We start from the raw sequence: 1017812 nt of genomic DNA on the forward strand, positions 1-1017812 counted from the left end.
GAAGAACAGGAGAAGAACGTACCGTTGAATTACATCAAGGTAGGACTCTCCACGAGGGTATCGGTATCGTAATTTGTCCTTTTGCCGAGATCTGCAGTCATATGCACCACAAGATGAGTTAGAGAAGTCTGATAGCTTATTGCCTGTTTCACGAGGGTATCGATGTCGCAACTAATAATGACGCTCTTTTACATATACAGATTTGACCAAGTCACTTACTCGTACTCTTCTGGCATGTTCTTCTTTACCTCTTCATATGTCATCCCATCGCAAACTCCAGCATTGATCTCGTCCAGGGCCCGCCATTGCACCTAAGATGAAAATATGAGAAATCGATTTCCTCGCAGCAAAATATTATACACCTCAAGAGCCAGAAGACATTCTCGCAGTAGGTAAACACCAACCTTGGGGAATCCGACAATGGAACTTGCTGTTAAGTTTGTTCTCTGAAGTGTACTGGTCCAAATCTGAGATAAATAACTTTTTTTTATTCCAGACCAACCAAGTATGGAACTGATTGATCCCTTGAGATCCCGTGCCAAAAGAGGCTTGAGTTAAATGAGTGGGATGGTGTACTAAATCTAAATTGATATTGTATCAACCAAGAATGATGGTCTCTCTTGATCCTGAGACACTTTCTATCACTGAATTCATCTGATTTAGAGTTTAACCCATTGGGAACAAAATGATTAAACGGAGGAAATGATTATCTAGGCAAAGCGAGGGAGAACTGCCTAACTATTGGTGCAAGAAATGCAGTGGCATGACATTATCCTACATCGATCAAGTAGTTAAGATATCAAATGTGTAACCTATAGATTCACCATTATAAACCAGCTATCACGGATAAGTTATACCAATTGGAAACGAAAGGGTTAGAGTTCGCAAAGGTTCAGTTCTTAACAGAAACTTCCAATTGAATTCTCAAATTGTGAAACGTGTTTCATTGTACCCAGGTCAAGTATCAAGTTTTCTTAAACACAATTTCTAATGCACCAAATTCCCACATATTGTAGCTTGTTTGTGGTACTTACCGAAGCAGCCTTTTCTGATTTAAGTCGCTTTTCAACAAAGCTGGCAAGTTTCTTTGCGTAAAGTTTTCCAGATTCACTGCGTTACAAAGTTGCAAAAGGTTATGAGAGACATATTTCTTCATTTAAACAAGAAAAACAAATTTGGATCAAAATAAGCATATCATGAGGTGATCTCACAAATGTGATGGATTCATAAGGAAATGTGATGGAAAACCAAAAAAAAAACACCGAAACAATCAAACAGAATTTGGAGGAAACAGAGCAGAGAACATACCTTATTACGCTATCTCCTCCAATTCTGCCTCTAACATTATCCATGCTTTCTCCATGCCGAGTGAGTAGTATTGGTCGTGGTGTGAGATGCGTATTCACCTAGAAGAAAAATCAGCGCCTTCAAAAATCTAAGATGTTGTGACCACTCTAAATTATATTCTATATCAGCCGATGAATGTTGAGTCTGTTGGCGATGGACACAGTGACCTATGCAAGTATATTACTTATAAGCTAATTTTGTGCATGTTGCCAATAGGCTAAAGACGTATCAATATAGAAAACAAGTAAGAGATATAGCCTATTGATTCTGAATTACGGATTTGTTACCAAGAAAAACACAATTCTCCCAGGAAGGTAACCACTAATATTGTTCACCTGCAACAAAAATAGAATAAAAGTCACAAAGAGTCAAAACCATCAAGTATCATATTGAGATTAAGATTACATGAAATAGCCATGTGAAACACCAAAACAGAATCAGATAGAGACATACTTGTATCTGTCCACCGTTCCCGCTGACCATATCAATCATTTTGATGTAAGAACCTTCTTCTACAGGCTCATAAACCTGGCAAAAAGAGTAAGCTCAACATTTGTATCAAGTACCAAGATAATAATGCAATAAAGCAAAGTTAGGTAAGCTTTTAAGAGACGTTAAGAAAGTGCAAGTTTGTATACCGACCCTCTCATAATTGGCTAAACGGTCTCTAAAGTCTCGTACTCCAGCTTCAAAATCCGTTCTGCAGAGTAGGATAAAACTTAGTTGACCCGTGAAGGAGAACGTAAAAATACAGTATAAGTTACGGAGTAAACATCGTACTCTTCTGAATAGTCAGGACTTTGCTGGATTTTAAGACGTATGTTCCTTTCAATAATGCGCTCATCATTGCATAGCGTTTCCAGAAAAATGATCTGCATAAGAGATAAAAGGTGAATCAGTTACGAAGGATAATTCCATATTCAATATTAGCCGAAGGTGGTCATGACAGCATTCTGGGCGCTGCATCAAAGCAATTCGTTGAAAATAAACACTACTAACCAATCATGCTCTTTACAGAAGAATAATCGTGCCATTTTATATGAGAAACATCATCACAGTATATCAAAGCTTCAATACCTTACACTTTCCTTCAGCCATTTTCATCAACATATTCCGTCGAACTCGTGTGCTATTAGTTGCATCAAAGATTCCAACCTACAGCCAAAAACTATTTACAATGCAAGATAAAAAAACCAGGAACTTACTTCTAACCAAGATACTTACTTGACCACCTTCCTGCATCCAAGCTATCATGTCCTCCATTGCAAGTGCTGCTACCTAGTGGCATGTGATATATTAAAACTATGTGCAAAGAAGAAGATAAACAGTGTTAACATTTACCAGTGAACAAAACACCTCCCAATATGACGAATTTAAGTTGAAAATATCATAAGAAAGATTTAGACGCACAAATTAGAAGACACAGTCGGAAAATGGCTTAACAAAATTGTTCAATTTTCATTTACCTCAGTCCGTGCCTCTACACCTTCAGGATTGTCAGCTCGGAAGAAGTCAGCACTCTACAAAAGACTCATTTGTTTTAAATCACAAATCATACAAAACGAGGACAGAAAATTGTAAAACCCTCGGTTTAAGAACCAGCCTTACCATGTTAACTCCAAGTTTAAGCCGTCGGTACTGCAAAGAAACGGAGCAGTGCTTGAGTCAATCTTTCCAACAAGGGTTGCGTTATGACAGGGTACGCTAAAACAATCAATGATCGTACCAACAAAATAATAGCTAACCTTTCCAACATTAAAATGTTTAGTATCATGTCCCAACCAGCGTAGATATCTTGTCAACTTTGCTGCAGTAAAAGTTTTTCCTCGAGCTGGCAAGCCAACCTGATACAATTTTGACGGGAACGGTGTGAAATAGAACATCCAGTCTCCTTTTTTTCATTTTTTTTTTCATTTACGTTTATAAGTTAAAGAAAATAACCAGCCACAACAACGTCCAGCTCCAACGGTCAAACTAGGAAACATATGCTAAACGACCTGTAAAAACTATGGACAACATCTTTGTGTCTAAAAATACCAGGACAATAGCTAGATGTCTATCTTCTTTCGGTCCAAGCATTTGATCAGCTACTGCTGCTGCGGCAACAGCTCCTGCAGCGGCTGGCATTGAATTCTAACATACAAAACGAATAAAAGGGTGAGAACAATATTAAAAAAATTCTTAAATTTCAGATGACCCCACTGAATAGAAACTAGCTCAGGCCAAACCTTGATTAGCTTGGTATCGACCAAAAAGGAGCTTGCGCTAATAGACTTGACTAGCCTAGGGGAGCCAACACCGCGGTCAACAAAGAGTCCCTTTTGACCATCTTTCTGCTGAAACGGTGAGAGTGTTCCCACTGACTTGGACTCAGCCTCTCCTGAAGCCGAATAGATATTTGAGGAATCGGGAACAATGATCGTCATTTCCTATGGGTGAGATGTATGGCAATGATTAAATAAGAAAGCCGGAAGTTAATTAATGGAGGATCTGCATCAACCAAGCAACTAATCAAAGTAGCACCTTTGCAGATGGAGATCCATCAACCCTATCATCAGAATCTTCAGAAATGTTTGGTGCTGTGTTTGTAGTCTTATCATTAAGAAAAGTACCAGAAGCTGAAAGAGATCGTGGATTCTCGGCATTGTCAGCCGCATAAACAAGGGACGAGTTTGCAGAAGGTGCAGGAGCTGGAACCTCATAATGCGCAAGATCGAGCTCCAAACTTTCTGAAGGACACTGCTATGATACATCAAACAAAGTTTTCATTTGTCAGGATTGACACAACCAAAAACATTACAGATAGATTGAATTGCGGATACTTACTTACCTCGACAGATTTTGGATCAGGATTAATGCTGACATCAGGACTTCCACGTACTGTAGAAAGCTGGAGGTTCTCCCTGTAAGCTCTCCAACTAGTAGCAAGATCAAATGGAGAAACTCTATCAGCTTTGATGAAGACTCGGAATTCAACAATCACATCACCTTCCAGCCTAAACAGAGCTAATCTAGCATCCCCTTGTAACGAACCACCAATAAGAAGCCTATTTTCACCCTCCTCCACTATGCAAGGCGTATTCCTGTTCTTTGGCTTCAACAAGAACTTGAAATCCAAAGTCTCTATACACGAAACCAAACCAAAAGAGTTGGTGCAGAAGCTTAGATTACAATTCACAGAAACACAGCAGCTTTGATTATAAACATAGGCTTCAAACTAAACGATCGCTAAACAAGTCCACCAAATAGAGTAATACCGTGATCAGGAGGAACAACGAAGCTCAGTTCCGACATTGACGCAGATTCACGTAGCATCGGAAGCTGTTAAATCAAAATTGGAAAAAAAAAAACGGACGACGCAGAAACGCAATCAAAATCCAGATGGATGAATCGGAAGTAAAGACGAAGAAAAAAAAGAGATGCTCACAGCTTTGGAAGGATCCCAGGAACCGATGAGGGAGAGAGAGCCGTAGACATGAGGAGTGAGCTCGCCTTCAACCTTAGAATTCTCCATTTTGAGTGAAACGTAGAGCTGACCTCCTCCGCCATTGGAACCATCGTCATCGTCCTCACTATTCTTCGATGCACTTGACCCCATCGAAACCACCGTCGCTGTTCTTCTTTCTGTTATTTTGATTTGAATTAATTTAATGAAGAGGAAGAAGAAAGAAAAAATCAAACGGATAATAAGAGATTGGAGAGCAAGGGAAGAAGAACCGAAGCCGCACCCTTCTTTTTTTTTTTTCCTTTTTCCGGAAAAAAATCGGTTGTCCTGATGAGTGAGTGGTACATTGGGATAACCGGATAAGATCAAATACGTGGTGGTTGGTTACTTGGTTTGGGTCATTACGGATCCGATAGTTTCGGAGCCGGGTCGGATTATATTATTTTATACTACTAGCTTGTACTTATAGGGCCTATGTTGCCGACTAAGATATTTTATTATAGCTTATACTTATTGGGCCTGTGTTGCCGACTAAGATATTTTATTACAGTGATCAGTGTCTTCTTCCTTGCTCTTTGAAATAGAGAGCCTTGTCGCTTCTACAGATCCTCAAAATAAAAAAAAATCACAAAAATCTGTCTTTTGAGTTTTGAGCGCCATTTAAATTTCTTCTTAAATTGGGTTTTAAGCGCCATGAATCTCGAAAAACTCAAACTGTGAAAAATCGATGGGTGATGATTGAAGAAAACTGCCGAGGTATGTTCATCGCTTCTTTTCTTGTTCTGTTTTTCGTCTTCGCCAGTGGGTTTATTAAACATTGACATGAGTAGTAATCTGGAATTGAGAATGGGCTTTGTGTTTTTGCTAGTTGCATTGGAAAACTATAGGATAAACAAGATATACTTAGGCATATCAAATAATTTAGTCCTCCTACTACTTACATACATATCTAATGCGTAATCTCAAAAGCTATAGATTACAACATGGTTCCCTTCTCTTAGTCATTTGCACACCACCACACAAGTCTTTTATACTCAAATTCATAACAAAGCTAGATTTTTTTTTTTTTATCAGAGATGTGTCAACAGTTTTGTTTACATCCTTTTTTTATCTTCTGTGTTCACTTGTAGTAGTAGTAGTAGTAGTAGTAGTAGTAGTGATCTTCTTTAGCTCATTAAATACGCGTAATGTCTCTCCGTCAAAACCTCCAGCAAACTGAATTGAATTGTTTGTTGTTAGTAAATAACCAAATAGATATGAACAAAGCTTGTTTATAGCAGATTAGTTTAATCTACCTGGTGTATTGTGTAGGCAAATCGAACCCCTTGAAGCATAAGAATTCCTTCTTTAGCGCTTCCGTTTGATTGCAGTTCGTTGGTTATTCGCTTCATGTACTCCTGAGCTAGCCTCAGCGAGCTGTATTTTAGCTGAAACAAGGTAAATCTTCTGTCAAAGTAGTGGTGTATGTATTTCAACGTATAGTGTTATTAGATTTCATCATAATCAGAATTAATTAGTCACGTAGCTACCTGTCCAATCAATCCTGTGTCGAGCATCCACTCCCACGGTATCTGAAAGTCCTTGTATCTCTTCCCTGTACTGTCTCTCATCTTCTCTGTGTTATTAACACTTTCCTCTAACCTGAAATTTTTTGAAGATTTTGAAAAGCCATTATTAACTCGTGTTATTTGATAAGATCAGGAAGTTGCTAGTAATTACTATATTCTTTATACATGCTCGCCTGTCTTGTAACGATTGAATCCTTTGCAAAGCCTGCGTCAGAGAATCCTTTGGATTGTCCTTGAATGACAAAATATCTGATTCAAGGCTCTTTAGTCTTTTGTAATTGCAAGCAGCCTCTCTTAGTGAATCTGCTTTGCGTTCTGGCCATTTAGGGAAATGCTTTAGGACTGCCCTTTCATCAACTAAAGAAGATAGTTCTTCGTCTATCCATTTCACAAATGTCTCCACTTCTGATATGTCTGTAAATGTTGCGGCCTCCACCTTACTTATCAAGATATGGATATGATCTCTGTGTCTGTCAGTGTCAGATTTAATCTGCAAATGCGCAAACACCGTTAGGAGATCTTTTCTTGCCCATGTTAAATCTGTTTTTCTAATGGTTTAGTAAATACTCTGCACCTAGATAATACTTTGTCTAAGTTATTTGTGGACAAAGTTTATACTTTACTGTACTTACATCTGAAAGATATTTGGAGCGATTCTCGATTTCACCAATCATGTTTTTGCTGAATGCAGGAGACATAGCTCCATTCTGATTGATCTTGTTCCCCATATGAGACTCTCTCTTCGTCAGGGCACGATAAAACTCTACAACTTCTGGAGCACGCCGTACAGATCTTTTTCCAAGTGTTGTCTTTGATGGAAGTGGTGGAGGTGGTGGTGGCTTTATTGCTGTAGACTGTGCTTGGACCATTGGCTTGGGATTTGGATTCCTGACCTCTTGACCCTTTGTGTTGGATTTGAGACTCTCTGAGGCTTTCAGGTTAGATCCGTCTGTATTGCCGCCATCATATGAGCTCTGCAACTTCTTCCATAACATTGATTTTCTCTCATTGTCATGTGCTTTAAGATTGCTTACTTGTGTTCTTAGGCGAGCGACTTCTTGACGCAGCTCGTGGTTTTCCTTCTCCAGCTTATCATTCTTCATTAGAGAAGCTTGAAGCTCCTTCACCAGACGCATGAGATCCGAATCATCTTCTCCATTTGGTAACATTTCTATGTATCCTCTTGTTATAGTGGTATGTGAGTTTGCTTTTCTTTGAGGGGAAATTTTATCTCCTTTTTATGACATGCCTCTTTAAATTACTTCCCAATGAAGCATTATAGACTCACCTAAACCTTTGATGTTCACTTTTGCGTGTGGTTAATTGCAAATTACAGTGAAGCCATAAAACAAGACTATCCTCTTGTGTGAACCCTTCTTTTCTAATGATCTCCTAGCTTCGTAGTTGCACAGCACTGAGCTGGAATCGAACCTAGAATAATACTGCGTATATACGGCCTAAGCTCTTTTGTGTTGGAAACTAAAGTCATCATCTTGAATGATTATATTCATGCTTTGATGCGCATCGTTTGTCTAATTACTCTTATTACTTTGCTCTTTTTTCTAAATTGCAGATTAAGTTAGAAGATCCTCTGGGTCCGCAAATAAGTCACAGGTAAGCAAATACTTTACTTAGCCTTCCTAATCACATAAAAACACATAGATAAGATAATTAATTATGTTGAAGCTTCATTAGCTTCTCTTTTTTTTTGGTCAAGGAAGCTTCATTAGCTTTTAGTTCATAAGGAATTGAACCATTAGGTACGCGGTATGGCTTACCTCCCAAGTAATAGTCATATGCGCAAGAAGTTTCGTGTCTCATTCTCTCACCCACTTTAAATCCACCTCGTACGTCCACGTATGAGTTCTTTAGATCGCTTTTTCTAGTATATCTTTCGTAGCGTCATGGTCATGGACTTAGCTTTAACTTTTTTTTCCTCTTGCTCTAACTTAATAAATTGATTTCACTAGTGTATACAAAACTACACTTCTTTTTTTTTTGTTTAGAAATACACAAATTGGAATCAGGACATAGAGTACTCAAGTATATTAATATAAGTGACAGTCCAGGAGTCCAGATCACTAGTGTTTTTTTGGTTCTGTTTAATTTATCAAAGAAGAAACTGAAAAAGGTGTTGATTTCTTTTGTAAATGGTAATCAACTGTCCTTGATGCATTTAACTTGTGGACTTTATTATTCTCTGCATCTGAAGCAAAGGTAAACTCGAAAATGACATCGCACCATACAATAGTTTCTCCTACTCTTACCCAAAAAAAAAAAAGAAAAAAAAAACGAGTTATGCATTGTCTGTTAACTGTGTCTAATTCATTGAAATCTTGGTTAGTGCTGCTCTGCATCATATAGTAAGAACTCAAAATTGTCATCTATCATGCTATGGTTTCTTTACTGCAGTACCTTCTAATTCTCAAGAAGGTTAAGTAAATCACCTATAAAGCATAGATTCTATAATAATCATCTATCTTAACATTTTTGAAGTACATTTTTGTGCCATCCTCTCTTATCTTTGTATCCAAACAAGTTCCAACTAAATTCTCTACAATCCTTACAACCAAACACAATCATTTCCGTATTTGATAATATTAATTTCCTAAAATCTATCTACCTAATTTAAAGCAATATGTTATAATAAAATAGAATTCTCCTTTCACTTTTATTTAATCTTACATTTAATTATTTGAATTACTACTTAATACATAAAGTTAATAAAATTTTAGATTTTTTTCAGCATATGATGTAATTTGAATTTTTATAAACGGATATATATTTAAAAAATTGTTTTAGGATTTTTGTAACCAAACAAGTATTTCCAAATATATATTATTTTACATTTGAGTTATTTTAATATATAATGAATATTTACAATTAAAATTTAAAATAACACGCAATAAAATTATATTGTGCGAATGATTTGGATCAATATGAATATAAATTTAGTTATCATTAATTTGGTGTTACACAAATAGTTTATCATTTCATTATTTTGCTAACATTATCAATATTAGAATATTAGATATGTTAAATTGAGAACAAATTATTTTGCGGTAAACTATGGGTTAAATCCTATAATTAACAGTCACATACAATTATATAATATTACATTAAACAAAACTAATACATAAATGTAATTTAAATTTTGATCTATTTGTTATAAACATTTGACTGTTAATTTCTTTAGAATGTACGGGGTTATTGATTTATAAAACAAACAAAAAAATAAAAGAAATGGACTCGTGGTGTACCACGGGATAAATCCTAGTTTGGTTACGGAAATTAACACCTCCATAATAAAAACAAGTACTCTACCAAAAAAGTAATAAAACAGTTTGTATATGAAAAAAAAGTTTTATAATGATTTTGATTTTTTTAACTGCTTGCACACTGTACTTGAGGCATTCTAAATTTTATAAACAATTAATTCAGTTTCCTTTATCCAATATGCAAATTGTTCATCTTTTTTTTATTTTTTTCTTCAGCCCAGCCATGGATCGATCACTCTTAAACATACACGCTAAACTCGTGGCGCGTGACATCCACTGCCTGACACAGTCGCCTACAGAATCCAACTCTTTCTCTTTAGTTGGCAGCGGGGCGTTTGTCTCACGCGTGGAGACAGTGGGCACAATCGTCTCTCGCGACCTGACCCCTAAGTTCCTAAAGTTCGACGTCGACGATGGCACCGGCTGCGTCACGTGCATCCTCTGGCTCAACCAGCTCTCCTCTTCTTACTTCTCCCGGTGGGATCCAGCCACGATTCTGCTCCTCGCAAGGGCTGCGCGGAAACAAGCCGCAAATATCAGAATTGGAGCCGTGGCTCGTGTTCGCGGTCGCGTTGGCTCGTATAGAGGAGTGATGCAGATCACGGCTACTGTTGTGGTGGTCGAGAGAGACCCGAACGCGGAGATCTTGCACTGGTTGGAGTGTTTAAGGCTCCGTCCAAGTTATCGTATTCAAAGTTAATTAACTCTTTTTTTTTTTTTTTGGTTCAAGTCAATCAATAGTTAATTAAGAGAGATTATTACAAGTGTCAACCCTAACCCTAACTCATGAAGCAACCAGTTTGATCATATATACTTAAATATTGTGGCAAATTTAAATTGAGAATGGAAGGGTAGATAAAACTAAATTATTTTCATTATCAACCATATCAGCACCTTCGACATGACATGAGTTTTTTTTCTTCTCTAAACTGTGTCAACTACATTGATATATGCATATGCAGTCAATTATATGATACAATACTTCTCTAAATCATCAATGAGTCTTATTTCCTCTATATTCTTTAAATAGAAACTGAAACTGATCAGAACCTTCAAACATATTTTTACAAACCTAGCTATTGGGAGCATGTGACCATCTGCCGTGGCGTGTCTTGACTACCTTTCAAGCGTGTTGTGGTGATTACTGTTTTGGGTAGTTATAAGCAAGTATTGGGCATACCTTGAGTGTGTATGTGGTGTATGTCTCATATATACCTGACATAATTAATAATAACTTTTTTTTTCCTTTCGGTCTTGGAACATGTCATGCATGTACTGCTTCTTCATCTCGAGTCTTGTGATCATCATCATCATGGATAATTTAATTGAGCGGCTGCATCTTAACTCTTGGATCTTGAGGATAGATTATGCGGAGCTAATCGATCTTGGTTTTGCAACGTACGTACGTATACATGACATTTTTGGTTTTCGTTCCTTAGTTCAATACTTCAATATAATAATTAACCAAACTGAAAATATTCAAAATGCCCACTCCAACATTTAATTATATATTGGTTCGAATATTTAATTTCTGCTATTATGGATTTCATTAATAATAATATGTTTTGCTAAAACATCAATTGGTGTCTGAATACGAAATCCATTTTAATTCGATAATATGGTTTGAGTCTTTTTTTGAGACTATATATACAAACCCCATAATGGACAACTTAGACAGACCTACTAGTACTTTACCGTTGGCTCCAAATCAATCTCAGACCAAACTAAACCGGACCTCATACATAATCCTTATGCAACCAAGATTAAACCACCTAAAACCCATAAACTCATCCGACCGACCGAACACCCTGCCCCCAGAAGATTCCTGCTGCCGCTTGAATAATGCGGAGCCCCAACCGGAAAGATTCTACGTCTCCCGCCGCGTGATCTGCTTCGACTGCTGCTGCTGCTGCCACCACCACGTCCTCTTCCCCTGCTGCTTCGGATAACGACAGCTGATTCCGGAGACTTTGCTTCAAACCCAACAACAACATCATCCGGCTTGGTGGCATTGAAAGAAGGGAGAGTCTTGTTCTTGTTGTTCGTAGCAACGGAGGAAGGTCGTGAGCTAATGGAAGGATATGTGTGCTGAAAGATGAAGAGAATGTACAACAGAACAACGATGTATTTCTCATTTTCTTTTGCTTATGTGTCTTCTCACTTCTCTCTCACCTTTCCCTTTTGCTCTCTAGCTATTTATATTCATTTCGTTTCTATAATTATTTCTTTTCTTACAGAGATAAAAAAAAAACAACAACTTACATATTTTTTTTTTTTTCCAGGGCAAAAAAAAACTGTATTTACATAATCAATTGAAAAAAGGATATATTTGAAAAGAGAACAAAACGCTTATATATATATAAGAAAAACAAGTACTTTGCTCACTACTTTTCCTAAACATCATTAAAACAAACAAAACGATTATTAAAAAAAAAAGTTAAAAACTAATTAAGATTTCAGATTGAGAAGCTCTTCCAATTTGATAGAGAAAACAGACCGATCACCATGAGGTTTCAGCACATCGATTACCTCTAAACAAATTTGTTTCGAAATAATCAAGTCAATATTAATTATAAATATTAGTCATGTGGTGATAGATATAGAGCAATTAATTTTCGCCCAAACGAGGGCTTCAAACATATATTGCCGCTTGATCTATATATGTTGTTCGTTTATGTGTTTTTTTTGTTTGGTCTAAAACAAATAAGCATAGTTCATAGTTGGTTTACAAGATATGTCAAACGGTGAGGTTTAAAATGTTAGCGTTGGAATTATATACGCGCTTTTAATATATTTAAGTTTAAAACTACACAATATATTTTATTTCTCCCTTTACAAACGCTATACTAAAAAAATAATTACACATCAAGGCTAAGGATTGCTTTCTACAATAAATTTACAATGCCCTATCAAAAAAAAAAAAATTACAATGCAGACCTTACTTACAGTTGGGCCCAAATAAATTTCAGACCAGACCAGATCGCACATTAAATGTAAACGTTATAAAATCAATAAATTAAATGGCAAACAAATACTCTGGCAACTACTGAACCAAGAATAAGCCGGTTAACACTGATGATAAAGCTAACCAACCGACCGCACGCGCTGTTCCTTGAAGATTCCTATTGCCGCTTGATCTATGCGATCCTACCGACCCACTACGACCCGTATAAACCGGAATCCATGGCCGGCTAGGGCTTTTACTCCTGCCACCTCCCCTGCTGCCACCGCCGCCACGTCCTCCACCACCGCCTCCTTTTTTGATGACGACAGCTAATTCCAGAGCCTTTCCTTCCAACCCAACAACGTCTGACTTTAATGAGTCGTCATTCAAAGGAAGAGCCTCGTGGTTCGTACCAACTGAGGAAGGTCGTGATGAACTCACGGAATGAAAATGGTGCAGAAGAAGAAAGACAAAGAGAGTGTACAAAACCAACGATGATGTTCTTTTCACACCCATTTCTTTTGTTTCTGTGTTGTTTCTGTGTGTAATTTGATCTCACTTCCCCCTATTGATCTCCCTCTATTTATATAGATTTTGTTTCCATTGTCAGAAAAAAAAAAAAAAAAAAACGCGGCACAAGTGGTTGCCAGTTTCGACGTAGTCTCTTATGAAGCTGCCACGAAGATAACTAATAATATAATCTATATATACATTTTTGGAGATTTAGCTAATAAATCCTAGAGTTAGAATCTATTTACAAGTATGCTATTAGCATTAACTATTAATTTATTTTTTCATTTAATTTATTAATATTAAATTTCAATTTTTAAAAACAAGATTTCTCATCTTAATAAAATTTCCAAAACAATAGGAATCACTCCTTTTAACATCTATATTAACATTTTTGAAGTACATTTTGGTTTATACCCTTTAAGTTTTACTTATTTAATTTTTTTTTACAACATTAACCCCTAAAACAATTTCATAAATAACATTGCAGAGAAACTCAAATACTAAATTTTCTTGAATTGACCAATATTTGTTACATTTATTGTCATAAAATCTTAACAAACATCTATACATTCCAATTTTTCCAAAAACAATTCTACCCATTAAAGTTTAAACCCATTAAATCTCCACAACTATTTTTATGGATGCTAGAATCTCTCAAATTTAAATGATATACAACAGATTTTCCATAACAAAATTTTACAATCTGTATAATTATATCTATTAATAAATTTCCTAAACCGAAAATCCAATTATAAAATGTCACATTAAATATGTTGAAAACCTCCCATATAATTTGATTTATTTTTTATTTTTTGAGAAATTACCAAAAAAATTGAAATTCTATTAATTATCATTAACTATATATACTGACATGGAAAAATTATAAACTTTAAAAATATGCTAATTTGGTAAAACAATTAACATAATTAAACTTGATAAAAAAACTTATTTTGATTTTTTTTTTTTACGCAACAACTTATTTTGATTTTGGTGAGACGGGTTGGCATTAATCCCATATAGGGAGTTAAGTGATTCTTTTTTAAACACTTTTAGATGTGTACCAAGAAATAAATGTATTATTAGACTATACATATACCACACGGGTTAAAACCTTGAAAACACTACAAAATCCTATACTTTGAATACTTATATCAAATACCTGTAAAATTTTATATTTTTAAAATTAATAAAACAATAATAAAATAACAAATAAATACAATATAAACTTAAAAATTTTAAAGTTAAAAATATTATCCCGCGGTGTACCGCGGGTTAAATCCTAGTACTTATGTACATTTGAACTTTATTTTAAACAATATAGATTTCATGAAGGACCAAAAATATAAAATAAGACTAAAAGTAATGTTAACAAAATAAATAAGGATAGAAGGGTTTTGGAGTTAGTTCTCGTAGGATCAATAGAATTAACCCATCAGAAAATCGTTTCTATTATTTGGTATATTTTTGCTCTAATATGTAGTTTGTCGACTAAAACAACCATTGAGCTACCACTGGCTGGTCCATTAGCCAAATTCCTACATTCGTAGGAAGCGGGACTCGATCTCTGATGTGATGGTGCTTTCTACAAATGGATTTACTTCCTGCCACTGCACTAATGTCACTTCACTATATTTGACACATTTTATGTCAACAAAATCTTAATTTTTTCTCCAAATTTGAATATTATGAAATTATTCATTTCATATTTCATAATATATTAAAAATGATATTTTATCTAAAACAATCTAAGTGTGCTTAAAATTAGCACTGCAACCAAGTTATTGTTATTTTCCTTAAAGTATAAATTTTAGATAAGAGTAGACAAAAGTGAAAACAGAAAAAAATTTCTTCTTTTAGGGTTACATATCACTTATATATAAAAGTATAAGTAACCTGTCATAATTTTAGTGGATTCTTTTTTTTTCTGTTCATCTAAATGACTGTTGTAAAAATAGTTGATATGTTTGTGTATCTATCCAGTTAAAAAGGGTATCATAAAATCCAAGCATCATTAATTTTTATGTACTAAAAAAATATGGTGTTATTGGAAACTTTTTTTTTTTTTGTTTATTTCCGGTTAGAAAATTGTCTATATGTTTGTATTTATCCATTTAAACACATGTTATTCAATTATAAATTTAATAAGTTTAAAAGCTAAGCATACTTCATTGTTATGCGCAGTCTTATTGGATATGATATTTATAAATTACTAGAAACTGGTTATGTGGTTATGCTAAGTTAGAATGTAAGAATTCATATTTTATTTTCATAATTAACTTCTCTTGCTTTGTTGATTTATATTTTTTAATTATAGATGACATTGAAGACAACTTTGATGATGAAGTTGAAGGTAATACATTTTTTTAAGATAGTTACTTAAGAATAGAGATGACATTATGACATTATGACATTATGAGATGTAATTATGACATAAAAATGTTGAGATTTTTTCAAATGTTATTTGCTTAATTTTACAAATTGAAATAATTTAGGGAATTGATTATATATTGTGCAATTAGTTTCTATGCAAGTTTGGTAACTAATTTATTGGGATATTGATGTTGATCGCCGCATACGGTGCGTCACATTAATTTTGTCACATCGTGTTATTGTTTCAATGTTATTTGCCTAATTTTACATTTTGAAATAATTTAGGCAATCGCTTATATACTCTGCAATAAGTTTCTATGCCAGTTTGGTAACTATTTTTCCGGCACACTGATTTTGTTTATTTGTTTTTATTTTGCAGAGATTTTGGTGGATAATTTTAAGGAACAGTTTTGCAAATATAGCCGCTAAAGTGGGACAATTTATTTAAATTGAGTTTGTTTGCCTTTTTATTTTTTGAAACTACTTTTATGGGATATTGACATAGTCAAAAGATGTTTGTTATTTAGGAAGGGTGTATTCAAACTAGGCCTGGGCATAAAAACCGTACCCGAATATCCAATCCGGAACCCGACCCGAAAAACCGGGTTCGGGTTGGGTTCGGGTTTGCCTATAAAACCCTATTGGGTTCTATTTTCTAATACTCGTGGGTTCGGATTAGGGTCGGGTAATACCCGGTACCCGTTTGGATACCCAATAAACCCGAACATATAAACATATTTATAATATTTATCATTAATATAATGTAATTACTCTAAAGTTATGATTATAATTTTGAATATTTCATTTAGTTTTATACCTAAATATCAAAAATAATCAAAATATCTAAAATATATTATCACATAAGTCAAACTTTAACTAAATTTATTTAAATTTAATTAATTTTAATTATATTTTTTCGGGTACCCGGTAGTTCGGGTACTAATTGGGTTCTGAAAATTGTAACCCAAACCGACCCGAACCCGGTACTACCCGAACCGAACCGAACCCAAACATAGTAAAATACCCGAATGGGTTCTATTTTTCATTACCCATTAATCCGAACTCGAACGGGTAATACCCGAACCCAAACGGGTAACCCGAATGCCCAGCCCTAATTCAAACAATAATTTTGGAGGATTTGATGGAATTTAGGAAATTTAGAATTTTGATAGATTTTAGGGAACTTGATATGATTTATAGTAAAAAATTTTCAAATCCCACCTAAAATCATAAGATTTGGATTTATGTATTTTTAACTAAACAAATCCTCTCAAATCCTCCAGAATCCCTGAAACTTATTAAAATCCAAATCCACAAACTGTTTTGAATAACAGTGGATTTTAAAGTAGATTTTAAAATCATCAGTTCAATAACAATGAATTTCAGGATAATTTTTAAAATTCATGATTATATAACATAAGATTTGTAACTTTTACACAAATTACTTAAAATGTCAAGTTGAATATATCCTCCCTAAATGTGGCAAGATTTTTTTTTAAGTTTATATTGTATTGAATGCAGTGGCATAGATCGTTAATAAGTGAAAAAACAGGATTCATTTTATAAAATTGTTTACTAATAAACGAAAAAGCTCATGAGAAAAGCTCATGAGAGATGTAATATAATTTTATAAAAATGAGAAAAGAAATTCGCAAAGTCCGAATAAATAAGTCTTTTGGACATTTTTTTTTTTTTTTTTTTTTGAAAAACCATATGCTTCATTCCATTAGAATAGAACACCACATACAAGGTAAGAGACAAAGTTTAAATAACAACAAAGGTAGGCAATCACCAAAGCCAAAATAACAAAGGTACATAAGTAGATAGGGGTCATCGAGATTGTAGTCTTGAGAGCTATGAACCAATTCCTATGAAAGATTATGGAGCCTGTGAGGTCAAGCAATATCGGTGTAACTTCCAAAGACAAGTCGGTGGAAGAGAAGTTGGCCGCTGACTTCGATTGAAGACTAAGCGACGTTAAAGAAGCCAAGGTTGGGAACCTCATCGGGGTGAGGATGTCTACTCGAAGTAGAGCCTTAGCAGAGGTGTGAGCAGGGTTGCAAATGCTCTGGTTGAGGATAAAAGGAGCGATGGACAGGGTAACTGGGTACTGTGTGCAACTCGGGCAGAAAAGGTGGTAACCCCCACTCCATGGAGTTGGGATCATAATGCCACTGATCTTTAGAGTTTTGGGAGGGAACTTCACAAAGTTAAAAAATTGCAGTTTAGAGTTCTTAGTAGGCAAGCGAGATGGTGAAGGGAGCGTGAAGATACATCCGTAATCACAGCGCCTTATGGTCTGGATCATAATGCCGAGTTCATTCAGGCATTTGCCTTCAAGAGCCGAATCAAAGGGTAGAACTAAAAGCAGGTTCCCTAAAGAAAGCCTTAACCAATCTAGCAACAATGGTGATTTACTTTCCAAATGCAGTCTTCGAACAAATGGTTCCATAAATCTACACACTAATTGCCTAGGGTGGGAAGGATTTGAGTTACGAGCAAACCTGGATAAAAGCATATGAGGAACAATTGCGACATCTAATGGTAACGGGCTCCAAAACCTTAGTGGGCCGAGATTTGTTGGGCCCAACAATGGGAAACCTAGTTTCTCAAGCGGATGTCGGATTCAGGGTCTCAGTCATCTCCGGTGAAGAGAGGGATGGTGGTTGGAGGTTGAGAATGGAGCTTGAGGTAACAGAATGGAGCTTAAGATCTCCGGTACAGGAACTCGATGCCAGAGTGGGAGAGCCGTCGTGTGCCATCGACATCCTCACCAGGTTCAGCGTAATCGATGGTTCAAGAAGGTCTACTTCCGCCATCTCTGAAGTCTGATATGAGGTCTCCTCTTGGTGGATCATAGTTCCAGATCTGATAATAGTTGGGTCATCAGATACCATCTCCGGGAAAGAGTCTTTTTGCATGTAGGAGCAGGGAAACTCCGGCCAGCAGCTGTTCTCTTTGGAATTCAGATCGGTGATTGAGGTTAGGTGAGTGGGAGGGGATATAAAGGGATTAAAGGGGAAATAGAACTTAACTAAAACTAAAACTAGAACAACAACAAGACAAAGAGAGCGAGAACTGAGAGAGAGGAGTTGGGTTAAGTCCCGACGCAGGCAAAGAAAAGCTTCGCCGGCGCCAGAAGAGAGAAACGAAAGGGGTTCCTCGATTATCACGCCTGGGAGAGAATTAACCGAGTTATTTTAGTCTTTTGGACATAAAATCAAGATTTAATTATAAAAAGGGAGAATTTTATTGAGACTACCAACTGTAGATTCCCAAAAACTACTGTAGAATCATGCCATTCAAGGTCTTAGGTTAATTTCAAAGGTCTGGAAAATGTGAAACACCAACGATTAAAAGCCATTATTTTTTCAGTAAAAAAAAAGTAAAGTAGCAAGAAAGGATGAATACCATTAGTTTATAGAGAGGTCGAGTTTCTTATAGCTTTGTGTTGTTTGTTTGATGGTTTCCAATAATCTGAACAATTTGGAAACATAAACTGTTAAAATTCATTGTGAAAGACTGAATATTAGTAGAGTACATGCTTACAGCTTGTCCGTTGATTTGTACAGTAATTTAAAAGTCGTATGAATCCAATCTACAAAAAAAAAAGTAAAAAAAAATATCAGCGAATTACCACAGAAAACAAAAATTAGGTAATGAAAATATATAAACGTTTGATAAAGTCTGCATATGCTAATAACGTTAACAAATGGTCAGCTAATAAATAACTTGTGTTTGAGTGAAACAGAACTCATCTAGGAGAGCGAGGAAAATAGCTTCTCCTAATTTGTTTAGAATCTGGTATATTAATTACCATGCAGTTCACAAAGCAGAGAAATAAGGTGAGATACGAAGAAACAGAACATTAGATATAAAAGATGAATTAAATAGAAGATGAAACAGTTTAACTTTAAAATCGTGGGATGGTTTTATAATGAACGTGGAGATTGTGTGATATTGAGGAAATCAGGATCAGAGCGTAGAAAATACTTCTTCTGTATCATAAAGGATGATGTTTTAGTATTTTTTCTTGTATCACAAACAATGATTTTCTATATATTTTTATCAATTAATGCTAAGAAATTGTAAATTTCAAAAATCATTAAATGAGAATTTAAAATTTTGATGAAATACTATTGATTAATAATTATAAAATATGTTATTATAAATAAATAATACACTTATTGCTAAAAATTAAATGTTTTTCTTAATTCATGTAAAAAATTTAAAACATCATGTATTATGATACAGAAGAAGTACATAATAATAAAAAAATAAAATCTGTCTTTTTTAAAAAGTTATCTTTCGATTGCATAGTTTTTTGTTTAGTTCATTTATTTAAAACTAAAAAAAATGACATGGCAGAAAATGATTGGACAGATGACTTATACTTTATATGATAAGAATGTTCTACATATTGCAGTATATAAAAATATTACTCCATCCGTTTTTTATTACTTATCATTTTAAAGATAAATTTTTATTTTATAATAATTGTTGTTTTAGATTTCTAATGGAAATATTTGGCAAAAATTACAATACTATCCAATTTTATTAATGTTTTGACCAATAAAAAAATTAGAAAATATATTAAAAAGGAATAAAACATAAAATTCAATGGTTTTCTTTATCTGTATGAAACAACATTCAACGACAAGTAATAAAAAAGAATATTTTCAGGATACTTTTTAATTAAACTAAATATTGAGGACTCAATTGTAAAAGTTTAGAATGATAAATATTGAAGAAAATACGTTTGTAACCAATATAACATGTGATGAACAACAAACTGAGGACGTAGTAAATTTGAGATACTGCTAATTTGCGTTGTCGCATCTACTTGCAAGAGAGCCAAGTAGATTTTGGTAATGACCATAAGAAATTTCAAAAAAGAAACACAAAATCACATGCATTCAAATTTGGAAAGAAAATAAAATGGGGACTTCTGATTCTTGTCCATGAACAAAACACTTCTCTATCCTCAAAATAAGACCATCCAAAATGGATTCATAAACTTAAAACAATGAAACCAATGTACTCTTTCAGGTAACCAACTTAAAATATTCTCTCGAATCTCCCATATCACCCCGACGCTTTCGACTCAAAAAACTATAGACCCAAAACGACTCAGCAAAACCCGACCCCAAGCAATCCCCCAACCACTTGATATGACTCGACAACAGATGTATAGATAGATAGTGCCAAGACGATGACTCCTGATGCATCAAAACAATTTTGAGGCTAAATTACCTCGCCAGGAATTTGGCAGCGTAAATACTGATGCAAATCTTAAGTGGAGGGACCAGTTTCTTCGGGTTTCTTTTCTTCACCAGATTTCTCCACCTCACTCTTTTTGGTTTCCTCTACTTCAGACTTCACCTTCTCCACAGGTTTCTCTTCGGTTTTCTCCTCTGTCTTTTTCTCTTCCACAGTCAGTTTCTCAAGAAGACCAGCGGCGTCAGAGGCATCTTTGCTCTCTTCTTTCTCTTCTTCAGATTCAGCAACTTCCTTGAACTTTTGCATAAATGTTTTGCAATCTGACAAGAAAAATAAGACTTGGTTACTCATTGAGTCTAAACACATATTTGACCACCTCAAGATCAATATCTCTTTATATAATGTTAGCACAATCTAGCAGTCAAAGTACTCATTTCGACAATTCCTGAACACAATAAGGCAATGTGGAGTTAATAGCGATTTTCAAAACTTGGTAAACGGGGTGCCATATTCAGCGGAAACTGAAAAGCCACAGCCCCAAAGTACTCAATGATGAAAGATCTAAGGATCTCCAAGTACAAGTAGCCATATAACAAAGATAACTCCATGACCCTTAAGTAATCTAAGCCATAAATTCTATCAAAGCTGTACTGAAACTAAATAAGGCAAGGCAGAATCAACATGGAGACAGGGCCATGAAATAAACTAGATAATCGAAGGAGAAGGCTAGTATAAGATATGGCATATTTCAGTCTAATCTACATCTCCGTAAGAAAATTAACTCCATTACGTGACAAGATCCAATCTAACAATGAAAAAAAGAAAATGCAAAATGTATCACAAAACTCACTCTCGATTGAAGCAAATCGGATGCAGAAAAGCTCATCCTTGAGTTCCCCATCAGCAAAGTCACGAGCGTGCCATACACAAGACTTTTCATTTCCAACGTGTTCCTGAACAGTCATGCCCGATTTAACTGCATAAACAGCAAAGGCCGGAAGATACATCAGTAAAAAATTAGAGTAACCCAAATACGGATCCAGATGAAACTCAATAAAAAGCATCCTAAACAGAATAAATTTTACCCAAGTGGTTAGCACAGATCTTCAGAGTTTTCGATTGCCTCATAACGAGACGAATCTTGCCAGTGTTCTTATGCTTTAAGAGCTTCACAGTACCAGCTCCTCTCTCCTTCCACTGATTCGCATCCTTATCGAACCGATACAGCTTCGATTTCCTTTCGATTCACAAACAAACCAAAAAAAATCAGTCAAACATCTCTAACATCACCAAAAAGCTAAACCCTATAGAATCGATCAGATCCAGTTGACCTAGATCACACAGAAAAAAATTTTAAGAGAGCAATTGAGAAATAGACTTACAGATCGAGGACGGCGTCTTCGTCTTCCTCGCCGGTAGTGACGGCAACCTCCTCAAGCCTAACGATCGGAGCAACCTGAGCTCCGGTGTCCTCATCCTCGTTAGCTCCTGCCTCTTCCTCGTCTCTGTGCTCGTGCTCGGGTTCGTTGGTCGCCATAGTTATCTACCGAGATTTGCTCGTCGATTCAGTTGTTCGTTCGTTACGGTGCGGCGTATGCGACAGAGAGAGAGAGAATTTGGGGGTTTTGTAACACAAGAGAAAACGGAAAAGGCATTTTTATAACCGCGTTGAATTGAAGCTACCAGTGGGCCGATTTCTTATAGATAATATATATGGCCCATATAAAGGCATTTTTATAACTGCGTTGAAGTGAAGCTACTAATGGGCCGATTTCTTATAAATATATGGCCCATATAAGACCCATTTATCCAGTTCTTGATTTAAAAGCAATAACATATATATACAAAATGAGAAAATACAATTCTTAATTTTTGCACTTGACATAACTTTTTTTTTTTTTTTTTTTAACAGCGTACTGAATATTGACTCATGCCTGTACACTTATTAAAAATTAATCTGAATATTACACAAGGATAAAAAAACTTTATTTCTATTTGAAAAGAAAGATAAATTTCTGTAAATTAATTGGAAAAGAGGATATCTTTTCAAAATTTCGAATCAAAATTTGAATGTTTATATAAGAATATTTTATATTGGATGTTTACCACAAATAATACAAACATACTTTGACTAAAATCGCTGCAGAACACTAAAGTAAAGACTAAACAATTCAAATATGAGACCTTAATAGTGGACCCTAAAAAGATATATTGCCTTCTATTATATGTACGTTTTTTTTTCAAATTGTGACAAATATACAGCAAAGTCAAATGTATTTTAGATTTTTTCCTATTTTATGGACCGTCGATGGGAATTTGAAATAACAAATCATAGAGAACAACTTAAAGTTAGGTTATAATATTTTGTAAGGACAAGATCGTCCATCTATCTTCTTTGTCTTTATCCTTTCGTACCTCTTCATTTTAACCTCTCTTCCCCCACACACATACATCACACACCCTCCTCTTCTCTCGCATATCTTACCATTGGGATTCATTCTCGTCTCTTCACGTCTATCTCCTAAAACCACTCCATGGCTGCATCATCATCAAGAGTATCGTCAGATGCAAGAGGCAAAAAGAACCTTCTTAACGCTGATCGGCTCAGCATGCTTCCGGACGAAGTGTTGCTCATAATTCTAAAGAAAATACCCACTGAAGAAGCTGTCCGGACAAGTGAGTTGTCTACACGTTGGAAGGATGTTTGGAAACATTTGCCGTCTCTTATCTTTGATATGCGAAAAACTTTCAACGCCCAAATGGGATCCTTGGCCGATCGTTCGGTTCACATTGCTGACCTTATCACAAAGGTTTTATATCTTCCATTTTTCCAAATATTTTCTCATTTAAAGTTTTTAAAATTATGATTTTTTCGCTCGAAATTATACTATAACTAACAATATTTCGCCAAAAAAAAGTTATTCTTTAAAAAATCATGTTATATGAATATTTGAAGATGAGTATAAATTGTGAATACATTATTATGATAATACGAGAATCTAGGAAAACCTAATCTCTTGCCTTATCTTACATAGTTGTTAGATAGTCATAAAATACATGCAGTATTTTAAGATCTGGCTCCTATTGATGATGTAATGTTATATATATACTGTATTTGTGCATAGTTCTATTTTAATCACAAATCTTAATTGTATTTCTTTTGAAGGTTATAAACAATCACAAAGGTCGTCTAGAGTACTGCAGAATCAACCATTTTTCATACCAATCAAAAGACGGTGCTCTCGAAGCTTGGATTCGAACTCTGATTCATGTGAAAGGCACCAAAAGTCTCTCACTGCTAAACCATCTTGGTCACAATAGGAGAGGCAGCATGCTCCACTTGCTCCCAAACACATTCTCCCATCCAGCCCTCACCTCACTCAGCTTATATCGCTACGACTTTGAAACTGCAAATCCCTTTAACAAGTGCGACAATCTCATGATTCTCGAACTTGGTAGAATTTGTGCTGAGGTTGGTGTGTTCAACACAATCATTGCTGCGTGCCTCTCCCTCAAGGTGTTGGTACTTGAAATCACGACGTACAGCCATCTTGGTTGTTTGAAGATTCATAACAACAATTTAAAGCTCTTGCACGTGTCTTGCTCTCATATAGAGAGCATTGAAGTGTCTGCACCTCTTCTGGATATCTTCTCCATTCGCTTTACTTTTGTTACGAAAGATAACTTCCTCCTTGCAGCCCCTAGAGTACTTCAAATTAATGAAAGCTATTGGGCTGCAAAAGTAAGGACACCTCATATCAGCTACAACATATCGTGTAATGCTCAGGTACGTACAAACCACAAGGAAATGCATTTAACTATCTATTTGGTATAAATATATTGTTTGACATGCTTGATTTGTTTATATGAATCGAAGGAGAAAGAAAGCATCGAGCATAACTTCGTGGTGAGTAGAGATACTGACTATTTGGCGCGGTTTCAAACTTTGGCGGTGATCGTGGATTTAATGAATCCAAGGGAAGTTCAAATGTTGAGAGAGGTGTTAGTTGCATGGAACGGGATAATGAGGAAGCTCGAGATATCGTTTACGGTATGTTCATTTTATGCTTCATTTTCAGTTAGATATAGATTTGATTAAAAATTATTTTCATTACTTTCGTTTGATTGGTTTATCTATATAGAAAACATGATACATGGTTTATGTTCTTGTATATATAGGATACCAACATTCCTAAGAAATTAGAAGGTGAATCTTCTATTAGTGGAGGAGAGAAGAAAAAGTGGGAAGATGGACAAATATTTCCCAACGCTCATTTTCGCGTAGATGTTTTGTGGGTGTTTAATTTCAATGGTTGCGATGAAAAACAGTTTGAATTGGCTTCGCGTTTTGTGACGCAAGGGACCGTGACGAGGAAAATGATGATCAAGCCATCGTTGATTCCTCCAAGCGAAGAGACAGAAGCCGCTGTGGCCAAACTAATGGAACTTCCCAAAGGTAACGAAGAGCTTAGCATTGAATTATGCTTCTAAGTTCTAATAAATCTTTATTTGGATCTAGTCGTTGGTCATTTGAATTAATAAGTAACCTTCTATTTGTGAAGTAGAAGACTTTATGGTTGCAACTTTCTAGTAATGCTTTTGGTGTTTTTGTTGAATGCTTTTTAAAGATTTGGGACTTATTTTGTGTAATTTTAAAACTATATGATTTGTTGCATTGAGAATGGTTGTTGCATGCGGCTATCTTAATCATGCTTTAAGATAAGCTTTCCCTAATCACTCCTATAAATCTATCTGCACATATAATGAAACATGTTCTTATGGCATGTTTCATCTTATCGGATAAATAAAAAAAATATGCTTGAGTGCTTATCGAGACAACCATCTTTAAGTGCTCCGGCCAAAAGCCGAGCACTTAGAATGAGTCTCCGTACTTACTTGAAGCCGAAGCGTGTTGGCTGTATATATACGTGAGCTATCAAATATGAGGCAAAGGTTCCGAAGTAGGACACTCAATCTCATCTCACCGCGTAAAAAGATAGTTTTGTCGGATCCGAAACAAACAAAACTTCAGGCAGATTAAAAGACAACATTTCGAGTTTCTTGTTACTATATATTATCACGATGATATTGATAACAATAGTAATAAATAATGAGTTGAATTTGACTAGAGACACATGTAGAATAAGCCATAATCTCTCCATTAAGTAGATTAAAACAATCACTAATCCATATGGCAGCGCCGTCGCCGAGCCCCGGTTTCCCGGCGGTGTATACGGCGACACAAAAACGTCAATTATCGTAGAGTCATCAGCCACGTCATCGTATCCGTACGATGATGAGTTGTATTCCGATTCTACCCTTGCAGATCCCGAATATTCCATCGTTGTCCCTTCCATTACCGAAGCGTGGCTTCTAACTTCCACCCAACCATCCGATTCCCAAACTGCCCCTCCGGTCGTCGCCAAATTACAAACCCTTGCCATCGCCGCGTCTTTGTATTCTGATCTCCACTCGCTCCTCCCTACTTCCTCCTCTTCTTCTAAGTCAAACCCCGAGTTGCCCCAGTCAAGAACGCAACGCGGAGATGACTCAGTGGGTGACGAGTTGTGACACTGAAACAGGTAAGGATGCTGCAGAAGCTGATCGCAACTCCACCTCTGATTCGGGTCTCGCTTCAGACACTTGTCTAAGAAGTCACGACCCATCTCCGTCAGCGTCGCGGGAAAAACGGGTAACTCGCCGGAGAATCCGATTCGACTCAGCGAGTCAATCCCGTGGTCTTCCCAAGCGGGTTTCCCGGTGAACATCTCGATGATCGTGCAGCCGAGAGACCAGACGTCGCTCTCCGGACCTTGGCACTCTCGTCTGATCACCTCCGGAGCCATCCAAAGCGGACTTCCACGTGGCGTGATCTGAGCCGTCGGTTTTTTTATTCTGATCGCTGACCCGAAATCCGCCAGCTTGATCACGGAGCTCCGGCTGACGAGGACGTTCCTCGCCTTGACGTCGCAGTGAACAAATCCTTGCGAGTGGACGTGGCGGAGAGCAGAGACAAGACACGCCGTGTAACGCTGGAGCAGAGTCTCGTCTTTGATCCCTCCGGCTGCGTAATTAGCCACGTCACCTTCTGGGAGATACTCTAAGTAGAGATTACGAAACGACGCCGTTCCTTCTTTTGAGTGCCCGTCGCCGAGTAGCCTCACGATGTTCGGGTGAGGCTTGAGCGAGCGGAGGACGGAGATTTCGTTCTCGAGAGACTCTGATTGAGTGGGAAGGCACGTGGCGAGATCCACGGACTTCACGGCGAAAATTTCACCGTTAGTTTTGCTGATCGCCGTGCTAACTGAACCGAAACAACCTCGTCCGATACAAGTACCACGAACCCAAGAAGAAGATTGAGAAGTTGAAGATGACATTAAAGAAGAAGAAGTGTTGCTCTGTTTCTCCATATGTGTGCCAACGTTCATATGTCGTACTTATGCAACACAACAAGAAGCTATTTATATGTGTTTTTAGGAAGCTGTAAAACAGGAAATGTGAACGTGAAATAAAGTTGCAATTTTATTTTGTGTCTGACATGGACAAATCTTGTACACTTGTCTTTTCGATTTGTAAAGTCTCATCTTTTAGAAAATTTCCCACGTGGCTATGTCATGTACAACACAAACTTTCGAGTCTATCACTAGATTTTTGAACAAATTCTACCATGTTCGATGGTCGGTTATGGATTTTTACGATTTAACAATATATATATATATATTTATGTATTGAATTACATACTTGTAATTCCATGCAAATTTATTTTACTTTGGTGGAGTGGAATGATTAGTTGTTTTCAAAAAAACAGAACAAAAAAAATCAGAGAAGATCATTTTATTAATTAGAAAAATTGTTGTATGCCACTAATGAGTAATGACACTTGGAGAAGTTCTCGGGATGTTTGTAAGAAACAATGCACTTACCCTTTCTGCTTAATCCTTATCCAACTAAACTTAAGTTGCGGTTTGGTCTTGTCCGTTAATATTTTACTCACAAAGGATAAAAATCACTCCCTCCTCGCTTCACGCAATCGTTTTCGTTTTTATAACCACAACATTTAAAAAATGCTCTCTTTACTAAGTTAGACTAGTGATCGGATCATCCCTACTGATCGTGGGTAAGACAAATGAAGAAAACGTGCCGATAGATTTGGAACCCTTGATCTATGTTGACATTTTTTTTTTTTGGTGTGTGCTAATTTGGTTGACCCTGACATGATCAGACATGGAATATACGGTAGTCGACGTACAAATCATTAGCAAACAAGATTCATGAATCCAAAACCATGTCTTAGCCAATCATACTTAGCTAGGAAACAATAATTAAATTTATATATTCGTAGCATAAAGAAGGCGAGGGTGCACCGTAACAGAATATATCCCTACGTGAAGTAGTGGATATCCGAATAAATATTCGGAGTTGTCCAAAGGGGATCAGCGTTAGAGATGAGGGAAGAGGTTGCCGAAAGGGGTTTGGTTTTTAAATGGGGGTCCATCTGGAGATTTACGTGGCATGAAACCGTTGGTTCACGTTCTTTGACATATTAACGAGTTGTCTGAACACACATATTGGGAATTGACGTGCTTGATCAGCCTCCACGCATAGTGAAACTATTAGTATATTTGTATTTTTTGGTTTGTTGGTATCATGAAGCTCACAACAAGAATTTACTCAAAAACGTTATCCAAAGATATCACGGAGATCGAGTTGGAGATTGAAGGTAGAAAATGAAGATAGGGTTGTTAACTTTATTAATTGAAGAGATGGTTGGTTGGGAATCTTGGGATGGTTAACCGCTGGATCACTGTAATTGCATTTACCTAGGGAAATTATCACTAGAAAACTAATTAATAGGGTTTGTTGGTAGAAATATTCATTTTAAAGAAGACCAAAGTCTCCATAGCATATACTAGTATCAAATACAGTATGAAGTTTTGTGAAATTTTGCTAACGATTTGACAAACCAGTATTAATTAAAGTTTAAATTGCTAATTAATGACCATATACTGTAGTCAACCTGATCTTTGAATTATTCCAAAACACAAAAAAAAACTTTATTATTCCAATAGAAAAAAAAAACGTTTATTATTTGACTCCGCCGCAACTAAATGTATATTTTACTTTGTTTGTTGTTTCTCTGGGAAAGCTTTGACCTTCCGCGAACGTGAAGTGCTATTTGGACGGTCCACCACTTGTTCCATATCTTCTTAGGGCAAACTATTTTAACCGTCTGTGTGTTTATGAATAAATTGCTAGAAATGTCCAAAAAAATAAGATATTATTTGGAGATTTTAGGACCCATACCATATCTTTCCAACTTAGATGTATAGGAGAATCCACTTGGAAAACAACTCAAGATAATGACATTGCAACATGTACTTTTAATACCGTACAAAACTTTCTGACTTTTCAGTTTTTTATATATAGGATTAAGGTATAATAGCTATCCTTAAGATATACTACTAGTTTGCCTAAATATATACACTAAAGTATATGCGTCTGCGTAAAAACGTTACGTGTATATTAGTTTTGTAATCATTTGTGGCTAAACATAAATTTTAAACAATACGTTGATACGAGAAAATTAAATGTAATAGTTGGATAAGTCTAAACTCCATTGCGCCGCCTCATGCTATTGCAAGAGGGTAACTACTACTAGGGATGTGGATTTTCAATCCCTCCATCGTAAGTGATGACAGGCTTGCATCCACAATCAAAGTACTTTGAGCATGCAAAAGTTTACCAAGCCTTATTTCTTTGTGTTTCTCTTTTCTTATTACTCTGTTTTTACTTTTATAGTTTTGAACTAAGACGACAATAAATTGAAGAAAAAATACAGTAAAGTTTATGAATTTTATTTATCATATAAGAAGCTCACTTTTGTCAAAAAGTATCAAGAATATGTGATAAGAGATCATCTAAGATGATATCCACAAGGTATCTTAACAACTTAAATTAACTAATTGAAGTTAATTGAAGAATGTAAGAAGGACTCCAAACTCTAACGTCCGAAACCTGAATTGTTTTCTTATCCCTACATTTCTCCAATTAATGGTCAGAGGAAGCGGGACAACGGAATCAACATCACACTGATATCGTCCAAGGAGCCTCGTGATACGGAGAGGTCAACTAGCTTCTTACAAGCTAACAATGGCTTCTGTTTCTGATCGGTTCCTATGCAAAATGGTCTAGCTATATCTACTGCCTCCTGATTACTAACCTTGTCCCACAGACCGTCTGATGCTAAGATCAAGAACTCGTGTTGGGGATTGATCCGTAGAACCTTTGTCTCTGGTTCAGATATTATCCATTGTTTGAGATGAGCATCTCCTATTCCTCTAGATACTGCTAAAGATCCTTGGATTCTCCAAACACTTTTGAATGTATCCACATAACCCCCCTGCAGCATTATCGTAATCAGAAACATGTAATTCAGATAAATTGAACAGTAAGGGCTTTTATATAAAGGTAAGAATTCTTACCGAGCTCTCAATTCTGTTACGTTCTTCTTCTCTCGAAGGGCGATGATCAGAAGTCATAGCCTCAGCGTGTCCTCCAACGCTCAAAACAGCACGACAGTCCCCGGCATTGGACACCACGAGATTCCCATCGTTGATCAGAGCCGTGACACAGCAAGAGCCGCCCTTAGCATCTTTCTCCCTTAGAAACTCAGAATCAGTCTCTAGATAACCGCGTCTTACAGCTTCTTTAATCTCTGAATCGCTCTTCCCACCAACAACCTCATCTAGAATGTTACTACACAAGTTGTTAGCCGCAAACTCAGCCGCTTTTGATCCTCCGTGGCCATCATAGACTCCGAATATTGCCTGCATTTAGAATTTTATTAGTGATTTTGTAAGTAATATGATATACCTATTCAAGAACTACTCAGTACAATTTTATAACCAAACTTTACAAAGCTCATCACTGGCTCACACACCATAATGAAACCTTAAGTTATACGTACTATTACTCTTCAAATCACATAATGAGTAAAGAAACTCGAAACTAAATAAGAAAATTGAAGTGTTACCTGTTTGGGATCACCTCGATGATTGGTGATGGCAGAGAAACGATCCTCCATAGCTTCTCTTCTTCCTCTCTTGCAGTAAACAGAGTACTCATCACCTTCCCTCTCCACCTCTCTGCTCTCCTCCCTCGGCGTCTCTGTAGTCACCGACGCCTCCGCAGCTGCAGTACCAACCGGTATATCAAGCCTCATCGGGCGTTTCCTCTTCAGAACGCCTCCGGGAACAGAGTCCGTTCCAAACCCTAATTTAGCTGGCGGTTTGAGGAGACGGAGGCAGAACGGAGATGTGGGAGGCGCAGAGGAAAGAGAAGGAGAAGAAGCTGGAGGATTGAGATGGGATAGAGATAGAGTTAGGGTTTCATGCGCCGGTGGTTTGTTGCAGAAAAGTGACGATGACGGAGAGAACACCGGAGAGTTGCAAACGGCAACTGCAAGCGACATCGTTTGTAAATAAAACTTTTTTAGGTAAGTTTGATTGTGTCTGTCTATGAGTCGTCTTTTGTGTTTTCTGTTTAGTGTCAACGAAGGAGAAAGAGTCATAACTATATATACAAATACAATTATACAAAGACAAGTCTCAAGTCTTTGTGGCCGTTGTTGTTTGCTTCTTCCAGCCTTCCAGGTCAAACGTTACCACTCTCTCATCTACTTGTCTTTGACTTTTCAAATCATGGATCCACCGGCACAGTCCATTTTTCCGCTTTTGTTTTTGAGTCAACGCCCAATTTGTTAGTTACTACTCTTCCAGAAATATATCTTTGATTAGTTTTTGGGAAGATCATAAACAAAAGTCAAAGAAGGCAATATCGTTTTGGTCTAGTGTTAATTTTATTTTAATTGTGAGAAAAGGCCGAAATAGAGAAAATAAAAAGAGCCCAACAAGAAAGCCTTTTTAGTGAGATAGCCCATATTAGTCGGACCGACATGGATATGGATATATGATTTTAGAAACCCGACCCGGTTTGTTATATTTCTTTCCAGCAGCCGTCTCTTCTAGTTCTAGTTCATATCGGCGTTCGGAGATCGGGGATCGCTAGTGCCACCTTCTTCTTCTTCTTCTCCTTCGAGATAAGGTTAGATCCTTTTATCTTTTGTTTTCAAGTTCGATTTATGCATGATAGCTATTTTATGAGATTTCATTCTCTGTTCATGTTTCTCTGCGTTTTTAGGGTTTTGCGGTATATATGTTCCATATTGTTTTGCGCAGCTCTGTTTTGTGTGTGTTTTTGAGCTCTAAGACCTTTAATTTTGATCGTCTCTGGTTTCTCAATGTGTACGTTCTGTTGCTTTGTGGTGAGCTGACTAAAACTTAGCTCGGATTTTGTGTTCGATTCAGCCGATTGTTGTCTTCCTTGTTTGCTTCGTTTACTATGCTGTGGATTTCAAAACTTTACTTTCGTTGCATTTAGTTAGCTAGAATTGGCCTTCAAACTTTACTTTCGTTGCATTTCGTTGCAACTAGTAGAAACATGATTGCTGCCTAGTAAGTGTTCGATGAAATTCCTCTGAGAAACAAATTAGTAGGAAACACCTTAAAGTCTCGTAGTGGATCGAGTTGGCGTTGAATTATGACCTTAGGAAATAGATATGAAAGGTTACTACTTACAGTTACAGAGCATGGTTGTATTGTATCTCTGGCTATTACTTGAAATATACATAAAGTGAATTATCATTACCTTTTCTTGCTGTAGGAGATGCATAGGTGCTATTACTAATACAGAAAAAACTTACTTTGGAACCAAACCTTATTGCAGGTCGAAAACTTAATAAGAGGACTAAGATCGTGTTTAAGCAGCCATGGCCAAGCATCATCCTGATTTGATCATGTGCCGGAAACAACCTGGCATTGCCATTGGGAGATTGTGCGAGAAATGTGATGGCAAATGCGTGATATGCGATTCCTATGTCCGTCCGTGTACTCTGGTTCGGATTTGCGATGAATGCAACTATGGTTCATTCCAGGGGAGGTGTGTCATATGCGGAGGAGTTGGAATCTCAGATGCTTACTACTGCAAAGAGTGTACACAACAAGAGAAAGATAGAGATGGTTGTCCTAAGATTGTCAATCTTGGCAGTGCGAAAACTGATCTCTTCTACGAACGTAAGAAATATGGTTTCAAAAAACGATGATCGTTTGTTGTTTGGTCACTCGATCTATTTCATCTTCTTCATTAATGCTAGGAAGAAAGTGTCTGTAACTTGTCTGTGTTAACCCGGTGAAGCAAAATTTAAGACTGTGTGTTCAAAGAAAAGATTATGGTTTGTTTCCTGATCATGTGTCTTATTGAGTCGGATCGACGTGCTATCTTCTTCTTTTTTTGCTTGGTTAATCTTGGCTTTCCTTGATCACGAGATACCTTAACATAATAGAAGAATGCACTTTGTTGCCGATTCTGGGGGGGTTTTGGAGTCGAATCCAACAAAATCTATATTTGAATTTAATGACATAATGTCAACTTAAAACTTTACAGAATACGCAATAACTCCCAAAAAGAGGATATCATCCATTAGATAAAACCCCACATGATCGTCAGAAATATTCCTTTTAAAAAGTGAGGAAACTCTCCCCAAAAATCTTTTTTCGTCCAAAAGTTTAGACGTTGACTTTGTGTAACGGACGGTGACGATAATAGTCAACGGCCCATGCATGTTCATGTTCGCTTCTTCGCTTATGTGTTAAACTGTTAGCTTAACAGTGTGGAATCCACAATTTGTCTCCAATAGTCAACTCATACCTCCAATTAGACTATGCCACGTGGTATGTATCAGCTATTGTTGGAACATCTCAAACAGATTTCTGCATTTCGATCTTGATTTTATAGTTGAATTGATTTATAATTTTTTTTATATGATCAGATTGAGTTGCTTAAAGAGATAAGTCAAACAAAAATTTAGACGAAAAATGATACTGTGGTGGCCATTAAGAAAAGCGTTTATTTCTAAGACAAAAAGTTTACGTTGATGATTTTATTTAGGGACAAGCGTTGAAACAATCAAAAGACAGATATTCAATGTATTTAGTTAGGGACACAAAATGTAAAGACTTAATATCAGAATATTCCAAAACGACATGTCTTTGCAGGTTTCTATACCAACCTTCAGAGCAAAATGTTTTGCAATAATGTCTTGTGCCCTAGAAAATTAAGGCTAGGACATCGATTCCGTAATTTCTTATATAATTTGCTTGAGTTTGTATTAGTCATCTCAACATGATATATTATAGAGTTTCTTTCATGCATGTAAATAAATTAGAATATTCCGGTTATATAGCACTCTCCGAAAAATATGTTATGTTAAAGTAGTTTGGAACTAATGTTAATTTAAATCATTTTGCGTATATAAAAGGAGAGGGTCACAACTCACAAGAGATATAGTTGAATAGAGGAAAGAGAGAGAGAGAGATAGAAAGAGGGAAAGGAAAAAGAGAGGATGGGTTATTGTTATACAATTCGGCTGTGTTTGTGCATCTTCTTTGCACTTTCGATCGTCTCTTCCGCTCGAATCACCTTATCATCATTTTCAGGTAAGAGCAATCGAGCTCATCATGATACCATCGACATATACAATAAAGAGGGTAAAAAATTAGAGTTGTATATAGATTCATCAAATTTTCAGAATCGATCGTTGGATTGCTTAGTCTCTTCGATATTTATGATCAATCGTAATCGTAGGTTTAGCCGCTTAGATATATCTCGTATAGTCGTATTTAGCCAAATGGCTGATTGGCCCGTACATGATACATGTGTGTGGAGGTTTTCTATCTTTCGTTTTTTTTGTTTATGGAATTTTTTAGCTATACATGCATCTCTATTCTTTTTTAAAGCTCGTATATCTATATATACGTACGTAATATATATGTTAAACCTACATGCATATAACAGAAAATGAAAAGATGGTGGAGAGAGGTAGATCGTTGATGGTGAGCACCAATGACTATGACAAACCATCGGCCAACGCACGGCACAACCCACCAGGAAGGCGTGGAGGAGGTCGGAGACGGAGAGGATGAATACAAATGTTTTTTTGTATTGTTAAGAAAAAGAGAAAAATTAAATGTTCTGTGATATATATAATATATGTTATTGTATTATTAAATATTTATATGTGTGTTATCTTTTTACATATAGTGAATAATATAATTTCGGCATCTTAAATAATATGTACTGAAAATTAATAAACAGACCATTATACATTTTTGTATACGTTGATCTCTCAGTTTCAATAAATGGTAAAAGAATGATATTTGTCTTAACTCTTACGTACTGGGTGGGCTTTATTAAAACCCAAATGAATAAATGATCTAAATAAACGGGCTATTGGGCCGGTGTTGTTTGAATCCGTTAACCACTTGGGCAATAATAATAATAACAGACAGCGAAGAATCTGACGTCCTTTTCTTGCGCCCCACATGAGTGTTAGTGAATCACATGTTTTTTATTGTCGTTTCTTGCGCATCAAGTTCTGCTGACGCTTCTTTTATTTATATTTTTAGTGATTCACATGTTTTATATTTTTAGATTTTTCAACAACCATATAACTTTTTCAGATTTTCTTTTATATAAAAAACTCCCAATTGTTTGTACCTTTTACCCAACGAACAGCTACAGCCTACAGCACATGGCATCGGTGTAAGGTCTTCATTAATATCGAAGCAGTCTTCGTGTGCTAAGCACAGATTATTCTTTATTTATTTTGTTAAAACGTTTTAAATATTTCTGTGGCTACCAAAAAAAATATTTATTTTGTTACGAATACGAAAATTTTCCATTTATTTTGGGGGAGAAAGAAGATTCAGAATCAGAGTGCCATCTGTCATTTCCAAAACTGGCACGTAGGTTTTTCTCATACGTATACAGTGAATTAATACTGAATACAGAGAGGAGAACCAAAGGCGGCTCTTGTAGAACAACTTAGGTTGCTTTGTCGATTAGAGAAGTAAAAGAAATCATGTTTTTGATCAAAAACCTAGTAAGAATCTCGCCGACTACTTCATCGGTCGGAAACGTGTTCAGAAACCCTGAATCCTACACTCTCTCTTCCCGTTTCTGTACCGCTCTGCGAAGGCAACCACAAGTGAGCGAGACGGTTCAAGCAAAGGAGGATGTAGCTAATAATAATGGGTTGGAGTTGGAGCCACAACGTTACGACGGTTTGGCTCCGACTAGAGAAGGAGAGAAGCCGAGGGTTCTGGTTCTCGGGTCGGGTTGGGCGGGTTGTCGTCTTATGAAAGGGATCGATACGAGTATTTACGATGTCGTTTGTGTGTCTCCTAGGAACCACATGGTCTTCACCCCTCTCTTGGCTTCTACTTGTGTCGGTACGCTTGAGTTTAGGTCCGTTGCTGAGCCAATCTCTCGTATCCAACCGGCGATTTCAAGAGAACCCGGTTCTTATTACTTCCTCGCTAATTGCTCTAAACTCGATGCTGATAATCATGAGGTAAATCTGAGGTTTTCACTTAATCGTTTTCTTGGTCTTTCATATTTTTAATCTTGATTACTACTTAATTAGGTTTATGGCTAATTCTTGTGTCTTTTTTTTTTTTTCCTAAAATTCGGAAACGGTTTAATAATCGTGAAGTTCTTGAAATTGAAGAAAAGTCTTTACAGATACATGTGTCTATTTTTATTTATGTTTTGGGTTTTTTTCCTACAGTTTGTGATATGTAGAAGAAGATTTATGTAGACATGGTTTCGTTTCATTCTATATGGACAAACATATATTTGTTTTTTTAGGAATATTTTTCAAAGCATAAAAGCAAACGCCAATTTGAGATTTCCTTCCAATTTTTGCTTGACTTTTTCAATTAACAAAATGTTTTTTATTTGGAAAAAATGATACACTAAACGCAAAGGTAGAAGTGGCACATCAATTCATTTGGTTTTGACTTTGTGGGGATCCTCCTCTTGGTTTAAACAGGTGCACTGTGAGACGGTAACTGAGGGATCAAGCACATTGAAGCCATGGAAGTTCAAGATCGCTTATGACAAACTGATTCTAGCTTGTGGTGCAGAAGCATCCACATTTGGAATTAATGGAGTCTTAGAAAACGCCATCTTCCTCCGTGAGGTTCACCATGCTCAGGAGATTCGTAGGAAGCTTCTTCTTAACCTCATGCTCTCTGAAGTTCCAGGTATAATATACAACACAATATTCTTCATCCACTTTCTTTTACCTTTTGATTAAAACTGAACTCATAATCATTTACATATATGCAATAATAGGCATATCACAAGGAGAGAAGAAGAGGCTGTTGCATTGCGTTGTGGTTGGAGGTGGGCCGACTGGTGTCGAGTTTAGTGGTGAATTGAGTGATTTCATCATGAAAGATGTTCGCCAGAGATATGCTCATGTCAAAGACGACATTCGTGTTACTTTGATTGAGGTTTTTTTGCCTTATCAAAGTAATTCATATATATATATGATGATCATTCTCATAAATATGAAAATTTTGACCTTTGTTTCTTTCCAGGCAAGGGATATACTTTCTTCTTTCGATGATCGACTCAGGCACTATGCAATCAAGCAGCTAAACAAGGTTTTATATAACTCTTTATCCAAATGTGAAAACTTTATTTGACTTTAGTTTGAGAGAATTTTGGATAGTTTGATGTTGAAAAAATCTGCTATCATTGACTTCAGTCTGGAGTGAAGCTTGTGCGTGGGATTGTGAAAGAAGTAAAGCCTCAGAAGCTAATTCTTGATGATGGCACCGAAGTTCCTTATGGACTCTTAGTCTGGTCCACTGGTGTTGGTCCATCTTCATTTGTGAGGTCTCTTGGTTTTCCAAAAGATCCAGGTGGCAGGTCAGTTAATTCCAAAACTCACAACTAAAGTTGTTCTGTTTTTTTTTTTCGAACAGTTTCTGATCTTGGATCATTCTGTTTCCGCAGGATTGGAATTGATGAGTGGATGCGTGTACCTTCTGCACAAGACGTGTTTGCGATTGGTGACTGTAGTGGTTACCTTGCGAGCACAGGGAAATCAACACTTCCTGCTCTTGCACAGGTCTCTATAATGGTTTAATAGAATCCATTTACTTTTGTTTCTACGCTGAGTCTTAACGTATAAATATCTGATCTAATGAAGGTGGCTGAGAGAGAAGGCAAATACTTGGCGAATCTGTTGAACGTGATGGGAAAAGCTGGAGGTGGAAGAGCCATGAGTGCAAAAGACATGGAACTTGGAGAACCATTTGTGTACAAGCATTTGGGAAGTATGGCTACTATTGGAAGATACAAAGCTCTCGTTGATCTCCGTGAGAGTAAGGTATGTAACAAAGAAGCTCTCATTCACACTTTTCACTTAAAAATCCCTACATAATAGATGGCTAACTTGGAGGAGGGAGTTTTCTTGAGCAGGAAGGAAAAGGAATATCAATGGCGGGTTTTGTGAGCTGGTTCATATGGAGGTCTGCGTATCTGACTCGAGTCGTCAGCTGGAGAAACCGTTTCTATGTCGCTATCAACTGGCTCACCACTTTTGTCTTTGGTCGTGACATTAGCCGAATCTGATCCAGTGATCCTAATCTCCTCTCATTCGCCACGCACTTGCTCTGTCTCTCTCTGTTGTTCACTTTATATAACACCTCTAATCCCGAAATCATCTCAAACGGTGTCGTTCTATGCAATGTTAGTCAATTCAGCGTTTTACTAAGGCAGTGTTTTGACTTTGACTTTGACTTTGAATCAAATCTTCTGGTTTGACTGATATGATGAATTACTATTTTAACGAAAAAAGCACATCGGTTACAGGAGAAGATGGTTTAATACATCTGAATTTGGAAGTTGGGAATAGGACAAAAAAATTTGGGAGAAATATATCCTAAACTCAAAATGCCAAAAAGAGCTGTGGCAAATTGGTACTCCTACACAAACCTATGTACGTGATAGCTCTTAGTCTTAGCCATTATATACATTGTAATTTACACAAGCCAAAAAAATAAAATTTCCATGACAAAAACAATCTTGGGGATTATAACTATTTATTACCTCATTTATAATATATGCGTGTGTAATCACATCACATCCACCTTGGCCGGCAACTCTACTCCGGAATCTAAACCGCTAGAAGAAGTAGCAACCAGCTTCACGGCCAGCATTGGATTTGAACCGTACTTCTGTCTTGCTTCAGCAAAGCTCGGAGCAAGAACGGTTTGCATCCACTGATCAACTGTCTTTTCTTCTTCACCCGATGATACTGATGACCAAGAAGCCGCCAGAATCTGGATGATCACTTCTTTATCAAGCTCTAGATGTGTTTCGGATCCAAAGCACCGCTCAAAATGAGAACTGATCTTCTCTTGAATGTTCTTGGCTAACCCATCGAAGTCAACCGGTTTGAACGTCACTTTTCCGTCCACTTGTTCAATGAAGCTATCGAACCAAGCGTTCCTGTCCTCTGTCTCATGATCGAGGCCAACTTCTGTCTCATCCACTGGAAGATTCAGATCCAGATATGAACGTTGCACTTTCGCTGCACGTTGCTCTGTTTCTAGCTCATGTTTTCTCTTATTTACCCCAATTTTAGTAGCTTCTGCTAGCTTAATCTGCAGTTTCCAGCTTCTTGCGCTGAGAACTTGTTCCTCAGAAATCTTCACAGGTTTAATAACATGATCAGTAGCATTATCCTTGGCAATCCCAGACGTCACAACAACAATCGCACTTTTCATACTGATCACTCTTCCATGCGAATCACGGAGTTTCCCAGTACTTACAGCTTCAGACAATCTCATCTGATCCGGGAACTCAGCTTTTTCCACGTTTTCTAGTAAAATAACAGAGTGTGGTTTCCTTGATAACTCACTGGTTATGTAATCTACCACTGTTTTGCCTCTGAATTTGTCATCAGGAGAACAATGCTCTGACCCAAATTCTACACAGATGCTATTGACCTGACCACCAAAGAGGACTTCAGAAAGAGCCATCGCTACTTTCTTCTTCCCTACTTTATCGGGTCCAAGAAGAGCCAGCCAAATTCCGTTTGCTTGGTTACTTCTCGTGGAGTCAGTTTTGCATCCACAGATGATTTGGCTTATGGCATTCACAGCTTCGTTCTGCCATGCAACTTTACGAGAGAGTGATTCTCTGAGAGACTTGAAATCTTTCTGATATGTATGCTCTAAAGAAGAGTTTAAGGTCATCAGTAGCGGTTTCTCCCTCGCTGCTTTTGATTCCTGGCTTTTTGATGCATAGATTACTCCCAACCCTAAATCTGTAGTAACACAACTCAAAGGCGAACTCACTGTGCGGTTAGTCACCAATGTCGTTGGATCTTCTATATGTTTTGGCTTTGAGATTGGAGGACTCAGCAGTTTAGGCGTCTCCAAAAAGCTTGAAGGGGTTCTGCTGGGCATAATGGGACCATTTGGCTCCGTTGGGTTTCGCACGCTCTTCTCGGTCTGAACTGGGAACTGTGGACTCACAGACTGAAAACCGAGTTTAGGAAAGGCCGTAGTTTGGTGGATACTTTGGCATATATTGTCCCATTTCTTCTGCAAAGCTGCGGTTTGTGAAGCTGACGTGTTAGCGTCATCTAAAGCCTGCACTGAATCAGAACCGAAATCTCTCAAGATGTATTACATCAACACCATTAGAAGCGACTGCAAATGAGGAAAAAGTTGATAAAAAACGCACCTTAGTGCTGCCCGTTGTTCCCTTGTCTAACTCGGTCTCTGCTGCCCGTAGCCATGAGGGCAACTTCTCGGAACATTGGTCAGCCAGAGAGAGACTTGAACCAGCCTTGATAACAGCAGCTACTTCTTGCAAATACTTCTCGTTGCAGATGTGACATCTAGAGAACGTCTGATTAACTGTGCTACTCAACGGTACTCTGAAGTCTGATGTTGATGAGAAGAACCCTCCAAACGGAACAAATGATCCCATCAAGCTGTAACCAACACATTCATCCAATTAGGAACTTGATCAGTTGCAAAGACAGAACATTAATGTCTACTTTCAGAAAAATGGGAAGCAAAAAGCTGAGAAGGAAGTGCCATGATAGTGGTATGTTAAAATATTTGAGTTTATATGTTTTCGACGTTGACGCAAACAATAAACTATTCCCACAAGTTTAGTGATGATGTCTCAGCCAAATATAAGAGGTATAAATAGCATTCAGTTCAACAGTCTAATAATGTAAATGGAAATAGCAAAAGGCATTACCTTGATTTGGGATAAACCCCTTGACTCGAGGGTTTAGAGGCTGTGATTGGAAGAACATGAAGGTCCCAATCCTTCTCAATATTAGGAAACCGATCAATAAGCTTCGTGTAAGTCTCGTTGCTCGACACACATCCAATGAACCAAAGTTTCTTACTTTGATCTTTCAACAAACCCGAGAGCTTCAACACCAACTTCTCAAGACCATTACCTTCACTAGTAAAGACCTTAAACTCTCCCAGATTAAGCACCATCCCCGTTTTCGAACCATTACTCTGCTCCACGATTCTTCCTAACTCATCAATCTTCCCACGAATCTCCTCGTCAGTTCTTAATCCATCAGCTAAAATTTCACTAATCTCCTTCTCTACACTAATCACACTTAATCCACTAATCTCCATAGGAACAAACCCTAACTTCCCACTATTAATCGAATCAACGAACGTTTTGAGAGCTTCGTTAGCACAATTACCAACAAGGAGAGGGTTCCTCTTATCTTTCCGACCTAATACTTCTCCGATCCTCCGAGAATTCTCATCGACGCTCCCACTAAACGGGAGGTCACGATTCGGATCCGAGTTGGGGAGATTACATAGGAAGAGAGGAGGACAACGACCACGAGAGAAGCGAGAAGAGAACTGCGTAACCGGAGGGTGAAGCACATCAAGCTTAATATCGGAGCTCCGAAACCCGGCTTCACCAAAAACCCGGTTCACAATCGGATCGTCGAGGATCGACAGTATGAAATACTTCAACTCAACTTTCAAAACCGTCGTCTGACATCCTCCGCCGCCGTTGTGGATCTGCTGGAGGTGATAAGACTCTGGATGCCGTCTCTGATTCGCCTGAGAGCGTTTGATCGCCGCCATGAGGGAATTCGAAACCGGAGGATCTTCTTCCGTCGCCGCCGGGGACTTCGACGACGGGAGCCTGTCGAGAGAAACGCCGACGCAGAGCTCTAAAGCTCGGAATTGGAGACTAGAGGAGTAAGGAGTGTTTCTAGCGGCGCGTGAGACGCAGACTTCACGGAGTATAGACGAAGGCATAGCTAAAAGAGCGGAAACAGCGTGAAGCGACGTCGTTTGAGCGTGGCTTCTACGACGAGCTACGGCAACGGCGTCGTCTAAAGCACGAGCAGCTTCCTCTGTTAAGCATTCTCTCGCCGTAATAACCGGCGTCGGCATCGCCGGAATAGAAAAGTCAAAATCAAAAGTGTAAGAAAACAAAAATTCACCAAACCAAGGAGAGTCCTTTCTTCCAATCAAACAAACCCAACTCAACTTAACTGAGTTTTTAACTCTTCCCACCAACAAAAATATCAGAAACTTTAAATTAAAAAGACAAAAACAAAAATTCAGAATTATATTTTTATAAAAAAGAAAAAAAAAAAAAAAAACGAGGCGTGAAAATTCTGGAAATGATTTTTATCAGAAAAGTTTAGTCAAAAACTTTGTCATTACTCTCTTTAGCTAAAAAGTACTCCCTCCGTTTCAAAATATAGGATGTTTTAGTAGAAACACTCCCTCCGTTTCAAAATATAGGATGTTTTAATAGAAACAGACATATTAAGAAAAAGTTACTTTTAAAAAATTTAACCAATCATACCCAAGACTGCACAATAGAAAATATAAAATTAATCTAAAAGTTGCATAGAAAGTTGGAAACATCCTATATTATGAAACAAAAATAATCCTCTAAACATCCTATATTATGAAACGGAGGGAGTATATAATAAAAATATGATTTGGTTTTTTTTTTTTTTTAATTTGGTTTGGTCCAAATGATATCTAAAAATTTGGATATGTACAGACTAAATGCACGAGTCGTTGTTTTGGTGGTATCTTTGCTCGTAGGACCACTCCAATATATTGTCTGGTTTTTTTTTTATTTTGTATTGTTTTTATTCTCTCTCTTTCGTTTCTTAATAATACGATACGATGGTGAAATTTTAACGAATATTATGTGGTGCTCGTAGAATCTCTATCTTTCTTTCTCAGCCCTTTCCTTCCACTTTACTACATTTCTGATTCTCTCTTCAATTATTCTGAAACTTTTTAAATTTTTGTTTTATATAGGAAAAACGATCTGTGTCCCCCCAAGAACTTTCATATAGCACCACATCCACCCAGTTTTTAAACTTCGATCTCTGTCCCCCCAATTACTAAGTTTCAGTCCAGTATCCCCCTAATTGTAAAGTTCGAAACTTCTGTCCACACATTATGCTAAAATCGTGGTTTATCATTGGTTTACTCGGTTGATGATATAAAACCAATGCGAAACCAAAAACCGAATACAATAAACCGAATTGTGACCCGATTAGAGTTATTCACAACCCGAAATAAATACTCAGTATGAAGAATCCCTAAATTAAAAAATTTAGAACCCTAGTTTTAGTTTTGCTCTCTTCATCGATATTTTCGATTTCTATCTTCAACAGCTGAGCTTGGATATGAGCAATTCATCTGGAGCTACGAGTGCAACAGCCAATGTCCAACAGAGAAGAAGAGTTGTGGGTGTACCGAAGACATGTTGGTGTGGAGCTAGTATCGTGGCGTTGATTTCAAAGTCTGCTGCCAATCCATACCGCCGTTACTATCGGTGTGGTTATGCTGCATCACTTAAGGTATTGTGTTTGAATTTTGGATTGTTTTTGAAAATTTTCACTCTAATTCTCTGTGCTTTGTAGCTCATTGATGATAACCACAATTTCAAATGGGTTGACTAAGCATTGTTGGATGAGATTGAGAGATTGGCTGTCAGAACGGCTGTACTTGAACAAACAGTATCCCAGATTACAACAGAGACTATAGATCACCAAAAGATTGTTTTTGAGAGGATGCAAATGAAGCTAGAGAAAGAGATTTTTGAGAGGGTAGAAGAAGAACTGTTGGAAACCAAATCAAGTCTGAAGAAAATAATGATTGTTGTAATTGTAGGTTGTATGATCATGATTGGTTTGAGTAAAGTGATAGTTTGATTGGCTTGTAGTTGTTGGTTTTGTTATGTATTGGCTTGTAGTTGTTTGGTTTGTTATGTATTGTGTTGTTGTTGGTAGTGTTATGTTCTTGTTGTGTCCTCTTTTATGTCTAATGAGAAACCAAAATAACAATAACAATAACAACCAAAAAATCAGAGACATTGGCAGAAATGGTTCAAAACCAATACATAAGCCGAGTTAAACATCCTAAAAATGCATCCATGGTTCAAAACCAATACATAAGCCGAGTTAAACATCCTAAAAATGCATCCATGGTTCCACTTGAGTGCCTTGAGTGCCTTGAGCAATCTGTGGTTCAAATGTCTAAGACACAAGATGAAGCAAAATTAAGGTCAGATTCACATACTATCTAACACATTTTGTTGAAAACTACACCTACTAACCTGTTTAGTAGACTTCTTCTTCGAGTGAAACCTAGAATTGTGACCAGCTTCACCACACATACCACAATGCATTATCCTTTTCAACTTTTTAGATGATTTTTTCGAAGGAGACTCATTTGGTCCTTTCTTCCTCTTTTTGTCCTTCTTACTTTCCTTTCCTTTCTTCCTCCCAGGCTGCGGTGGTGATGGTGGTCTATGCACATTAGGGAGGTTGGTAGATGGCCAATAAGCAGGTCCTCTTTGTGGAACAAGGCCTTCTGTGTAGTTCCTCCTCCACATAGGTGTCCGAAACCAGAAACACACATAGTCTTCAACCTCAAACTTCCTATCAATCATGACTCCATAAGCATGCTCACAAGGAATGCCACAGATTTGCCATTTCTGACAAGTGCAAGTCCTCTCAGTCAAGCTTACCCGATGAGAAACTCCACTAAGTGTAGCTTCGTAACTGTCGTTTGTGCTCCTTCTTATCTGGCATTCAGAAGCTTTTTCAATTTCTTTGGCAAGGAACTTAGACACATATGGCGTGCATCTCCCATTGTGATCATGAGATTCAGCAGATCTCTTGGCAATCCTGACCATCGCAAGTCTCCTTATGGTCTCAAGCATTGGCACAAATGCTTTGTCCCTGGCTTTCAAAATGGAGTTGTTGAATGACTCGACTGAGTTATTCTCAACATCTTCACAGAAGTTCCCTTGCTTGTAGAACGCCCTGCACCAAGTTCTTGGTTTCGACTTTACCACATCACGCCAGACAATCTCACTGTAGTTTTGAAGCTTGATCATGTTTGCTTCAAAATCCTTCTCATTGTAGCTCCATGCAATATCCCAGACATACTTCTTCATCTCTTTATCTTTCCCATGACTTTTCTTCAAGTTGCTATAAATGTGTCGGACACACATTCTATGCTCAGCTTTTGGTAGCTCTAACTCAACAGCTCGGATGAGTCCCTGAAAAAAAAAACAAGAGGTTAATAACTGAATAAATACAACACATTAGCAATGAACCCAAAATCAGAATGTTTATTACCTTTTGGCGATCAGAGATTATGATATAACCATCACCATCCATTAGTCCCAAATCAGCCTTCATCTTCCTCACAAACCACAACCAATTTACTATGTTTTCTACTTGTACACACCCCCATGCTATTGGGTATATAGCATTATCTGAATCTCTACCTAAAGCAACCAGCAACTGACCTTTAACTTTACCTTTTATAAAGGTTCCATCTAAACCTATTAGTGGCCTACAAGAATCTTTCCATGTTCTCTTGAGCACATCAAAGCAGACATAGAAACTGTTAAATACCTCTTCTCCTGCATCGTTAGTCACAGTGACAACTTCAACAGTTGAATCTTGGTTTGATTCTCGTATCTCAGCCGCATAATCTTGGAGCCTTGCAAACTGCTCATCATACTCTTTCTCAATCCATCTCAAAGCTTTATTCCTTGCAGCTTGACATTGAGGCCTAGATACAGTGATCTTCCATTTTGCTTTAATGGTTTGTTCTATCTTCATTGGCATGAAATACTCAGGTTCTTCTCTGATTTGATCTAGAAACAACCTAGAGATAACAGGAACCTTCAACATCTCACAATCTCCATTTGGATTACATGTATGCTTATCAATGTACTTATTCACCCTCCACCTCCTACATTTCTTCGTGATTGCGCAATATATGCGCCAAATACATCCATCGCCAGCACATCTAAATCCAATCTTGGTTTTATCATACTTGTACTGTGCGATGTTGCATCCAGTCTTCAGAGCATGGCCGAGTACAGCTTCCTTAAATGCAATGGCGTTGAAGAATGTCTGGTGATAGTACAAAGTCCCATCGACTTTTCTGATGTTGTTCCGCTTTCTCACCCGACGAGCTTCATCATCTTCATCACTTGAACTGTCCGGATACTCATCATGAACAATCGATGGTTCGTCTACAAACTCCAATACAGCTTTCTCGATGTCAAAGGCGTCTCGCTCTCTTGGATCTTCATCATCGGGTTCATCGTCTTGGATCGGACCTTCTCCTCCTTCCTCTGGCGGAACAGACCCAGTAGCAGTAGCAGTAGCCTCGTCATGAACAATTATCGCATTCGTCTCCAGCTCATTCGAATCCATGGAAATTGAGATTTTTTCGTTTCTAGGGTTCTTCGATTTGGGGATTTTTATGTTTTGGGGATTTTAGGATAAATGGGTATTGTTTAACGGGTTGAATCGGGTCAATTTGGGTCGATTTCTGGGTTAATCCGGTTTAATTTTGTTGGCACGCGGTTAATGTATTTTCCGGAACAATAAACCAATGATAAACCACGATTTTAGCATAATGTGTGGACAGAAGTTTCGAACTTTACAATTAGGGGGATACTGTACTGAAACTTACTAATTGGGGGGACAGAGATCGAAGTTTAAAAACTGGGTGGATGTGGTGCTATATGAAAGTTCCTGGGGGGACACATATCGTTTTTCCTTTTATATATTTTGTTTAGCATGTTGAATCCAAATCAAAATTAATTTCTTCCAGCAAAATTAATTGAATGGATGATAACTTTAAGTTTTACCGACATGAGCAAAATAGTCCTGCTGCCATTTGTTTGCTTCTTCTTCTTTTGTTTCTCTCCCATGATCCCATCAAAATTGATTCACTTTTTTCACCACTTATTAGGAGTTAGAAGATTCGATATTAGATCTCTTTGTCTCTCAATTATTTTAGGTTTACTATACAGCAGTCTATACTGGTGGGTTGAGGTCTTGGAACAACATGAAAGGAGTCCACATCTCTCTACTTTTTGCTTGCATTTATCTTCTCTATTTATTTTTTATTTTTTTGGGATAAAATCTTGTATCTGGTTCATAAATAGTAAAATAATAACATTTGGTTTTATGATCCAAAGAGAAAATTGGGATTAACAAAGAAAAGTCAACTTAAATTATACGATGGAGAAATTATAAAAAAGGTATTGCGTGGTAGGAGACAATGACTTGAACTTTATAAAAGATTAGGTGAATGTCATAAGAAAAAAGAGGAAAAGCATTTGTGATTAGAGTCCCAAACACCACCTTTTTTCTTGCGTCATTGTCATTTATCATCCAATAAAAATATTTACAGTATTTATTTATTTATTGTTTCACATTACTTTGGCACATCTTTTATTCCCGATCGCAGAGGCATCTTTTGAAAATTTACAATTCTTTAAATTTGGTTCCATGGTTGCTGCTAGGGCTGGACACAGGACGATATCCTTAAATTTTCTCATACCCTTTACTTGACCCGACCTTAACGGGTAATAAAAAAAATTTACTCGTACTCGATCTTAAAATAACAGATACCAAATAAAAAATAATTGACCTTTTAAATACCCAACCTTTATTATTATCCGGAAAAACGAGTACCCGATAAAATTTTTGTCAATAATCGCAATAATAATTTCATATTCCGACATACAAAAAAAGAAAAATTCATAAATTTATACAACATATAGTTCCAAAAATTATAAAATTACAAACTTTAAAAATAAATATAATAATATTAATTTAATTGGGCTAAGTTGAACTTAGATTTTAACTTTAATTCTATAAACTAATAATATATAGTAATAATAATACAAAATATTAACGGGTATTTACGAGTCGGGTAACAAAACAGGTAAATGAACAAGTAACGGGACGGATATTGAAAACTAAATTAATATCCTATACTCGTCCCTTACTTACGGATAATATAATTATAATACCTTTCACTCGACCCTAAAGTTGCGGATACCTTTTTTTGGGACGGATACGAACGGAATAACGGGTCGAATACGGGTAACGGCTATTAGTGCCCAGGCCTAGTTGCTGCCCCCAAGTCTTGACTGACGGCGACAAAATAGTTTAATTCAAATAGTTGGAAGATAGATCACAGATGTGGTGGCATCTTAAATGATCATCAAACCCTAAGACCGTTGCAGTTAAGCGAGACTACAGAATGCATATATACAAATATAGTGTAGTCGTATAAAATTAATTAATCTCATACTTTCATCCGTCGCATGCTAATTAACAGATAAATTATTATAACGTGTTCCAGATAAATCCGCTGTATCGAGTACACAGTAAACACTATTTAATGCCAAAAGTGAAGCTAACGACATCTGTGACTGGCGTGGCAATCAACGGTCGCTATTTGATCTGTGGTCCTTCGCGGGTCCCTTTTAACAGTGTGGCACTTTATAAGTGGATGACGTTGTTTATAACATCCATTAAGTTTATGACACGTGTTCAGAAACATTATTGCGAAGCACCGTAGCGAATTAGTCCTCGTCTCCTCGATGGAGAGAGCGTAGTAAAGTGGAGGACATCAAGCACCACGGCACCAATCCTCGACTCACCCGTTCTCAGTTCTCATCAAACAAAAGGTCTTTGAATTGACTCTCCGCCTTTCTTTCTTTTGTTTCTTTGGTTTTTTATAAAGGAAAAAACAAAATTGTCACAACTTGCTTTCATATAAATTCCTTTGATATTATAATTAGTCGAATCAAAACCTATTCTAAACGTAACCCTTTTTCTAATATATGTGATTAATTGTTTATCTAATTCGTGTGGTTCACTGGCACCTGTTGGTCATTAGCTTAATCACATGCAATATTTGATGTGACTTTTGTGTCATATCATAGCTTTTTTAGTGATTGTGTTTTTTTTGTACTTCTTCTGATTCACTTTATTTCTATATCTATAAAAACATAATTTTAAATCATATGCCCAAATCAAAAATCAACCTATGTTCCGGTTCATTAGTTTTGTTTGACTATTTTACTTTTTTTTTTTTTTTTTTTTTTATGTGGAATGAACACTTGCAAATTCTACTACTGTTACATTTGTTTGTTTGTTTGTTGTGAGTAAAAAAATCTGTCATACTAGTACATAACCAAATTAAAGATGAATTGATGAATTATGTATTTTCATTTATTACTAAGTTTTAAGAGTGTAAAATATGTGGTGGAGACACGATTCCGTAATTATGTGTTACGTTAAATAAATAAAAATAATTGAGATAGCGATATCCACTTTAATTTCTTTTGTAACATGATAATAAATGTTTAAGTAGATAGAGAAAGATCTTTGTCATGTTTGTTAATGACAACTACACAAACATGGTGTCTATTTGTTGATTGGTCAAGTGTGCGTGGTAACCTGCCTTTTTTTTTTTTTTTTTGAGTATATAATTTGTATGTCAGAACTAAATAACTAATAAAAAGGTCATAACTTTCAAAGGAGAAAAATAATAATATCAAAGTGAGGTTTTTTTGTTGTTTGTTTGGTGCCCCGAATCCAAAATTTGGTCGACATGTGCCTAACGATGAAGCAAACCAAACTTTATTGCAATTTTGTCGACTTTGCCGAGAGCAACATGGGCAAGTTACAAGTGGCAACTCACCTCTGTTGTGCTTTTTTCGTATCCTGGGCCTTACATAAGCCCATTATTTGTTCTTTCAAGGATCCCTCTACCCAAAAAGCAAAAATGGGCCTTACATCAGCCCATTATTTGTTTTACTGCAACTGTACTCGCTCGTCCGTCATCTTCGTCTCAGTGACTCTCCTCCTCTGTCTCTCAGCCAAAACCTCAGATCGGAAAATTTCCGAAAACCCTAAGTCTGGGAAAATGAGAATCGCCCGTTTCGCTATTCGTTCCGTTAACGATGTAACTCTCCTTCGATCATTTCGTCCCACCGTATCTCGAAGCCTCTCGACCAACGCTAACGAAGGTAAAGCACCATTTTCTACAATTTTTTTTTTAGTTTCGTCACATTTCTCAGATTGTATCAGAAATAACCACGGAATCGAATCGAACTTAGAGCAGATCCAAGACGTAATCAATCTTCTTTTGACTCGTCAGACAATTTCGAATCGATGTTTGGCGATAACACTGGCAACGATGAGAAGAGCAGTGGTTTCTTCCAGCATCTCGGTAAGGCCGAGAGAGATAAGCGCGATTTCAGTGGCTACAATAGATCAGGAGGCGGCGGGTCGAGATACTCCTCTGGTGGTGGTTCTATGAACAGAGACGACGAGAGCTTCGATCCTTCATCTGATGGCGTTGATGGGAAATTGAAAGAAGCTGCGCTGTTATACAATGTGGACGAAGGAGATGGCTTGAAGGAGTACTCGTTTAGGCCTGATTTAAACTTTAGAGGCGCTAATAACTTCCCTAAGGTATGGTTTCTTTGCAACTCTTGCCTAATTGATACTTTATTTCAAATGTGCATTTGTACTGTAAATGGGCAATCGAGTCTCAGAGTGTTATAGTTCATGTGTAATGTATTCTATTCTAGAGTGGGTTTAGTACGAGTTTAGATGCTTCCTTAATCGTTTCTTGTTTGCTTTTTGATCTTGAGACTTACACTAAGTATATGTTCTTTTCTTTTATGGCAGATGCAAAAGCAGTTGCAAAGTCCTAGACAGAATAATAACAAGTCTGAGGTAACTACTGCAGAAGTTCTGAAGAATGCTGATTTCAGGGTGAGTGTAGCATATGTGTTTTGTGAATTTTTAAGGCTTTGTTGGTATGTGTAAATGAAAAGATAGTTACTTCTTATTTCTTTTTGTGCTCATCTATAAAATGTGTTTTGTTGGACAGAATGTTAAGTTTCTGGCAAACTTCATCACCGAAGCTGGGATCATCATTAAGAGGAAGCAGGTCAAATTGGATGTTTTTTTTTTTTGCTTTAGTCTAGCTTGGTTTATACCGTAAGGACGATTTGCTAAGTTCACATGATGAAACCTTCTTTTTTATTTATTATCTTTTGACAGACTGGTATTAGCGCAAAGGCACAAAGGAAGATTGCTAGAGAGATCAAAACAGCCCGTGCGTTTGGGCTGATGCCTTTCACTACAATGGGTACCAAGGCATTTCAGTATGGGAAAACCATGGAGAACAGAGACCAAGATTTCGAGTATGAAGCGCCTTATGATGATGATGAGTTTGATGAGGGAAATGCTTGAATCCCAAGGATTGTGTGTTTTGGGGTTAGTTTTCATTTCCGTGGTTTTTTGGTCAATATATGGAATAAATCCGTTGTTACCATGTTGAGAATACGTGATTGGCTGGCTGCATGCTGATTTCAGGGCGAGTGTAATAGCTACTCTTCAGTTTTCACGTTGTTCTCCTCCCCATACTAAAGGATTAGGATTTGTATCTTATGCTTCTAGTTTGTTACTTTTGAATATCTGAGTGAGACTGATTGTTTATCATTGTGTCTGATTCAAACATCACACCGTGTAACAGTAAGATTACGGTCTCTTTATTCTATAAATCAAGTCGACAGTCGTAATCAATTATCATCTCTTGCTACAACTCATCTGGATACACCCAAAATTTATGTTCCAGAAAAGACAACTCATCTGGAACCCCTCTCTGTTCTAGTCATCTCCATGTATCTAACATTCTCAATTGTTTTCTTCTTCTGTTGGATCAACCTCTCAAGCCTATTCCTATCTGCATCTGGAAGTTTACATGGTTGATCCAGAGAAGGTGCTACGACTCTGGATCGTTCGAGTAGTTCCCTCTCTTTTTGTTCAGCAAAGCAAAGCAATGATCCTGCACAGACTTCATTAGCTGAAGCCGGCTTCTCTGGTTTGAACTTCTGAAGCTTTGAGTACTCGCTGATGAGATGAAACATGTAGTCATAAATCCGATTCATGCTAATGCTTTCCATATATTCTTGTCCTCTTTTTCCTATTTTTTCAGCCTGTAAAAAGGAAACGCCTTAGGAACATGAATGGTATCTGATATATTGATGATTCGACTACAAATGTGGAATATATTACATCAGATGGGTTGGCATTGCCCCAATCAACAGCATATTTGATGGACCGACATAGATCAGTGGGAGAGACAGGCCAATAGTTTTGCTTGGGAAGGAGGCCTCTGCTGAAGAAATCTTCATACTCAGGTGAGATTATGAGTGTCATGGAACCACAGGATAGGATATACTTAAGGGAAACGGACCAAGCGTAACCCTCTGCATATATTTTGTACCTAATAATAATGATACAATGAATTCCAATCATATTAGATCCTTCTCATATCCTCCAGTCATATATATAAATGCATAACTTGAGGGGTTTCTCTTAAGACATACCGGTGATTGCATTGGTTGGAGAGCTTGGATTGTTCAAAGCCACCTTTTGCTTCTTCTGCCCAGTCCTGTATTTTAAAACACAATCAGCATCCATCCCATCCAGGTTAAACTATTCTATTAGGTCTGTAAGCAAAAGCGAACCTGGCGCATAATCTGTGCTCCCCATAACCTTGAATGGTTGCATTTCATGAGCTCTACTCTAATAGGTGATACAACATCGGGATTGCCTTTCCAGTAAGCTCTAGGTTGCTTGCTTTCCCAGCTACGTCTTCTAGACCCTTGCTTTATATCCCCAAACTCTTCTTCCCACGGCCTTAGATTTGTCTCCGACCTTCAACACAACACTCAGATTCAGGCAAGACACAACTAATGGGTCTAATGGAAAAAAGAGATTATAATATGTATACCAGCCCCAGAAGGACCAATCCGGAAAAGGAATGTCCAAATGAGCTTCATTAGTGCAATAACGAAAAAGCGGAACTGGAAAAGACTGGTGCTCTGTCCGGTTGATGATAGGTTTGTCCATGCAATCAAACATCATGTCAACATCAGGAACCATCCCAGGATACTTGTTGAGCAGTTGAAGAATCCCCCAGATGGTGAACATCATTCTGCTCTGCACACACGCGTAGTAAAGATCAACGTATAGCTTTCCCGATAGTATCAACACTCGAAACGCAGCGTTTGCTTTAGCCCTCTTCACGTGCTCTTTAGTCACCCCAGTCTTTGCCCATGGCTCTAAGTCCCGGTGAATATACCTGGCTTTTCATCAAATCAATGATAATCAACCAAAAGCTTGAAACTTTTCTGAGTAGTAATGAAATTGGTTCAGTTTCAGACTCTAACCTGAAGAAGTCTGGGCATTGCGGTTGATGGGTTGAACGACCCGACCCGGAATCTGGTAGGAGACTCTTCGGTTGAACGACGGCGTTGTAAGGACATGAGAAGTAGGAGCATTGAAGGATTCGGTAAGCTTGAGAATGTCTCGTAGCTTCGTTGAAAGATTTGCGTGGGAAGATGTGCCACGGTGTCGGTTCCAAGTTATGTCCGGCTAGAGTTTTCGTCTGAGCTACAAAGTCATCAACCTGTTCGACGAAATTACCCAGTGAGAAGAAGAAGACAATAATAAAATAAAAAAAAAGCAGTCACGTGTGGTTTGTTCTTAAGATCACAGAGAAGCAATAAAAGCTTAGTAATATTTATGATTGGATCAATCAATCACGGAGAAAACAATTTACTAACATAAATTTTACAGTATCAATGTCGCTGAAGGAGTCTGACAAAATTACTGAACAAAATATTCCGAAAGGACAAAATAAGCAAAAAAAAAAAAAAAAAAAATCTATGTTTCTGTCAGATCCGATAATACGTAAATTAGGAAAGTAATTGCTGAAGGGAAAAAAATACCTTGTAGAGAAGAAGAGCGGTGAAGGAGAAGAAGGAGAGAGCAAGAACACATAAAAGGAGATATGAAGGTGAACGAGGAGAGCTTTTGTGAGGAAGACGAAGACGGAGACGAAGACCCATTTTGTTATTTTATTTTTCTCTTCTTTTTCTTTGTTTCTTCTTCCTTCTCTGCACAACTTTTTTTTTTTCTACTTTTCTTTCATTTTCTTTTTTGTTTCTTTTTGGTGATTTTAATGGCCTCTCAAAGAAAAAGAAATATTCTGTGGATTTATTATTGGGGATATATACAGTGCGCCGCTCGACGCGGAGGTTCACTTTTCTCTTTTCAAATTACAATCAAGTTTGTTTCTATTTTAATTCTACCAATTTATTTTTTCTTTTTTAATCTTTGACATTATTAAAAAAAAAGAATCTATTATTTGTAAAAAAAAATTAAACAGAAGAATCTAGTATTTCTTCTATATTAGATGTTTTCAAATTTTCACATAAATGAAGAAAAATATTTAATGTTTAAATATAAGTGCATTGTTTATTTATAAATAACATATTTTTATAATTATTAACTAACAGTAATTTATTAAACTTTTAATTTTCATTTAAATTTCAATAACATTAATTAATAATAAAAATATACAGAAAATCCATTATTGTGGTAAAAAAAAATCTTAAAAAGTCATCATTAGCTTTTATTTATCCGTAACATTTATTAACGAAAAGTTCTCACCCACATGGCCTTGTCGATTTTTGTACTCATTTATTAAGTTCGGCGAGTTTAGGAAAGAGTAAGACTTTTGTAATTGGTGAAAAAGTGAAAGCCAAGGGAGCTCGTGGTATGTAAAAGAAACACAATTACATGATGCTAGTTGCTATGTAATGGGATTAGATTTAGTGTTTGGTATGTATGTGAATTAGCTCTGTAAAGACATTATCTCATGTAATGTTGGAACAGATGGAAGTTAACTTTATTATGGTGTCTTGTCTTCTTACCCATCAAACTATCAAAGTGTCTTTAAGTTTGGCCATCACGTCTTCCTTGTATATAAAGTTAACAAAATGTGTTCGATGTAAACATAACAACAAGCCAAAAGAGATCCATCCTTCTTCGTTTCATGTACTTTTTTTTTTCTCTTTATTTCTTCGTTTTTTATATTGTGCTTAAACTAAAAAATGGCAGCTCTTAGCTTGGAGTTGTTTAAGAAGATCCAGGGATGCACCGACGCAGTGGTGGAATCCGCATGCCTTTACCTGATGTTTACTGATAATTAAATCGTTTGGAACACTACGATTATGAACGAGTTCTAAACGATTTGTGAACGAGATTTGAGTATTTATGGATTAAGAGAGATATCTAATATATTTATAAATTTCTTATTTATATTTCTATTTATCTTAGCTTAGAAGCTTAGTGTTGTCACTGAATATATTTATTACATTTACATTTGTATATATATTTTGGTTTCGAAAACCTAGGTTTAATGGTTCTTTTATCTATTTTTTGCATAAGGATACATATTAGTATCACAAGAAACCTCCATTCATTCCAATTTCCAAACATATGGAGATGGAGGCCATAATTCTTTGATCCCATTACATGCTAAGTATATATGCATCTAAGTAAAGTGGTTTCATGCGAAGGCCACATACATTTACATATAATCCATTACACTAATTACAGATTTCAGTAGCTTCCAATATACTTGTTGGCCCCTTCACTGGGACTGGGACTGGTCCTGGTTGTCAGGGACGGCCTCATAGTGACTATAGTGTTTTCGTCTGCTCCTGCTTCTAGTGCAGCCACCCCTGCTTCCAGAAACTTCTCAACAGCGTCCTCTGCGTACTTGTTGCCTTCACTAACAGTCATGTTCTTCCCAATGTCTGGATATGAGTTTAGAAGATGGTCTCCAACTAGTTGGGAAGCGAGTTGGATCAGCTCCACCTGGAATTCTGAGAGCTTTGAGTCTTCTCTCGCTCCCCGTGGCCTCAGCAATTGTGTCACTTCCGGTAGTTTCTCTGTTGGATTGTCATAATCACCAAGGTCAAAAAATTGATGAAACCGATCTTATGTATAAGTATTTTTCCAATATTCTTGTTTTGGATTCAGAAGCAAGTTCTAAGTTCATCACTAATTTAGTTCTCACTTATATCAACATACAAGGCGTATCTTTCATCCTTATTTTGGTTATTACTTAATGTAAGGATTTTACGCAAGATCATGAATAATGGACTGAGAAATAGAGGTAGAGAATGAAACAGACCTGGACAATCTTGGCGAGGAGATTCTCGGATACGGAAGTACTTCTCAAATGTACCAGCCCATGCATCTCTCTTAGTGAGGAAGTGCGACTTTAGGTTGAAGAGTTTCTTGACGGTTGCGGGTATAGAAGAATGCTCATACTGTGAATGTGGTGTTGGACCTTCAGGTTCATGTATCACTGCAATGAAAACAATACGAAACTAGTCTTATCAAAATCACAAACACGATCCTTCAATACTAATCCAGATACCCTTGAAGAAACACATCAGATAATTTACATGTAGTGAAAGCAAAGCAGATTCAAGTAAAGAAGTGAGAATCAAAACTAATGAGATTAACATGAATAATGTAATGTCACTAAGAAATGAAACTAGTTCAACTGCAATCATATGTAACAATTCAAACATATAATCATCAAAGCAGAACCTCAAAATTGTAGGAGCAATGGTTTCATCAACAATGATACGAGTTTAAAAAATGACATACCAGTGCCCTTCTCTATCCAGGGAGAGATGAGAAAGGTAGGGACCCGAACGCCCAATCTATCAAACCCGAAATAAAACGGGTCAGGTCCAATAATACCATCAGGGTTAGGCACACCTTTAACAGGCGTGGGAACATGGTCATAAAACCCACCATGCTCATCATAAGTAATAAGCAAAGCCATCTCTTCCCACTGTGGACTACTCCGCAACGTCTCATAGACTTCCTTAACAAACCGTTGACCCAACGCCACATCATGCGACGGATGATCATCATTAGCCGGAAAAAGATCGACATCGAAGTACCTCTGCTCCACAACGGAATAGTTAGGAAGCTTCCCTAGCTTGGCATGGAGCTTGAACTTAAGCGCATAGCTATGAAACTTAACCAAATGCTTAATCCTACGAAGGGACTTGAAGAAGAAGGTAGCAGGGATGTTTTGGTAATAGATCCCAAAACTGAGTCCGTTCTCGTCTAACGAATCAAAGATGGTTTTTTGAGGAAACCCTTTAACGAGATCTTTCTTGACGTTGCTTGAGCAGCCATGAGAAGTAGCAGAGTGAACGTAGAACCGATTCGGCTGTGTCGAAGTAGGTACAGAAGCGAACCAACGATCGAAGACACCGAACTCGTTAGCTAACTCGGTGTAAACAGGTAAGACCTCGGGTTTGAATCCGCTCATGACGTTTTTAGCCATCCCAGGCTCCATACTCTCCGATTGCTGTGCGAATCCGTTCATTGTCGGATCGCCCGATGTATCGTTAGACCCGAAAATCTGTTCTCGGATCGCTTGGAAGGAATGACCCGGATCCATGTCGATGAAGACGGCGTCGTTTGAGACGAAGATCTTTTCGGAGTTTGGATCGGAGACGTTGAGTGGGTTTGATTCTTGACCGGTTAATCCGTCGATATCGGGTCGGGTTGATTTGAGCCAGCCGAGGATGTGATCGAAGGAGCGATTCTCCATGACTACAACGACTATGGTCTTGATTGGTCCTTTGATCTTGTGGTGTTTATTGGATTCGAGAGATTGAGATGAAATTAGAAAGTAGCAGAAGAGGAGAATAACAGTGGCGGATACTCGTCGGAAAGCCATATTTCCAGTGAGACAGACCCGGAAAAGGGGCGATGCCTAGTGGAAAATTCGGCGGAGTAATAGTAGTTAGGGTTTATTTATGAGAGAGGAGAAAAAAAAGGCAAATACTTGAAGATTAACAATGGAGATTGAGAGATACCATAGAAAGGATTTTAAGAACGATGAAGCCGAGAAAAAATCTCACCTTTCTATTTTAACTAAAATATAAATTGTCATAAACTAGGTTTGACTTTGGTTCAAGATGATAAGTCAAAGAAGGAAATTGTTATATCAACTGACTTTTTTTAATTTTTTTTCTTTTCCAAGCGATTAAATGAAACAAAGTTATTGCACTAAATATTTGGGAAATATGCCAAAATCATTGACTTATTAAATATTGTTAGGAATTTTTTTCTTTCGCCAAAAAATTACTTCGAATACTATTTTATATAGTAGGTGATAAAAAAAATACATTAACTATGAAGTGACTTTAGTGCAATGACAAGAGATAAGTCCAATTGTAGAAAACATCCTTACATCTGGAATCGAATTCCGGTTTTTACGAATGCAGTAATTTAGCTAATGAGCCGGCCAGTTGTGTCCAATGGTTGACAAATTAAAGAAACTACATTAACTATTTTGATTTTCCAATTTCCTACTTATCATTATTATGATTTTCAACGATATTAACGTAATCGAAAACACAGTTAGTTTTTATTATTTTTTCTAAATTTCTAATCATAATAAAAGTTTAAAATTGAGAAAACAAATATTAAATATAAGGTTAAGATATCTAAAGAGAAGAAATATGTTATGATTATAGATATGGTAAAAATAAAACTCCATAAGATTGTAATTATAAAGATGTTTACGACTGCATTAATGTTATTAAAAACCGTAAAACAATAAGTGGGAAAACAGAAAATTGAAATATTTATATATTTTTTATCGTATCTAAATTAGTTTGAATATTTTCTAGCATGTAAAAGAATTCGTGTTTTTTTGTCAAATATTAAATAAATCATGTTTATGTTTTTTTTTAGTATTTTTCCCTAAATATTTGCAAAACTTGATGAATTTCTCAAAAAAAAAATTTGTTGTTTTGAACGAAAATATTTATATAATGTAGTATATTATTAAACTTAACAATGACATCAACAAGCGACTCTCCCAAAGCACCTCTTTAATAAGAAACCTCCACCTTTTTGGCTTTCTCCGGCCGGCGCTGGTTTTCCGGCGTCTGTTGGCTTCTCTCTATCTATTTCATTTGTTTCAATTCTTTCTCTATATAGTTTTTGTTAATAGTTACGGCAATTTCTAATCGAAATATGCTTTTGTTCTTCACGATGATAAATCTGAAAAGTCAGATTTCGATGTTTCTAATCTTTTGTACGGACTGGATTTTGTCCTCGATGACGTATTGGGTGGTATCGGGTTCGTGCGAGGCAGGATTTGCCTCATTATGTCGATGTTGGGATTGTAGTCTTTTTCAAATTCGCGTCGGTTTGGTGTCGATTCAATGGAATCGTGATATCTTCCATTACATAAGGTTTGTTTCCGGTGGACTCTCTCACTGGCGTCATCTCCGGTTATCAACCGATGAATCTTCTCCTAAGCAAAGAGTTGAAGATCTCATTTGGGTTTTTGATCCCGGAATTATTGTACTATCCTCTCCGCTTAAAGGAGTTGACTCCCGCGATAGCCTCCTCTTCTTAAGGCCACAGTACAATGATGGTCATCTTAATGTCCTTCCGTTACAAATTACAGGTCATATGAAAGGGGAATCCATGGTCGCTAACCGGCATTGTGTTTGGCGTTTCGAAAGGCATGTTTCAAAACCATCACAAACAACATATCAAAATTTTCTTTTAATTATGATAATGCAGAAAGCATTTAGGAGTCTCATCTATAAGATGTTAGCCTTTGACGAGTGTATAAAGAGGGGACTTAACAGATTTTTTCTGTTGCCTGTAAGACTTTCGTTTAGAAAGCAGGGTTAGTTCTACTTTTTCATCTAAATTGTGTTCAATTGTTGTACTTGATTGGTTTTATATATCATGTAAACACTTATGGTATAATATAATTGATTTGCCGTTAAAAAAAAATGTAGTATATTGTTTTGTGATGGAATTTAGAAAAAAATATTTTGGCGAGGACTGTTTAACAAATAACACACAACTAAAACTGAAGTATCTGACTCACAACTGGACACAAACACATGCTTAACCAATAACAGCAATTCCTCGTTTGTTGGCTGCTTCTCTCACTCACTTTTTCTTTTGAACCAAACAAATCTCTCACAACCCGAATAAGAAAGAAAGAAAAGAGATGGTGAAGAAGAAAACAGAGCTTATCTTCATTCCAGTTCCATCCACAGGTCACCTTCTCGTCCACATTGAATTCGCCAAGCGTCTGATCAATCTCGACCATAGGATCGACACCATCACCATCCTCAACTTATCTTCACCATCTACTCCTCACGCCTCCGTCTTCGCCAGATCTCTCATCGCTTCACAACCCAAAATCCGCCTCCACGATCTTCCCCTCCCCCAAGATCCTCCTCCATTTGATCTCTACCAAAGAGCTCCCGAAGCTTACATTGTAAATCTCATCAAGAAAACAACTCCTCTCATAAAAGACGCCGTCTCTAGCATCATCCGTCAAGGCTCAGATTCGGTTCGTGTCGCCGGTTTAATCCTCGATTTATTCTGCAACTCGTTGATTGATGACGTTGGCAACGAGCTTAATCTCCCTTCTTACATATACCTAACTTGTAACGCAAGATACCTGGGGATGATGAAGTATCTTCCAGATCGACATCTGAAAATCGCATCTGAGTTCGATTTGAGGTCCGGCGATGAGAAACTGACGGTTCCCGGATTCGTTAACGCTGTTCCCGCGAAATTCATGCCGTCTGGTTTGTTCAATCGAGAAGCTTACGAGGCTTACGTCGACCTAGCGCCGAGGTTCGCCGATGCGAAGGGTATTTTGGTCAATTCCTTCACTGAGCTTGAGCCTCACCCGTTTGAGTATTTCTCTCATCTGGAGAAGTTCCCTCCGGTTTACCCGGTCGGACCGATTCTAAGCTTGAAGGATCGAGCGAGTCCGAACGAGGAAGCGGCGGATCGGGATCGGATAGTGAGATGGCTCGATGATCAGCCAGAGTCATCGGTGGTGTTCCTATGCTTTGGGAGCAAGGGAAGCGTTGATGAGCCTCAGGTGAAGGAGATAGCTCGAGCGCTCGAACTCGTCGGCTGCAGATTTCTATGGTCTATTCGAACAAGCGGCGCCGTGGAGAGTGGGGATCCTAACGATGTGTTGCCGGAGGGGTTCATGGGCCGAGTAGCGGGCCAGGGTTTGGTATGTGGTTGGGCTCCTCAAGTGGAAGTGTTGGCCCATAAAGCAATAGGTGGATTCGTGTCTCACTGTGGTTGGAACTCCACGCTTGAGAGCTTGTGGTTCGGCGTTCCTGTCGCCACGTGGCCAATGTACGCTGAGCAACAGCTTAACGCGTTCGCGTTGGTGAAGGAGCTTGGGCTAGCGGTGGATTTACGGATGGATTACGTGTCGGGTCGTGGGGATTTGGTTACTTGTGATGAGATTGCGAGAGCCATTCGATCTTTGATGGACGGTGGGGATGAGAAGAGGAAGAAGGTGAAGGAGATGGCTGATGCGGCGAGGAAGGCGTTGATGGACGGAGGATCGTCGTCTTTGGCGACTGCTCGATTCATTGGAGAATTGTTGGACGAGAATTGCTAATGGCCTAATGCAAGGATGGTGAATAACACACGCTCTGTTATTTTTATCTCTAATGCAAGGATGGCCTAATGCAAGGATGGCCTAATTCATTGGAGAATTGTTGGACGAGAACATGAATCAACTGTATTATTTAATACGTTTATTTTCAACTTTTTAAAATGTAAAATAAAATTGGAAAAAAAACTATATGACAACCTTTTATGGTTCTTTAATTATTGGGATAACTTACCAAAGGAGAAGAAAAAACAGTAAGTAAATCCATTTGACAATAAAGATTGGATAGACAATATCCAATTTAATAGAAAGTATAATGTTTTATCATTAACAATTTTATGTTTTTAATTAAGTGTGACTCTTTGAGGTTTCAGTTTCTAATCAATTTGTTTGGTTCAATTTCACATTTCAGATTGGTTTGGATTGGTTAATCGAACTGGGGGATGCTTACCTGATTTAACATAATATTTATTATTTATTAACGATCTCATTGGACCAATGTCGCAACGACGACGTTTACAAAAGAACTAAGCATCACCGCCGATCAACTCGTCAAGGAATCGTTTAACGGCAACAAACGAAGAACCACCGTCCATCAAAGCCTTCCTCGCTGACTCCGACATCTCCTTCACTTTTTTCCTCAGAGTATCCTCACCGTCCATCAGAGACCGTATGGCTCCCGCGATCTCCTTAGCTTTTATTATCTCTCCGTACCCAGAGACGTAATCCAAACGCAGCTCCACGGCTAACCCTAACTCCTTCACCATAGTGAACGCGTTTAGCTGTTGCTCCGCTTTCATTGGCCACGTGGCAATCGGAACCCCGAACCACAAGCTCTCAAGCGTGGAGTTCCAACCGCAGTGTGACACAAACCCTCCGATGGCTTTGTGAGCCAACACTTCCACCTGTGGTGCCCAATCGCACACTAATACTTTACTCGCCGTCCGATCTAAAAACCCATCCGGCAACAGATCGTACGGACTCGCTTTCTTCGTCGGGTTAGTGCGGACTGACCAGAGAAACCTATGGCCGACGAGCTCTATGGCTCGAGCTATCTCTGCAATCTGCGGTTTTCCGTGCATTCCTAAGCTCCCGAAGCAGATGTACACAACTGACGACTCCGGCTGGTCCTCGAGCCATCTCATGACCCGATCCCGGTCCGATGGGTCCAGATTCGGAGATGGGCGATCCTCTAAACTAAGAACCGGTCCGACCGGGTAAACCGGAGGATAGTTATCATGACGATTACCAAAGTAATCAAAAGCGTTTTTCTCAAGACCTGAGAAGGAGTTTACCAAAATGCCCTTGGCTCCAGGGAACTTCTCAGCAATCTCGACCCATGCCTCATAGGACTCTTTCACGAACATACCCGGAGGCATAACCTTCGTCGGCACGGGGCAGACGTAACCGGGAATTGGATGCTCGACCTCGCCGGAGGTTAATTCAAGCTTGGAAGCGATTGTGCGATGTCTCTCAGGGAGGTACTTCATCATACACGAAAAACCAGCGTTAGACGTTTGAAAAATGTAACAAGGAAGGTTAAACTCGTTTGCCACTTGGATCAAGGGAACACAGAAGAAATCAATAACCAAACCGACGACCCGAACCGAACCGGATTCGTTACGTGAAGAGACCAGAGTGGAGAGAGCGTCTTTGACATAAGGAACTGCTTTCTTGGTGAACTCTAGAATGTAAGCCTCGGAAGCTTTATAGAAGAGCTCCAACGGTGGAGGGTTTTGAATTTCAGGCAAGGCAACAAGACGGATTCGAGGCTGTGAAGCAACGAGAGATTTAGCAAAGAGGTGGGCTTGAGGAGCGAGAGGTATTGCCCAGTGGATGATGGAGATGGTGTGAATGCGATCATCTCGTTTGATGAGAGACTTAGCGAATTCAATGGCGACCAGAAGATGACCAGAGGATGGATATGCAACGAAGATGATCTCTGCTTCTGCTTTCATCTTTTTTCTAATCTCTTTAATATCTCTCTACCTCAAGTGCTTAATGATTTTATTCTTTATGGGCTCTACTAGAAGCAAATATATACACAAGGTACCAACGGTTGATAGCTGTAATACGCATGCACCGATTCACGTTTGAGCACCCGTTCCATAATTATACATTTTGGCCTTATTATATATACACTCACGGGTTAACGCTACACCTTTTACAAGGCTATATCAGGACTTTAGCGACATGTGTTAAGAGTTTCTCTGTGCAAAATGACTGGTATTTAATTTCCCAAGAGAGGGTTGTAAACTAAAAATAGATGAATGTACAAATCGGACCCTAGATGAGAGTTACAACAATGACGTTATAGAAAGATGGAGAAGACTACAAGAACAGTTTAGTTTAATGAAGACTACGATAAAACCAAAGAGATAAGTCCACTTTTACCGGGAAAAGGAACTAATCCCACTACAAACCAACTCCGTTTCAGAATCTCCTCAGAGCTCACACACCCTCCCAGACGATAACAATGAGTAGTATTCTATGGAGAGACCGTACATTTGCTCAAGAACTAATGGTATAACCCACTTCACTTCCACAAATCACCCAAAGTTGTGAGAAAAATCCTTCTATAAAACGGTTACAAAATGAAGTTTTTAATTGCTTTTTAATTACTTTTGGCTTTTTCAAGTTACGTATAGAATAAAAAAATTTACAAGACAAACTGTTTTGAACATTTTTTTTTTTCAAACCATAGTGTTGCAAGTTTGTAACTTCATCATCCTATGGTTTTAACCATTGTGTATATAAATTAGTTATATAGTATATTAGTATAGCACTTTACACTAAAATTACAACCATGTTCTATTCCCCCAAATAAAATAAAAGTTATATGTAAACCCCTAATACAAAACTGTTGTCAAAAAAAAAGAAGAAAAAAAAAAACCCTAATAATCCTACCCATGGTTTTACAACTTAATTCTCCATTGCTTGTCCAGGATGTTTACCTTTATACGAAGGAAGTATTTCTCACATCAGACAGTTGCGGAAAAATCGTATTCCCTGTTGATTTTATATACAAAAAAAATCGGTGCTTAGACTCTACTCTCTCTAGTAATTTTATTATTCGTTATAAGGATTAAGAAAATAAGAAGCTGTTTAATTACCTGCAGAGCATACGTGATGTCTGATTCGTCTACTCTCAGGCTAACTCTCTTTATCTCATCTCCACGAGCTTGGCCTAATTTTAAAATCCCCTGAAACAACAATGCAACAAACCCCAATTTTTAATCGAACATCATTCTAGAGGAAGTCTTAGAAAATTTGCTTTCTTTCTTCTTGCTTTGTCTGAGCTAATCAGTTCACAACTGAGCTATAAGATAGGTTTTTCTGTCTCATACACTATTAAAGACGGCGACTGTAGTTAGTTACCTGATCGTTTAGCACTGTACACATGTTAGAGAACTCTGTAATTCCAGCTGGAGAAATCATCCAAGATTTACAGATCTCTAGGTATAACTTATTAAGCTGCATTGATAAGTTGTGGAAATGTAGAATGAGTAATTCAGAACAATGTTTTGGTTGTACTCATGAAGTTCGTTTGCTGGTAGAAGATTTACCTCCCCAACGGTTGAATCCTTTTTGTTCCCTCGGAAAGCCTTTGCAGCAGAACATACTATGATCTGTGAATTGTCAAGAGAAGCATGTGATGAGTCCACTTACACTCTTTAAATCCACTCTTGCTTAACTATAGAAGTTTTATGACATTATTGTATATGCAAAGAACTCTAGGTGGATGTGACTTACTTGTTGATGTTGAGGAAGAGACTGAATAGTTTCAACTACAGGAGATTTAAACGTCTTTGATAATGCAGTAGCCATATGGTCCATCCTTACCTATAAGATTGAGGAAATTAAGACCAAGATTTATAAGATATTAATATCAGATTCCTACGGTTTCATACTACATCATCAGTAAGTAAGCTGGACCATGTAACTCTTGGATAGAAAAATATCCAAATACTAACCACCGGATCATCTGAAGTTGGACCATGTAACTCTTGTCCAGTTGATCCATTTATTTCTGTTTCTAAGATTTCTAGAGCACTCCTGAAAATCAAAATCAAAGAAAAATGTAAGATTTTTGATAATCTTTTAGGAGTCAAGAAACTGAGTAGCCCTTTAGAGTATACATGTTTACGTAATATGAATCCAAAGCACTATCCCACTCATATATCCCAAAATAAGGACATACTGAAACAAAAATTGCAGAGCTAAACTCACCTGCAGACACATAGGGCTTTTCTCATGTCACCTGATGCTGCAGCAACTTTCTGGCACAATGCAAACAAAATGATGGTTAGAGAAAAGCAAGGTTGACGCATGACTGAGAGAATATATAATACTAGGAAGGATATAAATTCTTACTCTAGCACAGAGCTCCAAGGCTTTAGATTGAAATGCAACATATGGAAAAACCTATTAGAACAGAGGTTGAATTAGTGAGACATATAGACACAATATAGAATATCCTTCGTATACAGATGATTCTGTCTGAAACAAGACATCTTAGTACGCAACCAGGTAGAATGAATTACCATAAGCCTTTCCTGTAGTATCCTAAGGATTTGATCTTTAGAATAAGCACGGAAAGTGATAACCAAAGGTTTGCCTGCACAAAAATAATAATGATACAGCAGTTGATGAATATATCCAACACTTATGTTTTCAAAGTTGAGACTTTTTATGCACACGGAAGAACATCACAGAATTACAAAGAATTCTCACAGTTAAGGGATTTCAATTTTGGAAGGAAACGATGTGCAAGGTCTATTGCATTTGCTACACCTGGAGATAAAAGACGAGAGAGTAATTCAGAATTGCATATAACCAGAGGAAGTGAATAACAGATATGAATTGAATCATAGCTAAGACCACTAAAAGACAGTACCTATAAGTATACACCTCGAAAATGGCAAAGTAGTAAGCATAAAAAGATCATGCAAGACTCCTCGGTCTTTTGTGATCAAGTTATCCATCTCATCTGCAATTATTAACCTGGAAAAGAGGATGATAAACTAAGAATAACACTGCTTCTTTCTTTACTTCAGAAATCTTTGATTTGTAATCAAAGCACAAGAAAATGGAGAGAAAAAAAAAAAAACAAGCGTACATCATTCTAGAGCTGGACGATTCTGGCTTTTGAGAAAACAGAAACTGAAGATGTTGTAGAGGTGAAGAGAAGCCATTAGCTTTCTTACCAGGCTCGTTTACACCAAGTATCTATCAACAAAACAAAGCCTATAAGCATCAATACTGAACTGAAATCAAGAAATTCAAATGGTCTATATAAGTTATTATACCTTGCTGAAAATATCTGTTGTTTTCGACAACGACGTGCAATTCACAGACAATGTATCCACTTGTGGCAAACCTTCCTGATAAAAATTCACCAATGTTCAACCTTTCTGACGATGACGACATCGCTAACAAGAAAACGTTATAACTAAGAAAAAAAAATCATACCTGGTGTGACCAATCACTGACTTGTTGTACTACTTTCTCCATAGACAATGATTTTCCAGTTCCAGGACAACCGCATATATACAAACTCCCAGCCTTACGCTGATCGATGCAACCTTTCGCAAACTCCAAAACCTGTGTCTGTTCATCATCACGGCAAACAATTGTTGATGGTGCTTTAGACACGTGTAGCGCCTCCTTCACAGCTCTCATCTGCTCGTCATCTATAAATTGACATAATAGTAAACATTACAAACTAAGTTGACTATAGAAGAAAAAGAAGAATCTAAAACGGATCATGTTTCTTCTACCTCTAGGATTCCAGTTAGATAAGTTCTCTTCTCCCAAATTGACTGGATTTGTCAAAGTTTTATTAATGTCTTCCTGCAAAATTACGTAATTACGAATCAGAAAAAATGATCTGTGACGGAATCTCTGAAATCAAAACACATGTATAAAATAATCAACACTAATTTTACCTTTTCTGAGATTCTGGAATTGGAAACAGAATTTGGACGATGAGATTTCGATTTCGATTTCGATTTCTTCGGCGTGGTGATCAACAAATTCTCAGACGGGAGATTCACTGCCGCTGAATTAGATCTCAGCTTTCTCTTCTTCCGAGGAATCGCGGATTCATCCGTTACGGCGGCGACTCTGGGCTTGTAAGAAGACAGACTCGGCCCGGCGATGGTAGGCATTATTTTAGTTAGGTCACACAAATATAATTCCCAAACGAGATTAGGAGAAGAATATAGATCGAATCTTACTGAGAGAGAGAGAGAGTATAAAGAAAAATTGAGAGTAGCGGGAAACGTGAATGGGCGACATTTTCACCTCCCGCCTATGTTTTGAACCGCCACTTTCGCGGCTTTTTTATTGGGCCGATATGTGTTAAGACGTAGTATATCACATGCCAATTAAATGGGCCCAACTTAACTTTTCATTATTCACATTTTGCTAAAATAAATCCAAAATTTTTATAACTACTATTCAAAAATCTATACAAAACTTAGTTTTTCTTACTTGTTTTTGTGAATTGGAGGAATCGATCATAAACCTAAAGCCACGAACAAAATTAGCACCACTCAAAATCCGCTAGTGGACAGCTTAAATGTCTAATCTTTTGTTTTTGGGACTCATCTATTATAAGTTATATAATTGGTTGTGTCCAGGTTCATCTCACTGATACTTACAAACCTAATTAAGGGATGAACTAGCTAGTTCATATGTCAGTAATTAACCTACGTATACAACACGATGATAAATTCTTCTATTTTTGTATTTAAAGACAATATAAGGCATATCTACTCCCTCGTGCACAGAGAACAAACACCCTCAAATATGCTCCACTAACCTTAAACCCAGCCTTGTTGCTCCTAACCAAAACTTATCCTCCACTACCACTAACTATACTTTATTTGGCAACCGAGTTGTCTTCCTCTTAATCACCCTATTCCAAACCACAATATTTCAATGGTTTTGGTGGGAGTCGGATTTAATTAAGATCCAAATCCTAACAAAATAATGCTTCAAAAAAACGTTCAGACAAAGACTCAAAGTGGTCTAAGATATTTTATTTTTCGGTGTACCTTATTCGAAAACTTTTCTTTGGGAATAAAATTCTTCCATTCAGGTCCGCTGATATTATATCACAATATGCACCAAAAATAGAATATCATAAAATGTAAAATAAATAGAGAATTTAGGTTGAAAGAAGATAAGAGAAATGCATGAGAGTAGCCTTTGCCGTCTCGCTGCTTCAGCCAGTCTCTCTCTCTCTCTCTCTCTCTCTCTCTCTCGCTCTCAGCATTTTAAGATACAATTTGGCTATACCATCCTATCAAGAGCCACTACGTAAACTTATTTCCTTTTTTCATTTATAACGCACGTACGTTATTTAATTTAAGTTCGTATAGTGTAAATCTTTTACATAATTCTTATTGGTTGATTTCTTTCGAAGAGTTTGAAGTTCATACGCATCAATTTCATTGGAAGAATCGATTTAAACTAAATATGAGACCTGAAAAAAACAATATCGCAAAAGAACAAAAATTAGATATGTTGATCAAATTAATGATTAGATTCTATATATCAAATTTAAGTAAATGTTGTGATGCAGATGTGATGAGGCGATTTTTTAAAAGCTCATGAATGAATATTGCGGATTTAATTTATTACGTATTAAATTGTCCGTCAATGCTCTTTAAATATTTACACAAAGTACATATATATAAATGTTGAAGACAAAAACAAAAGGACTAATTATAGTAGACGACGAAAACAAATATGCTACACTTAACTAGCATTTTTGCCGACATCGTATTATGTAAAGTGCAATCGATGAACAACTGTTAAGATCACATGGTTCATTTTATCATTTTCTAATTGTTTTATTTACCTCCTCAATGTTTTTGACATTTAGCCTTCAAATCTTGCAGTTGTCTCTAATAACTCCATTCTTGATTGTCGAATTGCCCATCAGCTATAAATTTCGTTCTCTGAATTGTTATAGGATCTGTACCCATCCTTTCTAAAATTGTTATCTTTTTCAATAAATATGAAAACCTTAGCTTATACCTTTTTCTGACAACAACCTTAGGTCCTTTAGCTTATACTATCAGTTTTACTTTTTATCTATTACAATAAAATTATGGGTCTAATTGAGATTGTGAATATCCTACTAAGATTAAGTAGGGTCCGCGACTTCAGGCCACTGGTCCAGAGACTGGGAGAAGTTTGGTCGGCTGATTGGGAAAGTTTACGTATAGTTTACATGAAAGTAAGTTCTTATTATTTTTTCAGTCGGCACCACAAAAGGCTCCTGTGGCTATTCTCTATTTCATATACAGAAACAATCAACTAATGTTTTACAAACGTCTATATAATTTAATTATAGGGACTATTCATGCTATTTGACGTAAATATAGAAATTGAAAACATGAAAACATCAAAATAAGTTGTGGACAAATCAAGTTATTATTCACTCAAATTTGCATCTACTTTAGAAATTACTAGTGTCATTAAACTACAAGTCAAATATAATTTCGCACGTGCGTAAAAGTCAAAGGTTTAAAATTAAACGCTACTCTCACTAGCATACATGGTTATCAAACCAGCATAAACTTCACACGTGGTGGATCATGCGAATCTAATGCAAAGCAAAATTATATGGGAATTTTGTAAAATAAACATGGGACTACTGACTACATATTACACCGTACATGCATTGATGTTAAAGAATACTAGTAGTATTTAATAAGCTAATGGAAATATACTACAGTAAAAAAAACCATATTACTTGATACGATAGAAGTACATTGATATGACAAGGACATAAAACCTATTAAATACGCAGTGGAAACCGAATCTAACCAAAAAAAAACGATAATAAAATATCAGTCGTTAAACATTAATGAGTAGATATCAGCAGTGGACGACGTATACCGTCATCACAATCACTCTCTTTAGACGTTGCTTTCTCTAACGACGTCAACTTGGTGCCTGCGTATCGGTCATCTATCACCATATATTCTCCGGTCACTTCTCCTTCCTTCTCCACCGTCGCTTCCTTACCCTCTCCAATTCAATTGCTACGTTCCAACATCAAGTATTTTGTTTGAACGAATATATATCAAAGGCTTTAATTAACTTATTTGTCGCTTCTTCTTAATTAATTTGATATATACATTTTACATGCATGCAGAAGATATCCTATCTACGCGAAGTGTTTCCTACCAGAATAAAATATATCGTATATTATATACTTTGCAAGAATAGAAGATCTTTCTTCAATGTGTTTTTTTATACCATGTAAATATACTTCACTGTTATGGAACAGTGCTGACAACGGAAGTTTGGTCAATAGCATGTGCAACATGTGAACTGGAAAATTAAGACATTAGTTTGGACGTGAGTATATTGTTTTACTCATCTTCGATTCAGAAACTTATGAAAACAGTACTATATATTCAGACTAATATGATATAGCACATGTCGGACTATCATTTTAAAATCGATCCACCAAATATGTAAAAAATCTGAACAGTTTTTGGAGTTCTTGTAAGAAAACTAAATCGCGTAACTATAATATCTTTTATTTTGTATTTCTCCATACAACACACACACAGAAAAAAAAAACACACACACACACACTAGTTTTAAGACATAAAACTTCATTCATTTTCCTTTTTCCCTCTCGGCCACTCCAACCCGATAATATATATACATGCATGTGTGCTCTTACGTACTTTGCTTAGCATTATGGTGATGATATATAACTAATTTAGTGTGAATATTAACCACATGACTAATTGAAGCAACCATATTATTGCCATTTTCCAAAGAAACCATATGTGTTTTTTGACTTTTGACGTTTTGAGAATCTCTCGTTCAGTGCATTTCATGTAATGGTTTGAGTTCTCAAAGGTATATATATAGATATATGTATATCTACAATATACAAAATATGTCAATATATAATTTATCGTTGATATACGGAAAGCTCCAATTCGACATGAGTCCGAAGTATTCTTATAAATTGTTCCGGTTGCTAACTAATTAAATGTTCACTCATAATCCTCACGACGTACTTAAATTATGTTATGAGAAAATTATATCCTACGTTACTAATATAATGTTGGGTTTTTTTTGATTTTTTTTTTTTTTTTATGTGAGTTTTGTCAACATTATTTAATGGTTACTAAAACCGGATTGTGAAAATCGAGTTTAATTTTTTTTTTAAATCCTTTTAATAAAAAAAAAAAAGAGGAAAAAGTCAGTTCCCAGATGACATGGACACGAGGACCCCACTTTCTTTTCGCATACCCTTCTAATTGCCAGCCTGTTTAAAATTTAGAATATATGTTCACGTCAATTACACGTGTACCTTTTACATGTCGTCTAATGTAAATTTACTTTCCAATTTGTGAGTATTTAAATTTGTCAGATCAAGTTGGCACATTTACAACCGTTGGATCTATACCGTTTTTTTCTCACTTATTTTCTGTGAATGCTGCCATGTCACACTCATTCCTTTTACTTGCTACCGGTTTCTCCGGTTTTTTTCTGTTGACTATTCTCACCTGTGATACCTTTTTTTTATTTTCCTCACTTATTTATTTATTTTTTTTTTTTCAGTCTCTCTTAATTAAGATAGATAAATCTTGATGATCGCGTTTGTATAAAGGCAGCTCAATGCCTCGTGCTCCATCCACTCTAAAACGTTTTATCCCGAGAAACTTTTTTGTTCGTTTCTTCTTCCATCCGAGAAAAATCTCGGACACAAAAAAAAAAAAAAAAAATCCTCTGCTCATTCATTTTTATAGAGTGAGTCTCTTCAGCTTCTCCTCCCTCTATTCAGTTTTCTTCTTGTAGTTTATATGATATCGAAGTTTCATTGCTTCTTGGTGCCTGATTCAGTTTTTTCTCCGATCCGTTTTTTATAATGATTCACTCCCGTGACTGTGCATGTTATTACGTTTCCTTCCTACCAAGTGATCTTTGAAATCCTCTGTTTTGACTCACTGGATTCATCTTTTTGATTTGCAGGAAATAGCATTCTAAAGACGAAACTAGTCTCCAGGTTTTGATTTTGCTCTGTTTTTTTTGTTTGTTTGGCTGAAGAAAAGAAAATGGGAGTGAAAGTAGCAACAACCTCAACCTTCCATCAATGGGTAGCTCATCCCATTGTTCATCATTCCTCTTCCCTTTCTCAAACCCTAGCTTCCTCCGCCGTTTCAAGACGACGCAGCATCGGAAACGACGGACGCTCTCTCTCCTGTCGTTCCGTGATGCATCCTTCTTCTTCTTCTTCTCCTCTCTTCTTCGGCACTCCTTCAGCGACTAATAAAACTCAGTTGATCCGCAGAGCTTTTAGCGCAAACGTCGATCCGTTTTCTGAGGAGGAGTTTTCGAAGAAGATGCAAGAGCTTGCTCTCAAATTCCAAGTCTCTAACGAGGAGGATGACAACAACGAATCACATAGTACGAGCATTGACATCCTAGGGAGCCATGATCATTTCAGATCATCAGATTCAATGGAACAGCCATGGCCAGAGATGGTGCAAATGTCAAGCATCGAGAGGAAAGCTAACAGCGTTGAGCTTCCTCTTTCTCTTCGGATCATTAAGAGAAAGCTACAGATGGAAGAAGGACTTATCAAACAAGTCAGCGATTCAGCTTGTTGCTCTGTCAAGAAAGCTTTCTCTTCGATGGTGTTTATGATCAGAGAGCTTCAGAGCTTCACGTTACATATGAGAGAGCTTCTTCTCTTTGAAGATTTACAAGGAATCCTCCAACGTGTGAGAAAAGAGATGCAAGCATCGTTCGTTTGGTTGTTTCAACAAGTCTTCTCTGCTACTCCTACTTTGATGGTCTCTGTTATGATCCTCCTCGCCAATTTCACTGTTTACTCTATTGAGAGCAACTCTGCTTTAGCCGCATCGGTTAGTCCTCCGATGACTTCTCTCTCTATTAGCTTCGAGACGACGGAGGTTAATGAGATTCAGGAGACAAACCAGAACAAGTTTGATTCTACCATTGTGAAAACATTCTCTGTTTCTTCTCCCTACGGGAAAACATCTTTTGTCGGTGGCGGCGGTGGGAATAACGTCCCACCGCCGGTGCAAAGCGGAACAGAGGGGGATGGATCTGATCAGTTCAAGAAGTCTCAGTTTTCATCGTCATCTCTTGGTGCAACGAGTGCGGATTCGGATGTATCTGTGTCAGGGCAAGAAGAGATTAAACTGTGGAACTCAATCTTGGAAGAAACAGAGAAAATGGAAACGTTGGATCACGAGACGATGAAAGGGATGGTTTCTCCCGTGGAGGCTCGATTAGAAGCAGAGGAGTCCATGGATTACTTCAAGACGGAGCTTCTTTACCAAACAGGGTTGTCTCAAGAACCTGAAAACGTGCTACTTCTTGCTAATTACGCACAGTTTCTCTACTTAATCATCCATGACTACGACAGGTAATTAAAACATCTGACTATTATATGGTAATTTACTAATCATGTTGTTTAAAGTATATTTATCTTTGATTTTGTTCTTTAATTAGACTAGGATTAGAGAGTTTAGATTTGGTTTGGTGTTAGGTTTGGAGTCTAGCATCCAAATCTTGGGTTTGATTGGCTGCAAGTTGAGACAACAGTCATGGAATGATAGATAAGTAGATATTATATTGGGAGATAGGGAGCCATAGATATTTTAAGCTAAGAAAATGGTCATAATCACTATAAGAACCAATAGGATAGGCTTTTAAATTGAGTGAACCAGTTCTCTTACCACTTAGAGGAAGAATACAACTAGCAAGTGAACATCTACATTTCCCATTTTCAGTATAAAATAGGGAATAATATAAAATGTGTCACTCACTAGGGATTGCTTGTTGTTTTCTTTCCCAAAGAGTTTGTCTTTTAGCTTTGAGTCTTTTTTTTTTTGGGGTAGGGTTCCAACAAATTAAATAAAAATCTTGGTTGATAGTGGAGTATGTGGTGGAATTTTGAAGCTTGAGTCTTTAGATCACTGATACATTTACATAACTCCTTTCACCCACCAACCAAGAGTGTTGCTAGGTAATAATTCGCTCAAATTGGGCCAACGGGTAAAGTACTGTTTTAGCCTTGTTGATATTTATGGTGACCAGTCTCCAGACAATTGTTTTGACATGTTAGCTATATAGACTATGATTAATTCAGTAGCGGTTCCATTTTAGACAATTTTCTCATTTGGTACATCTGTCACATTCTATGACCAAAACCCAATTCACTTACGTTTTCTCACTTACCCTTTTGGTCTTGTTCAAATCCATATCTTATCCTTATACTCTAGTGAACAAAACCACAAATGTGCTGGATCTTTGTCCATATTCTTACGTGGCTTCTTTTTTTTGGTTAACGGTTGGGTCAAAAACAGAGCGGAAAAATATTTCAAGAGAGCAGCAAAAGCAGAGCCAGCAGACGCCGAGGCGCTAAACAAATATGCGACGTTTCTGTGGAGAGCAAGGAACGATATTTGGAGAGCAGAGGAAACGTACTTAGAAGCAATCTCCGCTGATCCAACCAACTCTGTCTACTCCGCCAATTACGCTCATTTCCTTTGGAACACCGGTGGTGATGAAACGTGTTTCCCTCTTGACGCTCCACCGCAACAGAACACCACATGAAAAACTGAGTCACACAACAATTTGTGTAATGTACAGTGTGTTTTTTTTTTCCCTATACAAACACTCGTGTCATGTGGCAACTTTTTTGTTTTGTAAACAAAAAAAAACTTTTGTTTATATAACGCGTACATATTTCGAGTTTTGGCTTTAGTTTTATCTTACTCGTCACAGACTTGGGGATTCTTTTCGTGAACAGAACCATGTGTCAATTAGTTTCTGTAAAAAAAAACCTAGATCTTATCCTTTTTTCAGAGAGGATGTGGGCATGTGGCAATAGTTTGTGTATAGCATTTTGCTGGAAATGAAAATTGTCTACTTCTATTTGTATACAAGTTTGATCCATCTTTCTATTGTGCGTGTCATTCGTCCCCTGTACATGATTGTCGACATGCAGTGTGAAATTATACAAAATGTCTCACAAAGCTAAATTACTATTACCACACGGCAGTTGCGTAAATTGCGTAGTAATGGTTTCTTATTTTAATTTTGTTAACCCTGGATTTAGAAAGTATAAACAGCATTAAAAGCAACAAAAGAGGTGGGGAGTTAGAGAAAAATGCGTAGATTTTTGTGAGAAACCAAAAATCCATCTCGATCCATACGTTTCTTTAGATCTCTCTCTACATAACACATCGGATCGTGAGGAAAAAAACCACAGAAAGAGTAACGTGAACCCCCGGAAAAGAGGGCCACGTACGTTTTCCTTTTTTTCGTCACTCAGTATCAAGTGGGCTTTGTACGTGTCTATAGTCCCCATAATAAGCTTTTGGGATTCACGCGGATCTGCATATTCTCACGTGAACTCATTTTATAATACTCTTCTTGTCAACTTTTTCCTGATAGATGATGTGGAAGGCTGTGAAAGGCTGATGATGTTGAAGGCTGTGAAATTAATGCTGCAGTTTTCTTACACCTTTGGACTTTTCTACACCAGAGTACGATCGACGATAGCTTTTCACGGCATAATTAACCTTTGATTTCAATAGAGTACTTGCATCATTGCAACCAAGAAGTTGTATGCAAAGATCAAGTCTAATCTTTCTATTAGACCGAAACAGGTCAAAATAACTATAAGGCATATAAACCCATTAAACATTCCAAGCAAAGACTATGTAATCAATCATTCAAACGATTCTCCCGCCTATTTTATAGCTTATTTTGCCAAGGCATATTAAATTTTGCAAAAATCCAATTTTGACTTCATTTCTATATTACTACATATATATATATATATATATATTCTACCTTGTATATAAAAAAGAATGTATTACAAGTTGAAATACTATCAGCTGCATATTGAGAAACCTCTCAACTCTCAAGTTTGTTGCCTGATTTTGTGCTTATTACTCTTCAGCCTCTTGAAAAATCCCACTCTCGCTTGGAAATGCGGTTTATGACATCTTAGCTCTGGCAAAGACGACTCCAGCAAATAAACCTGCAAAACCAAAGTGCATACGCACCATTAGATACACAAATTTTATTCACCTTTAACTTGCATAAAACATAATCAATCATGGTTTGTGTGGTAGATGAGGCGACTTTCTGTAAGTGTGTTACTTACCAAACAGTATGCTGAACAAATTTGGGAGACTGAGAGGGACATTGAAGAGTACAAGACCAGCTAGTGATATTGGAACCTTGTTTAACGAACCCACCAGACTGCCACACAATAGGAAGAATGTCTAACATTAGACACGAAATTTTAAAAATCCAATCAGATGTTGTTTATTTGGCCAGAAAGAGAGAAATACCTGTAAGTCGTGGGTCCAGTTTGATGCAAGAACCACATCGAAGTAAAGCTAATGGCCAAACCAAGGAAGCCGCTTGCTGTTGCCACTACCCAAAACATTGCATCTTTTGTCACATCCCTGCCAGAAAGTAAAGACACTATGAACATTTTACCTTCAAAAGATATCACTTTTTTCATCTGGCACCTATTTATAGTTCCTCTGAGACTACTTATGTATCTTCCCATTTGCAGTCTCAAGTGTTGTTATAAACACAAACTAGTATCTAGAAATTCTACTAATTGTAAGAAAAAAACAGTAGAAGCTGGAAACATATGGCATATAGGACTTGTTTAAGTCATTATCAATGTGATTCAGATATTTTTTAAGTGAGCTAGAGAAACTCCAAGTCTATCAATATATATATATAGAACGAATAAGTATACACTGGACAAGTATCACTCTGTTTAAATAGCTCTTACGTGCTTCTTACGTATCTCCATTCGCCAAGTAAGATGATTAAGATGATGCCAAAAGGTAGTGACAAGAGATTATTCAGCAACACCATTGACACCTCATTAAGAGAGCCAGACTTTGTTGACTGCTTAGCTTTGTCCATGACTCGACGAAGAGTAAGCTGTAATAAATAAGTTTAATATCATTATGGAAAGTGAAAGGCAGAGAGAGAGAGATGCATCAAGGTCCAGTTACAGGTTTCATAAGCGTGAACTCACTGAATAACTTGCGGTTAGGAAGCAGTTGGCAAGCTGCCACGAGTACCCTACTGCATTGAATGTGAGATCCGTGATACCTCCGCTGATTGCAGAAATGATCTGTATTGCATACTCTTAGTTGGTTTCACCTTGATAGTAGAAAAGGATTGCATACAGAAACCTAACTGGATGGAAGATGTAGATATATCTTACCATCATGAACATTGCAGCCCAAACCTTGTTGTTCTGTCTTTTTCGGAACATGTAAACCTCCCCTATTGCTGTAATAATATTCGTCGCATTCTTCAGAATAGTCACCATAGCGACGTTTATGTACTTCAAACTGGGAAAAGAAACGTAATGTTGCATTAGTCTCAAACACCACACATTCTTGATTCTTAATATTTTTTTCACCAATTAGTCCTTTAGCCTGATGTTTAAAATCTTACCTGTACATACCGGAGACAAGCATGCCCACAAAGATAACATTAACAGGCATCCAAACTCTGATTAACTTCCAGTTAAATTTTTCCACAGAAACCATTCCAGAGATATCTAGCACAGCTACCACCAAACAGCTGATTAAGTTCTGAAATAAACGTATAAGGAAATCACCAAACTATACAAAATAGTTTTTTTTCAAAACATCACGAAGCCACAAGGAAATCAAGCTCATAGGGTCTTACTTGATATAACATCAAAGAGATTCCTGCATTGAAGTTATAGCTTGAGAGAACAATTTTGTTCAATATAATCATGCTGCAGGACGAGATGCAGTAAGCTGCTCCAGACACAAGAGGTCCTGACTGTTTCACTGATCCATGGTCACGTCTGTTATCTCCATCAACCGGAAGATATCTTCGTCTCCATCTGAGAAACCTTTCAGCAAGAATCAAAGAAACTTCAGTTCACTATTCCTTTAATATTAGACCACAACAAAAAAAAAACATTAGAGCATAAGACTGAACCAGCTGTATATATTAGTAATTACCTTTCACTTAACCATCTACGTTCGGAACTCTTGTGATCTACAAGTTGATAGACAACGTTTTTACCACCATTATCATCATTCAGCTCTGATTCATCAGGTTTATCGCAAACAACTGCTTCAAGTTCCACAGAAGTCATAATATGTTCCTGCAGCCAAATATACCGGAATTGTGAAACTGAAATTAACGCATACAAAGCAATAAACAGAGTGAGAGAAGTAGAAGTTGATACCTGAAGGAAGACGAATCGGAGAAAAGTTGTTTTCTCCTCAATTCGGAGAATCGAATGGTATAGTTAGTAACGAAGAGAGTTTAATCAATCAAACACTTAACAGGTCGAGATCGCTTGAAGCACGGCGCGTAAATACGATCGAGAGAGAGAGTAGGATCGGCGTAGTGGGGAAAGAGATCCACCGCTAATGTGAAGAGGGAAACCGGCGACGATAAAGGGAAGGTGAGGAGACCTTTTTAGGTAACACGCAAAGCGTAAGAGGCGAGGAAGAACGTGGGAGGAGGATCTTAGCGAGATTACCGAGGTTGATTGAGAGTGAGTGAGTAACCGTCCATGTTCAATATTCTCCATCCCTTCAATTTTACTCCTTTTTTTTTTTTAATTTAGGGTTCTTCAAATCTGAGGGAGAGAGAGAGAGAGGTTAATTATAATTTTAAAAATCAGCCGGGTAACGGAGTGATGAATATTTTAGGATTGAGGGAGGCTATGCCGGAATCCATGGCGATTTTGCTGGCGGGAAGATTGCCGGTGGCTGTGGCGAGTCGATATTTTTGTATATGGACTTTGGCGTTTAGATTTTGGGCTTTTAGACATTGGGCTTAAGCCCTGACGACATGTTAAGGACTTATTATATTTTGACTTGAGGTTGCAAATTTGTTTTTTTTTTTTTTTTTTGGGTCTAAATTCCCACTTGCCGACAAAAATTGCGTTTTAGGCTAAATAAATTGATTTGATTATGATTGATACAAAAAGATTTTCATATATAATAGTGGATGGACATTAGCAATTGCATAAGATATACACGATTAGTGGGAATTTCTTCTTTTAGTAGATCACATTTCTTGTAAAACAAATCGAACACGACCAATTCGCAATCATTTCCTATTAAAAGATACTATGTTAGAATTGGGTAAAAAGACTATATAAAGGGATAAGTCGTTTTAGGGGCTATGAAATGTTTTAAGCTAATCAAATCACACACGCGCACACGACACACATCATATTCACTTAGGTCCTGTCCCGTTCATTGAAGGTTCTACTGCTAAACCAATCAGTGGCTATCATATAATATTAGCAGCTTTACTTTATTTCTTAACTTTCTTGGACTTAACTATTGTTAATTTACTTTGTTAATTTACTTTTTCACAATCGATAAAATGAAAAAAAGAGTCGTAGGAAAATTCGTGAAAGTAGTTCCCTTAAACGATATAACAATTTTATAAGATTTATGTATTCTATAGTCTTCTAGATTATATATGTCTACTAATAACATAAAACTATAGACAGTATTATGTATTTGTAAATCGAGTAAGAGCAGAAGGAAAATGAAAACTGATGTAAAACATAAAACATTTACACACACATAGGTTTATGTAGATATTACATAAGCAAATAAACAACGAGCGACCAAGACAAAGGGTTTATGAATGAGAAAACTTAAGAAGTAGATTTTGATCTGGTGAAGGAGGATGATGAGTTGATGAACTGTATACAGTCTTCTATGGCCTCTGATCTATGGCTGTCATTGTTTATTGGGATGATGATTGACGGCTGAGATCTCCCGGAAAAAGAAGAAACCTTTGATGGTGGACATCTTTTCTTCTTCCTCAGCGCCACTAGACGCAAACCTTTTGCAAATTTGCATCCAAGATGCTTGATCAATTTTGCTGCCGTGGCTTCTGTTTTCCCTGGTAATCTTAATCCGCAGCTTGTTGTGCATCCCGGACTCTTACCATAAGGTCCCTTGATAGCGTTTTGCTTGGCCGAAGCATCTTTCTGAACCGGTCTAGTGTTTGGGTTGGACCGTTTTATCCCAGTAGCTGACATATCGAGAGAGAGAGAGAGAGAGAGAGAGAGAGAGAGAGGTATGTGGAAAACAATATGAGGATAATGAGAGATATTTATGGGATTGATGCTGAGAACAGTTGGGCTGGGGCTGATAGTTCAGGCAAAGACGGGAAAAGACATGACTAATGATGTATATATCTAGAACATCATTACGCTTAGGCCATGATTAAGCACTCAAGACATAAACACATAAACTAGTAACAAAAAAGTGTAGCTTCAATATTATTTTAGACCCTATATATATAAAAAGACTTGTAGTTAAAGTGGATCTACAAATTTATAAAGACTGCTAACACCCAAGAGCAAAAAGAAAAGACTAGGTTTGGTTTTTCCTTTTTTTCTTTACGGTCCACAGAGAGAACAAACCCTTTGTTTAAGTGAAGAAAAAGGTTAAGCAACCATTTGGTATCATTCTTCTTTGGTGATCACTCATGTGTGCACATAACAATCTAAAAAAGGGGTTCTATTTGACTTCAGGAGAGGCCGATATAAACTTACCTTTATTGATCGCAGATTCCTTTCATGAGAGTCTGAGGCTACAATAAAAAGGAGGAAAAAAAGAAAGAAGAAAAAAAACAAGTTAATGGTGGGCACAAGAATATGAGAAAGCATATAATAAACCAGGGAGTGTCAGGACATAAATAGAAGATCACAATCTGGAGAATGTAGACTGATTTTACATGTGAAAACATTCTATCGAGATCAGCACAATAATTCCTGCATGACAAGTCAGTGATTAGATGCAAATGGCATGAGATTGACTGACATCTATAGCAGGTTTCAAAAAAGCCAATAGGGAAAAGAATGCAATAGCAAATTGCTCTGTTACAAGAACACAATAGTTATAGGCACCAACCGTATACATATCATTTTACCCAAAACCATCAGAGAGGACATATTTTCTGTACTGTAATGGGCTTAATTTAAGACACGCTAATCCAACTATGTCCCACAATGATTTTCTTTTGAGACATGGAGATCATTGCTTCCAATATAACAACTCAAAAGAGAGAAATCTCAGACATTTGAATTAGTTGATGGATGTACAAAAAGAGTAAGAAAATAAAACTCACACATTGGTATAATCAAACAGGGAATGATCCAAAAGCCTTTAACCAGCCTGCAAAAATATTCTGCAGAACTGCAGGATGATGATATAAGACAGAGCATACTACCATACGTAATCTGAGCATGGTTCAAACAATAAAATCAACAGAGTAAGGGATTCACATTCGAGCATTAACCCTAAGAACCCAACCTGATTCAAGAAGTTGAAAGAAGAGAAAGAAACTAGAGATATATTAGAAACATGTACAAAGGCACAAAAGGTGTTATAAGTCTCTTGTTCTCCAGACACATACAGAAAAACCGAATAAAAGAGAAAGGTGCAACCAATCAATTCGCAAACGAGACATACATAATAATAGACATATATCATATCCTTCACCAAATTCATATTATCAGCCATTTCTTTCTTGGAAACAGCAACATGGATTTGTAAATCTGATGATAGTAGTAAAGCCTTATATAAAAAGTCACACACTTATGGAAATCAACAGCTTAATCCAATCTTCAACATTCACGGCGATAATCACGGCCATAGCTGTAGTGTGGCCTAGCTGCAAAGTCGCCGCTCTCAGACCTTTCTGCAGCAGCAGCACCTCTCTCTTCATCCAAGTTCAATCCACCCAACGCTTTCTGAAACTGCCTGTGATCATAAGGAGAGTAATCCACTGGCGCAGATGGGCCACTAGGCACTCCGTAGCTAGACAATCTTGAGCCCGCAGGAGGAGCCTGTGGTGGTGGCTTGTAATCGTTAACAGGAAAAGCATCAACGGGAGCTGATGGCCCACTCGGCGGTGGTGGAGCGTAGTTAGAATACCGAGGAGGAATAACAAAAGGAGGAGGCTGCTTGTGATCAACCGATGAGAAAGCATCGGCTGGAGCAGATGGTCCACCGCCGTAATTGGATGCACGATCGTACATTGAACGTGGAGGAGGAGGCGGGAAATAGTACCCGGAGTAGTAGTGATCAGTGAATTGGTAAGGAGACGGTGACGGTGACTGCGAGAATTCTCTGTAGTCACGCTGAGGAGACGGAGCTTGGGGAGGAGGAGGAGGGGGAGGGGTAGGGGAGTAATAATGATTGTTTGGAGGGGCAGAATAGTAATCTTGTGGTTGTGATTGAGGACGTGGCGGAGGATGTTGCTGCAGCGGTGGAGGGATAGGTTTGTCTTTGATCGAGAGCTTCAAGCGTATCTTCCCCTGAGGTCGACCCGATGGACGAACAAGCTCAAGCGAGTTGATCAATTCCGGAATCATCGAACCGTCCGAGTCAATCAAGCGAGCTAGAGGAAACCTAACCGATCCAACGAGGGTTTTTGCCAGATCCGAAGAATTGGAATTGGAATGAAAAACCTCGATGTTAAGGACCGATTCGTGGACAGATCGGGTGAGAGGAAGAGTGATCCGCTCGTTCCACACCGGTTTGATGGATGCGGAATCGTCGGAACGAGTTGAGAGACGCTGGTCTTGGCCAAGGTACAGAACAACGTAGGGTTTCAGGTCACCGTTACGCCAGTTGACGTTCTTCAGGTGCTTAGCCGAGACAACGGTAACAATCAGGTCGAGTGGCTCCGACGAAGCCATGAGTAACGCTGCGTTTTGAGACGGTACGGTGATGTTCGCGGTGGTCTTAGCTAACGTGCGCACGTATCTGTCTCCAAAGGTGTAAGCTATCGTTGTATATCACAAAGGTTTTTAAAACCTGCTGCGTAATCAAGAAGCTTTTGACTTTTGTGGTTGATTCATTCTTGTAGAGACAGCTGGAGTTGTTATTCATAACACGAATAGGGATATTAATACCTTTATATCCAAACAGAAGACTAAGTTCTCACCAAGCACAAAGATAGGGAAGTGGATAACACTTTCAGTCTTCTTCTTCGTTGGGATAGGTCAGGGTTAGGGAACAACAACAATGGCTTCCTCTGCAACAGCGCCAAATTCGCTATCTTTCTTCTCATCTTCTCTGTTTCTGTCTTCATCTCACCAAATCCCTAAAACGTACGTTTCCGTTTCGAAACTCGGCTCCGGGAGAGTATCGAAGCCACTCTCTGTCGCTTCCCAGCTAGCGACTCTACCAATCATCTCATTCGAAGGAGAGAAGGTTGGAGAGACGTATCTCGACCTCAAAACGGCGCCGGATTACACCGCGCGTTCCGTTGTTCACAGAGCCATCGTGACGGACCTGCAGAACAAGCGGCGAGGTACTGCTTCGACGCTGACTCGAGGTGAAGTTCGAGGTGGTGGGATTAAACCTTACTCGCAGAAGAAAACTGGTAACGCGAGGCGTGGATCTCAGAGAACTCCGTTACGTCCCGGTGGAGGTGTGGTGTTTGGGCCGAGACCTAAGGATTGGTCGATTAAAATCAACAGGAAGGAGAAGAAGCTGGCGATATCGACGGCGATTTCGAGTGCGGCTTCGGCGGAAGGTGGTGCGATTGTGGTGGAGGAGTTTGGGGAGAAGTTTGAGAAGCCCAAGACGAAAGATTTCTTAGCTGCGATGAAGAGGTGGGGATTGGATCCCAAGGAGAAAGCTATGTTTTTGATGATTGATGTCGATGAGAATGTGGCTAAATCGAGTAGGAACATTGGAACTTTGAGGATGTTGACGCCCAGGACGTTGAATCTGTTTGATATTTTGAATTGTGATAAGCTTGTGTTGACCCCTGCGGCGGTTGAGTTCTTGAATGCGAGGTACGGTGTTGATGCGTTGGAAGAGGAAGATGAAGATGACACTGAAGGTTAGTGTTCTTGAAAGGAACTGTCTTTTGTCGTAATTTGATGTTTCTGCTTGATCGTTGTTGTCTGGTTTCATTGCTTGAAGTAAGTAGAAATTTGATGTGTTAATATGGAAACGTTATTGGTGTTATGAAGGGTCAGAGGAAGCTGAAGAATGAGTAGCTCCGTAGATCCAGATTGCTTCAAGTTGTGGCTTATGGCTTATGAGATTAATCTTCAGTACATGTTCTTGATGAGGTCTTCTCTTTCCTTTTTGTTTAACAACGAGAGATAAAATGTGCATTTTGTTTTAGAGTTTTTAATCTCTTCTTTGTCACACTCCAACCCTCTATGATCATGAGTCGACCAAACTATCTAAAAGACCTCTAGAATGAAAGAGGCATCTCTCTCATTGATTCAAGTGAGTTGGTTTTATTGTTCTCGAGCCAAAACCGAGAAAGATGAATTTAACAATGCTCATATATTTTGTTTATATCGTAAAGATTAAGAAATGTTGATTGTTAGTGTATCAATTTAAGATTGAAAAACAAAGACTACTGTCCTAAAGTTAACAAGAAATAGCGGCTACTATAAGCTGGACACCCATAAGGTTTTGAAATTGTAACGAGTAGTGAAGGTATGCAAAACACTCTTTATCTCAGTAGTCCAATTAGGTCGCAGTGAGCCAGTGACACAGGCACAGCGTTGAGTCTTATATTGTGGGCTTATGAATATGGCTCAATGTTAAAATGGTGGTCAAAAGTATAAGAGAACAAGATCTTTGGACATATCAAAACTGAAAAACCAACAAACCAAACAAAAACAATAACAAAAATAATAATAAAAAAAAAAGACCTCCAAAAATCTAACGGTTATGGTTTCAAATGTAAGCTTGACCTCTCTCTTTATCGATCAATTTTTGCTTCTTTCTATTTTTTCTTTTCCTTTTCAACCAGTTTGATTCTCTTGGGAATTAAAAAACAAAACCGCTTTGGATTGTTTATCTCACAATGGTTCTGAGAATTTAGTGCTGTTTTTTTTAAAAAAAAAAAAATGGGAATTGATGCGAAAGATGTCGGAACTCTGTTCTGGAAAATTCTCATATTTTCCACGAACACCATTTATACATACGTAACGAAATACCCCTTTGTTTCTTTTGTTTCTGCTGTTATCTTCCTCTTATACATTTTCCTTCCTCGTCTTTTCTATTTCATGCTTTACTCTTCTCCATTGATCGCCTGCTCTGCATTTTACCTTCGAAACCATCCAAGTTTCAAGCTTTTGAATTTCAATGCGGATGATGATGACTTATCCTCCTCTAATTCCCAAAAGAGATCATCTGAGGAAGAAACAAGGAAGGCTGACTTAAAGCACCAACGTAGTGTTCGACGCAACGCCAGAAGAAAAGTTGAAGAGGTTGGCAAAGATTGGGACTCTTCTCAGGCTAGCGAGGATGAGAGAGACAAAGTCATTTTAACAACTCTCTACGGAGAAATCCCCAAACTCGAGAAACTCAAGAAAGACAGAGCATTTCTTGTGTCCGAAGATTTCTCCTTTGAGTCTAGCCTTGACGAAGAATGTCCTTCAGCCACGGGTGACGTCTCCGTTGTGGATCCATCCGAGAGGTTAACGAGCGGTGGAGGTGAAACCGAGGTAGAGTGTTCGTCATCATCAGGAGATGATGAAGAGGAAACTAGCCGTGAAGACAAAAAAGTTGTAGCTTGGACAGAGGATGATCAAAAGAATTTGATGGAATTGGGAAACTCTGAGATGGAACGTAACAAGAGGTTAGAGCATTTGATTACAAGAAGAAGAATGAGGAGAGTAGTCAAAGTTGCCGCTGAGGGAAGAAGCCTAATGGATATGGAAGTTCCTTCGATCTGTGTTGGACGAAACTATTTCGGTTTGGATCAAGAAAACTACATGATTGATGGGCTTCAAATGCCTGAATCTGCACCTTCTGTGTTATTATTACCAACAAAAAACCCCTTTGATCTTCCTTATGATCCACAAGAGGAGAAGCCTAACCTCTCAGGGGATAGTTTTCAGCAAGAGTTTGCAGCCAACCCTAATGATATCTTCTTCTGCCGCCATGAAAGCTTTTGCCGCAGAGTCTTCCCATTGGAAAATCAGCTTGACTCGAAATGGGAGCCGTGGAGAAACAAAGCAGTTGATGGTTGGCCTAGAACACAACAAGGTACATTCTTTCCCATCTTTTTGCTGATAGGCAAAGAACTTTGGATCTGTACGGTTGTAGTTATTACCTTTATAGATTAGGAATGATTCGTTACAGTTTTTGATTTATGATCATGTAGGTAGCAATGATGGATTGATTGGGGAGAAGCATTCTCTAGTGAAAGGAAAAGATCTAACAATAGCAGAAGCAAATGAGATGGGATCAGAACACAGCACAGAGATCATTATGAGTGATTCAAGCTCATTGCTTTCTCCTGGAGAGAGGGAAATGGATTCTGACGTCTCAAACCAAGCAGACTCTTCTGTTACATCCGGGAAACGAAATGGTGATCTTCTTCGTGTTGAAAACCCTCTAGTTGGTTTAGTGCCAAGAAACACTGGTTCGCTTTCGAGCTCCTTAGCAGCGGAAAGGCAAAGATACATGGAGCATTTTGGTTACAGGTCAAGAAAAGGTCGCAAGTTATCCGTGGAATCTGATCTCCAAGTTGAGTTTTCTGAAATCGGATCACCTCCCACTACAGTCGATGGGAATAATTCTTCTGATGAGGAGAAGTCACTCTTTGTTAACGAATCAGAAACCGGAAAGGAGATTAGTGGTGAGGAAATTGAGGTGATACAGAAGAAGAGCATTGTAGATAGAACAGCAGAATCTCAACTGTTACCTATGGAGAAAGTTGATCAAGATTTTAATGAAACAAGTTCTCCTAAAAATCATGTAGCCAAAAAATTTGAGGGTCTGTCTGATGGTACAAATGTCAATGGAAGATCTGAGGATTCAGAGAGAGGATTGCATATATCTGAAGAGGCCATAGTTCCTCACATCAGTGAAGTTATATCGAAACTAGAGGAGGTTATATAGTTCTTGTTCTTGTCAAGTTTTATGGAACATGATTGCTTTTTCAATGTGTTTTCTCAAAATGTTAAATTTGAATTTTATTTCTTGCAACGTTTTGACAGGAATCACAGGAACTTCTCCAAAACTCAAATGATGAGATGAAGATAAGTAACGACTCTGGTGAGCCTGAACCCTCTGAGAGAAGAATTAATCAAGAATCCGAAGAGCATATTGAGGGAGGCCAATCAACACAAGAGATGATGCAAGAACTTGTTGAACCTCAAGTTTCAGTTGTAACTAATGTCACATCATCAGACGAATCTGCTACTTCCCCAAGATCAGTGTTACCAGACATGGTGTTACCTTTAGAACAGACTTATACTCTTACTTCTGAGAGCTTGGAACATACATCAGATATTCAACCGGAACCTGTAATTCCATATTCGGAATCTCCTCAGAATCAATCAAGTGGTGATATAGTAACAGTTTTAGAAACAGAGGTTAGTTTCAATGGCTTTTCTGTGAACTTGAACTGAAATGTACTTTTTACAGAAAGATGAAGTGTGTTTTTTCTTTTAAACAGGGACAATCTGAAGCAAGAAGTGAGGAGGAAGCTACTGGAGTAGAATCTTCTTCAGATGCAGTTGTCTCTAACACTCAACAAACTCAGGCGTCTGCAGTATAGAAAGTATAAGTTTCCTAGCTAAATTTCAGATTTACTGTTTTGGAATTTGATATAGTTTGGTCATCAGTTTGTTTGTTGATATTTAATATAATTTGTTTTTTTTTTTTGTCTTTTAAAAAGTTTAATTTATATCTGTTAACGATTGGCTATTTGTCTTTAAATTTTAACTTTTAGTAAATTACTGTCTTTAGTTAAAAATAGATAGATAAGAAGATAACGTTGTCAACAAGAAGGGTTAGTTTTATCCCGATTATGAAGCTCTATATAAATACTTCTTTTATTTAATATTTCAATTATAGCATTACCCAATCAATTTTTACTATGATTGATTGACTGTTTTTCTTGTTTTGTTTTTATCGTCACTTGGTTTTTTTTTTTTTTAAATAATTATTTATAGTTTTTCATGGATTCATTTTTTTCTCCAATAACGATGTGTAAATTTTATCCATGCCGGCCGGAAAACTTGTGGATAAAAGAAATGATACATAATCTATTTCCTGATAACTTGTTTAATAGACTATTGTGTAAATTAGACAGAACTCAAGATGTCACATATCTATATGTTAGTTTATGAATGTCTCAATTTCCATATATATATCATGAGATAATTTATACTTGTAATTACAAGTCACATATTCAAAGTTGGACGTCATAACTATATATCCACAAGTTACCCCATAATCGAGAAACTGAAGAATCCACTATGATACTCTATACCAATTAGATAGAGAAAAGAAGAAAATGTTTTTTAGAAACAGTATTAAGCTTTCTTACGATTATATAGGTGTAAATAAATATTTTATTTTTTTCACACATTAATCTCTGTTTTGTTTAACATCTAGATAATTTTTTGTCATGTTTTGAATTCTATCCAATACTGTTTCATTTGATCTCTTACAGAACACTTATCTTCTTTGGATATATCTTTTCAACAATTTTTTTCTTCTTAATATTGCTGTGAATTTTAGTAATCCTTCCCTCTATTCTGGTTATAAGATTATGCAAGTGTTATACTATGTAATTATAATTGAAACAAAATATGCAATAATACTACGGTGGATGTGTATGATCATAATTAAGAAGTAATTGCTTCTTGTACAGATTGTGTATGATTTGGTTATTATTACGTGGAATATTTTATACGTCATTTATCTTTTACCTAAAATAAAAAGATAATTTTATTTCTTTATTCCGTTATTGATTGATTTCATTTAAAGATGGATCTAAGATTTAATCAGAAAAAGATGGTCAAGAATTCTTATTATTTTACTTAATTAAAATGATAATATCAGTAATTAATTATTATAAGTAATTATCTACATTTTCCTTTTAGATAAAACTGGACCGAGTCAGTCGAAAAATCCGATAAAAAGATTCAGTTGCAAAATCATAGTTTATCCAAAAACCCTACCCACTCGTCTATAAAAGAAACGCATCTCCGGTAGACACATTTGAGTTTTATCTACGTTCCTTAATTCACATTGTTAGATTATTAAAAGAAAGAGAGCTTTACAGAGAGGGAAAGAGTTTATATTAGCAGTAGTAACAATGGCTGTTGGTTCGATGAATATCGAAGAAGGCACTGTTTACCCTGCAAAGATAACTTTTCAAGTCTGTCTTTGCTGTCTGATTGCTGCTGTTGGTGGTCTCATGTTTGGTTACGACATCGGAATCTCAGGTTTCTTTTTCTCTTCTTTTGTTTTTTATATTTTAAGGGTTGTAGTGATGATCAGTTTATTTAACTAATTAATTAATAATAATGGTTTTGCAGGAGGTGTGACGAGTATGGACACATTCTTGATAGATTTTTTCCCACACGTGTACGAGAAGAAACACAGAGTACACGAGAACAACTACTGCAAATTCGATGACCAGCTTTTGCAGTTGTTCACTTCTTCTCTCTACTTGGCTGGGATCTTTGCTAGTCTTGTTGCTTCCTATTTCTCCAGGGCTTTCGGAAGAAAACCAACCATCATCCTCGCCTCCATTTTCTTCCTTACCGGTGCCATCCTCAACTTGTCTGCCCAAAACCTTGGCATGTTGATCGGTGGTCGTATTCTTCTCGGTTGTGGTATTGGTTTCGGTAATCAGGTAATCCATTATCACACTATATATCCATCTTTCCTCTGTTTTATTTTATCTAGGGTTTCCTCTGTTTTTTTAGGGTTTTTGCTCTGTTTTTTATGCCTTTACATCAGCATCAAACATTGATTGAAACCAATGCTTTTTGCAGACGGTTCCATTGTTCATTTCAGAGATTGCTCCACCGAGATTCAGAGGAGGACTAAGCGTCATGTTCCAGTTTCTCATTACCGTCGGAATCTTAGCAGCAAGTTTCGTGAACTACCTCACTTCCACGTTGAAGAACGGGTGGAGATATTCTCTCGGTGGTGCTGCTGTCCCTGCTTTAATCCTCTTGGTAGGATCCTTCTTTATCCACGAGACACCAGCTAGCCTCATCGAGCGTGGTAAAGATGATAAAGGCAAGGAAGTCCTGAGGAAGATCAGAGGCGTTGAAGACATTGAGCTCGAGCTTAATGAGATCAAACGCGCCACAGAGGTTGCAGCAAAAGTGAAAAGCCCTTTTAAGGAGCTCTTCTCCAAGCGCGAGAACAGACCCCCATTGGTGTGTGGAACGCTGCTTCAGTTCTTTCAACAGTTCACCGGAATCAACGTGGTTATGTTCTACGCTCCAGTCTTGTTCCAGACGATGGGTAGTGGTAACAACGCTTCTCTCATCTCTACCGTTGTCACCAACGGTGTGAACGCAGCCGCTACCATTTTATCGATCGCCTTGGTTGATAACGCTGGTAGGAGATGTCTTTTAATGGAAGGAGCCCTCCAGATGACCATTACACAGGTTAATTTCTTTTTTATATACCTTGCTTGTGTCACACGACATGATGCACAACATATTCTTAATTTACTTTATGATATTCTTTCTCCAGATGACAATTGGAGGCATTCTCTTATCCCACTTGAAGCTCGTTAGTTCTATTACGGGTCATGCCGTGCCACTGATTGTATTGATCCTCATCTGCGTATATGTATCTGGTTTTGCGTGGTCATGGGGACCATTAGGATGGCTAGTTCCCTCTGAGATCTATCCTCTTGAGGTGAGAAATGCAGGTTACTTCTGTGCAGTGGCGATGAACATGGTCTGCACTTTCATCATCGGTCAGTTCTTCTTGTCAGCTCTCTGCAGACTCAGATCTTTCTTGTTCTTCTTCTTCGGAGCAATGAACATTATTATGGGACTATTTGTGGTCTTCTTTCTCCCCGAGACCAGGGGTGTTCCTATTGAGGAAATGGCCGAGAGGCGTTGGAAGACGCACCCGCGTTGGAAGAAATATTTCAAAGACTAAATTTGTTCCTTTTTTTTTTTGCCGTAGTTATTAATAATTCGAACATTTTCCAGACTTTTTTACCTAGAGTTTGCCTTCTAGTTTTTAATTTTCTTTCCATACTTTCTCTGCTAATTTTAATAATTTGTAGTTCACACTGTTTAGATAAGTCGAAAATGTTCATTGGATAAGTAACTCTTCAATAATAAAGAAAAGTAACTTATTCAGATTTTTTTTTTATCTTTGTTTCGAGTTTTTTTTATTTTAACTTTTAAAATTTCAATGAATATGCACAATGTAGTTTGGGGATTGAATTGTTCTTGTTCAACAATAATTTTGAACTTCAGCATTTAAGATCCCTAATAAAGTGGCGACAAATCATCACTAAAGAAATTTGAGTGTATCATAAGTCTACTATATCCAGTACAAAAACATAAATCATATATTCATATCAATTTTAGTTTTTTTTTTTTAATGATAAAAATCAATTTTAGTTCTTACGTTTTTACATAAAATATGGAAGAAATTTAGAGAATACTTCAACATACTTGAAATTTCTGAAAACATTTAAATATATTATTTATCAGTTACACAGAAGAAATTTCTTTAACCTTTAGGGATCAATAAGTCAGACTTTTTGGAAATTTATTAAGGTGACTGACTCAATCAGGCTAAGAAACGGTGCCATGTAACTCATGATACATATTCTAACATCAAAACCAAACCAACACAACATACGGACTCTATTCTGACATCATTCCCAAATCTAGGTAAATCCAAATTATTTACTACAACATCAAAAGTGAATTGAGTGATTGATGTCAACAACAAGTAAGCAGAGAGTGTTATGGGCTGACGGATCTGGAGGTGCTTGACCTTGCACTCCTCGAATGGCTCATTGAAGATTGACTGTCGCGCCTGCGAGACTTACTTCTGCTCCCTTTCCTTCTCTTCTTCGGGGATAAGCTCCGTGATTTGCTTCTCCTCAGAGGGCTAACGCTGCTCGACACTGACCTGTACCTGATTTCATTTGTATGTTCCGTTACTTACTACATTACTAAGCAGTTCTAGCTAATCTGTTTCTATTGACCTAACGCCATACCTTCTGTAGTGACGACTTTCAGGTGAGTAGGACCTGTCTCTCCCTCGGTAGTAAGGCGAAAAAGACCGGTCTCTTCCCCTCCAGTAGGGTGAGTATGATCTGTCACGTGCTCTGTATCGTGGCGAGTACGACCTGGACCTGGACCTGGACCTCTCCCTCCGCCTGTAGTAGGGTGAGTATGATCTGTCGCGTCTCCTGTAGTAGCGATCATCAGGTGATGGAGATCTGGAACGAGAGTAAGATCTGCCTCGCCTATAGTAAGGTGAGTACGAAGGTGATCTTTCTCTCAGCCGATAGCTTGGAGAAAAAGATCTGCTCCGATCAGATGAGTAGCTTCGACTTCGACTACGAGAGCAGCTAACAGACCTGCCGTGAGAGTAGCTAGGAGACCTATGGCGTCCTGCAAAACACACCATGTAAGGGAAAATCGGGAAACCCACCAAGGAATTGTAATAAAACCAGTGTACATGACGTCATATATACCTCGAGTGGTTCTCAGCCCCAAGTACTTTCCAGGAGTTGGAGTACGTCCTCTACCACGTCTTGCCTGAACATAAAACCAGAGATATCATAGAACTGTCAGAAATCTAACAATGAACTAGGATGGCGACAAGAGAAAAATAAGATTTTAACGTTGAAGCCACTGAAGGATGGTATATAAAGTTAATCAAGAAAGAGAGGAATGCAGGGAACACAACCCAATCGAGTTTGAACTGTTGCAGCGTTTGCTATTTGGTGAAGCACGGCTGCTACAAACAGCAGACCTGCTGCCACAGAAACTTGAAAGTGGAAACAAGCAAACAATTTAAATGAGAAGAAAAAAATACTCATATTATTTCAAAATTTTCCAGATCGGAGTTATGGTTCTACTACTTATATACCAGAGGCTAGTAATCAGTTTATTTACCTTCTCAACTTTAATGACGCGGCCCAGGAGAACAGAGTGATCTAAATATCTGATGCAGCGGTTGGCATCACCAACAGTTTCCAACGAGATAAAACCAAAACCGCGAGATTCTCTAGTCCATGGGTCCAGGACAAGGTGAACATCAGTTACCTAGAAATAGTAAATTTAGCTCACAAAAGGTTAAAACATTAAAAACGTCTACAGCTTATGCACTAGTGAGCTACAAAAGATATTTAAAAAAATTCCAGAAATCAACATAACATCCAACCTTTCCTTCTTTAGAGAAATGATCCTCGAGATCTCTTTCAGTTACCCGGTGAGACAATCCAGTTACATATAAACTGTTACCAGGATTCTCAGCATCGCTTGAGATACTCCTAATTGAAAAAAAAAAAGTCAGATATAAGCGCTCATTCAAAAGCAGCAAACCAGAAACTCATGAAGATTCAGAACTAAGGAAAGGAAAAGTACCTCGACCGGCTTCTAGACAAGGACCTTGAGACAGACCTTCCACGATGCTTGTCATAAGGCGATACTGAAGGAGAGTATCTTGACCTTCTTGAGTAAGACATCTAAAAGAAACAAGAACATATTAAACGATTAAGATTCTTAGTTTTATATTGTCTTAATTTTATATAAACATGGTTAATCGAACCCCCAAATCTACAAAGGACGATCCAAATTTACATACGACATAATTATCTTATCCCTGAGTAGCTTATTTCAAAATTAACAATACCTTCAACCTCCAAACCAACTTCCACATCATTCTCAATCAGATGATAAATGCTTACATCTATCTATATATATTCCATACAGATCTAGAATCAAGCTAAAACACATCGAAATTCATAGCAACAATTCAGATCTAACAACACCTAACAGACAATTCAAAAACAAGTCTGCAACACGTTCAAACGGCTTTAAATCGGCAAAAATATGATGATAAAAATCGATCAAACAGAGAATACTCACATCGTTATACCCCGACGAACGTTTCTCCTAATGCAAATTGGATGTTCCAGAACTCTCTGCACCTGACCGGAACGAAAATGAATTTCACGATTCCGTATTGAGTTGGGAAAGATGAATATATTATATAGGGAGAGGATTTAGAAGAAGCTTCGGGAGAATCGGACGCGATGGAATTTATTTAACTCGATCACATATTCCTTTTGGTGTCCGGCCCAGCTTTATAAGAGTTTTCCTATCACAGAAGGCCCAATGGACTTGATGAGCCGGACATTGCTTGCTGTCTGATTCATCCAAATTTCTGGTTCATATATCAAAATTATATTTTATGAAATTAAACATAATCAGTTGGTCTCTATATAAATGATAAACCTTTCATGAAGAAGCGATACGGGAATCAATATATTTCAAAAGTTGAAAACTAAAGAAGCAGCAGAAAATGATTCATACAGAGTACAAAATCCTTCCGAGCGATAACGGGAAAACTTGCAGTACAGTACATTTTAAACAAGAATTCTTCTCTATTCAGACGAACCAGTTGCAGTAGAAGCAGCAGCAGGAGGTTGTTGGGAGGATCCTGCAGGTGCTCCTGCAGACCCAGCAGGTGCAGAATCAGGTGATGGAGCAGAGACCGCGGCTGGAGATGGTGCAGGTCTTGATCCAGGACCAGGTTGTTGTGGGTACGGGTAAGCTGCTGGAGGCGGGGCATAGTGCTGCATAGGACCAGGGTGATGATGATGGTTAGGAGAATACTGCTGCTGGTAAGGCGGTGGCATATATCCATATGGTGCTGGTGGGTATGACTGGTGTGGAGGCATCATGTAAGAAGAAGATGAAGCTCCGCTGTTGTCAGTGGTGCTTGAACCACCAGCCTCTTGATTTGAAATGACTGCACCCATTCTCTGTGGGTCCATTGATGGGTAGTAAGGTTTGTCTTGGTTAGCTTGTGGTGGGTGCATATAGTACTGCTGCATTGGTGGGGGCTGATTGTGCTGCTGAGATATAACTGCTCGAGGTAGTAAACCACTATGAGCCACACTGCCCTGTTGGTTGGAACCATCTTGCTCAGGTCTGGGTCTTCCCCATGTGAGTTTTAGCCTCTGACCGTTGACGACTAGCCTGTTGGCGAGCTCTTGTGCAGCCTTCTCTGCACCTTCACGGGATGTGTATGTGACAAATGCACAGGCTTTGTCAGCCAAGATTCTGATAGATTCGATTTCACCATAGGCGTAGAATTGGTCCCGTATGTCTTGCTCCAGGATTCTTGAGTTCAGTCCACCGACGTAAAGCGTTTTGATGCTTTCATCATCTGGTGATTCCAAAGTGCCCATCTCACCGGCTTTTCCAAGTAACTTCATAGCAACTGGATCATTAACACTGCACAATGTATACAAAGAAGATGAGAAACAGTTCAAACCAACCGTTTAACATGCATAAATGTACAAGTACTGATACATGATTAAGGGAAGAATAAAAGGAAAAGACCCTATATAACGAGACAACATGAGAGCCAACATAACATAGTTCAGCACAGAATTGAAGATAACAATTCACATGTCAGTGGCTTTCAAACACCGAGTATATAAACTGATCAAGCAGAAAATAGTACCATGGCAGAAACAAACAAAATTTCACCAACTCCATTAGGGTAGATAATGAAATAAGCATTTGAGAAGGCAACAAAGCATCAATCATACAGAAGAAAATAGCATACCCATAATAACGGTCTTTAATGTTTTGCTGGGATAGCTCTCCTGTTTCTGGCATCTCATGCCGGTATGGACACTCGGCACCTCTTGTACACTCACCCCTGATGAAGAAACTACAAACATGTGCTCTATTCCTTTTATAGTACGGCGTTGTTCTTTGAAGCTTTAAAATAGTATCATTAGGCCGCATCTTCCCGAATGAGGATTCATAATCCAGTCCAGCTCTAGTCTACATAAAAACAAAAATCAAATACACTGAGATAAGCCACCATGAGAAAATTAGACTTAGTCATCAATCATTCATTATAACCTAATCAAATTCCAAAACCAACTAATGCTGAAATATAATCCTTTATTTAAAAAAAGGGCAAAGGATTGGAACATGGTCATACCTTCCTGTCGTGCTCTTCAGCAAAGTACTCTCTGTTGACATCACTTTTAGGGATAGAGTCATGAGTACTAATGTTGAGTGCTGTGTCCCTGACCTGAACTGGAAGACCATACTCAAGATCCAGAAGACAAACTTGGCACACATTTTTCAGCTTGCAACAAGTCTGACAAATTTCAGTCTTCTTGTATCTAGCATCACGGCCAGGTCTCCACCTAAACACCGTGAAAGGTCGCGTACATATCTTGCATTCCTTATCGTAATTCGCTTTAGTCTACATACCAAAACACAACACTTCAGTCAGCAATTGCATCTCAAACCTAACTTGCAGCTGAAAGCTATGAGAATCGGCATTTTGAGCTATAAAAAGACGATTTTGGATCGACGATTTGTGACCTACCTAAACCCTAAAAACCTAAATTACTAAGCTAACCACTCCAAACACACAGAAAACATCAACGAGCAAGAAGATGAGATCCGAAAAAGACGATTAAGGAGCCATTGAAACAAAACAAGTGACAGGCAAATCCATTAGATTGGAATCGAACGAGGTAGGAAATTACCATTCGCACGTAGGGGTTGTCACCGAGACAAGATTCGCAGATGATTGGGAAATCGGAGCGCTCCCATCCATCGGCTTCATGATCTCTCAGTATCCTGTGAGCCATTCTCTCTTCCTCTGATTCGATTTCTCGCGATATCGAATCTCGAACACGAACGAAGGTGACGACGGGGACGGGATGGATTTTATTAACTAGGGCAAAGTCGGTTTTAGATTTGTGTGTTTTATCTTTGAAATATTACAATATAACCCCGAAACTTTCACTAAAATTCGAAATTGACTTTTCGTTTTTAATAGCACAAATCAATCCACTAATTCATTGAGGCACTAACGCGTTGGCGGGAACTAAAAATCATTGAAGGGCTAAATCCCGCCAAAATAAAATAAAATTGGAACTCCTTTAAGACGTGTGTGTCTGTCTGTGTGCCAATCTTGTTTACCAAAAAAAAAATCTGCAAAACCTAACAAACGACGAGCGAGAGATGTTGGAGCTACGACTTGTTCAGGGCTCACTGTTGAAGAAGGTTCTGGAATCGATCAAGGATCTGGTGAACGATGCCAACTTCGACTGCTCCACCACTGGTTTCTCGCTCCAAGCTATGGATTCGAGCCACGTCGCGCTCGTGTCTCTCTTGCTGAGATCTGAAGGCTTCGAGCACTACAGGTGCGACAGGAATCTCTCCATGGGGATGAACCTCGGCAACATGTCGAAGATGCTCAAATGTGCTGGAAATGATGATATCATCACTATCAAGGCTGATGACGGCGGCGACACTGTCACCTTCATGTTCGAGAGCCCTAGTAAGCTTTCTTCTGATTTCATGTGTACGCTATTGTGGAATGATTGATGTCAGTTCTCTTAGGGGTTGTAGTATAGTAGTCTTGCTAGTTAATTGAAGATCTCTTTTTGAAACTTGGTCATGTGTTGGATGATTTACAGCGCAAGACAAGATTGCAGATTTTGAGATGAAGCTGATGGATATTGACAGTGAACATCTCGGAATCCCTGAGGCCGAGTACCACTCAATTGTGAGGATGCCGTCGAGTGAGTTTTCCAGGATTTGCAAAGATCTCAGTAGCATTGGTGATACAGGTACATTGTGTTATATGTACTGGATTGTTTCTATTGTGAATCTGAGTTGGTTTTTTGGAGTCTTAGCAGAGACTTGACTTGATGTTATTGTTGCAGTTGTGATCTCTGTGACTAAAGAAGGGGTTAAGTTTTCCACTGCTGGTGACATTGGAACCGCTAACATTGTGCTCAGGCAGAACACAACTGTTGACAAGGTATTGACTTGGCTAGCTCTAAACTATGAAAACAGTTGACAAATCATCTATGGCTGTTTCATTGGAGCAAGACATTGAATTGAGGTTTTTCTTTTGTGTATTGCAGCCAGAAGATGCCATTGTGATAGAGATGAACGAGCCAGTGTCGCTCTCATTTGCCCTGAGGTACATGAACTCCTTCACAAAGGCAACTCCATTGTCGGACACAGTGACAATCAGCTTATCGTCTGAGTTGCCAGTTGTTGTGGAGTATAAGGTTGCTGAGATGGGTTACATTCGTTACTACTTGGCTCCTAAGATTGAAGAAGAAGAAGACACTAATGCCTAAGATCCCTTACTTACCACAACTTCTCTTCCATCCTTAGATGTGCAAGATTCGTTGATGATGCTGATGTTTTTTTTTCGTGAGATTCCATTGTATGCCCTCTAGAATCAGTTGTTTTCTTGACTTATTATGTTTTATGATAACAGAGTTCAGCAAGATTAGTTATCTTTGAAATTATAACGATTCATCAACAAATCAACTCCACTTTGCAAGATAATTTATACACTAACACAACCATTATTGCGTATACCTGTATACCTCTAATGTCTGTGAACATTTACATGAAAAGGTATATTGGAGTCCATTACTCAACATCAGTTCTTTGACACCATTTCTACACTCTGACTACATTTGTGTGGTACATATTAGTGCACAAGACAGTGCATCAGGTAAACCTAGTATAATACAAGTTGACTGCATCTACTTTGGTTTTACTTGTTTATGTTACAACGAAAGCACTAGAAGAGCCTGTGAAATGGTGGACTGACCCGAAGAGCTTCTTTGCAGCACCAAAATGGGTGATCCTGTAAACCCCTGGTGATGCAGACTCTGGGATTCTCCATTCCACAGTGGCATGACTCCGGGAGCTCAGCTTTTTAGGCCTTGACCACTTGAACCTCAGACATAGATCATCGTCGTCATAAACTGGGGTCCAAGTCTTGTCCTTCTGCTCTAGTCTCTCCACCAGAGCAAACGTCCCTGCCATGAACATAGTATCACTTGTTAGATTTCAAAGTCACTCACTTTGAAATCTCTATGACTAAGAAGCAGACACAAGCATAAGCAATTTTGGCTGATGATACCTTCTGTCAGTAGATCGTTTCTAGGGCAAGCTGACCGGAATACAACAGTCACCTGGTCGTTTCCCCTCTTCAAAGACAGGTTTTTGGGAACATCCGAGATTACATCCCCAAAACTGTCTCCGTCAGGAGTTGTGTCCATCATGACTGGTGTGAGGAAGCTCAATTGCTTGTCAAGGAGATCCGGCGGTTGAGGACCCTGTTCAACAGGCATATCAAGGACGAGAGATTTGGAGAGTTTTTTGAACTCTTGAATGTAGCCACTGAGGGTGTGTGGGCCATACAGTGTAGATGCGCCCTAAAGAGTGCAACCATTGCATCAGATACAGATTAAGAGAAACATGAAGGAGCTGTTTGTTCTACAGTATCAGTGTGATAAGCTATTACCTCATATCTTTGCACTTGGTACTCCTCAAAGGTAGTCACATACTGCGAGTAACCATTAGCCAATCCAGCTATCACGACGTGAATCTCACCACTCAGTTCTTTATTACCACTGCTTTTAAGCTGTGTCTTCACTGCATCACGGAGACGCCTTCCAGCCATAGTTGTAAATTCTGAACAAGAAAGATAGACAGGAATTAAAATATCGCATCATTAGTCATATTATGAAGTGTGACAATCTGAAGATTCTCCACTACCTCCAGGAACGCTGAGAATGAAAAGTTGTCCAATACGTAGAATTTGCAATGAAAGAATTGACGGCTGGAATCAATGACAAATTAGAGTAGAGTATTATAACCGCAAACAAGACTCATGGATGTTCAAATTTTTTTAACTACTTACAGCCCAGTCATATGGCTTTTTCATTTCTCCAGTGTCAAGCAAGACTGGTTTTGGGTAATGACAATCGCTTTGTTTCTTGTCCGGTTTTTTAAGAACGTTTCTCACCAATCTCCAGAAAGGGTTCCCCTGATTTATCCAAACGGTAGACTTGAGAAATGAATAGCATGGAGGCAATATTTATCTATTGGATGATACAATATAACTTTGACTAAATACCTTATCATCTCCTTGTGTAAAATCAAATGCTCCTGGTCCATCTGTGGTTCCGGCAGCAAAAGCGAATCCCATTGCCGCAGGACAAGTTTTTACAACTTCTGAATTCCCATCTTTTTTAAGAAGTGTCACATTGAGCTGTGAAAAGTCAACATAAATATGGCGGTAATCAACCTTCCCTTGTAGCTGTTCAGATGCTTTGCTGAAAAGATCCAAAGCCGTCTTGAATTGTCTCTCACCAATTATACGTGTACTCTCAAATTCATCAGGATAGCTGCAATGATAAAGCAAAACAGGTCAAGAGAGTATCCCTTTAAAAAATTTGTGCTATCTAATCTTGTAAGATGACAAAAAAAAATAAAGACAGGTGAATACCCTGGTCCACGCCCATAGCACATCTCATTTTTCCCACCACATGTACTATGATTGAAATCACAAGGAAGACCAGTGTCTAGGCAAAAGGCTCCAAGCACATTTGGGCTAACATCACCACAGTTCGTTTGACAGAAAGCTGAAACAAAACCAGGCATGTCCGCCTTCCTCAGAGCACTCCTCACCCGCCTTGCAGAACTTGAAATTCTAGTTGCAGGCCTACCAGGTTGTGACTCAAAGAAAGATGCAAGCTCTAGCAACTCGTCATCTGCATCACATCAAACAAATTGAACATTATATTGTGTTCCAGCTTTAGACACACAATGTTGTTGTTAGAAAGGTGTTGTAAACTTACGGCTGTCCTGATTCTCGATTATGCTTGAAACTCTTCTAGGTATCTCATCTGAAATAAATTCTTCCGAGTAGGATCTTTCAGCAGTGTTCTGTTCAAACCAGTCCTCCATAAGTCGTGCTGCAGTGCCCTTGTTGTCCCCACTGATCAAAGAGTTTGTACGACTCATGGAAGTTCCATGGGTAGCAAACCAGTTGAAACTACCTACTGAACCCCATTGATCATCCACAAACTTTAGGAGAGTCATTTCTTTATCAACATCATACTTGTGTTTACTTCTTTCTTCTGAAGGGTTATTAAGATATGCACTTGGACTGCGGTTAACACCAGCATCCAAGAGTTCACCTGTAAGTTAAGTTTAATTAGCTTATGAGAATAGCAGTTCCGAAGGATGTCAGTTCTTACCATTATTGATGAAAACTGATCCAGGACGAAGATTTTCATGAGCTTGTATGATACTGTTCTCAATTCCATCAACAAGGGCATCAAATGACTGACGAACAAATCCAAGAGATGTAACAATATACACCACATACTGAAGATACCCCCCTGGACCAGCATGGGTGTGAATACCACTGATGCCAACATTCTTTTCTGTATATAAGTCCCCATATCTACAGAAGAGAGTTTATAAGCTACTATGATCTTATTAAAAGGCTATTCAATCTAGGAAAAAGATTAGGTGGCAACATTACCTTGCCTTGAGTCTCTCGATGACTTTAAGTTTAACAATTTGTGAAGCCATACAGGCGTCAAGGTTAACAAAGACAACACGGTTCCCTTGAGGCTCAGAGACAATGAAAGTCCTAGCTCGGAGCCTGAAGTGAATACCAGATGCTACTTGCTCCATGTTAGCATAACCCATCATATTAACATCAGCAGCAGGGCCAGTAATGTCATAGCTTCCCAGTCCAATCAGATATTCAGAGTTAGAGTAAACTACTCCGCTGGTGAGCAGAAATAGCAAACACGTGCTCCATAATCTAATTAAAGATAGCTCCATCATCATAGTGAAGTTTCTCATCACCTTCACATTTACCTTCCTATGTCATAAAAATCACCGTTATTGACATATATAATACTAAATCTTTTGGCAAAAGCAAAACTCAAAAATCATTTCATCTTTCTACACAAAACAAATTGCATCAACTGAAATCCGAAGATCCAGTTCGTCTAATACACGTAATTATTATTCTTCATTCGGAAACTGAATAAAGTAAGTAACCAGCATCTTTCCTAAAGTTACTTAACAAAAAGCCACAGAACATAACTTTTTCCCCTAATCTCTTACAAACAAAAGAAAGAAAAAAAAAAACAGAAAGCTGAAGATAACCATGGAGGATCAGGGAGATGATGTAAGTATCTTAACAACAACATGCAATCGGTCAAGAACTAAACAACAGAAGAGAAAACTAACTAATCGCTAACCTGATCTCTCAATACGGGATTCGTCTTAAACAAATCGGAAAGATAAGTCTGATCGATGTGAGAGGAAGAAGAAAGGACTATGAAAGAGAGTGAGAAGCGAAGGAGAGAAGAAGAGTCTGAGAGTAGAAGCAAAGAAACGGAATTGGTGGGAGAGAATGTTGATGATGAATTTTTTCTCTTTCTCTATTTAGTTCGTCAAAGATGATGACGACGTTGACTTTATTAAATAAACGTGCAGCCAAATCCAATCTCAGTTTTTTTTTGGGCCAAAACTTGAATAAGGCTTTTTATTTGGGCTTAAATACACAAGTCCATTATGGCCCAGAAAAGACGAAAAGAGTCGTACTTGAAAAATCGAAAGGCATCTAGAATTTTCAGGATTATTCCGTTTGCCAATTTCCCTCATCGTTTTGGTGTGAAGTTCTAGAAGCTCGATCTGGAGATTTCTAAGTCGCAACCATAAATACATCACTCGACTCATCCCGTCTACTCAGAAATCGAAATCGAATTCGTCAATAATCAAATATTATTCAGCATTCAAAACATCATCTTCTTCAACTTTCGAAATCATCATCAATCGAGAAGAATGTCGCTAATTCCAAGCTTTTTCGGCAACAACAGGCGAAACAACAGCATCTTCGATCCATTCTCACTCGACGTTTGGGATCCATTCAAGGACCTGCAATTGCAATTCCCCTCTTCTTCTCTCTCGGGAGAAACATCTGCGGTTGTGAACGCACGTGTGGACTGGAGAGAGACGCCCGAGGCGCACGTGTTCAAGGCGGACCTGCCTGGGATGAAGAAAGAGGAGGTTAAAGTTGAGATAGAGGACGACAGTGTGCTCAAGATCAGCGGAGAGAGACACGTTGAGAAAGAGGAGAAGCAGGACACGTGGCATCGCGTTGAGAGGTCTAGCGGACAATTCTCGAGGAAGTTTAGGCTGCCGGAGAATGTGAAGATGGATCAAGTCAAGGCCAACATGGAGAACGGTGTTCTGACTGTGACTGTGCCTAAGGTTGAGACTCAGAAGAAGGCACCAGTTAAGTCTATTGACATCTCTGGCTAAAGCCAATTTAGCTTTTATATATACTCTCTGTTTCATACTCATGTGAGTGTTTTCTGGGTCTTTGAGTCTTCTTTGTGTGGTGTGTGTGTCTTTCTGATTGTGGTTCTTCGTTTAAATATTTCTGGCTATCTATGTTGTCTTGTGGTGATGATGTATTATGGTAATTATTAATGCTAATAATTAAAGTCTCTCAGGTTGATTTAACAAAAATTATACTATGAAAAAGGATTCAAATTAATCAAATTCAAAACAAAAATCTCAAAATTGAAAACTAAAATAAAAGAGAAATAAATGGGGTGTTTCCGTTTTCACCTCGTGAGCACAAAACTCGCAACGTATAAGGAGAGAAAACACACAGAAAGGAAAAACAAAACAAAACCAAAAAAAAAAAAAAAGTAATTTTCCAAAAGCATCTCTTCGATTATCGATCCTTCCCGGCTTGCTTAAAGGGTAAAAAAAATTTCGATTTTCTAGGGTTTTTTTTTAATTCAGGTTGATCTTATCGTCTCCGTTTTCCAAAGACGGTTCTATTGTAATCACTTGGATCGATGTTGACGTGAATTTTGTGTATTTTTGCGTAGGTTTGATCGATCGGACACGCTAGGATTTTTGAGAAGCAATGGCGAATCGAATAGATCACGAGTACGATTACTTGTTTAAGATCGTCCTCATCGGCGATTCCGGTGTTGGTAAATCCAACATTCTCTCTAGATTCACCAGGAACGAGTTCTGTCTCGAATCCAAATCTACCATCGGCGTCGAATTCGCCACCCGTACTCTACAGGTGTGATCCATCTCCCCTTCTCGGATCTTGTTGTTTTAGATATGAAGGTCTTCTCTTAGGGTGTTTGTTTGAAAATGTAAACGGTAGCTATTGGAATCTATGAAGCCTGAGATATTTGTCTTTGTTAATGCTTGATCTCCTATGCGTGTTATCGGATTAGGTTGAAGGGAAAACAGTCAAGGCTCAGATATGGGATACGGCAGGTCAAGAGCGATACAGAGCAATCACAAGTGCTTACTACAGGGGAGCCGTTGGAGCACTTCTTGTGTACGACATAACAAAGAGGCAAACCTTTGAGAATGTGCTGAGATGGTTACGTGAGCTAAGGGATCATGCTGATTCCAACATTGTTATCATGATGGCTGGAAACAAATCAGATCTGAATCACCTGAGATCTGTTGCTGACGAAGATGGAAGCTCTCTTGCTGAGAAGGAAGGTTTGTCGTTTCTCGAGACATCTGCTTTAGAAGCAACAAACATCGAGAAAGCGTTTCAGACCATTTTGTCTGAGATTTATCATATCATAAGCAAGAAAGCCTTGGCTGCACAAGAAGCTGCAGGTAACCTTCCTGTTCCGGGACAAGGAACTGCGATCAATATATCAGATTCATCTGCTACTAACAGAAAAGGTTGCTGTTCTACCTAGTTGTTACCTCCCAACTATTAGCACATGACTAATCCAATCAGTCACACTTTTTGAGTTTTTTTCCAAGAATATCTCTTTTGATCTTTTCCACTGTTCCCTCTTTTTTTTTTTTTTTTAACTTCAGCAAGTATAGCATACCTTTTTTGTTTTTCCAGGTTTTTGTTCTTCCGTATTGAATTTATCATTTTATGTTACAAGGAGTCTGTTTAGTTGTATTGAGAAACAACATTTTCCCAGGAAAAACAAAAAAAAAAAGCTTTTTTCATCATGCAGAAACATTTCTTATTTCTATGAAAGGTCATCTGATTCGACGTGCGCTGTTACATGGTGGAATAGCATGTAACAGCGATCTCCATAGGTTAATCTCTTGGTTTGGCCAGTGTATAGCCAAAGTAGTCTTTTAACTTGTCTATCAAAAATAAAAGAATGGGATTAAATCATGTAAAATTCAAAAAAGAATGTGAGTATGAATGAGAAGAAAACAAAATACTAAGAATGTGACAACAATAAAATTAAAATGTGGAGACCATAATAAAACTTAAATAGGGTTTGACAAAAAAATAAAAAAATAAAATAAAACTTAAATAGGGAGGTTGAGGATGGTGTGAAATTGTACTGAACTACTGATGCGCACGAGAGGGGGGACTACACCGAAAAAGTCCTGCCTCTGATAGAGAGAGAGTGGTCAAACAAAAAAAAAAAAAATTATGAAAAAAAAAAAAAAAAGAAAAAAGAAAAAAAGTTGGTGAAAAAAAAATAAAATAAAAAAAGAAAAATCTCAGTGTTACAGATTTCGTTGCTTTTTCGTGACAGTCTGTTGTTGTTTGTATCAACTGCGTGGCCTCTCTCCCACCTCTTTCTTCTTCTTCTTCTTCTTCTTCTTCTTCTTCTTCATCATCCTTCCCACTTGTCTTCCATAGATCCCATCCATGGCTTCCCTCATCGAATCTGGTTGGCAGGTACCCCTCTTTAGTCTATCTCCTCCTCTGTTTCCGATTCCCTTGGTTTTCCCCGTCTTCGCTGGCTTCAGCCCACCGCATTCGGATACATTCATGCGTGTTTTATTTCTATTCGTTTTGTTCTTTATCCACCGCTCTGGATTGTATTGATCGATCGGGTTATACAAATTTGGTGTCGTGTCGATTGCTCTACTGTTTTAGATCTAAATTTGACTATCATTACTACTGCCAAATTACGTAGGAATCATGAGTGTGTGTTTCAGTTTCCGTTTTGTTTTTTGGGAGCTTAAACGGATCTATGTGTTGTTGGCACTGTGAACCTAAGAACGCATGAATGATAGATATATAATCAAGTCGCTGTTTAACTTGCGGAGTTCCCAATGATCAGCATCCGAATACAGCAAAACGCCGTTCAGATGGATATTACTAATTTGGATTTTGGATGATCTTTCCCCACCTGAAGAATTGACCAGCAGCACTATATAATACTTACTGCATTACTGATTATATCAGTATTTAACACGTGTTGATCGGCATTACTGTGTTTCCTGGACCATCATTTTCTTCAATCTTTGCTTCTACTTTTAATGACAGAGACGTTGAATTGTTGTTGAATGTCAGTAGTATTTGTTTCTACTATATAACTTAACCATCAGATGACGTTTTCTCTTTTATTGTCTATCTGCAAGCTGATGATTATTATTTATTAATTATCTTTCTGTGGTTGTTGATGCAGTACCTTGTGACACATTTTAGCGACTTCCAACTGGCGTGCATTGGGAGTTTTCTCCTCCATGAAAGTGTCTTTTTCTTATCTGGTCTCCCTTTCATTTGTCTTGAAAGGGCTGGCTTTCTCAGCCAATACAAAATTCAGGTTTTCTTCTTATTCACATAATCGTCCCATGTCTCTTCTATTTATGCTTTTTTAGTTTTGTGCGATGGTTTGAATATGATCGTGTAGAGGTTGTTGATCCCCCAAGAGTTCTGTCACACATGAAAGTGTTTTCTTGTAAAGGCAACTGTACTAGTGATTATGAATCTGTTCCTTTTCTCTGCTTCTCTTACCCTTTATGATCAACAAATACTTTTGTTTTTGTTTCTACGCAGACAAAAAATAACACACCTGCAGCCCAAGGAAAATGTATTACACGCCTGCTGCTTTATCATTTCTGTGTAAACTTGCCCCTGATGATAGCCTCTTACCCTGTCTTCAGAGCCATGGGAATGCGAAGCAGTTTTCCTCTGCCGTCCTGGTATTGATGTTAAACTCTTTTATTTTGGCAATCGAAGAATAAAAAAACATAATCAAAAGCTGTCAGTGTTGAGCATCGTGAAAGAACCTGAGCTTATGTTTGATCAGGTATATAAGACCCTCTTTGGTGATGGTCCTGCAGGAAAGAAGTGTCTGCCCAGATATTTTTCTACTTCATCATTGAGGATTTTGTCTTTTATTGGGGTCATCGGATCTTGCATTCAAAATGGCTGTACAAGAATGTCCACAGTGTGCATCATGAGTAAGTTTCCAGTGCTCACCATCTGTTTTGCAGTTTTAATACTTGGCAATGTTAGCTAGATTAATTTCTAAAAAGCAACCATTTAATATTATCCCAGATATGCCACACCGTTTGGTTTGACATCAGAATATGCTCACCCTGCTGAGATTCTATTCCTGGGTTTTGCTACCATAATCGGTCCAGCTCTCACCGGTCCCCACCTGATTACTCTCTGGTTATGGATGGTGTTGAGAGTGCTTGAGACTGTTGAGGCACATTGCGGTTATCATTTCCCATGGAGCCTCTCCAATTTTCTTCCTCTGTATGGAGGGTAAGATCACACATCTAGCCAGCTCTCTTGAATCTCGAATCTATAATAACTTGTTACTAATGGAATTTTTTTACTAATTTGGTAACAGCTCTGACTTCCATGACTACCATCACCGACTGCTCTACACTAAGTCTGGCAACTACTCTTCAACATTTGTGTATATGGACTGGTGATCATCTACACTATATATCTCTTTGCTTTCCAGAAAAGATCTTGATTAGTTTTTAGTCCAGTGTGTAATTCGTCTCTGGTGTTCTGCAGGATCTTTGGTACTGACAAGGGATACAGAAGACTGAAGACCCTTAAAGAAAATGGTGACGTGAAACAAAAGTGAAATGATGCAACCTCTCCGGACATTTTTCTCCGGAGAGGTCTTATTCTGCAACCTCTTTTTTTCCTTAACATTTTGTTATGGGGTTGCTGCAACTGTCGTGTGTCTTAGTTTATGATGTGTGGCTAGAATTGCTACAAATGTGGCATATTTGGAAAAAACATTTGGTACTTCAACTGATTATGTTGTTTAGGTTGGGCAATTGAATCATTTGGTATGTGTCATCAAATTGAAGCTTAATATGCTTCTCATATTTTTTTTGCCAAGTTAAGATGCTGCTACCAATTCCACTGTTCACGAGGTATTCGAACGGGTAAACATGGCGTTACTTAGTGATCCAATACGATCTTTAAAACTGGGAATACTATGTTTTGTATTTTTTTTTTTCTGGCTGAAAGATTGTGCTTTTTGGGGTATGTCAAAATGCCATGTTTGTCAAAATGCTTTGGCTCTGTTGCGTTCGGCCCGGACCATTTGATGCGCGTAGATTCACTGACTTTGTGGTTTTCCTTCCGAATATAATGACAGCTAACTTATGTTGACATTCAATCTGATTAGTGAACATGTTTAGATAAAACACTGATTAGGTCATCTTTAGATCTCAATCAAAACAATCACCCGACACCGACAAGTACGAATTCGCATATAAAATGTGCATCGGTCCTTTGGTGGGTCACGTCCTTTATCTGTTGGTGTAGGGTTTCTTTAATTACCTCTTTGACACGTCCTTCCCCTGTTATCCCCTCTCTCACTATCATTGATTCATTTCCGTGAGATTTTGAATTTCTTCAAACACAAAACTGCTCACTCGTTATAAAAAGATTAAAGTCTCTCGTTTAACAAAAGAAAATTCCCCGATGATGTTCTCGAAGATCACCACGTGTATCCGAAGTCCGAACTAATTGGTTTTGTTATAAAAGCAAAAGAAATATGTACATCACTTTTTATTAATTGAATTTTGAACTGATTCCACCTAAGATAGTGACACATCCTGTCTTCCTTTTCTGTTTGTTCATTACACACATCGAAGAGAAGTAACAAAAAAAAATGGTTCAGAACAAAAAAACCACCCAAACATACCTCCGGTTCAGCCGTTTTTAATAAACCGGGGATTTTTTTTTTTTCAACAATGCTGCCTTTTTTTTTTCCTCACTCTTTTTGGGTTCAGAGATGAAGATTTGACTATTTGAGCTACCTTCGTCCCAAGGAAAAAGAATCATTTTAAACAAAAAAAAAACAACGGTGGGAGTAGAGTGATTTAGGAGATTAGTGTCAAGCTACGTGTCTCTTTCTTCTTCTTCTGAGATCAACAACGACGACGCTTACGTTGTCGCTACTGTGTTTTGCCAACGCCAGCTTCGTCAGCAACACTGACGCCTCCGTACATGCTTTGTCCGTGATCTCTCCTCTCTTCCCGTTCTTTCTTGACCCCACCATCTTCTCCTCCTCCTCCTCCTCTTTCCCTTCTTCTTCACTTCTCCTCCCGGGAGTTTGAGTTTCTCCTCGCCGTCTTCCTGATCCTCCACGACCACCACCCTTTCTATTTAAACACATGTGCACCATCGCACACGCTGCCTCGTTCGTCACTACGTCCCATAACCCGTCACTCGCTAGAATAAGAAACTCATCTTCCTCCGTTCGATCCGTTACCGTCACTTCCGGCTCCGAAGTCACGTACGGTTTCAAGTAGTTGTCTCCTATAGCTCGTGACATAGCTAAAACGCCTAGGACTCTTGCACCATCCCAGTATATCACTCGTCCTCCTGCTTCTTGGATTCGATCAAGCTCATCCGGACGATCCGGCTGTTCAAACGTAGAAAAACCAAACTTAAAATCCACAAAATCCAAACAACTTATCAAATATGTCGATATAAGAGAGATGATAAGAGACTGACCTTGTGATCTGTAGAAAGAGGCACTGCTTTACCATTCCGACAAAGAACAGCTCTGGAATCGCCGCAATTGGCGACAACGATCTTCTCGGGCGTAATGACGGAGACAACGGCTGTGGATCCAACGGCGTCACAGTCCGGAGTCTGTAGCTCACATCTACAGTTAGCGCTCATCACAGTTTCACCCCAACGAACAACTTCTTTATCCATGCGAGTGAAGCTACGTTCCATCATCTTTTTCCATTCTTCCTTCTTATCCGAAAGCGCTTCTTCTTGAACTATCTCGTGAAGCCTCTCTTTACACCTCGCCGCAACCTAAAAAACCGACGCCGTTTCTTGATCAGACAAACTCGTAAAATAATAAAAATATCTCAAAATTTTAAATTCTAAAAATCTAAAAAAAAACAAAAACGGCGTCGTACGTGAGAGCAGCCATGGCCGTCGTAAACACCAAAAAAGTGCCATCTCGTTCGAGAAAACTCGGTTTGTTTCCGTACAAAAGACGGATGAATCGACACCGCATCTTCCATATCTCTCCTTCTCCCACACACCGATGCGACGCCGTATCTCGGCCTCGGATCCGACTCTTTCACCGTCTTCTTAGAAGGAAGAATAATAACCGTACTACCATTATCGACCGATGATGAGTTTATGGAGACGTCACTGTCGTCTTCAAGTAAAACAGTACTCTCTCCGGTGATGACGATGCACAGTTCATAAAATCGTACTCTTCTTGCTTGTTACGCTTATTATAAACCCCCTGATCAGATTTCTCTTCCACGGCCGTCGGATCTAGCCCCGAGGGAGACATCCTGAATCGTTGAACACCACCAATCCTCCACTTCCGGCTAGACCAAGACGGCCTAGATTCACAAGTCGACGTTTCGTCCTCGTAACATATATCAGCCATAATATATCAATCTCCGGTTCAGGCAACGAATCTGTTTTTGATATCAAATAGAAAAAATCTTTTTCTCTGCAATTATTTTTTGTTTGATGATAGAGCATGCAATTGAATAAAAATTTTATCATCGTTACACGTTACAAAGGCATGCCATTTATATACCCCACGCGCCTCCTACCGCTTCACAAAAGAAGAAATTATATATTTAAAATTCCTTTTTTTCTTCTTCGTTTTCAAATTTAACTTTTTTTTTTTTTTAACTTTGATTTTTCTCCTTTGGAAAAAAATCTTTACTCTTAATGACGTGACGTATTTGGTCTTGTATCTGATAAATCTTGACCGTTCATCTAGTCGCTATACAATCTAGAAATGGACCACGTAAGAATCACGATCAGGTGGGAGAGGTACGTGGCCCAATTAACATGCAACAGAAGGGGAGAAAGTAAGTTCCTTTCGCGCCACGATTGTGGTCCATTCTTTCTCCAGAAGACCTTTCCTTTTATTTTTCTGCCTCTTCAGATTGTCTCCTTAAAGATTAAACATCTGTCTAATCACTAATCACCAAATTAATTTTCTTATTTAATTCTAAAGAATCCCATTACGTTAGTTAAAATCTTGATATTGTAGTTAACCTTAATTTGATCTATAATTAGGTCAATCTTTTCCAAGACTAACGAATTAACTACGAAAACTTATAACAGCGATTTTGCTATCTACCCTTCTGTTGGTGTTGGGTTTCAACGATCATAAGGCCCACCAAATAAGCCCATTAGGGCGTACGCGCAGGCCAGGAAAAGAGACCAAGTAAGGACCCATGGAGGAAAACCCGAGCAGGAGGACGAAGTCAACCTGGAGAAGAAATCGGGATTGGGGAGCCGAGATTGCAGCGAGACGTTCAGGAAGGGTTTCGAGGAATTTTAGTTTAAATAGCAGATGAATGTGAAGGACACAACACATGTAATCAAGCTCAGAGCGAATCAATAGAAAAAGTGAATACAAAAGTCCAGTTCGTTGTTTTTCATAGTTCTAAGTCGATTTGTACTGAAAGTCTGCCCAGATCTCATTTTACAAACTTATTCTTCTAATTGTTGTTTCTAGCCCCAACAACTTGGCGCCGCCTGTGGGGACTTAGGTCTTTCTATTCTCAAAAATCGACTGCTTTGAACTCCAGCGAAATGGATCCATCCACCGCTAACACAATCATCTCAGAGACTGCTCCACCAGCGGCAGTCCACGGATCCACCTCCATCAGTGCACCTTCCCAGGGTGCATCCGCGTCAGCCCAGTCCGATAACGAGGTTACAGATCTAGTCAGACCCGGGACAGGCTCATCACTTGACGACAGTCAAGCACCGAACCAAAGTATTTTGGGAGGTTCGGGTCTCACTCATCACAGACCCGCCCAAACTCAGAATCTCGGTAGTACAAACCCAGGGGTTACCGTCGGGGTTGTTCCCACGGCCCCCGCGATCTTGACAGGAAACAGGAATCAGTCCCGAGTATGGACTTGTTCAGAGAATAACGGAACGAACCGACCCGGACAGCACCATGCGCCGGTGGTCTCCTCCGGGACCCCCGTCAGCAACGATCTGTCCGAGATTCGCGGAATGCTCGCCGTTCTGATCGATAAGACCCAAAGTCAAGATGCGACAAATCAGGCCCTCATGAACAGAATCGAGCGGCATGAACAAGAGCTCGCTTCTCGCGCAAATCTCGGACCCTATCGGGATTCCGCGTACTCTTCGGGAACAGCTTTAACCAATCCCACGGAAAGAGCGCTTCCCCGGACTCGTCTCGACTTTGAGGCGGTCCATGTTACCCCGCCCGGGATAAGAACGTTACCCGTTTTTGCGCCGTCAGAGAGCAACGGAGCTCCGAGCTCGTCGGTCTTAAATGGTAACGCGAGCTCGCGACGTTACGAGAATCCCCCATCCGGGGACGTCGGGTCAGCAGGGCAGGTCCTCCGCACCTCGGGGGCTCTGGAGGGCTCCTCGGTGAGACTGGATCCAGTCCCGACAGGAGAACTCAGAAATGGGGCGTCACGAGGAATAACGACCGAGGATCTCGGTCTTCCCGGACCTCCGAGTAGCGGCGCATTCAGCGCGCAGTTCCTAACCGAGTACATGAATAAGGCAAGCGCCGAGATGGCCCAAATCCGCTCTAAGGTGCACCTGGCAACAAGCGCAGCCCCAGACATCGATCGCGTGATCGCCGAAACAAGGCGTACCCCGTTCACAGACCGAATCGCGAAGGTTCGCCTTCGTGACGTGGGCAAGCTCCGCCTTCCCGAATACGCGGGCATAACGGACCCGGGAGCGCACCTCCGAGCTTTCAGATTAGCCATAACAAAAGCTTATCTCACCGACGACGAGTGTGAAGCCGGCTACTGCCGTTACTTCGCCGAGAACCTGGTGGGACCGGCGTTGGAATGGTTCGCCTCTTTGGAATCTAACTCCATTGACAGTTCGATCAGCTCGCCTCGGTATTTTTGAAGCAGTATTCAGTCTTTTTCCAAGCTAAGGTGACCGAATCAGACCTTTGGCTTCACGTCCAAGAAAAAGACGAACCGCTCCGCGATTACATCAATCGCTTCAAGTCAACCAAAGCCAGGATAACCAACCTAAACGACGAGGTTGTCCTGGCAGCCCTTCGGCATGGCTTATGGTACACCTCGAAATTCCGCGAAGAGCTCACCGTTCGACAACCCCCGTCGCTCGACGACGCACTCCATAGGTCGATTAATTTCGCCCGAGCAGAGGAGGAGCAGGCCACTCTGGCCGAGATCCATAAGTCATCAAAAGCACCGTACAATCCTCCCAAAAAGACTCTCCGGAAGGAGCCGTTTGAGTCTGGTTTGCATGCTTTCGCGGTTGACTCCGCACCCAAAGTAAAAAAACCCGAACTTCGATCCCGAGAAATTCTGCAAGTATCACAAAATACGCGGACACTCGACTGAAGAGTGCAGAACCGTGGGACGTCTCCTCGCGCGGAAGCACGAAGCGGGAGAGCTCGGCGAAATCGACCTCGAAAAAGAGGGAGAAAGGGCGAGAGAAGCCAACGCCACTACCAAAGAAGCCGCAGCTAAGCGCGAAAGGACCGACGAGGCCGAGGGATCTTCCCCCCCTCCAGCCCCAAAGAAACGCATTGACCTGGTGTTCAAAGGACTCTCTCTTTGCCGTACCTCCCCCGGCTCGGTATTTACCCCGCCTCCGGCTCCCCGGAGGCTCGCGAGCTTCCGCCCGTTCATCTCCCGATGTTTCAAAGAGTCAAATCCGACTCATAGAGTCGACTTCATCACGGGAGGATCCTCCTTATGTCGTAACTCAGTTAATTCGATCAAGGCCTACCAACGTAGGGTCGATAGTTACCATCGTGAACGGAAACCCCGCTCAGACCCGGACTACGAGATTACGTTTTAGGAAAGCGAAACCACGGACCTGGATAAACCCCACGACGACGCTCTAATCGTAAGGTTAGACGTCGGGGGATGCGAGCTCTCCAGAATAATGATCGACACCGGGAGCTCCGTCGATCTCTTGTTCTACGATGCTTTTAGGCGGATGGGTTATCCTGATTCCGAGCTAAAAGGGGCCAAAACCCCGCTCACCGGGTTCGCCGGCGACACGAGCTTAGCTAAGGGCACCATTTCCCTCATAGTGGAAGCCCGTGGGGTACGACGTCTCGTCGACTTCGTGGTCGTCGATCGTCCCGCCCCCTTCAACGCTATCCTCGGCAGACCTTGGTTATATGGGATGAAGGCGGTCCCGTCAACGTACCACCAATGTGTGAAGTTCCCGTCACGGGGCGGAATTGCCACCATCTACGGTAGCCAACGAACCTCAAGACAGTGTTACAGAAGCGGCTACGATCCGATCAAAAAATCTGACCAATAGCAATTAATGATCGCTGACGAGCTGGAATCAAGACAGCTCGTTAAGCGCACAGATCCCGCCTCGCGCGGACTCGTAATGACCAAGGTCGATCAGGTCCCAATCATGGAAGGGCACCCGGAACGATGCGTTGGAATCGGGGTCGATCTCAAACCTAGTACAAGGAACGACCTGATCCAGTTTCTGGGTCGGAATCACAACACCTTCGCCTGGTCCTCATCGGACATGAAAGGAATCGACATTAGCGTGACTTCTCACCAGCTCAACATCGACCCCACCTACAAACCCATAAAACAGAAGCGTCGTAAGCTCGGCCCCGAAAGGGCGAAAGCAGTGAACGACGAGGTGGATCGACTATTGAAAATAGGGTCTATCCGCGAGGTCCAGTACGCCGAGTGGCTAGCCAACCCCGTAGTGGTCAAAAAGAAAAACGGGAAATGGCGGATCTGCATTGACTTCAAAGATCTCAACAAAGCCTGTCCGAAGGACAATTATCCGCTTCCTCATATCGATCGACTGGTCGAGGCAACCGCCGGACACGAGACTCTCTCCTTTATGGACGCCTTCTCGGGGTATAATCAAATCTTGATGGACCCCGCCGACCAGGAAAAGACCGCGTTCATCACGGACCGAGGCACCTATTGCTACAAAGTAATGCCTTTCGGACTTAAAAACGCAGGAGCAACCTACCAGAGGTTAGTCAACAAGATGTTCGCCGAGCATCTTGGAAAAACCATGGAAGTTTACATCGACGATATGCTCGTCAAGTCAATGCGCGAGCAGGATCATATTCCTCAGCTCAAAGAATGCTTCAAAATACTAAACCTGTATGGAATGAAGCTCAACCCGACCAAGTGCACGTTCGGTGTCGCGTCGGGAGAATTCCTTGGGTATCTGGTCACAGAACGTGGGATCGAAGCGTATTCAAAACAAATTGCAACATTCCTCGAAATGCCTTCGCCAAGGACAACTCGGGAGGTCCAGAGGTTAACAGGGCGGATAGCCGCCCTGAACCGATTCATTGCGCGGTCTACAGACCGTTGCCTCCCATTCTACCAGTTGCTTAAGGGCAATCGGAAATTCGAGTGGGACGACAAGTGTGAAGAGGCATTCCAAGAATTAAAAAAGTACCTCACTGAACCCCCTGTCCTGTCGAAGCCTGCGGATGGGGAACACCTCTTCCTCTATATCGCCGTATCCGACTCCGCGGTAAGCGGGGTATTGGTACGAGAGCACGAGGGGAAACAGAAACCCGTCTATTACGCCAGCAAGACCCTTGTTGACGCTGAAATGCGATACCCCGCTATGGAAAAGCTGGCACTAGCAGTCGTGATGTCGGCTCGCAAACTGCGCCCTTATTTCCAGTCGCACACGATCGTAGTGATGACGTCCCAACCCATTCGGACCATCCTTCACAGTCCTAGCCAGTCCGGCAGGTTAGCCAAATGGGCCATAGAACTCAGCGAATACGATATCGAATACCGGCCACGCACCTGCGCCAAGTCGCAAGTCCTCGCCGATTTCGCCATCGAACTCGCCACGACCAACGAAAATACCGGGAACGCCTCCGAGAGATGGTCGCTATACGTGGACGGAGCATCGTCCAGACAGGGGTGCAGAATCGGAATCCGACTCATATCCCCGACCAACGAAATAATGGAACAGTCCTTCCGACTCGGGTTCGTAGCCTCGAACAACGAGGCTGAGTACAAGGCCCTAATAGCCGGACTCCGGCTGGCATTAGGTGTGGGAGTCAAAGAGCTCGCTGCATTCAGCGACTCGCAGCTCGTAACCGGTCAGTTCCATGGGAGCTACGACACGAATTGTGAGCGGATGGGCGCTTATCTCCAAGTCGTTCGATCAATGGCCGAGCAGTTCTCAACGTTCGAACTCACCAAAATTCCCCGGGGAGAGAATTCAGCCGCCGACGCCCTCGCCGCGCTGGCTTCCACCTTCGACCCTTCGGTCAAACGAATCATACCCGTCGAGGGAATAGGTCAACCAAGTATCTCTATCCCAGTTAAGGCTCAGAGCATTAACCAGGTCCTAGCCGGATCCGGTCCCCACTCGGGAGAACCTGAACAAGTACCTGATCGGGACGACGAGCTCTTGGACGATCTTATCTCCGAAGACGAGCAAGAAGCGGAACCCGAAACGGACTGGCGAGTCCCAATTCGTGATTATATCACAAGTGGGACCGCACCAAAGGATCGATGGCAAGCGCGTAAGCTCAAAGCTCAGAGCGCGCGGTTCTGTATCATCGGCGAGGAGTTATACAAGCGGTGTATCTCCGGACCATACCTCAGGTGCGTGCACGGGGACGAAACCCTTAGCATCATGAGGGACGCCCACGAGGGTCCCTGCGGAAACCACTCCGGAGGACGATCACTGGCCCTCAGAATCAAACGGCAAGGATACTTTTGGCCAACCATGCTCGCGGACTGCGACGAGCACGCTAGAAAGTGTGATCCCTGCCAACGACACGCACCTCTGATCAATCAGCCCGCTGAGCTAATGAGCTCGGTCTCCGCTCCTTACCCCTTCATGCGGTGGTCGATGGATGCCATCGGACCCCTCGAACAGTCGGGAAAACGACGCGTTACTAACCTACTGGTTGTGACCTATTACTTTACTAAATGGATCGAGGCCGAATCCTACCAGTCCATCACGGGTGAACACGTAAAGGATTTTCTCTGGAAAAACGTGGTGTGTCGACACGGAATCCCCTACGAGATCGTAACTGATAACGGGACGAACTTGGTGTCCGCTGTGGTTCAAAAGTTTTGCGACACATGGGGTATACGACTAACCCCGTCTACCCCCCGGTACCCCCAAGGAAACGGGCAGGCCGAAGCAGCCAACAAATTGATCCTGCACAGCCTCAAGCGCCGTCTGAGCGCCGCGAAGTCAGGCTGGGACGCTCAGCTCCCCGGAGTATTGTGGGCCACCCGAACTACGCCGCGTGGCAGCACGGGCGAGACCGCGTTCTCCTTAGCCTACGGAATTGAGGCCGTAATACCGGCAGAAGTTACCATAGGCAGTATTCGCCGAGCTGTTTCCCCCGAGAATGAGGAGGAAAATAGCGAAGCGCTGCGCGATCACCTCGACGTCATCGACGAGAAGAGAGAACAAGCCTACGTGCGAGTTCAAAATTACCAGAATGCCATCGCTCGCTTCTATAACTCGAAGATCCGACCTCGGCGTTTCGCCGTCGGGGACCGAGTACTCCGTCGAATGTTCGATCACAGAAAAGAAAAGAACGCCGGCAAAATGGGAACCAAATGGGAAGGACCTTTCCGTATCACCGAGGTCGTTCGCAATGGCGTATATCGCCTCGTAGACGAGAGCAACGGTAAAGCCGAGCTCCGGCCTTGGAACGTCATGAACCTCAAAAAATACTTCTAAGAGGTATCCATAATAATCGAACTACGACCTGGCTTGATCCCCTTACGGGGTACGTAGGCAGCTCAATATCCTGAGCGCAGCCACCTTCCCAACTCGATCCGCTCCGCAAAATCTTTCCAAATAAAACGCGAATTTTACCATGACCTGGTGCACCGTTACCAAATATACCAAATCAACAAACAATAACTCTTTCTAACGGCGCGACGAAATTGCCTACAAATAAACGTACCTACGACACCAAACAGCACATGCGAATTTCGCACTGTCTTGCAACCGTTTCAAGCTTTTTCGAACACTTCATCAAAAACAAAAAAAAACAACAAGGTCAACACAGCTCTAGCTAACAGTCCGCACCCCACGACCTCACGTGAAAGCAAATAAGATTTCACTACCCAATTTGGAAAACCTCAAAGGACTTCATCCCCAAATAGCAAATTTTTAGTGAATTATACGGAGTTCACAAATTAAGTGCCCGGGGAACATTTCCCGCTGTCCATAAGCCGGGCTAGGAGAGAGGGGTAATCATCACGAAGATCTCGGAAGCCGAGATTCATTGAGCCTTCCCCGAGGAAGATCGCGAAACCGAAACGACATGAAAGATTCTCTGGATATTCGCCTTCCAACCCTCCGAAAAATAGGTTAAAAGGCTGGGGGACAATTGTTGGTGTTGGGTTTCGACGATCATAAGGCCCACCAAATAAGCCCATTAGGGCGTACGCGCAGGCCAGGAAAAGAGGCCCAGTAAGGGCCCATGGAGAAAAACCCGAGCAGGAGGACGAAGTCAACCTGGAGAAGAAATCGGGATTGGAGAACCGAGATTGCAGCGAGACGTTGAGGAAGGGTTTTGAGGAATTTTAGTTTAAATAGCAGATGAATGTGAAGGACACAACACATGTAATCAAGCTCAGAGCGAATCAATAGAAAAAGTGAATACAAAAGTCCAATTCGTTGTTTTTCATAGTTCTAAGTCGGTTTGTACCGAAAGTCTGCCCAGATCTCATTTTACAAACTTATTCTTCTAATTGTTGTTTCTAGCCCCAACACCTTCTTAATTATATACTGTGAAGAAGTGTGTGTAACTACAATTAGGTTACTTTTAGACACGTATGTTAACTTTTCATATTAAAATTCTCTTTTTTTTTTTTTTTACTTTACTACAGAACATCTGTTAATTTGTTGAATACTATCTATATCACTATATATATGGTAATATGGACCGAGACTATTCTCCTAAGACAACGGCTATATATTAATATATGCACTGTGTGAATTTGCAATGTATCAAAGGCTCGCTAAAAATTACTGATCTTTTTATACGTTGTATCTTCAAAATACTCCCAATTAATTAAAATCTTGCATTACCAATTTACCACAAATATATATAGATGCCTATTATAATAAGTTGATTGCACAAAAAAAAAATCAAAAAATCAAAGGCGGTTATTTATATGGTTTTTTAAGTCAGTTTCAAAGTACAGTAGTACTTGTTTGTGATCATATATTACCTGTCTGTGTATAACACCAGTCTGATGGAAATATTGAAGAAGTTTTTACAGTTTATTCATGATTACCTAACATACATAATCAATGAAAAGAAAAGAGACTAACGAGTAGAGTTAGTCAGTGCATATGATTTTATCCGTATCTCTAATAAATTAGTATATATTTGATTTGTCGGGGAAGCTTAGATTTGAATTCGGATTACTTAAAAGAGTTAAGATCCACAAAGATTCTCAGCACTCAAAAAATATATATAGTGTTCAGCATATCCATTTTAATAATTCAGATTTTAGAGTACGGAGACCAAGATTTTAAACTACAGCGTATATAATTAAGAGAACAGTTATAGTATTGAATATAACAAATCTGTCTTCACTAAGTGGGATTTGTTATAATAAGCACGAGATTTCACGCAACTAAATCTCATCTGTTCACCTGTAGTAGTTACATTCATGATTACTTAAACAAACAAAATCTATATTACTAAAAAATTAAGGCCTCATCAGTTAGTAAAGTAGTCACTATGATGAAGTAGAAGAAAGTTAGCAAGAGAAAGCCGTACAGAGGACACGTAATTGCCTTGGAATTAGGATTTAGGAGTTTTGTTAACCGTTAAAGCCATTATTCAATTTTTAATTATAAAATAAATAAATAAAAACAAAAACAAAAAAGGCTTTTTTTGGTGAAGAAGTGGCCCAACCATTTATTTATCTCAACGTTTTTTTTTTTCCTTTTTGTTCAATTACGGCGACTGGGGGACCCGCTAAACTTTATTAGAGAATCTGAGGGCTCAGTTTTTCTCCACCGTACACGTGTTACCATCGTAGCTCTCATTACGTTGGATATTTTTTTTTACTGACTACTAGTGTTTGCAGTGAAGTTAGGTCGCTTTGTCTCTCACAGTCTCACTCTCAAAAAGGTCACATGACAACAACATCTTTAATGTGTCTCGACTTAAAAAAATGCTACTAATTGATTTAGCAGCAATCCTTTGCATGTTTCCTTTTTTCTCGCCGGACAATCGTCTTTTATGTTTCGTTTTGAGCATATATATATTAGTGTTGGGGCGCTAGCTAGTTGGGATCGACTTCAGATAGAGTTTTTCGACCCACATTAAGACCTTCTTTCATCCACGTACCACATTTCTATTCGCTGTTTTTTTTAAAAAGTGGAAAAATGGAAAAATCTCGCTCCCAAACAAACGCTGTAGATAAGAATGATATCATTAGCAAGTAGCAACAATATCATGCAATTGCATCTAAACTTTTTTATCGCTAATTTATGAAAGATTTTGTCTGGCACTAATTCAAAAGCCGTTGCTTTCAATAAATTTTGGACAGTTATTGCTTTAATTCAAGTGATTAATTACGGATAAAATATATGCATGCTAGCAGAAATCAACATAACTGATACCCATTTCCATTTCCGAATCATTTGTTCAACAACAAATATTTTGAGATCCATATACCTTTATCATAAAAATAAAAAACATCTACAGTGTATTTTCATGCTCATGTCATATCTAGGCAGTACTCTTCTATTAGTCGTCTTCATGGAGATCGATACTTCCATTAAATTACATCCGATCCACCCCATTCAAAGCAAACATTAATTGATGTACCACTGCCACCTACAATTTTTTCCGTCTATTGGTTTCATCACAACCCTTATAAAACACACGATGTAGTCTAAATCTTACTTTAATCATGAACCAACAGTTTTTACTCATCTAGCAATAAGGTAAAAGACGAGATTTTTGGGAAAAAAAAAGTGAATACACATCATTGTGAATAAGATCATCAGAAACTATAGTAAAATAATTGTGATGAGTGTTACCGTAATCTCAAATTCGTTACAATGAAATTTGTAGAGGGTTAAACGGGGCCCTCGTTCGTGTACCCACCGATTCCATCCAAAATCACACTTTAATTGAATTGAGTCCCTATTCTGATCATGAAGCTGCTAGAATCATTGGTATGTGACAAAATCATTCAGTTTCTGTTTTTGGAATATAGCGTATGAGTTATCATGACCTTAATATTATAATACGATTTGATAAAGATGGTATTATTTTAGTAGAAATATCTAAAGCTTAGTGTGCATGGTGGCATGCACCTCGACTTCGGCCTACGATACATCCATGGTCTTGTACTTATGTGGTCATTTAATTTCTATTTTTTTTGCACCACTTCTCGTTTAATTTCACTTTCAGGTTCGCTGAACGTTTGAACATAGATTAGAATTTGAAATAAAAGTAAAAAAGTTAAAAGAAAAAAAAGAAGAAGAAGCTAATTTACATTTTATTGTATCGTGACAACTATGTAGTTAGGGTAGGGGTGGTGGATACACGTTTTGAATAAAATATGGGGTACTGCTTAACTAATGTTGAATTATATAGTGATAAGTTAGGGTATTATAAAATAGTTCGAACCAAAACTTTGTGCTTTTATCATAATAACTAGCTAGTTTATGTTGCAAGATTGATCTGATTTATGAAACACCTTTCCTTTATTTGAAATTACAAATTATAGGTTTCTGTAGACTATATAGCTGATAGATCTGGAAAGATTCGCCTTAGATATTTTCTGAAGTTTGAAGTCTCCTATTATATATACTTTAGTACTCACAAGACCGGTCTAACATTATAAGAGAAGCAAAAGAGCAAAATATTGTTTTAAAACAACAATTATAAGATTTTTTATTTTATTTTTGGGGATTTATTTCTAAAAGAATTAATATGATTTCAATATAAATTGCCATCAAGATATGTATTTATTCAGTAATAGAAAAGGTTGAACATGCGGCCATGCGGCATCCAGTACTGGTGGCATGAAAAGCTGATAGAAGCCGAAAAAATTGAAAACACGTCAGAAATATGAGATAACGCACATATGTTGTGTAAACAGAGTTGCAGAGAGATGTGGTCTGGATCAGGATAAAATCGTATTATTTTGGATGGGAGGACAAAATACCACTTTTGATTTTACATATTTTAATTTTGATCACTCTTGTTTGTATCACTGTTGTCAGTAGGGGTGGCACACTAGCACATACTTTAAAGCAAAACCCAAATTCAGGTCATGTAAGTTTCCTGAATTATAGTATTAGATTTTGATCAAAACCGAGCTAGAAATTAACCATAACGATAAGATTCTATGGTCACATATAGGTCTAGACGCGTTTCAGAGGAAAATAGTACTTATCTCATAAAAAAAGCAGATATAAGATAGAAGAAAAGCCAATATATTCTGCTTCTCTATGCTTCAGCGGTGACTTAGCCAATATAACGTACGTGACAAGTCTCGACATTGAAACTTATTATATAAAGTTGAGTTTTGTTTGTTTTTGGGACATTGGATTTAACCTTGTGGCTGATACGAGAAGCCATTGACAGTGAGACCTCCATCTACACATATGGTTTGACCAGTTATGTAAGAAGCTGCAGGCATACATAGAAAAGCCACAAGCGAGGCTACTTCTTCGGGCTCTCCCAAACGCCCTAATGGCTTTCTAGACACAAACGCCTTTACGAACTCATCATCATACACCTAAAGATTATCATCAAAGTCAAGGGATCAGCAAAGTCAATAAGGAGAGATGGAAGAAACTGTAGCATAGTAGTTTGTATCTCACAGCTCCAACTATATGAGTCGCAATGCCTGCAGGAGCCACAGCATTAGCCCTTATACCGTCACTAGCCCATTCACATGCCAGATTCCTTGCTAGCTGATTCATCGCTCCTATGTCACACACACACACACAAACAGAGTTGCAGAGTAGATGGAGCCAACAGACCTATAAGTTTAAGCACATAGGTCTTTGTTCTCTTCAATAATTTTTAGTAGATACATTACCTTTTGTTGCAGAGTAGATGGAGCTAAAAGTAAGCGATACAACTCCAGCAACAGAAGACATGAACACAATGTTCCCACACCCTGAAGTCTTAAGCAGAGGATGTGCAAGCTGACTCAGATGATAAGCAGATTCTAAGTTTGTCGAAATATGAAACGAGAAATCCTCTGCTGTACAATCCACCGTCGGCTTTGGCCGAATCGCTCCAACATTATTTATCTAATAATCAAAACATGACATTAGTTAAAATCAAGATTTTGGGTAATTAATATATAGGAATGTAAAGAATTAACGTACGAAAATGTCGAGCTTCCCACCAAACATTGAAGACACAGTCTGCATTAAGTTCTCTCTCTCTGTTCTCAAAGATACGTCACAGACTGAGCCAGTGACTTGAATACCCTTATTTTTCCATTTGCTCAAACACTCATTAAGCTGAGATTCATCTCTGGCACAAGTATGTATCACTGCTCCGAATCCTGCAAGCTCCTCTACTATAGCATGCCTGTTTGGTTCAAGAAACAGAGATTAAATTAAGAAAATATGGAAAGATTGTGGAGCGTAGTCAGGATAGTATACGAACCCGATCCCTTTGGTTCCCCCGGTTACAAGAGCGGTCTTGGCCTTAAGGCTCCATCTGTGGCTTTGCTCTGCTCCAGACATTGCTCTTCTACGTATAAAGGAGCTTAGATGAAAAGTAAAGAGAATTAAGTGGAGCACAAACTCACAAAGTTGATTGATCATCAATCAATCATATCACTGGAGATAAAAAGTCAAACTCAAGATGTTGGGCCGGATCCATCAGGAATATCTCAGACTCAAGAGGATCCAAATCGTCCATGTACATAACAACCAATCTTAAGGCCCCCGTGCCTCTACAATATAACAAGAGAAAAATAATCCTAATACAGTATACTTATTATGGTGGAGTATATATAGAGATAGTTTAGCTAGTGGTCGAGATTTTTTTTAATTTGTAGTTTCCATGAAGCGTCTATATACGATAGAATAATTCAGAGTTTCAGACAAACAACTTCACACATAACAATACAGCCTTTCGTCTCTTTCTTATTATTGCCGGCGCGTCAAAATCGACTTCAGAAATAAGAGATAAGGCGTGTATTTGTATATGATAGATGATAGATATGGTCATGGGTCAGCCGGTCAGGATAAAACCGTATTATTTTGGATGGGAAAACAAAATACCACTCTTTATTTTACATATTTATTTAAATAGTGATCATTCTCGTTATTTAAATATGCGTTTAAAGAGGAAAAAAAAAAATACTAAATATTTGTTTGGGTTTCAATTAAATGCCCTTTCCCATTAACAAACCAAAAAAAAAAAAAAGCATTGACAGAGAGTAGTAGGTCTTTGTTCGAAAGAAGCAAGAATGAGATGGAAGAAATTAAAGCCATTAGACCATCTTTATTGGACATTGGATTTAACCTTGTGGCTGGTACGAGAAGCCATTGACAGAGAGACCTCCATCTACACAGATGGTCTGACCAGTTATATATGAAGCTGCAGGCATACATAGAAAAGCCACGACGGAAGCTACTTCTTCGGGCTCTCCGAAACGCCCCAATGGCTTTCTAGATACTACCACCTTCTTGAACTCATCATCATACACCTAAAGATCATCATCAAAGTCAAGAGATCAGCCAAGGCAAGACATAGAGATGATTCTTGGAGGAAGTGTAGTATAGTTTGTATCTCACAGCTGCAGCTAGAGGAGTTGTAATAACTGCAGGAGCCAAAGCATTAACCCTAATGCCGTCACTAGCCCACTCGCATGCCAGATTCCTTGCTAGCTGATTCATCGCCCCTAATGTCATACACACACACACACATAAACTGTTTCAAGACCCAGTTTATGGCTTTGTATTTACATGTGAAACTATCGAAAGATAAAAAGAAACAGAGAGGTGTTTTTGTGTTCTTCAAGAATTTAGTATAGTACCTTTTGTTGCAGAGTAGATGGAGCCAACAGAAAGCGATACAACTCCAGCAATAGAAGACATGAACACAATGTTCCCACATCCTGAAGTCTTAAGCAGAGGATGTGCAAGCTGGCTCAAATGATAAGCAGATTCTAAGTTGGTCGAAATATGAAATGAGAAATCATCTGCTGTATAATCCAACGTAGGCTTTGACCGAATTGCTCCCACATTGTTTATCTAATAATCAAATTATTACATTAAATAAAGATTTTAGGTCACTGATAAAGAGTACACAAAAGATTAACGTACGAGAATATCGAGCTTGCCACCAAACATTGAAGACACAGTCTGCATTAGGCTCTCTCTCTCTGTTCTCACAGATGCGTCACAGACTGAACCAGTGACTTGGAAACCCTTCTTTTGCCATTTTGTTAAACACTCATTAAGTTGAGATTCATCTCTGGCACAGGTATGTATCACTGCTCCAAATCCTGCAAGTTCCTCTATTACAGCATGCCTGTTTTGTTCAAGAAACAGAGGTTAAAATAATAGTAGAATGCTTTCAGGAAGATCTGAAAAGATTTTGGAGCTTATATACAAACCCAATTCCTTTGGTTCCACCGGTTACAAGTGCGGTCTTGCCCTTAAGGCTCCATCTGTGGCTTTGCTCTGCTCCAGACATTGCTCTCCTACGGCGCCTGAAGAGCTCAGAATGAAGAAGAGAACAAGTGGAGCAAACATAAAGTTGAATGATCATCAGTCATTGGAGATAAAAATAAACTCAAGAAGTTGGGCCGGGTCATTGTCTCAACACTCAAGCGGATCCAAAATCGTCGTCTACGTAACAACGAATCTTAGGCCCGTGTCTTCACAACATATAAAATACTAAAGAAGTATCTCTGATGATCCTATCATTTTGCATTTTAGTGAGTTTTTGATAAGATCACAATAATACTCACATTTAGCCGGTTGTTGATAATACACATTTGTTATCTTACTTAAAGTGATGACTTGTCTGAGATCAATTATTTTCTTCTGTTTCTTTTTCTTTTCTTTTCTTTTCTTTTATTGTATGCTAGTTTGGGATGTTTATATCCATCTCAAAACAAAGTTAGGTCCTTGCGACTTAACATCACGATCAGCTAAACTAACTTGAGCAGTTCAACATTATAGTTTTTTTTATGGAATTGTATGCCTTTTGAGCGAATATGTTAGAACTTTTACTTAGAATTCATCTACAAGCCTTATACAGAAATATGAGAGAACTCAGAGAAGGCGTGAATTTTATGATAAGATCAGGACACAATAACACTTTTTTTTATTTTACTTATATAAATTGTGATCATTCTTGTCTGTATCACTATTGACCATACGTTTAGATGCGTCTAAGATGATACTTATTAATAAAGTTCGAGTTTTTTTTGCTTTTTTGGACATTGGATTTAACCTTGTGGCTGATACGAGAAGCCATTGACAGAGAGACCTCCATCTACACAAATGGTCTGACCAGTTATGTAAGAAGCTGCAGGCATACATAGAAAAGCCACGACCGAGGCTACTTCTTCTGGCTCCCCAAAACGCCCCAATGGCTTTCTAGATATCATCACCTTCTTGAACGCATCATCATACACCTAAAGAGCATCATCAAAGTTTTCAATATATCATCAAAGGCAAGAAAGAGTGATGATTCTTGGAGGATATGTAGCATAGTTAGTATCTCACAGCTCCAGCTAGAGGAGTTGCAATGACTCCAGGAGCCACAGCATTAGTCCTTATGCCATCACTAGCCCACTCGCATGCCAGATTCCTTGCTAGCTGATTCATCGCCCCTAATGTCACACACACGCACATCAAGGCCTTAGATTGTTTCAAGTGCCTTTGCTTTGCATTGACATGTGAAAACTATTAATGTAAACAGAGAGGTGTTTTTGTTACCTTTTGTTGCAGAGTAGAGGGAGCTAACAGTAAACGATACAACTCCAGCAACAGAAGACATGAACACAATGTTCCCACTTCCTGAAGTCTTAAGAAGAGGATGTGCAAGCTGACTCAGATGGTAAGCAGATTCTAAGTTGGTCGAAATATGAAACGAGAAATCCTCTGCTGTAAAATCTACCGTCGGCTTTGCCCGAATCGATCCCACGTTGTTTATCTATTAATCAAAACATTACATTAAATCAAGATTTTTTGAGTCATTTGATAAAGAGTATATAAAGATTAACTTACGAGTATGTCGAGTTTGCCACCAAACATTGAAGACACGGTCTGCATCAAGTTCTCTCTCTCTGTTCTCAAAGTTACGTCACAGACTGAACCACTGACTTGAAAACCTTTCTTTTTCCATTTGCTCAAACACTCATTAAGCTGAGATTCATCTCTAGCACAAGTATGTATCACTGCCCCGAATCCTGCAAGTTCCTCTACTACACCATGCCTATTTGATTCAAGAAACAGATATTAAAATAAAGTAGAATTGATTTCAAGAAAATATGGAAAGATTTTGGAGCTTATATATATACGAACCCGATCCCTTTGGTTCCACCGGTTACAAGTGCGGTCTTGCCCTTAAGGCTCCATCTCTGGCTTTGCTCTGCTCCAGCCATTGATATCCTCGTACGTATGAAGGAGCTTAGATTGAAGTGAAGAGAATTATGTGGAGCAGACACAAAGTTAGTAGATAGTTTATCAATCAATCATTGGAGACAAAACTCAAGATGATGGGCCGGGTCCATCGATATTATATCTAAATCATCGTCCAATGATAAACGTTGACGTAACAACGACATCTTACGGGCCGTATCAAAAGGGAAAACGAAAGTAATTATTTTCGTCCAGCCAAAATTTGTATATTCGAAAACTTTTAGCCTAAGGGGAAAAAACAACACGAAAGCTTTGTTATGAACACACATATAAATATATAATATCTCAACTTGCCCATTTCGTTTTTCATTTGACCAAATTAAGAGGTCTTTTATCTTTAAGAGTTATATTTACGCTTTTTTATTAGTACGGTGATGTTAACACTATAGCTAGACGCAAGGGCGGATGTATGTTACGGTAAACCGGGACACTTGCCACGGGTAAGTTTTGTCAGATTAATGTTATTTTACATGTGTTATTAAGTATGCTCCTGCTAAAATATTTTTTTGCCCCCATTATCTTATTTTCTTCTGAGATACACTTTTTGTATTGTGTATAATATTAAAATATCATACAAATACAATACAAAAACTTAATTTTGTTTATATTTCCTATGTTCTATTAATAAAACAAAATTTTATTACTTATCTTAACTTGAAAAAACTAATCAAATGTTTTTAACTGATATAATTTTATTTAAAAAATAATAAAATAATAATTTAATATTATTACCCCGGATAAAATAATTTTCTGGATCCGCCACTGGCTAGACGGCATGGTTTCCCTTTTTTTTCTTAGCCAATAGTAGTATATATCTATCAGCTTGTGTGATTTGGGTTGGATTGTTGGGTGCACGTACTTAATTATATTAGACCTCTGATTATCCTAGTCATTTGCATTTTAATGAGTTTTAAGTTCTCAATAATACTCATACTTTAGCCGCTTGTTGATTATACAGATTTGTTAATTACTTAAAGTGATGACTTGTCTGAGATCAATTATTTTCTTTTGTTTTTATAATGTATGAACCAAATAGGTATTGGATTCTTACTTGCACGTATATTTCCCCAAAAACCTTGTCTGAATCTACTTTATTGTTTGCTAGTTTGGGATGATTCTATTCATCTCCACAAGTTAGGTCCTACGACTTATCATCACGATCAGCTATAACTAAGACTTGAACATTTCAACATCATAATTTTTTTTTGGAATTGTATGTCTTATGTGCTAATCCTCTTAATAGGTCTTTTACTTAGAATTAATTTACAAGCCTTTATACATAGCTTTTTAAACAATATACGGATTCTCCATAATTAATTAAGAAATTTTAGATGATTTCCTTTTGTGCCGACAAACAAATTTCGAGCTGATAAAAAGTCAAGTTTCGAACTTGCAGCTGATTGGTTTATTGCGAATAGTATAACAATGTTTAGTGCTAAGTTTTAATAAGAGATTAATGGTCGATCCAGACTTTTTTTTTTTTTTTTTTTAATTTTCCATGAAGCCTCTATATACGATAGAACTATTCAGACAAGCAACTTCACACATAACAAAACATACTTTCATTTCATCTCTTTCTTACTATTGCCCATCAATGGCATTTGCTTACAAATCAATAGCTCTTTCCATAATCACCCAATTATGCCTCGTTTCTTGTGTGCTAAGTCAACAAAACGAAACCAAATTTCTTTACCACGGATTTTTTGAAGCTAATCTTCTCAAGTATGGATCCTCCAAGATCCTCCCAAGTGGCATATTGGAGCTAACAAACACCTCAAGGAGACAAATGGGTCAAGCTTTCTATGGCTTCCCCATACCCTTCAACAAGACGAAATCATTAAACTCGCTTTCTTTCTCCACAAGTTTCGTTTTCTCAATCGACGCACCAGGTCATGGCCTAACCTTTCTGATCTCACCGTCCATGGATTTCACCCAAGCCATGCCGAGCCAGTTTCTCGGTCTCTTCAACACTTCAAACAACGGGAACTCCACAAACCGAATTCTCGCGGTGGAATTCGACACGGTGAAGTCAAACGAGTTTCTTGACGTAGACGATAACCACGTAGGCATCGACGTGAACGGTTTGGTCTCCGTTGAATCTGCACCAGCTGCATTCTTTTCCAACAAGCAAAGCAAGAATATAAGCTTGAAGCTTTCGAGTAAAGACCCGATCCGGGCTTGGATCGAATACAATGGAGGGGAAATGCTTCTCAACGTCACATTGGCTCCTCTTGACATATCTAAACCTAAATTTCCTCTTTTGTCGAGAAAGATGAACCTTTCAGAGATTTTCTTGTCCGAGAAAATGTATGTTGGGTTCTCGGCATCCACAGGAAAAATCACGGGTAATCATTATGTAACAGGATGGAGCTTTAGCAGAGAAGGGAAAGCACAAGAGTTTGATCTCACTCTACTTCCTTCGCTTTCGACCCCGTCGCCATCTGATTTTGATGACATTGATCCCATCTTAGATCCTTCTACAGATTCAGCAAGCTTAAATCCTTATCGCACCAAGCTGATCTGCACACTTGCAATCATCATCTTTATGATTTGTAACTGAAACCAAAGAGGCAAACGCATCGATCGGTCTTATTACAAATGTATCATTTTTTTTCTTGATTTTATTAGAGATGAATAAATGGAAATCCTTACATAAGTCAACCAGGTGTGAGTAGATATAACAATTTTTTTTTTTTGACTAATGTTTTTTTTTGTAACAATTTTATTTTTGATTTTATATTGTCAATTTAATTTTTTGTGACAAATCCAAAGAGGAATAATTGCTTCCCGGATTTGGTATTTATAAATTTCAGGATATATAGATATAGTTGTTACTATTTCAGATAAAATTATGAAAAGAGAGAAAAAGGAAAGAAAATATGAATAGCGGGGATGATGACACGTGTAATTGTAGAGACACGATCTGATCCAAACCTATTTATATTATTCTTCGCTGCTTTTTCTGTCTTGACCGCTACTTATCGATCTCTCTCTTCTGTGTTCTTCTTCTTCTTCTTTTGTTTACGTTTCGTCGCCGATCTCGACCAGATTCCCATCTGACCCACCTCCTGCCAAACCCTAGGTGAGCTTAACGAGCTTGTGGATTCTTTTGTTTTCTTCTGGGCAATTTTTGTGGGCAATTTACCCTAAAAATGCTGCTTCTGATAATATCAGATTCCAGGAGAACGAATTTGGGGTTTTCGCCGGAATTAAATTTAGGAAATTGAAGAAGCGGAGAAAAGGATGGGTACAACTACTACAACGAGCGCTGTGTATATCCAAGTTATTGAGGATGTCGTCAACAAAGTCCGAGAGGAGTTCATTAACAACGGAGGCCCTGGGGAGAGTGTTCTCAGTGAGCTTCAAGGAGTAAGTTTTCAATCAGACTTGTCTTTCATCGCTGCAAAATGATTCAAATTTAATATCTTTAGTTGATTCGCCAATGTGGGTGGCTTGGATTTGATCCAATGCAACTAGGGTTTTTGGGGAATTCATCTCTCTATTTTTACTTGTCTTTTTGATTCCATTATTTTATTTCTGGAGCTTAATTTGGGACCTGTGTGTTGTTCTCCGAGTAGATTTGGGAGACGAAAATGATGCAAGCTGGAGTCTTGAATGGACCAATCGAGAGGTCATCGGCTCAGAAGCCAACTCCTGGAGGTCCACTGACTCATGATCTCAATGTTCCTTATGAAGGTACTGAGGAGTATGAGACTCCCACTGCTGAAATGCTCTTCCCTCCGGTAATTAAAACTCACTCTGCTAGTCTTGAATCCTGTGATTGAGCTTTAGCTTTATCAATTGGTTTCTTTTCCACTTGAGATGTTGTTTCTATAAGTCCTTATTGTCTTTGGCAATGTTTTGTTTTTCTGTGTTTGAGCAGACACCATTGCAGACTCCGCTTCCGACGCCGCTTCCTGGTACTGCTGATAACTCCTCCATTTATAACATCCCTACCGGTTCAAGCGATTATCCAACTCCTGGAACTGACAATGGAAGCAACGCTGATATTAAAGGAAGACCCAGTCCTTATATGGTGAGCTCTGCTTCTTATTAAAATTCCTGTATGGGTGCCACACTGCTTATCTAAGTGTTTTCATAGAATTTACAGAGGCAAAAATAGATGGTTGACTTCATATTTTTTGGTTTCTTTCTGGTTGACATAAATTGAGAATATGTTCTCTATTGCAGCCACCTCCTTCCCCGTGGACAAATCCCAGACTTGATGTCAATGTTGGTAAGTACTAGTTTTGCCAGTACGTTAGGTATCAGTTTGTTGTTTGGGATATAAACGTCTGACCTGTTGCTAGCTTACGTGGATGGTCGTGATGAGCCTGAGAGAGGAAACTCTAATCAGCAGTTTACGCAGGTACTCCTACTTAACATCTAAATCAAGAATTGTGAGTTTGGATTTTTTTGTTTGGGTTCTTATCTTCGTTGTAGCAATTACGTGATTGATTTGATTAGTGCCCATTTCAATTACTTCCTCAGTGGACATATTTTTCAAGTCGACTATTATAGCTAACATTATAACCTAATATCTATAATTGGAATATGTCCAGGACTTATTTGTGCCATCCTCCGGTAAACGAAAACGTGATGATTCTTCTGCACCTTATCAAAATGGTGGATCTATACCTCAACAGGATGGTGCATGCGATGCTATCCCTAAGGTGTGTGTGTGTGTGTGTAGAACTGCACATTTGCATTTGGAATAGCGCTCATGAGTAAAACAAAATGTCCTTAGCTCCCTTCAGTTCTTAGAAAAATAAGTAATGGAGAAGACTCCTCTTCATTTTCCACTTCACAAGTTTATTAGTGCCATCCAAAAGAAGATAACATGAATTCAAAACTGGTTAAGTTGCATAAAGAAAAGCGCATCTATAAGTTCTCAGTGTGTAAGCAGATAATATTACTTTCAAGAATGAGGTATTTAGGAAAATTTCAGTGATACATCTAGTAGGAGCAATTTTTTCAGGCAAATTTTGAATGTGAAGCACTCCGGATAACATATGTTGGCAATAAAAAGATCCCACGAGATTTCATCTGCTCATCATCGAAGATTCCTCAAGCTGATGGGCCAATGCCTGACCCTTATGATGAAATGTTGTCCACACCAAATGTAAGAATACTTCAGCTTTTCATTGAGTAATCAGAATTTCTGTGAATATATACAATAATTACTTTTGCTAGTAAAACAATGAATTTTTATTTACTGGGGTGCAGATATACAGTTATCAAGGACCCAGTGAAGAGTTTAACGAGGCCAGGACTCCTGCTCCAAACGGTAAGATAAGCCAAAGAAAGATGTTTTAATTCAAGTAATGAAAATATCATCTGCTAAATTCCCTCTTTGTTAGAGATCCAAACGAGCACTCCTGTTGCTGTACAAAACGACATTATTGAAGATGATGAAGAGCTGTTGAACGAAGATGATGATGACGACGAGTTGGACGACCTAGAAAGTGGTGAGGATATGAACACACAACATCTGGTTTTAGCTCAATTTGACAAGGTAATGACTCTTCTCTACACAGATTTACGGGTGTGTTTCTCTGCACGTAACTCTTTCTCACAGTAAGACTTGTTTGGTGTTGTAACTAGGTGACTCGCACAAAGAGCAGGTGGAAGTGCAGTCTGAAAGACGGGATCATGCATATAAATGATAAGGATATTCTCTTCAACAAAGTAATCTGTGCCTCCCAAATAAGCTTGGTGCTATTCTGGTAGCGATAGTACTAACTATTCTATCTACTTTTTCAGGCAACAGGCGAGTTCGACTTCTGATCTTCACAATAGCAATGCTTCTAGAAAAGTCACAGTTCCATTGTCCAATGTCTTTCTTTTTACCTTATGATTTAGACCGACCTCCGAGAGAGCGACATGATTATTTATGGGAAAGTGTACTCTGGTTGGCTTGTTGTATGTACAAAAAGAACAGATTTTTCCGGCCAAAGAAGGCTTATTTCATGAGTTTCTATCCTCTTTCACACGATGGAATTACTTTTCTTAATACAGCATTTGGATTCACATTCAACCAAGGTCAACCATAGCAATCGGATGGGTCTCTTGAATATATTTCAGACCAAGTACATTCTCTACTCGGTTTGATCCTTTGGGTATCTTCCAGTTTGGTGAAAGGCCTAAAGAAAGGTCAAAGTTTAGTTTTTGTCGTTTTCATACCACAACAGCACAAACTAAAATGGTAAATTTCGTATGTATGATACAATGTTAGTGACAGAAGCGAAAGTCAAAATTATGTGAATCGAAACAAAATCTTAAACCGGATTGGCCATGTATGATTGGAGGAGTTAAACGTTCTCAACGGATGAAGAGGTGAAGCAGTTGTAAATGTTGAAGTTATAAAAAACGACCCAAACCAACAATAAAGACGTTGACCTTTTTTAGGCCTTTGACCATACTGTAAGAACACCAAAGGCAAAACAAGTAACCGAAGCCAACAGAGTGGAGAGAGTAGAACCAAAAAGAAGAAAGCAACTTTTTTGTTTTGTTTAGTTTTTAGGTAATGACCGTTTCAAACGTAACTGTCATTTTCTATTTTCCTTCTCATGTTCCATCATAACCGAAGCCTTCTTTTGCGCCCTCATCCACAACACACACCAAACCTCTCTCCCTTTTATTCTCCTCATTACATCATTCTGTCTACCTTCCTCTCTCTCTCTCTCTCTTTCTTGCGTTTTTTGTTTTTTTGTTTAATACTCATTGGCTGAATTCGTGATGGAGAACACTGTGAACATGTTTGGAAAGAGCGTGTTCCCGAGATCACCCACTAGGCTGCAAAGGCAAGCACCCGCGGCTCTGCATCTTGACCGTGTTCCCGAGAACCCGTTTCTTCAGCAGTCTTGTGATGCTGTTGCAGGCGCAGCTATTCCTCTGCTTTCACCTCTCTTTGTCTCTCCAAATTCGGACTCTTGTCTCTCAACAGAAGGCCACGTAAATCCGTATCAGCACGCTTCTCCATCTGGAGAAGGGCACGATTTTACGTTCCCGGTGAGTATTACTGACAAGAACGGATCTCAGCAGTCAATGGACCACAAGGAAGGGTTGCAATATTCAGCTAAGGCCGACCATAGTGACCAGATGGGTCTCTTGAATATTTTTCAGACCAAGTGCGTGCTTGTAGATCATTCGCAGTGAGGGTTTTAGCATACAAATGTTTCAGAATACAAATGTTTTTTTCAATAGTTTTCTTATTGACCAATTTGTCAAGACATATAGCTACTAGCTAGATATAATTGTGAGAAACTAAGAAAGATCCAGCTTTTGGGAACTTGCCCATTGCGTGAAAGACAATAAAAATTCATGAAACAAGTTGATTTGCCATCGACAGGAAAAATCTGTTCTTTTTGTACAGCAAGCCAACCAGAGTACACTTTCCCATAAATAATCATGTCTTTCTCTGTCGGTCTTAAATCATAAGGTAAAAAGAAAGACACTGGACATTTCAAGGACTGTGACTTTCTAGAAGCATTGCTAATGTCAAGATCAGAAGTCGAACTCGCCTGTTGCCTGAAAAAAGGTTAGACATGGCGTGTGTTAGTTAGTACTATTTTTACCAGAATAGCTCCAACCTTAATTGGGAGGCACAGATTACTTTGTTGAAGAGAATGTCCTTATCGTTTATATGCATGATCCCGTCTTTCAGATTGCACTTCCACCTGCTTTTTGTGCGAGTCACCTAGTTACAACACCAAACAAGTCTTACTGTGATTTAGAGTTACATCAGAGAACACATCCAGAAACCTGTTTAAACAGGAGGGTTTATTACCTTGTCAAATTGAGCTAAGACCAGATGTTGCGTGTTCATATCCTCACCACTTTCTAGGTCGTCCAATTCGTCGTCATCATCATCTTCGTTCAACAGCTCTTCATCATCTTCAATGATATCGTTTTGTACAACAACAGGAGTGCTCGTTTGGATCTCTAAAGGGAAGTTAACAGATGAATTTCATTTACTTTGCTTATAACACTCTCAAAAATCTTTGTTTGGCTTCTCTTACCGTTTGGAGCAGGAGTTCTGGCCTCGTTAAATTCTTCACTGGGTCCTTGATAACTGTATATCTGCAACCCAGTAAATGAAATTCATGGAATTACTAACAGAAGTAATTGGGTCACCGTATCTCTAGACAAATGTTGTATGTTTGTTGCCAGATCCAAATGCAATATCTATGATAGGTAGTGAGGATGGATTAAATTGTACGAAGGCATTAGAGTGTCCTGTTACTGAACTGTAGACATGTTGAAGAAGTATATATCTATTGAAATTTTAACTACTCAATGAAAAGCAGCATTCTTACATTTGGTGTGGACAGCATTTCATCATAAGGGTCAGGCGTTGGCCCATCAACTTGAGGAATCTTCGATGATGAGCAGAAGAAGTCTCGTGGGGCCTTTCCTTTACCAACATAGGTTATGTGGAATGCATCACACTCAAAGTTTGCCTGCAAAATGGTGCTCCAATCAGGTGTGCCACCGAGACAACAAATACATCATTCTTGAAATAAATAATATAAGCAGGTGCTACAAATATTCTCATGATTTCGTATTTTCTCACACATACCTTAGGGATAGCATCGCTTGCACCATCCTGTTGAGGTATAGATCCACCATTTTGATAATGTGCAGAAGAATCATCACGTTTTCGTTTTCCAGAGGATGGCACAAATAAGTCCTGGACGTATTCCAATTAAAGATATTAAGGTCTACATATATTTCAAGTATAGTCGACTTGAAAAATATGTACAATGAGAAGTACTTGAGATGAGCACTGATCAAATCAATCACGTAACTGTTGCAATGAAGATTTGAACCCAAACCAAAAAGCCAAACTCACGATTCTTGATTAGATGTTAAGTAGAAGTACCTGCGTAAACTGCTGATTAGAGTTTCCTCTCTCAGGCTCATCACGACCATCCACATAAGCTAACAACAAGTCAGATGTTTATATCACGAACAACAAACTAATACCTAACGTACTGATAACACTAGTACTTACCAACATTGACATCAAGTCTGGGATTTGTCCACGGGGAAGGAGGTGGCTGCAATAGACAACATACTCTCAGTTTATGTCAACCAGAAAGAAACCAAAAAATATGAAGTCAACAAAAAATATAAACATATAGACATTCAGTGGCACTACACAGCAAATTTAATAAGAAGCAGAGCTCACCATATAAGGACTGGGTCTTCCTTTAATATCAGCGTTGCTTCCATTGTCAGTTCCAGGAGTTGGATAATCACTTGAGCCGGTAGGGATGTTATACATGGAGGAGTTATCAGCAGTACCAGGAAGGGGCGTTGGCAGGGGAGTCTGCAATGGTGTCTGCTCAAACACAGAATCCAAAACAAAACAATGCAAAAGACAATAAGGACTTACAGCAACAACATCTCAAGTGGAAAAGAATCCAATTGATAAAGCTAATGCTCAATCGGAGATTCAAGACTAGTAGAGTGAGTTTAGTTACCGGAGGGAAGAGCATTTCAGCAGTGGGAGTCTCGTACTCCTCAGTACCTTCATAAGGAACATTGAGATCATGAGTCAGTGGACCTCCAGGAGTTGGCTTCTGAGCCGATGACCTCTCTATTGGTCCATTCAAGACTCCAGCTTGCATCATTTTCGTCTCCCAAATCTACTCGGAGAACAACACACAGGTCCCAAATTAAGCTCCAGAAATAAAATAATGGAATCAAAAAGACAAGTAAAAATAGAGAGATGAATTCACCAAAAACCCTAGTTGCATTGGATCAAATCCAAGCCACCCACATCGGCGAATCAACTAAAGATATTAAATTTAAATCATTTTGCAGCAAAGGAAGACTAACTCTGATTGAAAACTTACTCCTTGAAGCTCACTGAGAACACTCTCCCCAGGGCCTCCATTGTTAATGAACTCCTCTCGGACTTTATTGACGACATCCTCGATAACTTGGATATACACAGCGCTCGTTGTCGTAGTTGTACCCATCTTCTTCTCAGCCCCTTCAATCTCCTTAATTTTAATTCCGGCGAAAACCCCAAATTCGATCTCCGGGACTCTGGTTATATAAAGGCAACATTTTAGGGTGAATTGCCCAAAGAAATTGCAATACAAAGAAAAAAAAGGAATCAGAGCTCGTTACGGCTCACCTAGGGTTCGGCGGAGGAGGTAAGACGGAGTCTGGTATAGATCGGCGACGAAGCGTAAGAGAGAGAAGACAGAGAGATCAGAGATCGAGAGAGGAGCGGTCAAGACAGAACAGCAGCGAAGAATATAAATAGGTTTGGATCAGATCACATCGCAACATTGACACGTGTCATCATCTCCACGATCCATATTTTGTTTTCTTTTTTGGTTTTCTTTGCGACAATATAAATTGTTTTTTTTTATTTAATTAAATTAAAACCATAAATCCTATTACAGAATTAACGAATATATCTAACTTAATATATTGCATTTTGTTTTCATTTGACCGAACAAAAAAATTAGTAAACTACAGTGATCTTATAAGTTTGAAAAATTTAGGACATATCATAGTTTAGATTGAATATATACAAAGTTTGTCTCTATTGTGTTTTTTAATAAATAAATAAAATGTGTAAATTTATCATAAGTTTACCCTTTATATATCCTATAAAAGAAAATTATTTAGTGGAGGCAAGTTTTAGTGTTTAAGAAAGGCTGATAAATATCAGTTTTTGATATATTACTTTCCTAAATTTAAATGTAATAAAATTATAAAAGGTTGTGAAGTGAACTTAGTGCTGTGGTTAAAGGTAAGTTCTTAATGCATAAGGTACCATCACACCCGGGATTATGTTCCGCTCCCTACAAATGTAGGGATTAGGCTAATGGACCGGTTTGTTGTGGCCCAATGGTTGACCAAAAAAAAAAAATCTAAAAGGTTTTGACAGTGTTATCCATTCGATTTCAACCGTCAATTGTCTTTAGAAAAAAACATTTTTTTCTCTCTTTTCTTATTATCACTATTAGAATATTCAGCACAATATTTATATATTATATTAATTAAAATTATTTTTTTCCAAATTACCGTAGTTTTTTTAATGTTTATGTTAAATATAAGGTCTGATTGGTAACGTAGCCAAAGCTGTACAAAAAAGCTGTAAGTTGTTACGGAATAGTGCAAAGCTGTAAGAAAGAGCTGTACAACTTTTAATAAAACTTTTAATAAAGTTTTTGGTAAAGTTTTTGTGATTTGTAAAAATTCAAAGCTATACCATTTATAATACTTTGTATGTGTTTACCAATCAGTACCATAGAAAACCGAAGTATTATCTGCCTTGATCGAGTAAGATGAGAGAGAGGTGTAAACGTTAATTGAGATTTGTGTTTAAAAATTTGCTTCCAATGTACAAAAAGACTAGTTGATGCCAATATTCATGTTTTCCTAATTTAGGTTTAGGACTAGTTTTATGATCTCCCTCCTGTGTATCCATCCGCTAAAGACTAAAGTGATTTTTATATCCACTTGTTTCAACGTCTAAAAAAAAAAGTCATGGCTCAAGCCTGCTACTAGCTAGTTTCCCTCGATCAAAACGAACAGTCGCCACAAAATAATTCTGATTCAGACTTAGCCACTTGGTTCAGCACTTTCAACCGTCAGATTTTCACTCTGACAAAATCCAACGTCTCTCTCAACACCACGTCATTCTTTTTTTCTCCCGACTGAATAAAAAAAAAAATCTGTGTAAAATATGTTTCTGACACTGTTCACTTTTTTCTCTTGTACTTTTGTGTTTGGTTTCTCACCTGAGAAGTCTGAGTTTTCATTTTTTTTTTTTCATTTTTTCTTTTCTTTTTTCTTTGCCTTTTGTATAATTGTTTTTCCCTGTTAAGAGTTTCTCCGTACGGTAAATTTTTATTTTCTTTTGCAATAATTGAAATAAATCTGTAACGTGATCACTTATTTTCTGATTAAAATCCAAAATTCTTATGATCATGACATTATCGTCAGAGTCAAAAAGAGACAAAGATCGAGTGGTTCATAACTTTCCATTGGATTCTTCAATATCTCGATTTTTTTTTTCTTTTATTTTTCCCGCTCTCTAATACAAGAAGATTAATTTCATTCATGTCAGTAACACGGAACAGTGTCCAAGTACGTACATTCTAACACACACTATAGACTACTATATAGTAATTCTATCTTATACTTTTTAGTATTTTTTTTGGCTTTAAATATATAGAAAAATTTAGGTAAGGCAGAAGAGGGAATCTTCCTTCTATATCAAAGAGACAAGAAAAAAAAAAGTAAGAAGAATTAATACTGCCATAAGATAGATACAAATAATGAATAAATGAAAATAGGTAGTACTAAATATATATAACGTCATATCTCTCTCTCAAAATGAAAAGATTTCTGTAACCTTTTCAAGAAATTATTCTGTTTTTATGGGATATTTCTATTCTAAATGGGTTTTAGCTGTACAAAATTCAGTTAGCCTATAAGAAATGGAAAAAAAAGTTTACAATTCCAAGATTTGTGGTGTAGGCAGGTTATATAATCAAAATAGCATTATGCAACTTTATTGACCACATTATTTTCATCATCATCATCATCATAATTGTAAGTAAATCCATGACATTAACTAGACCCCCCATTAAAATACTATTGTTAGGAAGTCTAATCACGGCTATAAAAAATAGCATAAAACGTTGCAAAAAGCCATGCGACGACAACAAATAAATTAGTATAAACAACAACAACAACAAAAAATAACTATGTGAAAAACACTCAGATCTGTTGACCAAAAACAAAAGAAACCTCAGATCTTTGACCAAATAAATTATCATTGGTTGTTATTTATTAAATTTTTATTTTCATCATTTTTGTTTTGCCAGACATTGAAAGTGACTATTCGATTTAATCCTAACAAAATAATTGTACGTCTCGACACATCGACCCTCCAGATTGTGGCATATAATTTCACTTTTTTTTTTTTTTTTTTTTTTTTGTTAAAAACGTTCGATGTTTTCAATTTTCTTCATCAGACGACACACTTTTAATTATTTATACCTCTCTCTGTAGACATGATGACTCTGTCTTATCAAAAATTAAATTAATAGTAATAATATATTATCAAAAAAAAAAGAATCTCTTCTTACAATGTACTAGTATGGAAACTTGCAGCAACTTAAGAGTAGAGAATCAAACTGATCTAATCATTTAAAGAAAAAAAAATGCATGAGATCTATCTATCTACCTAGGAATCATGTTTATGCCAACAGACAAGCATAGCCACACACCTTCTCATGATGTAAAACCTTCCCTTCTGTTCTTTGGCCAAGCTACTGTACTTTTGAGTTATGGAAGATGACCCTTTCTCTTTTTTCGAAGAGCTTCTGGACATTGAAGACGAAGATGAAGAAGAAGGGACTGAGCATTTGGTGGACGAGCTCCGTACGAATGCAGGAGCTTTTGAGGAAGAGGCACTCGTTGAGTAGCTTCTAGAGAACTTGGATTTAGATGAAGTTGAAGAAGATGAACACGACGCTGCTAATGCATCCTTTTTCGACAGCTTCCACTTCTCGTCCATGTCTCTGTGTGTTTGCAGAAGAGTTATAGAAATAGAAAAAGAGAGCTTCTGACGACTCGGATGAAGGGTCTCTGTTTTTTTTTTTTTTTAATCTTACTTTTAGTTTGATTGTGAGTTTGTGGTGATTGAGCTTAGAAGGAGAGATAGTGATCTAGAGAGAGGGAGAGAGAGAAATGGAAGCAAAGAGAGGGATAGTGTCTCTCTGCTTATGTCTATTTTATAGTCAGTGCTTCCAAAATATAACTAAGAATGAGCTGCTTCAATATTGAATTAGTTAAATTAAATCGTATAATTCGGGTAATGTGCAACTACTAGTATTTTTTTTATTAAAAAAAATTGGATTAAGTTAACTACATAGTGGAACTCCTACACCTAATTAAACTTTTTCAAAGCAGTAATGATTGTACAAAATCATAGTACTAGGAAAAACAAAAAAAAAAAGGTGAACTTAGTTGTATAAAACAAAATTTTTTATGACAGAACAGCTAAGCATTTTCATGTTTATTTTGGTATATTCTTAACAACGTTCTATGTATCTTTTTGTTATCTGAAAACTTTTAAATAGATAAAAGAAAGAGATCAACAAAGTTTTGAGTTTTAATCTTGAGTTCTGTGTTAGAGTTATGTTTATTTTAAGTTTTCAACAAAGCTTTTAATTAGGTTTCCTTCTTAATCATTCTTTGTATACTATATTGCAGTCCATAGTATTACAATTTAAGGCGTTGTTAATATAAATCATCTGTCACATGAGAAAGAGAACACAATAAATTGTACTTATAAATAAAACTGACATAGTGGGACAGGAACCACAATAAAATTTGTAGGAGAACACTATTTCTAAAATTGGTTGGTTTAAGAGTAAAGCTTCCACAAAAATGCAAGATATATATTTTTTTGTTAAATCATGCCGACGGCTATATATATGTATTAGTCCAAAATGAAAAAATATGATTATCGATCGACTAGAGGAGGAAACTCAAGTATTCGACAGTGTACCTTGAATACAAAAACTACTTCCAAATGACATCTTTAAATTAGACGAAGTTGAACTTTCTTCTAGATGGAAATTTCTACAACACACATTATCTATCGTTGGTACAGTACGTTGATGTTAAAATAAGAGACATGGTTTCTAATTTGTCTAGAAACGTCTAAAATCTAGGCGCGGACTTGTCTCTCGAATAATATATAATGAATCAGTGGTCTACAATTATACAAGTTTTCAAAAACTGAAAACATTAATATCTTTTCTTTGTGTGTGTCTATCATTTGGGAGTGTTTGGAGAGAAAGGAGCAGAGAGGGACGGGGGTAAAGTGTTCCTTACGATAAATAATTTTGAAATCGGGACCAAGAGTAGACAGCTTTGGTCTAATAATATTCCACATGTTTTTTTTCTCACTTCTGTTTTCAAAAAAAAAAAGTCTGGCTTCCTCGAAATTAACTCACTCTCCACTAATCACAGTATATTAGTACTATATATTAGCATTGCGTCGTACGTCCTTCTTACCATTTCTCAATTGGTGAACGTTCATGTTTGTTCGTCCGTCAAAGTCACAGACGTACAGTATACGATGATGTGTTACAGAAAAAAATGTTTAGTAAGAAAACAAAAAAAAAAATAAGATGTATATACCCATATTAAGTGATCTTAACCATGTTAATCAGAAAAAAAAAACCATGTTAATCAGAAATCAGATAATCATGATTTAAGCACTACACATTGTTTCATCTTCGGATTATAATGTGAAACTAAATCTTCGTGTTTGTAAGCTTATTTCTAGAAACGAGACCCCTTGAACTTTATTTCTAGAAAGGACAACAAAAAAGTTTAAAGGTAAGATTTTCTTTCAGATTTGATAATGGAAGAAGATACACCCAAAGTTCAACAATTTATTTTACCCCAATTCTATCATTGAATAATATTATTGAATTATGCACCGTCGCACTCCTCGCCCGCCATGATGGAAACCGGATTTTAAAAGATTTTCAATAAATAAGTTTTAAGTTTCAATATTCATAACTCAACCTATGTGAAATTGCAGATTCTAACAGCCAAATTAAAACAACCTAAATTTAAACTGGTTAGAGACTCCAAAAACCCACACGGTTCAGATAAAATTTTGAAGTTAGAAGGGTTTTCAATTTTTTTGTCACCCTGATTTCTACACACGTACGGATCAAAATAAGAAAGAATTGAGAGGAAGAGGTTACGAAGGATCCGTGATCCTCTGATCTTGGTGGTCCAAGCATATTCTCATCATCATTAACATCTTGAATTAGTCATGGCCCTTGGACTAGATTAGTACTGTATACGACATTAAGCAAGAAAACTGCAAGACTCGACATATTCATTCCCTCTTACGTTGTGCAACTGATGCCATACAACCACATAGGACATAGCTTCCAATTTACCCGAAAAAGGTTTATAGAAAAGTTTTAGATGCGTCCGTAACTACACATGCAAGTAATACAATCACCGTTTATACTTCATACTTTTAACAAAGGAAAAAAATACCAAAAAAGGCAAAACACTTATGTATAGCAGCCTCCAAACCGACAGAAAACAAACAAAAACTATAAAAAAGTTCAACCACACTGGTTCAACAAAAAGTTCATACAAACATTGTTTTGCGTATCATCATACTCATACATCACTAATTCACTATACATCACACACAACAACAAAAAAAAAAAGAAGAAGAAGCTGAACCACTTAATGTGAATCGTCAAGCTTATGCTTCCATGACGTGGAGACATAATACAACATACATAACATAGCTGTATTTAATCAAACCCGCACCCATTTACAAAATCAAACCAGGAACGGGACGACGATATAGCTAGCATACATATAACATAATAAAAAAAGTCAAAAGATGATTCGCAATCTAAGCGCAGCTAGGTTGTCGTTTAGAGGCTGCCACCACCGAGAAGAACAAGTCTAGATCCGGCGGCTGAAAATATCCATTCTTCGGCGGTTCCTTCCTTTTCCCAAAGTGTACCGATCTCTTCCTTCTCACTGGAGGCGGACACGGCGGATATGCTGGTATCCTGCAGTCATCACGCGTCGGCGTTGTACATCCCATGTTGTAGTCGTCCTTAACGGTCACCGTGTCTCCGTCGTAGTTATCCATTTTTCTCTCACTATCTTTCCTAATTAGTGCTTCTTTATTACACAAGCTAGCTTAGTTTTGCAAGTGCGCGTAGCTTGTTCTGGAAGTTGCTAAGTGCTTGCGGTGTAGAAACTGACACGTGGAGGAACGTACTGCCACGTGCTAAAGCGTAGGTATGTTCAGGTAGTAACAAGTTGCCACACATACATACACACACACACTCGTTTATAATGTGGGTTTAGTTGGAATCCAGGCCCATTTAGCTCAACAAGGGCCCTAATTTTACCACTCAAATACCGAACCACGCTCCAAGAACCGGTTGGTTTAGAGACCAAACCGGTTGAAATAAACATATGTTGGAGTCTGGAACGCGTTGATGTCTTGGTACCCAAGCAGCTCAAAGTTGTCACATAAATTTGCTCTGTCAACAAATAATAATAATAAAAAATCACAAATTTTTCGTTCTGGGTTCTTTGATTTCTTTCAATTGCCGCAGCGCATCTTCATCACTTCTGTAAATTTCACTCCTTTTTTGCTTTATCTGAAATCGAAAGCTGCCATCTTTCTCCGTTGGGGTTTTGATTTTAAAATCTCCGATTTCGGTTTCTCTGTGTATTATGCGATCTCAGTTTTGTTCGTATTGATTCTTTGACAATGATATTCTCCAAGCTCGGTTCCTCCATCGCTCGTTCCTCTCGTTCCAAGGTTCGTTTGAATGTGTGATACTTTTCCCCACCAGATGGTTGTTGTTAATTTTGTGTGTGTTTTAAAATTCCTATTTTTTTTTTTTCTTTTAAATCCTGGTGAAATTAGGGATTTGTGTACGGAGGTGGTGTGAGATCGGCGATTTTAAGCGAAGGGAGGCTTCGAGCGCCGTCGAATCTCGAGGCGGCGGCTAATCAGGTAAATGGTGGATTAGGGTTTCTGAGGCGGCACTTTGCTTCTTTAGCTGCTCGCAAGGGGGTGGATAGAAGTGGTGATTTAAGCCGCGTTTTCGCTAACCCTAGCTTGCGTCGGTTCTTTTCTAGCCAAACCCCTAAGAAGAAGAGTATGCATTCAAAACCCTTTATTGTCATACGGAATCAAATTAGTTTTGTTCATATCAATATGAGTGATAAATTGGTGCCCATTTTGTTTTTGGATTCTCTCATAAATGGCTATATTTTGTGTGCAGATTACGAGAACTACTATCCAAAAGATACTAAGCAAGCACCCAAGAATGAGCAGAAATCCGAATCCAGAGGTGAAGGTTCGTGTGACATTCCTTTACTAACTTTGGATTTCGACTCCATTTTGTGATATGCAAAATTAATTAGACTATTTGTGAGTTTTGTTTGATGAGTAGGCAGAAAATTATAGGATTTACTAAGTGAAGATGTTTGACCAGCAAGGGTATTGATAGCTTATAACTTTGCTGACCAAATTACCAACTACGGTACTCGCAGTTGTGCTATTGAGAATTGATCAGTGTACTAATGATTTGAATTACATGTATAGTATGGAGGAAATATGTAGGTTGTCATGAAACTATTTTGAAATTTGCTGTATCAATCTTTTTGTGAATTTACTCCCTTCGACTTTTTTTTTTTTTTTTTTTTTGGCTTTTGAAAGGATTGTGAAAGTTTGTTTGAAGCTTTTACTAATTGGATATGTATTTGTTGCAATGCAGAGGGTTCGAAAAAAGCCAAAAATGAAAATGTTGGGGACATGTTCACGAAAGAATTCCAAAATATGTTAATTCCTCTGATGGCCATTGCTTTTATCCTTTCTACTTTCTCGCTTGGTTCCCGGGACCAGCAACAGGCAAGCATGTTTAACTAAACTTTGTTTACTCTGGATCTATTTATCTATATTATGCTATCTATCTAATTTCATGGACATGAGATATATTAATTAATTTTCCGTGTATATCTGTTGGTTCAGATTAGTTTCCAGGAGTTCAAAAACAAGCTTCTTGAACCTGGTCTAGTGGATCACATAGATGTTTCTAATAAGTCAGTTGCGAAAGTCTATGTGAGGAGTTCACCAAAAACACAAACTGAAGAAGTTGTTCAAGGCCCTGGTAATGGAGTTCCTGCTAAAGGACGTAGTGGTCAGTATAAGTACTACTTTAATATTGGTAGTGTTGAATCATTTGAGGAGAAACTCGAAGAGGCCCAAGAAGCGATAGGCGTCAATTCTCATGATTTTGTTCCTGTCACCTACGTCTCTGAAATGATCTGGTACCAGGAACTGTTGAGGTTTGCACCGACTTTACTTCTCTTAGGTACGCTAGTTTATGGGGCAAGACGGATGCAAGGTGGACTGGGAGGTGTAGGCGGACCTGGTGGGAAGGGTGGCCGTGGAATTTTCAATATAGGGAAAGCTCAAATAACGAGAGCCGATAAAAATTCCAAGAATAAGGTTAGCATTTCAATCAGAATGGAATTACCACCCTCATTTCCCATTCATGATGCTATTGGGATTTACAACTGATCTTTTTTTTTTGGTTTTTGCCAGATATATTTTAAAGATGTTGCGGGATGCGAGGAGGCTAAACAAGAAATTATGGAATTTGTGCATTTCCTTCAGAACCCAAAGAAATATGAAGAGTTGGGAGCTAAAATTCCAAAAGGTGCACTTTTAGTTGGCCCACCAGGGACTGGAAAGACCCTTCTAGCAAAAGCTACTGCAGGGGAATCAGCTGTGCCGTTTTTGTCTATATCTGGTTCAGATTTCATGGAAATGTTTGTTGGTGTTGGACCTTCCAGAGTGAGAAACTTGTTTCAAGAGGCTAGACAATGTGCACCTAGCATTATATTTATTGATGAGATCGATGCAATTGGCCGTGCGAGAGGACGTGGGGGTTTCTCAGGTGGAAATGATGAGCGTGAAAGCACACTTAATCAGCTGCTAGTTGAAATGGATGGATTTGGTACTACCGCTGGAGTTGTCGTCCTTGCTGGGACTAACAGGCCAGATATCCTTGATAAAGCTTTATTACGGCCTGGCCGGTTTGATCGTCAGATAACCATAGATAAACCTGATATTAAAGGCCGAGACCAGATATTCCAGATATACCTGAAGAAGATTAAACTTGATCACGAGCCCTCATATTACTCGCAAAGGCTTGCAGCTCTCACTCCCGGATTTGCTGGAGCTGACATTGCGAATGTCTGTAATGAGGCGGCTCTTATTGCTGCCAGACATGAAGGAGCAACAGTTACTATGGCGCACTTTGACTCTGCAATCGATCGTGTTATTGGAGGTCTGGAGAAGAAAAACCGGGTATGTGCTTTCGCCTAATCAACAAAATTATACTGTTTATATCTTTATAGCCGTTTTTTATATATATGATATGTTCATTTTTGGTTATATTTAGAGTCTTTTCGATAGGAATCTAGGATAGATCTCAAGTTTGAAACCCAACAAATTGGTGAAGTATCACTATCAGCTAAAGATTGCATCTTGTTATTCCCAATGGAAACCTGAATGTTCCTATAAGATTTTTGGGTGGTTGCATGGCCACAGGTAATAAGCAAGCTGGAAAGGCGTACAGTAGCATATCATGAATCTGGCCACGCGGTTGCTGGGTGGTTCCTGGAACATGCTGAACCATTACTAAAAGTGACTATCGTTCCTCGTGGCACAGCAGCACTCGGGTTTGCCCAGTACGTTCCAAATGAAAACTTGCTCATGACCAAAGAGCAACTCTTCGACATGACTTGCATGACTCTCGGTGGCAGGGCAGCTGAACAGGTAAATCTATCAACGTCCAACTCTTTTTGGTTGTGAAACTGAAAGTGTTATGAGTGAAGGATCAAATGTAGGGATATATATCCCAAAATGCTCTCTTTATTGCAAAAAAACATACGCAAAGCTTAAAACTCTCTTTTTGATATCCTGGTGTAGAAGTCAAGACCTCTCATTACCGTTTCAGGTCATAAAATTTCTGTCATTTGTTTTTCAAGCTGTGTGAATCCTGTTTTTTTGGTGGGTCTTGATTTCAGGTATTGATAGGAAGAATATCGACGGGGGCTCAGAACGATCTTGAGAAGGTGACCAAGATGACATACGCGCAAGTGGCGGTGTACGGATTCAGCGACAAGATTGGATTGCTTTCGTTCCCGCAAAAGGAAGACGAGTTCTCAAAACCGTACAGCAACAGAACCGGTGCAATGATAGACGAAGAGGTCCGAGAATGGGTTGGCAAAGCTTACAAGCGAACTGTTGAGCTGATCGAGGAACACAAAGAGCAAGTGGCTCAGATCGCTGAGCTCTTGCTAGAGAAGGAAGTTTTGCATCAGGATGATCTCGCTAAAGTTTTGGGTGAGCGTCCGTTTAAGTCGGGTGAGACAACGAATTACGACAGGTTTAAATCTGGATTTGAAGAGACGGAGAAGGATAGCCAGAAGGAGTCTGTGACATTGAAGCCTGTGGAGGATGATGGAGTTCCGCCGCTTGAGCCACAGGTGGTTCCAACGTAGACGTTTTGGAGACACCCAAAGTTAATACTAGTACTCATTGTAAATTTAATCCAAGCCGGCAATAACGAAACACACGCTTCTGTACCCTCCGTGAGGGAGGGATTGTTCTTTCTGGAGAAGTATCAATTTTATTTAGCTCTATCAATTTGCTCTGTTCAGAGAATCATCAACAATTGGAATACTCCAATAATGAAAACTATTACTCTGTAAAAGTGTTTAGCTTTAATCACAGTAGAGAGTGTCATTGTATACAGCAAAAGTAAAGAGCATCAAGTACACCAAACAAGTCCACCACAAGCTCTGCCTCCAGAAGAAAAATAAAACAGAACTTGGGACTACATGACACTCTTTAAGAGAAGAAACACAAAAGCTAAGAAGGGACCCAACAAGAAGAAGAGAATAGGATGCGACCTTTCCAACCTTGTAAGAACCAGTTACTATCTTCGTCAAGGACAAAGTCTTTGTGATAACCCCATTTCTTCATTTTCACCCTAAATGACTCGACAAGCTCTGCCTTGACAGGCTTTTGCTTAAAACCAGCCCTAATCATCCTCACTTGCCATTGCTTGTAAGTCTCCGGTCTCTCGACTCTATCTACACCTTCACAAGCTATCACGTTCATCACTTCTCTCCCGTAAAACTCCCCTTCGAAATGTATCCTCTCCGGGTTTTCTCGCGACAGAGTCGCACCAAACAAGTCAAAGAGCGCCGAGTAGTGAAACAGAGCTTCTTTGAACCGTGTGGTGAAGAATGGAGCGTTAAAAGATCCGTTAATCGTCGAGCTGAGGAAAACGTTAGGGTTCATGTCTCTGATTAGTTTCAAGAACCCGTCCCTCGGACAATCCTCCTCCCCTGGAGTCGCGTCTCGGAGGTTCTTGAACCGGAGAACTGTATTAACCGCAAGAACCTCGTTTGGTCGGATCTTGAACTCCTCTATCCGGATTGTTTCCCAGTTCTTAGACGCAATAGCATTGTACTCAAACGGTATACCAAACCGTTTGCAATACTCCGTAAGTCTTCTACCCGTATCCTGTATTCTCTCGGTTGGACGAAACCCGTGTTGAGGAAGCTCAATGCCCGTGATCCGTAGTTTCCTTAGCCCGGTTTTGTTCTTTGACAAGTGCTGTATAAACATCGGCCACTGGAAACCGTAAAGGATCCCGAAATCGATTATATGAAGAACCGAAGCATCCTTGGCAGCATCAAGAATCATCTTGTTTGAGTAGAAATATATCAAAGTCATAAACGGAGATGCAGACAAGAACACATGGTAGAATTTAAGAATCTGTGCAGCTGTTCGTTTCTTCGAGATAATAGAATCGTAATAACTCTGGATCGTGTTCCCTGAGCTTCCTTGAAGACGAGCCTCAAGCGCATTAGCAAAGAAATGAGCTAGTCTCTGTGATGCATCACCAAGAGGTGAACTCTGTTTCCTTATCTGCCTCAGCAAATCATCAGCTGTAATCTTATCCCCTGCTGAAACGGACTGTGCACATAGCGTTAGTAGTGTGCGGAAATCAACAGCTTGACTCTTCTTTTTACCCCGGCCGGTTCCTTTCTTAGCCTGATGAAGTACCTTGTTTGAACCATTCTCGCCATCTGCTTGAATCTGCGGATCACATTCGCCATCAAGAAGCAAAACCTTATCAAACATTTCTGTTAATTTCCCGTCTTCCACATTCACTGCATACTGCTTACTACTCCTAGTTTCCTCTAGATCATCTTCTTCTTCCTCACGCGCGTGATGACTCTTCCTAGCTCTCGAGATACCGGACCAATCTTTCTCTTCTTTCACCGGAACAACTCTTTCTTTCTCCGGATCAAGATTAAAGATCCATTGATCAGTATTAGGAAGAAACTTGCTAGCTTCCTCTAGCCCTCTCTTAAACTGCATAACAGAATCTGCATCACTAAACATACTCCTGACAAGAACCTCGTTGTCCGGCTGTCCGAATTGCAACATGTTTGACCTTGGATCCGACACAACACCGGAATCAACAAGATGATTATCATACAACACTTCAGTCTCTGTAGTAGAGTTAGCGGCTGTTTCAGTGCTGTTACTACTGCTCCAGTAATCACCACTACTATTACTACTACTAGAAGTAGTAACAGAGTTAGGAAGATGAGACTGAGTTTGGGAGTCGTTGATCACTTGCTGCAGCATTTCTTCAGTCTGTCGCAGAGCCAATGAATCGTAGAACATAGATTGATTCTCAGCGATACTCTCCTCCATAAGAAGCTGGTTTACATATTTCAAAAGGGTGTTTTCAGAATCAATCTCATCAGCAGGAGGAGAGTATTGATCATCTTGTGATGGAGGAGGAACCCAAATCGAAGAAGGTTGGTGGTGGTGGTGATATTGATCAATACGGAGATCGAAATCGGTCGAAGAAGGAACACCGAAACCAAGATCAGGAATCTGATTTGGTAAGAAACTCACATCGTAACACTCGTAACCGTTGACCACCCTTGAGTAATTTTTGGATTCCATCAATTCCAAAATAAAAAAGGAAACTTTTTTGAATTCAAAAACCCTAATTCACGGAATTTGATTCCCTCTTTCACAAATACAAGAAGAAAAGAAAGAAAACACAGAACTTTACAAAAGATTCAGCAAAGGATGAGGTGAAATCGGAAACAACATTGCTTACATCTGAAGAAGAAGAATAAGTGGGGAAAAGTAGAAGAAGGCAAGAAAAAGGCGTCAACTTTATTTTTTTTAGATCATGAAGTTACAAAAAGCATAAAACTTTATGGGACATATGCAAATAGGATTGGGTATAATTGCTATATGCGTGAGAGCAGAAGCAAGAAATCGAGAGAACTGTAGAGAGATTTAGAGAGGAGGAAGTTTCCCGGGAAACTCAAAAGGGGGACAAGACCAGTCTTGCGATTCGTCCGAGGAGGTGCTTTTGACTTGTCATTTATGAGTGTTTCTCATTCGTGGGCTTGTTGGGCCCATTTGTTTTATTTATTTACTAAGTACTGTATGTAGTAGTGATCGTCATGTTAATCGCAAAAAAGTTGCCATTTTTATGTGACTAGTGGTCGAGGAGGAATCTATTCTTTTTATAGTAGTGATTGTCTCCTAATCCCCACATTAAGTTTGTATAATCCATATGTTAGACCGACTAACGATACATACTCTTATATGATCCATATGTTGTTTGTGAAACTGCAAAACGTAAAATAACTTATTTGTAGTGCATTAAGAAAGTATTTCGAAAGACTAAGTTGACAATATTTCGAAAGTTGAATATATGTCGACGAATTAGGATCTTTATATTTCTTTTATGTAATCCAATTGTGTATTTCTGATTTTTAATTTTTTTTTGAGTGTTTTAAAAAACTAGTTTAAGTAATATTCTTAATTATTTGGACTATGATAGATAGTGAGTGTTTCTGTTTATTAGCTGCAGTCAAACCGTACAAATGGTATACGCAAACCATTAATTTATATTATTACGTAAATCATAGAACTGATGTTTTTTTTTATTTCTTGTTTGCAATTATACATGATAGCAACTTCTAAAAAAAAAAATCTAATTAGTTGCAAATTTCGACTGCATTAGATTGGTTATATTTTTATATATTTATTGTCCATATGTACTTGATCAACTCTTGTTTCATGATATTATTATTTTTGATGTAAAGTCAAAAGTGTTTCGCACAAAAGATATATATATTTATTAATTTTGATTCCAAAGGTTTCAAGTTGACAAAAGAAAAGAGTTTCATATGCGAAAACTTGGAGAGCAAGATTAATAAAGGTTCCTGATAGGTAGAGTTGATTATCTGACCAATAGGAATTATTTTTAAAAGTTGCTGATGGAATACTTAAGCGATTTGATTGTAATTATTATATAGAACCACGATAATAAAAATACACAAAGAACATAGAAAGGACTCCTCCAGATCTGATCTCTCTCATTCACAATGTCATTCTGACATATATTTGTGAGATTCTCACCATACAATATTGTATACTCGTATGTACATGAAAAAATACATTATACTAGTACTATATAATGTCAGAAAAAACTCGAAATTGAAGTGGGTGTCACGTTTGATCTCATTTATTTATCCCCTTTTTTCTGTCTCCAAATTAAATATTGAAACTTTTTTTTAGAGTTACAAAAAATTATTGGAAATATTAGTTAGGAAAAGTTCATTGGATTGATTATTTCTTTGAATTTGAAATTATTTTTGTTGTTCAATCAATAACTCCTAAGAAACATGTCATACTATTGATTCATAGGAGTTTCCACTTTCCATGTTTCAAAGTTTGCATTATTTCTGATTATATTGTCCTAATACATGATTATCTACTTTTCTAAAGAGTTTTTGTTCTTTGGTATATAGGAGTCCTACTGTAGGACATGTCACACTCTGCGAGCCTGATCAATGCAATAGAGAACTTTTTATAAACAAGACATTGGAAAAAAAATGTAACATTTCATTATTTATGCAACAAAAGATTACATGAACATATATAGCAAAAGATCATGCAGTGAGTACTACTATATCTCATATTATATGTTATTACTCTTACAAACAAACACGCTATGCCACAAGCATATAACAACAATACCCCTAGTGTCCAAGAAGAACCTAACTCTGAACTTAATCTTACTCCTGTTGGCGAGTGACTATCAACAGAAAAAGCCCTACTAACAGTCGCTTAGGAGGCAAGAAAGAACATCTATGAAGACGAAGGAACCCAAATAGATGAAGCATACACGATCCTACCTTTCCAACCTTGAAGCAACCAATTACTGTTTTGATCAACATCGAAGTTTTTATCGTACCCGTTATCGATTTTTATCTTCAGATTTTGCATCAGTTCCTTCTCAAGCGGAAGCTGTCTAAATCCTGCTCTGATCAATCTCGCCTGCCACTGCTTATACGTCTCTGGTCTCTCCACTCTCTCCGTTCCTTCACAAGCCACAACATTAATAATCTCTCTCCCATAAAACTCTTTCTCAAACATCAGCCTCATCTCGTCTTCCCTCGTTAGCTTCGAGTCACACATATCAAGCACAGCCGAGTAATGAAACAACGCTTCTCTGAACCTTGTGACAAAGAATGGCGCGTTGTAGTTTCCACTTAGGATCGCCGGGATGAAGACATTTGGGTTTACTTTTCTTATCAGCTTCAAAACAGCATCTCTCGGGCTGTTCACCAGAACGGTCTCATCTAGAAGGTTCTTGAAACGGAACAAAGAGTTTACAGCCACAAACTCTCCTTGTCGAAGCTTTAAGTCTTCAACTTTGATCGTTTCCCATTTCTGAGCAATTGCGTTGTACTCAAACGGAACATTGTGTCGCTGACAGTATCGAGCCAAACGATTACCAGTCTCCTGAACTCCTTCCGCTGGTCTAAAACCGCGTTGAGGAAGCTCTATACCAGTAATCCGAAGCTTAGGCGAACCACCAGGCCTGAGCGAGAGGCGATGAATAAGCGCAGGCCATTGAAAACCGTAAGATATCCCAAAATCTATTATATGGATCGTGTTGGCGTTTGCAGTGAAACGCATCAGGCTGTGATTAGCAAATATGATAGCAGCTTTTTTAAACGGACAGACCGACATGTATGTCTGGTAAGCCTTCAACATGTCTGCAGCAGATGTTTTCTTTGAAGATAAAGCGGTGTATATCTGTGTACCAGTCCCAGCTAAGCGTGCTTCAAGACTATTTGCAAAATAATGAGCCAATCTCTCTGACCCGTTGCCTAGAGGTGAAGAATGCTCCCTTATCTGTCTTAGCATTTCATTGGCGGTTCTACGATCATCCACTGATACAGCTTGTGCACATAACACCAAAAGAGTCCTCAAATCAGCAGTTTCTTTCTTCCCTGAATCGTTACTTAGACTAGTAGCAGCAGTTGATTTCTTCCCACGAATCTTTGCTCCATTTGACTGCACCGCAATTTGCTGTGTCGTCTCAACATTGGCAGGCTCTGCTGGAAACTTCTGGTCAAGAATGCATACAGGTTTCCCAGGGCCACATACCAAGATCTTATCAAACATTTCAGAAAGCTCACTTTCCTCAACATAAACAGCTGATTGCTTGTTACTTCTTTCTTCAACAGAATCCTCATCATCGTCACGCCAATGGCTTTTCTTTCCAGTCAATCTGTGATGTTCTGTCTCATCCTTCTTCTCTGCCTTAACAAAAACCTCAGAACCATTTTCCTTGGAACCTGAATTACTCGGGATGTAACTATCCACATCGATAAAGAGCTGAGAAGATTTAGGAAGGAACTTACTCGCTTCCTCCACCCCTCTCTTGAACTGCATAGCCAATTCACTATCTTTAAACATATTAGAAACCAAATCATCGCCAAAACCTGACCTATTACCACCAGCACCACCAACCGTGACACTGTTGGACCTAGAAGTGGACTGGAAAACAAAATTACTCGGCATAGGTGACTGTAACCAAGAAGATCTATTCTCAAAACCATCAACACTCCAGTGTGAATCAGAGGAAGTAGTAGTAGTGGTGCTAGCGTAATCACTAAAGGCACCACCTGAACAAGAACCATCAGGGCTATCATGAGTCAGTTTCTCATGATGGTCAATAGAAGCAGAGGAAGAAGAAGAAGGGTACTTTTCGCCAAGGGCCTCATAGAGAGATTTCTCAGCAGCTTGAAGAGCCAAGGCGTCATGAAACATACAAGGCTTCTCTTCCATGTCCTCTTCCATAAGAACTTGGCTTATATACTTCAAAACGGAATCAGAGAAATCAGCGTCATCAGATGGGGATGATAACAGATCTCCTTCTGCTACTGCAGCCTTGTTGTTGTTGTTATGGGGATAAGACTGTGGAAGAGGAGGATCCATGGATGCGAAGTCTAAGAAAGGCTCATCTAGATAGAATCCATTAGTAGCAGCTAAACCTAAGGTGGTATTGTTGGAGGAGGCAGGCAAATCAAACTCGCTAGTGAAATCGAACTGGTCCATGGATCCAGGGAATCCATCCGGGTATGAACCCATGGATCGAAATACAAAAACCCAAAATCTAGAGTCGTTTAAAATCAAGTAAAGGTCGAAACTTTATTAAAACCTGATCAAAAATACCACCAAAAAACAGAGCAGTAAAGATCAGAGAAGAGAAGAGAGAGTATAACAAAAGAAGGAGGGAGATAAGAGAGAGAAGTGAGCATACCTCTTCGAGGGTAAGCAGATTAAGCGGATTCGGCAACAAGATGACAAGGAAGGAAGAGCCTTGAGGTAAGAAAGAGGAATCAGGTCTGTGTACGTGTTGTGGTGTAGAGAGAGAGAGAGAGGCCAGAGAGAAGAAGATGAACCAAATAAGAGAGAGAGATAAGAACTAATTATAATTGTTTTATTACTTAAAAGATAATAAAAATAAAGTATATGCCTTTGTGTTTTTAATTTCCCTCGTAGTATAATTTAACAGTCTGAAAGGAATCTATCCGGTTCCGGACAATCATATTTCAGTATTTTGTTTTTACTACTAATTACTACGAACAGATTTTTATTTTTATTTTATAAAAATAAAAATTAAATTATATTATCTTGCTGAAAACTATATTTATTAATTTTAAAAATTAGTAAATAAATAGCTTCTTTTTTTTTCTTTTCTTTTTGGTGTGGTGACCAATATACAAGAATGAAATATTATATATTGCTTTATTTTAAGTTTTTTAACAAAGAAAATAGCTAAAACTATACAAGTCATTAATTATATGTACATGGATACCATATACCACCCAAAGAATAAGCTAATTTCAATCAATCAATATCGTAATACAAGTCATCCTTCGATTTAGGCCAAGCCCTACATGCAAAACTAATCATTTTACTTTTCTTCCCAATTCTTACTCACTGTTCTTTTTGGTTGACCTGTTTTATGTCGAAGACTAAATAATTAATTCCTATCATAAAACTCATTGTCTTACTTTTTCTTTAAAACATCTTTTAATTTTATGGGTATATTATGCCGGAGAAAAAGTTTGGCGTTACAAACTTACAAAACAAAGGACAAAAGAAAAACAAAAATTTGGAAGCAAAGAAACGGATAGCCCACAAAAACAAAGAAAAGAAGACGAAACAGAGCTAGTCGAGTCGATGACTACGAAGGCCAGAAAGGTCTGTCTCTTGGGATGTATGATTGATGTCGGCCTTCGTTGGTGACACACTTCTATAGAGAGCACTACTGTGTGTTGTTGCTTTCGATTTATTGATGGTTTCCCAAATCTTGAAACTTACTTAAAGACATAAATCTTTCTATTTATTATAATAATGGCTAATCATAATTGAACTACTAGCTACTGTATGAAGTTGGAAAGTTTTTAAAATACTACTATCATTTAAAGATAAGACAAAAAAAAAGATAAAATAGTTGATATTCCAAACTTTGTATTCCACTTGAATAAAATTAGATTTTCCTAATTCCTCACGTCTTTTAAATTTGATCAAAGTTCAAAGAATACTTTATTTGTAGCAATTGTATATACTTTTCTAAAAAATATAGAGATTTCAACTTTTTTAACTCCAAATCATCGCTCCTTAAATTATGATTTTTAGTTTTTCATTAATTGCTCGTAACTTTCGCATGCCAATTATAAACATTGGCCTAATCCTAGCCACATGCAGTGGCCGATGCAGAAGTCATTCTTGTATGGGGCACCACTTTAATGAACTAATAATTTTGTTAAATTTAATTGATATACTACTTAGCTTAGCATTTTACATGTGGCACAACCTTAAGAAACTGAATTTTTTGTTGATTTTAATAGATATACCAACACAAATTACCTAATAATTTACAAGAATTAAGAAAATGAGTATGGGGCACTTGCCCCACCCCTCATAAGCCTAGATCCGCCCCTGGCCACATGCATGAACACGACCAAACAAAAAAAGAAAGCACTTTTTCTACCCGCATAACAACGATGCTATGCTAGCAAAAAACATAAGACTCACATATAGGTGTCGACTTTTGATAAGGATATGAAGTAAGGAAAGTGACATCTCCAATAATTTCTCTCCATTCATCGATAAGATCCTAAAGAATCTTCCACCATATATACTCTCTTTTCTCTGTAACTTTTCAAAAAAGTGTGTTTAGCCATTGAGAAAAGTCCCATATAGCTATTACCACAAAAGGCCAAAGTGAATAATTATTGGTACGTATGTTTAATTTGTTCCATTTCCTCTTATCAACTCGACCTATTTTTGTCACGGAATCTTGTCTCAAGGCCCCATGTGCGTATCACAGAGCTAAGCTTCTTGGTGATTTCTACTTCATACATATATTATAACAACTTATTTATTTATTTATTAATCAACAAGTTTAAAGTTTAGATCATTTTTGATGATATAGATACGAGCAATTTGCTGACAAACTCATAAATACGATTATACGATTAGCTTGCGTGACACTCTTTGTGTGGATTTTTCAAACACAATAATACACCACAAATTATAAATATCTCAATTTTGCAAAGGCAACAAAAGGAAGAAACATCTTATTATAACAACGCTCTGTGAAAAAATTACATCAGACTTCACATATCTTCATCTCTATATTCTTCTTCTTCATCACAATCCATTCCTCTTTTTTTGTTTTTGTTTTTTTACATTGAATCTCTTCAAATACATGACATAACAAAACAAATTAACAAACAAAAAAGTATATATATATATATATATATATATGAAAGGAAAAAAAATTCCAGGTTCATCCTGCTATAACGTTCATTTTCACGTTGCAAAGATAAAATTTGTTCCCGGGTCTATAGACCAAGACTGGTCTCGAGTTTCTGGGGTCCCTCTAGCAATAGGTGTTTCCCCTGTTGCTGGGACCAGTAGGCATGAGCCGTTAGTACCCTGTCTAAGAGCTCCTGTGGAACTGGCTCACCTCTCCTTTGTTGCGGCGATATTCTCGCTGTGTGCACCAGCGTCTTCCATTTGTCCTATTATTCACATAAAACCCCAAATTACTTCTTGCACAAGCAACATAGACCTCATTACTGAGTTGTAAAAGGAGAGTTTTTTCTTTACCTTTAAGTCAACGTAAGTCCGGTGCTTAGCATTATCAAAAGCTCGCAACTTTACATCACGCCACCTGCATATAGATGTGCCCAGCAAATTTATAATTATTGTGGACCAATTACTGATGGAAATTGAGTCTTCTACTTTGGTGAACATAAAAAGTTTTAGTTACCTTCCAGTCCCAAGTCTCTCCACAGCTTGAACAAGTGCCTCTACTTCTGCAACAGAGAAAGGTCGACGGATTCTGCGCTGTGCCACCTCAGATCGCTTGGTTTTCCGAGGTGGGACTACGGTCAAAGCCTGAACATGCAGAGGACGGACTGGAATCAAGGCTCTAGAGTATATGGTTTTAGCCCTATTTGGTGCTGAGGGTTTGGAGTCAAGGTCACTTTCTACAGAATTACTCGGTTTAGCATGCTTCCCCGGTGATGGGAGACATCTAGTGACAAACAAACATGTTCCGGAAAACATTAGCAACCTAATTATTTTTCTACACCAAAGAAAAAAAAAGAAGTAAAACATTGATCTCTGGAGGGATTGATACTGACCTTGTTAAAGTGTGAGATACATTACATGGACGCACATAGTCAGAATCTTCAGGAGGTAGCGGTTTAGTGGATTGTGGAGGATTGGGCTCAAGACAAAACCCTAGCGTATCCGAAAGAGTGTCTAGAGAGATTCCACTCTGAAGCAGCATTTTGCTGTCGTCTCTAACTTTTTTCCCATGAACAAGAACACCTATGCGTAATTCACCTCCAAGTATCGAGGTCAAAGCTTCCAACACTGTCCTCTAGAGAAGAGGAAGTAAATTTTTCATCATTATCCATAAATATGAATGACCCTTTTCAGAAAATTCTAAGTCAAATATCCAAACCTTTAGTGAACCAACAGTTGCAGTCTCTGGGATCTCAATGAAAAGTTCAGGAACTCTAAACGACTTGATTCCAAGTTTCACTAAGCACAGCAAAAGAAAATATGAACAGAGTCAATACAAAAACTCATGAGTGATAGAAACAGGAAAAGCTTCATAGAAACATTTACCGTGAGAATCTCTTGACTGCGCTGCTGGCTGCTTCTGACAAGCTATGGATGATAGAAAACCTGAAGCTGCAGAACACAAAGCTCAGAGTTGATCATGATATCATCATAACGTGGTTTTGACGTTTAAATGACAAGATTTTTGGTAATACCCTTTCGAGGTGAACCAGAAAGGCCTTCAGTTTTAGCAGTTTCATCAGATTGTGATGCTGTATAACCATCAAAGTATCTTCTTTTTTTGATAGGATAGTTTCTCTCTAATCTTTGGCTTTTGAGACAATGTTTCTTGCTGTAGTAACCATTCTTCATGTCCAAGTCTAAACATTTTCATGGATAAACCATAAGTACTAAAACCAGAACATCTTTAAAAGAACATATAACTACTAAATAGCCCACAATTAATGGTTCACCTGAATTAGTTACCGTAGTATCTCTCGGCTTTGGAGAGACTTTACAATACTTTGAAGCAAAAACTTTCCTTATTCTTCTATCTCCAATACGGAGAGTTGACCTAAATGATTTTGTTCTGTAACGAGCTGACAAGTTTTCGCCATCATCATCATTTTCCTTACCAAGTAAATCTATATCATCAGAGCATACTGAAGGATTTTGGGGAATTGGTTTCCTGAATCCACTACCTATATGATTCTCATCCTTGGCTACAACGTTCCTTGATAACTTTGCTTCAAAGTTTAGCCCACCAAGCATTGATTTCTTATCATTACACTCTGACCTATAGCAATGATCACTATTGTTGTCGATCTTGGTGTCCTCATAGGCCAATTCTTGAGTTTCAAACTTCTCTGAAGAATCAGAAGTTACACCAGAAGAAGATCCAAAATGGAACTCTGTAAGGGGACTTGGAGATCTATTGAAGCTTTGAATTTCATGAGATTTTGGAAGGATCTCAGAGACAAAGAAACTTCTTTCAGCAATATTATTGGTAGTCTCTTCTTCCACTGTTGGATCACGGCCGTTAAGCGGTTCTGTCTTAACTGCACACTGATCTTCATTATTACCGGATGATGCGTTGTTACTTGAGGAAGAAGAATTCCCACCTTCAAGAAGCAGTTTGCCAGCTACTGCAGCCAACAAATCGAACGACGATATTTGATGGTTTTCGTTTTTCTTCTTGAAAGCACTCTTCTAGCAAAAACATACATATCACTATCAGAGGGGAAGATTGGAACATGAAACTGTTATTAGAATAGACACAAAAGTTAAAAGAAATATATTTAGTTACTCTGGGTGATCTGGCAGCTCGAGGTGTGTGAGGCACCTCATAGCCATTGAATCCATAATCAAGCCTCTTTTGCAACACCATGATTCGAAGAACATTTCAGACATTCAGCAAAACGAAGGCATCCTCACGGATGTTACAAGATCCCTGCAGGAAAACAGATCTATGTTAACGAGTTCCAACAATGTATTAGAATTTTTCCAACATATATATTCATCTTGTGTATGTTTCCAAATTCAGAGATATATCATATCTTTTTCTTTTGTTAAACCTCACTAGAACCCAAGAATTTTCTACTTGCCAAGATCTGTCTAAAGGCCTCACTTGATTAATGATAACGTAAAGAAAGAAAACAAAAAAAAAACAGAGCAAAATCTCACACATGAATGAAAACCTAATAACCAAGTGAAACTCTTCTAACCCTGAAACTAGGTTTTCATGGAAACCAAACGAAAGTCTCTCGTTCTTAGGAAACCACATTACAACATTGTTAAATAAAAACCCTTTGTTTTATTCGAATCACCGCAATTCGAATAGCAGATCCAAGAAAACATTCAAAAATATTTCTCACCTTTTTCCGGCAGGCAAATGCACGACGATAAGAGAAACAAGAGAAGAATCAGCAGACTGAAACCAAAATGTTTTTTTATTTTCTCATCAAACACATTTTTTTTTCTTTTTTACTGGAAAACGAAAGAGAAAAACAAAAGTTTCTGTTTTTATTTTATGTTTTTTTGTGGGTGGAAAATGGAAAAACCCGACAAAAGAAACTACGGGAAGGAGAAGGAGAAGGGCTTAAACCCCGTTGGTCTTATACGAGTAACACCGGACGTGTGAGAGAAAGAAAGAAGAAGAGCGAATAACCAGTAAAACCCCCCACCCCCCCTGAAGACCTGTTCTTCTTCTCCCCTTCTTGGGTCACCCACCACTGTCTCACGCTACCTCCTCTTCATTCGGACACGTGCTCACTCTGTCGGATCATGCGCTTTTTTTTTACCACACACAAACTTCTACAAAAACGTTGAGTCACAAATGCCATGTAACCCTTTTTTTTTTTTCATGTCATTCTCCTTCTTTCCCTTTTTATTGTCTTTTTCAGTTTATTTTGTCTATTATTTTAGGGATCCCTTTATTTTTATAAGAAAACATCATTTTGATAACTTTGTATTCATAGAGTAAAAAAAAAAAAAACCTGATGAAAATATTCAAGTGTCAGGTTAAACAAATGTTCATAATGCTCAATAAAATATTATATTTCAGAAAAGAAAATATTTTTTTCTCTTTACTCATATTCATCCGCACCAATATCGGAATTGAGGACTGAAATTTACATTAAAAAAAAAAAGCTTAAACCAATAAAAATATCAATGAGAATTCTGGCACACCAAGGCTACATTTTTAGTAAAAAGAACTATGGTCCAACTTATCCATAACTATTTCGACCAAAAAAAACTTATCCATAACTATTGTCGGAACGGTGCAAAATATTGTTGCCTGGTCGTCTTATTTAGTCTTCTCCTAACCATATACGATATGCGCAAAATATACTCAAGCGATATACAAAAGATACTCTTCGGTCCAATAGATATTTCCGTCTTAACATTTTACATAGACAGACATAGCATCCACAAAACAATTATTATAAATTTATGAAACTAATTCAAATAGGAATAAATTCCGTAGCGTGAGACGAAGTTTTTCAACATTCCAGACTTTAATACACAACCTGTGGATCGGAGAGTATATTTTCAAATAGAAATATATAGTAGATGAAAAGATTAACGGGCTGAAGGAGTATCACTGATGAAACTTATGCTATGTCCCGTTGACTTGGTTGAATTTTCATCTTGGCTCCTTCTCTTACTTAGGTTATATATTTCCAAACACTCATTTAACTCATGAGCAACCCGAGTCATGTTCGGTCTCTCTGTAGAAGAAGGGTTAATGCATGACATTGCTAATTCAAGAGCTTTCCAAGATGAACCTGTGTCATAATCTCCATGGAGATTCGGATCCATAATACTTTGAATATCACCAGTTGCAAGCATAGACTTGGCCCATTCTACTATGTAAGACTTATCACGGGATTGTTCAATCACCGGTTGGCCAGTGATAATTTCCAGTAACACAATCCCAAAGCTATAAACATCACTCTTCTCTGTTAACCAATTCTTTTGATAATATCTGCAAGAAATGTACTTAACTAAGATGTTTGTATTTTGTTTTCACTAAAAAAGCAGACATTTATAAGACTAAAATGTGATGTGAAATATATGTAACTTACTCAGGATCAAGATATCCAAGAGTTCCAGCTACATTTGTTGATACGTGAGTGTTACTCCCCACTAGAAAAGATCTTGAAAGTCCGAAGTCGGCCAGTTTCGCTTCAAACTGTTGACCTAACAATATATTGGTACTTTTCACATCTCTATGAACCATTGGTGGCTTACATCCAATATGCAAATACTCAATTCCTAGTACATAGAAAACCTTCATATGTTAATTAACTATCATAGAAATGAATTTTAAAAGAAATATGAATATACATATAGTATGTATTGTCTTAATATAAAAGAAGAAGGAAATATAAACGATTACAAACCTAGCGCAGACTCGATAGCTATTTTAAGTCTATTCGACCAGTTCAAAATAGAGCCACCACGTTTTCCTGCCAAAAATCATCATAAGGTTTAATCTAAGGTTTAAAAGCCTTTGGCTTTGGAAAAGGTAGCTAAAGAAAAACTGTGTATTATACTCTAATGGTCTACCTGAGAGATGTTCCCTTAAATTCCCGTTTTCCATGAACTCGTAGATGAGAGCCAAGTCATTTCCTTCATCACAATATCCGATGAGGCTTACTAAATTCACGTGGTGAACTCTTAGAAGTAGTTCGACCTAACAATATTTAACGATACATAAAAGGGTATATATATCATTACCTCATGATTGTCCTAAAATTTCTTGGAAATTTGTAATGTAATTAAGTACCTCTGTTTTGAACTCCTTGTAGCCTTGAGTTGATGACTGAGAGAGAACTTTAACGGCTACTTGTTCATTGTTTAGAAAACCATGACAAACAACACCAAAGCCTCCTTTACCGAGGACAACTTGAAAGTTATTAGTCATTTCCTTGACCTCTGAATATGTATATCTTCTATTTTTCATTTCTAGTGATGGGCGCCTAACTGCAGAAAATAATTTGACATGGATTCATGAGAGTTAATACTTTTTGATATGGACTAATATATATATAAATGTTTTATTTTCTACCTTTGCAAGTTGATGGCTTTCTTTTTCTGTAAATAAATATGAGAACAACCACAAACATGATAACAGCCACAAACAAAAGAGACACAACAATCGGCACGACAGGGGATCTAGATCTTGGTTCGCGTGACCCACGTTGCTTTACATTTTCATCAACTCTAAAGAATGAAAACGTTATTGATCAATAGATATATCATAAAAAGAGAGTAAATAATAAATCCAATATTATCATCGCAAAACAGAGTCTTACGATAGCTTTAAACCATCCTTTTCCCTATCGAGAAGGGCTTGAGGAACAGAGCCACTAAGATTGTTTCCTCTTAAGTTTCTGTCGACGTGGAGAGATCATTAGAAAGTAATATAGACAACACAATGAGATTTAGATAACTTACATGACCAACAACGATTTCATCTTGGCTAGAAATTCCGGCACTTCTCCAGTCAAGTTGTTGTTAGATAAATCCCTAAAATTATTTTTTTCAAGAGATAAATGTTAAACCAATCCAACAATTTTATTTTATTTTATTCAATCATGTAAAGACGTACAACTCTCGCAGCTGACTTAGATTCTGTATGCTAGGCGGTATAACTCCAGTTAATCCACTTGAAGACAGATCTCTAGTATGCATGTGACCAGAGACATAATCACATAAAAAGATACATTAATTAACTTGATAGTAATGTTTTGTTTTAAATCAATGTTCTTACAATGCTATGATTCTTGGTGGTGTGGAGATATCAATAACGTTGCAGCTTAAACCAATCCACGAGAATTTCTTAGGAACACATGGATCTCCCTGCCAGCTGATTCTACTTAATTGATAACTAGTTTGGATGTTCTTTATGGCAATGACTAACCAAAGTACAAAAAGACCATGAATTAAAAATGTGAAAAGACATATAAAATACGTCTAATTATATTCACAAAAACTACATGGTTCGTTGGCTACATACCATCATCTGTACTCGTCTCTGATTGTGGGAAATGTATGATGCTAAAAATCTCTAAAGCATTTATTAGGGGTGGTAGAGTAGACTTGGGCGTTTTTGATAGCTGCACACGACATAAACCTCCCTCACATTTCAGCGGTACAGTGTTGAATAAAGTCTGTGCTTCAAACTTCATAGGACTATAAGTATCGAAATCAACTTTTCCATTTGCTACAATTTTGAATTCCCTAGTTTCATTGGCCTGCACTTGTTGGATATCGCCGAAGTAAAGATAACCGTACATTTCGTCATCAGAGGTTTCCAAATCCCAGATAATGGTCAATGGCTCACTGGCATTAGTCGGTATGGCGGCGGTCGAAATAACATCACGTGGGGGTGCATAGCCACGGGAAGAATCCGTAACGTTGAGGGTTGTGTTTATTTGAGTCCATTCCGGTTGTAAATATGGAAGCCAAATACGATCATACACATCTTTCGGATAACTGCCAGTATCAATAATTAACTTTTATATTAAGAAACCTAAAAAAAAAAAATTACAAGTATATGGAAGAAAGGTAGCCTTAATTATAAAATATCACATACCTTATAAACTTTTCTGAAGCGGTGAAATAGAGGTGCGCTATAGTCTTCAAGGAACCTGTTTGAGCATTATAAATATCATACCGCAAGGGTCTTAACTCTATGGATGATATCAGTGGTGTGCTTGTCCCTGTCTTAACGACACATATATCTAAACTGTTAGACCTTGTGATATGAATGATCTCCTCAGTCGCACTTAAACCAGATTTTCCAAGATCTAAAGATGTCCAAATATTGGGACCAAGATATAGGTCGAATCTTGGAGGATTATTAAGACCGTCGTAGTTGCCATATACAAACACGGTCCTGATTAGATAGTTCGTGTCTTGCTTGGTACTCAGACTATAGCAATTTCTAATTCCATCCGGAAAGTATCTCAAAACCCTGTTTGGCTTCCAGATAGCTATGTCTGAGTTATTTTGAATATGACCGGTTTTTCCTCCGCGGATGAAATTAGCATCAGATATGTATGTTAAATTGGTGACTTTTTCGTTATAAGGAGATTCGTTAGAAGGTAATCCACAATCCAAACTGATGAATCCTGGTAAGGGTAAATATCGGAAAACTTTTCATATCTATATCAGAAAAATATCAATAAAGAGTGAAAAGACTAAAAAAAAAAATACCTTGTTGATTTTGAGACTTAACAAGATGTATAATAATGGAGAAAGTGGCATAAGCAAGTAACAGACGTTTGTTGCAAATCTCCATTCTCGACTACTTTCTCAAGTTTCAACCAAACGAAAACTTAACAACAACGAAAAAGTGTACTCTCGAAACATTGTAAAGTCATACGTATCTTTTTATTTTGTGTACATATATATCTATAGATGAATATTTCTACTAGTGATCATTCTTTAAGCACTGCCAAGTAAAAAGTTGGCAATGTCAACTTATGGAAACGTCACCTGCAAATAGGAAACGATCTAATGTATTTTTCTAATACATAAATGACGTAAAAGACTATTAGTCTAAGATGGAACGAGTAATTTCTAGGAAGCTTGACTGACATGAATGTTTGAGATCAATGTGGCATTCTCAATTTCAAAAAGCCAAACGTCTGTTATAAAAAATATGCAACCATGCTATGTCGGAATATATTATATAATTATCACACTTATGCCGGTTAAATCAAGTGTTGATATTTTAATAAATATGAATTTCATATAATTTGTTGTGGAGAAACTAAAATACTAGTAATTTTTTGCAATATTTATGAATCAGGAATATCTGTAAATAATTTAATTTGATTTATGGGAAATCGTCAAGGTGCAGTAGTTTTCCGAAATATCCATTTTCTAAAACTCACACCCTTAAACTTTTTACCCATTTAATTTCCACTCTAGATGTAAATTATTTGTAACGGTAAAATTTATCACGCGCTCTAATTTTGCAATTTTGGAAAATAAGCTGATTTGGCGGACTATAGACCACGGAAACTGAGAGAATTTTAGCGAGTTATTACCACGCGTTATTTCTGCGAGTGGGGTATTATTTTACCATCTGGATCCGGCTACGTACTTGGGCCTTGGGCCATCGGCCTATATCCTTAATTTTTTTTGGTACTAATCCATAAAAGGGTTCACATGTAAAATATTCACATTACAGACTTTGAATACACACAACCTGTGGAGTACTGTATCTCTCAAAAACAAAAACAAAAATTATATTAACTAGCTGAAGGACTATCACTGATAAAAACTTATGTTATAGCAGAAAAAGGAAATTTTTTGTCAAAAAAAAAATATTAACGAAAACTGAAAAAAAAATTAAGACATAGAACCGTTGTCAAAAAAAAAAAAAAAAAAAAGAAATTGCAAAAAGGAAATTATGTTATGTCAAAATAAAAATAGGAGCGTAAGTGAAAAATCAGAAGTTTTCCTTTTTGCGGAGTCAACATTATCTTTATAAATAGTCTGACTCATCTCTTTTCTTCTTCTTCTTCACTTGAGAAATCGTGTCAAATTCTCTACAGCGTGAAACCCTAATCCCTAAGATAAGATTGATCGGAGGGAAGGATCTCGTTTCCTGACTCAGTTACGTTTTCTCAAAACCCTAACTTCTTTCTACGGTACATGATCGAGTGTACACTACAGTTACTTGCTTGTTTTTTTTCTAGGGTTTGGTTGCTAACTTGTTGTTCTGTTTTTTTTTTCTTCCAGGTTTTGGATGATGTTTTTATATCAATCAATGATGGCTTTGATGGAAACGCTTCTTCTCTGCGCAATGTTTTCACTCTTCAGGGGTTTTGTTCAGTTTCCTTTTAACACATCTTTTACTTTTTTTTTTAATATGTTTTGTACCTTACGTTTCTTTCTTCCTTGTTTTGGAAGCAAATTACTGATCTGATCATTACCTTCTTCTCCATGCTGCTACGTCTTCAGGCGTTCTCTCAGGTTCGTTGCTCTAACTGCATCTCTATTTGCTTCCGAATTTACTAATTACTTGTCTTTTTTGTTTTGTTGTTTAGATTTGTGGAGGAGGATCTTATGATTGATCGGTGATAGCTTTGACAGATCATGGTCTCTCTCATTCATATTGCTCTTCTAAGGTTTGGTTTCTATGTTTCTAATCTGAATCGTTTAAGGGATTTTAGTATGTTCATGTGATTTTTACTTCTTCGTTATGTTATTTCAGGTTTTGGATGATGCTTTTATCGTTCAGTGATTGCTTTGATGGACGCACTTCTTCTCTGTACTCTATAGGTGATCTTCATGAGTTTTGTTCTTCCTCTTTACTCGTCTTTTACTTCTTTTTGTTTTGTTTTGTACCTTATGTTTTCTTTCTTCGTTTTGTAGGTGTTTTGCAAGCGAGTTATGATCTGTGATCTAAGGATTAGTTGCACGGGATGGTTGTAGCTATGTTTTGCTTGTTTATGGCATCAATGGTGTTCATAGTTTAGTTGTTGTTGGAGTGTCCGGGAATAAGGTATCTGTCTTGCTTCTTTCTCTTCTTTTTTGTTATCCTAAATGTGGAGGTGACTGTCATGTTTGTAGATTTTTAAGTGATATGTTTCTGTATTTGTTAAGGAATTAATTGTATACTAATATCCTATTTCTGATCCTTGTTTATGAAGAGAACCGTACTCTGATTCTCAGATAGATAATGTAATGTCGACAAGGTCAATCAGTGAGAATGAAGCAAGCAGATCAGAAGAATTCAGTATCCAGTTTGATGGTTCGTGACTTCTAATCCTGATAATTTGGTGATTAGCATTGGTATGACTCCTCCTAATCTAGTCTTTATCAAATCCAGTCTCCACTCTCCTGGCATATATATTCTGTTTTTGCTTGCCCTAATCATTTACTTGGATGTAATGTTTTGCAGGAGCTACTAACAAGTAACAAGCCACAAGAGTTGGATGATGCAGTGCTTAGGAGATTGGTAAGAACACTTTTTCACCAGGATTTTCATTTTTATCATATCATTTTTAGTCACTCTGTTTATTATGTTCATGCGACTTTTACCTCTTCGCTCTGTTATCTCAGGTTTTGGATGATGCTTTTATCGACAAGTGATGGCTTTGACTGATCGTCCTCAGGCGTTTGTATGGGTTCCTTGCTCTAAACGCATCTCTATTATTTGTTTCTGAATATTCACTTTCGTTATGTTGTTTTTCTTCTAGTTATTGACTTGTCGTTTATGTTGTTTCAGGTTTTGGATGATGTTTTCTCTATCAATACCGATGGCTTTGACTGATCTTTCTCAAGCGTTCTCATGGGTTCCTTGCTCTAAACACATCTCTAATATTTGTTTCTGAATATTCACTTTGTTTCTGTGTTTTTTTTTTGTTCTAGCTACATGTTATTAACTTGTTGTTTTTCTGTTGTTATTGTTGTTTCAGGTTTTGGATGATGATTTTATCAATCAGTGATGGTTTTGACTGCTCTTCTTCAGGCGTTCTCATGGGTTCCAATTGGAATCGGGTATATAGTAACTCACAGCTACAAGCTTGCGGACCAGGTAACAAGTTAGAAAATGATGTGTGGTATCTTCAAATTATATGGATTTTCACTTACTTGTTTATTTTCTAAGGGTTTGGTTTCTAACTTATTGTTCTGTTTTTTTTTTCCAGGTTTTGGATGATGTTTATATCAATCAATGATGACTTTGATGGAAACGATTCTTCTCTGTGCAACGTCTTCACTCTTCAGGGGTTTTGTTCTGTACCTCTTAACACATCTTTTACTTCTTTTATATGTTTTTTACATTACGTTTCTTTCTTCCTCTTGCAGGTGTTTTGGAAGCACATTATTGATCTGATCATCATTACCTTCTACATGCTGCTACGTCTTCAGGCATTCTCACGGGTTCCTCCTTGCTCTAAACGCATCTCTATTAGCTTCTGAATTTTCAGTTTGGTTTGATGGTTTTCTTTCTAATTACATGTTACTTGTCGTTTTTGTTGTGTTGGTTTATGTTCATGCGATTTTTACCTCTCTTCGCTCGGTTATTTTAGATTGTGGAGGAGGATGCTTTGATGGATCTTCTTTTCTTCTCTGCGCTACATCTTCAGGTACCTTTCTTCCTCTTAGCCGATTTTTTTCTCTCCATATAAGTGAATTAACATCTCAGTCTCTCTTTCATGCAGATCGCTGAGGCAACTGGATTGCTGTGTGGGAGGCTCAAAGAGAAAACATTGTGGGAGTTTAACTTTCAGGTATAACAGTATGATTTCTGTGTTTAATTTTGAGGTTACCTCGGATCTATAAACCTTTTTGCCTATCGGTTGTTTTATTTTATATTGGCTATTGTTGATCCTCCGTTTCTCGTGTTTCCCAGATGTTCTTGCTGTGTTCACACACATTCAGATGAGAGATATTCCACAAATTCTTTCCTAGACGAGTTTGTTCTTAAACTTTTTCCTTTATAACTTGTTTTTGTTGGTACGCTTAAAACTGAAAATATCTCTCTCTCTTTGATGCAGATTGTGGAGGCACCGGGACAGATATAATGATATGCCAAATCTTTCTTCTGGTCTGTCATCTTTACAAGTTTCTTCTGTGCTACATCTTTCTATTATCTTCTTTCCCTTTGTTTTATTTTTTGTGTTCTTTATGATCAGCTAATGTTTTTCTTTGGATAAATTTTTATATTAGATTTTTTTCTGTATATAAGCTAAAGATATCTTCTCTATTTGATGCAGATCGTCGTCGGGTCGAGGCACTGGAATTGCTATGTTGAATCTTATCTTCTCATCTATCATTTGTTTAGGTAAGGTTACAACTTCTTTTTCCCCCTAATGACTTTCAGAGATTTGCTATTGTTGGTGATGTATTATTTGTTCTCATGTCTCTTATTTTGTTTTTTTTTGTTGCAGTAACTTATGCTGAATTATTGTAGCTGGACTTGATGGAGATGTGATCAGGTTTCCTTCTCCTTATCTCTGTTTTTGCCTTTCTCTGATTTTGCCTTATTTCTATGGTTTAAATGCTATCACGGCTTCTTTGTTTTCCTTGTTTCTGGCACCAATGGTGATCGTATAGGTAGGTGTTGGAATGAGTTTGATTGTTTTGGTTATTTATAGGAAAAAAGATGGCTAGCTACATGAAGTATTGGAGAATGCATGGTCACACATGCCAAATATAATATTGTATCATCAACTACACGAAGTATATGTATTGCATGACCACATGCATGAACTATATGATGTTATATGGTCAACACCATAGACATACAATCCGGTACACCGGTCGAATGATTCCGGCAAAGACCGACATTGACTCCGGCGTTGACCAACATTGACCAAAAAAAATTGTATTTTAATATTTTCTATTAAAAAACAAAATAATAAATTATTATATTAAATTATATATGGTTTTTCATGATTAGAAAACACATTCTATTCAATATCTAATTATTTCTATATCTCTAATGTATTCATTCTTATAATTAGTTACTTTTATTTTTGAAGCTAAACTAATAGTTAAATAAAATTATTAATAATTATTTTCAAGAAATATATATATATATATATATATAACATATGTAATTATTAATGATTTTATATATATAAATCTCTGATCATCATATTATTTAAAATTTTAAATACTACAAGAATCAATAAAATCAAATTCAACTATTTTCATTAGAAAATAATATGCAAAAGATTTGAGTATATGACTCTTTACTTTAAAATTTGCATGGTAAAGGGTATACAAAATTTTAGATACTCTTTGGTATAAAAAAAAATTTACATACTCCTAATAACATGTAAACCATAACAAAAAAATTAACACTATTTACTTTTAATAGATAAAATATAATGATACATAATTATTTTCAATATATAATATAAGGGCATTTGCAAAAATCCTCTTATTCTATATCCTTTTGCAAATATATCCTAAAATCAAGATAAAATCTATTAATATCTTGAAAATAATTATTAATTATTTTTATTTAACTATTATTTTAGCTTAAAAAATAAAAATTAATTAATTATAAGAATAAATACATTAGAGATACCTAAGATATTTAGATATTGAATAGAATGTTTTCTAATCATGAAAATTCATAAATAATTTAATATAGTAATTTATTATTTTGTTTTTTCATATAAAAAAATTAAAATACAATTTTTTTTGGTCAATGTTGGTCAACGCCGGAGTCAACGTTGGTCTTAGCCGGAATTATTCGACCGGTGTACCGGATTGTATGTCTATGGTGTTGACCACATAACGTCATATAGTTCATGCATGTGGTCATGCAATACATATACTTCGTGTAGTTAAGGATACAATATTATACTTGGCATGTGTGACCATGCATTCTCCAATACTACGTGTAGTTAGCCATCTTTTTTCCTTATTTATATGGTAGTGAAAAGGAGAAGTTGAGATGAAGATTTTGAAATGGCAAAATCAAGTATCTGAAAGACTGCAAGCTTTGGGTAAGCGTACAGGTAATAAATTTTGATTTTTGACCTTTTAACATATAACTATGAAGAAGCACAAGTGATATCACATTGACGGTTGTTTCTGGCATCAATGGTGTTCAGATTTTAGGTGTTGGAATGTCTGAGAATAAGGTATCTTCTTTCTCTTCTTTTTTGATCCCAAATGTGGAAGGAGATTCTGATGTTGGTTGATTTTTAAGTGATCTGTTTCTGTATTAGGATTGATTGCTTTACTGAATTTGTTAAGGCATTAATTGTATACTAAAATCCTTTTATTGATCCCTGTTTATGTAGAGAACCGTAGCATCTCCATATTCAGCTTCAGTTTCCTGCAATAGTGGATGGAAGCCCATCTGTGAAACGGGATGATGTTGGTGAGTATTGTTTGTAATGCTTGTCTTCTTGTTTCCCTTTTTTGATGCAATATGTGGAAACACACTTAATGCTTAATTATCGCAGCTGGACTTGATGGAGCTAAACCACCTTTACTGGAGATGGTTATATTGCCGGCAAAGCGAAGAGATTTGTTCATTGGACTCCGGAGACCAGCTAGAGGTAAAATTTGCAATCCTTGGTAAAATTTCTTTGACGTCAAAATGGGTGTGTGGTTTTTATGTCACTGTACTCTAAGGCTTCTTGAAATATCTTTAAAAACTCAAACAGACTAACGGATTTTGCTGTACTGATTCAGGTGGGCGGAAACGCTGTTTCAAGTTGCAATATCCAGGTAACCTTCTGTGATATTTATGAAAACTTGTTGCTCGATCTGTCGATCATGAGGTAAGATGTGTGTACGGTTATATATATATATGGTTTTTTTGCATTGAGTTCAGTATTAGTATTGTGTCATACATACGCAGGGGAGACTGAAAATTGCTGATTTTGGGTGGTCAGTTCAGTCAAGTAACAAAAGGAAAACAATGTGTGGAACCTTAGACTACTTGGCACCTGAGATGGTCGAGAATAGAGATCACGATTATGATGTTGATAACTGGACGTTAGGCATATTGTGTTACGAATTTCTCTATGGCCATCCTCCATTTGAAGCCGAGAGTCAAAAAGATACATTCAAGAGGTAAGGAGCCGACTAGACTTTTATCTTTGTTGGAAATGACAGAAGAAACTTAAACCTCAGCTCCTGATGAGGTTGTCTGTTTAATGGTATGCAGAATTCTCAAGATCGATCTGACTTTTCCTACTGCGGCAAATGTTTCAGCAGAAGCCAAAAATCTTATCAGTCAGGTACAATCCAAGCTAAATCATACCCATGTTATATGTTACAAACCTCGCCGCACAAGATATAGACGCAACAATCGCCACCAGCCAGGATCTTGGTTCGCTCGACCCGCGCCGGTTTATATTTGCATCAACACTAAAGAATGAAAACGTTATTGAAGAAATAAATTATATAAAACGAGAGTGGACAATAATCAAAGTAATATCATAGCAAAACAGAATCTTACAATAGCTTTAAACCATCAAGTTTTTCTCTTTTCAGAAGGGATTGAGGAACAGAACCTCTAAGATTATTTCCTCTTTTAAGTTTCTGTGGATGTGGAGAAATCATTAGAAACTAACACTATAACTTTGAGATAACTTCGTGACCAACAACGATTTCAGCTTGGCTAGAAAAAAAAAAAGTCTTACCAACCCTTGACGTGCTCAGACGATTAGTCCAACCCTTGACGTGCCTTATTGCATCTCCATCAGCAGTAGAACTTTATAAGTTAAATTTTAAATTCTATTAGTACTCATCTGTTTTCTTATATATCCATAGCCGGTTTGATTTGGTAAGCTGTATATTTTTTTTTTCGTACTCATCTGTTTTCTATTGTGTATTTTTTACTAGTTACTTCTCACGCGCTCTAGTTTTGCAAGTTTGTTAAATTAGCTGATTTGGCGGACTATAGACCACGGAATCTGAGAGTATTTAAGCGAGTTATTAGCACGCGATATATTTGCGAGTGGAGAAGTTTATTCACGCGCTGCAGTCTTAAATAGTTTGCTTTGGACTTCCGCTGACATTAAAGTATGCTTTGGACCTTGGGCCCATTTTGTTTTATATTCAACGGCCCATTTATAATTTAATATTTCAGTTCGTTACTTCCATTCGATCATATTCACTTCTTTTTTCTCTTAAAATTTTAATTATTTTATTTTCTTATTTTGTGTAGACAGTTTTTTTTTTTCCTTTTCTTTTTAACGATAAGATGCCATTATTATAGGAAAACGCACATGAAAACTTAAATTCCTTTTCTCCCTTAAAAAGCAAAAAAAAAATATAAAGTGAGAAGGAATTGACTAGTTAAAAGTTAAAACAGGTCTTACGTACAGATGATATTAGGAAATGTTTTCACTGTCGCGATAAAGCTTTTAACATATTCACATTACAAACTTTGAATACAAATTGTAGAATAGACTGTATTTCTTAGTTTCAAACAAAAGAATATATATATATATATATATATATAGATGGAAATATTAACGAGCTGAAGGACTATCACTGATGAAACTTACGTTATGTACCATGGACTTTGATGAATTTGCATCTTGGCTCCTTCTCTTACCTAAGTTCTCGTATATTTCCAAACATTCATTTAGTTCATGAGCAACCCTAGTCATGTTTGGTCTCTCTCTCGAGGAAGGGTTAATGCATGACATTGCTAATTCAAGTGCTTTCCAAGATGAAGCTGTGTCATATTCTCCCTGGAGTTTCGGGTCCATAATACTTTCAATATCACCATTCGCGAGCATAGACGTCGCCCATTCTGATAAGTAAGAATTTTCACGTGAGTGTTCAATCGCAGGTTGGCCACTGATTATCTCCAGTAACACAATCCCAAAGCTATAAACATCACTCTTCTCTGTTAACCAGTTCTTTTGGTAGTATCTGCAAAAAAACAAAAAGATATTACATTTTTCAATATTTAAAACGCAAGATAACAAACATTGTTGATACTACATTGTGATGTAGAACTTACTCAGGATCAAGATAACCAAGAGTTCCGGCAACATTTGTTGATACGTGAGTTTGACTTCCCACTAGAAAAGATCTGGAAAGTCCGAAGTCGGCGAGTTTAGCTTCAAGCTGTTGACCTAACAGTATATTGGTACTTTTCACATCTCTATGAACCATTGGCGGCTTACATCCAATATGCAAATATTCAATCCCTGGTACAATACGTAGAAAAACCTTCATATATGTTAACTAATTGTCATTAGAAGAACTAGCAAAATTTTCTACATACCTAGCGCAGACTCAATAGCTATCTTAAGTCTACTCGACCAGTTCAAAAAAGAGCCACCACGTTTTCCTGCCAAATTCAAAAATATGATTAGAAATCATTAGAAATTTCTAAAGCCTTTCGCTTGTAACTCAAAAACTTTTATTTTATTTTATTTTATCATATTCTAACTATATATGGTTTACCTGAGAGATGTTCCCTTAAATTCCCATTTTCCATGAACTCGTAGATGAGAGCCAAGTCATTTCCTTCATCACAATATCCGACAAGGCTTACTAAATTCACGTGGTGAACTCTTAGAAGTAACTCGACCTAACAATCAATAATATAAAAAAGGTATAATTCAGGAACACATGCATGATTGTCCGAAAATTAAGTTGAAGTTAGTTTTGTAATACCTCTGTTTTGAATTCCTTGTAGCCTTGAGTTGATGAATGTGAGATAACTTTAACGGCTACTTGTTCATTGTTTAGAAAACCACGACAAACAACACCGAAGCCTCCTTTACCCAAAACAACTTGAAAGTTATTCGTCATTTCTCTGACCTCTGAATATGTAAATCTTCTGTTTTTCATTTCAAGTGATGGGCGCATAACTGCAGATAAAAAGTTTTCAACACGTTCAAACATATTTCATACTTTTGATGGTTTTATTTTATATGATATCATATTTTGTTTATATGCGATTCCCTAGTGAGTACCTTTCCCAGTTGATGTCTTTCTCCTTCTTAAAATGAACATGGGAACTAACACCATTATGATAATGGCCACAAGAGAACAAACAGATGCGACGACAACCACCACCGGAAATTTTGAATGGCATGATACACATAGGTCTTTATTTCCTTCAAGACTAAAGCAAATAATGTTATTGGTTTATACAAAAAGAAACAGATAAATAGTGATCAAAAGAAGATCCCCATGGAAACGAATCTTACTGTAGTTGTAGTCCTCCCTTTTTTCTATTCAAAAGGGCTTGAGGAAGAGGACCTTTAAGATTGTTTCCATTTAAGTTTCTGATGAAGTAGAAAAATTATTAAGACGATATGATCTGATTTAATATAAATCTTTGTTGTGCTTTTCATAAAAAAAAAACTTACATTTTCAACAAAGAGTTCATCTTGGCTAGAAACTCAGGCACTTCTCCAGTTAAGTTGTTATTCGACAAGTCCCTATAAGTTTGATAAGACAAAAATGCAAACATAATCTTATAAATTCTGCAAAGAGAGCGTTCACTTTATCCAAATATGGAGATACTTACAATTCTTGAAGTTGGGTTAGATTTTGTATGCCATGCGGTATAACTCCACTTAATCCACTTCCAGACAAGTCTCTGTCATAGAGTGATGAGAAATGATCAGATGTATTCAGAGTTCTTTTAATAAAATTAGTTTGAGTGTTCTTACAATGTTATGATTCTTGGTGGTGTGGAAATATCAATAACACTGCAGCCTACACCAATCCACGAAAATTGTTTAGGAACACATGGATCGCCTTGCCAACTGAGTTTATTCAATCCGTACGTAGATGCGATAGTCTTAATAGCAATGACTGAAACAAAATAACAAGTTAACGAAAATACTAACATGCATGTGTGTAAGACCTATAAAACTCACAATAAATAAGAAAATAACTTAACTAAGAATCTTATCATATGTCTTACATGCATTAAAGTACACAGCCACATACCGTCACTTTGATTTGTTTCTGATTGTGGAAACTCAATGGTCGTGAAAATCTCCAAGGCATTCATCAAGGGTGGAAGAGTCGACCTTGGCGTTTCTGACAACTGCACTCGACATACCCCTCCCTCACATTTTAGTGGTACAGTGTTGGTTAGCATCCCTACTTCAAACTTCTTGGGACGATAAGGTGGGAAAATAACTTTACCATTCCCCACAATTTCGATTTCTCTTGTTTCATTGGCTCGCACTTGTTGGATATCGGCGACATATATGTAAGCATAAGTTTCATCATCAGAGCTTTCCAAATTCCAGGTAAAGATCAATGGCTCACTAGCATTAGTGGGTGTGGCTGCGGTCGCAATTACATCTTGTGGCAAGTCATAGCCACCAGACGAATCGGTTACGTTGACGGTTGTGTCTATATGCGTCCATTCTGGTTGGAAGTATGGATTCCAAACACGATCATGAACATCTTTGGGATGACTGCCAAATTAAAATTCAAGCATTTACGTTAGATCAATAGAATAAAAATGGATTGACAACACTTGTAGTCTAGTGGTTTTGTATTAGGGTACTATATTGTCGTCCAGTGTCATAGATTCAAATTTGGAAGTGTGTACATGTGTGACAGTTGTAGACGGAAAAAAAAAAAAAAAGTTCAAGTTAACATATACTTACAGTATTGTTTTGTTAGAAGTGGTGAAGTAGTAGCGCACTAAATTCTTCAAGGAACCGGTTTGTGCAGGATAAGTATTATACGGCAAAGGTCTTAGTTCAATTGCTGATATAAGTGGTGTACTTGTTCCTGTCTTGACAACGCATATGTCCAACATGTTAGATCTTGTGACGTGAATAATCTCCTCAACGACAGCACCAAAGCCTGTTCTTCTCAGATCTAGGGACTTCCAAATATTAGGACCAAGATAGAGGTCGAATCTCGGGAAGATATTAAGACCATCATAGTTTCCATATACAAAAACTGTCCTGATGAGGTAATTTGTATCTTGAGTGACATTCAAACTGTAGCAGTTTCGCGTTCCGTCAGGGAAGTATCTCAAAACCGTATATGGTTTTGCGATAAAGTCTGTCTCAGAGACTTTTTTGATGGTACCAGTCTTTCCTCCGTGGACAAAACCAGCATCAGAGGTGTAAGTGATATTGGTGACTGGTTCGACATAAGGAGACTCATTGGAAGGTAATCCACAATCTATACTGATGAATCCTGGTAAAACCAAAAGAGATACATATCGGAAAGATATTGATTTTTAAAAAAAGATCAAGTTCTATATCAAAGAGAGAAGTAAAAGTACCTTGTTGATCCTGAGACTGAACTTGGTGTATGATGGAGAAAGTGGCAAAAGAGAGAAACAGAAACTTCATGCAAGTCTCCATGAATTGGCGACTGGTTATCAGTTCTCAACCAAATCAACAAACTACCAAAGCCTTGAAGGCATCATGAAGTCATTTATTTATGTATGTATGTGTGTATCTGTTTCATACTGTAGTAACCCCTTTGATTAGCTGGTAAAGTCAACTTAATGCATACGCCTATCAGCAAAAAAAAAAATCTAGCTAGCTATATAAACGCAACAGTGCTGGCAGTCATTAAAGCAAAGAAAGAAAAAAATATGGAATACAATATCAATATGGATGGCGACATGATTTTGCTGTCGCGTTCTGATTTTAATTAATACAATGTGAACCAAATCATTCTTCATAACAATAAAAGCCGGGTCAATCGCAATAAAATAACATAAGTTACGTAAACGAATTAATACTAATGATTTTTTAATGAATATGAAACATACTATAATTTAATTTCCTTTTCCACAACTGATTGTCATAGAGGCTCACTTTAGTCAACAGTGAACAGATGACAGAGGAGCCAGTCCCCTGCGGACAACCATTGGCCTAGAGGCTTCCTATGAATTAACTTAGCCATTGACTATTAATTAAAGACCATCAGTTCCGGATTCTATCCTAATTACATCAGCCAACAATTATATAATGTATAAAATTTAGTGAGTTAAACCTGTTTCAGTTTTCCCTACTATTTAATTTAGGTTTTAATACTCGCGTGTAAAACACGTGTCTTACTGTAGTCTCACACAATTCGACGTCAAAAATTTACTCAATTTTGATGTAAATTTGAGCTGATCTTGGTAAAATGAAAACAAAGCACTTTCCCCAACATTGTTCGTACTTCGCAAGAACGTTCTCGTGCTCCAGCCCTGCATGTATGTTAATTTGCTGCTTTTTAAAAATATTTTCGTCTTAGAAACTTCGATATCTATTTTAAGATATGTTTTTCGTGTTGAATATGTCATGTGTACCAAATCATTCGTAGAGGGTATAATGGAATATCCAAACTTATAAAAATCCCTAAAGAATTTTTTTATACTTCCACTTGGAAAAAAGTCTTACCATCATATACATTCATATATCATTGTACTTCATAAATTATTTCGACTTTTTCCCACCAGCAATATAAGTGAAACTTAATTATTTATATAATTATTCAACCGTTTTCTATAAACAGTCCAGAAGGTTTGATGTGTCATCATGTTTAGATTATAAGTATTTTGGTAGTTTGTGATCCTTGCTTTTCTTGGACAGAGTAAGAAAATGAAAAATCTCCGTGGACTTTTATCGGTCTTCCTAATTATTATGTCTTTTGGCATTCCTGATTTTGCTCAAGCACAAGATCAACAACAAGGTACAGCTTTTTCTTCTTCTATATAATTTCTAAACAATTTTTCCCTTTAAATCAAGACATTAATTTAGTTTTCCAAACATAAACACTTCTCCATTATTTCCTTCATTTTTTTTCTTGTCTTACCAAAGGATTCATCAATTTGGATTGTGGATTACAAGCCAATGAGTCTCCTTACACAGAACCAATGACAAAGTTAACATTCAGATCAGATGCTGATTTCATCAAAAGCGGAAAAAGTGGTAAGATTCAAAATGTACCAGGGATGGAATATATAAAGCCATACACAGTTTTAAGATATTTTCCGGATGGAGTAAGGAACTGCTATACTCTTAGCGTCCTACAAGGCACAAACTACCTGATCGTAGCCATGTTTACCTACGGAAACTACGATAATCTTAATACACAACCAAAGTTCGACCTTTATCTTGGTCCAAATATATGGACCACGGTCGATTTGCAAAGAAATATAAACGGTACAAGGGAGGAAATCATTCACGTACCAAGGTCAACTTCTTTACAAGTTTGTCTTGTTAAGACTGGAATAACTACGCCGCTAATATCAGCTTTAGAGCTACGACCATTGCGAAATGATACTTATATTCCTCAGTTTGGTTCCTTGAAGAACTTGTTCCGCGTTTATTTGACCGATTCCAAAGACGTTATTAGGTACCCAGTAGATGTCCATGATCGTCTTTGGACTCCATTCTTCATGCCGGGATGGAAACTGTTGAGAACAAGTCTCTCAATCAACACTTCTGACAACGACTATAACTTACCAGAAGATGTAGTTGCAACGGCAGCCACACCTGCAAATGTGAGTTCACCATTGACTATTTCATGGAATTTGGAAACACCTAACGACTTAGTTTATGCATACCTTCACGTTGCTGAGATCCAGTCCTTAAGGGACAATGATACCAGGGAGTTCAACATCAGCGTCGGTCAGGAGGTTAGTTACGGACCTGTTAGCTCTGATGAGTTGCTAGTATATACACTGTTCAACACATCACCTGTGAAATGCAAAGGAGGGACTTGCCATTTGCAACTGATAAGAACTTCAAAGTCAACTCTCCCTCCCCTCCTTAATGCTATTGAGGCTTTTACAACAGTTGAGTTGCCGCAGTCCGAAACTAATGCAAATGACGGTATGTGATCAGCTAAGTGTGAGTATAGACTTTTCTATATACATATATACTTATTTTAAGTGTTCTGTTTCTATTTTAGTCATTGCTATCAAGAGCATAGAAACAAGCTATCAATTAAGTAAGATTAGTTGGCAAGGAGATCCATGTGTTCCTCAACAATTCTTGTGGGATGGTCTTACCTGCGAGTACACCAATATGTCTACACCACCAAGAATCCATTCCTTGTACGTGTCATGATCATTCATTAGATTTTATATAAAAAAAGAATGTTAAGCTCTCTGTTTCTGAATATCTTACACTTTAAATGTCTGTTATGATCTTATCACCAGAGACTTGTCCTCAAGTGAACTAACTGGAATTATAGTTCCTGCGATCCAAAATCTTACGGAGCTTCAAAGATTGTAAGTAGGTCGTTTCTATATGAATACTCTGTTTATCAAGGCAGAGCATATAATAAATTGTATCATTTTTTGCAAATGGTAGGGACGTTTCAAATAATAATCTAACAGGTGGAGTACCTGAATTTCTAGCCGAAATGAAATCATTGTTAGTCATGTAAGTTACTCGTTCAGCTATATGAACACATTACCAATTTTTTGTCCTAGTATGTTGATGTTTTGTCTTTTGAACCTTGACAGAAACTTAAGCGGAAACGACCTTAGTGGTTCAGTCCCTCAAGCTCTACTCGATAAAGTGAAAAAGGGGTTGAAATTGAAGTAAGATCTTCTCAACTATCTTTTTCATTAAATAGTTGATGGTGTTTAGGTCTTCACTAACACTTAGTTAGCTTGTTTACTACACTAGCATTGAAGGAAATCCAAACCTCTGTTCTTCCGGTTCATGCAACAAAAAGAAAGATAGCATCATGTTACCAGTTGTTGCATCACTTGCTTCTTTGGCTGCTATAATAGCAATGATCGCTCTTCTTTTTGTTTGTCTTAAAAGACACCCATCACGTGGAAAAGGTAACTGTAACAAAGTCATCAAACCAGATACATTAGTGTATGCATACATAGTTAAATTTCTCAGAGACATGATTATTTTATGTGTACGGTTTTAGGTCTATCATCAAGCCAACAACAATCAATAGTAACAAAAAAGAGAAGATATACATACGCCGAAGTTCTTGCGATGACAAATAACTTTGTAAGAGTTTTGGGTAAAGGAGGATTTGGGATGGTCTACCATGGTTATATAAATGGTACAGAAGAAGTAGCGGTCAAGCTACTCTCTCCATCATCAGCTCAAGGCTATAAAGAGTTCAAAACAGAGGTTTTCTTTGGCACCACCATTATCAATTCATATCCATTTTGTAAAGTTAAGTTCATGTATATCTTGTAAATATTTGGATAGGTAGAACTTCTTCTAAGGGTGTACCACACAAATCTGGTAAGTCTTGTTGGATACTGTGATGAAAAAGATCACTTGGCCCTCATCTACCAGTACATGGCCAATGGCGATTTGAAACAACATCTGTCAGGTAACATATTCATATATCATGCATTGTGTTGATAACAACCTAAGATTATTTGTTATTCATTACTATGTTAATACATGCAGGCAGCTCCATAATTAGCTGGGTTGATAGACTAAACATAGCAGTTGATGCGGCACTAGGTTCGTTTGTTATTATATATCACCCGCTTAACCAATTTTCTAATGATTAGTTATCAACAATGAATATTGGAGACAGGATTGGAATACTTACATATTGGCTGCAAACCGCTGATAGTTCATAGAGATGTAAAAAGTTCTAACATACTACTGGACGATCAATTACAAGCCAAGCTTGCAGACTTTGGGCTATCAAGATCTTTTCCGGTTGGAGATGAAAGTCATGTGTCTACACGTGTTGCCGGAACATTTGGATACCTTGATCATGAGTAAGTGTCTTTTGACTTTTTTTTTATGGAAACCATATTCACAAAAGAATCATAATCATCTCGTCCTGCAGATATTACCAAACAAATAGGTTGTCTGAGAAGAGTGATGTCTACGCTTTTGGCGTTGTATTATTAGAAATCATCACAAACAAACCAGTGATCGATCAAACCCGCGACATGCCTCACATTGCAGAATGGGCGAAATTTATGCTCACTAGAGGAGACATTAGCAATATTGTGGATCCTAAACTTCAAGGGGTTTATGACTCTGGTTCTGCATGGAAAGCTCTCGAATTAGCAATGACATGCGTGAAATCTTCTTCCCTAGAAAGACCCAACATGTCTCATGTAGTTCATGAATTAAAGGAGTGTGTGATATCTGAAAACAAGAGGACAAGAGACATAGACACAGTGAGATCCATCGACACTAACTTAAGCTTCAGTACTGATATGAACCCTAAGGCACGTTAATCTCCACTCTACACTTTGCAGCATTCGTTTTCTCTGCTGATTGTGGCGCCACTGCATTTTTTCTTTTCGAGAACTATGTTTATGCAGATATTGTGTACAGCCTGATGTCTTGAGCATATTTGATAACAAGTAGATATGAAAGCTAACTTATCCTTATGTTAATGCTCCCGTTACAAAGATCAAAATTACATGTTTGTCGTCCTGTAATGAGAGATGAACTGAATTCTTACATTAACAGAGACAAAACTGTACATCCAGATTCCAAAGGACATGATATAGGAACTTCATTGTCCTGCAAATGTTTTGATCAAAAAACACAGACCCAAGACTTGTTTATACTTCTTCAGACATACAGTGGCGAGGCTGATGGACGAGGATAAGCAACAACTGTACTGCCAACAGCGGTCTGCCTAGCAAAACCCGCATTCGCTTTTTTGCTGGCAACACTGTCACTTCTCCTACGCATTCTTCTCTCTGTTCTATCCATATTTCCCCCTATAGCAGCATTTACAGACTGAATGTGTTCGAGGCAAGAAACAACCTCGGTCATGTTTGGTCTCAGCTTAGTCTCTGTGGTGAGACATCTCAGACACAGAGTAGCCACTTTACATGCTTCTTCCATAGAATACTGGTCCTGAAGACGATTATCAATGACTCGGAATACCTTTCTTTTGTTTACAAGGTATGGTTTAGCCCACTCCACAAGGTTCCTCTCTCCAGAAGGACGATTCTTGTCCACAGCTCGACGACCAGACAAAAGCTCCAGAAGTACAACCCCAAAGCTATAGACATCACTCTTTGTTGTTAGATGACCTAAGTAGTAAAATTTGCAAAGTCATCAGTCATAAGAAGAAGCTAATTCCAGAAAACAAAGATTTGACCAAAAAGAAAGTTGACACTTACCGGTTGCAAGGTATTCAGGAGCTGCATATCCGTGTGTACCTATAACCCGTGTAGAGACATGACTTTTATCACCTATTGGCCCATCCTTGGCCAAACCAAAATCAGAAAGCTTTGCGTTGTACTCCTGCGTAAATCATGTACCATCATAAAGCTCAAAACTAAGCAGTTCTGTCATGGCAATCATATCAAAAATGAGTAAAGTGTAAAATACCGAGTCAAGAAGGATATTAGAAGTCTTGAAATCACGGTATATCACTCTTGTTTCAGAAGAGTGAAGAAAAGCAAGGCCCTTTGCAGCACCAAGAGCAACTTTCAACCGGAGTTTCCAAGATAATGGTTGGAAGTACAAACCCCCTGCAAACCCAAGAAAAAAACAAACACTAAATAACTCATAAACATCATAAAATTTTGACAGCAGCCTGGGAGGAAGGAGGACATACTCCTGAAAAGATGATTCTCCAAGCTACCCCGAGGCATGAACTCATAAACAAGAAGACGGTGTTCATCCTCTAAGCAATAACCAATCAGCTTCACAAGATGACGGTGAGAAAACTGGCCAAGGTAATTCACTTCAGCCTACAAAATCATCAAAAAAAGATCACAATCATCAAGCATTACAACAACACACAAGAACCAAAATTGGCATATTCAAGCTTTTTTTTAATTTACCAGCCACTCCTGATGACCTTGCCAACCATCTTGATTAAGCTTTTTGACAGCAATAACCAAACCAGTGCCTGGTTTTGTGGCAGTAAGAGACTTCTCATCAATCCATCCTTTGAAAACACAACCGAATCCACCTTCACCAAGCACACTGTCTGGTCTGAAATTCCTGGTAGCGGATCTAAGCTCAGCAAAGCTGAAACTCTTGAGGTTTGGAGACTGTAAGATCTCACCCTCAGTTCGAGGGGTTGGTCTTACAGACACAGACGAAGCCTTACTCCCAAGACTTCCAGTATCTTTGCCATCAGAACTCGCATACTTCGAACTCGTCCCTAAAACCCACCAAACCAAACAAAAAAAAAAGCATTAGTTTCGTACTTTCATTAGATTAAAACCAATCGAATTTGCCAAAACACACCAAAAACCCTAACCTCCATGAAAAAAAAATCAAAACTTTAAGGTGATGAAATAACAAAATCTACGAACTTTGCCTTAACAAAGGAAGAGAAAAGAGAAGTGTATGTGTAGTACCTGGGCTCTCAGCTTTGACCTGAGCACTCAAGCACATCCCCATGATTGAGAAAGAGAACCAAATTGGACACGCTTGTGCAATCTCTCACTATATAAAGATAAGAAAAAGGTAGAAACTTTTAATCAAATTGGAAGTTGGAAAGTAGAGGCAGACATAAATCAAATTGTGAAAAGAAAAAAATTTGCCAACTTTTATACCTATCCATATATGTAAATGCATTACTTTTAAAGCCTATGAGCAAAGTTCATCAAATCTCTTTTTGCCAATTTCAGTAAACCTAACAACTAAAACAATTGAAGAAGAAGAAAGACAAAATCTTTACTCACCCTTTTCTTTTCTTTTTTGTTTTGAGTTCTCTCAGCCAAGAGATAGAGAAAGTGAAAAAGAAAACAGAGTAAGAGAAGCGTTGCAGTTGGGGTGGTAGCAAGCATTAATGGCGGATCGGTCCCGCCTTTATCAGTTTTCGAGCCTTTTTGTATCTCTTACTCTCGGAAATCCAAATTTCTCCCGCTTTTTTTAATTACTATCGATTTGTTTTACTAAATACTAGGAGGTGTTGTTGTTGTTATTGCTCTCAATCGTTTTCGTTTTGGCCTTTTGGTACTAGAAACAAATAAGAGAAGATATATCATCAAGTCAGAAAATATTAGCCCTTCTTCACACAGCGTGTTCTATCGCTCTCAGCGTGTTCTTAAAATTAATATAAGTAAAATATTATGAAAAGGATATAAAAATATCTCAATTAAATAAAATGTTAATAAAAATAAAAAATATATAACTTATTAACAAAATCATATAAAAACAAAATATTATTTTTATGTTAATATTATTACCATAATAATTTACATCACAATCTTTCAATAGTTATTATAATTGATTATAAAACGAAGTATAGTATCATTGAATTATTTCCAACTCATTAAAAGAATTTTATTCCCAATAAATATAGATTTTTATATATCTATAAACAAATATAAAACAAATTAGAAATATCATGATGTGTGATTACTTATATATATATATATATATATATATCTAAGTATATAAACTAATTAATCTCAACATTTAGTGTGATTTTCATTAAAAATAGAAATATTGATGACCAAATAGAAATATATATTCTAATTATATATTAATCTATGTACTATTAAAAAGGAATGAGATAATAACCCTTAACATTAGAAATAAACTTACTACCCAAAAAGAATCATCATATATTTAAAATGAGTGATTATTAGATTATGCAAAATTGTTATAGTTAAACAATTAACCATAAATATAAATTTGATTTTTAAAGCACACAAAAAAAATTATATTGTCATAAATTGTAACATTTTATAAATATTGTTTTTACCATGTTCACATATTTCACGAGTGAAATGTATTTTTACATAAATACATGATTTTAGAATTTCATTAATTTTTCATAATGGTTTTTTGGTAATAATCTGTCATATTAACAAACTGACTAACTCAAAAGGTTTAAATAGCCTAATCAAAAATATTAAACCAATAAATTAGATTATCTTCAGAAAATTTAGTTTGAATCCGATTGTTACTAACAAGTAATAAAAAATATTTGAATTAAACTACCGAGTAATTTAGTATATGTTGTTATGGTTACATAAAAAACATGCAAAATTGTTATAATTACAAAATAAAACATAAGAGATATGAATTTGATTTTAAACCACACAAAAAACATGTTGCAATAAATAGTAATATTTTATCAATAATTTCTCTATCATAAAACCTTTTATACATTTAAAGATTTCACGGTGAAACATATTTTTTACACGAAAAAACGTATATTTGAATAAATAATTAAAAAAATAGTTACATATTATATTGGACACAAATAAATATTGGTTCTAGAATAATAATTTTATTTATTACTTCCTCTGTTTCATAAAGATTAAAGAGTGTCATTTTGACATAATGCACACAAATTAAGAAAATTATCTAAATTTCTATTTTACCCTTTATAAATATATTAAAAAAAATTTCTTTCTAATAAATTAGCTCAAATTATAGGGATAAAAAGAAAATTTAATCTTTAAAACTGTATTGAAAACATAAAATGACACTCTTTTTGTAACAAAAAAGATGTGTCAAAATGACATTCTTTGAGAAATAGAGGAAGTATAATTTTATTTAAATTAATTTATTTCACACCTAGCCGTAATAGTATTTGTAGTACTTCTCGATGTATACAAAATACCAAATTCTTATTTAGACGATCTATTAGGTTCTGAATTTGATTTTATGTAAGTATATGTTACAAAAAGGGTCATTTAAATAATATTTTTTCTTGATAATTTGGAATGAGACAATGCCCGTGACCGTGAGGCTTTCCAATACCAGCATATTTCCAGCTAACCCTACGTACGTCCTTCACACCTTTTTTTTGTCAGATTTTTTTTTTTTTTTTGTGTAATGGTATTGGACCATTGGTAATATTTATAGATGGTTGTTTGTTCCCCTTGCTTAATAAGCAGTATAAACCTTAACGTGGTGTTAAATATGAATAAAATACAAACTAAATCCAAGAATGATCCTGTAATTATATAGTCCACAATAAATTAAGTCTCCTTTGATAGGAATTAGAATATTAAATCCAGAGAGAAGACCGACAAAGATTGTCAGCAATGGCTTCTTTTATTTTTTTGTGTGCTTCTTTTATTCTCTTAACCCAATCTTGATTACAGTACTAAAGTTTCAATTCGTTTTAAATGCAATTCATTTAAAACTTTAATACAGTACTAAAGTTTTAATGCATTAAAGCTATTTATTTTTCAGATGCTAGTCCAATGAAATTTTACAAGGTCCACACACTAACATGCCCCCATTGCTGATTTATCGCTTTTTATTTATTTTTGTTTTGACTTTTGACCATATTTCTCTTTTTTTTTGATTAAGAGCTGATTTGGTAGAGACCAACAATATTATACAAGTATTAATTTTATAAGAAGCCATTATTCTTCTTTGTAACTATCTATCTAGTATCTACTACTTTTTATGTCTTTAGAAACATTAAGAAGTATGGAATACATCCTTTGCCTTTTTTTTTTTTCTTAATTAAGCTGTTGAATATTTGACGATTAAGATTTTGGTTGGTTACATCATATTCTACTAAAAAAACTACGATTGTGGTTGATGATAGATAAGGTAATAACCTCACTAGCCTTGACTCTTGAATTACGTAAACATAATAAATATGATGGCTCTAATACATAAAACAAATTGGGGATGTAGCTCAGATGGTAGAGCGCTCGCTTAGCATGCGAGAGGTACGGGGATCGATACCCCGCATCTCCATCTTTAATGTCATTTTTGTTTTTTTAAGTATAAAACCTTCACCGCAAAAAAAAAAAGAGAGTTACTAAGAAAAGATAAAAGATATATAGCTTTTTAGTGGCATTGGCATACAAAATATTCTGTAATATATATTGGCATTGGCATTAGCTTTTTATAAAGGTTACAAAAACTCCCAATAATTTCGAAGAAACGAACAAGTAGTTCTGTATAATGGATGGGAGAACATGGCATACTGATTCCTTTTCCATTTTCTTCCAATATAATATATACCAACAAGTCGACTTATATAGTTATATATATTTTCTGATTAGGATGATTTGGTTAGTCCATGAAGGAAAAAAAAAGTAAAACAAGAGAAAAGAGTTTGGGTGTATTTTAGCATTTGTCTCTTTCGGATGTGACAGTGTGAACGAATATTCCGACGGTTTGACCTTTGCTTGTTTGACCCATCGGTAGGGACCCGGACAGACAAAGGGTCCAATGTCCATGCAAAAGCATGTCTGCCACGTGGTTATCTCGTCGGTGAACTGCTTCTTTCCCCCCACGGCTCAATCTACCAACTTACGCGGCTAGCAGCTCTCTTTGAGCCCCTAACCAAGTAACCTTGTTGTAGACTTGTAGTTAATTTACCAAAAAATTTCCTCTGTTTTCAGGCCAGGCCCAACTTAGTTCAATGAAGACATGTCCAAATTCAACTCACTACTTTATTGTCTTACGAGGATGGTGTGGTAGTCCCACTGCTTATCTCCACAGCTCAACCAACTTAGCGGGTAGCTCACATTAAGCCCGTGAGCAAGTAGCTAGCTTAGCAGATTATGAAGGATAAGGCTATCCTTTAATCTTGATACGCATTAATTAGTTTTTTTCTTGGGCTCACGGACCGGTTAAGAGCTCTCTATTGATAATCCATTTAATTAGGTAAGACTTATAAGAGATAACCTAGAGAGTACTTGGGGATAAAGTAGGAAGCATGTTAACATTGGGTAGATAAGATTGACAAAAAAAAATTTTTGGAGCAGGCTTGATTTGAGTCAGGGCTTATACTGTTCAACTAGTTTCAACAAACTGTATGACTCAGCATCAGGCCTGGCTCCACCTAGAACCATCCTCTTAAACAGATTAGGGTCATACACCTTGGCCTTCACATAAGCTTTAAACAAAGCGTTGTACACAAACGCATACCTATTATACTTTGCATTCTTCAACTCTTCAAACAGTTTCTCTGAGTTCTCAACATCACCTTTCTCTGCAAAACACTCGATGATCGATAGAGTCGTCTCCAGCCACGGCGTTGAGCTTCTTACGCTTTTGCTCGTCTTTAGAGTCGAACCCATTTCAATGTTTTTGATAGCTTCCTTCATCAGTTTGGCTTTAGCACATCCTAGAGCAAGATGTTTATACGTTATAGAATTAGGCTTAAACCCGTTTCCCATCATCTCGCGGAACACACTGATTGCCTTCTCTATCAAACCTTCCTTGCAATACACCGAGAGCAGAGAGTTGAACTGCTCTGTTTCTTTAAGTCCTCTTACATCCTTCATCTCTAACCAAAGCTCTTCAGCTCTATCAAGGTTCCCCACTCGCGCAAACGCTTCCGTTGCCAACAAGTAACTCTTGGACCTAACATGATGAAACCCTCTGATAACATTCCAAGTTCTCACTAGCTCCTTTTCTTTCCCTAAACGACCGTACAATATCATCAATATATCCAAGGTTGACCAATTATCCCCAGTGATAGATCTCTCTGTCTCCTCTGTATAAGCTTCAGCAACTGTATACAATCTCGCAACAGCATGTGCCATAGCCAATATACAGTAAGAAACCTCATTCGGCTCAACTCCAGCTTTCTTCATACTATCAAAAGCCTTAAGCAACCCGTCAATGTTATGTTCATTAGCTTCAAGCTTCATCAAGATATGATATGTAGAGACATGAGGAGTCGCCTTGTCAGCTTTCATGAGCGCAAGGTCTTTAGCTATGAGCTTTCTTCTCCCTGGAGCTGAGTTGCGAATGATGAGACGGTTGTAGACTAAATGGGATGTACGAAAACCAAGTTCTCTCATCTTCTTCATATACCCTAGAGCAAGCCTAATAACACCTTGGTCTAAACAAGCAATCACAAGGTTGTTGTAAAGAAGCTCGTTCTGAAACTCTTGAGGTACACGGGTGAAAAGCTTTTCCCCTTGAGAGACGCCATGGAGCTTAACTGTGAATTCAAGCAAGTAGGAGTATTCAAGCTCACCAAGACGGTAAGGTCTTTCTCTAATTACCCATTCCATCAACTGAATCAGAACATTACCAAAACGTCTCTCAGCTTAACACATTCAAAGAGTATCATCTTCTTCATATAAACAAAAAGAAGAAGCAAAGTAAGAGAATTTAAAGAACCTCAAGGGCACGTTTGTTTCGTCCAAGCTTCCTCAATCGATTAATGGCGTGATAAACATCTCCACCATGAACAGGAAACCCATCGCCCATCCAGCTCTGTACCGCAGACCCAACAGTAACGCCCTTGGGGAGTTTCTCGATTCTGAGAGACAAACACTTGTCGGGCTCTTCTTCTTTGTTTGACCCGGTACATGCCTCGTCTGGAGGTTTCGTCGAAGGTATTAATGTAGTGAGAAAGCTCAAAGCTTGGAAATTGGTATGATCTGAAGCAGGGGAAGATGTCACGCAAGGTGTTCGACGTATTGCCTGAACGAAATATTCTCGTTGCCTCATCGCCGCTATAATAGATCTCATTTCTTCTTATTTTTGCTGGCGGACCTTACTGGCCCGTTTAAAGCCCGATAAGTAACTTACGTACTGTTTAGGTATTTGGGGTTAGGTGCTTAATTTTGTATAATTTTCGGATTGGATGCTAAATAATACAAAGAACATATTTCTCCTTTGATTATTTACCTTAGCCTTAGATAAATATATTTTTGATGATTATTTTAGCTAATGAAATTTGTAGTCTAAATATAAACAGAGCAGAAATATAACAATCACAAAAGTCAATATATCTTTTTTTTTTTTTTTAGGTTACATATGAAATTAATACAAATCACACCATCACCACATAGAAAATACAAAGCAGGAAACGACAAAGCTTAAGAGAGTTATTACGCAACACACGATATGTCACGTCTTTATTCTAACACACACATCTCTTAGCATCAAACACATTTGTTTTTCCTCCCAGTGTTCCTGGCATATATGATTTTAGACCACAGAATTTCTTCAACAGCTACAGTTTGACCCGCAGCTGCAGTTTGATCCACAGCTACAGTTGTCGCACTCCTGGTTGTAGTTCTTCTCGCAACTTTACCACACAAGGAAAACAAAAACAAAAAAAAACGATATATCAAAATTTAATAATTGATAGATATGATGAGATTTAAGACTAATTCACGACATGCATATATGTAAGACCGGCCTGAAATGTTTTCGAGTTTAAAGCATATGAAGAAAGGAAAAAAAACCATTTGGTGCTATTAACAGACAAAATTGTAAAAAAACGAGTCAGAAGGATTTTACATTTTGTAATTTGTACCGTGAAGCTATTAAATCTTAACTACCGCACCAAACCTAATTTTTCAAGATTTGAAATCTTGGAAGTTTGAACTCTTAACATATTTTGATGCATGAAGTAAAAAAAAGGTAAAGAAGAGAGGATCTAGGGCTAACCTGCAAGAGTCACCGCATTTGCAGGAGGCACCACATCCACAGTTAGAACCTGCCATTTCTTTTTGATAAATTGTTGTAGTTTCTTTTTTCTTTTCTTCTTCTTGTTCTGATGCTTTTTGTGATTTCAACAAAAGGGAATGGCCACTATTTATAGAATAAGAGAGAGATTCGGTTTCATATCTACCATACACGTGGCATTTCCTATATCCTCGAGTTTTAATATCTTTCGTATATGACATTGACAAGGTAAGAAAAATATTGTATATATGGGATAATTGGTTTACTTTCTTGGTGAGACTTATATAATATCTTAAACAAATCTACGAATAAGATCAACTTGCCCATTATTGTCTTTTATCTTAGGTTTGTTCCAACAGTTTTATTCAGGAAAGTAATTTGATATTTAAACAAGAAAAACAAGAGTATCAACAAATAAAATAGGAAAACGTCAAATTAAAAATTGGCGAAAAAAAAAGTAAAAAGTCGTACACGCAACAAGAGTAACGATCTCAATTGTAAACGGCAGCCGACCCAAAAAAAACAGGCATGAAGCGTGCCCTCTTTCATTTGCTTACCATACGCATATTATTTATCTAACAAACAGTCAAAACGTTACAATTCATATTTTACTTATGATGTATTATGTTAATCCGGAGGAACATTATCCGTTCTTTTAAAACTTTGTAATGTTATCTTATGCGTCAGGAAAACTTAATTAAATGAGAAATATTGTCCCTTGTCTTGAAATCTTCCTGTATTTGGACGATCCAAGATACGGTCTACGTTCTACTAATTGTTTATTATCGTAAAATCGAATATATACCTTTTCTTTTTGGTAGCAACTTGCTGTACATGTTTATTAAAAGAAAACCAAAAACCCTATTACATATTCTAGAAAAAGAACTCAAATACAGAAATATTATAGAGAAATATATATATATATATATATATATATATATATATATAATTTATCAACGACAACACGCATATCTGCGACATGTTGACGTTAAAGCAGATGAAATTGTTGTATTCGAATCAACTGATGCATGTTTTGAATTTGAAGTGAACGTTAGTAACTATGGAATGAAGTTGAAGTTTGTATGGTTTTTAACTTTATACTGAAAATTAAAAACTTAGGTAGATGGAGGATAATTTCCATTTTGTCCCAAAAAAATAATTATATGATGAGTTTGTGGTGTTGAATCTGTCGGTGAGCGACTGATTTCTGAACAAGCCTATTTTGTCTCTGGTGCCGAAATTCGAGTAGGTAGGTATAATTAAACTTTTCCCTAATTTCTATTAATGCTATATTGGAGCGCCAAAAATATAAGAGCCACATAAATTCGTTTGGGTTAAGTCTTTGTCTACATTCGTAGGAATTTACGAACGTCGTCGCTACTATAGCTTTACGTAAAAGACAATAGAAGGAATAATCGTGTAGATAGGGTCATTATAGAATAGTATAGCATGCAGTAGAGCTGGGGCTGGTGTTTTCGTTGGCTTCTTGCCCCTTCAAGGTCCTGAATTGGTGGTACGTTCCATCACAAATCCTATCCGATTTTTTTCTTTTGACTTCCCTAGTTCCTCCTACGTGCCGGCCTCGTTTACACTGAATTAGTACGTTTCATCTTTTTATATTTTTTTCTAATAATATGTTCTCTTAAACTAAAAGATGATTTTGTAATCTTGTTTAAGGACATGTTTACTAAAAAGGATAGAGAGATAATTTTGGACAAAAAACCTCATTCTCATCATATCTGCCGAAATTAGAAAATCTTAATCTAGAGTAATTATATTGTCCAACAAGAAAGCTAACCGAGTATCTCATGTATATCCTATTTTGTTTCTTACCCTATCATATACGAAATTAAAAAATATAGATACGAAAGTTGACAAAATATAAATTATATATATATATGCATTTTATATAAATAAAACAGAATCTTTCTCTTTTTCTATAAATACTGGCCATTCCCTTTGTTTAAATAGCATAAAGCATCAGAAGAAGAAAAAGAAAAGAAAGTACAAAAATCAATCAAAGAGAAGTAAAAGAGAAATGGCAGGTTCTAACTGTGGATGTGGCTCCTCCTGCAAATGTGGTGACTCTTGCAGGTAAGCCTTCGACCCTCTCTTCTTTACCTGTATATATATGTATGTATGTAGTTGCTTAATATATCTCATCATATTAATACTAAATTTTGAATTTTTGCTTTTGTGTGGTGAAGTTGCGAGAAGAACTACAACCAGGAGTGCGACAACTGCAGCTGCGGATCAAACTGCAGTTGCGGGTCAAACTGTAGCTGTTGAAGAAACTATTGTGGTCTAAAATCATATATGCCAAGGAAAGTGGGAAAATATGTGTTTGATGATTACTAATATTTGTGTATGTTGGAATAAAGGCTTGGCATATTGTGTTGCGTAATAACTATTAAGCTTGACTTGTTCCTGCTGTGTAATGTTTTTATTTTATTTGTAACGTAAGATAAAAATATATAAAGTTTATGTATTGTCTTCTAGCATTTTTCATAATCAACCTGTTTTATTAGACAATGTGAAATATTCAATCAAAAAATTGTGAAAATATTTCATTGTACAACAGGTGAGAGACTTCTCCAGGACAGGAAAAATTGGTTGATCAACTGAAACAAGTTGTCAAAAGAGATACAAAACTAAACTAGTCAACCTTGATATTCTCCAATTTTAACCTCTCTAATCCCTCACCATCACCGTCTACAAGCATTTTCAGACCATCTTTAAGCTCAGCCACGCCTTCTTCAAGAACTGCGCAAACCGGAAATATTCTCACTCCTTTCACTCTCCTCTCAAGTTCTTTCAATCTCTCTTCTGCACCATCCTCATCGATCTTATTTGCTACAATCAAAGACGACCTATCAGATAACCCTTCTTCATGGAACTCAAGCTCCATCACCAGATCTCTCAGTTGTTGCCACGGTGTCACTCCTCTGCAACCATCTAGCCCTGATGCTAAATCCACAACATATGCCAAGACTTTGGTCCGTTCGATGTGACGGAGAAAGTTGTGACCTAAACCCCGGTTCTGATGAGCTCCTTTTATCAGTCCCGGGATATCTGCTACCGTCATGGAGAAGTCATCATAGTTTACATTTCCTAAGTTGGGACGGAGTGTCGTGAACGCATAGTGGCCAACGCGGGGTTTAGCACGGGAAAGTGCACCAAGAAGAGTGCTTTTCCCTGCGTTTGGCAACCCAACAAGGCCAACGTCGGCGATGCTCTTGAGCTCTAATATCAGAACAGACTCAGAACCGAGCGAACCGGCTTTGATACTTGACGATACATCTTCATCTTCAGCATCGTCCTCCATGCTCCTCAATTTAGGTTGACGGATAACGGATTTAGCAAACTTGCTGCCTCTTACATAACGTGTACCACAAACGTTACCCAAACCACCTTCACCACCACGAGCAATAATAATTCTCTGACCTTGTTGTGTTAATTCCGCAACGTTATATCTGATTTGATCAACCTCTTCTTCGCTGTCTTCAAAATCATCTTCATTTGGAATGCCTAAATGTCTCGTTAAAATCTCTTCCTCAACCTCAACTTCAACAGACTCAGGCATAGTTTCCTCATGAGCAGCAAGGTTCTCTTCGAGTGCAGGATTCTCAACCAGTGCGCCAGGAAGGTCCCATGGATCCAAATCTTTTGGAGACTCATTTTCCACCTGAGATGGAATCTCACCCTCCTGAAGATGAATCACTGTTCCAATAGGCACTTGCAGGACCTACAGTAACACAAATATGTATAATTTCCCGAAGAAAAACAAAGAAAGAAGCAGAGCAACACACACAGTAATAGAAATAGAATAAAACCTTGTCTTCTCCTCTGTTTCCTATCCTGTTCTTGGAAGTTCCATGTCCAGCTTTCCCACCTTTCTACAAAACTCATAAAACCATTTTAAGATAAATGCTCATGGAAACATCTTTCCAGAAAACGAAAAGAGTGACATAAACTTACAACATGAGGCTGTAACCCGCTGAAATCCCAAACAGCGTGAGTGCATTCTAATATCACATCACCTCCTCTCCCACCATTTCCACCTAAACTTAGTTCCAATTACATTACAACAACATAAACATTCACTCAAAAAAGTGTTCCAATTCTAAAGTATACCAACAAACCTAAAACATAGCTAAGGATTGGTAACACTTCAACAATTCTGTAATATCAAATTCGGAGATAGTACCATCAGGTTTCCCATAGCGATCAGCACGGCTCCGTCGGACGCTGGAACAACCACTGCCACCTTCACCGCCACGTGCGTAAAGAGTAAACCTATCTCTCATTCTAGTCTCCTGCACAACAAATCAGATTCAGTAAGGAAAAAAAGCAAAAGAGAGAATTTTTATTTGTGGGGAAAGTGAATAGATGATGAAATCACCTGCAAAGGCGTCTCTTTCCCTTTCTTCTCCGACGAATCTGAGTAGAATACTACTGGATAACTCATCCATGGCGGTTTTTGAGTTCTTCCGTAAGATCCCAAGTATCGAACCCTGCTTAGCCACATCACCTTTTTCCGACGAATCTCCTAAGGTTACAGTAAACTAAGACACAGGGAAGTGTCCCGCTGAGGTAATTGATCAATCGAAGTCGCCGCGGTGGTGGTCGGAGGAGACGGAGCAGAACTACAGAAGCGATGGCTTCAGGGTTTAACGTAACAGGCTCGGCCCAATAAATTAACAACGGCCCATTTAGTGATAATAAATGGACTGAATTATCCAATTAACTAATTTAACTCTTACAAAAAAAAAAATACTTTATTCATCAAAAAATTTGTATCAAACACATATTTATATACATGTATATCCAAAAATAAAAGCAAAAATCTATCTGAAATATTCAAATTTGAGGTTTCTATTTGCAAACTGTATATGTATACTAATAGTGACAAAGCAGTTCATCTAGAAGATCATCAAAAATCAAATCTTCAAGCTCAAGAGTAAGCCATTCAGAATCACCTCGTAGATTCATCCAACCATCAGCTTTTGTTAGATCTCTTCCTACAATATCGTCCAACGAACGATCTCTATTCTCAGCTCCCAAACCAGAGAGGTTCCACTCGACTCTTCCCCATACCTCATCAAGATAACGTTTGCCATACGGAAATGTTTTAGGAAAGTATATGTATGATTGGTTGTGAGTCTCGACGATTGCCTCGTTAACCAAATCAAAGAGAAGCTCTCTGTTGTTCTCTACTGCTTCTTCTTGTATCTCGAGTTCGTATACTAGTGATGGATTCAGTGGTTGTTCCTCTGAGTGCCATTTTTCTCCGTTGTCTTTGTTGTCAAGGAAGCCTGAAACTTCTAAAACCTTCTTTACATAACAGAAGTAGGCATCTTCATCTTCTTCTTCTGCTTCATGGTTGCAAATCTCTACAGAAGTTGGACCTAAACCTGTAGAACAAGCATCTAAAGGATTGAGATTTGCATATAATTCTCTTATCAAAGAATGAAGATATCTATATAGTTCGTTCAAGAGGTTACCTGGTGAGTGTAAAGTTTCAGTCTTTTGTGCAGTGTCTTCCAAAGAACTAGTGCTAGGAACAGAATCTGGATCTTGTTGGAGGATTCTTTGGTTTGGGCTGTCTAAGTGATTTTCTTGGCTTCTCTCTTCTTGCACCACGTATTTTTCTTCCTTCTCTGCTCTTACCGGAGATTCTGATAACAACAAAGATTTCTTGGATCCAAAGTTAGTATCTTGGTCTACATATTTCCTAGGTTCCAGTTGGGAAGTAGAACTGTCTCGGGGAAGGTCGGTCAGAAATGAACCAAGAACTTCAAGACTCGATAAGGACGAAATCCGTCTGAAGAATTGTGGTTTACTCGAATCGCTCTTTCTATCTTCATATGAAAGTTTTAAGCTCTTTGAACGCAATTCACCACCTTCTCTTCTAAAACTATGCTCCAAGAGTTGAGAGTATCTCCCCACATAATCATCTTTAGCGACATCCGAAACCTTCTTGTTCTTCTTCCTTGTGTGACTTCGGTCTTTAAGTGCGTTTTTGAGCAACTTCTTGATTTCTCTAAACCCGTTTATAACAGTGTGGTTAATAAACACATGATCATCATCAGCTGAGCCACGAGAAGGAGAGATTGGTTTGTGTTCTTGAGAAGTAGTGTCTCTTGGAACATTCAAATTCAAAACCGCACCGTTTTGGTTTGGAGAATACCAGTTCTCCTTCTGCTTGTGATCAATTTTAGCAGGACTTGGTGAGCGTGAGATAGGAAACGAGCCTGACTTGGGTAAAACTCTTGGATTAGACTTGATCTGGACTTGATCTTTCATTATCTTGACGAAAACATCTTCTTTTCTTAGGATTTCAAGAAAATCAACGTACTCAGTTACTTGCTTCGTAGTCATCATCTTCTTCAGTTTTGCTTCTGGTCTCGTTGGCTTATTATTATCTGCAACAACATTAACTAGCTTTGAATCTTCATCCTTAGAATCAAGAAACGGTTCATGTTCCTCTGTTTCACCACGCATCAAGGAATGAGTTCTTGGGGTCTTCCAACCTATGAAAACAGAGTAAAAGAATCATTCAACACAATCATTTTCTTTAACAAACCATAAAAATACTTTGAAAAAAAAAATACAAAACAGGCTTACAGATTGGTCGGTTCTTAGTTCTCCAATGGTGAAAGTCAAGCACATGAAGCATTCCAGCTAACCATCCTGATTTGTGATTGTCTTTGCCATGTTTTGGACTCGAATGCTTCCCCATTTCAAACCTAATGATCTGCCAATTAAAGTACGTTTTTTTTAGCCAAGAACGGTCTGAAAGACAGAGTATTATACTCATTACTCAACAGCGACGGATTATAAAAAAAACACAGACAAGTTAAGTCAGAAACACAGAGACTTGGTAGCTTTTCTGAAATCGTCAAAATCCAACCAATATATAATCAAATCATCCATCTATCGATAAAAAAAAACTAAGCAAAAGAGGAATCAAATCCGTTAAATAAAAAGTTATACGGTAGAAGCTGACCTGATCAAGAAGAGAAAGAAACAACAAGCAACTAAATAATACTAGTTTGATTCTTTACAAACGAAGAAGAACATATGTAAGCTGAAAGAAGGGGATGATGATGCAACGGAAGGTGGTCTGGAAGAAAGAAGAAAGAAAGACCTTGAACAAGAAGACCAGGGAATAAAGTGGAGACTTTTCGTTCTCGTATGTGGTTCTACTTTCTTTACCCGCCAACTATGGCCAGGTCTACTTGTAGAAAACTGTCAAAATGTCTGTTTCATATGTGCATAGTATAACGCTCATACGCCACGAGAAATACATGAATATTTTTTTGTTCTCATTCAAACACATGTATTTTCCTATATTAAATTCGTATCTAATATATTTTAATTTATTATTGAATTTCATAATTTATTTTCTCTTATTTTACTGATATTAGTTTTTTTATTTAGTGCACATTTATATTTAATTAAAAGCTATTTTAAATTTTAATAATTTTGTAGAGACATTAGGTCAGTTTCGATCAGTTTTAGTAGTATTGTTTAGTTTCTACCAAATTAAGAGCTTGGTCTAACACAGTGTATAAACCTTCTTTACAAACGATTATTTAAATAAAAAGAGCAAAAGTTCTGATCCAGAAATTTTCATAACAAAAATCTTGCGGTTAATTAACCAATTTATATGTGTTAAAAAGGTTTCTAGAACTGCGCTGGTAAGAAAGTATGTGAGCAACCAAAGTAGGAAGGAGTAGTTGTTAGGCTACTTGTGTTTGTGGCAAATCTGTTGATACCTGTTTTATGGGAGGAAGGTAGGCCATCTTTTTGGCTACTTAGCTAGGTTTCATTTGTTTAATGTTACAATTCTGTCAAATGATCATAGGATATCTAGTTCGATATAAACAGTAAAATGTAAGCCAGAATTGACCTTGAAACTCAAGGTTGACTTGGAAAGATTAAGAAACCCCAATCACGTTTCGTGTTTTACCAAATACTGTTAGCAAGAAAAGAAGAAGAAAAAAACAAAACAAAAGGGATTTAGATAATCTTGTTTAGCAAGTGGTCGCTATGAACATGTATATAAAAATAGTTGCTTATCTATTTATTAATTTAAGTCTGTTCCTATCGAACTAAAAAAAATCTTTAAACAAAACGTAAGTAAGAAAACGAAGTCAAAGACTTTAGTTGGCTTGGCGTGATTAAGAATAGTAATGATTCACAACTGCCCCAACCAAAGTAAATGAATATTGCCACCAAACTTCATAAAAATGAACTAATAAACACATTCATATAATTTTGTTGACGAACAACAAGAAATTAGAAGTAACAAAAAAAATGAAAGAAAAGTCCAAAATTTATAAAAATATGAATGACGTAAGAGATAGTGGTGGTGGGGGGGAGAAAGGAATTATGAAAGTTGACGAAGAGATTGAAGAAAACGAGGCCGTCAGTGACAACATGACACGTGGTTGTCTCATAGCCCATCTGATCCTCTCTAATGAACACGGGATCCAACGGCGATTGCCGAAACGAAAACAAATGAGAGAATTTTGTGGCACTCCTTTTGACTTCTTATACAAATACAGTTTTTTTTTGTTTTGTACTATACATGTTATTCAAATTAGCCCATAAGCCATAAGATCGATCATCTACGCAAGTTCCTTAATTGGCCCTTTCCTAGTTTTCCGCAGCTAAGTTTGTAAGCAAGTCGTTTTACTTGCAATGGGGAGTTTTCACGCGTAAGTAAAAGTCCACGCTCCATTGTGCCGTATAGATTACACCTCTTTAAAAAGGACAAAAGAACGTATTGGATATACGTTTCTCACACACGCATAAAGAAGAAGAAGAAGAAGAAGAAGAAGAAGACTCCGTCTTCCAACTCCTCTCGTACGGCGGTCATGACTCACACACCAGAGAAGAGCGCGTGCATGCATGCACACACTAATACGAGAGTGGTCCTTAATTATAACCATCTTTCCCCATTTAAACAGAAACCCCTGACTTAAAAACTCTTTTAAGTCAATGCCTCCTCACTCGTTTCCTTATTAGTAGTTGTTGTTACAACTCTCTGCGAAATTTTCATTTACTTCTTTTCAACGTCACACTTTTTTTCATCTACTGTTTATAATTTCTGTTTGTTTTTTTTTTCCTTATCAGCGATTTTTTAAATCAGACAAAAAAACGAATAATATCTCTTCTATTTTTCTCTTTTTCTTATATTCGATATTTAATACAAATTGGGTTACTAGAAAAATCATTTTCTCTTTGCACATAAAGTCAACTCTTCTCTCTCTCTCTCTCTCTCTCTCTCTTTAATTACTTCTTTCACCTTCTCTGATTTTTTCTTCCATTGATGAATCAATCTCATATTGAATTTTCTCAAATCGTCTATTGACTTTGAAACTCCTTGGAAAAAAAAAAGTTTCTTTGATGGGTAACGGAGTAACAAAACTGAGTATGTGTTTCACAGGCGGAGGCGGAGGAGGAGAACGTTACCGGAATCAAAAAAACATCTCTGTTCTTCTACCGGATCCTTTAGACGAAGGTTTAGGTCACTCCTTCTGCTACGTACGTCCCGAACCAACTCTAATCTCATCATCCTCAAAGGTTCATTCAGAGGAAGATACAACGACGACCATGTTCCGTACAATCTCCGGCGCTTCCGTTAGCGCCAACACAGCTACTCCTCTCTCAACTTCTCTATACGATCCGTACGGTCACATAGACCGAGCCGCCGCATTCGAGAGCACGACTTCGTTTTCTTCAATCCCTCTTCAGCCGATCCCTAAAAGCTCCGGTCCGATCGTTTTAGGTTCGGGTCCGATCGAAAGAGGGTTCCTTTCAGGTCCGATCGAGAGAGGGTTCATGTCGGGTCCTCTTGATCGGGTCGGGTTATTCTCAGGTCCGCTTGATAAGCAAAACTCCTCCGATCATAATCATCATCAGTTCCAACGTAGCTTCTCTCACGGTTTAGCTTTACGGGTCGGGTCAAGAAAACGATCTTTAGTTCGGATCCTCCGTAGAGCAATCTCGAAGACTGTTTCTAGAGGGCAAAACTCCATCGTTGCTCCGATCAAATCCGTTAAAGATTCCGATCATTGGGGACTCAAGTCGGAGAAAAGCCGAAACTTGCAGCACAACGAGAACCTCACAGTGAACAGTTTGAACTTTAGCAGCGAAGTAAGCTTAGACGACGACGTTTCGCTCGAAAGCCAGAATCTTCAGTGGGCTCAGGGTAAAGCCGGTGAGGATCGAGTACACGTGGTTGTATCTGAGGAGCACGGTTGGCTTTTCGTTGGAATCTACGACGGATTCAACGGTCCAGATGCGCCGGATTATCTTCTCTCTCATCTTTACTCCGTACTCCATAAGGAGCTTAAAGGTTTGTTATGGGATGATGAATCCAAATCTCAGAATCTAGAAAGAACCAACGGAGACGAATCGTGTTCAAATAATGAGCGATGGTGGAGATGTGAGTGGGATCGTGAGAGTCAAGATCTTGACCGTCGGTTAAAGGAACAGATAAACCGGAGACAAAGTGGTGGTGGGTCTGATCGGTTGACGAATCATTCCGAGGTTTTGGAAGCTCTGTCTCAAGCTCTGAGGAAAACAGAGGAAGCTTACTTAGATACTGCAGATAAGATGCTGGAAGAGAATCCTGAGTTAGCTTTGATGGGTTCTTGTGTGCTTGTCATGTTGATGAAAGGTGAAGATATTTATGTGATGAACGTTGGGGATAGTAGAGCTGTGCTTGGTCAGAAGTCAGAGCCTGATTTCTGGTTAGCTAAGATTAGACAGGATTTGGAACGGATCAATGAAGAGACCATGATGAATGATTTGGATGGTTGTGAGGGTGATCAAGTCCCGAATTTATCGGCTTTTCAGCTCACTGTTGATCACAGCACAAATATAGAAGAAGTAAGTTAAACTAAACACATTGTATACTTTGGTTGTTGCTCAATCACTCATTTGTTATATTCTTGTGGTTTCGTAGGAAGTTGAGAGAATCAGAAACGAGCATCCGGATGATGCTACAGCTGTGACGAATGAACGGGTTAAAGGCTCGTTGAAGGTTACAAGAGCGTTTGGTGCCGGTTTCCTAAAGCAGGTATGTATATTTCATATGACTTTTTGTCATGCAATATGGTGGTTATATGTGATTTTGATCTAATGACACTTTGGTTGATGTTATTTTTGCAGCCTAAGTGGAACAATGCGCTTCTTGAGATGTTCCAAATTGATTACGTAGGGAAGTCTCCGTACATTAACTGCTTACCGTCTCTCTACCACCATAGATTAGGGTCCAAGGACCGGTTTCTAATACTATCATCAGACGGACTCTACCAATACTTTACAAACGAAGAAGCGGTTTCAGAGGTTGAGCTCTTCATCACATTACAACCTGAAGGAGATCCAGCTCAGCATCTTGTGCAAGAGCTTTTGTTTAGAGCTGCTAAGAAAGCTGGTATGGTGAATGTTCTTACATTCTTCTGTTTCTTCTGTTCCATGATCGATTTTAGTTTGTCTTAATTGATGTCTTTTTAAAATTGTAGGTATGGATTTCCATGAATTGCTAGAGATACCACAAGGTGAACGAAGACGATACCATGATGATGTTTCAATAGTAGTGATCTCTTTAGAAGGAAGAATGTGGAAATCTTGTGTATAAAAAAAAATAATCCTTATCATGGAGAAAGAGATCGATCTCTCATCGGCTCTGAATCATGTATAATGTTGATAAACAGAGAATAAAAAAAAAAAGTTTTGGCAAACTAATTAGGAACCCTCCTTAGTGTGTCATAAATTAGTGGTCAAAGGTTGGTTCTTTGAATGTAAGTTTCTTCCAACTAGTAACTGTATGTGAATAGAGAAGTTAATGAAGGAATTGAAAGAGGTTTGGTAATTGGTAGTATGAGATAATGAGTTACGTAGCAGTAGTGGTAGTGGTTCAGGAAGTTATGCACTTTCCCTAACATTTAATTCACTTCCTCTCTCTGTTTTTTTTTTGTTTCACCAAATCTTTTGGCCTCTATTTGTTTTTATGTACTAGTTTCTTCCAGTTCAGGGAACTTGGTTTTTATTAAATTTGGAATTTTATGTTTTATGTAACTTCTTGTCTTTATATTCAACCTTTATGTAACTTCTTGTCTTTATGTAACACTTGCTTTTCACAATGTTGACTTCACTTTCTTTCTTTCTTTTTTACCTTTGTTAGCTGTCCATTTTTAGTTTCTACCCTTTTGGGTTGCCTTTTTTGACTGTCAAGAGTTTGATTACTTCCACACTATATTTTATGCCTATTGTTTTGTTGTGAAGAAACAGTCCAGTTTAGTGGCCTTGGGTCAACATCAACCAGCAATCCAACGGCCGTTTGTCTATTGTACATCTTGTATACAAGTAGATCCACAGAGTTAAATGTATGTATAGCAAGATTTTGATAGTAAGCCAATTACTTCAAAAAAACAGACTGCCAACACTAGTTTGGCCGTTGTTAGACCAGGTCTGTCTTTATTGTTTGGTTCACAGCACAGTAACCGACGTTTGCACTTGTCCACCCAACCCAACAGGCGGCTTTCTTGTGAGCATGTGCAAGATGATAATGCCCAACAAATACAATGTCAGATTTGGGAGTTAAAATTTCAGTATATGGAAAAGTTCTTCCAGTGGGCAGTGGCCTCTTCGTTAAATACCAGCCCATGTTGTAGACATTTGGTTAAGTACGCATACACAAGTGAATGAGTGATCATGTTTCAGACAACAGCCAAACAGTGTGACGAGATGCCGAATGCCGATGTTCTAGTTTATTACTTGATGAATTTGCAAAGTGTGCACAATGTTGGGATCAGGGGACAAAGTTTGTGGATGTGAATTATTGGGCCAACATCAACCATCAATCCAACATCAATTATTGGGCTCTATCAAAATTATAAGCCCAGTTAGTTTCATAGGCTGGTTATGTCCTTAATAATTTCTATAATGATGACAAATTGAAAAATTGACATATCACTATTCCGCATCATTTCTTTTCTTCTTCTTCTCTATTTTAGCATTTTATTTACTCATGTAAAAAGAAAAAAACATGAAGGACTCGTAAGCAAGAAAATAAGTTTTTTAAAGAAAAAGTAACAGTCAAAAAAGTATTTTCAAATGATTTTAACCCTACCGTTAAAAAGTGGAAAGTTAGGGGTAAGGACAAAAGTAATTCAAATCTCTGTCTGCATTGCTTTCCGTGTCAATCTTTTTCTTTAACGTTTTCTTCATTATATTCTCTCCCACCTTTTTCTAACGTATTATATGATGTGGTATCATTGGAAAATTATCGTTTTCATTGCAAATTACCAAACACAACTAAAGTTACATTTTCTTCCAAATAAGTTTTGTTAAACAGCAAACATAATCAATCAAACGACAAAGTTTTCACATTAGACTCTACGTACTATCTAAGTCACAACCAACTGATTCTCGTCCCCAACTTAGTTACAGTACATCGAGGATCTGCAGTATAACCAGTTACCAAACTAGTGCAATAAAAAAAAGGTTGGCTTTAGCTTGATTGTGTAGTATATATGTATGTATATATAAACGTTCATATCCGGAGATCTGACTAGTATACTTTTTGCTTAAACAGTTCTAAGAAAAGAATGTACGTAAGTTTATATGCTTTAATCCATGCAGAAAGTATATTCTTGAATTAATAATATCTACGTGTAGACATAAACATGTTTGTATATACCTAAGGAATATATATATTAAGGATCATGCATTCACACAAACATACTGACACACAGATTCGTAAGATGACTGTAAAGGAAAAAGAAGCTCCTAAAAATATGTGAAAATTGTATTTTGGGAGTTTTAAAAGGTAGCATCCAGAGAGACACGGGATCATATATGTTCAAGTTCCCCTTAGTCAGTGACAACCTTTTTACTTTATGAATTATCCATAGCTTTTACATATCATATGAACAATTAATATACGATGAATCATTAGTAATGTTCACCACTCGGTTTGGTAACGCAAATTAACATATGAGCCATAGTCAAACACTCAATCTTGAAACGGAAACTAAAGTATAACTAGAAGTTTAGAACAAGCTGGAATATATGATATATGTTCGATAAAATTCAGATTAAAGAGTATACAAATTGAACTGTTACACGCACGTATTGAGAAATTGCAACTTCGAAATCAGATCAACCATGAAATCACGCAATACAAACAAATTATACGACACACACCTGATTATATAACTGAAGTATCGATTTTATGTTGTAAAAACCACAAACTATAGTTAAGATACCTTTAAGTTTTGTCTCACTAGTACTTCTCCATGATCATCGTCCCGAACCCATACTCTCTGCATGCATTTAATCCTGACCGTTCGTAGTCATCTAAGTCAATCTCCACGTCGAAACATACATTAATGACCCGACAAAACACAAAATCTCACAAGAGTTCATTAGAAGGACCCGAGAAATCCGAACCGGTCCAAAAGTACTGATTTGTTTGATTCCCCGGAGACGTCAAACCGGAGGCCGGTCTAGATAAGTTGGCCAAATTTGGCTGTTCTTCCATCTTCACCGGAGGCGTCTGGTAAACCCTAGAATCAACCATAGAAGTAGTGGAACAAGATATCCCGACGTTGTTTCCCATATTACCCTCGTTCGGGAAAGGGTATAACCCTGTTGCTGGATCGAAGAGGGTGAAGGGACTCAGCGATCCAACAGACGTCATTAGGTTGTTTTCATTGTTGTTGTTGTTGTTGTTGTTGTCATGAATGTTTCCAGTAATCTGAGCTGGCGTATTTCGTCCATTTCCGACATGAAGAAACCCTAGATCGTTCATCAAACTCGAACCGATCTGGTGAGCTTGGTTGTTGCCATTAGTAGCTGCTAAGTTCAAACCAATACCTCCGAGTTGAGTGAGATTGTAAAGTGTTGGTGAAAACGGGAACTGATGATTAGTCCTTAACTGTCCTGTGCTTGGACTTGGAGCGTTGACCGTGGAAGACTGTTTGGACGACGAAGAAGAAGATTTTGAATTTCCATTTTTGCCCTTCTTGTTATTCTTCCGGCAGCCTCCACCGACAGGGACGTTCCTCAGGGCGCCGCCTTGTGTCCAGTAGCGACGGCAACCTTTGCAGAAGTGACGAGGCTGAGTGAGGTTATAGTTGTTGTAGTAACAGAACTTAGTGTTGCTGGAGTCACATCGAGGACACTTTAGGGGTCCGTCAGGCGGAGGTATTTTGGCCTGTCTCGCTCTCTCCGCCATCGATCCACCCATCCTCGCCGGAAGACCAGCAGAGGCAGCGACGACATGGTGGTGGTTAGGGTTAGGGTTTGCTTGGAGAGGTGGAAGTTGGTGAGAGAATATTCCGTGGCCACTAACTATACTTCCATTTTCGTGAAGCTGGTGCTGATGATGCTGATGATTCGAATTCGTAGGCTGAAACCAAAAGAAAAAAAAAAGTAATCAAGATAAAAGAAAGAACCAAGAAACCTCAATTCAATACGGGTGATATAATACGTATTTAAAAAGCAAGAAATACCATATATATATAGATGTTGGAATTTTAAAGAAAGCGTAATAGAAAAGAAGACGAGAATAGGAATATCTTTTGGAAATGAATCAAAATTATTACAAAAACGAATCAAAACAACAACGAAGAATTTAAGAGAGAAATTACAAAAAGAGGAGAGAACATTTAGTAATGGAAGATCAAAGAAGAAGTGAACCTGTGACCAATTAGATGAGAAAGCCATTGTTCTTCTACCCTTTATTATCTCTTTCTTCTACCTTCTTTAATAAAGTTTGATGGATCTTTAAGGGGAAAGAACTCCAAGGAAAAAAATTGGTGGGGGAATCAAAAAAAAGAAACAAACAAAGGCAAAACGAAAGAGAGGAAGCAAGACGACCAAAGAGAAACGCTAAGAGAGCACAAAATCAGAAAGGAAAGTGAGAAGAGAGAAGGAGAACAAAGACAAATTAAAGGCAAGAAAAATGCTTTTTTAATTAACGAGAGAAAAAAAGAAAAGGAGTTTGATTTCGGTTCTTTTTATGTTTTCTATATATTTCTATAATTCCACTCTCATACTCTCATGTGTATACGCGTCTCTATACTTCATTTATGTGTTATTTTAATTTCTGATTCCCATTTTTAGGGTTTGAGTGGGGACGTTTTCCTTCGCCTATAAGGTTCCTCTCCTAGGCGTCTATCGAATAATATATATAGAAGAAACGTTCGACGAAACTATACAAAGTTGTATAACTTTTTTTAATCTGAAGAAACGTTAAATATATATTTTGTAAAATAAATATGTAATATAACAATTTTTTAACTAAATTTTCTAATATAATTTTTTAAAAAATATTTCGAGGTACTTTTACAACTTTTAGAAACATTTACGTGTTTATCCTACAATAGTATTGTTGGTTTTCTCATTTTTTTCATAGTCGAATTTTTTTCGTAATTATATATATATATAAACCATGCAAATCAGAAAAATTTATACTAACATCAACAGTAATCGCTGGCCTGTCATAGATTTCATCAAAACTCGGAAATCTTTAAAAACTAAACTCATATAACTCTGATCATCTTAATCCCAATTCTGCGCCGTTTTATTCATTATAATGGAAGCTCACCAACGCCGAACACTCAACTATTCTCTTCCCTATCTTTCTCTTTTTCTCACTTACGTACGTGCCTCTCTATAGAGACATTTTTGTTATTAGCCAAATATAAACGAATTAGTGCCTAATGAAAAAGATGGATGTATTATACTGGGGGAATTAAGTTACGAAAATAAATTATTTTCTACAATTATTCTTTATAATGTAGATGGCGAGCCCCATATGCCATAAATAAAGTATATCATCATCATACCCTATTACACTTTTGGTGGGATCTTGTCTATTATGCAAATTAAATAAATTTGCATTCAGTAGCATAAATAAGCGTAAAAGCTAGATAAATAACATGTGTTTTCCGTAATTATTTCAATATTTTTTCCCCATTTATATAATTTTATGAAAACTCAAGAGTACTAGAAGACAATCCAACATGACCGCCGGTCTTACTTCTTCTAGTAGATAATGAAGTTTGGTTTTTAAAGAGAAGAAAGAGTCGCTCGTTTCCGATTAATTACAACTTTTATTTATTGGTCAAAAATATTATGTCACAAAACGTACTACTTGTTAAAAGAGCTCTCCATTTTGCAGTTTGTCTCTACATTTTCTCTACTTTAATTTTTCTTTTTTTCTCTTATCTCTTCATTGATCACTCGTTTCGTTTATAAATTGCTAAACTTCCTTTTCAGAAAGGGACCGGCAAAGATAGCCTACTTGCTACATTATTATAACACACTGCTTCCAGTGGGGCAAATCTCTCCACCGCAAATAGTCTAAAAATAATCTCAATAAACGAAAAAAAATAAAAGGACGTTCATGCATGAACCCATCACGAATACCTTTTTATATACCAAAACCATCATGTACACTCTTATCGTTCTTCTTCCTCCTTTCGCCCTTTAGATTGGATAAATTGTCATTTTTGAGATATTTCCGGCTTTTTCCTTGGAATTTGTGTTTCACGTAAACCTAAATGTTGATATCATCACTCACACTTTTACGTATATTAAAGACTATATACGCCATCAATATAAATACAACAAGAGAACTTTTTTTGAAAAAAGCTGCGAACGATCTTAAACATACGCAAGACCAAAATTGTGATATACTTATTATTGATCCGTCAAATTTCTGCATGTATTGTATGATGGTGTGTATTTTTGCGGCCAAAACGTAACTCTGGTTCCAAATTTAGTTCTCAGCTAGCTTTCTTAAATATTTTTGTGATTCTTGCTGTCGCCCATATAACTAGCTAGTACTGACTTGGAAATATATATAACTAGACATATGCTTTCAGTTTGCACGTAACAAAAATATGATTTTTATCTAAAAAGGGTAACTTACAAGTAACGTTTAATAGCGAAAGGATTCTTGAATGATCCATCACCTTTTTTAGAGCCTTTTGATATTGATGCTGCACAATAGTAAGTCACGTATGCAGCTCACGCCAGTATCCTATTGCAAAGTGCTTCGATTACTTCAAAATTTATACTCTACAAAAGATTCTTCACTTTTTGTTAAACATACAAAAAAAAAAGAAAAGAAAGAATAATCTTCACATGATATCTAGCTATATCTATGCTCTATACAAAAGGTTTTCGTATAGAATGACTCTCTTTTTTTTTTTCTTCGATAAAAAATGACCCTTACTTAGGGTTGTAGAGTATGTTGTTAACTAAATACAATTTTAATAATTTTATACAATTAATAAAAAAAATGGTAATAATAGAGGAAAAAAACGTGGAAGAAATGATAAGGACAGGAAAGAAAAGTAAAGAACAATGGTGGTGTGGGAATCTGATTCCTTGTCAATTAATTGCACCGTCCCCCCCTCCCTCCCTCCAGCTTTTCCCCTATTTATAAGCCTTTTATATCTGTGCAAAAGCTTACTCTTCTTAATCTCTTTACCTGTCAATTACACATACACAAATACGTCACACGTACATGTAATACATTACACATTTCAGTTGACGATAATCGAACTAGAGCTTTAGAGTTCCAATAACATAATGATGTTCGTTAGTCTTGAAAAGAAAATTTACGAGAATCAAACATTCTAATTTTATTTCTGTCTACTTATCTTCCATATGATATACTATCTATTAAGGGACATATCTATATTGTCGCATTATAGTACGATTCAAACTTTTATCAGACAAAGTTAGATAAAAAAGCATTTGAAGTACCAGCCAAAATCTATAAATTCTAATTAATAAAGCATTTATGCATCAATCTTATAATCTTTATGAACGTACCAACAAAATTACATAAAACATCAAAAGAAACGCATAAAGTAAAAGTGATGCTTTCTTGATACTAATTAGTAGGTAAACTAAATTATATCTGAATGTTGAATGGACTCTTAGTGATCTATAAAATCTCGTAGTTGTGTCGCCATTTTCGGACTTGCCATAATTTTAGTTGATGATGCTATTCAAGTTTTTAATCCGGTTTTGTCTATATGAGTTGCAGATCAAGTGCCAATTAAGGATTATTTTTGTCTATATATTTTGGGATCAATCTAATTCACATGTCACAATTTTTGAGCTATAGAAGACTTCAAAAAAAAATATATATATATATATATATACACTTAGAAAAATAACTATTTATTGGTGAAAAACTTAAACCACTCCCAGGAATCTCACTTAAATTTTGGAATTTAAGAACTTAATGCAAAAGCCCAGTTTTCTCCTCAGCATCAACGAGTGAGTTAACAGAGGCAGCTGTACAATTCCCGCTTGTGGAGAAGCTAATATCGCTCAGCTCGTTTTGCCAAAAATGGTTCCTCAAGGCTTTAAGCTTTGGGTTAACCGTTGAGAAGCTCGGATCAGACAGCAGCTCTTGCAACGCTGTCTTTCCTTCTAAGAGACTCACCACCTGCGACATCGTAGGCCTTAGCGTCGGTGACGCGTTAGTGCACATCAATGCCACGTTTAACATTAACATGGTTTCCTCTTCTAAGTGGTCACTTAACGTTGGATCAACTAGCTCTAGCAATGATCCTCGCTCTTGCAAAACATAAGCCTACATGTATTTGATGCAAAACATAAGCCTTACATGTACTTTGGTTTATTTATCATATAACTTGATGAAAGGGATGAACTGTTTACCCAATCAAGAAGGTAGACGAAGTCCTCGCTTGGCCTAAAGTTTGTGTTACTCTTTCCACTTACAATTTCGAGTGCAACGACACCAAAGCTATAAACATCTGCTTTCTCAGTCAAGTAACCACGCATCGCGTATTCAGGAGCCATATAACCTCTGCAATGCAGATGGACAAATATCAAAGTTCTGTTATAAGATATCTCTGCTTGAGCTTATGGGTAAAAAGAGCCTTACATAGTTCCAGCAATACGGGTACTGATGTGTGTGTTTCCATCATCATCAACTTTGCCAAGCCAAAGTCAGAGATCTTAGCATTAAGATCCTTATCGAGTAACACGTTGCTTGCCTTTATATCTCTGTGTACAATCTTTATCCTAGATTCTTCATGGAGAAATGTTAGTCCTTTAGCTATCCCCAAACAAATCTTCTTCCTTGTTGACCAGTCTAGCTTCAGTCTACAACTCTCATCCTTTCCTACAAAGAAGATCACCCCACACAGATTTTGAGGATATGTTGTTCATATACTTGCACAGTTACAAATTCAAGAGAAGAAAACATACCAAATAGCGCACGAGATAGACAATTGTTCTCCAGATACTCATAGACCAATATCAATTGGTTTCCTTCAACACAACATCCATATAGCTTAACAAGATTTGGATGCTGTAGTGCTGAGATCATTCCTATTTCATTTACAAACTCTCGATTTCCCTGCCTCGATTTTGCAGACAGTTGTTTGACTGCAATCATTTTTCCCTCAGATAATTCACCCTGCAACAAGATAAGGCACCACCTTCTTAACATCTCTTCCAAAAATCTACACATCTTCTAGTTTATACTGTAAACGGTTTCATTAAGAAGCTAAGAATGTTGAAGAATACAAGTGTATTACCTTGTAAACAGAGCCAAATCCACCTTCACCAATCTTTTTTGTTATGTCAAAGTTATCAGTGGCTGCTTTTATCTGTCGTAGAGTGAAAGTTCCAGTTTGAAGATCTAAACCCCTTAGCTCTGTTCATCAATAGAAAAAATTGACATTTAAGCGCCAGGTTACATAAAAAGCACATAATAATATGCATAGATAAGCTTATACCTTTGTCAATAGCATTTTTATCACGCCGTTTTTTACAGAATACGCCAACTATGATAAACAAAAGAAGTGTTGCTGCAGCAACTGGTACCCCTGCTTTTAGTATGATAGCCTTAACGTCATGATATACCGGAGGTTTGAAATCTGCCACAAGCAAAAAAACAGTCATCAATCTGCCAAAGAGATCCCATTGATTTATATAAATGTGCAATCAGAACAAAACTTACTGGGTGTCACTGATATAGCTGAAATCATAGGACCATATACACCTCTAATTGGAATGCCGGTTGTCCCTTTGCCAGCCCATCTCAAACCAATCTTCAGAGTATGGTCCTTTACATTTACCATAAACGATTTTATGACTGGCTTGCCTGATCCTCGAGCTGCTTCTTGAATGTTGAAGTTTTTTATCACTAACTGATCCTGTGAGCAGATAAACAAGAAATAATACAATATATTATGATTTACATGTTTTTGTAACGAGTAAGTAAAAGAATATTGGACTCCAAAGACGTACCTGAAGATAAATATCGAACAAACGTTTGCCAAGACTGTAAAATGTATTGTCATCGGTAAAGATGATCTCAGCAAAGTGGAGATTCACAGTGTAGTTCCCATTTCCAAGACAGAGTCCGTAGTAAGTCAACGATAAAGGAGAGACACGAGCTGTCCTATAAAGTCCAACGCTGGGAGAGGAAGAATTAACTGATAACCTGGACGTGTTCTGCACAGTATAATCATCAGCATCGTCATCATTGTCCATGAAGTTCCCTGTGCTGCTCAACGCCCAGTGCTTGTCAGCGCCAGCGAAGTACATAGAAGCACCTTTTGGCTCGTCATCAGCCTGATATATTTTTCCTTTATCCACTTTTACTTCACCTCCTCCGCAATTTATGTACAATTTATATACGTCTACAAGAAAATTTCACTTTTTTTAATCAAGAACAAGGATAGTACCAGAATATGATGAACACAATAAAAGCGTTATTGTTGCTTACGATTTCTTTTAGGATGAACACAAGGGATGTTGTGAAGAAAACAGGTTGAACCCTTGTGTCTGCAACACCAGAGTCAGAGACAGTTTTTGGTCAGTTAAACTAATCATAACTGAAAGGACAAAGATTTAAGAGACCACTACAAAGATTTAAGAGATCATCAATAAGTTTTATATACAGAGAGATGGTTTCTTACGATTTGTTCCCCGTGGCGAAGCTTTCCACCAAATTCCTGGAAAATAGCATCACAAGATTGTTTTTTCAGCGAAGGTTTGAACAAAGATGTTTTGAATGTAATTGAAATTCAATAAACTTACGAAGTAACTCGGTTACATTCATGATCATTTGGAATTGAACTTTCATCAGTAAAGTTGTTGTAAGAAACATCTCTGCACATCAAGAAGAACAAATACAGTTTATTAAATCTGTATAGTAGGTACTTGGAATGTTAAAAGAGGCATGAATTCATACACGTTTTTGTTTATTTCGACAAAGTAGCTTGGAACACCTCCTGTCAACTTGTTTCCTGTCAAATAACTGATAGAGAAGATTTACAAAAACTTTCACAATTACGAAATATATTCTGTAACAAAATTTTCTACTCTCCTAGTGACGTACGTACTTACATGAAATCGGCTTTCTTCATCTTTTCAAACGATGATGGAATCTCACCACTTAAGAGATTAAAACTGAGGTCACTACACAGTAAACATAACCAACATACAGAGTTCAGTACATGGAAATATAAATCATTTGAAAAAAACTCTTCTTTGCTCAATGTTTATACATGACTTACAGTGTTTTGAGATTCTTCATATCCCCAATATATTTTGGAATTGGGCCATTTAAATTGCATCTTCTCAGTATCCTGCGTTTCAAATAGATTAAACACGTTTTCTAGCAAAACTGCATCGAACATAACATACAGATTGTATCTCAACTCACAGCGACTTGATAGACTTCAAATTGCTCAATGGAGGGAAGGGAGACGGTTTGCCTCCTAAGTCACTAATCCTTCTATAAATCACAACACAACAAAGAAAAACTATGTTGATAAATGACCTTGTGAGGTAATAAAACTTGAAATGTAGTAGTGTTTCAAGGGCGTACAAATCAGACAAGCTAGTCAATGTAGAGATGCTGGAAGGTATTGGACCATCCAAACCGCAACCATGCATCTGCCTGCAAAAAAAAAGACACTTCTTTGGTTGGTATACCTTTCTTGAGGACAAGCAAGAACTTATGGAGAAAGATTCAATCTTACAGTTTCACTATTCTTGTCCAGTTGGCGATGAAATTTGGTACTGGTCCAGTGAAATTATTATCACTTATCCTCCTACCAACCCAACCCACACAAATACAATCATTATAAGTATTAAAGAAGTAATCCAAGAAAGACTTAAACTTTTCTGTATGTCATATCAACCATGTAAGACTAAATTCTCTCTTACATATCAGTAATGTTCTTGAGCAATCCAAGTTTTTCAGGCAATGGACCAGTGAAAGCATTCGAAGGTAGATGACTGAGGCAAAAGCAGAGAGGATGATAAGTTAAATTAAATAAGAAGCCAAACACACGCAAGAAGAAAGATTTGAAATAAAGAAAGAAACTTAACAGTTTCTCCAAATGAGTCAACTTTGCAATCTCAGGAGGGATTGGTCCTGAAAACTGATTTCCTTCTAGGCTCCTGCGTAGTTTTCAGATGATGAATTGAACACATTCAAATACATATGTAGATGTGAAACTGTTAATGAACACATTCTAGGGTCTAATAAATACAATTCATGAACCAAAAACAACAACATACAAGTTTCTGAGAGTGGTAAGGCGGGTTATGACTTTTGGGAATGGACCAGACAGTCGGTTCCCCATGAAAGATCTGTGTAATGTACATCAAAAATAACCAGACAGTTAATTAAAACAAAAACTGAATGCATTACAGAAGCAGTTTTAATACACTTACAAATCTTCCAAGCGCATAGAAGCCCATTCCTTTGGAATGGAACCAGTCAGAGAGTTACGGCTAAGGTCCCTGCACCCCCCCCAAATTAGAAGAACTTAAGAACCAATATCTAGGGTTTAGAAAAGATCAAGTCTTTTTAGTTCGTTTACTTACAAAACTTTGAGGTGACGAAGCTTAGAAAACTCTGGAGGGACTATGCCTGATAAATTCTGCGACTTTAGAGCTCTGCACGACAATAATAAACCGGATATCAATAGTCTTTTCGGATTTAAACTCAAAACCAGATAGATAACCGATTTAAACCGGTCAAAGTTTTTTTATACCAGTATTAGTAAGCGATTTGACTTTCCTTGTTACTTTGACAATTTTGGTTTGTCAAAGTCAAACGGTCTTCTTTTTGAAAAATAATTTGCTAACATTAAATACAAATTTTTCTAATTGGTTTTATAGTTAAGTCTAGTTAATTAGAATAAGGCGAAAAAAAAAAACAAAAACGCGTTATTATCTTTTGAATCGTATATTCGGTCAACGGGTCAAACGACCAGCTGCCATTTCCAGCCTGGCAAAGTAATCTTTGTCTTCACAAATAGACAAATCAAACTTTTTTTTGTTTTAATCTATAGTTCACAAGTGTTTTTACATCCCACCAAAACTATAATTTGTAAGATAGCATCTGTCGAAAAAAAAGAGGTAAACAGTAAGACACTAGTAGTCAAATTCAGAACAAGTGTATGAAATAATACAAAAGAAGATTCTTATGTCACGTTTTAAGTCGGAATTTAAAAAAAAAAAAAATACAAATAGAGGTCGATCAACTTTAAAAATATAATTCGGAAATTTCTAAAAATATAGTTTTATTTTATCATTTCAATATTACTAAAACAGGGTATATAGTATATCGTACTTATGGTTTAGTTGTTGTCATTAAAGTGCGAGTTGTGCAGTTAATGAAAAGATAAGTTAACCTTACTACCTAACCTCACCATGGAATTTAGTGGTTTTCCCCTCAAATTGTCACCATAAACTAGCGCCACTACTCTGTTTTACCTTTAAGTAAAAATGCTAATTATTCCATTGGAAAAAAGAAATTCTAAAGTCTAAACTGTGGAATTCTCGAAACTGACGGTTAAATCCCCCATATACATTGACTTGTCACCGACACGAGTATTGAACTAAAACTCTTTTGTATATTCCAAAAAATGGGAAAAATCGATAAAGAAGATAAGAAAGGCAAAGAGAGTAGAGTAAGATGAAGAAGAAGAAGAGGAGACTTACATTCTAATGACGTGGCAAGATGAGTTTGGAGGAGGATAAGAGCAATCACAAGTGAGATTACTCTCAAACTCTTTGGTTGTAAAACTTGTATCAACCCAATTGCCTTCACCACTACATGGATCTTTGTTGAAGTTCCAATCTTTCTTCCCTAGCTTCTTCCCTATCTCCTTCAGTGCCCTCACTTCCCAATTCAAAAACAATTACCATCATCATCAAAGATCAAGAAAGTGCTTTGAATCCAAATTTCTCAAGAAAACAAAAAAAAAAAGAAAGCCGCAAACATAGAAAAGAGAAAAAAGAAGAAGCACAGTTTAGCTTCCTATTTGGAAAACAAACAAGAAAGTGGTTTTTTAGGGGAGTACCTTCGGCCTCGTGGAGTTTAGTATTGTCGGAAAATCCAAGACGGCCATGGAAAATCAAAGTGAAGAGGACGATGATGAAATATATCCGATGTAAAGAAATCATCTTTTTTTTTTTGCTATACAAAAATAATAAAATATCGTATCACTTGTCCGATTAAAAAGAGATATAAGATAGAGGTCTCGAGAGAGAGAGACAGTGTAGGAAGTAATGGTAACGAGCTTAGACCATCCACAATGGCGTGGATTTGGCCCGTCCCCAATATTTATTGGATTTAAATTTAAATGAAAAAAGCCCAATATCTGAAAAACGGTTCTTATTTGGGGACGTTTTTTTACCGTCCTCTTCGCCACGTGTAGCCGTGTGATTTGTTCTCGAATAAGCTAGGTCTAAAAAAAATGTATTCGGGAGACAAAATCATCCCGAGTTCTTTCTTCTCCCTCTTGACGGCGACCACGAAGGCGATTCGATCCTCCACGACGTTCTGTTCTTTTCACCGGAAAATCTTGCCAGATTAACGAAGCCGATCTTCTGTCGCATCCGAAGCCGGTCCGATCTTCAATACCTAAGACGTCCAGCGGTTCGATCTTCTCTCCCGAAGCGATCTGTCCCTGTCACCCGAAGCTTGTCCGGCGGTTCGAGCTTCTCTCCCGATGATATCCGTCTAAATAAGGTTAGTCTTCTTCCCACTACATGAGATTTAACCTTGATTGGCGCCGATTATCGAATTAGGGTTAGGGATTTGGGATTATCGAATTAGGGTTAGATAATTAGGGTTTGCGAATTAGGGTAATTGAATTAGGGTTATTCAATTAGGGTTAATTAATTGGGGTTATTGAATTAGGGTTATTGATTTAGGGATATTGAATTAGGGTAAATGATTTAGGTTATGTTTCTTTGGTGTTTTTTTTGTTTTTTTCATTTGTTCGATGGATCGTTATGTCTCTGTGTGAAGATCGAGTTGTGTCTGTGTCGTTTGTCCTTTGCTGTAGTTGTTGATCTTATAAACATGTTTGTGTCTTGGTCAAAATTTTTTTAAAACATTGAGTATCGTTAAACTTTGGTTTTTTTTTCTTAAATGTTAAAGGATCATCATCTTTGTGTCTCGGTCTATTTTTTTAACATTGAGATAGGTTAAATTTTTTTTTATCAAGGTTTTCAATTTGGTGATTGTTGTGTCATTGGTATGGTTGGTAAAATGTTTTTGACATTGATTTTGATACAACTTTTGGTTGATTAAGATAGTCATTGTCATTCGTATGATTTTTGGATAAATTTTTTTAACAATGTCATTCGTATGATGTCTCGCATTGATTCGTATGGTTGTGTTTTTTTTTAGGTTTCTCATTTGGTAGTTGTAATGTTTACTTGTAATAAATTGGTAGCATTGTTGTGTAGTTGGTTGTATTTAATTTTAGTGTTGTTTGTTCATAGTTTCTTGTTTAATTTGGTAGTTGTAATGTGTACTTGTCATAAATTGTGATTAGACATTTGTTGTTTGGTCTTTAAGTTTTGATAGTTATTGCAAGTAAGGTTTTAAACCATAAATCTCTTTCATTTATCTTCCCTTTCTCACTTGTAAATGATATTCACTTCTCTTCTATACTCGCATCTCTTATCTTCGCATTCCTTCTCTTCTATACCCGCTTCTAATCTCTGCTTTTCTCTTCTCTTCTCTTCGCATTGATCATCTTCTATACCCGCTTCTCTTCTCTGCTCTTATCTTCTCTTCTCCTCGCATTCCTTCTCTTCCTTATCCGTTTCTTCCTATGGATTCTAATAATCCCTTCTTTCAGTCTTCTTCTTACTTCAACTTGCTTAACAGTCAAGAAGAAGGTGGTTTAAATGATAACTTTCATTGGGAAAGTTATCCACCTTCTGGACAGAGCTCACAACCTTCTCCTCACAGCTCCCAACCTTCTCCTCACAGCTCCCAACCTTCTCCTCACAGCTCGCAAGAAACACCAAAAGAGCGCAAGGAGAGAAAGACATGGACACCTGCTGATGATGAAGTCTTGATCTCCGCATGGCTCAACACTTCAAAAGATCCCATCGTTGCAAATCAACAAAAGGGAGGAAGCTTCTGGAGCAGGATTCAAAAATACTATTGTGACACTCCTCACGCTAGAAACGGTGGGGAACAGATGCTGGTGACACATTGCAAGCAGCGTTGGCACAAGATAAATGACCATACTAACAAGTTCTGTGCCGCATTCGCAGCTGCGGAGAGACAGAACAGCTCTGGTCATTCTGAAAATGATATCATGAAGAATGCACATGATATCTACTTCGCTGCCCATAACAAGAGATTCAACCTTGAACATTGTTGGTTTCGTTTAAGGTTTGAGCAGAAATTTCTATCCCTTAACACTATTAACACGACCCCAGCTCAGCCTGCAACAAAGAGGAAACAAGCTGGTGAAGGTTCGCAGTCATCAAGCTGCAGTGTTGAGGAGTCTGAGAAGAGGCCAGAAGGGATCAAGGCTGCCAAGGCGAAGAGGAACAATGCTCAGTCCACAAACGTGAAGACTCTTGCTGAGTATAAGAGCATGTGGGATGTCAAGAAAGAGGAATTAGCTGAAAAGGAGAAACTACAGAAGCTGGCCATCCTAGACACTCTCCTAGCCAAAAAAGAACCCTTGAGTGCGAGTGAAGAAATCATCATGAACAAGATAGTGTCCCAGTATTTCTGATATTATAGAATGTGTTTGTTGTTTGTTTTTCTTGCTTAGTACTCGGCTTATGTATTTGATTTGTATTCCCTGGTTGTTTGATTTGTATTTCCTGTTTAAGTATTTCTTGCTCAGTTGTGTATTTCTTGTTTCAATCTAAATTAATATAAGTCTATTTTAGTACTCGGCTATTGTAATTTCTAGTAACTCGGCTATTGTATAAACTAACTTAATCAGATTGTGTATTGTTGTACTAAGTCTAATCTGCTTCTTCTTGTTTATCTTCAGGTTACGTAAGACATGGGCCACGACTATAGCTATTCCCAGCCTTCTTCATCTGATCTGGCTGATAAGTACTCAGAGGACACTGCGGATAGAGAGCTAGATGCATTGATTCGTATGGATGAAGCAGAGTCTGGTAAGGTTGGAGAATGTAGTTAATGAGATATGTAAGGAAAATAAGTTAAGAAAATTTACTGATTTGCTGGTTGTAGGTGTAATCATCATTTTCACATGTATTTTGTTCATGTTGGTGTAATGATTTACACGGGTACTTGTTGTTTTCTTATCATGTATGTTGTTTTGTTTTGGTCTCTCACGGGTATTACATGTATTTTGACTACGGACGTGTTGGTCTCTGTCACGGGTACTTGTTGTTGGTGTAATCATGTATGTTCTTTTGTTTTGGTCTCTCACGGGTTACAAACTGGAACTCCACTATATATATGATAACTCACACCAAACACGACCAAACCAACAACACAAGTCATTTCTTTATCTTCCTTTCTTCATAACCAAAGTAGCAACTCATTTCATCAAATAAGATCCCCGAAAATATTTAGAAAATATTTATGATGTCTCCCAAAATATCCCCGAACCAAACCAGCCACAAGAAAGGATTTTTATCGAGCGAAACCGGGAAGAAGGCCACAATAATCTTTGGAATGATTATTTTAGTGACACTCCCACATATCCAGAATATTTATTCCGGCAACGGTTTCGCATGCACAAGCCACTGTTCATGCGAATTGTGCAACGTCTCTCTACCGAAATCCAATATTTCCGCCAAAGCCAGGATGCAACCGGACGTGCTGGTCTTTCACCTATACAAAAATGTACTGCAGCAATTCGTCAATTGGCATATGGTACTTCGTCTGACAGTGTTGACGAGTATGTCCGAATTGGTGCTTCGACAGCTCGAGAATGTTTGCACGAATTTACTGCCGGCATCATCCAAGTGTTTGGAGATGAATACTTAAGACGTCCTACACAGGAGGATCTACAAAGACTACTCTTTCAGAATGAACAGCGTGGATTTCCCGGGATGATTGGTAGCATTGACTGTATGCATTGGGGGTGGAAGAATTGTCCCACGGCTTGGAAAGGCATGTATTCACGGTCAACCGGAAAACCTACAATTGTGTTGGAAGCAGTAGCTTCGTATGACCTCTGGATATGGCATGCCTTTTTTGGAGCTCCAGGTACTATGAACGATCTTAATATTCTTGATCGATCTAATGTTTTTGATGACATAATAACCGGTCAAGCTCCGGAAGTCAACTTTGTTGTCAACGGAAGGGAGTACAACTTGGCGTACTATCTCACTGATGGTATTTATCCAAATTGGGCAACTTTTATTCAATCAATCCGACTTCCACAAGGTAGGAAAAAATCTCTCTTTTCTAAAAAACAAGAAGCTGTTAGGAAAGATGTTGAGCGTGCCTTTGGAGTCTTGCAAGCTAGATTCGCCGTTATTAAAAATCCGTCTCGTTTATGGGATAAAAACAAAATGGCAAATGTAATAAGATCATGCATAATACTCCATAATATGATTGTCGAAGACGAACGACATACATACAGTTACCGAAACATTATTTCTGAATTTCAACACGGAGAACATGTGGATCAAACATTTACCGTTGGTGCCGCCGGTGTGGGTTCAAATATCAGCAGTACGATTACTCGTCAAACAAGACTTCGGGATAAACAAGCTCATGATCAACTAAAACATGATTTGATTGAGCATATTTGGACAAACTTTGGACATCTTCCGGATAATGAAGTTTGATTTTAAAATTTCTATGAGTTGAATAAAATGTTTGTTTTGGTTTTGATGTTTTTATGTTATATTTTTAATGTTATTAATTTCTAAATTGTATGTTTTTGTATTTTCTTTCTTTAAATAATTAATCTTTAAACTTTCAAAATAATATTATTTTATTTGGGGGACCAAACCCAAATACACACCAATGCTCCTACTAAAAATAAGAAACCCTCAAAATATTAGTATTAAATGTGGGGGACCAAAAAAAGTCCCACACCATTGTGGATGGTCTTATGGACCACACTTTTTTTAGTCGTCTGGATTTAATAAGGTTTGCTGTACTTTTTGTATATGTTATTTTATTACATCAACCAATATTTTCATTGGTCTTCACCCCATACTAGTGTGTCTGTGTATACTACATACATGTCTATATATGTTACATATATAATAATTAATTGGACCCAGTAGTAATACTTTAACATATGCTTTGATAAAATTTGACAGACCCTGCATAAATTATAATTCCAAGCGATTTCGTGATTCATTAGTCTATGCTTAAAGATTAGTTTGTGTTATGGTTTAAGCCTGGCTAGTCTACGTTTTGCTTTAATTTTTATGTGGTTGTTAAAAAAACGAAATAAACATTACCCCTATTAAGACATGACGTTCAAACGTTTAAAATATGTTTAAAGTTACTACTTATGTTGTATTTTTATTATTTTTAAAACTAGTTTTTAAAATAAGTGTAGCAGTTTCTAAATTGTGTAGCCAGCAAACATTGAAAAGTCTTATATACAGTTGAGTATCTTTCATTCTTTCTCCTAAATCTCTATACTAATAAAAAATTTAAGCAGATTAATAAGTCTCATCAATTATTGCTAAAAAACAAAAACAATTAATTTTGATTTCAAAGACCAAATACGAAGATATCTCTTTATTTTAACACTGGTTCAGCTTTTACGAAAGAGAAAATTGTTCACTCTGTCATGAACAGTGACAATCTTTATCATTAATGCCACTTTCATTATTACCTTCTCTCAAATGTCATATGACCCACTTTAATTTATTGAAAATGACAAAAATATCTTTTATTTTCTTTTCTTTTTTTCTCTCTAGATCTCTCATCTTTCTCTCTCGATCTCTTATCTTTTTTTTGCTCTCTCTTTTCTTCTCCTTTCTTTCTTTCTTTCTTCAACAACAAATAAATCACCATATCAGAGAAATCTAGAAACTTGATTGTAATAATGGAGACCAAATCAGTGAAGAAGCGTTTAAGAATCGAGGCTTGATTTCTCATCTCTCTCATCTTCAATACTCATCTTCTTCATCTCTCTCTCTCTCTGGAAACTTCCATATCTTTTTTGAGTTTCTTCTGTTTGTTTTCTTCTCTCTATAACTTTAATGGACAAGATCTGATATCTAATCCATTTTTTCGGTGGACCAGATCTGGTATACCAGATTTGATGGACTAGATCTGGGAAGTAAATATGTCCATTTCTTGTTTTTAAACTTGTTGTTCACTCAATTTTCACAAGTTTTATTGTCCATCATGCAGTTCTTCAAACCAATCGGTAGACAACACTGATTTATCCTCTCAGATGGACAAGACTGATGAATTTCCCGATAGACAACACTGATGAACCTTCTGATGGACAAGATTGATTAACTTCCTGGTGGACAACACTGATGAGCTCCCCGAAGACAACAATTGATTTTGATGAACTCCCGATGAACAAGAGTAATGATTTCCCGAGACAATAATCGGTAGACAACACTAATGAACCTCCTGATGGACAACACTAATGAACTTCCCGAGGACAACACTGATGAACTCTCCGGTGGACAACATTGATGAATTCTCAGATGAATTCTCATATAACAACAATCGATAGACAATACTGATGAACTCATCGATAGACAAAATTGATTCATATCAATTTGTATATTTCTTTTTTTTATTATGTTTTTGATTCAGATTTAATTCAAGGATAAAATCGTCTTTTTATCAATGCCATAAAACAAAAAAATGGCAGTTTCAAAAAGAAAATTAGAAAGTAGCATTTGTCATAAGTTTTGTTTTGAAAGTGGCATTTTCAATAAAATTCCCTTTACGAAAGCCAAAGTAAACTCACAAAACATACGAGATTACGACTAGTCGACTATACAACCAAAGCAAAACAAAAACAAAAGAAGTAAAAAGAACTTTTATTATTTTCTGTTCGTTACTTTATAAAATCGTGGTTTCATTGAATAATTAGGATAAGCAGTAATAGTCTAATAGAAACCCCTACGGTAATTTTTTAACAGTGAAAAACTGGTGGTTAATTTAGAACAAATAGTGTATGTAACCGATCGATCTATTTAGTCCACCATATCAGCCTTTGACGCAGAGAGTTACTAATACTCTTCTTTCTTTACTCCTTCGAGAGTGTCCGTCCATCTCTAAATTGTTCAACATCCCTTAAACTAATTCGCTGATTAAATGGGTTCAACTAAAATAACTACTACTTTGTGTAACGATGATAACAAATAATAAAAACAAATTTAGAGTGGGTCTAGGCTGGGCACTTTGTAAAACTTTTGTATTTTATCCCTTTTGTTTAATGTAGGATACCCATTAAACCAACCAAAAAAAAAAAAAAAAGTACCAAAGTATCTTTGTATTATTCGTATGCATATATAGACTATAGACTATAGTTTATGACCAAGATTCACGTGATCGAGTCTTTTGGTTTTGTATTCACTTGACGTGGCTTCCAATGCGTACAACGATGCCGTCAATGTCTCGCACGTATCCAACCTTTTGGCCCCATTCTTTGTCTTCCGGCTCGCTCACTGCCACTGCACCGTTCTCCACTGCTCTCTGCACAAACGCACCCTCGTACTCGTGTATCAAATATAAGTTGTTGACAGATACATCGAGAAAGACATAAATTATATTATGATGAGTTTACCTTGAAAGCGGCATCAACATCGGCGTAACAGAAGCAAAGTTCGATGGGCGCTCTTTCGCGGGCTGAATGCGTAGCCTGAACCTTTCCAGTAAGGTCGTCGGTCTCATGCTGGTGAAGCGGTGTGAAGGCTATCGTCGTTTGCCCACTCTCTAGCTCTCCCCACCTGTATGTATAAATTTATTTCCATCCATCACATATAAATTGGAAGCAATTAATAAATTAACGAATATATATATATGGAAGCTACAGCAACATAAACTAACATAAACTGGTGATGATTTCAATATGTTTCGCTATATCTGGATTCCTTAAGCAATATCTTGGCATGTTAGCCATCGGATCAGACCTGATCATATAGGGCACCGCACAAATGGCTGATAACATATGTCTAGATATACTTTGATTATGCCAATCTAAAAAAGAAATCTAACAAATAGTAACAAAGAATCTTCATATGTAAAAGAACCTGTGAGACTCATCAAGACGACGGACGTTGTGACCAAAAGCTCTGGAGTAGAATTCAACGGATTTAGCGACGTCCTTAACGTACACAACAGAGTAAGCAAACGCCGGTCTCATCATATTCGCAGCCATAATTTTTTTGTCAGTCTTATGATTCTGATCTCGAGTCGATTCTATCTGATCCATCCAATACTTGACAACACTCTCAATTGCAATACATAGGATCTCTCTTTACGGTGAGCTGAACACGTGGTCGACTACATGCAAGTGCAACTTCGTGTGTAGGTTACTTGTTGCCACGTGAGCTTTTAGCTTCTTTTCTACTAATTGGGCCTTGTATTACAAATGAGCCTTTAAATTTTTTGGTAATCTGTTATGTTCAGGCCTTTTTAGTTGTTCGATGAAATTTCACACAATTCTTCTGACGGAAAAACGCCCAAAGCTAGAATAGCATCTACCACCGTCGAATTTAAGAATCAACGATCCATATTACTCCTGGAGTTTTCACGCGGATCGCAATCTTGGTCCGTTGAAAAGAAGATGATCGAACGGCCACCATTAATTCTCTGTGGGTGTATGCGCCTCTCATTCATATAAATCCCCACTATTTCTTGTTGATCGATAGATTCACACAACACTTTAGTTTTATCATTCTTTTTCCAAGAGCTCTTCGTCAAGTTGCTTTCGATCAATCTCACCAGGTAGAGGTATTACAATTTTCGATTATTTCATCTTTTCTCCAATTTCAATTGTTCGATTGATCTGGAAATATATCTAGGGTTTCTCTCTCTGTTCTTACTCTTTCTTTTGGTCGTCTTGTTGTTGTTCACAGATCTCTTTTGGAAATCGGAGATGTCAGGAAGAGGAAAGGGAGGGAAAGGATTGGGAAAGGGAGGAGCCAAGAGGCACAGGAAGGTTCTCAGAGACAACATTCAAGGTATCACCAAGCCCGCCATTCGTCGTCTTGCTCGCAGAGGTGGTGTCAAGCGTATCAGCGGTCTCATCTACGAGGAGACCAGAGGTGTCCTCAAGATCTTTCTCGAGAATGTCATCCGTGACGCCGTCACCTACACTGAGCACGCTAGGAGGAAGACGGTTACCGCCATGGATGTTGTCTACGCCTTGAAGAGGCAAGGCCGCACTCTCTACGGTTTCGGCGGTTAAATCGATTTGGGAAATTAGGGTTCGCAATGTCTTGTTTCTGAGATCCGTGTTAGCTATGTTTTGATTAGTCTTTAAAAAAAGAAAAAGTAAATCTAGGAGTTTGTTTAGCTACTATTGTTTTTGTTTGTTTGTTTGTTTACGTCGTTGTGATGTTTGTAGCTAAAAAAATCTAAGCAAACTTATGCTCTGAGAAAAATCTTATGAGAATGAATCATTTGCTCAATTTCTTTTGTCTCTTCTTCGTTTTAACTCTAATTTACCAATGCAACAACTTAGTAGTTGATATTGCAGAACTTGCATCCAGATTCCAGGAGTGGGAAATAATTGAGAATAGAACGGAAGAGATATCTTCAATTCTGCATCTCTCTGATCTGAGTTTTGTAACCAAACTAAAAGACCGACCAATGCTCATTTTGAAAACTATAATAAAGTTAAGCAACAAAGTCAATTTCATCTAATACGATTAACAGTATAATGTGATGTACTAATATGCTTTTCAATCGTTTTCTTACTCCCCCTTTTGCTTGGCGGAGGGAGTGCGAGTCGAGTAGCCTAGCCGCAGCCACTTGTTGTACACCTTTTTACTACAATTCTGAGCACAGGAAGCCCACTCATACAGCACCAGCAGCCACTCGTTCAAGCTAAGCGGTACCATCCGAAACAACTGAGCCAAAGAATGGGCACGTATAGTAGTATCACAGAGTGGAGCACATATGACATATGACTCACTTACCCAATGAAACCCACCAATTCTCAAACAAAGAGTGAACATGCCTATTGGCCATTACTTAAAAAACCAAACGATTCAACCTTGATACATTCCCAAAAGTGACTCAATCATGCCACACAAAGTTACCATCTTTCGACATCATAGCAGCAGGGCAAAGTTGATGTACAGAATAACATAACCATTCAAGAATCACCAACAAAAATCTTAATAAGAACTCACAATTTACCAATCGTTCCACAAGCTAATCCTATTGCAATTGCATCATTAAGAACGCATAAGCTAATGAGAAAGCTAACAGGCTGAATCTTTTACTTTTGTTTTCCATCAAAGAACAGAGTCGATTTACAAGGAATTGAGAATTAAAAAAGATTGGTTAAGTAACAAATCATCCCCTAAGAGGAAGAAACAAACTCAAACTCAAACTCAAACTCACTCACTAAGGCTCAATAAGTTTTGCATCTCTGAGCCGAACCAACCATCTTCCCTGAACCACTCCTCACAGGAACACCAACAGCAACATCATCGCAATACACAGTAACGTATCTCCTCCTCCGGAAAGCACCGTACCGGAAAGTAACATAAGAGATAATCCTCAAATCAAACTCAACACTTCCCTTGGCACCTCTCTCTTTCCCAATATCATCAGCCAAGCGTCCTTCCACATAAGTACCCGAAACAGAGAGCGTAGCGTTAACCACCGTTTGATCCTTCTTCCCTTGCTCAAACGGCTGAAGCCTCGTATCAGAGAGAGATGCACGGTGATAAGACAGAGCGCAGAGGATACTATCGTAGTAGAGTGACATCTTCGAATTAGGGTTTCGAATCTGGACCTGAAGATCCCATTTCCCAGAGACTTGATTGTTCGAGACGTTGAAATTGGAGACGGAGAGGGAGTTGAGGTAAACGTCTGGTAACTGGGGACGAACGACGAGGAAGAAGATGAAGAGGATGAGACCTAAGATTAGGAGAAACGCCATGAAGACGATGAAGAGACGACGGATGAGTACGGCGCGTGGATTGGGTTGTTGGGGAGCGTAGTATGGGTTATGGTTTTGGTAAGGGTAAGCGGTTCCGGGGTTAGGGTAGCCGTTGGTGGAAGCGGCGGGTGGTGGTTGTTGTTGTGGATTTGGGTATGGATACGGGTATGGGTAACCTGTAGCGGGTCTTGCGGAAGGGTCTTGCATAGCTTGATTGAATTTTTTTCTTTTGGTGAATCTTAGGGATTTGAAAGAGCGAAGAACGTTTCTGAATCTTTGTGATGAAGAAGAAGAAGAAGAAGAAGAAGAAGAAGAAGAAGAGAATAGAAGTAAGTAAAGGGAAGCAGGAAAAGGTTAATTTAGCCAAAATAGGAAACGCGATTTCTTTCTTAATTTCTTACGCGTTTTCATTCTTTTTATAAATGTTTTTGTTTTGTTTTGTTTTTTTTTTTTTTTTTCAACACCTCGTTTCATTCATTGATTCAAAAACTTGTACAAGAGTTGATACATCCGAGATACATCAACACTGAGTAAATCAAAATACACATCCACAAATACATAACCAATCAATAAAAAGAATGATAGAGAAGTGAATTTTCACGATGCTTTGGAAACCAAAGCCTTACTCGCCAACAGATTAATAAATCTGTTTCTTTCCCTCTCTAGAATCAATCCCAAATCGAGATTGCATAAACTATTTGCTCAAGAGAACTCGAAGAGATACCTTCTGCTTGACGGTTTGGCAACGTTTTAGCGTGGAACTGATAATCAATTGTGAACATGAACACAAACGCTGCCATCATGCAAAAGAAGGAGATAGATCGGAAATAAATCTGATATAGGCAAGTGTCTCCCATGACAATTATTAAAAACAAAAGAAGAAAACAAACTGAAAAACAAAGAAAAACCACCGGCAAGTGCCGACGGCCTGTAAAAGCAATGAAGAAAACGGTTTTGGTAGATCCCCTTTTGTGTCGCTGGAGAGAGTTTCAGTTTTTTTTTTTCTTTTAAATCAAATACTATGCACCAGTAAACCGTGGCATTCCATCATAATCATAAGCAGCCCATACCCTTAACAAAAACATGTGAACAAAAAACCCATCAAGACAAGCATGTTCACAATCTCTAATAAACATGACAAAGAAGATTCACTCTTAATTTGGTCATATTGCATGACTCATGATATATATTTTTTTCCAATTGACTCATGATTATTATTGAAGAAGATTCACTCTTAATTTGTTAGAGAGGGTCTCAGATACTCAGTTAACTTATCAATTTTTTTTATAAGAAAAACCCATAAGGTTTTTATTCCTTTAATAATTTTCAATCGGTTTCAAGTGTGAAAATAATTGTTTATATTGTTTTAATAGTTATGCATCCCTCAACAATCTTATGAAGGAACAATTTGCTAGCTATTTTTTCCACAGCTGGAAATACCTTTTCACAAATTAAAATTTTAATTTTTTCTATACATATTTTTTTATATTTATTGTTGAAAGTACATTTATTGTTTTAATTTCTATTCTTTAAAAATTAAAATTTTGAAATACGCAATATATGTTGTTCTCTAAATTCAAAAAAAAAAAACATAATAGATATGGCATCACGTCATGGCATGATATGTTCTCTTTGTATGATAAGTAAGCGTTCTAGAAAGAACATTTGTAATTTCTTTAAAACAATACAAACTTAATCATTATCATATGTGAAAATCGTCATAACCACACTTGAATGATGTAATAATTATCAATATATATATATATATATATATATATATATTGCTTATTAAATAAAACGGAGTAAAGGTGACCACCAGCATTCTAGCAATTTAACATAGTTTCTCCGGATCCAGAATTAGTGTCTACGAACCTGCGAATACTGCGGTATAAAAAAAACGGAGTAAACAAAATAGAAAATCTGATTTGAAATGTGCATCTATATATTTCAAAATATGACAAAATTATTTCAAAACTGACTCATCTCATGTTAGTAAAAAATCACGCATACAAAAAAAAAAGGAAGACTATACGCATGCTCCAAAGTCCAAATACATTGATACTTTCCTCTATACTTTCTAAAATGTCTTGTTTAAAAAATACAATTTCTCGTCAGTTATTTATTCATGATTACGCTTTTTGGGGAGGAGGAACCATACCACAAGACCCGTCACGCCTATTATAAAAATCACAGCGCAGATGCATATCACGATTAACAGTCCCAAATCTATTTTCCCTTTTCTCACTAACAATTCTTTATGTGTTTTTTGTGTAGTTTTGTATATGTTATGACTCTTATAATTTATATATCTAAAAGTTGGAAGTACTTATAGCAATATAAAAAGTGGTATTTTATAATCAAAGAGAGCTTAACATTGCGTTCACATACCCAACTTTATAAATCATGACACGTGTCTAATATATTTAATATTAAAATATATGTCATATCTAATTTAATGACAACATATGTTTTAAGTTTATCTAATAATAAAGAGATTGTGACAATATTATATAGATTGTAACATTTGTCAAAAGAATTTCAGTAAAACTTATAAAAAATAATACATGTGCATCTGAGGGAAGATTTTTTTAAAACTTTTTTTTATATATATCTAATTGAAGTAAATAATAAAAATACACCAAAATCAGTTATTTATTGATGATAATATTTATAAGGCATTGTATAATGATATTCAAATCACTTTAGCTTTAATTTATACCTAGATATCTTTTTTTTTTTTCTATACATATTTTTTTCATCTTATACAAACTACTATTTAAAAAGAAATATATATATATATATATATAAACTAAATGTACTTTATTCTCATGAGAACTATTTCTTTTTGTTTTAAACTAAATTATTAAGAAGAAAATAATCTGATTATTTTTAATTCTTCATGGATTCCAACTTTTTTTTTTATTGAATCCTCTTTTTTGTTTTGTTATGTCTCGTTTGTTACTTAGGAATATTCAATCTCATATTCCAAAAATGATTTGATTTGTTTTCTCTCATCCTTCTTTTTTGTTGAAACATTCATATTCTTAACCGTGGGCTTTGTGTTGGGAAAACACATGTCCTTTAACCAAAATTGGGAACATTATATCAAACCAATAAATTAAAGTTGTGAAAATTAAATAACCAAGGCTGAGAGAGAGTTAAGCAACAAAGTTAATTTCAGCTAAAACTATCAAGAGTCTAATGATGTAATGTGTGGTTTTCAATTGTTTTCTTACTCCTCCTTTTGCTTAGCGGAGGATGTGCGAGTTGAGTAGCGGTAGCCACTTGTACACCTTCCTACAAACTTGAGCACTTCATCTATCAGGATTACCGGAAGCGATACAGCCAGCACCAGTAGCCACTCGTTCAAGCTCAGCGGTACAATACCAAACACCTGAGCCAAGAATGGCACATACAGTATCACAAAGTGGAGACCAAATGAGACCGCCATTGCCAGTAGCAGCCATGGGTTTACCCACGGTGGCATCGTCACCAGGCTGCCGTCTTCTGAGAGTGCGTTCAGGGAGTTGAACATTTCTATCGCCACCAACACTGAGAGGGAGAGCGTGGATGCCTTGATCTTCCCCTGCTGGAAATAGTCGCAAGGGTTTGAGTCGAATGAGAAAGTCTGAGAGCCTGCTGTGAAAGGAGACACTTTGAAGCCTTCCCATGAGGAGCATTGTCCCCAGTGTGCGAGCTGCGAATAGCTCACAAGGCTGTGACCGTCTTGGCTCAAGTCTATGCCCATGAAGCTGTTGTGTGTGTACCATATGATGAATACTCCCACTGTTGCTACTCCCACATACATTCCAATCACCTGTAGGTAGGTAGAAGGTACCCATAATAGTCAGTTAGGAAAGCCAATCCCCAGAAGATGAACAAGTGAGCCAAATCGGTTTTTTGCTTACCATATAGCGGAAGAGGATCCAGGCAGTGATAAGCGAGTCATCGCTCCTACGAGGAGGCTTCTTCATGATGTCCTTGTCAGGGGGATTGAATCCCAAAGCTGTAGCTGGAGGACCATCTGTTACAAGATTCACCCACAGAAGCTGTACTGGAATCATGCCTTCTGGGATTCCAAGAGCAGCTGTCAAGAATATTGATGCAACCTCACCGATATTGGAAGAGATCATGTACCTTTTATTCATCATAGTCCAATATATAGGCTTAGTATGCATAATTCAAGCCACCAATACGAAGAGACACACATATATATGTGTGTGTGTGTGTAACATTAGAAGACTCACCTGATGAAGGCCTTCATGTTATTATAGATGGACCTGCCTTCACCAACAGCTGCAACAATTGTGCTGAAATTATCATCTGCCAACACCATGTCAGATGCTTCCTTTGCTACCTGCAAAAACCCCGGAGCTTTAGAAAACGGGCAGGGCTATAATCATACCGTTGTTGCAGAAGGGAGAAGAGGGACAAATACCTCTGTTCCAGAAATGCCCATAGCCACACCAATATCAGCCAACTTAAGGGCAGGAGCATCATTGACTCCATCTCCAGTCATGGCAACCACTTCTCCATCTTCTTTAAGTAACCTGACAATCTCTTGTTTGTGTTTGGGTTCAGCCCGAGAGAACAAGAGCCCTCCAGTCTGTCTTAGATGATTCTTCTGATCTTGAACATCCATAAATTCTTTTCCTGTCAAGCTTTTTGAGGAGATATCTTCACCTTCTTCAAATACACCAATTTCACGGCAGATCGCTTCCGCTGTGCTCTTGTTGTCTCCGGTAATGACCATGACCCGGATACCTGCTGTTCTGCAGTCTGCAATGGCTTGACGCACCTCTTTCCTTGGAGGATCCTTCAATCAATAAATAGGTAGAGCATTAATAACATATTAATGAGGAACCAGAAAGAACATAAAATATCATGGTGACCTTGACTCACCCTTAAACCAACAAATCCAACGAATATTAGATTGGACTCGATAGACGAATAATTGGATGGGTTGAGAAGTTGCTGATGAGCAGGATGGTCTTCACTGCCATCATAAGTGGCAAAATCTGATGGAACATCTGTGTACGCAAATCCGAGACATCTTAATGCACCCAAAGACATATCATGAAGGCTTTGTAAAATAAGCTCCCTTGAGTACTGGTCAAGCTCCTGAACGGAACCATCAAGTAGCTGAATACGTGTACTCCTTTCCAATAAATTTTCTACCGCACCCTGCATAATTTCAAAATTGGTCTCTTAGGTGCTGAAAAGAGAGGACAAAGGTTTTCTCGACTAATTAAATGCAAGAACCAAAGCACAAGCCACATTGATTTCACGGCTCGACCTCAGGAGCCAGAATATGAAAAATGATGAAAACAGACCTTGACCAGTAGTAGCTTCTTTCCTGAGCTGGAATCCACCATAACTCCCATTGATTTCCGGTCACGGTCGAACTCAAGGGTGGCAATCCGTTGCTCTAGTTCACCCCATAGCCGAGAACAACCTTCAATAATGTTAAAAAAAAGAAAAGTTCAGGAGTTTAGCATATGTACAACTGTATAAAAAAATAATAACAAAATATAATTAGGGATACATACGTAAGACATCGCCATCAGACGAAGCTTTATTTAACCCTTCAGGAAATCCCATTTTCTCAACCAAAACCTGTTCAAATAAACACACACCAATGGAAAGAAAAATCATTTAAGGGCAACGACCAGAAGAAGTCTTTTTAGTCAATTTAGTTAAGAAGAGAAAGGTGCAAGCTAGTGTAGAAGACCACATTACCTTCAAAGCTGCCTCAGTAGGCATGCCCCTAGACACAAACTGCAATTCGGATTGCTCGACACTAGCATCGTTGCATATGGCAGCAATTTTGGCGATCATCTGAAGATTTGCATCCATCCGACCCGCTGGCCAATCTTCAATCTTTCCATCTCGAGGATCAAAAGAGGTCCCCTCAACATTGAAAGATCTAAGGGTTCCAATCCTAGAACCCATAGCAACAAGCTTTGAAACAGCCATCTGATTGGTTGTCAGAGTTCCGGTTTTATCAGAGCATATAACAGTAGTGCATCCAAGAGTCTCCACACTGGGTAACTTCCTAACCAGAGCATTCTTCTGCGCCATCTTCCGTGTACCAAGAGCCAAACATGTGGTGATAACTGCTGGGAGACCTTCAGGAATCGCAGCAACCGCCAATGCTACAGCAATCTCAAAGTAATATGTGCACTTCTCGAAGGAGAACTTAAAATTTCTGGGCCAGCCATCAACATACTCCCAGGAAAGAAAGTACTTGACATTGATGAGCCACACTAACGCACAAATTAACCCAATGATCATAGTAAGAACTTCCCCGAACTCGTTAAGTTTTTTCTTCAGAGGGGTATCTTCCTCATGTTGTGCAGCTTCCTGAATCTGTGAGTGAACCCTTCCAATCTCAGTATTCATTCCAGTGTCTGTAACTAAGCATATGCAGTTCCCATTCACAACGGTGGTTCCAGCAAACACCATACATTTCTTTCCTTGAATATCGGCATTCTCATCCACAGGCTTGGTGGTTTTGCTCACTGCCTCACTCTCTCCTGTTAAGGACCCCTGCTCGACTCTCAGGGTTGAGCTGATCAAAGCAACCACACGCATATCAGCAGGCACCTTATCACCAACCCTTAGTTCCACAATGTCGCCAGGAACAAGCTCCTTTGCAGGCAAGCTAGAAATCTTAGTGCCATCACGCATAACAGTAGCTTGCTGAGACTGAATCTCTTTCAAAGCTTCCAAGGCCTTCTCGGCATTAGTTTCTTGCCAGATACCAACAATGGCATTAACAATCAAGATGAGAAAAATGACAAGCGGCTCAACAAAAGCGGTGATACCCATCTCACCACCTTCGTCGCCATCAAAGAAGGCCAAGACAAAGGAAATAACAGCGGCCGCCAAAAGAATACGAACCAAAGTATCATTGAACTGCTCCAAAATCAGCTTAAAAATAGAAGTGCCCTCAGGCTTCTCTAACTCATTCAAACCATAGATCTGATGTCGCTTCAACACCTCATCTGTACTCAACCCTTTCTCACGACTAACACCATAATGCTCTTCGCATTCGCCAACATCTTTACCCCAAGCAGGATAAGTATCAGACTCTAACAATTCAGAATTGTCTTCACCTCCTTTCCCCATTATCTTCCACTGGAAAAATAGATCAAATCATAAGCTTCAAGTATACAAAAAACAGATAGATTCAAAAACTGAAACTGAAAACTAACGACGAACCTTCTGGGATAATAAAACAACAGATATGAAAAATTCAAGTGGCCCGCAAAAAAAAACAAAATCAGAGATCAACGTCAAAAAACAAAATCTAGATAATATACGAAGATTCCAAAACTCAAATTCCGAGAAAAGCGAAGAACACAAGACAGACTACTACGAGATCGTTAACAAACAAAAAACACACACTTACCAGAATCGGAGCGGATAAAACTCCGTAACTGTTTCTTCGATGCGGAGATCGTACGCCTCTCTATCTCCAGATACTTCTCTTCTTCTACTTCTGAGGGAAGCCTTTACATATATAATTTGGTTAAATATATATATATATATTTTTTAATTCAACTGTATTTGTTGAATATAATATAAATTCTGTTTTTTTATTATTATATTTAAATGTGTTTTATTCTGTAGAGTTTAATGGCTTGTATCTTTCCAGGAAAGTGACGGGAACACGATCTCGTAAGATATTGCAATTAGGTCCTTATTTGTTTCCTTTTTTATGTAAACGCCTTCGCTTGGTCTATTACTTAAGGGACTGATAGTGTAAATCTATTAGCTTTCCGGGGCGATCTACTAATTTAAATAAGCTTCTTCTTTTTTTCTAAGTGTAAAACAATAAATGTGCGAATATTTGCTTTAGGGATTCTCCAACGTCGATGGGCTCAGCCACGTCACGTGGACACGGCGATCACATGGGGTTGGCTCTGCCACGCCAATAGTGACAGATGGCGTGATGTCATTGGGCCAAGTTGCTTTTCACATTGAATCTCAACCTTTAAATGGAAAAGTCAGAAACCTATTTTGCAAAATTTTGGATTCCTCCTCATTTGCCAAGTTGAATTGACAAATATTATATAATACTTGTTATTTTATGTTTTTAAAAAAAAAATAGTTGAATTTACTTAATGAAAAGTGTATATATATATAGTTTGTCCAATTAGAGAGATAGGATGTAGATATGATAAAGCAATTGTCTATATTTTGCTAAAACTTAGTTATTAATGTTGGATTCTACCTCATTCATAAATATTTCATTACTTTTTAGTTTCATTTGCTTAACCTTTTAAAACCAAAAAGAGGAATATCTGACTAATTTTTAAAAATATTTTACTTACTTAAACTAAATAACATATACTGGCAAGTGGTAAGCCAATTGCTCTTAAAATGAAATGAACCCACTATGGCTAACCAAATTGCTCTGTTAATCAACATAAGGCCCAAAATATTTATATGAACTTTGGACCCGAATACCCAATACTTTTCCTACTTGGGCTTTAGAGGAGCTCACCATGAATATGACCTTACTTGGTTTCTTTTCAAAAAAATGTTTCATATCAAAATAAAAAAATACACAAATAAAAGAACTTTGGTATTAAATATATCAAATTTTGGACTGAATCTGCATTGGAATCTATATAAAACTATCATACAACATTTTAATTTATATACACGCTTGTGTGGTTGGATTAAATTTTAGAAGGAATAAAATAGGCAAAGTTGATAACTTGCATTCCATTATTCCTCAGCACACCATATTGCAGTACTTGCACAATACGTTACATTCAAACGTATGTGTAATACGAAACATCAAAACACTTTATACATATAGCTGCCATATATATCGGACTATTTCTCAAATCAAAACATCATTTTTTGCGTTTCTAAGAGTGCATGTCATATAGTGGACTACTTCTGCAAAGTGTTAAACTATTATACAAACGTTTATAAATATAGAAATCCATAGTTGGATCAAACTTTAGAACAGATAAAATACGGGAAGTTGATGACTTGCATCCCATTACAGCAAATTTCACGACTTCTTTTTTCTTATATATATATACACAAATTGACATACAAACAAATTAAACTCTCCGTTAATAGAAAAACACTGATTATTCATGCATGATCTTTGTATTCTACACCCCAACCATGTTCTCGTTCCGTATCTTCCTTCTTATGTTTCTCTTCGCTCTTATAGCTATCGTTGGATGGATCTACCAGTGGTATATTCTCTTAATTATCGCTTTAAAACATCTACAAAAATTGTTTGCACTTGTACCTTATATATATGATACTTTATATGTGTATAGAATTGATATGAGTTTAATTACTTATTCTCTCCGATTAGGGGAACAAGGGTGTGATTCATCTCCGACTCCGAGCCGGGAAGATTTGTACGACGAACAGGCGCGACAAAGTTTGGACAATGCCGACAAGTTTGGTAGGATCACTCTCGACTGTGGGACTACTGGTGGAGGCAGTGGTGGAAACAGCGGTTCCGCGATGATTATAGACATATCTGTTGGTCTCTTCTTTATCATTTTGGTCGCCATTGGAATCTGGATTGTTTTCGTCCGAAGACAAAAGGCCATGAACGCAGCCGTTGTCAAACCCTATTCAGGTAGTTATGATATATTTAACGCAACCATTGTCAAACCCTATCCAGGTAAATATGATATTGCATTATGATATATTTAAGTTATAACTAGTAATTATTTTATTCGACAAAACTCTCTACAAACGAAAAGTCTTCCCAACCGAGTTAGAACATACAATGGGTGTGGTCATTAAAATTTAAGCACTGATTTTTTCATTTTTTTATTTGTAAACTAAAGTCATATTTGCTGATTAACTATTGGGGTTGGTTAATTAAAGACTATTAAAAATGAAGGTCTTATGTAATTAAATAGGAGAAGAGATGGGCTATGGAATGGGTGAGAAGACGAAAACGGTTGCCATGAGTGCTCCTGCCGGAAAGCTTTCAAATGGTGACGCCAATGTTTGAAAACACTTGTCTTCTTAAACTCGTTGGATCTGATCATCTTTATTCTCTTGCTTTTTTTTTCTTTCTTGTTATACATGTTATGATTTATGATCATTACATGTTTAAGGATCTGTGTACGTGGCAACATTTATATATTTTCAGTTTTATGTCTGTCTTTTTTAGTTTCTCCAACTTATGACTTGTAGATCTTTTTTAAAAGTTGAATGATAAAATCTTTTTAAAAAACTTTGGATATAATTTATTTAATCATTTCTATCAAAATTTCAAATAGATATACATGATAATATAATCCTTATGTCTAATTAATTAAAATTGGTAAGAAGATAGAAAGATCATTTTAAATCCTTTAACTATTTATCTTTACAAAAAAAAATCCATAAGTCATAAGATATAATTGCTTTTGTCTATTAACATTTTGTTTGTCCAAAAAAAAGCCTGTTAACATTTGTTTTTTCCCAGTACAAATAAGATAAGACTAATTTCCTACCAAAAAAATAAGATAAGACTAATTGTTTGGTCTTGTCTTTAAGATAAGAAAAGAAAAGACAAATCTATCAAAAAGCCTTAATTTTCTTTTCATAACCCAAAACTTATTGATAGTTTTTACACCTCAGTGCTTTCTTTAAATTGTTAGAAATGAATATGAACTTAAAATGTATTATTGTATTCAAAAGAAATGAAAGTGGTAGTTTTCATGAAGATATGTTACTAGGTGATGTGTATATATATATATATATATATATCCCTATTATTAAACCTAAGAAGCAAATTTCTTCTAGTCAAACGCAGACAGCTTACCAATCGGTCCACAAAGCTCTTCAGTTGATAAATAAAATAAGTGAGCATACGCAAATAGGCGAATCGAGAAAATTTACTACATGTAACAAAGTCTTGTTTCATGTTTATTCATATATTTTCCCACATTGACAAAACACAAGGCAACGCTTACAATGGCTTCCAATATCATCCTCGTCGTCTTCATTGTATTCGTGGCTCTTTCTCTAACTTCTGGATATTCGCTTTCCACAAGAAATGTTGTTTCAAAGTAAGAAAAAAAAACCTGACATTTATATTTCAATTTTTTTTTCACGTCACGTAGCTGAAACCTAAATACATACATACTGCTCTGCTTTCTCTCTGTTTAGACAAGACGGTGAATCATATGTTATGAATCAAGAATCGTCGGTCGTTGTCGAAGATGTAGTAAAGGGTCGTCGTCTTCTAGCCAGAGTCGCTCGCTCGGAAGTGGATGTGAATAAAGCAGCTTCTTTTTCAAAAAAAAGATGGCCATTTCCATGGCCATGGCGCAAAAGTAAAAAAACAAAAAAAAGTTTATATATGTTTCGATCATATATTGTTAAGCCTTTTAGTACATTAATTTTGACGTTGGATACAAACTTTATTAAATTGCAGGTCCAAAGAAAAAAACGCCACCAAGTAAGAAAATATATATCTATGGATCACTGGATTTTGAAAATTGCTTCAATTTATCATATTTTAATCACATATTCTTAAGCCTTTTAGTACATTAATTTTGACGTCGTATACAAACTTAATTAAATTGCAGGTCCAAAGAAGAAAGAGCCAAGTAAGAAATATATATATGGATCACTGGAATTTGATAATTGCTTCATTTAATTATGTTTTAGACACATATTCTTAAGCCTTTTAGTACATAATTTTGACGTAGTATACAAACTTAATTAAATTGCAGGTCCAAAGAAGAAAATAGGTATATGGATCACTGGATGTTGACAATTGCTTCATTTTATCATGTTTCAATCACATATTTTTAATTTTTTTAGTACATTAATTTTGACGTAGTATACAAACTTAATTAAATTGCAGGTCAAAAGATAAAAGACAAGAGTAAGAAAATATCTATATGGATCACTGGATTTTTGAAAATTGCTTCATTTTTATTATGTTTTGATCATATATTGTTTAAGCTTTTTAGTACATTAATTTTGACGTAGTATACAAACTTAATTAAATTGCAGTTGCAGGTCCAAAGATAAAAGACACAAGTAAGAAAATATATAGTGATCACTGAATTTTGAAAATCTCTTCCTTTTATCATGTTTTAATCATATATATATTTTTAAGACTTTTCGTACATTAATATTGATATATAGTATATACAAACTTAATAAAATTGCAGTTGCGAAAAAGATAGGGAAAAAGATAGGGAAAAAGATAGGGAATGTCGGGAAAATAGGAGCACTGAGTATTGGAGCCTTTGTTGGAGTCATCATAGCAGCAGTTGTGGGTTTCATTGGGATCATCATTGGTATATGCTTTTTATTAGGTTGCTGTTTCTTCCGTAAAGCAAAAAAGGCTCAAATTGCTGCTGAAGCTGATCAAGGTAAACTTATTTACGTTCATTCGATCGATATATATTACTTCTTTGATAATGAGATGCTTATATTTATTTTACTTCTTTTTGTTATGTGAATAAAGAAACTGCTACAGACAAAACCAACGACTCATCCAAACCTCAAACTTCAAAAACAGAGGATGTCTAAACAGAGGATTTGTTTTTTTTTATTAGTTAAAATTCTATGTTATGTTCCATGATGTGTGGTGAATTATTGTTACCGTCATTTTTTTTATTAATCAATTCTATTGAATTACAGTTTGTACATTATGAATCTTGATGTTATATGAACTTTAATTGAATAGAAAAGTATCAAATTTCAAATTTTAATTTGATGATGAATGGTTAATTACAATGACACTGATTTAACAAGTATCAATTTCAATAAACATAATAAAGTATCCAACTAACCAAACATATACCAAAACTGAATTGTTATCTCCAAAATTAGAAGTCTCTCATTAGATACAAGAAAATAATAGTAGTAATTTGTTCTACACACCTTATACGTAATTTTAATTGAAGAAAGATAAATCAAAAAGTCAATATTGTAATTGTACACATGTTTTATCATATGGTCTATCCCACTGGAAATGTCTAACAAGATCGATACCCAAAGTTCGCCTGGCTTCCGAGTTTCCGAATCAGGACGGTCCCAAAGCATATAGTATAGAGAAGCTTTACTAGTCAAACGAGACAGTCTACATATAATCACCAAAGACAAAAAAAAAAAAAAAAAAAAAAAAAAGACAGCCTAACGATCGGTCCACAACACATTCCCAAGTGGACTGAAAGAAACAAGTGAGCGCAGACGCAAATATCCAAATAGAGGAATTACTATATAGTATATATACATAGCAAACTATTCTTTCATGTTTGTTCCTATATTTTCCACATTTGGCAGAACACAAGGCGACGACTTCAATGGCTCATAATCTTATCCTCATAGTCGTCTCTCTTTCTCTAACTGCTGGGTATTCTCTTTCCTCAAGAGATGCTTACTCAAAGTAAGAACACCCTCAGATTAATCCTACTTTATTTTTTTCACTCGTTTCATATGGCTGCAACTAATCGCAAACATTTTGTTCTGCTTTCTCTCTGTTTAGACGAGACGACGAATCATATGTTATGACTACGAGTGACCAAGAATCATCAGTGGTCGTTGTAGAAGATCTAGTAAAAGGTCGTCTCCTAGCCAGAGTACTCGCCAGCTCAGAAGTGATTGTGAATAATGTAGCTCATAAGAGCACTTCAAAAAAAGGTAAAAAAAAAAAAAAGTCTTTATAAACTAAAGAAACTTGCTTCATTTAAATATGTTCCAGTCAGATATACAATCTTTTAATAAAAATTGCAGGTGGGAAGAAGAAACATAAGGGCAAGAAAATAGGACCATGGGGGGGGGTTTGCAGCCCTTTTTGGAATTATACTTGTGATTTTACTTGTGATCTTTAGTGTTATATACGTTTTTCATCTGAAGCGCAAAACAAAAAATGCTCAAAGCACTGAAAAATAAGGTCACTTCTATTTTAACCTTAACAAAAGATTAGCGAAATTATTTATAAATTGCTACTGGAAAGGGTCGACTGCTACTGGAAAAGTCAATGGGTGAGTCATCGGAAACTCAGACTTCCAAAACCGAAGATCATGTCTAATAAAACAACATCATCGTATCATCATCACCTCATGGGGAGCTCAAGATTTATTATATTTTCTGTTTTGTGGATTCGTTATTAGTTAATCCTGTGTTTATGGTTCATATTATTTCTGTTAATCTATATATATAAAGTAGACTTTGCTCATTCCTTGTGCTGCCACCTCAGCATACCAATGTGTGTAATAAGGCCTTAACAAATCGAGTTAGCCCATTTTCGTTCTCGATTATTTCCTTCTTCTGTGTTTCCAAGCCCAGTTCATATTTTCTCTCAGGGCCCAAATATCATTATCCGTTTGCTTTGTTCTCCAAATAAACCCTTTCTGCACGAATGTCTTCTCCACCGTCTTCTGCTGTGCGACCTCAACCTCCCCGTCTTCATGTTTCCTCCCTTCTATCGTTATCGTTTGGTTTACCTCTGAAACCGCCTAATCTGTCCTTCAATGCTTTCTCTTTCAATAGTAGTCCCACTACTTCTCATTCAATTTTGTGTTCCGCTTAATCATTCCTTTAATGTTTTCTCTATCAATAGTAGTCCCACTACTTGTCATTCAATTTCTGGTATTTCAATTCCTATATAACGCCATCTTCTCCAATTTCATTCTTTTTACAATTCCTCCAATATCTGAAATTTCTATTATCTATTATGGATTCTAATGTTCTTTCATTCGCTAATCTGAAGGCCGGACGCCTACACCAACAGATTATAGGGAGGATGCAAAGCATATAAAGTGTTCTGTATGCGCTCCAAAGATAGAATCATATATAGGCTCTAATTTCGAGGGCATATTTGTTTAACTTGCGGGCAGGTTTTGTCGGACAAAGGCTATGACGGAGCAGCAGCAGATATCTGGTCTTGTGGTGTAATTCTATATGTGCTCATGGCTGGTTACTTGCCTTTTGATGAGCCTAATCTCATGACATTATACAAACGTGTAAGTTTTCTCTTCCTCTGCTTCTTCTTACTTACTTTTCCTCAGTACTTTCTTAATCTCATCTTTGGTGTACTTCAGATATGCAAGGCTGAGTTTAGCTGCCCACCATGGTTCTCTCCAGGTGCCAAGAGAGTCATTAAGCGTATTCTCGAACCCAGCCCTGTAACCATAAGCACCTCTTACATGAATGCATAACTTGAGATGTGTCAACCATAAGATCAAATGGTCTAAAATGTGCAAGAGCTTAACAATACTTCTTTTTTTCTGTCTATATTGCAGAGAATAAGTATTGCAGAGTTACTAGAAGATGAATGGTTCAAGCAAGGATACAAGCCGCCATCATTTGATCAAGATGATGAGGACATCACCATAGATGATGTTGATGCTGCTTTCAGTAACTCCAAGGTAAAAAAAAACCATCCGCGCCATTTTCCCAATATTCTTTGTAGTTCATTTACAGTAAAGCAACTAATACTACTCTGCTGTGCATGTGTTGTTACTATAGGAATGTCTTGTGACAGAGAAGAAGGAGAAACCGGTATCCATGAACGCTTTCGAACTTATCTCTAGCTCAAGAGAGTTCAGTCTTGAAAACTTGTTTGAGAAGCAAGCCGTACGAACTCTTTTTCTACTTACTATTTGTTTCGATTGTCTAATATTATCATATGCATATATGGGGTAGTCTAACTAAAGCTGTTCTTTTATTGGTGTTGCAGCAACTTGTGAAGAGAGAGACGCGGTTTACATCTCAACGATCTGCGAGTGAGATAATGTCGAAAATGGAAGAAACAGCAAAGCCATTAGGCTTCAATGTCGTAAAGACAACTACAAGGTTTGTTTGTTCGTCTTCTTTATTTTGTCTGTGTCAAATTATGTCTTTGTAACTCCAACATTATAAAACATTTGTTTGATAAAATCGCAGATAAAAATGAAAGGAGACAAAAGTGGTCGTAAAGGTCAGCTCTCCGTAGCTACAGAGGTAAGAAGAAAGATAGGTTTTGGTGATAACAACACTCCGGTTTGGTGAATACTGTTGTTTATCTAACTGTTTTGGTTTGGTCATCGATTTAATAAGTGTTTGAAGTTGCGCCATCGTTGCATGTGGTAGAGCTTAGGAAAACCGGCGGTGATACCCTTGAGTTTCACAAGGTAAATGTTTCAGTTCAATCTTTATCCGGTTCAGATCCGGTTAACACCTCGAGTAATTGGTTTATGTTTGAAATTATTTTTTGCAGTTCTACAAAAACTTCTCATCTAGATTAAAGGATGTAGTCTGGAATACTGATGCAGCCTCTGAAGAACATAAGCAATAAGATATAATAACAAATTGTTTATCAATTCAGATTTTTTTAAAAATTAAAGTCGAACTTGTATAATGAATAATTAGTAAAATTTGGAGTTGGCAAAACTAAAATATATTGCTAACAAAAAGAAGCCGAACTTATTAGAAGTGGGCTTATATGGAGGAGGTACAGATCCATAAGTTAGCCTTAGCCATATGCGATCTTCCTCAAAACTCGGTTTTGGCTTACTTTTATGTTTGACTCAAACGTCCAAGTCAAACAGTTAAATTAGTCAAACGTCCAATAAATGAAAGGGATCGTTGCGTCATAGTCGGGAAGTTCACTAATCGAGTATAGTTGAAACAATATTGTCACTTTATGGCTACGGTTTTGGCAAGTGGCAACGATTCACACTTCACAATAACACAATACCGATATGGAATACAATGATAACAAAATAAATTAACTGGAAAACAACGTACAAAGTGTGGATCTAGATTTTTTTTTTAAATAATGGATTGGTTAAGAAACTGCAATTCCAAAAGTTATTTTTATGCTTTATAGATATATATTACACACACACACAAATGTTGTATATATAACCAATGATAAGACTATAAATTGTCCATGTCAATGATAAAAACTTAGAAAGAAATTGTGGCGGATAAAAAAGACCTGAAAAAATTGTCGCTACTTTGTTGCTAAATCCATAAACTTTTCAAAACAGATGACTATGATTTGGCAACAGAAACATGTGTAACAGATAAATTGGTTGCGTATTAGCAATTTAACATAATCAATCTATAATAGTCGATATAAAAAGAAAATCAGTAAACATTTTGTCGTGGCGTTGTAATAGATTAGTACTGTGATTTAATATTATCCATTTAAATGGTTTTCAAACAAACACTGTATCATCTACTTTAATCGTTACAAACAAAAATTTAATTTAAGGAGTAATTCATACTTTTTATAGGAGTTAAGCTAAGCCTACACATCTGTTATCATTCAGCGTACTAAGTACTACAGTACTATGCATATGATATTACACGGCCAAAATAAACCCTTTTATCAATATCGTTTTCAATAGACGAAAAGGTTTCTTCCATCTCTATTTCATTTATCACTCCCTCGATTAAGGAATAGTTATCTAATTTGTGTGTTTTTCCTCTAGAGTTGTGTCATCCAAGGTTCGATCAATGTTACCCACCTTGCAAAATTTGAAGACTCGCTGCGTGATGGGGGCCTATATATTATGTTAGACTTTGAAGTCATCATAAGCAACTCATGTTTCAAGCTTACTTCAATATGTTTCATATCAACTACTGTTTTTGAAAAATTTGATGAGTCTTTTGGGATTTTCCCAAAAGAGTTTTTCAGGTTCCGTACTCATGAGTAGTTGATTTCTCTTGCCAACACCAATACTGATCTTCCAAGTCTGTCTTATTTTTAAACCTTTCAATGTTTCCTGCTTCCAATATTAATTAGATCTCTTGAAGCTCAGTTCCATAATCGATAGTCTGTGAGCTCGCTGCTTTTAGATGGGTCAACCTAAAAAAATGTAGACAATATTAAGAGTGGGCGTCTTCAATTTCCTTTGTAGACCAAAAATCACTTCTATTGTTTTGTCAAGTTAACCAGTTGTCCCCCCTCATGGTTGCGTCTTAACCTTCCCTCTCTGCTCCCTCATTAGATGTCATGGGCCAAGTATGTTCAAGCATGGCATATAGAAATAGAATCACAGAGACCTTGGAGAGGATGTTAGTAGTCCTGTCCCTTGAAAGGTTTGACCCTCTCTGACTTACACCTACTTCCGTGTACGCTGAATACAGTTCTTACATTAACCCTTTTTATTGCTTTTACACTTGTATTTTTTGTTTGGAAGCGGGGAGAAAGTTCGTCTCATTGCTTTTGACGATCACGCAACTTCACTTGAGAAGGTTTTGAGGGAAAAAGAAGGCGGGGCTAACATATTGTTGGCTACTAATTTCAACCCAAAGTTATTTGGAGGTATGTCATATTTAAAATCCCCACAACAATTCAGACTGTTTCCTTTACTGCATCTTAAACTAGGATGTCCACTAATGATAAGCTATTCACCAGGTGAACTTTACCTCAATGCTACTTCTGGGACCAAATTTTATTCAGATTTAGACTTCACAACAACTGCTCAGTTTGCCGATAGGTAGTGATATGTTTTATCCTGTAACGTTTTAAAATACTAATTCACACTAACTTCGACATGTCCCTTAACCATATTTTCGTCCATTAACAAGCAGGCTAAAGGGGAAACAGGAAAAAGACACCAACTATATTGCACCAATCCATGGTATTTCGAAGATTGAACATATATCTACCAACATCTAGATCACGGAAACAAAAGCTCAATCTTATGCAGACAAAAAGGTCTCCTCGATATCAAGAACCCAAATATCTTTACAGTTGCTGGAGAATTTCACGGTCTTGGCAAAGATCAAAGCTTCGTCAGAGACTCTCTACACAGCCGTGGCGTAGCTTTGACCCATGACGTTGTTCTTAACGTAATCGGCACACTGAACCGAAATCGATTCCCACAGGACAAGATTGTTCATCCCCGCCATGATTTTGTAGATCGTACAAGGCAAAGCGATATCTTCTTCACCTGCTTTCTTGTGCATTCTTCACCTGTTTTAAACGTAACGTCTTGCCATCAAAGTAAAATAAGTAATTTTATTTCAAACATGTATAATTTTATTCTATACATATAGCAATTTAGATTTAATAAAACATAACACATACGGTACTATAACACAGCTCAATAACAGTTTATTCTACTGAAATGCAATTTTTTCAAAAGGATAAAAGTAAAGCGTGTACACTATGAAGGTCTGTTGCTGAAAAGATCCTGGGAGAAAAAGAAAGCAACATGCATATATACGGTAGAAAAAAATAAAATTCTTACACATTTTTGAATAAAAACAGTTTCGACACAATACTAACTGTAATTAGTCAAATTATACATATACCCACATTAAAATTTAATTTAGTTTTAACCAAAAAAAAAACAATTTACATATTTTGACAAAATACCAACTCATTCGAATTTTTCTAGACTTTAGTATAACTAATTTTCATATTGAGCAATTTGTTATAAAAATAATCCTATTTTAATATTTTATTTTTAAAAAGGAAAATAAATTATACTTAACGCAAAACATATCTGTATTACAAATATCAAACAAAACAACATAAGCAACCAAAATCAAATACAAAAACCAAAAAAATAATAAGCACACCAAAATCCAAAACAAATGCCTCAAAATAATAACTAATCGAATGAAGCAAAGAAATCCGTTGATACGGGATCAAGAGAGAAATCAGTTGGATTTAAAATAGCAAACAGTTTATGAACAATGGTACAATTAATATTCAAAAAAATAGCTTAAATAATCCGGTTCTTTGGTTTTCAGATTCAATGCTTCATCTTCCAAATTCATATATTATATATTACTTCTTACATCATACTATAATATTATTTAAAACAACCACAAGCCAGCGAAGCTCAAAACAACCAAAATATTAACAACATATATAAAACAATCTTCTCAAAAAAAAAAAACAACATTGCCATTCTGTAATTATCATTGGCTAATTCATTAAGCTATGAGTCACCAAATTTTACATATCTACCGTTGATTAGATGCAATCTAATGGTCGAAAATCAACACTTACCTAACCCTTCTTCTCTTATTTTATAACATGTCGAAAAATTTAAATTCTATTATTTTCCATCAGGTTTTTAATCTTCGACGCTTGTGTGCCAGATCCAAAAGGTTTAGTTCATTTTTTCACAATCACTGCCAAAGGAAAAAAAGGTAATACGTTTCTTGACTGTTCCAACTCTTACGATTTCCTCATTTCCCTTTTGCTTCTCTTCTCCTTTTCAGGTTTTGACTCTACAAATCTTATAGTTTCATTCTTTGTTCAATAGAAATCTCATGTACCAGGTTTATATTTTTTTAACTCTTTTGGTCAATTTATTGTAATAGATCTTCTCTTATCATTTTTAGGTTCTCGATCTTCTCTTTTGGTGAACCGATTTTAAACATATGTAATTTTTTATTGTATTGAGTTTCTTAATTTTGTTAGTATTAAATTTCTTTATTTGATTGTTTTTTAAAAGAAAAACAAAAAAAAAGGAATCATTGCTATCAATACAGAGAGGATTTCAATGGAACCAAAATCTAACAAAAAAACGAAAGTATAAAATAAATATACAATACCAACATAATAGTATATATAACAAAACTGATAATACACTTTAATCCAACTACCGCGTGTAGCGCGGATCCATTACTAATAGTTATATAAAATTATTGTCACTTTTATCGAGAGCTCAATAATGAAACTGACTAAAAAAGAGTATCAAATTCAAAACTTGGTTTGATGATGAGATCAATTACAATGAAACTCTTTTAGAGAGTATCAATTGATAAATATAAATACAAATTTTGAGTATCCAACTCAAACAAAAAGTATTCATCTCCGAAATTAGAAGTCTCACTATATACATTTTCCAAGAAAAATAATTAGTATGATCTAATAATCTACACCAAATTATATACCACTAATATAATAATAATGATTCAAAATAATTAATGTAACGTTGTGATAGCGCCATTGGGTTGCATGGGCCTCACTAGTAGTAAGATACGAAATTAAGATTTGTGGTTGAAAATAGTTGAAGAAGATATATCAATAAAAAAAAAAAAAGTCAAAGTTTGTACATGGCTGACAAAATCGAGACCAATTAAGTTCGCCTCGTCTCGTTTCCGAGTTCTCAAGTCGGACGGTCAAGCTAATATAAGAGAGATCATTCATTCATCGGGTTAGTACTACAAAAAGCACAGATTTTTATTTTGCGATTCATTCAAAACTTTCGACCATCGATGCTTCAAGATTGAGTTTTTTTTTTGGTCATCGTTTGGGTTCATATAGTATTGATGACACAGGTCCTTACTCCGTTTGACTGCAGATTAACAAATCTAATTGCTTTAGGGTTTTTGTTAATTTTGTGACATCCCTTTTTACCCAATTTCGAATTGAATCCTTAATCTAAGTCGCTGCTGGCATTAGAATGTAAAATCCAGTTTTTGTCTTAATTCTCTGCGAGTTCCTGAATGGGTTGTTTGAATTGTATGCTTTAGATGCGTTCAAGTTATATTGTAATTGATTCAAAGTTTTTTCCCTTTTCATGTATTATCCTGTTTGTGGTTCCTGCCTCACCAACTAATCCGTTCGTTTCAGGCCCAAATCAATAACCAATTACAGAGTGCAATCTGCTTTGCTTGGTTTGCTAATGAACTTTTGCTTGTTGGGGAGTTGATTCATCTCTGCAAATGTCAAGTTTACTCAATGTACTACCACACACATGTCTTTATTTATCAATGTGTTGTTAGAGTATTGGAATAATGCAAAAAAGAAGTGACTCCTTGCTGTGATTCTGCTTTAAAGTTTGCTTTTTTTTTTTTTTGGTTTTTAATTCTCCTTTGCAGATATCTCATGGTAGCTCTCATGGATACTCAGGACTCATTAATAGTAGGGGAGGTATAAATATTGTTGGAAACTCTAGATGGACCTGCTGCAACACTGGAGTCAGGTTGCCGTTTCCAAGAGCTGTGGTTTCATCCATGAGAATAAACATCGCATTGGGATGCACGCTGCTTCAGCGTGGGAGAGCGAAAAGCTTAAGTCAGGAGAACCAAGTGGACTTATGTGATGAAAATGATGATTTATGTCCTGTGGAGTGTGTCACTGAGTTCAAGACAGATGATGAATTGCTTAAAGTCCTTGAAAAGTCGAAAGAAACTAACTCTTTGGTTGTGGTTGATTTCTATCGTACTGCCTGTGGGAGTTGTAAATACATAGAGCAGGGCTTCTCAAAGCTGTGCAAGCAATCTGGTGACCAAGAAGCTCCTGTTATCTTCCTTAAGCATAATGTAAGTATATTGATCTCTCCTTTTTGATGAGTGTAAGTAGAGAAAACAATCTATTGATAGCTTGCTTATATACCATTTGCAGGTGGTAGATGAATATGATGAACAATCTGAAGTCGCTGAAAGGCTCCGTATCAAGGTAATCCCTTTTTTGATTTTTTGTTGGTATACTAACAACATACATTCAAAAACAGAATTGTGTTAGTAATAGAGAGTTTGATTTTGTACTACAATCTTCAGGCGGTTCCTCTCTTTCACTTCTACAAAAACGGAGTTCTCTTAGAATCATTTGCAACTAGAGACAAGGAGAGGATTGACGCTGCTATTCTCAAATATACTTCCTCACAATCTTGAAGCACATTCTATTATAAAACCGCACTTTTTGGTTTATTTTTTTCCCCAAATCATTGAATATGATGTAGCTAGCTATATTCAAGAACAACAGCACATGATCATCCATCATCAAACCTGTTTGTAAAGAATCATAAAATCCCTTATTCTTCTTGTAAGGTATCATACTGAATAACACAGATGCAACATTTTGATCTCTCTTTATGTCTTCATTCATTAGCCACATATGTAAAAGTATATATGAGCAAAATCTGCAGTGCTAGCAGTCCTTTATCATTGTAGTTAATAAATTTTCTTAAGATACATACTACTATCACATTCAGATATAGCCAAATTATGAAGTTGTTCAAAAACTGAATTTGAGAAAATTGACAACTTTTAACATATAAATTATTCAATATATTGAAACCTAACTAAAAAAGGTAAAAACTGGACAATTATTTATTATTATAGTCAAAAATATTTAATTTGATGTGCATATATAGTAAACCTAATTCCTGGTCTCTATAATATTTGGATATGTTACCTAAAAAAACAATGTTTATTTCCTTCATAAACCCTGAAATTAAATACAAATAGACTTGTAGAGAAAAAAAAAAAAAAAAAAAAGGCTCCCTTTTTAATTTGTTCGCCTCTGAGTTCTCCGAAGCAGGACGGTCCGAGTAGAGTAAAACGGTTAGTCTTACTCTTACATAAAGATCCCATTTTTATTTTTCCGATTTCGTCTCCTTTCTTCGAGAATTCTGATCCTTGGAGCTTCAAGATTGTGTTTTTATTTGTTCTTCATCCTTTTGGGTTCTCTTATTATCGTCTTCGTCGTCAGGTTCTATTTCGTTTGGCTGCTGATTATATAAATCTGAGTGTTTTAGGGTTTTTGTTGGCACTTGTTGATCTTTCTATTGAACCCTTAATCTCGTTGCTGCCATTAGTCAGTTCGTTCAATCCTAAAGTGGTTTAGATTGTTTGTAATGCATGATTGATTCGGATGCGTTGAAGTTTGTACTGTTTATTATATATAGTTCTGTGATCGATTCAATTTCAAAGTTGTTCCCTTTCCATGTTTCTTAAGCCTCACCAAATTTAATCATTCGTTTCAGGGGCTAATCAAATCACTTACGACTGCTCATCTTGTCAGTCTTGATTTCACTGAAAGGGTTTCCTGCTTGGTTTGCGGATGAACTTTTGCTTGTGGAGTTGATTAATATCTGCCAATGTCAAGTTTACTTAATGTACTTACTTATATCTTTACAATCATTGTGTTGCAGTATTGGTCAATGTAGCTTCTTCTATGGTATTTAGTGTGTTTATCAATCTTCTGACTAGTGGCTTATTTACAATGATGTTTTCAGTCATCAATTAACGGGTCTACCTCGAACTTGTCAGACGGTTCAGGGAGAACGTTTACTTCTTCTTTCTCTGGTCAGTCTGGGGCAGCGTCTCCCGTGTTTCATCATGCTGGTGAGTAGATGTTTTTCCTGCGTTATTTCCGTCTGAATTCTTCTCTACTTATATTGGTTCCTTTGTCTTCTCACTCTCTCTCTGTCTCTCTATAGGATCTATTCAGGGCCTTCACAACATTCATGGAAACTTTAATGTTCCCAATATGGCGGGTTCCCTTGGATCGAGAAATTCAGGTTTAAATGGTGTTCCTTCTGCTGGTGTCCAACAACAAAATGGAAGTATTTCGAATGGAAGATTTGCATCCAGCAATATTCCGGTTGCACTCTCTCAGGTGCAGTCATGCATATGTGACAATAATGACTTCTTGCTTTGGCTTTGCTACAAAGTTTGCTTATGGATGGATTTTTCATTTGCAGATATCTCATGGTAGCTCTCATGGACACTCAGGACTCACTAATAGGGGGGGTATAAATACATACTGTTGGAAAACCGTTATTTCATTAGTAACAAGAATAGGTTTTTGTTACTGGATTTTTTCCTACATTTGCCACTATTGGTAATTGTTTTACCATACCAGGATTGGGAGTTTCTCCAATTTTGGGAAATGCAGGTTCTCGAATGACGAGTTCAATGGGAAATATGGTCGGTGGAGGCACAATGGGTAGGACTTTGAGCTCTGGTGGAGGATTATCGATGCCTAGTCTTGGTTCTCGGCTAAACTTGGCGGTTAATAGCGGTTCTGGAAATATTGGACAGAATCGCATGATGGGTGGTGGAGTCATTCCACAAGGTATTTTATGATTTGTATCCTTTTCTGCTGTTTGTTGAAATTAGTCACAAATCCATTAGTAAATGTGAAATCAATTCCTTATTAATTGAATAACACCGGATGTCAACTAGTATTTAGAAACCAATAATCATATCAATTTTTGACAAAGATTTTTAAAATAATATGATCCAGCAACACTTGCTTTTCTTTGGATATTAAAATCAATTAAACCGATAGCCTCAGGTTCTCTTTATGATTTGTGTAGACTCTTATATTCTTATCTTTTCTCTTCAGGATCTCCGCAGGTTCTTTCGATGCTGGGAAATTCTTACCCTACAGCTGGAGGGCTTTCCCAAAATCATGTGCAAGCAATGAACAGTCTAAGCTCTATGGGATTGCTGAATGAAATGAACTCCAACGACACTTCTCCATTTGATATAAATAATGATTTTCCTCAGCTCACAAGCCGCCCCAGCTCTGCCAGCGGTCAAGGACAATTGGGTAAGTTTCCCTAAACCCTGATATTCTATCTTCTTTCTGTTATCAGTTTCAACCAAAATTATACTCTGCCCTTTTTCTGAAAATTCGTAGGGTCTCGATTGAAACAAGGCCTTGGAATCAGCCCCATAGTTCAGCAAAACCAAGAGTTCAGCATCCAAAATGAAGATTTTCCAGCATTGCCAGGATATAAAGGTTCCCCCTTTTGATCTGCAACTTTTTTCGATTGGATAGAAAATTCTCAGTTTCTGTCTTACTTGTGTGCATTATAGAATTTGAGGTTTTCACTCCCAAATAGAACGATCTACCTTCCACATTGGCATAATATTTGGTATTGAGCAGATTGAGAGAGTGATTTTGTGATCATACCCAGCAGAATTACTAATCATCTTCATATTCTAATATGATGCTAACCTCTTGAATTATCATTATAATACTAGTACAGAATTTTCTTCTATGACACTTGCATGTGTCTGCATTCAGTTTAGTTTTTAGTCATGACAAGATTGATTGGTGCTATACAGGTAGTAATGCTGATTATCCAATGGATATGCATCATAAAGAACAACTCCATGAGAATTCAATGTTAATGATGCAATCTCAACAATTATCTGTGAGTTTTTAGCTTGTCAAAAATGTCATTGGGCTTAATTTTCTTCCATTGAAAGTTATCCTCAAAACGTTTACCTTATCCCCTAGAGTGGCTACTTGCAGATGGGAAGGTCCGGTGGGTTTAACTTAGGTGGAGCTTACGCGTCACATCGTCCTCAACAACAACATGCTCAAACTGTGAGTAGTAGTGGTGTCTCCTTACATGGGTCTGACATCTTCTCATCGTCGCATCCATCTTATCACTCGCAGGTGTGGTATAGTCTTTAATATCTGTAAACAGGCTGAGATTTGAAATTTTAACTTCATGAAACAAACGTTCTTGCTCTTTCTAAAGTACTTTTGATTGATTTCAGTCTGGTGGACCACCGGGTATCGGATTAAGATCTATGAATTCTGCAAATTCTGTCACTGGGATGGGTTATGACCAGCAGCTTATCCAATATCAGCACCAACAGAACACGTCGCAGTATCGCTTGCAGCAAATGTCAGCTGTTAGCCAACCTTTCAGAGATGTGGGGTTAAAATCAACGCAGGCTACACAGTCAAGTCCTGATCGGTTTGGCTTGCTTGGTTTGCTCAGTGTGATAAAGATGACTGACCCTGACTTGACTTCTTTGGCACTTGGGATTGATCTGACAACACTGGGGTTAGATTTGAACTCAAGAGAAAATCTTCATAAGACTTTTGGCTCGCCTTGGTCCAATGAACCCTCTAAAGTTGATCCAGAATTCAGTGTACCGCAGTGCTACTACGCAAAAAATCCTCCACCACTACATGTAAGTCACTCTACTCTCTCATAAGTACCATCATTCATTTGTCCATCTAGGTTTGTGTATTCTTACGTGAGTTGTTTTGGTGGATGCAGCCAGGGCTCTTTGCAAAATTATTGGTAGAAACATTGTTTTACGTATTCTATAGGTATATATCTTTGGGATTGAACAACTTGTTGTTTATGTGCTCTCTTGTCAACATAACCTTAACAATTTTTTGTTTTATGTGCAGCATGCCGAAAGATGAGGCACAATTATATGCGGCAAATGAACTGTATGTACTTTCTATCATGATATTTTTTATTTTTGTTTCTCTAGTATTGTTAGTTTAAAAATGTTTCCTTGGAATTTTTCATCATAATGGACATATATCAAACTTGAATTATATATTTAAGATGAATTTGTCTTCACATGAAAGCAAAACATCAATTTTAATTCCATCTTTCTTCTCCATGACTTGAAAATGGGTTCTCTCTTATTTATTTTGCTGGTATGGTATCAGATTGCAATGCACCTAACTCTTGTTGTTTTGCAGTTACAATAGGGGTTGGTTCTACCACAAAGAGCACAGGTTGTGGTTCATTAGAATCGGGGAACCTCTCGTGAAAACAAATGCGTATGAAAGAGGATCATATCACTGTTTTGATCCAAACTCATTTGATATAGTTCAAAAGGTGAGTACATCTAAGTTCTGCTCATCGATTGTATCTTTCTTTTCATTTTCCATATGAAGAAGAACCAACAACCATGTCGTTGCAGGAAAATATTGTTCTCTATTACGAGATGCTGGAAAAAAGACCATCCCTATCTCAAGACTCTCAACATTGAGTGTAAACTATCCCTTACTTCAGTATTTATAATGTAAATTTCCAGCCAAAGTATCCATTGGTTAGGAAATCCATAGAACAGGAACCAGTATCCAACATGTATTTTTCTCGGGATTTAGCTTTTTAATTTTACTGAAGTCCTAGTAACTTTTATTGTTGATCATATATAGCTGAAACTCTTCAAGCTATAGTTTAAATCAATGCACATTTCTTCCCCCATTCAGAATCGGTGTTGCATTAACGTTACTCTCTTCCTTTCTGATCTAATCTTTATTCAATTTCTGGGGGTACAAAGCATCTCAGGTAACTCCTCAATACCAGTGCTTCACCGGCATCAACTCATTGAATCAACCATATCAGAAAAAGGTACATCAACTTCTTGCCGTGTACATAAAATGTGAAAACGGACTGAGTATCGTCAAAATTCAGATTGCGTACATTTTCTTACACTCGTTTTGGAGAATATCAGAATCTGTAAGCTGTGGAATTCCCCAGGATCCAGATTTACTGTTGATGGAGGATCTTCTAATGTTTCTTGCATTGGCAGCTTCAATCCTGTGCTGTATTATCCAGTAGCACATCGTTCCTAATGTTGTGATCATTATAGTTGCCCCAATAGCAGTCACCCAAATGGCTAGCCACTTCTCTTCTTCACCAACAACAACAAACGACAAAGCTAAAAAGGCAACAGAGATGAGAACACAGGCAAGCCACATAAGTTTGTTTATCACAGCCATCATCTGTTTCTTGGCCTTGCTCTCTATTACCACCACTGATGTCTGAACCACCACAACTGCTAAGGAGATGAAGAGAGCGATCGAATCAAAGATGAAGAAAATTATGAATGGAGTTGTAGATGCAATATTCGCCTCCCCGAGGGAATGCCCATCTGGAATTTTACTCGTCTCTTCTACATACTGCCCTGGGACAGTGAAAATGGCTGCAAAAGCTACCGTAGCAATCAGAACAGCTACAACAGTTGTCGAGTTAATTGCATTGTTTAGACCTTCTGTGTGCATTTTGTTGAGCTGTTTGGCTATTCCTTGAACACGTTTTCTGGTCAGGCGTGTATGCTCAAGCTGGTTGTGAACCTCATGTTTGATGTCACTTACAGTTTGTTTCAGCTCTCTAGCAGGGTTAGGCCCGGATGCCTTAATGGTCTTGGCGCTGGGAACACCATGTTTCTGTAAGATAAGAGCCACCTCTGGATTCCCAATCTTCTCTGCTGTGTCAAGTGCTGTTTCGCCTGATCGGTTAACAGCTTTTGTGTCCGTCATGTTGTTGGCTAGTAGCAACTTAACAATCTGCGATCTTCCTTTTCGGGCAGCAATATGCAGCGCGGTGTTTCCCTTTGTGTCGGCTATATTGATAGAAGACCTATCCGCTTTGATAAGCTCCTCCACCACCTCAACATTAGTTCCTTTCACCGCCATGTGCAGGGCTGTTTGGCCCTTCTTGTCCATTCTGACTGCAATCGCAGGTTCTGAAGCCAAGAGAGCCTTAATGACTTTGACATGCCCGTTCCTTGATGCAGAGTGCAGGGCCGTCTTGCCATTGCTCTTGGCAATTCCAGCGAGGCTGCTTCCCAGTTCCAATAGAAAGTTTACCACTTCTGTGTGTCCTTGTGTTGCCGCTGTGTGCAGTGCTGTTGTATTCGATAGATCCACCGTCATCGCTAGCTCCGAATGAGCCTCTGCTAAAACCTTCAACACATCTGTAAAAGTCCGGGAAAAAAAGTTAATCCTAAAGAAGCACTCAACTGGTTTAAATGGCTGATTTTTCAAAAGGGTTTTTAGACGTACCGAGATGTCCTTGCTTTGCAGCAATGTGGAAAGCATCAAACCCGTTCCTTGCTTTGATCTCAACAAGAGCAAGATCATAGCATTTGATCATCTCCTTCACAATCTCGACATCACCATACTCTGCTGCAACATAAAGTGCGGTTTCGCCTGATTGGTTCTGTTTCCCCAACAGCTCATTCAACTCAGACTCTCTGGTTTGCGTAAGAATCTCGACAACTTTGTCTTTGTTACCCTGTCTCACAGCTGAATGAAGCAGAGTGTCTTCGCGTTTTCCGGTCAGCTGTTTCGCCATTTTCTTCTTTGGAATAATGCTAGAACCCGCCACAGTGTCTTCTTCCCCTTCCATTTTTTTGATACAATCACAAAAACCCTAAGAAAACCCTCTCTATCGAATAATACAAATCTCTTTCTACAGACAGATTATAAACTGCACATTCTGATTCTGGTCGATCGATTTGCCACCTTTCATATCTCCACCGAGATTATTTACTATTATTGGCCTGCCATGACATTCATAGACAACCATATATATATTAAAAAAAAAAAAAAACTTTGAGCTTTTTGAATAACATCAAAGTTAGATCGATGTCACATCTCTCTACTAGTACTACACACGCAGCAAAAGAAAAAGAGAGAAAAAGAAGAAAAAGAAAAAAGATTGATCATACCAGGCCTCGAGTGGTCTTGGAAGATATATGCATGAGAACATGTGATGACAACAATAAATTTGGTAGTCTTGTTAAAGATTAAAGAAGTAGAAAGAAACAAAGATTAATAAGAAATATGGAATTTGGACATGAGAGGCACATGTAAAGCAACGTCGATCACTTTTGTTATGTGAATCCATGAGCCAATAAACGAAAACGAATCTATAACATAAACATTTCTGTGCTACTTTCTTGAAAGGTAGTGATCATGACCACCCTTCAATCTTATAATAATGTTTTTCTCTTTTTCAAAAATCTCTTACTTATTATTTTTGAATTGTTTGATGTAAAGTAGATTCTTTTCTTAGCATTGATGTATGATCGTTTCTATAAGTGGTTTTGTCGAATTTAATTTGATTTTATGCTAATAAGTTTTAAATCGTTTTTGCAAGTGCGCTTAACTTTTTAGTTGTTAATTGTCTCTTTATTTTTTATTTTTTTATTTTCTTGAAATTTGATAAAAGATGCAACTTCATGCGAATAAGATACCAACATAAGTGTTACGTTGTATGAATTTTCGGGATGATTGATCGGATTTGGAGCTGTGGTAATAAAATTGCTAATTCAAGTATCTCTTAATATATTCGAATCAAAATTAGTTGAAATAGAAGGGAACAAAAAAAACAAAAAAACAGAGTTGATATTCAGATATATTTCCCATCCTTTTAAAAGTATATAAAGTATATATCAACAACAAGGTGTTTAGTTTACGCTTACATTTTCACAAACGGGCAAGACATATAACACGATGATGTATGCTTTGCTTGGATTTACTACTTCGACGTCGTTAATAACGAATAAATTGGTGATGATATGAAAAACGAAAAATATACACACATAAATTTCCTTTTTTGTTTTTTTTTTGATAAAAGATCCACTTTAGTATTAAATTTCATATAAAATAAGAGTCTTAGTCAAGTGTGTTTTCCTTATTATATACAAGCTTAACCACATCTAATTCATTAACTATAGTTACAAAGTACAAATATACATCAAAAGCAATTTCTGTGAGCTTTTAGAAAAGCGAACTACATGGAGGCCAAGATAGTATTTTAGCAGTTCAAGATCTTTGAAGTTAATTAAGGTGAGTATTTTAGCAGTTCAAGATCTAAATACAGTGATTTTTATTTTTTGACATTAAACAGTGACTGCGTTATCAAAATTGCTTTGCGCTATCATTTTATGTTATTGTACAAAATTAAAAAATGAAATCTCCCTCAGAGGCTCAGAAGGATACAAACCCCTAATTTATTTGGACCTAAACTTTTTCATTAATATAACTCTCAAAACTTCAGTCATCTAAATTAAACTGTGTGGTCAGTTAATAATTTATTGAAAAAATCCAGTTGTTGCAGAGTGATTGATCCTTTGCTCTAAAAAAGATGAACGAACATTAAATTTCCAAAACGTTAAGAAAACACAAATTATATAAATGGATTTGATTCGGCGCAATAAATATAAATCCATATTTAAAATAAAAAGACAATTACGTTTTTTAGATATACAAAAGTAAGTCATAACAAAAAAAAAAAGAAAGTGAGTCGTGACAACATCACAGCTTCTTGCAAATAAAGAAGCCTACTTGTAGGCACAATTAATTCATTCTAACCACTTAAGCATGCTGCTTTTATGTTATAATACATCATCATCAGACATCAGGTCTGGCACATCTCTACTATATTCATTCTGTCACTATTCTCTTGTTTCTGTAACCTTATTTTCTAATTCTCAAAATTTCAGTCACATATAAGGACTTTGTATAGTGACCATCATCTTATAATACAATACTTGATCCCCCAATTAACCGGACATGGTGCTGTATACAATATCAAGATTTTTAAATACTGTGTACGAAAAGGTTAATTTCAGTGATAACATGATCAGAAACATAATATGTATTTTGTGAGGTGATAATTCCTTATCTACCCTAAAATAGTTTCCAATACAAACAACTGAAGAACTTGTGAAAAAAACAAAAAAAAAAAAGTCAATATAATGATCCCTAAGTAGTAGTAAACATCAGCTGAAAAACTATTTGTAGTTTTGCTAGTTTTAGGTTTAGAGTATGTATGAAAATAAGGGATTTTTTTGTTTCATCATTTGCAGATAAATTATCAATATTCTTGTCTCTGGTTCTAATATTTTATAGTCAAAGATAATTTTTTGGCGGCTGGATATATTTAATTAAGCAGACATGTTAAGAAAACATTAATTATTTTGGTGAATTTGATGGTAAATATATGGGACCTGAATCGGGTGGTGTGAAATCAATGCGAATTGAATGTACTCCCTTACCAAACCAGCTTTATTTTCTCTTTTTTCCACCACCAATGCAATGCCGACACATCCGTTTATTTTTCATAATACCATATGTATATATCTCAGTGTTCATTCTTCTTCTTTTCGATAGGAATAGTGTTTATAATCATGAAACACTAAATTATGTAATTAAGTCTTACTACATTATAAATTTCCACTTTAATAACTTAACGTTCATAGACATAATTGATTTGCTTGATAGACACCGTACGTTACGTGTGTCATAAAAGATAAATAATGCCCTCTTTTAACAGCTTAAGTTATTTAACTAAAGTGGCATGAATATGTAGTGTGACCTGCTTTAGTTAGTAACTAAATATGTCACAGAAAGCATTATAACATTAAATTTTTATAGGGGAGACACTACAATATATGCATGATGGCTTTTCGGAATATTACTATTATTTTTTACCACAGGTATACAATAAAATAAACTTTTACACCCGATTTTTTTGTTTAATAAACTTTTATATTGCAGTTTCTGTGTCATTCATATTTTCTTTCCCATCCAATTAGAGAAAAAAAAAGAGAGAGAGAGAGAGAGAGAGTAAAATGAAACAAATACAAATAAATAAATAGAAAAAGAAAGAGGAAAATAAACTATATAGTCACCTTTTGTAGATTTAATTTGCAGTAGCACTGTATATGCAATGTTTATAATGATTCCAAGAAAACACTTCACATAAGTCCATCGGGTATCTTGAAAGTATCTTGCTCTTCTTCATTAATCCAACCATACTTCTCAAAGAAAGGGTTTAAAAGCGATTTTGGTGGGTACTGATCAATGCAATGATTCCACACATTCCCTATAGCTTCTCCAACATTAAGGTCTCTCACTACTTCCCAAACGCAACTATTGCACTTGAAACCTGCCCCAAAGCTGATCATGAACACTCTATCCCCTCTCTTCAGCCTCTTCTTCGCTTCCATGTACCCCAAAACATACCACAAGCTACTGGCCGACGTGTTCCCAAACCGGTGTAGCGTCATCCTCGCCGGTTCTAGATCGTACTCGCTTAGGTCGAGGCTGTAACCGATTGCGTCTATAACCGCTTTACCTCCCGTGTGAATGCAGAAATGGTCAATACCGGTCTTGAAGTTAATCCCTGCTTTAATCCCTGCCTTTGGAGCTGCCTGAGCCACGTTCGAGCCTTTGCTAGGGTTTTTACGAAGCTTCTTTAGAAGAAGACACAGCATAAACCTCAAGAGCTCGGTTACTGGAAGAATCTTGGGAGTGATGACTTTGAGGTTGTCTACGAAAGCACGAGTCGCCGCTTTTGGAAGAGTCTTGTCTAAGTGGACACCGATATGTCCTAACTCATCTTCTTTTTGGACACAGGCGCTGTATGAATCGTCTCTTGCTCCATGGTGCGTCCTTACCAAACACTTTAGCTTGAACATGGCTCTCCGGCTCAGACTACGCTTGTTCGTCAAGAGAACGGCGCAGCCACCGGAGCGGAACAAGCAGTTGGCAAGGATCATGGACCGGTTGCATCCGCTGTACCAGTTAGGACTAAGTGACTCGGAGGTCACGACGAGAGCAAGCTTGTTCTTGTATGTTTTGAAGATGTTTTTGACAATATCTATGGAGATAACACTCGCGCTACATCCCATCGCCGTTAAGTTGAAACCTTTGATGTCATCTCTCATTTTGTAATGGTTAATGATTCTTGCAGAGAGTGAAGGCGTTGAGTTGAGCATCGAGACGTTGACAACGAGGATGTCAATATCCGAAGGTGAGATCTTGTTTCTCTCAAGTACTTTCTCAATCGTGTCTATGTAAAACTCTTCTATCTCCGAGATCGCATCTTGTAGCGTAGGACTCTGTTCACGGCCCTCGAAGAAGACCCTTGGTGCGTAAGTTTGCTCTCCGATTCCGGAACTAACGATGGCTTTGAGGAGGAACTTGTACTCGTTGAGTTGAAGGTGTTTGTTTCGAAGGATGATGTCACCGCTGAGTTGAGTGTTCACCATACGATCGTCGGAAGGTTTGTGACACTGGTAGTCTAAGATGTAACAGTTTTGATCTCTCTTGGAGTCTATTCGTTTCCAGATCTTGAAGATGAGATAAGAGATGAAAAGAGACAAGAGCATAAAGAGAAGATCCATTGTTCTTTTTTTTTGTTTTTGTTTTGTTGGAGTTAAAAAGAGAGAAGTGATGATGAGGCTTATGACAAAAATATATGAAGATGTAGCCGAGAGTGTTGTGGGATATATAAGAGGAGAGTGGAGCAGGAAAAGACAGCTCTCATTTTTTGACAACTCATGATCCGTCCGATAAATGATGTCAACATCATTTGGTAAAATTCTCGGAGGGTTAATAAAAGACTTGAATTTAATTGGGAAAGTTACATGCAAGGACACAAATTAATGATAAGAAAACTAAAACAATAAGATTGGCACATTGATGTTGGTGTTGAAAGTGGACGAGAACTTCGCCTGTCTATATAAATTTATTACTGTCAGAAAGACTCACACACACACACATGCACCAACTATTGTATGGTTATACTTTGACTCCGAGGACATTAATTCAAGTACTGTATATATCAAATATACGTTAAAAAACAAAAAAAACGTTGTGAGAATTTAATCAATTTATCGTCAAGTTCTATATATAGTTTTCAACTCAACAATGAATAGATGAATTCATGTCTCTTTTAGTTATATAGTATTATTTAATATATGTCACGTAGAAGACTAGTGAGTCTCAGGCCCTCTTTGATCATAAGAATAAGAAGTTAACAAAGTAAACTAATTAAACCATTAATAGAATAACCTGATAGGGTTTGGGTAGCAAAGTTAGGTTTGGCGAAGTAAAATTATATATGCATAAAAAATGGAATTTATTTTGTGGATATTCTGGCCACTATCAGACAGCCAATTGTATTCGATTCTCTATTGTTTTCTCAAACATTCCATTAAAACAGCGATTGTCATGCTAACTTGTGTCATACAACAAGATGACACATTGATGTGGATGTATATTAGTATATGCTAAGTCGAGAAAGACTTCGCCTGTGTGTCTATTTATTAAGTTTAAATACATGCGGAAAATTTTGGTACGTTCTGACTTTTCAAAGACTATATATTTTGATTTTTCTGTGACATTTATATCAAAGACATTTCTAATTAAAATTCGTTTCATCTTTAGTTATTAACATCATCCGTAGAAAAAGAATCATATATTAATTTTATTTAATATCAAAATTAACTGTTGCTACAAACTCATGATATACGTCAAACATGATTCATAAGGTAGAGCTAGCACACGATTGTATCGATTGACGTACGTTTTGTTGGACCAAAGTTATGAAGTGTAGATTGGGTATCAAAATCAATTCGTATGTTTTATGTTATGGTTTATAAATAAAATTTGAGGTTGTACTGGATGAAAGAGCAATAAAGAGATTTGGTGAAGGTGTGAGCATGAGAAGAAGCAGGTTTGTGAAATTATGAACTTTTTGGATGTAAGTAAGAGTATTGTGATAGCTCATCTCAACTTCCACCAACTTAAATTACGTATCTCTCTTTTGCTACAAAGCATCAACACGCTTACTCACACTATCTGCGTGTTGCCTACGTACGTACTTTTACTTTTTTTCTCTTATTTAATTAGTCGGCTCAAACTCATAACCATCTCGTTTGATTCTATAAGACTTACTTTTATATATATATATATATATATATATATAGTAGTATTATTTTGGACGCATTATATATGTTGTCAATGACGATCACGCGTTTACTGCGAGTCAACTTGCTTTATATATGTATATAAGTGAAAGAGTTAAGAGTTGAGATTAGGTCTGATAATGAAGGAGTTAATGTTTGCCGGTGTTTTTAGTTTGTTGGTCATTTCATTCACACAAGTCGTTTGACAATTCTTGAGATTATCCAAAGAACCAAAACTGTCGATTCGATCGATTGCTAGCAAATGGAGAGATGACACTGGTTCACAATCATTAACGTGATTGAAATTATTAATCATATGTCTCTGTCACTTAGCCTTAGTGATTAACTGACCTTGAATATTCTTAAGAACCTTTATTTCAAACCTAGATTGAAGGCCAAATATAACACTTATAACTACTGTATGTTGAAAGAAATACATCACTGATCACGCATGAAAAAAAAGAAGAAGAGAGCAACTAGTATAAAGCCAAAAGAAATGGCTTTGACTTCTACGCTACTAAATCAAAGGGATAGCAATATTAAACCAAAAAGAAAAATAAACCCATAAAACATTCTAATTGAAAGCAGGCTATGATCACGAGGGTTCATGAGATTGACAGTGAGATAGTATGTGACAGTAATATTTTTTATGCAGGAAAAATATGGACAAAAAAAGAAGCAGTACTATGTTGAGATGTTAACTCTGAATTCAGTCACTCTTTTTTTTTGTAATGAGATGTTAACATGCATGGTTTTAATTTGTTTTCATCAGAATATAAGTTTAATATGAAAGACGATGGCAGATACATCGTCGCCAAAGTGGTATACGTCTCTCGTATGTTTGTTTTTCATATACGGAATACTAAAATAAATCATCATTAAAGACATATTCATCTAACTACTTAACTTCCAACCACAATTTTTTTTTTTTTTTCAAAATTATCTTTTGCTGCGGCGAATCATGACCTTTTTTTAGCAACGAGCCATATTGTTTTGTCGGTCATCATCTATCATAATTGTAAAAGTCAATGGAATACTCCCTCCGTTTCAAAATATAGGATGTTTTAACTAAAGCACGCAGATTAAGAAATTTTTACTTTTAATAAGTTCAACCAATCAGAAACAATACTGCATAATATAAAATACTAAACTAATCTAAAGTTGCACAGAAACTTGAAAACATCCTATATTGTGAAACAAAAAACTTCTCCAAAACATCTTATATTTTGAAATGGAGGGAGTATCTTTTTTCACAAAAATGAAAAAATAAATAATAGTAATAAATAAACCAAGCAAACTAGTGTAATTTAAGTTAGTTAATCACAAATTTTATAAGAATACATTTTTAAACAAATACAGTTGAAATCCATCGCATGGGCTACCCAACAACAAATAATAAAGCATCGTAACACTCACGAACTAAACTAAAACAATTAAAACCAACAAGCCTTTTGTTTAACAATTGCGTTGGTTTCTATTCCACTATGATATAAATCACTAACTTAACCCAATACAAACACGAACTAGGAGCCTAAAAGGTTACAACAAGATTTATAAAGAAAGAATGTGATTTAGGCGTGAGTGTGATTGTGTGAACAAACACGTACGTACAAACGAGAACAAGTACACTTTGGCAGTGGCCGCGGCCTATTCTATATGTAACTAATAATTTGAAGCCTATGGGCTTTTAGACTAGGACAGGGCTATGATTCCGTTGTTGACCAATCAATATATAAAAACTGGAATTTAAATTTTCGACTAAACCACGTTGTCGTTGTTGTTGATTCAACACAGTTAAGCTTAAGAAGTTTACATGGAGCAATGCTTGACATCCGTGGTGGCAATGGCATGGCTAGCCACCACATACTTGTGAGTCTTTGATACGGGCACGCTTCTTCCTAAACCAATATATAGGTCGGTTATGTAATTATTAAGATCTTCAGGGGTAAATCTGACAATCTTCCATGACCCGACCGGGTATTTTTTGTAGAAACCCGTATACCCGGGCATGAGCTTTCTCGCCACGGAGGCTTGGATCTCTCCTCTCAGTTTCGGGTCGGGTACGACCCAAGTCTTGTGTTTCTTGTAAGCCTCTTCGAACGCTTCGTTGAACCGTCTCAGTGCCTCCTCCGCCTTCGCTTCCGCCGTCTTATCTCCGGGGAGCGACGCTATCACATCTCCCCACGCCTTCTTCTCGTATTTCTCCAGGTACTGACTCACCTTCACCTCGTGGTTCGTCACCCAATCGTCTCCGAGTACGATTCTGAGATTCGATGTACGGACCTTGGTCACAACGTAGTGTAGGTTGTTGCCTAGGAAGAGATACGAGAGAGCCGAGTCGTTGTAGAGACGAGATTTGGCATCGATTTTGCAGAGCAAGACGAGAACCAACCACGCGAGTCTCGCCGCCATCGGAGATCGACCACCACCGGATCCTGGATTCTCCTCGCCGCTGCTGCTGAAATAATCCTCCGGCAAAGGTAACGATGACTCCTTGAGAATCGTGGCGAGCGAGTCGCTGTAATCCGCGAGGAACACGATGAAGTTCATCACATACCTCGTGAGCTGATGAACTCCGCCGCCAGGAATCGCCGATTTCGACGATTCTTTCGTAATCGACGTTTGAAACTCCGTCATCATCGCGTTCACCGATTCAGAGAGCTTCTGTAGAGATTCAGCCGCTTGTGATCTGACGGAAGCGGTCGAATCGTAGCTGAAGATCTGATCGATTTTGGGGATTAGGTTTAAGATTGTCTGGTAAACGTCAAGCGTTGGGAAGATCTTCTCCGCAGTTTTTTTCGATTTCGCTATGGTTAGTGAGAAGACGAAGAGGCTCAACGCGCTCTGTAGCGTAATCTCAACGAAGCAAGACTCAGCGACGGAGACGGAGGAGAATATGTGATCGGAAAGGATTCGTTCTCCGTTGAACAGAGTGGTGATTGCTACTGTCGTAACCCTAACCCAGGTTTTGATCTTCTTCTCAAGAGTCTCCCATTCCAGTTTCTGCAACTGCGTTGAGGTTAACTTCTCAAACCCTAGGCGAGTTAGTGCGTCGTCGATGATCTTTTTACGAAATTTCTTATAGATTTTAACACAATCTTTCTCGTAACCAGAAGAGATCATGCAGTTTGCTATCATCTTTAAATCCACAATAGCATCAGACTCTCCAAATTCAGATGAGGATTCGGAATCAAGCTCGTTGTTATCATCAGATGAAGAAGAATCAGAAGCGTTTACATAACTTGATCTCGTCGAAGATGTGTTGGACGACTCAGAAGACCAACCGGAGACTGATTCAGGATCCAAAAACCGGTTATTGGATTTCATAACCCGGTAAAACTCTTTTTCCAAATGCTTCATAGCTTTGCGCATCAAATCCTGCCCTTGAGCGAGCTTAGCGGAGTCTGGATTCACCACAACCGTACTCTGAATGGCGTATTGTAACCTGCCGAGAACCTCGAGGAAGCGTCTGCCTTGTAGACGGTTTTGGGCGGAGAAGAGGGAAGAGAGGATGCATGAAGAGGAAGATGAGGAAGAATCGTTTTGGTGTGGAGAAACCCATTGGGTTATGAAAGCGTCAACTGCTTCCACACTATCGCCGATTAGAGACTCGGAGAAGCCCTGTTGCTGTTGCTGCCGTGGCTTAGAGGATTTTAACAAGGCAGAGGGTTTCAAGAGCACCATCGCTTTCTTGGGTTTGAAGAAATGAGTCTTACGGTGTTGGGGGTATTTATTCAGGCATGTTTTGGTTTGTTGTTTTGGTGGTATGGCTTTTCAAAGGAGAATCTGTTTCGACGACTGTTTGTTTTTTCGAACCACTGTTTGTTTTTTCTGTTGGAGCCGTTGGGTCCAAAAGTCCATCAAAAATGTACACGCTTGTTGTTTTTAAAAAACTCGGGAAATATAATATAATCGGCCTTACCAACAATAAGTCTTTGATTTTGCAGATTATGCCAATGGTCTATATGACTCTAATCCGACATGGCATTGCATTGAAGTGACATTGTCTGGCTGGATAAAACATATGTGAATTTCCTTCCTTGGTTATGCCACAAAATTTCTTAACAAACAACTGAACAAGATTTCTGACATTCTTACAGATAATTTAATATTTTAGAGGCATACAATAGTTTGTTAAATGGTCAAGGTCAACAAATTAAGGGCCAAATAACTGTTTTCTCTTTTTGTTCTTATATAAAATTTGAAACTAACAGGGGATTTGTTATCAAATTAATAGATTTTCACATTTTCTTACATTTTAAAATTACAACGAACAAATAGAGAAGAGGGAGAAAAAAACAAAGCTAGTAAGAAAGATAAACGGTGCACTCCAGAACAGTTTCGAGTCCATCTGTGAACCGTTGCGGCTGCTGCTGTTGGGTCCCGGAGGCACCTGTAAAAGTCTTGACAATGGCGTATCCTCTCGCATTTATATACTTACCGGTACCACCCATGACTCCAAGATGAGATTCTGATGTCGCTGTTCTATGTATACCAAAGAAACTGATGCTATCTTCATAACCACCACTTTCAAACATAGCCGTGAAAGCCATAGTCTGGCTGGTTCCATCAATGGCGCTCGCCACATAGAAGCCCTGGGCTTTACCAAGCAGACCGGACCCCAGTTCATGCCCTTCGGTAAGTTCGTTGTCTATCACCGTCAGTGTCCCAAACATGAGCATCTGAAGAGACGAACCCGATGGGAGCTGGCCACCGTTAGCCACAGGGAGACCGTTCAACATGTTGTTTCCGTTGCTCTGTAGGATGTTGGAAGTGGTTCCGCCAAGCCCGACAAGAAGCGGAACGTTGTTGTTATTCAGGATTCCATTGTTGTTATTGTCTGTTGGAACACCGTTACTAATAGGGAGGTTTGCGCCATTGGTCTTGGCGAATGGAATTTGGCCACTGAGGGCTGCATTTGCAACGACTCCAGTCACAGCTCTGGCTGTTGGATTTGAGCCCCCAAGTATATCATGCATGAAGAAAACCAAAGTGTGGTCAGGAGCTGAACCACCAATCGCTGACCCGGTAGCTGCGGCACCTGAACCGGCAGTAGGCAATGGCCCTGAACCTGCACTAGGGAAAATACCAGAACTAGCACCCGCTAAGGGACCAGAACCAGTGGTGGGTAGAGGACCAGGGACAGTAACAGGCAAGGGACCCGCACTAGCAACCGGTAAAAGGCTAGAACCAGTGGTTGGTAGAGGTCCGGAGCTAGTAGAAGTAGAAGTCAAGGGACCTGAACCGCCTGAGGCTGGAACTGTACCAGAAGCGATACCAGTTGCAGGAACTGAACTAGGAATGGGAAAGAAGCCTGAATTTGTGGTAGGCAAAGGGACCAACCCAATATCTTCTTCTTCATTAAGAAGCCGACCAGCTGAGACAAAAGTAATGGCGATGGCCAAAACCAGGAAGAAGAGTACCTTGCAGTCTGCCATTGAGAAGGACAAAAAATTAGAGGCTAAGATTGTTAGTTTGAGTTTTGAATTGAATTGTTTTTACTTGTGAATTTATATACAAATGAAGCTATATATAAATGAAGCTATATTGGTGACATAAGAAGATGTAGTTGATGAAACGGAGTAGGTAACAGCTTGTCCATTATATGTGTGGTTTGGTTTAAGGAAAAAACATTTTAAAAAAATTCCCAGAAACTTAAGCTATAACTTCATCACAAGATCTTTAATATATACATCAACTTAGAAGCCCCACCGAGAGTTTGAATCAATCTTAATAAACCAATTCTGCAAAATTTTCCCCTCAAAACGAATTTCTTAGAATCAAGAAGGAATTAAATTCATCCACACTGTTCCAACTTAACTCAGGAATAAAACAAGCATAAGAATCTCACCTTTAAGAGGTCACGCTTAGATAGATATCACTTCTGACAAAGCCTCAGAACAAGCTCCTCCATCTTTGATACAGAGATCACAAAGTAGGTTCTGCCAAGCACCAGATCCAAAGCTTAAATTTTTCTTTCCCATCAACTCTAACACAAAGCAAGCATGGTCCAAGTTACCACCTTTTATCAGCCCAGCAACCAAACATACAAATGTTGCAGGTGTAGGAGAGTGTCTGCTTGCAAGCATTGCATTCAAAACATTCAACCCTGAATCAAAATCGCCAATACGACAAAACCCATCAACCATCATACGGTATGTAGCTGCATTCGGCTTACAACCTTTCATCTGCATCTCAGTCAGCAATCTATAAGCCTCGGGGACTCTACCCTCAGCACAAAGATGGTTTACTAGAATATTATAGATCACAACATCTGGTTTCATCCGCCTTTTCTTCATCTCTCCTAGTAGAAGCTTTGCCTCATCTATTTTTCCTCTCGTTCCAAGATCACTCATCAAAACCCCATAATTCACAAGACCTGGTTTACAGCCACGATACTCCATATCAAACATCAACTTCTTCGCTTCATTGTACTCTCCTTTACAACACAAACCTTTCATCAACAACCCAAATGTCACAGCATTAGGGCGTATTCTTTTCTGAATCATATCTTCAAGCAAGCTCTTGGCCTTGCCCAAATCGTTATTTCGGCATAAGAATCCAATCAGGCTATTGTACGTCACCACAGTCGGTTGAACTTCCATCTCAAGCATTTCATCGAACACCTTACATGCAGCTTCCCAATCGCATTTATCAAGAAACCCTTTGATCAATATGTTGAAAGATACCGAATTGGGACGTAAACGCATATCCTTTGCTCCGTCGAATAAGCTTTTAGCCTTTTCCAACTCACTATTATCGACGAGAACGTTGATGAGTGTGTTCAGAGACTGAATCGTACGAACACAGTCAAAGGAGGTCATGTTGTGGAAAACATTGACGGCTTTAGCAACCGAACCGGCTTTCCCGTAATGCTGAATCAACGCCGTGAAAAGGGATTCTCTGCATCGAACGTTTCGGTGTCGGATTAAGCGGAGGATTTGGTCGACAGCTTCGAAGTTACGGGACTTGGCGAGCTTGTAGATGAGAGAAGAGTAAGATGGGTAGTCGTGTCGGAAACCCATTTCCTGATAATGGTTGAAGAGAGAAAGAGCTTCCTCTGGGTCTTCTGTCTCTTTGAGATCGGTGAGAAATGGTACCTCCTCCCATGGCTTCCTGGTGAACTTGTGTGTTGTTGGTTCATCATGGCTGTTGTTGTTGGCTTTCTTTGTGGGTTTGTCAGGTCTAGATGTGTGGTAATGTTGTCGAGTAGCGATGCAGCCATTAGTAGTTAGAAGAGAAGATAGTCTTCTACGCATTGGATTCTCTTCGTCTTCTTCCTTTGCTCTGTTTCAGATAAGCGCAACTCTGGAAAAAAAAATTAACGTATGTTTTGTCCAAACTCTGATCGCTTATATATATATACACATAATTTGTTAAACAATTGTGTAGCATTACATATTTATCTTGAAAAAGGTTATTGAATTATTCTATGAATTCGTTGTTGCAATACAATTTTACATTTTAAAAACCAAAACAGGAATATCCATCTGAGCATTGTTTCTTTCCTCGTTTACGGACGGTGGTTCTCATCTTGCAGATCCAAACGATGGGCGTAGATGACCAAGGAGACTTATAAACATTATCGATTGTCCTTGCGAGTCGTGATCCTCATAGTTTGGCCTGAGGGCTATAATAAAGAAAAACAAATAGGAACAGAAACTGTAAAACCTCACTAGACGAATTTGGAGTAAGAGATGGGGAGGGGAACATTTGTTTGGTGAGCAAAGTACCATGGATGTGTGTTTTAAGATGGAAATGGTGCTGTTGCTGTTTTTATGGTCATGCGATAACATAAGTCTCACGTGTGGGATGCTTTTCCATGTTTCCCCAAGAGCTGGTTTGGTTTTACCGCCTTCTCCTCCAGCACTCACCGTGTGGTTTGTCACCTTCAGTAATAGTACAAAAAGGTTTAAACTTTGAAAGCACAAGAACACACACCCAATGCCCTGAAACTTCATTAATACCAGTATAGCGATGCTATGTTCATGTGCCAGCTTCTTAAGCATATATCCAACGGCCACCATCAAAGCGCGTCCTGCACACACCGAGTTTTGACTCATTCTTCATAATCACTAGCTCTTCTGTTAGCCATTTAGGTGAAGAAAATGTGATGGACGTACAAGGACATGTACCCTGTGAGCCACTGCCTCCAAGGATTGGGGTTATCAGAGAAGAGATTGAATCAACAACTAACAACCGTAACCGGTGTTCATTCACATTCGTCTGCACCTGAAATAGATATATCAAACAAATGGTTAACACTTAAAAATAGATATTAAAGAGACATTGAGGACATCACATCTTCTAGCTAGCGTAATACCTGCGACCTCAAAGTAACGTCTAGACCTTGCAGCGTCTCAAGCATTGTGTAGATGTCATAGACCGTGTGACATGATATTCTGCTCATGACTTTCTGCACATATATGTTTCTCGTACGTAAGAGAATTGATGATTGGTGACTAACAAGCTAGGGGACACTAACTGCGTGTAAATAAACCTGTTCTAAAGAAGTATCGGAACTTGAGCCAAACTGAGCAATGCGTCGAGCAGAAAAAGAGTTCCCTGTGTCTAGATATAAGACTCTGCCAGCATGCTTCTCTGCCACGCTTGCAGCAGCTTGCATGCAAAACTATCCATCCATAAAGAAATAACACATATGTAAAGAGAGTGCGAAAAGGGCTAAGCAAAGGCAACAAAATCCTTCTAGGAACGGTTTCTATGTCCTACATTCTTGGTTGCAGCATAAAACGCTTGAATGAAACAATCCACAATTCATAAGCATACAAATATTTTGTTTTTAAATACATACTTGTGTTTTACCAGAAGATGAAGGTCCGACAAGTTCTGTAACCTGACCCTCACGGAACCCACCTTTAAGCAATGAGTCCGTCCCTCTGTCTCCAGTCGACAAGTTCTGTTTATTACGTTGTAGATCCTCCAACAGTTCCATACCATTCAACCACGGCCGACATTGACGTTCTACCAAAGAAAGCATGACAGTGATACCCTGAAGAATCCAAAAAGGAAGACATGTAGATATATATATACCTCTGAGCACACAGCCAAAACTCAAAAATTAACTGAGAGCAAATCGACAGAAACGTTCAGTATATAAAAAGCTAACCTCTTTCAATCTATCTGAATTTGTCTGTCGATCAGCAAATGCAGCAAGTACTTCGACATCATGAAGAAGAAAATCCTCAACTGCAATTTATATAACAGATAAGAAAAAAACCAAAGGCAATTCGTCGAACACCTTAAGATCAAATATCCAAATTCCAGAATACAAGCTCTTCGAATACTGAAATTTGTTTGAAACTGTTTCAAGTAAAATTACACTAATTGGCATAAGAAGTTTCGTTTCCCATGTTAATGATATGCCAATCACAGTCGGTTTCTAGGGGAATCAAACAGAATCAATACACGAAAACGAGGTACAAGAAGAGGAAGATGTAGTAGAACAGAACCTGTTACGATTCCATGGGAGGCGCAGAAATATCGGAAAGAGGCGTCGATGATTGGGTTCTCCTTCTCCAGATGTTTGAGAGGCGCCATTGTTACTACAGTACACCTTCACTTCCCCCCCCCCCCCCCCCCCAAAATTGTGTCAGACTTGGAAGAAGAACAATCCAATTCGCCTCCGGTTCGGTTTCACAAAACCCAGACTCTAAATCCGGAAACCGGTTAACTTAACCCAACTGCTTTTATGTTATTTAATTAGTTTAAAAACTTGAATACATATGTTTAATTCTCTCACATGTAACACATTCTAAAAACTTGAATACATATAGTATGTTTTAGTCAATGCATTAAAATCTAGTCAAAAACTTGAATACATATCTTATAAGTTATAACATAGAAAATATAAAATGCATTAAAATCTAGTCAAATTAACCTACCTTTATTTATTTGGCTGATTGTAGAGCATCTCTATCTCTATATATATTGCTTATCACCTTACTTCAACATTGCATCATCAATATCTAATACATTTTCTAAGTAAAGAAATACAGAAACAACTAGAGAATTAGATCAAAGGAGTTGTTAAGGTTGTGAGACATTAAATTCATAACATTAATATTCATCGCCTTCCTTCTATCATTTGTGGCTCCAAGTGGAATGGCTAAAACGGCATGCAACGCGACAAAACTTACACCATGCTTACCAGCCACACAGTCGGCGGCCCACCACCGAAAGAATGTTGTGTAAGATTTAGAGAGAACAACAATCATGTATTTTATTTGTGAATTCTATCGATCCGAACAGTTTTTTCCATATCTTAAATTTGCTTATATAATCATAACGTATTGTAACATACCTTTTCCTAAATGTAATTGATTATTAGAATCTATGAATGTCATGATTTAACCTGATTCAATATACATTGTTTTCGTTTTCTTATATAGTTTAGAAAAGCAAAACATAATGAGCAACAAAAAAACAAATAATCACATTTAGGAATATATATATATATATATATATATATATATATCTTAATCCGAAAACCGGTTAACCTAACTGTATATATATATATATATATATTAACTGCTTTTATGTCATTTAATCAGTTTGTAAACATTTTTTTTTGTTTTTTTCTTTCTTTCTTTCTACTTTCTAATTTTATTTATAATTAGATCTTTTAAGAATTAGAATAATCCTTTTTCATAAACAAAATGAAGTGTGGATTAATATGGTTTGATTTCCTTATGATTAATTGTTTCCAATTTATATAAAATGATTTGCTTACAAATTTTGATAGTTCGTTTATAATTATGTAACTTAACTAAAAATAATTAAGTATTAACATGTTTAGATCTTATAAAAATAAAAACTTGAATACACATGTTTAGATGTTATAAATCATGTTAATAATATATATATATATATATAAATATAAAATGCATTAAAATCTAATCAAAAAGCCAAAATACACTACCTTATTTGGCTGATTGCAAAGCATCTCCATCTCTATATATATTGCTTCACCTTACTTCAACATCTCATCATCAATATCTCAAACATTTTCTAAGTAAAGAATAAAGAAACAACTAGAATTAGATCAAAGGAGTTGTTAAGGTTACGAGACATGAAATTCATAACATTAATATTCATCGTCTTCGTTCTATCATGTGTGGCTCCAATATACGGAGGAGTGGCTAAAGCGACGACATGCACCGTGACAGAACTTCAACCGTGCTTACCAGCCGCACAAACCGGCAGCCCACCAACGACGGAATGTTGTGGAAAATTGAGAGAACAACAATCATGTATTTGTGATTACTTTAATAACCCACAGCTTGAGCCATATTTTAAATTTGCTAAAAATATCATAGAGGCTTGTAACATACCTTATCCTAAATGTTGAAGTTTTATCTATTAATTTATAAAATAGTCATTAATAATTTGATCATTGAAATCTATGAATGTCATGATTTAACCTGACTCAATATACATTGTCTTCGTTTTCTTATATAGTTTAGAAAAGCAAAACATAATTAGTAACAAAAAACAAATAATCACATTTTGGAACAAATAATCACGTTTTCTTATTTTTATTTTTTTCTTTCTAATCATAAAAACTTATGAGAGGCGCAGAATTCTCAAAAGCAAGCATCGATGATTGGATTCTCTTTCTCCGTATGTTCTAAATGCACCAGTTTTCACCTCACTACTCAAATGTGATTTGAAAGATCGAGGATTATTGGATAAGAAAATTTCAATTAGTGTCAAATTCGTTTTCACCACCCAAATTCTGAATACCGGTTATTCAAATCTAAATCCATAACCAAGTAAACCCAAACCAACAACCATGTAAACCTATTATTTCTTCTTTTTGTTTATTTACCTTATGTGATTACAACTTAATTTATTATTTACAATTAATATTTAAAGATTCACCAAGTTTTTGCCACCTTTTAATATCACATTTCTATATAAATAAGTATTGTATGAATCTGAAATAAATACTTTTTGATAGTTAATTATAATTATGCAATTTATTTTATTTAATTGCAGTTCCAAAGAATTGCCTACATGTGACACAATCTAAATGTGTTTATACATTTTTATTATAAAAAAGTTGTCACTAAAAAAAAAAAAAAAAAAAAAGGAATACAAAAGACACTAGCTAAAAGCACACTTGCCTATTGTCGAATATTCCTCCATCTCTCAGACCCTCTATATATTAGCTTCACCATCCTTTAAACATCTCATAATCATAATCTCAAACATTTTCAAGCAATCAAAATAAAGTTATACATAAAGGAGTCATTATAAGGTTACAACTTACAAGACATGAAGTTCATTACATTAGTATTCACTGCCTCTGTTCTGCTGTCTATCGTTCTAACGAAACCAATAATTTCAAGGGAAGAAGTGAAAGCGGCATGCCATTTGGAAGATCTTCAAATATGCAAGCAAGCAATAATAACTGAAAGTCCACCATCGCCAGAATGTTGCAAAAAATTGAAAGAACAAAAGTCATGTTTGTGTAAATACTTAATTAGTCCACCGATTAGTCAGTATATTGGAGCTGCAAAAAGAGTCATAGCGGCTTGTGGCATACATATTCCTAATTGTTAAAGTCTCAAATATTAATAACATAATTTATAATGTAATAATTATCACAATCATATTTGATAATGTTAATCATTCGGAGTTTGTCATGTCAAGGTTCACTTGTTTTTTTTTCCTGAACGTGGATTCTAAACCACAAGTATATTTTCTTTAATGCATAGCAAAAGCCATCACAGTTGAAGTCTTTGAATACATTGTGTACATCAATTTCTTCTGAAAAATTAGAAAGAGGATCTTTTAAGCTAAAATTACCTGCTGCCTTTATAGATAAAGCATCCTTGTTGTTGTTAATTACATAAAAGTAATGCTCACTAAATAAACCTTGAATCAATCAACATGATAACTGAACCAGACTGCTGGCATGGCATCATCTTCTCGTATCAAAATTTGAAAGCAATTCCATTTATATGTACACGTAAATTTCTTTGAAATAGTAAAAAAATAATGTGTCACACATATATGAATTTAAAATACTTTATTTAGTTTTCATAGTGTACTTTAAATTTGGTACATAAATTACATGTTATTTTTTTTGTAATGGTTTACATGTCATTTTTTGTAACGGTTTACATATCATTATATATATATTTTGTGATCATTAATTTTGTTTTTTTAGATGGATTAATTTTTTCAATAATTATTGTTTTTTATTTTTAACTAAACAAATTTATGTTATTTTTTTACTATTTTAATATTTAATTAATTTTACTTAATTAATTTTTGTTTATTTTTAATATTATTAATATAACTAATAAATATGCCATGAATGAATATTTAAAAATAACATTTTTGATACAAAAATAAATATATAGCATTGATTAGGTGGATCCTTATGTGGAAGAATAAAAAAAAAGATAAACGTTACATTGATATTTATATGTCAAGAGTCATATTATTGATGATGTTATTGAGTACAATCGAATGAGTATTCTAGAGATACAATACACATTATATGATAAGATCCTGATGTGAATCGAATGATGATATTATATGATATACAGATACAAGAGATTCTAGGGTATTCTAGAGTGAGTAATTACAGAATCATATTTACATAAATAGAAGATACTGAATATCAATTAGAATAAATCATATGTCATGATTTATCTTTGATATTATATAGATAGATATTGCCTAAAAGCAAACTTACCAATTGAAGGACATTACTCCATCTATATAACTTTACCATCCGTAAACATCTCACAATAGAAAATCTCAAACACTTTCAAAGCAAAAAATAAAAAGAATTAGAATTGGGTTGTTGCAGTTGCTTAAGTTATAAGACATGAAGTTCATCATTACATTACTGGTCATTGCTTTTGTCATGTCGTCTCTGGCCTCGACCAAAGCAATGGATGTTGGAGTTTCGAGGGAAGATGAGAAAGTGGCTTGTGTCGTGACAGATCTTCAAGTATGCCTACCAGCGTTAGAAACCGGAAGGCCACCATCTACAGAATGTTGTAGAAACTTGAAAAAACAACAGTCGTGTCTATGTGATTACATGAAAAACCCATCTATTGATAAGTATCTTAAACCTGCTAGAAAAGTTTTCCATGCTTGTGGTATGCTTTATCCTAGTTGTTGAATTTTCAAATGTTTATAGAATAATTACCAATGTTAAAAGTTGAAGTTATCAAAATCTTGTGTAATAATGTTGATCATTGGGAATCTATAAATGTGATGGTTTAACTTGATTCAGTATGGTGTTCCTTTTGTGTTATATATATATATATATATCGATACAAAACGTAAAGAAGCTATTCACGTATGGTGGCCAATCTTATGGATTTGGTAAGGCCTTCTGCGTACTGTCTCGTAAAAAGCCGATATAAATGTGGATCCTAACGAGAATTGTAGTATATCCATGTGCGGTATGGATCATAAAATTTGTAACGAAAATTGGACTGCAAAAAAACACGAGAAAATAGTTTCAGACTTTTTTTGTTTTATTCAATCTAGAAACGCCTATGAATGTTTGACTGATTTTTTAATTTAGACCAATCAAACATTATAGAGCCACCAGTTTTACACCACTAACTAGTATCTCCATATGCATTGTCACGTCCCAGACAGCCAGATTAAAGTCCCCCGTTAACCATAATTTAAAACCAAACCCCGGTTAACCTAAACAAAACAACCTGTAACTACTGTATGTGTAAAAATCATTTTCTTAATTTTTATTTTATAGATTCACAGATCATTGACTTCTTTTTATGTCATATTCCTTTCCAAATTTATATATTTGTAAGTAACCTTCAAAGATTTACATAGATTTGATTTCATATATTCATATCAAACCTCTATATATAAATTAGTATTATATATCCATTGATGATTTTGATTTCCTTACAATTAAATATATAATAGACACTGCTTTCAAATCTTGAAAGTTTGATTCCAATAATATGTGTTACATGTAGATTTGAAATGCACTGCAATTTAATCTAAACTAAAGACATGATACTCTACCTTAAACACACACTTTCATATTGCAAAACATTTCTCCATCTATATAGTGCTTCACCAATCCTTAAACAAATCTCATAATCAATATTTCAGACATTTTCTAAACAAAACAAAAAATAAAATTAGGTAGAAATTAAAGGAGCTAGGTTTTAAGATACAAGACATGATGATGAAGTTCATAACACTAGTTTTCATCGCGTTTGTTATCTCAACTATGGCTTCAACAAAAGCAGATGAGGAGAAAGCGGCATGCGCTGTGACTGATCTTATACCATGTCTATCAGCAGTACAAGGCTGGAGCTCACCATCAACCGAATGTTGCATGATATTAAAAGATAAGCAATCGTGTTTTTGTGATTATTTAAAAGATCCACGGATTGGTGGTCCATATTTGTCAGCTGCTAAAAATATTTTAGTGGCTTGTAATGTACCTATTCCTACTTGTTGAAATATTAAAATATTTATAAAATAATTCTGAGTGTTATAGTTATAAAATTCATATGCAACAATTTTTCATCATATGGAGTTTCTCACGTCAGTATAGTGTATTATGCTTTGTTTTTTAAGACTCATCATATATAAAATGCTTTTTATTTTATTTTATCAATGAGAACAAGAACCGGTCCAGGAAAACAAAAAACCCCAAATCATATTAAAAAAAAAAAGCTGGTTCTTGTTCTCCTTTACTTTCTTCTTCTTCTTCAGTTGGAAGGAGGGAAGAAAATGGCGTCAGCAGTTCTCTTTGAACGGAAAGAGTTCTCCACCTCCGGAGTCACCTTAAACGCCGCCTGCAAAACCTCTGGTGACAAAGCCTTCCACACCGATGTCCTTCCAGCCAAATGTGTGAAAATTGGACTACATAAACACAAAGAGAATAGTTACAAACTTTTAGTTTCATTCAATGAAAAAACTCAAATGGGAACAGTAGAGAAAAAAATAAAGGCTCTTACTCAGGTGTAGTGACAATGGAGAACCAAGACATGCCATCAGAATCAGCAATCTTTGAAACCACAAAGAACCTTGGCACAATGAAGAGAGAACCAGCTTTGATATGAGTCTCAAGAACTCTTTTCCCATCAGCACCAACCACCTGGACTCTTCCACTTCCACCAACAATGTAAGTCACCTGAAGAGCCGAGTCACAAGAGAAACCAGGCGAGCACATGGAGTGTGCATCGATCCGAACAAGATCAGCTCCAAACCCAACCTCTCCAACCAAAGGAAGGTTCTTGGTGTTCAAGACAACAACCCTGCCTCCATCCTTGATGTCAACATCAAGAGGAGCCTCCAAACAGTTCAAGACAAACCCTTCACGGTGCTCCTTCTTAGGCTGTGGCATCTTGAAACTCGCATCAAGCTTCACAATGCCATTACCGGTTTGAGAACCAACGAGTTTCTTCACAGTGTTCTCATCAAGGTCCCAGGCTCTGCCTACAAACTCAGTAGAGAAACCGGTGAAGATACCGTTTGAGCCAGTGAGATAAAACTCAGTGAACTGTCCTGCTTTGTGACCCTTGTGGGTTTCACCGAGGAAGAGGATAACAAGCTCGGTATCCTGGTTGTTGAACCACCATGTCACCACACCAAAGGGAAGAGCAATCGAATCACCTTGCTTGATTTCGATCACCTTCTCCTCCTGCTCAGGGAGGACAATTCCGGCAGTTCCAGATCCTGAAATCAAAATCACAAAAAGGTAAAAAGTAATAAGCTTTTAATTCCTTACACGCGAGGTTATTAGATCAAACGATGAAAACGTGATTAAGCATAACAAAATCAGCAAAAGACTTCTCCTTTTCTGGCACACAGTAGTCGTGATCTATTTTGACTCATGCAAGAATCAAATCAGCTTAACAGATCGTTGAATCAGGAACACAATAAAGCCAAACAAGAGTAATGAATATACATGAATCACGATAAAGTTGACAACTTTTTGAGGAAACAAGGATCAAAACCCTCAAAAATCAAAGCAGAGTTACGAAATCGATCAAACCCATAATACAAAAAAACATGGATCGGAATAAAGTCGACACCTTTAGTAAAAGATCAGTAAGAAAAGAAAAAAAAAGCGAACCTTGAAGAACATAAGCGACCTTAGAAGAATCAGAGTAACGAGGGATAGCGAAGCCATGCTTCTCAAGAGCAAGCTTAGCGGCACCAATGTTACCCTGTTTAAGCATAGGCAACTCTTCTGGGCACCAAGCAAAGTACGATCCACCATCTCCTCCGTACACCTTCTTCGGCAGCTTAGGTGAAAGATCCAACTCCATTTTTTTTTCAAGAGTAAAAAGAAGAAGATTTTGTTTGGTAAAGGAGGAGTAGTCAATTTTATGATAATGTGATGATGTGAATAAGAGATGCGACACGTTTATTTATAGGAGAGGCCTAAGAAGAGTGCATCCGTTACTAAAACAGAGACTGATTCGGCGAAAACAAAGTGATTTTTTTTTACTTGTGGATAAATTATCTTAATTAACGTTTTAATCCAAGTTTTATCCATTACTTTATTCCCACGATCTTATTAATTAATTACGTTTCTATAATTATTGATTTTTGACTCTACCAAATAAAGATGCTTTTAGGAGAAGATTATTCTTGTTAATCCATCACGTTCTTCGTTTTTTAATTATTTTATTTAATACAATAAATATATTCTACCAAAAGTGTTAGTACTGTACTCTCCTGTCATACTATATAGTTGATGAAAATCAAATCCTTTTAATATTTTTGTTGTAGAAATATTTTTTTCAGTATTTCAAAAGTATTTGTTTCTAGTTTAGTAATCTTTAGATTATGTTTTCCTTTTTTTTCGTTACCTTAGGATAGGATTAAAAAGGCTGTACTGAGAAATCTTATCTAATCTATTTTTTTTTTGACGTCATATCTCGTTGTATGCTAATCACTGATTTTTCTTAATTTTTTGTTAATTTTTTTAATGGATGGGATCTGCTGACAAGGATTGTATATTATCTAAGTTTTAAACGTAATTTTCTTATTGTCAAAAAATAAAATAAAGGATTTATCCAGTCTGTTTTAAAATTTTATTTAATTCTCAAACAAGCAACGTGATGAATAATAAGTTGAAATTTCTTTGTTTTTCAAGGATTAGTTTAACACTTTAACATAATTAATAAATGTATATTTTTTCAACGGCAAACGAATTTATTTTGTGTACTTAAATTATTATATCAAACTCTTCCATATTCGGTATTCCTAACGCTTACGTTAATTTCGTCCCCACAAGAGGATATTTAGGCCCATCATTGTCATTTCTTACTTAAAGGGCTTTAGCAGAAACCAATTCACATGCCCATGTGAAAAATAAGAATTAAAAAAAAAAAAAAAAAACAAAAAACAAGTGTGGCTGCTGGGATTCGAGCCCAGGTCTCCACGGCCACAACGTGGAATTCTTACCACTAAACTACAGCCACTTGATTGTCTTTTACCGTAACTAATAAGAATTTAGTTACAAAACTACTCTGAACATCTCACAGTTATGTACATATATTCCGGCCAAGTCCCATCTCCTCAGACAACTATGACCTAAATCTTGTATTTAATAGCACTTGTATAAACTGATTGTTGGCGGAATGTTAATTTATTTCTTGTAAACACAAACACGAAATTGAAAAATTGTACAAATAATATCAAGTCTAACGTCAGTAACGTATCCTTTCCACCAGCTCGAGACAATGACTTGGTTAGAGAATAATATATATGCACGCACGTTTCATAAACGGCGAATAAATTTGAAACCGATAAAAAGATTGTACAAGATCACAACCAAAGTGATGCCAGATTAGCCGACCGGCACATACTTTGAAATGTTCATATAAAATACGTGGAGAGCCTACCAAGTAAATAAATAAAACTGAGCCAGTTTTGGTAACCTCGTCAAATAGACAGATCGAACAGTTGGAAGTAGTCCAATGAGAAACAACTAGGCCAAGAAAAGAGAACCTCACTTTCTTTCTACTTTCGTGTGGCGAGCAACCCATGTTACTCGTCTCAATAATTAATACCATTTTAAATATATTAACAAAAAAAGTGAAAAAGAAGAAAATCAAAAGTAGTAATAATGGGTTTCAGGTCAGCTAAGTTAATGGTTCAAAGCATATGCTTTCGAAGATCCTCTCTCAAATGACCACTTTTTTTTTGTCTATAAACCCAAAATGAAACGTCTCCTCTCCATTTGGCTTCTCTTTTGATGAGGTCGTAAAGGCCAATATATCAACAATGGATGCTCCTCATCAAACTTTCCTCTCTCTCTCTCTTTTTTATCTCTTACATAACTAATTACAACATGAAGGTATTTCCGAGCTCACGGTGCCGGAGATGAGATGAGACGGCGGCTGAGACTTGGCCGGAGAGGGAAGAGTGATCCGTAAACCATTTTCTAATAAAGTGTGATCGATTTTATGGGAGAAAACTAGAATTAGAAATTGGGCAACTATGTTCCTTTGGCAGTTTGTTCTTTGTTTCTTGAAGAGTTTTTTTTTTTTTTTAGTTTCCACGATTCTTGATGATAATTGATAACAACAATGATTTGTCAGTTTTTGTGTCTTATTCTATACTTTAACCTCAAAAATGTATTAAGCCATTGCTGTAATTTCAAGAATTTAGCAATTCCTGTATGACTTCTCATTGACCTCAAGTATTGACTTACAACTGGTCCAAATAGTATCATATGCTTTAAACAAGACAGTATGATGCGCTGTAGTTCTGAATTGAAGGTGAAGAATGATTCGTTTATCGCATTAATAGAGAACACGCAATATTACGATCAAGATTATTTTGTGTATATTTAGTACTAAGGTTACAGAGCTGAGCTCGTAAATCTAAATGAACCGTAAGAGATAGGATAAATAGTAGAGTTTTGCAGTAATTCAAGAAGACGAATGCACCCGAAGTTCCAAATGAATCTTAAAGAGCTTCAAACCAAAAAGAGTAATTTTAAGAACTATCCATCAAAAGTTAACACAAAATTCGAAAGAAGAACAAAGATAGTTTCAGAGAAAATGGAGGACAAAAGTTAAAAATATAACTCAATGAAAATCTCTTTCCCCATAAATAAAACTTCAATAGAAGAAGCCGAGAACCTTGCCTCCGACATTCTTCCTTCTGGCTTCTTCATGGTCCATAATACCAGCAGAGGTAGTCAGGACGATGTACCCAAACTGCAAAATTCAGTGTGCTTAAATCCATTAATACCATTGAGACAACAAGTTACACAAACTACTAACACTGATGTATTGGTACAGTATGCAAAGTGATTCTACAACATTCTCAAAGTGAGCGAGAAAAGCGAACCTGTCTAGAAGGGAGCAAACGGGCAGTCCAACCTTCAATTTCCTTAACACCAACATCAAAACGTGGGCTGATAACACCACACTTGTTCAACCTTCCGTTCAATTCAACAACGATCTTGCCAGATCTGTGGTCATCGACATACTCGAACTCACCGATGTAACCTGCATTTGGTTGGTAACAACACAATGTAAGGAACCAACACCGAATGATCTTGAGGAATCTCTATGTAAAAAACTAATGGGAGACATCATCATACCGTGCTTCTGCATGACAATCAGAAACTTGATAATGACTTTTGAGGATGGCCTGATCATGACCTGCCTCTTGCCTCGTTTCTCAGCATTGTACATGCTCTTGAGAGCATCGTTAAGAACACTGATTCTCACCATCTTGCCCTTAGCTCAATCCTCTACTAAACAAGTCAAACAGGATACATTAGTTTGATTTATTATAACAAACAAAAAAGTCAAATAACTAAAACAAACGAAATATGCAGAGCATTTAGCTTCTGATCTTGAATCAAAACAGAAACGATCTTACTGTAAGTAGTTCATGATACAATGCACAGACATAAGAATCTAAGAACTTGTAAATGTAAAACGAAATCACAAAGGAAATTGACACAGAGGTCTCATGGTTACACTCCACAGAGAGAAGACGAATCTAAGACTGACGAATACGCAAGCGTTCCTAAGTTGACTATGAAAATGCTATGTTACATCAACAGAACAAAACCAAAAAAACTCTAAGATCCTAAATTCTCTGAAGCGAAACAAGAGAATAAAACAAACTCAAGAACAATCAGCAATCGCTCACTTCTGAAAATTCTATAAGGAGATCAGAGAATCTGAGCGAGTAGTATAGTGAAGACGATTGTACCTTAAGATTTGGAGCTCGAGAGGCTGAGGCACTCAGTGACGGAGAAAAGCAAATAGAGGAAGAAGAGAAGGTGAGCTAGGGTTTTCTTATTAGACTTTATACTCGAGAAAAATCATAGAAACCAAATGAAATGTGTCTGATACGACGCGTTTTAAGCCCAATGGGCTGGGCTTCTTTATCACGACCATTGAAGCCTGTCAAAGCTATTAACTGGGCAATTGCGTTTTGGGCCGAATGAGTGATTGATATGTGACTAATGCGCTCTCAGCCGTCAGATCTCATTTAACAATTAATCAATCTAACGAATGATAAGTCTACACGCCAACGATCCGCGTCAAGTGCTGTTAGCCAATAAAATAGAAGTACTCATTCTCTCTCTCTCAGCCGTCAGATCTTATTTTTAAAAGTCGATTAATCTAAACGAATGATAATCATCCACGTCAACGATCCTCGTGAAATGCAATTAGCCAATAGAATACGATGGTTCCTTCTCTATATATACTAAAAACCCTCAATAGATCTAAACAAGCACCACCACCACTACTAACTACTACAACAACTTATCCGATTAGTAACTTTACTCCATTTCCCCAATCGAGATAATGGCACCAAGAGCCGAGAAGAAGCCAGCAGAGAAGAAGCCCGCCGCAGCGGAAGAGAACAAGGCCGCCGAGAAAGCTCCAGCAGAGAAGAAACCAAAGGCCGGAAAGAAACTCCCACCGACGAAGGAAGCCGGCGACAAGAAGAAGAAGAGATCGAAGAAGAACATCGAAACCTACAAGATCTACATCTTCAAGGTGCTGAAGCAGGTTCACCCAGATATCGGGATCTCGAGCAAAGCCATGGGGATCATGAACAGTTTCATCAACGATATCTTCGAGAAGCTTGCTCAGGAGTCTTCCAAGCTCGCAAGGTACAACAAGAAGCCGACGATTACTTCTCGCGAGATCCAGACTGCTGTCAGACTTGTTCTTCCCGGTGAACTCGCTAAACACGCTGTCTCTGAAGGTACAAAGGCCGTGACCAAGTTTACCAGCTCTTGAAGGAAATTGAAATTTGGTCTAGGGTTTCTTTTTAGGGATTTCGATTTGCTATTGTAGTAGGGAATGAATTAGATGCTTTGGTCGCTTTAAAGTTCGTATCTTGTTTATGTAACTAGGATGATGATATGGTTGTTCCTCTTTTTAATTCACTGCTTTTATGATATATTGTAATGTTTTTTCATTTCGATTTACTAATTGAGAGGATGAATTTGCAATTTCTTATTATGAAATATATATCGTTTGTTATCCATATTTTAACCAAGTATTGCTCTTACATTCCTAAACAGAACAGAGTCCAATTCGAACTTGCAACTTAGTATTGTTATTGGGAGACATTGAAATTAGTAGCTTAGTTCTCACGAATCGTAATCGTCATGTCTCACGGAAGACATAAGTAAGCATTAGATTTAGGTGAACGGCACTTAACATTAATGAAAGAGTTTTTGGTGAACCTACAAAAAGCATAATTCACTATCATAAGTGTCATAATCAATTAAGTATTAAATTTCTTCTATCCTACTTGAGTTAGATACAGAACCAAATATATCTGAATTCTAGAGGAAAGAGAGCTTTTGTATCCAGATGATATTGTTTATATAAAAAAAAAATTTAGAACAACACGTCTCTGAAGCCAACAAAGCCAAATAATACAAACTTACTAAAACCCATTTGTTAATTAAACAAAGTTGTAATTGGAGAATACGTGGGAGTCTCGAAGGGGAAGGAGAAGACCCGGAAAGGAAGGGGCAAAAAACGAAGAGAAGAGTTCAAAGGAAAGGGGGCAGTTCCGTAATTAGTAGTTGGTTTGTCTATGGGGGAAAGAAGAAGAAGAGCAGTTAGTTAAACGTGCAAAGAAGAGCAGCTCTTCCTCCCCATTTTTTCCAAACACATAAACCGCGCACCCATCAAACAAGGTTTGGTTTTGGTCATCCATTCCCATTCCCATTACCACAATCTTTTCGTTTTCTCGCTCGCAAACAAACATACCTTTTTTTTTTTTAATCTGTTTCTTTGATCAAGATGTATCACCGTATTCCGTCGTTAATGGAGCCGTTTCTACGGAGAGTCTCGAACCGTTGGCCGGTCATCGCTCAGGCTGCCACGTGGACTGTTCTCCTCATGTTCACTGTCGCCGTCGCTTCGTTTGCTCCTGAGATGGCGTTTGTGTCGACGGTGTCGTCCTCGTGCGGAGGAGGAGATGGGTTTGTGAAGATACCGGTGGATTTTGCTGGGGAGAGTGTGTGCGTGCCGTCTAGCATGGTGAAGAGATCGCGTTTCGATTTGTTTGTGCCTTCGATCTTTGCTGCGGTTATGGTCACGGCTTCGGCTTGTTTGATCCGATCGTGTATTGGTGGCACGGAGAATGCGGATCATTTATAAACCAAAACAAAATTAACAAACTTGTAAAGTATATAGTATTTAATAATTTTGTGTTCAGTTACATAAACAAAAACATTCACCGTTTCCTTTTTTCCAAATTCAGACATGATAAGATCCGTCGTAGAAATATACTGTATGATATTCTTCAAAAAAATTAATATAGAGAGTTACGTATCTATAGATCCGACTTAAACACAATCAAATGGTATTCTTTGACATTCCGTTTTGGCCATCATCGGATATGTCACCATTGGACTATATATATATATATACCTTGTAAACATTTTAACCAAAAAAGGTCCAAAACGTTTTGGACCTAGACTAATGTCTCTATTGTTGGTTATAATTTGGTCTCTTTCTCGGGTTGGCTTTTACAAACCCACTAACTTGGTTATCATTTTCGAACTATCTATTGGCTTCAGTATCTCTCTGTATGCGGTAGATATTGTCACACTGTAACAGAATTAATGTTGCATTATAATCACTTGAAATTGTAATTACTAATTATACATAATACACATATAACACATTTATATAATTTTTAGGCCCAAAATATTAGAATGAGTAGAAGAAGCAACATCATACTGAAACAGTGACAATTGGGCTTCAACACTCAACAGCATATATCTGCTTAAAGAGAGAGAATATATCAGGGAGACGTCACCCTCGTCAGAACGGCCCTGCGATTGCTTGCAGCGGGAAGTTTCTTTCTCTCTCTCTAGCTCCCGAATTGCTTTGGCTTCACCTTCTTCTTCAACTCGATTGTTCCCTTCCGTGCTTGCGCTTCTCTTGTACCATGTAATCCTTCTCTTGATTCAGATCTCATCCTTTGAATTTTATAGTCTATGACTGATTCTCTCTTTAGATTCGTCGATCCAGTCTGATGATGATAAATTTCAGTTTTCTAATTGAGTTTCTTAGAGCGAAGTTTTTTTTTTCTAATTTCTCAGCAATTCAGAGGATCTCTTCTCATGTCTGTATAATATTCGTTCTCAATATGATTTTATTTTTTTGTGGATAATTGCAGTAAGAACCAGTAAGCTTTGGCGATTTCCTTGGCATAATTTAACGAATCTGTCTCTGCTGCGAGTGGGAATCCATGGGGAAAGGATCAGAAGATCTCGGGAACAAGGATAGCTTAAATTCTACACCCGTTAATTCGGATACTTATCCTGCTTGGGGTAAAGATGTTGGCGAATGCGAAGAGCATTTTGGTGTTAGTCGTGAGAAAGGGTTGAGTACAGATGAGGTGTTGAAGCGACATCAGATCTATGGTTTGAATGAGTTAGAGAAGCCTGAGGGCACTTCTATTTTTAAGCTGATTTTGGAGCAGTTCAATGATACTTTGGTTCGTATTCTTTTGGCGGCCGCTGTTATTTCCTTTGTCTTGGCCTTCTTTGATGGCGACGAAGGTGGTGAGATGGGTATCACCGCTTTTGTTGAGCCGCTTGTCATTTTTCTCATCTTGATTGTTAATGCCATTGTTGGTATCTGGCAAGAAACTAATGCCGAGAAGGCGTTAGAAGCTTTGAAGGAGATTCAGTCTCAGCAAGCTACTGTTATGCGTGATGGCACCAAGGTATCTAGTTTGCCTGCAAAGGAGCTTGTTCCTGGCGATATTGTGGAACTAAGGGTTGGTGATAAGGTGCCTGCCGATATGCGTGTGGTTGCTTTGATCAGCTCAACCCTGAGACTCGAGCAGGGGTCCTTAACGGGAGAGAGTGAGGCAGTGAGCAAAACCACCAAGCCTGTGGATGAGAATGCTGATATTCAAGGAAAGAAATGTATGGTGTTTGCAGGAACCACTGTTGTGAATGGGAACTGCATATGCTTAGTTACAGACACTGGAATGAATACTGAGATTGGAAGGGTTCACTCACAGATTCAGGAAGCTGCACAACACGAGGAAGATACCCCTCTGAAGAAAAAACTTAACGAGTTCGGGGAAGCTCTTACTATGATCATTGGTTTAATTTGTGCGTTAGTGTGGCTCATCAATGTCAAGTACTTCCTCTCCTGGGAGTATGTTGATGGCTGGCCCAGAAACTTTAAGTTCTCCTTCGAGAAGTGCACATATTACTTTGAGATTGCTGTAGCATTGGCGGTTGCTGCGATTCCTGAAGGTCTCCCAGCAGTTATTACCACATGTTTGGCTCTTGGCACACGGAAGATGGCGCAGAAGAATGCTCTGGTTAGGAAGTTACCCAGTGTGGAGACTCTTGGATGCACTACTGTTATATGCTCTGATAAAACCGGAACCCTGACAACCAATCAGATGGCTGTTTCAAAGCTTGTTGCTATGGGTTCTAGGATTGGAACCCTTCGATCTTTCAATGTTGAGGGGACCTCTTTTGATCCTCGAGATGGAAAGATTGAAGATTGGCCTCGGATGGATGCAAATCTTCAGATGATCGCCAAAATTGCTGCCATATGCAACGATGCTAGTGTCGAGCAATCTGATCAGCAGTTTGTGTCTAGGGGCATGCCTACTGAGGCAGCTTTGAAGGTGAAACGGTCAACTCAACTTGCTTGCACCTTTCTCTTCTTAATTAAACAGACTTAAAAGATTTATTTTGTTCATTTTTGTCCAATTTCAACATGTGTTAAGTGCTTTAATCTGCATTGTTATTTCTATTGGTGTTGTTTGTTTCATTGAGCAGGTTTTGGTGGAGAAAATGGGATTTCCCGAAGGATTAATGAAAGCGTCGTCTAGTGGCGATGTCTTACGTATGTATTCTGAGTTAAACTTGTTACTCATGTTGATAAAATTTTACAGATGCTAAAATTTTACTCATGTATATTCCTTTTTTTAACATTATGAAAGGTTGTTGTCGGCGATGGAGTGAATTAGAGCAACGGATTGCCACTCTTGAGTTCGACCGCGACCGGAAATCAATGGGAGTTATGGTGGATTCCATCTCAGGAAAGAAACTGCTACTGGTTAAGGTCTGTTTTTCATCTACGATTATATGGCTTGTGCTTTGGTTCTCATGAATGGATGGATGTTATTAGTCAAGAAAACCATGTCCCCCTCTTTTTTTGAGCATCTAATTGACCAATTTCAAAATTTTCAGGGTGCGGTAGAAAATTTATTGGAAAGAAGTACAAGTATTCAGTTACTTGATGGTTCCGTTCACGAACTTGACCAATACTCAAGGGAGCTTATTTTACAAAGCCTCCATGATATGTCCTTGGGTGCCTTAAGATGTCTCGGATTTGCGTACTCAGATGTTCCATCAGGTTTTGCTACTTATGATGGCAGTGAAGACCATCCTGCTCACCAGCAACTTCTCAACCCGTCCAATTATTCTTCTATCGAATCCAATCTAACATTCGTTGGATTTGTTGGTCTAAGGGTGAGACACGGTCACCATGATATTTTTGGTTCTGTCTTGTTCCTCTTTGGCGATTATTCATGCTCTACCTTTTCAATGTTTGAAGGATCCCCCAAGGAAAGAGGTGCGCCAAGCCATTGCAGACTGCCGAACAGCAGGTATTCGGGTCATGGTTATTACCGGAGACAACAAGAGCACAGCGGAAGCTATCTGTCGTGAAATTGGCGTATTTGAAGCAGGTGAAGATATCTCCTCAAGAAGCTTGACAGGAAAAGAATTTATGGATGTTCAAGATCAGAAGAATCATCTAAGACAGACTGGAGGGCTCTTGTTCTCTCGGGCTGAACCCAAACATAAACAAGAGATTGTTAGGTTACTTAAAGATGATGGAGAAGTGGTTGCCATGACTGGAGATGGAGTCAATGATGCTCCTGCCCTGAAGTTGGCTGATATTGGTGTGGCTATGGGCATTTCTGGCACAGAGGTATTTGTCCCTCTTCTCCCTTCTGCAACCACAGTATGATTATAGCTCTGTCCGTTTTCTAAAGCTCCGGGGTTTTTGCAGGTTGCAAAAGAGGCATCTGACATGGTGTTGGCAGATGATAATTTCAGCACAATTGTTGCAGCTGTTGGGGAAGGCAGGTCCATCTATAATAACATGAAGGCCTTCATCAGGTGAGTCTTCTAATGTTACACTTACACACACACATATATCTATATATATATGCCTCTTCATATTGGTGGCTTGATTTATGCATATTAAGCCTATATATATGACTATGATGAATAAAAGGTACATGATCTCTTCCAACATCGGTGAGGTTGCATCAATATTCTTGACAGCTGCTCTTGGAATCCCAGAAGGCATGATCCCGGTTCAGCTTCTGTGGGTGAATCTTGTAACAGATGGTCCTCCAGCTACGGCTTTGGGATTCAACCCCCCTGACAAAGATATTATGAAGAAGCCTCCTCGTAGGAGCGATGACTCGCTTATCACTGCCTGGATTCTCTTCCGCTATATGGTAAGCAAAAACCGATTTTGTCTCACTTGTTCATCTTCTTGGGCTTTTCTAACTGACTATTATGGGTAATATAACTACAGGTGATTGGAATGTATGTGGGAGTAGCAACAGTGGGAGTATTCATCATATGGTACACACACAACAGCTTCATGGGCATAGACTTGAGCCAAGACGGTCACAGCCTTGTGAGCTATTCGCAGCTCGCTCATTGGGGCCAATGCTCTTCATGGGAAGGCTTCAAAGTGTCTCCTTTCACAGCAGGCTCTCAGACTTTCTCATTCGATTCAAACCCTTGCGACTATTTCCAGCAAGGGAAAATCAAGGCATCCACACTCTCACTCTCGGTGTTGGTGGCCATTGAGATGTTCAACTCCCTAAACGCACTCTCAGAAGACGGCAGCCTGGTGACGATGCCACCGTGGGTAAACCCATGGCTGCTCCTGGCAATGGCGGTCTCATTTGGTCTCCACTTTGTGATACTGTATGTGCCATTCTTGGCTCAGGTCTTTGGGATAGTGCCACTGAGCTTGAACGAGTGGCTGCTGGTGCTGGCTGTATCGCTTCCGGTGATTCTGATAGACGAAGTGCTCAAGTTTGTAGGAAGATGTACCAGTGGCTACCGCTACTCACCTCGCACTCCCTCTGTTAAGCAAAAGGAGGAGTAAGAATCCAATCGAAAGCATTACATTATTAGACTCGTAGTTTTAGCTGAAATTTAACTTTTGTCGCTTTGGGTATTTTAACTCCCCTAAACAATAATTTTTGGTTTGCGAAAAATGTTCCTAACTTGATTCTCATTTGGTTCATGAACAAAGAGCCCGAAATAGAGATGAATGTTTCAACCAAACCTTCATTGTTATGCTTATTTACATGTGTAATCTTATATACACCAGTTTGGTTATTGGTTGGGTGATTTTGATTTGAGGTACAAATCTATCTCTCTTCATGCGACAAGAATCCCGCTATTCACTGTTTCTAACCTTGGATAGTTCCACTATCGGTAATATTGACTGCTTCCAACAAACAAATTCATCAAATAAGTTGCAATCTTCATGCTAAATTGATTATAAAAAAAAAAAAAAAAGTTTTGAGTTTAAAAACAGATTCTACTGTAGTTAATCAATACTAAGTGGTAGGTTAATTGATTTAGATTTGATCTTACGAACCTCAATACCAAGAGCAAGAAGAAAAATTGAGCAAATTGGGGTTCATTCTCATTAGATTTTCTTCTAAGCATAAGATTGCAAAGATTTTAAACTACATCATCATCATCACATCACATTGGCAAAGAACAAACATAACAACAGAAAAAACAAAAGCAGTAGCTAAACTCCTAGATTTACTTTTTTTTTTTTTTATATGACTAATCGAACCATTAACACGGATCTCAGAAACCAGAATTTCCCAAATTCCATAACCCTAATAATTCTGAGATTAACCGCCGAAACCGTAGAGAGTGCGGCCTTGCCTCTTCAAGGCGTAGACAACATCCATGGCGGTAACCGTCTTCCTCCTAGCGTGCTCAGTGTAGGTGACGGCGTCACGAATGACATTCTCGAGAAAGATCTTGAGGACACCTCTGGTCTCCTCGTAGATGAGACCGCTGATACGCTTGACACCACCTCTGCGAGCAAGACGACGAATGGCAGGCTTGGTGATACCTTGAATGTTGTCTCTGAGAACCTTCCTGTGCCTCTTGGCTCCTCCCTTTCCCAATCCCTTCCCTCCCTTTCCTCTTCCTGACATCTCCGATTTCCAAAAGAGAACTGTGAACAACAACAAGAAAACCAAAAGAAAAGAGTAAGAACAGAGATACAAAACCCTAAATTTCCAGATCAATCGAACAATTGAAATTGGAGAAAAGATGAAATAATCGAAAATTGTAATAACCTACCTGGTGAGATTGATCGAAGCAACTTGACGAAGAGCTTTGGAAAAGAATGATAAAACTAGAGTGTTGTGAATCTATCGATCAACAAGAATATGGATTGAGAATATTTATATTAATGAGACACCCACAGATAATAAATGGTGGCCGTTCGATATGTTCCCTCTTTCAACGGACCAAGATTGCGATCCGCGTGAAAGCTCCAGGACTAATATGGATCGTTGATTCTTAAATTCGACGGTGGTAGATGTTATACTAGTTTTGGACGTTTCATCATTCTAAGAAGAAAATTTGTGTAAAATTCATCCAACAACTAAACTAAAAGGCCTGAATAACCAAGATTTCTTCTATCTAGAAGGCTTATTTGTAATACAAGGCCCACTTAGCAGAAACGAAGCTATAGCCAACGTGGCTACAAAGTACACGTCGGAAACTGGACATTTTCCTATTTAACAAAACGCTTTAGATTTAACAAAATTCCCTTTTATTTATATGATATTTAAAAATGTTAATTTTTCTTTACATATCAAAATTTGATAGATAAACTTTGCATGTGTCTGTCATAATAACTTTAAAAAAATACACCATTTAAATTGTGAACCAGAGCAAAGCATTAGTGAGTTCCAAAACACTCTAGTCTCCTATTTATGAGGAATCATTCTACAAATATATTTGTTTTAATCAGAAACAACAGTTTTATTTTTTATCGATGTACAACCAAGTTTTTTTTTTTTTTTAAGTCAAATGTATCATCTAATTACATAACTTGACAATTTGGATACATAATCTAGATGAACAAATGAACAACACTATGAGTAAAAGATGTTTGCGGTCTAAAGCTCTCTTTTAACATGTAAATTACACTTTAAAAAATAGTGTGAATCTGTTATAATTTATTTCACTATGTATTGTTTTGTCCTATTATATTAGATATTTCAGTTTCACCTATAAATTTAAAGATTTATCAATCATCAATAATCAATGCATAGACATACGAATGATGAACCAACATATACATTCCACCACAAACAACTACGCTTCCATATTATTTATAATGAATTCTCAAACCTATTTTATTTCATTCATTGTTGAATGTTCATGTGTCTTTGGCTTTTTGTACCACAAAAAAAAAACAGTTCACAAAAATCCAAATACATTTGAGACCTAATTACAAAATAACATAACATTAATAAACAACAAAATAAAGCTGATGGCAAATAAACAAAATTATTAAAATACAAACTCCATGGCCATGTCTTTTTATGTATGAATAAATTGTGGGAGACTCTTGTCTCACTTCACTAAACAAAAAGAAGCCATATTTGCCATTAATTTTGGATTAGACAGATAATAAATATGATCAAAAACAATTATAAATTGAATTTGTACAAACATTGTTTAGATGATTGACATTGGACTAAAAACATCAATTTTGCATTTTTACAAGTGTGTTGGTTAAGGCAACCTTATTGGGCTCTAAAAAGAAAAATGGCCCAATAATCAAAAGTTTATTAGGCCCTAAATGATCGTCTCTCGGAAATACGTTGAGAGAGGGTTTTCCATATTTCTTTGTGGCCGTCACCGTCGCCGTGAAATAGGTCTCTCTGTGTTCTTTCTCTCAATCTCTGGTGAGTTCTTCTGCGAGATTTGTGATTACTGTAGAAACTTTTTGCACTAACATTTTGTTATCTAGTCTTGATTACTGTGTTTCTCATTGCTGCTGTTGATGATCTTTGGTAGGTCAAGAGATTAGATAAACTGTAACCACTCAGGAATTGTGTTGTTACCATGTTTATAACGAGATTCGTCGGGAGGAGATTCTTGGCTGCTGCTGCATCGGCGAGATCAGAGTCAACTACAGCAGCAGCAGCAGCTGCTTCAACGATCCGTACTCCCCAAAACCCTCTGGAAGAGTTCTTTGAGTTCGACAGAAACCAGGACGAAGATAAGCCTGTTGTCTACGGTATGCTTTTCTCTCTTCAGAAAGTTTATTCATTTATGCATTTTGATGAATGTGTATCTATGATAACTCTGTACATTTATCATATCTGCCCTCTGTTCAATAGAATGTACTAAGTGAATTTATGGAATACGTTTGTGGCTTATGATTGTAGTGAATTCTAGTAATCGTTTTGCTAATGTGGGGGGGTTTTTTTTTTGGGAATCATTTGGTGGTTAAGGTCGAGGTTGGAAAGCTTCAGAACTGCGTCTCAAGTCATGGGATGATCTTCAGAAGCTGTGGTATGTTCTTCTTAAAGAGAAAAACATGTTGATGACTCAGCGTCAGATGCTTCAAGCTCAAAACATGCAGTTCCCTAACCCTGAACGCATTCCAAAGGTAATCTTTTAACTCCCACCCAATTTGGTTGACACATTGATAAATGTGTTTTGCATCACTATGGGAGATTATTATTCATGAATCTCAGCTTTGTTTTCTTCTCTCGATATAGGTGAGGAGATCAATGTGTCGCATAAAGCACGTGCTGACAGAGAGAGCGATTGAAGAACCAGACCCTAGAAGATCAGCTCAGATGAAGAGAATGGTAAATGGTATGTAAACCCATTGCTCTCTTCTTTTTGCAACCAGAGTAGTAAGCTAAAGTCTATTCGCAGAGGTTTGGGAGTAAGAAATAACGCATAGTGCTCAAGAGGCTGAAGACAACTTTGGTATTTTGTCCTTTGGAACTTGTCCAATGATTGTGACTCTTGTATTTTGGCAGTAGCAAATGTTTCTTATCTATATGCACATTTTCTGTAAACCCATGGTTGGTTGATGTTTATTTCGAGACAACATGTTGGTCAGTTGATTCAGAGCTGTTGTCTTCCTAATATAATCCAACTTAAGACCAATATAATTAAAACGGGTAGAGAGCGGCCAGACGCCTATTACATCTTATGAAGTTAGTAGTTTTAGGCAGAGATGGAAGATTTGGTGGTTTAAGTCAAGAGTCTTATACTAGCTGCCGCAGTTGAGATCAGAAGAATAATTAAAGCACCAGCTTATTAGAGACGGATGGAATCAGAGATCTCAGTGTTTGTTCTCTACGAAAACTCTGATTATTTTTGCGAAATCATAGATGAGTAAGATCAGCCGCTCTTATTGGGCCCTAAAGCTAATTGGGCCCTAAAAGTTGTAGGGAATGAAAATAAACCAATCCACTTAAAACCCTTTTCATTGTCGGAAAGTCTGTACTGTAGGGGAGGGTTTCTATTGATTTTCCAATCTCTGTGCCGTCGGTGACCTTTTAATCGATTCTCTTTCTCTCTCGGTCGCCGTCAAGTTCACTATCTCCGGTGAGTTCTTACTTCGTCGCCTCTCTTTCGCAGCTATATGTGGTGTCTTGTTTCCTCGGAGCTCGATTAATCTAGGTCACGGAGAGATAGTTGCTCTGTTCCTCATCAATTTTGGTATTCAAATTCAAGGGTTTGTTTTCCTTTTTTCACAGACTTATCTTTCTGTCAAGTTCTGAAGAAGAATCATGGAGGATGTCCCAAACCCGAGCCTTGTTGGAAAAATAAAGAAGTAAGTTATTGCTTATCCCATCTTAAAGAAGATGAAAACGAATCGCTTCGATTCTCAATAACTACTTGTGTGTGTTTTAGAGATATGCCTCATGTTTTTTACTGGTCTTGTTTTGTTATTGTAACTCTCCCAGAGAAGCTCCACAGCTAGCAACTGTGTTGAGAGAAATGAAGAATGGTCTAGATGTGGTTAGGAGCAAAGTGGAGGATCTCACTGCTAAGGTATTTAGTCTGGTTTTACAGCATCTTTAAAACATATTATTGGATTCTAATTTGGTTTAAGAAGAATTGATGGCTTAATATATCTGAGGTTAGTTTCACATTTTGTGACCTCTGCATCCTGACTTTCTTAATTTTGCAAATCATAGGTAAAAGCAAACAGTTATCCGACCACGGATGGGATAAGTTACCTAGAGGCCAAGCATCTGTTACTTCTAAGTTATTGCCAATGTCTTGTATATTATCTGCTAAGGAAAACAAAAGGATTATCTATTGATAGCCATCCTGTTGTAAGGAGCCTTGTAGAGATACGAATGTTTCTTGAAAAGGTTTGCATCTTTTGTCTTTTTCCACTTTATACCACCACCAAGTCATGGAGTAGTACTTAAAGCTTGTTTTTTATTTATTGTGTAGATTCGTCCCATAGACAAAAAACTTCAGTACCAGATTCAGAAGCTCACTACTACCGGTGGGTCTGTGACAGAGCTAGCCGAGGGAAAGGGATCTGGTGCTGCCCAAGCATCTGAAGATCTTTCTAATTATAAGCCTAAACCAGACTTACTTGCTGACAAAACTGAGGATGATCAAGAGGTGAACTTTACAATCCCCAAATACTTGTGAAGAAGTATGTTGTTATGTTCTTTTCATTGACCTGTTTGCCTCTGTAAATAATGTAGGATGGTGTTTATCGACCACCGAAATTCGCTCCGATGTCTATGGATGATAAGACATCAAAACAGGAAAGAAACGCTGCCAGAAAAGAGAAACACTTTTTAAGAGCTACTGAAGATACATACTGGAAAGATGTGTTGGATGATCTCGAGGACAAGCCTGAAGAGGTCGGCTGGAAGAAAACTAACTTTGCAGTTGATATATTGGTAGCGATTAAATTTGATGTTAGAACTAAATGGGTGAATGTATATTATAAACAGATCAGAGACTTTTATGGGGCTGAGAGCAGGGAGCAGAAGAAGTTCATAACACAATATGAAAGGCAACAACAAGCAGAAGAAGAGCTCTTCACTCGGGCACCTCGCACTAAAGAGGATAAGAAGAGAGAAAAGCGCTTGAAATCAAGCAGCGGGTACGTGTCTGCTTTGGTTGGAAACTGAAATGTCTGATATTTGATTGGTCTTTATGTGATGATAGCACTCATGTTCAACTGAATCAGGTTGCTTGGACTAACCGAGAATTTCATGGATGAATTCAAGTTCTTGGACAAAGATGGTGAACAGCCCCGTAAAAGGGGAGGAAGTTTCAAGAAAAGAAAGGTAAATCGTTTTACTGTTTACTCTTTGTATTATCAATTATTTTCATTTCTTATGTGTTTTGACAGTGTACTGTTTATTTTTCGCAGACAAGGCACTGACTGGTTACTTTTGCTGCATCACTGCACCAATTTTGTTTCCAAGTTATGATGATTGAAAGTAATGAATGTAAGAACACATAATTTTGCAGTTTTACTGTTTTAGTATTTGGTTCATGGTCATGCTCTTGCAGTAAAATTCGGAAGAGACCTTTTCTCTTTAGCTAAATTTAGCTTGTTACCACCGAAACTTCCTTTTCAATTTTTAAGTGATGTAACAAAATCTTATTGAAAAACAAAAACAAAACAAAAGTAGTATCAATCTCTTCCTCCTCTCTTCCCATTTAGCCATGGGAAACAGTTCAAGCTCCAACACCAATCTGAGTAACCCTAAGAACAGACTTCTTGAAGATCATCACCACCCAAGAAACCAGACACAAAACCACAACATCAGCAACGCTTCTCGGACATCTCATCTGAGCTTCCTCAGATCTCCTCTGCCATGGCTTTTCATTTTCCTCTTCTTCCTCCCTTTGCTTCTCATCTCCACCACCGGAGGGGGCGGACGCAAAACCTGCCGTCCCTCTTCATCTACCTATAGCCATCTGTCCCTTGTCGACCAAACAAACACTTCCTCTGTTGTTCCGGAGGAAGTAGAAGACGATGATGTGCCTCCACGTGTCCCCGCTCTTTACCCGCAACGACCGAGGATGTTCAACACCACGCTTGATCACATCGTTTTTGGGATCGCAGCGTCTTCAGTTCTGTGGGAGACGAGAAAAGAGTACATCAAATCATGGTGGCGACCTGGTAAGACTCGTGGCGTTGTCTGGATTGACAAGAGAGTCCGAACTTATCGTAACGAACCACTTCCCGAAATCAGAATCTCCGAAGACACCTCACGCTTCAGGTACTAATTCACTCATCTCTACAATATCTGACGTGTTTTCTAAGAAACCTTACTCAAATCAAAAAGTCATGTTTTAGGTATACGCATCCAGTTGGGGACAGAGCGGCGGTGAGGTTAACTCGAGTAGTGACGGAGACGCTACGGCTAGGGAAAGAAGGGGTACGGTGGTTCGTCATGGGAGATGACGACACAGTGTTTTTGGTGGACAATGTGGTCAACGTCCTCTCAAAGTACGACCACACTCAGTTCTACTATGTTGGTAGCTCCTCGGAGGCTCATGTTCAGAACATCTTCTTCTCTTACTCAATGGCGTTTGGAGGTGGTGGTTTCGCCATTAGCTACGCTCTAGCACTCGAGCTCTCGAGGATGCAGGACCGTTGCATCCAACGGTACCCTGGTCTCTACGGAAGCGATGATCGCATCCAAGCTTGTATGACTGAGCTTGGAGTACCCCTCACCAAAGAACCTGGCTTTCACCAGGTGCCTTGTACTAACCTTTTTGTTCAGTAATTTCGGTTTGGTTTCGGTATAGATGAGATGAGAACATAGTTCTATGTATGCAGTACGATGTATATGGGGACTTATTGGGGCTATTAGGTGCACACCCGGTGGCTCCTCTGGTGTCACTGCACCACATTGATGTTGTGCAGCCAATATTCCCGAAGATGAAGCGAGCACATGCGCTTCGACACTTGATGTCGTCAGCAGTTCTTGATCCAGCCAGCATATTCCAGCAGTCCATCTGCTATGACCAGAACCGGTTCTGGTCCATCTCTGTCTCATGGGGATTCGTAGTCCAGATAATCAGAGGCATCATATCCCCTCGCGAGCTCGAGATGCCTTCGAGAACATTCCTAAACTGGTTCCGCAAAGCCGACTACATTGGTTACGCATTTAACACGAGACCCGTGTCGAGGCATCCGTGCCAGAGACCATTCGTGTTTTACTTAAACTCGGCTAAGTATGATGAAGGACGTCGCCAAGTGATTGGATACTACAACTTGGACAAGACTAGACGTATTCCTGGCTGCCGATGGAGGCTTGATTCCCCTGGAAAGATTGATTCTGTCGTCGTTCTCAAGCGACCTGATAACCTCAGGTGGCACAAGGTTGGTCCACATCCTTCTCTTTGCTTCATTATTTAGCAACTTGCGTTCTAATTTAGTGATACTGGTTTGGTTTTTGGTTACTCAACAGTCACCGAGGAGGGATTGTTGCAGAGTATTGCCAAGTCGGAGAAACAAAACGATGTATATTTGGGTGGGAAACTGCGCAGATGGAGAGATCAGTGAGCTCGAACATCCACAGCAGTAACATTCAGATATTGTACTCACTAAAGATCTCTTCATGCATACTTTTGGAAACATTCTGTATTGTTGACAACAATTTTGAATCCTAAATGCAAAACTATTGTTTGAATCTTTACAATCTCGACTCCAAAACCAAAACACTCTTTTGCTTTCATAGCAAATACAGAGGAAAAAAAAATATCAATCCCCCTAAAAAAGAAAAGTTCACTATTTGGATTATTCTATACTCTCTGTTCATATACTGAAAGAAGAAGAAGACATGCACCGTAAAGAAACATATCTCCGGTCAGAGTTTAGCCGGCGTGTGGTGTGGCTTGCTTTGCTTTCTTCACCGTGGCTTGCTTTGCTTTCTTCACCGTGGCTTGCTTTGCTTTGTTCACAGTGGCTTGCTTTACTTCGTTGTGCGATTGAGTTGCGTTGTGAGATTGAGTAGCGTTGTGATGAGGAGTTGTCAGGTTCTGATTGGTAGAGACGACGAGACCTGAGGCTGCAGGTGAAACAGCAGAGGAAGCAAGAACCGCTAAACTGACATGAGACTCGTTTCTCACGGCTGCCATGGATTTCTCAAGAAGATGTATCGACATTATCTCTCCATCGTTCATGTCTACGCTCACTGTGATTCATAAAACCCCCATCAAAAAAACCAAAACCAGAAAGATTCTTGATACCACTTTCTCGGGAAAATATTTTCTTAGATCCAAAAAGAAAAGAAACAAAGCGAGAAGAGATTAAAGAATCGGACCTGAGTGTGAAAAGATCCAGAGGGTGAAGAAGCAGAGGAAAACGATCACCGGAATTGCGTGGATCCAATAATCCGACACCGGAAACATCCCTCTCCGGAAGTTTTGCGTCCTCCTGCCTATGTGAGAAGAAGAAGACGAGATCGGGAGCTGAGAGAAGGATCTTTCCGCCATTGTTGTCTTATCTTGTAACTAACTTCTCTTCCAAGAATCACTAAAACCAGCTAAGAGAGCAGTGAGAGAAGAGAGAAAGAGATTTGTGAAGCCCTCCTTCGATCAGTTTTGGCTATTTAACGGCATTAACCTTAACGGCCTCACGCGGGAAAAGTTGCATCACGTGATCTGAATCGATATCATAGTCCCATATCTTTTACATATTTACGACTTTGGCCATTCTATGATTCATCAAAAATACAATACTACTTAGGGTTTTTGATGGGAAAATATTATAAGGATAAAAAGAAGTTTGTTTTCTGTTCAATATATGTATATAAATATATGTCCCAAAACAAATGGTTCTTTTTTTTTTTTTCTACACAAGAAAAACATTCTACATACAAAGACGCCGAGTCAAGATTTTACATCCACAAGAGATGTTAAAAATGTACCTGAGCTGATTATATATATTTATTTCCCCAATTTCTTGGTGAAAGCCAAAACTAGATTTTAATATTTTTACCACTCGCTTACTGGATCTCTCCTATGACGACCCTTCAGATTCGGTTTCCTTGACAAGGTCTGGTCTTTTCTCTTCGTCATCTCTATCTCTGTGAAAAGAATGGTGTTTTCTGCTGCTGCTGCCAGGGCTATTCGGATCATATTTCGAAGAGGCTAAGAAGTTGAGTGCCAGTACAACATCAGATACCACTGGTCTCATGCTCGGCTGCTCTTGAACGCACATTGCTGATATTGCTAGTGCTTGGTACAGTCCTCTTATCGGGTATTGTCCTTGAAGCAACGGATCAACCATTTTCGAGAAGTTCCTCCTGTCTTTGAATAATGGTCGTGCCTGTAAAGAAAACAGTGACAAAAAAAAAAAAGTATGAGTGTTGTTGTTTCAGTAAAGGTTATATATAGTGAGACACAGGTCAAGATACAGAACATACCCATCCGACTAAATTCTGATCTTTACGCGTTTTTGTATTGTCAATTGCTTTCCTTCCAGTGATAAGCTCGAGAAGGACTACTCCAAAACTGTAGATATCGGATTTAAATGTGAGCTGACCGGTCATAGCGTAGTCAGGAGCACAGTATCCGTATGTTCCCATAACCCTTGTGGAGACATGGGTTTTATCCCCGCTTGGTCCTACTTTAGCCAACCCGAAGTCAGATAGTTTCGGTTGATAGTCTTCACCAAGCAAAATATTCGAACATTTAAGGTCTCGGTAAATCACAGGGGGTGTCATCCTATCATGCAGATACTCCAGACCTCTTGCTGCACCAGCTGCTATTTTCATCCGAGTGTTCCAATCAAGAGGCTTTTTACCACTAGGGAGATCTTGAAACAGTTAAAAACAACACTGAAAGTTAGATAATCAACAAAACAAATTGAGAAAGAGAAAAAAGAGAGTAACAGAAGTTGAGTTTAGAACATACCATGTAGATGATCTTCGAGAGATCCAAGCGGCATGTACTCGTAAACCAAAAGTCTCTGATCACCCTCAGCACAAAACCCGATAAGCTTCACAAGATTTGGATGATCAGCAAGACTTAGTGTCAATACCTCAACCACAAATTCCCTGATTCCTTGAACACCATTACGATCAAGTTGCTTGATAGCAACAACCTAGCAGAAGGAAGTTTCAAAAAACTCTGACAAATCACACACCCAATTCATCATAATAAAAAGATAGGAATTTGTATGTCCCACTTAGTGCAAGGTACCTGATCCAGTTTCTCAATAGTACCCTTGAAAACTTTACCAAAACCTCCTTCACCAAGAAAACAATCCGATCTAAAGTTTCCAGTAGCTAAAGAAAGTTCTTGAAAGGTAAAAGTCTGAGCTTTCTTCCCTGTGACTTGGTCATTCAAATTCAAACCTTTCACGTCAAGTGATAGCTGATCCTCCTTACCAACTCCTCCTCCTTCATTGTTTACATCTCGATATGGACTCACTTTTGTCGAATCTACAAACAAACACATAGGAATGATGAAATCAATTACATATCCATGTGTGACTTAACCAAATCAATACCAAAAAAAATAAAAACTCAATTTTTGAACTTTGTCTCTCCTCCATGAGAAGACAAAACCTAACTCAATTCAAAAACCCAACATCACACTCATACGGTGTGTGAATAGTACACATGCAACAGATGAACGAAAAAACTCAATACAAATTCTCAAAGAAACAACAACTCTCCCAAATGTAACAGAGATACAGACAACCTAAAACATAGGAGCCCCGATCCAAACAATTCAACATATACACAAGAGGCTGTGGAAGAGCAAGAGAGAGAAGAGTTGATACCAGAAGTGGGTTGAGTCTGATCATCGCGCTTATCACTCTTAGCGAGGCTAGTACCACCACCGACAATTTTCCTATTAGTCTCCGACTCCGATCGTTTGCTCGTCGGTTTCTTACTGCGTCCGAAACAACCCATCGATATAAAAATTGAAGAAGACAAAAGAGCAATTCCCTTCTCTCCTCTTTTAAAATCTTCTCTAATCCTCCTTCCTTCCTTCCTCGTTGAGAACCAAAAATTCAGAAAACCCAGATAAAACCCAACACGACTTTAAGAAGAAAAGAAAAAACAATCAAAGAGAAAAAGAAAAGAAAAAATAAATAAAAAGTCGAAGACGAAAGAAGAATTTGCGAAAAAGAAGGAGAGAGAGAGAGAGAGCTTAGTGACAAAACAGAGGAAAGCTTAATTCTTCTTCGCCTTTTTAATAGTATAACAAAAAAAAACCATAGAGTATATATATATATATTTCTTCACAAGAGAAAACGTACAGTTATCTTCTACGATAAGGTTCACGGTACATTACATAAACGCGTCTAATCAAATCCAGCCACGTCTAGACAAAATGTTTTACTTCCTGAAACGTACGGCTACTATTGACGACAACGTATCAGGAGACGCCACGTAAGGGCGAAGAGCACTTGTGGAGCTTTTTTGGGTCAACTTTTTAATTTGTCATCTACCTCTCCGCCGGTTCGATTAACTAAGCAGTAAGCACCGTCGATTCTGACGTGGCGTTTGTTTAATGGAGCTTATGTCACTTGTTGATAAATTTTATTAGTATTTGATACTGCGATTAACTCGTGTCATCTGCTATCATCATTTAGTTTATCAGACTAACAAAATTTTATCAGATTTTATACTTATTAGATTGACAAATCTTTATTCTATATTGATTGTACTTACATTTTATACCAAACTTGAGCAAAATAAATTATCACTTGACTGAATTTTATTACAAGATTATAATTTATATTGTTAGTCTTTATAAGATTATAGTACCATTTTTATACTACCAAATTTATCATTAATATTTTTTCTAATCTTCAAAATTTAATCAATTATCAATATATATATATGGAAATCCGTGTATAGAATTTATGTGATTCGAGTAGACAGATCTTCATACTACAATATACTATTACCGATTATTTGAATTTATGTGGTCTAATACATTAGATATTAGACCATGTTTTTGAGCCAATTTTTGTACTCTAGAAATTGTGTTTCTGATATGATTGTAGTTTTTGTACAATTGAACACTAAACCTAAAATTATCATTTTATTAGTCTTATAAACTTCTTTTTATCTATGTAACACTTTTTTTTTTTTTTTAAACTCGGTGTTTGACAGGTACGACAGATTACTAGAATAGTATAGATTTTGAAATGTCGAGATTACTATTTAGTTATATGGTTATAGAGAGCACCTGACAGTAACATTATTTTGTTTTTGTGTAGCTGTCACCAATCACCTTACGGAGGAGGGTGACGTTGGTATAGTAGACAGCCAATTTACAAATTTGTTTGGTTTAAAAAAAAAAAAGAAGAGGTGTGAAAAACATTAAGGACGTCACTGTGGGTCCCACATTTTTAACTCCACGCGCTTTGTTGTCTTTTTGAATGTTTTTCTTAACTTTTTTAGTACTAATAAACAGCCTTTTCTTTGGTTTTTATGGTTCCCAAACAGAGTGTGATTAACTGCGACCGCGTGTACACGAAACCAATGTTCAATTAACAAGAGGCTGCATTAACAACAACTCCTGTCTTGTTTTTGTTAATTAATGTAGGAGTATTAAAAACACGTTTGACTTTTTAGGCCGTAAAAAAGACTTTTACAAAATTTGACAGACCATCCTTTGCTGGCAATATAGTAAAAAAGCTATGTTGAAAAAATAGTTGTTGTTGTTACTTCGAAAGAAATAAAATTTTTATTTTTTGTCTTTAATTCCTCACAAAACGTTAGGCATTGTGTTTATTCTAAAAAGAAGTTTAAGACTACAAATGAACAAAATTTTGTTTATACATTGATAGTTCCATTTTCAGTTTACTTGCCCACAGTATCCCGTCGTCTGATTAGGCATTAAACTACATTTGCCTATTAGTTTTTGTATTTTGTTTCACATTGCTTATTGTATTTGACTTTGATTCTATATTTAGCATTCTTAATTGGAAAAATGTCATATTTTTTGGTGCGGAGTTTTTAATGTAAAATTTTCAGTGTTATATAGATTTATAATCAGTTTATTATATTCAACTGTACTTCATGCATGTATCATGTATGTTTGTTTTTCTACTTCCCTAACATTTTAATAATTCTTCGTTCGTAAGAAAAAGAAAGAAATGTTGACAACATTCTCAGTAACATATGCATGTGGATGTCGATACAATTTGATGCATTTAAGCCTTTATTTATAGTCAAAATAAAATGATACTATTGGTTAGTCTCGTATTGTGGTTCTTTAAAAAAAAATGTCAATGAGATATATAGTTGAAATATTATTTCGTTATTTCATTAATTTATGATTCACTCAAATAGAATTTCCTTGGTGTTGGTCGGGCATAAACAAATCTAGTCAACTTCCTTTTTGTTAAAAAAAATTGATTCATATAACTATCTAAGACTTTTAATTAACATTGGATTGAAGATAAGTATAAATTAGAATTTAGTTTTGACAGCTCAAATTATTTAACTTAAGAAAGGAACATAATCTATAGAAAAATTGTATGGTTCAACAAAGATATTGCTTATTAATTAATTTGGAACCAGCATCCATAAACTAAGACGTGTTTGGCTTTTGTAAGCAAATACGGTTTCTTTTATAGTTGTTACACGTTTATTCATATTAAAAAAATGATGTTGACTTGCTTGGTTCAATTTCAATTTGGCTATCGTATTATATACATTGGTTATGATTTAGCTAATTGATTATAGATTTGGTGAAATTAGATCGATTTAGGCAGAGGATGGTCGAATTAGCTTGGTCTTTGTATAGATTGGTCGGGATGAAATTATTTGGAATCGCTTAATGGTCTGATAGAGTGAGCACTTTCTTCGCATTGCACAACCAACCATCATCAAAACAAATAATACATGCATGTTCCCCACAACTTAGAAAAATAAGCTTTCAATTGTGTCTTAACTTGTTGGGATAGTGAGAATTCGGGAGATTACTTATTCTTGAAGTGTAAAGATTCTCTCCAGACAAGCTCCTTGATGTCTTGTTCATCTAAGGCTGTCTCCTCGAAGTCGAAACTGAAAGGAGAAGGACACGTTGGTTCTTCGTTGATCTCATGGAGACTTGCCAAATACGGCTGCTTCAATGCTTCTTCCACTACAATTCCACATCAAATTAAAACATTCCTGTTAGTATTTCACATTCCACTTATAGCATCCAAAAGTAGTAAGACAACGTGGTAATGATACACACCTGTGATGCGTTTCGAAGGATCGAAAACTAGCATCTTTTCAGCAAGATCTAGTGCCACTGGGGAAATGTCTGGAAATTTTTCTCTGAATGATTGTTTTTGAACATGTGGGAGTTGTTTCACGTACTTTCGCGCATTATCACTTCTCAAGAAGTCGAGATCAGAGTCATCTGGTGACCCTAACAGCTAAAAATAAACCAAAACAGAGAAATGCTTTTAAACACACACACTGACACACATTAAAATGGTTATAGCTGCAGGTTTACCTCAGTGATAAGTTTCAGCTGCTGAACATAATCTTTACCAGGAAAAAGCGTCTCTCTTCTTAGTATCTCCATGAAAATGCAACCAACAGACCAAATATCAATAGCTCCTGTGTACTCCGAGCTGTTGAGAAGCAATTCAGGTGCACGGTACCATCTTGTCACAACATATTCCGTCATTATCTCTGTCTCATTCGACGTTCTTGCTAGCCCAAAATCACATATTTTAAGATCACAATTCGTATTTAAAACCAGGTTGCTCGGTTTCAGGTCGCGGTGAAGTACATTTGCAGAGTGTATGTACTTTAGGCCTCTTAAAATTTGGTAAAGGAAGTACTGGAGACGACAGAACCAAAAATATCAAAATTTATGTAACAAGATATGATTATGAATGTGTGTCACACTGATCATCACCTGACAATGGTCGTCTGTTAGACTTTGAGTGGATCTAATGATCTGATGCAAATCAGTATCCATCAATTCATAAACAATATACACATCTTCGAACCTTTCCTTCTCTGGTGGCTCGATAATATCTTTCATTTTGATAACCTGCGTAGCAAATGTGAATACTGATAAGTCAACTCTGTGAGTGTTCTCATCAAAATCAGTCAAGAAGAGATTACATTGTCATGATCCATGTGGCAAAGGAGTTTAATCTCTCGGAGGGTTCTTTTAGCATCAACTCTGTTGTCAAATGCATTTGCTATCTTCTTTATAGCGACCTCTTCGTTTGTCTCTGAGTTTGTAGCACAGCTGCAATCAGGAGAAAAGGAAGGAAATTGAGATTAAGATTGTAAACAAGAGGTGACTGAAAGTGATAAAGACTTACCAGACAATGCCATAGGCACCTCGGCCGACGGGTTGAATAGGAGGAATGTATTTTGAAGACAGCTCGAAAATGTTACCGAGTACATTGTACATAACATATCTACCATCATATGTCGGTATTCCTCCATCTTCCATATTCTCCATCTCTTCTTTGGAAGAACTCTCAGACCAAGACAAAAGTTTTAAGATCAAAATAGAAAACAAGTTTTAAAATGACTGTTTCATATCTCAAGTAGCTGGCTGTTGTGGCCTTTAAAAAGGCAAAGCAGTGAGCAAGAGGAGAGAAATAAGTGGGTACCTTTAGCTTTTGGTGGACCAAATAAAGACAACCTTTTTTCTATTTGATCCGTTGAACTTTGAAATTTGAATGAGAATTATTATTATTCGAGGTTAATCTTGACTTCTGCATCATTACAGAAAAATTCAAAAGGACTACTTAAAGAGAAGTAGAGTATGTATACTAGTGGAGTATTAAAAAGCTCTCTCCTTGTGGATCAAGGGGTCCCTAGGAAATCCAATATTAAAAAGAAAAATGGTAAACATACAGAAAGTGAGATTAGTCTCAAGTCATCAGTTCAAAATGAATCTCAATATCATCCAAGCCTTCATATGTCACAGCTCGCTTGTGTGCTAATAATAATGTCACATCTGAACTCATTTTCACCATGTGCATTATTCTCGATCCGGTTGTCCCATCTTTTTAACTCCTTGCACATTAAAGATCAGAGAAGCTGAGAATGTGATCAAACCATACAGTTCTCTTTCACAACTAAAGCTAACAAATCAAACTCAGGAACCACAAAAAAAATATCAATGAAATTTTCAAATTACCTTCAGCATTTTAGGAGTAAACACTTGGAAACAATGCAATTTTTCCCCTTAGAAGGAGGGTCTCTCACATTGCTTTTTCATTTTCCTCAGCTATGATCCAAACCTTTACCACAACTACAAAAACAACTTGATTTTAAGACCATGCTCAGCTTGCAAAATCAGAAGAAGAACAAGGATGTCACTATATATTACAAACAAAATACTAGGCCATACGACAGAGTTGAGGAATAAAGAAACAATATATATATATACACTAGGGAAGATAAAACTCACAATTTGTAAAAGACAGACCAAAGAAGCATTTTGTTGGTGCAGAGTGACGTGCTTGCCTTCCTTACTGGCTTGCGTTAATAACATGAGTTCAGGACTTCCATCGAGAGCAGCTTCCATCAAACAACTCTGAAAAATCTCGAATCTTTCCACAAGCAGAACAACAGAAAGTACTGTAAAAAGTGGTCATGAATTTGTTTACCATTGAAACAGAGACATTTTGTTTGACCTAGTCCAAAATAAACCAATGTTTTTCAAAATAAACCCGATTCAAAATTCCGAACCAAACCGCATTGGTTAATAATGACTAGTAGTTTTCAACGGGTGAGAGAGACCGTGAGAGAAACCTAATTAATATCGTCCGTTGTGACGTTACCAAAATTCTCTTAAGTCCAATTGGCATCTTCTTGTGCGTGAGACGCGTTCACACCTGTAAGCGTCAGAATAACAAAAATACCCCTGCCCAACGTGTTCGCTATGACAAGTCCTATGATGCCTAATTTCGTCAATTCCCTCTGAAAAAAAAATTCAACATCGACTCTCCTTTTATTGAATTTTTTTTTATCTTTTCCAAGTTAGTGGGTCCGTCACACGAAGCCATGTTTCCTCCAATAGCACCTTGACAATTATATCCTAATTATTCTTTTCCCATCTAATATACCCACCTACCCTAAGATCCCATCGTCCATTTAAAATCCGTGCGTAGAATCACAACCGTTGATCACAATGGCAGATTTTGACCACACGATATCCGTCATCTAACGGCATCGATAGAGAGATCTACTAGAAGGTTCTCTCCCCTCTACATGAAATGAAACAAACAGGCCCATCATCTCTATATATATTTCCATTTCTCCTTTCTTTCTCTCCTCAACGCTCTCTCATTAAAAAGGTACTCGTGTCTTACTTGTGCCAGCCACTCGCTCTTATCAGATTTTTTTTTATTATCCCTTTCCTCGGCAAAAAAAAAGGTAAACCCGAAAAAACTCTCTCTCTCTGCTTCTGCTTCCATTGTCATCTTCAATCCATCAGATCATTGTTATGCTAGGCTTGATCTGAGTAGAACCATGTGTTTTTCGTTAGTAGATTCTGGATCTGTTGTTGCTTTCGGCGTTTAGTTATGTTAGCTCTGTGGTTGGTTCGATCTTGCTAGGTTTCTTGGCTAATTTTGTGATTTGATGAAAGGTTTATGAGAGATTAGGGTTTATTTTAGCTCACTCGTCTGGTAGTTTACTATTTTATTAGTGACCGATTTAGGGTTTTTTCACTCGTAGAGGTTCTTGTTGTTTATGATTCATATAGGTTGTTGGATTGCGTCTGTTTTGTGGATTTGATGTGTGTGTATATGTACTAGTGAGGCTTATATATATCTGTGTATTTTGTACCAGATTTTAGCTAAGATGGCGAAGAACTACCCAACCGTGAGCGAAGATTACCTCAAGGCTATTGAGAAGTGCAGGAGAAAGCTTAGAGGGATGATCGCTGAGAAGAACTGTGCACCCATCATGGTCCGACTCGCGTAAGTAACTCATCATATCAGCGTCCTGTTTCATTAAGTATTTAATGATGTGCAACACTCTTCTGATGGCTGATCTGTTTTTTTTTTGGCTATATCTTTTAGATGGCACTCTGCTGGAACATTCGATTGCGCCTCAAGGACTGGTGGTCCCTTTGGAACAATGAGGTTTGATGCTGAGCAAGCTCACGGAGCCAACAGTGGTATCCACGTTGCTCTTAGGTTTTTGGAACCCATCAGGGAGCAATTCCCAACCATCTCTTTTGCTGACTTCCATCAGGTACATGATTTATACCAGACCAAACAAAAAACAACTCTTTGGTTCGTGGTCCCAGTGGTTAACTCGAGGGTTTGGTTCCTAACTCACTGTTTCCTATGGTGTGAAATTGGTCATTCAGCTTGCTGGTGTTGTGGGCATTGAAGTTACTGGTGGCCCTGAAATTCCTTTCCACCCTGGAAGAGAGGTCAGTCTTTGGTTTAGATTTGTTTATGATTATATGGTTAATTTGGTAAAGAATTTGGTCTGCTTATTTGTATAGATGGCTAATGGGTGGCTATTCTATCACGATTGTGAGACTTGATTTCGTGTTACTAACATGCATATCTTGCTTTCAGGACAAGCCCCAGCCACCTCCAGAGGGTCGTCTTCCTGATGCTACAAAGGGCTGTGAGCACTTGAGAGATGTCTTTAGCAAGCAGATGGGCTTATCTGACAAGGACATTGTTGCTTTGTCTGGTGCTCACACTCTGGTTTGTGTCTTTCTTAACTGCTTGAACATTTTTGTTCTTTTTTGGTTCCAATCGTACAAGTTGTGATGAATGACTGCAAATTATGATATCACAGGGAAGATGCCACAAGGATAGGTCTGGCTTCGAAGGTGCCTGGACTTCAAACCCTCTAATCTTCGACAACTCTTACTTCAAGTGAGTATTCCAAGTTTTTACAGTCTTGATTTATGTATGAGTATTCAATGGTTGATATGGTTATTAACCAAAGTATATATGACCAGGGAACTCTTGAGCGGTGAGAAGGAAGGCCTTCTTCAGCTTGTCTCTGACAAGGCGCTATTGGACGATCCCGTTTTCCGTCCTTTAGTCGAGAAATACGCTGCTGTATGCATTCTTTCTCTTTTCTATGTTCTTCACTTGGTAGAGATAAAGAGAACTCATGGTTTCTTGTGACAATGTGAACAGGATGAAGAAGCCTTTTTCGCTGATTACGCTGAGGCCCACTTGAAGCTTTCAGAGCTTGGGTACTTATCTTGAATCTATGAATTATATTAGAAAGTAAATATTAATCCAGTGGTGTGATCTGAGTTTGTATTTTTGTTGGTTGCAGGTTTGCTGATGCTTAAGCTGTGACGTATGTGTGTGTGTGTCTGTGAGACTCTTGGCTGTTTTTGGTTGGGGGCCGGAGGGGTCGCATTGCATTTGAACTTTGTCATATGATTGCTTAATGTACTCTCGGATTTGCGTATCTTGTTTTTCGGTGGGTTGTGATTTGACACATCCCTTGCGCTTTTGCTGCTGGTTAGACATTTTAATAAAATTAATTCTCTCATATTTGTGCCTCAATTATTCAAAGCTGCTGTTGTGGTAGACTGCCTCCACCCAACAAAACAATGAGATATAAGTACTCTTACCTCTGTGTTCACGAGGTGTAAGTCTTTCAGCTTGTCTCAAAGAGTTTGAAGATACGCAGAAGCACTAGTATGTATAATTTGCCTATGTAGGTGAACTCACACAAGATAAACCAGGGCTCTAATTTAACGGTAACCCAAATGTAAAACGAGTCTAACGCAACACACTCGACGAATTTTGTTTCAACTTAATGAATTTAGGCATCACCAGCAACAGCATGAAAGAAAATGCCAATTATGTCAGATTCAATTGATGTTGATCACGAGCTCGGATGATGTTCTAGATTGGCGTGGGTTGAGACGGCTGGCTCTGGCTTATGATGTCCGTGCGTTAACCAAAGTGGCTGGAGCTTTTGTTACGGCCGAGGGAATAGAGTAGCTTGAAGTGAATTAGCTTTCTTCTGTGCTTCTCTAAACCCTTTTTTTTTAATAAATATTTTCTAAACCGGTTTTAATCTAATTTTATGTTATTTTGATCCTAAATGTGCCGAATCTGCAATTAGGCTCTCTTGAATCTTGCGTGCATGGTCCATGTCGATGTCGGAATCGGGTTGTGATATTTAACTAGTTGGAGCTCGATTCTTGTAATTTTACGTATCTTGGACCGTTGGAACACTCTGATGAGAACAATGAATCGTATACTTTAGAAAATATGAGAATGAGATTGGAGCAACAAAAAATAAATGTGCAGGAGTGGAGTGACATTTTGTATATCACATTCACACCATTGAGAGTTAGAAGTTTTTGTGTGGAAAATTGGATTCGGCTGTAATTTTTTTACTGAGCTCCTCTTTCATTTCGTGTGGGTCTCTTTTGTTTTTTTGTTTTTTTGTTTTTGTTTTTACTTTTACTTTATCAGAAAAGAAATCAAAGCAATTATAGCTTCAAAAGAACAAAACACTCATCATATTAAAAAGACAAAAATTAGCTGTTTAAGTAGAATGTAGAATTTGACCCAAAAAAAAAAAAAAAAAAAGTAGAATGTAGACTGTATAGGGAGACCAAAACAGAAAGAGGAATAGCGGTAAAACACTAGAATTTTAATGTTTTTATGTTTTATTGGATAAATCTTTTTTTTTTCAATCTGATAATTAATTATTAGCTTGGTTTTGTTACTTTTAAATAACCCTAGCCAATTCTTTTTCTGTTTTCTATGAACTGGGAAATTTTGGAAATATATACGACTCGTTGAAATCATATATTCAATGAGTCAAATAGATCATTGATTCGGTACACAGAGAAACTTTGGTATTAGATTAAATGCACGATTAAATTTGGGCAGGGCAGATGATCGTAATCAATAATATATATATATATATATCCCTTGGCGTACGTACATTTGGCAACCTCTGTGTATTTCCCTGTTTTTGAGGGAATCGCTTACAAATTCTACTAATCGATATGACTCTTAAAGACCAAAGTCAACAAGTATATGACCCCATATATACTCTAAAAATTTATGCGTGCATGTCCCTGTTTAAGTATATAAAGAGTGTGTTGATGATAAACATTTACATATATAGAGTCTAAATAACTATAGTAAAAATGTGCTGCATGATTACGTACCCTTTTCATACAACTGCGAGGCGAATGCGAATGGTAGTTAATTAGTGAATGATATATTGTTGCTTGTTAGTGTTTAGTACTTTGAAGTGAAAGGTAACAAATGATCATTTTTCCAAACAATCCCAACTTTCTTGTCTCTATTCCAACATTAGTGGAATCTTATCAATAAATTTCCACTCTTAACGATTTGATGGAATTTAACTGCACAACGAATTGTAGAAAAAAAAAGATGGCCCAAGAAGATATGATTGGAGGAAAAGGTATTGATGATATATATGGTCTGAGGATAATGATGACGATACTGTTAGACTTACAGTATTGATTGAGAGATTTGGACTAAACATCTCCGTGTACATGGTGCAAAAGACGATCTTTGACCAATTGAAGAATAAACAATACAATAAATCATTTCATAAGAATTGAATTGATTGGTTTTTATTTTTCCACTCAGAAACAAAAGACGTAAAAAAATTCCACTCAGAAACTTATCATAAACTCGATGGGTTTGCGATTTAGTAAGGTGACTGAGGTCTGTTATACTTAACGTAGTAATAGAAAAATAACTTTTGTATAACACATATAATCACAATTCACAACTTTTTCTAAAGAAAACAAAGAGAAAAGCTTTAGTCATTTTCAAAAAAGGAGTTGAAGATTTAGTTGAGAGTACGTGTAGTATTAGAGACAGTCAGACAGATAGCAATTTGTTGAAGGTGGAAGCAAGAGCACACCCAATAACTCTTTTAGCAATCTCACTGGCTACGTGTCTTTCCTCTATTTGATTTTTTTAATTTTTTCTTCTTAATGTTGGTACGTGACGAAGACGACACAATTGAAAATAAATTTGATGCTTTGGGACCGCTCGGAATTATATTTTCTTAATGACTCTTAACGCACTTTTGCAATTCTCCTTATATATATGCATACATACGTATAAAAAGGTTGATATAATTTGAAAAACAAAAATCGTATGTGTTAAGTCTTCAAACAGAAAAGTCTTAGACAATATCTGAATATAACTTATATAAAATGACTCCCAAGAATAATGGTTAAATAAAAACAAAATACGTTTCAGCAAAAATTAGGCAACCTAAAATAAATCACTTGGCCTTTTGTGTCAAATTCTCTATCAGTACTTAAAAACGACTTACATACAAGTCAGCACTGAGTTAAAATGATAATCAAACTAAGTTATATAGTTAAACTTTACTCTATGTGAGAGAATATTATTAATTTATTATTATAATGCATCATGAACTTATACAATTGAACATCTAGTTATAGTTATAAATTTAAAGACCTATTGAATTATTCTCAAAACTAAGGCACATTGCTGTATACTGACCATCTTAAAAACAATTTTACAGGTGCAAATTATCTACTTCAGTATAACTAAAGTAGAAAATATGCATTAAAGATATATAAAAAGAGAAATATAATAATTTTCAGTGATTTTGGAACCTCTTGAATCTTTTGCTGGTTCTTCATAATCAGAAAGACTATTATAGAAGGTAAGACAAAGAGTATAGAATACCAATGGACTACTAATGATTTTTTTAGAGACTAATGGAAATAATACGTACGTAGGGAGAAAAATCTAAGAGGAGAAGAAAAATAATTTTGCCAAAGTCAAGCAAACCGTTGAATCATGAAAGCGTGGAGGAATTTAGTAGCCACCGTAATGTGGAAACATGTTTTAACTTTCAACCAAAAAGACATATTGACGTCAGAAGTCGAGATTGTGATGTCAGGGTGGTCACTTCCTTCCTTACATCATTTTGTGTCTCTCCCCTATATATACACTTCTCTAAGCTATTTTCCCCACCAAAAAGCACTTCACCTCTCAAAGACTACTTACACATTTGTCACTTTCTTCCCTCATAATTCACGATTTGATCGATTAAAAACATTAGACCTTAGTAGATATGGAGAGTAATGGTGACGCTGCTGCCGCTACCACTCCAATCATCATCTCTTCTTCATCTTCTCCTCCACCACCGCTTTCACCGCGGGTGGTGCTCAGCCCATGCGCTGCTTGCAAAATCCTAAGGCGGCGTTGCGCAGAGAAATGCGTTTTAGCACCGTACTTCCCTCCAACGGATCCGGCCAAGTTCACCATCGCCCACCGTGTCTTTGGAGCCAGCAACATCATTAAGTTCTTGCAGGTACCTATCTATTTAATTATTGGTGTACAATGACTAGAAGATAATCTTGAACAGTTTAATGTGAACAAGGGACCAGATTTATATATCATTAATAGACAGATGGGAGTATGGGACTATTGCTGTCTCTGTTCTTATTTACGAAGCTAGTAAAAGGGTTAAGAGTTCATAGGTCATGTGAAAATTGGACCTTACTTGTTCTGTAATGCCAAACAACTTCCTCTATGTTCAACAAAAGAATTGCATATCTAACTGTTGCTAATAAAAAGAAAAAAAAAAAAAAACGTAAATTTATCATGTTTACACAACTACTACATATCTTAATTACGTCTAAAGAAAAACCTTAACCCACATGTCATTCTCAACGTTGTCCATTTCATCCACCTTTTGACAAAGTCTTGTAGAATATTGGTCTTTACTCTACTTGGTCAGATACCAAAAAAAAAAACTCAGTTTATGAGTGTTATGAACATTTATATTGTCTTGATGAAAAGCTTAAATCAAACAGTCAGTCGCTTCCAACTCATATGATTGGTTATTTATATATTTTTTATTTTTCAGGAACTTCCAGAATCACAAAGAACTGATGCGGTCAAAAGTATGGTGTATGAAGCGGAAGCAAGAATAAGAGATCCGGTGTATGGAAGTGCGGGTGCGATATACCATCTACAAAGACAAGTGAGTGAACTCCAAGCAGAGCTAGCAAAAGCTCAAGTGGAGATGGTGAATATGCAACTTCAAAGATCAAATTTACTGGAGTTGATTTATAACATGGAGCAAGTACAGAAGAAACAAGAACAAGATAATATGTCTTTTGAGAGCAATGATTTGGGATTCCTTGATGACAACTCCAACACCAACACCAACACATCAATGTTGTGGTGGGATCCTCTTTGGACCTGATGAATATATTTTTGACTACCTTTTCTACTACTTTTAGCAATTTAGCACACAAAAATGTATAATAGAATTTTCAGACAATTCATGTCAAAACTCCAAATAATAATTACCATATTCTATTAATTTAACGCGTCGGTTATTATTACTATTATTTTTATTTTATTTTATTTTTTTGGAAAAAAAAAGAAAGAAGGAGAGGTGGTTCAGACACAAATCGGTAAGTACACCGGATGTCGACTAAACCGGTTCTAAACCAATGCAATGCCTAAAAAAAACCTAAACGACGTCGTGTGCCTTCCTTATTTAATTACTTTTGTCGTGTGTCGATTTCTTTTTCTTCGGCGACGACTACACACGCTCTAAACCTTCTAAGTTTCTTTTGGAAACCTTAGGGTTCATATTCAATCTATTCTTCTGCTTCGACTGTTTGATATGTTTTTTTTTTTCTCTACGATTCGTCCTCTTCGTTTAGTATAAAATATCTTCAAATTTCTCCTTCAAATCTCTCCGATTCTCACGAGGGGAGATCAGAATTGGTATATTGCTTATTGCTCGATGCTTTATCTTCGCTAACATATGTTTGATGTTTTTACCTACCTTTCGATAACACTCAGAGTGCAGCAATTTTCTCTGTGTTTTTTTGATTTTGGGCCATATTACTTGTTACCGGTTTAAAAGCGGATTTTAGGTCCGATTGGTTAATAAGCCGGTTTTGGTTTGTGTTAGCGTAGACAGTACCGAACCGATCTCATCTTCTACCTTTTTTAACAACCTTTTTTTTTGTGAAGGTTAAAAACGAAGTCGTTTTAGATTGTTCTTCCGCCCAAATCAAATCTCAACACTTAAAAAACATTTCAGTAAATTTCAAGGAAAGCCATACCCATACGAGACGAGGTTTTGGATCTCTGATCTCTCGATCGATCCAGATTCAATCACTTTACTTTAATTCGTTTCAGATTCTGGAGAAGCTTCGAAGAGAAATTTGTATTCCCAGATTTATCCGAGGAGGAAGACGAAGACGAACCGGAACCGGAACCGGAACCGGAACCCGAACCCTAGTTGATTGATATATCAATTGGTAAAGAAAATTGATCTGAAATCTCGGGTTGGATCTGTTGCTTCTCTCGATCGGGAAGTCTTTGGTTTTGTACTTTTTGGTTGCTTAGGTATCGTTTTGTGCGTGGTGACTATAGGCGAGAGACTAAATAAAAGACTCTCTAGTGTAATCAGTTGGGACATTCTATTCCAATCCTTCCTTGAGGTAAACTAACTAACTCCTTTTGTTTGTTAATGTTAAACCATGAAGCTATTTCTATGCTTAATGTCCCCCACACCCACCCTTGTCGAACGTTCTTGTTTAGATGGTAGGTGATGAAACGGCCCATCTCAGGCCCATTTATTAGTTTTTGTTTGTTTGTTTTTGGGTTTACGGTGCTCTTCCCTGCACCATAACATTACCCACTCTTTAACTCCGTCGTCGTCCCGCCGGTTTCACAGCTATCCCGAACTTGGTCGCCGCCATCTCTCCTCTTCGATATTACGTGGTTCGCACCAATATAAGCCACGTGTGTATGTCGTCAGTTCCACACAGAGCACTCTTTGCTTTCTCTCTCAACATCCATCTTTCTCCAACCTCTTCTCTTCTTCTCCGATCATCTTCGTCTCCTTACTTTACCTTTGCTCGCTCTTTCTGTTTTAACTCCTTCATCAGATTATCTCCCTCAGATATGCCTAAGAAGCAGGTTTCATTATGCTTTCCTTAATCTGGGTTAATAATATAAACAATTTGTCAATTTTTATCGATTTTGTTATGACTCCCTCAGAAAAATTTGCACTTTCTGGGTTTTGATTGCTTCGTCTACAATGTATTAGTTTGTGGTTCAGTAATATATGACTTTAGATTTTTGATTATCTGGAAACGAGTTTGAATTTTGCATCTTAAAAAAAATTGAAACTTTATTTGTCTTCAGTCTTGGTTTGTGAGAGTTTCTTGTTTTTTTGGCAGAAAAAGAGAGGTCACGCTGAGCAGAAGTGGCAAGTGAAACCGAAGATGGATGCTCCTCCATCTGAATCCAGTGATCGTTCTGTATCCGTTGTTGCAGAAGCAGTAAACAATCAATTTGGTGGGTTGAGTCTTGCGGAAAGCAACACTAATGTTTCAGTCTTACCGAGTCAAAGTACAACAAGCAACAAAACTGTTCAAAATCTAGTGTGGAAGCCTAAGTCATATGGATCTTCTTCGGCAACACAAGTTGGTAAAACGTCAGCTGTCTCACAGACAGCTTCTTCTGGAGATGGTCTTAATCTAAGCAATTTTTGCGGGTCGGAAAATTTTACAGTCGACAAATCGACTTATTGTCATGCTCAGATCAGAGCCACTTTCTATCCTAAATTTGAGAACGAAAAGACTGACCAAGAGGTAGTGCCTTTTCCTTGACTGCTTGTTGTTTGTAGCACTTATTGTTAGTTTGCTTTATTTATGCTTATCTTAATATTGGCAGATAAGAGCAAGAATGATTGAGATGGTATCTAAAGGATTGGCAACTCTAGAGGTATCAACAACAACACCCTATATTGAATATCTGTATTGACACTCTCAAGTTTTACGAACTTGTTTTAATGCACCTTTTACAGGTATCCCAGAAGCATTCAGGCTCTCTCTTTATGTACGCCGGTCACAAAGGGGGAGCATATGCAAAGAACAGCTTTGGTAATATGTAAGCTCATTTATTCTGAAGCTTCAGTTATTCCTTCCTTGATTATTGATGAGCTCTTCACAAAGAATCTTAGACAAAACTCCAATCACTAAAACTCAAACTCAAGCTTTAGATTTGGTTTACACTTTTCATTTATTTTCACTTACAAGATAGATTACTACTTCATTTTAGTTTCATAGTATGTCCAACAAAATATCTTATGTTTTCTCTTTCTGGAGTTTTGTTGCCTGCTGATGGTATTCCGTATTCATGTTGCGTTTACGGATAAAGATTCCACACCACATTACAGATATAATTTGAAAACATTTTTGATGAAGCAAAAATGCATTTTACTACTCGTTTTCATTTCTGATGTTGTTATGTGATTCTTTATGGTGATTGCAAACTGAGCTGGCGACCAAGCGGTTTCTCATATGCTAACCCAATATTTCATTTGCAGTTATACTGCAGTAGGTGTTTTTGTCCTTTCACGGGTGTTCAGGGAGGCTTGGGGAACTAAAGCTCTAGAGAAAGAGACAGAGTTCAATGATTTTCTTGAGGTATTTCCATGGACAGAGCTTTAAACAACCCAAATTCTCAATTGCTGCCAGAAAAAGTGAGCTCATAATAAGTCATTTTCTTCCAGGAAAATCACATGTGCATATCTATGGAACTTGTTACAGCTGTTCTTGGAGATCATGGTCAACGCCCACTGGATGATTATGGTAAGGTTTTTTTTTTCTTAATTGTGAAAGTCAGATAAGTCTGCTAAAGATGTTCAGATAAAAAGAAATGTTGATTTGCATCTTGCAGTGGTAGTGACGGCCGTTACCGAGTTAGGTAATGGTAAGCCCAAGTTCTATTCAACTTCCGAAATAATTGCATTTTGCCGGAAATGGCGTCTCCCAACAAATCACGTTTGGCTGTTTTCCACAAGGTACCCTAACCACTTTCTGTTCGTTTCTGCTATCATCTTTGGCGATCTTTCCCGTACTTGTCATCCTACCTTGGGTCCTTGTTGTTTTAAATAGAGTGCTAGTGAAGGAAGAGTTTGAAATACTTTTAGCTAATTTTCGTTTTAAGAATATAGTTTTTCTCTAGCTGAGGTTTTGATATCAATTTTTGTTGTACAGCTTGAAAGACACATTTTCCTAAGTATACAGTAAGAATGTGTTATAGAATCTGGTTGATGCATTTACTGGTCTAAAATCCATCAACCTTTAGAGATTTCTCGTCCTACTTGGAGGATTTATATGCTGATATTTTTGGATGAACACTGTCCATAGCGTTTTTAGTAGACAGCTTATTGGTGAGGAAATGAAAAATTTAACAGTGGTGGTTGCATGTATTTTGTTGAAATTTTATGAAGGAGATCAGCGACCTCTTTTTTCGCCGCGTTTGATGCACTCTGTGAAGAAGGGATAGCAACCTCAGTTTGTAGGGCTCTTGATGAAGTAGCTGATATATCAGTTCCAGGTAATGTTTTTTTTTTTTTTGGTATTCCCTTTTGCTATCTGGAGAATTCATATTAGTTTGCAAGGAATTCAACTTGATGAAATTCAATTATTTCTCGGATGAAAATAAGCAGGCTCAAAGGACCATGTTAAGGTGCAGGGTGAGATATTAGAGGGTCTTGTTGCGCGTATCGTGAGCAGTCAAAGCGCCAGAGATATGGAAAATGTCTTGAGAGACCACCCTCCACCACCTTGTGATGGAGGTGCACTATCTTATTATTGTTTAGTATTTACTTTTAGTTTTCGTGATAATCTACTCTATCAAGTCCGTGTAGATTAAAAATTCTTTCTCCTCGCTTTTAATATTTCAGCTAATCTTGATCTGGGACTCAGTCTAAGAGAGATATTTGCTGCCCATAGATCTAACGAGAAACAGGTTCTAAAAGAAATTTAAATCTGACTAGCTTTATCAAGTTGAATATTTATGCTGCCATCTCTTGATAAAGATTTCTCATTCTAGAGGGTCCTTTTTTCTTATTTGTGCTGCTGTAGCAAGTGACAGCACTTTTAAGAAGTGTTGGGCCAAGCTTTTGCCCCAGTGACTTGGATTGGACTGGAGATGTATCTCATCCAAAAAATGCTGACAAATCTGTTATAACAAAATTCCTGCAATCTCAGCCTGTAGATTATTCAACTAGTAAATTACAGGTAACTTGATATTATGTCTTTGTTTGGAAATAGAATCGCTGAAATTATTGGATATATATTTGTCACTTGCAGAGTTCTTTCATATTTAACCCTTTTCCATTATCTATGTGCTTTTGAGTTTTGATGAGCAACTGAATTGTTTCATTTTAACAGGAAATGGTACGCTTGATGAAGGAAAAACGTCTTCCAGCCGCATTCAAGTGTTACCATAATTATCATAGAGCTGACGACGTATCGCCTGACAACCTATTTTATAAATTAGTTGTCCATGTGCATAGCGATTCAGGATTTAGGCGTTACCAAAACGAGATGAGGTTATCCTTAAAGACGTCTCTACTTATGTCTTTCAGTTTGATCAAACTAAGAATATATTGATTTTTGTTTACTAAAATAATTACCGTGTTTCAGGCACATGCCTAGTTTGTGGCCTTTATATCGAGGTAAATGTTTTTGTTTGTTTCTTTTTCTTTAGCTTTGCTCTAAAATTCCATTTCTGATTCATTTTGCTAGAATTTAATGATTTTGACATCTTTTGGGAAGTTGCTAGTCTTTGTGAAAAATAACTTTGTTAGGATAATTTTCTTGGACGTTTCAGATATGGTTGTTGTGGTACCTTTTGGTCTCGCTAAACAAAGAATAATTGGACATATGAAGAAAATTGGAAAACTCTGGTCTATAGGCCAATGCCATCTGTTTTTTTGGTTAACTATATTAGTTAGTGATCTTCTTTTTCCTTTTCAGGTTTCTTTGTTGATATTAATTTGTTCAAGTCGAACAAAGGGAGAGATCTGATGGCTCTGAAAAGTACTGATAATGCGGTCAAAGATGCCAGTGAAAATGATGCTCAACGAGGAAAACATGATTTGGCTGATGATGATGCTAACTTAATGATCAAACTGAAGTTTCTCCCATACAAGGTATATTTTTCTTTTCTCTGGAGGTCTCTTCTGGTTAGAGAGATTTGTGATTTTGTTGCAATTTCCTACTTTTATTGCATGATTATCCTGAATTCCTGATGTTGGACATGTCTTCAATTTTCTTACAGTTGAGAACCTTTTTGATCCGTAATGGCCTATCAGTTCTATATAAAGAGGGGCCAGCAGCTTACAAAACCTACTACCTCAGGTGAGCTGCTTTCTCCGTATGAATATATACATATAGAGTGATGTGTCAAATGTTATAGTGATATTTTTGGTAATCCGGATTCTGATTAACTTGCCATGCTCATTATGTTTTTTGATTATTTAGGAGCTGACGTGGTCAAGCTTTAATTTTTGATTTTTTTTTCTTTTTTTTTTTTTTGTAATATTATTGTTGTTTCTGCATCCAGGCAAATGAAAATCTGGGGTACATCAGATGGAAAGCAGAAAGAACTTTGCAAGATGCTTGATGAATGGTACCAGAATCACACTGCTCTACACATGTAGCCTAAGCTTATATAGTTTTGTTAAAACTGTGTAACCTACTGCCTAGATGCTGCCGTTTGTCTAATAAGTTTTTTCAGCTTTTTGAATCTTGATTAGCAACTCTTCTTCTCTTCAAAATGTACAGGGCTGCTTACATAAGAAAAAAGTGTGGGAATGATCAGCTATCTTCATCAACATACCTAAGTGAAGCTGAGCCATTCCTGGAGCAGTACGCGAAACAGAGCCCAAAGAACCAGATTTTGATAGGGGCTGCCGGGAACCTAGTGAGAACTGAGGACTTCTTAGCCATTGTTGACGGTGATCTAGATGAAGAAGGCGATCTTGTGAAGAAAGGAGTGACACCAGCTACTCCTGAGCCAGCTTTGAAGGAAGCTGTCCACAAGGATGAGGGGTTAATTGTATTCTTTCCAGGTACTCAATTTGCATTGTCTATATCATGTATTCTGGTTGTTGGTTTTACTTCATCTTTGTGGCAATGTTTTATATTGAACCTATTAATAGTAGTCTTAATTAGCTTTCAATAGATTATAGATGATTGTTTTAGTAATTCAGATAATACTAGTTAAAGATCAAATTTTTTAACTTCTGACCAGAAGTGAGAGCAAGATATTGTTAGAAAGAGAATGGTCGTATATCTTTCTGTATATGTCACTTGATATAACGTTTCTGTTAATCTGTTTCCTTGTGATATTAATAATTTTAATTTGTTCTCAGGGATTCCTGGATGTGCTAAATCTGCACTTTGCAAGGAGTTATTGAACTCCCCAGGAGGCTTTGGAGATGATCGGCCAGTGCACACCCTGATGGGTGATCTTGTCAAAGGTATTTGAAAGTGTAGGGTTTTTTTTGGGGTCAAAATTGCTCTGGTCTCTCAATTTTAGTTTGCCATCTCATGCAATATTTTACATACTTGGCAGGAAAATATTGGCCAAAGGTTGCTGATGAACGTCGTAAAAAACCACAATCAATTATGTTAGCTGACAAAAATGCCCCAAATGAAGATGTCTGGAGACAGGTAATTAATTCTACGCTGAGAATCTGTTACAACCTCACATTGATTAGTATCAGGCTTATAAGATTCTCAGGTAGAGCTATAAGCCTGATACTCATTACTAATCTCTACCCATTGATCCTTTAAGAGTGGCTTTGTAGGAGTAGATTTTTATCAGAATCTTTGCAACTATTGTTGCAGTCGTAATCAATTGCTTTGTTGCCTAATGGTTATTAAGATTAAAATTTGGTTCCATGACACCCTCGCTTGGTTTGCTGAAGACAATCTTTTTTCAACTACTTGTAACCTGCCTTTAATACATATACATATGTGTGCATTGCTTGTATTGTTGAAGCCTAGTTAGTGGCTGACCTGATATATTTCCACATCTTGTGTTTCTTAACAAGTCTCATTCCAATATTATTCTTGTAATTTCCCTATAGATTGAAGACATGTGTCGGAGAACTAGGGCTTCTGCAGTTCCAATCGTTGCTGATTCCGAAGGTGTGTAATTATGATCCATTATTTGATGTATTTCATTTACCAATCTTCTTGTGTGCTGTTTAATATGGTCATATTAAGTACATTCCATAATATTTTGACCTTTAATTGATTGGATGACCGTGCAAACGCTTTGAGTATAAAAGGTTGAAAGATCATTTATCTTTTACTGAATTTGTTCCCGTTTTTTTTCGTATCTAATCTAAGCTTGATAGTCAATTTTCTTGTAGAAGAGTACAGTTAGAAGTTTATACTTTGCTTAAAAACACACAAATATATTGTTCTGCTTTGTTTCCGCAATTACTGCCTTGTCTCATCCTCTGTATTCGTTGTGATCTTTTGCTTGATATATACTTTTGGCCCTCTTTGACTACACAGGAACCGATACAAATCCATATTCACTTGATGCGTTAGCTGTTTTCATGTTCCGTGTACTTCAACGAGTTAACCATCCGGTATGCAGTTGTATCTTATACACTGTTTATCTTCAACTGCATCATCCAACTTTTATCACAACCCTGTTCAAATTAATAAACTATCGTTTCATTCATATGCAATGAATATTGTTAGGGAAAGCTCGACAAGGCATCTTCAAATGCAGGCTATGTGCTGTTGATGTTTTATCACCTTTATGAGGGAAAGGTATCATCACATACACCACAACTTTTCTTCAAGTATATTTATGATTTGATCTCACATTTAACTAAACGGTCTTTAACTTCCAGAACCGTAAAGAATTTGAGAGTGAATTGATTGAGCGCTTTGGCTCCCTCGTCAAGATGCCACTGTTGAAATCAGACAGGTATATGGTCACATCAGATGTGACCTAACAAACTCGAACTTGGCACAGCTACAAATTGCAACTTCGTATTTAATTAATTTGTAAAACACTTAATTAATTGACTTTTCTTTGCGCATATACAGGAGTCCTTTACCTGATCCTGTTAAATCAGTTCTTGAGGAGGGCATAGATTTGTTCAATCTCCACAGTCGAAGACATGGGAGGTGGGTAGCCAACAGTACCATTTTACATGAGTTGAAAAATTGAATAATGTCAAACCGTAACAAATGGAAGGCATTAATAGCAATTTAGCAAAAACTAAGGAGGAAGACATCATGTTAGTTTATCTTGTGATTAGATGTACTTGGATCATGTTACTGGAAAAATCGTACACATGAGTGTGCTCACAGACGTTTTTGTTTCTTGTTCTGAAGTTCTCTACTTCATCTGATTTTTCTTGCTGTAGACTCGAGTCGACGAAAGGAACATATGCAGCAGAGTGGACCAAATGGGAGAAACAACTACGAGATACTTTAGTTGCAAATTCGGAATATCTCAATTCTGTTCAGGTAAAAGATACTTTAGTCATTGAGGGTTCATGAAAAGCTACAAATTCATGCTATATAGTTTCTTAGCTGCGTCGATATTTCTTCAGCACATGATAAAAGATTACAAGAAGAAGGGATGCGCATATAATGTCTTTGTTTTCTGGTTTGCAACTTTCAGATTCCATTTGAGTCTGCAGCTCATCAAGTGCGGGAAGAGCTCAAAAGAATCGCAAAGGGTGAATACAAACCACCAAGTTCAGAGAAAACAAAACATGGGTCTATTGTTTTCGCTGCCATCAACTTGCCTGCTACTCAAGTTCACAGTCTTCTTGAAGAGGTAACCAACCAAATTCGCAAACTACCATAAAAAAAGAAAGAAAAAAGGTTATGTATGGGCTTAGTTGTGAATAGATGTTTTTTTTACTTATCAGTTGGCCACAGCACACCCAACAGTGGGATCTTTTCTAGAGGGAAAGAAAAAGAAAATACAGGAAAAGCTTGAACGGTCTCACGTGACGCTTGCCCACAAGAGAAGCCACGGCGTAGCAGCTGTGGCCAGCTATGGCCAGCACTTGAATAGAGAGGTACCCGTAGAACTCACGGAGCTCATCTACAACGACAAGATGGCTGCTCTAACTGCCCATGTAGGATCTGTGGACGGGGAAACCATAGTCTCGAAGAACGAATGGCCACATGTTACGTTGTGGACCGCAGAAGGCGTTACTGCAAGAGAGGCCAACACATTACCTCAGCTATACGTAGAAGGAAAGGCGAGTCGCTTGTTGATAGGTCCTCCGGTCTCAATCTCAGGTCCTCTGGAGTTTTTCTGAAATAAAATATTAACATGGAAGTTGCTATCTCTTGAGGTTGCTCATGGAATGGAACACTTAATGGTTGTTATAATAAACAGTTTCCATTGTCATGAGATTTTGAGGTTAATTAATATAATATATATGTTAATTGTTCATTGTGCAAGTGCCTTAGTTCAGTATTAACATAGAGGACAATATTTATTATATATATGGGGATGATCCAAGTAATACTATTGCCACGATTAGTTGTGTTTGCAGGATCACTAGCTTGAGTAACCTCAATTAAAACTTAAAAGGTGTGCTAATGATAGTGATTAATGTTTTGAACATACACGAAGGATGATAGTGATTAATGTTGAGTTTGCATGATCAGTAGCTTGAGTAACCTCAATTAAAACTTAAAAGGTGTGCGGTTTAAGTGACCATTACTCGAATTCAAATTAACTTGACTATGAAGTTTTGTTACCTTTTTTTTAATGAAACACAACCGAACCGACCCAAGGCCCAAGACAGAGTCGGCGGAACAGGGGTATAATGGTAAATGGAATAACGATATTATTATTTTATGTTAAACCTAGGTTTCGATGGATTCAACACTATAAAAATAAAAGAGTCGTATACCTTCTCATCATTAGCTCGCTGATTCCTTGAATCCTTCTTATTCACCCTAGCCGCTACACACTCCATCCTTGCGATATCTTTGAGGTAAGCGTCTTCGAACGCACGCATCTACGATCTGTTTCTTTCTTTTTTGCTTTACCTTTGCTGAGACTGTTTCGATCCTTTTCGTTTGCGTGTTTGTTACCCTCTTCTATCAGTTTGATTCTTCTTTACCTGTGTATCTCCTTTGACTCGATGCTTTTTGTTTGTTAATAGATCGTTTTTGAGTATCTCGTTTTTGAAATATAGTTTATCGATTTCTCGATCATCCGATTGATCTGGTTCTGGGATTTTTATATTATTCGATGGATTAGTAATTGGATCTGAGTGTACTATAGTTATGTTGTTATTAGGATGTATGTGATTATCGATTTGTCATGTGATTGGGATTTTCAAAAGCAGCTTAACGAATGTATTGTTCCTTCTTGATATCAAGTTGTGGGAGCTCTCGGACTTGTTTCTGTAGAGCTCCTCGATTATTTTGTATGAATTTAAGCTCGCTTAACTCAGCGGTCAGAGCACCACATCTTATTTTTGTGGTAGAGATCGGTTCGACTCCGATAGCAGCTTCTTACTGTGATTGTTGAATTTCATATTGATTTATATATGTCTACTGTGTTGATTTGACTTAATAATATGATTGATCTTTCTGCAGATTGTTTTTGACGAGCAGCCATGGGTAAAGAGAAGTTTCACATCAACATTGTGGTTATTGGCCACGTCGATTCTGGTAAATCCACCACTACTGGTCACTTGATCTACAAGTTGGGTGGTATTGACAAGCGTGTCATTGAGAGGTTCGAGAAGGAGGCTGCTGAGATGAACAAGCGTTCCTTCAAGTACGCATGGGTCTTGGACAAACTCAAGGCCGAGAGGGAGCGTGGTATCACTATCGACATTGCCCTGTGGAAGTTTGAGACCACCAAGTACTACTGCACAGTCATTGATGCTCCTGGCCATCGTGATTTCATCAAGAACATGATTACTGGTACCTCCCAGGCTGATTGTGCTGTCCTTATCATTGACTCCACCACTGGAGGTTTTGAGGCTGGTATCTCCAAGGATGGTCAGACCCGTGAGCACGCTCTCCTTGCTTTCACCCTTGGTGTCAAGCAGATGATCTGCTGTTGTAACAAGGTAATCAAATCTTTTTTTATATCCTCTAGTTTGATAATTGCTTGTTTCTGGTTGTGTTCAGTCTCACTAACTGTTTGTTCTCTTCATGTTGTTTGTAGATGGATGCCACTACACCCAAGTACTCCAAGGCTAGGTACGATGAAATCATCAAGGAGGTGTCTTCCTACCTGAAGAAGGTTGGGTACAACCCTGACAAAATCCCGTTTGTGCCCATCTCTGGTTTCGAGGGTGACAACATGATTGAGAGGTCCACCAACCTTGACTGGTACAAGGGACCAACTCTCCTTGAGGCTCTTGACCAGATCAACGAGCCCAAGAGGCCATCTGACAAGCCCCTTCGTCTCCCACTTCAGGATGTCTACAAGATTGGTGGTATTGGAACGGTGCCAGTGGGACGTGTTGAGACTGGTTTGATCAAGCCCGGTATGGTTGTGACCTTTGCCCCCACAGGGTTGACCACTGAGGTCAAGTCTGTTGAGATGCACCACGAGTCTCTTCTTGAGGCCCTTCCCGGTGACAATGTTGGGTTCAATGTTAAGAATGTTGCTGTCAAGGATCTTAAGAGAGGGTATGTCGCCTCCAACTCCAAGGATGACCCTGCCAAGGGAGCTGCCAACTTCACCTCCCAGGTTATCATCATGAACCACCCTGGTCAGATTGGAAACGGTTACGCCCCAGTCCTCGATTGCCACACCTCTCACATTGCAGTCAAGTTCTCTGAGATCTTGACCAAGATTGACAGGCGTTCTGGTAAGGAGATTGAGAAGGAGCCCAAGTTTTTGAAGAATGGTGATGCCGGTATGGTGAAGATGACCCCTACCAAGCCGATGGTTGTTGAGACTTTCTCTGAGTACCCACCATTGGGACGTTTTGCTGTGAGGGACATGAGGCAGACTGTTGCAGTCGGTGTCATCAAGAGTGTTGACAAGAAGGACCCAACTGGAGCCAAGGTTACCAAGGCTGCAGTCAAGAAGGGTGCGAAGTGAACTCCCATTATCAAAACTCTATCCGCAGATGAATCAAAAAATGTTGTTAGTTTGTTTACTTTAGTTTGGTATTTGGTCGCTTGTTTGTGTTACAGCTTCGTTACTTCTCCGTCAGAGCGTTGTTCCCGGAACTGGGTTCTTGATCGGAGGTGGCGGAGCTATTTAGCACCCAAACTTTTTGTTTTTTTGCCTTGAAATTGTGGTCTGATTTTGAACCTTTTTTTGGAGATTATGTTATATTATGATATTCCTGCTGAATCTTGGTCTAATATTTTCCGTATCGCCTTTATCTGTTGGTTTGACATTTTCATAGCACTTGACAAGAAACATTACTACATAAATGTAACTTATGTAAGAATGGAGAGAAAGTATAGTGCTACAAGGATGAGATTTGAATGCTCATTTGAACTGTGATCCAATCGTAATTGAAGTGCACCGATCGAATGTTTTGTTTTAAAGGGATTAATCTTATTTTATTCTATTTTATTTTTAAAACAGAAAAAACTAAATTTGTATTTGTTTTTACTTTTTAGTCAAACAATTTATGGTTGATCTGAGTAATCATCAAGCCATGATCACAACAATCCTAATATGATCTCAGTGATCAAGCCATGATCACAATTCCAATCTGATCAAGTCCGGTCAAGCCATGATCACAATCCCAATCTGATGATCAAGCCATGATCACAATCCCAATCCCAATCAAGTCCGGTCAATTCATGATCAAACCCAGTGAATCTGTTGACATTTTCACTTTGAATTCAAGTTAGTTTCTTTTCTTTCTTCACTCAAAGAACTCAATTTTATTTGAACTCTCATTCATTCATTTTTCTCATCCATTACAACTCTTCACACACATTACATACTTATAATAGATTTCTTTTACACTCATTTACTTAGACTCTAGACTTAGCAACTATTACATCATTATATCTAGACATTAGACTTCTGGACACAAGCAACCTTAAACAACCTTACCTTAGCTACTAGCCACTAACAACTCCAACAACTATTATCTAATCTAGTCTAACTAAGGTTTTCAACAACTTCCTTAGTTAAACTAAGTAAACAACACAAACTCTTATTTTGGGCCTAACACTAATAATAGTCCAAAGAACACTAAAGACACAAACCTTAAGTGGGCTTAACTCCAGCCAATTAGTCTTCTAAGTCCACAACAACAAAATAGCAATCTTCTCCGTACGACCACTTCTTCTTCTCCATCTAACTTCCAACCTTCTTGTTCTTCATCATATTAGTCTCACTCTTCTTGTCTTTCTCTTTTGCAGGATTAATCGAAAACTCATCCCTCAACAGAATCACTATTAGTAAGGTATGCAAAACCTTGAATCCGGCCTACACAGCCTAAGTAAAGAAGCTTGATTTTTGTTTTTTCTCATGTAGTGCCCACAAGGTATGACTAGTTTCCATCTACGAATCAATCAAGAGGGAACCATTCATGTCAACGATCGAGTTTGTTTCTTTTTACTGAGTTTCAAGTTCAAGACTTCACTTCAAATACAAAGTTCAGTGTAAAATATAGATAAGTCTACTTTTTTCTTTTTCTATTTCGCTATGAAAGTATAAATAAAGTTCTACTGTAGACGTTTATCTATTTGAATTCGTTTTTAATTTCACTAAACTAAAAGAGAAAATAATTTAATTAACCAACTAGACGCGGAAAAGTATCTATACTATTAATTGGGGAGTACACTTAGGAATAAAAAAAAAAAATGACATATATTCATATTGCCAAACATGTTCAATTACTTATATAATTAAAAATAAAAAAATAAACAATATATGGTAAACAAAATCTGTTAATCAAAAATCTAATATTTATGGAAACAATAATTACGAATTTAATTGTAAAATAAAAATTGCCCTATATTTTTGGAAATGGTTTAAAGTTTAAAGTTTGCTTCCATAATAATCAAAGAATTTAAATCAAAAATTTTATATATATATCAATTAATTGGGAGCACACTTAGGGATACCAAAAAAAAAACATGACATATATCCATGTTGCCAAACATGTTCAATTACTTATATAATTAAAAATAAAAAAATAAACAATATATGGTAAACAAAAACTGTTAGTCAAACATCTAATATTTATGGAAACAATAATTACAAAATTAATTATAAAATAAAAATTACCCTATATTTTTGGAAATGTTTAAAGTTTAAAGTTTGCTTCCATAATAATCAAAGAAATTAAATCTAAAATTATATATATATATATATATATATATATAAACATATTTGATTTGGTTTTAAATTGTGAGATATTTACAGAAATAACATATTAATTTAATACAATTAGATATAAACAAATAATCATATATCTATCTATAATATTAATTAGGGAGCACACTTAGGGATACAAAAAAACAAAAAAAAACATGACATATATCCATTTAAACAAACAATCAGAAATTTTATTTAAAATAATTAATTACAAAGTTATATTTTGAATCTGTGATTTTTATGAATGCAACCTTTACAACTTTGAAAAAGTTTTTTATTACTTCTACATGATCAAATTGAATTGCATATACTGTTTTGACTCATTATTTTTTTATTTTTCTTTTATTTTTACCAAACAAATAATAATATTAGTTTTTAAATATTTTTAACTTCATTTTTTTATTTTATCAATACTTATTATAATGGACTTCTATAATTATGGCTCCTAAAGACTTTGGGTTCAATTAAATTAGAAACATTTATGTTTTCTGTCAAAATTTATATATTATAGTAGGTATTCTCACTATTTTTAATAAATTATCTAATATAAACAATTTAAACAAATTTTAAAAAATTAAAAAACCCTGCACAAAAGTGCGGGTTGGTCCATAGGTTTAGTTCACAGAAATTAACCCCAAATAATTTTAGTTTTACTAATACATAATTAATTAACAAATCTAATGTACACGGAAGATCAGATAGGAGACGAAAACATGTAATTTAAAAAAAATAAAAACATTATATAAACTATTTTTCATAGAAAAAAGAACAAGAAATAAATATATCAAGATAAGATTATAAAATTACGATAGTTAAATTAAATTTATTATGAATCAAAAATTTATGGTGAAGCGGTTATTATTTCAAAGGTTTAGAAATTAGATGAAGGTAAACCAATATAAGTTTATGTTATAAATGTTATACCAAATAATTATATTTACAAATAAAATGTTATGTGGGTGGGAATCTTTTACCTACTTCCTTATTTGTTGGACTAAAATATACAATCTTAAATTTATAAAATATTATTAAAACTACGGTTATAAGATAAAAAAGGGACATACATATATTTGATGGGACGGGTTCCAGAAACATATAAACAAATATACTATCTTTTTCTTACTATTTTTTAATGTACTTAAATCTAATCATCTTCTTTTCAAACCGAACTGAAAATAAATATGTACAAAGTTAGATTATGAATGTTAATAACATTTTTAACATTCATAATTACAAATGTAACTCCGCATAATCTAAACTTAATTACAAACTTAGTTCTTTTAAAATTAACCCCGCACGTATGTGCGGGTCCAATCCCTAGTATTATATAAACGACGAAATGGATAAATACAATATTCAGAATATGATAGCAAAGAAAAATAATAAATGGAAATGTAGTATGCCTTGGGCTTAATTGAATAACACAATAATCTATTATGAGATTATGGGCTATGGAATGGGCTCTATACAAATAAATATTTCTGGGTCTAACTTAAGTTATAGAGCCCACGCGATATTAATATTAGAAAACCCACACGCATCAGAATAGACTTTGGAGTGGATATAAAACCCACACGCATCAGTTGCGCGTAGAGCGCGTTTATCAAAATTGTGTGGACGTTTCCACAAAAACCCCGCGCGTGACCAGATTTATTTCGCATTATTTTAAAAAGGATTACATATACCAGTTGACAAAAATTCAAGTAAGCCACTAGAATTTATTTATTGTTCTTTATATTTCGTAAGTACTAAATTAATACACTTTAAACAATAAATAAATCTATTAAATGTGATACATACGTATCTTTAATGAGTTAACTTCTTGTATGTTGTTTGAAAAAAAATTATTTTTATGTTCAAAATAATCCTTATTATATAAAGCAAGAAGTCAATGAGCAATTGTAACTTTGGATCGATGCTCGAGCTTTATACATTTGGTAACTCGATCACTGATTAGGTTTAGATCCGTTCCAAAATTAAAAACATATTTCAAACTTTGTTAAGAATATTGTTTTCTCATTCATTAACAAAATATGATTACAAAACCTTATATAGTCACTTATCTTAGTTATACAAATGATGTAACTGTACTTATAAGAATATATGGCAAGACTATATAATTTGATAGTTATAAATTTTAAAAAATTAAAAAAATTAGAAGATACGCCCAAATTCACGACATGGGCTGATGGTATTTAGAAATACAATTGTACTAGGATATAGCACGGGTCAACATCTTTTAAAAAAAATTATAATAAAATAATAATAATTATTGTTTTTTTTTTTTTTAAAGTTATTTTGTTTGAGATAATATTTATTTTAATTTCTTATGTAAATCTATTAATCTATTTGAATACTAATTATCTTAAAATATCATAGCATTTTATTTTTGACGTATTATTACAGTTTTATATTGTTTGTTTGTTGTATTTGCATCATTATTTTGTGAAATATAAAATAGTAATTTTAATATTATAATTGTGAGCAAATAAAAATTATTAATTTATCATTTATATAAATTTAGTTTTACCAACCTGCCAATGTGGAAATTAAAACACATATTTTCATACAATGAGTAATATATCTTCGTTTTAAAAAATTCAGATCACAACATATGCAGAAAAAAAAATATGCATTTTATTAATTATAAGTATTATATGAAAATTCCAAACAATTTGTAAATAAAATAAAATAAAGATGATAGGAGAATCATATTTTGAAAACTTAACAAAATCTTCAGATTTAGTTATTAAAAATAATTGTATTGTATACTTGGATATAAAATCTTACTTTTTAAAATTCTGATTGGTTTATATATTTTTTTAAAAGATAATTAGTAATTTCGTCCATAATTTATTAGAGAGATAAAATAAATTTTTAGATTTTATTATATTTTTTAATATTTGATCTGTGAGTGTTTTTTATTTTTAATTAATTATATTTATTTAAATTAGTTAATTAAACTTAATTATTTTTTTCTAGTGGCAATTGAATGTAATTTTTTACACATTTTAAGGTTAGTTTCATATTTGTACTTCTCAATTAATATAGTAGGATATAACTACTAGGTTAATAAGTTTAATAATGTGAAAATGATAATTGTTTCTGTAGCAAACTCTCTTTTCTCTCACCAAAGTTTTCTTCTTACATCTAGTTGTTCTTATTATGTTTTCGGTCCAGATTTTCATCGTGGGTCTGAATTTCAAACCGCTACAAGAGTGAGGTAAGCTTTTTTCTCTGTTATCAGAGCGGTGTGGTTTTTTTCGGCATGCGTTGCTGTTGTGGGCCTTTCTCGGCGGACAAAAGGCTTTGGTTCAGGTTTCTCCTAGTTTGAAGACGTTGTTGGATATGCAATGACATCTTTCACGCTCAACCTTGGAGGTTGTGGTAGCAGCGGAGAACGCTTACGGATTGGTGGATTTTCTGATGAGTGTTTTGGTGGTTAACGGTAGATCCTTCTCAAGATCTTAGATTGCTAACAGGGGTTCTGGCGATTGAGAGGTTGTTGAGCCTCTTCCTCTTCAAATCACCGTGTTTTGATTCCGCTGGACCAGATCTAAAGTTTGCTATACCTCGGAAAAGCTTTCCGGTTCATGGCTTCGGAGAGCAAGAGCTTAGATCCTATTATGTCGTTTTGCTAGGAAGAGGATTCGACATTCAATAGGTGGCAGAGTGTTGGAGAGTCCATTTATTCCGAAAGATTTGTGGCGGGTTGGACATGTCATTGGTGACGGTTCAGAGATGGTATCTAAATAGTCTAGTCAAGGAATCCATTTGACGACGTAGTCACAAATTTGTGGGCCTTGTATTCGCTGGAGCTAGTAGTTATGATTCTCTGCCTCCGCTTAACCTTGCTTTTTGTTTCTGTTTACCGAAAATTTAGTTTTTCGTTTTGTAACTGTTAATGATTTGTTTTCCAGGCCTGAAGCCCATTAAGAGACGATTAATGATTGTTATTTTTTAAATAAAATAAATAATTAAAATAAATTAAATTTTAATGAAAAAAATCCACTATATTACTCAATTGGTGTATAATTATTAGGTAGGATTGTTATATACTTATATGTAATCCTTTAAATTTTAATGAAGAATCCATCATATCGTTCACAAAATAAAGCAAAATTGGTTGATATAATGGATTATTATATTATTTTATCATCCGCGTTCAGTTGATGTGATACATTATTAATTTATTTTGTCAATGGCGTTTTACATCTTATAGTTGTAGAATGTATAGTAGAAGAATGTTCGAGTACTTCATGATAATTATTTGATAGGATAGTCTTGTTTGCAGGTCGGATCAGATTTTCAAACATAACCGTAAAGGAAATAAACAAGCCATACAATGAAAGAGCAAAGTACTACAAGTACAAGGGCCACAGTCACATCACGTCGGTGCATCTCAAGAAACCAATCCCAAGATTTTCGGTCATGAAAACTGTGAGAAGTTTATTCAATTCTATGATTCCTTTAATATGAGATCGGAATACACAGGTTAGATAGGATGTTTCCTTATATTTATATGCTGCAATGCTAAATTTCATATGCATAGGTGCAAACTTGCAATTTAAGGACCGGGAGCATGAGTTTAAAAATGATATATGGAGATGGAGAAATCCAACCAAGATAAGAAAATCCGCAGGAATGTCACAATAATCCAAAAAAGGTTCAAAAAACAAAAAGCTCGGGTGCTAAGTAGCTCCGCCACCTCCGATCAAGAACCCAGTTCCGGGAACAACGCTCTGACGGAGAAGTGACGAAGCTGTAACACAAACAAGCGACCAAATACCAAACTAGAGTAAACAAACTAACAACATTTTTTGATTCATCTGCGGATAGAGTTTTGATTATGGGAGTTCACTTCGCACCCTTCTTGACTGCAGCCTTGGTAACCTTGGCTCCAGTTGGGTCCTTCTTGTCAACACTCTTGATGACACCGACTGCAACAGTCTGCCTCATGTCCCTCACAGCAAAACGTCCCAATGGTGGGTACTCAGAGAAAGTCTCAACAACCATGGGCTTGGTAGGGGTCATCTTCACCATACCGGCATCACCATTCTTCAAAAACTTGGGCTCCTTCTCAATCTCCTTACCAGAACGCCTGTCAATCTTGGTCAAGATCTCAGAGAACTTGACTGCAATGTGAGAGGTGTGGCAATCGAGGACTGGGGCGTAACCGTTTCCAATCTGACCAGGGTGGTTCATGATGATAACCTGGGAGGTGAAGTTGGCAGCTCCCTTGGCAGGGTCATCCTTGGAGTTGGAGGCGACATACCCTCTCTTAAGATCCTTGACAGCAACATTCTTAACATTGAACCCAACATTGTCACCGGGAAGCGCCTCAAGAAGAGACTCGTGGTGCATCTCAACGGACTTGACCTCAGTGGTCAACCCTGTGGGGGCAAAGGTCACAACCATACCGGGCTTGATCAAACCAGTCTCAACACGTCCAACTGGCACCGTTCCAATACCACCAATCTTGTAGACATCTTGAAGTGGGAGACGAAGGGGCTTGTCAGATGGCCTCTTGGGCTCGTTGATCTGGTCAAGAGCCTCAAGGAGAGTTGGTCCCTTGTACCAGTCAAGGTTGGTGGACCTCTCAATCATGTTGTCACCCTCGAAACCAGAGATGGGCACAAACGGGATTTTGTCAGGGTTGTACCCAACCTTCTTCAAGTAGGAAGACACCTCCTTGATGATTTCATCGTACCTAGCCTTGGAGTACTTGGGGGTTGTGGCATCCATCTACAAACAACATGAAGAAAACAAACAGTTAGTGAGACTGAACACAACCAGAAACAAGCAATTACCAAATTAGAGATTAAAAAGAAAGATTTGGTTACCTTGTTACAACAGCAGATCATCTGCTTGACACCAAGGGTGAAAGCAAGGAGAGCGTGCTCACGGGTCTGACCATCCTTGGAGATACCAGCCTCAAAACCTCCAGTGGTAGAGTCAATGATAAGGACAGCACAATCAGCCTGGGAGGTACCGGTAATCATGTTCTTGATGAAATCACGATGACCAGGAGCATCAATGACTGTGCAGTAGTACTTGGTGGTCTCAAACTTCCAAAGGGCAATGTCAATGGTGATACCACGCTCCCTCTCGGCCTTAAGTTTGTCCAAGACCCATGCGTACTTGAAGGAACGCTTGTTCATCTCAGCAGCCTCCTTCTCGAACCTCTCAATGACACGCTTGTCAATACCACCCAACTTGTAGATCAAGTGACCAGTAGTGGTGGATTTACCAGAATCGACGTGGCCAATGACCACAATGTTGATGTGGAACTTCTCTTTACCCATGGCTGCTCGTCAAAAACAATCTGCAGAAAGATCAATCATATTATTAAGTCAAATCAACACAGTAGACATATATAAATCAATACGAAATTCAACAATCACAGTAAGAAGCTGCTATCGGAGTCGAACCGATCTCTACCACAAATAAAAAGATGTGGTGCTCTAACCGCTGAGCTAAGCGAGCTTAAATTCATACAAATAAATCAGCAATTCAAGGATCTCTACAGATACAAATCCGAGAGTTCCCAAAACTCCAAACCAAGAAGACTAGAACACTGTAATTGTTATGCTTCTCCCAAAAAAAATACGATACGAATCGACTATTAGAAAAGTACGATCGATCAAGAAATCAATCAAATCAACTACGATGTATCTAACAAAAGAGTCAATCGCGCAATAAAAAAATCACAGAAACAGATCAACCGATTAGATCAAACAATCTTAAGAAACAAATCCAGCTTAGAAATCAATTCAATTGCACTATAAAACGTTGATTTCATCAATATATAAGATCTACGCCACATAATCTAAACGATCCTAACAACAACGAGCACCAAATCCAAGAGATACATGTAAAGAAACACAAACTATGAACGAATCGAAGAAGTAAAAGCAAACGCAAACGAGCACGGATCAAAATCGTTTCAACCAAGGTCAATAGAAGAGTAAGAATTCAGATCGTAGATGCGTATGAAGCGCTTACCTCTCAGCTAAAGCGAAATCGCAAAAAGGAAGACGTATGTATTTTGCGGCTGACGAAGAAGAGTGGGAGAGAACTAGGGAAATAAATCCTAGGTGCATACGAGTTTATATTTATAGTGGTGAAGCGAAGTTAGGGTTTGTTCTGACAATTTTGCCCCTGTGTCTCGCCACGACTTCCTCTTAATTAATTTGGTTAATATCCTTTTAATTAATTTGGTTAATGTATATGTCACATTATATAATATGTGTGTTGGTCTCCATCATACGTAATTAACGACTCTTACAAACATTGAAACCACTTTAGGGCTTTCTAGAACCATGGCATGCTGAGCTGGACTTGCGGTTAGAAAGGTCTAAATTAGCGGGTGGGTTAAAACGGGGAGGGAGCAACGTACGAAAAAGGGACTTTCTGTTTTCTTGAGGTGAACGATGAAGGTAGATGCTTCTCTATTGTCAGAAGATGATCTCTCCTAGTAGGTTGCGACGGGAACTAGTCCGACCGTTGATGATTTGAAGATTCCCCCGGAAGGTAAAGGTGACTGATGTGGGAACGGTGGATACGTACCTGATTCGGTGACTCCTACGAGTAAGACGAAGCTGACTCTAGAGCATTTGAGAGACTACACTAATTTTCGTGCAAGCACCACCACATGGCACTGCAGTTACAAGAATTCCGACGCAAGATTACTCTTGTGGTCCACCTTTTCTACGAAGAACATAATATATGTCACATTCACACTCCTATCATCATAACATATTGGGAAGGTGGTGAAATGTTCCAAGTGACTACACGGAAGCAATAACGCAACTAAGAAAGATGTTTGAGAACCAAGTGGAGTGGGGAATCGGAGTTAGCATCTGAGCACCGGCCCAAGGTTTTGACATATACATCTAGTTTTGAGCGGTTTAAAAAAAAGACTCTTACAATTACGAGAGCAAATTTTATGACGTAAGTTCTTTTTAGATACAACGATTTAATTATCAAGTAGCGAAAACATAACAAATGGTTACACCAAGTATTATTTATAGCAAGCATGTACTTATGTTATTCTAGGTACATATACATCATAATGAAAACGCTGGTAGAAAACATTATCAAAATTTACGTGTAGCCGGTAGGCCAGGTGAATGCTATAACGGTTCGCACTCATACAAAGAAAGAGAACACCATAAGGTTTTTTTCACTCCTGGTTGGCTCTAATGGATTGGAAGAAGGAGGACTCTCAAACGAATCCAACATTGCTGCGGAAACCGGAAAGTTGTGTCTCAGACTGTTGCCTATGGCATTTGGAAGCAAAGTGACAACATGCTACACCATCTACATTAAGTAATACCATCATCGACTAGTCTTCAGGTTGGTCCGTAACTTGATCTCAGCATGACGACATAGGCGCAGATACTCAAGATTGATGCAACTATGGCTCCTTTAAGACTCTGTTATTGAATCTCACATACTGATTGAGTGTTAGGTTTGGAAGGAAATGGAGGATGGGGTTTGGTGACGACACCTTTGGGTGAAGTGTTCCAACCGCATACCAAGAAAAAAGTATTAGTGGTATGGATGGTTGAAGGTGAAGTAATGGAATCTCAAGAAATCATGAAAACGTGCACGTATATCATTGTGAACAAGAGGATGGGCTTAGTCAATTTCCCAAGCTAATCTAGAATGCAACTATCAAGTTAAGTTCATCAAATGAGAGAAAAAGAGAGGATTAATTCAGAACCGATGTACGCGAGAGAAGAAAATAGTAATATAAGGAAGATAGGAAATCAATAACCGCAGGGAACATATTCATTCATATAACAGAAATTTTAAAAAGGTTCAGAACTGGATAACAAACAAAAAGCAAAAAACAGGAAGCATGTGTGCGTAGCTCCGCCACCTCCGATCAAGAACCCAATTACGAGAACAGCGCTCAGACGGAGAAGAGACAAAACAGGAACACAGACACGCGACCATATACCATACTAAACATAAAAAACTAACATTCTTTGTTTCACCTGCGGATGATGATGATAGAGTTTTGACAATGGGAGTTCATTTTGCACCCTTCTTGACTGCAGCCTTGGTAACCTTGGCTCCAGTTGGGTCCTTCTTGTCAACACTCTTGATGACACCGACTGCAACAGTCTGCCTCATGTCCCTCACAGCAAAACGTCCCAATGGTGGGTACTCAGAGAAAGTCTCAACAACCATGGGCTTGGTAGGGGTCATCTTCACCATACCGGCATCACCATTCTTCAAAAACTTGGGCTCCTTCTCAATCTCCTTACCAGAACGCCTGTCAATCTTGGTCAAGATCTCAGAGAACTTGACTGCAATGTGAGAGGTGTGGCAATCGAGGACTGGGGCGTAACCGTTACCAATCTGTCCAGGGTGGTTCATGATGATAACCTGGGACGTGAAGTTGGCAGCTCCCTTGGCAGGGTCATCCTTGGAGTTGGAGGCCACATACCCTCTCTTAAGATCCTTGACAGCAACATTCTTAACATTGAACCCAACATTGTCACCGGGAAGCGCCTCAAGAAGAGACTCGTGGTGCATCTCAACGGACTTGACCTCAGTGGTCAACCCTGTGGGGGCAAAGGTCACAACCATACCGGGCTTGATCAAACCAGTCTCAACACGTCCAACTGGCACCGTTCCAATACCACCAATCTTGTAGACATCCTGAAGTGGGAGACGAAGGGGCTTGTCAGATGGCCTCTTGGGCTCGTTGATCTGGTCAAGAGCCTCAAGGAGAGTTGGTCCCTTGTACCAGTCAAGGTTGGTGGACCTCTCAATCATGTTGTCACCCTCGAATCCAGAGATGGGCACAAACGGGATTTTGTCAGGGTTGTACCCAACCTTCTTCAAGTAGGAAGACACCTCCTTGATGATTTCATCGTACCTAGCCTTGGAGTACTTGGGGGTTGTGGCATCCATCTACAAACAACATGAAGAAAACAAACAGTTAGTGAGACTGAACGCAACCAGAAACAAGCAATTACCATATTAGAGATTAAAAAGAAAGATTTGGTTACCTTGTTACAACAGCAGATCATCTGCTTGACACCAAGGGTGAAAGCAAGGAGAGCGTGCTCACGGGTCTGACCATCCTTAGAGATACCAGCCTCAAAACCTCCAGTGGTGGAGTCAATGATAAGGACAGCACAATCAGCCTGGGAGGTACCGGTAATCATGTTCTTGATGAAATCACGATGGCCAGGAGCATCAATGACTGTGCAGTAGTACTTGGTGGTCTCAAACTTCCAAAGGGCAATGTCAATGGTGATACCACGCTCCCTCTCGGCCTTAAGTTTGTCCAAGACCCATGCGTACTTGAAGGAACGCTTGTTCATCTCAGCAGCCTCCTTCTCGAACCTCTCAATGACACGCTTGTCAATACCACCCAACTTGTAGATCAAGTGACCAGTAGTGGTGGATTTACCAGAATCGACGTGGCCAATGACCACAATGTTGATGTGAAACTTCTCTTTACCCATGGCTGCTCGTCAAAAACAATCTGCAGAAACAACAATCATATTATTGAGTCAATCAACTCAATACACATATTTAATTAAGCAAAAATCATATTCATCAAACAAATTGTTGTAAAAAGCTGCTATCGGAGTCGAACCGATTTCTACCACAAAAAACTGTGGTGCTCTGACCACTGCGCTAAGCGAGCTAAAATCAGCAATTCAAGGAGTTGGTTAGCAAAGAATCTGAGAGTTTCCACGACTTGATGATAACAAGAAGATGGAAACAAAGGATTTCTTATGCTTCTCCAGAATTACCAAATCACAAATATAAGTCTACTAATTAAAGCACCAAAAATAAACTTTCAAAACAAGATAGATCCGATGATCGACAACTTAGATTACAATCGATTTCACTATTAAACCTAGAATTCACCAATCGATTAAGCTCTAAACCCTAGATCAGGTATTCAAACGATAGAACAACATCAAAGCATATATATACATGTAAACAGGAATCAAACAGAGAGAGGAGAGAAACAACGATAAGGGATCGAAACAGTTTCAGCAAAGATCAACACAAGCGGAGAAGAAAAAACACACAGACCGATGATGCGTACGAAAACGCTTACCTCAAAGATGTCGCCAAAAAAGTGTATAGAGGGGCTAGGGTGACGAAGAACAAAGCAATGAATAAACAAAAGATGGGGATACGAGTTTATTTATAGTGCTGAATCGAAAAGAAAAATAAATTAGGGTTTAACATAATATAATTTCCAAATTACAATTATACCCCTATCTCGCCGACTATTTTCTTTCTTCTTGGGCCTTGCTTGTCGGCCTAGTTAAGTTAAACGTTATCAAAAATTTATAAATCAAAATAAAGATTTTATTTGTACGTCGTTAAGAAATTGGAATTTCGCAAAACAAAACAAAAAAAAATCAAAAGGATGATACACAACACAAAAATCACTGACAAATTGGTGAAAACATCAAACGTTTGTTCATCACATTGAAAGCTATGACAACTGAGAACCGTAGATTATACATACAACAGTGAAGGAAATGTAATCAATGGGGAAAGGATTGTCCAAAACGCTCGTTTGTCCTCTGTTTCCTCTGTTTTATGAACCAATTATTTTATCTGTTAACTGGTCTAGATAGACTGCTGCTGGCTCCTCCTGCCATTTTAAATACTCAGATGTCTATATATCCAATCTCTGAGCAGAAGAGTAATAGTGTGACTCCAGCTCTTTAAGACTGGCAGATGCATCATCGGCTATTCTAGCCAACAACCGATTTGTATTCTCGGCCTCTTGATCAAACTCTTCAATTCTTTGTTCTACATGATCGTTTAGTGATGCAAATCCAGAAAATATAGCGGTTTGCTTCAGTTCCGATACTAGTTTCAATATAGAATCAGCTGCTTGAACCTGCCACCATAAGCTAGCAAAAATAAACCACCAAGTTGAAACAACTAATAAAACAAAACTTGTGAGACTCATTAGTGAATGTTCCCCCATGAGATGAAACCCTGATACATATATGCCTAAAAGAGATCACATAAGTTAAACAAAGTAAACTTTTTGAACAAAGGAGAATCATGAGTGAAACAAAAAGAGTACAAATATGTGAACTTTTGAACCCAACATAAGGCGCTACAAACAAAAAAACAAACCATTCGAAAGACGTAACAGAGAGATTCAAAACAGTTGGGCTAACTTGTGAGTTTCAAAAACCTTTAGATTGCTATAAAGAAATCATTTTTCGAATTGGATGGATTAAAAGTAGTAAATTTTTACCATTCTAGAAGCTCGCATCTCCATCATGAATGATTCCTGCGAGTTCTTCATCGGCGGATCACTTACCTACCCCCCAAAAAAAAAAAAACGAAACCAAAGATGTGGTCTCACCTCAGTAAAACAGTAAATCTTAAAGAGCGAGAGATCTATTCACTCCACAAGAGATTACTCGAAAGAAACCACTTTTATACTCACCCTTGCGACATTGACGATTTGCGTGAAGTTATCGACAACAGATGTGATGTCAGATTCTACTCTCTGTAACAAGGCCTTTTGCTTCTGTAATGCCGCCGCCGCAGCAGCTGCCGTCGGTCCACTTCCTCCACCGGATCCGGCCATTCCGCCACCAGAACCACCGCCTTTATTCATTATCGGCGCCGGTCTTTGCAGATTAACGCTGAATGTTTAAGAAGATGGCTATGGCAGACTCTTTTACCCAAAAACAAAAAAAACAGACATGAAATAAGTATATTGGGCCTAAACTATTGGGCTTATATAGTTAGTTACTTCGTTACGAGTAAGAAAAAAACATCCTTTGACCTCTCTCTCTCTCTCTCTTCTGCTCTGTTCGGTATTGGTTTTTGCACAAGGTAAGCGATTCGATTCATACACATCTAAGATTCATCTCCCTACTTAATTTTTTTTATCTGATCCCCTTCAATGAATCTCGCTTCAGTTCATTCGTTTTAGTTTTAGATCTTTACTTCTGAGCTTCTTTGGAATATCATCGGATCCATTACTCGGTTTTTTTTTTTTGTTCTGGGAGAAATTGCTTTTGCTAGTAATTAATTAATAAAGCCTTAAGGTTTTGAAAGGTTCAGTCTTTGGGTTTGCAACAACAAAAATCTGGTTAAAGATAGGTTGTTTCTTATTCTTTTTGTGTGTCTGGCTATATAGGTGTTTCGTATGCTCCCTTTTATTTAGTGCCATTGTGCATTGATCCTTTTGTAATTTTGTTGTTTCAACGCTTCCAAGTCCACTTATTTTTACACTTGATATCTGTTCAGGACTAAATTTTTATCTCATTGAGAATCGGTTTTGAAATTCTTCTGCTGTTATCAATCAGGTGCAAAATCATATATTCTTTTATGTCTATTGGGGGGTGGTTTTGTTTCGTATATCATATGATATTTTCTGATTGCATATTCCCTTATATTCGATCAGATGGGGAAAGATTGCTGATGATTAGTAAGTGCAGTTTTGAGGCTTTTGAATCATACATGTTACCCTAGTTTTCTAGAAATCTATGCCATCTTCAAGTATATATAGTTGACCTTATGTTTCGAAATAGTGTGGTTGATAAATGCAATTATTTTGCAGTATCGAGATTGGAAGAGAAGTTCCATAACTGGTGACCTAGTAAAACTGGTTTGCTACGATGACGCTCGGTGCTCGGCTTGTTGCTCCCTTGATTATACTTCTCCTTTTTATTCCGATTGACTTAATTAAAGCAGAAGTCAAAGTTAGGATCTGAATCCCTTCTTTTGCTATATCCTATGTTTATTTTCATTTTTGTGAACTCACTGGAATCAGGTTAGGTTTAGCGGCATCTGTATTTTGCTCACAAGGGTTATTTCTGATCTATCTCAGTTAGTTGAGACATCCATTTCTGTTTAGTTTTGTTTGAATGACTAGCTTACTTTGACTGGTCTAGTAGCTACCAGGGATTCAAATGTTTTAAGAGATGTTTCTATTTTTACTTTCTCTATATGGAGCATTCTCATAGATGCAAATTCCCTATCTATGGTTTGGTATTGTTTTTGGATTTTTAAAATTAGATCAATTTGTAAAGCTAGCCCTGTCAAATAACATAAATCAACTTCAGATGGTTGCATCTCTTGGTGTAGCATGTGCAGCCATAGTTTAGACACAGAACGGGATGTTAACTCTCTCTATGTTTATTGGTTCAGGTGAAGGAGAAAGATACTGCATGGTTTGTAAAATTCTGTGTTCCTTGGTGTAAGCATTGGTTAGTGGTTCTTGTTTTGTGAGAATGATACGTAATTAATTTGGCTTGTTTATCACTTTGCTGATAAAAATGGATCTGAATGACAGCAAGAAATTGGGGAATTTGTGGGAAGAATTGGGGAAAGCAATGGAAGGAGACGCTGAGATTGAGATTGGTGAAGTAGATTGTGGTACTAGCAGATCTGTTTGCACCAAAGTTGAGATTCACTCTTATCCAACATTTAAGCTATTTTACAATGGAGAGGAAGTTACAAAATACCAAGGTAAAAACTTGCTTTTACATGCGTTCCGTGGTTGTGCACACACAAGCACATGAATATTTTGACCTTTTTTAATCCTATAGTTGAGTGATACTATATGCTGATCTTTCTTTTTCTATACATGCATTTATAAACTCAGGTAAAAGAGATGTTGAATCGCTCCGGGCGTTTGTTATAGAGGAAACGGAAAAGGCAGCAGAAAAAGCACAGCTTGAAGACAAGGAACTGTGAATCTGTGATACAACTAGTCGGTGATTATTAGAACCTGATACATTCCCTTCAGTTTTCAGTTTGCTTATGCTGTTGTGACTTCTACTGTTAGTTAGATAGGCATGGCTTCAAAATTCGGTATCCATTGATCCGGTCCAGCACAATGGAGGAACATACCGTTGGTATTTCGAGCCATACTGTTTTGCTAAAATTTTCAGTTTCCAACTTTCCATTTTAATTACAGTCAGTCAGACAAGCAAGACACGTGTACGTAGTGGAGATTCCTTACAAGTTTGTGTTGTATGTTCGTTTTAATAGCAGCTGGCCAGCTGCAGACAAAGGTTCTTGCTTTTGAAATTTCATATTCAGTGGAATGTAAAAACTAATCTAACATTACTAGTAACCCTGGCTGAGATGATGTATCGATCTGCTCACAAAAAAATTCAGTTCATATGTTTTCTGATGAACAGTGTATGTTGTCCACCGACTGATTTTTAGAGTGGTTAAAAGAAAGCATCCTCAATATTTACTTATCACAAGAATAAGCTGGCTACCCAAAGAGAACTAATCTCACTACTTTCGTCTAACAATGGCAAAATGAGATGGCGTTTCCTAACATTGCACCTCCACTGTCACAAGCAAAAGTTCCTTTAATCGTCAATTTCTGAATCAACAACTTGGAGGATGTTAAGGGCTGAAGAACCGAGACTCATCCCGCGAACAACACCTCCGTATCCCACCTTGATTCTGTGGCAAATCAGTAACATAGAGTCCCATAGCGCTGTTCTTCCCTGTTCCATTTCCAAACAAGTTTATCACAAACCAAAAGACCCATTTCACACCTTTTGAATATGTGGCTGTTCCTTACAAGTTATAAAAAATACACTTATATTCATCATTACCTGAAGAGTAAACTGCACTTTCTTATCCCAGTACAAGGCAAACGTTGGGGGGCTTTGCTTGTCAACAGCAAGAACACATGCACCAGGATGGAGCGTCGAAGGTACACCCGACACCACTGCGATGTATTTCTCTGGGAATCTCTCTTTTGGGGGAAGAACCCCTATGAATAACGGGTTCTTGCTCGCCTGAGTCCCGGTATAAGAGCTGGGGTCCAGATGTAACATCCATTTTGGATGTTCCAAGAAGGCACAGAACAAGTACAGAAGCAGATGAGAATCGGTTGGAGGCTCCAGGCTCCATTTCTTGTTTCTCTCACGTGTATCTGCCCTTCCATTGTATTCATAGTTTTTTACACAAGTTCCTTCCGCGAGCTCTGCCAAAAGCCAAGAGTTATATAAGAGTCACGATAAATTGACTAAAACTTGAAATGGATTTTCTTTTGAAAGTTTGATACCCCGGATTCTTTGCACTGTGTAATCTGCTGGAATGCTGCTGCGCGGAAGTAGGCCCTTGACCCACTCTCCTTTCATTAAGCCCTGAAGCCTCTGATGTTCAGTTATAGCATCAACGCATTCCTGCATGACGGGGATTAGTGCTGCTTGCTGTTGCTGTTGTCGTTGCTGGAACTGCTGGTTCTCTGTACGCAGCTTTTCTGCAGATGCCAGAAGAAAGAATTAGCAACCATATGTAGACCCAAACATTTTGCAGACATGATATCATTATTACTCTCAGATCTCCAATCAATTCCAGCATTTCTGAATTCAGTAATGTTATTGAGAAACATCAAATATTAAGTTGAATATTATGTTCAAAAGAACAGAACAGTACTTCAACTTAGCAAGGACAAACTTGCGGACCACATCACTCTAGAAGCTGTAGGAAAGTTTACTTACGCATGGAAGCATCGATAGCCTGTACAAGGTTAGCGCGTAATTGATGAAGAATAGCATCTTCATCAAGAGAGTAAGATGGCTGCCACGTCTTTGTTCGATCAACTGGTAAAGCTGTCGTAGCTGTTCCATTTGTTGGCAAATCACTTCCAACTTGACTTACTGTAACATTTAGACCTAGCTTTAATGCTGTTTGCATTACCTGCACAAATGACAAAAGTTACAGCAACATAAAGAAACATGAAATTCTCCTTCTGCATCTGATTCGAATGTGGTCATCAACTCACTCATCAGCAGACCAATGTTTATTTAGAAAGGACTTGAATATACAAACCTGTATATGACTGGTTTCAACCTTGTTGAGCAGAGGTTTGAGCAAAACTGAGGAACACCATTGCCTTAGTCGGTCACGCCAGTCTTCTATCTGAGGGTAGACACCTAGGTGCCCAAAACCTTCGATAGCCGCTTCTAAGGACATTGGGTTGGGGAAATCACCCTCTCCTTTCTTTGGGGGAGTCGTAAATTTCTGAGCCCCAGGAGACATCCTGACAGGTCTTAGAGGTGTACTCCTAGTAGTCCCAGAGGCACCAGTTGAACCACCAACTGTACTCGGACTAGCCATGGCAAAACTCCCAACTGTTGGTGGGGGCGTCCGCGTCTTCCCAGCGGACTGATTGATTTTCATATCTATTTCTGCCAAAAGCTGCTCAAGCTGATCCTCTGTAGCTATTTCTTTTGCAGAACTCCGTCTACCAGACCAAGGACTAGGAACAGCTTTATCGTGACCAGACGAAGCACGGTTAGAAGAAACTGGTGAGCTAGAAGGGACGAGATACAAAGACGGTGAACCCATTTGCTTGGAGGGAGTGCTAAATGGACTCATCTGGTTCCCACCGCCAGAAGACTTATGCGCTGAGCCAGTCAGAGTTTGATGATGTATTGGTACAAGCGGCTCCAATGACTCTGAAGGCTTCACTGCGGGACGACTCTTTGGAAATTCTGATACACTCTGGTCAGCTTTTTTCTTTACCCCAAGAAGTTCAAGCTGACGATTAGATAGAGAAAAGTGATCTTTGGTTTCTTTAGAGGAAGATTTAGTTTCTGCTCGAGCAGCAAACTTTGATCTGTGCAGAGATATGCCTTTGGACAAAGCCAACACCGCTCCAATACAAAACAAAGTCACTAGCCCCTGCCAGGCCTTCACAGTGACATCTGCAACATAAGGTAATATACATTAAGAAGAAACTAAACACATAAGAAAAAAAGGAAATCTGTCAAGAGAAAATGCAACTCACAAGCTGCCTCTTGGGATAATTTTCCAAATGTTAAAGCATTGGTCAACCATTTCTCCCTGCAGCAACATGATATATAAACAAGCAAACTCTTAGTCAACAACAATGATGCCTAATAAGAACTTACCACTAGCGAGTTTCATCATCTTGTTCCCAGATATAAGAGCAACACACAAATCTTAAATCATAGAGAAAGCAAACAAGAAGGAACTACACTAAGGACTCAAGTCCTACATTAATCTCTCTAACCAGCAGATAATATTCCAAAACCTATTATTCAAAAAAAAAATATTCCAAAACCTAGAGAAAAACTCAATGCAACTAAGAGGCCATGTTTTACTCAATTCAGTACGAAGCTGAAGCTATAGCTGGTACGTACCCGGCCACGAAGGAGGAGATTAGAGAGAAAGCGGAAGCGGTGGAGAGCAAGAAAAAGAAGAAAAGGACGGATTTCGAGGGACGGAGGCTATTGGCGGTAGAAGCGGCGGCGAGAGCAGGGTTCCGGTACACAGAGAACTTGGATGGCTTCGGAGAAGGGGACGAACCCTGAGTGGTTGTAGTCTTCCTCCTCGCATCAGAATCCATGATGGCAAGAAACGATTTATCGAACAAACCAAAGAGAGGAGGGAATCGGGTTTGAGGGATCGTCCGGCGGGCTTAGAGCTGCTCTCTCAGTCGCTGGCAAATACCCCCAAATTCTTATTTGAATTATTTCTCAGAACAAAATTGCTTTTTAAATTCTCTTTTAACTAACCTTTCTCATATAAAACAATTATTATCGTCACTTAAAAACAGGATAAAATCTTCAAAAAATAAAATGTGAAAAAAAAAAAGTTGAAAATATTTCAATTGGTTATTAAAAAATAAAAAGGGACCTAGGTGGATTAATAATCTTGTTTTGCTAATATTACAATTTTGATTTGTAAGAATAATTGTGACAATACGAAACGAAAAATATTATAATTCTGACAACTCTTACAAAACTTGTACCAATCAAAGAAAAAAAAATGTATTACATTCTAAGATCAAATATGTGCAATCTCATTAGGGGGCTATTAAGAAAAGGTGAATATTGGGGCAGATGGAACCAAACTGTCATGCCTTTTTCCCAGGCCAGGACACAAATTTTTTAAGCCAAACGATTCAGTTCGATGGTTGGATTCATTTCTTCAGCCTGCATCTGTCATGCCTTTTTCCCATTCCTCCAAGGCGACATCTGCTTTTAGTTTCTCAGGAACATAATCTGCGTTCAACATTTTTTACTCGTTAACATTAAGTTACAGTGACTACAAGGAGTACAATAAACGAGAGTACTTGGGAGGATTTTAAAATACCCGCAAGGAACTCGTATCTCTCGTCGTTACTCACTACGGATGCTGCCAAAGAGTAAATACAAATCGGTGAAAAAGATACTCATCTTCTATTATGTTAGTATTGCAACTGATAACAACGGATTAACTCATTATCTCTAAACTCTTCCTAAGACTGAACTGGCCCCCTTGTGCAGAAGCCATTAGTTCAAGATTCTAGATATAATAAACAAACAGGGATGAGAGATTAGAGCTTACAGAGGTGTTTGTAATGGATGAATTTCTTCTTGTCCTGCACAGAACTTTCATATGCTTCTTCAGAAAACCGCTCAATGAACATTTCCTTCAATCACAAAAACCAGACAACAGTATAACACAGCATGAAATCAAAAAGGGACAAAGGCAATGCTGAGAGTTCCAATACATGAAAATGAAAACATGCATCTCTCAAGTTTCGATCACAAGATACCGAGATATCCAAAGCGTAATCTTCAGTTAAGCTACCAAAATTATGAAGATACCTATATCATACAATCCAGATTCCATAATATCTATCACAAGGAAACATTCTCTAGCTAATCCTATGACAATCAAGTAGTAACTTCGTTTCCATCTAAACTCACTTAATAAAAACACATAAAGATGAAGCAATTAACACTAATTAACGATTGATACTTGCCAAATTCACAAAAACATGTATGGAATCAAGTTCCTCAGTCTGTAACATATGACTAAATACGATTGATTGTAACAATACCGTGGCTTTGTTGACAAGAAATACAGCATCCTGCATAATCTGAGGAGCAGAATTGTCGCTTCTCATGATCCGCCGAATCCGATTCATCGGAAACCTAAACATCTTTGCATCTTCCACACCTCCGTCGTCCTCTTCTCGATTTTTACTCGTCTTCGTCGGATTCCCTCCTCCTCCTCTCTTTCCGTTACGGCCTTTGCTAACGGCGCCATTACTTTTCTTCGGCGCATCACTTCTGATTGCTTCTTCTTCCACGGAGTCACTGCTCGAAGAGTCCGAGATCTCGTGAATCTCCGCCTCCTTTTTCACAATGTTAACCTTATTCGATGCCTTCTTTGTTCTGGAACCGGAGCTGCGTTTACTCCGACCACCACCGGTTTTATTGACGGCATCGCTCTTCGCCTTCTTCTCCTTGGGTTTCTTCGACGACACCATTAATTAATCTTTTCAGAACTATACCAGTCTCTGTAACTATGTATGGTTTCCACACTTATTGCCTGAATAAATCAATGGATTCTTATATGGGCTATATATTTGAGTCTTCTAGGCCCATTTTATTATGATCTACTGGCCCATATGACGACAACGTAATTCTCATTCTCACCTACTAGATCATGTCACATGCATCTTGTAATATAAAAGCATTGAGAAGAAAAATATATATTTTCGGGATTAGATAAGGGTTTTAATGCAAAAACCTCCCAACAACATTATCCCGTTTCCGACAGTATAATCTAAAGAGATTTTTGGGATTAGATAAGGAAGAATGGGTAATATTGGACGTATGAGGCAGAGAAGAGGTGTCGACGAGCTGGAACCACCACGTGTTATCTACAACACGTGTGAGACTCCATGAACTCCTCTCTGCAATATTAAATGTGGCGTACATCTTGTTTCTCCATGTTGCTCTCTATTAAACAGAGAAAACGAGTTTCGCTTTCGACACATTACTGTCTTTTTAACTATTCCGACACACACACACAATCAAAGCTGTGAAAGGAAACGTTTTGTCGTTTGTTTGTTAGTATTAATATGGCTATTGTGGAAGAACCAATCCTTTCAAGATTGGATCGTATTGACTTCATGGTGAGGAAGCTAGAGGAGATGAAAGGAAGCTCACCGAGAAGCTCGAGCCCATCAACTCCATCTAGTGGGACTCAGCCATCGTCGTCAGTGGACTTTTCGTCACCAAGGAGCATAGGGAAGGTACAGTGCCGTTCGATGGAGCAAGTCATGGAGGAGACTGAGCGGAAAGGAACTTTGTTAGAGAGACTTAACAATGTAGAGGAGCAAGTTCTTAAGCTGTGTTCACAGTTTGAGGAAGAGATTGAAGAAGAGAGGAAGAGAGACGAGACGACTGAGAAGAAAACACCGAAGAAGAAAAAGGGAATAAGAAAGTTGGTTGATAAAGTTGTTGGATCTTCTTCTCCGACTAATACACGTTCCAAGAGCTGGCGTTGTTGATCCATTAGTGTATTATATTTCATCATCAGTGTGTACTTTAAACCACGTTCGAATTAAAGGCTTCTCTGTTTTTTTCTCTTCGATGAAGCGGTTGTGGAAAAAAATAAAAATATCATTATATGGTTTCCATTTGGATCCTTTGTTTTGTCATGTAATTTGTTTGTTTAATGTGCATTTTTTAAAAAAATGAATCAATGAATTTTAGTATCAACTATTACAAAAAAAAATTAGGGGATACAATTAGACAATTGTTATCAATCTTGATCCCAAAATTTCAAACTACCAAATTTTTGTCTGAATCTAGAGAGAGTTTCATATTTTTTTTTTTTTGAGCTAACAAATCCTCACCATTTGTTCATCTTCCGTCTGTTTGCCATAAATATTTGTAAAGATAATGCGAGAACTAAACATATTTAAAGGCTTTTTACGTTCAATTGCTTTAAGAAAATATAAGAATAAACAATCTATGGAGAAAACTCAAGTATTTGTTGTTTAGTTTGACACTTCAACCAATTTTTGTCCTTTATATGTTTTTGAGTCTAAAACATCATTCATCTACTTACGACAATCATTTGCATTCTTTATCAACAAAATCGACTGCTTATTTATTAGTAATCACCCCATTGTATACTGTAACACAAATTTCGCCAACTCTTTTATTCCACAAAATTGCTGACTCTTTTAGAAAAAAACAATGTGATCTTTATCACAAACTTCACAAGTAACCTGCTGCTGATGACGCAAGTACCCCATCTCTCTGTTACCATATCTCACGATCACTCAATTTTAAGTATCAAATACAGATGACATAATGATACTATCATCACCATCGTCATGATCATTAATCAGATACACAAACGAAGAAATTTATAATCACTAATCTAAAATTAGAGACACAAATCTTTAAAGAAAATGGAGATTTGTTTAAAATATAAATAAGCACAATTTTTTTTTAATCAATCACAGAAAAATCAATAAAAAATAATAATAAAAGGGAAATCATTTTTAACCTTTTCCCCTTCTTCTTTATGCAAATTTTAGGCCTCGAATTTTCAAAAATTTCGACCTTCCGATCTCCAAACCTCTCTCTCTCTCTCCGCTTCCATCATCTTAGGATCTCTCTCTCAATCTCTCTTATCTTGACTGATCGATTAGGGTTTTCGAGCTGAATTCGCTACTCGTCCACCGCGAAGAAGCGTTTGCCTAGATTCTAGGTTAGGTTTTTTTTTGGCGGATCTAGCCAAGTCCTCCGTTGTTTTTCTTTTTCTCCAGCTACGGCGAAGCTTCACATCTCCACTCCTCCCTCGCCACCATGTTCTGGAAGCTCACATCTCTTTCTGCGTCATCTCCTGTGAGTTTGAACCCTTCTTCTTTATCTGACTCGTCCACAAAAATACCTATATAGATATGCTTTTGAAGTAGGTTAGACGTAATTGGATGGTTTAACGGATAATCATATAGAAAAGTGAACTTAGATTTCAATTTCTTTGAGTAATTCGTGCCTCTTAACTTGCTGTGATGCGTTCTGCTCTCTTTTTTTTCATCCTTCCTTGCCGCCAGTTCATTGAAAGTTTGGAATTGTGTTCATGTACTGATTTTTTTTTCTTTCATTATTGTGACGAAACATAGGTGGAGACAATTTTAGACAAAGAGAATTTCACGTTGGAAGAGCTTCTTGATGAGGAAGAGATTATTCAAGAATGCAAGGCTTTGAATAGCCGGCTCATTAACTTGTAAGCTTCTTTTTATTTTTTAATCATTGGCTTCATAGAACTAGATAAACCCTTTGTTGGATGTTGAAACCTTATGGTGTCCCATATTCTCTCATTCGCATTTTCTTGGAATACTTTATTGATTGCGTACTTAATGTTTTGCAGTCTAAGGGATAAAGCTCAAGTGGAACAATTATTGCGGTACATTGTTGTAGAACCTCCACAGGATGCTGATAGTAAACGTGCTTTCAAGTAATCTGGTTCCTTGATTCTAACTGGAATTACCTTCTCTTACCATTTTTTTTTTTTTCCTTTCCTCTCTTATTCGCCTTTATTTTGCATGGTTCTGCAAATGCTTTCTCTTTAGCTAAAGTTAGATTCTTCATTCTTCTTCTTATAGGTTTCCATTCATCTCTTGTGAAATATTTACATGTGAAATTGATGTTATTCTAAAAACTTTGGTGGAGGACGAAGAGGTATTTTATTTTCATTTGTCATATTACCTTTTCTTCATATACCAGTTTATACTTTTCATTTTTTGTGCGTTTGGAATATGTATTATTGTTACCCTATATCTCATTTGTTCGCTTATTTTTATCTTGCAGCTGATGGACTTGCTTTTTTCCTTTCTGGAACCAAATCGTCCTCATAGTGCATTGCTGGCAGGCTATTTCAGCAAGGTACTTCCGGAAGTTTTTTGTTTTTTTTTTTGTACCCAGACTCATTGCTTCATTTCAAGGCTCCAATAAGTGATCCTTACTTCTCTTTCTTTGGTTCAGGTTGTCATTTGCCTTATGATCAGAAAGACTGCAGCGCTTATGAATTATGTAAAAGTAAGTAATAACATATAGTAATCTTAACTGAGTTTGATATGACTTTGTTCTTCAATCAAATTGCTGGCATTTAGATACTACAGACAAATTAGTTGAAGTTTTATGTATTTATTGTGTGAGATACCTACACTGGCTACAGTTCTCAAATTAACTTTTGATAATTACAGGGGCATCAAAATGTTTTCTGCCAGTTGGTTGATTTGATTGGGATAACATCCATTATGGAGGTAATTGGTTTGTCTTAGACTCGGTGCAACTTGGTGTGGCTTCAGAGATCATTTATGCTATGATATTTATGACATTGTCTAGGTTTTGGTTCGCCTGGTCGGGGCTGATGATCATGTCTATCCCAACTTTCTGGATGTGATGCAATGGTTGGCCGATAGCAATTTACTTGAAATGATTGTGGATAAACTGAAACCATCTGTAAGTAGTAAAGCTTTTCTATAATCATCCCAAAGAAAGCGACACTTGGCTTTGTGTTTGATGTCTGTAGATGGTGTAAATTTAGGATATCTTATGTGATAATGCTAGTTTCTTCTATCACTTTCATACTGATCTGTTATAACTTGAATCAGAATCCTCCGGAGGTTCAGGCTAATGCAGCAGAGACATTATGTGCTATATCTCGGAATGCACCGTCAGCTTTAGCTACACAACTCTCTAGCCCTGGGTATGTACACTTTTCTTCCATGATAGATTCCTATTGCTTTGGTAAATTGATACAGAAGTGTGTCAAATGTCAGCAAAACTTTTTCCCTGTTTTCGCAGCTACGTTGCTAGGATATTTGGTCATGCTCTTGAAGACTCACATTCAAAATCGAGTCTAGTTCATTCACTTTCAGTATGCACCTCTCTGTTGGATCCGAGGAGATCTGCTGCGTCGTCTTCTATGTTCAATTCTTATAGAGGCCAACATATGTTCGAGTCTCCTGTCCCAGTTTCCCCGGAAACTATTAGTGCCATGCTGCCCAAACTCAGTAAGTTGGATCCTCCTCCATGCTGACCAACAAATTATTATTTTTCTGCCGGTTTTTTGTTGGATGAACAAATTCTAATTGCCCAAACGGACAATAGTCAACCATGATATTACTTTCTATTTGTGAGGACACCTAGTGTATTTACTATTTACCCGCACGTCTTGTTTGATCTTCCCGCTCTTTATTGTGTCTGATCTATTTTGGTTTTGCATTAATTCTATAAATTTTGGAATGCTTATGTAACATATCTGGGATATGTAGGTCTATGTCATACAGGTATTTCAAATCAGGGTTTATGTATTCAGTGGCCTTAAATGATCAATATATTTTCTGCAGGCGACTTGCTTATGCTTCTTACTGTAGCATCTGACAGCACAGTATTGCCTACAACATATGGTGAACTTAGGCCTCCTCTTGGAAAGCATCGTCTAAAGGTCTGGTCCAAAAACTGAGCATTTGTAGGAAGAGATTATAGGTTTTAGATTACCAACGGTGCTTTTAAGATATGTACAGTTGTACACGATGCTTAAATGGAGTCAATTATCCTGTTGTCTTTGTTTCAGATTGTGGAGTTCATTGCAGTTTTGTTAAAAACTGGAAGTGAAGCTGCACAAAATGAGTTGGTTAGTTCAGGAACTATCAAAAGAACCCTTGATCTGTTTTTCGAGTAAGTTTTGTTAAACTTCAATTTCTTGATCTCTCTGTGTTGTTATTTCGACTCGATCTTAGATAATCGAATACTGTCACCATGTGAAGGTACCCATACAATAACGCTCTGCATCATCAAGTAGAGAGTATAATACTTTCTTGTTTGGAAAACAAGAGTGATGTGATGGTTAACCATATTCTTCGAGAATGCAATCTGATTGGCAAATTCCTCTCTTCAGACAGGGACTCAAACCTCTCAGGTGATAGCCAGGTATTACCATTTGCTATGTTCGCAAAGGTTTTAATTGATCATCGGTATATGACATAGTGTCATCCTAAGGCAGCTCCAACTTAAATCCATTGACTCATTGCTTCAAGTAAATTAGCTAAACAACTGTTCTCTGGCATTTTTTTTTTTCTTTTGTGTGAGGTAGCCTACTGTAGCCGCCACCGGGAAGAAACCCCCTCGCGTCGGGTATGTTGGACATATCACAAGAATATCAAATAAAATTAGTCAGTTGAGTAACAGCAATGGCCAGATAAAGACATACCTTCAGGTTGGTATAAAATGTCTACAGTCTCCTGCTGTGTTGTTTTTCTTCTGCCGCTTTTTGTCACTTTACACGCATAAAGAATGTAAAACCAGTAGTTGAGTCTTATGGTAAGTGGTCCCAGCACTCTCACGAAAATTACGTTGTTTTCTGACTGGGCTTTGTTCACTCCCAAATCTTTAGGAAAACAGTGAATGGAAAGAGTGGCAAGGTAGTGTTCTGCAGGAGCGCAACACCGTTGAAAATGTCAACAGATGGGGATGCGGGTACGTTAAAATCTTCTCACTAATCATCTAATAATCATTTAAATGGTCACCCTACTACATCATGCTGATTGTGGATGTAAATATTCATGTGATCCTTGTTCCTCTTCGAGAAACCCCATAAATATGATTCTGCTCTGATGACTGATGGGTATCGTAGTCGAATATTATTTCTTCTCATGACGAGACCACTCAGTGAGTGCATCGCTGGTTCTGGGTTTTGGAATTTATCTTCACTAGTCTTGGTTTTTAATTTCATAAACTCACTGTTACATGTAGGCGCCCAACTACTGTACAAGATAGGACAAGAGATAGTGATGAGGAAGACCGGGATTATGATGTTGCAGCTCTGGCCAATAACTTAAGCCAAGCATTTAGATACAAAATCTATGGAACCGATGACAATGAAGAGGTATATTCTCATCCTATTGTTTTTTTCTTCTTTTATGATTGATTCAACTGGCACTGAATTAATCATCTTTTTATTTATCTTGGTCAGGACCACAATGCTCTTGATAGAGACGATGATGTAAGTCTTGCAAAAATTCTCTTCCCCTTTTTATTGAAAATATCGAGATCTTTTATCACACTATGATACATACGGGAATGTATGCTAATAACAGTTTTTGCTATTGAAAATTGGAATGTGTTTGTACAGGATGTTTACTTCGACGATGAATCCGCTGAAGTAGTAATTTCATCATTAAGACTCGGGGATGACCAAGGAAGGTGAGTTTCTCTTCTTTTTTCCCCTACTGGTACTGGTGTCCACATACATGTCCTTAATTTAACCCAGTTACTGTATTTTGGTGATAGAATTATGTCATCTCACTTGACCGAAAAAGAATTATGACATCTCTGTAAATAATGACTCCAATCTTCTTTGGTACTTTGCCGCAGCTTGTTTACAAACTCGAATTGGTTCACATTCCAAGACGACAGATTCGGCAGCACACCCTCTGACACAGCGGGGTCGAAGACGATAGAGGACATGGAACTGAACAGAACCTTTAATACCAACACTAGCAGTAGTGACGATGACGAAGTTGTGGTTGGAGAAGAAGAAGATAATCTAAATGGAAACACAAAAGACAATGCATTGAACACAACTGAAACTAATTTCCATATGGAGAGTCCACTGGGTTTCTTCGACTTCAACACCTCAGAGAAAGCTGAGGAAGCTTTTGCCGAACAGCCACCCGAATGGGTTGGGTGGGGAGAATCATCTGATATGCAAGTGAGTGGCACTGGTCTGAACCCATTTATCGATGATGATGATGATGACAGCAAGAACATAATGAACCTTGACATACCAATGCCTGAGGTCAAAACCGAATCCATGATTCCAAACGGGACAGACAGATCGTTGTTTGAGAAGGACGTGGAGTTTGTGGGAGTGGAAGCAGAAGGGGCAGAGCATGCAATGGAGCAAGCGATGAAAGAAGGGATAGTAGGGGAAGCTGGAGCGATGAAGAGGAACAAGGAGATGGCTGAGGACACAAAGCCGGAGGAAAGTTCAGGAGTAGAGAAAGAGTTCAACGATAACAACTACTGGAAAGTGGATCAAGAAGTTAGAGTTTTGGAGTGAAAAAGTCAGCACCTTGTACAGTGTGATTTTGTGTGAGTAATGAAACAAAACTGGTTTTTAGTTGATATTTGGTGTAAGAGTCTTCGTCTTTGTGAAAAAATGCGTGTTTTTCTCCTTTTCTCTGTTATCATACATTTAGGCTTTTGTTGTCAGCTAGAGGAAGTTGTATGTGCTCTTCATTTACTTTGCCTACCACTAAGTTGTCCGTCGTCTTTAAGCTATATCTATACTCTTGCAGTTTAGTTTTGCTTGATGAACATCAATCATATATTTATTCCTTAAGACGTCTCATTTTTCAACATCTCGTGCTTAAATATGGGCAATTTATTTCATTGCAACTTTTATACTTGATGCAAAATACAGTGTAAATAAGAAAGAGTGGAAAATAAAAAGATTATGGCATTGAAGAATAAAAGAATAGGGTTCTTTTAAAGAGCTAAAAGAAAAGAAAAGAAAAAAAAAGCAAACATTGGCTTTCACCTGTCTTCCTCTGATACACAAATGACAGCCAAACACCTCCATCTGCAAACATAGAGCTCGCAAAATGGGAGAGAGCAGATAAAACACATAATGAAACAACACTATTTAATATCCCTAACTTGAACTAAACCCCTAAACTCTCTTCATCAGATTTGAAAACAGTCACTAACCCCTAATTTTTATACCATCTTCTTCCTCCACTGAGTTGCCATTTCTGCGGATCAGAGACCAAACTTAAAACTGCCCTGCCTTGTTGCCTTGTTGTCTTTAAGCTCCAGATATCACCGCGTGCATCATGCTGGTATCGAACTGGTTGTCGTCCTTCCTTCTCATCTCTATGATCTTCCTGTGTGAGTTTGAATGCACAGATGGGATGAAGGTAGGGCTTGAGGCAGGTCGGTATTCTGGAACAAGACGACCAGATCTGAACCTGACCCCGCAAGCGTTGCAGAGGGTCTTTGGTCCATTAGGCCCTTCCCTCCACTGCGGGGTCTTGGTTGTCTCACAATGAGTGCACTTCCTGACAATCCCGTCAGAGTTGATTGCCTCAAAACTGGAAGACACAGTGTGGGTTGCTGTCAGCTGAATCTTGCGTTTCTTCTTGGCATGTTGCTCGGAGGAATAGTAACTCTGGGATCGTGATTCGCCCGGAGTGAACTTCTCGGGCTTTTTGGGTTCATCAAAGGGGAAAAGGTAGTTTAATCTCATTGTAGTGGGGCGTCTGCGCTTGCTTCTGATGCCTTTCACAGGGAAAGCCAACCCCTGAGACCTGGAGTTCTGTGGGGAGAGAGAATCGCAACTGTTGACAAGAACTGACACCGGACTTGAAGACTGAAATAGCTTAGAGACTTTGATATCAGGAGGCGATGAAGATTGATTGAGAGTGCTGCTGTGTATGCCGGACAAGGCTTCAGAAGAACTGGACTGCTTCTGCACCTAGAAAACAAAACGCAGATCGATTTAAAAAAAATTTGAGAAACACATTCAATGAATGAGTCAAGATAACTCATGATTCAGCTTTACTCTTTACATGAAGGATATGATAATACTACTCATTATTATCATATGATTATAAACAGTTAAACACAGCTGGAAAGTGAAGATTTGAACCCAAAGAAAAAATCTAACAAATAAGCATAAGCGAAGGAAGCAAGGAACTCACCAGAAAAGGAGGAACCGCAAGACGAGCAGGCTTGGCAAGGGAGGTGAGGTGAGAAGGCAAAGAGGGGAACATATCCATAGGGGGAGGCTCAAGGTCTTGAAACTTGGCAACCCAATCTTCAGGAGCATTGGTGGTATCGATGTCGTCTTCATCAAGAGGGCAGTCAAGGTTATTGATGAGATCATCAAAGAAATCATCAGAGAGAATACCTTTGAAATCCTCCTCTTGCTCAGGTAACCAATTCATGCTTCCCATACTTCTACTACTGTCTGTACCCCCAACACATACACACACACAAAGGTATTAAAAAACACGGATTGTAAATTCACCAAGTAAAGGCTATTCAAATTCGAGCTTAAAAAGACCTTAAATACAGAGCAGCGAGTCCTCTAAGTAAAAGGCAAAAACCCAAAAAAAAAAAAAAGGCAAGTTTCCAAAACGAAAACAATGGCGAAAATTTAAGGAAACATGTTCGTCATCACTGAGAAAAATTAAATTAAACCATACAGAGAGAGAGAGAGAGAAGAAGAAGAAGTGTCGGTCACAAAGTTTTCCCAATGATAAATTATTAATTAACATAAATAAAATAAAATAAAACACCCAGAAAAAAAAAACAAGAAAATTGCTTCCTACATTTTCCGGAAACAGAAGAAAATAAAGCAAAACGCGTTACACTGGAAAATTCAAAAAAAAATAAAGAGAGAGACAAGAGAAGGACGAACCTTTGTAAATATATACTGACTACAACACCACAGAGAAAAAGCAGAGAAAGAGAAGAGTCGTACGATGACGAAATTGGAGTTTGGTTTCAAATTGGGGATTTAGGGATTTGCTTGCAGGTTCGAATTTGGGAAAGAGAGAGATAAAAATAAAAAATAAAAAGTGAACGGAGAATAAGAGAGAGAGGAGAGAGAGAAAAAGGTAGATGGGAGTTTTCAATGTCGTCTCTTCGTCGTCAGTCTCTTCTTTTCATTTTTTTCATTCTTTATGAATTATAAATTTTTTTGTACTAAAGTACGTTTAGTAGAATATACTATAGGGATAATCAAAACTTATGGAAACTGTTTTTTTTTACTATAGGGATAACCGAAGGGGAAAAATATGTTAAAACTTATACTATAGGGATAACCGAAGGGGAAAAATATGTTAAAACTTAATCCAAAAAATTCAATTCAAAACGTTGCACTAAATAAGGTAAATTGTACAACTGTCTGTAACACACACAAAAAGAGAAAACTTTATCTCTAATTGAACAGTAAGTAAATAAATATATTATTATTATATTGTCATTAAGATATTTTAGGTAAATGTATATATATCAAGTCAAATATTTTTATTTTTTATCCGAATGGGGTTTAAAGAGGAATATATGTCGGTCTAAGAAAAGGGATTAAAAAGATTTTTTTACCAATTTTAAACATGATGGTATGGTTATACAATGTTGACATTCATAATTTTATAAAGATGGTAAGAAATTAAATAGGGGGTGGTCAAAATAGTTGAAAACAAAATAGCAAGAGCACATGCAACAATCAGGTGACAAAAGAAAGAAACCTTGAATAAGGAAGGATGGTTCGTAGATCTCGATCTATCTAACACAATTATTGTTATTATTGTGAATGAATTATGACGATGATGTTAATGTTAGTAGTAGTAGTATAATGTTTTAATTAAGTGTTAGCATCATAATCAAGTCAAAGAATGAAATGTGAGAGATCACCGACGATACGATGAAGAGACGAGAACCGAAATAATAATTACTATATTTTATGATTATGGGAGCTCATGGGATAGTGGGTCCCTTGCCTAACTCTTTGCTTCCATCTTCCACATGATGTGTTCTCTCTTCTTCATTACTTACTTGTATACTACTTCTTTCAATTATTATTATTCATACCAGACTTATAAAAAAATATCATATGATCTATATTGTCATGATTTTTTTTCTAACATATTCATTTCTAAACACTTCTGCGTCGTTGATAATAAGAATACAAATATCATGTGGGATGTGTGTGTATATTTACTGCATTTGTGTACCATTTCTATTCTTTTATTTATAGATTTGTTGTACATAAGACCAATGACATATATATAATAATATAAATGTTTTGAAATAAGATAACATGTATTGTACTTTTATATATTGCACACACACACACACACACACAGTCGATTGCGTAAAAAAATACAAGAACAGTCTTAGTTAGTAGTACTTTGCCAAACAAAAGCGAAATCTATATTTATCTTTTACTTTTAATTTGGTTGCTTCTTGACAATACAAAGCTTCTTACAAAATCCTTATGTAATGAATGAATTTTTGAAAGCTCTATTTTATCAGTAATCTAATACTTATCTTTTTAAAGCATAGCTCATAAGTTAAAAAAAGTTTTGAATTCTTTATAATAATGAGCAATAGATCTATCTAGATCAGATGTGTGACTCTGACTGTATTTTTTTTCTTTTCTTTTAGCCTTTTAAGAGACAGAAAAAAAGTTTGAAGATAGAGAGAGAGGTTTACTTGTGATATATTTCCCTTTTTCACCTGTTAAGGCAAAACACCCTAAACTTTTTCTTTTCCACGAAAAGTCGAAAAGAATATTACAATTTGGCCCCTAAAGCTTTTCCAAATTGCTCATTTGGCCCCAAAAATAAAGTGACAGACAAAGAGGATCGATCATCAATCAAATCTTGACCTTTGAGGTTCTTCTTCTTCTAGCGTTTACAAATAGAAACAAGAGAAATAGCAATAAAAGAATCAAGGCCACTGGTAACAACTTCCACAGCTTCTCATCACCCATTTCTCCAAAAACGCTCCTTATCTCACTCGGCAGATCCCCTATGCTTCTCTTAGACTGCACACACAACACATTGTGAATCAGAAACACAGAGTTTAAAGTCTTTAACAACAGCAAAAGGCCAACTGTGAACAAGGGGGACTTACAGTTGAAATCAATTTCTTCGACACTAACTCATGCTCTTTGGCAAAGATTTCTTTTGCATACTTGAAAAGCTCCACATCGAGGTTGTTAAGCAATTTGATCTGCTGAATGACCTCTCTAGGAACTCTTGTACGCGTCTGTTAGATGCATTATCAAAATATTTGATTATTCAGGCCTTCTCTCATTAACATTGCTAGTTTGAATCATGAACAGTTGAAAAATACTTAATATACCCCTTTGGTAAAATTTGCTGGAGATATTCTCTTCAAAGAGTTTGCCCGTCTGGTTCCTTGGGACTTCCGTAAATGAGTAATGCAGCCTTCATAGACTTCCATTAGGGTTTTTACCGTCATCTGAAGTGTATCAATACTTATATATTATTAAATCACACCAAGTTACGCTTAGATATTAAATTTGAAAAAGGAAATCTACTTACATTTCCGCTCTTAGCTTCTGTTGTTATATTCGATGCAACTTCAGATGTACCATTCTGCAATGTCACAGGCATTTTCAGCAAGGCAATTACAATTGACAGTTGAACAAACTAATTATTACCTTCTGCAGCAGGACTTTACCTGAATATTACTCTTATCTGACCTGGGTTCTGAAATTGTGACACTTGCTTCTGAAGCATCAAGAAAATTTAGTTGAGAATTTGGTGCGTTCAAGTACAATCATTTCAATCTGACTTTAGATGTAGCGAAAGCAAATACAAAGCCTACGCTGTTTACACAGGAACTGCCATATCATCAATTCTTCTTACTCTTAAGAGAATATGATTAACCCACAAGGAATCATAAATCAACCCAGGGACCCAGAGAAACAAGACACATTGTCTAGAACAAAAGAAGGCAACAGAACCTTTAAAGATGATGTGACAACAAGAAACAAAGACTACACGATTGAAGACAATCATACCATAGTATATGATAATCCCCAAATAACAGAAAACAGTAATCTTCAAATAAAAAGATGAGCAGTAAGGAGCTTTTAAACCCAAAAATTTAAGTAACAACCATCCCCAGTCAACATCTTAATCATACATCCAAAGCGATATTCACTATAACTACAGAATTAACACCATCACCCTCACTCTAAGTTGCTAGGTTCTCTTCTCAGACATAACAGCAACGGTATTAAGAAAAGTAATAGGCGATAAACTTACACCAACCTGATCTAAAAGTTTTGGTTTTAGCAGTTGCGTCGGATGGCACACCTTGAGACAGAACTTGAGAACCCACTACATTTGCAAACAGTGATGCAGATTCCCTGTGCTCCTCTGTAAGTCCAACATACAACATGCTGTCGAGCCTCCTCTGCAACATAAAAACAAGCTTATAGAATCTGCTGAATTTAAAAGAACAATACCACGATGCGGTGAATTATGATGAAGAAAAAGTGTTACTACCTTGGCAACCTGGAGAACATGCTCACCAAGGCTTTTGAACTTCTGCACACAATGCCGAACCTCGTGGGCTTCTGATAAATAGGAGTTATTTGTCAATCCTGTAATCTGTGAAGTGAAATGAAAATGCTCTGGAGATCTCTAATCAATAACATTCATAAACAAAACAAACCACATGAAAAAAGTACCTGAAATGTGGCTCCATTGTGGATGATGTCATGAGCAGTAGGCGCATCGAGATATTTGCGCAAAGGCATAAGCATCTCCTCCATGTCATATGGGTTATCGTCCTCAATTATGACTACGCCCTTAACTTTTCGTGCATCTCGCTAAGAAAGGCCAAGCATGAGTAAACAAGCTTCAGTCAATAGTGTTATGTGTTCTTATCATGTTCAAGCTTGAAAGCTGTATATTTAGAGAAACGATAAAAAGACGAATGGGATAGGTTGACATTACCCGAGCAAACAAGTCTTCTCTCATCCATGGAACAAGGTATTTCCATGGCCAAATGTCTAGCGTGCTTATTACATTGCTCTTGCGTATGCGGCTAGACATCCTTGACGCAGAAGTTAAATTGGGATGGACCAAAAATCTAGCTGCTACCTCTACTGAAAATTCATAAGTGCTTAACACACGCGCGATAGGATCCCGAACTATAGTCATCACCGAAGTTCTCTCCCTCGGAAGCTTTGCCATCACACTATAATCATCATGTGTTGCCAACAACTTGCACTTTTCCTTCCTATAAATTTATGAGTCAAAATTATCTTTAACTGTCAGAGGGTAAATACCACATACATAATACTTTTTTCATATTCTTCTTCCTTAGCTTAAGGAGGCTAGGGGTCTAATACGACTTAAGTAAAGTAATAACTCCGGTAATTAAGCATCTATTGATCTCATGTCTGGCTAAGCTATCTAAAATGTACATACAAGGCAAGGTCTTTGGCATCGAATGAAGACATAAGAAGCAAAGAAAGAAAGATTACCTTGGATTGAAGTGGAGTTTGTCGTAAGATCGAGGACATTCCTCAGAGCTATCATACAATTTCCTCAAGAAACTACAAAAAAGCACAGCACACAACATTAACCACGCCATTCAGAAAGAATTTTTATATTCACTCAAAAGTTTTTGGTAAAGGGAAATGCAAATCACCAATGAAAATAAGTCCTGCCTCCAGTTCGAGGAACATGAAGAAAGAAGAGCAAATCCTTTAGCGAGCGTTTGTCATTGTTGACATGTTCTTCACGAGAGGAAGAAGAATCAGCCCAATTTTTCACTACTCTTTCGCAATTACCAAAATCAAGTTCCGCAAAAGAGCCAATAACTAGTTCAAAGAACAAAACAAAACACAATCAGAAACAAAAAGTCAAGTCTTTTATGAAACAAAAACCTCCACAAAACCATTATATAAACATACCTGAGGCAAGAAGTAATAACCCAATAGCCACCAGCTTCCAAATAGGATTCAATTTCATTGTGCCTCGATTCCAAACCCTACTGATGATGATGCTTACCAAAACAACAATAAAAAAGGATCAATCTTTATTCAAAACAAACAAAACCCAGAAGGTGATCAATCAAATCAAACAAACAAATCCCTGAGAAAGAACGTTACGGTTGTGTAAGTTGTATAAAAACAAAAATGGAGAAGGAAGGAGACAGAGGAGGAAACAAGGGAAAAAAGGGGACCCAGAAAATCGAAGGAATTGAATAAAATGAAAGGAACAAAGGAACCCAAGAGAGAGAGGAGGAGGAAGCAGAGGCCTACATGTTATGGGGGAATCGAGATCTCGTGCTCATAAATTCCCCTCGATCTCTCTGTTTTGGAGGCAAACCTCGCTATCTACTAGGCCCTACGGACAAAAACAACAAGCAAAGTTCGTGTTTTTATTTCTTTCTTACATCGATGGAGGAGGAACACGAGAGTGTGCGCTCCCCCGAGAGAACAGGGTCACGAGATTTTCTCTTCGTTTCTCGCCACCCAGATTAAAAAAAAAAAAAAAATCATATGTAAAACGCACTGAGGATGACACTATACACTAGTGCGAGCACTGATTGAGCCAAACCAATTTAGATTTTTTACTGCGTCTTCAAACGAGTCCATCGAGACCAATGCTCTTTTTGCCAAGTTTGAAAAAGGACAGTAATCTCTAATACCCCTATTCATCAAAACAATTTCTCAAAAACCTCTCAATGGTAAAAAGACAATATTACCCTTAATGAAGATTGTTAAAGGTTAAATATAATTAAATCGGTAAATGTTCAACGAAAAATACAATAGCTCAGTGGTTGCAAGTTCCATGCGCACCCGCGCGCCCAGAGTTCGAATCCTACTATGCGAGGTACAACTAGAGTGCGACGGGTACAACTAGGGTGCGATGGGTACAACTGGAGGTACAACTAAGGGATATCCAGTACAACTGGATGTAGTTGTACGTTCAATTTTCTTTTCAAAATTGTTAGAAGGTAGTTTCGTCATTTTATTAAAGAAGGGGTAGTGAGAATAAGTGGAGGTGATGCAGAAAAGAATTTCTGGTATAGGGGCACCAGAGAATTAAATCCGTTTGAAAAATGCACTTTCCTTTTTGATACGATTAGGGTTTGACCAGCAGTGCTGGTTTAGTATCTTTTAATAGGGATTTAATATTTTAAAGTATGGTCAAAGATGTTTTTATTAGAGAACATGGTAACTTTTTTTTGGACATAAGAAGATGGTAATTTTCCTAGGACTAACCTTTTTGTTCTTCGCTTCTATTGGCTTTTTCGTAGCGTCTTTAGCCTTCTATAGTTGCTTGTGGTGACATGTACGTCACATTAGCCAAGTTTTTGCATAAGATTGTGTATTTTTATCAAATTACAAATGCAGAATATATATGAATTTTTATGTCAATACTTCAATTCCGTTGAGAGTTTTGCACATTAATTAAAGTTTTCCGTTGAGATTGGTGACAGATTGTTGTGAACATTAAAGTTTTCCGTTGAGGTTGAGAGTTCAACCCTGACATTAATGTGATATGGCCTAAAGTCTATAAAAAAATGTTGTAGGTTCATGTCTAATGATGTCTCCTTTCAAATCTTGATCGCTTCATTCGGTTTGCGATGACATGTTTTGTTTTAATCTGTCAAGATATAATATCTGTTATATAAAATTTGTTGCCCTGTTATTTGCATCACTAGAAATGTCAGTAAATCTGTATTTAAATCAATAAAAAAAATATAAATTTCCTTTAGAGATAGATATTACCTCCACAAGTTTCCTATAAATAGCGAGCTAATTATTACATTAGTATTATGTTAGATTTATTCATATATTAGTAATTCTTACCATTGGAAGTGAAATATCCTAAAATAATATGTAACTTTATAAGAATTTATACATCGTAAATATCATTATATAGAAAAGTCACATAAAGTTTTCTTTATTTTTAAAACATATTCATATGCCTATTTTTTTGTAAAAGGTGGTGACGTCGCACAAGAAAAAAAAAACATCAAAGATGGTGATTTGATCAAAGCTAGATACGAAAACAATTGTTGTAAACAATATAAAAGCCAAATGACGAAAACTAAATTTAAGATTTCAAAGAAGGTCTGAGATATTAATAAAGTTGGGTCTGATGATTTCATGGCCCAAAACTGATTTACCTAATACAGTATTTCTCAAGATTGTAAATTAAAATCCCTAAAAAAGGCCCAAAGATAAACAAAAGATTTTTGCTGCCAGAGCAAAAAAAAAAAAAAAAAAAAAGATAAACAAGAAATTACAGACCTCACGAGTCAAAAGGTATGGTGGATTTTTCTTCTTCTTTGAATCCTTTTTGAAGTATCCTCACTTTCGAAAGAGAGAAGTACCATAAATTCCAAATGATTTCGTATCATCTAATTTGTCCTACAATCTCTTCTTAGTCATTCTGATTAGATTTTCTTTTGTTTATGGCAATCACGATATGCGTCAATTCAATTCTTGCAATGTGTTTACAAATGCAATGGGCTTTGTCTAATTGTTTATGTATGCTTTTTACTGTTTTGCCCAGTAATTGTAACACTATGGACTCGGGAGACAAAAACTCCATCGAAGAAACACCAGCTTACGCGGAACCCCTAACTCCCATCACTAATGGAGGAGACAGTGGAATCATTGCAGTATCTCCACTATGTGACCACTACAATGATCAAATGAGGATTGATGATTCTCCTACTACTTGTTCCGATGAAGAAATCTTCGACTCTTTGTATCAAAACATCTTTAGTATTGCTCTCTCTCTCCAAATAGAGGAATCTGGTTGTGGTTCTCACACACCTCTCTCTGCGCCTTGCCCTGGAGCTCCCATGAAGCTTACCAAGTTATCAAGAAACATCGATCCAGGATTCCAAAGGAAACTCTTTTGACATGATACTGCTTCTTCTTCTTTTTTTTTCTTTACCTTTTTGGTCTTCTGTTGTGGTACTCTTGTGTTGGGAAAAAATAGTTGGTGTTGTATTTGTGTTCATGTGTATTGTGATCCTATCTGGAAATGTCCTCAAGAGATATATTTGCATCTAACCAAGAAAATATCATTACTAGTTTCATGATCAGTGAACAAGACAATATTATATAAGCTATATATATATCTGAGAAGTTTTAAACTAAGAGAACTCTCTCCTCACACTCACTTGTCATGGAAACGAAAAGCTTCATTTACAGAGACAGAGTAAGTAGAGGCTCCAATTATTCTTTTACTTTGTGTTGTTCCATATACGCTTTATCTGCTTCTGCTACGCGGTCCTGGAACATCGTCCATTCGTTTCTGCATCTCTCTCTCACCTGAAACCGGGGAAAACACACACACACTGAGATTGTCTAGAGGGCAAAGAAGCAGGTTTCTATTAGTAAGTGTAATAATGTGGGCTAACTATTTACCCCCTGCCATGGAGATTTCCCCTTTTCCGACTCACCCTGTCAAGTTTCATTATTGAGTCAAGAGATCATTCAGAGATATAAGAGCAAAATTTATTCACTGCTCAGTGATAAAAAGTAAATTCACCTGACTACCAAGGGAAGGAATCACTTGATGGATAATCCATTGTGAATCTACCACACCTATCTTCTCATGAGCAGGCTGAAAATGGAAGAGAAACACATACAGATGGAGACTTAACAAGGAGAGCCCGTGAGATAAGCAAAGCACCCAAATGATTTACATAGGAAGCAGAGAGGTTAGTAAATAACCTCAACGCATCGTCTCAGAGCAAAATCAAGACCCCATCCATGAACAAGATCATTCTGCATCAGAAACAAACAAGGTGTTTTAAAGCCACCAACTGATGGTCCTGAAGACGAGACAGACTCGTTGTGATAACTTAATCAGAAACAAAAGTAGATTCATAAATGCCACATTTTCTAGTCATATGCATACGATGTCTGATTGTCAAAACAGTGACCAAAGATCTTATAGTTAAAACAAAAACCTGAATCATATGCCATACACATCGCCATGCTTCTCTAGAAAATACCGGTGCCATAATCTCAACAAACCTGCAAGTGGGAAAACACACCTGTGAAAATGATATAAGCACTATATAGTAGGCTAGGCAAAGAAAGAGAGAGAAAGAGTGTACATAGACTTACGCAGCACATGGAGGTAAATGTGGATCACTGCACCATCCTGGTTTTTCTTTTGTTTCTCTGTTCACCACTCAAAAATATTAGAGAGAATTTGAATGCAAAGGAAAGGTAAAAGAGAGAGAGAGAGAAAGAAAGCTCATACTTGTGGACATCTTGGTCACCTCTCCTCTTTGTCATTTCCCATGTAAGTCCGTTGTTTGGCTCTAAGCCTGGTTGAGAAATCTCCAAACCATGCTTCTTAACTAACGCAATGTACCTGATAGTAAACAATACAAAATGTAAATATTGTCATTGATGTATAACCACAATTCAAGACAAGTAATTCACCTGTCTGCATTGAAGTGCTCGACTCCAAGATCTTCATCCCATATAAATATATACTCATAAGCTGAGACAACATCAGGATGCAAAAATCTCTTTGCATACCACCTGCCAAAAGATAAACAGAAACTAGCTGAGGGTTTTATAAAACAAATTTTCACGACTGCCTGAAGAATGGAGTATATCGTGCTGACCTGCATCAGTTTTCTTACCATTTTGTTTGTTTTTTTGCACTGATATGTATCGCTTTTTTAGACCACTCAAACTGGTCCCATTCAGTTGTCCGGCCGTCATAATGGAATAGTAGGATTTGGAAATCTTCAGAAAACTGAAGGAATGATGATGAAACACACAAATCTTAGTGTCCATCGAAACAATGAACCATATAATACTGACAACATGAGGGGGAAACTGGGAAATTGCAATACCTTCTTAACAGCTGCATTAATATTGTTCCTCTGCTCAAACCCAACTGTGAAAGTTACGAGATACTTTGGTTTCTTCTTCAAATCCTGTAGAGGTTAACAGTTAACACTTTTTCTTATACATCTCAATCACACTATATAGTCAGACTAAGCTAATTGTACATCAATAAGACCGTAGAACTTACTTCACTAGGTTCACCCCATAATCTGCGCAAGTAAAAGTCAGTTTCTGCCACAATAATTCCTGGAGGAAGTAGTTCTGCACCATGCGGATTAGTTGGAACATATATCTGGAAACATAGAAACAGAAAATGATGATATGTATTATCTATCTTCAAATCTAGCATGTTAAGTCAGCGCAGAGAGATGGTTACCTTAGGAAACTGTCTAGAACCAAAATCTTCAGGTGATCTGCCACCAGAAAACAGTTTCCCATCTGACATGGCTACATCAAAAGATGACATAAGGCCTGAGGGTAAGCTAATCTGCAGAATACAAAAAGAACAGATCGATCAACTAACTGGTGAAAAGAGGAAGATAGAAGTATTGATCCCAAAGCTCATTATACCTTTCTAAAGGAACCTGAAGGTAATGTGATACCAATAAAAAAACCAAACACCATTCCTAAAATTGTCGTTATGATAAGCTTTGCATTTTCATTTCTTCTAGGAGCACCGCTACAAAACAAAAAAAAACAAAAAAGATAGAACCTTTTTTAAGTAATATTCAAAACCAAAAAAAAAAAAAAACTCATTGATTACATGAAAAACAGCCAGGAAATAAAAATATACCTCCGGTGCATAGTCCCCATCGGAATTTGCAAAATCTCTCCAAATATATATATATACTGCCAAAATAAAATTCAATCCCTTAAAGAAGGAAGGAGGACACAAGAAACCCTTCAAGAACCGACGATGATGATTACTACTACTAAACCATAAGGTTAGAGAGACAGACAGAAATTAAGAGGAAAGAAATCAAAATTTTTTTAAAAAAATCATTGACCTAAATTGATTTTGGAAAGCATAACCGTCGGAATCTCTCAAGTTAATAATAATATATCATATCAAAACATTAAAGTAGCTATTCACACTGCTCAACCAAAAAGTTTTGAATAGTTGAAACCGACAACAAAGGCTATAATAATTACAGAAGAAGATTAAAAAAAAAAAAAAAAAATGTCGGTGTAGTAATGGACATATGTCTATATGATTTATTGTGTTACTAGAGATTCAAGATTTACTTAAGACAAGACCGGATCAAATACACAGACGATTATCGAATATCAAAACACCAAAGAGATACCCCAAAAACAAAAAAAATCAATAAAAAGGAGGAGAATGAGATGATGATACTTACGGAGATTTGAAAGGTATTCAAAAACTCTGAGAGATTAGGGGTTTTTGAGTCCCTTCTCTCTGACTCTGATTACGTTGTGAGAGAGATTCAGTTTAGTGAATAAAAAAACACTGAGGGGAAGAAGAAGAAGAAAGATTTGATTGTTTTTTTGTCTTTATTTTTCTCAGGTGATTTAAGAAAAAGAATGAAAATAAAAAATAAAAAAAAACACATTTAATAATTTATTTATTTTTATCGAAAGACAAAAAAAAGCTTCACCTAAATCTTTGCATACGTGGCTTCCTTTCTTTTTCTTTTATCTCCCATCTTAATTAAATGTGTTTGTTTTAGTTTTTAGGCTAAATCGGATGTTAATCAGATACTACTCTATAGAAACATTATTCTTGGAAGAAATTATAATAACCAAAAAAGATAAATGAATTAAGTTCAACAACAAATCTTAAACAGTTAACCAAATTACCATAATTGCTGGCTGCTTTAAAGAAAAAGCATGTCCAACAAAAACAAAAAAACCAACTCAGCGCAGACCAAACACAATCACAAAACCCTATTTTTTCGTCGTCTCCACACGGGTTCAGAGATTTCTCTGATTCCGAGACTTCCTCAGCATACGAGCCATTGAAGTCGTCTGATAACCCCCGCCACGCCCGCCACCCCCGCCAGTCGCACAACGACCTACAACCTTCCCACGAGCCGTTTCTCTTTGAGCCGATAGAGAACTCATGCTCGAGTACATGTACGCTCTCCCTGATCCTTCGTACACATTCCGGCTCGCCATCCTTTCTTGCAAAGCATTTAGCTCCGCCGACAGTGTTTCACAAAGACCATCACCAGCTCGAGCTGACGCTGTCTTGGCTAATTCTTCCGCTCGTTGTTTTAGAATCTCTATTGCCGCGCTCAGATTACCCCCGTCGGCTAAAACCCTAGCCTCTGACATGGCTTCTGCAACAAGGAACCTGTTTAGTTCCCTGTCAACCTCAATGGACACCACCGCTTCCTCTCCTGTTACCTCCATTGGCCTTTGGATGCTTAGTTCTCCAGCTTCCACGCGGACTATCCCTTCCGTAACAGGATCTTTGTAGACGCATCTGACCTTCAGCAACGACATAGATTCGGATTCAGATGATGCATTGTCGCAGCAGGGGATTCCAAGAATCACCACGAAGTCCCTTTGTTCTTCTGCGTACATGTCTCCAACATCGATCGTGGCGCTTCTCCCATCTGATGCTATGCGGCTCCTGTAGCTTCCTGCTTTTATAGATGATATTTTCAGGCCCTGCTCGTGAACGCATTCGATTTCAACAGCTTGTTCAAGAATCACTACGCTGAGAAGCCCTCCGATACACTGCGCAAAAGCATCCTGAATCACATCCTCTGCTTCGATGAACGAAAACGTGCCTCTAGAGACTGCTGAGATAGTGTGCATTAGCTGAGCATCGTGATCTGAGCCAAATCCAAAGGTATGAATTGGGATCCGGCAAGAACTCGGAAGCAAAGACTCGTAATCAGCTCTCACTCTCAGATGGCGCCTGGAATGAGAAAGAGTATGATTGTCCTGTCCGTCGGACAAAAGAATCATTCCAGAAACAGGGTTCTTCCACCGCCTACCCTCAATGACTCTTGCACCAATCTTGAGCCCCTCTGCAATGTTTGTCCCGCCTGTAGCAGCCAAGGAGTTAACAGCTTGCATCGCCGCTTGCTTCCCCGTATCAGACATCAGTCTAAGAGGGAATAGTCGACGAGCCATGGAGGAGAAGGAAATTACAGAGAGCCTATCAGTCTCACCAAGATTCTGAATCACAAAACCCATTGCCTTTTTCATAAGCTGTAACTTTACTCCGTTCATGCTACCACTCACATCAAGAACCGCAATGAGGTCCAAGGGAGCACGAGTGCGCCTTTCATCTTCACTCACACCCTCAGCCTTAAGATGAACCAGAGCAGCAAAATCGCCACGACTGACCGGTTTGGCCAGTGCAGAGACTTCAGGGAAGAGTTTAATCTCTACGGCTGGATGATCTGAACGTTGAGAAGCACTCTGGATTTGTGTCTCTCCCTGAGGTAAAGCCTCATCATCTTCAAAACCCACTTGAGCCGCCGGAAAGCGAGGGACAGGGTGGTAACCTTGAAACAAAGGGACCTGTGTCCATTGAACTCTGCATAAAGGGCAAATCCTGTTTCCGTGTTTCACGTTTGTGGTTATACAATCAAAATGAAACGTGTGAGAGCACTCTGCAGTAAATAGAGCCTTCCCGTCGTCCTTTTTAATCTCATCCAAGCAAATCGCACATGTGCTCTGCAATATTAAAAGATGTAAAATAAGTCTCTTAATTCGAAATCTGAAAACCTAATTAACACTAACACACAATCTTTTGAAAATCTTAAAACCTAACCCTAATTTGTGACAAAAGATAACCTTTACTCTAATAAGGTAAGAGATGATAAACCCAATTCGACTATAAAATTGTAATAAATTCATATCACCTCATAAAAGTAATTGTATATTAGAGAGAGTTGTCAGAGAGAGAACCTTAATGGAAGAGGAAGGAGAAGACGGTGGGGGAGGAGAAGAAGCATCGGGTCTGTTCGAGCTTTGATTTCCGCGTTGAGTTTCCTTCTCCATGTTTTCGCTTCCTGATGAGTTCATATTTGTGAAGAAACCCTAGTTTTAGGATGAGTTAAAAAAAAAATATTATGTCGAATGTATTGCTTTTTGGTCTATGGACCACACTATATATATACAATATAGACCGACCTAGCTTCCTATAAATTTTGGAAATTTTACAATCAAGTAAAAGGATTTTTACGAATTTAACTTCACATTTTATCCCAAAAAAAAGGAGAATATATTAACTAATTAATTTATACAGTTGTTGATAAAAGTAAACTTTTACCAACCAATTTATACGTGTATAAATTAGATTAAACCCAAAAAAAAATTGTAACAAATTTTGATCGAATCAAATTTACCCTTTTACTAATGATTTTTGGACCTTGTTCAATCCTAAATCCCTACATCTACAAAAATCCTTGTTAGCAGCCGTTTCTTGTGAAATCAACCATGGACGAATCCGCCATCAAAGGTCAGAAACCGCTGGAATTGAAGGGTGAAAAACGGACTAGCACGATTTCCGTAGAGGGATATGACACTAGGGTTCATCAAGATCAGTATCCTCTCATGCTCGCGTTGAGAAAGCAATTCGCTTCATGCGGAAAGATCGCGCGTATCGCTGTTCCCAGAGACTTTAAAAAAGGTATCCTCAAGAGTCCTCTCTTCATTTAGTTTTTGGGGAGAAGGTGCGAGAGACAAGGCATTGAAACTTAGTGGAAGTGACCTGGGAGGATGGACTCTAGTAGTTAAGCCTGTTTATGCATTGGAAATATGCTTGAGACAACTTAAATTTGTAGCAAAGATAATATGTTCTTTTATATGAAAGATAACCAGTATCATATTGTTGGTTAAGAAAAACCATTAGAAACCATGTCCCCGGTTCAGACAGAACTAACCCAACTTCTGTCTTCACACCACCAAACCAAATTAAAATCAAAAGCAACAATCATGCACAAACCCCAATTTATTATTCTTTCTGTCAAATTCAGCTTTGGCCTCCACGAGCAGGGGATGCGTTAGGGCTTTTGAACACCAGTTGCTGAGAACGAGTCACCATACGAGCCATTGAAGACGTCTGATAAGCCTGTACCGGGCTTAAACCCTGGGTCGAGTCTCCACGAGCCGTTGCCCTTTGAGCCGAATGCGAGCTCATGCTCGAGAATGCGTAAGCTCGCCCTGATGTTCTGTACATCCTCCTGCTCGTCATCCTTTCTTGCAACGCATTCAACTCGGAGGTCAGTGATTGACAAAGCCTATCACTCGATCGAGCAGACGGTGTCTCTGATAATTCTCTCTCACGGTTTCTAAGGATTCCAATTGCTGCAGTCAGGTCACCTCCATCCGCTAAAACCCTAGCTTCTGACATAGCTTGTGAAACAAGGAACCTGTTTAATTGCCTGTCAACCTCTATGGACACCACTTCTTCTCCTGTTAGCTTCATTGGCCTTTGGATGCTTAATTCTTCAGATTCCACACGGACTATCTCTTTCGTAACAGGATCTTTGAAGACGCATCTAACCTTCAGCAACGACACAGATTCACAATCAGCAGACCCATTATTGTCGCAGCACGGAATTCCAAGAATCACTAGGAAGTCCCTTTCTTCTTCTGCGTACATGTCTCCAACATCGATTGTGGCAGTTCTTGCATCAGATGCTATGTGGCTTCTATAGCTTCCTGCCTTTATGGAAGATATTTTGATACCATGCTCGTGAACGCATTCGATTTCAACAACTTGTTCAAGAATCACAACGCTGAGAAGCCCTCCAATACATTGCGCAAAAGCATCCTGAATCACAGTCTCTGTTTCGATGAACGAAAACGTGCCACTAGAGACTGCTGAAATCGTGTGCATTAGCTCAGCATCATGATCTGAGCCAAACCCAAAGGTATGAATAGGGATCCGGCAAGAACTCGGAAGCAAAGACTCGTAATCTGCTCTGAGATGGACCCTGGAATGAGAAAGAGTAAAGTTGTCCTGTCCATCGGACAAAAGCATCATTCCGGAAACAGGGTTCTTCCACCGCCTATCCTCAATGACTCTTGCACCAATCTTGAGCCCTTCTGCAATATTTGTCCCGCCGCCAGCAACCAAGGAGTTAACAGCCTCCATCGCCGCTTGCTTCCCTGTCTCAGACATCAGTCTAAGAGGGAATAGTCGACGAGCCGTGGAGGAGAAGGAAATTACAGAGAGCCTATCAGTCTCACCAAGATTCTGAATCACAAAACCAATAGCGTGTTTCATGAGCTCCATTTTGACTCCTTCCATGCTCCCACTTACATCAAGTACAGTAATGAGATCCAAAGGAGCGTGTTTCATGAGCTCCATTTTGACTCCTTCCATGTATTATTTTTGAGAATTTTTTTTTTGTGTTCTTTAACTTTTTTTTCTGGGTTCATGATCTATAACTTTTTTTTTTGGTTTATGATATAATCACACTTTTTTTTTCTGGGTTCAATCTCTGTTTCTTTCTCCTCAAACTCTTTGTATATAATCACACTTATTCATCAGATCTGTGTTTTTTTGTATTCTTTAATTTTTTTTTTCTGGGTTCATGACATCTGGGTTCTTTAATTACACCAAAAATCTGGATTGAAAACAAATACAGTTTAATTCAAGTTTTCTATGACATGTGTAAAAGTCTGGGTGTTATTAATTTAATATAATTTTGGTGTATAGCACAGTTTATGGATATATATATATATTTTTTTCTAACAATAACTTTTTAAAAAATCCATAACAATCACCAAAAATACATTATCAATGACTTTCAAATCCACCTTATATGTATTATAAAGTCTAATGCATTAGACTTTTAAATCCACTAATGTCCTGGGTTAATTAAAATCTATTAAAATCCTCAATCCAATAACACCCCCTTAGTTTTTTTGTTTCTTTATACGACTTTTTATTTAAACATTTTTCTATTGTATGTTGTGATCCATGAGAGATTCACCAAGACTGTACCGAACCGGAGTCGGTTAGTGACTTACTCAATTTGATTAGATTAATTGCATCTACAAAAGTCGCATCAAAAACAATACACTTCGATATTTATCATAAGGTAACCTAATTATTATATATACAGACATTTTTTTTTTTAACTTCTCTCTAAATCAACAACTAGACTCTAAAACATCTCTCCATTTACATCACTCATCATCCGAAAGACAAACCACATTCCCGTTCCCCTGCAATCCACGGCTCAATCCCTGTTGTGGTTGTTGTTCTTGCTGCTGCTGCTGAATTAACATACCTGTATATGTTAAAGCTTGAGGAGGCGGCGCTGAGGTTGGAGTAGCTGTGGAGCCAGGAATTGAAGAGGATGGCCTATATGAGTTGAGGTGTGGTGCAGAAGAGGGGCGTAGACTTGCATTGGCAACTTGATTAGTTGCAGGAGAAGCTGACAGAGTTGGAGTTGTGTTGGATATCAGAGGCTGTCTTGGCTGAGGCATTGTGCAGACCGCGGAATTCAGAGGACGCCCTGATGGACGAGAGACTGAAGAAGGACACAAAGATGCGTGAGTCTGCAAAGGAGTCTGAGCCGGAGCTGGAGAAGGATATGACGATGCCTGAAGCTGCAGAGGTCCAGCAGCAGGAGCCGGAGGCAGAGCAGGAGCAGTGTAATTTCTCTGCGTGCTCACTCTCTGTGCTAGCTGCTGAATTCTACCTGCAGAAAATGTGCTACTATGACTTCATCTCCTTGTATTTAAAACCAATTTGCTCTACTTTTCGAAGAACACTTACCCCTTGGAGCTGCTGAGGGAGATGTCTTCTTCTCGGTACATTTGGACAAGAACGCATTCGCCAACAGTTTGTTCATTATAACAAGATTTTTATTTGTCTCTATCTCCGCCGTTTTGGTGTTATGCTCAGCTTCTACCTCCTGGAATCTTCGTTGAAACTCTGCTCGTAATTCAGCCATCTTCCTCTCGAGTTCAGATTTTAAGACTGATTTCTGCTCACAGGCAACTGAGGGTCAATGAACAGTGAGAAAAAAAAGAAACCAAAACTAGAGGTAAAATTGCGGACATCTAACCTTTTCTTCGTAAATCTTCTTTGAGTTCTCTGATTCTCTCCCCAGCTTCTCCAACTCATGCAGAAATGGGTCGTTGTACACAGGGAATGGTACTTGAGGAACAGGTTGAGCGGCACTCTGTCCCATAACATTGCTAGGAAGTGATGGAACAGGAGCTGTTACACCTGCTGAAGGCTCCACACCACCTTCATGGACAAGATCTGCACACAGGCATCACGCTATTAGCAGTCTGGCAAACACCTAAGTTAATCTAGGCGATACTTAAATGAAAAGGGCAGTAACTGACTTGTAAGGGTTGACCGTTCTACTTGGGGACCAGCTTCTGCTATTTCCATTTCACATGCATTTGACCCAGATGTGTGAGATTCAGCCACTGTTGTGTTATTTAGGCCTTCAATGTTAACTTCTGCGTCAGGGTGAATTCCAGGCAAAGGTAATGGCCGAGGAGATGCATCCCGAGCACCCTATCCAGGAAAATCAAGTTCACAAGCGAAATTAACACCTGATTATTACCCACTGCCTGCTCTGTTTCTTACAGTAAAATGACAACGAACATTACAAAGGCATAGTGCTTTAAACCAATAAAAAAGAGAGAGTCTTCAAGCAGAGGCAGATACCTGATCTGATACAGGAATTCCACCAGTTTCTACTGCATCTAATTCATCTGTGGAAAGTTGAGTCACTGTTGTGATATTTTGGCCCTGAATGTTTGCTCCAACCAATGTAGATGGCAGAGAACACGCATCCTGAGCAACCATTGTTTCCTGCATTACAAAGATGTAAGCCTTTTGAACAGCAAAAGCGATTATCTTTTGTTAAGGCAATACGTACCTGATCTGATATTGCATAATCACCACTCTCTACTGCATCTGGACCAGCTATGTGGGGCTCAGCTGATGATGTGTTGATATTTTGACCCTCAATGTTTGCTTCTGGCACAGGCTGATTTCCAGCTGGTGAAGATGGCAAAGGACATGTAACTCGATCAGCCTGTCCACAGAGTCAATTTTATATTAAAAAATGTGACCTGATCACTAACCACATTTCCCAGCTCTTTTTCAACACGGGAAATTCTGAATGAACATTACACAGATTGATAACTTTAAACCAGCAAAAGAAAAAGTAGTCTCAACAAGGACCTGATTGGATGCAGCATAATCAGTAGCCTCTGCAGTTTCTGGCTCAATAGACTGGGGCTCAATTGCTTCTTCAATATTTTGGCCCTGAGTGTTTGCTGTTGGTTCAGGTTGCTTTCCATCTGGTGAAGATATATCTTGACCATCCTGTCCAGAAAAGTGAATTCAATAAGACAAACAGCATCTGATCGCTAACAAAAATGAGCATTAAAGAGATTAAATGAACAAAGAATCGAGTATCCTACAGGGCCAGTAAGTACCTGATCAGATTCAGTAGCACCCCTAGTCTCTACCACAGGCGCAGGGTGTGGCTTAGGCAACGCAACCTCGTCATGAATCTCCTTGTCAAGAGAGTAAGTTTCCGTATTCTGCTGGTCCAAAATGTTATCAGCATCAGTATCCACATGATCTGTTCTATTATTTTCAGGAGTAACCAAAGCCTCATCTCTATTCAAGGAAGCCTCGGGGGAGGCAGATTTTGAAAGATTTGCTAGTGACTGGGATACCTCTGGCACCCTTGTCGAAACATCTTCATCTGGTGCCGCTGATGTTATTCTGTCACAATTCTGGTATTCTGACAGATGCACGTTCAAAGCCGCAAATTCTTCTTGACAGCCAGCAGGAATCAATATCTCAGGCACAGTGAAAGAAGCCTGCTCACTGGACTGGCTCTTTGTAGCCACATTTTCTGTAGGCTGCTCACGAGACAAGGTTAAGACATCCATCGCCTCATCATTTCTTAAAACCACCATTTCAGGAACTTGTTGATTTGTGCCACCCGACATGGTTCCTAATGTGTTTTCTGCTTCCTGTACTTGATTTCCCTTGGAAGCCATGCAATTCGTATCAGCGTAAGTAGCTTCGACGTTGGCATCATTGCAAGTTTGTACATCACAAGCATTTTGTGAAGTGCTTGATGAGCATATTTCACTAAAATGCTTGTTGCCACTTTTAATGAGAGCACAAATTTTTAATTCAGCTTGTGCCCAGTTCTTTATCCGACTAATCCAACATGCTTCATCCTCAGCCAACTTCTTCTTTGCAGCCTCGTGCATTTGCTCCAGACTTTGAAGGCATTCAGTTTTCTCAGTATTGATTTCATCAAACTTTCTTTCAAAATCATGTTCCAGCCGCTTGAGATCATCCGCTTGGGTGCTTGTCCGTGAACGGGTAATACGAATTACTGCTGCTTCCAAATTTTTCCTAGTTTCAAGTTTTTTCTTCTTGTCTGCATGCATATTTAACAGCTCCACCTTTTTTTCCTCGTGCTCTTGTCCAAGCTTTTGCAGTTGCCTTTTGCATTTCTTTTTTATGTCTTTAATAGTCTCGTTAACATCTTTTGTTAAAGTGCTATAATGACTACATCTCTTCTCAGTCGTGCATTCTTCACCCTCTGAGCTACGCATCGACTTTATATTGTTCTTTCCCTGACGCACTGTAGCCCCTGAGAGACTTTCATTCACTTGTTTTGTATGAACCATTGACTGGCTAGAAGTAGTACCAAAGCAATCACACTGCAAACCTTGTGTGCGCTCCAAGAACAGACTCTTCATGCAGGACAATATCGTAAATATATAATTTACCTCTACTCTTGAGCAATAGAAAGCTAATTCAGATTTTGCACGGACCAAAGATTCTTTGTGACTAAGCTTTTCCTTTACCAACAAAGCTGCAATCCAACTCTGAAAATGCAATTTTAACAATGTATTCAGTATGTGACCTATTCATAAATTATGTCAGCAATTGAAGGCCGTACTTTGAGGTCTATAAGAGCAGATGTTTAATTAGACATTAGTAGCTTGCATAATTCGAGCAATAGTGGATAATTTATCCTATAATTAGAAAGATAAAACTAATGCAATCCCACAAAGAAAGTGACGCCTCAGAATGAGCAAATTTAATACAGAGGCAGATGATGAAGGAAACAATGCATAAACTATCAAAGTAAATGCTAGCATACCAGGGCTATCTGGAATGCCTGCAATATGGTGGCTGGCTCTTCATAGATTCGGTGGTTATCAATAACATATTCAAGAAATCTTTCAACCATGCTTGTGCATGCTTCCTGAAAACAGAAAAATATGTACAGTAAACAAAACGAATCGCATTGGTCAATGTATCATTTCTATACCAACAGCAAACAGATAAAAATTGAAATGCCTTTGATCAGCCAGGTACAGAGGCCTAAGGTTATTATATATATCAATATCTGTTATGAATAGATTATGCAAGGTAGAAAAAAGTTTTTCTTTGCTTCAACAAACAATGACCGACAAGAGGCACATTAACTACCTACTGTTTTGTGCAGCAGTACTCAATTAATAACAAACGAACCCAGATATGATAAATAAATACAATATAGTTGAACATTAAGAATTTCACGTCTGGCTGTAACATGAAATCAGTTAACAATTCCAGTTACAACACACAGTATATGCATATGCAAAAGCTAAAATAAGTTATGGAGGTGAAGAAAGGCACTTACTGAAAGATGCAAAACTTGGCAAAGTTTTGCCATTTCTGACTTTAAATCAGCATGGAGCTTCCTCTGTGATTCACGCGGTATTTTTTTCCAATCATGACCCAATAACATATCCTCTGGGATTCCAGAGATATGAAAGCCCACAGAATACAAGCCAAAAGCATCATTTTCATCCAATGTACCATCAGTACCAGATGTAGATTTACACGATGACGGGAGTGCTATGACTTTTGGCGACCCCAAAGCCCCTGTAGGAAAGAGAATCAGCAAAGTAGTTGCAAAATTCTAGATATATGAGCAGGAATTGAACTATTTTACCCGTGAGATCCTTCCCAGAGGCTTTTTTTTCATCATTATCTACTGGGACATCAGTGACATCGCCCGCCATCGTCAAGTTTCCAAAGACTTCCAAAGACTTCTTTGGCTTCTTTGTATTTCCGCCATTGTCAAGTTTCTCTGCAGAGCCCTCAAAATATTGAACTCTCTTCCGATTTCTTTGGGGAGTATCTGACGGGTACTTCCACATAGGATTCTTTCCCTCGAACAGCTTTGTCCAAAATATATTAGGACTATCTTCATCTGACAAACTGATATGTTTTTCACCAAGTAGAGTAGAATCACTGCTGTAAGCTCCCTGATCATGCTTGGCTTCCCAAAGTAGACACAGCTTGCCTCCATTTTCTTCTCCATCTTTGGAAGAAAGTACGGACGAAAATTCACGAACCACACCGTTCATAATAGATTGTTCAAATGAAACTCTTGAATCTGGGGTTTCACCGCCGTGAAAATGATCCAGCTTATCAAATAAATATGAAGCCCCCCACATGAGCAGTGCATGCGTGAGAGGACGGTTTAGGTTCTCTACAGCCTTATGTTGCCGCTTATTTTGCCCCTTATTTTGCCTAGCCAGAATCAGGGCCTTTTCTTCAACTGTACATACTGAGTACAACCGGAATATCTTAGTTCTTTCAGAACATGACTCGATTTTTATCTTCTCTAAGTGCTTAACATCATGCAATGGATTCAAGCTGCTTCCGAAAAGAATTAATGCATCAGCCCGCAAGAGTTTAATGGCTTGACTGCACGCACGTGTTTCCAACAGCAGAATACAGCATTGACTCTCCTTGTTGAAATTGTTTATGGCGTTCTTCTTTGAGGAATAAATCCCATGCTCATAACATTTTTGACCAAATCTATGAGCCACAAAATCTTCGAGAATATTACCAAGCAGAAGCCCCTCAGGGCTTTGTGTTGCCTGTTGAACCAAATAAAAAACTGTATTTCAATCATATATGAGGAACAGATAACAACAAAGAGAGGAAGAGGAGAAGAAAAATTTCAGTCAAGCATATATCAAAATGCAGGCTGGTTACTGAAGCTACTTTACAATTTATCATCACATAACAGAAAGCATACTTCACCGGTTCACCTCACACAAATTTCAATACAAGACATAATTTCATTGTTAAATGTAAATGCATATATATTGAGAATGCACCAAGTGACGTTATCCATGACAAACAGAGACTATCCACACTCGTTAGTAATAGAAATTCACCTGGTAGAAGACAACTGCTTTTAAACCGTTCGTTTTTATATGAGTAAGCATTGCATCAAGGAGGTGAAGTTTCCCGCTTGCTTGAATCTCTACATCCAGGATTTCATGAACCCCCAGATTCTTGGTGAGCAGTTGTTTCAAAGATGCATCCATAACATACGGGTGGTCACAGGTCTGTCAACAAGTTTGCGAACAAACGAAGAAGGTTTTAATATATCACACATTAACATGCAGAAAGAGACTCTGAGAAAATGTGATGCAGACCGACAGTAGTTGCATATCTAGGCAACCTCAAACTGTCTAGTGCTAGTCGGCATTTCGAGTTCTATAGGTTTTGAAAAACCAGAAAACAAGGACCAAAACCTTTTTCCTACCAAACATCGAACAGAAATGCATAACACATATGCAACAACTTCTTATGAGCATGAAACACAGAATATATTTGTTGGTAGCAATGCAGTAAACACCTAATTTATATGTATATTGCTCTCTTTTTATCTTATAATCAGTGTTAACTGGGTATTTAATGCACAAGCACATTGAAGCATAAGTTTTGTTTTTAACTCAAAGTAACTTACTTTCCTTACAGAACTGAGAGTTTCTTCGAGAGCTCCAAGATCAATCTTCGACAGCGAAGAAAGAGATAAAGATTTGGAGAAGAGAGTCCGACAGTATTGCTCCAGCTGTACATCTGATAGCTGCACCGGAACCCAATACTCTGGGTACATCGATGAATACAATTTGGGATCACTTGATTTACCATGTTGCATTTGCCTGTTCTCCTCATAGTCTCTGCTCACAGCTGGTTCGTTTTCCTCCATATCCTAATCCAATGCAAATACAAGTAAAAAGATAAGTAAATTTAACTATTAAACAGACCACTGTTTAACGGGTATCTAAAAGAAAACAATCAGAAACAAACCTGTGTGGCGTGATCAGATTCGTCAACTGGCTGGGTAATGCAGGAGCAACCACTCAGATTTTCAAAATCACTGTTGACCCTACAAAAAATTTGTACAATTTAAATTAGAATCTAAAACATATATTATTAACAACACTAACAGAAGCAACAAACACATCTGTGCAACATTCATCTATGGTAGAAGCAATTGCCAGATCAGTTTGATAGACAGACAACACTCAAAAATTCTTACTTTTGCCGTTTTCCACATGTGTTGCACATTTCTGGTCGATCATCATTTTTGCACCCAGATGGAGATGGAATTACCACCTCGGGACTCATAACGCGATCATCTCCATTTGCAACAATGGCACATGCATCCAGCTCAATTTCTGCAGTGCTTCTCTTCCTTTTCAAAGAGAGGCCTATGTCCATTTCTAAGCTGGATGCATCTTTAAAAAGAAGCTTTTGTGTTTCTGAATTCTTTGATGATGAACCTATGGCGTTCCCATCCTCAGTTTCGACCATGGTGGATGCATCAAGCGTCAACTTTTCTGCGTCCCTACTTGATATCAAAGGAGAATCAGTGCCGTCTTGAGAAGATTGTGGTAGACAATCTGTGTTACCGTCTTGAGCAGCAGCATCATCGCACGCAGATTGAGGTGGAATTACCCCATCAGAACTCAAAATGCGGTCATCTCCATTTGAAGCAATGGCACATGCATCCAGCTCAATTTCTGTACTGTCTTTCTTGCTTTCTAAAGGCAATACTAAGCTAGTTTTACTGATAAGAAGCTTCTGATTTTCTGAATTCTTTGACGGTGAACCTATAGCGTTTCCATCCTTAGTTTCAACCGTGGCGGATGCATCAAGCACCATATTCTCAGCATCATCATTGCTTGCAGGTACGCGACGCGAACAACCAACAACTACTAGTTCCTCGTCATTGGAAGCATCAACTAGTGCCTCGGATTTATTATTAGGCCTTCTAAACAAAGCCCTGAAACTTCGGGCTGACATTGTAGGTTCTCGTTTCTTGATCTCATTTGTCGACTCTTCTACATTCTTTTCCTTTATTTCCTTGCTCTGCTGAATATTCAGTGAAGTTTCTACCTTCCGGCTAGAATTATCTGATCCTTTGGAACTCTGTGAGGCAGGTACTACATTTTTTCCCCTATCAGACCTTCGCAGAGGACTCGGTGTAGTGTGTTTCTTCTCCATTCCAGCAGACTTTTTCGATACTGAGGGAGCCAGTCTCTCTGACTTTCTAGTAGCAGAAGGTGGAGTTATTGGCTGTTTAGTTGGCATTCCCCGCGTCGACCTCCTCAAACCAGGGGTTTCTTGTTCAACCGAGGCAGGAGTTGAAGCTGCTACGGATCTGGTGTAAATGGTTCTCTTCGCCGTACTATTCTTTTCATCTTTCTTCAGCATTGTCTACAAAATCCGGCGAAAAAAAACTTTCAAATCAGACCTATTTCCTATATATGCCAAACCAGTGTGTTCCTAATACGCTTCCCAAAGTTAAATGAGAGTCTCCTGAACAACCCTAAACCGTAATCTCGAGACCCGAAACCCTCAATTCACCGATTCGACAATCCCACCCCGAAAACAAAAAAAAAAAAAATACCTAAAAGAGGGAAAGAAGCGTACCTCCTTCGGGAAAGAGAGGGGTGATCAGAATCTATCGCTTCGACGAGCTTTGTGGTTTCCTCTACAAATCTCCGATTCCGAGAGTGTAACGCGACGGAAAAAAAGTGGGAAATTACGAATTCCAGCAACAACTTAATGTCTCGATGAAGCGCTTCTTCGGGCCATGCAATCTTCAACGGTGTTTAAGGGTTTCTGGAAATTGAGTTTGGAAGAAGAAGAAGGTGATGAGAATTGGGATTTTTGCAGAATTCGGTACGGAACGAAACTTTTGCTCGCACCGGCGTGGTTTTCTCGACTGAGCGAATATAAGGCTCCTCATATGCTTATTTCCGTGTCTTTAAGTCATTAAGTGATTTCTGAGATTAATTAAATTAAAATTAGTGTTGTTCGACCCCAAAAAAAAAACAAATTAAAATTATTGTTATTACAAAAAGAAAAATATTTAATAATAGAAACATGTAAAATAAAATAAAACTGTGTTTCCAAATATACAAAAATTTTCAATACAAACTATTAGCGTAAATTTTTTTTTTTTTTAAATTGTACATACATATATAATTTCTATGGAAAGTGAAAGTGGTTATGCCAAAGATAAAAAATCTGTTGTACGTTTTTCCATTCGTATTCATAATTGGTTATCACCTTGACGTTGGAACTCGAAATACATATTGCATACGACTCTAACCACTGCAGAACTGAATTAGATAACCATGGTACGTACTAGATATATGGTATATGTGTGTCGAGCAACGATATGAGCTGCTTTATCACACTCTTGGTTCTTCAAAATACACTATCATTGATCATTTGGATTAATCAATAAATCTGCTCAGTTTATTCATTACCATCAATATTTCTAATTTCAATGGATCCAATATATAAAGCAAGTTATCTATTACAAAGAGTATATAGCCAAACTTAAATATTTAGGTAGGAGACTTCAGATGGTTAATATGCCATGTTGGTTTGTAAAGTGTCACCGGACGTTGATTCTTACGCTGTAACGGTCTAGCATTTGTATTAGATTGCTGCAACAACAACAACAACAAAAAAAGATGTATCAGACTTACAACTTCTTATAAATTAGAATACATATTGCTCACACAAGAATCCAAGATATATTACATTGTCACATTTTCTATATATAACCAAGGTTAGAACACTTGCTTAACGGTAGAAGTTTAAAAGATTAGAGACACTCACATCGTGTACAGTCACTCGAAGCAAGATCAATTGTTTTAATGACACAGTCCTCATCTGGAAAGTTTTGGACATATATTAGAAAAACTAATTATGAGGTAAGCATTATAATATCCATTAACCTCTATGGATAATGTAATTACCTCTTTGGAAATCGTCCACGTAACATTTTCAGAACATGGTGGAGTTGTAAGTGATCCGAGATATCTATAATAATGTCTTGATTCAAAATCGAATGTTCTAGGATGAATCATCCCGACAAATTCCTCGGCTTCATGCGTATCAGTTATCCTCATCAAGTATCTTTCCAACTAAAGAATAAATATACTGGATTAATTTATTTTTCCAAAAGTATAAATAATTAGTAGTAATTTTGTTGAATATATATATAAAGACTATGTTATGTAGGAAGGTTGAGATTGCAATATACCGAAAGGAGAAAAAAGTCAGGTCTTCCCAATTTGTAAAAGAAAGCGACAACAGCGATGCGTCCATCTTTGCTCTGATGAACCATGTGCTCCTCAAGAATAAACCTATTATGTGCATTATTCAATCTTTGCATGCATGCTATACTCATATCTCACTAAAAATTCAAATGAAAAACTTAGCCAAAATTTTATTATGCTTTCCCCCCTAATCATCCGTTTTTATCATTAAAATACCAAAGATATGCTAGAATATAATTAACAAATCACGAGTAGAGGTACCTTTTGCCATTGATAGTGTGTTCGGAAGGGGAGTGCCAATGAATCTGTTGAAGTTTATATTCAGTACCATTAATAGTGATACCCGAACCTGCATTTCCTCCTTCAAATTTCAACTGCCACATTTAACCACCACAAAAACTTATTATATACTATGGTCCAAGAATGTATATATGTTGAAAAAGCTAATGTAGTTGATTTACCATAATATCATGGCCTCTGTTCTTAATGGTAGCATTTGAAGGTAAATACTGGCTACGAAGGTATCCAAGATTATGATCAACCAAGAGTCTTTTGTCCGTAAGATCAATCGGAGACTGCATGTTGCCTTTTCCACACATTGCCCACTCTGGCTTTAGTCTTCCCCAATTCTCTGGCCCCTTCTCTCCATTCTTCTCGTAATTAAACTGTTCTTCGTCCTCTGTATATATGTTTTCCAGTAAGTCAGAACCAACTAACATTCACGGAGCGGACTATAATCTTTATAAACGTAAGTGTGTTTCAACTTATTTGCAATGTGAGATGTTTAATAGTATATATTATACTGATAAACATTTATGGAATGAAAAGAACAATAACAAAGCTAGCTTATTACCAACTTCTCCTAGATCTATTGAACTGGAGACAATTGTGATAGAGATGAAGATAAGAAGAAAGACGCATCCAATTGATGATATCTTCATTTTCTTGTGCTATCTAGCTAGCTATGTCTTGCGGAGAAAGATGAATGAAGATTCAAATTTTGATTGAGCTGAATTCTTGTGTTGCTGATAAAACGTTTGGTTTATCCTCTTTTATATCTCTCTTATTCTATATATAACAAATTTTACGTGCCTTTGCTCCTGCTTTCTTTCTAACTAATTTCTCCAACTTTCTTTATGTTTTCCTTTTCAGTAATGATATGAAAGAGAAGGAGATCTTTGCGTGACTCACCAGTTAATTGTATCCAATTAGTTGAAACTTGAAATCTTTTGGAGATATGATTACAAATCATTCCATTTCTAAACAGTAAAAAATCAAAATTTTCCAATATTTTATGTGTTAAGTTTATTTTATAAAAACTTAACACATAATTATTGATATTCAATAGCGAAGATATTCAAGGATCTTATACCAATAGCGAAGATATTCAAGGATCTAATTAATGATCAATTAAGATAAATGAAATCTAGTAATATAATAACGTAATTAAGATCAATTATACTCTTCTCCAATTATATAAGATTTGATTTATGATTTATAATTTTATTTCTCCATCAATTAATGAGACATATATTATTAACAAAACTAAAAATATCCAAATCGAAAACAGATCATCGATTTTACCGTGGACAATATGAAATTTACTGATGTTTAAAGTGAAAACGCTTCACAGTTCATAGTAAAATTAGAAATAACTCGATTGTGTGATACATGTCAAAAAGTTACTATTAGATCTTTGAAACGCGTCAATTGATATACGTTTTGAAGTCTACGCCAGCTTTTGTTATTTTAATTTAAAATCTCTTTCTTTACATGTACAAATATATATATATTTTTTTTTGAACTAATACATGTACATATATAAGCCAGTTAAATTCTTGACCAACATCACTGGTAGCATGATTCTAAAATGATGGCTACCAGTAGTCATTGCAAGAACACACACCATCTCTGAAATGATGGAACCGAGTTCTGTCTCTAGCAATAATCTCCCTCTTGTAAATCTTTGATATAAGTTTTGTAGCCTCATGACAATTTCTGCACACCCTTAGATTCTTCACGATTGTAAGTTTAGTCCCAGGCTTTGTACTAATCAACCCAAATGCAATAGCTAGCTTCTCGCTGTGATGCCTCAACGCTCCTTCTTTCCATCCTTCTTCCATCTCCTGCAAGACTTCAGAAGTATCCGGAACAAACCCAGCTTCCTCCAGTAACACCTCCATTTCATCTAACATTCCGTAGATTTCTCTGTTCCGTGGATGGAATTTATCCCCAATGATGAACTCATGGACCACAGAATCTATTTCGATAGAGCTGCAACCGGGAACTTTCTTCATACCTTTATCACTGAGGAGGCCACGTATCTTTGCTACTTCATTCCATCTGCTTGCTGTGGCGTAAATGTTAGAAAGAAGTACATAAGAACCTGGATTTTTTGGTTCAATCTTAATGAGGTTTTGTGCAAATGATTCACCCAACTCGACATTCCCATGCATCTTGCAAGCTTTGAGTAGGGAACACCAAATCACTCCATCAGGCTCCATTTGCATCGTGTTTATCATTTCTTCCGCTTCTTTGAATAGACCCGAATGACCCAAAAGATCAATCATGCAACCGTAGTGCTCTAATTTCGGGGTTATTTTGTAGTCCTCTGTCATTGATCTGAAGATATGGCGTCCAAGATCTAACATACCTGAATGGCTGCAAGCAGACAACAAACCAACGAACGTGATATCATCAGGTTCAATCCCATACTTTCTCATTCTTGAGAAAAGATCAAATGCTGCATTGGCTCTCCCATGCATCGCAAACCCAAATATCATTGCGTTCCAAGACGACAAGCTTCTATTTAGCATACTGTCGAAAACTTGCTGTGCTGCCTCTATGTCTCCACATTTAGCATACATGTCAATCAGGCTTGTCCGGAGAGAAGAAGCATTTATACCACCTCCCTTTAATCTCTTGTCGATATACACATGAATCCATCTTCCAATATCAATGGCTCCAAGGTGTGCACAAGCAGGAAGAATACTTAGCATTGTCACATCGTTTGGACTTTCACCTGATCTAAGCATTTCTTGAAACAACAACAATGCTTCTTTGTAAAGATTCATATGTGTGTAACCACCAATCAACGTATTCCAAGAAATCACATCCTTGTACAACAATCCTTCGAACAAACCACATGCTGTCTCCACTTCACCACATTTAATGTACAAATCAATGAGAGCATTAACAATCTTGAGATTTGAACCAAACCCATGATCATCATCAATCCATGAATGTACCTGACGACCCAATTCAATACAACCAGACTGAGCACAAGCAGAAAGTACAGTGACCATTGTACTCTCGTCTGGTCTAACATTAGTCTTCATCATCTCTTTAAACAACCCTAATGCTTCCTTATAGTTACCAGTTTCCGCATATCCTGAAATCAATGCATTCCATGACACTACGTCTTTCACTGGAATTTCGTCGAACATCTTCTGCGCACTTTCAATATAGCCTCTAGACGCATACCCCGCGATCAAAGCCGTGTAAGAAACCACATCTCGGTGAGAACTTTTATCGAACACCTTACGTGCATCTTCCAATCTCCCATTTTGAACACACATAGAGATCAGAGAAGTATGTACGTAAAGATCTAAATCACACCCAAGTTTCAGAACGTGCCCATGGATCTGTTGCCCTTCTTTAAAAGACTTGGACTTTGCACAAGATTTCAATAGAGACGGAAACGTATACGAATTAGGAAGAAGCCCAAGTGAAATCATACAAACGTACAAGCTCAGAGCAGAGACAGGGTCCGAACTCAACGCGTGCCCACGGAACATCGTGTTCCAAATCAACAGGTTCGGTTCCTGGATCGTTTCGAAAACAGAGATAGCGTAATGAAGGCCGTCGAAGCGTGGAGAGGTAACGCAGAACTCGATAAGCTTGCTGAGAGCGTAGTTGGTGTTGTGGAGACCGGTTTTGATCATCTGAGCGTGGATGATGCGTAGGGATTGGAGAGTTTTGCAATTGTGGAGAAGAGAAAGAGAAGGGTGGGTTCGTAGAGTATCGTAAGGAGGATCAGAAGAAGAAGGAAGGTAATGGAATGGGTAAGAAGAAGAAGAAGAAGTAACGGTCAGAGCAGAACACGAGAGCATCTTCTTCTTCTTCTTTCCTTATCGCTTGCTAAACATTTTATTTAAGTCTTTTTTTTTTTGCAAAATTAAAATTAAACGGCAAATTAAATAATATAATTATTTGTGTTTACAAAAATATAATCATCAAAACAATTTAACGAAGAGTAACTAGAGAAATCACTGTTTTAACTTATGATGTTTTTTTTTTTTTTTTTTTAGCAAATACTTATGATGTTTATATGAAGAATTAAAGAGTAGTAAAAACTTTTAATGTCTTCATCACATTTTATTTAATGTCTTCATATATCAAACTCTTGGTCTGTACATGTGCACAGTGCGCTTGTTGATTGGTTGAACCGGCCTCGCATTCGAGTTTGAATCCTGATAAAAAATCATTTAAAGCACTAATCAATGTAATGAAAAAGAATGAATAAATTGGATGATTAAACATCATGGACCGTAAGTAATCACTTACATCATGCACAGCCACGCGGAGAAGCTTCACTTGTTTTCTTGTCACGGTTCTAACCTGAAATTTTATTAGAGGATTAAACACTACTAATTGCTATTAATTAGGTCAATTAAGATCAAAATTGAAGTACCTTTTTAACGACGGTCCAAGTAACGTTCTGAGTGCAAGGAGGAGTGGTAAGTGAACCAGTGTATCTGTAATATTTTCTGCTTCCGATCTTGATTTTGGTGGGATCAATCACCCCTACATTTTTCTCTGCGTCCTCCATTTCAGCAATGCCCTCTAATTCATTCTCCAACTATAAAATCAAATTCAAACTTTTTAGTAATCAACAGTTACTATTGGTGACAATATATAATAATACAGATATATGCATGTAGTTAAAAATAGCTTTGAAGTTTTTATTTGTGTACCGATCTGATGAAAGTATCTGCTCTTCCAATCTTGTACAACACTGTCACCACAGCCATTCTCCCCTTTTTGCCTTCGTGAACCATATGCAGCTCAAGTGCAAACCTGCATGGTTTGCATATTCTAATACTTTTAGTTTGTGAACCGAAGCAAACCCTGAGCCGGATTAGTTATATATTTAACTTCTACTATACTGTTATACTGTATATGTTTTGTTCATATAAAAACATAGCAACCGAGTCAAAGCGAAATAGACCTAATCCAAAGCAAAATAATACATCTAAGAAAGAAGATATATGGCAAACAATTTATTATAACATGCACGGTTGAATTCAAAAAAAAAAAAAAAACTGCATGTTCAACGTGTATTTATGACAATGACAACCAGGTGTAAATACGCATGGGATTATGGTTTGACTTTTAAAATGATGCTGGACTGCTAGCTAGTACGACAATTGTTGTGACAGTAAACTTCTCATGTTTTCCCTTGATACAACGTTGTTCTATTATTTTAGTGAAATTGTTAATTACCTTCTTCCATTGACTGTATGCTCTGACGGAGAGTGCCAATGAAGCTGTTGGAGTTCATATTGAAAACCATTGATCTTAATACTTCCTGCTCCATCTTCAAATTTTAACTGCAACAACAAATAATTGGTTTACTTAAGGGTTACGATTATTGATTAGTGGAAATATAGATGTATACCATAATGTCATGGCCTCTGTTCTTAAGAGTGGCATTGGAAGGTTGATAGTCTCTATTAAGCCTTCCAAGATGAGAACCAATGATAACTCTCTCGTTCATAAGATCAATGGGAGATTGCATCTCTCCTTTGCCACACAATTCCCATTCCGGTTTAAGTTCTCCCCACCTCTCTGGCCCCTTCTCATCGTTCTTCTTGTAGTTAAACTCGTGTTCGTCCTCTACATCACCAATAAAAAAAATATATATAAAGACTTTCATAATAAAACCATATATAATTTGGGATATCAACATTTGAGCTGAGAAATTTCAAAATTACGTACCAACTTCTCCATGACTTGAAGCAGCACTTGAAATCGAAACATTAATGGTGAAAATACTGATGAAGAGAGCCACAAAGAAGATGCATCGGATTGATGGGTAGTTCACCATCTTTATTTTGTGCTGTTTTGTTGAAGAGGGGAATAAAAGAGAGTTGCTATTCTTAATTAGTCTTTAAATTGTTAGATATAAGTTATTGAGCTTGGTTGGGAAACGCATGCGACATGCAGCTATAAATACTTAGAGAGAAACAGATGATTTTGTACGGTTATGTTAAAGGGTCGGATTACTAGTCCACAAGACTTCCCATGCTCTCTTAATTCCTTCCAGTCGACATCTTTGACTCTTTTGGTAACATGTTTTTTTTTAATATATATATAAACTTGGAACAGAAGGCAGGTGTAAACCAAAGCCTAATTAATCACCAAATCCGTTATCATTTTCAGTTTGAAAAAATAAACCACAGTGGGATTTATCTTGTTGTTCATTCCCATTTACAAGATATGGCACACAAATTTTTACTTTTGAAATGATAAAGACATATTTTCTCATCGGCTCTTCATTTCTTATCATTATGACATGTCAAATTTCAAAGATGATTATTATAGAAAATACTCTCATCTGAATCATTGTCTCTTCATTTCTTAGAGTATATGTTTTGGTTAGAAGCACATATATTAAGAAAACTCATTTAATAAAAACAAAACATCATTTAATTAAAAACTCAATTTCATTTTTTTAAATAGTATTAATGTTGAGATTTCTAAAGTTATCAATATGAGATTTCTTGGAGTATATGTTTTGATAAGTATTAATGTTGAGATATCTAAACTTACTGATTCTTTACAAATATTTTAGGAAAAAAAACAAGCAAAGGAAATTACAGTTAATGTATGTGCATATTTTTCCTGAAAGTTTAAGGAACAAATAAATAAAAATTAATTTTGAAAAACAATTTAAAATAAAAATTAAATTACTTTAAAAGGTACTTTAAAATAGTAAAGTATTCATTATAGCCTTAATAATATAAAGCTAAATTAATATATAAGATATGTGAAATTAATAAAAAATCAGTTCAAATTTATTTTAAATTTTTAATAGATATAAAAATATATCTAAAATCAACTTATTTGTAAATGCTCTCTAAAACTCAAGATATGCAAGAAATATCTTTAAAAAGATCTTATGTAACTAATATATTTTGTAATCATAAATAAAAATAATATATATTTATGAAAATAAACTATTTCATTGATTACATTTGTTGTTTAAGAAAAATTATAAAAATTCATTTTTAAAAAACAAAAAAATGAAGCAAAGAAATATCAGTTTATATTAATTACCCTAAAATAAGTATTTAAAACTCTAAAATTCAATAACTACAATTGGTTGACTATATTGTATTACTATATATTTATGCAAAATTGAATATTAATAAGTAGCTTCTTATTTATTTACTATGAACAAATCTATATTGCAGAAGGAAATAAATTATATGTAAAAAAAATATGAGAAAAACACAAAATTTAGTTATGTTCTTATCCAAAAATTTTATCGTCTAAAAATTGTCTAATAGTTAATTATTTAAAAGATAACAGATATGGGACAAAAAAGTTTTACGGGTAAGGACAAACATGACGGGACAGGACAAGACGGGATGGGACGAGATGTATTCGCCATTCTAAAATTGTTACGGGTATGTTATATACGTGCAATAGTCCAAACTAAAACCAAATTAAAATCTGATAGTTGGATTTAACAGCTTTAAGTATACCCTTAAAAACTGCAAAATGATCATTGTATATCTGTTACCGTGCAAATGATTAACAATGTCTAAACAACGTACTTATCTGAATATATTTTAATATATATCATGTAAGTAAACTAAATATACTATTCAACACTATTTAAAATTTCAAAATTATAAAAAGCACATAAACCAAAATATTTTATGCATTCAAAATATAAATAAACTAATTACAACATGTATCATCCCGTGCTGTAGCACGGATATCATCTAGTCATTTAATTAAAAGCTCAATTTCATTTTTTAAAATAGTATTAATGTTGAGATTTCTAAAGTTATCAATATGAATTGCAATTGATCTTTGGCTTTTAAACTTCTTTGACTAAATTTTTGTAATATTATGAAAATAAATCAAATGAATATAGACATAAAAAGTGAAATATCTGATAAATTTGTTAATATGCATTACTAATTTGGTTAATTTAACAATTTATTTTCATCTATTTCTACTTTACAAAAGTAAGTCTGTTCCTCAAGAGAGAACACGCCAAGTATGATGCATCAAAATTTTGTTGATCAAAAGAAAAAAAAAAAGTATGATGCATCAAAATTTATGGAAGGTAGAACAACCACGCACCAGGAAAAAGGTGATGAAGAAAATATGTTTCCCAGTAGAAAAAGGTGTACGACCAATTCGCATCAGGACTCAGGAGAAAAACACTTTTAAAAATTTCAGACCATCATTAGTCCGATTGACAAAGTAATTTTATTTAGAGTGGTTAATTAAAATCTCAGTGTGTTCTAAATATTTTATAGTAAAGAATAGAAATTCCACCATCCGGATTCATCAAGGTCAAAGAGCCGTTTCACCTTACCATATATTCTTAGTAAATGTTGAAATGATCCGTTGAATCTAATGGTCGTCGTATCTTCTAGAAACTAACCATATATCATTTGGTTAATGTGTATATACATAAGCGAGTTTGTGCCTTCCTTTTTTGAAATGGTCCTACCATATGTCGTAATTAAACTAATATATGGATTGGAAGAAATGTAGTTTTGGTTTTTAGAAAACAAAAAAAAATATGTAGTTTTATTCAGTACCATATCTGTATGTCTGCTGTGACCATTCCCTTTTGTGAGCTCCACGTCTTTCATTAGGTGGTGACATATATGCGTCTGAAAGCCTATTTTTTTTTTTTTTTTGTACTTCGAGAAGATCAGAGAATTGTCAACTCACTATGCAAGTAACAACCCGTTGTTTATGTGTTTTATTATCTTCATGCAAACGATCGATACTGCAAAATCAATGTTTTCATATATAGATTATTCATCTTTGAAAATTTTATTCTGTTAAAGCATTGTTATTTCGTTACAAAAACTTCTATCTGTAGTTCTTCGTAGTTGCAAATATCTATTTGGTGAAGCATTCCAAGCAATATGGTATGGGAGTGAGAAACCAAACTTTAATTTTATGACTTTGGCATGTCTTCTTCATGTAGTCTTCGAGAAGAGTCTCCTAATTGCATCATGACGACTGACGACTGACGACTGGAAAGAATGTACTGTGTATTCTAGCATCATAAGTCATAAATGTGTGTTTCATAAGTTTTGGTTGTTGACAAAGACGACTGGAACATAGACCAGATATAATTTTCTTCGAAGAAAACAAATTTCTAGGAATAATGATAGTTTGTGTTTATATATGATTATAGAATAATGATTTCATTTGATCCAGTCTCATGTTTCTTATTTTATCACAAAGATAGATAGATATATTTGTCAAAAAGTTTGGGCTTTTCTTTCTGTCCTTAGAAAACAGGCAACTACAAGCCGTCATGTGGAATATATGTTGTCAACATTTTGGTTACTCAAGTCACATACATAAAAAGCCTTTCAATTTAAGAGGTTCGTCGTGGGCCTTATTTAATTAATTAGTAGCCCACACTGTTAATTGACGTGGGTCGAATTAAACAAAGGAGCTTCAGTCATCAGGTTAAACGGTTAAGCAATAATTATGTAACAACTAAACAATCCCATCGGCACTAAATTTTTTTTATCTTATTTCTTTCAATCTTTCTTTTTCGATATTTTCTTATTCTTCTACTATAAGTCTATAATTAGAAAGTAATTTTAATATTTATTGTTGGTGTTGGGTTTCGACGATCATAAGGCCCACCAAATAAGCCCATTAGGGCGTACGCGCAGGCCAGGAAAAGAGGCCCAGTAAGGGCCCATGGAGGAAAACCCGAACAGGAGGATGAAGTCAACCTGGAGAAGAAATCGGGATTGGGGAGCCGAGATTGCAGCGAGACGTTCAGGAAGGGTTTCGAGGAATTTTAATTTAAATAGCAGATGAATGTGAAGGACACAACACATGTAATCAAGCTCAGAGCGAATCAATAGAAAAAGTGAATACAAAAGTCCAGTTCGTTGTTTTTCATAGTTCTAAGTCGATTTGTACCGAAAGTCTGCCCAGATCTCATTTTACAAACTTATTCTTCTAATTGTTGTTTCTAGCCCCAACATTTACCATATATAGAAATTATTAATTCTGCATGTATGAACAATATAATATCCACCATCTGTTAAATGTTTGCATGTAGTACATATTTTAGAACAATATACAGTATTGGTTATATTTGCAACGTCAAAAAAAAAAAAAAAAATGAACATTTGGATGATTGGAGCTAAAAGTAGTCTTACAGTACCAGTTTGAATCTAAGAGTCAACGAGGACGTCTATATCTGAAATGTGAAAATTATATATGCAGAAAGTCTAATGGTCCGTCATCATCAATTACCTAAATTATTGAGTTGCCAGCATTTAATTTGGTAATTCGGCAGACCACGATGCAAAGCTATTATCACCAAAACATTAAAATCAAAAGTCTCTCCAACAGCCCAAGCGCTAATTAGGAAATGTTTGGATTAGTTTATTTGAGTTTTGACTTCCTCTAATTTAATTTATATTTGTACATATGCAAGTTGTGTATACCCAAATAAACAAATAAACGTCGAATATGTAGTTATTATTTAGACGGATAAGCCCCAAGATAGCCTGAATAAGGGATCTACACTTGGCCGACTTGGAATCCTAATCCAATAATGTGTAGTAGTACCCTATCAATTTCATTCTATCCTAATCAATAATGTGTACCCTAAAATTTTCATTAATTATTGAATTTGGAAGCACTGTTGATATATTAAGAGGCTCTAAGATACTGTTCAAGCGTTTCCACATCGTGGTACAGCGATATATATTGTACGCATGCATTATTTATATATGAAACTTAGAACCGAAAAAAAAGCAAAATCAATCGAACCATATAATATAAAGTTTTCATATTACCATCGTTTACTGTGAGAAGAAGAATACGAAATTGGTTTTGTAGAATCAAAACCAATTTGCCATCCAAAATGATAAAATCGTGTATTGGTAATGGAACTAGATTACAACCATGCAAACCTTTTTATCACATCATCACAACACCAATTTTAAATAGATATAATTTTTTTTGTCTATATTTATCGTACTTTCTTTCGAGTTCACTTTTACTTTCTCCAAACGGTGGGAGAATTGTTTCTTCGCTAAGTCATTCCTCGATCCCTCTCTCTTTTGAGTCTATCGGTCTGCTTAGGCACTTTTCAATTTCAGGTAACTGTAGTTTAGAAATTAAAGTGGTTCCTTCAGGTATGATTGTATGAAAAATAGCCCTAAAATCACTTTATGTCTACTTCCTGTGGTGTTGGTGCCGTGGGACATAATTACGCGTCTCGCTGATTTTTTTTTCCTTATTTGGTAATTTCAGGTTTCTGATCAAGATCCTTATTTTTCAGGTTTTTAATGTTTAAAATAACAAAACCACGTACTTAACTTGATGTCACTAGTTTCAATATATATAAACAAAAAAACTTGATGTCATTTAAAAACAAAATTTTTATAACTTTTTCTGTCACTGAAAAAAGTTATACTCAAACACTAATATTTTATAGGGTATATTAGGGTTTACACATTATGAGTTTCTGTATTTCCAATTTATTTTCCTTTTAAGGTATATAAAAAAATTGTAACAGGAAAAATAAAATTTAATTGTAGTTTAAAGAAATAAATCACATAACAGCAAATTCCGTAAATTAATTTAGAGATGGAAATTTTGAAAGCAATACCATAGATAATCAATATTAATTTGTCGACGTTAATAACATTATTATAGGATTCTATTTTTGTCCATTATATTATGTGTCACATTATTAGCGAAAGTACAAATATGATGAAGAAAATATTGCTGAGCTCATCAAAATAGTTGACTTTGTCACATTTAGACATGGAACTTTTGTCTTTTATCATATCCCAACTTGTTGGAACTTTGACACGTCAGCAAGATTGATCGATAAAGCACTTAATTAGTCGTTAGACTTTTTCAAATACACTTCGCGACAACCCACCGTTTGCTCAACTGGCCAAGCCGGACGCTGACGTCAAGCACGAAAAGTACGGAAATTGCGTGCACACACATTTTGCATATACGAAGGTTATACATACGCATATCTACATATCAATGCACCGTCTAGTCTTATCTACTGTATGATCAACTTCAAGACCTTTTTTAAAATTCAGATTCACTAGCTATTTACGAAAACCAAATCGCTACAACTTATGATTCTATAATAGTATCTATATACATAGAATATTGTTTTCTGTCGTATAAGATTAGTTTGCTGTACTTTTCGTTCGAAGAATTTTTCTATTTATAGATTTTTTTCTTGTGAAATATTATGTTAAAAAATAGATATAGATATACGTGGGGTTTCGATGAACCGGTACACACACACACACACACAGATATGTTTAGTTATATTTTAACATTATTACGTCACGAAGTTAAGATCAATAATGTGTTTTCCCTTGTCAAACGATTGCAATTTCCAAATATGAAACCATATATGAAATCAATAAAAAAATGGTTTTGCTAAAGTCCTATGCAATCGTAAGCAATCTGAAGAGACAACTAATGTATATCTAAGGCCACTCTATATCCGACCGTCCAGGAGATCAATTAGTTTATTCACTAAGCGATTATCTTTTCTCTTTTGTGGATACTATTCAGTGTATAAATGACGATGACAGCCCTCCAGAATTAATCAAGAATAGATTAATCGCAAATATCTCTAGACAATAGACAATATCGGCCTTACGTGGCCTATACTGTAACTAATGATGTTACTGAAGATCAAAATAATTTGGGTTTATACGCCTCATCCCTTGTTGAACCCTTTTTTTTTTTTTTGGTGGTTTAACAAATATGGAAAAATCAATGCATGGTTGTTGTTTGTATATGAGTGCGTCAAATTTAAAACCTTTCATATAAAAAGATAGTAATTATATGGAACCAGAGTATGTTTATGTAGTTCCATGTATATAATTGATGGATAATAGTAATAGTTAAATCATTAACACAACTATTTCTTGACTATCCATCCATAAATTGCAAGATGAGGGAAGGGTAGAGCGGTCATTTGGATGGATATAGGCAACCTTTGGAGATAAGCGAGAGACTTGGAAAGATGCTTGCGGCGAAGATGGATTCCTCAGAAAAATAATATTAAATCGTTAGTTAACCGTTGAGAATCTCCAAGGAATGCCTTTTTAAAATTGTCAACGCTAAGAATCCTATATAAGCCCTCCCGTGGTTAATATCCAGACATCAACCAAACAAGCTTGAACCAAATCTCAAACTTGTAAAGGAAACTTGATATATTTTATAACAATGGGTGATCCTACTGGCGAGCCGGGAAGCTCCATGCATGGAGTCACCGGTAGAGAACAGAGTTTTGCATTCTCGGTGGCTTCACCAATTGTACATACCGACAAGACGGCCAAGTTCGACCTGCCAGTGGACACAGAGCATAAGGCTACGGTTTTCAAGCTCTTCTCCTTTTCCAAACCACACATGAGAACGTTCCACCTCTCGTGGATCTCTTTCTCCACATGTTTTGTCTCCACATTCGCGGCTGCACCACTTGTCCCCATCATCCGAGAGAATCTCAACCTCACAAAACAAGACATTGGAAACGCCGGAGTTGCCTCCGTTTCCGGGAGTATCTTCTCTAGGCTGGTGATGGGAGCCGTGTGTGATCTTTTGGGTCCCCGTTACGGTTGTGCCTTTCTTGTCATGTTGTCCGCACCAACGGTGTTCTCAATGAGCTTCGTGAGTGGAGCCGCAGGCTTCATAACTGTCAGGTTCATGATTGGATTTTGCCTGGCGACGTTTGTGTCTTGTCAATACTGGATGAGCACTATGTTTAATAGTCAGATCATCGGTCTGGTGAACGGTACAGCCGCCGGTTGGGGAAACATGGGTGGCGGCATAACGCAGTTGCTCATGCCCGTTGTCTATGAGATTATTAGGCGTGCCGGTGCATCAGCTTTCACGGCCTGGAGGATCGCCTTCTTTGTCCCCGGTTGGTTGCATATCATCATGGGAATCTTGGTGCTCACGCTAGGTCAAGATCTGCCAGATGGTAACCGAGCTGCCTTGGAGAAAGCAGGAGAAGTTGCAAAAGACAAATTCGGAAAGGTATAATCCCTATCTATATGAATATATATATATATATATATATATATATATATATATGACAAAACAATTTATCTAGGCTGCCTATGTCATTGATGGATCAAAGGTTTAACTCGTGATTTCGTATAAATGGTGTAGATTATGTGGTATGCCGTTACAAACTACAGGACTTGGATCTTCGTTCTTCTCTACGGATACTCCATGGGAGTTGAGTTGAGCACTGATAATGTTATCGCCGAGTACTTTTTCGACAGGTTTGTTTCCGATACTTTACATATATAGTCAGGATCGGATCATCGGAATAACATAAAAGAAAACTTTTTATAAAAAGACAAAAAATAAAAACATATAGAGTAAACATATATCTATAATTTTTTCTTCAGGTTTCACTTGAAACTTCACACAGCCGGGCTCATAGCAGCATGTTTCGGAATGGCCAATTTCTTTGCTCGCCCAGCAGGAGGATGGGCATCTGACTTTTCAGCCAAGTACTTTGGGATGAGAGGAAGGTTGTGGACGTTGTGGATCATTCAGACGGCTGGTGGTCTCTTCTGTGTGTGGCTTGGCCGCGCCAACACCCTTGTAACTGCAGTTGTAGCTATGGTCCTCTTCTCTTTAGGAGCACAAGCCGCTTGCGGAGCCACCTTTGCAATCGTTCCCTTTGTCTCCCGGAGAGCTCTAGGTATCATCTCGGGATTAACCGGGGCTGGAGGAAACTTTGGATCAGGGCTCACACAGCTCCTCTTCTTCTCGACCAACCAGTTCACAACTGAAGAAGGGCTAACGTGGATGGGAGTGATGATAGTCGGCTGCACGTTGCCTGTGGCCTTCATCCACTTTCCTCAATGGGGAAGCATGTTCTTGCCTCCGTCCAAAGATCCAGTCAAAAGTACAGAGGAGCACTATTATGCTTCGGAGTGGACTGAGCAAGAAAAACAGAAGAACATGCATCAAGGAAGCCTCCGGTTTGCTGAGAACGCCAAATCCGAGGGCGGCCGCCGCGTTCGCTCTGCTGCTACGCCTCCTGATAGCACACCAAACAATGTTTAATCACACCAGCCGTGGGGATGTTTTGAAAGGTAGTCGCAGATAAGAATATGTCCCACCGTGCAAACAAAAGCAAATGTTATCAATGTTTCAGAACGTTATTTTATATGTATCAATCGTTCATTTCTAAAAGAAACTTTGGTTTTTTGGCTTCAAGAAATATTTGTCATATCAAAATATATATCTCTTGAGACTTGAGATATTTGATTATTTTGCATATATCATTAACGTACGAGTAATAAAATTGGATCTGGCAACCTCCTTTTGTTCAATTCATTCAAGAATTACACCACATAGAAAAGATTTTCTCACCGAAGGTAGACTTTCTCGACCAATGCCAAAACAAAATCCTTAACCAATACACCAGATTTTCGCACAAATGCATTTCTCCTAACTTTTTTTTTTAAAACATCCATCACACAATTAATTATAAAGTCTTTGATACTACAACTGAAAAATTATGATACTATTATGTAGATACGAATAATTATGTCAAATTGGTGCATGGCAACATATTATTGCGATTCCAATATATTTGATCTTTAATTATTATCAATGTATCCGAGATAAATTACATTGCTACGGTTGGGAAATTTTTTTTTTTTTTTTTTTTTTTTAAAAACTAGGATATGATCAGGGACCTTTTCTTTGTTCCCAGCCCTGAGAGATGACAGACTAATAAATTGTCTGATTTCTATTTCATAAATTTTGTACAAATAGGGTACTTTTTTTTTTTTGGTTTTTTTTTCCATCAATAGATTATGCATGACTAATGTTATAGGGTCGTCCCAAGCTAATCGGGGGCTTGTGGCCAATTAAAAACAATAACGAGTTTTTTTTTTTTTGGAGAAGATTGCTTTTTTCGTTTACCACATTCGAAATAAAGTTATAATTAGCTAACTAATTAAAAAAATGTAAAAAATAGTAAGTTGAATTTTATTTTACTCTGATCATATTTCTGCCGCAATAGAAAGATTGGATCCAGTCTGGAAGTTAATATTTTTTTTAAAGATACTTAACTATTGTTCTGATTAAAGCATCTTTAAGAGAGTCTGAGAGAGGAAAATGTTAGTACAGTCATCCGTAAACTCGAACGGTGGCTATATGGTATGATGGTAATTGATGTGTGAAAGAGATATTTATAAGGATTTAATGCCATGAGCGTGTAAAATCGGGATATAACAACTATAGTTATAATTAGTTGTCTAAATAATATAATTAATGTCTAATTGACTTCTAGAATCAAGTATTGCAAGTACAGTTTATTTTTTTTTGTTTTTTTTCATGTTAATAGGTAGATTTTAAAATATTTTTTTAAAAAAAAAACAGAAGAAGAAAAAGCTTGAAAAGAGATGTTTCTTCTATAGTTTTTCCACTTCTTTGTAATTCTCAACAGATACGCACACTTCAATCAAAAAGAGCTTTTAATTAAAAAATGCTCGGTACAAACATACAAAAGAAAAATCAAGAGAGGCAAAAGCAAAACGCAATAATATCATACTGGAGAAACAAATGGGTGTTTATTTCCCCAAGGGTTGTTTCAATTTCACATAAATGAAATCTTCGATGCTTTTAGACATGCATACATGGCATGATCAAGCATTGTTGGGTGTGTTCCCAGGCGGTGTAGCACCAGAGCGGACGCGACGGCCACCCTCGGACTTGGCGTTCTCAGCAAACCGGAGGCTTCCTTGATGCATGTTCTTCTGTTTTTCTTGCTCAGTCCACTCTGAAGCATAATAGTGCTCCTCCGTACCTTTGACTGGATCTTTGGACGGAGGCAAGAACATGCTTCCCCATTGAGGAAAGTGGATGAAGGCCACAGGCAATGTGCAGCCGACTATCATCACTCCCATCCACGTTAGCCCTTCTTCAGTTGTGAACTGGTTGGTCGAGAAAAAGAGGAGCTGTGTGAGCCCTGATCCAAAGTTTCCTCCAGCCCCGGTTAAGCCCGAGATGATGCCTAGAGCTCTCCGGGAGACAAAGGGAACGATTGCAAAGGTGGCTCCGCAAGCGGCTTGTGCTCCTAAAGAGAAGAGGACCATAGCTACAACTGCAGTAACAAGGGTGTTCGCGCGGCCAAGCCACACACAGAAGAGACCACCAGCCGTCTGAATGATCCACAACGTCCACAGCCTTCCTCTCATTCCAAAGTACTTGGCTGAAAAGTCAGATGCCCATCCTCCTGCTGGGCGAGCAAAGAAATTGGCCATCCCGAAACATGCTGCTATGAGCCCGGCTGTGTGAAGTTTCAAGTGAAACCTGAAGAAACATATATAGGGATATGTTTACTCTTTATGTCTTTTTAATTTTTTAATGTTTACTCTTATGTAATGTATCGGAAACAAACCTGTCAAAGAAGTACTCGGCGATAACATTATCAGTGCTCAACTCAACACCCATGGAGTATCCGTAGAGAAGAACGAAGATCCAAGTTCTGTAGTTTGTAACGGCATACCACATAATCTACACCATTTATACGACGTGTTAAACCTTTGATCCATCTATCATCTATGACATAGGAAGCCTAGCTAAATTGTTTTGTCATATATATATATATTCATATAGATAGAGATTATACCTTTCCGAATTTGTCTTTTGCAACTTCTCCTGCTTTCTCCAAGGCAGCTCGGTTACCATCTGGCAGATCTTGACCTAGCGTGAGCACCAAGATTCCCATGATGATGTGTAACCAACCGGGGACAAAGAAGGCGATCCTCCAGGCCGTGAAAGCTGATGCTCCGGCACGCCTAATAATCTCATACACAACGGGCATGAGCAACTGCGTTATGCCGCCACCCATGTTTCCCCAACCGGCGGCTGTACCATTCACCAGACCGATGATCTGACTATTAAACATAGTGCTCATCCAGTATTGACAAGACACAAACGTCGCCAGGCAAAATCCAATCATGAACCTGACAGTTATGAAGCCTGCGGCTCCACTCACGAAGCTCATTGAGAACACCGTAGGCGCGGACAACATGACAAGAAAGGCACAACCGTAACGGGGACCCAAAAGATCACACACGGCTCCCATCACCAGCCTAGAGAAGATACTCCCCGAAACGGAGGCAACTCCGGCGTTTCCAATGTCTTGTTTTGTGAGGTTGAGATTCTCCCGGATGATGGGGACAAGTGGTGCAGCCGCGAATGTGGAGACGAAACATGTGGAGAAAGAGATCCACGAGAGGTGGAACGTTCTCATGTGTGGTTTGGAAAAGGAGAAGAGCTTGAAAACCGTAGCCTTATGCTCTGTGTCCACCGGCAGGTCGAACTTGGCCGTCTTGTCGGTATGTACAATTGGTGAAGCCACCGAGAATGCAAAACTCTGTTCTCTACCGGTGACTCCATGCATGGAGCTCCCCGGCTCTCCAGTAGAATCACCCATTGTTATAAAATAGATCAATTTCCTTTACAAGTTTGAGACTTGGTTCAAGTTAATTTGATTGATGTCTGAATATTAACACACGATGGCTTATATAGGATTCCTAGCGTTGACAATTTGAATTAGCATTCTTTGGAGATTCTCAACAGTTAACTAACGATTTAATATTATTCTTTTTTTTTTTGGAGGAATCCATTTTCGCCGCAAGCATCTTCCTAGTCTCTTGCTTATCCCAAAGGTTGTATATATGCTATTTTCACCTCTCAAATGACAACTGTGCCCTTCTTCTCTTTTGATTCATAAGTCGCAATGTAATGTGGAACTGGAATCCTGTTGACATGTCTACGTTGTTTGTTATCAAATTGAATGATTACACTGAAATTCTCTATAACGTTATACACAGTATCAAAGATAGGAATGTGGAAATAATTATTATTTAGTGAATAATTCTTAATAATTGCTGTCTCTCAGGCGGTCGAATTTATTGTGGCCTTAGCTGCATATTAGTTGTCTCTTAAAAAATTGCTTATCTTCCAAAACTTGTTTTATTGTTTCCATATTTAATACTGAATCAATTGTATAATTTTTATATATAACACATGACATATGGTTATAAGCACAGATGCCTAACCATCTATTCTCTATACCACAGACACAGCACACATACACATATATGTTGATGTGTGTGTGATTCTTTTTCATACTTTGATGTATTGGCTTAAATCGTATTATATATAATTTTGTTCGGTATTGAGTTGGCTGTGATGTAATAAATCTACACATAGCTGGCAAAAATTCTTATTCACATCCTTTAATAGATCTTACATAAAAGGAAAAATTAGGTCTAATATATATAGGGACTTTAATAAATATATAGGATATGAAATCAACTCTGGCTAATTGATAGGTAGATATGCGTATATTGTACAAATATAAACCAAAAATATACAAGTACTTGTAGAGATGACAAGGAGCTGTTAACGTGTAGTTAGATATATACACACTAACACAACATATATACGTGCATGTGTAGGTCCAGCGTAGTTGCCGTACCATATTCGTGGTACTTACTGGTATAAAATCATATTGCTGACACCTCCATTGTTCCCTCCGGTGAGGCCTGTTGAGGTTTGAGAAAAGACAATTATTCGCTGTCCAAATATAAAAAGTCAACTTATTGATGATATCATCATGAAATGTTATAAACATATATAGTAATGTGTGTGTAGCTATCAGATACTTGCAAATCAATATTTATCATAAATTAAAAAGTTGTGAGTCAAGAACAACATTTAAAGTCTAGAAACGCCGTTGGAAAAAAAGTCGGGAAAAGCCGGGGCAGATTTAGAATCTTGAAATGATATATAATCGATCGATCCGATTATTATTAAATTAGATCGACTGGATTGTTAATACTTAATAGAATTATACGCTAAGTTATACATATAGGTCAAAGTTACAATTTCAATCCAATGTGGTCATATTTATTTAAGGTAATGATGGTAAAGAAACACCATAACGAAAACGTATGAGTTTTTTTTTTCTTAATCAAGAAAATTAAAGGTAAAGCCCTAAATGTTAAGAGAGTCTGTGTAACAGAAATGTTTGATTGATTTTCCAGCGGAAAAGTTAAAAAACAAGAACGAGATTTGATTTGTCATCATCATCTCAGTTACCTTCTCAATTATCTATATACGCGTGTCTTCTCAATGCATACTTGTAAAAACTACATTCTACATGATCATGCATATATAAACAAACATGCATGCACACGTTCGCCCGGTTGAATAATTTTCTTACTACATCCATATCGATTATAAAAAGTACAAAGTCTGTTATTGATCAAGTACTTGAAGATCGTTATTGTTGGCATCATGAAGCTGAGTGATTGAATGAAATTTTGACCTTTTTGTTTCGCATATGAACAACTTTTGACCTTAACTTGGAACTTACTCAACCTACTAATAGTATTCTCATCATATAACAAAAGGGATTAATCGCCATATCTATTCTTAAATTCATGTATTCACTAGCAATAGAAATATTTTCACTAGAAGACATTTCAATCGCCAATAATCTAGTTCAGCCACTTGTACTCTTGTAAATAAAACTCTGGTTTGATCTCGGTTGCTACGTTTCTGCGTATCTGAGCAAAACCGGTATTAAATAAAACTGAGCAAACCGGAAATAAAACTTGGTTTGATTTGATCCCACTTGTACGTTTGTAAATAAAATATATTTTAAATATTTCAGCGTCGACCCAGACCGGAGCTGAGCAAAACCGGTATTAAAAAACTAATTCCGGAATCAATTGATCAGCTACGCGATGACGTCGTTTTGTAACAACTCTGACACTCAGCCTCTGGCTGTACACAAAAAAGCCTTGGAGCATCCCAAACACTTCTACCGCACTCCAGCCACAAAACCATAGCCACTGCTCTACGGTCAGATCGTCGTTTGAGCTTTACAGCGGTAAAAATCTCTCCTTTTTTTCCTTTTTTTTTTTTTTTGTTTTTCTCAAATATTTTCTGTCGCACGAATTGATTGATAATCAAAGGAAACGTAATGGGTTCATACTCTATAGCAAGTGCTATATCTCGCATATCTCCTCTGATTCGTTTCGTTAAACCTTATTCTACCGATTTTTCTTTCATCACTTGCGCTTGCAACAGTACCCAGAGACCAAAGGTTCATGCTTTTTTTTGGGAAACCCCTTGTAGTTGGAATCGTTTAATTCTGTTTGGACTATGTGTCTTGTGTGGCGTTGTTTAATCATCTGGGTCTGTTTTGATTTTGTAGAGATTTGCTCAGCTTCGTGTGTTCTCTATGGCGTCTGAAGCGAGAGAATCACCTGCTAACAATCCTGGCTTGTCAGCGGTTCGGGATGAGGCTACAAAAGGATATATCATGCAGCAGACTGTAAGATTCCTCTGCTTCTATTTGCAATTCGAGTTTATTTGTGATTCTGTAATTTCTGTATTGATCTCGAAAGTTGCGTTTTTTTCGGGTGTTTAAGATGTTGAGGAAATCTTAATTATTAGTCGAACTCACAAGCTTAACCATTGAGTTTTGGTATTACTTAGGGACATGTTTACCTGAGATTTCTTAAGGGTTGTTGTTTGAAATTTGTTCCAAGTCTTGACATTGTGTTCTTAAACCAAGCAGACAATCTTTCCTTTGGTAACTAAGGGTGATACTATGATAATCATCAAAGTAGCTCCGTTTGATATAAATCTAAGGAGATTGAACTAATTTATAGAGGTTAACTCATGTCGTGGTAAAGAATGTGTTTAAAGATTAGAACAAACCGATCCGTACCTTTGCTTGAACTTTTGAGTATTATCCCTCTCTCATTAGGTGTTTTAATTTGTCTTCTTTATTCTTGGTTTAGATAGTGATTTTTTTTTCCATCCTTTTGAAACTCTCAGATGTTTCGGATCAAGGACCCTAAGGCTAGTCTTGACTTCTACTCACGTGTGCTGGGAATGTCGTAAGTTTTTTCATCTCTTGAATGCTCTTTTCTCTCAAGTCCTCAGGGAACCAATGGGTTCTTAATTCTTATGCTCTTCTCAAGGCTTATGTGCTCTCTATATATTACGTTTATCCAGATTGCTGAAGAGGCTGGATTTCTCTGAGATGAAATTTAGTTTGTACTTCCTGGGATACGAGGTAAAATTTTCTTCTGTGAGACCTTTGCTTAGTTAGACTCTTCACTAAGCTGGAGGTGATTCTAGAATAACAAAAAGTATGGAACTTTGCAATTTGCACATTATCATATTGAAAGCATTTTAACTTATGTTCTACAGTTCTAGGAACTCATCATGCATCGAGCTTTCAGCACATTAGAATTTTAAACACTGAAAATTAAGCAACCAATCTATTGATGTTTAAAACGCCTCTAGTATAAGTAGAGTTAAAATTGTGAGTTTCTGAAATATACGTTTTTCTTGTTCTGGATCTCTTGGGTGCTTTAACCCCACTGATTTTTAGTGGAGAGTCTCAACAAAGCTGTGTGTTGATTCGTTTATTATGGTACAGGATACTACAACAGCTCCATCCGACCCAACAGAGAGAACAGTTTGGACCTTTGGTCGACCGGCAACAATTGAATTGACTCAGTAAGAAACAAACACTATTGCCTTACTTCCTCTCTTTCTTTTCTTGGATTGATCGTTTCTTATATATGTATGTTTCTTGCAGCAACTGGGGTACAGAGAGTGATCCTGAGTTTAAAGGTTATCACAATGGGAACTCTGAGCCTCGTGGATTTGGTAACCACCTTCTAAAAATATCTCTGATCTTATTGTCTCTCTACACTCAGAAGTAACTGATTAGAGTTTCGGTAGGTTATATTTTAGGGAAGCTTTAAATTTGGTGGCTAGAACGTAGAACATCAGTCAACCAGTTGATAAGCCTAAAAATTGAGACTTGAGTTATGTCAAGTCTTATATTAATACAAATAATTTTGTTGCTGTTACAGGGCACATTGGGGTTACAGTTGATGATGTGCACAAGGCATGCGAGAGATTTGAAGAATTGGGAGTAGAGTTTGTCAAGAAACCAAACGATGGTACTACTATTAGTCTATTACCAGCTGAATCCAGTAGAAATTTGATTTTTTGTTTTGTTTTTGCGACTCTGTTTGAGGAATCTGGTTTTAATCCTTTATTTGATGTAAAACGTGCAGGAAAGATGAAGAACATAGCCTTCATTAAGGATCCTGATAGCTACTGGATCGAGATTTTTGATCTCAAGACTATAGGGACAACTACCGTAAACGCAGCTTGAGGAAGTCACGATTGCGCTATTTGTGTTCATGTGCGCATTCCACCTGAGTGTGAATACAATTGAAGAATTTCCTGTTTCAGCGAATAATTGGATCAACAGAGTCCTTTGTTATCATTCTGGTCTGTTCCTTGACATATATGATAAGCTAAGTTAAAGAAGTCGTTATCACTGTTTCAATAACATAGTTACATACGCATCCAATATCATTGAGATATAAGTTTGATGCTACGAATACTGTTAAGAGTCTGCCCTGTTTTGTTGATATATTTGGTACAAGAATTAACGAACTATTACTTCAAACGAAATATATATCTGCGATTTTATCAAAGAATTAGTTTGAGTATGAAGCACATCACAGAAGCACAAACAGCTAAATCAGTGAAAGAAAGGTCTATAGGACTCGTTCAATGTATACATTGTCCATGATACCAAAAAGTAAAAATCACAATGGTGAAGTCTTGAGATGGCTCTGAAAGTCGCTTGTGCAAAGTCATTTTTTCACCTACAAACAAAATCAAAGAACTTTTACACAAAATGATTTCACCTTTTTTTTTTTTTAAAGAGAGATTTCATAACAACACGCACCTGAACATCTATCTTAACGTCACGGAGAAGCTGTGCAGCAACTGTACCATACCTTCTCATCTCCCATTCACTTAGCTTTCCGTCCCGTAGTCTCATCAGCAGACTATCTTCCTTAAGACGGGGATGATGTATTGCAACGGCTTCCTCTTCCAACTGGTTTGGTAAATCATGGCATTCTCCGGCTGGGACTTTCATCTCGCTCTTTGTTTTGTCTGTGTCAACAGTAGCTTCATCCCGAGTCACGTTTCCAGAACTCCCGGCAGGAGACTTTTGTGCCATGATGTACAGATGAATGCTCGGGTCTTGGTATTCACCATCCATCTGCAGATTCCATTCCAGACTAAGAGATTGCGTAGTTAACGAAGTTTTAACAGTGACTGTGCCATCAGTGTTGTTGTTTACCTTAGATCTAGGTATGGTTTTGACTTCGAAGTTGTCTTTCCACATCTGGAGCATTTTATCATGAACAACAGTGGAACGTATCTCATATCCCAACTAGAAAAAAAAACAATAACCAATCATCTTGTAGTTCCAACGATAATATTAAGCAAATCCCAAGTATCTTAATTCATACCATAACTGTTGTCTTTGGCCCTGATAACGCAAGTATTGTACGCAATAGAGGTTCCAAAAGCTGCTCGGAATATACCTTAAACAAATTGAACGTGAGTTCAGTCACAACTCCCTTGGGCTGAATACAGTCTCACTAAACAAAACAATTATCATGAACTATTTGAATATTCCGATTAACTTACAACATCAGTACCGATGACATAGTCAAAGGGCGGCTCAACGGCCCTTATATGATCTTCGTTTCCCCAGTCGAGTTCTGCAACTCGGAGTGATCCAAACGATCCTACAAGGAATGACAACTTCATTAGACACTAACTAAAAGAAGATAACCATTCAAAAATTTCTTGTAACTCGATAAAGTAAGCCAGTTGGTTCTACGAAGAACTTATCTATGGCACAATTAGATGAAGAAAGATGCAGATGCTACAGATTATGGCAGTAAAAGAAGCAATATGCCTACTTAGAGAAGACTGAAGACAGTGTCAACACAAACCTGAACCAGAATTCATCTGCAAGATTTTGGAGGTATTCCATTCTACATTCCTCTTAAGCAGTGGTAATACCTCCTTTTGATCAGTTGTAACCACATCACACCCCAGCATCGCCAAAGCTTGCACATGAACACAAAACTCCAGTTTAAGATACCAAATTTCTAGTCTTAAGCAAAGGTAAGGTCATACACAAGAAAGGGGAATCCTTTAAGATATAAATACATACATGTTATCTACATACCAAATCCTGCAACGCCGCAACCTGCTCCTAGCTCAATAACACGCTTTCCTTTCAGTTTGGACGGACTAAACCTTCCCTTCCTGCAATTTTTCCCCTGAAATTTTTAAAGCAGGAAGTATGATAAGGTTTCTTGTTAAGTCCAGTGCAGGACTATGGTAGCTAGCCTACGGTTAAGCTAAGCTGGGAGTTCTAGCTTTTGCCAGCTCAGCAACAGAACTTACGGCTAGTTGAGAGCTAAAGAGTTAAAAAAAAAGAGAGAGAGAGGAGAATGCATTGAAACCATTATGGATTGGTTTAGGCATTTGGTGAAGCCTTAGAAACTTCCATCATTAATCAAGTCTCTTCTACGGTATACCAATCTATATTACACAGTCATAGAAGTTAATCTCTGAGGATAAGAAAGATCATATACCAGATATTTGGCAAACACCATGGACGCATCCCACACGGTGGTTCCTAAATGCTTCGAATTTGGATCCTTCCATATAGAATCGAGGCATCATGACACAGCATTAGAAGCATTGAACATGGAAGATGACAAATAGATGACTCAAAAGTAAGAAAGAACTAAGACATGAAAAAGGTGAAAATACAGCTGGGACTTCGTTAGATCTCATTCAAAGACATGTATTTTAAGTTCAAATGTAAGCATTCAAGGAAAAATAAGAGTTATATACATTACCTGAGCAAAGTTTAATTCGTGGCCCAACACCTCAATGGTAACAGTACAGGTGCTTGGAGAATTCAACCTTATAATATAGCAAAAGTTTCAAATTTTTATTCAACGAATCAATTCGGAAACAAAAACTTTGGCTCAAACTTGAGTCAAAGATCTCGACTTGAGTCATAACAACGACGTAGGAAGGTAAAGTTTCTACAAGCAAATAAGCTATTATGATCGTTCCGTAACAAAAGACCATCCTCAGCTCTCATCGGATTTCGCCAAGATTATAACAAACCAATTATGATACTCAATATCACAAACCATGTTAGTGGATAGATAAAAAGTGGACTACCTGTCGGGATCCATTTGTTCTTCTTCGTCCGACGAAACACAAACTACGGCGATTTTCTTCTTTCAGGGAGATTGATTTTTTGTTACGGCGTTTCAGTTTCAGTTTCAGTTCCAGTTCGAGTTCAAAACCTCTGCGTCACCAAGAGGTTTAAGGAGTATTATTGGAACACTAATCCAAAGTTTTATTGATTTAGATGATAATCACTTAAAAGAAATTCTGAAATTAATTAATGAGTTAATTTGTAGACCTATTACATGTTTCGGAATTACTCTTTTGACCTTGTACATCTATTGTCTTTTCTTAACGTTTTTGTTAGATTCCACTTTTTTTGCTTCTTTTGCTTCTTTTGTACTGATTTAATTAACTAAAATTCCACTTTTTTGCTTCTTTTGTTTTCATGATTCCGTCTCTTTGGTGAATGATAATAGACAACAGAGGAAGACATAACTCGAACAACTGAGTACCTCGGCCTAAAGCTTGAACAGGTCTCCCAAGTTTTTCAGGCGTTACTAGAACTAGAAGACACTTTTTGTACTTATGCTACTAAATCATCTATTTGTGAATAAGCTCTAACCTCACCGTAAAAGCAAGCATAATCTTATTATTTACCCTTGCCTGATATATTTGCACATTTGATTTCTTTTCTAGCATGTGGACAATGATTTAGAACTTTTTCCAGAACGGCTCATTAACTTTTCCTAAAATCAGTTTTACACAACCAGTTACTGTTGAGAACATCAAACACGCAATCTGCATCATTAGCTAGTTAGAAGCAAGCAATATCGTATGCTCCGAGAACAGATTACAGTTGCTCAATCATCTTCACCTTTGACATCATTGCTTGGATGATTGTGTTTCTGAGCTTGGTACATATCTGCAACCTGAAAATGTGCAGGGAAAAAGAACTTCAAAACCAGCCTGGTCTCATCTTTCCAGAATTGAAAACATACGAGTGTTACGAGACTTCACCTGCTCAGATGATGTTGCTTCCTCTGGCTTCTTGTCTTCCCGTACACGGAGTAGACGAGGAAAACGAAGAGAAATTCCCTTTAGACGAAACATTGAAACAGTCAATAGGTATAGCAATTTCCCGGCAGCTCGAAAACAAATCAAAATAGCTCAACGGTTTTATAAGTTTTAATATATCAGCAGATTGATTCAAACCAAAAAGGAAAAAGAAGAAAATAAGTCAGACAATATTAAACCTTATCAGGGTCCACAATGCCGGTAGCTGCTCGGTGCACAGGGCTAATTGTCAAGTCAGCTGCTTTCACTTCCCATACCTTTAAGCAAGCATGTATATTAGCTTTCACTTTGACCCATAAAGATAGAATATTAAAGCAGTTAAATATAAGGTAACATTTTGAGTACAAGCGAACATAATCCTACCTCAGTGGGCTCAAACCAAACATCTGGAGTGAGGCCGTCACCAACTCGGTAGTATTGCTGGATATTTGAATAATTACAATTAACAAGAATTCAGGCAAGAGACATATATGACATTGCAGAAAAAGGAGGCCAGAGAGAAGAAAAAGCTATCCTACTTTTGGAGTAGTTATCACTTGAGAGCGAAGACTGGACGACCTCTCGTCAAGCATGGCATCAGAAAATCCAGTACCTAGTAGCCCAAACCGTAAAACCAGGGTATAAGTAACTTGGGAAACTGAACGTAGCACATAAAAAATATTAAATGCCAAGGTGTAAGTAACTTGAGAAACTGAAAGCAGCACACAAAAAATATGAAATGCCAAGGTGTATTAGACTGACCGATTTTACAAATGCTTTGGAACTCCTCCTTATCAACATCGTAACAAGCGAGTAAAAATGCACCAAAGACACCTAGAAGGAACGCATATAGCTCTGTTAGGAGCATAAAGGTTGAAAATGTATCATCCAATATATTCGTAATGGTTTTCACCTGTGCGTTTGCCACGTCCATGGAAAGCAGCAATTGGTACAAGATCCATAGAGTCTCCAATGCTGCGAATATTACCCTAGAGTCAGTAAAGGACTGTTCGATTTACACTTATTTGAGAGAAATGTTTAAAAGACTATTGCCTGTCCATGTAGTCTTTCTTCAATTTTAGCCAATTATTTGATCGCTTTGCAGGCTCATAGGTAGCATCCGAGTTCAATGTTTTAATAATTAAACCTTCACAGCTGCAAAATAAAATTTATAGATGAAGAGCCTGAACATTATTGAGATAACAAGGTAAACGCTGATGTAATATATAGACATAAGACTGTAGAGAATTCACAATAAGTGTGGATCAAATTGCTAAAAATACAATTATTATCCAGAAGACACATGATGAAATCTAAACAGCATAGGGCAATGAAGCAGAAGTCAATGTCATTTCATATATCACTACAGGCATGGTAAAATTTGCAAATTTAATCATATCCTTAAACATATAACAGATAACTATCTAAAATAGAATACCCAAGATGAGTAAATATCTACCAGAACCTCTAATTTCCGTTAACACAGCTGACGGTGAAAGATGCTAGGCAAACAATCTACAAGCATGGTCAATTTTTTAATTTATTATACCCTTGAACATTTAAAAGATGACTCTAGAATAAAATATCCGGAAGCAGTAAATATCTACCAGAATCTCTAATTATCTGTGAGTGCAGCTGAAGGTAAAAAATGCAAATGCTAGGCAACAATTTACACCAAAGTTCACCGTACTTGTTACATATACAGAGAAGTATCAAGATATATACCCAACATCAACAGATGCGTCAAGAAACTTTTGGATTTCATCGATATCGCTAGATGTTAGAGCAGTTGCAAACTGGAAATAGCCCGGCTCTTCCTCAAATGATTCGTATAGCTTCTGTTGAAGCAAAGTGTAGACAAATGATTACATATTTACATAACAATTACTTTATTGAAACCAAGGGAAAACAAATTCTATTTATGTTTTACTGATAGGCTTACCTCTCGGCGAATATTAAGATTCTCTTGGATAAGTTGTTGGCCATTTAGATATAATATGTCAAAAGCAAAGATGCATACGCCAACCTTAATATCATTGACATTCACGTTTTTACGGGCTCGAGTGCTCAAAATCTGAGAAAAAAGCGAGAAAATATAAAACTACAAATCAAGTCAAATAGTCAAAGTAGCTAGCTTCAAGTAAAGTAAACTAACCCAGATGAGAAAGAGTGTTATAACAGTTGATATATTTCAATAATCCTCTTCATACCAACACTAAACTTAAGTATGATCATAAGGAGGAATTAGGTCAATCACCAAAACTATCAGCGGAAAATGCCATAAAATATCCATAAATGTAACAAGGTTTGTTCAGAATGTTGGACAAATTGTTGGTTAGACAGTGTCAAAACCGGAAAATCTGATCTACAAGGGTGTTATCGCTATGCTTACTTTGTTAACTCACTGGCTAGTGGCTAACAAGATGAAAACTACTCGGGCAATTATTTAAAATAGAATACTAAAATGAATAGGCAGAATTAAGGCTGAAACCATACGTGTATATCAGAACCTTGCTATTCACTTATGAGTTACCTGGAACGGAAGAATTTTCTTTTTCTCCCTGTCAAAAGCAACAACCTCACAATCCAAAATAAAAGACTTCACAGAGGGCTTCTTTAATCTGCATAGAGATGATTCACAGCTTCAGTAGAAAGATTGGTTCTTTCTAAAGTTTTTCAACAAGTTACACCAGAAGGTAACCTTGATAACGCAATCGCAACATCCGGATACTTCCCAGTGTTTCTTTCAGCATTTCGACTGTATATCTCAAATGTACCATCCTCCATAAAATGTATCTGCAGAAATTAATTGATGATAAGCCAAACCATGATGACATACTTAAATAAGACAGATCTAAGTATAGCATTTATCCGAATTAAGTAGACACCAATATATTACCTGTGCACGTTCTCCATCATATTTGTATTCACATGTGAAAACGATGTCCTGGAATTTATTCAGTATCTCTGCTACACCTTTGGTTGGTTTTGCAAGCATGGGTCCAATTGGAACGCCCAGTGTAAAGTTACAAGTTTTTGGAAGATTCCACACACCACCAGTTAGAAGGGCAGGAACAATAATGTCATAGACAGGAAGCACCGTGAATACTTGTTTAACAATCTTCGCAGCCTACAAAGATAGGGCAAAAAGATGGATCCAGGAAACTTGACATAAAATTACACGCGTTCAAAACATCAGAAAAAGAAACCAAAAATATACAGAAATGTATAGGAGGTAAACTGTGACCTACATAGAGATCCTAAAGCCTCACGTAACATTCTTAATTCCTTATAGTAGCTCAAAAATTATATTGTTACTCACAGAACTCAAAAAAGAAAGGATTCTGATATAAGTGGAAAATACCGAAAAAAGAAAGAAAAAAAAAACTAAAAGAGAAAGCAAACCTCTTCTAAAGGAGACTTGGTATTAGGCGGTGGCTTTGAGTGCTCTTCATTATATACAGCGGCTTGTCCCAAGGCAGCTAAAACAGTCTGACCTGAGAACCCTAAACGCAATTTTGCCTGCAAGGTAAATTAAGAATTGCAGAATAAGGAACCCAAACGAATGAGCAGAAAAAAGTTGTGGCAATTGATGCATACCTGAAGTAAACGTGTTAAGTAAAGAGGTTCACAGTCTGTTGTTGCCACAAGTAGTGCCTTCATTCGATTCTTCTTCTTTTCCGTACTATCTTTTCCACTTTCCTGCAATAGTTAACATGCAATAGTCCCACACATCTCTTAATGTCAAGCAAAAGAACGTTGATTGAATCTCACTCAAATCAATAACCAAAATTTTAAACATTCAAAAGCCACAAACAATCATAAGTTCAACATACCATAGCAATTCGTCGAAACGTATCAAAAACCTTGACAACAGTCAACGGTTCAGGCTTAAACATCATAGTCTGAGTCGAACGGCTTCCTTTTGCTACAAGCCCCAAGTCTCCCAGTTCCTATAAATGGAGTACAATTTCAGAACTGCTAACTTTCTCATTCTAAAACCTTATTGCAATCACATTCCACTAGACAGGACTATAAAGCAACCAAATTTACAAGTAAACAGAAAAGAAAAAAAGTCAACATACCGTATTCTGCTTCTTAACCTGATCCTCAGTCCTACCAAAAGCTTCAGAGATTGCCTTGATGATTGAACCCTCACCAATTCCCAATTCTATACCTTCATGAGCAGGAGCAATCTCATTCGCAGAAAGATAAACAGTAGCAACCAAATCCTCGGGTGTAGTGGCAATAACGGTTCTCAACATGTTACACAGAATATCAGTAATCACAATTCGACCACTTTCATTTGAAATCAGATCAAAAGCCAAAGCAAGAAACAAAAATGGAACTCTCTCCCCTTTCTCCCAACAAGACACTTTCTCAGGATCGAAATCATTGGGCTTCTTCTTCAACAATCCAATTTTGCTCTTCATCTCGCCAATTTTATCAGCTTTGCTCAAAGTCCTTGACTTTTTCGCTCCGGTCTTAGAATCTTCCGCAATCGACGACGTATCCGATCTGGGTTTCGCGGAATCAGCAACAGGCTCTACGGGAACCTCAGTTTTCGATACTGTACCTTCGGAAACAAGAGGTTTGGCCAAATCAGCGTCTTGGGTTTCCTCAATTTTTCTTTTGTTCGGCGAGCGAGACAAGGCAGAGGAAGTCTGAGGAGTCTTCTTCTTGGCAGCTGCGCGAGCATTGGACATAAGAGCGTCAAATGCAGAAGGACGGGTAGAAGACATGGCTCTGTGGCACGAGCTAAGGCGCAAGTGGGAAACTCTGCGGCTAAAAGAGAGCAAGACGGAAGAGGAGAATTGAGTTTTCGTAGCGAGACAATGTACGTATCGGAGGCAATTTGATGATCGAATTGCTAACATCAGTCGATTTTGAAATTTAGGGTTTTGGAAAAGGGCAAACTGTTGCAACCTTGAAGAAACCCAGGTACAGTATCTGATATGGCGGCAGAATTGTTTTGCCCGCGTCTCTTTCCTTTAATCTGGGCCTAATTTAGGACAACCTTAAACGGGCTAAGATATTTTAGAACTCTAATGGGCCGATCTGCAAATTAGTGGGCCTGGTGTTTATGAGCTCCTCTTCACCAAATACATATTTTTCCATCATTATGGGTGTTTTCTAATTATTACAACACAAAAAAAAAAAACGTCTACGATGGGTTTCCTATGTGTGTAATACAAGATAACAAAAGATTGAAGCTAGGCTAGTCATTCTTGTTGTTGGACGATCAACACGGAAGCTTTAGAAGGAAAATATTCAGATGCTAACAAATCCCCGATGACTCCAAGTTCGTCGAATTCCATCCATTCCCCAAGTCCACTAGTGACTGTAGTACCAATCCCGCTTCTTCTACCGACTACAAATAGATCATAGTCGTAAGCCACGGATTGCAAAAACGTGGAAGTCTCTGTGCCATCAGCCACTGTCAGCTCAATGATGCTGGAGTTATCTCGAGGCCTCTCTTCAAGACTATTCTTGTACTCTGCCATTTCATCATGACTCCTCTTGCTACTCTCCTCGGTATGAGGCGCAGGGATCAGACGCATCACCGTTAGATTCACTTTTTGGTTACCTCTCATGTGGTTAGCTAATGCCAAGGCCTCTTTGTCGTCATTCCCACCCACGTAAATCAAGCATACCTGCACTCAATAATCAAGAAAGATTCAACATCTTTTCTTCATGTAAAAATAAAAGAAAATGTAGAGTTACGTACGCGGCACGGAGATTCTACGGATTTAGGGTTCCAGATTGGTTTGCGATGAACCAAGATTCCGACAGAGCAAGGGGCTCGTTTTAGGACGCTACGATTAAGACCTCTTAGGTTTTGATCGTCAGAGGTAATGCCATATCCGTTAGCCCCCCAAGAGCGGTGAAACGAGAGGAGGATAAGATTTGAACCTTTATCAAGAGCAAACCAACATATGTGTTCATGCATCTCTTTAGCGGAAGTTAAAAACGTAAACATGTTTATGGAAGCGGAGTCCCAATAAGTCTCTTGAAACAGTTGGAAAGAGCTTATGACATTTTCGGAATAAGACCGACTTCCAGGCTTTGGTTTCTGAAGCTGGTGGGAGATAAACGTGGGAGTAGCTTGACCCACTAGCTCGTTTAGGTGAAGAACACTACACCTCATTGGAGAGTCTTTAGTTGGGGAAGTAGCTCTAAGAAGGCTAATCATCGATGTTATGTTGTCTGGCTTGTTGATGCACACCAGCGTTTGCAGTTCTGAGTTATATATTAAGTTTCTTCTTTTGTAACTCACTAATCTCTTCGACCGATCATACAAGAAATGTATAGCCATTGGTGTTAACAAAGAGTTTACCAAAATGTATACGCCCAGGAGCGTAAAGAGCTCCAGTCCAATCCTCTGTTAAAGTATGAGAGACATTAGAAACATTAAACCATAGAATATACAAAATTATGATGACCTATGATTAAATTATATATGACTATATATAGCAAAAATATTCTTACGTACGTTATTTTCGAAGGCTTGGAGGACGAAAGCCAACTCGAAACTACTCTTGGTGCCCATAATAATACCTAGGATAATTGAGTCTCGCAAGGGCATCCTTGCAGCTAGGGCGACTAAGAACGAAGTAGCAAGTTTCGCAATGTATAAGATGGAAAGGAATGAAAAACACTCAAACATATGATCCTGTTTTCCATTACCAAACCCCTTTCCTATATATGACCAATCTAGTTTAATCATGCTAAGTGATCCAAAGAGGGGTAAAAAAATTCCCTCATTGAAACTCTCGAATTTTCGTATAAAAAGTGATCCTAATGGTGGTCCGTTAGGGATAGCCAAACCAAGAACAAATGCACCCAACGGTCCGAAGAATAAGAAGTGACTCCAGAAAAGATAGGATAAGTAAGCCAGCGAGAGACCGATGGAGAGGTAGATGTTCTTCACTGGCGCTCCTTCTGGCGTATGTCTGATAACCCAATGCATAAATTGCCGCACAAGATACAAACAAATAAAGAATAGCATCAAACCAACTCCCATACGTATCTTATTAATTTCGTCGCGGCTTATGTTTTTCCATACACTCAAGAAAAAGGCAAGCATATCCGTTACCATCCCAGATGACTGAGCTATTTGGCCGAACTCAGTGTGAACTATTTTGAGGTCGGTAAGGAGCATGTTGAGGCAAGTGAAGGGCGTCATGCTCATGGTGAATATCATTACAGCATACTCTATATCTGTCATGGTCGGGATACTTGATTTCTCTCTAGATGAATAAATGACTTTTCCGAGTTGCAATGGGATGATCATTGAGGTGAGTCCAATCACAACACTCTTCGTTCCAGACTTTTTGATCATTCCAACATCCGTAGTCACTCCTCTTAGGAACCAATCTAGGGTAAAAGCAAATGCACCAATAGTCTCAGCAACATTTGGCATATACTTGTTATCATGGATAAATATATGCTGAAGCCGTGACATTTCCAGCCACTGAAACACCTCGCTAAAGACTGCCCCAACCTTTTAAAAAAAAAAAACAAGAGAAATTGTGTGATATTATATTTATCCGAACATCGCTGATCAAATCTGGACATTATTAGAAACCTAGCTCCTACTTACTTACAAGCATCATGGAGGTAAACTTAGGGATAGGAACACGTAACTTCTTGAACAAGATATCAAAAAAACGCCAGAATACAAATGTGGAGAGAATTATGATCTCCAGTTGAGGAAGAGGGTACTGCCAAAATTCCATTCCCGTAGATTCGGAAGCAAACTTTTCTGTTACGCCGTGTGAGTTCAACAATATATGTGGACTTACATCGCAAACCATCTTCCCCCCCATCTCTGCTCTTTTCCCATCGTCGTCCAACATGACTTCTTGGCGCCAAGTCGCATATTCTGCATCCATTTGAGACAAATAACCTTTGTCTATGTAAAACCAAAAACAAAACGAAACAAAAAAAAAAAAACTTAGACAATGGAAAGGTTTTGCAGTCAAAGGAAGAACTAAAAAAAACCGGTCAAATGGATATCACACAGATCCCATAAAAAAATCTCTTAAAAAAAATTAAAAAAATAAATCTCTAAAATTAGCATTAGGTATAAATATAGGGATTGTACGGTCCAGGTGTTATCTTTGTTTTTTGGCCTTTTTAAGCTGTATTGCTTTAAAACAAAATGATTTCCTTAGGGCATCTTTAGTGTTACTTTTGTTAAAAAAATAATAAAAATATGAGAGAGAAAAGTTAAGAGAGAGTAATCGTACCTGCTGGAGAATTTTGAGAATTCTTTGAGAAACGGTTCTTTACAGGTGTCGTTCATTTATTGGCACATATTTTTAAAAATAAATAATAAATAAAAATATGTAATAAAAATATTTTTTGTTTTGTTTTCTGAGCAATCTTTACCGGTTCTGACTAAAGATGGTCTTAGGCACTCTAAATAAACACTATAGCCATTTAGATAGGGTGATGATCCATTAATTAGGACCTCAATAACAATCTTTAACGCCTAATGTAATTTATTATAATTAACACTTGGTATTCATTGTTTGTTAAGCAGACCATGTTATTACAAGAGAATCTATATTAGAATTGTGATAACAAGGGCAGCTAAGGTTGAAAGAAGATCATCATACAGTAGGCTAGCTCTGCCATAAGAAAATACTCAAATTTTATTATTAACTAGGATTTACCCCATTTTTCTGTATAAAAATTTATGATTTTGTATTATGAGTATATTTATTGATTTTATATAAATATATATGTTACGTTATACTGCTAGACAATTTTTGTTTTACACTCTTAATTAAACTAATACGATTTGATATAATCTAATATTAGTAATGTTAACAAAATAAATTTAACCCTTATTATAGTATTGAGTTATAATGATAGGTTTTATTTTTATTAATATTTGTATCAAATTTTTCCCCTCATATAACCCCCCATGCCGTGTTTTTTATATAAAAACATATGTAGTGTAAAGGAAAAATGAAAATAAAAAACTTTAGAAATGTTTTAAAAAAAATTATTATAAAAAACCAAAAAAACAAATTAATATTCAAGAACTAAAATCTACACACACAAAAAAAAAATCTATTCACAAAAAAGGAATTAGCAACTGTAAAATATTTGATATCTACATTTTTCTTTCCATCAAAGATATATATTAATATATATAGACATGGAAAGTAATTATATAAAAATTTGACTAAATGATAGCCATTAAAAAGAAGCCGTTCAAACGCAAAGATAGATATTAAAACAGAAATTTAAATCCAACAACCATATCAGCTTGCAAATTAAATCAAGCTTCTTTAGGCATATGTCATCTTCTTGAGAGTCTCTTGCTTTTAATAAAATGGTGCATTCACGATATAAGAAATAGTAGATTTGTGTGTTTGATGATATAAGAAATGTAATTCCATAGAGTATTTATAGTAGACGAAAGTAGGTCAAAAAAATCTTGGTGTCAAGCATAATATATTTGACTAGATTCGGACCCGCACGTACGTGCGGAATTGATTTCAAAAACTTAGTTTGCTATTAGAATTATTATATATTATATATGTGTGGGATAATGTCTGTAAACATATTAATTTTTTTAAGGAATATTAACGTTCATAATCCAGATCCATATCAGTTTAATATTCGATTTGTTTTAAATTCCATTTATACAAAAAGAATGATCATATTTGTATTTATTATATGTAAAGACAACTATAATTAAAAATAATAGTATAAATAAATTATTTTCACCTATGAACATAGTATATAAAATATATAATTTAAATTAATATTTTTGAAAACTGATAATATTTCCATTTTTTTAGATAGTGAATGAATCTAAAATCAGAAAAAATATATAAAGAATATGCTATTTTTCAAAATAGTATATTGTGGTTAGATTATATATTACAAATATAATAACTATTTTCATAATTGAAAAAGTCAATATAATCTAAAAATTCTCTTCTTTTTTTGTTTTTTTTTCTATTTGTCGTAATAAGATTAATTAGTATAGTTTAGTTATATCTTTTTTGTACTTGATTCTTGTGTGATCCAACATTTTCCATGGCTAAAACTATGCATAAACACACCCTTATTATTATCTATCTTAAATAAAAAATAGAAATATACCAAACAATTAAATTCTTAATATTTATGTGTATCACATTCACATGAGTTAGATTCCGAGTCCAAAATATCGAGGCAAAGTTTTCCATCTTCAATAACAAAACACACAAATTAATAATATACAAAATCACTTTTAAACAAAATCAAAGAGACAAAATTACATCATTTAACATTCCGCTCATGAAAATATTAACATTTTGAAATGTTTAGTTGTTTGTACTAATTCATATCACCAGCAATCCAAATAATCGATGGCACCTTTTGGCTCGGATGGTTGACATCCAATCTCTGCAATAATTCTCTTTCCCTTGCACAATCAAACATCAATATGTTGCGACCTGCCCAAATCTTCCCTGCAATAACATCCCCCTACATCAAAGTATAAACTGTATCCTGGTTTTTTCTTTGGTTTAATAGACAATTCAACCAAGAATTTTAAAATTCAGGAAAGTACAAAAATTATCATTTAGCTCGATGAGTCGGTTTGAGGATCCATTTTCTATCAACAACTCTTCCAGATCTTCTATATATCATGATTAATATTTTTGATGATTTAATAAGAGCTCGATTTTTAAGTTTTTCCATTCAAAAGGTGTGTTAGGTAAAATAAAGATCAACTCACCATAATATAAAATCTACCAAAAAAAATAAGAAAACTTAAGAATTAATAGATTAAAGTACCATTGGTTTGAAGAGATAGTGACACACAAGTGGAGAAACAACCGTCTCATGCTCCATTTGAACGCTGAAATCAGCATAAAAACTCAAATTAGATTCTACTACAATTAGCAAAAAGAACAAAAAAAATATGTGCTATCAAAATTGAAACAAAAAAATATGTATATATTCAAGGCTTAAACACAAATACTACGTTATATATATAGGAAAATGGTATGGGAAAAAGTTAGATATCTGTTTGAAATTTTTCATTTATTGTTAAGATATTTTTTGCCATAAATATTGCATAAATTTCCTAATTGTTCGTTGATGGTTTCCACAAATTTCGTCATCATATATTTACCCATATTTTGTTTTAATATTTGTTACATGACTAAAAGAATATCTTTAATTTATAAGTATAACAACAAATCTTATTAAAACTTTCAGGATATCGGAAATATAATATCAATTATTAATTCTTTAAATTATCTACAATTAATTTCAAACCACAGTCGATAAAAATTTATTACAGATTTTAATTTCAACTTTTAATCGTTATTTATTTTTATTAAACTTAATATTTTTAAAATTAGAATTTACACAAAAATAGGATTTTGTAGATCCGTTATTTAACTAAACATTAAAATATTTTCATAAGTTTTAAAATAATAGTTTACGGATATGTATATATTGCCTGTAATTTAAATATATTTTTGTAATACTTTCTTATTAATCGACTTGAAATCAATATTGAAGAGCATATTCCTTTTAAAGATATTTCATTAGTTATTTTCTTGTTTATAATTATTTTTTTATTTCCATAAAATATTATAATTTTTTTGAAAAAATTTGAAAATCTAACGTTATCTATTTCCATTTTTAATAAACCAATATTTGTTTCCTTAAATTAACCACGTAATTTATGATAACAAATTTGATTTGACCAATTCTTACCCAATCAAATAGTTATCATTATATTAAAAATAAATTTTTGTTTCCAGAAGTATCTCAAAATATATTACGAAATTAAATATGTTTACATATATATTTTTTCAAATTGAAGAGTCTGATTCTTATGGTAATAAATTTAAATGATTGTATATGTTTGGATACAGATTTAGAACCCATCCTCTTAGTCACATTATTCACAATCCGAATAGGAATATACTGGGCCAACCCGAGATCCACATATTTTCATATAATGATATCTTAATCTATGTCTAATTATTAAAAGTGTTTTCCTTTTAATAGTATAGATACTATAACAAAATTGGAATAAAATCTTATCGCAATTACTTATTTGTTTTTATATAATCGGTTTTATAAATATTAGGAGAAAGAAATATTAAATATGAAGTGTATGAACATAAATATTTACTATATATGTGCTAAATCATAACCCAAATATCTTTCTAGATAAGGGAATATAGTTATTTTAGATTAAATTCTTAGGTTTCGATTAAATAATTAAGATTTTAGTAAAAATAATAATTAATACAAATAATAAATCTTTAAAATCTTACCTAAAAATCGAATGTAGATAAGGAAACATCATATTTAGGCGAGATTTTAGGACCGAAATCGTTTTCTTTAAGAATTAAATTAATTTATTATTTTTTTAGATTTCCTTAAATTTCTTATCCATGATCAGATTTAAAATTAAGACAATATCCCTTAAAATATATGGATCGATTCTGATAAATATAGGCATAACTACTTACCAAATTGTTTGTGTACTTTAGATATTTTAGGTATGTTGCAAATTGTATATTAGTTAAATTTTAGGGAAGATCCGATTATCACAAGCGGATAAATTGTTTTAAAATAACCCGGCCCGTGTGATAAGGAAAGGAAAAATCCGATTTATTGAATCGGTTTAAATTCTTTAAAAAAACCTGACCCGGATGTGAAAAAAAAAGAGACAAATTTGTACTCCAAAAATGTATAGATAGATTTAAAAAAATTATTATTAGCTATGCTAATGTATCGGCGGACTCTCTAGCTAAGCATGCGCTTGCTATTTTCAAAACCTTGGTTGAGGATTTAATATAATTTGATCAAAATCGTTAAGTTATCATATTAGAAGAAACTCGAATCATTTAACTCCATAACTTTCTAAACTAATCTTTGATGTAGAGAAGAATTACAACATTAAACAAATGATCCTGAGAATATATCATCTCAGATTACTTCTTAGATCGCCTTTTTTGGCTTTTTGTATGATGAATGTACTCTTGTTTTTGTACAACCAACACTGATGCTCTCGAAGGATATTCATGTGATGCTAATAAATCTCCAATGGGTCCCAATTCATCGAACTCTGTCCATTCACTAATTCCGCTAGTAGGCTCAGTACCTATTCCACTGCTTCTTCCAACGATAAACAAGTCATAATCATTTGCCATTGCTCGTAAGGTTTTTGAAGTCTCAGATCCATCAGAAACCGCCTTATCGATGTATTTCACCTTGTCATCATTTTTTTTAACGTTGGACCCAATAATGTTACTCACGTTCTCCTTAAGATTAACCATTTGGTGCTGCTCCCACTCCTGGTTATCCGATTCAGCAAATTTTGGAATGAATCTTATGATCGTTAGGCTTGTTCCCTTTTCTGTCAGTCTCATTCGATTTGCTATCGCCAAAGCTTCTATATCGTCGTTTCCACCGTTAAAAATCAAACATATCTGCAGAGATGAGAACTTTCTTAATTAGGTTAAAAAAAAATGAAAAGTGTTATATATTTTTGGGTACACTATACCTTGCTCTGGTACTTAGCCAGATGAGCTTCGACGATGGGCTTGCGATAGATGAAGATTCCAACAGAGCATGGGGCTCGTTTCAGGACGTTAATGTTGAGAATTCTCAGCTTATCATCGTTGGAAATAATAGTGGATCGATCAGAAGACCAGGTTCGATGGAAAGGAAGCACAATTAGCGATAGGCTTCTGGATAGGGCTAGCCAACAAATGTCCTCATGCATGTGTTGAGACATGGAGACGGAAGTGAAAATATCCAGTGATGTATATTCAAAGAAATTTTTCTGGAAGCGACGGAAGGAGTTTATGACATTGTCCGAACAAGACGTACTCCCGGGCTCTGGTTGTTGCAACTGGTGGGAAATGAACATGGGATTGGCTTGACCCAAAAGTTCAATGAGGTGAAGTATGTTACACGCCATTGGAGAATCTTTTGATGGGTTGAAACCTTCCAAAAGGTTGGTCATCGAAGTTATGTGATCAGGTTTGGAGACGCATATAAGACATGGGAGCTCCGCGCCTTCTTTCAAGATGATCAAATTCCTTTTTCGGTAGCATTTGAATCTTTTGGTTCGGTCATGCACGAGCTCCAAGGCCATTGGTATAAATATAGAGTTGAAGAGGGTGAAGGTAGCTAGGATTGTGAAAACCTCTGGCCTTATTTGCTGTGAAAGATTTTCGATGTTAATATGACAAATAAACTATATATTTAGTCTTCCTATTTATAGATATAGAGTTATTGAACGCACCTTTATTTCAACTGCGAACGTGTAATAGGCGAGCTCGAAGATCCCCTTATTATTAAAAACAAAGGCTAAAGCAAAAGAGTCTCTTAAGGGCATTTTGAAAGAATACGCAGCTATGGTGGAAGCAATGAATTTTGTGGAATTCACCAAAAGAATAAAGGAAATGACCTCATAAACTTGACCCTCCATACGTACGAAACTTCTACACTCTTTTAGCAACGATAAGAGATCTAATTGCATCGTGGTCAGTGATCCAAAGAGTGGCAAGATAGCTCCAAGATTAAAGCTCTCAAACTTTTGAACCAAAGTAGTACCTAGAGGATCGCCATTCGGAACAGTCAAGCCTAAAACAAACGATCCCGCGGGTCCAAAAAGATGAAGAAGCTTGATAAAATAATGGAACGAGGCAAAAGCAAGCGCCAAAATCCAGTATATGTAGACATCCTTGACCGGCCTCCCTTCTGGAGTCTGCTTGATCACCCAATACATAGACGGCCTCACAACATAAATCATAAGCGCCACAAAGGTGCAGAAACCTATGGTTTGCATGACGCCACGGTATCCTTCATAGTAGATTGCATTAAAAAATGTTAGAACAAAAGCCAACATGTCCGTCACCATAGCCCCAGAGAGCGCTATCCTCCCAAACTCTGAGTGTTTGATCTTGAGGTCTTTTAGGAGTGTGTCGACGCTCGTAAATGCGGATATGCTTTGCAAGAATATGATCAACCTGTATTCCGTCCTTAACAAGCTTGCGAACCCTCTTCGTTCTCTCCATCTAAAGACGAAGGTGCCACAAATCACGGGTACAATCATTGTGGTTAACCCGAGCACACCTGATTTTTTCCCCATCCTAAATGGCATCCCGGCATCCATGGTCACACCTTTGAGGAACCAATATAAAAGGAACCCGAAAGCCCCTAGGGTCTCGGCGACTTTAGGTCGTTTATCATCAGGGAAAAATATGTTATGGAGCCAAGACTTGTTGCTTAAGTGACAAGTTTGACCTAAGATTACCCCTGCCTTCAACAACAAGACATTACAATAATTCAGAAATTTGCGTCGTGATGATTAAAATATATTAAAACGAGGGTGTGGAGGATGGATATTAAGAAAACTCACGATCATCATGTAGGCCAATCTTGGAAATCGAAGACCGATTTTGTTGCATGAGAAGTCGAGGAGCCGCCAAATAAGGAAGGTAGAAAATATTAGGATCTCAAGATTCGGGAGGGGATACTCCCAGAAGCTCATCCCTGTTGGGTCGTAACTAATCACTTCCCATATTCCGTGGGAGTTTACTATGAAAGGGTGTGTCTCGCAGAAACGAGACGTCTTATTGTCTTCCTTGTAGCCTCTCCGTGACACATCCCAATAATTCCTGTCCAAAGCTTTACTCATTTTAGAGGAAATTAAAGTCAAAAAAAGTTAACGAAGAGAAGCTTTGTGATCAAGATCTAATTGGGATCAAGATCTGAAGCTTCTCTTCGTTTGTTGAGGAGATAGAAAACTAGGAAAAGTTTAAAACCAAACACAGATAATTAATACTAGGAAGGGTTTGTTATAAATTTTGACTAACGTTGAATGACCAGCAAACAACAGATACGCATCTCCAAGTTCACAGGTATTAGTTAGCTCTTTCAGTTTGTTTTTCTTTTCTTTTTATAGCTAGAGAAAGCCTGTATTATTCACAATCTTCTAGTTCCTTGTCAACATTAACACACGTATGATTGTGAATACAGCTAATCAACATTAATACAATACAATATAAGTATATTTAGGTTATAAAAATAAAAAATAAAAACATTTGTGTTCTTTTCCAAGTTTTGGTTAAATGGGCATTTAATTGATTATGTTAATTGATTAATTCGAACAACTAAGCATGCAAATTAAACCAAATCATAAAGCAAAGAATAATGGATATTAAAGAGACTATAAAGTAGTAATTACTAATCAAGGCGAGGTAAGATTAGTAACCATGCATGTAATCAAGATCAAGATATAAAATTAATCTCTTAGTCAATTTGTCCAAATTTATATATGTGAGTTCGGTGCTACAACGTACCCAATGTAAAGCATACACATATATGATTAAGTTCCAAGCTAAGTGATCATTAGGCATTAGATTCAGTACTCGTAATTGTGGTCTTAGAGCTATCAAGAAATACGAGTATGTGTATATATATCTTAACTCCCATTGGTTGGTATATATATCTTAATATCTATATCATCTCGAATGATCAAGTGGATATTTTAAGCCTATATATATATGCTTTGTGATTATTATTATTTTACTCGTTTCTCTTTATAATTGTATTAGCAAAAATGAGATTAAAACTTGTAAACTCCAAATTTGATTGTAGTGAAATCTCTGGGGATAAAAATTAAAAAGTGAATGAAACTCTCACATTAAAAGTTTTGGGCTACAAATGTGTCTCGTGTGAGAAGTGTATTTCTATTTTGATATAATATACATGAATAAAAAGAATGGGACGCCAATGTAAGTAATATCATCTACAAGCTACATTCTGTTGTTGTTGCACCACCAGCACCGAAGCTCTGCGGGGAAAATCTTCAGATATCAACAAATCTCCGATCACGCCTAACTCATGAAAATCCGTCCACTCAGTCAGGGCACTCGTCACGTCGGTCCCGATTCCGGCGCTTCTCCCCACCACAAATAAATCAAAAGAATTAGCAATCGAGAGAAGGAGTGTTGATGTGTCGGAACCGTCCTTAACTGTCTCCTCCACGAATTCCACAAAACTATGTTGCGCTCCAGCAGTTGTGTTATTGTTCCTTAGTACCTCCTTAACCTCTGCCGTGTCCAGCATCTGATCCCATCCTGTAGTCATCCCAGCCATTGTCTCTGGGACTAGTTTCAACACTGTTAGGCTCACATTTTGATTCCTCATCATCTGCCTCCCCAATGCCAAGGCTTCTCTATCGTCTTTCCCGCCCACAAAAATTGCGCACACCTGGTTTTAGACACATCCCTCACATGTAAAACACAAATTTGAAGCGCACAGAAATTAGCGTTTGAAACAACCAAAACTGATCAGTATATGTACCTTAAAAGAGTGTTTGCTCTTTTGCGAAGATATAAGGTTTTGGCGATGGACAAAGATCCCCACGGAGCAAGGTGCTTGTCTCAAGATGTTGATGTTAGTGTTCCTACGCACCACATCGTCAGAGACAACCGTTGTCTGGTCAAGGGACCATATTCTGTGGAAAGGGAGCATGATGAAAGAAGCTTGCTTGTCGAGAGCGAGTGAGTAAATCTCTTGGTGCATGTACTTTGGGTTTGAAACGGATGTGAAAAGTTCCAGCGTTACTGATTTCCAGTAATGTTTGAAGCTATCAAAGGCGATTAAGACGTTGTTTGAATAAGACCGGCTTCCGGGTTCAGCCGTTTGCATTTGGTGGGAGATGAAGAGTGGATTGTCCAAACCCACAAGCTCCACGAGGTGAAGCACGTAGCAAATGATTGAGGAATCTTCTAAAGGAAAAGATTTTTCTAGGAGGTTGATCATCCCCGCTATGTGGTCTGCTTTGTGAATGCACAGTACAAACCTCAGCTCTGATCCAAGCTTCAAGGTCATTAGATTCCGCTTCTGGAAAGAAATGAATCGTTTTGACGAATCATATAGATAATGTACCATCACTGGTAATATCGTAGAGCTTATTAGAATCATCAGAGCCATTGTCGTGAAGGACTTCGCTTGAAGAGCCTGTAAATTATTAAACACAAAAAGAATGTTATAAAACAAGAAAAAGTAAACACACACACACACACAAATTAGTCTTTAGAGTTGGAGAATAGGATTGTCTTGAAATTAAAGATCAAAAGATTAGAACTCACTCTGGCTTCAACAGAGTACATAAAATAACACAGCTCCACAATTCCTTTATTGCTGAGGATGAGTGCCATAACGAAAGAGTCGGTTAGAGGCATTTTGGCTAGCAATGGAGGAATCGTTGTGAAGATAATCTTGGCAACGAAGACAACGACGATGATGGTCAAGGCTTCGTACATCTGACCATCATAATGCCGTAATTGACCGATCTGGTCAACTAACCAAGGTCCATCGATTTGCAGCATTGGGAAGAACAAGAAAAGTGGCAAAAGTATTCCACTGTTAAAGCTTTCAAACTTTTGTACCAATGCAGACCCTAAAGGAGGACCGTGAGGCACACACAAACCCAAAATGAAGGGTCCAACTGCTGGAAACATGCGAAGCCTCTTCAGATAATAGAAACTACCGAAGGCCAAAATCATGATGATGTAGATGAAGCATTCCTTCACGGGTCTCTCTTCGGGTGTCCGTCTGATCACCCAAAACATGGCAGGTCTCACAACACAAATCATGACTATGACAAATCCGACAAGTCCTACGCCTTGCATGGAAGAAACCCTCCAGTCCGACCACGCCACAAGGGCAACTAGATTAACACCAAAACCCGTTACATCCGCCACCATAGCCGTCGAAAGCACGATCCTTCCGAACTCTGAGTGGTTGATCTGGAGATCTCTTATTAGCCTTGAGATACCCGTGAACGCTGAGATGGACTGCATGAATAAAATTGTCCTGTATTCAACTCCTGTCAAGTATTTCCCCCCTGTCTCTCTTAGCTTACCAAACACCATGTTAGCCGCGAAAATGGGGAAAAGAACTGTGACCATTCCTGTTACTACCACTTTCGAACCTGTTTTCTTAACCATCCCAACATCCATCTTAACACCTTCGAGGAACCAATAAAGGACAAAAGCGAAGCCACCAATCGTATCAGGGACTTTTGGCCTAAGATCATCCGGAAAAAATATCTGTTTGATCGTCCAGTCATCCGGCAAAAGACTTGTCTGGCTCAAAGCTGCCCCGGCCTTTTAACATTTTCAATAAATTTCCCATCAATCAAAGCCAAAACAAAAAATAAAATAGTCAAACAAAAGAACAAAATCTCTTACAAGCATCATGGAGGTGAACTTTGGCACGGGGAGACGTAACTTCTTTAGCAAGAAATAGAAAAGTTGCCATAAACAGAGTACTGAAACGATTACGGCCTCGGTAACAGGAAGACTGTATTCCCAGAACGTCAACCCTTTTGACTGTAATAGTCGCATCTCCCACATACCACCAGAGCTCACAACATGAGGTAATTGTTCGCAGAACAAGGTCCCGTCTTCACTTATGCCATATCCACGATATGAGAACTCGGCCCAGTAGGTTGCGTTATATAATGTATCCATTTCTTCTTCCATCCCGGATGGCTCGGTTAGTCTATTTCTTCTTTGGAGAAGAAGAAATCAACTGGGAAGGGATTTACAGTTTCCAGGGAAAATACAAACACACAGAAATCTTCATGTCACTTTTTGTCTTTATTAAAAGGAATTGACGCGCTGTGTAGGCACTGCTAAAAATAGTTGTTAATCTCTGTATCTCTACATGTATACTTTTTTTTGTTAACTGTCTGTTTATCTGGTGGCTAGTTTATGTTTGTTTTAACTCTCTGCTTAATTAGGAATTAACCTCCATCAAATAGTTTATGTTGGTTATATCAAAGTTTTGTTAGAAATCCCCGACATATCCGGGCAACGTACTAGTTTGCATGTAGTCTCAGGTTTTTACATAACATCTATGTTCTAAAAAAATGTAGACTTTCAATAAAGTTACAAATATTATTGAATCAATATAAAATCCATATTCCAACAAATTGAATATTACGGAGCAATAAAAAAGAATATGTAGAGCATTTTAACCCAAAAGAAAAAAAAAAGAATAATTAATTATGAAAAGACAATTGGAATGACTGGCAAGAACAAAACCAAAAGAAGAAAGTTTGAAAGAAAAACACACACACACACTCAATCAATCAAGGGCACATAGCAAATTTTCACACAAATTGGAACCAATGCAAGATGATAATAGTTCAAACTAAAGACGAGTTCGGCATAACACTCTCTGGAATCCATCCAAGGAGCTCGCCGTAACGTTGATCATAATCGGCGTACACACAGCCTTCAACGTACGTCTCCTCGACCTGAATATCCACGTCTTGTAGCTCACTCTAGCACTTATATACACTTCCATTTCGATCGTCCCTTTCGCTTTTTCAGCCCTCAAGTCCTTGGCATTGAACTTAGACAGTGCCACGTTATGCGACACAAGCTGCGTCTCGATCCTCGTCTCGTTCTTAGAACGTTGCTTGAAAGGAGAGATCTCTTTGTGAGCAATCGACTGGTTATGGTGAGCCGTGGAGATATGCATGGAGTGGTATCTTACGGAGACATGTTTCTCCGGGTTGTATGATTTGATCACATAGCTGAATTTGGCGGTAATGTGATCGTCTTTGTTTCCTATAGCAAAATCTTGGACCGACGCGGCTTCTACCGTGTAGATGAGTCGCTTTGGCCTGAGGGTGAGGTATGTGATCAATATAGCAAGACCCACAAGAAGTCCTAAGAGGACGAGGGCGACGATGATGCATAGGACAGGGTTCATACGCCTGCCCGGAAGCGCTTGTGGTCGAGGTTGCGATTGCGTTAGCGATGGTGGTTGCGTTCGCCGAGGAGGTTGGTGAGCTTGGTGAGCTTGGTTTGGAGGAACCATTGTCAGAGAAGATGTTTACGTACTTTTAGTTAACTGTTGGGGAAAGGAGACAGAGCAAAGGATTTATTTGATTGCTTTGCTGATGGTTCGATATCTTATATATAAAGGGACTAAATACGGACAGTTAGATTCTTTGCCTTTGTATAAGGATTAGTCCCAAAACTATTTGATTGAATACTCTTAATTCTTTAGCATTGCTTGTGAATAAATCAAGAAATCTCGGAAGCTGGAAGATTCCTACTTTATTTTATTTTATTTTTCTTCTTGGTTTAATTCTTTGCTTCTTCTTGCAACGTTATATCACTAGAACTTTAGCTGTAAATTTGGTCGTATATATATGTATATCTAAACATCAACGATTTCATTCACATAAAAATATTACAATTTCATTAACACTCACGAAAATAATAAAGAAAGAGATTCTATGTTATTGGTTTTAACTTAGTTATCAACAAAATCAACATTCTGGTCTTCACATGTTTACCCAAAAAAAAAAAAAAAAAATCAACATTCTGATTCACATGTAAGTATTTTACAGTTTCAGTAATAGAGAAGAATGATTTGAGATTAAAGCCTAAAAGTATTTCTGAAGAGAGATAAATTCCAGTTTACAGTACTTTTATCTAACATTGTTAATCTGGTACGATTAATTATGCTACTTTGCTTTGCCGAAAGCCTTTATAACTTTTCCTTTCCAAAGATGTGTTAACGGAAAAAAGATGGTCAGAAAAAAAAAACTATTGCGGGGAAAATAAGAAAAAAATCTCGAACAACTTTTTCTGTAGAAAAATATTCCCCTGCATTTAATTTGTTTGGCCAATTGTAACGTCTTCTGCAGAAATAAATTGAATTCACATCCATATATATCAAAATAAGACATATGATACGACAGCCCGGTTCACTTAAATGTGCCCAACCATAACACTTAAGCTGAATCAGAGTCTCCCCTCTTTTAACTTCAGCACGACAGCACCTAAGCCTTTCTTGCCGTTAGGCTTCTGTCTCATATGTTAACTACGAATCCACGATAATAATTTTAACGCCTGACAAACACATATGCAGTGAATGCTCAAAATAGGTCTTGGTTCTTCGTATGCTCCGGTTCAACTGTCGGTTCATGTAAAAAAAAAAAAACTGTCGGTTCATGACTTTAGGCTTAAGGAGAGTGATTTAATACACTTGGGCCCAGGCCCAGTGGACATCTGTTTCGTCGTCGACTCGCGGGGGAATTCCAGAACAGAGCAACGTGGAGGCTTCTTTCTTTTTTTTCTCTCCTCTAAATTTTGTTCATGTAACAAGAAACACGATCGATCAGATCAAAACCTATTCATAGTGCATGGTCTTTTGTTGTTATTTTCACCTTCAATCAAGCGTGCGTTCGATCGATCGAGTTAAAAAGTTGTTTTCTTTTCAGCAGAAAGCGAAATATGTGTTGCTCAGCTCTCGTCAAACAAAAACACGTTGGTGCGAAGTATGTGTTCCATTCAACCGATATAACAAGAAGAATTACTACAAATAGATAAATCAACAGTAAAAATTTAAAATTAAAATCAAGAGAAACATTGCCAAAGGTTCCGAAGTTGCCCGGTCAGAGAGAAAGATACATAATGTTCAAGTCTTGTCCATTGTGGTTGCCGTTAACCATACGTTTTCAAGTTGGTCAAAATCTCGATCTCTCTTCTCGTCCCAACATGTTCACCAACTCTTCTTACTATACCGTACAGCTAGTAGCTATGGGTGTTCCCTTAAACTGGCTCAGGACAAGATCAGAAGAATAAGCATAGTTATTAGAAGAATAGAGGCAAAGAGAAAAATGATAATAATCATGATTAAACGACTAACCAGCTGAAGATCTTCGTTTTCAGATATTGGCCCTTCTTTGCTCTTATTGTTAGCCATGCTTCCGGGTAATACTAATAGATGCCGATGATAAGTTGTGGAACATACAGGAAGAGGGTTTTATAGAAAATTCATGTGACTAGAGTAGTGAAACTTGAGAAAACGTTATTGCGAAGTGATGATACATGCTTTTTTGTACTATAAAGTATGCTTTTGTAATTAGTATAATCAACTCAAAGAGAAAAAAAAATACAGTTGAAGTGGGATCTATTTTTCTTTTTGACGTTTTTCTTTTGTGATATATTTCAACAAATCGAATAACTAGCGGAATATTCCTTTTTGGTGTTGCTTATGCACAAATTGATATTGTTTTCTACACACTACATGTTTGCATTCTGTTAGTTGATTTGTTGTGTATATGCGGTATATAAGCTATAGACAAACACACACATACACGTTCTCACGTGTATATGTATAGTTCGTGGTGGAGACTGAAGGAGGAGAAAGGATCTTCCAAGGGATATGCGGCGACCAACTTCAATGCTCAGCATGCAATGACTCCTTTTACTTTTACCTTTTTCCATTCCCATTAACTTTTCCCCTTTTTCTGCATCACTTGTCAATAGCTCTGTTTCAACAAACGCACACATGATCCCATAATGTTAGCCTGTTAGGTATATCTTACTTTAGTGGATTTCATAAATTTTGACACATTAATCTATCATTTTGGGAAAAGCAACCAATTTATGCCCGAACTATTACATTATGTTACGAACGTAGTGACATGTACATATTTTTTATCAAGCTTAAAAATTTTTCCATTACCTAACAAAAAGATGGCTGTACCAAAAAAAAGAGAGCTAAAACATACACTAATCCAACAGATTCAGTCAGCTATCACGTCAATGTCCATTGTTATGTTAGTTATCGTGTCATAACTTTTTAGAAGAAAAATGTTAAATTTCTGTATGTAAATGGTATCATTCCACTGATATAAAATATATACTTCCTAGGAAAAACTACATGAAAGGAAAACAAATCAGGATTCAAATTATCAAGTACGTAGATCTTCTTTTTTGACGACAACAAATATTTTACAGAACGGAGAACATGAAAACTAAAGAAACCATACCCTACAAGTTAAACCTTCCCCTAACAGTCAACGTTGGAAAAAACATTACAAGAAAAAGATACAACGATTAGAGAATCAAAACTAACGTTTCCTACTATCATAAGCAACATAGTTACTAATAGCTTTAGAGCCTTCAGCGACGGCATGGCGGCTAAGCTCACCAGGCAGAACCAGCCTAACAGCTGCTTCGATCTCCCTTGACGACAAGGTCCTCCGCTTAGTATAATCGCCTAACCTCGCCGCCTCCTGCGCTATCCTTTCGAACATATCTCCCATGAACATGTTCACCACCGTCATGGCTTTCGACGTTATCCCTAACTCAGGATGCACCTGCTTCAACACCTTATACACATATCTCCTATACTCATCACCCGCCAAATCATCTCTCTTCTTCTTTTTCTTCTTCTTCTTCTTCTTCTCCTCAGCCTTATTAGTCTTCTTCTTCACGGTGCCTTCACTCGTGGATGCGGGAGTTTCCGGCGGCTGAGGTGACCGTTCTTCTGGAACCTCCACCGGGATCTCAACCGTAGTAACGTTTTCTCCGACGGGGATGGAGAAAGTGAGATCTTGCGTCTCTTGATCGTTCTCTGTGATCTCTGTGGTCACATTCGGATCTTCTCCTTCCGTGACAGTAACTTTGACTGTTTCCTCCACAACTTTCTTCTTCTTCGTCACGGAAACCACCTTTGGTTTTCTCGGTGCCATTTTTCTTCGTTAGTAAAACCGTAAATGTTGTTGAGATATAAAAGAAGGCACTTTGGGATGCGGTAACAGTAATTCTTCGATTGACATGTGGTGAAACGTGTCATTCAGATACCTTATCGTTGGTGATTAACTGCCCTCGTGGTGTTTGTAAAAATTAAAAAAAAAAAAAAAGTAAGAAAACATAATTAGTGGCCCACAATATACTGTGACCCAAACCCGGCGCAGGCATACATTAATAAATGGGCCAAAATGACCAGATTTAAGTGGGCCGAAACTAAACGGGTTTTAAAAACCTGTACGGCTGAGTATGCTGTCGATTTTTTTTTTTTGTTCTATTAATTTTTTTTAGTATGAAATTATATGTGACCAAAGAACACCACGATCACCCGTTCAACAACACCGGTTTAATTTAAAAACCAAGTTTCGTCCCCAAAACCAGCGTAATTTCAAACTATTTTTATATTAAAAGTATTATTTTAACAATCTATCACTAAAATGAGTTTAATTTCAGGATTAATTCGATCTCAAGTTGCAAATTTTAAGCATGTTTGGAGGCCACTAATTATTTGATCGCCAGAAAGCTGATCTTACGATATCTTTTTCGTTTCCTATTTATAAGTTTCTTTCTTTATAATGGTCCATGGACGCAAAAAAAGTTACTAAAAAAATGATTCCAGATAACGTTCGAAGAAAGTAATCAATTATCATTATGATCTAATCTTTAATTTAATTATGTTGTGCTTGATGTCTGAATTATATCATTGACAAGTTTTCACTTACCAAACGAAAGTAAATACTATGTTTCCAACTGTAATTAAGCACCTAAAGGTTAGATAATTCACCTACTAGTCCACATGATCTCTAAGTTCTTTGTTAATTTCTAAATCTTATAGAAACAAAAATCCATACCATCTTTTGAGACATGAGGATCAAATTGTTAAAGACAAGATATATACAAAAATCATGTAACACGAATTCGGACTAAAAAGATTATTATAGGTATATATAATAAAGCGATCGAAAATTCATGTGTAAAAGTAAAGAAACAAGAGTACTATATCTACAGAACAGAATCAAATTTATGATTCAAGCGCTATTACTCCTCCGTTTCTTACGGACATGGTTTGGTTCGTCGTGAACAAATAAAGTCTCTACCTCTTGGCTTCCGACGTCGGTAGCTTCAAAGAACCGAAGATCTTTGGACAATCTTTTCTTATTTTTCAGACAAATCTCACGCGGTCGCTTTCTTGGCGGTGGAGGACATGTTTCCACTTCTGGAATCTTGTGATCACTCGACGTTGGTGTACACAGAGATTCCAACAACTCTTCTTTCTTCGATGTCTCTTCATGATGATCTTCTTCTTCTTCTTCTTCTTGATCTTCTTGGTTTCTGGGTTTCTGCTCTACTGTCTTTTCTTCTTCTAGGGGTTCGAGAACCTTAGACATGGTCACATGGATGTGAAAGTTTCGTGGGGTTTTTTTACCTTCCAAAGGAAAGAATATTAATTCGAAAGTGAGTATTGGAATCTAGAAAGTGATAGGGGCAAAGAGAGAGAAAGAGGAAAGGAGATTAAAGAGTTTGTATTTTGCGATAATGTTCCATGTTGTATTAATCTTGAATGAATATTCGGATGTTCAACACTCTTTTTTGGTTTGGGTAATTTAGTAAGTGAAACTTTTCAACTGCCCCTTCTGTCCCAAAAACCCTAAAGAACTGCAGGAGTCAATTAGTTAGTTAGATTTATAATTATTTATGTGTTCTGCGTCATTTATTTGTATACAGATTTGGTTTAACCATGAAAGAATTAGCAATAATTATCTACTACTAAAAAAATGTAATTGAATGGAGAAGCTTATCCCAAAATATGTCTCGTGTGTCACATCATTCTTCGATTGAATGTCTAAATACGTACAAATGGTTGGCATAGGATACCATTTTACTATATAAATAATATTTCATTTTTCATAATTGATGTCCACTTCCCTACTCGCCGCTTGGAATTATTCGCTATTTCTCAGCCTATCTTATTAACCAATCAGATACGCCCATGTCATCCCCCACTTTGGATTATTTTGAAGATTTTTAGTTGCTCATATATAGGTCTTCCAATGACCAAATAAGGTCTTTCCGATGAACAAATACAAATAGATGATCACTGTGCGTACAACACATTGGTTATGACTTATGACACTAAAAAGGCCATTAATTATTTAACAAATTAATTAGGAATTACGATAGTTTTTTTTTTTTTGACAATCAGCATATAATTCCCAAGAAGCATGATTACCGCGGATCCAATGAGAATCGCATTTATAGGCCAAAAAAAGAATGTACAGTCATGGCCCCTACATCTCCCTGATGACCAATAACAACCTAAAAGGACTATGTTATTTCTCTTGCTTGATCTACGACGATCTCGAAGGAATCTAATGACATATGAAGTTGGAAAAGATATATATATCTGCATCATCAGAAGAGTCTTCATGACTTCATCTGTTAAATGATGAAAAACAAGATTTTGTTTCGACCACATTCTTCGATAGTTTTCAAATACGGATCGACTTCGAAAGTACTGTCTTGCACTAGTGACCAAAATCTTTACATGAGTGCTGAAATGAGGTGTGTAAGAGAAACTCTGAACCATGTTATAATTAGTTTAGTACTACTAATATGGACAGTTGTTTCGAAATTGAATGCCTACATAAACTAGAAGTACTGATTTATATGCAGACACTAAATGCCAACATCAACATATATATACACTTCAGTGGGGGACAAACTCAAAATATATATGTTTGGGTTTGATTGATCAAGTAATTTGTAGAACATAAATTTCAGAGTAAATTAAAATGTAATGTAATTCCGTCACAAAATAAACATCATTTAGCCATGACACTACTAGCATAAAGTGAGAAATTTAAAGAACATGGTCATATTTATGAATACAATTGTCTACGCTAAAGAGGAAAAAAAAAAGGCAACAATAAAATAGTGAAGAAAATGAAATTTTTTTGTAACTATTTTTTTTTTAGAAAGTTAAAGAGGAAAGCTGTCTATAATGAGGATACAATAAAATAGTGAAGAAAATGAAATTTTTTTGTAACTATTTTTTTTTAGAAAATTAAAGAGGAAAGCTGTCTATAATGAGGATACAAGTTACTTTTTTTTTCCCATAAACTATGTTACTTTATCGCATTCATACACAAGACTTTTATCTGTGCCTATTCTTCCATGAACTACAACAAAATTTGAATATCCTACACGAACTATATAAATCCGGTTAAAACCCACAAATCGTGTGACGGTGTTACTGTACCGTTAAATAGATGATGATTAGGATGCCATGTGGAGCTACAAAACGACGTCGTTTTGTATATCTTAGGAGAAAACACATTTAAAAAAAAAAAATTAGCAAAACCGTGGATTGAACCACACCTCTAATTTCATGAGATAGACTTATACCAGTTAAGCTACTAAAATATTCGTTGTATCTGCAAACGAATATATATTTATATAAACTTGTTGTCGGCTCTTGCTGCTTCGTTGTCGGCTCTACCTTGCTGCTTTGTGTGGCTTGGCTTCTCTTCCAAATTTTTGTTTGGATCTATCGGTTTCGTTGTCTTAATTACAAGACTGTTTCTTGATGTCTATGTTTTGGTTTTAAGCTCCTTTCATGTGCACCTTTCAATTCCCTTTGTTGCTTTTGAATATTTCTAGAGATTCGACTATATGAGTAAGGGGGGATTCTCAAATCCAACCCTAATTGCAGTTAATTTCAAATCAGAGAGTCATGAACTGAGATATATATCACCTAATTCAATTTCAATCTCAATTTTTATTTTTGTTTCCCTTTAACAAAAATCAAGTTGAGCTATTAAAGATCGGATTGGAGATATTAATTCAATCAAATTCGATCTAATCTACCAAAGAAATCCCAGTTTTTGAAATCCATGAAAAATGATGAAGAAGCCATGGACCACGGTTTATTGGAAAAGAGAAGGCAAAAAGGGCGAAAAGGAATCCTTTTGATTCTTGCGTCGTCCAATATCTATATATATTTATTCTTCTGAGTTAACAACAAGTGTTAAGTGTGGATCAGTTGGTTTTCTGTTAGCTAGTCGTGTATCGGAGGTCGTAGGTTCAAATCTTAACTTTGTTACGTTTAATCTTATATTTTTAATTTTTTTATCAGGAAAACAAAACGACGTCGTTTTGTAGCTCCACATAGCATCCTAATCATCATCTAGTTAACGGCACAGTAACACCATCACACGATTTGTGGGTTTTAACCGGATTTAAATAGTTTGTGTAGGATATTCAAATTTTGTTGTAGTTTATGGAGGAATAGGCACAGATGAAAGTCTTGTGTATGAATGTGATAAAGTAACATATTTACGGGGGAATAGGCCGTTTTCCCACTGTCTTGCACTAGTGACCAAAATCTATACATGAGTGCTGAAATGAGGTGTAAGTCACTAGTGACCAAAATCTATACATGAGTGCTGAAATGAGGTGTAAGAGAAACTCTGAACCATGTTATAATTAGTTTAGTACTACTAATATGGACAGTTGTTTCGAAATTGAATGCCTACATAAACTAGAAGTACTGATTTTATTTATATGCAGACACTAAATGCCAACATCAACATATATATACACTTCAGTGGGGGACAAACTCAAAATATATATGTTTGGGTTTGATTGATCAAGTAATTTGTAGAACATAAATTTCAACGTAAATTAAAATGTAATATAATTCCGTCACAAAATAAACATCATTTAGCCATGACACTACTAGCAAAAAGTGAGAAATTTAAAGAACATGGTCATATTTATGAATACAATTGTCTACGCTAAAGAGGAAAAAAAAAAGGCAACAATAAAATAGTGAAGAAAATGAAATTTTTTTGTAACTATTTTTTTTTTAGAAAGTTAAAGAGGAAAGCTGTCTGTAATGAGGATACAAGTTTTAACACTACTAGTAATTTAGCAAAAAAAAAAAGTTTTTAACACTAGTAGTCCTCATTACAGTCTTTGAACAAATTTTAACATTCTCGAGTTTCTCTTCATGTTGCTGCTACTTGCTACTTGCTACTTGCTACGACTACACCACGTCCACGTCTCCATCTAAACTCTAAAAGAGATTTTTAAAATAAAGTAACCCGTCTCGCACACACGTGGCACCTTTTTCTTTGTCGCCTTCCAAATCATTAACTAAAAAATTCCCATTTATTTTGATGTTCTTCTGTCATCTCCAATAATTTAATTTAATTTTAATTTTAATTTTTACCGATACCAAAACCTGAATCGATTTTTTTTTTAGGATACAGAGAAGAAGAAGAAGGTAGATCTGTATTTTTTTTTCTTCTTTTTTTCTATTGAAGTCTGATTTTGATCTGATCGGAGGTATTGGGGAGGGAGGGATATATAACTAGCAATTTCCCAGGTGGTATAATGGCTTCGGTTCCGCCTGAAAACGGCGTGGACGGAGATGACGAGAGAGAGGAGGAAGAGGAGGAGGATGAAGAGGAAGAGGAAGAAGAAGCAGAAGAAAACGGAGATGAGGCTGAGGAGGAGCCACGCCTCAAGTATCAGCGGATGGGTGGCAACGTACCTTCTTTGCTTTCTAATGACGCTGCTTCCTGCATCGCTGTTGCCGCCAGGATGATCGCTCTTGGTACTCACGACGGCACCGTTCATATCCTCGATTTCCTCGGCAATCAGGCGAGTTCTCTATTTTATTTTATTCTTACAATTGATTTGATTTTGAAATTTCGAACAATTTAGGAGTTTGCGTGTCAATTTCAACATTGGAGGAGTTTTAGTGATATTCTAATGATGAGCTTAGGTTGATAGATGATGTTACGTGCATTTCGTTAGGTTATCTTTGGTTGGTGGTGGAACAGTTTTGTTAGTTTGGGGTCAGAGTTTAATTTTTTCCTTTTGCTTTTGTTCAGGTTAAAGAATTTCGTTCACACACTGCTCCGGTTAATGACCTCAACTTTGACGATGAGGGAGAGTATATCGGAAGCTGTTCAGACGATGGTTCTGTCGTTATAAACAGTCTTTTCACTGATGATGAGAAGGTGAAATTTGATTACCATCGTCCCATGAAAGCCATTGCCTTGGACCCTGATTACACTAGGAACCAATTAAAGAGGTTTGTAGCTGGTGGCTTGGCTGGTCAATTGCATATGAACTCCAACAAGTGGAAGTGGTTCAGTTCTGGAGACGAGGTTTGTGGGAATGTTGGGTATATTTCGTTCTGGAATACAACTTATTCTTTGTGAATTTGATAAGAAGCTGACTATGTAGGTGCTGCATTCTGGGGAAGGTCCTATCCATTCTGTGAAATGGAGAGGAAGTCTCATCGCCTGGGCTAATGATGTTGGTGTTAAAGTTTATGATACAGCCAAAGGTCAGCGTGTTACTTTTATTGAAAAACCGCGGGGAAGCCCCAGGCCTGAGGCTTTGCTTCCCCACTTGGTTTGGCAGGTTAGTCTGGATAACTCATCTCATCTGTTTACTTCTTTCATTTCACCCGACTAAATCCATATGGAACAGCATTGATTTGAAGGTTTTGTGTTTTTTTTTTTTTTTAATTTGTTTACAGGATGATACTATCCTTGTGATTGGTTGGGGAACATCAGTTAAAATTGCTTCCATTAAATCAGACCAGCAAAAACCTGGAACGTATAGGCAGATTCAGATGTCTAGTCTAAACCAAGTTGATATCGTTGCTTCTTTCCAAACCAGCTATTATATTTCAGGGATTGCTCCCTTTGGTGATTCTCTTGTTATTCTTGCTTATATACCCGTTGAAGGAGATGGTGAGAAGAAAGTTAGCACCACCACTACTGTATCGCGTCAGGTACTCTCTTCGTGGTGATTTTGGTGTTATAAATAGGGACATATTTTGGCATTCCTTTTGGGAAGTTGGTGAGTCTGATTCTTAGTAATGCAGGGAAATGCACAGAGACCTGAAGTACGCATTGTATCATGGAACAATGATGAACTTACAATGGATGCTCTTCCTGTACACGGCTTTGAGCATTACAAGGCGAAAGACTATTCCCTTGCTCATGCTCCTTTCCCAGGTCAGAATTTTGTTTGAAAGTAGTTTGTTTTCTAGGGGAAGGAAAGCCTACGTTTGAATACTTACTCGGAATATTGATGCGAGTGTAGGTAGTAGCTATGCTGGGGGACAGTGGGCAGCTGGTGATGAACCAATATACTATATTGTTTCTCCGAAGGATGTTGTGATTGCCAAACCCAGGTAGATTTTTGTGGTCACTGTTTCTTTTGTCCTTGTTATTCTAAAGCTTTGTAGATGAACCTTGCGCTCACTAATTTATGATTTTTTTCTTGTTAGGGATGCTGAAGATCACATTAACTGGCTGTTGCAACATGGATTCCACGAGAAAGCCCTAGCAGCTGTTGAGGCTGGTGAAGGACGAACCGAACTTGTTGATAAGGTACTAGTGATTAAACCGTATATTTGTCTTGCAATATGCTTCATACTCTTGCTCTCCACTTTTCTCAGCTTGTAAGTTCTCATTTTTTTTCTGGTGTTGGCAACTTTTAATTCTAACACAAGCGATTTATCTAGGTGGGAGCTGGGTATCTTGATCATCTGATTGTCGAAAGAAAATATGCTGAAGCAGCATCTTTATGTCCCAAATTGTTAAGAGGATCTGCTTCAGCCTGGGAGAGGTTTGAACATATTATTATCTTTTACCCGCTAAGTGTTTATACTTATCTAAAGTCGTGTTTCTCTTTTCAGGTGGGTTTTCCATTTTGCTCAACTACGCCAGCTACCTGTTCTTGTTCCATATATGCCTACGGATAACCCAAGGCTTAAGGATACGGTGTATGAGGTTTGTATATATCAACAATTTTGTACAGATAGAACTTTTTTCGTCTTATCCCTTTGCAGTTGTCTATATCCCTCTATCCATGTGATATAGTAAAAAACCAATAGAAGAAAATAGGATAGTTTTACCTAGAAAAACCCAAGGGATACATGATTCCCCATAAGAGTGTTTGTTTGCATATCATAACAGTGTGGTTTCCTTCAAATGAAAACAAACCCTTGAGGCATAAAACCAAATGCAAACAAAAAACAAAAATAAAAACTGTCTGCTTTGGCGTTTGGTTTACCCTATAAAAATATACTAGTCAAATAACTTTCACTTGTAAAAGCAAACTTATGTTTGAAAAAAATTGAGGCATAAGATTTATTTTGAAGTTTATTTTTTGATGATGCAGGTTGCTCTAGTTGCACTGGCAACCAACCCTTCATACCACAAGGAGCTTTTGTCAGCTGTTAAATCGTGGCCACGTTCAGTATATTCTGCTTTGACTGTTATCTCGGCAATAGAGCCTCAGCTGAACACATCTTCAATGACCGATGCCCTCAAAGAGGTCAGCATTGTCTGTCTTGTTAAACTGATGTTTATTAACATTTACGAGTTTAGGGTTGTTTTATTGTTTCATGTATCAGGCGCTGGCAGAGCTGTATGTAATTGATGGACAGTATCAGAAGGCCTTCTTGCTATATGCTGATGTACGTGTGTACTAAGAAAGTATCTGTAAAAGTATTTACCCCTGATCTTGTTCAGGCCTTCTTCCGTCTCTAGTCAGCTAAAATTTCCTTTTCCTTTTTTTTTTTCTCAGCTTCTCAAACCAGAAGTATTTGATTTCATTGAGAAATACAGCTTGCATGAGGCAATTCGCGGAAAGGTATACAAGGAAATTTTCCCTCAGTTTAAGACTTCTGACACTATGTCGTGGAACTTTCATAATTGTGTCACACAGACCTGTGAACTTTGTTTCCCTTATCTACTTGTGTAGGTGGTCCAGTTAATGTTGCTTGATTGCAAGCGTGCCACTGTCTTATTTATCCAAAACAGGGATTTGATTCCTCCATCTGAAGTTGTCCGACAACTTTTGAAAGCTGGCAAAAAATGTGATTCAAGATATTACCTGTACTTATATCTGCATGCATTATTTGAAGTCAGTCATGATACTGGGAAGGATTTTCATGATATGCAGGTATGCGTAGTTAACTTAGTATATAGAATGATTTTCCTTTCTCTTTCTCTTTTGCTTAAATATTTTCTGAAAATCATACATGCTGCAGGTAGAACTATATGCAGAATACGATACTAAGATGCTGCTTCCATTCCTACGTAGCAGTCAACATTACAAGTTAGAAAAGGTAGTCAACATTAATATTACAAGCTAGACAGCTTACCGAACTATCTCTGGGTTATGTCATTGTGAACTTGATCGATTGCAACATCTCAGGCATATGAACTTTGTGTTAAGAAAGATTTTTTAAAAGAGCAAGTGTTTGTCCTGGGGAGGATGGGAAATGCAAAACAAGCTCTTGCAGTCATCATAAATAAACTGGGGGATATAGAAGAGGTAATTATCGAAATACTCTGTTCAGTACGTAGCTGTCTTCTTTCCACAATCCTTGTACTCACTAATTGATGTCTTTCTGACTGGGTATATATAGAAAACAAGCTATGGTATTAAATTTGATCGATCTTCTGCAGGCTGTGGAATTTGTGTCCATGCAGCACGATGATGATCTATGGGAAGAGCTGATTAAACAATGTCTAAACAAGCCCGAGATGGTAAAAATTGTATAAGCGAATCATATCGCTACATATACTGGCCTTGATTCTGGGAATCATTGTTGTATTGTTTCTTTAATCCTCTGTTTTTTGCCACAAATTTTAGGTGGGCTTGTTGTTGGAGCACACGGTTGGCAACCTCGATCCTCTTTACATTGTAAATATGGTCCCAAATGGCTTGGAAATACCTCGGTTAGTTTTAACTGTTACCCCGCATTAGTGTTACTCTAGTTATTGAGTTCGTTTAATCACATGTTCTTGCTTAAGTAAACATGGTCCCTCTTCTTTCTGATGCCAAACCTTTCGTTTACCCAAAGCCATGTGCGCACACAAAGCACTGGCAAAATCATTATGATTTCTGATCACTATTTGCAAAAATAATGTTCTCCTCATTGTTTCTTCTGCTTTCAGATTAAGGGATCGATTGGTCAAAATTGTAACAGATTACAGAACTGAAACATCTCTTAGACACGGTTGCAATGATATTCTCAAGGTACAAATTTAGTGTCACCAATGTTCCTCTAATCATATATATCTGGAATAGACGCCAGGGAATTTGACATCGTTGTTGTTATACAGACGGATATTGTTAATCTTCTGCTCAAGTGCTTCAACGAGGCTAGGCGCGGGGTCTGCCTAAGCAACGAAGAAGACGATTCCCGTGCTAAGAGAGAAGACAATAATCGCTCATTCTCGCAGAGAACGGTAGTAGATAAATCTTTGAGCATAAAGATGACAGAGGTAAAGTCGAGGACAAGGGGGGATACACGATGTTGTATGTGCTTCGACCCGGTCTCGATAAGAGGGGACACCGTGGTGGTCTTCTTCTGCTGCCATGCTTACCACATGACGTGCCTCATGGATGCTGCATTCAGCAGCAGCAATAACAAGACAACCAAAGGTTCGTCTGGGTATGAATACAGCTACGGTGTGGATGAAGAGGAAGAAGATGAGGAAGAAAATGAAGATGAAGATGATGATGGAGACAGACCTGGGCGGTCGCGTTTACGGTGCATATTGTGCACTACTGCCGCCGCTGAGTCCGCTCGGTAGCGACCCCTTTTGTGCATGTGTTTGTGAAGTATTTTTGGTGTGCTTTGAAATTTTTTTTTACTTTTCTAAAGAAGAAAATGTTCATTGTTTGTTCTGTAGTCTAAATTATAGCAAAGAAAAAGAGAAAGGCGAGAGATAAGAAAACATATGATGATGATATGTATGCCAGAATTTGTGCCTCTGTATTATTTCCTGATGAGTGACAAAGTGTTACGATTGAACAGTTTTTACAGAAATGCCAAGTTTGTTTCTTCTCTTTCTCTTTACGTTGAGTCTCTAAATTATGTTATTTCCAAGATAACGCTTTAGCTCGTTTAGTCCATACCGGCAATGGTACTTTTCATTTTTGATTTTTTTGTTTACTCGTTATTCTTGTTGTTCGTCGTTTCGCCGAGTAATATACATATGTATATCTGTTCAGAATCAATCTCTCTCATTCTTTGACCATGTCATCTTGTTATTGTTTTGGTCGGCGATCATTTGTTTCTCTGGTTCTTTTTAATTTGCATGATAGCTACTTCACCATCCTACTATTACGTGAACACTTTTTTTTTGACATAGATTGTGAAACCAATTTATTTAATAGTTTGAGAGGCATTCCCATATAAGGTATAGATTCACAGCAACACAAGCAAAAGCCAAACTCGCTCATTCCAACCAGACAAATACAGAAACAAAGCGTGGACAAACCATTCCCTTTTTAGTTACTGAGAAATACAAGATATAAAAAAGCTTCAACAACGAATTTAAAAACATTAACAGTAATACTATATAACAACGAAAACGTAAACTAGAATCAAACACAGTGACATATCATTTGCTTAGAATGGCCTAAAATAAGGGAAGAAAAGGTTTCTGTTCGGTGAAGAAAAAAAAAAATGAAATAGTAGACACCATATGATTTCGAAGTGTTTATAGGAAAGATGACCTCTAAGATGCGACTGGTTTTGAAGTGGCCTTCTTAATGGCTTCTGCATAGGTTGTGTGCTGGTAAGTTAAGGTTGACTCAAGTAAGTCCCAAAGTGACGTCTTCGGGTTCCATCCTAATTATTTGTCCACACCAAGTATTAGTTAGAAAACAATTGGTTATGTTAAAAGAGACAAAAGCAAACAGGATAAAGAGGAAATTACCAAGTTGACGGTTGATGATAGTCATGTCTGGGATCCTCTTGTCGCTGTCGTCATAACCTTCTCCATAAAATTCTTTGGAGCTCACGTCTATGGTTGGACTCTCGATAGCTGTCTCTCCACTCACTTTTGCGTAGACCTGTCATTTTGCAACATTTGAGTGTGCCGCTATAGTATTATTGAAAATCAATTAAGAGTCATCTCCGTGACCAATTTTTCTCACCTCAGTCATCATTTCAGCAAGTTGTCTTACTGTCACTTCATTGTTTGGGTTGCCTACATTGAAGATATGCCCATTGGCTCTCTCTGGGTTTTCCTGTTAAAATTCCCGCAAGCAAATTCAGATGCAACTTCTTTGGTTAGCACTACAACTAACGAAATCGGCAATGAATGAAACTCACAATCATTAAAAGGACAGCTTCAATAGCATCTTTGATGTAGATGAAGGTTCTCTGTGATTCTCCACCATCCACAAGCTTCAGAGGTTCCCTTCGTAGAAGATTCTGAAAATACCCCAAAGTGTTTTATCAAAAAAAAAAGCTGCAACCACAAAAATAACTCTGGTTCTTGGAATGAGTCTGTATACTTACGTTACTGAAGCACGCTAGGACCCGAGGGACACCCTCGCTAGGACCATCAATGCCGGGGATGAAATCCATCCTAGGTCCAATCCAGTTAAACGGTCTTACAATGGTGAACTCGAGTCCGTTCTCAGCACCCTCAGCTGAAACCACAAACAAGTAAAGTGAGAATGGTTTTTTGTGTCTAGATAAATCTAATTTTCTTATCATGTTAACAAAACTGCATACCGTAGACAAGTCTTTCAATCAGTTGCTTAGCACAAGCATATGACCACCTCTGCTTCTCAATAGAACCAAATATGCAAGGGGATACATCTTCTTTGAGTACATAAAATTCAGGATCCTGTAGAAAACGAGAATCATTTGTGAGAATTGAATAGATAACAGATACAAAGACAAAAGCAGTAAAAAAAACCAAATACTAACTAAGTTTTAACTTAACATAAGAAAGCTAAGCAAACAAATATACAAAGATTCTCAGGAAGTAGTAGTTGGGGATTACAGCCATACTCAGGTAATTGCAATAAAATACTACATTTTCTCGAACATAAGTAAAGTTGATAGTGACAGGCTAAGAACAAGTTTACTTTAAAGTCTCTATCTCAGAAAACGATGTCTTAACAACAATAGAATATAAAATATCTGTATCCATCTTAAGCGAGTGTGCCAATGTACAAAAAAATAAACACAGTTTCCTGATCCAGTAGACAATGACATGATCATCAGAGTGGGTAGGAGAAAAAGCCTGACCTGACGAAGAGGATGGTCCTTGGGAAGAAAGCTTCCTATAGTTTTTCCATAAACTTCACAAGTGGAAAAGTGAATCAGACGCTTCTTGTTCTCTGAGCAGTACTTAACCTACATGCCCAAAACCAATGGATCACTCAAATAATGTCACAAACTAATATTCCTCAAACTTACAAAATTGCTCCACTAAACCCCAAAAAAAAAAAAAAAAAAAAAGAGAGAGACAAACGAACGAAGAACACCAAAGAATTAAAAACATACCACCGGGAGAGCATCGATGAAATTGCTGTAGATAGTGTCAAGAGGACGGGTATTGTAATCAGCTGGAGTACAGATCGCAGCCAGATTAATCGTCTGCAAAGCAAAACAACAGAGATTAACGAAGACACATTCACAATTCAAAACTCAATTTCACATAACAGATCAGATCTGAGCCTGTAATCACCAAAATCAGCAAACGCACTAACAACAACTTGGAAAATTCCCAACAGATTCCTAAATATACTGCATAACTTGCTAAAGAAGAGCTTCACATTCACATTCACATGCACATACATTAAAACTGAGAATAGAGGAAACAATTACCAGATCTGCCATCTTGATGAGTCCTTCGAGTCTAGAATCATGCTTAATGTTGATACGATGAAACTGGATCCGGCCAGCCCATTGAACGGTATCAGGCTCAAGCAAGTGCTTGATCTTATCATTGTAAACATCAAGCGCAAGCACGTTGTGAGGAGTCTCCGTCATAAGCTTCTCGCATAGATGAGAGCCGATGAATCCTCCAGCGCCGATCATGCATATCGTTAACGGCTTAATCGGCTTACCGTCCAGATCCAATCTACCTGCTCCGTTCGCCATAATTTTTTTTTTTTCTTCTGTCGGTGAAGACAAAAAAAAAAAACGCGTGATCTCTCTCTCTCTCTCGTTCACGGTACAGAGATAACAATGGATGGAAGAGAGATTTGTGGGGATGGGAGAAAAAAAGAAGGAAACGAGAGATTGATATTTAAAGGGACATGTGGGGGAGTGAGCGACTCTGAGTGTTATTATTATAAGTAATACCTTCACCGACTGTACATTAGACCTATACTCGCCCCTCCACGTGAAATTAATGTTCTCGTTATGTGTCATATTCTTTCTTCCACTCTCAATTATTATCAATCTGATTGTTCACGTGACTATCATATTTTAAAAACTTTAGCTAAATTATTGACTTGTGAATGTGGAACTTTGGTTACATCATTTTTGGGTGAGTATGTGTTTGTTGCTTTACACCGACACGTAATATTGTACCCCGGACAAGTGTTTTCATATTCGTCGTCTTGTTTGATTGGTGCTTATCCGTCGGTGGCCAAAAGCAAAAAGTCAAGAAAAACAAAGGGAAACAAGAGAGAAGTGGTGGGTGGTGTGGTGGTAGTAAGTAAGAATTAAATTAGTGATACATCTGTGATTAAGTTACAGTAATATAAGAATACAAAAGTCCAACCACAGTGGATTGATGTGAATGCTAGTCGAAGCTACAAGAAGCGAGCAAAAAGATGGACAAGTAATGTTACTACTACTTGTAACAGGTGATACCTTCTTCTTTTTATACTCTCCGAACCGTTCTCTCTCCACTGTCCAGTGTTTATAACGTCTTTGCTTCGTCCTCCTCTTGACGCTGAAACGTTTACCTCCAGAGAACCTGTAATGCAATTTTCATTATCTGCAATCTGCATCATACTCAAATGTACGTTGATTGCTTGCCATAATATTAGAAAACAGTCAAACACACTCACAGTCGTATTCTGACCATCCAATCCTTTGGTGAACTAGATCGTAGACCACCACTTTGTCCTTAAGAACCAAATCTGCAAAGAAATCCACCATTTAGAAAATAGTTGCACTGTTTCAATTTCACTTGATACAAATAATAATTCGAGTCGTTACCGCCAAGAATTGTTATGCGGCGATGCGACATTCTCTGGAAACCAATGCACCATACTGAACTTCCTGACTGATGATGGCAAAACAAAACACATCAAGTTTTTATTGGCACTAATAAATAATGTTTTAGCCAAGGGTTGAGATTAAATACAAGAGAACTATCTATAGATCAAGTTTTTCTTGGCACTAATGTTTAGCAAGTGCTTGATCTTATCACTGTAGACATCCGTATAAACCCAGCCCTCACTAACCTCTCTCTCAAAAACTCCTAACAGCTCCAATTTGCTAGATTTAGTCTTAGGCTCTATACAGTAGACCTATACTAAGAGTTGAACAGCTAAAAAATTTCAAAGCTTATCATTGACACACTAGAAGTCAACAGATGAAGTAGCGTAAGTGCATGAATGCTTACACTAGAAAAAATCTGAAGATACCCACGCGGTCTTAAGACCATTGATGCACCACCAGCAAAGCTCAAACTAACTTCGGGAAAGACATCAACGTCACTGTATAATAGATTCAAATCTTTTTAGCACCACTTAAGCATGAGAGATAACGGCTTTTTATATATACATAAATACACATGAGAGGAACTTTACCCAGCTGTGATATCAAAGCACTGGTAACTCTCATAGGTAATGGGACGCCCGTATTGCGAAACAGCATTTGCAATCTGCAGGTTGGACAGTTTATAAATCTTCTTTCTTTTAAGGTACAAATTACAATAACATATATCGTCGAAATTGGAATGTAATCTCATCTTTTAAAATATAACACTTGAGGACAGATACTTCAACAATGGCAAAAACTAGACAGAATATGGCAAATAACGGTTTGATGATTGGAAAACCTAAAAAAAAGACTCACAGCTTGGATAAATGGACTATAAGCTTCGTCTGGAAGATAAGCAAGAGTCGTCCCTGTATCAATTATCGTCCCATCCCCAGTGGCTATTGTGAATACAGATGGATCAATCGGTAAGACCTGACCGTTCACAGCAATGCTCTGCAGGTTCACATTATAATGTGGCCTGAAATTTGTTTGCAGTATATATTATCTGAATCAAGACGTGGGTTTATATATTTTAGTTTTCCTATCCCAAGATAAACAAGCTACATTTTCTTTCCATAGGGGCAGATGCAAAATGTCTATTTCTCTGATTCATCGTGATGTTAAGTACCCACAAGGTTTATAAGGTGCTTTTATTTACGTAAGATGATACAAGTTGAAGTGTATAATAGAAAGATTAAGAACTCACTGTGATGGAACAAGGGGGGTATAGACAGTATCTGGCCTCTTAATTTGACCTAAAACCATTATACCTCCACCGCTTTTATCTCCCTTGAGACAGTGAGAGAATACTCGTGGTGCAAGTCCTTGCACAGCAAGCTGTGAAATTACAGATAAGCTCCCTTGTCCTAACCCAAAGATGCCATCTACTGCTCTCCTCGGCCTCTGTAAATCTCCAGTTTGTAAGTTGCTACACCTGTTAGCCAATATTGAAGACAAGCATCACATATTTTGAAAGTTGAACAAGTACAGAAAAGATTATTTGGAAGTTAGATCACATTAAAGACCAAGTGTGGTTAATGCACCCATATTCTCTAAGGAAATCAACATTATTGAAAGGAGATTTAAAAAGCACACAGTTCTTTTGCTGGTAGTTTACCCGAAGACAAAGGGAGCCGAGGAATTGATAGCCAATGTACTGGTGATAACAGTATCAAAGGACATGAAATCTGAGATGTAGTAACCAGAAGTGCCACTTCCATCACCATACTTGAACGAATAGGAACAAAGATTGTTGGGAGCACAGCCCGATTCTGTCTGGAAATTTGAGTAACATCTCCTGTCTGAACATGAAACTAACGAAGCCGAGGATGAAATTCCAGGATCGAAGAAACTTAGCTGAATCTGGAAAGAGAGGCAAAACAAATAATCAGAAAGATTAAGACAAAGGGTATGGGTTAGAATGCTAGAAAGGAAAGTTACAAAGAGTTATACTTGTAGTTCACTGGTCTTGGGGCAGCCGTTGCAAGAAGTGCAGCTAACCCATAAAACATCACTTCCAGTGTCAATTTGAACATTAAATTCTCTCGGAGGTGTCCCAAGTTTAACCTTTGTATAGTAAAGCCTGTCATGAAAGGGAAATATGACAACAAGATTCTAAAATAGGAATGTACAAGAGTCAAAAAAGACAGAGTCAAAGTTATTTCTATTCCAAATTGAACACATATCCTAGAAAGTTGCTAAATTAGATTCAGAAACGCTCTGTCTTGTCTTCACAAGCCAATAAGCAAAGTTTATATATTTATAATTCCATTTGATTAAACCAAGTTTGATGAAGAATGTGTATAAATCTTGAAACAGAATCGAATCTCATTACTCCAGCCTACCCGGTTTCGAAAAAAAATGATTTTTATCTTTGGAAACAAAAAAAAATAAAAAAATAAAATCGAAAATTGGAATCAAAAAAGTGTGTAACAACAGTAGTACCCAACGAGAAACGGATCGGAGGCTCCATCAACCGGGAAATTAACAACGCCGCCGACGGGAGACTGCAATAACCTTCCATGGCGAGCTGAATCAAAAGCCCTGAGCTCATTTAGACCAAGTTCGTGGTTCGGTGGTATCAATCTCTCCAGCTTCAGAACCGCGTCGGAGCCGCCGCATACTACCATGGTTGCGGCAGCTTGTAAAAGTACCGTAGCGATGATGATTACTCCAGCAGGAGTATCCACCGCCATTGCTCGAGTTCGAAACTTTGTCTTCCTGAAGAGAGAGAGAGAAAGCCGCCAATTGAAACGTTCTGATATATTCTGATGACAGTTCTAAAGTTTTTCACATTTTGGTGATTAATTTAATTAAACATGGAATGAAGCTTTCCATAAATTATCCTTTTGGCGTGTTTTACAATTTGGCATTTTTGGTAATTATTTTTCAAGTTCAATTTCTAATAATGGTTATTGGATAAAAAAAATGGTGACTATTAATTATTACAGTTACAAGATTGACTGATGTAATTAATGTGTCAATGCTCTCAACCTACATATGACGCATCTAAGTACGGATGTAGTAACTTTTATTTTCCGTTGACTGACCATTGACTTCACCACCTCACTCCGAAGTCTACGACAACGGCTTTGTTTCTAACCAAATTAAGTGAACTTCTCTACGAAGAACTAGATGTTTGGTTTTGTTTGGTTTCCAGTTAACTCCGGTTACATAAGAAACAAAATTTGGGTCATGTAATTCTCATATGGGTACAATATGCAAATGTCTAAAAAGGGAGACAAGTGAAGAGTGAGTATGACCTCTATTGCTTCGAAAGTGCCGATAACACCAATCGAATCAAACTGAAAAGAAAAACGAAAGATAGGAGATACTTTATTGTCTTCCCGTGTGCCCTTCTGAGAATTAATTCTTCGACATCCTTCATACGAGTAAAGGAGGAGCACTAGTCTTTTGAGATGGTCTCCGGTTTAAGCAGCAATCTAGACATGTCATAGAAACAAAGAAGACCCTTGGGTGTTATATTTTCATACGCGAAACTATATCAGGAGGGTGCTTCAAAGAAACTTTTGTAACTCTCCACTATGAAACATACCAGGCAAAGCTGTAATATTTTATACACTAAGCTGTAATATTGGTAGTCTTATGATTCAAATGGTTTAAGAGAGAGAGAGAGCAGTTTGGTTACCTCTCATTTATCTTCCAAGAGAAGTGAGGTGCAAGAGAGAAGCTGGGACACTTCCTCTGGAGTCGCCGTTCCAAAACCTTGCCATCTTATTCTCCCCGATTTGTCGAGTAGGATAATATACCTGAGACAGACAAGTGTGTGCAACAGAGATATCAGAAATGTTACATAAATTCTATGCATTCTTTACTTGATGAGGTGGAGGGAGATTTGCTGTACCCAGTGAGAAGGTTCAAAACTTTGATTTGTTTACGGAAGTGATAATGGTCCCCAAATGCGTAAACAGCCTGCCTCTTGAGGACATTTTTCTCGCTGTTGTTAGGTTTTTGCAAGACCCGGAGAAGTAGTTTTTTTATCGGGGGAAAGCCCAGGAGCCATTTGTCTATAAATGATACCTATAATACAAGGGAACAAGTTTTCCTAAAGAATGAGAGAAAAAAATAGCAGCCAAACAAAAAAAAATGCCAAACAAAAAAAAGCACTTGTGCAGGTTTTAAAATCTGATCTACATGTGACAAAACAATTCAGGATCAGTACCTCAAACAACTGAAGATCTTCCCTGTTGCCGAACGATTCAAGAAATGGTTTGCTCCACGAGCTGATCATTTCCTGTCAGATAAAGCAACGACAACCCAGTAGCAACAATAAGACAAACTGTATATATAAGGTCATACTTATCAACAAGTGCTTCATTACTTAAGAAAACTGTATCATGCAACAATCGTTTACTACTCTTAACAAGCAACACACCAGTCAATGCTACAGCACTCTTCAAAAAGGTTAACCAAACACTTTATTTTGGTTCCTTTGAAGTATTTAACGAAAACAAGGTGGAATTTTCTGTACCTGAGAGCTTGCTCTGAAAGACAGGCACACCAATGAAACTTTTGGAACAGCCAAATCCTCTGTGTTAACCTCATTGCTGTTGGGAGTAACAGGCAACGTCAGGCTTTCTCCATTAGAGAAAGTCACTGCTAATGCCGGAAATTTCATGGCTGAAACAGCAGGAATTAGAGTCTTATCTGCAGCTGCTATCTGCAAAAAAAAAAAACAAACACCAGTTGAGAGTTGAGGAACTTCATAAAGCCAATATAAAGGTCCTTACAAGCTACAGTCTCTAAATCAAGCATTAAAACTAAACACAGAATCTGGGATATTTGATTGTGGCTCCTAAGTCCTACAAAAGTACCAATATAAGAAAACAGATAGAAAGAAGTAGCATCATTAGTTATACCTTACCGCCATGATCCTTGAATTCTTTCATATCAGCAAAGTATCCCCGATTCATCTCATCATTACTGCCCTAAACCACACCATACTCCACTAATTAACTTCTCATTGAGACAATATATATCTCCACAAGTGCTAGACTTCAATCGAATCTAATCGAATTGAATCTAAGTAAAGGGAAAGCTTACAGTCTAGCACGTTCATCCTCAATTGCTTTCTTGTTCCCAAACTGGCCAAATCCAAAAAAAATACACAGCATCGATAGATAATAGTCACCGTTACTTCCGATAAAGCGAAATTGAAAAATTCCTGAGTAATGAATGATACCTTGTAAAAATCGAGGAAAGAGCGGGTGGTTGATTGAAGAGCTGGCATTTGCGAAGGGAGAGAGTCATAGCGAGTGGAGATGAAGAGTCCTTGATGCTGGTTTCGATAAAAGAGAGCAGACACTGATCTATGCTTCAGGAACCGATTCAAAGTCGTCGCCATTTTTTCTACTAGAGCTTAAACCCTATTTGGTTCGTTGTTTAAGCAGCAGCTACAAGAAGAAACTGAGTTGTGAAAAAAAAAAAAGTCTTTGCTTGTTTCAGGCAAACCGAACCAACACGCTTGAAATTGAAAACCAGCTTGTAATCTTAAACCAAATAATTTTGTTGGATAAGCCGGTCGAACCGTGATTTCAATCCGGTTTAGCCGTGTTCCCAACTTTGGGATTTCGTTCGTATTATCTAGGTACATATCCAAGATTCAAATGTTCATATTCCAAATCTGAATTGATTATTGTGTGATTTATCAATTCCAGATATTTATTTTGTCGGACCAAATTTCATTGAAAACATTAAAAATTATACGAATAATGTATAATGAGATTTTATGCTTTAGTAATATCAATAACAATCTCACTTTGCAAGTTTGCATGTTTTATTTATACATCCGCAAACAACTTATACGTATTGGCATCCATAATAATCTGTCTAACCGCCGCGACCATAGCAATCACCCCTAGAATAGAAAAAACCACGGCGATCAAAGTGTTGATCCAAAATATGAAACTCTTTTTAGATGGCTTGAACGTGAAGTTGAAGAACACAACAGGTAGAACAAAGTCCAGAGGTATAAAACCGAAAGCACCTAACAAGGAGTTCATATCTCCAAAAAACGGAAGCATTGCCGCCACTATTGTAGCCACCGCGACGAAGAGGGAACGCGCAACTAGTCGAGGGATGACATTGCGCATAGAGAATTCTTTCTTTGTTGGATCACTGATTACACTTTCCAATATATCGTTTATAGGCTGTAGGTATACCTGCATGCATATATACAACTCAAAATTAATAACATTGTACATGTGACAAATAAATGTATGTAAATGATTATGTAGACTTTATTATATTGTTATGTAGTATATATTTACCACAGCAACAGCAGAAAGTTGAAGAACGGTGAAGAGATTAATGAGAAAAATAAACCAAGTAGGAACCAAGTAATGGTTTGTCCCGGGATTAAAGAAATTAGTGAAGATAAGTCCATTGGCTTTATTACCGAACGCCCAATATCCTGTTATGGCTACAGTGAAGAATGTCATTATCACTATAATGTAACACATACACAATCCTTTCAACATTTTCTGTTTTACTGGCGCCGCTATTGTTGCCTGTATTGCAAAAAAAAGACAAGAAGATTTCATATATCAAAATACTACTCTATATATATGTTTTCGACAAACAAAAGTGGTGGTGTTCTACTTTAGAAAGAAAATGAAAATGAAACCTGAATTTCGGGTATAATACCATTGCCGTATGTAGTGGCAATAATGGCTATGGCATTAAAGATTCCAAACACTTTAGTTTCTTGGTCACCAACTATTGTATAATCCTTCTCTAGTGCATCAGATGTTTTTCCTGATATTTTTTTTTAAATAATTGGATTATTCATCTTATTAAATTTAGCTTTAAATTAAAGATTTAAGAGTAAGATAGGTTTAGTAAAGAAGAGTACCAATGTAAATGGAGGCAGCAGAGGCGGAAGCACTATAGAGAAGGCATAGGAGGAGAGAGAAGAAGTTGATGTGTCGAAGAGAGTGAAAGGATGGGATTTGTGCCAAAACCAAAAGCAAAGCTCCGAAAATAATCACAAACTCAAAGAGTTTCATTTCCCCATTCGGCTGCATTACCAAATACATTGCCTTAAGGCATTGGCCTCCAAGAAGCGCATTGGCAATAACCACACCATAGCACACCGCCATTTGTATTGGTCCTACGTAGTACCTCCCCCATTTTGGACCTTTATTCAAACACACCCCAATAGTTGTTTTAATTAAGACGAAACTAAACTGATCTAAACTAAGCAAAATTTAAGTCAGGAGGTAGATTATAATCTTACATAGTTACATGGTGGTTAAAATTCTATAAATGATTAATCCCTCAAATTATTGGTGTACAAAAATCTAAAACTTTTTAAGGAATGGTGGAGGTCGTTTTGCGGGGAATGGTGGAGGTCGCTACTGAAAACTGACCAAATCGATGCATGACACTAAAGTTCGTGTATATGTGGATCCACTTTAGATTCTGAACTTTTTAAGAAAATCTTACTTTCTAAAGCAGGTCGGATCTATCCAACCTTACTTACATAGGATATTACCTTTTTGAGTTTTTTTTATCGGAACACAATGTTTTTAAGCTGAAAATTTTATTCGAAAGAAATTGCAACTTCAGCATTAGTGAAAATGTGAACTTAACAAGACAAGAAAAAAACAAAAAACAAAGACAGATAGCTGCTAACAAACGTTAAAGACTTTAAAGTCGTAGACAAGTTGAACTAAAAGACTTGATATAAGCACGTGGACGAGAAAGATAAAAATTCATTGCTATGAGTGTACTGTGTACTGGTCAACTTTTTGATCCGACTCCCGATAATTTGGTACGAATCATCTCTTATCATAAAGCAGTATTACGAGAAAATTCATATGCGTAGTTTTCTTTTGGTTTTTCTTAGTCTTTAAATGAAAATTATTTTCTAAAAACATTATATCGTATTTAAAGAAAAAATTATTAGTATCACAATTCACAACACGAACAAACATTCGAGACCAAGCCAACCTTATTCTAATTGCCTTTTAAAACTCAGTTCATATTCTGTATCAATAAATGTACGTATTCCAATTTGCGTTTCCACAATAAATGTAGTGTGCTGATGAAAAATCATGTAGAAGTTCATATAGACACGTAAGTCTGTAACTACCGGTCAAAATTTGAATGAAATTTAGAAAGATAAACATGAATAGAAAGGTAATCAAAAAGAGAATTACCGAGGATGTGGTGGGCCATGTCACGGAACCGGAGGTAACGATGGCCGTGGGAAGCATGGTGTTGGAGGGTTAGTGAAAGAAGTGTGTATGAGTAGAAAGTCACGGCTGCTCCTCCCACCAGACATGATATCCCGGCGATCCATCCTAAGAACTTGAAAGCGTACGGAAGACTCAGTAGCGGCGGCGCCACTATCGACGTCGTCAAGTGGAATCCGCAGTGCCACCATGTCCCTAGTTTCCATTGATCATTCAAATAACATTTATGTCATTTTTCTTGCGTTGCTGTGTTATATATATATGATATGATCTATATAACGTGGATCTATTCTTAATTTGCATAACATATGGGATACGTACCTTTAGATTTAAGGACGAAGAGAGAACCGGCATCAACTTCTTCTTCCGCTCTTTTTTCTCTATCTCCTGATCTCTCTTCTTCTCCACCCATCTCTCTATCTCCCTATTAATTAGTTTCTCCCTCTCTCTACTTCGATTATATGCTTTACTCACTTTATAAGTCCAACAAACAGTTTCTCTCATATAATAATGTCCAAAAAAACAGTCTCTATCATATCATTTTAAAACCACAAGTAAGGGGTACTATTAGTCTATTATTACAATAAAGGTTATGGGGGGATATTCAAAGAAAAAAACAAGCCAGCCAAGATATTATTCTACGTTGAGATCATTTGACATCCTACGTTTTTGGTAAAGTCATAATGAGTTAATAATAACCCAATAAAATTAAGGGGAGTGTATTCAACGTAACATTTTAAGTGATTTTGGTAAATTTTACAAATCTTATGTTATTCAATCATGAATTTTAAATAGTCTATTAAAATTTACTGTTATTGAAATGATGATTTAAAAATCTACTTTAGAATCCACTGTTATTGAACTGATGATTTAAAAATTTACTTTAGAATCTATTGTTATTCAAAGCAGTTTGTAGATTTGAATTTTAATGATTTTTAGAGATTTTAGAAGATTTGTTTAGTTAAAAATACATAAATCCAAATCTCATGTTTTTAGGTGGGATTTGAAAGAATTTTATAATAAATCATATCAACTTCTCTAAAATCATCAATAAAATCATATCAACTTCCCTAAAATCCTTAAAATCTAATAAAAACTTAAATCACTTCAAATATTATATTGAATACATCCCCTATAAATTAAGCGCATCAATGATTTCAATATGCATAATATTCTAAAGAAGCAACTTAATTAAATTTAATATTTAATAAGGACAAAAGCGTCTGTAGTCCAACGGTTAGGATAATTGCCTTCCAAGCAATAGACCCGGGTTCGACTCCCGGCAGACGCATTTCTTTACTTTTTTTCGGAAGCTAATTAGAAATTTTGGAAGACAGAAGGTGGAACTCGGGCAAACCAGCCTCATGAACATTTTCCTCAAAGAATCGAGTATCTGATATACCTAAGAAAATATATTTCGGAAAACTAATTTGGACATACAATATAAACATACATACTTCGTAAATAATCTTGATAGATTCGATGATTTCTGAACGGCTGGTCCATAAGGACAAGACGAAGTCATGACCATGCCGACAAAAATGGTGGATTATCCCCAAACCCTTATTACGTTTACCAACTCCTCACCTTCCCCTAACCCCACATTTCGTCATACATCATCAACGTCATGTCACCAAGACACCCACCATAATCACCTCTTAATCGGCATTGTTTTGTTCCTCAACCAATCTTGTACTACATATATAATTACTAAATATGTGTGTCAGTCTTGTTGGACTATGGGCTTGCCTCCAAAGTACGTAAATCGAGTAACTACACAAGTGTTTCGTGACACTATGGATTATGGCAAGGAGACTAATAAAAATTTCTGATGTCTAGTTTACAATGATCTTTTAACTAGCGATTATTTTTTAATAGAAATGTGACATATTCTCCTATGTTATCAAAACTTTCAAATCAATGTTCTATAAGGAATTTATCAATGTTCTATAAGGAATTTTGTTTTTCCATTCAAGCCTTTTTTTTACGGTTAAATCAGTCAAATGAACTTATACGAGTGCTGCCGTATGAAAATGTAAAAGCTAATTTTCAAAATTTACAACACACGGATCAACAAATATAAACTTCATTTTCTTGTACAAATTTACATTTTCACATGTATGGTATATGGTTATGATGATGATGATGATGACGATGGTGACCAAGGAGTCATATCCATGGGATAACTTCCCAGTACACGCAAGAACGATGTAAACTCCTGAACCTCGGCTAACGCATTCTGAGCACGCGTCTCCGCCATGGAGGCCTCAAAGTCGACGTAAAACATGTACTCGAAATGCTTCGCCGTCCCTACGTTTGCATCATCTACAAGCCTTATCGGACGGTTATGATTCGGCCTCGATTCGATCTTCGTCAAACTGATGTCTCGAAAGGCAAAAGCCGAGAGTACCTTGTAGAGCACGCTCGTGCCTTTATCGTGAGCGAAGACTATACTAGTTTTGAACGGCCGATCAGTTCTAGGTATGATTGGCTCACGCGCCAGCATCACGAAGCGCGTCACGTTACTCGCGTCGTCTTGGATCCCATCTTCTAAAATCTCCAAACCGTAAATCTCAGCGGCGCGTGCGCTCGCGATTGCGGCTGTGTCGCGGAGGTTGTTAGCGGCGATGAACTCGGCGGCTCCTGCGGTGTCGTCGACGGCTTCACGTGCGACATTGAGTCCCAGCTTCGTAAGCGTGCGTTCGCACTGAGCGAGTCCTTGAGGGTGTGAGATCACGCGCGTGAGAAACTCTTTGCGAACACCGGGAAGAGCCAATAGACAGTGGTGAACAGGGAGCTGAACTTCGCCGACGATGTGAAGACGATGCCGGAGGAGAAGATCGTAATTACGGTGAATAGAACCGCCGAGGGAGTTCTCAACCGGTAAAACAGCGCGATCTGAGATCCAAAGCTCCACCGCTTGAAACGCTACCTCAAATTGATCGCAAGGTACAGTTTGGCAATTAGGATAAGCCTTACCAGCGGCTGCTTCAGAGTAAGCGCCGGGAACACCTTGATACGCTACACGTAGATTAGATCCGTGCTTTGGAGCCGGTGAGAGATCCGACATGCTGAGAGGCTTCTGACGATGCTGCTGGAGGACCAATGGATTGCTATCAGATTTCTCAATCGGAACTAGATTCATTCGTGCGGCGCTGTGATTGCCGTTAACGGCAGACACGTGATCAACTCCGCTGGAAACTGGAGGAATCGGTAAAGATTCAGATTGCTCTTGAGAAACAACCTTGCTTGTTAGAATAGCGCAAGTGCTCTGCCATTCAGAACGACCAGATCGCGCCATTCGTGCAGTCGCAGGCGCCGGCTGAGTAGCCCCAAACATCGGCTTCTTCAGATTGTTGGTAGAAGGAGACGATCGATACAGTTTTAATATCTAAGCAATGGCGTCTACGAATTGGAACTTCAAGCTCAAGGAAATAACAAAGTGGAGGGTACAGTAGTTCTTTTGTGTGGCCAACAATTCTCTACCTACTACAACTCACCTGACAAGTCACGGTTGAGTGGACCATACCGGCAGTTGACCGAAATCAATCAAACTGACCCGATCCGGAGCTTACACCCATACCCAGATGACCATAAGCAGATATGGCCCATAATGTTAAGTTTGACACTGGTTACAACCGTACAAATGTTAGACTAGCAGGTCCAAATTCGCCAAAGATGGGCCTTGTACATGGACCCAATTAGATTCCAAAAAGGAGGGGCGTTTTAGTAATTTGGTTGAAATTCCCAAAGCCCGGGAAAATGAAAAAAAAAAGGAAAAAAATCTACTCTCTCCCTAAAGTCTTACACTCACTTTTGTCCAGCATCCACGAAGCCCTATTCCCAGTAAAAAGCCCTTTTTTCGGAAAACTAAATTCACCTTCGAAGCTTCTCCAGGAATCAATCAAAGCTCCTATACAGGAGCCCTTCTCTCTGTCCCGGTTAATTTTACAATCGCCCAACAATGAGCGGAGATAATCGAAGACGGGATCGAAAGGACACGCGGTGGTCGAAGAAGCCGAGAGTAGTGAACACTGCAGAAGATGAACTCGAATCTAAACTCGGATTTGGGCTTTTCTCAGAAGGTGAAACCCGACTTGGGTGGCTACTCACATTCGCATCTGTAAGTTCTCCCATAATCGCACTCTAATTTTTGACCCAACCTTTTGTTAATTGAGAGAGCATTTGAGAAAGTTCCGGACTTGATTATATGTGAATTTCTCTAAATTGATTAGAAGCATTGGCGATTGAGCCATACAGTAAACACACATAATTGTGAGAATTTAGGATTCTAGGAGATACGAAATTACGAGAACTATTATAAGGGTTTCCCCTCATTTGATTCAACTTCGTTGGTAGTTCTCTCAGTGCAAAATTTGGCGTTTGATTTGTAAGTACTAGTATTTACTACTGATTGGTTATTCGCAGTCATCTTGGGAAGATCGAGATACTGGGAAAGTCTATAGTTGCGTGGACCTTTACTTTGTTACTCAGGTGAGCTGCTCTATTTATGGGCATTACGATTTCAGCTTTGTATTAGTTGATGAACTTTTATATTTTTGTTGTTGCATTTTTCTAAATGTTAATCAAGTTGACGATTTTTTTTGTAGGATGGGTTTTCTTTCAAGACAAAGTACAAGTTCCGTCCTTACTTCTATTTAGCCACTAAAGTATGCTAATCTCTCTCTGAATATCATCTGAACGCTCCTTTAGTCATTCATGTAATTTCATCCTATATGTCAATAACACTGCATTGCCGATTTACAGGACAAATTGGAATTGGAAGTTGAAGCCTACTTGAGACGCCGATATGAAAGACAGGTTGCTGGTATTGAGATTGTTGATAAAGAGGATCTTGATCTTGTAAGTCAGTAGAGCATACCTTGTTTATTTGTTTAACTCTGACTTCTACCAGTGTAAATTTCATCTTGATTCTGTGGTTTAGTTGACCAGTGTCTTCTACAAGTTGATTGATGCTGTTGTTCTCTCTATAGAGACTCATATCAGTAACTTTTATGATGACCTTTAGTTATTATTCTCTTCTTGTAACCTCAAAACCGAGCACTTGTAGTAAGAAGTCGAAAAAGGTGATCCTGCATCCATATGGTGAAATCTCTAGGCGTTTGCTAGTATGCAACATGGGCTGTAAAGGATAAAGTTTGTATTTCTTTAGTCTTGCCCTTTGTGCAATAGTATGCAGGATATGAAGGTTTCAGTACTTTTTTTTTGTCGTCACTTGTAGGGTGCCTTTCTAACTTTTGTTTTTTTTAGACATACCGTTTTGAGTTCCTTCATTTCTTATATGAACAGAAAAATCATTTATCTGGCCTGCGAAAAAAATATTTAAAAGTATCATTCGATACTGTGCAACAATTGATGGAAGTCAAGAGGGATCTGTTGCATATTGTCGAACGAAACCAGGCTAAGTTTGATGCACTTGAAGCTTACGAATCCATATTGGCTGGAAAACGGTAGACAATGTATTTTTTATTTTATTTTGCTCTGAAGAGTTTTGTTGGTTTCCTAATTTACCTTTAGTATCAATTGTTCGTAGTTATTTTTCATGTTTATTTCCAGAAGTATCAGATATCCTGATCATTTTTTGTTGTTCTTGAAACGCAGAGAACAACACCCTCAAGATTGCTTAGACTCTATTGTGGACATCCGCGAGTATGATGTCCCTTATCATGTTCGATTTGCAATTGATAATGGTAACCAGTTTAGTCAAATCAGAATGTCTGTTTAGTTCCCAAGATTGTCAACATCATGACGTTTTCTTGGTGTCCAGATGTAAGGAGTGGGCAATGGTACAATGTCAGTATTTCCAGCACCGATGTCATACTAGAGAAGAGGTCAGATCTTCTTCAACGCGCAGAAGTCCGTGTTTGTGCATTCGATATAGAGACAACAAAGCTTCCGTTGAAGTTTCCGGATGCTGAATATGATCAAATTATGATGATATCCTACATGGTTGATGGCCAAGGTTTTCTAATTACTAACAGAGAGGTAACTACGGTAGACATTTGCATGATATCTTACATGATGGGATGTGGGTGGTTTTATATCATTAATGGAGAGAAGCTGCTAGATAGTCCTGCTATGCCATCTTTTAGATTAGGTTGAGCAATCAGTAGAGGAAAAAAAAGTATAGGCTTAGTGTTTTCTTCAATAATAGATTGTACTCTTAATGCACGAGAAATCAGAAATGGTCCATATAAGATTATCACACTTGATTAATTGATTTTGTATGATGTGACTTTTAAGACTATTTATGGACTAGCGTGACATTTTGCATATAATTTTAAAGCATGATTTCTGATTTGTTAACAGGTTTTCATTGCATATGTCATCTCTTGTTGATATCTCTTAGCTGTATCCTTTCCTTTGAATATCTGTATCACGTTAATCTTCTTTGATTATAAACTTTGTATTTTTGCATATAATTCAGTGTGTTGGCGAAGACATAGAAGATCTGGAATATACACCCAAACCAGAATTTGAAGGCTATTTCAAAGTCACTAATGTTAAAGACGAGGTATTGTAAATTAGCTCCGGATTTGAATATTATATCAGAAAAATCGATGTGCTTAGAAGCGAGTTACTTTCTTGGTTTTGTCTTGTAGGTTGAACTCCTCCACAAATGGTTTTCTCATATGCAAGAGTTGAAACCTGGTATTTATGTTACATACAACGGAGACTTTTTTGACTGGCCATTTATAGAACGAAGAGCATCTCATCATGCAATCAAAATGAATGAGGTACACAAAAATTTCCTTCGTTGTTATTTATTTAAATTTTATCTGTCTGCATGACTAAAAGGATATGTATATATGATATACTTAGAGATTCTATATGAAAAAGTTTTTGACATTCTATTGTGGCCTTGAGAGTGTGCCTCTGCATAAAGTAGTATAGCAACGCCGCGAGTGCTGCCTATACTCTCTATATGAATTATCTTGCATGAGGATGCTTACTTGAATAATATCGTTCCTTCTGTGGAAGAGATTCATCTTTCAAATATTCAGTGACATGTGTTTAGCGTCTAAATACTGTAGTTTTTTGAGAGTTGGCAAGTTGCCACTCATCTCCCGAACCTTACTTCTCAGTTCTATTTCAGAAACTTCCCTTTCTTGTTTCTATTTTTTTTTTAGACCACCTATTTCTCTGCATCTTACTCGTCAGTTCCTATATCAATCGTATTATCTTCCATTCGAGCATAATGTTGTCAACTGTAATTCAGCATATGTCTTTTGTTTTCTTCCTGGTGATTTCAGGAACTGGGATTCCGTTGTGATCTTAATCAAGGCGAATGCCGAGCTAAATTCGCTTGCCATTTGGATTGTTTTGCTTGGGTAAAACGTGATAGCTATCTTCCTCAGGGAAGCCATGGTCTGAAGGTTAATTCTACTTCTTTCTCTTAGCGATTATTTCATCTTTTACGGTCATATATATCTTTAGTTAAGGAATTTATATTATGATATTGAGTTATGCTTGTCTCTTAATTAAATGCCAGGCTGTTACAAAGGCCAAACTAGGGTATGATCCACTGGAAGTGAACCCAGAGGACATGGTTCGGTTTGCGCAGGAAAAGCCACAGGTATTGCTGAGAATTTAATCAGGTTATTCAACTATTTGCCTCTTAAAGGGTTGAAGAAATGTCCTCAACATTAAGAAGCGGACATAGATTTACTGTCTTATTAGTACACAACATTACTGTCTTATTGCTCATGTTAAATTTACTGTCTTACTAGTGCACAACATTAAGAAGCGCACATAAGTTTCAAGCAATTAATTGGTCTGAACTGTTAGATTTCTCTAGTCTATGCTGTAGCGCTTGCAAGGTTTTCATGGAATTAGGTGCTTATATCTTATTTCTATCCCTTGCTGGGAATGATTTCACAGACAATGGCCTCCTACTCAGTCTCTGATGCCGTTGCAACTTACTACCTATACATGACATATGTCAATCCGTTCATTTTCTCTCTCGCAACTATCATTCCAATGGTCCCTGATGAGGTTTTACGCAAAGGGAGTGGCACCCTTTGTGAAATGCTTCTGATGGTTGAGGTGACTTCCTATTTACTACAAGGTCTTTAGCAATCTTTACTGTGTGAAACATTCCATTAATTGGAAGTCTTCGTTCTCAGCACAGGCTTACAAGGCAAATGTTGTATGTCCCAACAAAAATCAAGCTGACCCTGTGAAATTCTACCAAAATCAACTTCTTGAAAGTGAGACATATATTGGTGGTCACGTAGAGTGCCTCGAAAGTGGTGTTTTCAGATCTGATATTCCTACCAGTTTTAAGCTTGATTCGTCGGCATACCAGGCAAGCTATCTGCTTTATACTCATTCGACATAATGTTAGTTGATTTCTTGATGAGCATTACTTTTTCTGATAGAGTTTCTATTCAAATGTCACTGATCTTTCTGTAATGTCATCTGAAGTGGTGCAGTTAATAGTAAATACCTATGTAGTCTGTAATGGATTCCTCAAGCAAAATGCTTCCCATTATTATGCACATGATGTTATCATAGCTAATTTTTGCACCTGGTGCACACAAAAATAATAATTTATGAACCTATCTGATATTGGACGCGTTGATTGCCAGCAACTGATTGATAACCTTGGTCGGGATCTGGAATATGCTATCACTGTAGAAGGGAAAATGAGAATGGATTCAATTTCCAATTATGATGAAGTGAAGGACGAAATCAAGAAAAAGGTAGTTTTTAGAAATATCGATTTTAGTGCTTATTCCCTTGATTCGTTTCAGCATGTTATTTCTCTTGTCGCGTCGAATTGCTTACACTGCATACATATTTCATTCTGGGAGAGTTTGCTTATAGACTCATACACATTAAGCTCGGATAAACAAGCCTTCTCTCATGTCGAGTAATTTAGTAGTTCTTGTAGAAACAACATAGTAAAGCCTTAGACTATGGTTTGAGCCTCAAGAAGAAATCTGTCTATTAAGTATCCCCTATCTACAGTAGTTGTCACCAACTAGGCGTCTGCATGCTTGGATATTTCGAAGCAGAACAGAAAACTTGATGGTCTTATGAATTATTCCATTTGTGTTGCCTGATTCGGGATGAAGACTTAGTTCTGTTATGGCGGTTTTATTGGTTCTACAGCTCGAGAAGTTACGAGATGACCCTATACGTGAAGAAGGGCCTCTTATTTATCACCTCGACGTCGCAGCGATGTATCCAAATATCATTTTAACAAATAGGCTTCAGGTACATCTAATCTCTGTCTGTACGTTTTTAACTGAATAGGGATTATTTGTTGTAACATACAATTGTAAATCAGTATCTACCAACATCAGCTAAATGGTGGTGTTTCATGTACAAAATAATGGAAAATTCCCTGGAAATTTTATATGAAGTTAAACTTTTCTTTAATTTTCAGCCACCATCAATAGTTACGGATGAGGTCTGCACAGCATGTGATTTCAACCGCCCAGGAAAGACTTGTCTTAGAAAACTTGAATGGGTTTGGCGTGGGGTGACATTCATGGGAAAGAAAAGGTTCTTAACTTGTTTTTCATTCCAGCTAACTATGGATTTTAACTTTGTTGGTCTAGTCTTAAGTTCTTAACTTTGTTTCAACTGGTTTGGCAGTGATTATTACCATTTGAAAAAACAGATTGAGTCTGAATTTGTTGATACTGGTGCAAATATTCAGTCTTCAAAATCATTCCTTGATTTGCCAAAGGTGGAACAACAAACCAAGCTAAAAGAACGACTTAAAAAATATTGTCAAAAGGTATTCTCGCCCTCCCTTCTGCTTAGTAATAGTTTCCCCACATTGTCAACATATGATTGTAAGTCATTTTGCATTTGGCAGGCATATAAACGAGTACTTGACAAGCCAATCACTGCAGTTCGTGAGGCTGGGATATGCATGAGAGAAAACCCTTTCTATGTGGACACTGTTCGGAGGTGTGTGCCTTTTATTCTCCCATATTGTTCTTGACTGAGACTCTGTTTGGACGTTTAGTCTTTTGTGCAGTAATCTCTTTTGTGTGAACACACCACTGATTATGATAAATTTTTTTTAACTAAGTCCTAATTGCTTTTTATTTGGTGGTGTTTTGAATGTAATTCAAGCTTTCGAGATAGGAGGTATGAATACAAAACACTTAACAAGGTCTGGAAGGGAAAGTTGTCCGAGGCCAAGGCAAGTGGTAATTCAATCAAGATCCAGGAAGCACAGGTACGTTATCTTGTGTACTTGCTCACAGATCTCTGGAACTTTTTTAAGATGGTGACATTCAAATTTGGAACAGGATATGGTAGTGGTTTACGATTCCTTGCAGCTAGCTCATAAGTGTATACTTAATTCCTTCTATGGATATGTCATGCGAAAGTGAGTCTTCTGATCTCTTGCAAAGAGCCTGGACTGTGGTTATATGATCGTTGTCTGTTCCATTTAGGTTGACCCAAAGCTTTACTTGAAACAATTTCCAGGGGTGCAAGATGGTACTCCATGGAAATGGCTGGTGTAGTTACCTATACTGGAGCCAAAATCATCCAGAATGCCCGTTTGCTTATTGATCGAATCGGGAAACCACTTGAGTTGGATACAGATGGTATATGGTGTTGTCTCCCTGGATCTTTTCCTGAGAACTTTACTTTTAAAACGATGTAAGGTTTTGCTATCTCCATGTTTGGAAGTCCCGTGTTCTATTTTGTTTTGAATATATTGCAATAGTTCACTTTAAGATATATTCAAGAGTTTTTATATCCATGTTAGGGGGGATTTTATTCTCTCGTGGTTCTCAAGATGTTAAGTAAACCATCAATTGTATTTTTTTACTGCAGTGACATGAAGAAACTCACAATCTCTTATCCATGTGTAATGCTAAATGTTGATGTGGCAAAGAATAATACAAATGATCAATATCAGGTATGCCAAGCCTTTCCTTACCTATATGTAGCTTTTGTGTTCAGTCTTAAATAAGCAGATGATATAAACCCTTCTGAGGTTCTGAAAGCATTTTGCCTTGTGTTTCGTTTCCTTTTTCCCTTTAATTGTTGGTTGAAACAGACTCTTGAAGATCCTGTACGCAAGACATACAAGTCACATAGTGAATGCTCAATTGAATTTGAAGTGGATGGACCGTACAAGGTATGCTTAAACTTTATGAAACTTTTACGTGTGCTGCTCTTTGATTGCTGCGTAGAAATATTTGTAATTCTTTCCATTCAGGCAATGATTATTCCTGCATCGAAAGAGGAAGGAATCTTAATTAAGAAGCGTTATGCTGTTTTCAATCATGACGGAACCTTAGCAGAACTCAAGGGTTTTGAGATCAAGCGTAGAGGGGAGCTGAAACTCATCAAAGTTTTCCAGGTATCCTTTCCTTTCTTTGTGTTGTAATGATTCATCAAATTGTTGCTTCATCTATTTTTAGGCTCAAAACGGTTGATGATTGTATTTCACTTGATCCAGTTATATTAGACTTTAAGTAACTCTTTCTAGCAGCATTTTTAAGGTTCTAATTCTGACATAAAATAATTCTCTGTTAGGGAATAGGGAGAATTCCACTGGTTCTTAATTGCTTGTTCAGGTGACTACTTAGCAAGTATCTAGAGCTCATCTACCTTCATCGTTCATAAAAGAACAGACTGATAAATAAAATCTCTGTTCTATGACGACACACTGCATGTTACAATTTATTTTTTATCAATATTTCCATCCTATTTATTGAATTCTTGTGTTTACTTAAGCTTATTTCAAATATGAACTGCATAAGATGTTCATGATTTGTTAGACGCAAGCATCCCAAGAAAATAGGCTGAGATTTACTTGATAAATATGTGTAGAGCCTTCATTATTTGTTTTTCTATCCCTTCCCTACAGGCCGAGCTTTTTGACAAATTTCTCCATGGATCAACTCTTAAAGAGTGCTATTCTGCTGTTGCAGCCGTCGCAAATCGGTGGCTTGACCTACTCGATGTATGTGAAATTTTTTGTTTTTTGTTATTTTTTAGTTGATTTTTTCCCCCCTACTGAGGAGAAAGACTTTTCATATAGGTGCTGCTAAATTCTCTTATTTGCAACTGGGTCATTTTGCTCATAGTTTTCTCTTTACATTTTCTCCAGAATCAAGGAAAAGATATTGCCGATAGTGAACTGCTAGATTATATATCCGAGTCAAGCACAATGAGCAAATCGTTAGCAGATTATGGTGAGCAAAAGTCATGTGCAGTGACCACAGCAAAACGCTTGGCTGAATTTCTTGGTGATTCAATGGTCAAAGATAAAGGACTTCGTTGCCAATACATTGTTGCTTGTGAGCCAAAGGTACATTTCTGTCAAACTTAAAATTCTCGTGGAACTTTTGTCCTCCTTTGACATATACTCAAAGAGGCCATCCATTACCAACCCGAACAGGCCAGAAAAAAACTGAATAGTTAGGTCTTATGAAAAAATAACTGGTTCACATATCTTCTTCTATCTTTTCTTATAATTTTTTAGTACGAGTGACAGACTTGTATATGTTATGTTAACAATCTCTACTGTTGGAGCTCTTAGTTAGGTTACACTGCTGAATGTACATTTATCTAAGTCAATAATGTCGTCACTCGTCATACATGTAATCTGTATTAATAATGTTGCTTACATTTTAAAAAGTATTTACTGTCTGTTAAGCATCTTTTTGAGCTATTCTGGTATAGTATATCTGCTTATAGTACTTCTTTTCTTGCAACTTAACAACTTTTCTCATGATTAGGGTACACCTGTTAGCGAACGGGCTGTTCCTGTTGCTATATTTGAAACAACGAAACCGGGTAAACCTTCTGTTATCTGCTGTGATTATGTATTCTTGCGTTCTTATCGATCAAATGTAATGGAAACGTCAAAATTCACAGGAATTATGAAGTATTATCTGCGAAAATGGTGCAAGACATCATCAGACGTCGGGATCCGTTTAATTATTGACTGGTCGTATTATAAGCAGCGCCTTAGTTCAGCTATCCAAAAAGTTATTACCATTCCTGCTGCAATGCAGAAGGTTCATTGTTACTATTCATATTGGTTTTGTTTTTCTTAATATTCTTTCTGTAAATATCTAACGGCTTATATGACCTTTTTAGGTGGAAAATCCTGTGCCTAGGGTCAATCATCCTGACTGGCTCCATAAAAAGGTCCGTGAGAAAGAGGACAAATTTCGCCAGAGAAAACTAGTTGATATGTTTAGTTCAGCAAACAAAGACGGTGTGTCGGACACAGATCATTTGGTGACTGAAGATAATATGGAAGATATTGAGGATTTTTGCAAAGAAAACAGGCTTTCCGTGAAAGGGCCAAAGCCAATTGCACGTTCTTTTGAAGTAAAAAAAAAAATGACTGAACACGAGCAGAAAGAGAGCTGCGGTCCAGAGTTCCATGATATCTCATTTCAGAACATTGACAAGAACGTAAATTACCAAGGATGGCTTGAACTGAAAAAGAGAAAATGGAAAGTGACATTAGAGAAGAAGAAAAAACGAAGGTAGTACTTTATTTGGAACAAAATGTAGTTCAATATGACATCCGCTGCTTCTAAAACTTTCTGAACTTCTTGACTGTGTATTGTTCTTTTTGTAGGTTGGGTGATCTAAGATCTTCACAGCAGATTGATGCTCACGAGATAAATCAAAAAGTTGGTCTGGGAAGAGGAGGTGTAGGTTCATACTTTAGGAGGCCTGAAGAAGCCTTGACTAGTTCATATTGGCAGGTGGGCACAGCAACCTAAATGTATTTATATTTGGCTAATGTTTTGTAACCATATAATGTTGTCTTTCTGGCTTTTTCAGATAATACAACTGGTTCCAAGTCCACAGAGTGGGCAATTTTTCGCCTGGGTGGTTGTGAAAGGATTGATGCTTAAGATCCCATTAACAATCCCAAGGGTGTTTTACATTAATTCCAAAGCTCCTACAGTTGAAAAATTCCCGGGAAAGTGTGTCATCAAGATTCTTCCTCAGGGAAGGCCTTCTTATAATTTGATTGAGGCATGACTTTTATCAACTATATATCTTTCCCCTTGTATTCTTTTTAGTTAGTTACAATTTTTATTTTTCTTTACAGGTTAAAATTCAGGAAGATCAATTTAAAAAAGAAAGCAAAATGCGTGCAGCTCTTCTTGCCAACCCTAAAATTGAGGTGAGGTCTTTTAAAAAGTTAAAAAAAAAAAAGTGCCATCAGAAGCCACACCTTTTATCGACTACCCACCCATCACATGTCTTAAAAGTAATAAAGAAAGTTTCTTAGTATCGTTAACTATTACTTCTGTGATCTTTGGTGGCATTTTATTTGGTGAGTAGACAAATTGTATTTGGTGTCTGGGATTCTGAATTTGTGTGCTATAGAAATTTGCTGCATCAAGTACCCTGTATAAGGAAAACTCTGGAAAAGGAGTTAAAAGCGAAGGGTAGCTATATTTATCTCAGTTATGTGTGTGTGTCTTCTTTGTTATTTGAATAGAATGTGAATGAGACCCATCGACTTGTCAGTTTGGTGGGATTTGTCAACTTGTTGATTAAATGCATGTTTTGACCTTCATTTTTCATCAAGAGAATACCATGTTTATGCTTGCTTGTCTCATAATTAACTTTGGCAGGGCATATATGAAACTAAGGTGCCTCTGGAGTTTAGTGCTATATGTCAAATTGGATGTGTATGCGAAATTGATAAGACAGCTAAGCAACGTAATACCCAAGATGGATGGAAAATTGGTGAACTTCATATGAAAACTACAACTGAGTGTCGCTACTTGGACCGTTCGATTCCACTTGTTTACTTGTATAACAGGTAAAGGTCCATTCTATAAAGTAACATGACTACCCCTTTTCTGATGGAAATCAATTCAACTTCATGCAATTTAAGTTGAAGAAGGTTTTGATTGTAAATTTCTAGTAGGCATTTAGTCACAATGTTGGAGTGTTTATGACTACGTGTCTAGTCATATTATTGAATACTCTGTTGCTTTCTCAAATTAGTCCCTTAACATTTTGAACCTTAGTTTTTGTTTTTTTTTCTTCTTCTTCTTTGGCCATGTTATGTGGTTTTATTTATGCAGACCGGAATACTTATCTCATGGTTTACTTGTTTGCAGCACCTCTACAGGGCGTGCTATCTATGTTTTATATTGTCATGCATCGAAGCGTATGTCTGCCGTGGTAGTTGATCCTTTTAGTAGCAAGGAATTATTACCATCTGCCCTAGAGAGACAGTTTAGAGATAGTTGCCAAGAATTTTCAATTGACTCATTGTCTTGGGGTAGTATCCTTTTCCAGGTATGCTCTAAACTCATCACATAGAACCCCTGCAATAGTAGTCCTGCATTTTTTGAGCTTTTGTGAATGCTAATCATCAGGTGGACTATGTTGACCATCCTGAAGCTGCCAAGAAGATTATACAGAAAGCAATAAGTGAATACAGGTAACTCATTTGTTTTGATTTATAGCAGTGCAGCCTGTTTAATGTTTCCCTGACATATTGAATCCAATAGTGTTTCTATTGAATCAGTTGCGCATGCTTTTTCCTGTGTGAACTAGTTGGTAACTTAGATACATTCTTTAAGTCAATTGTCCCAAAAAAAAACAAAGAGTTTGATTGTTGGGACTTTTCTTGTAAGGTTATGTTAAATCATCCCGTAGGTTTGACTTGTCACATTGTTTCTTTATCTTGCAGAGAAGAAAATAGTGGACCAACTGTTGCTGTCATCGAATGCCCTGACTTTAACTCCATGATGGAAGGTATTAAGGCCCTGGATGATTTCCCATGTGTGAGGATTCCCTTCAACGGCGATGACAATAGTTTTCAGGTTCCTTAACTTATAAACCAATTGGCTACCTTTTCTCCTTTAATGTTATGATAGATGTTTATTTGATCAAGTAATACATATGTGGTGGGGTTGCAATGCATAGCCTGTCTCCTGGCAACGTCCAGCAGCAAAAATAGCAATGTTCCGTTGTGCTGCAGCATTTCAGTGGTTGGATCGGAGGATTGCCCAATCAAGATACGCCCATGTAGGTTATGTTTCTAAAGTGGAAATATAGTTCCTCATATTATTGTTTTGTGCAGTTATTGACATTTCCTGTACAACTGACTAGGTGCCTCTGGGGAATTTTGGACTTGACTGGCTAACATTCACAATAGATATCTTCATGTCCAGGGCACTCCGTGGCCAGCAACAGGTCTTTTCTTCGAATTTCCGAACTTGTAACTTTTTTTTTATTTCCACTGCTACAATATTTGCCTTCCTTTTTCTTTCTGTTTGCCTTTTTGCTCTTGCTCTGTTCCTCCAGCGCCTAGGCAAAAGGCTGTTGTCTCTCTATCACTGATTTCGATTTTTTTTTCTTTTTCCTTTAGAAGTGCCTATTATGTATCACTGAATTTCCTTTGTATAACAGGTCCTTTGGGTGTCAGATAATGGTGTTCCAGATCTTGGAGGTATAAACAATGAAGAGACATTCTTTGCTGATGAGGTACGTAATCAAATGGGTTAAAAAAATATTTCCTTTTGGATTCTGTGAACTTTGTCAGGATCATCGCCAATCTCTATATTATTATTATTTTTTTTTTGTCTTTTTGTTTCTGTGCACTATCAAGGTGATAAACTGGTATGCTTCTCTGACACAGGTGCAACAGACAAGTTTGGTATTCCCTGGAGCGTATAGAAAAGTGTCTGTGGAGCTAAAGGTCATAAAAAAAAATGATTAAATTGTCGTGCTGTTTTGGATGTTGTTCTAATTAACATGCATTGTGCAGATCCATCACTTGGCTGTTAATGCCCTTCTGAAAAGCAGCCTTGTGAATGCAATGGAAGGAGGCGTCTTTTCGGGATTTGAAACAAATTCAGACGAGAACACCAGTTTTGATGAGACCACTGGATGTGCTCAAGCATTTCGTGTCCTGAAACAATTGTTTGATAATTGCTTTACTGATGTGCGTAAATATGAGAATATATATGCTGATTCCATTTTGCAACGCTTGTCTTGGTGGCTCTGCAGGTATGATTATGTCACATCTTGTAACATGTTCACTTTTTTTTTTTTGACTCATAACATGCCGATGTTAATTCCTTATTGTAGCCCGTCCTCTAAGCTCCATGATCCAGCTCTTCATCTCATGCTTCACAAGGTAAATATTATCTAGTATTTCTTGCTTTTTATCAAGTATAAACGAGTTGGTGTGGATAAATCAGCAGACTTTATATAATTTACTCCTGTCTGAATGTTTCTTAGTCAATTCATTTTATCGAAACTGAAGCTAACAAATAATACCTCCTTGCTGGATTATGCTTGTCATAATACATATCATTCCCAAGGCACCTTCAGATCCTGAGATTTGTCAGTTACATTCACTTTTTCTTTGCCTTTAAAATTCTAAACCCATTTGACATTTGCGTTTTTCATGAATATTGTAGGTCATGCAAAAGGTCTTTGCTCTGCTATTGACTGATTTGCGGAGATTGGGTGCTATAATAATTTATGCAGACTTCTCAAAGGTCATTATTCACACAGGGAAATTTGATCTATCTGCTGCTAAGGCCTATTGTGAAAGCTTGCTCACAGCGGTGGGAAATAGGTTGGTTTCTTCCTTTCACGGTATAGATGTTTGACTATGTCTAATGGGCTGCACTCATTTTCATGCCATGATTTTTGTACTTTGCCACTGACAGTTCTATCTTTGAGTGGATATTGCTCGAGCCGGTTCACTACTGGCACTCATTACTTTTCATGGATCAGGTTAGAATTCTTATTTCTTATGCTTCCCTTTTGTTTTTTTAGTTTCTGATACCTAAACATGGCAAACCTTGTTGTAAATTGTAAAATTACAAATCCCTGAACACAAAATTGAGCCTCAAAGAGAGGAAATGAAAAAGTGACAATCCATGGGACCTCAATACATGTTGTTCCAGTAAACCAGAAGGAATTATAACTGATAAGAGTAAAGTCCTTTCACCTTGATAAATTATCTCCAAACTGCACTGAACTCTACTAAAGCCCCATCTTCCATCATTAGTTTTGGTTTAATCAGACTTCTTGATCTTGCTTTTCCTTATTTATACCCTCTCATCAAGATATCTCTTTTTCAACCTTTAGTATAACTACACTGGTATCCAAGCTACCGATGATGAAAGTTCACCTGACGAAGTGGCTATTGAACAAAAATGGAGTGTTGCACGACATTTACCCGAGTATATTAAGGTGTACAGACAGAACCCTCTCTCAAATCAAAGCAGAGTTATTTAAACATGTGGCAACAGTTAGACTATTCTTGGACACTGATGCATTTCATCTATCTTGGCAGAGTGACTTCACTATAATCGTTGCCGAGTTTATATTTCATCCCTGGAAATTTGCATTAGAGAAAAAAAAGGGCAGTTCAGAGAGTTTAGAGGCACAGATGGTAGAATATCTAAGAGAACAGGTAGTCTTAAAGCCATTTCTTTTAGTATACTTTTCGTTCACTCAAAAGATTGTCTCCTCATTTCTTTTTTTGTTTATTTTATGCAGATTGAATCCTACTTCACAGAGAGGCTTCTTAAAAAGGTTATTGATATCATGCCACACATGAGGGACATAAACGTTTCAGATGCATCTCGGTTTTCAGGTCAAACCCCCAAAGGAGATCACACGTTAGAATTTATACAGGTTACCTCTGCTGTTCTGGCTCTTGACCAGAATGTCCAGCACGATGTTCTGGTGAGTACTCTACCTATTCCTTTTCAATTTTACCTGATACTGGTTCAATTTGATAAACATATGGAGTATTCACAAGTCCTCTGAATAGATTAATCTTGGAAATGAAAATTCTAATATAGAGCTTTTTATCTTTATAATTAGAAAACCTCTTTGTAAATGATTTCATTCACAAATCCAGTCTACACTCCGGAAATCTGATTCTTGAAACTATGTTTACCTAAAAAGTTAGATAGTTTCAGATGGGTGTTAACTATTGTCTTCTCAAATTTTGTTCTCTAGACCTACAATCTTACTGACGTAATCTCTTCTCTATAGGTAATGAGAAAGAATCTGTTGAAGTACATTAAGGTAAAAGAGTATGCTGCTGAAGCCGAATTTCTTGATCCTGGGCCCTCCTGCATCTTACCTAATGTAGCTTGCAGGTATTACTTGACCAAAAGAAATGCTCATTTTTTTGTGATTCAAATAAGCACTCTGGTGATTTGCTACTCTTGTTTCTGCTATCTGTTTGCAACACTAAAAGAAAAGAAAAACCCCCAAATCCCAAAAAGAAAAGAGGGCTACCTTGGTCATATTCCGAAGGCTGAATATACCATCTGCTCTCTGTCATATATCTACCCACATTGTGTTTTTTAATACTTGACTTTTTTGAAGTAGTAAGCAGTAAGACGGCTGAAAATGTATACACCAAGTTTTGATTATACTGTTTTTATTGTTGCAGCAACTGTGATGCCTACAGAGACCTAGATATATGCAGAGACCCAGATCTATTAACAGAGAAAGAATGGTCATGTGCGGATACACAATGTGGGAAGATATATGACAGAGAGCAGATGGAGAATAGTCTTCTCCAGATGGTGAGACAGAGAGAGAGAATGTACCACATGCAGGATCTAGTTTGCATTAGGTGCAATCAGGTGAAAGCCGCTCATTTGACAGAGCAGTGTGAGTGTTCTGGTTCCTTTAGATGCAAAGAGAGCGGGTCAGAGTTCCACAAGAGGATGGAGATTTTCTTGGATATAGCAAAGCGCCAGAAGTTCAAAATGCTAGAAGAATGCACCTCTTGGATTTTACAATGCACCAACTGCTAACAAAACAGAGAAAGACATCATTTATAGGTTAATTGATTTGTGTATAATTTCTACACCTAACTGACTCAAAACAAATGTGTTTTCATGATGAAGTTGTGGTGATAGCATTTTTCAGTGACATAACTAGCGCTCTTGGATCAGGCCATTTAATTCATGAGTGAAAGGGGAACTAACATAAGTAACATTACATGACTGTCCCGTGAGCCATAAAATGCATGATTGCAAGTTAGTAGAAATCAGCGCACAAGCCTTGAACCATGGTGGTCCTTTTGTTTTGGATGTGAACGTGTGTAAGCTAGGTGTCATTTTACCAGATTGTGTGCGAGTACATACGATCATTTTATTGTTGATAGAATCATAGAATTTAAATATTAGAGGCAAAAAATTAAGAATATACGCAATGATGTATAGTATAGTGGAGACTCTGACTTTAGCATCAGGAAACAATCATGTCAGAAATAATTTACACAATTAGAAAACTAAAATTCAATGATGTGCATTAAACGAATTGTTCTCCTCCTAGTGCATACATACATAACCGGGAACTCGAGATTTTCCCTGCAACTAATAATGCCGAGCAATTTGATCAATGCCATCTTCAACCATCCTCTCCAAACTCTTTTGTGAAATTCACATGGACCTCAAGGTCAGACTTGCTCACTGTCGGTCGCTGTCTTGCTAGTACCTTATCAAAATCCGTTTTCGCGATAGGCGGTGGAATAATCTGTTGTGTTTCGAATCAAAACAAATGAACGACCATCATCACCAAAACAACTTCAACGATTGAAATTTCCTCAAGACCAAATGCATATAGAAATATGTATTCTCATGCTAAGATATTATGAGTATGACAGCAAATTCAGACTTTTGACGACTACCTTTTCAGCAAGCCCTTTTGCTGCTAAATCCTGCATTGTAGTCTGAATGGCACCAGGTTGTTTAGGCCCGCATGGCCTCCACGTACGATCAGTAGCCTTGAAAAAGAACATGGCGTCTTGGGTTTTTCGAACTGGTTCAAACAGAACATCCTTGACCTGCAGAGGAGTAGAAACCACTCAGGACAAAATTTTGTTTAATTATTTTGATAGAAATAACAACTCTGGCCAAAGCCACCTACACAAACAGCCACATCTGAACCAGAGAATCCCTCTGTCTTGCGAGCTAAATATGCAAAATCAGCTTCTTTCAAATTATGAGGAGTATCTCCCAAATGCACCTGATTCATACACGAATATCATTAGGTTTGGGTCTCCTGAATTTACTTTGAGAAAAGTTTAAAGTCAATTCAGTACTTTGAACATGTGCTGACGAGCCTTCACATCGGGTAGAGGGATATAGATACGCTTATCAAAACGTCGCCTAATAGCCTGCAATGAACATGGTATTTAGTATTATTCTAAAGCAGGAAACTAATTCAAAAACACCAATCCACTCTTATGAGTTTCACCTGATCAAGAGCATACGGTGTATTTGTTGCTGCTAGCACAAGGACTTTCTCATCATTGTGTCCGACACCCTAAAATAAAAGAGAAATAGAGAGAAAGAGAAAAGTCATGTTTCTGCTCATAATTCATTCCCAGAAGGTTTCTTTCTAATAACCTTTTCACCTGCATCTGCACAAGAAGCTCTGTTTTGATACGTCTTGAAGCTTCACTATCATTGCCTTCCCCACGTTGACCACACAAAGAATCTATCTCATCAACAAAAATGATCGACGGAGCACTCTCACGAGCCATCTCAAAAAGGTTCGATACTAGCTTTTCACTTTCACCCATCCACTTCGAGACCAAGTCCGATGAAGACACACTAATGGTTGGGAGACAAAAAAAAGTATACGATAATTCAAAAGCTGCAATATGTTCCCAATTACAAAAACACAGCAAACTTGACAGAGTAAAAGCCTTCAAGGTAAAGGTATATTGGCAAGAAACTGATGCATATTTAAACCCAAAGATCTGCAACTATAGGCTAGCTATTACAGCAGGCTGCATATACTTGTGACTGAACCAAGTGAATCATATACCTTGGCAAGTCTTACAACAAGAAGAGCTATAATCGAAACATAACGTTACCTGAAAAACGTAGAGTCAGATTCAGTAGCAACAGCCTTAGCCAAGTATGATTTACCAGTTCCAGGAGGCCCAAACAGAAGAAAAGCTCGCCATGGCTGCCTCTTGCCTAATCATAACAAGTAATAAGATTGATCAATACAAGTAAATCAGATTACATGGAAGACTCCAATCCAAAATTAAAAAGTAGAAACATTCACCGGTGAAGAACTGTGGGAACTTGACAGGCAAAATCACAGCTTCCTGCAACGATTGTTTAGCACTCTCAAGCCCAGCAACATCAGTCCACTTAACATTAGGCTTTTCCCTAACAATAGCAGAGTTTAACCCAGCTCGAAGCTTTGATTGCTCCGTGTCCTCTCCATATCCATCTCCTCCGTCTTTTCTGGGCTTGCTCTTCGGCTTCTTGGCGACAGCTGCAGCATCACCACCACCACCGTTGGATCCTGGACCCGACCCACCTTCGTCCAAAACAGCACGAAGCTCCTCTGCACGACGGAGATACTCGTTGAATTTATGGGTGATAGCTTCTCGGATCTTAGGGTTCTTCTCATACTTGAGATGGGTCTTGAAGTACTCAAGAGCGTTCATGTATAAAGGGAAAGCTTTATTGTAGTTGCCAACATTGTCCTCTTGAACAGCTTGCTTCACGTACTCGATCGCTTGTTCTTTGAAATTGCTGTACATATCTTTTTTAGGGTTTTACAAAAATCGATTCAAAGTTGAAAACTTTATCTCAAAATAGATCAGATAATTATATGAAATCATAGAAGAATCGTGGATGAATCCATGATCATAAATTATTTCACAGGTCAAATAAGGAAAAGCAGATGATTTATTCAAGTCGGTGTAACAGAGAAAAGAGGAAAATTGGAAATTGGAAATTTTTGACGTTTGAAAAATAAAAAACAACAGAATGTTTTTGTATACAACCTCAAAACGTCAAGGCGTCTGTCTCTCTTTTGACGGATGATGAGTGTTTTTTTTTTCCTAACCGTTTTGGTTAATGGGAAGAAAAGTACTTGCCGTTTTAATACAATTATATGGGCTATACTGGGCTTAGACTCAACCGGTTTGCTCGGCACCACGAGCCCAAATAAAAAAGGTTTAAAAAGAGCTTCATTTAATGGACTTTTAAATAGGTTGGCCGAAGGACGTAGACAAAAAAACCTAATTGACAACACTCTCTCTACCTTACCTAAAGTACCCAACCAACTTTAACAATAGAAGTAGAATGGTTTCCCAAAACAAATCTCCTCCTCTTTGATTTATTATTGTGACATCATTATTCTCCACTTTACACAATGAAGCTACCACTCTCTCTTCTCTCCAACATGACTGCAACTTACTTTACATAAAAAGAAAGAGTAGTAATTGAATGATTTGTTTAATGTTAGTTGAATTGGATCTATCTCTCTCCCCCTTCAGATCTCTCCTCCATTTAAGGCCTTCCCTCATATCTCACACTTCCCCACTCCCCAATTTAAGCAACAATGTCAATGTCGTCTCTTTGACTTCAGTTTCACTCTATCCTCTTTTCACCTTTTCTCTTCTTTCTTTCACCTTCTCAAGTTTTCTTCTGTAGCTTCTTCCCTCAAGTTTCTGATCATAGATTTCATATAAAGTTTCGGCCTTTACTAATACCCGTTCAATGGATCCGACTTCAAGATCCGACCCACGCCGTCAATTTAATTAAGAAACTTCCCGACGTTTTTATCTCTCCGTGGAGCCGATGAAACGATCCGTTAGACCACTCTTTAGTGCTCTCCTCTTCGCTTTCTTCGCCGCCACACTCATTTGCAGAGTGGCGATTCGCCGGAGCAGCTTCACCTTCGCCTCCGCAATCGCCGAGCTCGGCAACTCCGGACTCATGACGACTGAAGAGATCGTATTCAACGAGACATTGCTCGAATTCGCCGCCATTGATCCCGGCGAACTCAAGTTCAAGCAAGAGGTCGATCTGATTTCTGATTACGACAACACTCGGAGAACCCACCGCCGCCATTTCAGCTCCATGTCAAGACCGAGCGAACAACAACAACATCGCCATGGGAGCAGCAGCAGAGACATTGCTTCTAAATTTCCGGTAACGCTTCGTTCCCCTCAGGTTTATCGTTACTGGTCAGAGTTCAAGAGAAATTTACAACTTTGGTCTCGTAGAAGAAGAGCTTATGAACCTAACGTCATGTTAGATTTGATCAGATTAGTCAAGGTTCCGATTGATTCACACAACGGTGTAAGTGGTATAAGATACTCATCTTGTGCAGTGGTTGGTAATAGTGGAACATTGCTGATTAGCCAATACGGTGATCTCATTGATAAACATGAGATTGTGATTCGGTTGAACAATGCGAAAACAGAGAGGTTTGAGAAAAAGGTCGGATCAAAAACGAACATATCATTCATAAATAGTAACATTTTGCATCAGTGTGGGAGAAGGCAGAGTTGTTACTGTCATCCTTATGGCGAAACTGTTCCCATTGTGATGTACATTTGCCAACCGATTCACGTTTTGGATTATACTGTTTGCAAACCATCGCATAGAGCTCCTCTGATTATCACTGATCCGAGATTCGATGTCTTGTGTGGTAGAATCGTTAAGTATTACTCGGTCAAGAAGTTCTTGGAAGAGAAGAAAGCGGAAGGGTTTGTTGATTGGAGTAAAAACCATGAAGGGTCGTTGTTTCATTACTCGTCAGGTATGCAGGCTGTGATGCTTGCGGTGGGAGTTTGTGAGAAAGTTAGTGTTTTCGGGTTTGGGAAGTTGAATTCAACCAAGCATCATTACCATACTAATCAGAAGGCTGAGTTAAAGCTTCATGACTATGAAGCAGAGTATAGATTGTATCGCGACTTGGAAAACAATCCTAGGGCTATCCCGTTCTTGCCTAAAGAGTTCAAGATCCCTTTGGTAAAAGTTTACCATTGAAAAAAATACATATATACCATCAAAGAGTTTTGTCAGAGAGTTGTGTTATTGTTTGTTTCAAGCGAAGAAGCTTGTTGGCAAGAGTTTTGCACTGTCGTTTTGTTCCCAAGTCCCAAAGATTTTGTTTGAGATTGGGGGGTGGAGACTAACACTTTCCCTAAAATGGTAAGGAGTGAGTGCTTTTTACAGATTTTTTAGATTTGTGGTGTCACACACATATTGAAATATATGGTAAATTTTGGCGATATACACATCTATTGACTATTGTATAAGTCAAAATCGTTCAGATGACGTGTCAAGTCTTACGAGCGATCAGATTTTGTTGTTGTAACGTGAAATTTATAAGTTCAACAACAACAAAAACACAATATCATGAATCTTTGTAAACAACAAATTGAGAGCACATGATATGTAATGAAAAGAGATACAATAAAGGAAGAGTCTTTAATCATTGAGGATTACATCGTACAATAATGAAGTGAAGCACACCAATTTTCTCTTCTAATACAAATTACATTGTGAGAAACAGAAAATTCACGTGCTTCACAAAATTTTAAGCGATAAAACACCCTTATTTTAAATAAGGAAACCGTAATTAAGACTCGGATCATACTTAATTGCTACTAATCACTAAGATAACTAGGGGTTTACACGAGCCACAATATGCTCCCCAACAAATACAACCCTCGTAAAAAGGAGAAGTTTTTGTTAGTGAGCATAATTAAACCTCCTTTCTTAAGGTTACTTCGTAGCCAAAGTCCCTCACCAAACCAAGAACCTTAATGATATCACATGCATTGTACGTAACACACCAATACTCAAACCCATGTCTCAAACATTAAAAAGAAAAAAGAAAGAAGAAACTGTTAGACAAACACCGGGCTTTATGTGGACTTATCTTAACCATAAATCCCAACAAAAAGATCTAAATTTTAAAATGTTGCTTCATTTTATGAGGTAAATTTCCATATTCTTTTTTATATATCGAGTCTAACAAAGAATTTCTCCCTTTTCAAGATAGAAATTCTTTGGTAGACTTGAGATGTTTTTGTGGGGGATAGTTTGAAGCAACATTAGAAAATTCAGATCTTACCGGTCACTCGATGATTCCACAGTCTCTCCGGTGTATCTAACATCACTCTCACTCTGTAGTGACACATTCTGTATCCTCCTCAAAACCATCAAAAGAAAGAGACGGGTGAGGAGCATGTCCACTGCCGAAGGACCTGATGTGGTCCTTGAGAGACCTCTTGTGCTTGAAATCTGACCCACATGTACAATACCAAAGCTTTCCACAGTTTTTCTCGTGGGTCCTCCAGTCGCCTTTCACAGCCAGGGCTTTGCCACATTTGCCGCAAGAGAAGGGCTTGGAGCCATGCTTACGTTTGTAATGTGTCTGAAGTGTACGAAAATCTTTCAAGGGCTTAGACCGTGGATGGTTGATGTTGTTCTTGCATCCCTCTGCACAACAATAGCATGGCAGCCGCAAGATAGCCGCAGGTTGGGTTGTGCCCTTCAACGAGTCAGCCCCTTTTCTGAACTCAGATCCATGTCCCCACATATGCATCTGTACATGTTTTGCGTATATAAATTCGTTAGAACATAAGAAATTCTACTTGTGTATAATTCTATAGAAATTTTTTATATTTCTAATGAATATTATCGTATTAATATTTTATCTGACACTAATCGACAATTATAATCTGTAGGACGCAAATTTGCTCGTTCCATTCCTAAATAGGGCTCAAATGCATGCTCATGAGTGCGCATTTTCATATAGGATGAGACTTAACGGACATAAAAGAACTTACGAAACTTTTGACCACTTCCACTTCTAGTGTATGGGACAAATTTAATAATTAAGAAACCATATATGTGTAAGAAAATGGTGTGTTATCTACTTGAAAAAAAGAAGGTATTGGTTAAATGATTTAATTCGAATTAAAGTTGGGACCAAAGTAAATTTATACTAGTATATATGGCAAAGGAGAGAATCCTAAGTAAAATAGAAACAAGTGATACTTAATTAGAATTTAGAAGGCTTTTTACCCCAGATCTTCATTAGGTTAAGTAATCGATTGCATATATTCAGTAAAAGTAGTATGATCATTGTTTTTTTTTGTTTTCTCCCCTTTTTTGGTTTCTTGCTGAATTATACTTTACCAAATCCCACTCCGTGATTATTCTTTTGCTTTTTGGCTTTTCAACCAAAAGGCAAGGCAAACAATGAAAAAAGTCAAAAGATTTTTTGAAGATTTCTCAACTAATCCAGACGTTACATACCCAATATAATCCTTCTCTCAATTGATTATATACGAATCATACACCAACCGCGATTAATTATCGTAATAATTAAGTCATCAATGTAATTAAATTCCTTCCAGTATTCTGTATGTACTGTGTACCTATATATATCTAATATCTTCGAGAATGTATGATTATAGTACAACATAATTCATACAAAAGGAAGTGTATGGTCTATATAAGGAATTATTGTAGGTAATTGGTAATGTATGCATGATCATACAATTATATAAACTTATTAACGGAATACATTGATCATACACCTTTTTTGTGTGTGTTAACTAAGACTTTTAAAAAACTAAATTTTGTATGCTGCGATAATAAGGGTAAATTTCTTTTTGAATTGAAAAAAATGTATAAATTTATCAACTTTTTTTTGTGCTCATTTATGAATATATATTAGAATGGACAAAGGGCAAAGGTAAAGTTGACATAGTGATAATGTTTCTTTTTTTTGTTTTTCTCTCTAGGTAAATATGATATCTATATAGTGATGACGGTTAACACATAATGCAAGATTTGTATATGAACGTAGATATCTAAAACAAATCATATATGGTAATTAAGGATGATAGAGAGAATTAAGACGTACCTGCATGTTATTGTACCTATTGAACGTTTTGCTGCAAATAGAGCAAGCAAATTGCATTGGACCGACATGAATCTGAGCAGGACTTGGTATCCAAAACCTCTGCCCACAGACTTCCATATCAGAATCAATCACCTCCTCATCATACTTCATCTTTCTCCTCTTCTTCATCATCACCACGCCATCGTCTATTATCTCTCTCTTGATGGGTTTCTTCTGATGATCAGAAGTTGTGTCAGAGTCATCCTCCTCCGCCGAGTTACCACGGTGATAATTAGGAAACCCGATTTGGAGAGTAACCACATCATCCTTACTCTCTTCTTTAATATCTTCCAAGGCTTGACGACTCTTATTTTCCATGAGCTTGTTTAGAAGAGGCAAGCATTGAATAGAGGTGTTGAGTGGTTCTTGTGATTGGTATAAGAATAGAGACCGTTCCAACATGTTCATCTGACTCTGATTTGATCTTGATATAGCATCTCTTGTCTTCATACGATATAACATAGAAGGAGAAGATGGAGGTTTAAGCCATTCGATGAAGCTTGGTGATTCCAAACTTAAACCCTTCTCGTAAGGATTCATCAAACTCATCTCTCTCTCTCACTCTTTTTTTTTCTCTCTCTCTCCCTCGCCCTCTCCCTCTCTCTCCCCACGATAAAAGGGTAAGATTAGTAGTAGGAAAAGGTTATAGATCAACCTACCTGGTGTGTGTGTATCGTAGCCGTTCGTCAAAATAGGTTATTTCCTATTGTTTTCTCCAATACAAAATCTTCGTCGTCAGTAAATTTTTTGTTTTTTTCTTCCTACCCCAACACGTATTATTATATGTAGATATGTCGACGTTCGCACGTGTCTACGCGTTTACATGAAGGGGAAAAAATTTGTAATTTTCTTCATACAAAATGTGGTGTGGGTCTTACTTCATATAGTGAAAAAGCAAACGCACAAGCACAAGGCTTTTCAATGAAAGAGAATCCTAAGACTCGTAGTCTTTTAGTTTTTCTTCTTTACCCTCAATTCCTTTTCCCATTTACTAAGATGTTCTAACATGTCTTATACCAACAAATACGATATATCCTTTCATCATTTTATAGTCATAATTGTCTATTAAGTGCATATAGACCGGCGAAGACAAAATTCATCATTACATCAAAACAACAATTTCAACATCATTTTAGCCGTCTTTTTAGGGACAAATGATAAAAAGCAAAACTGATACAAAATCACGCGTTCACTTTTATTGACGTTTTTGATGATCCAAGTAGCAGTTATTAGTTACACGAATTTGATGATATATATACACCACTCCCATACGCACGTAAGACTTTTCTAGCTAGGACTCTAATCCACAATTTACGTTTTGTTTAAGATATAATTCGCTAGTATATGCTAAAAACTAATAAGTGTGAAACTAGGTACTTTCATTGTATTTCATTCCCAATTAAATTTTGTTATGGTTTGCATTACTAGTTAATCCATGCACTCATATATACTACTAGTTTGCAGAACTGTTCTTTTCCTAAAACTAATTTTAATTGATAATATCAATATGTATGAGTTTTAGATTCAAAGTTTTAAATTTTAGTAGTATGAAGATTTGGAAGAGATAGAGATAGTGGAGTTTGACCTATAAGCACAAGAAATTTTTCTTCGAACAGATACAAAGGTTAACCGCGGTTTAGTCAATACCTGAAGGAATAAAATACTCAAAAAGAAAAAGTATATATATGATTAAACAAACTGGAGTACAGTAGTCATTAAGTCGAAACTAAAAGCTTATTCAATGTATGTGACTATGTGTCAATGTTGTGGTGGAGCCTAAATGAATACTAACGGTTGGTATTATAGCTAACGGTTGAATCGTGTGTTTTCATTCACGAATAATATGGTTTACTTTTGCCATGCGTTTCAAATACGGTCAAATATTTTTCTTTTTTTTTTTGACGATACGGTCAAATATTTTTCTCTGGTCATGTTTTGTGAACCAATTTAATTAAGAACCAATTTAATTAAAATTGCACTGTTTAATTTTATTGACCATCACCGGTTAAGTTATCAGATGCTAAATTAAAAACCGGTACGTTTCGGCTTAAACCTTAAACCTAGAGAGAGAGCTTTTAAACCCTTTCTTATGTTCTACTTCTTCGCCGATACCTTTTTTTTGTCGTTATTTCCGAGGCCGACCAATGCAAGGGACTCACGACGGCTCGTGGTATCAACGCGCCTCCGCGAACGGTGAATATGTTCCTCAAGCGACTCCTGCGTTTTTCAATTTCAGTATCCATCAGCCCATTAGATACAATTTCCAGACACAGCAGCAAAATCTCAACTTCCCTCATCCGCAGTTTGGCGGTAATGTTGAAGTCATTCGAATTGATAATGCTGTCAACAAGACGCGTAATTCGCTAATTGCTGCTGGAGAGAACGTTTCTTCGACTAGGGTTTGGCAATTGGTTCAATCACAACTTCAAGCTGATTCTTTAGGGATGCATATGCAAGATGTTCCTTCGCTTCGCCAACTTATGTCCCTTGAAGGCAAGGTAAAGCTTGAAACTTTATTCATTAAGAACAGAACAGAGCCTATCTATTGTAAAGTTGATTCCTTTTAGGATTTATATGCTTCTTGATGTCCTGTAGATCATTGCATTTATTCACTGCTTCGTTGGGGCTAGAGGAATTGTGACCCTGTATGAATTGGAAGTGGCAATATGTCGAAACGAGGGCGTTGGTTGCTTTGATGATCTGGGATTGGGACCTTTGCTGCAGCATCCACTTGTCTCGCTCTATTTTCCATCCTTCTCTGGTTCTACTGGCCTAGTTCGGATCACTAGTGAGGAGATATTCACATTTCTTGATAGCTATCTGAACACTTATGATATTGACGATGTTAAGGTCGATGAATTCTTGAATTTTGTTGCTGTGAGAAAATCAGTTACAAGCAAAGAAAAGCTCGGTGTTCGTATTCAGAACTTGCGGTATGATAATTGTTATTTTAGGTTATCTAAAGTTGCGTATAAGTTACTTAGTTTGATGATATTAAGCTGGTTAGATAGCTTTGTTTTCAAAAGTCCAGCAATTTCGTTTGATCAGTTTTATAGTTTATCTATGCCTTAAATTTGTTTATTTCAATTGTATGTAGAAATTGAAGTTTGGTTACAAGAAGTGGGTTGGTGGTTCGATTATGTTCTTAATTGATTCGTAATATAAACTGCATTAGCTTATTGAATCTGATTAATACATTTTATAGGATGTATGTATCTTTCATTCAAGACGCAAAGAGACAAGAAGGCGAAACATTAAAGATCTTGCTGACTGAACTGCATCAGAAGTATCGCATCCTCTCACCAAAGAAACAAGAGCAAGATAAGGATTATTGTGGCAAGCATACAAGTTTTGATTCATTGAGCTCGGAGGACGATGATAATGCTGAAGAGATTAATGTTAATAGTTATGAACGTTTCAGTACTTGTCCATATCCATCTGTTGCAGAAGAGATTAAGCGTCTTGGGAGCTCCAGTAAGAAAAGAAAGGCTGAGAGTCGTATTCGTGAAAAATCTGACTTTCACAAACTGCTTAGAAGAGACCCCTCTGAATTACGTAGAGGGCATGCGAAACAAGAGATACCGAAATTGGCAGATGATTCTGATGCTAAGCAGCTTTTCAGTCTCAGTGAGGCTGATTTCACACAATCTGAAGGAGCTCTGAGATTGTTCGTCTCAACTTGGAAGGACACATGTAAAGAGTTAAGCATGTCAATGGTAAGTCCATGTTGAGTATATCGTGATTGGATGACTCTTTATATCCTACATTAGATTTTTGCTTGAATCTGACAGTGAATCATCTTAAGTGAGGTATGCTTTACTCTCTAATACTCTCTTAATTTTGTAGTTTGTCGAGAAAGTATTGTCTACTTACAACTTGGGTGGATCCGAAGTACAAGCTCACGTTAAAACGGCTAAAGTGATGTCATCATTTCCATTTAATGGATTACTACATGTCGCTGTGAGTTAGTGGTCATATTAAATACATGTCTGTTAAGTGAGCACATATTTCAAATTGAAGGATGCGGGAAAGTTTCACCTTTTGCTATTCTGATTTACATCCAAATTCATTTTTTTACTTCACTTTTACAGTTTGCTTACCTTTGGTTTACCTTATCTACGCTTTTTTGCCCCTTTGCTATATTTTCCAAGTAGCACAGGCTCACTATTTTTTTGTGACACCTTCTTCTCAAATTTTGAGAAAATTTCCAAATATGGAAGCTAGACCATTTTCACTCATACTTTTACTACTTTGGTTTTAAGCGTTTTCTCTTATCGTTTTCTGATCCTTCTTATGCTCCCTGCTCTCGCGCTGAGACTTAGCACCCAGTTGCAAAGTCTTGGAGTTGAGTTAGCAAATGTAAAAACTTCCCTAGTTCAGCTTTGCTCTTTGATTCTGCATGTGCACATCACTATATCACTGAGGCAGGCTGAAAAAGGATAAAGGTTGCGCCCGTTACCAGATCCAGTCCCCAATTCATCTCCCTGTCCTTATGTAGGGAATGTCTGAAACTGAAACCTGGTTGGTTGCCTTTATGAAAAAAAAGTCTCTTACAATTTCATTTTACACCTGAATTTGACATGGATTTGTAGCAGTGCTACACCTAGTTTGGAGTCTTGTGCAAAAAAGCTTTAAGCTATGTCTTCCGGAAGTGCTGCATTCTCTTTCTTCAAATATCCTTGTTTTAGTGAAAAATCTGTTTCTGCATTTCAGGGAATATATATTCTTGTCTTTGATTCTTTAATCTTCTTTTGCTGAAATTTCTCTCCTCTTGTTATCAGAAGGAGCTTGTAACAGAGGCTCTTGAGGAACAGATACCGACTGAGATCACAGATACAAACATAGTTGCTGGATATGATGACTGCGTAGGGACAACAAGTTCAAGAGCTAATAAGCCGAACCAATCATGTCCTATGTCCATGAAGAGTGGCTCAACTTCAGGAAATCTCGTTCATGAATGGAACAATTCCGTCTCAAGAGATCGTCACACCGGCACACCTTGGGCTGCACAAGCGCAACAGACTGGTAGGAAAGGTGAAGAAATTGCTTACAAATACTTTGTTGCAAAATACGGGAAGAAGGCTCTGGTTAGATGGGTTAACGAGCAGAGCGAAACCGGGTTACCTTACGATCTAGTTATCGAAAACAGAGGCGGTAAGAAAGATTACGTAGAGGTGAAAGCAACTGTATCAACAGGGAAAGACTATTTCAACTTGACGATGAATGAGTGGCAATTTGCAAATGAGAAAGGAGAGAGTTACGTTATTGCTCATGTTTTGTTAGGCAACAGTAATGCCATCCTTACACAACATAGGAATCTTGTCAAGTTATGCCAAGAAGGTCATCTAAGGTTATTGATTCTCATGCCCAACCAGCGAAACGAGGTCAACGTCTCATGTTAAACCCATTTCAGTTTTTTTTTGTTCAAGTATTTTACAGTGATATTATGTATTGATTTTGTTATTAAACTCGTTTTAAATCTTAGTTATCCAAAATTTGGATGGGGATTTGAAAATGACCTTTTCCAAACATAAAAAAACCGGTCAAGGATTGTGATAAGGAATCCTTTATTACCCTATATGATTTGTTGACATGGCATCCAAGAATTTGGGGATAGAACCGTCTAAGACCATCACCATTGTATTTCTCTATTTTTTTTCTCTAAAATAGAGTAACTCAAAAATAGAGCACTGTTTTCCTTCAATATATTACTCTATTTTTACCTCTATAATAGAGTTAGTGTAAAAAAATAGAGGTGAGAATAGAGTTGCTATATATATAGAGCAATCCTATTATTTTCTCTATTTTAGAGTAAAATATAGAGTAGGGTTAGAGCAAATGTTGCTCTATAATAGAGATTTGACTCTAAAATAGAGTGGGGTTAGAGATGTCCTAATGATTGCGATAAGATGTATTCGAAAATCTCAAAAAGAACAGGTTGTAAAAAGGGAAAATTCCCAAAAAAAAACCTCAACTTATTTTAATTTGGACGTTTAATATCCAATACTTTTTGATTGGAATAATGTCAAATAAAATCTCATTTTTAGAAAATTGGTCGAATGAACCCATGATTTAACAGAGGTTAACCTGTGCTTGACGGAATCGCTAGACCGGAGGGAATTTTCAACAACACGTTTTTAAATAGATGTATAGGATCAACGTATCTATATGATTATATCAAGGTAGTCTAATGGTAAAGTGTTGGTTTTGGTCCAACCGAATCCGGGTTCGAGTCCACGTTCCCACGTCTTTCTTAATTTTTATGCCCTTTTGCCTTCTCTGTTACAGATGGCCCAGATCTAACGAAAATCAAATAGAAGCGAAGATGGAAAAAATCTATATCAATCGACAAAGCTGCTGTACCAGCGTCGCAAGAGCAGAGAATCCATCGGATTGAAAACCCTCTCAGATTGGACAGAGAAGCAAAGTTGTTGTACCAGCGTCGCAACTCACAAGAGCAGAGAATCCATCAATCCAACTTGAAATTTAAAACCCTTTCAGATGGGACATCGCAAAACCCTAAGAATCCAGAGAAACGGAGGATGATGGTGAATGATGATGGCTACGACGTCGTTTAATGTGGAAGCGAAAAAAGAAAAAAAAACCTGAAGAAGCGTTAGGGTAGGGAATCGAACCTTTATGTTGATGGTTGCAAAAGGAACCATCTACCACTAGACTACATTAATATCTTAGTCCAGCGTCGTATACATGTTATATATAACTATTTAAAAACGTGTGTTTAAAATTTTAGCCGGTTTAGTAATTCCGTCACGCAGGTCAACGTGTCCGTTAAGTCGTATGTTCGATTCGACCAACTTTTTTAAAATAAGGTTTTATTTGTCATCAATTTAGTACATCAGGTATTATTATTCCAATCAAAAAGTATTGGGTATTAAACATCTAAACTAAAATAAGTTGAGGTTTTTTTTGGGAATTTTCCCGTTGTAAAAATGTTGTTTCCAACTTCCAAACAATATATATATATACATTTTTAAGTACAGTTTAAATTCTAACCTTGAACTTCAACTTATTTATATAATTGATCTTAAAAATTGCACAAAAAAAACAATAAGTAAAATACGGAAATCAAATTTGATTATCTTCATAATATACAAAAATCAAAAATCAATTATTTCCTAAAATATCTCTACTAAACTTATTTCTATTTTTTCTAAACCAATTTCGGTTTATACTTACACAATCTTTATATTTAACAATATATTCCTAAAATATCTCTAAAATACATTTTCTGTCTTCTTTAAAAATTGAAATATAGCAATTTTTTTCTAAATAAATAAACAATCGAATATTATACATTATCAATTTCAAATTTATTAATTCAAAATTATATTTTTATAATTTTTCTATTTAAAGGAAATAGAGTTCCAAATGAAAATTATAATTTTATATACTTAAAGCAAATTCTCAATGAAAATTATAATTTTTATATACTTAAAGCAAATAGAATAATAAATATCTCAATGTTATTATATAAAACTAAAAAATATTATTATTTTATATTGTAACCAACATAATTTTTTTGTTAGTTATAGAAAACCTGAAAAAAAAATAATAGCTGGTTAGAAACTATATAAAAGAATTAAGTAATTTACTCAAAAGTTTATTGTCGTAATGGATCTTGACCTACACATTCTAATATTATATATCTAATTAAGTTTATTAAATTATGATTGTTTTTATTATACATCTAATTATGTAGATTAAATTATGATTACATAAAAAACAAGTTATCGTACTCGAACCCTTACCTCATGGGAGTTTTAAGCAAGTCTAAAGCCACTTCCTCACTTATATAATTTCGTTTTTTTAAATTTTTTTACTTATTTCAATAGTTGTTGGTGGCAATTGCCACCTCCACTCATAATGTGGGTCTCAAGATAAATATTTTACTCAATTTTTTATTGCATTCAAATTCAGTGCACCTAAAAACTTACTAAAACTAGTGGAAAAAATCATGAATTTTGTTTATATTGAACTAAAGCTCTAACTTTTATCGACTTTCCAAATAAATTTTCTTTAATCTTATCAAATAAGGCATGACATAACAACATTTGTTAAGGGTTATTAAACATTAGAATTGACTTTCTAAACAAAATCTTCTTACTATTTAAAAGAATTTGTTAATGGATAATCAAACCAACATTTTCTTCATGTTTTTATGATGTGCTCCAACCGAGATAAGAACTACTTGTTCTATTAGATCCAAGGGACGACAGAACCTTTGCCTTTGACCGTAAGCTTCCCCAAAGGTCGCTTCTCTATTCTAAAGGAGACATCCCTTAACACCAACAAGAATCGAGTGACAGATTTCAATTGACACCTTAAAATAACCTGCATAAGCAAGTCTAGGTTGAGAGTCGGTCATATCTCCGTAAACTAGTGAATGATCTGAGAAGAGATCTGGAACGCTCTGTAAACTAGTGAATGATCTGAGTCATCATAAGCAAGTTTCCTTTGTTCAAGTATTTTACAGTGATAGTATTATTTATTGATTTGGTTATTAAAATCCTTTTTATAGTGATATGAAAATGACCTTTTTCCAAATTTAAAAAACCGGTTATTGACATGGCATCCAAGATTTTGGGGATAGAACCGTCAAGAATATTCGAAAATCTTAAAAAGAACACTTTGTCAAAAATGCTGTTTCTAAGTTATACTAATAATCATGGGAAGTTTCTTTATTGGTTAACTTGTGGGAGAAACAAGATTGAGATTGGTGAAACTGGCAGTGGCGTCTCAGGTTTTACAAACATTGAAATAAAGACGGCTAAAGGATAAAATTCTAAAGAATAGTTTACCCAAAGCATCAGAAGAAGAATATTTTGCTCAATTCTTTATTCCCTTCAAATTTATTACATGAAGGAACTTGCTTTTTTTTTTCAAGTAGCCATCTTTTTTTTATCAATCATCATCATTTAGTGCACATAAAGATTGAAGCTTTTGATACCGTTTCTGTGTTCCTTCTAGATTTTAGGTATCTCCTGAAACTTGGGGTTTTTTTCCAGTTTCATACCCAAATTCATTCCGTGTGGTCCATATGTCATTAATGGCTAAAATCTGTGTCTTTTTGTAGTGGTGCTGTATCAGGGTTGATGGGGGATTCTTCTGCAAGTTCAAACAGGGTTAAGCTTCGGGATGGGAGATTCTTAGCTTATAGAGAAACAGGAGTTCCAAAAGAAGAGGCCAAATACAAAATCATTCTTGTTCATGGCTTTGGAAGCTCCAAAGATATGAGCTTCTCTGCTTCAAATGTAAAAAATGCTCTTTGGATCTTGTCTGGATGTTTCGATACCTCTGTTTTTAATCATTGTGATCCTTAAATCTCACATGGATTTAGTTTTTTTCAGGAGCTAATAGAAGAGCTTGGGGTGTATTTTCTATTCTACGACCGTTCTGGATATGGAGAATCGGATTCAAACACGAAACGCTCATTGCAAAGTGAAGTTGATGACATAACAGAACTTGCAGATCAGTTGGAGTTAGGACCTAAGTTTTACCTAATTGGAATCTCCATGGGATCTTACCCTACTTGGGGTTGCCTAAAACACATTCCTCACAGGCAATTTAACCATTCTTGATACCCAAAACTTAAAGGATGAGGCTAAACAATTTAAGTAACCGTTGAGTATTATGGCTTTCGTTGCAGGCTATCTGGCGTGGCTTTTGTTGCTCCAGTGGTTAATTATCGGTGGCCCTCGCTTCCTAAGAAGCTAATCAAGAAAGATTACAGGAGAGGTATAATCAAATGGGGTTTAAGGATATCGAAATATGCACCAGGACTGTTACATTGGTGGGTTATTCAAAAGCTCTTCCCATCAACTAGTTCAGTTCTTGAAAGCAATCCGGTCTACTTCAACAGCCACGACATGGAGGTGCTTAAGCGAACTACTGGTTTCCCCATGCTTACTAAGGTCACTACCTAACTTAAACTCCATCCAACCCAAATTTGAAGTTGTTTGATCATTTGGTACACAACTTAAAACATTATACAGGATTCACTACGGGAAAGAGATGTTTTCAACACACTAAGAGACGATTTCATGGCTTGTTTCGGGCAATGGGACTTCGAACCTGCAGATCTAAACATTACTAAAGAGAGCTGCATTCACATCTGGCATGGCAAGGAAGACAAAGTTGTTCCATTCCAACTTCAAAGATGCATCTTACAGAAGCAACCTTTGATCAACTACCACGAAATCCCGCAAGGCGGACATTTAGTCGTGCACTACGATGGCGTTTGCGATGCAATTCTACGCTCACTATTGGATTCTTGAACTCACCACAACACCATTAGATGTACAGATTTGTAACGGATCATGTGTTTGATTGATTGATATACATATGTTCAAAAGTGTACAATGAATGTGGAATTAGTAGTAAACACAAACAAGACTGTGTGCAAATCAGATGCTTAAGCTATTTGGATTAACTTCATTGATCAAATAATCAAAACGTGAATCGCCGCCATTAACGAGCTTCAAAAGATCAATCGCCTTCTTCCTTCCTTTCACACTACCGTTCTCAGCAACGTACACGATCCCTTCCATAGCTCCTTCATCAGCACCAGACGCAACCGCCGACGCAACTTCCGACCTCGATTCATCCCCTCCGCATCTCGCCAGATTCAGAAGCGCACCGACGGAGTTCTCCTTGATCCGTAGTGTCGAGCCAGTGCAAGGATCCAACAGATCCGCGAGCACGTTGGCTCCCGAAACTCTCCTCATCCCGTCTTCACTCTCTTCGCATCCAGCGACTTGCGCCATAACCGCCGTCGCATCTTCAACGATCCCGCACCGCGAGTCCTTGACGATCAGCGAGAACAGAGCCGGGATCGCGCCGAGGGAGATCATCGTGGATCTGTTCATCGGGTAGAGAGCGATGGCGAAGAGTGCCTTGAGCGCGTCTTTGATCGACCGGGGATGCGAATTTGGGTACCTGATGATGTGGACGAGGGAGAAGATGATATCTCGTTTAGATCCGATGATAGGACGGTAAGATTCCTCGGCGATCAGGAGGCTGTAAATCGTGGCGGCGGAGGATTGAACCGCGGCGGGGGAAGTGGTTGTGTCGTGGTGACGAAGCGCGTGAGAAAGCGCGTCGAGCAAACCGCGTGAGGACATGAGGGGTTCGCGTGAGGTGATGGAGAGGTTGAGGAGAGTCGCGGCGGCGTTTTCTTGGGAAGAGTGAGACGAAGAGTAGAGAGTCTCGGCGAGGTAAGGGATAGCTCCGGCGTCGGCGATGATGAGTTGGCTGTCGGGATCTTGTTTAGAGATGAGTCTAAGCTCAGCTAAAGCGGCGGCTCTTGTTTGTTCGGAGACAGAGCTTAGCTTGGCGACGATTGATGACATCGTTCTACGCTTTGCTGTTTCCATTGACACAAAACAAAAGATCTGATCTGATGAACCTTTGAGAAAAAAACCTAATTTAATGATCTCTCTCTATTGGATAATGGAGTTGGACTTTTTTGAACAGAACCACTTGTCCTATTGTCGTGTTAAAAGAGTTTGAAACAGTAAACAAAGAATGAAAAGAGTCATCACAATTTCATAAGTGGGAATTAAAAGGTACAACTTTTGTTTTTTTTTTTCGATCAGAAATTTTGAATGTAGTAGTAACCATACCATGTGTCAAAATGCTGATTCTACAAGAAAACACTTTGAATATTTCATTTGATTACTTAACTCTAACATTTCTAATTTCTATAATCAGATTCGATGTGAAACTGAAAACAACAGAAATATCTGGAATAAATAAAACTTACATGATAGATAGAGAGAGAAAGTCACAGAGCAGCGTCTGGCCCATGTAAGGCCCGTTAATCGCACATATGGGTCGTATCGTGCTTCTTTCGTCGTTCCGAATGTATCATTAATCGCACATAAATCGGTTCCATTTACGTACGTTAATTTCATATAATAGCAGAGAACTATAATTAAAAAGGGCGAAACGATTACGAAGATCCTATATTTTCTAGTACAACTTATAACGAAATAAGTGGAAATTAAGACAGACAATGGAAACTTGGCCATTTTTTAGTTATAAAAAAAGTTACATTTTTCATTTTAGAAATTGGAGAAGTGGTTCCGCGATGACTGAACTATCTGCAGATCCGTCGTTGTTTGGCAAGATGTTTCATCACTCATCAGTGTCCTATATTCACATTAATGATTCCCACGATCAGATTAATATTGCAGCATTATTATTTATACTGATGAAATGTAAATATATATGCGTTATGAATGTGCCTTACTCTCGTGGGCGAGACAACCAAAGAGAGCTAAGAGCTCTGAGCCTTCCATAGTACTCTCCGATGACTAGAAAACACCGTGCGGCTTGTCGGACTGTCAAGATCCGTCGCAGCTGGTGAACGGTCTGCTGCCTCAAGTTATCAGCCTTCATTTAAATTAAGAATAGACAATTCAAAAAAAAATAATCAATAAGTAATAACAGTTATTTTTTGCGATTTTAAACTGACCACTATTTCATCTGATAATAATACTAAAATATGATAATGATAATTGCATACCTACTCCCATGGTGGGGATAATGGGTTTTACAAAGTCAATAACTTGTAATTCAGATATAATTATATAAAAAATGATCCGAATGTTTGAAAACAAGTAAATATTATATGTATATTATTAAGTTCGTCAAAACAAAACTTTGAAAGAGATGGAGAATGCTTTAAACTTATTCTCTTTGTTTTTTCAGCTATGTATATTATATAAAAACAAGTTGGTGAAAGAAATTTGGCTCTTGGAATAATTAAATATAAGACTAAAAACAACATATATTATTATATGACAAGAGAAAAAAAAGATCTGAAAAGACATGGCCAATTGAGCATATAGTCCAGAAACAGACAATATATACGTGAAAGCAACATTTTATCAAATTATTTATTTTTTCTTATTAGACAAATTCAGCCAGCACATACGTTTGTTCATATATGTACGCTAAATATACGCACGTATTCCCGCATTTTAAAACATCTGTATGTCTACATGCTCCCAAAACGTTATATTCACACCTAACATATTTCCAAGAGAAACACATCAAAATTCTCCATTCTTCTATATATATGAGTAAATGTTTTGTCAAAAATGAAAAGCTATAACTATATAGTTAGGTCGCTTTTTTATTTTCTGTTTTGCGTTTGTACTTCTCAACAGCTGTTCGAGAAAAAAAAACTAGCTAGTAAATATGTTGTGTTCAAACATAAACGAAATAATCTAAAATGTAATTTAATGCAAGTGAAAATCATAATATAAAAGTAGATGAAAGCAAATAAGATTAAAAAAAAAAAAAAGATAGGTGAGAAAATGGAACCTGGCGGATAAAGCCTTCGAGATTAGAGATCTTGCCGAGAGCGACGGCCATTTGTTGCATTCCGTCCATGACTGGAGATGCGGCGAGAGTATCGATGAGAGATTGCTGAAGTTGTTCGAGACCCTGCGAGAGAGCTTCCTCTGCTTGTTGCGACGAGTGTTGTAGGCTATATATTCCCATCAGTTGTTGCTCCGTCAATAGGTCCATTTGTGACACCAATATCTAATTAATTACAAATTGTCCCCCATTAATTTTCTCTTTTAGTTTTAATAATTAATTAATTGATTTATAAGAAAAACTCATTTCGAGTTACATTTATGCAACCATTCTCTAATATAAAAGGATTTTTTTTAATGTAGGTATTATATAAACGTACGGGGTTATTATCATTCACATGCAAACGTAAAACCTAGAACTTAAGTCTTGGAATAATAGACGTAATAAATGCCAAACAAGAGAAGGAGAAATCGAACCTTGATTAGGTCGGATGGACGGAAACCAGCCATCCAAATAAAACATCGTTCGGCTGGGGACATCCATGTTCCAATGATGAGGTGGAAAACATCAGCTTTCGCAGCCACGGCTTTTAATCGAAATATCTCATCGAAGTGAGCAATGTAACCGTCAACGATCAACCTTAGATCGTTGTCCGATAAATGAGCCTGAAGACCGGTTCGAATCTCCGACATATGCCGGTTATCATCCTCTAGCCACCTCCCATATTCCATGTCAAACATCGCAGCTCCTACACGTACGTTCATTTTAAAAACACAAAAGTTGTTAATAGTAAATTAATCATTGTTGTTGTAATTTAATAAAATAGTGCTATACAAATTGGTGTTTTAGGTTTCAGTACCGGAAGTGATGTTAGGTCCTGGTGGTCCACAACCACCCATGAACAGCCCCTACCATCGACATTAAAAAATATATTAAATTCCACAAAGAGACATTTTTAATAACCAAATTAAGAAACTCAGCAATTCAATTCACAGGTTGTGACAAAGTAAAAATATAGTATTATTTTACCACAAAAAGGAAGGATTATATTATATAAGAAAAGAAATAATTTAAATATCAACCTGAGAACGAGCACGCTGAAGTTCTTGCTCCAACTGGGAAAGCTTTATCCTACTTGATTCTAGCTGTTGCACATACGCCTGCTCATACCATAAGTACACGTTTATTAATATCAGTATATATCAATATATCATACATATAGTCATATAGAATTATACGAAAAAATTGATTTCTCGTAATGATGGGTGCAAGGAAACTACACGTTCATAAATGAATTTATTATAGAAGACTGGTAAATGGTAGATATAGAAGTAAATGCATCGATATAGCAGCGATTCCCCAAAAAAACCAATGCCTATGTTACAGTAATAGCAATAGCATTGTTATTTGTTAATGTGTTTATTAAAGAAAAAAGAAAAAGCATTGTTTATATGCAACCCAATATTATTCGACAAAAATAGTAATGAATATGTCATGTATATGGTATTGATATGGTTACCTTTTTCCTAAGACGACTTTTGCGAGCAGCTTCTCTATTTTGGGCCAAACGTCTCAGTGTCTAAATCAATCCAGTTATAAACAAGAAGTTAACGAATTGATTTGGGTAAAATGGAGAGCAAAATACTATTACGACTAGCTGACTACATATATTAAAGGTTACTTAAATGTATGTATGCATAGTTATATATGTCTCCTCGGGGGAGTCAAATAAATGTATAGGAAATAATGATGATGAACGTTAAAGTACCTTAGCATCAAGTTGTTTCCCTGAAGTTGTAGCCTTCCTCTGCAATGTCAGAGAACAAAGATGAAAATAGAAATTGAATTCAGTGAAAAAAGAAAGAAAGAAAACAGAAATTAAATTAATTGTATAAGTGTAGTCCAGTCATGTGATTAATATGTAGACAAGAAGGAAAACAGCATGTATTAAATGTTTTAAATCTAAGCGATATGAATTCATGTAAGAAATTTATGTAACATTTATGCATCTATACCCAGCAGATATATCATGTCAATAATGGTTAATTAAATGCAACAAAAAGAAATCTTTGGAAAAAAAAAGTAAACATAGAATAGAAAAGAAAAAAGGAAATTAAAATAATATATTCCATTTATTAAAATAGTTTATAAACAGAAGATTCTTCTGCTTTATTTCGCTTTTTGGGGATTTTATTTTATTTGGATTTAAAATTTGTCTGTGTTTTCATTTTTATCAACGATTTGAGAGGTCAAAATTCTGAATTTTCTCTGATCCGTTTCCTTTTTGGGATCTGTGTATGTTTTTGTTTTATTGGAAGATTTGTTAGGACATAGACCTATATGAAAAAGCATGTGTATGCATATCTATGATGTGACAAGGAGAGAGAGAGAGTCTAGTGATATACTCCTCATACATACCATGTACATGCACCAAAGCATGCATTTCTCATGATGAACCCAACTACATGCATATATATATATATATCTATCTCTTTCTAAAATTGAATATTTAAAAGTTGTGATGATGATGATGATGATAAGTACCTTATCTTCCGAAGGTTTAGGAGGAGCTAAAGTTCGAGAAGTAGAGGGAAGTCCAGATGTTGAACTAGAGTTCGCCATGTTGTTGTTATTCTGATGATGATGATGCTGAAGCATGAGATGATGATTCTGTTTGCTACTCATGGGAGACTCAGGCGGTTGACTTTCAGCTTTGCCGGAGAAATTCGCAGATCCTGAATCGCTGCTCTCTCCTCCTGACTTTGAACTCTCCTGCTGCAATACATATTCAACATAATCATACTCTCAACGTATAACTAAATAAAAAGTCAGAAAAGGAATAATTATAATGTAACTAAGGAGGAATTGACCTTAGCGTATAATTTTTGACAAATGGGTGTATTATTAGTTTTATCTACTAGCTAATTATAATATAAAGTCAGGAGAAAGGAATGGAGTAATTAACTAGTCTTATAACAAATCGCTTTCAGCTAAGAGAGAAAACAAGCAAATAAGTATAGGATACTAAGAGGAACAAGAAACATATGTTTGTATGTAAAAATGCACAAATTATATAAGAGAATAAATGTTTTTTATTTATAAATTAGAAATACCGAAAAAGGAGAAAAAAACAAGAGGAAAGGGTCAAAGAAGAAGAAAGGGTACAGTAGGAAGAGTTTGGTGAGTTCTGATTGGCCATGAAGGGAACATCTCCAGAGTCGTAGCTCCTCCTCCTCCTAATAAAGCTGCAATGCAGATTTACCCATCATTACATTTTAGTATCATAGAATGTAGTTAGTAGTGATCATGGTTGATTGATATTAATCAGGTGTGTGCATTTGTTGTAATCTACTATACTAACTAGTATTCTAATTGGAATTAACTTACATCATTTATCACGTGGATCTATATACATATAACATGATTGACATACATTTCCTAATAGTATAATTTTGAATATTCGATATTGAGGAAGTTAGGGAGTTGGTAAAAAGATTTTTTATTACGAAGAGAAATAAATAAACAAGTCACGCCATCCAAGGCTCTCTTTTGCCTCCGTATCATCACCTAAACCTATCTAAAGACTTGTTCAGACTCTCTCAGCTTTTTCACATTTTGTTTTTTTTTTTTTCAGTTTCAGTTTTTGTTTCTTTCTATTAATTCTAAAACTTTATTGGAGTTTGTTAAGGAAAGCTCACGTCATGAAGATATGAAAGAGAGGCTTACGTGGCTTTGTTTCATCGTTCCTATACTTAACACCTTGCAGAACAATTGCTTCTTCTAGCTCTCCAAAATCGAAGCTCGACGATCCATTTTGGTTACTGTTTCATTTATTAAAATTTATATAATTAGTACAAAAAGAATAAGTTCATCATGCGTTGTAACTAAAATTAGAAAGTGAGAAAATAGAGAACAAGACGAACAATAAAATTAAGTAACCATACTTAGAGGAGAGGGTCGCATTTGAGTTGAAGAAATATATAAGTAAATAAAGACGTACGGTCTCATATAATAAAAGTTTACACAAGAGCTAAAGCACAATATAAAACCTATAATTTCGGATGATCGATCTATAACACATTTTTTAGTTTATGTTTTTGTCTATAGATATTCGTTGACCATTTATTATCTCACGAATGAAGCCGTGTAACTTACTATCATATTAATTACTATTAAGAAACTAACAAATTGAGAATAAAGAAATTAAGAAAACCCATATAAAATTTAGAGCTCAATATATATTGAATATATGTAATATGTGAATAAAGAAGTTGAGCTTTATGTGAATATATATGTAAAGAAGAAAAGAGTTGGGAAGATTTGTTACATGAATCCAGGAGGTGGATGATTGTTGTTGAGGCCATGAATTAGTGAATAAGGAAGATGATGATTATGGTTATGGTTTGTGGCTTCGCTGATTCTATGGTTCGCCATCTCCCTCTCAAAAAAACAGCTCCAGTTGATGATATCTTCCTCTTTCTTGATCTTCACTTCTGCTTGATTATATAGTCTCTATTCTGTAAAACATCAAGTCTTGAAAATATGAGAAAGGCGAAAAAGGTGATAGAAGCTTGAGTTAAGAAACAACAAGGGAGAGAGGGAGAGAGATATTGCAAAGTCTTGATCAGTAGATCAAATGATTGGATTTTGAAAAGAAAAAGCTAGTTGTTGATGATGAACATGAAAGTATAAGATATATGCGTTTAATTTATTACCTTTGTGAAGTTTTTTATATGCTTTGGGTGTTTGAGAGAACAAAGAGGAGAGAGAGAGAGAGAGAGAAAGTAGAATGGAAACTTTCTCGTCAAAGGCTTTTTTATGGCTGAACAGAAAAACAAAGAGGGTCCAACCTTTTCTCTTTCCGGGGATATATACACATATACAAATTACAAAATATCAAATATGTGGGCGTGTTATATTATATAGTATATACTATATAATATGTATTTGTTAGATATATAGAGAAATGATAAACAATATAATTACTTAGTAATTTGACTAATTGTATAGTATTATTATCACTTTATTTCTCTCTACTTGTATGCGAAGAAACCTTTGTGATTCATCACTCTCTCCTTTTCACCACCTTTCTCTATCTATTTCCACAGTAAACACAATTTGCACTTGCTAACTTTCAAACTTTTTCTTTTTTTTAAAAAAAATAATAATAATATTGCGTGGTATAAATAAGACGAAGATCTTGTCCTTCACAGACCTTGTCTCCAGGCTATGCTTTTGTGTTTTTTTTTCTTTTTTTTTTCCTATTTCTATTCAGAATAATAGTATTGGGTTTGAAAAGAGTTGTACAGAAAATTGAAAAATTTAGTTGACTAACTTTATAGCTGTCAAGGGGTCAAGCTAGTAGTACTTGGCAATTGATCAGATGGACGATACGATATCTCATTTCTATATAGATAAACAGAAAATTCAGAGAAAGGACTTTATCTTTGTTTAAAGAAAACAAAAAAAGAGCCTTATCCAATGTGTGAAAGATAATAACAAGATTAGATATAAGATTAATTGGACCGAACAAGGAGATTATTAAGAAAACTATATATCAAGGTTGAAATAATGAAGGATGAGGAAAATTAAATGAAAGATTTGTATTTTAGTAAATAAAATAGAAAGAGAGCAAAGATATAGAGAGCAGAAAAAGAGGAGGAACCCACTAGAATCACTGACTCCTACTCCACAATCTCTCCCTATCTTTGTAACCGCCTGTTTGTGCTTATTGGTTCTTTCTCATCAAATCTCTTTTTGGGCTTATTCACGTACTCATTCTTTTTAAAAAACAAATAATCTAGCTAGCTAGTATCATCTTTTATATATACTAGTAGTATTCATATTCACGTAGATGCGTATCTATATAAATACTTGTTTTGTATATGTGAGAAAAGAAAATGATAAAGTTTTCTAAAACCCACTTTACCAGATCCTAGCTAGCAGCATGGATCATGAAGTTAATTTGTTTAAGTAGTTTATGTGTTGTTCTAAAACCAAATGAAACAAGATACATGAAAGTTCTCGAAATAAAATATAAAGAATCTTTGAATGGGCATGATAAATACATCCTACTTTATATATATTTTGCCAAAGAATATGATATCTAATTAAAGTCTAGCTAGTAGACATATATACTCTTGGTTCTAATGATTAAATGAATACAACTCCTCCAGCTATATAGATTATCTATGTTATTTTATTATTGATCAAATGATTTTGTTATTGGGTTAGAGTACACAATGAGCGATCAAATAATGTTTTTAAAAAAATATGTTTGGTGATAATAAATATATTATGAAATACACATAAACTGAAATTAAAAACAATGTAAATTATGTGTGATAAGGAATGTTTGTTGTGTTTATGTATATAGCAGAATCGAGTGAGTTTCTATTTTCTGAAACCACAGCTCTTTTTGTTAAATGACCTTTGGGATATATATATAGAGAGGGGGATAAGAGTAGAATGATTAGAATACGTCTACGTACGTACATATATATCATTATACATTTATACACACATACTGACATACATATAATAACGGGATTTTTTTTAGTTGCATCTTCAGTCTATATAATTAATCTTCTAAACTTTGAAAGCAGATTATAAGAGAGAGATAGTTTCTGAAATGTTCTTTATTCTTTAGTTGAAAACATATACTGTATACATAGCTTTATGTTGCAAATTTGATATTTGGATGCAATAGAATTATAGAACTAGAACAACTTTCTCTAGTCGGTTAACCTACCATGCTTAAGCTGAATAATTAACTAATTTGCTTCTACCAGTTCAACCAAAATACTTTTAGAATAATGACAATTATATGTAGACCAATAGGATAAAAACTAAACGGCCTTCTTGCATTAATCGTAAATAAAGTATAGGAAACAGCATTAATAAAATGTCAATAATTTATAAAACATCTCGATCAAAGTGTTATTTTTAATTTGATTAGTTTGGTATTATCCTAAAATTTTTGTTGATGGGTCAACATCCCCTCCCTGTCACCACCTAAATCCTAATGCCACATTTCAGATTCCTTTCCTTTATTAGAAATTGCTATATGTCTCTTTTGATTCGTATAGCTGTTTTAGTCAATGACCTCTCTTGCAAATCTAAATTTGTCATCCGCTTTATCCTTCAGTACTTTGTGTCATGATAAATCCCTTAAATTGAGAATTCTTTTTCTAACGGCTCTTTAACTGATTTATTTGAACAAACTCACAGTTAAAGATTCTTTAAAATTCAATATCATGTCTATCTAAATTCAGCCCGATACCATATAATCTTATATGGATTATGCATATTTGCATTCTTAATGCATAAAATTCAGCCCGATATACCGATCTGTCCTTAATGCATAATCTATACCGAACATTGCGTAGATGAATTATCTCTAGTCAATTTACCCAAAAGATAATAATGGTCAGTTTTGGTCGTAGCATGACCTAAAAAAATCTAGGACAAAACTATATTAAAAACTTCTAGGCCCAGTTTTATTAGAAATCCATTTTGGGTATTTGTCAAATTCCCTATATTAGTTGACTTTCTGATTTTGTAACAATTTAACGTGTAATGGGCCAAAACTTGTTAATTAGGCCCATAAAATTTTGGGTTGTTCGATGGCAGCCGAGAGCTTTATTGTGATGTTAAAAAACCTAATTTTACTCTGATTAAAATAGACAGATGCATCATGCATCATATATAAAACACGAACGAAAATATAAAGGTAGGGAGAGTAAAACCCACTCTAATAGTACTATATTTTTAAAAGAAAACGAGAGAGAGAGACCATTAGAAAAGACTTAGAAATCAAATAAACGAACGAATTGAAGTGAGTGATTCCCACGTTGCACCTTCCTCCTAACCCTTTTCTTCATCGTCACTCAATCTCTCTCTCTCTCTCTCTCTCTCTGCAACGTTCTTTGTAACGTGTAACTTGCCAACTTTTTTTTAATTTCTCTTTATATATAAAATCTTTTTTATCAATTCAAGTTCGTTGCCGGCCATTACCATTCCCTAATTTCACCATTATCTCTCTCTTCCTTTAGTTTTGTTTTCTTAACCACATTGCCAAAACCTTTTTTTCTCTCTCTCAAAGGACTCTGTTTAGCGCGTGAGGAAGAGATATAGAGAGAGTGATAAAGCGCGGTAAGACCGAACTTTGGCGGTTCCGCGGCTCTACGTCGTCGGTAGGTCGAGTCGTCCTGGAGCTCGCCCGTTGTTTCTCGACGGCAGAGGTGGAAGAAAGCGACCAAAGAGCCATGGACATTGGCGGTCCAACCAATGTCCGTCACGTGGCTCACGTTACCTTTGATCGCTTCAATGGCTTCCTCGGTCTTCCCTCTGAGTTCGAGCCTGATGTCCCCAGAAAAGCTCCTAGTGCAAGGTTTGCCACTTCTTTCCATTTATTTCATGTAATCTCAGTGAACGGAATTGGCCTTTCTGGTTTGAGGAGTTTTATTTGTTAGATAATCTCAACTCATTGAGAATTGATGTTTCCGACTTTAGTTTCATATTCATGTTATTTGTGTTGGCAGTGCAACAGTGTTTGGGGTATCCACGGAGTCAATGCAATTATCGTATGATTCGAGAGGGAACTGTGTTCCTGTGATACTGTTGCTACTGCAGAGCCGGCTATATGATCAAGGAGGCTTGCAGGTAGAAGGAATATTCAGAATCACAGGAGATAACAGCGAGGAAGAGTATGTAAGAGAGCAGCTTAATAAAGGGCTCATACCAGATGGCATTGATGTTCATTGTTTAGCCGGACTCATCAAGGTTCTTCTTCTTTACCTTTGATTATGTATGTGCTCAGGTGTAATTGCATCTGTATTTGATGACGTATGTGTGTGTGTGTGTGTTCAGGCTTGGTTCAGAGAGCTGCCGAGAGGGGTACTTGATCCTCTGCCATCGGAGCAAGTGATGCAGTGTGAGTCAGAAGAGGACTTTGTCAAGGTTGTGAGACTCTTACCTCAAAATGAAGCTTCTCTTCTCAATTGGGCCATCAATCTCATGGCTGATGTTATTCAGTTTGAGCATGCTAATAAGATGAACTCTCGTAACCTTGCTTTGGTCTTTGCACCCAACATGTCTCAGGTCAGTTTTTCATTTGGCACTTAACTAGCATTTGAAGGCTACTTTGGAGGTTCCATTGTTGAGATATCTTGCAATGGTTTTTGCCATGGAGTTGAAGTAGTATTTTTACATCTTATGAAAATGTGATGGCTCTGTTTTGGCTTTGTGTGTAGATGGCAGACCCTTTAACTGCATTGATGTATGCGGTGCAAGTGATGAAGCTGCTCAAGATCCTCACAGAGAAAACTGCGAGAGAAAGGAAAACTTCGTCTTCTGCAGTTGAGAGAAGAGGCAACAATGAAGTGGAAGTTAGCGACAAGGAAGAAGACAGTGAAGAAGAAGAAGAAGATGGTGTGCACATAAATAACGAGGAAGAAGCGCCAGAGAGAATAAGAGTGGCTGCTGATGAACACAAGTCTGGAAGCATGAAGATTGAGTTTCAGGGATCTAGTGCTTCGGATTCAAAGGATAATGATGGAGCTGTGCAGCCACCCATTCGCACGAACCCTATATAGGAAGCAAGTGAAATCTGATGTTTCCTCTTAATAGTTATTTTGTGTGTTTGGATGCTTTATTGTATTGCATATGTAACTTCTAAGTAATGTAGTTTGCTCTTGAATGTTGAAATGATATGAGACTAACTCTGTGGGATGAACAACAAAATTGTATCTGCCTTTCTATTTCTAGTAAGATCATATTCAATTCATTATAAAAAATCATGAAAGAGTCAAACAACCAATACCAAAAGATACTAATACAGAGATGAGTTGTGACCAAAAGAAGAGGACCCCTTAGTTCTCGGGAGTTATTCCAGCTTGACAGAACGGTAGATGTGGCGAATAAACATCCAAGAAGCCAAGAAACTTATGGTTCCAAGAACCAAGAAGAGAGCGTAACATAACAGAGCCGTATATCCCAAGTAGAAACTCAGCTGCAGAAACCCGGTCATGTCAGACCTGAGATAGAAAATTACTCCATACCCATACATGAAGATTGCCGTGAATCCTCCGCACAGTATCGATCTGATTATCACAAAATCGTCTACAATTTTAGTCTGTCCCATTGGAAACTGAATGATGATTCTGAAAGGAAAATCTATTCCGGCAATCATGTTTCACATTTCCTTCTATGACCGGTTGAGTAAGATACTCATTGTAATGTATATCTGTGATGGCTTCTCATGTTACCTAAGTCTAAATCAAATTTCACATGTTTGGATGGACAAGGACGCAGTAAAGTAAAAGAATACATACCTCCACCACCATTCATGATCTTCACCGGATAGCTGAATGTAGGTCAAGATAATACCAACACTCGCACTCAAGAAGATGAGCACAACGAATGTGAAAAGCATCATTCCAGGTGAGGTATATATTTTGAATCCCCACAAGCTTGCGTAGAGTTGGTGCCACTCGAGAACTACTGCACTGAAAGGTACAAAGCCTCCAAGAAACACCTGGTATAGCTTTCTACGATACCAATTTTGAAGTGGAATTTCTCGGGGGTTTCTTTTAATAGCGGTTGGAGGTTGAAACTCTAATAATCCGAAACGATTACCCAAAAATCCTCCCAACGTGAGGAATGGGATATTCAGAAAAGTGTAAATGAGTATGATGATGACTATTGTGCCAAACGGGAGTGCAGCTGTTGCCCCATACGTAACTGCCACAGTGTTGAGAACCGAAACTACTATGAAGAAAGGAACTGGATAGAGAATCCCAGCAAGACGAACCTTCCTTTTCTGAAAATGACAATAATGCTCTAATGTTTAAGGTTATACGAACCATGAACGTTTCTGGAACAGCAAAAGTAGAAAGCATCTGAAAAACTTAATCACCTGTTTGGTTCCCTCGAAATGGTTATGGAAAGAAGCAGATGTGTAACCAGCCACTATCGATGTTAGAGTGTAAATGATGACGAGAGAAGTTAACAGCATTCCACGATTGTATGGGTATAGAAAACCGGTGAAGGCCAATGCAAATAGAGCAATAATCCTGAAGATGAAAAACAAGCCAGAGACATGGAACAACATTAACACACCATTCATCTTGATACAGGACGTAAGTATTCCCAATAAATGGAAACATAATGTATCATCATGTAAGATTGACTTGAACAAGTTGTCAATAACTAAGCATATATATAATATGTATCTCAAATGCACTTTCAAATGCCATTACAAAACTACTTTTATCCAGTCAAAGTTTGCTACTAAAATTACTTTATGTATTACTATCTTATGGCATACAAATGGAAAGGGATAAACTATAAAACATCAAAAATAGAATGACAGTAATGGAATTCTTGATAGCAGAAGCTTACAAGATTAGCAGCTGAGTACCAGTTCCTAAGAACGCACAGAGTAAGGAGATATTCCGAGGACTTCTAAATACATCACTATGTACGAGTTTCCAACCCACTTCCTTTTTTTCTTCTTCATCTCCAATTGAGCAGCTGAAATTCATAAAAGATAAATTATCTCAATTTATCATCACATATGCTAAACTACAGAAAAAAAGAATAGTCTCCTAAGAAAAACTTGTCACCTTCTTAGTTCATTTTTGAGATGACGCACGAATAGCAAAAAAAGAAGTCCAACTAACAAAACAACAACCGTTATAGAGTTAAGAAATGAGAATAAGTGAATCTTCTGGCTGATAGGATGAAGCGACGCCTGCGAGTACTTATTCATTCTTGTTGCAGACAGTTTTGAAGTCAAATTCCAAGTAACTGAGTACGTAAACTGAACATCAATCTCAGTGTCCTCCGATATATCAACCAGATAACTCGGATCACTAAAACTGTTGATTTCAACAACTTCGTCTGCATTATACAGAACATTAAACTTCAAGTGACTGAATAAATAATACTTAGTAAGCTTCTCTTTTTGACCAAGATAATCTCCCTCTGATTTACCAACAAATCCCCACAAGGGGAGATCGTCGTAGTACATTTGAAAGTAGTAATCTTGAGCAATAGCATCTCTGAACATGGCAATATCACTAGATTTTAGTCTCTTGCGGCGCAACGTAACATGAGTTTTGTCCTTCGCAAATTTCAGCTTATATAGTGAGCTCATTAACCTGTCACCATTAAGAACTTCCCCAAGAGTTTCCTGTTTCTCAATCACAGGCTCTACAAAATAATATTAAACAATCCTGAATCAAGAACTTGGGACACATAACACATTTCAAACTGTATATAGGGATTTACATATATCAGAAAACCTGATCATTGAGTTTGTCTTGAGAAACCTAACCTGGACGGCAGAACGGCAAATCATAATACTGATAGGTCTCACTGCAAACAAAATAAAAATACAATCTTTAAAAGTGGGTCTAAGAAAATGAGCTATCTTTGAGTTCCGTATGCTAAGTTACACAAAGAAAAGATATGAGAATAACCTTGGATTGTGAAGAGGACCGACTTTGTTGACGAACAAAGGGACATGATCGCCGGCATTGTAACGGGTCGAAGAGCTTGATCCGATCCAAAAAGTCAATGCGAGTAGTACACTGAGCAGAAATTGCGCCATGTATTGATTGATTGGGACTTTGCTGTTGTGTTTCCAAAAGAAACAAATTTAAATTTGTGCAAGAGGAAGAGGAGGAGCTTTAGAGAAAGCCATCTTCTTCAATCTATCTATCAATCAGCTAATGAAGAAGAAGAAAAACAAAACATACAGAACATAGAGAGACGAGACGACGTCGTAGAGGCTCAAAGTCAAACCTGAGTGATGATGACTGACTTAGCCGAATTGACTACACCATCATCAGCAAAGTCCCATTGATGGTTGACGAGTAATAAATAATAACTAAAGTGAGTTTTGGGTCTGACGTTTGCAGTTTGGGCTTTATGATGGTTGCAGCTAAAGGCCCAAATCGATTTAGGTTTAATTTTAGTTTTTATCACTATCCTCCTACTATAAAGTCTTCGCCTTTCGACAAAATTAGGGTTTCTTCTGTCTCTTCTTCACTCAGGTTTGTGCCTCAACCGACTGCTTCACTTCTACCTTCATTCTTGTTTCTCGAGCTTCTCTGTTACAGATTTTAATTCGTGTTTTTTTTTTTCTTTGCAATTCTTTTTTGTTTTGTTTCCAGGATCAGATCCTAGCTAAATTGAGACGAGCTCAAAATGAGGTACATGATGTTGCATCTCTTACATTCACAATTCTCGTGTTTTCTCTCTCATATGCGATTTGGTTTTAGCTCTAGTTTACCAATCGAATTGATCTAATACTAAGTCGTCTCTATATTTATCAATCGTTACGCTTGATTGATAGGTTTAATATGTGAATTGCTAAGTGATTACGCCAAGTTATTTTGCCTTAATGGTCTTTTAATCTGGATAAGTGAATCTGCTATCTTCATAGATTGTTTACTTGGGTTTAGTAAGATAAGGTGATTCTGTATGGGACTGTTTATAATGAGGGTTTGTATAGTGATGAATTAGTTTACTGTTGTGTATTTCTGTTTGTTTAATATACTGTTTTTGTGGGCAAATGCAGTAAGCTTCAGAGTGAGGCCGTAAGAGAAGCCATCACAATTATCACAGGGAAGTCGGGTGAAAAGAAACGTAACTTTGTGGAGACTGTTGAGCTCCAGATCGGTCTTAAGAACTATGACCCTCAAAAGGACAAGCGTTTCAGTGGATCTGTCAAGTTACCACACATTCCCCGTCCTAAAATGAAGATCTGCATGCTTGGAGATGCTCAGCATGTCGAGGAGGTGACTTATCTTATCATTTCTTTCTTGATAATATGATTAAATAACAATTGTCTTTTTGGAAAGGAGTCATTTTTATGCTCTGTTTCTTGTATAATTGTGTTTCTGATCATTTCACTTCGCGGCCCTAATAGTTTGGTAATCTTTGGTCTTTTAATTTATTTGCTTTTTTCTTGCATATTTGAAATCTTTGCTTATTTCATTTTGAATACTTTGGCAGGCAGAGAAATTGGGGCTGGAGAATATGGATGTTGAGTCTCTTAAAAAGCTTAACAAAAACAAGAAGCTCGTCAAGAAGCTTGCAAAGAAGTACCATGCTTTCTTGGCCTCTGAGTCTGTCATTAAGCAGATTCCTCGTCTTCTTGGTCCTGGTCTCAACAAGGCAGGCAAGTTCTGGCTACAGCTTTTGATTTGCATAGTTTTTAGTAGTCCTTTTCTTCGGTCAATGTGTTTGATACAGTTCTCTTTTTTTGGTTTTTTTTGTTTGAATTATCTCATTATATGTCAACTGATCTTACCCTATGTTTTTTGATACGATGCTGATTGATGATTCTTAAGTAACAGTCCTTTGCTATATATACATTATACAGGAAAGTTCCCAACTCTTGTGAGCCACCAGGAATCCTTAGAGGCAAAGGTGAACGAAACCAAGGCAACAGTGAAGTTTCAGCTGAAGAAGGTTCTGTGTATGGGAGTCGCAGTTGGTAACCTTTCAATGGAAGAGAAGCAGATCTTTCAGAATGTTCAGATGAGTGTTAACTTCCTCGTCTCGCTGTTGAAGAAGAACTGGCAAAATGTCAGGTGTTTGTACCTCAAGAGCACAATGGGACCACCACAAAGAATCTTCTAAGCTCTCACACCTGCTTCAATGGTGGCTATAAGACACTTCTTACCCTTATGTTTCTTTTTCCAGACATCTGTGAAACAGTGTAAGGGTTGTGTTACTCTCCTTTAGCATCTTTCGTTTGGATGATTAAAAAGAATTGCAGTGATTTTGGCTTTATGGATTTTGTAGCTTATATTATCTTTGAGTTAGATGAGTTTATTTGAAAGAAGAAAACAACACGTAGATGATGTAACGAAAACAAATCATCTCAACTATATGTGTCACATAGTCCCTTACAAAGGCCTATGTTCAAAACTTCATCCCCTCTTCAATTTGGATTTAGATGGTTTTGCATGATAGAGAAGATCACCCGAATTGGAAACAATTTTTTTAATCTCAACTAATATCGACGACGATCATTGATTCATTTCTAAGCAAACTCGAGTGGCTTTTCTATGTTATAAAAATCCTATGAAAAATATAAAGCAAGTAGAAGACAAAATAGAGAAGCGCGTTCCAAAAGTTAGCGTTTTCGTCTCGGACCCCAAAATCGCAGCTTTACGTGTAAATTAGAAATCTAGGGTTCTTCCGATTAGGGCCTAAAATCGAATCGAGATACCCTCGAATCTAATCTTCGATTTTTCTTTTGGCAAAGATGTCTCAGAACGGGAAGCTGATCCCAAATCTGGACCAGAACAGTACGAGGCTTCTCAATCTCACAGTTCTCCAGCGAATCGATCCATACATCGAGGAAATCCTCATCACAGCCGCTCATGTTACTTTCTATGAATTCAACATTGATCTCAGTCAATGGGTAAGTTTTCAAATCAATCCTCGTTTAACCATAATTTGATTATGTTTTTGCTCTGCTGCTACCTACCGACTGATCTGTCTTTTTTTTTTGTTCTTTCTCAATCAGAGTCGTAAGGATGTTGAAGGATCTTTGTTTGTTGTCAAAAGGTTAGTACTTTTTCGATCTTTTAACTATTGTTGTGTGATGTTGTAGTCTGTGTTAACTTCTTTAACTCTGATGATGGATCCTTTTTGGTTTCTATTAGGAGCACACAACCTCGATTTCAGTTTATTGTGATGAATCGTCGGAATACAGGTCAGTATTAGTCTTCCCAGTTATTGTCTTAGGTTCCTCTTTTTTAGTATTTTTCACATACAGTTGTTGCCTGTAGTACAGAGCTCTATTTGTTTGTTTTTCGTTTGTTTATGTACTTGGTTCTCATCAAATTATCAGTGATTTGGTTAAATTAAGTTACTCGATTTGTGATGTAATAGCAAAAGTAGTGGATCTGTAACATTGTTAGGAGAGAGAATCTAGGTTTTAACTCATCTAAAACTTAGTTAGGGACAAGGGTGGAGCAGTTTTATCTCCTCAGTCCTCAGTAAATCATGTTAATATAGATATAGAATTTCATTGCGAGTTCTTACTTTGGGATTCTGTATTGATGTATTGGTGAATTCCTCTGGGCAGATAATCTGGTGGAGAATCTTCTGGGAGATTTTGAGTATGAAGTTCAAGGTCCTTATTTACTTTACCGTAATGCATCTCAAGAAGTTAATGGCATTTGGTTTTACAATAAACGTGAATGCGAGGAGGTAGCAACTCTTTTCAGCAGGTAAATTTAAGTTACTTCATATCTGGTAGTAACTGTTTTTGTGAGTGGACAATCATGAGTGTAAATCTAGATCCTTATATACACGTAGGTTTCAATTGTTGGTTTATGAATCATATCAATATCGTCTTTTATCCTTCTATACAGATTCAATATCGTGAAGACCTTTCTAGTAGATTCTTTTTGTTTTGTTTTTTACTGTTTTGATGACGTGAGTACTCATTGTATCTCTGCCTAATGGTTCCTTGGCATTACAGAATACTGAGTGCATATTCCAAGGTTAACCAGAAGCCGAAGACCCCATCTTCAAAAAGGTATGAGTTTCATGTTTATAATTAGGCACTACACCATTAGTTATTTCTTGGATTTTTCTTCTTTGAGGTGAAAACTTGATAAACATGAGTTAATTTTTTCTACTTTCTTCAGTGAGTTTGAGGAATTGGAAGCTGTGCCTACGATGGCAGTTATGGATGGTCCTCTTGAACCGTCTTCAACTGCTAGGGATGCCCCTGATGATCCTGCTTTTGTCAACTTCTTTAGCGTAAGTCTCTAAAGCTTCTGTTACACACTCACACTATCGTCGACATCATGACAGCATCATATACGACTAATGGCAAGAGTGCTTTCTGTTAGCTATATATTCTTGAATTATATTCAGCGTAGTATATGGTCCAACTTAGATTCTAATCTCCACTCAAAATGTAACACTGAATTTATCAAAAAAATTGTTGCCTTGACTACAGTCAGGAATGGCTCTTGGGAACACTGCGAGTGGGTCAGCAAGTGGACCACCTTACCAATCATCACCAATTCCACACCAACCTCACCAACCCACCATTTCTCCCCCTGTACCGGTAGCAGCACCTTCACAGATAAAATCACCACCGCTTCTACCATCCTCCTCTCCTCTGATGCCTCTGTTTGACAACAACCCTGATCTTAACAGCAGCAACTCAAGCGTTACCGATTTAGTGACGCCAGCCTCTTTCTTTGGGCCCCCGCGAATGATGGCACAACCGCACCTCATTCCTGGTTCGTCTATGCCCACAGCTCCTCTCCTCAACCCTAATAATGCAACTCACCAGCAGCGGTCATATGGTACTCCGGTGCTCCAGCCTTTCCCACCACCAACTCCACCACTATCACTCGCTCCTGCACCGACTGGCCCGGTTATCACCAGAGACACAGTGAAAGAAGCCCTTTTATCCCTGATTCAGGTTTGTCTTTTTTACCAAATCAGTTTACTTGATCTGCTGCCAAAACCTAACGAGTTGCTTTTGACAGACTAATGATTTCATCGATATGGTGACCCGAGCTTTACAAAATGCACATCAATCATGAAACTGCGCTGCATCAGCATCTACGCGTGGGACAGTGGCGGTTTGATTTAGAATGTGTAGTTAAAATGTAGTTTTGTTCCCTCTGATACTTCTGAACAAGTGTTGTTGGAACCTCCAAAAAGGAAATTTACAAGATACTGCACTGCTCCCTTGTTTTTAACTCATGGACCTACTTTTCATTTTTTCTACTTTCAAGTGTCAAACCTTTCTTCTTATATTTATAGTATAGACACATATATAATAAAAACTTTAGAAGATTCACACATCTTCCTGCGTATTATAGCATATGGAGTTTGATGGAGCTGAATATTCATATAGTAAAACAGTGAGAAAAGAGAAGAGATTAAAAACTTTCACTTGTTAAAAGTTTTGAGATCATTAGCAATGTAAAAAAATGTTTATATGCTTGTGAGAGAGTCAAGAAACATAAAAACATGAAGAGAGTTATTCTCGTTTTGGAGTAGTATCCAATCATCTAGAATCAAGATCATGAAAAAATCACTTGGTGATATTGAAAGAAACATCAGAGAGATATAGCAAAGAAAGCGTCGTTTTGATTAATAGTAATAATATTACACATAACCACCAAGAGAAGAAAGGACATATAGTACAAAGATGGGAAGAGTAAATGATTTATTAAGCTTAGAAGTAATTATCGGTCCTGCCCTTGAATCCGATTTGTCCGAAAGTGAGGCAGAGGAAGAGGCCTAAGTGCCAGGTAACCAACCACAACCAGAACTGTGAAGTGAGAGCAGGAGGAGTTGGGAAGTGAGCGAGCTCAGTTCCGATGCTGTCAAAGAAGAGACCAGTCAGGCTCTTCCCGTTTATCGCCGGGATACTCGACGGAGCTAGCCATCCGATCAGCCCAAATCCTACCACGTTCAAGTCTCTCCTCAACCAGTTCCTCTCAAAGCTATTTGCATTTATGATACAAACAAACTAGTTTAAAAAAAAACAACTTCAAAAGGATCTTGTTGGTACTTATAGAAAACAGAACATAGAAAGAGTAACATACCAAGTGACTCTTCCTCCGGATGCACCGGCGAGTCTCAGAGGGTTCTTGGCGCTCAATGTTGGTTTCAGAAAGGCTAATAAACATCATGAGAAACTACAGTTAATATCATATAAATATGTTTGATTCATATTATCCAAAAAAAAGACAAAGAGAGATTTACATGAAGAGAAGGATTTGGTGGTGATGGATGATCCTCCGAGGCCTATCACCGTCGATGGGGTTGCAAATGTTGCTGCCATTTTTCGACTTTTGTTCTGCGCTTCTTTCTCCCAAACTGATCTTAAGTAAAACACAAGAAATAGATTTGAGTTTTGTGGACAGAGGCAGAGAGAGAGATATCTAGGATGTGTTATCAATCAATAGCTTTGTGACACGTCATTATTCTCTTAGATATTGTGGGTCTACCTTTGCTTTCTTGGATAAGATTTATTCTTTAGTTTTTATTCCAAGCTGTACCAAAAAATTTAAATTACTGTACCGATATCAATTGTTCGGTTCGGTATGGTCCGGGAATCGAAATCGTGGTCAATAACATTAGTAAATTTGATCAGCCGAGTCGGGTCGGCGGGTAAAAATGGACTACAGCTTAGCGGCGGTGAAGATGCTTTGCTCCCAGCTCCGGGACGCTAAACCGACGTCTTCTCAGAACGCCACCGCCCTAGGCGGTGTTCTTTTTCAACGTGCTTGGTTTCAGGTTTCCGATCTATCTTTTTCATTCTCTCAATTTCATTAACTCCCGTATCGATGACACTCGATTGTATCGTTGCAGGGCGTTTTGGTCTCCGTCTCCGGCGGTGGAGATGACCGTACGATCCTTGATGATGGAACCGGACTCGTCGAGCTCGGCCTCACGAGCGAATTCGCCCTCCGTCAATGGAAATCAGGAATGTACGTGATGGTTGTTGGTGTATACCATTTCCGTACTGGGGAGATACCTTTACTTAAGGTTACTCTTTCATCCTCATATGCACATTTTGATCAGTCCAGTGTGGTTCTACTTTGGCTAGAGTTTGCAGATAAGTCAAATTTGTGGTTTGTACTAATTGCCACAGACGAGAGTTAAGTCAAGTGAGCATTTTAGTTGTTATGATCACAACATTAGGCTGGCACAAGCTTAGGGGACTTAAACCATAACTTGAGTTTGACTGTGTTAGTAACAAACTTGTGGTGCTATATCTAGGTTGAACTAGGAGTCATATCATCAGTAGGAACTAGGATTTTCATCTTCTCTTGGGATGTTAAGTGAGAGTATCTCAAGAATCAACAACCATCACTTGTCCTGCATTTACATGGAATGCTTTGATTGTTACTAACTCATTCACATTGTTGTTTCTAACTAAAACCAGGTTCATAAGATGGTTGGGCTGTCTGGAAGCCCAGATCGTGAAGCCATGTGGTATTTAGAAGTCATGGACGCATACAGACTGTTCTATGAGCCCTTAATCCAAGAGTTCTCTTGATTCTTCACTTTACTTTTCATTCTCTAGAAACATCAAGTACATGATTATCTCTTCTCATTCTTTTAGTTTCATCCATTTTTGTTGTAGTTAATCTTTAAATCATGGATATGTAACTTTGACAGAATCAAAATCATGGTTGTATTATTTCTAACACCGTTGCTGGTTTTCGTTTTATCCAAAATTCTGTTGCAATTCTCATATTCTTGACCATGTACTGAATCACCGATGCAACTTTACAAAATGCCATTCCATGACTAGTAACATCTACAAAATTGTTCTACAAGTTGTGCAGACAAGTTAGAAATACCAAACAACTTTAAACAGTTGTTTCCACCGTTTCGACTTAGAGCTCCTCTCAATCGTGCCTTCTCTTCCTCATGCATCCTCAACAGCCTAAGAATCTCTCGCACCCGAGGGAAAAATGCAGCAGGACGTACACAATAAGGTTGAAGCACTGTGAGAAGTGCCTCTGCGTCAACCTCGAACCTATCAAACCTTTTTCTCCGTAAGACAGGTTCTCCTGAGCAAAATTTACGATATACATAATGGTCAATCCCTTCCGCGAGATTCCTCCACAAGTCCAAGAAGTCTTTCGGGTTCATGTTTAGCTGAAGAACACATAGATGCCTTCTTAAATTGTCCAATGCTTCTGCAACACCCTGAGACACTGTTAAATTGCTGGAACCAGTAATGACGTTTTCTTCCCATAAAACCGTATTGATATTGAAGTTGTCACTGCAAAGACTGTCGAATTGCTGGAGAAAAACTGTTATAATTTCCATAAGCCAATTGGTTTCCAACTCAACAAGGCCTTTCAGTTCTTCCCCAAAAAAGCAGCCTTGGCAGGAAGCTTCAGGTTTTCTATCAACTTTGGCACTGCTTTCCGCAGCCCACATCTCCACAAAAACCAAATCATCACTCCATTCTCGTAGCTTTGATTCAAGATACCGAGCGGCATTAATCGGTCCACAGGCTTGTATCAGTGTATCCTCAAACAAGCTATAGTAGGAGAGATCAATCTTCTTGAACTCCAGTAACATAAATTTGAATATACACCAGAGAAATTTGGTGGCAGTAGCTCTTATAAATTGGATCCTTGGCAGAATGGCTGGTAGAGATAGACCATGGTCTATCAACCTCCAAGTCCTATTAAGAAAAGAGTCTGCTACAATTGGCGCTTTATAATCCTCTCTTGTGGATAGAACATACTTTGCAGACCGTGAGGTAGATTCATTACCAAGTCTAGTTCTTTCACTATCAACTAACCAAGCTCTCTCATTCTTGATATCCTCTTTAGTTTTCCTATAAGCATCCTTTAGTTCAATCTTCCCCCAGGTCTTGAGCCACTCAGGTTTCTTACAAAATAGTCCCATTACTGATATATCTTGAGAAAACGCTGTTGAAGAGCCTTCATAAGAAAGACAAGTATCTGAATTCACAAATGACTGCATTCGTTTATCAAATGTAACCATCTGATCGACAAGGTGGAACCACGATGATATAGCTTCAGATTTCATGTGCTTCTCCTTGAACGTATCTACAAGCTTAGGAAAAACCTTTTTCTCTAAGAAGCCAGATAGCATCTGGACCATCGCTGAAACCCAAGCTTCTTTAGCACTACAGCTTACTAACATAGCTCTGTCAATCAAAGGCTGTAAGAAATCATCCACACCATCAGCAAAGTCTCTTGTAACTTTGTAGACAAGTTCAAAAATAAACTCAGGTTGTTCAGCCCATTGCATGAAATGATACTCCATCCGAGATGCAACCGGTTTCACCAATTCATCAGTTGCCCAAAGTCCAACATTACTATCTTCTTTGGGCATATGAAGCTTCTTCCTTTTTTCCTTCTTGGTATTAAGCTGCTGTAAACCACAGAGGAGTAGAAAGCTTTGGGAATAAGACTCCTTTTGATCTCCTTGCATCAAGAGTAAAGGATTAGGGATAGTAGCAACCTCTCCATGCTCGACTTTAGATGTTGCCAGTTTCGGTGGCCAGCCAAGAGATGAAAGAAAAGCTCTGTGCTCTGCGATAACCTCAGGGCGTATAACTGACAAACTTTTATCTGCTCTACTATCAACAGACTCCACAAGGTGGCGCCACTGTGAGTGATGCCTTGTAACATCACCAAGCATTAGTTCAATCTCATTCATGGTCTTAATAGCATGACTGAACCTCTTATGCTTAACTGCAAGATCCTGCATTTAAAAAGATAAAAAAAGTTTAAATCTTTCAAATTTAGCAAACCACAACTTCATATATAGTACTCACAACTTGTGGATCAAAAAAGCTTTACTTGAAGCGTACTTCCTTTGTGGCTTCTTATAGGATGAAACACTGAATCTTCAAGATCTCCAACCAGACTTTCCAACTTTAACGCAGTCACTGAATAAAAAAAAAATCGAATCTTTCCTATATTAGTTTAGCTCTTAATGATGTTCAAGAACTAGTAAAATCGAGCCAAACTCACCGAAATATTTACGCTGATTCTGTATTCGACATAGCTCTTCCACGAGTTTCTGTAACTCCCAATTCGTTTGCTTTCCAACAGAATCCGTAGCTACAATGAAAAGTAATTGGAGACAATCAGAAAACTTTACTATCTCTTAATCACCAATGTAAACAAAGAGGGTTTGGTTGGTATATAAACTTACGGAGACAGAGGAGGCTCTCGAGGTTAAATCTCAAATCTTCGAGTGAAACTTTAGCGGAAAGCGAGGTTGAGATCCATGAAACGGCGTGTTTGGTGAGATCCGTACGAAGGTGGATGAGACGGTCGTTTAGATCAGAACAGTCGTGGTTTAAATTTGACGCTAGACTTGAAGAGCGGAGAAGCAGATCTCGAAGGTCCTCGAAATTACCGTCAATAAATCCTAGTGAGAGACCGGAAAGGTCTTTCGGGTTTGGCAAGACGAACGACAGTGGAAGTGGATTTGTTTGTTCCATCGGAAAGAAGCTTTTGCCGGGAAACGGTTGTTTCTACTCTCTCGACTCCGATGAGCGTGTTTTGTTTTATTTATTTTAGAATTAAAATTATTATTATTATTTTTAAAAAAAAATTAAAATTGTAAAAAAGGAAAAAAATCGGAAGGTTGATGCAAAGGCGCCGTCGGATTCATTTTTAAGGGTTTAGAGACTTTTTAGGGTTTACTGAGAAGAAGAGGCTGAGAACGAGAGAGAGAGATGGGGAAGAGTGAAAAGACGTCGCTTGGGCGATCGCTGGTGAAGCACCACAATCATATGATTCAGGAATCGAAAGATAAAGGCAAGTACTATAAGAATCTTCAGAAGAAAGTTCTCGAATCCGTTACGGAGGTTAGCGACATCGACGCCATCCTTGAGCAGGCCGAGGAGGCTGAGCGTCTTTACACCATTAATCATAGCTCCTCCACTCCTTTGTCCATCAATCTGTACGCTTCTCTTCTTCTAATTTCCTTTTTTTTTTTCTGTGTCTTTTGATTGATTTGGGGGATTTGTGTATCTGTTTGTATAAGTTCGATAGATTCAATTTGATTGATGTTCATCTTATTGTTTTGTTCATCTTAATTCCTCGTCTTGATGTTCTTATGGTGCTCACTGGGCTGTTTGTTTAATGTTTTTTTGGAACAGAGACACAAATTCCAGCTCAAGTGTTATAGCAGCTGAAGAATGGAGAGAGCAACAGAAGATAGAGGAGGCTTTACACGCCAGTAGTCTTCAAGTACCTCGAAGGTATGTGGTTTTTATTCTCTTTAGATTTACTCTTATTTTTTTGTTTCACAGCTCTGAGACAAAGTATAATTTTTTTTTTCTATTCTTAAATCTTCAGACCTCGGTGGACACCGGAAATGTCAGTGGAAGAACTTGATGCTAATGAGAAACAAGCTTTTCTAAATTGGCGCCGGATGCTTGTCAGGTTAGCTTTTTTTTTTTACACCATCTTAATGATCCTATTATTGATTTTGCGTCTTCAGTGTGTGTACTCTAAATAAATCAGTATTTGGCACCAAAATGTTTGTTGGTGATGATAAAATTTAGTCAGCTTCTGTCACAAAGTTTTCTCAAATGGTAAAGTCTGATGCTTTCCTTGATAAAAGGCATGTAGTTTGAGCAAATATTATATGTCCTTGTTTCTTACTGAGAAGGTCAGAAAAAGAAGAGTAGAGGAAATCTCATTCTTGTATCCATTTTCTCCACATAATCTCAGTTTTGTTGTTATTGATATAGTGTGTTTTGTATAAGTTTATATTTATGTAGCGTTTAGTGTTTGCTAAAGCCGGAACTTATAAAGTATTGAGATGTGTTCAAGATGTTTTTCGTATATAAAACCAAACTAGTTAAGAGTTTATAGATATTTCGCCCTAATCAATATTTCCGATTAGGAAGTTATCCTTGCTCACACCTTGAAGTGGTTTTTAGCTCGGACAAGATATCCTCTCTTTTACGGTTATGATTGATTTTGTCATGGGTACGTTTCTGTAGGGCTTATTGCTATTTTACTTTTGCATGCTTACTTGTTCTCCTGTATTTTGGTTTAGCCTTGAGGAAAATGAAAAGCTTGTGTTGACTCCATTCGAAAAGAACCTCGACATCTGGAGACAGCTTTGGCGAGTGCTTGAACGCAGTGATTTGGTAAGTCTTTGTCAGTGATGTATTAACCCTCTCAATAAGTTCAATTTATGGGCGAAACAGTTTTGATTATATATACTTATCTTTTTTCAGATTGTTATGGTAGTTGATGCTAGAGATCCTCTGTTCTACCGCTGCCCTGATCTTGAGGTAGTGCATTTCCTCCCAGCTTGAAACTCCACTTGGCACCATTTTCCTGATTCATGTTCACTTAAAGATTTTTTGCGACACAGGCATATGCTCAAGAAATTGATGAGCATAAAAAAATTATGCTTCTAGTTAACAAGGCGGACCTTTTACCTACTGATGTCAGGTTGGCCAATCTTCTTGTGCCTTACTACTTTGCCTCCAACCTTTTGTCTTCTAATCGAATTGTTTATCTTTTGAAATATCCGCAGGCAGAAATGGGCAGACTATTTCCGCCTTAACAACATCCTGTTTGTTTTCTGGTCGGCCATAGCTGCTACAGCTACCCTAGAAGGTAAAGTCTTGAAAGAGCAATGGAGACAACCCGAGAACTTACAAGAGACAGATAATCCAGACATTATGATATATGGCAGGGACGAGCTCTTGAGTCGATTACAATCTGAGGCTCAAGAGATTGTCAAAGTAACGAACTCTAGAGCAGCATTATCGCAGTCATGGACTATTGAATGTCAACGTGAACAAGCCGTGGTTGGATTTGTTGGGTACCCAAATGTAGGAAAGAGTTCTACAATCAACGCATTGGTGGGTCAGAAGCGAACAGGTGTCACCTCTACCCCGGGGAAAACAAAGCATTTCCAGACTTTGATAATCTCTGATGAGCTTATGCTATGCGATTGCCCTGGTTTAGTCTTCCCTTCGTTCTCAAGCTCGAGGTATGAAATGATTGCTCGTGGTGTACTTCCGATTGACCGGATGACGGCGCACCGTGAAGCTATTCAGGTGGTGGCAGACAAGGTCCCTCGTCGTGTCATTGAGAGTGTCTACAACATATCTCTTCCTAAACCAAAAACCTATGAGCGTCAGTCCCGCCCGCCTCATGCTGCAGAGCTTTTAAAAAGTTACTGTGCTTCTCGTAGCTATGTTGCCTCTAGTGGATTACCTGATGAAACGAAAGCTGCTAGGCTGATTCTGAAAGATTACATTGGAGGTAAGCTGCCACATTATACAATGCCACCTGGGATGACCCAAGGTGATGAACCAGATATAGACGACACTCAAGAGCTCGGGGATATTCTCGAAGGTTCAGAGTCGGAAGAAGACTCTGCAGTAGGAGATGAGACAGAGAGCGAGCAAGTTCCTGGTATTGATGATGTGCTAGATGATCTGAGCTCGTTTGATCTTGCAAATGGGCTTAAGCCTTCGAAGAAAGAGACAGCGAAGAAGCAAACCGCGTCACACAAACAGCACAAAAAACCACAGAGGAAAAAAGATCGGACATGGAGGGTGCAAAACACAGAAGATGGAGATGGGATGCCTGTTGTTAAAGTATTCCAGAAACCAGCTAACACAGGTCCTCTCACGATGCGGTGATCACAGTCATCAAGAGCAAAGATAGTGGTTGGTAACTTAAAGCTACTTAAAATGTTTTTGTTTTTTTTTTTTAATGTAACTGAACCTGTTGCGGTTGTCGAGTCTCTTTGTTTCCATGTTATATTTAAGTCTTATTTGGAGGAAAAAGAAGAGAAAAGGTTAGAAAAGTGACAACTCAAATCTGGTGGAAATTGGAATTGTATTTGCCACTTGGAGATGCCCATGAGAATATTGTTATAGGCATAAATAGAGTTTTCATTGAACTTAAAATTGTTTCTTATTTAAGTTCGGACTCTTTTAAAACATTCATTTAGTGAAAACGAAAGTTAAAAAAAGACTCATTAACCAAATTTTCTTTTTAGGTAAATAATGTCATTATTACCAAAAAAGAATAAATAAAAACAAATATTCCTTTTATACCTGAAGTAAAATAGAGTGGAGGAGGGGTTCGTACGTTTGGTGTAGAGTTTGGTTCGTGTCTCATCTCTCTTCGCTCGTTCTTTTCGCGTCCCTTGACCTTGTTGTTGTTGATAGTTGATGATACTGCTGCTGATTAGGCTTTTGTTGTATTGTACTATAGAGAAAAGAGGAGAGAGAAACTTTTAGGATAACCAAAAAAAAAAAAAAAAAAAAAAAGAGAAATTTCGTTTTCCTAATTTTTGTGAATGTCTGCTTCGCTTCTTCGTTTTTAATTTTCTTTCTTCTTCTCTTTGAGGAAGAAAAAATAAAAAAATAACTGTTTCTGTTGTAAAACAAAGCAAAAGGATCTGACCGACCCGTGAAGGAAACAAACCTAGGGTTTCGATTTTTTTTTTCACCGGAATTTTTCTCGGGGGAACGGGAAGTTCACATCAGAGATGTTGATCAGGAGATTTGCTTTTCTCTGAAATTTTTTAGGCTGGATCGGTCTTAGTTAGGTTTCTTTTTTTTTTATAGAAGCTGTAAGGTTTGATAAATAATGGATGATGATTCGTCTATGGTGGCTGACAACGATCAAGATCGAGAGTTTCAGAGTCTTGACGGAGGCCAATCTCCTTCCCCTATGGAGAGAGAGACGTCTCCTCCTCCTTCTCCGCAGATGAATGACCAATCACCGCCTTCTCAAGGCGGATCGGTGCCACCAGCGTCTTCGGATCCTAATCCGACTAGTTCTCAATCTGCTTCGGTTGTGGGACAAGAGCAGCAGCACCAGGGGCAAGTGGTTGGTCCTAGGTGTGCGCCTACGTATTCGGTTGTTGATGCTTTGATGGATAAAAAAGAGGATGGTCCTGGTCCTAGGTGTGGTCACACGTTGACCGCTGTCCCTGCTGTTGGTGATGAAGGCACGCCTGGTTATATTGGTCCTCGTCTTGTTTTGTTTGGTGGTGCCACGGCTCTTGAGGGTAATTCTGGTGGTGGTGGTGGCACCGGTACTCCTACTTCTGCTGGAAGTGCTGGCATTCGTACGTTTTTCCTTCTTCTCCTTTCCCCTCACTTTGTTTCTTTTTTTTTTTTTTTGAGTTGTCTCCGCTCTACATTTTGTCTTAGTTCTTTCTCTATTCACATCTCTCGGCTAGTTGTAGTTGTAGGGCTCATTCCTTACTCTCAAGGTTCTCTCCTGAATGATTGAAAAAGTTTACTAGGGTCTCAAGTTTTAACCTTTCTGATAGAGGCTCTTGTAACCTTCTCAAGATTAGCGATTACTGAGATCTAAACTGGTTATTTTGCTTGCAATCCTTTTGAGTTCGCCTCACTTTAGAAACTTTGGTTCTAAAAAGCTTCATCTCTGTTAATTTACCAGGCAGTGTCAGTTAAAAGCATTTTCTTAAATTTTATTGCTTTGAGTCTTTTTTAATGTGGAATCAGTTGGGTCTATAGTTGCTGTGGAAAATTAGATCACTAATTCTGTTAATTTGCTGCTATATTCTTTGTTCTAGCTCTTAATTTTTTCTGAAGGTTCCTAGACTTGCTGGTTGTATTAAGTAATTAGGGTGTTCTTTGCTGTGCAGGGCTAGCGGGTGCAACTGCCGATGTTCATTGTTATGATGTACTTTCTAATAAGTGGACTAGGTGAGCATACAATGTGTATTTTTATCCTAATTATGAAAACTGCATGATATCCTGGCCTTTTTAAAATTTCTGGATACCAGTTACTTAAATGAAGTGTGGCTGCAGGCTTACACCCTTTGGAGAACCACCAACCCCGAGGGCCGCACATGTTGCAACTGCAGTCGGGACCATGGTAGTTATTCAGGTAGGAGTTAAAATGATGCTATTAAATTATATGTATATGTATGATGTAAGCTTATCAATCTAAGATGAACATTTTCAGTCAGCTAGGAAAGTGCCTCTAAATTTTATCTGTGGTGCAGGGTGGAATTGGTCCTGCTGGTTTATCGGCTGAAGACCTTCATGTTCTTGATCTCACTCAACAACGGCCTCGATGGCACAGGTTTGAAAATAAACCTGCCACTAGTGGCTATCTCGGTTTAAAATTCATTTTACTAGTTTGTGTCTTGATAAAGATTATGTTCTCTATCCAGGGTTGTTGTTCAGGGTCCTGGACCAGGACCGCGTTATGGACATGTCATGGCACTTGTAGGACAAAGGTATCTCATGGCAATTGGTGGAAATGATGGTAAGCAGTTTTCCACGTTAGCTTATTCTCAGTGTCTTTTGAAAGGGCATCATATTCTTCTTAAAGCTCCCCGCTTCTTAACTCCATTTTAAACTACCAGGAAAACGCCCATTTGCTGATGTATGGGCCTTGGATACTGCTGCCAAGCCTTATGAATGGCGTAAGCTGGAACCGGAAGGGGAAGGTCCACCTCCCTGCATGTAAGTTTGATTACACTCCTATATGATTGTGTGCTTTGCACTGGACTAATATTGTTCTTTTTCTTTTCTATTTGTACGTTGTAACTAGGTATGCAACTGCAAGCGCGCGTTCCGATGGTCTTCTTCTCCTCTGTGGTGGAAGGGATGCAAACAGTGTGGTAAGTGAAGAGATTTGTTACAGTTTTGCCCAATTATTTCTTTGAAAATAGACAGTGAGCCACTTATAGAGGCATGACATAGATTATCCACTTTTGCTTTATTGTGAGATATAAAAGGGACCGTGAGATTTAGTCATTTTTTATGGAGGTTGAGTTTTGTCACGGAGCAAATTGAAGATTTATTAATGGAGCAATGAACAATAATTTTTCTCAGCTAAAAAATTTATTAATAGTGCAATGAACAATCTTCATTCTATGTTCCAGAGCAGACGGAGATGTACCTCTTCTCTGCTAAGTAAATTAGTCAAGAGTTTGTGTTTTAGTTATCTCTTTATACATGATCTTGAAAAGTTGTCAAGTCTTCGTAAAGTGAAATTTTAAACTCAATGGACTGCCGTAATCTTGAATGCTTGATTGGGGGGATTGATATTTTTTTCTACATTTATATTGATAGCCTCTGGCCAGTGCATATGGACTTGCGAAGCACAGAGATGGACGTTGGGAATGGGCCATAGCCCCTGGTGTCTCGCCGTCTTCTAGATATCAGCACGCTGCAGTATGGGATGCTTCTTTCTCTTTGGTTCTCTTCTCTGTCCTCACCAGATTAATTGAACCGTTTGATGGATTATTTAGGTCTTTGTAAATGCAAGACTTCATGTGTCCGGTGGGGCACTTGGAGGTGGACGCATGGTTGAAGACTCATCCAGTGTTGCAGGTTAGGAAACACTCTGATGTTTGTGCTGTTGGATTTTCGTTGAGGAAATACTCTCTTAAGCCTTCTGTTGGCCATTGTTGAAATGTGTCTCATGTAAAGACGAGATCTGTATATAATGATTTTGTACTAAACGTGCCTTTAGTCCATCCACGGTTCTTTGATTATATCATCTATTGTCTTTGTACAGTATTGGATACTGCAGCAGGTGTTTGGTGTGATACGAAATCAGTTGTTACTACTCCTAGAACTGGCAGGTACAGTGCCGATGCAGCTGGTGGTGATGCTTCTGTAGAGCTGACTAGGCGTTGTAGGCATGCTGCTGCTGCAGTTGGTGATTTGATATTTATCTACGGTGGTTTACGTGGAGGTAAAGAGAAAATCTTGGCAGAACTTTGTTAATGTACCTATGATGCTATGATAGACCACCGTTGTTTAGATTTCACAGTTTCTTGTGCATGCTTCTCAATGATGATGAACCAATATATATGGTTGGAATGTTCCGTAAATGTGGCATAAGTGATACTGTAAAACTACACTTTCTTAACTAGGTATTTTTTTTCGTTAGAATCTGACAGACTATCACAGAAATATCAGTTATAGCAAATTTCTACATTCTTAAAGAAATAGTTCTCTCTCTCTTTTAATCTGTTTTAGCAATTATGGGTTCACAACTTAATTATATACATTGTTGATACTTTAGGGGTGTTACTCGATGACTTATTGGTTGCTGAAGATCTTGCTGCTGCGGAAACAACATATGCTGCTTCTCATGCTGCTGCAGCTGCGGCAACAAATTCGCCACCAGGTCGATTACCTGGAAGGTATGGTTTTTCAGATGAAAGGAACAGGGAGTTATCTGAGTCAGCCGCCGATGGCTCTGTTGTGCTGGGAAGTCCTGTTGCACCCCCTGTAAATGGTGATATGCATACGGATATAAGCTCTGAAAATGCGTTACTTCCAGGAACTCGGTTAGCCAACTTCCTTTAATAATGATTTATCTTCTGCTTTATTGTTAACACAATGATGAATTTAGTGACAACCATCCAACACAACTTTGTAGGAGAACAAATAAAGGTGTGGAATATCTTGTTGAAGCATCGGCAGCGGAAGCTGAGGCGATCAGTGCAACGTTGGCTGCTGCCAAGGCACGACAAGTCAATGGTGAAGTTGAACTCTCAGATAGGGATTGTGGTGCAGAGGCTACACCTAGTGGGAAACCTTCATTTTCACTAATCAAGCCAGATTCTATGGGATCAATGAGTGTTAGTCCTGCAGGGATTCGTCTTCATCATAGAGCCGTGAGTGTCACACTAATTGTTGAATAAAATATCAAGTCCTGCAATGTACTTCGAACACCATGTTCTTCATTTACTAGTATTTCTTATCCCAGATTCTCACCAATAATGCTATTTGGTTGATAATGATTCTGGCACTTTGTTATTAGGTGGTGGTTGCTGCAGAAACTGGTGGGGCCTTGGGTGGAATGGTGAGACAGTTATCCATTGATCAATTTGAAAATGAGGGACGGCGTGTCAGTTATGGGACACCGGAAAGTGCAACAGCAGCAAGGAAACTATTAGATCGACAAATGTCAATCAATAGTGTTCCAAAGAAGGTAAAGATTTTGCTTGACCGCATAAAGGGCTTTAAAATGTTGTGATCCTACATGTGGAAAAATATATACAGTAATATTTTCTGTGGCATTGGATAATCGTTTGGTTGCTGTGAAATAAATCAAAAGTACAATAAAATGGTATTTTAAAGGTATATACTATTTCCTGGATTGCATCACTGGTAACTCATTGGTGAAGATTCCTTTGCATCCTCTGTTTTGTTCAATTGGGTTCGCACAGTGATTTGGCCAGGTGTCTATTTTTGGAGTTCTAACGAAACTATGACCTAACTATGCCTTAATAGGTTATAGCTCATCTTCTGAAGCCTCGTGGGTGGAAGCCTCCTGTTCGACGCCAGTTCTTCCTAGATTGCAATGAAATAGCTGATCTCTGTGATAGTGCAGAACGTATCTTCGCAAGTGAACCAACTGTTTTACAGCTTAAAGCACCTATCAAAATATTCGGTGATCTGCATGGACAGTTTGGGGATCTTATGCGCCTTTTTGATGAATATGGTTCACCATCTACAGCTGGAGACATATCGTAAGTGCACCGTTACAAATTCTGACATCATTAGGCTACTCTATTTTTGCTGAGACATTGCTCATTCTGTTGTATTATTGTCAGATACATTGATTACCTCTTCCTAGGGGACTATGTTGATCGGGGTCAACACAGTCTAGAAACAATCTCCCTTCTGCTTGCATTAAAGGTAGTTATAAACGTATTATGTTAGTTTTGACTTAATGGAGGTGTTCTAGTTGCTTGAATATTGAGGTTTTGAGGTTCTATATTCGGTACTGCAGGTTGAGTACCAGCATAACGTACACTTAATACGGGGAAACCATGAAGCTGCGGATATCAATGCGCTTTTTGGCTTCCGAATTGAGTGTATTGAGCGAATGGTAATGTATCCTGCTTCTAAATCTCTTGTTTCTATGTATAGCCGTCTCATGTCGTGGTTGCTTTTCAGGGTGAACGTGATGGAATCTGGGTGTGGCACAGAATAAATCGCTTATTCAATTGGCTACCTCTGGCCGCATCGATCGAAAAGAAAATTATCTGTATGCATGGGGGTATTGGTCGTTCTATAAATCATGTGGAGCAGATAGAAAATATTCAACGTCCAATTACAATGGAAGCTGGATCCATCGTGCTCATGGATTTATTATGGTCAGTCCATATCTTCTATATGTTGTTCTGGTTATCTTTTTGGTCCAAGTCTGACTAGTATGTTAATTTGGAATTCGTTAGGTCGGATCCGACTGAAAATGACAGTGTCGAAGGTTTAAGGCCGAATGCTAGAGGCCCTGGATTGGTGACTTTTGGGGTGAGTAATTTTTAATGTTGTCTGAAATTTCATTATTACGTACTTCCTTCATAAAATCGGCTATTATTAGACACTTGTTCTCGGATATAAATCTCGCCAAATATGATATATACTTTTTCCTTGAAACCGAGGAATATAATCTAGTTTGCTCACAATAACTTACACATGGAAGTGTTACTTGCTTTTGTATTTGATATTTACCTGTTATGTTATTCATTCACCAAGACTTTGCAATTGCAGCCTGACCGTGTCATGGAGTTCTGCAACAACAATGATCTTCAGTTGATTGTACGTGCACATGAATGCGTGATGGATGGATTTGAGCGTTTTGCTCAGGGGCATTTGATAACACTCTTTTCCGCTACAAACTACTGTGGTATGTGCATGGACTCACTAGCTAGTGCCATAACCTGATTAGATGGTTGATTGAAATATTTCGTTTAATTAATATTCTTATATTAACCTCAGGTACTGCGAATAATGCTGGGGCAATCTTGGTATTAGGGAGAGATCTTGTAGTGGTTCCTAAGCTCATTCATCCTTTACCTCCAGCACTTTCATCGCCTGAAACTTCACCAGAAAGACATATAGAAGACACATGGATGCAGGTTCCCATCGCTTCACTTCATTACTGGATCTTAGTCCATAGTTTGACCTGAATAAAATGGCACTTAGCATAGCATTTTTTTTTTTGGCAGGAGCTGAACGCAAATAGGCCAGCGACGCCAACCAGAGGACGACCACAAAATGCAAATGACCGAGGAGGTTCTCTGGCTTGGATGTGAGGCAGACAAAGAGGCACTCGTGCAAATACATCCCACTCCCGAAACACTTGTAACATCTGCCTCCTGGTGTTCCTCATGTGTACAGAAAAAAATATGAGCGATAGACGAGAAACGATGAGGTTTGGAGATATCAGGGGCTGTGTAAATTGAGATGTTGAAAGGTTAGAGAAGTCAGTTTTGGTGGTGGTTAGTAGTGAATTGTAGATTTAATTTGTTCGGGCTTTAGTGTCCTCTCTTTCATTTCCATTGTCTGCTGCTTTTTCTATAATATCTTTCTTCAAATCATCTTCTCGTTTTCGTTTGTGGTATAGTTTTCTTGGCGAGTGGATATGATGAGTTCTTAGAATGGTAATGGTTGATTAGTTGGAGGATGGTCGATCGTCTCTTTTTTATTCTGTATCATAGAGAGACATTGGGGGCTTTTGTGTATTTAAATTATTTTATCAGATCATACGTTGTAACATTTGTGTTGATATCATGATACGAAATTTTTTCCTGGCTTCTTTTGGGTTGTCTAAGCTATATAGAAAAAAAGAAAGAAAAAAAAAAAAAAAAAAAAGAACTGTGTTTGTTTAAGTCGACTCTGATTTGGTCGAGATTCATGAATACAATGCGCCTCTGTGGCCATAAGATGAAAAACATGTTGATGTTGCGGAATCTGATGTGATATGGCATCGATGAATTTGTGTGAAACTGCACAACCGCACACTTACAAAGTATTAATTTAGATAGTTTTGATATCGAGTAACAACATCAGTATAGTTGATGTCCAGACTGCTCAATTTTATATTGCGTGGTTTATATATAATAATTGAAAGTTGAAATGATTATCTGTCCAGTGCCAAAGGTTTGGATTGTTGTTCGTCATTTGTTTTAACTCTTACATATAAAGGTTTCCTTAGTTTACTAATAAGTAATTTTTAAATAAATGTGCGTACGACTAGGCAGGCCCTTAGCGTAATGGTTCCCGTAAGTATAATAAAAGTACATTCTTTGTTTTGATTTGTGTGCTAGATTAGATTGAAACAGTAATGACCAAGCTACATTCAGTAAGAGTAGCTAGATTTATTGTTTTAACAACATACTTCTGTCGAGGTTTGTAATTGTATGCACAAGTGTTGAGGTCATATTAATCTTCTCGGATCTCAATTGCAGTGAGAAAGTAAGTACTAGCTGAAAGGAAAAGTTGAATTAGACTTTTTTCATTCGTTAATCATATATATATATATATATATATATATATATATATGTACATTCACTAATAATTAAGTAGAATAGTTAAATAAATAATATCAATTAAATTCCTACCGGCTCATTTAACTAATATCCAGCTCAGTATAAGACTCACGCAACACTCCAATGGAGGGGAGGGCTTAACTAGTACCCAACTTACTGGGCTAGGTTCGACTCGGTTACTATATAACATTTCCATTTCTTTAAGACTTTAACCCTCAAAAAGCTCGAAGTGCAACGCACCACTAATTAATTCTTTTATTAATAAAACTGACATTCAATTGATCCTAAACAAGAGTCTCTCTTGGTCTTTATAAATAACATCGATCCCTCTACAGAAAACAACAAGTCATTTTTTTTTTTACGTTTTCCTCGCTTTCTAAAGGTGATTAGAGTACTAAAACCACTTGAGAGCTGAGTGATCATCAAAGATTCAAAAGTTGGTGATGGAGAAAGTGAGAGATATAGTGAAAGAAGGGATGAGAGTAGGGAATGAAGACCCAAGAAGAATAATTCATGCTTTCAAAGTGGGACTTGCACTTGTTGTGGTCTCTTCCTTCTATCATTACCAACCTTTCGGTCCTTTCACCGATTATTTCGGTATCAATGCAATGTGGGCTGTCATGACCGTCGTAGTTGTCTTTGAATTCTCTGTTGGTACGTCATGCATGTGACAACTATCATCTAGTTTCTAACATTTAAATATGTCTAATATATATCTAGATAGTAGTAATCTTCTTTTTAGATTTTTTGCTGTAAACATGTGGCAATAAATGTATTAGAATCTTAGCTTTAATTGTAGATTTAAAATGGGTATTTAAGGTTTGTTTGGTGTGTGTTTAGGGGCCACACTTGGGAAAGGACTAAATAGAGGAGTGGCAACACTAGTAGCAGGAGGACTAGGAATTGGAGCTCATCAACTAGCAAGATTGTCGGGTGCAACAGTAGAACCTATTCTTTTGGTCATGTTGGTCTTTGTGCAAGGTAAACCCTGATAACACTTAGATCAGATATATATTTCTAGTCTCTTCCAAAACATGAAAATTTGACTCTCGATCATCTTGAGGTAATCTTCTTTTGGAAGGTCTCCCAGTACACTTCTAGAGCTACAAATGCTACATAACACCCAATACCCATGTTTGCATACATCTATATATCTAGAGGATTGAGCGAGCTAGGAGGAGTAATGGTAATACATATATGTGTGCAGCTGCGTTGTCGACGTTCGTGAGGTTCTTCCCATGGGTGAAGAAAAAATTCGATTATGCGATATTGATATTCATATTGACGTTCGCGCTGATATCGTTATCGGGATTTAAGGACGAAGAGATATTGGATTTGGCCGAAAGCAGAATATCGACAGTGGTGATTGGAGGACTGAGTTGCGTCTTTATCTCTATCTTTGTCTGTCCTGTCTGGGCTGGACAAGATCTTCATTCTCTCCTTGCCTCTAACTTTGATACTCTCGCCCACTTCCTTCAAGGTTTTTCTTTATTTCTCTCTCTTTCTTTAGGTTCACTCTACACTGTATTTTTGCTTTCCAAAAATAGCACTATTGGGTTTTCGGAAATCTTTTAATAAATGGCTCCTTAAGGTTAAAACTGATTTAGGAAGTGTTTTAATTTATTTTGTCATATATATATACTTTACAAAATAAAAGAAAAACACAGAATGCAGATTATGAATGTAAAAGTGCCAAAGTGGAAATTATATTGGCAGATGCTAATGGAACTTTGGTTGTATTTAATTTTCTTTGTTATGAATAAATTGTGGGAGACACTGTCTCCCCATCCCCTACCAAAAAAAAAATGAATGTAAAAGTGGAAATCAGCAGATTTTGGAGACGAATATTTTGAAGCGAGAGTGGAGGCCGGGGACTACAAAGTGGTGGAGAAGAGGGGAAGGAATCTTGATAGATTTAAAAGTGTTCTTGACTCAAAAAGCGACGAAGAAGCTTTGGTGGGTACTCTCTCTCTCTCTCTCCCTCTTTATTTCCCTTACCGTTTCATGTTCATATAGTAATACAAAATTGATATTTGTTCATTTGCATTTAGGCTAATTACGCAGAATGGGAACCGCCTCATGGAAAATTTAGGTTTAGGCATCCATGGAAACAATATCTTGCCGTTGGTGCATTACTCCGTCAGTGTGCCTACAGAATTGATGCCTTGATGAATTCATACATCAACTCAGATTTTCAGGTATTGCTAACTTTACTTAAAATAAAATCAAATAAAAACTAATATGCTATAAGCCTATAACAATGTGCCAATGTTTTGAACTAACCAAAAAAAAAAAATTAGAAAATTTAAAAATTTAATCGCAAATGCAAACACAAAACATAATGAAGTTCTTGGTCTATGTTTATATTGTAGATATATGTTTTTATATGGATGTTAATTATGCGTAATAGACGTTCCTGTAACCCTTTTCTTTATCTCTTATTTATCTATTAGATCCCAATGGACATAAAAATGAAATTAGAAGAACCGTTAAGAAGAATGAGCTCGGAGTCGGGAAAATCAATGAAAGAAGTCTCCATTTCATTAAAGAAAATGACAAAATCATCTACATCCGATATCCATGTAGTAAACTCACAATCTGCCTGCAAAGCTCTTTCTACTTTACTAAAATCAGGCATCTTGAACGATGTTGAGCCTCTTCAAATGATTTCACTGCTGACAACAGTCTCCCTGCTCATAGATATTGTTAATTTAACCGAAAAAATCTCAGAATCCGTACATGAGCTTGCATACGCTGCAAGATTTAAGAACATGATGAGGCCGACCGTATACTCGGATTCCGGAAGCATTGGTCGTGCCATGCCAATAGGATCTCATGAAGGTGATCATGTTGTCACAGTTTTGCATGATGTTGATACATCAAGCAATAATGTTGATAATTCGCTTGTAGAGAGTTCACAGAACTCATGTCATCACGTCGCCATAAAGATTGTTGATGATCATTCAAACCATGAAGATGGTGAAATACATATACATACGAGTTTGTTAGAAGATGTGAAAAGGAATGACCGTCTTCACTGAGTAATTCGATCCTCAACGATCAGGAGCAGTGTATTGTACCCGCAAGATTATAGAAGTGAGTGAGACCAGCGGGTATTTCAAATTTGAATTTTTGAGACTAATTAAAAGTTACAAATACAATTCCAGCCTTCGAGTATTTTTGAACTATTGGTCACATTAAAAGGTTCATACATACATAATTTTCGTTTACGTTGCGCTTATTTTTTTCAAAAAATATATATATATATATATATATCTAAACTGAATTCAGAATTAAAGTTGGCATGGTTAAAAAAAAAAAAAAAGTTGGCATGGTTTTACTTTCGGGTGATTGAGAGAGCGATCACCTAAATAATAGACAGCCAGATGTATCTTGAGATAATCTTTTAAGACGAGGATCTGAAGAAGATGATTTTAGTGACACTGTATTTTTCGATTTTGGTGACGCTGTAATTTATAATAGACTTAGTTGTTCAATGAAATTATGTATGTATGAACCTTTTAATTATAGGTGCAGTCTGCAATACTAATAAAAATGTTCAGGTGACAAAAGTCAAACTTTCATACTTACGATAAAGTAACAAACTTTTTTTAAAAAAAAATCAGGTTAAGTGCGTTAAAGATATATATAAGGTGGAAATCGTATTTATAGGTTAGCAAATAAAAAAAAGTATTAAAATAAAAAATACAAAAAATAATATTTGTAGGTTAGAATTATATATAAATAAAAAGGGGCTTTGTACGATTGGGGTAATGGGTTCCGTACGTTGATGCCAACTTGGCGATGCCAAGGCTATAGGCTGAGTGTGACCCCGGTGCAAAAAGCCACCATCTGCTCTGCTGCTGCTATCTACTTCCGCGTTTTAACAATTACCTTTTCCTTTAATATTATTTATTTACAAATCCACTAATCGTGTCTCTCTTCTGCGAAAAAAAATCGCACATCAAATTTTTCTATTTAATAACAAAAAGAAATCTTGTAATCTATATGTCGGTTTTCGTATTAAAAAAATTGTGGATATATATGCCGATACGGGTGAATATTAAAAAGAAAAGATTAAATAATACTGCCAAAGGTAGGTCTTAAAAATGGGTGAAAGTAACATATGTGAATGAGCAAATGGACGGATGTTTTACCAACTTGGAATGAGAGAAACGATGGAACAAATGACAAACTGATTAGTCTTTATTTTATTTTATTTAGAGTTTGTATTGGTAAAGTCAATAACGTAAACTATTAGAGTGTTTATTTCATTATTATTTGTTACTCACTAAACAAAAAAAACGTTATAATATTTGATAACACGTTTGAATTAAATAGTACTATGAATAATTTTCACTGAATTTTATAAACAAAGACTATAATTTGTGGACTGAGTTTTTTTTTTTTCCTGTCAAATGAAGATAAAAATGAAAGAGTTGTGAATTACAAAATTTTATGAATTTAATAATGATTATAAAGTACAGGTAGCTTCTTTTAAAAATGGTTAGAAATCAAATGTTGGATAGCACTATTTATTTATTTTTGGTCGTGAAAGTTTTATAGGCAGTTTTGCAAATAAATTAAATATTGAAACATAAAGCAATTTACTTATAGTCGGCTTTTAAATACCGGATTAATTAAAATCAGCACCAAAGTAGAATTTGGTTACGTAAGTAGTCTCTGCCTCTATTTAAATGTATTATACTTTGTCTTTCATTAATAACTTTTCTCATTTTCAATTTCTTTAAACTATCATCATCAACGTTCGAAGTACAACGCACCACTATATTTTTACTTTTAATAATAAAATAAAATTTCACGAGTCCCAAACAGGACACGTTAATGCTCTTTATAAATAACGTCGATCCATCTGCTCAAAAACAACAAGTGATCGTTCTAGCTACTTCTTCTTCCTCTCTTTCTGAAACTTATCAGAGAGTTGAGTGATCATTTAAAAAAGGTGTGATGGAGAAAGTGAGAGAGATAGTGAGAGAAGGGAGGAGAGTAGGGAATGAAGATCCGAGAAGAGTAGTTCATGCTTTCAAAGTGGGACTTGCTCTTGCGTTTGTCTCTTCTTTTTATTATTACCAACCTCTCTACGATAACTTCGGTGTCAATGCAATGTGGGCTGTCATGACCGTAGTTGTCGTCTTTGAATTCTCTGTAGGTCAGTCTCGGTTTATGTGATCAGAATCAGCCACTTTCTAATATTTGAAGATGTATAATACCTAAGGGATATAATCTTAGCTATAATATTTAAAATGGTTCTCTAACTCTTGGTTTGGTGGGTGTTTTAGGGGCTACGCTTGGGAAAGGAATTAATAGAGCAGTGGCAACATTGATAGCAGGAGGACTAGGGATTGGAGCGCATCACCTAGCAAGTTTGTCAGGTCCAACAGTAGAACCCATTCTTCTCGCCATCTTTGTCTTTATCCAAGGTAACACTCATATTATTTTTACTACATAAGAGTCTAGATAACATGCATCTCGATTTATCTCGAAGAAGAGTACACTAACGGTAATATATGTATATGTGCAGCTGCATTGTCGACGTTCGTGAGGTTCTTCCCGCGGGTGAAGGCAAGATATGATTATGGGGTACTGATATTCATATTGACGTTCGCACTGATATCAGTGTCGGGGTTTAGAGAGGACGAGATATTGGATTTGGCACATAAGAGACTATCGACAGTGATGATGGGAGGAGTCAGTTGCGTACTTATCTCTATCTTTGTCTGTCCTGTCTGGGCAGGACAAGACCTTCATTCTCTTCTTGCCTCCAACTTTGACACACTTGCCCACTTCCTTCAAGGTTTGTCTTTTTCTTTGAAATTATTTCTCATGTATATATATATATATATTTTCATCGAGTTATGAATTGAAAAAGTGGGAATTTGGCAGAATTTGGGGAGGAATATTTTGAAGCGACAGAGGATGGGGACATCAAAGAGGTGGAGAAGAGGAGAAGGAATCTTGAGAGATATAAAAGTGTTCTCAACTCAAAAAGCAATGAAGAAGCGTTGGTGGGTTCACTTCTATAATTATACCCTTTCTATACTAACTTGGACTGAATTTTTGTAATTGATATTTGTTAATATTTGTGTGGTCAGGCTAATTTCGCAAAATGGGAACCACGTCACGGCGTATTTAGATTTAGGCATCCATGGAAACAGTACCTTGCCGTGGGTGCATTACTCCGGCAATGTGCTTACCGGATTGATGCTTTGAATTCATACATCAACTCAGATATGCAGGTATATTACTTTTGATCTTTAACTTTATTAGAGATTTTTAAATTAAAATAATACATGCATGTAAATATAAACTACACATAATGGAATAGTATAGTCTTTCTAACCCTTTGTTTTTTTTTTTTTTTGTCTATTAGATCCCAATGGACGTGAAAAAAAAGTTAGAGGAACCATTAAGAAGAATGAGCTCAGAGTCGGGGAAGTCAATGAAAGAAATGTCCAATTCATTGAAGAAAATGACAAAATCATCTACATCGGATATCCATGTAGTAAACTCACAATCTGCCTGCAAAACTCTTTCCACTTTACTTAAATCAGGCATCTTAAACGATGTTGAGCCTCTTCAAATGATCTCATTCATGACTACAGTCTCTTTGCTCATTGACATTGTTAATTTAACGGAAAAGATCTCAGAATCCGTACATGAGCTTGCATCCGCAGCTAAATTTAAGAACAAGATGAAGTCGGACTCCGTAAGCACTAGTAGTGCCGTGCCAATCAAATCTCATGAAGGTGATAGTGATGATGATCATCATGTTGTTACGATATTAGGTGATGTTGTTACATCAAACAATGAGGGTCAATCGCATGGAGAGAGTTCAGTGGATTCCTGTCATCATGTCGCCATAGAGATTAACGATGATGATTCGATCCATGACAAACATGAAGAAGATAGTAATGTACATGTACAGACGAGTCGTGTATCATGTGTGCACACTAATGCTAGTGATCTTTTAAACAGTGGTGATATAAAGAAATAATAATATAGCTAACTATTTAATTTATTATAGGATTTAAGGGTGGCGAGCAGGGGACTAAATCATATGTATATTAAATAAAGTTCCTTTCGAACAAGATTTTTTTTTTCCATCCAACCTGCAGATTCGACCATGTATTATTCTCTCTGTTTTTCTTTCCCAACCAAGTTATGTACTACATGTAGTTTTTATCAACTTGAATATTGGAAAGTTATCTGCAGAAACATTGCACCGATGTTCTTAGATTACCACATGAATCGATGTTCTCCCATGAACTAACGTAATAGATAATTTAATAAATATTTATAATAAAACCAATTTATATATCATAAAAGACGGTTTATTATAAATCAAAACAATAAAATTAAATAAAATTTATTTTTTCATATCTTGACACCTTAGTATATATTTAAGAAGTATGCTGATAACATTTGTTAAAAAAAACTCTGATACAAAACAATATATAAAGGAATATGTGTGTATCATTTTTCACTAGCTAGTATGTGAATTCCTCTCCTTTTGTGCTTTTGGAAAGAAAAAAAAAAAAAAAAAAAGCCAAGAGTTACAAATTCATGTTTCTCAATTTGTTAAAATCAAGAAATTAGAATAGGATGAGGAGAACACATATAAATGACATGCGTTATATTAGAGTTTTTTTTAATTAGTCTACGAGAAACTGAGTGATAAGTGTTATATTGCGAGATGTCATTATTAGCCCTAGGAAAATATGAGCGAAGGTGCCCATGTTAACGTAAGCTCACGGGCTCTCGTGCTCGTTTGTCTATTAGCCCTTTTTGTGTCTCCAATTGCTTCTTTTTTTTCAAAACTCTTGAACTCAATGGGGCGCAAATTAAAGTGGAGGGTAAGTAAGTTAATAAGGTAATTAGGTATTTGTCTCCATCCTTCAACCTTACCTTTTTTTTTTAAACTCTAATTTTTGTATGAAGATCCGTTAATCCATTAGCTGAATATACGTCTCTGTTGCACCAATAATATATGTCTCTAAAATTTTTCTATATTTCATATCATGGTAATCAATTATGATGATCCAGATCCAACGATTTAGTCCATAAATATAATTAGGTCGACTTGATAGAAAAATCACACCAGACATGATCTTGAAACCTGAAGGAAGTCTTTAGACTAATTGTTTACATGTTTAACTTGATTGATTTGCCTAGTTACTGAGTTTGACACCACCAAACCTCTTTGATCGTCCTAGTTCGAGTCTACTTTAAGTCATGTTTCCTCTGTCACTTCGATATTTTAAACATTAACAATATGTATATTTGCATATGATGATTATAGAGTTTATATTCATTAAAAGCACTACAATTTGCAGCATCTATCAAAACATTCGGGTAAACACAATATACACCGCTAAGACTAAGATGATATACAAAATATTAAACAACAGTCAAAGCAGTCATTGGATTCCAATGGTGTGTGTCACACATTGTAGAAGCTACAGTTAAAAACACTTTTAATAGATAACTTCGCTTATCATGAGTGCTCCACTTACGTATCAAAAGCTCTCAAGATGCACCGTGCACCCTATAGACTTTCTGCAATTGATTATATCAATTTAATACTATTGTTTAATCAAGTAAATCTTTTTATATATTTTAAGGACGTTCCAGATTAAACGAACCATTAAAGAACAAAAATCCCAAAAAAATAAAAGTCTATTGATAACGACTTTAGTGCGTTATGCGTCAAATTGAAATTTTTTTCTACTTCCTAAAGTCGTCAAATGATGTGATATGAACCGTACATTTAAAGTGGGAAAAGGTACACAACTAAACATTTGTGCCCAACATTGAAACGCATTTAAAATTCTTTCGTTTTGTTTCTTTTGACTTTCGTATTCGTTTTCACACAATAAAAAAATATATCACTGTTATATTTTCTTACTATTTTATCTTATTCTTTTTTTTTAATTGTTGGTAAACTACTACTACTCTAAATGTGCAAATAGATTGGCTAGGTGGAGTAGCATTTGACTATTCTTCTCTTCCTTAATGTTATCAACAACAATACGTCTGTTTAAATTTATATAGTGATACATCAACGAGAACAAGAACAAGAACAAGAACAATTTACTAATTAATGACAACATAACAATCTTCTCTTCCTTCCGTTTTGACAAAAATTAAATATCATCTTAAAACATAAATTTTGTTTTTGGTTAAATGTTCTTCCCACTGTTTTAATGTGTTGCCCAATAAGAAAATTTGTAATAGATATGAATCAAAAATATATATTTGCTTTTAGGATGTTTATCAAAACCTGAAACAACATTCTGTTTAATACGGAAGGAATAATAAGGTGTATTCTGGTTGAATAAATTATATAGAGTTACTTAGCTTTGAAACCACCCCTTCTATATACAGTACCATATTTTTAGTCTGAGTTTCTGATCAACTGCATGGTACTGTTTTTCGTTCTTTGTAATTTTAGAAAGTTTGTATTGAAAGCAGAATAAACAACTCAAAAGTTTTCATGCCAAAATACATTATTATGGGAACCGAAATGAATACCAACAGTTATACAAATTATGAAATTACAATCACACAGACTTGAGCCAAATAAGTTAATTTTTCCAAATGCCCACCACTGCACCTTATAGCTCGTCCTACACGAAAATTCAGAATCATATCAGTTTACAATTTTAACATGTGACTCAGTAGTACTAAAATGATGCATAAACCATTTTTTTTAAGTGGTTGAGATAGAAAAACAACTTACATGGTAATCATCCATGTAATCACGTGGATTGGGCTGCAAAACAAAACAAGCCAATACATTTCCAACATATTCACTCACTTTTTCCCCACAAAATAACAAAGGTTAAGAAAGAGCAAAACTATATAACTGATTTGGTCTCAGTATGTACTTACACGTTTGTAACGCCTCCTCCTGTCTCCATACCGGTGGTCCCTTTCCTTCCGTCTACGCTCTCCTTCTTCCCGTGCTTTTCTAGCTTCCTGCAAACGTCAATTTGTATGGAATGCTCGTAACTAAGATGTGCAGAGAAGATTTGGAAAGGAAACAATATGCGGTTTGTAAACTACGAACCTCATCTTCTCTAGCTTTTCTTTCTTTCTCAGCTTCCGCAAATAACTCCTTCTCAGACTGGTGTGTATGGCAAAAGTATATAGCATATCAAATTACTTAATAAGACATTTTCGTATATTTAAACCACAAGGAAGTTCTCTTCTTCAATTCTGTCCAAGAAAAAAGCAAAATATATGTATATATCTTAAGGCTCCGAGATCTACCTCCCTGTGCTGGTCAAAATAGTCATCCACGATGCCTCTTGCATATTGCGGGTCATCACAGATCAAGATATTGTCAAAGATAGAACCAGCCTTTACCTGCAGTATTAAGTTTTAACATCAATGTCTTATCCAGTTACACTAGATAAACTGGGTCTCTCTAGTCTAAAATGAAGGCTTTTATCTGATCACTTCGTTTTGTGTTAATACCAAAAGTTCTACCCTAGAAATTTGGATGGTCTATCTGTATTTACAGTGACTACTATATAAACTGTTTATCTATGTCTAGTGATGAAGTGATTATAAAAGTTAATTGGATAGAATTAAAAAAAGCTCTCGAACTTACCTGCCATACTTCAATGCCTGCATATTTAATAGGCTTCAGAACATAAAGATCTGGATCATCTTCAAATTCTGTGCAAAACCAAGAAGCTCAACCTTAGTATTTACGAAAATAAAAGTCCATCCTAAAACGCAGTTACACATTAAATAGACAGAAACATGCCTGGATTATCTATCCATTGGGTCTTCCATTTTCCCTTGTAGTTTGGGTTCTTAATTCTCTGTAGGAAAGTAATGTTTTGAGGAAGTGTCAAAATGGTGTAGAAGAAAATTTGGTAATCTATATAAACATTGATGATTTTCAAATAATAACCTTTGCTTTCCAAGGACCTTTGTAAGCAGGATTTGGGATCTTAGGGGGTTCCCAGAGACCGTTTTCTTCCTCGTCCCAGTCCTCAGGCTAAACAAGTAGAGAGAGAGAGATATCAGACATAAAGCTTTACACTATCACAAACTAATGAGTTCCAAATAAGGGACATAATTTCAGAATCTGCAGTGATAGAGGACGTAGAAAAGATGATGGATGCTTGAGACTAACAACAAAACAATCAGTTAAAGAAACCAATTTAGAACTAACATACCTCTTTAGCTTTACGATCTGGAATTTCACGCGGAATAGAATCATAACCCTGTTTACAATAGAAAGAAAGAACTGAGTGCCTTGAATCAAACTAAGAATTAACAGTTTGGGAGCTGAATGGCTTCCTTTCAATACAACAAGTCATTTCTATATTGATATGCTAGTTACCTCGGCTTTGACATCGTTGGGGTCATCAATATACTCTCTATCATCCCAGTCCTCTGGCTGCAAAAACAGATTGGTAAAATCTATCAAGGTGAAAGCGAAAGGAATTTAGAGTAACTGCATATCTTGCTAGGAAGATAAAAATTAAAACCGCAATCCATTTTTCTTGTCAGGAAAAGGCTATCCAAACTTGTAAATGTTTGGTTTAGCAATTCAAATTGCATAAAGAAAGACTCTTGGAAACCTGCAATTACCTTCTTTGCATTCTTGACCTTTATCTTCCTTGGAGGAAGGATGTCCCAGTCTGTGTACATACTGCCAAATTCTCTCTCTTTATTATCAACCAGAACGCTGTAAGAAGCGTCAGGCCGCAGAATAAATGTGTAAAAATGATTTAATTTGTCTGTTTCACATTGCAAATCCTTTTTGATCGGATAATTCTGTCCCTGATATGAAAGAATAACATGAAGCTTCTTTGTCTGCGTTCCACAGATATCTGGTCCAAACATTAGACTGCATAGAAAAAGGAATGAAAAGTTTAAAGAGAATCCCCAGAGACAACACCTCTAGTAAAAAGCATGAACGTTTAAACAACTATTTCATTAGTTCACGGAATCCAAAAACATGTCCACCTTTTCGTGGAACCAACAACTTCATCATTGTTCTTCCTACTATAGATAGTCTCATATCAACAAGGATATAACTAAATCTAGGCAACTTGACCAAGATTGCACGTAACCATCTAGGAACTGATGTTTACTGAAAAGGCAAAAAGGTATAAGGCACAAGATTACCTGTAAGGAGTATCACCACCAAACTGCTTCTGGTTAACATAGCCAGAGAGGAGCTTGATGTAAGCGCCACCACATTCTATGTCTTGTTCAATCTTGACTGAGTATTGGACAACAAGAGTCCGGTTTTTGTTGCTAAACTCAGGAATCTTTGCAGAAATTGCATAATGCTTGGCATCATTATAGGTCTGAATACCTAAACACATGAAGAAAAATCGCACAAAAATTTCCTAAGTTAAACCAAAATAAAGACTCTACTTTTCCTCATGTTAGTTTCAAAGATCGAAAGCCAGTACACCTAAAGAACTCCACGTTACAAGAGAGCTCAAGATCTACACACAATCTGCTGCTGACAGTAACAAGTCAAAGAACTAAAAAAGGTTTCTTAAGTTTAACCAAATGATGATTTTAACTTTCCTCAAGTTAACTTCAAAGATCGGAAGCCAGTACACTTAATAACTCCATATCCTAGTTCACATAACAAAAGAGCTAAAGATCTATACAAAACACGCTGCTGACACGAACATATCAGAGAAGAAAGACACTGCAACATAACAAAGATCACAGGGCAACGCATGAAAGCACAGAGAACGGAGACTAAGATTCTCTTATTCTGAAGATGGTAAAAAAATCCACTTAGCAATGCAAAAAACCAAGTGAAGCCCTTAACGCCAAAAAGATAGATTTCTGAAATTACATATATCAAGGGTGGGCAAAAGGAGATACCTTTATTGTCAGGATCGCCGGGCCATTTGCCGGCAGTGTGCTTAAAGGTTCCAGCTTTGCCTTCGTTTCTTTTCCAATCAGACAAGACCCACCTGCTTTTCCATCCACCTAAACACAATCTGACTAAGTTAATTCACATAAATCTATAAATAGAAACCCAAAAAGAAAGAGAAAGAATCTAGAACCATATAATCGTTATACTACCAGAAAAGGAAAAGCCTAAAATAGAAGATTCTAGTTGAGTGATGGATTTGGCTTCACTATCCTAAACAATTCAAATTACTACTTACTCTGATCAATTATAGCAACAAAATTCAAAAACTTTTAACACAAATCGATGTTTTGTTATCCGGAAAAGGAGAGAAGAGTCAAGTCAAGAGTGTTTATATATACTTCACCTTCGAAATGCTCTTCTAGGAAGATCTCGGAGAAAGCCAATGGAGCGATACTGACTAAAGAGAAGAGGAAGATGGAGAAAGAACAGAGCTTTTTCTGAGGTAATCCCATTTTTTTCTATTCTCTATCAGTTCACCATGGTTAGTGAAAATTGTGCTTTGGGGATATATAGCAAAGAAGAATGTTGACTCAGAGTCGTTTGGTTTAATTACAGTATTACCCCTTCTTGAGGTTCGGAATGGTTCTTTCAAAGACTTATGTTTTGGTTTTACTTTCAAGTCGTCGCAATGGTGGACGGGACTGCGGAATCTTCAAAGTCGTTTTACATGTCGTACGTAACAAAGGGGGCAAATCCCATCAATTCAATGGTCCCATTCCCATATCATCATTATTTGCTCTCTTTCTTGCACTAATCTCTCCTATTGTGTGTGATTTATAAACATAGTTTGGTCTAACTATATATAGTAATCATATTCCTTACCTAGTGTATTTGATTTTTTTTTTTTTTTTGTATTCATATGCATATATATACTTAATAATGCAAAATAAAAAATGAGGTCTTATGAGAGCGAAGAAAATATATATATATATATATATATATTGTTTTTTTCAAAAAAAAAAAAAAAACAAAAAATAAATTGTTTCTAGTGAAGACTCTGTGTCTATGTGATTAAGATGATAAAAATTTAAATCTAAAAAAAAATATTAAAAAGTAAACCCAATCAATAACAGTTTACCTTGTCACTATCAGCATGTCCAGTCCAGTCCAGCCCAGCCCAGTAAGCACGAAACAATAACCTCACATTAGCAATTAACTAATCAATTAACCCATGTTTTTAAAAATTAAAAGACATCTATACCCCTGTCTCAATGGCGAGTGGGCGACTCACTTACAGAGAACACGTGTGTTGCGCGTGACCTTCATCCTCATCGTCCATTCACCATCCACCACCGATGGCCTCCGACGACGTCCCACGCCTTTCTCCGTCGCCGGCTTCTCCGATGGCTTCCAGTCGCGTAGACGTCTTCTGGCACGACGGAATGCTCCGACACGACGCCGTAGTAGGCGTCTTCGACTCCGGATACGACCCTGGATTCATCGACGTATTGGAGAAGCACCCGGAGAACGCCGATCGCGTCAGAAACATGCTTTCGATCCTCCGACGCGGTCCCATCGCTCCTCATGTCAATTGGTTTACCGGCCGTCCAGCAATCATATCTGAGCTTCTGATGTTTCACACTTCAGGTATGTCAAATCTAAAAGTTCGAGATTTAGGGCATAAAAGAAGAAACTTTTATGAAACATATCTCTTAAATTTTGCAATTGAAGTTTAAACGAATTCGATTTTGATCTGTGGTCTTTGCTTGGCACAGAGTACATCGACAAGCTAGTGGAGGTAGATAAATCAGGAGAAAGGTGTGAACTTGCTCCAGGCACATTCATGAGCCCAGGCTCGTGGGAAGCTGCCCTTCTTGCAGCTGGAACGACTCTATCTGCAATGCAACATATTCTTGATTCTCATGGGAAGATAGCTTATGCTCTGGTACGCCCACCAGGCCACCACGCACAGCCTACTCAAGCCGATGGGTATTGCTTCCTCAACAATGCTGCTCTTGCTGTCAAACTGGCGTTAGATTCGGGTTCTTGTTCTCGAGTTGCGGTTATTGACATTGATGTGCACTATGGTAATGGCACAGCTGAAGGGTTTTATACATCTGATAAGGTTCTTACGGTGTCACTTCATATGAACCATGGGTCATGGGGCTCGTCTCACCCGCAGAAAGGGTCGATTGATGAAGTTGGTGTAGACGTGGGATTGGGTTACAATCTGAATGTCCCTTTACCTAATGGCACTGGTGACCGTGGCTATGAATATGCCATGACTGAGCTGGTGGTTCCTGCTGTTAGAAGGTTTGGACCTGATATGGTTGTTCTCGTTGTTGGTCAAGATTCTAGCGCTGTGAGTTCTTTCTTTGCCAAAAGCTTAATTGTATTCCCCCAGCATTATTATGCTAACCACACTGAGTATAGCCTCTTTGCCGCTAATTTAGCTCTGTTGGTTGCAAGTGTGTTTGTTTCCTTATGTGGTTTTTTAATCTGACCACATGTTTTGCCATAGGTGGGTTTTTATCGAGACCTAACTATTTACAGAGTCTGCAGTTTCAGTACTCCATTAGAAACTTCATTTAATCACAGTTTGGTATAGTTGTTTGTGGTTCATGTAACTTATTCCGGACTAGAATAGTCTGTCTAAGCACTCTGCAGGGTTTATTGTCTTGGTTACGGTTGAAATAGATAACTTATGTAAGCTGCTCAGGTTTTGCATAACTTTGCTACAGTTTGTTCTTTCTTATTCATCATTAGAATTCACCCAAGGTTTTGATTTCAAACATTTGCAAGTGATGCAGCATGTCTAGTAGTGCTTGGAATACCATGGACTGACAGATAATCACTTTTTACTGTCGGATCTGCAGTTTGATCCAAACGGGAGACAAAGCCTGACGATGAATGGTTACAGAAGGATTGGGGAGATAATGAGGGGAGTGGCAGAGGAGCACAGCCATGGAAGGTTGCTTATGGTGCAAGAAGGCGGGTATCATGTTACATATGCAGCATACTGCCTCCACGCCATGCTAGAAGGCGTGCTAAAGATTCCAGAACCGCATCTATCTGATCCGATCGCTTATTATCCTGAGGAAGAAGCTGTTGCTGTTGCAGCTGTGGAATCAATAAAAAAATATCACTCCGAATTTGTTCCATTTCTCAGAGGAACTTAAAGATGTGCCGTATGAATGAGATTTATGTGGGTTCCTCGTTGTGTTGTGACCTTTTCGAACATAGGTCCGATTGTAGATTGAATCACAAGTTTGGTCCTTTCTGCCACTCCAAATCGCATGTATATAAAAAAAAAACAACTTGTTGAGCAAACTTGTTGACGATTTAGTTAGGCTTACAAGGATGGAAACAACTTTTTGTGACGGAATACTTACTTTTGCGAAAGAGATTTTTTTATGATATATACTCGTAATTCTATAAATGCAAGCTACAAATAAGATATCGGCATATATAGTGCGGATCATTGTGCTGTGCGGGTCCTTGAGAAAGAATGCATGTCAACCTCGTGGAAATATGTCAGGATAAGATTGATATTCTCGACTTCCAGATTATGTTTCCCCCTCGATCTCTCTTATGATTTAATTTCGTAGAAAGAAACTTTGTAAGAAATGTATGTTGGGTTGATTCCAAATGCTTTACATTACATGTGCTTATTTTATTTAGCTTTCTTACATCGGACAAGTTAGAAAACCCCTAAAAAAGGCAACTTATTCATAAGATTTGTATGTTAAAAGGTTTTGAAACATCTATTATAAACTTTTTTTTACAAAACCATATATAGTAGTATCTTTATTTTATATTTAAATACTATTTGTTTCATTTATTTTGAGTCTAATTATATAAATAAGGACAAAATAGAAAATAATATACAATATTTGCATTTATGTGCACTTGCAGAATAAATAGGATTTTAATGAACTTTTTGAAACTCGATTGCAAGTCACTAAACCAAACCTACGCACATGTTTAAGTTTTTTTAAGAAAATGACAAAAAGAATTTATCTTTTGGAAAAATGTCCAAATGATATCATAAATTTTTCTAGGGGGTCAAATGTCCAATTACAGTATGTATCGTTTTCAATTGTTCCTGAATGGATGTATATCAGCTTTCTGTATTACAAATTGGAGTTAATGAAGTAAATGTTAAATATATATATCGAATATGTTCTATGTTAATAGTTTTGTTTTTGGACTTTTCACGTGTGTTAACTCTGGATATGACGATTTACGGTTGCTGTTATAACCAAGTCCACATATCGTTTTCAGATATGTCGACAGTTTGTCAATAATAATTGAACCCAAACTGTTACAAAAAATATTCCCATTTCTTATTTGTTAGACAAAAAACCTCATTCTCATCTTGTTCTTGTACTATTTTATTTCTAGAGTGAAGTTTGAAAAAATAGCACGATGTATGTAATAAACAAAAATATTACACACCGTATATATATAATTTAGTCGTATTACTTTATCCAACATCGCGATGATTATGCGCAAAATAGAAAAGGCGTTTTTGGTTAAAGCATAAAGAAATATCACTTTTTTAAAAATAAGAGTTTTGTCACTCAGTTATTATTTACATATATACTTACAATGTAAAATAACTGAAACAATGAAATTATTGAGCTAATTACCCTATAAAAATTTGAAACTAACCTATTTAGTTGATATATAAGGTAAAGGAATTCAATCAACGATGTAAACTTGGAAAGAAATTTACAAAGGATAAGATATATCTTCATCACTTTGTGATGGAGTAACTTAACTCTAATTATCTTTAAAAAAAAAAAAAAATGTAAGTATCGAAAAATAAAAAAGAGGAACATTGTAGTATAGTCCCCACTTGTCTATCTTCGTCTCCAAATAAACCACATTAGTCTTTTCAGATTTTTTGTACACTTCCTTCACCCCCCCCCCCCCCCCCCCCCCTCACCCATCTCTCTCTCTCTCCTCCTTCCTCTTTCTTCTGTGCTTGCCCTTTTCTTTAATTTTTATTCTTCCAAAATCAAAATAGTTCCCTTCTTTGATCTCATTGGGATACCTTTAAGTTTCCATATATAAAAACCAAACAAGAAGAGAGATATATCATTGAAGAGAATCCACACACACACATACACACAAAAAATGTCTGTGGATTTATCATCTGAGCGTGTGTGCTATGTCCACTGCAGCTTCTGCACCACGATTTTAGCGGTAATTATCTCCCTCTACTCTTTACTTCTTTCTTTGTGTCAATGAAATTCTTAAAAAGAAAGTGTTATATAATTTGGTATTTACTCTGATCAGCTAGATCCCCTTTTTCCAACTTTCTATCAAACTGTTTTATAAGATAATTATCTATTTATCAAAGTTGATATCTATATGTATATTGTATGGTCAATTTTGCATCTGGGTCATGATGGATCAACGTACTTTGTTTTTCCTGTGATTATTGATGAAGATATATATGGGAAGTTTCTTAATTTCAGAAACCCTAAATTTTTATTCTTAAAAAAAAAAAAACGCGTGATGAGATACCCAAAGAAGCAAAGGAAGTTCGGTAGTTGAAACATAAATTTTAGTGCTCAAACAAAGTAAACTCAAGGAAACAGTTTCTGATCAGATTTAGGGCTCTATGAGTAGGTTTTAAGTCTACTAACCAACAAAAACCTCTTCTTTCCCTATTTTCACAATTTCAAGGTTTTTATTTTGTTTTTTTTTTTCGTTTTTAATTAGGGATATAATTTCTTTTTTTATTTTGGTAAATCCTTCCCTTATTTACTCTTGTATTCATATTTTCTTTGGTGTTAGTTAGTTCATTAAGTTTCAATCGCCATTAATTTTCCTGTAAATAGCTTCCATGTGTGATGCAGTCTCAAAAACTTTCACTAAGTTTTCTACTTTTATAGTCTGACTTCATTTTATCTTTTCATATATATGACTGTAGTATGTGACACATGTATACACATATCATATCAATCATAGATCTTTCATCTCCAAGCGTGGTCCATGGAAAAATGTTTACATCACATCAGCAGCTGATAATTTAAAATCAATTTTTTTAGTTCTCTAAAAATTCCTTTTATTTTTCCTACAGTATAAGGTGAAGCTAATTTATTAAATGTATATAATTTTAATATTTAATTCAAATCTCACTAGCTAGTTTTTTTCAGCTTCATAGGCTGGCTACATGTATAGTACTATTAAATGGTTTTCCATGCCTATTTAGCAATATCCACAACTCTTCCGCACATACATGATGTGTGTGTGTACATCTATATATATAACATACAAATCACGGATCTATGATCCATGAGTCAACTCATGTAACTTCATTGTTTAGACGGGAAAAAAAACCAGTAAACTGTAAACTCTTATCCAAATTATTCTTAAAAGTTATACTACATATAAATAAATAATTGAGATGTAGCATGAGTCTGATTAGAGACAAAAACGGCCACGTTTAGTAAAAACGTTGAAGGTCGTCTTGCACAAATTAGGGTGTGTTTTGTAGTGGAAAGTACAAAAGATTTGTTCTACCCAGTTCTAGCAACAATTTCTTGATCTATACAAAAGCTGCAAACTGTTAAATCATGGCCGATCTTGACCACTTAGGATTGGATCCTTTCTCTCTCTCTCTCTCTCGCTCACGCACACACACAAGCATACATACACAAAAATATAAGATGATTATAATAAAGATGGTACCATCACTTATATATATGTTAAGGACTTTATGGGCTGTGGTTAAGGTCACGTCGTTTTCTAACATGACTGTCTTCTCCTTACAAGCTTCATCAACCATTCTTCATCTTTACTATCTTTTATCATGTTGCCTTGAGGGTTGTGTGTCAGACATAGAATTCATCAGAACCCACCATATAGAAAAATACACCCTTAATTTTATATATGGTAAATAATTTGATCATTTGTTTGCTTCGAATATTAGCTGTGATACTTCTATAAATTTTAATTTTATATTTTACGTAATGAAATCTATTGGAGTAAATTTACATATGAAATTAGATCTATAACTAACAAAACAAAACAAAAATCACTTTTCTATAGAATGAATGGAGTAGTAGTTAACAAACATACTCTCTCTCAAGCGCTCTCGTTACATTAGAGATTGGTATAACCAGCAATCGAATTACAACAAATTCTGACTATACATAATATATATATGATGAAAGAGATGATCTTATACTAATCAAGACATATATTAATGATCAGGTAAGTGTACCATACGCAAGCCTGTTCACACTTGTGACGGTGAGATGTGGCCATTGCACCAATTTGCTCTCCCTCAACATTGGAGTTTCGCTTCATCAAACTTCACCTACTCCCATAAATCAAGATCTTCAGGTATCATATTATTTGCATTAATTAGTCTCTCAACATTTTTTTTTTCTTACAATCAAGAAACCTGGCTTATCTAGTCTTTGTAATCATGAAGCCGTATAAGCAGCACATAACCTCTTCGGTAACAAGGAAAGATTTTGGATCATCTTCTAGGAGCACCAACAATATATCCACCACCTTGTCCGAAAATATCGACAGGGAGGCTCCTAGAATGCCTCCTATTCGTCGTAAGTCTCTCTTTCCTTTCTAAAATGTAATACGCAGAGTATTTGACGTTTGTGTATAATATATACAATCAGTACCTCTATCCGATCGAGTACATAATTTTAATTAACAAGTATATTTTTTCTTTTTCATGGCAGCGCCGGAGAAAAGACAACGCGTTCCTTCGGCATACAATAGATTCATCAAGTAATTGTTAATTGCAACATTGTTAGTTTTTTTTATAATAAATTATTCTTAACTTCGTCACCAGTTTTAATGAACTTTAATACTTTATTGTTAATCAGAGAGGAAATCCAAAGGATCAAGGCTTGCAATCCAGAGATTAGCCACCGTGAGGCGTTTAGCACAGCTGCTAAAAATGTAAGCCTTCCTTCGTTATATCAACATTTTCACAGATAGATATTATAGCTCAAAACAAAAATCTTAATAGTAGCTTCACCGACGACGTACGTCAGAATTATAGAGACTTATGAAAAGATCCAAATAAAATAATATTGAAAGTACTGACGTATATAAAGTCTTCTTTAAACAGTAGTAAAATGTTTTGTTCAAAAGAAACAGTAGTAAAATGTATTTCTTAACATTAAAAATAGAATTAAAATCAATATATATTTTAATTAAATAACCAATTAGTAGTACGAAAAACTAGAAACTACTATACAAACACATGATTTGGATGAATTCTTAAAAGTTATTTGTATTTTTCAAATAATTAGTACTATATATTTCATATACAATAGCTGGGAAAATTCTAGGGTTTGGTCTCTTTCTCTTTTGTGATTAAACTTTCGAAATATAAGTGCATATACCAATAAGGTAGTGGCTGCCACTATGCATAATTGGTGGAATGTTTATATATCACAGTATATATTTTCTGAAATTAATTTTTGGGTCTTATTTAATTTCTTGTGTGTAGTGGGCACATTTTCCTCACATTCACTTTGGATTAAAGCTGGATGGCAACAAAAAAGGCAAGCAATTAGACCAGACAGTTGCAAGCCAAAAATCTAATGGCTATTGCTAAAGCCCTTTCTATATATACATATATGCGTGTATGTATATATATGCGATATATGTGTATGCTTTATGTTTATCTTTGTACGTACGGATTTATGAATGTGTAAGCAGAGGAGCTGATGATGGCAGTGAAGGCGAGGAAGAAGAAAAAGATCATAACCTTACATATATAATATTTATACATGTATCTATGTTCCTTTCTTTTTCTTGCGCAGAATTCAGCTATAACTTCGTTGCTTTATTCTCCTAATAAGTGTAAGTCTTTTATGATTTTCACATTTGAACCTAAGTATTTAGAAGAATCTTCTTTACGAAGATTGTAATATAAATTTCCACTTTACTCATTCTGAAAAGGTGTAGCTTTTTTGTGTGGTCACAACTTTATACATAATATGATAAGTAGTTCATGGGAGTTGTAAATAATAAAACATGAGAGGTTAAAAAGGTGTGTGGAATTAGATTTAATGATTCTATATAAACTTCAATTAAAATATATATTTTGAAACAAATAAAGAGTTTGAATGTTTGGAATCTAGATGTTTTTGTGTATATATATGTTGAGATCAATATATATATATATATATATGTACAATTAAGCACATGTACAGTATAAACATAGTAAAAGATAAATTCCATCTTGGGATATGATATATGGTAACTTTTATGGTGCTGAGATAAGTCTGAAACTCACTCATTCCAAAGAAACATTCTTTGCAAAAAGCAAAGGCGTTCACTTGGTTGTTTTTAATACTACAGTAGTTCTTTAAAAAAAAAAAAAAAAAAAATCAATAAGAAAAATTAATGCTCGTGTCAGCCACAAAAACTCACAATCCGGTTGAGTATCATCATGATTAATACTATGTCACACTTTTATTCTGGTGATCGGCTCACTGTTTCAGGAAATCATAAGCAGCGTGAAAAACTCTGGTCTTTTTAACCGTTGCAGCGGATGAGGCGGAGGACTAGTGTTCCGGTCGATACCGTTTTTTTATGGAAAAAAGAATTTGGCACATAATGATTTAATTATTACTATCTATTTAAGAAAATTTAACAACTAGTTCGCTAGTGTATTTATTTGCAGTGATCGTTTTCAAGATTCGAAGCCATAGAAACGATCGACCTTGTCGTGTTGTTTTAATAACATGGAAGATTTGACTTTGTCAACGCATACTCGTTTTGTGAAACTTTTGTAGTATGTGGTCAACATAATTTTTGCTTGAAAAGAAAGAAAAAATAAAATAAAATATGAACTCTTTTTATCAGTGGCTACTGAATAATATAACAAAAACGTTTGTCTCTTTTAATTTAATGTAATGCAGTCCTTATACCATTTATAAAAGTAGTGCTATAGAGATATTTTTGTATAGCTAGCTGTGGTCAACTTTTGCTAAAAAAATGCCACTTTGGAAAAATGACTCAAGCATAGACCAAATTTGCAATCACTACTAGTACTAGATTAGCTATAGTTTCCACGTCAACATCAATTATCTATTCAGTATACGTTCTAATTATAACTTACATTTTCTATTGTCCAAAATGGACACTAACTCTATGTAGCTTGTGGCTATGTTTAATGATAATCATCTCTCGTATAGATAATTAGATCGTACATCCACCACTCGATAATTTTGGTTAGGAGATGTGGGGACCTGTCCAATGTGTGCAACATTATTACGTACACCTTCCATCGTCCATGCACACACATTTTAATTAGAATAAGAAAAATATATATACGAAAAAGCTTTGCATATACAATTGAATTAAGATATGTATAAAATATAGGAGGGAGAGAGGAGATGACCATTTTTAATGAAGGGTCCAAAAGAAAAACAGAATCTGAAACGTCAAATCATGTTGGTTGGGGTTTTTGTTATGTCTTTGGCTGTTTGTGCCTCTGACGGGTCTTGTCCACAACACTTTAAATGTTTCCTTTTCTTTTTTTCACTGCCTTTTTTCTTCCTTCATTATAATTATGTTCTTTTGTTCCAATCTTCATTATCACGGTTTTCTTTTTCTTCGTTTGTTTACGGTAAATTTGTTGTTTAGGGAACAATTTAGTCTAATAACATAAAAGTGCACAAGAATGCATTCTATGTGTCCATAACAATTTTGCCATATAATTTACCAAATTAAGTCCATAACAAATTAGAAACGCGGATAGGTACAGCTTTGTCCTTGGTCATTTTATGTGTTAATTTGCCAAATTGCATGTGACGCATAAATGACATAAAACAAATTTGACATAAACCATGTGAAATTCGTTTGGTTGAATTTTATAATAATAAATTTTGGTCATGTTCTCTTTAGTGAATAAGATTATACTACTATATTTGTATTGCTTTAGGTTTAATTTTTATTTTCTTAGTTTAATATAACCCTGACATATTTTTTAATAAGTACACTTTAAACCTTACCTATTACATGATTCATCCTAACCATTTTATGAAATTCTATGCTTAATTCTACATTGTCGTATTGTACCCTTACAAACATTTATAAGATTTTTATACTAATTTTTTTTGAATTTTTATTATTTTTAGCAATAGTATCTCATAACATGCATTAATATTCAGACCAGGGAAATCGGTTATGAGCATTATTGTAGCCGGGGGATGATTATTTTTTACCCAGTGTTAACATATCCAACGAAATGCTCATGAGACCCGAGAGTTGAGAAGCCCTAATTTGTAATGATAGAAGAAATTGAAAGAGATAAGACCATGTAAACCCTAATTTGTAATAGGTATAGAAAGAGGGAGAGAGATATACATAAGAAGATTTTTTAACGCATGCAGATGAATGAATATCAACATAAAACCATCCACTAATTAATTTTGATTGGTAGCCTATATAGGCTTATTATTGAAGAAGAAAGAGAAATAAAAAGAAGGAAGAAGATCTCACCGCAAGGGATGTCTCTAATAAAAGAAGTATCCCAGTGGAAGAGAGCGCTCGCAGGACTTCAATTCAGGAGTGTCTTCCAGGTCGACGATGGAAGTGATGGTGAGAGGACCAGAGTATCCTAAACTCATCAACACCGTGTCTATCCTCGGACCGACCCGACAAGCATCATAACCATCGGGAATCGGACACCTGTTGATGTCCCTCACCACAGCGCTGTTTCAGATTTCAAGTACTCAGGAGCCGGATCCTTTCTCTTAAACAAACCAACACAATATTAAACTTCAATTTCAAAAATAATAAACTCGAAATTCCCTAAGGAAAATCTTCTGCGCGTACGATCACACATCAGATAAGCAATCGGAGCGATTGAAATCACCGACCTTGTTTATTTATCATCAGCTGACGGGCAGATCGAGGAGAGATCTCGATCCCTAGGCTAGGTAGCCTAATAGCAGTCGAATCGGATTTTAGGACTATATTGAACCCTAGTTTATATTCCACATTACAATATTTAAACTCTAAACTTCGATAACTATATTTGTTACACTAAAGTCATATACAGTAATATGTCATTAAATGCAACGTGGAATATTAAAGATGAAAAACTCTTTTTCAATAATTTCGTTTATTATTAAATTGGGAAGGTAGAACATAATTAGACAAGGGGCTAGCCCAGTCCAGCCCACTAATAGACTATAAGCTATTTAAGCCCAACAAGATGAGAACCGAATTTATACAGCCTTTACTACACCTAACTAATCCAGCCATTAAACGAAGGGAGATGGACAGTTTGCACTTGAAGGAAGGCGATCAAGTACCATTTTGAATTTAATGTTGTTTTGATTGATTGCATCAAAGACAGATTTGTTTGATAAAGACATATTAATTGATTGCAATCCCTTGCCGCCAACTAGAAATTTACAGCTTCACTAAGTTTGATTTTTAGAAAAAAAGAAAAGAAGAAGAAGAAACTAAGGCAAGTCATATACAGCAATGAAAGACATCAATACACTTCCCATCCAAAGCTTCCCATCTTTCTCCTCCACTTCACTTACTGCCTTCACCACTTTCCCTTGACTATCTTCCAACACCTTCAACACTTTTCCTTCTTCACTGTACTTGACAACCACACCATGAGGCCAACCACCTACCTGCAGTAAGTACTGGAACTTCACTGATATCGGCAGCTTCAGAAAAAACTTCCTCACCCTCGGGTAATGAGCCATCACATGTGTGAATATGTTGCGGTGGCCGTGCACAGCCACCCAGAAATCCCCATCTTTGTTTGTCCGGATGTTGTCTGGGAACCCATGTAATAGAGCTACCACCTCTGAGGTTCCTGCTTTTTCCCCTTTTAACCAGTATTTCCGTAATCTGAATCACAGACAACAAAAATTAAGCATCGGAGTTTGTGTTCTACCAGGATCATTGAACTGATATGGAAACAACTTGAGAATCCAGAAGTTATGCCAAGTATATGTAACAGAGAAATGATGTGGAAATCACAGAGGAATTAAGATGAAGGACTCACCTTCCAATTGATCCTTCACAAAAGATGAAAAAGGAGCCGTCTTTGCCAAGGGATACACCATTAGGAAACTGTAGGTTTCTCACAAGAGTGGTAGTCTCCTTTGTTTTTGGATTGTATTTCAACACCCTCCCGGTGTCTTCCCCCGAGACAATCAAAAGCATGAATTTCCTAGAAACAGCAATCATTATACTCACCACACTAAGAGCACAATTGGTCAAACACACAAAGTGGTAACTATGCATCAGAAGCTCATTCCAACTTCTTGTAGATTCTCAAAAGATAGCAGATTATATAGTTTCCCATTGACTAAGGAATACACAGTTGAACGATAGTGAAGAAGCAAAACAAGATAAGCAAACTCTAAGCAACCCATCGATCAGGAGAGTAAAAGAACAAATCTTTAAAACATACATACCTCCGTTGGAAAACAGAGCTGCTATCAGTAAAGTAAACATTGCCTTCTTCATCAACGTCAAGATCATTGGTAAATCTCAAAGGCACACCATCTGCCTCAGTTGTAAGAGAAGTTGCCAAACCTCCTTCAGGACCAACCTTCATGATCCCCAAATACGCATCTGCAATGTACAAATCCCCAGTTTTCTTATCGAATCGAAGACCCAAAGGTCTACCACAGATATGTTCATCCTTCAAGTAATCCAAAAGTGATGGCTTTAGATCACATAGCTCTTTTGACCTAATAAAAACATTCAAAGTTGAGAACTTTACTAGAAACGAATTGGAAAAATCGAAACTTCAACAACACTCACCGATTGATCGAAGTATATGCGAAATCGGACCAAAGAGAGCCATTCCAAAAGAGAATCCGACCGTCGGCGACACCGGTATAAGGACCACGACCTAGCGGATCGAAAGCGATACTCTCAGGACCTTGAACCTCGTTAAGAAACCTGATCTGCGAATTCTGTAACAGATTGAGACGGTCTCTCTCCTTGGGAAGCGAAGATAAAGGAGGCATGTCAATCTTGTAAGTTTTAAAGTTTGGGAACTTGGAAATAGAGCTGTGATTGAAGGGATCGAGAGCGCAGTAGATCGCAAAGACGAGAAAGATCTTGGCTACTCTGTTCATAGCCATGTTCATTTTTTTTTGGCTCAACTGATGATGATTGGAAGAAGAAGGAAGAAGAAGTAGTTAAGTAGTAGGCAGTGCTGCTTTTGTGGTTGAATAATTTTAAAAAGTTTTGTTTTTTTCTAAATCTGATGATAAACCGGAACGACCCAAGTGTGTACGTGGTGAGATATGATTAGTGGGTTCAGTGAACCAATGGTCTGAGGCACCGTAGAGGAGTGAAGCTCGCCGTCAATCAGAAAAAAAAAAGTGATCTTTTTTTAGGAAAACTGAAAACTTTAATTGGGAGCGAGCAAGAAGAAGATAATCATCGATCGATCTGGAGAAGAAGATGGGAGATTCGGAGTCATTCGTTGGGAAAAATTGGAATGGATTCAAGGGTTTCTGGAATGATAGGCTCTCTTTCTTCGATAATTACACGAGGTTCACCAAACGCGACGAGCCTCTTCCTTCTTGGTCTTCCTCCGACGTCGAGGAGTTCATTGCCTCTGATCCTGTTCATGGCCCTACCGTAATTTCTTCTCTCTATCTCTCCGATCTCTGATTGTTTTTTTTTTGTTTTCGTTCATCGCTATTGTTTTGTGATATTAAGTATTTTCGTGAATCGATGATGATAAGCGTATGATTTTGGATTTAGATCTAGCAACCATAGATAGAGCTCAAGGAGCCCAGTGAGTGAATCATCGTGGCTTGACATTGAAACTTAGCTTAAATTTTTGAGAAAACGAAACTGGACTTTTGATTCTTCCGCACTTGTGTCTTCATGTGTCAAGTTTTGTTCAGCTTGTCGATTAGGTAGGACTAATAGGTTATCATTCCAATCAATTTAAGTTACAAGAAACTAATAAGGGTATGAGGTAGAGAAGCTTTAGAAGAAGCAGGAGTTAAATAGACTTAGACCGAGCAGAAAATGTGATAAGCATTGAGGAATCTAGTGTGGTATTTACTCTGATTGATCCCTTCTTTGACGTTTTGGTGCCTTAAGAAATATAAACTCTATTTTTCCCTTTTCTTGGGACACTTTAAATTCCTTGTACGACTTCTTTCGCAGTTTCAGCTCATATGTAATGTAGTATTTGGTTTTCTTACTCAAGTTATAGACGTTTTAGGTCCTCTACAAGTTTGGCTTATATTGTTTGTGTTCATGCCTTTCCAGCTGAAAACTGCTAGGGAAGCTGTGACCTTTGGTGTTGCTGGAGCTGCTCTTGGAGCTGTTTCTACTGCTGCTATTGCCTGGAAATACTCCAGGGTTCCACATGGTAACGGATTTTCTCTCTGCCAATACATCTGTTTGATCTTGATCAACCTCACTTGTTTTCTTAAACACAACACAAAACTCGTTACTCAGAGAGATAAAATGAAAACATATAGGAGTAGTCGACCAGACATTATGTCCCATATTGACAAAGCTTGCAAAGTCTTATGCTGTTCTAATGGGGCTTACATGTTGTAAAAATACTTTTGTTGAATATTTCTCTTGCTACGACGTTTGACACCTCTGACTGCTGTTGGTACAGGTGCTGCATTGTCGTTCTTAGGAGGAGGCTTGTTTGGTTGGACGTTTGGGCAAGAAATCGCAAACCACACGATGCAACTCTATAAGTTGGACACAATGGCAGCCCAAGTTAAGTTCATGGAATGGTGGGAACGCAAGAGTCAAGGAAGGTCCTGAATCCTAAACGAAGACTTGAGTGCTGCTTTCTTGTCCAGAGTATCTTGCAATAATCATAACATGGTTACCGTTGTCCATTTTTAGACTTTCTCTTTTGAACCTTCCTGTTCTCGCTTTTGGAGCATGTTTTCCTTGTCTCAATAATCCAACATGCCTCATCGAATGTTTTGAAGATTTTAAGGAAATGAATTGAAAGAAACCAAATGGTTTCTGAAAAAAGAAGTTAAAATGTTACAGAACAAACATCAATGAAACTTCTTTTTTTTTTTTTCTATCACCGATTATGACAATTAAATGTTACAGAACAAACATCAATCTCCTAATCTCATCCAGTAGCTAGAATCATAAAAGATTCGGCAAAAAACAGAGTAGAAGAGAAAATTGACTTAGTTCAAACCCTCTTCTGATCTGACGAAACGGCCTCGTCGGAAATACACTCCGGCAATTGATGATGCAGATACTGGTTTCTGAATTCGTGAGGCCATTTGTTTGCGGTGAAAAAAAAAAACACTGGTTCATCACTACAATCAATTTCAGTGTAATTAGCTTTATGACTTTATGATGCTAGATCATATACATGGCTTTAATGTCAAACGAGCATTTTCTTTCATGTGGTTTTTTAAATTATGATGATCAAGGAGAATCCTGAAAACTGTCCGTGACTTACTGCCAATACACAAAGTCTAAATTACAACACAATGGGCCCTTGGGGAGTTGAAGAATCAACATCTACTCCCATTGATTATATATGTAACAGATTTTAATAAATAGCCTTTGGAGGCAAATATAACATACAACCAGCCGAGAGATTCAGCAGAAAGGTGTTGTTATTCCACTTATTTGAAAGAATTGAAGAAGCTCACGGTGTCTGCAAGCGCAACGACAAAGGAGTCAACGTCCTCCTTCGTGTTATAAAAGTAGAGGCTGGCGCGGGCACTTGCATTTACTCCAAGATACCGGTGGAGTGGCTGTGCGCAGTGGTGTCCTGACCTTATCGCAACTCCATGCTGCAAAATACAATATTTGCTTCAGTTTTCATTCTACTACGGATGTTCAGATGTGAGAGAGCAAAGTATGCTTAAACAAGATGCCAGATGATCAAGAACCTCAAGGTTTAGGGGTTAGACGTTTCAGGTAGACGATAAACTAGATGATGCAGGGGTTTTGTTTTAACCTAATTAGCAACAGAGTCCAGACTCATGTTTACACATGGTCTTTCACCTAAGTCCTAACCACTTGGAATTATCAAGAATAACCACCACAATTAATAAGCTGAGACCACATGATATCATAAGCTAGGCATTTAAGATTCGCTTTGCCCTCTAAAATGGTTACATTACCCACCCAGAAGAGAGTTAGGTGGTGCCCTACTGGCCCACTCTTCTAGAGGTACTAGCTCTTATCGAGAGAATGAATGTCTATTGAAGATAAGAGAAAACCAGCAAGTGATAGGACAGATAGCTCCCAGTTATAGCATACCTGTTGATCAAGAAAGGTTGCCAAATCAGTTGGGTGCAATCCCTCCACATTAAAGGAAGAAAGAGCACCCCTGTGAACACTTTCAGAAGGTCTGGGGCCATATATCCGGACATCAGGAAGGGAAGACAGTTTCTCGTACAAATACTTACCAAGCTCTACCTGGAAGACATAAGAAATTAAAATTACAGTAAGAAAGAGAACATGTGAAGATCAAAACATCTTAGCTAGTTCTCCGAGAAAGAAAAAAAGTGTCTGACTATACTTCAGTGACTAATAAACACTATGCATTCCATTTACGGTCATTGATATCTAATTGTACGAAAATCATATCAAACCTCATATTCATGGATTTTCGGCATGCCAATCTCTGACAAATAATCAATTGCTGCTCCAAGGGCAATCGCTTCTCCTATTGCGGGTGTTCCAGCTTCAAATCTGGTAAGAATTTGAGTCTACTTATTTTCAAACGGTAGCAAATATGCAAATTACAAACTAATATAAGTAGAACCCCAACCTGGATGGAGGTTCTGCATAAGTTGAATGATCAAGAAATACATCTGAGATCATATCTCCGCCACCTTTAAAAAGGACAGAAATAAGAGGAAAAATAGACGAGTTAGCCAGTCCAGGCCCATCCTTGATGAAACAGATATGATGACTATTTTCATTAGGATATACATGATAAATGGCTTACCTAAGAACGGAGGCATGGATTGGAGAAGATCACTCCTACCATATAAAAACCCAATGCCTGTAGGTCCACACATCTGAATCATGATTATCATATTACTACAAGCTTGCCACAAGGCTTATTAAGTATCTCAGAAAGTAAGTAAACAATTCCAACCTTGTGAGAAGACGCAACTAGGAAATCAGCATTTAACTTCTGGACATCAACCACCATGTGAGGAACACTTTGACAAGCATCCACAAGAACTTTCGCTCCAACGTTGTGTGCACAGACCACAATCTCTTCAATGGGAAGACAAGATGCTAAAACACAAAGATAAACAATTAGATACTTACCTAATCCTCTAATTATCAAGTAAAACACAAAGACACACATATACAAGCTAAACAAACTGATTATGATAAGAAGATGAAAAAAAGGAATCTACCAAGGACATTTGAAACATGATGAACAGCGACAAGCTTTGTCTTTGGAGAAATCATTTCTCTCAACTTGTCAATGTCTGGGACTTCATCTTCATTCAACATCACATACTTAAGAACTGCTCCAGTCTTTTCAGATACTAATTGCCAAGGAACAATGCAACTATGATGTTCGGCCACAGTAAGAATAACCTGAAAAGCTAGCATCACTCACAATCTCACTTGCTATTGGAAAAGGAAAACAAAAAAGAACAACACTTTTGACTGTGAAACAAAGGACTCAATGTAAGCAGATAAACATAGATACCAAGATATATAAGTAGATGGATTGAGAAAGTAAGGGGGCACACCTCGTCTCCAGGTTTGAGATTCAAAAGACCCCATGAATAAGCTACAAGATTAATAGCTTCAGTTGCATTCCTAGTGAAAACGATCTCTTTACTATCCGAAGCATTGATGAAACGAGCAACCTTTTTCCTAGCCAACTCAAATTCATCAGTAGCCTTGGCACTTAAATAGTGTATCCCTCGATGAACGTTTGAATTATAAAACTCATAGTAGTTCTGCAAGGCGTCCAATACAACAGCCGGCTTCTGAGAAGTTGCAGCACTGTCTAAGTACACAAGCTTAGACCCATTCACTTCCTAAAAAACTCAATTCAAAGTTAAAAAAAATTGTTGAGCTCTCCAATTTTACATACTTCACTATCCCCAATCTATTTCGGATTTATACAATTAGGGTAAGTTAAAACAAACCTGGTGTAGAATTCTGAAATCTTTTCGAACGCGATGGCCGAGAGAGACGGATTCGGAATTGGTGGCGACGGTGGCGGAGGAAGAGGCGGCGGAATAGACGGATAGCGAAGAGGAGCGACGGACGCGGGAGAAGCTCCGGTGTCCGATGGAGATGGCGTTAGGGGCAAGTGATTTGAAAGAGGGGAGTTTCATAGCCACACCTTCCATGGTGGGAGACGACGAACGAAGAAGAGTGGATTGTTTAGCTCGTGGGTGGGTGGGTTAGTTCAACTGGTGTGTTGTGTAAAGTAAGTGGGGAGAGTCTTCGATGTCACAAGTTCGACTACAGGTGACGGCGAGAAACATTAATTTTAATCTGCAACTACTGCAGTGATTTGGGCCGCATAAGGCCTCTTGTATGGGCCATTGGTTTTAAAAGTCCAATAAAACGAGATTAACTACGAGACACGTAACCTATAATATCCAATTAGTATAGTAAAAGACAGTTGGCAGAGATATTTTTGAGAGTAGGGAAGCGCAGACAGCAAAAGTAAGGTGGGAGAGATCACATGGGGAAGAGCGAAGAGGCGTTGTCATCTGATTGGACCGACCACTTAGTATCGTCTCATGTTCCTTTGTTGTAGTTTGTAGCCCCCAAACTTCAAGACTTGTCCACATGTCAAACTCACACATGTCTTAGTTTTTATGCAGTCAATGACGAGCTAGCTCATCATTTATAACTTTTTGTGTGTACAGAGTCTTATGCTTTTCTTTATTACAAAGAAAGATAAAGCCAAAGAATCCTTATTTATAAACAAGAGAAAACGAAAGAGGAAAAAAAGAGAAGAAAGCTAGAAGAGTAATTATGTTGAGATCTTCTTCATATTGTGGTGCTATACTCATCACGTGCCTTATGGTTCTGAGTTTGTCAGCTGATGCGTACAAGAACTACACTGTGGGAGAGTCCACGGGATGGTTCGATATTCAGGAGAAACCTTCTGCTAATTATCAGAAATGGGCTGATTCCAAATCTTTCTCTTTGGGTGATTTCCTCAGTAAGTTTCCAAATCCTCTTCAACCCTATAATTTCGTCGGTTTGGTTACAGTTTTTAGCAAAAAAAAAGTAAAAGACGTATAGTGTGCTTTTGGTTAACATATTTGTGTTGTTTTCATTGTAGTTTTCAACACGGACAGCAACCATTCGGTGGTACAGACATATGATTTCAAAACATACAAAGAATGTGATTACGACAACAATGAAGACAATAGTACAACAGAGTGGTCAGCTGCAAATCCTTCATCAACATCTCCAGTTCCCGTCTCAATAAGTGTTCCTCTTGTTAAAGAAGGTTCCAACTATTTCTTCTCAGGAGCTTATGATGGCGATCAATGTAAATTCGGGCAGCATTTTATGATCAATGTAACACATGGTCAGGGCTTACCTGGTTTATTATCACCAGATGAAGATGCTTCTGCGCCTGGACCAGGAGAATCCTCTCAGTCCGGTGATGACGAAGTTGCTCCTGACACCATTGTCCCGGCCAATTTCGACCATCCTAAAGACATTGAGAGTGACGATGATGATAAAGTGGTTCATAGTAAAAAGAGTTCTTCTTCCGTGACAAAGTCTAATCTGTTTAGTTTAGTTTTTATGGGAATCTTTGCATCATTTTAATTAAAAATCTTCTTCTTCATTACTAGAAATATTTGTATGTATGAGACCTTCTGATTTCTAAACATAACCTGGCCTGATAACAAAAACAATGATAAAAGAAACCAAAGAGTATAAGAAATGAAGAAAAAAAACAGAGTAGAGAAATGTGTGTTTCCATTTTCTATTGAATCTTTTTATTATTAAGTTCAGTAATTACTTGTGATTTTAATGTCCTAAAAGTTATCTAAATTTCGGAGTCGCACTCGTGCTTCAACGTAGAACTGCAATAACGTTTTGATGGTTTATAAGTTTATCTATCAACAATATGCATTATAACGGATTTAAATCTGGTAGGTGACAACTGACAACAGTACAGACTAATCTAATTTGTTTGATTGTATCTACATTTTTCTTTAGTCACAAATCTATAAAGCTAATTAATTAATGTTCATCCGTTATCTGAACTGTTTTTTCTTACTATTTTTATTACAAATAGTTGTAAAAAGTTGTATTGGACAAAGAATTTTATATAATTTAATGGATTCTAGAACGTCCAGTCACAGGGATTTTACATCAAATATACAATTTTTTGTTAACTACAAGTTAAAACAAGGTCAAATCCTTTTTCACAAGAAAAGAAATGATTAGAACATCGATATTGTTTAACCAATATGATCATTACATGTGAACCAATGAAAAGAACCTGAGCTTAAAAAAGGTCAAGGAGGTGTTAACATGTTGATTCAAGAGATTATGGATTCCATTAAGAATGATGATACCTATCATGTTTGACCACATTTCTGCTAGTCAATCAACTCTAAAATAAAGGGATTACTTGTGGTCAAGACAATAATGGAAATTTAAAATTCATTGTTAATGGAGAATACTAAAAAATGAATCACCTAATTATATTCACGCACTAATTTTAACTTTAACTATGTTTTAAAAACTATCTTTATCATCTTTTGCTTTCATTTCACGCAAATTTTTTTTCTTTTAAAATAAGCTGTAATCTCCTATGGAGTATAAGGAACCTTTTTTTTCACCCATCAACTACTTTAGTATGCTTTCATTTCATCGTCTCTTTCCGGATTTAGTTAAATTAATCTTGATAATAGATTTCACTTTCCCGATTCCAATATGCGATGGCTTTATTGCTTTTTGGTAAAGGGCATTTGCAGGACAAAACCGTTTTGGTTGCTCGATCGTGTCTATTTAATAGCCTTTCACTTATATATTTACAGGTACAAAGAAAGGCATCACATTCATTACAACATTGTCCACATGCTTTGTTTAGCTGGAAACAACTACAAAACCCACAACAAAGTACAATAAATTTAGGATAAGAGGGTTGCTGCCTTGTCTTGCGCTGGCACATGGGACACATAAATAAACATAATTCGTAATGACACGGCACCCATTTTCCCATAAGCAAAAAAAATAAATAAATATAATAAATCTCCATCGAAAATTAAAAGAAGAAAAAAAAAAACAAATATACAAAGGGTGACCGAAACTTTTGAGAGGAAATGAAATGGTGCTGGTGGGGTGGGGGTTGCAAGCAAGGTGGTAGCAGATATAGTTACAAAGGAACCAAATGAGCCATTGTTTGTATTCTTTTCTACGGTGTAGTTCCCCAAGTTGTTGTTGGTGTTTTGCTACTCCACTCTGTTCTTCCTCTCACCACTTCAGCTCCATCCTGGAGTCGAAGCAAATGCTGACACTCCACATCACCAGCTGTTGCGAGGTTACCCATATCGCAACCCGCAACTGCTGTGAGCGACTGAAGGACACTGTCTCTTCCGCATTCCCTCCGATACTCCAGAGTCATGCTTTTCAGCTTCTGCCTCTCCATTATTCCCACTGGAGCACTCTCCAGGATCCACCCAATGTACTTTACATTATTCACATGCTGGTTAACATCTAGGTCACTCCAGCGCGGCTGCAAAAAGTTAATTACCAAACCATAAGAGAGTTTTTTTTCATGGTAGGAATCAGTTTGCTGAAACGTATAGCAGATAATATACTCACAGTGAGACCAGATCGAACATAGTCAGCAGTCTTGTCATCAAGTTTTGTTAACTTTCTGCTGTCCTCAGTAAGGACAGGGTCAGAATTCACAAAATAAGGTTCTATTTCCCCTCGAACCTCTTCAGGAATCTTTGACAATCTCCTTGTCAGTTTATTCATCATCACCCAAACACTGCAAATAAATATTTTGCAATAATTCTATCAAATATTAAACAGAGAGCACAGACATCAACAGCTTCATCAGAAAGACCAATAAATGGTCACATGCTAAAAATGAGAGAATAGATCGACTTAGCCTAGAGTAAAATCTAACCTTGACGCTCGTGTTAAGGTTTCTCCAGTATTGCAATCCCGAACTAGCCAATCACGACGCATACCATTCTTTCCAGACTGACTGACCCATGTATCAACTTCAACAACATCTCCCCTGTGAGACACATATTGAATAAGCAAATGAGTTACGATGCAATAAAATATGCATGCACAGCACGTCATCCAGGTTGCAAAAAGTCACTAGTTATATGAGCATATTTGTGCTACTATAAAACGCAATATCCACTGGCCATAAATATGTAGAATCGTAATCAATTATATAAACAAAAGATGCAGCATATACATCATTTTCTCAAACCTGGCTAAAAGAAGTGATAGCATAAACCTGCATATTCAAGTTTATGCAGGAGAATCTGGATAAGTCAGAAAAAAAAAAGTGTTTTGAAGCACTATAGCTTACCAAGTAGGATATTTATCAACAACAACCTGCATACGAGTGACGACCCATATCAGGTTCTTCTTAAACATCTCAGGGGTAGAGCCAAACCCATCTCCAAGCAGTCCAGCAGTCTTAACATGATTAAGCGCCGTTTCCTGTAATAAGCAGAAGAGCTAAATCATGCATATCAAAGAGAACAGTGACAACACGTTGACTATATAATAATAATCAGAATCCAAGTGGTACCTGCAAATGATTCATGACTGTTTCTATAGATGCTGCGCGATCAGCACCTATTTCATACGACCTAATAGAGAAATTCTGACGGAACACAAGGCCATCTTGAACTATTCTGCCAATACCAAAAGGATCCATAAGCATGTCAGAACGCCTAGGTTTCCAGTCAAGCATCATCCACTGTTTCTCAGCAGCTAAGAAAATTGTAGTAATGGCAGCAAGAAGCATGCTCCAGTCAGGTAACTGGTTGATGAAAGTTCTCGGTGCAGGGGGATGTGAAGACGTTTCGGTATCAGTCCTAACGATGTCAACAGAACCAGGCAAACCAACTTTTTTGCCATTAATCTTGGGAGGAGCTTGAGCGTTAGGTTTAACCTTCATCCTGCCAGAGTTTGGTGGTGAATTGAGTCCAGCAAAATTAGTGGAACCAATCTTGTTCCCTCCTCCTTTTCCATTAGGATCAAGAGAGGAAGAAGAAGGAACAGGAAAGAATGAAGACGTAGCAGAGGTGGCCACCATGACGAGGAGATTAGAAAGCCTTCAAAGACACTGCCACCAAACCAAAAAAAAAAGCTAACTCAGTGTGAGTGCTATTAAATTTAATAAATGCCTTCATCTTTAACAAAAGGATCTTCTTGAAGTAGATATAATCTCGAACAATAGAGCTTCCATAAACGAACACTTAAAATCTTAAACACACATACACATAAATTAACAAAACCAAAAAAAAAAAAAAACAAATTTGTAAGTAATCAGATAATCACTGAGCTTAAATCCGAGAGAGTCTAAGGTCAAATCCAAAGAGTAGAAAACAGAGCCATACAGAGCATATAGTGGATGCTCAAAATCGTAAAAATTTCATTCTAAAGCATTCAACATTCGCCAAAAGAGGTCTCAACCAAATTGATACCAGATCTGAAATCCAAAGGAAGAAAGAGCAGAAGCAGCGAGAAGAAACTAAAAGCTGATAAAAAAAAAAAAAAATCAGATCCCCAAAAACGAAACATTAACCACAGATTGAGAAATTACAATTCGAATGTAATCAATTTGAAAAGCAATCAGATGACGAATCTAAACCAGAAATTAAGAAGAGATTCAGAAGACGAAGAATTAAAGCTTTTTTATAAAAAAAAAAAACGAGAGAGAGAGAGAGAGATGTATTACCCAGGATGAATGAAAAGAGCAGATGAGAATGATTGAAGAAAAAAACGAAACGCCAAAAAAGAATCACAGCAAAGTCTCGCTCCTCCAAACCCTAAATTCTTCTCCTTTCTTCGGCAGCGCCTCCCTGTCTCTCACGATCTCTCCTCTGCCTCTCTTTTCTTTTTTGTTTAAAAACTTTTTTGTTTTTTTTGTTTTTCCTTTGTCAAATATTTTTTTGGCAAATTCAGGTTTTTTTTTACAACAGTTTGTTTTTAGGGAGAACAAAAAAAAAAATACAAATATTTGGGGAGAAGAAGAAAAGTCTATAAGGTGGGTGAGAGAGAGAAAATATGGATACAAGAGAGAGATTTAATAATGCCCCCTTTTATAATCATATCATATCATATCATATCATATATATATATACGATTGTGTCTCTCTTCTCTGCCTTCTCCTATAGTTTCAATTTTCAAAACTACAACAACACATATTTGTTTTTTTCAATATTACCCGTTTTGCCCTTTTCTTGTTACAAGATTGGTTAACCTAATTAGGCAATTTTATTCAATTTTTATTCCTTCTTTTAATACGATACGATGGGACTCTATATTCTTTGAATTTCATTTAGCACGCTAAACTTGATTTTGATTGCTCTCTCTTCGTTCCTTCCTTTGGACTTTGGACTTTGAAAAATACTAATAATCAATCTCGGACCAATGATCATGTACGTAAGTGTAAACGTAATTTGTATTGAGAAAAAGACGCATATCAGATTTTGCGTTAGCAAGAGAGATTTTGTTGTTGTTGTTGTTAAATACTGGCACCGACGCTTTGTAATAATTATATTGTTAAGGCTGAGACACAACAAGGTACATGTGCATCTATCTCTTTCTCTTACTTGTTTTTTTTTTTTAATTAATTAATTAGTATAGAAAACAACGTTTATACACTTTAACCTAACGTTTTACGTTTCTCCGTTTCTTTTTTTAGTTAACCTATAAAAAAATAAACACACTTTCTCGAAGGTAATCAGCCGAGCCGGCGCGGACTTAAGACATTTATTCCACCGAAAACATGATGGAACTGAGTATTAAAAACCCAACGTGGTTTTGACAAGTCGAAATAATTCATTACCAAACCAAATGTTTGATAGTGTGTACTTCCCAACCAGACTATATATATCACTTGCCCTGTTTGGAATGGTGATTCTGATTTATGCCCTTAATTATCTGGATAGCATCAATTTTTGCTCGTCGAGCATTTGGTACCCCGTGTTTAGATTTAGAAGAGATTACTTCCTTATCCAAAAAAATGTTTATATGATTACTTTATATATTAGTATATTACAAAAATAAAATAAAAAAGTATGATTATCTATTGAGGACCAGGTTCATGGAGTTGACTACGATGAAGTTGTTGCCCATCTTTACGATAACTAGTTAGGTTGAAGATATTGCCCATCTTTACGATAATTAGTTAGGTTGGCGCATGATCTACCACCAGTCCCCCCCCCCCCCCCCCCCACGTCCGTATCTCTCTCTTGTTTACTTTATATCCATTCGCGGTTTCTAATATAATAGGAGACATGTGCATGAGATCAATAGATGCTTAACAACACATATTGGGAACATAGATGGCTACCACCCTACCACACCAGAGACGTGTGGGAGATGCACACTGCCGCATGCACAAGCATGATTAGCTGAGACCTAGATGCATTTAACTATATATATTGCTACTTTTACTTGTATTGCTAGGAGACGCTCTAATTAATTAACAGTACTTTATAGAGTATTTGATCTATACTACAGTATTACTTTCCAAGAGCTATATATAGTTTCAAAAGAGAGGGGATCTTAAGCGGTACTTGGCTTGGAACAATTCTAGCATGAACCTAAAATAGAAACAAAAACTCTAGCATGAGCCATGGGTTAGAGAGCAGCCTAATAAATAATTCTCTTATATTTTGTACTTTCTTTTTGTAGTTTGTATATTTTCTTCATTGATTATGTAACACTTGGTCTTTGATTATGATTAATTATTAATCTCTCATCTGGACTCTTAATTGCTTGGAGAAGAGTCAAGAAACAAGTCAGGAGAAACAGTCGCGTTGATAAATAATCCGATTTTGTCGTGTTTTGTCTCAATTTGTTTTAAAATAAAGAGTCTCTCAAATAAACAAACAAGAAAGTGTAATTAAAACCGTTTGTTTTACTGCTGACTCTATGATGTTTATGATTAAAAACGTATAAGAACACGTTTTGCATTTAGAGAATATGATTTTGCATAAAGAGTAGTACTTGTGATTGTTAAGAATTTGATGGATGGCCTTGTAAAAACCTTGTTATTCTTCTAATGAGTGACTAACTCATAAGTCATAAATTCTAGGATGCCTACTTTCACCTTTTTAGATCAATGTTCTGTGTTATACACTTATACTACTATGTAGCTATGTGTAATGTGTGTTTTGGTCTATAATAACTACACATTATTGTCAGTTGGTTTCTAGATCCAAAGTGACTGAAAAGAACTCGCATTCAATTCATACCTTCTTTTTAAACTCCTAACCAGTTCTCATACTTTCACTAGTCTCATTCATTCATAGTAGTAATCAAATTTATTGGCGAAAAAAAAGAAGAGAGTACCAATCAATTCATTTTAATTTGAAAAGACACTATGATTATCTTATGCAAAATTTAGTTCCTAAGATATAAAGTTAAAATAAATCCACTTATTGATTTATTTGTTTGGGTTAATTATTACTAATACTCCCAATAAAAAAATAATAAATTAATAAAAAAGACGTTTTTAATGAAATTTATCAATTTGGATAGAGCTGCAATCTGAAGAAGCGATGAGGAGACAAAGGAGAAGCGAAATAAGCTGATAAGGTCTGAAACACACACACTCTTCTTTACTTCATTCTTCTTCTTCTTCTCCTCTCTTCGAAAATGGCGATGACTCATGTCGCGGCATCATCACCAGTTTCAACGTGCCGTCTCTTTCGCTGCAATATCCTCCCTGATCTCTCCCACAAGCCACCGTTTCTCCCCCTCACCAAACGTAACAGAGTCGCTTCGTGCCGGTTCACTGTACGTGCCTCCGCTAGTGCTACCGTTGAATCCCCAAACGGCGCCGTTGCGTCGACATCAGAGATGGAGACTGAGTCAGAGAACACCTCTTATGGCCGACAGTTTTTCCCTTTAGCCGCTGTGGTTGGCCAGGTCAGTGTGAATTCCCAATTTGATTCTCTTAGGTTGCAGCTTCGTTTGGTTTAGTTGAATTGGATACAAGAAAAGGATCAAACTTTTAACTTCTTAGATATAAAAGCTTCAGAGAGTATTATATGATTTGGTTGCTTTCAACTAATGTTGTTTGTAGGAAGGCATAAAGACTGCTCTTTTACTTGGCGCGGTTGATCGTGAAATCGGAGGGATTGCGATTTCAGGTCGTAGAGGAACTGCAAAAACAATCATGGCAAGAGGGTTACATGAAATCCTCCCTCCTATAGAAGTTGTTGTAGGCTCAATATCAAATGCTGACCCGGCCTGCCCAGATGAGTCAGTATCTTACTACCTGGATAAAGGAACTACTTTTCTCTTAATTACAACTTCTTTCTCAACTCACATTCTGCTGGCTTGTACGCTTGTAGGTGGGAAGACGACTTATCTGAGAGAATAGAGTACAATGCTGATAAAAGCGTTAAGACTGAGATTGTCAAATCTCCTTTCATTCAGGTACATTCAGTTTTAGGAGCGTTTTTTCAACTTTTCTGAATTTGTTATCTAATGACTTAGGCTTTTTTTGTCATTCTGTAATACACAGATTCCGTTGGGAGTTACAGAAGATAGACTCATTGGGTCTGTTGATGTTGAGGAGTCTGTGAAAAGGGGGACAACTGTTTTCCAACCTGGTCTTTTGGCGGAAGCACATAGAGGAGTGTTGTATGTTGATGAAATAAATCTCTTAGATGAGGGAATTAGTAATTTGCTTCTCAATGTATTGACAGATGGTGTTAATATAGTTGAAAGAGAAGGTATCAGCTTTAGGCACCCATGTAAGCCACTTTTAATTGCAACCTATAACCCTGAAGAAGGTGCTGTTCGAGAGCACTTGCTTGACCGTGTTGCCATTAATTTAAGGTATTGCTGGAGTTTTTTGAATTTAAGTGTGAAATATATGGTCTGTTTCGTTTTTGGTGATTCGCAGTTCTTTCTCTTTTTACATCACTATGTTAATATCTGCAGTGCAGACCTTCCTATGAGTTTTGAAGATCGTGTCGCAGCAGTTGGAATTGCTACACAGTTTCAAGAACAGTGTAATGAGGTTTTTAGAATGGTAAATGAAGAGACAGAGACAGCAAAGACGCAGGTATCTTCAAATGAATTAAGAGATTAAGTACCGGTACAATTCCCCATTAGCAAAAGTTGGATGGGATGTTATGCTTCTTTTCTCGGTCATAATCCAGTGCGTTTTCTGACTGTAGATTATATTGGCTAGAGAATATTTGAAAGATGTCAAGATAAGTAGAGAGCAACTGAAGTATCTGGTTTTGGAAGCTGTCCGAGGTGGTGTTCAGGTATTGAACAAAAATTCTAAACTCTATAATAATGTACTCCTGGAAGAATAAGGATAAACACGAAAAAAAGGACAGGATGCATGCAAGATAATGTCACAACTATAAACTTCAACTAGTAGTATAGTCCTTAAACAGGAACTAGATGTAATGCACGGAATGGCTCACCACAGGCAGAAAGATACATCTAGATAGAGTTGAGTTGATTTATAAACAAAACTGGATAAAGAAGGTTTCGTATTGAGTGCTTTTGTTGCAGAGTTGATTGTGATATTTCGCCGTGTTATGATCATATCACCATAATAATATGTGTGTTTGGAGTACGTGTAGTTAATTCTAATTGCCTATTTTTTGTGGATGACTACCTGGAAATCGTTTAATACTCCTTTCCCAAATAACAAATTTATGATACAGGGACATCGCGCAGAGTTGTATGCAGCTCGTGTGGCGAAGTGCTTAGCTGCAATTGAAGGGCGAGAAAAAGTCACAATTGATGACCTCAGAAAGGCCGTTAAGTACTCTTCTCTAGCTCATCCATTTTTACTGTTTTGTTTTTTAATTAGCATTGTAGAATGGAGTATTTACGTCATTCTCCAGTTATTGATTAGCAAATGTGGTCCATATTTCAATAGGTTGAACTGGTCATTCTTCCTCGTTCATCACTAGATGAGACTCCACCTGAACAACAAAACAACCCACCACCTCCTCCACCGCCTCCACAAAATAGTGAATCTGGGGAAGAAGAAAATGAAGAAGAACAAGAAGAAGAAGAGGTCAGTGGATGCAGTACACATTATTGTCTCTCGTTGCACAAACGATCTAGGTTCTCTAAATTATAATTCATTAACCATTGTAGGATGAAAGCAATGAAGAAAATGAAAATGAGCAGCAACAGGACCAAATACCTGAAGAATTTATATTTGACGCTGATGGGGGTTTGGTGGATGAGAAACTCCTGTTCTTTGCGCAACAAGCCCAGAAACGTCGGGGCAAAGCTGGCAGAGCGAAGAACGTCATATTCTCAGAAGATAGAGGACGCTATATTAAGCCAATGCTTCCAAAGGTTTGCCCTCGAGATCAAACTCAATTTGGCTAGTTGAATTTAGTGTAGAGAGATGCCGTTGATTTTAGCCTTGGCTCCTTACTTGAATCAATTGCTATATATGAGCTAGCGTATTTACCTTAGGGGTTTCTTGGTATTTTCTGGAGCACTTTCGGTTGGACATTGCTAGTTAGCAAGGCTCTCAAATGGCCACTTGAGGCTAGTTAAATAGATGTGATCAGGCTCCCAAACATGCATAGTCCTTAACAAATTTCACTTTGACAGGGTCCAGTGAAAAGACTAGCTGTGGATGCAACACTTAGAGCAGCTGCACCATACCAGAAATTGCGCAGAGAGAAGGATATATTAGGAACTAGGAAAGTCTTTGTTGAGAAGACAGATATGAGGGCCAAAAGAATGGCAAGGAAAGCTGGAGCCCTGGTACTGAACCTTGTCCATGCATTACTTTGTACAAAATAACTTATACTTAAAACAGAAAGATGTTTGGCATGATAAATTTGACAGTTCCTTTGATAGAAGCTTCAGTGAAAAATATAAATAATATATGATTACGCTTCTGTCTTACCATTGTTGTATGGCAGGTTATATTCGTGGTTGATGCAAGTGGTAGTATGGCATTGAATCGTATGCAAAATGCCAAAGGAGCTGCACTCAAACTACTTGCAGAGAGCTATACTAGCAGGGATCAGGTAAAGGTTACTCTTTTGAATAGTAAACATGCTTGTTGCTAGTTCAGATTAGATTTATACACCAGTGATTGGTTTAGGTTGCGATTATTCCTTTCCGAGGGGATGCTGCAGAAGTGCTTTTACCCCCTTCTAGATCAATTGCAATGGCAAGAAATCGTCTTGAGAGACTTCCCTGTGGTGGTGGTTCTCCTCTTGCCCATGGTTTAACAACGGTATGTCCAATATGATGGTTTTGTTTGTATGAATATCATTATTGTGTGTCAGCATAATATTAACAATAATATTTATATCCATATTAGGCAGTAAGAGTGGGACTTAACGCAGAGAAGAGTGGTGATGTCGGGCGCATAATGATAGTTGCAATAACCGATGGTCGAGCCAACATTACACTGAAAAGATCAACTGATCCGGAGTCTATTGCCGCAGATGCCCCTAGACCGACGTCCAAAGAATTGAAGGTAAACAGATTCTGCGGAACTCATAAAAGTGCAGATAGAAACGAGCTCTCTGTCCTTGATGCAGTGATTACAATTGCGTGTTTTTTTTTTTTGGTGTTGTTTAGGATGAGATTCTGGAAGTTGCAGGGAAGATTTACAAGGCTGGGATGTCTCTTCTAGTGATTGATACTGAAAACAAGTTTGTTTCAACTGGTTTTGCCAAGGAGATCGCAAGAGTTGCTCAAGGTTTGTTCTCTCTGTATTTTTTTTACCGAGCTATGTTTTGTTTAGATAATAAGCAGACAATAATCAACATTTGTGTGTTTGATTGTTCCGCACAGGAAAATATTATTACTTGCCAAATGCTTCAGATGCTGTTATCTCGGCCACCACAAGGGATGCGCTATCTGATCTGAAGAATTCTTGACTTGGTTTGTATGATTCTGGATCACAGTGTATAACTGTATATTCTAATTGTGCAATACAGTCACTAAACATAAACATGAAAAGTTTATAAGAAATGAAATTTTGTTTTAACATATTCTTTCAATGAATTTCCGATTTTATTCGGTTGGTCGGTAATTGATTATGCATTAGTGACATATCACTGCTATAAACGATTACGTACTTTAACGTAAACTTAGCAATAAACAGAGCCGAGCTCGAGTGTGAGCTAAAGTGAAGAAGAAGCAGATGAATAAGATAACCGGTATAATCCCGGTTTTTACTAAACCATACTCTAATTTTGAGGCAGATAAACCGGCCTGGACCGAATTAAAAGAAAACCGGACTTACCTACTTTGGAATTGGAGGAGAGAAAGAACAAAGAAGAGTTCAGATTTTCCCCAAAGACGATGATGATGAAATCTGTTTGCTCGATTTCAACAGCTCCATTGATTCGTTCGTCTCCATTTCAATCTCTTTCTCGGGCAAGCTTGAATCATCGATTTACCCTCAAGAGTCCAGCTTCGCTCTACTTATCCCATCCAACAACTACAAGTTGCTGTTTTTCAAACCCATGGAGTTCTCAGGAATCATTGGATTCCTCCCATGGTGGAATGTCGTCTAAGGAATCGATTAGTGTATTTGTAGGTGATTCGCTTAAAAACCTCAAGATGCAAGTAGGCAGCCCAGCTATTTCTCTGCATTCTATCAATCCGATAGCCAAGCTGAGTCTGAGTGATCAGGCATTTCTTCTCTTGGCCTTCATCGCTTGCACGGTAAAGGATTGTTGCCTCGTGTTTTGATGTTTACTCTTTCTTTTTGTGTTGATTTATTGATAAAGGTTTAGGCTTTTTGATCTCTTGATGGTCCTCTGTTATTACAGACTTCAGTGGCTTTTACAAGTCTTGTGGTTGCAGCCATTCCCACACTTCTGGTAAGCCTCCACATTTGTTACCACGTTTGTCTCAGTCCTGTTTCTTTAGCTATCTCTCCCCTGGAATGTAGTAATGAATGCTTCATCACTCAGTTTAATACTGTTTCAAGTAAATGGGTTGAGTATGAAAAACTATGTCACAGTCTATGTTTAAGTTTTAAGTTTAACACTAAAACCCTTAACTGTTGAATTCCACACTTCACTCTTGTTTGTATGTGTCCTAGCTTTGGTTCAGCTATATGATTGTTTCTCTTTTTGGATTTGGCTTAACAAAGCATGGTGAATTTCGTTTCGATATGTATCTTTGCTCTTGGATTGGTATCTATCTATTCACTATATCGTATGTTTTACCCACCTTCAGGCCATGGGTAGAGCTGCAACTTCCTTTGCGAAGTTAGCTGATACAGCTCGGAAAGAACTCCCTAGTACCTTGGCAGCCGTAAGGCTCTCCGGCATGGAAATAAGTGATCTTACTCTTGAATTGAGTGATTTAAGGTGATCACTAAAGCTCCTTTTTTCTTTTACTTTTATCGCTTATGATCATCTCAACTCCACTACAAACAAGTAAACTCAAAATTGCCATCTGTCTGGAATAAGAAACTTTGTCTTATATAGCATCACAATGTAAATGGTTTCAGCCAAGAGATAGCTGATGGGGTAAACAAATCAGCAAAAGCGGTCCAAGCAGCTGAAGCTGGAATCAAACAGATTGGAACACTTGCACAGCAGCAAACTCTCTGTAAGCTTCTAATCTTTTGTCATGGTGGCAACATTTAGATTCGCTCAAAAGATGATGATGTTATGATCTAATACTGACCGTGAACTTGAATTCAGCAATGATTGAAGAGAGAGCAAATTTACCAGAAATATCGCTGCAACCTGTAGTGGCTGGTGCAGCCGAGAAAACTTCTCAAGCAATTGGCAGTGTAACCAAGAGACTGATGAACATCATAACCGGAGGAGACAAGGATGAAGAAGAAGATACATTAGGCATTTAGAAAGCTTTTATTTAGACTGTTCTTCTTTGTCCGTAGACTCCATTTAGGGAAACATAGAATCTATCATGAACAAGTCCTCCTTTAGTAGAATTTGGTATATTTTGTGAAAATCTGATGTGTAGTAAGACACAAAAGAAAAAATTACAGTTGAGTTTTATTTACTTCATCTTAAACGTAACAAACACAAGCCGACAAGACAATAAATATAAAAGAACAAAACGTTAGAGGACTGACTATGCAAATCGGGTAATATAATAGAGGGAAGCGAGATTGGGCCAAACAAGTAAATTACTCTCATTAGGCCCAAAGCAGGTGAAAGTCAGAAGACAAAGCTTTATCCTTTTCCGGTCTTCTTCTTCATCCGCCATCACCAGTTTTTTCTCACACCTCTCTCTCTCTCTCTGTAATCTTCTCAACGGCCCCTTTCAATGGTCAGACTTGGCTTTCGAATTTAGCCAAGTGAACGAGCATGTCTTCTTGTCTTCTTCCTCAGTTCAAGTGCCAACCTGATTCCTTCTCTATTCACTTCAGAACCTCTTTCTCCGTCTGTTAGTACTTCCTTCTCCTTCTCTCTCTCTCTAATTCACATTCTCATGTCCAATTTTGTATTGCTCCTCCAATTTCGGGTTCCAGATACGTTTTATCCATATGGGTTATTGTTATTTGGATGTGATTTTTGATGCCTTTAGCTGTGATGCTAATTTCCTTGTAGTTGCTCTGTTCTTATCCGTTTGGGAATAATGCCTTAGGTGCTTAAGATGAATACTTTCTTAAGTTAGCCTTGACCTGGAAATTACAGTTTTTAGTCTCTATAGTGTTTGATTGTTCTAGCCTAGAGTTTGCATTACTTATTTGATTATGAAAATCCTTGTATTGAATAGTAGACAATTTTAATCTGACTATAGACTATATGTTGATTTGTCATGTCATTCTAATCAGTGTGATATCTCATATCTCAAATGCTCACAAATATGTGGATGTGATTTGATGGACAATGCAGCAAAGCAAAATAAGGGTTCAGTCTTCTTCCAACCGCAATGTGCAGTATCTACTTCTCCGGCATTATTAACTTCTACCCTTGATGTGGCAAAGCTTAGACTACCCTCTTTCGATACTGATTCAGATTCCCGTATATCAGACAGGCAATGGACTTATACAGGAACCATTGGTCCTTCCACTGAGGTCTGTTATATTCATATATGCTAATAATGGTTCCCAAGGCCAAGGCTTCAATGAGATTATTTTTCTATGGACACTTTGTGGCAGCTGTCATTTGAAGTCCTCTTGATAAATTTCTTGTAATTGTAGGCAAAATATTTAGAAGCTTTAGCCTCTGAAACACTTCTCACCAGTGATGAAGCTGTAGTTGCAGCAGCAGCAGCTGAAGCTGTGGCCCTTGCAAGAGCTGCTGTCAAAGTTGCCAAAGATGCCACATCATTTAAGAACAGTAGTAACAACACGAAACTATTAATCTCTTCAGCAGCAGACAAACGCTCCAAGTGGGACCAGTTTACAGAGAAGGAACGTGCTGGCATATTGGGACATCTAGTGGTTTCAGAAACTGGAATTGTGAGTGCTAAAACCACTGCACCTGACTCTAAAAAAGAGTCGTCTGATGATTTAATATCAGAACAACAAGAAGTTGAGCTTGTGGAGGAGCAACCTTCAGCGAGTTTAGCTGTGAGATCTACACGCCAAACTGAAAGGAAAGCTCGGAGGGCAAAAGGGTTAGAGAAATCGGCATCAGCTATTCCTTCTGTGAAGACTGGTTCAAGCCCTAGAAAGAAACGTTTTGTTGCTCAAGAAGTTGACCATAATGATCCTTTGCGTTATCTTAGAATGACAACAGGCAGTTCCAAGCTTCTCACTGTCAGAGAAGAACATGAGCTATCTGCAGGAATACAGGTTTGTCATCTACATTCCAAATTCTAAACTAACCACTTCCCTCTCTCTACATCGCGCCTGGTACATTACAAAAACTCACCCCTCTTAGGACTCTAGATACTGGGCGTAAACAATGTTTACAAAATCTTTAAATGTATAAGAATGATGACATTAGTGGTTAGATGGTAGAATCCGAGGTCGGTTCTCTGTGCTTTCTATAACCATTATATCATCTGAATTTCTTGTCTCCAAATTAAATATTCACTCTTTTGTTTCTAATGATAGAGCTCCTTCACCACCTGTTTGGTATTAATTGAAAATGAGATATAGATGTTATTTAATGATCTATTTCAGTTTTAAACATTTATTCTTCTTCTCTGTAAATTATCTTTATTGTAGTTTCTTGTTCACATACTTTGGGTAATACGTGTAGGACCTTCTGAAGTTAGAAAGACTGCAAGCAGAACTTACTGAACGTTGTGGCCGTCAACCAACCTTTTCACAGTGGGCTTCTGCTGCTGGAGTCGATCAAAAATCTTTGAGGAAACGTATACATCACGGCACACAATGCAAAGACAAAATGATTAAAAGCAACATTCGTCTCGTTATTTCCATTGCAAAGAATTATCAAGGAGCTGGGATGAACCTCCAAGATCTTGTCCAGGTTTGAGCTTTTCTTTCTAAATTTTCTGTAATAGTAAAACCTGTTGCAGTACAGATGAAACTGATAGAATTGAACATCTTGCTAACAAAAGTCACGGTGAACCATCATCTTGTTTAAAAAATTTATCGTTATGCTCACAGGAAGGGTGCAGAGGGCTTGTAAGGGGAGCAGAGAAGTTTGATGCTACAAAAGGTTTTAAATTTTCAACTTATGCGCATTGGTGGATCAAGCAAGCAGTGCGGAAGTCTCTCTCTGATCAGTCCAGAATGATAAGATTGCCTGTAAGTCATCCTAAATGTTTTCTTTTGACATGTTTAAACAAGGCCCGGGCCTTTGCCTGATCATACAAATTTTAATGGGATGATTGGCAGTTTCACATGGTAGAGGCCACATATCGGGTGAAAGAGGCACGAAAGCAATTGTACACTGAAAAAGGTAGGCACCCAGAGAACGAAGAAGTTGCAGAGGCAACAGGGCTGTCGATGAAAAGGCTCATGGCGGTTCTACTCTCTCCTAAACCTCCGAGGTCGCTAGACCAGAAGATTGGAATGAATCAAAACCTCAAACCTTCGGTTTGTCCCTCGTGACACAACAAACTCCAGATACATAAACATCAGTCTTCTTGTTAGTTCAAAATAGTGATATGAGATAGGTGTGTAAATTATGCAGGAAGTGATAGCAGATCCTGAAGCAGAAACATCAGAAGATATTCTGATAAAGCAGTTCATGAGGCAGGACTTGGACAAAGTTTTGGACTCGTTGGGTACGAGGGAGAAGCAAGTGATACGTTGGAGATTTGGGATGGAGGATGGGAGAATGAAGACGTTGCAAGAGATAGGAGAGTTGATGGGAGTTAGCCGGGAAAGAGTGAGGCAGATAGAGTCCTCTGCATTCAGGAAACTCAAGAACAAAAAGAGAAGCAACCATTTGCAGCAATACTTGGTTGCACAATCATAAATTTTAACTCTTTTTTTTTTTCTTTCTTTCAAAATGGAATGTTTTGTGCATAGAACCTACCCGAGTATAAGTGTATAACACAAGACACTTCGCAAGCAGTAAATTATTCTTTTTAGCATTTGACTATTTCTTGTGAACAGCAGAGTTACACGTTGTCTTTGCCAAAGAAGGTCACTGTCAAGTGAAAACATCTTTTAACTAATTAAAACCACACCAAATATCAAAGTTAAGATATTTCAGGTATACAACAAAATCGTCCAAGGACAAAACAAAGAAAAGAAAGAAAAAAAAGGAATCGGCTAAGAAGAGGCTGACGCCAAAAAAAAAAAAAGTCAGGGTAAGGAGGCGTCGTTCCCACACCACACGGAAGAGCCTCCGAGTCTTATCCAAAGCAGTTCCTCACATCCCTTAATATCTTCTCCGTCTCTGTCTCTCTCTCTTCTCCTCACGGAGCTTTCAATCTTTGCTAAGGTCGTCTCTCTCTCAGGTTACACTCTTCTCCACTTAACTCTGAGTATTAATTTTATCAATTACCCAAAGTCACAATCTTTCAGCTTTGTTCTGTTTTTCCCCTGTTTTCTTGAATTTTCTTTAATTTAGCCTGAACAACACACGTTCATGTCTACGAACTGGATTCAATCAAGTCAATTTTATTAATCATGATATGTAGTAGTTTGTTTCTGTGGGGAAAAAGAGAGAGAGAGAGAGAGAGAGAGAGAGAGAGAGAGAGTAATTATGGATTTTGGTATGGTTCAGGTAGTGCCCTGGGGAAGATTAGACTAGTGAAGCATGGCAGTAGCTACACATTGTTTCACATCACCTTGTCATGACCGTATTCGATTTTTCTCAAGTGACGATGGTATTGGTAGGCTTGGCATTTCAAGAAAAAGGATCAATGGCACATTCTTGGTCAAGATTTTGCCCCCTATTCAAAATGTTGATCTTAGAACAAATGGGAGATCCTCACGTCCTTTATCTGCATTCAGGTCAGGTATCTCTAAGGTAATCAATCAACCCCGTTCTGTGTTTCATTACAAAATTTGTTATTATGGATGATTTGACTTAACCTTCAATCGTGTCAGGGAGTATTTGACATTTTGTCATTACCATCAAAAGATGAACTGAAGGAGCTGAGCACTCCGCTGCTGCTGAAGCTCGTTGGTGTTTTTGCGTGTGCGTTCCTCATAGTTCCATCTGCAGAAGCAGTTGACGCACTCAAAACTTGTGCTTGCTTATTGAAGGGATGCAGGTAACTTTTCTTCGTTTGGATTCTGCATCACTACTCTCCTCAGAAGTTTATATATTTCTCTCATTTTCTGACCATTATGGAAGCCTAATTATCTGTTAGGATAGAACTCGCAAAGTGCATTTCCAACCCTGCCTGTGCAGCCAATATTGCGTGCCTCCAGACCTGTAATAACCGTCCAGATGAAACCGAGTGCCAGGTTAGAAAGTTATTTTGATATATCATTTTAGAGGCAGATATATAGCTTGCTTATGAGAGAAGAGACCAATGGTTTTGTTTGCAAATTCTGTTCTTATTTCAGATTAAATGCGGGGATATTTTTGAGAACAAGGTAGTTGATGAGTTCAACGAGTGTGCTGTGACGAGGAAAAAGTGTGTTCCTAAAAAATCTGATCTCGGAGAGTTTCCTGCCCCGGACCCTTCTGTTCTAGTCCAGAACTTCAACATCGGGGACTTTAGTGGGAAGTGGTACATTACAAGTGGCTTGAATCCAACCTTTGATGCCTTTGACTGCCAGCTGCATGAGTTCCATACAGAAGGTGAAAACAAGCTTGTTGGAAACATCTCTTGGAGAATAAAGACCCTAGACAGTGGATTCTTTACTAGGTCAGCCGTACAGACGTTTGTTCAAGATCCTAACCAACCTGGTGTTCTCTATAATCATGACAACGAGTACCTTCACTATCAAGATGACTGGTAATAACATCTTGTATCTACCCAGGAGAAAGAGTTAGTCTTGCTTCTCTTCTTTGGCCTAAAAAAGTTTTCACATGATCCTTGCAGGTATATATTGTCATCAAAGATCGAGAATAAACCTGAAGACTATATTTTTGTGTACTACCGTGGGCGAAACGATGCTTGGGATGGATATGGTGGTGCGGTTGTGTATACGAGAAGTTCTGTATTACCCAATAGCATTGTACCAGAACTTGAAAAAGCAGCAAAAAGCATAGGCAGAGACTTCAGCACATTCATTAGAACGGATAACACATGTGGTCCTGAACCTCCGCTGGTGGAAAGACTTGAGAAGACAGTGGAAGAAGGGGAAAGAATAATCGTAAAGGATTTTGAAGAGATAGAAGAGGAAGTAGAGAAGGAAGTGGAGAAAGTCGGTAAGACTGAGATGACCTTGTTCCAGAGATTGGCTGAAGGATTTAATGAATTAAGAAAAGACGAGGAGAATTTTGTGAGAGAGTTAAGTAAAGAAGAGATGGAGTTTTTGGATGAGATCAAAATGGAAGCAAATGAGGTTGAAAAATTGTTTGGGAAAGCTTTGCCAATCAGGAAGGTCAGGTAGAGAAGAACCATCATTGTAGTTCAAAGCTGTATTTTATACATACTGTTGTTCGGTTCATATAAAGTATACATTCTTCTTGTAAACATTCATCATTCCATAACAAAATGGATACAACAGAACTAAAGCTGGTGGTAACAATGGCAATGAACAATTAGAATGATCAAGAAGATGATTAAGAAAATTGGATATATTTGTAAACATTAAAATTGGATACACAACACAGAAGGATTAAGACATCCTTTGGGCGAAAGAAAACACAAGGGAGTTATAAAACTCATAGCAACTCAAGAAGAGGTGAAACTGGTAATGATTGGGATGACAACAATGAGAATGATCAAAAGCAGAACAATGATACCAATGCACATCCACTTCCTACTGCTTCTCTGATGATTCTTTGCAGTCTTGAGCTCGTTAGCCCCATCATTCACGTAATGGCTAGCATTCATCACATGATGCTCAATCTCATCCATCTGTTCACCTTGTGCTTCAACCATCACAGCCATATCCAAAAACACCTGATGAAGCTCCAACAGACTCTTCTCAATCTCCTTGGCTGCATCATACCTATCCTGAATCTCAACCACAGTTTCCAAGACCTTTCCTTTACCATGTTCCTGGATCGCACGAGTGAGAAACTCTTCACCTCCAGCGTTATCAGTGATGATCTTCTCAATCATCTCATCATCAGGGTGTTCTCCAGTGACAGTGAAGTACCTTCTCTCAACAACCTCCTTGTACTCACTCATCATCCTCTGTCTCAGCCCTTGAAACTCCATCATCACTTCCTTCAGCATCTTCCTCAGACCATTGGTCACAGCTGTTCTGCTCCTGTAAACCGGAGTTCCCGAGAGCCTTTTAATCTCCCTGTTGGCTTTATCCATCTCTTCAAGCTTTGATTTGATCGATTTGGCCTTCCTCAAACCCGAGACAATCTCGTTAGAGATCTTGTTGCGAAGAGACTTGACGGACTCAGCCTTGTGAACACCTTTACTCTCTTCGTTGTACTGCTCGACCCTAGCTAGTGTCTCGCGAATCAAACCAATATCTGCTTTCACATACTCTGCTTCTTCTAAGAAAGACGAAAGATTCTCACCGATCTTGTCTGCTTTAGCCGAAGCCATCTCAAGATCGTAGTCAGGCCCTGCTTCGATATCCTTCATCGCCGCTTTTTTCAAGTCAACGTAACTCATAAACGATTTCGTCATCAAGTCGTTCATCTTTTTCACCTGAAAGTCAACAAATTTCACAAGAATCAGAGACAAATCGAGAGAAAGTAACAGATCAGAAACTGGAGAAATCAATTGAAGCACAACAAATTTTACCCTTGTGTGTTCTATCTAGATCCAAAGTTTTGCGAGCGAGAGAGAGAAGTGTGAAATTGAAGAAGCTTTGAGTAGCAAGATGAGAAAAGGAGAAAGCTTTGAGTAGCAAGATGAGAAAAGGAGAAAGCTTTATGATATAGGGGAAAAGGAAAAGAGCCGTTACAGTCTTCAACCCCAACGGCTATATTTTGGGCTTTTGTATCCGTTACATCATCGTCCGTCCCCATTAGTCTCTCTCTCTCTGCTTCTGTTTTTTATTTCTATTTTTAAATTGTGTGATTTTCTTTTGGGAGGATTTCGAAGGTGAAACAGAATATAGGGGCTTAAACTGTAATTACGTGTATTTTGATTTGCCGACGTGAGATTGAGACAGATTGAAAAAAGTGAATAGGGACTAAATTGTAATTTACGAATGTTACAGGGGGCGATTTTGTCGAGTTGAGAGAGATAGAGAGAGAGACTGAGACATGTTTATTTATTTAATTAAATCCACCTGTCAGGCACCATTGGTTACGAAAATAAAGAGCTGCACTTTTTGTCACCTGTCAGGCACCATTGGTTCTCAAAGAGCTGCACTTAAGGTTAAGAGGAAAGAGCATTTGCCCTAAGTCACCAATAATTAAAAAAAATTAGGCCACATTTTTTTTCTTCTTATTTTCTTTTTTCTAAATAATTATATCTAGACTGTATTTAAGTTGATAGGATAAATGTGTATATAATATAGGTCTTTTGTTTATAAAGTCCATGACATTATTAATAAAAACAATACATTATATCTATAAAGAAATTTCTACACATGTTTTATACTCTAAATATAATATAATACTAATAATACTTATAGAATATAATTAAGAATAAACTAAATCTGTTTTGAAATAATCAGCATATTAATTAAAAAAAGGGATAATTGGAAGGAAAAAAACTGACTTTGAGTTTTCTTTCTTCGAAAAAACGCCTGTAAAAAAAACTTATTAAAAGCAAGATTAGTTTTCAAGTTTAAGAATTGTTCAAAATAAGTTCACAATTGAAAACTTATTCACTGTGTCATTTCATAAACCTTTTTTTTGCTTCATTTTCATAATGTGAGTTTGGTAAATAATTTTTTAAGAAAAAAAGATAGCAAAATTATGATTTAGGATTTTTTTGTTGTTTATTCTTGTTCTCTTTAAAACAATTTTTTTTTCAATTTTGATATTTTTTAATAATAAAAACCACATTTTTTACATGTCCTAAGCCACAATTAGCCTTAACACGGCACTGCGTTTCTGTTTTGCGGTTCGTGTTGGAAAAACCTATGGTGTAGTTTTTTCTTGTTACGTGTCTCATACACACTGAACCATTATCACTATTTTAAAATAAATAAATTTCTCTCACATTTTTTTTATGTACTCTCCTCCAACAAAATATCTTCCAATTTAAAAAAAAAAAAATCTAAACTAAAAAAAATGGTTCCTTTTTTTTTATTTTTCAAAGTCTTTCATAATTTCAAAAATGCCCAAAACAGTGATTGATCAAATAAAAACTATCACCCTTTTAAGTAAAATTACATTACATTTGTTAAATATATTTTATATTTAAATGTATTTATTGTCATTAATATTATATTTGTTTATCTTATAGCGCTTGTTTCACGTGAAATATACATCATCTTTCTTAAAAACAAGAATCAACACATATTTTGTGTTGATATGTACACTCTGCTATGTAGTCACACGTGATTGTAGGTTCTAAACGTTGTTATTTTTTGACTGATATACTTAAATAACTTATTGACAAAAAAAAATTATATTCAGTAACGTTCGTTTCATATTAAACAAATTGTATTTCGACTGTTTTTTCTAGTCAACACAAGTCAGTAGTCACATTTGTTACATTTCTACTACTGTATTTAGATAGTTTTTGTTTGTTAACACTCTTTTTTGCTTATGTTTTCTACTTGTTTGAACAAAACATTTCAATTTACCTCTCTTGAAACCTTTCTACATAGTGTTATGAACATGTTTACATATATGCATTATGGAATTGAGGAGGTTAACTGTACAATAATCAAACTAAAAAGGGCAATCTCCGATTACATCTTAATCAGGTGGCCTTGAATGTAAAAACTAAAAAGAGTAAAGGGGATCAGAAAGAGAGAGATGTGGTGGAGAGAGTGAGACCCACGTGAGTGATGTGTTGGCAAACTATCTTCCTTAAAATCCAAATCCTTATTATCCATCACTACTTTTTTCTTTTTCTTCTATTTTGGTTTGGTATTAAACCCATCACTTACTTGTACTGTGTTTACCAGCCACTCCCCCAAGTTTTGTTCGTATTATGTTAATGTCGTTACACTCGTATGCAACACATAAAAATCCTCTTTATTTCTTTGCCATGGGTTTCTTCCATAATCCACACCTTTTTTTGGGATGAAACATTAGACATAAAAATTGGTTTCTTAAATATGCTTTATTTTCTACATTTCCCCAAATATACTTATACTGCTGTCAAACAACATAACTAACCAGATCATTCTTTAAAAAAAAAAAAAACAAGATTAAGTTCTAAGTTGGGCTAAACGATGGTTCGTAGCCTAATTTGTTGTTTACTTGTTTGGTAAATGATTCAGGAAGGATGTTACGTAACGTTTTACTTCCTTTTTTTTTTTTATATAACAAAAATTGCTTGGTCATGACCTACATAATCCATTTATTTATATAGATGAAAAAATAAAACTAGTTACTGAAATTGCCTAAAAATACTCTTCATTTCAAATTAAATCTAAAAAAATATATCAATTTTTCGCACAAAACATGGTAATTATACATGCATTATCCGATTCAAAGTTGCAAGAAAAATTCTTTTCATATCCGTAAAAATTCCTTAGTACCCGCGAGAGAAGAGTAGTCAAGAAAAGAACCTTATCCACTTACTACTTTTATTATCATCCTGACCGACTAAAGCTCATATCACGAATCCACCGTACATTGCCAAATCCAAATTGAACGGTCATGATCAACTAACCAAAAGCCAAAACAGTTTCTTGTCCAGAAAAAAAGTCTAATTTTAAAGATCTTTCCTTTTTTCTTTTCTCTTTTTATAAATTTTCTCGGTGGAACCTAAAAAACAAAAAAAAAAGCGAAACTTCGCTGGCGATTGAAGATTGCTGAGAAGACACGTCGTCTCTCTGAGAGAACTTTTTCTTTATTTCTTCTTCCTTCTGGTAAATTCTGGAGAGCTTTTTTTTTTTCGTTTTCATTCGTTCGGTGGTGATTTGATTAGAGAAGAAGATTAATATGGCGGAAGTGATTAGCAAAACGAGTTTGTTCATCGGAGCTTGTGGGAATCATCACCGTGTTGATGATTTCTCTGTTTCTCCTGTTAGTTTTGGTGGGTTTGGTCTCAAAAAGAGTTTCTCTTGTCTGAAGGTTAACAATCAAAAGCCTCTTCTTAGAAGTGTTTTCCATGGTAGACAGATCGTTCTTGGAGAAGGTGCTCAAACCGAGAGCTTCAAAAGGAGCTCTTCTTCCATCACAGCTCAGGTATATTTTATTATCTAGACATGCGAGATCTGGTTTTAATGATCTTCAAAGCTAAATTCTCTGAAAGATTTTGTTTTTAGGGATTTTTGCTTTGATTTTGTAGTGAATCAAAAAATATCTAGCTTTGATGTTTAGGATTTAGGGTTCTTATGTTTTGAATTTGATATGTTTGGTTTTGCTGGATCTGTGAAAAATATGGTCTCTGACATGTTTAAAATTTGCAGACAACTCTGAGGATTGGGACAGCTCAGAAGTGGTGGGAGAAAGGTCTGAAAGAAAACATGAGAGAGATCTCTTCAGCTCAAGAACTTGTTGACTCTCTCACCAACGCTGGTGATAAGCTTGTTGTTGTTGATTTCTTCTCCCCTGGCTGTGGCGGCTGTAAGGCTCTTCATCCTAAGGTAATCCATCCATCTAACTTCTTCTTCTTGGATTGGACTATATGTTGGGAAATGAACAAGTTTTCTCACAAGAATGGTTTGTGGATTGTTGCAGATATGTCAGTTTGCAGAGATGAACCCTGCTGTGCAGTTTCTTCAGGTGAATTACGAGGAGCACAAGTCCATGTGTTACAGCCTTGGTGTCCATGTCCTCCCGTTTTTCCGATTCTACCGAGGCTCTCAGGGTCGTGTTTGCAGCTTTAGCTGTACCAATGCCACGGTTCGTTCTCATTCACATTAATCAGGACAGAACCAATCAAAACCGTGTAAGGTGTTTGATTCTGATCCATAATTTGCTTTTGTTTTTCAGATCAAGAAATTCAGAGATGCATTGGCAAAACATGGACCAGATAGGTGCAGCCTTGGACCAACCAAAGGTCTTGAAGAGAAAGAGCTTGTGGCACTTGCTGCCAACAAAGAACTCAACTTTAGTTACACACCAAAGCCTGTACCAGCTGAGAAAGAAGCTGCCACTCCTCATTCAAACCCAAGTCTCCCTGTTCCTCTTCCGTCCATGAGCAACAACGATGGAAAAACATTGGTCTCTGCCGGGAGATAAGAGCGAGCGGATAAACATTTCCCTGTACAGTTTGCGTGGTAGTAGTAGCGGTAGTAGCTGGATATATCGCAGTACCTAAAGATGTCAGTTCTTAGAGCAGCCAGCCGGTTTAGTGGGGTTTAGTTTTTTTCGGGTCCCTTGAGCAAAATCGGCTATTGGCATCTGTGTTTTCTAGAGCAAAACCAGTTCCGATGGTTACTCGTGTTTTGCTCAGCTCTAATGGGATTGAGAGTGGAAGTTCATGCGCTTGTCTTCCACCTTCAATCAGCTTCAGTAGTGTTTTGGTTTCTTTGTTTGTTTTTATTTGCTTTAAAGTTTTTAATGTAAATAAAGATATCCAATGTGGATTATCATACAATGTCGTGAAGCACTCTCTATGAATTGGTATCTTTATGTAGTATATATTAAGGTTTTTCTAATGTGTTTGATGTGTTGTCTCTTTGAAGTGATTTGTAAAATTAGATCGTTGGCTAACGACTACTTCAACTAATTTGCAAAAAATAGTTAAGAGCTTATTGGGATATATAGTTTTTATAACAAAATTTTTGGTTTTCATGTCAGTGAGAAGAAGAAACACAGAAATTGAGTGGGAGTGTTAATAAAAGGGATTGTTCTGTTACTAACTCTACTTCGAAGGCACCAAAACATACCAGAATGAATACAAGATAAGATCTTCAAAGACAGCTATAACAAGATTCGAAAAACTTTTAAACAAAATTTCTATTAAAAACCCTTCACTGCTCTGCTTGGCATCCTCATCACGCAAAAAACACACGTTTCCCATATTGAAAGAGTTAAACCAGACATTGAGAAGATAATATCATCCATCGTCAACTGTTAGATGAAACTGAGCTTTCAGGTTTACAAGACACTCATTCTAGCATTTGATCGGCAGATGCAGATCCTTGGCTGCTGGCTGTCTGGTTATTCTTCTTTTTGCCTGCTAACAAGTAGGCAAAAACAACTAGTTACAACTTCCATTATCAATCAGCTAAATTGCATCAAGTAAGAAAAGGCGACTAAGAGATATCAGGCTTTAAAACAAAAGCACAAGGAATCACCTTTATTCTTAAGTTTATTGAGCTTCAAGTTCTTCTTTACGCTAAATTTTTTGGGGGATTTCTTGGTGTCTTCTGATGCAGCTGAAACCACAAGGAAGAGATGAGCTTTTGATTAACAAAGACAAATAATAAAAATTCAAAGTAACAAGAGCAATAAGAATCCAAAACAAGCCTGAATAATTTCATGAAATGCACAAAACAATATACAAAAGAAAAGACTGCAATTAATGTTCCTCTCTGTTGTTTTGCTAATTATAACGCGAGACTGAAACTTGAAAGAAACATAAGATAAGATACAGAAGATATGAATATAGCAATACTGATGATACTATAGACTTGCATTTCTAAGCATTTTAAACTCCTAACTGCTATTTCCCCAATCGAGTTAAATTACAAAAATTTATTCTAGAGTTGTATATCTGAGCATTTGAAAGTATCTATCCTTAAACTGATATTTCCACAATTCGATTCAAACAAGATTTCTAATTGAAAACTTCATCCAAGCTCAGTAGCTTTAGTAGTAAGTACCTTCAGAAGCAGCCATCTCTACATCTTCCATGGTAACAAGACCCTTGTCCACCATATCTTTTTGCTCCTGTTGAAAGAATCAAACATGAAACAACCCTTTTTAAAATTACTTCCACTTACAAAAGGCTAATATAATAGCTAAGACCTAATCGTGTTAAGATTCTCCAACTTCTTACTATATCAAAAGAGTTGATAAAAAAAAAAAAGGGAAGGACATACTCGGCGCCATTTGCGAAGGAGCTTTCTCTGACGTTTACCGGAGACGGAAGGGACGGGAACTCTGGTCTTCAATTTATTGGTGAGAGGATCGCCGTGAATGGCTCGTTTTCTATCAGCTTTCGCCTCTCTCTTCTTCTTCGCGATCTCGTTGTACTTGGCCATATCTTTCTTTTACTCTGTACACACCCAAAACCTTCGACAACGCCTCCGCCTCACTTAATAAAACCTAAAAATCAACTTCTTCTAAAACCCTAGAATTCAGCACTTCCGCCAATTGTAGTTGGGCCTTTTCCCCAATTTTTATTTGGGCTTTTATTGTCGACCTGCTTAATAACAGATAACCAACATGGATAGTTCCGGTTCGGTTTGATTCGGTTCAAATCTAATAAAATGTTCTTTTCTTTTGGCAAGTTTAAAAACGTCGGAGGTTCATCAATCATCATGATCAAACAACAAAAATTACTATCTAATTTTTTATATTATAAATTTCTACGAAATCAAGATAATTTAAAAGTGTACAATTAAAAACAACTGTAATGAACATATTAGAACCAAATCCAGGTTAATATAGTCTAACCACATTAAAAAGTAGGAAAAAAAAACCTATTAAGAGGGAATAAAAGGGAAAGCTCTTCTTAGCACATGGGATTCCAGCTTCATCTTCTCTCTAACAATATCGCAATTATGATCTCATTATGAGTTTACATAATTATCCCATTGAATTTCATATATAGGATATAGGATGGTATTGTTGTTATTCTTGGGTGGGTATTATATATAGTATTAATTTATTTGATATAAAGGCCCATATGGGTGCATGTGAAATGTGAATAAAGTTAGTTTTATGCAATTATTTTCCTTCTTTTGAATAATAGAGGATCATTTTTGATATATAGGATTCAAATGAATTTAATTTTAGAGCTACTCGTGTCCATCTACTTTTACGAACCTACAACAATTAAATTGGTTAGACGAACCCCGTGCCTCTCTTTTATATTTCCACATACAGTTGTGCTTTGTATCCGTTATAAGATCGATATTGATCTCCAAAAGTCCATTCACACACGAGTACTACATATATAAGAATATCTAGTACTAAAATCTGGACAAGTAAAAGGGTTTGTGTGTTGTTTTTGGATAAGATCAAACTCATCAAGGATGTAATTTGAGCGATGATAATATAGGTTTCTTACTTATATAGTTTTGGGGTCAATTAAGTTGTTCCTCCTACGATCTCTTTTTTTTTGTTAGACCGTTTTCAATGGTTCCAATATTTCTTAAAATCTCATGGCAGCACTTAAAGTGCTACTTCGCGTATTCCCATAACCAATACGCATATATAAAGTTTAGATTCATTGTTGCTTTCAATGAATCACACGAATATAAACAAAATTCGGTTACGGCTTGATGTCATACGCTATGTTAGAAGCCGAAGCTCACAAGCCATATGTACTAGGCCGGCATGAATAGGAAATATATATATAAGCTTTACATTTAACATATGTGATAATGTGTACATAGGCGACAAAATGTGATGTATTACATCTCTAAATGTATGCACGCAAGTGTCATGGGACGTTCCTAGTTGCGACTTGGCAATGAAGTTTCTTATTTTCTGATTTTAATTATATGTTCTATCAACGTGGGAAGATTCTCTCACGACCACCATCATCATAGTTCACGAGCATTTTTAATGACGCCGTTCTAAACAAAGAACATTCTCCCGACTATTGAAGAAGACATGCGAAAACTCGGAAGACATATCAACCCATGTAAAACTCCAAAGAAACCATTTTTTCTGTTGTGCAGTGAAAATAATAACACATGTAAAAAAAAAAAACACGTTTGTGTACATACATGAGGTAATCTCTAAAAATATAGTTTTCTTTAGAAACACTTTTATTTTGACTAGCTATTAATCATCTTTGAAATGAAAAATAGTAAAAAAGAGCACTATGTGAAGACACATTCTCTGCCCATGTTTCACTGTCCCACTAATCTCTAATGAGGACAAGGGTTTACAAGTCACTCAGTGCCTTATGATTAGGCTCTTCAGAAACCCACGATTTCTTCATATGTATTATATGTACCATCATCATTATTTTAGTATTCTTTATCAGCACTTAGTTGTTTGAGGTTGCACAGATCAGCAAACTGATAATTATATAAAATTACAGGATATGGTCATTGATTTAGTGCTCCTCGAATTTTCGGTTCGACTTTTTATACACAGAGTTGCATTTGGCCAATTTTGTTACACATCATCATGTCATATAAATTGTTATCCGTATAGACATCACACATGTGAAGAACTAAAAGTTGATTAAATAGAAATAATTTTACTATATCATACAAAACTGTTACGATCGCCAATGGAGTTCGTATACTATTCCACCGATGGAAAAAGTAACATAATCATGATAAAATAATTGAGACAGAGAGACAGAGAAGGAGAGGATTATAATAAAATAAGATTCTGATTAATCATTGTTATTCCAGCTTTTGGTTCCCAGTCTCTTATTATCAACTTCGCTTGGGGGCCTTCAATCTCAGTTGCAAAAAAATGCCATAAGTTTAGCCAAAACTGAAGAAACAGAAGAGCAAAAAGAAAATGGCGTTTCCTAACCTTTTCTTCTTCTTATATTACGTTGGGTTCTCTCTTTTACCTTTTGTTTCTTCTCAAGCTTATGAACAAGAGATCTTGTTGGCCATCAAGTCAGACCTGTTTGATCCTTCAAATAATCTCCAAGATTGGAAGAGACCTGAGAATGCCACATCATTTACTGCATCAGTTCATTGTCAGTGGACCGGAGTTCACTGCGATTCAAATGGCTACGTGGACAAGCTTCTTCTTCCCAACATGAATCTCAGCGGAAACGTGTCGGATCAGATTCAGAGCTTCCCTTGTCTGCAAGTCCTTGATCTCAGCAATAACACATTTGAGTCTTCTCTTCCTAAGTCTTTTTCAAATCTCACGTCCTTGAAGGTCTTCGACGTGAGTGCGAATAACTTCTTTGGAACCTTCCCTTATGGTCTAGGGATGGCCACTGGTCTTACACACTTCAATGCCTCTAGCAATAATTTTTCTGGCTTTCTCCCTGAAGATCTTGGCAACGCAACTAAACTTGAGGTTTTGGACGTTCGAGGAGGTTACTTTGAGGGATCGCTGCCTTCTTCTTACAAGAATCTCAAGAACCTGAAGTTTCTCGGTCTTTCCGGTAATAACTTTGGTGGAAAGCTACCAAAGGTGATTGGCGAGCTCTCCTCCTTGGAGACCATCATTCTTGGCTACAATGGCTTCACGGGTGAGATTCCAGAAGAGTTTGGGAACCTGACGCACCTTCAGTACCTCGATTTGGCTGTTGGGAACCTTACGGGCCAGATTCCATCTTCTTTGGGGAGGCTGAAACAGCTTACAACAGTTTACCTCTACCAGAACCGTCTCACAGGGATGATTCCTCGAGAACTCGGTGATATGGCTTCTCTTGTGTTTCTTGATCTGTCTGATAACCAGATTACAGGAGAGATACCTATCGAAGTAGCTGAGTTGAAGAATATGCAGCTTCTGAATTTGATGAGGAATCAACTCACGGGTATCATTCCGTCAAAGATTGCTGAATTACCAAATCTTGAGGTTCTGGAGCTGTGGCAGAACTCTTTAATGGGTTCCTTACCTGTGCACCTCGGCAAGAATTCGCCATTGAAGTGGTTAGATGTCTCATCAAACAAGCTTACAGGAGAAATCCCATCAGGATTGTGCTATTCCAGAAACCTCACAAAGCTCATTCTCTTCAACAACTCATTCTCAGGTCAGATTCCAGAGGAAATCTTCTCATGTCCGACCTTAGTTCGTGTTCGAATCCAGAACAATATCATTTCGGGAACAATACCAACTGGTTCAGGTGACTTACCAATGCTTCAGCATCTAGAGCTCGCAAAAAACAACCTCACCGGTAAAATTCCAGATGATCTAGCCTCATCTAAATCACTCTCGTTCATCGACATATCATATAATCAGCTCTCATCCCTATCTTCCTCCATTTTCTCAAGTCCAAACCTTCAAACCTTTATTGCCTCACATAACAACTTTGCCGGAAAAATACCTAACCAGATTCAAGATCGTCCATCTTTGTCTGTCCTCGATCTTTCCTTCAACCATTTCTCAGGTGAAATCCCCGAAAGGATTGCTTCTTTTGAAAAACTTGTAAGTCTAAATCTCAAGAGCAACCAATTGGCGGGAGAAATCCCCGAGGCATTAGCCGGGATGCACATGTTAGCTGTTCTTGATCTCTCAAACAACTCTTTAACGGGGAACATACCAGCGGACTTGGGAGCTTCTCCAACCTTGGAGATGCTAAACGTGTCATTCAACAAACTCACAGGACCCATTCCTTCAAACATGCTGTTTTCAGCCATAAACCCAAAAGACCTCGTGGGAAACGATGGCCTCTGCGGTGGAGTTCTATCTACTTGCTCTAAGAGTCTAGCATTGTCAGCAAGAGGCAGGAAACCAGGAAGAATCCACGTCAACCACGCAATATTCGGGTTCATCGTTGGAACTTCAGTCATCGTGTCACTGGGAATGATCTTCTTGGCAGGGAGATGGGTATACACAAGATGGGATCTTTACAGCAATTTTGCGAGAGAGTATTTGTTCTGCAAGCAGCCTCAGGAAGAGTGGCCATGGAGACTAGTGGCTTTCCAGAGACTGTGTTTCACTGCAGGAGACATCTTATCACAGATCAAAGAATCAAACATCATTGGAATGGGAGCCATAGGGATTGTTTACAAAGCAGAAGTCATGAGACGACCATTACTCACAGTAGCTGTGAAAAAACTATGGAGATCACCATCACCACAGAATGATATCGAATATCATCATCAAGAAGATGAAGAAGAGGACGACATACTCAGAGAAGTGAATCTACTTGGTGGTATCCGACATAGAAACATTGTGAAGGTTCTAGGTTACATCCACAATGAGAAAGAAGTGATGATGGTGTATGAGTACATGCCCAATGGAAACTTAGGAACTGCTTTGCATTCTAAAGATGAGAAATTTTTACTAAGAGATTGGCTCTCTCGATACAATGTCGCCGTTGGAGTTGTTCAAGGTCTCAATTACCTCCACAACGATTGTTACCCTCCCATCATTCACAGAGACATCAAATCTAATAACATACTCCTCGATTCTAACCTCGAGGCGAGGATAGCTGATTTCGGATTGGCGAAGATGATGCTTCACAAGAACGAGACGGTTTCTATGGTGGCTGGATCTTACGGGTATATAGCGCCGGAGTACGGATACACACTGAAGATAGATGAGAAGAGCGATATATACAGTTTAGGCGTAGTGCTTTTGGAATTGGTGACTGGGAAAATGCCGATAGATCCTTCGTTTGAGGATTCGATTGATGTTGTGGAGTGGATTCGGAGGAAGGTGAAGAAGAACGAGAGCTTGGAGGAAGTGATTGACGCGAGCATCGCCGGAGAGTGCAAACACGTGATCGAAGAGATGCTTCTGGCATTAAGAATCGCTCTTCTATGTACTGCGAAGCTCCCGAAGGATAGACCGTCGATTAGGGATGTAATCACGATGCTCGCGGAGGCTAAACCTCGCCGGAAAAGTGTTTGCCATGGCGCCGGAGATTTGCCGATTTTTAGAAACTCGCCAGTGGTAGGACTGATTTAGAAGACGGAGGTGGTAGGGGTATTTTTGTCATTTGAGCAGCTGAGTTTTTAACGTTGGACTTGAGAGAGAGCCCACAAAAGTATAAAAATCAGCCCATACAGTGCACCGTGTAAGAAGGCCCTTGAACCGATGATTAAAAATTGTAATAAGTGCCTTGTTCAATGGCTAATCCAGCAAATATGTATTTACCGGTAGGTAAAAATTGTAAAAATATATATTTTTAACAAAAAAAAAAAGAAATTAAAATTAGCAAAAAGTACATCTGGTTAAAAGATTAAAATTCTGATTCAAATACAGCTAGTCAACGCCATTAAATTTTGTTATGGTCAAAATCATATATTTATAATCATCTGATTCAAATACATATATTTATGACCATTTTATAGTAATTTTGAATATCTTCAAAATACATAAATTTCTTTTTATGATACAATAAAATTTTAGAAATATTGATTAATTCTTTATATTTTTTATTTGTTTCTATCCTCGGTCGAACAATTTATGATTCACAAATGCAATTGGATTCCATCAAATATACATTGCACCCTAATATCTCTTCCAATTCCAAGTTCAAAATTTTTATGTATATGACTAACTAATCAGTCTTCAACATTTGATCATCAACACAATTCCGGTTTAATTATAAAAATAAGTTTGCATGTCAAGTAAAAATAAAAAATAAATAAAAAAGTAAATCATTTTAGGCTAAATATGAGTTTAATATATAATAAATGGTCAATTTTTAACAGTGTTCAAGAAAACGCAAGGAGGTATTTGGGCGATGATCTAGCGCCTAGCGCCTAGAACGCCTAATCGAGATCTAGACGGTTTTTAGGCGGTTTAATCGTTTACAACATAAAACATTATATATATAAAATTATGTACAAATATATGTTAGAAAAATAAAAAAAAATTATAAATAATAAACAAAACTAAGAAAAATACATTTATTTAAGTTATATTAATAACATATAAACATTTATAATTACGTATACAGATATAAAACTTAATAATTTAAATATATATAGTTAAAAATTAAAAATAAATATTAAAATTAAATTAATGTAATTTTAAACGATTTAAACGGTCGTCTGCTGAGCGCCTAGACGGCGTCTAGACGGCCGCCTAGACCACTTTTTTGAACTAACTTTTTTTTTTGCAAAAAATATGAGTTAAAGATGGAATAAAATACTTATTTAATTTCGGTCAAATATAATGTTAAATATTAACCTAAATATTAAATTTTATTTTTTTCTCTTTAAAACTTTTAACAAAATCACAATGTAGTCAATTAAGTGAGTTAAGAATATATCCTCTAAAATTAAATGTGTGGTAAATCTATTCTTCATCATCATCATCTTCTGAAGTAATATAAATTGAGAGTGAGTTCCTCGATATTATCATCCAATTCAACATCTACCTACAATTACCGCTAATATTCCTGGTTAGGAATAAAATTTCTGTATAATTGTTAATTCCAATTTCCAAAAGCGTCGAACCTCTCCAAAGTATTTTTAAAACCATCAGGACAAACCCCAAACACTCTCCACACCAACGGCGAACCGTTTCGATCGCAACCGTTCGCTTGCCGGCGATTCGGCTACCTTTCCCCAAACACAAACCCTAGCAAATTCATTGTCCCCCGCTTTTTTTATTTTGATTCCTCCCTATCTCTATATATTTATCTCTCTCTCTGCCTCAGAGAGTCTGCTCTCTCACTGATAGTATTCTCTCACTTTTGGTAAAGCCTCTTCTCCTCCAATGTTTTTTTTTGTACCTCTCCTTCACTGTATTGTTTTGCCACTACACAAAGCTAGTTCCGTTTTTTATTGGTGGTTCCGTAGATCTCTTTGAGCTGTGTTGTTAGATAATGAGAGTGTATAGCTTGATCAGACCTTAGGTCAGAAACAAAACTTGTTTATTGAATTGATTACTTCTAGTGATTATTATTACATTGCGGCACTTCTGTCGAATTTCAAACTTTCTGTGTTGGGAGTGATATGAATTACATTAGGTTTATATTGTTTCAACTAGAATTCATTCATTGTCTCTTCTGAATTTAATGTCAGATGCTAGGGAAAATCTTATCTCGATGATTAGTTTTGGGACCCTAAATCAAATTTATATATATTAGGGACAGGACGAATCCACTCTTTCCCTATTGGCTTTGAGTTGGAAGCCCGTGACATTAGATTGCCCTTGATTTTGATTTTGATTTTGGATTGGTAGTGCTGGATTTTTTTTAATTCATTCTCGTAGGTTTTTCAATTTTTAGGCTGAATTGTACATGTTATTGTAAATAGAGAATCTTTGTGGTGCTGTGTTAGTGAGTAGATGATAAGTCTTCGGAGGTATGTTTAACGTAACTGTTGTTAATGCTTTTTCAGCAGGAAGTGAAGGAAAAACTCTTAGAAATGGAGCCAAATGAAGGAAAAGGGAAGGATCAAGGTGAAAAGCCAGTGGAGGCAACAGATGATGTGATGGATATAACAGACGAAATAATGGAGGTAGACCAGGAGATGATGGAGGCAAAGCTTGAAGAGGTGAAAGCTAGAGATGAAAGAGGGGAGCACATTGATGTGCAGATGGAAGAAAATAACAATCAGGATGGGCAACAAGATGAAGCCACTGATAGTATATCGGAAAGTTCTGAACTCTGTTCAGAAGAAGATGAACAATTTCTGTTGGGACCAGATGATGACTTGGTTCATGAGGTAAGCAACTTAGATATCTCGTGGTCACCTTTTTTAGTTGTAGCATGACGGGAGAAGGTGCGTATGTTTATCTAATGTATCTCTTAACAATTATTGTACAGAAACCTCTGAGCGAGGAAGAAATAGAAGAGTTAATTTCAGATTTTTTGGGAGTTGAGAGTAAGGTATTTAATCTCTTCTTTTGTTCGATAGAGTTCTATTCAGGCCAATTTAACTTTCAGGTCTCAATCTTACTCTTTGTGATACCCCATTGTTCTATAGGCTGCAGATGCTCAAGAAGCACTTGAAAAGGAGTCTCTTTCTAATGTAGAGAGTGAAGTTAGGAAGGAATTATCACAAACACTCAGTGGTGAAGAGGTTAATTTCTTTTTCTTACTATCATAGCTTCGAGTTCCTATGCTCGTTCGCATTTAACATTTTATGAGAGTGCCTGTTTTAGTTGAATGAAGCTGTTGCTGCTGAAATGATGACTTTTAAAGATGAATGGGAGGCAACTCTTGATGAGCTTGAAACAGAAAGCGCAAACCTGTTGGTATGTTTTGTTGTTGATTTCTCTATTTCCTTACAATATAATTCAAAAGGTTACACGTCATTCAAAAGAACTTAAACAGTTCTGTTTTCCTTGTTGTTTCTTTCTTAAAGGAGCAACTTGATGGTGCGGGAATTGAGCTTCCAAAATTGTATGAAATGATAGAAAGTCAAGCCCCTAATGGTTGCCACACTGAAGCTTGGAAACAAAGAGCCCACTGGGTTGGGACTCAGGTGACAAAAGAAACGGTGGAATCATTGGGTAACGCTGAGAGGTTTCTTCACACTCACCGGCCTGTCCGAAAGTACGGTTTTTATTAGCTTCAACTTTTAGTTACTGCAAATTCTGAGTGTCATGGATGGCATTTCTAAACATTTTCTGGTGTAGACGACACGGAAAACTTTTGGAGGAGGGAGCTAGTGGTTTTCTGGAGAAAAAGCTTGCTGATGGTGCTGCCAAAGAATCTCTAGCTGGAACATCTGAACTTGACTGGTCGTCTCTAAACAAAGTTTTTTCGGAAAAAAGGGATGAGTCTATTTCCTTTGGTAGTAAGGATTGGGCGTCTGTTTACTTGGCAAGCACTCCACAACAAGCTGCAGCCATGGGATTAGAATTTCCAGGAGTCAATGAGGTTAACTTTTCTATTACGTCTTTATTTTCCTGTTAGTCCTGATGCTGAGGATGATTTGCGTACGTTTGCATCTGTTAGTTATTCTTCACTCCAAGAAAAATACATCAAACTTGACATCTCCTTTTCTTGGCAATTTAAAGTGGGTGCTTACTTCCATAATACTTCTTTTGCAAGCAGGCTTATGTTTCCTTTTTAGGTCCTGCTTGCAAGTCACTAATATTTATGGTGTAATTCACTGTTAAGCCATAATCAGAATAGGAAAACATACCGACAAATAAAATTCGAGCGTTACTTGGTTATTATTAGTTGTAACAATTTAAGATGATGGAAGGCATTATATTGGCCTATGGAGGCAAGTAATGTTTATAGATCTTCTGTTTCTTATCCTGCTAGTTTAACTGAGTTGGACATTTTCAAAACATTGCGCTTTAATAAAACTCGTGGCAGTCTAGAGTGATCATTGAAGTTTTTTGTTTTGTTTTCAGGTAGAGGAAATTGAAGAGATTGATGCAGGCTTGGCAGATCCATTTTTGGCCGATGCAATAGAAAATGAAAGAGAACTTCCCCTTTCTGAAGAACAAAAGAAAAATTATATAAGGGTATTACTTTTTAACTTCTTAGATTTCTGTGATTAAGCACCTTACTTATGAAAGCATTGCCTTTTCTGGCTGTTAGAACAAAAAAAATAGTGAAGGGTAATAATCTTTGACTTAACTTCTTAGATTTCTGGGATTAAGCATTCTATTTTTGAAGTTATAACCTTTCCTGGTTCTCGCAACTCCCGCCTTACCATTTATCAGCTTTAGTTTGACATTAAATCACCTACAGGTCAGAGAAGAGGATGATTTAAATAGTGATCGTGAACTTCAACTTCATTTGAAACGGAAGAGACGCTATAAAAGATCTAAACAGGTTCGTTTTTCCTATTCTTTCAGTTCCTTGAGTTATGTTGCATAAGTAGCATAGAGTGTCAGTAATATCTTCTATAGGGGATATCATAGTGAGCCTGATTTTGGAGATATAGTTGTGTTTTCCTACAACTTTCTCCTAGTTAAGCTTAATGTTGATTTTATGTTTTATAAGATATAGTTTACTGAGGGTTATACATATTTAGGGGAAAGATGGTAATTTGCCTGTTAATGGTTCTGTCTTATGTTATAGCGGAACTTGGGCTTTGGGGCTTGTGGTGCCAGGGGGTTTGTTAGTCTCAAGGAATAATTTTCTGGCTGACGTAGCAGTCTTCATTTGGTTTTATTTCAGGTTATCAGGTGTGCGGCAGAGAATATGGATGATGACTGTGAGTACTTGAATGGGAATTATATTGCCCAAAGTTCTGGTGAAGATCGAGTAAAAATTCCTGAGACCAGCACTCAAGTTCATAACAATGAAGTCAACAAAGTGGACAACGGGAATTTGTCTAATTCAGATGTTGATGCCATGAGAGATGATTCACATAATTCAGCAAACAGGTTTAGGTGTACTGCCTGTAACAACGTAGCTGTGGAAGTGCATACTCACCCCCTTTTAGAAGTAATAGTTTGCATGGATTGTAAACGTTCAATTGAAGATAGAGTTGCGAAGGTATGTGTTTTTCTTCTTCCAGTTATATGTGACATATCAGAATATAATTACAATCTAGATCTCTTTAACGTGGTGATAACTTGTTGCATGGAAGGGGGACCGACATGGTGAATCCAGAGTAGGAACTAAGTTATTTTGTTGTCGTAATTGATTCATGGCTAACCAATATTTAACTGATAGGGTTAAATTGTCTTTTTCATTTTTTTTGCCTTCATCAAGAGTATCGACTTCTTTTGTTGCCATATTCTACTTTTTGTTATTTAGAGGATCACATACAATTTTATAATCTAATAAATCATTGCTATATCTGTCTCTTTCTAACCAACTTTTACGATCAGGTTGAAGACTCTTTGGAACGTAGTTGTGAATGGTGTGGTCATATTACTGACTTAATAGATTGTAGAACATGCGAAAAACTTTTCTGTGCCTCGTGTATAAAGAGGAATATCGGTGAAGAATACTTGTCTGAAGCTCAATCCTCTGGTTGGGATTGTTGTTGCTGCTCTCCAATGCCCTTGCAAAGATTGACACTAGAATTGGAGAAAGCCATTAGGGATAAGAAGTCAGTAGAGTTGAGTTCTGATTCCAGCTCTGATTCTAGCTCTGATTCCAGCTCTGATAACAATTCTGCTGATGTTAATGTAGCAATCAGGTATTATATCATATACACATCTAGCGGATTTAAATTCCAGTATGTTCCCAACATATTTAGTTAGTATTGTTGTGTTAGTGTTCTTACTTGCATGATTTTTTTCTTTTAGCTCAAAGAAGAAATCAAAAAAGAGAATTCGGCGGATAATTGATGATGCTGAACTAGGGAAAGATACGAGAAGAAAAATTGCAATTGAAAAGGTCTTAACTTCTTCTGCAGTTATCGTTATACTAGTACACAAACTTCGATTTTTTAATCAATATTGCTCATTTGGTTTCTTTATTTTTGTAGGAACGGCAGGAGCGTCTTAGGTCCTTGCAGTTTTCGTCCAGATACAAAACAATTAGCTCTATGGGAGACCTGAAATCTATTCCAGAAGGTGCGGAAGTTGAGGTTCTTGGTGATGCTCACAGTGGTTACATAGTGAATGTGGCTAGGGAGATTGGTGAAGGAGCTGTGAGAGTTCCTTGTAGCATATCTGCCAAACTAAAAGTCCATCAGGTTTGCATACCTATGTGCATTCCTATCATCATAACATTAATATACTTCCATAGTGGGCATTAAACATATTTATATACCCATCTCGATTAGAAATGCTTGTTTTAACATTTTTATCTGTAAAAAAAAAATACTTAATATGGAAATGGCTTTTGCTTTAAGTTTGGAGTTTCTTTTTTCAGGTAACCGGGATTAGGTTTATGTGGGAAAATATTATTCAGTCTATCAGCAGAGTAAAGTCAGGTGATAAAGGCCTTGGCTGCATTCTAGCTCATACAATGGGCCTGGGCAAAACTTTTCAGGTGCTTAATTTTTTTTCATGCACGAGTCTGTTTGCATGTATCTTATTATCGTCCCTATCACACATAGCACTAGTGGTTAATAGTTTTTCGTTAATATGATGTGTGCTCTTTATTTCTTCTCCCACTGAAAACTACCAGGTTATAGCGTTCCTGTACACCGCAATGAGATGTGTTGATTTGGGGTTGAAAACTGCTCTTATTGTGACTCCTGTAAATGTGTTGCACAATTGGCGAAGTGAATTCATGAAGTGGATGCCATCAGAAGTGAAACCACTTCGCATTTTCATGCTTGAAGATGTTTCAAGGTATAGATTCTTCTATGTGAAGGTCTTGCCCTAATATAAGAATGTATATGCATTCCCTCTCGTCAAACTACACTAGATCTCAGCTGTCAATTCACTTCCTGCGCTAATGTCTTTTTTTGAAGGGAGAGGAGATTGGACTTGCTAAAAAAGTGGCGAAATAAGGGGGGAGTTTTCTTGATGGGATATGCAGCTTTTAGAAACCTGTCTCTTGGGAGGGGGGTGAAGGATGTGAATGCGGCCAGAGAGATCTGTAGTGCCTTGAGGGTGAGACTATAGAGATTTTTTTGTTTTCATGTTCTGCTTGGGATATTTTATTCTTGAAATTCTCTAAAACTATGTGGCTGCAGGATGGACCTGATATACTTGTTTGCGATGAGGCTCACATTATTAAGAACACTAGGGCTGACACAACGCAAGCTTTGAAGCAAGTTAAATGCCAGAGAAGAATTGCCTTAACTGGGTCACCCCTTCAAAACAATCTCATGGAATATTATTGTGTAAGTTGCTGAGGGAACCATAGAAATTTCTGAGCTATTTTCTTTTAGCCCCAGTTTCTTATGCTATGTCTTTACTGCAACAGATGGTTGATTTTGTCAGAGAAGGATTCTTGGGGAGTAGTCCTGAGTTTAGAAATCGGCAAGTGTTTCATACCAGTGTTTTTCTTTCTTTCTGCGTGCTATGATATGATGATTCTAGTAATTTTAATCATGCTTCTCCATACCTGCAGCTTCCAAAATCCAATAGAAAACGGACAGCATATGAATTCTACTGCGGAGGATGTAAAAATTATGAACCAGAGATCACACATTCTGTATGAGCAACTGAAAGGATTCGTGCAAAGAATGGACATGAATGTGGTGAAAAAGGATCTGCCACCTAAAACAGTCTTCGTAATATCTGTCAAGCTATCGCCCTTGCAGCGGAAATTGTATCAGAGATTTCTTAGGTTATATGGGTTCAGCGATGGAAGAGCAGATGAAAGAATGAATAAAAACTTTTTTGCTGCTTACCAGGTCTTGGCTCAGGTATAAATTAATTGCTGATTTGAGAAAAAGTTTTATATCTGGAAATTTTATTTGGTGTTTGTTTTCATAGTCTCAATTTTCTTTGCGGTATTCCGTCCCCCAGATTTTAAATCATCCAGGGATTCCGCAATTAAGAAGAGAGGATAGCAAGAATGGTCGTCGTGGTAGCATTGTTGATATTCCAGATGACTGTTCAAGTGAAGAAAATACAGACTACAACATGGTTACGGGAGGTAATTCTTAATTGTCACTGTTTATGCTTTGTTTAAACTAGTATAATGAACAGACGCCACAGATAAGATGAGACTTTTTTTACCAACAGTTATCAAAGTATTTTAACACACTGTGTCATTGTTGTTGCTTTGGATATTGACAGAGAAAGAAAGAACTATGAATGATTTGCAAGATAAAGTTGATGGCTACCTCCAGAAGGTAACTATAGTCTACTCAGCCTGACTAGACAACATTTTTAAGTAAACAGCGTGATAATGCACTCATCCTCTGAATCTAACCTTTTCTGTGTGCCAGGATTGGTGGGTCGACCTACTTCAAAAAAATAATTATAAGGTGGCGGAGTATAGCGGCAAAATGATTTTGCTATTGGATATTTTATCTATGTGTGCTGATGTTGGGGATAAGGCGCTTGTGTTTAGCCAGAGTATCCCGACATTGGATCTCATAGAACTATATCTTTCAAGAGTACCTCGGCATGGAAAACAAGGAAAGCTCTGGAAAAAGGGAAAAGACTGGTACAGGTTGGTATCTTGTTCTTTTATATTAGAAAGAATGCTGTTTGTACAGTTATGAAGGCTCTAACTCCCTTGGTGGGCGCAGAATTGATGGAAAAACTGAAAGCTCAGAACGGCAGAAGTTGGTTGATAGGTTTAATGAGCCTGATAATAAAAGGGTGAAATGCACTCTAATATCAACCAGAGCGGGATCGCTTGGAATTAATCTTTATGCTGCTAACCGTGTGATCATAGTTGATGGTTCATGGAATCCAACCTATGATCTTCAAGCTATATTTCGAGCATGGAGGTATATGTTAGACAACTGTGGACATAAAATTTGTCAATAGTATAAAGTGTTGTGGCTTAGTATCACGTGGACTTATTGTTTGTAGGTATGGTCAAAAGAAACCAGTATTTGCATACAGGTTGATGGCACGTGGGACTATTGAAGAAAAGATATATAAACGTCAGGTATTAAAAGACCCAAAACATTTTAAAGTTTAGTGTTTCTTTCCTTGAAGGAGGCATTTATGAATCAGATCTGTTAATATGATTAGGTGACCAAGGAGGGGCTAGCTGCGAGAGTGGTGGATAGACAACAAGTTCACAGGACTATCTCCAAAGAAGAGATGTTACACCTTTTTGAATTCGACGACGACGATGAGAAATCTGACACCGTAACCGAGTTAAGCAAGCAAAATGAAGTGGCTCAATGCAATCTGGTGGAGAATTCACAGAAACAGAAGGCCACTTTACCTCGTGTTGGCTGTGACAAATTGATGGAGAGCTTGCTACAAAGACACGGGCCAGAGTAAGTTTCGCAAGCTTAACCATATTCACAATCGGTACTTACATTCCTTGGTTTTCTACGCAACTTGCTTTTTGACGCTCTCTGTTTTTCTTTCTTTTACTAGCTGGATTTCCAATTTCCATGAGCACGAGACATTGTTACAAGAGAATGAAGAGGAAAGACTGACAAAGGAAGAAAAAGACATGGCCTGGGAAGTTTACAGGAGAGCGCTTGAATGGGAAGAAGTTCAGCGGGTACCACTTAGCGAATCTCCAGTGCTCCCAAAACCTTCTCCTTCTGTACAAGAACCCGTACGCATGCCAAAGTTGTTCAACAGAAGTCGTTTTGTGAACCGTAACTGCACCAGAACTGCTCACCAGCTTACTCTCATAAGCCAAGGAATAAGAGTGGGCTTTAGCACGTTCTGTGGGGAGTGTGGGCGCGTGTTAACATGGGCAGACGTTTTACCTGCCTCTAAACTTTCAGAGGTAAACTAAATAGTAAATGAAGATTGGATAAGAAGTTGGAGTTTTTCTTTTTCTTCTTTTCATTATGAGACTGGAACCCAAATTAATGGGACTAGTTTCACATTTGAATCTCCCTGTAGATTATAGATGAGTTACATTATAGATCCATTGCGGAGAACAAATCAGAGCGTTTGTTAGGGGTCTACTTCTAATCATGTCTTGTAAATCTTAAGGAGGTTAAGGATTTGTAACATTAATGGTACTCTTTTTTGATATTTTGAATATACAACTTTCATTCAACATGTTTGTTGTTTTGACTGTTTGGTCTCTGAACGAGAGAAGTAACTGTATATATTCGTATATTAAGGATATGATGCAGACAGTAGAACGCTTATAATAAGATAAAGTTGGCTCGATTAGAGATTTAGTGTTTTCCGATTAAGAAGCTGATGTAGGTCTGGGTGATTTTAGGTCTATGTAGTAGTTATATCTGGGAAAACAAAAGGATGTCGCAATATTGCTGCTTTGGATTATCTAATAAAAGGAAGAGCAAAAGACTGACTAGAAGAAACTGAAACGTAACTTTTGAGCAAACTGAGAGGCCTAAGCTTTCTGATTCAACCGTTGCCTTACAAAACTTGTTTCCTGTACAAAAGGCTTAATAGAAACGACAAAGAAAAGGCGGGGACAATTACATTTCCTACACTTCCCTCAACAGTTTCCACTGCTTCAGCTTCTTCTGCAACTGATCAGCCTCACTTCCCATTCCCATCTCCTCCACGCCTTTGACTATTGAGGTATATATTGTCTCATCTGGCTTACATCCACTTGTTAGCATTATCTCAACAACCTCTATTGCCATTTCCATCTCTTTCTTCTTGCATAGCCCTTGGATCACCAACTTGTAAGTGCTACCTCTGATCCCATTCCCTCTATTGCTCGTCTCCTTTAAAACTTGACTCGCATCTTCAACTAAGTTTGCCCGGCAGAAACCATATATTAAAGAACGATGGGTTATATCATCGGGAGAGATTCCAGCATCCCGCATCTGATGGTACAGCTCCAATGATTTTTTCATCAGTCCCTTTCTGGCCAACCCATCGATTACAGAGTTGTACGTGATCAAGCCCGGCGGACAACTCGTGCTTTTAAGCAATCCAAGTAACTTAATCGCGTCATCGACCATTCCCTCTTTGGACATGGCTCCTAGAACTGTATTGTAAGTGACAATGTCAGGTGAGCACTTTTGTTCCAGCATCTGGTAGAAGAAATCGATTGCACGACTCAAAAGCCTGGCTTTGCATAAACCATTAATCAGGATGTTGTAAGTGACAACTGTTGGACAGTAGGACGACTGGTACATGATGTTTAAAATCTCCTCCACTTCATCCCAGTACTCGTGAGAACAAAGTGAATGCAGAAGAGTGTTGTAAGTTACGGTGTTCAGTTCCAATCCATGAGATACAATATGCTGAATGACCAAAGCCACCTCCTCTAAATTCCCTCGCCTGCAGTTATAGTTAACCAGAGAATTATATGTGACAATATCAGGGTAACAACCTTCCACTGCCATGTCTTCTAAAACTTCCATAGCTCGAGCACTTCCACAGTACCTGCACACGAGTTCAACCAAAACCGTGTATGTAATCATGTACGGAGGGCAACCATTCCGCAGTTGTTCCTTCCAAAACCTGATGGCTTGCTCAGCCTTCCCATGATCAAACATACACCGAATCACTGTATTATAAGTAATCACATCCGGAGGGCTCCCACTCAAGCTCATGTCTTCTAAGAGAACCAGGGCAGATCTTATATGCCCTTTCTTGCAAAGATTTCCGATGATCATGTTATAGGTAATAGTGTCTGGAACCCCACCAGACATTACCATTATTCTCAAGATACCCATTGCTTTATCCAGCTGATCAATTCTAGCTAGTCCACGGACTAAGTTTGAGCAAGAAGGAAAATGAGGAACCTGATTATGACGAGCCATCACCTCGACAAGTTTGCAAGCGTCTGTTAACTTCCCATTGCTGCACAGGTTATCAAGGATGTCATTGTTCCTCTCTTGGTCGTTCTCGGTAATTGGTCCATCAGATGATAAACTCGAAGAACCTAAATGCTTCCTCGGTTTCACTCTGGCTCTCAAGTTAGTACCGACACCATAGTGATGGAACTCTGAGCTTCTCTCAGTAACATCATTTACATGGTCGATGCACACACCATTGAGCACGCCATGGCATCTCATCATATAAACATCCCTTTTCAACACAATTTCTTGTTTCCAATCTAAAGAAGACATCTTTCTGCAAGACAAAGGATTCAACAAACAGAGATTCGTCTGCTTTGGAGACAAACTTGGCATATGCAAGAAGTGAACCTCAAGTAGCGAATTTGATGAAGCCATCTCTCGAACCAGTTTAACAAAGCAAAGATCTTTCCTTTCACAAAATCGTATTAGACCCAGAAAAATTTGCTGTAAGGAAGTTCAATCCTTTGCTGTAAGGAAGTTCAATTCTTGGAGAAACCAAACCTGTGTAAAGGAAAGGTACAAGCTTGAAGCTTCAGACAGAGAAGCAGAAACAGATTCGAACAAAAAAGAAGCAGAAAATTCTCAAAGTAGGGATAAGTTTGAGCAACCGAAGCAAACACAAATCTGGAGAAATGAGTGTAAGAGCTCACTCACCGTTCGTTCGTTCGGTCGTCGAAGCTGTGCGAGTCTTTTTGGCTACTTCAACGCGGGTTTTGAGAGAGATGATAAGTAGGGTTTATCTTTAATTTACAATGTACACCCTTCATGTCTTTACGTTTTTTTAGTTTTTCCCCATTACTTCTGAAATTACATTCAACTCCTCTTTTTTATTCCCTTTTGTATTGGTGGTACTACTGGTACTTTGACTACTAAATCCCATTGCGATTTTGGTAAATAAATAAAAATATACCAGCATTTAACGCGCTAGATAATAATAATATTGAATACAAATAAATTAATAAGAAAATTATGGTTGTGCAACACTGACTTATATAAGTAAACTCGTATTATTATTGTAATTCAGCACTCTCTTGATCTAGAAGATTGCATTATCATATTCAAATTTATGATATGTTGGTCCAAAAATATTAATAATTTGTCGATAACCTAATTGTTTTGGTTCAATGTATATTACAATAACTCTTTTAGGAAAACAATATGACATGATTGTATTCAAATTATCCGCCCTGTAAATACAAATCCTAATCTAGTAATATATACTTACTTATCTAAATTAGTAAAATTTCTTTATATAATTTGTGTGGCTTAGCTGTAATGTTAGTAGTAAAAAATGTTTTGTTTTGTTTTTTTTGGGTGTTAAAAAGACCCAAACAAAAGTCATAAAAAACGATTCTGTGATAGAATTACGCAAAATGAAATAGTTTATTGCTTTATATGAGATAGAGAGAAAAACAACAAAGATATTAGTAAAGAGAGTAGTTGCATAGGAAATTGCATCTGCTTTGCTTTTAGAAGCGTTATAACTTATAACCAAGCCAAGAAGACATCATCACACATCATTCATCAATAGAGCAAGGCAAGCCAAACAAAAAAAAAAAACCCAGAAATATATTTATTTATTTTATATTTATCAAAAGCCCAGAGCATCAAAAGCCACCCACATGTTTCTATCATCTCATGATCTTAAAAATTTTTGTTTGTAGAAAAAATAAGGTGATGATCTGAGTTTAATCCCCAGTGAATAAAATTAAGTGTAGATAGCTCATAGCTGTTTTTGCATCTTGTTTGATTTTGGTTCTTCTTTACACAAACCCAAAACAACATATATGGATGGACCTGTAGATTTAATTCCAATTTTGCCCTTTTCTTCTTCTTCCTGATTTTTTTTTTGGTTTTTCTGGGAAAATATTGGAATAGGTTTGGTTTCATTATTTGGACCCTTTTTATTTATTTATGGTTTGTGTGTGTTTGGGTTAGCTTTGAATTTTCTTAATTTTTATGCAAACATGGAAAATGACATGCGATAAGAAGATAATCTGAATCTAGGGTTAGATCTGTTGAAAACTGGATTATTCAATTTTTTACCTAAGATTGATTTCATCGATTTTAGATTTTTAGGGTTTCTTCAGATCTTTTATAATCCTTTGTTAATTTTTTTCTGATTTGTTGAATCTGCTGGGTGCAGTAGTTGTTGATGGAGCTCCAGCTGTGTTGAGAACCCCTAAATCAAAGACTATGTAAGCATTTTCCTCTTTTTTTTTTTTTTTTTTTGTTAATGGGGTCTTCTTCTGATTGATGAGATAATTTAGCGATGATGAACCCTTTTATATATGTAATCTCTCTTACTTTGCCCTTAAAATCCGTACACCATTGTTTATTATTTTTTAGTTTTTGGTTGTGATATTCTTGAGACATGAAAATTTTTGTAGTGTTGGCACAGAAGTAATGGGGACAGAGCTTATGAGAATCTGTGTTAAAGATGAAAGTGATGATTTGCCATCTGTTCCTCCTGGTTTTGAATCATATGCCACTTTCACCTTAAAAAGGCTACCCCCTGGTTCTTCTGATAAAGCCAAGCCTCCTCCCATTGAAACTGTTCCTGTTACCGAACAACCTAAGATGGAAGTTGAGTCCGATGAATCCAACGCTGCTCGCTCTCTTCGCCGTAATAGACCTTGGATTAATTATGATGATGATGATGTTGCTAACAATGACAATGCCGCTTCTCAACAACATCTTGATCAAGTTAGTTTCTTTGTTTTGCATTTACTTTATTACAACAGTTTGTGTTTCAATCTTGATCAACTTGCTTTTCTCATGCATCTGTCTTGTTGCAGAATTCTGTCGTCGAGCCTTCTTTACCAAAGGGTGTGGTTAGGGGTTGTGAAGAATGTAAAGACTGCCAAAAGGTTAATCTCAGTTAATGCTCAACTATAATAAATGTCTTTCCCTTTAAGGATTGGATGTCTTATCTTTTCTTGTCATGTCTTTCCCTCTAACGTCATATTCACATGTTTGGCAGGTAACTGCGAAATGGCATCCAGATGAAGCTCGTAGGCCTGACCTTGAAGACGCCCCTGTATTCTACCCGAGCGAAGAGGTCTTGTTCATACTCTTCTATACTTCCAGACCTTTTGAACTGAATTTCTATGTAAATAGATCCATATATCTGACATAAGCTGCAAACTTGTTTTTAGGAGTTTGAAGACACTTTAAGTTATATAGCTAAAATAAGACCGCAAGCTGAAAAGTATGGAATCTGTCGCATTGTTGCTCCTCCTTCCTGGAAACCCCCCTGCCCACTGAAAGAAAAGCAAGTATGGGAGGGTTCTAAATTTGCGACACGTGTCCAAAGAGTTGATAAACTTCAGAACCGGAGTTCGATGAAGAAGATTTCAAAGCTTTCTAATCAAATGAGAAAGAAGAAAAGAAAGTGCATGAAAACGGGAACGGATCCTGTCACTAATGGCATAAGCGATTCCTGTTCTGCAAGCACTGGAATGAGTGAACTTGAGACGTTTGGGTTTGAGCCTGGTCCAGGGTTCACACTAAAAGACTTCCAGAAATATGCTGACGATTTCAAGGCTCAGTATTTTAAAAAGAGTGAAACTTCTACAGACAATGACTGTAAAGTTGGTAATTCGATAGACTGCTGGGAGCCCGCAGTTGAGGATATTGAAGGTGAATATTGGCGGATAGTAGATAAAGCAACTGAAGAGATAGAGGTGAACTTTTTGTTCCAGTTGTTTTTTTATTTTTTTTATTTGGGGGTTTATGTTTGTATCTCCTATCTGACGCAATGATAATTCAATATAGGTTCTATATGGTGCTGACCTTGAAACTGGGGTATTTGGTAGTGGATTCCCCAAGACATCATCAAGTCACAATGCTTCTTCAGAGGAAAAATATGCAAGATCAGGCTGGAACTTAAATAACTTTCCAAGGCTTCCGGGATCCCTCCTTAAGTACGAGGGCAGTGATATTTCCGGTGTCCTTGTGCCGTGGTTGTATGTTGGAATGTGCTTTTCTTCTTTCTGTTGGGTAAGATTGATCTCTGTGAATTGCATAACTTTATTTGCATGTTAAATCATATGCTGAGTTGGGATATCTTCTTTTACTGAAATCAAACATAGGCTCATACTAGAACTTATAACTACAACAGAATGCACTTATTATGAATGTGATCAAATTTCTCTGCTACATAACTGCAGTGATCAGTTATCCAATTATTCGCAAAGCTGATATATTCGATTCAATTTCCGAATAAAGTAAGGTTGAAGATATTTATTTCATCATCTGAAAAACCTGAACGAAATTGATTATCATTTCATATCTTTTGTCTGTTTTAAACCATTCCGCATATGGAACTCTTCCCAATGCTTTAGTGTCATCATATTATGAACTTTCTTACACCAGTGGATGTATTTTTCATTACTCTACATCTGATTTTGTTGTTTATATTTTCCATTACTGACATTCGTTTTGTCACTGCTTTTTGATTTTGTTTCCCTGATACAGCATGTTGAAGATCACCACTTGTATTCGTTGAATTATATGCACTGGGGTGCACCAAAATTGTGGTATGGTGTTGCGGGGAAGGATGCTGTTAAACTCGAGGATGCGATGAAAAAGCATTTGCCAGACCTTTTCGAAGAACAGCCTGACTTGCTTCATAAGCTAGTAAGCATTAGATATTTTCCATTTCTGTAGTTAATAACCCTGTAGGAGTTCTATAGATCCATTTTTCATCCTCTAACGACTTGCTCCTGATTTAAATACATTTGTTGCACATCATTCTTTCGGTATCGGTTTACGTAACATAATTCCTATGATGCTCTTTCGTGTAGGTTACACAACTCTCCCCATCAAAACTGAAAACCGCAGGAGTACCTGTGCACCGTTGTGTCCAGCATGCTGGAGAGTTTGTCTTGACTTTTCCCCGGGCATATCATGCCGGGTTTAATTCTGGTTTCAACTGTGCTGAAGCGGTAAATGTAGCACCAGTTGACTGGTTGCCTCATGGGCAGATTGCCATAGAGTTATACTGTCAACAGGGTAGAAAAACGTCCATCTCGCATGATAAATTGTTGCTTGGGGCAGCAAGAGAAGTAGTGAAAGCTGACTGGGAGCTGAACTTACTAAAGAAAAATACTGTAGATAACTTAAGGTGGAAAGCATTCAGTGGAAAGGATGGAATTTTGGCAAAAACGCTCAAGGTAGAAATATCTTTTGTCTTGATTCTAGAAATTAGTTGCTATTTAGTGTGAGTGATTGGAAAATCCTGAAGTCGTTGTTTATTTAAGAGGTATCTTTGTAAACCGGTATCTTCATTTAAGAGGTATCAATGTGGTGATTAATTGACTTTGTCATGTTTTATATAGGCACGCATTGACATGGAACGTACCAAAAGAGAATTCTTGTGCAACTCTTCACTTGCATTGAAGATGCACAGTAATTTTGATGCTACCAACGAGAGAGAGTGCTGTATATGTTTCTTTGACTTGCACCTGTCTGCTGCTGGTTGCCGTTGTTCCCCAGAGAAGTATTCATGTTTGAGTCATGTGAAGCAGTTGTGTTCATGTTCATGGGTTACTAAATATTTTCTATTTCGCTATGATATCGATGAACTGAATGTACTTGTTGAGGCAGTGGAAGGGAAACTGAGTTCTGTATATAGATGGGCGCGTCAAGATCTAGGATTGGCATTAACTACACAAATTTCAGGAACCAAGATGGAGATAGATGAGGAAGAGAAAGTGCACAAGGACCTGAGTCCACAGGCAGCTGCAATTTCAGCGAAAGATTTGCAGTTGAAAGTAACATTAAGAGAAGATCTAAGCAAAGGGTTAGAGAAGACGAGTAAATTATCAGATGTTAATTTACTTCTGAAAGACAAGGAGGAGCAGTTAACGTCAAGCCACTGTATAAAGCCTGTCAAAGAAGAAACTGTATATGATTCTTCTGATCCAAAAGTTTCAGCTTGCCAACCATCTGAAGGAGGTATACTTTCTGTGACAACTGCAAAGTCCGTTAGTGGTAAAAAGAATTCACAGATTCTACCCAATGATGTGATACTCCTCAGTGATGATGAGCATGGCAAACCTAGGAAACGAGGTTCGGTGAGAAGAGATGCAGTTTCTTCTGGCAACAAACTGGAAGTACGAGAGAGACCAACCCACGTTTTAGCATTAGAAGCTTCTGCTAGAATTGCTGCTCCAATTTGCCGAAGGCTAGGAGATTCTTTGCCTCATACCCGAAACGCTATATCATTGCCTACTAATGACCAAAGAGCGACGAGGGTGGATGTACCGAGTTCTGCATCGCACATGGAAGTTAATGCCGAGGCTGGTGGGCTTGCTCAGGATATATGTAACAGAATAAACACTAACAACCACGGTGGTGAAAAAGCTACTAGTTGTAAACCCAAAAAGCCTGGAGGTTTGGTGATATTGGATGTGGTTGATGGGGCAAGAAGTAATTCAGGTACACCATCTTGTTCGCAAAACAATAGTCCAGATGGGTTCATTCGCCAAAAGGGTCCCCGTATTGCAAAGGTCGTGAGGAGAATCAATTGCAATGTAGAGCCTTTAAGTTATGGATGTGTGTTTTCTGGAAAATCATGGTGCAGCCGCCGAGCAATTTTCCCTAAAGGTGAACTGTGGTCAAGTATTTTTGCAACTTGAGAACAAAAACAGTTATACATTTTGCAAGTGTTTAATGTCTTTTTTTATTTGGTGCAGGATTTCGTAGCCGGGTTAGGTACCTAAACATTTTGGATCCAAGAAATATGTGCTTCTACATTTCAGAAATTCTGGATGCTGGACGCGACAGTCCATTGTTCATGGTCAGTTGGTAGATAGATGCTGATCTTATTTGACTAAGCGTATTATATGTCAAGAGTAGTGTTTCAGTTTATTACATAACCACATGAATATTTCCGGAGAAAAAGGGTTGTATTGCCTTGATTATATTGGTAATTGTGTGGTATGTTCTTCTTCTCAGGTTTACTTGGAGAGTAATCCCAGTGAGGTGTTTGTTCACTTGTCGCCTACAAGATGCTGGGAGATGGTAAAAGATAGAGTGAACCAGGAGATAAGTAAGCAACACAAAGCCGGAAAATCAGATCTTCCTCCTTTGCAACCCGCTGGGAGTCCCGACGGTTTTGAAATGTTTGGATATTCATCACCCGCAATTGTACAGGTAAATCTTTACAAGTTTTGAATTCGGCTCAGAATTATATGATTGCATTGAAACTTATATGGACGGTTTTGTAATTATATGTACAAAGAAAACTATTTCAACAACAATCCTAGGTAAAACCAACTTTTTAGATATCCTCTTCTTCTCTGTTAGCTAGAAAGAATCGAATAATAGCATTGTTGATTTTGAAAATGTAAAGCTTCATTTGTAAATCTTGGTGACATATAGATACTCTAATGTGATTAACAGGCTATCGAAGCATTAGACGTGAATCGAGTATGCACAGACTATTGGGATTCCAGGCCTTATTCGCGACCACAAGTTCAGTTCCCTGCAAAACCTCTTCCCAGAGAAGCCAACACAAGTGTCAGATCATTGGGTGTAGGAAATCTTCAGAATGCCCCCCAACACCGGTTATTACCTACCGGAACAAACTCTATTCTCAAAGTTCTGTTCAAGAAAGCTAACATGGAGGAACTAAGCTCACTTCAAGAGGTTTTAAGTGAGTCTAACTCGGATTTGGTGACCGAACTTTTGAAGGAAGAGCTCCAGAACCGGCGTTGATATGATTAGAAGGGGATTGATTTTAGTATGTACATACGGAGTTGAATCCAGTTACTGTTTTGCAGGATGAGGCTCCCTTCCCTGCTCATTCTTTTTGGCACCCTTACAGAGGAAGGATATAAACATATAACTAAAAAAAAAAACCAGATTCTTCTTCTGTCTCAAAACAAAAAGAAAAGAGAGAGAGAGAGAGAAAGATAGAAGTTTATATAGGGTTCTTAAAACCATTAGTTTTGGATACTAGTCGGACTCATGTGTGGCTTGGTTTCCACATCAGTTTACTAGTATGACATTGTTTCTCTGTTTTGAAGTCCAAAGGACATGAATTTAAGGACAATGATGACATTGCACCAAAGCGTATGAGACTTTCTGAGTGATGATGAGAGAAGTGGTGAGTTGCTTTCAAAAATCAAAACTTAAATACTTAACATTGGTACCACCCAAAATGAAAAAGTAAACTTATGGTTAACCCAAAAGTGAGGAATCATTGTAACTATTTTATTGAGATCTTTAATAATAGTCATACATATAAATAAAGCATACTTGCAATAAACAACATTTTATAGACGATACTTCTTGACGATACCCAAAAGAGAAAGGAGAAGCATAATTCGGTTTCGCCAAATTAGTTTCGGCTTGGTTCTTGTATCGTCTGCAGTGCTTGCTGTCAAAGAAACATCAATTTCATATAAACTGTTGTTAAACTTAACTGCGAATATGGATAGGGTGATAATTATGAATAATTCTTACTTGTAAGCAAGACAATGTGTATTGCACATCACAAGTTGTTATCTGGTGGTGTATAACCATCCTGATCCTGAAACCACAAACCACAGTAAATAGTTAAGTTGTAAGCCTATACATGTTCACGTTTACAGTTACATGTTATAGTTTAATGTTTTGTCCCATATGAAATGACAATTTTTAGCATGTAAACGTAAATGTTTCACATACCGAGATGAGTTTTCCGGGATGACGAGAATGCCATTCTCCTCTAGAGCCTTGCGCAGTTTCCCAGCTGTAAGTCTTGAACCATCCTCCATATCCATGAAAATCTGAATAAAGGCATACGCTTAAATTAAACAAATATCACTTTTCTTGATAACTATGGACAGTAACTAATCACACTATCTTAATTTAAATCCTGCATAATGGTTGTGATAATACGCACCATGTTGGTCTCCACGGCTGTAACATTTACTCTAATCCCTTTCAATTGATTCAGCCCTTCTGCAAATATAATATGTAGTGAGGTTTTTTTTGGCAGTTAAATTATTCTATTGATTATTATTAGGGTAAGATGAGTGTTGCGTACGTACCAGCTAACAACTTGGCCTTCTTGTGGTCATGTTGTAGCTTTGGGAGGTTCTCTTGAAGTGCAACCAAAGCAGCTGCGCACAGAACGCCTATTTGTCTCATTCCTCCACCTAATGCTTTCCTTACCGTTTTCGCCTTCTCTATAAAGCTTTGCGAACCAACAATTACAGATCCTATTGGAGCTCCAAGGCCTTTAGAGAGACACACCTGAAACAGAGTGTGCGTGAGTGAGTCTCACTCATCTTTAAGCCAAGCTTTTCACATTTCAAAGAAGGAAAGGAAAGGAAATGGCACCGAAACAGAGTCAGCAGCCTTCACAAGCTTATGGACTGGAACTCCAAGTGCCTTCAACAAGAAGATTTCATAGTATTTATTAATTGTTATGTCTTATAATGGAATTACAAATGGAAAAGGATCAGATGATTGATATTACGATAGAAGCATTGAAAAGACGGGCTCCATCAATATGGAGCTTTACACCATGTCTCTTGGCGATCTCTCCAACTCTCTCGGTGTATTCCACGCTCAAACATCTCCCACCAGAGCTGCATCAAATATACTCATAAGAGACTAATTAGTCTATAAGAGCATTCGAACATTGGCCCTAATGGCGAGAGTACTTACTTGGCATGAGTGTTCTCCAAGCAAATCAACCTAGTTGATGGATAAAATGTGCTTCCTTTAGGATCTCTGATGGCTGCTTCTATGGCGGCCAAGTCCATAGTCCCATCTTCTTCATTCTTGATCGTCTTGGGATGCACTCCTCCGATGGTCGAGATCCCTCCATTCTCGTAAACATGGATGTGACAGTTGTCTCCAAGAATGACCTCGCTGCCTCTCACATCGCAGTGAACCATCACGCTGATCAGATTCCCCATAGTCCCGGATGGCACAAAGAGACCAGCCTCTTTCCCCATCATCTTGGCCATCTCATCTTCAAGACGTCTAGCCGTTGGGTCGTAGCCTAGGACGTCATCATCCACCTCAGCGCCACACATTGCTTCTCTCATCGCATCGGTCGGTCTAGTCACGGTATCTGATCGTAGATCTACATTTCTCATCACCATTTTCACACCAAATTTACCTATAACGTCGGAGTTGAATATGAAAAAGAAACAGTTTAGAAAAAGGAAGCAATGTTACGTTATAAATCTGAGAACTGATTTATAAAATATTGACTTACAAATGTAATGATTTGAATAATAAAAAAAATATGTGTGATAACAATAACCAATTGAATCATTTATATATTAATTTTTGATATATATATATATATAGTAATCTTACTGATGAAGATTTTATTAATATTAAATTGATTTTGTGATTTGCACAATTTAATAAAAATTGTTGGGAATTAAATCATCTTGATGGTAAATAATGTGGAAGGTAAGAATTAAAACTCAAATTGGCTTTAGAGCTCTATAATACTGATACATCAGTTTTTTTGGCCAAAATACTTCCCTATTAATATATAGGAGATTAAATTGACTTTGTGATTTGCACAATTTAATAAAAATTGGTGGGAATGAAATCATCTTGATGGTAAATTAATGTAAATAATGTAGAAGGTAAGAATTAAAACTTAAATTAGCTTTTGAACTCTATATACTGACACATCAGTTTTTTTTTTGGTCAAAATAATTCTCTATTAATATATAGGGGATTTAATTGATTTTGTGATTTGCACAATTTAACAAAAATTGTTGGGAATAAAATCATCTTGATAGCAAATTAATGTAAATAATGTGGACGGTAAGAATTTAAACTCAAATTGGCTTTAGAGATCTATAATACTGACACGTCAGCTTTTTGGCCAAAATGATTTTCTATTAATATATAGGGGATTAGATCTTTTGATTTAAGAAAACAGAGTAATTTACTCTGTTTTAATATTAGACAATAGAATAAGGAGAATATTAGGAGGAATAATTTAATTAGACTATGAGTCAGATTCACTTCCCTCATGTGAAGTATAATGAAAACATTTTAATTGTAAGATTATAGAGAGAAATACAAGAACATATGTGGTGTCGAGTCTGTTGAGACATGAAAATGGTGCTCATGCATATTGAGAGTAACACGTTTATAAAAAGGAATAAACACATAAGAGTATTAAAATATGTAAAACTACTAGAGGAGCTAGTACCTGTATAAATGAAGAAGGATGCTCTTGTTCCTTACTATACTGTTCCAGTTCAAAGTTTCTTAAATAAGCTTGTTGTGACCTGACATCGTCAAATCAACACATTATAAGAATAATTATAAATTTAAACAGAAAAAAAAACACGGACCCTGAAGCTAAATTAAGAAGAGTTTCTTCAGATTTGGATGTTCCTTCTAAATGGCAGAGAAAGAAATAAAAAAATTACAAGAATCTTGAAGAAACAGAGCCTTTTTGGTCGCAACAGCTAAAGATTCCTTCTTAACAGCTAAAGATTCCTTCTTAACGTGAGACTTCTTTTTAATGTATAGAGTGAGAGAGAGAGAAAGAGATGCAAACGAAGGTGAGCGAGTCCCGCGTGGATAAGTTACGTAGGGTTGGTTTTGAGACTTGAGACATACTTAGGCCACCAAAGGTACCATTTGGCTATCATGAACGCCATAGAAAATTAGGAATCGTTGGCATTGAAACTTAGAAAGAAAGAAACGACAAAATCTTTTGTTTGGTTTGATAAGGACAAATAAACTAAACTATTAGTATTAAAGAAAGTAATGTATAATGTTCACGAGGAAAGGATGAAGCTGAGTTAGTATTATTATATCGGAAACACACACATACATACGTGTCACAAGGCAAACGTATTTCACGAGATTGTTGTCTTGTTATTATTCTCGGACTCATCGACGAACCAAAAGTTTTAATATTCATAAATTTCAATTGCAAATTAGTAAATTGATCTAGGACACATGCATAAAACATTACCGTTAGTTAGTGTATGAAGGTACTAAACACATACAAAATGTTAGAAATCACCACTATAAAGACAAATACACATGAGAGATATCATAAAAACATAACCATCCATCAAAACTTCATATAATGTTATGTATTACTCTATGTATATGGTTAAATGTAATCCTTGAACATATTCTTACTATAAAATCAGTCAAATTATATTTATATACTACCAAATATAAAATTTAGGCCACTACAATTATGAATATAATCTTACAAAACCAAATATAGTTCCTATATCAATTGTTCAACGTTTCATTTTTTTCTTTTCTTACCGTTGATTCATCATTTTCACAATTAACCGAAGCAAGGTGCGTTACCAGCATTAATTCTAAGAAGGTGAGTTGAAGTCGTTTGTTTATTCAAAAGAAGCAAGAAGAAGAGGAAGATGGTACATGAGAGCATATTAGGGAACGTACCACTTTGGTAGTTGAAAAAAGGCGATGACGTCGAATTCGGAACTCAAATTGTATACATCTCAAAAACTGTGTACTTTATAATGCGAAGCAGCTGTAACTACATCTTCATGTCTCTCTCTTTCTCTATTTATAGATAGAGAGAGAGATATGGAGACAGAGTCAGCTCCAACGTGTCAATTCTACTCGTAATTCGTGAATCGTGGCGTCTCTGTCTCTATCTGATTTATTTCCAACGTGTCAATTTATTTTTCTATCAAAGCCACGCCAATTCCGAGAGCAGACGTACAGGTAAGTTAAGACACTTTGATGACGACCGAAAGCAGTCTAGCCACCTGACCTGACGTTTATCTTATCTAACCCAACCAATCCGAACGTACCTCAAGACATCTATTCTGATGATTTTTCTCAGCACCAAGATATTAAGATATCAAACCTTGCTCAAACACAACAGTTTTATTAATAAGCAGACTTCTGAAAAAGTTGGAACCACTTGCTTAACATAGAAAACTTAGAAAAAATCCTTCAACATGCGAGCCCCAGCATTAAAACTACATAGAGATGACTTAAGATTCTAAGGGATTCTCTCTTGCTAAACTTACCTGATCGTTTCCACAAAAAATGTTATACCCCATCTCTCCGTAGAACATAAACTTTTTTCATCTCAAACTCTCGTAATATCTCACAGCCACAGGCTATACAGCATAACTTCGCCAAAAGCATCAAATAGATCAACTCTCCACTGGGGCTCTCTCGCATTATCTGTAATACGACGCTATAACATAGAGCATGAAAGCCGATGACGCCGTCACTATAAGTTCCTGCAACCCAATCAATATCAACATCAAAACCCTGGTTGATAGTTGTCACTTATGGAACTATTTTATTTCGAGATTAGACCCTTCTATTTTGTTCAATTTTAGTTCAGCAATTATGGCAACGCATATCCAACTTTGTTGTTCTCATTTCATACCTACCACTTGTGCATCTAATTTCATCTCAGTAGATGTGTACACGTAACCTATGGATGTGACCAGTCAATTATATTCCAAATAAACGGCACAGTCATCTACAACCTAATCAACTAGTGTTGTTCGTTGGGGCTTAGCCAGCAATTGACAAAAATATCCAAAATCATCGTTTTGTATGGCTCTAGTTAAGTAAGGGAAGGTTTCAGGAACAAGAGAGATAGGGGGGATATGCAAGAAGACTAACCTGGTTATTGTAAAGAACAATGGGTATGGAGTTGCCCATGTACTCGATGACATTTAAGATTCCGGTGTAGGCCTGCAAAGCATGATTCACTATGAGTTAATCATAGTATATAATCAATTAAAAAGAATTTTGATATATCTAATAACTACTAACTAGATCCAACAATCAGGAGCATCCAAAAAATAATGTTTTGACACTGTGGGTTGTATTTATATCTCGGATGTCGCTTTCTTTGAGTAAAGTTCAACCATTACCAGATAGTGCAACATAAAACAGAATCTTTAAAATAGTGGAGTCTTGATGGATATACATACCAAAGATGCCACAAGTATAGAGCCGAAAACTAGTGAAAGCGAACGAAGAAGCCTCTTTCCCATTCTCAATCCTCGTCCACTTTCTTCACCTTCCTCCTGCAGTCAGTATCAAACATCAATGCTCATCAGGACTAGAAGAGCCACCAGGTGTACCAACATAAAAATAAGGCTTCTATATTTCTTTAAAACTCACGTTATATATTGGAGATGAAGGTGCTTCAAAGGATTTTAATTTCTCAAAAATTCTGTAAACAAATGCAAACGACATGAACTGCAGCGGTTTGTATTCAACATTACGTTGTATCGCAATCCATGCACTCTGCAAAAAGAAAGAAAAAGAGAAAGTGAGAGTATGCATACATATGTGAGAAACGAGCCACTTTTTCTGAAAGAAACCAGTCATTTCAAATGAAGCATGATGTCTTGAATACATAAAGGCTACAGATGTTAAAATAGCAAAATCGACACTTTTAAAATAGCAACATGATCCTCAAACTTTATTCTTCTGGAACACTTACAAACACAACTGATATTGCTAGGTTGATCAACACATCATTTTTGGGCGACTTGGAAAACCTGGAACAACACGGATCAACAAATCATGATTAGCAATATATCATCCTTTTGAAGGATCAAAAGCAAAAATATGAGTAGACTCATAAAGAAACTTTACCTAGGACCCCATGGTATCATGGGCTGCTTATCAGCATACTTAATATCCTTAGAAACCTGCATTATAAGAAATTCACAGAGGATTAAGAAAGATAGTAAATAGAGTCCAAGACGGCAAACGACACAAAGGAGGGGCACAAAACATACCTTGAAAGAACCGAAAGTCACACCCTTTTTCCTATTCATCAACTGGGCATACATGAGCTTATCATATGCTTTCTCAAGCTATCAAAAAAAGGTAAAACAGAAACGTGTTAAGAAGAAACAAAGAGAAACCATTACTTAACAGGACTCCATCAAAAGAGAGAGGTAACCTACTAGAGCAGCAGTGGCTTCATCACCACTCCTCTGAGCATCTTTAAGTTTCCTTCCATAAGTTTGCTTGATCTTGTCAAATCCCTCTATAGGGTTAACACCAAGAACCTGAGAAGATATGCAATCATGTCTTAAGAACTGCAGAATAAAACAATGTGACCAACAAAAATAAGACCTTTCCAGGACTCTAGAGATCAATTACCTCATATGGGTTAAAGTCAGCATCGGACTGTGGACTTCCAGCAGCAGACGAAGCAGCACGAATCACAATCCTGCTCTGCAACACCCTTCCTTGGGGAAGCCTGAAAAAATTCAAACATCATAATTACAAAATTTACAATGACAACGTTTAGGAACTGATCTGAAATTGAGCACATCGATGGCGATTCCTAAAGTCTAACTGAAAGTTATAAACTTTATAGCCAACTGTAAGAAGAAGAAGCAGAATTCAATTGACAGGAGCTTTATGAATGAAAAGATGAGGGCTTTTGTTCACAAAATTCGTAAGTTTACAATAATCCTAAGTAAGACAGAAGAAACTAGCAAACGATGTAACATCCAATGATAAAGCCACTGTAGAAGAAAACTTGAAAAAAGGTAGCAGCTTCAAGGGCAGAAAGGGGGAAAGTACCTGAGAAAAGAAGGCGATTTGGGAGAGCGAAGAGTGAGAAGAGAGTTCCTATGAGCAATTTGAGGATGAGGGTAACGAAGCGCGTTGGATATTGAGCAAGCCATGATGGAGCAGGAGGACACAGAAGTAGATAGTGCGAGAGGAGCCATGGCAGAGAGAGCTGGTGTGTAGGGGGGCATCAAAAGGAAAATTAAAAAAGTGAATGTGTTCGGTGAAGTTCAGATCCTTAAATAAATAATAACTACAACCTCACATTGACAAGTAAGTTCGCGTGGCCTAATGGATAAGGCGCTCGCCTCCGGAGCGGGAGATTGTGGGTTCGAGTCCCATCGTGAACGTTTGCCCCAGACCGGTCCTATCTTCTAAAGATTGCTTCTGCTAAATAAATGTTTTGGACCTCCAACTTGTCACGGCCTAATTTCGGCCCAATCTGATTATCAGGCCAACCGTAATTTTCAGCCCAGCTTTATTGTCTTATTGTTTTCTTTTTCCTTAGTTTTGTTTTCGTGGGCCTGATAATGTTTCTACTCAAAATTGTTACTTTTCCAAGGACAATCTCCCAATTTAATACAAAACATGCTACACTTTATTGCACTTTTTTTTAGTAGAGTACATGTATAGCATTACTCACTCACTTTTTGAGAGGCATATTCAACATTTTGTACGAAACAAAGTAATGCAAGTAGTTTGAAGAAGACCAATATACATGAAATAGCCTGAAAATGTAGCTGGATTCATGATGTGTTCTATTGTTAGTAAGAGCGATGACGCTGTATAGAAACAAAACAGCAGGTAGGAAAAAAACATGGATCATCAGTAGCAGTAATAAAATTGTTAATTTAGAGATTTTATAGTGATGTAATATGATGATGGTAATGGTGTTTAGTGTAACATTTATATAGTTCTTATATTATTTTTAAGGTCACTGGTATATTAATATTAATATCGATCGATGTTGATGTGTAAGACTCATGTTCTTTGAATAATGAGCATAATGCAGACCGTATAATGCAAGAGCTGATTTGGTTCACTGGAATTTTTATTTAACTGTATGATAACTTGAATACAATATTAGACTTATGTTATGACCGTTTCAAAGAATAAAACAAATTCTTGAATGTAGATTTTTTAAAAAAATGGTTACGAATGTAAGGTCATCTGCATTGGCAGAACAGTTTGGATGTTCTTAACCCAATAAAATGATAAATATATTAAACAGTGCTTATAGAATACTTTTTTGGGTTTTGATGTAGAATTGATTTTGGCTTAGTTCTAAGCTGATGTGGCAAGCTCTGAATGGATACAACTTTTTGCAAACAATTTTTCACAAATTAAAAGAGGATTTAATTGAGAATATATGGAATAAATTTGAACATTAAACTATGTATTAATTAAATAAAATGTTTGTGTGCTTTAATTAAGTAATATATTTGTTTGTTTTTTATCTTTAATGTTTTTTTGTTTCATAAAAATTTGGTATTGTATTTTAAATTTTAATAAAAGTTTTATAAATTTACAATTTAAATGTTATTTTTAAATTTTTTATAAATGTAATATGTTTAAGATTATTATATTATTAAATCTTATGATCTTAAATATATTCTTCCAATAATAAACATTTTAACAAAAGATCTAAACTAATGATCTTACATTATTTTCATAATATTTTTACTTTAAAAACACCCAAAAATATTCCCCAATAAAAATGCCCTAAATAAAACTGCATACATAAATATATATATAGAAAAAATAAAAAAGCTTAGAAATCTTATCGAAGTAAAATCCAAAATAAAGATAGATTTTGGATTCGCAAATAATATCTGAAATCCTATTTTTAAGTCAAATAAAATTAAAATGAAAAAATCGGAAGTTAACGAAAAAACTACCAAAAAAAAAAAGAAAAAAAAAACATGTAGGCATCAAAAAGAATATTCTTAAGAATTAAGGCTATAAAAATAAGGTAGAGCCGACTCAAAGTGCTCTTCTTAACTCACAACAACCTAACAAACAACAAATACAAACAAAGAGTGGATATTATGACTTGCAGCCAAACACTCGCAAACAACAACAACAAATACCAGATCTGCGAGGAGATCGGACGTGGCCGTTTCGGCACCGTCACTCGCGTCTACGCTCCATCCACCGGTGATTTCTACGCCTGTAAAACCATCGACAAGGCCTCTCTCTCCGACGACCTTGACCGCGCCTGTATCGACAACGAGCCTAAGCTCATGGCTCTCTTGTCATACCACCCGAACATCGTTCAAATCCACGATCTCGTCGACACTGACTCGACTCTCTCTATTTACATGGAGCTCGTTGATCCTTCCGTTTCGATCTACGACCGTCTCGTCTCTTCCGGAACTTTCTCCGAGTCTCAGACGGCTTCCTTCGCTAAACAGATTCTCCAAGCGCTGTCGCATTGTCACCGATACGGCGTCGTTCACAGGGATATTAAACCGGAGAATATTTTGGTAGATCTACGAAACGATACGGTTAAGATCTGCGATTTCGGCTCGGGGATTTGGTTAGGCGAAGGGGAGACGACGGAAGGAGTCGTCGGAACGCCGTATTACGTGGCGCCGGAGGTTCTGATGGGGTACGAGTACGGAGAGAAGGTGGATCTGTGGAGCGCAGGAGTCGTTCTGTACACGATGCTCGCTGGAACACCACCGTTTTACGGAGAGACGGCGGAAGAGATATTTGAAGCGGTTTTACGAGGAAACCTGCGTTTTCCGACGAAGGTGTTCAGGGGAGTGTCGTCCATGGCGAAAGATTTCTTGAGGAAGATGATTTGTAAAGATGCTTCTAGAAGATTCTCAGCCGAGCAAGCTCTGAGTAAGTTATTCCAAAATCCATCAGATCTGTTTCTGTTTTTTTTGCATTTAATATTTATTTTTTAATTAATGTTAGATTTGTTACCTCTACATAGAGATCAAAAAACTAATAGTGGTGTGTTATTATGGATAATGCAGGGCACCCATGGATTCAAAGGGCAGGAGAAGCAGAGGAGGAGAGATTCATCTAAAAGATTCTGTCTGTGGTCTGTGGGGAGAATCAAAAATAAATAAATAAGAGTAGCGAATGGGAGTGATAGCTTATCATCGTTTCTTTTTATCTAACAAGTACGAGAAGTGTCTTTGTGTTTCTGTGTGAGTGGTCTTCGGCATATGTAAAAATTTTGGCTTTTGGGGCCATTGTAGATTCCGCCTGCCTTACCTAAGAAGACTATGGAAAACAAGCATAAAAAAAAGGAGCTGAATAAGTTGATGGCCAAAGCTTTGTGTGTGGCTTCTTCTGTTTGAGTTTGGCAATGAGTTTTTTTTTTTTTTTTTTTTTTCCTTTTTGTGAATTTTGAAGGCTTTTTGATAAAGTCTTTTAATTAGGAGACGGTAATGTAGAGGATAACGATCTTTTTCCGCCTTTTACGGGTTTTTTTTTTCCATGTGGGTGAGTAAAAGGATGTGAGAATGCAGAGTTGTACTCTTCTTTTTAATCAATAATATAAGCTTTTTTTATGTATTTTGCTTTTTTTTATCCCTAATCTAATCTTATAAGTAACTTATTTAATCTTATCTAATCTAAATCAATTAAATTTGACAACAAATGAATATGTCGTCGCTGAGAGATTCCTGGAGAGAAACCGTATCCTTTGTTATTTTTTTTTTTGCTGGTTTTACAAAAATTTCAGATCTTTGTTATCTTATACTTTCATATCATTTTTTATTGTTGTTGTTTTATATTTCAGATCTTTGTTTTGACATGACAAGTTGTCTCAAATTTTGTTAACTTGGGTTACTGATTATACAAGTTAAAATATATTTAACAACATTATTGTCCCTTAACCTGTTAGGGTTTGACACATGTCAATAATTCAAGTATTATTTTTCCAGTTTTATTTTTTAAAGTTCATTATGAATTTATGATAAACTTTTTTTCCATCTTCTAGAATCATTTAAGATTTGATATATGTTAGTACTAGTTAATAATACTTAATACTACTAAAATAAAATTACTCGGTTACATGCAGATCCTTTAATCTAGTGTCTTTGATAACACTCCACCGGTTTTTATAAAGTTAGTGCATGCTTTTCGTAATAGATCAAACTTTTTTCACTCATGACTTTTTTGATGCGTACAAAGATGTACGGTGACGGAGAGAAAAACGATGTACGGTAAGCTAGCTAGTTAGGTACGTTTCTCTTCTATTTTCCCAAAATTCCCACTTTTCAAAAATTCCAAATCAACATCACTTTTTCTTTTTTTTTTTTACATTTGCAAAGTCAGATTATAAGAAGAATAAACCAAGTATCGTCCTAGCACATAATCTCCTTGTCTGCCCCAAATATATATTGGAATCTTTTTCAAGAAAAAGAAAGAAGCAAAACCCACAAGGTAAACATGAACTTTTTTGTTTGTTAGAAATGAGCATATCTTCTAAGCATATTCTCTTTCAGAAAATTAAATCAGACGAAATTTCCAAATCTCCATAAGTCAGGTATTCCCACGTTAGTTAGTATATGCCGTGGATCAACCCCCTAATTGATTCCTTTCTTGTATGGGACTCCTTAAGTTTATAACGTCACTCATGATGAATCTTCCGAGTCAGCGGAAGAGACTACCAATTTGATTTAACAATTCAAAAACATAGTTATTCTTTGTTTTTATTAGGTTCTCGTAATTATAGTCCATTAATGAAATAAATGTGAACGCATAAAAATTCCCCTTCCATGAACGCATGAAAGGATCCTACAATAATTGAAAAAGACAATATAGATTAAATTACTAACCATAGTTCGGTAGTCCTAATCAAAGGAATAAATATTTTTGTATTGCATATTGCGTGATACCTCACATTCCCTGTGACATGCATTAGCATGCCCATAACACTCTATTATTATTACTAGCTCCGATTATACAATAACTAACAAAAAAAAAAGATCTTCATTAAAAAAAAAAAAGAAGAAGCTTATTCATATCGATTGTGACAGTTATAAATCGCATGTCACGTAACTGCGTGGCATAGTATATAGTATTAGTGTATTCATCAATCATCATCAACACAACATTTTTATAGTGGTGTTAAGTATCGTGGAGGCTTGCAATGAATCCACTAACGTATGATTTGTGTAGAATTCATATTTTAATGCGGACGTGGAATCATTTGATAAAAAGAAAAGATGGAATCGTTTTATCCGCAGAGCTCCTCCATTCTTATATTATATTTTCTCCCTCTCTCTCTTTTGAAATGCATTAAAATGAATAAAACAATATAGTTTGACAAAAAAAATTATATGAATAAAACAATATAGATGAAAAATCAAATCGATAGCTCAATGATATAAAACAAATTTTGAGAGAAACTAACGAGGGGAGTAGACAACACAACACAATGGCCCTACCCATGTGGTACGTTTAGCTTAATGGATAAATATCTCATCGATGACTCTTGAGGTCTTATTATGGGTATTATATAATCCTGACAAAAAAAATATATATATATATATAACCCATAATTTGTGCAAGCAACAAGTAATATTGTTACCGATACGACTACTTTGACTGAATATAATACAGTTTAAAATATTGTCAGATCCAGAGTTTGAATGTAGTACTATACTATTACTAATACTAACTATATAATTGTATTAGCTAGAAAACGAGTAAATGCGATTTTAAAAGAATCCAATTCTGTAAGGAACATGCTAGAAGAAACAACGTTAAACCTAACTTATTGAAACCGAACCTAACTTACATATCTTGAAAGCTGTCAAAGCCTTATAAGATACCGACATTTTTCACTAGTCCCTAACTGCGACATATATCGAGAAACGTATAATTGCAATAAACAAATAGTCCCACAAAATTATTTGTACCGTTGTGGGGAATCCGTCTCTTGGAGACGCGTCAAAGCCAAATGCAAAGTTTTAGGAGTAGGACCCAAAATACGACTGGTGGTGATCAGCGGCTTGACAGATCACGTCATGTGGTCGACCGAAGAATCAACTACGTGGTGGTTGATAAGCTATCTTTCATTAGCCCATTTGTCTTTGGATAGTAGCGATGCCGTATATTTTATATAATTGTCTTTCTCCATTTCTTTTTTTTCTTTTTCTTAAATTTTGTCGATATATATGCCCAGAGATGGTTCGTACGGTAGCCTCGGAAGTCAAGAACAGAAAAAGAAGCAATCACGTGGGTGAATAAACAATCACGTACTATCCAATGCGCCTAAGAAAAAAACAAAAGGAAAACTAACGATAATAAACTAACTCATGTGGTTGATTATTCATCTTATAGACTAAAACCAGAGGATTTTAAGGTTTTTATTATGATTTTAATTGTGGTTGACTGGTTGATAAGCATTTTTAGAATGTTCTTCTTTTACAAGCGGTGAAAACGTTCGGTCGACGACATTAGGACGGAACTACCGACCCAAGTAATATTATTGTTAAAATGGTTATGAACTCCATTATGTATACCTTTGTTTAATTAGTATTATTTTGCGGCGTACGTAGCGACAGATTCACGATGATTATTTGATAAATGATTTGTTGTTTACAAAGACAAAGGTCAGCAAGGTTCATGCCTTGGTAAATGTGTATACTATCTAAAAATATTATTGTTGGAAACATAACTGAAAAGAGGGGTTAGTCAAGTTCAAAAAGAGAAGATATTTTGTTTGGGAAATAAGAAGTGGGGAAGTGTGTATACAAAAACTAAACACTTTGCCGTGCATGTTCATGCCTGAAAGAAGAAAATTCCACTTCATGAAACGATGGTTTTCTTAAGTTCTTATTCCATCAATTCTTTGCAGTTTCGTGGCTATACCCAAATTATATGTACGAAAGTACCTTGTTATGATTAACTTCGAATAGGAAAAATTTGAGTAACTTCTTATTGGACCAACTATTTTCAGTTATGTCCTTATTTTGTAGGTAATTTAGGTATACCCAATAAAACAAAACCATAAAAGGGCCCAACTTCTCGACCTTATGATCCTTGTTACGGACAATCTTGTTTGTTTGTCGGAAAATCGCACCTGTAAAAAACCTGAAGACTCCTATTGCTTTACCCACAAAAAGAACATCAATAAATGCTCTCTACTGTTCTGTATCTCTCTGAACTCTGTTTATAACAAAATCAACTTTTGGAAGTAAATGAAGTTACTATAGCCTGGTTGCCTCAAGTCGTTCATTGTAACAGATATGGATAACTAATTGATCAAAACAGAACTTAACCTTTACTTTGTCAGCTCAGTTGGACTTCAAAAATTGAACCTTTACAAGATGATGAACAACATTTACGCCTCTAATTTTAGTGGATGCCTCACGCAAACCAGATCGTCCAGTTTATTTCCATCCATCTTGTACTGTGACACCCCTTTCATTTGGATATAGTGATCCCTAGCTTCCTTTCTTAAACTCTTCAATGGCATCACTTCCCATTTCTTGTAATTTGACTTCTTCCTGATCTCACTCATGTCCGGCGATCCCGAGACTGGTCCTTTTGTCGGGTCTGCGTCGCCCCACACTTTACAGTTACCGAATTGTCCTAACCCATCCCTCTTCGAATTAGTTGGCTGTTGGCTTCTTTGTAGGCGTAAGGCAGCTGCATGAGCTCGGCTTATCATTTCACGACTTGGCACACTTGACCAGTCCTCCTTTCTCTGGGATCTCATGGGAGAATGGATCCGGATTACCTGCCAAGCATGATTTCTTTAGAGAGACCACAAAAGGGTTAACGTTTAGATCAAACAGAATTAAGGTTTTGACAAGTTATCCGTACACCAAGACACTCTAGAAGTTGGTAGTATGCCCTTCCTTGTAGTGGGTTGTGCCCTTTCCTTGGCGTGGAAAAGTAACGCGTCCTGTATTGAATTTAAAGATACAAAGTGAGGAAACATGACAATTTATCTCTAGAAGTGTACTTCACTTTTCCCGATAACCAAGGTAAATTATTATCAGATTCGAAGTATCCATTTTCCTAAACAGCTTTGGAGTGTAAGAGATAGCAATATGGATGAAAGTTATTTAGGATACTTGCCACTCTGTGTATCCAGGATCGACTGTGAAACCATATATGTCAACGATATCGCACATAGACAATGCTAGTTCAATGGATTTCATCCCGGTTCCTTTTGCACCTCTGCGTAGAACAATTCCTTGGAAAAGATAAACAGGGTTGGGTATACCCTGTTACAAAATAATGTAAAGCCGTGTAAGAACACCCTGTAACTCATGTATAAAAGCGACTGCAAGGATTCAGCATTCAGTCTCTTCAATTGTGTTATTGAAGGGGCATTGTTACAAACTACTACAGTGGAAGTTGTAAAAAAACACGGTCATGGTGGAAAAAAAAGGAAAAATAAAGAAGACAGTAATTATACCTTTATCATTTCGTTGAAGTCTCGGTGGGTCACACTTTTAATTATAAGCACCTCATTGTCTGCAGTAAATGACAGTTCAGAAGGTTACATCAGAAGGACAAAGCTACAATGAGTGCTTGAAGATAATCATAATTTGTCTACTATGAGCACTAACTAACCAGACCCATTGAGAATCTTAACCATGTTACGAGCTGCACCACGAACAACTAGTCGGAAATCCCTTTTTACTCCTACGTACTTGGCATACTTCTGCAACAAAATATAACATAAATATAAGCAATGCCAGTAAAGGAAATCAAAACTCCACACTTCGTCGAAACAGCAATCGGGAAACTCAAAGAAATCACAAACGAGAATGTTAGACATATAACTACCTCATTGACAGGAGCTTCATTGTCTCGAAATACAGCATCATGACTATCAATCTCTTCTCCGAACTCAGTTTTTAACAGATCTCCAGAATTTCCAACAACAGCGCACTTATGAAACTGCCGAGGGTGGAAAGGAGGCTTCGCCGGAAGGATCACATTAAGATGCTCCTCACACAATGTACGATTATAACACTTCTCAGCTCCCCTGAAACCCGAAAGATCAAAAGAGCTCAACAAGAAATAATCAAATAACACAAGCAAAACCATTAGACAAGACGTGTAGGGTTCATACAGCTGTGCAATTCTCAAAGCTGCATAGTCCAACCATCCATCAGGGCGTACATCGAGGTATTCTCTTGTCAATACTGTAGTCATATTCCGGTACTGCATTACTCAAACGCATCAGAATTCTAATGAAGTTCTCAAACAAGAAAATTCTAATCAAGAGAAAGAAAGAAGCACGAACCTGCTCCCATAAAAGAACCGCCTCACAGACATTATACTTGAACTCCAATGCCTCGAAAACTTTAAATTGTGCATTGTACTGTAATTGAAAGACATGATTCACTTCAAAACCAATGAAATACCAAAAAAAAGAAGCCATACACACATGTAAACATACCCAAGTGCTGTTAGTGCCTTCAGGGAACTTGAGGATCAAATTGCAGTGATCAATAATATGAGCAGAGAGTCCAAGCCCTCTCTTCGCCTGCATAAACAGTATAACATTATTCTAACTCCCAACACATCTTCCAAACTACAAAAACTCATCACAATCCCATAAACCTATACACTCTTCCAGATCAAAACTAGTGTGCAAGAACACATATATCCAAATCAAAGATGACGAATCCATAAAGAAACTTATAATTACAAAGAAATCTGGGAATTGGAGACAAACCACGCACTGTTGAACGCTGGATTGAAAACCTGACAAGATCTGGATATCTTCTTGTTGAAGATCTATTTTACGAGTATTACTAGCTGCGATATGAACAATAAAAAATTCGTTAGTTTACTCGAACAATTCAAGATGAGAGGTAAGTGTGAATGGTAAAAAGGAAGGAGACGGAAAGGTTTAAGCGACGGAGGAGGAGGACCTGCGAAGAAGGAAGATTGGATGGAGAAAAGGAAAACGGAGAAAACTGCGAGTCCGCAAAGAACTTGAAGTAGCGGCAGTTTCCGGCCAGCTTGGTGAGATCTCATTCTTCAAACCATGAGAGAGCGAACCCAAAGTGAGAGAGTGATCGATCGAATTAGAAACAGATGTCGCCGGAGATACTTCTAGTACGCCGTTGCAAGATCTATGTAATCCCAAGGACCAAAACCGCAAATAAAAAAAATCTCACGTGACTTTTTACTCAATAATAATAATAACCTCACGTGACCTTTAATGATTTTTTAATAGTACATTTTACAAAATTAACGCGTTACATGTTCGCATTAATTTGTGTCTTTGCTGAACAACGTAACTCAAATCGAAGAAGAAAGCAAGAGTTGAGCACTATTTTGTTCATTCTCAACGAAAGGATGATCATCTGCGATACGATCATTCTCACAAGTTTGGTGTTCGTCACTCGTGAACGACTTGTTGTCTCTTCCTTTGTTCGTTTCAGAATGTGTAACGAAACTCGAGTTTCCGAATCCTGTGATCCGACCAATGCTTTGCTTACGGGTTCTTTCTCTCTCGTCCTTAAGAAACATGTCATCTTCAAGCAATCTTAGTACCTTCTCGGCTATGTTTTGGACTTTTACACCACAATCGAATCCTTTCTCATCGAGCCACTCGATCTTTATGACATCTTCGATAATTACTCTCTCGTGTTGAAACTCATTGAATACACTTAGGGGGCCGTTGATCAACAAGTGGTTCAACATTGACAACGTGTTGTACATGCCGCGCCATTCCCTTCTATCAAACATTACCATTCTGAAAAAATAATACGAAAGTTATATAGTTACTAAATTTTGTAGGATTCTAATGGTTGTTGATTATGGTTATATATCTTCTTTAATTTATGGGGTAGTTTTGTATTGATGGATTTATTATTAGTGGTTAGATTATATATTTCTAAGTTGTTTTGCTTGAATCAAAGTGAATCAATATATAACCTTTGCCGTAGAATCCTCAAGATTCTTTGAAATTGATCGACCTCAAAAGAAGCTCTGGTTATGACCGCCATGGAACGTGCGTCTATTAACAAGTGAGCACTGCCCGTGATTTCTTCTGTCAATCTTCAAATCGGACGTGTCAACGCAAAATCCGTTAGTATAAGAGATCTCTTCTAAAATACGACACAACAACAAGTTTTGGTAATAAAAGTTACCTTATACGTAAGTTTCAAAAATTTAACAGATTTATAAGCTTAGCAGTAATGGTTTCTAGAAATTTAGTAAAGATGACTCACAGTTCTTCTGCAGTAACGTCGGTTACGGCGAGACGAGCAGTCTTGATCTTTTCCTTGATGAAGAAAGAAGCTTGCTTCTTAAGTTCATGGAACACCGGATTTTGCATAAGCTTAGACATCTCTAACTGTTGATACTCAATGAACAAACATAATCAATATATCTATATAGATCTATAGTACTGCCTTCGATATATATATATTTGAAGTACCTTGTCAGAATTGCAATACGTACGTAAGGAAAACAACAACTCCACTATACCTAGAACAAAATAACCAACCACTACTCGTTGAACGTCAAAGGTATAAATTATAAACTATTAATGGATATGTGAGGAAGAAGAGACAAGAATCGGGGATTGAGAAATCGATGCTTTTATCTTTTAGTCTTGTATCGCCTCCGACAAACATATATATATATATATATATGTCATCTTAACTATTTCATTCTCATAATTAAGTAATATATACATTTTTAGATGCAATTAACGTGTTAAGAGATTAATTAAAGTGTAGTTTACTAAGACGACATGACATCACATATATATGTAACTAGTTTACTAAAAACTGTTCCATTTTGGTTTGATGAACTTTGATAGTGTATATATAACCATCATTTTTTTACAATTTTCCTAGCAAAAATCAATTTCTCCCATCTGTACACTAAAGGAAATAGTATTACTTATGCAATTGTAGCAACTAGCTTAGCATGTGAAGTGTGTGATACGAAAGTTTTGTGTGAATTAAGGTTAAAGCATCTTTAGATGCAATCAAAGTGTTTTAAGAGATTAAATATGCAATTAAAGTGTAGAGAGATTATTGTATAAGTTAATTTCGTCAAAAACATTAGGGTTAAGTAAACACTAAGACGATCATTATATGTACTTTACTACCTTTTTCGTTTTGGTTTAGTCAAACGTTTTAGTACTAGTGGTTAGTCACCTAACAGATGATATAACCATCATAACGAACCATATCTTAAAATCGAATATATAGTTTTTTTTGGGTTCATATAGATTATAGACTATAGAGTATGCATTGTAAATTTTGTTTTGATTCAATAATGATGGGTGTGGGTCAGGCAAAAAAGCCCACACACACATCAGATAAAGACGAATTAAAGGGAAACAACATGAGATTCTTTCTTCTTCTTCTTCCCTTTTTCTCAATCAAAACAAAAGGATAAAAAAAAAAAAAAGGCGTTTCTTTTTTCTCTTTCTCTATCTATCATCATCTCTTGTGAAATTCAAATTCGAGAGAGACCATTTGAAAAATCCAGCTCCCAAAATCGTTGATTTATCAGCGACTTCAAATAAAAAAACCCAACTTTTTTTTCCCCCAATTTCACGAAATCGCTTCCGTGAGTCAATCTCATCATCATCTGGGAACAGAACACTCTTCGTTTTTTTTGGGGGCTTATTTGTTGAAAGCGTCTAAAACGATATGATGGGAAGTAAAAGAGAAGAAGAGAGGAACGAGAAGATTATTCGTGGGCTTATGAAGCTTCCCCCTAATCGTCGTTGTATCAACTGCAATAGCCTTGTAATCTCTCCTCCCTTACACCCATTTTTAGTTTCTTTTGTGGGTTTCCCTCAAAGGCCTAATCTTGTGAGTGTCTTTTTTTGGTATCAACTGAGTTTTTGAACTGATGGGTTTCTTTGTTATTGTGTTTGACTTCAGCTTCTTCTTCTGTGGTTATCATTTGAAAGATATGTTTTTTTTTTTTTTTTTGGGGGGCTTTCGTTTGCTTGCTTTGATTATGTCCCTTGACGGGTTCATTAAGTGAAGTTAATCTCAAGTGATCTCTACTTATTTCCGAATACGGAAATCGAAAGCTTAGTTTTTTCTTTCATTCATTCGTGTGCCTTTAGATTTTAATTTCATTCCAGCTATTATAGTAAGGATTGATACTACTGAATACTGATGCAGGGACCTCAATATGTTTGTACAACTTTCTGGACTTTCGTATGCATGGCTTGTAGCGGGATTCAGTGAGTACCCTTCCTCTCTTTGCCAACTATTCCTCACCTGCCTCTCTGTTTCTTTTCTTATCTGATCATTTTTCTTCTATACATCTTATGCTTTCTTTCCTGATTTACTTTATTGTCTTACATTTACGGTTCTGTTGCTGGAATTTTGTAAAGCGGCATTACTTAAACCTTTTTGTTCAGGTCATTGAATATATTTCCGTAGTTGATAACTTGATATTAGTTAACGGAACACTCTTTGTCCAATTCATTGAATGTATTTCCTATGTTCATCCCACAATCAAGTTTTCTGCTATATTATAGCGCTATTGAGTGAATACTCACTTTACATTTCTGCAGACAAGACTAACAAATGATCCCCTAGAAACAAGGGTGATGCATTGTCTTACAATATACACTTTATCAAAATGTTTGATTGTTTTTCTGTGCTTTAATTTCGTTCTATGCACCTGATTACATTGTGAGCTAAATTTTCGACATCATTATAGTTGGTGGCGGACCTGTGCGTGTTATTTTATTACTCCTCTAACTTAACAACATAATCTTAATCTATTATGTGGCTCCCTTTTTATTTGTGTGTCTTCTCTTGATTTGGTATTTTTGTTTTTTTTAATGCAACTCTTATATGAGACTGGTTTTCACGGAAAAGGAAATATAGGTTTATGTATTATGAGCAAGTTTAATCTTTGGCATCTTTCATATGCAGTTAATAGGTTTCTCTTGATGTATATTTTTGAGTTTAGGGTTGTGTGGTGTACTGTGCATTTTTGTTTCGTATCTAAAGCACACTGCCATGATGTAGTGATGTCCCCACCTTTTCTTTATCTCTCATAGTTTCAGTTTTTCACCATTGATTTTATTTGAATAAACTACAGCCGTGAATTTACTCATCGTGTGAAGTCTGTATCAATGTCAAAGTTTACTTCTCAAGAAGTTGAAGTACTTCAAAATGGTGGTAATCAGGTAGAATCGATGCTATAGTCTCAGTTCTTAAATGTTTCTGGAGATATATGTTTCCCTATGTAGCTTATGAAAGTTTTCCATTTTCAGCGTGCCCGAGAAATATATTTGAAAAATTGGGACCATCAACGACAGAGACTTCCGGAAAACAGGTTTAAATAATTAGCTTTCACTGGCGTTCATGATTAAGCAGCAAAGATCATGGTTTCTTTATATCGAAAATATGATCTGTTTAAACTCCATGAACAGATATTGATGTTGTTTCTTTGGCAGTAATGCAGAAAGAGTTCGCGAATTTATCAAAAGTGTGTATGTGCAAAAGAAATATGCAGGTGCAAATGTTACGGACAAGCCTCTGAAAGATAGTCAGGCAAGATAATCTAGTTTCTTTTTCGTCATTTGAAAAATTATAAAACATAGCTTGCTTCATTTTTAGGTAAAATCCTATATCCAAAACAGCAATGATTTGCTAAAATGTATTTAGGTATTTCATGAAACTTTTGGTCTAAGTGTGTCCTATTGCTAGTACCTTTCTTTTTCATTTTAAGAGAAACAATTATACTTGAAGTTTCTTATCTAACAATGTTAGGTTTTATCAATTTTGCTCTGAGGCTGAAGGTTGTCATATAGTTCTTCTAATATCTGATGCTTATTATTTCTGTTTACTTGCTATATATTCAACATGTGCCTGCATGCAGAGAACATTTATTTATATTTCTTTTCCCTGTAATACAACTGACAGGACCATGGAAGTTCTGAAGATATGACTCGACGGGCCAACTCGTATCATTCTTACTCCCAAAGCCCTCCTTACGATTATCAGTATGAAGAGCGCCGTTATGGGAAAGTACCCTTGGGATTTGCCGGCAAGTCTGCTTCAGTGAGAGGTCTTCATGCCAAAGCCTCTAGTTTTGTATACAGCCCTGGACGTTTTAGTGATCATATGTTTGAAGACCAATTCGCAAATGAGGGATCTGCTCCAAGGGCTTCAGATTTTTCTGTGTCAAGTGGAGGAGATCCGTTCAGGTCTGATACACAGTCCCCAAACTTCCAGAAGGAAATTGAATTTCGTAGTCCCCAGTTTCACCATTCAAATCCCCCTCCAACTGAAAATTTATTTCCAGGCAGGCAACATCAGGTAATAACAACCTGCCTCCTCTAGAATGCTTGTTTGTTACATTTGAAAATCATCCGCTTGTGGAAAAAGTGAGTTTACTGATATTCCAACTTCTCAATCTTTCTTCAATTTCTTTCTCTAGAGAACTACAAGTGGCTTTGGGGAAGGCGTATCTGAAAGTACAGGAAGCCAGCAACCTTCAATAGCACCCCGATCTACTACTGTTCCTTTAGTAGCAGAGTCGACAAAGGCTCCTATTGATTTGTTTCAGTTGCCAGGAGCGCCAATGGCTCAATCTGTCAATACAGTTCAACCTTCAATAGCACCCCGATTTCCACCTACGAATGTTCATCAGCCTCCACAGACGTACTCATCCACCCCGACAGATTTGTTTGCTGGAAATTTGGGCCAGCAATCTACTTCAAGACTGCCAGACTTGTCTGCACCTAAGAACGAAGGGTGGGCTTCTTTTGATAATCCCATTCCTGCTGAACAATCTTCAAACGTTGTTAGCTCCTCTGGAGCTCCCCAGTTGGAAGTAAAAGATGAAGGAATCCCACAGCCTAGCACAAGCATGCAATGGCCACCATATCCATCTGTTGTGGACCAACATGCTTTGTCGATATCAAGTCCATGGCAGGATGATCTCTCGGATGTTGCTAAAAATGTTGCCGTTACCCCGGTTAGTCTTAATTCTCTATTCTGCCTTTTCGATTACACCAATTCGGGTGCAGCATGAGAAAATAACTAGGAAAGTGCTTGATGTGCTATCGCATCCTAGACATTGAAAATGATACTTCTTTTGTTAATGAAAATGATCCAATTTATCTTGGCTGGGCGAATTCGCTGGTCTCATGTTGTATGTATGTAGTTAGGCAAGCTGTAATCTGACAAACTAAATACTGTAATTAGCATTCCACAGTCACAAGATTAGCATACATACTAGGGAATGTGATGAACTAACTTTTACTCGGCGTGTTTTAAGCAGCCGTGGAATGCCTTTCCCGACTCTATTGAGGCCAACCCTTTGGAAAGTGGTAGGAATACTCACCAACAGCATTTGGAACCACAAGTTGTAGAGGTTGTTCCCTTTTCCCTTTATCATGTCAGTGTATTCTGGATTATCTCACTATTGATTCCTCAATGATTATGACAAGTCACAGGAATTAAGCAATGGTGTCACCCAAACAGCCACATTCCCTGCTGGCTCTTCTGGTTTTGATTTTCCAGGGAACATTGCCATGGCACAAGTATACTCCCCTCTTATGGTTCCAGTTATCTTTGCTGTTTTCTCCTATACTCTTATCGAGTGTCGACTATCTTTCAAACTTCCCTATCCGTTTTCTAGTCTTTGATCGATTCAAATCTTCATTCCCAGGAAGAAGCTTGGGAGCATGTAAACGAACAAAAGTCAGCTAATCCATTTGATCTCCCGTATGATTCCGAGTTTGACTCAAATGACATGGTATGTAGATCCTTGTTCACAGATATTTCTTGCAATCAAATTAGATCTCACACCATCATTTGTATGCAATGGTGTAATGTATTAAACCAGATAACCTCTGAATGTAGTTCATTCAAAGCTCATCTTAGCGTAGAGTTTGATAATATTTGCAAAGTGTCTATGGCATTATGGTTCATTTGGTAAAACACAACATATATTGTGGAAGATGCCCTACATTTACGTGTGTATATAGTATACATCAGTAGAAGCCTTGCAAATACTATGATTGACTTTGTCATGGTTGTATTTAATGCCAGTTCTTAGACGTGAGTTCGTTACAAGGGGCCCTACCTGATATCCAGACACTACCAACCTTCCTTAATGGTGCACAACCATGGCTCGTTCTAGATTCTGTACCCTCGTACTTACCTACTCCAGCAGTCGGGCAAGGTGATATTAAATTCGCGCTATAAATTATACCATTTTCTGTTTATTACAGTCCTGCAAGAAATTTAGCTTCTCACTATGTTGCATGAAATATCAAAACACAAGTGAGTATCCCATGTTCAGCCCCTTCAAACTTGTGCAGGTGGCGTAGCATGCATGGCAGGGGAAGCCTCATCTCAACTACAGTAAGTTTCACAGTGTCATAATGTAATCTTCACTTATATGATTCTGCAATGCGTTGAATGAAGAATTTATGATAGTAATCTACCATAAATAATATATGAAAAAATCATAATCTTTACGTTTTGTTTCTCTGTGGAGCTTATCTTTTGTCTTATTGCCTAACATGGATGTAGGAATTCTGCTGCACAAGGCACTGTTGCTTCTACTGGAGGCAATCCATTTGCTTAGTCACACCTAATTCTGCTTCATCGTCTTCTTCAGCTATGCGTAGATGCTTCATCTTTCTTGTTCATCTTCTAATTGATGCCTTCTATAAATTTGTTTTTATTCCAAAAGAAGAAACCAGCCTTACTGCGCAATGTGTTTGTTTCTTTGTTCGGAACCAGATTCAGCTGTATGTTACCTTTGATTTTTGAGTGTATTTGCAAGTGGACATACAAACCAATTGTGAAAGCGTTGAGGGTTGCAGTACCTTTTGTAAAGTTTCATCTTTTTATCAAACGGAACAAAATCATTGAATAAAAAATGCAGTCGCTGACAAACAATATACAAACCAATTGTAAAAACTAGACTTAGCAAATCCTAAGCTCCAACAAGGCCTAGTTGAATAAGAAGAAGAAGATCCGAAGATCGAGGAACAAGTAAACTTCATGAAAGAGAGAAGTTTGTTACAAAACTCAATTCAGTACAAAGAACTTGATTCATCAGATTAGATATTCTGATTTTACAAGTAAAAAAGATTGAATATTCAAACCAATTAGGAATTGCAAATCTAAGCTACGAGTCATAGTAATAGCTCACCTAAGCTCCACCAATCCCAAGCTCATTTTGTACCGCAAGAAGTCCATTCCTAATGATATTGTTGAGACGTGTTGCTAATTCCACTGTAATCATCCCCATAACATTGTCGTCACCAAAACAAGCCGACCACTGTTCCTCTGAGATAATTGATAAATGTGTGAGAGAGATGGTTGAGGCTGTAGATGGACCGGGCATTTTCATAAACTATCAACCCTCGAATTTGTTCAGAGAATGGCCGTGGCATTCGGTTCAAAATGTTCAAGAAGTTTTGTCGTACTTTGTATACTCTACCTTCTCCGTCATCGTAATCCACCGTGGTAAGGGGTTCATCTTTCCCGATCTTTCTCACCCTAAAGACCTTTAACACAGTTCCAGAATGCATTTTGCTCATCATCTTGGTGGTTCTTAAACCAGAAATAGAATCTTGTTCGGTAGCGGCAAAGCTTTCAATCCACAAGACTCTGTTTTTAGAAACCTTCGTCGGCGGATACCTTGGGTGAAACGAAAAGAAGGTTCTAGAAATCTCCGGAGGATTACTACCGGCGAGAAAAACCGTTTCCGCCGATGAGCAAGCGGCTAACGTGAGAAGCCCTGCGTCGGGAAATTGCCGAGACATCGCTGGTCCAAGTCTGTTTGTAGACAACCGTATCTTCACGGGTTCGGGTTCTTCAAGAATCTCATCAGGACTAGTGAATACAGAGATAGTTTGTGATGTTCGATCGTACATCGTAAAGATCTTCCTTGGGTTCCTTGAAACTTGGCTTGATGAATTGACAACTCTCGTGTCTACAAAGAACGATCTTTCTGAAGTACGTTTCATACGAATTAGGATCGTGGAAGAAAGGATGGCAGATTTGCTCGAGAGACTATAGCGAGTAGGAGTAGCCATTGTTTTCTTTTTCTTGGGCGGTATAGTAACAGAAGGAAGAGAGAGGGAGTAAGTAGAGAAGAAGACTGGTTTAAATACTAGGAGAATGGGCCCAAATAACGATTATAAGGCCCAAATCGGAGAGCTTCTCCAACGGGGCCTCTCTTATCAAGCCTCTTATGTTAAAATTGAGCCAAAAAATAAATCAAAAACACAGAAACTAATTTCGGATCAAAAAGAGGCAGCTCTTATTGATACGTGTCAGCTTCTTGTTCGATGATGTTTTAATATTTAAAAAAAAAAAAAAAAGTTATATCGACACAGTTTTCTTCTTCCTTCTCTCTCTCTTTCCCGATAATGTCTGTGTGAGATCGACCATCAGAACGACAATCGGAGGAGATGTATGGGTTATCTGAGGTGATCGGACGTTTTAACATCATCTCCACCGTCGCCGAGTTACAACGTCGACTGTGGTCAGCGAATCGGCCAGTCGATTCATGGAAAACGATGAGTCTCCTCCAGCAAATCGAAGCTTATACAATTGTCATGGTACGTTTCTATTTCTGTTTGTATGAATTAGTTGTTTAGAGATTTGGGTATTTGATTTTGAAAATTAGGGTTCTTCATACCCTAATTTATTTATATGATAGGCATGATGATTAAACTTAGGATTAATGAAATTATCCAGAGACTAATCGTAATCTCGTTGCCTAAACTCATCTTCAATCATCTCCTCCGAGAAAAAAAAAAGAATGGTTAATCCAGAGACTAATCGTAATCTCGTTGCCAAACCCATTATAGAGATTCATCTTGAAGGCAGTTTGTAAAAACGAGTTTGATAGAGAATCGCAGAATTTTACGATTTCAAAAACATTAAAAAAAGTCTGATTTTTTTCTTCTGGTATTTTCTTTTTCAGATGATGATGATGATACGAGAAGCAGAAAAGTCGGAATAGAGATGAAGAGACAGAACAGGAGAGCATTGAGTGTGATTAACCAGAAACTCGTTGGTTCAAAAGCTTATCCTTGCGTTGTTAACAAGAGAATAGGCTTATCTCACTACATTAACTTAACCCTCTCTCTCTCTCTCTCTCAAATTCTAAAGCTCGTCTCTTTTGTATCCATCTCTGTTTAAAGATTTCTTATTTCTTTGGATTTTATTGATTTCAGGAGAAAACAAGAAAGCTGTGAGAAGAAGAAGCTTGATTCATTACATCCCTCAATTTCAAGGTCAGTAATGCTTTGGAAAACCTTTCTCTGATTTTGTTTTTGGCTGAGAAAAGAGAGAAGATCTGAGATTGTTTTTGAATATGTGCAGACCTCAAGAAGAGACAAAGAAGCTGAAACCATCGCTTCCAAGTAGTAGTGGTAACGAGTTCGGTGATTGTATATTCATTGATGAAGAAGAAGGGGAGAAGAATGAAGCTACATTTGACCAACCTATGCCGATGTCGTTGGAAGAACTCTACATTGAATCTGATCCTATGGTAATTTTATCTTATCAATCATTTACAATAGATCTTTATAGCTTGTAATGCATTTTTTTCTCTGACATCGAAAACCTCTCTGTGTGCAGGAGAAGATTATGCTTAGTACTTTACAATTCAATATGTCGTTACGGACGCAATACCCTTTCTTGAAGATGTTCCTTAAGGCAGCTCAATCAGACAAGAAGGTAAATCAGTTAATCTATCAGTGACTTGTACGTAATTTAACATATACTCATCAAACATTATGAATTACAACTACCTTGTTTACTTCGAAACAGCTTGAGATCTTGGCGTCGTTCTTGATCGAGCTTGCCTTGTGGACTACGAAATGCTTCGGTATTCACCATCCTTGCTAGCCGCCACTGCAGTGTACACAGCTAAATGTACAATCCATGGCTTCAGTGAATGGAACAGCACTTGTGAATTCCACAGTCACTACTCAGAACATCAGCTCCTGTAAGTCATTATTATCCATTTGCACAAAAGGGAATCCTAAAAGGTTGATCTTCATAACGAAATCACATACATAAACTGATCTTTGAGTGGATTTGTGTTTGTTGTTGCAGAGAATGTTGTAGAAGAATGATAAGGCTGCATCAGAAAGCAAAAGTTTGGCACAAACCAAGATTACAACTAATCTATTATCCCATTTATGATTTGTATTCCTATTTTTACTATGCTTTTATAATTTGTAAGTTTAAAAAATTATGAAATGCTATTATTTCTCATTTTCATTTCATAAATAATATTTTTGACAAAAAATTTTCTTTCAAAATGAAGAATCCCAATAAGAGGCTTCACCATTGGAGAAGCAAAATTTTAATTAGTCTTTCACAAATTCTTATTTTCAAAAAGTACAAAAATATTTTCTTAAAAAATTTAAAAACCTCAAAATAACATCCTCAACGGTGAAGCTCTTAAGAGGTTGGCCTCTTGGTCATGTTGAAAATGCTTTTGACGTTTTATGTGATTGGAATAGTTAAAACATCTGAACAAACCATAGATTGCAAGCGGGTCTTTTTACATGCATTATCGGCAAATTGAGGACAAGTCAAGAGAGAAAGAGAGAGAGAGAGAGCAGTTGACACAAGTTAAACATTTTTGTTCGTAAGTAATGATGGCCTATAAAGGAATCGTCCACCTACCCTCTAAATAACTAGAGAGAGCCGTATTTCAAGAAAAAAGAAAAACCAAGAGGACATGATCATCTCTAAAGAGTTTCAGTTTCTTTTCAACCAACTTGACTAGTTTTAGAGCCATATCTAGCCAAAATGAGCCTACCAAACTCGTCAAGTACTAGAGAAACACAAAACCATGATATCAATACTTGTAGCTGAAACCTGGCAAGAACCATCGCGCACAAGAGTATAGCAGCGACGAAGAAACAGACTGGTGCGGTCGTTCAATCGTCTCTGCCTTGAGATTAAAGACAAAAATATCATCCTCTTTGTCATCCTGACCAAGGCCACTAAAGATGGAATTGTGATTGATTCCAAGGCCACTAAAATAGATGGAATTGTCATTGATTCCCTCAAAGTCTATGGCAGGCACGGTGACACCCAGATCCAAAAGAATTGCCTCGCCATCCAAATAAAGAAGCCTCTCCCACTTTTTCGTACATGAACACATCTTGTAGATGCAGAATGACCAGGTATCGAGGCGTGTCACTACGCTCACGACCATCAGGACATGTCCACTTACTGTGACGACAATGCTAGTCTTCTCAAAAACACAAAGTCCTAGGCAAGACTCATGACGAAAATCGTCAAAGGAGAATGGAGCAACATAGACAGCATCAGTCTCAGGAGCTTTTAGGGGAATTAGGCCGTCTCCAGAGATATCAAAGATTTGGATAGCACCATAGCGATAGACGTAAAGCTTATGATGCTTGTATACCATGTCAGAACAGGGAGAGCCGTCGGGAAACTCTCTCCACGAGTGATCGCCTTTCTTGCAGATCACGGCACATTGTGTGTCAAAGGGCCACCTAGGTATCTTGAAAGAGAAGATAACTAGATAGTCTCTTGCTTCCTCGTCTATCCATAGTCGAGGGGAATTGATTTCCAAGCCTATAGAATCAGCTTCGTAATATTGATCAGATGATCCAGTCAGCTGTGTAGCGTGGAACTTATCATCTACGATCCGCTCGAGTTTTGTCTTACCACGTTGTGACTCCACGGGCGGTAGATCGATCCTCTGGCCGGTTAAAAGGTTAACAATGTAGAGATTAAAGAGAGGGTTTCGCATGAGGAGCCAGCATCCATACGTGGCAACACACACACCACCAACACCCAGATCCTGGCTTATGCTGTACAGCTTGTCTTTTTCCTCGGGATTGAACAACTTACAGCGATTCATGTTCATGTCGTCTTCATTATTATGAGGGAATATAATTAACCATGGGTCTTGGGATTTTGGAAGGCAACTTCTCGAAGCAGAGAGCCAAGCCGAACATGTGGATTTAGCTCGTTGTAAATCGCGGAGGCTGAGTCGTTGGAGAACAGAGTGGATCAGATCCGGAGGAAGCTCAGACCAATAAAGGCAGTTTCTTCTCTTCCTAGCCTTTTTTTCGCGCCGTTCATGATCATAGCTAAGAAGTTCAGCCAGGGACATAGATGAAAGCTTTGCCTCTTCTCTCCGCCGTTTCGAATTACTAGTCTTCTTAAGCTTAAGCATGGTGTTTTGTCTTTATGACAAAGTGATTTTACCAAAGAAAAATTAAAGAGAATTAAATATAGACAAGAGAAGGACCCCTTATATATATACTATTTTTTATTTATTTAAAACCAATTTTACCATGGTTTAGATATGATCGAATCAGACAAAAAAATAACTTTCTTTAAAATAAAATAAAATAAAATAAAAATAATGCAAGAGCCGCTAAAACATCGGTTACACCCAGTGCGAGAGTCACTGAATATCAGAATTTCTTAGAAAAAAAAAAGTTTTACCCAAAAAAAACTGGTAAATTAATGATAGGTTGCCAAAAAAAAAAAAAGCAACGATAATTTAGGTTAAAGTGTAAGCAGTTTTATTAGTTCAGTTCAGATTTTATAAAAATTAGAATAAAAAAAAATTGAATTTGGGTTTGATATGGACCATATGGTGCAAATGCACTTCCTTTACTGGGTCAGCGGCCAGGTTACTTGACTGAAGACTAGATGCCTCCTGATGGAGCAGTGTACCAACTTCTCAATCTTTCTTTTTCTGAAATCAAATTTCTACGTTAAGAGAAGTAAATCTAATGGAAGTATCAGATCAGTTGACAGTAATGCCATGACAGATCAAGTCATAACGCTTACTTACATCTAGAACAAATTACATACAACTTTAACAAAAAAAAAAAAAAAGAAAAATTTACATACAACGTAAAGAGGTTGAGATACACATATGCACCTTTTTCAAAGTAGAATTAACTTATAATCATATATAAGTTTACAATTTTTTTTAAAAACAAAAATGGACGACTTCTTTTTTAGTTACCAAAAATTCTTACAACTTGTTAATTGATTCATTAATTAGTACAAGAATTTTGGTTATGGATATAAATAAATTAGCAAGGGCGACTGCAATTGCAAAGACGATGGTGAGGTAATTTAGTTGAAAAACGAATAACGTTAGTACATTGGCAAAGATCATATTTAAACTTCTTGTTTTTGAAATCGCCTAAGCATGCCTTGTTTCCATCATTCCCGCATGTTCCTTCATACATTTGATTTATGTGACACCTCTTGTTCGCAGCTTCCACGTCTTTTTGTTTTATATCAACAGTCAACAAACAAATCGAGCAACACAAGTTTGATCATTCTGTATTCCGCAAACTGATGAATCAAAAAAAGAGAGAGATTATAATATGTTACCTTGAATATAGCTAAAAACAAGAAACATGAAGACACATGAAACCATGAGTAAGATAGCAGATTTCATCATTCAAAAGGGTTGATATAATTAATTAGGTTTTCTCAGTTACGTGAAAATATTGTGGTCTGTCTTAAACTTGTAATTTTATTGTTATAAATATTATCACTAGCTCGTAATAAATATAGAAACACATACGATAAAAATAGTTGTTTCGATAAAACTTGTGGAAAAGAATAAAAAGAGAAAGTCAACGAGATCAACTTGTTCTCTCGTTCATTAGTTTTTAGAATATTCTTCTAAATAATAATATTTTTTTTGGTGTTGTAATTTTTAGATACTTAGTTGAATATAAATTAGATAAAGAAATTACATGTAGCAAAAACGTACGTGGTAGACTGGCTGTTGGAAATTACTCAAACTGAGACATAAATCAAAATCCTATGTAAAGTTTCAGTTTTTTTTCCAGAATAATAATGTAGAAATCTACGACCGGTTTGGTATCCGGTTTAAGTTCTGGTTTGGAGGGTTATTGAACGAATATGAAAAAGTAAAACTAATAAGTCGGTGTTAAAATAGTAAGTCCGGATGCGCACATCCCACATCGCGTCTTGTGAGAGGGTCCGTGGACTGTCCTATAAATTAATGCATCTATCTGCTTCTTTACAATCATAAGTCATAACAATTAATTGTGCTTAATTGACGTCAAGACTCTCTGTGTCTGTGTGTAGTGTATATGTACGAGAGATGAGACTTGAAGGAATTAAGATACCACAGATAAATCCTAAAGTTTTCAGTCAAACACCTGAAATGTCTACAAACACATACTAAAATGATCGGCTTCAGAGACTATCAATCCATTTTACATAAGCTTTTTCCCATAGAATATTGCTCAAATCCCTAAAAACATATTTGCTTCAGTTGAAACAGCATAAGGTGCAATACATGGATAAAAACAGCAATCAGGATATCATCATCTACTTGTTTCCCTAGATTTTTTTCTGGTTAATCAGAACATCATCAAATTAGTTGTCATCCCAACAACAAACGGCTCCATCAGTAACCGCGTCAAGAAGTAGAAAACAACACCCAACATGATGGATATGGGAAGAGCAGGCAGAGCTCGGTTGTACACAGCCAACAAAATAAGAGTGCACCCTAGTCCCGAGATGATCGCAAGGTAACAGGCGTATACCGTCATCAGATCATACATTGCTGCCCTACCAACAAGAACACTGTAGAAAATAAAGTCTCCAAGACCAAGTTTTATGCCTCTATTTGAAATGTCGACAACGTTATCCGACTCCTCCAAACCTCTTGGTTCTTCCCTATTATCTCCCCAGCCCATCAACTCAACAAGAGGAGACATTTCCTCATCCATAACATTATCTCTGTCTTCGATATTTCCTCTGGTTCCAACTGCGGTTGACTGCTCTGAGGATATGGCAACCACAGGTGACCTCTCAACAACGTCTCTGTCTTCGTTACCATGACCATCCACATTGTCTATATCCCTCACAGCAACAGCATTATAATCCAGATTATGAGAATTTCCCCTTCCAAGTTGGTTTGCATCATGGTTCCGTACTGCTTGCAGCTCAACTGATCCAGAATCTGAAACCCCACCAGCACCACCACCAACCAAAGCCCTTAAACTGGAGCCACGGTTCCTCCCTTGGTTTCCCGAGGAGACAGTGGGCCTAGCTTCATAAACCATAGCAGGAAGCTCCTCATCTCGGCTAGAAGCAAGCTCCACCAAGAGCTTAAGTGGACCACCAGGTGCCAAAACAGCAACCAAATCATACAAAGCTAAAGCCACCAAGATAAACCATGTAGTCCATTCAGGTAATTTAGTAAACCAAGCTGCAACAACAATCCCCATAACAACCATATAACACTGTCTCATCACAATTGGTATACCACCAGCAAACACTGACAACGTCCCCAGGATGGTGAAATTGAAAAGCAATATGAAGCAGGTGACTGAATCAACAGGAATTGAGAAATGCTGGATTATCGATAAGAAGATCGCACCTCCCATCGTACCTGAGACACACAACCACCAACATTGAATTCGAGTAAAACCCTAAGAAGAAGAAGGAAACGAAATTGTGTACCTAAGACGAAGAAGGCGGAGAAGCGCATGTAATGCTTGAGGAAATTGGTGAAGTTGTAGTAGAAGAGGAGAACAAGGATGAAAGTGACGGCGGCAACGAGGACGACGAAGACGATGGCGTTGAGAAGACTACCTTCAAGCTTAACGGTAGCGGAGTCAGAGGGATTCTCGATGTAAATGAGATTGGCGGCGGTACGGATCTGAGGGTCGGAGGTAACGGAGAGAGAGTAAGTGAGAAGGACGACGAGGAACATGCAGATTGAGACCGGAGCCATCACGCCGATAATCTCAACTCCGAGAGAATCGAGTATACTAGAAGAATCCATCGTTGTCAATAATATTTGAGAGATCTTTGGATTGGCTACGCCATCTTTGGGGTTTCTAGAGGAAGAAGACGAAGACGAGAGAAGAGGAGAGGGTTACTTCTGTGTGACCAGCTCCTTTTATTTTTATTTTTAATTAAAAAAAAAATTAATTTTGTCGTCTTGTTGAAACCTAACAAATTGGGATTTAAAAAAACTCTCCGATCAACCCCAAATTGGGATTAAGAACCCTAGAAAGAGAAATGTCGGCGAACGAAATACCCGACGAGCTATGGAGAAAGATTCTAGAGATTGGGGTTAAGTCCTCAGCTTTCTCTTACAAAGATCTCTGCTGCATCTCCATCTCCTCTCATCGTCTCCGCCGTTTGTCTTCCGATGATTGCTTCTGGGACCTTCTTCTCTTTCATGATTTCCCCACCCACATCATCTCTGCTTCCTCTTCTCAATCTCAATCTCCCACCAAGTTTATCTACAAGACTAGGTATATTGTTATTTGATTCAAATTTGTGTGTTATTAACTTATTATGAGGTTCCTTGTGTTGTCACTGAGTGTGTGTGTGTTGGATAGGTTTGAGAGGGATAAGGAGAGGAAATTAGCTGCCCATAGGAGAGCTTTACTCAGGAAGGAGAGTGAGATTTCTGAATGGAGACGGAGAATTCGTGAATTGGAGTCTCGGTTATCAGAAGAGGCTGATAGATTACAGTCTGCTTCTCTCGAGTTTTCTAATTTGCACAAAGTGAGGTACACCACTAACTAGTCCCTCACCTGGAGAACATTACTGTAAATTTCCAGAAAGTTTTCTCTTATGTTTCTTGTTTGTTGTTGTTTTAGTTTTTAATAAGTTCTGACTCTAAAGGAGGAGATGATTGTATATTGTTTTGTGACAAGTTTGAAAAGATGATTCTTTTGTTTGATCAAAGTGAAAATGAGATTGGTCATACTGTTCTTGCCTCATTCATTCCTTACTGATGTCATTTGTTCTTGTCTCTCGCAGGCAAGCATCAGTAGCTCTGAAGGTTTGGCAGCCAGAGATCGTACGTGGCAGACAAAAACAATTGGTTGAGCAAAACGCCGTTCCTGTTGAGGGTCGTCTGCGTGCAGTTGAGATGGAGATAAAGTTGTGCAAGCAGCAAATCATGGGTGTGAATAGGGAACTTGTGAGTATCAAGTCAGGGAATTCCAATCATTGTTCCAAACTTCCTCTGGTTGACTTTCTAACTCTCTTATATTGTTATTCTCCGTAATTGCAGAGGGAGGTAAAACACCGATTTGACATAGCCATAAAAGAGCTAGAATCCATGAAGTATCATCCTTTACGAGATTACAACTCTATAAGTAGTGGAGACCAAGGAAGTAATAGCAAGACGAAGAAGTTGAAAACGAGCATTAACTATAGTGGTGGAAACCAAGTGAGTAATGGCAAGAGGAAGAAGTTGAAAACAAGAATTAACTGTAAGTTTATGAACATTTCTCACTTTTCTTCATGTACTAGTGTTGCCTATTCTTACCGTCCAAATATTCTCCATGAGTGTGTTCCTGAAAATCTTATAGTTCTTCAAAGTGTGACACAATGTAGTGTGGAAGAGTTTATGCCGATTTAGACTGTTTGAAAGTATGACATGGAGCAATACAACCTCAATGAGTAATTTAAAAGCAAACGATGGATGTTTAATGTTTGAACTATAGATTTTACTTGTTAATCTTCGTTATCTTATCAGTGGTATCGATTATGAGTTCCTTTTTAATTTACTTACGAACACTTGTTGCCTGGATTCCGGTAAAGCAGTTCCAGCAATACACAGAAACGAGGACAAGCTGTTACACTCAGAATCAGAATGATGGTTGGCTGCCCCATTCCACACATAGACACAGAACGCTGTAGTAGTAGTAGTTGTTGTATTGTTTCTTGTTTCGTATCCAATTAGATTTGCAGGAATAAAGCTGAAATTTTGTCACAGAAGAGAATTTGCTCTACTTTGTAAGTTTTGGTTGATATGTAGGTATTACAATATCATGAATGAAGATAAATTTGTTTAAGAAACTAAAACCGGCTTGTCTATGTCAAAAGCTCTGTTCTTATCTACCTTCGTGTAGTGTGTTTTTACTGTTCCCGTTAGTCCTCTTTAGTACTTGAATGTGTTGATATGGAAGAATGCTAAAGAATGGTTTCATGATCGTACTCATGCTTAGTTTGGATTCCGGTGCGGAATCTCCCGCTCAAAATCTGCCAAGAACCACCTATATGGATTTTACTGATACTGTGATACATGTCGTTTTCACTTTGTAATTAAGTTTTACTTTTTACATTATTTTTTAACCCTATTAGCCGCGTATAGAAAATTATAGCGTGTGGGTCCTGAAAGCAACGTGTCACATTTTCTCCTAAATCCTTCATCTTAATTGGATAATTTAACAAAAAAGGTCAAAACAGTGGCATAATCGTAAATCCGGGAAACTTAGTCCCTCCCCATTCCTTTTAACTCGCCGGCTTAAGTTTCGTTTCCGTCACTCCCACCACTTTTTTTTGATTTTGACCAACGGAAGAAGAAGAATCTGAAAAGAGAGACCGATGAAGCATATTTTCAAGAAGCTACACAGAGGTGGGAATCAAGAGCAGCTGAATCGAACCAACGATGCTGTTCCCTCTTCTACATCCGATCAAAATCGGATTCACGTTTCTTCTGCTAATCCTCCTCCTCCTCAAGCTACCCCTTCTTCTGTCGCCGAAACGGTTCCGGTGACCGCACCTGCTTCTTCGATGACTTCTCCTTCTCCTACTGCTGCTTCCAACCGTGCCGATTACATGTCGTCCGAGGAGGAGTATCAAGTTCAGTTAGCCCTAGCGATCAGTGCTTCGAATTCGCTGTCCAGCGAGGATCCGGAGAAGCATCAGATCCGAGCGGCCACGTTGCTGAGCTTAGGAAGTCATCAACGGATGGACTCTAGGAGGGATTCGTCGGAGGTGGTGGCCCAGAGGTTATCGAGACAGTACTGGGTTAGTCTTCTTTCTCTTGTTATCTAGGGAAATGCTGAATTCTCTCTTTGTTTGTTTTCGAGTCTCGAGTCATAAACAATTCAAGCGGAATTTAACATTCCATGGTTGTGGGTATTCTTATTGAATTACTGGATTCCATAGCTAATTGAATTTCAGATTGAATTGCATTGCTCCTTTACTGATCTGTATGCTAAAGAAGCTTCTGTCTGGTGATTTTTGTTGTTGTTGTTGCACCTGCTTAGCTTTGTTTCCTCTAATCTACCTAACTATGTGGGCCAAATGTCTTGCCGATTTGGTACTGCCTACATGATCTTACATGAATAACATGTTTTGAACGATTCCTAGGAATATGGAGTGCTTGACTATGAGGAGAAAGTTGTCGATAGTTTCTACGATGTGTACAGTCTATCCACAGACTCTACAAAGCAGGGAGAAATGCCATCGCTGGAAGATCTTGAAAGCAATCATGGAACCCCTGGCTTTGAAGCTGTTGTTGTAAATCGACCTATTGATCCTTCCCTGGATGAGCTGCTACAGATTGCACAATGCATTGCACTGGATTGTCCTACTACCAGTGTCAGTGTGTTGGTACAGAGGCTGGCTGAACTTGTCACAGAGCATATGGGTGGATCTGCGGAAGATTCCAATACAGTGTTGGCAAGGTGGACTGAAAAAAGCAGCGAGTTCAAGGCAGCATTGAATACTTGTGTATTCCCTATTGGATTTGTAAATATTGGTATCTCTAGGCATCGTGCTCTGCTTTTCAAGGTAATTTTCTAAATCCTCTTCTTGGATTTACTCTCTTGGTTTATCATACTTGTGGCTAGTAATGAAATCATATGTGAAGAATGACTGAACAAATCTCTTTCGCTGTGAATTGAATACCAAGCTTTTTTGGTTGTGTGGATTTAAAGTTCAAAACCTTTTCTTTTAAATATTTAATGAGAACCTCTTGCGTTGGATTCTGCCCTGAGTCACTGCTTGTGGTACTTCAGTATCAACTGATCTCTGTTAAGTAAATCTGAGTTAATTGATTGCCTTCAGCCTTGCCTAAATCAGATATCTACAACTATTTTTTCGCACCTAAGTAGATAATTTTGGAAATTGATCGTGGACAGTTTACTTCTGCCAATGTAGGTTTTGGCAGATAGTGTAAGGTTACCTTGTAGGTTGGTAAAAGGTAGCCACTACACAGGGAATGAGGATGATGCTGTGAACACAATAAGACTGGAAGATGAAAGGTAATTGTTTGACCTTTTCACTATGATTCCAGTAAAAAAAACTATTTTTTTGCACAAAAGTAACATATCTCCTCTCTTTTCAGAGAGTACTTGGTTGATCTTATGACAGATCCTGGGACGCTTATACCTGCTGATTTTGCAAGTGGTAAGGATTATACCGTTGAGTCATATAACTCACATGGAAACAACTTCCCTACAGCTCAGTTGTCAAATGACATCAAGCATTCAGCGCCAAAGGTGTCGGAAGGTGAAGGCAGTAGTCAGAGTTCTATGGCCCACAATAGTTCGTCTTTGAATAGAAGGCCAGAGGCTGAAAGGACAGATTCCTCAACCCCAAAGTTGGCCCCACTTCGGAACGTAGATTTGAGCGCTTCACCTTCTAGCGTACCGAGTTCTAGTCAGTTGGAGAATATTTCCTCTACAGCAATTGCAAAGGGAAATCGAGGAGCCATAAATGACTGTTCAAGAACGAATATGAATATAGTTCCATACAATCAGAACAGTGAGGAAGACCCAAAAAACCTTTTCGCAGACCTGAACCCATTTCAAAATAAGGGAGCTGACAAGCTGTTTATGCCCACTAAATCAGGTTTGAATAGTGTTGATGATTTTCATCAACAAAAAAATAATCCTCTGGTTGGTAGATCACCTGCACCAATGATGTGGAAGAATTACAGCTGCAATGAAGCCCCAAAGAGAAAGGAGAATCTTCAGCTCCATCGTGAACCTCGTTATGGAAACTCTAATTCCTCATATGCTACCTCCAGCTCCAATGGAGTTGTTCCATCAAATGTGCCTGGCAGAGACAATATGACATTTGTGTCACCGGTTGCTGCTTCACCACCCTTCACATCCCCTGGAAATCAGTTCACACCAAGTATGGTGGAGGATATGAACAGAAACACCAACGATGAACTACATCTCCAGCATAATGCTGCTCATGTGGTACATGGACACCAAAAGGATGAATCTCATATCCACGATCATAGAAAGTACACAAGTGATGACATATCTACTGGGTGTGATCTGAGGCTTAAGGATCACGAAAGTACAAGTTCATCTCTTGATTCCACATCTTACCGGAATGATCCTCAAGTTCTTGATGATGCAGATGTTGGTGAATGTGAAATTCCTTGGAATGATCTTGTTATTGGGGAGAGAATAGGATTAGGTAATGTGATCTGCCATTTATTTTTACATGTTTGAAATATTAAACTACTTAGTATTTGTTTTCTTCCCTTTTCTGACGGCAACTAGTTAGTAGTACTGTATCTATTGGGAGAAAACTTTTATAGCATAGCCCCTTTCTACCATCTACATTTGCCTTTTAACTAGAATAGCTATGACATTAACACTTTAGGTAGCATATAACTTTTTTTGGAAATCAGTTGTTCTAATGCTTATTTTATTGTGGTTAGGTTCCTATGGAGAGGTCTATAATGCCGACTGGAATGGCACGGTTAGTTTTTTTATAACCTTACAGTTGACTTCAGAAGATTAAGGAGCACGCATCTGGCTGTTATCTGGAACTTCAAAATTTATTAGCCCGTAGGATTTGTTAGTGCTTAGAAGACTTAAAGACAATATTTAATGACTGAGTTCAAAGAGCTAAATTGCAGCGCCTAAATGCATGTTTTGTTATTTTTAATAGTCAAACAGTGATTGTGTTCTTTAAGTGAATCGTGTTTGAAGAGCACTTTTAGTTTTAGATAGGCTTGTTTCAGTCACTAGCCACAAATGCATCAGGGGCCTCCATGATATTACTTTGCATTCTCTCATCAGTATAAGCTCTTGTCTTGTTACTTTTCAATAATTTTCGTGATTTAAACTAGCCTTCTGTGTCTGCCCATGCTGATTTTCTTCACAAAAGTAGAAGGTTTCAACTTTAATTTTCTTCTTCTTTGTTATGGTTGGATTTAGGAAGTTGCTGTCAAGAAATTTTTGGACCAGGACTTCTCAGGTGCTGCTTTGGCCGAGTTCAGAAGCGAAGTAAGCCATAAATTCACTAGCGTTGTTTTACTAGTATTCTTAGCTGCTAGTGATTACGATAGTAAATGAGGATATTAAATTAGGTCAAAAATCTTCATTACAAGAGGCCAATCAGGGAAGGGATAGCTTACCTTTTTTATATGATCTCACTTCTTAACTTGGGCAGTATCTGGATGGCACAATCAAATTATCACTAGTAATGATTGTGTGTAGTTTATATTGTATGTAATCCTCCAATGTAAGCATAATGGGTAGAATCCATAGTAGTGAGGAGCCTTTGGAACCTTTTCATAAGATTCTCAAAGCTAATTCTTGGGATCAGGGATTTCTGCTGAAGGAGGTTACTCATTTATTTATTTTGGTTGTAACCACTATGGCATACGTTGCAGCTGCTTATATTCATGCCTTTGGATTCCCACTCTTATTTTCAATATTCCGTATCTGAAGGTACGTATCATGCGAAGATTGCGTCATCCAAATGTTGTATTCTTCCTTGGGGCTGTTACTCGTCCTCCAAACCTTTCCATCGTCACAGAGTATCTGCCAAGGTTTGTTTCATCGTCTTGTTATGAAATCAATTGCATATGAGATTTTGAGCACTCAACGACTTTCTTCTGTAATTCTATAATTGTAGAGGAAGCTTGTATCGAATCCTTCATCGGCCCAAATCTCAGATTGATGAGCGGCGGCGAATAAAAATGGCCCTTGATGTGGTAAAAAAATAGATCCATATATCAAATTCCATGTCCCCTGGCTTATTTAGTTTAAAATAGTCACTAAAATTCAGATCATATTATTACTTTTCAGGCAATGGGGATGAATTGCTTACACACCAGCACACCAACAATTGTTCATCGTGATTTAAAAACACCAAACCTTTTGGTTGATAACAACTGGAATGTTAAGGTAAGTAGACATTATTTTCGAAGCTGTCCAACTAATAGACTTGTTTACTCTGATGTCATATGATTAGATTTTGTTTTTTATCTCACTCACCTTGCAGGTCGGTGATTTTGGGTTGTCTCGCTTAAAGCACAATACCTTTTTATCCTCAAAATCAACTGCTGGAACGGTGAGAACACAAATCTCCTTGATGTCACTGCTTTTTGATAGACATCCAAATTTCCAGCTGGCATGCTCGTAATTTGGGGGTATTGGCTTATTTCTCTGATCACATGCATTCTTAATTTTGCTAGCCCGAATGGATGGCTCCAGAAGTTCTACGGAATGAGCCATCAAATGAAAAGTGAGTTAGCTTAGAAGCTCAGTTCTGTACTTTGGCTCTACTTTACTCTTATTTTCACCTTTTCCCAAGGAGAATTGAAAAAAATGGCGGCTGGTTTTTCCGCAGGTGTGATGTATACAGTTTTGGGGTAATACTTTGGGAACTAGCAACATTGAGATGTCCATGGCGAGGAATGAATCCAATGCAAGTAGTTGGAGCAGTTGGTTTCCAGAATCGTCGGCTTGAGATCCCCAAGGAACTTGATCCTGTGGTGGGAAGGATCATCTTGGAATGTTGGCAAACGTAAGTGATTGAAACAAAACTGAAAACACTCTTGAGAATCTGTGCCCAAGTGAATAATGTCGGTTGATTTATGTTTTTGTTGTTTGGGCAGGGATCCGAATCTGCGGCCATCCTTTGCTCAGCTGACGGAAGTGCTGAAGCCTTTGAACCGGCTGGTGCTTCCTTCACCACAGTAATTGGCAAAACTGTGAATATGTGAAAGAGAGTGGTTTAATCAATCATATAGTAGAGTATATTGCCTCTGGTGCTGCGCAGAGTTATTATTATTACACATAAGCCAGCCTAGAAAATATTGAGGAATGTAAATGAAATCAATGTACACTATGTTTCGGTGTATTTGCTGCTATAGGAAAAAAGCCGCTATGCTGTGCTTATATTATTTGTTTCTCCCAAAAAAACATCATTCTATTAATATACTAATCAGGTTCATTGATGGTTTTAGTGATACGCCATCTGATACCAATCAAAATTATAAGATTAAACCCAAACAATAGCTGAAGTTCCAAACTAAAACAAACTCGCTTTGGGGTTATATTAGGTATAAATAAAATATTATTATTTTGAGAGAGAGAGTGTACGTGGTGAGTTGCGAGTGCGAGGACAAAGACTGATTAAGGTCCACGAATTGGCGCGAATTCCATGGGGAAGAAAGAAACCTAGCGAAGTCCAAGGATGATGAATCCTCCCTCTGGCGAACAACAATGTCACTCTCTCTCTCCCTCTCTGTCCTATTTACTCCTTCCTACAATCACTCTTTCACCTCTTTTCTTCCCCTCTCTCTCTCTCTCGATCTCGATCTCGATCTCGATTGCGCCCAATCTCATGCTTCCGTTTCATCAGTTTCTGGCGATTCCGTCGTTTTGCTTTTGTTCTGGGTGACCCTTTTCCCTGAGGATATCTTGAAATTGTGGGTTGATTTTGTTTCATGAGAGTTTGTCCGAATCTCCGGTGTTGTCTGTTTGTATTGGAATCTGCAGAATTTTGTAGATTTCTTGCGTAATAAGTCACCTCGTCCCAATTCACTGCGGTAAAATGTCCCAAGGATTGGATTATTGTGAAGAAGAAAAGACAGACTAATACTGGATAATGGTACGGTGTGAACGTCTTACTTTCCTTAGGTTTTCATGTTTAATTGTTCTGTGAATGTAGAAGCATCTCAACACTCTCCTCGTATCGTTTCATATAAAGCTGCTTGTTGTTTTTAGCATTATCAACACTCTCTTGCTTTTGTTAAATTGCAGGGAACTCCAGTAAATATCATTGTAGGTTCTCATGTGTGGGTTGAAGATCCAGATATTGCTTGGGTTGATGGTGAGGTTGAAAAGATCAATGGACAAGAAGTTGTGATCCAAGCCACAACTGGCAAGCAGGTTCTTGCCAGTCATCTCAATCGCCTAAACTGTAGCATTTTCAACTTGGCACCTTTACTGTAATCCTAAAAACTGAGTTATATTTCTCTGTTGTTGACTTGTATAGGTTACTGCAAAGTTGTCAAAGATATACCCAAAGGATGTGGAAGCTCCTGCGGGTGGTGTCGATGACATGACAAAGCTCTCCTATTTGCATGAACCTGGTGTTCTTCAGAACTTGAAGATCAGATATGAACTTAATGAGATCTATGTTAGTATCTCTTACACTATGTTGTAGAGACCTTAAGTTTTACTACTATTATCTGTCTTGACCTTAATTCTATAATTGTTCATGACAGACATACACAGGAAACATCCTTATCGCTATTAATCCATTTCAACGATTGCCTCACATCTATGATGCCCATATGATGCAACAATACAAAGGAGCACCATTTGGAGAACTAAGCCCTCATGTTTTTGCAGTTGCTGATGTTGCATATAGGTGATTGTTCATATATTTATATATATAGTATGATCTACACATAATAAATATGCTGTCAGTGTAAAACGTCCTTTTATCTATACACTCAGGGCCATGATCAATGAGGGAAAAAGCAATTCCATTCTTGTAAGTGGCGAGAGCGGAGCAGGAAAAACTGAAACTACTAAGATGCTTATGAGATACCTCGCATACTTGGGAGGTCGTGCGGTTACAGAAGGACGGACTGTTGAACAACAAGTTCTTGAAGTAATGGCTTTTCTATCTTTCTTTTCTGTGATCTTCTTATATATGTATGGTCCCTACTGGAGATTAATCTACTAACTTGTTTGTAATATCTGCGTCCAGTCAAATCCTGTCCTTGAAGCCTTTGGGAACGCAAAAACTGTGAGGAATAACAACTCAAGGTGATGCAAAATCTAGTTATAATAGTGCACATCTGTATCTATTGTTGGGACTTTACCTGATTGTTTACTATGCTTTTTTGGCACAGTCGCTTTGGTAAATTTGTTGAAATTCAATTTGATAAGCAAGGAAGAATATCTGGAGCTGCTATAAGGACCTATCTTCTAGAGAGGTCTCGTGTGTGTCAAATCTCTGATCCGGAGCGCAATTACCACTGCTTCTACCTTCTTTGTGCCGCACCACAGGAGGTAAGTTCGGTTAAGTTATTGGAATATATCTTGTTCCCCAAGAACTAGCCATATGATTTGATTGAACTAACAGGAAATTGAAAAGTACAAGCTCGGTCATCCAAAGACCTTTCATTATCTGAACCAGTCCAAGTGCTTCGAGCTTGTCGGTATAAGCGATGCTCATGATTATCTTGCAACAAGGAGAGCTATGGATATTGTTGGAATTAGCGAGAAGGAACAGGTCGGTTTGTGTAAGAAACTACAGTTAGTATGTTGCATATTCATTTTAGTTTCCTACACTTCTTTATTGATGATGAACTTAATTCTGCCTTTGTATCAACAGGAAGCAATTTTTAGAGTGGTAGCTGCGATTCTTCATATTGGAAACATCGAATTTACTAAGGGGAAAGAAGTGGATTCATCAGTTCCCAAGGATGATAAGGCGAAATTTCATCTTAAAACTGCAGCGGAACTTCTCATGTAAAAAACATTGTCTCTGAGGAGTCCTCTAAAATGTGTTATCAGTTGAGGCAAGCTAATTGTAAGTCTCGTTACAGGTGTGATTTAAAGGCACTTGAAGATGCGTTATGTAAACGTGTTATGATCACACCCGAGGAAGTTATCAAGAGAAGTCTTGATCCACAGAGTGCTGTGACCAGCAGAGACGGTCTCGCTAAGACAGTCTATTCTCGATTGTTCGACTGGTAAGTGGTTGGTTTAGGGGACAAGATCAAGATAACTGATATTTACATATTTGATGCTAAGTGAATATCTCTAGTAATGTGCAGGTTGGTAGACAAGATTAATAACTCGATTGGACAAGATGCCAATTCTAGATCTCTAATTGGAGTTCTGGACATTTACGGATTTGAAAGCTTCAAAACTAACAGGTAAATGAATCTCTATGCTGTCAAAGGCTCACAGATATGCATTTTATCATCCTCTGCTAATAGCCTAATACCCTTCTGCTGCAGTTTTGAACAGTTCTGTATTAATTTCACTAATGAGAAGTTGCAGCAGCATTTCAATCAGGTAGGTTCTTGATTGCAGAGGAAAACGGTTTATCAATCCCAGCTGTGATTCTCAAATAGGCTTTTTGAATACTCTGGTTTTTCTTTGCTGCTTCAGCACGTTTTCAAGATGGAACAGGAAGAGTACACAAAAGAAGCAATAAATTGGAGTTACATTGAATTTGTGGACAATCAAGATGTTCTCGATCTTATAGAAAAGGTCATTTCTTAACCAAGAAAGGACATTGTTATCAAGGCAACCCCCTTATACCTGTTGTATTTTTGTCTGACTTTTCACTTTTTCTTTTCCACCTGCAGAAGCCTGGTGGGATTGTTGCTCTCCTAGATGAAGCTTGGTAATGTTAAATATCAAACAAGTTCCATATGAAAGAAGAAGTGATTATGTTCTTGGTTTGAATTAACAAGGTGTGATTTTTCAGCATGTTTCCAAAGTCAACCCACGAAACATTTGCAAACAAGCTATATCAGACTTTTAAGAACCACAAGCGCTTTGTCAAACCAAAACTCTCTCGAACAGATTTCGCCGTTGCTCATTATGCTGGAGAAGTAGGTTCTTTCTTTCTCCCTTCGAAGAAAGTTCACTTTGTAAACACACACAGGTCTCTCATATCTTCTAAATTTTCAGGTTCTATATCAATCTGAACTATTTCTGGATAAAAACAAGGATTATGTGATCCCTGAACACCAAGATTTGCTGGGGGCTTCCAAATGTCCTTTTGTCGTGGGTCTTTTCCCTCCACTCCCGGAAGAAACATCTAAATCCTCAAAGTTTTCATCCATTGGTTCTCGTTTTAAGGTGCCAAAGCTTATATCAGATGTTCAGCATTAACTGTTTTAAGGAAGAATGGCTAACTACTCGAGAAGACTAATATTTTCTTAACAACAAGTAGATGTTACAACTAATTATTGGCCTGGTTGATGCAGATGCAACTCCAGCAACTGATGGAAACATTAAATTCTACTGAGCCTCACTACATCAGATGTGTGAAGCCTAACAATCTTCTAAAGCCTGCCATATTTGAGAATGTGAACATCATGCAGCAACTGCGATGTGGTGTAAGTAAATATAAGATAATATTTTGACAATGGATTTGTTCTAAACATAATGGGTTCTAAAAACCTTTTCATGTTTCAAATTTCCTGCGAAGTAATGACAGAAAAGTATGTACTAATATAACTCATAACCTTCATGTTGTCTTTCCAGGGTGTTTTAGAGGCGATCAGAATTAGTTGTGCAGGGTATCCAACTCGTAAACCGTTCTTTGAGTTCATAAACCGTTTTGGACTTCTATCTCCTGCTGCTTTAGAAGGGAAGTAAGTAAAAAAACCATTCTCTCTAGCTGATCAAATTGTACTATTTACAGATTTTCTGACTTCTCCTGAACAGCTTCGATGAGAAGGTAGCATCCCAAAAGATCTTGGACAACATGGGACTCAAAGGATACCAGGTAACAGGTCCTCAAGTGTTATGGAACCAATTGTATAGTATTGGTGCTGCAATGGGATATGGTTCAGTGACCCCAGAGTTTTACTTAAACCAAATGGAAAACATCTTTTGATAATGCAGATTGGTAAAACAAAGGTCTTCTTACGGGCTGGTCAGATGGCTGAACTCGACGCTAGAAGGGCCGAGGTGCTAAGTAGTGCTGCAAAAAAAATTCAGAGGCGAATACGAACTCATCAGGCTCAGAAAAGATTTATGGTTCTGAGAAAGGCCACAATATCTCTTCAGGCTATATGTAGAGGTGAGCCATCTACTTGCTCAATCGCTTTCTGTGGAATTTAGAAGGGCATTAACTTTGTCACAGTTAAGAATGATCTGCTGAATATTGAAAATGTTTATGTAACTTTTGTAAATATCGTAGGGAGACTTTCCTGCAAACTTTACGAAAATTTGAGACGAGAAGCTGCTGTTATGAAGATTCAGAAGAATGGTCGGAGATATTGTTCTAGAAAATCATATAAAAAGCTCCATGTCGCTTCTCTTGTTGTACAGACTGGTTTAAGAGCAATGTCTGCTCGTAAACAATTCAGATTCAGGAAGCAAACAAAGGCTGCCACAATTGTTCAGGTTTCTGTTCTTGCGAGAACTACACGCTCTAATATTATGTTAGGTATCTCATGATCATTAACGCATAGTTTCCTGCTACTAATGGCAGGCTCAGTGGCGTAGTCACAGAGCAATCTCGTACTACAAAAAGCTTAAAAATGGGGTGATCCTATCTCAAACACGATGGAGAGGCAGACTTGCTAAGAGAGAACTTAGGAAGCTCAAAATGGTACAACTATTTAATGTGGATTTGCTAATAATGTTCCTTTATTATTCACATATATATATATACATCACACTGCCAAAAGCCTATTAGAATAATACATCATGTTTTCCTTGGAAACTAGCATGCCATGTACGTGGAGATGGGAACTTTTCATCGGCAAGGATTTAGTCTTTTGAAAAATACTTTCGAAATCAGGATTTTAGTTCAAGAGTTCTTGAAGCTGAAACTGAAATTTTTTATTGTTTTCTTTCTTTCGTAGTAACTAAGTGACTGCTTTAAACATTAGATTTGCTGCTGTTATGATTGTGGATACTCGGTTAACTATGCAACAACATTTCTTATTTTCAGGCTTCAAGGGAAACAGGAGCACTTAAAGAGGCAAAGGATATGCTTGAAAAGAAAGTCGAAGAACTCACATACCGTGTCCAGTTGGAGAAACGTTCGAGGGTACGTATTTGCTAAAGAAACATCATTATAATTGATCATTTTGAAGTAGATGTATAATGTCTAGCACTGAACTAATTTTGCAGAGTGACTTAGAAGAAGCAAAGACTCAGGAGATAGCAAAACTTCAGAGTTCATTCGAGGAAATGCGGAAGAAAGTTGAAGAGACAAATGCGTTGCTTGTGAAGGAACGCGAAGCTGCAAAGAAAGCCGCAGAAGAAGCTCCTCCTGTTATTAAGGAAACACAAGTTTTAGTTGAAGATACCAAGAAGATTGAATTAATGACGGAGGAATTGGAGAGTGTAAAGGTACCGCTGTCAGTGGCTATCAATGTCCACTCAGTTGTCTGAAATTACTTTTCAATTCCATCTAAATTTGAGATTTACATTCATTTTTACTTAGCATCAGTAATCATTTGTGTTGCAACAGGCTACTCTAGAAAACGAGAAACAAAGAGCTGATGATGCAGTGGGGAAATTCGAAGAAGCTCAAGAGTCTCTTGAAGACAAAAAGAAAAAACTGGAAGAGTCAGAGAAGAAAGGTCAGCAACTCCAAGAATCCCTGACAAGGTAAGCATATATCATAAAGTATTGTTATTAATATCTTTCTGTTCATCATGATTTGCGGGTAATTCATTCTCCTCTGAGCTGAAACAAGAAGATAATGTGATCCCAGGATGGAGGAAAAGTGCAGCAACTTAGAATCGGAGAATAAAGTCTTACGGCAACAGGCTGTCTCCATGGCACCAAATAAATTTCTCTCTGGCCGCTCCCGGTCCATTTTACAGGTAACTGAAACAGTAAAATTCAAATAAATAAATGAAACCACATGTATCTTTTTGTTGCTTTTGCCTGAACTTGATGACTTAACCATCTGTTTAATAAAAACAGAGAGGTTCGGAGAGTGGTCATTTTGCAGTGGATGCGAGGTCAAACTTGGTAAATAAGTTAACTAATTTGGTTTGGATCGTCTGTCCGAATCATATCTAGGTTTCGGATTAATTTAATGATGAAGCAATGGATTTCAATTTGAATCAGGATCTGCATAGCCATTCGATGAATAGAGATCCCTCAGAAGTGGAAGATAAACCACAGAAATCATTAAACGAGAAGCAGCAAGAAAATCACGAGCTACTTATCCGCTGCATTGTTCAACACTTGGGTTTCCAAGGGAACAGACCTATCACAGCATGTATCATTTACAAATGCCTACTGCAATGGAGGTCATTTGAAGTCGAAAGAACCAGTGTCTTTGATCGCATTATTCAGACAATAGGCCATGCTATTGAGGTAATTTGCATGAGCTTCCTAATTTTCTTAGGTATTTAATTGTGATTGCAAGTGTATCGGAGAGTAACCTTGTGAAAGTTGATCTCTCAGACTCAAGATAACAACAATACATTGGCCTATTGGTTATCCAATACTTCAACACTCCTCTTACTCCTCCAGCGCACGCTCAAAGCTAGTGGTGCAGCTGGGATGGCTCCACAACGCCGCCGTTCATCTTCTGCCACTCTATTTGGAAGGATGAATCAGGTATATTATATATGGTTTGAGATCCATCAACACAATGTAGCAAAATCTTCGTGATTCATTATAAGTTTTAACTTTGAGAATGTCCATTATAGAGTTTCCGCGGGGCACCCCCAGGTGTAAATTTTGCCATGATAAACGGTACTGCGGGAGGTGGAGCAGATACCTTAAGACAAGTTGAAGCAAAATATCCGGCTTTACTGTTTAAGCAGCAACTCACAGCTTATGTTGAAAAGATATATGGAATGATTCGGGATAACTTGAAGAAAGAGATTTCTCCGCTCCTTGGATTGTGCATTCAGGTATGCCGTTAATTATAGCCACCACGTTCATCAGGACAAAATGAAGTTTTTTACCGCTAAATGAATTTGTCTGTCTGCAACTTCAAATAGGCGCCAAGAACATCGAGGGCAAGTTTAGTTAAAGGAGCATCTCGTTCCGTTGGCAACACTGCAGCTCAGCAAGCACTGATTGCCCACTGGCAAGGAATTGTCAAGAGCCTTACAAATTTCCTTAATACTCTGAAATCAAACAATGTGAGTTCCTTCATGATTTCATTTCCTCTAAATATAAACAAGTTCTGGACTGCCCTGAGTTTAAACCTTCTAATTATGCTTTTTAGGTTCCTTCATTCTTGGTTCGTAAGGTGTTTACGCAGATATTCTCATTCATCAATGTTCAGCTGTTTAACAGGTTTTTCCGGGGCTCATTTGTATCTAAAACACTATTATCTCTAGACTCAAAACATTGCTAGCTATCTTCTACTAATCAAATGCTTCCTTTGTTGTCCCCAACAGTCTTTTATTGAGACGCGAGTGTTGTTCATTTAGCAATGGCGAGTACGTCAAAGCCGGCTTGTCTGAATTGGAACATTGGTGTTTCAAGGCAACAGATGAGGTAACTCGCGTAGTTAATTATCACTCTGTTATTAATAACTCAACAAAAACTAACAACAACAATTGCAGTATGCGGGTTCTTCATGGGATGAGCTTAAGCATATCAGACAGGCCATTGGGTTTCTGGTAACATTTCCTTATCTTCTATCTGAACCTTAAGGATAGTCCCATGAGGGTAAACCATATTTATGCTTGCTCCAACGACAGGTCATACACCAAAAACCAAAGAAAAATCTTGATGAGATCAGCCATGATCTTTGCCCGGTAAGTTTTTTCAGTCCAAATATGATTCGACTCTTCTACATTCCATATGAAACACTATCCAATTTGCTTACAAATGTCATAAAAGGTCAGAGCTTTGTAGTTTGCATTTGCTGATAAATTGAAACTGTGGACAGGTACTAAGCATACAACAGCTATACAGGATCAGTACGATGTACTGGGATGACAAATATGGCACTCACAGCGTCTCCCCGGACGTAAGTCACCTTAAGCCACTGTCTGATGATCTGATCTGTGTGATTATATCATTTAGTTAGCTAATATATAACTTTCTCTCAATAAATATAGGTGATAGCAAATATGAGGGTTCTAATGACAGAAGATTCGAACAATGCTGTTAGCAACTCATTCCTTTTGGATGACGACTCCAGGTTTAACTTCATTTACTAACAAAAATACCAATAAGATTTCGTTTTCGGGGGCAGTTGATCGATGAAGTCTTCTTCTAATTGGGTGTGGTTTATAAATGATGTTGCAGCATCCCTTTCTCGGTTGATGATTTATCAAAGTCGATGGAGAGGTTTGAAATTGCGGATATCGAACCGCCACCTTTAATCCGGGAGAATTCAGGATTTAGCTTCTTATTACCAGTCTCTGATTGATCTTTTTTTTTTTTTTTTTGTCTCTACCACCATTATACATCACACACCAACGGTCAACGGAAACATATTTTTTAGTTTCTTTAGTGATTGATTGATTTGTGACTCTCCAAGTAATAATTACTTTTTTTTTGTGCCCTTGAAACAAGATTTGATTCCATTCTTTTTAAGATACATCATTTGATGTTGAATTGTTGATTACTAAATTAACAAGGTTTTGTATCTTCTTAACGATCCTTCATACTTTTCTTATCTCTCTTCTCGATCACTACTGCGTGTGAAGTGAAAGAGTATTTTGTAAATCGTACGAAAATAGAAATTACCTGACCGGGTCGTAAACCGGGTTTTTTTTTGTTTAAGTTAAAAATATTTTTTAATTTATTTTTCTAAATTATAATTTTTGAAAATTTGATAGGAGATATCATAATTAAAAATTCAAAGAAAATCATATATTATTGAATTTCAGTACCAGATTGTAACAATTTAACATGCAAAAATAGTCTTATAAAAATCTTTTAATTGTTAGATAGATGATTATTTAAAATAAACAAACAAGTAAATGTCTTTTTTTTTTTTTTGTCAAATTAGTAAATTTCTTTGTGTAAAAAAGTAAAATATACAAAGAGCTTTAATTATTTTCTCAGTCGTCGTCGTCGTCGTCTGCTCCATTCTTTTCCGTTCCCTTCCACGCCTCCGCCGGTTAGCTGATCTTTTTACCGGAGTTTCATCGCGGACGCCGAATTCTCTCTCTCTTTGGTGCTGGTAACTTCATTAGGTAGATCTTTGTGAAACCCATATGCATTAGAGACTACAAATCTCAATCGGAGACGCATATTGTTAGTTAGATTCGGAAAACCTCACAATCGATTTCAACTTTTTTGTGTTTTAGATTTTCATCTTCCAAAATAATGAAGATTGTTATACTCGTAATGCTTCTCTGTTACTCGTTCGCCTTCTCTTCTGGGGATACGACTATTCACACGAACAATTGGGCTGTCTTGGTCTGCACTTCTCGCTTCTGGTATACTCCCTCCTCCTCCTCTTAATTCGGATTAGTGTTCATCTTTTGCAATTTGGTTCCATCTCTTTGTATTGAAATAGAACCAAGGACCTTATAAGAGAGAGGATGCTTGATTGATAAACCTGTTCTAGTTACCAAATTATATAACTATCTGCCTAAAGTTACATGTCTCGTCCATACTAACCTATTGCTGTGGTTGTTATTTCTCAGGTTTAACTACCGGCACATGGCCAATACTCTGTCCCTCTATAGGTGATACCTCTTTTTGCTTTCCCTTAACTGAAACCTTTTTATCTTGGAATAACCGTTCATGGAGGTTGTTCTCTTCACATTTTGTTTCTTAACTTGGTGTTTCTAGGACAGTCAAGAGACTTGGAATACCAGATGAGAGGATTATTCTGATGTTGGCAGATGATATGGCCTGTAATGCTAGAAATGAATATCCTGCTCAAGTTTTTAATAATGAAAACCACAAACTTAACCTGTATGGAGATAACGTTGAGGTAAATTTCTAGTTGAATGACATTTCTCCAAGGGTTTAACAAAACGAATGTAGTAGTGAAGGTTCTGTCTAGAGTAGGTATGTTAGAAGTATATGCATCTTAGCCTTCATATTTATAAGCACAGAATCATTTTATTGTTGTATTCTGCGATTTCTTATTCTCTGTGTTTCCATAAGATTGCTCGCTGCCAACATATATACATTTTCTATTATGGTGCTCCCAGGCCATATAATATAACAGACATGTTTTCCGGAAGAAAGGCTGATTGTATGAAATCATTCTCACTCAGGTAGATTATCGTGGGTATGAGGTAACAGTTGAAAACTTCTTACGGGTTTTAACTGGGCGTCATGAGAATGCTGTTCCAAGGTCAAAGCGTCTTCTCAGTGATGAGGGTAGCCATATTCTGCTGTACATGACTGGGCATGGAGGTGATGAGTTTCTAAAGTTTCAAGATGCAGAAGAACTCCAGAGTCACGATTTAGCAGATGCTGTTAAACAAATGAAAGAGAAGCGTAGGTATGTGTCACATTTATGGAGTTTCTCAAGTCATATCTGTGTCTTGAAAATCTGGCTTTTCCATGGGCCATTTCTTGCTGGAAAAAATAATATTCAGTTTTTGTCCATCTTAATTAAGTTTTGACTCTAATGACAATTTTTTGGCTAGCCCAGATTCAAGGAGTTGATGATAATGGTTGACACTTGCCAAGCTGCCACTCTCTTTAATCAGGTACATCTTAACGCACTTTTTCAGGATTATTTCGTCTTTATATTTCAGTACGCTAAAATTTTTGTTTTTGCTCTGCCTTTTCGAGTTAATATGTTGATATCCTAGTAGTATCTTCACAGCTTATGTGAGCTTGTTTTTAGCAGTTAATCCACCCAATGTACGAAAATTTTCTCTGACGTTGTTAATTTTCTGAAACAATTGTTTCCATAGCTTCAATCTCCTGGTGTTTTGGCTATTGGTAGCAGTCTGAAAGGGGAGAACTCATATTCCCATCACCTGGACTCAGATGTAAGTGCCTTTCACTATATCATGAATGGAAAGTACTATTACAATATCAAGGGGGAACTTTTCAGTGAAATCATCATATTGTTTACGGATTGTTTCTTCTTTTTATCATTGTATTGCTGCCCAATTCTTATATTGTTTTTGCTACAGGTTGGTGTATCTGTTGTTGATCGGTTTACATATTACACTCTTGCATTCTTTGAGAGGCTCAATATTTATGACAATGCATCACTTAACAGGTACAATAGCTATGCAACTCTTGTCACGAACATTATGCTGACGTTTTATATGATATTTCTTTTCACTTTAACTATATTTGACGACATCGTGATTGTTGAATTGACTAAAGAGACAAATAAATGGTTTGATGTCTGACTAAACCTTTTCTGGTTGTCTGAACTCCCTTGTAAATTCTGGTCATATTTTGGAACTTTTCGTGTGTACCAGTTCTAATATTTTAGCGAGTTATCTTTGTCTCAGGATTTTTACGTATGACAATTTTAGGATCATTGTTAGATTTGATACTCCTTTTTAAACTGAACTCTCTGAGCTACAAACATTTGTTCTCCCCTTGCTATTGTGCAGTTTATTTAGGTCCTACGATCCGAAACTGCTAATGTCTACTGCCTACTACCGGACTGATCTTTATCAACCACATCTGGCGGAGGTAAGGAGGAATTGATTGTGCAATGTCACGTTTTTTAATTTAATGTCAGCTTAAATTACTATTCTGTTGTGACCAATCAAGACCAAGTTACCTAGGTTTTAGCTGCTTGTTATGTTGGGGATCAGTCTTGGATTTTCCATAAGTTCACTGTTATTACATGATCACGGAAACGATATTGATTTAGATGAAAAGCTTGCACCTTCCGGATATGTTTGACGTTTGTTTCTGTTTTTTATGAACTACAGTACTGTCTTAAGATGATTATTTACTCATTCTCCAAGTTTACTTATTATGGAAAATTAGGTGCCTGTCACAAATTTCTTCGGTTCAGTTATGGAGACTATTCATACTGATTCAGTTTACAAAGCTTTCTCAAGTAAAACGTCCAATAATAAGATCAATTCTGAGATGCCAGTCAATCAACTTTCTGAGCACGATGAGCTTCAGAAGGCAAACATCCCAAACGATGAGTTGAAAACTGAGGTAACTGGCTATACTCCCTTGTCCCTTCACTGATTTTATTATACTTTGGCTTGAGTACTTTACATACAGAATACTGTATATTAGAATTGAATTATGAATTTGAGCTGGTGTTAGGGTCTTAAGCATGCTTTGTGGCTTGTGTTCATGATTTTGCTGGATTTGACTAGATGAACTGAGATCAGGTGTTATGTTTGTTGATGCAGAAGCAAAAATGCCCATATACACAAATGCGGGTAGACTTGCACGAGAAACTGGAGAAGTTTGAAAATGTTGATACTGTGGTTAACCTCGGCATAGCGGTGATGGTTTTCGTTGTAATGATCTCATCATCTTTGCTATGATGATATATCTATGAGCAGTTCTTAATAGAAGATGATGATGATGATGAATTTGATAATCATCTCCACTTCACTTAATCTCTGTTGTATAATTTTCACTGTTACAGCTTCACATCCATGTTCTGTTATTTTTATTTTACACAATGCCTTGAAATTTCCTCAAGATGAAGATATTATTGACTCACAAATGGTAGATGCAGATTAAAACTTGGCTACTTTTTGCAAACCTAGATCGTTCATGTTCACTCGGCAAGAATAAAATCTGCATAAAGCTAGGGTAACAAGGTTAAGGTTCAGGAATCATCCTAACCGTTGACTAGAAAGCTCAGTTGGAGGAGGTTTGGTAAGCTTGGTAATAAATGTGAAAAATAAAACAATATTCTATTCTTAATTTGATTGGGATACTGCAACTTTATTCTTGAGTACTTGATAAAGTAATAAAAGTATTGTTACTATGCAGCTATGCTAATTAGCAGGAGTTTATTGAAACCATGATTTTAGAGGATTTATTGTAAAATTCTTTCAAATTCCATCTAAAATAATGAAATTTGTATTTATGTATTTTTAACTTAACAAATCCTTTCAAATCCTCCATAATTCTTAAAAATCGTTAAAATCAAAAACCACATATTGTTTTAGATGATAGTAAAATTTAAATTAGATTTTTAAATCATCAGTTCAATAACGATAAAAAATTTTCATCTTTTTGAATACAAATCATTTACTTCAGCTTTGTTTCTTACCCAAAATAAATATTGTGAAATCTCTAGTAATTTTTTTTCATAATAAACGTATAAAACTCAAAATAAAATATAATTCATTTGCACATACAAGTGTATAGGTAACAGAAAAAGATAGATAATAGAACCAAGTAAAATGGAAGATGCAGTGGTGTAGCCGCATAAGGCGCAACGCAACAAAAAAAAGAAAAATAGTTTGCCATCTTTTTCTCAACTCCTGAAACTGAGTCTGACTCTTTACTTACTTCTTTTATTGCTCTCTCATTCTTAATATCAAATTAATATAGGTAAAGGGCCTGTACTGTCCAGAAGAAGAGAGAGACTGTGTGTGTATAATAATAGACCACCACCAAAAACACACAACACAACAACACCCCAACACAGCAGAGAGAGAGAAGAAGTATCTCTCTCTCTATCTCTCTTCACATTATTTTCACATTCCTCTTTGCTTTTTGCTGTTCAAAACCTATCTGTCCTCTTTCTCCCACAAAAATAATTACTATTAAATACTAAATAAAAAAAAACTTGTGTCCCTCTTTTGATTTCTCCTCCCATTGGAATCCACCCAAACAAAACAACACTCAATTTAGCTTCTGAGATCTGAAGAACGTCTCTCTTTGAGATCCCCGTCGGTGATGCGCTACGAAGCAGATGGCGAATCTAGTCCCTGGTGTATTACTCAAGCTTCTCCAGCATATGAACACCGACGTCAAAATCGCCGGTGAACACAGGTCCTCTCTCTTACAAGTCGTCAGTATCGTTCCCGCTTTAGCCGGAGGAGAGCTTTTCCCTAACCAAGGGTTTTACCTCAGAGTCTCTGATTCCTCTCACGCCACTTACGTCTCTTTACCTGACGAACACGACGATTTGATTCTTAGTGATAAGATCCAATTAGGTCAATTCATTCATGTCGATAGAGTTGAGTCTTCTTCCCCTGTTCCGATTCTTCGTGGTGTTAGACCTGTTCCTGGTAGGCATCCTTGCGTTGGTGATCCTGAAGATATCGTAGCTACTCACTCTCTAGGGTTTCTTAGTGATGACAAGGTTATTGATAACGGTGCTGCTGCTAATTCCAAACCCAAAGAGAGAGTCAAGGCACCTGTGATGAAAGGAGTGGTTTCTAATGGGAGTGAGGGTGAGAGAATAGTAGGGAACAGACTGAGTGTAAGTATCTCTAGGGATGAATCTTCTGAGGGTAAGAAGCCTGCGTCTGCTTTATTTCGAGCTAAGTCTGCTAAATCGGGTTTGAGTTTGGATGTAAAGAAGGAATCTTTAGGGAAGCTGAAGACTTCTTCTGGTTCTAAGTCTATACCTTCTTCGCCTACTAGTTGTTATTCACTGCCTAATTCTTTTGCAAAGTTTGCAAATGGGATTAAGCAGCAACAGAATGTGAAGCCTAAGGTGTTGGAGAAAGGTTCTCCTAGGATGGGGTTGGTAGATAAAGGGAGGTCTCTTGTCAAACCGGAGAGTCCAAGTGTTGGGAAAAAGCTTCCCATGATTAAGAATTTTGTGCAAGGGATTGAGTTTGGAGCTAAGGCGTTGAGGAAAAGCTGGGAAGGGAATTTAGATATCAGGAGTTCAGATAGATCTAAATCTAGCCTTTCCAGACGTGATATAACCCCTGATTCCCGGAATTCAACAGTAAGCTTTTTGGATTTATCTTTCTTGATTTTATTGTTTGCCAAAGAGTACTTTTTTAGACATGTGAAGTGGCATTTAGACAATTCCTCCTATTCATCATTACTTGATTTGAAGCTGAAACCAGTTGTTTGAGAAATTGGTTTCTATTCCTTGGGTTTTGTATCATACTTTCGCCTGTTTTCCTTATCAGTTTCTTGTTTTATTTTCCATCTGAATTCATCTGTAACTACATGATTTGTGATTACTTTTTACTGTTTTCAATTTTCTGAATATTGCTTGTATTTTATTTGGTTGCTAGGCGGCACGGAAAAGCACATCGAGTGAGAAGTTGCCAAGCAAACAGGAGAGGGCTAATGTATTTGTAAGATCATCGAAGGAGCAAAATAAGATTCAGCCAACCAAGAAAGTCGAGACAACCGGAATACTGGACACCAAAGATAAAACGAGTAGGCCTAAATCTAAATCTGTCGAGAAGAAATCTATTGCAGAGAATGGATTGCCTGGGAATTTGGTGAAAGTCCCTGTTAATGGTAAAAGATTAGCAGCGGGCAATATCCAGTGGAGTTCACTCCCTTCATCTCTTTCGAGGATGGGACAGGTATACTGCTCTTGGAAGTTGGATCCTCATATGTGCTTGCTTTATGATTAGGCTTTGAAGCATCTGTAGTGATTAAGAAAATTCACTTTCAAAGTTCAAAACAACCAGTTTAGAAATTCATTCATTTTTAGAAAGTTTATGCATGTTATGTTTTAATCTTAGGCATCATGCTTATTGAGTCCTTGCTGCTGTCGATATTTGCAGGAAGTCTTGAGGCATAGAGATGCTGCCCAAGGTGTCGCAATAGAGGCCATGCAAGAAGCCTCTGCTTCTGAGAGCTTACTTCAATGCCTCATGTGCGTAATATCTTAACAAAAGTTATTCATTGGCTGGCTTTGGAAGAGATAAAACATAAATGTTTGTCTCTAAATGTAACTGTTACCGTCTAAGTTGTTTCTAAACTTTATTCTGCTTTTCCTTTTTGTAGTATGTACAGCGATCTTATGTCAACAGCGAAGGAAGATGATCCGTTGCCAGTTGTTGAGCAGTTCCTGAAGCTCCATTCTGGTTTGAAGAACGTTCAAATAATAACAGAGTCATTGTCCAGATTAATTTGTCCGATGTCTTCCCCAGAAAATGAAGAAAACAAATCCGAGGAAGCTATAAAGGCAGCATCAGAAAAACAAAAATTGGCAGCCTCGTGGGTCCAAGCTGCGTTGGTCACTAACTTATCTCCCTTTTCTGTCTACTCTAACAAACCAGCCAAACTTGCTGCCTCCAAGAGCAAACCTCTGATCATACTTGAGAGCCCGGGTAGTAATTCCTCCGGTAAACCTCGTGGGAGTGTACAAAACAAGCCGACGATTGGATCTAAACTCGTAGCACAAGGCATGATTCGTAAACACAGGGAGAACAGTAGCAGCCAAAAGGCCACATCAGTAGCAGGTTCAGAGTCTCCACCGCTAAACTGGGTGAAAGGGAATGGTCTAAACGAGGCAACTGATCTTGCAGAGAAGTTGCAAATGGTTTCACAAGATTGGTTTTTGGGTTTTGTAGAGAGATTCTTGGACGCTGACGTGATTACATCTTCGAATCTGAATCTGTCTGATAACGGACAGATCGCCGGGATGCTGTCTCAGCTCAAGAGTGTGAATGATTGGTTAGATGATATTGGGTCCAAAGAAGATGAAGAAGGATTACAAGAAGTCTCTAAAGAAACAATCGATCGATTACGGAAGAAGATCTACGAGTATCTGTTGACACATGTTGAGTCGGCAGCTGCAGCACTTGGTAATGGTGGCTCCGTCTCTTCTCCTAGACCCAAACCAATCGAAACCAAAGCAAAGAGATAAAACGATGGATGAAGAAGCTTCGACGTGTTTGTGGTTTCTTCTGTATATATATGAAAATTGGCGGCCAACTTCTTCTGTATAATTCCAGACATCACTAAGAAAGCCTACCGACGTGAAACGTTTGGTATTTTATTCAGACAGATACTCACTAAAGAAGAGCCTATTGGTTCAAAAGATTTCAATATTTCTTTTTTAATCCATTTTTATAAACTGTATTTTTTCTATCGGTTAAAATCTTACAACAAAAACATAGAATAACATTCGCAAATTTAGATCCAACGTTACACAAAATGTGTAATTTTACAACAAAAATTGTAAGTTTGTGTGATAAATGGAGGCGATCGATAAAGTTTTATTTGTTGACGTTTTTATTGTAATAATAAATAACTACAAGGGCCCTGAAGAAAATAATAATATCCGAACAAGTCCCTTACTCCCCCATTCGTGGACTCTTTGAAATCCATGTAAAGTTTGTGACGTTTGAACACAGATCTGTGAGTTTTCTAAGGTTTCTTCCCACACGAAATCCAAAATCCGATGAATCAGAAACCTCCGCCGTACGGTTATGGCGGCGCTGGTGGAGGAATCGGACCTTCTTCCTCTTCCAACACCACAATCATTGGGACGTTGAGTGCACGCGCCAAGCAGACGACTCACTCGATGATCTCCACGCTCCGTCCATGGCGTCAGCTTCTCGATCTCTCCGCGCTATCTCTCCCTCAAGGATACGATGAAGCCATGGCGCGCCTAAGACACAACATCTCATATTTCCGTGGAAACTACGCCCTCGCCGTCCTCGTCATTGTTTTCCTCGGCCTCGTTTACCACCCAATCTCTATGATCGCCTTTATCGTCGTCTTCATCGGGTGGATTCTCCTCTATTTCTCGCGAGACGCCAACGATTCAATTGTGATTTCTGGGAAACAAGTGGATGACCGGATCGTGCTGGTTTTGCTCAGCTTGGTTACGATTCTCGCGTTGGTTTATACTGATGTAGGCCAAAACGTGCTGGTTTCGCTGATCGTTGGTTTGCTCGTCGACGGAGCTCACGGCGCTTTCCGTGCTACAGATGATTTGTTTCTTGATGAAGAATCTGCTCGCCAGGGTGGCCTCGTATCCGGTCCAAACCGGCCACCATCAAGTTATACCCCAATTTGAGTAAAACCGGTTATCAATTAGGGGTTTTGTTTTTGGAACCTCCAAGATCCTTTGTAATTGTATTTTTGGCGTCTGTGCCTGATTTTGTTTGAATGGTGTCTTATGGAAATGAAAATGGCTTCGATTGGTATTGAATCCAAATTATAGACTACATTACATCCAAAAACATTTGATGCAAGAACAAAACCAGTATGATAAATTTTGAGAATCTAGCCCTGGTTTACAACACTCAATACAATCAAAGTGAATGCAAATAGTAAAGAGAACAAGTTGGAGGATCTGGTATTAATCTTCTTCAAGATTGATGGAATCTTTGAACTTAGCATACAAAACCTTCTTCAACGCAGACATTTGTGAGACTATTGATACCTTCTCTTCCTCGAGCTTCTCAAGGCTTTTGCAGGTAGCCTCTTTCATGTCTTCTATCCTTGTTTCAACCTCGTCCCTGGGCAAATGAGCAAACACTTCTCCGATTTGAAACCGCACCATCTCCTCATCAGCAAGGATCAACTCGTTCCCTGCATCCTCTAAGTTATCACACTTTTCCTGCAATAATCAATACTTTTGATCAATCAAGCTACTAGATACAGAAAACAAAGTAGAATCCTATAATATTCTCCTAATGGAACAAACGAGCAAAAAAAAAAAAGGATCCAAAATCTACTGGAAAAGTCCCACATCTATTTTATCTCTTGATCACATCCAAAGACCTTGTACCACTCCTAGACAAGGAAAGTTCCATAGAGCGACACCATTTAGTTATGATGAATTAAGTACCGATTGTTGCTGAACTGTCAACACCATTACAATAGCTAATAGTCAAGTACAATGATCAGACCCTAGGAGGCTTATATATTTACCAACGAAGATGAGAATCAAAAGGGAGTTGTGAGGGAGATACGGAAGATTGATGCTGTTATAGGCGTTTGGTTAATACTGATGGCACAGAATTGGTATAAAAGCATATGTTACAGACGATTGCTACAACCTATAAAGAGTATACAAAAATTGAGATAGAAATACGAGTATAGGAGATTCTCTAGTGGGATGATTATCTGAGAAAGGCACGGGATCAAGTAATTAGAAGTTTACAACAATCAATAAAATCAGGAAGTTTATCATGATCCAAAACTAGAACAACAACACTTATCAAAAAAATTCTCAGAATCATTGTAATTACACAAATTCATAGCTTAATCAAAAGTTTCCCTAAGTGTGGGTTGGTTCTTTAGTGAGCTAAACAGAGAAAGTCAAAAACAAAAACCCTAGAATGGCGTAGGGAAACAAAATCGAAAGGAGTGAGGAATTATATTAAAAAGAAAAGAATAAACCTTGGCGGATTTGATTTCGTCATCGAGGTCGTGGAATCTGTTATTCAAACGGCTGAAGGTGTTAATGTTCTGCTGGTCCTCCCATGTCACCTCCATCTCAGATCCACTCTTACTCCCCTGCGCACCACACATCAAACAATTATTCGCACAGAGTTATATTACCATACCCCGAAACTGAGAATAGAGGAAAAGGATCCTAAGATTGAGATCGAGATTTTCTTTTTCTTACTTGCTGCTGCATTTTTCGTTTCGTTTTTTAGACCAATCGAGAAGAGAAAGAAGGTGTAGTCGTCGTTTCAACTTTCAAGAGAACGGAGTTTGGGACAGGACACTGTACCTTTTAGAGTTTTCTTCTGAACCATTTCGATTAGGATTGGTCCAATTCTGGTTTTTCCCGGTTTATGGTTTTAACACCAAATTATGATTCTTTTATTTTATTTTTTGGGATACTGTTTTGTTCTAATTGATTCGGATATAGATAGCTCTGTTTTTGTTTTTATTTTTAAACTAGTGTTTAGAAAAAAATTGGGATACCTTAACTTTTACTACATTTTAACCCAATATTTTTAAAAAATCGGTTTAGTTTGAATTAGTTTTTTTTTTTTTGTCACTACTGTCTTTATTAGAATAAAAGGCCAAAAAACAAGCTAATCTTACAATCTAAAAACCAAAGCCATAAAACAAACCAACTAAATTAAAAGCCCACAGGCCCATTCAAAATCTTTCTTTAGACTGAAGATATTATAAGTTGCAGAGCACGTGGCAAATGGAAGGCATGATAATTGACACGTGGAAGTCGAAGAAAGGAGTCACCGGTCACCGGCGGTCGTAGGTAGCGCCGGAAAACTTCTGATTTCGGTCAAAATCGCCGGAAAATTACCGGAATCTCGATCTACACCCAGAAGATTCAGCGGATTCCAATTGAATTGAGAAAATAACTCCAAAGCCAAGCTTCATCTTCTTCGTCTTCATCTTCAGGATCTCTCCAATCTCCAAGACAGAAAATCAACATGAGCCTGCAAACCAAAGAAACTCGATCGACTCGTCAAACTTCGGGGAAGACACATGCATGATTGTCAATTACTTCAAATCAAACCAAAGGAATGATAAAAGCAATTGAAATCGGATCCGAAGATGAACCAAATCAATTGAGTCAAACAAAACCTAAAATTACATAAAGGCAGCGGATCTGCAAAAGAAAAGCCAGCCAAACGGTGCTAAAGTAGCCACCGCTGCCGGAAAAGGAGCCAGCCAAAACGGTGCTAAGAGAGCCACCGCTGCCGGAGAAAGAGCAGGCCAACTCTGTTGAACAAACCGGAGATGCCAGAGTAGAGCCCGATTAACGGGAAGCAAGACTGGAAAAACCAATCCGGCGGACAAAAGAGAAGATCAAAGAAGGTTTCTTTCTCTCTGAATGATCGTAGAGAGAGAAGAGAGAGAGAAACTCCCTTTACATGCATAAGACTTAGTGGGGTTGAATTAGTTATTTTGCTCTATTTGATAATTGGATTCCTAAAGTTGTAACATGTCAAATATATATATATATTTTTTTTTTGTAAGTTGGAAGTGAATTAAGTGATCGGATATCAAATACTCCCTCCGTTTCAAAATATATAATGTTTTAACTAAAACACACAGATTAAAAGTTTTATGTTTAACAAGTTTAACCAATCAGAAACAATACTGCATAATATAAAATATCAAACTAATCTAAAAATTGAATAGAAACTTGAAAACATCCTATATTATAAAACAAAATATTTCTCTAAAACATCTTATATTTTCGAATGGAGTATATGTTTTTTCTTTTTGGCCCTGTTTGTTTCACTAGTTAGCATTTTCATTCAAATGATCCATTCAACAGCTTCATCTAAATGATTCATTTGAATGTCAAATGACTCAACAAACAAAAAAAAAGATGGTTCATTTGGATGATGCATCTGAATGGAAATGTGTTTGTTTGGTTATTTTACATTCTCATCTAAATGAATTTGATTAGAATAATGACTAAAATACCCATGTTTTGATGTAACAATTTTTTACTCTTAATCTTAACCATATTAATTTTAAATATTGATCTAAAATATATATACATAATTTTTCATTCAAAACCAAACAAAAACTCTAGAAATCTCAATATAAATTATTTATAACAATTTTTTTATAAGATATAAAACATGTTATGCCAATGTAAATTATTTGTAAATTATTTATAATAATTTTTTATAAGTTTTTACGATAAAAACTTGTGAATACGAGCATGAGACTTAGGATTGAAGCAGAGGAATCACTTTTGGCTTGGAATGGGAAAGAATCTATGTAATCATCAAACTCCCAAATGTTTCCTGCAAAACCAATAAACAAATTCAGAGTTACTAAGAGACTGCAAAAATCAAAAGCAAAATCAAAAATAAAACTGCAGAACAAAAACAATGAAGCCATAAAGCTACTAAATTCGTCTGTCTTGATGCAGACGACAAACAGAGTGCCAAAACAACCTAGAAAATTATGAAACTTGATGGAAAGATTCACAACAGACATACAAAGCCACAGAAAAAAACAGATCTTGATTTTGACTCACGGTTTTAAAGTTATGACTAAATTCCCAACACATAACCCGAATGACAAAACCCTGCGAACAGTCAACTTTGGAAGCAATTTCCCATCAAACCAAATGGACCCAGAAGACTATCTTTATATCAATAGAAAGATCTTGCTCTCAAGTTTTCAGAACATGTTTCAGACCCAAAATCCGAGTTCTGTAACCAAAGAAAACCAAAACCAAATAATCAACCTGTTTCACTTGACTTTATACCCTTTCTCCTCTAACAACAATACACTGCAAAACCATAGGATAAGACAACACATCAATCAAGTTTGTAAATCTTTAAGCTAAGTGACAATCCCAAATCCTATTTGCAAACACGAACATCAAACAAACCAAAACTTCAAGCATCAAACAAACAATGAAGTCTCTGCTTTACTAACCACAACTTCAAGCATCAAACAAACAAATCATATGAACATCAAACAAACTACAACAATGAAGTCTCTGCTTTACTAACCACAACTTCAAGCATCAAACAAACAAACGTAAATTGTCTAGCAAAGAACAAAACACAAACCCATGTCTAAAAACAGTCACAAGATCAAGCCAAATTCAAAACATTCACAATATCAAGCCAAGTTCATTGAGACATTTCATCGAACATGTGGTATCACCTAAATCATAATTCTCAACTCAAAGAGAGAACAAAACAAATTTGGACAAACCCACCAGCTGAAATCGAAGGAAGCAGATACAAAATCAAAATTTAAGTATAGCAAACAACAAATATTACACAGAGTTCGATCAAACACCAAAATCTGAGATGATCGAAGTTGTTAGAGAGATCAGAGCTGTTATTGAGAACTTACCAAAACGATGAAACGATGAAGCGATGAGAGATGAATGAGAGAGACAATGAAACGATGAAGGGATGAGAGATTCTGAGAGAACAAAGCTTCGTTGATGCTGAGAAAGAGAAAAGAGCTCAGCTCTTGAGAGCTTCGTCGAAGGAGAGAGGAGAAGAAGAAGAAATAGAAATAAGATATTTTTTTGGGTTGATGTAATTTTTTAGTTTTCTTCAGGATATTTTTGATATTTTCAAAATTTGGCTAAATCAGCTCCATCTGACTGCATCAATGAGACTCAGCTGGTTTTTTTAACTTTTTTGGATGAGTTTTTAAAAAATCATTCAACTGATTCATCTAACTGATCTATTAATTTGGCATAAACAAACATCATTTTTCATCTTCACTTAGATGATTCATCCAAATGAAGAAACAAACAGCACCTTTGTATTTGTATTTCACTTGTTTAGACGAAGAACAAATAAAAGTTTCTACAAGATGGTGAGCCGTTGACTAAAACCTAAATAAAGGAAGAGTTGGTTGTTGTAACAAAAAAAAAAAAACTGTAAAGGTTTGTTTTTGGATTCTCTCAAGAATAAAACGACAAGTTCCAGATTCCCCCAGGCATTTAACAGTTGGGATCCCCTCATTATTTGCAAAAGCAAATTCTAAAAACCCCTACTTTTAAACAATACAATATGTGCGGTAGAAACTGCAAGAACTCGTTTTTTCCTCTGTGTTTTGTAATATTCCACCATTAAAGTTCACCAGAAACCCCTATCTCTTCTCTACATTCATAAAATTAACCAAACAGAAAAAACTTACTTCGCCTTTTTCTTCTTCCTGGAAGAATCGTTTCGAGGGAGAGAGCTAGAGAGATCTTGGATTCTCACAATTAAAAATCCTTTTGATCAAACTCCTTCTCTATCGTTATACATTATCTTTTGTGCAGGCCGTGCTCCATCTCGGCACGGTCCGCACCATCACAAAAAAAAAACGTAAGAGATATTCAAAGCATTTTCCTCAACTTGTGACTCACAACTTCTTGTGTTATTCAAGTTCTTATTGTTCCCTAATTCCTTCCATACATGAGCTAACTTGTACAAAAAGAAAAAAAATGCAGATATGACCTAACTTGTACAAGAAGGCACAAAAGGTTTAACATCTTGTGATATATAATCATAAACGTGCCTGATAGTTCTAATATTACCAACAGAGAACAATGGTGAGGGTTGGAGAAGCATTGAGTTTATCAACCTCATCGTCCTCATCGCTCTATGATAGTGAAGTAGAAGAGCTTCAAAAGATGCCATTGGAACCACCGAGAGTTAAGGCTAAGAAACGTCTCTCGAAGCAACTCTCCATGTTAGAGACAAAAAGAGACGTCGCATGGGAGCGTCGCCGTCGCCAGATGCTTCACCTTGAGAAGCATCACGAAGGAGGTGAAGACTTGACGGACGAGGACTTGAGTGAGCTCAAAGGCTCTATTGAGTTAGGGTTCGGGTTTAACGAGGAACAAGGGCAACAACTTACAACTACTTTGCCTGCATTGGACCTTTACTTTGCTGTCACTCGCCAGATCTCGCCTGTTTCTACACCAGGCAGTACTGGTGGATCTTCTTCATCCTCCAGACCTACTACCCTTGGAGACCGTTCCTCCTCTTTCGGTAGTCCTAAAAGCGACTCTGATTCTTTGAAAGTTATGTCCCCAGGTATATATTACGTATTTTCACTATTTCCCTTAGCATACAACGTTTAAGACGTCGACATATAAACATAGCAACCTAACTTTTTCACTCAGGTGTATATATATGGTGGTGTTTTAAATGTTGTATTGTATAAATTTTCAGGAGATAGTCCTCAACTGGTTAAAATGAGGCTGAGACATTGGGCACAAGCTGTGGCATGCTCTGTGATACAATCTTCCAACTAAGCATAGAAGTGAGAGATGGATTTGTGCAAGAGTGAGAGGAAGCATGATACAAATATGGCTGAGGGCTAAAGACATGTTGTAGAAGTTAAAGAAACTTAAGACAGATTAATTAAGGAGTTGGTTAAGACACAGGAGAACGGATAACTGATGTTTAAAACTAAAAGAAGAAGTGAGAAAAGATGCATGGAGGTCTTACATGTTATTCTTAAACCTTTTTTTTTCCAAAAGACAAAGAGTTAAAATATTTTAGATATATATTACCTTAACAAAACAAAAAAAAAAACGTTACATATTAGGGTTTTGCTTTTCTTTTTGTCTTTGAACTATCATTTGTAAATTTGTACTATGACTCCATCAAACTTCTTGCTATAATTTTCCAAATCCAAGTTTCTATATTTTTAACATTTTTTTTCCAACACAACACAGAAATATGAATTTCACATCCGTATAACCAAGAAATGTACAACAATTTTAACAAAGTTGCATGACTCTTTTGACATGCTAAACAAAAGTATCAATCTACCTAATAAAAAAAAAAAAGTTCAAATGAGAACTTCAGAACAAACCCACATTCACCCTTCACTCAAAATCTAGAAAAAAAATGTAAAACAAACACAAAGAATGTGAAAACCCACAAGAAAATTATGAACACCAAACCCGAAAATGAAACTGTAATTAAAATTTTCTGTATACGAAAGGGGAAGGCCATGAAGACGATTCTGTACACTTTCTTTAAGCTTTTTTTTTTTACCACTCTTGAACTTCTTTTAGATTCCTCTACAATATCCTCTCCACAAAAAAAATCTAACACATAAAAAAGGACATTTGTATATTTTAGCCATAAAGGTGATTTGGAAAGCCCAAATGAACAAAATAAATCAAAGAAGCAGAAAGAACATACCTTTGTGAAGGTTGTTACGCGGCATCAACTCTCTGTGTGTTCTTGTCTTTTCATGCTGAGAGTCCGCAGAGTTTGCAGATGGGAAGCTATTTCCTTGACAAATTGCATGCCTTCATTCCCGTGCCCGAGAGAGTTCATAACCTGTTCTAAGAAGTATAAATCTCCCTTCAGCCTCTCTACTCTCTCTTGTAGCTCAGAAACAGAGTCTTCTGCTGGTATATTATGGCCATGAGCCTCGCCAGTTACTCTGTTTTCAATCTTCTCCAAACAACTGGTGATATATAACCTCTCTTCGTCAAACCCAACTAAACAACTCTGTATCTTGTTGCTCATTCCCTCACTAGGCGAATCCATCTCGGTCACCTTCTCTGCAACATCTAGCTTATCCTTCTTCTGCGGGGTCTGGTCCCGGAAGTATTCAATCTCAGCTTCTAAATCTTGAATTAGTTTTTCTCTCTCAACAAGTAAATCATTCAGTCTCTGTATTGCTTCCATATCATACTCAGCTTGCTCTTCCATCATCCTCAGGTTCTGCAAAGCTTCCATTTGGAACGACGCTTTCTCTTCCTGCAACCTCGTAATCATAGCCATTGCTTGGTTTGTAGCAACCGCTGAAGCGCTTCTTTCTTCCTCCAATTCTTTATATAAACCAGTCAGCAGTTTCCTGTCGTAATCAACCTGCCTTTTCAACCGATCACTCTCACTTTCTCCCTCGATTTCACCAACAGAAACTCCTTCCAACGATAAGTTGCTCTCGTTCCTTTCGAGCATTCTCTTCTGAATTAGCAGCTGCATATCATGATCTATGTTCTTTGTATCCTGATCACTACTGTTAACAGATATCTTGGGACTTACATCTCTTGGCGACAAAAACTCTATCCCACGAGAAGCTGATATTTGAGTAAGAAGTGCTTTAAGGTCTTCGGTAACTCTAGATGTATCTTTCTTCATCCAGTTCTCTATTTGTTCTCTTCCATTACTATCGTTGTTGCTCTCATTACCTACAACGATATTGTATGCATCCGCAAGATCCAGTAACTCCCCTGAATATTGGTTTGTTTCAGCTGCCACCGACATTGAGTTGAATGAAGAAGATTCTGACTCATTAATAGCTGCTTGTGTGTGAGAAGCGACGTTCCGTGGTGCCATTTCAGACAATAAAGAGCCTGTAAGAGATGTCTCTTGCATTTCCTTGCTGTCTGATACACCTGATATGAAAATTCATTTGCCTGATTAGAGATCCAAAGCTATTATGTATAATTTAAAGCTTATACAAGCTAACTATATAACCTTGATTTTGCATTCAATGGGAGTTTAAACTTACAGTTTTCGATTGAAGTTTCAGGCATGGAATTTGGAGATGGTACAACTATATATTCAGATTCCAGAGAGGTAATATCAGCTTCGACTGTGTCCTTCTCCTTCGAAATCTCGACAGAGGTTTCATTTGTAGTGAGTGATTCAGGAACATCGTCTAGAGAAACATCATGGAGGGGCATAAGTTCAATTCCTTTAAAGACATCTTCAGGAGTTTCAGCAACCTTTGATGTTGAAGTAACATCATTGAGGCAAATAAGCTCAGTCTCTTCCGTTAAGGAGATATTTGCAGGATTTTCCTTCAAATCTGGCGTTAAAGAGATATCTTGGAGGTGACTCGGCTCTTCTTTCTCCTTTAGAACAGCTGCAGAATACTCCATCGTGTGTGATGTTGAAGTAACATCATTGAGGCAGATAAGCTCAGTCTCGTCCATTAAGGAGGCATTTGCAGAATTCTCCATAAAATCTGATGTTAAAGTAGTATCCTGGAGGTGAATTGGTTCTTCATTCTCCTTTAAAACAGCTGCAGAATGTTCCATGGTGCGTGATGTTGAAGTAACATCATTGAGGCAAATAAGCTCAGTCTCCTCCATTACAGAGGCATTTGCAGGATTTTCCTTAAACTCTGGTGTTAAAGATATATCTTGGACGTGAATTGGCTCTTCATTGCCCTTTGATGTTGAAGTAACATCATTAAGGCAAAGAAGCTCAGTCTCCTCCATTACAGAGGTATTCTCAGGAAGTTCCATGAAATCTGGTGTTAAAGTAATATCGTGGAGGCGAATTGGCTCTTCTTTATCCTTTGAAACAGCTGCAAAATGTTCTATGGCGCGTGATGTTAAGAAAAGATCATCTGAAGAAATGATCTCTTCCTCCTTCAACACCTTCTCTGGTGTTTCAGGCACACCATCAACTGGAATAAACTCAGGAAATGATGAATAAGTTCTCCAGTTGATCTCTTGCAACTGAACTTCCTCTTGGTCATTTTGAGTGGTCAAAGGCTCCAAATGGAAATCAAGGTTCAGCAGCTTGTCAGTAGCCAGATCATAAGGCAAGGTGATAATTGGAGGAATCTGAAGACCCACGGTATGAAACTTATGACCCTCTTCTTTGACGATGACACCTTCATCTTCTGAAAATACAGCTTCTGATTCAGTATCTGAATGAATTTTAAGCTCAGAGTACCCCACATCAGGCAGATGATTGAAACTAACACTTTTCTTGGGTGTAGATTGTTCCTCGGTTCTCAAAACACCAACCAAACCAATCTTGGGATCATTGAACCCAAAATGAGGCATATGACTGAGTAAAGACTCTTGCTTTGGTTCAGTATCTGGAAATACAGCTTCTGATTCAGTATCTGAATGGATCTTGAGCTCAGAGTACCCAACATCAGGCAAATGATTGAACCTGACACTTTTCTTGGGCGTAGACTGCTTCCCAGTTCTCACTTTACTAAGTAAACCAAACTTGGGTAGCATTTCTCGTTCAGCCACCTGAGTAGCAGCAGCGGTTTGAGTCCCCCACAGCTGATTACAACATGTACAATCTGTAAGTTTAGAGCAATTTGGATTTGTGCTTCGACCAGTCTTGGATCCAAAGTAAGAATTATCACCCAATTTACCAACCAACAACCTGTAAGTTTCAGCATTTGACTTATTGGTTGTAGCAAAAGAGAAAAGACAAGTCTCGCACATTCCCCGGACATCAACAAGCTTCCCATGAGCGTGACAGTAAACCAACGAAGAGATTTCTGATTTGTGTTTAGAGCAGATCATATCCCAATGAGGTTTCTTCGAATGTTTAGTCCTCCCGAGAATATGATCAAGATTTGAACACATCAAACATGGAGACTGAAGCTCGGAGTAATCTGCAAACCTAGCGATCACGTAGGAGAATATGGAGTTGACAAAGAGCATCAACATCAGTAGCCACTCATTAAAGGCTAAAGCCAAAGCTCTAGTGAAACTCCGCGAACCCATCTGTGACATTTGTCTAGTAGCCATCTTCTTGTAGAAACATAAGATCAAGAACCAATCAGGTTTCAAATCTGCATCAATGAGGAAACAAATATTGAATCAATAACATCAAAGATTCTACTCAAAAGGATTTGAGATATCATAATCCAAGCGTGGGGGATAAGAGCAACTATTTTCAAGAATCCAATCCGATTTACAAAAAAAAAAAAAAAAAACAGAGACAAGAACAGGAAGTTGACCAAAAATAGAATCAAGCAAGACATACAGAGATTGGTCCTTTCTTAATTAGTACAGGAAGATCAAATATTAGTCTAAAGTCAGCAATTGAAGCAAAACTAGATTCCTCCTACAAAAAGATTGCCACCAAAGAAAGAAAAAAAAAAAGGAAAAGAGATCTAAAAGAAGAATGGACAGCTCAACTTACAAATATGAGAGCACAAGTCAAAAATTAGAATGAAAGATCCAGCAAAGAAAGCTAAGCTTATATTTTTATACTATAGATTAGTAGATAGATCAATCCGTAGCATCAAGACCCACAAATCAATATGATCAACAAAACAAAAGCTCTTCTGTATAACAAAAATCTAACCTTTAAATACATTCGAGGATCACCAGAGACATAGGAAGTAGTATATATATTGGGATCGGAGTTTGAATAAACAGAGTTGACGGTGAAAATTCCAAAAAAAAAATATATATATATATAGTAAAGTTGTGTGTTTTTTGAGAGAGACGTTCCCAGAAAACAACAACATTGATGATCCCATTCGCTTGTAGTATATATATTTAAAAACCAAAAAAAAAAAAGGCGAACCCATACATACATAGTAGAGAGAGAAAGAGAGAGAGAGAGAGACCCAGCAAGGACTGCTGCACGTAGTCTTCACAATTCAATCACTAAATTTTAAAATTAATAAATTTTCCTTTTTGTGAGAGACATTATTGAATGAGTTAGAGAGATCTATTTCTATTTAATCGATATCGACCAAACCCACAGGGGTAACAAAAGATTAACATGGTCGAAACTGACTACAAAAAAAAAAAAAAAAAAAAAAGTCGAAATATTGGAATTAATCCTTAAATCTTTTTCGCAATTTTTTTTGTTTTCAAGCCAATAATAATTAAATAGGTTAGGCAAAGATTGAAAGTGAAGAAGATGTGGGGAAAGAGGGACGGCTACTGATTCCAAAAACGGCTGCCGAAAGTTGCTTTTTGATAAGAAAGGTTGTGTGTGTAAACAAAATTTTCAATTATATCAAAAAAAACAAGGAAGTCAAGGAAGTCCTGATAAAATCAGTGGGACATATGTAATGTCGTGTTTTTTCTTACCAAAAGCTATTTGCTCTAAACTAACAAGTGCAATTGCCAATTTTTGGTGGAGCAATAAAGCTGATAGTAAAGGATTACATTAGATCTCATGGGAGCAAATGTGCACTCAAATTTCAGAAGGTGGGTTAGGCTTCAGAACACATGAAGAATTTAATCTTGCCCTTTTGGCAAAGCAGCTATAGAGGTTGTTAAGATTTCCAGATTCCCTCCTTAGCTGAGTTCTCAAAGGACGATATTTTAGATACTGTAGCCCATTAGAGATACAAGTATCAAATCGGCCTTCATATGGCTGGAGAAGTATGCTAGCGGCAAAACATGTTCTCTCGTACGGTATCCGTAAGACTATAAGCTCGGGGTTTAACACGTGTATCTGGACTGAACCTTGGATCCCAGATACGCCAGCACGGCCGCCTCAAGGATTAACCAATGATAGAAATCCCTTGATTTGTGTTAACACTTTGATCGATTTCAATACAAAAAATGGAAAATGGAACGTCTTCGGGAACTCTTTCCCCCGAAAGAAATTACCCTTATTTTGGGGATCAAACCAAGCTTGAATGCCTCGAGGGATGGGTATTCTTGGACTCTGACAAAGTCTGGAAACTATACCGTTAAATCTGGATACGAAGCCGCGAGAGTTATCTCTCGCCCTGTTTGCGACCTCCCTTCTCAGGGGCCTAGTGTTACGACACTCAAGGCGAAAGCATGGAAGTTAAAAACATCACGAAAGCTGAAGCATTTCGTGTGGCAATGTGTGAATGGGTGTGTGGCAACATGTCAACCCCTGCATTATCGCCATATTGGTAGAGATAAAGACTGTCCTACATGTGGAGCGGAGGAGGAAACTATAAATCATATGCTATTTGAATGTCCACCAGCTCGTCAAATGTGGGCCTTATCGACAATCCCTTCCGATCCTATGGTGTTTCCTTCATCTTCCTTATATAGCAACCTCGATTTTCTATATGGGCGTGGCAGAGACTTTGGCGCAAATGATCAAAACTTGAGAACGTTCCCATGGATGATGTGGTACATTTGGAAGGCAAGAAATAAGAAAGTGTTGGAAAATATCTCTGAATCTCCGCAAGATACACTGGAAAAAGCTACCCAAGAAGAAGAAGTATGGAGAAGAGCAAATAACAGAGACTTAGCACCAGCGGTAGTAGAAGCATGCATACCTTCGATCCCAATTCTGCAAGAATCTCTTGTATGATTTATAGATGGATCTTGGCATACAGAGGTGGATAGGAGTGGGCATGGCTGGATTGCGTCTATCGGTAATAGAATCCTGCACATGGGGCTAAAAGGATCGCGCAGAAGCTTATCCCCATTACATGCAGAGTTAGATACCCTTATTTGGGCTATGAAGTGCTTATTAGCATTGGACTTGGATAAAGCTCTTTTTGCTACGGATTGTTCAGACCTCCTAAAGATGACGTCTAATATCGAGGATTGGCCGACCTTTTCATCAGAATTGAAGGATTTTATTCATTTCAGAGATAGATTTGCTGATTTTAGTATTAGATATATTTCCCGAGAGGATAATATCCGTGCCGATAAACTTGCGAAATGTGCAAGAGCACGAGGTTTCTGTTTTTCCCATGTAAGCTCGTCGGTACCTAATTGGCTCTCTCTCGAAGAGAGTCATCTCCCATAACTTAATATATGGGGTTTGATCGTCAAAAAAAAAAATAGGAAAATATTTTTTTTTTTAGGGTATTTGTTGAATAGATAAATCAAATTAATGTAGTTGTATGAATCTTTTCTTGTTTGGATAATACTGTACAAAAAAAAATATGGCTTAGTTAGCGATTAAAGAGTTGTTATAATTATGAGAAACCATTTAAACACAAAAGTTTATCAACTCTCTCATTTTCTTTGTTGATCATTTTTGACTTCGCATTTGATTGTTAATTTTTAATGGATGTAGTTATCATTACTATTAGTGGCCCTACGTAGTGAGATTAGGAGCCGTAAACGATAGCTTTATTTGGTTGTCCAGTGCTAATGAGAGAGAGCTCAGACGTCGTCATTAAGGGCCATAGTTGTATTTAATTTTTTTGCATGGAGAGAATTGTATATATATAAAAACGGAAGAAGGATAATGCATTGTGTATTTAATAAATCAATGCTAAATTCTCAACAAGTTTGAGAGAGAAAGAAGATTGTGACTTACCAGTCGCGATAATTACGTGTGTCTTCATCTCTTTCATTTACACTTATCAATCCTTAATTAGCTATGGAGGTCCTACATTTCTCTCTAATTCATTATTGTCACTGATTTCTTTATATATATAACAGATCACACATTTTTGTGTCTGTATGAAATAAAGCTTTTAATACATCTCCTCAAGTCATCATCCATCTTGTTTTTTATGGACTATATGGCAACACGAGTTCCCTAGATTTTTTCACATTCTATTAACGTTGCTCAAACTAATGTGATTTGCGAGCATAAGCTCTCTTATCATACTTATAATCATGAGAGTCTAATTAGAGTGGATTTTATTCATATAAATGATGAGTAGTAAACAAAATTTAGATTAGTTACAACTTATGCAGTGAGCATTTTAACTACATATATGATATATCTTAGAGAAACCAATAAACATGTGATATTATGTCTTTTGGTTTCTTTATTTTTTCTATATAAAAATTAGCAGTCTCATTTAATAAGATTCACAAGGGAAAAGAAAAAATAAAGGAGAATAGGTCACAATTAAAGCATATTAGAGAGCTCCATCAAGTGGTTCATCTCTTCCATTTGAACCCCAGTGTTTGTTTCCTCCAAAAGCCATTTCTCAATAAATGTCAATGGTGGAGTTGCAGCATTATTATGATCCTCTTCATCATCATCACCACCATCTTCATGATCACCACCGATGTTATTCTCAGTTGAAATCTTTGGACCAACACCAAAGTCCTGATGATCATCATCCCCATTGCTTCTTATTTTGCTATGATGACCTTCTTCCCAAGAACCTTGTAGCTGCTGTTCGTATGGAGACTGATGATTTTGATGATCGATGAGACTGTTCGTCTGATGATTAGCTGCGCTAGTACTCTTTGGGGATGCTCTCATCCAACCCTCAAGAAGGCGGGAAATGTTTTCGGTGCTTGAAGCATAGGTAGATCTTTGATTAATGGTGTTTCTTGAGGCAGAAGTTTGCAACGTGATGTTCTCTGATGATCTGCTTCTCTCAGCGTCACACTCGGACTTGTTGAGCTTCTTCTTCAAATGTGTGTTCCAGTAGTTCTTGATATCATTATCCGTTCTTTGTGGTAGGTATGAAGCTATGGACGCCCATCTTTTGATTCAATCCACATCCAAATATACACAATAAGCCGATTTTAGGGTTCATATATATATGATCTTAAAGATAATGAATCAAAAACATTGAAAAGATGAAGAGATTTAGATGCTTTTTGTTTTTAGATTACTTGTTACCCAATAAGGCTTGCAAGTGAATGATCATTCCTTCCTCATGAGAAGTAAAGTTTCCCCGTTTAATTCCAGGTCTCAGATAATTTGTCCATCTCAGTCTACAGCTTTTGCTGCATCTCAGTAACCCTTTTAAAAGCAAAGATACAAACATCAGGACACATATATACAAACAAAAAGAGGAAAACACTAGAAGAAAACATGTTATAAGAGAGATGATGACCAGTGTTGGTGGGAACAGATCTCCAGTTTCCAGGGCCATGTTCTTGGATGTAAGAAACAAGAATGATGTCTTCTTCAGGCGTCCATGGTCCTTTCTTGATCCCTATCTTGTCACAGCATGGAGGCCTACCCATCTTTCTCTCTCTCTCTCTCGCTCTCTCTTTCTATAGATCTCTCTGAATCTTATGCTCTCTTTTATAGATGTGTTAATATGTATATAAATTAAATGCAACATGTATACATATATGTGTGTATATATATATATGTGAAATTAATGGGTGACTTAAAGAAGAGGGAAGAACTTTTTAACTCTGCTTTTTCTTGATAGCCTCTTATGGATCTGCCAAGCTCACGAGTCACTCTGCCTTCTTCATTAACTATTTTGCGTAGTCAATCAACGAAGATAGGTTGAGCGCTCCATGAAAAAATGTGTTATCACCCTTAAGAAAACGTTACTAAATTATTTAGTATATGCATGATTATTTCTACTGAAGGAAATATTTGTCATATTGTAGAATGGATCGTTAAAAAACAAATTGCTTAGTTTGGAACTTTCGTTGGTAATTTACTTATAAACATTGCGGAATAGATGGAGGGGTCGTGGGTGGATTATGTATTACGAGCATATATAATTGACAAATTCATAAATGGAAGAAGAGTCGCAAGCTATGTTACTTGCATTATTTTGGTAATAGTTGTAATTGTGGTAAGCAAACAATTAAGGATCAAGTGTGTGGTAAGAAACACAATTATTTCACTGATTTTCTCCATGATTAAAGGGAATCATTCACTGCAACTTGGACATATATCCCCCTCAAAAGTTTAGAAAAGAAGATATTACATGTTGCTTTGCCTTTCTAGATCCATGTCTTTTGTTTTCATGTATCACGCATCTCTCGTTGCCTCTATGTTCAACCAATAATTCTTACAACTTTAAACCGGAACAAGATGTGAAAAAGACCCATTAATTATATTTGTGTTCTTCTATCTGATGTAATTTCCAATGCTCTGATGCTTAACAAGTCTTACCTTTTTTTAAACCGTAATTATTTTTTTCGGTTTATTTATAGAAACCCGAATTAGATGCAACCAAACCAAACTAAACCACATAAATGTACATATGCTTAAAATTGAATAAACCTAGATCCTAGTCTATATGATGACGATAATAAAGAACAGACAAAAAAAAAAGCAAGGGAAACTCGGAAGAGACAAATCCAACAAACTGCTTGAAATTAGTAAAAGAGCAGAGAAACAAAGCATATATCACCCATACCATATATGTCCCTCTGTTAACTAACGGCCAACGCTATACAGTCTATATTATCCATCTTAAATGTGCCGGAGAATCATTCATACTCTCCCACAAAGCAAAAAAAAAAAACCAAACAGACAAACTAATCCCTTTCCCTTCTTCGTCTATATATTCGACTGCACACTTGATTGATATGGATATAACGACCGAACCCAGCAGTCAAGTGCGCAGACAATACCCGATAACAATGCTGATGAATGCCACAATGCATACATACAGCAGAGGGAACCCAATGTGCACTTCTTTCACTATCTTCTTCGTTCTCAGTTCCGCCTGCATCATACCACAATACAAACTTTGTAATTATGAAACTGTTTTGGTTATAGGAGAAAGAAACAGCTATGTTTCGTCACTAATATTCTCACCAGCTCGTGTTGCAAACTTTGTCTATGTTGGGAGCTTATAGACCGCTCCTCCATTAGTTTCGAAATGGTTGAATCAGCCTGCACCAGATTTTAACTCTTTAGAACAGTACCAGTGATAGCACAGAAGTTATGGATTTCTAAATTTGATGACCATACCTGTTTTAACTTGGATTCAAGAGCATCTACTTTCAGCTTCATCTCCTCAATGTCTTTAACCAACTTAATTTCATCCAGTCCTTTGACATGCTGACCATCTGTTTTGTGCAGCTGGACAACATCTCTCTCTTTAGTAGGTATCTTTGGTTCCTTGGGATAGGTTACACTGTCAACTGAAGTTATTCCATTCGTAAACCCTTGATCCCTAGGTAGATCCATAGCCTTCTTCATAGGAGCGTCCAAATTATGTGTTTCCTTAATCCTCCTTCCATCATCTGCATCCTTATGAGACCTGATTGGATCGAATTCAGTTTCTTTTGTCATCTTCGATGGATCGTAGCTATCTTTAGTTGCCTTCAAGTCATTAGCAGTGTATAAATCTTCCATAAAATCCACGGTGCCCATTTTTGGTGGCTTTAACTCCTTTGCATTGTCGGCTCCCTTGAACTCATCATGTCCAACCATCCTAGGCTCTTTTACAATATCACCCTCCTAGAAAAATAAATTTTGAAAATAAACAAACAAGTATAAGAAACTACCTGTTGTACCCTAGGCTAATCAAAACGAACTTGGTGGAAAAGAACTACACTGCTAAGCAATTACTCTGCAGTCTTTATCTATTACCATAAAAACCTGTTGAGAAAAGGGCAAAAATCTCTTCTTACATATTGTGGCGGAGCAAGGGTCTCTGATTGACTATATAAACGATCCTTGAGGATGGAATCTTCAAATACTGCATCCTGCTTCGGTGTCCCATTGATTGGAGATACTTCAGGTGAGTCAGAGGGCGGTACGAGAGTGACTCTGAGTTTGTTTTCCTCTATGTGTTTGCCTTCCTCTTTGAGAAACTGCCAAGAATAAAAGTAAGCATACAGATATACTTGACAATCAAAATATAACTGAAATTCAGGATAGAGAAGCTCAACAAGTGTTGGAAACTTGGAATGCTTACCATGGTAGCTGTGATGTCTTCATCAGTTGTTTCCGCAGGTACAGCAGTACTCTGGATTAAGAATTTGTCTTTGCAAACCATATCTGGAGGTGGTTCTTTAAAAGCTTGCATAATGACTGCATCAACAACATATACAGCTTAATAACCGAAAACATTGACTGAATTGAAAGGTGGAAGAACCCATCCATCATCCAGTTTAAAACTATAATGCTCAAACAAACCAAAAACGCAGGTTCCACGTAATGATAGATAATTCGAACTTTAGTAACTCCAGTAGGAGCAGATACATTCAGTCTCTCGAACAACTAACTCTGAAAGCGTAGGAACTTAAACAATGTCTAAACGCTGTTCAAGTCCAAGGCACAAAGGATGTAGGTGCAAGAAATTCATGCAATGTTGGGAAGGATATAAAACGTAGGAATACCAGTGAATTCACAGGATGATTTTGGTGCAACAACACCAACATTTGGACGTACACAGTACTTCTTTGGTGATGTGGTTTTAACCTGTCAAAACCAATACCACATTTAATTTAGATTTAATATGCAGAACAAAAATACATTTTTCTCAGAACATTTTAAGATATTCGATATCCTGAAATCAGAAAGAAAGAGAAGAAGTTTGAGAAGAATGTTCTTTAGACCTTAAATGCAACATAATGATGGGTTGTATTGGTGAGCTGTACCACGCAGGAACTCTGCTTCTTCAGGTCAACTACAAAAGAGGAAACCAGTTAGTAGTATTACAAGGATAACAATTCCAAGGCAAATATATTTCATTCACAACTTCCAATTTATTATGGATCCTCAGAATCGAAATGAGAGGTAAGAAACCACATCACAGGATTTCACCACATACAAATCCAGCAGCAGGAAATAGTTTAGAAAATTCCTCAAAACAACAGCCACATTAACATCAAATCAACTCTTCTTGAAGGAGAACAGAAGCACCACTATGAGAAAAAAACTAATTTAAAAGCAGTGAGAATTCAGAAACCTCTGTATTCTCATAACTGGAACATGACTCTCGGGACATAGCTTTCTGCTAAACAGATGATTATTCAGCCACTTTGCTTAAGAAACAAACACCCTAGAGCTATGATGATATCCATACTTTACAAAAATAAGAAACTATAAACAAGGACCACAACGTCTAGTCACTAAACTTAAACTCAAAAATATCTTTATGCAATTGATAAGAATTAGTCCCCAAATGTCTTACCTTCAAACTTCAATGTTCGCGGTTGAATATCCAACAGCGGCATATTCATGTTGCTGTGACAAAATCACTCAGAATCAAACAGCTACCACTTGCAGCAGGATTCCCTCCACCCCTATTTCAACAAAGATTAGATCAGCTCAGAATCACTCAACCATGAAACTTTTGATACTCAGAAGGACAACAAAATCAGATCAATAACCTCTCCGATTAGATAATAACAAATCTAACCAAAGAGTCAACCAGATCAACAGAGAAATCCCCCAAAAAAAAATTAAAAATCAAAAGTGAATTTCAGATGCAGAAAAGTTTTTGTGTTACAACACTCTTAGAACTATAGTCTTCCGCAACCATATACGAACCACCGCACTAGCTCGTCGACGACGCGTTCTCAAATCCAACGGCACGAACTCGCTCGAAAACTCAACCGTGACTTATTTTACCTGAATGCGTTCGTATTTTCTCAACGATCCGGCCGACACGATTTTGTCGGCAATGCGCTTCCGACTAGCCGGAAAACCAAATCGTTCTACCAGTTCAAGGACGATCTAGTTACGCCTCCAAAAAGGCCCCATAGTAGTATTCAACTGCTCGTATCAAAAACAGAAGAGAGGAAATAGAACGACGACGTATTCGAGGAGGAGCGACTCCTCGGGATCCGTTAGCCAATAGTAAACTCAGATCACATAGATCTTACAGAGCCATAGCGATTTCGATTTCTAAAGGAAAAAAAAGTCTAAAGAAGAAAATCACAAAACTCGAGGAATGAAGGAAGGAACCTAGTTTCAAAACAAAACAAACAAACAAAAATCGAGAGAGGAACGAGATGATCAAAAAGAGGCAGATGAAATCGGACGAAAACCTTACCGCTTCTCTCCGGCGAAGAACGGAACGGAACTTGAGATAGAGCGAAGAAGAAGCAGCGCGATTGAGAACGAAGAGATCAGAAGTGCAAAAATCTAAGATGAGGGGAAGGGCAAAAGCAGTGAAGGCCAAGTATGGAAATGTTTTAATGTGTTCATACATTTACATTACATTACATCCATCCCCCATTACAATTAAAATTAAAATTAAAAAAAAGTATGGTACTGAGATTGAGATGGTGAATATTTGTTGTACCTAACAGCAATTACTTAAACATAATTTGTTGCTTGCGACTAACTATATTTTTCGAAATTTCTTAAGAGTATATTTTAAGACTAAGATCTAAAAGTGCAAATATTATAAAATAGAAAGATTAAGTGAGATTTGCGACGAATAATAAATTACATAATCGTTTAGATGCCAAAAATATACTATATAAATGTCATTAGTCGTTATAATAAAGTGGTGTAATTAATTTTGAATGCTTTGAGAAGATAACACGCGTGATTCTTGATTCTAATTCCGATCACCAAACTTCTTTTGCTTTCCTTTTAGTATTTGTTTTCTTCTTCTTTTTTTGCTTTTCCATTCATGATCTCTCTCGCTTACCACCACAAAGGGGATATTTGAATACGTGATCCAAAGGTCATATGTATCAAATCAAATTAATACCCCATATTACATTACCATTTACATATCTTATTAATGGTGTTGTTTCGTTAATCTCTCGATTCTTCTTTTTTGCAAAAGATGTTACATTTGTGGTTGCAATCCTCTCCAAATTAAATGTGAAACCAGCTGGTACTTTACTATTTTTGATCTCTTTTTTCACTATTATTGGGTCAATAAAAACACTAGGTTAGGTACAACTGTAGACTTCAGCACAATCACCCATTATGCGTGCAGAGACCCTTGTGATAGAGTTGAAGTTATATACAGAGTAGAAACTAGAAAGGTCGGAGAAAGATTGTATTAATGAATCGAGTCAACAACACTCTCTCTAAACACAAAGAGGATGCCCTATATTTATAGAATAGTTTACTCCAAACTACCTATTCCTAATTTACATCTTCTTTTTTCTGAACAACTACTTCCATGTACAACTAGTGCTGTCAAAGAAAAGACAAAAATAATAATGTAAAACTAGCTAGTATAGACCTAGGAGCTTATAGACTACCGCTCCTCCATATATATTCACTTCGAAATGGTTGAATCAACCTCTAGTTGTGGATTTCTAAATCTTGATAAGCAGACCCGGTTTTAACTTGGATCCAAGAGCATTCATACTTTCAGCTTCATCTCCACAATGTCTTTAACCAGCTAAAATGAACATGATATGATGAAAATAACTACACACTCACTCACTTGCTTGGCAATTACTAAAATCTAAAAAAAAAATTGGTTGCAAAAATGGTTACGGCATATTGTGGGGCAAGGGTCTCTGACTTCTTGAGGATGGAACTTCCAAGAAGTGGCTGTGAGTTTGTTTTTCCATCTATATGTGTACAAATTGCCTTCCACTTAGCCACTTAGGAAAATTGCCAAGAACCGATGAGTTTAGAGTTATGACATACTATAAATAATTAAAACAAATTATGACTTTATTATATATTTGTGAAAAGTCACTGTCTAATTTTAAATGCCAAAATTTACACCTAATGAGTAATGACAAAAGAAAAAAATTACCCACCATGCGTGATGCATGCACCCTATTATAGTATATTGTTGTTCTGTCGTCATATTTGGGACGTATACTTTGTTTTATTGTAGTATAAACACACAAAAATCATGTCACCAATTAAAGAGAATAATATTGCAAATTTTGATATATATATATATATATATATATATATATATATATATATATATAGCAGTTGAACAACAACCAACGTTCTAGTTCCATTGATCTTCCATTAAATATTTAACTTTAAACTCTTGCCAGGAGATGCATTTTAAAAGGCATCGTCTAATCCACTACAAATTACACATCAAGATCTTCTCTTCTCCAAAGAACTTAATTAGGTACAATCAATCGAGTAGACTCTCTAAAACTTATGTTTTGATCACAATTTTTTATTTAGTAAATGTTAATTATCGTTTAGTACCAAAGCTAAAATAACTTCTATCGTCAAAAAATAATGAGCCAGAGAATTTTACAATATTTGGTCCAATTAAAATCTAATCTGGTTTATGAGTTAAGCCAAAGATTAAGTTAAGAGTCAAAGTTTAGGAAAAGTCTAGTAGTATCTTCAATTTATGGTGACGTGGCTTTTTTAAGTAAAAGTAAAAATAAATAAAAAAAAATAGCGGATCACATCCTCACACCTACCCTTCTTTTTGGACCTCGTGCGTCGTGACTAATGGACTAGACTAGTAGTAAGTATTATATAGAAACCACACAAGTCAGCCAAAGCTCAAACCAAACCACATTTGACATTCGAGATTTGAGAGAGAGAGAGAGAGAGAGCATTCATACTTATTCTTTTCCTAAGGGGTTCCCTGAGGTATGTTTTTGATTCTTTTTTTTTTTTTTTTTTTTTTTCTGGGTTTCATTCATCTCTTTCAAATCTTAGATCGATTCTTGTCTTATGAGCCTCTACTACTACTGTCATGATTTTGATCCGAATCCACGATTAGATCTTTTGAGGAAATAGTTTTGTTTTGTTCGATTTATGATCGGTGGTGGATCTATTGATTCCTTGCTTGTTTTCTCTTTGGGTTTATCACTCTTTTGAAGCTGCTTTGCTTTGACCTTTTTAGTGGGATTGAGATCTATTTTTGGTGAGAGCATTAAAGTTTACACATTTACATGAGATTTTGATGTTTTTTGGGTTTTCCATATCTGTTTATTTGTTGTTTCCTGATTTTTTTTTTAACATGATTGTGTTGTGTTTATGTTTGACATGAGTGGGTTATGTATATTTTATTAAAGATCACAAAAGGATACACACTATGGCCAAAGGAGTTGCAGTTTTGAACAGCAGCGAGGGTGTTAAGGGGACTATCTTCTTCACCCAGGAAGGACAAGGTCTCAGCTCTTCCTTTTTCATAATTAGCTTCTTTTTTTTCTTTTTTCTTTTTCACAGATGATTGAGTTCTTGTGTTGTTTTTTTTTTGTAGGTGTGACCACTGTGACTGGAACAGTTTCTGGCCTTAAGCCTGGTCTTCATGGTTTCCATGTCCATGCTCTTGGTGACACCACTAACGGTTGCATGTCTACTGGTAACTTCTTACACCTTTCTGGAAATTTTGACTGGCTTAGTAACTTTATGAGCTTTTTTTTTCTTGTTTGAGGAGCTTATAACAACTATGTTTTTGAATTGGGAACTCATGTTATCGTCTAAGTCATTGAACTTGTTATTTGGTCATTTTCCTATTACTAGGTCCACATTTCAACCCTGATGGTAAAACACACGGTGCCCCAGAGGATGCTAATCGACATGCTGGCGACCTAGGAAACATCACTGTTGGAGACGATGGTATCTCTTCTCAACATCTCTATCCCTCATCTCAATCTTTTCTAGACATATTTTTTTGCTACTCTCTCTCAATTGTGTTTTTGCTGTCTTAGTTTTATAGTTACGTTTTTCATCTATGACCAGCTTTAGTGTTCATGGAGTTACATAAAATATTTTATTTTTTTCTTTTCTCAGGAACTGCCACCTTCACCATCACTGACTGCCAGGTTCGTAGCTGTGTATCTGTTTTATACTCTTTTTTTTTTGTTCGTAATCCAGAACTGCTATAATGAACCCAATCTCATATGAGACATTTTGTGTTCGTTGCACAGATTCCTCTTACTGGACCAAACTCTATTGTTGGAAGGGCTGTTGTTGTCCACGCAGACCCTGATGACCTCGGAAAGGGTGATTACCTTTGTCTATTGTTTTTTATGGAGATTTTTTTTCTAGTTTCCTTGTTATGTTAACTGAATTTAAAAGATATCCAGTCCATTTGAGGACATCTACTGCATCTCGCTTATGACTCAGCATACATCATGCTTATGACTCAACATGGATCCTATGAACACTCTATAACCTGAACTCGTTTTGTTTTTTACATTTTTAGGAGGACACGAACTCAGCTTGGCTACCGGAAACGCAGGCGGCCGTGTTGCCTGTGGTAAGTAATTTTAATCCACATTTTACTCTCATGTCCTGTGGAAAATTAAGCTATTAGAAGCTGGATCATTACCAGCACTCCCATCTTGAACTCCATTGATTCTCTGGCAACTCAGGGTTCATCTTTGTTTTATATATCATCTTGCATTTTGGGGTTTGGCCAACTATCGATCACCTATTACATCATCTATGTCTGAAAATGCAGTATAGTTTTTATATGTTTAGGAAGTGACTAGATTGACTTTAGGCTCGTGAGAGTCCACAGAACTACATCTCCTGATACTAAGTTTCATTCCTAATGAATTCTCAATCAATGTAATAGACCCGCAAAGGATCAACTGACTGGCCTTACGTCTACCATTTTGCAGGTATCATTGGTCTCCAGGGCTAAAGCTTTTCTGTTTCCAAAGAAGAGATTGATGTAATAAGGAGGTCCAACTGGTTTGGTAATGTTTGTGTATCTTTTGGTGTGTGGCTATAACTTTCTGAGCTTAGTTGCTCAAAGCATTTGTAGTTCAGACAGAAAACAGAGAAAATTCCGTACTTTTACCATTTAATGAATAAAAGAGAGAGTTGGTTTAACAGTGATACTGTTTAGTGATTGCTTCTATGCTAAACTTTGATAATATATCGTGGCCTTCTGTCTTCTTGGATCAGTTTGTCAGATATAAATTTCTTAAACTACAACTCATCATAACGTAATTCACTGAACTCAATTTCTGAGTCCGAGTCTTCATATCCTCACCTCATTGAACTCAATTTATGAGTCTGAGTCTTCATATCACCACCTCATTGAACTCAATTCACTATCCGGTTATATTCACTCAATCTACTTTCATAAGGTTAATATTTCGCTATATACATACTTTCAGAATTGAGGTAAATTGAACTTTTCTTTCAATAAAATAGTAGATCGAGTATACATTATTATTCCTTATGGACAAAAATGGAGATACAAATTATATTGTGATATTTAAAACGTCTCTTGATCAGTTGTTATGGTTTTAGATCCCCCGGCAAAAGAGTCAAGATACCTGACTGCTCCTTAACCTTGTTCAACAGAAGCATCAACAGCGGAACTCTTGAGAGTGTTCTTTGTGATCCCACCATTATCAACTTTTTCTGTCCAAGCCAAACAACAATTTCAACCAATGATCGATAACAACATTCATTATTCAACACCATATACATCCATATGCTCTCTCAGTCTCACCTTTGCTCGAGTCAAAGCAACATTGATCCTATGCCAATCTCCGAGCAGTGAGGATGCAGAGCTTCTTGGTTTCTCCCGGGATCTCACAAAAGATACCAATATGCAGTCTTTATCTCTTCCCTAAACCATGTGAGGTCGTCAAAGGTTGGTAGGTTATTAAAGATTACCAAATTAAAATGATCAACCCAAGAGCCAAACCTGATACTTGTCTATAGTATGTATCTCCACAGAAGTCGTTGGAATGGCATGTTGAATGAGGATCGCTTGTGAGTTATAAGGAGTAATGATTCCAATCTCTTTACCATCTACTCCATTGTTTACTAGCTCCTCTACAATCTAAGAACTGTATTAGCCCACCCGTTCATTACTTTAAATGCATCTTTCATACTAAACAGTACCTCAGCTATTATGGAAGCTTCAACTGGATTGTTGATCGCATTCTGATCCTTAGCTTCAAAAGCACGCAGCATATCTAGAAAGACAAACCAGATTGTCTCGTGATAAATCCAGCCCATATGGCAAATAACTCATGTGAAGAAATAGCAACCAGTAAGTAGCCAAATACCTGTATTAACAAATAAAACTGTTCTGGTTGGCTCCAGAACCTGATGGAAACACAAAACGGTGAAGGGTTAATTAGATTGTTTGTGGATAAAGCATACACAGAGACTGAACTGATTGTCCGAATACTCAAGAGTTCTCAAAAATGCCTCTAACTTATCAAATGTTTAAGAACAACACTGACCTTTTTAAGCCATGATGAAGTCGAACTGGAAGTGGGAAGCATAAGTGTGGCATTAGCTACTTCAGCAGAACCACAGCATAATCTGTCTCCATATATTAAGGCATTTGATAGTTCCATAATACCTCGACACATTCGGTACTGTACATAAAAGATGTCTTAATAAAGCAGAATGTTATACCCAATAACAAAGTGTGCTAACATAATTCTATCTTAGTAGATAAGGGCAACCTGGTTTTGTAACACTGAAATTGCGTGAGGATGGGCTTCTGATAACCTGCGAAACAAGCTTATTCCCATCCCATTCTCTCTAGCCTCGGTACTCTAATTTCATCAACACAACAATGATGCTGAAGTTACTGGAAAAAAACGGAGTTATTTCAAAAGAGGTGGTAATGCTTACCTGCACTAGTGGCGGTAGTTGATAGTGGTCACCAACAAGTACAAACGTAGAAGCAAACAGCAAGGGTCCTATCGAAACCTGATTAGTACAAGAAACCGTGTCTTCTTAAATATTATTCCACTTCAAACTCTATTGTGTCAGACTCTAACTTTCAATTCTGGTACATAAATGAATTTTGTCAAATAAGGGCCACTGGCTAATGTTTTCTAGTAAGTAAAATTAAAACATATGCCATCTGATTCCAAAGCCCTCCAAAGTTTATCACAATTTCTAAGTTGTCTACATAAAATTTACATTTCTACTCAACCAGTTGACAAGGAATGAGAAATCTTACAGGGAGTGCAATCTGGCCAGCTTCGTCAACAATGCATACGTCAAACCGCCTATTCACAAGCAAGGGACTATTGATTCCCAAACAAGTAGAGGCCACAACTTTGACCTGGTCCAATTTGTTTTTGATGTCCTCGACACTGCACATATCCATAGCTGCCACAAAGATCTCAAATACATTGAGAAGACTCCGAAGCTACAAAAGTTGGAAGAATATAATAGTGCAAACCTGAAAAGCAACTTTCTCGTACTTCTTCGTGTACAGCCTCATCTCTACCAATACGTAGAAATTCAATTCCCTGCAGTGTATTCATAATTGTATGTCATATGTATTAAAGCAGACACTTGAAAAAGGGTATATTCACACTTTGAACCCACAGGTTTCTACGCATCTTTTGTTGACTTTCCCAATCTTCTTCACTAAAACTTAAAACTCATTTTGCAGGATGAACATACTGTCCTTATTGTTTTCCTTCAATTTAATTCATTTTTTCCTTGTATAGTAGTACCTAAGTTCGGCTTTCCCTACCTAGTTCGGCTTTCCCTACCTACTAGGCTACTAATAGAGACGAGACATGTGTGGATGCAAACAACTCACATGAGGTACCATCTAATGTGCGATCAAACTATAGAACGTTCAACTTAACTCTAATCTTTTGAGATGAATGAAAGATTCATAATACAGAAAAATAGAAAGATTGGCTAGAGGATAAAAACCTGTGCTTTTAATTTGATAAGTAGATTATCAACAGCAGAGTTTGTGTAAGATGCAAGCAGAATAGATGAACCTCTGATCAACAAAGCTTTCACAGCATGGACCATTGTGGAGGTTTTTCCCGTCCCAGGCATTCCCAATATCAACGCATAGTCCTTTGCAGTGAGTATCTGAAAGTAAAGCAAGAAAACAATTTCTTTATGAGCTCTGACAAAGAAAAAAGTGAGTCCTTCAGACATGCCTTGAGAATAGCACGCTCAGCACATGAGCAGAGAAACATAATCATGCAATAACCTTAAGTATGGCTTGGCGCTGATCATTATTTAAACTCTTTTCTGACCATATATATGATATTGCAGGATCCTGGCTCAGTATAGATCCATTGTCAAATCTAGGAGGCTACAGAGACATGGAAAAGAAAGAAGAGCAAACAAAGCATGTAAAGAAAGTTACAAAAAACAAACTGCATCATCTTGTAAAAGGGAAATCTGAAAGAACAAAAAAAAATGAAAAAGACAATTTACCTCAAGATCCACAATCATTTTCCTGATGCTCTGTCCATTTTGTACGAAAAGCTGCATGAGATTGAACCTAGAACAATATGAAGACCAAGATTTAACATCGTAACAGCACATGCATATTGCATAGTATAATAATTGAATAAAAGATAAATTACAAAATCACCTCATAACAGAAAATGATGTCATGAATTCATCCTTGTAAATTCTCCATACCTCATGAGAGAGATTAGATGCCTCAGAAGAAGGTTCGCTCCAAGGAAGACGTAATCGCTTGGATAAAGAAACCTAAGGGTTGACATAGCAAAAGAAAAATACCGATCTCTTTAGACATGTCTGAGTAAGAACGTCAAGATGAATTGAACCAGACAAACTAAGCTAAACTTATTGATAGTCAAAACAAAACTGAGGGCGAATGTGCTTACTGATACATGATTGCGACTAATATCTGCTATAATCCCATTTGCAACTGTCAGGTGGCTGAATTCTGTGCGAAGAACCTGATAATCAGCATAAATTAAAAGTAAAGTTGAAAAATCGTCGAAAAGATATGGTAAATGACAACAATACTCTCAAGTGTAATCATTTGTCAATTTCAGAAAGTTATTACAAGTTGTTGCATCTAAGACTTTCAGAAAGAAATGCATGATGTTTAGCAAGACAAATGGTTAAAATTCAGAAGAACACTCTCCGGCGCAACTAATTATATTAGTTCAAATTAACCATGACAAAAGAACAATCAGTACCACACGATCTCCAGTTCTAAGTTTGGAATCCAGGTCATCAGTTGCAGGGGTTCCAGTCATAATTGTATCTTCGCTGGGTACTCGTTCTCTAGAGTTTGATGAGTTTTGACGAACAAAACGATAGATGAATCTAGTTTCTTTATGAGTGTTATGATGCGGAAACCCGTTTGTCATGTCAAGAACCATAGAAGAAAGATAATTAGCTGAGTGGCTGCCCTTTGAACCATGTGGATGCGCAATGTCTTTCCGTAGAAGCTGATTAACAAACATAGATATTAGATAGCCAAAGAAAAAAAAATTTGTTGACTTTGTACTCCAGTAAAACTAGCTGGTACACAACTAACCTGCATCTCTCTAGCTTCCAAGTCAATCAGCCTGTCCCAGTGTTGAAGGAATTTGAAATGCAAATTTGAAAGATGAGAAACATGTGTGTCAAATACATCACCAAGTCCACTACTCTCTGCATTTCCACCATCTGCCTGGGGCAAACAGACAAGATGTTTTAGAAGCGTTAGTCCAATAAGATATGATAAAGTTTCAACACCATGAAGATGGACGTGTCAATCCCTCCTCCAAGCATGCTTGAAACACGTACTTTATTCTCAGGATTTATATGCGCAACAACTCTGAAAACAAAAGCTTAGTATGTAGTAACAGATAACAAAATGGAAATTCACTTCTGGTCGCTAGTAAAGAATGTGAACTAAAACCAACGTTCGATTACTGGTTGAATATATACATTAAACCGGACTTTATCATGCAACTGGTTTCATGAAAATTAAAAAATCAATCCCTAAATGCTTAAACATGTAGAAGTAGAACCTTATAAATACGAGTAATAACTCAAAAATGTAAATATCAGACTTCAACATCAAAGAAAGTAGAAAATACCTTATGATAAATCGTGCAAACATCCAGATGGCGACAGTACCCGCACATGTTGGGATTCTAGTATCAAAATAATAAATTATTCCAGTATCTAGTAAATATTCCTAGAAAAATTGTCATCAGGACATCAGAGCATACCCGTAACATTGGCGGCAGTTGTTGGGTTGTTGACGCCACAAGGATATCATTTGCAAGTTCATTACGACGAATAATGAGACCCACCAAATCTGATCTTTGAACAGAAATTCCCTTTACAAGTGAGCATTGAAAACTTAGTCACTCGGATATCTTGAAACCAAAGAAAGGCACACAAGATTTTTGACTTACATGTGTCTGCTCTGACTTAAGATAGTATAGAAGGCCATTGTCAATATGCTTCAGGTACCTGCAATGTTGAATATGTGATATCTTATGAAAAGTGTAAACTGCTGTCTGTTTTCCAGCAGTAAAAAGGAAAGAAAGGCAGAACACGAGTACCTCTCAGACATCAGGAGCGTGTACAAGATCACCTGTGCAGAATGTTCCGTTGATGACTGCATAACACAATAAAGATCAAGCGCTTAGTTATTAATAAGCTTTTGGAATTTTCAAATTTCTACTCAATATCTCAATAGATCTTTATACAGACCTGACCACCAGGAGCTTTTCCAGACTTAAACTCAAGGGGCATTATCTTCTCATTTACTGTGTTCATGTCAGATTCAACTATCACTCTGACTGAAGCATCAATCATCCCTTTCAGACCATATTTAGGGGCCCATGACATCTCCTCAATATCGATAACCTGAGGTAAGAAATTTGTTTATAAACAATAATAGATATATCATTGGAGGAGATTGCCTCAATTAAACAGCGGTTATGATGCAATGATGTCAAATTATCAGTTTGGTACAAATAGGATGCATCCGCTAGACGAACAATCTGTTCCTGTTTTTCACCTGAAGAAAATGAAATCTTAAGAAGACAGAAAGGGAGAGAGTAGGAAAAGCTCTTACCTCTGATATCTTAACTTTTTTTTCTCCAATGGTAGAACCAAAATTAACTGTTGGTATCCCTGAGTCCTGATTATAACGACATTGCCATGAGTTTAATAGCTTTCTGCCTATAGACTTACCAAAATGCTTAAAGAGACGAGGGAGGGATCAGAGATAGAAGAAAAGTATGCAAAAACTGCCTTAAGAGGTTATGTTCTTTGTTACTGGATATCTTTAGGTGGAAGGCAACATAAGAGAAAACATGAAAAGATGTGATTACCAAACAAGATTATATACGAGAAAAAAAGTCTAACACACATAAGAGCATAACGCAGTCTCTAACATGTATGTGGGACACTAAAATCTTTGAAGAGACAGCCAAGCAGAAGAGTGGCCACAAAAAATTACGCCCATGTAAGGAAACAGATATATAACAGCCATGAGTAACTCAAAAAAGAATCATAAATAGGAAAATGCAGGTGCACCTTCGGATATCTGAAATGACGAATCCAACCCAACATTTTTGGGATTGCTCCAAATAAGGTTGCTTTAACATCTCTTTCATGTACTGTAGAGAACAGATGACACGATAAGAAAATAATTAAGTCATTTGGTCAGCTCTTAGCATTTCATATTAACAACAGAACAAAATTCAGAGCAATGTGACTCTTAGAAGCACAACAAACAAAGAGGTATGATAGCCTAAAATTCTAATAAATAAGGGGTATTCTATATATTAACTCAAAATTCAAATATAATAAGGGGTATCCTAGCTATATAATAAGTGCATGAACCTTCAAATAATAGGAACACGTAATGTAGGAATCAACCTCCACATGCATATAAGCTCTCAATATTTTTCTTAATCACTATGCTCGCATATTCCTGCAAACCCTCTTCAGATGGAGACTCTTGCGTGAGACCAGCCTGAAAAACAAAGGAAGTGTATAGTACAGATCAATACATTGCAAGAAATAAAATAAAACACTCATTGTCCAATAGAATAGTTTCATCATAAATTCCATACTGCAGTAAACCTGAAAAACTTGGTGCAGCAAGGTTCCATCTAAGGCTGCTGCTGCGTGTTCATTGGATCTGAGCCTCTCATCTAGCACGGTTCGCCTTGGGCAACCAAAACTTGCTGCAACCTGAAAGGTCGGACAGGTATTCAGGACAAAAAAAAAGCAAAATTAAATTAAGTGCATAAAAGATTGGTATTTGTAGTGAGAAACCCTAACGGAAAAGGAAAAGTACCCTAGTTCCAGCAATAAGGGTGTCAGGATGAAGAATCAAGAAATTATTTTGATGGTCCACGTCACACTTGCCATCCCCATCAAACTCTCCAATAACATTGATTGAATCTCCTGGTGATACAGTGCTGTAAAACCTGGTAACGATAAACCTGGTAAGTTTCAACCAACTGAGAAATGAATAGATGATATTTGGATGCCCCATACACTAAGAGGATAGAAAGATTAAGAACAAGAAAATATGTAGTACACTATCAGCTCACAGCTAAAAATGGTAAACCAAGACATTAAAGAACAAGGCATAGAAAACTCATCAAGCGTTGAATAGAAGAGCAAAGACAGCTTGCAATCTGATTCTGAAAAGCAAATATTTCACTATATTTCATCTAGAAAAAAGTACCATTCATCCCAGAGATACAAAGCGCATTCTACTCCAGTGTGCTCGTCTAGCAGGCGAAGAACCTGAGAGAACATCAGTCAGCAAAATGAGTCTGTAGTATAAAGAAACACCAAAATACATACAAACCTTATAAGGACATTGAACCCTAGATGAGCCCGCCAAACCACGTTTCTCGGATACCTGTACAACTCTGGACAATGAGCAAGTTTCACATAAAAACCATAGCTGCCCTCAATAGCGCGATAAAGGCGAACTTTACCTCCAATACAAGGAAATAGCTATCTGGACTTCTCGAAGAATGCTTTTTTGGTAGAGTTGGCCCTTCATCTACAGCGTAGTCAACGACAGAACACATGCTATCATCTTCAACTCGAACTTGGGCTAGCACAGTCCCCACATCATTAGCTGTTTTGTCATCAGCTGAGATGACATCCTCCACTTGATCTAACAATTCAAGCAAGGCCTACAAAAAGAGGCAATATGCAGATAAATATCGACATGCTGTAGAAAACAAGTTCTAAAGGAAATAATCCATGTAATCTTGACCAAGCACAGTTGGCAATACGAAACATAATACGTATATCAAAAGATGCCTTTCGTAAGCATCTACAGACTGCATCAAGTTTCAAATCAAACGATGTCTTTGGTAAGCATCTAAAGACTTCATTAAGTCTCACAAATTATACCCTTTTATGTTGTCCACCCCCCGTTAATCCACAAGCTGCACTGCATGTTACAGTACTAGGAAGCTGAACATAAACAGAGCAAAGTTAGGAAATACATAAAATGTGATCATAAATCTGGTTATTAGGAATAGAATATACCTTGTTGGGAGGGCATGAAAGTGACGGTGGGGTCTGGAAAGGACTGTTTCCACTACTAGAAGTGTTAAAAATTTCTAACTCCCCATCTGCGGAAGGTTTTACCCTTTCCATGACCCTATTTGCTGCAAAAGTTGGTCTTTTGGAAACTTTTTTTGAGGGTGAAGATAACCATTGCTCGACCTTGGAAGTTATACCTGATGTAGGACATTGTGTCTGCACTAGCTGTTGTCAGTTTCGATCTGAAGAAGGGAAATAAAACAGCTACAGAATATACAATAGATAAAAGAGATAGAAAAATGAAACAAAACGTGCCTTGTCGAGAGAGCAAGGACGAATAGTAGAAGATTTAATCCCTAGTGAATTTTCTGTCAAGTCCATCATCTTAGGAATTTGTTTCGCCGCCGCCCGAAGTCTTTCATTTACAGGAGAGAATTTCCACGTTATCTCTCCGCCAGCCTCAACTTGACTTGGCTTTATCAACTATAAAGATAAAAGAAACATGTAAGCATTACACGACAACTAGATAGTCAACCATGTGGACAGAAATTATAGGGTAAGTAGAATCTTGCAATTACATTAGCCAGCAATCAAGAAGCAAAATATCAAAATTCCAAACTATAAAATTAGAATATAAAGGAATATGAGAAACGAAACTACCATTCCTGGAGAGAACCGCCTAAGGTTTTTGGAGATCTCGGGAGATGCCTCAGTGAGTTGCTGCTGGTCCATATCTTTGGGGTCATCAGGTATCTCAATCAATGTGCCTAGAGGGTTTTGAGGCGTTAAAACTGCGGTGTCAGAGGCAAGACCATTCACATTCTGTTGATCAACAGGGTGGTCAGCAGTTGAGGTATGAGAGTTTGAAGTCGATTGGGAGTTCTGAATATGTCGACGGAACAACTGCTGGATGCTGGAAGGTTGTGACGAATTGGCTGAAGACTCTTTGTTTAATTTCGAAGCTGAAGACTTTGGCTTCTTTCTTGGTGGCATTTCCAATCGATAAACCCTGAAACTATGATGGAACTGTTAAATCTTTAACTCTGCCTAGCACAACAAACTTCATATCTTCATTGGACTGCAACGTCTTAGGGATTCTTCTAAATCTTAATCTCAAGCTCCAAACAACAAGGCATAATTAAAAAACAAAATACCTTTTTTTTCACGATCACGCTCAGCGAATCAAACAATAAATCCTGTAAGTAGTTGACCAAGCATTATCCCAGGTAATTCGAAATTCTAATGGAGTTTCCACAAACTTAAACCCAGCAGAAGCTTCCCAAAAACGAACTTGGGGTACCTCTGAAAATCGCAAACCAAGTTGAGAATTCAGGACGGGATTGAAAACCCTAAAATCTTCATGGAAACTGTTAGCGAATCGAGAAACTAACCGTAAACGGAGAAGTCAGGGCGACGGGGCAAGCGACGGCGAGTAAGTGAGAGCGAGAGAGAGAGTCGCGAAGTGAAGAAGGTTCGGTACCTCTCAAAAATCAAACCCCGCGGCTTTATTCAGCTTTAACCGGAAACCATCCGGTTCAATCAGCTGATTCGGTTCGGATTATAGATAATGTCCTAAACCCGGTGTAAAACCCAAACAAATCCACTAAAAACCGGTGACCCTTTTAATTAATTTTGGGGGTGTTAAAAGTCGAATTAGCTTTCTATGGGGAGAAAATAGAAAACAAATAGATCTTCAAGGGGTTATATTTTGCCCTTTTTGCATTTGTAGGGTTTTAGAAAAATCTTCTTCACTGTTTCGAACTTTCGAGCTCCGACGAACAACACTTACAACTCGGCGGCAGCTATGGTGGAGCACCCAACCTACTTTTTTTACTGAACCTTACTTTTGGTTTCTTACTGTCTTTCCCGGTGGCTTCGTGGGTAGTTCTCAGAATCTGATTTTGTAGATTTTTATTTGCGACTTTCTCCTCTGCAAAATCGACCCGTCGTGCTCTGTCCATCGAATTCCAGGTGCGTTAAGACTTATTTTATCTTCTTCAGATACTGTGTGGTTCATGGTACGAGCCAATTTTAGATTTTGTTTGTTCTGGTAAAAGAAGTGAACTTGTTATGATCACATCGTAGGGATTGTTTGAGTTCTCTCAATTCGTTAAATCTTCTCAATCCTTTGCATTTCCTTAGCTTACCATCTGTCAATTTGATATCATGTTGGCAAATTAGAGACTCTTGGCACTAGCTATTAGCTGTGTAACCTCTGCAATGGATTTTATGTGTTTGGATTGTGTTATTGAGAGAGATGTTAAGGTGTTTGCCTTCTCTATAACTGATTCCAAATTAGTTTCATCTTGTGGGAAATGAGAGCTCTTTAATATGTTGTGACAAAAGCTAGTTTCTTTTGATTTCACAGTTTAATAGAATTTCTAAATGAGTACGCTTCTTCCTAGTTACTGAATTCTACTGTTGGTTGGTGCAGATATAATGTTGAGGCAAGTGGTTGCCAAGTATTCGATCGGTAAAGTTGTGATTTATGGAAGTAACAGTGAAAAGCTTAGACCTTTCCTCTGCCAAACCAGTTGTGGGTTTCACACTGGACGGGTACTTCACCATCCTTCTACTTTGATTACTTGAAACTTGAATTTTTATTAGAATTAGTAGATAAGTGAATTTGTTTGAATCTGGTGTGTACAGTCTTTTCCAATTCCTTGTGACCACCCTGTATGATTGAAATCCCATTACTAGATCTGTTTGGAAACGAATTTAAATGTGGTTTATCGGACGTTTGACCTCTCACGTTAGCTTTAGTGATGTTTGCGAGATAAAGTTTTGATGGTGGATTGTAGGTGAAAGTCCCAAATTGTAGTTGCAAGACGAGGTTATAATGTAGCTCGTAAATGTAAAATTTACTGGATTGTTCAACCTCTCTCTATTTTGTTGGTCTTTTGGTGATGCCAAAAAATTGTAGTCTACATTGATTTTGATGGGGTTTATGGAGTCTAGTTTAGAGTGAATACTAAGTTTGGGCTCTGTTCTATATATTGTTAACACTGATTTGTTGAAACAATTTACTAAAAGTTGTATTGTTTTCTTTGTCTTTCATTGAAGCAATTTACTGTGTCTGGCTCTTTTGTATCTGTTTCTAATTTTGACTTGGGCTATGACATTCCTGACAGACTGTTTTTGCACCAAGAAGCTTCTTCGGTGTAGAAGATTACGTGGACGATGACACAAGCCGGCCATACACATACCAGAAAGAGAAAAAGTCGAAGAATCCAGACAAACATGTGTCATTCAAGCAACGGACAGTGGCATACATGGAGCCTTTTACCCTAGATGTCTTCATCTCAAAGCGATTCGTTTCGGCATCGCTCACGCACCGTGTAACATGTAGGCAAGTCGCTGTAGCGGGAACAAACTCTAAAGACGTGAAAGCTGTTCTGAGATCAAGATGCGATATCCCGGCATGCATGTCCATAGGGAGGATCTTGTCAGAACGTGCAAAAGAAGCTGATGTTTACACAGCTTCTTATACGCCAAGGGACCAAGACAAGTTTGAAGGAAAAATCAGAGCGGTTGTTCAGTCCCTTATCGATAACGGCATTGATGTTAAAATTTACCTCGACTAGAATGAAACAAAACGTTTTGTGTCAAACCTTATCGATTCAACCAGAAACAAATAATTTATGACAAAGTCAGTTTGTGAAACTGGAATCATAAAACAAGTTATCATCGCTCATCATTCATGCTATCAAGTCGAGAACATTCGCAGAAGAAGATAAAAAAAGAGACTTTTTATTAGGTTTGGAAAAAGATTTTCTTAGGATAGAAAAAATCAAAAAAGTGTTAGTATATTTTTAAAACACGTTTGACGTTTCCTTAAAAATTAAATCGCGTTTTTAATTTTATTCAAAAAAAACTCCCCAAATAGGTTTCTGTTTCTGGGAAGGTCGAACCAATTTCCTGAAAATTATCTGCTTTGCTTTTTTAAAAAAGAAAAAAAATAAAAGCAACCTTCAATTTCCATCTAACGCGTCTCTTTGAATATATAAGGAGGAGGTAGAGATAGGTAGTGATAGAATCCTGAAATTGATTTTAGATAATCTGAATTGTGAAAATTTCTAGGGTTTGATCTGAGTGAGAGAAATTAAAATTTGGGATTTTTTTTAGGGTTTGAAATCTTAAGAGAGAGAGAGAGAATGGGGAATTGTTTAAATGGGGATGTGAAAGGAGGGAAACAAGCCATTGGAGGGGTCCAGCAGAGACCCACATCATCCACTGCCGTCGCCAACAATGCTGCTCTCAACGATGCCGTCGATTTCTTCTTCCGATCTCGTGGTCAATACCCTCTCTTTTCTCAAATCGAGGTAACCAAAGCAAAGCTTAGGGCTTTTTTCTTTCTTTTTGTGTGTGTGTTTGTTGTTCTTTATATTATATACTTGGATTAGTCAACCAAAGCCACCAAATTGTGAATAGAATATTGTCAAAACTCGATAAAGACTGTTGCTTTTTAGGGATCCTTCTTCTTCTTCTTCTTCTTCTTCTTCTTTTTTTAATCCATCCATAGTGGATAAGATAAGATATTCCCACATGTTTTGTACCTTTCTAATGAAGAAAAAACCCACATTGACTTTGTCTTCTTCAGTCTTTGGTCCCATGTTTTTTTTTCTCTCTCTCTTTTGCCTTTTGCGTGGGTTTAGTAGTTTATTGAATCTTCCTTCATTATGTGGGGTAAAGTACCTAGACAATGTTGTCCTTCGGATTTGTTGTTGTCACTTGAGTAAGGATGGCTTAAGATTATCGCTTTGTTTTGCTTATTGCTTATGAGTTTACACTATTTCTTTTGCAGTTTCATGTTATGTATATCACAGGTTTACCTATTACTAGTGCTTTAACATGATGCAATTGTGTTTTGCAGTTGACTTTGTCGGCTTCAAACCTGATTGACTGTGACATCACTTCTAAGGTACGTATGCCCATACCATATACTTGTTGTATTAACTTCATATAGCACCCACCCATTAATTTAAGAAGTTGATGGATTATTTTTTGTAGAGTGATCCGATGGCTGTCATGTATCTGAAGAAAAAGGATGGGAAGCTTGAGGAAATTGGCCGTACTGAAGTCATACTAAACAACTTGAATCCAAGTTGGATTGAGAAGATTACAGTCTCTTTTCAGTTTGAAGTTGTTCAGTCATTAGTGTATGCCACCCCTCAACACCCAACTTTTCTTTTCTGATGAGTATTGTTAGACCACTAGAATACTGTCAACTTATATGACTTTTTTTTTTTTTCAGTTTTCACGTGTATGATGTTGATACCAGATTTCATAATGTGCCTGTGAAGGTAATATTTTCACTGACAGTACAATCTAGTGGATAAGAGAAGTTTGCATTTTTATTATACTTGTTGCACCTCAATATACTGTGTAACTTTGCAGACAATAACGCTGAAGGACCAGGATTTCTTGGGAGAAGCCACCTGTGTTCTGTCCGAGGTAAATTTATTCAATGATCAGACACTGCTACCTGATGGCTTTATTTGGCATTTAGTTTCTGTTACTGCTCTTTGTGTACTACAACATATCTTATATTTTCTATTTCAATTCCAATCACCAGGTTATGACAAGACCTAACCGAACTGTGACATTGAGTCTTACTGACAACAATAATAGACATCTGGGGACACTCTCTGTCCTTGCTGAAGAAACAGCTGCTTCTAAAACTGTCGCCGAGATTAATTTTCGCTGTGTCAATTTGGATAACAAGGACTTGTTCTCTAAGAGCGTACGTACAAACTTGTGCATTCTTGTCCTGTTAGGTAACAATATTATGATTTTTTGCAGAAGTTTTAACATTTTTATCTTATTTTCTCTTTCTAGGATCCTTTCTTAAGAATTTCAAGAATTGTTGAGAGCAATGCTGCAGTCCCGATTTGTCGTACTGAGGTAGTGGACAACAACCTCAACCCCGTATGGAGGCCTGTATGCTTGACTATGCAGCAATTTGGAAGCAAAGTAAGCTAGTTGTTTTACTGTAATTCAATGTATTTGAAGTAATCATTATGTTAAATTGTTTATTTTGTCTACGCAGGACACCCCATTGGTTATCGAGTGCTTTGACTTCAATACCAGTGGGAATCATGAGCTTATTGGGTAACATGTTAACCTTCAACCCTCTACTGGGTTACAACATATATTGATTTTTGTAACTGACAATTGTACTGAACCTCGCAGGAGGACAGAGAAATCTGTAGCGGAATTAGAGAGACTTTGTCGCCAGAAAGAAGCTGCAAACTTTGTGTATCCATCTCTTAGTCATGGTCGCAACAAGGTGTCTACTAGTGCTACATGATTAAAATCTTAAGACAGTTATTTGCATCTGTTTTTGTTAAGATGTTATTGGGATTTTGTAGGTTCTGAAAGGCCAGCTCATTGTGGATCGTTTTGTGGAGAAAGTCCAGTACAGTTTTCTTGATTACATATCCAGTGGCTTCGAACTTAATTTCATGGTTGCAGTCGACTTCACTGGTAAATCACCTTCTTCTACTCATATAAACTTACCTTCTTAGAAACCTTGAGTTTTAATATTAATGGTCTGTCTTCCAGCTTCAAATGGTGATCCCCGAACTCCAAGTTCTTTGCATTACATTGATCCATCAGGCAGATCAAACTCATATCAGCAGGTACTATTGTTACACCTTCAATCTTTTTGTATAGAATCATTTTTTTACTTGTGATTTGTATCCTTAATATCAAGAAATTTCTTGGACTAGAAGTTCATGATTACTTCTCTTGCAAACGGGTAATGAAATAACAGAAATATGGTCATTTAATTTATATGCTAGTTCTGAGTATAATAAGACCATCGTTTCATTGCTGTCTCTTTCAGTGTGGAGTTTCCCTTGATCTATCAATTGTATTGACATAATTTGTTTTCTATTTTTTTATCAGGCTATTATTGAAGTAGGAGAGGTTATCCAGTTTTATGATTCGGATAAGCGATTTCCTGCTTGGGGATTTGGAGGAAGAACATCGAATGGTTCTGTGTCCCATGCTTTTAACTTGAATGGAGCTCCATACGGCGACGAGGTAACTTACGAGACAGAAAACGGTTCTGTCTTTTTATTATTGGAACTTGTATTGTGGGCATACTGGTGTATATTGTTACAAATAGATTATACGTTGTCTCTTTTATAATTTCGGAACCATGAAACATTGCATTCTCGAAAGTACATGTTAAGGGTCACATGGCTTCATATTCTCTTTTCCTTTTCAGGTTGTTGGAGTTGAAGGAATCATGGCAGCTTATGCGAGTGCTCTTCGCAATGTTGCTCTAGCGGGACCAACTCTATTCAGCCATGTGGTCGACAAGGCTGCTAATATTGCTTCACAGTCACTCTCACAAAACAGTCCCAAGTACTATGTTCTGCTCATCATTACGGTAAAACTCAGTGACATAATGACTCTGGCCTAATTCAGATATAGTGTGCATCTGTTACTAGTGAATCCATTATTAGCTTCAATGCCTAAATGTTTGGATGTGTGAGCAGGATGGGGTCCTTACAGATATGGCGGGTACAGTAGACGCATTGGTGAGAGCTTCTGATCTCCCGTTGTCAGTTCTTATTGTCGGTGTGGGGAACACAGACTTCAAACAAATGGAGGTAAAAGTTTTGGTTTTGCCTAGTTAGGTTTTGATCTCAGTGTCTATCAGCTCGTATCTTCTTTGTCAAGTTTTAAGTGTTGTCTATTGACTTAACCTTGTAAATTTTTCAGATGCTTGATGCTGATAATGGTCGCCGGTTAGAGAGTTCTACCGGTCGCATAGCTACACGGGACATCGTTCAGTTCGTGCCTATGAAAGACATCCATAGTGAGTGTTTAGATTTCTTTCAATTACTAAAATTTCTACACATTTTAAAGTTATGTTTAACATAGGGTAGTGTTAAAGTATTTAGATGCGTTTCGGATTGGATGCTAAATGTTAAATTTGGTGGGTGCAGGTGGACAAGTGTCAGTGGTGCAGGCACTTCTGGAAGAACTTCCCGGTCAGTTTTTGAGCTACGTCCGTTCCAGAAATATCAATCCACTCGGCGCGCCAGCGATTTGAAATTCATAGTCTCTTTTAGAGTGTGTTTTTTTGTTTTGTTAATTGCATAGTCATCAACAAGTTCTCAATATGCTTGGAAAAACAAATTTAGGTTTTTTAGAAAGAAAAACATAAACATATCAAAATTTCCTAAATGTATATATTTTAGCATGTTTGCATAACATTAGCATTTTTTCTTGCATTTATGAAATGTAAGAATATTATATAACTTCTTGGCGAAGAGAAAAAAAAAATGAATATGATATAAATCACGCATCAAAATGCAAAAAATACAAAGATACAGACAATAGATGAAAGTCTCTTGTTTTTTAGCAAAAATACTAAAATAAAGAAACAAGTTGGAGATGCGGGGGATCGAACCCCGTGCCTCTCGCATGCAAAGCGAGCGCTCTACCATTTGAGCTACATCCCCATTTGTTAAGTTTATAGTTAATCAACTTAATAACTTAATAATCATCATAGTTTTCAACAAGTAACATATGAAACTTTACAAACATGCTTATGGTCGAATGTAAAATAGTGTATATGGTCGAATCTTTTAGATCAAAAGTCAAAAGATAATCAAATACATATGGATGTCAAAATTTCTAGAAGGCCAGATATCTAAATAAGGAACCAGCAGCGACGCTAACCAAGACAGGTCAATTAGATAAGATGAGATTTGGGGGGTCTGCAATCTCAGTTATAAGCCATTTAAGGATAATTCTAATAATCTAATGGGTTTTACTAAGTTAAATGAGAGTCTAATGAAATTGAACAGGCTCCTCGAAACATGTATGTTCTTGTTGTATTCAGACAACCAACAAAGCCTTTGCAAATGTTTCTGCGTTGATCGATCCATCATGATCCGAATATATATAAAAATATCATTCACTAATTAAACATATTTCTGCATAAGCCTTAAGTACTTGAAAGCTTTTAAAACAAATCTGAACCCCCAAAATAAACAACCTTCAGGATCTATTTTACAAGTTCAAAGCAAACAACAGAAACTGAACTAAGAAGTTACAACAAAAGATGAGAAACTCAGAACTCCTGAGAAGCAGATCCAATATCTCCTTTGTTCTTGCCAACCTTTGAAGGCAAAAGGTTCTGATGAATATTAGGCAAAACTCCACCATTCGCAATCGTCACACTTCCCAATAGCTTACTAAGCTCCTCATCGTTCCTCACCGCAAGCTGTATGTGTCTTGGTACTATACGCGTCTTCTTGTTATCCCTCGCCGCGTTTCCAGCAAGCTCCAACACCTACACCAAAATCAATCGAATCAGTACAACCGATTCACAGATGTGACTAACAGATTCGGAATCGAACGATAGGGATAAATTTAAAATTACCTCAGCGGCGAGGTACTCGAGAACGGCGGAGAGATAAACAGGAGCACCGGCACCGACACGCTCGGCGTATTTGCCGGCTTTGAGGAATCTGGCGATTCTTCCGACGGGGAATTGAAGACCGGCTTTAGATGAACGGGAGACGGATTTGGTTGCTTTGGGCTTTCCTCTACCACCTTTGGTTGTTCCGCTTCCTGCGCCTGTACTCATCTCTCTTTCTTCTTCTTCGAACTTAAACAACGATTTTAGATTGTGAAGAGATTTTGCAGATATAGAAGTGTTATAGTGTGATAATTGATCTGGGAATGGGGGAGAAGTTGAGTGGGCTTTAGGGTTTTGTTCTTCTTCTTTATTTATAGGCTGCAATGATTAACTCTCATTGGTTGATCAGGTAATCACGCGGATCGCCAGCGTGGCACATCGTAGCCTTTTAAACTGTGTGGGTTTTGGTCCGTACATCTGTTTATAAGAAAAAGTGATTTTTTATTGAAAACTCCTCAACTATTGCCACCTTTCCCATTTTAACACCTCAATAAATTATTCTTTACATTTTAGACCACGAATCTGTGGATACTAGAGTTTTGGTAACCATTATGCTCATTTGTGTATTACACAAACCCATTAGAGGTTTAATAAGCTGTTAAAAAAAGGTTGTTTAGAGGCTGTTAGTGAGTAATTAGTGGGTTAATCTCGGTTTAATTAAGTTTGTATATATAAACATAAGAAACCTCGCTTGTCTAAGCTTCATGAATTTTACCTTCATTAACCGATGCACGTGCTTTTGTGCATTGTAAATTTGTAACTGGCCGATACTCTCCCCGACTATACATTGCCTATGCTCCGTTGGTAAGAATCTTATTCCCTTATGGTGACAGATCAAATATATCTTAACTATCAATAGTACAGGTGAGAAGACCATGACCATCGTGTCTGCATTGGGTGCTTGTTGTTGTTGGTTTCAAAGCAATCGTGTCTTGCACATCTTATCATCGGATCAACTGACAAGTGCATGCTCTTCTTCATGATTCATCTTTCCTCGAGCTCTGATTTTATTATTTTTTTCCGTGAAGATCAAAGAGTCTCCTCTGCTTCTCCATTTCTAGAAGGACATGTTATGCTGATAGAAATACACTTTTGTATAATAGCAGTATTTTATCTTATAGTATAATATGATGATATAACCACTATTAAATATATATATAGCCGACCACCAACGGAAAAATCTAGAAACCCCCTACATATATATATATAGTAATAGTAGAATAAAATAGTAGTAGTTGAATCAAAATATCTCCGGACGAATACATTATGCTAACTTAAAGTCTGAAGACCATTAAAGTACTGAGTAAAAGAAAAAAAAGAAGAGGAGAAGGAGATGGAGTCTGGAAGTCTGAAAACCCCTCTGGTGAATAAAGAAGAAGAAGAAGAAGAAGAAGTAAGAACCTCTTCTTCCATCACTTCTGATCTTCTTCTCAGTACCTCTGTCGCTGTCACTGGATCCTTCGTTTATGGCTGCGCTGTGAGTTTCCTTCCTTTTTTTTTACTTTCATTTCCAGTTTTTACTCTCATGGGCATGGATCTCTCAATTAACATATCTCAAGATTGGATATTAATTTTCTGATCCCACTCTGCTTTTTGTTTTTGGTAAATTGTGCAACTTAATTTTTTTTTTTTCATTTTGTCTCCTACTCCATTTGCTAATTGGAATATACTTATGTGATTTTGTGATTAACTTTAAAGTATATATATATATTTATAATTGTGGCCTAATATTGTGAAAATAATCTGACAAAAAAAATCATGTCATAACTGGAAGATGTCATATTCGTCCCCTGCTCAATCCGATATCATGGAAGAACTGGGACTTTCCGTTACAGATGTAAGTCCATGATGTGTGTGTGCTCAGTATCAACTTTTCTATTTTTATCTATTTTTTACGTTAGTAATCTCATAGAGTAACAAATGAAAATCGAAATTTGACGTTCAATACTTCAATTGGAATAAAATAACAACAACAAAAAAAGAAAAAGGTTCTCTTGTAAATAATCCGGACTAGCAAACCAAGATTTGAATAGCATACCGAAATAAGTCCAACTTAATTGTTTTTGTAGTATTTTTTTATTTATTACATGCCTTGTTTTTTTTTTTTCAACTACGTAGTTTTATTAATTGGATTGTATGGTCAAAATCAAATCTGTTTTGGTCACAGTATTCATTTTTCACTTCGATAATGACATTCGGTGGAATGATTACGGCCGCGTTTAGTGGGAAAATCGCTGCACTTATTGGTCGTCGACAGGTATTTAATTAATTTTCGTTTCGTATTTAATAATGTTGTACTAACTCCTTTTGTTTTTTACATGTATTATACTATAGTTTTTTCGCAATCTTCCAATGTGACGTAATATGCACGTTTGATTTGTTCATCTCTTTGATTGATCTCAGACAATGTGGATCTCGGATGTTTTCTGCCTCTTTGGTTGGCTCGCTATAGCGTTTGCACAGGTTAGTTTAATTATGGTCAAACATTTATATTTTCAGAAGATTTTTATTTTATTTTGATTTTCGTTGTCATTATTTCAAGGATAAAATGCTGCTAAATATTGGACGCGGCTTCTTGGGATTTGGTGTTGGTCTCATTAGTTATGTGGTAATTAACTACTTTTATCGTCCTTTTTTTAACAACAAAGTTTTTTAGTTATTTCATACTACTATAAGAGTGTTGGTTAATGTCGTTTTCTTTTCTACACCATTTTGTTGGATACAAGGTGCCTGTGTATATAGCAGAAATTACACCTCAAAAAATTCGCGGAGGATTCTCTTTTTCCAATCAAGTAAGAGAAAAAAAACATACATTATATATAAGAGTTTATAGTTTCAAAATCTTGATATTTAACTATAACTATTTTATATTTGGTTTGAATTTGTAGTTGCTACAAAGTTTTGGGATTTCACTCATGTTCCTCATCGGGAACTTTTTCCATTGGCGAATATTAGCTCTTTTAAGTAACTAACTTTTTTCTCTAAATGAATTATAACTCAAAATCAAAATAATGTTTATACTTAAAATCACATTACTAAACTTATTTATGATTTTTTACTCTATGACTAGGTGCAGTCCCATGTGGTATCCAAATGATATGTTTATTTTTAATTCCTGAATCACCTAGATGGCTGGTAATTAGTTCAAACACTTACCGTTGCTTTTCCTTTTAGTTCCAATGTATTTATTGGTAAATGGTATATATAAGTACGGTTGATGTTCATCTTAGGCGATGTATGGTCGAGATCGAGAGCTTGAAGTTACTTTGAAGAGATTAAGGGGAGAAAATAGTGATCTTCTTGAAGAAGCAGCTGAAATCAGAGTAATTATTTATTTTTTCCGTATGCTTTGCTACATATACATGCATATTTTGGTTAAGTTCTAATGTTCTTTTGTTCAATTTCTCTGTGAAACAGGAAACAGTGGAAACCTCTAGAAGAGAATCTCAAAGTGGAGTAAAAGATTTGTTCAATATGAAAAACGCACATCCGTTGATCGTAAGTCTCATCTAATACCAATCATCTATTTATACAAATAAGCTAGAAGAGACCGTGTTCTTACCTAGCTAATTCTGTGACCTATTGATGATCAAACTTTATAAACATGTATACATGCACATACGTATAAATGTAATTCTCCTGGCGAAAAAAATTATACTATATACTGTATTTAGCTTGTGTTTTATGAAAAAAAAAATGTGAATTAACTTGTCTGTTTGGGTTTATTAATTTTGTTGAAAAATGGTTTAGATTGGATTGGGACTAATGCTTTTGCAACAATTTTGCGGGAGTTCCGCGATAAGTGCTTATGCAGCTCGTATTTTTGTCACAGCCGGTAAACCATAATTAACATGTGAAGGGCAGGTCACACTTGGTTTACTATTGTATCAATAATACCATCTCATGTTTTTTAATTATATTGTCTTGCGTTATTATTAGGTTTTCCAAGCAACATAGGAACATCCATCCTTGCTGTTATCTTGGTAAAACCAAACATTTATTTATTTAATCATCGTGTATTTATATATGTATACAATTAAAATACAATTGTTTTTTGTTTATTTGTAGGTACCGCAATCTTTAATTGTCATGTTCGCCGTCGACCGATGTGGACGCCGACCACTTCTGATTGTAATCATTTCATTATCTTCGATATAGTACTATGTATTTTCATAATTGATTACCTTGGATAAAAGTTATAGTTCGTGAGTTTGATATTTTGTTATGTTTTTGCAGAGCTCATCTATCGGTCTGTGCATATCTTCATTTTTTATTGGTCTTTCTTACTATCTTCAGGTTGATGTCTTCTTCACCATTTTGATCGTTCTAACTTCAATGGTCTTTTAGTTTTTATAGACTAAATTATGAATATTATGTTTTCACCACACGCAGAAGCACGGTGATTTTCAGGAGTTTTGTTCCCCTATGTTAATGGTCGGTTTAGTGGTACGTAAAATGCCAATGGGCCAACCGGTTTAAACTAATTGATTTGGTTAAATTCATATACTGTACTACTTGGTGAAACCACAACACTAATTAACCAAAGTGTGATTCATGTATGTACCAGGGTTATGTCGTATCCTTTGGCATTGGTCTAGGTGGACTACCATGGGTAATCATGTCTGAGGTATTTTGTTTACTTTTCTTTTAAAGTACAAACAGTTAATTTACCTTTTTTGGATTTAAAATTTCTTAATGTATTCGTTTAATATGGTAGGTGTTCCCAGTGAATGTGAAAGTCACCGCTGGTAGCCTCGTAACAGTCTCTAACTGGTTTTTCAGTTGGATTGTCATTTTTAGTTTCAATTTCATGATGCAATGGAGTGCTTTCGGTAAAATTCTATCCCATCAATTTGACATTTTTATTTTCTTTTTTCTTGAAAACATTACAAACTTAACAAAAAGTTACTTTAATTATTATACTATATGTATCAATCTTTAAAATGATAATTATATGGAGATATTTTGGTTTATTGGTGTTTCAGGAATATATTACATATTTTCTGGAGTTTCTCTAGTGTCAGCCATATTTGTATGGACTCTAGTGCCTGAAACTAAAGGCAGGACACTCGAGGACATTCAAACATCATTAGGCCAACATTCATAAATTGAAGGCTGAATGTTTTGTATGCATTTCAGATATATATTGCCACGGATCAAAATTTGATTTTTTGCTTTTTTGGTAATTTTACAATATATGCTTTTATCTTTAAACTACCAATTTGAATATACGTGATTTGTGTGTAGATATCTCCTATATAATAAAACAAAAGTACATAAAAACTATATAATATGGATTATAAGATTAATTATTTGATTATTTGATAGGTTATAGGTTATATGGGTTGTATCAATAGTTAAAACTCGATTTCAAATCATCTTAAAAAGGATATTCCAAAAAAATAAAATAAAATCTTCACAAAATATTTAATTAACCATATATAAGTAACAAAATCTCAAAAATTAATCACTCTTCTGCAGATTAAGAGTGATTTTTGATTATACTAGCAACAAAATCTTTAAAAATTTCAAGTCCTTAGATTTTATTGCATAAAGATTTATTCACAACAACTTTTAAAAACAATCACATAAATTATATTTTATATAAAATTACAATATAAATAAAATGAATTTCAATCCGTGCTAATCTAATCTAGTGTTGTTACTAATTTGACCTAATTTTGTGCATTATTATATAAACTAAGGGTGGTATTGGTTTGAGATTTATGAAGATTTTTGAAAAGTTCAACAAAATCATTAAAAATGAATAAGTGAAAGATTGTTAAAGATTGCTAAAGAGTTTTGTTGATTAGTTTTCTAAAATCTTGTAAAGTCCTCCAAACAATTCCTGTATTTTTATGATACTTTCCATGACTTTATTTTGTAAAGAAAGTGTCTAAAATCATGAACCAATAACATAATAATTGAACTCATTAACAATTCTAAATTCTTTTGTTTTAATTGAATAACACAAAAATTTTAATGATTTTATAAAAGTCTAAGGGGGAGGTATTGGTTTAGGATTTAGAAAGAATTTTAGTGACTTTGTGTTTTTAAAAATCTTGCTGACTTTTTAAATCATAGAAAATTAGAAAGTAAAAATGAAAGATTCTATAAGAGATTGTTAGAAAGTTATTTTAAATCTTGCTGATTTGTGTTTCCTAATCTTGTAAAATCTTTCATAAAATCTTTCAAAATCTTTCTATTTCATGAAAGAGTTTTCATGACTTTTGTTATGAAGGAAATGATATAAAATCCTAAACCAATAACACAAAATTTGAATTCATTAACAATCCAAGATTCTTTTGTTTTAATTGAATAACATAAAACTTTCCATGACTTTATAAGACTCTTAATCCAATAACACTAGATTTATCAAAATTTTAGATAACTTTTTACAAATCCACAACCAATAACACCAAATTTTTAAAGAGTTTTAAAAAGTCTTGATTGAATAACAACATATTTTACATAACTTTTAAAGTCATTAAAATTCTTTCTAAATCCTAAACCAATAACCCCTCCTAAATCCAATAACTCAGATTTGTTAAGATTTTAAATGACTTTTTACAAATCACAAACTAATAACACTAAATTTTAACAGAGTTTAACAAAATCTTGATCTAATAACAACATATTCTACATAACATTTAAAGTCTTTAAAACTCTTTTCAAATCTTAAACCAATAATCCCCACTAAATAGAAGATTATGGAAGAAGTGGGACTATACGTGGCAGATCATGTAAAATCCACATTTATTCTTCGCTCCAAGTACACCACTTATATAGGGAAAATCTCAAACCGGTTAAATAAACCAGACCAGTAACCTCGGTTTGAATGTTCTATTTCTATTTTAGTCAGTATACGTTTTTTTTTCTTCTTCACTTAAGGTAATGACATTAGGAGGAATGATTACGGGCGCGTTTAGCGGATAAATCGTTGCACTCATTGGTCGTTTGACAGGTCTAAATATTAAAAACTGTGATTAGTGAGCTCTAAATCTTAAATTAGAGTGACAGACACATCACACATACATATGAAATAAAGGAAGGTAAATGAACCGTCAACAGTGACTGGGTAATTTAATTGTAGATTAACGTTAGGTTTGCAGAATTTATGACTGACATATTACATTAAAGAAACTAGAACTAGAGAGTAGAGAGACTAGAAAGAACTAGTAGGGGGTATTCAGTAGTAACTTTCAAAAGTATGAGGACTGTGCTGTAAAATTAATAAAACAACGAGGGAGTAAGGTGAAGTATCTCCAAGAAAAAATTAATTAACTACTATTACTCCAAGAAAAAAATTTAACTACTATTACTCCAATAATTTTTTTAGTCTCCAAGAAAATATAATTGATACTAGTGCTGTAAAATTAATAAAACAACGAGGGAGTAAGGGTCGCGCTTTATGTACCTGATTGTGTGCTTGTAGATCATTACCATTTACTGATTTAGACTGATCACTCAAATTACAATTCATATTTATGTGGGTAAATGGATCACAGTCCACGTGGTACAGACGTACAGTATCTCGTTCGACCAAATCTCAACTTAGCAGCCCATTATAAAGTTTTAATAGAATTTTCCAACCTTATACACCATGTAACATAACTATTATTACTATATTTCTTTACATATTAAACTAAAAAAGAAAAAAAAAAAAAAAAAAAGAATAAGATTGATTAGGAAAAAAGATTGTACCTAAAATATTTTGTATTCTTTACTCAAATTTGTTTCCCTTGTCAGTTTCTTCAATTATACTATTATTCTAAATATGTATAGTGTTTACTATCTTTAGAGCATGATTACTGAGAGTTACTCAGTTGGTTGCTTTCTTATTTATGTCCGAAAAAAAATTAAAAAATCTAATAATATTGTCTAAAATGCGAGAATCGCTTCTCCAGGAAGGAGCGGAAGCAACCCATAAGGAACGGTACGTGTCAAATTTTGGTTGGTTGTCGGATAAATTTAATTTTTTTTTTTTTTTCATTTTCTTCTCTCTCTTTCGCGACCCTTACTCCCTCGTTGTTTTATTAATTTTACAGCACTAGTATCAATTATATTTTCTTGGAGACTAAAAAAATTAATTAACTACTATTACTCCCTCTAGCCGTCGTGTTGTGTCGGTTTAGAGAATCATTTAACACACGACCCCCCCCCCCCCCCCCCCCCCCCCCGGAGACTTCTCGGAGAAGGTGAAGTATCTCCAAGATTCAATGGTGATTCCGGCGAATTCTGGGTATTTCCTTTTTCTTTTTGTTGTATATTTTATTTTTTCAATTAGTGTCTCTATCATTTGACTTTTTTTTATTTTTCTCCACCAAAGTAATATTTGTTAAATAGTTTCTAAATTAATGATTTTTTAAAAAACAATCTTTGTTTCTTCTTCTAATTACTTTCTTTAGGTTTGGGTTTCGTGCTGAACTCAGCACCAAGGAGTTTCAAGATTCCTGCATCAGTCTCGCTAAGTAATACTCTCCATTTGCTTAAACCCATCTTTCGTTTTAAACCCTAAAATCTGCAATTCTGGGTTTCCCAGTTTCACTGAGAATTTTTTTTTCCCAATTTTGTGGCTTTTGGTGAAATGCAGAGAAATCGATGCAGCTGTTGGGAAAAATGAAGTTCCAGGGAATGTTCAAGAGCTGGCTTTAGTCCTCAATTATGTGTGTGCAGTGCTTCTCGAAAAAGTTTTGATTTTTTTTTTTTAAGGTGCTTCTTCCTTTTGGGGTTTGTATATGCTCATAGTAGTAGTACTCTTGTTTCTGTTGTGTTATATGGTGCAGGTGTGCCATCGTATATGTGATGATCTTCAAACTAGGGCGGTGGTAATGACGCTGATGATCTCAGCTAAGGTAAAAAAGAAAGAGATAAAGAGTTAGAATTTAGGAACTTTTGTGGCAGAATCTCATACAAGTTTGTTGATTTGGGTTAATGGTTACGTAGCTGAAGTGTATTTGTGTTTCTCTCACAGAGTGCTTGTCAGCTTGGATGGTTCCCTCAGACAGAGACTCAAAAACTGTTGGCTATCATAGACTTGGTATGTTTCGTTCCAGCCGAAATTTCTGTTTCGAGATTAATCAGGATTCTGTTAGTAATGATGTTTTTCTCTTCTTGTTCAGATGTCAAATAGTTTCAGCAATCCTGAAATTGTCACTCCTAGTGTAGATAGTCCCGTCAGTCTAATTTCGGAGGTCATAGAGAGGTAGGCTTCTGTTTTCTTATGAAATTTTTAGCTTATGCTGATTGAGTATTTTACAGCTCCTCATGTGTGTTCTCATTCAGTTATTTCAAATCACTAAGGGTACCAGTCTGCTACTGTAAAGAAAACTTGGTAACTAATATCAAAATGTTGGTTTCTTTTGAATCTACTTCTGTTCTGTCTATAGGTTCTATCCATGTGTGAAGCTGGGGCATATTGTTCTTTCTTGTGAGGCGAAGGTGACTTTATTTATTATTCAACTCCTAGCACCTTTTTTTCTTTCTAATGTGTGCTTTATTTAGCTCTGTTTCTCTTGGCAGCCAGAATTAAAGATATTGGTGAAGGACTTCCATATTTCAAAGAAGATGCCACATTCTCTTAAACAGAAAGTAGTATGTATTGTAATTTTGGTTATGAGTGCGTTTTATTACTGTGCTAGCCTTAGTACCAGATTTTGTTTCGTTATTTGAATATGCTTTCATATAGTATTGTGCATATGTGGTTTCTCCTGCATATATGCAATTAGGTAAGAAGAATGCATGAATGTACTTTCAAAGGTTACTGTTCAGCTTTGCTTGTCGTGGCACTTCAGCATTTTATAGTTTTAATTCTTTGTTTTATGTACTGCTAATTATGCTTAATAGTTAGGTTTATAACAGAATCTTGCTTGCTCTTCAGGGATTATTTGTTGTCCGGACTGAGGACATAAGCAAATCTAATTGTATTGTCCATCCACAAAAAGTCAGGTGTGGTTTGATTGCTTTCCTTTTTCTGCCGGATGTTCGTGAGCAGTTTTTGTGTTTTAATCATATTGATTTACATATGAAAATTACAGCTTTTTGTTGAATGGAAAGGGCGTTGACAAGAGAGTTAACATCTCAATGGTTTGTGCATTTTGTTTATTTCTTGGATATGGTTTAGAAGTACTTACTATGATGCAAGTAATTGTCGTTGTCATTTCTTTTCAGGAGTCAGGGCCGCAGCTTCCGGCGGATGTTACTGCCCTGGTCAACGCTGGGGCAAATCTTCTACAAGCAATAGGCTGTTTTGGAGGTTTTTGTTTAATGAAGATTCTTAATCACTTTTATTTCCTCTCCTCGTTTTCAGTAATAATGGATTGTTACCCATTTTTTATAGGTAGTTACTTAATTGCTATTGCTTTTATCGATCTCATACCGCTGCCAGACAAACCGTTGCTTAAAGATTACGTTCATCCTGAAGTCATTGAATCAAATTCAGGTATATCCAAAAGTATTTAGTCACTAGGAGTAGAAAGTATCTGCTTAACGTTAATTGCATTTTCCACATATGAGTCATCAAATTATTTAGTTGTATCCATTTGTATAATTGTATCCCTAGAACACTTATCCAGATCAACCATTGGTTGTCTTTTCCAAAATTTCTGTAGATTGTGACATAATTGAGGGGCCATCAAGGATATCTCTCAGTTGTCCTATCAGGTATCCGGGATGTTTTTCCTCTGTAGCTTTATATATTTTAAGAAGTTGCTTTCACAGTTACCTCAACCTTTTTAAGATTTGATCATCACCTTTAAAACAGCCGAACGCGTATCAAACTTCCTGTGAAGGGTCATGTCTGTAAACATCTTCAGGTGATGCATTTTCTATTAAGCATAAGTTATGATAGGATTGTTCTTGTTTTTCCATTGTTTAAATCATCGTGAGAAGAATTATTTCATGAAATCGTAACATTAAAAGCTCTGGTTTACTCCTTATCTCTATTTTGATATGTTACTTTCTGCTGTAGTGTTTTGACTTTTGGAATTATGTCAACATGAATTTGAGACGACCATCATGGCGCTGCCCGCATTGCAATCAATCTGTTTGCTATACTGACATCCGTGTAGATCAAAAACTTAAAAAGGTAGGCAGCTTATTGTTGTTGCTTAGTGATTAATCTTTTTAGATCCTACACCGAATAAACAATCTTTCTTAATATCCACAGATTCTAGAAGAGGTGAGACATAGCGCTACTGATGTGGTTATCACTGCTGATGGATCATGGACGGTAGTAACAGAAAATGACGAGGACGTGGAACTAGTACCGGAAGCCACTCATGACCATGGAGATCCAAATAGTTTCATAAACTTGGGGCCTACTGTTTTTGATCTTCCTAGAGATGAGAATGAAATGGAAACATCCAGTGGCACGCAAGTCCATGAACAGAATCTTGGTTTATCAGAGATTCAGGCTCCGTCTGCTACAGATTATACTATGCTTAATCAGTCTTCTGCTTCAATCAACACGCTGCCACAGTTGCCACAATCTTTGAATGCGTTTGATGGGCAACAATTCTTACCATCCTCATCTCCACAAGATAGATTAGCTACTAATGCGTCAAACTTTGGCACATCAATGCCGGTTGCTCAGTCTTCTCAGTTTCAAGGCTCACATGTTATGCCCCTTGAAAATTGTGTAGGAAGAACCTCTGATTTGATGGAGAGATGGACCCTCATCCATGGACGTGGCATTAATCAGACTCAATTGCCATCCGCGCCTCTGTCGCAGCATCATTATGCAATGCAGGTTTGTTATTTATTACTCTACTGTTGTTCTTTGTTTGCTCTCGTAAGTATCTGGTGAAGCTACATTACAATGTAATCATATCGACTTACACATGCTAACTAGTGCAATCCAACAACTTATAAATAAGAAATTATGAGCAATTCAAATGAATCGGTTAAACCATGTTCCAGTTTTCATCTGCTTCAGATTTGTTTTGGTCTAGGAGAGTTAGAACATGTACCTGATCTTAATCACCATGAATTCCTTGCTTGTTTAATTAACTCGAAGATTTTTTTCTTATCTGCATGCAGAATTTGAGCCAGTACCCTTCACAGCATAGACCAATTCCATCCTACATTGCACATCCTCAAACTTTACCTGTCAACTACGGAGGGAACGCTGACCAAAGATCGATGCCACCGATGCAACCTTCCATTACACACCTCCAATCATTACTTAACTACGGAGGGAACGCCCACCGAAGACCAATGCCATCTTCCATTACACGTAGCCATACTTTACCTGTCAGCTACGGAGGGAACGTCCACCAAAGGTCGATGCCGTCTTCCTTTACACATCTCCAAACTTTACCTGTCAACTACGGAGGGACCGCCGACCAAAGAACGATCCCATCTTCCATGTCACATATCAACTACGGAGGGACCGCCGACCAAAGAACGATCCCATCTTCCATGTCACATATCCAAAATTTACCTGTCAACTACGGAGGGACCTCCGACCAAAGACCCATGCTAAGACCGATGCCATCTTCCAATACACATCTCCCAACTTCATCTGTCAATTACGGAGGGACCAACGACCAAAGACATAATCCTGGTGGTGCAAGGGGACAGTTATCATCACGAGAGTTCATGAATTTGCCTCCTGCTAACACTGCAAATTGGCGCCAACCGAGCCGGATGCGAGGCAGCATAGAACCTGGTACGAGATATGACCATATGATCATTCGACCTACGCGGCCGGTTCAAGCACAAGCTCAAACGCTTCCTCCGCCTCAATCAACAGCTGATAATGTAACTAATGAAAGTCAAGCATTTTTGTTGAGCCCAAGCTATCCCATTGGTACTAACGAAACACAAGTTGGGACCAGTTCATTGCCGGTGGCCGAGGCTCTTGGGTTGTCAGGGTCGTTTTGGTCAATGCCTCCTGAGACATGGTGATATCTGATGACTTAGAGATTGTAACACGCGGTTCATAGCAATAGGATGCATCACTAACACAATCAGTAGATAAGCCCTTTTTTGTTTTTGTTTTTTTGGTACTAACCTCTTTAGGCTTCGGGGTACATATATGGGGCTAGTTCTTGATGTAGCGTATTCTTGAGATTCACTTCCTGTGACACATTTAGGGTATGGTTTGACCGATTGACTATCACAATATAGCAGGTCCAGATCAATTTCTTCTGAACCGGGAAACTTAAGCTCACACAACCATGTTTCTACTTTACTAGTGGCTTTGGTTCTGTGATATGTGTTTGGTTTTCTGTTGAAGAATTGAGAAACTTGTTGATAGGTTCGTTACTTGCCAACCCCTAATCTTGATACATGAAATTATATGTTTGTTATCCACTCAGTTTGTAGTCTTTGTTGCGGACATGATCTAGTTATAATAAGTTTTTAATGTTCTACAACTGCAGTGCAATATACTAGGTGTCAAATCCATAGGAAAATACGAAATTAAATGATTCCTGTTGAGTACTCAATTAAGGTTTTGGCTCTGCGCTTACTAATCTGAACATAAATCAAAAGCAATAGACAAGAAACATAGTCTAAGTGATAAGAGTTTTTCACCTTTTCCAAAGAAAGCAAGAAAATCTCCTTTTGGGTGGTCCGAGTCCCTAGATCTCAACATACATGAGCTCTGGCCATTCCTACCCTATCATGTCCTCACATGTCTCGTTATTCCCTACTACATAATCATGAAGGCAATAGACAAAAATCTTTTAAAACTAGTTGTCATTGGTTAACGTTGCTTGTTTATCGATCAATCTACTAGTTTACTCTTCAACTCAATATAGGTGACGTGACTCTTCATTAAATAGTAATATCAAATATAAAAAAGTTCCCATGGATCCACTAGTCTTCCTCGTTTTAAGGTTACGTTTTATATAATACTTCCTTACTCAGATGTCATGAGTTTGAAAACATTCACCGTTATAGAGTTCTTTTATACACTAGATTAGTTATGTTTCATTGTCTACAATGCCATTTATCATTTTTTTCTGATATGTGTGTCAGTCGAACATGTACTTCAAATTTATCAACTCTTGATTTTCAATTTTGTAACGATTAATATTAATTCGATCTGTACCATTACCATAGTTCGAATTTATCAGCTAAATTAAAAAGCCTAATCTAACTTAAATAATTAGATCAAAGTCGTGCATAGGTAGGTACGCTGTTCATCATACTAAAAACGTGAACTATTGAAATAAAAATAATAAACTCATTCTATCTTCTAATATTATAATTAGTAAATAATTGAAGGAATATTCAATATACGAAAGACGACAAAAGAACATGATATGAAATTATGAATGTACTGTACTACTATCATATAGACAACCTGGTCGATTAATTTATCATGTAATTTTTTTTTTGTTTTAAATCATGTAAGTTACTAATCCAACATGAAACAAAACGCTAATGCAAGAAGCTAGGGTATGTATATGCAAGTAATAAAGAGCAATACAGAACGCACAATTTTTCATATATAGTAAAATACGAAATATCTTAAAATATTCCTTCTGGACATGATATAAGTTTAATGCTCAGCAACTGCATGGCTGTGCAATTCCATACTTAAGTGTAGTTCAACACGAAATCAAATTAATTCCAATTAGGTCAGTTATTTTATGTATTGGTTTTGCGTTTTCTAATCTAAGCATAAATTAAAAGCAACTTCGTCTACAGGCAAGAGAAAGAAAGCTAGAATATATATATATATTCCCATATCGGTGGTCCTAGTCCCTATCTTGACATTATTGAAGATACCATTCATATCCTGTTATGCCCTCACCAGTTCATAATGAGTTTCAAACATTTTCTGCAGTAGCAAAAACTTTTTAAAAATTGGTCGGTTTATCAATCAAGTCGCTCCATGTTGACCCTAATATTTGTAGAACTAACCCCAAACTTTTTTTTGGCTTATGACCGGTTCTAACGCCAGTCATTTCCTTTATCGATTTCTTAAACGATAAGTGATATATGTGGTGGTAGTAACATAAACTTTTCTAAACAAAAGTAACTAATTATAGTAATAATAAAAATAAATAACAAAATCTAACTTCTCATGGATTCATTAGTCAGCAGCTCATAACTTTGAAAATAACGCTTTACTAATTACTACTGTGTCTTTTTAAACTAAAAATTTTGGACGAGTTACTCTTAACTTTTTCGGACTTGAAACCAATATATGCAGGTGTTTGACAAAAAAACCAATGCAGCTAGGTTAAAACTGAGTTTCTCTCTCGGCACCTGGTTTCGTGCTTCGAAAACTTTCGCAGTTAAAATTATCAGTATCATCAACCAAATTAAATATCCTAACCTAACTCAAATATAGATCGAAGTCGTGCTTAGGTAGGTACGCTAATCATCATACTAAAAACGTGAACTATTGAAATAATTTACAAGTAAAGTCGTTAATTATTATTTTCTAAAACATCAAAGCTCATTTATTATTCTATCTTATGAGGGCGAGAGAACGCGATATGAATGTATAGAGAACCTCGTGTCGTGGAATAAGTAGTTATTGTATCTACCGCATATTGGACATCTGAAGGCGAGAGAGAGAACGGATCCAATGTACCACGATGCTATTCCAATTAAACAAATGAGTAATCGACTCACTTTTATATCCTATAACAAATACTAGTATTATATTTTCCATCTCAAGCTCCACTTGTTTAAACACTCTATGTCACTTCTGTAATATTCCCATGCTTGTAAAGTTGTTTTCATGTTTTACAAAATAAGTCACATATATATAAACAGACTCATAGTTGCACACTTCCAACAAAGTCGTAGTTCAGATCAATTTAACTCATAATATTTGGAGAAAAGAAAAATCATAATATTAAATAAAACACAGGAGATGTTTTTATTTTGGACATTATTAAACTCATCATCATCATATTAAAATTTAAGCTATCAATGGTATATTTATACGTATGTTTCTATTAATTTATTCAAATATACCAGTTATCTACACACACATACACAAATATGTTTTTTTTTTCTTTGTTCTTTTTGGTATGATACAAATACAATCATCTTATTCACATACAAATGTTATTTATGTTTTCTAAACAGAATATTGAGTATCATTATGTTTTCTGAACATACCCGTTCACTACAAGAAAATAAGTTCATTGTCACGTAATATTCCGTCACAATAATATTTTTTTCGTCACAATAAAAATATTGTTACGTATCTGTGACGATTGGTGAATGGTTACAATACAATGGTCACAAATTTTTTTTAGTTACTAAAACGTCACAAGAGTTGCGACTAACTTATATGTATCTATTTCGTCACCATATGTAACGATTTGTAAACGTATCTAAAATGTCACAATTGCTTACTAAAATTATCGTCCCAAATACATTTTATTTCATGACCAAAATCACGTATCAAGTTAGTCACTAATTACGACGCCACTGTAGTCTCAAAATGTCACACTTAGTGACCTGTTAAAAGTCGCTTTTCCGTCACGGTTACTAACTAAGAACATGTTTCAAAACTGTCATTCAATTATGACAAAACTTTAGTCTCAAAACCGTAATGCATTTTGTTACTATTATTATCGTCTCCTATTTTTTAAATATTATTGTTTTATTAAATTATTGTCACAATGATACATAAGCTATATATTAATAATTACAAAAAAACTTATATAATAATTTTTTTATTAATTTATAAATTAAAGTAAACAAAACCAATATAAAAAACTGGAGTATTATTAATAGACGAAATAAAGCTAAACCAAACTTAATTAACTAGCCACTCCATTGGAAACTTGTGAAGGAATAGATGTTTTCAATGTCAAGTGCTTGGAGACATCATGAATCATCCAAAAACATAGAAATCCCATTTTGTAGTCTTGTTTTGATATTCCAGCAATCTATAAAAAAAACATACAAGTATATGAACATTTTCAAACGCAAATAAAATAGTAAATTTTTAACTCATTAAAAAATATGTAACTATGCATAATTTAATCTATAAATATTACCTTAACATAAATTTCATATTTCTCCTTTTGGGTTAGATTCTATTGCCAATTCCTGGCCATTTGAAGACTTTCTCTGTGAAAAGAGTTCTTGCACATCTTCATCGATTTTTCCTACAATCACTCCAACTAAATATATACATATAGATCCATTAGAATAGTCAAATGGAAAATCTATATATACAATTATATATATCCATTAGATTAGTCAAAATCAAATCACTCCGCAAGTGTATACGATGATGATGCAATATTTTAGTAAACAAAGTGCTGGAACATGATAATAGAAAAAGATGAAAATAAAGAAAAGGATAATTTCAACTATTGATTGCATAATATAAATCTAACAATTAAATAAAAAAGATGGGCACCAACCTTGCAAGAGTGATCGGTGAGAACGAGAGAAACAAAGCGGCGAGAAGAAAGAGTAATGAAGTTATCAATTAGGGTTACAATTTAAGGATTAGGTATATTCTTTATATATAATACATCTGAAGTTTTTAGGTATACTAATAAATAGTTTAAGAGGGAAATTCCAAAAATTACTAAATATTTCGGAAATCTTTAGGCGCTTAAAATTCTAATTATTCATAAAAATAAAATCTTTTCCAAAAATTAAAAATCTAGTATATGGTATCTTAAACTGCTTTGTTAAATTTAATTAAAATATAATAAAATTATTTAATCATAAATTCAAAGTGCTTGTTGACAAAAATAAATAAATTATAAACTGCTTTAAAATAACCATAATTCCTTACATGTTATAGTAACCAACTTGAAAATTCTTTTTCTCTAAGCAAGGTTAGATTATCTCCACTTATGCCAGGATTAGCAGCAACCATGAATTTATTGGACAACCTACATAAAAAATATTAATTATTAAGAAACATAACAATATTTTATGTTTAGCCACTAATTAATGAAAATATAACATGTTTTCACGTACCTTTCAAATGATTTTAACAAAATTTATTCACAGTTTAACAATCATTTAGTCTTATAACAATTTTTTTGTTTCTATTAATGTTGTTTCATAGATTAATTAAGTGGTGGACATGAGATGGATAGACATGAAGTAAACTTATGAAGGATATTTAACTATAAGTTAAAATAGTTATCTACTTTATAAACAATACAATCATTTTCAGTTTTTAAGGATTATTATCAAATGTTCAAGATGTAATTGATTAGTTTATAAAAGAAATATTTTAATTAGTAGTTTGTATTTTCCTTAATAAAATACAATGATCATTCTCTTTGTAAAAGTATATTTAACTGGTTAATCAATGTATGTTTGATAAAAAAATATCATAATACCATTACAATAGTTATGACTTAAATTATCGTAACAATTTTGTAAATGTTTGAGACAACTTTTTGTCATAAATTAATTTGTAACCGTAGTATTATGACCAAACAATTACGAACTTGTTATAATTTTTTTTCTTCCCAGTAAAGTATCTAAAAGATCACAAATGTGTGACAAATAATTTTGTCTCAAATTAACGTCACTATTTGTAACTACATATTTGTAGTAAAACCGTCACACTTGTTACGATTAATAATATTGACACTATTTAGTAGCTAATGGTGACAATTTTTAGTGACGATTTAATCCGTAATAATGTTGTGACGAAATAATTACGAATTTATGACTAAAAATTAATGTCACAACATAGTATCTAAAAAGTCACAAATTTGTCACAAATTTTGTTTGTCTCAAGCTAACGTCACAATAATCTCTTTTTCTTGTAGTGGTTGTCGTATTTTGGGATGTCGAGTCTGCAAAAGTGCCTAACGGCTCCACAACGGAAACAATACTACAAAGTTTTTATTATTACCTTCAATGTAATGGATTTTACGGAAAAATTATTGTATATACCGTCGTCGGTGAGATTACTCCAGATCGTATACCATTCTCTGTGCAGAATTTGTTCTGATCCATGAGATTAAATAAAACACATAAGATGTTTTCATTTTGGACATTATTTTCGATAAGGGTTATTGGTTCTATTATTTTAATGGATTTGGAAATCCAAACAAAAATTATGTGTCATTCAATCATTGATTTTAAAATACTTATCAAAATTATGTGTTATTGGTTCTATGATTTTCAAATATTTGTTAAAATCTCATGTTATTCACTTAATAATTTGTTTTTGGATTTCAAAATCCACATTATGTTTTAAATGAATTTGAATGTGTAAAATAGAAGGATTCAAATCCAAAGATAAAGTATGTTATTTCAAAATCCATATGTTTGATTTTTAAAATTTACAATTACATATGAATTTATAAATCACCTATCCAATAACATCCCTGTTAAGATCCTTTAAAACAACCACATTCACACAAAAAAGTATGGGCACGATCACATTGCATTTCATTTTAAAAATGTTTGGTCTAGTTAGTACGATCGCATACACTACTGATACACCTAATAATACCAATATTGCTGGTATTATTATACTTAGTCCAAGGAAGTTTTGATTCTCTCACGATCCTTTGAGAATTTTGGGTTAAACCGGTTGGACTACTTTCGAGTTTAGAAGATTTCGGATTGGACCGGATCATACCGATATATAACCAATTTTACAATTATTTTCAAGTAAATATATATATTTTTCCTCCTGGATTTATCCTATCAAGTGTATCTATCTCGATACAAACGAACAACCAAATCTCTTCCCATTCTCGAGACATTCTTGGCGCTATTCATTCCAACTTTGAACATCATAGAATAATTGATGCTTCCAAAAAAAAAAAAACAGTAATTTATTTTGTACGACAGGAATTTTTATTTATTTAAATTTAGCAATTCTTCTTTTTAAAGTACCATTTTTTTTTAAAGGCTACCTTTGAAAAATTTTATTTTATCCTTGGATTAACAATGTTCAAAATTTACAGACTGTTTTTATTCTACTAGTTGTTTTAACTGAGTAAAAGAACCGTTTATTCTCCAAATACCATGAAATTTCTATCCAATGTTGGTTAAGATTTCCGAATTCCAAATCCACACTAATTTAGAAGTCATATTGTCAGCAGCTAAAAAATTCCAGTGACCAAAAATATGCCTTAGAACAGATATATATGAAAATCGATCGAATTTAAAGAAAGACACGGGTACTAGTGTAATATGACGAAGGCAACTTCGTAGGAGGCAAAGATAGTCCAATTCACTCCGAAAAGAATAAATAAATCTAAAACAAAAAAAAATAATTGATTTATTCTTTTTGGTCACATTTCTTATTGTCTTGGCACCTCTTAGTATTATTTATAATTCTTTTTGGTCACAGTTTATTATTGGAGTGCCTAACTTTATTCGTCACATGGATCTAACGGACTAAAAACTTGCAGATCTTAAATGAGTCAGTTAAAGGGAGATTAAACATTAAAGAATCCCAACCTTTTATGATACTTAATCAAAGATGTGACTAACTTTTTTTTGTCCCAACATCACCGAGGAATCACCTTTTCTCTTGTTTTTTTTTTCATTTAACACCAAAGAGAAACAAAATACAAGTCAATTAATACATCTCTGAGCATGTGTTTATTTGATTATCAATCTGATTACAATTTTGAGTCTGTATTTAAGTAGGAGCTTGATATGAAGTTCAAAACTATGGTAAAAGTGAACTTTTATCTATTTATTTAACCTTCTTTTACTTTTTAATAATGAAGAGGGGCACTAGTAGTCATACGGAAACCAAGCAAGGTGGACTGGATGCGGTGACGGGAGATAACAAGAAAAAGACCTTACTCATAAAGTTAGAAAACTACTCAAAGATTGGATATGACCCATTAATTATAAGTATTCACTTGATATATAGTATTCAAATGCATTGGTATGTACTATGATTTTAATAATTAAGATGATATTTTTTAATTAAAATTACATGCATCTCTATCAATCTTTCAACCACATTCTTTGTCAACCTATACATAAGAATAGAGAGGCCAAAAAAGTGTTTCATGTTATTCACCACATCCACATGTAAGCGCCTCTCAAAAAGGTGTCTTACATGCGTTTTTTTTTTTTGTTACATCATCGTTAACATGCATTTAAAAACGTTATTGTTACGATCATGTGAAGCAAAGACACGAAGTTCGAGGATCAACGCCACTACACCACACCACATGTAAGCGCCTCTCAAAGTTAATAAGCGTATCGCTGCTGAATGCACTTTCCCGCCAACGCCAAGGGTCTGCTGGTCATATCCAATCTTTGAACAACTAAAGAAAAATAAAAGATGAACACCGCCAGTTTCAGCATTAGATGCAATACTACACCCAATACCAAATACCAACCATTGTTATAACGTGCGTTCAACCTGTTACCTCTACATGCGGCAACATAAAATCTGATAGTGATGAATAACGTTAATTATTTATTGATTTTTGGTGATATTTGTTGCTTTCTTCACGTTGTTGTTCTGTCTAGCCGGAGCCTCATGGATCATTTTTAAGGCTACAAAATTAAATGAACATATAGCTCTCTCTATTCTTTAGCCATTTGTAAATCGTGTTTATTATTTTTATTTTGCTAACACTTAAAATGCATTTGATGTTCCTTTCATTGAGATGTATAGGACAATAAGTACCTTTTTCGCCGGAGAAAATTCAAAGGTTGTTGATGATTTCGACAATGAGAACCAAAAATTCTGTCGGTATCAAATTAGATATTGAAAAAAGGTCATAATATATATATGAAGTGTGAAGACAAAACAGTTTGAACGTATAAGACATTTTAGAATTGGATATGTAGTAGTTGCTGGATTTGCTTACAACGAAATGTTGAGTTGATTTGGGTCATTACTCTAACGCAACAGCTAACGTGCACGGCTTTCTTTTTTTTTTTGTGTAAACTTCAAACCTCCACCAACGCGTTTACTATTTATTGCATGAAACTATAGCAAGTGTGACAACTCATGAGAACGAACTTGTGATCACTTGATTAGCCACATATGAAGTATATGTGTAGGCTGATTATTCACGTAAGAAAATATTATATTTTACTCTTATCCAGAGTAGTCAAGTCTCTCATACTATCAAAGTTTCAATATAAGGTTTTGACATTTTGTACCAGAACTTATAAACAAATTAGATGTTCTTTCAAATTAATCAAACCTGAATAGAAGTTTGCGGAAAAAGAAAGCTGAATAGAACAACATTTGGAATCAAATGAAATGTCTAACGAATGGCCAATGAGAAAAAAAGGGAAAAGGAGAAAAGAAAAGAAAAAGACAAATTCTTTCTTCGGCTAACCTCACGGTCACGGATACTATATACAGCTAAGCTAATCCTGATTTACTAGATAAAAATTGGATAACGGTAGAAAGTGACATACTGATGTAGCCCAAAAAAGAATAATTATGGTTTGGTTTATTATATATCCAACAAAACCAACAGATCAAAAGACAAACCGAGACCTCTAGATGCAATCTAGTAGACCGATTTATACAATATATATATATATATATATATATATTGGCTCCATTCATTTATTCGAGATTTATAGTATCTAATATTGTTCAATCATAATTATTTAGATATTTATGTGATATTTTAGATATCTCTAATCTAGTTGGCTCTACGGGTATTAAAATAGATAAATATATCCTATATTATCTGATACAAATCAGATAAGAGTATTACATATATCATGGTTAGGGACCCAAATAAGTTACTTATCATATACTACAAGAATTAGAATCGAAAGTCAAACCCAAACAAGTTAAGTAGACTGGTTAACTCAATCAAAACGGATTCACAAGTTGTATCTATCTAGACAGTTACGAGTTTCACTCGAATACGGTTTTGATTCAGTGTAGGGACCACCACCTACCTTCAAAGTTACCAAAGTGGAATAAACAAACAACTAAGCAGTAAGCACCATTAAGCATCCACTACCCTTATGTCCAAAAAGAAGAAAAAAAATTGAAAAAAGAATTTGATAAAAGATGATGTTGATGAATCACATACACTTTAATGAATAACATATGCCTTAGTCGGCCAACAAAATAAAAATATTAATAAAGTACAATTACGATAGAATTGTTATATGCAATTGAAAAAACAAATACATATATATGTTCTTTTTTAAAACCGATTAAAAAACAAAAAAAAAAAACAAAGAGAAACGTGACACAAAAGAAAAGATGGGAAGCTGACCTCTGGCTTTCCTCATCCTCCTCCTCCTCCATTAATCAAGGAATATATATATAAATGAGCCTTTTTAACTCAGTCCTCTAATGGACACCCCTCAAGATAAAGCAAAAAAAGCATATCTATATTTCAAACAAAAAACACTTCTTCTCAAATACTCCAAACATTAAAAACCTTTCTATCTCTGTTTTATTTTTTTTGTAAAAGATGACGATGTCGGAGAATTCAAGAAACTTGGAAGCTGGTTTGTTACTTAGGAAAAACCAAAACGACATCAACGAGTGTCGTATCACTCTTGTTGTGCTCTTCAGCACTTTCGTTTCTGTTTGTGGTTCTTTCTGCTTCGGTTGTGCCGTGAGTCATCATCATCTTCTTCATCAATTCTCAAATCTTTTTGTCTTTCTTTCTTGGATATGATCAAAACCAACATATTTATATCCAAAAGTTATATATGTGAATTATTTATGTGTATGGTGAATCTGATATATATAAGAATATTTTGTTGTTTTCTTTTTGGTATTTTACAGGCAGGTTATTCATCAGTTGCTCAAACAGGGATCGAAAATGATTTAGGCCTCTCTGTTGCACAAGTAAGAATCAACCATTTTTATATGATTCTTCCTTCATTCTTGCCAACTTTGGTCTAAAATTGCTCTGTTTTTCTACTACTTTAGTACTCCATGTTTGGTTCTATCATGACTTTTGGAGGAATGATTGGTGCCATCTTCAGTGGGAAGGTTGCAGATCTCTTGGGTCGAAAAGGGGTAAATTTGTCTTAACAAAAACTCTACAACAATTTTGACATATATTTACTTACATATGTTTGAAGATCATGTACTGATGATGATGATTTTGTCTCTTGAACAGACAATGTGGTTTGCTCAAGTTTTCTGCATCTTCGGTTGGCTTGCAGTAGCATTCGCGCCGAACTCCATGTGGCTTGATGTTGGAAGGCTATCCACAGGGTTTGCAGTTGGTTTATTAAGCTACGTGGTAATTATAAATCTTTTACCTTTTTTATTATCTTTCACCTCTCTTTATATAGATTTTTCTTGTTTATTATTGGTTTTTACTGACTCTATGTTAATAATAACTCTGTTGCATTCAGATACCTGTTTATATCGCAGAAATTACACCAAAACATGTCCGAGGAGCGTTTGTATTTGCTAATCAGGTAATTAAACAATGACCACGAAATAATTTTATATAACCATAAAAGATAATATAGTATATACTTAAATTTGTTAAAACGTCGTCGTTACAGCTGATGCAGAGTTGTGGGTTGTCTTTATATTACGTCATTGGAACTTTTATTCATTGGCGTAAATTGGCGTTAATCGGTAAGCTTTCATGGCCTTTTTTCTTCTTTTTGATGTAATTTACTCAAGCCAGAGAGTGATTTAAAGTTAATTGGTTTCTGTCTCAGGTCTCATTCCTTGTGTTTTTCAAGTTGTGACTTTGTTCTTCATTCCAGAGTCCCCTAGACTACTGGTATGTTTTTACCCTTTTGAAAAAAGTTTTGATATCGTTTATAGAAAAAGTGATGTTTCAATATGGTTTGTAATGGTTTATAGGGAAAATGGGGACGCGAAAAAGAATGTAAAGCTTCATTACAACTTCTTCGTGGGGAAGATGCAGATATTTCTGAAGAAGCCAACACTATCAAAGTACTGCAACTTTTCATACATCTCTCTGTTAACATTTTTTTTGGGTTTGAAACAAAACGTGACTAATGAGTAATGACCAAATCATTGGAATTTTTAGGAAACAATGATTTTGTTTGATGAAGGACCAAAATCGCGTGTTATGGATTTGTTTCAGAGAAGATATGCTCCATCTGTTGTTGTAAGCTTATTATAAAAACGACTTGTCTCAAAAAAAATGTTGATTCATCTCTTTGTACCGTTACTTACTCTTTTATGTTTTGACATTTTGTTCAGATTGGTGTGGGACTAATGCTTCTCCAACAACTCTCTGGAAGCTCAGGACTTATGTATTATGTCGGTAGCGTGTTTGACAAAGGAGGTAAAATATTAAAATGAAAATAAAACTCTGTTTCACATCATCACATGTTACGTCTTCATTTAGAGTAACAATTTTTTTGTTTTATTACTCATGGCAGGATTTTCAAGCAGTATTGGCTCAATGATTCTTGCAGTGATCATGGTATGTCTTTGCACATAGTTTCTTTTATTCGGTAAAAAAAAAAATATTGCCAAAGGAGTAGTACACTTATGCTCATGTGTTCTGTTTTTTTAGATACCAAAAGCTCTATTGGGTTTGATTTTGGTTGAGAAAATGGGACGGAGGCCGCTTTTATTGGTAAATATTATGCTCTCTCTCTTTAGGTCACCATATCAAATGTATCAAATAAATTTAGTATCATCTCTTTTAACAGATGAATGATCTTTGAAATTACAGGCTTCTAATGGTGGAATGTGCTTTTTCAGCTTGCTCCTCAGTTTTACCTTCTGTTTTCGGGTAATTAACATAAAAACAAAAAAAATTGCTTTATATAATCAAAGAGATTTTACAAACTTTGGTTACAGTTTCCGGAATTTATTCCGTTATACTTATTTCTGCTGTTTTTCGTTATTGGACAGTCATATGGCATACTCGATGAGCTCACTCCGATCTTCACATGTATTGGTGTAGTGGTAAGTATTAAATTCATTTTTTTAAAAATAAATCAAGAATACTAAAAGTAATGCTCTTTTGTATAAATTGATCTAACTTTTTACATCATATATTATAGGGTTTCATCTCTGCATTTGCCGTAGGCATGGGAGGCTTACCATGGATCATCATGTCTGAGGTAGACCAACATATATTATCTTTTAACTCCTCAAAATCCCACATGTATAACTATTTTTTTTTTTTTTAATTTACATATCTAAATAAGTTACATTTTGATATTACAGATATTCCCAATGAATGTTAAAGTTTCTGCTGGGACTCTGGTTACTTTGGCCAACTGGTCCTTTGGTTGGATTGTAGCTTTCGCCTACAACTTCATGCTAGAATGGAACGCTTCAGGTAACATATAAAAATACTATATGGTCATTAAAACTCTCGAATATTGAAAGATTCATTATCTGATTTATGTAAGTATAATATATTTCAGGAACGTTCTTCATCTTCTTTGCTGTATGTGGTGCGGGTGTAGCCTTTATTTACGCTATGGTACCCGAAACTAAAGGAAGAACATTGGAAGATATACAAGCTTCTCTCACAGATTTTCTACAGTGAGATTGAGTTTCACTCTGTTCATAATTATTATTCTTTTTTTTTTTTGAATTACAAGTGGATGGAGGTTTATAGTTTATTTTTGTTGTAATTGTTACCTCATTTGAAGCAATAGAGAAGAGATCACTTTAACATAAGGTTTAGATATCTCTCTTTCTCTCTCTGTTCAGTTTCTAAAAGTTACTCCCACTTTAATGTATAGTAATTTTTACACAAAGAGACAGTATAAAATTTGTTTCTCAAGTTACTCTTTCTTTTTGCTGCCACTGTAATTTTCACATTTCAATAGAGTTTCACTTCTTATTATGAAAAAAGAAAACAAAGAGTGGTTGACAAAAAAAAAAAACAAAAACAAAGAGTTTCACTTTTACTAGACTACTAGTACAGTACTATGAAACCTGTCCACCCACGGTTCTATTTCTGGAAAATTCTTTTGGATTCATTTGTTTTGTATGTGTTCCATACTTCCATATTCCTGGCCACATTCATATACAGTACTATAGTTGAATTGATCTGTGAGATATTTCCTTTCAAAAGAAGAATTCGTGCTTAGTTTGATTTTCTCGACAGATTGCGAGGATAAATACAGGAGTAAACACTATACCGGATAGTGACACGGCAACAATATTAGCATATACTTGTACTAGGTCAATCTTTTTTGTTTCCTCTCTAAAATTAATAGAAACAAGTTATATTTTCTTTTATGGTTTCTTGTTTTTTGCTTTCATTTTCGGAAATGAGGTCAACATCGCAATTTAGCTATCAGTGTGCGGTGTGGTCTGCCAACCGTATTTTTGAGGGGTGGTAGTTTAAGACTTTAAGGGCAACTAATTTGCATAAATAAAAAAGATCAAACCTTATAATTTCAAACACCTTTTTACATAATTATCTTGACTATTTTTTTTTTTGTTAGTTACAATTACTATTCCCCATCAAACATGTTATCGTAGTTGACAATTTGCGCGTGTCGGACATGATTTGAGAAACGGAACCCACTTTCGAAAGTTGTATTTTTTAATTAATCAGAAAGGAACAAATAGAGCATGTGGGAATTGATCTCATGATTTACCTTTTTTTTCCATGCTCTTGTCGATTTGGTTAATTTTTAAATTAGAAAAGCTGTTCTAGAAATCGCTAATCGGCTAGTTTATATATTAGTTAGTTACTAATTGTTTACTAGACGATCCTTTGTAAACACTTCACACTTCACGGTAGATGATACAAACGAGTTTAAAACCTTAATCCATTTGTCACTACATTCACTATTTTTATTTATTAATCACATTACATTATGTTAATTCTGTTTTTTTAAAAAGCAAAGAGAAGATTAAAACCGAGTTAAATGCGTCATGATATGAACCAACGAAACTAATTAATGGAGATAAACATCAATTGATGATGAAAATCATACGAACAAAAACAAAAAAGAAGCTATGATTGAAGGAGCATATGCGATTGTATAGTGAAATGAGTTTTATGTTGTCAATATTATGCACTATATGGGATTGCGACACTAACACACATATCACTAAACTATACAATCTGGTGAGTGTATGAAATTAGTCATGATTAGGTTTTGATTCAATGACTTAAACAAAACAAATTGGGCCTACAAAATGTTTGGGCTTTGTAGTCCAATTCGTTTAGAATAGATATTTGGTAAGATAATGGAGGAAACAGAAGTTGGACATAAAATTCCCTTATGTGTACTAACTATTTCGGGAAAAATGCCAAAAAAAACCTGAAGTTATTTTTATTTGGAAGTTTAATACCCAATGGTTTTGGATTGGAATAAAAATACATCAAATAATAGAAATGTGTTATTTAAAACCTAAAGTAATTATTGTTGTTATTTTCATACCCACGATTTTTCAACTAAATCAAAATCTCAATTTTACCCCGGTTATCTAATTAATTTTTAATTTTTAATATATAAAATTTCGGTTTTCTAATAACCATATCAAATCGAGTTAACCGGTATTTAATTCTCTTAAAACCGTTTCTTCAACCTTCCGCTATCGGGTTGAATATTTTTTTGATTCAGATGGAGCAGACTCGATCGGGGAACAATTCTGGGCGAGTTGTTGTGTTCTTTTTTTTTTTTTTGGATCATCCAAAAAAAAAAGAAAAAATCGGAGAAGCAGAACTAGATCCGCCGCTACCAGATCCGCCACTCCAACATAAAGGAGTCATCGGACTAGCTCTAGCCGAATCAGTTTCCTTCTTCAAATAACCTCCAACGCCACCAACATTAACCCCTAATCTCGAAGGTCGTGACCGCCGTTGACGAATCCCCCACCGTAATTCAGGTAGATTTGCTACCGGATTATCGGATTTAACCGTTCCGGCGTGTTTGAGTCGGAGAAGAAGCTCCACCAACATAACGTTGTCTGTTAAAGCCGTCTCCACCCACTCATCCGCCATCTTAGGCTTCTTCCCAGATATTATTCTCATTGAAATCGGCTCAAAGGTTACAGAAGCGGCGGCTATGAAGAGAAAAAGATAGAGAGAGAGAGATGGAAAAGAGGAGGAGAATGGGTTTATAGGGTTTGATTATGTGGATGGCTACTCGATCTAATTCTGGGTTCGAGTCTTTGAGTTCTATAACGAGCCGTCATACTTTTAATTACCAGACTAACAGAAGATGATTCCCATGCGTCCTTACTTGGGGATGAGTTTGATTAATGCTACTGCTTCTCCGATTTTTTTTTTTTTTTTTTTGTATGATCCAAAAAAACAAAAATGAACACAACAACTCGCCCAGAATTGTTTCCCGATCGAGTCTGCTCCATCTGAATCAAAAAAATATTCAACCCGATAGCGGAAGGTTGAAGAAACGGTTTTAAGAGAATTAAATACCGATTAACTCGATTTGATATGGTTATTAGAAAACCGAAATTTTATATATTAAAAATTAAAAATTAATTAGATAACCGGGGTAAAATTGAGATTTTGATTTTGTTGAAAAATCGTGGGTATGAAAATAACAATACTAATTACTTTAGGTTTTAAATAACACATTTTTATTATTTGGTGTATTTTTATTCCAATCCAAAACCATTGGGTATTAAACTTCCAAATGAAAATAACTTCAGGTTTTTTTTTGGCATTTTTCCCTAACTATTTCCTTATGTGTTTAGGAAAGTTTACATTATATTGTGTTAGCAATATGTCAAAGCTAATCAGTAGGCTGCTAATCACATAAAACCCTTAAAAGTTTTGTTGGAGGCGTCAAGGTTAAAACATAAAACCCTTAAAATTTCTCCGACGGCAAATTAAAAACGCGACGACGGTGTTAGACGACGGCTATACTCGGCGGCGTAATCGTTTTCTCGGTAAAGTTGTCGATTACGACGAATAGAGTTTTACGCCGTCGTCTCAAGAATGTCGTCTTGGAAGCGGAAGCGCGACGCAGAAGATGTTAGAGAAAGTGGCGACGGTAGGGATAATGAAAAGAGCAATACCGGAAACAGCTTCTTCGATATATATGGACCCGAAGCGAAAGCAGAACTCGATTTCAAGAGCCCTGAAACAACAACATTGAACTTACAAGATGTTCAGGGACTTGTGACATGGGTTCTTGCAGAAGAAGAAGGTTATATGCCAAAGCCCTCGTGGGTGTTTATTAAGAAGAAGCCTCTCATTCCAAAGGTTGTAATGCTTTACCTTCCAGGGTTGGACGCAGCTTTATACTTATCACAGTCTAAAGCACTTGCTAGTTTGCAATCGTGTTGTGGCAATCCTATAACACTTTTAGGTTTGAGCTCTGAAGTTGATGACATGAGGACTATTGATACAATCCTTACTTGCAAGGTTAAAAAAAAGAAAACTGTACTTACGAGTTCAGTGGAACCACCACCTCCCCTTGTATCTAGCCCAGAAGCATGCAATCTGTTCCCTGTTGCATACTATACTCTAAGTCCAAAGGAACTGGAACAAAATGGATACACTTTTGAACAATTTGATCAGCTTACCCCTACACTTGCTGCACCACCAGGATCATCTCACCATGAAATTGTGGCTCTTGATTGCCAGATGTGTATTACAAAGGAGGGTTTGGAGTTAACAAGAGTGACACTGGTCGATATCCAAGGACAGGTTCTACTAGATAAATTAGTCATGCCAACAAATCCTATCACTGATTATAACACAAGGTATAGTGGAATAACAGCTATGATGATGGAAGGAGTTACAACGACTCTTGAAGATATCCAGCAAGAGTTCTTAAAGCTGGTTTTCAAAGAGACCATATTAGTCGGACACTCGTTGGAAAATGACTTGTTTTCTTTGAAGATCTCTCATAATCTGGTGATTGACACTGCCGTACTATACAAGCATCCACATGGTCCATCTTATAAAACTAAACGTCGAATTCTAGCAGAAAAGTTTCTTGCTAGAGAGATACAGCTGTCTGAATCTGGATATGACAGCGTAGAGGATGCAAAAGCAGCCATGGATTTGGCACTATTGAAGATAAAACATGGACCTGATTTTGGCTCCTCACAACCGGAAGTGAGAAGAAGAAACCTACTCGCCATTTTGAGCGAGAGCGGGAAATCTACTTGTATGATTGACAATATCAACATTGTGAAGCGATATGCTTGTGAGTCATCATCATCCAATTCAATTCCAGTTTCTTCTGACGACGAAGCACTTTCAAAGGCCATGGAGGAGGTAAAGAACAAGCGGTCACAGTTCGTTTGGACACAGTTCTCAGAATTGAATACACATTTCCAGAGCACGCAGAAACAAAATTTCAGAATAGCGGAGATGATCTCATTGCTTACATGTAACAACAACACGAGCCTCAAGGAAAAAAACAATGTTTCACTTGAAACCAAGGAAATCTTAAAGAAAATGAACGAGAGAGTCCAATCCCTTTACGACGCATTACCGAACAATGCGATGTTTATAGTTTGCACCGGACACGGAGACACATCCTTTGTAGACAGAGTGAGGAAAATGCTTAAAGATGAGAATGGCATCGGGTTTGACCGTGAGAAAGTTGTCAAGTTTCTTGATGAGCTTCAAGCACAAGCCGAAGTAGCTCTCTGTTTTGTTGGTATCAAAGCAGTCGATCTAGTGGATCAAAGCTGTTCTAGAAATCGCTAATCGGCTAGTTAATATATTAGTTAGTTACTAAATGTTAACTAGACGATCCTTATTTTCATTTGTAAACACTTTCACACTTCACAGTAGATGATACAAATGAGTTTAAACCTTAATCCATTTGTCACTACATTCACTATTTTTATTTATTAATCACACACATTACATTATGTTTTTTTTTTGCTAAGCGACATTACATTATGTTAATTCTGTTTTTTTAAAAAGCAAAGAGAAGATTATAACCGAGTTAAATGCATCATGATATGAACCAACGAAACTAATTAATGGAGATAAACTTCAACTGATGATGAAAATCATACCAAGAAAAGCAAAAAGAAGCTATGATTGAAGAAGCATATATATGCGATTGTATAGTGTGAAATGAGTTTTATTTTGTCAATATTATGCACTATATGGGTTTGCGACACTAACACACATATCACTAACCTGTACATTCTGGTGACACCAGTGTATGAAATTAGTCATGATTAGGTTTTGAATAAATGACTTAAACAAAACAAATTGGGCCTACAAAATGTTTGGGCTTAGGACATAAAATTCGGCATTAAATATGATAGAAAGGCCCAAAAAATAGTTTTGTCAAATCAAATAGTATATGTCCGGATCTTTCTCAATGGTCTCCGCCGGTTCGAAAGGCCGGTCTATACAAGGCAATGGTCAACAACTCTGTGCAATAATTGAATTTTTATGGGTGTGAGTTTGAATGCGTAATGGAAACAGAGTGGAATCGTAAAAACCCAAAAAGTAGTCGTTATATTGAGAAAGTTGTCACATATGGTGGGCTCTGAATTTGTGTATAATACATACTGTATTAATAAGCATCTCTCCCTCTCTCCAGTCTCCACCATAAAATCAAATCTACTCTAAACGACCAAAAAGAGAAAGAGAGATATACAAGAAAATGGTGAACCATGAGAAGAAGATGCCCCCAAAACGCATCATACTTATGCGTCACGGTGAGTCCGCAGGCAACGTAGACGCAGGTGCATACGCGACCACACCAGATCACAAGATCCCTCTGACGGAAGAAGGACGAGCGCAGGCGCGTGAGGCCGGGAAGAAAATGAGAGCACTCATATCGACTCAAAGCGGTGGAGCGTGTGGAGAGAACTGGCGCGTGTACTTCTACGTGTCGCCTTACGAGAGAACGAGGACGACTTTGAGGGAAGTAGGGAAAGGGTTCTCGAAGAAGCGCGTGATAGGAGTGAGGGAAGAGTGTAGGATCAGAGAACAAGACTTTGGGAATTTTCAAGTTGAAGAGAGGATGAGAATTGTCAAGGAGACGAGGGAACGTTTTGGTAGATTTTTCTATCGTTTCCCCGAAGGTGAATCTGCCGCCGACGTCTATGATCGTGTTTCCAGTAAGTTTTAATCTTTTTATTTTATTTATTATATTGGACATTGATACCAATATAGGTGACTTGAATTTGAATAAAATTGAATATAACTTTTATACATTTATTTTTCAGAAAATATATAGTTGTATATTATTTGACAATTATTATAGCTAGAAAAGGAGACTATTATTAGGACTTTTGACATGTGCAAAGAAGACGTAGTTTGTTTGGTTATCGACTTTGTTGACATTTTAGGGGAACGTCTTCGTGTATCTTACGTATACGTACTAATTCAAGAAACTACAATAAAATTAGGTGCGACTGGTGAAAGTTGTAACTGTAGATTAAATTGTGTATAAATTAAATTAGTTTGTAGAGTTTTTTAACTAGGCTGTTTCTTTTATATTTACTGTAGTATAAGAATCAAGTATCGTAATTGATGCTATAATCTCAATGTTTTTCATCACCTCATTTTGAAAGGTTTTCTGGAATCGATGTGGAGGGACGTGGACATGAACAGGCATCAAGTTGATCCATCAAGTGAACTAAACCTAGTGATCGTGTCACACGGACTAACCTCTCGGGTGTTTCTAACGAAATGGTTCAAGTGGACGGTGGAAGAGTTCGAGCGGTTGAACAACTTTGGTAACTGCGAGTTTCGAGTGATGGAGTTAGGTGCGAGCGGAGAGTACACTTTCGGGATACACCACACCGAAGAAGAGATGTTAGGTTGGGGGATGTCCAAAGAAATGATTGATGATCAAATGGATCGTGTTGATGGTTGTCGTGTAACATCCAACGATTCTTGTTCATTGCATCTCCATGAATATTTTGACTTGTTAGATGTCACCGACGATGAAGAATGATGATTATCTCTATACTATATACTAACTAGGAGATATCGGTCAACATTTTTAAAAAAATATATATATAATATAATAATAAAAATTATTGTTATATATTTTTCAAAAAGTTATTTTGTTTGAAAAAATACTTATTTTTAATTGTTCTGTAAATCTAATAGTCTATTTGAATACTAAGTATTTTGGAATATTATAGTATTTTATTTTTGACATATATTACAGTTTTATATTGTTTGTTTGTTGTATTTGCATCATTATTTTGTGAAATATAAAGTAGTAATTTTATTATTATAATTGTGAGCAAATAAAAATTATTAATTATCATTTATATAAATTTAGTTTTACCAACCCACCAGTGTGAAAATTAAAACATACATTTTTCATAGATTGATTAATTTATATTTATTTTTAAAAATTTAAATCACAACATATGCAGAAAAAATTCTGCATTTTATTAATCGTAAGTCTTATATGAAAATTCCAAACAATTTGTAAATAAAATAAAATAAAGATGATAGGAGAATCATAATTTGAAAACTTAACAAAAATTTCAAAATTTAGTTATTAAAAATAATTATATTGTATATTTGGATATAAAATCTTAGTTTTAAAAATTCTGATTGGTTTATTTTTTAAAAAAAAATTATTTAGTAATTTCGTCCAAAATTTATTAGAGAGAGAAAATATTTTTTTTAGATTTTTTTATATTTGATCTGTGAGTGTTTTTTATTTTATTTTTAATTATTTATATTTATTTAAATTAATTAATTAAGCTTAATTAAAATTTTCTAATGGCAATTGAATGTAATTTTTTACACATTTTAAGGTTAGTTTTATATTTGTACTTCCCAATTAATATAGTAGGATTATACAATTGTTCTTATTATGTATGGAAATGAAATATTTATCCCATTTGTTTGTTGGTTTTATTGATAACGTGGAGTTTGGTAATTGGTATCGTGTTAATTCAAAATCGAATTGGAATTCACATTTGTATGGGTCCCGGTTTAATATGGTTTAGTATTAATACAAATGAAGTAAGAAAAACAAACAAAAAGGCCGTTGGGTCTAGTGGTATGATTCTCGCTTAGGGTGCGAGAGGTCCCGAGTTCAATTCTCGGAACGCCCCTTCTTTATAATTTTTCTCCGGAGTTGTTTTCAAAATTGACTAATTTTTTGTGAAATTCAGTGGGCAAATTGACTTATTTTTTGTTCACACATGGAAGTGGAACAATCAGATCTCAGCGAAACTCGAATCAGATGCTAAAATCAAATCCTTTGAATGGCATGGAATTGATGATTCCTTCTTCATCCACCATTGGAAACTCAGCTCTGTGTTTAACCCTAATCTCCATTCTCATCTTCTTCTTCTTCCTCACTACACCCACCATTCCCACTTTCCCGGATCATCATCATCATCTTCGTTCTCTTCTCGAAGATTCCACCACTACGAACACTAGTAGCTCAATCCTTGACCCAGATTCCTCTTGTTTCTCCTCGAGATCCCACGATAATGGCGGCGGCGGAATCATCAACTACTTCTCCCTTCATTACTGCATCTTCAACCAAAACCTATTCTTCACGATCCCAATCTTGTCTTTTTTCATTCTTCTACAGTTCTACATACTCATCAAAACCGCTCAGACTCACTTCTCAACCGTCACTACTAAGCTCGCCGATCGGCTCAACCTCTCTCCCAGTATGGCCGCTGTGACTCTTTTAGCTTTAGGTAACGGCGCACCTGACGTGTTTGCCTCTGTTGCTGCTTTGCGTGGTGGTCAGTATCGTACCGGGTTCGGAGCTATCTTATCTGCTGGCACTTTCGTCTCCGCGTTTGTCGTTGGGTTTGTTGCGATCTACGCGGCGCCGTTTCCTGTGGATGCTGCTTCTTTCGTTAGGGATGTGCTTTTTTACTTGATCGCTGCTTCCTTCTTGTTTTATGTCTACTTGAGTGGGGAGATATTTGTGTGGCAAGCTGTAGGGTTCGTTGGGTTTTACGTTTTCTTTGTTGGTTTTGTCTTCTGGATGGATTTTGGTACCAATGTTGATAAAGGGAGAATAATTAGTGAGGAAGAGAAGGATTTGTTGAGAGTTAGTGATTGTGAGATTGCTTCAGGTCCTTTTGAGAGTTATAAAGCAGAGAAAGAACATCTCTTTTCAGGAATCTTTCGTCTTTATGGAATGGTAAGAGAATGTTTTCTTTGATCATAATGCGGGGATTTTATGATAGCATGACATCTTCAGCCACCAATTGTGAATTCTGATACTGTTTAGTTTAGATTTATGTGTATAATAAAGGTTTTGATTTGCTTAAGAACTTTAGTGGCTCCCTGTTTTCTTATAAGGTTATGATAAGTCTTTGTGTAAGTCTAGTGATTGAGCTCTGTCACTTGCTTAGGCTGATTCAACCGGATTGTAGCTATGTTGACAGCTCAGGAACAATAGTTAGATCGGTTAGCTAAACTTGCATGTTAGAAAGAAGCTTGAGGTATTCTTGATTTTCATAGAGTTTAGGATTGAGAACTGGTCAAGAGTCGTTAATCAAGTCTCTCTATCATGTGTATTCATCTTGTGAATTCAACTTACCGGTGTAGATCCTATCAGTTTCCTGTAATTTACTTTTTCTGTTAGACTGCATATGTATATAAGTCTGAGCGATTTTGGTGTTAAGACCGGGTTGTCTGATATTGCTTTTGCTGCTGTGATTTGCAGATCTCAAGGATGTGGGAAACTCCTGTATCAGTTCTTTTGAGCCTTACCATCCCAAAGCCTTCTCCTTCTGAATGGTCTAGGTTTTATCGTTCTGCCAACATTGTTTTCTGTCCTCTTGCCCTTTTATACTCTTGCAACTCTTTTGTACCACTAAACCACCCAATTTCGTTCCTCTTTCCAAACACTCATCTCCCGCTTTGGCTTGTTGTCCTCTTGATGACGTCTTCCCTAGCGTTCCTTCACTTCACAGTTGAAAAGCAACCACCAAAAACCGAGCAACTGCCGGTGATCGTTGTAGCTTTCATAATGAGTGTTTTCTGGATATCGACAATTGCTGGTGAGCTTCTGAACTGCTTGGCTGCACTTGGAACCCTCCTTAAACTGCCTCCGGCACTCCTCGGCCTAACTGTTCTTGCTTGGGGAAATTCGGTCGGTGACCTTGTTGCTGATGTGGCAGTTGCAAAGGCGGGTAGACCAGCAATGGCTATGGCTGGTTGCTTTGCTGGTCCAATGTTTAACATGCTTGTTGGACTTGGATCGGCCTTGGTGATGCAAACAGCTAATGTGTATCCAAACGCTTACGAACTTGGATTCCATATAGGTATTGTGATCGCTTTCGTATTCTTGTTGCTTAGTTTGATGGGATCTCTGCTGGTAATAACCTGGTCTAGATTCCGAGTTCCGAGATTCTGGGGGATCTGTCTTGTTGGACTGTATGTTGTTTTCACGTTTGTTAGTTTAATCATCGCCAGCTTCTCAACATGATCATATGCTGCATAAAGTCTGCGGAGTGAATAATCTTGGGTCAACGAGAGTTTCAGACTTTCAGTGTTGAGGAATATTTGTTAGTTGGCAAAATTTTGAGTTGAGCCAATATTGGTCACAGGTAATCTCCGAATCTCACAACACTTGTGATCATCGGTGAGGCAGATGAGGAGAGTTTGATAGATAGGTGATGGTAAAATACATGTGAAGAGCAAAAGGATATGCTGATCTTTTTGGGAGGAGATTTTGGAATTCCCCATATCAGGTTTATATTGATTGTACGTACTGGTCTTGTTTCATTGGGTCTGGTATATGTATGTATAAACCACACATTTGTAATTCTTTTGATAGTAATGAGAAATAATAATACCTTCCAGGGGTTTCTCACCTTTCAAAAATGGTAGTATTGGAGCAGAACAATTCGTTGATTCTGGTTCGTTTCTATTCTTTGTAATAGTCACAAGTCACTTTATTTGCATTTGATATGTTTATTTAGCACTTCAAATCATAAATCAGCAATAGTTCAAGGGCTGCTGCCAATTAAATCACAAGACAATAAAATAAATAATAAATAATAAAAAAAAAAAAAATGGATATTAAGATAAAACAAATAATCATCTGACAAGAGCAGAAGAATCTTGACATAAGCCCAATGCTTGACACGACAGCAGCTTTTACAAGCTTCCACTTACTTCCCTCTTGTCTTCTCTCTAATTCCTTCCTCATTGTTAAAGTCGAAAACAAAGGGTAAAGCAGCAAAAACCCTAAACAGATCTTACAACTCTCTCAAGAGGATCAACCTGTCTCTTCCCCCTTCAGATTCTTCTTTTTCGGCATCAATCAACTTCAGATTCTCCCTTCCACAGGTCACTCTCGTTTTTTTGTTTTTTCTAACATTTGACCTGTTCTTAGTTACATATATTGGGAATTCACATAGACAAAATAATAGGCTTCTTGTTGTAAGAACAATTCTATTTGCTCCGGGTTAGCAGATTCTTTGTTGAAAGTGATTAAAGACGATCCCTTTCGATATTTTCTTGTTTGCCTTACCAAATTTATGGGTTCCTCTGTAACTAGTTTAATCTATTGTCTCCATACTTATTGCTGTTTAGATGTTCTGGGTTGATCTTGACATACTGATTAAACCATATCTCTAAGTTGATTCTTGTTTTTGTTTAGGGAAACCTTATCTCCTTAATACAGTATAAATCTTTTAAATTCTGGTCAGATGATTCTTATTACGAGCTTAGAATTGATACCACGTTTTTGTTGTTTATTCTGGTAGAGAATGGATCAACAAGAGCATGGTCAATCAGGAGCTATGAACTACGGAACAAACCCATACCAATCCAATCCCATGACTACCACTGCTGCTACTGTATCCGGTGGTGCTACACAACAACCAGGCCAGCTGGCGTTCCACCAGATCCATCAGCAGCAACAACAGCAGCAGCTTGCACAGCAGCTTCAAGCCTTCTGGGAGAATCAGTTCAAGGATATTGAGAAGACAACCGATTTCAAGAACCACAGCCTTCCTCTCGCCAGAATCAAGAAAATCATGAAAGCTGACGAGGATGTCCGTATGATCTCTGCTGAAGCCCCTGTCGTCTTTGCAAGAGCCTGTGAGATGTTCATCTTGGAGCTGACACTCAGGTCTTGGAACCACACTGAGGAGAATAAGAGGCGGACGCTGCAGAAGAACGATATTGCCGCTGCTGTGACTAGAACCGATATCTTTGACTTTCTTGTGGATATTGTTCCCCGTGAGGATCTCCGGGATGAGGTTTTGGGAAGTATTCCGAGGGGAACTGTCCCTGAGGCTGCTGCGGCTGGTTACCCTTATGGATACTTGCCTCCAGGAACAGCTCCAATAGGGAACCCGGGAATGGTTATGGGGAACCCCGGTGCTGCATACCCACCTAATCCTTATATGGGTCAACCGATGTGGCAACAACAGGCACCTGACCAACCTGACTCGGAAAATTAGCAAGAAACTGTGAGTTTTCCAGCTTCTTTTTTAGGCCTTACCTTTGTAATTTGAAGTAAAATGTGATAGTCTATGCGTTTCTTTCCTGCAGAGTTTCTAGTCTCGTCCAGGGTGGAATTAAGAAAGGAGGAGACTTTAGACAAGAAAATGAAAAGAACATATCAGAATTTTCAAATTGGTGTTATAGAAGAATCTTAAGTGTTTATGTCTATCGATCCTTTCTTGAGGAGAGATTTTAGGGATGAACCAAAAAGAGTGTAAAATTTGTAAAACTAAGTGTGCTTGACAAGGGTTGTTTTATTTGAATGTTGATTTGTCTATCTTTGTGACATTTTTATAATATCAATAGAGTATATTTGATTGAAGCCGTTGGATATATAAAACGTAAGGACAATAAACTTGAGGAAAAAAACAGAAAAGAAAATGACCTGGCCACTCTATCCTTGTTGACATTTGTGATGTAGCCTTTATCTTCAAGAAGCTTTACTTGGTTATCATCTAACCTTGTCAGAACCTGGAACTGCATCAATGGCGACTGATAATGATTTTGGAGCTTTCATTGAGAAATTAACAATTTCTCCAATTCCTCCTTCCTCGTTTCCTCCTTCTCTACAGGGTCTTACTTTTGCCATTAAAGACATGTAAGATATCTATTTGAATACAATCAGTGTTTCCTTTGTCCACCATTTTACTTTCTTGTCAATTCATTTTTGAGATTCTTGTTTGGTTGAATCAGTTTTGATGTGGAAGGACGCGTAACGGGTTTTGGTAACCCGGATTGGTTAAGGACACATACGGCAGCTACTTCCACGGCTCCTGCAGTTTCATGTCTCTTAGAAGCTGGTGCCACCGCTTTGGGTGTTACCATGATGGATGAAATGGCTTACAGGTTCAATTCCAAGTCTTTTCTGGTTGCTAGAGACTTTGAGAATAGCTAGAACTGAAATATTAGACTAGGTTTGTTACGTTTTTTGTGCATCATGTTACTTAATTTGCAGTATAAACGGAGAAAATGCGCATTATGGGACTCCGAGAAACCCGATTGCTTTTGACAGAGTGCCTGGCGGATCATCGAGTGGCTCAGCCGTAGCTGTAGCTGCTCGTCTTGTGGATTTTTCTATTGGTGAGTTTAACTAAAAAAATACTAAATAAGTTAAAACATACTAATCAGAATTCATCAAAATGTAAATTTTGTTGTTGTTGTTGTTATTTCTGTCTAATCAGATGTTCTGTTTTTGATCAAGCAGGAACTGATACCGGAGGGAGTGTACGAGTTCCAGCATCTTACTGCGGCATTTTTGGTTTCCGGCCATCACACAATGCTGTTTCCACTGCAGGAGTTACTCCAATGGCTCAGAGCTTCGACACAGTTGGTAAACGACAACTAAAAACCGAGATGTGAATGGTTAAAAACCGAATCTAAATATTGATGGTTTGTTTCAACATTGTATGTAGGATGGTTTGCTCGGGACACATCCACGTTGAAACGTGTAGGTAGTGTTCTTTTGGAGCAGCCTCACTTGAACTGCATCAAACCAGATCAACTGATCATCGCGGATGACTGCTTCAAGCTGTGTAGTGTACCACGTGATATGTTGGTGCAGCCTCTGGTTGGATCCGTGGAAAAGTTGTTTGGAGGTAATAATAACTAATAACCATCAAAACAACTTGTAGTCTTTTGTTGCAAGAGAACTCAGAGTTTATTCCTTGATGTTTTTGTTCTGTATCAAGGCAACACTGTAGTAAAGAAGGTGAATCTTGGAGAATACATTGAAGAGAATGTTCCTAGCCTTAAACATTTTATGACAAGTCATGATGTCACGACACAGCAAGATTTTTGCATTCCGTCTCTCATGGCTCTATCGAGTTCAATGAGATTGTTACAGAGGTAAGAACATCTTTCTCATTTACCCTCTATCGAATTCTGACCGTACATAGGCATAACCATAAGTTTAGGTATGAATTTAAGATAAACCATGGTGAATGGGTCTCGTCGGTGAAGCCAGAGTTTGGTCCTGGAATATCAGCACGGATTGAGGAAGCTATCAACACGTCCGACGAGAAGATCGACCTTTGCCGGTCTGTAAAATCCGAACTTAAAACGGCTCTATCAACTTTGCTTGGGGTACAAACTTGTTCCTATTTCTCTCAGACTTAGAAACTTTTAACAAATTTAGGTATGTCAATCATTGAAATAAGGAAAGTGTCCAATCCAGTTTTTGCTTTTTGTAGGAGAAAGGTGTGTTGGTGATTCCAACTGTACCAGGGCCTTCACCGCATCTGAAAGCTGATGTGGCTGCACTTGAATCTTTCCGTAGCAGAGCCTTCAGCTTGTTGTCCATCGCCGGCGTTTCTGGATTCTGTCAGGTAATAATATAACAAGATTCCAATATATGCCTTCTTATGGAATCGGTTAATAAGAACCGGTCTGATGTTTTAATTTCCATATCTTGATAGGTGAGCATACCATTAGGGCTACACGAAAATCTTCCGGTATCGGTATCCTTGGTAGCTAAGTCTGGCTCAGACGGTTTTCTTCTCAGTCTTGTGGATTCCATTGCGGAACTTATATGATTGACATGTTTGAACGTATTTAATTTGCTTTCTGTTTTTTTTTTACTGTCATCGTATCATTGGTTGATAACTTGATATATATATAGATGGCTTCTTGTTGTTATTTAATAGTGATTTCGAAAAAATAGTAATGTCAAAATAATAGTAGAAGATATTGTAAAAAACTAGAGAAATATTAGATGTCAAAGATATAATGCACACTTTTTATAGGGATTGGAAAAGAGGCTTTTCTAATATTAATGGAGTTTATGTTTCTTAGATATTAAGCTTGAGAAGATTTTTTTTTCAAAAAGAACTAAAATGAAGGTTATTGTAAATACAATTTTAGCATAATAAGAAATATATGATTAATGTCAAAACTAACAGTAGAAGATATTGTAAAACACTAGAGAAATATTAGATGTCAAAGATACATATAATGCACACTTTTTAGAGGTGTTGGAAAAGAGGCTTTTCTAATATTACTGGAGTTTATGTTTCTTAGATTCTATAGCTTGAGAAGATTTTTTTTTTTTCAAAAACTAAAGATAAGGTTATTGTCAATACAATTTTAGCATAATAAGAGATATATGATTAATGTGAAAATAATAGTAAAAGATATAGTAAAAAAACAAGAGAAATATTAGTCAAAGATATAATGCAAAGTTTTAGAGGGCTTGGAAAAATATTAAGCTTGAGAAGAATATTTTTAAAAAATAAACTAAAAATAAGGTTACTGTAAATACAATTTTAGCATAATAAGAAATATATGAGTAATGTCAAAAATAATAGTAAAAGATATTGTAAAAAAACCTAGAGAAATATTATATGTCAAAGATATAATGCACACTTTTTAGAGGGCTTGGAAAAGAGGCTTTTCTAATATTAATGGAATTTATGTTTCTTAGATATTGAGCTTGAGAAGATTTTTTTATTATTATTACTAAAGATAAGGTTATTGTCAATACAGTTTTAGCATAATAAGAAATATATGATTAATAATAGTAGAAAAAAAATATGATTAAAGTAAAAAATAATAGTAGAAGATATTGTAAAAAAACTAGATAAATATTAGATGTCAAAGATATAATGCACACTTTTTAGAGGGCTTGGAAAAATATTAAGCTTGAGATTTTTTATATATATAAATAAACTAAAAATAAGGTTATTGTAAATACAATTTTAGCATAATAAGAAATATATTATTAATTTAACCTATTGTAAATATAGAAAATTAATAATATGCTAATTTAGAATCCATAAAATTTACTAAATTTAGAGACTTGTTTTTGATAAGATTAATATTTTTCAAATTAACATTTATAAAGCCAATGAACTTTATTTTGGCCAAGAACTATATATAGGTATGGTAATTGGTTGAACTCAAACTCCTCAAATATTTCATTTTTTAAAAACATTATTTGTTATATTTCTAAGACACTTAAAAATTAAGTAAAATGAATCCGAGTACGAATATGATGATAGAAATAAATTTAACAGACATCGATGTTTCTAGTAAAAATCGTTTGGGTTTGCCACTAGACAAAGTTAACAACTTAATAATAAGCACTGGAGTTCCAATACCTCGACAAGGTATTCAAGTAGAAATTGTTGACAATAGCAATTCATATTGGGTAAATTTGAGACAAGACTCAAATGGTTATTTCATCGGAAGTGGGTGGAGCAGTTTCAAAGATGCAAGACAGCTCAAAGCAGGTGATGTTATCAGATTAGACTGGCAACCGCAAGATTACAAATTTATATTTTCTATGTGAAAATATTTATTTCCTTTTATTATTAATTATACTTTGTTATATTAATTTATATATTCTTAATATATCTATTAATTAATGTATTTGTTGAATAAAATTTGGATGAGTTTATTATTATATGCAATATCTATTTAACTGAATAAAACATTAATGTATCTATTTTCCCACCAAAAAAAAATGTTGAGTAAGTTGAATGATTGATTTAGTTAGTTATGTATATACCAGTAGTACCCAACCCATACCTACCCAACAAAATATGTAACTAAAGCATAAAATATAATTGGCAATAAATAGTAAAAAAAATCTTATGTGGCAAACTAAACTACACGAAGTACTGTTTTGTTTAATGTTTGATCATAAGCGTGGTCACTAAGAGCAAAAGCCCATTGGTGTATTTAGCAGAGTCTCTTATTTTATTGTGACTAATTAATCAAAATTGATGAAATAAACAAAAGTTTGTTCTTTTGATTGGATCCTACTCTGGGTTTCTTTCGTATGCAGATGAGAAGGATGTTTAACATTAGAGTAAGTTATTTTTCTTAATTTGTGTTTTCTTGAGTGAGTGTGTTAAGAGAAAGTTATTTTTCTTCTTTTCTGCATCATGACCTTTTTCCATACTCTTTACTTTTGACAGGGTACTGATAGTTTCTTGGACTATTGCATACACCATCTCGTTCTGTCTAGTCTGTACATTAACTCAGGTGTGTATTATTCACAGATCATTCCCTTGAAAACAAGCTGTCTCCTTTATCCCCTTGTGGTTCAACTTTTTTGTGATGTAATACAGGAATCGAAAACACTGGAGATGAACAATTATGAGAATGTTAGTTCTGCTCAACAGATTTTGGAGAATGTTGTACAAGAAGTACCAAACTTTGGAACTGAGTAGGTGCTTCTTGTATTCCTTGATTGAGATTGCATTAGTGTTAGCTAACATTCTTATGTTCTTTTAGTAACTTTGCTTTGTTGTTATTCTCTCAATCGCCAGGATAAAGCTCATTGTCCTTTTCATTTGAAAACTGGAGCTTGTCGGTTTGGCCCACGTTGTAGCAGAGTTCATTTCTACCCTAGTAAATCGTGCACACTACTGATGAAGAACATGTATAATGGTCTTGGTATTGCTTGCGAACAGGATGAGGGGCTTGAGGTCTGTAACCGCTGTCATCTCGTGATGCTAGTATCCTGATAATGTTAGTTCTTCTCTACTACTCTCGGCTTTCATCATCTGAATTTAAATTACCACAGTTCCTCTGTCTCTTTATCCTCGTTACTATCTTCTTTAACTTACATCAGACATGATGGTTTCCTTCAGTGGAGGTGCATGATTATAACCTGGGCGGGGTTGGAGTTGTGGTTCACTTCTTTGTATCCTAACCTGATTGATAGATTAGCTATTATGTGATTGTTATCCCGATCACAGAAACTGTGGCCTTCTCTATTTTGTGCCCTCTCTTCTCTATATAACACAAAATTGATGCATATCACTCACTGTTTGGTCTCTTAAATTCTGGATGCAGGTAGAGTAAGTAGATAAGTTCATCTCAGTTTTGGTCAGTTCGTGTTTGAGGTTGCCGATTCTGCTGAACCTTGTACATGGTCTACTATAGGTCTATAGCAATGTAAATAATTTTTTGGGAGTATAATTTTAATTAACAAACAAAAAGTTCTTATTTTGGAAAAGTACATTGTTTAATATTAAAAAAAAATATAAGATACTCAAAAATATTTATCTACCAATAAAGATGCTCTAATTTATGAGACGACAAGAGACTAAAAACAAAGGGAAAATAAACATAAGGAAAAAAAAAAGGAAAAAACTAGAGAAATATTAGATGTCAAAGATATAATGCACACTTTTTAGAGGGCTTGGAAAAATAATAAGCTTGAGAAGAATTTTTTAAGAAATAAACTAAAAAAAAAGGTTACTGTAAATACAATTTTAGCAATAAACAAGAAATATATGATTAATGTCAAAAATAATAGTAGAAGATATTGTAAAAAAAACTAGAGAAATATTAGATGTCAAAAGATATAATGCACACTTTTTAGAGGGCTTGGAAAAATATTAAGCTTGAGAATATTTTTTGCTAAAAATAAACTAAAATAAGGTTATTGTAAATACAATTTTAGCATAATAAGAAATATATGATTAATTTAACCTATAATGTTGTAAATTTAGAAAATTAATAATATGCTAATTTAGAATCCATAAAATTTACTAAATTTAGAGATTTGTTTTTGATAAAATTATTATTGTTCAAATAGACATTTAAAAAGCCAATGAACTTTAGTTTGGCTGAGAACTATATATAGATATGATAATGGGTTGAACTCTTCAAACTCCTCAAATATTTCATTTTTCAAAAACATTCTTAGTTATATTTCTAAGACACTTCAAAATTAAGTAAAATGAATCCGATTATTATGATAGAAAAAGAATTAACAGAAACCGACGTTTCTCAATATGGTCGTTTGCGTTTGCCAAAAAAAAAAGTTAACAACATAATAGCAATCACTAGAGTTCCAATACCTCATAGCGGTATTCAAGTAGAAATTGTGGACAATAGCAATTCATATTGGGTAAATTTGAGACTGGACTCAACAGGTTATTTTATCGGAAGTGGGTGGAACCTTCTCAGAGATGCAAGACAGCTCAAAGCAGGTGATGTCATCAGATTAGACTGGCAAAATTACAAATTTACTTTTAATATTTTATTTTATTATTAGTTATACTTTGTTTAATTAATTTATATATTCTTAAATATATCTATTTAATTAATGTATTTGTTGAATAATATTTTGGATGAGTTTATTATTATATGCAATATCTATTTAATTAAATAAAAACATTATCTTCAAATGTTGAGTAAGTTGAATGATTGAATTAGTTAGTTTATGTATATATATACCAGTAGTACCGGACTACATGTATACGGTAACGCATACCTAATAATCAGCTAATTAGAACGTTAGATTAATCACAACCGATTAACAATATAAATCATTGAAAATGTGCGATTTGAGTGATTCTGTCCGCGTAACGACAAATTCACCTACCCAACAAAACATGTAACGGAAACATAAAATATAATTGGCAATAAATAGTAAAAAATCTTATGTGGCAAACTAAACTACACGAAGTACTGTTTTGTTTAATGTTTGATCATAAAGCGTGGTCACTTAATTTTATGAGCCGACAAGAAACAAAAACAAAAGGGACAATAAACATAAGCTATCAAAATTCACAACAATTATATTATTACAACCAGCTTTACTTTTATATTTACCTTTTTTTGTTAAAAAAAAAAAACAAAACCAAAACCAAAAAAATGTTTTACTTGGTTATATATAATCTATCTACCAAGTACTATACCTCGTCAGAACGGGAACAGCATCAATGGCGACTGATAATGATTATGGAGCTTTCATTGAGAAATTAACAATTTCTCCAACTCCTTCTTCCTTGGTTCCTCCTTCTCTACAGGGTCTCACCTTTGCCATTAAAGATATGTAAGATATCATCCTTTGAATGAATACAATTAGTGTTTCCTCTGTCCACCATTTTACTTTTTTTGTCAATTCATTTTTTGAGCTTCTTGTTTTTGGTTTAATCAGTTTCGATGTGGAAGGACACGTAACCGGTTTTGGTAATCCGGATTGGTTAAGGACGCACTCGGCAGCTACTTCCACGGCTCCAGCAGTTTCATCACTCTTAGAAGCTGGTGCCACCGCTTTCGGATTTACCATTATGGATGAAATGGCTTGCAGGTTCAATTCCACTTTCTTCTCTGGTTTATAGAGACTTTAAGAATGCTCAAACCAGGACATCTTAACAATTAGTCCTCAAAAAATGGCTATTAGACTAAGCTTGTTACGTTTTTGGGCATGATATATGTTACTTAATTTGCAGTATAAATGGAGATAATGTGCATTATGGGACTCCCAGAAACCCGATTGCTTTCGATAGATTGCCTGGCGGATCGTCGAGTGGCTCAGCCGTAGCTGTAGCTGCTCGTCTTGTTGATTTTTCTATTGGTCAGTTTAACAAAAAATTTCCATACGAGTTATGACTAATCATAATTAATCAAAGAGTGAGTTTTTGTTGTTGTTCTGTCTAATTTGTTTCTTGATGTTCTGTTTTTGATCAAACAGGAACTGATACCGGAGGGAGTGTACGAGTTCCAGCATCTTACTGTGGCATTTTTGGTTTCCGGCCATCACACAATGCTGTTTCCACTGCCGGAGTTACTCCACTGGCACAGAGCTTGGATACAGTTGGTAAAGACAACTAAAAACCGAGAATCTTGTTTGGTTAAAAACCGAATCTTGATATATATTGATGGTTCCAACATTGTCTTTAGGATGGTTTGCTCGAGACACATCCACTTTGAAACGCGTAGGTTGTGTTCTTCTGAAGCAGCCTCACCTGAACTGCATCGAACCAGATCAATTGATTATCGCGGATGACTGCTTCAAGCTGTGTAGTGTACCACGTGATTTGTTGGTGCAGCCTCTCGTTGGAGCCGTGGAAAAATCGTTTGGAGGTAATACTAATACCATCAAAATAACTTGTATTTTTTTGTTGAAAGAGAAGTCAAATGTTTTTTCTCTGTATCAAAGGCAACACTGAAGTAAAGAAGGTGAATCTTGGAGGATACATTAAAGAGAATGTTCCTAGCCTTAAACATTTCATGACAAGTGAAGATGTCACGGCACAACAAGAGTTCAGCATTCCGTCTCTTATGGCTCTATCGAGTTCAATGCTATTGTCAGTAATGTACGTAAGAACATCTATCTCATCTACGTTCTATATCGATTGATTCGATTTCTAATAGTTACCTAGTCATTTACCTAGTCATAAACCAAACTTCGATTTCTAATAGTTACCTAGTCATAAACCATACTTCAGGCATGAATTCAAGATAAACCACAGTGCATGGGTCTCGTCGGTGAAACCAGAGTTTGGTCCTGGATTATCAGCATTGATGGAGGTAGCTATCAGGATGTCCGATGAGAAGATAGACCATTGCCGATCCGTGAAATCCGAACTTAAAACGGCTCTTTCAACTTTGCTCGGGGTACAAAGTTGTTCCTATTTCTTCCAGAGTTAGAAACTTATATAACAAGTTTAGGAAAGTGTCCAATCCGGTTTTCGGTTTGGTTTATGTACAGATTCTGTGGAATAGGTTTTAATTCGGTTTTGTAGGAAATATTATATGGATTTCTTTTGTTTCTTTGCTTATCGATTTGGTTCAGTTTGGTTATGATTGAAAACACTTACAGACTGGTGACCAGTTAAATATGAATCATACCAATTTTTACTACGTATCTGAGTGCTTTTGTAGGAGAAGGGTGTGTTGGTGATTCCAACAGTACCAGGTCCTCCACCGCATCTCAAAGCTGATGTGGCTGCACTTGAATCTTTCAGCAGTAAAGCCTTCAGCTTGTTGTCGATCGCCGGCGTTTCTGGATTTTGTCAGGTAATACAACAACATCCAATATGCCTTCTTGCGGAGTCGGTTAATAAGAACCGGTCTGATCTTCTGGTGTTTGTTCACTTGATAGGTGACCATACCATTAGGGCTACACGAAAATCTTCCGGTATCGGTATCCTTGGTAGCTAAGTCTGGCTCAGACGGTTTTCTTCTCAGTCTTGTGGATTCCCTTGCGGGATTTATGTGATTGACAATGAAAAGAAAGGAAGAGTTTCTCCCAATCATATAGGCTATATATAGCTTTTTCTTTTATGTGGGATCCGACAGTGTGATGGTTGTGTTGGGGGTACGACCAAACAGTTAACAGCCGACCGCTCTACCACTTAGGAACAACGGGAGATTAGATCTCATAGGGTTCAATACCCGTTCTCAACCCCATGACATGTTTGAGTCTAATTTGCTTTCTGTTTATAATAAACCTCAACAATGCACTAAATAAATTGTTGTCCATGTTGGACAATTGTATTTGTGTTTTAGTGAAAACATCAATGGCAAATTATTTAGATCATTTTAAAAGCGATTGGGGCGTGATAAAAAAAAAAGGGGGTGAGTAAATTAGGTGAGAATAACCAACCATATAGAGCCATAAAAATCAAAATTAAGAAAGTAACACTTGGTAAAAGGAAAAGTGCTTAAAAAATGACTAGCGATGGAAAAAGAGAGATCCGAAGACGGAGATCAGAGGAGAACACCGGCACGAGTTTGGTGATGTTTTAGGCTAGTTTCTTATTTATTGTTTTTATTTTTGGTTTTATTTGCAAAATTCCCAATAACTGCAATTTTAAAATTCAAAAATGTTAGGAGTTATTGTAAACACTAGAGAAATCTTGCATTTATTAATAATAAATCTATTTAATAAATGTATTTGTTGAATAATATTTTGGATGGGTTTATTACATGCAGTATCTACTTAACTAAAATAAATACATTAATCTTCAAATTTGAGTAAATAGAAAGATTGATATGATTAGTTATGCATATATCAGTAGTACCGGACTACATGTATATTCAACCCATACCTAACAATAATCAGCTTATAGCTATTGACATTAGATTAATCAACCGACTAACAATAAATCATTGAAAATACGATTTGAATGATTATGTTCCCGTAATCACGTACCCAACAAAATATGTTATTAAATCATAAAATATAGCAATGATTTGAAGAGGCCAACCAAAAAAAAACTCTATGTGGCAAACTAACTACTACTCGTTTGTTCAATGTTTGAATGTTGATCGCTATTTAAATAACACAACAATCATAAGCTTAGTCACCAAACTGATATGTCCAAAATATCCCCTATATAATAAAACGGAAGTACACAACTTTTTTTGTCATATTAAAACACTCTCACTAAACATGTTCAAAAATTAAAATAAAAACAAACAATAAAAATAACTATTTCTTATACATAAAATTACAAAATTACAATATAAAACTTACAAATATGTGCTTTTTACAAGCATCATATTTAGCATATGATTTTCTTGCATAATGTTTTATCAAAAAAAAATTTTAAAAGCAATCATATGAATTATATTTTATTTTAAAATTATAATATAAATAAAAAAATTTCAACCCTGCTCTAGCACGGGTCCTAATCTAGTTGTTAAATATTAGGAGATCCCGGAGATTACGAGATTGAATTAAATGAAAGTTAAATGTAATATTCTCGTATTACTAAATAAATAAATTTATCATTATTAAATATGTAAAGAATTTGTTAGACAAATTATATCTCTTGTATGAATATAAACCTAAAGTCTAATGAGTAAGACAAGAAAAACTATATTACTTTTAAAATTTCCTCCAAATCTGTCATTAAATTATAATTGATAACACAGCACAAGGGCCAAACTAGCGTATGTAAGTTTATTACACAATTATTCGTAGACTCACCTAACGAATTGACTTGGACGCCAACGTGCCTCCATGCATCTCAAGACCCTTCTTCTTCTGTTCCCAATCATACACGATACACCTATGAATTCGCACATATACGTGCATGTATCTTATCTATGAGATTATGAATTCCACACAGACACGTTAATTACATGTAAATAGATACATATATCGCTAAGAGCATAGGAGATCAGAGAGAGAGAGAGTTGGGGGAAAAAGATGGGGGCGAAAAACCAAAGTTCGAGTAGGAGATTTTTTATGTTTTATCTTATAGTAATATCGTTTTCGTTTTCGGGTTTGCTCTTAACCTTCAAACCTCTGTTTCTGCTCAATCCCATGATCAGTTCTCCTTCGTTAGTTGAAATTCGCTATTCTTTGCCGGAGCCGGTTAACTGGAAGGTCCGTAACCCGAGATGGCTCCGACTCATCAGAAACTATCTTCCGGATCAGAAAAAGATCCGAGTGGGCCTTCTCAACATCGCCGAGAACGAGCGTGAGAGCTACGAGGCAAGGGGGACGTCGATCTTGGAGAATATCCACGTGTCGCTCGATCCTCTTCCGAAGAATCTGACGTGGAAAAGCTTGTTCCCGGTTTGGATCGACGAGGATCACACGTGGCACACGCCTATTTGTCCCGAAGTCCCTCTCCCGAAGACGGAAGGTCCTGACGCTGACGTGGACGTCGTCGTTGTCAAAGTGCCGTGCGACGGTTTCTCGGAGAAGAGAGGGTTGAGAGACGTTTTCAGGCTACAGGTGAATCTGGCGGCAGCGAATCTTGCGGTGGAGAGTGGTTCGAGGGATGTTGATCGGACGGTGTACGTTGTCTTCGTCGGGTCATGTGGACCTATGCATGAGATCTTTAGGTGTGATGAGCGCGTGAGGCGCGTGGGTGAATATTGGGTGTATAGGCCTGATCTGAAGAGGTTGAAGCAAAAGCTTCTCATGCCTCTTGGTTCTTGTCAGATTGCTCCCCCGCTTCCTCAAACAGGTTAATTCATTCATTCATACTTGTTTGTACTTTCGTTACGTCTTCTTCTTTTCAAAGTAGTCATATGACATATGCATAAGTTAAAAGAAAATCCAACAAATCAATTGATGTTTTTATAGATTAAAAGCAGTAAAATTATTAAAGAAATTCGAACAGATACCTAATTTGGCTATCAACTACATTCCAAAAATAATTAAAAACTTATCTTAATACGGAAAGAGACTACAAAAATCATAGACTTCCAAATCCATATGATTATAGCTATATATTTATACATCTTTAATCTGATGGGTAAAGTGCTATAGGAAGCAATCTTCAACAACTAATATTTATTAGGTCTCATCTAAATACAGATCTGTGATTCTTATACCAAATCTTCCGATCCTCTTTTCTTTTTACTGTCTTTGCTTTTCAACTAACTAGTTTTCTCATTCGTTGTTAAAGGTCAAGAAGCATGGATACGAGACGACAAGAACAAAACTCTGACATCCAAAACAACATTATCATCATTTCCTGCCCAGCGTGTTGCGTACGTGACGTTACTACACTCATCGGAGGTCTACGTATGCGGGGCAATAGCATTAGCACAAAGCATAAGGCAATCTGGATCAACCAAGGACATGATACTCCTCCACGACGACTCCATTACCAAGAATTCTCTCACTGGTCTAAGGCTCGCCGGCTGGAAACTAAGGCGAGTAGAGAGAATTCGTAGTCCTTTTTCCAAGAAGCGTTCTTACAATGAGTGGAACTACAGTAAGCTACGTGTGTGGCAAGTAACAGATTACGATAAGCTAGTGTTCATAGATGCAGACTTCATCATCGTCAAGAACATTGATTACCTTTTCTTCTATCCTCAACTTTCGGCTGCTGGCAATAACAAATTCTTGTTCAACTCAGGAGTCATGGTAATGCATCTAATAACAATTTCATATATACCATTAAATAACTCCATTAATGTTTTCAAATACAAATTGATATTTTTGTGTACGTATCTAAGAATTCAAACTATGGTTTTGTTAAGGTTCTGGAGCCATCAGCTTGTCTGTTCGAGGATTTGATGCTGAAAGCATTCAAGATAGAGTCATACAACGGGGGAGACCAAGGATTCCTGAACGAATATTTCGTGTGGTGGCATAGGTTATCAAAACGTTTGAACACGATGAAGTACTTCGGTGATGAAAGCAGGATTAAAGATAAAGCACGCAACCTCCCAGAGAATCTAGAGGGCATACACTACTTGGGACTAAAACCGTGGCTATGTTACAGAGACTATGATTGCAACTGGGACTTGAAAACAAGGCGTGTGTTTGCAAGCGAGTCGGTGCATGAGAGATGGTGGAAAGTGTACGACAAGATGCCCAAGAAGTTGAAAGGTTATTGTGGTTTGAATCTTAAGATGGAGAAGAACATTGAGAGGTGGAGAAAAATGGCTAAGCTCAGTGGCTTCCCTGAACGACATTGGAAAATTAGAGTAAGAGATCCTAGAAAGAAGAACCTTCTAATCCAATGAGAAGAAGAAGAGTATAAACACAAGAAACAAACTCGTTTAATTTATTCAAACAACACACACTTTTTTTTTTTTGTTGACGTAGAGTTTTCAGATTATGACGTAATATATTAAAAGGTTTGGAAATAATGACGTAATTTGTAATAAAGTCATATTTTCTGAATTCAAAAAAAAATAATATCGAAAAGCCTTTTTCCCTCTCACTCACTCTCTCGTTCATCGTCTTCCCCAAATTTACGATTTCTTCGGCTCCGTTCGTCGATCTATTGTTTTCCGTTTTACCGCCGAAGAAGATAAACCAGGAGAATCAGCCTCCGTTTTCCGGTCTTCTCGCCGATAAGATCACTTCCTGAATCCACAAATCGAAGATTCTTACCAAACCCTTCTCCTCGTCGTCGCCTCCTACTACTACTACCACCGTAGATATGGCGCCTCCGATTTTATGGAGGAAAGGTCAGTTAATTGGCCGCGGCGCCTTCGGTACTGTGTACATGGGTATGAATCTTGACTCCGGGGAGCTTCTCGCCGTTAAACAGGTGATTTTAGGGTTTATTAATTGATTTTAAGCTAATTGGGGACTTATAGGTTCAATCTCAGATCCGCGATTGAACTATTAAAATCTTCGCACTAATTTGCATCTGCTCTAAATCTCTACTGATAACTTCAGGATTTTTTTTGTTATACTCAGGTTTTGATTGCAGCCAATTGTGCTTCCAAGGAAAAAACTCAGGTTCGTAAACAATCCAATCGAATCCAATCTATTATGATTTATTCATGAACCCATTAATGGTTTTTTTGTTTTCTGTGTGTTTGTGTTAAGTAGGCTCATATTCAGGAGCTTGAAGAAGAAGTTAAGCTTCTCAAAAATCTCTCCCATCCTAATATAGTTGTAAGTATATTCGTGGCTGTTGTCTTCTTCTCCAGTGCATATGGATCCATTTAGCACTTCGTTATTGTGTTATCTAACTTAGGAATTTTATTTTTTTGCTTGGGCATTAGAGATATTTGGGTACAGTGAGGGAAGATGACACCTTAAATATCCTTCTCGAGTTTGTTCCTGGTGGATCTATATCATCGCTCTTGGAGAAATTTGGACCTTTTCCTGAATCAGTAAGTCATGCTTTGATTTTTTTGTTTCTTTTCGATATCTTAGTATGTTTGCGGTGCTTAGATGTTGAGAATGGTTGAATAAGGTTGTTCGGACATACACGAGGCAGCTGCTATTAGGGCTGGAGTACCTGCATAATCATGCAATTATGCATAGAGACATTAAGGTAGCAATTTTTTTTACTCATACTTTGAAAGTGCTTACCATCTTGAGTCCTTGACCATGAAATTCTATATTTCATATGTTCTCAGGGGGCGAATATTCTTGTGGATAACAAAGGATGCATTAAACTTGCTGATTTTGGTGCATCCAAACAAGTAGCTGAGTTAGTAAGTCAAATAATTTGTATTTAAACAACTTCTATTGCAGGAAGCGTTATTTTCTGTCTTCTGTGTATACTCTTATTTTCTCAGTTGGTCTAGTATAACATATTCTTCATAGTGATTCATTGTTGATTCACATAATTTCATCTATAGGCTACGATTACTGGTGCAAAATCTATGAAAGGGACACCATATTGGATGGCTCCGGAAGTTATTCTTCAAACTGGACATAGCTTGTAAGCACCCTAGCCTGCTCGTAAATACAAAAATTGATGTTTTGTAACTGATATCTCAAACACCTGTGGGCTGTGGCTAGTATTGATAGTTCTGGTGTCCCATAATTTTAGTTTCTTACAAACTTGTTGCTATTATTTTCAGCTCTGCTGATATATGGAGCGTAGGCTGTACAGTTATTGAAATGGTGACTGGGAAGGCTCCTTGGAGTCAGCAGTACAAAGAGGTAATTTGTTTTGTACTCCAGGTGATATTTTTTTGTGGAGAAGTTTGCTTCTTAACTACTGATGGACTTGCTTTTCTTTTTTTTTTTTTTTTCAGGTTGCTGCTATCTTCTTCATTGGAACAACAAAATCACATCCTCCGATACCTGATACCCTCTCCTCGGATGCAAAAGATTTTCTGCTCAAGTGTCTGCAGGAGTAAGCTGCTTTTCTTCAAAAAAATTAGTTTGGAACTTTAGTAGTAACTTCCTTCGCCACTATTGTGTCTTGTCTTTGGAATTGCTGAATCATTGACCCGCCTTGACAGGGTACCAAATCTGCGGCCAACTGCATCTGAGCTACTTAAGGTGAACTATAAACAGTTTCAATGATTCCTACATATTAACCTGGGAAGTTTTGAGAAAAATTCCTGATTTTGTTCTATTCGCAGCATCCTTTTGTTACGGGAAAACACAAGGAATCTGCGTCTACTGATCTTGGTTCTGTCATGGTGGGTGCATGTTGACCATCTTATGAATGTCATATAACTTTTTCTTGAAGCCATCTTCAATGATTATTTTTGTTATTTTCCAGAATAATGCTAGTACTTCACTACCGTTACAGAACAATAACACTCAGTGCACGTAAGTTCTGAAAATCTGGTTGAAACCAAAAGTACTAAGATGAATTTGTGGGTAATATGAAATACTTTGACGGTTTATTATCTGCTTCTTTTATTTTAGTCCAGATTCTACATGCGACGATGTAGGTGACATGTGTAACTTTGGCAGTTTGAATTATTCACTTGTATATCCTGTGAAATCAATCCAAAACAAAAATTTATGGCAACAAAATGATAATGGAGGTGATGAAGACGATATGTGTTTGATTGATGATGATAATTTCTTGACATTTGATGGAGAAACGAGGCCTACCCTTGAAAAAAATAGTGATCTGAAGAAGGTAAGCATATATACGATTTCTCATTTAGATATCTACTGAGCTATTCGAGTCTCAACTCTTGTTTGGATCATGTTTGTAAGCATCACTTATTCATTATATGTGGACAGAGCTGTGATGCCGTAAGTGATGTGTCCATTGCTCTGAAGTCCAAATTTGATGAAAGTCCTGGTAATGGAGAGAAAGAGACTACAATGAGCATGGAATGTGACCAACCTTCATACTCAGAGGATGATGATGAGCTAGCAGAGTCAAAAATTAAAGCTTTCTTAGATGAGAAGGTGCTTCATGCACATTATACTACATTTTGCATTTTTTCCTCAATTCATTTGTACATAAAACACTAACATGGCAGTGAAAATATATCTCCCTTAGGCTGCAGAACTAAAGAAGTTACAGACGCCTCTTTATGAAGAATACTACAATAGTTTGGTCACATGCACTCCCAGCTGTATGGAGAGTAATTTTAGTAACAGTAAAAGAGAGGATGCAGCGCGTGGTTTCCTGAAACTGCCTCCAAAAAGCAGGTCACCGAGTCGGGGTCCTCGTGGTGGTTCACCTTCGAGGGCAACAGACGCAACTAGTTGTTCCAAGAGCCCAGGAAGTGGTGGTAGTCGTGAATTGAATATTAACAATGGAGATGATGAAGCTTCACAGGACGGTGTATCAGCTCGGGTGACTAATTGGAGCGGTCTTGTTGTTGATACTGAACAGGAATCAAGCCAGAGGTTAGTCGCTCAAGAGTTAATTCGGTTTGGGATTTAGATATTTCCTTTGATTCCTCTTAGGCACTCGGTAGGAACTAGGAATCAAGAAGCCAGAACAAAGTCCCGTTCATGCTTGTCTGAAGCTATGATCGCCCACCATGTCGCAAAATTGTTGCATTTTGGGTTTTTACACAAAAGCTAACTTTATTTTTGAGAAAAGTAATCACAAATGCGTCCAACCATGTAGAGTTTAAGGATTCCAAAGCTACCTTCCTGCTCTTTAAAATTCAGCCTAGCCATTGGCCAGCAATAGTTTCAAATTTTCACCTAGTCTCGGACCTTAGTCTAGGCTTCTTGTTTTATTCATTCATCTCTTAAATTTGCTGGGTTTGGCTTTGCAGTGTTTCTCTTTCAGAGATAGAGATGAAGTGGAAGGAAGAGCTTGATCAAGAACTCGAAAGAAAGCGACAAGGCAAGTCCCTTTTATGACATTCGTGATTGTACACTGCACGTTTCCTGTGGTCTTGACGATTCTAGATCACTAGATAAAACTACTTGATGATTATCATGGTAGCTTGCTTTGTTGTTGCTGCCATTCACTCTTACCGTACATCATTTTTTTTATTAATCAAAGGCACCAGTGAAACCTTACATTTTAGAATGTGTTTGCATTAACCACTGTTAACATGCCGTGATGTAATGTTGAGAAACTGGACATAGCAGTATTAACTTTGTTTAAGCTTGATAAATCAAATCGTTGACTTGTATATCTGTTGTTGCAGAGATCATGCGCCAAGCGGGGTTGGGATCATCCCCAAGAGACAGAGGCTTGAGCCGACAGAGAGAGAAGTCGAGGTTTGCATCTCCAGCAAAATGACAACATGTACAATAATCTCCTTCTCTCTCATGCAAGACTTGCCAGAAACGGGTAGAGATGTCGTAATCTCCGGCTTTTGATTTTTGATTGCTCAACTAGTATATATATATGTAACTCTTATTTTGCTGTGATGATGATAAGTAGACACGAGGTTTAGTCTGAATATATGGTTCTGAGCGGGTTGTTAAAGGTATAAAGATGTGTGTAATGCGAGTGTAGGTTGCATATTTAAGTTCGCTCCTCTGCGTATCATTCATTTATTCAAAGGTTCGAGATTACAGGTAGTTACATTACAAACACGAAACATAACTTGACTCAACCAAAAACACTAAACCCATCAGGATAGTTCCAGCCCTGAAGCATAACACGAGGAGACTTCTTCATGCCTGTAGGAGCTGCAAATGAGATCTTCAAAGACATTGATTCACCTGGAACTAGTGAGAAATAGTTGTCTGAGTAATGTACTGGCAGAATTCTCGTGTCTTGTTTCTCTGTCTCTGCATTGTGGACAGAGAAACGAAGGAAGAAAGCAACCCCTGAATCAGATCCCTCCATTTCCACCACTTTCAAAGCACGGCTGCTATCTCCAGAAACAACACATCTACTAAAGAGCTTCTGGAGCAACCCCAGATTGCGCTTTCCGTCTTCTTGAGCAACGTTTTTGGCTAAGCCAGCTCTAGATGTGTTTTGGACATTGATCTCCAGCTCATATTTTGGACCAACCAGAACTGAATTGCAAGTGATCTTCAGAGGTATTTGTTTCTTTCTGTACGGCTCCAAGAGTGTGTAATCCTGCCCAGGCAGATGAAGCCAGTAGAAGTTCCGGGATATAACCGTTTTGTCTGAGACATTGTACAGTTTGAGAAGAAGAAAATACACTGGCTTTGAGTTTTCTGATTTTGGGTACTTGAATTCCGAAACTTGCATTACTTTCTTTGGTGGTGCAGAGACTATCTTAAACACTTCCGAGTATGGGCAGTTCCCGTTTAGGTCCCATACTGATGCCTCTATCGCGACATCTGACAGCTCTTTAGACGTCGTGTTTACAACCTGTGGGGTCAAAGTCCACCATTTCATGCATTATTTACTTCATTCACTTCTTCTTTAAATCAAGACTTTAAACTCTTTTCCTGAGAATTTCATTCACAGCAATTGCTAGAGAAAGAGTTATAGGGAATCATACTGACCTCAACAAAGTAACTTGCCAGGTTTAATTGGACATGGACTGGCTCTGCAGCTGAACGGCAGCCATAGAAACTGGCTGTTTGATCGAGAAGATGATCATAGAACTGACCTCTGAGACCAGTCCATGGATTTTGGTTCTTCCAGATCAAGACACCCGTGTATTTTGTCCACATTCGTGAACTCCATCCCTCGAATAGAGCTCTGTACTGAATGTAGTTTACCAGTTGAGCCTGTTACAGAGGGAAAAACAAGTCAGAATATGTCACTAATGATCTCAAGTTTCTTTCAACAACCAAAGTTAGACATCGCACTAAGTTAAGGGGAAAAACATTTATGCACCGAGGCAAGCCAACACCAGCAAAGGCTAAAACGGTTAAGCTCCCAAATATACCTTCAAGCAGAAGTCATCGAGATTCTCCGGAGTACCGTACATCAGAATCTGGTCATGAACTTTTCCAGGCTTAGAATATGGAATGTACTTGTGGTAATCCCACATTCGGTTTGGTACTTCTTCAACAAACCCGTCCAAACCCTTTTTAAACAGAGGAATCTCCCAACCTTCCGGAGGCATTGTCGCTCTTATCGTAGCTGCAACTGGCATTCCAACCGAACCAATCTCCGGATTGAACCCATACTTGTAATATGTATCTTTAAAAAAATCTTCAGGGTATTGAATCTCATAAGGGCCGTCAGTGAAGTTTCCCTTACCATCTGCAAATCCGTCCCACATAGATCCTTGAATATAAACTCTAGTACCGTCAAGATAAACACTAGGATCCGAATCCTCGTCTGATAACATATGGGTTTTAAAATAAGGGTGAAGCCTAAGGTCTTGCTTTAGAGCCTCATTTATGTCTTTTGGCGGAACTTGTTCGTTTCCACCCACCCAAAGAGCTAGGCTTGGATGGTTTCTCAAAAGTTTGACAGTATCACGAGCACATAAGAGGAATAACTCATGGTCTAGTGGTCCGTTCGGATTTGATACTGGATCACCTCTTCCATCAACATCTCCCGTGATCCAAAACTCTTGCCAGACCTGAGAATAGGGTAAGCTTTAGGAATGGTGATGAATTTTGAAGCAGAATGATAGCGAACAACACTTCTTGACTCATACCAGCAAACCGTAGATATCACAAAAATGATAAAAATCTGGCCTTTCAGCCAACCCACCACCCCAGCAACGGATCATGTTCATGTTCATATCTGCATGGAACTTTATATCCGTTCTATAACGTTCTTTAGAGAGCCGTAACAACCCATCAGATAGTATCCAATTGCCACCACGAATGAAGATCGGCTCTCCGTTAATCTTGAACAGCCTGCAAAATTTCGAAAAGAAGATGCAGAGCCTCTACCGAAAACGTTATACCCATAGTGAACTGAGACTGAGATATATGGAGCTTACCTTCCACCAGTGGCACTATCGATAACACTCTCTATCTTACGGAATCCAAATGGCTGCATCCAGGAATCAGATTCCCCAAATTCTTTCACAACAACAGTGATCAAGATGTCATAAAGGTTTTGCTTTCCCATCCCGTTGGGCCACCACAATTCAGGTTTATAGAAAAAGAGCTGTTACATCACTATCCCATTAGTTTACATGATAAATAATACTACCATCATAGATCTCTAGTGGTCAGATAAGATCCCTGAACAGAGTAAGTTATCTACGTCATGAACAAGTCTTATGCGATAACAGTACCAAACTCACCGGTTTAAAAGTGTGCTGAATATGTCCTTTAGCTGGAATCAAAACATTCTCTGTCTGAAGATGCTCAACTAAACAAACACCGTTTTCGAGTTCAGCTGTTATTTGAATATTTACAGAACAGTCGGCAGTCCATGTGCTTTTGTTTTCCAGTTCAGCAGTCACATGCAAGTAAGCCCTCTTGTAATGGTCAAAGAAGGTTGAGACCAAATGGGGATCAATTATTCTTACAGGCTGCAAACAAAACATCCAATAAGAGCATGATTATAAACGATCCAAAGTTTGCTCCATGGAGAAACTCAATAGATATCATCTCTGGAAAATAATGTAAACCAGATAAAACTAACCCCGGTAACAGATATTGACACTTCATCCCATATGCCAGTATTCCGGTCCCTAGAAGACATTATCAATGTTTTCAGTGAGAATGCCTTTATCCATCCGATAAACTCAAATATCTTCTAACGAAAAGCAAGTGAAAGCATTACCTTATTGGACAGATCCAGCAATAGACCCCAATAAATGATAACAGAAATGAAGAATATAATAAGAAATCATAGTTTTAAGCTGAAATAGATAAGCAAAGCGAAATAGCAAATATTGTGAAATGAGGTAAGCAGTGAAGTGATCTCACCCTTTTACATTGGAAGTTAGTGAAGAACCAGAAGGTGTAATAGTCCCTCCCGGAATCAGCAATATCCGTGATAGCTTCATTCTCGAGTCCATAGAATGGGTCTGGAACAACTTTGTTCTTCACCAGTGTCCCCAAAACACTGTTACAGAGGAACACATTATATATCAGCAAAATCATCGTTCATGCATGCAACAAGAAGAGGAAAGTCAAAATCCTAAACTTATTTCGGAGTTGACTTACTTTAACTAATTAGCTTTAATAAGTAAAATTAAAAAAAAAAAAAAAAAAAAAAAAAAAAAAAAAAAAAGGAAAGGGAAAGATTAATTTACGTTCCGGGTACGACGGCTTCCATCCAGCGAGAATCAGGACCGAGGGCAGGAGGATTGGTGGTAGTGAGCTGAACGCCGTCGACATCGACCTCCGTGGATCTCGCCGCTAACCAGTCGGAATCTAACACCGTCTTCCCGATCTCCGCCATTATTCGTTTTCTGAAGTTGCTATGTTTGTTTTCAGGACAATTTCTTCAGAATCAAAAAAGACAAGACACTTGGGTTGACGACTGTCTCTTCCAAGTCAAGTTTTGGGAAAACGTAACTTATGGATAAGCCAAACTTTATAGTAATAACTTTTTTTTCATGTCACTTATTACATCATCGACTATTCGGAGCCTTTAGTGGGTTAACTAACTTATGCAACTGCATATGTGAATCACAGAGATCACTTTCGCTCAACAGTTAACATGACTCGACAACCATCCCTGACTTGCTTGCTATTGTACTTAAAGATTATGATTGCAACCATTCTAATCATTATTTGTATAGCGTCGAGCTTATTCTCTGGTGAGATTTACTATATCTGTCAATCGTTATCTGGTAAGCTTCTCACTCTCATGCTGTTGCTTTTAGAATAGATAGATAAGCGAAATAGTCCAATAAAGGGGGGAAAAAAGACAGAGGGAAGAAAAAAAGCTGAGAGAAGCTACTAAGTAAAAGATTCCCGTAGTAGCCCAATATCTTCACAAGAATGGAAACCCGTTCAACTAAAACAACAAAAATAATAAGAAGAAGAAGAAAACAATGATGAAGAGGTTCGTAGCAAATTTACAAATTCCTTGCATGATGAAAAATAAAAATAAGATGATGCAAATTGTTGGTGGGGTAGTTTGTTTGAGGAAATGAGGGTAAAAAAAAAAGGAAAGAAAAAAGAGTTTGGAGGAGGTTGTCTTTGCTGTGGTGGGAGTCAAAGACCGAGCAGGAATTGGAAAACATCGCTCAATGATATGATACCTTCAACACGTTTACTCCCTGCTTCCACTATTACCAGCCTCCTTACACCTGTTTTGTTTGTTATACACACACAATCCTCTCATCTGATGATCGTTTTTCATATATAGGACAAAACAAAGCTGACAGACTCTTGATGGGAGAGAGAGAGAGAGATTGTACCTGGATTTGCCAGCCGCTCCATCACTTTCAGAAGAGAATCAGAGCGCAAGCACATGTGACATCTCTGCCCGTTGAAGATTCCATATGGCGGACTCGCATCTTGCCCCAACTGCAGCGCCTGAAACCACAAATACATTCTCCATTTTATTATAACTTTGTATCTTTTTCCCATTCTTCTAATTATGTATAAATAAATTAGAAAGGAGGAGACATTTCCAATGATAAATAGGCAGGTTAGACGACTTCTTAAGTAAACTCGTAAAAAGAAAAGCTTGATGAGATACAGGCCGGGTTTGGTTTATGATGAGAGGCTTACCTGGTGAACCGTCATGTCGTCAAGATGAATCTGTGCGTATGCCTTATCTTTAGCCAGAGCAGTTATATCACTACAAGATTACAAATATCATCAGATCAGAGGACACAAAAAATGGAATGCATAAGACCTATATAAAGCACGATTAAAGATTTACCTTCGAGAGTATATGTCAATAAGCGAGTCATTGTCATCCACTACCGGAATTGAACTAACTTCAGCTGTAATAACCAGAAAACCCGAGACATATATAAATCACGACATTTTCATTCATTTCCATACATAAGGAAACAGAGAAAGGTTATCGAATGCAATGCACCACGAGAAATATATTTGCTTTATGTTTCACAATAATTTCCATGTTCTAAAACCGGGTTAATTTACTCACGTTGTAACAATTATAATAGTGGTTGTAACATCTAAAGCAGGTTATTTGGTCTGTATTGATTTTGATCGATATGATGCTCTTTTAAACAACTTTGACTAGGCAGGTCAAAGAAACCCATGTGTTCAGCTACTTGGTGATATTACCATCTATGATGAAAATTTTCACTGAGATGTAGAGGTTAGTCTCAAGTTGCAGATGAGATGGATGAGCTTTGAATAATATATTAGTGAAAAGGAGCAGAAAGTATTACCTTGAACTAATAATGAGAGCGCAGAACCCAACGAGGCGTGTGGTCTCAATGTAGCGAGAGGTTTGCTACTTGATTCTCCGATTCTAGGGACCCAAGTACCCAGGGGAATTGAACAAATGGGTTGCTGAAGGATTGGTAAAGAGCTAGACGAATGTCTAAAGTATCTGCATATACCTGGAAGATTATGTTTAATTTAGAGTCAACATGAAAACTGAAGTTTGGACAGTCAATTGCAACTATAGTCTCTAATTCCCATCCCTTCACAGAATTTGGAGAAATGAAGAAGTGGGAAAGTTTTGGAAATGGCAAAATCATATGCACGTCATAAACTAAAAAGTTTGTATGTCAAATTTGGCGCGCTTATCAGTGTCTTAATCAAAAACGAAGGCACCTTACATTTTAATATGCCTGAAAGCGAAGCAAGATGCAGTAACTGCGGATATGAACCATCCTGCAAGGACGAATATATAACCGGAACGGCTGCAACCTTGTTTTGCAAAATTTTCAGGGCAACGTCTTTCAGATTATCATAGGGTCCAACCTAATAGCCATTTATGAAACATTAATAATAGCAAGAGAGAAAACTACTAGGTTTTTTTCTGTAACATGCAATAGAAATTTATAGGACAAGGCTATGTTCAGAGATAGGCAAACAGAAGCGAAGCTACAAGAAAGTCAATAATGCAACTGTGAAAATCACACCTGAACAAGTGGCCTAGGATATGGTCTCCCACTTCCATCATATTGTCGGCTAATATGAGCCTTCCCCTCTTTCCAGGCTGCTATTGTGTGCGTCTCAAGCTCTTCCTCTGTCAGGTTTGATCCATGGGTTCCCAGCTGCAATTTCACAAGTTTGTTATTACCATGCAAGAGTGAAATTTCATACTGAGAAAGCTAGTAGAAAATCTGCAGATATATCACACCAGGTAACATACTTAGAAACTAGGTAATTCTATTATACTTCTGCAAATTAAATCACAAGTTTAGACAAGGTACATAAATATTTGTGAGCCCCACACTAGTATAATTATCCCCCCAGGTCCTACTCAGCATGGATTTTTCTGGTTCAACACTCGGCATGACTTAAAACGGCTCAGTAGAAAGAAACCAATATCCTTAGGAAGATGAGTTTATACTGCAAAAGATGTATTGATATCTCAAATGAAACACAAGCCCACCGGAAGCCAAAAAACAATATGGGATAATAGCAGGAACAAACGGAAAGTAAGAACTCATGTAACTCAAAGAAATGCTCTAGAAAAGAACAGTTTGTAGAGAAGCCAACCTCTCTCAGTATTAGAATGAAGTCTAGTGGACCAAGAACGCCAACAAATTGGCCTTTACCAAAGTCCCAAAGAGGAGCCAAAGGGATTCCCTGAAAGCATCTGGAATTAGCAAAAAACAGAAAGCCAGACAATCTATAGTTCGTTTAATTTTCACGTCCTTCCCTTTTCGGGTCGGGATACAACTATATTAGAATTTTTACAGTGACTGTGAGAGACAGAGAGATGAACATCCCAAAGAGAACAGAAGCTGATACAAGGGTAATTGGAAAATAGAGCAGACCTGCTCATAGAGTATATGGAATGCTTGCTTCACTGGTAAATTAACATCCAATGCAATAACCTGTAAAATTTCTGATCACCTTAGATAATTTCCGAGTAAGAAGCCAGAAGTCTTATCGATATCTATAGGACATGAAGACAGAAATCATCAATGATCAGGCAATAGGGAAAAAAAGAAACCATACCTTGCCCGATTCAGGTAGCAGCTCATATGCCGTTCGGGTTGATAATAAAACAGATATACGGTGACGAGAGACCTCCAAATCAGCCCCTGACATCCTAGGGATAGTTTCTTGGGATGAATCAGCCTACAATATAATCACCAAATAAAAGCAGTCAGAAACTCAATTTAGTGTAGTTTCAGAGACAATTTAATGGAACTTAATGATTCCTGCTTTATACAACATAAAAAAAATGGTCTAAATCAATCCTACTTATAGACTACTGACGAAGAGTTAAAATGATACTCTGATGAATATCAACCACAGATTAAAATTACAAGACACCAAACTAGAAGCAACGCAGGAAACTGAAACAATCAAGAAGCAAGAATAAACATTGCATTTTGGAAAAGAAAGGGTCAGATTCCTTACTGTTCGCACGAAGACATCATCCACATCCATATTTGACCGGCCGAGAGTCTCTGGGCTAAAACCAGTAGGAACCATATCTGGTCCAGTTATAAATATTGTATTCACTACTCCACCATTTCCGCTTACAAATGGTTGGTGCTCATCGTGCCGCCATTCCCCATCAACAAAAAACTTATACTGCATGATAAAAAAATAACTGAATGTAACATTAGTTGCTTCTAAAGTATCTTATGTTGTAATAATTACAACTATGTTAACTGTAGTACATCCAAGTGCAAAAATAAATGAATTTCTACACTCTGTACCCTTTATAAAAAGAAGTGATTTAGCTATCAATACAACATGAAGAACCCAAAATTTAAGTTTTTCTAGAGTTTCCAGTAATGTTGATGGTGATGTAAAAAGCAAAAATTTAATCAATTAGCCAGGGAAATTCGAATTTTCCTAGCCAAAATTGTGCAGCTATGACAGAGGTATATAATAAGAATCTCATGCAATATTGCATAGGTTAAGAATCCAGAGACTGAATACAGCAGTACCATGGACATCGCAAAAGCACAATTAAGGACATAGATGCTCCCCTGCGGGAATTAATTCACAAAGAATTTGTCATGAAAAAGGTCTCCAGTACAAGATTATTAACCTGATGATATCCAGGCGTCAAGTTGCAAATGACTTGAAAAACAGTAGGACAGCCCTCAAGCGGTGACAATGGCACATGTTCTGTCCACCTGCTCACATGCCCATTTCAGAAATCAGTCCATGGAGACCAAAACCCCCCCAATGACAACTATAGGAAGCACACATAATCTATGGGATATAACCTTAAATTTGTTTCCAGTAATAGAAAAATCCTAGTTGTAGTAGCTCACAGTGAGTCATCTCACCTGGTGAAAGATCCGCTAAGAAAAACCCTTCTACCTCCATAAGGCCAGACAAAGCGGGTGGGAGTAAGAAGCTGCCCTGAGGCAGCGCTGTTTCCACGGCTGCTATCCAATGTAGAACCAAACATCCCCTCTCCCAGTGGGTTTTATATAGTTTGTTACAATCCACAAAAACACTAATTCCTAAAAAAAAAAAACCTTCTCAATCGATTCTCAATGTATCTTGATTCCTTCAGCAGAAGACACGGTTTTGAGGAAAACTCCCGAATTCAACGCTTTAACACATGCAGAGAGAGAGTCCAAATTCGATAATTACCATAAATCCTAGCCACCAGTAACCGAAACCCTAAAATCCCAAATCACGATCTACAACGAAATTACCGAACTCTCCCAAACCTAGATAGAAATATTCAACCAACACGAATTAGAAAAAAAAACCTTGCCCTAAAACTCAACAACGGAACGATCTGGGTATATAAAAGGTCAACTGATGACAATACACGCGACCTGGAAACCCTAGCTGAATAAAAATCGAAAAGGGAAAAGGTTCCCAGGGAATTCGCGGCTCTGATCTTTTGAATTGGGGAAGAGAGAAAGAGAGTAGAGAAGAGAGAGCTGGATGATCGGGAAATTGATAGAAAAAGGGGAGGAGCAAAGAATTAGGGATTTGAAAAGAAGGAGAGAACCCTAATTAAAGAGAGTGGAGATGGCATTGTTTTGGATCTGGGGGAAATGAGAGAGAGAGAGAGAGAAGGTTATGGTCTCTTTCTATCGAATGTGAAGAAGAAAGAATCTGAGGGGCGAGAAGAAGCGCTGCGTAATGCAAATGTTGTTTTTAATCAATCCCATCGACACAGATATGATTTTTTCCCCTTTTTTTTTCCTTTTTTTAATTTAGTTTTACTTACTATATTTTATACTACAATAGTTTTCCGAATAACATTTTTACAATTTATTAACTGAATATTCTTATCCTTTTTCTAATCTTAAAAAGTATATATTAGCAAATAGTTTATTTTATTCTTTAGCGTAAATTAGCATCTGATATTTATTTTTAGTCAACTAACTAAAATAAGTCATATCCTGTCACATTATTAATTTTACAAATACATTAGAAGACGATCTTTTATTTTTTTTTACAATGAACATAATATTAATTGGGTGTGTTTGTTTTTTTTTTTCAACTATTGGGGCACAACAGGACGATTCATTAACCTAATCCCTATATTCATATTCGTAGAGAGCGGGACTCGATTCCAGATGTGTGTTTTGTTTTTTAACATGAATATACTTTGACATTTGACATTGTAAAAAGTTGATTTGTTTTTTATAATTTTCAAACCAAAAAAAAATAAACAAGACAAATTTTACTATCATTAAAACGTTTGGAAATTGATTGACAAGAATAACACATATGTTTCCGAGAATAAACAATGATTTTATTCATAACATAAAAATAGAAATTATATACACGACTTTTCTAATCCTCATCATTCATATTATATAGTTCTTGTACTTTGAGCCAAAATATTAAACAAAGCCAAAAAAAAAACTAAATGTTATTTCAAGTTCTTCAGTTTTAGTAGTATTTGTTTTTCAACTCGTAGTGGAATATTAGATTAAAGAAAACAAATAATTACATCCCCCAGCAACCCGTTATCTTAGGGTAAATACAATTTTGTACAGGGAAGAAAATCGTGTATTGTAATCCAGGATGACACGATTTATAATTAATTATAGAAGAGACTTCATGTTTTGAGCATATCCGTGAAACTCATTATTGTCTCGTAGGTTTCGTCTCGGTAGTCTTGTAAAGTGATGGCAAACCCAAAAACTTGGCCCAAACACATCCTTGAAGAAGAAAAAAAGGTTCGAGTCTAGATTTCTCTTTTTTTTTTTTTTTTTTTTTTTTTTTTTTTGTCAAACCGAGTCTAGATTTCTCTAAGCTCAAAAGTCAAAACATATGAAAAAAAAAAACACTACATTATTAAAAACTAAAACTGTAAAATTGACTTTATATTTTGAAGACGATGATAGACGATTAGCAACCATTCTTCTTATAAATTACATGAATTGCAGTGTTGGAATTTTGAGATGCAACTTTATAGTGACTCCAACGAAGTGTTCACCAAACCCCTTTGTTTCCAGATCCAAATAGATTACAAGCGTCCTACTGAATGCTACCCTATAAAAATATAACAAGATGTCAAATGAAAAGGTTGAAGTGATGAATTTTCTATTGAGCTAAAAAACATAAGGAAATATTATGCTGAAATAGAAGATAAGGTTTTATGCAGCGAACAATAATATATATTGAGATTTAAAATATGCTTTAAGTGACAAAAAAAATGAAAATATGATGACATATGCTAAACAAATATGAAATATGCACGAAGTGACAGCGATATTAACAGTTCTTAAGAATTTGAGTTCAATAAAAAAACATGCGTTTTGAGTTAGGGTTTTAGGGGTTTGGTTATTTTTAGAAAAAGAACAAGGATTTAGGTGGCACAAACCAATAAAATAACAATGTGAAAAGTGCACATATATGTCTACAACATCTTCACACAATAGCCAAAGTTGCTAATTGATCATTCTTCATTGGTTTGACGTGATGAATTTTATAGGAGTAAAGACTAGAAGGAAAAATTCTGCTGAAATAGAAGATAATTAAGGCTCATGCAGCGAAGTAATATATTGCGATTTAAAATATGCACGAAATTAAAAAAAAAAAAAAAAAAAGGAAGAAGAGAGAACAATGAAAATAGAAAATATTTTAATATATGAATTATGCAAAAAAAAAAAAAAACACACGAAGTGACAGCTATATTGACAGTTCTTAAGAATTAAAGTTCAATATATGAAAAAAATGAATCGATGAGTCAAAAACTAAAATGTGTGTTTGAGTTAGGATTTTTTAGAGGTTTAGTTATTTTTCGAAGAAGAACTCGGATTTGGAGTAGCACAAACCAATTTAAAAAGTGCACACATGTGTCTACGTACAACATCTTCATACAATATCCAAAGTTGCTAATTGGTTCCTCCTATAGTCCTATTAAGAATAGAGGTGGTGGATCAACGAATTACTTGATTTACGCATTGGCAGAATTTGTATTAAGTTTGGTTCTATTAGATTCGTTTTTAGAAGTGATGCCATCCAATATGATTTAAAAGTCGAATCTTGTTAAATAATTTGTATTATATAGTTTCTCCCCATTCAAACGAAAACCTAATTATCTGAAATATGTTTTTCAAACATCGTTAAATTTTAAAGATGCTTTAAATTGAGTTGTTCCTCATAAAAGAACTCTGAAAAAAAAAAAATAAGTGGTATCAAACAGCTCTTTCCTTTTACATGAACAACTTTTGACAAGGGTGCATCTCATGCTCATGGGATTCTTATGGGAATCAAGTACAACAACTTGGGTAAAATAAACGGTTGTAGGTAAATTCATCATAATAAGCTAATGTATATCTTTGTCCATGCTGCAACCTCAAAGCTTGTGTATATGTAAAATCATCATAATAAGCTATTATATTTCACATGGACCTGTCCTTTTCATCTTTCTTTTTGTCCTTCACAATGGGTACATCAGATGTGGTTTATACTTGTTGTTACCTTAAAATATTCGCGCTCATGGTTCCCGAGGCATCGCTGCCTGCCTGTACAGGAGCTCAATGCCGCGATTCCATGGTTTGAGCCAATGGAAACAAACATGTATCCCTATAATCATTCAGTACATAGATGTCAGATATAACATTGTTAAGGTTGATAGTAGTACATAACAAAACATTGGGTATTACCACATTGGTATACTAATAGTTTAAAATGTACTATGGAATGTTACTTACTATCTTGGTATAGTTATTGATAAATAAAGATCTTGATGTTTGTGATTTCAGCTTTTGTCTCTTTGAACTAATCTCTTATATATGTTACTTGCTCAATCCTAGTTGATTCGAACAAGAACATAAGATAGTTGAGAAGTGGTCCCAAAGAAAACTCTATACATAAACTATAGGTTGCATCTTTCTTTGATGAATCGTTTCTTACTTTCTTTTTAATTTGATGATTTAAAATCACCCATTTGCAAATAACCATAAAGTGAACATGCCATAAGATATACAAATCTTCAAAATTTCAAATATAATTTTTGGGTTTAGTGTACCTATAAGGTTGTGGTCCTCAGATTCTTAGGGTTATATTTGGAATTCTGAACCTCCAACGCTCTCCATTCAAACCCTAGCTAGACCCTTTTGACTCTTTAGTTTTACGATAAACAAAAAAAAAAAAAACAGCTCATCTCCCTATTGGTTGTTCTTAATTCTATGGGCTGTTTCTGCGAAGAAAAAATGTATTGACTTTAACTTAATTGGAATTTTCTTATCTTGTGCTTCACCTGCTTACATGTGAATGAAGTTCTGGCATGTGTCAACTTTCTAAGCTTCTTTCCATTAATGTGAACTAATTACGTTCTGACTTCTTTAGGAATCGTATTCCTTGTAATAAGAATTTCATTTTAAATGGTCTAAGTCCCAATGCTAGCTCCTTTCTTTTGGTTAACGTACTAGCTCAGGCTCCATAAGGCATATGGGGATGAAAAGTTTCACAGATCAAACCACTGAAACAGATCCATCGATGGATCTATCCGGTAAGATACACATAAATCTCTTCTTTTTTTAGCCTAATCATGTTTATGTATGTAGCCTTTCGAAATATCGATCTATGCACGCATAAACCTCTTCTTTTCTAATTCCTAATTACTAATTCACATACCAAAAAAAAAAAAGAACAAAAGTTATCTTGCTATACCTTGTTTATGCTATCTTCCACTGGTTCAAACCGACCAATACTCGAAGTCTGAATTACACCTTATTTGCTTGCAAGAAGAAATCTCATATCTTTATATGTATGTAGAAAAATATCAATTATAATTAAAGCAATTATTACAGACATATACATTGTATTAACGATTATTGAATCCTTTTTGTTTCTCTACAGATCTTTCTTGGCTTCATAGTAAATGATTCAGAGAACATCAATATATATCTAATTCAACGGGCCGTGGAGCTGCTTCCCTTCTCAACAACTCTAATAAACTTTGTCGACTGACTCTGTAGATCACTTCTAGTACTGGGTCCTTTCTCGTTCCCACTATCATTGCTACCTTTGTTGTGCTCAGCTCTTTCTCGCTCGGCTTCACGGTACTTGTAAAGATGCCTACCCACGGCGTCAGCATAGTTATCAAGGCCGAGAGTGCTGAGAGCCCACCAGATGTCGTCACCATTCACCGTCTTTCGATTCTCCCTGTGGCACTTGTCCGAGGCTTCGCATGTAACAAAGCTTATGAACTCCGTTGCACACTCTTGAACTGTTTGTTTTGCTTCTTTTGAGATCTTCGCATTTGATGGTAAGATTTGCTTCATAAGTCTCCCTACATTGGCTATTGGTAATAACCTATCTTCATCTGTCATTTTTTTCTCTTCTTGTTTTAATGAATCTGTACACCTCTCTCGTCTCTCTTATAACCTTTTTATACGAGTAATCCAATATGAGACTCCCTCTCTATATATAGATGTATAGGTGTATATGTGTATGAGTAGATGTGCTATCATGTCCTTGCACTGAACCTATAACTCTTAATTTATTACATACTATATCTAAGATTCTGTCTCTGTATGGATGTGTGTATGTGAAGCCAATATGTGTAGTATGTAGTAGTATGCTGTGGATGTAGTTCATTATCATCGTTAAATGTATTACTAGTTTAATTTTCATCTAATAAATCATGCATGTTTCTGATTTCTTCAATTTTATTATTTTGCAACCAAGTGATTCAAAATATAACTCTATCTCTATCTATGTCGGTATAGTCATCAGATGACAATGCTATTTTTGTAAGATCATCAATACCATCGAAATCATGTTAACGTTTTCATTATATTTAAACTATAAACTATCACAGCGTTGGTTTATTGAAGTTTTACTGTATTTACTTATATTTTATTCTTAGAGAGAAATATCCAAAAATATAACTATGTTAAAAGAAAATGTTAGTATCATGCTAATAAAAAAATTATTTAGTATTTACCTTTTTAATGTTCTTTTTGACAACCTATATTAACTACACATCAAATTGTAAATTACATATTGAAACGAGATTTCAACTCCTCGTGCGTTCCAATAGTAAAAAAAAACAAACTTTTTAGTTCATATACTAAACAAAGTATGATACGAATATCCTTTGACATTGCAGTGCGGTAAGTGAGAATATATCAATTGGGTTATTGTTTATAGGTTGTGTTACCATCGTGTTCTCTGGAATCATCATAAGCGTATAAATTGAGTTGACGTGTTCAATCTTGTTTGTGTTTGATCTTTTTCTTTTTTAGAAAAAAATACGAAAACCCATTTAAGTCAAAATCTGCAAATATAATAAAATTAAAAATTGACGTACTTTTATTGGTCTACGGTACCTTTCTCCTAAAACTGTCCTGAGTTCATTCGATTGAAATATTCGACTCGAGTTAAGATTTTAAATATTAATTTAGTATAAACTTGTTATATATATATATTATTAATTTACTATAACAGTTGTTGAAATCCATATGTTAGCTATAGAACGATTGATGATGATGCATGGATCAAGTCACGACCGAAACATATAAACGATTTTCTACTATATACGTAATATTCATATATTATTACAGTGTCTTGGAAATCTTATTTAAATAAATTAATCTGAGTAAAGTAATGTATGAAGTGGTCTAAATGGAAAACTGAGAATTAATACCCACAATGAAAAATAAGGTTGACCTAATTTTGATTAGAGGCTAGCTACTTTGGTAAAAGAAATTATTCTTGATGAAGCAATGGTTGGCTTATGGAATGTCAAAACCTAAATATTAGAAAAAACTGAAATTCGAGGCACGTAATCCGAATAATCCAGTACGTACGGATCATATCCCACTCGCATGCATTTGACCTTTGTTTTTGAAAAAAAAAAATACTTATTATAGTATACTGCGTAAAAATTCACCTAGTCGAAGGTCACATCACAAATACTCTCTGCTCTTATTAGCTCTTTATTCACGTGACGAAGATGAAAACTTTTGAATATTTCCTTCTTCTTATTTTTCTGAGTTTTTAATCTTTCATTTACATTCTGTACTTTTCGTGGTAATATAGAGGTTTTGCGGAGAAAAGATTTTACATCTGATAGTTGTGAAGGGATTTAGTTAATATATAAAAAGTTAGAGCTTCTTTACTCATTGTAAATTAGTTTTGAGTTGGAAACCCATAACAAACTCTAATTTAATATGGTATTAGAACCTACACACGCTAGCCCATTAATTAATTCGACCCGTTAATTAATCCGGTCTGGATGAAGGCTCGATCACCCCATTAATTGATGGCTCAAAGATAGGTTTAATTTCATCGACATAACTAAATAAAAAGTATTATCTTGAGGAGGCATGATGGATTCTGTCGAGATTAATGGCTAGAAGAGCCATCATCTCGAGGAGGCGTGTGGAGAAAATATCTCCTATCTAATAGATGTAAAGAGACTTGGTTAATATATAAAGAATTAAAGTCTCTCAACTTATTGTTAATTGGTTTTGAGTTGGAAACACATAACAAACTCTAATTTAACAGGTTTAAATATTATTATAATCTTTTTATAGAAGATACATATGTTTACATAAGAACTTAGAATAGGCCTTTAAAGCCGGATTATGCGTTTCATTATAAAGACGTTCTACATACTTCGAAACAGGGGTTGACGTAACCATGCACAACCAAATTACAAAGAAAAGTGTATGTAAAGTTAGATTGTTCGTCTCTTTTGTGAAAAGCATTTCACTTTTCCCTTACTGAACTAGAATTTGAATAGGAAAGTTGTTAATGGTCTCCCATTTTTTGCTTGCTAAATATGATAAATAATTAGCTTATGCTGTCTTTTCTAGTCCATTTGTAATATTATTCTCATTTCATTAAATATGTGTATTGGTTAATTATTCTCTTTCCAAGTCAGAACCCAAATTTAAAAACAATTTTACGTTTTGCATGCTTTGAAATGTTTTTTTTTTAGATTGAAAACAAATGCTTCGATTATGCTGTAACTAAATAAAATAAGAACAATGAACGTAAAAATATGATAGAAAATAATAAGCAGGGATTAACCGTTATTTCGTGGGGGATCAAATCTCTAAATCCCACTAGCTAGAAGAAATTGATCAGAACAAAAAACTCTCATGTTGCAAACACAGTAAAATAAATGTTCCTAAAATCTTCCCTCTAAGGTCACATGCTCGTCTTGTTCAAATTTTATTTTTCTGTCGACCTTTATATTCGAAGCCCAAAACGGGCAAACACATCTCTATAAAAACAATTTTTTTTGCAACAAACTAATTAGTTCAAAGGACAAAAGAGCACGTGCATGATGAAGAAGAGACGACCTGATTTGATAGCCTTATGGGCTTTCTAAGTTTGTTTCATTTTTTTTACGTTCACGGATCCTTCTATTTTTAGCCCAATATTAACTTTGGAGCCACAAAAGTCATCGACAGTTTTTTTTACCTTGCCTTAAGGTGAAGATTTTGTTTCGTCTAACACTTTTTGATTTATTTTTGGCAAAAGAAAAGTAATAGTCTAAAATTATAGCACTTCACGTCAAATAAACCAAACTAAAATTAAGTGATGTATATATATTTTTTCTCTAGTTTGATATAATGAGAAAATTGCACTCTAGCAATAGAAAAGATTGGATTAAGAAAAAGATACTGGGAGATTTTTCATAGTATTTTGGATGGTTTTTACCTTATGTAATTTAAACACGACGCTTGTTTCTCTTTACAACAATATGCCTTTATCAGAGTAAGTTTGTTTCCTACTACAATATGGCTTTCTACTTCAATCGTATGAGAGTTTGATATATCATCTTAGGTTTGTACATTATTATTTAATGTATTAAAACTTTGTAATATGTTATCTATATATAGTTTTTTCACTCATATCATACAAAAATTAAATATATTATCATTAGATTTGATATTACTATTTAACATGTTAAACATATTCTATTACTAAATTAATATATTTTTAAAGTATGATTGATAAAAAGACAAAATTATGATAATTTGTACTGAATACATTTGTCAGTAGCAATTTAGCAAATTTTCATTTCTTTCATTTATCAAAACAACACTAATACAAAATTAATATATTTTTAAAGTATAACCGATGGAAAAAAGGATAAAGTATCATAGTTTGTATCGAATGCATTTTTGTCGTTATTCGATAGTAATTTAGAAAATTTTAATTTCTTTGACCAAATATAAATATTTTCATTTGCCAAAACAACTGTCATATGAAATTAATATTTTTAAAAAGTATAATTGATTAAATAATAATAACAAGATAAGATTATCATAATTGTATGGATTATATTTTTGTCGTTATTCGATAACAATTTAGCAAATTTTAATTTCTTTGACCAAATACGAATCTTTCTATATACCAAACGTTTCCTTTAAATAGTTTGAAAGCTGTATACAATATAGCTTTTACAATATACAATAAGATACTGTAAATCTTGTTTAACCTAGTTTTTGAAACATTATAAAATGTTAATATTGATTAAAAATGATAGTATGAAACTATATCAATTTGCTTTAAGAAGAAGAAAAAACAATAGTCATGAACCTTGTAATTAACACAAGAAAAAAAAAACACGTACACAACTTTATGAGTATATATTTTTTTTTTCAACTTTGAAAACTTTTAACTGAAAACAATAAAAACACTCTAAACCCTTAAAATAGCCAATGGAAATCTCAAAGTGCATATTAAAAAAATCTTTTATATTCGACTCTTTCTCATATATTTCTCTCCATATCTGCCTCATTCATCTCTTGAAGACTTCGTGTTGAAAGAGCGACCAGAGTGCTCTCTTCTTCTTCTCTCTCTCTCTCTTTCTCTCAATCCTTCGTTATCTTTTGTTCTTGTTTCCAACTCCCAGATTCTCACAACAGTACCACCACAACCTCTAACATTGCAAGAGTTGAGACTAAAACTCATCAGGTTATCAAATCTCTATCATCTCCTCCTCTCCTTTCGTTTTCTTTCTTATACCTTGTTTGGCAATTCACGTTTTGGTTGTTTGCTTTCCTCTTTCTGGGTCTTAGTTGTGTCGCAACGCTACTGCTATATCCCTTATAAATCTAGATACTTTACAATCGTGAGATGATGAATCCTCCTCCCTTGGTTTACTTTTTTTTTTTTTGGTGTGTGTGTTTCCATGTTTTTGTCTCTTGCGTAAAGGTTTCGACTTTTCTTGCTTCTGCTTGCATACTACCATTGTTGATATAATATGTTCGTCTCGTGGGCTAAATCCGTAACGAGATCATTGAGAATTACATATGTCTATGGTGTTACAACTTTGTTTGATGTTCGGGATCGATGCTTTATGGGCTTTTGCTTTTTTTGATATCAGTTCTGATTACCCGAGGTTGTGAATCTGGGTCAGTGTTTCTACATAATCTGGCTCTGAAAACACTAGATTTTTTTATCTGTTTCCTCCGCTTCGTGCTTTTTGTGGGGTTTTGCTTTCTTTAATTTCCGGTGGCTGTGTTTGTTTCAATGATCAAACCCGTGAATTGAATCGAATGTGTTTGGTATATCTTTCACGATCTCAAGTAGTTGAATCTTTAGTTTGATACTGTGATCTAACAAAATGTTTGAGCTTTATAACTTTACCCCGTCGTGTTGCTCTGGACATTGTATGCATTTGAGCTCCTTGCGGTTTTGTTTCTACTTTTCATTGTTATTCTTCTTCCATTGTTAATTTCAATGTTCATACTTTAGGGTAAGTTGGATCTTTAATCATTGTGTCTTTTGGTTTCTTACTAGTGTCAGATCTTGTACGTATCTGATTTGCCAGGAAAGATTATGATTGATTTTGATTTTGGATGTTTACAGTTTCGTATGTTCTTGATGCTTTACTGTTTTGAGATTCAATACTGAAAATGCAGCTCTTTTTGTGCTCCTTCAGGTTTCACTACGTTGAGCATGGTTCTTGTGATGGATGGGGAGACTAGTATTATGGAGGAAGAAACAGCTGTTATGGAAGGTTCCTATGATGATGGATTTTCCTTTGGAGAGCCACGAGCTGAGCCTCGTGTTGGAGATGAATATCAGGCGACGATTCCTCCTATGATGTCTAGATCCGAGCGTGCTGCGTTTCGTTCGACTCCTGTTTCTTTGGATGCTTCTTCCTGTTCCTTTCTTGTCGGACTACCTGTCCAAGTCATGTGGATTGACAAACATGGAAGAGGACAAGGAAATGGAGATGATAACGTTGACATGAACCAGTCTTTGAAATCTTTAAGAGCCAAGAAAAGCCGTTGCTCTGCCAAGAACAGAGGCAAGAGTGACAAGAATCAAAGATTAAATCTTGAGGCTGTTCCTGCTATACCGTCAAGTCCTTGGAAAGATTTTGAGGTGGCTAGCTTTGTTCTTGGTCTGTATACATTTGGCAAGAACTTTACTCAGTTGAAGAACTTCATGGAGAACAAAGGAAGAGGAGAGATTGTCTTGTTTTACTATGGGAAGTTCTACAATTCTGCTCAGTACCACTGTTGGTCTGCATCCCGCAAGAAGCGTAACCGGAAATGTGTATATGGAAGAAAGCTCTATTCAGGTTGGAGGCAACAGCAGTTGTTAACCCGTTTGATGCCTTCTATTCCTGATGAAGCTCAGAAACAGATGCTCGTGGATGTGAGTCTCTTTCATATCTTGATGCGGAATTCTTAAGTCTTAACCACTATATGTATTTTGTTCATTGATCTTAATATATATTTACAGGTCTCAAAGTCATTTGCTGAAAATAATATCACTCTGGAGAACTACGTAAACGAAGTGAAGAATCTTGTGGGTCTCAGTCTTCTGGTAGACGCCGTGGCGATTGGTAAAGAAAAAGAAGATCTCACGGTTCCTACATCAACACCAATGAAGACCAAACCATGGTTCACGGTTTCTTCGAAACCTGCTTCGGTACCGGGCGTAGGGGCTTACAATTCACTCACATCTGTTGCCATAATAAAACAATTAACTGGCAGTTCACGTCTGAGCAAAGGCCGTTGCAATGATATATTCTGGGACGCCGTATGGCCGCGTTTGCTAGACAGAGGATGGCGTTCAGAGCAGCCTGAGGACCGGGGTTATTTAAGATCCAAGGATTACATTGTTTTCATTGTCCCTGGCGTGGAAAAGTTTTCAAGACAGGAGCTTGTCAAAGGCTATCATTACTTTGATTCCATCAGTGATATTCTAACAAAGGTTGTTGCAGAGCCTGAGCTTATTGACATTGAAACAGGAGGGGAGATCAGAGAAGCCACCGCTGCAGAGAATTCTCCTGAGCAATCAGATGAAGAGTTTTCCCGGTCTGATAGTCAGAGACACCGTTACCTCAGGTCTCCATTTTCTACCCGTGGAACTCCGGGAATGAACTTCACTGTTGTGGACACTAGTTTGGCTGCTGGAGGAGGGAAGTTGTGTGATTTACGAAATCCTAATGCAGTGTCTCTAGTTTTTGAGCCAAAGACGAGACTAGGAGATAAAGATTCTTCTGCGCCCCTGGACAATCAGAATGTGGAAAAGTCTCAAGTAAGGCCTCTAGATACCAAGAATCAAGTGGATGACCAACTGCGATTCACGATTATTGATACGAGTATAGACCACTGCGAAAAGTTATCTGGCTTTAGGAGATGGAGACCTTTACCAAGTGATGTCACAAAAAGGGATTATGTTGGGGCTGATTCTGCTATAAAGGAAGAGAAGACTTTTGAGAAGGTGAAGGATCCATCAAAGAGGTTGATTAAGCAGAGGCCTACCCCTCCAACAGAAACCAAGAATCATTCAGCATATTCTGCACCATATATGAAGCGCAGACGGCTCACTGCTTGCATTTCAAGAGAAAGTCCAGTGTCCAGACATTTACCGGGGGATGACACAAAAAGGACTGTTTGTCTTGAATCAGAGCAGCAAGACATACGTGCAGTCCAACACCAAAATAGCACTGGTGAAGAGATGAAGCAGGACAAAGAGACATATGAAACCGTGTTGTCGGTTGAGCAAATGAACTTAAAGTCTGATCAACCAAACAAGACTGGAGCTGGGCCGTCTTCTTCGTTTGTTGAGATTCAAGAAACGTCAGAGATTGAACCAAGTGAGTTAAATTCTATCTCCAAGCGGGTTAAACTCTGTTCAGTGACAGAGCGAGAAGAAAAACGGGCTGCTATTGATGTGGAACAAAAGCAAGCAGTTGAGCTCCCTTCTACTACTAATAGGTGTACTTCCAATGATCTGGAAACTACTCAAGAACTGGGTTCATCTGAACAACGCCGCGACCAACAGATTAGTACAGATGTTCCGAGAAGACAGAGCACAAGAAAACGACCACCGACCACTCGGGCTCTGGAAGCTCATGAATTCAACTTTCTTACAAGCAAGAGAATGAAAAGCACGAGTAAACCGGAACCGAGAAAACGCGAGAGTTCAACAAAGAAAAAGCGCTCAGCTAAAACGTGTAACGGAAATGGGAGTGCAGATTTGGAGCACAGAGGAGAAGCTAGAAGCAGTCTTGTAAAGAAAGCACCAACAAGTAAGCCCTTGGATCAAATAGAGGATCCAAAACCTAGCTATCTTGTCAATGAAGCAAGAGCTGAGAGTAAGGCTCTGGATCGAGGGCAGGATTCAAAGCCAGTCCCAACTGATTACCCTAAGCTTCCACCGATTGTTTTGAAGTTTCCATTCAGGCGTGGCTAAGGAGCTTCAGGAACGTAAGTCTTGAAAGTTTTGAAAGTTTTGAAAGTTGGATGTGAAAAGATTATTTATTGGCCTTGCTGAAGAATAAATGTGTAAAGAAGAGATGTTTATTTTATTTCATACCCTTTGCTATATTCTTATTGGTCAGAAGTAATATTTCTATTATTGATGGCTTGGGAGTTATTTGAAGAAACTTTTAATAGTTAACAACATCCAGAAAAATTAACTGGACTAATAGTGATGGTTATGAATATTTATGAAGCATGATATACACGGTCATAGATACATACAAACCCTGTATAGTAGTAGTCTAAACTAAAGTCACAACAGTGATTTTTATACTACTATACAAATCTTGACTGATTTAAGTTCAGCTGGTTTGCTGCGGCCGGCTTGATTGCCTTGTCCAAGTTGTGAGAGACTGCTTTGGTTAAGTTAGGGTCCTCAAAACCAAGCTCTGCTCCAAATCTTTTGCAGCCATAAAATAGGAACCAAATAAATAACATGTCAGTTCAGATTCACTTCACACTCTTTAGATTAGTTTTTGGCTTAAATTTTGTCTGACTTACTTTGGATCCAAGACCAGTTTCTGAACCTCTTTGATGGCTGAGCTAGCTGCATATAGCGATATCTTTCCAATCTGATATTAAAAACCCAAACCAATTTCCAAGGTTTTCAGAACTCAAGGCACTAAGATGGTAAATGGTTTGTTTTAAAGAAACTTGGAATAAAAGATTTTTACCTCTAAAAACTGAAGTTTAGCCTCGTGGTCGTTCGGTAAACACCTGATTTCTTCAGCTAGTCTTGCTGACTCTCCAACGCTTTCAGGGCACAAGAAGTCGAGTGCCACCTGAACATTTGACTGATTGTACACATGTGAACAATATATAGTAAGAGCAATGGACTAGAAAACTCGGTGGGTTTTATGTCTCGTAGAAAAATAATTTTACCTGAAGATTCCTCATTTGAAAGGGACATCCAGCCGGAATGAAGATAGCCTCACCACGATGTTGCTCAAACGTCCATGGCTCAACTCCTGAAACAATAGTAAGAGTCATCCCTCAGGCTTCCATGCAATAAGCGTTTGGATTTAAAAAGGGTTTATTTTTTCCTACCAAACTCGTCTTTTAGTTGTCTCTTGTGTTGTTCATTTAAGAACGATCCTTCATACAACGGGCGTGACACCTGAAACCAGCATAAACAAACTAGAAAACTCAATCATTCGACATAAATAAATATGACTTTCACATTTAATATAGTTGATTTCACAGATAAGACTCACAAAATCAGTCTGAACATTATCAGGCTTCTGTAATGTTCTCTGCAAATACTCGGCCAGCTTTGGGACGTCTTGGCGTCGAAAGACATCCCACTGGGCTCCTCCTGCACATGAAGACGTGCAAGGAGAGTCCATGTTGTTATCGAGATCCATTTTGTCCTCTGGATTCACAGTCAAGATCATCTCAGATTCATTCTTCTCAGTATTCACTCTACGAAGTGATAGATCATGTAACTCTCCGTCCCTTAATTTTTCCTCAGGGATAAGAGGTGACTCATTTTCGTCCATCTTCTGGTTGGATTCTCCTGGATCGGGATTTGTCTCTCTCACTCTTTCGACTGTTGTTCCTTCTGATGTGTGCACCAAAAGGTATACCTGATTAGAAGAATAATATTAGTTGACCTAACATAACCAGTTTCCCATATCAACCAAAATAAGACAAATGAGATAAATTGTTAACCAAGAGCTGAGCAATGTACCATGTCATGCATGCTGTAGTGAAAATTACTAGTCAATGAATCACCAGCATCAATTTCTCGGTATGTCCCACAAGACACATAAATCTTTGGACCAGCATCGTTTTGGAGCGAGTAATGAGGCAACTTGGCTGCCACGTTCAGAAGGCCTAACCGGGGATGTATGTACTCGAGAAATGGAAATCTTCTGATAAACTCTGGTCTTTGGTAGAAAATAAACTCCTCCGAAGCACTTGGGCTCGGCCAGTCCTTTAACTTCCACAATAGGGGAAGACCTGTCTCTTGGTTTTTTCCATCTCTATATGCTTTTGTAAACTCTCCAAGTCTTACATCAACCTGTGAACATGAACACTAATGAATCTCTGACGCAACAATATAAAGATATGATCATATGAAGAACAAAGAAATTTACCTCTGACCCATCCAAGCAATTTATGGCCTTCAAGAATGGATCATGTTCTCTCAATTTCTCCTCGGAAATCTCGTCTATATCCCTCCAAATAGTCTCAGGATCCCACCTAGAGCAAGATGAGTCATCAAGTACCTTTCTAACAGTAACAAGCCGACCATCTGCCCATTGTTGCTCAAAATTAGCTACTCCATCAGATTTGATCGTTTCAAGCGACGGGCTGTACACGTAATTGTCATCGCTCTCTTCTCTCTCAGCAAATTTTCGGAATCTGGAGTCACACAATTCAAGGTTCCGAAGATCAGACACTTTGCAGCAGTTAACAATCTCCTCAGCATTTTTCACAAGCTTTGCAACCCAATTCATCTTGAAAATGCGAGCGAGGTTCAAAGAATGGGAACCGCAGCCTCCATACTCCTTAGGGGGGCAGGGGATGCTCCCATCACCATTGGCTTCCCACTCAGGAAACTTGTCTGAAAAGTTTAGCTTTAGTTTAGGAACTCTTGTTATCTCTCCTATGATTTGATTAGTTCCACTGATCTCAACTGAAGACTCTTCCCGTAGATCTTGACAGCATCTCAGGCACAGGTCATATGAGCAGTTCGAACAATGACGATAGTAGTCAACCACTGGTATCCGACACACATTGCTGCGAGAAACAACACATCAATAAGAACATGTATTATAATAACAAGTGCCAACAAGTGATAGTTCTAGTATTAAGTTGTTTAAGATAGAATATTTTAGTCAAGTAAGAAGAAGGGCATGTAAGCCAGATCATAAGTACCAGCACATTTGCTCATCTGCTTTCAATCTTGCCCTGACAAGATCAATCTCAGCTCCTATAGAATAGAACAAACCAATGTTAACCGCAAAAGATGTTAGTAGTAAATATAATTCATTAACTGTCACTGTAAATAAAAACCCGTCTCACCACGAAGCCTCTTCTCTAGTTCTACTTCTGCACATTGTTCAAGATGGATCTGCTTTATCACTGGAAGGACAGCTGATAATAGGCGATAAAGATACTGCAACTTCTCCAAAACAGGTATCTCCCGGATCTGTACCTGCAATATTTCATAGAGAGCCATGTCATGGTCCTAACTTATAAACCCCAAAAGAGGTAGCAATGTTTTTTGAATCTACGGATATAGATTACAAGATCACACCTTTATCGTATTATCAGAACGCAGACAAGGTTTGCAATCACACAAACCACGACACGCAGGGCAAACTTTCGCAACTTCTTCAAGTGATATCTCCGAGTACCTTAAAATGCATGAGACATCCATCAGTAACTTAATTCTTTCTACCAGAGGTTCACAAAATTCTGATATAAACATAACTAAAGAAGAGCAAACCCACCTTGTCGATATACAAGTTTCGCAGAAGGCTCTTTGATTGCATTTGAGGCAAGAAACGATTCTATCTCTGTCTTTTCTCTGGCACTGATGGCAGATTTCCCCCATAGACTCTGTAGACGCATCTGTGCTTGCAGCTGAGTATTCCTGCAACACATTAAAACAGTTACTTTATAAGTAAAATGCTTTCTCCAAAACAAACACATATGTGAGTGCGTACAAGTTCTCTGTCTAACCAATGAGAAACCTACCATTGGACTCATGCTTTGGTGTGACCTGTTGCGTGACGGATCCATAATAGCAACAGAAGGTGGTACCCTATAAGATCTGTAGCTCTCTTCAAACATTGCATCATCTCTAGCCAACAACTCATTGTTCAAATCAACAGCAACACGTGGAGAAAAACTCCTCATCATTGGTGTCTCGGGAGAGTAATGATGCATCAGGGTTGTTTTATGTCTCTTATGTAATCTACCACCATGATCCTTGGAAGCAGAGGCGTGACCGTTGTTGTTATAGTGATCAATGCTGGTGAGAGGTAACTCGAAATCATCAATCTTTCCTTCAGAATATGTATCTGTTTCGCCTAAAGATGATCTCCTTTTAGCTTTCTTCTGGTTAGCACGAATAGCAGAATTAGCAGCGCGCTTCTTAGCCTGGATGTAGTGCTTCTCACAAACAGTCTTATCAGGCATGGACTTTGCAGTGCATCTCCACTGTTTACCATCTGATCTCTTGCACCGTAGATCATCTGGAATCCCAAGGATACCCTCTCCATTGCCATTGCCATTGGATCGAATCTGCTCATTAGCACTCATTGTAGTCACTGAATCGCAAATTTCATCAAAACTAACCTGCATTGTTAAAAATCAGAAATTGAGCATTCACATAAGGGGGAAAAAAGCAACTAAATTTGCAATCCCTAAATCCAATTCTGTAGGAAAATTCGTAAAAATCCCCCAATTCAAGAAACACATTCAATCTAACCAAAAGCTAAAGAAAAGAATAAGATAGGGAGACAGAACGACGGAACAAAGAACACACATGATCACTGAACCTAAGAGCTCAACAGACGATGATACATACTAGAAATAAGAGTGCGTTGCGTACAAATTCAAAGCGAGAAGAAGAAGAAGAGAACTCCAAAATCGCTAACAGCGGAACAATTGAAATCTCGTTTGGAAGAAGAGGGTTTAAGATTGGGAATTCGAAAGGCTCAACATATGTATATATCGATGTGTGTATATATATATATATAATTGTTCATACATACATACAAACTTAGAGTGAAAGAAGGAAAAGCCCAAACCTGAAATTAGGGTTTTGCTCGAGAGAAATTGCAGAGGTGAGATAGATGGGGAGAGAGACCTATCATGTTCAGGGACACTTGTGTCTCCGTTTATTTATTTTTTTGCCTTCTGCTGGTTTTTTTTTTTCTTTTTCTTTTTTTTCGTTTTGCCCTTTTGCTCTTTAGGTTTTTCCTTTTCTCCTCCTCTGTAGATCGTATTCAGACAGAACATGGGTTCTTCTTCACTTCACTTAGCTTGTTATTTTTTTCATTTTTTTTTTTTTTTCATTGTGGTGTTTATTATTGGATTCAAAGTGGATCCCATTTTGTACAGTCATAAGATGAATAGTACAGTGATACCCCACAAAAAAAATATGGATATAAACCAAAACAAAAATGAAGGAAAAAAATGGATTCCAAATTTAAATTAAAATATTTTGAGTACTGTTTAAGATTATTATTATAATAATAACTAGATTAGGACTCGCGTATAATAATAACTAGATTAGGACTTCCGGTACACCGTGGAACAAAATTATTTATAACTAAAATATTTAAATTATAAGTTGTATTTGTTGGTTAAATATGTTATAATTATATAATGATTGTTAAATAAACTATATAATACCACAATATAATTTTTTTTTTACATAATATTTATTTAATCAATTTAATTAGATATGTCTATTTTGTGATACTGATAGTGTTAACAAAATAATGAAAATGATGTTTTACCCGTGTAACACCGAATTAATGATATTTATTAATTTATACAAATCTCGATAAAACCCATCCCGATATATAACCATGTCCCGAGATATTTTAACTCACACTATATCATCTTAATTTTTAATATTTATTATGTATCTACGGTATAATATTTATCATATTTAACTTTTTAAAAGTTTTAAATATTTTTTATATTTAACCTTTTAAAAATCTTTAAAATAAAGAACCGGAATAAACCAAAATAAAAGTTTTTAAAGTTTGAATGCCTGATAAATCAAGCTTTCTACTTATTTGTATTCATAATTATTTTGGTCTCTTTTATATTAATTATGACTATAAACCATTGCCCAATTTTTTTAGATGATGTGAGATATTGTACCCGTATTTTTTATTCATCTATTGGGTAATATATAACCGTTTTAAAAATTTTGTATTACATCATATTCAGGAAAAAATCACAATTTTTATTAACTAACTATATTATAAAATAAGTTAAGATAATTTAAATATAAATTCAAATAAAAATGAAAGTGAATCATATATTTATGTTTGAATGAGGGAGAAAGATTTCCTTATTTTTTTAAATCTTACCCATAATTAATTTTGAAGTTTTGGTAACTAATATTAAAGTCAATGCATTAAATATAAAAACTTTCCAAAAAGTATTTTTGAGCAAAAACTGTTGCAAAAATACTAGTATAGATAATAATAACCTTACCTATTGATGAAACATAGCGATAAAGGCATGGATGAGTCTGTTTTACAGTTTTTGAAACTGAACCCACTTTATTTGTATATTGTATCGCACTTATTCGGAATTTGGATTTCGGATATAGTTCAATTAGAAAGAGTTTGTTCTAAGGTACATTACTACAAGCATGTTGTTTCATATAGTTGCTAATGATAACAACAATTACTATTAGCTTATTCATATTGTTATTGTTAACGGTGTCAAATATCTTTAGTTTAGCCATTAAATTTTTTATTGATCATCTTTTTACTTCAAAACGAACAATATTAAATGATTTGTTGTTCGATATCATTATTGCTATTTGCTGCTAGTAATTAAAAACTGTATATGATTGATAATTTTTGAGAAAGATGCTACTTTTATTTTTGTTATGACGTAAAGACATAATAAGATGCAAACTTTTACAATTCTTTCAAAACTGGGAGGTGTTTTGTGTTTATCATCTTCCTAGATGTTGCAGATTGACGACGTACCTACGTATTTTGTATGTTAATCTAAATCTGGACGACTCTAGCAGCATATGAAATATGATCGTATGATATATGATTGTTGGATCTTTAATTATCACTCAATAATTTTTTGCTTACACAAATTCTAAATTTTGAGTTGATAATGACTGATGAGTTTCTAGACTTTCACGTAGTTGGGTGATCATGACATGTATTATTAAGAAAAATCAGCTAACTTTTTCTGTAATTTGTTTATATATCAAAATTTGTGAATTTGGGTTTTCACTTAATGGACTGACGTGTGATTTTGGGTTTTCACTTAAAATGTCCCGTGAAGGAGAATAAAGTTGCAAAGAATATGGATAGTGCGTCAGGGCCACGCGAGGTGAGGCTATCGTTGAATTAAAAAAAGTTGATTCAATCGAGAAAAGAAAACTGAGAGAACCAATCCCCTTCGAGAGTAAGCAAATATAGTAAACTAGTTATGGGTTATTATTCTACGCGTATTGCTCTTCTTGACTGACTATTGAAGAAGATACCAAGAATCAAGAAAGATGCTTGAGATTATTTTTTCTCTTCAAAATATTCCTTTTAATTTTCTCTTCGTTTATTTCCACTTTATATGCTTGATCAACATAAGAATTTTATTGAAGAAGAGATAATTCATGCATGTTTCCAAGTTTTTGAGTTAGTACATTTAATCAACTTACCTGTTAGTCAGTTACCGTCATTAGTAACATACCACCGATTAGTTGTTTCGTTCAAACTCTAATTCAATGTAAAGTTATCATCACTGATTTTAACCAGTAATAAAATAACATTAGTACTAGAATTACAAGATAATTCGTTTTGCTATGCTTGTAATTATTTACTTAATACCATCTTTTTTTTTTTTTGCTATACTTAAAAAGTGAAATTGACGTACCTGCTTGCCTTGTTGAATATCAACATCAAACAATATAGCAAGTCTAACTCCCCGAGTGTGCCATGCCTAATGCCTTGTTTAGTTTTTTCTTTACGTACCTGCTTACGTTGTCAATGGGGGCACAACGGTGGGTTGATCGTGGTTTATACGTACCCCGGTACCCGGGGAATTATTGTTTTATTCAATGCAAATAAGTCTAAGCCAAAACTTAAAAATCCAAATTTAGATACTGAATATAACAAACTGTGTATTAATCAACTATCAACAAATATCATGCACGAGCGTGTAGAAAAAAAATAATGGTATCATCGTTTTTTTTTGTGTGTGTGTCACGGGCTTCATCACTTGAATTTCAGAAACTAATAAATTTTCCTTTTACCATTTTTGAGTCTTGAAAACGTTTATATTGCCATTATCACTGAACCTTTAGACTGCCATTTATCACCAAAACGCTTAGATATATCTTGGTTTATCATTTTTTTTGTTCTTAGAGTCAAACTATAATTTGTTAAAAATAGCAAGATATTTAAACTTCAGATAAGAAGAAACTATAATATCAGGAAGAAAAGAAAAAAAAAAAAAGCTAAATTATTTTTAAAAACCGCGTCCTTCACAAAAATGAAAAAAAAAACTCTCGTGCGTGTCTGTCCCGTGTGTAAAAAAAAAAAAAAATCGTCTTTATTTCTTAAACCGACTTTAACATAAATGCATAAATACACCCCTTTAGCCCTCTCACTATTATTTTCCTCATCATAAAAAAAAAAAAACTCCTGAAATATCTGAATTAAATCGATTTTTCGAAAAAAAAGTTCAATTCTTGTTTCAATTCGTTCATCTCAATTCGGAGCAAATCATGGAGTGTAGGTCGTTAGATCTGACGATAATATCCGCCGAGGATCTAAAAGACATTCAATTGATCGGTAAACAAGACCTCTACGCCGTCGTTTCAATCAACCGCGACGCAAGAACCAAGCAGAAGACAAAAGTTGACAAAGATTGCGGCACCAAACCTAAATGGAAACATCAGATGAAGCTCACCGTCGACGACGCTGCCGCTCGTGAGAATCGCCTCACTCTTGTCTTCGAGATCGTCGCCGATCGTCCCATCGCCGGTGATAAACCTGTAGGTGAGGTCAGCGTTCCGGTGAAGGAGCTTTTGGATCAGCAGAACAAAGGCGACGAGGAGAAGACTGTTACGTACGCCGTTAGGTTGCCTAACGGTAAGACTAAAGGATCTCTTAAATTATCCTTCAAGTTTGGTGAGAAATACACTTTTGGATCTTCGAGTGCTCCTCCTCACGCTCCTGTTCCATCGGGTCTTGATCACAAGACTATGGATCAACCCGTTACCGCTTACCCGCCTGGATCTGGTGCTCCGGTTGCTTACCCTCCTCCACCCGCGGGTTCTTCTTCAGGAGGATATCCACCACCGGGTCATGACGATAAGCACGGTGGTGTTTACGGATATCCACAACAAGCTGGGTATCCGCCAGCAGCTGGACCCGGTGGTTATCCGCCACCTGGTGCTTACCCGCAGCAAGGAGGTTACCCGGGTTATCCACCACCGCAACAAGGTGGATATCCGGGATATCCGCCACAGGGTCCATATGGTTACCCGCAACAGCAAGGGTATCCGCCTCAGGGTCCATATGGGTACCCGCAACAACAGGCTTATGGTAAACCGCAGAAACCGAAGAAGAGTGGGGCTGGAATGGGTCTAGGTCTTGGGCTTGGAGCTGGTTTGTTGGGTGGGTTGCTTGTTGGTGAAGCTGTTTCTGACATTGCTGATATGGGTGATATGGGTGACATGGGTGGTGATTTCGACTTCTGATTGCTTTATGTTTTTAATTTCTTAGGTTAATAACTACTACTACTGCTCTTCTATGTTTTTCGTTTGATGAATCATGTGAAGAACCTGAGAGATAGATCAAGTTTTTTATCCTGTGTTGTATTATGTGTTTGGTTTCTTTGTTTTCTTCTAATGAATGTATTGAACATTATGCTTTTTCTTCCAATCACTAGCTGTTACTGTTAGAATGCTATGAAATGAAACAGAGTAGAAGTAGTTTGCAGGAATGACAAAAAGGAACATTCTCCTTATGAAATATTTCACCGGTTATTAAAAAAAAGATTCCAAAAAGTTCAGTTACTAGCCCGCCACCATCTATTTCGTGTCTCAACTTTACATATCTAGCGACCCTTAAAAATAAGAAAGAGAACAGAAAACAATGGAATCACTAACAATTGTAAATCCAAGTGCTCTAAACCGGTCAATAACTGACTCAAACAGTCTTCAATCACCTGAACTCTATAACTCATGAAGATCATCATCTTCATCGTCGTCTTTACTCTCTTCACCGGTTTTCTCGTAAGCCGACTTGATAACCGGATTACAAACCGACTCCACCTCCTTCATTTTCTCATCGTAATCTTCCTTCTCTGCATTCACATTCTCATCTAACCACTCCAAAGTTTCCTTCAAAACCTCTTCCATTTTCTCTTTATCTTCATCACTTATCTTCTCTGCAAGCTTCTCTTTATCTTCCACTGTACTCTTCATGTTGTACACATACGTTTCAAGCTTGTTCCTCGCATCAATCTTCTCCCTCACAATCCTATCTTCCTCAGCAAACTCCTCTGCCTCTCTAACCATTTTCTCAATCTCTTCTTCTGTCAAACGACCTTTATCGTTCGTTATTGTAATCGATTGTGACGCCTTTGCAACCTTGTCTTCGGCCTTCACCTGTAGAATTCCATTTGCGTCCACTTCGAAAGTCACCTCAATCTGTGGCACTCCCCTGAAAAAATGTGTGTTCCTTGCGTCTTAAGTAAACCAATAAACAAACTATAACCTAAATGGTTTAGTAGCCAAGCTTGAATCAGAGTTTACCTGGGTGCAGGAATAATGCCAGTGAGATCGAATTTTCCGAGCTCGCGGTTATCTTTAGTCATGCTTCTCTCGCCTTCGTAGACTCTGATGGTCACAGTAGTTTGCTGATCTTCATAAGTCGTGAACACTTTAGACTTTCTCGTTGGGATCGCCGTGTTCCTTGGAATGATGTTTGTCATCACGCCTCCCACAGTTTCAATACCGAGGCTCAAAGGTGAAACATCAAGCAGCAAGATATCTGTTTTCAGTAAAGTTAGGTATTTTGCAACTCAAAAAACAATGTCTAACAAGAACACACGGTTGATGGTCATAAAGAGAGTTACAAAAGTCACTTACTTTGTGTTTCTTCTCCACCTTCACCACTTAACACTCCACCTTGGACCGCAGCGCCATAGGCCACAGCCTCATCAGGGTTAGTCCCTTTGTTAGGTTCCTTGCCGTCAAAGAAATCCTTTAACAACTGCTGGATTTTTGGGATTCGAGTGCTTCCTCCAACAAGAACAATCTCGTCGATTTGGGATTTCTTCAACTTCGCATCTTCAAGAGCCTTCTTCACTGGCTCCAGCGTCTTCTTGAATAAATCCATGTTGAGTTCCTCGAATCTCGCTTTTGTTAAAGGCTCAGAGAAATCAACTCCATCAAAGAGTGACTCGATTTCAACACGGACTTGGTGCTGGTTGCTCAAAGCTCGTTTCGCAAGCTCACATTCACGCCTCAGTTTACCAAGGGCTTTGTGATCCTTGCTTATGTCTTTGTTATACTTCTTCTTGACCAGTTTGATGAAGTAGTCCATCACTCTGTGGTCAAAATCTTCTCCACCAAGGTGAGTGTCTCCACTTGTGGACAAGACTTCAAAGACTCCATTGTCTATGGTAAGGATACTAACATCAAATGTTCCACCTCCAAGATCATATACGAGAATGTTTGACTCCCCATCTTTCTTGTCTAAACCATAAGCTATGGCTGCACCTGTTGGCTCATTGATTATACGAACCACGTTAAGCCCCGCAATTGCTCCCGCATCCTTTGTGGCTTGCCTCTGCGCATCATTAAAATACGCTGCAAAATAACCAAGAAGCTCAGAAGCCATATAATCATATCTACATAGTTAAAAGAAGTGTATATATGACTCATACCTGGAACCGTGATGACAGCATCTTTGATCTTCTTTCCCAAGAAAGCTTCAGCTGTCTCCTTCATCTTAGTTAGGATCATAGCACTAATCTCTTCAGGGCTAAACACTTTATCTTCACCTTTAACCTTTACCTGAATATAAGGCTTTCCATCTTTGTTCACAACCTTGTATGGCAAGAATTTGATATCCCTTTGAACATCAGGATCATCAAATCTGTAACACAACACCAAAAAAAAAAACATAAGCAAAAGCTCAAAATTATATATAGACTAGACGTATACACTAAGAAACTAAACCCTTACTTTCTTCCCATCAGACGTTTGGGGTCGAAGACGGTCCGCTCAGGGTTCTTGGCCGCTTGATTCTTAGCAGCTTCTCCGATGAGACGTTCGGTATCAGTAAACGCAACCCAAGATGGTGTAATTCTGTTTCCCTGATCGTTTGCTATGATTTCCACGTGTTTGTTATGATACACACCAACACATGAATACGTAGTCCCGAGATCGATCCCTATCACCGTTCCGATTTTCTGCTCTTCGGCTTCTATTGCCACAATTGACATCAAAGCTGCTACAATATTCACAAAAACAATTCAAGCACTTTATAGCATAAAAAAAAATTAGAAACACAAATTCCGAAAGATGTGAGATTTTTTACCTGTCAGAAAAACCAAATACACGAGAGCTTTGTTCGTCATATTCGTTCTGTTGTTCTTCATAAGATTCATCTTTCGTTGTTGACAACTCTTCTTCGATTAGGGTTTGCTTGCGTACAAAAGAATATGAAAGCTCATAATCTATTTATATATACGCGGCACGACGATTCGTATTTATCCTAGTAGAGTATCCCAGCCAATCAGTGCTTGACACGTAAGCTTAATTACATAATTTGTGTTGGCGCGCTCCTTACATTTTTCACACGTTAAGTACCCAATACCAGAGGGACACGTCACATCAAATCATCATCCCAGAACCTCTGGAAAGTTCCATGACTTCTTCATTTTTTTTAGTAGTTATCCGAAAGTTTTTTATTTATTTGTATAAATTTATTTTAGCTTATAGAATTCAGTAAAATCTGAAGAATCCTATGTGGTAAAAACTCACAGGAAAAAAGTTCATTACAGTAAAAATATTTTTCTTTTGTTATTAATGAATTTAGTGTAATGCCAAAACTAATGCATATGCATTCGATGAGGTGTAATTTTGGAAGAACATGGCTATTGATTGCTTAACCACCCCATACATAATTAATATACTGAGATATATTAATTTTTCTTAACTACTCTTAGTCTTAGTGTTTGTATTTTAATTGGAATCAAAGTACAATAAGAAAATGATAACAATAAAACAGCAAACCAACCCTAATGGCGGCCCTAGTTTTTTTTTGGCTTCTAATTCACTTTCAAAACTAAATTATTGACCATATTACATGTTGGCTTTTTCTTAAAAAAATTAAAATAAATAAAATTGTTTTAAAATACGAATAAATACTATGTATGGCATAGTACTGTACTTGTCTGTTTATTTTCGTAAATTACATAAAAATAAATATACATTACGGATTCTAGAAAAGCGAGCCAAAAAGCAGAACTCCGAATATGAACCCATGTAAACCCACCTCATCCATGGTCTAGCCAAGAAAAACAAAACTCTAATTTAATACGTTCGCACGATATACACATTTACTATAATAAATTTGATTTCTGTTGGATATATGGAATAATCAATATAATGGAACTCTAATCCGTCTACAAAGTACGCGATAAATACCAATATATATGTGGTTTTCTTTTACTCCATGTGTATATATGTATGAATATGATTGAGACAGAAACTATAATATACTATTGCTTATACATCATAAGTTATGATAAACTCGAAATTGTCAAAGGTTATTATGGTCATTAAAATCCGTTGGTTATGACTTGAGTTTGCACTAATACAAATACAAAACAGCGTGGATAATGTAAGTGTAGCAAATGCTATAAGGAAGATGGAGGAAGAAATGGAGTCTTGGTCAGAAGGAGAGAAAAACAAAATTTCCCGATGCAAAGCCACTGGTTCAGGCAATCCTGATGAGGACTACGTTGAGATCACACTCCAAGTGCGAGACGAAAGCATCAGCACGATGAAGTCCAAGGCGACACTTCGTTCGGTTCTTTCAGGGAAGCTAAAAACGATGGTTAAGTCACTGTCGTTTGCTTCACCACGGCTCGACCGTAGTAAGTCGTCCGGTGCTATGTTTGCTCTTCGAGGTTTGAGGTTCATCGCCAAAAACGACGCTGTTGGCAGAGGCTGGGAGGACGTTGGTAAGAGATTCGATGAGTTAGCCATTGATGGGAAGCTCCCTAAATCCAAATTTGGACATTGCATAGGTAATAAAAAAAAAATTTGTTTCATTTTAAAGTTTTTTTTTGTTTTTGTTTGGTAATCTCATGACTGCAATGCTCAGTTTTTTTTTTAATTATTTTTAACATTTTTATCTATTTAAAACGTACTTTATAAATATCAAATGTATGCTAGCTTTGTCAATTTACAAAATTTCTCTGAAAGTGTATAGTTTCATTTATTTTCAAGTTAATATTTTTTTTCCTGAAAAAGAGATATAATAATAAAAACAAAAATTTCAATGAAATAGGAATGGTTGAATCTAGCGAATTTGTGAACGAGCTTTATGAGGCGTTGGTCCGAAGGAGAGGGACTACTTCATCGTCAATCACCAAAACTGAATTATTCGAATTTTGGGAGCAGATCACAGGCAATAGTTTTGACGCTAGGCTGCAAATCTTTTTTGATATGTAAGTATATATGTATATAGTTTCATACTTATATAAAGGACACTTTATATAATGCATTGATTATCATTTGTTATACTACAATATTGTAATTAATAGGATTACTTTAGTTATTTCTTTGTGTTTATGTGAATCAGGGTGGACAAGAATTTGGACGGACGTATAACGGGAGACGAGGTTAAGGAGGTGAAGGATAGATTATTAATAGCGATTTCCTTACTATAGCTATTGATCACAATTTCTCTATTAATAAAAATAAAACAAAAATTAAGTTTTGTTGCGGCTTACTGTGTAGATAATTGCTTTAAGTGCTTCGGCTAACAAACTATCAAAGATTAAGGAAAAAGTAGATGAATATGCTGCCTTGATCATGGAAGAACTCGATCGCGACAACCTTGGATATATTGAGGTTCATTATTTACAATATAAATGGTTACACTTGATTTTTTTTTAATCAATCAAACGATTTTGTTATTTCAATGTGTTCAAAAGTACAGAGTCAGAGTAATGGTTTATTTGTAGTTACACAACTTGGAAACATTGCTTCTCCAAGTTCCTAGCCAATCGAATAACAGTCCATCTTCTGCGAACAAACGTGCACTCAACAAGATGTTGAGCCAGAAGCTCATACCAACGAAAGATCGGAACCCGCTGAAAAGATTTGCTAGGAATTTATCTTACTTCTTCATGGAGAACTGGAAAAGGATTTGGGTGATAACTTTGTGGATATCCATTTGCATGGCTCTCTTCACTTGGAAATTTCTACAGTATAAACGCAGAACCGTGTTCGAGGTGCTGGGCTATTGTGTTTCCGTGGCCAAAGGCAGTGCAGAGACCTTGAAATTCAACATGGCTCTTATTCTCTTGCCTGTTTGTAGGAACACTATCACTTGGCTAAGGACCAAGTCCAAGCTTGGGTCCGTTGTTCCATTTGATGACAATATCAATTTCCACAAGGTAAATTATATATAGGTCTTATCATCAAAAAAATAAATTATAACAATTTGGTTATGCTTAATTCTTTTGATCCAAGTAGGTTGTTGCGTTTGGGATCGCGGTTGGAATAGGCTTACACGCCATATCTCACCTGGCATGTGATTTCCCACGTTTGCTGCATGCAAAAAATGTAGAGTTTGAGGCAGTGAAAAAGTTTTTCGGAGACGAGAGGCCTGACAATTACGGATGGTTCATGAAAGGGACAGATGGGTGGACGGGTGTCATTATGGTGGTTCTAATGATAGTAGCCTACGTCTTGGCCCAATCATGGTTCAGACGCAACCGGGCGAACCTACCAAAATCTCTGAAACGGTTGACTGGTTTCAATGCCTTTTGGTACTCCCACCATTTGTTTGTCATCGTTTATGTGCTTCTAATCGTGCATGGCTACTTTATTTACCTCTCCAAGGAATGGTACCACAAGACGGTACGTAAATATATACTATATATTTTTTACGTCTTCATTAATCATGTAATTTTTCAGAAAATTAGACATAATATAAGCATCGTTTTTGGTATAGACGTGGATGTATCTGGCTGTTCCCGTACTACTATATGCATCTGAACGACTGATCCGTGCATTTAGACCAGGTGCCAAGGCTGTAAAGATCTTAAAGGTATGTTTTAGTAATATATTGAAAATGCAAATTATGGCAAGTTCTATAGGAACTCTAGTAATAAAAATTCTTCAAATCCGAATGCATCCTACAAAACTTTAACTTAATTTAAGTTTCAGGTTGCAGTATATCCAGGAAATGTACTTTCACTTTACATGTCGAAGCCTAAAGGGTTCAAGTACACAAGTGGACAGTACATATATGTTAACTGTTCTGACGTCTCACCATTACAATGGTATTTAACAAAACCAAACACTTATGATCATAAGTTATTATTTTTGTTAATATATATAACCTGTTTTTCAATTTTGTATAGGCATCCGTTTTCAATTACTTCTGCTTCTGGGGACGATTACCTCAGCATTCATATCCGTACGCTCGGCGACTGGACATCGCAACTAAAATCCTTATTTTCGAAGGTTAGTTTTCAAGAGTAACATGTATGAAATTGATGACATATACACTATAATTAGCATTATGCAGCTTGTTTTGATATTATTTAATTTACAAAAACCATAGGTTTGTCAACTTCCCTCAACAAGTCAAAGTGGCCTCTTCATAGCTGACATAGGTCAAGCCAATAATATAACCAGGTATTTGATTTATTATTTGCGTAATTCTGTTTTGAAAACAGAGCATGTGAAAGAAGTAAAAAAGTTCACAAAGAAAAAAAAGAAGTAGTTAACTATATGATCAATTTACATCTAAAGGTTTCCGAGGCTGTTGATCGATGGTCCATATGGTGCACCGGCACAAGATTACCGGAACTACGATGTATTGCTCCTGGTAGGTCTAGGGATCGGAGCGACACCATTAATCAGTATAATCAGGGACGTCCTTAACAACATCAAGAACCAGAAATCCATCGAACAAGGCACTAGTAACCACAATGTCCCTATAAAAAACTACGTTGCCACAAAACGAGCTTATTTCTATTGGGTTACAAGAGAGCAGGGATCATTAGAATGGTTCAGTGAGGTCATGAACGAGGTAGCCGAGTATGATAGTGAGGGGATGATTGAACTACATAATTACTGCACGAGCGTGTATGAGGAAGGAGACGCGAGGTCAGCACTAATCACGATGTTGCAGTCATTGCACCATGCCAAGAGCGGTATTGACATCGTTTCGGGCACTCGGGTCAGAACCCATTTCGCTCGACCCGATTGGCGTAGCGTCTTCAAGCATGTCGCTGTCAACCACGTCAATCAACGAGTTGGTATGTCGTCACTATCACAACAATTTCCATAAACTATAATATAAATCTTTCTAGTGATTGATTTTACACTTTTTTTTTTATTATGTTTGTAGGGGTTTTCTACTGTGGTAATACATGCATCATAGGAGAGTTAAAGAAACTGGCTCAAGATTTCTCTAGGAAAACTACAACCAAGTTTGAGTTCCATAAGGAGAATTTCTAGTTCAATTATATTAATCATCCATCATTAATATTTATAAACTCATTAGTAAACTGCATAAAACCTAGCAAGTAGCAACACATGTTTTGAATAAATGTAGCTACTAATAAACCAATGATTAAAATCCGTTTTCACCATGTTTTTTGAATGCAAGTGCATTATCAAAGCAAATACACATAAACTAACTAATACGAAAAAAGCAAATAGTGTCAAGCTGATATCTATTATAACCACTTTAAAGGGGTTCTAAATGTACCTGAGACTACAACTTGAACTTTTCTATAATCTAAATAGGAGAAAATAAGAGTGTAAATAAAAGGGGACTTAGGCGTAGTAATTCAAGCTTCCTTTCTTCCTCAAAGCTCGTATCCTCTGCCATCGCTCAAAGCAGCCTCCCTGAGTTAATGATGATGAGTCAGCAGAGATAATATTAAGCAGACAGACAGAAATCTCACAAGCAAGAACTAACTAATACGGAGAGTTTGGCTTTTGGGCGAGAAACGTCTAAGATTAAGTAAAGTGAAACGAAATGATTATCAACAAATCCGATGTCGTCCAGCGGTTAGGATATCTGGCTTTCACCCAGGAGACCCGGGTTCGATTCCCGGCATCGGAGCTTTTTTGATTTTTTTATTTTGTTTCCGTATATTTCAAAGCTCCATGTAAGTTGGTTCTTCTGGCTACGGAATTTGTTATGTTCATTCACTAAGTTACGTGGACTGTTGGGGTTATTTATATACGTCTAACTTGACTGTTGGAAGATCACTTCACTTGATGACTCTTGTCTAGTGAGCACCACAATCATGTTACTATTTATCTCTGTCGACCATTGTTTATCGGTCAAAATATAATAACACGCTCAAGGCACTACACCTTAGTACATCAACTTTATAGTGAGTCCCAATTGCCATTGCTATTCAACCTGGCCAAATTGATATAGCAGAATTTTAAAAAGCTGACCAAAATAAAAGTGTATGAAACTGTTCAATACTGAAATCAAATGGGGGTAAAAAGAGAGTTGAAGATTGTATTGATTTACTTTGGCTAACGAACAAACACATTACAATTTTATCATAATATTTCAAGATCCTTTTAGTATGATTCTCCTAATCCCATGATTCACATTTACCAAGTGATTTGAAGCAAGGCTGTCACGGCCGATGTGAATTTTGGTCAGTCTATTTGTTCTTCTCCATGACACCCCTGCAAATGAGGAGATTTCAAGCTAATAAATATCATACTGTACCACGATAAGCTTTTTCATGTTTTCATTCAAGTGATATGCAGGTGATTTACATGGATTTCCATGAATAAGAATCATTACCAACCACAGAATATTCTCTTGTTCTTAAAATATTCATGCTTATGGATAAGTTAAACATGTCACTTACAGTGATTTGAGGCAAGAGAACTTGAAACTAGACTTGTTCTACACTTCTAATCCCCGCATTCTTGTCGAATTCATCTGAAGGAACCACATCCGCAATAATCTTTTCTTGACCGCGCCAAAGAATCTGGTGAAAATTGTTCCACAGTTTTGTTATAATGCAACAGAGACCAAATGATGAGATCATCTCAAATGTTAAATTTTATTAAACAGTGTTTTCTGATCAAAAACCAACAGATGTCAAACTGGAAACTTGGAAATTTTAGACCCAGGCAAGAACTCTCATATGTCTTCGATGAAACCTTAAAACCTTGAGGAAACAGACAAATGAAGAAGTTTTCCAAAACTAAGGTCTCAAATTTGGAGCAATACGTGTCAGCAATATAACATTCCATGCAACACTAATAGTGTCTTTAACTTGGAAGAGTTTGAAAACATATTCATCTTAAGCCCAGGCTAACATCAGAAAAAAGCGGCAGAGTGGAAACCTTGACTGGGAAGTGGGAAGATTACTTATCTTAATGACGACAAATTAGCTCAATTTCTTAGTATGTGCATAAGAAAATCAGTATCACATGTTACGGTTCCCGAACTTACCTTGTCAATGACTCCAAATTCTTGAGCTTTTGGGGCATCCATGTAATATGGCCTTCTCATCACGTTAGCTACAGTCTCCACGGACTAAATGACATATATAAGAATGTTTTTAATCAGCCATAAATTTCTCCACACAAAATTATTAAGTGAAAGAAACTTTCTGCACTCACATTCCCAGTGTGCTTTGATAGTAGCTCCACAAGTATATCCCTGTTTGTTATAACCTGCAATTGCAAATCAGGAATGTGGGATAATTAAACTCAGTTTCTACACCTCTAGGTTAATAACATTCCGCGCTAAATGCTTAAGTGAGGAATTCGTTTCCAAATTATATAAAATATCCGGGATGAATGTATAAACAAACACCGCGAGAAAATCTAAGTTCCTAGGACAGAGTGTGCAGAGGGAACATCAAACCTCTTTGGCACGAATCAGGACATCACTGGCAGGCATCAACCCAGAAGAAGGCACACGAGGTTGCTGGATCATTGCTGCAAGATATTAAATCAAAAAATTTGAGAGGCTTTGATAATCAGGAGTGAACCACCCAGTTGACCAAAATGTTTACCTTTAGCATGCGGCATCATAAACCGTTTACCCTTTGTACCCGCTGAAAGTAAAAGACATGCCTGACCTATGGCTGCTCCCACACAGACTGTATGTACCTGCAACAGTAAAAAAAAACCATTCTGGATCACACTTGGGAGAAGATAAAGTGCTTATCTCGATAATTACTCGAGTAGCTTGAGTAATTTCTTCTATTCATAACTTATTATTTATATGTTTGCATTTCACAAGCAGATTACTCGTAAATAAACAAATTACCTCATTCTTAAGTTGCATCAAAGAATCATAGATAGCAAAACCTTCCGATTCCATGCCAACCTGTTTAATCAACATTGTTCACTGATATTAAAAAGAATGAAAAAAAAAAAAAAAAGGGTCTAGATGATTAGAAAAAGTGTTCAAATCTCACCGTCTCGCCATCATCACGAGTGGTCCCTGTGGAATTGATATAAATGTAAATGGGTTCCTTAGGATCAAGCCACTGAAGATACATTAGCTCTGCGACAACAAGCTCTGTAACTGCCGGCACAAGCTGAAAAACAAAAACAAGTCAGCATCACAAACATCAGTCTACGCACTCCTCACTACCAAAACTCCATCCAAAATCCCAGAACTGAAGTAACTCACAGGCATTCCAATGTAAACAATTCTTCCGTCAAGAAGCATAGAGGGTAAGTCTGGTGGTGGAGTTCTCGGTCTATGCTCGTTGTAAGCCACTGATCTTTCAACCTAATAAATTTTAACCAACAGATTCCTTCAGTGGATTTGAAAAGCAGTGTGTATCAATGATGCAGCGACTATCAAACTCATCAAATCATACTATTGCTTAGTCACGAAAACTCCAAATTCAACTCATTCTCAAACCAGAGCATTTAACTAAACTCAGGGAGCCTAAAATACTTTATATATGAAACGGATTTGGACGAGGATCGTTCACCTGAGCAGGAGAAGACATGAGCTGAGGGGAGTCAAAGATGTCAAGATAGGGCGGCACATCAGAGTTAACCGGCCGATTAAAAAGTTTTTCTGGAGAATTGGCGGCAACGGAAGCGAGCGTTGAGAGAAATGGATCCTTGGGATTTATCGGAGGCATAGGGATCTTGGCAGAGGCTCTGGCGCGAAAGGCATAGCGAAAGGTCTTCAAGTTTGTTCTTCCAGGCGAATTCAAAGATAAAGGAGGATGAGAAGAAAAAGAAGAAGAGCGTGGAAGCAGAGAATTCATGGATGCTTGTAAGCAAGAGGCCATGGTGGTGGAAGAAGGAGCTACTGAAGACGGAAGCTCGCGAGAATGGGACTGGCTGGTGAAAGGAAACCAGAGGATTTAGCACCGATGATGCTTTGGGAGTGAGGGAGAGAATACATTTCGGGTCGGGTTATCGAGCCCATAATCTTACCCCTTGTATAGCCTAGGCCCATGTTGGGAGACCCAGGCCCAGTTGCAATAGACAGACTCTCGAGTTAACTGTACTTATTATTAGGTACAATTTTATATGTCAGTATTAAGGTGAGAGAAGAATCGACTTGTATATCAGTGTGGATGTTGGTGGGATTCAAATCGAACAGATTTTGCGGGAATTTAATCTAGCACTAAAACCTCTATAAATTAATAATGGTCTTATTTTAATTGTTTAAATTTTAAAATATAAATTTTATTGTTTAGAATTTAATCTGTAATGTTTAAAAAATATTATTGGCCACAAGTTACAAATACTATAAACAATATCACTTATACATATAACATACATAAATTCAAATATATGGATAATAATATTAATTGTCATATTTTAATAGCATATAAAACTATCAAAATGAAAATTGATGCATATCTTATTAATTTATGATATTAAAAAACTTTTTAAAATAGTTTTTTATGACATGTTATATAGTATTTTAGATCATCAGAGTTAGAAATACAACATAACAATTGTTTTATATATATATATATATGTGTAAAATTATATGATTATTAATTTATGATATTGTTGGGACCATATTTTACATGAGAATTTTTAAAAAACATATTATTTTATTATTTTATTAAATTTTGCTATTTTTAACACTGGCTAAAATTAGAACCAACAAAATTTATTAATATATAGAGGTTTTATTGTACTATCACACGAGTTTTAGTAATCTTGGCCAAAAACAATAGCATAATTAAAGAGAATCTTAAAAGACACCATAGACCCAATAATAGTTGTAATGTAAAAATATATGGATGGAGATTTGTTAATATAAAGTTGTTGTGTTATGAGGCGGATGGTAATTATATTTAAGCATCCTTTCCTTTCACTTCTTTCGCAATTGCCTCTGAAAGAAAAAAACATCCAACACAACGTCTCATGGACTTTAATATGTAGTCGAGACAATTTCTGCCTTGTTAATGACACAACAAACCAATAACATGTTCACAACTAAAACTAGAAAGACATATTAGTCGTCCTATACGAAAAGACCAGTAGAATAAACTCAGATTCGAATCAAATTCTATTGGCAATGAATCCTGAAAAGCATGAGAGTATGAAACTAATTCGGATACAGCTAGTCAACTCGGATTAGATCATTATACAACATTATCTATCAGATCTCACTTGTAAAACAAAATTTGTACACCATCGCTAGCTAAAGATGAACTAATTAACTAAAGATAGATAATCTACCGTAGAAACTCTATAAATCAATAATATTGGAACCATAATTTTATTAATAATTTAATAATTAATTTATAGATATATATTCTAGTTGTTTAAATTTTTAACAATTATTAGTTAAAACAATTTTAGCAAAAGAAAATTAGATTTCGTAAGTTAGAAATTTTATTGTTTTAGAATTAAATTTGTAATATTTAGAAAACTTTATTAGTTATAAATTATAAATACTATAAGCAATATCACTTATACACATTACATAAATAAATTAAATTCAAATTTATGGAATATCAATTATCACATTTTAATAGCCTATAAAACTATTAAAATGAAAATTAATGCATATCTTCTTAATTTATGATATTAAAAATTTTTAAAACACATGGTATATAGTATTTATATTATTATAGTTAGAAATACAACATAATAATTATTTTTAAAATAAGCTTTTTTAAAAAATCAGAATTTTAAACCATACACTATTATATCAATTTATAAATATGTATAAAATTATATAATTATTAATTTATGATATTATTACGATCATATTTTACAGAAATTTTTTACAAAACTATTATTTTATTATCTTATTAAATTTTGCTGTTTCTTATACTAACCAAATTTGGACTATCAAAATTATTTATTTATAGAGGTTTTACTGTAACACGAGTATTAAAAGAGAATCATTAAAAGAATAGCTTAAAACACACGACAAGCTTTGTAATGTAAAAATATAAACGTCTGAATTTAAATATGCAGCCGACAGAGTTTGCTTGTTAATGACACGACAACTCCGGTTTCTTTTTCAATCAGATCTCCGGTTTTCTTTTTCAATCAGATCTCACCTGTAAAATACACCATGTTAGCTGAAGAAGAAGTGATGAACTCAAGATAGATTATTGCTAAAACACTCGGAGGGATGGTTTGCGGACACAAACAAAGTGATCAGCCATTTAAAAATACACCAGAGATTGAGAATTAAAGAAGGCTCAGCTTTTTAGACTTACAGGTGAAACAGGAGAACCGGATCTTGATCTTGATCGCGACCTGCAGCAGGACAAAAAAAAAAAACCATGTAAGTGTCGGATCAGAAAGCAATTCACTGACCATCTCCCAACTGGTCTCGGGACTTAAGTTCTGGCCTAGAAAAGAACACAACACAGCATTGTCAAATCAGATAATATATTGGGGAGTCATAGTCCCAAACGCTGTGATTAGATCCTACAGCTGATACGCGCTGAGTACCAGACCAGACCAAAAATAGAAGTTCAAGTTCATGCTAATCCGGCTTTGTAAATCCAGTCCAACAATCCATCTAGATGACCCATCAAGTCCCTAAGATCCAATCCCCAGCTCGCAGCAGTGAGCCAGATCTAGAAAACAAACAAGGCAATACAATTGTAATCACTGTAAATGATTAACGACAGGCCTCAGAAATCCAGATTCATATCGTTGCCCTTCCAACAGCAATGAAATCTTTACAAAAAGAAAACGTCTAGGCAAGTGTTCTCTAAATTATAAAACTGAAGAAGTCAGATAGTGTAGACTGATCCGTATTAAATTCACCGTTGCTGGAAAAAGTTGAGAAGTGAAGCTATAGATAAAGAAAACCATCCAGGAGAGGAAAGAGAAAGGACACGAGGGATCATTTCAGAAGACGTGACTTGGTGTTGGTTTGATCATTTCAGAAAACTGTAATTTGGCTAAAAATCACTGAAGCAGCTCTGTTGAAAAAACTCGAAACATAAAAAACACATTCAAGTTGTAAGGAATGAAAAAGGGAACTCTCGAGGTCCCAAACGATGAAGCAACTTCACCCATACTGGATTTTTGTGTGACATGGAAAACTTCAACATAGTTTAATTTCGCCATCAAGGAATGAGTATCAACTATTATAGTTCTTAGGAAGATAATCAAGTGGCAATCAACTAGTCCCACTACCATATAGCTAGACGGATTAAAAGGGTCAAGCAAATTTAACTGTTTTCGAAAACAACAAAAGGTCCTACCTTGAAACAGAGCTATGTGGCGAACGAGAGCGAGTAAGAGACCGTGACCGCGGGGAAACGGATCTAGCAGGTGACACACTGCAATGCATTTAGAAGTCAGTTAATTTTCATAAATGAGTTTGAGCAGTCAATCACTATTATTCCTTAGTTTTATGAAAAAAAACAGACCTCCTGCTCCTGCTACTATAGCTATAGCTTCGACCACGGCTCCGACTCCTGCTTCTGGAATAATCCGGGCTGCGACTCACACTCCTCGACTCATATTCTCTCACCTGAACAGTTAAATTTGAGGTAACTCCATAATATATCTAATGATATAACAAAGTGTCAAAGTCAATATAAGAAAATATAACATACCCGTATGTAAGCTTTAGAAAAAGCATTTCGAAACTCAGAGTCATCGAGCTTCCTTAACTGTTAAACAAAAATTGAAAGGAACATCAAAGATCCAACATTGGCCTCTAGAAAGACAAATTCAGCTCGGTAGCTGTTAAACAAATAAGGCTGGGAACATTTGCGTTGGAAAGATATACAACTTACCGCGTACTTCATATCATCATAGTTGCTATAATCAACAACCCCAGACATGCCTACAAAAAAATAATGTTAAACGTGAGTCCTCCGGTTCAGATGCCTAAAAACCAACATAAACACCTACAACAAGATTAATGAAACTAACTAACCTCCACGGTCACGAAAAACTTCAGAAAAGCAGACATCTCCAGCTTTGCGCATGTGATCCTAACCGCCCATAAAAACCAAATAAAGATAAATCAAACAAGAAATAGAGAACCCGCATCTAGAAACAGGACTATATAGAGTATCCATTACCTTAAGGTCCTGCCAAGAAGCAGATGGTGGTAATCCAGTCACAAGCACTGTATGTTTCCAACATAAAAAAAGTGAGTCATCATCAAATACAAACGTCTTATTAACACAACAAACGGCAAACAAACACAAAGGAGAAGACTTTACAAACCACGAAAGTCGGAGCGTCTTGAAGGTGCACGGCTACCACTGTAGCTGCTGCTGTACCTATCAACTGATGATGAACCTCTACGACCACCATGTGCAATCTCAACCTAAAAAAAGACATCATCTTTTAGAAAATAAATAAGAGAAACTTAAGTTAAGTCAAAACATCAAAAGCGTTCAGTAGGCTAAACCCTAAGTCGACAGCCAGCAAAGTCATATCCATCACGGCCATAGATAGCATCGTCAGCATCACGAGGATCTTCGAACTGCATCAAATAATAACAGACTCTCTTAGTCATTATAATAGACAGTTAACAATAATAATATAAACATATAAACAAATCAAAGAATGATAATTAAAATACCTCGACAAAGGCATAACCAGGAGGTCTCGGTGGAATCTTCAAATCAATGTCCACAATTGGTCCGTACTGCAACGAAGATATATTTATATAAAAGCGCCGATCAAAAACCATAAAAAAAATTGCGAATTACAAGAAAAGAGGAGGAAATTGCAAACCTTGTAGAAGAGATCTTCAACCTCACGCATGCGAATATCTCCAGGGAGATTCCCGACGTAGATCGTACGATTCCATCGGCTACTCATCTGAAATCTCAGAGGCAGAACAAAATTGAAAAATCAAGAAATCAGGAACTAAATTGAATTAGATCCCTTGGAAAAGATTTTGAAACTCACCTTTTCGCAGGACAGAAGAAGGAAAGAGGTTCGAGAAAGTATTGAAGATTGTTCTGGAAACAAGACAACTACCGTTCGTTCCTTGTCTTTATAGAAACGAGTTTTTTTAATTAAGTCGAGAGATCTACTAATCCTCTGCGGCCCACGAAAAGCCCAATTGACAGATATCATCAGCCCAATGGGCTCTTTAAATATGTAGTTCCCCAATTTCGGGTTTGGTCGGATCGAACTGGTACCCATCGGATCTTATTCACTCGTTCCCTAGGTTTTGTGAAACACTGTCGTTTTAATAATTCGGGAGAAAACATCCACTTCTCTCGGCTCTTCTTCTACTGCTTCCTTCTCAAATCTCAATCGCCGATTAGTTTTACTACTCCTCCTCCGTCGAGGGCCCATTTCTCCGTCAGCCATCTTCTCTCAGTCCGTGAGTTCCTGGCTCTGTTCCGTTTGAATTTTATGTTTTATATTGAATTTCTCCAATTTTGTTGTTGATTTTATGTTACGAAATATCTCAGTTTAATCTCTCAAATCAACATCCTCCAATGTTCACTTTGCAGGGAAGCAAATCATAGTTAGAAATTGGAGATTATCTTCAGTTGTTAGTTACATCGACTCTTTCTCCTAAACCTACCTTTCCTCCAACATGTTCAAGAAGTAAGCATCTTTCCTCCCAACATGTTAAAATTTTTATTTTATCAATTCATAATTTTATCATCTAAGAATTAGTGTTCTCAACATCTCGGCATTGTTTTATACTAGTTTATATAGATTATGTGGCGTGATGGGAATGTAATTTCGATTAAGGGGTCTGGTTTGGATGATCTTTTAGGTCAGGAGGACAGTAGCTTGTGACTAGTAATGTAATGACCTCTACTGCACTTTATAGTTTACTACAAATTCTTAATCACAATTTTTGGAGGATATTGGCTTCTAGTTACTTTTCGACCACATTGTTGGTACGTAAGCTTTCTGATTTCATTGTTTAGAATTGTCTCTGTATGGCTGGTTGTTATATCTTCTGGAAGGTTGTGAGTTCTCAAAAGCAAACATCTTCAAGTTTGTTAGGTTTTGGTCGCTGTTGCTTGTTCTCTGATAATTTCTTTTGTTATATATGATCTGTTTTGATAGTGTTTACCAAATCTTTACAAAGAAAGTGTGGTTCATAGTGAAAAGTTTGAGTCTTGATTGGAACTCGCAACTATCAGAGAGTGCTATCAAGTTTAAGGTTTTTTTTTCTTTTTTTTAAAAAAGAGTCTTCTGCTTGGAAAGGCCTTTAGATATATTTGCTATACCATTATGTCTATGAAGGTGGTATTTATGTTCAATCTTTTTAACCTAGGTTTTGTTTGGAGGAGATTTCATCACAAAACCAAGTGAAGGCATCTGTTCAACGTAGGATCCGCCAGAGTATTCAAGATGAGGTATGCCTGTTGTTTCATTTGCCTTTTTCCCCCTTCTTAAACTTTTATGATTTCGTGTAGTTTGGTAGATATAAAGAATGTGTATGTAAATGTTGCAGTACCCGGGACTTGAAACAGTGATGGAGGATCTACTCCCCAAAAAGATTCCTCTTATCGTAGTGAAGTGGTTTGTAAAATCACAACCTCATATATCAGTAGTATGTTTTCTGAATTTTCTTTTACCACTTTCTATTCTTACACTTACTCTTGACCTCGTGCAGCCCAAACCATCTGACCCTTGTTGTTGTCAACAATGTCCCCCTCTTCTTCTGTATCCGTGACGGGCCATACATGCCAACACTGCGACTTCTTCATCAATGTAATATCACTCTTCCTTCACACCATTCATGCTATATGGTCTTGTTGTCACAGCATAACATATTTGGGTGTTTATCTTAACAAATTATAATAACCACCTGTTAGTTTCACTATGATCTGCATTAGTCACTATGATCTGCATTAGAACTTAGTAATTTACCTGGTTAAAAAACTGCATGTAGTTGAATAATATGTCTGACACTTTTGGAATTTCCAGGGTTTTGGTTTCTGTAAGTTGTTCTTCCTTTCGCTTATCTCATGCCACTGTACTATATAAAAGGTCCATTGTTAATTAGAAAGCCATGAACTTTAGTTAAATATATTTCTCCATACCTTTCCCGGGTTAGCAAAATATGTTCTTAAAGACATTACGTTCCTATAATTTCACATACTAGAGTGAATCCAATAGAAAATTTGGGGTTTTATTAGTTAGCCAAGAATGTCAATTTGGCAGTTAAATTATTGAAATTTTGCAGACCCAAATATAATGAGGAGGTTTCAAGTTGATAGAGGTGCCATAAAGTTTGTTCTCTCTGGTGCAAACATAATGTGTCCTGGTCTTACTTCACCGGGAGGCGTTCTGGATGAAGAAGTTGACGCTGAAAGGCCAGTGGTATGAACAAAACACTCTTTCCTTGGGTGCGTTTTTGTTTGTTTTTGCTTATCTTAACCATGAATATGTGTTTGCCTAGGCCATATATGCAGAAGGAAAGCAACACGCCTTAGCAATAGGCTTCACCAAAATGTCAGCCAAGGACATGTAAGTCAATTTTTTCCTTGTGTAGGAATAAATTAGAAAATACAAACATGTACTTCTATATACTTTCAAATTTAAGCCAACTTACGGACTCTTGGCTACAGTTTTCTCTCTAAGGAACCCAATATTTGTTACTTTATTGGTTTCTCTTCTTTCCTTGGGTACACATCTTTGCACCAGAATAGAATGGGGTCACCTTTCGCCTGTTTGCTCATAAATTTACTTTCACTTCGCTAAACTTTTCCTTCTCTGTGCCATTATCACAATCTAGATTTGTCTCTATGTTAGTTTAATGGTAGTGATTTACTGACTAGGTCTATGTGTAGTTAACACTCCTTATTCGGTTTTCTTGTGTTCGTCCACAGAAAGGGCATAAACAAAGGAATCGGAGTGGACACCATGCATTACCTTAACGACGGTCTCTGGAAGGTACACTACGCCCCTCTTTCGCGCTTCTATGTTCTTATTATTATTGTTGCTAAGCAGTCTCATTGTCGATATTTACTCGATTTTGAAAGAACACACAAATCAAAAGTTTCTTATATTGGTATTGCCTATGTTTATTTGAAATGTCTGCAGATGGAGCGGCTAGATTGAGGACGAAGTTAAAGGTCCATGTTGTCCGGAGAGAGATATTATGATCTCCGTTTATGTTCTCTAAACTTATGAAGCTTTTGTCCGGATCAACCTTAGCTTTGTTTTGATTCGCTTACAAATATTTGATGTTTATTTTATGAGGGAGCATCAACCTTAGCTAAGGTTTCTACAGTTTCTAATTCCGTATAATCAATGGCTTTTTACGCCTTAAGCAAGTCACCGTGGCGCAAATCCTATAATTATGTGCTCAATTAATTCGGTTAAGTCACTTTTGTTTTAATTGATTTTTAATTACAATAATTTTGTTTCCTCCTTTATGGTCGAGTTTGAGTTTTGAAATTTACAAAAATAAATAAAATAAAGATAAAAATGACAAATAAACAAATCGAAAATGTTGTAAACAAATGGCTATAAACCATTAAAGGACTGAGGAATAATAATGTGCCTACGAATTTACTTATAAGGTGTAAATGATATGATAGTACAACATACACGTGCTTGCACCGTTTCTATCGATGTGACAAAGTTTTATAAAAACCAAAATATAGAATAGAGGCCACCTACACGAGATTAGGTGAAGGTGACACCAGAAATTCGATATATGTGCTAAGATTGTCCTCATCCTCATGTTATGCGAATTGTAATGACCACATTATGACTTGTCTTTTTCCCTATTTTCCTCATTTTAAGATTAATCCATGGAAAACTCTCTTTATATACTATTCTTGCAAGTGTCAATAGTGTCATTAATCAATCAGAATTATTCGTATTTGTACAACAAATCATACGTATTTGTACAACTTATATTATCAGTACGTATTATGGATATAAATAAGTAATCGATAGAGATGTTTGAACAATTAGCAATTATTTGCCCCAAAAAAAAAAAAGAACAAGTGGCAACTAAATGTCAACAAATGTAAAGTAAGGTTCACAATCACAATCACAAGAATACGCCATACGAACCAAATTTGACAATTCGTAGTCTTCATTTTTTTCTTGTCAGATGACAACTGACAAGTGTTGGTCTATACGTTACTCTACATGGATAATAATGTATAAATCAAACCACCAAAAGAGTTGTCTCTCATCTTACATTTTGGACCCGAACCAAACACATAATCAGGTAAACCCAAAATTTGGCACTCATTTTTCCGTTACTACTCACTCACTTTTGGGGTTTAGGCCTTACTTCAATCCCATCAATAGCAATCCCACCTTTTAACTGATAACCTTTAACTTCGGTTAGACTCATAACAACCTCCATGTCTTCACCACCTTCTTGTCCCGTCTCGAACTCTCCGAGCTCTATTTCCATCCACCCATCGTCTCTCACCTCTGGCTCCCTCCTATGAGCCCCGACAACCTTGTCCATCATCGCCATCCTCTCTTCTCTCTGTCCGTAAAACAGCCGCTCCATTTGTTGTTTCTTGCTATCCAAGCGACTTAGATAAGTTGACTCTGTTTTCTTTTCACCATTCCCCACTTTTATCCAAGTCTCTGCCGGAACTAGCTCTAGCCCATACGCACGTGACGTCACTTTCATAATCAGATAAGCTCCGTAGTTTGTGTTGGGCGATAAAGCTCCGGTTTGGATTTTTCCGATGATTTCTAACCAGTCCGTCATTATAAGTTCCACCCCTTCCGAGAATCTATGATCCAAAATATCAAAACAGTGATTAGGTTTTGTGTTTACACCAATGATATGTACTTTTACTTATTTATTTAATTAATAAATGACCTTGAATCTGATCGAGGGTTCCAAGACCAGTAATGTCGTTGGTTGCTCCAAGTTATGGAAAGATCTCTCGCCGATAAAACATACGATATTTTCCCGGAAAGTTTCTCGATCTTGAACATCTGATATTGAAAATGTATCCATATAATGATTTCTTGATATTTTTCTTTAGAAAATCAAGAAAGTAGTAGTAATACTAATAATAATATACTAACCTTTCTGCCATTATCGATGAGGATTGATTCACAGAGATATCGATAGAGCTCCTTTTTGGAGGAGAACTTCTGGTGGTGATCAGTCGATCTAGAGACAACGTGGCTGTAATCGGAAGGTAGAAACTTCTCCCAGACGAGATCAGAATCACCGGCGACCTTGAAGACTGAGGAGACGGCCGACGAAGAGAATGTGTCGGCCGGAGTTGTGAAGGAGAGGATGTTCGCTACGCATGCTTCTGGTAACATCATCCTTCTTCCAAAATTGAGGAGAGAGAGAGAGACTACTACTATGGCTCTGTTTTGTTTTTGTTTGTTTTCGAGACGGAAAACGTGACCGAGATGAGTCTCTCTTATAAGCGTCCATTTTGGACCGAATGGCCCATTCCCGAATAGTAGTAACATACTAACATCATTGCCTTCTTCGCAGACAAAACGTTTGCTGGTTGTTTGTTTGGTCGAGAAAACAACGTTTGTGTCTCCCCCAAAATTTTAAGAGAGAAAAGTTTGTTCTCTTATTATATAAGCCTTTTTTTTTTTTTGGTGAAAGACAGGGGTTTTCCCCTGGTTTTATTAGAACTTAAAATAGAAAATTACAAACAGATGCGATGTAGCTTGGTTTTATTAGAACTTAAAATAGAAAATTACAAACAGATGTTTCCCCCTGTGTTCTGTATTTGATTTGAGGCTTTTTGGTTTTTGACTTTTGATGAGATATTTATTTGGGTAACATGATGGTGTTAACTGTTAAGTAGTAGTCCCTTCTCCGGCAATGAGGCGCAGAACCGGAGATAAATGAACTTCTTTATTGACAAACATGCTCACCGACGTATTATTTTGTAGGGTATAACTATATTATAATAATGGAATATTTGTAAATAATGAAAACGTGTGTATTACACTATAATAGTTTCTAAACTTCTAATACGTGTGTATTACACTTTGACCACAAACACAGAGATGAGAATCAAGACCGCATCTTAAAGAATTGACCAAACCAAACCATAGCAAAATTACAAAAACCAAGTGTTTTCAGGGTCACATTGGCTCAATCATATCACCAGAGGAGAGAGGTATAGACCGAAAACAAATTAACTTCAATTGATGGGCGCAACGCAATAGGATTGACAATAACCAAATATGAATTACTTACAACTTAGAAACTCTTGTTAGTATATATATATCAGCAATTCCCAAGCAAAAACACATCTACGAAGGTAAATGGTCAGCATAAGCCGAGTAAGCAAACCAGGGAAATCTCAAACAATGGAAAAGAATTGGATCTATTGTCTCTCTTCCCCTCTCTCTCTCTCTCTCTACAAACATTTGCATACACTTCTACTATTACCGCTACTTCTCCAATCAATGCCTGGGAAAAAAAACACAGTACCAGACTACCTCACAGAGCACACCAGAAGAAGGTAGATAAGAAAACGAGATACATACGAATTTCTTACCAGATATTAGCAATGTGGCTTTTATGTTTTCACTGAACCTTTGCTTGGTCTTTTTCCTTCCATAGCGTCTTTCTTTTTCTTGCATATTGTGCATAGGAAGGGACCTTCCCATCGATTAGATGCTGAGGAGATGATGGAACCCCCGTTGCTTGATAAACCTTCACCCGGAGACTCATCTGTTTGACATACAGCACATTTTAAGAGCCCGTTCTCCGTATTTGAGGGAAGATCCTTTCCCAATCTGCATACCAAAACACCAACCAATAAAAACTAAAAATCAGTATCTGAAGTTAGTTACTTAACGCGTTAGATAAGACCTTAAACACTTAAACACGTATAATGAGACAAGTACTTGCAATATCAGTTTCTTGGTCAGAATATTACCTATCTGCAAGCACAGCAGAACCTTCTTCAAACAACTCTTCCACAACTCCTACAGCAGAGAGCTTGTTCCCGTTTTTGTGGTTAGTAGCTGTATGGTTTTTCCTAGAAAGAAATGAGGTGAATGCGTTTTGCTTCTTTATGGGCGTTGGAGACAAGGCTAGATGATCAGATGGAACTATGTCAACAACTACACAGGTAGTATCATCCTTCAACCCTTTTGTTCGCAATGCTTCCTGATAAAACATATGATTCAGAGAATAAGAGGAATCTCGACTGAAGGAAGTACACAATTAAATCAACAGGGTTTATTAACCAACCTTAACAACAAGTTTAGCAGCAAGCTCGGCAGACAAACCACGACAAGCTTTTGCAGCCGTATCAGAAGACAGTATATCCCATATACCATCTGAAGCTATAATGAGTCTCCCTCCAGCATCTGAAAGCTGAAAATACATTTGTGTTCAATATCTAATATAAGAATTGATGAAAAACGCACCAAGGGGAAGGGGGAAGGGAGCTTACTTTCACTTGCTTAACATGTGGTATAGGGACAATAAATTCTCCCACATCCGTATCACCAATGGACCTCGAAAGACACAAACCACCAGGCCAGCATCGAAGTGGACCAACCTATTGCATCGTCGGAATGAAAGCACATTACAAACCCTACCACAGCCAAAACACACAATGACGGAGTAACTTAACTTTCCTGGAAATGATCATACCTCATTGCCACCAAATACATTGAGCCTTCCGACCTCACCTCCACTGGCAGTTATGCGTTCCCTCTCTTCAACATTCTCTTCTAGCCTATGATCAACAGTCAGCAGTGAAACCACACCACCTTGGGTATCTAATATGCAGCGGGAGTCACCAACAGAAGCGACAGTGATAGTCCAACCATCAATTAAAACAAAAGTCACGGTTGTTCCAGAAGTTTCCCCTGTAAACACAACAGATCAAAACAGTTAGAGCATACTTGAAAAAAAAAACGAATATTAAAGCTAGCAAAAGGCCTTTAAAACAATGAGCATAAGCGTAGTAGACCTTTCTGCTGAAACTCAATGTCAGTTTTCACAAAGCCTGCAACTAAAGCTCTAGGAAGAGCTTGAAGCCACTCGTCCCTACTTGCACCTTGAGGAATTGCACTCACCACATTGTCCAGAAGATGCTCCTTAGTATATATGGCAGCTGAATTACCATTGTGTCCATCAAATATCTATAGACAAAACAAAGGATAAAATTAAATGAGAGTTTTTTGAGTTCAAGAACGCTATATGTGTCACCACGATACAGAAGAATGTGTTACCCCGAAAACTGAGAAAGACGATGAAGGATCACCAGGTACTCTCTGACAATCAGTTTTAATCAAAAAGTAGTCTTCTCCTTTCTTAGCAAGAGCAGCTTGACCATACTTGATAAGAGGTTTCTCTACTTTCTCGCTCCTAAGCTCATTACCAATGAGAGTTGCAAGAGGAACAAGCGGATGATTCGTCCTCGGTGCTTTTGACACGCTCATCTTTATCCAGACTTCAACATTGGCTGGAACAAAAATCACAGACAAAAATTTATCATTTAGATATATGAATTGGTTTCTACTGAGTTACTCATACATAACCTCATCGTCGTGAATGCAACCAAAACAAATGCAGAGGTAAACCCTAATTTACAGAATTCTACAATCTTTTGAGATGCCGAAAAATTAAAAATGTGATAAAAGTAGAATCGAGCAGATAAGCAACAGAGAAACTCAGTAGAAGAGCACTATCGAAGCTTATCTACACAAAGTTAAGGAACCATGAAACTCACCAGAATGAAATCGCGAGTAGCATACAGAACAGATCTAGTATAAAGAATGGCTTCGTTAGATAATGCTAAGGTCCTCGTCGCTTCTCCGGGGGTTCGTCGTTGAGAATTCGAACGGAAAGTATGAAACCGCGTGAAGAGTTTACAGAAGAAGAAGGAGTTGCAGAGTGGATTTTCTCAGATTGGGGGAAGAAACAAAAGCGACGCGGGGGAGAGGTTAGGGACAGCTAATTTTATTAGGAAAATGATATCTTTTGAAATTACGTAAGTACCCCTCAAAAGTTCTGCTTTAGGTAAATTTAATTAATCCACATGTATGTATATTTTTAGTTAATTTTATAGAAAAGCATATCTTTTTTTGAAACGTATTGTGAAAATAGGAATTTATTACAGACAGTAAAGATATTAGGTAGTTTTAGTTTATAGTTCTTTTTTCAATATAATTTCAATATTCTTAAAATACTTTATCATTAAAAAAAACTGTCTATTTTTTAAATAAACAGGTTGACTTTTTTTGATCATGTTGAGAAATTATTGACACACTTTTTCAACAATTCTTTTGACTTTTTTTACTTGCAGCAGTTCAAACATCACGATTCACGATCCCTTCTACTCAAACTGCCATCGATAATGAATATTCTGGTAGCTTACAAATATCATTTAGTAAAAATTGCAACGTTTACAAATCATCCTCTTAAAACTTGAGAGAGTATATATACAAGATTAGAAAGAAAAAAAGTGTAATCCTCTCTTGATGAAAGTGGCTACGAAAAGAAAAATATATATTGGCGTCGAGAAGAAGTATACAAATTATATCGACATTACATTACAAAAAGAAAGCCCATAGGTTCGTCGTATATATATACGCCATCCACATCAAACAAAACATTATATTCAACCTATATGGCTCATAACGTATTCTACTCTTTGTATACGGCGTGTATATGTATGACCACATATATATGAATGGGTCCGCCAAAACAAAAACAAAAAAAGAATTTGGATTGTTTTGTATCGTATTACTCACAAAATGTATTCACTAGTCACTTGGGATTTTGTCTCTTCTTCACAACTAGTGTAGTGTTATGTCTTGAGGAAGTTTGTCCTGGTGTGTTTGAGCCAAGCGACAATCTCCTTGTAGGCGTCGGAATTAGCGAAGGTATCATACTCCTGATCACCAACATTAATTCCCATTAGCAAAAGAATACATACACATATAATCCAATCGTCTAAAAAAAAAACTCACCTGGTCTCAGCGGCAACTCTACTAATTTTTGATTGAGTCTTCTTTAGCTTAGTAGTAGAAGAACCCAATGAACCATTAGAGGCTGCTCTAGGCAGATTCACTTGAACATTCAGCTGCCACATCAAGTTTTTCTCCGAGCAGTCACTTGTTGCGGTTTCATCTGACTCGTTTGCTTCTTCTTCGAATGGAACCTTCTTTACCTCAAATCCTTTATCTACTACATTATTGTCTACACCTAGCCTTGGTTCACGTTTCAAGCTAGACGATCGCTTCTGATCAACCAGTGTATGTGATCTGTTTTCAGGTTTGCCATTACGTGTGATTTCGTCTTCATGTTTATCAATCCATTCACTGCCTGATATAAACTCCATTTCCTCCTCTTTCTCATCTCTCGACGGACTTTTCCATGATGGTGAACCCGCTAGTCCTTGTAAGTCAAGGCTGGATGCAGAGTCATTTTGACCCTGCAAGTAAATTTCACTGTACATTATGAAGTAACCCACTGCAAGATGTATCCTAGAGTTTAGTTTGTGATTGGTTCATGAGTTCTCTTTACCTCAATGCTGTTGGCATCATCAATCTGTGACGACGGCTTATGTTTGGTTTGGAACTGTCTTGGGTTTGCTGATTTAGAGAATGAAGACGAAACGCCGAGTGACTTTCTTCTGAGGAGTTTATCAGGTGTAAGGGGCCTTGGTAGCTGTGTTTGATCAGCTGCCTCGTTCTCCTTTCTCGCTAACGCAAGTTTTAAACTAGCAATCTAAAACCAAATAACAAATGTAACTGATTTGGATAATGAGAATGAAGAGTTTAATAATGTGAAAAAAGTACTGAAGATTATAGTGACCTGTTCTTTGAGTTCTTTAACCTCAGAAGTGTCCTTGTTGACACGAGCAGCACCGAGTTCAACAGTGGCCACCCTCTCTGCAAATTTCAGGGTGCTGAGTGTTTCTCCCAGAGCTTCTTGTTCAGGGCTAATGTGAACAAACATGAGTGTTTTCGCTTGTCCTCCTAAAGCGTCCTGGAGAAGTTGGGTGAGTTTGCTATTTCGATAAGGTATATGGTTGTTTTTCTGGGAGAGAGATGCAATCACGTCTCCAAGAGCAGAGAGAGATTTGTTGATGTGTTGTGCCTCTTTCAACCTATCACCGGTGACCTCAGACTTGTCAACCCTTTCGCTTCCGGCAAGATCAACCAAATGCATTGAACCCCTTAGAGTTGCACCTGATGTCAGATCTTTTCCTTGGACATGTACTGTGAGACAACTGCATATATATAGTATAGAACATGTAAATACATTAGTTACAAGTTTGATGAGCATTTAATCAAACCTGACGTGATACAAGTTAGCAAGGTAGTGCATTAACAATCAGAAAAGGGAACCTGTGAGAGCGACTACTGCGGTCATTCATGGCTGTGGCGCTGACTGCACGGTTCTTTTGACCAATATTCATCAAATGAATGACGTCTGAAGTTGTGGAGACTGGAACCAAGGTCGCCTCTGGCACGTTGATTCCATCTTGTGAACTATTTCGGATCTCTAATGTGTTCACAAGTCAAGAAAAACAAACACAATGATCTTACGCAACAAGCATTAGGAATCACTAAAGAAACAGAACAAGCTAGAGAAATCTGCAGGGTGTTAGAACTTAGAAGTCTGTAAAAAATGGATATCTGCTGGTTTGGCCGTTAGTGGCAAGGAGATCTCGGACTTGTTCGTTGTAAATTTCAAGCATTTGAACTGAAATGCTATATGAAAAGGTTTCTTTTCTCACACTTGACAAATGGAAGAGATCACTCAATGCTCTGTAATTTACTCCTAAGCTTTCATCCGTCAGTTCATTAGGTCCCATCTGATTACCACACCAACAAAAGAAACTTATAAATAAGGATAACATTGTTTTTGTATGAGAATATGATGAAAAGTCATTAATTACTGTACAATAATTAAGTTAGATTGTTCAAGAAAAAGTACCATGGTGAAAGTTTTTCCGGATCCTGTTTGGCCGTATGCAAATATGCATACATTATAACCATCAAGAACAGACCGGATCAGAGGTTGAGTGTCTCCAAACACCTCCTCTACAATATTAAAATTTGTAATTTTTTATATGAGAGCCGAAAATTGAAAGAAGTATAGAAAATTCAGGAAAGAAAAGGTGAGAAAATTATACCTTGAGATGCTGAAGGGCCAAACACTTTGTTGAAGGTGAATGATTTGCGACCTAACTTTGAAGGGTTTGCAATTGATATAGTTGAATCTTCTATGTGTTCCACAGTAGTCAAGACACTTTTTTGCCCAGGTAAGAATGGTCTCACTCGACAATAGACCCTTATGCTCCCTGTTAACCATTTGTTAAAGCTTGAATATTGCAAAACGATCTCAACTTAACACCAAAATTACAGAATTCATGTAGGTGATAGCAATATGTATTCCACAGTTTTTACCTTTGAGGTCTTGGACTTGATTGTAAAGTTTCCGGTTTTCTTCAAGAACTCTTTGGTATGATGAAGCTGCATACGCAAGTCCATGCAAATGCTCGCCTGACCCCAAGAAAGAGAACAATCTTACAACTACTTTCTTTGGTAACGATTGTGAAAGAAAAGCTATAAGATAGTGACCAAAATCACAGTTGATTCTCACCTAAGCTAGTAAACTCTTGGTGATATTTTATCTGCAAGAGACTAAGACTTGCTTTTACAGCCTTTAGATCGTGTTTCAGTACCTGCCAACACACATATATATACTTTCCCTTAATAATCACCAAATACAAAGTCTTATAACTGGAAAGAGCGATGCAACATATATCTGTTACGTTCAACTGAACTTTATACCTCAGTATGATTTTGCTGTATGTCAATTATCATCTGTTGTTTCTCGGTCTTCACTTTTGAAATTACATAGAGCTCATAATCTTGGCTTTTAGATTCCTCAACACTATCATCTTGTGGAGTTTCCATGTTGTTTACAATCTCTGTCACATGTTCTTCTCCGTTCTGAAAAATATGTAAAGTATAAACCAGTTCAGTATATATTACACTGATAGATTAACAGATCCACAAAGAGTAATATGCCTATATGGATAACAAGATCTTTAATTTAAAGGTTGATGCAATTACCGAAGCATCATCACTTAGCACCTCCTCATTGCATGAGACAGTTCTCCCAAGATCGCCAGAGTGAAGCTCATCCTTGTTCCCAGCGCTCATTTGGAACTAAGCAATTGCATAATTCGAGATGAATGGTGTAAAGAAGGTATAAGAGAAAGTACATGCTTGTTATCCAAGAAACATGACATCACGCACATATGGCCATAGAAAGGCCAATTACTAAAGTTGCTTACCAATTCTTTCTGTGTGGCTAATCTACGTTCATATTCTACCATGACAGTTTTCAACATATCTTCCACCATCTGGATATAAACAAAATAATATTTGATCATTTAGTAGGGTTCATTAAGTTAAAGAATAGTAGGAATGTAGTTTAATGCTTACACCGGGAACTTCTTCTTGCTTGGCTTCCAAGAACACCGCACGAACAATGGCATCTATTGAATCGGCACTTCCCTGAAACAAAACTAGAAATGTAAGTTGAGATCTTTTTAACCTTAAACAATATTAGGGATATATATATATATATTATAAGAGGCATTGGTGTATAGCTCACTAACTTCGTGTTTGGTACTAGAATCAGGTTGATCGAACAAAGGTTGTTCATTGGATGGAGTGTTAGAAGGGCTACTGGTGACTGCATCCACAAGTGCTTCTGATTCTTTGCGTTTGTATTGTTTTGCGATGCCAAACGTGGTTGGTCTTGTGTTCACAATGTATCTCCATGTACCGTTTCCGCCGCTCTGTTTCCACTCACGATATGACTTGAGAGCCAAAACACATTCCACAATTCTTGCGGATTTACCTCCCTGAAAACACATCAAGCACAACACAGAATGTGTGTCAATGTTAATTAGTAATTCCCACATTATAAAAATGAAGATGTCTAGCTTTGTTAATACATTACTTAACCCAAATTATGGAGAGTGATTACCGATTATAAAAGACTAATTTTATTTAGCTAAAGTTAATACATTACTTTTGCAACACTGATGGAGTGATGGTCACAACGACCCTACCACGACTGTGCCATCAATGTGTCTGCAACGACCCTACTTCTGTTTCTAAGTATGAGAGCGACCATTTTAGCTTAGTCTAGGTAACCCCTCCGGCAAGGTAGGTCAACCTGCTATGATGAAAATTGATTCGAACCTAACCTATGCTAGCATTAACACTATTAGGTATCGATCATCTCTCAAGTTAGTTACAATAATTCTCGGTAATATATGTCTTATTAACCCTAGGTCGTCAGATATCATTGTATTCTTCATAAACGGTAGATAAGTTTCTAATATGTATACAGTAGAATTGTGATTTGTTTTATTACCTTTTCAAAATCGGAGACTTCAAACATTGGAATACCCATTTCCTCCACAACCACAAGAAAGTTTCGAAGATTCTCAAAGTACTGAAACGCAGATAGAGCTGCTGTACCATCTTGACTAACAAGAGGATCATTTGGAGCTTCAACGACCTGCAAGTTTTGCAGTCACAGAATCAAGACTAAGATAACCACGAGATACTTATGGTCCCAATTACAGAAACATCGGCACTACAATATTAATTCCTGTAACTCTATAAATATATATTATTACACAAAAATGGTACTAATCATGCTTGCACAACTTTTATCCAAGCAGGCCTTAAGACGTTACAAAAGTCTTTTAAAAAGTTTAGTTTAATAAAAGCCTATATATTTTTAATCCATAACAAATAATAAAGGATAAAACAAATGCTTAGGTGTGAGACATTACTTTTGGTACGGCACCAGGTTTAACTCTGTTGAGGACATTGCAGAGCAAAATCCCACTCCTTAATGCAATTCTGAAATCATCCTCTGAAGGATCTGCTGGCAAATCTCTTCCTCCAACTACACCAAGTGTGTTTCTTATCCACCTTGCTGCTTCATACCTTCTTAAATCTGAAGGATCTACTGGCAAATCTCTTCCACCAGCTGCACCAATTATGATTTCATTTTTCTCATAAGCAAGTGTGTTTCTTATATACAAAGTGAATATAAATTGCAGAAGCTGGACGGTAATACGAAATCTAGACAATAATCAAGCATCTTGGATATATAAAATTCATATGTTTCTTGATTGATCTAGTAAAACAAGAAACGTCAAATATCTAATTCGTTCAAGTAAGAAGCTAACAATGGTCATCCTAAATTTCTGTATACCATCCCTTAATTAGTCCCTGACTCGATTACAAACCCTAATTTCAGAAATCCGCAGCATTCAGAGAAAAATTCAATTCAAAAGATAGAAAGAAACAGAGGAATCGACGAACGTACAACTTTCGTCGGCTTTTGTCGAAGTGGAAGAATCAACACCAGCGCTGCTAACTCGAATGTTTCGTTGTTTGAGAAAATCTTCCAGAATCGATGCCAAACAGAGTCGTGAATCTTGTTGCTCCGTCGCCATTGACAAGAAAACGATTCAATGCTTTATATAGCTTGATCAACAAGATACCTAGAAAGAAAAAAAAACTGAAAATTCAACTCCCAAAATCTCAACTCAGAAATCTCACAATCCCTTAAAATTTGATTACAGATTCTCTTTTTTTTTCTTTTCCAAAATTCGAACAAAGAATTGTCAAAGCTATGTTAGCTTACAAGGATATGTTAGAACATTGCTCAGATTTATAAGGAAGAGAAAAGAAAGTGAAAAGAATTGAGAAAAATGTTTTGACCTTGTCTTTTTTTCTTTTGTACGAAAAATTAAAACAAAAGGAAAGAAGAAGAAGAGCGAGACATGAATGAAGCAGAGGCCCCCGAGTCTCCTGGGTTTCTATAGATGGATGGACATATTCAATATTCAAAATAATTTTTTTGTTTATTCTTAATTGCTCCATTTTAATATGTACGAACTTATATGGGTGGTGAAAATATACAATACAAAGGTCTTAGCTACGAAAATTTAAATCCTGCATATGTTTCAAGTTTCAACCATCCACTAAGTTCTATAATGAATTAATGGTAACAAAAAAAAATTAGTACTCTTCGAGTACAATAATGTTCTAACTAAAATTCCCAATTTTTCTAAATGGGATTTGTATCCGAATGATTTCCTACTAATTATTTTGTCTTGTTAAAATCTATGTTTAAATATTGAAATATAAAATTTTATAGTTTGACATAGAAAAATCAACATAGTTAAATCTTATACAGTGCGTTTTTTTCCTTTTAATAATAAAGTAGAAAGTGAAAATTAAAAGCTTTGGATCTCTAAATTCTATGAAAGAGATAATTAAAGGCTAATTATGAAAACCATGGTTGGACAACTTATATACCTTGTACATAACTATTTTTTTCTTGCGTATAGAGGTGATTTAAAAGCGAATGAACATGATATCATGATTAGAGATGGTTTTATAACCAGAAATTAATAAAGGTCAGCATGAAAAGTTATTTTTAGTTTCTTTAAAAGAACTAAGCTATAATTCGGTCAACAAGACATTTAATTTAGATATTAAGAAGAATTATAAACGAAAAAGTTTTGCTAGGATGATTGTACCCACATCTTTTGAAAGTGACCCTTTTTAATTAATTATCCTATTAATTCATTGAAAATTAGTATATATATATATATATATATTTAATTTTTTTTGTAGACTTTTTTCCCCCAAATAATATTCTATTTTCTCTTCGTGATATATTTATTGAACATGATACCAACTCATACAAAAAAAAATGATAGAAATATTATTTTTTAAAATGTTGTGACTTGTGAGTATATGGAAAAATAAACACGTATTACCACGAAGTTATATGTTGCTAATGTTTGGAAACTTAGTTTAGCACTTGTCACCTGATGTAAAATATATACTCGAAGATTGTAATAGTTAATGTTTGTTCTGTATTGATTATGGATGAAAACAATCGAACGTAACTGGAATCATTCAGATAATTGAATGGAATGGATAGAGATTAGGTTAGTTTTGGGATTTGGTTAATTATTGATTTGTATTGATTATGTTTGAAAAGTGAAAACAATCGAACGTCATTGAATAGATGAAAAAGATTAGTGATCACTAAAATTACCATCATGTGTAAATCGAAACAAAAATACATAATGATTATTTTTAGCTACGCCAACGCCCCAAAACCAATCTTTCTTTCTTCTCATCGGACCTAAAGGAGCCAGGCAAAAAGATTTGGGCTTTTTCATGCCTAGAAAAAGTTAGCTGAATGAAGAAGGCCTTCCCTTTAGAAATTTTTAAATTGATAAATGAGCTTATTATGGCTTCGACACCCTTACTAAAATAAGTCGCTAATTTTGCTATATAAATTATACCTAGAGTGGTTAACAAACGTTTCGTTCATATTGACTATTCTATCCAGGGTTAAATATTTTCGAAGTATTCATCTATCTATTGTAAATTTGTAATCAATCTCGGTTAGAGAACCAACACTAGCGATTCTTTAAAATAAGTTGCGACAGCTGCTCGATAATTAAATCCCGGTTTGAATATTCAAGGCACGAAACATTATAGTTTGCGTTGAAACGAAATTATAAACACTTGAAAAAACGAAAACAAAAATTGAATAGAAATTTAAAATCAATTTCGTATGAAACTCAAGAAGGTCCTTGGTGATTAGGAAGTGCTTCTATAATGATAAGACACATTCAAATTCCACACTGTATTTTCAGTTTTCACTGAACAATTCGTTTTCATTTACTCGCCTTAAGTTTGACCTTGCTTCTGTCCGGACATTAGAATTGGAGAAAATAAAATATTTGTGTTTTTTGTTGTAGTGGCATACATTTCTTGTTTCTCACGAAAACGATCAAGAACTATCGAAATATAACAAAAGAAAAAAAAAAAAAAAAAAAAAAAGATTTTGACCATATCATATGAAATTCGTATAAACTATAAATAGAGAGATCTATAATTAAGGATCATATGTAACACAAAACCGCATTTTATCCTTTTTGGCTTTGAGTGATAAAAACATAAAAGATTAGTATATATATATATAAGGTCATGGAGATACACAAACTCATGACAACAATGACTTACGTATTAATACTGTTGGTAGTAGCGATTCATGCGCATATGATCCAAGCCGTTGATTCAATCTCAGATACTTCTGCTGTCTCAGCCGTCCATGATCTGAAACCAAATAATCCCATCACAGGAACCAAAACATGTTGGGAGAAATATTTTCCGGTTTGGCGACGGGAGCTTAAAAGCAGCGGTGGCGGTGGAGGTCGTGGTGGCAGCAGTAGTCGAGGTGGAAACAGTGGCGGCAAAGGCGGCAGCAGAGATAGAGGCGGTGGTATTGATGTGTGTAGTTCAAATGTATTACTAGTTTTCTTCTTTCTGTATTTCACTATTTTGCAATAAACGAAACTCAAAATACAGCTTTTATTGTCGAACGAAATAAACTGTCCTTCCTTGCCATTGATTAATTCATCGCCACGTGTTATCAACCTTTTTATTTTGGCTGTCACCTACCACCCAATAGGGAAAAACAATTTTTTTTTTAAAGTCCAACATAAAAAAAAAAACATCGTAACCGGTCAAGTTATTCAATCGGACGGTTCATATTGATTGAATGATGTCAATGAACCAATGAAAAGTCTCCACATCAATTCACCAGCTTCCCATCACCCACGTGTCTCTTTTATTCTCTTTTTCCCTTTTTGTATATATATATGTATAAAATAATAATGTTAAACAAACAAAATTAATAATCATCAACAAAACGAAAGAAACTTCGATTTTGGTTTCTCCCCCATCTCTCTCAAAGCTTTTTGATTCGTTTTCTCAAGAGCTTCGATCTACGATATAGTTTTGATACGAACGAAGATTCAGATCTTTGATTCTGAGGAAGACGAAGGTGAAGAAGGAAGGTCATGTTTTTGTTCGATTGGTTCTATGGAATCTTGGCCTCGTTAGGTTTGTGGCAGAAAGAGGCCAAGATCTTGTTTCTTGGCCTTGACAATGCCGGCAAAACTACTTTGCTCCACATGCTCAAAGACGAGGTCTCCTCTCTCTCTCTCTCTCTCTCTCTCTCTCTCTCTCTCTCTCTCTCTCTCTCTCTCTCTCTCTCTCTTTTACAAATTTAACATATGATGAGGTCTGCTCTCTCTCTTAATCTCGATTTTGGTATTTGGCTATTTGCAGAGATTAGTTCAGCACCAGCCAACACAGCATCCCACCTCTGAGGAACTCAGCATTGGCCAAATTAAGTTCAAGGCCTTTGACTTGGGTGGCCATCAGATTGCTCGTCGTGTTTGGAAAGACTACTATGCCAAGGTTCCATCACATCATCTCTCTTTTTACTGATATAAGATGGTTCAGAAATTGATTGCTTTTAGAAACTCTTTGAAGGGCTTCCCTATGTTTAATTAAACCAAATTGTTTGATGCCTATGTGTCTGCTGTGGTGTGTGAAGGTTGATGCTGTTGTGTACCTAGTGGATGCTTATGACAAGGAAAGATTTGTGGAGTCTAAAAGAGAGCTTGACGCTCTTCTATCAGATGAAGCCTTAGGAAACGTGCCTTTTCTTATTCTTGGGAACAAGATTGATATCCCTTATGCAGCATCAGAAGACGAGCTGAGGTATCACTTGGGTCTCACTAATTTCACTACTGGTAAAGGTAATGTCTCTCTTGGAGACTCTGGTGTTCGTCCCCTTGAGGTCTTCATGTGCAGCATCGTTCGCAAAATGGGATATGGTGAGGGTTTTAAATGGATGTCTCAGTATATCAAGTAAAGCAGTATTTACCAGACCGCATTGTTTTACGGTTTATATAATATCAGAGACATCTCAAATTTTTCTATCTGGAAAACAGATGAACTCTCTCTGTTGTAGTTTTCTCTCTAAGTTCTAATATTAAGTCGATGCCTTAAACAACTCCAAACCTCTTGTGCATTGTACTCTTGAGACTACTCACGTTTCTCTCTCAAATTATTCAAATTCATATCATTGTCGCCAAAAACTAACCAAACAGAAGCAAGCAAGCACGATTCAACTTTGAAAAATCAAAGAAAACAGACAACAGAAGTTACATGTTCGTTCATTCGCTATCAATTCAGATCCTTGACTTTTGTGGCAATGACGATTTAATGTATAATTTCGTTTCAAAACATTTTCTTCATACAGAACTTACATGTTTGTTCATTCGCTACCAATTTCGAGATTCTTGAGCCGGTATCTAGCTCACCGGTGGTGTCACGCTGGCCGCTGCTGAATGATTATGGTAAGGAACCTAACACGAACCCCGGTCAGCTGAATATTTTTGGTTAGGAACGACCAAGCAACAAGCCAGGCTTCTATAGACTAAACCAGCTACTTCTCAGCCTGGAACAACATTGCAAATGGTGCTTTGGCCAGTAGACTTTCTAAGGCGATTTGTTTTCATCAACGTTCGCACCTTCTCCACATCTTGCCATCTCCCTTCCTCTGCATACAAATTAGATAACAACACATAATTCCCCGAATTCCCTGGCTCACTCTTCACTAACTCCATGGCTGCAACCTCTGCTAGCTTTACATCTCCGTGGCTGCGACACGCACTAAGCAGCGACCCCCACATCGCTGCATTAGCGTTAACGGGCATACTTTGTAAAAACTCAAACGCCTCTCTGATCCGCCCGCTCCTACTCATTAGATCAACCATCACTCCATAATGCTCGATCCTCGGCTCAAGTTTGAATTTTTCCATCATCAAACCAAACAACTCTTCTCCTTTCTCCAACCGACCTGTGTATGAGCAACATGCCAAAACCCCCAAAAATGTCGCTTCATTTGGAGATACCTTCCCTTCCTCAATCATAGCATCGAACAAGTCTATACCTGATTCTCCCTTCCCGTTCACAGCTGATCCTGATATCAGAGTGTTCCATGAAACAACGTTTCTCCGCTGCATTTGTCCAAATATTGTCGTTGCTGTCTCCAAGTCACCGCTTTTACAGTAGAAATCCACCAAAGCGTTTCCCACTGTAATGTAATCTTTGATCAAACCATTAGATTCTGCTGTAGAATGAATCCATTTCCCAGTATCCAAAACTCCGAGAGATGCAGAGATTGGCAAGACTGTAACCACCGTCGCCTCATCTGGATCAAAACCTTGATCAATCATTTCGCAGAAAAGCTCCAAAGCCTCACGATCTCTGCCACATTTGGACAAGCTTGATATCATCGAATTCCACGACACAATGCTCCTTTCGCTCATCTGTTTGAACAAACTAAGACCTCTTTCAACGTCCCCAGAATCGCAGAACCCGCGTATCATTAAGTTCCAAACAACAACGTTTCTCTCAAGCATTTCATCGAACACTTTCTGAGCATCACCCATTCTCCCACCGGAGGCGTAAAGCTCCACCACCCCGATCCGTATTTTCCCAAGCCGGTGAAACCCAGTTCTAATAACCTCACCGTGAACACATTTCCCAAACCGCAAATCAGAAAGTGACGAACAGGATTTGAGCAAAGGCGCGTAAGTATACTCATCAGCCCAAATTCCGCGGCTTTTCATGGAAGAGAAGTAAGAGAGAGACTGTAGAGGCGGACCGACGAGTGAGTAGCATTTGATGACGGCGTTGAAGACGAGAACGTTAGGGTTTTGGATATGAGAGAAGACGCGGGAGGCGTAATCAGAGTAACTGAGGGATCCGCAGATAGAGATGAAGTGGGCGAGAAGGAGATTAGAACCATGAAGGAAGTGACGGAGGAGATGAGCGTGGATTTCGGGTAAACGGGTTCGAGTATTGTGGCCATGGAGAAGACGAAGCAGCTTCCGCTCGGTTTCCACTAAACCTCCTCTGCTCATCTCTCTCTCTCTCTCTAGTCTCCCTGAACTATTGTTGCTTTGCTTTGCGCCAATTTCAAACGCTATTTTACCGGTTTAGTAACTAGACCAACAGTATACAGTATTTGTTTGTTTCAACTTCAAGTATGTAGTTTGCTATGTATACGGTTTAATACCAAACGCAGTTATAACGATATTTGCGTTTAGAATCTTAACTACATCAGGATTGCTAGTAAGTTTCTTTTATTGTCTCTGGAATCAGGATTGGTTGCTTTTATGTGGTTCGGCTCAAGATGACATTCTATGGAGTATCGTTCATACAAAATGTGAAAAATGAAATATTATCTTTTAGGCAAGTTTGTAGTTTTTGATAGGTAGTTGTAATATATAATTAGAAAAAAATGCAAAAAGAGAATACTGTAGAATGAAATAAACAAAGAGACCAACGTAGTATTTTGAATTATGAACAGAGCCGAAATTGTATCTTAGTTTTTTCTAAAGATAGTAACAAATTAACAAAATCACACAATTTACATTTTTCAAGAAGACAGGAAAAAAGCAAATATACCAGTTATTGAAAGGAAAGTTAAGAAGAAGACAGGCAAAGCAAAAATATTTTTTATTAGTTTATTTATGAAATTTTGAAAAAGGAAATATACCATATTATTTTCTAGCAAGTTTTCAATATCGTAATGGTAAATTTCCAAGTTTTTCCAGCAGTTCCCGCCTATATATAGATATAGTTTTCAGATCAATAAGCAAGCAATTTTGATCATCACAAAACAATTCTACTTTGGGCTTACTCTCTTTTTTTTTCTTCTTATTATTCAAAACCGATGAAGATCTCAATCTTGGCATGGTGTTTTATAGCCATAGCTATAATAGGCTTTTTGTCGATTTTATACAGTATGTTCGTAGAGCGTGGGGTGGAAAAAAAAGATTGGAATGTGGAGAAGGAAGATCCAGTCTGATCCAGTCTTGTGTGTTTATTACTAAAAGATTAGAGTCTCTCAAGAACTTTAAAAATTTTAATTATGGTTTCTTATCTTGTCTGTTCTTTTGATGAATAAAGGTCTCCGAGTAGTTTTGACAATTTTCTTGGTCACCAAAGTTAATTATGGTTTCTTATCTTGTGTTTTGTTTTGATGAATAAAGGTCTCCGAATATTTTGACAATTTTATTGATCACCAAAGTTAATTAAGGACCATCTATCAGATTCTATATTATTAACCAACTCGAAGTTTCTACATTCTTATAAGTTTGACGACGCGTAACTTGAAAACAATTTTTTCATGGAAATCTGAAGCTTATAGTTTACATTATTGTATTTAGTATTATAGTATGCGAGCGTGGCTTGAAGCCTTTTTTTACATGTAATCGTTCGTTATGCCATGGTTTCGAGTTTCGACTGTCTAAAACTAAAAACAACATATGACAATATGTATTAGACTATGAAAAATACGACTACTTGTTTAAAGTGGTTTTGATCGGAGACTCCGGTGTCGGCAAGTCAAATCTTCTCTCTAGATTCACTCGCAATGAGTTCTGCTTAGAATCCAAATCCACATTGCTTGTAAGTTTCTTTTGATGAACTAGTCATTTAAATTTTTGGTGTGGTTCGATCCGTTTGGTTCTGAATTTTGATGTTTACTTGTTTGCTTTGAACATATTGAGATATTAAGTCAACTGGACTTCACGGCAGCCCACTGTTATGCTTCATCGTCATCAAGTCTTCCTTTTAAGCTTCTGCATATCTCTCTGCATATAATTACGTATTCTCCAAGCTAGAAGACTGTATATAATTGTTGGCCATGAGCTCATGAATAAGACAGAGAATTCTCGATTCTGTTCAGAACATTTAGGCTTTTTTTTTGTTTGTTGATAATGATCCCAAGCTTTCTTGTACTATGGCTGTTTAACGTTGTGGCTGCCTCACATGTCAGATCTAACACCTTTGTTTAAGGCAGATCTACAACATCATTTACTTCTAATTAGAGTATTAGACTATACAAATTGTAAAACTTGTTACTTAAGTAATGATGAATCATGGTCGTTGTTTCATAGTCTCGAGTTTTCTTTCTGAGTTGTTTTGTTGATTTTAGCCTCTTGGTTTACGACGTCACTAAGCCAACAACTTTTGAGAACGTAAGCAGGTGGTTAAAAGAACTCAGAGACCATGCTGATTCCAATATTGTCATCATGTTGATTGGTAACAAGACAGATCTGAAGCATCTCAGAGCTGTTGCCACAGAGGATGCTCAGAGCTATGCAGAGAAAGAAGGCTTGTCTTTAATTGAGACATCTGCCCTCGAGGCATTAAACGTAGAGAAGGCTTTTCAGACGATTCTCTCAGAGATTTATAGGATCATCAGCAAGAAATCGATATCTTCGGACCAGGGAACTGAAAATGCTAACGTCAAGGAAGGCCAAACGATTGATGTCGCTGCTACTTCTGATTCAAACGCTAAGAAGCCTTGTTGCTCTTCCTCTTGAAAAGGCTTTGTTTTTTTTTGTGTCTCACTTTTAAAAGCCAATATCTCTATGCGACTTTGTTTTAAGGCTTTGCGTTGTGTTACACCAGCTAAATTATATGCAAGTTGCATATGAAATATTATTTTTTAGGCTTAATTGTTTGTAGTTTTAGATTGGTAGTTGTAACAGATGCAAAAGAGAATACTGTAGAATGATGAAATAAACAAAGAGACCAACGTAGTATTTTGAATTTACGAACAGAGCCGAAATTGTAGCTTGGTTTTTTCTAACGATATTAACAAATTAACAAAATCACACAAGAAGACAGGGAAAAATCCGCATCTGCTAGTAATCATACTTCTCTAGCTCTACTACAAGCTTGGCAGGCGTGCATATATGAAGTTTGGAAGGAGAGGAACCGCAGGTTCCATGAAGGAACCACTCTACCTTCATCATCGTCTGTTCTCCGGATCGTTTTATCCGTAGTAAAAAACATAGCCCAGAGTCTGGTTATGCAAAATCAAAAGTGGGTCTCTCTCCTTCAACGTTGGAACGGGTATACCCTTCCTTCGTCTGTTTAGGCATGAATTGCAAAACATTCCTACCCTTACTAGTTTGTTTATGAAAAAGGAAATATACCAGTTATTGATTGAAAAGATAAGTAATAAATATCTTATTTTTTAGCAAGTTTTCAATTATCAAAATGGTAAATTTCCAAGTTTTCCAGCAGTTCCCGCCTATATATATAGTTTTCAGATCATCAACAAGCAAGCAATTTTAATCATCATAAAACAATTATACTTTGCGCTTACTCTCTTTCTGCTCTTCTTATTATTCAAAGACGATGGCCATCTCAATCTTGGGATGGTGTTTCATAGTCGCAGCTATACTAATCTTGGCAGCTTTATCCAGTGTTTGCGGAGAGCGGACTAGTGAGGAGAAAACAAAAGAAGAGATTGTGGAGAAGAAAGATCCAGTGAAAAAAGATGATAAGAGCAAGAGTAACGAGAAAGATGATAAGAGCAAGCAGACTAAAGGTGATAACCTAGTGTGAAGACAACTTTAATATTTTGATTTGTATTGTGTCTTTAATACTAGTAAAAGATTAGAGTCTCAAGAATTTTTTTAAATTAATTACGGTTTCTTTTTCTTGTGTGTTGATTGATGATTAAAGGTCTCTGAGTATTTAGACGATATTATTGATCACCAAAGTTAATTAAGATCAATCTATCAGATTTTATATAACCCAACTCGAAGTTTCTACCTTGAAAACAATTTTTCATGGAAATCTGAAGCTTATAGTTTTACATGACTGTGTTTAGTATGCGAGCGTGGCCTGAAGCCTTTTTTACATGTAACCGTTATGTCATGGTTTCGAGTTTCGACTGTCGAGTTGCATCTGTGTTCTTTCTTTTGTCGATAAGAACACAAATTGTTCACCGAAGAGAATACTGAGATGCTTGTGCCCATTTGTTTCATAGTCATACTGAGATGCTTTTGCTATGTATACGGTTTAGTACCAAACGCAGAGAACTACATCCCCTAGTTCTCCTTTTTGCGTTCGATATTTGCGTTTACAATCTTAACTACATCTCCTAGTTCTAACAAATAAGCTTCCTTAACACTGTAAACGCAACCACAAAATCAAAGACAGTAAGAGTTTGTAACATATTTACTTCAGTGGAAGTGGCACCAAGCGCCATGAATACAGTAATCAAGTATAGGAGTGAGAGAGAGAGAGAGTCTGTAAAACTAGCTAGAAAGCCTAGAATACAAAAGAAAACAAGTTCAAGATCGTTACAACATTCGGGAAATGCGCAGAGAAACACGGTCGCAATGTTGGAAAGAGAAGGAAACGAACACAAAAATTTAGTAATTTACAGAGTCTAGGTCAAGAGTATTGAAGATGCACCATCTCTTAGTGTTCATCCGGATTTCCATTCTTTCTTTCTCTGCTTTAAGAAAGAGGCAAATTATAGTTTTACCATCAGGCAAATTATACTATAAGATAACTGACTGACGAGTGACGAATAATAAAGACCACCTGACGCTTTCTACTTCAGGATTTGGACAACGAATACCACCAGGAAAAATCCAACAGCTCAATGAATCAAATGATGTAGAGATTTAGTTCTAACGTAACAGAGGAAATGGTTTGTCATGGCTGTTATTATATAATATAACACGCTTTCTATCTTTAATGCAGAGAAAGTTTCTCGTACCTGTGAGAGCTTCAGTTTTATAATTACCGATGACTTGTGGGCTTAGCAACCCGTCTGACTGGTTTTCAGGAAGGAAAAACAACCACCATTTCCTTTTTGTATAGCTGCTCAGTTCAAGGCAAAAGAATAACAGAAAGTTACATATGGAAACTTTGGCTACTTTAGCTAGTGAGGGTTTGTTTTGTCTTTGTTATTAGTGTTTCTAATCAATTATAGATACTTGCTGATAGCTGAGAGTTCATTGCAAGAAATTCAAGCAATTAATTATTAAAGAGAAACTGATCAAAATTCTTGGGTAATGGAAGTTTACCCTTTTAAAATGCTCAACTTCTTTCTCCAATTGTGATGCGTCAGAGTTTTTGTTTACTTGATCTAGACAACCAACTTCTACGGGTCCATGGTGTTGTTTTTTCAGTACCTGCAAACAAACAAACAAAAAGCAGAGCAAAGTGATGAGATAAAGATTTAAGACAGTGATGTTGAGCGGATTGGATAAAATGGAAACTTTCATTCTAGCCAGAGCAAGGAAATTTACTAAAATGTTCAAATACATTGACTAAGAGGTGATCAACACACCGAGCTACAACGGGTTGATTGTAGAGCTTGAAATGGTATTCTATGGGGTTGCTCAGTGTAGGAAATAGAGTGATAAGAAAGATTTACTTACGAGTTTGAAGCTCTCGGAAGATCCAAGAAATTCAACTTCTTGGAGTTCCACATTCTCACTTCGTTGAAGTATAACAGATAATCGTGTAATCAAACACAAAATTATGAATTTTTGCTTTGCCTGCAACAGACAAACATAAGATCACAACAGCTATATCAAGAGATGGAGACTGGTTTGCTAAGCTGATATATGAGACACATTACCTCCTCAGTGAAGTCCTTAAAAGGTGCACGATCAAGCTTGGGAAACTTTTTTCTTTGGTATCTCACAAGCAATGCTATAAGCTGAACATCATATGATAGTAATCAGAGAAACAGTAAATTCAAGACAAGTTCTTCCTTCTAGAGAATTCAGTACTCTACCTCGACTTCCTCAGCAGTGTAGCTATGGAGATGATCCCCATTCTATGAAAGAAGAAACTATTAATAACAATGAAAGCATAAAACAGACACTGAAAACCTACAAAAGAGTTTATAAAAGAAACAAAGCGTACTCTTGGTGATAAGCTTTTGTGAGTAGCTTGTCCATCTTTATAATGAGCTGTGGTTATTGAATAGAATGTTTAACAGAGTTAGATGAGCTAACCTTGATGATATGATAAGACTGCTTATGATATCCCTTTTTCCCTGCGATGAATCCGATATTATGCAAGAAACACGCAGCTTCTAGATACTCAAGATCCTTATCGTCTAAGATAAGGTTAAAATCATTGCATTCCCTCAAACCTACAAAGATCGCCTGGAAAATCACTGTACTATCAAACCTACTGAATCAAACAAACTAACCATATCCAGTTGTGCAGAGCTCGAAATGAAATTTGAAACCATCAGGCACTAGAACACACACACACACTCACTAAAAGATATATATATTACCTGAGGAATGCTTATTCAAAAGATGAGACAAAAGCTATAATCTTAATGAATGTACCTTGGCGATGTTAGCACAGCGTATCGCATGATTCATTCGCTTTTTAGCATTGAATCGAGTGGCAAGCCTCATGACAGATCGCCACCTTGCATTGGCATTCAAATCATATAATCCATCAAAAGCTTTAGCCAAAGAATCAGCAATCACACCTTCTGCCAATGCATACTCAGAGACCTCCATTTCCTCGATAGCAAAAGCCTTAAATATTTCCTCCAACAATACCGCCCCAGCAACAATGAACTCTGATCTTCTCTTGAAAAATCCATCTCTCCGGATCTGCTCTTCATCTCCTCCTTCACTACATAGCTTCGCTACAAGGCTGCTCAGCTCTGCTCTACCAAATCTCCAATCCCTCTTATACCCTTCCAGATTGAATTCACACATATCAGCTCCGTAGCCACTAAACACCGCATTCTCAATAGCTCGTATAGTTCCAGAAGATCCCACAACCACCTCAAAACCATCAGACTCTTTCAATCTATCCACTAAACCAGACTCATCAATCGCATGACGGATATAGTCTCGCATTTTCTCCAATCCAAGACCATTTTTCAAAAACATCTGCGTCAAATTCACATGACCTAGCTTCAGAGAAACAGCAAGCTTCACATCACCACACTTACCCACAACAAATTCAGTAGAACCACCACCAATATCAACACACAACACTGATTTCTCAAACACAGGTAAAAACTGAAGCACGCCTAAATAAACCAACCTCGCTTCCTCTTCACCAGAAAGCACATCAACCTTTAACCCAACGTCCTCGAACACCGCCTCTACGAACTGTATCTGATTCTCAGCTCGCCGCAAGGCTTCCGTCGCGACGCATCGGATCCTGTCACCGGAAACATTATGCGAGAGGATCAAACTTTTGAATTTCCGTAGAGATTGAAGCGCACGATCCTGAGATTGAGACGAAATCGATGTCGGAGATTCACGAGACAACACCACCGGCTCTTTGAGTCTCTCGATTGGAACAAAAGCTCTTCCAGAAGGATCCGCGTGGACTATAAGAAGCTTAAAAGAGTTCGTTCCCATGTCAATGGAGGTGAAGATCTGAGGATTCGAGTTCATCTTCGAATTGGGCGTAAAAGTTGATTATACTGTAGTTTTAGTTATGGGTTAACTTAACCTAATTATTAGAGACGCATTTAATAAAAACATAATCAGATAATATTAATATTAAACCATTGGATTAAAAACGTGAAATTATACAATCATCATCACTCGATCTAAAGAAGAACACACAAAAGCCAACAGAATAATAGATCTAAGCACGTTCGCCTCTGATTCTTCTAGCGAGCTGGATGTCCTTGGGCATGATAGTGACTCTCTTAGCGTGAATAGCGCAGAGATTGGTGTCTTCGAAGAGTCCAACAAGGTAAGCCTCTGCAGCTTCCTGGAGAGCGGCGACGGCACTGCTCTGGAAACGTAGATCAGTTTTGAAATCCTGAGCGATCTCTCTCACAAGCCTCTGGAAAGGGAGTTTACGGATGAGAAGCTCGGTACTCTTCTGGTACTTCCTGATCTCTCTCAGAGCAACGGTTCCAGGTCTGAATCTGTGTGGCTTCTTCACTCCTCCGGTGGCTGGAGCTGATTTCCTCGCCGCTTTTGTCGCCAGCTGCTTCCTTGGTGCTTTGCCTCCGGTTGATTTCCTAGCCGTCTGCTTAGTACGAGCCATTTCGAATTTGTTGATGAGGTGTTTGATGATTTTCTCGAAGTAATTGAGTTGTGGATTTGTTGATTTGTGATACGACTGAGGAAGAGGGAGGGGATATTTATCGGCCGGTGATTTTACAAGAAGCGGGAATTATATTTCGCTTTTTTTTCTCTTTAGCGGGATTAGAATCTGAATCGTTCATTTTCTTTTAATCGACGGATATAAGAGGTTTTATATCACGATCCGCGTGAAATCGTTTTCAGCCGTCGATAAGTGAAAATCTACGGACAGATATTATTCTTTATAAGACCGATCCGTGTGAAGGTGCATTTGACCAGTAGCAATAAAGAATAGAATTAAAACAATTTATCTTTTACCATAGACATACACTATTAGGCCTTTCGTCAGAAAAAAAAAGACATACACTATTAGGCCCATTTTTTAATTAGGCCTGCAATCTTTACCATGAAGAGTTTTTTCTTTGTTTTCCATATCCATTTATGTGTGCTTTTTGGGCCCACTTACTCTTGATAAATAATATGGATGAATAAACATTACTTTTTATAGAAAAAACATCACATGTTACTTTTTATACTTTTTGTATATATTTTTGTCCAAATTATAAAATCAGAATATTTAAGTCCACTATTTCATTTGCCGAGTGGCGATTGATCTTTTTGAATATCCAAATTTTTTTTAGTAATTGATGATCAAATGAGATCCATGATCCAGACATTTTCCATCTATTCTTTTAAATACTTTAAATGTAAACAATGTAAAGATGATTAATTATTGGGTCAATTAAAACGAATATACTTAAACATACACACACCATGTACATAATTAGTACATGTGTGTCTATTACATATATACACATTACACGGTATGTATATTTGTTTTAATTTCTAACTAAAAGATATTTCGTGCTTTAAGTATGGATCAACATTTTTTAAAAAATATAATATAATAACAAAAATTATTGTTATATATTTAAAAAATATTATTATATTTGAGATAATATTTATTTTTAATTGTTCTATAAATCTATATATATCTTTTTAAATACTAATTATTTTAGAATATTATAGTATTTTATTTTTTGTTGTATATTTTAGTTTTATTTTGTTTGTTTGTTGTATATGCATCAATATTTTGTAAGATATGAAGTAGTAATTTTAATATTATAATTGTGAGCAAATAAAATTTATTAATTTATCAACTATATAAATTTAGTTTTACCAATCCGTCAATGTAGAAATTAAAACAAATATTTTTTTCCATAGAATTAAGTAATATATCTTTTACATTTAAAAAGATTAATATATCTTTGTTTTTAAAAATTCAAATCACAACACATACGGAAAAAATTCTGCATATTTATTAATCATAAGTATTATATGAAAATTTCAACCAAATTGTAAATAAAATTAAAAAATGATGATAGGAGAATCATAATTTGAAATCTTACTAAGATCTTTGAAATCTAGTTGTTAAAAATAATTTAATTGTCTAGTTGGATATAAAATCGTAGTTTTTGAAATTCTGATTGGTTTATATTTAAAAAAAAATATTTTAGTAATTTTCGTCCATAATTTTATTGAGGGAGAAAATATGTTTTTTAACTAATAATTATCGGTATTTTTAAAATATCTTAGCTGTTAAATTTTTTTTTTCAAGTGCAAATTAGTTTTGATTTGAATATATTTTTTTATTTTGTTAGACAAAGGATAATGTTGTCAAGAAGCTAACTTCCACAATTTTCTACGGAGTGACAAGATTAATAGAGGGTGTGTAACTGAATTAGGTTTGATGAATGAGGTGATTGACAACCTTGTTCGCAGCGACGATTTGGATACCAAACTATATGTCGTTTTGGTCGTTTCTCTTGTAGTTGCTGAGAGAGATCAAGGCCATTCTAGGTAATACATAACAACAACAACAACAACAAATTTCCTTGTGGTACTCTTTATAACGTTACTGAAATTGAAACATAATTTATCTTTTGGCAGGTTTCTTGCTAGAGAAGGCTGTATTGAGGTTCTGTGTGAACTTCTCACATGTCAGGATGTTGCAATTGTTAAAGCATGGGGACGTTCTTATACTTGTTGGTCAAGATGAACTCTATGCATGTGTAGAAGATCCCTTTCCATACAACACAATGGAGTGCAGGGGGTTTCGAGAACATCAGGTTTCTTGCTACCTCTCAGATCCATGGTGATGATATAAACTCCATGGCTTCTATATATATATATATATCTAAGTATCATGGAAGAGTATTATTGATATAAACAGAGAAACAAATATATTTTATTATCAAGTTAAATTACATTGATTACTACTTTCTCGTCATCGTTTTTATTCTCTTATTGTATCTATTAAACTTGCAATCAGTGAAATTGCTAAACCGTTAAGAGAACTCCCAAAAAATATATGTTTCTCTGTTATGTTAATTGTGAATGTCCAGGAAGTTTAACTACTCCTCTAACATCCATCACATTACGAAATCTCTGGGCATCTGAAAATCTTCCAGTACCACAAAAGATGTTGGACATAAGCACATAGTCTCCTCCATGACTTTTCTCCAACTCCATTAGCTTTTTAGTAACCCTCTCAGCCATTTGAGCATCATCATAAACGCTACAAGCTCCAAGAAGCATTCTCCAAACCACAGCTTTTTGCTCAGTCGGAATCTCCAAAGCAATCTTCTCAGCTTCCTCTAATCTCCCTTTCCTTCTCAACATATCTACTAGACATCCATAGTGTTTCACATCCGGAGTGATCTTATACTTGTTTACCATCTTGTTGAAAAACTCTAGAAACTCTTCTTCTCCTAAACCTCCATGGCTACAAGCGTTCAACACACTCACCATAGTCACTCTGTTCGGCTTTAATCCTAATCTTTCCATGTCTTTGAACATACTGACCGCTTCTTTGCCCATCCCGTGCGTTGCAAACGCTGAGATCATCGTTGTCCACGATACAAGATTCTTTCTTTCCTTTGGAACCTCCATGAAAAACTTCAACGCGTTTTGAATACACCCACATTTTGCATAAGCGTCGATGAGTGAGTTCGTTACACGGATGTCACATGGGACAAACCCTCTTTTCATTACATAACCATGAACCGATCCGCACATCTTTTGGTCTCCTAAGTTCCAAACAGCTGGGAGAATGGCGAGAATGGTTACCTCGTTTGGCTTTATTGCATCGCAAGCAACCATTCTTGAAAACAAGAGTATAGCTTCCTTTGGTTTACTAACTCGTGCGAACCCATCAATGATAGTGGTCCAAGACACAACCGTCCGGTTAGGCATCTTTTCCAAAAAGCAAAGAGCTTTTTCAAACTCTTTCAAATTAGTAAGGCCAGTGATCATGACATTCCAAGTTACGGGATTTCTTTCAGGCATTTCGTCGAACACTTTATAAGCATCGATTCTGTTTCTAACAGCGAGGTACATACCGACCAAAGCTGTCTGGACGTAGACATGAGATTCAAAACCAAGTTTAAGCGTCAGCCCGTGGAGTCCAATTCCCAGTAGCGAAGATGGGAGTCGCGGGTTCGAACTCGCTTTCAGGAGAAAGAGGTAAGTGAAACTATCAAAAGGAGGCAGTCTCTTCTTGTTGTGATCAGACAAGAAATGTAGTCGCTGGAGTTGTTCGTAGAGGAAGTAAGCTCGAAGAGGGGTTTCGCCAAGAGAATAGCAACGAAGCAGAGGATTGAATAGAAAAAGTTTCGCAGAGTTTTGATGATTCTGATCAAGGAGAAGAAGACCAGAAGTTGTCAAGTGAGAATGGAGCTGGTGGATGATTCTAAGGTTTGTTTCATTTTTTTGCAGAAGAGAATGAAAGTGTTGAATCGAGATGATGATGTTACCATCAGATACCAAAGTCGAATAAGAAGAACAAGAATGCTTGATTAGAGTGTAAGAGCGAAGAGCGATGGTTCTTCTACTTAAAGATAACAAGAACATGATTGTGTACACAAACAAATGATTTCAAGGATTCACTTCAAGTCTTCAACCATTAAATATTAGACAGCGATATATTAATTGACTTTTTAATCTGAGAGTCAGAGTTACATGATGATCCAGTCAAAATTTATAAATCATTCATTCGTTTGGCTTGGCTGCTCCAGGATTCCTGCCAAACTGGATTATCATTGGTTTTCCTTTGAACACAAAACCATTTACAAGATTCTGCAAAGTCAGAAAATGAATGCTTGTCAGTGATATATATTATACTTGAGATTAAGACATTTTATGCAAGGGTGATGTTAAGAATTATAACCAGAGAACGATGTGCGACTTCAACAGATGGAAATGTCAAAAAAGCTTGCCCTCTCATCCTTCCTTCCTGCAACAATTTTATTTAATTCACATTAACAAGAAGATTGATTATAATACGAAGGCTAGTTTAAAGGTGAAGAAGCATCACCTGCATCAGCCTCACACAAAGACTGGATTTAGCTGCTTCCATGCTTTCAAATTGTGACCCTACAGTGAATGCTATTATTTAGCTATGACTTGACTTCCAGAGAGACAAGTGTAGTAAGCAGGTAACAACTTGTATCTTAACGACTCGTAGACTGTACAAGATTTTGATTTGACTAGCAGAGCTACTTCTTACCAAATATGTAATAGAAATCATCACTAACAACATCTTTGGCAAGGTTTTTGATATAAAGTACAACCGATGGATTCCCAGCTGTGTAGTTCTGCACACAATAAAAACCGAAAATCATTTTTCTCTCAGTGATAATGTTTTTTTCAGAAATGACTCTCTATATTTGGAATTATAAAATGAAGTAGGAAAATAGTCATGAAAGAACTGCTAGAAAAGATAACATTAGTATGCAGTAAATATATCTTCATGCATAGAGACTCCCTGGTAACAAGTATGCCTAGCCAATGAGCCAAATTACATTTTCCATTCCCAAAGAAAAGGCTGGAATTGATAATCAGGCTCACATCATTAGGAAAGTTCTAGGCAATACAAACATATTATATAACTTGATCTTTGTATCCATACCTTGAACATAGGCAGTGAAAGAATATCCTCTGGAGGTAACCTTCCTTTCTCCAACTCCTCTAAACTCACAAAGGGATTCAAGTTTGAATCTTCTTCTTTGGGCTCGTCTGCAGGATCTTCATTCTCACTATCCTCTTTATATTCGTCTTGTGCAACTTTTGGGGTAATCTTGATCTATCGTCATAGACCTTACAAATATCAGCACAACTACGCAGCATATTATTATAGAAAGGTAATTAGGGATAACAGGATACCTGCATAACATGCGTATTCTTTCTTATTCGAGGGATCTCCTTTGGGGTCAAAGAAGAAGGTTTCAATCCAACAGTCTCATGCGGCGCATCCTTGTCCACACCAGGACCAACAAGATTCTCATGTCTAGCACGCTTCCTTCCTGATTTTGATGTACCTGTATCCTAAACGTAATACCATCACAATTCTTACCCAATACTAAATATCAATGACTAGTTAATTATCACATAACCAGCAACTATGATATGTAAATCTAAGCACCCATAACCAGCTTAGAATGAAGTCATTTTACTAATATCATAAAATGCAGACATGGCATGACGCTTCATACCTCATCAGATTCCATCTCTGACTCGCTACTAGATTGATGATCCAACTCAGTTGGTTGGGGGGCAGTTTTAGGTAGAGGTGGCGTCGGCAGGGCAAGGCGAAAAGGAGGTGGAAGATTCATTTTGTTCATCAGATGCAGCACCTATGATCAAAAGGTCTAAAATTAAATTTCTAGTTTGCTAACATGATAATTGATATCTGCAGATTATAAATGAACAACACTTATACCCACCATATACAGTGAGTCAGTGACAGTAAAGCTAACCTGGGTGTATAACGGCGGGACAGCGATAAGGGCATTAGTAATGTTGGCTAATATATTTTCATCAGGTGGTGGGTAAGCATATCTGCAAATATGAAACCGATCAAACATAGAAACATCTGAATAGTGTTGTGTTGTCACATTGTGTTTAAAAGGATGAGGAGATAAACACAAACACACACGCAGTAAAACTTACTGCAGGTGAGGAGGAAATGGATAGTTTATGCCGAGTTTAGGAGCTATCGGTTCGCCAGAAAGCGTCTGCCCGGATTTCGAATCAGTGTTGGTGCTAACTGTAGAGAAAGCATTTCCCTTGACCATAGATTCTTCGATTTGTCGAGACTTCTTGTTCTCATTAGGTTTATTGGCTCTCTGTACTTGTAGAACCTTACCAAGAAACCTCAGCCTACACAACCACAAGAAAAGAATAGAGAGACTTGAACAACTGAATTCCATCATGTCATTGTTAATGGAAGATGAGTAATTCTGAAAACTGGTACCCATTTAACTGACGATGTGCTTGAGAAGCAAAAGCTTCATTCTTGAAATCCACAAATGCAGCATTTCTCAATCTGTGGTGGCAAAAAATTATATGTCAGGTTATACTAATTCCACATTCAATCACTTCTTCTCGAGTAAAAGATAAAGTCTTTTCACTTTGTAACCTAAACATTCCAAGAAATATTAACTATGAACTTTTCAGTCCCTAATATCTTCTAAAAACCTTCTAAATAATACTAATTTCCAAGTAAATTGAAAGATAAAGGTTGCTGAGAAATTACTTTCCACCGGAGCAAGGACGAACAGCAGAAGCTCCGTACTGAGAAAAGAGCCGAGAGACGAGATCATGAGGGATTCCATCAGGAAGATGCCGAACCACCAGAGTTACAGTAAACGGCTCTGTAACCTGAGAATCAAATTGCGTCGCCGGTATATTCACGACCGCCTCCGATGTCGCATGTGCAGCCATTAGAGCTCGAAACCCCAACTCAGAACGATGACTGTTTTTTCAGTAAAATTGATTTGTGATTTAAACCGGACTAGTTTTTTTGAAACCATACAGACCAAGAGAGAAAATTAAATCGAACCGGGAAGGCGTTTTGTGTGTTTTAATTTTGGGGCTTATCCACCTGCGTGGCCCATTTAAAAAGAAAAATTCCGTTTTTTGAATTGTGTGGTTTTCAATAAATTGATTTGCGAGACTAAACCGGACTAGAATTTGGAGTCAAATGATTGAACCAGTTAAGACTGTTAAGTCATATCATACGACGACGTTTTATGTTAAAAATTTTGGGACATACAAGCTTCTTTAGTTTTTGTTTGAAAATATAATACATGGATACATAAAATAGAGACCATTGAGGAGAAACTGAAATATCATATTCCATGTGAGAAGCTACAACTACAACTATCAAAATTACATGTTTGAAGTGAAATAGTGTTCTTCATCATTGAGAATAATTGATAAGAATGTATTTTGTCATCAATGGATATGATGTTATAAAAAAAACAAAAACGAGAACTAGTGGCGGATACATTTTTAACGATGAAAAACACTATTTCACATCGTCTCAACGGCTTTGGACGTTTTAGCATTCACGATATTTTTCATTTTCATAAAAATAGTTATAGTTCATATATTTTATAGCATTACAATATCAATAAAAAATATTAATATAGCATAAGAGAGGACACATAAGTAATAATTATTTTGAAAAAGAAGAAGAAAACAAATTGTGAGGTTGACAACGCAATTATCAATGAGAAGATGGAGTTGATAGTGAAGGGAACATTAGGCTATAACAGACTAACAGGTTACTTGACCACATATACTTTCTTTCATCAGTTTTCAAACATTCAAATTGACAATTTTTTGTAAGTTTTCCTTCAATTATCAAACTGAATCTTCAAATTTTGGGAAATATTAAGAATATGTCTATTTCATAAGAAGATAATATACTTTTGGCGTGTGCCTCCCACACACTTCTTGTGGCTCTCCTTGTTTTCTTGTCTTATTCATGAAATTCTCAAATTCTTCACGCAATCCTTTTTTATATAAAAAAATAAAATAAAAAATATCTTTTTAATATGAGAAAATAATCCTTGAAAAAAAAATATAGATATAAGAAGAGTGAGAAAAAAAATAGATATAATTAGTTTGTATGGATTTGGTTGCCCGTGGAGTTAATACAAGAGGCAGTAATGCATTCATCGAATATATTTTTTTTTTGCAGAAGAAATATTGTATGATGCGTTGAGGAATATCCGATCTTTTCAAGTTGGCGTGTGTCCCTATCCTTCATATTCGTCTCACAAATGGTTTCCACAATTTCATATATATACGTTTTTTTTTCTTTTGTTTTGTCAACGTATTCCATTACATATATGATCTCTCCTATCGTTCCTAAAAGCTAAACTGGAATAAGTTTTTATTTATTTATTATTCTTTTTAGGTAGAACAATTATAATTAAATGATTGCGTGAAGAAGTTGAGAATATCATAATTAAAGCATATCAAAGGAAAAGAAGGAGAGCCGTAAAGAAAATTGTGGAAAACACACGCCACGAAGATATTATCTTCTTCCGAAATTCGCATATTCAGCTTGATATTGGTAGTCTTGCAATTTGTTCCCAAAGTTGATGTTTTGAAATAAACAAAGGACGTTTTGTTTGGTAAAGCCACTTTACCTTTCGTCTCTTCTCTAAAATATAGATAATTCACAATTATTTTTCTAAGCAAAATATCTTGGTTAATTATATACTTAGAAGTTAGAACTGCCAAATAATACTGGACTCATTTTGTATACAATTATGTGTTGACAGAATGCAATATTTTATTGTTTCATACGAGTTGGAGACGTACATGACATGCAAACTTTACCTCTCTTTTTTTATATACAGAAAGAAAGACATGTACATACATCAATTATTGAAAGTTAGATTTCACGCAATTCCACCAATTACTATTTACTATTTCACGTAATTCCACCGATTAAAGTAACATACTGTAATTAATACAATATATAGCTCATTTCTATCATATTTGGATCTCTCATCCATGTTCACACGATCGGAGTTTCAAATACTATAAACAATTTTCAGAACTCTAAAAATGTAATCTCTCATAACCTAATTAAATAAATGATACTTTAATTTAAAACGATGTAGTCTAGTTTTTGAATTTATAATAATAAGATATATTTTTTTATTGTTATCCTAATTAAAAAGAAAAAAATCAACAACGCAAGTGTTTTATTTGAAATTGAATAATGAAATGTTAAAATAACAAGATTCTTTTTGAGCTGATATGGATCCCACCTCACTGCCAATAAATAGCCATCCCTCCAAACAGTTCACCACCAGAGAAACACAAAAAACATATATAAAAAAAAAAAAAAGACCAACAATAACCTCATCGTAGTGTCTACATGGGTTGCCAAGACGAACAATTGGTGAAAACTATATGCGACCTCTACGAGAAGATCTCGAAGCTCGAGAGTCTAAAACCATCTGAAGATGTTAACATTCTCTTCAAGCAGCTCGTGTCCACATGCATCCCACCTAACCCTAGCATCGACGTAACCAAGATGAGTGACACAGTCCAAGAGATTCGACTTAACCTCATCAAGATCTGCGGCGAAGCCGAAGGTCACTTAGAACATCATTTCTCTTCCATCTTGACCTCTTTCCAAGACAACCCACTTAACCATTTAAACATTTTCCCTTACTACAACAACTATCTCAAACTTGGAAAGCTCGAATTCGACCTCCTCACGCAAAACCTAAATGGTTTTGTTCCAAAAAATGTGGCTTTCATTGGATCTGGTCCCCTCCCTCTCACTTCAATCGTTCTTGCTTCATCCCATCTCAAAGACACAATCTTTCACAACTTTGATATCGACCCATCAGCGAACTCACTCGCTTCTCAACTGGTTTCCTCTGATCCAGACATATCTCAACGCATGTTCTTCCACACCGTTGATATAATGGATGTGAAAGAGAGCTTGAAGAGCTTCGATGTCGTGTTTTTAGCTGCTCTTGTAGGAATGAACAAAGAGGATAAAGTTAAAGTGATCGAGCATCTGCAGAAACACATGGATCCAGGTGCTGTGCTCATGCTGAGGAGTGCTCATGGCCTGAGAGCGTTTCTTTATCCGATCGTTGAGCCGTGTGATCTTCAAGGGTTCGAGGTTTTGTCTATTTATCACCCGACAGATGATGTTATCAACTCCGTGGTGATCTCAAAAAAGCTTCCTATTGTTTCAACTGGGAATGTCGTCGTTGGTGGACCGTCATGCTTGCTCCAGCCGTGCAACTGTTCCAAGATCCACGCGATAATGAGCAAGAAGAAGAACATGATGATCGAAGAGTTTGGAGCGAGGGAGGAACAGTTGTCTTAAGATCAGGACGTTTCTTGTTTCTTAATAGTATAGATGTATCTTTGGAAGCTTCTTCTTCTAGTTATGATTTGTGTCTCTGTGTTGTGTGTGTTGGTGTCTTTCCTCAATTGGTCTTTGTTTTTTTTTTTTTTTCTTTCTATTTTTATAAAATAACCGCAGCCATCGGACCAATCTAGGCCCAGTAGGTTTGTAAATAAGCCCTCAAATTAAAAAGATTAAATATATATAAAAGGGCCAGATCTAAACAAAATGGCCCAAACTAAAGTGCAAAATAACATTATTAAAATTGTAAGGCCCGACCCGTTTCCATATGTTTCTTGAGTAAAGGACCTTGTTGATACTTTTGGTCGAATCGTGAAGATACAAAACATCAGATCGTGAGAGAGAGAGAGAGAGGAGCCATTCGAGTTTCTGAGAAGATGACTGTAAGTCGGATCATTCTTTCAACTGCTCATGTATTATTTTACTTTTCTGGGTTTTAATGACTTTGATTGTGTGTTTGTCCTGTACAGTTTACGATTCCGATTGAGAACGGGAATGGAGTGAAGGACGCTGAGGCTGATTCCCAAAGAACATTGTAAAACCTCTATTCTTATTAGGGTTCTTTGAATATGAGAAAATAATTTGGGATTTGGTTTACATATTTTTAAGGGTTGTTAAAAAGATATGATTTTTGTTAGGTACCCGTATGTTACTGGAACATCAGTGGTAGCTATCAAGTACAAAGATGGGATTTTAATGGCTTCTGATATGGGAGGTATGATTCTCTCTACCTAGTTTCAGCTCTCTACTTGTCTTTTGGATAGTTCAAACTTATTGTCGTTACTTGCTTGGTAGATAAAGCAATTTACTCTTTTAGGCTTTGCTTTTATGCATGCTTCATTGTTCACAAGAGTGCTGGCTATATAGATATTAGTGCAATTAATCCGGAGTCAGGTTGTGTAAAATATATACGATCTTGGTGCTTGTTGTATAACACTAGTTTCATCTTACTCAGTGTTTAGTCTTTATAAGTATTTTTTGGTGAGAGATATTTGAGTGCTCAAGTTTGGTAGTGAAACCGGCATTATAGCTTCTTTGATCAATTTGAGTGTCGCATCCAGCACTCTACTATCTCTGTCTCTTAAACTACCCTGGTCATTTATTATAAGATAGAGGAAATTGCTTACTGGGAAATAGGAATCAATGGTTATCATCAGTAACATCTACTTTATCATAGCAAGAGAAAAAGGCTTTAATATAGTTGCATTTCTTATAACCTTAACCCTCCAATATGAAATAGTGTTTAAGACTTTGTATGCCGGAAATTTACTGATTGAGTCACCTATTTGGATAATATATCTTAAGTATGCCTCGTTATTTCCTGGGTTTTTGGTTCTAGAGAATGGTGAGACTGTTATTTTAAAACAAGCTCAAACTTTTGCTGATCTGCAGGTTCATATGGATCCACCTTAAGGTACAAGAACATTGAGAGAATGAAGGCTATTGGTAAGCATTCTCTTCTTGGTGCCAGTGGGGAAATTAGCGACTTTCAAGAAATTTTGCGTTATCTTGATGAGCTCACGTAAGAATACATTTACTATAATATCTCTTTTTCTTGTCGTGTCCTTCTTAGCCATTCCCTCTTTGGCCCTTGATTTAAACTCTTACTGTTTTTGCAGGCTGAATGATAACATGTGGGATGATGGTAATTCCTTGGGACCGAAAGAAGTTCATAACTATCTGACCCGAGTTATGTATAATCGCCGGAACAAGTTCAACCCTTTGTGGAACACTCTTGTCCTTGGAGGTGTAAAAAATGGAGAGAAGTACCTTGGGATGGTAAATGCCTAATAAGACATTTTTTTACCGTCTTAAATGACTTGAGTGTAACAGTATTGAATTGAATGCTATGATGTTGTTCTTTAGGTCTCAATGATTGGTGTTAGTTTTGAGGACAACCATGTTGCCACTGGGTTTGGGAATCACCTAGCTAGGCCGATCCTTCGTGATGAATGGCGTGAGGACCTGAGTTTTGAAGAAGGTGTCAAACTCCTAGAGAAATGTATGCGTGTACTTCTTTACCGTGACAGATCAGCTATCAACAAGCTTCAGGTCTGTTTTAATTTCAGTATGTCAACTCAACTCCATCTAATTGGGGAATCAGGTCACTGACCAGACTCGTTTCTCTGGGAACATTGCAGATAGCAAAGATGACAGAGGAAGGTGTGACGGTCTCTGAGCCGTACTCGCTTAAGACATTCTGGGAATTCAAGGCGTTCACAAACCCAACAGTTGGTGCAGAAGGCTCCTAGTAATAATAATAACTGAAAGAAAAAAAAAGAAAAAAAACGAACCATTTAGCAAAAACAAGTTATTTGATCCAAGAGAGCTGTTTCCTTTGTGTGATGTTGTTTGACAGTGACCTCTTTGTTAATGAATTCCTGAGTAAGATCTAGAGGATTTGTAGCTTGTTTATTATGGATTTCGCTCATAATTTTCCTATGTTTCTTCGGCTGATGATAATTAGCTCTTTCCAAAATGAAAAACTAGTGTCCAAAAAAAGAAAAAAGTCTTAATGATTGACTTTGACTTTGACTATGACTATTATTAGTATGACTAAACCCTGTGGAGACTTTTTCGTAACCCATGATAAGGGTTCTGAATGTTGTATGATACACGCACCCGAAAAAACAACAAAAAAAAAAACTTGCGACCACTACATAGTACATACAATGTTTCTAATTCCAAACTAAAATGAATTTGGTGAGTAACAGTATTATTATTTGGTAGGGAAAGTCAGATTTGAGCGTGGTTAATTTTTTTTTTTTTAAAAAGGAATACCACAGATAATGTAAAAAAGTGGAGACGGTGTCTCAATTAAGGGGGCAAGCCTCTGTGGCCAACCACAGATAAAAAGGGCCCTTCTAGATTCTCTTCAAGATCTTTTTCTTCTTCTTCCTTATTTTTTTTACATTATTAACCCACATATATTTATTTTACTTACATAAATGCACATATAATATTTATTCATTTGATCATTTCTGTCACTAACTCATAATTATTCCTCAGCAGCATAACATATTTTGCATTTTGCGTAGCAACTAAATCTAGTGTTTATCGTTTAACAGCTTCTGATTCTGAGTCATATATATATATATATATATATATATATATTTATAATGGCGATGTAAAGATTAATGTATGTAAATGATTAATCGATGGTCATTTTACTCATTACTCTTGAAAACTTTCTAGTATGATTTTTTCTTTCCCTTTTTAGACTACTCCATTACGCTATAGACAGATTGAGGTATCAATTAGTAAAACATACAAACAATCAGTGGAAGGGAGATTATTTCGTTGGCCGAAAATTGTCCACAAATGACTCGTAAAAGTGGGTTTACACAAAAGCCATCCTTTCTTTTTTTTTCTTAAATGGCAGAGCCATGAAAATGGTCACATGGAATGCTTTTTTTTTTTTTCCTTTCTTTTGCCTATTTTACTTTCTGAGTGTCTTTTTTTTTGTGTGTGGGTGTTTTCCCTCTCTTCTCACCTTTTAAATTGTGTATCCAACCGACATAACTCTCCCATAGTGATCCAAAAAAGAAGAGAATAAAAACAGTTTGTGCTGCTATAACTTAGCGTATTAAGTAGTAATCACGACCGTTTCATACCGTTTCATATCACAGATGACAAAAATCGTCGATTCATCAATATACTCGTTTTGATTAAAAAGTTAACTTAACCTTGACCACTACTTGAAAAAAAACAAACTAATTAATGACTTCATCCAGATTCATCATCATCATCATCGTTTCTTAGCTTTCTCTAGATATGTTTCCATCGCTCAGCATTTGACTATTTTCTTTGGGCATAATTTTGGAGTTTTCATGCCAACGACAAAAAAAAAAAATTAAAGAAGACACTGACCACAATAAGGGCAAAACTGAGATTAACAATGACAAAACAACAAGCCTCGCTGTTTCACGCCTCTCTCTCGGGGCTTATTGGTATTATTAGTAAGAGATATATAAAGAGAGACTTGCTCTATCTCCTCCTTTCATCTTCCCCTTCTTATTTCTTCTACAATAGTCACATTCCAACACACCTCCTCAAACTCTTTCTGAGATTTTTACATATCTCGAGGCTGATTCTCAAACACACGAAGAAGAAGAAGAGATTTGCCTGTTAACCGGGTTTTTCTTTATATAGTAATCTTTGGTTTAATCGGGTTTGATGGTGGATTCGAATCTATTTCCTAGCATCGAAACCACAGGTGGTGAATCGTCTACCGAGTCGAGACGCAAGAAGCCGAGGATATCGGGGACAGAGGCAACGGAGATTGAAGCACGAAGGATCAACGAAGAAAGCTTAAAGAGATGGAAAACGAATCGTGTTCAGCAGATCTACGCTTCAAAGCTCGTCGAAGCTTTACGTCGAGTTCGTCAAAGATCCACCAACGAGCCTAATAAAGCTGTCTTCGTTGCGGCCAGAGAGATACGCGAGACGGCGGATCGAGTTATCGCTGCTTCGGCTAAAGGTACAACTCGTTGGAGCAGAGCGATTTTAGCGAGCCGTGTCAAAGCGAAGCTCAAGAAACATAAAAAGGCGGCTAAGAAGAAGTCAACCGGAAACTGTAAATCGAGAAAAGCATCCGCGACGGAGACGAATCGGATTAAGTTACCGGCGGTTGATAGAAAACTTAAGTTTCTTGGCCGGTTAGTTCCCGGTTGTCGGAAAATCTCTGTACCGAACCTTTTAGATGAAGCTACTGATTACATCGCCGCGTTAGAGATGCAGGTTCGAGCTATGGAAGCTCTCGCTGAACTCTTAACCGCCGCCGCACCACGGACGACGTTGACCGGACCTTAACGGCGGCAGTTAGTTTTTGTCAGTTGTTAATTAGCTTTTTTTTTACCTTTTTACCCTTTTATTTTGTTTAAGTGTTTTTTTCTTCTTTTCTTTTTTTGGGTTTGGTCTACGCGATTTTAATTTATTAAATTCATGTATTTTATCTGTATACATCAGTCTTTATTTGTATTCATTTTGATATTTCTTTAATTTTCTTTAACAAAGGCCAACTAATCTCGATATTTAAAAGTTGTTAAACCCTTTCAACAAAAATTAGACCTACAAATTACAAATATAAATTAAAGAAAAGTAAAGAGAAGAATAAAAAGTTAAATAAATAATTTGACAAGTTGAAGCAATTCAAAAAAAAAGAGAGAGCCATGTGCGTGTAACGTGTTGAGGACACCCACCTTAATTTTGGGGCCAATGGACTCCATGTGATTCTGATAAGACTTTTTCCCACGTTCATGTTTTTAATGTCAAAATGTGTGTATTTTTTGGCTCATACTCAAAATCGTTCAAACTGATTAATAAGAACAATAATTTGTTCCTTCAATGTCAAACATTAAAAGAAGATAGCATACGAGTATACGACTCTTCAAGAGAATTTTGACAATTTTTAAAGATTGATTATGGTGTAAAATACAAGTTAGTAAAAAGTAAGTAAGTTTGTCAGTAAGAACACAAAATCCACTAGCTAGGAAATGACAGGTACATAGAAAGAAGAGTGAGCAAAAAGGACCACAAAAGAAAAAAAAATGGGCACCAAAATAAGGAGAAACAATAAGATTGTGAAATGAGTCTCTTGGGAAAATCTTTCTTCCCTCTTTAAGACTCTCCCCCCCACGTGTGGCTCTTTCTTATTTACACCCGATATGTCTTTCAATATGCATTCACACACTTCTTTTATCAGATTAAATGGCAACATATTTGTGTGTCTTTGTGTCTTCCGAGTTACTTACACGAAGTAGTTCTCGCAAATTGTTTTCACAAAATTAACCTGATAAGTATTTGGATCGACCTTGGAGATGATCTATAGTCTTAACCTTGTATTTAGTACATAGATAATTCCGAATTTATATAGTATCTCGATATAGTATTTGTCAACTAAGATAGGTCCATATATAATGTTATCGTTTGCATCTTTTGTTCTTTTCTTAGTACGGCTGATATGGTGTTTGATATTAATGTATTCGTTCACACGATATGGTATTGTAACGAAAACTGGAATATTAATTAGATATGGGAAAATTATGTATATAAGGATGTTTTTATTAATTAAAATAATATATAAATGCATCGAATGATAGCTACAAAACAAAACAAAAGTAAAAGGAAAAAAAAAAAGGGGGAAACGTGGAGTTGGCCATATGTGGCTAAAAGGTAGACCCAATGTGCTCACATGCAACCATGTGACTCCAATTATGAACCTCATATGTGAATGTGGCCGAGGCGATGCCAAATTTTCAAGAATCTCCTCTTTTTTTCTCTTTTGTACAAACGCTATTTACAAGTAAATACAAACACTAGCTTTTTTTACCTTATACAGTTCATAATTATCAGCTCTTCATAATTTTATCTTTCTATAAATCCCTCCAGTTCCACGAATATAAGAGGATAACGTAGTGACGAATTTTACTGAAAAGTAAGGTATAAAATATAGTATCATCGCTACATACGTATCAAACTGTACATCTAGCTTATGAGACAGATATACAAATATGAATCATGAAATTCCACGATTAAAGTAAACAATCAAATAATGTATCATTAAATAATGCATTTTACATAAAATTAAATCGTCACAAACTTTGAAGTCGTAAAACTTCAAGTCCAATGCTAAGTGAAAGTAAGATCTCTTAATGTGTATACTGAGTTTAGTGTCAAACCGCAGCGATAATTAGTGACTACCGATGAAAGGAGGGCCTAACAAATTTGAAGTATATGATTGATCGATTATATGAGGTTTTGTCCCTGACCAATCCTCACAATATACTATGGGATTTATATATATGTGAGTTAATTAGACGAAAGAGAGAAGGAAATATACAATCGGGTTAACCGGCAGAATAAATCAAACCCGAATTGTTGAGTAGTTAAAAACAATGGGTCCGACGACGAGAGAATCAAAGAAGCAAACAAAAACCCTTGTTGACAAAATATAATTCAACCAAAATATACTCGTCCATATCTTTTTATTTTTCTCATGTAAGTTTGTTATACACACGATTACACGTAAAAAGACTTTTGCGCGGTGTAATGAGATGGAACTCGTGGCAAGACAACATGCACTTGCACATGTCTTGGTCAGACAGATTTCGTTGTCTTCGAACTGTGCTCGTGTTTTCTAACATTTCTGCACGTGCTCTCAAGTCAACCATTATCCACTTCAACTCCTACGATTTTGTTTCTACGTCACTACCTCTCTTCTTTTTTCTCTTCTTTTTTTTTTTTTCTCTTTACTACCTCTGTCTATGGTATATTATCTATACATTTTTAAAATTATATAGCCAAATATTGGCCAAATTTGAAAACTAATTAGATCGTATTATCAATCTTTGCATCCAGGCACATCTTGAAACGGGCAAAAGTTATGTTCGAACAAATGACTTCGTCACAACGATTCCTAATATCATGCAATAAACGGCTAAACGGCACAACGACTTTGGTCAACTTATTTTAAATTTGGTTTTGATGCTTCTTTTTACCGCCACTTGACGTGTTGGTGAGCATCCTAGATGGTTCAATATTTTTAAACCCCGACACGGGAACTACTCTTCATCATCCATGATCCGATGATCGCCTGTGAGATATTAATATTCCTTCATTCGAGAGCTTCCCTTACTTCCCTATATCAGTTTCAAATCTAGATCTATCCTCTTATAAAGTTGTAAGTTTGACGCAATATAACGAGTTTGAACTTGTTGCAATTTCAGAATATGTTTTTTGTTTTTCCAAACAAAAAGGATCATGATGAAGAAACTAGAACAATTTTATTAGACTCACATTTTCTTGGGTTTTTAAAAAAAAAAAATTGAAATATAAGGTTTATTTTTTTTTGCTGACGATATCTATAATTGAATGAATATTAATTGTTATATAAAAACAGCACATGTTACTGTTTATACTTTTTTTTTGTATATATTTTTGTGAATCAAGTATCCAAATTATAAAATCAGAATATTTGAGTCCAGTATTTCATTTGCAGAATAGTAATCGATCTTTTTGGATATCCAATTTTGTAGTAGTTGATGATCAAATGAAATCCATGATCAATAGCGAATCCAGATATCACAAATATAAAATATCAACCGTAACAACAACTATAAATGTATATTAGCTTTGCTTAATATTTAATAATTAATACTTTTTTTGATTATAAAAAAACTTAACTAATTTATTATTTTAGGTTGAACTTTAAAAAAAAAATGTAAACTTATTCTTACGACTACCGAATAATGCCTATTTTCATATTAACTTTCATTTTAATGTCAAACTTCTTCTTTCCAAACTACTTAATGATTTGTCATATTTTATAAATGTAAAATTTTTATTTTCTTGCTTCTTAAATATACTGGGATGTTAAAAAAAAAAAATAATAATAAAATATTGGGATGTCCATCCAAATCCATTTTTTCCTTATATTTTCCTTTCCACAAGCCGATGTTTCATCAACCTGGTCTATGGACAGATTCTGTTCATGATTAATAGCTGATCCATACATTTTCTATCTATTCTTTTAAATATTTGTCAACAATTAAAACGAAGATAATTCTAGCAAAAAAATGATATCACAAATATAAAATAGAATCTAGAGATAGGTACAATTTTAAACGGTTTGTTAAAGTACATATCAACCGTAACAACAACTATAATGGTATATTAGCTTTGCTTAATATTTAAAAATTAATACTTTATTTTAATTATAAAAAAAAACTTAACCAATTTATTATTTTAGGTTGAACTTTTTTTTTTCAAGTGTCAAACTTCTTCAGACTACCGAATAATGCTTATTGTCATATTAACTTTCATTTTAATGTCAAACTTCTCCTTTCCAAACTACTTAATAATTATTGTTATATTTTAAAAATGTAAAATTTATTTTTTTTCTTGCTTCTTAAATATACTGGGATGTCCATCTAAATCCATTTTTTCCTTATATTTTGGTATCATCTTAATCTCAACCTCTTATTTAGGTGTGCATTTTTAAAGTCATCATCAAATCTCTCAAATTCATCGTTAATCCCTCACAAACAAAGAAAAAAAACGAGCGAACCATGTCACCAACAAAAAATCTAGTAAGACTAGCGGAAGACTATTACAAAAGGGGCAATCTCCAAGGAGCCCTTAAAGTCGTGCATGACTTGATGTGTGAAGCAAACACATCTGAAAACCACCAAGATATCTCACAGATTCTCGTCGCCTATGAAATCAACTGGGTTAACTTACGTGGTTTCACACTCTACAAGATTCTGAGAATAAAAAACCCGTTATGTGACCCTCAGTTGATCCAGATAATGTACGAAGACATCATGGCTAAGCTCTGTCCCGACGGAAACAAGTCTATTGCTGCCAAGTCAGCTTTCGAGATCATCAATTATGCGTGGAAGATCTTGTCCAATCCTGTGACACGAAGAGATTATAATATGAGAAAAGGGTTTACAGAGGTCGTCAGAGAGATTCATGTTTCAAGGAAAAGGATGAACTATTTCAAAGAGTGAGATAAGGGGTAAGTCATTGTGTCGACGTTTCTGATTCATATTATAACTAAACCTATCGTATAACTAGTAGGGTTAGAGTATTCAGTTTTTATGCCTTTGTTCGGATACAATACCTATCTTATTTTTTTATGCCTGGGTTAGTTTTGCGATTTTTCTTATTTCTAGTTAGGTATCATTTTTCGTTTTTCAACTTATTATATGACTTCTATATGATATATTTACAAACCATTTTTCGTTTTTCAACTTATTATATTGCAAAATTTTCTAGAATATCAGATCAATTATTTCTTAGTGCCATATGACTGAATCTTGGTTTTGACATTGGAGTCACTGTACAGGGCAAAAAAAAAAAACTGCGTTTCTAAGAGTTGCTATTGCCACGCATAATCGTAATTCAAGTAAAAGAGTATAAAATTTTACGTTTTGCGATAAGCCGATAAGGGCGAAGTTTCGGCTGTTACAAGAAAATCTCAACGTACTAATTTGATTGCATAAATAAAAATATTCAACGAAATCCAAAAATATCAGTCAGTAAGGTATTTTATTTACACATTCAAAGAAAAAAAAAAAGCAAAACATTGCGACAGCGTGGCAATACTTCTTTGTGAGAAGGAAGGATCCAAGTAGTTCCAATATCCAATCAAACTCGGACCCGGATCCGACCCGACAGCACCAGACGACTCGTCCTCCACGATCCCGTTTCTCCAATTTCAATTCCGCAAGAGAGAGGAGACAAGAGCGAGCGAGCGAGAGAGAGAGAGAGAGAGAGAAGGAAGATCCAGACGAAGTTGATTCTGGGAAGAGAGAAAGAGAAAGAGAGAGACTTAACGAACGATGTCGCTGAGGCCGAGCACACGCGCGGAGCTGAGGAAGAAGATATACAAGACAGGGGTCGATGCCGATGAGGCGAGGCGGAGGAGAGAGGACAATCTCGTCGAGATTAGGAAAAACAAGCGTGAGGACAGTCTCCTCAAGAAGCGTCGCGAAGGAATGATGCTCCAGAACCAGCAGCCTCTCGGCGGAGTTGGCCTCGACGGTCCCCAGAACGCTGCCGCTGTTGAGAAACGAGTAAGTTCCTCTGATCTGAAACTTTTTTTCTGAGACAATTGCGCTCAATTTTGTGATTTGAATCCTTGGATTTGATTTGTGAGTGATGGATCTTTGTTCGATTGTTGAAAAAAAACTGAGGCTTTGATTCTGTTTCCCCACCTCAATTCTAGATCTCAGCTGCTTGAACACTCCTAATCTCATAATTGACCATCAAAGTTGGGTTATTTTGGGATCCTTTATGACCAAATCTGATCATGTATGCTGATCGCAGTGTATAGTTTGCTTTAGTTAGATATCTGATCTGATGATCTTGTTAATGGATTGGGTGTGTTACTTTTCTAGCCAAGGAGAGGTTTCGTTTCTATGGTAACAGTTGTTTGATGCTGTTCATGTGTTTTTGACAGTTAGAAGGTATTCCAATGATGGTACAAGGTGTTTATTCTGATGATCCTCAAGCTCAGCTAGAAGCCACAACTCAATTTCGAAAGTTGTTATCTATAGGTAGGTATATATTTGTTCCGTTCTGAAGCAATTTATATTATGGGGTTGTGTTGTTATCAATGCAATAGACATCTGATGGTTGCTTGTACTGCAATTTGATAACCAGAGCGTAGTCCTCCTATTGATGAAGTGATCAAAGCTGGGGTTGTCCCACGTTTTGTTGAGTTTCTTGGAAGGCAAGACCATCCGCAATTGCAGGTATGTCTACTTCACACATTTTAGTTTTGCTCTTTTTATAATTGCACCTTAAAGATTCAAGAATGGTTTGGTGGCTTAACGGAAAGTTTATTTGCAGTTTGAGGCTGCATGGGCTTTAACCAATGTTGCGTCAGGAACATCAGATCATACTCGGGTTGTAATTGAACAGGGGGCGGTTCCTATCTTCGTTCAGCTTCTTAGCGCTGCTAGTGATGACGTTCGAGAGCAGGTTTGCCACTAACTAGCTAGAAAACTGTGCACTTCCATTTTATATTGTGACCAGGATACATGCCTCTCGTATTTGGGTTGTTTGCTGTTTCATTCGATCCTGAGTGAAAATTTTGTGATAAAATATTATAGTCATAAAATATTATAGTCGGCCAAGTGCTTTTCCGTAGTTATAGGTGCTAAAACGTTTAGTGGTTTCTTAAAAATCCCTTACATGATATCATTGTAGGCGGTGTGGGCCTTGGGCAATGTTGCTGGGGACTCTCCAAACTGCAGGAATCTTGTTCTCAACTATGGGGCTCTTGAGCCATTGCTGGCTCAATTAAATGAAAATTCTAAGTTGTCAATGTTAAGAAATGCTACGTGGACCTTGTCCAACTTTTGTCGTGGTAAACCACCAACACCTTTTGAACAGGTAGGACTACAGAAATGGTTTCTCTTTGATTTTTCTAGACAACTTATGATTGACGGTCCAAGTTTTTTACATAATTTTTATATATGTTTCGTTGCATATGTTTAAGGTGAAGCCTGCGTTGCCAGTTCTTCGGCAGCTTATCTATCTGAATGATGAAGAAGTTCTCACCGATGCCTGCTGGGCTCTCTCCTACCTTTCAGATGGCCCCAATGATAAGATTCAGGCTGTGATCCAGGCAGGTGTCTGTCCACGACTTGTGGAGCTTCTGAGGTTAGTTCCATTTTTCCTAGCCTATAATTGACTAGACATAACTTTTGTTTATTTCTAATCATATTGTTATAGAAGTTTAGCTTTTCTCAATAAAGGTGTTGCTATCTTCAAATTTGTGATGCTTTTTGATTATCTTTTGGAAACTGAGTGTTGATGTTCTTACCGCCTCATATTCTTGTTCCTTATGTATACTGGTTTTATTTTGTGCAACTATACTAATTAACATATCTTTCTTCAAGTCATCCATCACCTACGGTTCTTATTCCTGCCCTTCGAACTGTTGGGAACATCGTGACTGGTGATGACTCTCAGACACAGGTATGATTTATGACGAACGACTATTTGTATTGATTTGGGTGTTTGGTTTGGGATTTTAACTATGATTGTCTCTTTGCTTTTCAGTTTATAATTGATAGTGGTGTACTTCCGCACCTTTATAATTTGCTTACGCAAAATCACAAGAAAAGTATTAAAAAAGAAGCTTGTTGGACTATCTCGAATATTACTGCTGGAAATAAAGGTCAAATAGAGGTATGAGCCTTTTTTTTTTTTGCTATCTTTAATATGTCAAGAAGACGGTTGTTCGTGGAAGATAGTATGCTATTTCATTCTGATTCTGCAGGAAAAGGAAGAAGTTAATGATTTTTGACTCTTTTCTTGAGTTTTGAGCGAGCAAATTTTAAAACTTCCATATTTTCCAATAACATCTCTGCCAAGAAACCTATTTATACTTATCTGCTATTGCTACTGCTACTGCTATAAGCCAACAATACTTGCTACTGAAAATATTGAATCATTAAAGTATTAGAGGCTAAAAGCAATTCTTTAATCAGTTTATGTATTTGAAACAATAGGCTGTGGTTGGTGCTGGAATAATCCTCCCTCTTGTGCACTTGCTCCAAAACGCTGAGTTCGATATAAAGAAGGAAGCTGCTTGGGCTATTTCCAATGCCACCTCAGGAGGGTCTCATGAGCAGATTCAGTATGTCATCTCTATTTTGAAGCGCAGTTGCAAACAAAACAACTACTTAATAGTGCTCCCTCTTACTTACACCATCATCTATCTCGAGATCAAAAAATGCCTTAACACAGTTTTGCATGCAGATATTTGGTGACCCAAGGCTGCATCAAGCCACTCTGTGATCTTCTAATCTGCCCTGATCCGAGGATTGTGACAGTGTGCCTCGAGGGGCTTGAAAACATTCTTAAGGTTAGTGAGGCTGACAAGGAGATGGGATTAAACGATGGGGTGAATCTCTATGCTCACATAATAGAAGAATCTGATGGGTTGGACAAAATCGAAAACCTTCAATCCCATGATAACAATGAGATATATGAGAAGGCCGTTAAGATATTGGAGACATATTGGAATGAAGACGAGGAAGAGCAGAGTCTGCAGGATGGCGTGAATGAAAATTCACAACAGACCTTCAATTTTGGGACCAACCAGCCCGCTGCACCCCCTGGCGGATTCAAATTTGGCTGAAAAGGTATAGTACAAATTGAATTCCTTTGGTTTGGGGAACATGAGATTCAACTTTTGCAACTGTTATTGACAATTGCCAGTTTCAAGTTCGAGTTTTTGAGTTCCGATGCAAAAAGGCTTATTTCTTCTGTTTTTTTTGTTCTTGTTGTTGTCCTTATTTGTCTGAATCAATCTCTGATTCTGTATCTTAAACTCTGGGATGGATTATATCTAGTGTGGTTACTGGTTTAGGATATGGTCACACTTTGTATTTGTTACTTTCATCTTTGTCGTTATTATTAGTTTTATAACTTTTACTTGGCTAGAGTACAAATACAAGAAATGTTTTGATTGCAAGAGTCTCTCGCCTTGGTAATAAAGTCCTCAAATGAATTGGTAAAGGAAAGCTTTAATCTCATCAATATAAGGAGACTTTGTAGGAATGATGTGGCCAAAATCGTGCTCAATAATGGTGGCGCAACCATCTTCAAACAACCCCGCCAGACCTGAGCTGGCTTGAGTCACAATTTGTCTGTCTTTTCCAGGCTGGCTTCCGAATATGTGAAGTGAAGGGCATTTAATCGATCCTTTCTCCTTCTTCTCCAACAATGGCCACGGTGTGAAACCCGAGCACAACACGCAGAATCTGAAGTCTATTTCACCTACGAGCTGCTCCTGTATCCCACATACAGCTGCAGCCATTGCCGCACCTTGAGAGAATCCGAGAATGCCATCAAAAGGCCCTTTCTCTGCAAAAACCGTCTTCAAGTATGTCAACGATTTATCAAACCCTTCAGTTTGAGTCTGATACTGCAACGGATCGAACTGGCATTGGGCCACTGTCCAGCCTGTTTCACTCGGTTTATCAAAATCTGGTGACACCAACCACGCAAACTTCTTGTTGCATGCTCCGGATGGAGGGGTAGCAGTTTGGTAGATGAACTGTAGTTCGTGTGGTGCATCGATGAACACAAGCTCCGCAATATTCTTCAGTTTCTTTGCTAGTGATCCGGTCCTCCCTTTAAAGCCAGATGCGTTTTGCCTAAAACCATGCAAGCACAAGATCCTCAGCTTACGTCTTGTATTGTCACCTGACCATAGAAGTGAAATGACAAGGTTTCCAGGGAAAAAGGGATTAGAACATTTTGAAAAATTCTCTGACATTTTAAACATAATTTGATTCGAAAATGAAGAAACAGACCTTACCATTGCTTTCAGAAGGTTGGTTTGAGGGATCAAGACTCAAAGGGACTTCCCCTTTTCCATGTTTACGACACAGCTCACACACATATATATCTCCGTTAACCTGCATCAACAACACACTGTAAGCCCAAAATACACAATATTTGTGAACTTGATCAGCAAAAGTAGTCTGGGTGCATTACCCGACAATGATTGCAGACTAAAACAAGCATCCGGCATAATCTGCAACGGCAACGTGGAGAATAGTCGTCAAAGGTATTGTTGCAGAGAAGGCAGTTGCCTATTATATCCTCTTTTGAGCTCCCAACTGAGATCCTTCAAACCCGACATGTAAAAATGTATGTTACCCGGACCTATAAAAAATGTTTTCCTGATAGATTAGAAGAGAAAGATGCTAGAAATATACCGGTGATCAAACACAAAGTTCTTCCCTTTGAAGAACCCACCACTGGGAAATTGTTCAAGGTATCTCTGTATGCCACCATAGAGCTGCAAAAAACAAATAACAGAGCTGGAGTCAGCCAAGTTCAGTGACTTTGTATCAAATCCATTTGCGATTACAGGATCTCACCTGAAAAGTATTCTCAAATCCACTGCCTTTAGATCTGATATATGCAGATGCCATTTCACATCTGATACCACCAGTGCAGTACCTGATTTCACCAACACAAGAGAACTTCAGTGATGGGGGGAAAGTAAACTAGACAAGAAATCTCTGTATGTCACAGAACTATATTATTCATACATGAGCACGTTTTTTCCCTTCAATTTCTCGGCATTCTGATCAATCCAGGTGGGCAAATCACTATACTGCCTGATTTCAGGATCAAGGGTCTCAACATTTTCTGATTCGAATTTTCCAATCCGTGTCTCGTACAGGTTCCTTGCGTCAAGCAAAACAAGTTCCTTATTCTCAGACTTCCCATCTCCATCCGGTTGTTCAGCTGAGTTGGAAGAAAACATAAATCAGCTAAGAAATGCAATTATAGCAGTAGAGTAATAAAAGAAATAAAGAAACTTACTGGCACTCTGCAGGACCGAATGAAACTCCGCGGCAGAGAGATGCTTTCCAGCATTCGAAATTTCTGGGGGTTTAAGGGGAGGGCAAGGACTAAAAGTCACTAACTCCTGCAAATCACCACATAATGACACAAATCTTTCAAAATGCTATGGAAATACAGTCAGAGTCTTTAGTAGAAAACATTCTGTCAGATGAGCTAAGGAGATCATAACATGAATATTTCCCTCATCCCAAGCAAAGGAATCTTACGCATATGTTGTGTAAATAAGAACTTAAACATAAGAAACACTATTGTTTGGTAAGAAGATAAGGAAATAACCTCAACAATACGGATGGAGAGTGATGTAAAACCACATTCCTGAGCAACTTTGTCATTCAAGGGGTGATGGCAAGGTGCAAGCTTGAAGTCGGTCCCTTCAAACAAACAATTCGACTTTGCTGCAGAAATATGTTCCTCCAATGCAGTTAATTTCCCACCAACCTAACCAAAAAGCAAAGCTTTCTGTTAACCCAATCGTATAAACAGAAGCCTAGTACAAGCTTCAAACTTTTGATGTCTGCTTCTTTAATGGTTAAGATAGATTACACTTGTAACTAATATTTAGAGAACCCTAAATCCTAAATCAAACAACAGAACTCAGAACTCAGAACTCAAAGGCTTTGACTCTATTGTCCTATCATTCAACTTTTCAATTTATGGTTTTAATCCTCAATCAGAAGGGAAACACAGTCAGAGAACTCAGAATTGGTAAAATCAAGTATTAAACATATTGGATATGCGGAGAAGGTGATTAGAAGCGTACAGTGACATTGACGCCCTTAGGGGAGAGCCTGACACGGCCGAGTAAACCTAATGAGTTGCAGCTCGATTCATAAAAGGAAACGAGCTCATCTAGATCAGGAACAGAGGTGTACTTGTAGTACAGCAGCACACCGTATTGCTCTTCATCTTCAATCCTCTGCTCCTCGCCATCGGAACGCGAGCTCGTTCCCATTAGGGTTTATCTTCGTTCTTTCCAGTGAGATAGGGAAGCAAACGATAATCTCAGGCGTCGGGAAGATGGAACAAGGAAGCCGTGACTGTTTCAGAGCGCGATTTGGAAAACCATATGTACCAGAGGCGGACCAAACCGAACCTTTATTAAACCGAAATTTGTTTATAAAATCGATTGGTTTGATAGAAAACCAAATTTAAACCGATTAATTTTCTCTTGAATAAAACATTTGGTTACACCTTGTTAACGTCACTGCAGACACTGAAAGCAAACCACATATCTAAAGACGAAAACTAAACAGAGACATTACAACTTCGGTTAATCTTGTTGGCTCAGGAAAACCCTATTTGATTGCTAGTACATTGATGTTTTTGAAGCCAATATCTTCTTTTATATTTATCTGCAGATAAGAGATGGTGATCTTGTCTTGATGGATATGGGTTGCGAGTTACATGGTTATGTTAGTGACCTTACTCGGACATGGCCTCCCTGTGGAAAATTCAGTTCTCTTCAGGTTGATGTCTCTGCTATCTCCGTTTTTATCTTCTTTTGTCTGGATATTCAAAATTCTTTACGTTTGTGCTTGCCGTTGGTGTTTGGATGGTGCAACTGAGAGATAGGACTTTACTTACTATGTCATACTCTACTACCAAATTTCTTGCTCCATCTGAGATGTACGTTCCTTATAATATTGGTTTAGGAAACCTTTGGAAGCTATGACCCGATCGTCTGAAAGCAATTTTTCTGTATCCATAATTTCTTTTGGATTGTTTTAGCATCTATAACTAACACGCAATTATAGGGGTTTTAATTGTTTGCTGCATGTTAGAATTGTTTACTGCAATATACCATTTGTCAGAATTTGGACATGTGCATTGGTTACATAGGATTTTGTAGATCTTTGCTTCGATTTCACAATTATGTTTAGTTAGGTAAGAAGATGGAAAGTGATCGTGAAGCTGCTTTCTTAAAACTTTCCCTATCAAATATATTAATATATCTGTCATTTTTCCAGGAAGAGCTATATGATCTTATACTTCACACAAACAAAGAATGCATAAAACAATGCAAGCCTGGTACAACCATCCGCAAACTAAACACATATTCGGTAAATATGAACTTATCTTAAAGCCCTCTCTTTTTGCTGAAGATGTATCAAACACACAAAATGCGTTCACTATTAGCACGTTTGGTATGATGTGAAAATATTATTTTACTTGGGTAGAAGGCTGGTTTACATATATTACAGAAACTTAAATGGACCAACGATGTTATAAATACCATCAGCACTCAACAGCCTTGAACTTAAAAGCTTTTATTTGCCAACAGAATGATGTTTGGACTCAGATGATGTTTTGTGGTTTTGCAGACCGAGTTGTTGTGCGATGGACTGATGAAGATGGGCATCCTGAAAAGTCGTAGACTGTATCACCAGCTGAATCCGACCTCCATAGGTATACATTATTGAACTCGAACACATTAACTTATTTGCAATTTTGGTCGATGAAACGAATACAATAAACTAAGTCTGACTGACGTCTAGATGATAACATCCTTGTTATTTTCCTGCATTATGCTGTATAAAAGTTATTTCTGCCCCAAAAGGAAGAAAAAAAAGTTATCATGTAACCAAAATCACAAAATATATACAGTATGGTTGGGAAAAAACTTATTTAACAGAGTTCTCTTGTGATGGATAAAAAGGTCACTACCTTGGGATGGATGTGCATGATTCTTCACCGTTCTACTAACCATCCTACCTCAGACACTCTGATTGTTGATGCTGGTCCATTAAATACGATATGTGCCCTTTGAATCCTGGTCGTCGAAGTTTATTAACTAATTGTATGATGGCGTTGGCTCCTTAAGTATGAAAAAATGTTTTTGATGGTGCATTTGATAGAATCTACTAGGTTATATTACATCAAATGACTGGTTTTGGTGTCTGCTAGTGCTAGACAATGATCTTTCAGACTCTCAGATATCAAACTTATGAACGCTGTTTGGACAGGTGATTACGATTGAGCCAGGAGTCTACATTTCATCTTCATTCGACTGCCCTGAAAGGTAGGAATACTCTCTCCAAACTCAACGCACACGCAATAACTTCATGTAAAAAAATCGTGGTTTGTAGGAATATTTGCATCGAGTAAAGTGTCGAACTGTGTAAATCTGAGTAATTTAATACCAAATCAACCGTGGGAACATGACATGATCTATTGATACTGCTTATTATTTGCAGATTCCAAGGGATTGGGATAAGGATCGAGGATGACGTTCTGATCACTGAGACAGGCTACGAGGTGCTCACAGGGTCAATGCCTAAGGAGATCAAACACATAGAGACACTGTTAAATAATCACTGCCATGGAAACGCTGCGCAAAGCTTCGCCAATTTCTCTTCGCAAGGTTAAAAGGTTGCATACGAACCTTGACACAACGATTGTTTTGAACCAAAAACATCATTGATAAGAATTCTAACAAGATTTCAAACGTGAATTCATGTTCCTTGCGTATGGCTTAATCATGAAGTACACAACATTTTTTAGACTATATCCCTTTTATTAAGTACACAACATTATTTTAGTAGACTTTATAATTTTAATAAATGGTTACAAATAGGTTATACATAAGTTATAAATTAATCCATATATCAATTGTAACAAATAAAATCTTAATTGTAACCGAAAATTTTAAACGAGATATTCCAAATTGATAGTTCATGGATATTCCAAACTTTATTTTTGGAAGATCATGTGTATATGGTTCCAAATGTCTAGAATCACAATATTACCAATTTATTTTCCACATATTTTATTGATAAACTACATCAATAAAAAAGTTATTAAAAGAATAAAAATTTACTCTCAATCATAAAAAAAAGATATCAAATCTCGCTAATTTAAAAATATTAATAGTGATCTTTGGGATCGTATTAAAAAATTAAAAATTAAACCTTAATGCTATAGTAAGACTCGTGCTAGAACACGGGTAGAAATTCCTTTTATTTATATTATAATTTTTGAATAAAATATAATTTATATGATTGATTTTAAATTTTTTTAAGATCCTAATCTAGCATTAATCGTGATCTTCGGGTCATATTTTATTCTAAAATTATAATATAAATAAAAAGAATTTCAATCCGTGCTAGAATCATTAACAATATATAACTTACCACATATGTGTCTTTTTAAGCCATCATATTTAGCATATGATTTTATTGCATAATGTTTTATCAAAAAAAAACTTTTAAACACAATCACATAAAATATATATTATATAAAAGTTATAATAAAAATAAAAGGAATTTCAACCCGTGCTCTAGCACGGGTCCTAATCTAGTAATTTTAATAAGTTGGTTACAAATAGGTTATAAGTTAAATAGTGGGTGCAACCTTAATTTATTTTCGAAAGATTTTATTACTAGAGCACGTTGTTTCCAAAAATCTTAAAAGATAATATTCTAAAAAATCATTTGATATCATCTAACTTACCATATTAATTTCTTTTATTAAATTATTCATCAAATAAAATCTTTTGATATCTAACTTAACATATTAATTTTTTAGTTATCATTATACTTCACCTCTCATTTTTATATATGAGTCTATTTTGTGAAATAAATAAATGATAATTTATTTGTTATAACTAAAAAATAGTTTTATTTCCGGATATACCATAAGTTGAATTTTCAAAAACAAATATAAATGATTCAATCTATAAAATATTCAAGTTTTAGTAATATTATCATTTAAAAATAATATCTATTGAATTAAAAAATTTACTGAGTAATGGGTCAAAATTTGAATATTTAAATTCAATTTCATATTTTTTTTGTTGAATTTTATAATTTTATATAATATAATAAACTTTTTGACAAAAAAATATATATAATATAAGAAACTTTAAATACTTTATTTTGAAATATTTTTAAAATATTGAAACTTGATATAAAAATTAGAAACTATAAACACTCCAAATTTACAAAATTATATCTTATAATGACATTCAAGTCATGATATAGAATATACATTGTTGAAATAACTTCACGTAAATAAACTAATACAACATATTAAATTTTTATTTTAAAATAGAAAATATAAAAAAGTTTGTATAAAATAAAATTTAACCATTGTTATAGTACATGTATTTATCTAGAATCATTAACAATATAAAACTTACAAAATAAGTGTCTTTTTCGAGTCATCATTTAGCATATGATTTTATTACATAATATTTTATCTAAAAAAATACTTTTAAAAACAATCACATAAATTATATTTTATATAAAAATTACAATATAAATAAAATAAATTTCAACCAGTGTATTAATCTAGCACGGATATTAATCTAGTTGTAAGTACTAAGTAGCATAACCAAAAGACATCGTGTTACGAGAAAGTAAGGTCACAATCAAATAAGTTAGACGTTGATATACTGTCTATATTGGTTATATGTACGTGGGCTATTGAATAGGCTTTTGGGCTTAATGGTGGATGTGCACTTTGAGCCTCTTAATAAATATTCCGCGGTGAGTGACTAAAGATCTGACTGGTTCAAACGCTGCGATTGCGGTCATGGATGTGCAATCTGCTTCTATTATTAACATCATGCTGACACTTAAAAGGACTCGGCTACGACAATCTTACTCCATTGGTTGAGGTGTTGGTAGATGCCAGTCATGAAGAGGTGCTCTCTATGCTTCATTCCTTCTTCACCTCACAAACCCTCTTGACCGATCTCCTCTCGACGAAAGGTATCAACTCTTCTGGTGGCATCTCAATTCCAGCAGCACCCAAGCCAACTCCACCCCTGCAACCTGGAGTTAAACCATCACCCAAAGACCAAACTCCACCCCTGCAACCTGGAGTTAAACCATCACCCAAAGACCAATCTCCACTCCAGCAGCAGCTTGTAGTTAAACCAGCAGCCTATGTGTCTCTCTGAGTTGTTATTGACAAGAAGGTCAAGAAGGTTCTTTTTGCTGAATGTGGACATGAGTTTGTGGATCTCCTCGTTGTTTTCTTGGCTGTCCCATTGAGGTCTGTGTGGGAGATGACCGGAAGCAACATCCAACTTGGATGCTTGGACACATTATGTAAGAGCATCAGGAACTTGAGCCCTAGCAGCGGCTTTGAGACAACATTTGTTCGGCTTCCTTGGGAGTACAGCTTCCACAAATCCTTGCTTGGTTTCAGCTACGAAGAGCCTATCAGAATGACAATGAAACTTGGCGGCCCTGAAACTATCCCGACAATTAAGCCTCACACGACACTTGGCGAGCTTGTGAAGGGGGTGGAACTATACGTTATCTCAGATGATCTTACCATCAACTTTGTAGACTCGTCTTCAGGTACTTCCATTACCCGGATGTTTGACGTGAGCCTTCCTGACATTGAGGTGCATGACATCAAAATCACCAAGGCAGACGTATGTCTCGAATACTGTTCTACTTGTTGTTTTTCTTTCTTTTGTTTTACGAAGACATCTTAATTTTATTGAATCTGGCACTAATGCAGGCTATCAAGTTGCTGAGAGCTTCACTCACGACATCGACTGCATTGACGACCGCTCTATGGAGCATACTGAAACCGACCTGAAAGCATGAAGTTACCGACTTGGTTGTACATCTCGGTCTTCCATTTTGTCCACGCAAATACAATATGTATTTTGGGATCTTTCTATGTGTGTTAATCTCTCTAGGTGTTTTGTGTTGTTTCCAAACTAAGATGCGGATGTTTTTGAAACCAAACTCGGTGTTTCTCGATGTTTGTTGGTAGCATTGTGCATGCATGAACGTAGACAAAAAAATGTGCATGCATTGTGCATGCATGAACGTAGACAAAAAAAAAATGTTTTTTTTAAGTGAGTGTGTATTTTAATTGTCTTATTATCTTCCCCTTTTTTTTTTTTTTTTTTGACAAGAGATATATATTTAAAAAAAAAAAAAAAAATAGATACCGATTCATTATAAAACCTCTTTTGATAGGGGAGTACATATGATGTTGGCAGAACATAGGAAAATATTATTATTGTTTTATCTCCTAGCTAGTAGACAAATATATCGTCTTTGGCTAACTCACTTATCTTACTTTAAAATTATGAATCACTTGTCTTTGGCTAACTCACTTATCTTACTCCAAAATCGCGTTTTCCGCCAAAATAACAAAACTTTTCTTTCCACCTTTTTCAAAGTCGTCAAATTTCACCTTTTCCAAATTAACCCGGTCAAATTAATTCAGTATCTTTTTTGTTTATCTAGACCATATATATAGTACTAAACGACCAAATAAGTTATTTGAAATAACAAACAATATGGTTTGTAATCCGTTTATGGAGAAGATCAAGTAAATCAAATCATCATGAAGCTTATCTTAGTGTGAATGGATAAACTCAGTTCACCAATAACAAAAAGACGTTAAGCCTTGCAACATATAAGGAAGATGCATATGTTGACTGTTTTAGGTATAGAAAATTTCTGAATTATCTTTTTTCGGGCTAAATATACGTATGATGAGACCATGCGAGATGCAAAATGTTAATAGGGTAAGTCTAAAATGTAAAATACATAGAAAGACGAATATAGGAGCTCTTAAACCCCTTACAAAAACATTGGAAAACAATCAGTCAAAAAACCAACGGTGTTGTTTTGGCAATCTTTCTTTGTACAATGTCTTCGCTCCTACTCACAACCCTTTAAAGCGTCTTTCTTCTCTTTATTTAGACAAGGGTGAAGGCAGATTGTACAGTTGATTGGAATCGTGATGCAATTGTCTGCGAGGCAAATTGCTGAAACTGTTTCTTTGCATCTGCCAACCAAAATTTGGTGAATGTCTATTATTTACCTCTATATATGTTCTTTTGTTCAAGAACCTAGTGATCTACAGCTGATTTGATTCTTAACAAAATCATGGCAATGGTCAAAAATTGACAAGGAACCTTACCTATCTTGCACTTTGTGAAGCCAATGATATTTAGCCACGTTGAGGGACAAGCAAACACCAACAACGAGCAGATAGTCAGCTTGAAACCTTATCAGAGAAAATACTCCAAGGATAAACCACGCAGCTGCCTGAAGAGTGGAAAAAAAAGAGAAGATTTAGCCGTGAATACAACAGAATAAGAACAACAAAGAAATTCACATGTTTTTAATGTTTACTAAGCTCCTGTACTATAGACACTGAATCCATGGCTAGATCACACTCTTTATAGGTTGCTTGTAAGGTAACAGGCCATATAGGTTTATAAGCTCCTGTACTATAGACACTTAACCCATAGCCTTAAGAATAATTGAATAAAGTTTTGGTAAGCCTCAATTCTGATAAAAGTCATAGATATTACAATTATGACGTATGATATAGCAAACGCTTTATTAGGAGTTCATGCAAGCATATTCCATTATATTGTAACAACCATTACCATGCTAACCAAAAAGAGTACATAAAAGATTACATTCCTCCTACACATTGTCGCAAAAAGGAACAATTTTCGGGATTCACAAGTTTATTACATTGTCTTCTTCTCTAACCTAGCTCAAATGTATACTTTTCTCCGGATTATTTTTACGGAGACCAAACACAGATCCAAACCAATAACATTCAGATCGAACAAGTCAACGAAACTAATCAAGAATCTGATATGCAATCGAACTTAGAAACCTAAAAGAATCTAAAAACGAAGAGGAAGCAGCTGAGATTAAACCTGGTTAGGGTCCATCTTTCGAAGAATCCAAAAGGATCAATCCGAGAAAAGAAGGTTAAAATCAATTGGTTTGATTGAAAACCAAATATAAACCGATTAATTTTTAATTGCCTAAGCAGAGTGGAGATGGGTTTATCTTTGTTTTCTCTTGAATAAAACATTGGTTACAACACCTTGTTAACGTCACTACAGACACTGAAAGCTTATCTAAAGACAGAAAACTAAACAGAGAGATTACAACTTCGGTTAAACTTTGTTGGCTCTGGAAATCCCAATGCAACGATATGCCTTTGCGCACGTCAGTTTTGTCCCTTTTTGTGTTTGGATTCAGGGACTAGAGGCTTGATGCAGAGTTTTGGCTTTGTGCTAACGAGTCTATGTGGAAGCACTGATACAGCAGCTACAATGGAGCCACTTGGTATTCTAGAGAGCGGTAAGAGTTCCACCAGGACACATAACTGCACATTTTTACTCCAATCATCAGACTTTATAAACGGGATGATGTTATTATAAGGTTAGAATTATTTTCTACATGTACATACACACACTACCTCTGGAGTTTTGAGATCCACAACTGAATCTGGTACAATGTCTTTCACTCCCGCTGCCACAGTTTCAAAGCATTTTATGCGGTCCAGCAACGGACATTGATCTAGAACCTCTGATGCTTCTTTCTGAATCTTTCCTTTCGTCTCTTCCACACCTCTACGCTGATACCCAGCTGCAAACTATATGGTGGTGACTGGTGTGTAGTTAATAACCATTGCCTTGACTCTTAACAATATTCTTAACAGTTAACATATAATCCTATATAACGAAACTTGATTCTACAGAAAAACTCTTTCTTACCTTCACAGGTTTTGATAGTGTATTGTCTTTATCATTGACAAACCGCTGAACAAGCTTTGATACTGTTTCCCGAAGTTCTTTCTCTGTCAAACCACAAGTAGCTTGAACTGGGAATATCCGATGGCACCAGCTGCATCAATCAAAGCATAAATTACTTGTTTTGACAAGAAAACATGCTTACATCAACGGAATCTGAGAAGATAATGATAGCAGAGTGGATTAATAAGTAATAACTACATGGTCCACAAAGAATGAGATAGGTCTGATATGTAACAGAAACCACTCTTTGGGACTATCAGACTTGAAAAAATTATTCGAGATTAAATCAGAACTCTATAACTATAAGCATGCTTATTTAAAGGTAGAGTTGAATTCTAAGGCAAGTGGTATAAAGCTTGATTTCCAATGAAGAACGGTCAAAAGGTTAATCAAATGACCAAAGGTTCACTAACTAACATTTCACAATAAAAACTTACATTGGTGCCTTCAGAGCTCCAGATTCCATAGATTGGAAGACTCGTGATACGATACTAGTTGTATCGGGAGAGTTTTCAACAGGGAAAGTAAAGAGAAGCAGGCCACTCTTCGTCAGCTTAACCAATGACATGAGAGAATTGTGTTCTTCATTTGCTAATTTGGGATCCTCAACATTTGGATTTCCACCTAAACAAGGCACAAAAGAGAAAAGAAAGACAAGACCATAAGCGCAAAAAAAAAAAAAAAAAACACCAAGAATTTGGCTATGCTCTTCCCCAAATGAACATTACCTGTTTCCTGCAAGCCATCATTCTCAAGAGGTACGGTCTTCTCTTCGCCTTCCTCTATCTCTTGTGCACAAAGTTTTTGTTTTTTTGATTTTAGAACTTCAGATTTCTCTTCAGGCATGGACACAATATACTGAACAAATCAAAAAAATTGAATTCTGTGAGATAAGCTGAACATTTGAGAACTAATAACTTCCCAACTCAAACACTAATTCAATCCCCCACTAATGTACTAATCATCATCTTTACAAACTTTCATTTCCACAAATACTTTTCGTTTAGAATAAAGTGTTTCTCAACCACAACTGATTATCAATCATCCTGAGTTTATCTTCTAAACGCAGGAACAAAAATTTACACTAATGATGGAGCAATGTGACGATACCTTACCTTTCCAAGGATGGACATGACCTCTTTAGTAGCACTTTTCTCCCTTTCTGATAAAAAGTGAAAATCAGAAACAGTTTAACTTAAAATCGAGTCTCGTCAAACACAAAATCTATATTCCTCAATCCAATACTCAGATTCGCAATGCCCACAGCTCATAAATTCGAGAAATTTAAGGTCATGGCCGCAAAACGAAATTAAAAAGGATGATACAAGAAGAAGAAGATCATACTGATGGTGCAGGTGACGAGGAAGCCTGAATGAGAATGATGAAGCAGAGAAGAAGGAGCTTTGTAGTCGAACCGAGGGATGCTTATGATCCTGGAGTGTTGCTCCCATGGAGTCAATGTTTCTGTTTCAGCCTCCTCTTCTTCTCTCTCTCTTTTTTCACACACAGGCTCTTCCTCTACTGTTCTTCCAACATCGTTCCCTTCATCTACAGCAGCCATTGTTAATTTGTTACTCTCTCTCTTTCAAAAGTTTTGAGCTTTTTTCTTTTCTTTGCTGGGTACTTAATGTTCCAGTTAACCCCAGAAAGAAAATGGAGAAAGTAAAAGACTTTTTGAGCCCTAATGTAGGATTCAGCGATTCGGAAAGTGCGGTAGCGTTTTAAAACCCTGAAACGCGACGTTTAGAAAACGCAGCTTCAAACAGCTAAACCCTCTGAAAGCCTACCAGAACAATAGAACATCACACCAAGTCCGATTCGATCCTCTCAACCTCAAGAGTCTGCGAGTTTGAGATAGGAAAGAGATGCAGGTACTTGCGCGGAATCTAGTTCGGAGAGTATCAAGAACTCAGGTAATGCTCAATTCATGTTTCCTTGCTAGTTTGGCTCCTCCTTGTTTTGTATAGATTTGAGGATTAAAGATCGAATTTTTCGGGTTCAGAGATCTTGTGGATCCTAAAGTTTCATGTTTTGAATGAGAGAATTGACTATCTTATGAAATTTGCAGAAATTTTGAGACTTAGGTTGCAGAGAGTACTTGAGTTGACTACCGATGATAATTACTTGTTTCAGGTCATTAGTCGCTATGCATATTCAACCCAAAGGGTCAGAGAGATTGGTCAGCCAACTCCAGCATCTCATCCTCATGTAACTCCCATGTGATATTTACTTTTGACTATGTTTTCTTGGATTTGAAAATGTTATTTATATGCTCTGATGGTTCGTTCTTCCCGATCAGTTAATGGCGGAAGGAGAGATCACACCAGGAATAAGAATTGATGAATACATTGGTAGAAGGAAGAAACTTGTGGAGCTTCTCCCTGAGAACAGCTTAGCCATCATTTCTTCAGCCCCTGAGAAAATGATGACAGACGTTGTTCCATATACGTTCAGACAAGAGGCTGATTATTTGTATCTAACTGGTTGCCAGCAGCCAGGTGGTGTGGCTGTTTTAAGTAGTGATCGCGGTTTATGCATGTTTATGCCAGAGTCAACTCCTAAGGTACGTATGATGATCTATTAGTATATGAATTTCTGTATACAGAGTGATTTTATTTCTGTTTGGCAATTGATAAGAATTGATCTGTGATGTAGGATATTGCTTGGCAAGGAGAAGTTGCTGGAGTTGATGCAGCGTCTGAGTTCTTCAAGGCAGACCAAGCATATCCGATTAGCAAATTACCTGAGGTAGCTTATATTCTTCCTTAAGCGGCCTCTCTTATAAATTTTCTTATGTTGTTGACTTTATTACTTCTGTAACGCGACATTTGTTTTCTTTCACATTCTTTATGTACAGATTCTTTCAGACATGTTAAGACATTCTTCAAAAGTGTTTCATAATGTTCAAACTGCCTCGCAAAGATACACAAACTTGGATGAGTTTCAGAAGTCAGCATCTCTTGGCAAAGTGAAAACTCTTTCAAGTTTAACACATGAGCTGAGGTTAATTAAATCACCTGCGGAACTCAAATTGATGAGAGAGTCTGCATCTATTGCTTGCCAGGTATTCCTGTTTACAACGAAGGCATAGTTAATACTCTTGAAACTTTTCTGTTTTTGTTAGCTTCTAAATACAACTGAGATGCTAGAGAGTAACTGAAAATTAAAGATGGTGGGGGAAATTACAAGAGATAATAGGAAAGATTGGTTAAAATTGACAACTTTTGCTGACGATTCTGTGTGTATATAGTCAGTTTAACCTTAGGATTTGATGTGAAAAAATGAGGAACACACGCATAGAAAGCTCTCCAGCCATGATCCGAAGGAACAAATTTGTGATTCATGAAGGCAATGCTCAATGACATGTGAAAGTTTTTCTATTCTAATTGTTACGTTTGTCTTGTGGCCAAAGTGCTACGAACAAGGAACATAGAGCCAATAGAACGTCATGAACCGTTTTCTAAATATTGGTTGAAGATAATTAGCTATTACAGACAGTGAGTATGGAGTGATTTGGATCTTTTCATCCTCAGGGTCTTCTTAAAACAATGCTACATTCGAAAGGGTTTCCTGATGAAGGCATCTTATCAGCCCAAGTTGAATATGAGTGCCGGATAAGAGGTGCTCAGCGGATGGCGTAAGTCTTGATTATTCTTACAATAAGTATTTCCTAGTATTCTTATTCTAGTGACAAGAAAAATGTCACGTTTTATTTCTCAGATTTAATCCTGTAGTCGGTGGCGGTTCAAATGCTAGTGTTATTCACTATTCACGGAATGATCAGCGAGTAAGTTTGACAAAACCCTATTTGATTGCTAGTACATTGATGTTTTTGAAGCCAGTATTTTTTTATATAATTATCTGCAGATAAGAGATGGTGATCTTGTCTTGATGGACATGGGTTGCGAGTTACATGGTTATGTTAGTGACCTTACTCGGACATGGCCTCCTTGCGGAAAATTCAGTTCTCTTCAGGTTGATGTCTCTGCTATCTCATTTTTTATCTTCTTTTGTCTGCATATTCAATATTCTTAACGTTTGTGCTTGCCGTGGGTGTTTGGATGATGCAACTGTGAGATATGAGTTTACTTACTATCTCATACTCTACTACCAAATTTCTTGCTCTTTCTGAGATGTATCGCCTGAAAGCAATTTTTCTGTATCCAGAATTTCTTTTGGATTGTTATAGCATCGAGTAACACGCAAATATAGGTTTTTTTGTTGCATGTTAGAATTGTTTACTGCAATATACCATTTGTTCGAATTTGGACATGTGCATAGGTTACATAGGATTTTGTGGATCTTTGCTCGATTTCACAATTATGTTTAGATAAAAAGATGGATAGTAATTATGAAGCGGCTTTCTTAAAACTTTCCCTATCAAAAGTATTAATATCTCTGTATTGTTTTCAGGAAGAGCTATATGATCTTATACTTCAGACAAACAAAGAATGCATAAAACAATGCAAGCCTGGTACAACCATCCGCAAATTAAACACATATTCGGTAAATATGAACTTATCTTAAGCCGTCTCTTTGTGCTTAAAATGTATTATCAAACACACAAATTGTACCGTTCACTATTAGCAGGTTTGGTATGATGTGAAAATACTATTTTACTTCTGTAGAAGGCTGGTTTACAAATATTTCAGAAGCTTAAATGGACCAGAGATGTTATAAATAGTTAAATACCATCAGCACTCAGCAGCTTAAAACTTAAAAGCATTATTTGCCAACAGAATGATGTTTAGACTCAGATGATGCTTTGTGGTTTTTGCAGACCGAGTTGTTGTGCGATGGACTGATGAAGATGGGCATCCTGAAAAGTCGTAGACTATATCACCAGCTGAATCCGACCTCCATAGGTATGCATATGCATTATTGAACTCGATCACATTAACTTATTTGCAATTTTGTTCGATGAAACGAATACAATCAACTAAGTCTGATTGACGTCTAGATGGTATCATCCTTGTTATTTTCCTGCATTATGCTGTATTAAAGTTATTTCTTCCCCAAAAAGAAAATAAAAGTTATCATGTAATCAAAATCACAAAAAAATATATCCTGTATGGTTGGGAAAAAACTTATCTAACAGGGTTCTCTTGTAATGGATAAAAAGGTCACTACCTTGGGATGGATGTGCATGATTCTTCTGCTGTGGGATATGACCGTCCTTTGCAACCTGGTTTTGTAAGTATTACTACTCCATTGAGTCTTAGTTTTTGTAAGGAACCCACCAAAGTCAGGCTTATAATATTAATATCTTCACCGTTCTACTTACCCTCCTACCTCAGACACTCTGATTGATGATGCTAGTCCAATAAATCCGATCTGTGCCCTTTGAATCCTGATCGTTTGAAAACTGATCGTTGAAGTTTATTAACTAATTGTGTGATGGCGTTGGGTCCTTAAGTTTGAAAAAATGGGTTTGATGGTGCAATTGATAGAATCTACTAGGATAGATTACATCAAATGACTGGTTCTAGTGTTTTCTAGACAGTGATCTTTGATCTTTCAGACTCTCAGATATCAAACTTATGAACGCTGTTTGGACAGGTGATTACGATTGAGCCAGGAGTCTACATTCCATCTTCATTCGACTGCCCTGAAAGGTAGAAATACTCTCTCCAAACTCAACGCACTAACTTCATGTAAAAAATCGTGGTTTGTAGAAATATTTGCATCCAATAAAGTATCGAACTGTGTAAATCTGAGTAATTTAATAGCAAATCAACCGTGGGAACATGACATGATCTATCCAACAAGAAAATAAATGGTGACATGACATTTCTATTGATACTGCTTATACTTTTTCTCTATTTGCAGATTCCAAGGGATTGGGATAAGGATCGAGGATGACGTTCTGATCACTGAGACAGGCTACGAGGTGCTCACAGGGTCAATGCCTAAGGAGATCAAACACATAGAGACACTGTTGAATAACCACTGCCATGGAAACGCTGCGCAAAGCTTCGCCAATTTCTCTTCGCAAGGTTAAAAGGTTGCATACGAACCTTGACACAACGATTGTTTTGAACCAAAAACATCATTGATAAGAATTCTAACAAGATTTCAAACGTGAATTCATGTTCCTTGCGTATGAATGTTTGAAAGTGTATTAAAAGAAATCCTGAACTAGTAGCATTCTGAAACTGTGGAATTGTAAGTAGCAAAACCAAAAGACATCGAGTTACAAGAAAGTAAGGTCACAATCAAATAAGTTAGACGTTGGAACCCGTATAGTTATGTCTTTATTGGTTATGGTTGGTTTCTTAAGATAGAAGAAAAATTAATTCACAATACACTAACAGTATAAGTGATCCTTAATACGTAACACGATATAAATGGTTTATTCGATTAAATTCATATCAAAAATAATTGAGGAAGTCGGTTACTGGTTAGCAGGTGAGGAGAATGTCAGATGATGATAGGCACTGCATTTATAAGGAAGGGCCATGCACCACATCATAATAATAATCATCATTAATATTGTGTTGATGATAGCCATATGATCATGTAAGACATATATGGTTTAGCCCAAAACTGGAAAAAGAGTTGACACGATATCTCGATATTATATTCTAAGTCACCCATAAATCTGCCCAATCATGCCCATTAATGCTTTTTTACATGCACCTCATCCAAATTAACATGAAATTGCAAACTCAAAAATTTAAAGATTTTGCGTTCTTTTATATTTCTTGCAGAGTAAAAAGACAATCGATCACGTCGTTATCCATAATGATGTTTTTTCACCTTCTTTTTTATAGAGTTGGTCTCAGTTTGATACCAAAAGTAATAATTGCATAATGTTCAAAGGTATGTTCTGAATCAGTGTATTTCACATACCGTTCATTTTCTAAACCTGGTGGCAATTTCCGTAATTAGATCAGGAAACCAAGGGTAAACACCCTACAGGTCACCTATATATCACAAGGCTGAAGTCCCTTACCTCTCCACAACACACAACTTCAGCTTTTAGACAAAGCAAAAACTAAAAACACCACAAGAGATACAAAGAAACAGGGATGGGTTTGGTTACAGAGGAGGTGAGAGCTAAGGCAGAGAAGTACAGTGGAGATGAGATATGCAGAGAGAAGACAAAGACTTTCCTCAAGGAGATATCTATGCCCAATGGTTTACTACCATTGAAGGATATAGAAGAGGTTGGGTACGACAGAGAGTCGGGTGTTGTGTGGCTTAAGCAGAAACAGAGCATCACTCACAAGTTCGCAGAGATCGATAAGCTTGTCTCCTACGGAACTGAGGTCACTGCCGTGGTTGAGACCGGGAAGATCAAGAAGCTCACTGGAGTCAAGGCCAAGGAGCTTCTTATTTGGGTCACTATCAACGAGATCTATACTGAGGACCCGCCTACCAAAGGGAAGATCACGTTCAAGACACCAACCACACTGTCCAGGACTTTCCCAGTCTCAGCTTTTACTGTCCCAGAAGAGGAACCAGCCAAAGAGGAACCTGCCAAGGAGAAGAGCAGCGAAGCCACAGAGGTCAAGGAAGCTGTTCCAATCAAGGAGGCTGTTGCAGTCAAAGAGGCCTAATCAAGCCTCTGCTTCAGAAGTTAAAAGAAACCAGAATCTTCAGTGTACTTCAAGAATTTGAACAAACTATGGAGAGTTAGTGTTTTTCACTGCTCTTACTCTCATGTATTACCATTACCAACCACTTGTTTTACCTGTAATAAGATGTCAATATCATCCTGTTCCACATAAATTATCCGTAATTATCTATATACTTTGAAGCTGGTTTTGTATGTCACTACAAGAACATGGAAAAACCTCTTAGGAAGCAAAAGTGAGATTTTACACTCCTTATATTTTTTTCGATTGTAGGAGTGTCTTACATACACAGAGCCTAAGATTACATTTGAATGGACACTTAACCTTTGTGTGGACATACACGTAATATGCATCGACTCTAAAAGCAGAATGCGTAAAGATTTTGAGTATTGAATCCCGATCATATGATGCGAAACATCATTGGGAATATATAATAATGACCTACCCCTTTGAAAATATATCAGCTAATTTGACAATCGGAGAATCAACAAGGCAAGAAAATAACCTTACAGCAACAACTTGCCTATCAAATAATCAATGGAAATCAGGAGCATTATGAGTAGCAGTATCTCTCATATGGGAAATCAATAAAAATATCAACTGGACTGGTTTTTGCCTTTTAGTCAAGCATCATAACTGCAATTATCTACAATAGCAATGAACGACGGGGTTAAGACTAAGGATCCAAATACCTCCAAAAAACAAAACTTGAGATCCCAAAATCCCAAAATCCTGATGTGTTATCCATGCCAATTACACCTTTATCCAGCCCGATTACGCCTTCTGAGACTGAAAATAAAAATCATTAGTAAAAGCTTGATATTGCAGGTCAACAAGCAAGATCGATACAAAAATGTTTTAGATATTGGAGCAAATAACGAAGTTATATGTGATATAATATGAGTTGATCGTTTTAAAAGCATACCTTAAAATTTGTTATCCACTTGCCATTTATCCATTCCTGATGTAGCCTTAGTTGAGAATGATGAAATTTTAGCATCTCTTGAGTGTTCTCGAAGTAAACCAGGTACGATGACTTTGCAAGAACCTTCCTAATCACCCCGACCCACCAACCATCATTATACAAAGCATCAACTTTGTCATTCTTCTCGAATGGACAAACCATGACCTGCTCTACTGGTTGAGGCCTTATCTCTGAAACATTAACCTCTTCTCTCAAAGGCTCCTTCCCGTCTTCAGCTTTCAGGTTATCATATTCTACAACGCATTTGTCATTTCCTCTGTATTCAACAAGTTTTGCAGGAAACCAAGAACCTTCAAATCCTTGTTCCTCACTGCTAACTTCTACTGGAGTTCCAATGCTGAACTCTTGCTTCTCGATTGCTTTCTTAGGTCTCACGTTCCGACTACATGAAACGGTCTGCAGATACAAGTAAAAACTTAAAACATATATTTGGCAAAGATTATGTGCAACATATAGAAGAATGGGATAAGAATGATATCTGTGAACTTGTCTCGATAAGGAAATCTTACAGAACCTTTTCCCTCTTTATCTGCCCTCCTTTTAGTGGTGGTAGCTGCCAGGTACCGTTAACCCAGTCTTTATGCAGACGAAGACCCTGCCTTCCAAACCGCATTTTTTCTCCTGATTGCCTAAAATGTATACCAACAGTTCCACCCTTCATACCCTCTATGACAAAACCTATCCACCAGCCGTCATTGTAAAATGCATTAATCTTGTCCCCAACAGTAAAATCTTTATCCTCATCTCTTGGTGGCGGCGGCCTTATGTGCAGAAAATCGATTACTTCTTTCAAAGGCTCTACGCCATCTTCTTCTCTCAAATCTCGGTACTCAACAAGGAATTTGTCATCTCCAATGGGTTCAACGACTTTAGCTGCAAACCAACACCCCTTGAAACCTTCCTCATCGCTGCTAACCTCGACAATCGTGCCACTAGAAAACATTTCTTTAGCAGTTGCTCTGGTAGTTTCCAAATCCACTCGGGCTAAAATATCCTGCATTATCGTCACTCTCATCATTAATGTGCAGTCTAATATTCCCGTATAAGTAAAATACACGAAATTAAGCAAAACTCTCCAATAGACTACTTCGACAGAACCGTTTTCAAGAACCAACCAACAGTAGAAGCAAGTATCATTGAGAATGAGTTAGTTACCTCCTCTTCATCTTCTGTATTGTCTACTTTGTCTTCCTCTGATTCCTCTTCCTCTGTATCCTCTAATGGAGGCTTCCAAGCTCCACCAACCCATTCCCTGTGAAACCTAAGTTTATCTTTCTTAAACTGAATCTGTTCTTTTGAACACCTAAAGAAAACACTGAATCTCCCATCACCAAGAACCTCCGTCACATCCCCTTCCCACCAACCGTCATTGTAAAAGGCGTCGACTTCATCCCCAATCGCGATTTCCCTCTTCTTCTCTCTCTCAGACATCGGCGGCGCCGGAGGACGAAGCTGGCTCAAGTCGACGACTTCCTTCAGAGGCTTCGTACCCTCTTTGTCGAAGAAGAGCCTCGTGTACTCCACTTGGCATTTTTCCTTATCTGAGGATGGGGTGGTGATCACTTTTCCCAGGTACCACGAGCCGCGAAACCCAATTTCGTCGGAGCTGATTTCCACGGCGGCGCCGGGTTTTATGTAATAAGGCAGACGCTTTCGATTGGCTCTCGTGGGTATGGTTTTTTGGGGGGCTTTCTTTCTTTGCTTCGCCGGAGACGAAAACCCAAGAGATCGGCGTGGCCGCAGAGACATGGCCAAAGCTGGAATCGAAAATATACTGGCGGGAAGCGGAAGGAATGGTAAAGTGAGGATCTCAATGGAATCAATCAATCACCTTTTTTAGGGTTTTGCGGTTTGATTTCTTTTCAAACAGAAAACACAATGTAAAATTTTAATTAACTATGCTTGGTGGGTTATGGGTTAGAGATAGGCCACAAAAGTACGTGGGCTTTTTAATGGGCTTTCATCATGTGGGCTTTATGGTGTATGTGCTCTTGAGCCTCTTAATAAAAACTCCAAAAGCGTAAAAATTGTAGAAAATATTTTTAAAAATTAATCGATGATTTTTTCGACCATTTGCATTATTAATCTCAAAAGAATATCTTTTAGTTACAACTCTTATTAGTTATTACATCAATGATTTTAAAAAAAAAATTCAAGAGAATATTTCTTAATTAGTTGATAAATGGTATCACACTTATCAAAAATTATTAACCAAAGCAGTATGTAAACAATGTTCTTTCACATTGGCTTATTTAAGCTGATCAATTAAAGTTGTTGGCAAAAAAAAACATTGACTATGTGTTTTAATTAAGAAATGTTTTTGAAATTAATTATGCAATAGGTTGATAAATCATTGATTTCCTTTGTTAAGAAAAGTTTTTTTTATTGTAATTATTTTGTTTAAAAATATCAATGATGTAATAATTTATAAGATATGTAAATATAAATATTCATTGAACTTAGTTATGCAAATAGATAGAGAAAATTATCGATTTCATGATTTAAAATATATTTTAAAAATTTTGTTACCCAAATAAAATTATTTGGTTAAGAAGATAATATTAATTTTGTTAAGGGTAATTTCCATGATTATAATATGCCTTGTTAGCGTCTTAATCATGCACCATGCGTCCACGTCATACCATATCTAAGCTTGTTGAATGTCACCATATCTGAGCTTGTAGAAGATTCTTAGATTGCTTTGTTACAAATGTTGATTCTCTTATTGCAGAGAAAAGAACTTGGAAGCTGAGACTCATGGTGGATAAGACGAGTGGCAAGGCTGTGTTTGATGAAGCAGGGAAGGACTTTGTTGATGTTCTCTTTGGTCTGATGTCCCTCCCTATGGGTACAATTGTTCGGTTGCAGGGGAAAGTTGGGAAGGAACTCACTCCAATTGGTTGCATGACCAATTTGTATCAAAGTGTGTTTGCTTTGGGTGAAGCTTCTTTCTCCTCCAATGTCAGTAGGGAACTACTTCTGTACCCAAGGTATTTGAGAGGAAGACAGTGTAGGAGCCTTGACATAAATGATAGTGAAGAAGTGAAGCTGTTTGTGTGCCCTGATTCTGGAGCTGTCCATTCATGTGCTATCTCCTACAGTTGCTTCCCTTCAATTAAGTGTACTTGTGGGAAGTTGATGTCTCACCCGATTCCAATTCGTCCTTCCAAAGATGGTAGTGAGATATTCAAATTGTGATACTGGAAAAACTGATTAATCAAATCGTGATATTGGAAATGATCAAGACGTAGCTTTACATAGAAATATACTAAAACCAAAATCGGTAAGTGAAAATTGCGTTTGTCAAAATATTTTTTAAAAATTGTATATTTTTCCCCCAAAACCTAAAATTTGTTTTTTTGTTACCAAAAATATTTTCTTTCGAAACAGTGTTTTCCAAAATAACAAAGAACTTTTCTTCCACCTTTTTCAAAGTCGTCAAATTTCACCTTTTCCAAATTCGGTCAAATTTCAGTACCATAGTACTAAACGACCAAATAAGTTATTTGAAATAACAAACAATATGGTTTGTAATACGTTTAGGGAGAAGATAAGTAAATCAAATCATCACGAAGCTTATTTAGTGTGGATGGATAAACTCAATTCACCAAAAACAAAAAGATGTGAAGCCTTGCAACATATAAGGAAGATGCATATGTTGACTGTTTTAGGTATAGAAAATTTCTGAGTTATCTTTTGGGCTAAATATACGTATGATAAGACCATGCCAGATGCAAAATGTTACTAAATGTAAAATACATAGAATGGCCAATATAGGGAGCTCTTAGACTTAAACCCTTAACAAAACATTGGAAAATAATCAGTCAAAAAACCAACGATGTCGTTTTGGCAATCTTTCTTTGTACACTGTCTTAGCTCTCACAACCCTTTAAAGCGTCTTTCTTCTCTTTATTTAGACAAGGGTGAAGGCAGATTGTACAGTTGATTGGAATCGTGATGCAATTGTCTGCGAGGCAAATTGCTGAAACTGTTTCTTTGCATCTGCCAACCAAAATTTGGTGAATGCCTATTAGTTACCTCTATATATGTACATGCATATGTTCTTTTGTAAAAGAACCTAGTGATCTATAGCTGATTTGATTCTTAACAAAATCAGGGAAATTATCGGAAATTGATAAGGGATCTTACCTTTCTTGCACTTTGTGAAGCCAATGATATTAGCCACGTTGAGGGACAAGCAAACGCCAACAACGAGCAGATAGTCAGCTTGAAACCTTATCAGAGAAAATACTCCAAGGATAAACCACGCAGCTGCCTGAAGAAGTGGAAAAAAAAGAGAGAAGATTTAGCTGTAAATACAACAGAAAAAGGACAACAAAGAAATTCACATGTTTTAAATGTTTACTAAGCTCCTGTACTATAGACACTGAATGCATAGCTACCATCTTATGGCTAGATCTGACTCTTTATAGGTTGCTTGTAAGGTAATTGGCCGTATAGGTTTATAAGCTACCAAGTTTTAACCAATATCATATGTAGTCAAAGTGTGATCATAGGATATACTCCAAATGGCAGACTTAGTTCCAGCAGATTATTATTCCCTACTCAGCATATTATGCAATGTGACTTCGGATGTGATTTGACTCCAGTGTCAACTGCCACGATCCCACTCATGCAGGGGTAAAAGCATTTGTCACAAACTTATTAAATGGAAGCTTGTTGGGGTACTAAAAGGCTGCTCTCAATTCTTATCTACCACCTTTGCAGAATATGCTTCACCAGAAGGGACGTGTTTATTCTTGCCTATTCTTATTCCTAATCCTTCCACTAAAGTTTCAGAAGGACTGCAAACAGGTTTAAGTAATTAGCATATGTTACAACTAAAGTGTTAGGTAGGAGATACTCACTGCAAGGTAAAGTGTCCACCAGAAAAGCCATGAGTCTTTCTTGTTCATCCGAGACAAGGACTGCATCGACAAAAAAGACGAAAACACAAGTATTCAAGAAACACAACCCCACATTTCTTGACAGACTGAACCCATAGTAGCCTTATGAATAAATGAAGAAAGACTAACCTCCTGGTCAAGAGACTCGAATTTCCAGACACTTTCTCCCAAATCATTGATCTCGTTCCACCACCTCAGACCGACCAGTATACGCCCACTCACATTCTTAACAACCCAGAAGTCAAGTGCAGCAAGAAGAACAGTGACTACAAAGATTATGACAAAGCTGTTGAAGAAGAGAGCAGAGAGAATGTAAAACGCCAACGCAGCACCCTGTTATAATAACAGATACAAAACTGGTCACCAACCATTGGTCCAATAATCCAACATTTTTCTTTGACAAAAACATTTATACTATGTGATCCATACCTTGAAGAGAACATGGAAAAGACATGTCTTTGGGTTTGCATAATTCTCAACTGGTGCCTGAATCTAACGAAGAATAAAGTTTTGGTAAGCCTCAATTCTGATAAAAATCACAATTAGGAGTTCATGCAAGCAGATTCCATTGTAACAACCATTACCATACTAACCAAAACGGCTACATAAAAGATTACATTCCCCTCTACACATTGCCGCCAAAAGGAAAAAAATTCGGGATGAACAAGTTTTATTACATTGTCTTCTTCTCTAACCTAAGCTCAAATGTATACTTTCTCGGATACGAAACACAGATCCAACCCAATAATATTCAGATCGAACAAGTCAACGAAACTAATCAAGAATCTGATATGCAATCGAACTTAGAAATCAACAAGAATCTAAAGACGAAGAGGGAAGCAGCTGAGATTAAACCTGGTTAGGGTCCATCTTTCGAAGAATCCGAAAGGGATCAATCCGAGCAAAAAAAGAAGTAATTTGCTGATCAGCAGAAACAAAAACACCTCTCCGTTTTTGAAACTAATCGATCAAATCCACAGAATTTTCCCGAGAAAAATTTCTGAAAATTTCAGATCTTCTTCAACAAAACTCTTGCGCGTGTCTGCTACGTGATTTCTTCTCTTTTTGATATATTGTTTTTACAAATGTGTTTTAAAGGCCGAATAAATATTGGGCCTTTAATATTTGGAGAATTTAGACCCAATAATAAAAATGTTAATTACGAATTCACCCCCAAAACTTCCGTTTCGATCAAAATCATCCATCATATCCACAACAACAAGGCAAAATAAAAAGGAAAGAAGAGGACGACGATGGCTGTAAATATGTGACCATGAAATGGCGAGAGAGAGGCTGAGATAATTTGTCTTATCCCTTAGAAAAAAAAAGATAAAGACTTTTAATGATCGGAAGGAGCAAGATGATGGGGCCACACAAACCATACACACTTCCAATTTCAAATAAAGAGCTTTTCTTCAGTTGCTCACAGAAGTTAAACCAACCATGGCGAAGATGATGATGTTGCAACAGCATCAGCCTTCTTTCTCACTTCTTACTTCTTCTCTATCTGACTTCAATGGCGCTAAGATCCACTTACAAGTCCAGGTCCATCTTTTTTTCCTTTTTTCCTTTTTTCCTTTAATGAAACCAAAATCCGTTTGGCTCATTTAAAAATCATCTCTTTCTAATTGGGTCTAAGCTCGTTTTGTTTGACTTCTTGAGCATTGGATCATTGTTTCTTGATTAATGAATGTGTGCCTAATAAAGTCTATGTGTGGTTCTGGTTTCCAGCTCTGATTTTGTTGTTTAAGTAAAGTTTATGAGCTTCTTTGTCATAATTGTTAAAGTTCGTAGTTTTTTGAACACTAACTCAGCATTTTCCTTTGTGTCCACTGATTTGTATTTGTGAAGCTCCAGCTTCAGATATTATAAGTAGTCTTAGAATAAATATTGTATCTCTTGAAGTGAGGATTCAAACTACAGATTATATTTTGGAGATAAGATGTTTTACAGAGTTGGCTTTGTTGTTGAAATTGCAGTACAAAAGGAAGGTTCATCAGCCAAAAGGAGCACTCTATGTTTCAGCATCGAGTGAAAAGAAGATTCTGATCATGGGTGGCACCCGATTCATCGGTGTGTTCTTGTCCAGGCTCCTTGTCAAAGAGGGACATCAGGTTCTCATTTCTCTTCCATGGCTGATCAAACTTTCTTCTCACCTAAACTTTAGTTTCCCTCTCTCATTACCCTAATGGTTATTTTTGCAGGTTACATTGTTCACAAGGGGTAAGTCTCCTATTGCCAAACAATTGCCCGGTGAATCTGACCAAGACTTTGCTGATTTTTCTTCCAAGGTATTACATGATTCTTTGTGAAAGAACTCATATATAATATATAGCGGTAATCCTAGTAACTCATAGAACTTGAGCAACAGGAACTTGATGACAACTTGATGATTTATTAATAGGATTCTAATAAAAATGAATGATTTTTTTCTCGGTCTTTTCTAGATTCTTCACTTGAAAGGAGACAGAAAGGACTATGACTTTGTGAAGTCAAGTCTTTCAGCAGAAGGCTTCGACGTTGTTTATGATATCAACGGTAACATCCTGTCCCTCTTTGTTCTTACTGTAGATTCAAAAATATACTGTCTCTGGTCTTGATGGATGATATGTTCTCTTATCTCTCAGGGAGGGAGGCCGAAGAAGTTGAGCCCATCATAGATGCACTGCCTAAACTAGAACAGTAAGCTTTACAAAAATCTACCAATTTGTTCATTTGGTTGATAGCTCCCAAGAAACAGCCTTTCAGTATTGTAATTTGCCGTTAATGTTATAGGTACATCTACTGTTCTTCAGCTGGTGTGTATCTGAAATCTGATATCTTGCCACACTGTGAGGTATGGAAATATATATCTTAACTCTTATTCCTGAAAGAATATGAGCTTGTATTCCTCGGAAGTCTCCATAGAAATATTATGATTTGTTCATATGATATCACTCGGAAGTTTATTTCCTGAGCCCAGTTGTAGTAACTTTTTATCTGGGACATAAACCAATGCAGGAGGATGCAGTTGACCCTAAGAGCAGGCACAAGGGGAAGCTGGAGACTGAGAGCTTACTGCAAACAAAAGGTGTAAACTGGACTTCTATCCGTCCTGTGTACATCTACGGTCCATTGAACTACAACCCCGTGGAAGAATGGTTCTTTCACCGTCTAAAAGCTGGTCGCCCCATACCAGTTCCAAACTCTGGAATACAGATCTCACAACTCGGTCACGTTAAGGTCACACACTACTTTCTCTTAGGCTCTTGAGCTCACTTACATGGTTCAGAGCACTCATTATGTTATAGGGGACCCTTAACTCAAACTCAGCACTATCTCATTCCTCTGATCACTCTTGAAGAGTATTGATCTATAACGTCAGATTATTATGTAATTTCAGGACTTGGCGACAGCCTTTCTCAACGTGCTTGGTAACGAGAAAGCCAGCAAAGAGATATTCAACATCTCAGGGGATAAATACGTCACTTTTGATGGGTTAGCAAAAGCTTGCGCAAAGGTACATGCTTTGTCTGTTGTTTTCCGTATTGTCTTATCAATCCAAAGAGTTTTGAATACATCTCTGAGCTTTTTGGATCATTGCTTGAGTAAACTTATTCATGTTTTCAACTCTCTCTCTCTCTCTCTCAGGCTGGTGGGTTTCCAGAGCCAGAGATTGTCCACTACAACCCGAAAGAGTTCGACTTTGGGAAGAAGAAAGCATTCCCTTTCCGTGACCAGGTAAAAACTCCAAACATTCAAATGATCCAGGCTGCAAACATCAAAGAGTCCATATTTAAAAGTTGGAGTTTTGATTTATGTATGATCTTGATCTTTGCAGCATTTCTTTGCATCTGTGGAGAAAGCAAAGCGTGTCCTGGGATGGAAACCAGAGTTCGACTTGGTAGAAGGTCTCACTGACTCATACAACCTTGATTTCGGTCGTGGAACTTTCCGGAAAGAAGCGGATTTCACCACTGATGATATGATTCTAAGCAAGAAACTTGTTCTTCAGTCCTAAGAATCGCCCATAGTTGGGTTTTGATTGTGATCAACCGGAACTCTTTTAAGATTCTCACATTTATTGTCATCTCACGTATATTTTGGTTCGGACTTTGGGACGATGAAGAACCTTAAGTAACTAAAAAGAGACGACGGTTTGGCTCTGGCTCTTAGTAACATGGAAATTTGGTTTTTAATTCGGTATCTCTTTCTAAATCTGAACCGAACCAATATTTTAGCCATACCGACTACCAAGCAAATTAAATTAATCATAGCTAGTAACCGACCGAACCGAACCACAAAATCGAATCCCCGCGACTTTAACTTAAATGGCCTACCAAGAACCGGATACACAAAAACTTAACTGGGCTCAAATATTTAAATTTAGAAGCCCATCTTACAAATCCGCGCATTTAAATAATCCAACTTGACGAGGAAGTAATCGCAGCTGGCATCTTAATTTATAGAGACAAAGTTCATGCCTTGTTGAGTCATTTCACCGATGTGGGATATATAAGGCTATATCTACATATATATTTTCTAAGAGACATTATAAGTTTACGATACATGCCTTTTTATATATCGTAAACTTATAAAATCAAAAGTCAAGAACACAAAACAAACAAGAGATATTTTCTTAGAGATATTTGTCAAAAAGACTTGTTTGTTTTGTGTTTTTGACTTTTGATTTTATAAGTTTACGATTTATAAAAAGGATGCTAGACAAACAAAAATAACTGGAGCCTTAAAATGTCTTTTCCAGTTTAAAATAAGATGCTGCATCACATCAACCGGTGAATTATTATTGTTTTTGTTTCGTTATCATGTACAATTTCCAAAAACCATGTGGACCTGATCTTCAAATGGAAACATCTTCAATGTGTAATTTTAGACATTTTGAAAAATATTAACAGAGATACGAATACGTTACCGCAAAAAAAAAAGGTGTCGTCCAACCGCAACAAAACAGTCACTATGTGATAACAATGACCGGAAAACTCCTCATTCAACGTTAATTTATTTTTGGGCCCAAAGTTTCGTTCATCGTGTTTTTGGTAAGGAGAGGTTTGGCCACCGCAGGTCGTAATCTTGTGGGAAAGAGAAACTTACATAATTGTGGAGTTTAGATTCCAAAATATATATACTACAAAAACGAATTAGTCTTCTTTCTTTTGGCAGCACCAGAGTATCAGTCAAATTCTTAACTCTATATAAAAATAATTGAATATCATAATATTTTTTTTCTTCTTCTCTATTCTTTTTATATGTCGGTACGTTTTTATCTTTTCCAGTATATGTCGGTACGTCAAAATGTTACAGTGTTACTCTTTAGATTAAAAATTCTAAAAACGCCTTCATCACACTAAGGCAGCTAGTGGTCAGCCGGTGATCCATGGAATTTGGCTTGAAGGAAAATATCAAATTGCACATGAACACTATCCAAATATCAGAAGTACTCTGCCTGAACGATAATATCTTTGTAGACACGATCTTTATCCGATAGAATAAAAATAAAATTTGTCATCTCATTCTCATGAGCAATTGGTAGTTCTCTCTTTCTTTCTTTTTGGGGTAAGTTCAGTCCACAACTAGTCAACAATCAATTTTTTGTAACTATTGCCACACCTTACTCCTCATAATTCCGTATGTTATATAAACTTAAAATCATGATCCGTTGTCATGAAGTTGTATACAAAATTTAGCACTATAATTAACTCAAAAAATTATTGATAGCCAAACTTAGTCTGCATGCTATGCATTACTTGATGCAATCTCAACTCGAAGAAAACTAACGATGCAACTTGACTATAAAGAAAAATTGTAATGTTAAATGATACGATATTTGTATGCCTTTTTTTTTTGGTTTTTGGCCTGTTGACAACAAAAAGGAAAAACTTTTAGTCTTTTTTATATACTAAAATCTTGACGTTATGAAAAAAGAAGAAAATATCAACGTGATATGAATAACCAACTACATAAATAGTAGGTCGGTCATGAGTCGGACAAAAAAAGATTACTTAACAACGAGTAGCAATAGCAATATTGCATGGTGTCAGTTAAACTACAACCAATCAATTCTTATTCGTGGGCTCCCTTTTTCCACGTGGCATTATCACAGCCTTGTATGAAATCATACGGAGACGCTCCAACCAATCACAATATTTCGTGACACACGTGGTAGTATTTTAGACCCCACCTCACTAGTGTGACACGTATCCTAATACGCCACGTCATCATTACCCGCTACTTCAGATTAAGTAGCAATGTAGCCAGCCATGCACTAGTAACACGAAGCTAGGAAGCTTCCCCTGGGTCGATGGCTAATTAGCATTTTATTAATTATCCGTAATCACGGCTTACAAATCCTATAAAAGCCAACTCTTGGTTTCTCTCATCAACAATCAAATCACTATAATCAACAACTCAAGGCATCACTAATAAGGATCAATATAGTTTCTCTTTCTCTCTTCGATAAACTTAATTTTTTTAATTCTCCGACAAGAGATGGCACCTGAGATGAACAACAACAAGTTGAGCTACGGAGGAAAGAAAAGGGCGTACGTGACTTTCCTTGCTGGCAACGGAGACTACGTGAAAGGAGTCGTTGGTCTGGCTAAAGGGCTGAGGAAAGCTAATAGCAAGTACCCATTAGTGGTTGCTGTGTTACCCGACGTGCCGGCTGATCACCGTAGACAGCTAGTGGATCAAGGCTGCATCGTCAAGGACATTCGGCCGGTTTACCCACCAGATAACCAAACCCAGTTCGCTATGGCTTACTACGTCCTCAATTACTCCAAGCTCCGCATCTGGGAGGTATATACATGCATGTTTCTTTTCTTATTTATTTATTTTTTGATAAAATGTCTTCTTCATTACATGATATGTTTCTTACCAAAATATCATATAAAAAAAATGAAAATATGAGTTGATTGTAACTTAATAATAACTATGTACGGATGCAGTTTGTCGAGTACAGCAGGCTGATATACTTAGACGGAGACATACAAGTGTTTGAGAACATAGATCACTTGTTCGATCTTCCCGACGGCAGTTTCTACGCTGTTAAAGACTGTTTCTGCGAGAAGACATGGAGCCACACTCCTCAATACAAGATCGGCTACTGCCAACAGTGTCCGGACAAGGTGACGTGGCCGGAGACGGAGCAGGTTGGTCCTAAGCCACCGTTGTACTTCAACGCCGGAATGTTCGTCTACGAACCAAGCCTCTCCACTTACTACAACCTTTTGGAGACTCTCAAAGTTGTCCCTCCCACACCTTTTGCTGAACAGGTAAACAAATTCACACATTTATATGGTTATACACATACACGGGGATGTTTCATTATATATATAATATACTATAGGTCTAAATTATACCTTAATTTAAAACTTTATTAATTATAAGATTAATTTGGTTTGTGTGTTTTTATAGGATTTCTTGAACATGTACTTCAAAGATATATACAAGCCGATTCCACCAGTATATAATCTTGTCTTGGCTATGCTCTGGAGGCATCCGGAGAACATAGAGCTTAACGAAGCCAAGGTTGTTCATTACTGTGCAGCTGGTGCTAAGCCTTGGAGGTATATGATCTAATTATCTTCTTGATACATTTTTAAAGAGTAAAATTAAGAAAATGAAAGAACTGAAGTTGTTTCTCTGTTTATATCAGGTTCACTGGCCAAGAAGAAAATATGGAGAGAGAAGACATCAAGATGCTTGTAGAGAAATGGTGGGACATTTACAACGACGAGTCTCTTGATTACAAAAACGTAAATGTGCATAGCGGACAAAAAGAAGATGTCCAAAAGAAACAGCAATCCATTACACAGTTCTTTACAGACTTGTGTGAGGCTGCTGTGCTTCACTGCGCCAAAGCTCCATCCGCGGCCTAGACAACTTTGTGAAGGAGGGCTGTGTGATAGGTTCTTCTCAACACCTGTTTGCTATTAGTTGTGAAACTGATAATATTTAATAATTAGGATATCATATGAAATTGTGCTTTACTGTTTTTTCACTGAGCTTAGAGGAGTTTTTAATCCCCAAACCCTCTTTGTACCTTATATGTTTGCTACGGACTTTTCTACCTAAAATAGTAAAATGTAATCTACTCCAACAGTTTTTAAAAAAAATCTTCTTCGTTTTGATAATCAGGAAATCCCATGGAATAATGAGACCAATTAAAATAGGATCCATATTTTATCCAATGTTCTAATCTTTTTCAATCCTTTTATATTTATACGGCTTAGAAAATACTACTAGTATATATTATTAGTAAATGAAACTTGAAAATATATTCAAAAGTCAAAACTTATTTATAATCTATACATATGCATTCTTAATAAATAAAAAATTCTAGTACTTATAGGCTTGCTATATTTTTATTTGGTAAGCTCTTCATTTTCCTACAATTATTGACTCAGTAATTTTAGAAGCACAATTAATTATTAAAGAAAAAAATGATTAAGCTACTACAACTATTTAACATGTTATTCAAGAATCTAGATATCAAACACAATCTCTGATAAAGTTTAAATACAAAAATTATGAAATTTGCGCGTTGCATTTTTTTCGTGTTCGTTCTTGTTCTTTACATTTTTATTCCTCATATTGAAGCAGTCGAAGCCGATGGACCAACTGAAGCACTGATCAATAGTATCTGCGTAGAAAACGAAGACTATGGATTTTGCAGTAAAACCATCCATGAAAAACTGAAGGCACCAACAGCTACTCTCCAAGAACTCACCGGTCTCATATCCCACACCGCTACGGATCAGGCCAATGATACTTACGTATTCATCGATAACATACTCCGCCAATGGCCCGACCCTAAGAAGAATCGTCTCAAGACTTGTCATGCAGTTTTTAAGAGAGAGACCACTAGTTTCTTAGAAATTCGCTTTCTATTTTCAAAAAGAGAGTACGAACGTATGGTTAAAATCATTTTCTCCACAGCCAAAATCTTAGACCGTTGTAGAACCGAATTTCTTGTTCCTCCTTACAAAGATCCTCTAACTGAGAAGAAGAGAGTTATGAGAATATTGATCACCATGTCTGCGGTTTCTGGACATATGGTAAAAAATGGAAAGGCTTCCTTGATTAGATCAGTAGTTATTCCGCAGATTCTCAGTTATTAAGAGAAACATATTAATCAATGGTTTGTAACAGCTAAAATTTTCAATAATATAAAAGTTATAACAAAAGAGAATTAAGCATGCATTTCTTATCTTGTTATTTTTATAACAATTGTTCAAAAAATAAATTAATGGATAATCATCCGAATACAATAAATTAGAATTAATGTTTATTAATTCCCATCGGATGCAAATAATAATGATTGACCAAGATTTTGTAGTCTAATTGTGTAAGAGTTGTTGTGGATCACCATCAGAACTGAAATTCGGCATAGTACATGTTGATAAATTTAGATAAAATCTAAGCAATGCTAAAACTTAACCGCGATAGACTGGTATGGTCAACAACATTCTTCGACGCATTCACATTCTCTACCCTCTAGTTCGATCTCGTCAACAGAATCAACCATTTAAAAAGCCTGGTCCTAATCTGAGGAATTATTGATTCCCCTACTCATTTGCATATTCGTGTTACTAAGATGCGAACAATTAAGTAGTCAAACCAAATCTTTTTCTGATTAGTTAAAAAAGTTTCCTATACATCACAAACGTAGCCAAACCAAATATTATATTACTAGATTAGGACCGTGCTAGAGCACGGGTTGAAATTTTTTTAATTTATTTTATAAATTTAGAATATATATAATTTATATGTTTGTTTTAAAAAATTTTTTTGGAGAAAACATTATGCAGTAAAATCATATGTTAAATATGAAAAAACACCTATTTTGTAAGTTTTATATTGTTAATTTTGTAATTTTATGTATGAGAAATGGTTATGTTTGTTGTTTGCTTTTATTTTAATTTTGGAACATGTTTGGTGTAAATGTTTTAATATGACCCGTGCTTAGGTAAGATTTTATTTTTAACTGCATAATAAGATCTCGTAAATCACGATTAAGTGTGATAAATTACCAAAATTTTATTTCTTTTTACGCGTAACAATATATTTTTATGCCTAACAGAATATATTTTGTAACAATACATGAAATACTAAAGATTTTATTTGGAAATTGTATAAATCATTGAAATATTCTCTTTAAGATGATTCTTTGGAATATTCTTAAGTATATTTATATAGCCCACAAATTGACCAATTAATCTATAATTTTTTTTGTAACCAACCTATATTTGATGTATAATCTCTTTTGTAACCAATTTATAAAAATTATATTGTCTACAAAAAAGGTTGTGTACTTCCGTTTTGTTATATAGGAGATAATTTTTTAAATATAAGATCTTGACAAAAGTTATCAATTTAAATTGGTTTTTTCATTGGCCCGTTAGATTTCAAGATCTTGACAAATAATTAAGTTGGGTTTTTCGAAAGTTATCAAAGATTGATGTACTCGATGTAAAAACGCTTTTACATTTTATTCAAAACAATAAAAAGTTGGTTTTTTGATTGGCCCATAACCATTGACTTTTACACACTGACCACAAAAAAAACATAAAATAATTTCTTAATTTATTTGGTCAACTTAAATAGTTCATAAATTTTAAAGTTTAGTCCAGGTAAATGAACAAATGTCACATTTTTGGAAATGTTTTTTTTTTTTCCTTGAATTCACAAATTTTGATTTTTTGGTAAGTTACGAAGACTTTTGACCTTTGACTGATTCATCATTCATACGCCTAATTTTCAAATATAAAGATCAAAAATTTTCCTTCTCAAAGGACCACCACACTCACAATTTACAAAAAAGAAACAAACATGAAAATGCATAGCATTCTATCGACAGTTTTGGCGATCATACTCGCTTTCTCCGTTGCAGAAGCTAATAATCTCGATGGCAAAACTCAACAAAAGGTCAACGGAATCTGCAAAAAGACAACGGATATCAAATTCTGCAGTAGTGTCTTGGTCAAGAACCTGCCTACTCCTGTCCCAAGCAACAAAGATCTCATGAACGTGACAGTGAGAGAAGCTGAAAGGTTCTCGGCAAACACTAATTTCTTCATCAGCACGCTCCTCGAGAATGCTGGAGACGAGAGGGAAAATCTTCAAATGTGCGCTGACGCTTACTCCATTATGAACTTGGCGTTCACTAATGCTATATCTTTCTTCAACCAAGCTCACTACAGTAAGATCGTCAAGGTCCAAAACAAAATTTCTAAGGCTGTTGGTATCTGTAAGACAGATTTTAATGTGCCTGGTTATGCGATCAATCCTCTGATTGAGAAAAACAGACAGATCATGATCTTATCATCCATGGAACAGATCGTTTGTCAAATGGTTTCTTCATAATCTTAATGTTGAAACATAGTAGAAGCAAAATGTTTACAAAAATTATGTTGATGTTTACATAAAATATTATAATTTAATATATGTTTTCGTTTAAGGTTGAATTGATCTAGTTGATAAGGATAAGAATTTGGGATATATAGAATAGAAATAGCTCTTTCTATAAGTGTTTTTTACCTTTATGCAAAAAGATTAGTATAAGATTTGATTGCTTTGTCCTTTTATGGATTCTTTGATCTTATCGCCTAATCAGCCGGTCAACTAATGGGTATATATACTTCAATTATTTATTTTTGGAAACACAAGTTAATTTTAATAAATGTCAATAGGTTGTTCTTGATTGATCTACAACCAATTGGCACATGTGACATGTCTAAACTAGTGCCTTCAACTAGTCCGAATCGGTTATGTAAGTCTGAAAACTATATCGCATGTGCTCCTCCATGTAAATATCTCTTTCCAGCAAGCCTAATCACGGGCAAGTCTTCCTAGAAATCTACTATCTCCATCGATTAAAAGTGCATGAACCGAGATAATACTTGCAAGTCGCAATCGAGAATGAAGAAGAAGAAGACGGAGTTGAAGTAAGTAAGTAACAGAACAAACAACTCTGTTTTTCATTGTTTTTAAATTCACCATATACTTGAGTTACTAAACCAGGATTAAACCGTGACCGCCAATTGTAGATGACTTGCAAAAACCGGAACCCTCTGTTTTGAGCCAAACTACTTTACATTTTGGGTCTATGAAATATTGAAGGTCAGTAATAACTATTAACTTTTAACCCTGTGAGGCTGTGACAGAGTTACTTCTTTAACAGAATTATGAAAATATAGAGATCATAATTAGAGATATATGTAGTGTCTATGGAATGAAGACTCCAAATAACACACAAATTAACCACTCCATCATTGGCCTCAAAATGAGATACAAAATTAAACACTCCGGAAATGGATATTCAATTTTTAGTTGCAGTAACTTAGACAGCATAAATCACCAAAAGGTTCATTCATAGCTCATACTTATAAGATAAAGCAGCTAGGAATCAGCTTGTTTTAAGGCGATATAGGTCCTGTGGAACCATTTCCACTAGATGCGACCGCTAATCTCGATTCAATATCTTCATTACTCTCACTTTTGACTTTACGTTGCTGTTGTTTCACCTTCTCTGCTTCTTCTTCCTTCTCACTCACCTCTCTGTCTTTGCCCCACAATACGCCATAGAGCCCAATAATCACAAGTGCTGATCCCAAAAACCTGATATACATATAATAATCATACAAATTAATCATCATACGACCCCCCTCTATATAGAGAGAGAGATAAAGGTGTATGGAAACATACGTGCCGGTGTAGAGTTTCTCGTCAAGAAGAGTCCAGCTGAAAATGGCGACCACTACCAGCAGTAAAGGGCTGAAAACAGAGACGTAAAGAGGACCTTTCCTCTGCATCGCCCATGACATTAGGCAGAACGCTAACGCAGACGCCACCACTCCCTGCATCCGCGTTTTATATTAATATATCATATATACTAGCTTAGCTAGCTTAATTCATAGCATATGTATTAATGTATAGTAGAAGTATATGGACTTACGGCGTAAAGAGCGGATATGAAGCGGAGAGGAGAGCTGAGAGACCAATCAGAGACTTTGTGATCGGTGATCAAAGCGATGGCTCCACATTGGATACTTCCCATCAAACACATTAGAAGTGTGCTCGTGTATGGTGCTGCAAATGTCTCACTCATCTTCGTCTGTAACCAAAATATATAATATTCTTAAAATTAACTTACTTTAAAAGTATATGCACACCCACAATATGTTATATAACGTTCTGAATCTTTATTAAACTATGTACATAAGATAAACCTGTGTAAGAAAAAAAGGTTACCTGGATAATGAACCAAGCGGACCAAGAAACGGCAGCAGCCATAATAAGAAAAGGTCCCAAGAAGAAGTTAGAACTGCTAGAACTGGAACCTTGGCTCGTGATGTTTTCAGCATAGGCCCAATGGATCTTAGACTCTCCAATGCCGAGGGTGTGACCATGGTAGAAGGAGAGAACCATGGCTCCAATCACACATACTAGCGTCCCTATCACTTTTGCTTGTCCTGATGCCTTTTTGATCCCTACGGTTTCTTGTCTGAAACATAATTTTGTGTTAGCAGTCAAAACAGAGAGTTCTGTTTTGATGAAGACTTGGTTTATTAAGAGTAATTTCGTATACCTGAATATTGCGGCGAGGAGGAACGTAACCGCTGGTAAGAGATTAGTTAAGGCACAAGCAATGGTCGGAGATGAATTCTGAAGTCCTATGAAGTATAGCACTTGGTTTCCAGTCGCACTGCAAATTAAATCAAGGTTTATTCTGTTAGGACATTTGTTTCCCCTGGTGATTAAGAACTCATGTAGAGATGGACTAGTTTAAAATAGTTAAAAAAAAAAGATTGTAAAGGTATTGTAATTAGCAGGCAAGGTTTATGTAGATACCCGGTAATGGAACAGAAGAAGATTTGGACAAGAACCTTTAGTGTGATCTTCGGTCTTGTCTTCCTGCACAAGAAACCGTGTACGAAACTTTTTCATTAGGCATCAATCATTAATCAGTTAATCCGCTTCGTATGAAAACGGTGATTTTTAATACCAAAACCTAACAGGCTTAAACCAGTCCAATTGCGACTTGAATTCGTTTTATAAGAAATCAAGGAATAAATGATGGAAAGCTTGATTCATTAATACTAAATTCAGATATATGGTTAAAGGATTTAGGGTGATAATTGAATGACTGAAAAAAAAAAAAAAAAAATTTCAATCATCATAGAAAGTGAGTAGTAGAGTAAGAGAGTATAACGGCATCGTATAAGAAAGCACGTGTCCTGGCAAATTAAGTTGGCACGGCAACTGACGACGCTTAACTCACCTGGCATCATAGTTTGTGTTGTCTGCATGTGTTTCGGTTTAAGAAAGAAAAAAACGTGTGACGCGTGCGTGGATTGTGTGAGCTACACTGCGTCACATTTCTCATTTCTTTCTCTCGGTAAACGGAATTAATGATAATGTAATTACTTAGGTTTCCACATACGACCAAAAATGATTGACATTACCCAGAGATATTGTAAAAATAACGGTAAACACTAATTTCAATAGAAGAAAAAAAACACATTTTTATTCAATTCGAAAGTTATTTATCTTTGGCACTATACCACTTTTTCTTATTCTAAATTCAACTAAGCAATTCCCGAAATCTTTAACTTACCACATATTATGCGTAATTTATATCGTAGTCTCTCAGGTAGGACAATAAAACGATGTCGTGCTAAACTCTTCTTCTTAATTATTATTTATCATTTTAACTATTAAATACTCCAAATGGATATTAATTAGTTGTCAAAATTGTAAAATAATGGAAATAAATTTATTTTAAACCTATTCAAATGCTAGAACTGATTAGTTAATTTATTACCATATACAGTATGTGAAAGAATCTTGACCAAAAAAAAGAAAAGAGAAAGACTTAAATGTAACCGGTACTTCTATGTCAATGAATTTAAAAGCTTTATTTCTTAAACTTTGGAAAGTAATTAATTTATGTGACGCCCGAAAGCTAGAAGACGCAAAATCGTTATACAACAGACTCACAAAGCCATTTAGTAACAAAATGGCTTCCACTCGTTGATATATGAATGATGTCATCGTTTTGTACTTTTCGCAATTAATTAAGACGAACTTAAAACACACACTTTCAGATATTCAAGTTAACCCAAACTCAATGCTAAACTTTTACCTGGTTTATGACAATCAAAGTTAAGTATGATGTATCTCTCGCTGATCTCTTTTGTAAAACATAAACTCACTACGTAAAACCTTGATTAATTTGACTCCAAAAAAAAAGGTAATATTTTATAACAATGCCATTCAAGAGAAACAAACACAAATTCAACGTTTTATGGATGCAATTTTTAAGATCATAGTTTCATGCATGTCCAAAATCGTTAGTTGATCAAAATCATATGTATATGTATAGATATTAGTATGATTTTCTACCTTTCGAGAAAAAATGCGACCGGAAAAGTGGCGATAGTGGCAAATATTTGGCGATAAGCGACCAGAATGAGAGGCTTCATGCCTGCCTCCATAGCCATCTTCGACGTAATGTTCATGCCTGCGTAGCCGATTTGCACCAACACCATCGCCAAGAACGGCAACAAATCACTTGATTTACCCATCTCTCTCTCTCTCTCTCTCTCTCGTTTATTTTATTCTTACAGTTTTATATGTGTTTATATATCTCTATGTATGTCTCTCTCACTATTACTAATCAATAATAATAGGTCGAGACACCAAGAAAAAAAAAAAGAGAGAGGTGGGTTCTCTATAATATTTATTAGTTTCCCCCAAATCTATCTCTCTACTTTGGTTCAACCTTATATATTTATAGCCCAAGACATATATATACATATATATGTATTTATTTATTTATTTATTTATATATAAATATATATAGAGAGAAAGAAAGAGAGATGTTTTAAACAGAAAGGTGAGAAACGGTTCGAGGATGAAGTTTGCTTGTAACACTTGTGCTCTCCTTAGGGCATAAGAACACGAAACAATAGATGATATGTATCATTTGATATTTTTGGCAATTTGTATAACTTTTCTCCTTGTTGATTACTATGATAATCTGAATTGGCGTTTTGTAAGAAAAAAGAAAAACTTATTTCCTCTCTTTAGTCCCTTTATTTGGTTTCCGTTTTTTCATGGGGTTTGGTGGAGCTTGTGAATGAATGGTAGTAGAATGCATGAATGTCTTTCTCAAACTTCAAGCAACCAATTCTACTTTGATAAAACTCGTTTCTGTAGTATTAAATATAATCAAGGATTTGGTTTATCGCTTGATTATATATATGATCATTATCCAATTAGTATCATCTTAATTAATTTACATTCACTCTTTTAACTACTTTTATTTTTGTAATATGGTATACTATTTATGTCCCAAAAAATGGGATATATTAAGCATGGATTATAAAAAATATATATATTAATTAAATACCACAGATCTTATGGTATAAAGATAACCAGGTATGTTTCATTGATTTTTTTTTTTACACATTCAGTTCGACATACTTACTTTTATCTGACAAATTTCCGATTTTTTTTTGTTTTTGGTTATTTTATATAATGTTTAGTAATCTAAAGTAAAATGTATAATGAAAACTTGTGTGATGGAAAGTCTCATATATTACAAAAACAACATACACTCCCCCCTCATGTGTGTGTGTGTGATCAAATTTATTTGGGCTTAAAGGCCTTTCCTTAGGTGTACAGTGACTTCTTTGAGCAAGAATGTCTTTTCTCATGAGTAGAAACAAATAAATATAAACGTAGATGTACCAAAAGCAAAAACAACATATATAACACAACACGTTAAAAAAAAAAAATCATGCTTGTTGATATTTGAGGAAGTTAGTAATGATTCATATCTTGCTGGATTTAAGTGGTTTTACACGAAATGCTTTCCAAATTGAAGATGACTAAATTATAATTAGTACAATGCTTCTGCGTCATTTGCATAAGTCAAATAAGCTAGCGTTGGCGTCCAAATGAATTTTCGTGTCCCTTACTTATTTGGTTTCCAAGTTCTAACGTAAAATTATCGCCGCGTATTTTTAGAATTCTAGTTTTATCTTTTTTGTTGTTATACGTACATAAGGAATTTTCCGTGCAAAATCGATTCATTCTATCGCGTCCACTTCATTTCTGGCCATGTGTGGGCTAAATTCGAATTAGAAGAAAAAATATTTCTATGATACAAAAGCCCAATCGTCATGCAGAAATATATGTAAGTATGATGTCAGGAAAAAAAAAAGTATATATAAATCTACCAATGGGAGTCATTGGAGTCAAATGAAATGTCTTGACTAATCTAATCAAATAATGTCATAAGGCCGGCATAGTATGTTATAACTAATTTCTTTCATTTGGTCATTCTAAATGTCTTGACTAATCTAGTAATCAATGAGAGTCATGGCAGTTGCATATCATTCAGCAATATGATCTCTTCCAAATACTACTACATTGACTACCTTCCTAGCTAGACCACAACATAAATAGGAGTTGTCATAATGGTCTCTTTAATGTCTTTAAATAAAGACGTATTCTATCTAATAACAAATAATATTTGTGCACATTGGAACATAATATAAAAGATGTAAAAGTCATAAAAAGAGCTCAAATAAATGTCAAATATAGGCTAATCATAATAAGCAGATAACGTAATTAGGAACTTTCCTCAAGGCTTATACTTTTAGCATGCATGTTAAAAGTCATTGGAGGTAATCCTTTCATAATTAAGTCTGCAACCTTAACTTCAGTGCCTATCTATTACTCCCTCTGTTTCACAAAGAGTGTCATTCTGGAGTATTTTCTTTATTTCACAAAGACTGTCACTTTATATTTCCAATGAGATTTTTAACCTTTACATTTCCTATCTATTACCCTTAACCCAAAACTTTTTCTATTAGATTTAAATGATAAATTGCTTATTAAATAAGGGTATATACGTATAATTCAAGTTTTTCTTAATTTGTGTGTAATTGGTCAAAATGACACTCTTTGTGAAACAGAGGGAGTAATTGACATACATTTCTCTTTTGACATCTTGCTTTAATTTATTGACATATATAACCTTAATGTCCATATATCTGGCTCCTTCACATATCATGTCATACTTGTATAAAAGAAAATTACATCTTTAATTGTCACATAATGAGTTAAACACTTGTTAACAATACTTAAGGTCTCAAACTCAAAGACATTTATGTAATTATACTTTCTTAATATAAACCTCATTATATGTCACATACTCACTTTCTAAAGTGGATTTATAAAGAAACTTCAACTGTAGGCTCTTCCATAATATGACACCTCTATTAATGAGATACACATAGCCGAAAGTGTAGTATCTTAAATCAAAATATCCACCAAAATTTGAGTTAGAAACTTCAACCATCTGTGGATGTGTTGATTTTCTGTATATGTGAACATGTATTCACTTGTTTCCTTTAGGTATCTCAAAACTTTTGTTTACAAATAGTAATATTAGAAGAACACGTTAATTTGCCAATTCTCTCAAGAACTTTATCAATATAAACTTTATGAGATAATCTTAATTCCAAGAGATTTATCATGGATAATTTTATTCTTATCACATAGGAAGTCTCATTGATAACTTTCATATAAAAGTTCTCGAATGGCTAGCTTTAGTCTCAATAATGGACTAAGATCACTTTAGACAATAAGATATCATACAATACCAGATATATGAACTTACTCCCACTGATCTTGAGATACATGTTTGGTAAAATATATTGTTTTCTTTGAAACCGAATTCTGTAATGGTTTCATTAAACTTTAGATACCATTGACTCAAGACTTATAATAAGTCCATAAGTTGAATTCTTTAGTTTGCAGACCATGCATTCAGAAGTTTCGATTAAGAAACTTTTAGGTTGACTTTTCATAGACTTTCTCTGATAAGTCTCCATTAAAAACCAATTTTAACATCCATATGATGTAACTCGAGGTCATATTGAGCTACTAATGTCATGATAATCCTAAGAGAATCTTTCCTTGACACAGGGGAAAAAGTCTCATTATAATTGATACATTATTTCTGATTAAAACCTTTCGCTATAAGTCTAACTTTATATCGTTCAATTTTGCAATTACAGTCGGTTTTGGTCTTAAAGATCCACTTACAACCGACTGGTTTGTGTCCTTCCGGCAATTGAACGACATCAATGACTTCATTATCAGCCAAAGAGTTTATTTCATCCTTCATGGCATCAATCCATTTTATAGAATTAACATCTTTAATGGTTTGTGAATAAGAAACCGAGTCTTTAATTAATATGCAGTTCTCTAGATTCTACTTGATAAAGCACATAGTCATCGGAAATAGCATATATCCTCGGAAAAGTACATCTTTTTAATGCTTGTTCCTCTTGTGCTTTGTTATCATTATTAGCGATGTTTTCTTCATGGAGTGGATGATTTCCAGTAATATTCAGAAATAAGGGCAAATAAATATTAACCCGGTCCTAATTTTTTGAATGAACACATCTTGAAATTTATCACTCCCACTAATCTTGCCATTCTTATAGAATCTAGTATTATCGGTTTCCACTATTCTTATAATATGGGTTGGACAATAAAATCTATATCCTTTGGACTTCTCAGGATAACCAATAAAGTGACCACTGATCGTTCTGAAATCCAATTTCTTTTCATGTGGATTATAAATTCTTGCTTAAGACTAGATTTCCAGCCTTTCTACAGTTCAAAAGAGTCTTTGAAACTGCTTTGCTAGGAACTCTGTTCAAGACATAAAATGCAGAATATAATGCGTCCTAACACAAAGATATAGATAAGTAAGCCTGACTTATAATAAATATAATCATTCCCATATAAGTACAATTACGCCTTTCAGCTACACCATTCTGCCATGGATATCCATGCGTTGTGTACAGAGCAACAATTCCTAATTTTTAGAGAATTTTGGCAAAAGTTCCAGAATGTTGTTCTGTTTCATTATATCTACCAAAAATTCACCTCTATCTAATATTATGATTTTCGCTATTCTATCTAATTGTCTCTCTACATCAGTAATGAATACTTTTACAGTATCCACGAATTGAGACTTTTCATGCAATAGATAGAGATAACAATAATATGAATAATCATAAATAAAGGTAATGAAATATTTTTTCACTTCCAAAAGAAGTAACATCAAAAGGTCCATAAATATATTTATGTATGATTTGAAGAAGCTGTGTACTTCTTATGGCTCCCTTTTAGTGTGTTTAGTTTGTTTACCCTTAATGCAATCTATTCATTCATTACAATTGATAAAATCAAGATTCGGAATGATTCCATAAATCTACCAACCACAGGAAAAAAAGTTTTTTTTTGTAAAACTACACTGTAGTTTCTCTTTTGTTTTATTCTTTGTTTTAGCCTAGATAGATCCACATAGGAGCGCACGCATATCTTTTCTATTTTTTTCCGAACGGTGGGAAACTAAATTGGGACTCGATCGATCTCGATATGCCTAAGCTTGAGTTATGTGTCTGTCACTATCAAGTTGATAGTATCAACCACCAACCTACAAAGTCTTTGGCTTTATTATTTCAAATTAAATAAAAAGGATCACACTAATAATTTAATAAAAGCTTAAAGTAAGAGAAACAAGATCCCACACTACTCAAAGCTCTCCGTTCACACCACTACTAGTACTATCGATCAGTCTCTTCTTGGTTCTTGCAATGGCTACTACTCTGGCTCTTCACTCCTACTCATTTGTCCTCTTCATTCTCCTGCCGGTGATCTTTAATCCCCCACATCACTTGGTTGTGGCTGAAGGATGTCAACATCCTCCTGTGATCTTTAACTTCGGAGATTCAAACTCCGACACGGGTGGACTCACCGCCGGACTCGGCTACTACATTGGTCTCCCCAACGGCCGCTCATTTTTCCGACGATCCACCGGCCGATTATCCGACGGACGACTCGTCATCGATTTCCTCTGTAAGTCAGCTTCCTCTTGACTCCTAGTAATTATATTAGACGGTCGAGATTTAGTGGTAGTGGAATCAAGTCGTGACAAACCGTCCGATGTAACGGATCTAAATCTTAATCGACGGCTGATAATCGCGTTACGTAATCCCGCAAAACGACATAGTTAAATTACTTCGTTGAAACGATGAAAATCTAATCCAACAAAAAGTGGGTCCCATTTCAGACATGGGAGTCGGGAGATGTCACAATCAATAAAGCGGGTCCCACTCTGTTAGATTTCGTGACTAAATACAAAAAGAGTCAAACACAAACACAAACAGCGCCGTGCAGTTTAATTAGTTTAGTTTTTTGTCCAAATCGGAATTCACATGTTGATGATTAAAAAACTGTTACGCATGTGTTGGATTCGAATAAAAATCTCTCGGTGATTTGGTGAAGAAGTTGAAGTGTAACAACTTTAATACTACTAAATGAATGTACGTAATAATTCTACACAATTTGCAGGCGAGAGTTTGAATACAAGTCTATTGAACCCATATCTAGACTCATTGGTTGGATCAAAGTTCCAAAACGGTGCTAACTTCGCCATCGTTGGATCTTCTACTCTTCCCAGATATGTTCCTTTCGCTCTCAACATTCAGCTCATGCAGTTCCTTCATTTCAAATCCCGAGCACTCGAGCTTGCTTCTACTTCAGGTATATCTCTCTATCTGGTAACTCTTAACTCCTTAGAACAATAAACTTCGTACTTATACTAAATGACCCTTTACATTGTGTTTTGCAGATCCTTTGAAAGAAATGATGATTAGCGAGAGTGGATTTAGACACGCGTTGTACATGTTCGATATCGGGCAGAATGATATTGCGAATTCATTTTCCAAAGGCCTTTCTTACTCCCGGGTTGTCAAGCTTATTATTCCCAACGTTATATCCGAGATCAAAAGTGCCATAAAGGTCTAAACTTTCACATGTAGGTCTCTGTTTTCATTATATCCACACTTTTTTAAGAAACAGTTTCTTTTAACACGTCAAAGCTGTTTACAACTAACTAAATACAAAAAACAGTAGAGTACTTAATTAACATAAAATCAAACACACATTAAGTAGAATTGTTGAAATTTGTTTTGCAGATATTGTATGATGAAGGAGGGAGGAAATTTTGGGTTCACAATACAGGACCTTTAGGTTGTTTGCCTCAGAAACTTTCAATGGTTCAGAGCAAAGTTTTCGATAAGCACGGTTGTCTTGTGAGTTATAACGCAGCTGCAAAACTGTTCAACGAAGGATTGGATCATATGTGTCGGGAGCTGAGGACAGAGCTGAGAGAGGCCAACATTGTCTATGTCGACATTTATGCCATCAAGTACGATCTCATCGCAAACTCCACCAACTACGGTAAGCTTTCATACATATTAGTCAATTTATGACATCATAGAACATTCTTATACTTGACTTCGTTAAGCATATTTGTGTCTAGCATCAACCATGTATAAACCTGAACCAAGTGACGCTCATTTTTCAATCGGTTTGTATATATCCTAAACCAATATATCCGAAAACTGGATTTATTTAGCGAATGATACTTAATGTATATAAAGAATCAAATATTCATATTGTATCCATGATTATGGTTATCTAAGAAACTTAATTGTGTTTGTGCAGGCTTTGAGAAACCATTAATGGCGTGTTGCGGATATGGAGGGCCTCCTTATAACTACAATGTGAATATAACGTGTGGGAACGGTGTCTCTAAAAGTTGCGACGAGGGGTCAAGGTATATAAGCTGGGACGGAATACACTACACCGAGACAGCTAACGCCATAGTAGCCATGAAAGTATTGTCGATGCAATACTCGACGCCACCAACTCCCTTCCACTTCTTCTGCGGCAGCTGATATTATTCTTGTTATTATGTGCTTGTTCTGTTTCAAGTATGAAACTTTCTTTTTGTTTTTCAGCTCTTTGTAATTGGTTGAACTCTCAACTCTTATTATATAACCAAAGTTCTGATTTCATATAAACCCGGTCACATATGATTGGGCATACTTACATTACAATTGAACTGACGAGAGATTTACTCTGTAGTCTCAAGAAAAGGGTAATCAGTGTAACCCACAACAGGATCAAAAGTATAGAAACTTGGTCTGTCATACTTAGTCAGCGGCGCATCGAGCTCGAACCTTCTAGGCAAATCCGGATTAGCCAAGAACAGTCGTCCGTACGCGACAAGATCAGCTCTTCCCTCCGCCACCGCTTTGTTCCCATCTTCTCTCGTATAACCTCCGGCGACAATGAACGTTCCATCAAACGCCTTTCTCATCGGCGTAAGCGATTCCGTGCATTCGAAAATCTCACTAGCTGTTTTCATCCTCGGCTCAACCATGTGGCAGTAGAGTATCTCGAATCTGTTGAGCGACTTAGCCATGTAAAGCCCTAATCTTTTAGGGTCTGAATCTCCGGATTCCATGTAATTAGCGAACGGTGAGAGTCTGATTCCAACGCGATCAGGTCCGATCTCGTCCGACACCGCTTCAATTACTTCTAAAGCGAATCTGCAGCGATTCTCTAGAGATCCTCCGTAATCATCGGTTCGATCGTTAACAGAGTCTTTCATAAACTGGTCAATCAAGTACCCGTGAGCTCCATGGATCTCAACTCCATCGAAACCTGTAAGAAGATTAAAAAAAAGTTGGAACCTTTCTTCTTGGGTTTGATTCAATCAGTTTCAAAGTTTGGATTTTTATTTACCAGCTTCGATAGCGTTTCTTGCAGCGAGACGAAACTCATTAACAATGGTGGGGATTTCATCAGTTGTTAGCCTTCTCGGAGGTGTATACTCACTCGATGGATCATCAGCGAATGGCTTATCCGTAGAAGAGACCGGAGCTTCCCGATTTGGCTGACAATCTACAAATATATTCACACGATGATCACTCAAATATCCTAAAAGAGAAAACTTTATAAAAGGGTTTCTTATAAATAGACCTCGATGAGAAACACGACCAGCGTGCCAGAGCTGGCAGAAGAAGATGCCGCCGTGAGAGTGAACAGCGTCAACGATGGGCTTCCATGCGTCTATTTGGTCTTTTTTCCATATCCCTGGCATGTTTTGATACCTTTCAGAGAAAAAAAGTCAATCAAAATCAGAGCCTAAAAAAAAAAAAGTCAACGTGAATAGGTTATAAATAGAGACTTACGCCATGGCAGTTTCAGAAACTCCGGTGGCTTCGCTGATGAGAAGACCTCCCGGAGTTGTTCTCTGAGAGTAATACAAGGCGACGTGAGGGTTTGGAACGTTACCGTATGATCTCATTCTCGCCATCGGAGCCATAACTATTCTGGAATTTGATTATATAGATTTAAGCGACTCTTTTCAGTAAGACAAATCTATGTATTTTAGCAACGGTTTGTGTGTTGAATGAGAGAGTTACGAACCTGTGTGTAAGGTTGAAGTTTCTCATCGAGAATGGGTTGAGAAGAGGAATCATCTGTTTAGTTGCAGAGATAGTTGCGTTCCCCATCGATCGATCTTTCAAATGACTCCCAGATTTGTGTTGAGTTTTCTCAGGGATTGTTTTGGAGATTTATTTACCAGTTACGTGAAACAGAGGAAGTTTGAAGAGACTTGTTGAGTATTCAAAAGTCAATGACGATACTCGAGCAATTGTTTACGAATTGTTTTAACTTTTAAGTAACAACGATGTGATGTGTGGTATGGTATCGTTGATTGGTTGGTTGGTAGGTTTAATGACGATGTGATGTGTGGTATGGTATCCTTGATTCGTTACGTCCACAAAATCGTATTATTGTATATATCTTTCCTTGTCAACCAAGCCTCCACCATTGTAAACAGGTCCATGCTCAGTTGGTTAGATGTTGTTGATGTGTACGTTGCGTCTGTTTTGATGACCATGTACATTAAATGCGGTGAGCTTGTGAAGTCGAAGCTAATCTTTGACAGGTTTCCTTCCAAGGACATTATCATGTGGAATTTAATCATATCTGGTTATGCCTCGCACGGTCTAGGAGAGGAAGCTGTAAAAGTTTTCTATGAGATGCCTTTGTCTGGTAGTACTGAGCCTAACGAAGTCACCTTTGTTGCAACTCTCGCCGCATGCAGCTACGCTGGGATGGTTCAGGAAGGGTTTAAGATATTTGAATCTATGGAATCAGTTTTTGCGGTTAAGCCCATAACGGCGCATTATGCTTGCATAGTAGATATGCTTGGGCGTGAAGACGGTTTGATGAGGCTATGGAAATGATTGATAGTATGACTGTCGAACCAGATGCTGCAGTTTGGGGTTCTCTATTAGGAGCATGTAGAGCTCACTCGCAGCTAGCAGAATTTTCTGCAATGAAACTCATAGAGATTGAACCGGAGAACTTGGGGACTTACATCTTGCTGTCCAACATTTATGCATCTCTAGGTAGGTGGGCAAATGTTGTGGAACTGAGAAAAGTTATGAAGACAAAGATGGTAAGAAAATCACTAGGTTGTAGCTGGACCGAAGTCGAGAACAAGGTGCACACGTTCACTCGCAAGGGTATTTGTAGCCATCCCGAGCAGGAATCAATTATGAAGATATTGGATGAAACTGGATGGGTTATTGAGAGAGGCTGGCTATAATCCTGATTGCAGCTATGCATTACATGATGTAGACGAGGAAGAGAAAGTTGCTAGCCTGAGATACCATAGTGAGAGACTCGCGGTGGCTTATTGTCTCTTAAAGATACGTGAAGGAGTACAGTGTTCTTGTAAAGATTATTGGCGAGATTTTATAAATGCCAAGCAAAATGTTCTCATCTGATCGTTGAAGCGTTGTATATACTCCCAAACCATAGGAGCCTGTTCAACCATTGATGAGAGTTCTCTCTATGCTCTGCTCTGTTTTTTGTTTTTAACATTTTGTATCAATGCGCATTTGTAGCATTTTCTTTCTATGGTTAATAAGAATTAAAGATCTCTCTGCAAGCCAAACTAGAATCCAATGGCAAATTTGTTTTTGGTACATAATAGTTATTAATATTCTTTGTTGCTTGTACAGAAACTGAAGAGCTCTCTGTCTCTTGTGTACTACAGAGAAAGATTTAAGTCTAAACAAACGTCAGTCTCTGATCCGTGTTGCTTTTCCTTAGAGCCGTATTCGTTGGATGCTGAAGAGCTCGTATCAGCTGCCTTTTCTTTGTTGTTGGCCTCTGCTCCATTCATGAAAATGAAATCCTCAGGCTGAAACGAAGGGAATCTACAAACCCTCGCTCTTTCTTCTTCCTGTCTCGTCTTCTCAATGGAGCTGATCACGTATTTCCGCATTTCTTTTGCGTTTTTAAGAAATGTGTACAACTTTTCCATCTTTTCTTCTTCGTCTTCTTCCTTCTTCATTTTCACTTTCTTCCCGTCTCTATCCATTGAGCCACTCTCTGTTCCTTTTATATTTTCTATATCATCAACACATGATATAGATCTTCAAGAATTTCTGCAGGAAATGGTGGAGGAGATATAATTATTGCCTCTAGTGGGAAGACCAACAACATAACCTTATCTAAAAGTCTCTCATACTTTCTTCTTTCCTTTGGGTGGCTTTGGAGATTTTTCAACACTAATATGGACCCCACCATGATGGACATTCAAATAACAACATGTGTCATACATGTGTACAGTCTACAGGGAATGGTTCAGCTTCAAACTAAACTAACCACTTCACAATAACCATACTGAACAATCTGGATTGCCTGGATTCAGAATCATTCTCATTTGTTTTGTAAACCTCTGTTAGTTGATGTGCCTATATTTCTCCTTCAGTCATCTGCCCATGGGACGCCGTGCTTGGCCCATAGATAGTATGCTCCAACTGGTCCCCGGCCACCAAATTCATATAACTCCGGAGCTGTGTGGTGCTTGTCTATTTCTTCTAGGACCGGACTCAGAATGTCCCATGCTGCTGCAACCTCATCGCTTCTCATGAACAGATGATTGTCTCCATCAATTACATCATGAATCAGGTGTTCATATGAGTCTGGTACTTCGGTTTTATACCTACAGGTTTGACCCAACAACGCAAATAACTATAAGGAGCAAAAGTTTTGATTTTCAAAATGTGTAGGAACACAGATGAGAAAAGCAAAACTTGCCTGTCTTTATAGAGCAGGTTCAGTTCAGAAGCATCTAGCTGAAGACCTAAACCAGGAACCTTGTTGTTAATTTTCACCAGGATGGCCTCATCAGGTTCGTCACGCAGAATAAGCTCATTTGTCCCCAAATCTATGTTTATTCCAATATTTTCTCGGTAAAGGTTTCCGGGAACATGCCGGAATTGCACACGAATCTCCACTCTTTGAATAGTAAGGCACACCAATCAATTGTAATGACAGTTGGATATTTCCATGAGTCAGAATAGTTATTCTTACCTGTGTTTAATGAGGCCTGTGCCAACTCTTACCAAGAAAGGTACACCATCCCAACGTGCATTATCAATATACAAGGCTGCAGCGCAATATGTAGGGTCTACACCGTTCAAGATCACACCGTTCTTGTCTTGAGAGCTAGATTTATACTGGCCAAGGATGACATCACGCGGATTTAGTTTGCGAATTGATCTCAAAACCTTCACCTGAAAAAGCAGGTTTGTCACAAGGTCACTTGACAGAACATGAGTACACAACTTATACATATATATCATAAGACGATTTTGTTCTTTGCTAGTGCAGGTTGACCTTTTCATTCCGGATATCTTCACCATCGAGACTTATTGGAGGTTCCATGGTAAGTAATGCGATTGTCTGAAGTATATGACTGTGCACTATGTCCCGTATGATTCCATATCCATCAGAATACCTTACAAAAAAGCAGTAGGAAATCAGGTACTGATGCAATTTGTTTGTTTATAGAACTATTGTGCCTTACTTTTCTGTTTGCGCAATTGATTCTGATACAATAACCTGAAAACATCATTTATAGACAGAGTGAACAAACAGAATATGGAGGAGGAAAGTCTAGGCACTATACACAAATATAAACAATCTACCTGTATATTGCGTATGTATGTTCTGTTCCATAGTGGTTCAAAAACTAGATTTGAAAACCTTAGCACTGTCAGATTTTCAATGAGGTTCCTTCCTAGCATGTGATCTATCCTGCAACGGGCACATAAACTGTGAATAAAGATGAACTGGGAGAGCTGTGCATGTGCAGAAAGCAACTACATTAAAAAGGACCTGTAGATTTGCTTCTCTTCAAACTTAGAGAGAAGTGACTTTGTCAGCTGATGAGACGACTGTGAGCTAAAACCAAAAGGCTTCTCAACTATTATACGAGTCCAGCCTCGTGGTGCTTGAGCTTTATCCGCAATGGTGCACGCCACATCCATGAGAGCTTCTTGAGGTACTGAGAGATAAAATATCCTATTCGCTTTTGATTCTCCCTGAAGAAGGAAAGCTATTATTGTATTAGTGTTTTATCCTTCTTTTCTGTTCCAAATATTGCAAACACAGAAAGAGGACTACTTCAATGCTACCTCAATCTGTTTCATTCTCTCGGCAAGTCGGGACATCCCATCCTTGTTATCATGGCCTCCATTGATATAGTATGTTCTACTAAGAAACGCATCCATCTTTTCCCCGCAATTTTCCCTGAACATTTAGCATCATCCTTAGTTAGCACTTATCATATCACATTTACCAAGTATAATGTATGGAACAAGAAATATATACATACTGATGATCAACACGGCAAGTCAGAGTTGACGCGATGATGGATCTAAGGTCTTCATCTGTAAGATTTTTTCTTGAAAACCCAAATATGCCAACATCCTGTGACAATGAAGTCCGATAAAGAAGACAAACCAAGAAAAAAAAAACCATCCAATAGCTTTCACTAAATATTTTGTTCATGAGTAGCAAAACCATACCTCAGGAAGGTAACCGCTATAATACAATGCAAACAGTGCAGGAAAAATCTTCCCTCTTGCTAGTTCACCAGTAGCTCCTACAACAGCAATGCAAAGCGAGGCACCTCTTTGAACATCTGAAAGACCATCCGAGAATTGTTTTAACACAAGTGGAAAGTCTCCAACTTTTTGAGAACCATCACTCAAATCAGCTCCTATAGCTCCAGTTTCTTCAGTAAAACTTGGATCACTTTGAAGCTCAGCAAGTTGTAAAGAAGGATCTTCAGGGGATGTATTCGAGTCTTTCCCTAGTTCATCGCTGAGCTCTGAGCGTGTTTTAAGCTCGTTTACAGGACGGTGTTTACTGTGGCTGCCTTGTCTAACATTCAGGCTTTTAAGTATCCGTAGCTTCTTCAACCCACAAAATCTCCGGCAGAGATTTGAGCCTCCTCCGTTGAGAACAAGGTTTTCGTTTCTGGAGAAACTATAGTCTCTTGACGAAACCTACTCACACACACACACACACACAAAAGAATTCAAATTTCAACATCTGGAGCCAAAAAAGCAAGTTCCTTTAGATCAAATCAATTCCTACTAAGCTTAAATTCAGTTGGCATAGAGCAAAATTTGAGATCTCTGGTGAGGAAATTGCAGAAAATTTTATCATAAAACAAAGAAAGTAACTATCTTTATTTCTGAAACACAATGATCTTTTCAATAAACGAAAGCATGCAAGAAAGGTCCAGCGAATACCGGAAAATTAGAAAAAGAGGCGGCGAGATTGGAAGAGCAGGCGGAGGGGGACGGAGCCGTAGCTGATTGAGAGAAGGGAAGCAAGCAACTGGAGAGAGCCATGAGGATGGTTCCTCCTCAGGGAATATTAGCTAACACTGTTAAAAACTTTAGGAAGCTGCTTTAAGTGGAAGACGAAAGTGCAACTTTACCATCTCTGGTTTTGGGTACAGCTGATTCACGCCTCCGGTTGTTCTGAACCGAACCGAACCGATTGGTTATTGAGGAAGGTGGGGGGAATACAGGTGGTTTAGGCGGGGGTGGGTAGGTTTGACATTGATTGACAGCTCAACGTCAACGTCTCTTCTGGTTCTGAGTCTGCGTCACCGTTGTGTTGCTGAGATCATCTTCTCTTCTACTTCTTCGATCTTATCGTCTCGAAAGTTCTCACCTTTTTTCTTTTTCTTTTTCGGCGGAGAAAGAGAGACTTTTTATTCCCTTTATTTAAAGTGCTCAGGAGGAACGATCACTGTTCTTTTAAACCTTTTACTATCTCTGTTTCAGATTCTGGGTTTGGATTGTCTAATTCGATGGCGAGAAAGAAGATAAGAGAGTATGACTCTAAGAGACTTCTCAAGGAAGCGTCTCGCTAACATTGACCTGCAGATTCGCTCTGCTCAGGTCACCTTTTTACGAATTCTAGTTTGTTCTCATTGATCTGCTTTGAATTGTCAAAAACTGTTGCATATTCAATTATGCTAAATTCTATAGAATAATTCAACTGTACCTTATTGTGATTGAGACTTATTCAATTAAGAGCTAATGAAAGTGAGAATCTTGGGAGAGTCTATGGATGAACTGGGGATATGTCTATCTCGTCTAAACCAACGAGAACATTGGATTAAGAACTGACTTGTATTCTCTAATACATATGGGTGATTTGTTTACTGTTGTGTGTACTTTTTAGGTGACAGAATCTACGGATTTCACTGAGTTGACCAACCAGGAGTCATGGCTATCGTCTACAAAGCTAGTTGTGAAGCCTGATATGCTATTTGGGAAACGCGGGAAAAGTGGCTTGGTAGCTCTCAAGCTGGATCTTGCTGAAGTTGCTGACTTTGTCAAGGCCCGCCTCGGTACTGAGGTGACTCATCCCAGCTGCTCGAGCTTATAGAACAGCGGGTTAAATTTGTTATATCATTTTTTGATGTTTGTTTTTTGTGTGTGTCGCAGGTTGAGATGGAGGGATGTAAAGCACCTATCACTACATTCATTGTGGAGCCCTTTGTGCCTCATGATCAAGAATACTACCTTTCTATTGTATCTGATAGGCTTGGCTGCACTATAAGCTTCTCTGAATGTGGCGGCATTGAGATAGAAGAGAACTGGGACAAAGTAATTACCTTTTGGCTCTATTCTTGTTACTCAGTATTCTCCTTCTTGGCTCAGTTTTGTTGTTTTCTCCCAATAATTCGATTTTCTGGTACCAACAGGTGAAGACTATATTTCTTCCTGCGGAAAAGTCAATGACACTAGAAGTATGTGCTCCATTGATAGCAACACTTCCTCTTGAGGTAAGTATTTGTCCGCTGTGAGCAATCCAGTGACACCAACTTAGATATCTAGTTTCAGTGTGCATTTATTCCTATGCATACTCAAAGATATGTTAAGCTGAATTTTAGGCTTCTCACTACTGCAGTCTATGTCAAAGAGATTATTAAGTTAGGTTCTTTCAACTTTTGCTTAGCCTGCTCTCATAAATGTATCTATGCATTTTAGGTTCGAGCTAAAATCGGCAATTTCATAATGGGTGCGTTTGCTGTATTTCAAGGTATGGATATGATTAGGCCACTTGTTGACTTTCAAGCATTTGTGCACATACCAAGATCCCTTAAGGACATTGTCTTATTATCTATTTGTGTTTTTCTTTAAAGATTTGGATTTCAGTTTTATGGAGATGAATCCTTTTACACTAGTCGAGGGAGAACCATTCCCTTTGGATATGAGGGGAGAATTGGACGACACTGCTGCCTTCAAGAACTTCAACAAGTATGTCTAACATTTCTAAGTTCCCCGTTGAGAGATCCGCAATCAATTTTTCTGTGGAAACACATTGGGTTGATAAGTTCTATCAATTCAGGTGGGGAGACATTGAATTTCCTCTGCCATTTGGAAGGGTCCTCAGTCCAACGGAGAACTTCATTAATGGTCTAGATGAGAAGGTTTGAGCGCATGGCTTTTCTTTAAAAACCGCTTTGGACTCAAAAAGGAAAGTAATTTAAACTGAGCATGCATGTGTGTGTTACGTATTGCAGACAAGTGCTTCTTTGAAGTTCACTGTTTTGAATCCTAAAGGCCGCATCTGGACAATGGTAGCTGGAGGCGGTGCTAGCGTCATATATGCTGATACAGTGAGTTGAAACCCCTGAGTTAAATATACATTGATCTTATTTAAGTGGAGGGTTGCAGTTACAAAACTGAAAAGGCCTGCTCCTTGAAATGAGCTAATTGTCACGGAATCAACTCAAATTTCAGATAATAGACTGTTTATAGCCATTATGAGTAGAACCAATCAACTTAGTGTGTTAGTTAGTGGCTCTCTATGATTTGATCATATAAGCAATCTCATACCCTTGCCATTTTGAATGTCTGGAAAAAAAAATTATTTCAAGAAAAGTGTTGTTATATGAGGACTCCGAAGAATTTCTCACATTAGTTTCTTTGTATTTTCCTTATCGACGTTGGAAAAGGTTGGGGATTTAGGTTATGCATCAGAACTTGGAAACTACGCAGAGTATAGTGGAGCACCTAAGGAGGACGAGGTGTTACAGTACGCAAGAGTTGTCATTGATGTGAGTCATGGCAAAGAACTTAGCTTTTGCCATTCACTATTTTTCTCTATACAAATTTAGAAATTCACGGACAATATGTTGGGGTTTGTCAGTGTGCTACTGCTGATCCTGACGGGCGTAAACGAGCTCTTCTTATTGGAGGAGGCATTGCCAACTTCACAGATGTGGCAGCTACTTTCAACGGTATCATCAGAGCCCTAAGAGAAAAGGTACTTCTCTAACAACCTTTAGTGAATGAACAAAACAGTTGCTACTGTATTTTTAACAGTTTGTTTTGTTTGCCATGAGCAGGAAACAAGGTTGAAAGCATCAAGAATGCACATTTACGTAAGGAGAGGTGGACCAAATTACCAGACTGGTTTGGCTAGAATGCGAGCTTTGGGAGAGGAACTCGGTGTTCCTCTAGAGGTAACCAAACTACTTATGGAAAATTAGCAGCTGTGAATAAAGACTGTTACAATCTAAGCATAGTAAATGGTGAAAACTCACTCTGTTGAAAAAATTCTAAGAAAAGAAATCCCGGAAAGCACCCTTTTTCACCTCTCGGTTAACGCTGAAGATTTGTGTTTAGCTCGAATACTGAACTTCATAAGAATTGATGATTGCAGGTATATGGACCAGAAGCAACAATGACGGGAATATGCAAACGAGCTATTGACTGCATCATGTTACCTGATGCATAACCCACCTTCAGTTTAAAAAGCAGAATACAAACTCTGGAGGCTGGAGCTAGACATTGAAGGAGTAAGTGTGTTGTTTCCTGTCCCTCATCTCTCTTTCCACATAAGAAAATGAGAAGACTGTTTAAAACTTTTTTCCCCGTCTGGATGTGAATTTGAAAACTGTATTACTGTGTGTTGCAACTCGCAAGTGTAATTGTAATCAAACGGTCAAATCCTTAATTGTACAATAAGACTTCAGAAGGTATATGGTCGGTAAAGTGACACTCGCTATACACACCAATCTATTATACAAATCCAGTTCCATATACAAACATGTCTATGCATACCATATATATCACATGTATATTCCTCTCTATCATCTGTCAATTCAAATGCAAAAACCGGAAGAAATGAAAGAAAAAAAGATTCCCAAGAACTAGAAAATGCAGAAGAATCAACAACTTTCCAAAGAACAGAGTCTCTGTTTTGTAATGGTAATCTTATTATTACAGTCTCTTGCTCTGTGATCTTGAAACTGGAGTGCTTCTATCGGTATCCGAGTTTTCCTCTGGCGTCCTGCGCATTCTCCGCTCCTGTAAGTTAAATTCTTGCTTAAGTTTTTACAACTCTGCATACTTTTCTGTTTCATACAAAAACGGTTATATAGCAGACACTAACCTCTCTTGGTATGGGATATTCCTCAGACTCGAGCATACGCACAACTTGGCTCATTTTAGGTCTCTTTTCAGAATCAGGATCAATGCATCTAAGTGCTGTGAGAAGAACACGTTTCAGTGCTCGCGTCGCTGGCCTAACCGCTATGTTTGGATCAATTACTTCTTCCAGTCTCTTACTTCCCACCATCATCTTCAGCCACTCAACTAGATTTACCTGCAAAACAATGTTAATGAGTCTCACAAAACTCATCACATTAATCAAATCCATTCATCTCTCCATACTCTATCTACCTCATTTGCAGGACGCGCATAATCCACAGGATCTCTTCCAGTTATTGCTTCTAAGATCAAAACACCAAAGCTGTACACATCACTCTTCTCATTCAAAAGTCCTGTATTGGCATACTCAGGAGCAACATACCTGCAATACTCGGAACAAAACCATGGCTCAGCTTTTAGCTCTTTTTTATGAAAAAAACAAAGTTGCTTAATATATTACCCAAATGTTCCCATCACTCGAGTAGTCACATGGCTTTTCCCATCTCCAAGCAACTTGGCTAGGCCAAAATCAGAAATCTTGGCATTGAATCTATCATCGATCAGTATATTGCTCGACTTGATGTCTCTATGCACCACTTTTGGCTCGATTGCCTCGTGTAGATACGCAAGACTGCACAAGTTTAACAACCATTACTTTCATCACAACAAAAATGTGAAAAAAACTGAAAAAAATGTTAAAAGTTTTGCTTAATTACGCCTTGGATGTGCCGATGAGAACTTTCATTCTAGCCTCCCAAGTTAGATATCCGTGGTGTTGCATTGCTCCATGAAGCCATTCTTCGAGGTTCCCATTGTTCATATACTCATAAACCAATATCCTAATAGAGCAATATACTCACAAAATTAGTTGGTTTCTCTTTTCTCTCTATGCAAGATAGAGTATCATTTTATCTTTATACCTGTGTGTGCCTTCAATGCAGTATCCTAGAAGACGTACCAAGTGCTTGTGACGCACATGACCAATAGCATCAACCTCTACTCTAAACTCTTTCTCAGCTTGTCCCCTACAAAATCCAGCAACAATCAATATTCAAGAATAATCAACAAATCAAAAGAGAGAGAGAGAGAGAGGCCTTTCTCTAAGTCCATAACTCACAAGTGGTTCAGGATCTTTTTCACGGCGACATGAGTCCCATTGACCAACTCTCCTCTGTATACAACTCCATATCCTCCTTCACCAATCACATTTTCTTTTGAGAATCTGTTTGTTGCTATTTCAAGATCTCTGAGAGTAAACCAATGACCCCATCCAAGGTGTGACTCAGGTAAACCAGAAAGAGGTGATGGTGATGGTGTTCCCATCTCATACAATGATGAAGAAGACCTGTTTGCAACACACAGAGAACCTTCTTTGCCTGAACCAGACCTGCTACTACACAAACCATTCTCCCTCTTCTTCTCCGTATCCAAATTAAGCAAGAATTTGTCAGATTCATTGCTGTTTATGTCATGAGGTTCAAAGTTACTACTCGTTGAGACATGCTCGATTCTGACTTCCTTGATCTCTTTAGATACCGCAGGGGTTTGGATGATGGGAAGAGTTAAGGTTTTGGATCTTGTTGATTTCTTTTTCCAAATGAGATAAAATGAAAGAACAGCGAGTATGGCTACGATGAACAGCGCAATGGCGATAAAGATTGCTTGCCAGATCTTAAGTCCAGACATTGTGTTCCTTCCTTCCTAATCTGCTTTTTGATTTAGAATCATCAAACAAAGAGAGTAAAACTTGATACAGTCAGAACAAGAGAAAGAGAGTAAAAATGCTGTGTGATTGATGATGATGATGATGAAGAGACTCCAAGTTGATTTAGTAGTGGTCCCAAATTATAGAAGAAGGACCACTAAGTAAGTACATAATGAACAAATAAAGCAAGAAGATAACAAAATGCAGCAATCATTAATATCTTCATTATCCATTTAGAAGATACATATGACAAGCAAGGATGATAGAAGTATACAGCACAGAGAATAAAGACAGAACAAGTAGATGACAATTTAATGATCATTACCTCTGCGAATGAAGCTTGACAAGAGAAGCTCTTCAAAGAACATAAGACAATACGTTTTAGATGAAACAGAGGAAACAGAGTTCTTTTTCAAAAAGAATGTTGAACTTTTTTTTGTTTGTGAAGAAGAAGAAGAAATCAATACTTAAAATTTGAAACAAATAGAAAAGGAGAAAACTTGAAAACTTAGGCAGTGAAAATCTGGTGGAAGGGAATAAGGAGAAGGAAGAAGAAATGGAGTTATCAAGTGGTAGGTGTGATCAATTTTTTCAGTCTCTCTTCCATTTTTTTTCTTCCCCATTAATTGTTCTTTATAACTAAAGGTGGTGGTGACACAGATAGAGAGAGAGAGAGCTTGCATTGCAAATTACATTTTCATTACATCTCACATGAAAAAAAACATCCTTTTAATTACATTTCCGAAAAGAAGGATGATGTTTTAACTACCTCCTATAGTAACTGTCCCATCTTTAAGCAAAGAAACATATATACGTAGCAGAAATCCACACAATCACATCATCGAAGAAATCATAATTTACTCGCAGAGCATCAAATTGGATCCAAATATCAAATTTCCAACAATTCTTTTTTTTTTTTTTGTTTATATACATTATATACACATTAATATCCAAGATAGTGAGAAGTTATACGTAGCCATCCTTCTAGAATAGTTTTTTTTTTTTTTTTTTTGCGACATGAGAAGTAATTAAGAAACAAAGGTTGCTTAATCTTTTGGTCATTCGTTGTTCGTTCGTCTCCATGAAAAAGAAAGTCCAACAAATTGAAAGCCTTTCCTTTTATATCCAACAACATTTCCATATATTAATCAATTTGGTTCGGTTAGAAAACCCGGTTTAGAAAAAACAGATTAAGTATTGGGCTTGAAATTAGATTCTGAGCCCAAATTAGATTTTGGATTTTAAAATTTTAAACCCATGACTTTCTCCCGCCTTCCCGGTCCACAACTTTTTATTCAAATTGACATCTCTCTCTCTCTCTTCTAGGTGACTGTTGCAGACTTTTGCAGTACACTGATTTTGCGATTCCTCTAACCCTAAAATGGAACAGAGAGGTGAATCAATTGAGTTCCGATGTTTAATTCCATCTTGGGTTTGCTTTAAATTTTCGATTTTTTTTCTTTGTGTATTTTAATTGAGAAGATGCTTTAACGTTGCAGTTGATCTTTGGTCTGAGGTCATCAAATCCGAGGAAGAAGAAGGCGGAGATATACCCAAGATTGAAGCTGTATATCAGAGAAGGAAGAAACCTGAGAATAAATCCTCCTCCGAAGCTGTTAATTTGTAATTTTTTTTCTGCTTCTGCCCTGAATCTTAAAAAAGTGGTTTTTATTTTGGCTTTGTTGTATCTGATGTGTAAATTCATAAACAGAGGCTGGTTGGTGAAAGGTACTCGTACTAGTTCGATCAATGGACTTAAGAGAGATAGCTGGGCTCGTTCCCTCTCCACCAGGTCTACATTCTCACCTTAACCCTAATTTTGTCTGGTTCCCTTCCCAAGATCTTATTTTTCAGTGTTCTTGTTTTCGTGTCCTTCTCCAATTCTTTTCTTAAGTTATGAGTTATTACTTACTGCACACCTTCTGTTTGTTGAAATGTCAAGGAAAGGCCATTAACTTATTTTTTAGTGGATTGATGCAAGGCTTGATAACTGTAAACGATGGCTTATAGTTTACTTTTGGTGTTTGTGACAGAGGGAGGGAGAGTATTGCGGTGCGCGCTTATGCTAACCATCAGCCTCAGAAGAAGCCAGCCAGGAGAAAGAAACCCGCTATTCCAAAGGTAAGCCGTGGTTGTAGTCTATCTTGTTCGGTGACGACTTATGCGGAGTTTTTATATGAAGACTAGTGTGTTCTCAAAAAAGTTGATGCTTTTGAGCTTTTGGAACTCTTAATCTTTTTAAACTCTCAGGGAAAAGTTGAAAAAGCTCCAGACTTCCAGAAAGAGAAGGAATACTTTCGTGATATTGATGCTTTTGAGCTTCTGGAAGAGAGTCCTTCTCCAAATAAATCTAGTACATGGACCATGGGTGAACAAGTTGTTCCTGAGATGCCACATCTATCCACAAGATTAGAAAAATGGCTCATCTCAAAGAAGTTTAACCATGCTTGTGGTCCTTCGAGCACACTCTCTAAGATATTTGAAAACTCTGCCACACGCCAGGAGGACTCAATATGTGATAATGAATCCTCTGATTCATGTGCACTAAAAACCCCAGAAAAGTCTTCTGCTAGCAACACTTCAGTTTTCCGGCTCATTCCTAGCTGTGATGACATCTTAGCTGCTGAAGATGTGCCTGTTAGAAAAATCAAGATGGAAGCAATTGACCTTGAAGATGAGCTGAAGCAACTGTCTTTGACATCTGATCCCATCTCCACTCATCTAGATTTTGATAAGTCAGTTCTTGATCTATTGTCCGCATGTGGACAGATGCAACCATCAAACTTCATAGAAGCACTCTCTAAATTCTGGTATGGACCTAGGAGATGAACTTTATGTTCTAGTCTTGGGTGTTTGTCTAGTGCTTTTGGTGTGTTATCTTAGGAATGTTGTGCATTTTGTTGACACTGGTTAGAAATGTGATTTAGTTTTCTTATTTCATGAAGTTTAACTATGACTCAAATATTGCAGTGAACCAGAAAGCATTGTCAAGATTGGTGAAGGTACATATGGGGAGGCTTTTCGGACTGGTTCTAGTGTCTGTAAAATAGTTCCAATTGATGGAGACTTCAGGGTCAATGGGGAAGTACAGAAGGTACGTTTCTTAACTCGCATCTATGTTTCCCCATGATGGTTTGAGACTACAACTTCTAGTTGGTGAAACCGGAAAATGATTCTTTTAACATGAAAGAAAATATTGAAGAGGGCCAGCAAGCGCAAGTTTAGGTTAAATTCTATTTAGAGAAGAACACAGTGTTTATGATTTAGATAAGCTTATCATCTCTAAAAAAAAGTATGGATGCTTAAGGAAAGGCATGCATATTCTCACACCATATATGTTTTTTGGATGAATTATGATTAATGTAATGCAAATACTTACAGCATATCAATGAAATATGATAAATAGTATCTCACTATATGTTCATTTGTTGCAGAGAGCTGACGAACTACATGAGGAAGTGATACTCTCATGGACTCTTAATCAACTAAGAGAATTTGAGACTGAAGCTCAGAATTCGTGCCCGGCATTCATAAAAACTCAAGAGTACGTCTTCTCAGGAACAAGAATAAGCTGGAGATGTCTGTCGGTTCTGTTTTATTAAACTTTTACCAAACTTATGTGCATCATCTTTCACAAACCTTTTCTCATGATTTTGTTGCAGTATAAAAGTATGTCAAGGTCCCTATGACCCTATACTGATAAAAGCATGGGAAGAATGGGATGATATACATGGCTCTGAGAATGATCACCCAGATTTCCCGGAAAAACAAGTAAGATTTTTTTTCACTCCATGAGATTTCAAAAATGTCTGTTTATGTAGGAAGCTGTATAATCTGTAGAAGCAATATTCCATTTTCTGTGTGGTGTTTGCTTCCAGTGTTATGTCATGTTTGTTCTGGAACATGGTGGCAAAGACCTTGAAAGCTTTGTTCTTTTGAACTTTGATGAAGCACGGAGCTTATTGGTTCAGGTAAGTTATAGCCTCTATTTGCTGTAACAGAAACTGCGCAAGTGAGAAATTTTCAGTTAATTGCATCTGTTTCACATAAAAGGTCACGGCTGGCCTGGCTGTTGCTGAAGCTGCTTTTGAGTTCGAGCACAGAGACCTGCATTGGTAAGTTTAGTGTTTGATTTGGTAGTTTGCTACTTACTAGTGTTCTCTCGCTTGAACTTCTTGGTTTATTTTCTCATTTCAGGGGAAACATTCTTCTTAGTCGGAATAACTCGTGTACGCTGCCTTTTATTCTCGAGGGGAAACAAATTTCTATCAAAACTTTTGGAGTACAGATATCCATAATTGACTTTACTCTTTCAAGAATCAATACAGGTGATGGTTCGTAAATACTGCGATATAATGTATACCATGAGGCCTGATCTAATACTTAACTACCAATTTTTATGGTACTAATGTGCACAGGTGAAAAGATACTCTTTCTGGACCTTACTTCTGATCCATACCTTTTCAAAGGACCAAAAGGAGATAAACAAGTAAGGAAACTTAATTAAGCCTCAGTTATTCCAGGAGCTATGAAGATCAAATATATATTTAAGCTTTCATAATGTCATCATGCAGGCAGAAACTTACAGAAAAATGAAGGCAGTCACTGAAGATTACTGGGAAGGAAGGTAAGTTCCTATTAGTTTATAAACCGTAAATTTGGAGATCTCTGCGCCTAAATGATTTGCTAATTTTCATAATCACCATGTTCTGTTTCTTCTTCTATCTAACAACAGTTTCGCTCGAACAAATGTTCTGTGGCTAATTTATCTCGTGGATATCTTACTTACCAAGAAGTCATTTGTAAGTTTGCAGGATACATATCTGTTTATTAGTTACCACAACTTAGAAAAGCCTGTTGAATGTTGATACTCCTTTCGTTGTGTGACGGTTTTAGGAACGGTCTTCAAAGAACGAAAGAGAACTACGGTCACTGAAGAAGCGGATGGAGAAGTATAAATCAGCTAAAGAGGCCGTTTTAGACCCTTTCTTCGCAGATATGTTGATGGACCAAACATCATGAAGAATAAAATAAACCCCATAAGTGATTATCCAGAAGCTCCCTCTCTCTTTCATGTGTATATTGTTTGCCTAGCCACTTAAATCAACAGTATTAGCTCTTGCTTCATGATATGTGATCTATATACCTATCTCGATCTCTTCAAATGTATGCAAGAACTGATATGTTAATTATTTTTTGTATGTGACAATAGTTTAATGGTAGCTTTTGCCTATGCATGCATATACTTTTGAAACCATGAATTCTTTTTAGAAGAAAGTATCAAGATCTACCATTTCCACATGGGTTGTCCCTACTTGCATATGAATTGATCTTCTTATCCCAAGAACAAAAGTTGTTACATTTTTATTCTTGTAGTGACTAGTGAGGGAAGAACAATATTCAAACCGCGTAGATGATAAAATGAAAAATTTGCTTTAAATTAGGCCAATAAACTAATCCAATTAAGCAGCTAACAAAGCTTTATGTTCTCTGCTTTTTTGTTTTTTCAAAACCTTTCCGCTTTGTGATGTTTCTTTAAATCTTTGTGGGTTTTGCTGAGCTAAGCAAAAGATCAATCCATAGTGATTGTATTAATAAAATTCATGATCTTAATCTGCAGCACACCAGTCTTTTTCTTTTCTCCTTTTTGGATAAGAGAAATAAAAAAATACCAAATTGCAGCTTCTTTCTTGAAAACACTTTGGAGAACTTTATGCATATGCTTATGTCTGAAACGGATCTGACAAAAATGGGTTTTTATCTTTCTTTTCTTCTGGCTAACATAAGGCAAAAGATGATATCTTTGCACACAAATATATAAAGAAAAGAAAGAAGATGAGATTAGTCACAGGCCAAATCTCAAAAAGACTTCATAGCAAAGCAAACATCTTTTTTCTTACTTAGTCACTTGCATGTAAAGTACAGTCAGCTTCTTCCTTCTTTTTCTCCCCTAATTTTTTCAAGAGATTCTCAAAGCTTTTTTTAATTCCATCTTCTTCACACAACTATGTACTTATAAACAACACAAGAAAGAAGTAGAAAAAAAAACAAAGCCAATCTCAAGCTCTGATGGCGAAACAGAGTTATGTCTTCTTCACTTTCTTGTTTATTTCTCTTCTTTCACTCTGTTCCTCAAGAACTACAAATCATGATGTCTTAACCCCACCAACGGTCTTTCCTACAAACCCCACAACGGTCTTTCCTACAAACCCCACAACTACACCGCCGACTACATTTCCTCCGGAGACCATAACGCCGACAAATCCAACCACAACAGTTCCTATTACTCCTCCAGTCACAACCATTCCTCCTCCTACACTCACACCACCTGTTACCAACCCTGCAACTCAGTATCCTCCAACACAACCCTCAGGGACGGTTCCAGTTCCTGTATTTGCACCGCCTGTTGTTTCAAACTCTCCATCGGCTTCTGGTCAAAGCTGGTGCGTGGCAAAGCCTGGAGCCTCTCAAACCTCACTCCAACAGGCTCTTGACTACGCCTGTGGGATCGCGGATTGCTCTCAGATACAGCAAGGAGGTAACTGTTATTCACCTATCAGTCTTCAGAGTCATGCCTCATTTGCCTTCAACAGCTATTACCAAAAGAACCCTTCTCCACAAAGCTGCGATTTTGGCGGTGCAGCTTCACTAGTTAGCGCCAACCCAAGTGAGTTAGACAAAAAAAAAAACAGAGGATACTCTGTTTCGCTATTACTTTCTTGTTTTCAGTACTTTTATTGACTTTGTTTTGGATTGTTGTTCTGTAACAGGCACTGGTTCTTGCATTTACCAGACAGGTTCATCGACATCAACACCAACGACAGCAGGAACTACAACACCAACTCCATCAACACAAACAGTGAACCAACCTCCTGTCACATCAACACCTATAATACCATCCGGAGGCGGGATAGTCGGGTAAAAGAGCATTCTTTTGAATTCTTGTTGAGTAGTATTAAAGCCTCTTCAGATTTTTCTAACTGAAAGTGTACATCTCTATATTTCTATTGAAGGGTTGGAACTCCACCACAAATCTTTAACCCAGCGAATCCTACATCAAATACTCTAAACTATCCACCCTCAGGAAGTTCAGGGGGTTACGGTTTTGATGGTTCACCAAATGGGAACAATCCAACATCATCAGACTCTACACGCTCGAAGATTCACTTTGGTCATGCTATAATGGCAACATTGATTATTCTTCATGCAGTGCTATTTCAGTAGAAGTAAAATATGTAGGAGTCGTAATAGTTTTGTGACACAAGTACAAGCTCTTGTTAGAGTATCTTCATAAGAAGAATCTAGGAATGTAAAACATTATTAATTTCTTTGGTGCAAGAGGCTTACTAAGGTTTCGGTTTTGTACAGAAAACCCCAGATGTTTCTTTTCAAATATATCTCAGTAGGACCAAGAGGTGTAACAAAGAGGTTTAAACTTAATCCTTCATACACTGTAGGATACTGTCTAGCTACTTTAATATGACTTGAAGTTATTTCATCGCTCATTCAACGTCTAGAAAAGGCAACTAATATCAGCATCGACATGGATACAACAATCTTGAAACCTGATTTGTCCCACAAGTTTTGGTTGCTAGAAAGATCAGCTTCATGCTGTTTTTTTGCAGCCAATTGCTCCTTGAGTTCTTTTATTGCCACATCATTTCGCTCTCCCATCTACCATCCCGCAGAAACACAGCTCAATTAGTACTTTATTCAAGAAACTACTTATCCCAAGTAAAAGCAAGTGAGTTTACCTTCTGAAGTTTTCGAGTTTGGATGCGTGTTTCGCGGAGGCAAAACTCTAACTTCAGCACCTTCTTCTTAAGCTCCTGATCGATTCTCCTTTGATTCTCAACCTGCTCCAGAAGAACATAGGCTTTTTACTACATAAAACCAAAACGAACTCATAGAAATAAGAGAACCTAAAGCATTAGTTGTTACCTGATCTTCTAATTCCTTGGTCTTAAACCTCCAGTGAGCCGATATAATCTTCAGTTCATCTCTGAGCCTTGCGATTTCATCATCTTTAGCCGTCAAAAGTTTGTTGATTCTTTCAAAACTCTTTGGAGAATCCTCATCTAGCGATTTCCGCACCTCAAAATTCTCCTTTGTCTTGACCACTGATACAGCCCGCATAATGTCACCTTCAACTTTTAAAAGCTCATCTCTTAGCTGCTTCTGTGAAATTTCTCTAGCTTGTAGCTCCTTTTGTAGATTATCTAGCTGCTCACCAAGTCTAGTTACTTGGTCCTCATGGTCTTTCAAGGAACAAGTCCTCTCATGCAATTGTTTTGAAAGCAGTCTACACTGAGACTGAGCTGATTCAGCTGACAAAGTACTTGCCTCGGCAGTTGCATGTGTTGCTGCAAGCTGTGACTTGATATCACCCAATTCCTTCACATACTGCACAAAAGGAAAACATACAAATAGTTACATCGGTAAAGATCTACTGCACTTTGGCAGACTAAGACCCTAGTCAGGTTCCAGAGACATGATGGACCAACAAACTTTGAAGAGACAGACATAACAATCCTTGGAGTCGATGCTAAAGCAGATCTATGCATAAACTGGACAATCAAGAAATGTTAAGAAAACAATCCTAACCTTCTCAGTAGCAAAATCGGATGCACGAATCTGCTCAACTTTCTTGTTTAGTTCCTTACCAAGTTTAAGCATTTCATCTTCCATTCTCTTAACTCTTGTTTCTGCTTCCTGCTCATATAGACAAAATCAGCTCACCAAAAAGTCTCAACATCCAAACCAAAACCTAAAATCACAAAAGTAAAGTGAAAGCTGATGACTTGCTTACCTGCCTAGACATGGCTTCTTTTGAACAGGAACGCTCCTGTTCCGCGAGACGAGTCCTCGCTTCTTTCAACTCAGTGGCCAAAGACACCACATTCCTCCTAAAACTCTGCTTCTTCTCACTCAAATCCTTCAACAGAGGATCATCCTCTCTTACACTTACCGAAGTTGGCATTTTCTAAAAAATTGAAGACCACTGTTCTCCGTTCTTCAATCCAGACAAATAAATTATACAGAAAGCCCCAAATTTCAAAAACGTTAAAGGAAGCTATTCATGTTCTTCACGTGACCTACATAAAACGAATGAAACACATAAATGTCCAAGAATATTAAATCAAATCTGTCCACAAGAATTAAATCCCCCTAATTTCTTGTCGTAACAATCAATTCCTTATAAATAACAACCATTAACAACTCTATCAAGGTAGGGAAATACGCAAGAGAGACAAAGAAACTTGTATCGTCCCTTTCACATCAATAAATAAACATAACTTTGATAAAGACGAATACTTTACAGTATACAGCCAACAAAAAAAAAAACGTGACCTTTATAAAAAAATTTGAAACTCTTACAGATATTTTGAATCTTTCAAAACCCTAAAAATCGGAACTTTCTTGCGACCCACCAGTCTCCATCGAACGGCTGGGAAAATTAGGTTTTTTTTAGGGGTTTGGTAAGGAAGAAGTAGGAATCAAATTTTGCAGATTTGTTCGAAGAGGTTCGTGATGATTTCTCTCTCACAGGAGGAAAGTGACAGTGTGGAGGAGGATAGGTTCCGAACCCGTTTGGTTCGGATGAGAGATCATTTACGGCAAGTGTCTAGAATGTTTCGCTTCGGCGTAACCGAGCCTAGTGCTTTGGAAGCTGTGTCGTTTTAAGTAACGAATTTTTTGCTAACCTACGCGTCAATCGCTGTTAGCTAACTTGCTAGGTTTGACTGATGCGCGGCAAAATCTATTGGTTTCAAATTATAAAAAAGCCACGTGGTACAGTCTTTAATCAGATGGGCCGTATATTTGTGGTTATGGCCTTATTATGGGTTTGAAAATACAAAAGTTAAATAATTTTGACACTAACAGTAAATTTATAATGTTTTATTTTAAAAATATACTATATAAAAAGATTATTTTATATAATAATAAACTGTTAACGAAAATAATTATTTTATTATATAAAGTTTACTACTTACCAGTTTTGCTCTATATCTTTTCTACTTTTCTGAGATTGCAAAGGTAGAAAAAATCTCTTAAATTAATTAGAGAAATGCCCTAAGAATATATTAAAAATAAATATGTCAAAGTATGAAATGGCAAATGAGATTAGATTAAAGTGTTTTGAGAGAAGTAACTAAAGATAGTAAATTGTGATACCCACAAGGCCACAAAAGCAAAAAAAAAAATGTTAGAACTGTAATATGTCATAGTTTAATCATCATTAATTTTTGTTATATTTGGCTAACATTATTAATTAAGCTAGATTTTTGTTTTCAAAATAAATTTTTATAAAATTGAACGTAATTGTTGCTCATAATTGTCATAACCGAAGCCACAACCTTACCCACCAAAATATAGTTGCATACATCATGAACGGCGAATGAAAGGTGGTTTGCGTCACCAGAGCTTCCGGATACATAGCCTCTTGGATTGGAAAGCGTTTATTTTTTATCTCAACAATATGCATGTATTCGGGTGGTGACACATAGAATGGCTTGCACATTGCAGCACTAGTGATTTCGTTTAGATGTTTTTTTTTATAACAGAGTAACTGTTCTGTTTATTATTTTTGTTTGTTTGGTGTATTCCAGGCTGACCTGATTGATCCAGCCGTTAAAGGTACTATGAACGTTTTGAAAACGTGTGCAAAAGCTTCCTCGTTCAAGAGGATCATTGTAACATCTTCAACCGCCGCTGTTCTTGGTTGTAATCCTCCCTTCGGATGACCAAACGACGTGGTGGACGAAACCTTCTTCTCTCCGATTCAAATTTTTGCGTGGAGATGAAGGTACGGTCTTTGAAATTTCCTGTGCAAATAAGTAAATATAAGTTCATGAGTATTCACATTCTTTCTTACTTTTTGTTTTAAAAAAAAAAAACTCTCTAGCAATGGTATGCATGTTCGAAAACTTTGGCGGTTTTCCAAAGAAAATGGGATTGACTTGATTGTGATGAATCAAGGAAACGTGGTCGGACCACTTTTGCAGCCAACTCTTAATTTCTATATAAAAGTGGTTGTGGATCTGTTAAACGGTAAAAACCCTCCCAACAGTTTTTATACTATAGGTTTGTGGACGTGAAGGATGTTTCGCTTGCTCATATCAAAGCGTTCGAGGTTCCTTCTGCTAGTGGCAGATATATCATTGTTGATCCGAATACAACAATGAAAGATATTAAAAAGCTTCGGCATGCATGAGTTATATCCTGATTTGATCAGTTCACTCCTATAGAATAAACCATCAGAGACACTATTGTTAGCCTTAAAGAGAAGTGTCTTTAGAGCATGTACTTTAAGCCTGTCAAAATTTACTTTAACATATATTTAATGGAAAGTATAAATATATAACTGTTTGGTAGAAGAAAAACAACATATATAAAGTTGAAGTATATATAAAACTTTTGATTAGTCAAATATATACGTCCATGTATTATGGAATAGTAAACAAGTTCATGTAACTTACGCGGAACGGTAAAGTGGACCGTTCAAAGACGAAAAACATAGGTAACTTTTGATTTTTATAAAAAAAGAGAAGAAGAAAAAAGATACGTGTACGTATTTTGTGAGCCCTCATGACTTTATTATCTCCACATGAGCATTTATTTTATATAAACCCTTACTGTAACGCACACTCCCATCCGTAGAGTTGTGTCAGAGAACTTAAGAAGAGAAAGAGTCTTCCATCTAATAACAGGAAGAGAGAGAGAGATGGCCGACGGAGGAAAAATGGTTTGCGTCACCGGAGCTTCCGGTTACATAGCATCTTGGATTGTGAAGCTTTTGCTACTCCGTGGCTACACCGTCAAGGCCACCGTTCGAGACCCAAGTTTGTTTCACAATTCTCTCTCTCTCTCTTCCTTTTTTTTTTTTTTAGTTTTTTCACAATAATATGTATCTTTCTGCCCAATTATTTCTTCTGTCCTTGAAACAATTCCCAGATTTTAGGACTTATATTAATTAAGACCAGCCCATCAAAACCAGATCGGGATGTAACTAACTGAAAACATCGGACCGACTTAAACAAGTTTTCTCCTTTTCCCCGGCCCCTGTGTCCTTCTTAACCTAAAAAGACCAAAATATGTATCAAATTAATGAATTATTTTGAAGTGCCTTTTTGACGTATATGTTGATTTTTTTTTTTCTTTAGAGGACACGAAGAAAACAGAACATCTTCTTGCATTAGACGGTGCAAAAGAAAGACTCAAACTGTTCAAAGCAGATCTTTTGGAAGAATGTTCTTTCGAACAAGCTATCCAAGGTTGTGATGCTGTCTTCCACACCGCTTCTCCGGTTCTATTCACCGTCACAGATCCTCAGGTCAACTATTAAATTGCATATAATGCATGGTGTTACGATTAATTAGCCATGTCAGTTCTCTCGCTTTAGAGGCCTAATACAAATTTGCTAAATTAATATTTTTTAATTTTAATTAATTTCAGACTGAGCTGATTGATCCGGCCTTGAAGGGTACTATGAACGTCCTTAATACATGCAAAAAAACTCCATCTGTCAAAAGGGTCATTCTAACATCTTCCATGGCTGCGGTTCTTCGTCCTCAACCTCCTATTGGGCCAAACGACGTGGTGGACGAGACTTTCTTCTCTGATCCAAGTCTATGCAGGGAGAAAGAGGTCCTTAAGATTTTGTTGTGAACATATCAATTTTTTTTTTTGTGGGGTTCGAATTCTTTCTTACACTTATTTTTACTCTTCAGAATTGGTATTCACTCGCCAAGACTTTGGCAGAGAATGCAGCGTGGCAATTTACGAAAGACAACGGAATCGATATGATCGTGCTGAATCCAGGATTTATATTCGGACCACTCTTGCAACCAACTCTTAATTTTTCGGTGGAGCTAATCGTGCATATCATAAATGGTAACAACCCGTTCAATAGTAAAAACTACAGGTTCGTGGACGTGAGAGATGTTGCCTTAGCTCATATCAAAGCCTTGGAGACTCCTTCAGCCAATGGCAGATACGTCATCGATGGTCCAAATATGAGTGTAAACGACATTAGAGAGATTTTGCGTGAGTTATTTCCAGATCTGTCTATTGCTGATACGTAAGTTCTCTTTACTTATCATGAAGTCCATAAATAGTTTAATCAAAAGTGTCCAGAAACTTATTTTTGTTTTGTTTTAGGAATGGAGAAAGCAAGGTGAATGTAATGCCTTACAAAGTGTGTGTGGAGAAAGTGAAGAATTTGGGAGTTGAGTTCACTCCTATGAAGTCAAGCCTTAACGACACTATTGTTAGCCTCAGAGACAAATCTCTTTTATGATTTTGTTCGTATATTTATAATTACTCTGTTTTGTTAATTTGCTAGTATTGTAAAAGTTAATTTGTGGAAACTTTTAAAATTTAAGCATTTTATAAAAATATTATATGATATATTTCTTAGGCTATAATATACTGGCCACTAATTAAGATTTAGATACATGATATGTCGATAAGTGTAACTTAGCTCAAACACATTACTGAATGTCACATGTAGCCTACGTGCAGTGCAGTGCAGTTGTGAAAATATTTGCTTTGTTTTATGTTTCCTTAAACCGGTTGTTTGGGTCCGATTTTCCATATATATGTCCGAAAATTTTGATTAATAAGACTTCTTTGTACTTGTGCATTCCAAACGCGAGATGATGCGCCGAGTCATTTGATGAAATTAGGAATACGAGTCATATGACCTTAATTATGATCCATAACTTACCTAACCCAAAGGTTATCTCACTCGATGATCAAGACTTGAACCACATAAATACCACTAAAGGGACAAGACAACGCCTAAACCAATTAATGGTTGTCCAATTCTTTCGTTTTCCAGAGTTTCAAAGTGAAAAAATTAGTGTTGATCATATAAATATTTTAGGTGTTTCGTTCACTTTTAATATCTGTGAAACTAATGTTTTTTGGTAACATTTTTATATTATTTATTTATTTTCTAAGTAATTTGGATATTAATTTTTAAAAAATTATATTATAGATTTTGAGATTGTCTTCCATAGTTTCTCTTTACTATCGTGTGTGATTCTTCTTCATAAGAAAATAAATAAAACTGTCTGTGACTCAGAAAAAACGAAATAAATAAGACCAAAAATGTCGCTAGGCAGAATTAATGGACATTACTACAAAAATATAATGATAGTGGACATTATGATATTGTGGTGTCCGTTCCACGTCGTCTTCAAAGAGATAAGTCTGCGTGTCAAACTAAAAATGGTACTCAATCAACAATATATATATGGGATTTGTTAATCATTTTAACAGTGAAGCCTACCAACACCACACTAATTCTACTAATCAGATTAAGTGAACAGAGATGGACGGCGGAGGCAAGGTTGCCTGCGTCACCGGAGCGTCCGGTTACATAGCGTCTTGGATTGTCAAGCTGTTGCTCCTCCGTGGCTACACCGTCAAGGCCACCGTTCGAGACCCAAGTTTGTTCCCCTTCTCCTCTGTTTCTTTCTTTCTTGTGCTCTCCTTATTTATATATAGACTTTGTCTCTTAAACCATCAAATTCATCTAGATGCTTTTTAAAGATACAAGTACAAATTACCAAAAACTAATATTCTCTTAAAGCAAAATCCAAGAGATATTAATTATTTTGTCGGTACGATTAAGAGTTGTCAGAAACAAGTAAAACATTACCAAATCAAACTAAACACTAAATCGAAGTCAACCGTTTTAAAAAAAAAAAAATCATATCAAATTGAAAAGGAAGTATATACGAACAAACGAGAACTGAAATAAACTGATGTAGATATGTAGGTGGGCTGAAACTTTGGTTAATGATTATGACCAAAGTAGTAAAAACTAAAGAATCATCTATCCTTATCAATTTGACACATACTGTATGTGTTTTTCCCCAGACGACAGAAAGAAAACAGAACACCTTCTTGCACTTGACGGCGCAAAAGAAAGACTCAAATTATTCAAAGCAGAACTCTTAGAAGAAGGCTCATTCCAGCACGCAATCGATGGATGCGATAGTGTCTTCCACACTGCTTCACCGGTTACACTCACTGTCAGCTCTGATCCTCAGGTTCGTCACTGATATCAACTTTGCGTGCTTAGTAAGTTAGAGAATCCTAAAATAATAGATACTCATGAAACTTGAGAGTTTACTCTGGCTTTTGCAGATTGAGCTGATTGATCCAGCGGTCAATGGTACTATTAACGTGCTAAGAACTTGCACTAAAGTGTCTTCTGTCAAGAGGGTCATCTTAACATCATCTATGGCTGCAGTTCTTGCTCCTGAGACCCAGTTGGGACCAAACGACGTAGTAGACGAAACCTTCTTCACCGATCCAAGTTTTGCTGAGGAGAAAAAGGTCTTTGAATTGGGTTTTGACACATCAAATTATGAGAAACTCTCACTATTTCTCACCCTTTCTATTTTTGTCCTTCTTAGCAATGGTATGTACTTTCGAAGGCTTTGGCCGAAGATGCAGCATGGCGATTTGCTAAGGCCAATGAGATGGACTTGATCGTTCTGAATCCAGGACTTGTGATTGGACCAGTCTTGCATTCATCTCTTAACTTCTCGGTGGCTGTGATTGCGGAACTTATGAAAGGTAAGAACCCTTTTAATACTATACATCATAGGTTCGTGGACGTGAGAGATGTTGCTCTAGCTCATGTCAAGGCACTCGAGACTCCTTCAGCCAATGGTAGATATATGATTGATGGTCCGGTTGTGGCCATGAACGACATTCAAAACGTTTTGCGCGAATTCTTACCTGATTTGTGCATTGCTGATAGGTGAGCGATTTCTTTTCTTTAATTTGATCATTTATTTACAAGTCTTTTTTTATCATGTTTTCATTTCTACAAACCTAACAGAAACAAAAAATCTGTTTTGATTTATTACTAGGAATGAAGACATTAAGGAGTTGAATTCTGTGACTTACAAAACGTGTTTGGAGAAAGTGAAAAATTTGGGAATAATTGAGCTCACTCCTACAGAAACAAGCCTTAGAGACACTGTTCTTAGTCTCAAGGAGAAATGTCTTGTGTGATCTTCTTTATACGTTTCATAATCAAATTATCAGTCTTACTTGTTATTGAAAACAAATGCAGTATAAATTATAGTATAACTTTCTCCTAAACTTTAAAGTCTTTTAACTAACATCGTTGTTATGCAATACAATTTTGCGGGTTTTATATATATAGTATTTATTTACTCAGGCTTGATTGTTCGCATTCTTGAGATTTTGGAACCATCCGTTTATAAATTATGAAGTTTTATTAATTTGCTGCCAACAAAAAGTAAAAAAAAAAATATATATATATATATATATATGAAGTTTTATTAATTTTTAAATAAGATTTAATATCCAAGTGTTTTGCTACCACGTTTATTAATTATTTTTTCTTTCTGTTTCAAACTATATTTTAAATTTATTTCTCCAATGGTGTGGACTGTGGACCATCATAATTATTTGTCGTTTAGGAGAAAGGATCTCATGTTGGATCAAAATTCAAAACAAAACAAAAAAGAAAGAATCAACCCAAAACCATGCAATAAGATCCGCGTGTTTTTTTTTTTTTTATGGCTTTTCCGTAAACTCTTCCCCATTTTACCTTTCACTTTATTTTACTTTCTTTTTTTTTTCCACCGCACCGTTTGGGTCAGACTTTAAAACGTCTATTGACAACGACCTGTCAGTTTATTTTACTAACAATACTGAAATAATAGAATTAAAAATTTAACTAATTTTAAAATAAATTTAAAAGTTCATGCATTATATTTTATCCCATTACTTATTGTAAAGAAATTTATCAATTTTAAAATAGTGAAACAGAGGAAAAAAAAAATTGAGTATACTTCTCTTATAATTGTTTTTAAAGTACCAAATTCCAAAATTTTAATAAGTACCAAACAGTTGTGTAATTTTGAGTCTTACTTTTATTTTCTTAAACATAACTATACGTTTGATGGATTATTAGTAATTACAAATTCTGAATTTATTGGTTTTATTTAACTTTTAGATTGTCACTAAAAAGTAAAAGAATCTCAAAATTTAATATAGATTTATATATAACTATATAGAGACTGCCAAAAAGTGACATATGTCAAAGTATAATGAGATGCAAAATGGAGTAATAAATCTTATAGTGTAATTAGACAAAATCAACTTAAGATATTTTACTTTGAACAAATGTAAATACGTGACTTTTTTCTTTAATTGTCTTACTCTAGTTTTTAATCACGTGGACTAAAAAAAAAGGCAGGTGCGTATAAGTTGTACTGTATACTATATTATATAATGTGAGAACCATATAGTTGTTGCTCAAAATTCATAACTGAAACCAATTTGAGAGAGATGGCCAACGGAGGAAAAATGGTTTGCGTCACGGGAGCTTCTGGTTACGTAGCGTCTTGGATTGTTAAGCTTTTGCTCCACCGTGGCTACACCGTTAAGGCCACCGTTCGAGACCCACGTTTGTTCCTTCTTCTCTCCTTATTTCATTGTTGTATACATCGGTTTTTTTTTTTTTTGGTTATATAGAGAAATTAAATCGTGAAAAACGAAAGAGAATACTCTTGAGATTTGTAAGACTAGGCATAATAATATATGGGATCCGATCGAGATTAAATCTTGTCCAAAAATATTTGGTTTTACAATTTGACAAATAATGTGTGTTTTTGTTGTTGTCTAGGGGATACAAAGAAAACAGAACATCTTCTTGCACTAGACGGTGCAAAAGAAAGACTCAAACTGTTCCAAGCAGATCTTTTGGCCGAAGGTTCTTTCGAACAAGCAATTGAAGGATGTGACGCTGTCTTCCACACTGCTTCTCCAGTTTCATTAACTGTAACTGATCATCAGGTTTGTTCACCATTATATATATATCTATCACCTTGTTTGGAACATGACAATACCACTTTGTAATAAAGATTCATACATTAACTTACGAGCTTGAGTTTTGCAGATTGAGCTGATTGACCCGGCCGTAAAGGGTACACTTAACGTCCTTGGAACTTGCACTAAAGTGGCATCTGTTAAGAGGGTTATCCTAACATCATCCATGGCCTCAGTTCTGTTTCCTGTGCCTCACTTGGGACCAAATGACTCAATAGACGAGAGTTGCTTCTCGGATCCAAGTATTTGCGCTGATAAAAAGGTTCTCGACACAGCATATATTGATACGAGTTCATTAAAACTCTCATCCTTTTCTTCATTTTTATTTTTATTTTTATTTTTCTGTCTCCCAGCTTTGGTATGCAGTCTCAAAGACTTTGGCCGAGGAAAAAGCATGGCGATTCGCAAAAGAAAAAGGGATAGACTTGGTCGTAATAAATCCAGGACTTGTGCTCGGACCACTTTTGCAGCCAACGCTTAATTACTCAGTTAGTATGATCGCGGGTCTTATCAAAGATAAGAACGATTCCGTTAATAAGAACTTTAGGTTGGTGGACGTGAGAGATGTTGCACTCGCTCATATCAAAGCGTACGAGACTCCTTCAGCCAATGGTAGATATATCATCGATGGTCCGATTGTGACGATTAATGACATTGAGAAGGTTTTGCACGAATTCTATCCCGACTTGAATCTCGTTGACAAGTAAGTTCATTATCCTTTCATATTTGGTTTATACAATCAGATAGATTCTGAAACACTAACTAATTTTGATTATACTAAAGGAAAGAAGCAAGTGAGATAATTCCAGTGATCTACAAGCTAAGTGTTGAGAAAGTGAAGAGTTTGGGAATCGAGTTCACTCCTATAGAGGTCACCATTAGAGACACTGTTCTTAGTCTCAAAGAGAAATGTCTTGTGTGAATCAGACTCATATCTTAATTCCCTTCGTAATTGTATTTTTTTGAACTATGCACTTCATAAATAAAAGAAGGAAAATGACATTTTCAATCTCTATCAAGAATCAGTCAATCACATCACAACAATATGGACTAGTCCATCACCCAGAGTATGTTACAAAAACATACGAAGGAAGAAAGAAATTATTACAAATCAACAATTTCATAAAAGTTCCAAAGATTCCTACACATTTGTAAGTAAACGATCGAAAATATAACCAAAATAGTGAGATAAACTTACAACAATCTACATTTGAGTCCGAATCAGGAATCAGCTTTTGCTTGTAATTGTGGTACATAAGAAGAAACATCGATTTCATCTAGAAGCATCATCTTCTTGCTTAACTATAGCTAATTGCGTTGACTGATTCTGTTTCTCTGTACCTCCTCCTCCATTGTTCTTGGTGGTAGTAGTAGTAGTAGTAGCAGAGCTCTCTGTTACTTTCACAGTAGTACCATTATTATTAGATGCAGGACTACTCAGTTTTGGTTTCTGATCAATGGAAGCTTCTTTAAGCTTTGGAACAACCGATCTTGCCTTCTCCTTGGCATCAAGCGTCACAACATGCTCAAGAGCCTCTCGTGCTCTCTTCCTCGCCAAAGCAGCTTCTTTTCCTCTCCGGTCAGCATCACACTTGGCTGCGATAACAGCCTTGTTCATTGATGAAGCAGCGATCTTGGCGGCGCATAAGAAGGCTTCCGACAGAGATTTGTCGATTGAGCGAGAGCCGTTTTCGTCGACGATAAGGCGGAAGAAGGAGAATGAATTAGGGTTTCGGCAAGGAGGACAGAGGTAAGAAGAAGCGGGTTTGGCTTCGCCGGCGCAGTGGATGTGAGTTAAAGAGTGGCACTTGGAATTGGAGCAAGCGACGCGGCGGGAAGTGTGCGGCGGGGATGAATCGTAGAAGGCGAAGCAGATGGGGCAAAACGACGACGGATGGTTGCGGAGGAGGCAATGTGTGCAGAAGTAGCGGAGTGTGCCACGGAGACGTACTGTGTGTATTACCCAGGAGTCTCGGCTTCCGCAATCGTCGCATCTTTCTGTTAAATTGGTTTCTGATGCATCAGAGGACGGCGAGGTTGACGTCGCCGTCGCCGTGGTTGGTGTTGATGATGGAAGATTCATACTTATCTCTCTGACTGTGGTCTGGGTGCGATTTTGGGAAATTAGGGTTTACTCCTTTTTCAATCGCGAGGAAGAAACAAATCCACGTGGACATTTCGTTAAAAGGATGTCGTAATGGGCCTTAACTAGTTGGGCCGAATGATTGTATATATTGGGCTTATTATTTCAATTTGTTTAGTCCGGTTAGTTAATTTGGTAATCAAATTAAGATTTTTAGTTAAAATCGGATAAGTTTGAAGTTAAGTGCCATAACCAAACCGTATTATATTCCATTTATCAGCCACTTTGTGGTAGAGGTATAAATATGTCGATTTTGGTTTTGTTTTCGATTAAATTATATATCCACAATAATCTAACTGTATTTGATTTTATAGTTGGGTAGATTGATTAGTGTTTTTGGACTATATCCAATAGGTGGGGACGTGTTTGGTTATGAGGATAGCTAGGGACACGGCAAAGCGTGTCAACGTGTAGAAGTTCATTGCATATTGCATAACATACGTACATACATTTTACACATACTGATTCTTGTTCAAATATTTGTTTCTGGTCAGTATTTTGCACCAGATCAACCAAAACAAAAAAAAAAGGCACTTCGCACTAAAGGCAAATGCATAATTATTCTCTCCTAGCTATATCGTGTTCATAGCATAATGCCAGTTTTGTAATAGCATATATCACACGTGTCATATGTCTTGTGTCCTCAGAAGTTACCACGTGTCTCGAGTCACCTATCACCATCGTGGAGGATAATTTACTGATCATGTTCATCACCTAAAGGTCCTCCCAACAAATTTGCTTTTGTGTTTTGACGTAAAGTGACGTTTTTGATGATATATAACATGTATCTGACCTTTTATATTGTGGAAGGGCCAGTCCCAAAAAAACAAAAAAAGATATGAAGGTTTCTTTTTCCTAAGTTTGTTCATGAAAATGAGGTAAAAGATTTTGCGTATCTTTATATTGTTAATACACTGTAGAGTATAAGAGATCACAAAAACGTGTTGTTGGCCTATTCCACGGCGGACTGAGAGACTTTTGCTGGGACAGGCGACAGGGTCTTGTCATTTAATTTGAGTTTTGGCCTTATATATTAGTAAGCACTTCGATGTTTTGTTTGGTGTTTACTTATTTATTTATTCGGTTGTTAATAATTCTTTTCTGAACGAGATATGGAGATAAACTACAGTGATGAAATCAATAATGGTCCATGCAAATCCAAATAGGTACTCACATTATCCAGTACTTGAAAAGTTTCTCAAAATTCGGTGTTCAAGAGTAGCAAATTCTAAGGATTATAAGTTCCTTAAGAAATTGAATTATCTAAATTTATTTTATTTTTAATCTAGTCATGGATAAAGAGATAATTACACGTAGTGAAAAAATGAATTCAAAAAATACAATTTATGGCATGCTTCTGGAAAGTTTAGTCTACTACCGTACTACGGGTTGAGTTACGTATCTTAGAACTAATTTGCATGGCGATTAGCTGACATTTTTTTAAAAAAACGTGATCAACCTATGAACGAGAAATTAACCAGAAGATGCTAGCGCTTATAAACAAATACGGCTACGATGTTATAGATGGTTTTAAAAACAAGTCTCTGCTAACAATATATATTTTACATACAGAAAGGAAGAAAATAGATTCTCAATTGAATGCTCTAAATTAAATAAGAGTTCTGAATCAGTATAACAAATTAACAAGTCATATGATTAAACGAAATCTCAATGATTAACATAGCAAATGATTGGTTTCTTCATCAGTTAGTAGAAGAACTTGCTGAGTGAGTCCCAAACTTAAGGATGATTAATATATAGTAGTAAAGACTTAATAAAAAAATAGTAATGATTAGGAAGTCAAATCTTATAGTATGATTTAAGATAGATAAAAGAGAGACAAAGGGTTGCTGAACCCCACTTGGAGTGTGATGCTTTTTTGGCAGTGTTCCTTTATGATAACACATCAACACGACTTTTAGTGTGTATCACAGGCCCATGACACTTAAAAAGATAAGACGAGATAACATATTCTATACTATACCACCATTATTTTTTCATATTTGTGTATTTAACTATTTTATAGACACACCATGAAATTAATTGTAATAATGCAAAGGACCTGTGTCATGTAACAGAGACAGCCCAAGTGTTACAGAGGGTCGGTGGGGAGAGAAGCAATTTGGTTTCAATAAGAAATTTAATAACCATGCCCAACTCTCTCTTCTCTTTAAGGGGTCCCTTTACCTTTAACTTTTCTCTCGTTTATTAAAAACAATATCTTGTAAAAGCAGTTACAATGTTAATTTTTAAGGATTGTAAATTTGTAATTCATATAGTACATCAAAATAAAACATTTATTTATTTCTACTAATAGCCTAAAATCCACTAGTATACTAGTAGTATACAGCTATTTTTGAACGATAGACCTAGTCTCGATGTTGACAACCAGCAAACAAAAGTAATCAGTAGTACTGTACTACTTGTGTAAATCACAAAGGTCTTGTGAGATGATTATATTTTAGCTTTTCCTTTTAACAATAAAAAAAAAAATACTATAGTTAGCTTTTTAAAAAAGATTTGTTAGAAATATGTATGGTTTGCATATAAATGACGATAATATTAATACAAAATTACATATTTTTGTTAGTCATAATTTATATGTATAGTTTTTTTTATGTTTGTGATTATACGAACCAATTTTTCTTATTTATTTCGTAAGTAGTAAGTGTATGTGTCTAATGATTCGGGGGACGCTAAAAAGTTGAATGTTCGAGGGGAAACGTCTCAGAGACTGTGTGAGAGAGAGAGAGAGAGATAAAAATATCAAATCCTTTCTTCTCAGTTGTGCAAAGTGTGCGTGCGAACGAGATTTTGATTTGGTCCCCCCTCCCCTTCCCTTCTCTCTCTCTCTCTCACCGTCTTGTGCGTCGAGTTGTCTCCATCTCTCACACTATTCTCTCTCTGTCCGCCTACTACTTTCTCAATATTACTCTCACTCACTCCCATTCGCCGTCTTCTTCTCTTCTCGATTACTCCTCCTCTGCATTTGGATTGATGTCACTTTAATTCTTCGAGGACCTCTCCCTCTCTCTCCCTTAGCCGGCTAAGTACGACCCCTTCTCTCTCAGGTCAGCGGCGCATGATTGATTTCTAGAATAGGTTTCTGTTTTGATTCTGAGAAGAAGAAGAAGAGTAAAGTTTTGATCTTTTCACCCAAAAAATAAAAGAAGAAGAGTAAAGTTTTGATCTTTTGTTTCTGGGTCTCTTTGTTACGGTTTAGGGCACAAGACGAAAGTTTTGATTTTTTTTGTTCTGTTATGTTTTAAGAGATGATTGATTGATTAAGCTCTAATTAGTGTACACTCTGTTTTAAATCGTTCTTCTTCGCTGTGTGATTAAACAATTGCGTTTGACTAATCATTTTGGTATTAAAAATTTAAGTGCATCTCTCTCTCTGTTGTTTTGTTTATTGCATATTTGATAGAGACATTGATTTCTTTTCTATTTCTTTTTTTTTTCATCACATTTTTTTCTATTTTGGGTATTGAAGTTTTCTAATTTAGGCATTGTAGACTGACCAATAGCTGTTTCTAGCAAGTATTGCTTGGCCTAATTTGGTTAGTTTTGTGATTTCCCTTTACAGGATCTAGATTCTATCTCTGTTAACGGCAAATACCATGCCTTTGTTTGAGCTTTTTAGGCTCACTCAAGCTAAGCTTGAATCTGCTCAAGACAACAACCCTTCTCCGTGAGTCCCCATTCACTTTGTCTATCTTATCTTAAGAGGAGAGATAGTATGAAGTTCATCAGTTTCATGTTTACTTATTTATTCTTGTTGTCTTGGAAAACAGACCTGTGGATGAAGTTGTGGAGCTGGTGTGGGAAAATGGTCAGATTTCAACTCAAAGTCAGTCAAACAGATCGAGGAACATTCCTCCACCACAAGCTGTTCATCAACCAAACTCTTCGAGAGCTAGAGATATTGGAAATGGTTCGAAGGCGACCATGGTGGACGAGATCCCTATGTCAGTACCATCACTGATGACGGGTTTGAGTCAAGAAGATGACTTTGTTCCATGGTTGAATCATAACCAATCCTTAGATGGATATTGCTCTGATTTCTTGCGTGATGTGTCTCCTGTTACTGTCAACGAGCAAGAGAGCGACATGGCTGTAAACCAAACTGTCTTCCCCTTGTTTCAGAGAAGAAACAATGGCAACGAATCAGCTCCTGCTGCTTCTTCATCACAGTATAACGGTTTCCAATCGCATTCTCTGTATGGAAGTGATAGAGCTAGAGATCCTCCTAGCCAACAAACCAATCCAGATCGGGTGACTCAGACGCAAGAGCCACTCATACCTAGTAACAGGCCTAGTTTGGTCAACTTTTCCCATTTCTTACGCCCTGCAGCTTTGGTCAAGACTAATAATAACCCTCAGGGAACTAAAGAGAAGAGTCCTCAAAGCCCCCCTAATGTGTTTCAGACCAGAGTTCTTGGAGCTAAAGACACTGAAGATAAGGTTTTTAATGAGTCTGTTGCTTCTGCGACTCCTATGAATAACCAAAAGGCTTGCCTTATTTCAGAGGACTCATGTAGAAGAGACCAAGAGAGTGAAAAGGCCGTTGTATGTTCTTCTGTTGGTTCGGGTAATAGTCTCGATGGCCCGTCCGAAAGCCCTTCACTTTCTTTAAAGAGAAAGCATTCAGATGTTCAAGACAATGACTGTCATAGTGAAGTGAGTTAAACTCATATACATTATTTGATTCACATTACAATCTCATTTCTTTGCTGTTTTCTTCAGTTTTTCATTTTCAATATTGTTGAGCAGGATGCTGAAGAAGAATCAGGTGATGGAAGAAAGGGAGCAGCACCATCTAGAACAGGTTTGGGTTCAAAGAGGAGCCGCTCGGCTGAAGTGCATAATCTGTCTGAAAGGGTTAGTGTGTGAAGTCCCCAAAGGGTTTTTGTCCATTCTCAAACTCACAAAAGATTGCTCTTACTTGGTAGCTTACTGTCTTCAAATTTTCAGAGACGGCGTGATAGGATTAACGAGAAGATGCGTGCCCTTCAAGAACTCATTCCAAACTGCAACAAGGTAATGTTTTTTCTCCCGCATTGCCAAACATCAATACGAACGAATTACAATGGTTATTTCTAACTTGAACACATTACTGTTTCTGATGGTAAAGGTGGACAAAGCATCGATGCTAGATGAAGCAATTGAGTATCTCAAGTCACTACAACTTCAAGTACAGGTAACATATCTCAAGTCACTACAACTTCAAGTACAAGTCACTACAACTTCAACTTCAACTTCAAGTCACTACAACTTCTCTCTATAGTATCGATAAAAAAGTCGTGCAAACTAATAATCTAAAACACATTAATCATCATCAGATCATGTCAATGGCGTCTGGTTATTACATGCCACCGGTTATGTTCCCACCGGGTATGGGGCATTACCCAGCAGCAGCAGCAGCAATGGCAATGGGTATGGGAATGCCTTATGCAATGGGATTGCCTGATTTGAGCCGTGGTGGTGGTTCCTCAGTTAACCACGGACCACAGTTCCAGGTCTCGGGGATGCAACAGCCAGTGGCAATGGCAATACCACGAGTCTCCGGTGGTGGTTTCTTTGCGGGTTCTTCAACGATGGAGATGAATAAGAGCGAGAACGGTTCGACTAGAGATTTACAGGGTTCTAAAGATCAAACAAGGACGAATAACAACAATAGTAGTAACTTGAAACCAATTAAGAGAAAACAGGCGTCTTCTTCTGATCAGTTTTGTGGGTCGTCGTCGTGACATAAATGCAACAAACTTAAAGACTGATGTATTGTTTTATCTGTAACATTCAAACAATTCAATTCTAAAAGCCAAAAAATAAAATTAATTTGTTTTCTTGTCTAATACTGAAGAGCTTTTTATTGGTGGTTCTGCTGTCTGTCTCTATTATTATTTTTTAATTTAAAATGTTTTTAGTTAATACTATTAGTTTTATTATACAGAGCCTGCTGTGGATAGTATAATATACAGTATGTGTCTGTGAATTTAGAATGTTTTTCTTTTTTGGTCTACTAGTTGTAGCATGAACTTAGAACGCTTTCAAAAAGGTTTTATGTAGCGTGAGGTTCACTATATATCTTATGGATCTGGCTGGTTAAACAAGCGTGATGGGCTTCTCAACCCATTTTGTCAAACAGCTTTATTGCGTCATTTGTTTGTGCGGGACTGTTGACCAAATCGTGAAGCTGATTATACCGAGACCAAATTTGAAAATACAGAATTTCAATTCATTTACTTTGATAACATATATGTTGGAAGGTGTTGGAAGGTAAGGTGTAAAGCACTCGTGTTTGAGCAACATTATACTGTATGTAATTTATTTTACGTAATATTAGTTACATATATATACAATGAGTGCATGATACAGTAGCTCAAAACATGATTGTCTTTGACGAGTACTAGAGCTAGAAAACCAGTGTTGGAGATGTTCAGTTCTCGTAGGCGCGCGCTTATTTAGCAAAATATAAAGAGATGTTTCTTTACACGGCCAGCAGATTTTTAACTATACTAAAATTTATTGTAGGACCCTACCTTTTTCACCGATCTTGATCTTGTTTTAAAAAAAACTTGGCGTAAACCACTGTTCAGCATGGTGAACCGAACCGAGTCTCTCTCTAACTCTGCACCGTCACAAACATTTTTGCATAAAAGGGACTTTTTATAAATATATTGAAGAGAGAATTCCAATAAACCTGTCCTTCTTTAGTTTGATGAGACTTGTTAAAAACTTAACTTAATCAATTAAAAGAAAAAGACACTTTAGTACAGAAAGAGCCGGTGGACTAGTGGAAAGAGAAGAACAAAAAAAGGGTTTAGAGTTCATTTAGATTTTATACCTTCTAATGGAGGTGGATTAGACAGCTCTAACTAATTACGGAAAACAATATAATGTGTTAGAATTCAAGCAGTAGAAAACGGACACGTCGAAACACCTAGAAACACAAATTCATGAAAATTACACGAGGTTTAGATTAAAACTTGAAAGAGATGAAAATGGTGTTAATGTGGCAAAGCAAAAGAAAAGTTAAACATCATTTTGCTTTTGGCCACACTAATATATCAAGATTATCTATGATTATGTCTTCTCTTCTCTCCCCCTCTCCCTTCTTACCAATTAGATTGGGCCATATTAGAGAGATATTCAACCATACAACCTTTCTTTTCTCACTTTTAATCAAACTTGATAATATTATTTGCCTTCTGTTCTAAGTTTGATCTTTTTCTCGACCACGAATCACAAAACGCAAAACCAATGATCAATTTTGGAAAAGCAAATTAGGCAAAAGCATTATTTAGTAAAAATAGTATAAACACATGTAGATTAAAAACTCTGTCCGTATAATCCAAAATTATTTTCTTTACTAGAAACTACAATATAAAAAATAAAGGACTTAATTAAAAAAGTATCGTACTGTATCATCAAAATAAATAATTATGATAATATTAGATTTAAGTTGTAATTGTTGACGATCCTATGTACATTATATTAGCTTATAATCCATCTTTTCACTTGTGCATATATAATTATTTATCAGAAACATTGCTTTAATTTTATGAGAGGAAGATTTAGAAGAAACTTAAAAATATATATAAAATAACAGAAATAATGAAAAGGATCCTTTAGTACAAGTGCATGCATGTGCTAATGTTTCCTTGATGATGGGATTAGTGCTAAACGGGCCAATTAAGATGCTATACAATTGAGGTCACTTCTCATTGGGCCCTCTCTCTCTTTCTCCGTGACTTCATCCTCTTAATCTAATTGTACTCCACTTTATAATTAGTCCCTTTCTCCTTGTCTAATTAATTAAATTCTTGTTATCAAAAAAAAGCCGAAAAATCTCCCATCAACATCGTTGTAGAACGTGAATAAAAATTATGCACTTCCACAAACCTTTATTGGATGCATCTTGCGTTAGTCAATATAATTGGTGGTTATATCCGCTTATAGCTTAATCTAGATTTTGGTCTAAATCTCTTAGTTATAGAAACCTAGTGTACAAAGTAAACAACAGGTACATTGATGTGTCATGTATGTAGATTTAGTTGGAGCCAAGAAAATAATAACTAAGTATAAGGTTTTGCATAACTTGACTTAACAAATGTTTTTACATTAATTTTTGCTAAAGAATCTTCAATGATTGGTAAATGAAATCAATTTTGGGTTCGAAAACCAAACATTCTAAGCTGCTTCTTGGAATTAGAACTCACTTTCATTATTTGGTTAACACATTTAAGAATAACTCAGAGATTTCATATACTGTCAAAATATCAAAATATATCTGACAAAAAAGGGTGGTGTACAAAATCATTTTAGAAGACACGTTCATTACGTTTTCAATATAACGATTAATACAATGCAGATTACAAATTCTAATGTGATGTAAATTATAATATAGTAAGGTACACCGATACCAAATGAAACCGCCGTCAAATCATTCATGTTATTTTCTAAAATTTTGATAAAAAAGGGAACCCTAAGAACATAATAGGGCCTAGATTTAAGGAAAGATCTATTATACTATAAGAGACGTGTTAAGTGTACAGCCTCTTCTCCATTTTTTTGTCGGCGAAGATGTTATAAAAGCCTCGTGAGTTGTAAGTTGTAACAATGGCGAACGACAACGACCGTATGATGTTTACCTTTTCTCACTTCTCTACTTAGACAATGTTAACTTCTATTGCACTGCATGAACATCAACCATGCAAACAATCATTCATGATCCCCACCAAAAGCAGGGTTCGTAAAAAAAAAAAAAAACTATAAACTTTAAATTTTAAATACGTTTATGCATGCATTCATGCTAGTCTGCGGCTATAACCACACCACCACATTATTTCTTGATTATTATTGGAAATAATATACATACATATAATTATGCATTTTTTTATATATAATGATTTTAGTTCGCAGAAATATTTTCAAAAGCAATAATCCAATCTGAGAACTTGTAAACAACAAATATAGATGCATGCTCCTAATCAAATCAAAATGATCAAAGCCTAAAAAATCTGAAAGCAGATATGGTTTGTATATAATGGAAGGGTTGGCGGCGGATATATGTATGATTGGCTTATAATCATGATGATGATGATCAAATGATGGGTCTCAATCATGCATGATCCTAATCGAATATGTTCCATTTTTTAGGGGTTACTAATATTATATATAGTTGTACGTAGTTCAGATAAATGTTTTCTTCTCCATGATATACTCCAAGAACGTGTTGATTGGTATTAGTTTATTGAGTATGATTAAAAAGAAACTCGCTGAAATTGCAAAGTCTATCCCATATATTATTCGCGTCGCGCTTCTCGTAATTAATCATTTGGTGAATTATATAACTCGAAGTATCTTTTGACAGCTTTGGTTGAAGATATTATACAATAAAATCAACTAGTTAGTCCTTTTTATTTTATTGTGTTCGATAATGAGACATTTCATGTCGGTTTTGTGTATTATTATAAGAAGCGACATTATTGAGCGAGTTTTCTTAATTTTTGGGTTCTCCAGCATGAACAATGGCATTGAACAAGATATTCTCTCGTTAACGGCTTCTTAATACTCTGGACAAATACAAGATAAAGCCATTGGTTGGAATCAGAAATAAGTAAGTTATATAGGGGTTTCATTCGACTTGTTAAAAAAATGAGTCCCGAATTCTGAAGAACAAAGTAGAAAAAAAATGTAGAAATGCAGTATAACTTGGGTTCGGCCACTTATAGCCACCACCATGCATAAACATCTTAATGAAGTCACAAATGAACACAGTCATCAAAGGCCCATGCCTACAAGTATTCTCCTCAAAGCGTCCTCTCTTTTTTTTTTTTTCTTGCAATAGTTGAAAAACAATTTCTATTAAAACAGACTTCTTTTTGTAAAGTAAAAGCTTAATAATAGTGAAGTTTTTTTACATTATAAAAGAAAAAGATAAGCAAATTTTATTCATATACGTGTAGCTCTTTTTTCCCCCACGATATTTATAAAGATTGGGTCCATATACAAATGGATAAAATGGTAAGAGTCTAACGAGAGGCCGTCTCTAGATAACGTAAGAAAGCTACAAAACTCAACATGTGAATATTTGAGGGAAAGTTTTAAGTGAATGGACAAAGAATATACCCTCTCTATTATGAATCGTTTTTAAGGGCAAAAAAAAAGGGAGAAAAATGACAAAGAGAAGTGAGTCAATTTCAAATTAAAAACGTATAAAGCAAACAAAAGAGACACTTAATTATTCTCATTCATCTGTAAAAGTAACCATATTTTTAAAGCAAAATTTCTAAATTCCGTTATGTAGCCATTGAATTCCATTTAATCATTTCTGGAAATATTAACCAATGATGACAATTTCTTGCTGGTTATGAACCTTTCCCATTATTTCCTTTATCTGATGCGTTCATCTTCAAAATATTTAGTCCTCATTTAGCAATTGCTTTTAATTCATTGCAGTAATCTTTCATGAAGACAACAAACAACTCATCTTTGTCCTCATTCTTATCTACACACCATCTATTATCTTATTTTAATTGTTCCTTTCTCACTATAAAATTTTTTTGTATAAGCAGTTTGACCGCTCTAGTAAAAAAAAATGGTTATAGTGACAAATATTTTGGTCTTCATTATAATCGCCACTTTTTTCTTCCTCATGTTTTCTACTCATTTTCACTAAGTCACTCATCGCACACATTAGCATGACGATGCACTTGGTAACATATATTCAAGTAGAAAAGATGTTACGTATAATAGGTCAATGCATGTGTTTCAATAGTTATGAAATTTCTTAGTCATATTCCGTCATTTGATATTATTGTAAATACTTTTTCCATAGACGACGTATGAAGTTTATTGAAACACATTGACCTATTACGTAACATCTTTTTTCCTTTTCTTGTTTTTTCATCTTTTTCTAGGCTATAATTTGATCTTATTCGGAAAAAAAAAAGAAAAAAATTCAAGAAAAAGTTACTAAGGCCACGCCGGTTTTAGCTGCGTCCTGCGTGGAGTGGTTCGTAACATTTTCTAGGACAGGCTGAACATGAATGAGCATGTCTCCACTACTTAGTAAGACTCACACTTATCACAACTTTTAACTCTAAAAAAGAAAGAAGAAATAGTTTTCGGCGATTGATTAGATTGAAATTAATATATGTCGATCATCATACTTTAATCGCTGCATTTGAACGTATGATCATAATTGGGTCCATTTAGAGATGACGGATGTGTGATGATTAGAGTGATGTAAAAAGGTCAAAACTACATGAACTCCATTTCTTAAACCTTAACTTTCTTACCATTGGTGCGAACCAATCCGACGTGGACCAATCAAATTGCTTCAAATTTTTTTTTAAACTTTTAGAAAGGGAAAATAGTAAAAAAAGAGGGCATGGAATTCAACAAACCCTATGAAGAAAGTGACTTTTCTTAGTTCTATTAATAGTCTATCACCCTCTCTCTCTGCAGATCTGTTACTTCATTTTCTCTTCCTTTTTTTTTCTTTTAGATTCCATTAGCCTTGAAAAGTTTTCATATACATTCTCTCTGCTCAAAAACTCTTTTCTCTTTCCATCCTTGTAAAGAATCAAGAGAGCTTTCTTCTCTTTTTCCTTTGCACAGCATTGCAGCTTTCGATAAACTAAATGGGTAGACATTCTTGCTGTTACAAACAAAAGCTGAGAAAAGGGCTTTGGTCTCCTGAAGAAGACGAGAAGCTTCTCAATCACATCACTAACCACGGCCATGGCTGTTGGAGCTCTGTTCCTAAACTCGCTGGTAACATTTTCTTCCTTCATTTTCCCATAAGTCATATACTATTACAAAGCTGCTTTTTGTAATGAGAAAATTGAGTCTACTACACAGGTTTACAGAGATGCGGTAAGAGTTGTAGACTAAGATGGATCAATTACTTGAGACTTGATTTAAAGAGAGGAGCTTTTTCTCCAGAGGAAGAGAATCTCATCGTCGAACTTCACGCTGTCCTAGGAAACAGGTAACAATTACTTACCAACGATAATGCTGTCAGAGAAAAACAGAGGATCATGTTTTTGTCTTAACGATAAGTCTCCTCTGTTTTAACAACGTCTTAAGTCTCCTCTGTTTTTGGCTCTGCTCTGTTTTTTTTTAATCAGATGGTCACAAATTGCGTCAAGGCTTCCGGGTAGAACCGACAACGAGATCAAGAATCTATGGAACTCAAGCATCAAGAAGAAACTAAAACAGAGAGGTATTGACCCAAACACACACAAACCCATCTCAGAAGTTGAGAGCTTTAGCGACAAAGACAAACCAACAACAAGCAACAACAACAAAAGAAGCGGTAACGACAACAAGTCTCCTAGTTCATCCTCCGCGACTAATCAAGACTTCTTCCTCGAAAGGCCATCTGATTTCTCCGACTTCTTCGGTTTTCAGAAGCTTAACTTCAACTCCAATCTCGGCCTCTCTGTTACAACTGATCCTTCACTCTGCTCGATGATTCCGACGCAGTTTAGCTCCGGAAACATGGTTGGTTCTGTCTTTCAGACGCCGGTATGCGTAAAGCCATTAATTAGTCTTCCCCAAGACAATAGTTCGAGTCCTGTCTCCGGAGGAGAACATGTGAAATTGGCTGCACCAAATTGGGAGTTTCAGACAAACAACAACAACACCTCAAACTTCTTCGACAATGGCGGAGGATTCTCATGGTCAATCCCAAACTCTTCTTCTTCTTCTTCACAAGTTAAACAAAATCATAACTTCGAAGAAATAAAATGGTCAGAGTATTTGAACACACCGTTCTTCATCGGGAGCACTGTACAGAGTCAAAGCTCTCAACCAATCTACATTAAATCTGAGACAGATTACTTAGCCAATGTTTCGAACATGGCTGATCCTTGGAGCCAAAGCCAAAACGAGAACTTGGGCACAACTGAAGCTAGTGACGTGTTCTCCAAGGATCTTCAGAGAATGGCCGTCTCTTTTGGTCAGTCCCTTTAGATTTTTTCTTTTTCTTTTTTTCTTTCTTAATTCTAACAGATGTAGAAGAACAAAAAGATTACAATATACATACAATACGTACAGTGGATTGAAGTGTTCTGTATATTTTTATGGGTTAAAAAAAAAAAAGGGAGCTGTCTTTATTTTTATGTTTATTTTTGAAGTGTGTTTTATACGTCAAATATTCTTCTTTCTTTTGCAAACCTTTCAATATCATACTATATACTTTTTTTTTTTGTTTTGTTATAAAGATTTATGTGTAGTAAGTATTTTTGATGATTCATCAGAGAGGTCTGTGTTTGCCATTAATCCGTTGATGAACGTAAATAAATCTGCTTCTGTCTGTTTCCCGTGAACGAATTGTGATCCATAGTCACATCCTTCATCATTTTTCAGACCTGTAATGAATTAAACGACAAAAGAAAACATAAAATTGAAAAACGAAAAAAAGATAAATAAAACTCAAGTGGGATATTAGCTCAACTAATAATAAGAAGGTACACCTTTCTTTTTTCTCTAAAGGATCCAAGTTTAAAATACGTATTTAATAATATATTTTACGTAAGTTTTCTGAAATCAATTATTATTACTTTCACTGTGTCGATATGTGATTAGTCTTCTTGTCTGTCTGTGCTTTTAACAAGAGTCTTGTCAGAGAATTGGAATTGTCCCCATTGACCAGAAACTTATGTTTTGGCCGGCGTCGGAATATTCTTTCGCCGTGGAAAATTCGGAATAGCTCGCGGATTTGACCTTAATAAACATGTAGGAAGTGATGGGATCGTTTTCAAATTTTATTATCCTTAAGTCAATTAAATTACTTTATAACACTCTTTTAATATTGCAATCCAAAATAAACACTTTTTTACTTTTAGGAATAACCTAACGCAATAACTCGACCGGTAAGTAAAATAGTGCTGAAATGTTTGTTTGACTTTAAAGTTAGTCTAATTTCAACGTTAAAATGTCAAGAAGAAAAATATTTAGGAAACTTTTGGCGGAAAAAAAAAAGATAAATCACTTTGTTCAAATAAAAGATTAAACATGTATATATATGCCAAATATATTGATCGAGGTGAAGTTTTAAAAGATATCATGAAATATGCATTTGCGTTATAATAAAGGTTTAGTGGAACGCGAGAGTGCATGTGAAACGAATAATTGGTGCTACATAAAACCAAATAACCAATCATTGTGTTAGCCTTTGATTGGCGTATGGTTATGTAAGGATGATGATTAACAGAAACACTTGTCGCGGTTTGTTACTTGTTAGTGATTAAATAAAGGTATACTTGTGAGTAAAGAATTTAGGAAAAAAAAAGAAAAGAGAATGTCGTGGAATCTTTGCCTGCCTTTTTTTTTTTCAATCTCCTATGATTTGTTCACTTAATATCTATATATTTGACGTCGATCGAGTATGTTACATACAACGACGTTCGGAAATTCTGAAAATGTGTTGGCACTAGTCACGATGCTGATATTATTAGACAAATACCATTCTTTCATTTTCGATAGTGAAACTTCGGAGATCTCTTGTGCGTAAAGAAATAGAGAAAAAAACCTTGGACGTCTTATGACTATATGATTTGATAAGGACAATGATACAACAACTACATGCATGTGTATATATATTAGATTCCTTCTCTGTCTTTGTATTAAAACGTCAATTTTAGTTGATGTGGGTGAAATAAAACAAACATTTCATAATGACGATTTTTTATAATGTCTCGAGGATAATCATACTTTACGACCGAGCTTTTCTTTCGAAATACCAATCTCCAACTGCTACAGCAATCCCCTGTTTTCGTTTTTTCCAACAACAAGGCACAAGCATTATTTTTGTACTTTTGCTTTCAAATCAAAGCAGTAGTGTGTGATCAAAAAAAATATGAGAATCATGATCATTTTTAAAATTATTAGCGTTTTTTTTTTGGTTTTTCTCACCTTAGCTTTACCCGGTCCAGAGTTTCCAGGAAACCAAGCAACTTGTCTCTCCGCTTGACAATGAGCCCATCCAGAGGTAATCAACACTCTGTTCTTGCTAAACGTCGCAAAGGTCTTTAACGCATTTAACATGCTTATCGTGAAACCTGAAACTCGGATATATTCCAAAGCAAGAAACAATATTGATGATCAGTTTCGTTAGATCAAAGAGTGGTAGGTTTCATGAAAACTTATATATGATCATTCTTACCTGCCAAGAATTTCTTCTGAGAGGGAGTGCACCTGAAGCTAAAGCTACAGTTATGCCAACTGCCACTCGGATCAGCAGATGGTGGAGCTAAGCTATTTCCAATCTACAAAGAAACAAGATAGTTCAAGACAAGCAAATTAAACTCCCATTTTCCATCATATACAAGAATCCAAAGATATGTATGGAATTATAAATAACCTGCCACGCATCAACACCGGAGTTGAGAATAAACAACGGGGTCTTGACTTGGTTGATTATGTATTGAGGGAAGAAACACTAAAGGATATTGCAAGTAAGTTACATAACTGAGGAAACATAGCATCATTATAATTAACATAAACACAATATCTATAAGCTCAGCAATGACTTTACCAAACTTGGATTGATATGGCTTGTACAGGTGCGAGGAAGCGTGTTTTGCAAACCCTAGAAGTTAAAAAAATAACAGTTTTGGATTAGCGTTCAACGATGTCTTTACATATATCATCAACATCAAGACATCCAAACGTTATACTCGTACCTGGGTGTTTACAACACCAGAATACATACGCCTTATAGAATGACCTCCAGCTACATCAACGCTATTCAGTTACAAACGTACAAGACATAATCAGTCACACAACCAATCAATATACTAATTTCATGAAAAACAAAAATACAACTCACGCATCGAGGAAGAAGCCAGCATCGCTCATGCATTTTACTTTGGTGGTAGGAGGAAACAAGTCATTGAAATCATCGCATCGTAAAATAGCTGCAAGACCTCCAGCAGAACATCCGTTAAGCAAAGCCTTAAAACGTAGTATAAATATTATATTAGTTAACACAACTTAGGGTTAAAAACATAGTGATAAGTAAAATATATGAAATATATAAATATACCTGTTTTGCCTGTCGCATTCCCTTCGCCATCAAATCTTCCATGACAGCTAAAAATATACGCTTTCCTCTAAACTGAAGTTGCGCCGCCTAATTGTAAGCAAAACCATAGGAATCTAAAGATATTAGTGAAATATCTCAAAGATCATGTATATATATGTTTATAAAAAATTTTAATTAGCTAACCTTGTTTTCGCTATCACCGCCAAAGGATGCGCCATCACAATACCGGACTTTTACTTTGTTCCAGTTGTAGAAATCTGCAACATTGATTTGTAACAAAAACACTCATTAACGATTTCACCAACATATATTACATTTTTGTTATACAATGGATCGATCTTGAGAAAAACCTGGATTCTCAGCGGCTTTGTTGCTTAGTAATCCTGTAAACGCCAACTCTTTCTCCATTAAGGTAGACGATCCATAGCCACTATGCTTACGGTTCTGACAATCTTTTATGCTGGTGCACCACGCACCTCCCTTTCAACCAAATTATACCCTTATTTACGATTATGGGTATACGTAACTCTATACAAAAAGTTCAAAAAGAGCTCTAGCCTATATCTTAAGTAAGAACCTGTAACTGAATGATCCAATTGTTTGCTCCTGAACCATAACCTCGATACAAATGATATCCAGGCACTGACCCATCCAGACACACTGCCACAAATAAGAATGTATCCTTGTGTCATGAAAATGTCAATCAAGAACTTTATAATGATAATATATATATCTAAATTTCGTTTGCATGTTATATATACTTTCCCCTAAACATATTACAAAAAAAATCAACGGTTCAATTTAAACATTCGAAATCAAAATAAAATCTGAATTGAAATGATGGGAAGAAGATATATAGTTACCCGCTCCTTTAGCAGCATCGGCTTGGACAAGAGTGAGTCCTACCATCAGAACATTAGCATTTGTTCCATTGAAATCGTTTAACATTCCTATTTCATCAAAACCCGTTTCCCCATTTGCAAGAATGTTGAAGAGAATGAGTACTCCTGCGAGACTCCAACCCCACAAAAACGTTTTCATTGTTTTCCTCTCAATGAATTTGAACGAAATGAATATGAATGAAAGTGGTCAGTACTACAAGCTGAGAAGAAAGCATCGACCCTGGTCTTTTTATATAAACAGGTTTTTGTTATGGAAACAAAATTACAATGAAGACCAGAATGTGAGAGAGATAATTTGCATTAAACTACCAGTCATTGGAGAGATTTTATTAGAATATTTTGTTTCTTTAATTAGATTTCGTAAATCATAATCTTGCCATTCGGTTGTTCAAAAAAAAAAAAATCTTGCCATTCAGATACTAAAGGATATGACTGACAGATTGCATAAATCTAAGCTTGATATGTATACCCAAAACCTCCTTCTTGACACCACAGTTTGTTGACCTCATTTGATCATTAGGATTTGTTAACTTTATTATTTTATTATAATCTCTTTGTAAATTTACACCATTATTCCTTTAATATTCAGACATACTGTATTTGTAGATTTCATTAGATATTTCCATATTTCTTTCCACAAATACTTTATTTGATCAAATAATCGAAAATTAGAATTCCATGCCAATTTTTTTTTTTTTTGTAGATGAATACAATATACAAAGAAGAAAACAAATGTAAAATAATTGTCTTTAAATCATTTTTTTCTATTTCGTTGGGTCATTAAATTATGTTGGGAGTTGGGACTGATTTATGCGAAATTTCAAATCAAACCTTTCTCTTTCTTTCTTTCTTTTTTCTAACAATCAACCCTTTTCTAGTTTGGTCACACAAAAATACGGAGAAAAACTTTAAACAATCTTTTCGCTAATAAAATGCAACCAATTCATTCTACTTAAATATTTTCTCATGTTATTATTATTGTTTTTAAAAAAAATAAATTATTTTCTATCTAAAATTTTCAAGTTTGGCTCCGCCGTAATAAAAAACGGCGCCGTGTAGCGCCAACGACCAAATAAAAAAGAAAGAAACGATTATGATGTGGCCTCTCTTCAATGCATAACGCGTCATCTTAGATGAGGGCTTTAAATACCAAAAAGCCCAAACTAAAAAAAATTATCGATACACCTAACCCAAACCCATTAAAGACGACGCCTAGCTTCTCTCACGCGCTTCACAACGCTCGTGAAAAGAAATTAACCCCTTTAAACACGGTCGTTGCAAAGAAACGGTGAGGCTGTTTGATTTGATAACTGATACTGTATGATACTCCCACCACGCCACGATGATCAAAATAGGATGCTATACAAGTTTGAAAAGCCAAACAAAATCGAAGCACACTTTTGTAAACTTATCTTTAAATATAGTAGACAGATTAAGACAAACAGTTATTACCTTACCTGATACACATTATTTTATTACATATTAGGTAATCATAATTCAATTCTTATATGCCGTGTAACCAATGTGTGAAGCCCTGATCCATCCGTTTAGTATACGTTGACCTTTGACGTTTGTGTATATATTTTTTGACAGAGGAGGAGAAAGAGAAGAGTGGCATGTTCCTTGCCTCAACGAGAAAAGTCATACTCTCTTCAATTCTCTTTTCCTCTTCTTCCTTTATAAACAATAATTCTCAACTTGTTACACAGCCCCACCACCACCACCAAACAATGGCTTCTTCATCACCAACTCAAACTCTCCTCCTCCTCCTCATCGGTCTCACCGTCTTCATCTTCGCTTCCGCAGATCCGGACATGCTTCAAGATCTCTGCGTCGCTGATCTCTCCTCCGGTATATATATTCTTTAATATATATAAAAAAAAAATCTCTGTTTTGTTCTCTGTTCCACTTAAAGCTTCAATTTTTATGCTCTGTTTGTAGGAATCAAGATCAATGGCTTTCCTTGTAAAGACGCAGCTGCAGTAACAGCAGCTGATTTCTTCTCACAAGGAATAGCTAATCCAGGTCTCACAAACAACACATTCGGTGCCTTGGTCACTGGAGCTAACGTTATGACAATCCCTGGACTCAACACACTTGGTGTCTCTCTTGCTCGTATCGACTACGCACCTGGTGGTTTAAACCCACCTCACACCCACCCACGTGCCACTGAAGTCGTCTTTGTCCTCGAAGGTTCACTCGAAGTTGGGTTCCTCACTACTGCCAATAAGCTCATCTCTCAAACTATCAAGAAAGGAGATGTCTTTGCTTTCCCTAAAGGACTTGTCCATTTCCAGAAGAACAATGGTCGTGTTCCTGCCTCTGTTCTTTCAGCTTTCAATAGTCAGCTTCCTGGTACTCAGTCTCTTGGTGCTACTTTGTTTGGTTCCACTCCTCCTGTTCCTGACAACATCTTGGCTCAAGCCTTCCAGACATCTTCTGGAACTGTCAAACACATCAAATCCAAGTTCCAACCCAAGAAATGATCTCTCTATATTCATTTTTTCGGTTCTGTTTGGTAAAGGAAAGATCTTTTTTTTTCTCCTTTGATTTGTCTTATGTAATAAAAACAATAACTGATGATCTTTCATTGTCCATTTTGAGCTCCATTGTCTCATGTATCATTGTTATCTTCTGTATAATCCAATTTTGTTTGGTTGTGTTCTAAAGTTGACTAAAAACAGGTAAGAAGTCGAGGTTGATCTAATCTAAAAGCTTTCAAATTAGATATGGGAACAGGTAAGCTACCTTGATATAAAATAATCTACTTGAGAGACTCTTACGTATGGGCTTAATATAAAACTGATTAATTAATTAATAAGATCATACTTGCCCATGTGCTTCTTTGTTCAAACTAAGTGTACTCCATATGGCCAGCTAATTAGATCCCTGTAGTAGTTTAGAAGTCTGACCTCTTCTTCATGCAGTTAAGCTAAAGCTAAGTTTTTGAAACCAAGAATTCATGCAACATAGTCAAGGTTCATACATTACCTCTAAACTCTGGCTTCATGTACTAACCACAAGGCATAGACTCTAGCTGCAGCTATTCAGCGAATTAAGCATATCCTCTCTATCATCAAAAAGAAGTTAGTAAGATCTGAATGCAACTTTAGAAGGAGGTAATTGTGACTTTGTCAGACTGAGTATTTGTTTGAGACAGTGAATTAACTTATTTCTCTCATACATCAGCTTTTGAATGATACATCATGAAACCAAAACACTCGAGAGGAGATAGATATGCATCCATATATTACAGCTTCAGAGAAGAGTTCACAGAAGATGTAAAATGGATGGATATATCATCGTTATTGAAATTTGAAACCGAAAACAGAAAAGCGATAAAGAAAGGAGCAAACAAAGAAAATCCAGTGACTATTGATTGACCCCCTTCTCTTTTGGGGACTACTTGTTTGCTGCAGCGAGTTCTGCAGAGATAATGAAACTTGATTTCCCAGCTTGTCTCAAGTACTGAACATCTCCATTCATCAGCTTCACCAGTTTCCGGCTAACCATCAAGCTCAATCCTTCTTCTGACACATCTTCCTCAGTTCCAAACATTTGGTTTAGTAAAAACTCGGGTATCCCAGCTCCCGTATGCGTTAACCTGTTTTCATCAACCCAATATCCTCAATGCACTTTTGTTTTTTTAACAACATACTCTGCATTATGATTAAGAATATTTTACCTGATCTCTAAATAAGCAAGATGCACAGAACGCCCAAGCTGATCCTTCCTTAAGGAAGCTGTAACAGTTAGCTGACCTCCGGATGGTGTAAAGTTAATAGACATCAACATGAAATCTGCCAAGACTTGTTGAAGCCTAATACTGTCTCCAAACAAAGTATCAGACATTACTTCTTCTCCGGTCTCATTTGTTATTCGAACGCTCTTTCCGTTACTCTTCATCATTACTTGACTTGTGGAAGCAGTCAACACTTCGTTTAAGCTGAACTCTTTCATTTCCAGATCCAAAGACCTGCACAGTCAAATCCCAACATAAGAAAGCAGGTAAATTTTTGAAAGATAAAAGAAATTTTGATTCTTGCATTACCCTTCAATAATACTTTCAAGATCCGAATCATCAAGGATCTTGCTTAGTTGCTTCTGACATAACGCGCTAGTTTGCAAAATCTGTATCTGCTCTGGTCCTAATTCAGTGCCCTCTATCATTTTCCTTGTAAAGATAATCCCAGATAGCGGATTCTGGATCTGTCTTTTGATGTATGCTAGAGCCTTTAGTCTCTTCACTGCGGTTCTCTCAGCTAGACGCTGAACATGAAGCGCTTGCTGCAGCTCATGGCTGGCAAGTTGCAGGAAACAGAAGACACCTGTCACTACACCTTCCCTGTCCAGTTTCTTACTCACACACAACAGACACTCTACATACTTGCCACCTCTTGTAAAGAAAGCAAACGACACTTTCTCTGGATCTTGACTGGTCACAGCGTTGTTCAGCACAATCCCAAGGTTTACAAAGGCTTCTTGATTCTTTAGACGACAACATGACTTCTGCGTTCCAAAGACTTCTCCTAAGAGCATCTTGTCGATCACTTCCTCTCGCTTCAAACCGGTTAACTTTGACATTGCTGGATTCCACTCTGTGCACCATCCAAACTCATCGGTGCCAAATATGGGAGGGATCAGCGGGTTTGGATTTTGGATAATCGCCTTGTAATCACCTTCAATTCGAGTAAACTTGTCCATCACAGTCTTCTGGCCAGTAAGATCATGGGCTACAAAACACACCCCAACCACGTTTTCATGGAGATCTCTACTTGCACATGCATTTACAACTAAACTTATTGTCCCAGCATCAGCCCTGGTCAGTTGTGTCTTGATTTCAAATTGGACATTCTGCTCCTCGGTTCCTGCATAGATAAGCAAGTAAAGTTTATAGACTCAGCTTCAGTTGTTTAGAGAGAAAAAGGGAAGCCAACATACATGATTCATCATTTAGAATCAGAAACAACACACTGCACAGGGCTTGAACAGTGCAAATAGTTGGAAGATTCTTAGCAACAGTATAACTTAGGAAGAGAGTTACCTTCTAATGCATTCTCTAGCATCCTTTTAACGATTTCCACCGAAGCATCTTCAACAAGTGTGAGGAGATGCTTCCCAATTGCTTCATCAACCGAAAGACCAGTCAGCTCAGCAATTTTCGTGTTCCAGCCATTAACCAATCCATCAGAATCAACCGCCAATATTGGCACCGTAGCAGTCTCAATTAAACGAACCATCTCACTCGTCACAGCTTCTAGTTCTTGTATACCATCAATTTTGAGATCATTCAGCTTAGAGTGAATGACCTTTGTATTCACATCAGTAGTTTCACCATCCTTGAAAGCATTCCTCAGAATAAGCTGCAAGGAGTGTATTGCATCCATCTCATAGTCCTTCCAAGGTAAACTCCTTGTCTTCACCACTTCAAGGAAAGCCTTGAACGATGACCTCGGGTGCATTCTTCTTGCATCATCCCTATCATCTGGATCATGCTTGGCACCTCCCCATCTCACTTCCCCAGCGGTATGAGAACGGAACCAGAAAATCATGTCTTTCGACGATATCCTTACAGCCGCCATTCCACATACCGAGTCCCCAAGAGACAGAGCCCTCGGAAACCCAGCATCATGCAAACTATCAGTGCTCAAACCTGTTGAATCTGTGTGGTATTCACACAACCATGAAGCTATCTCCTGCAGATGGAACTCACTTGGAGTTGTTCCCAGTTTCCATACCTTGTCTTTATACAAGAGTGCTGCTCCATCACATTTCACAAGGTCCATTATGTTGGGGCTCTGCGACACAATACCCAGTGGAGCATCACGCATCAGCATATCACACAAGAGTGTCTGTGTGCGCAAAATGTTCTTCTCCACAATCTGGTTCTCCAGTTCCACCTCCTTATTGACGTGTATGGCAAACACTTGAGCTAGAAACTCGCAGGCATACCTGAGAGGAAATGGAACAAACCTCGGAGTCGTATTATGACAAACCACTAAACCCCATAATCTCTTTCTCTTCTGAGGCTGTGCAGTAGAATCAGGAGCATCCCCTTCTCCATCTTCCTCATTAACTACAACCGCCATAACCAGAGATGCAATTGAATCCATGTTGGCCATGTACTGTAAATGGCAGCTGTGCGGTGCTCTGAGGGTAGAGCCACACAAGGTAAGATCAAAGGAAAGCTTTTCATCTTGAAGCACCCTAGCATGTTTTGCATTGCAATCAACGATCATCCGGACCTTGTTCTTCATAAACAGAAAACGGGCTGCCTGAGGGATGTCAGTGGCTGGATAATGCAGACCAAGATAAGGTTCCAGCCCAGGTTTTGTAACCTCGGAGACAACCTCACCGTGATCATCTTCATGAAATTTATAAGCCATCACCCTGTCATACCCCGTGAGTTCAAAAACCTCCTGTGCCATTGTATCACAAAGCCTTTCCATGCTTCCACTGGGCAAAGATTGCAGTCTAGTGATTGCTTTGGCAGCGAGCTTATATGATTGTAAGGCACCAGCAGCTGTCATGGGAACTTCATAAGGCTTGACCGGTTCAAAGTCGACGATGATGCTCCCTGTAACCCTGTGGACAATCGCATAAAAGGGCTTTGCAGAAGTCTTGCAGTGCACAAGAATGAGATTCAACAAGGAGACATCTCCAAATCCAAGGGCTTTCTGCAATGCAGAGGCACTAGGAGCAGTGAAAAGACTCCTTATATCTGTCCCAATGCCTAGAACAGGGTGTTCGCCAACACTAGGAACTGCATGACTGGTCATTGTCAACAACTCGGGAGCATTCTCGCTGTATGCAATGACTTTGAAAGTCTTTTCATCCAAGGCAAGCAAACAACCAAAGGGCTGAATCAGCTTTCCCTTCTGTATGTGATGAAGATAAGTCGTGGTCACCTTGTCAGACCTCGGTGGCTGGTTCTCCACAACCGGACCAGTGACACGAACTGAGGTTGAGTAATCAAAGGAACTGCCTGACTCCTCAAAATCAGCATGGAGCTTCGCATCTACAGTGGTCTGCGCAATGATTCTAGCGCTGTGCCTTGATCGCCTCGAGCCCTCAGAGGACTGACTTGGCCTAGCCCCTGACATTTTTTTCCTGCACAGAGGCAAGACAACAAAAATTAAGTGCAAAACTCTGCTAAAGAGACAACACAAAAGCATTCTTCACCAGTCATACAAGAAAATGAATAAGGATAAACTTGAAACAGTAAGAACCAATTAAGAATTTCAAACAAAGTTGTCGCTACAGGCCTAAGTTCCTTTCAAAGCAAAAAGAGGTATGTGCTACTAGAGTAACTCCATCGAGAAAGTCTGCCTAGCTAAATCCAAAAACAGGATACAACAGGTGCAGGGATCATCCTACTATATTACACTGTTCAATGATTTACCATTCTCAAAGTAACTAAACTAAGGAGTCAAATTCCATGAACACTACCAATCTTAAGTCATCCTACAACCCAAAATCAGCAAGATGCCGACACAAATGGTAGTTGATACTCAAAACTCAACAGGGACGATCAACTTGACAAATACTAACAATAACGAGGATCAGAGAAAAAATCTGCCTTTCAACATCCAAACACAGCTACACATAAAGTAGACTTAATCATATAAACTCTTAAGAGTCTTTATAGCTATACCTTTGGGAAAGGAGTAATAAAGTCCCACAGCGAAAGCAATCGTAAAAGTGAAGATAGCTTAGAGGATGGGATTAATTGGATGTTTCTTCTTATAAATGATCACAGACTACAAAACCTGAGTAAACCAAACACACATCAAGCCAGATCAAAAAGAGACCTACAAATACCTTTATTCACAAAAATAAAATAAAAGACGGACTGTATTGATGACAAGAGAGAAATAGCTTTAACTAATCAACTTCAAAGTAAGGACTAATCACAAAACGCAACCCCGAGAAGAGCTTACAGAGTAAGAAGAGTGAGACTAGTTGCTGCTAAGCTCTAAGCAGAAAACAATCGAAGGAAGCTTCAATATATATATATATATATATATATAAATAAATAAAGAAAGAAAGAAAGGAGGAAACTTGGGGAAAGGGAAAGTAGCAACCTTTAAGAAAGAAGAGAGAAGAAGAAGATTCAAGAAACCATGATCAGATCTTGTCTAGTGACACTCTTTAAGAAGCTCTTTATGGTTTATTGTGAATCTAGACCTCGATCACCGCCTCTTCTGTCTCTGGTCTGCTGCTACCGTCTCTCTACTACTCTCTATTATTTGTGCTCCCTAACACAGACGACGACGATGAATGGGGGACCACCCAAATACGTATGCCCATGTCTCAGAGTATGGGCAATTTGCATATTATTATAATAATATCCTTTTTAAAAAAAAGCTTAATTTGGATAAAAGACAAATCTCACACACACTAATCAAAAAAACAGGGTCGGCTTCGCCGGTAACATTTTTTTCTTGCTAAAACAGAGAGAAGATATGATATGAAATAAAATAAAAAAAGCTTGGTACCTTTTGGGATTCCAAAAAAAAAAAAAAAAAAGAGTCTTTTTTTTATGGAATTTTAGTTAAGATATTTTAAAATTTTCACAGAGATGTGACTAACAACACTGTATAATGAACAAATTGAAACTTTTTAAATCAGATTGAAGAGAATCATACAAAGGATAAAGATGAAAAAGTAAAAAAGATTATTAATATAAAAACAAGAATGAAGAAAGAGAGAGAAAAGATGAAGGAGGAGGGAGGGAGGGAGGGGGCAGTTGTTTAATGAAGGCAGTAACCAGAAGTGGAAAGTTGTGTGTTTGGGGAAGACGACAAGGGATCGTCCTTATGGGCTTCACGTTTTCTCGGCTTTTTGCGTTTTTGTAATCTGCTTCTCTTTTATTAACTTCATTGTTTGGGACTTTCCTTTTTTGTTGTATTTGTTTTTTTTTTATCAATTTCCAGAATTAACTAATCTGATCTTAATTAAAGTGGAAACCTTTTTTTGTTTTTCTTAATAAAGTCATTAATATATGAAAGTATCACCAAACCACGCTCCTATGTCTTCTTATTAGGTATTTTTGCTTCCATCCTATTTAACTTTCATTTTTTTTGTTTTCACTAAGTTTTGCAGTAGTTGCTGCAAATTTTTTAGTTCAAGAATTGTCTAAGATGATCATGTCCAAAAAAGGAATCGACAACGTCTCATCCAGACAGCGCAACTTCGCTTAGATATTGTGGCACAGCTATGTTGGACCAAAAAAGTGTCTTCATAATGCAAATGTTCTCCTACCAAATACATTCATGATCCATTAGACATTGTCATTGGCCCATGTTGCGTGTCTAGATTAACAAAATATTATCTTATACATCTCATTTCAGGAAGAACACTTGAGAAACAAAACATATATTAGGAAATGTGTTTATGGCCTAGAACGCTCCAATCCTTGCTGATTTCTTGGTTTGGAACTTTAAGACACTTTTCTTAATTTGAATCCAAAAGCAACTGTCTGTTACCATGTGTTACTGTGTTTTCCATGCAAGTAACAATGAGTTAAGAAATGGGTTGTTTACACAAAGTCCTTATAGATACACACAAAAACAAAACTGTAAAATTGCAATGTAACGAGAACAGTTAAATCTGTTAAGCCAATCTTTACAGTTTACAGTAACAACAAATACATGTCAATGGTTACTTATGTATTATATAAGAAGCAGAAAAGATGATCGAAAACACACTCTTTGTTGTAAGTAACTTTTTGCAAAGACTGATCATCTCTTCTTCAGTTTGATGGAACCATGCACACCAGAAGACAAAGAAAAACTGGAATGTTCTGTTTTTTATATATAATGAATCAGTCTCTGCGACTCTGTAAAGCATCCTCGAGATCAAGTTCTAAACCAACACGATTCCTTATAGACGCAGCTGCGTGACAAGACGACGTCATTTTACATACCCTCTCCAGTTCTTTAAACCTCTCACAATCAAACTTGTGAATCTTCAACAACTTTCTCTGCCTCGACAAGAACAGTCTCTTCATGAAATCCTGATATGTGGGATCTCTCGACGTCATCAAGAAGTAAGCATAACCAACGATGATACCAGTGGCTGTAGCGAAGAAAGTGATTGGTTCCATCACATCCCATGAGAATTCCCAAAAAGTTAATCTAAAAAAGAGCCCAATTTGAACCATGGAAGTAGCCAAACCACACCAAAGAATCTTCCTCACTTGTCTATGAGCAAGAACATCAATCTCTTCTTTCATGATTCTCAGCTTATTGAATTCATCTTTGATTTGATCCTCCTCTGGGTTCTGATCCAAAGGCATCGCTCGTCTAATCAGATCCACCACCTTAATAAAAAAAAAAGTCAAGATTTTTAGACAAATCAAGAACAGAACAGAACAAAACAGAGTATTTTTATATCGAGTTTTGTTAGACCTTGTCTGGGTGAAGAAAGACTTTATCACGAAAGATCAAGACAACACCAGCATCGTCAAGAACACGAGCAAAGATGTGAGCTTCATCAGGAGATCTAGCGATACCCATTCCTTGAGAAGCTTCTAAAAGCGAAGCGTAAGAGACGACATCTCTATCACCCATACCGATAAGTTTACTCTTCATGTCTTCAACATTCACAAGCCTCATCAGCTTCTTCGCTTCCGCTATTGTTACATCTTTATTCTCCGTCTTCTTCTTCTCTTCCTCCTTCGATGACGACGACGGTGTGTTGACGGTGAAGCAGCTTCTTGATCCACCCTGATGAACAAGCCATGTCCTTTGTGATGATGATGAAGCTCTAATGGCGCTGGACATTGCCGTACGCCTTATCAAACCCATTGACCACATTACGTACCACACGAATCTGAAGATCTGAGCTCTAGAATTTCGAGAAAGCGTACAAAAAAAGTTAGGTTCAAAGATCAAAAGAAATGAGAATCAAGAAAAGGTGTGTGTGATTCGATTCCAAAAGAAAGTGACTTAATTACACGTTTAATTATAAATCACAGATTCTTCTATAATAAAATCCTTAAGAGATTATTGGTAGCCAATAGCCGTTGTTGACTTGGCATGAAAAATGGCTTTTTACATCCCAATCAAATCTAAATTTTGATTTCCTTGATGGAGTTATGATATGATAATTTAAGTGGGGGCGTTTTGTTTAATTATAATCCAACAACCATTCTGACAAAGAAAACAGATAATGATCCAAACAAGCTCTTGTTTGTTTGTTTGTTCTGAGAGACCAATCCTTTTCATCGGAGTTGAATTTGACGCGGAGTATATACGGATATCATCAAGTTACTTCATTTTAGGACATGACAACACAACAACACGTAAGTAAGTAACTCTGACTAAACTCTATGATTTTTTTTTTTTTATAAAAGAAAGAGAGAAAAAAACAAAACAACACCTTACAAATTTATCATATTACGCGGAATGATTTCAATTTCCCACGAGTGTGTACGCAAGCAAAACTCTTGATTAGTTTGTAAATGGCATAAATCATTGAAAATTATAATCTCCCAAAACTTCAAAAAATTAGGTTTAACCAGATGGGCAATAACTAAAACGAAAGCGTACGTAGAGAAAACCATATAAAAAAACAAACATAAAAAAACATCGCAATCGTTCTGCACTGCCACGGCAATAACACAAGTAACAATTTACATTTTGATTGTATAGACACTTTTTTTCATTATAATTAGGGGTGGTTTTTAACTCGAATCAACCATAGATGAATGTGTGTACATACCTGAAAAGAACTTCACAAGCTTCTTTGTTTTTTTTGTTAATAAAAATTTAGGCACGATCTATCCACCTCTTGAGAGTTTTTGCATTGTTTTGAGAAGAAAAAAGCGAGATTAGTTAAAAAGTTATGCTCTCCCTTCCCTTGTTTGGCCGTTTTTATCTCCTTGAGAATAGCTACGGTCGTTCTACGACCTTAAGTCCTCAAAGGGCCAAATTCGCTTTTTTAAAGTTTTTTTGATTTTTTTATTAGGCGATAAAAATTTTAACCCCAATTTCAAAGAAATAAAACTACGTTATAGGTTGTCCCTAGCTAAATATATGATGATGATTACGTAACACACGAATTAATGCTAGATTTTGAGCTGACTTTGTGATAGGTTTACCACTTCCATAAAAAGGATAAGTTATAGTATGAATTATTCAAACAAAATATTAACAATGACATGATGACTTGTATTGTATCTAAGCAGATATCTACTCTCTCTATCCCTATCCCTGAAAGATTGATATTTATAAACTTTTACACATTTTAAGAAAAAAATAATTATTGAGTTTAAATATATTTTTTCTTTGACTAAACATATATTATTTAATTTATAACCAATAACAATTCAAAATTTTAAATATTTTCAATAATTATTTTTTAAAGTTTACAAAACATCAATCTTTGTCGGACAAAAAAAATATCCCAAAATATCAACATTTGTGGGACAGATGGAGTAATTTATTATAGTAAAACAAATTGATTAAAATAATACTACTACTTTAGTTAGCCTGGCTATACTTTTAATCTCATGAAATAGTTTATTAAGTTTGCCAATTTGTCTATTAAAAACAAAAACAAAAAAGGAATTGCACAAATCTATTAAAAGACTCTGCCAAATCTTTGCCTTTATGACTCCAATGTGCACGTATATATACAGATAAGATTTCAAAAAACAATTGGAATATGAGATTAGAGAAGGCAACTAGTAGTTGAAATGTATTGTTTAGTGTTTAGTAATAAATTTAAAGTAAATTACTTATTTTAGATCTTTATTGGACCCTATACAAATCACCTTAACTCAATTCTCAAGCCCATGGAGTAGTCTCATCAAAAGCCCAATCGAATCGTCTGTACTGCTTCCCAAGAACAAATCAGAAAAAAGAAACACTTGGAGCAAAGATCTGGCCACCAGAAAGAAACACAACGATCGATGAATACAATCGGAAACTCGATGAAGATGATGACTGCTGCTAAAATGCTCCCTAGCTTCCCGACGGCGTTACTACTCTTCTTCCTGGTTCCGGTGATGATTCCGGTGGGGGAGGCTGTATGGTTAGATGTGCCACCCACGGGAACAAAGTGTGTATCTGAAGAAATCCAGAGCAATGTCGTCGTTTTGGCTGATTACCTCATCATCTCTGAGGATCATGGCGTCATGCCTACTATCTCCGTCAAGGTATCTATCTTTCTCTTCGATTTCATGTTCCGATCATCTCTGCATTAATGGTTTTTACTAGATCCCTAATCTCAACTGATCCATAAGTCGTTCCCCTCAATTACTCACACACGTAATTAGAAACGATTATAAAATTAATGATCAGTCGAAGTTTCCTTTTTTGGAAAATTATGCTCATGATGATGATGATGATGATGATGATGATGATGATGATTAGTTTACGGTTTTAATTTGGATTTGCATTCAAGTTTGACGTCTATTAATGAAGAGAGTCTCAACTAAGTATACTCTTAGCTAGATAGTATCCTCTGTTTCTTGGCTATTGAGTTTTTTGAGAAATGTTTATGGGTGCAGGTGACATCCCCATATGGAAACAATCTGCACCACATGGAAAACGTAACGCATGGCCAGTTTGCATTTACAACACAAGAATCAGGGAACTACTTGGCTTGCTTTTGGGCTGATGCAAAGAGTCACGGCAACAAAAATGTTAGCATCAACATTGACTGGAAAACTGGAATCGCTGCTAAGGATTGGGCCTCTATTGCTAAGAAAGAGAAGATCGAGGTGAGCAGTGATGCAGAGAGATTTTACTGTTTCAGAGAGTAGATAGATGCCTATGTTTTTTTTGATTCACAAAAGTTTTTCTCTTTATGACATTTTGTGATTTTTGCATGTTGTTAACATAGGGTGTGGAGCTGGAGATTAGGAAACTAGAAGGTGCAGTCGAAGCCATCCATGAAAATCTAATCTACCTAAGAAACAGGTAAAAATTCTTCACAGCTGCATTTACTACTTCTCCTTCTGCCTTCTTTGCTGACAAAAGTTTTGTGGATCAAAATGTAAATTTTTTGTTACAGAGAAGCAGAGATGAGGACAGTGAGTGAGAAAACGAACTCAAGGGTGGCTTGGTACAGTGTAATGTCGCTAGGTATATGCATCGCTGTCTCTGGTTTACAGGTAGTCTACTTGAAGCAATACTTTGAGAAGAAGAAGCTTATATAGAGATTCACTAATCTTTCAATTCCTTTTCAAAGAGTTTCTTTCTTTGAGAATAACATCCAATTCTTTCTTTTTTACACGCTTTATCTTTTTTGACTGACGTTGTAAAATTTTGTTTATGGGATTCTCCTGTAGCTTCTCTCTGATAAGAATTCATTCTTTCTGATTCATAAAACCGAATACAAAAGATTCATCAAGCAATTAAAATTGGGTGTAATTTGAATTTTTATGTTAAATTGGGGCGTTAACACAAAACGTTTTACAGTGTAAGGGTTAACATCACAATAAAAACCTTTGTCGATCAGTAATTCAAATGGGTATGTACAAATTTAAGCCCAACTTTAGGAGCCAACAGGCCCGTTTAGAAAGAAAAAGAACCCTAATCTCGAAAGAGAGAAGGGAGAGATATAAATAAAACCCTAATCACATTTCGCATCCACCCAAAGAGACGGAAAAATGCCGGCAGGTCATGGAGTACGGGCGAGAACGAGGGATCTGTTCGCGAGGCCGTTCAGGAAGAAGGGTTACATTCCACTCTCGACATACCTAAGGACCTTCAAGGTCGGCGATTACGTCGATGTTAAGGTGAATGGTGCGATCCACAAGGGTATGCCTCACAAGTTCTACCATGGTCGTACTGGTCGTATCTGGAACGTCACCAAGCGCGCCGTCGGTGTCGAAGTCAACAAACAGGTCTGTTGAACTCTTTCTCTCTCTCTCACATCCCTTCAACTTTTTTGTCTTGTTGGATTAGGATTGAAGCTTATAGTGAGATTTTGAATTGTTGATCTGTTCGTTTAATATTGAAATGTGTGATTGAGCTCGTGAAATGTATCATTCTTTGCTACAATTGAACTCAGCTTTAGTTTCAGATTTGAAATTTGATAGCTTTGATTTCGTTTAGTCTTGAGCCTTAACATAGTTTGTGTGTCATGAATTGGCCCTTTTTGCATCTTTACATTGGTTCAATACTTGAGACTCCTGGTCATTGAACTGCTAGTATGTTTGGTTTGATCACTAATTGCATTGTTGTAGTTTGGCTTGAGTTCATCAATAAACATTTGTATACTCAAAGTCTTGTCTCTATATATATGTTATTTGTGCGATTGCCCTAATGACAATAACACTAATCTGTTTTGCAATTGGCTATCTTTAGTGTATCGTTTACTGACGTATTTAGTGTATCGTTTACTAACATATGTATGTATGGGGGGTGTTTCAGATTGGCAACAGGATCATAAGGAAGAGGATCCATGTGCGTGTGGAGCATGTCCAGCAATCAAGGTGTGCTGAGGAGTTCAAGCTGAGGAAGAAGAAGAACGATGAGCTTAAAGCTGCAGCCAAAGCCAATGGTGAGACAATAAGCACCAAGAGACAGCCTAAAGGACCCAAACCAGGATTCATGGTCGAAGGAATGACCTTGGAGACTGTCACTCCCATCCCTTACGATGTCGTCAACGATCTCAAGGGAGGCTATTAGTTCTCTGCTTTCTTGTGTTTTTGGAGCTCTTGCTTCATATGTTTTGTAGTGACTTGAAACTTTGTTTTCGACTAAGAATATGATTTTATATAACAGGAGTTTGCAGTCCAGATTTTGTAAGGATGGTTTATCATATAATCATTTTCGTTGTTATTTTTTTTTTTAATTTTATGTCTTCCAAATCTCATATGGTATTTCACTCTTAATAACAACAGTCTGCCTAATTTAAGTTAAGTTTGACGTGTTGTGTCCCCCCACAGGGCTCCACGTGACGATCACTTCACGTATCAGCAACACAGCCTACTTAAAAGTAAGTTACTAATTTTGTGTCTCCTCTGTCATTTTCAAACACTTGCTCTGTAGAGACAGATAGAAACCAGCTTCTTCTTCTTCTTCTCCTTGTTACATAATTTTGGTTATTTCTGTTTGCTTATTGAATTACCTAAAATAGACAAAAGACAAAGACAATCTTCAGTTCATCCGTTGCTGTTCTAATTTTCACATTTTCTTATAGGCGGCTATTCGCAATTTTAGGAATCACTCAAAAGACTCAAATTTCTCTCTCTCCATTTAATCTTACCATCATTTTTTTATATTTTTTTCCTCTACTGACCCAAGTCTTTTTTATAGGCGGCTATTCGTATTTTTTTCCTTTAATCCTGAATACGAATCGTTATTTTGAATCAACATCACGAAACTGACCTCAAATTCTCCAGTTTTGTTACATCAACAAAAAGGCTCCTGTCTTTTTTGTTACCCCTTCTTCCATATATCATACATTTGATTTTAGGATTTGTGTTAAATCCAATAAGTTCCAGGATTCTTTGTCCTCTGTGGGGATTGGTTGTGGTGTGGGGTGCAAATATCATTCTTGAGTGAAGAAAAAAAGAAAGAAGAAAGATTAGGAGGCTAATCAAAACATACAGTTTCCTGATTCCGGTCAGGAAACTGTGGACGGTTCAAGGAATCAAGAAACTCTGTAGAATTATGGGATGCAATTGCACCAAAGGAACACGAGCAAATGATAACGTCGAGAACGATACCATTATCAACAATGTTGTTGTGAAGGAGAGACGACGCAAGCCTAATAAAACCTCCAAGAAGAAGAAGAAAAAGTTTGTTTCCTCTACCAAAGACAACAACAACAATGTAGGATCAGAGGGAAGCGGTAACAACAACAACAACAACAACAACAACAATGACTCCACATTGAGGTTGTTGATACCTATTGCTGATGCCAAGAACAATGATGAGGTTCTTGCGGAGAAGAAGGTGAATCTTGAGAGAAAGTCTTCTAGATCGTTGTTTCAGAGACGGCCCACCAACACTGACGTGGTTGGCAACAACAAAGGGACATTGCAACAACCTATGATGTCTAGAATATGCAGCATTAGTAATGGGGAAAGAGGTGCTCAGGTTATGGCTGGTTGGCCTTCTTGGTTGGCTTCTGTTGCTGGAGAAGCTATCAATGGATGGATTCCACGCAAGGCTGATTCTTTCGAGAAGTTGGAAAAGGTAAGGAGGCCTTTTTGTGTGTGTGTTTTATAACTTTGAGATGATTTGTTTTTGTTGTCTTTGTCTTGCATTTTGACATTGTTGTTTACTGTTTAGATTGGACAAGGGACGTATAGCAGTGTCTACAAAGCCAGGGATTTAGAAACGAACCAATTAGTTGCACTGAAGAAAGTTCGGTTTGCTAATTCGGATCCCGACAGTGTTCGGTTCATGGCAAGAGAAATAATCATCCTTAGAAGGCTTGACCATCCTAATGTTATGAAGCTTGAGGGTTTGATCACTTCAAGAGTATCAGGGAGTATGTATCTTATATTTGAGTATATGGAACACGATCTTGCTGGCCTAGCTTCAACCCCTGGGGTTAACTTCTCCGAGGCACAGGTATTATTACTATTTCCCCACTTCACAATACATATATGCATACTATATTATTTTGTGGTTGATGAACGTCTAATGTTATTGTGCTTGGCAGATTAAGTGCTATATGAAACAGTTGCTTCATGGTCTAGAACATTGTCATAGCCGAGGTGTATTGCATCGTGACATCAAGGGCTCTAATCTTCTGCTTGACCAGAGCAACAATCTCAAAATTGGAGATTTCGGTCTTGCCAACTTTTACGGGAGCCACCAGAAGCAGCCTCTCACTAGCCGTGTTGTGACTTTGTGGTACCGCCCACCTGAACTATTGCTCGGGTCAACAGACTATGGAGTTACTGTGGATCTGTGGAGCACAGGATGCATACTAGCTGAACTCTTTAATGGGAAGCCTATCATGCCCGGTAGAACCGAGGTAGAACAACTACACAAGATCTTCAAACTTTGTGGCTCACCTTCTGAAGAGTATTGGAAAAAATCCAAACTTCCACATGCTACCATCTTTAAACCTCAACAACCCTACAAAAGGTGTGTAGCCGAGTCATTTAAGAGTCTTCCATCTTCAGCTTTGGCCCTAGTTGAGGTTCTTTTAGCTGTAGAACCAAATGCTCGTGGAACCACAGATTCTGCCCTTCAAAGCGAGGTCAAAACACTACCATAACATTCAACTTTGGGTTTTTCTTTACAACATCTATGAAATCATAGATTCTAGCTTCTTTATTCTGATATATATGACTTCAAATGTGTGGTTTGTTTTGCGTAATGCAGGTTTAATTATATGCTACTTGTCTCACACTTATTTTCTTTTTCGTTCTGTTCAGTTCTTTACAACAAAGCCTTTTGCAAGTGACCCCTCAAGTTTACCAAAGTACCAACCGAGAAAGGAAACTGATGTGAAGGCTCGAGAAGAGGAAGCAAAACGGTAAGATCTAGATTCCACTTGTATCAGAATGTACACATTTTTTCTGAAGGATATAAGATTTTAAAAAGAACTCTTCTGTGCTGAATGAACACTGACACGTCCTAATTTCCTCTCATTCACCAGAAAGAAAGGCACTAGCAGTAAACAAAATGAGTCAAAACAAGTATCTAAAGGTGCGTCGGCTCCAGATGCCAATGCTGAGTTGCTGACATCAATACAAGTACGTCTGATTCTTGGCATAATACACTTATTACACATATATTATGGTTATATTCATTCATGTGATCCTAAATAGCTGTCTATTTTCTTGTTTTGTAAAGAAACGTGAAAAGTTCAATCCTGATGAAGATGCAGCTAGATACCGAATAGAACCACTCAAGAGTGGAACTCCACAAGTCGATAACACTCGTTATGGTGTGTCCTCGGTAAATAGATATGGAGAGAATGTTCTGAGGGGTTCGAGCCGATCTCCTAGAAAAGAACTGAGGACACAGCGGTCTTTTGTTCAACGCGGAGCATCCCAGTTGTCAAGATTCTCAAACTCGGTAGCTGCTAGAGATGGATCACATTTCGCTATAGCGAATCCACGGTGGCTTGAAGATAGTTATAACAACAACAGGCAGAACGATGGTGATTGGTCCCAACGTTTCCTGGTTAAACCCAAAGGTTATACAAAACACAAAGAAAATATACCGGTGAGAAGAACATCCAAACAGTGTAATTGTGCTTTTCTTTGAAACTCTTTTGTGGGCTAATTTTCTTTTTGGTTATCTTTAGGGTTACGGTGAAAAGACAGAGAGAATGCACTACTCAGGGCCATTGGTTTCTGCAGGAGGAAACTTAAATGAAATGTTGAAAGAACATGAAAGACAGATTCAGGTAGCAGTTCGCAAAGCTCGGGCGGGTAAGAAGAAGCATAGAGGTGATAACGGGTAGGTTCAAGCGTTTCTCGCTGCAACTGGCAGGTGATATATATATCAGAGAAGAAGCATTAAAGGAAGAAACAACTTATGAGATATCAGGAAAAGGAATGAAAGAATGTGTTGAGGTTCTGCAATGTACAGTTAACTGATCTTTAGTGGGGTCGAAAGCTAATATTTATGTAATCTTTATTTTATTCTTGTTCTTGTAAAATTTAAAAGTTGTGTAGTCTTAGTAGATAGAATCAATAATTATTGTGTGTACTACTTGGTATTTCAATTGCACTAAGCAATCCATCAAACATATGATCCTTTTCAAGATTGAAACTTTTTTTTAAACAATCCAACCACCAAGAAACTTAAATTAGCTGCTGTGTCGTACTCATGTACCCTTATAATTTCCTTACCTTCATGTCTAAGCATAAACCCAACTTCTGCTTTCATCTCATCAGCATATTTCCTATAAGTAATCTAAGAACAAGACTTTAACTTCTGCAGAACCCAAGTTGTTATATTTGAAATCAGACAATGAGGCCTAAAGCAAATCAAAGCCACAAACTCAAGCTTCTCCTTGTTTGTCTTCTTGCCACCTTAATTCTCATCTTCATCTTGAGATCAACTTTGACATCTTCACGGTCACGCCAAACTCCAGAAGATAGGAGATCAGAGCGTTGTTCTGGTGCCTGCAATAAGCTACCACGTTCCCTTGCACAAGCCCTGATCCATTACTCGACTTCAGTTATCATACCACAACAAACGCTCAAAGAAATAGCAGTTAGCAGTAGCATACTCAGCAAGAAGTCACCCTGCAATTTCTTGGTGTTTGGTCTAGGCCATGACAGCCTCATGTGGAGCTCTCTCAACTATGGAGGCCGGACGGTATTTCTTGAAGAAGATGAAGCATGGATAAAACAGATCAAGAGACGGTTTCCAATGCTGGAATCGTACCATGTAACATACGACAGTAAAGTCAATCAAGCCGATAATCTCATAGAAGTTGGGAAAGGACCTGAATGCACAGCCATTGTAGACCCACGGTACTCAATGTGTCAACTAGCACTCAAGGGTTTGCCTGCAGATATCTATGAGACTAGTTGGGATCTAATCATGGTTGACGCACCGACTGGCTACTACGATGAGGCTCCTGGGAGAATGACAGCAATTTACACAGCGGGAATGATGGCGAGGAACAGGAAACAGGGAGGAGAGACCGATGTGTTCGTGCATGATGTGAACAGGGAAATAGAAGACAAGTTCTCTAAGGCTTTCTTGTGCGAAGGGTACATGAAGAAACAGGAAGGGAGACTAAGGCATTTTGTTATCCCTAGCTACAGAGTTGGATCGCAGTCAGAATCAGATAGACTCTTTTGTCCATAGTGAATACATGTTAACTTAGATCTCCTCTGTTTATCCCAATCTGTAACTTTCTCGTCCTTGTTGTTCTACTTGTTCACTATCAGTATTAAAGAGCCTAGACAATTAAGCTATAGCAAGAAACTAGACTTTCTTAATGCTTAAAATCAAGTGTTCCTGTAAATGAGCATTGGCAACTTTGTTTTGGTCCAGTAAAGCTTTACTAGTAAAAGAAATCTAGAAAAAGCTGATCAGGAGAAAAAAGTAGCACATATGAGCAATATTGTTGTATCGATAAGAAAGAACAGTCTTACCACACAATACCAGAAATAAAAGACAAAAACTCAGCAAAGAAGTCAACAAACTTAACTATTAAGTCTAACTCATAATAAAATACCAAAATCTCTGCAAACTCCCAATCCTTCAACCTCTTGGCTTGTAGTTGAAACTTCTCCCACACTTGTAGGCTGGAGGGCAGACACTAGGTGCTGAAACAGTTAAGAGTTCGTTCAGTTTAGTTGACCAGAAACAAAAAAGTATCCATGCTGCTTCTATTAGGAAGCAATTGTAATGAAATAACTAGCTTTTACCTGGTCACAAAGATAGCGGTTGGACTGCCTGGAGATGGTGGATTCTGCGTCAGCAGTGAAGCATGTGGACCAGCTTTTGAAACATCGTCAGGGTTACTTGCAGAATATATTTCAACCTCTTCAAGACCAAGTTGTCGCTTGATCAAGTCCATGTTACTCCGAAGGACGTCAAGCTCTGCAAAAGGCAACCTCAAATTTAGAGCCTGAGTGCCAATAGATATTGCCTCGTCCTTCTTGAATTTAAGGAAAGGCATGCAAAGCTTCTGGATTTGTTTGAAGTTATCTGCTTGTCCCTCCTTCTTCAATATCTCCCTTAGTTCTGCAAGTATCTCTGCATCTGGGGCAAAACGACGGGTTTGTTGGTCAAATTTGCTTTGCAGAACCTCGAGGCAGTGAGCTCTCCATCCATCAAATTGCTCATTCACATATACTAGGCCTCTTAACTTCCCCTCTGGCACTGCAGTTACTTGAGCACCTTTCTTACCAGCCTTCTTGGAACCTAAGAGTTGTTTTTGTAGAAGCTTTCGCATTAACACAATAGAATCTTGCAAATATTTGTTTGCACTCTTGAGCACCAAATCTGGCTCAGCTGATGTTGGCCAGCCTGCTGATACCACAGAACCTTCCTTCTTCAAAAGTTTCCTCCAAACATATTCTGCAAACTGGGGACAGACTGGTTCAATGAGGCGTGTCTGCACATCCATAAAGGTCAGTACCAAGTCATGGTTCATGCCGCCATGTCCACAAGAGAGTCTATACTCATCTCGAGCAGCTTGTAAGTCGTAAAACCCATTTTTAAGTGCCTCCCTAAACATACAATCTTTGTATGCCTTTTCAGTCAATCTGATAGCAATGTTCATGTCGTTTTCAAACACTTTATCAGCATATGTAGATGGAGGGCCTGTTCTTAAAGAGGATTCAGCAGCCAGAACTTCTTCCATCCATGTGAGCTCTTTTGTCAGCCGTAAAATTGCAGCATTTGCAGTTTCAAACACAAAATTTGCATCGTCGACACCATCACCAGCATCAGCCAAAGAAAATCTTGTGGCAGTGGCAGAGAATTCTTCAATAGCCTGGCGCAGGGTTCTGAAATTTCCAGTTGACTTTGACATCTTTTCAGAATTCAACATGATGTGACCATTACATCTGATGCCACGTGGCCAGTTACGCTTCGCCATGAGTGCAGTGTGGTTGTAGATGAAAAATGTCAAATGATTCTGAATAAGATCTTTTCCTGAAACTCGAAGATCTAGCGGGTACCAGTAATCAAATTCCTGCTTCATCTTACTTAAGACAGATGATGGAATATCAGATGATTTTGGGTACGGGCCATCACAGAAGAGATACTCCCAAACTTCATCATTCATCTGCTGCGGCTGGATCAAAGACTTGCTACCTTTATACATGTCTTCTCCACCGTGAAAGAAATGGGCAACTGTGTAATATGCCATATAAAGAGATGAATCGGACAAGGATTCCACAAGGAACTGTTCATCCCAGGGAATCCGAGTTCCTAGACCAAAAGACCGTGAGCAAGCCCACTGATTGAGCCAGCTCAAAGTGTGCTCAAAGCCATGCCTTGTTTCTTCAGAATAGAGATTCATTTTTGATAAGCATTCCTCAGCCATATTTCGCCATTCTGTTTCGCCGTAAGTTATGTACCACTGATCTGTGAGAGCCACAACACATTCATCACCTGATCTTGACATCACCGGCTTTTCAGGTTCACTGTATATGATTGCCTCACCACTCTCTATGAGCTTTGCCTTGATAATGGGCTTGATTTCTTGAACTTTCCTACCAACAAACTCTCCAATAAGCATGGTTCCTTCAGTGAATCCTTTCAGGTAAGTCAACCTCTTAGCCTCTACAAGCTTTTCCTTATCATTCTGACTTTTAATTTTCAAATCCAAGCAGACCTTTTCAGCAGCCCTATCCCCAAATTCCGGAATGTTGATAATCGGAATGATTTCAGAGGGCAACCACTCCTGTTTCACACCAAACTTTTTTTGAAAATCAGGCTTGTCGTTTAAATCTTTTAAAGCCATGTAATCATCAGGGGCGTCACTAGGCACACTGGTGACAATGCCAGTACCTTTGTTGGTCAGAATGGTCATCATAGGCAGGGCATAGATGATATCGGTGACTGACAGAGGAGACCTTAACGGGAGTCCAATCAGATCATGCCCAGTCAACTCAACCAAGCAGGATGGCTTCTGAGGGATCTTCGAGAAGTTCTGGTAGGCAAGGTTGAGTGCAGCTCTCTCAGTAAGGATGAAGACATCAGTTTCACTGATTTCATAAGCTCCATATTTGCCATCAGGCAGTACCCAAGCGTTTGTTTGTCCATACATGGTCTCAGGCCTCAAAGTAGCTGCAGCCAAATAAACGTTCTTCCCTTCCAAAGGACCCAGTTTCAGAGGGAATGGCTTGACTACTTCCATCTTGATGAGCGTATACTCTTGAGGCTGAACACCTTCGCCAGTAGCACGGTCGTGATCAGCACAAGGCTGGCCATCTAAAGGTGAGAAGACTGTGTACCTACGGTCTTTGACAATCTTTCCCATAGATTTCAACTTCCTCATCTGCCACCTCACAAAGGCATCGAAAAAGGGATTAACATCAGTGGTAACAAAAGACCGTCTCCAATCACAACCCAATCCGTATGCCTTGAGATCTTCAACAGCCAACGGAGGAAAGTAATACAACCATTTGTAAGGATCTTGGAACTCCGCAATCTCACTGTCAGTCAAACCAAAACTGCGCATAATCTCCCACTGATAAACCTGTCCACCAGATTTCGCAGCAACCTTGGACTTTTTCCCCTTGAACTGACCAGGTAAAGCTGGTGTATCACTGCTCTCCTCCTCAACTTCCGCAACTACCTTAGTGTTGTCCTCAGCAGTGAACACAGGAGGGTTACCAAACTGTTGGATCTCACGAGAAAGCTTATCTGCGGAAGCCTTGATTGGCATACCAGTACAATGGAAACCAAATGGTAAAAGCACGTTAGCTCCTCTAAGCCTATGGTAAGCAGAAGCAAAATCAACCTTGGAAAGTGAGAAAGCATGCCCAATGTGTAGGTAACCATTCATATACGGGAATGGGAAAGTCGAGAAGAATTTCTCTCCTTCCTTTGGAAGATTCTCACGAGACTCAGCCCTAAACACTTGCTCATCTTCCCACAGTTTTCGAACCGCTACCTCAATCTCAAGAAGACGATCTCTCCTAGCGAAGCTTTTCGAATCAGATGCCATATCGTGACAGTGCCTACCCCAAACAATAATCCAAAACAAAAACAAAAACCTCAAATTCAATGATCGAAACAACAGCAAATCGAGTCCACACGCTTGGGTGGGGGAGAATCAAAAGAGAAGTATTTGAACGTAGCTGATCTGATGAGAGGATTACCTTAAGGA

General features: G+C 36.9%; 245 protein-coding genes, 12 long non-coding RNA genes, 7 other non-coding genes and 26 pseudogenes across 460 annotated transcripts in view; 144 read left to right on the plus strand and 146 right to left on the minus strand.

Annotated features, from left to right (window-relative positions):
- LOC109124704 (6-phosphofructo-2-kinase/fructose-2,6-bisphosphatase) overlaps window positions 1–5257 on the minus strand; it is a 5978-nt gene extending 721 nt beyond the window's left edge. Inside the window, exons 1-21 of one of the 9 annotated variants that reach the window (XM_010477162.3) lie at window positions 5076–5257; window positions 4775–4971; window positions 4605–4668; window positions 4178–4470; window positions 3871–4086; window positions 3576–3776; window positions 3385–3480; window positions 3093–3191; window positions 2956–2985; window positions 2814–2867; window positions 2572–2625; window positions 2425–2502; window positions 2128–2219; window positions 1990–2047; window positions 1801–1875; window positions 1635–1682; window positions 1309–1406; window positions 1035–1110; window positions 405–467; window positions 220–311; window positions 23–91 (exon numbers count right to left, since the gene is read on the minus strand). In XM_010477162.3, the coding sequence (XP_010475464.2) occupies window positions 23–91; window positions 220–311; window positions 405–467; window positions 1035–1110; window positions 1309–1406; window positions 1635–1682; window positions 1801–1875; window positions 1990–2047; window positions 2128–2219; window positions 2425–2502; window positions 2572–2625; window positions 2814–2867; window positions 2956–2985; window positions 3093–3191; window positions 3385–3480; window positions 3576–3776; window positions 3871–4086; window positions 4178–4470; window positions 4605–4668; window positions 4775–4971; window positions 5076–5139 (2117 nt within the window). In that variant the 5' untranslated portion in view covers window positions 5140–5257. The other 8 variants (XM_087497029.1, XM_087497033.1, XM_087497030.1 and 5 more) reach the window with 8 other exon arrangements.
- Window positions 5258–5678: 421 nt separating this feature from the next.
- Window positions 5679–7710, minus strand: LOC147923275 (INCREASED PETAL GROWTH ANISOTROPY 1-like protein 1). Of its 2 annotated transcripts, none has more exons than XR_015585700.1 (5): window positions 6993–7710; window positions 6526–6850; window positions 6322–6433; window positions 6088–6219; window positions 5679–6007 (listed from the first exon to the last, which is right to left on the minus strand). XR_015585700.1 is itself a non-coding variant. In XM_087493809.1 (5 exons), the coding sequence occupies exons 1-5, from the start codon at window positions 7527–7529 to the stop codon at window positions 5900–5902; spliced, it is 1206 nt and encodes a 401-aa protein (XP_087349935.1). In that variant the 5' UTR covers window positions 7530–7710; the 3' UTR covers window positions 5679–5899. The 2 variants fall into 2 exon arrangements, 1 of the variants encoding a protein (XP_087349935.1); XM_087493809.1 differs by having other exon boundaries at window positions 6534–6850.
- Window positions 7407–10504, plus strand: LOC104759102 (CST complex subunit STN1-like). The gene is made up of 3 exons (XM_087493810.1): window positions 7407–7522; window positions 7934–7974; window positions 9855–10504. Exon 3 carries the CDS (start codon window positions 9862–9864, stop codon window positions 10336–10338), a length of 477 nt encoding a protein of 158 aa, XP_087349936.1. The 5' UTR covers window positions 7407–7522; window positions 7934–7974; window positions 9855–9861; the 3' UTR covers window positions 10339–10504.
- An 870-nt stretch (window positions 10505–11374) lies between these two features.
- On the minus strand, window positions 11375–12145 carry LOC147923276 (uncharacterized). The gene is made up of 2 exons (XM_087495177.1): window positions 12136–12145; window positions 11375–11776 (listed from the first exon to the last, which is right to left on the minus strand). The coding sequence occupies exons 1-2, from the start codon at window positions 12143–12145 to the stop codon at window positions 11388–11390; spliced, it is 399 nt and encodes a 132-aa protein (XP_087351303.1). The 3' UTR covers window positions 11375–11387.
- Window positions 12146–12431: 286 nt separating this feature from the next.
- Window positions 12432–13204, minus strand: LOC104754879 (uncharacterized). The gene has a single exon (XM_010477164.3). It carries the CDS (start codon window positions 13096–13098, stop codon window positions 12682–12684), a length of 417 nt encoding a protein of 138 aa, XP_010475466.1. The 5' UTR covers window positions 13099–13204; the 3' UTR covers window positions 12432–12681.
- Window positions 13205–18691: 5487 nt separating this feature from the next.
- On the minus strand, window positions 18692–19065 carry LOC147923277 (uncharacterized). Its single transcript, XR_015587523.1, has 3 exons — window positions 19015–19065; window positions 18877–18942; window positions 18692–18794 (listed from the first exon to the last, which is right to left on the minus strand). It is a non-coding gene; the product is annotated as an uncharacterized LOC147923277 (long non-coding RNA).
- A 1285-nt stretch (window positions 19066–20350) lies between these two features.
- LOC104754880 (ran-binding protein 1 homolog a) lies at window positions 20351–22377 on the minus strand. The gene is made up of 4 exons (XM_010477165.2): window positions 22068–22377; window positions 21771–21922; window positions 21536–21661; window positions 20351–21005 (listed from the first exon to the last, which is right to left on the minus strand). The coding sequence occupies exons 1-4, from the start codon at window positions 22220–22222 to the stop codon at window positions 20758–20760; spliced, it is 681 nt and encodes a 226-aa protein (XP_010475467.1). The 5' UTR covers window positions 22223–22377; the 3' UTR covers window positions 20351–20757.
- A 664-nt stretch (window positions 22378–23041) lies between these two features.
- LOC104754881 (putative F-box protein At1g67390) lies at window positions 23042–25367 on the plus strand. The gene is made up of 4 exons (XM_010477166.3): window positions 23042–23495; window positions 23852–24472; window positions 24563–24736; window positions 24865–25367. Exons 1-4 carry the CDS (start codon window positions 23220–23222, stop codon window positions 25174–25176), a joined length of 1383 nt encoding a protein of 460 aa, XP_010475468.3. The 5' UTR covers window positions 23042–23219; the 3' UTR covers window positions 25177–25367.
- A 355-nt stretch (window positions 25368–25722) lies between these two features.
- LOC147923278 (mitogen-activated protein kinase kinase kinase 20-like) lies at window positions 25723–27132 on the minus strand (annotated as a pseudogene).
- A 2387-nt stretch (window positions 27133–29519) lies between these two features.
- LOC104754882 (putative protein phosphatase 2C 2) lies at window positions 29520–31229 on the minus strand. Its single transcript, XM_010477167.2, has 3 exons — window positions 30719–31229; window positions 30168–30512; window positions 29520–30085 (listed from the first exon to the last, which is right to left on the minus strand). The coding sequence occupies exons 1-3, from the start codon at window positions 31154–31156 to the stop codon at window positions 29741–29743; spliced, it is 1128 nt and encodes a 375-aa protein (XP_010475469.2). The 5' UTR covers window positions 31157–31229; the 3' UTR covers window positions 29520–29740.
- Window positions 31230–31674: 445 nt separating this feature from the next.
- On the plus strand, window positions 31675–32985 carry LOC104754883 (PHD finger-like domain-containing protein 5A). Its single transcript, XM_019239299.2, has 2 exons — window positions 31675–31788; window positions 32470–32985. The coding sequence occupies exon 2, from the start codon at window positions 32513–32515 to the stop codon at window positions 32843–32845; it is 333 nt and encodes a 110-aa protein (XP_019094844.1). The 5' UTR covers window positions 31675–31788; window positions 32470–32512; the 3' UTR covers window positions 32846–32985.
- Window positions 32986–34064: 1079 nt separating this feature from the next.
- LOC147923279 (protein PSY3-like) lies at window positions 34065–34915 on the plus strand. The gene is made up of 2 exons (XM_087497114.1): window positions 34065–34238; window positions 34597–34915. Exons 1-2 carry the CDS (start codon window positions 34145–34147, stop codon window positions 34722–34724), a joined length of 222 nt encoding a protein of 73 aa, XP_087353240.1. The 5' UTR covers window positions 34065–34144; the 3' UTR covers window positions 34725–34915.
- Window positions 34916–35222: 307 nt separating this feature from the next.
- LOC104754885 (internal alternative NAD(P)H-ubiquinone oxidoreductase A1, mitochondrial) lies at window positions 35223–38677 on the plus strand. The gene is made up of 8 exons (XM_010477169.3): window positions 35223–36154; window positions 36635–36848; window positions 36940–37100; window positions 37188–37253; window positions 37358–37521; window positions 37609–37723; window positions 37805–37984; window positions 38077–38677. The coding sequence occupies exons 1-8, from the start codon at window positions 35663–35665 to the stop codon at window positions 38227–38229; spliced, it is 1545 nt and encodes a 514-aa protein (XP_010475471.1). The 5' UTR covers window positions 35223–35662; the 3' UTR covers window positions 38230–38677.
- On the minus strand, window positions 38417–42354 carry LOC104754886 (protein SMAX1-LIKE 6). The gene is made up of 3 exons (XM_010477170.3): window positions 40879–42354; window positions 40351–40603; window positions 38417–40256 (listed from the first exon to the last, which is right to left on the minus strand). The coding sequence occupies exons 1-3, from the start codon at window positions 42057–42059 to the stop codon at window positions 38733–38735; spliced, it is 2958 nt and encodes a 985-aa protein (XP_010475472.1). The 5' UTR covers window positions 42060–42354; the 3' UTR covers window positions 38417–38732.
- A 1756-nt stretch (window positions 42355–44110) lies between these two features.
- On the minus strand, window positions 44111–46381 carry LOC147923280 (uncharacterized). Its single transcript, XM_087495214.1, has 3 exons — window positions 45287–46381; window positions 44257–45207; window positions 44111–44176 (listed from the first exon to the last, which is right to left on the minus strand). The coding sequence occupies exons 1-3, from the start codon at window positions 46379–46381 to the stop codon at window positions 44111–44113; spliced, it is 2112 nt and encodes a 703-aa protein (XP_087351340.1).
- Window positions 46382–49750: 3369 nt separating this feature from the next.
- LOC104754888 (uncharacterized) lies at window positions 49751–51574 on the plus strand. 2 transcript variants are annotated; one of them, XM_087494722.1, is made up of 5 exons: window positions 49751–50004; window positions 50100–50452; window positions 50672–50758; window positions 50877–50936; window positions 51050–51574. In XM_087494722.1, the coding sequence occupies exons 1-5, from the start codon at window positions 49761–49763 to the stop codon at window positions 51239–51241; spliced, it is 936 nt and encodes a 311-aa protein (XP_087350848.1). In that variant the 5' UTR covers window positions 49751–49760; the 3' UTR covers window positions 51242–51574. The 2 variants fall into 2 exon arrangements, with proteins under 2 accessions (XP_087350848.1, XP_087350850.1); XM_087494724.1 differs by having other exon boundaries at window positions 49804–50004; window positions 50136–50452.
- On the minus strand, window positions 51519–54114 carry LOC147923281 (uncharacterized). 2 transcript variants are annotated; one of them, XM_087494720.1, is made up of 7 exons: window positions 53788–54114; window positions 53227–53465; window positions 52788–53138; window positions 52522–52711; window positions 52381–52445; window positions 52067–52277; window positions 51519–51987 (listed from the first exon to the last, which is right to left on the minus strand). In XM_087494720.1, the coding sequence occupies exons 1-7, from the start codon at window positions 53905–53907 to the stop codon at window positions 51637–51639; spliced, it is 1527 nt and encodes a 508-aa protein (XP_087350846.1). In that variant the 5' UTR covers window positions 53908–54114; the 3' UTR covers window positions 51519–51636. The 2 variants fall into 2 exon arrangements, with proteins under 2 accessions (XP_087350846.1, XP_087350847.1); XM_087494721.1 differs by having other exon boundaries at window positions 52788–53142; window positions 53788–54030.
- Window positions 54115–55256: 1142 nt separating this feature from the next.
- LOC104754889 (non-specific phospholipase C1) lies at window positions 55257–57931 on the minus strand. The gene is made up of 3 exons (XM_087495559.1): window positions 56528–57931; window positions 56043–56219; window positions 55257–55797 (listed from the first exon to the last, which is right to left on the minus strand). The coding sequence occupies exons 1-3, from the start codon at window positions 57618–57620 to the stop codon at window positions 55466–55468; spliced, it is 1602 nt and encodes a 533-aa protein (XP_087351685.1). The 5' UTR covers window positions 57621–57931; the 3' UTR covers window positions 55257–55465.
- A 1766-nt stretch (window positions 57932–59697) lies between these two features.
- On the plus strand, window positions 59698–61570 carry LOC104754890 (flavonol 3-O-glucosyltransferase UGT71C4). The gene has a single exon (XM_010477175.3). The coding sequence runs from the start codon at window positions 59928–59930 to the stop codon at window positions 61356–61358; it is 1431 nt and encodes a 476-aa protein (XP_010475477.1). The 5' UTR covers window positions 59698–59927; the 3' UTR covers window positions 61359–61570.
- Window positions 61571–61804: 234 nt separating this feature from the next.
- On the minus strand, window positions 61805–63647 carry LOC104754892 (UDP-glycosyltransferase 71C3). The gene has a single exon (XM_019239616.2). The coding sequence runs from the start codon at window positions 63308–63310 to the stop codon at window positions 61880–61882; it is 1431 nt and encodes a 476-aa protein (XP_019095161.1). The 5' UTR covers window positions 63311–63647; the 3' UTR covers window positions 61805–61879.
- Window positions 63648–64085: 438 nt separating this feature from the next.
- On the minus strand, window positions 64086–68663 carry LOC147923282 (DNA replication factor CDC6B-like). The gene is made up of 16 exons (XM_087495560.1): window positions 67301–68663; window positions 67133–67205; window positions 66825–67045; window positions 66662–66736; window positions 66472–66581; window positions 66250–66356; window positions 66087–66146; window positions 65897–65970; window positions 65727–65777; window positions 65583–65632; window positions 65327–65408; window positions 65106–65195; window positions 64919–64981; window positions 64731–64826; window positions 64466–64555; window positions 64086–64361 (listed from the first exon to the last, which is right to left on the minus strand). Exons 1-16 carry the CDS (start codon window positions 67520–67522, stop codon window positions 64329–64331), a joined length of 1497 nt encoding a protein of 498 aa, XP_087351686.1. The 5' UTR covers window positions 67523–68663; the 3' UTR covers window positions 64086–64328.
- A 3274-nt stretch (window positions 68664–71937) lies between these two features.
- Window positions 71938–75128, plus strand: LOC104754894 (uncharacterized). Of its 3 annotated transcripts, none has more exons than XM_087494725.1 (3): window positions 71938–72149; window positions 72372–73794; window positions 74738–75128. In XM_087494725.1, the coding sequence occupies exons 2-3, from the start codon at window positions 72455–72457 to the stop codon at window positions 74985–74987; spliced, it is 1590 nt and encodes a 529-aa protein (XP_087350851.1). In that variant the 5' UTR covers window positions 71938–72149; window positions 72372–72454; the 3' UTR covers window positions 74988–75128. The 3 variants fall into 3 exon arrangements, with proteins under 3 accessions (XP_087350851.1, XP_087350853.1, XP_087350852.1); XM_087494727.1 differs by having other exon boundaries at window positions 72035–72229; XM_087494726.1 differs by having other exon boundaries at window positions 72145–72292.
- Window positions 75129–76163: 1035 nt separating this feature from the next.
- On the minus strand, window positions 76164–79249 carry LOC104754895 (GDP-mannose transporter GONST2-like). 2 transcript variants are annotated; one of them, XM_010477180.3, is made up of 10 exons: window positions 78649–79249; window positions 78419–78564; window positions 78114–78306; window positions 77877–78016; window positions 77641–77770; window positions 77449–77547; window positions 77197–77351; window positions 76739–76855; window positions 76549–76646; window positions 76164–76422 (listed from the first exon to the last, which is right to left on the minus strand). In XM_010477180.3, the coding sequence occupies exons 2-10, from the start codon at window positions 78553–78555 to the stop codon at window positions 76379–76381; spliced, it is 1113 nt and encodes a 370-aa protein (XP_010475482.1). In that variant the 5' UTR covers window positions 78556–78564; window positions 78649–79249; the 3' UTR covers window positions 76164–76378. The 2 variants fall into 2 exon arrangements, with proteins under 2 accessions (XP_010475482.1, XP_019094903.1); XM_019239358.2 differs by lacking the exons at window positions 78419–78564; window positions 78649–79249 and having other exon boundaries at window positions 77877–77991; window positions 78114–78249.
- A 718-nt stretch (window positions 79250–79967) lies between these two features.
- LOC104754896 (josephin-like protein pseudogene) lies at window positions 79968–80621 on the minus strand (annotated as a pseudogene). Its single transcript, XR_015586562.1, has one exon. The product of XR_015586562.1 is annotated as a josephin-like protein pseudogene (transcript).
- A 1152-nt stretch (window positions 80622–81773) lies between these two features.
- LOC104754897 (uncharacterized) lies at window positions 81774–83145 on the minus strand. The gene has a single exon (XM_010477183.3). The coding sequence runs from the start codon at window positions 83143–83145 to the stop codon at window positions 82069–82071; it is 1077 nt and encodes a 358-aa protein (XP_010475485.2). The 3' UTR covers window positions 81774–82068.
- LOC104754898 (large ribosomal subunit protein uL4c) lies at window positions 81841–84769 on the plus strand. 2 transcript variants are annotated; one of them, XM_087494729.1, is made up of 2 exons: window positions 81841–84299; window positions 84433–84769. In XM_087494729.1, exons 1-2 carry the CDS (start codon window positions 83474–83476, stop codon window positions 84453–84455), a joined length of 849 nt encoding a protein of 282 aa, XP_087350855.1. In that variant the 5' UTR covers window positions 81841–83473; the 3' UTR covers window positions 84456–84769. The 2 variants fall into 2 exon arrangements, with proteins under 2 accessions (XP_087350855.1, XP_087350856.1); XM_087494730.1 differs by having other exon boundaries at window positions 83384–84299; window positions 84439–84769.
- Window positions 84770–85150: 381 nt separating this feature from the next.
- LOC104754899 (uncharacterized) lies at window positions 85151–88170 on the plus strand. Its single transcript, XM_087494728.1, has 4 exons — window positions 85151–86473; window positions 86592–87322; window positions 87430–87807; window positions 87891–88170. The coding sequence occupies exons 1-4, from the start codon at window positions 85330–85332 to the stop codon at window positions 87990–87992; spliced, it is 2355 nt and encodes a 784-aa protein (XP_087350854.1). The 5' UTR covers window positions 85151–85329; the 3' UTR covers window positions 87993–88170.
- Window positions 88171–89438: 1268 nt separating this feature from the next.
- Window positions 89439–91567, plus strand: LOC104754901 (sugar transport protein 2). The gene is made up of 4 exons (XM_010477188.2): window positions 89439–89670; window positions 89764–90083; window positions 90226–90852; window positions 90941–91567. Exons 1-4 carry the CDS (start codon window positions 89541–89543, stop codon window positions 91355–91357), a joined length of 1494 nt encoding a protein of 497 aa, XP_010475490.1. The 5' UTR covers window positions 89439–89540; the 3' UTR covers window positions 91358–91567.
- Window positions 91568–91890: 323 nt separating this feature from the next.
- On the minus strand, window positions 91891–94618 carry LOC104754902 (serine/arginine-rich splicing factor SR45a). Of its 5 annotated transcripts, none has more exons than XR_015586563.1 (8): window positions 94321–94618; window positions 93817–93917; window positions 93614–93722; window positions 93346–93495; window positions 93137–93217; window positions 92922–92985; window positions 92439–92838; window positions 91891–92356 (listed from the first exon to the last, which is right to left on the minus strand). XR_015586563.1 is itself a non-coding variant. In XM_010477189.3 (7 exons), the coding sequence occupies exons 2-7, from the start codon at window positions 93915–93917 to the stop codon at window positions 92182–92184; spliced, it is 999 nt and encodes a 332-aa protein (XP_010475491.1). In that variant the 5' UTR covers window positions 94321–94618; the 3' UTR covers window positions 91891–92181. The 5 variants fall into 5 exon arrangements, 2 of the variants coding, with proteins under 2 accessions (XP_010475491.1, XP_010475492.1); XR_015586564.1 differs by having other exon boundaries at window positions 91891–92350; window positions 94321–94513; XR_762166.3 differs by having other exon boundaries at window positions 91891–92350; window positions 92922–93217; window positions 94321–94513.
- Window positions 94619–94695: 77 nt separating this feature from the next.
- On the minus strand, window positions 94696–97203 carry LOC104754903 (zinc finger CCCH domain-containing protein 4). Its single transcript, XM_010477192.3, has 4 exons — window positions 96978–97203; window positions 96419–96688; window positions 96032–96255; window positions 94696–95694 (listed from the first exon to the last, which is right to left on the minus strand). The coding sequence occupies exons 1-4, from the start codon at window positions 97080–97082 to the stop codon at window positions 94839–94841; spliced, it is 1455 nt and encodes a 484-aa protein (XP_010475494.2). The 5' UTR covers window positions 97083–97203; the 3' UTR covers window positions 94696–94838.
- A 180-nt stretch (window positions 97204–97383) lies between these two features.
- On the plus strand, window positions 97384–98744 carry LOC104754904 (DNA sliding clamp PCNA1). The gene is made up of 4 exons (XM_010477193.3): window positions 97384–97777; window positions 97917–98069; window positions 98166–98263; window positions 98370–98744. The coding sequence occupies exons 1-4, from the start codon at window positions 97459–97461 to the stop codon at window positions 98589–98591; spliced, it is 792 nt and encodes a 263-aa protein (XP_010475495.1). The 5' UTR covers window positions 97384–97458; the 3' UTR covers window positions 98592–98744.
- Window positions 98745–98805: 61 nt separating this feature from the next.
- LOC104754905 (neutral ceramidase 1) lies at window positions 98806–102736 on the minus strand. Of its 2 annotated transcripts, none has more exons than XM_087494731.1 (11): window positions 102540–102736; window positions 101807–102150; window positions 101517–101725; window positions 101115–101456; window positions 100763–101027; window positions 100391–100661; window positions 100175–100300; window positions 100030–100093; window positions 99776–99945; window positions 99392–99686; window positions 98806–99287 (listed from the first exon to the last, which is right to left on the minus strand). In XM_087494731.1, exons 2-11 carry the CDS (start codon window positions 102133–102135, stop codon window positions 99028–99030), a joined length of 2331 nt encoding a protein of 776 aa, XP_087350857.1. In that variant the 5' UTR covers window positions 102136–102150; window positions 102540–102736; the 3' UTR covers window positions 98806–99027. The 2 variants fall into 2 exon arrangements, with proteins under 2 accessions (XP_087350857.1, XP_087350858.1); XM_087494732.1 differs by having other exon boundaries at window positions 101807–102154.
- On the plus strand, window positions 102708–103815 carry LOC104754906 (17.8 kDa class I heat shock protein). The gene has a single exon (XM_010477195.3). The coding sequence runs from the start codon at window positions 103126–103128 to the stop codon at window positions 103603–103605; it is 480 nt and encodes a 159-aa protein (XP_010475497.1). The 5' UTR covers window positions 102708–103125; the 3' UTR covers window positions 103606–103815.
- A 63-nt stretch (window positions 103816–103878) lies between these two features.
- LOC104754907 (ras-related protein RABA2b) lies at window positions 103879–105303 on the plus strand. Its single transcript, XM_010477196.3, has 3 exons — window positions 103879–104055; window positions 104187–104389; window positions 104550–105303. Exons 2-3 carry the CDS (start codon window positions 104225–104227, stop codon window positions 105033–105035), a joined length of 651 nt encoding a protein of 216 aa, XP_010475498.1. The 5' UTR covers window positions 103879–104055; window positions 104187–104224; the 3' UTR covers window positions 105036–105303.
- Window positions 105304–105647: 344 nt separating this feature from the next.
- Window positions 105648–108434, plus strand: LOC104754908 (methylsterol monooxygenase 2-2). The gene is made up of 7 exons (XM_010477197.3): window positions 105648–105994; window positions 106731–106868; window positions 107102–107247; window positions 107389–107508; window positions 107606–107818; window positions 107907–107987; window positions 108080–108434. The coding sequence occupies exons 1-7, from the start codon at window positions 105965–105967 to the stop codon at window positions 108150–108152; spliced, it is 801 nt and encodes a 266-aa protein (XP_010475499.1). The 5' UTR covers window positions 105648–105964; the 3' UTR covers window positions 108153–108434.
- A 644-nt stretch (window positions 108435–109078) lies between these two features.
- LOC104754910 (protein phosphatase 2C 3-like) lies at window positions 109079–111223 on the minus strand. Its single transcript, XM_087494733.1, has 3 exons — window positions 110464–111223; window positions 110045–110356; window positions 109079–109952 (listed from the first exon to the last, which is right to left on the minus strand). Exons 1-3 carry the CDS (start codon window positions 110569–110571, stop codon window positions 109422–109424), a joined length of 951 nt encoding a protein of 316 aa, XP_087350859.1. The 5' UTR covers window positions 110572–111223; the 3' UTR covers window positions 109079–109421.
- Window positions 111224–114451: 3228 nt separating this feature from the next.
- LOC147923283 (uncharacterized) lies at window positions 114452–114838 on the plus strand. The gene has a single exon (XM_087495216.1). It carries the CDS (start codon window positions 114452–114454, stop codon window positions 114836–114838), a length of 387 nt encoding a protein of 128 aa, XP_087351342.1.
- Window positions 114839–122920: 8082 nt separating this feature from the next.
- On the minus strand, window positions 122921–124766 carry LOC104754911 (tropinone reductase homolog At1g07440-like). The gene is made up of 5 exons (XM_010477199.2): window positions 124176–124766; window positions 123890–124097; window positions 123595–123811; window positions 123374–123480; window positions 122921–123288 (listed from the first exon to the last, which is right to left on the minus strand). Exons 1-5 carry the CDS (start codon window positions 124334–124336, stop codon window positions 123100–123102), a joined length of 882 nt encoding a protein of 293 aa, XP_010475501.1. The 5' UTR covers window positions 124337–124766; the 3' UTR covers window positions 122921–123099.
- A 120-nt stretch (window positions 124767–124886) lies between these two features.
- On the minus strand, window positions 124887–126607 carry LOC104754912 (tropinone reductase homolog At1g07440). Of its 2 annotated transcripts, none has more exons than XM_010477200.3 (5): window positions 126139–126607; window positions 125846–126053; window positions 125557–125773; window positions 125315–125421; window positions 124887–125226 (listed from the first exon to the last, which is right to left on the minus strand). In XM_010477200.3, exons 1-5 carry the CDS (start codon window positions 126291–126293, stop codon window positions 125038–125040), a joined length of 876 nt encoding a protein of 291 aa, XP_010475502.1. In that variant the 5' UTR covers window positions 126294–126607; the 3' UTR covers window positions 124887–125037. The 2 variants fall into 2 exon arrangements, with proteins under 2 accessions (XP_010475502.1, XP_087350869.1); XM_087494743.1 differs by having other exon boundaries at window positions 125557–125665; window positions 126139–126380.
- A 226-nt stretch (window positions 126608–126833) lies between these two features.
- Window positions 126834–128421, minus strand: LOC104754913 (tropinone reductase homolog At1g07440-like). Its single transcript, XM_010477203.2, has 5 exons — window positions 128060–128421; window positions 127763–127970; window positions 127472–127688; window positions 127259–127365; window positions 126834–127167 (listed from the first exon to the last, which is right to left on the minus strand). The coding sequence occupies exons 1-5, from the start codon at window positions 128137–128139 to the stop codon at window positions 126979–126981; spliced, it is 801 nt and encodes a 266-aa protein (XP_010475505.1). The 5' UTR covers window positions 128140–128421; the 3' UTR covers window positions 126834–126978.
- A 1537-nt stretch (window positions 128422–129958) lies between these two features.
- LOC104759106 (putative inactive L-type lectin-domain containing receptor kinase III.1 pseudogene) lies at window positions 129959–130746 on the plus strand (annotated as a pseudogene).
- Window positions 130747–131006: 260 nt separating this feature from the next.
- LOC104754914 (transcription initiation factor IIA large subunit-like) lies at window positions 131007–134166 on the plus strand. Of its 4 annotated transcripts, none has more exons than XM_010477204.3 (12): window positions 131007–131258; window positions 131351–131545; window positions 131755–131919; window positions 132060–132212; window positions 132368–132413; window positions 132487–132545; window positions 132739–132849; window positions 133155–133298; window positions 133403–133463; window positions 133537–133691; window positions 133781–133864; window positions 133940–134166. In XM_010477204.3, exons 2-12 carry the CDS (start codon window positions 131420–131422, stop codon window positions 133961–133963), a joined length of 1128 nt encoding a protein of 375 aa, XP_010475506.1. In that variant the 5' UTR covers window positions 131007–131258; window positions 131351–131419; the 3' UTR covers window positions 133964–134166. The 4 variants fall into 4 exon arrangements, with proteins under 4 accessions (XP_010475506.1, XP_019094752.1, XP_087350868.1 ...); XM_087494742.1 differs by having other exon boundaries at window positions 131146–131258; window positions 131358–131545; XM_019239207.2 differs by lacking the exon at window positions 133940–134166 and having other exon boundaries at window positions 131143–131258; window positions 133781–133925.
- A 600-nt stretch (window positions 134167–134766) lies between these two features.
- LOC104754915 (uncharacterized) lies at window positions 134767–135511 on the plus strand. Its single transcript, XM_010477205.3, has one exon. It carries the CDS (start codon window positions 134915–134917, stop codon window positions 135332–135334), a length of 420 nt encoding a protein of 139 aa, XP_010475507.1. The 5' UTR covers window positions 134767–134914; the 3' UTR covers window positions 135335–135511.
- On the minus strand, window positions 135497–138492 carry LOC104754916 (transcription initiation factor IIA large subunit). 3 transcript variants are annotated; one of them, XR_015586566.1, is made up of 12 exons: window positions 138327–138432; window positions 138040–138235; window positions 137665–137829; window positions 137370–137522; window positions 137193–137238; window positions 136987–137119; window positions 136758–136868; window positions 136495–136638; window positions 136198–136258; window positions 135966–136120; window positions 135792–135875; window positions 135497–135706 (listed from the first exon to the last, which is right to left on the minus strand). XR_015586566.1 is itself a non-coding variant. In XM_010477206.2 (12 exons), the coding sequence occupies exons 2-12, from the start codon at window positions 138163–138165 to the stop codon at window positions 135683–135685; spliced, it is 1128 nt and encodes a 375-aa protein (XP_010475508.2). In that variant the 5' UTR covers window positions 138166–138235; window positions 138327–138492; the 3' UTR covers window positions 135497–135682. The 3 variants fall into 3 exon arrangements, 2 of the variants coding, with proteins under 2 accessions (XP_010475508.2, XP_019094751.2); XM_010477206.2 differs by having other exon boundaries at window positions 137061–137119; window positions 138327–138492; XM_019239206.2 differs by lacking the exon at window positions 135497–135706 and having other exon boundaries at window positions 135732–135875; window positions 137061–137119.
- A 2760-nt stretch (window positions 138493–141252) lies between these two features.
- On the minus strand, window positions 141253–141877 carry LOC104754917 (small polypeptide DEVIL 9). Its single transcript, XM_010477207.3, has one exon. The coding sequence runs from the start codon at window positions 141732–141734 to the stop codon at window positions 141402–141404; it is 333 nt and encodes a 110-aa protein (XP_010475509.1). The 5' UTR covers window positions 141735–141877; the 3' UTR covers window positions 141253–141401.
- Window positions 141878–144310: 2433 nt separating this feature from the next.
- LOC109130027 (cyclin-dependent protein kinase inhibitor SMR5) lies at window positions 144311–144869 on the minus strand. The gene has a single exon (XM_019239210.2). It carries the CDS (start codon window positions 144867–144869, stop codon window positions 144624–144626), a length of 246 nt encoding a protein of 81 aa, XP_019094755.1. The 3' UTR covers window positions 144311–144623.
- On the plus strand, window positions 144501–149526 carry LOC104754919 (ATP-dependent zinc metalloprotease FTSH 10, mitochondrial). 2 transcript variants are annotated; one of them, XM_010477209.3, is made up of 9 exons: window positions 144501–145021; window positions 145102–145553; window positions 145662–145896; window positions 146023–146097; window positions 146518–146651; window positions 146772–147251; window positions 147348–148115; window positions 148359–148586; window positions 148838–149526. In XM_010477209.3, the coding sequence occupies exons 2-9, from the start codon at window positions 145503–145505 to the stop codon at window positions 149312–149314; spliced, it is 2448 nt and encodes an 815-aa protein (XP_010475511.1). In that variant the 5' UTR covers window positions 144501–145021; window positions 145102–145502; the 3' UTR covers window positions 149315–149526. The 2 variants fall into 2 exon arrangements, with proteins under 2 accessions (XP_010475511.1, XP_010475512.1); XM_010477210.3 differs by having other exon boundaries at window positions 144892–145553; window positions 146023–146091.
- LOC104754918 (scarecrow-like protein 31 pseudogene) lies at window positions 149494–152341 on the minus strand (annotated as a pseudogene). The gene has a single exon (XR_015586565.1). The product of XR_015586565.1 is annotated as a scarecrow-like protein 31 pseudogene (transcript).
- Window positions 152342–153752: 1411 nt separating this feature from the next.
- LOC104754921 (scarecrow-like protein 14) lies at window positions 153753–156700 on the minus strand. Its single transcript, XM_010477211.3, has 2 exons — window positions 156487–156700; window positions 153753–156384 (listed from the first exon to the last, which is right to left on the minus strand). Exon 2 carries the CDS (start codon window positions 156312–156314, stop codon window positions 154020–154022), a length of 2295 nt encoding a protein of 764 aa, XP_010475513.2. The 5' UTR covers window positions 156315–156384; window positions 156487–156700; the 3' UTR covers window positions 153753–154019.
- Window positions 156701–158799: 2099 nt separating this feature from the next.
- On the minus strand, window positions 158800–162402 carry LOC104754922 (telomere repeat-binding protein 5). Of its 2 annotated transcripts, none has more exons than XM_010477212.3 (10): window positions 162191–162402; window positions 161623–161766; window positions 160790–161525; window positions 160532–160696; window positions 160383–160448; window positions 160216–160295; window positions 159890–160131; window positions 159514–159780; window positions 159351–159414; window positions 158800–159262 (listed from the first exon to the last, which is right to left on the minus strand). In XM_010477212.3, the coding sequence occupies exons 2-10, from the start codon at window positions 161701–161703 to the stop codon at window positions 159083–159085; spliced, it is 1881 nt and encodes a 626-aa protein (XP_010475514.1). In that variant the 5' UTR covers window positions 161704–161766; window positions 162191–162402; the 3' UTR covers window positions 158800–159082. The 2 variants fall into 2 exon arrangements, with proteins under 2 accessions (XP_010475514.1, XP_087350862.1); XM_087494736.1 differs by having other exon boundaries at window positions 160790–161522; window positions 162191–162328.
- Window positions 162403–163177: 775 nt separating this feature from the next.
- On the minus strand, window positions 163178–167264 carry LOC104754923 (leucine-rich repeat receptor-like serine/threonine-protein kinase At2g14510). Its single transcript, XM_010477214.3, has 13 exons — window positions 167043–167264; window positions 166420–166957; window positions 165841–166319; window positions 165595–165739; window positions 165433–165504; window positions 165279–165350; window positions 165137–165214; window positions 164890–165044; window positions 164608–164804; window positions 164388–164514; window positions 164222–164287; window positions 163904–164093; window positions 163178–163803 (listed from the first exon to the last, which is right to left on the minus strand). Exons 1-13 carry the CDS (start codon window positions 167125–167127, stop codon window positions 163398–163400), a joined length of 2610 nt encoding a protein of 869 aa, XP_010475516.2. The 5' UTR covers window positions 167128–167264; the 3' UTR covers window positions 163178–163397.
- Window positions 167265–169522: 2258 nt separating this feature from the next.
- On the plus strand, window positions 169523–169936 carry LOC147923284 (uncharacterized). The gene is made up of 3 exons (XR_015586569.1): window positions 169523–169634; window positions 169744–169800; window positions 169905–169936. It is a non-coding gene; the product is annotated as an uncharacterized LOC147923284 (long non-coding RNA).
- A 3342-nt stretch (window positions 169937–173278) lies between these two features.
- Window positions 173279–173644, plus strand: LOC109130028 (uncharacterized). Its single transcript, XR_002036199.2, has 3 exons — window positions 173279–173320; window positions 173424–173446; window positions 173609–173644. It is a non-coding gene; the product is annotated as an uncharacterized LOC109130028 (long non-coding RNA).
- A 448-nt stretch (window positions 173645–174092) lies between these two features.
- LOC104754924 (uncharacterized) lies at window positions 174093–174892 on the minus strand. Its single transcript, XR_762168.3, has 3 exons — window positions 174778–174892; window positions 174600–174686; window positions 174093–174512 (listed from the first exon to the last, which is right to left on the minus strand). It is a non-coding gene; the product is annotated as an uncharacterized LOC104754924 (long non-coding RNA).
- A 709-nt stretch (window positions 174893–175601) lies between these two features.
- Window positions 175602–179801, minus strand: LOC104754925 (leucine-rich repeat receptor-like serine/threonine-protein kinase At2g14510). Its single transcript, XM_010477215.2, has 13 exons — window positions 179554–179801; window positions 178922–179465; window positions 178248–178726; window positions 177965–178109; window positions 177820–177891; window positions 177659–177730; window positions 177497–177574; window positions 177260–177411; window positions 176958–177154; window positions 176745–176871; window positions 176563–176628; window positions 176296–176485; window positions 175602–176204 (listed from the first exon to the last, which is right to left on the minus strand). Exons 1-13 carry the CDS (start codon window positions 179633–179635, stop codon window positions 175796–175798), a joined length of 2613 nt encoding a protein of 870 aa, XP_010475517.2. The 5' UTR covers window positions 179636–179801; the 3' UTR covers window positions 175602–175795.
- Window positions 179802–180834: 1033 nt separating this feature from the next.
- Window positions 180835–184620, plus strand: LOC104754927 (putative LRR receptor-like serine/threonine-protein kinase At1g07560). Its single transcript, XM_010477218.3, has 12 exons — window positions 180835–180959; window positions 181088–182104; window positions 182184–182328; window positions 182434–182505; window positions 182588–182659; window positions 182743–182820; window positions 182909–183069; window positions 183165–183376; window positions 183458–183584; window positions 183665–183721; window positions 183798–183987; window positions 184059–184620. Exons 1-12 carry the CDS (start codon window positions 180869–180871, stop codon window positions 184456–184458), a joined length of 2622 nt encoding a protein of 873 aa, XP_010475520.1. The 5' UTR covers window positions 180835–180868; the 3' UTR covers window positions 184459–184620.
- Window positions 184595–187229, minus strand: LOC104754926 (putative serine/threonine-protein kinase PBL9). 2 transcript variants are annotated; one of them, XM_010477217.3, is made up of 7 exons: window positions 186883–187229; window positions 186556–186643; window positions 186031–186356; window positions 185802–185937; window positions 185573–185715; window positions 185362–185485; window positions 184595–185271 (listed from the first exon to the last, which is right to left on the minus strand). In XM_010477217.3, the coding sequence occupies exons 2-7, from the start codon at window positions 186596–186598 to the stop codon at window positions 184802–184804; spliced, it is 1242 nt and encodes a 413-aa protein (XP_010475519.1). In that variant the 5' UTR covers window positions 186599–186643; window positions 186883–187229; the 3' UTR covers window positions 184595–184801. The 2 variants fall into 2 exon arrangements, with proteins under 2 accessions (XP_010475519.1, XP_010475518.1); XM_010477216.3 differs by having other exon boundaries at window positions 186754–186978.
- Window positions 187230–189801: 2572 nt separating this feature from the next.
- Window positions 189802–189874, plus strand: TRNAA-AGC (transfer RNA alanine (anticodon AGC)). The gene has a single exon. It is a non-coding gene; the product is annotated as a tRNA-Ala (tRNA).
- A 950-nt stretch (window positions 189875–190824) lies between these two features.
- On the minus strand, window positions 190825–192831 carry LOC104754928 (pentatricopeptide repeat-containing protein At1g07590, mitochondrial-like). Its single transcript, XM_087494741.1, has 2 exons — window positions 192263–192831; window positions 190825–192156 (listed from the first exon to the last, which is right to left on the minus strand). Exons 1-2 carry the CDS (start codon window positions 192614–192616, stop codon window positions 190906–190908), a joined length of 1605 nt encoding a protein of 534 aa, XP_087350867.1. The 5' UTR covers window positions 192617–192831; the 3' UTR covers window positions 190825–190905.
- Window positions 192832–192853: 22 nt separating this feature from the next.
- Window positions 192854–193663, plus strand: LOC147923285 (uncharacterized). Its single transcript, XR_015586567.1, has 2 exons — window positions 192854–193174; window positions 193537–193663. It is a non-coding gene; the product is annotated as an uncharacterized LOC147923285 (long non-coding RNA).
- A 2399-nt stretch (window positions 193664–196062) lies between these two features.
- LOC104754929 (putative GTP-binding protein OBGM, mitochondrial) lies at window positions 196063–198281 on the minus strand. Its single transcript, XM_010477219.3, has 5 exons — window positions 197964–198281; window positions 197769–197877; window positions 197540–197622; window positions 197395–197457; window positions 196063–197306 (listed from the first exon to the last, which is right to left on the minus strand). Exons 1-5 carry the CDS (start codon window positions 198087–198089, stop codon window positions 196218–196220), a joined length of 1470 nt encoding a protein of 489 aa, XP_010475521.2. The 5' UTR covers window positions 198090–198281; the 3' UTR covers window positions 196063–196217.
- Window positions 198282–198320: 39 nt separating this feature from the next.
- On the minus strand, window positions 198321–200849 carry LOC104754932 (protein TRM32). Of its 5 annotated transcripts, none has more exons than XM_087494740.1 (4): window positions 200712–200849; window positions 200189–200318; window positions 199066–200094; window positions 198321–198975 (listed from the first exon to the last, which is right to left on the minus strand). In XM_087494740.1, the coding sequence occupies exons 2-4, from the start codon at window positions 200301–200303 to the stop codon at window positions 198461–198463; spliced, it is 1659 nt and encodes a 552-aa protein (XP_087350866.1). In that variant the 5' UTR covers window positions 200304–200318; window positions 200712–200849; the 3' UTR covers window positions 198321–198460. The 5 variants fall into 5 exon arrangements, with proteins under 5 accessions (XP_087350866.1, XP_010475524.1, XP_010475522.1 ...); XM_010477222.3 differs by having other exon boundaries at window positions 200571–200841; XM_010477220.3 differs by having other exon boundaries at window positions 198321–198990; window positions 200571–200812.
- A 1008-nt stretch (window positions 200850–201857) lies between these two features.
- Window positions 201858–205320, plus strand: LOC104754933 (putative protein phosphatase 2C 4). Its single transcript, XM_010477224.3, has 4 exons — window positions 201858–204466; window positions 204543–204656; window positions 204749–205013; window positions 205102–205320. The coding sequence occupies exons 1-4, from the start codon at window positions 202979–202981 to the stop codon at window positions 205215–205217; spliced, it is 1983 nt and encodes a 660-aa protein (XP_010475526.2). The 5' UTR covers window positions 201858–202978; the 3' UTR covers window positions 205218–205320.
- A 2312-nt stretch (window positions 205321–207632) lies between these two features.
- LOC104754934 (dof zinc finger protein DOF1.1) lies at window positions 207633–209753 on the minus strand. 3 transcript variants are annotated; one of them, XM_010477225.3, is made up of 2 exons: window positions 209285–209753; window positions 207633–208994 (listed from the first exon to the last, which is right to left on the minus strand). In XM_010477225.3, exons 1-2 carry the CDS (start codon window positions 209309–209311, stop codon window positions 207996–207998), a joined length of 1026 nt encoding a protein of 341 aa, XP_010475527.2. In that variant the 5' UTR covers window positions 209312–209753; the 3' UTR covers window positions 207633–207995. The 3 variants fall into 3 exon arrangements, with proteins under 3 accessions (XP_010475527.2, XP_010475528.2, XP_010475529.2); XM_010477226.3 differs by having other exon boundaries at window positions 209236–209300; XM_010477227.2 differs by having other exon boundaries at window positions 209098–209300.
- Window positions 209754–212772: 3019 nt separating this feature from the next.
- Window positions 212773–213443, minus strand: LOC147923286 (putative LRR receptor-like serine/threonine-protein kinase At1g07650). Its single transcript, XM_087494734.1, has 2 exons — window positions 213293–213443; window positions 212773–213206 (listed from the first exon to the last, which is right to left on the minus strand). Exons 1-2 carry the CDS (start codon window positions 213434–213436, stop codon window positions 212850–212852), a joined length of 501 nt encoding a protein of 166 aa, XP_087350860.1. The 5' UTR covers window positions 213437–213443; the 3' UTR covers window positions 212773–212849.
- A 74-nt stretch (window positions 213444–213517) lies between these two features.
- LOC104754935 (putative LRR receptor-like serine/threonine-protein kinase At1g07650) lies at window positions 213518–219196 on the minus strand. The gene is given in 23 exon segments (XM_087494735.1): window positions 213518–213567; window positions 213570–213761; window positions 213848–214058; window positions 214180–214298; window positions 214381–214521; window positions 214605–214800; window positions 214895–215289; window positions 215376–215434; window positions 215569–215604; window positions 215690–215761; window positions 215844–215909; window positions 215999–216070; window positions 216169–216240; window positions 216318–216389; window positions 216483–216554; window positions 216637–216708; window positions 216824–216895; window positions 216989–217060; window positions 217181–217252; window positions 217337–217405; window positions 217490–217561; window positions 218612–218792; window positions 218974–219196. Coding segments are annotated over 23 exon segments (2538 nt in total). The 5' UTR covers window positions 219077–219196.
- An 11-nt stretch (window positions 219197–219207) lies between these two features.
- Window positions 219208–221826, plus strand: LOC104704839 (uncharacterized). Its single transcript, XM_087495217.1, has 3 exons — window positions 219208–219212; window positions 219485–219644; window positions 221365–221826. The coding sequence occupies exons 1-3, from the start codon at window positions 219208–219210 to the stop codon at window positions 221662–221664; spliced, it is 465 nt and encodes a 154-aa protein (XP_087351343.1). The 3' UTR covers window positions 221665–221826.
- A 4432-nt stretch (window positions 221827–226258) lies between these two features.
- On the minus strand, window positions 226259–227302 carry LOC104754937 (uncharacterized). The gene is made up of 3 exons (XM_010477231.3): window positions 227111–227302; window positions 226645–226807; window positions 226259–226553 (listed from the first exon to the last, which is right to left on the minus strand). Exons 1-3 carry the CDS (start codon window positions 227290–227292, stop codon window positions 226431–226433), a joined length of 468 nt encoding a protein of 155 aa, XP_010475533.1. The 5' UTR covers window positions 227293–227302; the 3' UTR covers window positions 226259–226430.
- A 425-nt stretch (window positions 227303–227727) lies between these two features.
- LOC104754938 (histone H4) lies at window positions 227728–228493 on the plus strand. Of its 2 annotated transcripts, none has more exons than XM_010477232.3 (2): window positions 227728–227813; window positions 227939–228493. In XM_010477232.3, exon 2 carries the CDS (start codon window positions 227959–227961, stop codon window positions 228268–228270), a length of 312 nt encoding a protein of 103 aa, XP_010475534.1. In that variant the 5' UTR covers window positions 227728–227813; window positions 227939–227958; the 3' UTR covers window positions 228271–228493. The 2 variants fall into 2 exon arrangements, with proteins under 2 accessions (XP_010475534.1, XP_010475535.1); XM_010477233.3 differs by having other exon boundaries at window positions 227734–227807.
- An 803-nt stretch (window positions 228494–229296) lies between these two features.
- Window positions 229297–230372, minus strand: LOC104759107 (uncharacterized protein At1g08160). The gene has a single exon (XM_010482076.3). It carries the CDS (start codon window positions 230182–230184, stop codon window positions 229444–229446), a length of 741 nt encoding a protein of 246 aa, XP_010480378.3. The 5' UTR covers window positions 230185–230372; the 3' UTR covers window positions 229297–229443.
- A 1276-nt stretch (window positions 230373–231648) lies between these two features.
- Window positions 231649–232344, minus strand: LOC147923287 (uncharacterized). The gene is made up of 2 exons (XR_015586568.1): window positions 232136–232344; window positions 231649–231858 (listed from the first exon to the last, which is right to left on the minus strand). It is a non-coding gene; the product is annotated as an uncharacterized LOC147923287 (long non-coding RNA).
- Window positions 232345–233057: 713 nt separating this feature from the next.
- Window positions 233058–237572, minus strand: LOC104754939 (calcium-transporting ATPase 4, endoplasmic reticulum-type). The gene is made up of 9 exons (XM_010477234.2): window positions 237392–237572; window positions 235717–237117; window positions 235527–235593; window positions 235311–235432; window positions 234880–235161; window positions 234416–234793; window positions 234225–234334; window positions 233886–234114; window positions 233058–233794 (listed from the first exon to the last, which is right to left on the minus strand). The coding sequence occupies exons 2-9, from the start codon at window positions 237106–237108 to the stop codon at window positions 233210–233212; spliced, it is 3165 nt and encodes a 1054-aa protein (XP_010475536.2). The 5' UTR covers window positions 237109–237117; window positions 237392–237572; the 3' UTR covers window positions 233058–233209.
- A 3069-nt stretch (window positions 237573–240641) lies between these two features.
- On the plus strand, window positions 240642–242693 carry LOC104759110 (uncharacterized). 3 transcript variants are annotated; one of them, XM_087494744.1, is made up of 9 exons: window positions 240642–241031; window positions 241132–241298; window positions 241400–241423; window positions 241554–241574; window positions 241701–241718; window positions 241835–241855; window positions 241987–242013; window positions 242148–242351; window positions 242447–242693. In XM_087494744.1, the coding sequence occupies exons 1-9, from the start codon at window positions 240937–240939 to the stop codon at window positions 242509–242511; spliced, it is 642 nt and encodes a 213-aa protein (XP_087350870.1). In that variant the 5' UTR covers window positions 240642–240936; the 3' UTR covers window positions 242512–242693. The 3 variants fall into 3 exon arrangements, with proteins under 3 accessions (XP_087350870.1, XP_087350872.1, XP_087350871.1); XM_087494746.1 differs by lacking the exon at window positions 241987–242013; XM_087494745.1 differs by lacking the exon at window positions 241835–241855.
- A 2488-nt stretch (window positions 242694–245181) lies between these two features.
- LOC104754940 (CBL-interacting serine/threonine-protein kinase 9-like) lies at window positions 245182–246363 on the plus strand (annotated as a pseudogene). Its single transcript, XR_015586751.1, has 7 exons — window positions 245182–245187; window positions 245229–245354; window positions 245455–245562; window positions 245666–245781; window positions 245872–245928; window positions 246025–246098; window positions 246185–246363. The product of XR_015586751.1 is annotated as a CBL-interacting serine/threonine-protein kinase 9-like (transcript).
- Window positions 246364–250873: 4510 nt separating this feature from the next.
- LOC104754941 (thioredoxin-like 4, chloroplastic) lies at window positions 250874–252754 on the plus strand. The gene is made up of 5 exons (XM_010477236.2): window positions 250874–251099; window positions 251519–251628; window positions 251767–252210; window positions 252293–252346; window positions 252448–252754. Exons 2-5 carry the CDS (start codon window positions 251611–251613, stop codon window positions 252559–252561), a joined length of 630 nt encoding a protein of 209 aa, XP_010475538.1. The 5' UTR covers window positions 250874–251099; window positions 251519–251610; the 3' UTR covers window positions 252562–252754.
- Window positions 252755–253066: 312 nt separating this feature from the next.
- LOC104754943 (putative NOT transcription complex subunit VIP2) lies at window positions 253067–257654 on the plus strand. 2 transcript variants are annotated; one of them, XM_010477239.2, is made up of 15 exons: window positions 253067–253233; window positions 253656–253787; window positions 253908–254016; window positions 254112–254290; window positions 254376–254424; window positions 254537–254749; window positions 255023–255229; window positions 255320–255421; window positions 255751–255839; window positions 255941–256087; window positions 256192–256614; window positions 256704–256756; window positions 256841–256882; window positions 257144–257282; window positions 257368–257654. In XM_010477239.2, exons 2-15 carry the CDS (start codon window positions 253770–253772, stop codon window positions 257434–257436), a joined length of 1839 nt encoding a protein of 612 aa, XP_010475541.1. In that variant the 5' UTR covers window positions 253067–253233; window positions 253656–253769; the 3' UTR covers window positions 257437–257654. The 2 variants fall into 2 exon arrangements, with proteins under 2 accessions (XP_010475541.1, XP_087350863.1); XM_087494737.1 differs by having other exon boundaries at window positions 253204–253381.
- Window positions 253936–254016, minus strand: LOC147923288 (small nucleolar RNA snoR35). Its single transcript, XR_015588001.1, has one exon. It is a non-coding gene; the product is annotated as a small nucleolar RNA snoR35 (small nucleolar RNA).
- A 36-nt stretch (window positions 257655–257690) lies between the features above and the next one.
- On the minus strand, window positions 257691–260162 carry LOC104754942 (ankyrin repeat-containing protein At5g02620-like). The gene is made up of 3 exons (XM_019239793.2): window positions 259906–260162; window positions 259238–259737; window positions 257691–259149 (listed from the first exon to the last, which is right to left on the minus strand). Exons 2-3 carry the CDS (start codon window positions 259581–259583, stop codon window positions 257861–257863), a joined length of 1635 nt encoding a protein of 544 aa, XP_019095338.1. The 5' UTR covers window positions 259584–259737; window positions 259906–260162; the 3' UTR covers window positions 257691–257860.
- Window positions 260163–262851: 2689 nt separating this feature from the next.
- LOC104754944 (3-ketoacyl-CoA synthase 3) lies at window positions 262852–264519 on the minus strand. The gene has a single exon (XM_010477240.3). The coding sequence runs from the start codon at window positions 264370–264372 to the stop codon at window positions 262942–262944; it is 1431 nt and encodes a 476-aa protein (XP_010475542.2). The 5' UTR covers window positions 264373–264519; the 3' UTR covers window positions 262852–262941.
- Window positions 264520–267475: 2956 nt separating this feature from the next.
- Window positions 267476–269864, minus strand: LOC104754945 (exocyst complex component EXO70H1 pseudogene; annotated as a pseudogene). The gene has a single exon (XR_015586570.1). The product of XR_015586570.1 is annotated as an exocyst complex component EXO70H1 pseudogene (transcript).
- Window positions 269865–270094: 230 nt separating this feature from the next.
- On the minus strand, window positions 270095–271436 carry LOC104754949 (dirigent protein 25 pseudogene; annotated as a pseudogene). Its single transcript, XR_015586571.1, has one exon. The product of XR_015586571.1 is annotated as a dirigent protein 25 pseudogene (transcript).
- LOC104754948 (uncharacterized) lies at window positions 270095–273268 on the minus strand. The gene is made up of 2 exons (XM_010477244.3): window positions 271790–273268; window positions 270095–271369 (listed from the first exon to the last, which is right to left on the minus strand). Exon 1 carries the CDS (start codon window positions 273195–273197, stop codon window positions 271806–271808), a length of 1392 nt encoding a protein of 463 aa, XP_010475546.1. The 5' UTR covers window positions 273198–273268; the 3' UTR covers window positions 270095–271369; window positions 271790–271805.
- A 1-nt stretch (window position 273269) lies between these two features.
- On the minus strand, window positions 273270–275616 carry LOC104754947 (DNA repair protein RAD51 homolog 4). 3 transcript variants are annotated; one of them, XR_015586572.1, is made up of 9 exons: window positions 275409–275616; window positions 275066–275145; window positions 274751–274948; window positions 274439–274570; window positions 274262–274354; window positions 274062–274170; window positions 273906–273976; window positions 273672–273827; window positions 273270–273568 (listed from the first exon to the last, which is right to left on the minus strand). XR_015586572.1 is itself a non-coding variant. In XM_010477243.3 (9 exons), the coding sequence occupies exons 1-9, from the start codon at window positions 275494–275496 to the stop codon at window positions 273521–273523; spliced, it is 963 nt and encodes a 320-aa protein (XP_010475545.3). In that variant the 5' UTR covers window positions 275497–275608; the 3' UTR covers window positions 273270–273520. The 3 variants fall into 3 exon arrangements, 2 of the variants coding, with proteins under 2 accessions (XP_010475545.3, XP_087350874.1); XM_010477243.3 differs by having other exon boundaries at window positions 274074–274170; window positions 275409–275608; XM_087494748.1 differs by having other exon boundaries at window positions 274074–274170; window positions 274813–274948; window positions 275409–275541.
- A 2468-nt stretch (window positions 275617–278084) lies between these two features.
- On the plus strand, window positions 278085–278612 carry LOC109130143 (non-specific lipid-transfer protein 2 pseudogene; annotated as a pseudogene).
- An 860-nt stretch (window positions 278613–279472) lies between these two features.
- LOC104754951 (non-specific lipid-transfer protein 2P pseudogene) lies at window positions 279473–280215 on the plus strand (annotated as a pseudogene). Its single transcript, XR_015587632.1, has one exon. The product of XR_015587632.1 is annotated as a non-specific lipid-transfer protein 2P pseudogene (transcript).
- Window positions 280216–281099: 884 nt separating this feature from the next.
- On the plus strand, window positions 281100–281502 carry LOC147923289 (non-specific lipid-transfer protein 2P pseudogene; annotated as a pseudogene).
- A 58-nt stretch (window positions 281503–281560) lies between these two features.
- Window positions 281561–283467, minus strand: LOC104754952 (glutelin type-D 1). The gene is made up of 3 exons (XM_010477249.3): window positions 283055–283467; window positions 281934–282654; window positions 281561–281838 (listed from the first exon to the last, which is right to left on the minus strand). The coding sequence occupies exons 1-3, from the start codon at window positions 283248–283250 to the stop codon at window positions 281685–281687; spliced, it is 1071 nt and encodes a 356-aa protein (XP_010475551.2). The 5' UTR covers window positions 283251–283467; the 3' UTR covers window positions 281561–281684.
- An 872-nt stretch (window positions 283468–284339) lies between these two features.
- On the minus strand, window positions 284340–284411 carry TRNAH-GUG (transfer RNA histidin (anticodon GUG)). The gene has a single exon. It is a non-coding gene; the product is annotated as a tRNA-His (tRNA).
- Window positions 284412–285890: 1479 nt separating this feature from the next.
- LOC104754953 (small ribosomal subunit protein uS8z/uS8w) lies at window positions 285891–287572 on the minus strand. Of its 2 annotated transcripts, none has more exons than XM_010477250.3 (4): window positions 287170–287572; window positions 286547–286702; window positions 286291–286451; window positions 285891–286157 (listed from the first exon to the last, which is right to left on the minus strand). In XM_010477250.3, the coding sequence occupies exons 2-4, from the start codon at window positions 286677–286679 to the stop codon at window positions 286059–286061; spliced, it is 393 nt and encodes a 130-aa protein (XP_010475552.1). In that variant the 5' UTR covers window positions 286680–286702; window positions 287170–287572; the 3' UTR covers window positions 285891–286058. The 2 variants fall into 2 exon arrangements, with proteins under 2 accessions (XP_010475552.1, XP_010475553.1); XM_010477251.3 differs by having other exon boundaries at window positions 286547–286699; window positions 287170–287305.
- A 199-nt stretch (window positions 287573–287771) lies between these two features.
- LOC104754954 (histone H2B.1) lies at window positions 287772–288427 on the plus strand. The gene has a single exon (XM_010477252.3). It carries the CDS (start codon window positions 287772–287774, stop codon window positions 288210–288212), a length of 441 nt encoding a protein of 146 aa, XP_010475554.1. The 3' UTR covers window positions 288213–288427.
- A 357-nt stretch (window positions 288428–288784) lies between these two features.
- On the plus strand, window positions 288785–289770 carry LOC104754955 (uncharacterized). Its single transcript, XM_010477253.3, has 2 exons — window positions 288785–289126; window positions 289233–289770. Exon 2 carries the CDS (start codon window positions 289233–289235, stop codon window positions 289590–289592), a length of 360 nt encoding a protein of 119 aa, XP_010475555.1. The 5' UTR covers window positions 288785–289126; the 3' UTR covers window positions 289593–289770.
- Window positions 289771–290135: 365 nt separating this feature from the next.
- Window positions 290136–294796, plus strand: LOC104754957 (calcium-transporting ATPase 1, endoplasmic reticulum-type). The gene is made up of 9 exons (XM_087494755.1): window positions 290136–290390; window positions 290620–292098; window positions 292253–292319; window positions 292417–292538; window positions 292667–292948; window positions 293034–293411; window positions 293493–293602; window positions 293721–293949; window positions 294030–294796. Exons 2-9 carry the CDS (start codon window positions 290692–290694, stop codon window positions 294612–294614), a joined length of 3180 nt encoding a protein of 1059 aa, XP_087350881.1. The 5' UTR covers window positions 290136–290390; window positions 290620–290691; the 3' UTR covers window positions 294615–294796.
- A 345-nt stretch (window positions 294797–295141) lies between these two features.
- Window positions 295142–295967, minus strand: LOC104754958 (histone H4). The gene is made up of 2 exons (XM_010477255.2): window positions 295844–295967; window positions 295142–295715 (listed from the first exon to the last, which is right to left on the minus strand). The coding sequence occupies exon 2, from the start codon at window positions 295693–295695 to the stop codon at window positions 295384–295386; it is 312 nt and encodes a 103-aa protein (XP_010475557.1). The 5' UTR covers window positions 295696–295715; window positions 295844–295967; the 3' UTR covers window positions 295142–295383.
- Window positions 295968–297362: 1395 nt separating this feature from the next.
- LOC104754959 (uncharacterized) lies at window positions 297363–298648 on the plus strand. The gene is made up of 4 exons (XM_010477256.3): window positions 297363–297465; window positions 297578–297800; window positions 298018–298175; window positions 298288–298648. Exons 2-4 carry the CDS (start codon window positions 297626–297628, stop codon window positions 298393–298395), a joined length of 441 nt encoding a protein of 146 aa, XP_010475558.1. The 5' UTR covers window positions 297363–297465; window positions 297578–297625; the 3' UTR covers window positions 298396–298648.
- Window positions 298649–298996: 348 nt separating this feature from the next.
- LOC104754962 (uncharacterized) lies at window positions 298997–301134 on the plus strand. 2 transcript variants are annotated; one of them, XM_010477260.3, is made up of 9 exons: window positions 298997–299131; window positions 299284–299360; window positions 299494–299581; window positions 299728–299907; window positions 299993–300169; window positions 300256–300417; window positions 300511–300662; window positions 300750–300849; window positions 300936–301134. In XM_010477260.3, the coding sequence occupies exons 2-9, from the start codon at window positions 299317–299319 to the stop codon at window positions 300945–300947; spliced, it is 915 nt and encodes a 304-aa protein (XP_010475562.1). In that variant the 5' UTR covers window positions 298997–299131; window positions 299284–299316; the 3' UTR covers window positions 300948–301134. The 2 variants fall into 2 exon arrangements, with proteins under 2 accessions (XP_010475562.1, XP_087350883.1); XM_087494757.1 differs by lacking the exon at window positions 300936–301134 and having other exon boundaries at window positions 300511–300777.
- Window positions 301135–301234: 100 nt separating this feature from the next.
- Window positions 301235–303222, plus strand: LOC104754961 (uncharacterized). The gene is made up of 4 exons (XM_010477259.3): window positions 301235–301794; window positions 301872–302274; window positions 302358–302903; window positions 302992–303222. Exons 1-4 carry the CDS (start codon window positions 301235–301237, stop codon window positions 303106–303108), a joined length of 1626 nt encoding a protein of 541 aa, XP_010475561.2. The 3' UTR covers window positions 303109–303222.
- LOC109130227 (uncharacterized) lies at window positions 303181–304265 on the minus strand. The gene is made up of 2 exons (XM_019239623.2): window positions 303847–304265; window positions 303181–303717 (listed from the first exon to the last, which is right to left on the minus strand). The coding sequence occupies exons 1-2, from the start codon at window positions 304016–304018 to the stop codon at window positions 303398–303400; spliced, it is 492 nt and encodes a 163-aa protein (XP_019095168.1). The 5' UTR covers window positions 304019–304265; the 3' UTR covers window positions 303181–303397.
- A 44-nt stretch (window positions 304266–304309) lies between these two features.
- On the minus strand, window positions 304310–306803 carry LOC104754960 (putative serine/threonine-protein kinase PBL5). The gene is made up of 5 exons (XM_019239622.2): window positions 306315–306803; window positions 305729–305970; window positions 305441–305630; window positions 304951–305342; window positions 304310–304853 (listed from the first exon to the last, which is right to left on the minus strand). The coding sequence occupies exons 1-5, from the start codon at window positions 306445–306447 to the stop codon at window positions 304545–304547; spliced, it is 1266 nt and encodes a 421-aa protein (XP_019095167.1). The 5' UTR covers window positions 306448–306803; the 3' UTR covers window positions 304310–304544.
- Window positions 306804–309335: 2532 nt separating this feature from the next.
- On the minus strand, window positions 309336–312251 carry LOC104754964 (mitogen-activated protein kinase 13). Its single transcript, XM_087494756.1, has 9 exons — window positions 311933–312251; window positions 311660–311773; window positions 311374–311535; window positions 310830–311231; window positions 310624–310753; window positions 310412–310549; window positions 310001–310333; window positions 309737–309920; window positions 309336–309640 (listed from the first exon to the last, which is right to left on the minus strand). Exons 4-9 carry the CDS (start codon window positions 310970–310972, stop codon window positions 309477–309479), a joined length of 1092 nt encoding a protein of 363 aa, XP_087350882.1. The 5' UTR covers window positions 310973–311231; window positions 311374–311535; window positions 311660–311773; window positions 311933–312251; the 3' UTR covers window positions 309336–309476.
- A 550-nt stretch (window positions 312252–312801) lies between these two features.
- LOC104754965 (L-ascorbate peroxidase 1, cytosolic) lies at window positions 312802–315006 on the plus strand. Of its 3 annotated transcripts, XM_087494759.1 has the most exons (9): window positions 312802–312900; window positions 313318–313448; window positions 313551–313725; window positions 313844–313909; window positions 314061–314195; window positions 314290–314369; window positions 314456–314558; window positions 314640–314698; window positions 314785–315006. In XM_087494759.1, exons 2-9 carry the CDS (start codon window positions 313330–313332, stop codon window positions 314798–314800), a joined length of 753 nt encoding a protein of 250 aa, XP_087350885.1. In that variant the 5' UTR covers window positions 312802–312900; window positions 313318–313329; the 3' UTR covers window positions 314801–315006. The 3 variants fall into 3 exon arrangements, with proteins under 3 accessions (XP_087350885.1, XP_087350884.1, XP_087350886.1); XM_087494758.1 differs by having other exon boundaries at window positions 312802–312899; window positions 313316–313725; XM_087494760.1 differs by having other exon boundaries at window positions 314640–314788.
- Window positions 315007–318473: 3467 nt separating this feature from the next.
- LOC104754966 (LOB domain-containing protein 1-like) lies at window positions 318474–319836 on the plus strand. Its single transcript, XM_010477265.3, has 2 exons — window positions 318474–318816; window positions 319375–319836. The coding sequence occupies exons 1-2, from the start codon at window positions 318577–318579 to the stop codon at window positions 319714–319716; spliced, it is 582 nt and encodes a 193-aa protein (XP_010475567.1). The 5' UTR covers window positions 318474–318576; the 3' UTR covers window positions 319717–319836.
- A 211-nt stretch (window positions 319837–320047) lies between these two features.
- LOC104754968 (tRNA ligase 1) lies at window positions 320048–329786 on the plus strand. Of its 6 annotated transcripts, none has more exons than XM_087494749.1 (29): window positions 320054–320249; window positions 320502–320974; window positions 321211–321455; window positions 321719–322132; window positions 322215–322265; window positions 322348–322430; window positions 322870–322969; window positions 323056–323134; window positions 323223–323346; window positions 323779–323885; window positions 323998–324126; window positions 324235–324299; window positions 324416–324571; window positions 324725–324885; window positions 324980–325011; window positions 325313–325488; window positions 325617–325696; window positions 325902–325967; window positions 326123–326409; window positions 326713–326820; window positions 326916–327013; window positions 327433–327493; window positions 327869–327945; window positions 328061–328132; window positions 328216–328292; window positions 328415–328495; window positions 328738–328840; window positions 328998–329156; window positions 329251–329786. In XM_087494749.1, exons 3-29 carry the CDS (start codon window positions 321285–321287, stop codon window positions 329647–329649), a joined length of 3516 nt encoding a protein of 1171 aa, XP_087350875.1. In that variant the 5' UTR covers window positions 320054–320249; window positions 320502–320974; window positions 321211–321284; the 3' UTR covers window positions 329650–329786. The 6 variants fall into 6 exon arrangements, with proteins under 6 accessions (XP_087350877.1, XP_087350875.1, XP_087350878.1 ...); XM_087494752.1 differs by lacking the exon at window positions 321211–321455 and having other exon boundaries at window positions 320502–320791; window positions 320907–320974; XM_087494751.1 differs by lacking the exon at window positions 321211–321455 and having other exon boundaries at window positions 320048–320249.
- A 405-nt stretch (window positions 329787–330191) lies between these two features.
- Window positions 330192–332672, plus strand: LOC104754969 (elongation factor 1-alpha 1). Its single transcript, XM_010477270.2, has 3 exons — window positions 330192–330336; window positions 330947–331428; window positions 331527–332672. The coding sequence occupies exons 2-3, from the start codon at window positions 330967–330969 to the stop codon at window positions 332412–332414; spliced, it is 1350 nt and encodes a 449-aa protein (XP_010475572.1). The 5' UTR covers window positions 330192–330336; window positions 330947–330966; the 3' UTR covers window positions 332415–332672.
- A 942-nt stretch (window positions 332673–333614) lies between these two features.
- Window positions 333615–334029, plus strand: LOC147923291 (uncharacterized). The gene is made up of 2 exons (XR_015585779.1): window positions 333615–333747; window positions 333819–334029. It is a non-coding gene; the product is annotated as an uncharacterized LOC147923291 (long non-coding RNA).
- A 5218-nt stretch (window positions 334030–339247) lies between these two features.
- LOC104754972 (elongation factor 1-alpha 1) lies at window positions 339248–341878 on the minus strand. The gene is made up of 3 exons (XM_010477272.3): window positions 341670–341878; window positions 340508–340989; window positions 339248–340409 (listed from the first exon to the last, which is right to left on the minus strand). The coding sequence occupies exons 2-3, from the start codon at window positions 340967–340969 to the stop codon at window positions 339522–339524; spliced, it is 1350 nt and encodes a 449-aa protein (XP_010475574.1). The 5' UTR covers window positions 340970–340989; window positions 341670–341878; the 3' UTR covers window positions 339248–339521.
- A 1560-nt stretch (window positions 341879–343438) lies between these two features.
- Window positions 343439–345973, minus strand: LOC104754971 (elongation factor 1-alpha 1). The gene is made up of 3 exons (XM_087494761.1): window positions 345763–345973; window positions 344693–345174; window positions 343439–344594 (listed from the first exon to the last, which is right to left on the minus strand). Exons 2-3 carry the CDS (start codon window positions 345152–345154, stop codon window positions 343707–343709), a joined length of 1350 nt encoding a protein of 449 aa, XP_087350887.1. The 5' UTR covers window positions 345155–345174; window positions 345763–345973; the 3' UTR covers window positions 343439–343706.
- Window positions 345974–346081: 108 nt separating this feature from the next.
- LOC104754973 (mediator of RNA polymerase II transcription subunit 22a) lies at window positions 346082–347329 on the minus strand. Its single transcript, XM_010477273.3, has 3 exons — window positions 347128–347329; window positions 346933–346998; window positions 346082–346563 (listed from the first exon to the last, which is right to left on the minus strand). Exons 1-3 carry the CDS (start codon window positions 347299–347301, stop codon window positions 346336–346338), a joined length of 468 nt encoding a protein of 155 aa, XP_010475575.1. The 5' UTR covers window positions 347302–347329; the 3' UTR covers window positions 346082–346335.
- A 67-nt stretch (window positions 347330–347396) lies between these two features.
- Window positions 347397–349837, plus strand: LOC104754975 (protein disulfide-isomerase 5-1). Of its 5 annotated transcripts, XM_087494763.1 has the most exons (7): window positions 347492–347522; window positions 347940–347998; window positions 348097–348120; window positions 348253–348394; window positions 348843–348901; window positions 348988–349163; window positions 349300–349837. In XM_087494763.1, the coding sequence occupies exons 4-7, from the start codon at window positions 348311–348313 to the stop codon at window positions 349389–349391; spliced, it is 411 nt and encodes a 136-aa protein (XP_087350889.1). In that variant the 5' UTR covers window positions 347492–347522; window positions 347940–347998; window positions 348097–348120; window positions 348253–348310; the 3' UTR covers window positions 349392–349837. The 5 variants fall into 5 exon arrangements, with proteins under 5 accessions (XP_010475577.2, XP_010475578.2, XP_087350889.1 ...); XM_010477276.3 differs by lacking the exon at window positions 348097–348120 and having other exon boundaries at window positions 347437–347522; XM_087494762.1 differs by lacking the exons at window positions 347492–347522; window positions 348097–348120 and adding an exon at window positions 347534–347792.
- On the minus strand, window positions 349799–353274 carry LOC104754974 (uncharacterized). Its single transcript, XM_010477274.3, has 7 exons — window positions 352835–353274; window positions 352459–352514; window positions 351498–352375; window positions 351167–351365; window positions 350728–350925; window positions 350273–350646; window positions 349799–350161 (listed from the first exon to the last, which is right to left on the minus strand). Exons 1-7 carry the CDS (start codon window positions 353038–353040, stop codon window positions 350021–350023), a joined length of 2052 nt encoding a protein of 683 aa, XP_010475576.2. The 5' UTR covers window positions 353041–353274; the 3' UTR covers window positions 349799–350020.
- A 61-nt stretch (window positions 353275–353335) lies between these two features.
- LOC104754976 (DNA polymerase II subunit B3-1) lies at window positions 353336–355245 on the minus strand. Its single transcript, XM_010477278.3, has 4 exons — window positions 354523–355245; window positions 354024–354108; window positions 353790–353831; window positions 353336–353698 (listed from the first exon to the last, which is right to left on the minus strand). The coding sequence occupies exons 1-4, from the start codon at window positions 354952–354954 to the stop codon at window positions 353625–353627; spliced, it is 633 nt and encodes a 210-aa protein (XP_010475580.1). The 5' UTR covers window positions 354955–355245; the 3' UTR covers window positions 353336–353624.
- Window positions 355246–355311: 66 nt separating this feature from the next.
- On the plus strand, window positions 355312–356133 carry LOC104754977 (uncharacterized). The gene has a single exon (XM_010477279.3). It carries the CDS (start codon window positions 355552–355554, stop codon window positions 355981–355983), a length of 432 nt encoding a protein of 143 aa, XP_010475581.1. The 5' UTR covers window positions 355312–355551; the 3' UTR covers window positions 355984–356133.
- A 411-nt stretch (window positions 356134–356544) lies between these two features.
- LOC104754978 (uncharacterized) lies at window positions 356545–362840 on the plus strand. The gene is made up of 19 exons (XM_010477281.3): window positions 356545–357334; window positions 357613–357716; window positions 357861–357947; window positions 358096–358171; window positions 358301–358375; window positions 358475–358528; window positions 358696–358755; window positions 358838–358954; window positions 359107–359201; window positions 359300–359508; window positions 359845–359942; window positions 360072–360175; window positions 360265–360427; window positions 360591–360713; window positions 360891–360973; window positions 361250–361382; window positions 361470–361499; window positions 361629–361699; window positions 361871–362840. Exons 1-19 carry the CDS (start codon window positions 357296–357298, stop codon window positions 362556–362558), a joined length of 2409 nt encoding a protein of 802 aa, XP_010475583.2. The 5' UTR covers window positions 356545–357295; the 3' UTR covers window positions 362559–362840.
- A 97-nt stretch (window positions 362841–362937) lies between these two features.
- LOC104754979 (GATA transcription factor 11-like) lies at window positions 362938–365233 on the minus strand. 2 transcript variants are annotated; one of them, XM_010477283.2, is made up of 3 exons: window positions 364923–365233; window positions 364201–364469; window positions 362938–363974 (listed from the first exon to the last, which is right to left on the minus strand). In XM_010477283.2, the coding sequence occupies exons 2-3, from the start codon at window positions 364453–364455 to the stop codon at window positions 363306–363308; spliced, it is 924 nt and encodes a 307-aa protein (XP_010475585.1). In that variant the 5' UTR covers window positions 364456–364469; window positions 364923–365233; the 3' UTR covers window positions 362938–363305. The 2 variants fall into 2 exon arrangements, with proteins under 2 accessions (XP_010475585.1, XP_010475586.1); XM_010477284.3 differs by lacking the exon at window positions 364923–365233 and adding an exon at window positions 364566–364907.
- Window positions 365234–366712: 1479 nt separating this feature from the next.
- LOC104754980 (protein-tyrosine sulfotransferase) lies at window positions 366713–371786 on the minus strand. 12 transcript variants are annotated; one of them, XR_015586578.1, is made up of 13 exons: window positions 370320–370678; window positions 369969–370048; window positions 369704–369875; window positions 369537–369608; window positions 369004–369289; window positions 368736–368876; window positions 368551–368621; window positions 368314–368458; window positions 367718–367767; window positions 367579–367632; window positions 367376–367495; window positions 367145–367279; window positions 366713–367055 (listed from the first exon to the last, which is right to left on the minus strand). XR_015586578.1 is itself a non-coding variant. In XM_010477285.3 (13 exons), the coding sequence occupies exons 1-13, from the start codon at window positions 370349–370351 to the stop codon at window positions 366885–366887; spliced, it is 1575 nt and encodes a 524-aa protein (XP_010475587.1). In that variant the 5' UTR covers window positions 370352–371786; the 3' UTR covers window positions 366713–366884. The 12 variants fall into 12 exon arrangements, 2 of the variants coding, with proteins under 2 accessions (XP_010475587.1, XP_010475588.1); XR_015586579.1 differs by having other exon boundaries at window positions 367698–367767; XR_015586575.1 differs by having other exon boundaries at window positions 369969–370060; window positions 370320–370604.
- A 456-nt stretch (window positions 371787–372242) lies between these two features.
- LOC109129827 (cyclin-dependent protein kinase inhibitor SMR16 pseudogene) lies at window positions 372243–373094 on the plus strand (annotated as a pseudogene). Its single transcript, XR_015586583.1, has 2 exons — window positions 372243–372335; window positions 372586–373094. The product of XR_015586583.1 is annotated as a cyclin-dependent protein kinase inhibitor SMR16 pseudogene (transcript).
- Window positions 373059–376488, minus strand: LOC104754984 (uncharacterized). Of its 3 annotated transcripts, XR_762172.3 has the most exons (16): window positions 376262–376447; window positions 375694–375749; window positions 375471–375579; window positions 375277–375387; window positions 375088–375192; window positions 374906–374989; window positions 374690–374805; window positions 374484–374585; window positions 374299–374412; window positions 374160–374216; window positions 374000–374066; window positions 373761–373814; window positions 373576–373650; window positions 373452–373487; window positions 373205–373355; window positions 373059–373090 (listed from the first exon to the last, which is right to left on the minus strand). XR_762172.3 is itself a non-coding variant. In XM_010477290.3 (15 exons), the coding sequence occupies exons 2-15, from the start codon at window positions 375711–375713 to the stop codon at window positions 373260–373262; spliced, it is 1146 nt and encodes a 381-aa protein (XP_010475592.2). In that variant the 5' UTR covers window positions 375714–375749; window positions 376262–376488; the 3' UTR covers window positions 373084–373259. The 3 variants fall into 3 exon arrangements, 2 of the variants coding, with proteins under 2 accessions (XP_010475592.2, XP_087350890.1); XM_010477290.3 differs by having other exon boundaries at window positions 373084–373355; window positions 376262–376488; XM_087494764.1 differs by lacking the exon at window positions 376262–376447 and having other exon boundaries at window positions 373084–373355; window positions 375694–376112.
- A 153-nt stretch (window positions 376489–376641) lies between these two features.
- Window positions 376642–379026, minus strand: LOC104754983 (E3 ubiquitin-protein ligase WAV3-like). The gene is made up of 2 exons (XM_010477289.2): window positions 378792–379026; window positions 376642–378557 (listed from the first exon to the last, which is right to left on the minus strand). The coding sequence occupies exons 1-2, from the start codon at window positions 378906–378908 to the stop codon at window positions 376836–376838; spliced, it is 1839 nt and encodes a 612-aa protein (XP_010475591.2). The 5' UTR covers window positions 378909–379026; the 3' UTR covers window positions 376642–376835.
- Window positions 379027–379662: 636 nt separating this feature from the next.
- LOC104754985 (E3 ubiquitin-protein ligase WAV3-like) lies at window positions 379663–381329 on the minus strand. The gene has a single exon (XM_087494765.1). It carries the CDS (start codon window positions 381214–381216, stop codon window positions 379858–379860), a length of 1359 nt encoding a protein of 452 aa, XP_087350891.1. The 5' UTR covers window positions 381217–381329; the 3' UTR covers window positions 379663–379857.
- A 525-nt stretch (window positions 381330–381854) lies between these two features.
- Window positions 381855–390986, minus strand: LOC104754986 (helicase protein MOM1). 4 transcript variants are annotated; one of them, XR_015586585.1, is made up of 17 exons: window positions 390640–390986; window positions 389243–390423; window positions 389011–389089; window positions 388667–388912; window positions 388089–388262; window positions 386849–387785; window positions 386534–386778; window positions 386009–386113; window positions 384555–385730; window positions 384309–384416; window positions 384052–384195; window positions 383744–383902; window positions 383530–383676; window positions 383199–383376; window positions 382913–383112; window positions 382621–382845; window positions 381855–382543 (listed from the first exon to the last, which is right to left on the minus strand). XR_015586585.1 is itself a non-coding variant. In XM_010477294.3 (17 exons), the coding sequence occupies exons 2-17, from the start codon at window positions 390418–390420 to the stop codon at window positions 382026–382028; spliced, it is 5805 nt and encodes a 1934-aa protein (XP_010475596.2). In that variant the 5' UTR covers window positions 390421–390423; window positions 390640–390986; the 3' UTR covers window positions 381855–382025. The 4 variants fall into 4 exon arrangements, 2 of the variants coding, with proteins under 2 accessions (XP_010475596.2, XP_010475594.2); XM_010477294.3 differs by having other exon boundaries at window positions 382621–382831; XR_015586584.1 differs by having other exon boundaries at window positions 384309–385730.
- A 432-nt stretch (window positions 390987–391418) lies between these two features.
- On the minus strand, window positions 391419–393333 carry LOC104754987 (alpha carbonic anhydrase 5-like). Its single transcript, XM_010477295.2, has 7 exons — window positions 393139–393333; window positions 392747–392964; window positions 392547–392659; window positions 392270–392372; window positions 391983–392150; window positions 391843–391896; window positions 391419–391667 (listed from the first exon to the last, which is right to left on the minus strand). Exons 1-7 carry the CDS (start codon window positions 393224–393226, stop codon window positions 391566–391568), a joined length of 846 nt encoding a protein of 281 aa, XP_010475597.2. The 5' UTR covers window positions 393227–393333; the 3' UTR covers window positions 391419–391565.
- Window positions 393334–394001: 668 nt separating this feature from the next.
- On the minus strand, window positions 394002–396456 carry LOC104754988 (pentatricopeptide repeat-containing protein At1g08070, chloroplastic). The gene has a single exon (XM_010477296.3). It carries the CDS (start codon window positions 396395–396397, stop codon window positions 394163–394165), a length of 2235 nt encoding a protein of 744 aa, XP_010475598.1. The 5' UTR covers window positions 396398–396456; the 3' UTR covers window positions 394002–394162.
- A 12-nt stretch (window positions 396457–396468) lies between these two features.
- LOC104754989 (alpha carbonic anhydrase 7) lies at window positions 396469–400810 on the minus strand. Of its 2 annotated transcripts, none has more exons than XM_087497326.1 (8): window positions 400668–400810; window positions 398286–398406; window positions 397966–398183; window positions 397791–397897; window positions 397262–397364; window positions 396979–397146; window positions 396852–396905; window positions 396469–396757 (listed from the first exon to the last, which is right to left on the minus strand). In XM_087497326.1, exons 1-8 carry the CDS (start codon window positions 400728–400730, stop codon window positions 396683–396685), a joined length of 909 nt encoding a protein of 302 aa, XP_087353452.1. In that variant the 5' UTR covers window positions 400731–400810; the 3' UTR covers window positions 396469–396682. The 2 variants fall into 2 exon arrangements, with proteins under 2 accessions (XP_087353452.1, XP_010475599.1); XM_010477297.3 differs by lacking the exon at window positions 400668–400810 and adding an exon at window positions 398550–398634.
- On the plus strand, window positions 399637–400881 carry LOC147923292 (uncharacterized). Its single transcript, XR_015587760.1, has 2 exons — window positions 399637–399979; window positions 400551–400881. It is a non-coding gene; the product is annotated as an uncharacterized LOC147923292 (long non-coding RNA).
- A 4828-nt stretch (window positions 400882–405709) lies between these two features.
- LOC104754990 (high-affinity nitrate transporter 2.1) lies at window positions 405710–407814 on the plus strand. The gene is made up of 3 exons (XM_010477298.3): window positions 405710–406610; window positions 406746–406861; window positions 406991–407814. The coding sequence occupies exons 1-3, from the start codon at window positions 405801–405803 to the stop codon at window positions 407655–407657; spliced, it is 1593 nt and encodes a 530-aa protein (XP_010475600.1). The 5' UTR covers window positions 405710–405800; the 3' UTR covers window positions 407658–407814.
- A 1246-nt stretch (window positions 407815–409060) lies between these two features.
- On the minus strand, window positions 409061–411108 carry LOC104754991 (high-affinity nitrate transporter 2.1-like). The gene is made up of 3 exons (XM_010477299.3): window positions 410236–411108; window positions 410005–410120; window positions 409061–409916 (listed from the first exon to the last, which is right to left on the minus strand). Exons 1-3 carry the CDS (start codon window positions 411043–411045, stop codon window positions 409250–409252), a joined length of 1593 nt encoding a protein of 530 aa, XP_010475601.1. The 5' UTR covers window positions 411046–411108; the 3' UTR covers window positions 409061–409249.
- A 2201-nt stretch (window positions 411109–413309) lies between these two features.
- On the plus strand, window positions 413310–416135 carry LOC104754992 (lactoylglutathione lyase). Of its 2 annotated transcripts, none has more exons than XM_010477301.3 (8): window positions 413310–413514; window positions 413842–413961; window positions 414471–414532; window positions 414651–414711; window positions 415081–415160; window positions 415243–415313; window positions 415523–415612; window positions 415730–416135. In XM_010477301.3, the coding sequence occupies exons 2-8, from the start codon at window positions 413869–413871 to the stop codon at window positions 415828–415830; spliced, it is 558 nt and encodes a 185-aa protein (XP_010475603.1). In that variant the 5' UTR covers window positions 413310–413514; window positions 413842–413868; the 3' UTR covers window positions 415831–416135. The 2 variants fall into 2 exon arrangements, with proteins under 2 accessions (XP_010475603.1, XP_010475602.1); XM_010477300.3 differs by having other exon boundaries at window positions 413364–413730.
- Window positions 416121–418942, minus strand: LOC104754993 (uncharacterized). 4 transcript variants are annotated; one of them, XM_010477302.3, is made up of 10 exons: window positions 418737–418942; window positions 418403–418469; window positions 418133–418198; window positions 417721–417814; window positions 417482–417598; window positions 417171–417271; window positions 416990–417064; window positions 416818–416910; window positions 416416–416736; window positions 416121–416332 (listed from the first exon to the last, which is right to left on the minus strand). In XM_010477302.3, the coding sequence occupies exons 1-10, from the start codon at window positions 418748–418750 to the stop codon at window positions 416321–416323; spliced, it is 960 nt and encodes a 319-aa protein (XP_010475604.2). In that variant the 5' UTR covers window positions 418751–418942; the 3' UTR covers window positions 416121–416320. The 4 variants fall into 4 exon arrangements, with proteins under 4 accessions (XP_010475604.2, XP_087350656.1, XP_019095170.2 ...); XM_087494530.1 differs by having other exon boundaries at window positions 417706–417814; window positions 418737–418856; XM_019239625.2 differs by lacking the exon at window positions 418403–418469 and having other exon boundaries at window positions 418737–418859.
- A 456-nt stretch (window positions 418943–419398) lies between these two features.
- Window positions 419399–424728, minus strand: LOC104754994 (DNA ligase 1). Its single transcript, XM_010477303.3, has 17 exons — window positions 423827–424728; window positions 423578–423694; window positions 423342–423443; window positions 423147–423263; window positions 422641–422871; window positions 422443–422537; window positions 422275–422362; window positions 421684–421815; window positions 421467–421579; window positions 420795–420896; window positions 420655–420716; window positions 420504–420575; window positions 420281–420354; window positions 420126–420182; window positions 419942–420019; window positions 419706–419783; window positions 419399–419617 (listed from the first exon to the last, which is right to left on the minus strand). The coding sequence occupies exons 1-17, from the start codon at window positions 424616–424618 to the stop codon at window positions 419549–419551; spliced, it is 2379 nt and encodes a 792-aa protein (XP_010475605.2). The 5' UTR covers window positions 424619–424728; the 3' UTR covers window positions 419399–419548.
- A 48-nt stretch (window positions 424729–424776) lies between these two features.
- On the minus strand, window positions 424777–427763 carry LOC104759115 (cation/H(+) antiporter 6B-like). Of its 2 annotated transcripts, XM_087494766.1 has the most exons (5): window positions 427349–427763; window positions 426838–427245; window positions 426235–426694; window positions 425470–426123; window positions 424777–425395 (listed from the first exon to the last, which is right to left on the minus strand). In XM_087494766.1, the coding sequence occupies exons 3-5, from the start codon at window positions 426466–426468 to the stop codon at window positions 424964–424966; spliced, it is 1320 nt and encodes a 439-aa protein (XP_087350892.1). In that variant the 5' UTR covers window positions 426469–426694; window positions 426838–427245; window positions 427349–427763; the 3' UTR covers window positions 424777–424963. The 2 variants fall into 2 exon arrangements, with proteins under 2 accessions (XP_087350892.1, XP_019094914.2); XM_019239369.2 differs by having other exon boundaries at window positions 426235–427245; window positions 427349–427752.
- Window positions 427764–432624: 4861 nt separating this feature from the next.
- Window positions 432625–435429, minus strand: LOC104759116 (cation/H(+) antiporter 6A-like). Its single transcript, XM_010482085.2, has 4 exons — window positions 435151–435429; window positions 434032–435051; window positions 433285–433947; window positions 432625–433210 (listed from the first exon to the last, which is right to left on the minus strand). Exons 1-4 carry the CDS (start codon window positions 435427–435429, stop codon window positions 432713–432715), a joined length of 2460 nt encoding a protein of 819 aa, XP_010480387.2. The 3' UTR covers window positions 432625–432712.
- Window positions 435430–436538: 1109 nt separating this feature from the next.
- Window positions 436539–439288, minus strand: LOC104759117 (cation/H(+) antiporter 5-like). Its single transcript, XM_019238828.2, has 4 exons — window positions 438995–439288; window positions 437891–438910; window positions 437100–437759; window positions 436539–437006 (listed from the first exon to the last, which is right to left on the minus strand). The coding sequence occupies exons 1-4, from the start codon at window positions 439286–439288 to the stop codon at window positions 436539–436541; spliced, it is 2442 nt and encodes an 813-aa protein (XP_019094373.2).
- A 397-nt stretch (window positions 439289–439685) lies between these two features.
- LOC104754995 (uncharacterized protein At1g08160 pseudogene) lies at window positions 439686–440715 on the minus strand (annotated as a pseudogene). The gene has a single exon (XR_015585824.1). The product of XR_015585824.1 is annotated as an uncharacterized protein At1g08160 pseudogene (transcript).
- A 1382-nt stretch (window positions 440716–442097) lies between these two features.
- On the minus strand, window positions 442098–442919 carry LOC104754996 (uncharacterized). The gene is made up of 2 exons (XR_762173.3): window positions 442479–442919; window positions 442098–442386 (listed from the first exon to the last, which is right to left on the minus strand). It is a non-coding gene; the product is annotated as an uncharacterized LOC104754996 (long non-coding RNA).
- A 601-nt stretch (window positions 442920–443520) lies between these two features.
- On the minus strand, window positions 443521–444478 carry LOC104754997 (histone H2B.2 pseudogene; annotated as a pseudogene). The gene has a single exon (XR_015586318.1). The product of XR_015586318.1 is annotated as a histone H2B.2 pseudogene (transcript).
- Window positions 444479–445225: 747 nt separating this feature from the next.
- LOC104754998 (cyclin-dependent protein kinase inhibitor SMR2 pseudogene) lies at window positions 445226–445988 on the minus strand (annotated as a pseudogene). Its single transcript, XR_015585658.1, has one exon. The product of XR_015585658.1 is annotated as a cyclin-dependent protein kinase inhibitor SMR2 pseudogene (transcript).
- A 3381-nt stretch (window positions 445989–449369) lies between these two features.
- LOC104754999 (vacuolar protein sorting-associated protein 41 homolog) lies at window positions 449370–455266 on the plus strand. 4 transcript variants are annotated; one of them, XM_010477307.3, is made up of 20 exons: window positions 449370–449657; window positions 449760–450037; window positions 450271–450549; window positions 450629–450808; window positions 450927–451184; window positions 451278–451410; window positions 451499–451589; window positions 451686–451788; window positions 451923–452026; window positions 452097–452190; window positions 452582–452737; window positions 452817–452879; window positions 452990–453055; window positions 453167–453367; window positions 453456–453533; window positions 453623–453742; window positions 453877–453957; window positions 454064–454149; window positions 454369–454450; window positions 454537–455266. In XM_010477307.3, exons 2-20 carry the CDS (start codon window positions 449768–449770, stop codon window positions 455008–455010), a joined length of 2919 nt encoding a protein of 972 aa, XP_010475609.2. In that variant the 5' UTR covers window positions 449370–449657; window positions 449760–449767; the 3' UTR covers window positions 455011–455266. The 4 variants fall into 4 exon arrangements, 2 of the variants coding, with proteins under 2 accessions (XP_010475609.2, XP_087350893.1); XR_015586586.1 differs by having other exon boundaries at window positions 449431–449657; window positions 452791–452879; XR_015586587.1 differs by having other exon boundaries at window positions 449651–450037; window positions 452791–452879.
- Window positions 455267–455691: 425 nt separating this feature from the next.
- Window positions 455692–458638, minus strand: LOC104755000 (UDP-D-apiose/UDP-D-xylose synthase 2). The gene is made up of 9 exons (XM_010477308.3): window positions 458052–458638; window positions 457728–457820; window positions 457470–457577; window positions 456948–457062; window positions 456729–456862; window positions 456540–456641; window positions 456362–456454; window positions 456142–456277; window positions 455692–456053 (listed from the first exon to the last, which is right to left on the minus strand). Exons 1-9 carry the CDS (start codon window positions 458598–458600, stop codon window positions 455941–455943), a joined length of 1443 nt encoding a protein of 480 aa, XP_010475610.2. The 5' UTR covers window positions 458601–458638; the 3' UTR covers window positions 455692–455940.
- A 242-nt stretch (window positions 458639–458880) lies between these two features.
- LOC104755001 (aspartic proteinase 36) lies at window positions 458881–462163 on the minus strand. 3 transcript variants are annotated; one of them, XR_015586588.1, is made up of 10 exons: window positions 461892–462142; window positions 461400–461529; window positions 461065–461309; window positions 460654–460881; window positions 460263–460400; window positions 459995–460068; window positions 459808–459901; window positions 459399–459465; window positions 459248–459319; window positions 458881–459153 (listed from the first exon to the last, which is right to left on the minus strand). XR_015586588.1 is itself a non-coding variant. In XM_087494768.1 (10 exons), the coding sequence occupies exons 1-10, from the start codon at window positions 462140–462142 to the stop codon at window positions 458987–458989; spliced, it is 1491 nt and encodes a 496-aa protein (XP_087350894.1). In that variant the 5' UTR covers window positions 462143–462163; the 3' UTR covers window positions 458881–458986. The 3 variants fall into 3 exon arrangements, 1 of the variants encoding a protein (XP_087350894.1); XR_015586589.1 differs by having other exon boundaries at window positions 460263–460452; XM_087494768.1 differs by having other exon boundaries at window positions 460263–460425; window positions 461892–462163.
- Window positions 462164–462589: 426 nt separating this feature from the next.
- Window positions 462590–464933, minus strand: LOC104755002 (mitochondrial ATPase complex subunit ATP10). 4 transcript variants are annotated; one of them, XM_010477310.3, is made up of 8 exons: window positions 464650–464933; window positions 464511–464551; window positions 464327–464390; window positions 463939–464127; window positions 463630–463701; window positions 463312–463487; window positions 463096–463216; window positions 462590–462889 (listed from the first exon to the last, which is right to left on the minus strand). In XM_010477310.3, exons 1-7 carry the CDS (start codon window positions 464809–464811, stop codon window positions 463099–463101), a joined length of 822 nt encoding a protein of 273 aa, XP_010475612.1. In that variant the 5' UTR covers window positions 464812–464933; the 3' UTR covers window positions 462590–462889; window positions 463096–463098. The 4 variants fall into 4 exon arrangements, with proteins under 4 accessions (XP_010475612.1, XP_010475613.1, XP_087350896.1 ...); XM_010477311.2 differs by having other exon boundaries at window positions 464327–464395; window positions 464650–464882; XM_087494770.1 differs by having other exon boundaries at window positions 464332–464395; window positions 464650–464875.
- A 194-nt stretch (window positions 464934–465127) lies between these two features.
- On the minus strand, window positions 465128–468244 carry LOC104755003 (GABA transporter 1). Of its 2 annotated transcripts, none has more exons than XR_015587111.1 (6): window positions 467987–468244; window positions 467630–467860; window positions 466321–466605; window positions 466113–466223; window positions 465737–465976; window positions 465128–465628 (listed from the first exon to the last, which is right to left on the minus strand). XR_015587111.1 is itself a non-coding variant. In XM_010477312.3 (6 exons), the coding sequence occupies exons 1-6, from the start codon at window positions 468075–468077 to the stop codon at window positions 465248–465250; spliced, it is 1359 nt and encodes a 452-aa protein (XP_010475614.1). In that variant the 5' UTR covers window positions 468078–468244; the 3' UTR covers window positions 465128–465247. The 2 variants fall into 2 exon arrangements, 1 of the variants encoding a protein (XP_010475614.1); XM_010477312.3 differs by having other exon boundaries at window positions 466093–466223.
- A 640-nt stretch (window positions 468245–468884) lies between these two features.
- On the plus strand, window positions 468885–468956 carry TRNAG-UCC (transfer RNA glycine (anticodon UCC)). The gene has a single exon. It is a non-coding gene; the product is annotated as a tRNA-Gly (tRNA).
- A 735-nt stretch (window positions 468957–469691) lies between these two features.
- Window positions 469692–471451, minus strand: LOC104755004 (arogenate dehydratase/prephenate dehydratase 6, chloroplastic). The gene has a single exon (XM_010477313.3). The coding sequence runs from the start codon at window positions 471003–471005 to the stop codon at window positions 469797–469799; it is 1209 nt and encodes a 402-aa protein (XP_010475615.1). The 5' UTR covers window positions 471006–471451; the 3' UTR covers window positions 469692–469796.
- Window positions 471393–487587, plus strand: LOC104755005 (DNA polymerase epsilon catalytic subunit A-like). Of its 2 annotated transcripts, none has more exons than XM_087494771.1 (49): window positions 471393–471788; window positions 472094–472159; window positions 472276–472335; window positions 472433–472528; window positions 472976–473136; window positions 473288–473376; window positions 473454–473671; window positions 474114–474200; window positions 474289–474423; window positions 474940–475062; window positions 475179–475262; window positions 475568–475732; window positions 475818–475994; window positions 476278–476391; window positions 476804–476908; window positions 477081–477199; window positions 477293–477437; window positions 477519–477613; window positions 477782–477887; window positions 477961–478040; window positions 478142–478318; window positions 478496–478580; window positions 478722–478802; window positions 478884–479027; window positions 479538–479633; window positions 479781–479981; window positions 480412–480469; window positions 480551–480693; window positions 480776–481173; window positions 481269–481398; window positions 481478–481675; window positions 481752–481826; window positions 482284–482474; window positions 482779–482959; window positions 483040–483104; window positions 483357–483489; window positions 483593–483694; window positions 483779–483862; window positions 484079–484153; window positions 484308–484367; window positions 484437–484678; window positions 484760–484808; window positions 485095–485255; window positions 485350–485416; window positions 485774–485878; window positions 485982–486101; window positions 486188–486376; window positions 486692–486798; window positions 487098–487587. In XM_087494771.1, the coding sequence occupies exons 1-49, from the start codon at window positions 471630–471632 to the stop codon at window positions 487465–487467; spliced, it is 6471 nt and encodes a 2156-aa protein (XP_087350897.1). In that variant the 5' UTR covers window positions 471393–471629; the 3' UTR covers window positions 487468–487587. The 2 variants fall into 2 exon arrangements, with proteins under 2 accessions (XP_087350897.1, XP_087350898.1); XM_087494772.1 differs by having other exon boundaries at window positions 471437–471788; window positions 472976–473145.
- A 251-nt stretch (window positions 487588–487838) lies between these two features.
- Window positions 487839–490432, minus strand: LOC104755006 (protein SUPPRESSOR OF K(+) TRANSPORT GROWTH DEFECT 1). Its single transcript, XM_010477315.3, has 8 exons — window positions 489737–490432; window positions 489540–489645; window positions 489075–489273; window positions 488915–488983; window positions 488760–488834; window positions 488585–488683; window positions 488346–488501; window positions 487839–488191 (listed from the first exon to the last, which is right to left on the minus strand). The coding sequence occupies exons 1-8, from the start codon at window positions 490221–490223 to the stop codon at window positions 488066–488068; spliced, it is 1317 nt and encodes a 438-aa protein (XP_010475617.1). The 5' UTR covers window positions 490224–490432; the 3' UTR covers window positions 487839–488065.
- Window positions 490433–490747: 315 nt separating this feature from the next.
- LOC104755007 (beta-1,6-galactosyltransferase GALT29A pseudogene) lies at window positions 490748–492710 on the plus strand (annotated as a pseudogene). Its single transcript, XR_015586590.1, has one exon. The product of XR_015586590.1 is annotated as a beta-1,6-galactosyltransferase GALT29A pseudogene (transcript).
- Window positions 492711–492895: 185 nt separating this feature from the next.
- Window positions 492896–496171, minus strand: LOC104755008 (zinc finger protein WIP3-like). The gene is made up of 2 exons (XM_010477317.3): window positions 495362–496171; window positions 492896–494032 (listed from the first exon to the last, which is right to left on the minus strand). Exons 1-2 carry the CDS (start codon window positions 495947–495949, stop codon window positions 493607–493609), a joined length of 1014 nt encoding a protein of 337 aa, XP_010475619.1. The 5' UTR covers window positions 495950–496171; the 3' UTR covers window positions 492896–493606.
- A 1291-nt stretch (window positions 496172–497462) lies between these two features.
- Window positions 497463–500978, plus strand: LOC104755009 (protein NO VEIN-LIKE). The gene is made up of 5 exons (XM_010477319.3): window positions 497463–497898; window positions 497996–498333; window positions 498606–499116; window positions 499247–499360; window positions 500182–500978. The coding sequence occupies exons 1-5, from the start codon at window positions 497545–497547 to the stop codon at window positions 500800–500802; spliced, it is 1938 nt and encodes a 645-aa protein (XP_010475621.2). The 5' UTR covers window positions 497463–497544; the 3' UTR covers window positions 500803–500978.
- Window positions 500979–504132: 3154 nt separating this feature from the next.
- Window positions 504133–506818, plus strand: LOC104755010 (uncharacterized). The gene is made up of 5 exons (XM_010477320.2): window positions 504133–504395; window positions 504495–504672; window positions 504769–504980; window positions 505068–505332; window positions 505414–506818. The coding sequence occupies exons 2-5, from the start codon at window positions 504514–504516 to the stop codon at window positions 505693–505695; spliced, it is 918 nt and encodes a 305-aa protein (XP_010475622.1). The 5' UTR covers window positions 504133–504395; window positions 504495–504513; the 3' UTR covers window positions 505696–506818.
- Window positions 505725–506793, minus strand: LOC104755011 (U-box domain-containing protein 1-like). Its single transcript, XM_010477321.3, has one exon. The coding sequence runs from the start codon at window positions 506791–506793 to the stop codon at window positions 505825–505827; it is 969 nt and encodes a 322-aa protein (XP_010475623.2). The 3' UTR covers window positions 505725–505824.
- A 509-nt stretch (window positions 506819–507327) lies between the features above and the next one.
- Window positions 507328–513932, minus strand: LOC104755012 (transcription factor TGA9). 2 transcript variants are annotated; one of them, XM_010477323.3, is made up of 13 exons: window positions 513463–513932; window positions 513075–513264; window positions 512474–512568; window positions 511913–511992; window positions 511292–511522; window positions 510516–510554; window positions 510267–510326; window positions 509830–509907; window positions 509607–509655; window positions 509224–509495; window positions 508751–508972; window positions 507672–507814; window positions 507328–507571 (listed from the first exon to the last, which is right to left on the minus strand). In XM_010477323.3, exons 2-13 carry the CDS (start codon window positions 513179–513181, stop codon window positions 507484–507486), a joined length of 1464 nt encoding a protein of 487 aa, XP_010475625.1. In that variant the 5' UTR covers window positions 513182–513264; window positions 513463–513932; the 3' UTR covers window positions 507328–507483. The 2 variants fall into 2 exon arrangements, with proteins under 2 accessions (XP_010475625.1, XP_010475624.1); XM_010477322.3 differs by lacking the exon at window positions 513463–513932 and having other exon boundaries at window positions 513075–513448.
- A 2513-nt stretch (window positions 513933–516445) lies between these two features.
- LOC104755014 (rho GTPase-activating protein 5-like) lies at window positions 516446–518491 on the plus strand. Its single transcript, XM_010477330.2, has 4 exons — window positions 516446–517139; window positions 517291–517531; window positions 517619–517849; window positions 518002–518491. The coding sequence occupies exons 1-4, from the start codon at window positions 517015–517017 to the stop codon at window positions 518341–518343; spliced, it is 939 nt and encodes a 312-aa protein (XP_010475632.2). The 5' UTR covers window positions 516446–517014; the 3' UTR covers window positions 518344–518491.
- On the minus strand, window positions 518480–521608 carry LOC104755013 (transmembrane 9 superfamily member 5). Of its 4 annotated transcripts, none has more exons than XM_010477326.2 (8): window positions 521558–521608; window positions 521233–521385; window positions 521088–521128; window positions 520375–520963; window positions 520151–520282; window positions 519666–519822; window positions 519082–519569; window positions 518480–518850 (listed from the first exon to the last, which is right to left on the minus strand). In XM_010477326.2, exons 2-8 carry the CDS (start codon window positions 521361–521363, stop codon window positions 518634–518636), a joined length of 1755 nt encoding a protein of 584 aa, XP_010475628.1. In that variant the 5' UTR covers window positions 521364–521385; window positions 521558–521608; the 3' UTR covers window positions 518480–518633. The 4 variants fall into 4 exon arrangements, with proteins under 4 accessions (XP_010475628.1, XP_010475630.1, XP_010475627.1 ...); XM_010477328.2 differs by having other exon boundaries at window positions 521056–521128; window positions 521558–521605; XM_010477325.2 differs by having other exon boundaries at window positions 521512–521605.
- A 146-nt stretch (window positions 521609–521754) lies between these two features.
- On the plus strand, window positions 521755–523612 carry LOC104755016 (large ribosomal subunit protein uL1z). The gene is made up of 5 exons (XM_010477331.3): window positions 521755–521808; window positions 521929–521967; window positions 522336–522555; window positions 522773–522938; window positions 523143–523612. The coding sequence occupies exons 2-5, from the start codon at window positions 521963–521965 to the stop codon at window positions 523400–523402; spliced, it is 651 nt and encodes a 216-aa protein (XP_010475633.1). The 5' UTR covers window positions 521755–521808; window positions 521929–521962; the 3' UTR covers window positions 523403–523612.
- A 71-nt stretch (window positions 523613–523683) lies between these two features.
- Window positions 523684–526608, plus strand: LOC104755017 (mRNA-decapping enzyme-like protein). The gene is made up of 8 exons (XM_010477332.3): window positions 523684–524192; window positions 524298–524338; window positions 524437–524486; window positions 524862–525006; window positions 525261–525317; window positions 525430–525544; window positions 525747–526220; window positions 526288–526608. The coding sequence occupies exons 1-8, from the start codon at window positions 524034–524036 to the stop codon at window positions 526342–526344; spliced, it is 1098 nt and encodes a 365-aa protein (XP_010475634.1). The 5' UTR covers window positions 523684–524033; the 3' UTR covers window positions 526345–526608.
- A 269-nt stretch (window positions 526609–526877) lies between these two features.
- Window positions 526878–561434, minus strand: LOC104755018 (photosystem I subunit O). 2 transcript variants are annotated; one of them, XM_087494780.1, is made up of 4 exons: window positions 561378–561434; window positions 527519–527697; window positions 527359–527431; window positions 526878–527256 (listed from the first exon to the last, which is right to left on the minus strand). In XM_087494780.1, exons 2-4 carry the CDS (start codon window positions 527595–527597, stop codon window positions 526986–526988), a joined length of 423 nt encoding a protein of 140 aa, XP_087350906.1. In that variant the 5' UTR covers window positions 527598–527697; window positions 561378–561434; the 3' UTR covers window positions 526878–526985. The 2 variants fall into 2 exon arrangements, with proteins under 2 accessions (XP_087350906.1, XP_087350907.1); XM_087494781.1 differs by lacking the exon at window positions 561378–561434 and adding an exon at window positions 532579–532602.
- Window positions 527808–528999, plus strand: LOC104755019 (uncharacterized). 2 transcript variants are annotated; one of them, XM_010477335.3, is made up of 3 exons: window positions 527808–528052; window positions 528128–528304; window positions 528705–528999. In XM_010477335.3, the coding sequence occupies exons 1-3, from the start codon at window positions 527933–527935 to the stop codon at window positions 528816–528818; spliced, it is 411 nt and encodes a 136-aa protein (XP_010475637.1). In that variant the 5' UTR covers window positions 527808–527932; the 3' UTR covers window positions 528819–528999. The 2 variants fall into 2 exon arrangements, with proteins under 2 accessions (XP_010475637.1, XP_087350908.1); XM_087494782.1 differs by having other exon boundaries at window positions 527832–528052; window positions 528128–528246.
- LOC104755021 (RINT1-like protein MAG2L) lies at window positions 528988–531856 on the minus strand. 4 transcript variants are annotated; one of them, XM_087494775.1, is made up of 5 exons: window positions 531473–531764; window positions 531289–531378; window positions 531115–531203; window positions 530774–531016; window positions 528988–530683 (listed from the first exon to the last, which is right to left on the minus strand). In XM_087494775.1, the coding sequence occupies exons 1-5, from the start codon at window positions 531762–531764 to the stop codon at window positions 529073–529075; spliced, it is 2325 nt and encodes a 774-aa protein (XP_087350901.1). In that variant the 3' UTR covers window positions 528988–529072. The 4 variants fall into 4 exon arrangements, with proteins under 4 accessions (XP_087350901.1, XP_010475639.2, XP_087350902.1 ...); XM_010477337.3 differs by having other exon boundaries at window positions 528988–531016; window positions 531473–531856; XM_087494776.1 differs by having other exon boundaries at window positions 528988–531016; window positions 531090–531203; window positions 531473–531612.
- Window positions 531492–535111, plus strand: LOC104755020 (GTPase LSG1-2). Its single transcript, XM_010477336.2, has 7 exons — window positions 531492–532228; window positions 532428–532529; window positions 532627–532713; window positions 533336–533429; window positions 533520–533576; window positions 533660–533739; window positions 533825–535111. Exons 1-7 carry the CDS (start codon window positions 532002–532004, stop codon window positions 534942–534944), a joined length of 1767 nt encoding a protein of 588 aa, XP_010475638.1. The 5' UTR covers window positions 531492–532001; the 3' UTR covers window positions 534945–535111.
- LOC104755022 (serine/threonine-protein phosphatase BSL2) lies at window positions 535367–542864 on the plus strand. Of its 2 annotated transcripts, XR_015586591.1 has the most exons (22): window positions 535367–536386; window positions 536933–536993; window positions 537099–537177; window positions 537296–537375; window positions 537467–537561; window positions 537662–537761; window positions 537850–537919; window positions 538374–538475; window positions 538553–538634; window positions 538822–539001; window positions 539335–539602; window positions 539695–539932; window positions 540079–540249; window positions 540552–540790; window positions 540875–540959; window positions 541054–541152; window positions 541221–541420; window positions 541502–541577; window positions 541818–541953; window positions 542046–542185; window positions 542276–542523; window positions 542674–542864. XR_015586591.1 is itself a non-coding variant. In XM_087494774.1 (21 exons), exons 1-21 carry the CDS (start codon window positions 535903–535905, stop codon window positions 542360–542362), a joined length of 3072 nt encoding a protein of 1023 aa, XP_087350900.1. In that variant the 5' UTR covers window positions 535367–535902; the 3' UTR covers window positions 542363–542864. The 2 variants fall into 2 exon arrangements, 1 of the variants encoding a protein (XP_087350900.1); XM_087494774.1 differs by having other exon boundaries at window positions 542276–542864.
- LOC104755023 (aluminum-activated malate transporter 1-like) lies at window positions 543809–546764 on the plus strand. Its single transcript, XM_010477340.3, has 6 exons — window positions 543809–544252; window positions 544439–544579; window positions 544806–545078; window positions 545430–545554; window positions 545650–545796; window positions 546052–546764. The coding sequence occupies exons 1-6, from the start codon at window positions 544042–544044 to the stop codon at window positions 546637–546639; spliced, it is 1485 nt and encodes a 494-aa protein (XP_010475642.2). The 5' UTR covers window positions 543809–544041; the 3' UTR covers window positions 546640–546764.
- On the plus strand, window positions 548323–550834 carry LOC104755024 (aluminum-activated malate transporter 2-like). Its single transcript, XM_010477341.2, has 6 exons — window positions 548323–548768; window positions 548899–549039; window positions 549141–549413; window positions 549503–549624; window positions 549712–549855; window positions 549990–550834. Exons 1-6 carry the CDS (start codon window positions 548567–548569, stop codon window positions 550611–550613), a joined length of 1506 nt encoding a protein of 501 aa, XP_010475643.1. The 5' UTR covers window positions 548323–548566; the 3' UTR covers window positions 550614–550834.
- LOC104755026 (calreticulin-3) lies at window positions 553048–557318 on the minus strand. Its single transcript, XM_010477342.3, has 14 exons — window positions 556891–557318; window positions 556493–556600; window positions 555770–555962; window positions 555230–555488; window positions 554979–555035; window positions 554812–554859; window positions 554544–554630; window positions 554394–554451; window positions 554235–554302; window positions 553892–553987; window positions 553689–553745; window positions 553511–553597; window positions 553359–553391; window positions 553048–553245 (listed from the first exon to the last, which is right to left on the minus strand). Exons 1-14 carry the CDS (start codon window positions 556997–556999, stop codon window positions 553234–553236), a joined length of 1272 nt encoding a protein of 423 aa, XP_010475644.1. The 5' UTR covers window positions 557000–557318; the 3' UTR covers window positions 553048–553233.
- Window positions 557710–559817, plus strand: LOC104759118 (histone deacetylase 8). 2 transcript variants are annotated; one of them, XM_087494778.1, is made up of 3 exons: window positions 557710–558134; window positions 558263–558849; window positions 559364–559817. In XM_087494778.1, exons 1-3 carry the CDS (start codon window positions 557843–557845, stop codon window positions 559664–559666), a joined length of 1182 nt encoding a protein of 393 aa, XP_087350904.1. In that variant the 5' UTR covers window positions 557710–557842; the 3' UTR covers window positions 559667–559817. The 2 variants fall into 2 exon arrangements, with proteins under 2 accessions (XP_087350904.1, XP_087350905.1); XM_087494779.1 differs by having other exon boundaries at window positions 557714–558134; window positions 558263–558800.
- LOC104755027 (putative axial regulator YABBY 2) lies at window positions 561351–565432 on the plus strand. The gene is made up of 6 exons (XM_010477343.2): window positions 561351–561698; window positions 563718–563849; window positions 563941–564073; window positions 564209–564257; window positions 564356–564431; window positions 564988–565432. Exons 1-6 carry the CDS (start codon window positions 561630–561632, stop codon window positions 565093–565095), a joined length of 567 nt encoding a protein of 188 aa, XP_010475645.1. The 5' UTR covers window positions 561351–561629; the 3' UTR covers window positions 565096–565432.
- A 2372-nt stretch (window positions 565433–567804) lies between these two features.
- On the minus strand, window positions 567805–568509 carry LOC109130118 (uncharacterized). The gene is made up of 2 exons (XR_002036243.2): window positions 568373–568509; window positions 567805–568245 (listed from the first exon to the last, which is right to left on the minus strand). It is a non-coding gene; the product is annotated as an uncharacterized LOC109130118 (long non-coding RNA).
- A 346-nt stretch (window positions 568510–568855) lies between these two features.
- Window positions 568856–570643, minus strand: LOC104755028 (protein STRICTOSIDINE SYNTHASE-LIKE 3). Its single transcript, XM_010477344.3, has 4 exons — window positions 570291–570643; window positions 569939–570217; window positions 569524–569691; window positions 568856–569366 (listed from the first exon to the last, which is right to left on the minus strand). The coding sequence occupies exons 1-4, from the start codon at window positions 570620–570622 to the stop codon at window positions 568964–568966; spliced, it is 1182 nt and encodes a 393-aa protein (XP_010475646.1). The 5' UTR covers window positions 570623–570643; the 3' UTR covers window positions 568856–568963.
- Window positions 570644–570746: 103 nt separating this feature from the next.
- Window positions 570747–572605, plus strand: LOC104755029 (succinate dehydrogenase subunit 6, mitochondrial). The gene is made up of 3 exons (XM_010477346.3): window positions 570747–571121; window positions 571767–571869; window positions 572128–572605. The coding sequence occupies exons 1-3, from the start codon at window positions 570942–570944 to the stop codon at window positions 572280–572282; spliced, it is 438 nt and encodes a 145-aa protein (XP_010475648.1). The 5' UTR covers window positions 570747–570941; the 3' UTR covers window positions 572283–572605.
- A 277-nt stretch (window positions 572606–572882) lies between these two features.
- LOC104755030 (cysteine desulfurase 1, chloroplastic-like) lies at window positions 572883–576024 on the minus strand. Of its 2 annotated transcripts, none has more exons than XR_015586592.1 (9): window positions 575630–575959; window positions 575225–575518; window positions 574880–575066; window positions 574609–574754; window positions 574456–574512; window positions 574276–574339; window positions 574097–574196; window positions 573762–573920; window positions 572883–573289 (listed from the first exon to the last, which is right to left on the minus strand). XR_015586592.1 is itself a non-coding variant. In XM_087494783.1 (9 exons), exons 1-9 carry the CDS (start codon window positions 575834–575836, stop codon window positions 573119–573121), a joined length of 1401 nt encoding a protein of 466 aa, XP_087350909.1. In that variant the 5' UTR covers window positions 575837–576024; the 3' UTR covers window positions 572883–573118. The 2 variants fall into 2 exon arrangements, 1 of the variants encoding a protein (XP_087350909.1); XM_087494783.1 differs by having other exon boundaries at window positions 574456–574528; window positions 575630–576024.
- Window positions 576025–576116: 92 nt separating this feature from the next.
- Window positions 576117–577312, plus strand: LOC104755031 (early nodulin-like protein 18). Its single transcript, XM_010477348.3, has 2 exons — window positions 576117–576663; window positions 576787–577312. Exons 1-2 carry the CDS (start codon window positions 576474–576476, stop codon window positions 577281–577283), a joined length of 687 nt encoding a protein of 228 aa, XP_010475650.1. The 5' UTR covers window positions 576117–576473; the 3' UTR covers window positions 577284–577312.
- Window positions 577313–578504: 1192 nt separating this feature from the next.
- FATB (palmitoyl-acyl carrier protein thioesterase, chloroplastic) lies at window positions 578505–581641 on the minus strand. The gene is made up of 6 exons (NM_001302981.2): window positions 581407–581641; window positions 580252–580791; window positions 580027–580160; window positions 579607–579720; window positions 579294–579465; window positions 578505–579204 (listed from the first exon to the last, which is right to left on the minus strand). Exons 2-6 carry the CDS (start codon window positions 580759–580761, stop codon window positions 578884–578886), a joined length of 1251 nt encoding a protein of 416 aa, NP_001289910.1. The 5' UTR covers window positions 580762–580791; window positions 581407–581641; the 3' UTR covers window positions 578505–578883.
- Window positions 581642–583972: 2331 nt separating this feature from the next.
- LOC104755033 (magnesium-chelatase subunit ChlD, chloroplastic) lies at window positions 583973–588689 on the plus strand. The gene is made up of 15 exons (XM_010477350.3): window positions 583973–584609; window positions 584767–584945; window positions 585038–585122; window positions 585211–585527; window positions 585633–585756; window positions 585872–585964; window positions 586376–586471; window positions 586594–586734; window positions 586818–587024; window positions 587289–587444; window positions 587606–587713; window positions 587791–587925; window positions 588013–588171; window positions 588276–588396; window positions 588492–588689. Exons 1-15 carry the CDS (start codon window positions 584337–584339, stop codon window positions 588575–588577), a joined length of 2280 nt encoding a protein of 759 aa, XP_010475652.2. The 5' UTR covers window positions 583973–584336; the 3' UTR covers window positions 588578–588689.
- Window positions 588690–588954: 265 nt separating this feature from the next.
- On the plus strand, window positions 588955–590692 carry LOC104755034 (uncharacterized). The gene is made up of 5 exons (XM_010477351.3): window positions 588955–589370; window positions 589478–589528; window positions 589890–590023; window positions 590167–590267; window positions 590363–590692. The coding sequence occupies exons 1-5, from the start codon at window positions 589005–589007 to the stop codon at window positions 590524–590526; spliced, it is 816 nt and encodes a 271-aa protein (XP_010475653.1). The 5' UTR covers window positions 588955–589004; the 3' UTR covers window positions 590527–590692.
- A 69-nt stretch (window positions 590693–590761) lies between these two features.
- Window positions 590762–594149, plus strand: LOC104755035 (RNA polymerase sigma factor sigB). The gene is made up of 7 exons (XM_010477352.3): window positions 590762–591074; window positions 591527–591708; window positions 591835–592431; window positions 592844–593074; window positions 593215–593355; window positions 593446–593646; window positions 593744–594149. Exons 1-7 carry the CDS (start codon window positions 590996–590998, stop codon window positions 594029–594031), a joined length of 1719 nt encoding a protein of 572 aa, XP_010475654.1. The 5' UTR covers window positions 590762–590995; the 3' UTR covers window positions 594032–594149.
- Window positions 594150–594257: 108 nt separating this feature from the next.
- LOC104755037 (violaxanthin de-epoxidase, chloroplastic) lies at window positions 594258–596698 on the plus strand. Its single transcript, XM_010477353.2, has 6 exons — window positions 594258–594518; window positions 594788–595033; window positions 595114–595280; window positions 595380–595476; window positions 595579–595973; window positions 596061–596698. The coding sequence occupies exons 2-6, from the start codon at window positions 594821–594823 to the stop codon at window positions 596572–596574; spliced, it is 1386 nt and encodes a 461-aa protein (XP_010475655.1). The 5' UTR covers window positions 594258–594518; window positions 594788–594820; the 3' UTR covers window positions 596575–596698.
- Window positions 596699–596743: 45 nt separating this feature from the next.
- LOC104755038 (syntaxin-related protein KNOLLE) lies at window positions 596744–598134 on the minus strand. The gene is made up of 2 exons (XM_087494784.1): window positions 597897–598134; window positions 596744–597800 (listed from the first exon to the last, which is right to left on the minus strand). The coding sequence occupies exon 2, from the start codon at window positions 597789–597791 to the stop codon at window positions 596859–596861; it is 933 nt and encodes a 310-aa protein (XP_087350910.1). The 5' UTR covers window positions 597792–597800; window positions 597897–598134; the 3' UTR covers window positions 596744–596858.
- Window positions 598135–600843: 2709 nt separating this feature from the next.
- Window positions 600844–602835, plus strand: LOC104755039 (thioredoxin-like 1-1, chloroplastic). The gene is made up of 4 exons (XM_010477358.3): window positions 600844–601417; window positions 601642–601818; window positions 601913–602077; window positions 602168–602835. The coding sequence occupies exons 1-4, from the start codon at window positions 601172–601174 to the stop codon at window positions 602414–602416; spliced, it is 837 nt and encodes a 278-aa protein (XP_010475660.2). The 5' UTR covers window positions 600844–601171; the 3' UTR covers window positions 602417–602835.
- A 176-nt stretch (window positions 602836–603011) lies between these two features.
- On the minus strand, window positions 603012–604994 carry LOC104755040 (uncharacterized). Of its 3 annotated transcripts, XM_087494785.1 has the most exons (5): window positions 604828–604971; window positions 604225–604547; window positions 604006–604072; window positions 603478–603558; window positions 603012–603356 (listed from the first exon to the last, which is right to left on the minus strand). In XM_087494785.1, the coding sequence occupies exons 2-5, from the start codon at window positions 604384–604386 to the stop codon at window positions 603289–603291; spliced, it is 378 nt and encodes a 125-aa protein (XP_087350911.1). In that variant the 5' UTR covers window positions 604387–604547; window positions 604828–604971; the 3' UTR covers window positions 603012–603288. The 3 variants fall into 3 exon arrangements, with proteins under 3 accessions (XP_087350911.1, XP_010475662.1, XP_010475661.1); XM_010477360.3 differs by having other exon boundaries at window positions 604225–604994; XM_010477359.3 differs by having other exon boundaries at window positions 603012–603359; window positions 604225–604968.
- Window positions 604995–606500: 1506 nt separating this feature from the next.
- LOC104755041 (leucine-rich repeat receptor-like protein kinase PXL1 pseudogene) lies at window positions 606501–610172 on the plus strand (annotated as a pseudogene). The gene has a single exon (XR_015585635.1). The product of XR_015585635.1 is annotated as a leucine-rich repeat receptor-like protein kinase PXL1 pseudogene (transcript).
- Window positions 610173–611209: 1037 nt separating this feature from the next.
- Window positions 611210–620441, plus strand: LOC104755043 (protein CHROMATIN REMODELING 20). 2 transcript variants are annotated; one of them, XM_010477365.3, is made up of 26 exons: window positions 611210–611657; window positions 612304–612630; window positions 612732–612794; window positions 612892–612987; window positions 613070–613162; window positions 613273–613463; window positions 613547–613790; window positions 614276–614389; window positions 614619–614702; window positions 615051–615371; window positions 615710–616023; window positions 616133–616223; window positions 616315–616524; window positions 616704–616823; window positions 616962–617128; window positions 617251–617392; window positions 617476–617625; window positions 617709–617764; window positions 617856–618153; window positions 618257–618386; window positions 618530–618585; window positions 618682–618908; window positions 618988–619191; window positions 619277–619355; window positions 619442–619695; window positions 619799–620441. In XM_010477365.3, the coding sequence occupies exons 2-26, from the start codon at window positions 612331–612333 to the stop codon at window positions 620169–620171; spliced, it is 4377 nt and encodes a 1458-aa protein (XP_010475667.2). In that variant the 5' UTR covers window positions 611210–611657; window positions 612304–612330; the 3' UTR covers window positions 620172–620441. The 2 variants fall into 2 exon arrangements, with proteins under 2 accessions (XP_010475667.2, XP_019095049.2); XM_019239504.2 differs by having other exon boundaries at window positions 611264–611657; window positions 612307–612630.
- Window positions 620442–620724: 283 nt separating this feature from the next.
- Window positions 620725–622947, minus strand: LOC104755042 (uncharacterized). Its single transcript, XM_010477362.3, has 2 exons — window positions 622828–622947; window positions 620725–622674 (listed from the first exon to the last, which is right to left on the minus strand). Exon 2 carries the CDS (start codon window positions 622546–622548, stop codon window positions 620842–620844), a length of 1707 nt encoding a protein of 568 aa, XP_010475664.1. The 5' UTR covers window positions 622549–622674; window positions 622828–622947; the 3' UTR covers window positions 620725–620841.
- A 507-nt stretch (window positions 622948–623454) lies between these two features.
- On the plus strand, window positions 623455–630253 carry LOC104755045 (putative lysine-specific demethylase JMJ16). 7 transcript variants are annotated; one of them, XM_087494789.1, is made up of 13 exons: window positions 623455–623710; window positions 624320–624371; window positions 624564–624879; window positions 624972–625043; window positions 625157–625234; window positions 625332–625859; window positions 625951–626175; window positions 626653–626814; window positions 626982–627350; window positions 627516–628785; window positions 628875–628978; window positions 629137–629334; window positions 629584–630253. In XM_087494789.1, the coding sequence occupies exons 3-13, from the start codon at window positions 624580–624582 to the stop codon at window positions 629896–629898; spliced, it is 3621 nt and encodes a 1206-aa protein (XP_087350915.1). In that variant the 5' UTR covers window positions 623455–623710; window positions 624320–624371; window positions 624564–624579; the 3' UTR covers window positions 629899–630253. The 7 variants fall into 7 exon arrangements, with proteins under 7 accessions (XP_087350915.1, XP_087350912.1, XP_087350913.1 ...); XM_087494786.1 differs by having other exon boundaries at window positions 623529–623847; XM_087494787.1 differs by having other exon boundaries at window positions 623529–623847; window positions 624323–624371.
- Window positions 630254–630375: 122 nt separating this feature from the next.
- On the minus strand, window positions 630376–634889 carry LOC104755046 (low-specificity L-threonine aldolase 1). 2 transcript variants are annotated; one of them, XM_010477368.3, is made up of 11 exons: window positions 634591–634691; window positions 633585–633802; window positions 633362–633440; window positions 631840–632299; window positions 631649–631760; window positions 631510–631560; window positions 631218–631422; window positions 631070–631128; window positions 630853–630953; window positions 630649–630715; window positions 630376–630562 (listed from the first exon to the last, which is right to left on the minus strand). In XM_010477368.3, the coding sequence occupies exons 4-11, from the start codon at window positions 632280–632282 to the stop codon at window positions 630524–630526; spliced, it is 1077 nt and encodes a 358-aa protein (XP_010475670.1). In that variant the 5' UTR covers window positions 632283–632299; window positions 633362–633440; window positions 633585–633802; window positions 634591–634691; the 3' UTR covers window positions 630376–630523. The 2 variants fall into 2 exon arrangements, with proteins under 2 accessions (XP_010475670.1, XP_010475669.1); XM_010477367.3 differs by lacking the exon at window positions 633585–633802 and having other exon boundaries at window positions 634591–634889.
- A 135-nt stretch (window positions 634890–635024) lies between these two features.
- On the minus strand, window positions 635025–638039 carry LOC104755047 (protein CHLOROPLAST J-LIKE DOMAIN 1, chloroplastic). The gene is made up of 10 exons (XM_010477370.3): window positions 637735–638039; window positions 637306–637405; window positions 637107–637211; window positions 636936–637013; window positions 636790–636845; window positions 636635–636692; window positions 636310–636435; window positions 636117–636212; window positions 635803–635874; window positions 635025–635408 (listed from the first exon to the last, which is right to left on the minus strand). The coding sequence occupies exons 1-10, from the start codon at window positions 637911–637913 to the stop codon at window positions 635346–635348; spliced, it is 933 nt and encodes a 310-aa protein (XP_010475672.1). The 5' UTR covers window positions 637914–638039; the 3' UTR covers window positions 635025–635345.
- On the plus strand, window positions 638000–638072 carry TRNAR-CCG (transfer RNA arginine (anticodon CCG)). Its single transcript has one exon. It is a non-coding gene; the product is annotated as a tRNA-Arg (tRNA).
- Window positions 638073–639606: 1534 nt separating this feature from the next.
- LOC104755048 (phosphoenolpyruvate carboxylase kinase 1) lies at window positions 639607–641256 on the plus strand. Its single transcript, XM_010477371.3, has 2 exons — window positions 639607–640572; window positions 640710–641256. The coding sequence occupies exons 1-2, from the start codon at window positions 639771–639773 to the stop codon at window positions 640760–640762; spliced, it is 855 nt and encodes a 284-aa protein (XP_010475673.1). The 5' UTR covers window positions 639607–639770; the 3' UTR covers window positions 640763–641256.
- A 3626-nt stretch (window positions 641257–644882) lies between these two features.
- On the minus strand, window positions 644883–647842 carry LOC104755049 (sialyltransferase-like protein 1). Of its 2 annotated transcripts, none has more exons than XM_010477372.3 (11): window positions 647595–647842; window positions 647396–647478; window positions 647117–647203; window positions 646961–647038; window positions 646787–646878; window positions 646498–646699; window positions 646282–646372; window positions 646124–646182; window positions 645781–645929; window positions 645523–645604; window positions 644883–645436 (listed from the first exon to the last, which is right to left on the minus strand). In XM_010477372.3, the coding sequence occupies exons 1-11, from the start codon at window positions 647698–647700 to the stop codon at window positions 645038–645040; spliced, it is 1428 nt and encodes a 475-aa protein (XP_010475674.1). In that variant the 5' UTR covers window positions 647701–647842; the 3' UTR covers window positions 644883–645037. The 2 variants fall into 2 exon arrangements, with proteins under 2 accessions (XP_010475674.1, XP_087352036.1); XM_087495910.1 differs by having other exon boundaries at window positions 647403–647478; window positions 647595–647774.
- Window positions 647843–647862: 20 nt separating this feature from the next.
- Window positions 647863–649071, minus strand: LOC104755050 (ENTH domain-containing protein C794.11c-like). Its single transcript, XM_010477373.2, has 3 exons — window positions 648903–649071; window positions 648607–648729; window positions 647863–648424 (listed from the first exon to the last, which is right to left on the minus strand). The coding sequence occupies exons 1-3, from the start codon at window positions 649019–649021 to the stop codon at window positions 647968–647970; spliced, it is 699 nt and encodes a 232-aa protein (XP_010475675.1). The 5' UTR covers window positions 649022–649071; the 3' UTR covers window positions 647863–647967.
- Window positions 649072–649992: 921 nt separating this feature from the next.
- Window positions 649993–655595, plus strand: LOC104755054 (putative ADP-ribosylation factor GTPase-activating protein AGD14). The gene is made up of 13 exons (XM_087494793.1): window positions 649993–650441; window positions 650829–650890; window positions 651763–651850; window positions 651938–651999; window positions 652121–652217; window positions 652590–652985; window positions 653107–653646; window positions 653953–654045; window positions 654128–654214; window positions 654343–654429; window positions 654726–654858; window positions 654998–655040; window positions 655212–655595. The coding sequence occupies exons 1-13, from the start codon at window positions 650343–650345 to the stop codon at window positions 655264–655266; spliced, it is 1842 nt and encodes a 613-aa protein (XP_087350919.1). The 5' UTR covers window positions 649993–650342; the 3' UTR covers window positions 655267–655595.
- Window positions 655596–656970: 1375 nt separating this feature from the next.
- LOC104755056 (uncharacterized) lies at window positions 656971–659051 on the plus strand. Its single transcript, XR_015586593.1, has 7 exons — window positions 656971–657256; window positions 657625–657713; window positions 657878–657937; window positions 658026–658194; window positions 658284–658382; window positions 658476–658653; window positions 658764–659051. It is a non-coding gene; the product is annotated as an uncharacterized LOC104755056 (long non-coding RNA).
- A 466-nt stretch (window positions 659052–659517) lies between these two features.
- Window positions 659518–660873, minus strand: LOC104759122 (putative F-box protein At4g22165 pseudogene; annotated as a pseudogene).
- Window positions 660874–661594: 721 nt separating this feature from the next.
- LOC109130181 (putative defensin-like protein 228) lies at window positions 661595–662196 on the minus strand. Its single transcript, XM_019239383.2, has 2 exons — window positions 662058–662196; window positions 661595–661947 (listed from the first exon to the last, which is right to left on the minus strand). Exons 1-2 carry the CDS (start codon window positions 662125–662127, stop codon window positions 661751–661753), a joined length of 267 nt encoding a protein of 88 aa, XP_019094928.1. The 5' UTR covers window positions 662128–662196; the 3' UTR covers window positions 661595–661750.
- A 719-nt stretch (window positions 662197–662915) lies between these two features.
- Window positions 662916–664497, minus strand: LOC104755057 (presenilin-like protein At1g08700). The gene is made up of 2 exons (XM_010477377.3): window positions 664173–664497; window positions 662916–664101 (listed from the first exon to the last, which is right to left on the minus strand). The coding sequence occupies exons 1-2, from the start codon at window positions 664495–664497 to the stop codon at window positions 663065–663067; spliced, it is 1362 nt and encodes a 453-aa protein (XP_010475679.1). The 3' UTR covers window positions 662916–663064.
- Window positions 664498–664653: 156 nt separating this feature from the next.
- Window positions 664654–666542, plus strand: LOC104755058 (F-box protein SKIP24). 2 transcript variants are annotated; one of them, XM_010477381.3, is made up of 5 exons: window positions 664654–664975; window positions 665063–665236; window positions 665490–665652; window positions 665746–665947; window positions 666282–666542. In XM_010477381.3, exons 1-5 carry the CDS (start codon window positions 664737–664739, stop codon window positions 666332–666334), a joined length of 831 nt encoding a protein of 276 aa, XP_010475683.1. In that variant the 5' UTR covers window positions 664654–664736; the 3' UTR covers window positions 666335–666542. The 2 variants fall into 2 exon arrangements, with proteins under 2 accessions (XP_010475683.1, XP_010475680.1); XM_010477378.2 differs by lacking the exon at window positions 666282–666542 and having other exon boundaries at window positions 664737–664975; window positions 665746–666153.
- A 364-nt stretch (window positions 666543–666906) lies between these two features.
- LOC104755059 (serine/threonine-protein kinase EDR1) lies at window positions 666907–672548 on the plus strand. 2 transcript variants are annotated; one of them, XM_087494796.1, is made up of 13 exons: window positions 666907–667490; window positions 667836–668258; window positions 668628–668731; window positions 668815–669902; window positions 670150–670190; window positions 670652–670720; window positions 671168–671268; window positions 671355–671433; window positions 671528–671626; window positions 671724–671792; window positions 671917–671966; window positions 672072–672248; window positions 672340–672548. In XM_087494796.1, the coding sequence occupies exons 1-13, from the start codon at window positions 667065–667067 to the stop codon at window positions 672422–672424; spliced, it is 2811 nt and encodes a 936-aa protein (XP_087350922.1). In that variant the 5' UTR covers window positions 666907–667064; the 3' UTR covers window positions 672425–672548. The 2 variants fall into 2 exon arrangements, 1 of the variants encoding a protein (XP_087350922.1); XR_015586594.1 differs by having other exon boundaries at window positions 666941–667490; window positions 671110–671268.
- Window positions 672549–672822: 274 nt separating this feature from the next.
- LOC104755060 (myosin-9) lies at window positions 672823–682022 on the plus strand. 2 transcript variants are annotated; one of them, XM_087494795.1, is made up of 38 exons: window positions 672823–673337; window positions 673490–673618; window positions 673725–673868; window positions 673957–674102; window positions 674192–674348; window positions 674448–674506; window positions 674593–674752; window positions 674826–674975; window positions 675078–675214; window positions 675292–675438; window positions 675523–675624; window positions 675709–675766; window positions 675863–675964; window positions 676063–676100; window positions 676185–676311; window positions 676391–676561; window positions 676690–676821; window positions 676970–677079; window positions 677153–677213; window positions 677333–677510; window positions 677631–677836; window positions 677925–678044; window positions 678390–678488; window positions 678572–678793; window positions 678915–679054; window positions 679161–679272; window positions 679376–679423; window positions 679523–679774; window positions 679865–680020; window positions 680113–680319; window positions 680410–680553; window positions 680640–680710; window positions 680815–680914; window positions 680983–681039; window positions 681121–681177; window positions 681312–681392; window positions 681484–681566; window positions 681674–682022. In XM_087494795.1, exons 1-38 carry the CDS (start codon window positions 673335–673337, stop codon window positions 681795–681797), a joined length of 4590 nt encoding a protein of 1529 aa, XP_087350921.1. In that variant the 5' UTR covers window positions 672823–673334; the 3' UTR covers window positions 681798–682022. The 2 variants fall into 2 exon arrangements, with proteins under 2 accessions (XP_087350921.1, XP_087350920.1); XM_087494794.1 differs by having other exon boundaries at window positions 673198–673337; window positions 674826–675214.
- LOC104755061 (uncharacterized) lies at window positions 681985–686009 on the plus strand. 2 transcript variants are annotated; one of them, XM_010477384.2, is made up of 11 exons: window positions 681985–682569; window positions 682684–682815; window positions 683026–683067; window positions 683174–683318; window positions 683608–683837; window positions 683991–684048; window positions 684259–684336; window positions 684484–684572; window positions 684919–685000; window positions 685304–685483; window positions 685687–686009. In XM_010477384.2, the coding sequence occupies exons 2-11, from the start codon at window positions 682703–682705 to the stop codon at window positions 685822–685824; spliced, it is 1155 nt and encodes a 384-aa protein (XP_010475686.1). In that variant the 5' UTR covers window positions 681985–682569; window positions 682684–682702; the 3' UTR covers window positions 685825–686009. The 2 variants fall into 2 exon arrangements, with proteins under 2 accessions (XP_010475686.1, XP_010475687.1); XM_010477385.3 differs by having other exon boundaries at window positions 682359–682569; window positions 683179–683318.
- Window positions 686010–686684: 675 nt separating this feature from the next.
- LOC104755062 (protein CORTICAL MICROTUBULE DISORDERING 2) lies at window positions 686685–690316 on the plus strand. The gene is made up of 4 exons (XM_010477386.3): window positions 686685–688202; window positions 688501–688800; window positions 689005–689096; window positions 689228–690316. The coding sequence occupies exons 1-4, from the start codon at window positions 687213–687215 to the stop codon at window positions 690090–690092; spliced, it is 2247 nt and encodes a 748-aa protein (XP_010475688.2). The 5' UTR covers window positions 686685–687212; the 3' UTR covers window positions 690093–690316.
- Window positions 690317–690446: 130 nt separating this feature from the next.
- Window positions 690447–691391, plus strand: LOC104755065 (PRA1 family protein E). Its single transcript, XM_010477389.3, has one exon. It carries the CDS (start codon window positions 690630–690632, stop codon window positions 691248–691250), a length of 621 nt encoding a protein of 206 aa, XP_010475691.1. The 5' UTR covers window positions 690447–690629; the 3' UTR covers window positions 691251–691391.
- On the minus strand, window positions 691354–693024 carry LOC104755063 (prefoldin subunit 4). Of its 2 annotated transcripts, XM_010477388.3 has the most exons (3): window positions 692811–693024; window positions 692582–692698; window positions 691354–691796 (listed from the first exon to the last, which is right to left on the minus strand). In XM_010477388.3, exons 1-3 carry the CDS (start codon window positions 692820–692822, stop codon window positions 691536–691538), a joined length of 390 nt encoding a protein of 129 aa, XP_010475690.1. In that variant the 5' UTR covers window positions 692823–693024; the 3' UTR covers window positions 691354–691535. The 2 variants fall into 2 exon arrangements, with proteins under 2 accessions (XP_010475690.1, XP_010475689.1); XM_010477387.3 differs by lacking the exon at window positions 692811–693024 and having other exon boundaries at window positions 692582–692728.
- Window positions 693025–696835: 3811 nt separating this feature from the next.
- LOC104755066 (uncharacterized) lies at window positions 696836–698309 on the plus strand. The gene is made up of 2 exons (XM_010477390.2): window positions 696836–697686; window positions 697825–698309. Exons 1-2 carry the CDS (start codon window positions 697197–697199, stop codon window positions 697905–697907), a joined length of 573 nt encoding a protein of 190 aa, XP_010475692.1. The 5' UTR covers window positions 696836–697196; the 3' UTR covers window positions 697908–698309.
- Window positions 698310–698442: 133 nt separating this feature from the next.
- LOC104755067 (myosin-binding protein 1) lies at window positions 698443–703199 on the minus strand. Of its 3 annotated transcripts, none has more exons than XM_010477392.3 (4): window positions 702694–703199; window positions 700133–702175; window positions 698809–700016; window positions 698443–698711 (listed from the first exon to the last, which is right to left on the minus strand). In XM_010477392.3, the coding sequence occupies exons 2-3, from the start codon at window positions 702129–702131 to the stop codon at window positions 698833–698835; spliced, it is 3183 nt and encodes a 1060-aa protein (XP_010475694.1). In that variant the 5' UTR covers window positions 702132–702175; window positions 702694–703199; the 3' UTR covers window positions 698443–698711; window positions 698809–698832. The 3 variants fall into 3 exon arrangements, with proteins under 3 accessions (XP_010475694.1, XP_010475695.1, XP_010475696.1); XM_010477393.3 differs by having other exon boundaries at window positions 702529–702718; XM_010477394.3 differs by lacking the exon at window positions 702694–703199 and adding an exon at window positions 702370–702521.
- Window positions 703200–705915: 2716 nt separating this feature from the next.
- LOC104755068 (transcription factor MYB60) lies at window positions 705916–707868 on the minus strand. Its single transcript, XM_010477396.3, has 3 exons — window positions 707099–707868; window positions 706875–707004; window positions 705916–706741 (listed from the first exon to the last, which is right to left on the minus strand). The coding sequence occupies exons 1-3, from the start codon at window positions 707229–707231 to the stop codon at window positions 706153–706155; spliced, it is 852 nt and encodes a 283-aa protein (XP_010475698.1). The 5' UTR covers window positions 707232–707868; the 3' UTR covers window positions 705916–706152.
- A 437-nt stretch (window positions 707869–708305) lies between these two features.
- On the minus strand, window positions 708306–712560 carry LOC104755069 (vesicle-associated protein 2-2). Of its 2 annotated transcripts, none has more exons than XM_010477397.3 (9): window positions 711971–712560; window positions 711107–711218; window positions 710529–710599; window positions 710310–710391; window positions 709886–710001; window positions 709599–709781; window positions 708934–709425; window positions 708778–708855; window positions 708306–708685 (listed from the first exon to the last, which is right to left on the minus strand). In XM_010477397.3, the coding sequence occupies exons 2-9, from the start codon at window positions 711153–711155 to the stop codon at window positions 708572–708574; spliced, it is 1185 nt and encodes a 394-aa protein (XP_010475699.1). In that variant the 5' UTR covers window positions 711156–711218; window positions 711971–712560; the 3' UTR covers window positions 708306–708571. The 2 variants fall into 2 exon arrangements, with proteins under 2 accessions (XP_010475699.1, XP_019094196.1); XM_019238651.2 differs by having other exon boundaries at window positions 711547–712103.
- A 1547-nt stretch (window positions 712561–714107) lies between these two features.
- Window positions 714108–716672, plus strand: LOC104755071 (superoxide dismutase [Cu-Zn] 1). 2 transcript variants are annotated; one of them, XM_010477399.3, is made up of 8 exons: window positions 714108–714471; window positions 714900–714995; window positions 715088–715189; window positions 715351–715446; window positions 715621–715652; window positions 715758–715833; window positions 716036–716089; window positions 716457–716672. In XM_010477399.3, exons 2-8 carry the CDS (start codon window positions 714920–714922, stop codon window positions 716477–716479), a joined length of 459 nt encoding a protein of 152 aa, XP_010475701.1. In that variant the 5' UTR covers window positions 714108–714471; window positions 714900–714919; the 3' UTR covers window positions 716480–716672. The 2 variants fall into 2 exon arrangements, with proteins under 2 accessions (XP_010475701.1, XP_010475702.1); XM_010477400.3 differs by having other exon boundaries at window positions 714400–714748.
- A 290-nt stretch (window positions 716673–716962) lies between these two features.
- On the minus strand, window positions 716963–726611 carry LOC104755070 (DNA replication ATP-dependent helicase/nuclease JHS1). Of its 22 annotated transcripts, none has more exons than XR_015586605.1 (36): window positions 726480–726611; window positions 726243–726390; window positions 725749–726097; window positions 725404–725571; window positions 725092–725304; window positions 724954–725016; window positions 724527–724730; window positions 724394–724447; window positions 724268–724329; window positions 723872–724004; window positions 723655–723765; window positions 723448–723544; window positions 723103–723185; window positions 722639–722704; window positions 722272–722427; window positions 722121–722176; window positions 721971–722028; window positions 721782–721892; window positions 721647–721703; window positions 721100–721230; window positions 720756–721010; window positions 720435–720509; window positions 720176–720297; window positions 720016–720082; window positions 719786–719890; window positions 719494–719661; window positions 719006–719075; window positions 718781–718932; window positions 718447–718524; window positions 718275–718367; window positions 718047–718184; window positions 717867–717906; window positions 717700–717773; window positions 717500–717637; window positions 717302–717421; window positions 716963–717210 (listed from the first exon to the last, which is right to left on the minus strand). XR_015586605.1 is itself a non-coding variant. In XM_019239500.2 (36 exons), exons 3-36 carry the CDS (start codon window positions 726079–726081, stop codon window positions 717085–717087), a joined length of 3981 nt encoding a protein of 1326 aa, XP_019095045.1. In that variant the 5' UTR covers window positions 726082–726097; window positions 726243–726390; window positions 726480–726611; the 3' UTR covers window positions 716963–717084. The 22 variants fall into 22 exon arrangements, 5 of the variants coding, with proteins under 5 accessions (XP_019095045.1, XP_087350924.1, XP_010475700.1 ...); XR_015586604.1 differs by having other exon boundaries at window positions 717500–717630; window positions 720226–720297; window positions 721100–721234; XR_015586601.1 differs by having other exon boundaries at window positions 720226–720297; window positions 721100–721234.
- Window positions 726612–726680: 69 nt separating this feature from the next.
- Window positions 726681–728751, plus strand: LOC104755073 (uncharacterized). Its single transcript, XM_010477401.3, has 3 exons — window positions 726681–727059; window positions 727523–727644; window positions 728220–728751. Exons 2-3 carry the CDS (start codon window positions 727528–727530, stop codon window positions 728670–728672), a joined length of 570 nt encoding a protein of 189 aa, XP_010475703.1. The 5' UTR covers window positions 726681–727059; window positions 727523–727527; the 3' UTR covers window positions 728673–728751.
- A 180-nt stretch (window positions 728752–728931) lies between these two features.
- On the plus strand, window positions 728932–733364 carry LOC104755074 (protein BONZAI 3). Its single transcript, XM_010477402.3, has 16 exons — window positions 728932–729410; window positions 729962–730009; window positions 730099–730247; window positions 730343–730391; window positions 730486–730542; window positions 730664–730831; window positions 730927–731061; window positions 731138–731199; window positions 731281–731377; window positions 731460–731574; window positions 731653–731729; window positions 731998–732135; window positions 732323–732487; window positions 732597–732710; window positions 732823–732919; window positions 733050–733364. The coding sequence occupies exons 1-16, from the start codon at window positions 729243–729245 to the stop codon at window positions 733154–733156; spliced, it is 1746 nt and encodes a 581-aa protein (XP_010475704.2). The 5' UTR covers window positions 728932–729242; the 3' UTR covers window positions 733157–733364.
- Window positions 733365–733495: 131 nt separating this feature from the next.
- On the minus strand, window positions 733496–733568 carry TRNAA-UGC (transfer RNA alanine (anticodon UGC)). The gene has a single exon. It is a non-coding gene; the product is annotated as a tRNA-Ala (tRNA).
- A 431-nt stretch (window positions 733569–733999) lies between these two features.
- LOC104755075 (putative histone H2AXa) lies at window positions 734000–734846 on the minus strand. The gene is made up of 2 exons (XM_010477404.2): window positions 734495–734846; window positions 734000–734404 (listed from the first exon to the last, which is right to left on the minus strand). The coding sequence occupies exons 1-2, from the start codon at window positions 734699–734701 to the stop codon at window positions 734183–734185; spliced, it is 429 nt and encodes a 142-aa protein (XP_010475706.1). The 5' UTR covers window positions 734702–734846; the 3' UTR covers window positions 734000–734182.
- Window positions 734847–735760: 914 nt separating this feature from the next.
- LOC104755076 (sugar transporter ERD6-like 1) lies at window positions 735761–739779 on the plus strand. 3 transcript variants are annotated; one of them, XM_010477405.3, is made up of 18 exons: window positions 735761–736010; window positions 736308–736370; window positions 736701–736790; window positions 736937–736996; window positions 737076–737141; window positions 737260–737325; window positions 737422–737497; window positions 737604–737668; window positions 737764–737856; window positions 737951–738031; window positions 738284–738368; window positions 738473–738516; window positions 738602–738664; window positions 738770–738829; window positions 738926–738979; window positions 739101–739160; window positions 739251–739365; window positions 739519–739779. In XM_010477405.3, exons 1-18 carry the CDS (start codon window positions 735867–735869, stop codon window positions 739638–739640), a joined length of 1407 nt encoding a protein of 468 aa, XP_010475707.1. In that variant the 5' UTR covers window positions 735761–735866; the 3' UTR covers window positions 739641–739779. The 3 variants fall into 3 exon arrangements, 2 of the variants coding, with proteins under 2 accessions (XP_010475707.1, XP_010475708.1); XR_015585756.1 differs by lacking the exon at window positions 738284–738368 and having other exon boundaries at window positions 735767–736010; XM_010477406.3 differs by lacking the exon at window positions 736308–736370 and having other exon boundaries at window positions 735768–736010.
- Window positions 739780–742582: 2803 nt separating this feature from the next.
- Window positions 742583–747707, plus strand: LOC104755077 (E4 SUMO-protein ligase PIAL1). 4 transcript variants are annotated; one of them, XM_010477408.3, is made up of 17 exons: window positions 742583–742775; window positions 742942–743004; window positions 743127–743199; window positions 743320–743388; window positions 743508–743573; window positions 743656–743738; window positions 743923–743974; window positions 744056–744127; window positions 744414–744481; window positions 744571–744619; window positions 744704–744788; window positions 744873–744974; window positions 745144–745195; window positions 745296–745347; window positions 745503–745619; window positions 745701–746282; window positions 746573–747707. In XM_010477408.3, the coding sequence occupies exons 1-17, from the start codon at window positions 742753–742755 to the stop codon at window positions 747440–747442; spliced, it is 2478 nt and encodes an 825-aa protein (XP_010475710.2). In that variant the 5' UTR covers window positions 742583–742752; the 3' UTR covers window positions 747443–747707. The 4 variants fall into 4 exon arrangements, with proteins under 4 accessions (XP_010475710.2, XP_010475709.2, XP_087352125.1 ...); XM_010477407.3 differs by having other exon boundaries at window positions 742596–742775; window positions 744571–744788; XM_087495999.1 differs by lacking the exons at window positions 742583–742775; window positions 742942–743004; window positions 743127–743199 and having other exon boundaries at window positions 743362–743388; window positions 744877–744974.
- A 9693-nt stretch (window positions 747708–757400) lies between these two features.
- Window positions 757401–761166, plus strand: LOC104755078 (sugar transporter ESL1). The gene is made up of 17 exons (XM_010477409.3): window positions 757401–758031; window positions 758205–758267; window positions 758352–758441; window positions 758545–758670; window positions 758786–758851; window positions 758942–759017; window positions 759104–759168; window positions 759252–759344; window positions 759442–759522; window positions 759618–759702; window positions 759800–759843; window positions 759937–759999; window positions 760099–760158; window positions 760281–760334; window positions 760433–760492; window positions 760599–760713; window positions 760802–761166. Exons 1-17 carry the CDS (start codon window positions 757885–757887, stop codon window positions 760924–760926), a joined length of 1413 nt encoding a protein of 470 aa, XP_010475711.1. The 5' UTR covers window positions 757401–757884; the 3' UTR covers window positions 760927–761166.
- A 3122-nt stretch (window positions 761167–764288) lies between these two features.
- LOC104759123 (small RNA degrading nuclease 5 pseudogene) lies at window positions 764289–766035 on the plus strand (annotated as a pseudogene).
- A 644-nt stretch (window positions 766036–766679) lies between these two features.
- On the plus strand, window positions 766680–768465 carry LOC104755079 (phosphoglycerate mutase-like protein AT74H). Its single transcript, XM_010477410.3, has 2 exons — window positions 766680–767414; window positions 767871–768465. The coding sequence occupies exons 1-2, from the start codon at window positions 766955–766957 to the stop codon at window positions 768254–768256; spliced, it is 846 nt and encodes a 281-aa protein (XP_010475712.1). The 5' UTR covers window positions 766680–766954; the 3' UTR covers window positions 768257–768465.
- Window positions 768466–769342: 877 nt separating this feature from the next.
- Window positions 769343–772128, plus strand: LOC104755080 (cation/calcium exchanger 5). Its single transcript, XM_010477412.3, has 2 exons — window positions 769343–770437; window positions 770966–772128. Exons 1-2 carry the CDS (start codon window positions 769514–769516, stop codon window positions 771728–771730), a joined length of 1689 nt encoding a protein of 562 aa, XP_010475714.1. The 5' UTR covers window positions 769343–769513; the 3' UTR covers window positions 771731–772128.
- A 111-nt stretch (window positions 772129–772239) lies between these two features.
- Window positions 772240–774082, plus strand: LOC104755082 (nuclear transcription factor Y subunit C-9). The gene is made up of 3 exons (XM_010477413.3): window positions 772240–772596; window positions 773016–773726; window positions 773809–774082. The coding sequence occupies exon 2, from the start codon at window positions 773019–773021 to the stop codon at window positions 773715–773717; it is 699 nt and encodes a 232-aa protein (XP_010475715.1). The 5' UTR covers window positions 772240–772596; window positions 773016–773018; the 3' UTR covers window positions 773718–773726; window positions 773809–774082.
- A 43-nt stretch (window positions 774083–774125) lies between these two features.
- Window positions 774126–776342, plus strand: LOC104755083 (amidase 1). Of its 2 annotated transcripts, none has more exons than XM_010477414.3 (9): window positions 774126–774358; window positions 774454–774606; window positions 774716–774840; window positions 774965–775090; window positions 775173–775355; window positions 775449–775605; window positions 775674–775842; window positions 775950–776084; window positions 776175–776342. In XM_010477414.3, exons 1-9 carry the CDS (start codon window positions 774246–774248, stop codon window positions 776289–776291), a joined length of 1278 nt encoding a protein of 425 aa, XP_010475716.1. In that variant the 5' UTR covers window positions 774126–774245; the 3' UTR covers window positions 776292–776342. The 2 variants fall into 2 exon arrangements, 1 of the variants encoding a protein (XP_010475716.1); XR_762176.3 differs by having other exon boundaries at window positions 774148–774358; window positions 775934–776084.
- Window positions 776343–777544: 1202 nt separating this feature from the next.
- LOC104755084 (B3 domain-containing protein At1g08985-like) lies at window positions 777545–778159 on the plus strand. Its single transcript, XM_010477415.2, has one exon. It carries the CDS (start codon window positions 777728–777730, stop codon window positions 778043–778045), a length of 318 nt encoding a protein of 105 aa, XP_010475717.1. The 5' UTR covers window positions 777545–777727; the 3' UTR covers window positions 778046–778159.
- Window positions 778160–780409: 2250 nt separating this feature from the next.
- LOC104755085 (B3 domain-containing protein At1g08985 pseudogene) lies at window positions 780410–780769 on the plus strand (annotated as a pseudogene).
- A 391-nt stretch (window positions 780770–781160) lies between these two features.
- LOC104755086 (amidase 1-like) lies at window positions 781161–784045 on the plus strand. Its single transcript, XM_010477417.3, has 9 exons — window positions 781161–781552; window positions 781658–781810; window positions 781953–782077; window positions 782195–782320; window positions 782404–782586; window positions 782663–782819; window positions 782952–783120; window positions 783388–783522; window positions 783608–784045. Exons 1-9 carry the CDS (start codon window positions 781440–781442, stop codon window positions 783722–783724), a joined length of 1278 nt encoding a protein of 425 aa, XP_010475719.1. The 5' UTR covers window positions 781161–781439; the 3' UTR covers window positions 783725–784045.
- Window positions 784046–785329: 1284 nt separating this feature from the next.
- Window positions 785330–788144, plus strand: LOC104755087 (putative UDP-glucuronate:xylan alpha-glucuronosyltransferase 5). Its single transcript, XM_010477418.3, has 3 exons — window positions 785330–786431; window positions 786876–787339; window positions 787456–788144. Exons 1-3 carry the CDS (start codon window positions 785663–785665, stop codon window positions 787942–787944), a joined length of 1722 nt encoding a protein of 573 aa, XP_010475720.1. The 5' UTR covers window positions 785330–785662; the 3' UTR covers window positions 787945–788144.
- On the plus strand, window positions 788118–792580 carry LOC104755089 (mitogen-activated protein kinase kinase kinase ANP1). 4 transcript variants are annotated; one of them, XR_015586613.1, is made up of 17 exons: window positions 788118–788477; window positions 788630–788671; window positions 788765–788830; window positions 788941–789051; window positions 789135–789215; window positions 789301–789378; window positions 789526–789608; window positions 789751–789832; window positions 789928–790028; window positions 790138–790177; window positions 790261–790320; window positions 790404–790504; window positions 790601–790772; window positions 790880–791050; window positions 791145–791497; window positions 791878–791948; window positions 792259–792580. XR_015586613.1 is itself a non-coding variant. In XM_087494799.1 (17 exons), exons 1-17 carry the CDS (start codon window positions 788367–788369, stop codon window positions 792351–792353), a joined length of 1767 nt encoding a protein of 588 aa, XP_087350925.1. In that variant the 5' UTR covers window positions 788118–788366; the 3' UTR covers window positions 792354–792580. The 4 variants fall into 4 exon arrangements, 2 of the variants coding, with proteins under 2 accessions (XP_087350925.1, XP_019094884.1); XR_015586612.1 differs by having other exon boundaries at window positions 790404–790453; window positions 790558–790772; XM_087494799.1 differs by having other exon boundaries at window positions 790404–790453.
- Window positions 792574–796739, minus strand: LOC104755088 (mannosylglycoprotein endo-beta-mannosidase). The gene is made up of 10 exons (XM_087495218.1): window positions 796213–796739; window positions 795818–796022; window positions 795738–795769; window positions 795597–795645; window positions 795253–795483; window positions 794944–795113; window positions 794653–794857; window positions 793930–794574; window positions 793541–793768; window positions 792574–793403 (listed from the first exon to the last, which is right to left on the minus strand). The coding sequence occupies exons 1-10, from the start codon at window positions 796359–796361 to the stop codon at window positions 792669–792671; spliced, it is 2649 nt and encodes an 882-aa protein (XP_087351344.1). The 5' UTR covers window positions 796362–796739; the 3' UTR covers window positions 792574–792668.
- A 103-nt stretch (window positions 796740–796842) lies between these two features.
- Window positions 796843–802247, minus strand: LOC104755090 (sucrose nonfermenting 4-like protein). Its single transcript, XM_010477421.3, has 13 exons — window positions 801325–802247; window positions 801081–801168; window positions 800438–800614; window positions 800030–800152; window positions 799846–799905; window positions 799565–799654; window positions 798982–799116; window positions 798676–798820; window positions 798280–798453; window positions 797799–797862; window positions 797645–797714; window positions 797329–797446; window positions 796843–797217 (listed from the first exon to the last, which is right to left on the minus strand). Exons 1-13 carry the CDS (start codon window positions 801447–801449, stop codon window positions 797123–797125), a joined length of 1464 nt encoding a protein of 487 aa, XP_010475723.2. The 5' UTR covers window positions 801450–802247; the 3' UTR covers window positions 796843–797122.
- A 3983-nt stretch (window positions 802248–806230) lies between these two features.
- LOC104739493 (nuclear transcription factor Y subunit B-4 pseudogene) lies at window positions 806231–806848 on the minus strand (annotated as a pseudogene).
- Window positions 806849–811148: 4300 nt separating this feature from the next.
- Window positions 811149–815342, plus strand: LOC104755093 (uncharacterized). The gene is made up of 3 exons (XM_010477424.3): window positions 811149–811405; window positions 812376–813100; window positions 813188–815342. The coding sequence occupies exons 2-3, from the start codon at window positions 812393–812395 to the stop codon at window positions 815147–815149; spliced, it is 2670 nt and encodes an 889-aa protein (XP_010475726.1). The 5' UTR covers window positions 811149–811405; window positions 812376–812392; the 3' UTR covers window positions 815150–815342.
- Window positions 815333–820344, minus strand: LOC104755094 (E3 ubiquitin-protein ligase JMJ24). Of its 3 annotated transcripts, XM_010477427.3 has the most exons (14): window positions 819984–820344; window positions 818926–819528; window positions 818679–818821; window positions 818483–818582; window positions 818248–818380; window positions 818101–818155; window positions 817317–817962; window positions 816908–817240; window positions 816432–816803; window positions 816265–816334; window positions 816100–816185; window positions 815892–816011; window positions 815719–815789; window positions 815333–815617 (listed from the first exon to the last, which is right to left on the minus strand). In XM_010477427.3, the coding sequence occupies exons 2-14, from the start codon at window positions 819490–819492 to the stop codon at window positions 815494–815496; spliced, it is 2820 nt and encodes a 939-aa protein (XP_010475729.1). In that variant the 5' UTR covers window positions 819493–819528; window positions 819984–820344; the 3' UTR covers window positions 815333–815493. The 3 variants fall into 3 exon arrangements, with proteins under 3 accessions (XP_010475729.1, XP_010475727.1, XP_087350659.1); XM_010477425.3 differs by lacking the exon at window positions 819984–820344 and having other exon boundaries at window positions 818926–819534; XM_087494533.1 differs by lacking the exons at window positions 815333–815617; window positions 819984–820344 and having other exon boundaries at window positions 815715–815789; window positions 818926–819534.
- A 3076-nt stretch (window positions 820345–823420) lies between these two features.
- LOC104755095 (protein SRC2 homolog) lies at window positions 823421–824831 on the plus strand. The gene has a single exon (XM_010477428.3). It carries the CDS (start codon window positions 823670–823672, stop codon window positions 824645–824647), a length of 978 nt encoding a protein of 325 aa, XP_010475730.1. The 5' UTR covers window positions 823421–823669; the 3' UTR covers window positions 824648–824831.
- Window positions 824832–824892: 61 nt separating this feature from the next.
- Window positions 824893–827614, minus strand: LOC104755096 (heat shock 70 kDa protein BIP3). Of its 2 annotated transcripts, none has more exons than XM_010477430.2 (6): window positions 827499–827614; window positions 827144–827408; window positions 826843–827054; window positions 826043–826765; window positions 825707–825944; window positions 824893–825614 (listed from the first exon to the last, which is right to left on the minus strand). In XM_010477430.2, exons 1-6 carry the CDS (start codon window positions 827566–827568, stop codon window positions 825125–825127), a joined length of 1998 nt encoding a protein of 665 aa, XP_010475732.1. In that variant the 5' UTR covers window positions 827569–827614; the 3' UTR covers window positions 824893–825124. The 2 variants fall into 2 exon arrangements, with proteins under 2 accessions (XP_010475732.1, XP_010475731.1); XM_010477429.2 differs by having other exon boundaries at window positions 827144–827411.
- Window positions 827615–828414: 800 nt separating this feature from the next.
- Window positions 828415–832803, plus strand: LOC104755097 (respiratory burst oxidase homolog protein B). The gene is made up of 12 exons (XM_010477431.2): window positions 828415–829215; window positions 829479–829638; window positions 829773–829821; window positions 829931–830044; window positions 830158–830592; window positions 830672–831058; window positions 831153–831248; window positions 831368–831483; window positions 831565–831667; window positions 831768–831841; window positions 831959–832467; window positions 832560–832803. Exons 1-12 carry the CDS (start codon window positions 828834–828836, stop codon window positions 832667–832669), a joined length of 2535 nt encoding a protein of 844 aa, XP_010475733.2. The 5' UTR covers window positions 828415–828833; the 3' UTR covers window positions 832670–832803.
- A 407-nt stretch (window positions 832804–833210) lies between these two features.
- On the plus strand, window positions 833211–833282 carry TRNAE-UUC (transfer RNA glutamic acid (anticodon UUC)). The gene has a single exon. It is a non-coding gene; the product is annotated as a tRNA-Glu (tRNA).
- A 173-nt stretch (window positions 833283–833455) lies between these two features.
- LOC104755098 (ATP-dependent Clp protease proteolytic subunit-related protein 3, chloroplastic) lies at window positions 833456–836709 on the minus strand. Of its 2 annotated transcripts, XR_015586468.1 has the most exons (11): window positions 836155–836709; window positions 835845–835946; window positions 835627–835749; window positions 835476–835535; window positions 835219–835315; window positions 835068–835141; window positions 834821–834874; window positions 834651–834734; window positions 834058–834180; window positions 833796–833869; window positions 833456–833588 (listed from the first exon to the last, which is right to left on the minus strand). XR_015586468.1 is itself a non-coding variant. In XM_010477432.3 (10 exons), the coding sequence occupies exons 1-9, from the start codon at window positions 836461–836463 to the stop codon at window positions 834085–834087; spliced, it is 999 nt and encodes a 332-aa protein (XP_010475734.1). In that variant the 5' UTR covers window positions 836464–836709; the 3' UTR covers window positions 833638–833869; window positions 834058–834084. The 2 variants fall into 2 exon arrangements, 1 of the variants encoding a protein (XP_010475734.1); XM_010477432.3 differs by lacking the exon at window positions 833456–833588 and having other exon boundaries at window positions 833638–833869.
- Window positions 836710–838486: 1777 nt separating this feature from the next.
- On the minus strand, window positions 838487–841638 carry LOC104755099 (serine/arginine-rich splicing factor SR30). Of its 3 annotated transcripts, XR_015586490.1 has the most exons (14): window positions 841547–841619; window positions 841370–841456; window positions 841215–841280; window positions 841041–841115; window positions 840854–840956; window positions 840706–840752; window positions 840558–840615; window positions 840415–840464; window positions 840232–840288; window positions 840043–840146; window positions 839875–839952; window positions 839111–839238; window positions 838873–838912; window positions 838487–838710 (listed from the first exon to the last, which is right to left on the minus strand). XR_015586490.1 is itself a non-coding variant. In XM_087494559.1 (13 exons), exons 2-13 carry the CDS (start codon window positions 841454–841456, stop codon window positions 838696–838698), a joined length of 780 nt encoding a protein of 259 aa, XP_087350685.1. In that variant the 5' UTR covers window positions 841547–841638; the 3' UTR covers window positions 838487–838695. The 3 variants fall into 3 exon arrangements, 1 of the variants encoding a protein (XP_087350685.1); XR_015586489.1 differs by having other exon boundaries at window positions 838873–839238; window positions 841547–841638; XM_087494559.1 differs by lacking the exon at window positions 839111–839238 and having other exon boundaries at window positions 841547–841638.
- Window positions 841639–841757: 119 nt separating this feature from the next.
- LOC104755101 (uncharacterized) lies at window positions 841758–844893 on the plus strand. Its single transcript, XM_010477435.3, has 9 exons — window positions 841758–841970; window positions 842104–842200; window positions 842886–842967; window positions 843066–843133; window positions 843228–843325; window positions 843801–843937; window positions 844017–844084; window positions 844447–844510; window positions 844661–844893. The coding sequence occupies exons 2-9, from the start codon at window positions 842190–842192 to the stop codon at window positions 844676–844678; spliced, it is 546 nt and encodes a 181-aa protein (XP_010475737.1). The 5' UTR covers window positions 841758–841970; window positions 842104–842189; the 3' UTR covers window positions 844679–844893.
- A 755-nt stretch (window positions 844894–845648) lies between these two features.
- Window positions 845649–847033, minus strand: LOC104755102 (F-box protein PP2-B15-like). The gene is made up of 3 exons (XM_010477436.3): window positions 846632–847033; window positions 846420–846538; window positions 845649–846330 (listed from the first exon to the last, which is right to left on the minus strand). Exons 1-3 carry the CDS (start codon window positions 847031–847033, stop codon window positions 845847–845849), a joined length of 1005 nt encoding a protein of 334 aa, XP_010475738.1. The 3' UTR covers window positions 845649–845846.
- LOC147923293 (uncharacterized) lies at window positions 846436–847177 on the plus strand. The gene is made up of 2 exons (XR_015586469.1): window positions 846436–846552; window positions 846666–847177. It is a non-coding gene; the product is annotated as an uncharacterized LOC147923293 (long non-coding RNA).
- A 529-nt stretch (window positions 847178–847706) lies between these two features.
- LOC104755103 (putative protein phosphatase 2C 5) lies at window positions 847707–850483 on the minus strand. 2 transcript variants are annotated; one of them, XM_010477440.2, is made up of 9 exons: window positions 850279–850483; window positions 849779–850011; window positions 849517–849688; window positions 849195–849412; window positions 848992–849099; window positions 848787–848912; window positions 848470–848702; window positions 848086–848326; window positions 847707–847997 (listed from the first exon to the last, which is right to left on the minus strand). In XM_010477440.2, the coding sequence occupies exons 2-8, from the start codon at window positions 849986–849988 to the stop codon at window positions 848107–848109; spliced, it is 1287 nt and encodes a 428-aa protein (XP_010475742.1). In that variant the 5' UTR covers window positions 849989–850011; window positions 850279–850483; the 3' UTR covers window positions 847707–847997; window positions 848086–848106. The 2 variants fall into 2 exon arrangements, with proteins under 2 accessions (XP_010475742.1, XP_010475741.1); XM_010477439.2 differs by having other exon boundaries at window positions 847707–848326.
- Window positions 850484–851040: 557 nt separating this feature from the next.
- LOC104755104 (kinesin-like protein KIN-14H) lies at window positions 851041–857477 on the minus strand. 3 transcript variants are annotated; one of them, XM_087493874.1, is made up of 19 exons: window positions 857327–857477; window positions 856929–857106; window positions 856387–856586; window positions 855960–856106; window positions 855193–855441; window positions 855017–855088; window positions 854866–854934; window positions 854642–854737; window positions 854357–854518; window positions 854166–854247; window positions 853970–854065; window positions 853696–853863; window positions 853497–853603; window positions 853196–853374; window positions 852905–853066; window positions 852369–852786; window positions 852078–852281; window positions 851522–851985; window positions 851041–851445 (listed from the first exon to the last, which is right to left on the minus strand). In XM_087493874.1, exons 2-19 carry the CDS (start codon window positions 857056–857058, stop codon window positions 851319–851321), a joined length of 3132 nt encoding a protein of 1043 aa, XP_087350000.1. In that variant the 5' UTR covers window positions 857059–857106; window positions 857327–857477; the 3' UTR covers window positions 851041–851318. The 3 variants fall into 3 exon arrangements, with proteins under 3 accessions (XP_087350000.1, XP_087350001.1, XP_010475743.1); XM_087493875.1 differs by having other exon boundaries at window positions 857250–857458; XM_010477441.3 differs by having other exon boundaries at window positions 856929–857388.
- A 2022-nt stretch (window positions 857478–859499) lies between these two features.
- LOC147923294 (uncharacterized) lies at window positions 859500–860001 on the plus strand. The gene has a single exon (XM_087494534.1). The coding sequence runs from the start codon at window positions 859622–859624 to the stop codon at window positions 859982–859984; it is 363 nt and encodes a 120-aa protein (XP_087350660.1). The 5' UTR covers window positions 859500–859621; the 3' UTR covers window positions 859985–860001.
- Window positions 860002–860291: 290 nt separating this feature from the next.
- LOC104755105 (small COPII coat GTPase SAR1B) lies at window positions 860292–861500 on the plus strand. Its single transcript, XM_010477443.2, has 3 exons — window positions 860292–860625; window positions 860768–860899; window positions 861039–861500. Exons 1-3 carry the CDS (start codon window positions 860497–860499, stop codon window positions 861357–861359), a joined length of 582 nt encoding a protein of 193 aa, XP_010475745.1. The 5' UTR covers window positions 860292–860496; the 3' UTR covers window positions 861360–861500.
- Window positions 861501–861598: 98 nt separating this feature from the next.
- LOC104755106 (pentatricopeptide repeat-containing protein At1g09190 pseudogene) lies at window positions 861599–863535 on the minus strand (annotated as a pseudogene). Its single transcript, XR_015586472.1, has one exon. The product of XR_015586472.1 is annotated as a pentatricopeptide repeat-containing protein At1g09190 pseudogene (transcript).
- A 3983-nt stretch (window positions 863536–867518) lies between these two features.
- On the minus strand, window positions 867519–870840 carry LOC104755108 (uncharacterized). 9 transcript variants are annotated; one of them, XM_087494536.1, is made up of 9 exons: window positions 869689–870840; window positions 869344–869496; window positions 869121–869162; window positions 868962–869042; window positions 868759–868878; window positions 868402–868509; window positions 868092–868195; window positions 867914–868002; window positions 867519–867821 (listed from the first exon to the last, which is right to left on the minus strand). In XM_087494536.1, exons 1-7 carry the CDS (start codon window positions 870763–870765, stop codon window positions 868157–868159), a joined length of 1620 nt encoding a protein of 539 aa, XP_087350662.1. In that variant the 5' UTR covers window positions 870766–870840; the 3' UTR covers window positions 867519–867821; window positions 867914–868002; window positions 868092–868156. The 9 variants fall into 9 exon arrangements, with proteins under 9 accessions (XP_087350662.1, XP_087350665.1, XP_087350668.1 ...); XM_087494539.1 differs by having other exon boundaries at window positions 867914–867926; window positions 869689–870836; XM_087494542.1 differs by having other exon boundaries at window positions 867914–867970; window positions 869344–869483; window positions 869689–870821.
- Window position 870841: 1 nt separating this feature from the next.
- Window positions 870842–871534, minus strand: LOC104755107 (histone H3.2). Its single transcript, XM_010477445.3, has one exon. It carries the CDS (start codon window positions 871370–871372, stop codon window positions 870962–870964), a length of 411 nt encoding a protein of 136 aa, XP_010475747.1. The 5' UTR covers window positions 871373–871534; the 3' UTR covers window positions 870842–870961.
- Window positions 871535–873630: 2096 nt separating this feature from the next.
- Window positions 873631–875322, minus strand: LOC104755110 (pentatricopeptide repeat-containing protein At1g09220, mitochondrial pseudogene; annotated as a pseudogene). The gene has a single exon (XR_015587384.1). The product of XR_015587384.1 is annotated as a pentatricopeptide repeat-containing protein At1g09220, mitochondrial pseudogene (transcript).
- A 2-nt stretch (window positions 875323–875324) lies between these two features.
- Window positions 875325–878284, minus strand: LOC104755111 (U11/U12 small nuclear ribonucleoprotein 65 kDa protein). 2 transcript variants are annotated; one of them, XR_015587385.1, is made up of 11 exons: window positions 878006–878260; window positions 877724–877795; window positions 877420–877629; window positions 877227–877308; window positions 876963–877103; window positions 876634–876788; window positions 876380–876553; window positions 875978–876065; window positions 875786–875844; window positions 875639–875704; window positions 875325–875547 (listed from the first exon to the last, which is right to left on the minus strand). XR_015587385.1 is itself a non-coding variant. In XM_010477449.3 (11 exons), exons 1-11 carry the CDS (start codon window positions 878191–878193, stop codon window positions 875461–875463), a joined length of 1329 nt encoding a protein of 442 aa, XP_010475751.1. In that variant the 5' UTR covers window positions 878194–878284; the 3' UTR covers window positions 875325–875460. The 2 variants fall into 2 exon arrangements, 1 of the variants encoding a protein (XP_010475751.1); XM_010477449.3 differs by having other exon boundaries at window positions 876634–876795; window positions 878006–878284.
- Window positions 878285–880580: 2296 nt separating this feature from the next.
- Window positions 880581–884099, plus strand: LOC104755113 (proteasome subunit beta type-4-like). Its single transcript, XM_010477451.3, has 7 exons — window positions 880581–882048; window positions 882136–882200; window positions 882304–882380; window positions 883058–883187; window positions 883285–883444; window positions 883532–883717; window positions 883807–884099. Exons 1-7 carry the CDS (start codon window positions 882043–882045, stop codon window positions 883915–883917), a joined length of 735 nt encoding a protein of 244 aa, XP_010475753.1. The 5' UTR covers window positions 880581–882042; the 3' UTR covers window positions 883918–884099.
- Window positions 880652–881873, plus strand: LOC104755112 (nicotianamine synthase 3). The gene has a single exon (XM_010477450.2). It carries the CDS (start codon window positions 880652–880654, stop codon window positions 881621–881623), a length of 972 nt encoding a protein of 323 aa, XP_010475752.1. The 3' UTR covers window positions 881624–881873.
- Window positions 884100–885463: 1364 nt separating the features above from the next.
- LOC104755114 (transcription factor bHLH149) lies at window positions 885464–886680 on the plus strand. The gene has a single exon (XM_010477452.3). The coding sequence runs from the start codon at window positions 885842–885844 to the stop codon at window positions 886475–886477; it is 636 nt and encodes a 211-aa protein (XP_010475754.1). The 5' UTR covers window positions 885464–885841; the 3' UTR covers window positions 886478–886680.
- A 4053-nt stretch (window positions 886681–890733) lies between these two features.
- LOC104755115 (uncharacterized) lies at window positions 890734–891177 on the plus strand. The gene has a single exon (XM_010477453.2). The coding sequence runs from the start codon at window positions 890734–890736 to the stop codon at window positions 891175–891177; it is 444 nt and encodes a 147-aa protein (XP_010475755.1).
- Window positions 891178–891515: 338 nt separating this feature from the next.
- Window positions 891516–895621, plus strand: LOC104755117 (importin subunit alpha-4). The gene is made up of 10 exons (XM_010477456.2): window positions 891516–892245; window positions 892632–892728; window positions 892835–892926; window positions 893024–893155; window positions 893384–893569; window positions 893676–893839; window positions 894079–894157; window positions 894242–894370; window positions 894694–894821; window positions 894944–895621. The coding sequence occupies exons 1-10, from the start codon at window positions 892012–892014 to the stop codon at window positions 895323–895325; spliced, it is 1623 nt and encodes a 540-aa protein (XP_010475758.2). The 5' UTR covers window positions 891516–892011; the 3' UTR covers window positions 895326–895621.
- On the minus strand, window positions 895576–898610 carry LOC104755116 (rhodanese-like domain-containing protein 6). Of its 2 annotated transcripts, none has more exons than XM_010477454.2 (9): window positions 898332–898610; window positions 897848–898009; window positions 897530–897635; window positions 897253–897451; window positions 897079–897160; window positions 896914–896996; window positions 896690–896822; window positions 896511–896610; window positions 895576–896395 (listed from the first exon to the last, which is right to left on the minus strand). In XM_010477454.2, the coding sequence occupies exons 1-9, from the start codon at window positions 898521–898523 to the stop codon at window positions 895689–895691; spliced, it is 1764 nt and encodes a 587-aa protein (XP_010475756.1). In that variant the 5' UTR covers window positions 898524–898610; the 3' UTR covers window positions 895576–895688. The 2 variants fall into 2 exon arrangements, with proteins under 2 accessions (XP_010475756.1, XP_087350670.1); XM_087494544.1 differs by having other exon boundaries at window positions 896506–896610.
- A 315-nt stretch (window positions 898611–898925) lies between these two features.
- Window positions 898926–900274, plus strand: LOC104755120 (intermediate cleaving peptidase 55, mitochondrial-like). Its single transcript, XM_087495220.1, has 4 exons — window positions 898926–899037; window positions 899539–899631; window positions 899893–899977; window positions 900228–900274. Exons 1-4 carry the CDS (start codon window positions 898954–898956, stop codon window positions 900272–900274), a joined length of 309 nt encoding a protein of 102 aa, XP_087351346.1. The 5' UTR covers window positions 898926–898953.
- A 2741-nt stretch (window positions 900275–903015) lies between these two features.
- On the plus strand, window positions 903016–904134 carry LOC147923295 (uncharacterized). The gene is made up of 4 exons (XM_087495221.1): window positions 903016–903061; window positions 903154–903440; window positions 903492–903972; window positions 904046–904134. The coding sequence occupies exons 1-4, from the start codon at window positions 903016–903018 to the stop codon at window positions 904132–904134; spliced, it is 903 nt and encodes a 300-aa protein (XP_087351347.1).
- Window positions 904135–906354: 2220 nt separating this feature from the next.
- LOC104755119 (uncharacterized) lies at window positions 906355–908778 on the minus strand. The gene is made up of 7 exons (XM_010477458.3): window positions 908460–908778; window positions 908231–908277; window positions 907844–907973; window positions 907553–907739; window positions 907077–907206; window positions 906779–906955; window positions 906355–906685 (listed from the first exon to the last, which is right to left on the minus strand). The coding sequence occupies exons 1-7, from the start codon at window positions 908674–908676 to the stop codon at window positions 906527–906529; spliced, it is 1047 nt and encodes a 348-aa protein (XP_010475760.1). The 5' UTR covers window positions 908677–908778; the 3' UTR covers window positions 906355–906526.
- A 109-nt stretch (window positions 908779–908887) lies between these two features.
- Window positions 908888–913270, plus strand: LOC104755118 (intermediate cleaving peptidase 55, mitochondrial). Its single transcript, XM_010477457.3, has 13 exons — window positions 908888–909028; window positions 909249–909323; window positions 909415–909678; window positions 909771–909863; window positions 909973–910179; window positions 910649–910752; window positions 910836–910902; window positions 910983–911090; window positions 911529–911621; window positions 911896–911980; window positions 912238–912308; window positions 912675–912730; window positions 912945–913270. The coding sequence occupies exons 1-13, from the start codon at window positions 908981–908983 to the stop codon at window positions 913114–913116; spliced, it is 1443 nt and encodes a 480-aa protein (XP_010475759.1). The 5' UTR covers window positions 908888–908980; the 3' UTR covers window positions 913117–913270.
- Window positions 913271–914076: 806 nt separating this feature from the next.
- On the minus strand, window positions 914077–917560 carry LOC104755123 (protein AGENET DOMAIN (AGD)-CONTAINING P1). 2 transcript variants are annotated; one of them, XR_015586474.1, is made up of 4 exons: window positions 916836–917554; window positions 916190–916674; window positions 915621–916076; window positions 914077–915484 (listed from the first exon to the last, which is right to left on the minus strand). XR_015586474.1 is itself a non-coding variant. In XM_010477461.2 (4 exons), exons 1-4 carry the CDS (start codon window positions 917427–917429, stop codon window positions 915470–915472), a joined length of 1545 nt encoding a protein of 514 aa, XP_010475763.2. In that variant the 5' UTR covers window positions 917430–917560; the 3' UTR covers window positions 914077–915469. The 2 variants fall into 2 exon arrangements, 1 of the variants encoding a protein (XP_010475763.2); XM_010477461.2 differs by having other exon boundaries at window positions 916195–916674; window positions 916836–917560.
- LOC104759127 (uncharacterized) lies at window positions 914147–914849 on the plus strand. Its single transcript, XM_010477459.3, has one exon. It carries the CDS (start codon window positions 914147–914149, stop codon window positions 914675–914677), a length of 531 nt encoding a protein of 176 aa, XP_010475761.1. The 3' UTR covers window positions 914678–914849.
- On the plus strand, window positions 917428–918878 carry LOC147923296 (uncharacterized). Its single transcript, XM_087495222.1, has 2 exons — window positions 917428–917476; window positions 918412–918878. The coding sequence occupies exons 1-2, from the start codon at window positions 917428–917430 to the stop codon at window positions 918876–918878; spliced, it is 516 nt and encodes a 171-aa protein (XP_087351348.1).
- Window positions 918879–919374: 496 nt separating this feature from the next.
- Window positions 919375–921807, minus strand: LOC104755122 (Golgi apparatus membrane protein-like protein ECHIDNA). The gene is made up of 6 exons (XM_010477460.3): window positions 921443–921807; window positions 921017–921079; window positions 920717–920920; window positions 920549–920608; window positions 919830–919956; window positions 919375–919682 (listed from the first exon to the last, which is right to left on the minus strand). Exons 1-6 carry the CDS (start codon window positions 921455–921457, stop codon window positions 919594–919596), a joined length of 558 nt encoding a protein of 185 aa, XP_010475762.1. The 5' UTR covers window positions 921458–921807; the 3' UTR covers window positions 919375–919593.
- Window positions 921777–924765, plus strand: LOC104755125 (chloroplast stem-loop binding protein of 41 kDa b, chloroplastic). Its single transcript, XM_010477464.3, has 10 exons — window positions 921777–922132; window positions 922567–922701; window positions 922792–922878; window positions 923035–923125; window positions 923215–923269; window positions 923363–923423; window positions 923588–923809; window positions 923970–924086; window positions 924218–924307; window positions 924408–924765. The coding sequence occupies exons 1-10, from the start codon at window positions 922031–922033 to the stop codon at window positions 924585–924587; spliced, it is 1140 nt and encodes a 379-aa protein (XP_010475766.1). The 5' UTR covers window positions 921777–922030; the 3' UTR covers window positions 924588–924765.
- A 2089-nt stretch (window positions 924766–926854) lies between these two features.
- Window positions 926855–928719, plus strand: LOC104755126 (galactinol synthase 3-like). The gene is made up of 4 exons (XM_010477465.3): window positions 926855–927382; window positions 927532–927858; window positions 928001–928152; window positions 928242–928719. Exons 1-4 carry the CDS (start codon window positions 927074–927076, stop codon window positions 928462–928464), a joined length of 1011 nt encoding a protein of 336 aa, XP_010475767.2. The 5' UTR covers window positions 926855–927073; the 3' UTR covers window positions 928465–928719.
- Window positions 928720–929036: 317 nt separating this feature from the next.
- Window positions 929037–929788, plus strand: LOC104759128 (uncharacterized). Its single transcript, XM_010482095.3, has one exon. The coding sequence runs from the start codon at window positions 929116–929118 to the stop codon at window positions 929704–929706; it is 591 nt and encodes a 196-aa protein (XP_010480397.1). The 5' UTR covers window positions 929037–929115; the 3' UTR covers window positions 929707–929788.
- Window positions 929789–931370: 1582 nt separating this feature from the next.
- On the plus strand, window positions 931371–932052 carry LOC104755128 (uncharacterized). Its single transcript, XM_010477468.3, has one exon. The coding sequence runs from the start codon at window positions 931418–931420 to the stop codon at window positions 931949–931951; it is 534 nt and encodes a 177-aa protein (XP_010475770.1). The 5' UTR covers window positions 931371–931417; the 3' UTR covers window positions 931952–932052.
- A 781-nt stretch (window positions 932053–932833) lies between these two features.
- LOC104755130 (WAT1-related protein At1g09380) lies at window positions 932834–936539 on the minus strand. Its single transcript, XM_010477470.3, has 7 exons — window positions 935993–936539; window positions 934439–934501; window positions 934176–934292; window positions 933839–934091; window positions 933543–933701; window positions 933293–933444; window positions 932834–933205 (listed from the first exon to the last, which is right to left on the minus strand). Exons 1-7 carry the CDS (start codon window positions 936172–936174, stop codon window positions 933004–933006), a joined length of 1128 nt encoding a protein of 375 aa, XP_010475772.1. The 5' UTR covers window positions 936175–936539; the 3' UTR covers window positions 932834–933003.
- Window positions 936540–941151: 4612 nt separating this feature from the next.
- On the plus strand, window positions 941152–943548 carry LOC104755132 (GDSL esterase/lipase At1g09390-like). Of its 2 annotated transcripts, none has more exons than XM_010477472.3 (5): window positions 941152–941536; window positions 942032–942223; window positions 942312–942481; window positions 942658–942922; window positions 943190–943548. In XM_010477472.3, exons 1-5 carry the CDS (start codon window positions 941275–941277, stop codon window positions 943420–943422), a joined length of 1122 nt encoding a protein of 373 aa, XP_010475774.2. In that variant the 5' UTR covers window positions 941152–941274; the 3' UTR covers window positions 943423–943548. The 2 variants fall into 2 exon arrangements, 1 of the variants encoding a protein (XP_010475774.2); XR_015586478.1 differs by having other exon boundaries at window positions 941161–941536; window positions 942312–942497.
- On the minus strand, window positions 943496–945243 carry LOC104755131 (putative 12-oxophytodienoate reductase-like protein 1). The gene is made up of 5 exons (XM_010477471.3): window positions 944963–945243; window positions 944725–944865; window positions 944513–944643; window positions 944276–944434; window positions 943496–944194 (listed from the first exon to the last, which is right to left on the minus strand). The coding sequence occupies exons 1-5, from the start codon at window positions 945046–945048 to the stop codon at window positions 943602–943604; spliced, it is 1110 nt and encodes a 369-aa protein (XP_010475773.2). The 5' UTR covers window positions 945049–945243; the 3' UTR covers window positions 943496–943601.
- Window positions 945244–945293: 50 nt separating this feature from the next.
- LOC109129860 (pentatricopeptide repeat-containing protein At1g09410, mitochondrial pseudogene) lies at window positions 945294–946993 on the plus strand (annotated as a pseudogene). The gene has a single exon (XR_015586753.1). The product of XR_015586753.1 is annotated as a pentatricopeptide repeat-containing protein At1g09410, mitochondrial pseudogene (transcript).
- On the minus strand, window positions 946524–946934 carry LOC104755138 (protein NIM1-INTERACTING 3 pseudogene; annotated as a pseudogene). The gene has a single exon (XR_015586479.1). The product of XR_015586479.1 is annotated as a protein NIM1-INTERACTING 3 pseudogene (transcript).
- On the minus strand, window positions 946524–950613 carry LOC104755136 (inactive glucose-6-phosphate 1-dehydrogenase 4, chloroplastic-like). Of its 3 annotated transcripts, XR_015586476.1 has the most exons (12): window positions 950164–950613; window positions 949432–949914; window positions 949239–949333; window positions 949039–949153; window positions 948740–948945; window positions 948550–948658; window positions 948429–948463; window positions 948239–948359; window positions 947933–948135; window positions 947657–947857; window positions 947085–947561; window positions 946524–947001 (listed from the first exon to the last, which is right to left on the minus strand). XR_015586476.1 is itself a non-coding variant. In XM_010477476.3 (11 exons), exons 1-11 carry the CDS (start codon window positions 950263–950265, stop codon window positions 947324–947326), a joined length of 1908 nt encoding a protein of 635 aa, XP_010475778.1. In that variant the 5' UTR covers window positions 950266–950613; the 3' UTR covers window positions 946524–947323. The 3 variants fall into 3 exon arrangements, 2 of the variants coding, with proteins under 2 accessions (XP_010475778.1, XP_087350671.1); XM_010477476.3 differs by having other exon boundaries at window positions 946524–947561; XM_087494545.1 differs by having other exon boundaries at window positions 946524–947561; window positions 947933–948186; window positions 950164–950601.
- Window positions 950614–950732: 119 nt separating this feature from the next.
- Window positions 950733–953934, plus strand: LOC104755134 (ATP-citrate synthase alpha chain protein 3). The gene is given in 13 exon segments (XM_010477474.3): window positions 950733–950779; window positions 950781–950823; window positions 951110–951286; window positions 951376–951537; window positions 951636–951716; window positions 951922–951973; window positions 952077–952191; window positions 952283–952364; window positions 952458–952553; window positions 952893–952994; window positions 953087–953203; window positions 953286–953402; window positions 953603–953934. Coding segments are annotated over 13 exon segments (1266 nt in total). The 3' UTR covers window positions 953678–953934.
- Window positions 953871–956853, minus strand: LOC104755133 (putative receptor-like protein kinase At2g42960). Of its 2 annotated transcripts, none has more exons than XM_010477473.3 (8): window positions 956403–956853; window positions 955490–956078; window positions 955293–955397; window positions 955089–955211; window positions 954833–955003; window positions 954625–954754; window positions 954335–954547; window positions 953871–954249 (listed from the first exon to the last, which is right to left on the minus strand). In XM_010477473.3, the coding sequence occupies exons 2-8, from the start codon at window positions 956056–956058 to the stop codon at window positions 954163–954165; spliced, it is 1398 nt and encodes a 465-aa protein (XP_010475775.1). In that variant the 5' UTR covers window positions 956059–956078; window positions 956403–956853; the 3' UTR covers window positions 953871–954162. The 2 variants fall into 2 exon arrangements, with proteins under 2 accessions (XP_010475775.1, XP_087350672.1); XM_087494546.1 differs by having other exon boundaries at window positions 953871–954232; window positions 956403–956781.
- A 59-nt stretch (window positions 956854–956912) lies between these two features.
- Window positions 956913–961331, plus strand: LOC104755139 (serine/threonine-protein kinase haspin homolog). Its single transcript, XM_010477478.3, has 15 exons — window positions 956913–957471; window positions 957577–957700; window positions 957789–957869; window positions 958111–958198; window positions 958328–958887; window positions 959048–959171; window positions 959512–959621; window positions 959740–959848; window positions 959956–960048; window positions 960131–960192; window positions 960275–960405; window positions 960496–960566; window positions 960652–960704; window positions 960813–960879; window positions 960974–961331. Exons 1-15 carry the CDS (start codon window positions 957459–957461, stop codon window positions 961097–961099), a joined length of 1812 nt encoding a protein of 603 aa, XP_010475780.1. The 5' UTR covers window positions 956913–957458; the 3' UTR covers window positions 961100–961331.
- A 438-nt stretch (window positions 961332–961769) lies between these two features.
- LOC104767764 (uncharacterized) lies at window positions 961770–963582 on the plus strand. The gene is made up of 3 exons (XM_010491748.3): window positions 961770–962744; window positions 962848–962995; window positions 963091–963582. Exons 1-3 carry the CDS (start codon window positions 962147–962149, stop codon window positions 963299–963301), a joined length of 957 nt encoding a protein of 318 aa, XP_010490050.2. The 5' UTR covers window positions 961770–962146; the 3' UTR covers window positions 963302–963582.
- On the minus strand, window positions 963436–965724 carry LOC104755140 (nuclear envelope-associated protein 3-like). 2 transcript variants are annotated; one of them, XM_010477479.3, is made up of 6 exons: window positions 965456–965724; window positions 964887–965172; window positions 964682–964789; window positions 964019–964480; window positions 963832–963933; window positions 963436–963751 (listed from the first exon to the last, which is right to left on the minus strand). In XM_010477479.3, the coding sequence occupies exons 2-6, from the start codon at window positions 965055–965057 to the stop codon at window positions 963584–963586; spliced, it is 1011 nt and encodes a 336-aa protein (XP_010475781.1). In that variant the 5' UTR covers window positions 965058–965172; window positions 965456–965724; the 3' UTR covers window positions 963436–963583. The 2 variants fall into 2 exon arrangements, with proteins under 2 accessions (XP_010475781.1, XP_010475783.1); XM_010477481.3 differs by lacking the exon at window positions 965456–965724 and adding an exon at window positions 965288–965455.
- Window positions 965725–966557: 833 nt separating this feature from the next.
- LOC147923297 (phenylacetaldehyde reductase pseudogene) lies at window positions 966558–967376 on the plus strand (annotated as a pseudogene).
- A 332-nt stretch (window positions 967377–967708) lies between these two features.
- On the plus strand, window positions 967709–969487 carry LOC104755142 (phenylacetaldehyde reductase-like). The gene is made up of 5 exons (XM_010477483.3): window positions 967709–967920; window positions 968242–968411; window positions 968534–968725; window positions 968809–969158; window positions 969239–969487. Exons 1-5 carry the CDS (start codon window positions 967803–967805, stop codon window positions 969375–969377), a joined length of 969 nt encoding a protein of 322 aa, XP_010475785.1. The 5' UTR covers window positions 967709–967802; the 3' UTR covers window positions 969378–969487.
- Window positions 969488–970249: 762 nt separating this feature from the next.
- Window positions 970250–972205, plus strand: LOC104755143 (phenylacetaldehyde reductase). The gene is made up of 5 exons (XM_010477484.3): window positions 970250–970533; window positions 970967–971139; window positions 971237–971428; window positions 971509–971858; window positions 971971–972205. Exons 1-5 carry the CDS (start codon window positions 970416–970418, stop codon window positions 972113–972115), a joined length of 978 nt encoding a protein of 325 aa, XP_010475786.2. The 5' UTR covers window positions 970250–970415; the 3' UTR covers window positions 972116–972205.
- Window positions 972206–973375: 1170 nt separating this feature from the next.
- Window positions 973376–974976, plus strand: LOC104755146 (phenylacetaldehyde reductase-like). Its single transcript, XM_010477486.3, has 5 exons — window positions 973376–973541; window positions 973761–973930; window positions 974034–974225; window positions 974317–974666; window positions 974747–974976. The coding sequence occupies exons 1-5, from the start codon at window positions 973424–973426 to the stop codon at window positions 974883–974885; spliced, it is 969 nt and encodes a 322-aa protein (XP_010475788.1). The 5' UTR covers window positions 973376–973423; the 3' UTR covers window positions 974886–974976.
- LOC104755145 (uncharacterized) lies at window positions 974947–976046 on the minus strand. Its single transcript, XM_010477485.3, has one exon. It carries the CDS (start codon window positions 976044–976046, stop codon window positions 975237–975239), a length of 810 nt encoding a protein of 269 aa, XP_010475787.1. The 3' UTR covers window positions 974947–975236.
- Window positions 976047–978735: 2689 nt separating this feature from the next.
- LOC104755147 (transcription factor PIF3) lies at window positions 978736–981961 on the plus strand. Of its 2 annotated transcripts, none has more exons than XM_010477487.3 (7): window positions 978736–979177; window positions 979693–979797; window positions 979901–980786; window positions 980880–980987; window positions 981081–981146; window positions 981241–981306; window positions 981449–981961. In XM_010477487.3, exons 2-7 carry the CDS (start codon window positions 979727–979729, stop codon window positions 981854–981856), a joined length of 1605 nt encoding a protein of 534 aa, XP_010475789.1. In that variant the 5' UTR covers window positions 978736–979177; window positions 979693–979726; the 3' UTR covers window positions 981857–981961. The 2 variants fall into 2 exon arrangements, with proteins under 2 accessions (XP_010475789.1, XP_087350673.1); XM_087494547.1 differs by having other exon boundaries at window positions 978787–979156.
- A 5344-nt stretch (window positions 981962–987305) lies between these two features.
- LOC104755149 (transcription factor MYB61-like) lies at window positions 987306–989343 on the plus strand. The gene is made up of 3 exons (XM_010477489.3): window positions 987306–987890; window positions 987978–988107; window positions 988247–989343. Exons 1-3 carry the CDS (start codon window positions 987758–987760, stop codon window positions 989091–989093), a joined length of 1110 nt encoding a protein of 369 aa, XP_010475791.1. The 5' UTR covers window positions 987306–987757; the 3' UTR covers window positions 989094–989343.
- Window positions 989344–990643: 1300 nt separating this feature from the next.
- Window positions 990644–993352, minus strand: LOC104755150 (pectin acetylesterase 1). Its single transcript, XM_010477490.3, has 12 exons — window positions 993033–993352; window positions 992747–992829; window positions 992520–992649; window positions 992353–992426; window positions 992170–992256; window positions 991954–992078; window positions 991808–991868; window positions 991660–991713; window positions 991486–991563; window positions 991288–991390; window positions 991038–991183; window positions 990644–990891 (listed from the first exon to the last, which is right to left on the minus strand). The coding sequence occupies exons 1-12, from the start codon at window positions 993208–993210 to the stop codon at window positions 990838–990840; spliced, it is 1173 nt and encodes a 390-aa protein (XP_010475792.1). The 5' UTR covers window positions 993211–993352; the 3' UTR covers window positions 990644–990837.
- A 1113-nt stretch (window positions 993353–994465) lies between these two features.
- On the plus strand, window positions 994466–995740 carry LOC104755151 (germin-like protein subfamily 2 member 1). The gene is made up of 2 exons (XM_010477492.3): window positions 994466–994922; window positions 995013–995740. Exons 1-2 carry the CDS (start codon window positions 994688–994690, stop codon window positions 995555–995557), a joined length of 780 nt encoding a protein of 259 aa, XP_010475794.2. The 5' UTR covers window positions 994466–994687; the 3' UTR covers window positions 995558–995740.
- Window positions 995741–996217: 477 nt separating this feature from the next.
- LOC104755153 (phytochrome A) lies at window positions 996218–1002030 on the minus strand. 3 transcript variants are annotated; one of them, XM_087494060.1, is made up of 6 exons: window positions 1001156–1002030; window positions 1000726–1000840; window positions 998116–1000181; window positions 997123–997939; window positions 996757–997047; window positions 996218–996675 (listed from the first exon to the last, which is right to left on the minus strand). In XM_087494060.1, exons 3-6 carry the CDS (start codon window positions 1000172–1000174, stop codon window positions 996474–996476), a joined length of 3369 nt encoding a protein of 1122 aa, XP_087350186.1. In that variant the 5' UTR covers window positions 1000175–1000181; window positions 1000726–1000840; window positions 1001156–1002030; the 3' UTR covers window positions 996218–996473. The 3 variants fall into 3 exon arrangements, with proteins under 3 accessions (XP_087350186.1, XP_087350188.1, XP_087350187.1); XM_087494062.1 differs by having other exon boundaries at window positions 1001012–1001211; XM_087494061.1 differs by lacking the exon at window positions 1000726–1000840 and having other exon boundaries at window positions 1001156–1001955.
- A 602-nt stretch (window positions 1002031–1002632) lies between these two features.
- LOC104755154 (calcium uniporter protein 1, mitochondrial) lies at window positions 1002633–1005070 on the minus strand. 2 transcript variants are annotated; one of them, XM_010477495.3, is made up of 3 exons: window positions 1004799–1005070; window positions 1003484–1003922; window positions 1002633–1003395 (listed from the first exon to the last, which is right to left on the minus strand). In XM_010477495.3, the coding sequence occupies exons 2-3, from the start codon at window positions 1003889–1003891 to the stop codon at window positions 1002898–1002900; spliced, it is 906 nt and encodes a 301-aa protein (XP_010475797.1). In that variant the 5' UTR covers window positions 1003892–1003922; window positions 1004799–1005070; the 3' UTR covers window positions 1002633–1002897. The 2 variants fall into 2 exon arrangements, with proteins under 2 accessions (XP_010475797.1, XP_010475796.1); XM_010477494.3 differs by lacking the exon at window positions 1004799–1005070 and having other exon boundaries at window positions 1003484–1004217.
- An 804-nt stretch (window positions 1005071–1005874) lies between these two features.
- Window positions 1005875–1007413, plus strand: LOC104755155 (transmembrane emp24 domain-containing protein p24delta3). Its single transcript, XM_010477497.3, has 4 exons — window positions 1005875–1006236; window positions 1006591–1006803; window positions 1006926–1007002; window positions 1007097–1007413. The coding sequence occupies exons 1-4, from the start codon at window positions 1005991–1005993 to the stop codon at window positions 1007239–1007241; spliced, it is 681 nt and encodes a 226-aa protein (XP_010475799.1). The 5' UTR covers window positions 1005875–1005990; the 3' UTR covers window positions 1007242–1007413.
- Window positions 1007414–1007601: 188 nt separating this feature from the next.
- LOC104755157 (large ribosomal subunit protein eL21z/eL21y) lies at window positions 1007602–1008871 on the plus strand. The gene is made up of 2 exons (XM_010477499.3): window positions 1007602–1007931; window positions 1008461–1008871. The coding sequence occupies exons 1-2, from the start codon at window positions 1007695–1007697 to the stop codon at window positions 1008716–1008718; spliced, it is 495 nt and encodes a 164-aa protein (XP_010475801.1). The 5' UTR covers window positions 1007602–1007694; the 3' UTR covers window positions 1008719–1008871.
- LOC104755156 (putative serine/threonine-protein kinase At1g09600) lies at window positions 1008522–1012769 on the plus strand. The gene is made up of 8 exons (XM_087495621.1): window positions 1008522–1009028; window positions 1009537–1010233; window positions 1010330–1010614; window positions 1010706–1011251; window positions 1011430–1011530; window positions 1011654–1011750; window positions 1011851–1012225; window positions 1012308–1012769. The coding sequence occupies exons 2-8, from the start codon at window positions 1009706–1009708 to the stop codon at window positions 1012464–1012466; spliced, it is 2091 nt and encodes a 696-aa protein (XP_087351747.1). The 5' UTR covers window positions 1008522–1009028; window positions 1009537–1009705; the 3' UTR covers window positions 1012467–1012769.
- A 139-nt stretch (window positions 1012770–1012908) lies between these two features.
- On the plus strand, window positions 1012909–1013987 carry LOC147923298 (glucuronoxylan 4-O-methyltransferase 1 pseudogene; annotated as a pseudogene). The gene has a single exon (XR_015586944.1). The product of XR_015586944.1 is annotated as a glucuronoxylan 4-O-methyltransferase 1 pseudogene (transcript).
- Window positions 1013988–1014001: 14 nt separating this feature from the next.
- Window positions 1014002–1017812, minus strand: part of LOC104759131 (leucine--tRNA ligase, cytoplasmic-like) — a 3996-nt gene continuing 185 nt past the window's right edge. The window contains exons 1-3 of one of the 2 annotated variants that reach the window (XM_087495619.1): window positions 1017805–1017812; window positions 1014394–1017663; window positions 1014002–1014291 (exon numbers count right to left, since the gene is read on the minus strand). The exon at window positions 1017805–1017812 is cut by the window's right edge and continues 185 nt beyond it. In XM_087495619.1, coding sequence (XP_087351745.1) covers window positions 1014285–1014291; window positions 1014394–1017650 — 3264 coding nt within the window. In that variant the 5' untranslated portion in view covers window positions 1017651–1017663; window positions 1017805–1017812 and the 3' untranslated portion in view covers window positions 1014002–1014284. Of the gene's footprint in view, window positions 1014292–1014389; window positions 1017664–1017804 lie in introns of those variants that run through there. The other variant, XM_087495620.1, reaches the window with a different exon arrangement.

This window comes from Camelina sativa, chromosome 17 (assembly GCF_030686135.1).
Source record: "Camelina sativa cultivar CO46 ecotype springtype chromosome 17, ASM3068613v1".
In the NCBI taxonomy this organism is placed as follows: domain Eukaryota; kingdom Viridiplantae; phylum Streptophyta; class Magnoliopsida; order Brassicales; family Brassicaceae; genus Camelina; species Camelina sativa.

What these genes read in the sequence shown, in the direction of transcription:
- LOC104754980 (XM_010477285.3), bottom strand. Translation starts at nt 370,351, where the DNA reads ATGAGCACGAGATCTCGATTCCCCCATAACAT. An exon ending in ACAATGGAGCCACATTTCAG is followed by an intron (nt 368,656 to 368,735) that starts GTACTTTTTTCA and finishes TTCACTTCACAG; the next exon opens with ATTACAGGATTGACAAATAA. An exon ending in CGAAGAAATTGATTTCAACT is followed by an intron (nt 367,056 to 367,144) that starts GTAAGTCCCCCT and finishes TTGTGTGTGCAG; the next exon opens with TCTAAGAGAAGCATAGGGGA.
- LOC104754907 (XM_010477196.3), top strand. Translation starts at nt 104,225, where the DNA reads ATGGCGAATCGAATAGATCACGAGTACGATTACTTGTTTAAGATCGTC. An exon ending in TCGCCACCCGTACTCTACAG is followed by an intron (nt 104,390 to 104,549) that starts GTGTGATCCATC and finishes TTATCGGATTAG; the next exon opens with GTTGAAGGGAAAACAGTCAA.
- LOC104754952 (XM_010477249.3), bottom strand. Translation starts at nt 283,250, where the DNA reads ATGGAGTTGGATCTTTCACCTAAGCTGCCGAAGAAGGTGTACGGAGGA. An exon ending in GGTCGCTTATGTTCTTCAAG is followed by an intron (nt 282,655 to 283,054) that starts GTTCGCTTTTTT and finishes TTTTGATTTCAG; the next exon opens with GATCTGGAACTGCCGGAATT. An exon ending in TCCATTGTCACTACACCTGA is followed by an intron (nt 281,839 to 281,933) that starts GTAAGAGCCTTT and finishes GTGTTTATGTAG; the next exon opens with TCCAATTTTCACACATTTGG.
- LOC104755012 (XM_010477323.3), bottom strand. Translation starts at nt 513,181, where the DNA reads ATGGCGAACCATAGAATCAGCGAAGCCACAAACCATAACCATAATCAT. An exon ending in CTAAACCTTCGGAAGATAAG is followed by an intron (nt 510,555 to 511,291) that starts GTACTTATCATC and finishes CTGACATTGCAG; the next exon opens with AGGAAGGCTACAACTTCAGG. An exon ending in AGGACCTAACATCACTTCCG is followed by an intron (nt 509,496 to 509,606) that starts GTACTGAAACCT and finishes ACGTACGTGTAG; the next exon opens with GAGCTGCGATGTTTGACATG.
- LOC104704839 (XM_087495217.1), top strand. An exon ending in ATGATATCCGTCTAAATAAG is followed by an intron (nt 219,645 to 221,364) that starts GTTAGTCTTCTT and finishes ACCCCAGCTCAG; the next exon opens with CCTGCAACAAAGAGGAAACA.
- LOC104755123 (XM_010477461.2), bottom strand. Translation starts at nt 917,429, where the DNA reads ATGTCTCTGCGGCCACGCCGATCTCTTGGGTTTTCGTCTCCGGCGAAG. An exon ending in ATACAGAAGATGAAGAGGAG is followed by an intron (nt 916,675 to 916,835) that starts GTAACTAACTCA and finishes ACGATAATGCAG; the next exon opens with GATATTTTAGCCCGAGTGGA. An exon ending in GGCAGATAAAGAGGGAAAAG is followed by an intron (nt 916,077 to 916,194) that starts GTTCTGTAAGAT and finishes TTGTATCTGCAG; the next exon opens with ACCGTTTCATGTAGTCGGAA.
- LOC104759127 (XM_010477459.3), top strand. Translation starts at nt 914,147, where the DNA reads ATGGGTTTGGTTACAGAGGAGGTGAGAGCTAAGGCAGAGAAGTACAGT.
- LOC104755156 (XM_087495621.1), top strand. Translation starts at nt 1,009,706, where the DNA reads ATGGGATGCAATTGCACCAAAGGAACACGAGCAAATGATAACGTCGAG. An exon ending in ATTCTGCCCTTCAAAGCGAG is followed by an intron (nt 1,011,252 to 1,011,429) that starts GTCAAAACACTA and finishes CGTTCTGTTCAG; the next exon opens with TTCTTTACAACAAAGCCTTT. An exon ending in AGTTGCTGACATCAATACAA is followed by an intron (nt 1,011,751 to 1,011,850) that starts GTACGTCTGATT and finishes TGTTTTGTAAAG; the next exon opens with AAACGTGAAAAGTTCAATCC.
- LOC104754892 (XM_019239616.2), bottom strand. Translation starts at nt 63,310, where the DNA reads ATGAAAGCAGAAGCAGAGATCATCTTCGTTGCATATCCATCCTCTGGT.
- LOC104755111 (XM_010477449.3), bottom strand. Translation starts at nt 878,193, where the DNA reads ATGGCTGCACATGCGACATCGGAGGCGGTCGTGAATATACCGGCGACG. An exon ending in GCACATCGTCAGTTAAATGG is followed by an intron (nt 877,630 to 877,723) that starts GTACCAGTTTTC and finishes GTGGTTGTGTAG; the next exon opens with GCTGAGGTTTCTTGGTAAGG. An exon ending in AGAATACGCATGTTATGCAG is followed by an intron (nt 876,554 to 876,633) that starts GTATCCTGTTAT and finishes CTATGACGATAG; the next exon opens with ATCAAGATTACCCCAAAAGT.
- LOC104755069 (XM_010477397.3), bottom strand. Translation starts at nt 711,155, where the DNA reads ATGAATATGCCGCTGTTGGATATTCAACCGCGAACATTGAAGTTTGAA. An exon ending in TTGAATCCAAGTTAAAACAG is followed by an intron (nt 708,856 to 708,933) that starts GTATGGTCATCA and finishes AATCTGGTGCAG; the next exon opens with GCTGATTCAACCATTTCGAA. An exon ending in AAAGTTTGCAACACGAGCTG is followed by an intron (nt 708,686 to 708,777) that starts GTGAGAATATTA and finishes GGTATGATGCAG; the next exon opens with GCGGAACTGAGAACGAAGAA.
- LOC104755083 (XM_010477414.3), top strand. Translation starts at nt 774,246, where the DNA reads ATGGCGACTGATAATGATTTTGGAGCTTTCATTGAGAAATTAACAATT. An exon ending in ACTTTTGCCATTAAAGACAT is followed by an intron (nt 774,359 to 774,453) that starts GTAAGATATCTA and finishes TGGTTGAATCAG; the next exon opens with TTTTGATGTGGAAGGACGCG. An exon ending in ATGGATGAAATGGCTTACAG is followed by an intron (nt 774,607 to 774,715) that starts GTTCAATTCCAA and finishes CTTAATTTGCAG; the next exon opens with TATAAACGGAGAAAATGCGC.
- LOC104754965 (XM_087494759.1), top strand. Translation starts at nt 313,330, where the DNA reads ATGGCGAAGAACTACCCAACCGTGAGCGAAGATTACCTCAAGGCTATT. An exon ending in TGTCTGGTGCTCACACTCTG is followed by an intron (nt 314,196 to 314,289) that starts GTTTGTGTCTTT and finishes ATGATATCACAG; the next exon opens with GGAAGATGCCACAAGGATAG. An exon ending in TAGTCGAGAAATACGCTGCT is followed by an intron (nt 314,559 to 314,639) that starts GTATGCATTCTT and finishes CAATGTGAACAG; the next exon opens with GATGAAGAAGCCTTTTTCGC.
- LOC104754987 (XM_010477295.2), bottom strand. Translation starts at nt 393,226, where the DNA reads ATGAAGATATCATCAATTGGATGCGTCTTTCTTCTTATCTTCATCTCT. An exon ending in CACACTATCAATGGCAAAAG is followed by an intron (nt 392,373 to 392,546) that starts GTACCTCTACTC and finishes TGCACATAATAG; the next exon opens with GTTTATTCTTGAGGAGCACA. An exon ending in TTCGAGTGACTGTACACGAT is followed by an intron (nt 391,668 to 391,842) that starts GTGAGTGTCTCT and finishes TTGTTGTTGCAG; the next exon opens with CAATCTAATACAAATGCTAG.
- LOC104755073 (XM_010477401.3), top strand. Translation starts at nt 727,528, where the DNA reads ATGTTGAGGCAAGTGGTTGCCAAGTATTCGATCGGTAAAGTTGTGATT. An exon ending in GTGGGTTTCACACTGGACGG is followed by an intron (nt 727,645 to 728,219) that starts GTACTTCACCAT and finishes CATTCCTGACAG; the next exon opens with ACTGTTTTTGCACCAAGAAG.
- LOC104755014 (XM_010477330.2), top strand. Translation starts at nt 517,015, where the DNA reads ATGGACATTGGCGGTCCAACCAATGTCCGTCACGTGGCTCACGTTACC. An exon ending in AGAAAAGCTCCTAGTGCAAG is followed by an intron (nt 517,140 to 517,290) that starts GTTTGCCACTTC and finishes TTGTGTTGGCAG; the next exon opens with TGCAACAGTGTTTGGGGTAT. An exon ending in TTGCACCCAACATGTCTCAG is followed by an intron (nt 517,850 to 518,001) that starts GTCAGTTTTTCA and finishes CTTTGTGTGTAG; the next exon opens with ATGGCAGACCCTTTAACTGC.
- LOC104755048 (XM_010477371.3), top strand. Translation starts at nt 639,771, where the DNA reads ATGACTTGCAGCCAAACACTCGCAAACAACAACAACAAATACCAGATC. An exon ending in CTCAGCCGAGCAAGCTCTGA is followed by an intron (nt 640,573 to 640,709) that starts GTAAGTTATTCC and finishes TGGATAATGCAG; the next exon opens with GGCACCCATGGATTCAAAGG.
- LOC104755068 (XM_010477396.3), bottom strand. Translation starts at nt 707,231, where the DNA reads ATGGGTAGGCCTCCATGCTGTGACAAGATAGGGATCAAGAAAGGACCA. An exon ending in ATCTGTTCCCACCAACACTG is followed by an intron (nt 707,005 to 707,098) that starts GTCATCATCTCT and finishes TGCTTTTAAAAG; the next exon opens with GGTTACTGAGATGCAGCAAA. An exon ending in CAAGCCTTATTGGGTAACAA is followed by an intron (nt 706,742 to 706,874) that starts GTAATCTAAAAA and finishes TTGAATCAAAAG; the next exon opens with ATGGGCGTCCATAGCTTCAT.
- LOC104755099 (XM_087494559.1), bottom strand. Translation starts at nt 841,456, where the DNA reads ATGAGTAGCCGATGGAATCGTACGATCTACGTCGGGAATCTCCCTGGA. An exon ending in TTGAAGATCTCTTCTACAAG is followed by an intron (nt 841,281 to 841,369) that starts GTTTGCAATTTC and finishes TCTTCGTTGCAG; the next exon opens with TACGGACCAATTGTGGACAT. An exon ending in CTGGTTATGCCTTTGTCGAG is followed by an intron (nt 841,116 to 841,214) that starts GTATTTTAATTA and finishes TATTTGATGCAG; the next exon opens with TTCGAAGATCCTCGTGATGC.
- LOC104755033 (XM_010477350.3), top strand. Translation starts at nt 584,337, where the DNA reads ATGGCGATGACTCATGTCGCGGCATCATCACCAGTTTCAACGTGCCGT. An exon ending in TAGCCGCTGTGGTTGGCCAG is followed by an intron (nt 584,610 to 584,766) that starts GTCAGTGTGAAT and finishes TGTTGTTTGTAG; the next exon opens with GAAGGCATAAAGACTGCTCT. An exon ending in CGTGTTGCCATTAATTTAAG is followed by an intron (nt 585,528 to 585,632) that starts GTATTGCTGGAG and finishes TAATATCTGCAG; the next exon opens with TGCAGACCTTCCTATGAGTT.
- LOC104755067 (XM_010477392.3), bottom strand. Translation starts at nt 702,131, where the DNA reads ATGGCTACTAGACAAATGTCACAGATGGGTTCGCGGAGTTTCACTAGA. An exon ending in TGAAACTTCAATCGAAAACT is followed by an intron (nt 700,017 to 700,132) that starts GTAAGTTTAAAC and finishes TTTTCATATCAG; the next exon opens with GTGTATCAGACAGCAAGGAA.
- LOC104754959 (XM_010477256.3), top strand. Translation starts at nt 297,626, where the DNA reads ATGTTTATAACGAGATTCGTCGGGAGGAGATTCTTGGCTGCTGCTGCA. An exon ending in AGATAAGCCTGTTGTCTACG is followed by an intron (nt 297,801 to 298,017) that starts GTATGCTTTTCT and finishes TTGGTGGTTAAG; the next exon opens with GTCGAGGTTGGAAAGCTTCA. An exon ending in ACCCTGAACGCATTCCAAAG is followed by an intron (nt 298,176 to 298,287) that starts GTAATCTTTTAA and finishes CTCTCGATATAG; the next exon opens with GTGAGGAGATCAATGTGTCG.
- LOC104755149 (XM_010477489.3), top strand. Translation starts at nt 987,758, where the DNA reads ATGGGTAGACATTCTTGCTGTTACAAACAAAAGCTGAGAAAAGGGCTT. An exon ending in CTCTGTTCCTAAACTCGCTG is followed by an intron (nt 987,891 to 987,977) that starts GTAACATTTTCT and finishes TCTACTACACAG; the next exon opens with GTTTACAGAGATGCGGTAAG. An exon ending in CACGCTGTCCTAGGAAACAG is followed by an intron (nt 988,108 to 988,246) that starts GTAACAATTACT and finishes TTTTTTAATCAG; the next exon opens with ATGGTCACAAATTGCGTCAA.
- LOC104754948 (XM_010477244.3), bottom strand. Translation starts at nt 273,197, where the DNA reads ATGCGTAGAAGACTATCTTCTCTTCTAACTACTAATGGCTGCATCGCT.
- LOC104755049 (XM_010477372.3), bottom strand. Translation starts at nt 647,700, where the DNA reads ATGAGATCTCACCAAGCTGGCCGGAAACTGCCGCTACTTCAAGTTCTT. An exon ending in AAGGCACTAACAGCACTTGG is followed by an intron (nt 647,039 to 647,116) that starts GTATGTTTACAT and finishes TTTCAATTACAG; the next exon opens with TACAATGCACAATTTAAAGT. An exon ending in ATGAAGCTCCTGTCAATGAG is followed by an intron (nt 646,373 to 646,497) that starts GTAGTTATATGT and finishes ATTTTGTTGCAG; the next exon opens with AAGTATGCCAAGTACGTAGG.
- LOC104754957 (XM_087494755.1), top strand. Translation starts at nt 290,692, where the DNA reads ATGGGGAAAGGATCAGAAGATCTCGGGAACAAGGATAGCTTAAATTCT. An exon ending in CTACTGAGGCAGCTTTGAAG is followed by an intron (nt 292,099 to 292,252) that starts GTGAAACGGTCA and finishes TTCATTGAGCAG; the next exon opens with GTTTTGGTGGAGAAAATGGG. An exon ending in TTGGATTTGTTGGTCTAAGG is followed by an intron (nt 292,949 to 293,033) that starts GTGAGACACGGT and finishes CAATGTTTGAAG; the next exon opens with GATCCCCCAAGGAAAGAGGT.
- LOC104755001 (XM_087494768.1), bottom strand. Translation starts at nt 462,142, where the DNA reads ATGGCGGTGGATACTCCTGCTGGAGTAATCATCATCGCTACGGTACTT. An exon ending in TCGGCTCCCTTTGTCTTCGG is followed by an intron (nt 460,882 to 461,064) that starts GTAAACTACCAG and finishes ATTGGCTAACAG; the next exon opens with GTGTAGCAACTTACAAACTG. An exon ending in ACCCCCCTTGTTCCATCACA is followed by an intron (nt 460,426 to 460,653) that starts GTGAGTTCTTAA and finishes AACAAATTTCAG; the next exon opens with GCCACATTATAATGTGAACC.
- LOC104755045 (XM_087494789.1), top strand. Translation starts at nt 624,580, where the DNA reads ATGGGGACAGAGCTTATGAGAATCTGTGTTAAAGATGAAAGTGATGAT. An exon ending in TATTCTACCCGAGCGAAGAG is followed by an intron (nt 625,235 to 625,331) that starts GTCTTGTTCATA and finishes ACTTGTTTTTAG; the next exon opens with GAGTTTGAAGACACTTTAAG. An exon ending in CATCACCCGCAATTGTACAG is followed by an intron (nt 629,335 to 629,583) that starts GTAAATCTTTAC and finishes TGTGATTAACAG; the next exon opens with GCTATCGAAGCATTAGACGT.
- LOC104754984 (XM_010477290.3), bottom strand. Translation starts at nt 375,713, where the DNA reads ATGGGGACTATGCACCGGAG. An exon ending in CTTCAGGTTCCTTTAGAAAG is followed by an intron (nt 375,388 to 375,470) that starts GTATAATGAGCT and finishes TGTATTCTGCAG; the next exon opens with ATTAGCTTACCCTCAGGCCT. An exon ending in GGTGACCAAGATGTCCACAA is followed by an intron (nt 374,217 to 374,298) that starts GTATGAGCTTTC and finishes AGTGGTGAACAG; the next exon opens with AGAAACAAAAGAAAAACCAG.
- LOC104754994 (XM_010477303.3), bottom strand. Translation starts at nt 424,618, where the DNA reads ATGTTAGCAATTCGATCATCAAATTGCCTCCGATACGTACATTGTCTC. An exon ending in AGGTTAAGAAGCAGAATACG is followed by an intron (nt 423,695 to 423,826) that starts GTATGTTGACTT and finishes CTCCATTTATAG; the next exon opens with GAACTGGGAGACTTGGGGCT. An exon ending in CCAAAGCATTTGTAAAATCG is followed by an intron (nt 420,355 to 420,503) that starts GTCAGTCTAATA and finishes TTGGGCTACTAG; the next exon opens with GTACTGGATTTTCTGATGCC.
- LOC104755154 (XM_010477495.3), bottom strand. Translation starts at nt 1,003,891, where the DNA reads ATGTGGTCAATGGGTTTGATAAGGCGTACGGCAATGTCCAGCGCCATT. An exon ending in TCTTTCTTCACCCAGACAAG is followed by an intron (nt 1,003,396 to 1,003,483) that starts GTCTAACAAAAC and finishes TTTTTTATTAAG; the next exon opens with GTGGTGGATCTGATTAGACG.
- LOC104755066 (XM_010477390.2), top strand. Translation starts at nt 697,197, where the DNA reads ATGGTGAGGGTTGGAGAAGCATTGAGTTTATCAACCTCATCGTCCTCA. An exon ending in TTTGAAAGTTATGTCCCCAG is followed by an intron (nt 697,687 to 697,824) that starts GTATATATTACG and finishes ATAAATTTTCAG; the next exon opens with GAGATAGTCCTCAACTGGTT.
- LOC104754966 (XM_010477265.3), top strand. Translation starts at nt 318,577, where the DNA reads ATGGAGAGTAATGGTGACGCTGCTGCCGCTACCACTCCAATCATCATC. An exon ending in ACATCATTAAGTTCTTGCAG is followed by an intron (nt 318,817 to 319,374) that starts GTACCTATCTAT and finishes TTTATTTTTCAG; the next exon opens with GAACTTCCAGAATCACAAAG.
- LOC104754976 (XM_010477278.3), bottom strand. Translation starts at nt 354,954, where the DNA reads ATGGTGTCGTCGAAGAAACCCAAGGAGAAGAAGGCGAAGAGCGATGCC. An exon ending in CATCCATTACAAACACCTCT is followed by an intron (nt 353,832 to 354,023) that starts GTAAGCTCTAAT and finishes ACTCTTTGGCAG; the next exon opens with CATCCGTAGTGAGTAACGAC. An exon ending in GAGATACGAGTTCCTTGCGG is followed by an intron (nt 353,699 to 353,789) that starts GTATTTTAAAAT and finishes TGTTGAACGCAG; the next exon opens with ATTATGTTCCTGAGAAACTA.
- LOC104755130 (XM_010477470.3), bottom strand. Translation starts at nt 936,174, where the DNA reads ATGGGTAAATCAAGTGATTTGTTGCCGTTCTTGGCGATGGTGTTGGTG. An exon ending in TTCTTCTGTTCCATTACCGG is followed by an intron (nt 934,293 to 934,438) that starts GTATCTACATAA and finishes TTTAATTTGCAG; the next exon opens with TGCGACTGGAAACCAAGTGC. An exon ending in CCGCTTGGTTCATTATCCAG is followed by an intron (nt 933,702 to 933,838) that starts GTAACCTTTTTT and finishes TTTTGGTTACAG; the next exon opens with ACGAAGATGAGTGAGACATT.
- LOC104754910 (XM_087494733.1), bottom strand. Translation starts at nt 110,571, where the DNA reads ATGGAAGATGCGGTGTCGATTCATCCGTCTTTTGTACGGAAACAAACC. An exon ending in ACGGCCATGGCTGCTCTCAC is followed by an intron (nt 110,357 to 110,463) that starts GTACGACGCCGT and finishes TCGGTTTTTTAG; the next exon opens with GTTGCGGCGAGGTGTAAAGA. An exon ending in CTCTTTCTACAGATCACAAG is followed by an intron (nt 109,953 to 110,044) that starts GTCAGTCTCTTA and finishes ACGTTTGAACAG; the next exon opens with CCGGATCGTCCGGATGAGCT.
- LOC104755013 (XM_010477326.2), bottom strand. Translation starts at nt 521,363, where the DNA reads ATGGCGCAATTTCTGCTCAGTGTACTACTCGCATTGACTTTTTGGATC. An exon ending in GGTCCTCTTCACAATCCAAG is followed by an intron (nt 521,129 to 521,232) that starts GTTATTCTCATA and finishes TTTTGTTTGCAG; the next exon opens with TGAGACCTATCAGTATTATG. An exon ending in TTTGCCGTTCTGCCGTCCAG is followed by an intron (nt 520,964 to 521,087) that starts GTTAGGTTTCTC and finishes ATTATTTTGTAG; the next exon opens with AGCCTGTGATTGAGAAACAG.
- LOC104755096 (XM_010477429.2), bottom strand. Translation starts at nt 827,568, where the DNA reads ATGAATCTTATGAAGAACAACAGAACGAATATGACGAACAAAGCTCTC. An exon ending in AAACGTCTGATGGGAAGAAA is followed by an intron (nt 827,055 to 827,143) that starts GTAAGGGTTTAG and finishes GTTGTGTTACAG; the next exon opens with ATTTGATGATCCTGATGTTC. An exon ending in AGGTGGAGAAGAAACACAAA is followed by an intron (nt 825,945 to 826,042) that starts GTAAGTGACTTT and finishes TACTGAAAACAG; the next exon opens with ATATCTTGCTGCTTGATGTT.
- LOC104754915 (XM_010477205.3), top strand. Translation starts at nt 134,915, where the DNA reads ATGGAGAACACTGTGAACATGTTTGGAAAGAGCGTGTTCCCGAGATCA.
- LOC104759116 (XM_010482085.2), bottom strand. Translation starts at nt 435,429, where the DNA reads ATGAGTAAAGCTTTGGACAGGAATTATTGGGATGTGTCACGGAGAGGC. An exon ending in CGTTCGCAGTTGAAATAAAG is followed by an intron (nt 433,948 to 434,031) that starts GTGCGTTCAATA and finishes AATCTTTCACAG; the next exon opens with CAAATAAGGCCAGAGGTTTT. An exon ending in TGGCTAAGTACCAGAGCAAG is followed by an intron (nt 433,211 to 433,284) that starts GTATAGTGTACC and finishes TCATCTCTGCAG; the next exon opens with ATATGTTTGATTTTTAACGG.
- LOC104755016 (XM_010477331.3), top strand. An exon ending in ATGCTCAGCATGTCGAGGAG is followed by an intron (nt 522,556 to 522,772) that starts GTGACTTATCTT and finishes ATACTTTGGCAG; the next exon opens with GCAGAGAAATTGGGGCTGGA. An exon ending in TCCTGGTCTCAACAAGGCAG is followed by an intron (nt 522,939 to 523,142) that starts GCAAGTTCTGGC and finishes TACATTATACAG; the next exon opens with GAAAGTTCCCAACTCTTGTG.
- LOC104755128 (XM_010477468.3), top strand. Translation starts at nt 931,418, where the DNA reads ATGAAAATGCATAGCATTCTATCGACAGTTTTGGCGATCATACTCGCT.
- LOC104755147 (XM_010477487.3), top strand. Translation starts at nt 979,727, where the DNA reads ATGCCTTTGTTTGAGCTTTTTAGGCTCACTCAAGCTAAGCTTGAATCT. An exon ending in CAAGACAACAACCCTTCTCC is followed by an intron (nt 979,798 to 979,900) that starts GTGAGTCCCCAT and finishes CTTGGAAAACAG; the next exon opens with ACCTGTGGATGAAGTTGTGG. An exon ending in TGCATAATCTGTCTGAAAGG is followed by an intron (nt 980,988 to 981,080) that starts GTTAGTGTGTGA and finishes TCAAATTTTCAG; the next exon opens with AGACGGCGTGATAGGATTAA.
- LOC104759110 (XM_087494744.1), top strand. Translation starts at nt 240,937, where the DNA reads ATGGCTTCCAATATCATCCTCGTCGTCTTCATTGTATTCGTGGCTCTT. An exon ending in TCCATGGCCATGGCGCAAAA is followed by an intron (nt 241,299 to 241,399) that starts GTAAAAAAACAA and finishes ATTAAATTGCAG; the next exon opens with GTCCAAAGAAAAAAACGCCA. An exon ending in TGCTGCTGAAGCTGATCAAG is followed by an intron (nt 242,352 to 242,446) that starts GTAAACTTATTT and finishes ATGTGAATAAAG; the next exon opens with AAACTGCTACAGACAAAACC.
- LOC104754943 (XM_010477239.2), top strand. An exon ending in ATCCATCTTATCACTCGCAG is followed by an intron (nt 256,088 to 256,191) that starts GTGTGGTATAGT and finishes GATTGATTTCAG; the next exon opens with TCTGGTGGACCACCGGGTAT. An exon ending in TTGTTTTACGTATTCTATAG is followed by an intron (nt 256,757 to 256,840) that starts GTATATATCTTT and finishes TTTTATGTGCAG; the next exon opens with CATGCCGAAAGATGAGGCAC.
- LOC104754899 (XM_087494728.1), top strand. Translation starts at nt 85,330, where the DNA reads ATGGGAATTGATGCGAAAGATGTCGGAACTCTGTTCTGGAAAATTCTC. An exon ending in TTATATCGAAACTAGAGGAG is followed by an intron (nt 87,323 to 87,429) that starts GTTATATAGTTC and finishes ACGTTTTGACAG; the next exon opens with GAATCACAGGAACTTCTCCA. An exon ending in TAACAGTTTTAGAAACAGAG is followed by an intron (nt 87,808 to 87,890) that starts GTTAGTTTCAAT and finishes TCTTTTAAACAG; the next exon opens with GGACAATCTGAAGCAAGAAG.
- LOC104755103 (XM_010477440.2), bottom strand. Translation starts at nt 849,988, where the DNA reads ATGAGCGTGTCAAAAGCACCGAGGACGAATCATCCGCTTGTTCCTCTT. An exon ending in CATTGAGTTTCAGCAGAAAG is followed by an intron (nt 849,413 to 849,516) that starts GTCTACTACGCT and finishes TTGTGTTTACAG; the next exon opens with GGGAAACTTCTGGAACAACC. An exon ending in CACATGTTAAGCAAGTGAAA is followed by an intron (nt 848,913 to 848,991) that starts GTAAGCTCCCTT and finishes ATGTATTTTCAG; the next exon opens with CTTTCAGATGCTGGAGGGAG.
- LOC104755062 (XM_010477386.3), top strand. Translation starts at nt 687,213, where the DNA reads ATGGCGAATCTAGTCCCTGGTGTATTACTCAAGCTTCTCCAGCATATG. An exon ending in CTCTTTCGAGGATGGGACAG is followed by an intron (nt 688,801 to 689,004) that starts GTATACTGCTCT and finishes CGATATTTGCAG; the next exon opens with GAAGTCTTGAGGCATAGAGA. An exon ending in AGCTTACTTCAATGCCTCAT is followed by an intron (nt 689,097 to 689,227) that starts GTGCGTAATATC and finishes TCCTTTTTGTAG; the next exon opens with TATGTACAGCGATCTTATGT.
- LOC104755017 (XM_010477332.3), top strand. Translation starts at nt 524,034, where the DNA reads ATGTCTCAGAACGGGAAGCTGATCCCAAATCTGGACCAGAACAGTACG. An exon ending in TCTTTGTTTGTTGTCAAAAG is followed by an intron (nt 524,339 to 524,436) that starts GTTAGTACTTTT and finishes GGTTTCTATTAG; the next exon opens with GAGCACACAACCTCGATTTC. An exon ending in GATGAATCGTCGGAATACAG is followed by an intron (nt 524,487 to 524,861) that starts GTCAGTATTAGT and finishes TCCTCTGGGCAG; the next exon opens with ATAATCTGGTGGAGAATCTT.
- LOC104755090 (XM_010477421.3), bottom strand. Translation starts at nt 801,449, where the DNA reads ATGTTTGGTTCTACATTGGATAGCAGCCGTGGAAACAGCGCTGCCTCA. An exon ending in CTTAGCGGATCTTTCACCAG is followed by an intron (nt 801,169 to 801,324) that starts GTGAGATGACTC and finishes GCATGTGAGCAG; the next exon opens with GTGGACAGAACATGTGCCAT. An exon ending in TGACGCCTGGATATCATCAG is followed by an intron (nt 800,615 to 801,080) that starts GTTAATAATCTT and finishes TTTATCATGCAG; the next exon opens with TATAAGTTTTTTGTTGATGG.
- LOC147923295 (XM_087495221.1), top strand. Translation starts at nt 903,016, where the DNA reads ATGGTGGATGTGCACTTTGAGCCTCTTAATAAATATTCCGCGGTGA. An exon ending in CTCCACTCCAGCAGCAGCTT is followed by an intron (nt 903,441 to 903,491) that starts GTAGTTAAACCA and finishes ATTGACAAGAAG; the next exon opens with GTCAAGAAGGTTCTTTTTGC. An exon ending in AGACGTATGTCTCGAATACT is followed by an intron (nt 903,973 to 904,045) that starts GTTCTACTTGTT and finishes GCACTAATGCAG; the next exon opens with GCTATCAAGTTGCTGAGAGC.
- LOC104754975 (XM_010477275.3), top strand. Translation starts at nt 348,311, where the DNA reads ATGACGCTCGGTGCTCGGCTTGTTGCTCCCTTGATTATACTTCTCCTT. An exon ending in TAATTAAAGCAGAAGTCAAA is followed by an intron (nt 348,395 to 348,842) that starts GTTAGGATCTGA and finishes TTATTGGTTCAG; the next exon opens with GTGAAGGAGAAAGATACTGC. An exon ending in GGAAGTTACAAAATACCAAG is followed by an intron (nt 349,164 to 349,299) that starts GTAAAAACTTGC and finishes TTATAAACTCAG; the next exon opens with GTAAAAGAGATGTTGAATCG.
- LOC104755065 (XM_010477389.3), top strand. Translation starts at nt 690,630, where the DNA reads ATGAATCAGAAACCTCCGCCGTACGGTTATGGCGGCGCTGGTGGAGGA.
- LOC104754962 (XM_010477260.3), top strand. Translation starts at nt 299,317, where the DNA reads ATGGAGGATGTCCCAAACCCGAGCCTTGTTGGAAAAATAAAGAA. An exon ending in TACGAATGTTTCTTGAAAAG is followed by an intron (nt 299,908 to 299,992) that starts GTTTGCATCTTT and finishes TTTATTGTGTAG; the next exon opens with ATTCGTCCCATAGACAAAAA. An exon ending in CGCTTGAAATCAAGCAGCGG is followed by an intron (nt 300,663 to 300,749) that starts GTACGTGTCTGC and finishes CAACTGAATCAG; the next exon opens with GTTGCTTGGACTAACCGAGA.
- LOC104754947 (XM_010477243.3), bottom strand. Translation starts at nt 275,496, where the DNA reads ATGGCGCCTCTCAAACATCTGGAGAAGGAGAACCCAATCATCGACGCC. An exon ending in ATTCAGATAGATTGAAAGAG is followed by an intron (nt 274,949 to 275,065) that starts GTTAGCTTTTTA and finishes TGGATTCTTCAG; the next exon opens with GGTATCACTGTCATGCTTTC. An exon ending in TGGAGGCAGTGGCTCACAGG is followed by an intron (nt 273,977 to 274,073) that starts GTACATGTCCTT and finishes CGGTGTGTGCAG; the next exon opens with GACGCGCTTTGATGGTGGCC.
- LOC104754990 (XM_010477298.3), top strand. Translation starts at nt 405,801, where the DNA reads ATGGGTGATCCTACTGGCGAGCCGGGAAGCTCCATGCATGGAGTCACC. An exon ending in CAAAAGACAAATTCGGAAAG is followed by an intron (nt 406,611 to 406,745) that starts GTATAATCCCTA and finishes TAAATGGTGTAG; the next exon opens with ATTATGTGGTATGCCGTTAC. An exon ending in GCCGAGTACTTTTTCGACAG is followed by an intron (nt 406,862 to 406,990) that starts GTTTGTTTCCGA and finishes TTTTTTCTTCAG; the next exon opens with GTTTCACTTGAAACTTCACA.
- LOC104755024 (XM_010477341.2), top strand. Translation starts at nt 548,567, where the DNA reads ATGGAGAAAGTGAGAGAGATAGTGAGAGAAGGGAGGAGAGTAGGGAAT. An exon ending in ACTTGCCCACTTCCTTCAAG is followed by an intron (nt 549,414 to 549,502) that starts GTTTGTCTTTTT and finishes GGAATTTGGCAG; the next exon opens with AATTTGGGGAGGAATATTTT. An exon ending in ACATCAACTCAGATATGCAG is followed by an intron (nt 549,856 to 549,989) that starts GTATATTACTTT and finishes TTTGTCTATTAG; the next exon opens with ATCCCAATGGACGTGAAAAA.
- LOC104755095 (XM_010477428.3), top strand. Translation starts at nt 823,670, where the DNA reads ATGGAGTGTAGGTCGTTAGATCTGACGATAATATCCGCCGAGGATCTA.
- LOC104754989 (XM_087497326.1), bottom strand. Translation starts at nt 400,730, where the DNA reads ATGCGAATTGGTCGTACACCTTTTTCTACTGGGAAACATATTTTCTTC. An exon ending in TTCAAGTCATGGAGAAGTTG is followed by an intron (nt 398,184 to 398,285) that starts GTACGTAATTTT and finishes TTGGTGATGTAG; the next exon opens with AGGACGAACACGAGTTTAAC. An exon ending in ACAGAGGCCATGACATTATG is followed by an intron (nt 397,898 to 397,965) that starts GTATACATCTAT and finishes TTGTTGTTGCAG; the next exon opens with TTAAAATTTGAAGATGGAGC.
- LOC104754964 (XM_087494756.1), bottom strand. Translation starts at nt 310,972, where the DNA reads ATGGAGAATATGGAAGATGGAGGAATACCGACATATGATGGTAGATAT. An exon ending in GCCACATGGATCATGACAAT is followed by an intron (nt 310,550 to 310,623) that starts GTAATCTCTTCT and finishes TTTGCTACGCAG; the next exon opens with GTTATCAAAATGAAAGATAT. An exon ending in TCCTTCGAAACGCATCACAG is followed by an intron (nt 309,641 to 309,736) that starts GTGTGTATCATT and finishes GTGGAATTGTAG; the next exon opens with TGGAAGAAGCATTGAAGCAG.
- LOC104755132 (XM_010477472.3), top strand. Translation starts at nt 941,275, where the DNA reads ATGGCTACTACTCTGGCTCTTCACTCCTACTCATTTGTCCTCTTCATT. An exon ending in ACTCGTCATCGATTTCCTCT is followed by an intron (nt 941,537 to 942,031) that starts GTAAGTCAGCTT and finishes CACAATTTGCAG; the next exon opens with GCGAGAGTTTGAATACAAGT. An exon ending in AGATCAAAAGTGCCATAAAG is followed by an intron (nt 942,482 to 942,657) that starts GTCTAAACTTTC and finishes TTTGTTTTGCAG; the next exon opens with ATATTGTATGATGAAGGAGG.
- LOC104755030 (XM_087494783.1), bottom strand. Translation starts at nt 575,836, where the DNA reads ATGGAAGGTGTGGCTATGAAACTCCCCTCTTTCAAATCACTTGCCCCT. An exon ending in CGAAAATCCATGAATATGAG is followed by an intron (nt 573,921 to 574,096) that starts GTTTGATATGAT and finishes TATGTCTTCCAG; the next exon opens with GTAGAGCTTGGTAAGTATTT. An exon ending in CAACCTTTCTTGATCAACAG is followed by an intron (nt 573,290 to 573,761) that starts GTATGCTATAAC and finishes TGTATTTTGCAG; the next exon opens with CATGGAGTTGCGATAAGGTC.
- LOC104754988 (XM_010477296.3), bottom strand. Translation starts at nt 396,397, where the DNA reads ATGCTCTCGTGTTCTGCTCTGACCGTTACTTCTTCTTCTTCTTCTTAC.
- LOC104754886 (XM_010477170.3), bottom strand. Translation starts at nt 42,059, where the DNA reads ATGCCGACGCCGGTTATTACGGCGAGAGAATGCTTAACAGAGGAAGCT. An exon ending in GGGGTTTATCCCAAATCAAG is followed by an intron (nt 40,604 to 40,878) that starts GTAATGCCTTTT and finishes TGTTGGTTACAG; the next exon opens with CTTGATGGGATCATTTGTTC. An exon ending in GAACAACGGGCAGCACTAAG is followed by an intron (nt 40,257 to 40,350) that starts GTGCGTTTTTTA and finishes GATTCAGTGCAG; the next exon opens with GCTTTAGATGACGCTAACAC.
- LOC104754889 (XM_087495559.1), bottom strand. Translation starts at nt 57,620, where the DNA reads ATGGCTTTCCGACGAGTATCCGCCACTGTTATTCTCCTCTTCTGCTAC. An exon ending in CTGGATAGAGAAGGGCACTG is followed by an intron (nt 56,220 to 56,527) that starts GTATGTCATTTT and finishes TTTTCATTGCAG; the next exon opens with TGATACATGAACCTGAAGGT. An exon ending in TCCTCGCCAAGATTGTCCAG is followed by an intron (nt 55,798 to 56,042) that starts GTCTGTTTCATT and finishes ACAATCCAACAG; the next exon opens with AGAAACTACCGGAAGTGACA.
- LOC104755019 (XM_010477335.3), top strand. Translation starts at nt 527,933, where the DNA reads ATGGACTACAGCTTAGCGGCGGTGAAGATGCTTTGCTCCCAGCTCCGG. An exon ending in TTCAACGTGCTTGGTTTCAG is followed by an intron (nt 528,053 to 528,127) that starts GTTTCCGATCTA and finishes GTATCGTTGCAG; the next exon opens with GGCGTTTTGGTCTCCGTCTC. An exon ending in GGGAGATACCTTTACTTAAG is followed by an intron (nt 528,305 to 528,704) that starts GTTACTCTTTCA and finishes AACTAAAACCAG; the next exon opens with GTTCATAAGATGGTTGGGCT.
- LOC104755104 (XM_087493874.1), bottom strand. Translation starts at nt 857,058, where the DNA reads ATGGCGACGGAGCAACAAGATTCACGACTCTGTTTGGCATCGATTCTG. An exon ending in ATTCTAGTACCAAACACGAA is followed by an intron (nt 855,089 to 855,192) that starts GTTAGTGAGCTA and finishes GTTTTGTTTCAG; the next exon opens with GGAAGTGCCGATTCAATAGA. An exon ending in ATGATGCCAACAGCATTGAG is followed by an intron (nt 851,986 to 852,077) that starts GTAAAGAGAACT and finishes ATTTACTTGCAG; the next exon opens with GGTCAAAATGACTCTGCATC.
- LOC104759107 (XM_010482076.3), bottom strand. Translation starts at nt 230,184, where the DNA reads ATGCAAGACCCTTCCGCAAGACCCGCTACAGGTTACCCATACCCGTAT.
- LOC104754971 (XM_087494761.1), bottom strand. Translation starts at nt 345,154, where the DNA reads ATGGGTAAAGAGAAGTTTCACATCAACATTGTGGTCATTGGCCACGTC. An exon ending in TGATCTGCTGTTGTAACAAG is followed by an intron (nt 344,595 to 344,692) that starts GTAACCAAATCT and finishes TGTTGTTTGTAG; the next exon opens with ATGGATGCCACAACCCCCAA.
- LOC104755098 (XM_010477432.3), bottom strand. Translation starts at nt 836,463, where the DNA reads ATGGCCTCTTGCTTACAAGCATCCATGAATTCTCTGCTTCCACGCTCT. An exon ending in TGATGCAACTTAAGAATGAG is followed by an intron (nt 835,316 to 835,475) that starts GTAATTTGTTTA and finishes TTACTGTTGCAG; the next exon opens with GTACATACAGTCTGTGTGGG. An exon ending in TATGATGCCGCATGCTAAAG is followed by an intron (nt 835,142 to 835,218) that starts GTAAACATTTTG and finishes AATATCTTGCAG; the next exon opens with CAATGATCCAGCAACCTCGT.
- LOC104755125 (XM_010477464.3), top strand. Translation starts at nt 922,031, where the DNA reads ATGGCGAAGATGATGATGTTGCAACAGCATCAGCCTTCTTTCTCACTT. An exon ending in GCACTGCCTAAACTAGAACA is followed by an intron (nt 923,270 to 923,362) that starts GTAAGCTTTACA and finishes TTAATGTTATAG; the next exon opens with GTACATCTACTGTTCTTCAG. An exon ending in TAGCAAAAGCTTGCGCAAAG is followed by an intron (nt 924,087 to 924,217) that starts GTACATGCTTTG and finishes TCTCTCTCTCAG; the next exon opens with GCTGGTGGGTTTCCAGAGCC.
- LOC104754934 (XM_010477225.3), bottom strand. Translation starts at nt 209,311, where the DNA reads ATGGCTTTCTCATCTAATTGGTCACAG. An exon ending in TCTCATCTAATTGGTCACAG is followed by an intron (nt 208,995 to 209,284) that starts GTTCACTTCTTC and finishes TTTTGGTTTCAG; the next exon opens with CCTACGAATTCGAATCATCA.
- LOC104755040 (XM_010477359.3), bottom strand. Translation starts at nt 604,386, where the DNA reads ATGGCCAAGTACAACGAGATCGCGAAGAAGAAGAGAGAGGCGAAAGCT. An exon ending in AGAGATGGCTGCTTCTGAAG is followed by an intron (nt 603,559 to 604,005) that starts GTACTTACTACT and finishes TTGTGGTTTCAG; the next exon opens with CTGCATCAGAAGACACCAAG. An exon ending in CAATAAACTTAAGAATAAAG is followed by an intron (nt 603,360 to 603,477) that starts GTGATTCCTTGT and finishes CCTACTTGTTAG; the next exon opens with CAGGCAAAAAGAAGAATAAC.
- LOC104754978 (XM_010477281.3), top strand. Translation starts at nt 357,296, where the DNA reads ATGTTCTGGAAGCTCACATCTCTTTCTGCGTCATCTCCT. An exon ending in CTCTTTCTGCGTCATCTCCT is followed by an intron (nt 357,335 to 357,612) that starts GTGAGTTTGAAC and finishes GACGAAACATAG; the next exon opens with GTGGAGACAATTTTAGACAA. An exon ending in GATAGTAAACGTGCTTTCAA is followed by an intron (nt 357,948 to 358,095) that starts GTAATCTGGTTC and finishes TTCTTCTTATAG; the next exon opens with GTTTCCATTCATCTCTTGTG.
- LOC104755143 (XM_010477484.3), top strand. Translation starts at nt 970,416, where the DNA reads ATGGACGGCGGAGGCAAGGTTGCCTGCGTCACCGGAGCGTCCGGTTAC. An exon ending in GGCCACCGTTCGAGACCCAA is followed by an intron (nt 970,534 to 970,966) that starts GTTTGTTCCCCT and finishes GTTTTTCCCCAG; the next exon opens with ACGACAGAAAGAAAACAGAA. An exon ending in GATTTGTGCATTGCTGATAG is followed by an intron (nt 971,859 to 971,970) that starts GTGAGCGATTTC and finishes ATTTATTACTAG; the next exon opens with GAATGAAGACATTAAGGAGT.
- LOC104754882 (XM_010477167.2), bottom strand. Translation starts at nt 31,156, where the DNA reads ATGTCGCTTGCAGTTGCCGTTTGCAACTCTCCGGTGTTCTCTCCGTCA. An exon ending in ATCGAGGTGATCCCAAACAG is followed by an intron (nt 30,513 to 30,718) that starts GTAACACTTCAA and finishes TTCTAAATGCAG; the next exon opens with GCAATATTCGGAGTCTATGA. An exon ending in GTAACAGAATTGAGAGCTCG is followed by an intron (nt 30,086 to 30,167) that starts GTAAGAATTCTT and finishes ATAATGCTGCAG; the next exon opens with GGGGGTTATGTGGATACATT.
- LOC104755150 (XM_010477490.3), bottom strand. Translation starts at nt 993,210, where the DNA reads ATGAAAACGTTTTTGTGGGGTTGGAGTCTCGCAGGAGTACTCATTCTC. An exon ending in CAAAGCCGCTGAGAATCCAG is followed by an intron (nt 992,427 to 992,519) that starts GTTTTTCTCAAG and finishes TCAATGTTGCAG; the next exon opens with ATTTCTACAACTGGAACAAA. An exon ending in CCGGTGTTGATGCGTGGCAG is followed by an intron (nt 991,391 to 991,485) that starts GTTATTTATAAT and finishes GTTTCTTTGTAG; the next exon opens with ATTGGAAATAGCTTAGCTCC.
- LOC147923281 (XM_087494720.1), bottom strand. Translation starts at nt 53,907, where the DNA reads ATGGGTCTTCGTCTCCGTCTTCGTCTTCCTCACAAAAGCTCTCCTCGT. An exon ending in CAATGCCCAGACTTCTTCAG is followed by an intron (nt 53,139 to 53,226) that starts GTTAGAGTCTGA and finishes ATGAAAAGCCAG; the next exon opens with GTATATTCACCGGGACTTAG. An exon ending in TCCAACCAATGCAATCACCG is followed by an intron (nt 52,278 to 52,380) that starts GTATGTCTTAAG and finishes CATTATTATTAG; the next exon opens with GTACAAAATATATGCAGAGG.
- LOC104754968 (XM_087494749.1), top strand. Translation starts at nt 321,285, where the DNA reads ATGTCGTCAGTTCCACACAGAGCACTCTTTGCTTTCTCTCTCAACATC. An exon ending in ATTCAACTAGTAAATTACAG is followed by an intron (nt 324,572 to 324,724) that starts GTAACTTGATAT and finishes TCATTTTAACAG; the next exon opens with GAAATGGTACGCTTGATGAA. An exon ending in AATCGTTGCTGATTCCGAAG is followed by an intron (nt 327,494 to 327,868) that starts GTGTGTAATTAT and finishes TTGACTACACAG; the next exon opens with GAACCGATACAAATCCATAT.
- LOC104754972 (XM_010477272.3), bottom strand. Translation starts at nt 340,969, where the DNA reads ATGGGTAAAGAGAAGTTCCACATCAACATTGTGGTCATTGGCCACGTC. An exon ending in TGATCTGCTGTTGTAACAAG is followed by an intron (nt 340,410 to 340,507) that starts GTAACCAAATCT and finishes TGTTGTTTGTAG; the next exon opens with ATGGATGCCACAACCCCCAA.
- LOC104754902 (XM_010477189.3), bottom strand. Translation starts at nt 93,917, where the DNA reads ATGTCTTACTCAAGAAGGTCAAGATACTCTCCTTCAGTATCGCCTTAT. An exon ending in ATTTCTCTAAAGAAGGAAAG is followed by an intron (nt 93,496 to 93,613) that starts GTTGGATGTTAT and finishes TACTATTTCTAG; the next exon opens with GTAACTGATGTTCACCTTGT. An exon ending in GAAAGTCGTCACTACAGAAG is followed by an intron (nt 92,357 to 92,438) that starts GTATGGCGTTAG and finishes AAATGAAATCAG; the next exon opens with GTACAGGTCAGTGTCGAGCA.
- LOC104755050 (XM_010477373.2), bottom strand. Translation starts at nt 649,021, where the DNA reads ATGTCTAAGCTTATGCAAAATCCGGTGTTCCATGAACTTAAGAAGCAA. An exon ending in GACGTTACTGCAGAAGAACT is followed by an intron (nt 648,730 to 648,902) that starts GTGAGTCATCTT and finishes TCCGATTTGAAG; the next exon opens with ATTGACAGAAGAAATCACGG. An exon ending in TTGAGGATTCTACGGCAAAG is followed by an intron (nt 648,425 to 648,606) that starts GTTATATATTGA and finishes TTATTTTTTCAG; the next exon opens with AATGGTAATGTTTGATAGAA.
- LOC104754944 (XM_010477240.3), bottom strand. Translation starts at nt 264,372, where the DNA reads ATGGATCTTCTCTTTATGCTCTTGTCTCTTTTCATCTCTTATCTCATC.
- LOC104755006 (XM_010477315.3), bottom strand. Translation starts at nt 490,223, where the DNA reads ATGTACAGCAATTTCAAAGAACAAGCGATCGAGTACGTGAAGCAAGCT. An exon ending in AGCTTCTTGTGCAGATGCAG is followed by an intron (nt 488,984 to 489,074) that starts GTGAAAAGGTTA and finishes CTTTTATTTTAG; the next exon opens with GGTGTCGGACACAATGATGA. An exon ending in CACCGTATGCTCTTGATCAG is followed by an intron (nt 488,835 to 488,914) that starts GTGAAACTCATA and finishes TGTTCATTGCAG; the next exon opens with GCTATTAGGCGACGTTTTGA.
- LOC104755070 (XM_019239500.2), bottom strand. Translation starts at nt 726,081, where the DNA reads ATGCCACCAAGAAAGAAGCCAAAGTCTTCAGCTTCGAAATTAAACAAA. An exon ending in GCTATTTCCTTGTATTGGAG is followed by an intron (nt 724,448 to 724,526) that starts GTAAAGTTCGCC and finishes AGAGTTGTACAG; the next exon opens with GTATCCGAGAAACGTGGTTT. An exon ending in GAGCTTATATGCATGTGGAG is followed by an intron (nt 723,186 to 723,447) that starts GTTGATTCCTAC and finishes TGTTCTCTACAG; the next exon opens with TACATGAAAGAGATGTTAAA.
- LOC104754961 (XM_010477259.3), top strand. Translation starts at nt 301,235, where the DNA reads ATGGGAAACAGTTCAAGCTCCAACACCAATCTGAGTAACCCTAAGAAC. An exon ending in GAAGACACCTCACGCTTCAG is followed by an intron (nt 301,795 to 301,871) that starts GTACTAATTCAC and finishes GTCATGTTTTAG; the next exon opens with GTATACGCATCCAGTTGGGG. An exon ending in AAGAACCTGGCTTTCACCAG is followed by an intron (nt 302,275 to 302,357) that starts GTGCCTTGTACT and finishes CTATGTATGCAG; the next exon opens with TACGATGTATATGGGGACTT.
- LOC104754908 (XM_010477197.3), top strand. Translation starts at nt 105,965, where the DNA reads ATGGCTTCCCTCATCGAATCTGGTTGGCAG. An exon ending in GTCCACAGTGTGCATCATGA is followed by an intron (nt 107,509 to 107,605) that starts GTAAGTTTCCAG and finishes ATATTATCCCAG; the next exon opens with ATATGCCACACCGTTTGGTT. An exon ending in ACATTTGTGTATATGGACTG is followed by an intron (nt 107,988 to 108,079) that starts GTGATCATCTAC and finishes GGTGTTCTGCAG; the next exon opens with GATCTTTGGTACTGACAAGG.
- LOC104755094 (XM_010477425.3), bottom strand. Translation starts at nt 819,534, where the DNA reads ATGCAGGTTAGTTTTGATGAAATTTGCGATTCAGTGACTACAATGAGT. An exon ending in ATTGCTTGGATGGGTCAGAG is followed by an intron (nt 817,241 to 817,316) that starts GTAAATTTCTTT and finishes TCATGTTCACAG; the next exon opens with GTTGATGTAAGACTTGGAGA. An exon ending in CTAAACTTCAGTTTTTAGAG is followed by an intron (nt 815,790 to 815,891) that starts GTAAAAATCTTT and finishes TTTTAATATCAG; the next exon opens with ATTGGAAAGATATCGCTATA.
- LOC104755057 (XM_010477377.3), bottom strand. Translation starts at nt 664,497, where the DNA reads ATGGATTCTTCTAGTATACTCGATTCTCTCGGAGTTGAGATTATCGGC. An exon ending in CTCCGCCTTCTTCGTCTTAG is followed by an intron (nt 664,102 to 664,172) that starts GTACACAATTTC and finishes TGTGTGTCTCAG; the next exon opens with GTACGATGGGAGGTGCGATC.
- LOC104755000 (XM_010477308.3), bottom strand. Translation starts at nt 458,600, where the DNA reads ATGACACATAACGAGAACATTAATTTCACGTGGAGGGGCGAGTATAGG. An exon ending in TCATCAAGATGGCAGATCTG is followed by an intron (nt 457,821 to 458,051) that starts GTAATTGTTTCC and finishes TTTGCTTTGCAG; the next exon opens with ACGATTAATCTGGCTGCGAT. An exon ending in TTGCTGAAATGATGACTGAG is followed by an intron (nt 456,278 to 456,361) that starts GTGAGAAAAATT and finishes GCAAAATGACAG; the next exon opens with GTCTACGCAAAAGTGAGTGG.
- LOC104767764 (XM_010491748.3), top strand. Translation starts at nt 962,147, where the DNA reads ATGGCGAAACAGAGTTATGTCTTCTTCACTTTCTTGTTTATTTCTCTT. An exon ending in ACTAGTTAGCGCCAACCCAA is followed by an intron (nt 962,745 to 962,847) that starts GTGAGTTAGACA and finishes GTTCTGTAACAG; the next exon opens with GCACTGGTTCTTGCATTTAC. An exon ending in TCCGGAGGCGGGATAGTCGG is followed by an intron (nt 962,996 to 963,090) that starts GTAAAAGAGCAT and finishes TTTCTATTGAAG; the next exon opens with GGTTGGAACTCCACCACAAA.
- LOC104755005 (XM_087494771.1), top strand. Translation starts at nt 471,630, where the DNA reads ATGAGCGGAGATAATCGAAGACGGGATCGAAAGGACACGCGGTGGTCG. An exon ending in GGTGGCTTGACCTACTCGAT is followed by an intron (nt 479,634 to 479,780) that starts GTATGTGAAATT and finishes CATTTTCTCCAG; the next exon opens with AATCAAGGAAAAGATATTGC. An exon ending in GGGGTAGTATCCTTTTCCAG is followed by an intron (nt 482,960 to 483,039) that starts GTATGCTCTAAA and finishes GCTAATCATCAG; the next exon opens with GTGGACTATGTTGACCATCC.
- LOC109130227 (XM_019239623.2), bottom strand. Translation starts at nt 304,018, where the DNA reads ATGGCGGAAAGATCCTTCTCTCAGCTCCCGATCTCGTCTTCTTCTTCT. An exon ending in CTGGATCTTTTCACACTCAG is followed by an intron (nt 303,718 to 303,846) that starts GTCCGATTCTTT and finishes TATGAATCACAG; the next exon opens with TGAGCGTAGACATGAACGAT.
- LOC104755151 (XM_010477492.3), top strand. Translation starts at nt 994,688, where the DNA reads ATGTTCCTTGCCTCAACGAGAAAAGTCATACTCTCTTCAATTCTCTTT. An exon ending in CGTCGCTGATCTCTCCTCCG is followed by an intron (nt 994,923 to 995,012) that starts GTATATATATTC and finishes CTCTGTTTGTAG; the next exon opens with GAATCAAGATCAATGGCTTT.
- LOC104755146 (XM_010477486.3), top strand. Translation starts at nt 973,424, where the DNA reads ATGGCCAACGGAGGAAAAATGGTTTGCGTCACGGGAGCTTCTGGTTAC. An exon ending in GGCCACCGTTCGAGACCCAC is followed by an intron (nt 973,542 to 973,760) that starts GTTTGTTCCTTC and finishes GTTGTTGTCTAG; the next exon opens with GGGATACAAAGAAAACAGAA. An exon ending in GACTTGAATCTCGTTGACAA is followed by an intron (nt 974,667 to 974,746) that starts GTAAGTTCATTA and finishes ATTATACTAAAG; the next exon opens with GAAAGAAGCAAGTGAGATAA.
- LOC104755047 (XM_010477370.3), bottom strand. Translation starts at nt 637,913, where the DNA reads ATGCCCCCCTACACACCAGCTCTCTCTGCCATGGCTCCTCTCGCACTA. An exon ending in TAGCAATATCAGTTGTGTTT is followed by an intron (nt 636,436 to 636,634) that starts GTAAGTGTTCCA and finishes TTCTTTTTGCAG; the next exon opens with AGTGCATGGATTGCGATACA. An exon ending in CTATACTTGTGGCATCTTTG is followed by an intron (nt 635,875 to 636,116) that starts GTATGTATATCC and finishes CATGCTTTGCAG; the next exon opens with GCCTACACCGGAATCTTAAA.
- LOC104754974 (XM_010477274.3), bottom strand. Translation starts at nt 353,040, where the DNA reads ATGGATTCTGATGCGAGGAGGAAGACTACAACCACTCAGGGTTCGTCC. An exon ending in ATCTCCTCCTTCGTGGCCGG is followed by an intron (nt 352,515 to 352,834) that starts GTACGTACCAGC and finishes ATGTTGCTGCAG; the next exon opens with GGAGAAATGGTTGACCAATG. An exon ending in CACAGTGCAAAGAATCCGGG is followed by an intron (nt 350,647 to 350,727) that starts GTATCAAACTTT and finishes GGCTTTTGGCAG; the next exon opens with AGCTCGCGGAAGGAACTTGT.
- LOC104754953 (XM_010477250.3), bottom strand. Translation starts at nt 286,679, where the DNA reads ATGGTGAGAATCAGTGTTCTTAACGATGCTCTCAAGAGCATGTACAAT. An exon ending in GATTGTCATGCAGAAGCACG is followed by an intron (nt 286,452 to 286,546) that starts GTATGATGATGT and finishes AACCAAATGCAG; the next exon opens with GTTACATCGGTGAGTTCGAG. An exon ending in GTTTGCTCCCTTCTAGACAG is followed by an intron (nt 286,158 to 286,290) that starts GTTCGCTTTTCT and finishes TGAATTTTGCAG; the next exon opens with TTTGGGTACATCGTCCTGAC.
- LOC104755101 (XM_010477435.3), top strand. An exon ending in GCCAGAGTATTCAAGATGAG is followed by an intron (nt 842,968 to 843,065) that starts GTATGCCTGTTG and finishes TAAATGTTGCAG; the next exon opens with TACCCGGGACTTGAAACAGT. An exon ending in TTGACGCTGAAAGGCCAGTG is followed by an intron (nt 843,938 to 844,016) that starts GTATGAACAAAA and finishes GTGTTTGCCTAG; the next exon opens with GCCATATATGCAGAAGGAAA.
- LOC104755077 (XM_010477407.3), top strand. Translation starts at nt 742,753, where the DNA reads ATGGTGATTCCGGCGAATTCTGG. An exon ending in TCCTGCATCAGTCTCGCTAA is followed by an intron (nt 743,005 to 743,126) that starts GTAATACTCTCC and finishes GGTGAAATGCAG; the next exon opens with AGAAATCGATGCAGCTGTTG. An exon ending in GTCCATCCACAAAAAGTCAG is followed by an intron (nt 744,482 to 744,570) that starts GTGTGGTTTGAT and finishes TGAAAATTACAG; the next exon opens with CTTTTTGTTGAATGGAAAGG.
- LOC104754895 (XM_010477180.3), bottom strand. Translation starts at nt 78,555, where the DNA reads ATGACTTCTGTGGAACTTGAAGCAGTTGTTTGCGATAAACCTGATGAA. An exon ending in TCTCTTTGATGTTATATCAA is followed by an intron (nt 78,017 to 78,113) that starts GTAAGACCCTAT and finishes CGTTTATTTCAG; the next exon opens with AACTTAATCAGCTGTTTGGT. An exon ending in ACTGGACCCACGACTTACAG is followed by an intron (nt 76,647 to 76,738) that starts GTATTTCTCTCT and finishes ATTGTGTGGCAG; the next exon opens with TCTGGTGGGTTCGTTAAACA.
- LOC147923286 (XM_087494734.1), bottom strand. Translation starts at nt 213,436, where the DNA reads ATGGCTCCTGAATACGCGATGCGTGGTTACTTGACTGAGAAAGCAGAT. An exon ending in TCGTCTACCTTCTTGATTGG is followed by an intron (nt 213,207 to 213,292) that starts GTAAACAGTTCA and finishes AAATACATGTAG; the next exon opens with GCTTATGTTTTGCAAGAGCG.
- LOC104755023 (XM_010477340.3), top strand. Translation starts at nt 544,042, where the DNA reads ATGGAGAAAGTGAGAGATATAGTGAAAGAAGGGATGAGAGTAGGGAAT. An exon ending in TGTCTTTGAATTCTCTGTTG is followed by an intron (nt 544,253 to 544,438) that starts GTACGTCATGCA and finishes GTGTGTGTTTAG; the next exon opens with GGGCCACACTTGGGAAAGGA. An exon ending in CATGTTGGTCTTTGTGCAAG is followed by an intron (nt 544,580 to 544,805) that starts GTAAACCCTGAT and finishes ATATGTGTGCAG; the next exon opens with CTGCGTTGTCGACGTTCGTG.
- LOC104755021 (XM_010477337.3), bottom strand. Translation starts at nt 531,764, where the DNA reads ATGGAACAAACAAATCCACTTCCACTGTCGTTCGTCTTGCCAAACCCG. An exon ending in CGAGAGCCTCCTCTGTCTCC is followed by an intron (nt 531,379 to 531,472) that starts GTAAGTTTATAT and finishes TTTTCATTGTAG; the next exon opens with CTACGGATTCTGTTGGAAAG. An exon ending in ACAAAGGAAGTACGCTTCAA is followed by an intron (nt 531,017 to 531,114) that starts GTAAAGCTTTTT and finishes TTTTAAATGCAG; the next exon opens with GATCTTGCAGTTAAGCATAA.
- LOC104754919 (XM_010477209.3), top strand. Translation starts at nt 145,503, where the DNA reads ATGATATTCTCCAAGCTCGGTTCCTCCATCGCTCGTTCCTCTCGTTCC. An exon ending in CTCGTTCCTCTCGTTCCAAG is followed by an intron (nt 145,554 to 145,661) that starts GTTCGTTTGAAT and finishes TGGTGAAATTAG; the next exon opens with GGATTTGTGTACGGAGGTGG. An exon ending in CCAAACCCCTAAGAAGAAGA is followed by an intron (nt 145,897 to 146,022) that starts GTATGCATTCAA and finishes TTTTGTGTGCAG; the next exon opens with ATTACGAGAACTACTATCCA.
- LOC104755010 (XM_010477320.2), top strand. Translation starts at nt 504,514, where the DNA reads ATGGGGGATTCTTCTGCAAGTTCAAACAGGGTTAAGCTTCGGGATGGG. An exon ending in TGAGCTTCTCTGCTTCAAAT is followed by an intron (nt 504,673 to 504,768) that starts GTAAAAAATGCT and finishes AGTTTTTTTCAG; the next exon opens with GAGCTAATAGAAGAGCTTGG. An exon ending in GTTTCCCCATGCTTACTAAG is followed by an intron (nt 505,333 to 505,413) that starts GTCACTACCTAA and finishes AACATTATACAG; the next exon opens with GATTCACTACGGGAAAGAGA.
- LOC104755088 (XM_087495218.1), bottom strand. Translation starts at nt 796,361, where the DNA reads ATGGCGGAGATCGGGAAGACGGTGTTAGATTCCGACTGGTTAGCGGCG. An exon ending in TGTCAATATCTGTTACCGGG is followed by an intron (nt 795,484 to 795,596) that starts GTTAGTTTTATC and finishes TTTTGTTTGCAG; the next exon opens with CCTGTAAGAATAATTGATCC. An exon ending in TTCAGCACACTTTTAAACCG is followed by an intron (nt 795,114 to 795,252) that starts GTGAGTTTGGTA and finishes GTGATGTAACAG; the next exon opens with CTCTTTTTCTATAAACCTGA.
- LOC104755026 (XM_010477342.3), bottom strand. Translation starts at nt 556,999, where the DNA reads ATGGGATTACCTCAGAAAAAGCTCTGTTCTTTCTCCATCTTCCTCTTC. An exon ending in CCAACGATGTCAAAGCCGAG is followed by an intron (nt 554,860 to 554,978) that starts GTAACTAGCATA and finishes TATTGTAAACAG; the next exon opens with GGTTATGATTCTATTCCGCG. An exon ending in GGAGGAGGCGTTACAAACGT is followed by an intron (nt 553,392 to 553,510) that starts GTAAGTACATAC and finishes TTTGTTTTGCAG; the next exon opens with CCCAATCCACGTGATTACAT.
- LOC104754894 (XM_087494725.1), top strand. Translation starts at nt 72,455, where the DNA reads ATGGGAGTGAAAGTAGCAACAACCTCAACCTTCCATCAATGGGTAGCT. An exon ending in ATCATCCATGACTACGACAG is followed by an intron (nt 73,795 to 74,737) that starts GTAATTAAAACA and finishes GGTCAAAAACAG; the next exon opens with AGCGGAAAAATATTTCAAGA.
- LOC104755020 (XM_010477336.2), top strand. Translation starts at nt 532,002, where the DNA reads ATGGGGAAGAGTGAAAAGACGTCGCTTGGGCGATCGCTGGTGAAGCAC. An exon ending in ACCGCTGCCCTGATCTTGAG is followed by an intron (nt 533,577 to 533,659) that starts GTAGTGCATTTC and finishes TTTGCGACACAG; the next exon opens with GCATATGCTCAAGAAATTGA. An exon ending in CTTTTACCTACTGATGTCAG is followed by an intron (nt 533,740 to 533,824) that starts GTTGGCCAATCT and finishes AAATATCCGCAG; the next exon opens with GCAGAAATGGGCAGACTATT.
- LOC104754993 (XM_010477302.3), bottom strand. An exon ending in ACGAATTAAACTTTGCTCAG is followed by an intron (nt 418,199 to 418,402) that starts GTAATGTATATA and finishes TCTATATGGAAG; the next exon opens with GATCCAAATTCGAAGCATTT. An exon ending in TGGTGTTTGCCAAATATCTG is followed by an intron (nt 417,815 to 418,132) that starts GTATATGATCTT and finishes TAAAAATTTCAG; the next exon opens with GGGAAAAATTGCAGGAAGGG.
- LOC104755145 (XM_010477485.3), bottom strand. Translation starts at nt 976,046, where the DNA reads ATGAATCTTCCATCATCAACACCAACCACGGCGACGGCGACGTCAACC.
- LOC104754921 (XM_010477211.3), bottom strand. Translation starts at nt 156,314, where the DNA reads ATGGGTTCATACCCGGATGGATTCCCTGGATCCATGGACCAGTTCGAT.
- LOC104754903 (XM_010477192.3), bottom strand. Translation starts at nt 97,082, where the DNA reads ATGGCTCACAGGATACTGAGAGATCATGAAGCCGATGGATGGGAGCGC. An exon ending in ACAACCCCTACGTGCGAATG is followed by an intron (nt 96,689 to 96,977) that starts GTAATTTCCTAC and finishes TTTGGTATGTAG; the next exon opens with ACTAAAGCGAATTACGATAA. An exon ending in CTGAAGAGCACGACAGGAAG is followed by an intron (nt 96,256 to 96,418) that starts GTATGACCATGT and finishes GTTTTTATGTAG; the next exon opens with ACTAGAGCTGGACTGGATTA.
- LOC104755114 (XM_010477452.3), top strand. Translation starts at nt 885,842, where the DNA reads ATGGTGGATTCGAATCTATTTCCTAGCATCGAAACCACAGGTGGTGAA.
- LOC104755043 (XM_010477365.3), top strand. Translation starts at nt 612,331, where the DNA reads ATGGAGCCAAATGAAGGAAAAGGGAAGGATCAAGGTGAAAAGCCAGTG. An exon ending in GATGTTAATGTAGCAATCAG is followed by an intron (nt 616,024 to 616,132) that starts GTATTATATCAT and finishes TTTTTCTTTTAG; the next exon opens with CTCAAAGAAGAAATCAAAAA. An exon ending in AGATCTGTAGTGCCTTGAGG is followed by an intron (nt 617,393 to 617,475) that starts GTGAGACTATAG and finishes ATGTGGCTGCAG; the next exon opens with GATGGACCTGATATACTTGT.
- LOC104755075 (XM_010477404.2), bottom strand. Translation starts at nt 734,701, where the DNA reads ATGAGTACAGGCGCAGGAAGCGGAACAACCAAAGGTGGTAGAGGAAAG. An exon ending in TCGAGTACCTCGCCGCTGAG is followed by an intron (nt 734,405 to 734,494) that starts GTAATTTTAAAT and finishes ATTTTGGTGTAG; the next exon opens with GTGTTGGAGCTTGCTGGAAA.
- LOC104754922 (XM_010477212.3), bottom strand. Translation starts at nt 161,703, where the DNA reads ATGGTGTTGCAAAAGAGGCTTGATTATGGATTCAATGGCTATGAGGTG. An exon ending in CAACTGTTGGTTCACTAAAG is followed by an intron (nt 160,132 to 160,215) that starts GTTTGGATATTT and finishes CCTCTTCTCTAG; the next exon opens with AGGACAGTGTTGGAAGCTTT. An exon ending in GGACTTACGTTGACTTAAAG is followed by an intron (nt 159,263 to 159,350) that starts GTAAAGAAAAAA and finishes TGTGAATAATAG; the next exon opens with GACAAATGGAAGACGCTGGT.
- LOC104755131 (XM_010477471.3), bottom strand. Translation starts at nt 945,048, where the DNA reads ATGGGGAACGCAACTATCTCTGCAACTAAACAGATGATTCCTCTTCTC. An exon ending in AACTTCAACCTTACACACAG is followed by an intron (nt 944,866 to 944,962) that starts GTTCGTAACTCT and finishes ATCAAATTCCAG; the next exon opens with AATAGTTATGGCTCCGATGG. An exon ending in AAGAAACGCTATCGAAGCTG is followed by an intron (nt 944,195 to 944,275) that starts GTAAATAAAAAT and finishes ATCTTCTTACAG; the next exon opens with GTTTCGATGGAGTTGAGATC.
- LOC147923279 (XM_087497114.1), top strand. Translation starts at nt 34,145, where the DNA reads ATGGGTTATTGTTATACAATTCGGCTGTGTTTGTGCATCTTCTTTGCA. An exon ending in CACCTTATCATCATTTTCAG is followed by an intron (nt 34,239 to 34,596) that starts GTAAGAGCAATC and finishes TGCATATAACAG; the next exon opens with AAAATGAAAAGATGGTGGAG.
- LOC147923282 (XM_087495560.1), bottom strand. Translation starts at nt 67,522, where the DNA reads ATGCCTACCATCGCCGGGCCGAGTCTGTCTTCTTACAAGCCCAGAGTC. An exon ending in TCGTCCAGCTCTAGAATGAT is followed by an intron (nt 66,357 to 66,471) that starts GTACGCTTGTTT and finishes CCTCTTTTCCAG; the next exon opens with GTTAATAATTGCAGATGAGA. An exon ending in TACTACAGGAAAGGCTTATG is followed by an intron (nt 65,778 to 65,896) that starts GTAATTCATTCT and finishes CTGTTCTAATAG; the next exon opens with GTTTTTCCATATGTTGCATT.
- LOC104759117 (XM_019238828.2), bottom strand. Translation starts at nt 439,288, where the DNA reads ATGGAAGAAGAAATGGATACATTATATAACGCAACCTACTGGGCCGAG. An exon ending in AGTTCACCTCCATGATGCTT is followed by an intron (nt 438,911 to 438,994) that starts GTAAGAGATTTT and finishes AAATGTTAAAAG; the next exon opens with GCCGGGGCAGCTTTGAGCCA. An exon ending in TGTACTCTGTTGAAGCCAGA is followed by an intron (nt 437,760 to 437,890) that starts GTGAGTTCTAAT and finishes AATAATTTACAG; the next exon opens with GCTCTTCAAGCGAAGTCCTT.
- LOC104754942 (XM_019239793.2), bottom strand. Translation starts at nt 259,583, where the DNA reads ATGGAAGGGGAAGAAGACACTGTGGCGGGTTCTAGCATTATTCCAAAG. An exon ending in TGCAAAGCAAGGACATCTCG is followed by an intron (nt 259,150 to 259,237) that starts GTACGTCTAAAA and finishes GGACTTTTACAG; the next exon opens with ATGTGTTGAAGGTTTTAGCA.
- LOC147923296 (XM_087495222.1), top strand. Translation starts at nt 917,428, where the DNA reads ATGGCCAAAGCTGGAATCGAAAATATACTGGCGGGAAGCGGAAGGAAT. An exon ending in GGCGGGAAGCGGAAGGAATG is followed by an intron (nt 917,477 to 918,411) that starts GTAAAGTGAGGA and finishes CTCTTATTGCAG; the next exon opens with AGAAAAGAACTTGGAAGCTG.
- LOC104755117 (XM_010477456.2), top strand. Translation starts at nt 892,012, where the DNA reads ATGTCGCTGAGGCCGAGCACACGCGCGGAGCTGAGGAAGAAGATATAC. An exon ending in CGACTTGTGGAGCTTCTGAG is followed by an intron (nt 893,840 to 894,078) that starts GTTAGTTCCATT and finishes TCTTTCTTCAAG; the next exon opens with TCATCCATCACCTACGGTTC. An exon ending in GAAATAAAGGTCAAATAGAG is followed by an intron (nt 894,371 to 894,693) that starts GTATGAGCCTTT and finishes TTGAAACAATAG; the next exon opens with GCTGTGGTTGGTGCTGGAAT.
- LOC104755059 (XM_087494796.1), top strand. Translation starts at nt 667,065, where the DNA reads ATGAAGCATATTTTCAAGAAGCTACACAGAGGTGGGAATCAAGAGCAG. An exon ending in GTCACAGAGTATCTGCCAAG is followed by an intron (nt 671,269 to 671,354) that starts GTTTGTTTCATC and finishes CTATAATTGTAG; the next exon opens with AGGAAGCTTGTATCGAATCC. An exon ending in ATAACAACTGGAATGTTAAG is followed by an intron (nt 671,627 to 671,723) that starts GTAAGTAGACAT and finishes CTCACCTTGCAG; the next exon opens with GTCGGTGATTTTGGGTTGTC.
- FATB (NM_001302981.2), bottom strand. Translation starts at nt 580,761, where the DNA reads ATGGTGGCCACCTCTGCTACGTCTTCATTCTTTCCTGTTCCTTCTTCT. An exon ending in CAGTCATGAATCATTTGCAG is followed by an intron (nt 580,161 to 580,251) that starts GTACCACTTGGA and finishes TGCTTATTACAG; the next exon opens with GAAACGGCGCTTAATCATGT. An exon ending in ATGTTCGATCTGGTCTCACT is followed by an intron (nt 579,205 to 579,293) that starts GTGAGTATATTA and finishes AACTTTTTGCAG; the next exon opens with CCGCGCTGGAGTGACCTAGA.
- LOC104755061 (XM_010477384.2), top strand. Translation starts at nt 682,703, where the DNA reads ATGAAGATTGTTATACTCGTAATGCTTCTCTGTTACTCGTTCGCCTTC. An exon ending in AATACTCTGTCCCTCTATAG is followed by an intron (nt 683,068 to 683,173) that starts GTGATACCTCTT and finishes TGGTGTTTCTAG; the next exon opens with GACAGTCAAGAGACTTGGAA. An exon ending in CAAATGAAAGAGAAGCGTAG is followed by an intron (nt 683,838 to 683,990) that starts GTATGTGTCACA and finishes TGGCTAGCCCAG; the next exon opens with ATTCAAGGAGTTGATGATAA.
- LOC104754999 (XM_010477307.3), top strand. Translation starts at nt 449,768, where the DNA reads ATGGCTTCGGTTCCGCCTGAAAACGGCGTGGACGGAGATGACGAGAGA. An exon ending in CCACTACTGTATCGCGTCAG is followed by an intron (nt 451,185 to 451,277) that starts GTACTCTCTTCG and finishes TTAGTAATGCAG; the next exon opens with GGAAATGCACAGAGACCTGA. An exon ending in GTTGCAATGATATTCTCAAG is followed by an intron (nt 454,451 to 454,536) that starts GTACAAATTTAG and finishes GTTGTTATACAG; the next exon opens with ACGGATATTGTTAATCTTCT.
- LOC104754937 (XM_010477231.3), bottom strand. Translation starts at nt 227,292, where the DNA reads ATGGATCAGATAGAATCGACTCGAGATCAGAATCATAAGACTGACAAA. An exon ending in CGTCTTGATGAGTCTCACAG is followed by an intron (nt 226,808 to 227,110) that starts GTTCTTTTACAT and finishes TTATACATACAG; the next exon opens with GTGGGGAGAGCTAGAGAGTG. An exon ending in ATGTTGATGCCGCTTTCAAG is followed by an intron (nt 226,554 to 226,644) that starts GTAAACTCATCA and finishes GCGTTTGTGCAG; the next exon opens with AGAGCAGTGGAGAACGGTGC.
- LOC104754912 (XM_010477200.3), bottom strand. Translation starts at nt 126,293, where the DNA reads ATGATCATTCAACTTTATGTTTGCTCCACTTGTTCTCTTCTTCATTCT. An exon ending in GGTGGAACCAAAGGAATTGG is followed by an intron (nt 126,054 to 126,138) that starts GTTTGTATATAA and finishes TGAACAAAACAG; the next exon opens with GCATGCTGTAATAGAGGAAC. An exon ending in CATCTACTCTGCAACAAAAG is followed by an intron (nt 125,422 to 125,556) that starts GTACTATACTAA and finishes GTATGACATTAG; the next exon opens with GGGCGATGAATCAGCTAGCA.
- LOC104754958 (XM_010477255.2), bottom strand. Translation starts at nt 295,695, where the DNA reads ATGTCAGGAAGAGGAAAGGGAGGGAAGGGATTGGGAAAGGGAGGAGCC.
- LOC104754916 (XM_019239206.2), bottom strand. Translation starts at nt 138,165, where the DNA reads ATGGGTACAACTACGACAACGAGCGCTGTGTATATCCAAGTTATCGAG. An exon ending in CAGACTTGATGTCAATGTTG is followed by an intron (nt 137,120 to 137,192) that starts GTAAGTACTAGT and finishes ACTTGTTGTTAG; the next exon opens with CTTATGTGGATGGTCGTGAT. An exon ending in TCTTAGCTCAATTTGACAAG is followed by an intron (nt 135,876 to 135,965) that starts GTAATAAACCCT and finishes TGTTGTAACTAG; the next exon opens with GTGACTCGCACAAAAAGCAG.
- LOC104755105 (XM_010477443.2), top strand. Translation starts at nt 860,497, where the DNA reads ATGTTTTTGTTCGATTGGTTCTATGGAATCTTGGCCTCGTTAGGTTTG. An exon ending in TCCACATGCTCAAAGACGAG is followed by an intron (nt 860,626 to 860,767) that starts GTCTCCTCTCTC and finishes GGCTATTTGCAG; the next exon opens with AGATTAGTTCAGCACCAGCC. An exon ending in GGAAAGACTACTATGCCAAG is followed by an intron (nt 860,900 to 861,038) that starts GTTCCATCACAT and finishes TGGTGTGTGAAG; the next exon opens with GTTGATGCTGTTGTGTACCT.
- LOC104755112 (XM_010477450.2), top strand. Translation starts at nt 880,652, where the DNA reads ATGGGTTGCCAAGACGAACAATTGGTGAAAACTATATGCGACCTCTAC.
- LOC104754941 (XM_010477236.2), top strand. An exon ending in TTATCTTCCTTAAGCATAAT is followed by an intron (nt 252,211 to 252,292) that starts GTAAGTATATTG and finishes TACCATTTGCAG; the next exon opens with GTGGTAGATGAATATGATGA. An exon ending in CTGAAAGGCTCCGTATCAAG is followed by an intron (nt 252,347 to 252,447) that starts GTAATCCCTTTT and finishes TACAATCTTCAG; the next exon opens with GCGGTTCCTCTCTTTCACTT.
- LOC104755028 (XM_010477344.3), bottom strand. Translation starts at nt 570,622, where the DNA reads ATGAACATGGCTATGAACAGAGTAGCCAAGATCTTTCTCGTCTTTGCG. An exon ending in GCATATACTTCGATCAATCG is followed by an intron (nt 570,218 to 570,290) that starts GTGAGTGTTGTT and finishes TGTTTTTATTAG; the next exon opens with GTCAAAAGAGCTATGTGATC. An exon ending in TGTGAAGGATCAATTGGAAG is followed by an intron (nt 569,367 to 569,523) that starts GTGAGTCCTTCA and finishes TCTGTGATTCAG; the next exon opens with ATTACGGAAATACTGGTTAA.
- LOC104754879 (XM_010477164.3), bottom strand. Translation starts at nt 13,098, where the DNA reads ATGGGTGTGAAAAGAACATCATCGTTGGTTTTGTACACTCTCTTTGTC.
- LOC104754923 (XM_010477214.3), bottom strand. Translation starts at nt 167,127, where the DNA reads ATGGAGATTTGCAACAAACGTCTGTTACTTGCTTATGCCACTTTCTCC. An exon ending in ACAAGGAGTTCAAAACAGAG is followed by an intron (nt 164,515 to 164,607) that starts GTACTTAATTAC and finishes AAATATTGTTAG; the next exon opens with GTCGAACTACTTCTAAGAGT. An exon ending in CTTGGATATCTTGATCCTGA is followed by an intron (nt 163,804 to 163,903) that starts GTAAGTTACATA and finishes CATTTCTTGCAG; the next exon opens with ATATTATCAAAAGAATTGGT.
- LOC104755097 (XM_010477431.2), top strand. Translation starts at nt 828,834, where the DNA reads ATGGAGGAAGAAATGGAGTCTTGGTCAGAAGGAGAGAAAAACAAAATT. An exon ending in CGGGAGACGAGGTTAAGGAG is followed by an intron (nt 829,822 to 829,930) that starts GTGAAGGATAGA and finishes CTTACTGTGTAG; the next exon opens with ATAATTGCTTTAAGTGCTTC. An exon ending in AGGCTGTAAAGATCTTAAAG is followed by an intron (nt 831,249 to 831,367) that starts GTATGTTTTAGT and finishes TTTAAGTTTCAG; the next exon opens with GTTGCAGTATATCCAGGAAA.
- LOC104755009 (XM_010477319.3), top strand. Translation starts at nt 497,545, where the DNA reads ATGCAAGGGACTCACGACGGCTCGTGGTATCAACGCGCCTCCGCGAAC. An exon ending in TTATGTCCCTTGAAGGCAAG is followed by an intron (nt 497,899 to 497,995) that starts GTAAAGCTTGAA and finishes GATGTCCTGTAG; the next exon opens with ATCATTGCATTTATTCACTG. An exon ending in ATGGATTACTACATGTCGCT is followed by an intron (nt 499,361 to 500,181) that starts GTGAGTTAGTGG and finishes TCTTGTTATCAG; the next exon opens with AAGGAGCTTGTAACAGAGGC.
- LOC104755063 (XM_010477387.3), bottom strand. Translation starts at nt 692,713, where the DNA reads ATGTGTGGTGCGCAGGGGAGTAAGAGTGGATCTGAGATGGAGGTGACA. An exon ending in ACGAAATCAAATCCGCCAAG is followed by an intron (nt 691,797 to 692,581) that starts GTTTATTCTTTT and finishes TGATTATTGCAG; the next exon opens with GAAAAGTGTGATAACTTAGA.
- LOC104755102 (XM_010477436.3), bottom strand. Translation starts at nt 847,033, where the DNA reads ATGTTACTACTATTCGGGAATGGGCCATTCGGTCCAAAATGGACGCTT. An exon ending in TCATCGATAATGGCAGAAAG is followed by an intron (nt 846,539 to 846,631) that starts GTTAGTATATTA and finishes TTTCAATATCAG; the next exon opens with ATGTTCAAGATCGAGAAACT. An exon ending in AACCCTCGATCAGATTCAAG is followed by an intron (nt 846,331 to 846,419) that starts GTCATTTATTAA and finishes TTTGGATCATAG; the next exon opens with ATTCTCGGAAGGGGTGGAAC.
- LOC104755116 (XM_010477454.2), bottom strand. Translation starts at nt 898,523, where the DNA reads ATGGGAACGAGCTCGCGTTCCGATGGCGAGGAGCAGAGGATTGAAGAT. An exon ending in TCTCCATCCGTATTGTTGAG is followed by an intron (nt 897,636 to 897,847) that starts GTTATTTCCTTA and finishes GGTGATTTGCAG; the next exon opens with GAGTTAGTGACTTTTAGTCC. An exon ending in TTCGGTCCTGCAGAGTGCCA is followed by an intron (nt 897,452 to 897,529) that starts GTAAGTTTCTTT and finishes CTTCCAACTCAG; the next exon opens with CTGAACAACCGGATGGAGAT.
- LOC104755039 (XM_010477358.3), top strand. Translation starts at nt 601,172, where the DNA reads ATGGCGGAAGTGATTAGCAAAACGAGTTTGTTCATCGGAGCTTGTGGG. An exon ending in GTAAGGCTCTTCATCCTAAG is followed by an intron (nt 601,819 to 601,912) that starts GTAATCCATCCA and finishes GGATTGTTGCAG; the next exon opens with ATATGTCAGTTTGCAGAGAT. An exon ending in TTAGCTGTACCAATGCCACG is followed by an intron (nt 602,078 to 602,167) that starts GTTCGTTCTCAT and finishes TTTGTTTTTCAG; the next exon opens with ATCAAGAAATTCAGAGATGC.
- LOC104754904 (XM_010477193.3), top strand. Translation starts at nt 97,459, where the DNA reads ATGTTGGAGCTACGACTTGTTCAGGGCTCACTGTTGAAGAAGGTTCTG. An exon ending in CTTCATGTTCGAGAGCCCTA is followed by an intron (nt 97,778 to 97,916) that starts GTAAGCTTTCTT and finishes GATGATTTACAG; the next exon opens with CGCAAGACAAGATTGCAGAT. An exon ending in AGAACACAACTGTTGACAAG is followed by an intron (nt 98,264 to 98,369) that starts GTATTGACTTGG and finishes TGTGTATTGCAG; the next exon opens with CCAGAAGATGCCATTGTGAT.
- LOC104754913 (XM_010477203.2), bottom strand. Translation starts at nt 128,139, where the DNA reads ATGGCTGGAGCAGAGCAAAGCCAGAGATGGAGCCTTAAGGGCAAGACC. An exon ending in GGTGGAACCAAAGGGATCGG is followed by an intron (nt 127,971 to 128,059) that starts GTTCGTATATAT and finishes TGAATCAAATAG; the next exon opens with GCATGGTGTAGTAGAGGAAC. An exon ending in GTGGCAAACTCGACATACTC is followed by an intron (nt 127,689 to 127,762) that starts GTAAGTTAATCT and finishes TTTGATTAATAG; the next exon opens with ATAAACAACGTGGGATCGAT.
- LOC104755002 (XM_010477310.3), bottom strand. Translation starts at nt 464,811, where the DNA reads ATGGCGACGACTTTGAATCGGTTCCTGAAGCATAGATCAGTGTCTGCT. An exon ending in GAGGATGAACGTGCTAGACT is followed by an intron (nt 464,391 to 464,510) that starts GTAAGCTTTCCC and finishes GGTTTAGGGCAG; the next exon opens with TAATGATGAGATGAATCGGG. An exon ending in GTTTTGAACCTTCTCACTGG is followed by an intron (nt 463,217 to 463,311) that starts GTACAGCAAATC and finishes TGTCTGTCTCAG; the next exon opens with GTATATTATCCTACTCGACA.
- LOC147923283 (XM_087495216.1), top strand. Translation starts at nt 114,452, where the DNA reads ATGATCGACACCGGGAGCTCCGTCGATCTCTTGTTCTACGATGCTTTT.
- LOC104754901 (XM_010477188.2), top strand. Translation starts at nt 89,541, where the DNA reads ATGGCTGTTGGTTCGATGAATATCGAAGAAGGCACTGTTTACCCTGCA. An exon ending in TTACGACATCGGAATCTCAG is followed by an intron (nt 89,671 to 89,763) that starts GTTTCTTTTTCT and finishes ATGGTTTTGCAG; the next exon opens with GAGGTGTGACGAGTATGGAC. An exon ending in TCCAGATGACCATTACACAG is followed by an intron (nt 90,853 to 90,940) that starts GTTAATTTCTTT and finishes TTCTTTCTCCAG; the next exon opens with ATGACAATTGGAGGCATTCT.
- LOC104754928 (XM_087494741.1), bottom strand. Translation starts at nt 192,616, where the DNA reads ATGAGATCTATTATAGCGGCGATGAGGCAACGAGAATATTTCGTTCAG. An exon ending in GAAACAAACGTGCCCTTGAG is followed by an intron (nt 192,157 to 192,262) that starts GTTCTTTAAATT and finishes GTTCTGATTCAG; the next exon opens with TTGATGGAATGGGTAATTAG.
- LOC104755035 (XM_010477352.3), top strand. Translation starts at nt 590,996, where the DNA reads ATGTCTTCTTGTCTTCTTCCTCAGTTCAAGTGCCAACCTGATTCCTTC. An exon ending in CAGAACCTCTTTCTCCGTCT is followed by an intron (nt 591,075 to 591,526) that starts GTTAGTACTTCC and finishes TGGACAATGCAG; the next exon opens with CAAAGCAAAATAAGGGTTCA. An exon ending in ACCTCCAAGATCTTGTCCAG is followed by an intron (nt 593,075 to 593,214) that starts GTTTGAGCTTTT and finishes TTATGCTCACAG; the next exon opens with GAAGGGTGCAGAGGGCTTGT.
- LOC104755060 (XM_087494794.1), top strand. An exon ending in GCTCTCCTAGATGAAGCTTG is followed by an intron (nt 676,101 to 676,184) that starts GTAATGTTAAAT and finishes GTGATTTTTCAG; the next exon opens with CATGTTTCCAAAGTCAACCC. An exon ending in CCATTGGTTCTCGTTTTAAG is followed by an intron (nt 676,562 to 676,689) that starts GTGCCAAAGCTT and finishes TGGTTGATGCAG; the next exon opens with ATGCAACTCCAGCAACTGAT.
- LOC109130181 (XM_019239383.2), bottom strand. Translation starts at nt 662,127, where the DNA reads ATGATGAAATCTGCTATCTTACTCATGGTTTCATGTGTCTTCATGTTT. An exon ending in TGTTTTTAGCTATATTCAAG is followed by an intron (nt 661,948 to 662,057) that starts GTAACATATTAT and finishes TAAAACAAAAAG; the next exon opens with ACGTGGAAGCTGCGAACAAG.
- LOC104755142 (XM_010477483.3), top strand. Translation starts at nt 967,803, where the DNA reads ATGGCCGACGGAGGAAAAATGGTTTGCGTCACCGGAGCTTCCGGTTAC. An exon ending in GGCCACCGTTCGAGACCCAA is followed by an intron (nt 967,921 to 968,241) that starts GTTTGTTTCACA and finishes TTTTTTCTTTAG; the next exon opens with AGGACACGAAGAAAACAGAA. An exon ending in TCACCGTCACAGATCCTCAG is followed by an intron (nt 968,412 to 968,533) that starts GTCAACTATTAA and finishes AATTAATTTCAG; the next exon opens with ACTGAGCTGATTGATCCGGC.
- LOC104755080 (XM_010477412.3), top strand. Translation starts at nt 769,514, where the DNA reads ATGCTAAAATCAAATCCTTTGAATGGCATGGAATTGATGATTCCTTCT. An exon ending in TCTTTCGTCTTTATGGAATG is followed by an intron (nt 770,438 to 770,965) that starts GTAAGAGAATGT and finishes TGTGATTTGCAG; the next exon opens with ATCTCAAGGATGTGGGAAAC.
- LOC104754897 (XM_010477183.3), bottom strand. Translation starts at nt 83,145, where the DNA reads ATGGCTTCGTCGGAGCCACTCGACCTGATTGTTACCGTTGTCTCGGCT.
- LOC104754880 (XM_010477165.2), bottom strand. Translation starts at nt 22,222, where the DNA reads ATGGCGACCAACGAACCCGAGCACGAGCACAGAGACGAGGAAGAGGCA. An exon ending in GATCTGTGCTAACCACTTGG is followed by an intron (nt 21,662 to 21,770) that starts GTAAAATTTATT and finishes CTGTTTATGCAG; the next exon opens with TTAAATCGGGCATGACTGTT. An exon ending in CCGATTTGCTTCAATCGAGA is followed by an intron (nt 21,006 to 21,535) that starts GTGAGTTTTGTG and finishes TTTTCTTGTCAG; the next exon opens with ATTGCAAAACATTTATGCAA.
- LOC104759128 (XM_010482095.3), top strand. Translation starts at nt 929,116, where the DNA reads ATGAAATTTGCGCGTTGCATTTTTTTCGTGTTCGTTCTTGTTCTTTAC.
- LOC104759115 (XM_019239369.2), bottom strand. Translation starts at nt 427,636, where the DNA reads ATGGATGCAGAATATGCGACTTGGCGCCAAGAAGTCATGTTGGACGAC. An exon ending in AGTTTACCTCCATGATGCTT is followed by an intron (nt 427,246 to 427,348) that starts GTAAGTAAGTAG and finishes TTTTTTTAAAAG; the next exon opens with GTTGGGGCAGTCTTTAGCGA. An exon ending in TCCAAGCCTTCGAAAATAAC is followed by an intron (nt 426,124 to 426,234) that starts GTACGTAAGAAT and finishes ATACTTTAACAG; the next exon opens with AGGATTGGACTGGAGCTCTT.
- LOC104755115 (XM_010477453.2), top strand. Translation starts at nt 890,734, where the DNA reads ATGTCACCAACAAAAAATCTAGTAAGACTAGCGGAAGACTATTACAAA.
- LOC104754890 (XM_010477175.3), top strand. Translation starts at nt 59,928, where the DNA reads ATGGTGAAGAAGAAAACAGAGCTTATCTTCATTCCAGTTCCATCCACA.
- LOC104755074 (XM_010477402.3), top strand. Translation starts at nt 729,243, where the DNA reads ATGGGGAATTGTTTAAATGGGGATGTGAAAGGAGGGAAACAAGCCATT. An exon ending in GAAGTTGTTCAGTCATTAGT is followed by an intron (nt 730,248 to 730,342) that starts GTATGCCACCCC and finishes TTTTTTTTTCAG; the next exon opens with TTTTCACGTGTATGATGTTG. An exon ending in GCCTATGAAAGACATCCATA is followed by an intron (nt 732,920 to 733,049) that starts GTGAGTGTTTAG and finishes TGGTGGGTGCAG; the next exon opens with GTGGACAAGTGTCAGTGGTG.
- LOC104755029 (XM_010477346.3), top strand. Translation starts at nt 570,942, where the DNA reads ATGGGAGATTCGGAGTCATTCGTTGGGAAAAATTGGAATGGATTCAAG. An exon ending in ATCCTGTTCATGGCCCTACC is followed by an intron (nt 571,122 to 571,766) that starts GTAATTTCTTCT and finishes ATGCCTTTCCAG; the next exon opens with CTGAAAACTGCTAGGGAAGC. An exon ending in ATACTCCAGGGTTCCACATG is followed by an intron (nt 571,870 to 572,127) that starts GTAACGGATTTT and finishes CTGTTGGTACAG; the next exon opens with GTGCTGCATTGTCGTTCTTA.
- LOC104754906 (XM_010477195.3), top strand. Translation starts at nt 103,126, where the DNA reads ATGTCGCTAATTCCAAGCTTTTTCGGCAACAACAGGCGAAACAACAGC.
- LOC104755089 (XM_019239339.2), top strand. Translation starts at nt 788,367, where the DNA reads ATGGCGCCTCCGATTTTATGGAGGAAAGGTCAGTTAATTGGCCGCGGC. An exon ending in CTTCCAAGGAAAAAACTCAG is followed by an intron (nt 788,672 to 788,764) that starts GTTCGTAAACAA and finishes TGTGTTAAGTAG; the next exon opens with GCTCATATTCAGGAGCTTGA. An exon ending in AACAATAACACTCAGTGCAC is followed by an intron (nt 790,454 to 790,552) that starts GTAAGTTCTGAA and finishes CTTTTATTTTAG; the next exon opens with TCCAGATTCTACATGCGACG.
- LOC104755133 (XM_010477473.3), bottom strand. Translation starts at nt 956,058, where the DNA reads ATGTCTGGACTTAAGATCTGGCAAGCAATCTTTATCGCCATTGCGCTG. An exon ending in CGAGTGATGGGAACATTTGG is followed by an intron (nt 954,755 to 954,832) that starts GTAATATATTAA and finishes CGAGTATTGCAG; the next exon opens with GTATGTTGCTCCTGAGTATG. An exon ending in AATATCCCATACCAAGAGAG is followed by an intron (nt 954,250 to 954,334) that starts GTTAGTGTCTGC and finishes TTTAACTTACAG; the next exon opens with GAGCGGAGAATGCGCAGGAC.
- LOC104754898 (XM_087494729.1), top strand. Translation starts at nt 83,474, where the DNA reads ATGGCTTCCTCTGCAACAGCGCCAAATTCGCTATCTTTCTTCTCATCT. An exon ending in AGATGAAGATGACACTGAAG is followed by an intron (nt 84,300 to 84,432) that starts GTTAGTGTTCTT and finishes GGTGTTATGAAG; the next exon opens with GGTCAGAGGAAGCTGAAGAA.
- LOC104755018 (XM_087494780.1), bottom strand. Translation starts at nt 527,597, where the DNA reads ATGGCAGCAACATTTGCAACCCCATCGACGGTGATAGGCCTCGGAGGA. An exon ending in CACCAAATCCTTCTCTTCAT is followed by an intron (nt 527,432 to 527,518) that starts GTAAATCTCTCT and finishes GATGTTTATTAG; the next exon opens with CCTTTCTGAAACCAACATTG. An exon ending in TCCGGAGGAAGAGTCACTTG is followed by an intron (nt 527,257 to 527,358) that starts GTATGTTACTCT and finishes AAATGCAAATAG; the next exon opens with CTTTGAGAGGAACTGGTTGA.
- LOC104755008 (XM_010477317.3), bottom strand. Translation starts at nt 495,949, where the DNA reads ATGAGTTTGATGAATCCTTACGAGAAGGGTTTAAGTTTGGAATCACCA. An exon ending in ATAGGTACAATAACATGCAG is followed by an intron (nt 494,033 to 495,361) that starts GTACGTCTTAAT and finishes AAACATGTACAG; the next exon opens with ATGCATATGTGGGGACATGG.
- LOC104754938 (XM_010477232.3), top strand. Translation starts at nt 227,959, where the DNA reads ATGTCAGGAAGAGGAAAGGGAGGGAAAGGATTGGGAAAGGGAGGAGCC.
- LOC104755037 (XM_010477353.2), top strand. Translation starts at nt 594,821, where the DNA reads ATGGCAGTAGCTACACATTGTTTCACATCACCTTGTCATGACCGTATT. An exon ending in TGCTTATTGAAGGGATGCAG is followed by an intron (nt 595,281 to 595,379) that starts GTAACTTTTCTT and finishes ATTATCTGTTAG; the next exon opens with GATAGAACTCGCAAAGTGCA. An exon ending in CAGATGAAACCGAGTGCCAG is followed by an intron (nt 595,477 to 595,578) that starts GTTAGAAAGTTA and finishes TTCTTATTTCAG; the next exon opens with ATTAAATGCGGGGATATTTT.
- LOC104754986 (XM_010477292.3), bottom strand. Translation starts at nt 390,420, where the DNA reads ATGCTGAAGAAAGATGAAAAGAATAGTACGGCGAAGAGAACCATTTAC. An exon ending in AGGCATTCCAGATAGCCCTG is followed by an intron (nt 385,731 to 386,008) that starts GTATGCTAGCAT and finishes TTGCATTTTCAG; the next exon opens with AGTTGGATTGCAGCTTTGTT. An exon ending in AGAAGATTTACGAAGAAAAG is followed by an intron (nt 382,832 to 382,912) that starts GTTAGATGTCCG and finishes GCCTGTGAGCAG; the next exon opens with AAATCAGTCTTAAAATCTGA.
- LOC104754883 (XM_019239299.2), top strand. Translation starts at nt 32,513, where the DNA reads ATGGCCAAGCATCATCCTGATTTGATCATGTGCCGGAAACAACCTGGC.
- LOC104755122 (XM_010477460.3), bottom strand. An exon ending in TCGAGTCTCTTGACCAGGAG is followed by an intron (nt 920,609 to 920,716) that starts GTTAGTCTTTCT and finishes TTGTCGATGCAG; the next exon opens with TCCTTGTCTCGGATGAACAA. An exon ending in CTTCACAAAGTGCAAGAAAG is followed by an intron (nt 919,683 to 919,829) that starts GTAAGATCCCTT and finishes TTTGGTTGGCAG; the next exon opens with ATGCAAAGAAACAGTTTCAG.
- LOC104754983 (XM_010477289.2), bottom strand. Translation starts at nt 378,908, where the DNA reads ATGAACTCATCAGGAAGCGAAAACATGGAGAAGGAAACTCAACGCGGA. An exon ending in CTCCTTCCTCTTCCATTAAG is followed by an intron (nt 378,558 to 378,791) that starts GTTCTCTCTCTG and finishes TTAATATTGCAG; the next exon opens with AGCACATGTGCGATTTGCTT.
- LOC104755071 (XM_010477399.3), top strand. Translation starts at nt 714,920, where the DNA reads ATGGCCAAAGGAGTTGCAGTTTTGAACAGCAGCGAGGGTGTTAAGGGG. An exon ending in TCACCATCACTGACTGCCAG is followed by an intron (nt 715,653 to 715,757) that starts GTTCGTAGCTGT and finishes TTCGTTGCACAG; the next exon opens with ATTCCTCTTACTGGACCAAA. An exon ending in AGGCGGCCGTGTTGCCTGTG is followed by an intron (nt 716,090 to 716,456) that starts GTAAGTAATTTT and finishes ACCATTTTGCAG; the next exon opens with GTATCATTGGTCTCCAGGGC.
- LOC104755136 (XM_087494545.1), bottom strand. Translation starts at nt 950,265, where the DNA reads ATGGCTCTCTCCAGTTGCTTGCTTCCCTTCTCTCAATCAGCTACGGCT. An exon ending in ATAGCGGTTACCTTCCTGAG is followed by an intron (nt 949,334 to 949,431) that starts GTATGGTTTTGC and finishes TCATTGTCACAG; the next exon opens with GATGTTGGCATATTTGGGTT. An exon ending in TCAATTGCGCAAACAGAAAA is followed by an intron (nt 948,360 to 948,428) that starts GTAAGGCACAAT and finishes CTTTTTTGTAAG; the next exon opens with GTATTCTGATGGATATGGAA.
- LOC104755126 (XM_010477465.3), top strand. Translation starts at nt 927,074, where the DNA reads ATGGCACCTGAGATGAACAACAACAAGTTGAGCTACGGAGGAAAGAAA. An exon ending in CCACACCTTTTGCTGAACAG is followed by an intron (nt 927,859 to 928,000) that starts GTAAACAAATTC and finishes GTGTTTTTATAG; the next exon opens with GATTTCTTGAACATGTACTT. An exon ending in GCTGGTGCTAAGCCTTGGAG is followed by an intron (nt 928,153 to 928,241) that starts GTATATGATCTA and finishes TGTTTATATCAG; the next exon opens with GTTCACTGGCCAAGAAGAAA.
- LOC104754979 (XM_010477283.2), bottom strand. Translation starts at nt 364,455, where the DNA reads ATGGGAAGCATGAATTGGTTACCTGAGCAAGAGGAGGATTTCAAAGGT. An exon ending in TTGCGGTTCCTCCTTTTCTG is followed by an intron (nt 363,975 to 364,200) that starts GTGAGTTCCTTG and finishes TTTGTTTTCTAG; the next exon opens with GTGCAGAAGCAGTCCAGTTC.
- LOC147923294 (XM_087494534.1), top strand. Translation starts at nt 859,622, where the DNA reads ATGGAGATACACAAACTCATGACAACAATGACTTACGTATTAATACTG.
- LOC104755011 (XM_010477321.3), bottom strand. Translation starts at nt 506,793, where the DNA reads ATGGAAACAGCAAAGCGTAGAACGATGTCATCAATCGTCGCCAAGCTA.
- LOC104755082 (XM_010477413.3), top strand. Translation starts at nt 773,019, where the DNA reads ATGGATCAACAAGAGCATGGTCAATCAGGAGCTATGAACTACGGAACA.
- LOC104754955 (XM_010477253.3), top strand. Translation starts at nt 289,233, where the DNA reads ATGTATCACCGTATTCCGTCGTTAATGGAGCCGTTTCTACGGAGAGTC.
- LOC104755140 (XM_010477479.3), bottom strand. Translation starts at nt 965,057, where the DNA reads ATGCCAACTTCGGTAAGTGTAAGAGAGGATGATCCTCTGTTGAAGGAT. An exon ending in CCAAGGAATTAGAAGATCAG is followed by an intron (nt 963,934 to 964,018) that starts GTAACAACTAAT and finishes CTTCTGGAGCAG; the next exon opens with GTTGAGAATCAAAGGAGAAT. An exon ending in AAACTCGAAAACTTCAGAAG is followed by an intron (nt 963,752 to 963,831) that starts GTAAACTCACTT and finishes GCGGGATGGTAG; the next exon opens with ATGGGAGAGCGAAATGATGT.
- LOC104754932 (XM_087494739.1), bottom strand. Translation starts at nt 200,303, where the DNA reads ATGGGGAAGCATTCGAGTCCAAAACATGGCAAAGACAATCACAAATCA. An exon ending in AACTAAGAACCGACCAATCT is followed by an intron (nt 200,095 to 200,188) that starts GTAAGCCTGTTT and finishes CTGTTTTCATAG; the next exon opens with GTTGGAAGACCCCAAGAACT.
- LOC104754973 (XM_010477273.3), bottom strand. Translation starts at nt 347,301, where the DNA reads ATGAATAAAGGCGGTGGTTCTGGTGGCGGAATGGCCGGATCCGGTGGA. An exon ending in AAATCGTCAATGTCGCAAGG is followed by an intron (nt 346,999 to 347,127) that starts GTGAGTATAAAA and finishes TTTGGGGGGTAG; the next exon opens with GTAAGTGATCCGCCGATGAA. An exon ending in AGATGCGAGCTTCTAGAATG is followed by an intron (nt 346,564 to 346,932) that starts GTAAAAATTTAC and finishes TTATGGTGGCAG; the next exon opens with GTTCAAGCAGCTGATTCTAT.
- LOC104755108 (XM_087494536.1), bottom strand. Translation starts at nt 870,765, where the DNA reads ATGAACTCGAATCCTCAGATCTTCACCTCCATTGACATGGGAACGAAC. An exon ending in TTAAGGACTTCACTGAGGAG is followed by an intron (nt 868,879 to 868,961) that starts GTAATGTGTCTC and finishes TGTCTGTTGCAG; the next exon opens with GCAAAGCAAAAATTCATAAT. An exon ending in CTTCCGAGAGCTTCAAACTC is followed by an intron (nt 868,510 to 868,758) that starts GTAAGTAAATCT and finishes GTTTGTTTGCAG; the next exon opens with GTACTGAAAAAACAACACCA.
- LOC104754905 (XM_087494731.1), bottom strand. Translation starts at nt 102,135, where the DNA reads ATGAGAAACTTCACTATGATGATGGAGCTATCTTTAATTAGATTATGG. An exon ending in ATCAGTTTTCATCAATAATG is followed by an intron (nt 101,457 to 101,516) that starts GTAAGAACTGAC and finishes CTTAACTTACAG; the next exon opens with GTGAACTCTTGGATGCTGGT. An exon ending in CATTCTCAGCGTTCCTGGAG is followed by an intron (nt 99,946 to 100,029) that starts GTAGTGGAGAAT and finishes TTTCTTGTTCAG; the next exon opens with AATTTACAACTATGGCTGGA.
- LOC104754985 (XM_087494765.1), bottom strand. Translation starts at nt 381,216, where the DNA reads ATGGAAGGAGTCAAAATGGAGCTCATGAAACACGCTCCTTTGGATCTC.
- LOC104759102 (XM_087493810.1), top strand. Translation starts at nt 9,862, where the DNA reads ATGGATCGATCACTCTTAAACATACACGCTAAACTCGTGGCGCGTGAC.
- LOC104754914 (XM_019239207.2), top strand. Translation starts at nt 131,420, where the DNA reads ATGGGTACAACTACTACAACGAGCGCTGTGTATATCCAAGTTATTGAG. An exon ending in CAGACTTGATGTCAATGTTG is followed by an intron (nt 132,414 to 132,486) that starts GTAAGTACTAGT and finishes ACCTGTTGCTAG; the next exon opens with CTTACGTGGATGGTCGTGAT. An exon ending in CTAATCAGCAGTTTACGCAG is followed by an intron (nt 132,546 to 132,738) that starts GTACTCCTACTT and finishes GAATATGTCCAG; the next exon opens with GACTTATTTGTGCCATCCTC.
- LOC104755119 (XM_010477458.3), bottom strand. Translation starts at nt 908,676, where the DNA reads ATGGCTGCTGTAGATGAAGGGAACGATGTTGGAAGAACAGTAGAGGAA. An exon ending in TCATGTCCATCCTTGGAAAG is followed by an intron (nt 907,974 to 908,230) that starts GTAAGGTATCGT and finishes TGATTTGTTCAG; the next exon opens with TATATTGTGTCCATGCCTGA. An exon ending in TGGATCTCAAAACTCCAGAG is followed by an intron (nt 906,686 to 906,778) that starts GTAGTGTGTGTA and finishes AAAAATGTGCAG; the next exon opens with TTATGTGTCCTGGTGGAACT.
- LOC104755120 (XM_087495220.1), top strand. Translation starts at nt 898,954, where the DNA reads ATGGATATGGGTTGCGAGTTACATGGTTATGTTAGTGACCTTACTCGG. An exon ending in GAAAATTCAGTTCTCTTCAG is followed by an intron (nt 899,038 to 899,538) that starts GTTGATGTCTCT and finishes TCATTTTTCCAG; the next exon opens with GAAGAGCTATATGATCTTAT. An exon ending in GCAAACTAAACACATATTCG is followed by an intron (nt 899,632 to 899,892) that starts GTAAATATGAAC and finishes GTGGTTTTGCAG; the next exon opens with ACCGAGTTGTTGTGCGATGG.
- LOC104755003 (XM_010477312.3), bottom strand. Translation starts at nt 468,077, where the DNA reads ATGGGTGGAGAAGAAGAGAGATCAGGAGATAGAGAAAAAAGAGCGGAA. An exon ending in CTTCGTCCTTAAATCTAAAG is followed by an intron (nt 467,861 to 467,986) that starts GTACGTATCCCA and finishes AATGGAAACTAG; the next exon opens with GGACATGGTGGCACTGCGGA. An exon ending in CATGGCCCACCACATCCTCG is followed by an intron (nt 466,606 to 467,629) that starts GTAATTCTCTTT and finishes GTTTGAATAAAG; the next exon opens with GTCCAAAATGGGGGAGGTAC.
- LOC104754927 (XM_010477218.3), top strand. Translation starts at nt 180,869, where the DNA reads ATGAAAAATCTCCGTGGACTTTTATCGGTCTTCCTAATTATTATGTCT. An exon ending in ATGAAATCATTGTTAGTCAT is followed by an intron (nt 182,660 to 182,742) that starts GTAAGTTACTCG and finishes GAACCTTGACAG; the next exon opens with AAACTTAAGCGGAAACGACC. An exon ending in ATAAAGAGTTCAAAACAGAG is followed by an intron (nt 183,377 to 183,457) that starts GTTTTCTTTGGC and finishes ATATTTGGATAG; the next exon opens with GTAGAACTTCTTCTAAGGGT.
- LOC104755054 (XM_087494793.1), top strand. Translation starts at nt 650,343, where the DNA reads ATGATGGGAAGTAAAAGAGAAGAAGAGAGGAACGAGAAGATTATTCGT. An exon ending in GGAACATTGCCATGGCACAA is followed by an intron (nt 654,215 to 654,342) that starts GTATACTCCCCT and finishes CTTCATTCCCAG; the next exon opens with GAAGAAGCTTGGGAGCATGT. An exon ending in GAAGCCTCATCTCAACTACA is followed by an intron (nt 655,041 to 655,211) that starts GTAAGTTTCACA and finishes ACATGGATGTAG; the next exon opens with GAATTCTGCTGCACAAGGCA.
- LOC104755042 (XM_010477362.3), bottom strand. Translation starts at nt 622,548, where the DNA reads ATGGCTTCATCAAATTCGCTACTTGAGGTTCACTTCTTGCATATGCCA.
- LOC104755076 (XM_010477405.3), top strand. Translation starts at nt 735,867, where the DNA reads ATGGAGTCTGGAAGTCTGAAAACCCCTCTGGTGAATAAAGAAGAAGAA. An exon ending in AAAACGCACATCCGTTGATC is followed by an intron (nt 738,032 to 738,283) that starts GTAAGTCTCATC and finishes AAAATGGTTTAG; the next exon opens with ATTGGATTGGGACTAATGCT. An exon ending in TGTTAATGGTCGGTTTAGTG is followed by an intron (nt 738,980 to 739,100) that starts GTACGTAAAATG and finishes TGTATGTACCAG; the next exon opens with GGTTATGTCGTATCCTTTGG.
- LOC104754888 (XM_087494722.1), top strand. Translation starts at nt 49,761, where the DNA reads ATGGGCCTTACATCAGCCCATTATTTGTTTTACTGCAACTGTACTCGC. An exon ending in GCGCTAATAACTTCCCTAAG is followed by an intron (nt 50,453 to 50,671) that starts GTATGGTTTCTT and finishes CTTTTATGGCAG; the next exon opens with ATGCAAAAGCAGTTGCAAAG. An exon ending in TGAAGAATGCTGATTTCAGG is followed by an intron (nt 50,759 to 50,876) that starts GTGAGTGTAGCA and finishes TTTGTTGGACAG; the next exon opens with AATGTTAAGTTTCTGGCAAA.
- LOC104754933 (XM_010477224.3), top strand. Translation starts at nt 202,979, where the DNA reads ATGGGTAACGGAGTAACAAAACTGAGTATGTGTTTCACAGGCGGAGGC. An exon ending in ACAGCACAAATATAGAAGAA is followed by an intron (nt 204,467 to 204,542) that starts GTAAGTTAAACT and finishes GTGGTTTCGTAG; the next exon opens with GAAGTTGAGAGAATCAGAAA. An exon ending in GTGCCGGTTTCCTAAAGCAG is followed by an intron (nt 204,657 to 204,748) that starts GTATGTATATTT and finishes TTATTTTTGCAG; the next exon opens with CCTAAGTGGAACAATGCGCT.
- LOC147923280 (XM_087495214.1), bottom strand. Translation starts at nt 46,381, where the DNA reads ATGGATTCGAATGAGCTGGAGACGAATGCGATAATTGTTCATGACGAG. An exon ending in TAATCTCTGATCGCCAAAAG is followed by an intron (nt 45,208 to 45,286) that starts GTAATAAACATT and finishes TTTTTTTTTCAG; the next exon opens with GGACTCATCCGAGCTGTTGA. An exon ending in AGAAGAAGTCTACTAAACAG is followed by an intron (nt 44,177 to 44,256) that starts GTTAGTAGGTGT and finishes CTTGTGTCTTAG; the next exon opens with ACATTTGAACCACAGATTGC.
- LOC104754991 (XM_010477299.3), bottom strand. Translation starts at nt 411,045, where the DNA reads ATGGGTGATTCTACTGGAGAGCCGGGGAGCTCCATGCATGGAGTCACC. An exon ending in CAAAAGACAAATTCGGAAAG is followed by an intron (nt 410,121 to 410,235) that starts GTATAATCTCTA and finishes TAAATGGTGTAG; the next exon opens with ATTATGTGGTATGCCGTTAC. An exon ending in GCCGAGTACTTCTTTGACAG is followed by an intron (nt 409,917 to 410,004) that starts GTTTGTTTCCGA and finishes ATGTTTCTTCAG; the next exon opens with GTTTCACTTGAAACTTCACA.
- LOC104755079 (XM_010477410.3), top strand. Translation starts at nt 766,955, where the DNA reads ATGGTGAACCATGAGAAGAAGATGCCCCCAAAACGCATCATACTTATG. An exon ending in CGTCTATGATCGTGTTTCCA is followed by an intron (nt 767,415 to 767,870) that starts GTAAGTTTTAAT and finishes TCATTTTGAAAG; the next exon opens with GTTTTCTGGAATCGATGTGG.
- LOC104755058 (XM_010477378.2), top strand. Translation starts at nt 664,737, where the DNA reads ATGTCGGCGAACGAAATACCCGACGAGCTATGGAGAAAGATTCTAGAG. An exon ending in AAGTTTATCTACAAGACTAG is followed by an intron (nt 664,976 to 665,062) that starts GTATATTGTTAT and finishes TGTGTTGGATAG; the next exon opens with GTTTGAGAGGGATAAGGAGA. An exon ending in TGGGTGTGAATAGGGAACTT is followed by an intron (nt 665,653 to 665,745) that starts GTGAGTATCAAG and finishes CCGTAATTGCAG; the next exon opens with AGGGAGGTAAAACACCGATT.
- LOC104755046 (XM_010477367.3), bottom strand. Translation starts at nt 632,282, where the DNA reads ATGGTGATGAGAAATGTAGATCTACGATCAGATACCGTGACTAGACCG. An exon ending in AGGCTGCTGACTCTGTTTCG is followed by an intron (nt 631,423 to 631,509) that starts GTGCCATTTCCT and finishes ACTCTGTTTCAG; the next exon opens with GTGTGTCTCTCTAAAGGCCT. An exon ending in GAAGGCCAAGTTGTTAGCTG is followed by an intron (nt 631,129 to 631,217) that starts GTACGTACGCAA and finishes TTATATTTGCAG; the next exon opens with AAGGGCTGAATCAATTGAAA.
- LOC104754885 (XM_010477169.3), top strand. Translation starts at nt 35,663, where the DNA reads ATGTTTTTGATCAAAAACCTAGTAAGAATCTCGCCGACTACTTCATCG. An exon ending in CATGCTCTCTGAAGTTCCAG is followed by an intron (nt 36,849 to 36,939) that starts GTATAATATACA and finishes ATGCAATAATAG; the next exon opens with GCATATCACAAGGAGAGAAG. An exon ending in TTGATCTCCGTGAGAGTAAG is followed by an intron (nt 37,985 to 38,076) that starts GTATGTAACAAA and finishes TTTCTTGAGCAG; the next exon opens with GAAGGAAAAGGAATATCAAT.
- LOC104754925 (XM_010477215.2), bottom strand. Translation starts at nt 179,635, where the DNA reads ATGGAGACTTGCATGAAGTTTCTGTTTCTCTCTTTTGCCACTTTCTCC. An exon ending in TCAGTCTCAGGATCAACAAG is followed by an intron (nt 179,466 to 179,553) that starts GTACTTTTACTT and finishes TGGTTTTACCAG; the next exon opens with GATTCATCAGTATAGATTGT. An exon ending in CCACCAAGAATCATAACATT is followed by an intron (nt 177,892 to 177,964) that starts GTAAGAACACTC and finishes ACTCTATGACAG; the next exon opens with AGACTTGTCTGGAAGTGGAT.
- LOC104754977 (XM_010477279.3), top strand. Translation starts at nt 355,552, where the DNA reads ATGGCTATTGTGGAAGAACCAATCCTTTCAAGATTGGATCGTATTGAC.
- LOC104754911 (XM_010477199.2), bottom strand. Translation starts at nt 124,336, where the DNA reads ATGATCAATCAACTTTGTGAGTTTGTGCTCCACTTAATTCTCTTTACT. An exon ending in GTGGGAAGCTCGACATTTTC is followed by an intron (nt 123,812 to 123,889) that starts GTACGTTAATTC and finishes TTTGATTATTAG; the next exon opens with ATAAATAATGTTGGAGCGAT. An exon ending in CGACTCATATAGTTGGAGCT is followed by an intron (nt 123,289 to 123,373) that starts GTGAGATACAAA and finishes GATAATCTTTAG; the next exon opens with GTGTATGATGATGAGTTCGT.
- LOC104754881 (XM_010477166.3), top strand. Translation starts at nt 23,220, where the DNA reads ATGGCTGCATCATCATCAAGAGTATCGTCAGATGCAAGAGGCAAAAAG. An exon ending in TTGCTGACCTTATCACAAAG is followed by an intron (nt 23,496 to 23,851) that starts GTTTTATATCTT and finishes TTTCTTTTGAAG; the next exon opens with GTTATAAACAATCACAAAGG. An exon ending in AGCTCGAGATATCGTTTACG is followed by an intron (nt 24,737 to 24,864) that starts GTATGTTCATTT and finishes TTGTATATATAG; the next exon opens with GATACCAACATTCCTAAGAA.
- LOC104754939 (XM_010477234.2), bottom strand. Translation starts at nt 237,108, where the DNA reads ATGGGGAAAGGAGGTGAAGACAATTCTGAATTGTTAGAGTCTGATACT. An exon ending in CTACTGAGGCAGCTTTGAAG is followed by an intron (nt 235,594 to 235,716) that starts GTAATGTGGTCT and finishes TTATTTGAACAG; the next exon opens with GTTTTGGTTGAGAAAATGGG. An exon ending in TTGGATTTGTTGGTTTAAGG is followed by an intron (nt 234,794 to 234,879) that starts GTGAGTCAAGGT and finishes TATTGATTGAAG; the next exon opens with GATCCTCCAAGGAAAGAGGT.
- LOC104755086 (XM_010477417.3), top strand. Translation starts at nt 781,440, where the DNA reads ATGGCGACTGATAATGATTATGGAGCTTTCATTGAGAAATTAACAATT. An exon ending in TCTTGTTGATTTTTCTATTG is followed by an intron (nt 782,078 to 782,194) that starts GTCAGTTTAACA and finishes TTGATCAAACAG; the next exon opens with GAACTGATACCGGAGGGAGT. An exon ending in ACAGAGCTTGGATACAGTTG is followed by an intron (nt 782,321 to 782,403) that starts GTAAAGACAACT and finishes CATTGTCTTTAG; the next exon opens with GATGGTTTGCTCGAGACACA.
- LOC104755118 (XM_010477457.3), top strand. Translation starts at nt 908,981, where the DNA reads ATGCAGGTACTTGCGCGGAATCTAGTTCGGAGAGTATCAAGAACTCAG. An exon ending in GCAAATTAAACACATATTCG is followed by an intron (nt 911,622 to 911,895) that starts GTAAATATGAAC and finishes TGGTTTTTGCAG; the next exon opens with ACCGAGTTGTTGTGCGATGG. An exon ending in GTCCTTTGCAACCTGGTTTT is followed by an intron (nt 912,309 to 912,674) that starts GTAAGTATTACT and finishes CTGTTTGGACAG; the next exon opens with GTGATTACGATTGAGCCAGG.
- LOC104755107 (XM_010477445.3), bottom strand. Translation starts at nt 871,372, where the DNA reads ATGGCTCGTACTAAGCAGACGGCTAGGAAATCAACCGGAGGCAAAGCA.
- LOC104754954 (XM_010477252.3), top strand. Translation starts at nt 287,772, where the DNA reads ATGGCACCAAGAGCCGAGAAGAAGCCAGCAGAGAAGAAGCCCGCCGCA.
- LOC104755004 (XM_010477313.3), bottom strand. Translation starts at nt 471,005, where the DNA reads ATGTTTGGGGCTACTCAGCCGGCGCCTGCGACTGCACGAATGGCGCGA.
- LOC104755153 (XM_087494060.1), bottom strand. Translation starts at nt 1,000,174, where the DNA reads ATGTCAGGGGCTAGGCCAAGTCAGTCCTCTGAGGGCTCGAGGCGATCA. An exon ending in GCTAGAGAATGCATTAGAAG is followed by an intron (nt 997,940 to 998,115) that starts GTAACTCTCTTC and finishes TTATCTATGCAG; the next exon opens with GAACCGAGGAGCAGAATGTC. An exon ending in CTTGCTTATTTAGAGATCAG is followed by an intron (nt 996,676 to 996,756) that starts GTAAAATATTCT and finishes TGATGAAAACAG; the next exon opens with GTTAACGCATACGGGAGCTG.
- LOC104755139 (XM_010477478.3), top strand. An exon ending in GAAGCACTCTCTAAATTCTG is followed by an intron (nt 958,888 to 959,047) that starts GTATGGACCTAG and finishes CAAATATTGCAG; the next exon opens with TGAACCAGAAAGCATTGTCA. An exon ending in GAGCACAGAGACCTGCATTG is followed by an intron (nt 960,193 to 960,274) that starts GTAAGTTTAGTG and finishes TTCTCATTTCAG; the next exon opens with GGGAAACATTCTTCTTAGTC.
- LOC104759118 (XM_087494778.1), top strand. Translation starts at nt 557,843, where the DNA reads ATGGCCTCCGACGACGTCCCACGCCTTTCTCCGTCGCCGGCTTCTCCG. An exon ending in TCTGATGTTTCACACTTCAG is followed by an intron (nt 558,135 to 558,262) that starts GTATGTCAAATC and finishes TGCTTGGCACAG; the next exon opens with AGTACATCGACAAGCTAGTG. An exon ending in TTGGTCAAGATTCTAGCGCT is followed by an intron (nt 558,850 to 559,363) that starts GTGAGTTCTTTC and finishes TCGGATCTGCAG; the next exon opens with TTTGATCCAAACGGGAGACA.
- LOC104754929 (XM_010477219.3), bottom strand. Translation starts at nt 198,089, where the DNA reads ATGTGGCTAAGCAGGGTTCGATACTTGGGATCTTACGGAAGAACTCAA. An exon ending in TCGCTATGGGAAACCTGATG is followed by an intron (nt 197,623 to 197,768) that starts GTACTATCTCCG and finishes AACTAAGTTTAG; the next exon opens with GTGGAAATGGTGGGAGAGGA. An exon ending in GCGGGTTACAGCCTCATGTT is followed by an intron (nt 197,458 to 197,539) that starts GTAAGTTTATGT and finishes TGAGTTTTGTAG; the next exon opens with AAAGGTGGGAAAGCTGGACA.
- LOC147923275 (XM_087493809.1), bottom strand. Translation starts at nt 7,529, where the DNA reads ATGTTACCAAATGGAGAAGATGATTCGGATCTCATGCGTCTGGTGAAG. An exon ending in ACACAGGATTGATTGGACAG is followed by an intron (nt 6,220 to 6,321) that starts GTAGCTACGTGA and finishes ACCTTGTTTCAG; the next exon opens with CTAAAATACAGCTCGCTGAG. An exon ending in TTGCCTACACAATACACCAG is followed by an intron (nt 6,008 to 6,087) that starts GTAGATTAAACT and finishes AATTCAATTCAG; the next exon opens with TTTGCTGGAGGTTTTGACGG.
- LOC104754969 (XM_010477270.2), top strand. Translation starts at nt 330,967, where the DNA reads ATGGGTAAAGAGAAGTTTCACATCAACATTGTGGTTATTGGCCACGTC. An exon ending in TGATCTGCTGTTGTAACAAG is followed by an intron (nt 331,429 to 331,526) that starts GTAATCAAATCT and finishes TGTTGTTTGTAG; the next exon opens with ATGGATGCCACTACACCCAA.
- LOC104755027 (XM_010477343.2), top strand. Translation starts at nt 561,630, where the DNA reads ATGTCTGTGGATTTATCATCTGAGCGTGTGTGCTATGTCCACTGCAGC. An exon ending in CCATAAATCAAGATCTTCAG is followed by an intron (nt 563,850 to 563,940) that starts GTATCATATTAT and finishes GTAATCATGAAG; the next exon opens with CCGTATAAGCAGCACATAAC. An exon ending in GCATACAATAGATTCATCAA is followed by an intron (nt 564,258 to 564,355) that starts GTAATTGTTAAT and finishes ATTGTTAATCAG; the next exon opens with AGAGGAAATCCAAAGGATCA.
- LOC104755087 (XM_010477418.3), top strand. Translation starts at nt 785,663, where the DNA reads ATGGGGGCGAAAAACCAAAGTTCGAGTAGGAGATTTTTTATGTTTTAT. An exon ending in TCCCCCGCTTCCTCAAACAG is followed by an intron (nt 786,432 to 786,875) that starts GTTAATTCATTC and finishes TCGTTGTTAAAG; the next exon opens with GTCAAGAAGCATGGATACGA. An exon ending in TGTTCAACTCAGGAGTCATG is followed by an intron (nt 787,340 to 787,455) that starts GTAATGCATCTA and finishes GGTTTTGTTAAG; the next exon opens with GTTCTGGAGCCATCAGCTTG.
- LOC104755031 (XM_010477348.3), top strand. Translation starts at nt 576,474, where the DNA reads ATGTTGAGATCTTCTTCATATTGTGGTGCTATACTCATCACGTGCCTT. An exon ending in CTCTTTGGGTGATTTCCTCA is followed by an intron (nt 576,664 to 576,786) that starts GTAAGTTTCCAA and finishes TTTTCATTGTAG; the next exon opens with TTTTCAACACGGACAGCAAC.
- LOC104755034 (XM_010477351.3), top strand. Translation starts at nt 589,005, where the DNA reads ATGATGATGAAATCTGTTTGCTCGATTTCAACAGCTCCATTGATTCGT. An exon ending in CTTGAATTGAGTGATTTAAG is followed by an intron (nt 590,024 to 590,166) that starts GTGATCACTAAA and finishes AAATGGTTTCAG; the next exon opens with CCAAGAGATAGCTGATGGGG. An exon ending in TGCACAGCAGCAAACTCTCT is followed by an intron (nt 590,268 to 590,362) that starts GTAAGCTTCTAA and finishes ACTTGAATTCAG; the next exon opens with CAATGATTGAAGAGAGAGCA.
- LOC104755078 (XM_010477409.3), top strand. Translation starts at nt 757,885, where the DNA reads ATGACGATGTCGGAGAATTCAAGAAACTTGGAAGCTGGTTTGTTACTT. An exon ending in GATATGCTCCATCTGTTGTT is followed by an intron (nt 759,523 to 759,617) that starts GTAAGCTTATTA and finishes CATTTTGTTCAG; the next exon opens with ATTGGTGTGGGACTAATGCT. An exon ending in GTTTTACCTTCTGTTTTCGG is followed by an intron (nt 760,159 to 760,280) that starts GTAATTAACATA and finishes GTTATTGGACAG; the next exon opens with TCATATGGCATACTCGATGA.
- LOC104755113 (XM_010477451.3), top strand. An exon ending in AATGGCTTCTGATATGGGAG is followed by an intron (nt 882,381 to 883,057) that starts GTATGATTCTCT and finishes GCTGATCTGCAG; the next exon opens with GTTCATATGGATCCACCTTA. An exon ending in CGTTATCTTGATGAGCTCAC is followed by an intron (nt 883,188 to 883,284) that starts GTAAGAATACAT and finishes CTGTTTTTGCAG; the next exon opens with GCTGAATGATAACATGTGGG.
- LOC104755038 (XM_087494784.1), bottom strand. Translation starts at nt 597,791, where the DNA reads ATGAACGACTTGATGACGAAATCGTTTATGAGTTACGTTGACTTGAAA.
- LOC104754992 (XM_010477300.3), top strand. Translation starts at nt 413,608, where the DNA reads ATGGGTTCATACTCTATAGCAAGTGCTATATCTCGCATATCTCCTCTG. An exon ending in ACAGTACCCAGAGACCAAAG is followed by an intron (nt 413,731 to 413,841) that starts GTTCATGCTTTT and finishes TTGATTTTGTAG; the next exon opens with AGATTTGCTCAGCTTCGTGT. An exon ending in TCACGTGTGCTGGGAATGTC is followed by an intron (nt 414,533 to 414,650) that starts GTAAGTTTTTTC and finishes ACGTTTATCCAG; the next exon opens with ATTGCTGAAGAGGCTGGATT.
- LOC104754926 (XM_010477217.3), bottom strand. Translation starts at nt 186,598, where the DNA reads ATGGGGATGTGCTTGAGTGCTCAGGTCAAAGCTGAGAGCCCAG. An exon ending in GGAGAATCATCTTTTCAGGA is followed by an intron (nt 185,716 to 185,801) that starts GTATGTCCTCCT and finishes TTGGGTTTGCAG; the next exon opens with GGGGTTTGTACTTCCAACCA. An exon ending in TCCTGAATACCTTGCAACCG is followed by an intron (nt 185,272 to 185,361) that starts GTAAGTGTCAAC and finishes TTTACTACTTAG; the next exon opens with GTCATCTAACAACAAAGAGT.
- LOC104755157 (XM_010477499.3), top strand. Translation starts at nt 1,007,695, where the DNA reads ATGCCGGCAGGTCATGGAGTACGGGCGAGAACGAGGGATCTGTTCGCG. An exon ending in GTGTCGAAGTCAACAAACAG is followed by an intron (nt 1,007,932 to 1,008,460) that starts GTCTGTTGAACT and finishes GGGGTGTTTCAG; the next exon opens with ATTGGCAACAGGATCATAAG.
- LOC109130027 (XM_019239210.2), bottom strand. Translation starts at nt 144,869, where the DNA reads ATGGATAACTACGACGGAGACACGGTGACCGTTAAGGACGACTACAAC.
- LOC104755084 (XM_010477415.2), top strand. Translation starts at nt 777,728, where the DNA reads ATGAATCCGAGTACGAATATGATGATAGAAATAAATTTAACAGACATC.
- LOC104754960 (XM_019239622.2), bottom strand. Translation starts at nt 306,447, where the DNA reads ATGGGTTGTTTCGGACGCAGTAAGAAACCGACGAGCAAACGATCGGAG. An exon ending in CTATTGAGAAACTGGATCAG is followed by an intron (nt 305,631 to 305,728) that starts GTACCTTGCACT and finishes TCCTTCTGCTAG; the next exon opens with GTTGTTGCTATCAAGCAACT. An exon ending in TCTCGAAGATCATCTACATG is followed by an intron (nt 305,343 to 305,440) that starts GTATGTTCTAAA and finishes AACTGTTTCAAG; the next exon opens with ATCTCCCTAGTGGTAAAAAG.
- LOC104755022 (XM_087494774.1), top strand. Translation starts at nt 535,903, where the DNA reads ATGGATGATGATTCGTCTATGGTGGCTGACAACGATCAAGATCGAGAG. An exon ending in CAACGGCCTCGATGGCACAG is followed by an intron (nt 537,376 to 537,466) that starts GTTTGAAAATAA and finishes TTCTCTATCCAG; the next exon opens with GGTTGTTGTTCAGGGTCCTG. An exon ending in TTCGTCTTCATCATAGAGCC is followed by an intron (nt 539,933 to 540,078) that starts GTGAGTGTCACA and finishes CTTTGTTATTAG; the next exon opens with GTGGTGGTTGCTGCAGAAAC.
- LOC104755093 (XM_010477424.3), top strand. Translation starts at nt 812,393, where the DNA reads ATGGTTCTTGTGATGGATGGGGAGACTAGTATTATGGAGGAAGAAACA. An exon ending in AGAAACAGATGCTCGTGGAT is followed by an intron (nt 813,101 to 813,187) that starts GTGAGTCTCTTT and finishes ATATATTTACAG; the next exon opens with GTCTCAAAGTCATTTGCTGA.
- LOC104755155 (XM_010477497.3), top strand. Translation starts at nt 1,005,991, where the DNA reads ATGAATACAATCGGAAACTCGATGAAGATGATGACTGCTGCTAAAATG. An exon ending in TGCCTACTATCTCCGTCAAG is followed by an intron (nt 1,006,237 to 1,006,590) that starts GTATCTATCTTT and finishes TTATGGGTGCAG; the next exon opens with GTGACATCCCCATATGGAAA. An exon ending in CTAATCTACCTAAGAAACAG is followed by an intron (nt 1,007,003 to 1,007,096) that starts GTAAAAATTCTT and finishes TTTTTGTTACAG; the next exon opens with AGAAGCAGAGATGAGGACAG.
- LOC104754917 (XM_010477207.3), bottom strand. Translation starts at nt 141,734, where the DNA reads ATGGACGAGAAGTGGAAGCTGTCGAAAAAGGATGCATTAGCAGCGTCG.